The 1,153,433-nt window shown below is 42.9% G+C and overlaps 2 protein-coding genes across 3 annotated transcripts; both read right to left on the bottom strand.

Annotated features, from left to right (window-relative positions):
* Positions 1–382,216: 382,216 nt before the first annotated feature.
* EPB41L4A (erythrocyte membrane protein band 4.1 like 4A) lies at positions 382,217–946,596 on the bottom strand. 2 transcript variants are annotated; one of them, XM_030193468.1, is made up of 24 exons: positions 946,284–946,596; positions 802,327–802,431; positions 756,278–756,329; positions 746,628–746,706; positions 726,190–726,287; positions 713,674–713,794; positions 687,703–687,790; positions 682,480–682,568; positions 679,887–679,950; positions 647,237–647,308; positions 630,916–631,007; positions 624,865–624,942; positions 593,850–593,971; positions 521,338–521,428; positions 497,512–497,595; positions 490,941–491,054; positions 490,067–490,114; positions 480,011–480,088; positions 449,200–449,319; positions 420,962–421,009; positions 419,907–419,975; positions 409,717–409,827; positions 391,817–391,898; positions 382,217–382,973 (listed from the first exon to the last, which is right to left on the bottom strand). In XM_030193468.1, the coding sequence occupies exons 1-24, from the start codon at positions 946,380–946,382 to the stop codon at positions 382,845–382,847; spliced, it is 2,133 nt and encodes a 710-aa protein (XP_030049328.1). In that variant the 5' UTR covers positions 946,383–946,596; the 3' UTR covers positions 382,217–382,844. The 2 variants fall into 2 exon arrangements, with proteins under 2 accessions (XP_030049328.1, XP_030049329.1); XM_030193469.1 differs by lacking the exon at positions 647,237–647,308.
* Positions 946,597–989,857: 43,261 nt separating this feature from the next.
* On the bottom strand, positions 989,858–1,136,695 carry WDR36 (WD repeat domain 36). Its single transcript, XM_030193467.1, has 23 exons — positions 1,136,449–1,136,695; positions 1,127,587–1,127,614; positions 1,115,239–1,115,339; positions 1,113,758–1,113,875; positions 1,103,123–1,103,255; positions 1,092,503–1,092,557; positions 1,084,267–1,084,399; positions 1,075,089–1,075,264; positions 1,070,870–1,070,990; positions 1,070,694–1,070,759; positions 1,065,346–1,065,429; positions 1,054,269–1,054,423; positions 1,045,828–1,045,942; positions 1,044,501–1,044,666; positions 1,039,655–1,039,763; positions 1,038,489–1,038,568; positions 1,026,348–1,026,455; positions 1,017,288–1,017,385; positions 1,004,336–1,004,481; positions 999,708–999,824; positions 999,409–999,490; positions 994,348–994,535; positions 989,858–990,158 (listed from the first exon to the last, which is right to left on the bottom strand). Exons 1-23 carry the CDS (start codon positions 1,136,605–1,136,607, stop codon positions 990,009–990,011), a joined length of 2,688 nt encoding a protein of 895 aa, XP_030049327.1. The 5' UTR covers positions 1,136,608–1,136,695; the 3' UTR covers positions 989,858–990,008.
* Between the last annotated feature and the right edge of the window lie 16,738 nt (positions 1,136,696–1,153,433).

Here is a 1,153,433-nt window from a genome sequence, read left to right as displayed (position 1 = left end):
GGTGTAATATGATCAAATTTTGAGATTCCAAACACTAACCTCGCTGCAGTATTCTGTTCAATCTGTAGCGCTCTAAATCTATATTCCAGAATACCCAAATAAAGGACATTGCAATAGAACAGGACCATAGTCTTAACACGCTCCTGAACTCAGCCAAGCATAACATGGGCTTCCAACGAAACAGTCTCAACTGATGGAAAGATGACTAAATCAATGAACAATCTGTTCCTTCATCGTAAATTGTACATTCAGGATCACACCCAACAACCATATTTCCTTTTTTTTTTTTTTTACAGACACATCAAGCTGACCTACCCAAATAGTCTCAGGCCAACACTCATCTACTGTCCTCCCAACTATCAAAATTTCTATCTTCTCAGCATTCAGGGCAAGTCTATTAGATAATATCTAACCCAGTACGGCAGAGAGGAGGAAATATACTAGTTCCAGAGGAGCTAGAGAATACCTTCTTTGGGAACACTGGGAGATCTGAGGTTTAATTTATTTATTTTTTTGCTATTGCAATTCAGAAGCTTGAGAAGTGGATTTCTGTGAATGTTCTGCTCTACAATTGTATAATCTGGTAACAGTTGAGACTGTGATATGCTATTATTGCTGATTTTTGTCAGTAGTACTACTTCTAGTTATCATTTCCATAGCATTACTAAATATATGCAGCATTGTACACAAACACATAAGAGACAGTCCCTACAGAGCTTACAATTTATTCAAGACAGACAAATAGGACAAGTAAGGGATTAGGGAGGTTTATTAGCAGGCTTATTTTTGAAAGGGATTGCCTGCGATCTTCCGATATAAAATGGGAGATCGCTGGCGATCTCCTGATCCCGGCCAAATCGATATTATCGAAAGCCGATTTTGGCCGGCTTCAACTACTGTTTCATTGCGACGCCGGCCAACCTTCAAGGGGGGCGTGTTGGTAGGGTAGCGAAGGCGGGACGGGGGGCGGGACAGGGGCATGGGTACAAGATGGCCGGCTTCGCCTTATAATGGAAAAAAAGAGGCCGGCTCGAACAAGCATTTCGCCGGCCGGACTTGGTCCATTTAATTTTAGGACCAAGTTTGGAAAAAGTGCCCCAACTGACCAGGTGACCACCGGAGGGAAGCTGGGATCACCTCCCCATACTCCCCCAGTGGTCACCAACCCCCTCCCACCCCCCAAAAAACATTTTTTGTCAACCTGTATGCCAGCCTGAAATGTCATAGCCAGCACCTTGACAGGTCCCTGGAGCAGTTTTTAATGGGTGCAGTGCACTTCAGGCAGGTGGACCCAGGCCCATCTCCCCCTACCTGTTCCACTTGTGGTGGTTAATGTAGAGCCCTCCAAAACCCCCCAAAACCCACTGTACCCACATGTAGGTGCCCCCCTTCACCACTTAGGGCTATGGTAATGGTGTAAGTTGTGGCAAGTGGGTTTTGGGGGGATTTGGGGGGCTCAGAACACAAGGTAAGGGTGCTATGCACCTGGAAGCTATTTTTGTATTTTTTTTTTATTTTTTTAAGGGCCCCCTAGGGTGCCCGGTTGGTGTCCTGGCATGTGAGGGGGGCCAGTGCACTACAAATGCTGGCTCCTCCCACAGCCAAATGCCTTGCATTTCACCGGGTTTGAGATGGCCGGGCCCAGTTTCTATTAGGGCTGAAAAACAAAGCTAGCCATCTCATATAAACCCAGCGATCCTTCTCTAAACCCGGCGAGCGATTTGGCCGGCGCCAAGCGTATTTCGAAAATATGCTTGGCTCCTCCCGCTGGGCGTTCAATTATGCCCCTCTATGGGAATGATTAAAACAACATAGGCAATAAACAGGTGAATAAGGGGCTAAGATTTAAAAGTAGCCAGAAAATGAGGTAAAAGCAGTTAGCTTAGCAGGGTTTAAAAAAGGTTTGGATACTTTCCACTGCTTATTTCTATGATAAACAGCATAAAATCTGTTTTACTCTTTTGGGATCTTGCCAGGTACTTGTGACCTGGATTGGTTGTTGTTGGAAACAGGAAACTGGGCTTGATGGCCCTTCGGTGTGTTCCAATATGACAATGCATATGTTCTTATGCTTATGTTTTTATGTAATAATGGCTTATGGACCAACCAATTATTTTATGTTAATTGGCACCAGTTAGGATTCATGTGGATATCTGACTATTCAACAATGCTTGATGCCTAAATCTCATAGTGAACAATTCCAAAGGGGGTGTGGGCATGTCAGGAGCATTCTGAAAAGTTTCATAGGTTATTAAAGAGTAATGGGTCAGTGCACTCACCTTGGGCACCAGCATTTATACAAGGTTTCATCAGGCATACATCTGGTGCCCACAGTTAGGGCACAGGACTCAGCGCTAAGCGCCAATATTTTTCCCGCACGCATTTTTGAAAGCCATTTATAGAATCTGGCCCTTAGTGCACACTAATTCCTTCAATGGGAAAGGGAAGGCGCCTGAGACATAATTGCGGTATGGTATTGCAGCAGATAACATGGAGCAGTTAATGCCACCTCAGTAGCTGAAGTGCACCTGCATGATCTGAGTTTGAATATTGACTCTGTGTTAACTGAATGGGAAGATGCTGGATAGGCACTGACAGTTAATGCAGAGGCTTTGCGGTTACTGCACGTTAAATTTGGACATTAACACATGATAACTACAAAATTTTAAAGCATCTTAATAAAAAGGGACCTAAACATATTTCAGAACTTTTTTGCTTTTACATTTGCTATATATACTGCACAGCATAAAAGTTGAAATGGCAGTGTATAAAAATAAACTAAACCAAAAACTGAGTGGATGTGAAGTCAATCTGAGCAAAACTCTCAAAAAAAAAAAAAAGACCCACTACAACTACAAAAAAAAAAGTGTGTAAACAGAAATAATATATATGTATTAAAACGGAAGGAAAAAGCCTCAAAGAGCTCCAGATCTAAAGATATATTGAGGGGCACAGTCGAACGTCACCGGCCAAATAGATCGCCGGCGATCTATGTTGGCGGCAGCGCTACAGCTGGCCGGAACCATCTTTTTTTTCAATAATACGGTTTAGCTCGGCCAAATGCCGTGGAGTTCGCTGGGTTTGAGATGGCCGGGTTTGTTTTTCAGCGATAATGGAAAGTTATGTCGGCCATCTCAAACCCCGGCCAAATTCAAAGCATTTGGCCGTGGGAGGAGCCAGCATTTTTAGTGCACTGGCCCCCCTGACATGCCAGGACACCAACCAACCACCCTAGGGGTCACTGCGGTGGATAGCTCCCTTACTTTGGGAGCTGAGCCCCCCAAACCCACTACCCACAAATGTACTGCACCCACTAAAATTGCTCCAGGGACCTGCATACAGCCTCTAGGACTTATTGCTGCTCTATAACTTTGGCACACCAGTTCACACTTGAAGACTAATCTCTCTAAAAAAGTCCTTTCTTGAAATAACCACGTTTACTCACAGTTAACTGCAGATCAGAGGTTGTGCCCCACTGGCAGAGTCCCCTGGTACTAAGATTAGCAGTAGGTCAGAGCTGGCACAATGGTGTACAATGCCCTCTTTCAGCACCATTCAAGGTAAGAACTACGTTCTCTAATGTGGGTAACACAGGAAAGGGAACTAAAACTGGCTTACAAAAATGGCCACTACCGCATGGACTACAACAGGAAACAAAACAGGGCACACTCTGGCCCAGTTAGCAGGGGGGGAAAGCACCATGGGAGTAGAGCCCAGTACCCTACACCCACCACAATGCATTGCTAATGTGACTCTCTGCAGGGCACCTAACAGAAAAGGTGTCACACTCACCGCAGAGCCACATGGCAACCAGGGAAAGGCTGTCGGAGGATACAACACATTCTGCTGTCATGGAGGTGGGTACGGCATTTGAGGCTGGCATACAGGCTGGAAAAAAGGTTTTTAGTTTTATTTTTTTATTTTGGAAGGGGATTGGTGACCACTGGGGGAGTATGGGGAGGTCATCCCCCATTCCCTCCAGTGGTCATCTGGTCAGTTGGGGCACCTTTTTGAGGCTTGATCGTGAAAATAAAAGGACCAAGTAAAGCCGGCGAAATACTGCTTAACACCGCTTTTTTTTTCCATTATCGGCGAAAGCCGGCCATCTGGTAGCCACGCCCGTGCCCGCCCATGTCCCGCCTTCGCTAATCTACTGACACGCACCCTTGAACTTTCGCCGGCGAAGCGACGGGAAAGCAGCGATGCTGTCAAAAATGCCGCTTTCGATTATATCGATTTCGTCACTTTTAAGAAATCGCCGGCCATCTCCCGATTTATGTCGGAAGATGGCCGGCGATCACTTTCGATTATAAGCTGGATAGAGAACTAAAGGCGATCTTGTTGATCTGTACTTCATCATTGACTTAAAAAAACTTTCTGAATATATCAAAACTTACTGTATGGAAAACATCAAAACATCACCTGTCCTTGTGCATCAAAATATCAATGATGAAGTACAGATCAACACGATCGTCTTTAGCTCTATAGATCTGGAGCTCTTTGAGGCTTTTTCCTTCCGTTTTAATAAATATATATTTTTTCTGTTTACACACGTTTTTTTGCAAATGCAGTGGGTCATTTTTTTTTTATTATTTTGAGAGTGTATAAAAATAAACAGATAACAGATTTATAAACAGAGGGATAGGATAGAGCCCTTTCAAGTTTCTTATAATCTTATTTCTTTTCTGTGATTCTCTCTAAGGGAAGCTATTGCTAGTATTACTGTTTTTGTCTTTAATGTCTTTTCTGTGCATTGACATAGATTTTTAAAGCATCGGGCCTGGCTGACTCACAAATTGATTATAGGTTGAAATCTCCAGTTCCTTTGGGATAAACAGTTGCAATTCACTAGGGTGTTTTTCAGTCATCAAAGAGATTGCAGTTGGTAGGGAATGAAGCTGAAGGCATATTCATTCACATCTAATGAAACCATTGCATCATTTCTGCTTTCAGACCTCTTTAGAGACTCCCTGCTCAGTTTGGTATTGATTTTAGGATGCCCTTTGCAACCTATCCAGTGTTCTGTATCTCACTTGTGCTGCATTAGTAAGCACATTGCTGTGTTTGCCCTTGACAGTCTCTTATTTTATATGCTGCTTTAAATAACATGTTGCTACCTTGACAAGGATTTTTAGTTCCTGCTACTGAAATCTAGATGAGGTCAGGAAGTTTGAAGAAATTAGTGGTTTACAAAAAATACTTATTCATTTCCGAAGGTACATGTTGGCTGTGTTCTAAATAAGCCCACTAGGGCTTCAGTGCCATGTGTGAAAGATGCAGAAAAAGGCCAGAATGTATTCCACTGTATGAGTGATCTGTACCAAAATCTTTTTATGGGGTTTTTTCTTCTCCAAATGTTCTGAACACAGTGACTGAACCTGAAATGGATGCTAGAATGTGTACTGTATATATCTTGAGATTATTATTGGACAGAGCACCTTGAAAACAAACAGTATGTCTTTTCAAATGCAATGCAGCTACTGTAGTGCTATTTTGAAATTCGAAAGACACCAAATAAATTAGTCAAAACAAGACATGAACTTTGTGATCAGGAGGGTTGCTTTTCAAATTCAGTGGCTTTTAAAGCTAGTGATACTTGCTGGAAAATCCAAAGACATTTCCACAGGAAAAAGGAAAGCTTGAGATCCACAATCAAAGTGAATGAAAGTTTAGGGGTCTCTAAGTATTAATATTGTTGGGCCTTCTTTCTATTTTAAGAATACTGGTTTCAGGACCATAGCAATTTAGTATAGACAGAAGGTGTACATTATTATTATATTGATCTTATATTCCACAATATCCTTTTCAGTTCCATGCGGATCACAATACAGTAAAAAAGCAGCGTATTCAACTGGGAATATACAATAAATCACATGGCGGGGCATAATCGAAAGGGACACCCAAGTTTTCCTGAGGACGTCCTCGCAAAACGTCCAGGTGGAGGGGCGGGGAAACCTGTATTATCGAAAGATGGACGTCCATCTTTCATTTTGATAATACAGTCGGGGATGCCCAAATCTTGACATTTAGGTCGTCCTTACAGATGGTCATCCCTAGACTTGGTTGTTTCTGATTTTCGGCAATAATGGAAACCAAGGACGCCCATCTGAGAAACGACCAAATGCAAGCCCTTTGGTCGTGGGAGGAGCCAGCATTCGTAGTGCACTGGTCCCCCTGACATGCCAGGACACCAACCAGGCACCCTAGGGAGCACTGCAGTGGACTTCACAAATTGCTCCCAGGTACATAGCTCCCTTACCTTGTGTGCTGAACCCCCAACCCCTGCCCCCCCAAAACCCACTACCCACAACTATACAACACTACCATAGCCCTTACAAGTGAAGGGGGGCACCTAGATGTGGGTACAGTGGGTTTCTGGTGGGTTTTGGAGGGCTCACATATACCACCACAAGTGTAACAGGTAGGGGGGATGGGCATGGGTCCGCCTGCCTGAAGTGCAATGCACCCACTAAAACTGCTCCAGGGACCTGCATACTGCTGTGATGGACCTGAGTATGACATTTGAGGCTGGCATAGAGGTTGGTACAAAATATTTTTAAAGATGTTTTTTGAGGGTAGGAGGGGGTTAGTGACCACTGGGGAAGAAAGGGGAAGTGATCCTCGATTCTCTCCGGTGGTCATCTGGTCAGTTCGGGCACATTTTTGTGCCTTTGTCGTAAGAAAAACAGGACCAGGTAAAGTCGTCCAAGTGCTCGTCAGGGACGCCATTTTTTTTCCATTATGGGTCGAGGACGCCCATGTGTTAGGCACGTCCATGTCCTGCCTTCGCTATGCCTCCGACACGCCCCCGTGAGCTTTGGTCATCCCCGCTACGGAAAGCAGTTGGGGACACCAAAATCGGCTTTCAATTATGCCGATTTGGGCGACCCTGTGAGAAGGATGCCCATCTTCCGATTTGTGTCGAAAAATGGGGGTCCTTCTCTTTTGAAAATGAGCCTGACAATAATCTAAACTTTACATCAACCCACAGACTGCTCAAATAGCACTGCTTTATGTTGCTTACGAAATAACAGATAATTAGTTAATAAGCGAACTGCTACCGGAAGCGAATTCCACAAGGAAGCAGCCTGATATGGAATGGAATCCGAAAGCTGTCTAAAATACCACACAGACTTCAGCATCCCCTTCTGAGATGGCTGCAATGGTTCTGCCTGCCCTTACATAAGTCAAATACACATAGGCCCACCGCTATTCAAAACCATTTAACCGGCCAGCAATAGCACCTGGCCGGTTAAATGGCACTTAACCGGCTATCCCCAAATATGTAATTCATATCTAGCTATTGTAAGTGGCCATATTGGGCCGCTTAAATAGCTGGTACATCGTTAGCCAGTTTAATGATACCCAGTTATCGTTGGATATCAACTTAGCTGGGTAACTTTAAAATCAGGAAAAAATAAACCGGATATTCAATGCCGGTCACCGGAAATGGCCTGGCTTTGAATATCCGGGCTTACCACCAATCATGGGAGTTAGCCAGGCTTCCTCCCGCAACACTGAATATCCCCTGAATATCGGACACAGGGTGTGTGTGGTGGATTAGCAGACCTGCCAAGTCTTCCATGTTCCACGGGAGATTCCTGCTTTCGTGGGTCATCTCCTGTACTCTGTTGGGTAGCGAAGAATCCCCACTCAACAGCCTCCCTCTCCATCAGTAGCAGGAGATGCATTAATGAAACATCATCTCAGTGGCGTAGCCAGACCTGACATTTTGGGTGGGCCCAGAGCTAATATGGGTGGGCACTATGTATATATAGGTGTGAGTAGTTTTTTTGGGGGATCCTAAATAATTTTTAATAAACAGTCTGCCCAACAGCTGTCCTACAGCAACATAAACCACATACATATTCGGAACCTATGTTGCAAACCTTAAAACCACCAGTACTAGGCATACCGAGAATACAAAACACTCAGGACCTATAGAGCAATTCTACCATACCATAAGTAGTCATTTCTATGAGTCACACAAGGAAAGGGAAAGCATCTTAAACATTACAGTGAGCACTAGAACTTCTATTCACCTATTGTAAAATGAAACCAGACAGAATAGTACAGATTGTCGATCCTGCACAGTCAATGCCAACTGAAAGCCATGTCTTTTTCACAAACACAGATACACTCTAATCCACTATAGAATAAGTAATCATAAACTTTCTATTTAGACACAAATTAAACTGAACCCCCAAGATGCCAGACTCTGCATACAATGCAACACCACAGAAACAGAAAATGTCCCCTAGTACTGTGCAGTAGATGTAAATTTGAAAAAACTAACAAATACCAATCACCACTTTACAAATTAATTTGATTCTGGATGTAGATTGCTACTTCTTACATGTGAGCTCCGGTATTGCCTTACTTTGTAAAATATTACTTGTTGTTATGTTGTGAGCTCTTGATTGTATTTGTATCAAAAATCAATAAAAGAAATTAAACTTAAAATAAAATAAAATACCATTTTATTGGACTAATACATGTAGCTCTCAGAGGCCAAAACCTTCTTCCTCAGCTCAATACAGTATAGTGCTGTTACAGTATCCAATCCTGACCTGAGGAAGGGGGTTTTGTTCTCCGAAAGTTAGTCAAAATGTATTAAAATTAGTCCAATAAAAAGATTACTTTATTTACATGTTCTATTATAAACATTTATTAACACAGCTACAATACTACTTTATCCTAAAGCAAAAAAATAAAAATATATATTTTATTTACAGTTTGTTGTCTCTGGTTTCTGCTGTCCTCATCTTCTTTTCACTGTCTTCCTTCCATCCAGCATCTGTCTTCGTTCTTTCTCTGCCATCCAGTGTCTGCCCTCTCTGCTGTCCCCTCCATCCAATGTCTGCCCTCTCTCCCTGCCCCTTCCATCCAGCATCTGCCCCTGTCTGCCCTCTCTCTCTCCCCCTTCCATCCACTGTCTGCCCTCCCTCTCCCATCCATCCAGGCCCAGGGTCTGCCCTCCCTGTCGCTCCCCCTTCCATCCAGGATCTGTCCCTTCTCTCTCTCTCTGCCCCTTTTTTTCAGCCCCCTTATCCCACCTGCTCCCCCTTTTCAGCCCCCAGTTAACTTCACTATCCCACCAGTCCCCAGTTTCAGCCCCAGCCCTTTTCTCCCACCAGTCCCGAGCTTCAGCCCCCAGCCACTTCTCCCTGTCCCCTTTTCAGCCCCCAGTTTCAACCCCAGCCCTTTTCTCTCACCAGTCCCGAGGTTCAGCCCCAGCCATTTCTCCCTGTCCCCTTTTCAGCCCCCAGTCCCCACAGTTTCAGCCCCTGCCCCTTTTCAGCCCCCAGTTCCAGTACTAGCCCCCTTATCCCACCTACCCTCCTTTTCAGCCTCCAATTCCAGCCCCCTTCATCCACATGCCTTGCGTTAGGGCCCCCCTTTTCAGCCCCAGACCCATTTTCCCACCAGCCCCAGGCATGGCCCCCATTTTCCATCCTGGCCCCTTCTCAGACCCCAGTTCCAGCCCCCTTCTCCCATATGAGCACCCCACTCCAGTCCCCCTCTCCCATCTGAGCCCCCCTCCGACCCGACCCGTCCTGCCTACCAGCTCCGTGGACAGACGACAGCAGCCCTGGCTCTTCTCCTGCCACCACTCTGCCTTAAAAAAAATCTGTGAAGCAGCGTCGCAGGCAGCGCCTCGCGTCTGCCCTTCGTGTAAAAGAAGCAAATCGCCTCATTGTCGTCTGGCCTTCCCTCACTGTGTCTTGCCCTCGCGGAAATAGGAAGTTACCTCAGAGGAGGGCGGGACACAGTGAGGGAAGGCCGGAGAACGACGAGGCGATTTGCTTCTTTTACACAAAGGGCAGACACGAGGTGCTGCCTGCGACGCTGCTTCACAGATCTTTTTTTAAAGGCAGGGTGGTGGCAGCAGAAGAGCCAGGGCTGTCTGTCCATGGAGCTAGTAGGCAGGTGGGGACTGCAGCGCCAGCAGCCCTTTGGGTGAGAGCAGCACGATTTTCCGAGTACTGACTGGGTGGGCCTGAGTTGTGATTGGATGGCCCACCCATAGCTAAGCCCCTGCATCATCTCCTGCTGCCACAGAACCAATCTCATGATAAGAGCTACAAAATTTCACAGCTTTTATCACGAGACTAATCCCACAGCAGCAGGAGATAACGTTTTATTAAGATGTCTCTTGCTGCCATAGAAGGAGGTGGCTTGATGGCACCTCAGACACAGAATTTTGGTGAGCCAAGAGACAGAATGGGTAGGGGCAGGGGGTGGGTGGAGTGGAGCGGGAATGAGGATGTTCCTTAATATCTTCCTCTCAAAAATTGGGCCCCCTTGGCATTTCTGGATTAGAGGTTGTTGCTGTAAGAAGCAATGATTTGCTTTAAGGCTCAGTTTGTGGGCTTAGTTAATATGTGTCCACTGTGATGCCTCTTGAATTTTAAGTCAGTGTTCTGTAGTGTATGTGAAAGTCAGAAGTTTTACCCACCTCCCTCCCTGACTGCTGAAGCAAGGAGTGAAACAGGGAGTTTGTGCTACAAGCCAAAGGTAAAAGACAGAAAAGCACTACTACTACTACTATTTAGCATTTCTATAGCGCTACAAGGCGTACGCAGCGCTGCACAAACATAGAAGAAAGACAGTCCCTGCTCAAAGAGCTTACAATCTAATAGACAAGAAATAAAGTAAGCAAATCAAATCAATTAATGTGTACAGGAAGGAGGAGAGGAGGGTAGGTGGAGGTGAGTGGTTACAAGTGGTTACGAGTCAAAAGCAATGTTAAAGAGGTGGGCTTTCAGTCTAGATTTAAAGGTGGCCAAGGATGGGGCAAGACGTAGGGGCTCAGGAAGTTTATTCCAGGCGTAGGGTGCAGCGAGACAGAAGGCGCGAAGTCTAGAGCACCAACCAGTTTAACTACAGGAGGAGAATACTTCACAAAGCAGTGATACAGTTTTCAGTTCAGATGCAGGGCAAATTGGATGATTGCTTTTATTCAGTAGAGAGATGATAAGCTTCAAAAATATTCAGGCATAGACAACATAGGTAACTGCCTTCAGCACCAAATTTTGATTTGGTGCTGGAGCGTTGCTGCTATGTATTCATCTGGGCCTGCCTTGCCATTCCCATGGCTGTCCCAACAGCTGTAAGAAAATTCAAAGCTGAAATAGAGTCTGAGAACTGCTTGCCTTCGAGTTCTGACAGGCTCCATGGCTCTCACATGAGTTTCCATGGTAATGGGAAACATGCAGTGGGAGGAGGGGGCCGTCACCAGGCTAGCTGGGCCATCTGTAGGAAAATCAGGCCTAAAGGTGGGGGGAGGATATGGGTAGGCGGGGGGGGGGGGGGGGGGGATGGAAAAGGGGGGCTGGGGTTCAGAGATTCTCCCCTTCCCTGTCTTCATGCCTATGGGTGCTTAGAAGTGAAAGTATTCATTCCTAAATCAAATATCTAATGGAAAAAGCATAAAAATTATGAAGGGTGTTGTTTCTCCTGCTTGTCAGGGGTTACTGATTTTCCTCTTTTCTCTCTAGTGAAAATTTCCTTCTAGTTTGTCATAAACCCTGAGAAAATGGAACACTTCCACTTTAAGCAGGTCAGCTCAGGTGAAGGAGTTTAAATCAGGACAGTGTAGCTATGAAGAACAAAGAAACCAGTAGCAGCTGCAGCAGTCTGTCTGCAGCATCAAGAGGCTGAGAAGGCTTTCAGGAATTCAGGCAGTGTGAAGGGAGTCTGTTAAAAATGTTAGAGAGGCTGAGAAAGGTACTGAGGATTCTCGGAGGACAAGCAAGACAACAGATTACCACAGATGGGTGATGTCATCAATGGAGCCCCGACATAGACACTGCCCAGCATTTGATTTCTTCTAGAAGCTTTTGGCAGCCCTGACCGTGCTTGTACGTGTGCTTTCTTGACTCATACGGCACCCGCAGTTTCTCTTCATCTGCGGAGCAGAGAAGACATGTCTTCTGACTCACTGTAGCATGATTTTTTTCCTCACAGTAATTTTTGCTTGGCCTTCCTGCTTTTTCATCTAAGCAACGTGAGACCATTTTTTAACTTTTATTTTTCTTCTGTTTCCTTTAGTATTGTAGCATTTTTCACACTGAATAGCCAGGTCTAACTTAGCTGGGCAGCATTTTCAAAAATGCTGTCTGCTGTCGGATGAATATTGATTGGATAGTTTCCAATACTATAAAAGGCCACAAAGCCATAATTAATCCCAAGGAAGGTAGGACATCTAATGCCTCTGTAGAAGAGAAAAAAAAGAGTAACGTCTGGAGAGCCTTGTATACAAATGCCCGTAGTATGGGAAACAAACTTCTAGATCGTGAGGCTACAATGATGGAAGCAGATTTGGATTTAGTGGCAGTCACGGAGACATGGTTCACGGAGAACCATGACTGGGATGTTGCTATACCTGACTATAATCTATTCAGTGAAGACAGAGTAGGAAAAATGGGTGGAGGTGTGGCATCATATGCTAAGAATGATATCCAAGTGATGGAACTGCAAGACATGTGGGGTAAGGAAGAAGTGCTGTGGGTTAAACTGGAAAGAGTGAAAGGAAAATGTGTCTATATCGGAGTGAAATACAGACCACCCTCACAGTTGGAGGATATGGACAGGGACTTAATTGAAGACATCCGCAAGATAGCTAGGAAAGGGAAGTACTACTGATAGGTGACTTCAATATGCTGGATGTTGATTGGGGTGTCCTGGCCGCAGGGTCGTCTAGAAGCAAAGAGATCTTAGATTCCCTACAGGAAGAATTGTTCCAGCAGTGGGTAACGGAACCGATGCGGGATGGAGCTATTCTGGACCTGGTGCTTACGAATGGAGAGAACGTTTCTGACATCAAGGTGGCAGACCATTTGGCATCTAGTGATCATCATATGGTGTGGTTTAGTATTAAAACAGAAGAGAGGGCTCATTCAAGATTGAAGGTCCTGGATTTCAAAGGCACTAACTTTGCCGAGATGGGGGAATTTCTCAAGGAACAGTTAGTGGGATAGGAACCGCTGAAGGATGTAGAAAACAGCGATAGACAAGACTGAAAGGAGCTATATTAAAGGCAACTAGTCTTTATGTTAGAAAATTACATAAAAGTAAGAGGAAAAGAAAGCCGCTCTGGTACTCAAATGTAGTAACTGAAAAGATAAGGGTAAGGAAGTTATAAGATGACTCAGAAAGAAAAAAACAGGAAAGAATACCTGAATAAGCAAAGAGAAGTTGGAAAAGCTATCAGGAAAACGAAGAGGCAAATGGAGGAAAAGATAGCTAATACAGTAAAATTGGGGGATAAAACCTTTTTCAGATATGTAAGTGACAAGAGGAAGTGCCATAATAGCATTGTGAGGCTCAAAGCTGTGGGAGAGAAATATGTGGAAGATTGGCTGCTGTCATGGACAGGATGCTGGGCTCGATGGACCCTTGGTCTTTTCCCAGTGTGGCATTACTTATGTACTTATGATAAGCATAAAGCTGAACTGCTTAATAATGATTTTAGTTCTGTGTTCATGGATGAAAGACTGGGGGTAGGGCTGCAGAAAACAAAGGCTAAAGGGGATGGATGTATGGTAGACCAAGACCCGTTTATGGAGGACTGCATTTGTGAGGACTTAGCCAAACTAAGTGTAGACAGAGTGATGGGGCTAGATGGGATACACCCGAGGGTGCTCAAGGAACTTGGAGAAGTTCTGTCGACTCTGCTGACAGACCTCTTCAATGCTTCCTTAGAAACTGGAGTGGTCCTGGTGGACTGAAGAAGGGCAGATGTGGTTCCTTTGCACAAGATGGAAGTAAGGAGGAGGTTGGGAATTACAGACCTGTCAGTCTGACCTCGGTGGTGAGTAAGCTAATGGAAATGCTTCTAAAGAGGAGGATTGTGAGATTTCTTGAACTAAATGGAATACAGGACCCGAGGCAGCATGGCTTCACTAGTGGCAGGTCATGCCAGACAAATCTATCTTCTTTGACTGGGTGACCAGTTAGATGTGGGAGGGGCACTTGATGTGGTATACTTGGATTTCAGCAAAGCCTTTGACACAGTTCCACACAGGCAACTAATAAATAAATTGAGTACCCTTGGTATGGGACCTAGAGTAACTGATTGGGTTAAAAATTGGTTGAATGGAAGGAGACAGAGGATAGTGGTACATGGAGCATGCTCTGAAGAAAAGGATGTTGTCAGTGGAGTACCGCAAGGATCAGTCCTAGGGCCAGCTCTTTGTAACGTCTTTGTGAGCGATATTGTGGAAGGGCTGTCTGGCAAGGTTTGTCTCTTTGCGGGTGATACCAAACTCTGCAACAGGATGGACACCCTAGAGGGCATGAATGACATTAGGAAGGACCTAGCGAAGCTGGAGGAATGAACCGACATTTGGCAACTAAGGTTTAATCCCAAAAAATGCAGGGTCATGCATTTGGGTCGCAAGAATCTGAGGGAACGGTACAGTATAGGGGGTGAAGTGCTTCAGTGTATAAAGGAAGAGTGGGACTTGGGGGTGATTGTGTCTGATGATCTTAAAGTTTCCAAACAGGTAGAAAAAATGACGGTCAAAGCCAGAAGGATGCTTGGGTGCATAAAGAGAGGCATGACCAGTAGGAAAAAGGAGGTGATAGTGCCGTTGTATAAGTCTCTGGTGAGGCTCCATTTGGAGCACTATGTGCAGTTCTTGAGACCGCATCTATGGAAAGATATAAACAGGATGGAGTCGGTCCAGAGGGCGGCTACAAAATTAGTAAGCGGTCTTGAATGCAAAAATTATAGGGACATGCTTATGAACCTCAACATGTAAGTGGAGGAGTGGCCTAGTGGTTAGGGTGGTGGACTCTGGTCCTGGGGAACTGAGGAACTGAGTTTGATTCCCACTTCAGGCACAGGCAGCTCCTTGTGACTCTGGGCAAGTCACTTAACCCTCCATTGCCCCAGGTACAAATAAGTACCTGTATATATAAGCCACATTGAGCCTGCCATGAGTGGGAAAGTGCGGGGTACATATGTAACAAAAAAAAATGCATATGCTGGAAGAGATGAGGGAGAGAGGAGACATGATAGAGACATTTAAATATCTCAAGGACATTTATGTACAGGAAGAGAACCTTTTTCAACTGAAGGAGAGCTCTGGAATGAGGGGGCATATGATGAAGTTAAGAGGGAATAGGCTTAGGAGTAATCTAAGGAAGTACTATTTCACAGAAAGGGTGGTGGAGGCGTGGAATGACCTCCCAGTTGAGGTTGTGGAGTTGAGGACTGTTCCAGAATTTAAAAAGGCATGGGATAAGCATGTGGGATCGCTTAGGAAAAGCAAGAGTTAGGGGTTACAGAGGATGGGCAGACTGGATGGGTCATGTGGCCTTTATCTGCCATCATGTTTCTATGTTTCTCTACTTACAATCTCTAGTAGGTTTCTTTAGGGGACTCTTTTAAATGGTATGAGTCTTTTTTCAGATTTACTCTCTCTGGAGGCCCTTACGCTAGAGAGAAGTTTCTCTGTAAGTCTCATCAGTTTCTGCAGGGATCTCTGAGCTTTCAGGTACACAGTGCCGTAGCGAGGGCTAATGGCACCCGGGGTGGGTCGCTGCTGCGCACCCCCCCCCCCCCGGGTGCAGCACGGCATGACCCCCCCTCTGCGGCGCACCCCCCTTTGCGGCACACCCCCCCGGAGCGCAACTCCCTGGACCGCATTCTTACCTGCGGGAGGGCCGATCCGCCCCGAGTGCACGTCACTCGGAGCTGCGTCGGCCCCGCTGGTTCCCTGCTCTCTCTGCCCCGGAACAGGAAGTAACCTGTTCCGGGGCAGAGGGAGCAGGGAACCAGAGGGGCCGGCACCCCCCGAGCGCGTGCACCCGGGGCAGACCGCCCTTCCCGCCCCCCCTTCCTACACCACTGCAGGTACAAAATCCTTAGCAGGTAGTTCCTTCTCTGATGAGAATTCAGATACCGGATTACTTTATCCTTGTTGATCTTCAGCGACTCTCTTCTAGTCCCCTCCTATTCTTTCAGGTTTGCTCTTTCACCATATTTCCTCTTGCAATTTAATTAATTAATTAATTTGCAATAACTTTCTATACTACTCTAACTGATGGGCACAAAAGAGCGAAGTACAAGCTAAAAAGTAGGAAGCAAGAAAAGAAATCCATTAATGTATAGGAAAGCATGGCGTTAAAAGACATAAGCATTGCAAAAAGAGGGTAGAGCAAACATACAAAAGAAGGAAGGGGTCAAAGGGTAACACTGGTAATTTCAGCAAACTGTTTCACCAAAAGCTAAGCAGAAAAGCCAGGTTTTCAGTTCAGTTTTAAAATCTTTAAAAGAGGAATTGCTACAGAGAGAAAGGGGGAGATTGTTCCAGGTATGAGGAGCCAGGAAGAAGAATGCGCTGTGATGGGCTGATTCCAAGTGGACACGTTTTGGAGAAGGCAGAACTAAGCAGTGATCGTTTAATGAATGGAGGGTTCTGGAGGGGCAATAAGGAATAGTTAAACAAGAGAGAGAGTTGGGGATACCAAGTCTAAAGGCTTTGAAAGTGAGGGTGGCAATTTTATAAGTAATCCTCTGCTCACGGGGAGCCAATGATATTGTTTCAGCAGAGGTGAAGTATGACCATAAAGTATGGGCATAACATAATAATCTGACGGCTGTATTCTGGAGCAATTGAAGTTTCTTTAGTGTGTGACAAGGTAGACCAGCATAAACAACATTACAATAATCAAGATGGGTGGTAAAAAAAGAGAGGATTAGTGCATGGAATTGTGAAGTATCAAAGAGGTGACGAATTGCACGTAGATGGGGGAAAACTAGAAAACTACTTTTAGTCAAGTGGGAGATCTGTGGTAAAAAAGAAAGTGAGGAATTGAGAATAATACCTAAATAACGAAAGGTGTAATAGATGTGCCAAATAGAGTGATGGGGGATGGAGGAGGGAGAGTTGAACCAGAGAACCAACAGACAACTGTTTTGTCTGGATTTAGCACTAATTGATGATCGCTTAGCCAGTTAGCAACTGCGTCAAGACAGATCTGTAAAGGCGTAAGGGAAAGGGAGGAAGAGGTGATAGGAAAGAGCAGCAAAATGTTATTAGCATAAAGATAAGCAGTGATTCAGAAGGATTGTATGAAAGCCGCGAGGGGACTCAACAAGAGATTAAAAAGGAGAGAGTATAGACTCTTGGGGTACACCCGGATGTAGTTCTCTCCACTCAGATGTTGTGTTAGAGAGAATGACCTGAAATGTGCGGTGAGATAGAAAGGAAGTGAACCATGAAAAACCTGTACCAGTGATGCCTAAGGAAAATAAATGTGAGAGTAAGAGGGAAATTTAATTACCTCACTAGTTACTTCCATCTCTAGATCATTTATAAATATGTTAAAAAATGGCAGTCCCAGCACAGACCCCTGTGGAATCCCACTATCTACTGTTCTCCATTGAGAATACTGACCATTTAATCCTACTCTCCTGCTTCCTTTAGGTACAGTGACTGGGAAGCAGAAGCCAAAAACAAAGAAGCTTCCTTTGGCTAGGTATTTATACAACTTCAATTTCCTTCCAAGAGATCTGTCCTTCTATCATTGTCACTGACAGAAGAGCTAGCCCGTTGTTCCAGAACTGTTAGGGTAAGAAAAAGGTCAAAACCTCATTATCTTGGTATAGCCACTAGAGGTCTCTGCAGATCCTTAAGGGAGCAGAACCCTACAGTCCCTACACAGTTTTAGGATGTCAGTAACATAGTAACATAGTAAATGACGGCAGATAAAGACCTGTATGATCCATCTAGTCTGCCCAACAAGATAAACTCTCATTTTACATGGTATGTGATACTTTATACCCGACTTTGATTTGTCCTTGCCATTCTCATGGCACAGACCGTAGAAGTCTGCCCAGCACTGTTCTTGTACTAAGTTCTAAAGCTAACGTTGAAAGCCCTTAAAATTTACACTCCAACCCATCCATATCTATTCAGTCATGATCAGGGCATAGACCGTAGAAGTCTGCCCAGCACCAGTTTCGCTTCCCAATTACCGGCGTTGTCACCTAATCTCCGCTAAGATTCCGTTCCTTCTAAACAGGATTCCTTTGTGTTTATCCCATGCACGTTTGAATTCCATTACCATTTTCATCTCCACCACCTTCCACGGGAGGGCATTCCACATATCCACCACCCTCTCTGTGAAATAATACTTCCTGACATTCCTCCTGAGTCTGCCCCCCTTCAACCTTAATTCATGTCCTCTAGTTCTACCGCCTTCCCGTCTCTGAAAAAGGTTTGTTTGCAGATTAACAGCTTTCAAATATTTGAACGTCTGTATCATGACTGTATCATGTCACCCCTGTTTATTACTACTACTACTACTACTACTATTTAACTATTTAGCATTTCTATAGCGCTACAAGGCGTAAGCAGCGCTGCACAAACATAGAAGAAAGACAGTCCCTGCTCAAAGAGCTTACAATCTAATAGACAAAAAATAAAGTAAGCAAATCAAATCAATTAATGTGTACAGGAAGGAGGAGAGGAGGGTAGGTGGAGGCGAGTGGTTACGAGTCAAAAGCAATGTTAAAGAGGTGGGCTTTCAGTCTAGATTTAAAGGTGGCCAAGGATGGGGCAAGACGTAGGGGCTCAGGAAGTTTATTCCAGGCGTAGGGTGCAGCGAGACAGAAGGCGCGAAGTCTGGAGTTGGCAGTAGTGGAGAAGGGAACAGATAAGAAGGATTTATCCATGGAGCGGAGTGCACGGGAAGGGGTGTAGGGAAGGACGAGTGTGGAGAGATACTGGGGAGCAGCAGAGTGAGTACATTTATAGGTTAGTAGAAGAAGTTTGAACAGGATACGAAAACGGATAGGGAGCCAGTGAAGCGACTTGAGGAAAGGGGTAGTATGAGTAAAGCGACCCTGGCGGAAGACGAGACGGGCAGCAGAGTTTTGAACCGATTGGAGAGGGGAGAGGTGACTAAGTGGGAGGCCAGCAAGAAGCAGATTGCAGTAGTCCAAACGAGACGTGACAAGGGTGTGGATGAGGGTTTTGGTAGAGTGCTCGGAAAGAAAGGGGCGGATTTTACGGATGTTGTAAAGAAAAAAACGACAGGTCTTGGCGATCTGCTAGATATGATCAGTAATTATGCAACTTTAGAATATAACCAACCAACAGAACCTTTTGCTCACCTACAAAATCTTGGAGCCTCCATGAGCCATCTCTTCTCAGGATCTCCTCATTGGTAAGTATAAATAAAATTGTAAATTAAAATAACAAGATCTCACATCTGTAAAGTTATTCAGAATTACTCAGAATATTGTGAGAATTTTCTGTAGTAGGTGTAAGCAGGTAAGCTCATGATTTCCTCTGGCTGTTAAAAAGTCCATGTTGGCTGTAGATAATGCTGGGCCACAAGTTACTGCTCCCATACTACAACCCTTCAGATATCTCTTGACTCTCAAAGGTTATTTAACCATTACCAGAGATGCCAAGTTACCCAGTTCCAGGTTGGAAACTTTTTGGCCAGTCTTGGTTTTGAATTTACATCCCAAAGCACTGAGGGATTTGTAATGCCTGATCCTACCCATTGAAATCAGAGCTACAAGTTCCATAATGCATCAGGATGGGATGGTCAGAAATCCAGGATGGTCCCAAAATCTCCAGCCTGGAACTGGATAACTCGGCATCTCTGCACTACTTTAACAAAATAAAAACAGAAACAAACTCTATCCAGTGGCGTTCCTAGGGGGGCTGACACCCAGAGCGGATCTCCGATGCGCCCCGCCCCCCCGGGGCAAAGGGAGCATGAAAACGAAGAGCCGACAGGCGCGCGGCACCCCCCCCAGCGGCGTGCACCCGGGGCGGACCGCCCCCACCGCTCCCCCCTTGGTACGCCACTGACTCTATCACAACGATCTTTCAGTTCTAAAGGAGTATTTTTGTGTTCTGTTTATATAGAGCTCTGGTGACAATTGGGGGGGGGGGGGGGAGGGGGCTAGCTATTAAAGAAAATTATTTCTGTCTAAGGCTCAAGGGAAAGGAGTAACTGGCAATAACAAGTCACACACATGAGTATGCAGGGGCTTTCATATTCTGCAAAGTTGTTGTAACCCCCCTGGTGGCAGCATCTGGTATGACATCAGATAGTAACTGATGTCAAAGAGTTGAAACTAAAGAGTAAGGTTTTCTGGACAATTTTGATACCAACCACAGAACTTAACATTAAAATAGGTAACATTTATTTTTTTGTGCAAAATAAAAGGTTCAATTGCTATAAATGTTCCAAATTGACAAAAAGGAACAATGTATCTATTTTTCTAATTACAAGAGTCAAGCATAAAACATAAGACCTCATCACAATTTTCAGATAAGTACACATGGTTTAATGATTAATTTTTTTGATATTCTTCTTATCATTTAGGACTTCTTTTATCAAACCGTGCTAATAGTCTGCAGTGCGGCAATGCCAACAAAGCCCGTTCACTTTGAATGGGCATCATCGGCATTGTCACACAGGAACTGCTAGTATGGCTTGATAAAAGGGGTCCTTATTTAGCTAATTCAATTTTCATTAAAGATTTGACTCTTTGTTACCACTTCTTATCTTTGTCATAAAAGATTTTACCTTTGGCACAGAATTTCAAACAGGTAAGTATGTTTTTTTTTTTTCTTTTCCTTTCCTCTCTTTACTGATCCAAATACCTCAGTTATTTTGTTCTAGTTCAATTCTCTGATGCACGATGCGTTGGCCAGCTTTGAAAATCTTTAGCACCATAGCTCCTCATCCTCCTCGATCTTTCCGCCGCGTTTGACACTGTCAATCATGACTTACTTCTTGCCACGCTGTCCTCTTTTGGGTTCCAAGGCCCTGTCCTCTCATGGTTCTCCTCTTATCTCTCCCACCGCACCTTCAGGGTACACTCCCATGGATCTTCCTCCACTCCCATCCCACTAGCTGTTGGAGTTCCCCAGGGTTCTGTCCTTGGACCCCCTTCTCTTCTCAATCTACACCTCTTCCCTGGGCTCACTGATCTCGTCTCATGGTTTTCAGTATCATCTTTATGCTGATGACACCCAGCTATACCTCTCCACACCTGACATCACTGCGGAGACTCAGGCCAAGGTATCGGCCTGTTTATCCGACATTGCGGCATGGATGTCCAACCGCCACCTGAAGCTGAACATGTCCAAGACCGAGCTCCTTGTCTTTCCTCCTAAACCCACTTCTCCTCTTCCTCCACTCTCTTTCTCTGTTGATAACACCCTCATCCTCCCCGTCCCATCTGCCCGCAACCTCGGAGTCACCTTCGACTCCTCCCTCTCCTTCTCTGCGCATATCCAACAGACTGCCAAGACCTGTCGCTTCTTCCTCCTCAATATCAGCAAAATTCGCCCTTTCCTCTCTGAGCATACCACCAGAACTCTCGTCCACGCTCTCATTACCTCTCGCCTCGATTACTGCAACTTACTCCTCACCGGCCTCCCACTCTGCCATCTATCCCCCCTTCAATCCATTCAGAACGCTGCTGCACGTCTTATATTCCGCCAAAACCATTATACTCACACCACCCCTCTCCTCAAATCACTTCATTGGCTTCCGATCAGATATCGCATACAATTCAAGCTCCTCCTCCTTACCTACAAATGCACTCAGGCCGCGGCTCCTCACTACCTCTCCACCCTCATCTCCCCCTATGTTCCCGCCCGCAACCTCCGCTCACAGGACAAAGCCCTTCTCTCAGTACCCTTCTCCACTACTGCCAACTCCAGGCTCCGCTCATTCTGCCTTGCCTCACCCTATGCCTGGAATAATCTTCCTTTACCCATACGCCAGGCCCCCTCCCTACCCATCTTCAAATCTCTGCTTAAAACTCACCTCTTCAATGCTGCCTTCGGCGCCTAACCGCTCGAGAAATATAAAATACCCCATTCTATCCACCCTATCAGATTAACTGTTCACTCGTCCTCTAGATTGTTCACTTGTCCTTAGTTTGTTCTCTTGTCTTTTAGATTGTAAGCTCTTTGCGCAGGGACTGTCCTTCTATGTTTGAATTGTACAGCGCTGCGTAACCCTAGTAGCGCTTTAGAAATGATTGTTGTTGTTGTTGTTTGTTGTTGTTGATTCTTCTTTGGGTACTTACTCCCTACCTTTACAAACTCAAAAAAAAATGCTAATCCCTGACTAGGCCTGTGCTAATGACAGTTCTTTTGATGCAGTTACTTTCTCCAGTCTAACGTTTCCCAAAAATCAACAGAATAATTAGTAACACTGCCTACACCAACCAACCCCATATATTCATTCAGTTCACAGTCACTAAACTAATACTGTCTGATATAATTCACAGCAATTTCTCAGTTCTTCACACACATACTCTCCTTCACTACTAACATGACACTGCTGCACATCAAATAAACTCCAAATGTTACCTTGTCACACCTGTCACTTTTCTGTATCAAAACAAAACAATTTTATCGCTTTCATGGACAACAACCTCTCACACATCCTCTCATCAGCTCAGCTCTCTCCCAACTGCCTCTTTAGAAGAAACATTCTCTGAGGACAAGCAGGCCATATTCTCTTATGTGAGGTGACGTCACCCATGTCACCCGGTGCGGAACACTACCACAGTGTATTGTAATCCACAGGACAGTGCCAGGTTTGTAATCCACAGGCTACCTCAATTTCCAGGATCTCCCAGCTTGCCAATCCTCTCACAGGGAGAAACCAGGTCAGTCACTTTTGCTTTCTCCCCCCTCTGGCCCCCAGTGTCCGGTTTCAACCCCGAATGGATACACCCAGCTGTGACCTAGGCAGCCACCTAGGTTGCCGCTAAGATGCTGGATTTGCTGGGTTCCTCTATCCGCCCCTTTCTAGCTTCTGACCACTGCTCACAACTGCAGATCCTCCAGCTGCTTGGGTCTCTGAGCACTCTTCCAAGTCCACCCTTAATTCCAGGGCAATATTCTCAATCTGAAGAGCACCCCCCCCCCCTTCAGCCTTCCTTCCTTCCCCTCCCCTTATGGGGAGGGAAGGCACTTGTATCCCTTCCTCACTCCTCGGGTCCTGTTACCATTTTAGATTATCAAAGTTCCCTCTTGTCACAAACTCAGGTTAACAGTTATTTTCCTTTCTTTCCTATTCCAAAAACACAGTCATTAGTATACACCATGCAGCTGGTTCAGTTTCACCCGTTTTCACTTCCACCTCTTACCACTTGGGAAATGAAAGGGTCCCACCCTCCTTGTCAGCTCCAACACCTGACAACCACCCACACGACCCCAGTTGAAACTTTCACCTACTGTTAGAGTGCTGCTGTAGCCACTTTTTCCCTCCTTTCATTAAGTCAAAGATCCATGTTGCCATGAGCCCTTTCAACTGCCCACCTTTGACTCGAGCTAGAGCAGAAATGTCCATGGGCTCTCCCTCTGGGATCTCCTCTCTCGCCAACCACCCTCCGCCTTCCCCAGCCTGCCAGTCCATGGGCTCCTCTACAGCCCCTCCTCCCAGCTGTCTCCCCTCCTCCTGATCACCTCCACCCAGCTGTCACCTATCATCCTGATCAAGCCCCTTCAGATGCTCCTCCTTTCCCGTAGGATTCTGGGACTCGTAGTGTGGGTAGCACTAGCAAGGTTATCCTTCGAATTCCAGCTTGGCCCCCTCCCTCCCCCTCTCATCCGAGTTCCAGGCCACCCTCCCTCTCCTCTGAGTTCCAGGCTCCCCTGTCCTCCGAGTTCCAGGCCTCCCTTCCTCCCTCTCTCTCCTCCAAGTTCCAGGCCCCCCCTGTCTCCTCTGAGTTCCAGGACCCCCTCCCTCCCTCCCTCTCTTCCAAGTTCCAGGCCCCCACCCTCCCTCCCTCTCTCTCCTCCGGGTTCCAGGTCCCCTCTCCTCCTCCCCCCTCCTCCCCCCTCTCCTCCGAGTTCCAGGCCCCCATCCCTCCCTCCTAGTTCCTGGCCCCCTCTTCTCCCTCTCATCTGAATTCAAGGCCCCCTCCCTCTCCTCTGAGTTCCAGGCCCCCTCTCCTCCGAGTTCCAGGCCCCCCCTCTCTCTTCTCTGAGTTCCATGCCCCCTCCCTCCCTCTCCTCCCCTATCCTCTGAGTTCCAGACCCCTGCGTCTCCCTCCCTCTCTCTCTCTCCCCTCCGAGTGGCAGCCCGACCTGCGTTGCCCGCCCTCTTCTCCCAGTCCTCTGCCTGCCCCTTGCCTTCCTGCATGCCGCCCAGAATTTAAAAGTTCTTACCTCGGGGTCCGGTGGCAGCATTGAAAGGCGAGCAGGCACGGCGCTTCAGCCTGCCTTAATTTCCTGTTTCCGGAAGGGCAGGACCAGAGGCAGAGCTGAGAGAGAAGGGAAGGCAGGCTGAAGCGCCGTACCTGCTCGCCTTTCACTGCTGCCGCCGGACCCCGAGGTAAGAACTTTTAAATTCTGGGCGGCATGCAGGAAGGCGAGGGGCAGGCGGACGACTGGGAGAAGAGGTCGGGCAACACAGGTTGGGCTAGCACTCAGAGGAGAGGGAGGGAGGGGGGCCTGGAACTCGGAGGAGGGGGGAGGGAGGGGGCGATTCTCCCGCGATTCTATCCTCACCTCCAACGTTCTGTGGCTGGCTGGTGCTGGCTTCCCTTCCCTCTCACTGATTCGCCCTCTGCCATCATCACATTTAGACGCGAGGGCGGACCAATGGGAATTGTGTTACGAACCCAGGCATCCAGACGTAGAACGTTGGAGGTGCAAATTATTATATAGGATGATAATGAAAAATGTGGAGGAAAAGATTTCACTTTACTTTTAGTGCCTCCCCTGTCAAAAGAAAGTACTTTAAACTGCTGAGTTATTGCTATCACAAGTCTGAAAACCTCCACTTTCCTTTATTGCAGTCAACTTTACTATTGATTTTTTAACTTTTTCAATTCTTTTTCTTTCTTTTTATAAAATGATGGTATTAACCAATATAGCTTCAAACATTGGCTTAATAGCTTAAACTGCAGTGGTAAAGAAGCTGTGTCGCCAGGCTCTACAGAGTTTCTCCGTTTCACTGGAATGCTTCTTCAGAAGCTGCCAAATTCTGTAACAGCACTAAGTTCTCACCATCTTGCACATTAATGCCACTGCTCCACTGCTGTATGATCATATTTTAGTGAAATGGAGAGGCTCTGTAGTGCCCTGTCGACAAAGCAAGTTACCACTGCAGTTTGAGCTATTAAGCCAGTGTTTGAATCTATACTGGATAATACCATAATTTTATAAAAAGAATTGAAAAAGTTAAAAATCAGTAAAGTATATTGCAATAAAGGAAGTTAGAGGGTATTTAGACTTGTAATGGCAATAACTCAGCAGCCTAAAGTATTGTGTTTTGACAGGGGAGGTGCTGAAGATAAACCGAAGTCTTTTCCTCCACATTTTTCATTATTATGTTTAAATAATTGTTCAAGTGTAAAATTCAGCGGAAAAGTTCAAAATACAGCTCTCAACTTAGGTTGAATATGATTCAGTCAAACAGACAATCAGGTTGCAATTACAGCAACAAGCGGGGGGGGGGGGGGGGGGGGGGGGTACCGGATCGCAACCCCTGAGTCACGAGGCCATCTGGATGTGGCACTAGGCTGTCCAGAATGGGATGGTTCTCAGGGCCACTTACCTGGTGGGCAAATCCAACAGACTGAGCAGAGTCATGCAACCACACGAGTGGTCTCTCAGCATGGCATTACCCATGAGATTTTCAGAGTTTGGGGTACCCCCTCAGTGGATCTCTTTGCCATCACAAAGACTCTCAGTACTGTTCCAGACTCCAGGCCCACTACAGACTAGCGTTGCATGCCTTCATTGGGGGATTGGCCTTCTGTATGTGTATCCTCCCATCCCTCTTGTGGGGAAGACTTGGCTGAAACTCAAGCAAGACTGGGGAACCATTATCCTCATTGCCCTATACAGCCCAGGACGATCTGGTTCCCTATTCTTCTGGAGTTATCCTCTGAAGAACCTTGGAGATTGCAGTGTTTTCCGACCCTCATCACTCAGAATGAGGGATCTCTTCTACATTTCAACCTCCAGTCTCTGGGTTTCACAGCCTGGATGCTGAGAGTTTCCTTGCATCATCCTGAGCATGTCTACAGAGTCTTCTTGGCTTCCAGGAAAGATTCAACCAATTCAAACCTCAGTTGGAGGAGGTGTGAGGGCAAGGCCTTAGATCCTCTTCCCTGCCCTACACAGGCCCTACTTGAATACCTTCTACACCTCTCTGAGTCTGGTCTCAAGACCAATTCTGTAGGAGTTCACCTTAGTGCAATTAGTGCTTACCATCACCATTTAGAGGGTAAGTCCATCTTTGGACAGCCTCTAGTTGTTTGCTTCATGAGAGGTTTGCTTTTGAAAAAGCCCCATATCACAAGTCCACCTTTGTCATGGGACTTCAACATCATCCTCACCAAGCTGATGCAGCTCATTTTGAGCTACTTGATTCCTGACCTTGAAGGTCCTGTTTTTGGTGGCTGTTACTTCAGCTTGTAGGATCAGTGAGCTTCAGGACCTAGTAGCAGATCCACCTTATACTAAGTTTCATCACAACAGAGTAGTTCTCCACACGTACACTAAGTTTCTGCCTAAAGTTGTGTCGGAGTTCCATCTGAACCAGTCTATTGTTCTTCCAACTTTCTTTCCTTAACCTCATGCCCATCCTGGCAAAAGCACATTGCACACCTTGGACTGCAAGTGAGCTTTTACTTGGAGTGGACTAGGCCCTAAGATGATCCACCCAGCTTTTTGTTTCTTTTGATCCCAACAGGATGGAGATTGCCATTGGGAAATGCACAATCTATAATTGGCTGGCAGATTGAATTTCTTTTGCTTATGCCCAGGTTGGGCTGATTCTTGAGGGTCATGTCAAGGCTCATAATGTCAAAGCCATGGTGGCATCACCAGCCCACTTGCTGTCAGCCTCTATTGAAGAAATTTTCAAGGCTGCAACGTGGTCTTTAGTCAACACATTCACACCTCATCACTGCCTTGAGCAGGATACCCAACGCGATAGTCAGTTTGGAGAGGCAGTTCTGCAGAATTTGTTTGGAGTCTAGAATCCCATTTTTTTCTGTTCCAGGCTGCACTCTGACACAGTTTGTGTATAGTTTCAGGTTAATTAGCATTTTGAACTCACCTTTGCGAGTTCCATTTGACCTATGATTGTTGTTTTCAGTAAGCCCGGTAGCTAGGGATTCCCACATGTGAGAATATGGCCTGCTTGTCCTTGGAGAAAGCGAAGATACTTAACCTGTAGTAGGTATTCTCTGAGGACAGCAGGCCATTCATTCTCATATAGCCTCCCACCTACCTTTGGAGTTGTTTATCTTGCTTTTGTGCTCTACTGCTGGTCCCATGCTCTCTCGGCAGGCAGAAAGGCACTCATTCAAAATGAATGGGAAAGCTAGAGTGTGTCTCTTAAAGTTATATATGCTATGGTAAGGGAAAGGGACTTGATATACCACCTTTCTGTGGTTTTTGCAACTACATTCAAAGCAGTTTACATAGTATATACAGGTACTTATTTCTACCTGGGACAATGGAGGGTTAAGTGACTTGCCCAGAGTCTCAAGGAGCTGCAGTGGGAATAGAACCAAGCTCCCCAGAATCAAAGTCCGCTGCACTAACCGCTAGGTTATTAGCGTTCCACAATGGGCAACATGGATGATTTCACCCCACATGTGAGAATGAATGGCCTCCTCTCCTCAGAGAATACTTGCTACAGGTAAATATCAGGATTAGAATGTGTTTCCTGTATCTAACCAACCACAAAGCATGTGAGCCATAGCATTCTCTCTGCTGAACATTTCTTTTCTTATAAAGCCTTCTTCTCTAATTGGCAGCCCAGTGCTGAACCCATTCACTACTACTGCTACTACTATTTAACATTTCTAAAGCGCTACTAGGGTTGCGCAGCGCTGTACAATTAACAAAGAAGGACAGTCCCTGCTCAAAGGAGCTTACAATCTAAACGACAAAAAGTGCAGTCAATCAAGATTGAGGCAGTCTAGATTTCCTGGATAGAGGTACAATGGTTAGGTGCCGAAAGCGACATTGAAGAGGTGCGCTTTGAGCAAGGATTTGAAGATGGTAGGGAGGGGGCTTGGCGTATGGGCTCAGGGAGTTTATTTCAAGCATAGGGTGAGGCGAGGCAGAAAGGGCGGAGTCTGGAATTGGCAGTGGTGGAGAAGGGTACTGAGAGGAGGGATTTGTCCTGTGAGCGGAGGTTACGGATAGGAGCGTAAGGGGAGATGAGGGTAGAGAGGTAGTGAGGGGCTGCAGCCTGGCAGTCCCAAAGGTAAAAAGTAATATCTAACCCATTGAGTTTACAAAAACACTTTTTAAAAAAACTCCTTCCCAACCTACCTGACACTTGCACACAGACATTCCACCACGCAATCCTCTTACGTTCATAACACCAGTTAAAATACAGATGCACCTTTTCCTGTCTCTTCAATTTCTATTTTCATTCACTTGTTTCATTATACACAACACAAACTTACTTCAAGCTCTCCAAATAGTAACATTTACAATTCAAATAACTATATGCTTTCCATAGTACATCTTCTCATAACTCCTATAAATAACTCATTTATATAATTAACTCCTCATAATGTTATATTTTTTCTCCACAAACTTCAGAGTTTTCTTGTAAGGCTATTGCCTGGGTAACTCCCAAATCTCTTCTCAAAATCAGAGCGCTCATCCAGGTCCCAGAATATTTGTTTCCTCTTCTTATAGTCATCATTTATCTTATTATTTTGTTGTCTTATAGTCTTCTTTATCTTACATTCCCATGGTCTACACTGAAATAAATTCCAGTTTTACATGTCTGCATCCTCTCAACTCTTCCCATCTCTCATGATGAGAAAAGAAATTTGATTGTTGTGACTTGACAGTCTCTGACTGCATCTCTATACAATTATCTTTGTAATTTTTCCCTTTTGTCTTCTTTCCTGTTTTCTTTATGAGTCAGTACTTTTATCTTGGTTTTCCTTAAGTTGTCCTTATGTCCATTCCCATTACCAAGTGCTCTTTTCTGTCTAAGCAGTCTTTCCATTTATTTTCTTCCTCTTTGCTAATTTAAAATTTCTAACTTTTCAGGCTTATCACTCTTGAAGTTTATCTCCTCTACATAGTCTATATTTTCTTCAACCCCTCCTTCTAATACATCAAATGGAACATCCTTGTTGGTTCTTCCTGTAACTTCCCCAGTTCCTTCTCTCGTGAATTCTCCTCCCAGGGACTTTCTGTCAAAGGAGACATTTCATGGAGTCATTCTTCAGGAGAATAGTTTCCATTTTCTATTGCCATTTCTATCAGTTTCACTTCAGTACATTTTCCTGATGACAACTCTAAGTCCCTTTTTGCATGAAAACTTGTAACATTTCTTCATTCAATTGTGTTATTTGTTCTACTTGCAAATCATCAGCTGTTGTTGACACAGTACCCTCAATTGACTGCATTACCTCTATTTTTTCTTCTTCTTCTTCATCAAATTCTGTCAAATCACTCTGACCCTATACCTTTTCTTCATTCTTCCCAGCACAGACCCCACTATCTACCCTTCTCAATTGAGAATACTGACCATTTAACCCTACTCTCTGTTTTCTATCTTTTAACCAGTTTATAATCCACAATAGGACACTGCCTCCTATCCCATGACTCTCTAATTTCCTCTGGAGTCTTTCATGAGGTGCTTTGTCAAATGCCTTTTGAAAATCCAGATACACAATATCGACCGGCTCACCTTTATCCACATATTTGTTCAATCCTTCAAAGAAATGTAATAGATTGGTGAGTCAAGGTTTCCCTTCACTAAATCCATGTTGGCTTTGTCTCATTAATCCATGCTTTTGAATATGCTCTGTAATTTTGTTCTTTAACTAGTCTCTACCATTTTGCCTGGCACTGACGTCAGGCTTACCGGTTTATAATTTCCCGGATCTCCTCTGGAACCTTTTTAAAAAATCGATGTTAAATTGGCCACCCTCCAATCTTCTGGAACCATGCTAAATCTTAAAGATAAATTACATATTACTAACAATAGTTCCCACATTCATTTTTCAATTTTATCAGTGCTCTGGGATGAATATCATCTGGTCCAGGAGATTTGCTACTCTTCAATTTGTCAAATTGCACCACTACATCCTACAGGTTTATAGCGATTTCATTCAGTTTCTCTGACTTGTCAGCTTTGAATCCCATTTCTGGCACCGGTATCTCTTCCAAATCTTCCTTGGTGAAGACTGAAGCAAAGAATTCATTTAATCTCTCTGCTATGGCTTTGTCTTCCCTGAGTACCCCCTTTACCCCTCAGCCATCTAGCAGTCCAACCGATTCTTTTGCTGGCTTCTTGCTTTTAATATACCTAAAAATGTTTTTACTATATGTATTTGCCTCCAACACAATCTTTTTTTTCAAAGTCTCTCTTTGCCTTCCTTTTCAGCGCTTTGGATTTGACTTACCATCCCAATGAGTTAAATGTTACTTTTTACCTTTGGGGTTGCCAGGATGGATGGGTTCAGCACTGGACTGCTAATTAGAGAGGAAGGCTTTATAAGAAAAGAACTGTACAGCAGAGAAAGTGCTGTGGCTACATTGCTTTGTGGTTGCTTGGATACAGGGAAAACATTCCAATGCTGGTGATACTGTTGGACGTTCTTCTGCCATAATGGAACAAAACAAAAACATCCAGGGTTTTAAGTCGGACCTGTGTTATTAATGAATAAGCCTCCAAAAGGTGCCCTAAATGACCAGATGACCACTGCAGGAATAAAGGAATGACACCCCCTTTACTCCTTCAGTGGTCACTGATGCCGTCCCACCCTGCAAAGATATAAATGAAACAGTATATACCAGCCTCTATGACAGCTTTAGATGTTATGAACGGCCAGTCCTATTAGAGCAACATGCAGATTCCTAGAATAACCTAGTGGTCGGTGCAGAGAAGGTGACCCAAGCCCATAATCCATTCTAACTATTATATTTGTGGTGGCCCCCCAATCCCCTAAAAACCTACTGTATCCATATATAGGTAACACCTGCAGCCAGAAGACTATTGTAGTGGTGTATAGTTGGCTACAGTAGGTTTTTCGTGAGTTTTGAAGGGCTCATCATACTATATAAGGGGGTATGGTAAGATGTGTACCTAGGACCTTTTTATGTGAAGTCCACTGCAGTGCCCCCTAGGGTGCCCTACCGCTCTGCTGGGATGCCTATGTGGGCCAGTCTACAAGGAAAGCAGGCTCCTCCTACATCCCAATGGCTTGATTTTGTGCATTTTTCACTTGGACATTTTGTTGGGAGGGGGAAATGGTCCAATAAGCTAGATGTCCCAAGCACAACAACATATAGGGAATGGTCATTTTCAAAGAAAGAAGATAGATGTTTTTCTGGTTTGAAAATGGTCATTTTCACTATTTGTTTTTTTGACGATTTCAGCAAAACTTCCAAAGTCAAATTTAGATATCATATCAAAAATGCCCCCCTATATGTCTGAACACCAGGGTTATTGGCACACAGTAAATTTAGGAGAAATACGTGACTCATATAGAATAGCATAATTCAGCTCTCCTGTAAACCTTGAGATAAGAATTTGTATAGAATCAGCACCCATGGAATTATGATATGGGACGCTCACGTCTATCTCTCAGAAGACAGAATTTCTCCAACCCAGGTCTAGGATAGCAGGCGAGGATGTTGTAGCCTTTCTGACATCTTAACACATTCATGATAAAAGTACGCTATGCAGAGCTCAGAACTCCTGTCTTGCTTCCTCTTTTCCTCAAGGTGCACATCTAGCCTCTAGGTTCCATACTTTTGGACAACCAGTTCTAGGAATAAGAAGTTCTGGCAAAAGGCCATAACTTTAGGACTTACCTACATCCTACCTATGCATTTTTATCTAATGGGTCTTCTTTCTTTCTATACTTACAAGCTGGAAGTTGATACATAGTAACATGGTAACATAATAGATGACGGCAGAAAAAGACCTGCACGGTCCATCCAGTCTGCCCAACAAGATAACTCATATTTGCTGCTTTTTGTGTATACCCTACTTTGATTTGTACCTGTGCTCTTCAGGGCACAGGCCATATAAGTCTGCCCAGCACTATCCCCGCCTCCCAACCACCAGCCCCTCCTCCCAACCACCGGCTCTGGCACAGACCGTATAAGTCTGCCCAGCACTATCCTCACCTCCCAACCACCAGCCCTGCCTCTAGTTTCCTTATAGTACTCTCTCCTTATGTGTTTCAGTTCTACAACCGTTGGTAGTACCTTCTCCATATAAAAGAGAAAAACTCTATCAGTTGTCTGCTTGCCAAGGTCTTCCTCTAAGTGAGAATAAAATTTTCACTGCTGGACAAGGAGGTGTTGGGTGACATGTTTTGTCATTCAGACTGTACTGTGTAATGCATGGTAGGTTTTTCACTTCAGATGCTTCGTGTATTATAGGAAAAAGAAAACTTGAATTCCTTTCTGTACACGTTTGATTGAGTACTTGGTATGTGAAAGTTGACCTTTGCATTTTGTAGATGACTGTTCTTGCTGCAATGAGGATGGATAATACAGCTCCTATATGCTATACTGTTTCCATTTGAAGGAAGAAGCGCTATGGTCTGCTGGAGTCCTGCCCAGCATGGATCAACGATGACCTAAAGGGTCACAAACACTTTTTTCTCTCCAGCAAATGTGCAAAACTGGAGAGGCTTTTGCTTTGCATTCACACAAAACTTAAATAAAGGATTCATGGCAGAATTTGTACCATTTTCAACCAAAAATGTGAAACTGTGAGAGTATCCTGTGTTTCTTATTGAACTGAGGCATAAATTGCAAGTGAAAGGTACTGAATGCTCCACAGGGGCTCTTTCTCTAGAAAGCCATTTGCAGCAAAACAGTTGGAGGAATAAGTTTGGTTTGTTGTGGAAGCGGCATGTAAGTGAAAATAATATTGTATATAAAACATTTTTGTGGAAAATAATCAACAAACAGTTAAAGCTGCTCAACCAGTCAACAAAAAAGATTTTTTTTCACTACTGCATAAGGAGTAGAGTAGTAGCCTAATGGTTACTGCAGTAGCCTGAAAACCTAGCAAACTGGGTTCAATTCCCACTGAAGCTCCTTGGTGACCTTGGGCAAGTCACATAACCCTCCATTGCTCCAGGTCCAAAGTAAATACCCATATATCAAATCTCTTTCATAAATTGATTTTAACAAATGAGAAAAAAATATAAGTTTGGGGTAATATTATAACTGAGCACATATGTAAATAGCAAGTGCCTACTTTTCCTTGTTGGGTATCTGCAAATTTTCAAGCAAAAGTATTCACATGCTTCCATGTGTATAATATATGTATGTCGCTTTGGTTGTATCACAGAAAGGCGGTATATGAAATGCATTACCATTACTCTTACTATAAAATTAACCCAGGGAATTTATGAGTTTATATTTACACCTGCTGTTGACCATTAGGAGTGTGCATTCCAAAAGTTATCATTTGTTTAATTTCTCATGCCATATATGGGATTTATCAAATTATTCAGGTTTTTTAAAAATTCTTTTAGTGGATGATGCCATCAATAGTGTGCCCTATTCTTGAAGGAAGAAGGCCTGGGCAATGCCCTGTTATTGGGCTTTTGTCCCAAAATAGACCACCCCTTCATTATTTGGGCTGTCACTACTTTGGAGCAGTGACCTAGAATGTTCCTTCAGTTACTAAATAGGAAAGAACATTGTGGTGGCCTGCTACATATTGATGAGGGTCGATTTTGAAATTCAAAGGCTTGTAAAGCTGGTGATACATGCTGGAGATAAAGGAAAGTTAGAGATCCACAACCAAACAGGCTGAAAATTTAGGAATATCTTAAGTGTTAATACTGTTGGATGTTGATTCTATGAAATTCAGGCGCCCTTTTACTAAGCTGTGGTAAAACGTAGTCTGTGCTATGACTAGTGCGTGGGTTCCCACACACTGAGGCCACTTCTAGCACTTCTAGTGTGTGGCCATTAGCATGGGAGCCCTTATCTATTTTCTAGGTGGTAAGGGTTTCTGTGCTAACCATACACTAATCGGTTAGCACACAGCAGGGACATAGCCAGACTTCGGAGGGAGGGAGTCCAGAGCCCGAGGTGATGGGGGCACATTTTAGCCCCTGCCCGGCGCCGCTGACCCCCACCATTGCCGACTCCTCCGCCGCCACCACCACCACCAACAACAACTTTGACCCCCCCGCCAACGACCCTCTCAACTCCCCCTCCTGCCACCAACCCTCCCCTGCCGCCGCCATCGCCTACCTTTGCTGGCGGAGGACCCCAACCCCTGCCAGCCGAGGTCCTCTTCGCAAGGCTTTGTTCTGTTTCTGTGAGTCTGACAACGTGCAGGACGTCAGACTCACAGAAACAGAACGAAGCCTTGCGCTGGAAGAAGAGGACCTTGGCTGGCGGGAGTTGGGGTCCCCCGCCAGCAAAGGTAGGTGACGGTGGTGGCGGGGGAGGGTTGGCAGCGGGAGGGGGGTCAAGAGGGTCGTTGGCAGTGGGGGTCCAGGCCCCCATGGCCCCACGTAGCTATGCCACTGGCACACAGTGATGCAGCTGCACTAAACATTTAGTGCTGGGCACACCTACTTTCGCCGTCAAACACACCCCCAATGCTAAAAAAATAAAAAGCATTTTTTAGAGTATGGGAAGCGCATGCAGATGCCAAAACTATAGTGGAACGCCAGAGCGTGGCCTGCAGTAGTGATTTGTAAAAGCTTAGTAAAAGGGCCCCTCAATGTTATGGAAAACAAAACCGCACACAAGGATATTTGAGTATCTCAGAGGTCTATTTTCAAAGGGAACTGTGCGCCTGATGTAGGCCCCTCAGTTTTAGGAGCCTAAAGTCTGGTGGAATTTCAGCTGTTCTTACTTTCATCAAATATAGGGGCCCTTTTACTAAAGTTTAGCATGCACTAGACACAAAGAAGCCCATTTTATACCTATGGGCTTTTTAGCATTCAGCACATGCTAATTCCATTAGTGTGCACTAAGCTCTAGTAAAAGGCCCCTTAGGAACCTAAAAGTAAGATTTTTAAATGTAGGTGCTTAATTTAATTTTTCCTGCCCTGGGCTTGACTATTTTTTAAGAAACTAAATTTCGATAAGGGGAAATATTTATTATGCAGCGCTACATGTCTGCCTCATTAAGGGCTTTGTTTACAAAGTCATGCTAGTGATTTCCGCTGGGCAAATGAAGAGGAAACCCATTCAATTCCTATGGGCTTCCTCTTATTTGCCATGCCAGAATTGCTAGCACGGCTTTGTAAAAAAGGCCCTAAGGGCTCCTCTTACCAAGCTGTGGCAAAAGGGGGACTGTGTTAGCATCGGAGCTTGTTTTTGACGCACATCGAGGCCCCCTTTTACTACAGCAGGTAAAAGGTACGTAAGTGTTGCCATAGTACTAGGATAGACTGAATGTCCATCAAGCCCAGTATCCTGTTTCCAATAGTGGCCAAACCAGGTCAGAAGTACCTGGCAAGATAGGCCTTTCTTTTTTTAAGGAAATGGCTTTGCAGCAAGTGAAGCACTTGCTGCACGGCCATTTCAGGTAGGAGTCCTTACCGCCACCCATTAAGGTGGCAGTAAGGGCTTCTATACTAACCCGGTGGTAATCGGGCAGTGCCAGATATGATGGCACACTGGAGGTGGAAACTATGAGTGGGCTGCTGTGGTAGCCCAGTGGTACTTCCTTCTTAGCAAGTGGTAAGCCTGCATTGGGCTTAATGACGCTTTGTAAAAGGGGTCCTAAGTTAGGTAACTAGATATTTTGATCATTCGCCGCTTAGTGAATAAAAGAAATCTTTACATTCTGTGAGTGTGTGCTGTAGTACAGGGTATCCAGATTCATATCTCCCTTCCAGTGAGGTTGGTCAGGTCTTGCAGTACACGTAGGCCTAGGGAGTAAAGAAAGATGACTGAAACAGTGGTGGCCCCTGCTGGCCAGTACCAGAGTTGCCCAGATGGGACCATCAAGAGAGGAACAAAGGTGGCAGAAATCTCTGGGGGATTAAGAGGGGAAAGATGTAAATTAATTTGCATTTTTTAGTTAAACACTAGGTAGAGTAGTGCTACATATCTTTGTGTAGCATCATGCCACAATGTACCCTCCTTGCAGTAAAAGTAGGAATATTTTAGGTCCCTTCTCCAGTGTAGTGCCACTCAAAAATAATGATAGGGTGAGCTAGTATGACCTATCTACAATAGAAGGAGTGCTCCAAAAACTGGAAGGAAGTATAAAGATGAGAATAGGAGGGTTTGCACTGCTTTCCTTCCATCTGGGGAGTCCAAGGAAGAAGGAGGAATGTAAAGAGTAGTTGTCCCATGTAGGTCCCTCACAGGACCTCAGGTCAAGGAGAAAGAGGAGAAGAAAAAGGGAAAGGCCAAGGGTCCAGCCTGTTCCTATAAAGGAGATGTTTGAGGAGTATGGGGTGTACATTTGTTTGAAATGACATGTTCCACTCATTTTGGATTTTTTCCTGTGTCAAATAGAGTGCATGCTTTCTGAAGAGTGCATATTATTTATGAAATTGTCCCCCCCTCCATGAGTAAAATGCTTTGAAAATCCTATAAAAGACAGGAGATTACCCAGCCACCCTCATTAGCCACAGGCCAGGAATGAGGGTACATATATATATTCATATAAGCCTTGACCACTTATAAGAACATAAGAAGATAAGAATAGCCATACTGGGTCAGACCGTGGTCCATCTAGCCCAGTATCCACTTTTCAACAGTGGCCAATCCAGGTCACAAGTACCTGGCAGAAACCCAATTAGTAGCAACATTCCATGCTAACAATCCCAGGGCAAGCAGTGGCTTCCCCATGTCTTTGGAAATCATTTTGTAGACTGTAAAAAATAAGACCTCCTTAGTCAGCTGGAACAAACCACACCTTTATTTTAAACCGAAAGTTGATATAGTTGGGCTCTGCCATGATGTATGTTATTATAGCCCCTGCATCAGTGGGTAAGGTTTCTTTAATAAGGTGGTTCAGTAGATCAGTGTATCTTAAGCCAGTCTTGGGTAGTTTTTGATAGCCACAGTGCATATGTATGAGATATATTTGCATGCATTGACTTCATTGCATGTAAATCTATCATTCCCCCAAATTCTATATATGGCGCCTTAAGTTATGCGTGCTAATTTGGCCATATGGCCAAATTGCGTGCACAACTTAATTTACTAACAAGCTAATCAGTACTGATAATTGATATTTAACAACCAATTAGCACGAATTGACTTTAATTAGAATTAATGCACATAACTTTCTAGGCATATTCTATAATGCGGGGTACATAAATTCGAATGCGTGTAGCCAAAAAGGGGGCTTGGCCATGGGTGTGGAGTAGGCAGGTTCTGGGCATTTCAAAAAACTATGCACACTATTATAGAATACACCCGATCCGCGCCTAATTTAGGTGCAGGTATTTAGGCCTGGTTTTAGGTGGCCTAAATGGGTGCACCTAAATTTTAGTTGCAAGAACGGCATATGAGCGTATTCTATAAACTAACTGTTGCTTTAGACGTAGTTTTCAAAATCACACTAACTGCATGGTTTTGCATTGATGATTTTTAAGGTGCCATATATAGAATTCTCCCCGTTGTGGATATCCAGAAAAACAGACTGATTATGGGATACTCCAGGACCAATTTGAGAAACACTCACTACATTAGATGGTGTATTTGACCTTTGGGTTAACATCAGCACAAAGTAAATCTCTGTGAAATAATTTTTCTCTGTACTAGGAACCAGGAATAAATTAACACAAGTTTAAAAGCAGTGGTTCTAAAAACAGGTCTGTTTTATTTACACAGAAAAATATTTTGCAATAGTAGAGACACACTTCTCAGTTCAGAGGCAGAGCAAATAGAATGCTCAGCATTACACATTCAGTAGAGAGAAGATAAGCTTCAAAGTATTCACTTCCAAATCAAACATCCCTTTCTAGGAGTTACAATACCTAAGGGATATTTTGAAAAATGATGAACCCAGTAGAAATTTGGGATTCAGCCAGGCAGTTGTGACCTGGATTGGCCACTGTTGGAAGCAGGTTACTGTGCTAGATGGACGATCGTCTGAGTATGGCTATTCTTATGCTTTCATTAGAAGTGCCAGGTTAGAACGAGATTTCAAGCAATATCACTTAGATTCTTCCGAGTTATTGGTCCGACATTATGGAACTTTATTCCTCACAATGGAAGGAAAGCAGATTCTATCAAAAAATGTTTTGCCTGACCTATCTGTGGGTGGGATGTGTGGAGGATGATTTAGAGTAGGAAGGCGATATGACTGAAGTGCAGTTTTAGATAAATGTTATCAGTGAGGTACTCGTCTCGAGCTGTCTGTTGAGGTGAGAGATCAAATTTTGTGAAGGAAAAGATTCCTTCTTTCTCTCTAGTGAAAATTTCTTCCTAGATTAACATAAGTGGCTGCTGGAGGCAAGTTTAAATAAGCTTTACTTATTCTCTTTTAAGCAGTTCAGCCCAGGTGAAGCAATTCATATTAGGACATTGTAGTAACTGCAGCAGTCTATCTTCAGCATCAGAAGGCTGAAAAGGCTTTCAGTTAGTGTGAAGGGAGTCTGTTAAAAATGCTAGAGAGGCTAAGGGGCCCTTTTACCGAAGGGTGGTATGGCTAATGTGCAGTAGTGTGTGGCAAAAGATCAGTACTGTCGGGTGTGCCCAGGCAACCTGTAGTAGCTCTGTTTTTGCCATTTCCTGTGCTAGAAAATAAAAATGATTTTCTAGCATGGGGGTGGGGAGTAGGCGTGCCTGGCAGTAATCAGGCAGCAAATGGCCATTACCACATGCTGCCCGATTTCCGCCGGATTAGTGCTTAAGCCCTTTCTGTGTACAATACTTGTTGGTAAGGGGTCAGGCCACGTGACAGTTGTAAAATTAGCACACGGCCATTACTGACTTAATGGAAAATGCTGCCTTTCCCCCCAGCAGTAAAAAGTAGCCTTGGCGCATGGCAATCCCATGAGCCAACACTACCGCAGGCCACTTTTTTACCTCAGCTTAGTAAAAGGACCCCTTAGAAAGGTACCGAGGATTTGGGGTATGTTGAGAATGGTGGGGAGGTTCTCCAAGGAGGAAATGCACGAGAAGGCTTGAGGGGGATGTCAGAGGCATAAGGCATCAGTAGTGGTACAATGTCTGACCTTAAACATAGGCATTGATATGGGGTAGCAAGCAGCAGCAATTAAAAATAGAAAACTAAACCAATTTTCAGTTTTTAAGGATTGGAAATTGTAAGCTTTGGGAAATATGCATCACTCCAGTTTTGTATTTTGCAAAGTAAAGGAGGAAATGCATTTCTGTCTCTTTTTCCACTATTGTGCTTCTCGGTCTGGGGTTTTGGGATTTCTATTTCAGTTTTCATTTGCATATTTACGTTTCTATTTTTAAATTGAGATATCACACCTGTTAAAAGTTAGTCAAAATGACTCAGAGCTCTGTGAGAAATCATTTCAGCATGTGTGTATGTGATGTTAGTAGTTGAGCTCATGATTTCCTCTGGCTGTTAAGAAGTCCACATAGGCTGTGGGCAACATTGGCCTGGTTATATGGTACTGTGTATACACGACTCCCTTGATTCTCACAGGGTTTCGGTTTCTAATTTGTGTTTCCTTATTTTGTATTAGGTGACTGAGGTGACTGTTTAGTTCACAAGACTCTGTGCTTGTTCTGCTTGTTCGAAGGATTTTGCTAGTGTGTAGTATCTGTGTAGGGACCTGCAGAAGTCTACGGGGCCTTTTTACTAAGGTCATAGGTGCCTCAACACATCCAATGCACATCAGTTTGGAACTATCGTCCAGCTACTGCGAGCCCCAGGCAGTAATTCCATTTATTACACGCATCCGAAAATATTTTTTATTTTGTAACACTTGGCACTAACCGGGTGGTAATCAGCAGTGTACGTGCGCTGACGATTACCGCCACGTGAGACCTTACTGCTAAGTCAATGGGTGGCGGTAAGGTCTCTGGCCCAAAATGGACGCGTGCCAATTTTCATGTTGCTGCATGTCCATTTTTGGATAAAGAAATAGGTCTTTTTTGCAGGTGCGCTGAAAAATGAACCTGCGCGCGTCCAATACATGCGTCTACAGCAGCACAGGCCACGTTTTGGTGCACCTTAGTAAAAGGACCCCTATGTCCTTTTTCCCCAGTAGGAGAAACACAAGTAGCAGTAACATAGTAACTGATGGCAGACAAAGACCTGCATGGTCCAGTCTGCCCAACAATCACATTCCTTATCAATTCATGATTGAACCAACAATTTAATAGTATTATTATTAATATTTTACTCACTAAGTTCAATTTTAAGATGTATTCCCCTCCTCCACTGAGATTTACAGCACCTGCACTCATAGCATACAATATGAATGTGGTATAAAATATGCATACTTGATCCTGATCTGTCCTTGCCCTTTTCAGGACTGAAGTTGCCATCGAAGCCCACTCCAGCCCATCCTGATCTGTCTTGCTATATACAGGACATGGCCAATAGAAGTCTGTCCAGCACTCTCCTCAACTCCCCCACTGCTGGAGATGCCATCTAACACCACTCCTGCCCATCATAAATGAACTCATAGTTGTTGATGTGTTGAAAAGTTTTATTTCAGCTCTTAAGAGTGTATTAGCACCATTGGGTGCATCTGCTTTAGAAGACAACTGCTAATGGACTGTATTATTTCTCAACATTCTCTCTAGTGTGCAACGATTGGATTAGTGGGTGTTACCCTGTTCAGGTTTCACTAGATTCTGAGCATTAACCCTGTGCCTCATCTTCAAAGTCAGATATATCATATTTTAGCCCAGGCTAACCTTGACTGGGTGGTTTCCTATAAGTTTTTATAACGTGAATTTCTGATAACCTCATATATTTATTTTATTCCCAAGATTCACAAATCCACAGTGTGTCCACCAGGGCGGCCTATAGTTTCCGGCAAAGGTTCTTTGTTAGAACCTTTATCTTAATATTTGAATTCTTTTTTGCAACCATTAGTAAGCAAAGCACCTTCATATATCTGGGATTCCATGCATTTGATAAAATTACTTCAATCTGTTAATGTTCCTGATGCAGAGAATATTATTTTACTTACTTTTGATGTGTCAACACTTTACACCAATGTTCCTCAAGATCAAGCATTATCATAGATTAATCGGCATCTGCTAGATTTGGATTTGTCTGGGGCCAAGTTAACTTTATTGAATTTGTTGGCTCAATTTGTTATTTTTCACACTTTTTTCATGTTTGATGAGAAATATTTTTTACAGGTCAAAGGGGTTGTGATGGGTGCCACTGTCGCGTCTTCTATAGCCTGTTTATATATGCAACAGTTTGAAGCTGAATTCATAGATGTTTCGACATATCAGTCTAACATAGTCCTTTGGAAATGATTTATTGATGATGTTTTGCTAATTTGGCATGGCGATTGGACGTTATTACAGCAATTACTTCAATTCTCGGCGGCCATTTTGAATCTCGCCGAGGATGGAATTTGTTTGCAGACAATATGGTAAAAGCAGTTAGCTTAGCAGGGTTTTAAATAGGTCTGGCTATCTTCCTAAAAGAAAAGTCCATAAGTCATTATTAAAATGGACTTGGGAAAATCCACTGCTTATTTCTGGGATAAGCAGCATAAAATGTATTGTACTGTTTTGGGATCTTGCCAGGTACTTGTGACCTAGATTGGCCACTGTTGGAAACAGGATACTGGGCTTGATGGACCTTCGGTCTGTCCCAGTATGGCAACACTTATGTACTTATATACGTACTTATGGGAATTCATAACCCCCTGAAGAAGCATGGATGTGCAACACTGCTTGTGTTGGGGATCTATGTGTGAACACTGTAGACACTGAGGATTTGGAACACTTACCATGAACCTCCCATCTATTGATATACAGTCCATTCATTGAAGATCATCAATTTTGCAGATAAGTTGATTTTTGAGACATATATGGGTTTCATACTAATTTGTAAAAATCAATTGAGAGACTTGCTATTTTTTGTTTCAGCTCTTAAGAGTGTATTAGCACCTTAGGTTGCATCTGCTTTAGAAGATGACTGCTATGGATTGTATTTTCTTTCAAACTTCTTCCTAGTGTGCAACAATGGGATTGGTGGGTGTTACCCTGTTTGGGTTTCACTAGGTTCTGAGCACACTTCACATATTTTTTAAAAAATTGTGTTTTTTAAATTATTTATTTGTTAATTAGACACATTACTACTACTACTACTACTTAACATTTCTAGAGCGCTACTAGGGTTACGCAGCGCTGTACAATTTACAGCCCCCACCACCCTGCCCTTGCTACGCCACTGGCCCTACCACAGTTTTGTAACAGGGCCCCTAAGGGGCTCTGGAGAGTTCTTGCATGTTCTCCTTTACCCATGTAATGGGGTATTACACTTATTTAGGGTCACAACCCATAACTTAAGAAGCCCTGCTCTATAGCTTAGTGCCAGGGCTTTCTGTATTAAGTAGCACTGGACAAAACTGGATCCATTGAGAGGAGAAGGAGAGGGGTTGGCTTGTCAATCTTGCATTCACAACCTTAATAACCACAGTGAAGTTAGGTTTAGACATTGCTGAGTATCCAGGGTAGTGATGCCTTTAGTCCACCAGGTCAGTCTCCCAGCTAGTAATTTTTAACTAAAAGAAAAAGGGGAAAAAATCAATAATGTAGCAACAGTAGTTGAATTCCTTATCTTTTGGCTTGGTCACTTCTTATTTCTTAACAAATGATAGAGAATACGCTTGTTATTATAGATTATAAATCCTGATTCCAAGTACAATAAGGAACTAGCCAGCACTGGAGTTTCATGTGCTTGTTTTAGTTTACAAATTGTGTCAACAATGAATAGAATTCACTCATGCCCCGATGTTCATAAGCAAATGCGGGTGCTAGAGGCCATTAGTGCTGGACTAGCGCTGGCATTTACAACTGCAAAATGTTCAGGGCTGGTGAGCCCGTGAAATGACAAGCTTGCCAGCTCTGAATGCAATGAGCATACAAATGCATGCTAAACAGGGTTATCAGTTACCCTCCCCAATGCTCAGCAGGCAACATGCCAAACAAGGGCGCTGCTCCTGTGGCAAACCCAACACCAGCTCAGAGCTAGCGTAGGGCTTGCTAGGGTATTGGGGAGGAATAGGGAGACCCTGTTCAGCATACATTTGATTGCTTCCAGGACCCCCACCCCCAAACACATAAGCCCCCCCCCCCCCCACACACAGACAATACCAAAACATTTGGTGGTCCAGTGGGACCCTTACTAAACCCCCCCATCTGGGGGCTAACCTGATGGTCTAGTGGTGGGCCTGCCCCCCCAAATCCCCCATACCTCAAAACAGGAGGAGGGACTAGCACTCTCTCCCTTCTCCTGCAGGTGCCACCTCAATATGGCAGTGCCTTGCCCTGCACAGCGCATCCCAGTGCTAGTCCCTCCTCCTGATTTGAGGTATGGGGTGGGGGGGTTGGGGGACTTGGGGGCAGGCCCACCGCTAGACCACCAGACTAGGCCTGGGGGAGGATGTAGTATGGATCTCACTGGACCATCAGGTTTTTTTGTGGTTCCTATGAATGTCTCAGCATTTACTGCCAGCTGATTTCTACCGTGAGCTAAAAATGATACTGCAGCATAGGAAAATACACCCTTAGTTAGTTCCTGGTACCTCTCACTTATTCTTACATACTTTTAAAATATATATATATAGTAGACATGCCAAGTCACACACATTAGGTGAGTAAGGAACACACACATCTGTCCTCTTTCTCTAGTTTACACGCTAAAGCATCACTCCCTCCAGCATTGGCTGCTCATCCTCACGGTATCTAAAGTCAATAATCCCAAAGCTTGTAGAATGTTTATCTCTTTTATTGCAAATCCAAATATCTGAGGTTAACAGACCAACAGAAATGGGCCATGTTCATGACTGTGTCAAGGGCAGTCCTAAACATAACAAACTTACATTAAAATTCACTCCTATTCACTAAATAGTAGTAGTTATTCTGTTTTATTTTAATTTTAACTATGTTTTAAAGTTTGTGGACTGTTTAATGTGTGTGTGTAAATTGTAAACCGAGAACTTTTTGATTGTATAGAAGAGATTAAAATAAATGAATAAATAAATATTATATGAAATCTTTTAAACTAGAGTAAAACATACCTATGATAGTATATAAATGAGGTAAAACCATTGGTGAGATGCTAACTTACAAGACGTTGGATTATGTGCAGAATGACAGCAAATTGAGTGGTCACATCAAATGTAATCAGTGTCAATGGTGTGACTTTACTATAGAGGGAATAGAATGGGTACTTCCAAAGACTTTAGGTACAGCATAATGCCACTTGTGATTCCAATAATATAGTGTATATTACACAATGTCCTTGTGGCTTACTATATGTTGGGTGCTCTAACCGTTCTGCTAAATCTCAGCTTAATGAGCATAAGTCAAGAATAAAGAATAGAATGCTGACAGCTCCTTTGGTAGCCCATTGGTTAGATGAAACAACATGAGGAGGCTGATTTAAAATGCAAGTATTGGATAGAATTATTTTGGAGTGTGGGGAGGGAATATTAATGCTCTGTTGAGATATAACGAACAATGGTAGAATGCAGTTTCCCCAAGGGGTTTGAATTTAGAGTTGGACTGGGGTTCGCTGTTGTAAGTCTGTGATAGTCCTATGTGTCAGCTAATCTATTTAAAAACAGCATCTCATGCCAGCATCATTTTGAGAGAATGTGATGTCAACTAAGCTGTGAAGTTTATGGTTTGGCATAAGTACTCATAAGCGTACATATGTTTTATTATAGTCTAAAAGATTTCATGTAACATTGTTTAGGAGCAAATTTTAATGTAAGTTTGTTTTGTATAGGACCGCCCCTGACGCAGTCACAAAACACAGCCCATGTCGGTCAGTCTGTTAACCTCAGATAATTGGATTTGCAATAAAAGAAAGAATGAAACATTCTACAAGCATTGGTATTATTGACTTTGGATGTTGATTATTGCCCTCACATTGAGATTGCTTCCACAAGTGTGAATGTGGGCACCCTCATGGTATGGCATCTCATAAGAACATAAGAATAGCCCTACTGGGTCAATCTAACCCAGTATCCTGCTTCTCACAGTGGCCAATTCAGGTCACAAGTACCTGACAGAATCCCAAATAGTAGCAACACTCATGCTATTGATCCCAGGGACAAGCAGAGGCTTTCCCCATGTCTATCTCAATAGCAGACCCCTAGGGAACCCAACTATTTACCCTTCTCCATTGAGAATATTTACCATTTAACCCTACTCTGTTTTCTATCTTTTAACCAGTTCTTAAACCAATAGGACACTGCCTCCTATCACATGATTTTCTAATTTCCTCAGCAGTCTTTCATGAGATACTTTGTCAAATGCCTTCTAAAAATCCAGATATACAATATCAACCCACTCACCTTTATCTACATGTTTATTCACCATTCACAGAAATGTAGCAGATTGGTGAGGCAAGAGAAGGGAGAGAGAAGCCATACCTGCAAGGGGAGAGACAGAGGGCTAAATTACATGGAACCTGTGGGGGAAGAGGGAGAGATACTGGACCCACAGGGGAAGTGGGTGAGGATGGAGGAAAAGGAAATGATGCCAGGACTTGCAGAGAAAGGATGAAGACAGAGAGATACTGGATCTGCAGATTTGTGGTGGTGGGGGGGGGGGGGGGGGGAGAGGACAGGAAAGAGAGGAAGAATTGCTGAATTCCTGGTGAGAAGGGCAGGAAACAGGGAAGAAAGAGTGAGCGATGCTGGACATGGGAAGGGATAGGGACACAGAGGGGTAATGCTAGATCGGGGGTGGATACCAACACAAAGGGACAATGCTAGACACATAGTAATATGGATCTGCAGATTGGTGGTGGGTGGGGGAGAGGACAGGAAAGAGAGGAAGAATTGCTGAATTCCTGGGGAGAAGGGCAGGAAACAGGGAAGAAAGAGTGAGCGATGCTGGACATGGGAAGGGATAGGGACACAGAGGGGTAATGCTAGATCGGGGGTGGATACCAACACAAAGGGACAATGCTAGACACATGGGAAGGGATAGGGACACAGAAGGGTGATGCTGGACAGGGCACGAATATAGACACAGAGAAGAGGGATCCTCAACATAGTGGGCGGATAGGAGCAGAGACACAGGGAAAATAGTGGACAGGATGGATAGTGCCACAGAGGGAAGATGGATGGTGGGCGAATAGAAGCAGGGACAGAGGGGGGATACTGGACAGGATGGATAGTGACACAGAGGGAAGATGGATGGTGAACTTGAATAGAAGAGAAATGCCAAATGAACAAAGAGAACCTGGTAAAAGAGTTAAGAGAAGACAGGAATCTATGGAGGACACTATGGAGGAGGGGGGAAGGAGAGAAATGCTGAACACCATGGGGGGGGGGGGTGAGAGATAGGGAAGGAGAGAAATGCTGGACACCATGGGGAGGAGGGGTTGAGTGTAAGGGAAAGAGAGAAATGCTGGACAACACGGGAGGTTGAGAGGAAGGGTAGGAGAAAAAAGCTGGATACCGGGGGGGGGGGGGGGGGGTGAGTTAGGGAAGGAAGGAGATGCTGGATGCCTTGGATGGACTATGGAATAGTAGATAAGAAAAGGGGAGATGCTGGAATTTGGGGTGGAGTGTGGCCCCCACTCCTAAACAAAATGGTGTTCTGCCCCTCCCACCTTACAGGGAAAGCATTTCAAGTCTGGGAGCAGTGGAGCTGGTGAGTGCTCATACCTTAAAAATACAGGAGTTAGGGCCCAAGTCATGTGATCAGCCTGCCTGTTTTAAGAGAGAAAGAGTTCTGTGGAAAACAGAGCTACAAGGGAGTGAGAGAATGGATAGAAGTGTGGTTTGAGCACAGGAGATCTGTTTGCTACCCAAAAGAAAATGAGAGGAGTAAAGAACAGGGCTTTTCCTATACACAAAAACTAAAGTATAAATGTGCAGGACTGCTAAAGAAGACAGTGAGGCTACTGAACAGCTTAAAGGAGAACAAAGGCTCCATACAGAATAGTGTGAGGGGGCCTCACTATAAAGAGGTTCTAATAGTAAGCTTACCGGATATCTGGAGTTTTCCTTCCATGGTTGGAATACATCCAGAAACAGAGACAGTGCTGCTTGCTTTAGGAGTCAAGTGCAGCCAGGTCAATGAAACCCACGGGTTGTTGCAGGAGTAAGAGAGTTCACTTCCATTGACTGTAACTCTGGAAATTTCTGAAGCAATCTAGAAAAGTTTCAAGGCCCCTTTTACCAAGCAGTGGCAAAAGGGTGCCGGCGCACGCATCGGTGCGTGTTTTATACATGCGCCGAGGCCCCCTTTTACTGCAGCTGGTAAAAGGGAAGTTTTGCTTTCCTACAGGAAATGGCTGGGCAGCAAGTAAAAGACTTTGAGACAGTGGCGTAGCCAGACGACATTTTTGGTGGGCCCAGAGCTAATATGGGTGGGCACTATGTATGTATAGGTGTGAGTATTGTTTCTTGGGATACTCCTAAATAATGCCTTATAATGCACTTGATGATGGATTTTTAATATACAGTCTGGCCAACAGCTGTCCTACATCAACATAAACCTCATACATATTCAGAACCTATGTTGCAAATCTTAACACCACCAATTCTGAACACTCAAATACCAAAAACTGCACCTTTAAAAAGGAAACAGTGAATATATAAAATAGTAATACATGTCTCATTGAAAAGCCAGACAAGTCAGACTAATAACAGATCCCCATGCACACCACATGCTTGCAGAATCTCAGTCACAGGCAGAACGCAGATCAATCATCATTAATTGTAGAATAAAGGACCAAGAATTTGAAATTGTCCTGTAGCCCTGCATCAGCCCTTCCCTTCCCTTTCTATCTCCCCATTCAGGAATCTGCCCTACACTTCCCTACCCCCCACTCCTCCCAGTGGCCTACCATCAGCCCTGCCCCCTACCCTGGCATCTGCATTAAATATAAACCCTTTTTATTTTATAAACACATCCGGTGTACTACAGAACCCATCCCCATTTATATTTAATGTTGGTGGATTTCTGGGTGGAGGTGAGCTCTGCACTGCCCAGGTAAAACAAAAAAAAGTTTTATATTTAATATTTTTTTAAACCTGGGTAGTGCAGAGCCCACCCCCACCCAGCAACCCAACAGCAATACAAATAGTAAAAAAAAATGTATGTTACCTGGTCTTGAGCTTCATATAGAAGTCTACTGCCCCGATGATTGTGCACGTGGGAGTCCGGGTTCTAGGAGCACACTCCTCCTCGGTGCGCTGTGTGTCTGCCTGGTGTGGGGGAGACTCAAGCCATGGCAGACCAGTGTGTATGGGCTGCGGGGGGGGGGGGGGGGGCAGACAGTGTGCATGCGGACCGAGATAGGCAGTGTGTGTGGTTGGGCTGCGGGGGGACACAGGCGCTGTGTGCATGGGCCTAGAGGACCAGGCGCTATGTGCGCAGGCTACAGAGGTGAGATCAGGCGCTGTGTGCACTGCCGGGGAGATCAGGCGCTGTGTGCGCAGGCTGGGGAGATCAGGCGCTGTGTGCACGGGCCGGAGGAGGGGGGCCATCGGGCCATGCGTTTTGTGCACGGGCCGCGGGTCTGGGAGCAGGCTCCAGCTAGCAGCATGCAGCAGCAGATACAGCTGCATACGAGCAGGTCCTGGTTAGGTTACCGATTTCCCGAACACTGCAGCAACAATATAAAAGGCAGGCAGGAAGGCTTCTCTTTGCTTCCTGTCACAGCGCTGGAGGCTTCCACGTGGCTGCATGCTGCAGCCTAACCGGTGCTTAAGAAGATAGGTACCGATTCGCGGATCAGAGAGACAGGTACCGATTGGTGAGTCAAAGAGACTGGGTGGGCCTGACCTGAGATTGGGTGGGCCTGGGCCCACCCGTAGCTACGCCCCTGCTTTGAGATGGTGGTAAGGGCTCCCTCGTTAACCCGGTGAGGAACTCGAATTATAGTTACATAATGCAAGGTTCCACAGTAGGAGTCACCGACCAGGAAAGGGATCCAGGCGTCATCGTTGATGATACGTTGAAACCCTCTGCTCAGTGTGTGGTGGCGGCGGCTAAGAAAGCAAATAGAATGTAAGGTATTTTTAGGAAAGGAATAGAAAACAAAAATGAGGACGTTATAATGTCCTTGTATTGCTCCATGGTGCGACCACACCTTGAATATTGTGTGCAATTATGGCACCGCATCTCAAAAAGGATATAGTGGAATTAGAAAAGGTACAGAGAAGGGCAATGAAAATGATACAGGGGATGGGATGACTTCCCTATGAGTAAAGGCTAAAGCGACTGGGGTTCTTCTGCTTGGGAAAAAAGATGGCTGAGGGGAGATATGATAGAGGTCTATAAAATAATGAGTGGAGTTGAACAGGTAAACGCAGGGGTGTGCTGGTAAATTTTTAACAACAGGCTCTTTCTCCAGACGTAGCCAGCTCTGCAGTTGGAAGGGCCAGGGGTGGCCGGGGGGGGGGAGCAACACTTGCTTCTCTCTCCTCCCTCCCTTCCTTTGCTGGCAGCCAATAAATGGACTGCCACCACTCCCAACGTCTTGCTCTGAGCAGCATGCTGGAACTTCTCTCACATGCTCGAGAAGTCCCAGCCTGTTGCCCAGAGCTGGAAACAAGGAGCGGGGAGCAGCAGTAGTCTATTTACTTGGCTGGCAGTGCTCAGCATCCCCACCAGCAAGTAAAAGAGAATTCAGCAGGGGGCCCAAGCCCACATTTTGGGAGCCAGTTGTTAAAGTAGCCATGGAGGGCCCTACTTTAACAACCGGCTCCCAAAATTCTTAAAAACTTAACAACCGGTTCTTGCGGAGCCTGCTCCAGCACACCACTGGGTAAACGTGAATTGCTTGTTTGCTCTTTCCAAAAATACTAGGACTAGGGGGCACGCAATGAAGCTACAAAGCAGTAAATTTAAAGTGAATCGGAGAAAATATTTCTTCTCTCAACGTGTAATTAAACTGTGGAATACGTTGCCAGAGAATGTAGTAAAAGCAGTTAGCTTAGTGGGATTTTTAAAATTTTGGATAGCTTCTTAAAGGGAAAATCCAAAGACCGTTATTAAAATGGACTTGGGGAAAATCCACTGCTTATTTCTAGAATAAGCAGCATAAAATGTATTGTACTGTTTTGGGATCTTGTCAAGTACTTGTAATCTGGATTAGCCACTGTTGGAAACAGGATGCTGGGCTTGATGGACCTTCAGTCTGTCCCAGTATGGCAATACTTATATACTTATGGCATCTGTTTTCTGGGTCTAAATACAAGCATACAAGCTAGACATAATTAAAAGTGCTTATGTTTTGGAAGCAGAAAACAGATGCCAATGTGTGCTTCATGTTCGGGTTTTACCAGGTGCTTGCACACAGGAGTCAAGCTTACTGCAGAACTCTTCTGCACATGCACCAAGCACAATCCTCCCGCCAAACTGGCATGCCTATATTTGCATCTCATTAGTGTTGAGCATTAGGGCGTTGCTCTTCTGCGCTGTTCCAGAGGTATTTTTATGGCGCTTGGAACAGCACTGGAATTTTGAGCATCGGGGCATAAGTATATATGCAAATAAAATTGTTTTCTGATACTTTCTGGGGTGCAAAGGGATTGTTTACAGAGCTCAGGGAGCTGCTGTCTCTCCTGTTATCAGCCATCAACCCTTTAACAAGCACAAGTCTTGGAACCCTGACTCTATATACAGGAGAGCGTGGCCCCAGAAAACCAAACTCTAAAAATCTTCAACTTGTGCTGGGACCTGCCTCCTGTAGTCAAAAGAAGCTACAGGTAGAATGGGGGCCCCAGGGTTACAGAAGTAAGGTTTGTTTGTTTTCTTTGTTTTTTTTAATTGTCCAGCCTGTGAAGAGGTGTGAAAGATATATGAGCTGGAAGTAGACAGCAATACTCCGATGAGACCAAGATTTGCCAATCTATTGAAACCTTTTCATTCGTTTTGCAACTTGTTTCATATTATTATTAAGAGCATATCCTGGCTGATACTCAAAACTATTTAACTGACCAGGAAAGGCTCCTGACCAGTTAAATAGTGTTTTATAACCTAATTGCAGATATTCAGTGGGAGATAACCGGTTATCTCAGCTAAATATTTGTTGTTAGCAGCTAGCCACTAACTGGCTATATTGCGCAACATAGCCGGTTAGGCGTGGATGTTCAGCGCCAAACCGGCTATATTTAGTGGTTAAAATAGGCCACAAACAGAGAAAAGAGTGGGATGTTTGACCACGGAAAAACAAATCCTGGAGACAAAAATGTATAAAAACGTCTTTATTATTAAAAAAGACTCGACACAACTGTTGTGTTTAGGCTGTCAGGCCTGCCTCAGGAGTCTGCCACAATGACGTGACGTGTATGATCTTGAATGCCAGAAGTGCAATCTGATCCCCGGCACGAATCACAAGGACTGTTAATGGCTGTAAACAAAAAGGGTCTTTAAAAAGACCTTTGATATAGATTTGCTCGTAGTGGGTCGCTGAAAGCGTAGCACTAAATGCTTAACAGTCCTTGTGATTCTTGTCGGGGATCAGATTGCACCTCTGGCATTCAAGACCATGCACGTCACGTCATTGTGGCAGACTCCTGAGGCAGGCCTGACGGCCGAAACACAACAGTTGTGTCGAGTCTTTTTTTAATAATAAAGAAGTTTTTATACATTTTTGTTTCCAGGATTTGTTTTTCCGTGGTCAAACATCCCACTCTTTTCTCTGTTTGTGTTTTCTCGTGGGGCGTTCATGTTCTCCGCTTATCAGCGGCACTTTTTTTTAAAATAGGCCACATACATAGCAGGCCTATCTTTAACTGCTAAGCACTTAACCAGTTAGTGCTAACTATCCACTTAACCCATTAAGCTGCCGTGGTCAAAAATGAAATTGGCTATTCAATGTCGTTCGCTAGAAATGGCGTGGCATTGAATATCCGGTCTGACCACTAACGTCAGGCAGTCACCTTGCAGTCCAACACCGGCTGAATATCGGGGGGGGGGGGGGGGGGGAGATTGTTTTCTTATCCTTTCTTTTGTGTATACTTGCATACTATTGGCGAGCCCAATAAATAGGAATTTTAATATAATTCAGAGCAGCTACCCTGATATATTTTTCTGTGAATTTATTGTGCCTATTTAATATGAACATTTAAATCTGCCTTTAGTGAACTGTTAATAGTTTGTGTGCTTGAAAGAGAAGGTTTTGAGAGAGTTGAGGTGTTTCAGCCACAGACCTTAATTTAATTGTTTGTTCATCAGCCTCAGGGGTATTCCTCAGCCACACTAATCTGAGAAGTCTGAAACATGTGTAAAGGGGCTCCTAGAAATTGGGAGTGGTTTTTGATAAATATCTTTCATTTGAAGAGCAAATACAGGTTGTAGCTAATAAGGTATTTAGGTGCCCTTTTACAAAGGCACATTAGGCAGTGCGTGCGTACAGTGCCCGCCAAAACAAGACTAGCACCAGGCTACCATGCCCCCTGGAAGAAATTTCAGATTCGGCATTCACCCATACCGCCTGGATGATTTATTTATTTCTTCCCACGTGTGCCATTTCCAGTGGTAATCGGCACTTGGCGCGCGCTGATTGGTCACTACACATGTTTCGCATGAGTCCTTACTGCTAGATCAATGGGTGATGTTAATGGCTCAGGCCAGTTTTGGGTGCATTCTGGTTTCACTTTTACCACAGGCCCTTTTCTCGTCCCATTTTAAAAAGCCCTTTTTTTTGCAGACATGGTAAAAACTGGTCTGGCGCGTGCCCAATACAAGTGCCTACACTACTGCAGGCAACTTTGTACTGTGGCCACCTTTTTAACGTGGCTTAGTAAAAGGACCCCTTAAAGTACTCTGGATACTACGTCATGTAAGGTCTAGTTTTAATCCTGAAGTGTTTAGATCGATTGTGCAAGCCATGGAACTGTCGCATATTGACTACTGTAACATCATTTACAGTGGATGTAAGGACATAGGGATTTAAAAACTTCAAACTCTGTTAAACACTAATGCTCGATTGATTTTTAGATCTTCTAAATTTGATAGAGTTACCCCATTGCTGGTGCAAATGCAGTAGTTGCCTTTGCAAGCGTGAGTTATTTTTAAACTTTGTTATATGGCATTTCTGTTAGTGCATGGTGAAGCACCCACTTGTATGTCTGGTTTAATCAGATTGTCCTTTAGGAATATTTCTCTTGGATCTAGATTTTTTTTTTTTAATTTTACAATTTCCAGATCCTAGAAAGGTAGTCTATAAAACGTTTTTTTCTAGTACATTTGCATATTTGGCAGCTACACACTGGAACAATTTACCAATGATATTAGGAGCCAATCTAATTAAATGACTTTTCGAAGACTGTTGAAAACATTTTTCTTTAGAAACTTTTTAAGAGGTTAGCTCGCATTAAAATGTATATGCTTTTTTATGTAGTAAATAGGTTGCTTAAATATATGTTTTTTAAAGAAGTCATGTAATTCCTGGTGACATTTCAAAGGTATGTGTGGGATATAAATGTCATGTAATGTAATGTATAGTTTGGACAGAGCATGGGTGGGGGGGGGTGTCAACATTTATGCAACACCCCTGGATTATATATATGGCACCTAGATTTCAGAGCCTCCTGAGATACGTGTGTAAATTAATTGTCTAACACGCCAATTAATGTCAATTGGGTGCTAACAACCAATTATTGATGTCAATTGGCACCCATTAAAATTTGCGCACGATTCTATAAAGCATAGTGCCTAACTCTAATAGCGTATAACTCAAAGGGGGGGGGGGGGGGCCATGGACATTTTGGGACATTCTAAAAAGTTACTTGTGCCTAACTTGGATGCCAGGCGTAAGTCTGGCTCCCAGCGTTAGGCACAGGAATTGGCACTAATTTTTTCCGGTGCCATTTAAAGAATTTTGCCTATTTTGTATGTGTCTGCACTACAGCTCCTTGTATCCTTGGGCAAGTCACTTAACCCTCCTTTGCCCCAGGTACAAAAAGTTAGATTATGAGCCCTCTAGGGACAGAGAAAGTACCTGCATATAATGTGTACAGTGCTGCGTACACCATATAAATTATTATTATTATTATTACTAGTAGTACATTTACACCTACTCTTGAGCAATTGTAATGTCTGTACCCTCAATCTATGTAGGATTTGTGTTAGTATTTTAAAATGATATATATATGCTACAAATAGGCACTTTCCTACCCTATTATCCTTGTTGCCTTGTTATAAAAATTAGCCCCTAAATGCTGTCATATTGTACATTACTTATATGAAATACAGATGTTACAACAGTTTCAAATAGGGAAATGCAACAGATAATTCTAGAACCATGACTATGCCAAAATCCATTAAGGCAGATGTACTAATCATTTTTTCCATGGCCACAACATCGAGATTCTATATATCGTACTGAGATTTCAGCGTGAAAATTGAAGCGTATTCCATAACAATGCATGTAAGCTAATTGGCTAACAAGCTATTGATAATTAGATGTTAACAACCAATTATCAGTGCTAATTGGCACTAGTTAGAATTTACACGCAGAACGGTACGCATATTCTGTAACGTGGTACATGGTACACGTAAATTCTAAGTCGCATAGTTGAAAAGTGGGCATGGCCATGGGCATGGAATGGGTGGGTCATGGGCATTTCTAAAATCTCTGTGCATTGTTATACCCGGTCCACATATAATTTAGGCATCGAGATTTTACATCACGTTTTACCTGGTGTAATTTTCCACAACTAAATTTAGTTGAATGGAGCAGCACTCTGCCTATTCTATATACTACATGAAAATTTTGGCTTATTCTATAAAGTACACTTTGGTGCTGGTTTTTTAGGCGTGATATAGAGAATCTAGTCCAAAATGGAAAAAAAACAGAGTACTATATAAATACAAATATATATTTACAATTGTCAGTGAAAATTTCTTGTCACTTCAGTTCCTACAGTCAGGGCCATCATGTCTTCCAAATGTTTTGGCCTTCAAGCATGAATAGGTTTTTAGTGATGTTAATAATCTTTGCCCATGGCAATACTGTATTGCTACAAACACTGCCACTCAATGTGTCTGTCTCCATAGCAACAGTATGAACATCTACAAGGATGTGGATGTCTGGGAAAGTCTTGGATGTTCTATAAGAAAATATTCTACAGATCTGTTATTTTTAGTGTTAAATCTTACTAGATATTGACAAACTGGATGTTTGTTTTATTTTCAAATGTACTTTTGTTGAAGTTCTTTGTGTTATACAATGTTTAGTTTAAAATAAAAAAGAAAAGAGAGGAGAAGAATAAGGAAGACACTTGGAGGAAGAGGAAAGATACAGGGGCAGATATTAAGGAGATGGTGAGGAGAGAGAGAGAGACAGAAGGAGAAGATGGATGCTGGGGCCCAGGCCAATGAGGCTGGCATATCTGACAGTCTGTGCTAGCTGAATAAACAAAAGTGGAACTGGGGACTGCAACAGCAGTAGACCAGAAATTAATGAGTGAAGCCAGAAACGGCAGCAAAGTCCAAATTTCAGCAGCATCTGAAAAGGTCAATTCCAGTTTATGTTGCTCCTATTATTTGCAAAGCAAGACAATATTCAGGTGTCTTTCCAGATTGGTACTCCCAATAAACCAAATCTCAATCCTTGGCCTTCAATCTCACTCACTAAAAGAGTAAATCTTCACTCTTTGGGATGACATTTTTATGTCTAATAACTCCCTTTGGAGATTATGAAATTGTCAACTTAACAGGTCTTTACCCTGTTTTCATCCTGCTCTCCTTTCATCAAGGAGCCAAAATATCCTGAAAATAGTATCTTGCATATGGAGTCAGCTGTCATCATCATCTTCAGATATTCTCTTTAACATGATTGATAACAATGATGCACCACTTTTCTCTGTGCACTTTTACAATCACATTTCCAGATCTTGACTATTTTTTTCCACAGAGATTTCATAGGGTGTTACAATGGCATACCTATGAACTTGACTGTACATTAGTACCTATAATAGAAATTGTAAACCGCGTGGAGGGGAATTGAACAGCGCCGGTGAAATACATGGCCGGCGATGTATTTTGGCGGCGCCGCAAACAGCTGGCCAGACCCGTATATTCGAAAAAGATGGCTGGCCATCTTTTGTTTCGATAATACGGTTCCGGCCAGCCAAATGCCTTGGATTTGGCTGGGGTTTGAGATGGCCGGCTTCGTTTTTTAGCGATAATAGAAAGTTATGTCGGCCATATCAAACCCTGGCCAAATTCAAGACATTTGACCGTGGGAGGAGCCAGCATTTTTAGTGCACTGGCCCCCCTGACATGCCAGGACACCAACCGGGCTCCCTAAGGGTCACTGCGGTGGACTTCAGAAAAGCTCCCACGTGCATAGCTCCCTTTTTTGGGAGCTGAGCCCCCCAACCCCCCTCAAAACCCACTACCCACAAATGTACTGCACCCACTAAAACTGCTCCAGGGACCTGCATACAGCCTCTAGGACTTATTGCTGCTGTATAACTTTGGCACACCAGTTCACACCTGAAGACTAATCTCTCTGAAAAAGTGCTTTCTTGAAATAACCACGTTTACTCACAGTTAACTGCAGATCAGAGGTTGTGCCCCACTGGCAAAGAGTCCCCTGTTACTAAGATGAGCAGTAGGTCAGAGCTGGCACAATGGTGTACAATGCCCTCTTTCAGCACCATTCAAGGTAAGAACTACGTTCTCTAACGTGGGTAACACAGGAAAGGGAACTAAAACTGGCTTACAAAAATGGCCACTACCGCATGGACTACAACAGGAAACAAAACAGGGCACACTCTGACCCAGTAAGCAGGGGGAAAGCACCAGGGGAGTACAGCCTACCAACTACCAATACCTACACCCACCACAATGCATTGCTGATGTGACTCTGCAGTGCAAATAACAGAAAAGGTGTCACACTCACCCCAGAGCCACATCACAAGCAGGAAAAGGCTGTCGGAGGACAGAACACATTCTGCTGTCATGGAGGTGGTGTCATTTGAGGCTAGCATACAGGCTGGAAAAAAAGTGTTTAAACTGGGGGTTTTTTGGGTGGGAGGGGGTTAGTGACCACTGGGGGAGTACGGGGAGGTCATTTCCGCTTCCTTCCGGTGGTCAAGTAGTCAGTCCGGGCACCTTTTTGAAGCTTGGACCTGAAAAAAAAGGGACCAAGTAAAAGCGGCCAAATGCTCTTCATTGCCGTCTTTTTTTTTCCATTATGGGCTAAAGCCGGTCATTTCGTAACTCCGCCCATGTCCCGCCTTCGCGTTGCTGCCAACACGCCCTCTTGAACTTTCGCCGGCTCTGCGATGGAAAAGCGGCGATGGTGTCAAAATAGCAGCTTTCAATTATACTGATTTGGCCGCTGTTGCAAGATCGCCGTCCATCTCCCGATTTGTGTCAGAAGATGGCCGGCAATCACTTTTGAAAATGAGCTGGACAGTCACCTTAGGGATCACTTATGGTATATCAATCACTGAAAATAAATAAGTAAATAAGTATAAATTGTCAGATCTTCAAAAAACCAGAGGTCTACTGTTACTGACACTGGCTCAATAATCTCTCATACATGACTAGAAGTAGGAAGAACCATTTCATTGGTGTGTGTGGGCAGGAGAAAGAGGTAACATCATCAACCTGCTGAAGCCAGAAGGAGGAGAGAGACAACTGCAGATGTATTATCTTGCAGCAGCTACAGCTGAACAGGTGGGAGGGGCAAAGGCTGGTTGGTGATGGGTGGGATCTTGAGCCTAGAAGTAGTAAAAGGCAGAAGTTGAGTGCAAATCACCTATGGGTCTAGAAGAGGAACCCTAACATCCACCACTGTAAGGCTTGTCAGGAATTCATTTTTTTTTTTAATACTGTACAGGTCACAATGACGAAGTTACCTTGGGTTGTTTTCTTAGAGAATCACAAAGACCCACATAAAACATTACTAAATTATTAATTCATTAAGGGATCCTTTTACAAAGGCACACTGAAAAATGGCTTGCGGTAGTGTAGGCATGGGTTTTGGATGTGCGCTGATCCATTTTTAGCACACCTGTAAAAAAAAGGCCTTTTTTGCCGAAAATGGAAATCTCGTTGGTTGTCACGCGCCAATCGGCTTCCATACTCAGTGTGCGCGCTTATACGGAGTCTTTCCTGCAGTGGAGCGGTCTTAAACCATGCATATAAGCGAATCTTGCACTTATCAGTGGTGCGCTAAACCGAAGTTTGTCCCCATAGAAATTGATGGCGCCAAAAATGGGACCAAAGTATGGCATGCAGTTAAACAGAGCATGCGCTTATCTGACGTGCACTCCAACTAAGATTTAATGCTAAAAAAAAGCAGGGTCATGCACTTGAGTTGCAAAAATCAAAGGGAATGGTATAGTATAGGGGGTGCAGTACTTCTCTTTATGAAAGAACAGCAGGGCTTGGGGATAATCGTATCTGATAAGCTTAAGGTGGCCAAACAAGTAGAAAAGTTGATGGTCAAAGCCAGAAGGATGCTTGGCTGCACAGAGAGAGGAATGCCAGCAGGAAAAAAGAAGAGATAATGCCCTTGTATAAGTCTCTGGTGAGGCCCCATTTAGGATACTGTGTGCAATTCTGGAGACCGCACTTTCAAAAGAAGATATAAACAGGATGGACTTGGTCCAGGGCCAGTCCTAGGGTCTCTGGCGCCCCCCTGCAGACTATGAGTTGGCGTGCGCCCCTCCCCCCAGCATCTCCTTTCTCTCTTCTCCCACCCTGCCCCTGTCCAGCAATTCTCCTTCACCCCCATCCCCCTCCCATTTATGGCCACCTGCCCACCCTCTTCTCCCTCCAACATCCCCCTTTTTCTTCTTGCCACCCTGCGTGGTTTAAGTCTTTTTTAATTTATCTCCGTCCCAGCGGCGGCGTCATTTCAAAGCTATGCCCATCTCTAGCCTTCCCTCCCTTCATGAGTTCGTTCCCTCAGAGTCCCGCCCTCGAGGAAATGACGTCAGAAGGCGGGACTCTGCGGAACGAACTCACGAAGGGAGGTAAGCTAGAGACGGGGTAGGGCTTTCAAATGACGCGGCTGCTGGGACGGAGGTAAATTAAAGATTTAAAGCCCCAAGGGCGGCGTGATAAGGCGGCGCAGTGCCGCAACGGTGCCCTTGAAGGCAGGCGCCCCCCTGCGGTGCTTACCCCACTTACCGGGTTTGACCAGCCCTGACTTGATCCATAGGGTGGCTACAAAATTGGCCAGTGGTCTCTGTCATAAAGCATATAGGGACAGACTTACAGACCTCACTATGCACTCTCTAGAAGAAAGGAGGGAGAGAAGGAATACAACAGACATTTACATATCCTCATGGCATTAATGTACAGGAGGTGAATCTCTTTCAAATGAAGGAAAACTCTGGACTCAGAAGGCAAAGGATGAAGTTAAGAGGTTATAGGCTCAGGAGTAATCTAAGGAAATACTTTTTCATGGAAAGGGTGGTGGATGTGTGGAATAGCCTCCCGGTGGAGATGGTAAAAACGAGAAGTGTGTCTGAATTTAAGAAAGCATGGGATAGGCAAGTGGGATCTCTTAGGGAGATGAGGCGATAGTGGTTGCTGTGGATGGGCAGACTGGATGGACCCTTTGGCCCTTACCTGCTGTCATGTATCTATGTTCTATGTTAATTTTTGTAATTGATAGTTTATTTTTTCATTTGTGAACATGTAAATGTCTGGGTGCAACTGTAATTCCCACCATTTGTCCTTATGTTACTGCTGTTTCTTAAAAACGTTTTGCAATGAATTACAATCACTTATCTCTTCCCCCCCTCTTCTTTCTTGTGTAGCTTTTCTTGCTTGTTTTGAGTGCCTGATGTCCAGTCTTACAGTCTCTAATGCAGCTCCACTGAAGCAGCTTCCTTCAGGACCTCAGCAGTACCTATAATGCTGTCTTTAATGAAATTAATTTAAAAAACCTCTCTTCCTACTTTTGTGTACAAACTAAACTAAAGAGTGCCTTATTTACAGGATACTTTCAGTTTCTTTTATTTATTTATTTGTAGCATTTGTATTCCACATTTTCCCACCAATTTGCAGGCTCAATGTGGCTTACATTTGCCGTAGTGGCGATTGCCATTTCCGGTTAACAAAATTACAAATGGTATTGCATTGTGCGTGCATACATGGTAAAGAAGAATACATTATGATATTGCATATAGGTTCGTGTGTGATAGCTTGGACTATTTGACATAATTATTAAAGGGTATTGCATTAAGGTGCGTTCATACATTTTAAATAAGAATACGTTATGGTAGTAGGTTGGTTTGTAACATATGTTAGGTCATCAATTACAAAGAAATCATTTTCGACATGAGATTAAAGTGATGGTGCTTGTTCATTAATAGCAATGTGGTTAATCGGTCAAGTGATAAGAGTTCAGAACTGTCTAGTTCATGATCAGTCTTATTATTACTTATTTATTTGTTTGTACTATCTATTCTCTGAAAATAAAATTAAAATGGAAAGAATCCCTAACTAATCCTCCTATCTGTGTTCTTCCTCAGTACTTTCAACACACATATTAACCCTAGAACGCATATTGGGGGCCTTTTAGGCCCCCATGCTTACATTTTTGCTATTATCTGCAAAATTACTTTAGTTAGAATTTTGAAACTCAAGGTATTACTCAAGTATGTCATTGTTGATAATATCCAGTTGTTCATATAATTTTTTTTCATAGGCATTATGGTGTAACAATGCTTGTTTGGTGAAAACTACATCTGTACGAATTGGGGGCCTTTTAGGCCCCTGCTGTTTTTATCATGTTCTCAGAAGTGTTTGTGTCTCAAGTTACTTTATTTGTACTCAGTAATGCTGGTGGAGGGGCCAGGGTGTGGATAATAACATGTGAGGATGTCATGTGATTTTTGGAGGGAGTGATAAGGCCATGACATCACCTCAGGTCCTCTGAACACTGAGGACAGTATACACTGTGAGCTAATTGCTGAAGGACCTGTGATAAGATAAGCTGTTGAGAGGAAATCTGTTTCATTTTCTAACATCTAGTCAGCAATGGCACAGTCTTCCTCCAAGTGTCTGTCTGACCAAGAGATTGAAGCGATTATGTTTCAAAGCGATGATGAAAGTGAACTATCTTTGTCTGATGAAGAATATCTGCCACCAGCTAATCAAACATCCTCATCCAGTGATTCTTCTGATGATGAAGAAGTGAATCTAGTGGATCCTCAAGAAGTGATAAGTAGAACATCCAAAACGAATGTTTTTTGGGACAGTAATCCTACATTAGTCGGACGTACTCCAATACACAATATTGTGAGACAGGCTCAAGGAGCTGTGGGAAGTCCCAGTTACTTTACCCCTAAAGATGTATTCTGTACTTATTTTTCTGACAATATTGCAGAAGAGGTCCTATTATGTTCAAACCTAGAAGGAAGACGTATCGCTTCAGCAAAAAATAAGTCCTGGAAAAATATCTCAAAAGAGGAACTTTATGCATATATTGGACTTTTCCTGCTGGCAGGGAGTCAAAAATCGTATGATGTCCCAATACGAGAATTATTTCTGGACCCACTTTCTGATCCACACTATAAGGCGACAATGTCAGTGGGCAGATATGAGGAAATTAGAAGGATCATTCGCTTTGATGATAAGCAAACTCGTGCAGCGAGGTTTGAAACAGACAAATTAGCCCCTATCAGTTATATCTGGAACATATTTATCAAAAATTGCACAAAACTTTACAATCCTAGTACTAATGTTACTGTAGATGAGCAACTTGTACCGTTCAGAGGACGCTGCAAATTCATACAATACATGCCCAGCAAGCCAGCCAAGTACGGTATAAAAATCTTCTGGATGTGTGATTCTGCAAATTATTATGGCATAAATGGCGCAATCTACTGTGGCAAAGAGGTTGGTGCACCAGTACAGAAGGATCTGGGGTCTGAAATAGTCAAAACTCTTGCTGTTCCAATATTCAATTCAGGTAGAAACATCACCATGGACAATTATTTCACCAATGTTGAACTAGGCAATTTTCTGCTTGCAAAAGCTATTACACTTGTTACTATAAAGCAAAACAGACGAGAAATTCCAGCAGCACTCAAACACAATCGTCAGCGAGCACTTTATGAGAGTGTCTTTGGATTCAATAACAAAGCGACTTTGGTATCTTACAAGGCAAAGAAGGAGAAATCTGTAATTTTACTCAGTACCATGCATCACGATTGCAGTGTTGACAACAATAACCAAAAATTGAAACCAGAAATCATCCTGCATTACAATGCAACAAAAGGAGGTGTAGATAAAATGGATGAGATGGTGGGAGAATATTCGTGTAAGAGGCAAACAAAACGATGGCCTGTAGTACTATTTTCAAATATGCTTGATTTAGCAGCCCTAAATTCATTCATTATTTATACAGAAACTCATCCTGAATTTCATGCACAGAGGAAGGACAGGAGACGCTTATTCTTGAAGGACCTTTGTCATGAACTTGTAATACCTCACATGATAGAGCGAAGCGACTTGAAATGCTTGCCAAAGAAAACTAAAGAAGCAATGAAACGGTGTGGCGTACAGTTTCAGATTACTCCAGAGCCAGGAGAAAGAAAACGAAAGCGTTGTTTCATGTGTCCAAGAAACATAGAGAGGAAAACTGAGCGATATTGTTCCACTTGTAAGGAAACTGTTTGCAAAGAACACTCTTCTGAAAAAATAACATGTCAGAATTCTTTGGAAGACTAATATAATAGAAAAGAAAGTTAGAATAAAAATGTAGCTGCAGCTAGTTTGCTATAGATTTCTATGCATTTTTGTGTGTTTTCATGTCTTTGCGTGAAATTTGGGAAAAAAAAAAAGATTTTTTGGTGTTTTCTGTGAAAAATTATAATTAAAATGTTGTCCACTATTCATATTTTATTGAGCAATTTTGAAATAAACTTGTGAAAGTTATTTAAGTGTGTTTTTCTACATTATGTGCATGGGGGCCTAAAAGGCCCCCATGACGTTAATATGTATATTTTTAACGTCATGCGTTCTAGGGTTAACAAATACTGGGGTCCTTTTACTAAGGTGCGCTGAAAAATGGCTTGTGGTAGTGTAGGCACGGGTTTTGGGCATGTGCTGACCCATTTTTCAGCGCACCTGTATCAAAGGCCCTTTTAAAATTTTTGCCGAAAATGGATGTGCGGCAAAATCAAAATTGCCACGTTTCCATTTTGGGTCTGTGACCTTACTGCCAGCCATTGACCTAGCAGTAAAGTCTCACATGTTAACTAGGTGGTAATGACCTACGCTCGTCAAATGTCACTTGGCGCACGTCTGATACCCATGTCCAAACATAAAAATTATTTTTCAGCCGCGCGTATCGGATGCATGCCAAAAATGAAATTACTGCAAGAGCCATGCGGTAATTCCATTTTAGCAGAGAAGGGTGACGAAAATGATAAAGGGGATGGGACGACTTCCCTATGAGGAAAGGCTAAAGCGGCTAGGGCTCTTCAGCTTGGAGAAAAGGCGGCTGAGGGGAGATATGATAGAGGTCTATAAAATAATGAGTGGAGTTGAACGGGTAGATGTGAAGCGTCTGTTTACGCTTTCCAAAAATACTGGGACTAGGGGGCATGCGATGAAGCTATAATGTAGTAAATTTAAAACAAATTGGAGAAAATTTTTCTTCACTCAACGTGTAATTAAACTCTGGAATTCGTTGCCAGAGAATGTGGTAAAGGCGGTTAGCTTAGCGGAGTTTAAAAAAGATTTGGACGGCTTCCTAAAGGAAAAGTCCATAGACCATTATTAAATGGACTTGGGGAAAATCCACTATTTCTGGGGTAAGCAGTATAAAATGTTTTGCACTTTTTTGGGATCTTGCCAGGTATTTGTGACCTGGATTGGCCACTGTTGGAAGCAGGATGCTGGTCTTAATAGACCTTTGGTCTTCCCCAGTATGGCAATACTTATGTACTTATGTAGTATGTGTTGGGCAGGGGTAGATGCTTACGCGACTTAGTAAAAGAGCCCCACTATCTGCATTGTATCCACAACTTATACAATCATACTTTAGGCCTCTCATAATTCTTGTTGAGTGGGTTTAATTTTAATTACATAAGTGAAGACTTTAAGTAATGGTTTTCTCTCCTAATCCCACTTATGTTCTTGCTAGTGCTAGTACACAGTTCTCTATCTTGTACAGACTTTCTGAATAAAACTCATTCTCTTCTTTCTCTCTCAATTCTTCTCACCTCTATAGAGCCAATTCTTCAATCAAAGATATTCTTCCCCTTGGCAACACTTCTCCGCTTACGATAAGAATATGTCAGGCTAATGGACTCTACAGTGCTTCTTAGCACTTCTTCTGTGGTACAAATGAAATTCTGCTAAATTCACTTAAAACTGTAGTCACTCTCTTTAAAATAAGTCTCTTTGATGCATCTCTTCACTCTCTTTAAAGGGCGAGATGCACTAAAGTCACTGGAAAGAATTGTTCACTATTTCCATCACAGTAAAATTTACCGTGATGGAAATAGTGAATGATTCTCAAAAAAAAAAAATTGCAAGCAAATGATCTGTGCAGACTCTTACCGTGTAGCTTGGGTAGGGAAAGCACCAGGGCTTGCACATAGCAGTCAAGTGTGGCTGCTATGCGCATGCCTAGAACAGCCTCACTACAAACAGCTTTCATACACGCAACAAGCTGGCATGTTTGAAATCCATATGTAAAACGGTTGACACAGCTGCCTGAACGGCAGATCAGACAGTCCTTTCTCCATAAGGTCTGACCCACAGTAGCTTCAAAATACCCAGCAGAAGTGATATAACAGAAGACAGCGCAATGACTCTGATGCCAAAATCAAGAGATGCTGCGGTGCAAAGCTCCATCTGGACTGTATGGAACACAAGACTGATGAAACAGCAGGGGGCAAACATGTGAAAAGCAACAAAAGCCAGAGTACAAACTGTGCATGTTCATGATGTGATTGTGATATTCCTTTAAGAGGAGGTGGGCTAGCTGTGGCAATCGTCCAATGCATTCGCTTCTCTAGACTTGGGGGGAGTGGCAGGAGAGAAGTGCTGGAAATTGGGTCATTGGGCATCAGAAACAGTTGTTTACAGTTCAGTTAACTTCCAAAAGTACAAATAACACATACCAGAGAGATCCGACTGTCAGAAATAGTTCAAAGTGAAGAAGGTGGTATCTGCTACAGCTGCTCCAGACCTCCCGTAAAATTTCTGTCCCTAAAGGTGGATGGTCCTTTCTGTGCATCACTTGGGAATGGCTGTGCATCCCCAGAATGCACATTTGAATACTTAACAGCTCATTTGAATACATTAGCATGCAATTCCCATTGTCTTCCATTGCAAATGGTATAAAGTCCACAGAACCCTTTTGTGCATCTCCCGCTGAATAACATTCTCGCTAAACCACCTGGAACCAGTCAAGAATGCACATTGCTGGCTCAGTAAGTTTTGTGCATTGGACCCTAAGGCCTTTTCCCCTTATCTGTGACAGACACACAAAAACACATCCTCTTAGTTCTGCTATCACCTTTGATCTCCCCTAAGCTCCAATAATGATTCAGTATTGCATTTACCTTTCTGTGGTACAACCAAAGCAGATTTTATATGATATACAAGTACTTTCTCTGTCCCTACTGGGCTCACAATCTAAGTTTTAAGTACCTGGGGCAATGGAAGATTAAGTGACTTGCCCAGGGTCACAAGCAGCTGCAGTGGGAATTGAACCCAGTTCACCTGGTTCTCAGCTGTTAGGCTATACTTCCACTCCTAAAGCTTAAGTAGTACCCGCTGGGCACCTCAGCTACCATGCAGCTACTCTGCATACCAAAGGGCTTATCTGGGATTTGAACCCAGGACTTCTAACACCCAAAGTGATAAGTATATCCCTAGACCAACAAGCCAATGATTTGGGATTTTTAGGCAGCTTTTCTAAAAGATGGTGAAGAGAGCTTCCAGCATTATTACAATTCTGGTTCAATAAATCATTGCCCTACAATCTAAATGGCTACCTGAGATAAAAAGAGAAAAACTGACTTGCCAGGGTCATAAAGGAGCATCAGTGGGAGAAGTGGGATTTGAACCCACGTTTATTGGTGTGTAGTCTAGTATTCCAACCAATAAGCCAGACATGGCTATCCTTTTATCTAATAAAAGCCGCATAATAGCAGATAGCTTCACCTTTCAGGAACCAGGGATACCCCTTTTCCCCCTAAGAGGGGTTAAATTCTTTGAACTTCCCCCTTGTCCCCTCCAGTCTCCATTTCTGCCTCACCTCCTCTCCATCTCAGTCTTTCTCTGTCAATTCATCCAGCCTGTATGCACCAGTCTCTCCCTCTGTCTTCCCATCCTCCCTCAAACCATCACTCCAAGCTCCTTAGCCTGACATCAGCACTGTGCCCCCCCCATCTTCTCAGTCCAATCCCAACACTCCTCTCTCTCCCTCTCCACCACAACAAAAACATGAAAAAAAAATAGCCATTGTAAAGTCCATGGCATTGAACATGTAGCTGACACTCATCTCTTTTTCTTGCTCCCTCTGTCTGGGGAACTCTGTATATTCCATCTCCCTCTCTTTTCCTCTTGCATAAAGAATACATATTTAGGTCCCTAAGCACGATGTTCTAATCTACAGCTTCTGGCTTAAACTCTGAACCCTATTTATTTTCCCTCTCTGGTATGTATCCACTTTATTGCCCTGTCCAATATATTTTACTCTACAGTTGTAGGGTGGAATGTTAAATGTATTTGGATGCAGATGGTATAGGACCATTGGTTGTATTACACACTTCTCAACCAGGGAGATAATCCAAATCACATGCAAAGCATACATTTAATATTGTCTGATAGATCCACAATGTGGGGCATTACCCTGCCACAATTATCATTTACCAAAATAGAGGAGAATAAAACCTCAGAATCACCTAACAGCCTTCAGTAATACAACCAGTGGAATTATTTTTATTTATTTACCTGGCTTTGGGGAGGGTACCTTGGATCCGGGCTTTCTGTGGCCCGGATTGGGTGTTGGTGGCCCATCTGCTTCATTAGTGGACAGCAGGAAGGAGCCTTTGGGAGTCCAGAGGCTTCAGGAGACTTCTGGGGGGAAGATGCCTTTTTCTCGCGGATGCTGGGGGACTGTTGGGACCAGTTCTGTTGGTGGAGGTCAAGTGAGGAGCATGTGAGGAACAAGGTAAGGGGTTCGGTGACCAAAAATTTCATTTAGTTTATTTTAAAATTCCATTTTTGGACCAATTGGGTTGGCGATTAAGGGGTTAATTTTTGGTAAAATGTGATGGTAGGTATGAGTTCCTGAGAACCTCCTGAGATGGATTAGTACTTTAAAACTTTTGGCAAAAATCATTTTGGTTGTATAACGAGAACATTTTACTTTGGGTTATTTCTGGGTTTTAAATATGTTTTTTGTTGTTGTTTTTTTTAGCAGGTGTCACTCTGGGGTGTGGGTGGGGAGGTCCTGAATATTTTTAGAGTGGACATCTCCAGTTCTTTGAGATTTTTGAAGGTAATTTTTGGAAAAAATGTGTTAATGTCTGTAAATGTGGAGCAAAATGTTAGAGAGAAAAATATGGACTGTGGGATTTGATGGGACCAAGGGTAATAGGACCTTTTGGGTTAATTTTGTGGAGATTTGTATGTTAATTTTAATAAAGATGTATTTTCCCATTATTTTCTATAGAATCAAAATGGAGACTGTGAACATTTTAGTTAGGTTATATACTTTTAAAAGTTTTGTGTACTGGGATTTGATTGGCCACTGGAGGTCAACTGGAGATGCAGAGCCACTGTCTTCCCTAGCAACAGTTGCACTGACTGTTCTCAGAGGGCCTGAAGTTCTAAGAGAGGTTGGATGCATGTAAGAGAGCTCTGTGAGTGAGAGAAAGATTTTGGGCTGAAAAGCTATCAGCTGATTCTAAAACAAATTTGAGAAAATATTTCTTCACTCTGGAATTAATTGCCAGAGAATGTGGTAAAAACAGTTAGCTTAGCAGGGTTTAAAAAAGGTTTGGATAATTTCCTAAAAGAAAAGTCCATAAGCCATTATAAAGATAGACTTTGTGTCATGATTTGGAAGGTGAGCCCTTAGGCTGCAGTCGAGTTTACACTACCCACCTAGCCCTTAGGCTAGGGAGGCCCCAACTAGAGGCACATGAGTTATATCCTGGCAGGGATGTGACCAGAGCATGGCTCTTAGAAGAGCCCTTGAGGGCTGACCCAATGGGGTCAAGGCCAGAGATTGGCCCTTAAGAAGGCCTTTGGGGGCCTAGCCTTATGGTGTCAGGACCAGGAGATGACCCTTAAGAGAGCCTGGCCTGACAAAGTCAGGACAAGGGAGAAGCAGGAACCAGAAAGCCCAAAGACCATGAACAGGGGACACAGACAGCAGCAGGAATAAGATGAAGGGCACAGATTAGGTCAGGGCAGGAACAGGGCCAAAACAGGGTAGAAGTTAAGCTGGAGCAGGCAGGAACAGGACAGGAGATACAGACAGGAAGAAGGCTGGGACAGGGCAGGCTAGAAACAGAGCAGGAGGCAGACAACAGGAACAGGGCTAGAGACAACTAGACAACTAGACGAAAGATGAAGACAGCTGGAACAAGACAGGAGACAAGTTTCGGGACAGGACAGAAGACTGGAACAAGGCTAGTAATAACCACACTAGAAAGCACTAGGAGACATGTTGCAAAGGCACTGGCTGGAAGTCAGGTACTTCCTTATATACTACCAGACAGGAAGTGATGACATCAGCCTGCGCCGTCCTGCAGGGCTATAAAGGAAGTACAGGGCTTCCAGGAAGTAAAGTCTTCTTGGCATGGAATGGCTCCTGGAGACCACTTAAAACAGATGAGGGGTGTGACACTTGGTAAAATTTACTGCTTATCCTTGGGATAAGCAGCATAAAATCTATTTTTACTCTTTTGGGATCTTGCCAGGTACTTTTGACCTGAATTGACCACTGTTGGAAACAAGATACTAGGCTTGATGAACCTTCAGTCTGACCCAGTATGGCAATGCTTATGTTCTTATGCTCTGGTTATTCTTCCAAAGTTGAGAACTTGCAGGGTCTGGAGAGAGAACAAAACCTCAGCTTGCCTTCAGAGGACACGGATAACATATCTAGTAGTTTCCCAGTAAGAGAAATCTTGGGAGGGTCGGGAGCCTTGTTGTCATTCCATGCTAAGTTGTATGAGATTTTTCTCAGGAAGACTAAAGACTGCGATGTGGCTGGCTATATTTATTAACACTGTAAATAGTTGTTATCTTGGAGTAATGCCTGATCCTATTTAAAGTGCAAGTAAAGTGATTTTCTGTAGGAACCACACTGCAGTCTATGACTTTAAGACAAAAACAGATACAATAGGAGACCCAACAAAGAATTATGTCCCCTCAGGGAAGAACCCCTGTGTGAAAATTGAGTGCTTGTATACTACCCTACCCTTTGAATTTGCAGTTCTTCACCAGCCCTAAGGGTTAGATTAATTTTCCACCAAGACTATCCTTGTGTACTGCTCTGTGGTCAGGGGTCTCCGTAGAAGTGGCAGACATCTTCCTCATCAAGCATGAACATATCTCTTCTGTGGTGCATCCAAGCCCTTTGCTGGTCTCATCACACAGCAGATTCAAACCCAAATCCGATATGCTCTAGCATGTAGTGCTACAGTCTGCGCCATGGAACTAGCCATAACTCATTGATTTGAGGACATACATCTCCATACTCACTTCAGAAAATCTCAGAAAACTTAAGTTTATATGGCAGCAAGCCAAATAAGGAGTGCCAACACAAGAATTGTAAAACTACATTAGCATTCATTATCAACTCTGGTATTTCTGGAATGAAAGTGTGCTTAAGATTCCTTTTTCAGGAACATTCTCCTCAGTCTTTACTTGTAGGATAAGATCTAGTTAAGTGCACTAAGGAAAGCATCTGAGCCTGAAAGTAAGGTTTCTATCAGTATGATCCAAGGTCAGAAAAATAATTAGGCTACTGATTCACCCAAATGTATCCATTTCTCCCTCTCCCCCCCCCCCCCCCCCCCCCCCCCCACCAATTGTTCTCATTGCAAAGAGAGGCTCATAAACCCCTTTACTAGGGAATTATCCATGTCCATTTCAGTCTGGCTTCTCTAGGGTGTAAATCTTCTTTTCTGTGCTCTGCTGCAGTGATAAAGGCTCAGGCCATGTCCTGCATCTCTCATAACTAGCCCATGACATATAATCATTCTCCTGCAATCTCTTCCTTCTATGCATAAACCTAGAAGAAGGGAAGGAACAGGAAGATCTCAATGTAGACTGTTTTCTCCAAAATGTCTCCAGCCTACCAGAGTTACCACTTTTCATCTTTACACACTGGCAGATATAGAAGTCCCTAGGTATACTTACCAGAACTGGAGCGAAGGGTAGGGTGCAGGAAGTTTGGGTACTGGTTGGACCCATGTGCTGGATTTTTCTTCTTAGAGCCTGGGCTGGGGCTGCTATGACTCCGGTTCCTTTACGGTGCTCTCCAGAGGTCCCGCCTGAGTCTGATGCCTGACTGGTTTGTGTGACACACTGAAGTTATGTAGCGAAGCTGATATACGTGGCTCCATAAATGATGTCACATGATTTTCATTCAATATAGATTTTCGTTCAAAATTGCCCCCTCCCCCATTCCTATTTAGTCACAAGGCTCTGACCGCCTCTCCAAAATAAAATAACATCAGAAGCTTAAGAGCCCCCCCTCCAAGCCTCAAACAAATGAAATGCCTATCAAAGATAAAGTCCAAAATTTTAAACCACAATCTAGGATACTCACTGTGTAGGATTGGAATAGCCTTACTGTCTGTCTCCAACTGTGATCCACCCAGCTCTGTCCTCCTTCAGTTATGCTCCTCTCTGCTCACACAAAGCTGCTTCACATTACTAGTCACTGTTATTCACTAACACCGATTGGCTGCCACTTGCCAATACACACTAAACCCCATAAAATGGCCGCCCTTGCCACACACTAACTACATAAGTACATAAGTAATGCCACACTGGGAAAAGACCAAGGGTCCATCGAGCCCAGCATCCTGTCCCCGACAGTGGCCAATCCAGGCCAAGGGCACCTGGCAAGCTTCCCAAACGTACAAACATTCTATACATGTTATTCCTGGAATTGTGGATTTTTCCCAAGTTCATTTAGTAGTGGTTTATGGACTTGTCATTTAGAAAACCGTCTAACCCCTTTTTAAACTCTGCCAAGCTAACCGCCTTCACCACATTCTCCAGCAACAAATTCCAGAGTTTAATTATGCGTTGGGTGAAGAAACATTTTCTCCAATTTGCTTTAAATTTGCAGAGAGGTGTGGTAGCCGTGTTAGTCCACTCTTAAAGGTTATCAATAGAAATCAAACAAAATAAAACATGGAAAAGAAAATAAGATGATACCTTTTTTATTGGACATAACTTAATACATTTCTTGATTAGCTTTCGAAGGTTGCCCTTCTTCGTCAGATCGGAAATAAGCAAATGTGGTAGCAGATAGTATATATAAGAGAAACATCAAAGCATTACTTTGACAGTCTGACAGAGTGGGAGGGTGTGTAATTTTGTTTTTAATAATAGCCTCTACCATTTTGGCCGACACCGACATCAGACTCACAGGTCTATAATTTCCCGGATCTCCTCTGGACCCTTTTAAAAAAATCGGCATTACATTGGCCACCCTCCAATCTTCCGGTACCATGCTTGATTTTAAGGATAAATTGCATATCACTAACAGTAACTCTGCAAGCTCATTTTTCAGTTCTATCAGTACTCTAGGATGAATACCATCCGGTCAAGGAGATTTGCTACTCTTCAGTTTGCTGAACTGCCCCATTACATCCTCCAGGTTTACAGTGAAGTCAGTAAGTTTCTCCGACTCGTCCGCTTGAAATACCATTTCCGCCACCGGTATCCCATCCAAATCTTCCTCTGTGAAGACCGAAGCAAAGAATTCATTCAATCTCTCCGCTACGTCTTTGTCTTCCTTGATCGCCCCTTTTACCCCTCGGTCATCCAGCAGCCCAACCGATTCTTTTGCCGGCTTCCTGCTTTTAATATACCGAAAGAAATTTTTACTATGTTTTTTGCCTCTAATGCTATCTTTTTTTCGTAATCCCTCTTGGCCTTCTTTATCTGCACCTTGCATTTGCTTTGACACTCTTTATGCTGCTTCTTGTTATTTTCAGACGGTTCCTTCTTCCATTTTCTGAAGGCATTTCTTTTAGCCCTAATAGCTTCCTTCACTGTTTGGGGCAGTGGCGGGTTATGTAGTCAACACAATGGACCAATCAGGGCCCTTTTCTTATGATGTCTGTGAGCATCACTGCAGCGGAGAACTGGAAGCAGTGTGGGGGAGCCAGTGGCTGGAAGTGAAATTCCATGCTCGCTGTAAATGCAGGTTGTTGTGTTTTTTTTACTGTGGGAACAGTAAAATGTTTTGTTCCTGTGAAAAAATAAAACCCTGCATTAACTGTGAGCATCAAGTTTCATTTCCTGAATCCAGCAGATGAACAGAAGAAAGTGCAGGTGAATATACAGTGGTGGAAATAAGTATTTGATCCCGTGCTGATTTTGTAAGTTTGCCCACTGACAAAGACATGAGCAGCCCATAATTGAAGGGTAGGTTATTGGTAACAGTGAGAGATAGCACATCACAAATTAAATCCGGAAAATCACATTGTGGAAAGTATATGAATTTATTTGCATTCTGCAGAGGGAAATAAGTATTTGATCCCCCACCAACCAGTAAGAGATCTGGCCCCTACAGACCAGGTAGATGCTCCAAATCAACTCGTTACCTGCATGACAGACAGCTGTCGGCAATGGTCACCTGTATGAAAGACACCTGTCCACAGACTCAGTGAATCAGTCAGACTCTAACCTCTACAAAATGGCCAAGAGCAAGGAGCTGTCTAAGGATGTCAGGGACAAGATCATACACCTGCACAAGGCTGGAATGGGCTACAAAACCATCAGTAAGACGCTGGGCGAGAAGGAGACAACTGTTGGTGCCATAGTAAGAAAATGGAAGAAGTACAAAATGACTGTCAATCGACAAAGATCTGGGGCTCCACGCAAAATCTCACCTCGTGGGGTATCCTTGATCATGAGGAAGGTTAGAAATCAGCCTACAACTACAAGGGGGGAACTTGTCAATGATCTCAAGGCAGCTGGGACCACTGTCACCACGAAAACCATTGGTAACACATTACGACATAACGGATTGCAATCCTGCAGTGCCCGCAAGGTCCCCCTGCTCCGGAAGGCACATGTGACGGCCCGTCTGAAGTTTGCCAGTGAACACCTGGATGATGCCGAGAGTGATTGGGAGAAGGTGCTGTGGTCAGATGAGACAAAAATTGAGCTCTTTGGCATGAACTCAACTCGCCGTGTTTGGAGGAAGAGAAATGCTGCCTATGACCCAAAGAACACCGTCCCCACTGTCAAGCATGGAGGTGGAAATGTTATGTTTTGGGGGTGTTTCTCTGCTAAGGGCACAGGACTACTTCACCGCATCAATGGGAGAATGGATGGGGCCATGTACCGTACAATTCTGAGTGACAACCTCCTTCCCTCCGCCAGGGCCTTAAAAATGGGTCGTGGCTGGGTCTTCCAGCACGACAATGACCCAAAACATACAGCCAAGGCAACAAAGGAGTGGCTCAGGAAGAAGCACATTAGGGTCATGGAGTGGCCTAGCCAGTCACCAGACCTTAATCCCATTGAAAACTTATGGAGGGAGCTGAAGCTGCGAGTTGCCAAGCGACAGCCCAGAACTCTTAATGATTTAGAGATGATCTGCAAAGAGGAGTGGACCAAAATTCCTCCTGACATGTGTGCAAACCTCATCATCAACTACAGAAGACGTCTGACCGCTGTGCTTGCCAACAAGGGTTTTGCCACCAAGTATTAGGTCTTGTTTGCCAGAGGGATTAAATACTTATTTCCCTCTGCAGAATGCAAATAAATTCATATACTTTCCACAATGTGATTTTCCGGATTTAATTTGTGATGTGCTATCTCTCACTGTTACCAATAACCTACCCTTCAATTATGGGCTGCTCATGTCTTCCCTGTAATTTATCCAGTTGCAAACTATGCCAAAATATTTCACAGGACCCCAAAGTCATTCACAAAGGAAAGATATTCAACATAAAGGGATCTTTCACTTGCTCATCTTCCAATGTGGTATATATCATTCAGTGTAAAAAATGTAATGAAGGATGCTATATTGGAGAAACAGGCCAGATGCTTAAGACAAGATTCAATTTACATAGACATCACATGAACAATACAGCCAGTAGGGCCCCCACCCCGGTGGGACAGCACTTCACAGAACCAGGACACTGTACCAGTGATTTCACAGTGAGAATACTGAAAGGTAACTTTAAAACCATACAAGAACGTAAGACCTTTGAAGTCAGAATGATTGAATATTTTAACACCCAACAGAAAGGACTTAACAAGGACCTGGGGTTCCTAGCCCATTATAAACCATAAAACTGTATGTCTCTGTTGATCACCCTCCCCTCACCTACCCACACCCATCCTGTTAGAATATCAATGATATGCTTTGATGTCCCCATGCATACCTCCGACCCACCCCCATCCTCCCACCCTGTCAGACTATCATAGCAATGCTTGAATGTTTTCACTTATATACACTGTCAGCTAGCACATTTGCTTATTTCCGATCTGACGAAGAAGGGCAACCTTCGAAAGCTAATCAAGAAATGTATTAAGTTATGTCCAATAAAAAAGGTATCATCTTATTTTCTTTTCCATGTTTTATTTTGTTTGATTTCTATTGATATATATGATCAGAAACTTGTTCTTGTTCTTTAATGGCGTAGCCAGGAATTTTCAACAGGGGGTGCATCTCTAGCCGGGTCATTATTGCACAGTTCCTAATCATTAGGCTCTCATACAACACTATTATTGATCTTGTGTGCTTTATAGGCCGCTGATGTAAGGAATAAAAAACAACTGCCAGTGCTAAACTTATGCTTATGTTATATGTGTAAATACACATTTGCTTAGCATAGCTGCAACCAATGATTTTTCAGCACAAAGTGATTACTTTGTCAATGTCAATCCGAATGTCTTTGTGGATGTATGCCATCACTAATCCTTGTATATTTTCATCAGTCAGCCTGAAATGCAGATAGCTCTTGAGAATTTTCATTACTGAAAATGTTCGCTCTGGTGTAGCAGTCAAAACTGGGAGACATGCATAAATTTGAAGCAAAGCATGAACATGGGGGCATAAGAGCTTTGATGCATGCGGCAAGTACTAGCAGACAGTCACGGGGTCATTCTGAAGCAGGCACATCCTGCCATCAAGATTGTCATCGGATGAAATCTGCTCGTACATCATCGATATCTGGTCTGTCATCTGCAATAATTGGGAGGTACATTCTCAATACCTCTGTCAGGCTGTTGAATGAGGTGTTTGATATATATGAGCTGGCAATAATGTGTTAAGTTGTATTGCGGTATTCTTATGGGATAGAAAACATTCATTGAGCTCTGCGATTATACTGTCGAAGAAGGGAGTGTCAAGTATTGTGCAGTAGTATTCCTCCGCTGATTCATTTGTCCTTACACAACTGTCACAATGGCGTTGTTGACCACAGATCCATGGAAACTGAAGAGGTCTGTCGAACAAAGTTTCAGCGTCCCCTGTCACCACTGCAAAGCCAGGAGTAGAATGTTCACGCATTTTACGCAGCTTCTGTCAAATACTTCATTAAGTCTTACTTCTTGCAGACTGATAGACAACTACTTAGTTGACTGCTAGAACACGGTTTAGAACAACCATCACAATGACAAATTCTGTTCATGTAGTGCTGCCAGATGAGTAGACACTATTGCTGATCCAGCATCGCGAGACTGACTAATATCAGTTGATGTGTCAACAACTGGCAAATACAACAGTGTGAATGTCTTGACAGCTTCATGCCATTCTACCCACCTTGTGTTGCAAAGCTTTTTTAGATGTTTCATTCCAGACTTAACATGTGGATCTTCATTCGACTGGCTATGGCTAATTCTGTGTACTAACAGCATAGAACGCTTTGTGGATTCCTTGTACTTCAGAGGCTTTACTGATGGTTAAATTTAGAGCATGAGCAGCACAATGCACATAGCAAGCAGCTGGGTTTGACTGGCAAATAATTGCTTGAACCTCATGCAAACTCAGCCATAGAACTAGCTCCATTATATCCCTGTCCAATCATCTTGCTGCTATTAATTCCAGATTGCCACAGGATAATCAGTATCTACTTTGCAGCACCTTTGCCTGTAAGATCATCTGCTCATGCAAAGTATATGAATTGTTCCCGGATATTGTTTTCAAACACATAGCATATGAAAATGGTTAACTGTTCATGTCCTGCAATATCTGTTGTCTCATCTTTGGCCACTATAAACATAACTGGCCAGTGCTGAATATTCACTTAGCCGGTTAAGTTTGTCAGCCAAAAATGCCCCCGGATATTCCGTGCCGGTCATCGGAAATAGCCCAGCATTGAATATCCAGGCTCAGCACCAATTGCACGACACTTGTGAGGGTTGCCTCCCGCGGTCTGAATACTGAGCGCAGTATGGAACGGAACACCCCGTCAAGTTTTGGCGAATATGCAAAACATGGATATTTCAACAATACCGAATGGTGTAGTCTGCATGTAATTCTTCCACAGTTGCTGCTTGTTGCAGTAGGCCATGCACAGGATTCTGGTGGGGTATAGAAGTTAGACTAGAATCATAATTTGTCAGTATCCATCAATATTTTGCCCATTGCTAAACCCAAATCATTAGAGTTGTTTTTATTTTTCTTCATAACAGAATCGTTAATGTAGTACATATTTGCATCTGTAACATCAGCTGCTTCTGCTATATTAACAAGTGTCCCTGCACCCTCCTCCTCACTTGTAGAAGATGCATTGTCATTGTTCATGTTGCATGTATTCAATTTCAGGAATGCTTTGGTTAGTAAAAAAAACTTAGATAATTGGGTATCTTTATAATGTTTCACCGCATCAAGACTAGTACTATTTGGCGGTCGTAATTGTACAAAAATGTTCAATATAACTACGCAGTGACAGTGTTGGTAGCAATTAAACATTCCAATAGTAATATTCTCTGGTAGTGAGTGATGTCAGATGTCAGTTGTATGTTACTGGCGCTGTGCTGTGGTGTGGCACAAGATGTAGCAGTAGTAGTAACACACGGAGGGGCATAATTGAAAGGGGTGCCTAAGTTTTCCTGAGGACATCCTCGCAGGATGTCCCAGTGGAGGGGCGGGGAAAACCATATTATTGAAACAAGATGGGCGTCCATTTTTCGTTTCGATAATACGGTCGGGGACGCCCAAATCTGGAAATTTAGGTCAACCTTAGAGATGGTCGTCCTTAGAGATGGTTGTCTCCAATTTTCGGCCATAATGGAAACCAAGGACGCCCATCTCAGAAATTACCAAATCCAAGCCATTTGGTCGTGGGAGGAGCCAGCATTCATAGTGCACTGGTCCCCCTGACATGCCAGGACACCAACCGGGCACCCTAGGGGGCACGGCAGTGGACTTCACAAATTGCTTCCAGGTGCATAGCTCCCTTACCTTGTGTGCTGAGCCCCCCCAACCTCCCCCCCCCACAACTGTACACCACTACCATAGCCCTAAGGGGTGAAAGGGGGCACCTAGATGTGGGTACAGTAGGTTTCTGGTGGATTTTGAAGGGCTCACATTTACCACCACAAATGTAACAGGTAGGGAGGGGGATGGGCCTGGGTCCGCCTGCCTGAAGTGCACTGCACCCACTAAAACTGCTCCAGGGACCTGCATGCTGCTATCATGGAGCAGGGTATGACATTTGAGGCTGACATAGAGGCTGGCAAAAAATATTTTAAACGTTTTTTTTAGGGTGGGAGGGGGTTGGTGACCATTGGGGGAGTAAGGGGAAGTCATCTGGTTAGTTTGGGCACCTTTTTGAGACTTGGTCGTAAAAAAAAATGGACCAAGTAAAGTCACCCAAGTGCTCACCAGGGACGCCCTTCTTTTTCCCATTATCGGTCGAGGACGGCCATGTGTTAGGCACGCCCTAGTCCCGCCTTCACTACGTTTCCAACACGCCCCCGTGAACATTGGTCATCCCCGTGATGGAAATCAGTTGAGGATGCCCAAAATCGGCTTTCGATTATGTCGATTTGGGTAACCCTGGGAGAAGGACGCCCATCTCCCGATTTGTGTCGAAAGATGGGCTCCCTTCTCTTTCAAAAATAAGCCTGATAGTCATATTGATGTGCGCACATATGCTAATCAAGCACTTGACTGAACTTTGAAGGTAGGTCTTCTTGACATAAGAGGAAGAAATCACAATAATGAAAGACAAATGGCCCTCCAATCAAATCCAAAGAGAAACACCAGAGGTGAAACCAAATATCGAACGTTTATTGAAGCACCGAACTACAAACAGACTTGACACAGAGCCATGTTTTGGTGTGAACTGCCTGCTTCTTAAGGAGTCATAAAAGCTGCATATAAACACATAAAAATATATATCTATCAGTACATATGCATAAATAGTTTAACATTTAAAACAAAACAATGAAAATATCAAAATAAGTAACAAAATCATGGTAACCATAGGTGGAATAAAATAAACATATTTTAAAAACAGATGAAAAGTTTAAAATTCACATTGAAATACACCTATCCAATAAACTGAAAAATATGTACAGCACAAAATTACTGACAAAACAAGAAATATAAATTGATAAATGTGATACAATTTATCAAAATTGTAATACTTGAAAACTGCAGTCTCTTTTAGAAAGATCAAGAGGGCGTCTCAGTCAGCATTTTTATGGCTTGAATAAAAGGCATGTGCATTATTATGTTCAGCCTTGAGAAAGACCTTAGGCATGATTCTGCTTTTCTTACATCCCTGCACCTTTTAATGATTTGAGCAGCTAAAGAAAATTTGTGTTAAGACATTGGGCTTTGCTGAGAATCTATACCTTCTGTACAGCACTACCCACCCTATCAATTGCTATCCAGTTCTGTTTAAAACCTATGAGGGAGGTGTTATGAAATTTCCTGGTTATTCAAAACTGACAGCTGAACTCTGTGATACAAAAAAGTTGTTGTCAACTTTACTCAGAAAAAGCTGCCATGCTGCAGCTTGCTACCACTCACTTTGTTAATGCCCCAAAACTACAACAGATAGGAATCTGCACATTGCAATTGAACTAAACACACACTACTTTTCTGGCATATCACCCTCACATCTTAAGATTCATGAGCTAAGAAGAGCAGAAGCAATGCTAGGCTGCGCAGGATGAGATGCACCCTAGAAGTAAAAAAGCACCAGTCGTTACAAGCTATTGCCGAGACCTCATCTGACACAGGTACTGTGTCAATTTTTGAGAATGTACCTCTGCAAGCATATCATGACAAGTTATGTCTGAGGTATTTCACTGTCCTTTTCTCTCTGACTGTTGAGCTTTAAGGGGTCTTTTTACTAAGACGTTCTAGCCTTTTTAGTGCATGCATTAAATATGAGTGCACCAGTGGCGTAGCCAGACCTCAATGAGGGGGGGGGGGGTCCAGAGCCTAAAGTGGGAGGGGGCACATTTTGGCCCACCTCCCCACCGCTCCCTCTGCCTCCACATAACTTGGCTGGTGTAGGTCCCCAACCCCCGCCAGCTGAAGCATTTGTCCAGCGCTGGTCTCTGCCGCATTGCCTGCCCTGCTGTTCTCCTCACATCATGTACACACTTGTTTTAATGACATTCATCATGCATGAAGTGTTGTGCATGCTCAGTTTCACTAAAACGAGCACGCATGCGACGTGAGGGGAAGAGCAGGACAGGCAATGCGTCGGAGAACCAGAGACCAGAGCTGGACAAATGATTCAGGTGGCAGAAGTTGAGGATGGGGACCCTCCGTCAGCCAAACCAGAGGCCCCAGAGCCAATTTGTGGGGCCCAGACCCCATGGCCCCCCGTAGCTACGCCACTGGTGTGCACTAAACACTAAAGATGCCCATATGTTCCTATGGGAATCTCTAGCATTTAGTGCGTGCTAATCATTAGCAGTCACTAAAAATGCTAGCGGCCTTTGTAAAAGACCATATAAGTGACTCTACCTACTGAAATCCTTACAGAGGTACATCCACAAAACTTGAGTTACCTCAGATTAGGTCTCAGCAATGTAGGAAGAACATTATGTAACTTCTACCATTCTTTAGATTCCAAAAGCAAATTTCAAAAGGTATCCTCTAAACAAATGCAATTCTAAGCAGTAAATTGAACACTTTGACATACCAATAAAGCTGTTGTGCTAGCAAAGGAACTATCTTACAGCAGAAATGTAGTTTAGCTTACTATAGAAAAAAAAGGGCAATTAAAAAAAAAAAAGGGAATGCAACAACCATTACAGCTAAACAGAGTCTGACATTCTGCAACAGTTAGCAAGGTAGCAAGTTCTGGAATGCACTTTGCTATACAGTAACATAATTCTCTGCTACTCTGCCAGTGCCTTAACATTCTTTGAAGCATGAGAAACTGCTTGTAGGCAAGAGCTGCCTGAGACAGAATTTTTACAAAATAAACTTTTCCTATCTACTCGATTATTGTGCAACATCCCACATAACTGTCCTCTCCATGAAGGAAAAACAATCACTGGGCAATGACATTTTTCCCTTGATGAAAATCATCAACCCTACTTGCTATCATATCCTTGCTATCTTATAATCCTCTTTACATAAAACCACCAAAGCTTGGGATACTGGAAAGTGGAAACCAGAGTCATCAGCCACAACACTGTACAGTGGGGGAAATAAGTATTTGATCCCTTGCTGATTTTGTAAGTTTGCCCACTGACAAAGACATGAGCAGCCCATAATTGAAGGGTAGGTTATTGGTAACAGTGAGAGATAGCACATCACAAATTAAATCCGGAAAATCACATTGTGGAAAGTATATGAATTTATTTGCATTCTGCAGAGGGAAATAAGTATTTGATCCCCCACCAACCAGTAAGAGATCTGGCCCCTACAGACCAGGTAGATGCTCCAAATCAACTCGTTACCTGCATGACAGACAGCTGTCGGCAATGGTCACCTGTATGAAAGACACCTGTCCACAGACTCAGTGAATCAGTCAGACTCTAACCTCTACAAAATGGCCAAGAGCAAGGAGCTGTCTAAGGATGTCAGGGACAAGATCATACACCTGCACAAGGCTGGAATGGGCTACAAAACCATCAGTAAGATGCTGGGCGAGAAGGAGACAACTGTTGGTGCCATAGTAAGAAAATGGAAGAAGTACAAAATGACTGTCAATCGACAAAGATCTGGGGCTCCACGCAAAATCTCACCTCGTGGGGTATCCTTGATCATGAGGAAGGTTAGAAATCAGCCTACAACTACAAGGGGGGAACTTGTCAATGATCTCAAGGCAGCTGGGACCACTGTCACTACGAAAACCATTGGTAACACATTACGACATAACGGATTGCAATCCTGCAGTGCCCGCAAGGTCCCCCTGCTCCGGAAGGCACATGTGACGGCCCGTCTGAAGTTTGCCAGTGAACACCTGGATGATGCCGAGAGTGATTGGGAGAAGGTGCTGTGGTCAGATGAGACAAAAATTGAGCTCTTTGGCATGAACTCAACTCGCCGTGTTTGGAGGAAGAGAAATGCTGCCTATGACCCAAAGAACACCGTCCCCACTGTCAAGCATGGAGGTGGAAATGTTATGTTTTGGGGGTGTTTCTCTGCTAAGGGCACAGGACTACTTCACCGCATCAATGGGAGAATGGATGGGGCCATGTACCGTACAATTCTGAGTGACAACCTCCTTCCCTCCGCCAGGGCCTTAAAAATGGGTCGTGGCTGGGTCTTCCAGCACGACAATGACCCAAAACATACAGCCAAGGCAACAAAGGAGTGGCTCAGGAAGAAGCACATTAGGGTCATGGAGTGGCCTAGCCAGTCACCAGACCTTAATCCCATTGAAAACTTATGGAGGGAGCTGAAGCTGCGAGTTGCCAAGCGACAGCCCAGAACTCTTAATGATTTAGAGATGATCTGCAAAGAGGAGTGGACCAAAATTCCTCCTGACATGTGTGCAAACCTCATCATCAACTACAGAAGACGTCTGACCGCTGTGCTTGCCAACAAGGGTTTTGCCACCAAGTATTAGGTCTTGTTTGCCAGAGGGATCAAATACTTATTTCCCTCTGCAGAATGCAAATAAATTCATATACTTTCCAAAATGTGATTTTCCGGATTTAATTTGTGATGTGCTATCTCTCACTGTTACCAATAACCTACCCTTCAATTATGGGCTGCTCATGTCTTTGTCAGTGGGCAAACTTACAAAATCAGCAAGGGATCAAATACTTATTTCCCCCACTGTATCTGCCTCACTTTCCCTATATCCCTAGTAGCAAAGTTATCATTTAGGATTGGCCGCCTGTTCCCCACACCCTCTCCCTGCCTGCACCCACAGAGCTGACACCTATGATTACATGCTAACTGATGGGGAGATGATCAAAAGCCCTTTGCTGTTCCAAACAGCGCTCTAAAAATAGAGCTGGAACAGCATGGGGCTTTACCTCCTCTTTGATCTGAGATAATAATAGCATGCAAATTTAAGCACGCTATTCTCTCTGATCATAAGGTAGAAGTGTGGAAGGATTGTGCCTGAGCGCATCCTCCTGCATTTGTTTGATGGGTCTGGGCTGTCAAAAGCCCAGACCTGTCAAACACAGGGACTGGAGGTCCATGGGACCACCAGACCCCAACTACCCCCACCCCGAGCCAAACGAAATGGGGGATGGAGGTCCGGTGGACCTCCAGTCCCCCCACCCCAAGTTTGGGGGCCAGCCTCCCCTAACCCCCTAGCATCTCCTCAGATGTCCCTGGTAGCCCATTGGGCCATGGGTCAATCCCCGCCCACCTGGAGGTCTAGCAGCCCTTCCCCACTCCTTAGGATGCACTGGGCAGGGCTCGGTGCCACCATTTTTGAGGCAGTGCTGATGGAAGAAGAGGGAGGCTACCTCCCTGCTCCAACTGAAGGTAGGGGGTGGGAAGGGCCACTTACCACCAGGTGGGGAGAATGACCCACGGCCCACTGAGCCACCAGGGACATCTGAGGGGATACTGGGGGGAGGGTAGGGGGTGGAGACCCACTGGATATCCAGCCCCCGGAACCTGTATCAGGGGGTCGGTGGACAGCCCCCTGTTGCTGGTGAGAGGGTCGGGTTGGGGTTCCTGTTGGGGGGGGGGGGGGGTTGCTAGAATGCAAATGCATGCTGGACAGGGCTTACCATTCCTCACCAATGGTCTGCAAACCCTAACGCCAACTCCGGGCTGGCTTAGGGTTTGCTGTGGCCAGCGAGCCAATCTTTGGCATGCTGGTCGTTGATCACTGGGGATGAATAGGTTTAGCATGCATTTGCATGCTACTTGTGCTAAAATCCCTGTTTTGCATGCATTTGCATGCTAGTTGCATTCAGAGCCCACGAGTGTGTTGTTTCACGCGCTCAGGGGCTCTGATCATGGGGCAGTAGCAAACACAGGTGCTTGTATGGAGTTAACAGCCTCCGACTTCGCGAACTTCGCTCGTTCGCTGCAGCTCCCTCTGCCCCGGAACAGGTTACTTCCGGGGCAGAGGGAGCTGCAGCAAACGAGCGAAGTTCGCGAAGTCGGAGCCCACAAGCGCACGCCGCAGCACCCCCCCCCAGCGGCGTGCACCCAGGGGGGGTGTCATTTCGCTGGGGGGGGAGGAAGGTGTCATTTTGCAGGCGGGGGGGGGGGGGGGGCGCATCGGCGATCCGCCCCGGGTGCCATCCACGCTAGGAACACCACTGTTGCTTCTGATCATCAGCTCGTGAATTCCTGAACTTAAATGTATCTGCCAGATGGGAAGCCTGCGTACACAGCCTGGATACAATTTCCTCCTGATTCTGCATGTATCAACCTCTCTCATTCACTGCTTCTGTGTTGACTGAATAAAGACAGTGATCAAAATTTTATACCGCTGACTAGCATATTTACACCAACAATCACAAGATTTCACAGACCTCAACCCAACTAAATAAAGAGAACTACTCAGCTGCACAGGCATTGTGGAATACACAGAGAGGTCCTCCTTAGAGAAATACAAAAAGGAGCATAGTAACAGTAACATAGTAGATGGCGACAAATAAAGACATGTACAGTCCATCCAATCTGCACAATATAAACTCATTGCATATGTTATGTACACCTGATCTTGATTTACCCTTGCCATTTTTAGGGCACAGACTGTAGAAGTCTGCCCGTCACTGGCCTTGTTCTAAAATTTCTGAAGTTGTTGTCAAAGCACCTGAAAGCTCCACTCCAGCCCATCCAAATCTACTCAGCCTCCATCAGGGCACAGACTGTAGAAGTCAGCCCAACACCGGTTTTCCTACCTAATCTCCCCTAAGCTTCTTTAGATCCGATCATTTTAAACAGGATTCCTTTGTGTTTGTCCCAGACATTTTTGAATTCCATTACTGTTTTCATCTCCACCACCTCCCACAGGAGGACATTCCAGGTATCCAGGTATTTCACTGAAAGGTACCCTTTTAGTGGAAAAAATTCTTCCCAACATTATTCCTGAGTCAGCCACCTTTCAATTTCAAATCATGCCCTCTAGTTCTACCACCTTCCCGTCTCTGGAAAAGGTTTGTTTGCAAATTAATGCCTTTAAATATCTGAATGTCTGTATCATATCACCCCTGTTTCTTCTTTCCTCCAGTGTATACATGTTTAGGTCAGCATGTCTCGCCATGTATGTCTTGCCACCGAAACCCCCTACCATTTTAGTCGCTTTTCTCTGAACCACTTCGTCTTTTTACATCCTTAGCAAGATAAGGCCTCCAAAACTGAACACAATAATCCAAGCAAGGCCTCACCAACAACTTGTACAAGGGCATCACCTCCTTTCTTCTGCTGGTTATACCCCTTTCTATGCAGCCTAGCATCCTTCTGGCCATGACCACTGCCTTGTCGCACTCTTTCATCAACTTGAGATCTTCAGACACCATTACCCCAAGGTCACTTTCCTGAGCTGAGCTGAGCTTATCAATCTCTCACCTCCTATCTGATACATCTTTTTTGTATTTCTGAACCCCTTCTTAGCATTAAATTTTAACTTTTGTAGCCTTGCTTTTACTAAGCTACAGTAGGGCTACCGTGCAGGTAGTGTGCACCAAATCGACCCTACTGCTGGGGTAACGCAAGTATCCAGTGGTAATTCTGAATTTGGCATGTGCATTTTCCCGTGTTAGAAAATAAATTTCTATTTTCTACTGTGGGGGCATTCCCAGTAGTAATTGGCAGTGTGGCTGCCTGATTGCCTCACGAGTTGCGTGTGAGCTCTTATTGCCAAGTAAATAAGTGGTGGTAAGGGCTCAGACAGTAAATAGCCGTGCACTATTTTTAATATTAGTGCATGGCCATTTACTGCCCCATTTTGGAAAAGATAAAACAACAAAACAGACCTTGTAAGGTCTTTATTAATAGATTAAAAGCTCCCAGAATTTCAACATAAAATGCCTGACATGGCCATGTTTCGCTAGTACAAATGGCTACGTCAGGGGTAGTAGGTCACTGCAAATGAAAATAAAATCATTCAGTATGGCTGTGAAGCGTCTGTTCACGCTTTCCAAAAATAGTAGGACTAGGGGGCATGTGATGAAACTACAGTGTAGTACATTTAAAACAAATAGGAGAAAAATTTTCTTCACCCAATGCGTAATTAAACTCTGGAATTCGTTGCCAGAGAATGTGGTGAAGGCGGTTAGCTTGGCAGAGTTTTAAAAGGGTTTGGACGGTTTCCTAAAGGACAAGTCCATAGATCGCTACTAAATGGACTTGGGAAAAATCCACAATTTCGGGAATAACATGTATAGAATGTTTGTACGTTTGGGAAGCTGCCAGGTGCCCTTGACCTGGACTGGCCGCTGTCGGGGAGAGGATGCTGGGCTTGATGGGCTTGAAGAACTGTCAATAGAACCTTTAACAATAGCACCATACTAAAACCTAATATGTGGGTGCTAAAACAATGTTCAAGGGTAAAACAGTAAAAACAATCAAAGAGGCGTACCCAACTGATGTAAAATTGCGAAATCAGCATGGCTGGTACAGCTGTTAAAACATAGCAAGCACTAAAAAAGGAAACAGAAACTACACAGATGATAAAAACAGACTCACTAGACTAAAAAGAAGGTAAATCCATTAAAAAATGATCAGTATACATACAGATTCTGGGATCAGTCTCTCATGAAAATGATGTGAATACAGTTAAAACAAACTTATTGTGTCATCCTAACTTATATGTATGCTGAGGTCATGCATAGATAATTTATGTAAAAAATGACCTTAAAAACAAATAATATTTGGTTAAAAGCCAGTTAAAACATGTGTCTGAAATGCAGAACAACAAAAAACAGCTAGAGTGTCCTTAAACCAATTAAAAAAAGGCAGTAATGTGGAAAATTGTTAAAATGATTAAAAATCAAAATATAAAATGAACATTTTCTAGGACCCATAACAGCTAAAATCTCTGAAAAAAACACCTTAGAAAGTCCATAAAACAGAAATAAATGATTTAAAAATGTGGTGAAATGCATGGAGAGCTTAATTATGCATTCTAATGGTATCAATGCATTTCAGTGACGTCATCTAACAAGTTGTAAAACTGCTTGTAAAACTGTATTCAACAAATTTTCCACGTACAACACTATATCCAACCTTTGTCCTACTTACGATGTAAACCGAACTGAACTCCGAATGGGGGATATTAACGATATATAAGACCTGAACTGAATTGAATCAATGCGTTCCATCCACATAAGAAATCTGAGTATCAGAGAGTCCTTAAAACACAAGAAGAGCATCTTTAAAGCTTCTAAAAAGGTTCAGCAACTACTAAAAATAAAATAAAACAGCTAAATATGGATCCTACCAGCCCATAAGATAAAACATAAAACATTAAAAAATACAATTAAAAATCAGGGTAAGCCATCTCCTACAAACCTATTAAAAGCAGCAGTAAATCTAAAATGCATAGTATGTGATAAAAAAAATGATAAAACCAACAGAGTCAGTCCAAACAGCCATAAACAGGTAAAACTGTGATACAGTATGAGTAGTGCCAGATAGAGACTACATAAAGAAACCATCAGATGTCACAGAAACACAGCAAAATCAAACTCTTGGTTCAAACAATGTGGTGTTACTGTATTAAAGTTACATATAAATCTTTGTTCCATCTGTAATAAAAGCTTGTCCAAATCACCCCCTCTACACGAAGGAAGTGGCATGCAGAGCACAAAAAAGCAGAAATCTTCAAATGCATGACTCTTTTCTAAACAATGCTGCACTAGTGGTTTCTCTAGCACTTTCCTTTTAATTGCACTTTTATGTCCAGCAATCTGCTTATTCAAGGGTCTTATAGTTTTCCCTATAAAAGTAGTCCACATGGGTATTGTGCAATGTAGATGACACCTAAGTTTTTACAGTTGGTGAAACTTCTTAACTCAAATCTCTCACCAGTCTCTGGCAGGGGCGTAGCCAGACAGCCAAATTTGGGTGGGCCTGAGCCCAAAATGGATGGGCACAGAATTCAGTTCCTCCTGGCCCCCCTCCACTCTGCTGTCTGAATTCTGCCTCTTCCCCTACCCTCAAACACAAAATATTAAATACCTGAGCTGGTGGGGATCCCCAAACTGCACCAGCTGAAGATTTCCTCCTTCTCGAGCATCCAGTGCTCTTCCACACTGCAGATGGCAGCACTTGAGCTGACGTCGCTGACAGTAGTCCGTACATGTTCAGTGCCTCTGCCTGGTGAAAACTGAGCATGTGCAGAGGGGCCGGTGTGTGGTGCCAGCTGCCGTTTGGAAGAGCATTGGCTGCCTGAGAAGGAGGAAATCTTTACGTTTTGGGGATTCCCACCAGCCACAGCAAGAGTGGCACAATTTTGGGTGGGCCCGAGTCCAAATTGGGTGGGCTGTGGCCCACCCAGGCCCACCTGTAGCTACGCCACTGGTCTCTGGATGAACAAAGTTCTTAATGTTAACATTTACATTGCACACAGAACATGAGTCACACTTGTAGTGTCCCACAGGTCTCTGGCTTCCTGAAAAAAGAACAAAGACCAGTGGGCACTCAATGAAATTACATGGAAATACTTTTAAAAATAGGAGGAAATATTTTTTCACTCAAAGAATAGTTAAGCTCTGGAACTCGTTGCTGGAGGATGTGGTAACAGTGGTTAGTGTATCAGGATTTTAAAAAAAGGTTTGGACAAGTTTCTGGAGAAAAAGTCTGTAGTCTGCTATTGACATGGACATGGGAAGCCCTGTTAAAACACATGCGGACTGTGAAATATTGCAGGAAGACCTAAGGAAATTGGAAGACTGGGCATCCAAATGGCAGATAAAATTTAATGTGGACAAATGCAAGGTGATGCACATTGGAAAGAATAATCCGAATCATAGTTACCCAATGCTATGGTCCACCTTGGGAGTCAGCACTCAAGAAAAAGATCTGGGTGTTGTAGATAATACACTGAAATCTTCTGCTCAGTAAGTGGCAGCAGCCAAAAAAGCAAACAGGATGCTAGGAATTATTAAGAAAGGGATGGTGAATAAGACCAAAAATACTATACTGGCATTGTATCACTCTATGGTGCATCTGCACCTTGAGTACTGCGTTCAGTTCTGGTCGCCGTACCTCAAAAAAGATATAGCAGAATTAGAAAAGGTTCAACGAAGAGTGACCAGAATAATAAAAGGGATGGGACTTCTCTCATATGAAGAAAGGCTAAAGAGGTTAGGGCTCTTCAGCTTGGAAAAGAGACAGATAAGGGGAGATATGATTGAGGTCTACAAAATCCTGAGTGGTGTAGAACGAATAGAAGTAAATCGATTTTTTATTCAAAGGAAGTTACATGGAAATACTTTTAAAACAAATAGGAGGAAATATTTTTTTCACTCCACGAATAGTTAAGGTCAGGAACTCTTTGCTGGAGGATGAGGTAACAGTGGTTAGTGTATCTGGCTCTGGAATTTGTAGTATGGAGTGTTGCCACGATTTGGGTTTCTGCTAGGTACTTGTGACCTGGCTTGGCCACTGTTTGGAAAACAGGATACTGGGCTAGTTGGACCATTGGTCTGACCCAGTATGGCTACTCTTATGTATATTCTTATGGTAGCATGGAATGTTGCTAATTGGTTTCAGCCAGGTACTTGTGACTTGGATTCTCCACTGCTGGAAGCAGGATACTGGGCTAGATGGACCATTGGTCTGACCCAGTATGGCTATTCTTATTTTCTTAACACCCATGCAGGTCTTTCACCCCCTCCCCCCAACCTCACCACCAAAATCCGGTGGTCATTGTGGAGGTGTTGGTCTATATTGACTCCTTACATGTTTGTTTATGATTTTTCTTTCTTTTTTGAAATCACTTTGTATTACTTTCCACTTCCCTTAAGCTGGCTCATGCTCCTTTGTTTTCCTTGGGCTGGATTACAGCTTTCTATTTTCTGATCCATTGGCCTTTCAAGTATCCTTATGGGAGATGTCATCATTCCACATAAGTGCTTCTACTTGCTTTGTCTCTTCTCTTTTTGTTAATCTTGGCATAAAGTGCTTTGTTAAGCAACAAATATGTAAAATTATATGTCTACATTCAATATATCCTTGGCTACTGTTCATTCTGTCCATGCTCTTTTGACTGTGACCAAAAAGAGGTTCCATGAACTAATACGCATGTTTTGAAACCTATGCATAGCACTAAAAAATGTATTCTTGGCTGGAGGTGGCAGGATGGCCAGGTTACAAGGAAGTGAATACTTAGAGATTAAAAGGTAAGAAGCAAGAGGGGAGGTGGTAGAAGAATACTAGAGAGTGATGAGGGCCAAATATCATCCAGTGAATTAGTAGCCTGATGGTTAGAACAGTGAGCTGAGACCCAGAAGGGCTTGAGTTCAAATCACAATTGGGGGGGGGGGGGGGGGGGGGGAGAGTGTCTAATCATGTAATCACTAGGAATCAAATCTGACTTGTGGGGGGATCCTGCTTCCAACCATGGCCATTCCAGGTCCAAGCATCTGGCAAGATTCCAAAAGAGTAAAATAAATTTAATGCAGCTTATCCTGGATCTGGACTTTACAACTGGTTGTGTCCTCCATGAATTCAGTCCTACCTAAGAAGTTTAGATGTATCAGTGTAAAATATATCCTGAATAAAGCTAATTTTTGTAGCTGGTAAGGTGGTAGTATTTCTGGGTCAAGCAATTCTAAGTACTTTGTGGGGGGGGGGGGGGGGGGAGAGTGTCTAATCATGTAATCACTAGGAATCAAATCCGACTTGTGGGGGGATCCTGCTTCCAACCATGGCCATTCCAGGTCCAAGCATCTGGCAAGATTCCAAAAGAGTAAAATAAATTTAATGCAGCTTATCCTGGATCTGGACTTTACAACTGGTTGTGTCCTCCATGAATTCAGTCCTACCTAAGAAGTTTAGATGTATCAGTGTAAAATATATCCTGAATAAAGCTAATTTTTGTAGCTGGTAAGGTGGTAGTATTTCTGGGTCAAGCAATTCTAAGTACTTTGTAAGACTCCATGGCATGGCTTCCAAAGCCCCATTGGAACCACCCATCAATATCTTTTTCCAGATTATTCCAATTTCAGTCTGTAAATCCCAGCACTTTGTGATATTTTTCGATTCTTGTTCTTCAACCTATCACCTGGTATTGACACTTAGGCCCCTGTTTACAAAGCCGTGCTAGCAGCTGGCAGTGCGATACTGCTGACGCAGCCCATTCACTTTGGATCGGCTGTGTTGGCAATGCCACACAGCTCTGTAAATGGGGGGGTGGGGTGGGGTGGGGTGGGGTGGGGGGTTAAACTGCATGTACTTCAGTCCTATCACTGTTATATTTGGTGTATTGTACTCAGTCTGGATTCTAAAATCCCACAATATTTTTGCATTTTCATTTTCTATGACGTTATCATTAATTTCCATGTTCCCAATAATTTTTAGATACACTGAATGCATATATTTTTTTTATATAAGTGCCAGTGAATTAATTTGGCAACTGTCATGTTTCCTGTATTTGGTCTGAGTAATTTTGCTGCAGTCACTGATAATAAGGTCCACAGTTTCCTCTTTTTCTGTATACAGTCTATCTTTACTGTCATTGCTATTTATCCTCATCTCCCCTTACGTTCCCGCCCAAAACCTCCGCTCACAGGACAAATCCCTCCTCTCAGTACCCTTCTCCACCACCGCCAACTCCAGGCTCCGCTCATTCTGCCGCGCCTCACCCTATGCTTGGAATAAACTTCCTGAGCCCTTACGCCAAGCCCCCTCCCTACCCATCTTCAAATCCTTGCTCAAAGCCCACCTCTTCAATGTTGCTTTCGGCACCTAACCTTTATACCTTTCAGGAAATCTAGACTGCCCCTACTTGACTGACTGTACATTTGTCCTTTAGATTGTAAGCTCCTTGAACAGGGACTGTCCTTCTATGTTAAATTGTACAGCGCTGCGTAACCCTAGTAGCGCTTTAGAAATGTTAAGTAGTAGTAGTAGTAGTAGTCATCATGACATTGGTTTGAATCACTTGCTCTTGAACAGAAAAAATTAATATCTATTTCTTTTTTCAGACTGCCATTCTGTATCTATTTCCATGTTAAGTTGTTGCCTACAATTCCTTCTATATTTTTCAAATATTGTCAATGCAACTTTTTTTTTTCAATTTTCTACTCTCTTCCATGTTATTTTTGTTTTTATATTCCTCTTTGAAAAATTTTTCATTTCATACTTCAGTAGTTGCTCTTTGCTGTTTAGGATGTAATCATTTAGGCTCTTTTGTTCTTCCAGTTTGTTTCACTTGCAGTAAACCCCATCCACCATTTTTCCATGAAATATAAAGCCTACTTTGTTGGTTAAGAGTGTGGTGTATAATTATTAGGTTTCTAGTCTAGACTGTCTAAATCAAATTGTGTCCATTCAACTGTTTTTTGGTCTCTGAAGGTGCTCAGTCAGCCCACAGCACAAAGTATTGTCACTTGTTGAATCGGCAGCTCTTAAGTCCTGAGTTCTGCAATTGTTATCAGTATAGATTCTTGATTGATCTACTTTGACTTGTTTTGAAGCACTGCTCCCTATAAGCTGAGCATTAGTCCTCCACCTACAGTCCTGCTAGTGGGTGGTGTTCTTTCACTCTCACATTTTCAATAGTGAAGGACATTTAAGCTCTGCAGGACTCCAGGGAACCTGCCTGTCTCTAGCCACTGAAAACACGTTAGAGTAGAAGTCCAAAAATCCAGATGCAAGAAATCCAGACCACACCAGAATGTGGACTCTTTAAATTTGTTTTTTTCCCAGTTTGCCAGAGAATCTGGACTCCCCCCTTAAACGACCCCCCCCCCAACGGTCCAGCGTCGTTCTCTCCCCTCCCAACCCTGCCTGTTGCTCTTTCTGTGTACAGGCATTTTCAGAAGTTTTCGGTGCTGCAGCACAAGTGGCAGCCTTATTCACAGGCTGCCTCTGGCCTGCACCGTGCCTTTCCCTCTGATCACCCTCCGAAAACAGGAAGTTGTATTAAAAGGGGTGGGATGGGTCAGAGGGAAAGGCACAGTGCAGGACAGGCTGCCACTGGTGCTGCAGCACCAAAAGCTTCTGAAAAAGTCTGTACACCGGGGGACCCGTGGGCAGGGCTGGGAGGGAAGTGAGAGATGCTGGACTGTGTGGGGAAGGTATAGCCACAGGGGGGCTATATTCATTACGCTTCTGGTCAGTGGTTGTGCACCGCCACCTCCCCCCGGGTGCAGCGTCCCCTCCGGCATATCACCGTCCCCCCAGCGCATCACCAAAGGGCATTCTTCTTACCTGCTGGGGTGCTCAGAGCAGCCACGTGGCTATTGGCTCCACTGGTTCCCTGCTCCCTCTGCCCCGGAACAGGAAGTAACAGCAGAGGGAGCAGGGAACCAGTGGTGCTCCCTGCACCCCTCCTGCAGCATGCACCCAGGGGAGGACTGCCCCCACTGCCCCGCCCTCGGTACACCACTGCTACTGTTTCCCCCTTGCTTCTCCTTTCTTGATTCTTTGTCCATTTAACTATCAGCAGTGTATAGCACTTTTTATGATCCTAAATTTAAGAGTTTAGTAAAATTCTGAGTAAAAATTTATACACTCAGCCATAGTAAATTTTTAAATAAGCCAATTTATAAGCATAACTCTCAAAGTTTAAGAGCATAAATGCTTTTGGGCACAATGAATATACTTGAGATAGATTTGCATACAGTGGAGTGCATGCATATTCCTTGTGGATATCTTGAAAACATGACTGGCTTGGTGTGTCCCAAGGGCTGGTTGAAAAACTCTGGTTCAGTCCATAAAATATTCAACTCAAAACAGTTCGATTTAAATGCTGCCTCCACTGCATGCAAATCTCATTAATATTTATTTTGGATATCTTGAAAACCTGACTGGCTGGGAAGCCACCAGGAAAGGCTTGAGAACCACTGTTTTAAACACTTCTCCCGCTTGGCATCTGTATTCTTGCAGGAAGGAGCGCAGGCACCTCAAATGGAGAAAGTAACCCACTGGAATATTGTCTTGTAAGCTTCTCAGATGCTAAAAGCATGCACACAGAAGTTAGCCAGTCCCAGGAGGGAGACTTTGATGGCCAGCCCAGGTTTTGAACTTATCTTAAAATTGTGTAGTAGTTGTAGTCCTTGATTCTACCCATTGAAATTAGAACCTGAGGTCTCATAATGCATTAGGGTAGGCTTGTCAGAAATCCAGGACTGGTCTCAAACCTGACTCCCAGAGCTGGGCATCTTGGCAGCTCTAGCACAGCTATATTTGGGGGAAGATGTTCCCAGGTGTGGGGTGAGGGTAGGCACAGAAATAATACACTTTCTGAATAAATGGGTATCCACACAAAATGTGTGTGTAGTTACTGTTTCTTGGCAATTTTCAAAGTACAAGTACAGAAGGATTTTGCAGCTACATGGATAGACTGAAAATTGCCCTCTTCTATAACACCAGGTAATCTGATTACTTTATAATCATTGAAGATGTACTAGCACCAGTGTATGTTATGACAAATGAATATTAGCACTTGTGTATTTGCTCTACCAGAAGGATTCATCTCATTGTGACTGATCAAGGTATCAATTGCAATATATCTTAATTTAGAATCGAACCGTTCCCTAAATAATGTACAATTTTAAGGATCTGCAGTACTGCTCAAGCTTTGGTTTGTTACAAGAATTGTTGCAGATTTATCATTACAAACATCCTGTTGTTTTAACTAAGAAAATTGTCAAGGCAAAACTTTGAGCTATCCTATCTTCCAGGGAGATCAAAGACAGGAAGAATGAGCAACTCTTAAGTAGGAACTCTAAGGGGCCCTTCAATTAAGCTGTGATAACTGCCAAATCAATGCATGCTAACCACGTGGTAAAACATTTTTTAAATTTTTTTGAGGGAGCAGAGAGCGGACATTCCTGTGTTAATCAGTTAATGTAGCTATATTACTGTCCACTCACTAGTTAGTGTGGGATTACGTGAGCCTTTACTGCCTACAAAAGAGCAGGAGAAATGGCAGACCACAAGGAGAGGACTGGTACCCAAATGCTTGTGAAGAAGGGTGCTTGGTGTGTGGGCATGTGAGTGCAGCCTAATGCATGAAACTTGGTATCTCTGGGAAGGGAGAGATGCGGTGGGAGGGAGAAGGGAGGGACTGATGGGGTGCATATGTAATGCAGGCATTTTGAATGGCTATGCTACTGCCTAACGAGTCTTACAATTCTTTATGTTCTTCCCTTTTTACTGTGCTCATTAAAAGATCATCGTTTGGTATTGCCCAATCCCTCTTTTTCATGTTTGGCCTCCTCTCATCACAGTGCCTTTTATTTTTTAGCTCCTTCAAACTGTATTGTGATTGGATAAAATGAGAAATTGCACTGGGATTGGATGGAAGAGAAGGAAGTACTGTGATTGGATAAAATGAGAAAAAGCACTATTTCCATTTTCTATGTTTTTACTCTGTTTGCTACCTTGACCTGTCTGTCAGATAAAGTGGGCTGGCAAATTTTAAATAAAGGATAAATAATAAAAATTTCAAAAGGCCCCTGTTATGGGTTCTGGAGGTGAATAAGATAGTTGCTTGCTGATGGGAATAAGAATCCTCTTCTCCCTCTCTCTCAAAAGTTACTTTCTTTAGAAGAAAACTAACTTAACCACGTACTTCCCACTCTGAGGAAGATGAGTGTTTTAATGACTAAGCTTGTGGGGATATGTTCGGTCTTGTTATAAATAGATGAAGCATTTGCCATGATATCTTAGGTCACAAAAGTACTGGAAAACTCATGCTATAGTAATTGGTATTCTGCAAAACTACTAATTGCATGAAGATATACAGTGGTATGTGAGCAGTCAGTGAGTCACATGTTGCTGAATAATCCTGATAGGACTGAATTAAACCTTTTAATCTCTGTTGTGGCTGAGTGTTTCACTGTATGAATGTAAACTTTGAGAATACTTATTAATCTGATGCTTCATAATTTCTAAAAACAAAAGAAGGATGTCTAAACATACTCTCTCTCTCTCCCCCTCTCCCCGCCAGCAGCTGTTGCTGTCACTCGTTTTTCTTGTGGGTACTAAAGCTACCTACTATATTGCTTCGGAACATGAATTCCACAAGTTAACAAGCATCTTCCCATTACCAGATTGCAGAGATGCCAAGTGGTACCTGTCCCAGGGTGGAGATTCTGGGACAGTCCTGGATTTCTGACTACCCCATCTTGGTGCATTATGCAACACTGATTTCAATGAGCAGGATCAGGCACTACAAATCCCACACTGCTTTCAGATGTAAGTTCAAAACCAGGACTGATCAAAATGTCTCCAGCCTGGAACTGGGTAACTTGGTATATTTAAGCTTGTACCAGGGTGGCATTTTGGGGGGGGGGGGGGGGGGGGGGCAAAAAGGGCAATTGCCCTGGGCTCCCATACTAAAGGGAATCCCAAATCTGGCCAAGATCAAACAAAGTGCAGCCTACCTGCTGATTTTAAGCCCCCTCCCAAATTTCTGCCCTGGGCCCAGCATTTCTAGCACTGACCCTGTATTACACAGTGTAAAAACCACCTTCCTGTGCACTATGAATAAGGACCCTGTTTAAGCTGCAATTCCCTCTCACCTCTGATTCTGTAGCCATGGCAACCATAGTAGAATCTTGACTTCTGCCACAGAATGTGCCATTCTGCACAGAATCCCAGGGAATCAAGACCCTGCTGCCACTGGTGTCAGCTGATCAACTGCCTACCAACTCTTTCATCCCCTGTTCCCTGAGTAACCATTGTACTATGTTTCACTTGGAGGGGCATAATCGAACGGGGGCACCCATCTATAAGGGCGCCCATCTCTCAGGACGGCCCAGTAAAGAGGCGTCCCCGACCGTATTATTGAAACAAGATGGAAGTCCATCTTTCGTTTTGATAATACGGTCGGGGATGGCCAAATCTCAACATTTGGGTCGACCTTAGAGATGGCCGCCCTTAGAGATGGCCGGCATTGGTTTTCTCCGATAATGGAAACCGAGACCGGCCATCTCAAAACCGGCCAAATCCAAGCCATTTGGTCATGGGAGGAGCCAGCATTTGTAGTGCACTGGTCTCCCTCACATGCCAGGACACCAACGGGGTACCCTAGGGGGTATTGCAGTGGACTTCAGAAATTGCTCCCAGGTACATAGCTCCCTTCCATTGGGTGCTGAGCCCCCCAAATCCCCCCCCCAAACCCACTACCCACAACTGTACACCACTACCATAGCCCTTATGGGTGAAGGGGGGCACCTACATGTGGGTACAGTGGGTTTCAGGTGGGTTTTGGAGGGCTCACATTTACCCCTTGATGTTTTGCCGGCTCCGCGACGGAAAGCAGTTGAACCCGGCCAAAATCGGCTTTCGATTATACCGATTAGGCCGGGTTCAGGAGATCGCCGGCCATCTCCCGATTTGTGTCGGAAGATAGCCAGCGATCACTTTCGAAAATGAGCTGGATAGTGGATTAGGTTACAGGAAAGAAAGTTTGTATATACTATGTTAACCACTTTGAATGTAGTTGCTAAAATCACAGAAAGGCAGTATATCAAATCCCCTTTCCCTTCCCCTTATTAATATAGTGGCACATTTTCCCTTCCCTGTCTTCTCCCCTGTATTGGTTTTAGAATTTCTACCAGACACACCAGAGGGAATGGACAACATGAAAAGTAATCTGCAAAGTTAGAAAATGGTCTAATGTTTAGCAGTTAAAATGTAATGCAAAGAAGTGCAGAGTGATGCACTTGGGGACTAGAAAATCAAGGAAACTGTATGTGCCAAGAGGTGAGTGGCTGATCTGCACTGACAGAAAGAGAGACCTTGAGGTGATAGTGTCTGAGGATCTGAAGGAGACAAAAGTATGACAAGGTGGTGGCCATCACCAGAAGGAAGCTAGGCTACACAAGGAAAGGCATAACCAGCAGAAGAAAGGAGTTGTTGGTGAGGCCCTCTTGGAGTATTGTGTTCAGTTTTGGAGGCCGTATCTGGCTAAGGATGAAAAAGATTTGAAGTGGTTCAGAGGAAGGTGATCAAAATAGTATGAGGCTTGCGCCATAAGAGATATGAAAAGAGATTGGAAGACTTAAATTTGTATACCTTAGAGGAAAGGAGAGATAGGGGAAATATGATGCAGATGTTTAAATACTTGAAAGGTATTAATATAGAAACAAATCTTTTCCAGCAATGAGGAAACAGTAATACTTGAGGACATGAATTGAGGTTGTGATGTGGTAGGAGTTATGAATATTCCTTGTGGATATTGTGAAAACCTTACTGGCTGGGGTACCTCCAGGATCAGGTTTGGGAACCACTGATCTAAGCCATGTACCTGGGCCAATGAAGGGATAGGTAACTTGCCCAGGGTCACAAGGAACCACAGTAGGAATTAAACCCAGTTCCCCAGGTTCTCAGCCCACTGCACTAATTATTAGGCTACTATTCTGCTCCTCCAATTGTCTTTTATCTATTGCACTGTAAGCCATCTCAATTGACTGTTCAGACTGGTGGTATAATAATATTTTATAAATTAATAGCTTGAATTGATCCTGCATCTGATGAAGTAGACTCTGGTCCTTGAAAGTTCCTGCTTCAAAAAATTGGTTAATCTACAAGGTGCCACAAGCTTCTGTCATTTGAACAAATCTGAACAACAAAAGATATGAACTGATAAAAATAAGATTGTTATTGGTCTTGATTTAATTTGTGGCTATCCCGATAGCATTCTCACTCTCAAAAAACTGTAGTATATGAGACTAATTAGAGAAAAACCTACGTTTTCAATTTGTGGCTGGCATTATTATAATAACACTGCTCAGATCCCACCACAAGATTAGTTTACATGAACTACAGAAAATTAAAGTCACCAGTCAAGTTCAGGAGGCGCTATGAGCGGAGAGCTCCACAGGGTTTCCAGATCTTGCGAGGAAGATTATAAGTGTTTGGCACTTGCTGGCGAGGAGCTCTATGCAATGAAAGAAAGCTAAATCCTGCTTTTATATGTCAAAAAGGGCAATGACATTTTGCATTATGCCCTTTTGATTAATAAATGCACTCCCAGTACTCCAAACATTAAAGAATAATGTCTTGGCAGGGTTATTACACAAAAGTGTATAGTAGCATTGATATTAGATAATGAGAGCATTGTCTTCTTTCACAAAAGAATTTCTGTATCAGTTAAAAAGTTTAGCTCAATTAAACATGCAGATTTCAGACTTCAATCATACCTACTGTAAGCCTGAGAAGATTTTTTTTTTAACTGGAAGTTTTTTCCTGCCTCTTTGTACTACTAGTTCAGTTGGAACAAGAGGTGATACCTAATGCCTACATGTTCATTTGCAGCTCTCTGAGGATTTCTTCTGCTGTTTTATATCTGCCTCTAGTATGCACTATTTGATCATTTCACTGACAGTCTTCATAGCCGGGGGCCACACTCTACCAAGGTTCCTTCCAGTATCCTGCAAATGTGGGTGTTGAATTTGGCCACTAGGTGTCAGACTTAAGTAATAAAGATGACTCTCCCTAGTAGCCCTAGTCAACCCAGAAGAGAAGTCCTAATGAAGTTACTGAAGGGCCCTTTTAGAAAGGTGCAGAAGGCTCTACACATGTGCAGCGCGTGCCAAAACGAGACTACCGCCAGGCTACTGCACCCACCTGATGTTAATTTCAGATTTCGTGTGCACCCATACCACGTGTGGGGTTTCCAGCATTAATCAGCAGTTGGCGTGTGCTGACCGGTCACCGTGCATGTAGTGCGTGAGCCCTTACTGCTGGATCAATGGGTGGCATTAAGGGTTCAGGCCGTAAATAGGCACATGCTGGTTTCAATTTTACTGCAAGCCCTTTTCCTGGCCCATTGAAAGAAAGCCCTTTTTCAGGGTCTTGAACTATACAGGCAACCAGTTTTGCACTTGCTGTGTATGAACAGCGCCCAGCCAAGATGCAAGTTTGTCTTCGCCACATACACAGCAGCTGCAAATTTGGTTGCCTGTGTAGTTCAAGACCCTGATGAAGCCATGTGTTTTCAGGTGAAAGGGGGCCCCTTGGTTTTTTGCACAGCAGATATTTTCTGTTGATGCTGATACATTTTTCTACATTACAAGCGCTTTAAAAACTGATGTTGGATTGAATATGGAAGAAATGCTGTTTACGACTCCATTTTTTTGCTTACAATTTTGTGGATGAGCATTAAATAAATTTGGATACTTTCTTTGTATTTGACCAGGAGATTTTTTTGTCTACTAGTGAGTACATAGTGACCAGACTTTAGATAGTAATAGAACTCTCAACATGTTTCAGCATTGTGAATTCCTGCATCAGGGACAGAGTAAATATAATCCTTGGGACATACAAACACCTAGTATAAGTACTAAAAAGCCAAGAGCATTCCTACAATGAGCTCCCAGAGCTCAAAGCGCTTAAAAAAACACACACACTGGAAGAAGACTGGATCTTGAAAGACCAGGTGTATTCGTATGTCCCAATTGTTAGAGGTCGTTGATTGAATAAAGGACTCTTCCTTGTACAGCCACTTTCTGGGGTTGTGGAGTGCTGCAGTTGTCTTTCACCTCCTTTCTTGCTATATAGATCTGCTATATGGATCCGCTGCCTTGATTTTCTCTCCTCTCATGCCATCCTCGATCCGCTTTAATCCGGTTTTCGCCCTCTACACTCGACAGAAACGGCACTCTCTAAAGTCTGTAATGACCTGTTCCTTGCCAAATCCAGAGGCCACTACTCCATCCTCATCCTCCTTGATCTATCCAATGCTTTTGATACTGTCAATCATGATTTACTTCTTCCCACACTGTCCTCATTTGGGTTCCAGGGTTCTGTCCTCTCCTGGTTCTCCTCCTATCTCTCCCACCGCACCTTCAGAGTACACTCTCATGGATCTTCCTCCACCCCCATCCCGCTCTCTGTTGGAGTTCCCCAGGGATCTGTCCTTGGACCCCTTCTTTTTTCAATCTACATCTCTTCCCTGGGCTCACTGATCTCATCTCATGGTTTCCAGTATCATCTTTATGCTGATGACACCCAGCTATATCTCTCCACACCAGACATCACTGCGGAGACCCAGGCCAAGGTATCGGCCTGCTTATCTGACATTGCTGCATGGATGTCCAACCGCCACATGAAACTGAACATGTCCAAGACCGAGCTTATCGTCTTTCCACCAAAACCCACTTCTCCTCTTCCTCCACTCTCTATCTCAGTTGATGGCACCCTCATCCTTCCCGTTTCATCTGCCCGCAACCTCGGAGTCATCTTCGACTCCTCCCTCTCCTTCTCTGCGCATATCCAGCAGATAGCCAAGACCTGTCGCTTCTCTCTCTTTAACATCAGCAAAATTCACCCTTTTCTCTCTGAGCACACCACTCGTACTCTCGTCCACGCTCTCATTACCTCTCGCCTTCACTACTGCAACCTACTCCTTACTGGCCTGCCACTTAGCCATCTATCCCCCCTTCAATCTGTTCAGAACTCTGCTGCACGTCTTATATTCCGCCTGAACCGATATACTCATATCACCCCTCTTCTCAGGTCACTTCACTGGCTTCCAATCAGATACCGCATACAGTTCAAGCTTCTCCTTCTTACCTACAAATGCACTCAGTCTGCAGCCCCTCATTACCTCTCTACCCTCATTTCCCCTTACGGTCCCGCCCGTAACCTCCGCTCACAGGACAAATCCCTCCTCTCAGTACACTTCTCCACCACCGCCAACTCCAGGCTCCGCTCATTCTGCCTCGCCTCACCCTATGCTTGGAATAAACTTCCTGAGCCCTTACGCCAAGCCCCTTCCCTACCCATCTTCAAATCCTTGCTCAAAGCCCACCTCTTCAATGTTGTTTTCGGCACCTAACCTTTATACCTTTCAGGAAATCTAGACTGCCCCTATTTGACTGACTGTACATTTGTCCTTTAGATTGTAAGCTCCTTTGAGCAGGGTCTGTCCTTCTATGTTAAATTGTACAGCGCTGCATAACCTTAGTAGTGCTTTAGAAATGTCAAGTAGTAGTAGTAGTAGTAGTAGTACTCTAGCCAAGCAAAAGGCATAATCTATTATAGTGTTTAAACAAGTCTTGCTATATACCATAAAAATCAACACATGTGAACTTCCCCACATGTACCCAGAATGTTTTCTTGTTATATTACTATCATGTTCTAACATTATCATGTAACCCAAAAACCTTCTATAATATCAAATGTCTATTCTCTTCTTTTTTCCACTATTAATGATGTATTGCAAGCCGCATTGAGCCTGCAAAGAGGTGGGAAAATGTGGGATACAAATGCAATAAATAAATAAAATAAATAAAAATATTGCCCTTCTTAAAAGAAAACCAAAGTGGTGTACAATGCTAATAACAGAAAGAAAGGAACTGCAATGTTCTGATAGGACAGGAAAGAAGAAAAAAAAAGTCTGGTCAATATCTACTTACAACTTTGAATTGTTAGACTCTCTCTTCTTAACAGAATGCTATTTCTGTCCACAGCACTGACAACTAGGCACAGGGATATCGACTAAGTATATTCAATATACTGTGTCTAAATCTAGGCACCCTTATAGAATATACTTAGGTGGAAATGCGTTTTTAAGGCACCATATATATAATCATTCCCCCCCCCCCCCCATTATGGAGGCTGCTTTTAAGTGGATGTGGAAATAATTTCAGTACATTCTAGACAGACATTTTAGCATGCACATTAAAATTGCTAGTGAGTAGATCCCAAAAAGATGTTTGCATTGGACTGACAACCATGTGCGTGGCTTACTTTTTTATACAGGTTTGCAGCACCTGAGTTAGTAGTAGTAATAATAATATGTGTTTGTAACCCGCTTAATCCTTAAATTCAAATTTCAGACATTTCTGGAACTGAAGATAAGGAAAACATATATGGATTTACTTCAGTAACGAGTTTTAGACTTTGACCGATTGATATACAAGGGTATTTTCATGGACAGTCTTATATTTTAAACCTGTCACAGATGGAAATAATAATTAGTAAAACCCAATAATAAGAACAGAGTTGAGCCATGAGTAAAGCAGAACTGAGCATACTCAGAGGCAGATGCACTAAACTTTAACAACCCTTTAACGACCCTCCAACGAGGAAAGTTTGATCCGTTGCATGCATCAAAGGGCTTTTACCGACGAAGCTAGCAGCTAACGAAAACGGAATTCAGATGAGCAATTCGTGTACAAACCCCATTGAACCGAGATGCACTAACCTTTTCCGAATGCCTTAACGAAGGAAAAATGCTGGAAAAACAACGAGAGGTCTGTACCTCTCGTTGTGGCTGTTTGGACTCGTAAATTTACTTTGTAACCTCTGTAAAGTGAATAAAACACTGCACCCACAAAACCAGGGTTATACATAGAAATAAAAAAAATTGTTAGGTATACAGTCAGCAGAGGAAATACTGGCCGGCAACAAAACCCCCTCCCACCCACTGAGCGAAGGAAGTCTCCAGCCCCCCCCCCCCCAAACCCCTGAAATTGGTCCCTGGTGGTCTAATGGCTGCCAACAAAACACCCACCCACCCAGCAAGCGGAGGGGGACTGGAGGTCCGGCGGACCTCTAGATCACCCCAACTCCCCCCCTCAATGTTGTTCCAGCAAGTACAGCCCCCCAACAAAACACCCACCCACCGAGCGAGCGGAGGGGGGCTGGAGATCCGCCGGACCTCTAGACCACCCCAACTCCCCCCCAATGTTGTTCCAGCAAGTGCAGCCCCCCTACCTTAGTTGGAGGAGGGACGCAGCCTGCCTCCCTCCTCTTCTTTGGCTTGACAACATCAAAATGGCGGCGCCCAGCCCCACCCAGCGCATCCTGGGATGCACTGGGCGGGGCTACAGACCATAAAAGGGAGCGATTCCCTTACATGGTCTGTTAGGTTCGTTAGTGTGTCACAAAAAATGTAGGTGCTCTTTTACTAAGCTGCATTATGCAGCTAATGCTGAGTTTTCATCACAATAGACAGTAGTGCAGGCCCACTGTACAGTCTCCTGCGCTAAAAACGAAGCCTTTGTGTTAAAAATCTCACATTAGCTGCCTAAGGTGTGGGAGTGGGCGGGATCTGAATGTAATAGGAGTGGGCTAGCGCAGAAGCGGAACCAGGTTGACGGCGCGGGGGGAGCGAAAGTGGCACGAGAGCGGACTTCTGACAACTTCAATGCAACATGACGAGAAAAAAATAGGCACCGGCCCTGGCAGAACTCCATTTGGGGGAGCGGCCGCTACCTGGCGCCCCACCTAGCTATGCCACTGGGCTAGCACATGGGCTGGTACTGTACACTAGCTATCAGGATTCCCAACACACTGAACTTACCGTTGACTCAAGAGGAGTTGATACCTGCAGCTGAGCTATCAGGAGATCTTTAGTGCAGCTGCTGACAGGTGAAGTGTCATGGCAGCACCGGCCCTGTCATTTCCAGTCTCTTCCCCAACATCACATTACCTCCCTTCATCACATCCCCAACATTAATAAACCCTCTGATTGTATTGCCCACATCAAGCAACCCCTGACGACATGCTCAACATCAAGTAACCCCTGACCATATCCCTGACTACAAGCCCTCACCCCCGACCATATAACCCCCTCCTTGATCCCATCCCTGACCACGAGATTATTGCTAGGGGTCATTGGTCCCCTGAACACCAATGATGACCCATGGACAGGGAGATGGAGGCATGGTAATGGCCTGGAGGGAAGGAGTCTTGTGATGTCAGGGGTGGGGCTTGTAGTTGGGGAAGGTAACAGGGGATGTCAATGTAGGAATGGGACGGGTGGGTTCTTATGGTCAAGGATGGGATGGGAGTTTCATGTGAATGGGGGCGTGGTTTGTTGTCAGGGAAGTGATGGGGGGTTACTTCATGTAGGGGGTGTGATTGGGGGTATGGTGATGTTGAGGAAGGGACTGGGAAGGGGGTTGTGCCATCACATCTGTTCTGTGTTATGCATTTTTTTATTTAGCAGCAGGCACCAGGTTATCAGCAGTGCCTGATAACACAGATGCTCCTGTGCTGTCAGGCACTGCCTGTAATGGGATGGCTCCATGATAACTGTCTGCCCTGTGAGGTCACTGCAGAACACATACAGGGCACATCCCCTGCATTTACTACTTAGACTTTGCACTTACTGTACATTACAATTTGTGTTAAAAGTGCAGCAAGTGCAAAAGCTACCACACTTTAGTAAAGGGGCCCCTTAGTGAATGCTAAATCAGTTTAATGTGGGTTCATTTTTTAAAAGATGAATGTGCGAAATAAACCAAAAATAGGGGGAGGGGGGAGGCCATATTTATTTATTTAAAAATTTCTAGTCTACCTACAACTAGGCAGATCACAAGTCAACATACATAATTAAAAAAAAAACAGACAACATTAACAAGCATTGGATTGTACAAGGAAATGGACAAAACCAGTCCCATACATATTCAAACAAATATGAACATATGACATTTTGCCCTGTGAACATCTTTATTGGGTTATTATTTTTTTTTTAATTTAATATGTATTCAACTTTTAAGGAAACAATAATTACAATCAAATCAGACTTACCAAAGTCTTACATACAGGAAAAAGGAACGAGAAAACTCCAGTTCTAATAAACATCATACTGAAACTTGAGCTCCACCGAAATTCGGTTTCAGTTTCGGTTCTGGTGCAGCAGCCAAAGAAGCAGTTTACCGTCTCTAGCAGCAAAAGAAGCAGCAGTAGCTCAGCTCTAGTAGGAAAAGAAGTTTATCTCCAGCAGCAAAAAAGTGTGTTCTGATTTGAACTGCTGCTGCTATGAGCAAAACACTAGCATTCAATAAACGGCCCCGAGAGTGTAATCAGTGTATTGGAATAATACCAAACAGAACCCAGATACAAAGAGATTTAGATTCAATACATTTACTAGCAAAACAGTTTGAAAATGGGAACAATTTAAGGCTCTGAGACTGCATTGAAATAACATGCATAGCATAACTTCCCTTCACGCAGCCTATTTATCTTAGCACAGTCTCTCCTACGCATTCCAACTTCAAGCAGTCATTTGTGCCCAGCTGCTGCTGCTATGGGCAATACAGTAGTATTAATAAATTTGTTCACATACGCACAGCCAGACTTGGGCTTTTTCCTATCATTTCAGTTTTGGTTCTGGCTGAAATCAAGTACATGGTTTCAGCCACATTTTCTGTTTCGGCCGAAAATGGACAAACAGTTTCGGTGGCAGTTTTGGTTTCAGTCAGGCTCTAACTGAAATAATAATAATAATTATAAACCATAGTCAAACATCATTCCCAGATGACAAAATAAAGAAATGGGGAGAAGGGGGGAATAAAAGCAGAAGACGAAGAAAGAGGAAACATTTTTTTTAAACCTTGGGGCTGATATTCAAAGTGATTTAAGAGGGCAGGAGCCTCTACTGCCTGCTAAAATCACTTTCTGTCACCTAAATGGAGATATTCAGCAGCACTTAACCAGAGAGTGCCACTGAATATCCTCTCAGACTGCCCAACTAAAAAGTGGGCAGGTCAGGGGCATCGCTGGGGGCAGCACTAGGGAGGAGCTCTACATTCTGCGGGTTCCGGCAATATTGAAGAGCTGTCTTAAATAAGACCGCTAAGCTATGCGAGTGCCAGCTCTGAATATCAGGCCAGCACCCACATACATTTTTTTCCTTTAAAAAAAACAAAACAAAGCCCTGAACCGCCTCCTGTCCCCCCCCCCCCCAGACAATGTCCCCTCTTTTTCTCACCCCTCCTCCCAGCTGCATAAAGACACTCCCCCAGAAGACTCCCTGCCCCCTCCAGCCATGTAGGTAGACCCCGGGCCTACCTGTATCCCTGGTGGTCCAGTGGGGTCATTGAGGGACAGGAGCTCAGCCCCCTAACTCCTGTCCCTTGTGGCATTGGTCTAAAATGGCTGCTGCAACCTCTCACATTTTTAAAAGGCATAATTAATTCATACCTGAGGCTGAAATTTTGCAGGGTTATGCAGTTGATATCCCTCTATCTTATGGTATAAATAAGTCACATATCCCCACATTTGGTACCTTTTTGCTCAGTGAGTCACAATTGCTTGCTAATCACTGCCTTCCTAATCTTTCTTACTGTTACTGGTGACTGAATATACCTGGGACTAAATCAATGCTTTTAATTGAGCAAATCAAAAAAAGACATGCTCTTTCTTTTCCAGAGAGCTTTACTACGAACTTCCTTGAGAAACATATGAAAAAAGTTGCCTTTCTGCTGCTACTTGGTGACTATGATTGTTTACTGTAACCAATGGTGAGGGTTGTACCTGTTGGTATTGTTTTGTGTATCTTTTTTTGGTTCAATAAAGGACTTCTTGAAATTAAAAAAAATAAAACCAAAACAGGTAAAACGCAAATCACAATCCAAGAGACAATTAAAAGTCACCAATATAACACCTCTGTTGGTGGTTTCCTGCACAGACATCTTGAGAATCTCAGTCAGATTACTTCCAACAGTCAAGTCTGCAGAATCAGTTCCCACCTGATTAATCAAACTCAAGACAAAAAAACAAAACTTTAATTATCTGAGATAAAGAACCACTTTCAAACTGCAACACCTGCAGGCAATTCTCTTTTAACATCTCAGTTGGTGATCTTAATGAACAAAAAGTAAATTCAAAAATCTTAGTACTTAGAGCATTTTCAGCCTTCTCCAGTTAAGTTTCCAGATGAATATTGCCCTTAATTAAAGAAGAATTAAATACACCAGGTGCTGTAATGACCAAGGGAAGCACTTGTTCCAACTCCAGATGCTTCCATCAGGTAGGTGGCTCCATAAGCGGTCGGTGGCCCAACTGTTTGGGGAGGCTAAAGGGGGTGGGGTCAGGGGCGGTGCCAGGGGTGAGGCTTACATCCATAATTATCCGACAACAGTGCTTGTTTTGTGCCGGTACGGTGTACCGGCACTTTTTTTTTGTCCGGCAGCTCCCCGACATTCTGTTCTGCTCCCTGCATTTACCAAAGTCCCCTCTCCCATGTCCAGCGATTCAACTCGTCTCTCTCCCCTGCCCTTCCCTCTCTGCATCCAGCCTTCCTCTGATGTCATTTCCTTTCCGCGAGGGCGGGCGGGATGCTGAGAGGGCAGGGCAGCGAAGGACGGAGTCAAGCCTGCTTGCTGCTTTTACTACCGCCGCCCACCAGTTTGCCGCTGCGACTGTAGAGAGTGGAGTGGAAGTGGGACATGGGAGAGGGGAGGGCAGGAGGAGAGAGTTGAATCACTGGACATGGGAGAGGAGAGTGCAGGGAAGAGAGAATTGCTGGACATGGAGGGGAGGGCAGGGAAGAGAGGAGAATCACTGGACATGGAGGGGAGGGCAGGGAAGAGAGGAGAATCACTGGACATGGAGGGGAGGGCAGGGAAGAGAGAATTGCTGGGCATGGATGGGAGGGGAGGGTAGGGAAGAGAGAATTGCTGGATATGGATGGGAGAGGAGGGGAGAGAGGAGAATTGCTGGTTATGGATGGCAGGGGAGGACAGGGGGCAGAGAAGAATCGCTGGACATGGATGGCAGAGGAGGACAGGGGGCAGAGAAGAATCGCTGGACAAGGATGGCAGGGGAGGACAGGGAAGAGAGGAGAATCATTGGACGTGGATGAGAGGGGAGGGCAGGGGAGAGAAGAGACATGCTGGACATGGATGGAGGGGAGGGAAGAGAGGAAGGAGATGCACATGGATGGGAGGGCAGGGAAGAGGAGAAATGCTGGAAATGGATGGAGAGGAGAGCAGGAGATAGAGGAGAATTGCTGGACTTGGATGGATGGAGGAGTTGGCGGGGAGAGAGGAGAAATGCTGGACTTGGATGGAGGAGAGGGGAGAGAGAATTATTGCTTTATATGGATACAGGGGAGAGAAGAGAGGAGAAATGCTGGACATGGATGGAGGGAAGGAGAGAGGAGAAGTGTTGGACATGGATGGAGGGGAGGAAAGAAAAAAGAAGATGCACATGGATGGAGATAAGGGAAAGGGAAGAGAGGAGAAAAACTGCACATGGATGGAGAAAATAGACAAAAGCTGGATCCATGTTATTCCTCCTCCAGTCAATTCCAAGGAGGAGGATCCAGCTTTTACTTATGGATATATGGCAAGAAATGAAGAAGAAAGAAGGAAAGCAAAGAAATAAATGGAAACGAAGCCCTGGAAACAGAGTTAAGAGAACAGAGAGCAGCAGAATCAGAGACTGGCACCAATATGGATAGAAAAACAAAGTCTCCAGACAACAAAGGTAGAAAAAACCTAGTGGTTAGTGTGGTGGACTTTGGTCCTGGGGAACTGAGGAACTGAGTTCGATTCCCACTTCAGGCACAGGCAGCTCCTTGTGACTCTGGGCAAGTCACTTAACCCTCCATTGCCCCATGTAAGCCGCATTGAGCCTGCCATGAGTGGGAAAGCGCAGGGTACAAATGTAACAAAAATTAAAAAAAATAATAAATTTTAGTGTTTGGAATATGTCCAATTTGAGAATTTACATCTGCTGTCTTATTTTGCACTGGGTATACTGGAGCTGTAACAGCTTAAAGAAATTATTTCTGATGAAAAAAAATCACGTTATTTTTTCTCCTATACTAGTATAATATTTTCAATGATGTCTGTTTATATGCGCCATAGCTGGTATAAGGGGTGTGGCTAATATGGGTGTGGCTATCATAGGGGTGGAGCCATATGTGGTGACCCTGCCCATAATGAGTACCGGCACCTTTTTTTTCTACAAAAAAAGCACTGTACATAGGCATTTATAATACTCTTGGTCTTATTTTGCATCCCTTTCCTAATAATTCCTAGCATTTTGTTTGCTTGTTTGGCTGCCACCGCACACTGGGCATAAGATTTTAGCATATTGTCTTCAATGATAACTAGATCTTTTTCTTGAGAAGATGTCTAAAAACAAGAGCTATTTTTCAAAGTGACATTTCCAACTTATAAACACTAATAAACTAGACACAAGAACATCTGTCTGACATTATTTTGACAGAAATGGCTGCACAGACCTCCCTGTAGATCAGAGGGGCAGAGTAGTGGTCAGTTCAGTGGACTTTAGACAATGGCACCCAGGTACAATTCCCACTATAACTCCTTTATTTTGTATTGTGAGCCCTCCAGGGACAGAATAAACTCTACTGTTCCTAACTATCTACCACTAAAATAGCCTCCCACCCTGTAGGTATCTGCTATATTTAGTTGCACTATGTAATGTTGTGGTTTTGGAGGGCTCACAATTTCCACCACAGATGTACTAGGTAGAGTGGGATTTTGACCTGGATCCCCTTGTTCACAGTCCACTGCACTGACCAATAGGCTACTCCTGTGAGCTGTTTGCTGCTCTGTTGGGTATGCCCATCATACCTGATGCTGTCATAGTGCCTGGTATCCCCTTTCAGTTTAAGTTCTTAGAGGAGGTGAGAGGGGGACAACACCAACTGGGAAATTAAAGAGTCGAGACTTAATCTGTTCAGTGGTCAGCTGGTCATTCAGAGCATCCTTTTTTTAAATCTGGACATGATTGAAACAGTTCTAGATAAAAACATACTTGTTTTTACACTTGGATGTATCTTCCTGTTCTATTATCATTGTTGCATAGAATCCTCTAAATGCAATATGTAGTGGTGGTGGGAGTAGCTATTAAATCACATGTACTATAACTCACAACTCTCACTTCTCTGTAAAAAGGGAATAATGTGTGCTCACATGTAGTGTTAACAAATTATGTATCACTTGTGACTAGTGGGGGGAAAAAGCCTCAAGGTGCCTGGGCCAAAAACGATACCACAAACAACATTTGATCCCGTTGATCAATCACGTGGTCTTAAGAGGATCCACTCCTCATCATGGGCAAAAAACCACCCCAGGGTCACAAATGAAAAACAAAGGAGAAATGGTATTGGGAAACATCCTCATGGATCCTATTGCTCCTAATGTGGGTTGGTGCTCTGTTTCAACCAACTCTTCACCTGCATAAATCAAGCAAAAGATGAATGGCAAATTACTTAGCTTATTTTTGATGGTCTATTAATATCCACGGTTGCCACAGCTTCCTTTTCCCCGACTAACGGTGGCCAGCGTTTCGCTGTGCTCATTACAAGCTCTAGCTGCTTCAGGATCAGCGTGGGGAACAGCTGTGAAAAAATGAACAGACTTAACAATGCTTATCAGATCCACTTCAGTTGTATACGTAATCTATCTCACTTCTTACATTCACAATAGCGTCTCCAGCTTAGTTGATCGGCAACACTGAATGTTCCGAAACCAGCTGTTTTTAAACCTTCACTGCTTTTGACGTCAGACGCCTTTAGATGACTGAGCCAATCACAAAAAGTGGCTCTATTCTATCTGTGCATTTAAACCATTAGGCTCCATGGTGTTAAGGTGGAAAATCCATCTTTGTTCCTTCTTCAAAAGTAGTTTCCTGTAGTCACCTCCCCTTAGCTTTCAAGCTGTCAACCGCGGAGCCTCTGCCAACATGGCCAGAATTCAATAACTTTTTCAGGGTAGAGGTCTGCTAGAAGACTAAACAATGTATATTAAAAAAAAAATCAAAAATTAATATGTACTTCTTTCTTTAAAGGTGATAAAACGTACAACCACATTGCTATAATACTTCTTGCCACTGTAATTATAGCAATCAGCTGATACACAAAAACCCATCCATGTTGTCGCTCTTTAATGTGGGGATTATCGGTGGGTCTGGTCTGGATGATCCCGACATCTTAGAAGGAAGAACAGAAAAATACGTCGATACTCCCTACTGCAAGCCCCTGATGCAGCCCTGCTGGGCAAAACACGGCCTGTGTCGGGCAGTATATTTTAGATATGTTTCTAATAAACCCTGTTTTTACTACTACTGATCTGCTTCGTTGGTTTTCATCAGAAAGGTTGGTGCCTACTTTTCTTTATAGAATAGGTTTAAAATAGGCATCATAACCAGCACTTATAGAGGGTGCCCTGTTACAGAATTATCATCCATGTCTAGCAGAAAGTTTATTAAAAATAGATCTTCATTTATGGGGTACACAGAATGTGGAGAGAGAGAGAGAGAGAGTGAGGGTACATCTCCAAGAAATGTAATCAGAACTGTTCCCTTGCACATAAAAAAGGAGAGCATGTATTAAAAACATGTCTTTCTTTGCACTGTTTTTACATCTGACAGTACCTGCTGTATTGTTTCTCATTGTGCTCCGTCTCTGAATTCTACAGCAGCAATAGAGAACACGCACTTGAAACTAGCAGAACAGCACAATATCCCATCAGACATTAGGTAATTTGTTTAGTTATCTCAATTTCGTGGGAATCTATTAATAGTATCCTAAAAAGATTCCCAAACAATATCTATTTATATATTAGTAGAAAGATTGATATGCATTTATTTATCTGCCATCACTTACTCTGTTATGTTATATACTGTCATGGTGCCTGAAGGAATCAGACTTCCCTTAGAATCAGTGATGCTAAATTTATTTCAGTCTAGTGTCTAGACTGGTATCTGCTGAACAGAGCTGGGATAGCAGCTGCCATGGTGATTAATGAATAAAATCTTGCAGTTCTAAACCATGCACAGCCCCATCAGATGACTAGAAGTAATCCACTACAAATGGAAAGCAGCCCTTGGGGAAAATATTTAGACCTGTAAATATTTCAAACTGTGAAATGCATAGGTAGGCTTCAGTGTGCTGAAGATTTCAAGTGCTTCTTATGACCTCAAGTCACTGTGGGGTTCTTTTACTAAAGCTTAGCTGAAGTTATCTACAGCAGGGTCTATTTTATTCCTATGGACCCTGCTGCAGATAACTTGAGCTAAGCTTAGTGAAAGACCACCTGTAAGACAGGCACAGCATGTATGGGGGGTGGGTGGGGGGAGGTTTGTAAAAAAACAAACAAACCCAAAACACAGGGTGTTTGTGAAATCCAGCACAGTTCTAGAAAACCAGCTCCCTATAGCACTATAGCAATGGTTCTCAAGGAGAATGTCATAATACACCTGACATACCACTAAGAGCTGGGAGGTACTGTATGTCACCAAAAGTGTAATGTAGATAGCAAGTCCTCACCAGTCATAATAGTCAGACGAGCCTGCTAGCTGGGGAAAGTGCAAAACAGTGAACCAGTTTTTGAAATTCCCATCAGAACCCTCCATCACTGCTTACCTTCCCTCCCTGAGGACAGTGCAGAGATGGGAGCCAGGTATTTTAAATTCCCATTATTGCTTCACCCCACCTACACCAAACACTGCTACCTGTAGCCCGTTCCAGGAATGTAAGGGGCCTGTTCACTTGCCTAATTCTATCATCACTGTCATCACATCTTGCACCTGTCTTCCATTGCCACCCAGGCCAGAAATAATTTGTTTAGAGCATTCAGCCAGCTGACCACAGATGTCTTCAAAATATTTTCAATCCTGGACACCACGGCCCATATATCAGTAAGAGAAACCTCTCGCTTTAACTCCAGAGAAAGATTAAAAAATTCATCATTAAAGCTGAGTTATCAATTTTCACTGGCAATGGAACTTTAACGGGAGGCAAGGGGTTCATGCTGGAAATACCAGACACATCAACACTGGGAATCAAGGCACCTAACATAGGAGATCCCTCTCTAGAGCTCACCAAGGAGGACAGAAGAAGAGGTGGGGTAAGTCGACCCCAAGAACTTAGGGAGTCTCCTGAAAATGACAATGTCTCATTCAATGCTAAAGGACCTGCTACCGATCCCTTAGAAACCACCACATTTGTCCATAGGACCAGTGGTAGCCATGTTAGTCCACTCTTAAGGTTATCAATAGAAATCAAACAAAATAAAACATGGAAAAGAAAATAAGATGATACCTTTTTAATTGGACATAACTTAATACATTTCTTGATTAGCTTTCAAAGGTTGCCCTTCTTCGTCAGATCGGAAATAAGCAAATGTGCTAGCTGACAGTGTATATAAGTGAAAACATTCAAGCATTACTATGACAGTCTGACATCACATGAACAATACTGGTGCCAGTAGGGCTCCCACGCCTATTGCTCAGCATTTTACAGGACCAGGACACTGTACCAGTGACTTCACAGTGAGAATCCTGAAAGGTAACTTTAAAACCATACAAGAACGTAAGACCTTTGAAGTCAGAATGATTGAATATTTTAACACCCAACAGAAAGGACTTAACAGGGATCTGGGGTTCCTAGCCCATTATAAACCATAAAGCTGTATGTCTCTGTTGATCACCCCACCCCTCACCTATCCACACCCATCCTGTTAGAATATCAATGATATGCTTTGATGTCCCCATGCATACCTCCTACCTACCCCCATCCTCCCACCCTGTCAGACTGTCATAGTAATGCTTGAATGTTTTCACTTATATACACTGTCAGCTAGCACATTTGCTTATTTCCGATCTGACGAAGAAGGGCAACCTTCGAAAGCTAATCAAGAAATGTATTAAGTTATGTCCAATTAAAAAGGTATCATCTTATTTTCTTTTCCATGTTTTATTTTGTTTGATTTCTATTGATAATCCATAGGACCAGAAACAGCTAAAGGAGCTAAAGGCTCCTTATTTTTGCTTTTGTGCTTAGCCATAAAGGAATTAGAAAAGTACCTCAAAAGATGGACTCCATGCCTTGAAGCTTAAATCTCCAGCAAACTCCATGATAGAACCCACATGGCATTGCATCACTGATGTAAGAGGAGCTTGTGACTGGCTAACACAATGCACAGGGGAGAGATGGAGTGAGGAGCCAGTAACAGCACCTACTGATCAGCTGCACTGATTCCAAGGGAGATTTGGAAGGCAATCAGACCACCAACACTGCCTTCCAAGGAGCAATTAAGGAAAGGAGAAGCAGAGAACAGATCCAGTATCAGGACTGTGTACCTGCAGGCTAAAAGAGCTCAGAGAGGAAGAAAAATATCTTACATGAAAAAGGCTTACTACCAAGTAGCTCCTCTCTGAAGCTGGGGTCCAGGGAATGTATAGCTGCAATGGATTTTTTTTTAAGCGGAGTGTTCTGCAGACCTTTTACTAAAGGCTGTAAGTGTTGGATATTACCTTTATTTTACTACTGGCTATAAATAGTTTACGCTAAGAAATTATGTGTTTCCAATTTTACCATCCAAGTATAACTAAACCCTCTTGGTTAAAACTACACCTCTTGCCTGCACTGGTTTGTTGATGGAAAGAGTATACTGGATGAAAGGATTAGTGGTGCCTTTCAGCCTCCTAGATTGCTGGTCCCGGCCCTGACCCCACAAACACTCCTCCAAAATACTCATAGCAATTCACCCTGATGCTCACCATGCAAAAATGAGTTACAATAATCCGATTTAGTGTAATTCAGTCCTTAATGGGATTAAAAGCAAAACCATAAAGTGGTTGCAGATTATCCAGAATACAGCTGTTTCTTATAGAATCAAATTCAAACTCTTGATTTTAACCCATAGGCTTACTATGAAAGCACTCTGGAGTATCTGACCAATTATTAAATACCATATGCCCCTCTGTGCTCCTTAAGAGTGGGACTGCCTGCTGATTATTTCTCCAGCTGGTTTGAATCAATAAGGCATTCAGAATTTATTTTTTAAAGTCCTATTCTTTGGAACAGTCTTTCATGGGATTTATGATTAGAAACCAATTATAAGAAATGTAAGTCTAGGCTTCAGACTTACGAGACAAATTCTATTAACTGGTGCCTAGAGGTACATGCCACTTATGTGCATCAAATGCACCATTAATTGACAGAGAGGCATTTATGTGCACTAGACACTATTCTATAAGTTAGCGCCTAAGAGCCACAGTGCCTAACTGCAAAGGGGTGTACATGTGAGTGGAGCATGAGCAAGACGTGGGCATGACCAAAGAGGTTTAATAAGACAGGAGGTGGCATGAGCCTATCTGGCCCATTATGTGGGCTGAAGCTTGCCGATATATTGACGAACCCAAAATATTTGCAGGCGCTATTGATAAACAATAGCAAACGAGGTTTGTATTTTATTAAACCTCCTTGGTTTTGCATTCTTTCTGTTAGGAGAGGAGTTGGGGGGAGGGGGTTGGGGAGTTTGAGGGGTTTGTTTTGGGTATACCAATATGGCTGCTGCTGGGGGAAACCAGCTTCAACCTTTTGATCTCATGCCATCTCCTGTCTTATTAAACCTCTTTGTGCGTGACTCCTTGTTACACAGATAGTTTATAGAATACTATAAAGTACATGTGTCATTTGGTGCACCAACTTACACCTGCCATTGACATGGCATAAGAAGGAATACCAAAACTTGGGCATGCTATTACCAAACTTATGCTAGTATTCTATAAATAGAATCTTGGCGTCAAGATGCCAATAGAGAATTGGTGCTAGCCGCACAGTATTGGGGTGCCCAAACTGAGGCACCAATTTATAGAATTGGTCTATTATTTTGGAAAGGCTTTACTTTTGATACAAGGGGGCCTCGTGTTCAGATGGCAACAATCAGCATTTTACTGACTGCCACTGGCATTAAACCCAGAAATTCAATGCTGGGCCATGTCTGGGCTCCGGCATTGAATTTCTGGGTATAGGGAGCAGACTAAAACATAGCTGGTTACATGCGATATTTGGCACTGAACTGGCTATGAAGAACTGCATAAAGATAGGACTGCATTTTATGGGGTCCTATTTATGCAGTTATCATAACTGGCTAAGTGCCGACTTTGCCCCCGGAATGCCCCCCAAATAGCCGGTTTCGGCTTGAATGCTAACCAGGCATTTTCAGTGGCACTATCCAGTTAAGTGCCTCTGAAAATACCCAGTTAGCCCTGGTCAGGTGATTTAAGAGAAATATGTAGAACCAATAAATGAAAAAATTCAAAACATATCAAGTATAAAAAAAAAGAAAGAAAGAGAAATAAAGAAGTGGTTAAGCAGATTATTGCAATAATTAACATGAACATAAATAGCAGTATGTATAGTCCAGTTAGTGTATTATAGATATCATTTCTTAGAGTGGTGATCTTGATAAGATATGGTATGGATAAAGCAGAGAGCAAAGCCATCCTTATGAATATCTGGTGTCATTGTCATCATTATATAGATAGTCCTTGATTTGAGACCAAGTACGTATTTTTTTTTACAGAAGGATTTATTATCAGATATAATATTTGTTTCAAATCTGTATGTAAGAAGTACAGAGTTCCACCAAAAACGAAGATCCAATTTATCCAGAGATTTAATATTTGTCATAGTATGTTGAAGTGCAATTGCATTCAAAATAACATTTGTCATCCTCCTTTAAATGCTATAGGAATAGATTCAAAATTGAAAATAATACCTTCATAGGATAAAGGAATAGATGGGTGGAATATGTTCTGAATATAGCCAATATCTGATCAGCAAGACCACCATTTGTTAGAATATGATATGAAATTTGATCAGAGTCCATATACATCTATATCCCCAAAAGAACATAGATTGAGTAATTAATGCAGATTAAGTGCACCATATCCTCTTGGACCACCAATAATTCCATTGTGCAACAGAAAAATGTGTATTTGTATCTGTATGCCAACAAAACTGTAATAAACGTTTTGATTTTGATGTAATAAACATTTTGATTTTGATTATTAGCTGGAGTTATTATCTTGTACCACTTAGATGCCTCATGTGTAGATGAGTTGAGTACTCCAGACATAGATAGAGGGATCATCAGAATTTAGTTTATCCACTGACATTATCTCACCCCACACTCGGAGCCTTCCGCTCCCAACTCCTGCAGCCTACATGACTTGCTACTGAAACGAGCCTTTGGTCGGTGTCTGACAGCATTATCTCCCACATTCGAAGCCTTCGGCTCTTGACTCCTGCAGCCCACATGACTTGCTACTGCAACGAGCCTTTGGTTGGTGTCTGACAGTATTATCTCACCCCACACTCAAAGCCTTTGGCTCCCAACTCCTACAGCCCATATGACTTCTCTTTCCCACCAGAGTATGATGCTCTTAGTCTTGATTACATGGCAGTTAGTCTACACTCCTCCCTCTCTCTTCTGCCTTAGATAAGATTGCACCTTTAAAGAATATAAATATCCTATGTTCAAGCAATAGACAGCCTTGGTATCATGGGGGCCTCCGTCTCCTGAAAAGAGAGCTCCATAAAGCAGAATGTAAGTGGCTAAAAACAAAATCCAGTACTGATCTTTCTTATTTTTATTCAAGACTCAAATTAATTAGAGCTGTGTCTTATCTTTCACACAAACAGAATTACTTCTAATCAAAAATATAGACCCCGAGTGCACTTGTCGGTAAAGGCAGAGTAGAAAAACAATCTATAAAATCTTCCACTACACACGTTTCCCTCATAAACCATCACATTTACCTAAAATAACTACTTTAAAACATTTTAAAGTCTCAGAACTACTTTTACACTAACCACCATTCACAACCACACTTTAGACAAACTACCTTCAAAATTTCCTTGAATCCACCCGACATCATCTCACACTAACATAAAAGTATTAAACTGTCCCCACACTGCTTGTCCGCTGTGCAAGTATTCTTATGTTTAAAATCCTTTACAAGCAAACTTGCCACTTTAAACACAAAATAAAATGTTTCTAAATCTAAAATCCATATTTATCAGTCCCTAGGATCCCCAGGTCCCAACTACCCCAAAAATTAATTTTAGAAATGCTAATTACCCCAGAGCAAAAACGATACATTTACATCAAAAAGAAATGTAAACTTTCTAGTCCTAAATCCCTTCTTACCTACCCCTCCAGATGTGAACCAGATGCCTTCTAAATTCTTGTGGGATCTGGGTCCACCTTTACCTCAGCTGGGGACCGCTGAGCAGCCTCAAAATCAAGGCCTCAGTTTCTATTCAGGCCTGCTGTGGAGCTACTACTACTTCTACTACTTATCATTTCCATAGTGCTACTTTATGTATGCAACACTGTACACTGAACATGTAAGAGACAGTCCCTGCTCAACAGAGTCTACAATCTAATCAAGACAGACAAACTTAAAAAATAAGGGATAAGAGAATTATTTAAGGTGGGAATTATAAAACAGACATGGGTACTGCACAAGTGAATAGGAGTTAGGAGTTAAAAATGGAGGGATCTAATGAGGCTTTAAGAATAGTTTAGAATTTGGCAGCTAAGATTGAATGCTAAAAAATACAGGGTCTTGTATTTAGGCTGTAAAAACCCAAAGAAGCACTACAGTATAGAGGGTGAAGTATTTCTGTATACAAAAGAAAAGTGAGACTTTGGGGTGATTGTAGCTGATTATTTTAGGGTGGCCAAACAGGTAGAACACGCAACAGCAAAAGCCAGATTACTTGGGTACATAGTGAGCGGAATGGCTACCGATAAAAGGAGGTGATAGGGCCTCTGGATAAGTCTGTGTACAATTCTGGAGACCACATCTTCAAAAGCATAAACAAGATGGAGTCAGTTGGACAGACTCAAAGTTCTCATTCCTAGTTGTCTGGGGCTATACCGTCTGAACCAGTGGGTGTTATCCCCTCCTACCAGTAGGTAGAAGTAGACAAAACTGATCATTTCCAGTGAACTCACTGGTATAAGGGGCTGATGCTGAAAGGAAAACTCCCAGTATTTTCCCTACCTCTAGCAAATGGTAGGTTGTTCAGGCTTATACTCCTGGTCCCTGGCCTAGCCCCCTGCTCTCCAGGTCAAAGCCGCACAGTGTAGAGTCTAACGGCTGCTCCCAGGTTCCCGTTCTGAGATCCGTTCCAGGTGGAGAGCAGAGCGGAGCTCCACTGCCCCCAGTCACACTTCTTAGCGGCTATTGGGCGAGATGTTGGTTTAACCATGTGGGGCCTTGATTGAGGGATGAAGTCCCCATCTTCTGCTGGTAGATAGACATATTCCATTAGTCTAGACTGGTCTGGTGGATAAGAAGGACATGTCTGCCAGGCCCTGTGACTCCAGGGTTGAATTTTTGGGGCCTGCCATATTTGACATCCAGTTTGGATTTCGTGGATGTTTGACGCATTTTGCATCCAAGTGAGAAGGCATTTACACACTTGACGAGAGCACATGTGTTGGACTCTAGACTGGACTACAATTTTGTCTACTTCCTATTTTGATAAAGTTACTGATTCTGAGATTGCAGATTTCACAATGTTGGACCAAACTACAAATAAGAGTGAGCTTGAACTTCTTTACTAAATGATTATTTTGGTGTGGCAATGTATTCTGGCCAATTGGAGATAGCTGGACCCTCCTAACCATACCAAATGGCATAATTTATTATATGAAACAATAATTCTGGAAAAACTGCAAGTTGACAAACAGTTTCTGGAAAGATGGAGATGATACCAGAAAGTATAGGAACCTATCTGGAATGCAATGCCACACAGAACCAGAAGTTGGATTTGGAATTAAGACTCTAGAAACAGCCCAATTGAAGGTGATATTCGAGACCAGAGATGAACGCAGATTGAGCTATGCCCAAGTTTGGTATAATACATACCATGCGTGGGTGGGAGAATGATTCTTGGAGGGGGGAAGGGAAAGGAGGGGAGGGGTTTGGTTTCAATGTGTACTACTTACTGACTCACGTTGTTTATTTTTGGTTATGATTGTTGTTTTACTTATTATTTAAGTTAATGGTTATTTGATAAAATAAATAAATAATTTAAAGTTCAGGCGGCTGCTTTCTTCAGCTTCTGAGACAAGGTTATGGGCCTGTTTTTGGCTGTGCATGGTAGAGGTGTGCACAGGCACATAAACGGAAGAAGGAGAAACTGCAATCCTCACAAACACGTGCATAACCAGCAGCAAGGAGTGAGGAACCAAAAGACGAAGAAGCTAAATATTGATGAATAAAATGAGTTGTTATTGCTTCCAATGTACTGCAAACGCACTGTCAAAAGACTCAACATGGCTGTGTTTCAGCAGGCATGCCTTTGTCAGGAGCCTAGATAAACACAGTACAACAAATGTAGCAATCAGGAAAGGTACAATATGATACACATCGATCTAAGCTGTGTCAAGCAGTTCCATTGATTAGCAAACAGGCAGTGTTTCTGAAATGCATCCCCTTCCATCCCTGTGGTATTAATGTATGTTTTATTACTAAATCCTGAGGATTTCTGTGAGTTTCCCAGTGTGTCTATCCCTGTGCACACCTCAAGTGTATGGGGATATGGTGTGGCATGGTCTTTGAAAGGGGTTGTACAAGTGCGTCCCAGTCAACCCTCCTTTCTCTCGTGGGATTTAAATTTGGTCCTCACCATGCTCTCCAGAACCTCTTTTGAACTGTTGAAGTTAGCTTGGATTAAGGACCTCATGCTAAAGATGGCTTTCCTTGTTGCAGTGAGTTTCAGAGTTGTAGTCTCTGTCTTGTCAGGATCCGTATTATTCCTTTTTAGAAGATTTGGTGTCCAGTCACATGGTTCCTTCATTTCTTCCTAAAGTGGTTTCTCCATTCCACATCAACCAGGAGGTGTGTTTGCCTTCCTTTGTGGAAGAGGGTTCCAGTGCCTTGGCTCAAAGTCTATACAAGCTCGAGGATGGCAGGGCATTTCTGGGCTACTTGAAGGAGATGAATGAGTTTCGTTTCACTGATCTTCTCAGAGGGGTCCTCGGAGGGGCCAGGTAGTGTTCAAGACCTCCATTGTGAGGTGGATCAAGGTGGTCATCGAGTCCACCTATATTTGTAGGAATCAGAAAGTGCCTCCTGGGTTGAGGGCTCACTTGATTCAGGCACAGGCAACCTCCTGGGTGGTCTCTCTGGATGATAATTGCAGGGCAGCAATGTGGTCATTACTCCATTCCTTTTTGAAGCTTTACAGTTTGGACATACTGGCTAGAGCCCACTCGGATGTTGGCAGCACCATTATTTGGGGGGGGGGGGGGTTGTCTTCCCCCTGCCTAGTGAATCTGCTTGGGTACATCTCTCATTCAGTATGATATGGCCCAGACAACAAGGAAGGAGAAACTGTCTTACCATAGAATTTCCTTTCCTTTTAGTCAGTCCATACCATCCTGAGACTCTGCTTTGGAAGACTAAGGCTCAGGGCTCATGGGGTGCTCTTCTCTTTTCCTTATAGTTCAACCCCCCCCCCCCCCCCCAAAAAAAAAAGAGAAATTTGCATACACAGGGCAGCTAGTGCTACTGATGTAGTGTTTTTGCTTGTTTGATGATAATTTCAGTTGCAGTGATTGATGGACCATGGGTGTGCATTACAAAGGGACCTTCTGCTGTTTTGGCAGATGTATACTTTCGTGTAGAAGCCCAATGTGCATGATGTGGGTTAGGGAGAGTCAATCTGTGGTCATTCCAGTGAGTGAAGTATGTGGGTTGGGGAGTAGGAAATAGTTAATCTGGCTATATATTCTGGAAGGCCCCCCCCCTTCTCTCTCCTACAGTGCTGCATATGTCTAGTAGTGTTATAGAAATGATTAGTAGTAGAAGGGCCTTGTGAGTCAAAGATAAGATCTTAAATTGTATTTGATTTATTGGCAACAGTAAAGCTGTTTAAAAAGGGGGGAGGGGTAATGTGATCTCCTCTCTTACCCTTACATACAACACGAGTCGCTGTGTTCTGAAGTGTTTGAAGTCTCTTAAGCTCACGTTTAGAAAGACCTGCATATATTACATTGCAGTAATTAAGACAAGAGCTGATAAAAGAATGGAGCATGAAAATCAGTTTTTTCTACCTCCATGTGCTGGTAGGACGGGATAACATTCACTTGTTCAGAACTGTACAGCTTGACTAAAGGAAAGGAAATTATCAGGTAGTACATAATTTCTCCATATATATACTTTGGAAGAAAGGTGGGAGAAGGGACAGATGAGATATGGTACAGGCTTTAAATAGCTCCATCATGATATAAATTCACAGTAAGTGGGCCGCTTTCATAGGATGAAGGTGAAAGTGAATAGACTCAGGAGTAATCCATGAAATAAGTTTTTATGGAAAGAGTGGTGGATGCGTGGAATGGCCTCCCAGTGGAGGTGGTAGAGATGAGGACTGTATCTGAATTAAAAAAAAAAACATGGGAGAGGCACAGAGGATCTCTAAAACAGAGGAAGAGATAGTAGAGATTAGTAGATTGTATGGATGGGCACACTAGATAGTCCATATCATCTTCATCTGCTGTCATTTTTTATGTTTCTGTAGCAGGAAACTGCTCTTTATTGTTGAGGTGTATCATGTCCGTTGCTTGCATGTGCACAGGAGCTGAACAGACTCCCTCTCCAGGCTCCCCAAGCAGAGTGCTTGCTTGCTTGCTACACTATGAAAACCTTATCCAAACACTCCATAACAGCTGCAGCCAACCCCAAGACAGGAGACATCTCTCTTGCATCAGGACTAAGGGAAACCTCATAGACCAAATGGGGCTCTCTTTCGCAGCTTCATCAATGGAAAATGTCAGTATTGCCAATGGAAAATGCTAGATTGTGAAGCCGTTAATCATCTGCTGCACACCTGTGACAGATAGAGGAAGCTTGGTGGGAAGGTAGGGAGAAGTTAGCTTCTTATCTTTCCCTTCCTCTTCCTCATAATCAGAAACAGTAATGAAAAAGGATACTTCGAAGAAAATCATCTGGGTTTGCTCTATGCACCACCATATTGGATGGTGGATATTTCCTGGCTATTTGTTTTCAGTGTGAAGCGAGCTGAATTACAGCACAGCTGAGGAATTTGGAACCAAGGTGTAGCCGCATTAAAATAGCATCAGCATTCTACAGCACCAAATAATATTTTACAGACTGCAGAACAGCATTTCTTTTTGTCCCCTGTTTTCTTTTGCATTTGGATTGAATTGCTCAGTCTGGCAGAGAGGGTTTCATTTTTTTTTCCTGCATTAAATTAAATGGTGAGGGAAAAGAATCATAAGTTTAGGGGATTTAAAAAGCAAATGAAAGCCACCTGCATCCTACCACATAAACAAAATACATCATACTGGTTAGATATTAAACATAGTTACCACATAAGGAAGTAATCTCTGCACTTGATTATTACATATATGTGTTCCTGTTGCCTAACTATTCATGTACTGCATATTGCTTTCACACATTGATGAAAAGAGATTAAATATGGGAAACCGGTAACATGAGTTCACTGGAGCCAAATTGAGCTGTCTACTGCCAATTTAAAGGAAAGATTAACAGAAGAGAAATGGCACAGACAAGGAAGACAGAGACAGCCACAAATCAGAAACAGGACAATATTCAGCCAATGGTGGTCAGAAGTTTTTTAAACATTGACTGTCAGTGCCGGGCCATGTGTGGGTCTGGGCACTGAATACCCTGAGCTGATTTGCCCAATGCTAGGCACAGAGCATATTTATTTATTGGAATTTATTATTATGTTGGAAGCCCCCCCCCCCCCCCCAGGCCTACTTGATACCCTTGGTGGTCCAGTGGGAGGTGCAGTACCACAAGGCAGCCATGAGAGATTGCGGCAGCCATTTTCTGAAGGCAGCCACAAGGGACAGGAGTGAGTGTACTTTGGTCTTGCCCCTATCACCTCCCCCCCCCCCCCCCCCCCCGACTGCCAGGGATATCAGGTAGACCCAGGAGGCTTACTGAGAAGGGAGGTCGGGGTTTTGGTGTCTTTCTAGGGGGTAGGAGGGAGTTTCTCTCGTAAGCTGGGAGAGGGGGATAGAAGGAAAGAGCTATTTCAAGGGGGCTGGAAGGGGCTTGGAGGGGTTCAAACAACTTTTAAAGTTATACGGGTCCCAGCAGATATTCTGTGCCAGAACCTGTATAAGTAGCCGCAAAGTTAGGACAGCTTTTGAACTGTTCTAGCTTAGCCGGATTACCTATGCGGGTCCTGAATATTACCAGCACTCACATAACCGCTGGCTCCTCCCCAGTGCTGCCCTTGTACCGCCCATGATCTGCCAACTTTCAACATGGGCAGTTAGAGATGATATTCAGTGGCACTGCCCAGTATAGTGCTGCTGAACATCAGCAGTTGGTTGGCTCAAAGTGATTTAAGCTGGCTGAAGCCTCTCCTACCTGTTTAAATTACTCTGAATATCAGCTAGAAAGAGACAGGATAAAGCTGTAAGAGAACCAAGGCAGGAGAAAAGAAAAATAATGAAGAGAGGAAAATAAATGTACCAAACAAGGGTTTGAAAGGGACAGGGAGAGTTCAGCCTTGAGGATGGAGGGGAGTGAAATGATCTAAGGATGGAGGGGAGAAACAAAATCCGAAATCCTAAGAAACAGTTCAAGCTACAAAGAAGCCAATATTCAACAGGACTGGTAGTGCTTAATTTGAAATTGTCTAATTTAGAGGCCCATTTTGCTAAAGCAGTTAACATGTGAGTTACCATGTGCTGTTAAGTGCACAAGGGCAGTTACTGTTACCACACTAGCAAGATAGCACCTGTCCCTAATACATTTCTAGAGGCCAATTTAGGAGAATAACTCTCAAAGTTAGGAACATAAATTCTTTAAATATTGGGTCCAGATTTTCTAACTGGATGCTTGATATCTGTTTCTTTTTAAAAGAGGAGGGGGTAGTGCAACCAACTTGCTTAAAATAAATTCAAGCAGGGCTGACATTAGAGTGGGTACAAACATGCTTGTCTCAGGATAAAGGGAAGGGAAATGAGACTTGATATACTGCTTTTCTGAGGTTTTTGCAACTACATTCAAAGTGGTTTATATATACTCAGGTACTTATTTTGTACCAGGGGCAATGAAGGGTTAAGTGACTTGGAGCTGCAGTGGGAATTGAACCCAGTTCCCCAGGATCAAAGTCCACTGCACTAACCACTAGGCTACTCCTCCACTCCATGAGGTACAACTTGCTGTTGGCCCTTGGAGACCTTTCTAAATTTCTACCCCAGCCACCTATATGTTTAACATGAGCCCTAGTTTTAGGCCAAGATCAAATACGCAGTCTACGGAATTTTTTTTGCTATATATTTACTGCATCAGATCTAGTGCTCATGGGATCGATTAGAAAGCTGCTTAGAGGGTTCATGCCCTTTCTGCATTGACAAGATCTGAATTTTATTATTCCATTGAAGAATTCAATATTTATTTATTTATTCATTCATTCATTCAATTTACTGTATAGACCAGCTATCCCTACCAAGGCGACAAGGCGGTTTACAGCAAACCTGACTAGTTTAACTTGTTTCAAGGACTTACTAAGTTAACCAGTTTAAAAAGACTTCAATTAGTCCAAAATATAGCAGTGTGATTGATATGGAAAAAAAATCAGATCATATTACTCCAATTTTGAAAGATTTGCACTGGCTGCCTGTTTCAGCCAGGATTGCATTCAAATTATTTGTGTAGTTTTTAAGGCCTTTTGTATGGGTGTACCAAAATATATTTTTTGACAAGTTGATTAAAAAGAACACCAACGCTTTTTGTGTTCTTCTCAACCCACTTGCTGCAGCTTCTGTCTTCAAACTCAGTGCAATTAATGTCTACAAGAAACAGAGCCTTTTGTTATATGGGACCATCTTTAAGGAATTCTTTGCCTATTACTGACAGTGGGATAACTAGTTATTTTGGCTTCTGCAAGGTTTTGAAAACTTGGGTTTTTGAAAATACTTTTGGTGATTGTTTTAATTTCTAGTTCATATTTAAAGTTTATGACTTGTTAGATGAAATTGATGTTTTATATACATAATGTTATATTGTAATATACCTGTTGTATGTTATTTTCATTTTTTTCATTGTAAACCACTTTAAAACTTATTTATTATGTGGTATATCAAATCAGTCTTAAAATATATATAACAATAAAAAACATCATATAGATAAAAACAATATATCATATACAAGGTGATCCAAATTCAGTTATTTATAATGTAATCCCCCATTATAATGAGAATTACTATGAATCATTTGAGAGAATGCTCCAGAGTCTCTGAGGGGAGGGGATCTGGAGTTGTGGGAACTCAGAGTTTGTAGGTAGTAAAGGATGCAGCCCAAGGGGTGGGTTCCTAGAATAAGTTGCAGAGGGACATGTTTTAGGTAAATGATTGACAGTAGAGGTGGAGTCTGAAGGTAATAAAGGTTCTTGTTAGTTTGAGTACATGGTCTTTGGTTGCCTTCACCCCCCCCCCCCCCCCCGCCAGGACTCTAGGAGGATAGGGAGTATCCTGGAAAGGCCAGATACCCTAAGGCTGATCTGAAGGGGGAGTTATTGTCAGCCAAAGGCAGTAACTGTTGGAGAGGAGTGCTCTGGGTGGGCAAGGGGAGCCCAGCTCAAGAGCAGGAACAGGGAAGAGTCTTTTTGAAGCCAGAGGGTGCAGCCCATTGAGGTGCAGCTCTGGAAGAGAGGACAGACAAGGAGGTCTGATCCTGGAGGAGTTTGCTAGTGACAACCAACTCTACCAGTATAGCCTTGGATTATACAGCCCAAAGGGATGAGTGTTGGACTGGAGGAGTTGTATATTTGTACATATTTTCGGATTGCTATAAGAAACTGTTTATTTAGTAGATAAGACTGTACCAAATGGTCTTGGATGGACAGAAAACCTCTTAAACCAGGGCCACTGAGAGGGGGGGAGTAGGGGGCAAGATTCCCCAGGGCCTGGCCTCCAAGGGGGGCCCACCCAGTGTTGGCATGTCTGAGATTGGTCTCCTGAGTCCTGCTCCTCTGTGTTCCACACTGCTGGGTTATTGCGTTAATTCTGCTCTGCCAACCACAGGTCCTTCTTCCTGTCTCATCCCGCTTCCTGTGTGAAGTACTTCCTGTTTCCACAAATACGGAAGGGGACATGGATATGACGGATATGATGCACGCTGGGGGTGGGAACAACTGCCAGGCTGCTGCAGTAGCCCAGCAGTAATGTTGTGAGCCCTTGGACCTAGGCCGAGGCCTAAGAGACTGAGCCCAAGCTAGCAAAGAGACTAAAAGGCTATGAGGCCCAGCATGCCCAGGGAGACCAGAGAATACAACCAGGAAGGAAAGGTAGAACACTCATATGGGGCGCAAGGCCGAACTGGAACCCACACGTAACAGAGTCCAAGTGCATGGACAGCACGGCCGAACTGGAAACCAAACAAACAGAAAGGAGAAAGGAACAGGACAAGGTCCCCTAAGAAAATACTGACCGGGCAGTTAATGCAGCGCAGAGCACTGCCACAAATTAAAGGTCAAAAGATCAGTACATGCAGACATAAACAGTAACTGAAGGGTTAAAGGCAAACCCACACAAACAGACAGATCACACTGTGCTTGAAATCACAGACAAACAGAAGAGCAGCTCACACAGTCTCAAACAGCAGATTCATTAAGTAAAGGGTTAAAGACAAACCCACACAGAGAGACTGCTCACTCTGTGCCTCAAAGCACAAACAAACAGAAGATTAGAAGGTAAGCCCACAGCTGAGGGAAACAGTCCTATACAAGCAGGGGCAAGCTTAAATAGGGTCCGGCATCTGACATCATCTGCCTCGGAGGCCAGCTCAATCCCTGACGTAGCCAATCAGTGCTGAGTCACTGTCGCTACCATGCTTGTCCCAGTAAGATCATGACAGGTACTTCCCTTTTAGTGAGCGGTAAGCCTGTGTAGGGCTTAACACCGCTTTGTAAAAGGACTCCTAAGTTACACATCAAAGTAGGAGCCCTACCCACATGCTGCCATTGCTTCTTCCCTGTGTATGCTCCTTGCAAATGCATGATGTATAAGTTGCAAAAACCAAATAATGGCTAGATTTCAAAGTCTCAACGCCAGTCCAAAGTATATCCAATAGACTTTTCAATCAAATAGGATCTGGCAGCAATCCTTTCAACTCAAATTCTTCGCAAAACTATTTTTAGGTTTTCAGCACTCAAATCACAATTAATAGTTTTCCACTTACATATTATTATTTTACAAGGTGACCTCAGTGGTACTCATTGCCAAGAGTGTAAACATGGCAATGCAACTAGCACCCACTTCTTCATATACTAGAGGAAAAACATTAGGAGAGTGGCTGTTGTGAAGATGAGGCTATTGTGATGATGAAGCTCCCACCTCAGGATCCCAGCTCCCTCTTTCACTCAGGGTGAGCTGGTTCTCAATATGCAGATTTTATGCAAATTAATCTACTACCCTTTTCTGCTCAGGGTGACCTGCTTCTCAAAAGGCAAACATAGTCAGGTCTCACCAATCAGGCTATTTTCATACACATCTTTATTCCAGCCTCTGGGGCACACTTCTTTTAGCTTAAAACACTTTCACAAGCTTAAACAGTTCTTCCAGCTTAACCATTTCATTTCTTCCTACTCAGTGCAATCTTCCATTTTAAACATTTCTTCTTGCACAGTTCAATATCCATAGATTTCTTCCCCCTGAGCCCTCTCACACAGGCATTTGGGCTCAGTACTAACTCAGTCCCTGGACACACAGTCCCTCCTTGTAGCACACAGCTCTAGACACAGTCTCTTCATCTTGGACACACAGTACCTCTTCACTGTTCTAGACACACAGTCTTTTCAGCTGGGACACACAGTACCTCTTCACTGTTCTAGACACACAGTCTTTTACTCAGTCCCTGGACACACAGTCCCTCCTTGTAGCACACAGCTCTAGACACACAGTCTTTTCATCTTGGACACACAGTCCCTCTTCACTGTTCTAGACACACAGTCTTTTCCTCTGGGACACACAGTACCTCTACCCCCAGTCCAAAGGGCACAGCCAGTACTTCTCATGGGGATCCCTCTGCTTCAGTTACCAGCACTCTTCTTCAGCTGCTAGCTCTCCTCTCCTCACAACTCAGGTGGGGTCTTAAGTGGTTAATGGCCAAACAGGACCCAGCCCACAACCTGCCGCACCTGCCTCCACCTCCAGGACTCTCCCCGGTCCTAGCGACCTCCAGCTATACCTCCCCCCACTGGCTCCCTTTAGTGACTCACCCAGCCCTTCTCCATGGACATTTCAGGGGGAACAGCGCCCTCTAGGGGCCTAACCAGGGTAGGACAGCCTCTTCCTTCTCACACTGTCTAAGAAAGAAGAGGGGAACAGGTAGAATGTGGGCATTGCCAGTGGTGTAGAACGAGAATTATGGGTCCAATTTGGCGGGTCCCAGGTAGAGCTAGGATGATTATATTGAGAGACAGGGTTACTTGTGATTCGAGCAATGTGGTTTACAGCATTGTATGCCCTTGTGGGTTGATTTATATAGGGAGAAGTGCTAGATCAATTAAGATCCAATTAATGGAACATAAATCCAGGATCACTACACAGAATATACAGGCTCCTTTGGTAGCCCATTGGTTAGAATGTAGTCATACGGTAGATGAGATGCGTTGGATATGTGGGTCCAGGGGAGGAGGGTGGTTCAGAAAAGAAGTTATTAAACTATCGAGAACAGTTTTATATTTTTTCATTAAATACAGTAATGCCGGCCGGCTTAAATGCTGAGCTGGAATGGGCATCATTGATTGGATAAGCTAGAGTTCTGAGTGTCCTATGAGAGCCTAGGGGAGGATCTATGACGTCAGAAAGAAGTCAGGTATTTAATCAGGGGATTAGAATGCCGGCGCCATCTTGGAAAAGGGGTAAACCCGTAAAAATATAGTAGAGCTGGCGCTGAAAGAGACTATAGGTAAGAAATATATTTAATTGATGTATTTATAAATTACCCTGGTTTGAGAACCTATGAAGGAAGGTTTTTGTAACTGTTGGGAGAGTAAAACTAATATATTGGGTTTTCTATTTTAGGGGAGGGCCCTTGATACAGCTCATGGCAGAGCAAAACATGGATGTCGGGCAGCTGAATCCCCTAGTCTGAAAAAGAAAAGATAAGTAATTTAATTGATAAGAGAAAAAATAGAGATATTAGAAAATCATAGAAATCGGGTGGACCGATGAAGAAGTGGGTGCTAGTTGCATTGCCATGTTTACACTCTTGGCAATGAGTACCGCTGAGGTCACCTTTCCACTTACATATTATTATTATTGTAAAATAATAATATGTAAGTGGAAAACTATTAATTGTGATTTGAGTGCTGAAAACCTAAAAATAGTTCTTTTGTGAAGAATTTGCGTTGAAAGGATTGCTGCCAGATCCTACTTGATTGAAAAGTCTATTCGATGTATAAGTTGAGCAGGTACCTGCAGATGTTAGGCAGGATGCTGGTATATACTTATGAAAGTGCACACATATGCTGGTATTCTATGCATGTACATGTACAATGGGCACATAAATGTTAGCCCAGTATAGAATTGCCTGTCACGTGTAATAATGCCTGTTTTGTGTTATGTCCAGATTGGCAAGCTGCCAGAACTTAACATTCTTCCAAATAATTTCATAGCTGACATGCTACACTTTCTCAACCACTTTACCTAACAATGATAATTTGAAATCATTGTTATCCAGACCTGAGTATTTTTTTTTAAAGGGCTCCTGGCCAGTTAAAAGCGCTTAACTGGCTATCCATGAATATTCAGCAGGAGATAGCTAGCTATTTCCTGCTGAATATTTCTGGTCAGCGCAAGCGGCTAACTGGTTTTATCACACGATATAACCAGCTATCTGCTAATATTCTGCGCATCGCCTGCTAAGTGTGGTGGCCAAATCAGGCCACTGAAATAGCAGGCCTTTCTTTGGCCGGTTTAAACTTAACTGGCCAGCGTTGAACATTGGTTTGACTAGTTAAGTTTAAACCATCCAAAATTAAACCGGATATTCAAAGTCACTGGAAACAGCCTAGCATTGAATATATGGTCTTACTGCCGACCGCAGAGTTAGCCGGGCTGCCTCCCATGGTTTGAATATCGGCCCCAGTGAAACTAGCCCATTGTTTAAGCAATTAATAACTATAGCAGTCATTGATTCACCATAAAACTATAATCTATCCTTAATAAACTTGTCTGGTGGTACATCCTGTCCAGAACTACTAGAATTCATACTCTGAAGGAATTCAGCAAGATCATCAGGGGATACAGGATAGCGGGACTGACCCTTTTGGCTCTTCCACTGGACTGGCAAACACGCTACCATCCTCAGTTGTAGCAGCTCCCATCCAAAATAAGTATAATCACTGCAGAATCCAACAAATTCCTAATACAGACTATCTAGGCATGAAAAGATATCTGCTAGTTCATCAGCACTTTGTAAATCAGTAGTTACAATGGTTTCTGAATTAGGATTTCTTAAGGTTCCTCATGAAATTAAACAGATCCTGGCTTTTATTCTATAATCTATCCAGTTAGACTTCAACATACAGCTGTTTGCAGTCTCTCAGTTTTTAATTATACAGTTTTGCATGATTTTTAATTCATTGTATCAGCCTTGAAATAAAATTTCCTCCCTAATCTTCTAATTTTCTATTCTAAAGCTTGAGACCAACAGTTTTCCAGAAACTATAGATCTTGTTTATTCAAACTAATATGTTGTTTTTTTAAAAGGAACAATCTGGCCGACCTTCTATTTTAAAGTATTGTCCCAACTCTTGATCTGCTTTCCTATGAACCATCAAGTATGGGAAATGAGTATACCGCAGAAATGCTTTCAATAGCTCTAAAGTTATTGCCATCTGTGGTTGGTAAATCATCGTTACTTCCTTCCCTGCTGGATAAGTACTTATTATTATTGAAAACTCACCCAAAAAATAATTTGATCACTCTTCTGGGGTGATCTGTAAGTCTTCCAGCATTACCTCACACTTGTCACTATGACACATAAAAACTAAATCCAAGATGTTCTCCCTAAAGGGCATTGGATGATCCACAAATTGACAAAATATCAGAGCTGATAAATTAAGGAAAAAATCACTAAGCACCTGGCCATTCCCATCTTTATCATTAAAATGGGCATTAAAAACCCCTAATATAAACAGATATTTTACAACAAAACAAATATATTAAATTCTTTAGAATAATAGGGGACATGAATATGTGCACCCTCTACCATAACAATACACACAAATTTAAAACACCTAATCTAAGTAAGAGATGGTCCAACTCTGATAATAGCAAAGTTCATAACATAATAGAGAATCAACAGCACTCTCCTCCCTCAGATTTTATCCAGTGGCATGAGAATATCATGTAATCTGATTGGTATAGTTCAGCCAAGGTCACAGAATCACTGACATTTATGAAGAACTCTGTCTTCCCCACATTATGCTCAGTAATTAACTCATTAACTAAAGCCAATATAGAATGTACTATGTGCCCATTAGGAAGACAAAAGATTAATTTAGGAACTGCTATGTCAAATATGAGAGTCCGAGTCACCTGTACCTGAAAAGAACACTCTATCCCTAGTTTGAAAGAGGGAAGATCCCCTTTGAAAATTACTCACATATCTGCCCCTCCCTGCAAGTGTTTGTATTTAATATTGTACCAACAAAGGAGTAGCATGATCAACAGGAATCTTCAAAAAAGCCAAGGAGACAGAGTGTAAAAAATCATTCTTTTATTGTAGATAGGATGAGACTGGACATGGCACTGTTTTCTCAGGAGCCTAACCAGCTTATTTTCAAAGGAGAGGGGCGCCCATCTTCCGACACAAATCGGGAGATGGGCGTCCTTCTCCTAAGGGCGGCCAAATCGGCATAATCGAAAGCCAATTTTGGCCATCCTCAACTGCTTTCCGTCGCAGGGATGACCAAAGTTCAAGGGGGCATGTCGGCAGTGTACCTAAGGCGGGATGGGGGCGTGGTTAAGAGATGGGCGTCTTCGGCCGATAATGGAAAAAAGAAGGCCGTCCCTGACGAGCATTTGGCCGACTTTACTTGGTCCCTTTTTGTTCACGACCCAGCCTCGAAAAGGTGCCCGAACAGATGACCACCGGAGGGAATCGGGGATCACCTCCCCTTACTCCTCCAGTGGTCACCAACCCCCTCCCACCCCAAAAAACACATTAAAAAAACATTTTTTCCAGCCTCTATGCCAGCCTCAAATGTCATACCCAGCTCCATCAAAGCAGTATGCAGGTCCCTGGAGCAGTTTTTAGTGGGAACTGCAGTGCAATTCAGGCAGGCGGACCCAGGCCCATCCCCCTCTACCTGTTACACTTGTGGTGGTAAATGGGAGCCCTCCAAATCCCACCTGAAACCCACTGTACCCACATGTAGGTGCCCCCCATTACCCTTTAAGGGCTATGGTAGTGCTATACAGTTGTGGGTAGTGGGTTTGCAGGGCTCAGCAGCCAAGGTAAGGGAGCTATGCACCTGGGATAAATTTGTGAAGTCCACTGCAGTGCCCCCTAGGGTGCCCGGTTGGTGTCCTGGAATGTGAGAGGGGACCAGTGCACTATGAATGCTGTCTCCTCCCACGACCAAATGGCTTGGATTTGTTTGTTTTTCAGATGGCCTTCCTCGGTTTTCATTATCGGCGAAAACTGAGGTCGGCCATCTCTTAGGTCGACCTAAATGTTGAGATTTGGGCGGCCCCGACCGTATTATCGAAACGAAAGGTGGACGCCCATCTTGTTTCGATTATATGGGATGCCCCGCCCCTTCGCAGGGCGCCCTTAATGATGGGAGCCCTTAAAGATGGGCGCCTAGTTTGATTATGCCCCTCTAAAGGTCACAATAAAGACACATGAATACAAAAACATAAAAAGATGCACAAACATATATATAAACATATATAAAAGGGCTGATAATATAAAAAGTTGCAAAAGAGCCATCTAAGAAAATGTATGCTATAAAATATTGAATTGTCTAACAAAGTACAAACATATCATTAAAATTATATCCCATAATGCTAACCTGTATACAATGGTAACTTGATGGTGAAATCAAATGATTATATGAGGCAGAACATGCCAAATCAAGTTTACAAATCAAGTGCAGTATCTATCTATCTATCTATCTATATACAGTGAAACCTCGGTTTTCGTTGACTTCGGATTTCGTCATTTTCGGTTTTTGTCGAATTTGTTAGCGAAAAATGTGTCTCGGTTTTCATCGGTTGCTTCAGTTTTCGTCAGCATGCCCACGCTGGTAATTTTGCGTTCTCCTGCAGCGTTCTTCTGGGGCATTGTTTTTCATTGTGTGATAAAATTTTGTCATTTTGCCCACCCTGCTGCTTTTGGTTCACTGCCTCTGCATAAATGACTGTGGCTTGATGATACAAATTTCGTCGTTTTGCCCACACTGCTGCTTTTGGTTCACTGCTTCTGCATAAATGACTGTGGCTTGATGATAAGAATTTCGTCATCATGGGACCAAAAAATGTTTCTAGAGCCAGTAGCCCTTCAAAGAAGAAGGACAGGAACACGATCGAGTCGAAGAAGGAAATCATTGAAAAATATGAGAGCGGCATTAAGATTGCTGAAATCGGCCGCATGTACAAGAAGTCATCATCCACGATAAGTTCAATTGTGGCGAAAAAGGAAGCAATAAAAGAGGCAAAAGTTTCAAAAGGCGTGAATGTGCTAACGAAACAGAGATCGCAAACAATTGAAGATGTGGAACAGTTATTATTAATTTGGATCAATCAAAAACAGTTAGATGGCGATTCTGTTTCTGAGGCCATCATATGCGAAAAGGCCAGACTGTTGTATGCTGATCTCATTAAGAACATGCCTGGGACAAGTGCTAGTTTACTAAGTGATTTTAAGGCCAGCAGAGGGTGGTTCGAAAAATTCAAGAGGCGCACTGGCATACACAGTGTTACTAGGCACGGTGAAGGTGCGAGTTCGGACAAGTCTGGTGCCGACAAATTTGTGTCCAAATTCAAAGATTACATAGAGGCTGGAGGATTCATCCCCCAACAAGTCTTCAACTGTGATGAAACTAGCCTGTTTTGGAAGAAAATGCCAAAGAGAACGTTCATTACACAGGAGGAAAAGACACTGCCAGGACATAAGCCTATGAAAGATAGGCTAACTCTTGTTGTGTGGTAATGCTAGTGGTGATTGTAAAGTGAAGCCCTTACTGGTGTACCATTCAGAAACTCCTAGAGTATTTAGCAGAAACAATGTGATCAAAAGTAAATTGTGTGTGATGTGGAGGGCAAACAAGAAAGCATGGGTCACGAGGGCAATTTTCATTGAGTGGATGAATGAAGTGTTTGGCCCGAGTGTGAAAAAATACCTCCAGGATAATCATTTGCCCCTTAAGTGCCTCCTGTTAATGGACAATGCTCCTGCACATCCTCCAGGTTTGGAAGATGCATTGTTGGAGCAGTTCAGTTTTATCACTGTGAAGTTCTTGCCCCCTAATACCACACCACTCATCCAGCCCATGGACCAGAATGTCATTTCCAATTTCAAGAAACTGTACACAAAAGCATTGTTTCAAAGGTGCTTTGAGGTGACATCAGATACAGAATTGTCCTTAAGAGAGTTCTGGAAAAAACATTTCAACATTCTCAACTGCATTAGCCTCATAGATAAGGCTTGGCAGGGAGTGACATCCAGGACGATGAACTGTGGCTGGAAGAAATTATGGCCAGGATGTGTGCATGAGAGAGATTTAGAGGGGTTAGAGCCTTCACCTGATGACCCTACACATGTTGTGCAGTCAATTGTTTATTTGGGGAAGTCCATGGGTTTAGAGGTGAGTGGTGAGGATGTGGAAGAGTTGGTGGATGACCACAGTGAAGAACTCATCACTGAAGAGCTGCAAGAGCTTCAACTAGAAGTGCAACAGACGGCAGATGAAGAAGTTGCTTCAGATAAGGAGGAAGAGACAGGGGAGAATGTGCCTTCTTCAGAGATTAAGGACATCTTCTCCATGTGAAGTAAAGTACAGGTGTTTGTGGAGAAAAATCACCCAGCAAAGCTGTTGCAGGCTGTCTGCAACTTGTTTAATGATAATGTCTTGTCTCATTTTAGGCAAATCTTAAAGAGGCAGCAGAAAAAAACTTCTTTGGACAGCTTTCTTGTGCGACATGGGTCCACTGACTCTGAAGCTGGTCCTAGTGCCAAAAGATCAAGAAGGGAAGTGACCCCCCCCCCCCCCCCAGATAGTGCCTTGATACCTACTGTCCTTATGGAGGGGGATCCCCCTTCTAAACAATAATATCTGCACCTCTCTCTCCATCTTCCAAACGCCAAGAAGAGTCTTCAGAAAGGTAAATGCCATGTTAAATGTTCATTTATTCTATACATTAGTCTTTTTTATTCATGTAAAAGAAACATTTCTTATTGCCTCGGTTTTCACCGATTATTTTCGGGCGGATTATCAATGAAAACCGAGGTTTCACTGTATATGTACAGTGCAATCCGCTTAAGTGCAAGGGTCTGGGACCAAAGAAATGCATGCAGTTAACCGGAGTGTGCACTTAACCGTTGTGACCCAAAGAAGCTTGACATCTGATAAACATATGTACAGTACTGTTAATTTTTATTATACGTAGAGTATACAGTCTCCGTTAACTGACGTTAGGCTTACTTGAAGTAATCAGTTATAGTCCTCTGTACACTATTGGGTCTGTGAGTTCCATAGACTACGTCTGCCAGACGGTAAAAACTGTCATAGCACTGACATCCAGTAGCCTCCAGATAGGCCCACACGGTGTTGAGACTCTCCAGCGCTCTTGCAAAAGTGACAGAAGCAGGTTGTTGAATTTCGTAAGCATGTGCCTCGCTGCTCATTTCATCATCTGTTTCATCATCAGCCATTGTTGCCTGCGTGTAGGCGCATATCTCGACATCAGTGCTGTCGTCAGCTGTTTGTAGATCGTAATCAACAGCTACGTAGCGATGAAACTCCTCTTCAGTAACACCGGCTGGGATGTCAATAACCTGCTCATCTGATGCGTTTGCAACAGCTGCATCTGTTGCGTTCCTCTCCACATCCTTAACAAATCTTGCCTGCTTGTAGCAGTTCACAATGGTTGCTTGTGTAACATGATTCCAGGCTTCTTTCTGCATATGTAGGGACATATTGTTTCAAGACATATATTTGGCATATTTTTGAATCTTAGGAAACGTTTATATATATTGTTTTGATTATGGCCCTCTGACTTTCAACTTTTTGTGATAAACGTCTCTGACATTATTTACAAGTCGTATCAAAAATGCCCCTCTACATATCTTTGTTAGTTTCTGTTCCTCATGTAGAGTGTTTTTATATATATTATTTTGCAATTAAGTAGGTAAAACATTTTATGAATAGCCAAGGTGGGGTTGCATTACGGAGTTTATACCATCAATCAAACTAACCATTTCTTTCACTTTATTAATGTGTGCTTCAAGTGTCATAGCCAGTTAAAACTACTAACATTTCTTAATAAATTAAAACAATTATTGCTGCCTGCATGATATTCATGGTGCTATACTCAGGACAGCATGAACACAGAGGTAATATGCCATAATAGAAACTAGTACAGCACATCTTGTACTGCAGAATTAAAACCTCAGCAACAGTACTCTTTGCCTGTAGCATAGCAACAATGGTGCAGTTGTAGCGATCCACAGAGACAGGTGAACAAAAACCATCAGAAAAACTGTGGCACAACTGATCACAGAGAGAAAAAAAATAAAGTTACTAGAGTTAGGTTGGAAAACAGATGACCACTTGGGGTAGGTAAGTCAATTCTAATTTTTTAACATTAAAAAAAGAAAAAAAACCCTTTTAAACAGGCAATGCAAAACCAGCATTGAACTAGTTATGACACAAGTAACATTCATATTTGCAAAATACAAGGCCAGGGAAGTCTGTTGTATATCCTTCTATTCCTAATTCCTCCTATATATCCCTATCCCTGGAGTGATATCTATAATACAGTGGTTCTCAACCCAGTCCTTGGGACACATCAAGCCAGTCAGGTTTTCAGGATACTAGAGAATGACATAGGGGCGGGGACCCACAGTAACTGCATGGATGGGGACAGATCCTACGGGGATGGGGTGGAGATGAGGACAGAGCCCGTGAGGATGGGGACAAACTTTGTCCTCATGTCACTTTCTATTTTGAAGCCTGTTAATGAACTGGACTGTTATTTATGTTTGATTGATGCAGACAATATTTTTATTTTTTGGATAAACAAGCAAACATGCTGGCCACAGCTAGCAAAATTTGCAAGACGGATCCTTTACATCCTGCTACCAGCACATCTTCTAAGAAGACATCTTCTATTGCAGGAGGGACTGTGGAAGACAGGAGAGCTAGACTCAATCCTGAGATTGTTGATGACTTCTTATTCATCCACAGATTAAAACTTTTACGTACCTAAAAATAATATTAATGTGAATGGGAGGACTTCAGTGACTTACTAGAGCATATATATCAATGAACCTGCTGCCATTAAGCAGTCACTCATTACTAGTTCTGCACCATCATTGATCTGTCCCAAATAAATGAATAAGTGAAACAAATTCAAAATCAAAAAGTGTCACCAAAAGTTCAAAATATCATTATTCAAATATCGTTCAAAATCTCTGAAAATATAGAAGTTCTTCAATGCAAAACTTCCTTAAACACCACTGGAACCCCCATAAGCAATAATAAATATGTTCATAAGTGAAAAGAAATATCATTGATCTCGAACAGCCTTCTGGTATTCTGTAAGTTGATTCTATAAATCTAGATACCTCTGGTTTGACAAAGAGCCTTGTTTTGATTGTTGCTTCAGGAACCAGCATCTAGTGTTTCAGCAATGGCATCTGCCAAAATCTCTGCGCAATACAGTGCAGAACTCTTCCTGGAGGATGCAAGCCCAGATACAGTGTCAGAAAACTCTCACTCTTTGTGAAGGTCCACCTTTTCCTTACAAAAAGGCTTGTTGTCCTTAAAATAAAACCTTTCATTTTTCCCACAGTGCCTCTTCCTTACCCCATAAGACCTGCTTTTCTGCTTCTCCAAATGGTCCCATCCGGCTAACAACTCTTTGAGGTATTCTCTTTCTCAACAAAGTTAGTTTTTTGATGTCTAGAACCTTCACTTTTGAATGAACCCTTTCCACACCTTTCTTAATATTGAACCACACCATCCAGTGATTACTGAATGCCAAATGATCAACCACTATAACACCTGAAATGCTTTCTCCATTTGTAAGCACTAAATCCAGTATGGCCCCGTCCTGCATAGGTTCTATTATCAAGTTTTGGAACAGCACTCCCTGTAGAGAATCCAAGATCTCCTTACATCAGGAAGATACTGCAGCAGGGATACCCCAATCAACATCTGGCATACTAAAACCATCTATTAGTAGAAATTCCCCTTTCATAGCTATATTTTGAATGTCTTCAATTAAATCTCTGTCTATTTCTTCTGTATGTGAAGGAGACCTGTATATCACATCAATGTAAATAGAATTTCCATTTCCTCTTTCCAGATTGACACACAGTGCCTCCTTGTGAGCCCACTAGGGACAGAGAAAGTACCAGGATATAATATGTAAACCACTTTGGTTGTACCACAGAAAGGTGATATATCAAATGCTTTAACCTTACCCTTACACTACCTGCACACCTATTTGTTTCACCTTCTCTCCCAGAGCCATAGTTAAGATACTTGTGGAAGAATGCATAGCAGTTATCATTCATGTCAAAATGGATGAGCAGCATCAGAAAATAGTCAGCAGGTTTGATGAGTCTCACTAAACTCTCCGTAGCATCTTGAATCTTGGCCCCTGGCAGACAGCATACCTCTTTGGACTAGGGTTGCCAACTACCTCCAGATTCTCCTGACTGGGTTGATCAAATCCAGGGCTTACCTCAATGCATGCAGGGACTTGTAGCCTAGCATTTCATAGGGAATCCAATGGGTAAATCAGAACCACAAGTCCCTGTATGCAGTGGGGTAAGGCCAGGACTGGATCAACCCTGACAGGTGAATCTGAGTCTAGTTTGCAACCCTACATGGGACATCATGTCTGGGAGATGAACACCTCTGTACCTCTTAGAAGGGAAGTGCCAACTACACTACCTAATGGTCACTGATCTGGCAACTCTGTGAAATTTGAGCTTCAGTTACAGTTGTTCTTGAGATGCTCTCACCTCCTCCTCTTCCAGAGCTGCATATCAGTTCTTCAATTCGAGGGTGGGTAGAATCATAGTATCGATTATGCAAGATCTCTTGATCTGTGTCCAGTTCTCCTCTTTCGTCACAGCTTCTTCTTCCCCTGAGCTGGAGATCATTGATGACTCATGAAGCATTTTATCCATGTATTTCTCATTGATTTATCAGTGTTTATTGGTTAAAACCTAAAACTGGAAGCCTTATATATATAGAATGGTGGGTATAGATATGGTTGCCAAATATCCCAAGTATGCCATATGATACATGGCAAGATAGGTAAGACTTGTGTCAGAACAAATAAAAGCTCTTTTCTGTAGCTGCTTAGACATCTTTTACTTAGGATGAGTTTGCTTTCTTCCTTCGCTCTTGCTAGGAAGTAAATGTTTACCAATACCTTCCTTTATGGCACGTTTCCTGCAACTATTTTCACATGTGAAAGAAGTATAATGTACCCCTTAGAGCTACACAGTTAGAAATGTAGATCTCTTTTAACCTTCTAAAAATATGTCTTCATTTCTAGGATCATACTACCAAGATTTTCATGAGCTTTGCTATGTTATCCAATATGACTGACAGACATTGGTTGCCTATTTCAGAACATGGACCTCTGTATATAAAAAAGGAACTATCAAGACAGAGGTGCAACCTAGAGAAACATCCATTGTAAAAGATCATGAATGTCAAGCAGTTCTTTAGCTCAGTAAGAGGCCCTTTTACTAAGCTGCGGTAAAAAATGGCCTGCACTAGTTTGGACATGTGAAATTAGCATGTGCTGGGCCATTTTTTTTTACCATGATGGGTAAAAAGGTCTTTTTTAATGGGGCGGTAAATGGCTATGTACTAATGGTAAGGGCTCTACGCTACTCCTGTAGTAATCAGACAGCATGCATTAATGTGGATGCGCTGCCAGTTACTACAGGGAATGCGTCTCCCCCCCCCCCCCCCAAGCAGTAGAAAAAAAGAAAATATTTTCTAGTGTGGGAAATAGAGCATGCTAACTACTGCAGGATGCCTGCGCTACCCTGGCGGAAGTGTCAATTTAGTGCAGGCTACCCACACATTAGCCCTACCGTGGCTTAGTAAAAGGGCCCTTAAGTGAGGTATGTTAAAGAATGAATGTGAAGGCTAGTGACAAGATAGTTTGGCTCTCCTCCTCCCAGGAATATTCTGAGCATCTACCAGAATTTCCAATTCCATATTATTGTTGGCTCAAGAGCACAAAGAAGCTAAGAACAAATTCTTCATATGACTGGATATTCGTCAGACATGTCCTTCAGTAAAGTGTGAATTAAAAGGCTGATTCCCTGTGACAAACTGATTAGTTGCACTGTGGTTTACTTTCAGTCTTGCTTGTGTTCTTCTCAGTGAGCTGTAATTTTATAACTGTGTAAAATATATGTGCATACTTTTCGCTGTGCAGGCTTCCACTAATATTCAAAGCAAAAGTATGTATGTACTTCTTCTTCTTTGAAAATTACCCCAGGGTATTTATGCACTTTCATTTACCATTGCTCTTGAGTATGCATGCATTTTCTGGGCTAATTTAAATGCATATGATTAAATTCTTAAACAATTGCCCCAGCCCTTGGAATCCTTCCACTTTCTCTGGGCTAAATTACTTATGAACAGCCTGAATGCACATGTGCACATTGGGCATGTCATTTTATAAAAGCTTAATCCTGTGCATAATATAACTTCAGAAATGTGTTTGAAAAACGCACCAGAGGAATATATATATATATATAAGAATAGCCATACTGGGTCAGACCAATGGTCCACCCATCCCAGTATCCTGCTTTTCAGCAGTCGCCAATTCAGGTCACAAGTATATGATAGAATCCCAATAGTAGCAAGATTTATGCTACCAATCCTAGGGCAAGCAGTGGTTTCCTCATGTCTATCTCAATAGCAGACTATGGACCTTTCCTCCAGGAACTTGTCCAAACCTTTTCTAAACCTAGACACACTACTACTACTACTACTTATCATTTCTATAGCGCTACAAGGCATACGCAGCGCTGTACATCATACACAAAAAAGACAGTCTCTGCTCAAAGAGCTTACAATCTAGATAAGACAGGCAGACAGACAGAACAATTAAGGGTAAGGGAATAAAGTGGTGAGGATAAAAGGACAGGACAGGTGAGCACTAACCTCTGATACCACTTCCTCCGGCAAAGAGTTCTAGAGTTTAACTATTCAATGAGTGAAAAAACATTTCCTCTTGTTCGGTTTAAAAATAGTACCATGTAACTTCCTTGAGTGTCCCCTAGTCTTTGTAAAATGAGGTTAGTGCTTGAGCCCTTACCACCTTCTAAACAGTCAGCAGTAAGGGCTCAGGAAGTAAATAGCCACACGCTAATTTTAATAATAACGCATGGCCATTTACTGCCCTATTTACCATGGCTTTCCCACCATGGTAAAAAGTGGCTCAGTGCAAGCTAATTTCATGCACCAAAACTAACACAGGCCATTTTTCCGTGGCTTAGTAAAAAGGGCCCCTAAGTATTTTGTAGACCTCTATCATATCCCCCCTCAGCCATCTCTTTTCCAAGCTGAAGAGGCCTCACCCTCTTTAGCCTTTCATCATATGGGAGGAGTTCCATCCCGTTAATTATTTTGGTTGCCCTTCTTTGAACCTTTTCTAATTTTGCTTTATCTTTTTAAAGATACGGTAACCAGAATTGCATACACTACTCAAGCGATACAGAGGTATTATAATAGAATTTTATCTTATTTTCTATCCCTTTCCTAATAATTTCTAGCATCCTGTTTGCTTTTTAGTCTTCGCCACACGTTGGGCAGAAGATTTCAGCTTATTGTCTACGATAACACCTAGATCTTTTTCTTGGGTGCTGACTCCTAGGGTGGATCATCAAGTAACAATGATTTGGATTATTCTTCCCAATGTGCATCACTTTGCATTTGTCAACATTAAATTTCATCTGTCATTTGGATGCCCAGTCTTCCACATACACAACCACATTTTCAGATGGGTGAAGCTCTTCTGATGTTTGAATGCAAATGTGGATGTTTTTTTTCTCTAGTTTACCTATTTAATCTCATTTGGTGTTGACTCTGATTTTCTCAGGTTTAATTAGGTTTCTTTGAGATTGGTGTGGATTTCTCCAAATATTTGCAGTATTTCACAATTGTGCAAACATACAAATGCTTGCATATAAGCAGGAGTGAAGAAAACATCTGAACTGGAAAAACATGGACATCTGAGCCAAGTTGTGAATGCTCCATATATTTATCATCCAAGATGTACCTATTGCATCCTTGCATTCATTTTGCTGTAAACCACTCGAGGTTGAACTTTGTTCAAGAAAAAACATCTATAAAGTGCCATAACAAGAAGAAAACTACATGACTCACCTATCTTAGAGTGCATTTAAATTTTCAACTCATATTCTGCTCAAATATCACACAAACTCATGATATCCCTGCATTGTATATAGCTCTATGCTATATTGAGAATATTGGTTTTGAACCATGGTACTCAAAGTTTTGAATTATTCAGTTTTTTGTTCCTGAAGCAAGCAAGGGGATGCTCACCTGCTCCTCTGCAGGCATGGTAATTTTGGAATACAGACGCTGATAAGGATTTGCATTTATTAGTGTGCATTCGGTTCATTAGTGCTCCTTAAATAATTTAGTGCATGTAAAATTGATGTGGCGATAGATTTTAGAAAGAATGTACAAATCAGAATTGAGGCATCCAGATCAGGATATCTTAAGTTCCTCTAGTTGAATAGGATCTGCTGACATAAAGCCTGTTCTAAGATACATTGAAGAATGGATGTTTTGTGTGCTGGTCGAGATAAATAAACATAAATATTACCAGGGCAATTCTTTAAACTGGTGAATGTTAAAGGGGACATTAATTGACAGTTAAGTGCTTATATGCACTATGTGCTACTCTATAAGGAGGTGTTTAAGTGCTGTAAGGGGAATGTACAAGTGGATGGAGCATGGGCAGGCCGTAGGCATGACTCCCAATTACGCACATATCTCCTAATTCTATAAAGCCACTAAAAATTGTGTGTGCAATTTAATTGAATAACAAGCTAATTAGTGCCAATAATTGCATTTTTAAGAAGCATTTATTTATTTGTTACATCTGTATCCCACATTTTCCCACCTGTTTGCAGGCTCAATGTGGCTTACATAGTACCGGAAAGGCGTTCGCCAACTCCGGTATGAACAAATACAAGTGATGTTATTAGCACTAATTAGATTTAATTGAAATGTACATGCATAAATTTAGGCACAGGATCCACTCTTAAATTGAATGCGCGAGTCAAAAAAAGGGGCATGGAAATGGAAGGGTCATGTGCAGGTCACGGGTGGATCAGAGGCATTCCTTTAAGTTATGCACGTAGTTAGAGAATAAGTGCATCCGTGCCTACATTTACACATGAGTATTTGCATCACATTTTAGTTGGTGCTAATGACCAGTTAGGCATGATTCCCAGGCTTATAAAATATTGGCACCATATAGAGAATTTACCCCATAGTTTATAGAATACTATAAGTTATGCTTATCACTGGCATACTTAGGTGTGCCAACTTATTACTGCCATTGACCAGTGCCGAAATACACTAATATTCTATAACAGAATCTTGGCGCCAAGATGCCGTGATAGAATTGGTGCTCATCTAAACTGAAGCACTAATTTATAGAATTGCCTTGTATAAACTTAAAGCTTGTTTTACATGCAGAAAAGGGCTTTTATAGAACTGTGTAACTGCATGTGTGCCTACTTTTATGTAATCTGTGCATAGATATTCCCATGGGCCTAAGCTGGGAGCAGCAGAGGCAGGGTTGAGATTTTTATATGGATTCTGTACATGCACACATTTACACCTTTCTTTACAGTAAGCGTAAGTTTGTGCACTAGTTGTGCACTATTGTAGCTGAATCTGAGAACCTGTTTTATAAACGCACATGGCTCTCCACATGAAATGGGAAATGTTTTAGACTTAATTTGTCTCCCTCCTGGGATGGATTGAGAAAACATCAAATCTACTCTTGAGTCGATGCATGTTCCATGATCCAATAATTAGTTATTGTCTTTTTATGTGCCAGGTGGGCTACCAAGATTTAAGGACGATGCTTATGATAGACGTGGGGGTGAGTCGCTTTGATAAATTTTATAGGGATGTTTTGGCAAATGGGTTACAGTTCTGTGTTGCATCATGCTGTCATAGAGGGGAATAATCGAACGGCACTGGCGAAATAGATTGCCGGCGATCTATTTTGGCGGTGCTGCAAACAGCTGGCTGAACCGTATTATCGAAAAAGATGGCTGGCCATCTTTTCTTTCAATAATACGGTTTGGCCCGGCCAAATGCCAGAGTTCGCCGGGTTTGAGATGGCCGCTTTTATTTTTCAGCGATAATGGAAACAAAAAGCGGCCATCTCAACCCCGGCTAAATCCAAGGCATTTGCTCGTGGGAGGAGCCAGTATTTGTAGTGCACTGGTCCCCCTGACATGCCAGGACAGCAACCGGGCACCCTAGGGGGCACTTCTAAAAATTAAAAAAATATATACAAATACCTCCCAGGTGCATAGCTCCCTTACCTTGGGTGCTGAGCCCCCCAAATCCCCCCAAAACCCACTCCCCACAACTCTACACCACTACCATAGCCCTTATGGGTGAAGGGGGGCACCTACATGTGGGTACAGTGGGTATTGGGGGGATTTGGAGGGCTCAACACTTACCACCACAAGTGTAACAGGTGAGGGGGGGATGGGCCTGGGTCCGCCTGCCTGAAGTCCACTGCAACCAACAAAAACTGTTCCAGGGACCTGCATACTGCTGTCAGGGAGCTGGGTATGACATTTGAGGCTGGCATACAGGTTGGCAAAAAGGTTTTTATTTTTATTTTTTAGTGTGGGAGGGGGTTGGTGACCACTGGGGGAGTACGGGGAGGTGATCCCCATTCCCTCCAGTGGTCATCTGGTCAGTTGGGGCACCTTTTTGAGGCTTGGTCGTGAAAATAAAAGGACCAAGTAAAACCGACGAAATACTGATTAACGACGCTTTTGTTTTTTCCATTATGTGCTGAAGCCAGCCATCTGGTAGCCACGGCCGTGCCCGCCCATGTCCCGCCTTCGCTACGCCACTGACACACCCTCTTGAACTTTTGCCGGCTTGGCGACGGGAAAGCGGCGATGGTGTCAAAAAAGGGGGGTTCGATTATACCAATTTGGACGCTTTTGAGAGCTCGCAGGCGATCTCGATTTGTGTCGGAAGATCGCCGGCAATCTCTTTCGAAAATAATTCTGATAATGATCTAGATACACTGGTCCAGAACTGGCAAATGGCTGTGGAAAAAGTTCTGTTAGAGGTGGGATGAAGTAGAGAATACGTGGAGAGTTTTGGATGTTTTGCTAGGATCTTCGAAAAACTGAGCGGTGAACATAGATGTTTTTCAGGTTCCAAAATGGCTATTTTTTTGGTTCAAAAATCACCTTTTTCCTAGACATTTTGTGTTCAGTGCATTTTTATTTTGGGACCATTTTGGAACTAAAACATCCAAGAGAAAATCCCCCAGAAACCAGCCATTAGGATGTCTGAGGGCCATCATTCATAGTAGACTGGCCACACAGACATCCCAGCAGAGTAGTGAGGCAGCCTGGGGGGGGGGGGGGGGGGGAACTGCAGTGAACTTCATATAAAAGGTCCCAGGTACACATCTCACCATAACCCCTCATATTGTATGGTGAGCCCTCCAGGTACAGAAAAATACCTACTGTACCTCACTGTACACCACTACAGTGACATCTGAAGCTTGCAGATGTCACCTAGAATAGGTACAGTAGGTATTTAGTGTATTTTGGAGGGCTCACATGTTCTATTACAAATGAACCAGTTAGAGTAGGATATAGCCTGGGTCCCTTTCTCTACAGTCCACTCCACTGACCACTAAGCTATTCCTGGGACCTGCTTGCTGCTCTAATAGGAATGGCAATCATATGTGAAACTGTCATAGAGCCTGGTATGTACTGCCACTGTCACATCTTAGAGGACTAGGAGGAGGTCAGTGACCACTGCGGGAGTAGTCTCTCTAGTGGTCATTTAGGGTACCTTTTGCTCACTTAATCATGATTGAAACAGGTCTAGCCAAAAAGTATTTGGGCCCTAGATGTTTTCATTTTGTTCCATTTTTGCAGAAAAACATCTATCTTTTGGGGCCATCCATGTCCTACACAAAACACGCCCCCATAACGTTACCTTGAAATTTGGATAAACTGGAGCAAAACATCTAAAATCAGGGTGTCAAAAATCACAACTTCGATGTTTTTGGGAAAAAAACCTTCTCCCATCTTATGACATTTTTTGGATGTCTTTTTGTTTTGAAAATGAGCCCCATACAGTTCCATGATAAAGCTTGGACATTCATACTCAGAAAGGGTCCTGTGCAGAGCAAAAGAAAGTGATACTGTATGAGAGACAGTTCAAATAAGAACAATTTCCATTGTTTGTTAGCTGCATACAGACTGATGATTATTGAGAGGAAAAAGCAATACTATACTCAATTAATCCAGTTCTCACTGAATCATCCATATGAATGGTTTGAGATGATAAAAACATTATCTGAGAACCTTCTGCTCCTAACCAAAATGCGGAATTACACTCAGATATATGTTCTGAATATTGCTAAGAGAAAATTGCAGGTATTTTGTGATGGCTCAAGTGTGGATGTACTTAGCTTTTGTTACATGTCAAAGAGAGAAATTTCAACTAGTGGGAGAAGATGACTAAGGGGATGGAACAACACTCATTTAAGGAAAGATTACAGAAGTTAGTGCTCTTTAGGAGATGGCTGACGGGAGATATAATAGTGCCATAGTAAATGATGGCAAATAAAGACCAGCATGGTCCATCCAATATGCCCAGAAAAATATCCAGAGTTGCACCTGCCATTCTGTGCAAGGTACCCATTCAATGTTCCCTCTCTATTTTTTATTTTAACTTGTGGGAGTCATTTATGTTTTACTTTGAATGTAAATATTTTATTCTTTTTTTCCATTCTCTTCCCATAAAGAGACCTCATGTCTGTATGTCCTCAATCCAGTTCTTTTGTCACCCAGTCAAATAAATCAATTAGATTCATTTGACATGATCTACCTTTGGTAAAAACATTGTTGTTTCAGATATTTGATCCTATTGGAATGTGGAAAGTTCACTCTTTTTGTTCAGCAACTTCCCTATTATCTTTTCTACCACCAATGTTAGACTGCTTGTCCTGTAGTTTTCCATGTCTTCTCTGTTCCAACTTTCGTGAATAAGGACATCAGCATTTTTCTTATCCTTTAGAATGTTCCTACTTTCCAAAGATCTATTAAACACATCCTTTTGAAGACCCACCAAAATCTCCCTGAGGTCTCTCAGTATCCTAAGATCTATATCCCATGCTTTTTTGAATTACTTCACTGTTTTCCGTCCACTACCTCCCACAGATGAGCATTCCAGGCACACAGCACCCTCTCTGTGAAGAAGTATTTCTTGATGTTGCTTTTTTGTTTCCCTCTTTCAGCTTCATTTTATGTCCTCAGGTTCTATACTCTCTCCATTTTTGGAAAAGATTTATGTGTTCATTTATATCATTCAAGTATTTAAATGTCTGTATCATATCTCTCCTATCCCTCCTTTCTGCCAGGGTATACATAGTCAAGTCTTTAAGTCTAATTATATGTCTTTTGGACTCAGACCCCACACTATTTTGGTTGTCTTCCACTAAATTACTTTGAGTCATTTTATGTCCTTGGCAAGATATGGCTTCCAAAATTGAACACAGTACTCCAAGTGCAGTTTTACTAATGACTTGTACATTGGCATTATTACCTCCTTTTTGCTGGTTATGCCCTGCTCTATGCAGCCAAGCATCCTTCTGGCCTTAGCCATCACCTTATGACATTGTTATGCTGTCTTGAGATCCTCAGATGCTATCATCCCAAGGTCCATTTTCTGGTTGATGCACATCATCTTCTCATCTCCTATCGCTTAAAACTCCTTTGGATTTTTGTGCACCCCAAATGCATCACTCTATATTTCTTTTTTCAAATTAAAGCTTAACTGCCAAGCATTTGCTCATACTTTTAATTTTCTTGTGTTTTCCACTCCCATGGGGCTAATACAGATGACACCTTGTATAGTGTAGATAGGAACATAAACTTACTGTAAATTATTATTTTATTTATTTTATTGCATTTGTATTCCACATTCCCCCACCTATTTGCAGGCTCAATGTGGCTTACACAGATTTGTTAACATTGTCACTTCAGGATATCAGATACAGTTAGTAATGTGTAGCGATCAAGGAAGGGAAGAGAAAAGAAGGAAGAGAGTGATTAGGGTAGTTATAGAGTTGGGCATTCATGATTGAGTGGGTTGGTGAGGTGACTTAGTGAGGCTATAGGTTCTCATTGTAGGCCTTGTTGAAGAAGAATGTTTTCAGAGATTTTCAAAAGATAGCTGTTTCGTTGATTGCTTTCAAGTCTGTAGGTAATGCATTCCATAACTGCGTGCTCATGTAAGAGAAGGTAGTGGCATGCATCAGCTGGTATTTAAGTCCTTTGCAGCTGGGGGTAGTGCCGGTTGAGAAATTTGAGGGATGATCTTGTGGCGTTTCTGAGAGGTAGGTCCACGAGGTTTAGCATGTAGATTGGGGCGTCTGCGTGAATGATTTTGTGTACAATCGTGCAGATCTTGAATGCAATGTGTTCCTTAAGTGGGAGCCACTGAAGTTTTTCTCTTAGGGGTTAATAGTAGTCTGGTATTTAAAATATAACTTTTGGAAAACAATTACATTCTCGTTTTTAGGATCTGAATTCAAAGCCCCAAAATATACTGACAGAACTGACATAGACCCAAAATATATTATAAAAATAGATAGCCTGTTTATTTACATAGCAGCAGAAACAATTATTTAAATTCAAGAATAAATTACAAAGACGTTCTTATCTAAAGAATTAGTTCATAGCAAACGCACACTGAACCCTAAGGTAGGCCAGTGTTTTCTGGCCACTTATCTTAACCCATTAGCAATAACATGGCAGTTATACAACCTGAATGTAGATGGCACTAGATAACCAGTAGTAGGCAGAAGTTCCTCAGACAAATCAGCCGAGCAGGCAGAGTGGGTGGCTACTGTTCTGGACCAATAGAAAGTCAGCAGCCCTAGCCTTGGTTTCCAACATCTCTTTATACAGGGGTTGCAGGCTCTAGCTGGTTTAGTGACATGAATTCCAACCTCCCACTGGCAGACTGTTTATCATAACAATCTCATTTGTTTCAGACATTTTGATTTGAAGAACCACAATATTGTCCCATTTGCATCATGCTTGACTATGAGTCCTTGCTCCTATATGCAGATGTTATCACAGTTGACCAGCTTCTACGTCAGTTAAGCTGACAGGGGGAATTCCTTCAGACCTTGGCAACAGTTTGTCAAGCCATGCTGATTTGGCTCAATGTCTGTATTCTTTAGTGCAACCTTGCACATAAGTTTTAAGGAACCAGGTTCTGACTTATGGTGTCCTATATTATAATTCTATATGTTGTATTGCTATGCAATGCAATGTAGGGCCTTTTGATCCTACACTTTCTCCAAGGTGTCTACCCTGTTGCCAATCTTTATGTCATCAGCAAAAGGCATACTTTTCCTTCTAACCTTTCAGCAACATCACTCAGAAAAATGTTGAACAGAATTGGGCCCAGGATGAATCCTTGAAGCAGTCCATTACTCACCTTTCTTCTGAGCAAATTCCATTGATCACCACCCTCTGTTGCCTGTCAGTTAACTAATGTCTAATCCAGTTAACAACTTTGAATAGCATCCTCAAGCTGTTCAATTTATTCATGATCCTCTTATGAGAAACAGTATCAAAAGCTTTGCTAAAATCTAAATAGACATCATCCAGCACACATCCTTAATCCAGTTCTTTTGTCACCAGTCAAAAAAATCAGATTCATTTAACATTACCTCTCTTTGGTAAAGTTATGTTGCTTTGGATCTTTTTTTTAAATTCTTTATTTATTAATTTTTTACATCTATATCTATAAAACATAAATGTAGCGGAAATTTTAAAATTAAACACTATTAGGTAATACATATTACCCAAAATTCTTAAAGGAAACATTTTTATAACATTTGTCCACAATATTTGAATCAAGATCTAAGAAATTATAACATAAGTAAAATTTTTATAATCATAAACTGATCAGCTGAAGGGTGAAACATATAACCACAGCCGAATATTAATAGCATTCTTTTAATTACGGGTTCACCTCCAGAGGTGAGACACTTTTATCTTTTGATTCAATAAAATCTAACAACTTCTTAGGGTTAAAGAAAAGGTAGTTAACCAAGTTAAAGGTAATACAACACCTAAAAGGAAATTTCAAAATAAAGGTTCCCCCTAACTTTAAGACTCTAGCTTTGTACATCAAAAATTCTTTTCTTTTCCTCTGAGTGGCACGTGCCATATCAGGGAAAACTTGTGTTGCAGGAATTACCACTATTGTTAGCAGAATCTGTGGTACTTCAGGAGTCAAACTCCACACACCAGAATGAGAGAGAAGTCTTCTTTATTTGCCAGCAAACAAAGTAGGACATCAGCGCTAGCTCTCTCCTTCTCTTCAGCTCTCTGTGTCTTGTGTCTCCTGTCTTGGTTCCTTCTCGTCTCAGCTCCTTCTGTAACGTAAGCTGCTTCTGCTCTCATTTATATATTGTCCTAAACCTCTCTAGCCCCCCTTTCTCACCAGATGGTAAAGAATAGATTGATTACCCTGTCTTGAACTAATTATCTCTACACATTTACTCAAAAATATCAGTTACATAGGTTTGATATTTCCTAAACTGACCTATGACCTGGGGCCTCTCAACCTAGACAATGTGGCACCTATCTCCTGCATTTTATTATTATTAAATTCTCAGATTCCCAGTCATAGCTTAAACTGGGTTCATTAAGGGGTTAGTCTTGCTTAATGGCACACAGACATGGTTTGTTATTACTTTCAGGAGGCCAGTCCTACACTTAGCTATAATCAATCAAGGAGAAGACTTGACTTTTCCTGACCTCTTTCACCTTCTAGCTTCATACACAGAACTAGCTAGGACTGTGGATAATTCAAACCAGATGATGACCTCTTAAACTGCAGACAAATCTCACCTGAAAGTCAGACACTGAATTGAAAAGATATTTTACATAGAGAAATAGAACTTATTAATTAAACAGAATAAATCATATTTTAAAATAAGCAGAAATCAGAATTCCTTATAAGACAAAATCTAAATCATCAAGAATTATTTAAATCTAAACTATCTCCTTCTAAACAGCATTCAGTCTAATCTTTTAAAACAGCTTGCTTGCGAAACTGTCCAGTATGCCTTGCTCAGAATGGCATCCAGATGTGGTAAATAATACCTATGAACCAGCCTTAACAATCCATCACTCAAAAAGGGACAAAGAAAGTTTCATTTCTCGCTGACCTTTCTAACCTCTAGTCTAGCAAAAGCTAGACATTTGAGTAATTAAAACCAGATGGCATTCTACCACTTTACAGGACTGAACCAAACTTAAACAGAATTAACAAATTAATATGATTTCTCTGTCCAAACTGCCTCACTTGTATCTTATATCCCATGAATAAATCATTTATATGTCTGAAATATGATCGTAGAATGTTATTACGATCAAGCTCAAGCGCGAATGTTACCAATAATGTTGTTCTTTCAGAAATAAGTTCAAGAGAAGTTTCCAGGAACTCTGTCAGATTCAATTCAGCGGGAGGGTCTGCTTGAGATTTATCTTTAGGTAGTCCAGGTCTTCCTGTAATGTATTGGGTTCTCGTTATAGGTGGATAGGCCTCCTCCGGAATCCCCAATACATCCTTAAAATATCTTTTAAGCATATCCACCGCATTTATCAAGGGAGATTTCGTGAAATTTAAAAATCTCAAATTATTTCTTCGTCCATTATTTTCAAGATATTCAAGCTTTCTGCCCTGGACGTCTCTTTCCTTAATTAAAGCTTCTGTAAGATTATGCAATTTCTCAATTTCTCCTTGGTTTTTTAAAATCTTAACATTCTGTGCTTGGATTTGTTCAGAGAATATCTGGTTAGATTTTTTTAAATCAGTTATTTCACTATTTACTGAAGTATTCATTGCAATCAAAGTGCTATTCACTCCCTGGATAGCGTCCCATAACATACTCATAGTAACTACTGCTGGTTTCTTCATTCCTCCGGTACTCACAGTCCCGATCTCCTGGGCAGTTGAGGCAGATTCTCGAACGGAATCCTGCATCGCTGTTTCTCTGCCTGGGGTAGAAGTCCTCATGGGTCCTCCTTCAACAGATGCTGAGGGTCCAGGAAACTCCATGGCCTCCATGCGTTGTGACCCCATGAGTGACGAATCGCCTCCTGGTCGCGGAGGTGCAGTATGGGAGGGAGGACTCAACGTTACTCCCTCAATGCTGCACTCAGTCCTCTGAAGGGCCGGGTCATTCGAAGTGGGTATACGTTCTCCAGGAACCCCGACCCTAAAACTATCCAAAGTCGTCTGACGTGAGGCGGGAGTTAACTGCGGGACCACGGAGGTAGGAACCGTTGTTTTCCCCTTTCTCTTCCCCATCGCTAGGTCAGAGAAATTAACCCTTCGGCAAGGCGTTTGAGATAGGAGCTGCGAGTCCCGACTTCCGCTCTTGTCACCATCTTGATCCCTTGCTTTGGATCTTGTGTATAGAATGTATCCTTTTGATCTGAAACATCTTCATTATCTTTCCCACTACCAATGTTAGACTTGTTTATCTTGTAATTTCCCACGTCTTCTCTTTTCCCACCTTTGTGAAGAGGGACATCAACTTTTTTTTTTCAATCTTTCAAAATGCCCCCCATTTCCAAGGATCTATTAAACACATCCTTTAGAGGATTCACTATTACGTCTCTGAGTTCCCTCAGTATCCTAGGATGTATCTCATTGGATCCTATGGCTTTATCCACTTTTTTCTGTGTGGAGTGGAACAGGTAAATGCAAATTTACATTTTGAAACAGTAAACAATCAAAGACTATGAGGCACACCATGAAGTTACATGGTAGTACATTTAAAATGAAACGGAGAAAATATTTCTTTTATTCAGTGCATAATTAAGCTCTAGAACTCATCATTACCCGAGGAAGTGGTAAATAGTAGCTGTATTTAAAAAAGGTTTGGACATATTCCTGAAGGTTAAGTCCATGAATGGATATTAAGGTACATCTAGGGAAGCCACTGCTTATCCCTGAAGGGATGAAGTATGAGTCTTGCTACTTTTTGGGATCCAGCCAAGTATTTGTGATTTGGATTGGCCACTGTTACAATCAGGATACTGATCCAGTATGGAAATTCTTATTTTATTTTGCAATACAGGAGTGTATCTGGAGAAGAGAGAGGGGTCTCAGAGGAAGGAAATGAAGAAGTGATGTCAGCTACAACATGGAGGTGGCTAATATAAGGAGGGATGTGGATTTTGTTTTGAGGAGGGGAAGAAGAGGGAGATTCATGAAGCAGAGGAAGGAGAGGTAAAGCAGAAGGAGGGGAAATATGGGGATCGTGGAACACTACAGGAGAAAGAAAATATCCTAGATTGTGAAAAGAGGTAGATAAAGGGAAGAACAAGCCCCTCAATCCACATAGTCCCCTTCCTCCCTCATTCAAATCCCAGAGCCCCTTTGTCTCCATGCCTGCCACTTCCAATACCCACTCACAACCCATAGCACCACCTCTGACCAACTCTTCTCATTGACTTTACTCAACTTCCTGCATCCCCTTCTGATCCTCCCACCTACCACATCTCCTTGAATTCCGTCATTCTCTCAAAACATCCCCCACCTATAATCCCTCTACTCATTTTACTTCCCCTTTCAATACAACCCACAGCACCTTCAAACAGGAATGAAGCTAGTATCTATGCACTGGTGCCTTGGTCCCCCCCCTATGTCGCCATTGATACTGCTGCTGCCACATTCTTCTCCACCCCCCAACCCCAGTGCTGCTGTCATTGCTGTTGCCACTGCCATCTCCTCCCTTGGTCTTTTGCTATTGCTGCTGTTTCAGTTGCCATCACCAACTTCTCCCACCAGGTCTGTGCCACTGCCATACTAACTGTCAGAAGGAGTGTGATGTGCAGCACTAGAGCATGATCTAGCACTGAAGTAACCCAGGTAAGCATGGTACCCCCACAATAAGAACACCTTTTTGCCACACTTACCTGGCTTACCATATTCCACTGGCCCTGCTTTCAGTCCCCTTACTCACTTGTTCTTTCCCAATCCACTCAATCAATATTTTATCCTGCTCTCTGTCTCTTTCCCCTCATTCATCCAAAGTGTGTGGAGAAGGAGGAGGAGGAGGAGGAGGAGGAGGAGAAAGGTTGAGGATAGTGATCTTTTCCCCCCTGCTGTCTGGAGCTGATGTGTAGTGCTTTCAGCTGCAGGGGACACCATAGCCCTGCATGGTTTTGAACTCAATGTAGTTTTGTAATGTATTTCTTGGTGTTTGAAAATCAATAAAAGTAAAGTTCAAAAAAAAAAAAGCACTCCACACCAGCCCCAGGTAGATGAGGCAGAGAAGTGGATTGAAGCACTGTTCTTACTGATGATGTACTCTTCCTCAGAAGGTTGTCATGGGGGAACAGGGAGAAATCATAGCCTTGTCACTGCTGCCTAGACCCTGACGTTCCTACCACACTCTGGCCTTCAGTTTCCAGTGGAAACGCCACAGGGATTGAGGGATTCCATGAGAAAGGCTGGATTATGCAGCCCCTCCCTCTGCTGTGGAATCTTGGGAAGCTATGAACCCTGATCAAGAGTACTGAGAGCCACTGGCATACAATGTAATGTTGATTTGATTACTCCTATCATCCATCTGAAGCATCAGTATAAAACGATTCATAACATACATCCCCGAAGCAAACTTTGAGACATTAATTCATGTCAGAGGTAAAGATTAATGGAATTTGGAGGAGAAAACCAGGACAATATATAAATAAGAGGAGACAGAAGATAAGTGAATATTGTTTTATGGAGAAATGTAGGGTCAGCATATTAACACTGGATATATGAACACTGTTTTTGATTGTGAAAAACTGATTAATAATGAGTTGCAAAATCAATAATTACAAATGAAAAATTGATAGAGCTTATGTTAGACTGATGATTTTATCTGTTTAGAGGAGTGAAACAAATGAATTTTTATTCCTTAATCCAGTCCTTGGGATACACCTAGCCAGTCGGGTTTTCACGAAAAGCACAATGACTATGTATGAGATAGAATTGTGTAATATATGGTAACATATATTAAATGTTTTTTTCCTGGGGCTCTGGGGGGGCTTTGTTCCAGGGTTTTGGTGGAGGCTGCTGGCTGGAAAAGGTTTAAAGTTAGTTTTGGAATTGTTAATGGAGTTAGCTGAAGAAAGTGTGAGATGTTTCTTAAATGTGGTTTTATTTTTCAAGAAATAAACCATGATTAAGTGGGGATTGTATTTTAAAATGTTCCTTTCTGTTTTGGGTACAAGTCAGGTTAAAATTGACTTTGAAATTCTCTGTATAGGAAGTTTTGCATTTACTTCTATGGGGGAGGGAGATTCTAAACAGATCAGAAAAAAAACCCTGTCTTTTTCTGACAAGCTGATTGGTTGAGTGATGTCAGATCCTCTAGGGGGGGTGAGTTGTCAGGGAGACTGGAGTGAGCAGAGAGACCAGGGCTGTGAACATGGATTGAGAAAGAAAAAATGTATAGTGTGTGTCTGTGTAAAAGTAAGAATAAAAGTATGGATTTGGTGAGTTTAAAGTGAAATGTGATATTGAAAAAAGGGTACTTTAATATTGAAAGTGAGTGAAGGTGAGCTTTGGTGCTGAGAATGAGATGATTTGAGCTTAAAAGTGAGTACTTCAATAAACAGACTGCCTTTTTCATGATTGTGTTGCTGAATACATGTGGGGAAAAACTGATGTATTTTGGGTGGGAGAGAGCTGTACTAATAGAAAGCTGTGAGAAGTTTTAAACCAAATTTAGTTTGGTTTGGAGTGAAACAGAGGTATGTATGTCCCAGCATGCAGTGAATGGAATGGTTAAGTTCTAAGGGAATTTAAGGTCATGGAAGGTGGAATGAGAGTCTGTAGGCTCAGGTGTTAAGTGGACACATGGCTGCCTACTCTTTTTAGAATAGGGGAAAACAGTTGAGACTCAGGTTCTGAGAGACTGTGATTTCTGCTGGTAGTTATACTAAGTGAAAGAAACTATAAGGGTGTCAGGAAAAAGTGTGTAAGGATTTTAACTCTGACACAGGGGAAGGACTGAGAGGTGAATCTGTGATTTGAAGAAAGAAGCCATTAAGCTGTGTCTGGGGGGAAGGTGTGCTGTTTGTGAGAGTGCTGAGCAGTGTTGCCAGGTGGAAATTTTTTTTCCCACCCAATCCAGCGTAAAAACAGCCCAAAACCCGCCCAAACTCAAACCTCGCCCCTGACACCCCCACCCCCGCGTCATCACCCCCGCCCCCGCCGTCATCAACCCCGCCCCTGCCGTCACCGGCCCCGCCTCCCCCGTCACCGGCCCCGCCTCCCTCGTCATCGGCCCCGCCCAAAACGTCATCAAACCCCGCCCAAAACGTCACTAACCCCGCCCCCCGCGGCCAAAAAACCGCCCGAAAAACCGCGGAAAAGAAAAAAAAGCCCAAAAAACCGCGACCCGCCACGGGCAAAAAACCGCCCACCTGGCAACACTGGTGCTGAGTTCAGTGCAAACAAGGTTTGGAATCTGACTTCAGAATAAAGAAAATCCAGCACTGCTGTTGTCCGAGTGTGCTGTATTTTCCAGATTGATCTGATAGCTGTGCAGGGAAATGTTATGTTTTTATGTGAAGTCTGTGAGATGGAATTTTGTATTACTATCTGAATATGAAATGTGTTACTGTGTTATGGTTCTGAATGCAGTGTGAACCCTGCTGGATTTTAGACTAGGGAAACAACAGTGAGAAATAGGTTTCCATATCATCATGCTGATCAATCCATAGACTGGTGGGTTGTGTCCATCTACCAGCAGGTGGAGATAGAGAGCAATCCTTTTGCCTCCCTATATGTGGTCATGTGCTGCCGGAAACTCCTCAGTATGTCGATATCCAAGCTCCATCCGCAGGACTCAGCACTTAGAGAATTACACCCACAAAGGGACACTCTGCCCAGCTCACCACTGCCGAAACGGGGGAGGGGAATTAACCCAGCTCATCCCCACACAAGTGGGGGAGGGGAATCCGTCCAGCTCATCCCCGCGGAGCGGGGGAGGGACACCACACCCGCCGATGTGGGGGGATCTGGCTTATCCTGCAACCGCGGGAGGAGCTGACTGACCCTAACACCGCCGAAGCGGGAGGGGTACAAAGCTGCCCTACAGCCGCACGAAGCGGGAGGGAGCGCCGGCAGAATTTATGTCTCAATCTAGCCCCGTAAAACGGAGGGGAGAGGAATGCAGCAGCTCACTGTAACACAAACTCGTCTCAACTCTTGAAAAATCCAATTGAAAAAACTTGAACACGAAGTCCTCCTGAACAGGAACTGAAGACTAAACTTGAACCTGAAATGCAACCAGAATATAAACAGTACAGATATTTGGGAGGGGCTATGGATTGATCAGCTATGATTAATGGAAAGAAAATTATCAGGTATGATACATAATTTTACCTTTGTAGTGAGAAAACCTTTAACTTATTTTATTTCAATTAGAGAGTTGGGCCACAGTATTGAGAATTGGTTAATAGTCACCAGAGCCTGAACAAGAATAGAGGGAGTTCAAGGGTCTTGCCGCCATTTATTTTCTTTATAAGTGAGGTTTAGGGAGAAGAAATCAGGGTGAGTCATCCTCTGAAGGGTTCCAGATGAGCTCCAACGCAAGAAAGACATCACCTAAATAAATTCAACCACAGCTAAGTGACATTGCCAAGGGTGTTGAAAGAAATATATTATTTTTTTCAAAACATTTTAAGGGAAAACAAAGGAACAGACCATCAGATATTAAAAATCCATGAGATCCCTGCAAAAACACCAATAGTGCACACAGAGAGACCAATTTCTACATTAGGAAAGAGAATAACCACAGATATCTGATTTTGATAAAAGACAATTTAAATACTTATCTGAAAAGGTTCTTTTCCGCCTTTTTAGGTGAAACAGACAAAGTTAAGGGTATACATGTAGTTCTACATTTGAATGTTGAATATGTTATTGCAGTTCTATTAAGCTTCACACTAATTGTGAATTTGAGTTTATTTGAATGAAAATTTGCTTGCATTTGTATTCAATAAAGAAAGAGAATTTGCAAATCTGAAAGTTTGGTCCATCCATTTCAGAAACAAATCCTAAATTTAGATTCTTTTCCTCCTTTATTCTTTGAGAGTAAAGGACGAGGTTAGTTTATTTGTTCCACTCCCTCGGCTGTGAGTGTGTGTTCCCTGGGTATTCGCCACGACTACAACCATCAGGTATCTGGGAGCACATCACTACAGTCCAGCCGAGAGGGGTGGTAACAATTGCATACAATGGAGGCAGTGCATTCAAATTTATTTTATGTATATTCATTGTGGATATCCTGAAAACCTGACTAGCTGGGAGTGTGCCGAGGACTGGGTTGAAAACCCCTGAGCTATTCTAAAGTTAATATTTAGGCTGGCTGTTGTGAAGATTTTATATTTAAACCAACCTTCTGAGACTTACTCAAGAAGTCTGCCATGAATAAAAGTTTTCTCACCAGCATAAATGGGATGAAATTCTCTATAAATCAGTCCTAAGGAATTGAAACCAGCCTTGCACTCTGAAAAAGAAATAGAAAAAATAGTCTGCAAAATGTGTTGTCAATTTGTATCCTTATCTGCACAAGTAACGTGACACTGCCTGCTCCACTATTTAGTGGAAAAGAGTTTAACCAGAAAGGTATTTGTGTTGCCAGAGAACTTAATGCAAGGCCACAGGACCTTGAAAATTTATTATTGCTGTCATGAGAGATTTTGTTGAAGTCTGCCTGTTCAAGGACTCTTATTTGCTAAACTAAGTTAAATTAGCCATTAAAGTTTTGTTAATAACAGATTTTAATGTGTGCATGAGTCATGGCTTTAATATCTGATTTATTAAAGGGTGTAAAGCCTTTATTAAAACCAGCTAATGCATTACCACTCTTTGTACCCATAGGGGGCTGCAATTGTACCCTAAACCCCTTGAAGAAAAAATTCAAGGGTTACTGTGGCCTGAAGTAAGTTCCCCCTATAACCCACAACTGAAGCAGAAACCCACCCATGTGACAGCAGCTCCCCTGACTCAAAATCAACAAGGAGTGGTAGAGCTGCTTTATTCTGCTGTGATTAAACTTTAACTAGCATGGGAAGTTGACTACAACCCTAACAACATTGGTATGGCTGCATCAGGAGTCAAAGAAAGCCAGAGTAACCTGCATAAAGCCACAGTTATATCTCTAACAGAGTAGTTTAATGGCATCAAACTTCTAAGACTAGCTTCATCTGCATGGAGAGACCACAGTCGGAATTTTGCTATATATGAAGCTGTTATTTGTTTTAATCATAAAAATACTACTGTGGATCTGGTGAAACTCAACAGAAGGGCTTGTTTAGTGGGCTTCCCAATGATAAAACACCACATCTGATTCTGAGGTTAAAGGGTCTATGAAAGGGTATGTGTAGTGTTGTGAGTGAGGGAGTGTACAGTAAGCAGTCAATAGTACTCCTGAACAGAAGGCAAAATATTCATAAACACACACACAAAAAAGTAAAACTTTTCATTAACAGATACAAAATATTATTATCAATGAAAAAATATAACGGAGGGCGTAAACTCAGATAATAGCAACGAATTGAGTCAATAAGGCCCATTGTACATAGAATATTGAGGTGAGAATTTGGACTTTCGGGTCAGGATGTTCCACAATTCCCCTTGAATTTTACAAAAGGCTGTTTTGTAAATACTATAATGACGTGCCTGAGTGCACATATATTTGCTGGCACACCCAGTGGGAGCAGCGAGTTTTAAAAAGCTGCACACAGGCAAAAAGGGCATCCTGTCGTATCTACATTTCCATGTCTGCAACTTTTTACTACAGCAGCTTTCAACAGTATTAATTCCCCCAACCCCTACACCCCCCCCCCAACAATGGCAGATCCTCTCCAAACTCCCTCTAATTACCACTCCTCCTCAAACACTCCAATATGATTATTACCTCCAAAGCCATCCATGATTATCACCCTTCTCCAAACATTCTGACAGGATTATCACCCTCCCACAAAGCTCCACCATGCTTAGCACCCCTGAACTCCCAGATATCAGTTTCATAGCCCTCCCACAAATACCCATATTAGTCTCACCCCCCTCCCCAACAAAAGCAGCAACCCCCAAACCCCTTACGACAAAGGCAGAACCTCCCCAATAAGCACCCCCACCCCCTAACCTTTTGCTAGGTCTTATTGGCACTTTCTCTTCTGTCTGGTGGGGGGGGGGGGGGGGGGGGGGAGCAGGAGCGATCCTGTTGCTCTTGCCCTGTTCAGTACTGGACTCAAAACGGCATCTGCTCTCCTCTAGTAATAATCTCAAGGTGGGAGGGGATGTGTGTGTGTGTGTGTGGGGGGGGGGGGGTGTTCTGCTATTGTTGGGGGGTTTGATGGTGATGCCAATATCTGAAGGGTTTGGAGGAGGGAATGATATCTGAGGGGTTCAGGGGGTGATAATGATGTCAAAGGGTTTAGGTGGTAAACATGTTGGAGGGTTTGAGGAGGGGTGATAATTATGTCAAAGGGGATTTAGGGGAAGGGAGGTTCAGGAAGTGGAGGGATCATGGATCTTCTTAGAGGGTCCTGGGGGTGGAAGGATCATTGTTCGTTCTGGAAAGGTCCAGGCTGAGGGTGGGGAAGGAAGAGGATTCTGCAGATGTCAGGACTGGTCTAGTGAATGAGAGAATGTGTTGTCAGCTTCTACATCTACACTTTGATACAAGTCACGGGTTTAAACTGGGAGCCTACACTTTTGCATATGTCAGGACAGGGGCAAAAGGCAACATGGATATTTTATATACATGTGATTTCCCATTGTCTATTGTGGAAGCATGCCCAAGCTACATACACACCATACCCCCATTAAATCTCTGCAGCCAGTAGAATTGAAGAGCACATTCTGATAGGCGGGAGACACTGGTTCCCCCTGGGCCCCTGAGTCAGGGCCGGATTTAGGCAGACTAGGACCCAGGGTAGAAATTAAGGAGGGGGCCCCCTCCCCCAATCTCCCCACCTACCACTGCTGCCATATATGAAACAACTTTAAATGACTTCTTCACACACAAAACACATACAGGCCTTCACCAAATACAGAACAAGGGATCAGAAATTAGAAAAATGGAAATATGAACACCAAAATTGAAACATGGCAAGTACTACAACACTGAAGAAAAAAACAATAGAAATACACTTTGTATTGAACACAATTGGTAGCATTGCTACGGGGGGCTTGTGTCCCCTCCACGTTGGGCTCAGAACCACCAAAATTAGCTATCACCCTTGCTGTGGCTGGCAGGGATCCCCAAGCTGTGCCAGCTGAAGACCACCTCCTCTGGTCTGGCAGCTAGAGATCTCCAAGCTCTGCAGCTGGTGGTTGTGTCCTCAAGCTGCTGCCGCCACCATTGCTGGCTCCCCATGCATGCAGAAAAAAACAATCATTCACGGGCATGGGTCAGCAGTGGTGGCAGCAGCTCAGGGACATTGCCACTGGCTGCAGAGTTCGGAAGAGTTCTGGCTGTCGAAAGATGAAGTCTTCAGCTGGAGAGACCTGGAGATCCCTGCCAGCTCAGGTATTTGTATTTTGCATTCAGGCGGGGAGGGGGAGCAGGAGGCAGGTGGCAGGGAGAGAATTTGGTGCTCACCCACATAAGCTCAGCCCTGTACCCCCCCCCCCCCCCCCCCCCCCCCGCCGCAATCAACCATCTGGTTATTCCAATAAACACAATACAAAGTCAATTGTGATACACAAATCCCAAAGTTAAATTCCAGTTAACAAATTGAAAATAAAGCACTTTTTTCTACCTTTGGACATTTTATTTTTCCATCAGGTTGGTCCTAGTTTCTCCGTATTCTACTTATTCTCTTTCCAACGACTTTTGTTCATTTGTCTTTTCTTCTCTCTCTTGTCCTGCTCTGATCCTTCACTACACCTGTCTCTGATATATTGATCCTTCCCTTATCTGTCATCTCTTTTTTGTCTTTTCAGCCTCTCTATCCACTCAAACTTCATTTTCTCTTACCCTTCTCCTTCTTTTAACTTTTCAGCTATCTATTAACTTTACATATTCTTCTCTCATTCTTTAGCTGTCCCATTTCCCATCACTCCTTCATCAGCCTGCTAATCCCTTCCATCTTTTATCTACCCTCTATTACTACATTTCTACCTCTGTATTCACTATCTTCCTCTCATTAATTATCTTGAAATCCCTTCTTGGCCTGTCCCACAAGATTCCACCATTTCCACTATTTCCCCTCCCTCTCCTTCCCTCCCTCCACTATTGGAGCCCAATAGTTACATAAGTACATAAGTGTTGCCATACTGGGACAGACTGTTTCCAATAATGGCCAATCCAGGTCACAAGTACCTGACAAGATCCCCAAACAGTACAATTCATTTTATGCCGCTTATCCCAAAAATAAGCAGTGGATTTTCCCAAATCCATTTAAATAATGGTTTATGGACTTTTCTTTTAGTAAGCCATCCAAACCTTTTTTAAACCCTGCTAAGCTAACTGCTTTTACCACATTCTCCATCAACAAATTCCAGAGTTTAATTGCACGTTGAGTGAAGAAATAATTTCTGTGATTCGTTTTAAATTTACTACTTTGTAGCTTCATTGTGTGCCCCCTAGTCCTAGTATTTTTGGAAAGAGTAAACAAGCGATTCACGTCTACCCGTTCCTCTCCATGCAGTAATTTATATACCTCTATCATATCTCCCCTCAGCCATCTTTTCTCCAAGCTGAAGAGCCCAAGCCATTTCAGCCTTTAATCATAGGAAAGTCATCCCATCCCCTTTATCATTTTCGTCGCCCTTCTCTGTACCTTTTCTAATTCCACCACATCTTTCTTGAGGTAAGGTGACCAGAGTTGCACACAGTATTCAAGGTACAGTCATACCATGGAGCAATACAAAGCAATACAAATATAACATCCTCATTTTTCTTTTCCATTCCTTTCCTCTCCCTATCCCCCCACCATTGCCTAACACCTCCCTGTCTGTACTGCTATGGATTTACAGCCTATCTCACTGACACAGACTACTCAATAATTACCGTGGATTCTTTTGGATTTGTATTAGATAAATGAAACCTTTATTAGAGGTGCTAAATTCTACATTGATTAAGATATATATACAATGGTTAAGACATATACAATGATTAGCTACATACACACAATGATTAGCTAAACAATCATTACATCACTGGTCTCTATATCTAAGCAATGCTAAGAGTTCTTAGACCAGGAAAAGAAGCAATAATACATACATACAACATCACTGGTCCTTACATCATCCATGCTCTTTATCATCAGCTGGGGGGGGGGCATTACAGCGAACGCCAGGAGCTTTTTAGAACAGGAGCAGATCCTCTGCACAGTACGTACGTTACTCACAGATGAGCTCCCGATTTCACTGAAAGAAACTCCCCTTTTTATTAGGCTCAGAACTCATGTTCAGAGCTAAGGAAAATTACAGAATGCTTCTCTGTCTAAGTAAACAAGCCATACTGTGGGAACGTGGTCACATGTTTCCTAGTCCAGGTGGCCAGTCTGAACCTGAAAACAAGCTCCATCTTTCCCTTCACATAACAAATTAATTAGAACTGTGTCTTATCTTCTGCATTCCAACTTGTTTTTGTATTTACAAGAAAAGTTACTTTCGGTCAAAGACAGAAGATTTCAGAGTTCATTATTGATCAAAGCAGGGTTGAAAAGCAATCCTTTAAATCTTCCATTACACTGTCCCTTTTTTCCACACCTCTATCATCTTCCTGTCCCATCTCTGTGTCCTCCTGCCTTCACCTCCCCATGGCCAATCATCTTTTGTCCTCTCTCGTTCTCTCTCCTCCATAGTCCAACATTGCTCCCTCTCTTTTTCCTGCTACTGTTGTTCCCCTCCCACCCTATCCCACATAAACCAACATCTCTTCCTCCCATTGTTCAACCTCTCCTTCCTCTCCTTCTCTGGGTCCAACATTTTTCTCTTTCTTCAGAAATGCTCTCCCATCTAGCATCTCTTCCTCCCTCCCCACCACTCCTAAGTTCAATATCTTTCCCTCTCTCTTCCTTCCCTCTACCCCATTGCCATCTCTTTCTCCTCCTCTCCTGTTCTCAGGCCCATCATTTCTTCCTCCACCACCCCCTCCTCCTGCTCTACTTTAAAATAGCTCCAGGGGGTCCCCATGGTCCCCCATCTCTTCTCCCTTCTTGCCACTGCAATCTGAGGTCTCCCTTCCTTTCCTGTCTTACATTGTGTTTTATTGACAGGAGATCATTGGTGGTTTTGGTGCAGCAGTGACTCTAATATGTTGCCAGTGACTGTCCCGGTGCTGTTCCTCTGCCGCCACTGCATTACAAACAGGAAGTTGCATCAGAAGGGGGTGGACTGCAGCAGAGGAACAGTGCTGGGACAGTCACAGGCAGCACATCAGAATTGCTGCCGCACTGATGATCTCCTAACAACAAGAACATGATGTAAGGTAGACAGGGAAGGGAGGGAAACCTTAGATTGGGGTGACAGAGCTGCCAAGGGTTCCCTATTTTTGAGAGGGAGATTTTAGTACATGCCCCTAGCCCTTCACCATTCTGCCTTGACTCCACCCACTCTACCTCATGGCTCTGCCCCCTGGCACACCTCAGTCCCATGGCCATTCCAGAAAATATTTTATTTACACCAGTGACAGCAGGGATGGTTAAGAAAGAGTATTTCAGTTCACTGTATTACACCCCCTATCCAGCATCTATTCCCCCCAGGAACATAATGTGAGGGGGCCTTGGCCCCCTCACTTTGAGCTTAAGCGCACTCCAAAATTGTGACACTGGTTTATTATTGACCAGATAGAGATAAGTGTTTTCAGTTTTGGCACAGTATATGGCATCACAAGAACAAAATATAAGAAAACCAATGGACTGCATTAGGGGCTTATAGCCCATTATATTTAAACATAAGAGATCCCCAAAACAAACCCAAAGTTAAAGGTAAAAAAAACTTTACACATGATTCAAGCAGAAATCCAAGAAGTAGGGGTAGACCAAAAAATCTTCACAGCTAGAGGTAAAAAAAAGCAACTTTATTCGGCACCACACGAGTGTATTACCCGACAAAGGTTCGTGAATCAAAAATGGCCTCATTTGTATTGCTTTATTTATATATTTATTTGGATTTATTAACTTAGGGCTCTGTTTACTAAGATGCGCTAGCGTTTTTAGCATGTGCTAATGCTAGAGACACCCATAGGAATAAATGGGTGTCTCTAGCATTAGCACACGCTAAAAACGCTAGCATGCCTACAGCATAGTTTAGAAAACAGGGTCCTTAGTTCTAACATTAGTTTTAAAATCCATGTTCATCCCCAGGGTCTTCCCTTCACTCCTGATTGAAGATCAAGTCCCCCACCTAGACTAATAAACTTCTACCTCCCTTACCCCTTGGTTGGAGATCTGACCACTTCCCACACTTCTGAAAGAAACGGTCCCTCGAAGGAATACTGGAAAACCTTCTTTCCCTTCCTGTAATTTATTTATTTATTTGTTACATTTGTACCCCGCACTTTCCCACTTATAGCAGGTTCAATGCGACTTACATAGTAGTAATAAAATTACAAGGTATAGTGCAGAGAAAACAGGCTAAGCTAGTAGAGTAGTGGAGATGTGTAAATAGGTAATATTAAAAGGGAGAAGGGGGAGAAGGGTAGAGGAGGTAGGGGGAGGTGCTAGTTTTAGTCAAGATTGAGAAAAACAAAGGATAAGGTCGGGGTAAGCATAGGGAAAAATAGGAGGAGGTATGGTCTGAGTCAATGCCGTTGTCGCAGGGCCAGGTGATGAAAAGGTGGGTACGTATGGTTAGGTCATGGCATTTGGATAAGCTTCCTTGAATAGATGGGTTTTCAGCGATTTTCTGAAGGGTAGGTAGTCTTTAATAGAACGAATAGGTCTAGGTAGGGCGTTCCAGAGTTGACCTTTATTTCCAACCCACTATATCTGAAACATTCTATGCAAGGCACATAATTATATACAAAATAAAATAAACATATACAACAAAAAAAATGCATGACACAACACGGATACAGAACCATCTATTGCTACAACTACTTACCATTCTAGATGCCCCAACCCTGATGCCTTGAAAGCTACTATACTCTGAGTGATATCACTGATCATTGCTTCATAACGTATTAAACTTGATGCACTGCAACTTGTTCCTAGATATCTTCATCTGATTAAAAAGAAAATTCTCAATACAAAACTGAGGACCTTTATTTCTCTGCTTTGCCTTTTTTAAGCAATTTTCAGAAAACTAATAATTCTGTTCTTTGTCTAAGAAGAAGTTGCTTAATTTTCACAGCTAGCCAAATGATTTAATCTTGATTCCTTCTACCCTCTGATTTGCTGAAAAAGTATGGTTTTAATATTTTATCATTTTGGAAACAGAATAGAAGAGAAGCAAATATTTATTTTACAAATCTGCCTTCCCATGGTTTTGGAATAATTTTCATAGTAGCATTTTTTTAATAGACTGTGCCTTGAATACTGTCAAGCTGAGGGAATTACCTCAGTTGTTAATTACTACTTACTACTACTTAACATTTCCAAAGCGCTACTAGGGTTACGCAGCGCTGTACAGTTTAACAAAGAAGGATAGTCCCTGCTCAAAGGAGCTTACAATCTGAAGGACGAAATGTAAAGTAGGGCAGTCTAGATATCCTGAATGGAGGTATAATGGTTACAGTGGGGGAAATAAGTATTTGATCCCTTGCTGATTTTGTAAGTTTGCCCACTGACAAAGACATGAACAGCCCATACATAATTGAAGGGTAGATTATTGGTAACAGTGAGAGATAGCACATCACAAATTAAATCCGGAAAATCACATTGTGGAAAGTATATGAATTTATTTGCATTCTGCAGAGGGAAATAAGTATTTAATCCCTCTGGCAAACAAGACCTAATACTTGGTGGCAAAACCCTTGTTGGCAAGCACAGCGGTCAGACGTCTTCTGTAGTTGATGATGAGGTTTGCACACATGTCAGGAGGAATTTTGGTCCACTCCTCTTTGCAGATCATCTCTAAATCATTAAGAGTTCTGGGCTGTCGCTTGGCAACTCGCAGCTTCAGCTCCCTCCATAAGTTTTCAATGGGATTAAGGTCTGGTGACTGGCTAGGCCACTCCATGACCCTAATGTGCTTCTTCCTGAGCCACTCCTTTGTTGCCTTGGCTGTATGTTTTGGGTCATTGTCGTGCTGGAAGACCCAGCCACGACCCATTTTTAAGGCCCTGGCGGAGGGAAGGAGGTTGTCACTCAGAATTGTACGGTACATGGCCCCATCCATTCTCCCATTGATGCGGTGAAGTAGTCCTGTGCCCTTAGCAGAGAAACACCCCCAAAACATAACATTTCCACCTCCATGCTTGACAGTGGGGACGGTGTTCTTTGGGTCATAGGCAGCATTTCTCTTCCTCCAAACACGGCGAGTTGAGTTCATGCCAAAGAGCTCAATTTTTGTCTCATCTGACCACAGCACCTTCTCCCAATCACTCTCGGCATCATCCAGGTGTTCACTGGCAAACTTCAGACGGGCCGTCACATGTGCCTTCCGGAGCAGGGGGACCTTGCGGGCACTGCAGGATTGCAATCCGTTATGTCGTAATGTGTTACCAATGGTTTTCGTGGTGACAGTGGTCCCAGCTGCCTTGAGATCATTGACAAGTTCCCCCCTTGTAGTTGTAGGCTGATTTCTAACCTTCCTCATGATCAAGGATACCCCACGAGGTGAGATTTTGCGTGGAGCCCCAGATCTTTGTCGATTGACAGTCATTTTGTACTTCTTCCATTTTCTTACTATGGCACCAACAGTTGTCTCCTTCTCGCCCAGCGTCTTACTGATGGTTTTGTAGCCCATTCCAGCCTTGTGCAGGTGTATGATCTTGTCCCTGACATCCTTAGACAGCTCCTTGCTCTTGGCCATTTTGTAGAGGTTAGAGTCTGACTGATTCACTGAGTCTGTGGACAGGTGTCTTTCATACAGGTGACCATTGCCGACAGCTGTCTGTCATGCAGGTAACGAGTTGATTTGGAGCATCTACCTGGTCTGTAGGGGCCAGATCTCTTACTGGTTGGTGGGGGATCAAATACTTATTTCCCTCTGCAGAATGCAAATAAATTCATATACTTTCCACAATGTGATTTTCCGGATTTAATTTGTGATGTGCTATCTCTCACTGTTACCAATAACCTACCCTTCAATTATGGGCTGCTCATGTCTTTGTCAGTGGGCAAACTTACAAAATCAGCAAGGGATCAAATACTTATTTCCCCCACTGTATGTGCCGAAGGCGACATTGAAGAGGTGGGCTTTGAGTAAGGATTTGAAGATGGGCAGCGAGGGGGCTTGGCGGATTATTTGGGGATTCTTCTTGGTGCATTGCTGCTCTTCAGCCCATCAAGATGACTAATGCCAGCATTTTCTGTTGAAGGCACACTTTGTCCTCGATGCCACCTGTTAAAAGTAGCAACAAAGTGACTGCCCACCCTCTTTGTCGGAAAGTAGAATAGAAAGGCTAATTAAGCTAAATTAAAAACTGAAACCAAAACGATGTAAAGCCAGATCTGAAGACAAAACATATCACTTTATTAGACTATGCAGATTATGCACTTTATTAGACTAACTGCAGAGATATATTTTCAATATGATGCTCAGTGGGTGCCTGGAAAATTAAAAATACAGCACCCACTGAGCACCATATTGAAAATATATCTCTGCTAGGCTTGTAGGACAGTGTTCTTTAAACATGGGATAAGATGGCTAATGTTAACTTGTAGGGTTCAGTAAACAGTATTGTATTAAACAGCAATTAACCACTCTGAGATAATAGAAACCCCCTAGCAGTATTTTTTGCCATTTTCTCAGCAACTACTTTGAATTTCAAAGAGAAATTTTACATACTTATTTAGCCATCATACTTAAGTATTATTACTACAGAACATTTAATTAACTTAAGCTGTGTTTCAAGTTTGTTTCAAGTTTCGCCCTGCCTATCAAATAATATCTGAGCAGCTTACAATAAAATAGTAAAAAAGAAGGTAGTACAACAACAAAACCTTGAGGATAGGGGGAGGAAGTACAATATTGAAAGAAAAGCTGGGAAGAGAAAACATGAAAGGGAGGGCAATTGGTGGTTTCCAGGTTGCAGCCAGTCTGCAGCACGCAAAGAGGGTCTAGTCTATTCTAGTCATAGGCACTGTGAAATAAGAAAGTTTTAAAATCAGTTTTGAAATTAGATAAGGAGGATGAAAGACGTACATGAACCAGTAATTTATTACAAAGTTCGGGGCCTTGAACTGAAAAGATAGACTGGTGTGTAGTATCATAACGAATTTCTCGAAAGGATGGGACTATGAGCTGGTTCTGTTGGGCTGATTGAACAGCACGAGAGAGACAATAGGGAGTAAGAAAATGAGACAAATAAGCTGGTTCACCTGAAGAGAGAGTCTTGTAGACAAGGAGCAATAGTTTATAAGTTACATGATGAGTTAGTGGAAGCTAGTGTGCTGTTTTAAAAAGCGGAATGACATGGTTGAATTTCCTATGGCCAGTAATGACTTTAATAGCTGTGTTTTGCACTAGTTGTAAATAACGAAGATCCCTAACTCAAAGTCCTTTGTATAGAGAGTTACAATAATCAAGTTGACTATCAATGAATAATCAAGAATGTTAATAGCTGGAAGGTGTAAAAGAGGTTTGATAGAGCAGATAATGCGTAATTTGAAAAGAGAATGTTTGACTACTGCAGAAATTTGAGAAATAAATGAAAGGTCTGAATCAATGATGATCCCAAGTATTTTGATATTCTGAACAGGAGGAACTGAGATGGAGTGTAAATGCTAACTACTACTACTACTACTATTTAGCATTTCTATAGCGCTACAAGGCATACACAGCGCTGCACAAACAGTGGGCTGATTTGTAAAGAGAAGAAGCTTAGATTTATCTGGATTTAGCACAAGTTTATTGTTAGTAAGTCAATTGGTTACTTGAATAAATTTTGTATTGATATGATAAATAAGTGTAGGATTTGTTGGATCGTGTACAAAGAATTTGTATATCATCAGCCTAGATGTACAGAGTAAAATCCAAAGACTGGAGGAGTGTCAAAAAGGGAGAAAGGAAAAGATTAAAAAGCATGGGAGCTAGCATGATCCTTGTGGAACACTAGATGGAAATGAAAAAGAATTGGAGTTTGAGTTATTCATTTGAACTGTATAGGAACAATCAGAAAGATAGGAGGTGAACCATTAAAGTGCAGAGTCCTTTAGACCTAAATGTTATAACCTCGAGAGAAGGATAGTATGGTCAATCTTGACGTTGAGAATAGGCAGTGTTCTCTGCAATTTTGACTATAAAGGGGAGATTGGCAATAGGGTGATAGTTACTGCATTCTATTTTATCTTTGAGTTTAGGTCTAAGTGTGGCCTGTTTCTAAGAAGAAGGGAAGTAGCCCTGTTCAAGACTGTTAAATATCATAGAATGAAGAAAAGGGAGCAATGGGTCCAGGAATATTTTAATGATGGACGATGGAATAGAGTCTGAGGGAGCAATAATAGTTCTCATACTGGTAATAACTGCAGAAAGAGCAGAGACAGAAGGGAGAATACATTTTTCTAAAGTACTACAAGGAAGCTGATGGATGGAAGCCTGCATAGTGGCAGGCTCAGTGGAGCTAAGAGAAAATACAGCAGTAAGAGTACGCAAGGAAAGCAGTGTGTTTTCAAAATAGGACACAAGACTCTGAGTAGTAGGTACAGTGATGGTAGATGAAGACTTATTAGATTGAGCAGTGAGTGTAACATTTGTGAGCCCTTAGCCCAGCGGTGGCTGCATGAGAATCACTCTACCACCTCTGGGTAGATGGAGTCCCATAGAGTCAAGAGTATCCCAAAGAACTGGACTGGATTGCAGGTGGAGGAGAACTAAGGTAGCTTTATTGGCAGCAAAAGGAACACAAGCCAAAAGGGCAAACAAACGGCACAGAAAAAAAAGAGAGAGGGAAAATAACAATAAGCAGCCTAGCTGCACATCCTAACACTAGCTAAAGCAAAGCAAAAACATACAGCACACAATAATGGCAAATAAGAGGACAGTCCAGTCGAACTGGGAAAGCAAACATAATAAAACAAGAAACTAAGTAAAGGCCCACCCTTGCGAGCCAACAGAAAGCAAAGGGCACTTAACTGGAAGCAGTAAGACCGCTGGCAGTCAGATAAAGGTTCATTCTGTCAGGACTCTCATGTAAGCCGCAGGACCCCTGCGTCAAGTTCTCTTGGAAACAGGAGAGGAACAAGCAATGCCTGATCCGAGGCTCCCAGGGCAGAAGGTCAATAGCAATCTCTGAAGCGCCCGAACCGAATGCTACCAGGGCAGACAAAGTTTAAGCAAGCAATGTCTGAGCCAATGCTCCCAGGGCAAAAGGACACACACAGGCACAGTGCAGCAAATTGGAACCAGAAACAGCCCACATGGATCCCTCCGCGCTCCGAGCACAGCCACCTCATCCAGAGATACTTTGAGACACGGCCACAGCCCCAGTACCTCCAGCACTCCACGTCGTCCCAGCACACACAGTTCAAAACTCAGCACAGAGCTAACTCACTACAATCAGCGACCAAGGACTCACTGCAGATGTCTGGAAACTCAGCTGAAGTACAAGGCGCTCTCTGGACTTCAAGGCTTGGAAGCAGGCTTCACTAGAACAGAGCAAGGTGAAAGCTGCAGCAATGCTTCAGGCCATGGCCTGACAAAGAAACAGCAAATGGAACAAGCAAAGCCTCAGGCAGGCCTGAGCTCAATCAGGAATTATTGCCAGAACACTGAGTGCACGCAGAGGCCAGTTTAAGAAGGGCTCAGCACTGATGACATCACCGGCTTGGCCTCCACCACTCTACAGTGACCCCACAGGTCACTGACTAGAACTGCAGGTAAATTTAATGGGATTAGATGGAGCAGGGCACTGATGAGCAAAGCACGGACGACGACAACCGTGACAGTGAGAAATATAAGCAGTATATATGTTGATGTTATTGACGTTTCAACATTACTATCTAGCAATTTTTGCTTGGTAAAAACATTCAAGCTAAAACATAATAAAATAACAATTAACAATGTGTCAGAATTTCGCAGTCACTGTGAATGCTCAAAGTGTCTACCCACAGCTTTAGCACAGGCTTTCAGTCACTTTGGGAAGTTCTTAACAGCCTTGTTGATCGGTCCCTGTGGCAGGCTGCCCCAGATCATCTGCAATGCTTCCTTGAGTTCGGAAATTGCGGCTTTGGGTGGAGTTTGTGATGGGCCTCCACATTGCTCCTTGGACAAAAGTCAGTGTCACTGTGACATCATTAACATTAAGCTGGCACCCTGTGTTTTTGTTTCAAATAATGGTAGTTTTGCAGTGCAAACATTTTTGAATGTGCAAAAATCACTGGGTGGTCATGCTAAAAAGTCTGTAACTTTGCCATGTTTAAAGATAATCTCATTTTACTCAGCACATAAATATAGATAGTAACAACAAATAAAGCTCTAAAATTTCACCTTAAAGTTCCAAGTGGTTGCTGAGGAAACAGCAAAAACTGTCAAGGGTTTGTGATACTCCGAGCAAGGGTGGGCTTGTGAAATAACACAGCTGGACAAAAAGATATAAATGAAAACAAGTGTTTATTTAATTGAATCCTGAGGCCTGTTATATCACAGGGCCAGGAACAAAAGGAAAAACACCTCTGTAGTTCAAGAAGCACAGTCTTAAGCAGGCCTCTGGCCGGCAGGCCCAGATCACAGTCTGTGACTGGCAGGGCAGCCATGCCACAAACACAGCCTATAAGTTTTTCTTGGTTCTTCTCTGAGTTCTAGGATCTGGCTCCTGCCGGACCTCAGATCAAGGCTTGCATGTCTCAAACAGGAAACAAAAGTGGCATATCTCAACCAGGTCACAATCATTAAATGCAAGTAGTAGTGGTGTATGCTGGGGCTTTGATTCTTCCCTAGGCCTCAATAACATCAGTCTGGCCCCTTTTATACTTCCTGTTCTGACTCCACCCTTCCTGGTCACTTCATCCCAGGGTGGGATTAGTGTTAAGATGGCTCAGGCTACCTGAGGGACTATTCTTAAGGGTGAGGGGCAGTATTCTATAAAACCCTCATATACCATCCCCCTCAGCTCAACCATTCCCAGTTGAGTGCCTACCATATCAGGGTCCATGTCCTGGGACAAAAAGTCTGCAGTATCATGCTCTCCGCCCGCCTGCTGTTTCACCTGATAGCTAAATGGCTGGAGGCTAAGGAACCAGCGCATTACATGTGCATTTGAATCTTTATGACGATTCATTCACAGAAGGGGTTGATGGTCTGTGACTAACACGAAGTGTTGCCCCAACAAATAGTATTGGAAAGTTTCCAGGGTCCACCTGACAGCTAGAGCATCCTTTCAATTACTGCATAATTTTTCTCTCTCAGGAACAACTTCTGGCTATTGTATGCAACCAGGTGGTCTTCTCTGTCTATATACTCAGGGCCGTGCCAACACAGTAAGTGGGGTAAGCACCGCAGGGGGGCGCCGACCTCTGGAGGGTGCCGGTCTGCTCACTTGCAAAATCTTTTACCTGAAGTTGTGATTCTCCTCTCTCCCCTGCCCTTCCCTCTCCGCATCAGGAAGTGAAGGCAGCCCATCAGTGCTGAGGCAGACATGCTCTGCTAAAGTTGCTTCAAAGAGTACAACCAGTGCTATATATGTCTTTGGTGTGGGAAGAACTCCTCATTCAGGGTGAGCTTGAACAACATTCAAATTAAAGAGAACAGGTTTGGAGGGAGGTGTGCAAATGAGACTGGGGAGAAATAAAAAATAAATAGTGTAATTGTTTGTTAAAATCTGTAAGTGGTTCAAAGTTGTTGTTTTTTTTTTTTTGCTGAGCATGTACACTGAGAGGAGGGCATGACTGCAATGATGTGTGCATAATTATCAGGTAACCTGAGGTATCTACAGCTAAAAGCCATTTTATTGGCTGATGGTTCAAACAGTAGGTTCAAAGAGGAAGTTTAGCTTAGAGCTGGTAAGTGAAAATCTGATTGCTTTTTTTGTGTGTAATTTCTAAATGTTTATTTCTTATATATCTCTACCATTCATGATGTATTGTAAGCCACCAGAATCTTCAAAACTTTTAGTATATGAACATTGCTGGGCAGACTTCTACGGTCTCTGCCCTGATTGTGACTGAATAGATATGGATGGGCTTGAGTGTATATTTTAAGGGACTTCATCGTTAGTATCAGAACTTAGCATAAGAAGAGTGCTGGGCAGACTTCTACAGTCTGTGCCCTGAGAATGGCAAGGACAAATCAAACTCAGGTATACATATAAAGTATCACATACCATGTAAAATGAATTTATCTTGTTGGGCAGACTGGATGGACCGTACAGGTCTTTATCTGCTGTAATTTACTATGTTACATTGAGCCTGCAAAGAGGTGGAAAAATGTGGGATACAAATGCAATAAATAAATAAATATAAAACATTCTGCTTGGATAGGAAGAGTTTGTGATATGTGAAAATACATTTTGCTTCAATGAAATTGCTAAACTTTAGAGACAGAGACTTATCAATGAGGGATACATACAGTGCTTTTTTTGTACCGGCACCTTTTTCCTAAGGTCCGGCTCACTTGCCCGCTCCCTTCTGTTCCTGCTCTCGCACTCCAAAATCTTTTACCCGAAGTCGCGATTCTCCTCTCTCCCCTGCCCTCCCCTCCATGTCCAGCATGTCGCCTCCCTCCCCTGCCCTCCCCTCTCCATGCTGGACATGGAGGGGAGGGGAGAGGAGGGCAGGGAAGAGAGAATTGCTGGACATGGATGAGAGGGGAGGGCAGGGGGCAGAGGAGACATACTGGACATGGAGGGGAGGGGAGGTCAGCGAAGAGAGATTCGCTGGACATGAAGGGCAGGGGAGAGAGGAGAATCATTGGACATGGATGGGAGGTGAGGGCAGGGGAGAGAGGAGAATCGCTGGACATGGATGAGAGGGGAGGGCAGGGGAGAGAGGAGAATCACTGGATAGGGAAGAGAGATTCTCTGGACATGGATGGATGGAGGAGTTGGTGAGGAGAGAGGAGAAATGCTGGTCTTTGATGGAGGAGAGGGGAGAGAGAATTATTGCTTTATATGGATACAGGAGAGGGATGAGAGAAGAGAAATGCTGAACATGGATGGAGGGGATGAGAGAGGAGAAGTGCTGGACATGGATGGAGGTGAGGAAAGAAAAAAGAAGAAGATGCACATGGATGGAGATGAGGGAAAGGGAAGAGAGGAGAAAAACTGCACATGGATGGAGATGAGGGAAAGGAAAGAGAGGAGAAAAACTGCACATGGATGGAGAAAATAGGCAAAAGCTGGATCCATGTTATACCTCCTCCAGTCAATTCCACAGAGGAGGACACAGCTTTTACTTATGGATGTAGGGCAAGAAATGAAGAAGAAAGGAGGAAAGTAAAGAAATAAATGGAAAGGAAGCCCTGGAAACAGAGTTAAGACCGAGGATAGAGAGCAGCAGAATCAGAGACTGGGACCAATATGGATAGAAAAACAAAGTCATCAGACAACAAAGGTAGAAAAAAAATCATTTTATTTTCATTTTAGTGTTTGGAATATGTCCACTTTGAGAATTTACATCTGCTATCTTATTTTGCAATGTATAGCAATTTGTTTTCTAAGAATATTGCTGACAATTCCTGTCAGTGTGGCAAGTGGTGAGCGATCATTTTCACGGTTAAAAATCATAAAAAATTATTTGCGATCAAGTAGTTCGCAAGAAAGGCTTGTAAGCCTTGCCATCTTGTGCCACACGGGGGGGGGGGGGGGGGGGGGGGGCGCCAACTGATAGTCTGCAGGGGGGCACCAGAGACCCTAGGCACGGCCCTGTATATACTGAGCCAGAAGAGCCCCAAATCCAACCTCTGAGGCATTGGTCTATACAATGAAGGGTCAGTTGCAATCCAGGCTGACCAGCACCGGCTCTGAAAAAATATTTCTCTTCAGGGCTTGAAAAGCACCATCTAGCTCTTCAGTCCAGTGTATCTTTTCTGGCGTCTTCTTCTGTAGGAGGTGGGTTAGTGGTTCTGATTGCTCAGCAAACCCTGGAATAAATCAGCAGTACTAACCAACAAGCCTGAGGAGGGCTCATACTTGCTTATTTGTCTGGGTTACTGGCACCTGGGTGATTGCCTCTACCTACTGGATCTGGGGTCTTACTTGTCCTTTTCTGACCAAGTAACCCAGGTACTGGACTTCTTTTTCTCCCATGGATCTGGGTGTCGTCGTTGATAATACACTGAAACCTTCTGCTCAGTGTGCTGCTGCGGCTCGGAAAGCGAATAGAATGTTGGGTATTATTAGGAAAGGTATGGAAAACAGGTGTAAGGATGTTATAATGCCGTTATATTGCTCCATGGTGCGACCACACCTTGAGTATTGTGTTCAATTCTGGTCGCCGCATCTCAAGAAAGATATAGTGGAATTGGAAAAGGTGCAGCGAAGGGTGACTAAAATGATAGCGGGGATGGGACAGCTTCCCTATGAAGAAAGACTAAGGAGGCTAGGGTTTTTCAGCTTGGAGAAGAGACGGCTGAGGGGAGACATGATAGAGGTATATAAAATAATGAGTGGAGTGGAACAGGTGGATGTGAAGCGTCTGTTTACGCTTTCCAAAAATACTAGGACTAGGGGGCATGCGATGAAACTACAGTGTAATAAATTTAAAACAAATCGGAGAAAATGTTTCTTCACCCAACGCATAATTAAACTCTGGAATTCGTTGCCGGAGAACGTGGTGAAGGCGGTTAGCTTGGCAGAGTTTAAAAGGGAGTTAGACGGTTTCCTAAAGGACAAGTCCATAAACCGCTACTAAATGGACTTGGGAAAAATCCACAATTCCGGGAATAACATGTATAGAATGTTTGTACATTTGGGAAGCTTGCCAGGTGCCCTTGGCCTGGATTGGCCGCTGTCATGGACAGGATGCTGGGCTCGATGGACCCTTGGTCTTTTCCCAGTGTGGCATTACTTATGTACTTATCTTCTAGAGACATCTAAGGAATACAAAAATAAAACAAGCTAGTAGTTGATTTGGGGACAGAGGTATGGGTCCAATGCTCAGATTACAGCAGTGTAATGTATAAGACACATCCAGTTGGATCTGAGTACACTGCTGAGGTGTTTTCAGACCAGCAGAAGCTAAAATGGTGGTCTTTAGTGGCTAATGAGTAAAGCTGCACCAGAGGCTCTCTCAGAGCAGTGAAGCTTACTGCAGCTACCTCTAATTAAATTTGCTGATGACACAAAGTTATTTAAAGTCAAATTGCGGGAGGATTGTGAAAAATTACAAGAGGACCTTACGAGATTGGGAGACTGGGCATCTAAATGGCAGATGACGTTAATGTGAGCAAGTGCAAAGTGATGCATGTGGGAAAGAGGAACCCAAATTATAGCTACGTCATGCAAGGTTCCACGTTAGGAGTCACGGACCAAGAAAGGGATCTAGGTGTCGTCGTTGATGATACGTTGAAACCTTCTGCTCAGTTGCTGCGGCTAAGAAAGCAAATAGAATGTTAGGTATTATTAGGAAAGGAATGGAAAACAAAAATGAGGATGTTATAATGCCTTTGTATCGCTCCATGGTGCAACCTCATTTCGAATATTGTGTTCAATTTTGGTCGCCACATCTCAAAAAAGATATAGTGGAATTAGAAAAGGTGCAGAGAAGGGCGACGAAAATGATAAAGGGGATGGGACGACTTCCCTATGAGGAAAGGCTAAAGCGGCTAGGGCTCTTCAGCTTGGAGAAAAAGCGGCTGAGGGGAGATATGATAGAGGTCTATAAAATAATGAGTGGAGTTGAACGGGTAGATGTGAAGTGTCTGTTCACGCTTTCCAAAAATACTAGGACTAGGGGGCATGCGATGAAGCTACAATGTAGTAATTTTTTTAAAATTATTTATCATTTATTCATTTATACAAGAAACAATCTTGTTTTGGAAAGCATGTAATAAATCAACAATTACATATAATAGTAATAAAAAAAAGGAAATTAACAAACACTATAACGCTCAAGTCCATAAACTGAGATCCAAAATTTCAGGAATATGGGAGAAAATACAATATAATAGAGGAAAATTAAATATAGAGGATAAAGCATTCTCTGTTAAGTGTGTTAATATCTCTTCTTCAACGCTTCTCCAATTTCGCTGAGGTCACAAGTGCTGAGACGTGGGCAGGATCTGTAAACACATATTTTTCTCCCCAAGCCTTACTATGCACTTGCAGGGGTATCTTAAAAAGAAGGTACCCCCCACGTGCAAAATTTCAGGCTTAAGGAGCAAAAATTGTTTCCTCCGTCGTCTTGTCACCTTAGAGACTTCGGGAAAGAGCAATATATTAAAACCTAAAAAAAGGTTTTTCTTTATTTCGGAAAAACAAATGGAACATCCAATCTTTGTCAGGCAATAGTGCAACAGTCGCCAACAAAGTGGCGGCTGTTGCCATTTCAGTGTCAGAAGATTCAAGCAAAAGAGAAACATCTACAGGCTGTTCAGTTACCGGATTCAAGTCCTTGCCTGGGATATAATAAACATGAGAGAATGGTGATATATTCTGATCTGGTACATTCAAAACATTATGCAAGTAACGTTTTAACATATCTAAAGGGGCTACATTAGGAACTCTAGGAAAATTCACAAATCTCAAATTATGACTTTTTGTATAGTTATCAAATATTTCCATTCTTTGCCTTAGGTTCGTTAAGTCTTTTGCCTTCATTGGCTGTAATGTTTCTAACTTCACAATTCTTTGGTCCATTTTATCAATTTTTACATCCAAAGCTTTAGCCTCTTCTTCTTTTTTTTGAAAATCGACTTCTAAAGATTTTACTCTCACTGCAATTTCATTATTCTGTTTGATAAAAGTTTGACCCAAGGTGGACACTAAGTCCTACAATGCATCCAACGTTACTTCCTTTGGTTTGACTACCAACTCTTTAGGAAGATCATACCTTACAGAAAAGTGTCCACTAATCTCGCCTTGTTCCTCAGCTCCTCTCCTCTCAATCCGTGGTGACTCTTCGGGAAAATTGCCCTCCGTTCCTTCCATTGTTACAAACGAGAACTCCAACCGACGTTCTTCTGAGTCCTTGTTTCCCTCTTGGGGCGACCCTGTTGGTTCCAACAGGAAGGAGCTCGCGTCAATCGGCTGAGGAGGTGGAGAGCGCCCGGCGGGGCTCAAGGTGGTATCCAGACCGGGGGAAGGTGATATCTCCGAATCGCCAGCGTTCCCTACCGGAGGCGTTCCGCCCATTCGATTAACAACCAGTGGTCGCACAAATTGGTCTATTAGACCAGGTAATGAGGGAGTTAACGGGGAGGCTCTGGCCGTAATCTTCCCTCGACGCTTAGGCATTTTCAAGAGGAGCGTGATTCACTGCATCCTAACAGAGCGCCGCCATTTTGGATCTCCCCTCAGGTCCATCCTCACAATGTAGTAAATTTAAAACGAATCAGAGAAAATGTTTCTTCACTCAACGTGTAATTAAACTCTGGAATTCGTTGCCAGAGAATGTGGTAAAGGCAGTTAGCTTAGCAGAGTTTAAAAAAAGGTTTGGACGGCTTCCTAAAGGAAAAGTCCATAGATCGTTATTAAATGGACTTGGGGAAAATCCACTGTTTCTGGGATAAGCAGTATAAAATGTTTTGTACATTTTTGGGATCTTGCCAGGTATTTGTGACCTAGATTGGCCACTGTTGGAAACAGGATGCTGGGCTTGATGGACCTTTGGTCTTTCCCAGTATGGCAATACTTATGTACTTATGTACATGATATTTGGGAAAGGGAGATTGAAGATGGAGGGCTATAAAAGGAAAGATAGAAAACAGCAAAATGATTTTGAATTATGGCATTTCATATTGACTGTATAAGTGTTTCAGGCCATGGAAACCTAGATTATAAGTTGTGCTTTTCCTAAAGATGACTTTACTAAGGTTAACTTAATTGCTAAACTATATCCTGCTAAATTCATATTTATTCAGGACAATCATGTTTATGTTCTTTTATATTATGATCAAGGAAAAGAATGCTGGAGAGGAAATTGGCAGGGTTGAAATATATCTGAAAATACTCTCTGGTGGAATGTTAAAGTTTAGTTTACAATGCCTGTATCAAATTAATGACACTGCAGATTTAGTAACAAGGTCAAAATGTATTACACTCCAATAAGATGCGTTAAGTACTTTGAGGCAAAATTCAGCTGGTAGTGGTCAGCATTTGAGGCACAAGGCAACCACCGGGAGCTACCCGGGTACTGCTGACATTCAACAGTGGTATCAAGATAGCTACCCGGTTAACTTAGGACAGCCTTTTTCAATCCTGAATTAACCAGATAGTTATCCAGGCACTGCTACTGAATGTAGTGTCTGGGTAACTCCTATCTCTGCCCCAGCTCTGCTCCCAGACCACCCAGGCACTAACCAGGTAGTTCAATGGTGGTCAGAATAGATATTCAGCAGCACTATTCAGTTAAATGTCACTGAATATCTGATTTAGGGCCAGCCAGTGCAATTTAATACCAGGCCGGAACCTCTCTTTCTTGTTTTAAATATCGACCCGCTATATATTTAAGCATATTAATGAGTCTATGCTAATAAAATGCTAATAATATCAAAGTTGGCTAGTATGCATATTTCATTCTATTATTTTGTATGTTACTCTTTGCTTTTAGCACATTGTCTTGACTGGTCTTTAACCAGGGAGAGTTTTATAAATAAATAAATAAAATTTGAAATTGGAGGAGCCTAATGGTTAGTGCAGTGGGCTGAGAATCAGGGAAACTGGGTTCCATTCCCACTGCAGCTCCTTGTGACCATGGGCAAGTCACTTAACCCTCCATTGCCTCAGATACAAAATCTTAGATTGTAAGCCCACTAAGGGCAGAGAAAGTACCTGGAAAGTACCTGGAAAGAGGTAAACCCGTTAAAATAAAGTAGAGCTGGCGCTGGGAGAGACTATAGGGGACAGCCCTTGATACAGCTCGGTGCAGAGCGAAACATGCATGTCGGGCAGTTGAACCCCTTGGTCTGATTGCAAAATAAAAGATAAGTAATTTAATTGATAAGAAAATAATAAAAAAGAGTTAAAAAATTAAAAAATTAAGGAAATCGGGTGAACCGATGAAGAAGTGGGCGCTAGTTACATTGCCAGATTTACATTTTTGGCAGTGAGCACCGCTGAGGTTGCCTTGGAAAAATATGAAAACTGTCAATATATGCTTTTAAAAATTTTTTATATGTTTGATACATGTTTGAGAGTACTAAAACTTAAAAACAGTTTAAAATGAAGATTTTGCTCTAAATGAATTACTGCTGGATCCAATTTAACTGGGATAGTTATAATAAATGTAAACCATTTTGGTTGTACCACAGAAAAGTAACATAACAAATGTATGACCCGTTATATACTGCTATATTTTATTTGAAAATCAGCTTCAGCATAAGCAAATTGTTGTTTTTGATCTGTTAAACTTCAAAAGATGTCTTTGAGCCCATTTGTAAAAAATATCACTACACACCTTCAATTTATGTAATGATTCAAAAGAGGTCTTTGAACCCATTTGTAAAAAATATCACTACACACCTTCAATTTATGTAATGATTGTTTTACATTACATTACATTGTGACAACTTGTCCAGTATTGGCAGTAATAAAAAAAAATTAGAATCAACTATTTCAATAAATGGGTTGAGGAAGATGATTACAAATATCTAAATATATACAAACTACTATCCTCAAACAATATATATGATTTTGACAGAAAAGTCTTAATAGTAGGCGCTCTTCAATACACAGTAAATGGTGGGAGGAAAAGCCTCAAAGAGCTCTAGGCAAAAACACCCTCAGAGCTAAGAAGCTCTTCATCATCGACACAAAAACCTCTCCACCTCTAGATCAATTTTATAAAGCAATTAATGTGCAACAGATCTTGAAATGAACTATAGTGCACTTATCTACCTTATCTAGCCTCTCTTGCCATCAGGATCATCCCTACACCGACAACAGCCAGCGTTTCGCATGTGCTGTTTCAAGGTCGGGGTGTCAAAAAGCAAAAGAGAGAGGGATTTCACAATCAAACTCGATCTTTCATATCAGAAACACCAAAAACTTGTTAAACTTACTCCATTGACAGCGCTGAGCATTATTAATAGGCTGGTAGCCATTTTTGAGAATATGGAAAGTCGACTCTGCTGCTAGACAGTTCATTTATAGAGCTGTTGCACATTAATTGCTTTATAAAATTGATGAAATCTCATCTGCAAAGGAAGGCAAATATATACTGCTAATCTCCAATTGGCTGCTATCACAGTTTCCTACAATCACCCAGGCAAAAAAGAAGCAATTAAAAAAAACCATAAAGGGAGAAAAATTATTGCTCCCCCCACAAAAAAATGGGTCTTGTAGGTTATAAAGATAAATAAATATTAAATCCCTTCTCAAATAAGAATTTCTTAGTAGGCGGCAAGTCAAAAAAAAGTCTATATTCTCAATAGAAGTGTCTATCGACTGTGCACAGCACAAAAGTTAACCCCCTGTTTACTAAGCCACACGTCAATGCCGACACTGCCCAAAGTGAATGGGCTGTGTCGGAATTAGCACATGGCAGGTGCTAGCACAACTTAGTAAACAGTGGCTAAGACACTTATCTGACAATAAGTCCTCTTCCCAAAATATTGTCCATCAGTGAGAAAATCTTTTCCAACAAAACTGCTATAGCGCAGTCAATGATCCTCAACAAGGGCCCCCTTGTTTCGCTCTGCTACATCAGGAGGATAATCATTTACCAGGTACAAAACTCAGTTTTGGGGGGAACATGAGGTCTTTGGTTGCCTGTACCCCCGCCAGGACCCTTGGAGGAGAGGGGGAGTCCTGGATGGGTTCAAGAAATTGAGACTGAGCAAAGAGGTGGTTTCTGCAAAATCCAGCATTAACCGTGAGAAAGGAGGTGTGCTCCAGATGGGAAATAGGGGATCCCAGCCTGGGAGCAGGATCAGTGAAGAGTTGTTTGAAGCCAAAGTGGTAGCCTGGAGAGGTGCTCCTTTGAGAGAGGAGTGTGAACAGACAGGGAGGTCTGATCCAAAGGAAGATCTGCTTGTTGCACAAGTGCTATAGGCACAACCTTAGATTGTTTCACCCAGAAGGGATGGGTATAGACAGGAGGAGCTGTAAATATGTTTATAATGTAGGATTACAAATTGCATTTAAGAAGATACACCATATCCCTAAATTTGCTCTGGATTTATAGTTTACATCTACTATCAAATCGGATTAAAAATTGACTGTTTCAAGGAGGACCTTAACTGCCTGTTGTAGAGTTCAGTAAAGTTTGGTTTTGCATTAAACTACAAATCCTTGGTGTGGAGAGTATTTCTTGGAAGTGAGAGTGAAACCATTGCTCCCAGACTGATCAAGAGTACTCAAGTGAACCCAGCTTACCCCTACAGGAGTACGTCCTGCACTGGCCTGCGCCCAAGCTCGTGAAAGACAGTTTGAACTGTGTGTGTGTGATTCAGGTTGAGAAAAGAAGAATTTTATTTTGTGGCCCAGGTCAAGGGTGCCCGACCCTATGAGCAAGTCAGTGCCCTAGGACGCTGAGCTGTGGCAGTGAGACACGAGTTACACAAACTGGTGCCCAGAACATGGGGTGATTGAATTTAAGCTGGAGAGACTTTGACCAAGGATTACAAATTAAATTGCCCAGAGAGACTGCTTGAATCAGACCTGAGACTTTTGCAAATATTTTAGTACTGGGGCAGGACATTTTAACTGAGGACTGCAAGTTTGAATTTTTCCAGCCCAGGAGGACCACAAAACTAGTGATGCCAACCGCCAGAGCAGACCTGAAACATAACATCTGAACAGTGAGTACTTGGGGAGAGTGGCGGTAAAGATCTGAGGGAATATCATGGCTGCCGTTCCTGCACTTGACACTTAAGGGGAATGGAAGAAAGTTGCTAAATGCTCAACTGCTGCGTTGAATACTGGGAGCAAGTTCAGACAGGGCAGCTGACTCACGTGATGTCACCCGCAGTGCACAAGGGTGGAGGTTGTGCACAGGGACCAAGGGTGGTTCTCACAGAGATAAAACCCGAATAGGAATACATGGCATGTAGAGGACTTGGAGTTCACGATTGTTGAAGGAGAAAGCATAATGGATGAGATGGTCCATCCACTGCAGGCAATGATCGAACTGTCAGTGGAGGATGGCGCTAACATGGGCTGAGTCATCTTGCCGGGGTGCATGTACAGGAGAGATCCGTCCCTGGTGCGCCTGTGCTGCCAGGTATGTGGTGCAAGCTTTTACAAGTGGGATGAGAATGCGGTGCCCCTGCCAGAGAGACCTTGTGCCTGAGAGGGGCCAGAGAGAAACAGAAGGCTGCAACCGACTAAAGGTTTGGACACGGATATAAGAGAGGAGGAGGGACAAGTTAATAGCCATTAGTTCCTTGGGAGAAAGCCCTGCGGGGATGGTAGTGGCTGTCCCAGAACCACCTTAGCCAGTGAATCTCCAGACCTGTTCAGAACCGGAAGGCCCAAACTCTCTGGAGTCGCGAAAAAAGAGATGGTGCAGAGAGATCAGGCACCAGTACTCCACAGATGCCTTCACTGAGGATGGCAAGCAGCCCAGAGGACATCCTGGACTGGATGCAAGGATGAGGCCAGAGGAGGAGGTTGGTGGAAAAGGAGCTGGTGGAGCCATTGGAAGGAGTGACCCTGTAGGTGAAACCAGCAGGCCCTGTGCTTTTCACCCTCCAGAGGAATCTTGAAAGGAGAATGAACAGCGAGGTGCCCTCGAAAGACAGAAAGAACTGCCTCATCTGGAAAGTGCCCAAGGACTTGGAGACAGCCTTCCAAAGCCCACCACCATGCTTGAATATTTGTGTTCAGCTACGAGGTAACTGGATCTAAATATCCCTGTGCCCTTGGTGACTAAGTAGGAGGTAAGCTGTTCAGATGTGTTTCACCTACTCAGAAGCTTCCAACTTTGCACATGTTCAGTTGGTGAGGGAGAAATGCCTGTGCTGAAAATGGAGGAGGTAGAAGACTGCTGGCTAAAGGATTTAGTGCCAGCAGAGATGTTGGAGGAGACATGGATTGAGAAAGGGAGAGCAAGAGGAGAGAAGCTCCCTAAAATAAGTCAAGTAGACAGACACTTGCAAAATGTGGTGTGGGACATGTGGGGGCTGGGATACCCCTATGTACCTCTTCAAGTTATGTGTATAGTAGATGCGCAAGAAACATGGGTAAAGGAGGCCATCTTCCAAAGCATGAGGCCTGACCCTAGCTACTCAATCGACCTAGAGGATCCCAGAGTGTGTCACCACATTGATGAGCAGTATTGGGAGTGGACTGTTGGACGATCTATTCGACTACTTCATGTGGAAGTTGTGGACCCATATTACAGAGCCAAATTTCACAGTGTCACCTGAACCCTACATAGGGGCCAATTGGTGTGAAAGCCGGACCCAAAGAGGTACGGATTAGAAGACCAAACTGGAGAGATCCAGGGTCTAGTTGAGTTTCTGTTCATGCAAATGTCATCTGCCATTTTCATATCTGTAGAATTTTGTTAGGAAAAATAATGTTGATGGAAAAATTATGGGTGGTTTTGAAAGGAGAAAAGGGACAATTCATCACAGTGAAAAGAAGATTAATGTTGCATTATTGGATGGTGCTCAAATAAAAGTTATTGTTGCTCTGAAAAATGATGTTTAAATCTTTTTTTATTATTCCATCATATAAGAATGACAGACAAGGTGACAAAACAGAGAACAAATCATAGGCAAGGACACGGTAACAGCAAACAATCCCAACAATCGATATAATAGAACAACAGAAAACTGTGTCCCCCCGTTCCCTCACCTCTTCACCTCCCCAAGTAAATTCCTACATCCAGGAAATAGTCAGCTATCTGATGAGTAATATGATGAAAACAAATTAGCGAGTCAGTAGCTGGGTAGTAAGGGTCTGATAGTTGGATCTGTGCTTTTCTATATCATGATGCCAATGCCAAAGGAAAGGTAGCATTGAGATATAGTTTCCAAGTTTGTAATGGAGATATGTGATATTTGTGTTGAAAATGGTTGTTAGTTATATTGTCCTTATGAGGAATGACTATAAGCTAGGAAAAGTATCCTATGAAGGTAAAGTTAAGTAAGCAGCTTTATATTTCATTTTTGATAAAGGTTAACCTTGTAACATGAACCTATGCCATACTCAGTAATACAAGGTATAATTAGTGGAATGCTGATTATCAGATTTCTATTTTATTTGTGAAGTTCTTTATTTTCACATTTATTCATAAAGACTGCAAGCCACAGTGTATTTAAAATGCCAGAAAAAGGGCACTTAGGAATATGAGCAATCATATTTACCCCATGCCCTTTCCCTGCATTAACAGCATGTAAGCATTCTTAGTGTCTTTCCTCCACCCCATTCCAACTATACTGGACATAACTGGCACGACATACATCAAAGAAGGATAATAAGCTCATGCATACTAAAAGGTGACTATTGCACTCTTCAGAGTGCAGCCAGATTAAACCAACCCATAAGGGGGTTTTCTGACACATGCAAGTTCTCTCAAATGTTTGTTTTTTTTAAACATAGGAGGCAATTTTTCTTTTTTGTTAAACTCAGCAAATCTCTTTCTACTACAAAGTTTTTCAGTCCAGAACTGGGCAGACTTCTACGGTCTGTGCGAGAAAATGACCTGAAAATATTGCAGTATATGCTAGCGTGAAAAATATGTAACCTAATACTTGGATATATAAAACTCTAGCCAACAGTATAAGTATAGCTTGTGCTTATGTTGTGCTGTGGAGAAAAGCCCTCAGAAACCGAAGGCAACCTGCCTAAGGTTTTGAAGTGGTTATGAACTTGAGTTATAAACTATAACACACGCTCGGATTCTATCATTGGGCATAAAAACTCCACACAGCACTGGCATGTAAATTTAGCTGTGTTTAAATCACTTATCACAGGTCTGTGCTCTGAGAATGGCAAGGACAAATCAAACTCTGGCATACATATAAACTGAGTACCAAATAAAAGGACCCTTTTACTAAGCTGCACTAAAAAGTGGTTTGCATTATCACTAGTGTGGGGCTTTCCCATGCACTGAGGCCACTTTTAGCCTGGCTTTAAAATGGCTGCATTTTCCATTTCCTCTATGAATGGCCACATGCTAATTTCCCCATTAGCGCATGGCCATTAGTGCATGAGCCCTTATCAACACCTATTTTCTACGCAGTAAAGGTTCACGTCCTAATCCTGCACTAATTAATTAGCATGCACCGATGTAACTGCGCTAACTAATTAGAGCAGAACATGCCTGGTCTCCACCCCCAAACACACCCCCAGCGCTACAAAATAAAAAGTATTAATGTGTGGGAAGCGCATGATGATCCAAAAAGTACTGCGTTAGTGCTTTCCCCAGCTTAGTAAAAGAGTCCTAGAGACTGCATCTATAAACATATTGGTACTAATTTAGTTATTGCTGCTTCATATCATGATGAATGAAAACAGGGTTGGGTTAACCATTGGACAAGGTGAGAACCAGGGCACCAAAGATTAAGGGTGCTAAAATACCTAGTCACTGACCTCACCTGGTTTACAGGTTGTCTTTCCTCCCCCTCCTCACTGGACCACTGGGAAGTGAGAGAGGTGAGAGAGCAGTGTCAGACATGCGGGAAGGGGGACAGAGGAAGGGGGCAGATACTGGCTGAGGGAGGGAGAGATGCCAAACCCACAGGGGGAAGGGAGGAGGGAAAGGGTACCGGAAGTGTTGGGATGAGGAGGGTGCACTGCCAAAGCAAGTTGACTCGGGGTATCACTATCCTTTGAGGCTGGGACCAAGAAACTGAAGAGACTGCTGACTCACTTTTTCCTTATCGGTACCGGTCCGGTGGGTTTGGGACCCTCCATTTTCTCAAGCTAAGTACTAGTTTGGTGTTTGATGTCCCTCACTAGGTGATTAATAAGGCGATAAGGGTTTTTTTTTTAAATCAATTGATTTTCTCACTCACTGTGACTAGGTATTTTGGCACCCTTAATATAAAATGAGATATGAAACATGAAAATATACAAATAACAAACAATTTGATAAATGTACATATAAACAAATACATATTGCTCTTCCAAATGAACATATTGTTGCACAAAATGATGATCCAAGAGGAATATTGTTGAACATATGTATGGATAATATATACATAACATTGGTTCCATAAAGGGGAAAGGGAGAAAAACCAATCAATCGCAAAAACTCACAGTGAGTGAGAAAATTGATTGATTTTTTAAAAAACCTTTATCGCCTTATTAATCACCTAGTGAGGGACACCAAACACCAAACTACCTAAGACTGAATCAAACTCAAGTATGTATTAAAGACTGTATCAACAACCCCCTAAAGAGACCCCCTAGCCACAACAGTCCATGCTAGCAACTCCAAAGATTTATATATATATAATCTAAGCAAGTAGCACTTAGTTTGAAAAAAAATGGAGGGTCCCAAACTCACCGGACCGGTACCGATACCGATAAGGAAAAAGTGAGTCTGCAGTCTTTTAAGTTTCTTGGTCCCAGTCTCTTATACAACCCTAGTGATTAACATCTCCGGTGTCCCTGATCTTCCTCAAGCATTCTCCAGCTTCCCACTTTTGTCTGCTGACTATGATAACACTGTTACAGCCTTCTCCACATTTCAGATAGTCCAGTGGAGGTGTCTTTTATGCACACTGATTTTTGTTTTTTCATGAATTATGAACATCTGCTCCCCAGACATCTCACCATTAGACTTATCTCCTCATTTCAGATAAGGTTTAGATCTGCAATGGCATCATTTAAATCAGCTTTCCATACCTTGTAGTTCTCAGGACAGTCATTGAACTTAATAAGCCCTGTACTTATGAACTCTTAGTGAATCATGTAGTTGGCCAGATCTGATTTGTCCAATGCCTCAGTATGAACTTCAGGAGGTATTTGTGGCTTGTCACTTCAATCTTACCTGCCTGAACAGTGGTGTGATGTGAGAGTGCTTGGTTGCATTTGGTTTGAGCAAAGAGAGTGTGTTGCTGATGCCCTGGCAACTTCTCTGATCTTTCTTACACCCAATCCCTTTAGAGCACTGTAATGTGAAGCTGAGGTGAAGTGCCTTCCATACAAGGGTCTGGATTACTTTAATGATGATTAATGCCCATGGTACAGTGCACATTATGCTGACTTTTCTCAGCTCTGGTATCTACTGGAGAAGAGGGCTGTATTTTCTTGGTGACTGTGGTCTCTTCTAGGTCTGATTAAGTGTGAATACTAGCATACTGAAAGACACAAGTTAGAATGTAGTCTTTAGTGTGCTGAGCAAGATCATCTGAGGCAATATGGCTAAAATGTCTCTCCCTGACTTCTTCGCCTGTAGCTGCTTCAAGGACCTTGTCTTGAGCCTCAGCGGCAGCTTCCTCCCTTTCTTGTTGCAGCATTTCTAGATAAACATCCAGTTCAGCCTTCTTACATGCAGCTACAGCAGCCATATCATCCATTCTTGTTTTTTTTTTTTTTAATAGCTTTAAGGCAGTTTCTTATTTATGGGCTTTGAAGCTTCTGCTTCAGCATGCACTCTGTCAGTATTTGTGTTATTATGGACTAGTTTGAGTGCACCGACTTTTCACAACCTTGAAGATCTTAACTTATGCCTGAAAGAGATGGAATGCTGGGGTACAGTTTCAATAGTGCTTTTCGCCTTTCTTATAGTATTGACCACACTATGCTCTTGTGCTTCTAATCTATTTTAGAGGTTCTTTTCTTCCTGCATTACTTCTGTGTTATGTTATATTAGAAATGTAAAATATTTATCTGACATGAGCTTATAATACTTATAACTAGACTGCACCTGCCATATTTGACAAATAATATTCACATGGGCTGTTGCCACTGTGTACATATCTTGTTCTATCTGCATGTTTTATGCATTCTGGCATGTCTCTCCCTGTGTACTTTGTAGTTATCCCATGTTTTTTGGGTCAACTTGATAGTTCTTCTGGGCTTAGGGGGGGAATTCTATATATGGTGACTAAAGTTGCATGTGCAAATTTGGCAGTGCGGCCAAATTGTGTGCATAACAATTTATTAAAAGCCAATCAGCACTGATAATTGACTAATAACAAGCAATTATCAGCACTAGACTAATAACAAGCAATTATCAGCACTAATTGGCACTAATCAGAATTGGCACACAACTTTCTAAGCGTGATCTGTAAAGTGGTGCATGTAAATTCTAATGCATGGATCTCAAAGGGGGTGTGGCCATGGGAGGGGCATGGGTAGATTATGGGTGTTCCTAAAAATTGCACGCACTTTTATAGAATATGCTCAATCTGCACCTAAATTAGGCATGGGCATTTACACCAGGTTTTAGTTGGCATAAATGGACACACCTAAATTTTAGTCATGGGGATGGGCGCTATGCATATTCTATAAGCTGTGCCTAACTTTAGGCGAGGTTTTTGGAATAGCTCTAGGCACAGTTTTTTCCACACCAATTTTTTTCAGTGCTAGAGCTCACCCCTTAGTGTGCTCTTCCCCTTGGTGAGCTGGATCTGTGTTCGTGCATTGTAGTCAGAGTATTTTTGGATCAATTTGCATATTTGCCCTAGCATGCATATTTGGATTAATCAAATTGATTTTAATTAAGTCTGTATTTTGCATAGTTTTACTGTAGCTGTATGCTGAGGTGCCTTACTGAATCAAACCTGAGAGCTTTCCTAAGAGGCAAACAGAAGAGTCTGAGGTTATACTAGCAGGGAGGAGGGGAGGGGGGGCAGCTCTGGTCCTTTCATAGCAGCTTCGGGCAGTTAAACTTTGCAAATGGAAAGCTGGCTCTGAGCAAGAAATTGCCTTGAAAACTGCTTTTCTTCACAGTTTTGATAAAAGTTAACTTTGAATGTTTTCCTGAATTTTGTCTTAAGCCTTCTGGCCTTCCAGAATGCCCTACTCTCTCTTGGTGTTTTGAACAAGCTTGTTCTGACAGGCTTTACTAGAGGAAGGTCTCTCACAGCTTTAAATTTGTCTGAAAGGTCAGTGCCTCCTTTTGAGAAAGCATTCATCACCGCCTTTGTAAACAGTTCATTTCTATTTGCTTTATACACTGCTCCATCATTATAGGTTCCTCTTTTTATTATACTGGTCTCACAATGTGTGCTTCCATGCATTACTTGACAGTGAGCTAAACCGATTCAGCATCTAAGGAAGACACTTTTTCAATTTCCAACTGTTGGAATAAGTTAAAATAGGTAACATACTGTAGATAGTTGAAACAAGAGTGATGCACTGATGCTGTTCAGTGCAAGCAGGGTGAGTCTGTTGTGGCTGGATGTTGATTAACTGACTGACTGTCTTGTCAGACTGAAAAAATAAAAAAAACATGAAGAGGTAGATGTTGAATCAGCTACAAAAGAAGTAGGTGCATCCCAGAGGTGGAGAAGGAGAGAGATTGGCTCTGAAATGCTTGCTCTTTAAACCCAAGATGGAGATTTTTGCACTCGAGGGATGGGTGCAAAGGAATAGTCATAAGGAGGAATAGGGTCTTCAACTGACCAATATAGTCAAAGGTTGTACTTTGGGCTGAAGCAGGTCTCAAAAGACTGGAGGGAGTGGGTCGCATGCAACATTTAACCTTTAAAAACAGAGATTACATGCCCTAGCAGGAAGTAGCTGCTTACTTTAGTTTACAAGTTATCACTATAATTCACAACAAAATATAAACACACACAAACATTGGGGCAGAACACAGCACTATTTTAATAAGCTGCTAAAGTCATGTGAACTTCTTTTTTCACAATATCAACAACCCTTATTTAGTAAGAGGTCCTTTTACAATGCCTCGGTAGAGCTACCATGGTGTTGGTACACGCCAATCCTGTATTACCTCCAGCTCACCACAGAGGCCAGCAGTACTGCTGCCCCCAGTGTGTGCCATTTCTGGTGTGACCAGAAATATTTTTTATTTTTCTTACCGGGTTAGTGTGGGAGCCCTTACCCCCTTCTAAATAGGAGGCTGTAAGGGCACCCCTAGGAAATGGCCATGCAGCAAGTTTGCACAGCCATTTCCTTAAAAAAAATTCCTGCTGCAGTAAAAGGGGCCTTGGCGCTTTAGGGTTACCATATGGCTCCAGAAAAAGGAGGACAGATTGAGCCAGTCTGGGCTTTACTTCCATTGCTTTCAATGGAAGCAAAACTCGGATTGGATCAATGTGTCCTCCTTTTTCTGGAGCTATATGGTAACCATACTTGGCAAATCCATGCACCAATACCTCCACAGGGCACCTTTTACTGCAGCTTGGTAAAAGGACCCATGAGTCTGTTAGGTTAAGGTGAAAATTCCACCAAAACTCCGTTGATTAGGTTTAGCTAAATATTTATGTAAAAATAACTGCTTAAAATTGGATGTTTATCTCATTCACTCACTAAGTCTTGCAATATCCATCTCATAGTGAAAAATTAACCCAAAGTTGAAGAAGAGACAGAGCCATGATTATAATTGTGAAGTTTTGTGAATGTTGGTAAGCAATGTTACATATGAATGAATATCTGTTTATTCCTTCATGCAACAGGAAAAATGTTTTAATGACTGGCTCTGCTTGCAGAAATGTATTTTATGTATTCAGAGGGTAATTGTCATTGACCACCTTGAATGTGCATAAAAGTATATTCATACTGGTACTCTCTGTAGAGTGAGATATTCTTGGTGGTGAGGTTAGGCAGGATCTGGAACTACTCATTCATTTGAAATTTCAAAAGTATGTCTTTATTTTTACTCAAAGTATTTGCCAGTTATCAGGTGTAAATGTGTGTGGGTACTTTCCCTGGGGCAATATCATAAAGTGAAAGTATCATTTGCACTTTCACCATGAAAATTCTGCTAAATCCTTTGTGTGGCAAGTATATGTATGCTTTTCACTGGTACAGGCAGTTGTTAGATGACCCCTCAGTTATTTTACTAATTGTGGCACCCCACAGGAAAAGAGATGCTTTCTGGTGGTGGTGGGTCAGCACAGAGCTGTACTTGGACAGTGGCATGCTAAGGATCATGGCTGCAGCCATGATAAAATGGGGTCTCCTGATCCAACTCACACAGCCCTGAGGTTCAGAGAGGGCATGAGAAAGGTGCTACTTTCTGTTGGTGGTGGGTCAGCATGGAGCAGACCTCCAGTAGTGGCAGGCCGAGGAGCAAGGCTGCAGCTGCGATAATAGAGTGTCCTGACCCAAGCTGCATGATCCTGGGATTCAGAGGAGGCATGAGAAAAGTGTGACTTCTCAGAAGTGGAGGGCCAGAATCAGATCACTGCATAGAAGCTACAGAGGTTTCACCAATAGTGCTCCTCTGCATTTGCCTCGTGTAGCTTCTGCGCTCGATGCAAATTGAACTGCCACTGCTGAAGGATCCACAAAAGGGGAGGGAGCAAGAAGTTGTATTTTCTTGATGGTTGCCGCGTGCCCCCTGCAAGTGACTCGTGTGCTACTTGTTGGAAATGCTGCTTTATAGTATTTTGGGGCCCTTTTACTAAGCCGCGGTAAAAAGTGGCCTGCACTAGTTTGGACACGTGAAATTAGCGCACGCTGGACCATTTTCTAAAGCGGCGGGTAAAAAGGGGGTGGCAAATGGCCGTGCGCTAATATTAAAAGTAGCGCACTGCCGTTTACTGCCTGAGCCCTTAACACCACCTATTTACTTGGTAGTAAGGGCTCATGCGCTACTCCTACTGTAATCGGACAGCATGCATTAATATGGCCACACTGCCGATTACCACCAGGAACACCCCCTGCAGTAGAAAATAGAAAATTATTTTCTAGCACAGGAAATAGCATGTTCTAACTTCAAAACTACTGCAGGGCACCCACACTACTCTGGTGGTAGTCTTTTTGGATTTCTTCCGCTTATTTTGTTGTTTTCCACAGACTAACAGTGCAGTCCCCGTACCTACTATGCACCCAGACCCAGATCCTATCCCTGCTCCTGCGCCAAAATGTCTGCGAAGACCACCTGAATGGTATATCAACCCAGTTGATTTACCTCTCCCACCATTAGTACTCCAGCCTGTGCCACCTATTCCTCAAGAGGCACCAGTAGCTCACGTACATCAACCCACAAACACTCATGCTTCGCCCAGCTTATCTGCAATGGAAGCCAACACTAGCACGGAGACTGGCCACAGATCCCTCTCCTTGACTGCCACACGTGAGTCCAGTTTGCATATCTTGGCTGAGCAATCTAATATATCCTGACACTCCAGTGGCACCTCTCCTAGACCGAGGAGATGTTGCCATCTCTCATGTGCGATGTGCTGCCTCTCCCATATTTCCACTACCATGTTGATGAGTACCACTGAAGGGCCAGGAGTTCATATTATGGCTTGCTTGGTCATAAAGCTTACTACTGGTACTCTCCAAGATACCAGGAGTTGCCTTGAGGCTACTACAGAACCAGCCCTCAGTGATACGAACATTCATACACTACCACCGGTCACCACATGCTCGCTGGAATCGCCAATTTGACCATGAACTCACATACCACTCCTCACCTCATCTACCTCGCACCCAGCGCACTTCCAGAGGATGCTCCCCAACTCCACCTCCACTGAGTGAATGCCAGCAAAACCTTGAGCCACCAAGAGTTAGCTGCATGCCTCCAGCCACTACAACCATATCAACATCTGTTCTGTCCATGGCGGCTCCTACACCGATGATGCCACTTCAACAATCTGACCTTCCAAGTCTACTAGCTCTCGCCTCAGTTTCCAGTGAGGCAGCAACAACCTCTTCAAATACTTCCACTGAGCCCAACACCAGCACTATACATAGAGCAAAGAAAGGTAAGAAGCGCAAGCACTCCAGGAAGTCGTCTTCCTCTTCATCCAGCTTTAGCACTTCTCATCTTCTCCTTCCCCATCCAGAGAGTCAATGCTGCAAACTGCACATAGTTCTTCACATGAATCCAAAGTGGCAGAACTTTGGCAAAGCGTACCTAGATCTCTCAGAAAAAGAGTTCTGCGTAGGGAGCACTTTGATGTATTCAGGCTGCTCTAGGGATGCAAACAACACAACTGCAAGAAGACAGCTAAGCAAGGTGACATGCTTCTAGGCCATGACAAACCAATAGTGCATAACCTTCTCAACTGGGTGCTCTCATAAGCAAGAATGATTAGAATTATCACCAGGAAGCAACTGCAGCAGATTGGGCCCATGCTTTGTTATCTGGAACACATTCTTGGCATATACAAGCATCATGAAGGCTTAGCTTGGCTGGCATATGACGAGCACTTTTTTTTTTGTTACATTTGTACCCCGCACTTTCCCACTCATGGCAGGCTCAATGCGGCTTACATGGGGCAATGGAGGGTTAAGTGACTTGCCCAGAGTCACAAGGAGCTGCCTGTGCCTGAAGTGGGTTCGCCACATTTGACCTGGGATGAAGAAGATGGCGGACTTTGGGTTAAGAAAGTTTTAGCGGGTACTGTTCCAGCAGGATCCAGACATCCCTTTCTTAAATTTACCCCCTATGCTGGGGCAAAGAGACCCTCTTTCTTATCTCGGGATGTGTGCTGGCGCTACAACAAAAGCATTTGTTCCACATATTACTGCACGTTTCGACACTACTGTGCTACGTGCTTCACAGCACATCCAGCTACCCACTGTAACAAGAAATCAGGAACCAGACATGCGGATGACAAAAAGTGATAGCCATCTACAGCGAGCGCCAACTCCCATACAGGTAGAGGCGATTGAGCTATGGTTGAAGAAATACCCTTGCAAATGTGACGCACTGATTATTTTTGAGGGCTTTACATCTGTTTTCTCCATCCATTACGAAGGGCTTCTGCCACCCTTGGCCTCTGTGTGAGTTTGCCTTCTACCCCCACATCTATTGAGCTTCTTGAAAGACAAGATCGGCATCAAAGAATGACCGCTCCTTTCCCAGACCCTCCTTTTGTCCATATATATATCTCCCCGATGACGGTTATCCCTGAGAAAGATCCAAGCAAACACGGGCTTATTCATAACTTATCTCACCCCACTGGGATGTCAGTAAACAATTTCATCCCCTCTGAAGCCACCATCATGCATTATACGTCCTTCGACAAAGCACTGAACCTCATCTGCTCCACTGGACACAATGCCCTCATGGCAAAAACAGACATTGAGTTGGCATTCCGGCTTCTGCCAATCCACATCCAAAGCTTTCCGTTGCTGGGATTCTCCATTGCCAGGAAGTATTGCCTGGATAAATGCATGTGTGATTGTACTTTTCTTTTATCCCTCCTATTATTATTGTAGTTCTTTTTCTGTTATTTTTTATATTTATGTTTCTAGATTGTAAACCATATTGACATTTTATTATGTTCTGTGGTATAACAAATTCTCCATTGCCAGGAAGTACTACCTGGATAAATGCATGCCTATGGGCTGCACTGTATCATGCAACCTGTTTGAGACATTCAGCAAATTTCTACATTGGGTAGATGAGCAAAGAGCTCCATGAAACAATCTCGTACACTACCTCGACGACTTTCACTTTGTGGGACTCGAACATTCCAACATGTCCACATCCAAGGAGTTCAGAGTTCCCTTTGCAGAGGAGAAAACTGTGAAACCCACCAGCTGCCTGTCCTTCCTCAGCATTGAAATCGATTCCTCTTCTGTGACGACCAGGTTGCCTCAAGACAAGCCATGCAGGTCAAAAAATTAACACCACAACAGATGCAATCCCTTCTGGGCTCACTCAATTTTGCATGCAGAGTTATCCCTATGGGAAGAATCTCCTCACTACCTCTCTACCCTCATCTCCCCCTACATTCCCGCTCGTAACCTCTGCTCGCAGGACAAATCCCTCCTCTCAATACCCTTCTCCACCACCGCCAACTCCAGGCTCCGCTCATTCTGCCTCGCCTCACCCTATGCCTGGAACAAACTTCCTGAACCCCTACGCAAAGTCCCCTCCCTACCCATCTTCAAATCTTTGCTCAAAGCTCACCTCTTCAATGCTGCCTTCGGCACCTAACCTTTTGGAAATCTAGACTGCCCCACTTTGTCTGTACACTTGTCTTTTAGATTGTAAGCTCGTTCAGCAGAGACTGTCCTTCTATGTTAAATTGTACAGCGCTGCGTAACCCTAGTAGCGCTTTAGAAAAGTTAAGTAGTAGTAGTAGTAGTAGTAGTAGTAGTAGTAGTAGTAGTAAGGAGGCTTGCTGCAGTTGCAATTGGTGTCATGCAAAAATACCCCCATCATATCCCCTCAGACAAGACCTCAGCATCTGCCACCAATTTCTCAAGGATTTCAATAGCAAGGTGCTCCTGCCAGCATAGTTCGTTACCAGTAGCAAGATTCACCTCTTTACTGATGCTACAAATTCCACTGGTTTCGGTTCATACTTTCATGGTGTCTGGTGTGCTGCTCTATGGCTGATGCAATGGAAGGAATCACCTCTCATAAGGAACTTCGCCTTCATGGAGCTTTTCCCTGTGGTTGTATCTCTGTATTTCTGAGGTTCCCAACTGTGCAATAGAAGAATTATATTTTGATCAGATAACAAAGCAGTTGTCTCAGTTATTAACAAGCAAACTGCTAAGTGTCCCAGAGTTGCAGAACTGCTCAAAGTGTTCATCTTGCGTTGCCTTCAACTTAATACAACAGCACAAGCAAAGCATGTCCCTGGATTGGACAATATGTATTTGATGCTCTTTCATGTTTTCAATTCTTTCTCTTCGAACAGCTTGACCCAAGCACAGACAAGCAGCCTACAGCAGTCCCTCCCGAAGTTTAGAAGCTGACCGGCCCACAATGCTGGACCTGATTTGCCCATCAGTTGCCTCTTCGACCTGGAATGCATATCTGCGTGCCTACCATGATGTTTCCAAATTCCTACAGTTGCAGGGGTGGCAGCCCAGTCCCATCTCAGACAAGCTGCTGACCAACTGCATCACCGCTGCATTCCACCAAGGCATCTCAAGATCCATAGTATCAGCCAAGCTGGCAGGCTTCTCTTTCTTTGCCAAGCTGCATGGCTGGGGAAATCCGCTGTCCAGATTCCTGGCTAAGACACTTCTCAGAGGATGGTTCCACTTCTGCCGACCCCTTCCAGATCAGAAGAGGTCTATACATGGGGAGATCCTACCTCAAGTATGCAATATCTCTTACTAGATTTCCCTATTCAGAGTCACATTTTGTTTGGCCTTTTTCGCAGTCCTGCACATCAGCAAACTCACAGCAAGGTCCAAATACTGCAAAAGAAGAGGCCTTGCCCTCACTGATGCAGCCATGCATGAAGACAGCATCTGGATATAAAATGTGAGATCAAAAACTGACCAATTAGCTCAGGGTCACTGGCTGGCTCTGCATAAAGTCCCTTCTTTAAACACCTGCCCGCTCAAAAACCTGCACTATATTAGGCTACACTCAGATGTTGGCTATCATCTGCTAGTGCACAAGGACCTAATAACACTTACATATTTCCAGTTCACTACAATCCTAAAGAGAGCTCTCACCATGGCAGGCCAATATCTATCTGATTTTGGAACTCATTCCTTCAGGATTGGCACAGCCACATCAGCGGCCCAGCTGGACCTGCCCAGCATAGCCATACAAAACATCGGTAGATGGAAATCCAAGGTGTACCTTGGTTATATAAGCCCACCAACCATCAGCGGCCATCCTCACCCACATTAATATGCCTTTTGTCTTGCAGGATCGTCAATGGAACCTCATCATATGTTCATCATGCTACCACCAAGAGAGCTAAAGTACACACCTAGGAACCCCATTGGGGGCTTGAGGCCAAGCATGTGTATATTTGCTGGCAAGCTATCAAGGGCATGACATGGAATCAACTTGTGCCTTACATCCGAGAACTGCTGGCCATTGCTATGCTGCCAGCAGCTGTGATCTTACACCTTGGAGGCAACAATTTGAATTCCATCTCCTGCAAGCAGCTGATAACTGTGGCAAAAGCGAATCTTTTCAAGCTGTCACTCCTCTTGCCAGATACATGCATATTCTGGTCTGATATTATAACCAGGTAGAGATGGTCCATGTCTACCCTCTGGGGTCACAGCCTCAAGAAAGTGAACAGGCAGATTGGTCTATGGAACTGCTTTCTAGGTGGCCAGAAGATCTGGCACAACTGGGCCACACCTTGCATCCCTGGGAATTTCCACAAGAGGCCCTTCAAAACTATTTTGCAGACACAAGTCCTTAGCCACGGTTTACCTTACTCCCATTTACCTTACCCCTTTTAGCTGAGGGGGTGGGGGAGTGACAGGCCTTGCTGCATGAGGCTGTGGCGGGAAGGGGAGTATCTGAGCCAAAGAAGTACCATTTAGAAACGTGTGGTTCCGCCCAGCTCCAGTGTAAGGCAGACATAGACTGAAACATGTGCGACCTAGCTGGACATTTTGATGGCGGATCGTTGCGCATCCATGGCAGATTAAATGCCCTAGCTGGCTGATGGTGGGGCAAGGCATAGGACTTAAAAGGAAGAGCTTGCATGCTCCCTATAAGTATCGATGTTTATGTTAATAAGCTGCGGACTTGTTTGTCCATAATTGAACAAAAATTATTGCCTGTAACCATTAAAGTTGTTATCTTGGTGCTCTGATCTATGTGAAACTCCTGTGTTGTGCTGTCTGAGAAGAGTGAGTGTGGTGCGAGCCCTGACATGTGTAATATTTGCCTACGTTAACGTCTTTCTCCCTGTTTGCTGTGTCAGCAAGAGCGATCTGGTTTTTATTCAGTTTATCATCCACGCCCAAGTACAGTGGTTTAGAAACATCGCGTTTCACTGCAAATTTAGTTTTTCTCACAGTTGCTGGTGCTGGTGGGTTGATTTAACCCTTGTCTGTAGTGTCAATATTCGGAACCTGATTTCCCTTCCTCATATTATGTATATAGAGGCATAGTGATGCCACTTTTTAAAGGATATTCCAATTCACTCCCTACATCTGCCTTTATTCTTCTGGCTTAATTGCTCACCTCAGTGGTGTTATTTATTTAGAATGCTGCCACAATACTCAACTTTTTCCCTTTTGTATGGCACACTCATCACGTATCAGTGAGTATTTATGTTCTTTTGGTAGTAATCATATAGTTTTCTTTTGGTAGGATTCTTGTACTTTCTTTTTACAGATACTGTGATACTGAGAGCAATTTTAGAAGAGTTTTATTACCTCTTCACTAACAGCAGGTTAGCTCATTCGCTTCTCTTATGGTTTACATCAATTGAGCGCATTCATATAAGACTGGTGTCTTGTTTGGACTCAATGGTTTACCTGCCGATTCTGTTCCTGACAGAAAACTGCAGACAATCATGACCAGCACTTTATGTTTTGTTCCCAAACAGATTGAATGTCCTTTTGTTTCCAAATGCCTATTGTCTTCATTCATAGTTTTTTTTTATATTAGTTGATATCATGTAGTTTTTTTTTATTTTATTTCACATTTTAAATTTTATGTTTTTTTGTATTTCTTTAATATTATGGGTATGAATATTCATTGTTTTCTATGGTGTATAACATGTTGTTTATTGTCCGTCCGATATTCAGACCATGGGAGATAGCTGAGTTGCCTCCCGCAGTCCGTGCTAAACCCAGATATTCAATGCCGGGTTGTTTCTGGTGACCGTTACCTGTCTGCCTTTAAAAATCGTCATATAGCTGGTTATATCGTGTGATATAACAGGCTATCTTCAAGCTGCTATCTAGTGTTATTCAGCACTGGATATCTGCCTAAGTGCTGTTTTAGCAGACATTTTCTTTTAAACATCGGGTGGTGTGTGTATATTTTACGACATTATTTTTAGACCCCTGAGACAGGCTCTTGTGCTGAAACATGGTGCCATGTCAGGTCCCAGCTATTCATTCAATAAACACTATTTGTGAGAACCAACCAGTGTACCAGTGCACAGTGTCCTATGTTGGAAAATCCATCCTCCAACCCTACTCAAAGAAGAGCAACTAAAGTGGTAAAGGGAATGGACCTCGTATGAGGAAAGGCTAAAGACGTTAGGGATCTTCAACTTGAAAAAGAGACGGATGAGGGGAGATATGATTGAGGTGTACAAAATCCTGTATGGTGTAGAACGGGTAGAAGTAAATCAATTTTTTACTTGTTCCTAAAGTACAAAGACTAGGGGACACTCGAGGAAGTTACATGGAAATATTTTTAAAACAAATAGGAGGAAATATTTTTTCATTCAACGAATAGTTAAGCTCTGGAACTCTTTGCCGGAGAAGGTGGTAACAGTGATTAGCGTATCCACAGGAGGTTCTTAAATAAACTGGAGGGGCTGAAGATAGGACCTGAAGTGGTGAACTGGATTAGGAACTGGTTGACGGACAGACGCCAGAGGGTGGTGGTGAATGGAATTTGCTCGGAGGAAGGAAAGGTGAGTAGTGGAGTGCCTCAGGGATCGGTGCTGGGGCCGATTTTGTTCAATATATTTGTGAGTGACATTGCCGAAGGGTTAGAAGGTAAAGTTTGCCTATTTGCGGATGATACTAAGATCTGTAACAGAATGGACACCCGGGAGGGAGTGGAAAACATGAAAAAGGATCTGAGGAAGCTAGAAGAATGGTCTAAGGTTTGGCAATTAAAATTCAATGCCAATAAATGCAAAGTGATGCACTTAGGGATTAGAAATCCATGGGAGACGTATGTGTTAGGCGGGGAGAGTCTGATAGGTACGGGCGGAGAGAGGGATCTTGGGGTGATAGTATCTGAGGATTTGAAGGCGACGAAACAGTGTGACAAGGCAGTGGCCTTAGCTAGAAGGTTGTTAGGCTGTATAGAGAGAGGTGTGACCAGCAGAAGAAAGGGGGTGCTGATGCCCCTGTATAAGTTGTTGGAGTATTGTGTTCAGTTTTGGAGGCCGTATCTTGTTAAGGATGTAAAAAGAATTGAAGCGGTGCAAAGAAAAGCTACGAGAATGGTATGGGATTTGCATTACAAGACGTATGAGGAGAGACTTGCTGAACTAAACATGTATACTCTGGAGGAAAGGAGAAACAGGGGTGATATGATACAGACGTTCAAATATTTGAAAGGTATTAATCTGCAAACGAACCTTTTCCGGAGATGGGAAGGTGGTAGAACGAGAGGACATGAAATGAGATAGAAGGGGGGCAGACTCAAGAAAAATGTCAGGAAGTATTTTTTCACGGAGAGAGTAGTGGATGCTTGGAATGCCCTCCCGCGGGAGGTGGTGGAAATGAAAACGGTAACGGAATTCAAACATGCGTGGGATAAAATCCTGTGCCGAAGGAATGGATCCTCAGGAGCTTAGTCAAGATCGGGAGGCGGGGCTGGTGGTTGGGAGGCGGGGATAGTGCTGGGCAGACTTATACGGTCTGTGCCAGAGCCGGTGGTGGGCAGCAGGACTGGTGGTTGGGAGGCAGGGATAGTGCTGGACAGACTTGTACGGTCTGTGCCAGAGCCGGTGGTTGGGAGGCAGGGCTGGTGGTTGAGAGGTGAGGATAGTGCTGGGCAGACTTATACGGTCTGTGCCAGAGCCGGTGTTTGGGAGGAGGGGCTGGTGGTTGGGAGGCGGGGATAGTGCGGGGCAGACTTATATGGTCTGTGCCAGAGCCGGTGTTTGGGAGGAGGGGCTGGTGGTTGGGAGGCGGGGATAGTGCGGGGCAGACTTATACGGTCTGTGCCCTGAAGAGCACAGGTATAAATCAAAGTAGGGTATACACAAAAAGCAGCAAATATGAGTTATCTTGTTGGGCAGACTGGATGGACTGTGCAGGTCTTTTTCTGCCATCATCTACTATGTTACTATGTATCTGGGTTTAAAAAAGGTTTGGACAAGTTCCTGGAGGAAAAGTCTATAGTCTGCTATTGAGACAGACATGGGAAGCAACTGCTTGCCCTGGGATTTGTAGTATGGAGTGTTACCACGATTTGGGTTTCTGCCAGGTACTTGTGACCTGGCTTGGCCACTGCTTGGAAAACAAGATACTGGGCTAGATGGACCATTGGTCTGACCCAGTATGGCTACTCTTATGTTCTTATACTTTTTCCCCTAACTGCCCATTTGAAAGCGCACACAACCTACTGTATGCTGATTGCAAAATGCAGTCCCCATCCTATGATATGCAGTTAGTGCTGGACTTTTATTGCACAGGCTGTTTCCACACACCTAGGAGTTAGAGCAGGCTAGTGCTAATGGTTCACATGCACTAAAATCCACACTAACTGCCTACCACACCTTAGTAAACATGCCCCTATACTGTTAAAATGTTTTTCATGAGTTTAGAATGTAAACCTTCCATTTCTCCAAATGTTTCATAGTACTCAGGGTAAATGAGTCTTTTTAGCTCTACAGCCTCATGATCCTCGAGGGAGGAATGCTGGCTGTGGCCTAACCCCTGGTAAGCGTTTTCTTGGCTGAGAGGTGTGTGGTGGAGATGCCCAGTACTCCCACCAGCTGCCTTCCAGGTGATATGGAGAACTTGCACCCATCTGTATATCCTCCCAGCCTTCTTCAGGGTGACTTCCAGGTCCACCTCGATCCTCCTAGGGCCTTCGCTCAAGGTGCCCAGGGCTTCCAGATGCCTTTTGGCTAAGATCAGGTGACCCTCAGGAGGAGGAATGCTGGCTTCAGCCTAACCCCTGGTAAGCCATTTATTGGCTGGGAGGTATGTGGTGGAGGTGCTCAGCGCTCCCACCAGCTGCCTTCCAGGTGCTGTGGGGGACTTGCAGCCGATCTGTATATCCTCACTGCCTTCTCCGGGGTGACTCCCAGATCCACCCCAATCCTCCCACGGCCTTCGCTCCAGGTACCCATGGCTTCCAGGTGCTTTTTGGCTAAGATCAGGTGACCCTCAGGGGAGGAATTCTGGATTTGGCCTAACCCCTGGTAAGCCTTTTCTTGGATGGGAGGTGTGTGTTGAAGGTGCCCAGCGCTCCCACCAGCTGCCTTCCAGGTGCTGTGGAGGACTTGCAGCCCATCTCCATATCCTCACAGCCTTCTCTGGGGTGACTCTCAGGTCCACCCCAATCCTCCCAGGGCCTTCCCTTCTCTATACACTTTGTATTTTTTCCCAGTTACTTCTTATGGCTCCAGTACATTTTCTCTTCTTGGTACTGTCCCTTCCCAATCTCTTTCTCCATCTGAAACCACTGTATACTGCAGGAACGCATTGCCCACCTGCTTTCATCATCTCACCATCTCTATTGTCTTCTCTCTTCTTCTCAGCTGTCAACCTTCAACCTTTTCTTCCTTCCATTCAACCATCTCCATTCTGTCTGAGTACATTTCACATTTGTCGCTGTTATCATGCCACTCCTACTCTTCTCTGTACTCTCTTGCTCCTTCTCCTGCTCTCCGCTGGGAAAATCAATCCCAATCCTGTTCCTCCACATCAGCTGTCATCCTGTTTGTGCAGGTCACACTGTGATGTTTCCAATCTAATTTCTGTTCCTCTCCTCCCCACTTCGTCCCTGCCTTTCTCTTGTCATCTGTCTGCAACAAACTTTCCTACATCCACGACCTCTTTATCTCTCATACTCTCCATCTGTTTGCCCTAACTGAGACTTGGCTTTGCCCTGAAGACTCTGCTTCAGCCGCAGACCTGTGTCATGGAGATTACATTTTCTCCTATATTCCTCATCCAGTTGGCCATGGAGGTAGTGTCAGGCTACTACTTTCATCCTCCTGTAGATTTCAACCTCTTCTTCCACCTCAGTCTCACTGCTTTTCTTCCTTCAAAGTCCACTCCATGCATCCATCTATTCACTCCTCTGCCTCGCTGAGTAGCAGTTTATTATCGACCCCCCTGATAAGTCCCTTTCTTCCTTTCTCACTGACTTTGATGCCTGGCTTTCCTTCTTTCTTGAACCCTCATCTCCTTCCCTCATTCTTGGGGATTTTAACATTCATGCTATTGATCCCAGTACTGTCCAATTTCTACCAATACATTTAGGAATCTTTAGGATATTGACTATTCTACTCTGTCCTCCAGTGTTTCAAATCTCTTCTCAAACACTGTGTTATCCAAGTCTGCCAATGAGGCTGTCTTTTCCTATTAATACCACTTTCTGCTCTGCTCTGAATACTCTTGCCCCTCCCATTTCCTGTTCTGTAAGGCGTACCAAACCCCAGCCTTGGCTGACCTCTAGAATCCGCTACCTACATTCCTGTGCCCGCTCTGCCGAATGCCTTTGGCTGAAATCGCATGCCCATGCTGACTTCATACATTTCAAATTCTTGCTGACCTCCTTCCAGTCTGCTCTTCCACTTGTCAAACAGGACTGCTACATACAGTTAGCAAATTCTCTTCCTCGACATCTCTTTGCCACACTGAACTCTCTCCTCAAAGTGCCTTCACCTCCATCTTCACTTTCACCCCATACTCTGGCTGAGTACTTTCATGATAAGGTTCACAAGATTAAACTTGAATTCGCAACCAAGTCATAAGTACATAAGTATTGCCATACTGGGAAAGACCAAAGATCCATCAAGCCCAGCATCCTGTTTCCAACAGTGGCCAATCCAGGTCACAAATACCCGGCAAGTCACCTCCACCTCTCCTTCCCTTAGTCCACTCTCTCAGCCCTTCCTCAAACCCTGCCTCCTTTTCTTCCTTTTCTGAAATCACTAAAGAGGAAACTGCATATTTACTTTCCTCCTCAAAACTAGCTTCCTGTTCCTCTGATCCTATTCCCACCCACCTGCAAGCCGCGCAGTAGAGAGAGAATGTTGGGCTGGCAGTAGGGCAGCGCCTGTGAATTGCTGCCATTGCCCGGCAAGTTTTGAAACAAATTAAATGTAGACTCGGGTAAAGAGGATTGAGGGAGGAAAAGGGGAGATGCTGGCCTGGTGGGTGGGTAGGAGAGAGAGTATGAGAGATGTTGGGCTCAGGGCAAGGAGGTTTGATAAAACAGGAAACAGGATAAGCCTATCTAGGGCTGAAGCCAGTATGCGGAGCCTGCCATCACACTGGTTCACCCAAAACAATAGCAAACACGAATGAAAACAATAGTAAAAAGATTATTAGAAATAAGGGACTGCCTCTGCGTGGTCCATCTTTAAAAGGTCTACAGGTGTTCCTGTTGGATAGGCAGTGCCTTAAAAGGTGGAGGATACAATATTTTGTTATTTTTTTACTTATTTGACAGTTTTTTAATTTATTTGAAAGCTTCCCATATGTAAATATAGTTATCATGAAATAACAATTGAATATCACTAAAACAGCTTAAAAACTTATTATAGCTGGAGAAACAGCAATGTTCTATACAATTCAGATGGCCACATTTCAGTGAGGATATCCTGTTTTTTGGTGGGTTCATCTTAACTGTTGTTGTAATCTGCCTTGGGAAGCCTGGTGTTATAAAGATGGAATATTCTGAAATTAAATGGACGTGCCTTTCATTGGGGCACATGGAATCACATCTGCATCTGTTTTGTAGAAGTTTACATTTTCGATGCACAAATGGATTATTCTGTTTTGAACATGTTTCAGGGACAAGTGGTTTTGTAAGTCAAAATAAAAATAAATATTTTCTTTCATGCAGATCTCCCTGATTGTAGTTTTGATGAGGAGCTGGGAGTGGTGGGGAAGGGGGGGGGGGGGGGGCGCCATGTCATTCTTCACTTCAGGCAGCAGATTGCCTTGTGCCACCCCTGGGTAAATCTCTCTTATCTGCACCCTTCTCCTCCACTGCTAATTCCAGGCTCCGTTCCTTTTTTCTTGCTGCTCCATATGCCTGGAATAGACTTCCTGAGCCGGTACGACAAGCTCCATCTCTGGCCGTCTTCAAATCTAGGCTAAAAGCCCACCTTTTTGATGCTTCTTTTTAACTCCTAACCCTTACTCACTTGTTCAATACCCATGTTTTATAATTCCCACCTTGGTAATTCCCTTATCCCTTATTTGTCCTGTTTGTCTGTCCTGATTAGATTGTAAGCTCTGTTGAGCAGGGACTGTCTCTTCCTATCCAGTGTACAATGCTGCATATGTCTAGTAGCACTATAGAAATGATAAGCAGTAGTAATAGTAGGGCCTCTTTTACCAAACCGCGCTAGCGATTTCCGAAGTGGCAAAGCCCATTCATGTTGAATGGGTTTTGTTGGCATTGCCGCGTGGGAATCGCTAGTGCGGTTTGGTAAAAGAGGCCCTTAGTTTTTAGTTTGTTTCTCCTCTAAATGCTTACCTAAATATCAGGGGAATAGATATATATTTTGGAAGCCAAATTAATTAAAAGTACTCCTTACTGAAAAATTGCCTGGTTGATCTCCTTATCTCTTATGTCCGAATATAATTTCAGGCTTGCACTGTCTTTAAGGTTGAGTGTTCTTTTGTTTTTCTAATGAGCTTTCTTTGTCATTTTTCTGTTTTTCTTGCTTCCTTCCTCCATTTTATGATCTAAGACAACTTTCCACTGTGTTTTTTTTTTTTTTCCCAAGCCTTCCCTTATCCCCTATTGCCTCTGTCTCTGTGGTAATGTTTTAAATTTGCAACATCAAACATATAAACGGCGAGTGACCGACTCACTCGCAAATGCGCAGTAGAGACTTCCCTCTCTGTCCCGCCCCCGCGTCAATAAGTGATGACGGGGGCGGGACAGAGAGGGAAACTGCGCAAAGCCGCCGAGGTCGCTACCACACCCCCCCCCCCCGCCCGAGGTCATCGCTAACACTCCCCCCACCTGGAGTCGCCGCCGCCAGCCCTCCACCCGGCCCAGGCCCTCTCTCCTCTACTGAACTTACATCCATTCGCCGGAACACAGCAGGGCAGATCAGCTGAGCTGCCGTCCGCCTTCCTTCCCTGCCTGTGCCCCGCCCTCGCTGACGTTACGTCACACGAGGGCGGGACACAGGCAGAGAAGGAAGGTCGACAGCAGCTCAGCTGATCTGCCCTGCTGCGTTCTGGTGAATGGATGTAAGTTCAGTAGCAGAGAGAGGGCCTGGGCCGGGTGGAGGGCTGGCGGCGGCGACTCCGGGGGTGGGTGGGGGGGAGCGGCAGCGGTGACCTCGCAGGGGGGGGGGGGCAGCATCGATCTCTGAAAACCCCAATACCAGCCCGTTTTAACGGGCTCAACGGCTAGTTAATACATAAAGGATTAATAAAAAAAAGAATTACAATGACTCTATAGCACAGGGAAAATAAAAAAAAAAGAAAACAATTATCACTGCAATTTTAAATTAAAGTCCACTAATAAGGGGAGAATTCTTGAAACATCTGAAAGCAGATGACAACAATTAGTAAATAAGCTGTAAGAAAAATAATAATGAGGGAAAATATACTCAACGTCCAACACTATCTTGCGGTCAGTGACTCCCTAGTTTATATAAGAGGCTCATTATCTCCTGAATGACTAGATTCTTCCACAGCTGCTACTTCTCTCTGTTTATTATCTAAGGCATATCATAATCGAGAGGACTCAGATAAAGATAAAATATATTTCACAGATTCCAAAAGAAAAATACATTTACAAGGAAAATGCTCAAAACAGAATGCCCCTAAAACAAAGGATTCCTGTCCCATACAAAGAAATTTCTGTTAATGATCTTGTAAAACTTTATAGAAGTCAGAGAAAATCTATATTTTATGGTCCATAAATTATACAGACTGTTTCCTAAAGTACAGTCATAGTACAGTGTCCTGATCTTGTAGGAAGACAAATTCCCCTGATATTCAAAAGCATTTAACCGAACAGGAATGGCACCTGGCCTAAATGGCACTTAACTGACTGTCTTCATGAAAGCATGTGGAGGAGTGGCCTCGTGGTTAGAGCACCAGTCTTGACATCCCAAGGTGGCTGGTTTAAATCCCACTGTTGCTACTTGTGATCTTAGGCAAGTTACTTAACCCTCCATTGCCTCAGATACAAACTTAGAGTGTGAGCCCTCCAGGGACAGGGAAATACCCACTATATCTATAGTCTAGCCTTACAGTCCTCTGCTCTACCAGCTGAGTGTAACTCACCTTGAGCTACTACTGAAAAAGGTGTGAATAAAGTCCAAATAAATAAATACTCAGCAATATTCAACAGGAGATAGCTGGTTATTCTCTTGCTGAATGTAGCACCTGGGAGATAGCTGGCTATCCATGAATATTCAATCTATATCTGGCTATTGTAAGCAGCCACATTGGGTCACTTCAATAGCTGGTTTAAAGTTAACAGGCTATCTTTGAATATTGATTTAAACTGACTAAAAATAAACCAGATATTCAATGTCGGTCACTGGAAATGGCCCAGCATTGAATATCTGGACTGACCACCAACTGCAGGAGTTATCCAGGCTCCCTCCTGTCATTTTAATATCAGTCCTAAATGAAACCAAAAGGTTGCTCTTGTCAGTCCTCCATATGATGACTCCAACATAGAAGAGAGGTCCACATGATTACCTGATTGGCCATTAGGTAAATTAGAAACAGGAAACATAATACACTTTAAAAATAAGCATAATATCAGAATTAACCAGGTAAAACATTTCTCTCAAATAAGGCCTCACCAAAATCAGTTGATAGAAGGTAAGTCTTAAGATAATTCAAAACCCTCAAATTTTCTCTCTCCCAACCTCCAAGCAGTCTTTCCCCTTATGTCTTCATTCCTTCAGACATGTTTTCCCTTTTCTCCTCCTTACTGCTAGTTATTTTCTTCCCCTTCATTTTCCTCCATATCTCAGTCTCAACTAGTGTCTCCTCCTTCCTTCCCTCACTACAGACACAATTTCACTCTTCCCCTACTTTTCCTCTGGGCATCCTATCTCCCTTCTTAAGCACAGTGAAAATGGCTTTAGCACATGCGAATGACCCATGTAAGGATGCACTAAGGCTACGTTTTACTGCAGTTTGGTAAAAGGATCCCTAATGCACCTCCTACCATGAAAATGTAACCAGTGGTTAAAAAAAATGAATTACCTGATCCAGGGGTTTTAGGGCTGTTTCTGGGGTTCTGTGTGGGTCCTCTGTTTCATTGGTGGCTAGTGCTGACAGTTCTGGTGGACTCAAGAGGCATTTCATGGCCTTCAGGTGGAGGTTGTCTCAGGCGCGACCATCTGCAGCACTACCCAGTCGAGAAATGAGCTTCTCGGGACTGGAAGCACTAGGAAATTGGCACGGTCTCAGCCTAGTCAAGTCACCGGAGCATGTGTGCTTTTTTGCACCTAAACAGTAGTTCTCCAGAAACACAACTAAGTCCAAATTGAATTTTGGGCCTACCGGGCTTAGTTCCTCGGTTTTCATGATCTTTTTCTCACGGTCGCTGTAAGTTCATCAAGACCAAAGCTGGCAGTGGGGGTCATCTAAGGAGCCTTCAGGGGTCAAGGTAAGGGGTCTGGTGGTCCAAGATTTTATTTGGTTTTCTATTAAATTAGTGTTTTTGATCCCAGTAGCCTGGGAAGTAAAGGCTTAAATTGTTTTGACAACTTAAGGTGGTTATGAGTTCCTGAGAACCTCTTGGGTTGGGTGAGTATAAAGAAATTTTGAGGAATTTTTTTTTAGGTTAAAAGTCAAGGTTTAGTTTTGGCAGTTCTGAGGATTAGAAATAATTTCTTTGAGTTGAGGTCACTCGAGGGCATATCTGGGGTGATGTTAATATTTTTTAGAGGGGTTGTCCGTGGTTCCTTGGGGATTTGGGAGTATTTTTGGACAAAATTTTAGAAAAGTCTTCATTTGAGGGATAAAATTGGTTTGAATATTATAGCATGTGTAGTTTGATAGCTTTTATAGATTGTCATCCATTCAGATGAATTTTGTGATAATTTTGGTATAATTTTATTAAAATCTTTAAGTTTTCCCATTATATCCTATGAAAAAAAATGTTCTCAAAATGGAGACTGTGTTAAAACAAAAAGGGGTTCCACGAAGCCTGAAAAAAACCCTTGACTTCCATGTAAGAGGAGTGATTGGTTATTTCTAGTCAGGTGACCAAACTAGGGCTGGATTGCCAAGGAAACAACTCCTGTGTGTGTTTGGAACTTAGGCAGAAGAGCTGAAGACTTCAGGAGAGACAAAAGTGTGTCTGAGATTGTCCTGTAGGTGGATTGAATTTTAATAAACAGCTGAGTTTAGTTAAGCAGAAGGGTGCTAAGTGTCTGAGAAGCCTCTATTTGAGTGAGGAATGGCAGAATAGTGTGTGTGTCACATAAACGGTATACGGTGAAAATATTTTTCTGTCAAGTTTGAACAGGATAATTACAGCTTAAAGTGGTGACTGAAGTTACTGGTGATCAACAGTGAGTGAAGGCTGAGATCTTGGTAAGGGAGTGAGCTGGAGTGAGTTTTTCAAAAAATTTTAAAGTTAATTCCCCTTATAGCAGTTTTGGTTAGTGAGGTCTACGTTTAATGAGACTGGTACAAAAGGGTGAATGCAGGTATGAATGAGAGCATTACAAATTTATTTGCAAACCTTGTGCTCTTTCTTAGTATAAGGTTCAGTAACAGTAAGAGGCCTGGAAGATAAGGATTTTTTAAATGTTTTATTTGGTTAATTAGAATTCCCACATATAAGTATATTACAACCCAGTAATAGGGCTTGTTGTCAAATAAGAATAAGAAGTTTTTGAGTTTTTAAAGTATAAGCTAGCAGCTTCTGGCAGTGTTGTGGACAGCACTAGAAGTTGATGAATTACCCCAACGACCAAGAAAGATCAAAGCCTAAATCAAGACAGATCACAACTAAGTGAAAACGTCTACATGTGTACATAGTGGGACTATTCGGGGTAGGGTGAGAGGACAGAGTGATATATTAAAGTTATACTTAACTGAAAAAGTGGAGTCCAGGTTCCAAAGTGGGTCTGGAGAACCTGCAAAACAGAAAATCGACACAATCATTTTCTTGCAAGAGAAAAAAATAAAGTCAAAGAATTAATGGGATTAACAAAGAAATAAAGAGTTTGTTACTTGTATTTATCTGATAGGTCCTGGATATAGGTTGGGGTTACCCCTTTTCTTAGCAAAGATCTAAAAGTTACCTGAAAGACAAATTTATTAATTGCTAAAACTTTGTTTTATGTGGAAAATCCTGCTAACCTTTGCAATTCAAACTTTTGACTAAAAATTCACACTTTAAAGCAAAACTATTGTCTTGCTCATTCTGGTTAAACCCTGCAATTTAGCTTCTATTTCCTGCACCTGATTTAAATCAGGTGTATATGGTTAGGAACTGAATCCCCTCACTGAGCAGGAACAAGCTCAAGGTAATTGGTCATGACTACAGGGTAAAGTAGAGTTTGTGTACTCTTCAGGGGGACAAAACAAGCCAGCCTTCTAAATAGTCATTCTTTATGCCCTCCACCACCCCCATATGCAGTCTCTCCAAGCCTGCCCCTATACCTCATATAGGTTTCCCAATATCTGCCCCCTTCTAGAGTTCCCTTTTCCTATTCCCCCACCAGGGTATAGTGGTCTCCTTCTCCCTGTTCTCCCCACCACCACCTCATGTAGATCTCCCTCTCCCTGTGTGGTCCCCCTCCATTCCATGCAGATCTCATTTCCATTGTCCTTCATGTAGGACTTCACCTCCCTGCCCCTTCTTTCCCCATATAGGTCTTATACTTGTCCACCACCATTCTCTATAAAGCTTCCTTTTGTGCTCCCTGGGTAGGTCTTTTTTTACCTGCCAGGTCCTAACCCCAGCTTTTAGTATTTTAATTTTTTCCTACTCCCTTCCAATCCCCCAAACTGTATCCATGGTTCTTCTTTGAACCCCTCATGGCCTATAGGAGGAAAAATGTTTATAAGTGTGTTAGCTTCCTCTGCCATGCAGGTCAGTCTCATGGTACAAGCTGTGAGTTTAGAGGTTCTTGCAGCTTATTGTGAGACTAGCTTTGCACAGCAGACATTCCTCTTGTTGGCCACATACATGATGGGGATGGTATGAAGGCAGACTTGGCCCAGTTCAAGAAGTGATGCTGGTGGTTAAAAGGTTCCCCTTGTCTTGTGACACCCTGGGTAACCACCTACCTCACCCTACCGAAAGGCCAGACTGCTTCCCAGGGTCCTCCCAGTCAAGTATCTCATCTTGTTCCAATCATGGTCACTCTAGTTCAACACATCAGTCATGCGGCTCTCATTTTTCAAGTGAGGTTTGAAACAACAAACATTCTGGGTCTCTTATTTCTTACTGTTCTTCCATGTATTTTGTGGTATAGCCTTTTTCGATGATGCCAAAGATTGAGTATTATAAAAATAAGGAACTATAGCAAGGAGGGAAAACTAAAAGTAACATCAGGAAATACTGGTGGATGCCTGGAATGCTCTTCGAGGGAGGGGGGGGGGAGTTTAAAACATTCATGGAATTCAAAAAGGTATAGAATGAACACAGATGGCCGCCATAAGGGAAATCAAACATGCACTTGACCTGATGGAAAACTGGGCCACGACTTTCAAATTGAAACTTAACAGAGAGAAAACAAAGTTCATGGTGATAACCAACCCATCCAAACCAATCACAAATAACAAAATTCAAATAGGCCCAACGGAATATAAGCTAGAAACAAATGTCAAAATAATAGGTATACTGATTTATCAAAACCTGACACTAGAACCACAAGCGTCCACTCTGTCACTTCAAAAGTATTCAAATCCCTCTGAACACTACGCAGATAAAGAGAATATTTCTCAAAAACTGCCTTCCAAATTCTAGTCTAATGCCTTGTCCTGGCCCAGATACTGTACTGCAACACAGTCTACGCAGGATGCAGAAAACACATACTCAAAAAAAAAATGCAAACAACACAAAACACCCCATCACGCCTGATCTGCAGAACATGCAAATATGCCCACGTTGCATCACTGCTACAATACCTACACTGGCTATCAATTAGAGCAAGAATGATCTTCGTATATCAGATCATATATAGAACTGTACCAAATTACGACATCACTAGTTAAACTACCATAACCTACCCTCAAGGAAAAACTAAGGGACTAACTCATCATACACCAACTAAGTTGTAAAGGAGTGACCTACAAACAGCCCACACTACAAACTTCCCATATAATGCTGCCAGATAGTGGAACACATTGCCAAAGGACACACAACATGACAACTCTTACAAAAGTTTTAGCACAAAACTGAAAATATTTTTGTATAGAAAATTCCTGATCGACACAACCTAACTTAAATGACAGACAACACAACAAATCTTCCTCTCATCTACCTCACTACTCCCTTTCATGCACCCCTGACCTGTTCTTGGAACATCTGAACTGTTAATCTGAGTCTGCTTGTACATCTGAGTTAAATTTGCAAATCCGATTGACTTCTATTGGACCACCTGACGTTAATTTGTAAGTATGACTGAATTTAATGTAAACCATATAGAACTGAGTCCCAAACTCAGACATTTGTGGGGTATAAATCCAATAAATGTTCCCTATATCACATTAAAATACAATAAAACTATTGAACATGTCCACTCACAGTAAAACTTAAATAATTTTCATACTTTAAAGAATAATAAACAAGAGGCAAGGTAGGGTGGGAGTAGACTGTACAAGATGTCAGTTACAACCCTAAAGACAAAGGATGGAGGGTAACCCACAAAGAGTCACAGGTACAACCCTGGCTGCCTTTCTTACATAAGAGTTGACATACTGGGTCAGACCAATGGTCCATCTAGCCCAGTATCCTGTTTTCCAAAGAGTAGCCAAGCCAGGTCACAAGCACCTGGCAGAAACCGAAATCATGGTGACACTCCATACTACAAATCCCAGGGCAAGCAGTTGCTTCCCATGTCTGTCTCAATAGCAGACTGTGGACTTTTCCTCCAGGAATTTGTCCAAACCTTTTTTAAACCCAGATACACTAACCGCTATTACCACATCCTCCGGCAAATGTTCTAGAGCTTAACTATTCATTGAGTGAAAAAATATTTCCTCCTATTTGTTTTAAAAGTCTGTTCTGGCTACTCGTTTGGCCCAGATTATTTTTGGGCTGACTATGATCTCATTGTTTGACCTGTTCTCTGATAGTGGGTTTATGTATATTGTTTCATATTTTGTAATGACTTCCTTTTTAGCTTGTTAGCCACATTGAACTCAAAATTGTTGTGGAAATGTGGGGCTTAAATGTCATAAATAAATAAATAAATAGTAGAAGACCCTCTCCTCACAGTATCAAGCTTAAATTGCCAATTGGGACTTCAAATCATCTATCTGAGTTCTGTATTCTTTTTCATTTACAGAGGTGAATCCACTGTGCCCTCTCCCTTTTTTGTTCTTCTAGAGCACTGCTATTTGTTTTGGGCAGTGGAAGCTGTTTCGGGGGACTCAAAGTCCTGAGGATGTCATCCTTCAGGCTTATTCAGTAACTCCTCCCAACCATGGTGACTGGGTGCGCCTCTAATAATCTCCTAGTCATTATCCTCCCTGGTCCTCTGTATTAGACTGGGCAATGAGGAGGGATTGTTTCTCTGACCTGCCAAACCAACCTTAAGTACAACAATGTCAGAGTTGGGAACCCCCCTAAGAATCTGCTCAAGCCAGTTTTTGTCCATCTCTTGGGCTTGAGCAAAACCCTTTCTTATAGCATTGAGCAATACCTGTTCCAAACATGTGACATTGAAACAGTTTCTCCACAGGCCTCTGCGTTGTAGTCTTGAAGCACATGTAACAGTGGAGGAGTAGCCTAGTGGTTAGTGCAGTAGACCTTGATCCTGGGGAACTGAGTTTGATTCCCACTGCAGCTCCTTGTGACCCTGGGCAAGTCACTTAACCCTCCATTGCCCCTGGTACAAAAATAAGTACCTGAATATATGTAAACCGCTTTGAATGTAGTTGCAAAAACCTCAGAAAGCAGTATATCAAGTCCCATTTCCCTTCCCTTCCCTCCCTATCTGCCACACTACCATAAATGGCTTCCGGTAATTCCAAGCAACTTTTAGCAGTAGCATCTGGCTTACATAGGGTCAATGACAATACTACATCGAGAGCTGGTACCCGCAGACTTTCTACCACCCTTTTCTTTTTCTCTTCCCTTTGTACGCTGCCATTCCTGTACCATTTGCAGAACTAACATCATCCAATGGTCAAACGTCTCCTCTTCTAGGGGAGTAGGCTTAATCCCTGAAAATATGGTGTCATAGTGAGGCTGCAGACATTTTTCCTAACACCTTTCCCAAAGTGCCCATCCGTGCTGCTTCAGGGGAATAAGTTATTACTCTATACTGGGGCTGAATACCTGGTACATCTGGTAGTGTTATCTCTTCATGTTTCAAAAAGTCTTTTAACTCTTCTTTCCAATCAATGGGAGTCTGAGGGGGTATAACCCACTCTCCTGCTATCACTATAGGGACATATGAATCCTCCCCTAAAGGTATCACAGGGAACAATCCTGCAAGGTCTATTTGTCTAGATCAGGTACAAAAAAATCCAACAAATGTCCATGTATATCATCAAACAGTCAAATAATCAACTGCTCACAAAGACTAAGATACTCAACCAGACGCAGCCTCCTGCATTTACTACACCAGCTTTGCACTTTCCGTGCTATAATTCAGATAGCTACTGTACAGAAAGTGCAAAACCTTACCGCAGTTTAGTAAAAGGGCCCATTAGTGTCAAAAGGGACACTGATGTAAATAGTACAGGATACTGTGACACCCCTGTACTCGCACTGTGTCTTAATGAATACCTTAGGATATAGAATTTTGCAGCATATCATGGTCCTCTTACAAGTAGACCTGCATTTCAATAATCATTCCTATTATAACTTTAGGTAGCTTGTTTTGGCAAACGTTCTGTGCCATCCAAAATACAAGAAGTCTCATCAAGTTGCAAATATTTTCTTGCTAGCCTGAAACCCATTTGCACCGTTGGAACACTTTTCTTTATTTTCTGTGTTCAGATCGGTTCCACCTGCTAGAATTAAAACCTAGACTACTTTTGCTCTGCCTATCAGCATATTTCCCAGAAAATTGTGTTTTCTGGTCTCAGTAGCTCCAAAGCAAATAGCAAAGACACTTATGTTTGTTTCTGCCTAAATGTTAGTCTCTTCCTATCTTATGACAAACATTTTTATCAGCATCAGCATTTTATTTCTCTCTGTCTCTGCTGGCTGTAACAGGTACTGAAAGCAAACTTTAAACTTTTGTGCTCCGATGTTTGTTTTGTTTTTTTTAATGTTGGCATCGTTTGTACAGTCATATCTAAGCTAACAGAGTGCAGTGTTTCATTTCATTTCTTATTCTGATTAAAGTTAATGGTGCTGAAAGAAACTTAGCTAAAACTATGGCAAAGGTAATATAAACAGAGCTTATCTTGTAAGTTCATTTATATTATGAAAATTAATGCCAGCACAGTAAAGGGGGCCAATTACTTATGTTTATCAAAGATGAGCAAAGCCAGAAAAGGCAACTGACAAATCTAGCCTGAGCTGAACTGAAAAGTCTGGCCGCAGAGGGAAAATGCTATACTGTTCCTTGTTTAAAACGTTTTTCATTTTCAAAGAAGACAGCCATATACAGACACAGAGCACTGTTGGCTCTTCAGTGCTCAGTAGTAACAGACACCAAAATACAGATAACATGCAAAATAACACCCATGATAAGACTGTCCTGCATTTACTGCACATTCTGCTCAGGCAGTGCATTACATGAAGATCCAGATAGCATGGGTGCCTGTGCTTGGGTGAGGGCCCAGAACCAAAGTTATTAATAAATAATGCAGACACAGATGTGGTGGCAGACCTTCCCTGACATCTATTTATTTATTTAAAAAATTTATAGACCGTACTATCTTACAATTCTAGGCAATTTCCAAAATACATACACAATAAAAGCTTAACACACTATTCTTCAAACACATTAGAGAAGACATTGCATAAAATACTACAAGTAGAATAAAAAACAAAAACTAACATCAGTTCTTAATTGTTAACAAAAGCTTGTGCAAACATCTGAGCCTTCAGGCACTTTCTAAACCACACAATAGATTAAGTTTTGTGCAAAACTTCAGGTAGGGCATTCCAGGTCCTTCAATATAAAAAAATAGAACGAAACACATCTAACCTAACCTGCCGAAAAGAAGGAACTTCTAAAAATGATTTACCACTAGATCTCAAAAATCTAGTTGGAATGCGGATTTTCAGAGAACTGGTCAGAATTAAAGGACGATTGTCAATCAAGGCTTTATGGACCAAAGTCAAAACCTTAAACTTGATCCTCCAAGCAGTAGTCAACCAGTGTAATTCTTGGAGAGCAGGAGTAATATGAATCCCCCACATAGTGGTGATTGTTGTTCTGATCTCTCCTCCACTCAATGTCCGATCACCCACCGACATATCACAAGCACCTCTTCCCTGTATCCAATCCCCCAGACACATGCCCCTCCACTCTTTTGTCTAATCCTCCCTGACATCACATGCACTCCTCCCAATTGCCTGCACATTCAAAACCCAGTCCCCCTCAGATGGTCAAGCCTTGCCCCCCACATGAAAATCCCCCTTTCCTGGTCTCTATCCTCCATCTACCCCAACTCATTCCCCCAGGACTCAACCTGTTGAATGTGTGGCTCCCCCTCAACCAGGAAGTAGCTTCCCAGGAGGAATGCAAACGGTAACGGTGACCCAGTTGAGGGAGAATTTTGTCATTTCAGAGGGAACTCCTACTGTGATTACAGCTTCCACTTTGAGTGTGAATCTTCAGTATGCAAACAGGATTCTTAGTGAAGGTATTGTTAACACTTTGACTCAAGTTGTTAGCCGAATGACTTCTGATTCAAGTTGGGCTTTGGTAAGACAAGCCGTAGTGACGCTGGAGTCACTTTGGGATGCCATTGCTAATATGTAAACTTCCTTGCTGGATATCACTATACAAAATACTAAACATTTAATCTCTGTTTCTGATACAGTTCTGGTTCAGGCTTGAGCGACAAGCCAACTGGCCCTTGAAGTGGAACTATTGTTATTAATATGTAATTTATCTTTTAAATCAAGCATGGCACCAGAAGATTAGAGAGTGGCCAATGTAACACCGATTTTTAAAATAGGTTTCACAGGTGATCCAGGAAATTATAGACTGGTGAGCCTGACGTTGGTACCGGGCAAAATGGTAGAGACTATTATAAAGAACAAACTTACAGAGCTTATTCAAAAACATGGATTAATGAGACAAATCTTGCCTCACCAACCTACTACATTTCTTTGAAGGGGTGAATAAACATGTGGATAAAGATAGGTTGGTCGATACTGTATATCTGTATTTTTAAAAGGCATTTGACAAAATACCTCAAGAAAAAGTCCTGAGGAAATTAGAGTCATGGGATAGGAGGTAACGTCCTATTGTGGATTAAAAACTGGTTAAAAGATAGAAAACAGAGAGTAGGGTTAAATGGTCAATATTCTCAATGGAGAAGGGTAGATAGTGGGGTTCCCCAGGGGTCTGTGCTGGGTCCACTGCTTTTTAATATATTTATAAATGATCTAGAGAGGGGAGTAACTAGTGAGGTAGTTAAATTTGCTGACGACACAAAGTTATTCAAAGTTGTTAAATCGTAAGAAGATTGTGAAAAATTACAGGAGGATCTTATAGATTGGGAGACTGGGCATCCAAATGACAGATGACTTTTAATGTGAGCATGTGCAAAGTGATGAATGTGGGAAAGAGGAACCTGAATTATCTAATATAATAAAACGCACCATGAACGTTCTAATGAGGACAACGTTCTATGAAGCCATCTGACGTCACTCCCAGGCTGAGGCTGAAGGGTTCGTGGATTCGTGGTGTGAAGCCTCCCTTCAAGCCAGCCAGCCAGCCGTCTCTGCCCCGCCCTCGCGACAAAACAAACAAATCCGGAAGCGAAACGTCAGGGAAGGAGGCGGCGCTCCCGACGTCTAGCCTTCCCTTCGCTGTGTTCCGCCTTCAAAATAAGGCGGAACACAGCGAAGGGAAAGCTAGACGTCGGGAGCGCCGCCTCCTTCCCTGACGCTTCGCTGCCGGAAACGCCACGGAGGTAAATTGAAAAAGAAGAAAAACAAAAAACAAAACGATGCATGGATGCGAAGGGGGGGGGGGGGAGAAGAGGGCGGGCCAGGCTGGGACATGGGATAGAGAGGAGCATGGATGCGAGGGGGGGGGGGTCATGGAAGGGAGAGAGGGGACTTGCTGGAAAAGGATGAATGGAGGGGGCAGGGGACAGAGGAGCATGGGTGGCCATGGATTGGGAGGGCAGGACTCAGGGAGAGAGGGAAATTGCTGGCTAGGGATGAATAGAGGGGACAGATGGGCATGGATGGATATGGATTGCAGGGCAGGCCTCAGGGAGAGAGGGCAATTGCTGGATAGGGATGAATGGAGGGGCCAGGTGACAAAGGAGCATGGATGGGCATGGATTGGAAGGGCAGGACTCAGGGAGAGGGGAAATGCTGGATAGGGATGAATGGAGGGAACAGATGGGCATGGATGGATATGGATTGCAGGGCAGGCCTCAGGCAGAGAGGGAAAATGCTGGATAGGGATGAATGGAGGGGGCAGGTGACAGAGAAATATGGATGGCCATGGATTGGGAGGGCAGGGCTCAGGGAGAGAGGGGAATTGCTGGAAAAGGATGAATGGAGGGGCCAGGGGACAGATGGCCATGGATTGGGAGGGCACGGCTCACACTCTCTCTCTGATATACAATGTCTTTCTGACTCTCACTCTCACACACTCTGTCTCACACTGTATCACATTCACTCTCTATGTGCCACACAGTCACTCACACACTCGCTTGGTCTCATACACTCACTCAAACAGAGAATCTGTGTCTCACACACACTCTCTCTCTCGCCCACACACACACACTCTCTCTCACACTGTGTCTCACATACACACTTGCACACACTCATTCTCACACACACACTCTCTCACAAACACACTCACACCCAGACTCACTCTCTCTCTCACACACTCACACTTTCACTCTGACTCTCAAACAGTCACTCTCACATACACTCTCCCAAACATACACACTCCGAGGAAAACCTTGCTAGCGCCCGTTTCATTTGTGTCAGAAACGGGCCTTTTTTACTAGTAGCTACATAATGCAAGGTTCCATATTAGGAGTCATCAACCAGGAAAGGGATCTAGGTGTCATCGTTGATACGTTGAAACCTTCTGCTCAGTGTGCAGCAGCAGCTAAGAAAGCAAATAGAATGTTAGGTATTATTAGGAAAGGAATGGAAAACAAAAATGAGGGAGCTATAGTGCTTTTGTATCACTCCATAGTTCGACTGCACCTTGAATACTGTGTGCAATTCTGGTCACCGCATCTCAAAAAAAGATATGGGGTATGTCCGAAAACGGGTATGTGAAGAGGTGGGACAGACCGTATTATCGAAAAAGATGGGTGTCTATCTTTCGTTTCGAAAATACGGTTTGGACCGACCAAATGCCATGGATTTGGTCCCTTCTGAGATGGGCGTTTTTTTTTTTTTTTTTGCGATAATGGAAACTAAAAATGTCCAGCTCAGAAACGTCCCAATCCAAGCCATTTGGTCGTGGGAGGGACAAATGTACAACACTACCATAGCTCATAGGGGTGAAGGGGGCAACTACATGTGGGTACAGTGGGTTTTAGAGCCCTCCCATTTACCACCACAAGTGTTAGGGTGGGGGGGATGGGCCTGGGTCTGCCTCCCTGAAGTGCACTGCAGTACCCACTAAAAGTGCTCCAGAGACAGGACTTGTTGCTGGTGTATAACCTTGGCACAGCAGTTGACACCTGAAGACTAATCTCGCTGAAAACGTCCGTTATTTGAATAAGACCTTTACTCACAGTTAACTGCAGATCAGAGGTTATGCCCCACTGGCAATGAGTCTCGCTGGTACTGAGATTAGCACTAGGTCCGAGCTGGCAGAATGGTGTACAATGCCCTCATTCAGCAACATTCAAGGTAAGAACTAAGTGCTGTAAAGTGGCTAACACATGAAAGGGATCTAAAAGTGTCTTACACAAATGGCCACATGGACTACCGGAAACAAAACAGGGCACACTCTGACCCAGTAAGCAGAGGGAAAAGCACCATGGGAGTAGAGCCTACCAACTACCAACATCGTGAGCATTTAACACAAGCTAGTGGAATCACGGAGCCCAATACCCTACACCCACCACAATGCATTGCTGATGTGTCTCTGCAGTGCCTTTAACAGAAAAGGTGTCACACTCACCCGAGACCTACATCAGAACCAGGGAAAGGCTGTCAGAGGATAGAACACATTCTGCTGTCATGGAGGTGGGTACAGCATTTGAGGCTGGCATACAGGCTGAGAAAAAAAGTTTGTAAAGTGGGTTTTTGTTGGTGGGAGGGGGTTAGTGACCACTGGGGGAGTCAGGGGAGGTGATCCCCGATTCCCTCCGGTGGTTATCTGGTCAGTTGGGGCACTTTTTGGGACTTGGACCTGAAAAAAAGGGTCCAAATAAAGCAGACCAAATTCTCGTCAAAAACACCTTTCTTGTTTTGATTATCAGCCAAAGACGCCCATCTCTCCTCGGCCGATAACCACGCCCCAGTCCCGCCTTTGCCATGCCTCCGACCAGGGGCGTATCTGGAATCCGGCGGTAGGGGGGGCCACAGCCAGAGAGGGGGGGCACATTTTTGCCTCCCTCCCCCACCCCCGCCGCCGCCGCCGCCGCCTCTCTCCACCCCCTCCCCGCCGTCAACCCTCCCCCGCTGCTTACTTTTGCTGGCGCCGAGGTCCGACCCGCAATCTCCGTTTTTTGTCTTCCTCCGTGGCCATGCTTCCAGGAAGTAACGCTGCAGTGCTGATTCGTTGAATCCAGTTCGACGTCTGACGTCAGACGCCGAACTGGATTCAACGAATCAGCACTGCAGCATTACTTCCTGGAAGCATGGCCACGGAGGAAGACGAAAAACGGAGATTGCGGGTCGGACCTCGGCGCCAGCAAAAGTAAGCAGCGGGGGAGGGTTGACGGCGGGGAGGGGGGCCAGGGCGAAATCTGCGGGGGCCCAGGCCCCTGTGGCCCCACGCAGATACGCCCCTGCCTCCGACACACCCCAGTGATCTTTGTTTGTCTCCGTGACGGACTGCAGTTGAGGACGCCAAAAATCGGGTTTCGATTATACCGATTTGTGCGCTCATGGGAAACTGACGCCCATCTCCCGATTTGGGTCGAAATATGGGTGTCTTTCTCTTTCGAAAATAAGCTGGATAGTGGAATTAGAAAAGGTACAGAGAAGAGTGCCGAAAATGATAAAGGGGATGGGATGACTTCCCTATGAGGAAAAGCTAAGGCAGCTAGGGCTCTTCAGCTTGGAGAAAAGATGGCTGAGGGGAGATATGATAGAGCAGTGATGGCGAATCTTTTAGAGACCGAGTGCCCAAACAGCAACCCAAAATCGAATTATTTATCGCAAAGTGCCGGTACTCATTATGGGCGGGGTCACCACATATGACTCCACCCCTATGATAGCCACGCCCCTTACACCAGCCATGGCGCATATAAACAGACATCATTGAAAATATTATACTAGTATTGGAGAAAAAAATAACATGATTTTCTTCCATTATAAATCATTTCTGTAAGCTGTTGCAGCTCCAGTATACCCAGTGCAAAATAAGACAGCAGATGTAAATTCTCCAATTCGACATATTCCAAACACTAAAATGAAAATAAAATGATTTTTCCTACCTTTGTTGTCTGGTGATTTTGTTTTCTATCCATATTGGTTCTAGTCGCTGATTCTGCTGCTCTCTATCTGTTCTCTTAACTCCGTTTCCAGGGCTTCCTTTCCATTGATTTCTTTACTTTTCTCCTTTCTTCTTCATTTCTTGCCCTCCATCCATGTCCAGCAACCATCCTCTCCCCTCCAGCCACAAATGTCCAGCCACCCTCCTCTCCCCTCCAGCCACAAATGTCCAGCCACCCTCCTCTCCCCCCTGCCCTCCTTCCCAGCACCTGGCAGCACCCAGCACCAGGCCTCCCTCCCACCCAGCACCCACCATCAGGCAGGCCTCCCTCCCACCCAGCACCCACCATCAGGCTTCCCTCTCACCCAGCACCCACCATCAGGTCTCCCTCCTACCCAGCACCCAACACCAAGCCTCCATCCCACCCAGCACCCAACACCAGGCCTCCCTCCCATCCAGCACTCACCATCAGGCCTCCCTTCTACCCAGCACCCACCATCAGGCAGGCCTCCCTCCCTCCCTCGCACCCAGCACCCACCATCAGGCCTCCCTCCCACCCAGCACCCAACACCAGGCCTCCCTCCCACCCTCCCTCCCAGCACCAGGAACCCCCCTCCTCCTAAACTTTAAAAAGCGTACCTCCTCGGCTCGGAGTCGGGGTTAAGGCGGCGTGTGTCCGTAGCAGCAGCGAAGCGCGTGTGCTTCGCTCGACGCACCTTCGGCCTTCCCTGTCTCTCAAGCTCTGGTCCCGCCTACCAGAGCTTGAGAGACAGGGAAGGCCGAAGGTGCGTCGAGTGAAGCACACGCGCTTCGCTGCTGCTACGGACACACGCCACCTAAACCCCGACTCCGAGCCAAGGAGGTACGCTTTTTAAATTTTAGGAGGAGGGGGGTTCCTGGTGCTGGGAGGGAGGGAGGACGGGCGGGCGGCCTATTGCTCGTTGGGTTGGAGGGAGGGCGGGAGGAAGGCCGAACTGGGAGGGAGGGTGGGCGGACCAGTGATGGCGATGGCATGCGTGCCAAGGGAGAGGGCTCTGCGTGCCCTTTCTGGCACGCATGCCATAGGTTCGCCATCACTGTGATAGAGGTATATAAAATAATGAGTGGGGTGGAACAGGTAGACGTGAATCGCTTGTTTACTCTTTCTAAAAATACAAGGACTAGGGAGCATGCACTGAAGCTACAAAGTAGTACATTTTAAAAAAATCAGAGAAAATATTTCTTCAATCAGCATGTAATTAAACTCTGGAATTCATTGCCAGAGAATACGTTAAAAGCAGTTAACTTAGCGGGGTTTTATAAAGGTTTGGATGGCTTCCTAAAGGAAAAGTCCATAGACCATTATTAAAATGGACTTGGGGAAAATCCTCTGCTTATTTCTAGGATAAGCAGCATATACTTTTTTGGTATCTTGCCAGGTACTTGTGACCTGGATTGGCCACTGTTGGAAACAGGATGCTGGGCTTGATGGACCTTCTGTCTGTCCCAGTATAAAAAATTTATTTATTATTTATTTATATTTATTAGGGTTGATATGTGTGTGTGGTAGTTAAATTGTGCCCTGAGCTGCTCCTGCATGCGCCAGATCATGCCCATGTCCTCTTGGCGGATGCACTGTACTGGCGCTGGAATGACTCAAGGTCGCAGTGGAGTCCAAAGCACCTGCAAAACACAAGTTCATGGAGAGAAAGTTGAAGGGCTGGGCCTCCTTGGCATCACATACATTATTATTTTGACTGCCATGTTGTGCACTGCTCCTCAAATAGGCTAGGACACATAGCACTAGACAGATTAGGGGGGAGACGGAGGGGATGGATATGCATTACACAGGCACAGGTGCTGAGGTGTGTGGCATGGTGGCCTTTCTGTGCAGAATGTGTTCTAGTGATGTGAGGTGCTGTTAGACAGTGGGGTAAGACTGGTATGCCTTTAGGCTTCTCTATGTAGCTGTTCTCAGCACTATATGCACATGGCCCAGGATTGGGGGGGAGGGGAGCAGATGTGTTCAGCCCCTTATTGTTGCATAGCATGGATAGTGGAAGGGGGTCCCCACACTAACTTCTCAGGAAATTTTCTGTACATTGTGATTTCAGCACTGTTATTTTATTCCCCTTTCTTATCTCAAGCATATACATGTCTAGCAACAACAAAGGGACCTTGCACATGAGTGATACTGTGATCCTGGGAAACACTGTTGCAGACCTACGTTCCCAGGATGCATCTAATTGTTCTCCATACCCTCATGGAGACAGCATGTGGGGGCAGGTGGTGCTTTCTTTTAAATATGTGTCTCCTGTCCTGTGCCCAGTGAAGCCACATTGAGCCTGCAAATAGGTGGGAAAATGTGGGATACAAGTGCAATAAATAACTAAAATAAATAAAGTGCTTTTTTTGTAGAAAAAAAGGTGCCGGTACTCATTATGGGCGGGGTCATCACATATGGCTCCACCCCTATGATGTTTTTAAACATCAAGCATGACACCGCAGACAGCCATCAGGCATTGGCTGTCGACTGCAGCTGCTCCTCCTCTCACCTCTCACGTCGCTGTGCTCCTCCGGGGTCTTACTCCAGGGGCAGTGACGTGGAGGCGAGAGGAGGAGCGGCTGCAGAGCCGACAGCCAATGCCTGATGGCTGTCTGCGGTGCCGTGCTTGATGTTTAAAAACATTTTTGATCTTGTTCTTTTTGTAGCGGCCGCTGCTGCACAACAGGAGAAGCAGCAGCGGCCGGAAATGGGAGTTGGTGCTGCCTGCTTCGCGACTTCACGGGAGACTTGGGACTAAGTGCAGGACTCGCCGGGGGGGGGGGGGGCAAAAAAAGGTGCCGGTACGCCATACCGTTGCGTACCGGCACAAAAAAAGCACTGCCTGTGCCACTGGCACAGAAGCACCAGGAGCTCAATCTCCTCCCTGGAATAATTGGGCTCCCTACTCAGGGACCTGTTGCCCTATGATGAATGTTCCTCCACATGCACTGCTATAGATAGATGTGTTGCATGTTGTGGGAACATCTAGACGCTGCCGCAGATATTTTCAGTAAATCATTTTGTGTAGTGTATTTTTGCTGTTTGGGGACATATTGTTTCCAGACTTATCTTTGGCATATTTTCGAATCTCAGGAAAAGTTTATATATATTTTTTTATTATGGTCCTCTGACTTTGGGCATTTTACACTAAACGTCTCTGATGCCATTTGGACGTTATATTGAAGATGCCCCTCCACAAGTGTTATATCTGTAATATATGAATAATCTTCCATGCTGCCCAATATGGTATTTTCCATATTCTGCTGACACCATATTTTTGTTATATGATTGTTCTGCAATGCTGTTAAACATGTGTATCTCTGTTACTCTGTCATGCTAGTCCTTAGGACTCAATTTCCTATTTCCAAATTTACCTCACTGATTGTATTTATGCTTATATTTAGTCATTTTATTATTGTTATGCTGTTAACATAGTAACATAGTAAATGATGGCAGATAAAGACCTGTACAGTCTATCCACTCTGCCCAACAAGATAAACTCATTTTACATAGTATGTGATACTTTATATGTATACCCAAGGTTGGATTTCTCCTTGCCATTCTCAGGGCACAGACCGTAGAAGTCTGCCCAGCAATGTTCTTGTAGTAAAAGTTCTGAAGCTAATGTCGACACTCCAGCCCATCCATATCTATTCAGTTACGATCAGGGCATAGACCGTAGAAGTCTGCCCAGCACTGGTTTTGCTTCCCAATTACCAGTGTTGCCACCCAATTTCTGCTAAGATTCCATGGATCCATTCCTTCTAAACAGGATTCTTTTGTGTTTATCCCATGTATGTTTGAATTCCATTACTGTTTTCATCTACACCACCTCCCACGAGAGGGCATTCCATGTATCTACCATCCTTTCCATGAAAAAATACTTCCTGACATTACTCTTGAGTCTGCCTCCCTTCAACCTCAATGCACGTCTTCTAGTTCTACCACCTTTCCGTCTCCGGAAAAGGTTTGTTTGCGGATTAATACCTTTCAAAGGTATTAAAACTTACAGGTTTCGCAAGGTACAGCTTGACATAAAACTTACAACAAAATTGTAATTTTATTTCAAGCTGTACCTGCTGTATACTGCCGTGGATGAATCTCTTTATAAAGGCAGTTAATAAATCCCAATAAATAAATAAAATAAAAAATGTAAATCTGTTTCTAAATAAACCAAACCAAATCTGTGTTTGCCTGTTTGTTTCAGAAACAGCAAACATTATATGTGCTTCCCTAATACACATTTCTAACTAGACAAATAGTGCCTGAGTTGTAATTTCAGTTGAAACTCAAGTCCAACAAGATAGGGAAAATTCATTTGAGTCATTGCAAGAACCAATGGTAATCTAGCTGTAAGGGAAATATTCTTTTTTTTATAAACACCTATCTTAAGAATGAAAAAAGAAAATAGTTTCCAGTCTAGAGTAATTGGTTTCTAAATAGAAGCCAGTTCTTTTAAGATTCAGTTCCAGCAGGCAATCAAGCACAAGTTAAATTGAAGAAAAATTTGTTAACTCTGATCTTTCCACATGCCAGTTCACTAAAAGAAACATGAACAATCTTTGGCTTGTATACTTTCTTATTAGTCAGTTTCTTGACCTCACCTTGAGTACTGCATTCAATTCTGGTCACCATATCTCAAAAAAGATATAGCAGAATTAGAAAAAGTTCAAAGAAGAGCAACCAAAAGATAAAGGGGATAGAACTTCTGCCATATGAGCAAAGGCTGAAGAGGTTAGGACTCTTCAGCTTGGAAAAGAGACGCCTGAGGGGAGATATGATTGAGGTCTACAAAATCCTGAGTGGTGTAGAATGGGCAGAAGTGAATCGATTTTTCACTATTTCGAAAAGTACAAAGACCGGGAACACACAATAAAATTACATGGAAATACTTTTAAAACAAATAGGAGGAAATATTTTTTCACTCACAGAATAGTTAAGCCCTGGAACTTGTTGCCAGAGGATGTGGTAACAGCAGTTAGTGTATCTGGGTTTAAAAAAGGTTTGGACATGTTCCTAGAGGAAATGTCCATAGTCTATTATTGAGGTGGACATGGGGGAAACCACTGCTTGCTCCGGGATTGGTATCATGGAATGTTGTTATTAATTGGGTTTCTGCCATGTACTTGTGACCTGAATTAGCCACTGTTGGAAGCAGGATACTTAATATTAGGTTACAAATTACTATCATTAAAATTGTCTGGTACCCTTGTAGGAAAAAAGGTACAGGTACTCGTTGTGGGTGGGGTCACCAACCCATGTATGGGAACAATAGGTTTTTGGTGGGTTTGGGAGGGCTCACACTTTGCACCACAAGTGTAACAGTGAGAGTAGGTTATGAACCTGGGTCACCTTCTGTACTGTGCACTGTACCAACCACTAGGTGACTCCAGCGACCTGCTTGCTTCTCTAAGACTGGCCATAACATCTGAAGCTGTCATAGAGCCTGGTATATACTGTTTCTTTTACATCTTTGGGGGATTGGAGGGGGTCAGTGACCACTGGGTAAGGAAGAGGGCATCATGCCTTAATCCCTCGAGTGGTCATCTGGTCATTTGGGGTATTTTTTTGTGACAGTCATTATTAAAACAGGTCTAGCCCGAAACATCTAGGTTTTAGCCCTAGGCGTTTATGTTTTGTTCTATTATGGCAGGAAATCAGCAAGTTTCAGTAAGTTTTGGAAGAAACAAAAGAGTAGAAATTGGTTGGTAGTTAGATGGATCCCACAAGTCAGCTTTCTGGTCTTTTAAGTGAGCAAGTACAGATGCACATTTTCATTCTGAAGGGACCAACTCATCCCTCAAGCTGAAATCACCATAGAATAGAGGTATGGAAAGAGTGATGGGAGTAAAAACCTGATGGCCAATCAAGTGCCTAGGTTTTGGGCACTAATGGCTGCCCTCCTGCTCCCTGCTTCATCATACCGTCATACCGTCTCCTGTTCTCAATCTAACTACCTTGGTCTGCTCTCTCCTACTCCCTTTCAACTCACTGCAGTGCTGTCTTCTTCAATTTTCCAGGCCGCCAGCAGTGTCAGTGAGGCCCAGAAGCTTTCCCTCTGCTGCAATTTCCTGTCCCGCAAAGGCGAGATGCTGCAACAGAGGGAGAGCTTCCTGGGCCACTGAAGGCAGTGTGCTTATTTCACTTATAGTGCCGGTGGCCTCGGCCCAGAAAATTGAAGAACGCAGTGGTGCTGGGAGCCGGAACTAAGGGAGCGAGTAGGAGACAACTGACCAAGGCAATTAGATTGAGATGGTTGAAGCCCATGAGGTTAGTGTCCCTTTCCTTCTCCTCCAAGCACCCGTCATCCCCATTACCCAAACAAAGCAAGCAAACCTATGAGCTTCTCTATCCACGTTGTTGATCATTACTGATGGTGACATTTTTGTTTGATTTCGCTTATATTTTTCAACATGCCGGCTTGTGCAGCATACGGATATACACAGAGGAAGTATTGGTTTCTATAGCAATTAGTTCTAAATCATAATCATTGTGTCGTTTGGAGGGGCTGGTTATAGGGACTCACTGTATTCTGATGTTTTCACCTTGTAAACGGCCACCAAAATAGCCATTATGAGAATCAGGTGCTTAACAATCAGATTTACTATTTATAAGTAAAGTTTTAAAGAAATCATTAATTAGGCTGAGATGATTCTAGGTCCTAACTGGACAGTTCCCACCCACCAATTCCCACCTAGGACAATTCTCAGTGAACCAATTCCCACCACACCAGAGAGGCCAATTCCCACTCATAACCAAAAAAATACAAAACACATAAGGCAAGTAATCTCCCTCCCTTTTCTCTTTCAGATCGTTTTGGGTGGGCAGTACCCCCTCCCCACAACATCCCCCTTCCAGACTTGCAGTTCATGTGTGGGGGGCAATGCCCCCCACACCCCCAAACTAGGTTTCAAACTAATTCATGTTTAATCCGGGATCTAAATATCATAAATAAGTAAATAGATAAATACAAACTGCAGTTCATGTCCAAACTAGGTTTCAACCTATTTTAGCCCCTCAAAATGATACAATGATTATGATTTATTACAAATTACTACTCTACCTATGAAAAGTTATTTTGTTATTATATGTCCTCTGTGTAGATTCATATGCTGCTCTAACCTCCTTGTTCCATATGCCATTAGAAAAAAAACACCGGGGGGGGGGGGGGGGGGGGGGGAGTCCTCAGTGGGAATTGCCCCCCTTAAGTGGGAATTGTCTTGGTGAGAATTGTCCTAGATGGGAATTGTCTTGAGGGGAATTGGTGGGTGGGAACTGTCCGGGTGGGAAGTGGAACTTGCCTGATACCGGTTGAGCCCTGGGAGCATTTAACATCTTTTTTTTCCTGTGCCTACATCAAAAGAAAAACATGGCATGTGGGAACTTGCTCATTTTGTTTTGTGGATTGCAGTGGTATTTTATAAAAAATGCACTTGCCTTTTTTTTATTATTACTATTTCATAGAGAAGGTATTGAATAATGAGGGAAGGGTTTCCTTTATGCAGAACTGTCCAGAGTCAGTCAAAATGTGCCAACATTGTCCAGTTCAGCACACTATTACCCACCAAGTTCATGCAAAGTTAATTATGTTCAATGGAAAATAAATCTGTTGGCTCAGGCTGCTTCTTATGTGAAATTTCCATCACTGCTTCATTATTGCTACCAAGTATTACATATTAAACCAGTGTTTATCAATCTCTTTATGGCCATGACCTCATTATAGTGGCCAAATAAAATTGTATGATCCCCTCCCCACTGCCCCCCCCAAGGTACAGAATAATGATGCATTTATGGAAAGACCACCCAGGTTGTGACCCTAACTGTGGGTTCAATTTGGGGTCCCGACCCACAGTTTGGGAAGCTTGGATATGAGCCCACTGCAGAGTCTGGGAGTAGAGCACACTCTGGCTCTGGCTCCAGCCTGGGCACCTTCAGCATGATCATTTACTGCCTCCCCCATGATTGTGCTTTGGACCAACCCTTCTGAGAAATAGGGGGTTTGTGGGGCAGGGGAGGGCATCAAGGCCAGTCTGCAGGCCTGTGCTCTACAGAAGACATCATTTAGACTTGTTGATTTGTTTTTCTTTTTGTCCAGCCAAAATAGCAACCTGCCTGGCTTAGCAAATGCCTACTGGTTATCAACTCTACTAGCATCTAGCTCTGGGCCATGTGTGCTCTCACTGTCACATGAAAGAGGCATGCTTATTTATCAGGTGCTCAAAGAGATCTCTGGTAAAGCATAGGAACCAGTGGTGTGCTGGAGCCGGCTCTGTCCGGCTCGCAAGAGCCGCTTGTTAAATTTTGACAGCTCTTGCGAGCCGGTTGTTGTTGGGGGCGAGCCGGCTCCATTAGGGGAGGTAAGCATGGCAGGAGGGCGCCATCACAGGCCATGCTTACCTCCCCTGCCGCTCCGAAGCATGTCCAAAGATGTCCTTCGCACCCAACCTCTCGCTCCCGCTCCCATCTGACTTTTTAAATTACCTCCGTCGAAACCGCTATTTAAAGCCCTGCTGCGTGCAGGCCGTCTCTCCAGGCTTCCCCTTAGTCCCGCCTTCTGATGTCATTCTGGCGTCATTTCCTTTTTCCGCGAAGGCAGGACTAAGGGCACGAACATCACCGAAGCAAGCAGGGGAAGTCTGGAGAGACGGCCTGCCTGCAGCAGGGCTTTAAATAGCGGTTTCGACGGAGGTAATTTAAAAAGTCAGATGGGAGCAGGAGGGGAGGGTGGAGGCGAAGGACATGTTCGCTGGACATGTTTGGGAGCGGGAGGGAAGGGCAGGGGAGGGAGGAGAATCACTGGGCATGGATGGGGAGAGGGCAGGGGAGAGACTTGCTGGGCATGGATGGGGAGAGGGGGGCAGGGGAGAGATTTGCTGGGCATGGATGGGAGAGGGGGACAGGGGAGAGACTTGCTGGGCATGGATGGGGAGAGGGGGGCAGGGGAGAGATTTGCTGGGCATGGATGGGGAGGGGGGACAGGGGAGAGACTTGCTGGGCATGGATGGGGAGAGGGGGGCAGGGGAGAGACTTGCTGGGCATGGATGGGTAGAGGGGGCAGGGGAGAGAGGAGAGTTTCAGGACATGGATGGAGGGGTGAGCAAGAGAAATTCTGGACATGGATGGAGGGGAGGGAAGGGAGAGAGAAGAAATGCTGGACATGGAGGGAAGATAGAGGAAGGAGATTAGATGAGGGAAAAGGAATTGAGGAGAGAAACTGCACATGGATGGAGAAAATAGGAAGAAGCTAGATCCACTGGACAGTCAAGTCTGCGGAGGATCAGAAATGAAGAAGAAAGGAGGAAAGAAAAGAAATAAATGGAAAGGAAGCCCTGGAAATGGAGTCAAGGGAACAGATAGAGAGCAGCAGAATCAGATACTGGACCTGCATGATCAGAGAAACAAAGTCACCAGACAACAAAGGTAGAAAAAAATAATTTTATTTTCATTATCGTGTTTGGAATATGTCCACTTTGAGAATCAGGTGCTGAATGTTAAAAGTTTATATTTATTTACTTATTTATGGCATTTTATCCCATATTAAACATGAATTAGATTGGAACCTGGGATCATTTAATTTCTTTTCCTGGAGAGAGTAATGCATTGCCCCCTCCCCCCCGGCTATGGCCAGCTCTGCAATTTTGGGGGGGGGGGCGCAGAGGTGGGTGGGTGGGCGCAGCGGTGGATGGGGGGGCGCCGAGGTGGACGGGGGGGCACCGAGGTGGACCATGGAGAGAGCCTGTTGTTAAAAATTTACCAGCACACCACTGATAGGAACCCATTTAGATTGAGCTAACCCCTTTCTAGTAGTAGTCCAAATAAGTTACATTCAGGTATAGTGGATATTTCCTTGTACTTGGATAGCTTACAATCTAAAGTACCTCATGAAAGAATCTAAACGAAATTGGAGAGTCATGGGATAGGAGGTAGTATTCTATTGTGGATTAAAAACTGGTTAAAAGATAGAAAACAGAGAGTAGGGTTAAATGGTCAGTATTCTCAATGGAGAAGGGTAGTTAGTGGGGTTCCCCAGGGGTCTGTGCTGGGACAGCTGCTTTTTAAGATATTTATAAATGATCTAGAGAGGGGAGTAACTAGTGAGGTAATTAAATTTGCTGATGACACAAAGTTATTCAAAGTCGTTAAATTGCGGGAGGATTGTGAAAAATTACAAGAGGACCTTACGAGACGGGGCATCTAAATGGTAGATGACGTTTAATGTGAGGAAGTGCAAAGTGATGCATGTGGGAAAGAGAAACCCGAATTATAGCTATGTCATGCAAGGTTCCACGTTAGGAATCACAGACCAAGAAAGGGATCTAGGTGTCGTTGATGAAGCTACAATGTAGTAAATTTAAAACAAATCGGAGAAACGTTTTCTTCACTCAATGTATAATTAAACTCTGGAATTCATTGCCAGAGAATGTGGTAAAGGTGGTTAGCTTAGCAGAGTTTAAAAAAGGTTTGGACGGCTTCCTAAAGGAAAAGTCCATAGACCATTATTAAGTGGACTTGGGGAAAAACCACTATTTCTGGGATATGCAGTATAACATGTTTTGTACTTTTTTGGGATCTTGCCAGCTATTTGTGATCTGGATTGACCACTGTTGGAAACAGGATGCTGGGCTTGATGGACCCTTGGTCTTTCCCAGTATGGCAATATTTATGTACTTATGTACTAACGTTTGTACCTGAGGCAATGGAGATGTAAGTGACTTGACCAAGATCACAAGGAGCAGCAGTAGGATTTGATTCCTGTCTTTCTTGGTTCTCATCTTATTGCTCTAACCACTAGGCTACTCCTTTGTTTGATTTCTGTATTTCATCAGTACATGGCAACATATCTGTACTGTATTGTTTGTACATTAGACTGTCCAGATAGCATAAATCTGCTTCTGTTTGGGGGCAGTAATTTACAAAGAAATTACTAATCTTGCCAATGGACGATTGCAGTCATGTACTAAGAGGACTGATCTGCAAAGCCTTCCCCTTCAAAAGTGAAGCTGTCTGTTTTAGAGGAGATAATGCTGGAATTTTCTGGGCTATATAGGATATTGGAGTCTGTCATTGTCTGCAGGTGGAAGTGGTAGAGATTAAAACAGTATCTGAATTCAAGAGAGCTTGGGACAAGTACATAGGATCTCTAAGGGAGTAATAAGGAGAGTAGATGGCATGGATTGGCAAACTGGATAGGCCATATGGTCTTTATCCGCTTACATTGTTCTATGTTTCTTTATTAAGGGTGTTTGCTTTAAACTTTGTTTTAATTCTTTTATCCAGTCCTTACATGCACATGGTTTTGCTTTTTAAACCCTAAGGTGAATCTTAACGGTGGTGGTTGAACAATTAGGTATAATCTGTGTTGTTTCTGACTTTACTTGTTTTGGACTGCTTTGGGTCCTACTGATCTTTACATCTGCTGTCTAGGATTTTGGAAGATGGAAATGAGAAATGAAAATTAAGTTTTGGATATACTCTGCAGAAATTGTTGTTTACTTTTGCAATGTGTGTATGGATGCCTGTTCTGGTGTGTGCATGTCTATACACATGGCTATGATTTCTGAACATGCGGCATCATTAAAGAACAGGCTTTTAAATGCCCAATTGGGTATATATGCTAATTTCAACTTTGTTGAATGTTTCAGAATCCCATAATATAACTGAATTCTATTATTCTGTTTCACTGTATTTTCAAATGTAAGCCACATGAAGAATAGCTCAAAATAGCCTGTTACATACCATGCCTCTGTGGTTATATTCCACTAATAAGTTAAACAATTAACTGAGTTTCTTGAAAAGATTATATAACTTTTGGGTGCATGACTAGGAACACAAACATATACTTATTTATTCAATATCACAGTTCCTCATTTAAGGGAGAAGGGAGTGGAAGGAACACTGTCAGGAACTCCAGGGAGAGAAGGCAGTAGAACCAGAGGAAGGGACACAGACTTATTTTATTAATACAGCTTAATAAGGCATTTTATATTTGTTATAAGGCAAAGTTGAGGGATATGTGTCACTGCAGTAATTATTTTCCAGGATACTGTGATGTATGTTGAGAGGTTGATCACAAAAGGAATGTTTATTCAAGTAAAATGAGGTATACATATGGGAGAGGGGAGATTTGATGCACATGTTATATTAGGCTGGGGCAAAGGCTGGAGTTGGGGTATAGAGCAAAAGTCCCAAAAAGGAGAAGTTTGCTCAAGTTGGATTTAGCAGAAGGAAAGATGAAAGTACTGGGATCATGTACAGTCTGTTTTGCTAACATCTAACGTTTGGCCACAAAAGTTATCTGCCTAAGGGGTATTCCAGGAACGGGTCAAAAATGTATCTGGATAGCGGCGATATTCATTCACTATCTGAATAAATGTATTCATTAAGGGTGACCGCACAAATAGCAATCTTAACTTAGGGGTCCTTTTACTAAGGTGCCCTAACGGATTTAGTGTGTGCTAACAATTAGCATGCGCTAAATGATGATGCCCATAGGAATATAATGAGCATTTAGCATGCACTAATTGTTAGTGCACGCTAAATCGGTTAGCATGTCTTAGTAAAAGGACCCCTAAGTTAAGACTGCAATTTGTGCGGTCACCTTTAATAAATACATTTATCCAGATAGTGAATGAATATCACCACTTTAATGGATAAGGTAAATTTTAGAAATACATACTCAACAATACAATATAAAACAATATTTATTTTCCACTATTACCTAAATGAATGGTTTTATGCAGATTACAGCAGCAAGAATCTAGAATATTTCTAGGAATTTACAATTTTAGAAAAGTAAGCTTAACATTGTAAAACAGTCTAGCCCTTCAGAAATTTCTGAAAAAGGAAAGTTCTCAGCTTCTTTCAAATGCATAAATAATTTGTTTCCAATCTAACATCTAAAGTAGGGTTTCCCAGGTCGGTCCTGGAGTACTCCCTTGCCAGTCAGGTTTTCAGGATATCCATAATGAATATGCATGAAGTGATTTGCATATAATGGAGGCAGTGTATGCAAATCAATTTCTTTCATATTCATTGTGGATATCCTGAAAACCTGACTGGCAAGGGGGTACTCTAGGACCAACTTGTGAAACACTGATCTAAAGACTAAGTGCTCCAACAGGTAGGAAACAAAGTCTGTGAGAACGTTCTCCTTAGCTTGCGATCCTTTTACCAAGGGAAACTGCAAGGCTAGATGCTCAGGAGAGAAAGGTCAAAAGTTGACTCATATAAGCTAGGGCCAGGCTATGTATAATCCTGAAGACTCCTGTATATAACTTGAACATTATAGAAGCTTTTATTGGGAGCCAGTATAACTAAAGCAAGAGATGGGGAGCTCAATCAAATATCTTGGCATTACAAAGTAGTCGAGTCATTGTGTTTTCTAGAGTCTGGTGCTTTTGCAATCTATCTGAGCAACCTATATCGATGGCATTACAGAAGTCTACCTGAGTCAGTATATAAGCTAGAACAACTGTTTTAAAGTGTTCTACTGGTAGATAATTTTGGATCCAGTGCATTTATCTAATTTATAAAAGACATTATGTAATAATAAGTTTACTTGTATTTCCAGGGTAAAAATGGGATCTAGAGTAATACCTAACTCTTTTAAAAATGATTCTAACAAGTGATGTCTAGGATTAATTAATAGTTATTCATCAGCCAACAGCTGAGCGGAAGAACCAAGTTTCAAGAGATTTGTCTTATTTTTATTCAGCTTCAGATATGAGAGTTGGCCCATTGTTCTACTTAAGTAAGACACTCTTGAATAACCAAAATAGAATTGCCCATTCTTGGGATGAGTAAAGTAAAATCAGCGAAAGTGAAAAAAAAACCTTGACGCCTAACTGTTCCAGTTTTCTCCCAAAGGAGCTCTTGAGTATATTGAAAAGAAGAGGGAACAGAGTCAAGACATGTGAAACTCTGAAACTTGCCTGCCAAGAGTCTGAAGTTGAATCAGACATTTTTATTCTATATGCTTTCTTCGTCAAAAATCCCAGAAACCAATTAAAGCATTCTACGGATGATACCTCTCTTATTGAAATACTAAGGACAGGTCAAATTGTAAAATTATTGCTTGGTGCCACTTAGCTAACAGTAATCTTATTTCTGAAACTAAAATTCCCATCAAAGGTTTCAGTCCTATATCCTTTACGGAGGGTCAATATCATGCATAAAGACAAGTATAAATATAAATTATGTATTTGTCTTCATGCAGTAGCTTAGTTCTAAATATCAGATTCTTCGACAGTCATTCAAGGTTGGGGTTTTTTTTTCACACTATTTGGCCTCCAGATGCCAAAACAGATTTTGGGTGACCATGACAATGTGGTGGAGTCTGCGATTATACAAACACTGCTTCACAAGCCCCTAGCCAAATGTCATTTTACTGTACACTAATTAAAACCCATTAAACGCTTTTATGCTGAAATATCTAGTCTTCCGCATACAAGATAAAAAGCTTTTATTTTTCGGTCACTGAGCCAAACACATGCACTGAACTGATATTTATTTTGGCATAGCTTGTGCTTGGCACCATGCAGAAAACAGGGAGGTGGTTCTATAATCAGATCTCAAGGAGGTGGCTGAGTTCCTTTGGCACCCAGTCTTTTGGCAAGGTGCCAGATCATGCAGTTCAGCCGAAATCTCTTCACGCTCATTAAACAGATGAGTGGGAATAGGATGACAGAACTCTGAGATAAGAAAACAAACTGGGAGGATCGAAAAAGATTTCACACTATGGTGTAGGCACATACTCCTATTTTAACGTCAACTTACGAATAAAGAATAATTATTAACTGAAATAAATCTGTGTTGCTCATACCCTGAGCATCTCATAAGTGCAGATGGGAGTTTCTTATGGCAAACTTGACATTTTTCTACACCTTTTGGTTAGATGCATGACACCAGTTTGTATATGGTATATTTCACTGTACAGTACAGGGGAATTTTATAGCAAGTTTCCTATGTGTGAGGGACACTTAGGGGCCGGTACTCAGACTGTGGAAGTTAGCCAGACTGATTCCCGTAGTCAGCTCTGAGCAGAGATGTTCAATGCCGGGCCAAGTCAATATTCAGTGCTAGCTGGTTAAGTTGAAACTGGCCAAAGATAGGCCTGCTATTTTGGTGGCCCAATTTGGCTGCCAAACCTAGCCAGCCAATGTGCTGAATATTAGCGGATAGCCAGCTATATCATGTGGTATAGCTGGTTATCCACTAAGTGCTGACTGTGAATATTCAGCGGGAGATAACCAGCTATCTTCTGCTGAATATTCGCAGATAACCAGTTAAGCGCTATTTAACAGCCAGAAACATTCCTGGCCAGTTAAATAGTGCTGGATATCAGCAGATTGGACACCTATTGTTAGCCCACGTGTCTTTATAAAATACCAGGTGTAAATTGGCAGAAATCATGCTATGTCAGCAACTGAGTGGAGCTGACCATAAGAAAGAAGATGACACATCCAATTAATAATCAGTTTATCGATAAACCTGACACAGACTTTCTTTTGGCAATCAGCCTAAGTCAGGGTAAAAAAAGAAATACCACTACTCCTACTTATCACTTCTATAACGCTACAAGGCATACGTAGCGCTGTACACCATACACGAAAAGACAGTCCCTGCTCAAAGAGTTTACAATCTAAGTAGGACAGGCAAACAGACAGAACAACTAAGAGGTAAGGGAATTAATGAGAATAAAAGGGCACAGGGCAAGTGACCAGTGGTAATACCTAAAAGTTACATCCATCATGATATACTATAAACATGTGCAGCAGAATTTTAGAAAATTCATGGATGTCGGCACATATATGTTTTAGTCACCTTTCCCCAGAGACGGTCACATATACTAAATGAAATTGTCCAGAGTTCTAGTGAACCAATATCATATTTAACCTAAAAGCAGAAAATCACAACATAAGGAAGAGTTCAATAATACCATAAGCAAAGTGGCATCTACTATGGTGCCCTCTTTATATGTTAACAATACACATTGGGTACTAGTTTCTTTAATTTAAACATTAGGAAGACAATTCTATAAATGAGTCCTGATGCTGCCTAGTGAGAGCCTATTCTGTAATGAAATTTGGGCACCTGGTTCTGTTATAGAATACTAATATAACTTGGCATTGGTGTGCCTAACATTTACACGCCTCTAGTTACACCAGCCTTAGCCCTGGTGTAACTGCGGTTGTGGAAATGTGGCAAGGCAATGCAGAGCAGGGCTGCCGAGAGACCGAGCCACGCCCCGGGCAAGGCTGCTGCCGCCCCCCCCCCACTCAGGATGCAGCCACCAGGCCCCCACCTACTTGGGATGCAGCCACCAGGCCCCCCCCCCCACTTAGGACACAGTCACCGCCAGCCCTCCCCACCCACACTCGGGACGCAGCTGCCAGGTCCAACCCACACAGCCGCCGCTTCTGCCCCTCACTCTTGAGCTGCCACGAGATCCCGGCATCGCCCCCCCCCCCTTTGAGGCTGAGGAGGAGCTGACACACTGACATGGGGGGCCCCCACCCCCTACATCAGTGCATCTGTTCCTCCCTGGCCTCCAAGGAGGTCCCGGTGCTGTGGACTGTCTCTTACCTGCTCCAATGTGCCGGGACCATTTTCCTATAGGAGCAGGAAACAGACCCCGGGGCCCAGTGCTGGGTCCCCCTTGGAGGCTGGGCCCGGAGAATTTTGCCCCCTTGCTCCCCTCGGTGACCCTGATGCAGAGCCACACCCACTGCCCGCCCATGCTCCATCCATATGTACCACCCCCTTGCATTTATGCACTATGCCACTTATGTACACCAGAGCCGATGGTGGGAGGTGGGACTGGTGGTTTGGAGGCGGGGATAGTGCTGGGCAGACTTATACGGTCTGTGCCAGAACCGGTGGTGGGAGGCGGGGCTGGTGGTTGGGAGGCGGGGATAGTGCTGGGCAGACTTATACGGTCTGTGCCCGGAAAAGGACAGGTACAAATCAAGGTAAGGTATACACAAAAAGTAGCATATGTGAGTTTATCTTGTTGGGCAGACTGGATGGACCGCGCAGGTCTTTTTCTGCCGTCATCTACTATGTTACTATGTTACTATGTTACTTTACAGAATAGCACTTAGGCATCCTGCTAGCACTTACACACATAAAGGGGGAGATTCTATATATGGTGCCTAAAAAAATTCGGCACAAAAATCAGTGCCGATTAAGCTTATTCTCTCTCCCTTTTACGTTCAGCATCCCCCTTTCTCCTCCTTCTTCTGTATCGCCCTCCCGATATCCCTACCACTGCTACTGCTGCTTCTCTGGACCAGCTGCAGTAGCTGCAAAACAAGTTAAAAATATTGTGGGGCTGTGCGCTACATACTGACAACTGCTGGTTCTGCCCCAGAACTGTATGATGAGGTCAGAAGGGCAGGACCAGCAGCTGTGGGTACATAGAGTGTGGCCCCATGATGTCTTTAACTTGTTTTGCTGTTGTTGCTAGTCTGGAGGAGAAGCAGCAGAGGCAGGGAAGGCATGGGGGTGCATGGTCTCTGCATCGTCATTACTGTGTGGAAGTGGGCTCATGGTGTGGAGTTCCAGTGTCATCTAACCTGGACAGATGTCACCATCACCAAGCTGTATTACAGTCAATGTCCTCATACTAACATCCAAGGTGGCACCTATTCCTCCCTTGGCATCTCAAGGGTAGTGCAAAGTCCCACAGGTTCCTATTAAATAACTCCTTGCATGCACTTATGTTGTCCCCTGGCCATTGTTAGAGATCATACCACTGCCAGGCCCAACCCTTCCATGGCCCCAGTGCAAGCATCAATCAGGGATGACATGGGGAAGCTTGTGCCTAGCTAGGAGTGAAGCCTTGCAAAATATACAAATATACAGGTTTAGGGGAAGAGCTAAGCCCAACATATTTCAGCAACAAACAAGTGTTTTTAAGGAATTTTTAGAATAACTCATACTGGTCTTGAGGAGTCCAGTGTCAGCAACCTTTATGCCCTAGCCCCCTAATTCTATAAAAGTCACCAAAAATTGTGCGGGTAAATGTATGTGCACCCCCAATTTGTGCACACAATTTAATTGAATAATGAGTTAATTAGCACCAATAATTGGCTTTTTAACAGGCAATTATTGGCATTAATTAGATTTAATTGGCATTTATTTGTGTAAATTTAGACACACGATTCTCACCTAAAATTTACATATGGTCTGAAAAAGGGGGCACAGAAATGGGAAGGTCATGGGTGTAAAGGGGTGTACCTAAAATTAACACTCATTGCTATAGAATAATGGGGATACTCACCTAATTTAATACAGTTGGTACAAATGGCTGCGCCTAAAGTTAGGCACTATTCCAGGGTGTAAGCGCTAGTCTATAAACCGTGCCTAACTTTAAGTGTAACTTATAGAATAGCACTTTTTTGGGCACCGATTTTTTGGGCACCATATGTAGAATCTAGCCCTAGTTAATAGGTGGGCTATAAATGTTTAAATAAATAAATTTCTTGTTTTAAGGTGTGTTATATGTCCTTATGATAATATATCAAACATGCCCCTGATGCAGGCATCATGTTTCAAGTATTAAGTTTATTAAAAATTTGATATACTGCCCATAGGAATGACCTTCTGAGCAGTGTACAATATATTCATCCATCTCTGAAAGCAGTGACAGCTCTTCCTAGAGTCCGGAACACCATAGTAACCAGAGTGTGTCTAAAGGGCCAGAAGATGGACTTCAGAAGAGAAGGGGGAGGGGAGGGAGGAAAAGTAGATGGGCTGAAGAAAAGTGGGGGAGGGAGAGACTGGTTGTGTGAGGTAGAGAGGTGGAAGTGGGGGAATCAGGAGTGGGAGAAGCAGTGGGCTTTTGGAGTGAGGGGGATGATGTTTTAAAGGAACAGGACAGACAGGCTTTTGGGGTAGGGCGGGAGGGGCAGGCAATAGTGGAGTGGTTATAGGTGGCACACATGGGTGATAGTGGGGGAAGTCACTGATGGGATCAAGAATGGTAAAAGTCTATAGCAGTTTATAACCAGACACTCAATAATCTGTTGGTGGTAGAAGCTTGTTTCATTTGACTATGAAAGCAGTTGTTCTCTGTGACATGCAAGCTGCTTTATCTTCAACTAGCGTATGTGGTGTGTTTGTAGTGCATGCAATGGAACCGGCAGATTCTAGCTATGGTGCCCTTTTACGAAGCGGCGGTAAACCCAATGCGGGCTTACTGCATGCTATTCCAGGACTACCACCAGCCCAATGCAGCTGCCAGTGGTAGTTCTGGGTCGAACACGCGTCATTTCCGGGGAAAAAAATTAAAACCCAGGAAATAGCGTGGCGGTAACCTGGCAGTAATCGAGCATCACCGTACGCTGCCCAGTTACCACCAGGTTATCTCAGGTGCCCATACCACCATCTCAGTGGGTGGTGATAAGTACTCCCCACTGCATGGCCACGCAGTAAGTTATCTTACTGAATGGCCATTTGGGGGGGGGGGGGGGGCTTTTAACCGCTGCAGTAAAAAGGGCCCTGGCACATGGGAAAAACGGCCCCCGCTGCTATCGTAGGGCCCTTTCTCCCACAGCTTGGTAAAAAGACCCCTGTGTATCTTATCCTCAGAAGGGGCCTCACAATTATGTATGAAATAAAGAGGACAGATGCCTCCGTGTTTAGGGTCTGGTTTCTGAATATGCTGGTCTTTTAAGGAATAGCATGAATTTGTATTGGTTTCCTTTTCCGTCTTTCTGTTTTCAGAAACCCTCTTTAGTTTTTCTGTCATGCAGCGGCCTTTCAAAATCTTTCAGCTTGGTATTTGCTACAGTTTGACTGCACAAACTGTTGGCATGTTGCCATTTCACAGAAATGGCTGTGCCTCTGAGACCTCATAAAAGCCACTGGAAGTTTATTGCCATGGTTTGAACTCTGTAAGATCACTCAGAAAATACTGATTTTTCTAAATGCCAGTTAGTGGTAATAGCAGCGGAGCCAAGTCTAAGTGCACTCCTGCGATATTTTTTGCAAAGTACATTATAATATTCAGTACCTGGAAATTTGCCCCAGCAGGTACAGGCAGCTTTTCCTTAATCCATTTCTGGAACAGGGTAACAGCATGCCAGTTGTGTGTTGCATTTTGTAATCAATATTCACATGCCTGCCTGCCCACCCACCCATCATACCTCTGAGTACTGTAATCATGTTTCAGGTGTGAATTAGGACAGAAACTAATTTTACAGCCACAGTAATTTGTTACTTCAGCCAGTGTTAAATGTTAATATGTCAAAAGTATCATTCGAAGTGCCCCGTACTATTCTGCATGATTTTCACTTGATTGCCTCAGAATGCCATGTAATTCTCTGTACAGTTCTGGTCACTGCATCTCAAAAAAGATATAGTGGAATTTGAGAAGGTGCAGAGAAGGGCAACGAAAATAATAAAGGGGATGGAACGACTTCCCTATGAAGGAAGGCTAAAACAGCTAGGGAACTTCAGCTTGGAGAAGAGTCAGCTGAGGGGAGATATGATAGAGGTTTATAAAATACTGAGTGAAGTTCAATGTGTAGATGTGATTCGGTTGTTTACTCTTTCCAAAAATACTAGGACTAGGGGGAGTGCAAAGACGCTACTAAGTAGTAAATTCAAAACAAATTGGAGAAAATATTTCTTCACTCAACGAATAATTAAACTCTGGAATTTGTTGCCCGAGAATGTGGTAAAAGCAGTTAGCTTAGCAAGGTTTAAACATTTTTGGATAATTTCCTAAAAGTCCATAAGCCATTATTAAGATGGACTTGGGAAAATCCACTGCATATTCTAGGATAAGCTGCATAAAATCTGTTTTACTGTTCTGTGATCTTGCCAGGTACTTGTGACCTGGATTGGCCACTGTTGGAAATAGAATACTTGATTTGACGGACCTAAGGTCTGTCTCAATATTTTATTTATTTATGCATTCTTGTATGTCACTATTAACCAACACAAGTTTAGGTTCAAAGTGGCTTACAATTTACATTTTGGTGGAGTTACAATAGTGTTGTGCATTGTGGAGAAGACATCCATAGTTCTGAACAGATAGATTTGAAGAGGAAAAGGTGGTGGTGGTTCTTGTGTTCATTGTTGAGTTTTGCTGGTGTTTGTTCATTTAGTTTTGAGGAGGTAGTGTTGAAAGGAGGCTGTGATATTTTTGTGTTTAACTGTAGAATTTTGATTTCTTTTCTGAATTGGAGGAGATTTTTGATGCTTCTTATGATTTTTGGTATCGAGTTCCACCATTCGGAACCCAGGAAGCTAAATTCTGCTGTGTAGATGATTTTGTAAATTGTATTTTTGCAGTTAGGTAGGTGTAGGAGTAGGTAGTTTCTGTTTTCTGGGTTTGAATTTCTTGTGGATAGTTCGATCATGTCAAGCATATATTCGGGTGCCATTCCGAATAGTATCTTGAAGATTAGGGTGCTCTTTGAAAAATATTCTTGCCTTCACTGGTAGCCAATGTAGTTTTTCAAGCAATGGGGTTGCTCTTAAGTATTTCGTTTTCTTGAAAATCAGTCTTGCTGCCGTGTTTGGCAATGCTTATGTTCTTATGTTCTTAGAAAATTATATTAAAATAACAGATTCCATAGTGTATATTCAATATCATGATAACGCTCAATATCTTCAGCATGTACCTTCATTCTTATATGGTGAATTTCCATTAGCCTACATACCAATTAAAGGAGATCAAATAGATGTGAGTATTGATAGGATCAATTTTCCCCTGGAATCTGCTTTAAAAATCCTGGGTATGATATTTGATAGAAATCTTATATTTGAGCCACAAATAAAGGTAGTAGCAACCAAATTGTTTAAATTATTGTGGACGCTAAGAAGAATCAGACATAATTATTCCCCTGACTTTTTTAGAATGGTTGCCCAAACTATGGTTTTGGCTCATTTTGAATTATTGCAACATCATTTTCCTGGGTTGTAAGGAGGTTGTTATACAGAAGGTTCAAACATTATTAAACACCATAGCTTGTTTGATCTTTAAGCATTCATGATTTGAAAGGGCTACACCCCTTTTGATGCAACCACACATTGTTTTCAAAATATGCTCATTGGTGTTTTTGATAGTACAAGGCCTAGCTCCAAGCTATAAGTCATCATTGACTTGTCTATCAGCTAAAAACCCCGCTTGAAGACAGTTCTTGATTCTTCATTTTTCCAATCCTAAGAGGATAGGCTATAAGAAGCTTTTCTCCGCAACATTTGCTTATCATGTACCTGATATACCCATTATATTCCAATGGGCGTATCAGCATTTAGCACCAGCTGATTTTTAGCACGAGCTAAGAACACTAGCGCACTTTAGTGAAAGACCCCCTTAGTATGCACTAAAACATTAGCACATGCTAAATGCTAGAAACATGTCTCTAGCATTTAGCGTGCGCTAAAAATGCTAGCGCACCTTTATAAAAGACCTGCTCACTGATTAGTGTAGAAATACCCATTCTCTGCCCCCCTCTAAACATACCCCCTCTGCAAAAAAATATATTTTTTTAGTGTGTAAATCCCTTTACGCTGCAGTAAGCATGCGCTGGTATTTACTGCAGCTTAGTACAAGGAGCCCAAGGTTTGTACTTTCTCCAACAAGCTCAGTTATCAGTGTAAAGCGTTTGGTAAATTATGCTCCCCAGTTTACTGTGACAGGGTTATTTTATTTATTTATTTATTTATTTTATTTATTTATTATTTATTTTAAAGCATTTATATCCCACATTTTCCCACTGGTTGTAGGCTCAATGTGGCTTACATCAGCTATAACAGGACTACAGTACAATAGTATATTAAAACAGTACAGACAGTAACTTAAAGTTTGGCATTATATTAAACAGCAGAATAGTAGAGAAAATAAATTTAAATGTTTCTGGATAATCTGAAACCAAAGAAATTGATCTGATTATGATAGAAATTGTAAATAAATCAGTAGAACAAGGTTCAATTACAATGTCAACTTAATTCTGCTGGTACCATACTAGGAGTGTGCATGTTAAAAAACGTTTTGATTCATTTTTTTATTTTTTGGCCTATTTTCTGGCAAAATTATAGTTTCCTTTCAAAGATTAATGCGTGTAAAATATTTTTAATGTATGGAAATAACATTCAAAAAACGGCACAAAGTGGCATATGGACTTTTTTTGTCAAAAAGCCCAAATTGCTATTTTCAAAACCCATTTTAAAGACATTTTTCTATGCAGTTCGTATGCAGTGCAGCCAAATTACAAGGAGGCATGTCAAGGGCATGATGTGGTGTTCTCAGAACTTGGACATTTTTCTGCCATAATGGAGCAAAGCAAAAGCGTCCAGGAATAAAAGTTAGACATTTTGGTCTAGACCTATTTCAATCACAAGTCACAAAAAAGGTGCCCTAAATGACCACTCGTTTTTCTCCTGGACTTTTTTTTTTCTTTTTAAAAAATGGTCCAAAAAGATAGATGCACTGAGCAAATGGCCTTTTTCCAAAGAAAAAGACTGGCATTTTTCTGGTTCAAAAATCACTATGTTCACCATTTTATTTTGGGATGTTTTCTGCAAAATGGCCAAAATCTAAATGCATCATTGAAAATGCACCTCTACATGTGTGTAAAGTTGATCTAGTGTTTATTCTTTATTCACATAAAATTCTCCACACAGAAAGCTGAAACCGAATGCATATCCCTAAATGGTAGTAACCTTAATTTGCTACCAGAAGGCTGAGGGTTAAAGTATTTCAGACATAAGCCTGTTGAACATTTGAAAAGAATCATATTACTGTGTGTCCTTTTAATGACACAGCACACTTCGGATTCAATTTGCATGTTGTGCAGGTGGGCATATGATATTGATCTGGTTCATGCTTTTATTATTAGGCCACATCGGTTCTATGAATATCCAGCAGTGCATGAAAAAAATCCTAAACCTGCCCAGTATATGAAAGAGGAACTGTTCACTAATGTATGGATGATTTTTATCAACATTTCTGCTGCTATTATCCAAAAGTGAGAGTTTTAGACCCGATATTATCCTGTTCCATAACTCATTCACATCAGCTGAGCTCAGTATATTTTCTATACATTAAGGGCCAGATTCTGTATATGGCTAATAAAAAATCTGAACAGTAAACATTTCTGCCTAAGCATATTATATAGCCGATGCCTAGATTTAAGAGAGGTATATAGAATTTGCTTAGTTGATATCCCGGTGCTTAAAACGACGCATGCCCATTTATACTAACAAAAATGTAGCATAAATTCCTGCACATTGATGTACGTGCACTGGGCCATAATCTGTAACAACGACCGTAAATTTTGGAACGTCCACAAAATGCCCATATCTCCACCCATAGCCACGCCCCTTTTTAACTGCACAGAATCCGCTTTGCATCTTAGCAAAAGTGACAGGGTGTCTGGCAAGAGACTCCAAAATGTACATTAATATAATGAAATATTAAAATGACTCTTTTTGATGTTGCAAAGGTAAATAAATCAAAGTTCATACCAACCTAAGGGGGTCTTTTACAAAGGCACACTAGCATTTTTAGTGTGCACTAAACGCTAGACACGCCAATAGGAATATATGGACATCTGTAGCATTTAGAGTACCCTTATTTTTAGTGTACGCTAAAAACGCTAGCACGCCTTTGTAAAAAGACCCCTAAATAAAAGCCTTCTTGATGTCGACCTCTGCCTAAAGCAGGTTCTATTGAACCTGTACATACAATAATTGTGTGTGAGAAACTAGCTTCTGTTCCCCAGAAAAATAAAGTAACAGTAAATTATGACAGACAAAGAACAAAATGACCCATTTAGTCTGTCCAATAAGGTCAGGGCCACCAAGGGGGGGGGGGGGGGGGGGCAAAATTCCCCAGGCCTGGGCCTCCAAGGGGGGCCCAGCACCGGGGTCTCTCTCTCTCTCTCCTGCTCCTGACAGGACCCAGGTGATCGCATCCCAACAGGAGCAGGAAAGAGAAAACTCCAGCACCAGGCCCCCCCTTGGAGGCTGGGGAGGACCCGGAGGAGCAGACACAGCAGGCTGGTGGGGTTCCCCCCAGGCCCCGCCAGCAGAAGAGTTCTTCCTCCAGCACTGCTCTTCTTCATTCTGCCGCATTGCTTTTCCCCTCAGGCTGCGCATGCTCGGTTTTGAAACTGACCATGCGCGACGTGAAAGAAAAAGCAGCTGCAGGGGCAGGCCATGCGGCAGAGTGAAGAAGAGCAACACTGGAATAAGACTTTTCTGCTGGCGGGGACTTGGAATCCCCGCCAGCCAAAGTATTTACAATTGTGGCAGGTGGCAGCGATCCTGGGGTGGCAGTGATCCTGGGGGGGCAGTGGCCCTGTCCTGGGCCTGGCGGCAGCCCTGCCTCAGCTCAGTCTTTCAGCAGCACTGAATAAGGTGGCTCAAGCAGCATCTGCTGCTCCATGTAGGATACTCATTCCATGTGCACTGAGGGTAGTGATTTGGGCTGCCAATTCCATGGGGTACTGAAAAGAATTTATATAACCTCTTCAATTTGAATCCTGATGAATAGAGGGAGACAGAGAGGGGGATAATCGAATGGCGCTGGCCATCTCCATGGCCGGCTCCACAAGTGGGCGGAGTCAAAAGTATTTTCGAAAAAGATGGCCGGCCATCTTTCGTTTCGATAAAACGGTAGAGGCCGCCCAAATGTCAGAGATGGCCGGGTTTGAGATGGCCCATAATGGAAACCGATGGCGCCCATCTCAAAAACAAACAAATCTAAGGCATTTGGTCATGGGAGGGGCCAGGATTCGTAGTGCACTGGTCCCGTCACATGCCAGGACACCAACCGGACACCCTAGGGGGCACTTCTAAAAAGTTTAAAAAATTTTAAAATAGCTCCCAGGTGCATAGCTCCCTTACCTTGGGTGCTGAGCCCCCAAAAACCCACTACCCACAAATATACACCACTACCATAGCCCTAAGGGGTGAAGGGGGGCACCTACATGTGGGTACAGTGGGTTTTAGGTGAGTTTTGAAGGACTCCCATTTTCCACCACAAGTGTAACAGGTAGGGGGAATGGGCCTGGGTCCGCCTGCCTGAAGTCCACAGCATCCACTAAAACTGCTCCAGGGACCTGTATACTGCTGCGATGGACCTGAGTATGACACTTGATGCTGGCATAGAGGCTGGGAGTGGAAGGGGGTTAGTGACCACTGGGGGAGTCAGGGGAGGTGATCCCCGATTCCCTCCAGTGGTCATCTGGTCAGTTCGGGCACTTTTTTGGGACTTGGACCTGAACTTTTGCCGGCCCCGCAACGGAATGCAGTTGAAGCCGGCCAAAATCGGCTTTTGATTATACCGATTTGGCCAGATTCAGGAGATCGCCGGCCATCTCCCGATTTGTGTCAGAAGATGGCCGGCGATCTCTTTCGAAAATAAGCTGGAGAGTGACACAAGGCCTTCACTGGATGACCAATAACTGACTTAAAACTTCCACATCACAAAAATTAAAAGTACACCAATCTTGGTGTACTTTTAAATTAAGATAAAAAATACCTGTAGTATGTTGAATCCTAAAAAGTGCACACAAATGAAAGACTAAAAGACACTAGAATGAGAATCAGTTTGCAATAACTGTAAATCCTTTTGCAAAATCAGAAAACATAATTCTCCTTTCTGTGCTTGGGTAAAGCATTTCCTCATGGACTAGTCCTCCTTCTTTTCCCCATCTCTATGGGTCACAGGTGGATACCCCAGATTCCTCAGTCCTTCTCTGAAGGATACTCGCAAAATAGTCACACAAAACATAGAATCACTCTGGTATTTGGTTTAAGTACTGGTGTCTGCCATGAACCCTCCACCAGAAAGTCCTCAGAATCCATTGGGAAAATGTACTAGGGGAAAATAAGTTACACCCTCAAAGATTGAAAAACAAAACAAAATCTGCAAAATCCTCAAACACTATGTGCTTGGGATGAACCAAGGTTTGGTCTCTCACATCTAGGGATGTGCACTGTAGGTTTCACAGCTTCTCAAGAAATATTCAGATTCTTGTAACTGGAATATTTTTGGAGCTTCTGGCTAAGACTCTTTTGGTCTCTGCTGCTTTCACTGCTGCAAGCTCTACCACCAGAGCCCTTCTAAATCTGTACTCTTCTTAACTCCTTTTCACTGGTTAGGCTAAGTCATCTGGGGAAATCACTCTTCACACAAGACCTAGCTGACCATAATAAAAAGCAACTCTCTGCTGGTCCCAGTTGCATCCCAAGGAGGGAAAGTCCCAAGAAACACACAAGCAGTTGATCCACAAGAGCCAGAGAAGCGCAAAATCAAGAGCAGATTGAATAAAAAAAGAGGCAGTCCAGTAGACAAGATCCAATCAAATCCAATAAGATGTTTCCAGCAACAGCCAGGGGTATTTGAAGGAGTGTAACATTTTTTGCCAGCTTTAGTGCAAGTTTGCTTTTTTTTTTTTTTTTTTACATCTTATTAGAATTGAGAGCCCCTGAGGCAGCCTTTTGTTCGGGCGAAACTTAACCAAGTCGGGCACAGTTTTATACCCCTCTACGTCTCTTGCTAATAAAAGTACCATTGAGATTTGACTGGTTATTGTCTACTGGACTCTATGTTTTTTTATTTGACTTGTTCTTGATTTTGTGCCTCCCAAGGAAGGAAAAGCATGGTCACTGCTGGGCAGGTGGGAGATACCAGCTGCTGTCACAGTTCTTTCAGCACTGCAGCTCAGTAGCTAGATTATACCCTCATCCTCCAAGCCACACTGCCAATTCTGACCCTTTCAGCGCTTAAAAAAAAAAAAACTTTGGAAAAGAATAATAAGTGCATATAATTTCTAAAGCAAATCCTTTTCAGTTCTGTTTTTGTTTGAATATTGTTTTTGTGACCCTTTTTCTGCATATGGTGTAGGTCTGTGTAAGACTGAACTCTGGCACTTAGATGTTTTGTATAGCCATCTATAGCAATCTGGCTTGTTTTGCTTTTAAATGGGTGTATTGGGGTTCTAGGGCCCGCTGTGATGATTATAGTGCTGCCTTTTCAAAGGTACTGTGTAGGTCCTAGCAGAGCAGAAAACTGGTTTGATGAATTCTAGAATCATGAACAGCCTCAGCATACCCAGAATTATTTAAATTTAGAGAAACGGCTAATAATACCGAGGAGGAGACAAAATGGAAGCTGTTTGGGATTAATGCAAGTTAAATAACCCTAATAAATTAGGGGGGTCTTCAGAGATTCAACAGTTGGCATCTGGATAGGAGAACCAGCAGGCATGTGAGTTATTTATAACTAAGAATCAAAGAAATATGGGCATTAGTACATTATTCACAAACTTTTTTTTAATTAATATTCAAAAAATCTGTATACAATAGTTATTTTACTTTATTAACACACAACACAGAACACATCTAAAATTGGATACTAAACACCATACATACTTCACTCATACTCATACTCCAACATCACTAAAAAAAAATTTTGAAACCAGGGAAAAACTAACAGTTAAAGAAAACAATTAGTCTGTTAGATTGTCATGTGGAGATCCATCCTCTGGTTGAGCATAGAAAGTTTTAGCAGCGTTACACATACACCAGCTGCCGTAATTCCTCTTCTTACTTTTTCCACGGGGCTCAGATTAAAATTCCAACAGTCTAAACCATAGCTAATCCATCATGGTTTTCAATTCATAGTCCATATCAAAGTCAGACATCTCTATCTTCAATTTTGTAACAAGGCTTTCAATTTCTTTGCCTCTCACTTTCAGCTCGACACAAACAATTGTCTCGCACAATTGGCATACCAATCATGTGTTTCGCCACTGACTTGGTGTTCTCAGGAGCTATTATTCACAAACAAAGATATCTCTATAGCAAGCCATTACTGGGAATCAATCAGACAGACCAACGTGAATCACCTCCAATATAGGTGAGTTCAATTTCTATTTAAATTGTAATTTTTTTTATATATCTGATGATGAATTTAGCCTTGATTCTTGTGAAAACTGTACCCCTGAGGAAGTACAGTCAGTGAGTAAAACAATGACTGCCATTAAGTGTGGGTGTCAGCTTGCAGCTTGTACATAAGTACATAAGTAATGCCATACTGGGAAAAGACCAAGGGTCCATCGAGCCCAGCATCCTGTCCACGACAGCAGCCAATCCAGGCCAATGGCACCTGGCGAGCTTCCCAAACATACAACATTCTATACATGTTATTCCTGGAATTGTGGATTTTTCCCAAGTCCATTTAGTAGCGGTTTATGGACTTGTTCTTTAAGAAACCGTCTAACCCCTTTTTAAACTCTGCTAAGCTAACCATCTTCACCACGTTCTCCGGCAACGAATTCCAGAGTTTAATTATGCGTTGGGTGAAGAAAAATTTTCTCCGATTTGTTTTAAATTTACTACACTCTAAAGATTTAAGTGGAAAAAGAAAACAGGAAAATGAAACATAAGCAAGTTTTTACCATACTTTAAATATTCCTATGTAAGTCAGCACTAATTTGTGTGTAATTTGTAGCATAATAGAGTTTTTTTTTTAGACTCTTGATGATGGGTTTCAAGCCAAGTGGCATAGTAGTACACCACTAACTGTATTTAGGCTTGAGAAGTTCTGAGGTCTTTTATCCTTCTTTATTGAAAAATAAAAAGAGCTAGATAGGTACTAGTTGTGTGCACAGATAGTGTTTATACTGGAGCAGATTTCTGGTTTTTAACTTCAGGAGAATTAGAGAGTTTATACCTAACATTCTATTTGCTTTCTTAGCCACCGCTGCACACTGAGCAGAGGGTTTCAATGTATCATCAACGATGATGCCTAGATCCCTTTCCTACATAGCTATAGTTCAGGTTCCTCTTTCCCACATGCCTCACTTTGCACTTGCTCACATTAAACGTCATCTGCCATTTACATGCCCAGTCTCCCAGTCTCGTAAGGTCCTCTTGTAATTTTTCACAGTCCTCTTACGATTTAACAACTTTGAATAACTTTGTATCATCAGCAAATTTAATTACTTCAGTAGTTACATTTAGAGCACAAAAAGGTGCCCTAAATGACCAGATGACTACTGGAGGGAATCAGGGATGACTTCCCCTTACTCCCCCAGTGGTCATTGACCCCCCTCCCACCCCCCAAAAATGTGATTAAAAACAATACTTAGCCTCTATGCCAGCCTCAAATGTTATACTCAGGTCCATTAGAGCACCATGCAGGGCCCTGGAGTAGTCTAGTCATGGGTGCAGTGTGGATTTTATTGGTTTTTGTGAGGAAAATGCAGGGTGTCCAAGGAAGAGCATATTTTTAAAATGCAAAATTTTCAGGATGTCAGGATAGTAGCGCTTAAGCTATGCAGTGAATGGGAAATGTGACATATTTGTTGTTAAAGGTCACAGGTTGCATGTTACAATTTATATACCACTAGTATCTGATCAGTTCAAAGCAGTTTACAATAAGATTAAGAAAAATTTAGAAAATTCTCCTTTTCCCATTATAGTCCATTGGGGTTTGAGGTTTCAATATGGAGCCAGCACTGTAAAGTTCTAGGTTCCATGCTCCTGGAAAAAAACTGTGGCTTTGGACTGGCAACTGCTGATTGGCCAGTGTGCGTCAGGTGATGTCAGCCAAGACCTTATTGCCACTACAATGACTTTGGGGACAGTTAGATTCAGTTGGGGACTGACTCTGTTAAGGGAAGGTTGCTGAAAAGAGACTGACAGGTCAGAGGAAGTTTTATTAGCCTAAATGGTGTTTAAATGTTTAAAGTGACTGGGCTGTAAGGGAAATTGTTTGACCATAGTATGACAGTACCTGCAGTAGTTTGCCGGAGGTTTAGATAAATTTTAAAGGCATTTTGTAAAATCAGGCTGATCTTGAGGAAGGGCGTGGTGGCTTTGTGGATTAAGGGAAGCCTGATTTCAAGCTAAACTTAGGGGCTAAGTGTTGGAAAAGGTCCTTGTAATGTTGTGTTAAAGGAAAATGGCTATCTGGTTCAGGCCTGTATGCTAAATGGTGTCCTGTTAGTTCAGGAGCTTAGTTTTTCTGACTGCCTTAAGGGGCAAGGGATTTTTTTTTTTTTTACCCCAGCAGAGCTGATCCTGGAGAAGGTGGGTCCTCCACAGACTTGACTGTCCAGTGGATCCAGCTTCTGCCTATTTTCTACATCCATGTGCAGTTTTTCTCCTCACTTCCTTTTCCCTCATCTCATCTCCTTCCTCACTCTTCCCTCGCCTCCATCCATGTCCAGCATTTCTTCTCTCTCCCTTCCCTCTCCTCCATCCACCCATGTCTAGCAGCCCTCCTCTTCCCTGCCCTCCCCTCCATCCATCCATGTCCAGCGACCCTCCTGTCCCCCCCCTGCCATCCACCCATGTCCAGCAACCCCCCATTCCCCTGCCATCCACCCATGTCCAGCCATTCTCCTCACTCCCCTGCCCTCCCCTCTTCTATGTCCAGTGATTCTCCTCCCTCCCCTCTCCCATGGCCAGCGATTCTCCTCCCTCCCCCTCCCATGGCCAGCGATTCTCCTCCCTCTCCTGCCCTCCCCTCTCCCATGTCCAGCGACCCCCCTGTCCCCCCCGCCATCCACCCATGTCCAACGATTCTCCTCCCTCCCCTCTCTCATGTCCAGCGTTTCTCCTCCCTCCCCTCTCCCATGTCCAGCGATTCTCCTCCCTCCCCTGCCATCCCCTCTCCCATGTCCAGCAACCCCCCCCGTCCCCCCTGCCATCCACCCATGTCCAGCGATTCTCCTCCCTCCCCTGCCCTCCCCTCTCCAGCGATTCTCCTCCCTCCCCTGCTCTCCCCTCACCAGCGATTCTCCTCCCTCCCCTCTTCCCCCCTCTCCAGCGATTCTCCTCCCTCCCCTCTCCCATGTCAAACTCCCTTCCACTCACTGTCTCTAACCAAGTCGCAGCGGCGAACTGGTGGGCGGCGCTAGTCAAGGCATCAAGCTCCTTTGCTTCCCTGACATCATTTCCTTTCAGCGAGGGTGGGCAGGACGCACGCTGAGAAGGCAGGGAAGCGAAGGACGATGGAGGAGCTTGATGCCTTGACTAGCGCTGCCCACCAGTTCGCCGCTGCGACTTGGTTAGAGACAGTGAGTGGAAGGGTGTTTGACATGGGAGAGGGGAGGGAGGAGAATCGCTGGAGAGGGGGGGAGAGGGGAGGGAGGAGAATTGCTGGCGAGGGGAGGGAGGAGAATCGCTGGAGAGGGGAGGGCAGGAGAGGGAGGAGAATCGCTGGATGGACCTGTGAAAAAAGGTGCCGGTACGCCGTACCGTTGCATACCGGCACAAAAAAAGCACTGGTTATAACACAAAACCCTCCAAATGGCCACTCAAGATCATACCCTGCCAGCATTAAATCCAAGATCCCCAAATGCAGCAGCCTTACCCATGATAAGTCAGCAGTACATCTCCAGTTGGGAAAAGAGGGTAAGCCAGACTGTTAAAGATTCCTATACACAATATACATGTTAACAGAATACCTCATCTCAGTTACACATGGAAAGCCCATACCATCACAAAGTAAAAATAATAGATTGCAAATTAGAAACAATTTAAAGCCGTGGTGAAAAACTGGCTTTTTGAACATGCATCCCCCCATCCCCCCATAAGTTGATTTGCGATCCCATACTATTGGATTCTTGTCCCCACCCTTTTTCATCTCCTCTGTCCTTAGTCCCCTGCCCCCGACCCCTTCTTGTAACCTACCCTCTGACTGTTTTTTTAAAACTTATTTACTATTATATGAATAGTATTGAAACAGACCTTTTTACATTTTGTAGTTCTTTTCTCTGCTGATTTTTGTTTGGAATTGTAAACCACTTTGATCTGCTAGTTAGCAAAGGCGGTATAGCAAATGTGAATAAACTATAAACAAATATGCAGTCATAAAACTAAATGGACACCCCAGACTCTGTTAACAGTGGAACACTGAAGAAAGAAAATGCATTTCCTCCTGTACAGAACAAAATTTAAGTAATGCACATTTTCAGACATTTTTCATTTGCTAAAAACTGAAAAATAAATGTTTTGTACCTTTGTCTAATCATTTTGTTTTTCCTTTTGGGTTGTTGCTGGTCTATTTTTAGAACTTCTTGCATTTACTTAAGTCCTTTTCCAGGATCTCACATCCATTTTCTGTTTTTCCATTCCTATCATCTCTTTCCCTTCATCTCTCTCTGACACTGATCCTTCTGTTTCAACTTTTTTCTCCATTCTCTTATCTACCTTTTTATCTTTTAGGTAGATTTTATTCCTGCTTTCCCCTCCTCTAAATTTATGCTTATTTCACTAGTCCTTGCATTTCCCCCTGTGTCTCTCAGTCCCATTTTTCAGCTACCTTCTGGTTCCCCGTTTCTACCCTCTGTAGACATACCCTAATCATTCTCATCTACCTTTGCCTCTCTTCCCCTCACAAACTCTGTTCCTTCTCTGCCACTCATCCCCATACCAGCTTCTAGGACAGCTTCAGATGTTATAGACCCAGGCCTATAGACCCAGGCCTATATCACACTCTGTTACATTTATGGTAGAACGTTTGAACTCTCGAAAACCGAGCAAAAACCTACTATACACACATATAGGTGACACTTGCCACCATAAGGGCTATTGTAGCTTTTCTTTGCACCAATTCCAGTCTTTTTACATCTTTAGCCAGATACGGCCTCCAAAACTGAACACAATACTCCAAGTGGGGCCTCACCAACAACTTGTAGAGGGGCATCAACACCTCCTTTCTTCTGCTGGTTATACCCCTCTCTATGCAGTCTAGCATCCTTCTAGCCACGGCTGTCGCCTTGTCACATTGTTTCTTCACCTTCATATCCTCCAACACCAACACCCCAAGGTATCTCTCCTGAGTCGAGCTTGCTAATCTCTCCCCTCCTATTCGGTATCTCTCTTTTGGGTTTCTACACCCCCAAATGCATCACTCTGCACTTCTTGGCATTAAATTTTAACTAAGAAAATATATGGGGTAAATACAAACGTCTTGGTTTCAAAAATATGTTTCCATATACAAAAAAGAAACCGTTGTATACCAATACAATCTCTTATTTTTTTTTGTTTTCTTATTTGCTTGTGAAACATGCAATTCTAGTGAAACATCTAAAGGTAATAGCAACAGCTAATGTTGTTAAGAGTGCTCAGTAAAAAACATGCTGCTACCGCTGGGCTACTAAAAAGCAAACATGAGAGAAGCAAAACATCATTGCACTCTTGCCCTACCAACCACCAGTATATGAAGTACTCGATGAGTCTAAAATACTCAAACATATAACAAGTCCGTTCTTTAAGGTATATAGATAGTTTTCACTTAACTTTGGTTTGGATAAAGTAGAACTCGAGTGAGTACTGTGCTCCTCAGTCGTGTCACAGCTTACACTAGCATGTTCCGTGCTCGTGTTCGTGCTCGTGTTTAAATAAAATTCTTCCCATTTCAGCTCATACCTTGATCAATTCATTTCCTGGAACAAACAATGATATATCCAGGAAATGAATTGATCAAGATATGAGCTGAAATGGGAAGAATTTTATTTAAACACGAGCACGAACACGAGCACGGAACATGCTAGTGTAAGCTGTGGCACGACTGAGGAGCACAGTACTCACTCGAGTTCTACTTTATCCAAACCAAAGTTAAGTGAAAACTATCTATATACCTTAAAGAACGGACTTGTTATATGTTTGAGTATTTTAGACTCATCGAGTACTTCATATACTGGTGGTTGGTAGGGCAAGAGTGCAATGATGTTTTGCTTCTCTCATGTTTGCTTTTTAGTAGCCCAGCCGTAGCAGCATGTTTTTTACTGAGCACTCTTAACAACATTAGCTGTTGCTATTACCTTTAGATGTTTCACTAGAATTGCATGTTTCACAAGCAAATAAGAAAACAAAAAAAATAAGAGATTGTATTGGTATACAACGGTTTCTTTTTTGTATATGGAATTAAATTTTAACTGCTAGACCCCTGACCATTCTACTAACTTTCGGAGATCCCTTCTCATCGTTTCTACTCCCTCCAGGGTATCCACTCTATTGGCTATCTTTGTATCATCTGAAAAAAGGCAAACCTTTCCTTCCAACACTTCAGCAATATCTTTCACAAATATATTAAACAAAATGGGCCCCAGCACCGACCCCCGAGGAACTCCACTGCTCACCATCCTTTCCTCCGAGCGGATTCCATTTACTACCATCCACTGCCACCTGTCGGTCAACCAGTTTTCTATCCAGTTCACCACTTTCAGTCCTAAGTTCAGCCCTTTCAGCTTATTCACGAGTCTTCTGTGGGGGACCGTATCAAAGGCTTTGCTGAAATCCAAGTAGATTATATCTAGCGCACGGCCTTCATCCATTTCTTTTGGCACCCAGTCAAAGAAGTCAATGAGATTCGTTTGACAGGATTGTCCTTTGGTAAAGCCATGTTGCCTCAGGTCCTGTAACCCGTTGTCTTCTAGAAAGTTAACTATCCTTTCTTTCAGCAGAGACTCCATTACTTTTCCTACCACCGACGTGAGACTTACCGGCCTGTAGTTTCCCACGTCTTCCCTGTTTCCACTTTTGTGACGAGGGACCACATCCGCTCATCTCCAATCTCGCGGAACCTCTCCAGTCTCTAAAGATCTATTAAATAAATCTTTAAGAGGTCCCGCCAGGACCTCCCTGAGCTCCCTCAGTATCCTGGGATGTATCCCATCCAGCCCCATAGCTTTGTCCACCTTCAGATTCTCCAGCTGTTTATAAACTCTTTCTTCCGTAAACGGCGCAGTATCCACTCCATTCCCCAAAAAAGTCCTTCAGCAGCCAACCGCTGTCCTTCTCCAGGATTTTCCTCCATGAACATTGAAGAGAAGTAATTGTTTAGCACATTCACTTTATCCTCCTCACTTTCCACATAACCATTCTCATTATCTTTCAGTCTTGCAATTCCATTCCTATCTTTTCTCCTTTCTCCAAAATGTCTGAAAAGGTCTTGTCACCTCTCTTTACATCTTTAGCCATTTTTTCTTCCGCTCGTGCTTTCGCTAACCGTATTTCCCTCTTCGCTTCTTTGAGTTTAATCCGATAATCTTTTCCGTGATCCTCTCGTTGCGTTCTTTTGTATTTCTTGAACAAAGCCTCTTTTGCTCTTATTTTTTCAGCTACTTGGTTGGAAAACCATAAAGGCTTCCTGTTTCTCTTGGTTTTGTTTACTTTTCTCGTGTAAAGATCAGTCGCCGTATTTAAAGCAGCCTTCAGCTTTGACCACTGATGTTCCACTTCTCCTACGCCTTCCCACTTCAACAGCTCCTTTTTCAGGTATTCCCCCATTTTATCAAAATCAGTATGTCTGAAATCCAGTACTTTGAGTTTTGTGCGTCCACACTGCACCTTCGCCCTTATATCAAACCATATGGTGTGATGATCACTATTACATAGGTGGGCACCCACCCGGATATTAGAAGCATTTCCTCCATTCGTGAGCACTAGATCCAGCATCAACCCTTCCTTGTGGGTTCTGTCACCATTTGTCTGAGCAAGGCACTTTGACAGGCATCCACAATCTCCCGACTTCTTTCCGATTCTGCAGACGGGACATTCCAATCAACATCAGACAAGTTGAAATCTCCCAACAGTAGCACCTCCCCTTTCATACCAATCTTTTGAATATCCTCTATCAAATCCTTGTCTAGCTTCTCTATTTGTGCCTGAGGTCTGTAGATAACCCCCGTGTGGATACAGGTTCCATCTTCTCTTTCCAGGACGATCCATAAAGCTTCTTCCTTTCCCCAGGTGCCCCGCATTTCAGCCGCTCTGATATTGTCTCTCACATACAGCGCCACTCCTCCACCCCTTCGGCCCTCTCTATCCTTTCTATAAAGATTATAGCCCGGTGTAGTCACATCCCATTCATGGGAATCATTGAACCACGTCTCTGTAATAGCAACAATACCCAAGTTATCTTCAAACATCAGGGCTTGCAAGTCTTGAACCTTTTTTACCTAGACTACGAGCATTTGTGCTCATTGCTTTCCATCTGCATAGAGAGTTTAGATGGTTTTCTGTATTTAGATGACCTTTCTCTCTGCCATCAAGTTTATTCTGGGGGTGACTTTCCAAATTCCCTTGCTTCCTTTTGTCACCCGACCCATGCCTTCTAGTTTAAATGTCTAGAAACATACTGTCTGAATTTCTTCCCAAGGATCCTTTTTCCTGTCAACTAGCTGTTAAAAGTCACAAATACTTTGCGGCCCCAGGGCCGGATGGCTATACACCTGAGTTTTATAAACTGGTAGCCCCAAAATTCTATGGTTCCTTGGCTGCTTATTTCTCAGTGGCCATGGAGCAGGTCGCCTTTCCACTTCACTCCAATAAAGCTTTGATTATGCTTATATCAAAGCCTGGAAAAGACCCCACTAATCCTGATTCATATCGTCCAATCTCACTACTTAAAGTAGATTTGAAAATATTGGCCTGCATATTAGCCACTAGGCTGGTGGCCCACTTGCCCTTTTTAATTATTGATTTTCAAGCGGGTTTTGTTACTGCTACTACTACTTAACATTTCTAAAGCGCTACTAGGGTTACGCAGCGCTGTACAATTTAACATAGAGGGACAGTCCCTGTTCAAAGAGCTTACAATCTAAAAGACAAGTGAACAGTCAGTCCGATAGGGGCAGTCAAATTGGGGCAGTCTGGAGTACCTGAACGGTAAGAGTTAGGTGCCGAACGCAGCATTGAAGAGGTGGGCTTTAAGCAAAGACTTGAAGATGGGCAGGGAGGGGGCTTGGCGTAAGGGCTCAAGAAGGTTGTTAAGGGTCGACACTCTGTTTTGAATGTGAGATGGGTTCTTTTGGCCTTGTTTCATGCTCAGACTAGTCAGCAATTGGGAATGCTCGTGGCCTTGGACGTGTTGAAGGCCTTTGACAAGGTGACGTGGTCTTTTTTGTTCTAAACTTTACATTATATTGGCCTGGAAGGTTAGTTTTATTAGTCAATCAGTCTTCTTTATTCTGATCCTATGGCTTCTGTTTTAGTAAATGGTAGTAGGGCTGCTTCATTCCCAATTCAGCTTGGTACCCATCAGGTCTGCCAGCTTTCTTCCCTTTTATTTTTAATATACCTGGAGCTCTTCCTACACGATATAGCATGAGACAGATCTGCATGGAGTCATGATAGGTCACAGTGAAATCCATGTTTTGGCCTTTTCAGATGATCTTTTATTAACATTAACCCAATCTCAAGCATCTTTGGCGCGTTTGTTAGATTTTGTGGATGAATTTCACGTTTACTTAGGTTTTACTCTAAATTTATCTAAGTCTGTAGCGTTGCCTTCCCAAGCTACAATTCAAAATTCTTGGGTGGGACCCTTTCCTTTAATGTGGGCTGATGGGCCTATTAAGTATCTTGGTGTCCTTATCCCACAGGTTCTTATTATATAGGTGTATAGGATCCCTTATTAGCTACTACTAAGACCACCCTTATCTCTTTTGGGCCACATTGCCTTGTATAATATGGTGTTGCTTCCTAAATGGGTTTATGTTTTTCAAATATTGCCCCTGGTCTTTATGCTGACGCATGACCACCAGTTGACCCGTCTGCTTAATCAATATTTATGGACTGGTCATAGGGCTTGTATGGCCCTTGCTCAAGAATATACCTCAAAATAAAGGTGGATTGTGATTATTAAGAGTTAGATTATTTTCTTTGTACGATGCGACATAGTAATGATTGGCTTCATAATGTTACTCATTTTTCCTTTACATAGTTAAAGTTGTATCTATTGAAGCCATATCATCCGAGCTCTGTGTTACATATACACTCAAGACTATTGGGCAAATTTATTCAAGCATATCTGGTTTACAAGTCAATGCGGCTGGCATGGTGCTGGATATGTAGAGCACTTCATTTGTTCTGTGTGATTTCCCCTTTTTCGCCAATTCAGGGCAATGGTGCCTTTCTGCCAGGATTGACATCTGCTGCATTTCAGACTTGGACGGCTAAGGGTTTGTGTTTTTTGATTCAATGTCTTATTGAGACTGGGCAGATCTGTATGTTTACTTCTCTAAGCACTGAATATGATTTGTCAGATATTGATGTTTTTCCTTACTTACAGCTATGCCATTATATTCTTACCCTTCTTGCTGAGTTGTGACCCTCTACGGTTCATGAAACATTTTAAGAAACATTTATTTATTGCATTTGTATCCCACATTTTCCCACCTATTTGCAGGTTCAATGTGGCTTACAGAGTTTTGTTATGACATAGTCATTCCAGGATATCAGATACAATTAATAATGTACAATGGTTGAGTAAGGGAAGTGAAAAGAAAGGTGTTAGGCATGATAGTATAGAAGGTGGGTCTTAATAACTGGATGGGTTGGTTAGTTTAGAAGCTCAGTTGCAGGTACCGCTGTAATGCCATCACAGATCTTTACATGATATCCAGCCAGCTTTTGATTTTGCGCCGCTGGCTCACAAATGGACTATAGACTTGGCTACCCTGATTTTAGTGGATCAGCTTCAATGTAGCCTTTGTCTTCATCACTCACTCACATCTAATTTGTTATCCTGGGAATTACAATATAAATTGGTGATGCGTCTTTACATTTCTCCCCATTGAGCATATCAGACTCATTTTGGACAGTCAGATCAGAGTCAGAAGTGTGGTCAATCTACTGACACTTTGGGACATTTATTTTGGACTTTTCTTTGATAACTATGTTTTGGAGGATGATTGGAGTTCATGCATCCCACCTTGGAATTCCCGTTGGACACCGAAGCCTCCTGCTTTATTTACGGTTTTAGATCTGGAACATCCCATTCCTAAAGGATATACTGGTTTTGTTTACTGTTCTGTTTTAATGGGAACAAAGTGCATACTTCAACACTGGCTGCTTCCAGACCCCCTTATATTATCTCACTGGTGGGTTTTAATGATGACATAAGCCGCATTTGAACACTGTGAGGTCACTGATATGGTTTCTCCAGTGTCGTCTCACCAGTATTACTACTACTACTACTACTACTTAACACTTCTAAAGCACTACTAGGGTTACGCAGCGCTGTACAGTTTAACAAAGAAGGACAGTCCCTGCTCAAAGGAGCTTACAATCTAATGGACAAAATGTGCCATCAAATAAATTGGGGCAGTCTAGATTTCCTGAATAGAGGTATAATGGTTAGGTGCCGAAGGCGACATTGAAGAGGTGGGCTTTGAGCAAGGACTTGAAGATGGGCAGGGAGGGGGCTTGGCGTATGTTTATTCCAAGCATAGGAAGAGGTGAGGCAGAAAGGGCGGAGCCTGAATTGGCGGTGGTGGAGAAGGGTACAGAGTATTCAGGTGCTATTTTGCACTTTGCCAACACCAGTAGCACACAGTCAAAACCTTAATGCCTGTAACCTTTGCTCTTCTTTTTGTGGTGCCCGGTTGACTGTATGTGTACCTTCAGTCTTTCATACTCACCCACAACGACTAGTCAATTTTATATATATATATATTTTAGAAGGGGGGAAGGGGGATAGTAGATGTGTGATGTTATTACTTGTGCAACTTGCTTGTTTACCCATGTATTTTGTCACCCATTTAGAAAAGAGAATAGTTGGATTCTGTAAGGAAAGATGTTGCTTTCTTGCTATAGTTTAAATACAATAAAAATTATTTTCAACAAATATTTTCTTGACCCTACAGATCTCCCTTCCAGCCTCAATTCAAGTGATTTCATCCTCTTGGCTTTTCAGGCCTGCCATGAAGTGATTGATTTTACATAGCCTGCTTGGAAATTTTGCTTATATCTTATGTTCTGAGAACAAACACAAGAAAGAAAATTACAGGGTTTTTTTTAGATAACACAGGATTAGAAGAGAAAGTGGCAGGGCACAGCATGGTATGAAGCAGAGATACAGACAAAGCACAATGTGCCCCATCACTACCGGGGGGGGGGGGGGGGGGGGGGTCACAGCATAGAAATGTGAAGAGAGAGAGAATTTCATTTTCCTTTACAAAAGAGAAAGAGGTAAGCCTATTAAATCAATTATTTCAGGGTACAGCACTGACAAATGTTACAGCTGAGGATTTTATTTTCTGGATTGTTTTCCTGTAGATTTCCAAAGATTGATGTAAACCGTGTTTAGTGAGTCTGTGTTTGAAATGTTATTGTTATGCCTGAATTACAATCCTCATATTTTTAGATGAATTTGAACAAATACAGTAGTTGTGTTTTTAAAACTGCAAGAAAATAATCTCAAATTAAAGCCCAACAAATGTAAACTCTTATCTAGAAAAGTCAAGATTCTTAGGCATGTGGTCTCTGAGGAAAGGGTAGCTGTAGATGAAGACAAAAGAAAAGCACTTACAGAATGGCCAATACCTCAAACTGTACAGAAAGTCAGAAGATTTTTTTAGGATTCACAAGTTGTCGCTATAGATTTCTACCTGGGTTTGCATAGGTTGCAGAACCTTTACACAGCCTCACTGGAAAATTCAAGAAGAATATGCCTTCCATACCATTTAAGTGGAATGATGAGTTCCAAGTTGCATTTGGCACATTGAAAGAAAAGTTAACTACAGCTCTTGTATTAGCGTTTCCTGTATTTGATTTGCCATCCATCCTAGCAACAGATTCAAGCTGGGAGATATAATAAGCCTCGAATAAGATGAGCAAGAACATGACCTCCTTTATGCGAGTTGTCTTTTGAGAGTCTTGGAATGAAACAATGAAAATCCCTCCTTTCAGTACCCTTCTCCACCACCGCCAACTCCAGGCTCCGCCCTTTCTGCCTCACCTCACCCCATGCTTGGAACAAACTCCCTGAGGCCATACGCCAGGCCCCCTCCCTGCTCATCTTCAAATCATTGCTCAAAGCCCACCAATGTTGCCTTCGGCACCTAACCACTACACCTCTACTCAGGTAATCTAGACTGCCCCAACTTGACATTTTGTCCATTTTATTGTAAACTCCTTTGAGCAGGGACCGTCCTTCTTTGTTAATTTGTAAAGCGCTGCGTAACCCTAGTAGCGCTCTAGAAATGTTAAGTACTACTACTACTACTTAGCATTTCTATAGTGCTGCCAGGGTTACGCAGCGCTGTACAAGTTTAAACATGGGGAAGGACAGTCCCTGCTCAAGAGAGCTTACAATCTAAAGGTAAAAACTATGTAGTCAGTGTAGGTATCAGGAATGGGAAGGTGGTTAGGCATCAAAAGCAAGGGAGAAGAGATGGGCCTTGAGTAAGGACTTGAAAATGGGCAGGGAGGGCGCATGGCGTATGGGCTCAGGAAGTCTGTTCCAGGCATAAGGTGATGCGAGGCAGAAGGGGCGGAGTCTGGAGTTAGCGGTGGTGGAGAAGGGTACAGAAAGGAGTGATTTGTCCTGAGAGCGGAGGTTACGGGTGGGAACATATGGGGAGAGGAGGGTAGAGAGGTAATGGGGGGCTGCAGATTGAGTGCACTTGAAGGTCAATAAGAAAAGCTTGAACTGTATACGGTAGCGGATCGGGAGCCAGTGAAGCAACTTGAGGAGAGGGGTGATATGAGAGTATCGGTTCACGCGGTAGATAAGACGTGCGGCGGAATTTTGGACAGAAGTAGTAGTAGTAGTAGTTGTTGTTGTCTTTTGAGAGTCTTGGAATGAAACAATGAAAATTACAACACTTTCAAGTTAGAATGGTTAGCACTAAAGTGGAAAACGCAAAAAGAAAAAAATGTATTCTAGAATCAAATATTGTAAAGGCACCATATTTGTAGAGACCTGACACAGGACTGTGTGTCGATGGTACGAACCTGCCTGCCTCAGGGTTCACATAATCTGTATGGTGTTATCAAAAGGTTCAGATTGAAGTAGTGATGCACAAAAGAGAGCTAATCTCAGCTCACACAATATTGCTGCGCTCAGACACATCCAGCAGTATTCTTGAACGGGGGAACACTAAAGTGGGCCACTACTGAGAATTTTAAAGAGTATCTAATGTATTGAAAGTTTACTGTAAAGATGGAACACAATCCAGTGTGTTACTAGAGACAGCCAATGTAGGGGGCAGTCAAATAAAAAATGCATTGCCTAGTTGCCCAAACTAAATTTTGAGGTGTGCTACAATCTGCTCTGGGCTTTATTGGGAGGACGTAGAGCCAATGGTAATGCAGATGTGTTGTCAAAAATACAAGAAGATAATGTGACAGATGAAGAAGCTGATTTTCTTACATTAGAACTGAATTTTCACTAATATTTGTGGAATCAAGAAAAAGAAAATTTAAAAATTACTTAAGCAAAAGTGAAGGCCATGAAGAGTAAAACAAAATGTCCTATAACAGATTATCCTCTTGAAAACTGCGAGAGGTTACAGTAGGAAAAAAACATGTGTCATCATGGATAATGCACTGAAATCTGCTCAGTGTGCAGCGGCAACCAAAAAAGCAAACAATGTTAGGAATTATTAGGAAAGGAACAGAAAATATAGTAAAGAATGTGATAATACCTCTGTATCATTCCATGGTGCAACTGCACCTTGAGTACTGTGTGCATTTCAAAAATGATATAGCAGAATTAAAAAGGTAAAGAAGGGTGACCAATGCGGGTTTACTGCTTGTTAAACAGGAAGTACCGCCAGTCTCCTGTAGCAGGCCAGCAGTACTTCACAACCCTAGCGTGCCATCATTTCTGGCACTACAAAAATGTTTTTATTTTTGTAGTGCTGGAGTGTACCCAGCGGTAATTGGGCAGTGCCGCACGCTGCCTGGTTACTGCTGGGTTAACACGGGAGCCCTTATCGTCACCTCAATGGATAGTGGCAAGGACTCCCCCCCCCCCCCCCCCGAAACGGCCGCACAGCAAGTGCTTTACTTGCCGCCCGGCCATTTCCTGTAGGAAGATGAGACTTCCCTTTACCAGTTGCAGTAAAAGGGGGCGTCGGTGTGTGTGTGTAAAACACGCGCCCATGCCAGCGCCGGCCCCCTTTTGCCGCAGCTTGGTAAAAGGGACCTTAAGTGACTGGAACAACAAAGAGGTATTCTTCAGCTTGGAGAATTGACAGCTTAGGGAAGATATAGTAGAGATCTTTAAAATCCTAAGTGGAGTGGAATGGGTAAATGCAAATCAGTCGTTTACTTAAAAAAAATACAAAGACTAGGGGACATACCATGAAGTTATACATTTAAAATAAGTAGAAAAAAAGAGTTTGTTTTTATTTTTTTATTTAGTATTTAGTTATTCATTTATTGATGGAGGATGTGGGAAAAGCAGCTAATATAGCTGGCTTTTTAAAAAGGCTTGGACATATTTATTTTAGTTTTGTTACATTTGTACCCCGCACTTTTTCCCACTCATGGCAGGCTCAATGCGGCAGGCAATGGAGGGTTAAGGGACTTGCCCAGAGTCACAAGGAGCTGCCTGTGCCAGGAATCAAACTCAGTTCCTCAGGACCAAAGTCCACCACACTAACCACTAGGCCACTCCTCCACTTCCTGGTGATAGTCTATAAACTGTTGTTAAAGTAGACCTGGGGAAAGCCACTGCTTATTTCTGGGGTAGGTAGCAAGGTTTCTTGACACTTTTTGGGTTTCTGCAAGGCACTTGTGACCTAGATTAGCCACTGTTATAAACAGGATATTGGGCCAGACCTTTTCTTGTTTCTGCATCTCTTTAACTGATCAATGAAACCCTCGCATCTCCTTCCTAAACCACATGTCCACTAGTGACTACTGTTGAATAAAATAACCATTTACAAATGATATGTACTAGGTGTAATTAGCAAACAGATTTAGATGAATTAGCTCCCAATGTTAAGAAAACAAGATTGAGGAGCAAAAGTGATCGATGGCTTAATATGGCACTACTTAACTTGAAAGAAACTTGTAGAAAATTAGAAACAGCGTGGATAAAAATATAAAAATCAACAAAACAAAGTGGCTTGGAGAAAAGCTATAACCACTTATAAGGTGAAGTTAAAAATCTCAAAGAAAGAACATTATTCTAAGTTGATAGGTCATGATCTATCTAATCAGAAAAATACATTATTACCTGGTGAATCAGACAAGCACAAGAGATTTGCTCCATATATCTGGAAATGTTACACCCAATGCTACTCAATTAGCTAATTATTTTTAAACAAAGTCAGAACAAATGTGGGACCAAATTGTGGTGGGAAATGTGCAAAATGAGAATCTGTTATTAAATTTAGGAAAAAAAATATTGTTCCTGTAGATAGGCTCTGGATCGAATTTGGTCCTTTTCAGCTGTTGGAAATGAACACCTTAATTTGCATAATCATATTGCTCGTTAGATGTCTGCCCCACTTATCTTATGATTGAAGCTCCAGTAGGGTTCAAAGTTGTACTTCTGGACCAGTTAAAAAGTTCTCTGTCACTAGGTAGATTTCCAAGCAGTTCAGAAGAAATAATTCTGACCCCAATACTTAAGAATAAAAATGAATCATGTCAGAAAGTAACAAATTATAGACCTGTAGCTTCCATCCCCTTCTTTACCAAGCTCATGGAAGGTTTAGTCACAAAGCAATTGACAGACTATTTAGACAAATTTGGCATCTTATATATCTCTCAATCACATTTTGCATGGGCTGTAGTACAAACACGGTAGTAGGAAAACGTTGCTAGCTGAGATTAAATCATTAATAAGTGCAGGTAAACAAGCTATAATTATGCAATTTTGTTTGTCCAGTGCTTTTGAGCTGGTGAATCATGGACTGTTATTACAATAATTAAATGATATTGGGATTGGTGGAAATGTTTGGAATTGGTTTCATGGCTTTCTTACAAATAGGTCTTACAAGGTCAAAATAGATGGAGAACGCCATGTGGGAATCTTAGGGCTCCCCCCTCTCACTTTTTTATTTACTATTTTAATGTTTTCATTGGGAACAGGACTAGAAAAATAAGGATTTCAACTTTTTATATATGCAGACGATATCATTGTTCTGATCCCTATTTTTCTGTGAAGATGCTATACCCACGATACAAAAATGTAATAATTCAATAGAGGTCTGGATGGCTACACATTTTTTTTTAAATTAAATAAGACCAAAGTTTTACTGGCAGGGGCAAAAGGGGCAAAATTCATTTATGATTTACAATGAAGCCAACACTGAAGATACTGGCAGCGCTCAGCGTTTTGCTGACTGCCACTGGTGTTATGTCCAGAAATTCAATATCAGGCCTTGTCCAGGCTCTGGCATTGAATTTACAGGTTTACGTGGAGGGGCATAATCGAACGGTAACGCCTATCTCCAAGGGCGTTTATCTCTGAGAACGGGTCCTTGAACGGGCAGGCCGAACCGTATTTTCAAAAAAAATGGACGTTTTTGAGCTGGGCGGGGTTTTTTTTAGCGATAATGGAAACTAAAAACGCCCAGCTCAAAAACGTCCTAATCCAAGCGATTTGGTCATAGGAAGGGCCAGGATTGGTAGTACACTGGCCCCCCTGATATGCCAGGACACCAACTGGGCACCCTAGGTCAGTGCGGTGGACTTCAGAAAAAGCTCCCACATGCATAGCTCCCTTACCACGGGTGCTGAGCTCCCAACCCCTCCCCCAAAACCCACTACCCACAAATGTACAACACTACCATAGCTCTTAGGGGTGAAGGGGGCACCTACATGTGGGTACAGTGGGTTTTGGAGGCCTCCCATTTACCAGCACAAGTGTTACAGGTGGGGGGGGGATGGGCCTGGGGCCACCTGGCTGAAGTGCACTGCGGTACCCACTAAAAGTGCTCCAGGGACCTGCATACACGCAGGCCTCTAGGACTGGTTGCTGCTATATAACATTGGTACACCAGTTGACACCTGAAGACTAATCTCTCCGAAAACGTCCTTTATTGGAATAACCGCGTTTACTCACTGTTAACTGCAGATCAGAGGTTGTGCCCCACTGGCAACGAGTCTCCCTGGTACTGAGATGAGCAGTAGGTCAGAGCTGGCAGAATGCTGTACAATGCCCTCTTTCAGCCACATTCAAGGGAAGAACTAAGTTCTCTAACGTGGCTAACACAGGAAAGGGAACTAAAACTGGCTTACAAAAATGGCCACTACCTCATGGACTACAACAGGAAACACAACAGGGCACACTCTGACCCAGTAGGCAGGGGGAAAAGCACCATGGGAGAAGAGCCTACCAACTACCAACATCATGAGACTGTAACACAAGCTAATGAAATCACGGAGCCCAATACCCTACACCCACCACAATGCAATGCTGATGTGACCCTGTACTGCACCCGAGAGCCACAACTGACCCAGGGAAAGGCTGTGAGAGGATCGAACACATTCTGCTGTCATGGAGGTGGGTAAGGCATTTGAGGCTGGCATACAGTGGGGTTTTTTTGGTGGGAGGGGGTTAGTGACCACTGGGGGGTCATCCCCAATTCCCTCCAGTGGTCATCTGGGCAGTTGGAGCACTTTTTTGGGACTTGTTCGTGAAAAAAAAGGGTCCAAAAAAGTGACCCAAAATCGCAGTAAAAACGCCTTTTTTTTTCGATTATCAGCTAAAGACGCCCATCTCTCCTCGGCTGATAACCACGCCCCAGTTCCGCCTCCACCACGCCCCCGACACGCCCCCGTCAACTTTATTCATTTCCGCGATGGAGTGCAGTTGGAAATGCCCAAAATCGGCTTTCGATTATACCGATTTGGGCGCCTTTGCGAGACAAACGTCTTATCTCCCAATTTAGGTCGCACTATAGGCGTTTTTCTCTTTCGAAAATAAGCTGGAGAGTCAACTAAACCATAGCCAGTTAAGTGTTATATTCAGCACTTAACTAGCTATGGGGCATCACATAGAAGAATCTTTTACTAAGATGCACTAGCGTTTTTAGCATGCACTAAGTTTTAGCACGCGTTAAATGCTAGAGGCACACATATATTCCTATGGGTGTCTCTAGCATTTAGCGCATGCTAATTTTTAGCATGCACTAAAAACGCTAGTGCGGCTTAGTAAAAGGATCCCAGAGATAGGACTGAGTTTTATGCAGTTATATTTATGCAGTGACCTTGTCCGGTTAGATGCTGAATATCAGCAAGTGACAACGCCACCCCTGGAATGGCCCCAAAATAGCTAGCTTGCATCACTGAAAATGACCAGTTAGCCCTGAATAAACAATTTAATTGGCCAGGAGCCATTTCTGGTCAGTTAATCTGTTATGATTCTGCCGGTTTGGCTGAGGGGGAGGGGGGACGTCTCTTCTGATTGGCTGCCAGGGGTTGTGCTGACGTCAGGGGATAGTACTTTAGCCTGCAGCTGAAGAGTTTCTCTGCTTTTGCGTTACTTATCTGGTGGTAACAGGAAAGCCTGATAGGTTTCTCTCAGAACCTGCTCTAGGTTCTGACAGGGATCTGTGTTGATTTAGAGTATTCTTTTCCTTCCCTCTGGGTTAGCTGCTGCTGTGTGTGTGTGTGTGTGGGTAGCTCTGTAATCAGGGTCAGCTGCTCGTTTGTTTAGTGGGGGCTGGGCATTGCTCAGCCTCCGGGGCTCTGGGCTGAGTGAGAGCGTTCTCCTTTGTTTGTTTGTTTTAAGGATTTCTCTTCCCAGTGTCCTGGCCTGCTGGCTCAGTGAGTTTAACCCTTTGTGTACTGTGTGTATTGTATTCCTGCCTCTGCCAGTGTGTTTGTTTGGATGGGCCCCACTCCCTCTCGGGAGGGGAAGCATTCTCTCTGATTGTTTGTTGATTTATGGCACTCTCTCTCTGCTGGCTCTACAAGCTTAACCCTTTATGTTCTGTGTGCCTCTGTCTACAGTGGGTTTGAGGCAAAGGCTTTCTGCCTTCCTTTGTGTTTGGTTCCTCTGGCTTCTGCCTGGGGCTCCTACCCTGGTGGGGAGGGGGTTGCTGTGTTAGTTCCCCTGTCCTGCGCTAGTCCCCTGCGTGGGCGTGGCCCGCTCTGGTCCTTTGTTTCCCCCTCTGCCCTATTGCTGGTGTTCAGCGCGTGTCTGGCATCTTGGGGCCCTCTGGGTTCTTTCACCCCTCCCTGTGTGTGATTGGGTTCCAGTTCAGCCGTGAGGCTCGCATGTGTGGCTCTGTCTGCGTGGGTTCCGGTTCGGCCGCGAGGCCCGCCTGTATGCCTATTTCCCTTCTTCCTGAGGGACTGGGGGGAGGGGTAGCTTAGGGGGTATTGTGTAGCTGGGGTGTGCGGTGGTGGGTCGGTCTCCCCTTGGCCTGGGTCGGCGCCCTGCTGGCCTCGGCCAGGGCCCAAGGGCTCACGACCAACCCAACGGATTACATAATCGCTTTGAATATTGACTCCCCACTGAGGATAACGAGTGGTTTATCAATAGAATCTCAAGTAAACTTATTGATTAAAAAATCCTTCTTGATGCTATAAAAATACATTCAGCTAGACCAATTTAGGGGGCAGTAGTGTTTTTAGCTAATGGTAGAAATCAGCTGGTGGTAAATGCCGAGATACCCATAGGAATATAATGGGCGTCTCAGCATTTACCACCAGCTGATTTCCACTGTGAGCTAAAAATGCTACTGCAGCTTAATAAAAGTCTTCCTTAGATTGGTTTTCAGGCTTTATTAATATCACAACTAGACTACTGTAATATTGTGTATTTGGGCTGTTCAAAACACTTACAAAAGAAATTACAGACAGTGCAAAATACCACTATCCATTTGATGTACTCATTATGAAGATAAGATAAAGTGTCCTCATTGAATGTTCAGTTATATTGGTTGCCAATGGAGGCTCAGGTTCTATTTAAGTTATACAGTAGGATATCTAAGATTGTGCATGGAAGTGCTCCTCATTACATGTATAAGTTAATACATACACCTCCTGTTTGCGAGAGAAGCTCTACTTGTCATCATCTTATTTTACATATCCTGAACCCCAAAGGTATTAAGGTGGGGGGAAGCTAAATAAAAATATTTCATACCTATTCATTGTGGATATCTTGAATACCTGAACGACTATAACATTAGATAGACAGATTTGGGAATCTCTGATCTATCCTTTTTCACCTTACGTTATTTTGTATGTTTGCTTTTATATTGTGACTCTTTAGCTGTTAGAGTCTGTCTTGCATTTTAAGTAGTTAGATTTTCTTTTAAATCTTCTTTTTTCCTATTCTAAGCATTGATAAGTATAAGAATGCATTTCTTATTATGGGTTATAACATATAAGGAATTATTTTTGTCTAAGCCAGTGGTTTCCAAATCTAGTCCTGGAGGCAGCCCAGCCAGTGAGGTTTTCAGGGTATTCACAATGAATTTTCATGAGAGATGTGCATACAATGGGGCCAGTGCATGCAAATCTCTGTTACGAATATTGATTGTGGATATCCTGAAAACCTGACTGGCTGGAGTGCCTCCAGGACAACACTGGTCTAAGCCCTTGTGATTCTACAAATGGAGCACAGATCTGATACAGATATTTTCTGAGAATTTAGAGAAGCTTAAATACCAGAGTTCAGATTCATGGCAAATAATTCATTATAGCTCTATTAATTTTCAGTTATCATTACTACACTAGTACCTTGGAGGAAGATGCATAGCAGTAAACAAGATTTATCACACTGATGCCAATTACACCCATAAGTAATTAAGTTCTTTCCAAGATTGTTGCTTCTGCAAATGTTAGATAATTCCATTTAAGCAGTCAAGAGTCATAATTGGAGTTTGCTTAATTGGGGGGAAGTAAGAAATAGAGGAATTCGATATATATGCCAAATATACCATATCCTCTGTCTGGTATCATAAGTACATAAGTACATAAGTAGTGCCATACTGGGAAAGACCAAAGGTCCATCTAGCCCAGCATCCTGTCACCGACAGTGGCCAATCCAGGTCAAGGGCACCTGGCACGCTCCCCAAACGTAAAAACATTCCAGACAAGTTATACCTAAAAATGCGGAATTTTTCCAAGTCCATTTAATAGCGGTCTATGGACTTGTCCTTTAGGAATCTATCTAACCCCTTTTTAAACTCCGTCAAGCTAACCGCCCGTACCACGTTCTCCGGCAACGAATTCCAGAGTCTAATTACACGTTGGGTGAAGAAAAATTTTCTCCGATTCGTTTTAAATTTACCACACTGTAGCTTCAACTCATGCCCTCTAGTCCTAGTATTTTTGGATAGTGTGAACAGTCGCTTCACATCCACCCGATCCATTCCACTCATTATTTTATACACTTCTATCATATCTCCCCTCAGCCGTCTCTTCTCCAAGCTGAAAAGCCCTAGCCTTCTCAGCCTCTCTTCATAGGAAAGTCGTCCCATCCCCACTATCATTTTCGTCGCCCTTCGCTGTACCTTTTCCAATTCTACTATATCTTTTTTGAGATACGGAGACCAGTACTGAACACAATACTCCAGGTGCGGTCGCACCATGGAGCGATACAACGGCATTATAACATCCGCATACCTGGACTCCATACCCTTCCTAATAACACCCAACATTCTATTCGCTTTCCTAGCCGCAGCAGCACTTAGGAGAGAGGGAATGGTGACACGCTTACAAAAAACAAGTGGGTCAGCATTGTTTGTGTGTGTGTAAAGAATCATAAAATTAAATATAGTGTGCATATTTTTTTTTTGTTACATTTGTACCCTGCACTTTCCCACTCATGGCAGGCTCAATGCAGCTTACATGGGGCAATGGAGGGTTAAGTGACTTGCCCAGAGTCACAAGGAGCTGCCTGTGCCGGGAATCAAACTCAGTTCCTCAGGACCAAAGTCCACCACCCTAACCACTAGGCCACTCCTCCACTTCTCATTGTTATGCAAATACACCACAAGTTGCATTACAGCCAAAAAACACGACCGAGAGGTTGACAGTGGAATATAAGTCATGCTGTAGCCTGAAGATTACAAACCACAATTGAATAAGTTAGATACTTAAAGGGGCATAATCGAACGTGGACGCCCATCTCCATGGGCAACTATCTCCGAGGACGGGTCCGCGAAGGGGCAGGACAGACCATATTTTTGAAAAAGATGGGCGTTCATCTTTTGTTTTGATAATACGGTTAGTGCCGGGCAAATGCATCGGATTTGGGCAGATTTGAGCTGGGTGGTATCGGTTTTCAGCGATAATGGAAACGGAAGCCGCCCAGCTCAAAAATAAACAACTCCAAGGCATTTGGTCGTGGGAGGGGCCAATATTCGTAGTGCACTGGTCCCCTCACATACCAGGACACCAACCGGGCACCCTAGGGGGCACTTGTAAAAAGTTTTTAAAAAATTAAAATACCTCCCAAGTCCATAGCTCCCTTATCTTGGGTGCTGAGCCCCCCAAAACCCACTGCCCACAACTCTACACCATTACCATAGCACTTATGGGTGAAGGGGGGCACCTAGATGTGGGTACAGTGGGTTTTGGAGGCGGTTTGGAGGGCTCCCATTTACCAGCACAAGTGTAACAGGTAGGGGGGGATGGGCCTGGGTCCACCTGCCTGACGTCCACTGCACCCACTAACAACTGCTCCAGGGACCTGCATACTGCTGTGATGGAGCTGGGTATGACATTTGAGGCTGGCATACAGGCTGGCAAAAAAAAGTTTTTTAAGTTCTTTTTTTGGTGGGAGGGGGTTAGTGACCACTGGGGGAGTTAGGGGAGGTCATCCCCAATTCCCTCCGGTGGTCATCTGGGCAGTTGGGGCACTTTTTGGGGACTTGTTCATGAAAAAAAAGGGTTAAAAAAAAGCAACCCAAATTCTCGCTACTGCCGCCCTTCTTTTTTCAATTATCGGCCGATGATGCCCATCTCTCCTCGGCCAATAAACACGCCCTAGTCCCACCTTCACCATGCCTCCGACATGTCCCCATCAACTTTGTTCATTCCTGCGACAGACTGCAGTTGGAGGTGCCCAAAATCGGCTTTCGATTATACCGATTTGGGCGCCCATGAGAGAAAGGCGCCCATCTCCCGTTTTGGGTCAAAATATGGGCGTCTTTCTCGTTCGAAAATAAGCTGGTTATTCATCCAATCAATAACTTCAAGATGTTCCCTATCATCCAGGTGAAGATTAATAGCACCCAATAACAATAGAAAATCAAAGTTTAAAAGTTGTTGAGATAAAACTTAAAAAGTCAGCCTCACATTTTTACAAAACCAGGAGGAAGATAAACCAACAGGAAACCCACTGATCATGGGAAAAAAAGTCACACAATTAAAGAACCTCCAGGTTGGATACAAAATTATAAAAACCTTTATATACCACAGCCAGACCTCCTCTCTTTTTGTCTAATCTAGGAACACTTAAGATTTTATAACTGGTGGTCAAAAGTCATTCAGAAGAGAAAAATCAAAATCATGTAGCCAGGTTTTGGTAATAAAACCAAAGCCAATCTGCCTTTCCTCAATAAGATCTCTAATAGTCACATTTAGAACTAGTTGAGTCTAGGCCTAGCAAATTTCATATAACTACGATAAGGTTGATGACCAATAAGAAACTCAATAGGCTTATAAACTGTGGAATAAGGAGCAGATAGCTCATAATGTTGAAAATCACTTAATTCATGCACATCATTTTAAAAAGCATTCTCAAAAGCTGCCACCCACTTCAAATAAAATAGACCAAAAATAAACCAATGCATGATGTTAAAAGATTTTGTGCAAAACCTTATTGGTCCCTTTACTTCACCCTCTAGCCTTGTGGGTGTTCTTCTTGGTCCCTCTGTCCCTGTGAGCTCAGACATTTCCATATTGCCTCAGAAGCATGTGCTTCTTTAATCCCCTGGAGTGAACTTGCTTTTTTACCAATACTGCACAACTCAACACCTTACCTCTGAAACTACCGTCTGCTACCTGTCAATTCTCCCCCACCTACCATAAAGTTTTTCTTTTCAAAATTCCACCTCCACCCACTGCTACAGCATTCAAAACTATGAAGTCTCTTGCCTTACAACAACAAACTTCTGAGAATCTACAAACTGTGAGTAAATTAGCTACATTTATTCAATAAAATACATTTCAGAAAAGAACAGAGACTTCTTGTGTGTGCTGATGTGCTAAGGTTATACTGCCTGGATATTATAGCACATGTATGCTTTAAGAGGACCATGATCACTATATTTACATTTATTTATTTATAACACGCTTTATAGACCTCTCTAATATTCTAGGTTGTATCACCAAATAACATCCGTAATAAATTCATACAAAAATAATTTCTTCAATACAAAATAAACTAAAAACTTACAGCTCCCCCATCAAATAATATCACACATCATCCATTAGTTGAGAAAAAAATAGGCCTTGAGCAATTTTCTAAATTGCAAATAGTTCTCAACCTTTCTTAATTCAATGGGAAACTCATTCTATAGACAGGAACCTTCAATATAAAAGGTTTTAGATTTAGGGCCCTGTTTACTAAGCCATGCTGTAGGCGTGCTAGCATTTTTAGCATGCGCTAAAATCGCTAGCGCACCTTAGTAAACAGGACACTTAATGTCTTCCAACCTTACCTGTTTATTAGAAAGAACAGTCAATAGCAGTTTATCAGCAAATTTGACAGGTCATGAAAGACAATAAATTCTTAAAGCCAAGTCTAATGAAGTAGGGACCTCACCCTTTATAACTCTATAAATCAAACTAAAGCTTTAAACTGAACTCCCCACTTTACTGGATTTTGATTAATTGCCAATTCATGGCAAAAGCCAAATCTTAGTGATTTACATGATTTAAAACCACATAAAAATAAAAAAGTACATGGGAAAAGAACACCATTTCAAATAGTAAAGAGAAGAATCAATGTCAAGGGCATAACTACAATACATACAAAAATAATGCTTTACAACTGGAACTGAGTCTGAGACCAACTGCTATCACTACCAAAAAGAACACACTAACTCAAATCAAAAACCAGAGTAAAGAGGTGTATTTTTAAATTAATTTTAAATTGCTGTAAAAAGGACTCCAAGCACAGGCTCAAAGGTAAGTTATTCCAGAAATATGGAGCAAAAAAATAGAAAGCAGAGGTTCACTTAATTTCAAAGTGCACTTGAATGGGTGATGGAAATTCTAATCTATGATCATTGAAGGATCGTAAAAATTAGCAGGAACATACGGTATGATGTGTTGAGATAAATAATCATCAGAGGTACCGTCATGTAGAACTCTATATGGGTGTCTCTAGTTTTTAGCGCATGCATATCTAATTCATGTGCTAAAACCGCTAGTGCACCTTTGTAAAAGGATAATGTTAAAACCAAAATCTTGAATTGTATGTGAAATCACATTGGCAACCAGTGTAAACTTTTTTAAAAGTGGAGTAACTGAGTCTTTGTATTTTTCTCTACAGGGAAAGCAGGCAGCGGCATTCTATAAAAATTGTAATCTCTTACAGTTGGATGATGGAAGACCAGCATATATAAAATAGACTAAGGGTGGAAGAAGACGAAGTCCAAGTGACCAGCCCAAACAATGAAGTAAGAGCTCCAAAGTTTATTGGGACCCTACACGGTCCGTGTTTCGGCAGCACGCCTTCTTCAGGGGTCGATAAACGAGAGTCCTCTGCTAAACGCCAAAACAACTGTGTTTTTTGGCTGTGTTTCTGAGCATACACATTTTGTGGACTCAGCGTCCTCCCGCCCGTGCTTTGCTAGCACTCACTGGGGTTTGTGGCTCCAGTCACTATTCAAGGAAGATCCCTATTGAGGGAGCTTTCCCAAAGTAATGATGAATGGGTTGTTCCATTACTACCAGAAATGCGACAAGAATGGGAAAAATGGAAAGATTCTCTAAAGACTCTTGAACAACTGCACATCCTATGCACTTACACCCCTGCCGCACTCAATACTGCCACTCACAAAGAGATTGCATCTTAATTTCATCAACCAGCTGATGAAAGATAGAACACTCATCAAAGAATCATCAGAGATACAGAACTACAGACCATCAATGACAGCACCACCTGGGAACTTCAACACAAGACTTCACTCGAAGACAAGGAACTTCTTGAGCAGAGCCATCACTGAGCCAGTGATCCACGCCATAAAGAGATGAGGACACCGTGGACCATTGTAAACTCCAGAGACTCAAAGACTTTTCTCTGTCTCTCTTTGGTGTTGTTTTCTCTATATTCAGCTCTTGCGAGACTGCAAGAGAGAAGTCACCATAGAAATAGTGAACCAAAGACAAGAAACACATTGCCAAGTTTAAGATCCAGAAATAAATTGACTTTTTCATTCGTATAATGTTTATAGTTTTGAGGAGTTAAATAGTGGTATCTACCGATACCAAGCACAGAGTGTTCTAACCCCATATTCACAGAGACAGGGTATATTGTGATTGATATATACAATATGTGGGTATATATATATATATATATATATATATATATATATATATATATATATTAGTATAAAAGGCCCGTTTCGGTAGGCAATGAAACGGGCGCTAGCAAGGTAATCCCCCCCCCCCCCCCGCAGCGTCCTTCCTGTCTCCCCTGCCCCCCCTGCAGCCACCCATCTGGTCTCAGGACCCCCTCCCCACCAACCCTCCTCTGCCCCTGCAGTCACGTATATGCAGCGGCCCTCCTCTCTCCCCTTCTCCCCCTGCAGCCACCCATGTCCAGCAACCCTCCTCTCACCCTGCAGCTACCCATGTCCAGCGACCCTCCTCTCCCCTGCCCCCCTGCAGCCACCCATGTCCAACGACCCTCCTCTCCTTTTACCTTGCTCCCCCTGTAGCCACCCATGTCCAGCAACCACCTCTCTCCCCTGCCCCCCCTGCAGCCACCCATGTCCAGTGACCCTCCTCTCCCCCTGCCCTCCCCTGCAGCCACCCATCTGGTCTCAGGATCCCCTCCCCACCTCCCTCTTCCCTGCCCCCCCTGCAGCCATCCATGTCCAGCGACCCTCCTCACCCCCTGCAGCCACCCATGTCCAGCGACCCTCCCCTCCCCCTGCCACCCTCCAGCCACCCATGTCCAGTGACCCTCCCCCCCCCCTCAGCGCATCACCCAAACCTCTACCCCCCCCCCCCCAGTGCATCACCCAAGCCCCTATCCCCCCCCCTGGAGTGTATACCATCTTGTCCAGGTGATTTATCACTTTCTAACTTGTCAATTTGACTCAGTCCATCTTCCAAGTTCACCAAAATTTCTTTCAGTTCCTCCGCATTGTTACCCCTGAAAACCATTTCCGATATAGGTAAATCTCTTACATCTTCTTCCGTAAAGACAGAAGCAAAGAATTCATTCTAGCTCTCTGCTATGGCTTTGTCCTCTTTGAGTGCTTCTTTTTCTTCTTCCTGATCGAATGGTCCCATAGATTCCCTTGCAGGTTTCCTGCTTCTGATATACCTGTAAAAAGTGTTACTATGAGTTTTCATCTCTACAGCAAGTTTTTCTTCATATTCTCTTTTAGGCTTCTTTATCAATTCTTTGCTTCTGGCTTGACAGTGCTCATGTTGCTTTCTTCATTTGGAACCATTTTCCATTTTTTGAAAGAAGTTCTTGAACCCACCCCCTCCCTTCCTGAAGAGTATATAAGCTCTACTTTAATCCAGTAGTCATGACCAGTTAACTCAAGCTTGCTCCATTTCGGTGAGGGGGTTCAGATTCACTAACCTCGCACACTTGGCGAAATAAATAATTCACTTAGCTGGATTCTGTCTTGTCTTAGGCTCAGTGGCGTACCAAAGGGGGGGGGCGGTGGGGGCGGTCCGCCCTGGGTGCACACCACTGGGGGGTGCCGCGGCACGCGCCTGCTCCTCCGAGTTCGCTAAACTTCGCTCGTTCGCTGCAGCTCCCTCTGCCCCGGAACAGGTTACTTCCTGTTCCGGGGCAGAGGGAGCTGCAGCGAACGAATGAAGTTTAGCGAACTCGGAGGAGCAGGCACGTGCCGCAGCACCCCCCCCCCAGCGGCGCGGGGGGGGGGGGGCGCATCGGTGCTCCGCCCCAGGTGCCATCCAGGCCAGAAATGCCACTGCTTAGGCTTTGGTCTTTCTTGAAATCGTTGGGCCCTTACGACATCCAGCATCGTCCACAGCTCCTCAGATAGCTACTAACTTACACTATCAAAAAAAACTCAAAAGGACCAGCTTGGTAAAAGGACCCCTAAGTGCTATATACTCCAATTCTTCTATCTTATTTTTAAGGCTTCTAACATTTGTATATAGACACTTTAATTTGTCTTTTTTCCTTGCATCTATAGGCTGCTTAGAAGTTAATGGGGATAATTTGCATCCTTTACTCTGTTCTCCTATTGAACACTCCAGGCTTTCTTTCACCATTATTGAAACCCAGAGGCGTAGCTAGGTGGAGAGCCAGGGGAGAAACCACTCCCCCAAATGGACCTCCGATGGCACCGATGCCTAATTTTTCAGCAGTCTGTCACGCCTATAGAATATGAGTGCGTGCTTACACAGTCCACTCTCCACTCCCCTTGGCTTCACAACCTGGCTATGCCTCTATTGAAGCCTCTCTATTGGGATTCCCTAAAGATCATGTTTCAATAGTATCCTTCAAGGATACTCTACACCAAACCATGCGCTCCTGGGTGACTGTCAGCTTTCCCCCCATTTTAGTTTAAAAGCTGTTCTATCTCCTTTTTAAATGTTAGCACCAGCAGCCTGGTTCCATCCCGGTTAAGGGGGAGCCCATCCTTTTGGAACAGACTCGCCCTTCCACAGATTGTTGCCCAGTTTCTAATAAATTTCAGTCCCTCATCCCTGAGGGGTCTTTTTACAAAGGCATGCTAGCATTTGTAATGCGTGCTAAAAATAAGCATGGACTAAATGCTAGAGACACCCATATATTCCTATGGGCATCTCTAGCTTTTAGCCTGCACTAAAACCGCTATCGCGCCTCTATTAAAAGACCCCCTGAAATTCCAGGCCAGAAGGATATATGTGGGATCTGCCCTTCATCATCATAATTTTGTTGGCAAATTTAAGCAATAGAAAACAACACCGTCAAATACAAGTACTAGGCATCCACCTTTTTGCTCTGCACCCTACCCCCCCCGCCAAAGTTCTCATTATTTCATTCCTGTTTTGCTTCTAGTTATACATCTGTTACGTTGTCCCCTTCTCCTCACACTGTTCTTCATATATTAAGGCAGATGATCATAAAGAGAGCGTCAAAAACGTTAACATATATTTGTCTGTCTTAGTAGGAGTTCTGTGCAAGAAGCTTGCAGGGTCAATTCAGGTCAAATGCTGGTGCACATACAACTCTGTGAACTATCTATAAACACTGTGCACTTCAGGGGAAAATGAATGGTTTTAAATACATCACCAAAATTACTATAATTAAAACTCATTGGAGCTGTTGATTTCTTTGCTTCAGTTATATTGGAGCACTGCCTCCCTTTATATCAGCTGTAGCTAAGGGATGCCTAATTGTATGCTGGTTTCTATACACTTCCAAGCTGCACCCAGACTAGTAGGATTAAAAAACTGTGACACAGCTCTGTTGCTAATTTAACACTTTTTTTGGGGGGGGGGGGGGGATCAGTGGTACTGTCCAAATCTTATAATTGCCATTCCTCCCAGCACTAAATATCTATGGATTATGAGTGGATATTGGTCTGGTTTATAAGCTATCCACAATGAATATGCACGAAATATGTTTGTGTAGTATATTCATTGTAGATAGTTTGTACACTGGACCAGTGAGATCTTGGATACCCCCATGGTGAGAGTATACTCAGTGGTACTGATGCCTCCTGCATTGTCTGCCTCTAAAGAACTCATTATATGAAAGGATCTGGTTTGGCACCTGGCAAAGTCTGGGAAACAAATGCCAGCCTATGTGTTTTTGGCAATAAAGCACAGTCTAGAGTCAGACACAGAGGAGGCACTTTACCAATCAAATTTAAACTTGATTGGTAAAGCAGCTGTCTATGTTATCTGAAAGCCCATGGGTGCTGATGTCAGAGCCTGAGCAGGAAAAAGAAGACCCCCCATACCAGAATAGTACCATTTTCTCTCAGGCAATCAGAAAGGAAGAGGATTTATAGTTGTTCAGAAAAATTGCTTTGCTGAAGCATGAAAGGTGTAAAAACAAAACAAAAATCATCCAAAGAGCATACAGCTCTGTGATTCTGATAAATCTGCAAAACAAGGAAAAGTGAGCTTTCTGCCTGAGGCAAGCTGACTACAAGACTACATTGACTGTCTGCTTAACAATTACTAGTAGCCAGTCAGATGCTCAAGATAATAGAAAAGGCTCTATGACTGGGATCTATCTGTGAAGCAGAGAAAAGTGAATGGGATCCCTCATTCAAACTTTTACTTAAGGGTTGGCTGGCTGCAGGTCTACATGGAAACTGGCTAATCACTAATAGTCAGTGACTGCCAGTAATAGGAGAGAGAAGGCTCTGTGTATCAGTCAGCCATCATTGTATCTGTCTTAGAAGTAGAAAGAAGCCAGTTCTAAAAATCTCTCACCCTCTGGTTCTACAGAATAGGAGCCCAGAGTACAGAGACAGGACACACACAGAGACAGACAGCTATTTATCTACAACCATTACTAATTATGAGTTCTAAAGTATATGCAGTGTTGTAAAGACATATATAAGAGAGGCAGTTAAGGCTCTGCAGAGCTTACAATCTACTTTGATCAAATCATAATACTTAGGAAGGGGCAGGAATGGAAATGGTGGTAGAGAAGGGAGGTAGTAAAAAGATCTAGGGCCAGCAGCACTGGTGGAGAGAAACAGAGGGGGTCAGTCCATGAGTACAACCTCCTATAGTCCACCAACCACACTAAGGGCCCTTTTACTAAGCTGCAGTAAGCACGGTTAAAAAGCACTTGTGTTCAGGTGTCTCACAGTCGTTTTTGTATGTATGCATGCTACCCATGTGCTAGATTCTAGAAAATAGTTTTTATTTTTTAGCATTGGGGCGGGTCTGGGGAGAGAGAAAGTAGGCATGTTCAGTGCAGGCATGTGGGCAGGAGTAGCCTAGTGGTTAGTGCAGCAGACTTTGATCTTGGGAAACTGGGTTCAAATCTCACTGCAGCTCCTTGTGACTGTGGGCAAGTCACTTAACCCTCCATTGCCCCTGGTACAAAATAAGTACCTGAATATATGTAAACTGCTTTGAATGTAGTTGCAAAATACCACAGAAAGGCAGTATATCAAGTCCCATTTCCCTTTCCCTATTTGAGATTCTACATGGAATGTTGCTACTATTGGAGATTCTAGATGGAATGTTGCTACTATTTGAGATTCTACATGGAATGCTGCTATTCCATGTAGAAGCCTACTCTTGCAGATCAGCAACGCGGCCATGCAGGCTTCTGTTTCTGTGAGTCTGACGTCCTGCACGTACATGCAGGACGTCAGACTCACAGAAACAGAAGCCTGTGCGGCTGCATTGCTGATCTGCAATGGCAGGCTTCTACATGGCATGCTGCTAGTGGAGGAGTAGCCTAGTGGTTAGTGCAATGGACTTTGATCCTGGGGAATAGTTCGATTCCCACTGCAGCTCCTTGTGACTGTGGGAAAGTCATTTAACCCTCCATTGCCCCTGGTACAAAAAAATAAGTACCTGAATATATATAAACCGCTTTGAATGTAGTTGCAAAATACCACAGAAAGACAGTATATCAAGTCCCATTCCCCTTTCCCTAATTGGTTAGTGCAGCTACATTGCCACATGCTAACTGATGCATATGTGGCTACCACATGAGTCCTTACTGCCTAGAAAATAAGTGTTGGTAAGTGCTCATATGCTAATTGCCTTGTGCCTATTTTCTTATTAGTGCGTGGCCATTATTGGCAAAATAGAAAAATCTGCAATTTTGGCACTAAAATTGGCCTTAGGGCACAGTAAAGACCTACGCTAGGGATAGCGCAGCCCACTTTTTAGTGCTGCTTAGTAAAAGGGCCCCTAAATGTTTATGTTTATTGTTTATTTAAAATTTGCTAAACCCCCTGTTTCCAACACACAGATCAAAGCAGAGTACCAATAAAATCATTTAAAATATTAGAAAAGAACACCATTAAATGATAGAAAAGTTTCCATTCACACAAAGACAGAGAAAGACAGAGAGGTTGCGGGAAATAGAAACGACATCTCATAAATGATCAAATATGTACAGGCATTTTAAGATGTTTCAAGATTTTTATTATTCAGAATGCATGTACTGTCAGTAGGCCATTAATAGAGGAAGGATAATTAGACATTTTATGAATAGTGGCATGCTGCATCATTCGCAGAAACAAACCATTTCAAGCTAAGGATTAAGGAGGAGGGTGCTGGTCCTAGGCTGGGGATTCCATCCTCCACTGCAAGAAGTAGCAATAGAAAAGCAACCACAAAAAAATAAAAGGAAATCCATTTCTCAAGCTGAACCCCCAGTCTCTTCATCCAGTGAGGTGCCAGGTGAGAAGCCCCAACACATGTCTAAACAGTCACCATGGAGGATGAAATATGAGGGGGCAAATGGGGCCAGTGACACTCCCTTACACTCACCCTTGTGGGGGATAACCTCATTTTTTGGAGGATAACTTACTGGTGGATTACCAACTTACACCAGACAACGTTATTAGCAAGCTGTTCATTTATTGTTCTCATACAAAAGCAGAAATACATACGATGCAGCCTATCATACAAAACAGAAGCACAGATTAAGGAGTGAACCTCACCTGGCTAATTCCTTACCCAGGGAAGGTAGACTCCCCCGCAGTTCCATTGTTCTTTACGTTTTATACTGATGTATAAACAACTAGCCATGAGACACAAGGCATCACACAAGAAACTATCAAAACACAAACACATCTTTATACTTGGCATTAGGCTTCTAACGGACCACTACTGTACAGTTTTTGTCTGATGCAATGACTGGGTGTGCTCCTCCTTTCATTTCCCTTTTTCTTGTAGCTGTTTGTACTGGTCAGAACTGGTTCTACTCTCTGGTCACTTACTCAGCCATGCCAGCTGATACATGTTGTTTCAGATGTATCACTATGTCTATATATGGTATAAGATAAGCCCTTTCTGCACTCTTGTCTCACAGCTCAGTTCTTTTCAAGGCCTAATTTCTTTCAAGACTAGTTTGTTAGTTCAGGCCTGTCTCTGATGGTACATGGAGATTCAGTGGTGTTTGGCCTCAGTGTCCCAGGGCAAGCAGCTGCGGCACTGAAAGGGCTGCACTGAGGAAATTATTCCCTGGATAACCATACCTTTCAGGTGGCTCTGAGAAGGTTGGTGTTTAAGAGGTTGCTGCTTGTCTTAGCCCCCAGTTACTAACTGCCTACCAGGACAACTCTTAGTAAGTGGGGGGATCTCCAATCTGTATAATTAGTTGCATGCCCAGCTGAAATCAGATTCTGCCCAGGCAAAGACTAGCATGCATTTCACTAGTAACATCTGAACTGCTCAGAAATGTATATATGCCTTACTCTCCATGCTTGCCAGGACTGATGGCAGCTGGCTAAGGAAGGAGCAGGCTGAAGGAATAGTGGAGGAACGCCAGCAACAGGTTGCAGGTGGATTATGCTACACACCCAGGTGACGGATGTTAGCAGAAATATGGTCAATGATGGAAGACTGACACTTAGGTCAGAGACCATCATGCTTCTTGGTTATTTTGTAACACATGGTGGGATGTACATGGTTAAGGCAGGGGGAGGGGGTCCTTTACAGTATCATATGCTTTGCAAACTTGCCACATCTAGAAGTAAGAGATCCCCAAGGTCTGGGGAGCAAGTGAAGCAACAGCTCTGTCCTAAAGTTCCTGATCGAGAAGTGCTGAAAAACAGCAGTGTGTTTCCACTAGAGTTTGAAGGAAGGGCATGAGTTGCAGGAAGTGGTAAGAGCATTAGTGCACCAGCTCATTCAGTGTATTGGCACCAGGTAGAGAAGTTAGTGGAATAATGAACACCCCTCCATCAGATGTCATTGGAGACCAAGATTGGTATTGAAAGCCCCCTGGGGTTTCAGGATTGGATAAATATGACTCAAATTAATGAAGTCTTGAAGCAATTCAAGAATGACATGGAGGAACTGAGTTTAAGAAGGGTTATCCTGAGCCTTGCCATCCTAATAATTTATTTATTTTATCTATTTAAAACATTTATAAGACTGCACCACCCTACAATTCTGAGCGGTTTCCAAAAAAAAAAAAAAAAAATTACATACATAATAAAAATGCTACAAAAACAATAACTTAAACATTTACCTACCAACATTTATCATAGAAACACAATTTAAAATTCTTCAGGATTCATAAACAACATAAATGAATAACGAATTTGCACCTTCAGCAGCTATCTTTACATATTGGCAAAGGCTTGAGTGAACAGATGTGCTTTCAGTTGTTTTCTAAATTGCACAGCAGAGCAAATTTTGTGCAGGCCTTCAGGCAATGCATTCCAGAAAACTGCCCCTTCAATATAGAAGATCAAAAAGCATCCAACCTAACATGGCAAAATGAAGGAACATCAAGTAATGATTTATCACTTGATCTCAAAGATCGCACAGCCTTGTAGATTTTCAAAGCACTTGCCAAAAGCTAGGGACCATCATCATTCAAAATTTTGTGAATCATGGCCAAGATTTTAAACCTGATTCTCCATACTATGGGTAACCAATGCAACTCTCTTAAGGTAGGAGTAAAATGATCAAAATGAGATAAATTTGTCAAAAGGCGAGCTGCAGCATTTTGACAAATTTGCAAAGCTCGTAACTTATAGGCAGGTAGACCTAGGTATAGAGCATTACAATAGTCCCATAAAGGAGTGATACTAGTCTGAACCACAGTTCTAAAATTAGAAGGTGATAGAAAATCCTTCATTCTACGGATTAACCAAAATTTGAAGAAAACCTTTTGAATTGTTTAAACTGCTCAGTCATTGATACTCCTAGATATTTCAAACAGTTAACAACAGGAATCTTTAAATCATCTAGTACAAGGGTCTCAGGAAGAGCTTTATTTTGGAGATGAAGTTAAAGGGTATTTAGCAGCAACAGAGACTAACTTCAGAGGTTTTGGTGCTGGTGGCTTCTCTGCGTGTTGAAGTAGAAGAAAAGTTTGAAATCTCTCATCAGTGGGAAGGTTTATGTGCTAGCTATCCTCTATGATTCACAAGTTAAAGGAACTATCATTTCCTAGTGCAATACACTGATTTACTGGAGAGAAAAGCTGATGAGCAAGGTGGAAGGAAACCCAAAGGCAGAGAGGCAGTAGGGATCCAGTAGGAGCAAGAGTAGGCATGCTGGCAAGCAATACTAGCAGCATGAGCAATACCATGCCAGCTACTTCTCTTGTTTGCATACTGGCACGAAGTCTGCAGTCGGGCTAGAACTAGCCAAGGTTGCTCAGCATTTCCTGTCCTGCCCTCCAACCAGCATACCCAGTGAATACGCAACACATTCTTACAGTTGAGGGTGGGGGGAAAGAGACCTGGAAGTTAACTGAAGGAGCTACAAAGTTCATTGACTTTTGTAGTGTGTCAAAGCTCCTGAGTGGTGCCAGGTTTTCATTGATGATCCACAATCCAAATAAAGAAAAGAGGAAACAGTATAAGCATTGGCAAGTTACATGCTAAGCATTGATAAACCAGGCAAAAAGAGAATTTGAAAAGAAGCTTGTCATTAAATCAAAAATATTATAATACATAGGTGCTCATTTTCAAGCACATAGACTTACACAATTACAGAGTAACCTATGTACCTTTGTAAGTCTATATTCTTTGAAAATGAGCTTCATAGTAACATAGTAAATGTCTGCAGATAAAGACCCATACGGTCCATCTAGTCTGCCCATCAAGGTGTCCAGAGTTGTGTCTGGTACTCTGCATAGGTTCCACTTCTTCATGATTAAACATTGGCATCATAAACAGGCAGCCGGCAACTTGCCAACCTCATATAGGCAGTTATACAATGCAATCTAGGAACATATTATTACATTCAACCCTAAGAATGTCTTCCCATCCCCTACCGCTGACTAGCATCACTTATTCACTAATATCAACTTTATGTTTCTATCCTCCCCCCCCCCCCCCATAGAGTTACACAGTACCTGCAATTATAGCATATACTTTGAAGAGATTAAGAATGCACATATACAGTCTCTCCCTGCCAATTGTGGGACACAGACTGTAGAAGTCTGCCCATTACTGGCTGTACCTCCCAACTACAGGAGTTGTCATCAAAGCACACTTTAGCCTTGAACCTCATCTGATTGTGTCATTTACGGGATCCAGACCATAAAAGTCTTCCCAGCATTGCTCTTTCTTGCATACCTCTGGAGTTGCCATCAAAGCTCACTCCAGTTATGAGGTCATTTAAGTTTTATTTTTAATTTGATTCCATCTTTTTTCTTAAAAGATATCCTCTGTGTTTATCCCATGCATTCTTGAATTCTGTCACCATTTTTGTCTTTACCACCTTCTCTGATAAGACATTCCTGGTATCCACCACCCTTTCTGTGAAGCAATATTTTCTGATGTTGCTCCTAAGTCTACCACCCTGCAGGGACAGATTTTTGGAACAGGGGATTTTGCATATATGCTTGCAAATACTGTGGTAGGGCAGTTGCAGGGGGGTAGTTTGGGGGGATGGGGTAGTTTGCAGTGTGGAGTAGAAGAGGGTAGTTTTGAGGATGTGGGGGCAGTTTGAGGGTGGGGCAGTTGTGAGGAGGGTACGTTTTCAGGGGTGGGGCGGTTTATGTTTGAAAGAATATGGAATTCTACCTTCTAAACTGCCTTGCCTTAATCTATAATTGCTAAATTTCAGTCTATCTGTTTCTATTCTACAGAAGCTGGAACTCCTCTTTTTTCATTAGAAATGCATTAGACCATATTTTCAGGGGCCCATTTCTTTGGAGCTCCTGATCCAATTGCTGTATTTTCAAGCTCTGTGTGTGTTTGTGTTTTTTTTTTTTTACTATTTCTTTTCCCACATGCCAGTTTTCATGCATTCTATTGATTTATGTGTGCTATAGAAGCGGAAACTCCTCCAATAGAAATGTATTGGGGTTTTTTTTTGGGGGGGGGGGGTTAGGGGAGGTGGCTTATTTCTCTAGAACTTTCAGTCCAATTTGGCCCATTTTAAAAATCCTTGTATCTTTTTTGCCAATTTCTATCCTATTCCATTAATTTTGTTTTAGTTATTTTGCCCCCAGACAATGACAGACAAAGGGGATTCAGAATGTCAACTTAATTCTTTCCAACTTCTGTTGGGTTGGAATGAATAAAAAGTCATGGGAAGTGAGGCAAAAGAAAACAGAATAGGACTAACTGGTCAGTTTTCTCAGTGAAGAAAGGTGAATAGTAGCATGCCCCAGGGATCTGTACTAGGACTGCAACTTTTTAACAATTGTATAAATGGAACCTTTTATAGTCTTTTCAACCCAATGAAGTTGGAAAGAATTACGTAAACGAGCTTCAGAATGTCGGTTTGTCCACTTGATTGCCTGTCTGGAGGCAAAATAAATTTAACAGAATAGGATGAAACTTGGCAAGTGGAAATAAAATGGCAAAAAGACATGAGTTTAAAGGGGTTCCAAAGAAATACGACTCCCCATCCCCCCACCCCCGAAAATGGCACAATGCGTTCCTATGGGAGGAGTTGGAAATGGGAACAAGTGATGTAATTGAATTTGCAGAAGACACAAAATTAACCAAAGTTGTTAAATCGCAAGAGGAGTGTGAGAAATTGCAAGAGGGCCTTGTGAGAATGGAATTGGACATCCAAATGGCAGATGATATTTAATATGGACAAGTGAAAATTGACGCGTGTAAGGAAGAGCAAACTGAATTATAGCTACATGATGCAAAGTTCCACATTAGGAGTCACCAACTATAAAAAGGATCCCATCGTGGATAATATGTTGAAATCCTCTCTTTGGGGTCCTTTTATACAGCTTAGCACGCGCTAAATGCTAAGAAGCCCATAGGTATAAAATGGGCCTCTTTGCATCTAGCACATTCTAAGCTTTAGTAAAAGGGCTCCTTTGTTTACAGCGGCAGCCATGAAAGCAAATACAAAGATATGAAGTATTACAAAAGGAGTGGAGAGCAAAACAGAAGATTACATACGCTGCTATCAGCTGCTGAGCACACCTCTGAAAGCACTGATGGTAACAGTGGCATACCAAGGGGGGGCGGTGGGGGCGGTCCGCCTCTGGTGTCAACGGGTGGGGGGGTGCTCTGCTGACGAGTCCAGCTCCAGCCACCCGGCAGCTGCGTGGTGCGGCGCCTCGCGTCTGCGCTGCTGTAAAAGAAGAAAATCGCCTCATCAGCCCTTCCCTTACTCTTTCTGTCCCGCCCTCGAGGAAATAGGAAGTTACATCAGAGGGCAGGACAGAGAGTAAGGGAAGGGCCGTCAAAGCAATTTTCTTCTTTTACAGCAGCGCAGAGTCGAAGGAGCTGGTAAGACAGGTGGGGGACTGGGACAGGGGGGGGGGGTGCCCTGTCGCCTGGGTCGGGGGGGCCACGCCAGGAGGGGGGTGCCGTGTTGCCGCCGGGGGAAGTGAACCATGGAACGGCACTGGATGGTAAAGGTCTTTTACTGGGCTTTCCTATGGTTGGCATGGTGGACCCAGTCTTCTAGCAATAGGCCAACAAATCCCTGAGGGGCCCTTTTACTAAAGTACGGCAAGCCCACCGCAGACTTGCCGCATGGCAACCCGGAACTACCGCCAGCCCAACGCGGCTGCCGGCAGTAGTTCCGCCCCCAGCGCACAGCATTTCCAGCGCTGACTGAGTTTTTGTAAAATTAATAGTGCAGGGAGTTACTACTGGGCTAACACGGGAGCCTCTACCACCATCTCAATGGGTGGCGGTCAGTGCTCCTTCTGAAATGGCCACAGGGCAAGTGCAAGCTTACTGCACGGTCATTCCTTTTTTTTTTTGGCCTTTTTACCCACTGTGGTAAAAGGTGCCCTAGCACGTGGCAAAAACACAGGGCCTCTTTTACCGCTGCCTAGTAAAAGGGCCCCTGATTCTGTGAAAGATTTCTCAGCAAAATTCCATATTATAATTGTATCCAGTTTAGCTTACAAGCTGTAAAGTTCCAAGTGAAGTTAATGTCAGTTTAAAATGTTTTCAGCCTGGCACAATACAAACACTTAAACTTGCAGCTGTGCTGCTATATACCTCTTGGTTGCTCCCTGTATTGTAATTCACAAACCCTTCCAGACTAGTTTTTATCTGTCTCCTGGGGCTAACTGTATTTCTGTTAAAGCAGTTTACTTTCGTTATTCTTTCTTTATATCTTAGTCATTTAATTCAAATCTTCATCAGCACAAAACTGCTCTTCCAGCCACTGCTAGGTAAGGAAAAACAATCTCTTTTCTACATCATAGCTTTTTAACTTTAGTCCCCAACTGATGAAAAACTGTTCCTTCAGCCATTACTGGTATTAAAAAAAAAAAAAAAAGATTCCCTCTCCATTCCAAGTTCTTTTAAATTTTCTCTTCCCCCATTCTTTCTCCCCCCCCCCCCCCACTCCATTTCCATCCTTGCACAGGCGTAACCAGACCTTGACTTTGGGGGAAGGGGGCTGAACCCAAAGTGGAGGGGACATTTTGCCCCGCCTTCCCACTGCTGTCCGTTCCTACTGCAATCCCGTATACCTGGGCTGGCAGCAGGGGCGTAGCCAGACTTCGGCGGGAGGGGGTCCAGAGCCCGAGGTGAGGGGGCACATTTTTGACCCCCTGCCACTTTTGACACCCCCCCCCAGCACCGGCACCACTGCCCCTCCCCCTCCCCGCTGCCGCCAACTCTCCCCGCAGCCGCCATCAGGTACCTTTGCTGGCGGGGGTCCCCAACCCCCGCCAGCCAAAGTCCTCTTCAGTGCTGGTCTCCAGCTTGTTGCTGATCTGGAAAGATTCTGTTTCTGTGAGTCCTGACGTCCCAAGGCCCCCCATGGCTATGCCACAACATCCTTGCACCCTTTGCTGCCTTTCATCCCTTCTCCTTACCCATTTTAGCCCTCCTCTGTCTTTCCCCCTTTTCCCTGCTATCCCATTTATCCCACCCTTCCTACCCTTCTTTCACCATCCCTGCAAATAGTTTCTTAGTAGGTCTCACACCCACTCATTGTCACCCACTACTCACTGATATCGACACTCTTTCAGCAGCTAAGTTTTATCTGAAACTCAAACTGTATAAGTATTGATGTAAGATGAAACAGACAGATAGATGGACCCTCATAAAGAGGTGCTATGCCTAGAGAGAAACATGCCTTAAAAAAAAGAGAATCACTATTACATGCTGTAGATACTTATATGTTCATTCACTGAAACACTGATTTTTAAATCTAAAACCTGAAAAAAGTCAGAGAGCCAGGCTGGGAGATATTATTTTAATGCCAGAAAGGATCAGCCTGCAAAAAAATGTGTCCTGGAATGCCCTTATTACGTGCTCTCAACATCTTCCCTAAGGAACGGCAATCTCTCTCTCACACTGTCGTCTTTATCTAGCTTTCTCTTCCTCAGCTGTCACTAGTACAATTTCAAGAGAATCCTCAAATGACCTTACTAGTCTTTGCCAAAAGCTCATTTTCTGAGAAATTCTAATGCTATCTTGATATGAATTGAGGAGAAATTGTTGTAGATTTTATTTTCTCACAGTAATTATATTTTCACTGGGATGGGGGTGGGGGTGGGGGATAAAGAACTGGAGATAGAAAAAAATTCCAGACGTATTACCTATCATTCTACCTTCTAGACATTAATGTAAAATTCTGCTGACTTCTGGAAAAAGCCAGACAGTTGGCATTCCTAACCTCCTGATTCCTGAGCACATCTCACAGCCCCCCCCCCCCCACCCTCCTTAAACATGTGCACACAAAATATGTGTGAAGTTTGCCAATGGTTTAATCTGGCCCTGCCCATGGCAGCATATATTATTTGGCAATAAACATAGCAACCAATAAGAAAACTGTCTGATTCTTTGAGTTTAATTTCTTTTATTGATTTTCGAGACAAATACAATCAAGAGCTCACAACATAACAACAAGTAACATTTTACAAAGTAAGGCAATACCGGAGCTCACATGTAAGAAGTAACTATCCATATCTAGGGTTAAAATTGTTAAGAAAAGAGATAGGCAGAAAGAGAAAAAGGAGGGAAGGAGAGGGGGGGGGGGGCTGGAGGGTACAGATCAAAGTATAAAGCATGCATAGGCCATACAATACATCTAATTGAGTGCTTTTCGCTGTACAATGCCGAAATATGATACAAGTCTGATTCTTGATGTAGTTTTCAGAGTAGAATTAATGACAAAGAAAATGAAATAAAGGGATGGGGAATTATTTACATTCCCTGTGTGTGTATCTCTGGGGTATTCATATGCTTATGTGTGTGACTATTACACTGTTCTGTGCAGTGTGTGTGCTGAGTATGTGTTGTATCTGTAGGATTGGATGCGGGTGATGGGGGGACACTTGAACTGCATGGGACAGTGAGCATATAGAGGTAGTTGGGGACTATTTGGGGGGTGGGCAATTTCGGAGAGGTGGGACAGCTACAGGGGAGTAGTTTGGGGTGGAGCGGTTTTGGGGGGTGTTGTGTCAGTTGCGATTAAGGCAGTTTTTGGGTGTGAGATAGTTTGCATGATAGCGCAGTTGTAGAGATTAGTTTTGGTGGTGGGGCAGTATGTGGGGGGTAGTATTTGTGTATGGGACAGTTTGTAGGGTTGTTGGGGGTAGTTTTTTTGGAGTGGGACAATTTCCAGAATGTAGTTTTTTGGGGGTCAGGGCAGTTTGAAGGTGGTGTAGCAATTGCAGGGGATATTTTTGGGCATGAGGACAGTATACAGAGTGGTCTGGCAGTTGCAAGGGGTAGCTTTTGGGCAAGGGGCCATTGTAGGGTGTAGTTTTAGAGAATATGGCAGTTTGCAGGGTGGTGGGACAGTTATGGGGAGTAGTTTATGAGGATGGGGTAGCTTTGCAGAGTGGCAAGTCACTTTGTGAATTTTTTTGGAATGGGCAGTATGTAAGGTGGGGTGGCAGTTGTGGGAGTAGCATGTAGGTGTGAGAGCAGTTGAGAGAAGTGGGGCAGTTGCAAGCGGGACTTTCACGAGGGCGGGACACAGAGAGGGAAGGCCCAAAGGGAGGCGAATCTGATCTGCTGCTGCTGTGCTTTCAGTCACGGAGCGAGGTGACAGGTGAGACGCTGCGATGATTTCAATGCAGGGAGCCCGGCCCAGTGGTGGACGGAGGGAGGCGGGTGGGGACTGCGACGGCCTAGGGGGGAACGGCAGCAACGACCTCGGGGGCAGAGCCCCGGGGGCGGCCTGGTCCAGTCTCTCGGCGGCCCTGAAACATACACAGCAAATCTGTATGTCAAATAACTGGGACTGCGATATCACAAAACTAAACACCCACAGACTGCACAATACACATGGAAAAAAACTTTAAAGCCCGAGATCTCAAGTGTTGCTAAAACAGTTGAACAATTTAAGAGATCTATATATATTCCACAGAGGTTATTTTTGGAGATAGTTTTTGGATGTGTTTCTGTGGAGAAGGTTTGGGTGCTGGAGATAGAAATACACATAGGGAGCAAGACACAGATATCAAGCAAGGAAGAATGGTAAATGAAAGATAAATGTAATTGCCTGATATGTTAGCAAAATAATTTGAGATTCTGTTTTATATATGACCGTGACTGTGTACAAATTTTTCAGGATAGTTTTTGACATGGAAATTTTTCTTCTTTGTTTAGTTGTGGAGTTTCTTTTTTACTTGTTTGTCTTTTTTTCTATTGACATACCAACTACAGAGTACACTGTTGATGGACATTTTAAAATGATCGGGTTGACATTCAAAGTGACTTACTTGGCCAGAAATGGCTCCTGGACAGATAAATTACATGTTCAAGGCAAATCAGTCATTTTCAGCATCACTTAACTGCTTAGTACCACAGAAAAAAGTCTAGTTAGCGCCTTTTTTTAAAACTGGCTATTGTGTGGGGAATTCCAGAGGCGGAGTCAGTACTTGGTCGGTTTAGTGTCGATATTTAGCATTTAACTGGCCAAGGTAATCGCATAAATAGGACCACATAAAAGTCAGACCTATCTTTATACAGTTCACCATAGCCCAGTGGTTCCCAATCCTTGTCCTGGAGGCACTCCAGCCAGTCAGGTTTTCATAACATCCATAATGAATATTCATGAGTGGGATTTGCATGAAATGGAGGCAATGCATGCAAATCCCTCTCCTGAATATTCATTGTGGATATCCTAAAAACCTGACTGGCTGGGGTGCCTCCAGGACCAGATTTGGGAACCACTGTCATAGTCGGTTAAGTGCTGAATATCACACTTAACCAGCTATGCTTTAGCTAGCTCCACAAACCTAGAAATTCAATGCTGAAGTCCAAACATGGCCCAGCATTGAATTTCTGGGCATATTGTCAGCTGAGCGTCTCTGGCTGAATATCGACCCCAATGATATTAAGTGGATGTAATTTATAGATCTTTTATGTGCTGAAATATCTTTATTGAGTCTACACACCTTCAAGGTCTCTAAAGTCTCCCAAGGAGTTTCCTTAACCACACCCTCTCCAAAGGCCATCACACAATGTGATATCTGCAAGTGAGCTTTCTCCAAAGTAGTCCCTATACTCTGGAATGCACTCCCTGAAAGGCTTCACTTAACTCAAGACTATCTCTACTTCAGGAAGCAAGTGAAAGCTTGGCTATTCAACCAGGCCTTTAACGGAAGAAGTAAATGACACCGGCTTCACATACTATAGCATGATATGTTTAGCCACGCTGATCCTAGCTAAGATAATGTTCAAGCAACTTTCTTTAAACTAGTTCCTTATTTTCTTATTTCTGTTTATCTATATGTTCCATCTTTGTTTACACCCTATGCTGTCTATTAAAATGTTTAATTGTATATTGTGTTGACATTGTAAGTTGTATACTATGCCATACTGTGTATTGCTGTTTGAATATTTTACTGCTGTAATTGTATATTGCTAATGTTTGACTTATTCTTGCAGTACACCACCTTGTGTGAATTCTTTCACAAAGGCGGTAAATAAATCTTAATAAATAAATAAATAAATAATCAACATAGCACAGAATAAAATGCAAACCAGTACAAGGCTATGTATGCCTAGCAAAGCAAACAATGCAACAAACAAGGTGAGAATAATACTGACAAACTCCCATCCTGGAACTCAAAGTCCCCCTCTCCCTCCCCCTCCTATATAAAACTGCATATAAACAAGCCAAAAAAATACACAGCTAAGCAACCCTATCCTCTTCCCACCTGCCCAAGAATGGGGAGGTATCTGGAGCAATGAGTGTGCAGTTGAAATCGTTTGTAGACAATGGTCCATGCCCACCTTAGGGGCTTCAATAGTGGGTGCACTTCTAGGACAATTTATTTTTGTCAGTGAGTTTCCAGAATGGTCATTTGTTTTCTTAATTAAAATGTGTAAGTATGATATTGCAAAATCATCACATGTCATCTGAAATTTAAGATTTGGATCACACTGATTTAACCAAAGATAAACATTTTCACAATAAGCATTCTTCTTCAGAAAAGTCTCCTCAAGTCTCTCAACATACAGAATAGTAATATCAGGAGCCATGGTGCCCCCATCGCAGTGCCCTTTTATCTGTTAGTAAAACTGTCCAAAAATCTTTTTTTTATAAATTCTTTGTCAATGTCAAACTGGCTAGATCAATGATAAATTCTGTGGGGATCCTAGGAGAACTTCTGTTACTAAGGGCTGACCTAATGAGAGCTGGTACCTAACTCTGTGGAATCTTAGTATACTAGCCGTTGAGCCCGTAAAAACGGGCTGGTATAGAGGTTTTCCTCCCCCCGCGGTCACCACCGCTCCCCTCCCCCCCCCGCGAAGTCGCCACCGCTCCCCCCCCCTCTAAGTCGTCGCCGCCGCCGCCACCCCTCCACCTGGTCCGGGCCCTCTCTTCACTTCTGAACTTACAGATCCATTCGCCGAACGCAGCAACGCACATCAGCTAAGCTGCCCCTTCCTTCTCTGCCTGTGTGTGTCCCGCCCTCACTGACGTTATGTCACAGGAGGGCAAGGCCACAGGCAAAGAAGGAAGGGCTCACTGCAGCTCAGCTGATGTGCGTTGCTGCGTTCGGCGAATGGATCTGTAAGTTCAGAAGGGAAGAGAGGGCCCGGGCCGGGTGGAGGGGTGGCGGCGGCGACTCCGAGTGGGGGGGGGGAGCAGTAGCAACCTCGGCGGCGCAGTTTCCCTCTCTGTCCCGCCCCCCCCCCCCGTCATCACATATTGACGCGGGGGGCGGGACAGAGAGGGAAGTCTCTACTGCGCATTTGCGAGTGAGTACGGTCACTCGCCGTTTATATGTTTGATAGAGACTGAATATCAAGCGCAACAAAAAGAATCCCAGATAAGTCTACATTGATTTCTTCTAGTGTATTAATTATATGTGTGGAGTTCTAAATATGTGATTTCATTTTAGGAATAAAGGGCCTGTGAAACCCCAGGTGAGGGTTATGGGGTAGCCCTGGGAATCAGGCAGACAATACATATAAATGTGAAAATAAAGGTTTTATTCTTCTGAGCCCTGGGACCTGTTACCTTACAGGCCAGGAACATCAAATGAATCAGTTCACTTATTTAGTAACAGTCTGTGGCTGGTGTGGCTGCCCCAACCCAAACACAGCCTGTACATTCTAGGTCTGGCTCCAGCCAGACCTCAGCAAGGCTGCAAATCTTAACAAAAATGCAATGTTGGCTTACCTCAGCCAGGTCACAGCAGTTAAATGTATTCAGTAAAGGCATAAACTTGGGCTTCAGTTCTTCCTTTCCCTCAGCCTCCTTAACCTCAGCCTGCCCTATGTTTTAAACTCCCATGTATTAACTCCGCCCCTCCTGACTCACTTCTTCCCGAGACAGGACCAATGCTAGTTAAAGAGACTTTTCTTAAGAGTGAGGAGCAGTGCTCTAAAACCCCAGGGCCTTAAAAAATCAGTGGGCTTCAATAAGGGTTCTAGTACTGATCTAATAGCTGACACTATTGGTTGGCCAGGAGGGTTTAAAAGAGATTTATATATTTTTGGTAAAACATATATGGTGGGAATAACAGGATATTCAACAATTTAAGCAAATCTTTCTTTGGATGTCAAAAATCCTGCTTCCACACCTATAGTCGCCAAAGAATCTTATCTTCTGTAGGAATTTTGTTAGATCTGTAGATAGAGGTAAATAAAAATCTGCATCTTTCAATTGTCATTTAATTTCTGCGATATAATCATATCTTATGCAAACTACAGCTGCATCACCTTTATCAATGGGTTTGATGACTATCTTCAATTGAAAGAAAGCTCTGGAATGAGGGACATAGGATGAGGGTTACAGGAGTAACCTATGGAATACTTCTTCACTGAAAGAGTAGTGAATATGTGGAATGTTCCCCCCCCCCCCCCCCCCCCAGTGGAGACGGTGGAGATGAAGATTGTATCTTAATTCAAGAATGTTTGGGTCAAGTATATATATGATCTCTAAGAGAGGAAGGGATGTAGATGGTATGGATGGGCAGACTGCTCTTCTAGCTATAGATATATCACATGGGTCTGCTGACACTTTTAAAAAGTAGTGTTGAATCTTGATTTTTCTAGTGAATTTACATAAATCCACATGAGTGTGAAAAGCATTGTATTTATATGTAGGGATGAAGGAAATGCCTTTTTCCAAAGCCTTATTCTGACTAGGGGTCATAAGAACATAAATACTGCCATACTAGGTCAGACCGAAGGTCCATCAAGTCCAGTACCTTGTTTCCAACAATGGCTAATCCAGGGCATGAGTACCTGGCAATATCCCTAAAGAGTAAAAACAGATTTTATTAGTTCATCTTAATAATGGACTATGGATTTTTCTTGTAGGAACTTATCTAAGCCTTTTTAAAACCTGCAAAGCTAACTGCTTTTACCACATTCTCTGTTCAGTGAAGAAATATTTTCTCTGATTTGTTTAAATTTACTATTGCCCCCTAGTCCTTGAGTTTTTGGAAAAGAGTAAACAAGCAATTCACATCTATGTGTTCCATGCCACTCAGTATTTTATAGACCTTTATCATATCTCCACTCAGCCATTAACTTTTCCTCATAAGGAAGTCATCCTTGGAGCATTCTACTATTTATCCTCCTCAACTGAGAGACTTTTGATTTTGGTGGTTCTGAGGGCATCTTAACGCAGATTGCAGTTTTTAAGTAGTTCCAGTATTCTACAGTTTTGACCTAGCACCAACTCACATAAAATATCCTCCATCAGTGAGTGACCCCTGAGACAGATGAGTGTGTCCCATCAAAGTACAGCCCCATGTCGGGTCTCATGCATAAGCGGTGACTAATAAAGATTTGTACTTTACCCATTCAGCTGCAAGTGTCTTCTTGGTTCACCCCTACTGCTGGATTTGATGTCTCGGATAGTTGCATTTCAGTTTTTATTTCTATTACTATGACAGTTTTTCTATATAGGGCTCAAATGTGTTTGCTTTTTTCAGGGTTTTTATACTGGAGCTCTGAAAGCATTTCTCCTGCCCTCGCCTCCGGTCCCCTCACCCTTGGAGAGATGGTATTATAAGGGGCTCAAACAAACAAAAAACAGAACTGCCCTCCACAGGTCCCACACAGAACAAGAAAAACAGTGTAGGAGACCAAAATCAGGAGTCTCATGCCAAAGGTGTCACAAACAACCTTTATTGGATCTTCACCAAAACTCAACATGAATCTTGTTTCAACCTAGATGGCCTGTATCAGCAGTCTAAAATAATATTTTAAAATACTACATAAGAAAATAGAAAAATATATACAGTTGCAATACAAAACAAATATTAAATAGTCATTAAATAAAACCAATAAAATGAGACATCCAAGCTTAAAAGATTGAGACACTGCAAATAAAAGCATAAAGAATACTTACAATACACTAAAAATGTTACAAATATATATGAATAGAAAAAATAAGCATGTCAAACTTACAAATAAATAAATAAGTACTAAAAACATAAGCATTTAAAACATATCAATAATATAAGTAAATAAACACTAGTGTCATAAAGAAATATGAACCCTACCTAGAAGATCAGTAGTCAATACTAAATATATTGTTAAATGTTCCACTGAAAAACCTGCACAAAGAAATAATCAGAAAATATAGTGATATCCTGAAAAAGGAACCAAAACATAAAAGAAAGAGAAATAACCCAACATTAAAGCTACCTAGTAACCATGAACGAAATTAAAATCACACTAGGTGTACAGACAAAAAAGGAAACGTAAAACGGTAAAAAAAAGTGTGCGACCATTCAAGGTTACTGCTATTTACTAAAACCAATAATAAAGCTTCAAAGTGACCATAAACAGAATTAAAATTGTGTTAGACAGAAAAAAATGGGAAAAAACAAAAACTCCATCTTGGACTCAGAAAGCAAGTCACTTCCCTTGGCCTCCCTCTCCACCCCTGGAATTCACATCATCCTTCTACTACACACAATCAGCATCCATCTCTTCGGTCACCCTCAAACATCCATCTCTATGTTCATTAATTCAGTTAACCATTCTACAGAAAGACTTTTTGTGTTTGTATTGAACCAGAATCAGTATGTTTCTTTTTCACTTATTTATTTATTTTGCTCATTTGTAATAAACAGTTGGAAGTTAAGAAAATGAATCTTCCTTTAGGATATTGAACTGGTTTAGCTTACTGTTAAGTAGTGCACCAGAGTATACAATACATTGAGAACAACACAGAAAAAGGATGGCCTATAGGGCAGAGCAAAGTATGTAAGGGCATATATTCCACAAGGACAGTGAAGGATGCTTTCTCCAAAGGAGGCACTCACCTTTAAGAGAAATATAGAATCTATGAGAGGCATGCTAAGCAATCAGGAAACTCAAGGCAAGGCAGAAAGCAAAGCTGTACTTTTGTTCTGCTCCTGCCAGTATAATCTGATACACGATCACATTTTGCTAGAGTTGGTAACAAGCTCACAGAAGCAGCATAAAGAATGGAAAATCCTAACCCAGTAAAAGATCATTTGTTTGCAGAACATTTGACTGCTGGAACAAACATGCAGCCTGATTCAAAGCATACTGTAAATATTGTGCGTGAAAACTTAGATTGGACTCAGCAATGGAAAGAGTACACTAAATCCAGAAGAACTATTTAACTGAACCACAAGGCATGGCAAAAATATGAAGCAGAGACATGCTGCTGGTCTGGACAGAGCATGGAACAAGGTATACCAGGACAAGTCAGATGATTCAAATGCAAATACAAACATTAGTCTCCAAATAAGGCAACTGCAGTCCAGCTATAAGTGGTATCAATCCTGTCAAAAAAAAAATCTCGGTTTCCTAACAAAATAGAGAAAATTCCTGAGGAAAAAGATGTTCAGAAAAGTGTAGATCAAGAACATAAAAGCCAAGCAGGAAGTAGAGAACAGAATGAAAGGAAACTATACACAGCACTCCATTCCTTCCAGACGTACATTGAGATTTTCAAGGTTAGTAGAGTCAGCACATGCAAACTGGTCTACAAGTCCAGCCACTGCTAGAGTATGTGCTGAAGCAAAAGGTGCAAAAGCATGCACCTATTTTAGCAAACAAGAGGCCACTTTGAAGCTAAAAACAAAAATTAGATGGAGGATGCGGAACATAGAATGACTGCTGCAGCTGAAGGTAAGAAGGTCAAAGTGGATGTTAATCTGGACATGCTGCAAAGCCAAATTGCCTCTGAAGATCCAGCACAGACCCCTGTGGAACCCCACTATCTACCCTTCTCCATTGAGAATACTGACCATTTAACCCTACTCTCTGTTTTCTATCTTTTAGTTTTTAATCCACAATAAGACACTACATCCTATCCCATGACTCTCCAATTTCCTCTGGACTCTTTCATGAAGTACTTTGTCAAACAAACACCTTTTGAAAATCCAGATACACTACTACTACTACTATTTAACATTTCTAAAGCACTACTGGGGTTACGCAGCGCTGTACAAGTTAACATAGAAGGACAGTCCCTGCTCAAAGAGCTTACAATCTAATGGACAAATGTACAGTCAGTCAAGTAGGGGCAGTCAAATTGTGGCAATCTAGATTTCCTGAAAGGTATAAAGGTTAGATGCCAAAGGCAATATTGAAGAGGTGGGCTTTGAGCAAGGATTTGAAGATACACAATATCGATCGGCTCACCTTTATCCACATGTTTGTTCACCCCTTCAAAGAAATGTAATAGATTGGTGAGGCAAGATTTCCCTTCACTAAATCCAAGTTGGCTTTGTCTCATTAATCCATGCTTTTGAATATGCTCTGTAATTTTGTTCTTTATAATAGTCTCTACCTTTTTGCCTGGCACCAATGTCAGGCTCACCGGTCCATAATTTCCCAGATCTCCTCTAGAACCTTTTTAAAAAATTGACATTACATTGGTAATGGTAAATCTTCTGGTACCGTGCATGATTTTAAAGATAAATTATATATTACTAACAATAGTTCCGCAAGTTCATTTTTCAACAATAAAGAACGACAATGTGGATGCAGCAGCTCATCATGTTTGTTTGCTTTGTTTTGAGCGTACGCAGAACGACGGCTGAGCAGGGAAGGAGAAACACAGACTATCCAAATTGGCTTCAACTTTTTGTTATCATCCGGTCCCGTGTCCTGCTTTCAATATTGAAAATAGGAGACGGGACCAGATGAGGTCAATCTCTTTGCTCTCTAACCCTGGGTGGTTGCCCTCCCCGAACATCCTGGTGGTCTAGTGGGGCAGGAAAAATCCCACTCTTTACTGCCCGCTGCTCTGCCACTGATCTGTTGCTCACTCCCATCTCCCGCTTTGTCTTTAAAATGGCAGCCGAGAGAACTTGGAGTCTCAGTTAGTATCCATTTTAAAGACAAAGTGAGAGGTGGGCGTGAGCGGCAGCCGGCAGCACAGCGGGCAGGAAAGAGTGGGGATCTTTCTTGCCTGCTCCACTAGACCACCAGTACTGAGGTATGTTTGGGGAGGGGAGGGGAGGATGCTAACCAACGGCGACACCAAGGCCGATGCTAGTACCACATGGGATCCCTCCCCAATCCCCACAATGATGCGTCATCCTCGTTGGGCTCCTGTCCCTCCACTCTGGCTCCCTTACCCGTCCCGGACCCTGACTCACAATTAGACTGTCTGGCACTGCTGCACTGCCTGTGTGCGCTACTGCACATTTTCTGCTTTTCCCTGGTGCCAGGTCCCCGTCCTAATGATCTGCTCTCTGATAGTCAGAAAGCTCAGCAGATCATCAGGCGGGGAGTGGGGACCCGCGGTGCCACCAGCCAACAACATGATCATTTCGTGTAGAGAGAGAGTCTCTGGGACTGTCTGGACAGATGTCGGAGTCGGACTTGGGATGAGGATGCGCAGGACGGCACCAAGTATTTAAAGCGGGCTAGATCCCGCCTCCGTCACCAATCCTATTGGTCAAATTGGATTGGCGAGGGGAAAAATCCACCAACCCGCGAGCCCCTGCAGCAAAACAGCCTAAAAAACCGCTACCCACGGCTTTTGCATTTTTCCTGCGGAGGCTCTGCGGTTTTACCATGTAATTGTCAACTTTGCTGTCAAAATATGTCACTATCTTCTCCTCCTTCTCTTTCCCACTCACCATTCTATCCACCAATCCCTGACATTCTCAGACATCTCAGACAGTGTCCCAGGCTCTAACTCTTTGTCCCTTATTATTCTACAGCTCCACTAATAACATCATCCCTCTATTTTCCTTACCTCCAGCTCCCCCCCCCCCCCCACACCAATACCTTCCTTATCTCCTCATTCTTTGTCCTCATAATCAAATATCCTTTCTTTGTCACCTTGAAGTTTTGTCCTCCTCCCCCCACCCCTATTAAGCAAGGAACTAACTCTCAGGCATCGAGGCCAATGTTATCTGGCCCTCCACTAATTCCTCAAGCCTTCCATAGTGCATTAGCTTATAGAATACTAGTACAGCCTGGTGAGAGATTTTGTGAAGGGCCAGCTCATGGGGTCAGGGCCAAGAAGAAATAAAAGGCATTGCAGGGAGAAAATGCTGGTCTTTGGTAGCCCACCCATGCCAAGACCCTGAGTAGCAAGGGGGAAGTCCTGGGAACCGAAACAGGAGGATTTTACAGTGGGTAATGACTAAAGCCCCTGCACAGGGCAGAGGGTGCCTGCAGAGCAGGGGCGTATCTGCGTGGGGCCTGAGGGGCCTGGGCCCCCGCAGATTTTGCCCTGGACCCCCCTACCGCCATCAACTCTCCCCCGCTGCCGTTCTTACTTTTGCTGGCGGGGGACCCCAACCCCCGCCAGCCGAGGTGTGCTTCCACCTGCCGCTGCCGTAAAAACATCTTCTTCAGCCAGCGGGGGACCCCAAACCCCCGCCAGCCGCCCCGCGGTGTTTGAAATTCATCTTCGGCCTCCGTGGCCGTGCTGCTGTGATAGGCGCTGTTGAAATCCACTTCGGAGTCTGACGTCGTTGTACGTTGTACGTGCTGCGACGTCAGACTCCGAAGTGGATTTCAACAGCGCCTATCACAGCAGCACGGCCACGGAGGCCGAAGATGAATTTCAAACACCGCGGGGCGGCTGGCGGGGGTTTGGGGTCCCCCGCCGGCTGAAGAAGATGTTTTTACGGCAGCGGCAGGTGGAAGCAGACCTCGGCTGGCGGGGGTTGGGGTCCCCCGCCAGCAAAAGTAAGAACGGCAGCGGGGGAGGGTTGGCGGCGGGAGGGGGGTGGAGAGAGTCACATTGGTGGCGGTGGGGGCTCGGCGGTGGGGGGGGTGGCGGCGGGGGGGGGGGGCTAAAATGTGCCCCCTCCCTCTGGCTCTGGCCCCCCCTACCGCCGGAGTCCAGATACGCCCCTGCTGCAGAGTGTTCTCAGTCGGGGAACAAGAAGGAGTGCTTGGGGAAAAAGACACCCCATGTAGGAGAAGTGGCAGTGGGAATGCTCACATCTGGCAGGACTTTCATTACACATGTGAATGATCTCTGTTCTGGGAAGGGAGAGACATAGAACTGAGTTATTGATGTGGAGATGACCGTGAAACTGTAAGGAGCCTACAGAGAGATTACCAAGTATTTTGTTCTGGTTTGCAAATAGAGGAGATTTGAGATAGAACTGAACTATGTTCTGATATAATTTGGAGATTATGGGGCCGATATTCGAAGCAAATTAAGCAAGCAGGAACCTCTCCTGCCAGTTTAAGTCACTTCCCAATGCCTAAGTGAGGACATTCAGTGGCACGTAACTGGAGAATGCCGCTGAATATCCCCACAGAGAGCCCACACAAAAAGTGGGCAGGTCAAAGGTGGCGCTGGGGGGGGAGCACGAGGTTATGTGGCTGCCAGCAATATTCAGTTCCAGCATCCGCATAGATAAGCAGCATAATTTAGGACAGCTCAAGAGCTGTCCTAAATAAGGCTACTTACCTATGCAGGTGCCAACACTGAATATTGCAGGCGCTCACATACCTAAAAAAGAAAAACCCAGAGCCCCTTCACACCCTGAAAATGCCCCCACATTCCCTCTCCCTAGCCCTCAGCAATAAGAAGCCCCCTCCAGAACCCCCGCCCCTCCCTGCTGTCAAGCTAGCCACCCTGGGCCTACCTGCAGCCCTGGTGATCTAGTGGTGGTCAGTGGGGGAAGGAGCACAGTTCCCTCACTCCTGCCCCTTGTAGCACTATCCAAAATTGCTGAAGCACCATGAACTGCCATGACAGGCATTTTGGGTAGCCGCCGCAAGGAAAAGGAGTGAGGGGTCTGCGCTTCTGTCCCCAACAACCACTGCTGGACCACCAGGGATATAGGTAGACCTGGGTGGTGGCTACCATGACAGCAGGGAGCATTCTGGGGGGAGCTTCTTATTGCCGAGGACTAGAGGAGGAGGGGAAAAAGAGGAGGCATTGCTGGGGGGGGGGGGGGGGGGGGAGGCTCTTTTTTTTTAAGTTAGACGAGCCTCATCCAGATATTCAGCTGGGGCCTCATAACTCTTATATGAGCCCCGGCTCAATATTGGCTGGGCCTGCATAAAATTATCCCCCGATATTCAGACATGGCCCAGCACTGAATATAAGGGGATAATTTAGCCGGCGACAATCAGCATGTAAAAAAACACTGACTGTCGCCAGCTGAATATCGGAGGGTATGTTTGATGCTGTGCTGGTCATCTGAAAAGTCCTGAAATGTACATACCAAGTTGACAAATTTATGAACTCTTTTTTCAAGTTACTGTTAGTAAAGCAAATGGAAGTTGAAATACGGATACTGCTGCCTATTTTGTGTGGGAGTGAAATGAACAGTGCCCAGAAAAGAATAGCTTTCGGCCTCCTGGAATTTAGCCCAGCACCGGCCTGTGCCCAGCTCAACACCTTGAACTCTGTTTTTGCATGTCCTGGTTTTACTAATTTCACCCCCTCTAGCACACTTTAGGAGGTTTTCAGAATACAATAACTACAAAAATTATTCGAACAAAATTAACCTCTTGTTTTCCAGCACCTATGACCCAAAAACCTCATTAAAAAAAAAAAAACTAAAAACTCCATCGGGCCACCAGACCCATTATCTTGATCCCCAGGGCCTCCTCACCTGGTGACCACCTTTCAATCGGGTTTCAACAGACCCCCAGTGACCATAGTGTAAAACCACAAAACCTACAGAGCTCTGGCAGGGCAGCCTTCAAAATTTAGGCCCCGACTTTGATTTGGACCTAGCCATGGCTCTGGAGCACCACCTCACGTGCGGGAAAAAGCACGCATGCTCCAGAACCCTGAATCAGGCTGCATCCAGGCATTTTCTTTGACATGCTTAGCCAGGAAGCATCACTCCAGCTGGGCAGTGTTGCAGTGGACCACAAGGAGCGCAGCTCTGCTCTGAAGACTCCAGGACCTCCCAGAGAAGAAGCAGACCCCAAATGGGTCCCTCCATTGTCTATCGATGCTTCACATGGGCCAGAAATAGCCCGAAGACCCCGGAACCGCCTCAAGTATATTTTTAATTTGTTATGAACCCTTTGTAGTTACAGTGAGACCAGGGTTACACTCACAATATCCAAGCTGTGAGGGCCAAGGATTGGAAGTTAGGATGTAGAAAAGACCCCTCATTCTGCGTGAAGAAGGATGGAAAACAGTCCAATCTCCACAGATCTTTGGAGGATAACTCCAGAAGAAGGGGAACCAGATCTTCCTGGGCCAGTAAGGTGCAATTAGGATCATAGTTCCCCGGTCTTGCTTGAGTTTCAGCAAAGTATTCTCTATGATAGGTATTGGATGATACGCATACAGAAGACCCTCCCCCTAATACAGGAGAATGGCATCTAACGTTAGTCTGCCATGCAATCTGAGCCTGGAGCAGAACTGGGGGACCTTGTTGTTGAGGTGAGTGGCAAAAAGATCCACCAAGGGGATGCCCCACTCTCGGAATATCTTACTGGCTGTGCTTATATTGAGAGACCACTTGTGCGATTGCAAAACCCTGCTCAGCCTGTCCGCCAAGCAATTATCCTTTCCTGGAAGGTATGGGGCTTGGAGGTCCATCCTGTGAAGAAGGGCCCACTGCCAAACTCTCACTGCTTCCTGACACAAAGGATAGGATTCTGTACCCCCCTGGTTGTCCATTTGGATGAGTATAATTTGGTTTTGCAGCCAATCTCTGAAAGCCTTTAGAGTATTCCAAATAGCCCTGAGCTCAAGGAGATTGATATGGAGTCGACCAAGTCACGGGTGTGAAACCCTTCTACATGAGCTCCTCATCCTAGGTTGGATGCATCTGTTATTAACACCTTCTGAGGAGGTGGAATTTGGAATGGCAGTCGCACTGTCAAATTCATCTGAATTGTCCACCAGAGAAGGACATAAGTCAACTTTGGAGGAATCTGGATGGCATCTGCTAGGTTCCCAACTGCCTGAGACCACTGGGAAACTAGGGTCCACTGGGCTTCTCTCACGTGGAGATGTATCGTGCCAAGTTGTGACCTGCTTGCTGCTTTGGACTTGCAAGGCGAGCACTGATAAGGTCTCTGCTCTCACTTGTGGAAGAAAAGTCTGAGCCTGCAATGTATCTAGCAGGGCTCCTATGTATTCCAATCACTGAACTGGGAGAAGGTGGGACTTGGGGTAATTTACGATGAACTCTAACACCTGAATAGAGGTGTTAGGCACCTTGATTCTGATGCCCTCTCCTGTGATGTGCTCTTAGCCAGCCAATCATCCAGATAGGGAAACATATACACTCCCAACCTGTGTAGATATGCCACAACTACCTCTAGACATTTGGTGAAGACCCTGGGAGTTGACACAAAAACAAATGGCAGTACACGGTACTGATAGTGGTGTTTTCCTATTCCAAACCTGAGAAGTATCAAACTGTGGGTATAACTATTGTTTAAGTCCAGAGAGCATAGCCAATTGTGTTCCTGAATCATGGGTGAAAGGGTGTGCAAGGAAATAAGCCTGCACTTTTCTTTCACCAGGAATTTGTTCAGGGCCCTTAGGTCTTGGATGGAATGAAATCCCCCTGTTTTCTTGGGCACAAGGAAATAACTGGATTAGAATTCCTTCCCTTCTTCCCCTGGTGGCACAGGTCCAACCGCATAGGCCTGGAGAATGGCAGAGATTTCTTCTATAAGTACCTGCTTTTGCTGAGAGCTGGGTGTGCTCAAGTGTCCAGCAGTAATTTTTGCATGTGCACACACTAAAAATTTGTTTCTTTATTGCTGTGGATGGGTCTGAGGTGGAGCGTGGGCATATTCTGTGCTAATCAGTGCAGCTACATTGCCGCACATTAACCAATTAGAGTGTGGTTAGTGTATGAGCTCTTACTGCCTACATCACTATCAATTAAAATGTTCTATTACATACTGCTCTAATTGCCTGTTCCTCATGTTTGATCTATTCTTATTGTACACCACCTTGAGTGAATTCCTTCAAGAAGGCAGTAAATAAATCCTAATAAATAAATAACGTTTAGTGGTAGGGGTTCACACCTTAGCTTAGCAGGGTTTATAAAAAGGTTTGGATAATTTCTAAAAGAAAAGTCCATAAGTCATTATTAAGATGGATTTGGGAAAATCCACTGTTTGTTCTAGGATAAGCAGCATAAATTCTCTTTCACTGTTCTGCGATCTTTGTCAGTGGATTAGCCACTGTTGGATACTGGGCTTGATAGACCTTCAGTCTGTCCGAATATGGCAACACTTATGTTCTTAGGTAATGGCCACACGTTAGTGGGAAAATCAGCATGTGGCCATTAATGGGGAAAACAGAAAAATCAGCCATTTACCTCGGCAGTAAAAATGGCGTGGGAATGACCATGTAAGGATGTGCTAAGTCATTTTTTACTGCAGTTTGGTAAAAGGGACCCTAAATATCTTGGGGAACCTTAAAAAAATATTTATGTTTATTTCTTTTTAAAAATTCATATAGTCTATCTATCTCCGATCTTAGGCGATAAAATTAAAATACATAAATCAAATAAAACATGATAGATCACATCATACACAGCATAACTAGCATGTCACATCTGGGCATATTCCTTTGATACCACTTCAAATTAATTAAATGATTTCTGAAAAAATGAGCCTTTAGCCATTTCTTAAAAGTCAGTAACTGTGAAGTGGATCAAACTTTGTGCAGTAAGATATTCCAAAAGGCCAGTCACCATAAAAAAAGAGAATCTCTATACACATTCAACCTGACAATCCAAAAAGGGAATGGCCAGGAGACCTCTAGTGGCTCTACCAGGTATAAGAGGTGAACTTTTTCTAAATTCAGGGGTCCTTTTACAAAGGCGCACTAGCGTTTTTAGCGTGCTCTAAAAATAAGCACACACTAAATGCTAGAGACACCCATATGGTTGTCTCTAGCGTTTAGCATGCACTAAAAATGCTAGCATGCCTTTGTAAAAGACCCCCTTAGACGTTTCCAGAATTGGGATGTTTTCTCCAGTAATGTGCTAATATAGAAAGAGTTCCTACTGAGAGAGAGGGAAATCTGAACAGAATATATATTACACCCAAAGGCAGATTTTTCTCTGACTAGCTAAGCCATTGTACCACTACACTATTTTGGTGCTTTGGCTGGTTAAGCCATTACACCACTTGAATTAAAGTATTGTTTATCTTTCTGCCCTCTCCCAGGTATAAAGGTACTAGTTACCTGTAACCTGGAATGTCCAGCACTCCAGGGATTATGGTCCTAACGCCACCAGGTGGAGAGACAGAAAGACACAGAAGGCTATAGTAATATGAGAATAATCAGTAATTGTTTATTACATTTACCAATCAGGAATACAATTAGAATACGTAATATAATTAATTAATTCTCATATGAGACAGCAACCGGGACACAAACGTAACCTCTGACATTAGCTCTCTGATTGCCACTGTCCATGATTCTCCTTTTATACCCTTTTCTCTCATAGGCTAGTATTGGAAGTACAAAGTCAGCATATTCTAACATTCCAGCATATTCTAGTAAATTCTATCTTACAGAAGCAAAGTACTTCATAACATATTTGTTTATCATAAGTAAGGTCAGTAAGGTTATCCTACTTTGCAAAAACCATCTTCCCAGCAACCAAAGTTGTGTCTCTTCATTATCTGCTTTCATGGTTAGCAGCAAATTCCTCCTTACATTACTACATTCATGCACAGTATTCTCCTGCCACACATATCTCTGTTATGACTCCATATCTGCCTGTCTCTCCAACAGAAGGGCAAGCTGACATGAGTTTCACATTCTGTGTAATTCTTATTATTTAGCTTCTCAGTGACTTTTAACCTGTTCGTAGCCTATTCACAGAGGCCTAGCTTTGCTCATAATTCTCAGTTACTGTTGTAAAGTTATTTTATGGTTCATGACCTGCATGTCCCATATAAACAGTATCAATGTAACGAGTCAGTAGCGTAAGGAGACTTCTGGCGAAAAGATATACAGGGGTTCTGCAGAAGTCAGAGGACACTCCAGTGTAGTTGCTCTTGGGTCCCAGAAGCAGAGAGGCTTGAGCAGAATTCTGAAGACAGCCTCAAAATTCTTAAATGTATTTGAGCAGCATGTAAGCAAAAGGGATTTCCTTCACTTAACAGAATCTAGGAGACCCTGGAACTTTGAGGCAGAAGGGCCTATGAGCAGAGGAGGTCTCTACCTAGAATATATATATATATTTTTTAACAGAGCTGGAAGCAGTGGCGGTGAACTGAGCTGAGACTTTTAATATTACACTCTAAAAACATTCATTTCTGTTTGTTCCTACATTTTAAAAGGACAAGTAATCATATTGGCTCAGAATAAAAACCACAATGTCCATTCCTTGGAAAGTGGAATGATGGACCACATGATTCCAGGAGCCAATGGCCTCTCAGCCCTTGCTGGTTCCAATCCCAAGAATCCAGAATTCCAAGGGTAGTTGCTCCTTTCAAATATGTACCCATCAGTCTCCCCCATAGGGAATATAGACCTAGTGAGGACCACAAACTGCAGGGGTTACAGATATAAGGTATCTTAGAAAGTATTCTGGTCCCCACAGGAATGCAATGATATTCTTTTATCCTAGAATTGGACTTAATTACCACTTTTTAGTCCCTTAATAAGACTGGCTGCTGTATTTTGGATCACTTGTAATTTCTTCAAACTAACTTCAGATAGTCCCTATATAAATAGAATTTAAAAAGTCTATTTTGGTTAACAACAAGAATTAGTCTTATCCAAGTAAAATGCAAATTGCACATCTTCTGTGAGCTAAAATAAAACAAAACAAAAAAGAATGGATTACTGAAGAGATCTGTCATGATCCTGAAAGTTGAACATCTATTTTACCTCTAAACATGTGATATAATCAAGTGTACTACAGTCAAGTCCCAGGTAGTAAAGAGAAATCTAATGATACTCTATTTTCTCCTCGACAGCCACAGTGCAACTCATTTGTCTGGCTTCAGTTTTAAACTATGTTGGCTCAGTTCAATTACCACTGCTTTCAGGCATTTATTCAGATTACTTGGGACTTAAGCCCATAGGCTATGATTTCTATATCTGTGCCCAAAATAGAACTCTAATCCAAATTTCTCCGTCTTCTTAAGCTAAGGAGCCAAAAAAAAATATTAAAAAGAAGAGACATAAAATTAAGTCCTGGTAAACTCTACTACTACTACTACTTATCATTTCTATAGCGCTACTAGACATACCAGTGCTGTACACTTGAACGTGAAGAGACAGTCCGTGCTCAACAGAGCTTACAATCTAATTAGGACAGACAAACAGGACAAACAAGAGATAAGGGAATTACTAAGGTGGGGATGATAAAAATAAGGGTACTAGTTAGAATAAAAATTTTCATTAAAAGTTACTGCAATCTATCAGTGAAGAAGAGTGAACCTATGTACCTGTGCAGGGCAGGGATGGTCACACAAGGTCACCTCCTCTGATCTATGTGGAAGTGCTCACTTCCACTTCCAAGGAATGGGCACCACCTTTCCATGGGGCAGGGCACAAAGAGACACCATCCTTCAGTGCCATGAGCAAAAATAACTATGGGGGCCCTTTTAATAAAGGGTTGCCGCGTGACAACCCGAACTACAGCCAGTCCAACGCGGCCACCCACCTCCAGCGCGCACCATTTCTGGCGCTGCTAGATTTTTAAAATATATATGCCGCAGGGGGTTACCACTGGGGTAGTGCAAGAGCCTTTATCGCCACCTTAATGGGTGGTGGTAAGTGCTCCCCCCTCATGGTCATGTAATAAGTGCAAGCTTACTGCACGGCCATGTGTTTTTTGGGGGGTTTTACCCGCTGTGGTAAAAAGGGCGCCCTGGCACATAGTAAATTGGCTGCCGCCGTACCACAGGACCCTTTTTACTGCAGCTGGTAAGGTTTCCCCAGTGCTAGAGGAAAGGGGGCTGACACTAAAAAAAAAGAAAAAATAGCGGTAAAAACCTCAATATTTTTTGGGGAGAAGGATAGAAGTTGGCAAGAACCAGAATAAAGTTTGGCTTACATTTTATTGGTTTTTTTGTGTTATGGTAAAATAAAGAAAAATCAGGGTAAAATAAGTCAAATTCTAGTAATGAAACAACAGATACCAGTGGTATAAAACTTAACAATCGTCACCACATGACACATCTATCTATAGATTTAGATGTACTAGTAGATATAGAAAAATAGCAAGGCTTCCCTCTAACAGCTCTCGGGGGGGGGGGGGGGGGGGGGGTTCTTCCTCATTAATAAGAACTTTTTCAATCACACTGAAATTTAACTGCAGCACTGGATAGTTATTGTAAATGGCATTAAGAAAAAAAAAAAAAGATGCACATTGTTGTCCAGGTCCTGTTGGCATGTGAGGAGGATAACTTCCTTCCTCAGGAACCCCCGCAATAACTTCATTAAGGGAATATCCACAGTGCTCATGGAGGATATTCCCTCATTCTTATTATTTTTTAAGGTTTTTATTGAAAAGTCACTTCATATACAACGTGGAGGGGGCATAATTGAACGAAAACGTCTATCTCCACGGGCGTTTATCTCCGAGAACGGGTCCGTGAAGGGGCGGACCGAACCGTATTTTCGAAAAAAATAGACGTCCATGTTTTATTCGACAATTTGTGAGCTGAGCGTTTTTGTTTTCAGTGATATGGAAAATTGAAAGCGCCCAGCTCAAAACAAATAAATCCAAGGCATTTGTTCGTGGGAGGGGCCAGGATTCGTAGTGCACTGGTCCCCCTCACATGCCAGGACACCAACCAGGCACCCTAGGGGGCACTTTTACAAAAACAAAAAAAAAAGGTCAAAGAGCTCCCAGTTGCATAGCACCCTTCCCTTGTGTGTTGAGCCCCCCAAATCCCCCTCAAAACCCACTGCCCACAAGTCTACACCATTACTATAGCCCTAAGGGGTGAAGGGGGGCACCTACATGTGGGTACAGTGGGTTTGGGGGGGGGGGTTGGACGACTAAGCATTAAGCAGCACAATTGTAACAGGTAGGGGGGATGGGCCTGGGTCCACCTGCCTGAAGTCCACTGCAACCCCCTAACAACTGCTCCAGGGACCTGCATACTGCTGCCAGGGAGGTGGGTATGACATTTGAGGGTGAAAATAAAAAGTTGTGAAACATCATGTTTTGTGGTGGGAGGGGGTTAGTGACCACTGGGGGAGTCAGGGGAGGTCATCCCCGATTCCCTCTGGGGGTAATCTGGTCATTTAGGGCACTTTTTGGGGCCTTATTCGTGAAAAAACAGGGTCCAGGAAAAGTGCCCTAAATTCTAGCTACAAACGCATACTTTTTTCCATTATCGGCGAAAGGCGCCCATCTCTCCTCGGCCGATAACCACGCCCCAGTTCCACCTTCGCCATGCCTCTGACACGCTCCCGTCAACTTTGTACGCTTCCGTGATGGAGTGCAGTTGAAAACGTCCAAAATCGGCTTTCCATTATACCGATTTATTCGTTTTTGTGAGATAAACGTCTATCTCCCGATTTGGGTCGAAATCTAGGCGTTTTTCTCTTTCAATTATAAGGTGGATAGTATATCAACATGTCAAAACCAACCAATCCCCCCTCCCCACTCTATCCTGTAATATCCCTTCAATAGTATGTGGGTTATGCTGTCCTTTATTTATTATCTGTGTAGCTATGGGAGCTTGAGCATATACATGCTCTCCTCATTTCTCCTCAGGAGCCGCACCTGATCGCCATGATATATATTTATCCCAAACTTTACGAAAAGAGTCCAACTGTCCATTTTTAAGTGCCGTAAGTTCTGCCATAAGACGCAAATAGTCTAATTTTCGAAGGCATGTAGCCATGGAGGGAATCACTGCAGTTTCCATAGGGCTGCCAAAGCTAGCCGGGCTGCTGTAAACAGTTGGATAGTCCCATTTGTGATTTTCAGACTTTACACCAAAAGGCTATGATTTAGCAAGCAATATTCTGCACTCACAGGGTATAACACCCCTGATATTCACTGTGCCAAGGTGGTAACATCCCGCCAATATTTTGCACTGCAGGACAAGACCACCACACATGATACATATCTCCTGGCATTCCACATTGTCGCCAATACAGTCCCGTACCCACATGATATACATGAAACAATCTTTGTGGAGTATAATACCATCTATACATCATTTTATGACCATTTTCCATATAAGCACTGGTAAGTGAAGATTTAAATAGATCTATAACCAAGTTCCCATTTCTTATCCTCAACCTCCTCCCACGTCTTTTTCCCATTTTTGAATGTATAAAGCCATGGGCGTGTAAAACATTAAGAGAGCGTGGTATAGTCGTGACACATATCCCTTGCCCCTACCACCTCCTATTGCCCTTTCTAGGAGGGTTTCCGGTAAGTTAAGTTCCTCCTTAGCTTTACATATTATATAATCCCGGATTCTCGATAGTAAAAGCTGTGTTGTTGCTAAGAGATCAAATTCTCCTTGGAAATCCATGTAGGAATGCAAGATACCCTCCTCCCATATTGCCCTATAGTGACAAGACCTTTGGCCTCTCAATCTTTATATACCTTATCCTCCCGCCCTGCATGAAAACCTGGGGAAAATCTAATTACCGTGTGAAGAAAGTGAGACCTGGCGGGAAAGAACTTCCCTCCGAATCGCATGCCAAACTTTTAATATAACCTCCACCCCCAAAGGCGCCCGTCTCATACAACTCACAAATTTAGCCCGTGGAAGCCAAGGTACCACTCTCAAGGACACCGGGTCTAGCCATAGTTGCTCCATCTTGACCCATTATCTTGTTGGAGTTAGAGACCCAGTCTGCCAATATCCTAAGCTGGAGGCCTGATAATACACCAGGAAATAAGGAGCTGCCATACCCCCCAGCTTCCCCCGGATGACACATCGCACAAGCTCGCATCCGTAGTGGACGCTTATTCCAAATGTAATGAAAACCTTTCTCTATATCCTTTTAAAGAAACTGTTTGGTATCTGAAGGGGCAAAGCCATAAACAAGTAGAGTAATTTGGGCAATATCATCATCTTAACTCCATTAAGATTTTAAACTTTAAACTAGAAATGGGGGGAAGGCCGACAGTCGCTCAAAAGCGCATGGTTCGGGAAAAGGTATCTTGCAAAGATACCTCACAAACAGGGAAGATAGGGTTTCTGGATAGTGAGGTTACACAACAGACCGTGGTAGGCCAGGTACCCTTAAATACAACTAAGATCAGACAAAAGATGTCAAATCAATAGTGTCAGGTACTAAGCATCATGCAAATAAGAACAACAACATACTCTGAAATGTCTATATGTAAATGCTAGGAGTCTAAGAAATAAGATGGGAGAGTTGGAAATATATTGCACTAAGTGAAAAATTGGATATCATAGGGCATTACTGAGACATGGTGGAAGGAGGATAACCAGTGGGACACTGTCATACCGGGTACAAAGTATATCGTAATGATAGGGGTGGACCGGATGTGGAGGGGTAGCATGGTATATTAACGAGAGCCTTGACTCAGATAGATTACAATTCAGCAGACACAAATCACACCTTTGATCACTGTGGGTTGAAATTCCTGTATAAAGGGAAAAAAATGGTGATAGGAGTGTCTACCGTCCGCCTCGCCAGGATGAGCAGGTAGACACAGAAAGTGATAAAAGAATCAGAGACGCGAACAAAATGGGCAATCTGATAATAAGGGTGACTTCAATTATCCAAATATAGACTGGGTAAATGTAACATCGGGACACGCTACAGAGATACAATTCCTTGATGAATCAAGGACAGCATTATGGAGCAACTGGTGCAGGAGCCGACGAGAGATGGAAAAATTCTAGACTTGGTCCTTAGTGGAGCGCATGATCTGGTGAGGGACGTTATGGGTACTGTGGCCGCTTGATAACAGTGACCATAATATGATCAGTTTTGACATCGACCTTGAAGTAACTGTACACAGAAAGTCAAATACGTTAGCGTTAACTTTAAAAAAGGAGACTATGATAAAATGAGAAGAACAGTAAAAAAAAAACTTAGGGGGGCAACTGAGAGAGTAAAAACTGTACAACAGGCGTGGACGCTGTTCAAAAATACCATCCTGGAGGCCCAGGCCATACATATTCCGCAAATTAGAAAAGAAGACGGAAGTCCAAAAGACACCCGCCTGGTTGAAAAGTGAGGTGAAGGAAGCTATTAGGGCTAAAAGAAACGCCTTCAGAAAATGGAAGAAGGAACCGTCTGAAAATAACAAGAACAGCATAAGGAGTGTCAAAGCAAATGCAAGGCGCAGATTAAGAAGGCCAAGAGGGAGTATGAAAAAAAGATAGCATTAGAGGCAAAAAAACATAGTAAAAATTTTTTTCGGTATATTAAAAGCAGGAAGCCGGCAAAAAATCGGTTGGGCCGCTGGATGACCGAGGGTAAAAGGGGCGAGATCAAGGAAGACAAAGACGTAGCGGAGAGACTGAATGAATTCTTTGCTTCGGTCTTCCCGAGGAAGATTGGGTGGGAACCGGTGTCGAAATGGTATTTCAAGCGGACGAGTCGGAGAAACTTACTGACTTCCACGGTAAACCTGGAGGACGTAATGGGGCAGTTCAGCAAACTGAAGAGTAGCAATCTCCTGGACCGGATGTATTCATCCTAGAGTACTGATAGAACTGAAAAACGGCTTGCGGAGCTACTGCTAGTGATATGCAACTTATCCTTAAAATCGAGCGTGGTACCGGAAGATTGGAGGGTGGCCAATGTAACGCCCATTTTTAAAAAAGGCTCCAGGGGAGATCCGGGAATTATAGACCGGTGAGTCTGATGTCGGTGCTGGGAAAATGGTAGAGGCTATTATAAAAACAAATTACAGAGCACATCCGAGGACATGGATTACTGAGACCAAGTCAACATGGCTTTTGTGTGGGGAAATCTTGCCTGACCAATTTACTTCAATTCTTTGAAGGAGTGAACAAACATGTGGACAAAGGGGAGTCGGTTGATATTGTGTATCTGGATTTTCAAAAGGGCTTTGACAAGGTACCTCATGAAAGGCTACAGAGGAAATTGGAGGTTCATGGGATAGGAGGAAATGTCCTATTGTGGATTAAAAACTGGTTGAAAGGATAGGAAACAGAGAGTGGGGTTAAATGGGCAGTATTCACAATGGAGAAGGGTAGTTAGTGGGGTTCCTCAGGGGTCCGTGCTAGGACCGCTGCTTTTTTAATATATTTATAAATGATTTAGAGATGGGAGTAACTAGCGAGGTATTAAATTTGCTGATGACACAAAGTTATTCAAAGTCGTTAAAATCGCGACAGGATTGTGAAAAATACAAGAGGACCTTACGAGACTGGGCGGCTAAATGGCAGATGATGTTTAATGTGAGCAAGTGCAAGGTGATGCATGTGGGAAAAAAGAACCCGAATTATAGCTACGTCCTGCAAGGTTCCACGTTAGGAGTTACGGACCAAGAAAGGGATCTGGGTGTCGTCGTCGATAACACACTGAAACCTTCTGCTCAGTGTTGCTGCTGCGGCTAAGAAAGCGAATAGAATGTTGGGTATTATTAGGAAAGGTATGGAAAACAGGTGTGAGGATGTTATAATGCCATTGTATCGCTCCATGGTGCGACCGCACCTGAGTATTGTGTTCAATTCTGGTCGCCGCATCTCAAGAAAGATATAGTAGAATTGGAAAAGGTGCAGCGAAGGGCGACTAAAATGATAGAGGGGATGGGACGACTTCCTTATGAAGAAAGACTAAGGAGGCTAGGGCTATACAGCTTGGAGAAGAGACGGCTGAGGGGAGACATGATAGAGGTATATAAAATAATGAGTGGAGTGGAACAGGTGGATGTGAAGCTTTCTGTTCACGCTTTCCAAAATACAAGTCTAGGGGGCATGCGATGAAACTACAGTGTAGTAATTTAAAACAAATCGGAGAAAAGATTTCTTCACCCACGTGTAATTAAACTCTGGATTCGTTGCCGGAGAAAGTGGTGAAGGCGGTTAGCTTAGCAGAGTTTAAAAAGGGGTTGGACTTGTTCCTAAAGGACAAGTCCATAAACCGCTACTAAACGGACTTGGAAAAATCCAAACTTCCAGAATAACATGGATAGAATGTTTGTACGTTTGGGAAGCTTGCCAGGTGCCCTTGGCCTGGATTGGCCGCTGTCGTGGACAGGATGCTGGGCTCGATGGACCCTTGGTCTTTTCCAGTACTGGCATTACTTATGTACTTATGTACATTAATGCGCCCTAGCCTTGATATGTTAAGACCCTCCTACCTATCTAGGTCTCGAAATAGGCGCTCTATTTTCCCAGGCAAATTGGATCATAGAGGTCCTTGACCTCAGGGGTGATCTCAATTCCGAAATATTTAATACTCCAAGAGGCCCATCTATAGGGATATTTCTTTTTAGGTTAGATATCACTCCCTCCTCCAGAGTTATTATCTTGAACCCCGATAGGGCCCCATACTTCTGCAGCTCCCGCGCCAGTTGTTCCAGAGACTGCTCCGGGTCTGTCAGTGTAAGTAAATTATCATCTGCAAACAGCTGTATCTTATACTCATCCCCCCCCCCCCCCCCCCCCATTTAAGGCCCTTAATATGAGGGTGGTGTCGAATAGCGCTTGCTAATGGCTCCACCACTAATGCAAAGAGCAATGGAGACAAGGTGCACCCCTGCCTAGTTCCCCTGCCTAGGCTAAATGTGGATGTATATGATCTGTTGACCCTAAGAGCAGCCTCCGGATGTCGATATATTTGGGTTAGCCATGTCACAAACCTACCGGAAAAGCCCAAGCACCTAAGCATTGCAAATAAAAAGGGGTCAGTGCACCCTGTCAAAGGCCTTTTCAGCATCCAATGATAGAAGCATCAAGGGCGTTTTGGTCTTATGTGCCTGTTGGACACGGTGCAACCGCCCATCTGACATTGTCATATATCTGTCTTCCCATCATAAAGCCAGACTGATCCATATGTATCAGCATGGGTAGCACCTTCTGCATCTGCGAGCTATAATTTTAGTGAATATTTATAATCTGTGTTTAATAAGAATATAGGCATATAAGACTCACAGTGCGTTGGATCTTTACCCGAACATAAGGAAAACTACTATGGTTGTTAGTCTCCAGGAGATCGGCAGGGCCTCTCCCACCTCCAAGAAATTTATAGCCTTATGCAATAGTGGAGACAAATGTTTCCCAAAGCATTTATAGTATTTATTTGTGAACCCATCTGGGCCCAGGGCATTCCCACTTTTTAACAATTAAATGCCCATTCAATATCTTCTAAATCTCTGTGCTCGTGAGCCTAGGCAACTGCCTGGATAGCAGATAGGATTCTATCTCTCTCACTTCTGGATCTACATCTGATGTGTACAATGTTGTATAGTATTGTTGAAATGCCTCCTGAATATCTGAGTTCGTAGAGGACAACTCCCCACTTCGGGTGTGAATCGCCTGAATTTGAGTTAAGGCCGCCTTTTGCCTCAGTTTATGAGCTAATAAACTGCTCACTTTATTCACAAATTCAAAATGAATTTGTTGAACTTGTTGTAGTTGAGTGTTCACCTCCGCTAATTGTAAGTTGTGTAGCTCCAATCACAAAGCGTGGTATATTCTCCTCCCTCCAGGTCCTCCCCTCCCCCTTGTTTCCTATTCCATTCTATTTTAGACATATTTTACGGATCTCATATTCTGCTTTTGTGTTCTGAGATTTCAAATGGGCCTGGAGCACTATAATCTTTCCCCTCATTACTGTTTTCTGTCCCTCCCAGAGAGTCAAAGGATCCACCTCCCCATTATCAATAGAGCAATATACTCTTTCAAATCTCTCTCCAAGTGAGAAACATTATTAGGATCTAGCAATATAGCATCGTTTAATGCGCCATCTTCTGCAGTGACGTCACTTCCCCGGATATTCCCTCATTAGAGTTATTTTCTATTGTGGGGGTTTCTGAGGAAGGAAATTATCTCTGAAACAGGGCTCTGCAGAACTTACCCACTACACCCACAGACGTTTGGATATGGCATGTTGAGGGGACATTGTTAGCTTGGAAGGAGGCTGTTTTGCAGTAGTAGTACTGATTCTTTGGCAGCTGCTAGGCTTTGAAGAGGTGAGAGGAAATTTTAATGAAAATGTCTTACAAATGTGATTTCGGCTGGGAATGGAACCGTGAACCTGAAACTAACCTACGCAGCGGCAAGGAGGGCTAGGGAGTAAAGATGTATAGTGTGGTTAACAGCCAGCTAAATTATTCCAAAGTAGAAGCTTTACCAGTAGATTCTCAATTCTTAAACAAATCTTCTTTATAGTAGTACTCATAATAAACAAAGAAAACCCAACTTACAGTTCATTTGCTTAGAAGAGAATTGTTGCATTCTGCACATAGAGTCTGTATCTAGAATCCCCAGAGGCAAGGAGATGGCCAGAACCTCATCCCAGCCGAGAAGAACGGCTGTAACACTCAAAGGATAATAAGGGGGAGAAACTTAGGGAAAATAAATGGAAAATGACTTGGAGAGAGGATGAAAAAACCTTGATGGAATTACAGTAGATTAAGGAGAAATCAGCCCCCCTAGAACAGCTGCTGATCACCAAGGCATACAAGGAAGACTGGGCTTTTTCACACAGCCCGCAGGGGCAGAGAGGGAGGGCTGACCCTAGCTCAGACCTATGAGCCAACAGGGAATGCTCACAAGGAGTCAATCACAGGATACTGCAAACTATAGGAAAGCAGATCTAATACACAGTGCTATCTATTACATAGACAGTGCAATTGAATACAAATAATACTCTTACTAAATATATATAACAATGCACCCTGCCTCCATGAACAGGGGGGCAAAACAAAAGAAATGAAAGGAGGATAACCAGTGGGACACTGTCATACCGGGGTACAAATTATATTGTGGAGGGGCATAATCGAACAGGGCGCCCAAGTTTTCATGAGGGCGTCCTCGCAGGACAGCCCTGTAAAGAGCGGGGCAACCCGTATTATCGAAACAAGATGGACATCCATCTTTCGTTTTGATAATACAGTCGGGGACGCCCAAATCATGAAATTTAGGTCGACCTTAGAGATGGTCATCCCCGGTTTTTTGGCGATAATGGAAACCAGGACACCCATCTCAAAAATGACCAAATCCAAGCCATTTGGTCATAGGAGGAGCCAGCATTCGTAGTGCACTGGTCCCCCTGACATGCCAGGACACCAACCGGGCACCCTAGGGGGCACTGCAGTGGACTTCAGAAAAAGGTCCAGGTGCATAGCTCCCTTACCTTGGGTGCTGAGCCCCCCCAAGCCCCAAAACTCACAACTGTACACCACTACCATAGCCCTTAGGGATGAAGGGGGGCACCTACATGTGGGTACAGTGGGTTTGTGGTGGATTTTGGAGGGCTCACATTTACCACCACAAGTGTAACAGGTAGGGGGATGGGCCTGGGTCCACCTGCCTGAAGTACATTGCACCCACTACAACTGTTCCAGGTACCTGTATACTGCTGCGATGGACCTGAATATGGCATTTGAGGCTGCATAGAGGCTGGCAAAAAGTATTTTTAAAGATTTTTTTTAGGGGTGGGAGGGGTTTAATGACCACTGAGGGAGTAAGGGAAGGGTGATCCCCATTCCCTCCGGTGGTGATCTGGGTCAGTTTGGGCACCTTTTTGATGCTTGTCATGAAAAAAAATGGACCAAGTAAAGCGCCCAAGTGTTCGTCAGGGACGCCCTTCTTTTTTCCATTATTGCCGAGGACGCGCATTTACAGCATGCCCCAGTCCCCCTTTGCTACACTGCCAACACGCCCCCGTGAACTTTGGTCGTCCCCACAACGGAAAGCAGTTGAGGACGCCCAAAATCAGCTTTCAATTATGCCGATTTGGGCAACCTTGCGAGAAGGACGCCCATCTCCCAATTTGTGTCGGAAGATGGGCATCCTTCTCTTTCGAAAATTCACACTGATAGTGATAGGGTGGATCGAATTGGGTGGAGGGGTAGCCTTGTATGTTAAGGAGGGCCTTGAATCAAATAGATTGAAAATTCTGCAGGAAACAAAACACATCTTGGAATCCCTATGGTTTGAAATTCCATGTGTAAGGGGAAAAGGATAGTGATAGGAGTGTACTACCGTCCGCCTGGCCAGGATGAACAGACGGATGTAGAAATGTTAAAGGAAATTATGGAGGCTAACAAACTGAGTAACACGATAATAATGGGTGATTCAATTACCCGATACTGACTGGGTACTACTACTACTTATCATTTCTATAGCAAATGTAACATCAGGGAATGATAGATAGGGAGGTAAATTCATTGACAAATCAAGGACTGCTTTATGGAGCAGCTGGTACAGGAGTCGACAAGAGAAGAAAAATTCTAGACCTAGTCCTTAGTGGAGCGCATGATCTGGTGCAGGATGTAATGGTGATGGGGCCACTTGATAACAGTGGTCATAATATGATCATATTTGATATTAGTTTGAAGTATAACAGGAAATCCAATACGTTAGCGTTTAATTTTCAAAAAGGAGAATATGATAAATGAGAAGAACGGTGAAAAAAAACCTCAGAGGAGTGACTGCAAGGGTCAAAAATTTACATCAGGCGTGGATGCTGTTCAAAAACACAATCCTGGAAGCCCAGGCCAAATATATTCCATGTATTAAAAAAGGAGGAAGGATGACCAATCGACAGCCGGCATGGTTAAAAAGTGAGGTGAAGGAAGCTATTAGAGCTAAAGAAAATCCTTCAGAAAATAGAAGGACGACCTGACTGAAAAAAATAATAAGAAGCAGCATAAGGAATGTCAAGTCAAATGCAAAGCGGGGCTTTGAAAAAAAGATTGGAGGCAACAGGACCCAAAAGTATTTTTTAGCTTATGGAAGTGCGTGCTAATCTGAAAACTACTGTGGGACGCCTGTGTGCCCCTGCGGTATTGCTTTTAGACTGTGGTAGGCACGTGGTAGTGTTTTCCACAGCTTACTAAAAGGGCCCCTACAACTGAATAGACATGGAATAATTATGCTCATTTCAGAGAGAATGATACAGGAAAGTTATTTTAAAATTTGTTGTGAGGAGAACCTGCTTGAGACTGTGATACAATATGATATAGTCCACAGCTTTTAATATCTGGCACAAAACTAGTTAAAAGATGTGAGCTATTCTAATAATGTTGCCAACTTGGAAAAGGCCTAAAAAGTTGGAGAATATTATGAGTCTCTAGAAATAACAAATTCTACATTGGAAACAGGAAAAACTAAATTTATTTAACTTAGCTGCTTGCACTTGGATGAAAATCCTATGGTTAGTACTAGGGCTTTAATATTTAAAACCTGGAACATTAATCTCTATTTAAAACAAAAACCCTAGAAAACAGTGTGTTTTCAAGTACATTTGAAGCAAGAATGCGAGGGAGTCTGTTGGATCATTAGATGATCATGGGGTAAAATGGACACTCAAAGAGAACAAGGCCATAGTGAAGAGACTAAAGGGCCCTTTTCTGAAGCCGCGGTAAGCTCAACATGGGCTTACCGCTCGCTAAAAGGGAAGCACCACCGGGCTATCGCAGCAGCCCAGTGGAAGTTCCCTCCCCCAGTGCACGCCATTTCTGGTACTGCAATAATATTTCAATTTTTATAGCGCCGGTGTGCACCCGGCCCTAATCGTGCAGTAAGTAATTGGTGTGCACCCGGCAGTAAGTGCTACCCCCTCGAAATGGCTGTGTGGCAAGTGGTTCACTTGTTGCTCGGCCATTTTTTTAGGAAAAGAGAAACCTGCCTTTTACCCGCTGCAGTAAAAGGGGACCTCGGCGCACACCACAAACACACGCCGATGCCAGTGCAGTCCCCCTTTTGCCGCAGCTTCGTAAAAGGGCCCCTAAATGAATTTTTTGTTTCACTCTTTACTGAGGAGAGACATAAGGGAGATACCTCTGCCAGAAATTGTATTCAATGAAGATGATTTCGAGGAATTAAAACAAATCTTAGTGAATCTAGAAGATGTAATAGGGCAAATTGACAAACTGAAGACTCTCAAATCACCTAGATTAGATAGTAAAGTCTGTAGTTTCATTTTTGAGTTCTCTCAATAGTGTGGGGTATATACCATTAGAAATTTGTAACCTCTGTGGGACCTGAAGATTAGAGGGTGGCCTACATCATTTCAATTTTTAAAAGGGGTTCCAGGAGTGATCCAGGAAACTACAGACCAGTAAGCCTGACATCAGTGTCTGCAAACTAGAAGAAACTTTTATAAGGTATAAAATAACATGAAGGGGCATTTTTGATATGTCTAAATCTGCAGAGCTAGTATTGGGGGAGGCCAAGGAAGACGGAACTACAATACTCAAGATGCAACATAATAAGAGAATGAACCAGTAATTGAAAGGATGCAGTATCTAGCAGCAAATGGGCAAGTCATACAAAGCAGCTTATTAATGACGGGTTTTATGAAAAGAAGCCTGGAAAAAATGTTTTGTGGGCCTATTTAAAAAAAAAAAAAAACCCCATATATCTAAATCTATATTACAACTCTACAATTCAAGAGCTGTAGTTATTTTGCAGGATGCCCCACAAAACTACTTCCTGCAAAATGACAGTCACTAACCTCAACTATTAGGTGTTAGGCTGCCAAATAAGGATGTGGTTAATATTCTATGTACATTTTTTACAGGTTTGTACTGTTTGTCTCTAACATGAGAATGGTTTGTTTGAGTGGCAAATATTTATGGCTGAACTGTACAAGATGTATAAGTGCAGTGTGCCAAACTTCCATCACTTTTCTACTGACAAGCCCTTGATTTGTATAGATTATCAAATCAAGCAGTCAACTCTGCAAATAGGTGGGAAATGTGGGGTACAAATGCAACAAATAAATAAATAGATAACTAAATAAACTCAGTTAATGACATTGCTCCTGAAATAGAACAAAACTCACAAAGAGAGATAGAACCCAACTGCAAAATGAATGTAGAGAAAAAAAGAGCAGCAAGGTATCCAAAGGCTCAACATTAGTTTTATTCAAATCCAAACAGGATTGGTCACAGGTGTCTATGTCCTGACCTCAAAATCAGATTTTCACAAAGCACCCAAAATTTTTCACTGGCCCTTCCGTCGGGGGCAAAAGTGAAGAGTCTTTGTGAGTCCAGTAATTAAATATCCACCTTAAAATGTACCACTTCATATGGAATGCAAAGAGCCTTTAAACAGTGCAAAATAACCATAAATAACACAGTAAACAACACAACATGGAAATTTTCAGGTTGTACACCTCTAAAAGGAACATGAGAGAGAAGATAGTGTGAGTGGAGCACAGAGTGTGTGTTTGCTGCACAGAGATTGAGAGGATTATAATTCGGGGCTTAACACTGTCCAGTAGAACAACATCAAGGAGCATAAAGGCACTATCCAATCTGTGAAAGATGCTCGAATTTGTGCTAGAGAGTTCTCTTCAGAGGACTGCTTGCCCTGGAATTGGTAGCATAGAAATTTGCTACTATTTGGGTTTCCGCCAGGTACTTGTGACCTGGATTGGCCACTGTTGGAAACGGGATACTGGGCTGGATGGACTATTGGTCTGACCTAGTATGGCTATTCTTATGTTCTTATGAAACTATATGATTCTTTTTGCAGCTACTTCATTTTATTTGTAAGGACTATCCTCCGGATTCTATATAGCATGTCTTAAGTTGTATGCACAAATCTGGTCGTATTCTGGATTTGTGCATGCAACTTAAATAGTTAACAAGCCAATCAGTGCTGATAATTGCCAATTAACAAGCAATTGTTGACAATAATTGGCAATAATTTGGCAAACCAAAATACGAAAGCGCAACACCCCTTCGCGAAAAAACTACACTGGCTCCCACTCAAAGAACGCATCACGTTCAAACTCTGTACCTTGGTCCATAAAATCATCCATGGTGATGCCCCAGCCTACATGTCAGACCTAATAGAACTACCACCCAGAAATGCAAAAAAATCCTCCCGCACATTCCTCAATCTTCATCCTCCCAAATGTAAAGGCTTGAAATACAAATCAATGCATGCATCAACCTTTTCCTATACAAGCACACAGGTCTGGAACTCACTGCCACATAACCTGAAATCAGTCTACGAAATGACCAATTTCCGCAAACTCCTGAAAACTTATCTCTTCGACAAAATATATCATAAAGAACAACACGCGTAACTCTACTTTCTTTAAGATATCCAGGAATGTTCTTTAATGTCTTTTGCTTTCACACTATCATGCATTTCACCATCATGTACCCAAAACTTCTGCTAAAACAAATGTATACTCTTTTCTATTTCCAGTATTATGTATTTCACCATCATGTACCCAAAACTTGCTGTAAAACCAAATGTACATTCTTTTCTATTTCCAGTATCCACGATGAATTGTAAGCCACATTGAGCCTGCAAAAAGGTGGGATAATGTGGGATACAAATGTAATAATAATAATAATAATTAATTCGAATTTACACACACAACTGTAAGCATATTCTATCATTTCAAAGACCACAAGTTTGAAGGAAATTCAGTTAAAGTATTCCAAAATATTCATTCACCATAATGGATATGTATGAGATGTTGCATTTCTTATAACAGCTGTCCCCACGCCGTGGGAAATTTTCAAACATTTGGGAATCGACTCCATATTGTACACCGCCTTGAGTGAATTCCTTCAAAAAGGCCATAAATAAATCCCAATAAATAAATAACATACTGTATGCTGTGCATTGGGAGAGTCTGGAGTATCTTAGGACAAAAATCTTTTCTATCAATAATAGCGGTGAGTGCCCTTAATCCATTAGTGCCCAATGTTCCCATAATAAAATCCCATATGAGAATGTTGGGCACTAATGGGTTAATATATAATTATTGGTAGCAATAATGAAACAGTGATAGAATATTCACATAGCAAGCAGCCTCAGCCAACAGATTTATTTTCCATTGAACATAATTAACTTGTATGAACTTAGCGGCTAATAGTGTGCTGAACTGGACAATGTTGGCGCATTTAGACTGACTGGGCAGAACTTCTTCATGAAGGACGTCTTTCCCTCATTATTCAATACCTCTCTGTGAAATAGTAATAAAAGGGTACTTTTACTAAGGTTTGCGGTAGTGTAGGCGCGGGTTTTGGGCATGCGCCGATCTATTTTTCAGCATGCCTGTAAAAAAGGCATTTTTTAAAATTTTTGCTGAAAATGGACGTGCGGCAAAATGAAAATTGCGGTGCATCCATTTTGGGTCTGTGACCTTACCACCAGCCACTGACCTAGCAGTAAAGTCTCACGCAGTAAGCAGGCGATAATGACCTGTGCGCGTCCAATATGCACATCTGAAAATAAAAATTATTTTTCAGCCGCACTTATTGGACATGCGCCAAAAATGAAATTACTGCAAGAGCCACACGATTGTCGAGTGATATCTCCATTTTGGCGCACATTGGGCTTACGTGGCTTAGTAAAAAGGCCCCCAAAATAGGCACCTGCATTTTTATAATATACCCCTGTAATCCACAAAACAAAAGGAGCAAGTTCCCACACAAAGACCACTGAAGTGGGCAAGAAACAAATGTCCCACGAATAATCACAGGAGCAAAAAGAAAGTGGGAACAGAACCAGGCTCTTCAAAGACCAACAGGAAACAAGCACATTTTGAAATTCAGTTTATTGAAGACTCTACAAGGTACCCTGTTTCGGCACTGCAAGTGCCTTCCTCAGGAGTCTATCTTATTTCCTTGTATTAGAGAGCTACTTGACAAAGTTTACCAGATGGAGTCACTTGTTAATAAACATACTGGTCTTGAAAAAGACCTTTTAGATTGTGGTGAAAAGTTTAGAACTTGACGCCTCTGTGTAGGCACAGGAAAAAAAATGTTAAATGCTCCCAGGTTTCAACCTAATTAATTTTTTTTAATTGTACTTATAAATAGCAAGTCTGATTGTTAAGCACCTGATTCTCATCACATGTTGACTGTTTTGGTGGCCCTTTATTAGGTGAAAACATCTCTGCATGAATACAGGGAGTCCCTATAACCAGCCCCTCCAAATGACACAATGATTTGAAAATTAGAATTACTGCTCTAACCAATGAAACTAATACTTCCTCTGTGTACATCTGTATGCTGCACAAGCCGGAATATTTAAAAATATAAGTGAAATCAAATAAAAATGCTACTAACAATAAAGAACAAAAACATGAACAGCTGATAGGTCTCCTATTCCCACCTCTTGTAGCCCAGCCCTGGCCCCACCCTTCCCTCTTCAAACCCATAGCCTGCTCAGACCACAACCCGGCCCCATAGCTCAGCCCAGCCTGCCCTCCTTCAAACCCACAGCTCCTTCCTGCAGTGGTTCTGAGCACTAAAAAGAAAAGAGCTGCCATGTCCAACATATGAATGGCAGAAAAGCAGGGACAGGACATCGGTCTGGCAGCATTCTTAGAAGAATGGCTACAAAGATATCCATGCAGCGAGGGAGCTAGTAGTTAGTTCAGTGGCCGTTAAGCCAAGGGACCCAGGTTCAAATCCTACATTAACTCTTTTATTTTGTAATTGTGTGCCCTCCAGGAACAGAAAAATACCTACTGTACCTGAATGTATACCACTTCGATAGCCTTCAGGCTTGCAGGTGGCTTATACATTTAGGTACAGTATAAGTACATAAGTAATGCCACACTGGGAAAAGACCAAGGGTCCATCGAGCCCAGCATCCTATCCACGACAGCGGCTAATCCAGGCCAAGGGCACCTGGCAAGCTTCCCAAATGTACAAACATTCTATACATGTTATTCCTAGAATTATAGATTTTTTCCCAAGTCCATTTAGTAGCAGTTTATGGACTTTGTCCTTTAGGAAACCGTCTAACCCCTTTTTGAACTCTGCCAAGCTAACCGCCTCCACCACGTTCTCCGGCAATGAATTCCAGAGTTTAATTACGCGTTGGGTGAAGAAAAAGTTTTGTATTTTTGTATGTATTTTTCTGTTTCTGGGATTTGAACCAGGGTCCCTTGGTTAAAAGTCTACTGCACGCCTCAGTAGCTACTCCTCAGATTTGCTCCCTCCTTTATAATGCCTAATGCTTCATAGACAAGGTTGCCAGGTTGAAAAATATTTCCCCGCCCAAAACCCGCACAAAGGTAAACCCCGCCCCTGACGTGATCAACCCGCCTCCAAATTCTTTAACCCCGCCCCTGATGCACCCTCCGATGGCATTAACCCCGCCCCTGACGTAGCCGCCAACGTCACTAACTCCACCTCTGACGTAGCCGCCGACGTCACTAACCCTGCCACCCAAAGTCATTAACCCAGCCTCTGCGGGGCTTCTATTGGACCAAATTGGACAAATAGAAGCCCCAGAAAAACGCCTAATCTGCAACGCGGCTTTTTAAAAGCCACCCAATTTCCCGCAGCCCACAGCCAGCAAAAATTGCCTGCAACGGGTCCCGGAAAGCCGCCCAATTGGGCGGGAACCCACAGACCTGGCAACGCTGTTCATAGAGCCTGGTATCCTCTTTCAGTTTCACTTTCAGGGGAGAAGGAAGGGTGAGCAACCACTGAGGCTTAAGGAAACTAATCTTTCCAGTGGTCAGCTGATCAATGAGAGAACCTTTTTGTACCATAGACTGAAACATAGGCGTAGTTTGACTGTTTCATTTGGGGGGGCAAAGGATGGGGGCGGAGCATATTAGCATATTCATTTGCATATATATATATATATATATATATATATATATATATAATATATATATATGCAAATGATATGCTAATATGGAGGAAGGAAGGGTAAAAGAGCTGGCTTTTTTTGGGAATAACCATAATGAATATGTATGAGATATTAAGCCAGCTCTTTCTCCCTTCCTTCCTTCCTTCCTTCCTTCCTTCATAGAAAAGGTTCTGTGAAAGGTCTTGAAAGAGGGCTAGCGGCCTAGCCCAAACATAAGGAAAGAAGCTGCTCACGAGCAAAAAGATGCAAAACAGTTCAGCCACAATTTGCAACCGAGTGCGTGGGGGTGTCAGCATCTCACAGCGCCTGGCTCCAGGCACATCCTTCCGTTACGGAGATGTTATAGAAACAGACGGCTCAGCTTTCTGCTACTCTTAACTAGCACCCTATCTTTTCCCATAACTTTTTTTTTGGGGGGGGGGGGGGAATCCTTTCCGTACTTAGCTTACTTTAGTAATACAAAGAAGGTCCGTATGTTTTTTTTAGGAGGAGGAAAGAAGAGAAGGTGGTTGTTACCTCGGGTACCTGATGCTCTTGGTGCTCTTTTATTCAGCATAGCAAACCACTTACTGACACCTCCCCCAGCAGCACTAACTCCAGTCCAAAATAGCCGCCATTCTAGCCTACTGCAAGGGAGCATACGCAGCATCACCCCGATCCTGGCAGCTGTAATAGGTTGCTGGGCGTTGCTCAGCCTCTAGGGCTATCAGCCCTTCTCAGCAGCCTTTAGCATACAAGTCTTGTTCAATAAAGAAACAAACAAAAAAAAACACATCAGGATCAAATACAAACTTTTCCCTTTTATTGTTCTCTCATTCAGCTTGGGAGAACTCAGCCCAGGCTTCAACCGCTGGTTCCCCTTTTCGGTTTCCTGGGGCGGAGTGGCTCCAAAAGAAAGAAACTCAAATTCAGTCCCACCCGGGCTTGTTATACCCCCAGGCACCATACAGCCTGGGTTCAAAAAAAAACACCCAAAAACAAAAACAGCTCAGGACACCTTGGTTTTTATAAATCCACAGTTCAGGTAACCAAGCTCTCAAAAACAGCACTATACTTGGCTCTTTAAATCCACAGTTCAGGTAGCCAAGCTCTCTCAGAATGGCAATATAACTTGGCTTTATTTAATCCACAGTTCAGGTAACCAAGCTCTCAAAAACAGCAATATAACTTGGCTCTTTAAATCCACAGTTCAGGTAGCCAAGCGCTCAAAACAGCCCTATACCTTGGCTTTTCAAGTCCACAGTTCCTCTGGCTTTGCGCGGGCTCAAAGCCTGGGGTCCCACCCACTTGGTCAGACTTTTACTTACTCCTCTGACCTCCTCCCGCTTGACCCCTTTCTTCTCTGGCCTGCTTAGCTAGGGACTGGCTTACTTCTGTGGCTTTCTCTGGGCCAGAGCTGATACATCCATGGGCTCCTCCAGGGTTTTCTCGGGTACTGTCAGCTCCATGGGCCAAGGCCCAAACTCCTCTTTCTCCTTCTCAGGAGCCCACTCCATACTCTCCTCGCCCCACCCTCTTCCCAGCTGCTCCTCATTTTCCTCATTAACCCTTTCGGGCTTTTTCTCTTCTTTTTCCCACCTGTTCCACCCCTCTTTCCCCCAGGTTGGAGAATTAGTATTACTCCTTCTCCTGCAGCCCCTTCTGGTGACTCTTGTGAATGCACCCTGGTTTGTCTCTCTTGGGGAAAAGCGGCCGGTAAGGAGATCTCCTCTGTGGCTTTTTGGGGGTTGTAGGATCTGGTTCCCTGTGTTTCTCCCAGGTCCCTATGGGTTTCCACATTCCCTTTACATACCCCCCCCCTTAAGCTCGCCTCTCTCCCTTTTCTTTCATTTGCTCCCTTTTCTTCGTCTACCCGGGATAGGGCGTCCACATGAGCCAAACACTTCCCAGGACGATGCTCCACCTCATATTGAAATGGCTGTAAAGCTAGGTACCATCGCATTAATCGTCCATTATTGTTTTTCATCATGTTCAGCCATTTCAATGGAGCATGGTCCGTTACCAGTTTGAATTTTTTTCCTTCCAAATAAACATTACATTCCTGTACGGCCCACCGTATGGCCAAGCATTCTTTCTCTATTGTGGAGTAATGCTCTTCATGGGGCAATAATTTTCGGCTCAAATATAACACGGGATGTTCTTCCCTGTTATGCTCCTGGGATAGTACCGCCCCCAACCCCCTCCCTGAGGCATCTGTTTGCAGGATAAAGGGCCTCTCGAAATCTACTGCCTTCAAGACCGGCTCTTGACATAGGGCCTTCTGCATCTGTTCAAAAGCCGTCAGTTCCCCCCCCCCCCCATCTCAAATGATCAGGGTTCTTCCCTCTTAGCATGTCCGTTAAGGGGGTGGCCATAGCTGAAAACAGAGGGATGAAACGGCGGTAGTATCCTACCATTCCCAGGAAGCGCCTCAATTGCTTTTGGTGTTTGGGCGGGGAAACTCCTGTATGCTTTTAACCTTATTTATCAAAGGCCTCACTTCCCCTCGGCCCACATTGTACCCCAAATACTTCACCCGAAATTGCGCAAAATGACATTTCTTTGGGTTCAGGGTGAGTCCTGCCTCTCGGAAAGCCTGCAGCACCGCCCCTACCTGTACCACATGGGTATCCCATTCCCCACTGTGTATGACCACATCATCCATATACGCCGCTGCGTAGGCCTGATGTGGTCTAAGAACCCGATCTAGCAATCTTTGACAGCTCGCAGCTGCTGAATTCAGGCCAAAAGGCAACCTTTTAAACTGGTACAGGCCCATGGGTGTGCTAAAAGCTGTCTTTGCCTGAGCTCCGGGAGTAAGTGGGATTTGCCAATACCCTTTTGTTAAGTCCAGGGTGGTGAGATATTGGGCGGTTCCTAACCGGTCCACCAGCTCCTCAATATAGGGCATAGGATAGGCGTCTGCCCGAGAAATGGTGTTCAGCTGGCGGAAGTCGATACAGAACCGCCACTCCCCCCTCGGGCTTGGGTACTAGCACCACGGGCTGGACCAGGGGCTATTGGATTCCTCAATCACCCCAAAGTTTAACATTTCCTGCACTTGTTTATTACCTCTTGCCTTTTCATGGAGAAAGCCTATAGGGTTTTTGTCGTACTATCTTTCCCCTCTCCGTTACTATGTCATGCTGCACTAGCTGGGTACTTCCAGGGCAAGCTGTTAATACGTCCTTAAACCTTCTTAGTAAGCTCCCTAACTCCTTTTTTTGTACCGGGGTCAAATGGGGATTAACCCCCGGCTCCCAGGCTGGAAGATATCCCTTATTTGGGGCCCAACTCCTCTCCCTCTTTTCTTCCACCCTAGCCTGTAAGCCTACCCTGGCTACCCAGGGCTTTATCAGGTTTACATGGAAAGTTTGGACTCTTCCCTTCTCGTTTTCTACCTCATACGTGAGGGGGCCTAGTCGCTTCTTCACCACCCAGGGGCCCTTCCACCTAGAAGCGAACCTATGCGGGTCCTCCGAGATTAATATGAGCACTCTATCCCCTGGTTGAAACTCCCTTTCTTTAGTACCCCTATCATAATATTTCTTTTGGAGAATTTGGTTCCCTTCGAACCTCTCCTGGGAATATTCTTGTATCTTACCCAATCTTGCCCTCAGATCCTGTAAGTACTCGACTACTGACTGATCAGTGGCCTCTGGGGTTACCCACTGTTCTTGCAGTATGTCCAAAATGCCCCGGGGCCTCCTGCCAAACAGGAGTTCAAAAGGGGACACTCCTAAGGAGTCGTGCACCTTTTCTCGGTAAGCGTATAACGCAAAAGGCAGCAGTTGGTCCCAGCTGGTCCTATCTTCCCCTAGAGCTCTTTTTATCATGCTCTTTAAGGTTTTATTAAACCGCTCTACCATCCCATTGGTTTGGGGATGGTAGGCCGCTGTACGGAGATGTTGTATCCCAAACGCCTCCCACACTTGCTTTAGGGTCCTGGACATAAAGTGTGGATCCCCTATCCGTCAGAACCTCCCGGGGAAAAACCCACCTCACAGAATATTTTTATTAGCTCCCGGCCAATGACTTTAGCGGATATGCTCCGTAAAGGCACAGCCCATGGATATCTCGTGGCCATATCCATTACATATAAGAAACCCCTTTTTGATTTCGTGACTGGGCCAATAATATCCATTGCTATCCTTTTCCCCGGTTGTTCCACCCTCGGAATAGGATTTAAAGGGGCTTTGGGCGGGAACCTGTCTGACACCTTCTGACAGTTGGGCAGGATTTACAATAATTTTCCACCTCCCTATAGACTCCCGGCCAATAAAATCTAGCCAAAATCTGAGTCAAGGTGGCTTGGGTGCCCTTATGCCCACCTAACGGGTGATCATGCGCGAGCCTTATGACCAGGGGACGGAAAGCCTGGGGAACTACCAGCTGTCGCCCCCCCTCAGGGCTCTCCAGTTTGGCACTTGCCGATATAAGATGTCCCCTTCTATCCGGAACCCCGGAGCCTCTTGATCTTCCCCCTGTCGGGCCCTCCCCCAGGCATATTCTAATGTAGGATCATTTGCCTGTTTCCCTGTGAAATTGAGGAAAACTGTTCCCTCAGTTCTTTTGGGGCTACCGGTAGATAGCTTTCGGCCCTCACTGCTCCAATGCTCCTGTCTACCCCTCTTCTCCTTTTTTTTCACGGCATTCCCTTTTCTCTCTTTTCCCGGCTCCCCTAAGACCCTCGCCCTGGAAAGGAAAGATATCTTCTATTCCCCTCTTCTTGCCCCTCTAGGTCCCGAAGAGCCTGAGCCCGAGTAGTTACCCATACTCTTCTCTCTCTAATACAATCGGAAAAAGGGGGCCAATCCCTTCCCAAAAATCATCTCCTGGGGTAACCTTGGAAGAACCGCCATAGCCATTTCTATGTCGCCTGTGGGCCCTTTTAGGTTCACTCTATGGAGGGTGTATCGTGTACTGGCCCCATGGATTACACTGTATTGCTAACCGCCCCCTCATAGGTATCCCGTCCCCTATTCCTCCTCCCTCTTATTCGGTCCCATAACCGCCGGGAGATCATGGACTGGTCTGCCCCGGAGTCCAACATGGCCACTACCGGTAAACCTTCCACTCTAAAGGGGCCGTATACTGGGTTTAAATCCCTCGTTAACCTGGGAGATCCATCCCTCCCGACCCGGGCAATCCTTCCTGAAATGCCCCGTTCTCCCACACTTATAACACTGCTGTACCCCATAAGAGGCCACCTTCTTTTCCTCCCATGGGAGCCCTCCTTTCTTTTTCCCCAGCCAAGTGGAGTCCGGCATCCCTTCCTTTTGCCCCATCTTGGAGGAGCAACTTTTGGTACCCCCACCCCCCTGGGGTCGGGGCTTTCCCCCCTCCCTCTCGGGTCCTCCCCAATGTTGGGCTTCCAGATACCACTCCAACCCGGCAGTCACTCCCTCAACTGTCTTACAGCCTCTTTTTACCAACTCTGCTCTTATTTCTCCAGGTAGGCCTTGGAGGAATTGCTCCACCACCAATTCTTGGAGAATTTCCTGGATAGTGTGGTGGTCGGGTTCTAACCATCTTTTTAATAAGTCCATCAACCTATTGGCCACAGCTTTCGGGGTTTCTCCCTTTTCCCACTTAGTGGCGCGAAACTTCCGCCTATAGGCCTGGGTACTAAGGCCATAACGGTCCTTAATGGCCTCTTTCAGCCTCCCATAGTGGGCAGCATCGCCTGGAGACAGGTCTCTAAAGGCGGCCAGGGCCTCCCCTGCCAGGGAAGGGACTAAACGCATGGCCCACTGTTCTTGTGGCCAACTAGCAGCCACGGCCACCCTTTCAAAGGCTGTTAGGAAATCATCCACATTGTCCTGCTCTGTTAACTTTCCCCAGGTCAGTGTGTTCATGGATAGTGTTCCTACCGCACCGCTGTCTCCAGTCCATGGTCCTAAGGCTGCTGGGTCCATGTCCCTTGGAGCGGGGATCCCCCTCTGAAAGAACTCCTGGAGCATCTTTAGCACCGGCTGCTGTTGGTCTCTCGCCGCCGTCAAGGAGTCCTCCACCATCTTAGCTGTTAGTTCCTGCTGTTTTTGGAACTGCATGGTCATCCACGCGAAGATTTCCTTCGGATCCATCCCCTGGCTCCAGAACCGCCTCCTGGAAGAAAAAAAAACAGAGGACCACTCCAAGTGCGATTTCCCCCACTTCCTTGGGTCTTTCTAAGATCCCTCCGGCCCCCACCTGTCTAGGCCCCGCTTACCGGAACCCAAGATGGGTCTGCGCCTTTATCAGCGTTGGCCCCTCCGTCGGGCTTTTCTGCTGGGCTGGTCTCGACCTCCTCGAGCGACAGGTTCCAAAAAAAAAAATTTAGATCCCACTCCTGACACCAATTGTAATAGGTTGCTGGGCGTTGCTCAGCCTCTAGGGCTATCAGCCCTTCTCAGCAGCCTTTAGCATACAAGTCTTGTTCAATAAAGAAACAAACAAAAAAAAACACATCAGGATCAAATACAAACTTTTCCCTTTTATTGTTCTCTCATTCAGCTTGGGAGAACTCAGCCCAGGCTTCAACCGCTGGTTCCCCTTTTCGGTTTCCTGGGGCGGAGCGGCTCCAAAAGAAAGAAACTCAAATTCAGTCCCACCCAGGCTTGTTATACCCCCAGGCACCATACAGCCTGGGTTCAAAAAAAAACACCCAAAAACAAAAACAGCTCAGGACACCTTGGTTTTTATAAATCCACAGTTCAGGTAACCAAGCTCTCAAAAACAGCACTATACTTGGCTCTTTAAATCCACAGTTCAGGTAGCCAAGCTCTCTCAGAATGGCAATATAACTTGGCTTTATTTAATCCACAGTTCAGGTAACCAAGCTCTCAAAAACAGCAATATAACTTGGCTCTTTAAATCCACAGTTCAGGTAGCCAAGCGCTCAAAACAGCCCTATACCTTGGCTTTTCAAGTCCACAGTTCCTCTGGCTTTGCGCGGCTCAAAGCTGGGTCCCACCCACTTGGTCAGACTTTTACTTACTCCTCTGACCTCCTCCCGCTTGACCCCTTTCTTCTCTGGCCTGCTTAGCTAGGGACTGGCTTACTTCTGTGGCTTTCTCTGGGCCAGAGCTGATACATCCATGGGCTCCTCCAGGGTTTTCTCGGGTACTGTCCAGCTCCATGGGCCAAGGCCCCAACTCCTCTTTCTCCTTCTCAGGAGCCCACTCCATACTCTCCTCGCCCCACCCTCTTCCCAGCTGCTCCTCATTTTCCTCATTAACCCTTTCGGGCTTTTTCTCTTCTTTTCCCACCTGTTCCACCCCTCTTTCCCCCAGGTTGGAGAATTAGTATTACTCCTTCTCCTGCAGCCCCCTTCTGGTGACTCTTGTGAATGCACCCTGGTTTGTCTCTCTTGGGGAAAAGCGGCCGGTAAGGGAGAATCTCCTCTGTGGCTTTTTGGGGGTTGTAGGATCTGGTTCCCTGTGTTTCTCCCAGGTCCCTATGGGTTTCCACATTCCCTTTACACAGCAAAGGCTGTCTACTCAAAGGGGGCGGGACCTGTCCAACCTCTGAGTTGGCTGGCTCCCAGGCTGCGCTGGACTGTGAGTTGCTGGTCGGGAACTAATAACAAACAACCGCTTAGCTCAGTTGTAAAAAAAAAAACAAAAAAACAACACCCGCTTAATTGGAGGAACGTATGCGACAACAGTAGTCACATCCGAAGGGATGGGTCATGATGGATCTCAGACCTTAATCTTGGGTTTTTTTAATAATGTTATTGTTAAGTCATCATCGTCGTCGTTTGGGCGGGCACTGCCCCCCCTCGCCCCCCCCCCCCAATCTACGCCCATGGACTGAAACATGTCTAACTTAGAATATCCATCTTTTTAGACTTCAACGTATCTTCCCATTTGGTTATCACTGTTGGACATCCTGATTTTGGGCCCTTCCTAGTCCTGCCCAAAGCACATCCACAATATGCCTCCTTGCTATTTGGATGCACTGCAGTGTTGGATGTTCCTTTTCTGCCTTTTACATGGACAACCTTTAGGCATTTTGAGATGTCCATGTGCTTTGAAAATAAGCTCCTTATTCAACATAGCACAGTGCAATTGTACAGTAATAATGTACAACACACTTTATATACACACAACATACATCAGAAATATAAATCAAAAGTCACACAACTCGTAATTATATACAATGCTGGCACAATTTTGGCTAAAAGGAAGAGATTACTGAAAGTGGGTACAAGAAGATAGTGTTATATTTTTTTCACTCCTTTTGAATAACAACATATCTGACGGAGTATTCTGACTCATGAGCTGTATAACTTAACATTCACAAAAGAAAATCATGCAGTTGCTTGAAGAGAAACCTTCCATGTTTATTTTGAAACAAGCAGAGTCCGTCCAAGGCAGAAAGTCATGAAAGAGTGAAGCCAGAGCCAGAATTCATTATGGTGCTGATAACAGACAGAAACTTGACCAGGAAGCATTCAAACAACTGGTAAAGCTGCAGGATGATCTGTAGATTTTAATTGCAATCGACCTGATGTATAGTAGTCAGTGAAATGCTTTTTGCTTAGTTTGTTCTCAGAAACAAGCCAGACTCTTTAGATGAACAGTAGATCTCTTAGGGGCCCTTTTACAAAGCTGCTGAAAAAAGTGGCCTTAGCATGCATTTATGCAGGTCTTTCCTGCGCACTAATGCCATTTTTCTGTCGCGGCTGGAAAATGGCCAATTTTCCATTTTCCAATTTAATGGCCATATGCTAATGTTGTGCAGATATGGCCACTTCTCTGCCAGACATCCCCCCCCCCACCCCCCAGCTTGGTAAAAGGCTCCTTAATGCTATGTCTTGTATTTGTCTACAATAGGGGGACAGTTTTCTCTGGCTGTGTTTCCTTATCCTGAAACAGAGAACACATGCAGAATTTCATATGAAGAACTTCTGTGGCCGAGAAATCCCAAAATCTCCTTTCGGGTTTTCTATCTTGGATTCTCACCTAGCTGACAATTTAAGAGGACTATCCACCGCAACCATTTGCTCTTTTCTGTGTATGAGAAATTTGCTTAGGATATCGATCATTCGGGGGAAGGGGTTAGGGCACTAACACACATTATTTGCCTCTTAAAGTGATAAAGGGCACTAACGCTGGGTGTGGTGTCCTAACACATCACTAATTAAGTTACCTAGCAGACATAATAATGAGATGCAAAACATGCAAATGCATTTAAAACAGCTCATTACTATATAATTAGCATGCCTAAGGCCTGAGATGTACACTGGGTGCATAACACAAGCCATGGTATGGCTGGTAAAAGAACCCCATCTAAAAGCTGGGGTTATGTTACTGCCTGGGAGCATCAGGCCGCCAAGCTGTGGGCTGCATTGCACAATGGTCAACACAGGCCAAAACCATCAGTAGCATGCCCCCCCCCCCCCCAAAATCAAATGCCTCTAAAGGGCTAACCCTACAAGACCTCCCCCCAAAGTGACCCCTAATCTGACTAGCCTCTCTAGTGGAAGTGCCCCCCCAGGCAGATGCCCCTTTAAACAACCCCCCCAACTCTTCCAAAGGCCCCCTGGGCATACCTTAATGGAAGCAGTGGTTGGTGTGGTGTGGGCAGGAATATGTCCACTCTCTCTCTTGCCCTCACCAGTGCCTAAATCCAAAAGGTGAAAGCAACCCCTAGCAATAATCTTGTGGTACTACAGCTAAGGGGGTCATGATTCCACAGCAAACCCTTATATGGAAACATGACCCCCTTGTGGTAGTACTTTGAGGCTACTGCTAGGGGTTGCCAATGCTAGTTTGGATTTGGGTGCCTATACTGTTCAAGGCTAGATGAGGGCACAAAGCTTCAACAGCCAGCTAAACCATTCCCAAGCAAAATCTTTACGGCAGCTCTCAATTCTTAATTCAGCTCTTCTTTAATGTAGCAATCATAGCAAACAAAGAATTATTGCCTTCTGCCTTCTGCAAATAGAATCAGTATCTAGCCACCTCAGAGGCAAGGAGATAGCGAGAACCTCAGCCCAGCTGAGAGAAAAAGCTGCGTACTCAAAGGGTAATGTATGAGCACTTGGGATCAACTGGTGAAGAATTTTGATGGAATCACAGTAGATTAAGGAGGGATCAGCCCCTACACAGCTGCTGATCACAAAGGTATTCCAGGAAGTTTGGAACTCTCTCACACAGCCCCTGAAGGGGAGAGAGGGAGGCTGTGCCCTGGCTCAGCCCTAAGAGCCAATAGGAAAAGCTCACAAGGGACCAATCACAAGAAAATTGCAAACTGTAGGGAAAGCAGCCTAGTAATACGAGTACAATGCAATTGAATACAAATAATACGCATAGTTAAATATAACATAACAATGCACCCTGCCTTCTATGACATATGGGGGAAGAAAGTGCTTAGTGTGAACAGGAGTGGAACATCACTCCTGCACACAACCTACCACCACCAATTCCATTATAGTTAGGTTACTATATTTTGTCCCCCAAAAAGGAAGACACATGCTCCGCCCCACCACACACCCCACCGCCCCCTTTCACACCCTGCCCCGCGCCCTTTCACACCCTTGCTCTGCCCCCTGTCACATTTTCCCCTCCCCCCTGTCACACACCCCGTCACCCCCCTCCCCTTACCTTACTACTGCCCTGGTGGTCTAGTGACCTCTTCGGGGCAGGAAAGAGCCCCCTCTTTCCTGCCCGGAGCGCTGCCCTGCATGCATCCTTCCTGTTGCTGATCTCGGCACCAATTCAAAGTGGCCGCCGAGAGTTGAAGTCTCGCAAGGTCACTTCAATTCTCGGTGGCCATTTTGAATCGGCGCCGAGATCAGCAACAGGAAGGATGCATGCAGGGCAGCGCTCCGGGCAGGAAAGAGGGGGCTCTTTCCTGCCCCAAAGGCGGAAGAGGTCCCTAGACCACCAGGGCAGTAGTAAGTAAGAGGAGAGGAGGCTAGCAATCTGCCCGTTTGTCCAGAAATCCGGACAAATGGGCAGATTGGCAAAACCCGCCTGGTTGCCCGGACATGTCCTCAAAAAGAGGACATGTCCGGGTAAATCCGGACATATGGTAACCCTAATTATAGTAGGCCAAAGGGCCTTTGGGAGGGTGGGGGAGGGTTGAGGGTTGTTGCCTTGGTGGGGGGCTTGTCTGGGGTGTCACTTCCACTTGAGCCCCACCACTGGGGGGCTAGTCAGATTGGAGGTTTACTTTGGGTTGGAGGGAATTTTTGCATACATGGGTGTAGGACAGCCAAGAGGAGCATTTTCCTCTGCCCTCCCCCCCAAAATTTTGCAACCACTCGCTGCTACCTGCTATTCCCCTCCACTCAAGCATTCTGTTGGGTAATGAAAAAAATTACTTTGTTCTCCCTTGGAGAAGTTCCTCCCTATACTATAGCTTGGGGTGGGAGGATGGCCCACAGGAGGAGCATTGGATTGAGGGGCCCCTATGCCACTGACATTTTTGGCTAGTGCCGACCGCTGTGCAGCATGGCCCAGGAACATTAGGCTGGAGCTTGGCATCCCAATGTTCCTGGGCCACTGGACTAATGTTGCTTGCGAGGTGGCTCACAGGCAATGCGATCTGCAGTACAGAGAAACCGCAGGTTGGTGGCTCCCATGGTAATTTGAAATGTGGTAAAGGCTTGCCCTTTCCAGCACCTTGATAACTCCCCACCTCAGACCACATATTTTGTGTGCTACCATTTCTATCAGAACAGAACTTTGATAACATCGGCGGTACATTTCAAAGCAATGTGTGCATGTGGCACAGCTGTAAAGTTAAACTTACCATTTGTGACTAAGTCAATCAGTAAGAGCTCCTAAAACAGATCTGGAAATTTTGCTGCTTGTCTCTAATACTCTGATAATACCACTGAGGATAAAAATATTTCAAAAAAAGATGACATCAAAAGAATCGCAAACGCCAGGAAATGGAACAAGTGAAATTCAGGTATGATGCAAATGCCTTTGAGGTAAAGTTAATAGGAAACTGACAGCAAGGATTACAGTTTGTATATTCATCTCCTCTGCATGGAGAGCTGGCATGCTGGAAAATATTTATAGCCTGAACTGAAACAGTTAATAAGCTTGGCCTTTATGCTCATCAGTTGGTTTGTTATTCCACATGGCTTTCTGTGCTCTCTTGAGCATTGCTTTACCAGTCTGTCCATTAATCTGTCTGGCTCTCTGTGTACCTTCATGATAACACATGACAGAGCGAATAAAGTATGTCTGTAATTATGAATGTGTATCTGCTTGAATTATATACTGCTACCTGCAAATGCCGCCTGCTCTTTTATATGCTGTGAGCAAGTTTTCTGTGCTTTGCTATTTTAACAACTGACTCACTAGTTTTTATCTGAGAAGCGAGCTAATAGGAGATTCTCATCTGTTATGCTATGAGGCCAGACATACAAATTATTCTTGCCCTTTGGACTGCAAATTTTGCAAACCACCAGAACAGTGACAATTCAAAAAGGATATCCAAGAGATATTCAATAGAGAAAGAAAACATTTGCTATGGCATGCAAGAGGAGGAATGACATTCATTAACATCCTCCACCATTCAAAATTATTGGGGGTGCTAAGCCCAGTGGAAATAACCCCTCCCTGGACACATACAAGGAATTTTCTCAATATTGGGGGTACTCAAGTACCCACAGCACCCACAGAGTCAGCTCCTATGTCCTCCACCCTATACACACAACTGCCCACAAACACTCATTCCAGTAAACACAGGACACATATGTTGCCCAAAAACACTCATTCCATTAAACACATATGTGTCGCAAACAAAGACCAATGCACAAAGGGGATTGCATGCAAATAAGATGCACGGATCCCCTTTCGTGCATCGATTGCTGTTTGTGACTCAAAACTGTCAAATGATTTGACAGCTTACAGAAACTCCCTGGTGGTCCAGTGAAACACCTCCCAACCCCCCCCCCCCGAATAAAAAATCCCTGGTGATCCAGTGGACCCCCTTCTGAAGCTCTCCCATCCCCATGCCATACCTTAAAAAGTTGGAGGCAGGAAGGCAGGAGCAACACTTCCTTCCTTGGACCCGGCACTCTCAAGATGGTGGCATCCAGCTCTTGCCCAGTGCATCCTGGAATGCACTGGGAGGGGCTAAGCACTATATAAGGGGAAAAGCTCCAATGGAAGACTAGGAATCCAAATAGCAGATGAAATTTAATGAGGACAAATGCAAAGTAATTCACATTGGGAAGAACAATCCAAATCATAGTTACCTGATACTAGGGTCCACCTTTGATGTCAGCACCCAAGAAAAAGATCTAGGTGTCATTGTAGATAATAAGCTAAAATCTTCTGCCCAGTGTAGGGCTGTGGCCAAAAAAGCAAACAGGATGCTAGGAATTACTAGGAAAGGAATGATAAATAAGACCGAGAATTCTATAATGCTTCTGTATTGCTACATGGTGCAATTTCACCTTGAGTACTGTGTTCAGTTCTGGTCGCTGTATCTCAAAAAAGATATAGCGGAATTAAAAAAGGTTCTCAAAGGGTGACCAAAATGATAAAGGGGCTGGAACTCCTCTCGTATGAGGAAAAGTTAAAGTTGTTGGGGCACTTCAGCTTGGAAAAAAGATGCCTGAGGGGGGATATGATTGAGGTCTACAAAATCCTGAGTGGTGTAGAATGAGTAGAAGTGAATCAGTTTTTTACTCTTTCAAAAAGTACAACGAGTAGGAGACACTCAATAAAGTTACACAGAAATACTTTTAAAACAAATAGGAGGAAATATTTTTTCACTCAACGAATAGTTAAGCTCTGGAACTCATTGCCAGAGATGAAGTAAGAGTGGTTAGCATTTTGGTTTAAAAATGTGTGGACAATTTCCTGAGGAAAAGTCTAAAGTCTGCTATTGAGAGAGACATAGGGAAACCACTACTTGCCCTGGGATTGGTAGCATGGAATGCTGATGCTGCTTGGGTTTCTGCCAGGTTCTTGTGACCTGGATTGGCCACTATTGGAAACAGGATACTGGGCTAGATGGACCATTGGTCTGACCCAATATGGCTGTTCTTATGTTACAAAAGTTTTGCTTTATAGGTCCTGAGAGACTAACATTTTGTATTACTTTTCAATATGCCTAATATTAGAATTTTGTATTTAGATTTAGCTCATAGCATTCTCAATAGTAGCTCAAGGTGAGTTACATTCAGGAACACTAAATATTTTCCTGTCACTGGAGGACTTACAGTCAAAGTTTGTACCTGAAGCAATGGAGGGTTACGTGTCTTTTCTAAGATCTGTAGAAGCAGCAGTTGGATTTGAATCCTGACTTCCCTTACTCTAACCATAACGTGCAGCTAATACAGATAATACATAATCCAAACATGTTTGGTGCAGTGGCGTAGCCACAGGTGGGCCTGGATGGGCCAGGGCCCACCCATTTAGGGTTCAGGCCCATCCAACAGTAGCACATGTTTAGTGGTAGCTAGTAGGGATCCCAAGCTCTGCCAGCTGAAGACTTCTCCCTAATGGTAATGAAAACGCTGCTCTCCAAGATACCGGCGGCACCTGCACATGCTCAGATTTCAGCGCATGTCTGCTGCAGACTGCCAAGGTAGCGAGAAGCAGTTTCCCACCAGCTGAGATATTTTTTTGGCGTGGAGAGAACATTTGGTGCCCACCCACTTCTTGCCTATGCCCACCCAAAATCTGCTGTCTGGCTACGCCCTTGGTTTGGTAACTCAGCAATAAAGGGCAGCAGATCTGAAACCTGGTGGCCATTTGGGAACCTACTAAGACATTGGTGGGCAAATGATTTTATCACTGCCAGTAACCATTGGATTTATGTCCAGTGCTGTCGAAAATCACTGTACACATGGCCAAAATGAAGATGCTGGATTGAGAAGCTAGAGCTGACTGGGAGTGTTAATGTATGGGTGTATATTTCCCAATCACTGTAAATATTATTCTGTGTTCTGTTTTGGTTGGCACATAATTCACTGGAGTGTGTTCAGTGTACATATTTTTAGTTCTTAAAGAGACACTATCCAACTGCTCTGTGCACATGCAGCGCTACTTGCATAGACATCACTTATATTAGCTTAGCTGGTTACAAAAGTAGGAGGACTTCTGATGCAGGCACATATGCCGAAACTTGGTTGTGTTGAGTCACCTGTACACAGGTCTTCTTTGATTTGAATTGAATGCTTGAATTGAAAGCTCCTTGTGCATTCATCAAATCCTGCCTTTTCATTGCCTCACTACTTCTTTCGTTGCTGTTGCATATCCGTGAGGCTTGGACCTCCTTCTGTTGTTTTGTCTGATCAGTGTATATATTATCATCAGTAACAGAGGTACTGGGGGTGGGGAGAGGCAGCTGGTTCATCTGTTCCATGACGACACAGTGAAGGGGCCCTTCTCTGCTGTGTCTAAAAGTGTCCCCACAAGTACAGGTACTGCGACCCCAAAGATTTAAATTTGTCCCACCATACCTCATCCCATCCTATATTAGCCCTATCTCCAGCCCCACCCCACTTTAGCCTCCCCAGACATCTGCGCCACCTACCGCCTATGCACATGGCATATGATATGAATGTAATAGAAGATACGCATAGTTGATCTTGATATGTATTTTGTCATTTTGGGGACACAGACCATAAAAGTCTGCCTGGCACTGGCCTTACTTCCCAACTATTAGATTTGCTGTTGAAGCCCATCCAGCCCATCCCGATCAGTCTATGCCATTTTAAGAACACAGACCATAGAAGTCTACCCAGCAATGGTCTTATTTCCCACCTACTGGAGTTGCCATCTTAGCACCACTCCATTCCTGTCCATGACAAGCCATGAGGTCATTTAAGTTTTGCTTTGATTTCATCCTCTTTCTATGAGGACATCCTATGTGGTATATAATTGTATTAGTATTGTTGTACCGGGATAGACCAAAGGTCTATCAAACCTAGTATCCTATTTCCAATCCAGGTCACATGTACCTGGCAATCCAAAAGCGTAAAACAGATTCTTATGCTAATTATCCCAGGAATAAGTAGTGGAATTCCCCAGGTCCACCTTAATAATGACTTTTGGACTGTTCTGTTAGGAACGTGTCCAAATCTTTTTAAACCCTGTTATACTAACCACTTTTATCAAATTCTCTGTAAACAAATTCCAGACCTTAGTGAGGCAAGATTTCCCTTGTCTAAATCCAGGTCTTTTTTTAAATTATTTTTTATTTATAACCATTTAAAGTTTTACAAGCGATAAAACAACTTGCCAGAAATACAGAGAAAAAGTAATATACAGGAATTATTTCAGTCAGGTAATTCTATTCTCTTCCTTAGACCACTAAATAGGGATAGTGGAACAAGACAAGGAGATCAATTAAACAGTAAACAGAAAACAAAACGTGGTATTAACCTGATTATCCCCAGATATTACTCGCCTAATTCATTATTCCACATTGATCATCTGGTTGGCTTCTTCAAGGCCAATACAGTGTATAGTCAAATCATTTCATTGAAAACATACTTATTGTCCAATATTAGTTAGAAATAAAACATCTGATTACATTCTTTCTCTTTTAAAAACCAGAAGTTATTTAACAATACAGGTCTTTTTGTAAATCTTATCTCAGTGATTACTTAACAAAGCATTAGCTATAAAATGCACAGTTGCAGTGTAACACAAAGGCATATTTCCCTTCCTGTTTCTGCAGACAAACAGATAGACACATGTAGAGTGTGTCTCAGTATGCTACCAGGTAAAGCCAGTTCCTCCACATCTAGTAGTAACAGATTCTAGCCTCCTTGCCAATGTTCCATCTCTTGCAACCTTACAGGGTTAAAAAATGTAAAAAGTTGAAAGTACCTGGTGAGTGCTCTGGGGCTGCAGATAGCAGCTGCTGTACCATGGCGTTGGAGAGTTGCCACAGGTGACAGTAGAGGGTTGCGAGAGCTGTCGAGGTAGTTGGTGCCAACAGTGGTGGGGAGAAGTGTGAGACAGGAGGCAGCATCAGGGCTGTGCTGCAGGGTTCCGGGGTGCTTCCTGTTCACGAGAGGTCCGGCGCCAGGTAGGAAGAGGAGCAAGAGTGAGCTTTGTGGGTGTGGAGTGACGATGGTGCTGGTGAGTCTACTGGGTCTCTCTCTTTGTGGGATTGAGTGGGAGAATCAGGCACCGGGCAGTGCTGGAGAGGGTCAGTGCAGCAGCAGAACCTGTTAGGGAAAGTTCCAGTGAGCTTCCTCAAAGATTGGGTGCAATTTGGGTCTGACAGCTGTGCGTGCAGTGAGCAAACATTGACCCAAAATAAGCAATGCTCCCAGTTTGTATGAGCAATCGCTCACATGCTCACCTTAGAGGGAACACTGGTTAGGACTGCTTTTGACGAAGAAGGGCAACCTTCGAAAGCTAATCAAGAAATGTATTAAGTTATGTCCAATAAAAAAGGTATCATCTTATTTTCTTTTCCATGTTTTATTTTGTTTGATTTCTATTGATTGCTTTTGATAAAGTCCTACATGCCTAATTAACTTTGCAGGTGGCAGTGCTGAACATTGCCAGTATCTGAATATTTCCCAGTTCATCCCTGGTTCTGCCCCTGACTTGTAAACTTGAGACATGGCCAGTGAGTGCTGATAGCGGTACTGTCCATTTAGGCAGTCAGGCTCTCAGGCTCATTTAAATTGCTTTGAATATCAAATGGCAGGTGTTTAATGACATGCTTAATATTGTTAAATTAAGCAGTGTAAAACTGATGACTCACATGAAGGAATATAAGAGAAGAGACAAAGAGTTTGATGCTGGTAAATGAATATGATTTACATACTGCTGGACTTTAAATATTGATAAGAAAACAGTTTTAGGAATGTGACTCCTGTGCTGAAGATTTTCCTCAGTGTGCGCAGTGAGTGAATGAAAGATGATGAAATCGAATAAAATTTGAGTCAAAAGGTTGGCAGAGGTTGAAATTTTAATATGATTTATGGCTTATTGTATTTGATTAACCACCCTTCCTGTAAATTTAATCAATAACAGAGAGGTGTACAATAACTAAAACCAATATAAAACAAGCAAGAAAAGAATGCCATGGTTTGATAGGAAAGCATAGTTAAAAATTGTATTTACCAGTTTTCCCCTTCTTATTCCCACATGGTCTCCCCTACGGAAATTTTGAGAATAGAAGTAGCAGTCAACAGACTAAGGGGCCCTTTTATAATTCAGCACTACCTCCAGGGTAGAGCGTGCGCCTGGTGGTAATTCCAAGTTTGGCGCGTGCCGAATTCCGCAGTAGAAAATATTTTTCTAATTTCTACCACAGGGGGCTTCTCCAGCTGTAATCGTCGGTGCAGCCACATTGGTGTGCACTGCATGGTTACCGCATGGGTAGTGCATGAGACCTTACTGCTAAGTCAATGGCTGGCGGGAAGGGCTCAGGCCGTAAATAGGAGCACGCTAGTTTTAATTTTTGCACACGCCTATTTCTAGGCCCATTAAAAAATGGTCTTTTCCCCAGTCATGGTAAAAAGTGGCCCAGCGCACACCAAAAAGATGTACCCACACTACCGCAGGCCACTTTTTGCCATGGCTTTGTAAAAGAACCCCTAAATTGGAAGAAGGGAGACAAGGGGATTCAGGGAAAGGACTGTCATGATAGTTTTGAAACTTTCTGTTTGCCTTTGATAAAAGCTTGATAAAAGAATGTTATTGAGAAAGTTGGAAATAAGAGCATTTGAGAAACTTTAATTCTTAGATAGAATGAGAAAATTGACCAAAACGTCTGAATAAATTAATAGCTGCCAGTTAATAGCAATCAACTCTCTAAATTAAATTATTAGTATTTTATTTTAAAAAATGAGAGCCTAACTGACAATGTATGTGACAGATAATTCTGAAAGAAGCATTAATAATAGGGCTGCATTTCAATAAAATTTTTAATTGTGATTAATTACATGGTTAAAGGTATGCCATTTGTTTCCCACCGCAGCTACTTTTGACTCTGGGCATGTCACTTAGGGGGTCTTTTACTACGCAACAGTAGCATTTTTAGCTTCCAGTAGAAATCAGCTAGTGGTAAACACCGAGATGTCCATAGGAATTTAATGGGTCTCGGCATTTACCGCCAGCTGATTTCTACCTCAGCTTAGTAAAAGACCCCCTTAAAACCCTTTAGTGTCCAATGTTCCCATCAATCTGTTCCCATATGGCTTATTACGGGAACATTGGACACTAAAGGGGTTAATCCTCCATTGCCCACAGTCACAAGGAGGTGCAGTGAGAAAAAATAAATAACATATCTTTAATCACATGATTAATCGTGATTACAAATTTTCATCAAAATATAGCCCTAAATGGAGGGGGCGTTACCAAGATGGCGGAAGTGTGAGCGTGATCGATGAAACTGCTCCTTACCGCTCGAGGGTGAAACGATTCCTCTCTTCCACGATGCTGCACACAAAGCGAAAAGGAGCTGTGAGGCTTCCACCGCCGCCCACAGCTTCTTCTTCTCCACTTCAGGGTAGCATGGAGCGTTTCCTGACGCACCCGTCACAGAGTGGAGAGACGAGGTCGCCTGCTGCAGGGGCATCCGGTGGAGCGGAGCCCCTGATGGGCTTAGAAACATCTTTATCCCCGCCTCCCGATTCTAAAGAATCTAAAACAGCGTGCAGAATATCTATAAACAGCCTTACATTTTTCACAGCCTACTTCAGAAATACAGCCCTAACTAAGACTAACCAAAGGGTGAATTAGTTAGTGAATAATAATTATTCATTAATTTCATGGTGATAGATAGCACACTTGGGGCCCTGTTTACTAAGCCACGCTGTATGCATGCTAAGACTTGAGACATCCATAGGAATATATGGTGTCTTTAGCATTAGCAAATGCTAATTTTTAGGGTGCGCTTCAAATTCTAGCATGCCTTAGTAAACAGGTCCCCAATAGTTTGCAGAAGAAAAAGGTAATAATGCAGAGCACAAACCAGGGAGATAAGCTATCTTATTTTTTTTTAGTAAAAACAGGGAATAGATTCCAAGAAGAAGAAAAGAACAAAGAAGTCGCTTACCTGTGAGACATCCCTCATTCATGTTGTTGTTAGCCAAATCAAGAGAGCACCTGAGAAGAGAAGTAATAAAAGAGATATGCGAGTGCTTCTGATCAGAGAAAAAAAGTGTGAACATTGAGATACAACAAATACAGACATATACACAGAGAAATAGAGACATGAAGATTAAAGGAAATAAATAGTTATTTATCTGAGAGTCCAATAGATGGGACCATATTATAGACTGAAAGGTGAGCTTAAATTTAAAGCATCTTGTTCCTAACCAAAAGTAATTCTAGTAAACAATTTTGAGTAAACTGTTTAAACAGTTTACTCAAAATTGTTTAAATACTTATCTGAAACTTTAAATACTTATCTGAAAGTGGTCTTAAGGTGTTGAATGTACTATTCTGATAGTCTGATGAAACTGAAAACGTGGTATTGGCAACTTACTAATTTGTACAATTGATAACATCTTAATATTCTTAGCTTTTTAAAAATTATTTTGCATTTCATGTACACAATCAAAGAAAACTTTGAACATGAAAATACATTTCTTTTTCTTTCTTTCTTTCTTTCTTTCTTTCCTTTCGACAAAGAAATACCTCCTGTGACTTCTTTTCTCTCCATTCAGTGGAGAACTGTTCAATCAGAGCACCTTTCTATAACCTGGCCATAACAATTACCAGGTCTAAATATGGATCTCCATCTTTTTAGTCTTGGACACGCTTTTCTTTTCTGTGATCAGAGTTGGATGTCCATATTTTGGACCCTCACTAGTCCCATTTAAAACATGCCCGGACCACTGCCCCTAGCCATATGGATGCATTGTAGTGTTAAATGTCTATACCCAGCCTTTGTAAAATTGGGATTGGGATGTCCAAAATAACTACTACTACTACTTATCATTTCTATAGTGCTACTAGCCGTACGCAGCGCTGTACACTTGAACATGAAGAGACAGTTCCTGCTCGACAGAGCTTACAATCTAATTAGAACTTCTAAAATAACTACCATGGGCACCTATGGGGCTCATTTTCCAAGCACTTAGGGCCCTTTTTACTAAGCCGCGCTGTAGGCATGCTAACTTTTTAGCGTGCACACACTAACGCTAGAGATACCCATAGGAATAGGCATAGGCAGCATAGTTAAGCATTTAGAATATAAAATCTTATCATCTATGCACAGTCTTTTGCATTCTAGGTACAAGGATTTACAACAGTTGTATGGCTGGTATAATATTTATGCTTATAAAAAACAGCGCCCCTTTTACAAAGCAGCTATATGCCCAGTGCAAGCTTACCACTCACTAAACAGGAAATACCACCAGGCTACTGCAGCAGACCGGCGGTACTTCTCACCCCCAGTGTGCTGTCACATCCAGCACTACAAAAATATATTTATTTTTGTAGTGCCAGGGTGAACCCAGCAGTACTCGGGCAGTGCTGCATGCTGCCCAGTTACTGCCAGGTTAGTGTGGGAGCCCTTACCTTAATGAGTGGTGGTAAGGGCTCCCCCACGAAATGGTCATGTGGCAAGTGCTTCACTTCACTTGCCGCATGGCCATTTCCTGCAGAAACAAAGACTACCGTTTTACCAGCTGCGGTAAAAGGAGGCCTCGGCGCTTGTCAAAAACACATGCCAACGCCAGTGCAGGCCTCATTTTGCTGCAGCTTGGTAAAAAGGGCTCTCAATATACTATTTATTTTATTTGTTACATTTGTATCCCACATTTTCCCACCTATTTGCAGGCTCAATGTGGCTTACATAGTACTGTGAAGGCAATCGCCTAGACTGGTAGAAACAAATACAGGTGATTTAGTGATTGAATAATGATACAAGTGTTTTAGGTACAATGGGGATCGAGGAGAGGAAGGTAATATATTGTCCATTACGAGCTTTGGTTTTGCTGTGTTGCAGGATGTAGGTCTTTATGTTGAATCGGTGGGGTATGCCTTTTTTAGCAGGTTGGTTTTTAGTGATTTCCTGAAGTTTAGGTGGTCATAGGTTGTTTTCACAGCTTTTGGCAATGTGTTCCATAGTTGTATGCTTATATAGGAGAAGCTGGATGCGTAGGTTGCTTTGTATTTAAGTCCTTTGCAATTTGGGTGGTGGAGATTTAGGTATGTTCAGGATAATCTGGATATGTTTCTGATAGGTAGGTCTATAAGGTCCGTCATATATCCTGGGGCTTGGCCGTGGATAATTTTGTGGACCAGGGTGCAGATTTTGAAGGTAATATGTTCTTTGATTGGAAGCCAATGTAGTTTCTCTCGAAGGGGTTTGGCACTTTCGAATCGCGGTTTGCCAAATATCAGCCTGGCTGCTGTGTTTTGAGTGGTCTGGAGTTTCTTTGTGAGTTGTTCTTTGTATCACGCATAGATTCCGTTGTAATAGTCTGCATGGCTTAGTACCATTGATTGTATTAAGTTGCAAAATGTTTCCCTTGGGAAGAAAGGTTTTATGCGTTTAAGTTTCCACATTGAGTGGAATATTTTCTTTGTTATGGAGTTCACTTGGCTCTCAAGTGTGAGGTTGCGGTCGATTGTAACACCAAGTATTTTCAGACTGTTTGAGATGGGGAGGGAGTGTTCTGGGGTGATTAAGGTTGTGGGTTTGTACGTATTGTGTTGAGATGAGAGGATGAGGCAGTGTGTTTTTTCAGTGTTCAATTTCAGTTGAAAAAGTTTGACCATGAATTCATGGTATTCAGGCTGAGTTTGATTTCGCTGGTGATTTCTGTTAGGTCATGTCTGAAGGGAATGTATATTGTGACATCGTCTGCGTAGATGAATGGGTTGAGGCCTTGCTTTGATAAGGACTTGGCCAGTGGGATCATCATTATGTTGAAAAGTATTGGTGATAGTGGTGATCCTTGGGGTACTCCGCAGTCTGCTTTCCATGGTTGTGATATGTTTGTTTGATTTCACTTGGTATGTTCTGGTGGTTAGGAAGCCCTTGATCCAGTTGAGTATATTTCCACCAATCCCAAAGTAATCTAAGAGTCTTAGTAGTATTTTGTGGTTTACCATATCGAATGCGCTCGACATATCGAATTGGAGGAGGAGTATGCTTTTACCTATGGCTATTTCCTGCTTGAATTTAGCAAGGAGAGTGACTAGCACGGTTTCGGTGCTATGGAGGGGGCGGAATCCCGATTGTGATTCATGTAGAATAAAGAACTTGTCTATGTATTGTGATAAGGAAGAGGCTGGCCTACCCTGGTTAGGCCCCTAGAGGGCGCTGTTGCCCTAAAATGTCCATGGAGAAGGGCTGGGTGAGTTGCTGAATGGAGCCAGTAAGGGGAGGTATAGCTGGAGGTCGCTAGGACCGGGGAGAGTCCTGAAGGTGGAAACAGGTGCAGCCAGTTAGGGGCTGGGTCCTGTTTAGCCATTAACTACTTAATAGCCCCATCTGAGTGGGGAGGAAAAAGAAAGGGCTAGAGCTAGCAGCGGAAGAGGAGAGCTGGTAGCTGGAGCAGGAGGTCCCCATGAGAAGTACTGGCTGTGCCCTTTGGCCTGGTGGTAGAACAGTGAAGAGGTACTGTGTGTCCCAGAGGAAAAGCCTGTGTGGCTAGAACAGTGAAGAGGGACTGTGTGTCCAAGATGAAGAGACTGGGTGTCTAGAGCTGGGGGCTACAAGGAGAGACTGTGGGTCCGGGGACTGTGTGTCCGGGGACTGAGATAGTCTGTGTGTCCGGGGACTGTGTGTCCGGGGACTGAGTTAAGCTGTGTGTCCGGGGACTGCGTGTCCGGGGACGGAGTTAGTACTGAGCCCAAATGCCTGTGTGAGAGGGCTCAGGGGGAAGAAATCTATGGATATTGAACTGTGCAAGAAGAAATGTTTAAAATGGAAGATTGCACTGAGAAATGAAGTGGTTAAGCTGGAAGAACTGTTTAAGTTTGTGAAAGTGTTTTAAGCTAAAAGAAGTGTGCCCCAGAGGCTGGAATAAAGATGTGTAAGAAAATAGCCTGAGTGGGGAGACCTGACTATGTTTGCCTTTTGAGAAGCAGGTCACCCTGAGCAGAAAAGGGTAGTAGAATAATTTGCATAAAATCTGCATACTGAGAACCAGCTCACCCTGAGTGAAAGAGGGACCTGGGAGCCTGAGGTGGGCGCTTCATCATCACGGTAGCTTCATCTACTTTTTACAGTATTCATTAATTTGTTTGGTTACCATGCTCTCCGTCAATTTGACTGCTAGTGGGATAGATGCAACTGGGCGGTAGTTGGCAAGTTTGGTTATTATTATTTTTTTGTATCTTTTGGGATTGGGGTGAGTAGGATGTTGCCGTGATCCTCAGGGAAAAGGCCTTGTTGGAGTATGTAGTTTAGGTGAGATGTGAGGTGTTATGAAGTGGTCAGGGGCAGATTTTAGTAGGTAACTGGGGCAGATGTCCAGTTTGCAGTGGGTGCTGGAGAACCCTTTGATCGCCTGGGTGACTGATTCGACGGTGAGGAGCGTGAAGTTTGACCATGTTCGGTGAGCTGGGTGTTCTCCAGGGTTTGGATCCAGACTATTGATGAAGTTCTCGGTATCAGTATTGTCCTGGGGTAGCGTTTTGCCTAAGTTTGTAGTTTTTTCATTGAAGTATTTAGCGAGATTGTATGCAGATGGAATGTCTGTATTGGTAGCAGTGACCGCTGTAGTGTCTAGAAGTTTGTTCACAAGTTGGTATGGTTTCTTCGTGTCCTTATAGTCAGGCCCTATTTTGGTTTTATAGTATACCCTTTTGGTTTGTCTTATTGCGTATTTATATTTTGTTTGTATCTGTTTCCATGCATTGAGAGTGTGTTCATCTTTTATTTTTTTCCATGCTTGTTTGAGTTTCCTGGATTGTGTTTTTAGTTCATTGTTGAACCATGGTATAGAGTTGTGCCTGCGTGAGGTTCTTGTTTGTAAGGGCACTATATCGTCTAGTATGCTTCTACATCTGTTATCCTATTCGGTGAGGTAGTATGTGGAGGCTGTTTGAGCTGCCCAGTCGTTATCGTATATCTGTAGCCAGAATGTTTCCAGGTCTATTTGACCTCTGGTGCTATAGTAACATAGTAGATGATAGCAGTAAAAGACCTGCACGGTCCATCCAGTCTTCCTAACAAGATAAACTCATATGTGCTACTGTTTGTGTATACCTGACCTTGATTTGTTTCTGCTATTTTCAGGGCACAGACCGTAGAAGTCTGCCAGCACTAGCCCACCTCCCACCACCGGCTCTGCCACCCAATCTCGGCTAAGCTTCTGAGGATCCTTCCTTCTGAACAGGATTCCTTTATGTTTATCCCACGCATTTTTGATTCCGTTTACCATTTTCATCTCACCACCTCCTGCGGGAGGGCATTCCAAGTATCCACCACTCTCTCCCATGAAAAAAATACTTCCTGACATTTTTCTTAAGTCTACCCGCCTTCAATCTCATTTCATGTCCTCTAATTCTACTGCCTTCCCATCTAAGGAAAAGGTTCGTTTGCGGATTAATACCTTTCAAATATTTGAACTTCTGTATCATATCACCCCTGTTTCTCCTTTCCTCCATGGTATACCTGTTCAGGTCAGCAAATCTCTCCTCATACGTCTTGTAACGCAAATCCCATACCATTCTCGTAGCTTTTCTTTGCACCACCTCAATTCTTTTTACATCCTTAGCAAGATACGGCCTCCAAAACTGAACACAATACTCCAGGTGGGGCCTCACCAATGACTTATACAGGGGCATTAAAACCTCTTTTCTTCTGCTGGTCACACCTCTCTCTACACAGCCTAGCAACCTTCTCGCTACGGCCACCACCTTGTCACACTGTTTCATCGCCTTCAGATCCTCAGATACTATCACCCCAAGATCCCTCTCCCCATCCGTACATATCAGACTCTCACCGCCTAACACATACGTCTCCCGTGGATTTCTACACCCTAAGTGCATCACTTTGCATTTCTTCACATTGAATTTTAATTGCCAAACCTTAGACCATTCTTCTAGCTTCTGCAGATCTTTTTTCATGTTTTCCACTCCCTCCGGGGTGTCCACTCTGTTACAAATCTTGGTGTCATCCGCAAAAAGGCAAACTTTACTTTCTAACCCTTCGGCAATGTCACTCACAAATGAACAGAATAGGCCCCAGCACCGATCCCTAAGGCACTCCACTACTCACCTTTCCCTCATCCGAGTGAATTCCATTTACCACCACCCTCTGGCATCTGTCCGTCAACCAGTTCCTAATCCAGTTCACCACGTTGGGTCCTATCTTCAGCTGTGAAGTTTATTCAAAGTGGTGAACTGGATTAGGAACTGGTTGACGGACAGGCGCCAGAGGGTGGTGGTGAATGGAGTTCACTCGGAGGAGGGAAAGGTGAGTAGTGGAGTGCCTCAGGGATCGGTGCTGGGGCCGATTCTGTTCAATATATTGTGAGTGTACATTGCCGAAGGGTTAGAAGGTAAAGTTTGGCCTTTTTGCGGATGATACTAAGATTTGTAACCAAAGTGGACACCCCGGAGGGAGTGGAAAACATGAAAAAGGATCTGAAAAAGCTCGACGCTAAATGGTCTAAGGTTTGGCAATATAAAATTCATGCGAAGAAATGCAAAAGTGATGCACTTAGGGAGCAGGGGCGTAGCCACGGGTGGGCCTGGACGGGCCCAGGCCCACCCATTTTCCCTCCAGGCCCGCCCATCCTTCGCACGCTGTCGCTGCCCTTTTGTCCCGCGGAGGCAGCGTTCAGCGTTTCCTTCCTGCCCTGTCTTTTCCCCAAGCTCCGCTGCATCACCCCAAGTGGAATCCTTCTTCTTTTCGGCCGTCACCGCTGCGCTGCCGTTCACACAGCAGCGTTCGCTCCTCCCCCGCGCCATTCTGGGCCCTCTCTGATGGCATTCCTGTTAGGGCGGATGAACGCGGTGGGGGAGGAGCGAAGCTGCCTGTGTGTATGGCAGCGCAGCGTGACAGCCGAAAAGAAGAAGGATTCCACTTGGGGCGATGCAGCAGAGCTTGGGAAAAGAAGGGCAGGAAGGACGCTGCCTCCGCGGGACAAAAGGGCAGCGGGAAGGTTGTGGATGGGCGGGCTGGAGGGAAAATGGCTGAGCTGCTGGGACATGGGAGGGAGAGGAAGAAGGGACTGGAGGGAAGGGAGAGAGCGTCTGAGACATGGGAGGGAGAGGAAGAAGGGACTTGAGGGAAGGGAGAGAGCTGCTGGACATGGGATGGAGAGGAGGAGGGGATTGGATGGGAGAGAGCTACTGGACATGGGAGGGAGAGGAAGAAGGGACTGGAGGGAAGGGAGAGAGCGTCTGGGACATGGGAGGGAGAGGAAGAAGGGACTGACAGGAAGGGAGAGTTGCTGGGACATGGGAGGGACTGGCGGGAAGGGAGAGAGCTACTGGACATGGGAGGGAGAGGAGGAAGGGGCTGGAGAGCTACTGGACAAGGAAGGAAGAGGAAGAAGGGACTAGAGGGAAGAGAGCTGCTGGACATGGGAGGATAGGGAGAGAAAGAGGGGAGATGGATGATAGGATGCAGAGAGAAAGGGGAGAAACTAGAAGGATGTGGAGAGAGGGAGGAGACTGAACAGAAAAGGGTAGAGCGATAGACACTGGATAGAAGGAGAGGGGAGATAGAGACACTAGATGGAAGGATCAGGAGAGAGGGTAGATGAGTGGAAGGATAAGGAGAGAAAGAGGGAAGACACTGGATGGAAGGGTAGGGAGAAAAAGGAGACGCTGGATGCAAAAGAAAGAGGGGAGACACTGGAAGGATGGGGAGAGAAAGAGGGGAGCTGCTGGATGGAAAGAGGGAGAGGACAGAGTAGGGAAAGACTGGAGAATAAGAGGAAGGGGCATGTGGAGAACAAGGGTGAGGAAAAGATGAAAAACCATAGGTGATGAACGGACAGGAAAACCCTGGCAAGAGAAAGACGAAGGAAAGCAGAATCTAGAGACTGGGAGCAACACAATGAGAAAAAGTAAATGGCCATACAACAAAGGTAAGAAAATAATTTTATTTTTAATTTAGGATAAAGTAATATGGTACCTGTGTTAATAAAGTTTCAGAGACCAATACTTCCTTCCTTAGGTCAGGAGAGGATATCGTAACAGCATTATACTGACCTGAGGCAGGAGGTTTTGGCCTCTGAAAGATCACTGAAAAGTGTGACTAAAAGAGAGAAAATTTTGTGTCCACCCACTTTGGGTTCAGGCCCACCCAAAATTGGCAGTCTGGCTACGCCACTGTTAGGGAGTAGAAATCCAAGCGAGGCGTATGTGTTAGGCGGTGAGAGTCTGCTAGGTACGGATGGAGAGAGGGATCTTGGGGTCATAGTATTTGAGGATCTGAAGGCGATGAAACAGTGTGACAAGGCGGTGGCCGTAGCTAGAAGGTTACTAGGCTGTATAGAGAGAGGTGTGACCAGCAGAAGAAAAGAGGTGTTGATGCCCCTGTACAAGTCGTTGGTGAGGCCCCACCTGGAGTATTGTGTTCAGTTTTGGAGGCCGTATCTTGCTAAGGATGTAAAAAGAATTGAAGCGGTGCAAAGAAAAGCTACGAGGATGGTATGGGATTTGCGTTACAAGACATATGAGGAGAGACTTGCGGACCTGAACATGTATACCCTGGAGGAAAGAAGAAACAGGGGTGATATGATACAGACGTTCAAATATTTGAAAGGTATTAATCCGCAAACAAACCTTTTCCGGAGATGGGAAGGCGGTAGAACGAGAGGGCATGAAATGAGATTGAAGGGGGGCAGACTCAAGAAGAATGTCAGGAAGTATTTTTTCACATAGGTTGGTGGATGCTTGGAATGCCCTCCCGCAGGAGGTGGTGGAGATGAAAACAGTAACGGAATTCAAACATGCATGGGATAAACATAAAGGAATCCTGTGCAGAAGGAAGTGATCCTCAGGAGCTTAGCCTAGAATGGGTTGCAGAGCTGGTGGTTGGGAGGCGGGGCTAGTGCTGGGCAGACTTCTACGGTCTGTGCCGGGGCTGGTGGTTGGGCGGTGGGGATAGTGCTGGGCAGACTTATACAGTCTGTGCCAGAGCCGGTGGTGGGAGGCAGGGATAGTGCTGGGCAGACTTATACGGTCTGTGCCAGAGCTGGTGGTTGGAGGCGGGACTGGTAGTTGGTAGGCAGGGATAGTGCTGGGCAGACTTATAGGGTCTGTGCCAGAGCTGGTGGTTGGGAGGCGGGGATAGGGCTGGCCAGACTTATACAGTCTGTGCACTGAAGAGGACAGTACAAATAAAAAAGTAGCACATATGAATTTATCTTGGGCAGACTGGATGGACCGTGCAGGTCTTTTTCTGCCGTCATCTACTATGTTTACTATGTTTACTATGTTCAAGAGCCTCCTGTGGGGAACCGTGTCAAAAGCTTTGCTGAAATCTAAGTAGATTACATCTATAGCACTTTCCTGATTCAATTCTCCGGTCACCCAGTCAAAGAATTCAATGAGATTTGTTTGGCATGATTTACCTTTGGTAAAACCATATTGTCTCGGATCTTGCAACTTATTGGCTTCCAGGAAATTCACTATCCTTTCCTTCAGCATCGCTTCCATTACTTTTCCAATAACCGAAGTGAGGCTTACCGACCAGTAGTTTCGAGCTTCTTCCCTATCACCACTTTTGTGAAGAGGGACCACATCTGCTCTTCTCCAATCCATGGAACCTCTCCCGTCTCCAAGGATTTAGTAAACAAATCTTTAAGACGACCCACCAGAAACTCTCTGATCTCACTCAATATCCTGGGGTGGATCCCGTCCAGTCCCATGGCTTTGTCCACCTTTAGATTTTCAAGTTCTTCATACACACTTGCTTCCGTGAACGGTGCTATATCCGCACCATTCTCATATGTACTTTTGCCGATCAATCTTGGTCCTTCTCCAGGATTTTTTTCAGTGAAAACAGAACAAAAGTATTTGTTTAGCACATTTGATTTTCCTTCATCATTATCCACATAGCGGTTCGCAGCATCTTTCAATCTCACAATTCCATTTTTAGTCTTCCTCCTTTCACTAATATACCTGAAAAAATTTTTGTTGCCCCTCTTTACATTTCTAGCCATTTGTTCTTCCACTTGCGCTTTTGCCAGACGTCTCTCTCTCTCTTGGCTTATTTTAGTTTCATCCGGTATTCCTCTCCATGTTCCTCTTCTTGAGTTTTTCTGTATTTCATGAACGCCAACTCTTTAGCCTTTATTTTCTCAGCCACTTGCTTGAAGAACCATATCAGTTTCCTATTTCTCTTGCTTTTATTTACTCTCCTTACATAAAGGTTTGTGTCCATATTTATAGCTTCTTTCAGCCTGGACCACTGCCCTTCCACTTCTCGTATGTTCCCCCAGCCCATCAGCTCCTTTCTCAGGTATTCCTAAATTTTACTAAAGTCAGCATGCTTGAAATCCAGGACTTTGAGTTTTGAGTGGCTGCCCTCCACTTCAGCTGTTATATCAAAACAAACTGTTTGATGGTCACTGCTGCCCAGGTGGGCACCTACTCGGACATTTGACACACTATCCCCATTTGTGAGCACCAGATCCAGCGTCGCTTCCTCTCTTGTGAGTTCCATCACCAAATGTCTGAGTAGAGCACTTTGAAAAGCATCCACGATCTCTCTACTTCTTTCCAATTCCACAGATGGAACTTTCCAATCCACATCTGGCAGATTAAAATCTCCCAGCAACAGCATCTCTCTTTTCTTTCCCAGTTTATGGATATCTGTGACCAGATCTTTATCTAGTTCCTCCAATTGTGTTGGAGGTCTGTAGACAACACCCATGTGGACAGAGATTCCATCATCTCTTTTTAAGGTGATCCATATTGCTTCTTCCTTTCTCCAGGCCCCTGTCATTTCAGTCACTGCAATATCATTTCTCACATACAGAGCTACTCCTCCACCTTTACGACCATCTCTATCCTTCCTAAATAGATTATAGCCTGGTACGTTTGCATCCTATTCATGGGAATCATTGAGCCATGTCTCCGTGATTGCAACAACGTCTAAGTCAGCCTCTAACATCAGGGCTTGCAGGACATGAACTTTGTTGCTTAGACTGCGAGCATTTGTGGCCATCACAGGGGAAGGGGGAAAGGCCTTGGGAGCATCCCTCCCCCCTCGCACTTTGTGCTCTGGCTCCTTTCAAAATTCTGGTACCGAATGCTTGGCTGGTGAGTATGCTGTCTGTGCAACAGGAAGTAAGTGAGGGTGCTCCATCATGGCACTTCTGCACATGCTCAGTAATTGCAATTGAACTGGGCATGTGCAGAAGTGCTGGCATTGGAGGCTGGAGTAGCGTGCTTGCTTCCTTGCTCCTCAGGCAACACAGCCCTGGGCTCCGGCAGAGCATGTCTTCGGCTGATGGGGCTTGACCATCCCCACCAGCAAAGGTATGATTTGGGGTGGGGGGGGGGGGGGACTGAAGAAAAAAGTTTGCCCCCCCCCTAATCCACCCCTAGGCCCCTCTAAAAATCAAGTTCTGACTATGCCACTTATTACTGAAGTAATAAATTCATATATGAGGAGCTGAATAGTAAAAGAAGGAAAAAAGGAATAAAGGCATAAAGAAGACCACCCAGGAGTAAATTCCTAGCTTTGAACTGTGTCTTTTCTTTTTCTTGTTTTTCTCCTCTATTTTTGTCTTTCCTGTATTGTCTGTGAAGTAACAAATGAGATGTTAACTTGTTAACACCCAATAAATTATGGGGGCAATATTTAGTCAGCGCTATTTAAAATGCTTACCGTCGAACACTGAATTAGACAGAGATATTCAGTGCCGGGCCTAATGCAGCCATCAGCACAGAATATCTAAAGTCTATGTGGGCTTCTGGAACAGGCGCGTAGCAAGACCTCAAATTTTTTGTGGGGAGGCCTGAGCTTAAAGTGGGGGGAGGGCACATTTTGCTTTGACTCCCCACCGCAACCCCACATACCTGTGCTGGTGGAAGTCCCCAAGCCCCACCAGCAGAATTCTGCCTTCCTCCAGCGCTGTTCAGCACCACGCCGCCTGCCTTACTTCTCCCCCACCCCCACATTCATAAATGAAAATGGAACAAAAGAACTCGTAATGCTGAGAAAGAAGAAATGAAAAAAAAAAGGAGGAAAAAAGGAACCAGGGACATCAGATTTATATCAGTTGCCAGGCTATTAGGGGGCTCATTTTCAAAGCACTTAGACTTACAAAGTTCCATAGTAACCTATGGGACTTTGTAAGTCTAAGTGCTTTGAAAATACACCTGCATGTCACCTATAGCGTTCAGCTATTTCAAACCCTTGAGCCTACTGCATAACAGTCACTTGCCATCCTGGACCAAAAACCTCCAAAGAACTACTATCCATACTTTATTAAAGAAACTGAAAATTAATATAAAAAGGGAAACTTCTCATGACAAATTTATAACATATCAAAGAATATATAAATGGTGACTACTTATCCTGCATTGGCAGACTCAGCGCTGAGTCTGCTAATGCAGGATGAGTAGTCCCCATTGGGCAGTGGAATCATTTAATTAGCGCTGAGTCTGCTAATGCAGGATAAGTAGTCACTATTTATATATTCTTTGATATGTTATAAGCTTGTCATGAGAATTTTTCCTTTTTATATGAGTTTTCAGTTTCTTTAATAAAGTATGGATAGTAGTTCTTTGGAGGGTTTTGGTTCAGGGTGGCAAGTGATTGATGTTATGTAGTAGGCTGAAGGGTAGCTGAGCACTATAGGAGACCTAATAGCCTGATCACGGATATAAATCTGATGCTCCAGTTCCTTTTTACCTCCTTTTTTTTTCTCAGCATTACAAGTTCTTTTGTTCCCTTTTCATTTATGATTGTTGATGAGGAACATTAGCTGGCTTTCCTTATTGAGGACAGTTTCCCTCTTTCTTTTGACTGGTGGTACTTCCCCCCACAGCATGCATGCTCAGTTTTAACGAAATTCCATATGCACAAGGCTAAAACCGAGCATGTGTGGTGTGGGGGGGGGGGGGGGAGCAGAACAGGAAGTACGGTGGCAAACATTGCTAGAGGAAGGCTTCTGCTGGTGGGTCCTGGGGACACCCGCCAACCAAAACAGCAGACCTTGGGGTGCCTAAATCCAATTTGGAGGTGTCCATTCTCCCTCCCCTCCCTCCATGGCTCCACCACTGTGCCGAAAGCTATCTGGGTCCGACCAATATTCAGTGCCACATAGTGCATGTTAGGCAGTGCTCTTTGCCTAGTTTGTAATCCCGACAGCAGCACTGAATATTAGCAGTGCCTGGATAACTTCCGGGTCTACCCAACACTAACCGGAAAGTTCCGCAACAGTCAGAGCTGATATTCAGGAGCAGTTTTCAGTTAAGTGCCGCTGAATATCAGCACCTCAGCTTCCTAGCACTATTTAACTGGGTGGGAATTTCTCCTGCCCAATTAAGCAGTGCTGAATATCGATCACTATTCCCCTAATTCTGTAAAAGTTGCCAAAAATTGTGTACATGCACAATTTGCATGCGCAATTTAATTAAATAATGAGCTAATTAGCACCAATAATAGGCTTTTCAGCAAGCAATTATTGGCACTAATTAGATTTAATTGGAATAGCCACGCCTAAATTTGATAAAGGGGGCGTGGAAATGGGAGGTTCGTGGGCAGAATTGGGGGGTTCCTTACATTTATGCATGTTGTAATAGAATGAGGGGGATATGCACCTAATTGAGGCACAAACATTTGCACCACATTTAAGTTGATGCAAATGGCCACACCTAAAGTTAAGCGTGATTCCCGGGCATAAGTGCTATTCTATAAACTGCACCTAACTTTAAACATGGTTTATAGAATAGCACTTTTTTTGGCACCATATATAGAATTCATTTCAGAGGTAAAGTTTTCTCATACACATGGGGCCTTAAGAGTAATTGCTCCTCCTCCCCTTTAGGACCAATAAAATTATAACCGTCTGCAGCCTTCAAAGCTGTCCCAAACCCCAGGCTCCCCCCTGATGGACCAGCTATATGTAATGATGATTTATGCTGAGGAAAGAAAGCTGTAATACTCGTTTTATACACTATTAAAAAAAAAAAAGGTTAAAGACTGTCCTGAAAAAAGAGTTGCTCCAGCTACCTGTACATAGGGAATTTGCTCTGCCCAGTTAGGAGGCGTACTTGAATATAAGCCGAGATTTTATTCTCCCCAAAATTGGGATCTTGGTTTTTATTTGAGTCCCAGGTGACCAGCAATTTCACTCCTCCTCCTCCCCTCCACCACCACCGCAGTGACTGGCATTTCACTCCACCTGTCCTTTCCCATAATGATCAACATTGCTCCTACCGCTTTCTCTGGCTGATGCCGACATCAATGCTATGTGCTGGACTAGTGTGGGGTCTTATGCATCTGCACAAGGCCTGCCGATTCCTGCTACGTCTATGAGGGTGGAGGACAGAAATGCTGGTCACCGAGGTTGAAGGCTGCAGCCAGGTTGGATTTTTAGGTTATCCCTAATGGATATGTATGAGAAAGATTTTTTTTTTTTGTTACATTTGTACCCCGCACTTTCCCACTCATGGCACGCTCAATGCGGCTTACATGGGGCAATGGAGGGTTAAGTGACTTGCCCAGAGTCACAAGGAGCTGCCTGTGCCTGAAGTGGGAATCGAACTCAGTTCCTCAGGACCAAAGTCCACCACCCTAACCACTAGGCCACTCCTCCACTCCATGGAGATAGTATGCATGCATATTCATTAGAGGTAGTCTGAAAATCCAAGCTGTTTTGGGGGTCACGAGGACAGTCTGTGAATACCACTGCTTTGGGGTATGCAAATAATGTCTTTATTTTCAGTGTACATTTGACTCCTTTCTAAAACAATGCTTAGGGCTGGGCAGCCAGAAAATGTTCATGTCATTTTTTCGGGGGGGGGGGGGGGGGGTCCCCATTCCGAAACAAATGCCATGAATGTGCACTTTTCAAGAATTCGCACTGTGTGCAAAGTGGGCACACTGTTTCTCAACAGTGCACTATTAACAGCAAAACACATTTCATGGCAAATGACAGCCTATCCCTAACAATGATATGTATCACAAATATGCCAAGAGTGGGCTATATGAGGCAGCAGTGGCAGATCAAAGTACTTTTGTCAGTGATGGAGGGAAGCAAGAGCAGGAAATGATCTGATCAGGGATGAGAAAGAGGAAGGAAGGTGATGATGGTGGCCAACTTGAGCCTGAAAAAGAAATAGCTATGGTGGTTACAAGACCAGGAAAGAGGATAGTTGTGAACCTTAAAGCAAGAAGAGAGGATAAATGTGGGGGAGGAGGGGAAGGTTTGGAGGAGGGAGAGAGGGGGAAAGGTGAATTGATGAGGGGAGTAGAAAGCAAAAGAAATAAACATATTGTTCAAGCATTTATTGCTAGCAGCCCAAATACCAAGCTGCAACATTTGCTAGAAAATCAATAAAGAAGAAAAGGAAGAAAAGGACTTACAGATTGTTTTGTGTAGGGTATCTTGAATAATAGTTAGCTGACCCATATCCATCCCTTTAAATATGGAATTACAGGTCAATTTGCAAGGTTTGACTGTTTAACACACACTGAATGGAGGGGTCCTTCTTTCCTTCCTTCCTTCCTCTCATTTAAGTCTCTTTAAATTGCTACTAGAAAAAAAGAAAACTTGAACAAAAGAAGCCAGCAGTAAATAAAGACCAAGTACCATATTTAGCAATCCATGCAGAACTCTTCTTTTGTTGTTCTAAATACCAGCTATGATAGACAGCTTGCCTTATACTGACATCTAGTGGATCTCTACAAAAGCTGAATACAATTATTTAATTTTTCGATATCTACACCTCCTTTCTGCTAAGTATGTGTATTGTGTGTCACCAGTGCCATACGAAGTGCTGTACAAGAGGTGCAGTGGCAGATGATGCAGATATGGAAGGGTGCAAAACTTGCTGCCAGACCACCTCGGCAGTGGCGAAGCAGGTGGAGCAGGGAGCAGCAGGAGGCACGTCGCACAGGGTGCACCTTTAACTCGATTCAGTCCTGTGTGTCACAGCATCTCCTATTACCATTCTGAATCTGTTCTCCTGATGTTGATCTTGGCAAAGGATCATCAGTGAGGAACTCCTTCAAAATTCTTCAGCATCGGCCAGATTTGTATTATTTTCATATACAGGCTATGTCTACTCCTGAATCAGCACTTCTGGATTAGTTAGTCTGGTTTTGCTCCCTTTTCCATCCACACTGATACAGGAAGAGGTGAATTTTAGAATGAATGTACAAATCAGAACTGATATGTCTAGGTCAGGATATCTCAAGTTCTGCTACTATTTTAGAACAGGATCTGACAACATACAGTAGAGCCTGTTCTAAAATGCATTGAGGAATGGACACTTAAGCAATATGTAGGAGCATCCATTTTAGAAACAAACATCTAAAATATCAACTGAGTCTGCACAGGCACACTGGGCTTGCTCCTTGGTGTGAGCTCAGGGCGAAATTATTTTGGACAATGGGGATGGGGTTTGGTAAGTGGTGAAAGGCTGCTTTACTTTTGCACTTAGGCCTGTTGTTGCTAGTGTTGAATGGATATTTAGTGTTGTCTTGTATCATGGGTTTTCCTATTCCAGTAATATGGGGTTGGAAGTATGGGCCCCCTGTATCCACAACAGATAGATTTCCTTGGTCCCTAGAGGTGCCCATATTGACCTGGGTTCTCCGGCCTTGTTAGTGTTATGCTTTCAAAATGTAGGTGTGTATGCTTGAAGACCTCATTACTGTCTAATTTGGTAACTCATATGAAAGCACAGGTGGTATGTTTGACAGAAACATGGTTGCACTTGGGGGAGGAAGCTTACATTTATCAGGATATGCAGTGGTGTCGTTAGCCCAGATATCATAGAATGGGAGACTGAATATTTTGTGCCTGGCACATATACTGTTTGTGAGGGTACTAGCTTCAAGTTTTATTCAGTTTTGATATACTGCCCTTCAGTGCATTGTCCGAGCAGTTCACAATAAAATATAATCAGAAGAAATAAAAAGAACGATAAATAATAATAGGAATGCAACTGTAAGAAAAGAGAGAGTACAGCAGAGAAGCACACTTAATAAAACAGACAGCTGGTAGTGAATGCCCCACCATCAGGAGGGTGAGAAGAGGGAACCCAAACCTGGGAGATACTTTGAGAAAATCAAATCAATCTGTGGGAAAGGCCTTTCGGAACAGGAAAGTTTTTAATTTTGATTTAAAGGTAGAATGTGACTGTTCCAACTTTAAATGGGTGGTAATGAATTCCACAAGGTGGGGGCCGTCACACTAAAAATTCAGGCCTGAATAGTATCCAGTCTAATGAGGCTAAGTGAAGGGATCAGAAGATGATATTGCTGTGAGGATGGAAGAGTTCAAGTTGGAAGGTGGGAAAGGTTCATTGGCTGCTCAGAGTGGTGGAATTTATAAGTAAGGGTTAGAATCTTATATGTTAACCGATGAGCAACTGGTAGCCAGTGTCCTTGGCGTAAGAGCGGGGGTTACATGATTGTATTTATGGGAGTTGGTAATAAGTTTAACTGCTGTGTTTTGTACTATCTGCTACTCTTGGGGTTCCCTTATACAGAAGTGCTGACAGTGAAGCTGTTCTTGAAAGATGCTGCTTATTTGAGATCTGACTTTATTTAGTTTTATTTTCTTGTCTGCTAGGTTTATGTGCTGAGGCATGGAAATGTGTTCATCAGTGATGGGCCTTTCCTGTGCATTTTTTGAGAGTTATCATCTTTGGTGACTTTAATGTCCATGTGGATGATTTGGTGGCTGCTGTCGGCGGTTGCTCTGCCTCAAGCACGCGCCAGAAAAATTTTTTTTATAGTGCGGTGCTAACCCAGTGGTAATCAGGTATCACAGCACACTGCCTGGTTACTGCCGGGTTACTGCAGGAGCCATTACCACCACCTCAATGGGTGGTGGTAAGTACTCCCCCTGCATGGTCATGTGGTGGGATAAATGGGCCCTGCCACTACCATAGGGTCCTTTTTTATGCAGCTTAGTACCTCTCTCGTTCTGGTCCTCATCCCCTTGACTGTCACCCTCCTAGGACAGGAAACCAGCATTGGTAGGTGCCTTCTCTGCTCTATGTTGGACCTCAAAATCATATATCTGTAGGGCCAGATACCAACTTGTAAACCTGACGTTATTATTCTTCATTTGGCCTAGCCACCTTAAAGGGGTGTGATCTGTAATTAGCAAAAAATGTCTCCCCAAAAGAACAGTGGAGAAACTCCACTACCCATTTCACTGCCAAACGTTCCTTTTTCAATGGTGACATGTCTTTGTTCAGCCTCTGTCAACTTCCTGCTCAGGTACAATACAGGATGCTCATCTTCCCCTAAACCTACTCTCAAGGCATCTGTTTGTAGAATGAACTCTCAACCAAAATCTATATTCTGGAGTACTGGGTCCTTACAAACTGGTCTGCCACCCTATCCCACTGTAACTTATTGGGGCGAGCATTTTTCAACATTTCAGTTAGATCGGTCATTAAATCTGCAAACCTGGGTATGAACTTCCTATAATACTCAACTAGACCTAAGAATGCCCTCTTTGTCACTTAGTTCTGGGTACCTGTACTTTATGGATCACTTCCACCTTGGAGGGCATGGGTTTCACCTGACCTCCCCCACCCCCCCCCCCCCCCCCCGACACAGTGGTCAAAGTACTGCACTTCCATCTACCCCAGGGCACACTTTTTCGGGTTGGCCGTGAGTCCCGCCCTCCTAGCACCTCAAAGACTGCCCCCAACTGTGCTAGATGGTCTATCCCAGGTGGTGGAGAATACCACCACATCGTCCAAATAGGCTCGGGCATAGGCTTGGTGTGGTCTAAGTACTTGGTTCATTACTCTTTGAAAGGTGGCTGGTGCCCCTTGGAGTCTCTAGGGCAATACCGTAAACTGATATTTAACCCTGATGTGTAACAAAAGCTGTCTTATCTTGTGACTCCTCCTCCAACATAATCTGCCATTAAAAAAATTAACTGCCATTGATTTAACAAAATTTTTTTTTTTTGTTACATTTGTACCCCGCGCTTTCCCACTCATGGCAGGCTCAATGCGGCTTACATGGGGCAATGGAGGTTTAAGTGACTTGCCCAGAGTCACAAGGAGCTGCCTGTGCCTGAAGTGGGAATTGAACTCAGGCACAGGCAGCTCCTTGTGACTCTGGCCCCTCCCAACTGCTCTATTAAATCATCCACCCAAGGCATCAGGTAGGCGTCAAAACAAGAGACACTGTTGACCGTCCTATATCAGTCTGTTCATCCTGGCCAGGTGGACGGTGGTACACTCCTATCACTATCCTTTTCCCCTTTACACATGGAATTTCTATCCATAGGGATTCTAAGATGTGTTTCATGTCCTGCAGAATTTTTAGTCTATTTGATTCTACTAGGCCCTCCTTAACATATAACGCTACCCCTCCACCAATTCAATCCACCCTATCACAGCGATATAATTTATACCCTGGTATGACATGTCCCACTGGTTATCTTCATTCCAGCAGGTCTCAGAGATGCCTATTATGTCTATCTTATCATTTAGTGCAATATATTCTAACTTTTCCCATCGTATTTCTTAGGCTTCTGGCAACTGTATATAAACATTTCAAACAATGTTGTTCCTATTCACAGCTTGCTCAGCAGTTGACAGTGTTAAAGGACACCTGATGTACTATGGTTTCAATTGCAACCTCGTTATTGAGATGTCCTATCTTCCCTGTTTTGGTGATATCTTTTAAAGATACCATGTTTCAAACCATTCACTTGTGAATGACTGTCAGTCTCTTTTGAATCTTATATTGTATCCATCTGGTGTTAACCCTGTCTCTGGGCTTTCTGTAGGTGCTGTCGATGAGGAGTCTAATACATGTTAATATCACAATCTAAAATTATGTCTTCAATGAATATGACATCATGTTCTCTAGATCTGATTCCGCCAAGCTAGATTAAATAGCCAAGTCATGGGTTATTACCCTCTGTTGTTAATGGTGAACCACAATCTTACTAAGGTTTGGCTAATCGTTAAGAATTCTTCTCTAGATCCTCAGGATCCCCTCAGTTAGACATGTTTCTAATCTGTGTTTTGCTTGTAAAGAAGTAGAGAAAAGCAGCTCATCAACTGGCAGACTTTATATAGAGTCCTTGAATGTATTGTATCCTAGACAATTCTGTTGATGTTTCTGCATGAAGTGTATCTTGCCTCGGAAGAGGGGTGGGGAGATTGATTGCGTTGATTGTATCTTTAGACTTGGCATGTGCGTTCGATTTAGTGGACCATCCTAGTTGTTTGTCCTGACTGAGATCTATTTACTTTGGAGGTATGGTACTACAAGTGGCTCTCCTCTTTTTAATCTGAATGCTCTTTTGCACTTTCAACATTTGATTGTATATCTCAACTCTGTAGCTTAAGATACAGATTTCCTCAGAGCTCTGACAAGTCCCCCATCTTGTTTAATGTTTTTCCATCTTCCTTTTTCACAGTGATTCATGGATTCAGAATTGGGGTATATGCCAATGTGGATGATATTTTATTGGGTTTCAAAACTCCACTTGCATGCATTGATCTGAGCCCTCCACAGGAGTGTTTAGTAGCAATTGCTGCTTGTCAGAAAGAACACTGACTTGTATTAAGTACTGCTAAAATGACATGTTGGATTACAGAAAACTTGAATTATCCCTCATTGATCCCAGTTTTACTCAGGTTTCCAATGACTGTATTAGATATTTTTACATTTTTGGGAGTGCTTACTGATTTTCCACTTTCTTTCAGGGATCAGGTATCATGTGTTGTGCTAAGGGATTTTCTTTTTTTTAAATATTGTGACAACTGTGGTCTGTTCAGTCTTATTTTAATGAGAATACTTTACATACATTGCTTCTTGTCCTATAGATCTCTTGATTAGACTATGGCAATATTTTGTATGTTGGCATGGGGGCCTGCAATCTTAAGTGGTTGCAAACATTACAGATTATGGCCTGCTGCTAACATCTAAAGCGTGGCAAAACCTGCCCCAGATGCTTAACACAGCTTCGTAAGAGGGCCCTTTAAGTAAGTTCAAAATTAGAAGTTGCTGCAATGCAAGATCATGCATAATAGTTTGACAATTATGCATGATCTTGCATAATTTTTTCATTCAACGAAAACCATTATATCTCTGGGGATCAGTTTTTCAAAATATTATAATCATCCCTCTTTTCGAACTACCTGAAGGAAGAGACATGCAAAGTAGTCAGTTGTGGACTATTTTCCTTGTAGAATCCTGTCGTAAAACTAACTCCAGGATGATTATTTCATGCATCTTCCAAACCATGGATGAAATCAGGAAACTGGTAAATTTTTAACAAAACATACAAAACCTGTGTTAGCTGTTCTTCCTTTTCTTGTTCCTAGAAAGACAAAGGTGGTCAAAATGAAACAGGGGAATGCTGTATTGATAATTAGACACAGGCGATGAGAGTTTTGTGCTCAGTAGACTAAACTTGAGATGTTCAACCTTTGCTAATTAATTGATGAGAAAAAATTGTTTGCTAATTGAAGAGCACTTTTTCAAAACTCAGTCTATCAGCAGTAGTTTTAAGAAACATAGGTAGTGGCTTTTGGACTGAGTGATTTATGCACAGAGTATTTAACACAAAGTAATTAAAATACCATGGACTTAGGGGTCCTTTTACTAATGTGCGCTGAAAAATGGCCTGCAGTAGTTTAGACGCATGTTTTGGGCACACGCAGAATTATTTTACAGCACACCTACAAAAAAAGGCACATTAGGGGTTGAAGATAGGAAGGGTTAGATAATGTTCAATATGATCATATGTGTTGATGTGTTGCATAGTTGAAGCAATTATGTTGGGTTGGTAGGGTATGTCTTACTGAACAGGTAGATCTTTAGTGATTTTCTGAATTTTAGATGGTTGTAGATTGTTTTCACAGCTTTTGGCAGTGCATTCCATAGTCGTGTGCTTATGTAGGAGAAGTTGGACGCATAGGTTATTTTGCATTTGAGTCCTTTGCAATTTGGGTAGTGGAGATTCAGGTAAGTCTGTGATGAACTGTTTCTATTTCTGGTTGGGAGATCAATCAAGTCAATCATGTAACCTGGGACTTCACCGTAGATGATCTTGTGGAGCAGGGTGCAGGTTTTGAAGGTGATACGTTCTTTGATCGGAAGCCAGTGCAGTTTTTCACGGAGGGGTGTGGCACTTTGGAATCGTTTTTTTACCAAATATCAACCTGGCTGCTGTGTTTTGGGCTGTCTGGAGTTTCTTTGTGAGTTGTTCTTTACATCCCGCATAAATTCCATTACAGTAATCAGCGTGGCTTAGTACCATTGATTGAATTAGGTTACGGACTATACCCCTCAGGGAAAAAAGGTTTTACACGTTTAAGTTTCCACATTGAATGAAACATTTTCTTTACAGTGGAGTTTACTTGGTCTCAAGTTTAAGACTGGGGTCAATTGTAACACCTTTCTCTAAGCGATCCCATGTGCTTTCTTAAATTCAGACACAGTTCTTGTCTTCATCACCACCACCTCCACCTCTACACATCTACCATCCTTTCAGTGAAAAAGTATTTCCTTAGATTATTCCTGAGCCTATAACCTCTTAACTTCATCCTATGCCCTCTCACTCCAGAGTTTTCCTTCATTTGAAAGAGGCTCACCTGTACATTAATGCCAGAGAGGTGCTTAAACGTGTCTATCATATCCTCTTTCTCTCCTGCCTTTCTTCCAAAGCACACATATTGAGAGCCTTAAGTCTGTTCCCATACGCTTCATGAAAGAGACCACTGACCAGTTTTGTAGTCACTCTCTGGACCAACTCCATCCTGTTTATATCTTTTCATAGGTGCAGTCTCCAGAATATACTATAATTACGTGTGTGGTATTGCATTAAAAGTAACATGTTACAGTAGTTAATTACTTTTTCCCAGTAACTAAGTTAGTGATTAACTACTAATTAAATATAGTAATAGCATTACTATAGTTAATTACTTTTCCATTGGTAGCTGTAAAGGCGTGAGGAGTACTATTAGCATTACACTTTCTCACTCTGCAATATTCCTCTCTCTTGCTTCCAGCATCATTTCCTGCTCTCTGCCCTCCTCTCCCAAGTGGCTCTGTTTCTGTGCGGTCCTCTCCCTCACTGAGAGCTCCTGCCCTCCAAACTTGCCTTAGATCAAAGTAAAAACAAAAAGCTGTCTTAAATTGCCAGTGGTGGCAACTCTGCACTCCGGTAGTCTCCAGTCTACCTGTGCTGTGGGTCCTTTCCTCTGCCAGATCCTGCCCTTCTGATACAACTTCCTGTTTTCAGTAGGCGGGATCTGGCAAAGGAAAGGCTCCGTGGCACAGGTCAGCTGGAGACTGCCTGAGTACAGCGTTGCTCCTCCTCAAAATGACTTTCATCTTTAAAATCCTTCCAGTAAGCAGATGTTAAACTTTTGCCTCATTATTGGCTAGGCATGCATGTTCCTACTACTACTATTTAGCATTTCTATAGCGCTACAAGGCGTACGCAGCGCTGCACAAACATAGAAGAAAGACAGTCCCTGCTCAAAGAGCTTACAATCTAATAGACAAAAAATAAATAAAGTAAGCAAATCAAATCAATTAATGTGAACAGGAAGGAAGAGAGGAGGGTAGGTGGAGGCGAGTGGTTACAAGTGGTTACGAGTCAAAAGCAATGTTAAAGAGGTGGGCTTTCAGTCTAGATTTAAAGGTGGCCAAGGATGGGGCAAGACGTAGGGGCTCAGGAAGTTTATTCCAGGCATAGGGTGCAGTGAGACAGAAGGCGCGAAGTCTGGAGTTGGCAGTAGTGGAGAAGGGAACAGATAAGAAGGATTTATCCATGGAGCGGAGTGCACGGGAAGGGGTGTAGGGAAGGACGAGTGTGGAGAGATACTGGGGAGCAGCAGAGTGAGTACATTTATAGGTTAGTAGAAGAAGTTTGAACAGGATGCGAAAACGGATAGGGAGCCAGTGAAGGGTCTTGAGGAGAGGGGTAGTATGAGTAAAGCGACCCTGGCGGAAGATGAGACGGGCAGCAGAGTTTTGAACCGACTGGAGAGGGGAGAGGTGACTAAGTGGGAGGCCAGCAAGAAGCAGATTGCAGTAGTCTAAACGAGAAGTGACAAGGGTGTGGATGAGGGTTTTGGTAGAGTGCTCGGAAAGAAAGGGGCAGATTTTACGGATGTTGTAAAGAAAGAAATGACAGGTCTTGGCAATCTGCTGGATATGAGCAGAGAAGGAGAGAGAAGAGTCAAAGATGACCCCAAGGTTTCGAGCTGAGGAGACAGGGAGAATGAGAGAGCCATCAACAGAAATAGAAAACAGGGGGAGTGGGGAGGTGGGTTTGGGGGGGAAAATGAGAAGCTCGGTTTTGGTCATATTTAATTTCAGGTGGCATTGAGACATCCAGACAGCAATGTCAGACAAGGTTTTGTTCTCTGGAGTTCTTGAAGTGAGTTGCACACATGGACACACACATGCAGATATGATTAACCCCACTGTCTTGTATCTGTCAGTGCACTTTCACAACCTAAAAAGTCAACTGTCACAACTTCAGCTGTTAGTTTTCAAAACTCTGCTCCCCAGTCAGACAGTACAGCTCAGCCTCTTTTTTACTGGAAAGGGATAGGATTAGGAAGAAAAAAAGGGAGTTAGTAAAAGGGGACTGGCAGAGTGAGCAGAGCTTCATTCATATAAGAGATTTCTTTCAGAATAAAAGCCATGTCTGGGGGCAAAGGAGTCAGAGATCCAGATTTGGTGCAAACAGGTGAACTCAACAGAGCAAAGAAATAAATCTTTTTCTGTCTCTTCCTGGAAACATGCTGTAGTAATTTATTGACTTTGAAACTAATCAATAACATGGGAGTAAAAGAAAGTAGCATAGCCCATGTGCTCAGTGCTGGATCGAAATTTTACTGTCATTTGTTGTTGGGTCACATCTCAGATGCGTGACTTCCAATCTGGTCCCTTCATTGTGAACACCCATTTTTCGCCGTTAGAACTGCCACTGCTAAGAAGACTAAAGTTTATAAGCAATTTAACAGTGGTAATATGCATAGCATGCAAACCTATCTTATGTTAATACTTAATTTTCTTCAAATGGGTCAACGGTTAGCCAATTTCTTCATATTTATAAATACTTTTTAAACTTTAGTCTTCTTAATTTGGTAGACCTCCCCCCCACCCCCCCTATGTTGTGGTCTAAAGAAGAGTAAGATATTTCTTTCTTTGATAATTTTGCCTTATGGGAGGAAATAATGTCTCTCATAAAAATATTGTTTTTGTCTGCATTGCCTGTTCAAATGTAACAATTTGTTTAATTTGATTTAAAATATAAATAAACAATTAAAAAAAAAAAGAACTGCCAGTTCTAATCCTACCGCCTCATTGCTTTTCCTGACCTAGCAGTTAATGCTGCCTAGACCCACGGGAAAATTTATAATTGGACTAAATATGCAACACAAATTGTGTCTGCCTAATTTTTAGTGCTGGTGGGCAAATGTTGGCACCTTGTGACTGTCTATTATTATGTAGCTGTAGCTGTTTTAATTAAACTATGTTCATTTGATTGAATAAAACTGTTGCATTCATGTTCTGTTCAAAAGTAACTGAAAAATAATTAGTTACTCAAACTATAATCACTTATACCATTTAGAGTTCAATGTGGATAACAATATCAAAATGAACCTAGCCATATCTAGAGAAGATAGAATGAATCACTTACTTTCCACAGGCCAAGTCATTGCAAGTATTTTTGAAATAGCCAAGACTTAAATCACTTATGAAACTTTAAATAATTTGTTGTTAATATCTAAAGGAAGTTCATTGCACATCTTGGCAGCTACAAAGGGAAAATTAAGCTAAAAATATGTTTACATTTAACCCCTTTGATTGACAGAAAACCTAATTTAGGGGCTCCTTTTACAAAGCGGGCTTACTGCGCAGCAATCTGAAGCTACCGCCAGACCAATGCGGGCGCTGGTGGTATTTCCAGCCCCAGCACGCACCGTTTCTCATGCTAGGGAAAATAGGGCCCTATTTTTTTGTGCAGCAGTTACCCCGCAGTAATCAGCAGCCCTTACCATCACCTCAGTGGGTGGCAGTAAGTGCTCCCTCCCGACATGGCCACATCCTTTCAATCTTACCTCACGGCCGTGTCTTTTTTGAGCCTTTTTACCCACTGCGGTAAAGAGGGCCTCAGCGGGTGGCAAAATCAGCCCCCAACGCTAGCGCAGGGCTCAGCTTAGTAAAAAGGCCCCTTAGTAAGGGCTCTAGATGTTGTTACCCTATTGAATGACAATAAAGATATCAAAAGAATCATATATTGCGAGGCTTGACCATATAAAATATTAAAGACTAATATACACTTTAAAAGTAATGTGGGTTTGCACTGGTAATAAGCCTTAATCATCAATAGTATTATCCTTTCAAAATTATTAACAGAATATATTAAACACAATGGTACATTCTGCAATGTCGGCAATTTCTTCCTAATACACTTAAAGCATCCTGCATATAACAAGTTGCAATAGTCCAACTGACTCACTATTACTGATTGGACTATTATCTTAAATTGATCTTGTTCAAAATAATGTCTTATGCGTCGAAGACCTCCCACAATCCAGAAGCCCTTTTTTTGTTTAAACTAAAGATGTCACAAGGGGCTCAATGATAGTGTAGCATCTAATGTAACTTCTAAGATTTTCATAGATGATACTAATGGATAGCTGACTCCTTTAATTTCTAAGTCCTGGCCTACAGGTAACTGTTTAGCTGGATGAGCTAGAAAGAATTTGGTTTTATCTAAATTCAATTTCAGCCATGGAGTGCAATCTAAGTCTCCACAGCTATCACATCTTCCTCCACTCTAAGACTTAACTCTTTCATAGTCTTTTCAACAGGAGAAAACAGAGTTATGTCATCCGCATATATGCACTTCTGTACTTCCAAATTATCCAAGTTATGGCTCGAACTAGAATGCAATACATTAACTAGTAATGTTGACAAAAGGGAGCCCTGAGGAATCCCGCAACTTGGTTTCCATAACGCAGAAAAAACACCCTTCATCTTCACTCCATATGATCTAGAAACTAAAAAACCCTTTAAAAAATTTAAGACAGCACCAGCAATGGGTCTCTCTTCGAAATAATATAATAAAATCTCATGATCCATTACATCAAAGGCTGATGCCAAGTCAAGTTGAACTAAAACTATCTGTATTCCTCTTGACAAACAAGACCTAACTTGCAGAAACTAAAGCTCCCAACACTGTTTCTGTGCTAAAATTTGTTCTAAAACCAGACTGAGATCCATGTAAAAATCTGAAAGTTGCCAAGATACCATACCCTCCATCAATTTCACCAAGAATGGAATTGAGGCTCCCGGTCTATAATTTGAAATAACTGAGAGCTGTCCTAACACATTCTTTGGAATCAATGTGAGAATAATACAACCTAGAAAATGAGGGAAAGTTCCCTCCGAAATGCCTAAGTTTAATCAATTTTTCAACCATCCAATAAATTCTATTGAAGGTCTTTGTAACAAATATGTTGGACAATTATCCAAAATACAATTACCATAACTAATTAAGCAGCTTGTGAACCTTCTAGGGACAAAGAAAGTAAAAGTAAAGTAGATTGTGAGCTCTCTAGGGCCAGAGAAAGTAATATGTACAGTGCTGCGTATGTTTAGTAGCACTATGGAAATGAGTAGTAATAATAATAATAATAGCTGTAATTAATGACTTTTGATGAGTAATCAGCACAACACCCATATACACCCAGTTTACCTAAGTGTGTGTACTGAAAACTGTGTGTACTCAATTGACATTCATATTGCTGCTTCTGTCATTTCAGGCTCCAAATGGCACTGTGTTACTGGAACTTTCTCATGAAGCAGTTCAATTACAACCTTCTAACTCACAGTTTTCCAACCACCAAGCATTATAATTACATTGTAAAAAAAAACAAAAAAACAGGCCTGTACTGAAATACAAACAAATCAATCTCTTAAAAATAATTTAATCCACTTTGCTGGATTTTATTTTATTTTTTTAAATACTTTCTGGACTGTGAACTTTTAATACTGCAAAAAAGAAGAGAAAAAAAAGGAAACAATTGAAATGAAAGGAAATCATTCCAATAAAAATTAAAAAATAATATAATTCATTCCAGTTTTACAGACGGCATGTCACTTGGGATGCATAAAGTGAAAGCAGCATTGTTGAAACTTTAGACAAAGAATATTAATAGTTCCCCTACTACTAGATCTGAATAATGGGTTCCGTGGTAGAAACTAGTTAAAAATCAGTGTTGCTCAAACAATGGTCTTCCCAAAGCCAATGAGAAATCTAAGGTTGCCTAAAGCCATAGGAATGTAATGAGTATTCTTCAACTAGAGATCAGTATGGGGGCGAATCAGCTGGGGCTGATGGTGGTGAGCCACGCAGTTCTTTGCTGTGGGAGAGAGGCTGATATACCCATAACACAGCTAAATGTTCTTCTCCACCAGCGATCATTCAATTGCCAGTCCCATAACATCTGTCCAACATTGCAGGCAAGTAGTTTCTTCTCCCCAGGCGTGCAAATTAGAATACTTCAAATTTCAGTTCCATGTTTTCCCCAAGCTGTTTAGAAGGAAATCAGAGGTTTCTGATTTTGCAGGAGTGGTGGTACATCAGTCTCTCCCTTGCAGGAAATCACGTCTCCATCTTCAGTCGTGATGCATGGACTGTTTTAATCGTCTTGGCATTGTATCTGCCATCCAGATTGGTGGGGGAGGAAGAAGATTTTCCTTCTACAAGACTATCTCTGGATCCATTTCTTTTCTGAAAAGAACACAGACAGTTGAGCATGGAAAGCAAAAGACTTCTCTTTATGTCTTACATACATTCATCTATCTATCTATCAGCAATTGTCTTTTGTCTTGTCCAAGTACTGCTCTTTAGAAAGTCAGTAAACAACAAAAAGGAGGAGAAAAATGTAAATTTCTTAAAATAAATAAATACACACACGACCAGATTCTATATTTGTCACCCAAAAAATCAGCACCAATGGGTGGGGTGTGGGCGTTTCTAAAATCTATGCACATTGTTATAGCATACACCCGCTCTGTACCTAATTTATGTGTCAGGATTTACACCAAGTAAAACGTGGCATAAATGACCGTGACTAAATTTGGTTGCTTGGAGAGCACTTGGTGTATTCTATATACTGTGCAGAAATTAAGCCTATTCTATAAAATTTAGGCATACTTTAGAGACTACATCTAGGCATATTTTTTTCTGTGCAGAATTTTCAGCCACCATATATATAGAATCTAGCCAATAAGGTCTAATTTTACTCCAGAAGTTTTTGATTGCTCAGACCTTGGTACTGTCCCATATCAGCTATTGTAACAATTGGGCTAATTTTCGAAACAGAAGGACGTCCATCTTTCGACATAAATTGGAAGATGGACGTCCTTCTCCCAGGGGCATCCAGATCAGTATAATCGAAACCCGATTCAGGCCGTCTCCAACTACACTCCATCGCAAGGACGGCCAAAGTTCAAGGGAGTGTGTCGGAGGCATAGCGAAGGTGGGACTTGGGTGTGCCTAACACTTGGACGTCCTTGACCCATAATCGAAAAAACAAGGACGTCCCTGATGAACACGTGGGACGTTTTCACCCGGACATGTTTTACGAGAAAAGTCGGCTGAGGGGAGATATGATAGAGGTCTATAAAATAATTAGTGGAGTGGAACGGGTAGATGTGAAGCGTCTGTTTATGCTTTCCAAAAATACTAGGACTAGGGGACATACGATGAAGCTACAATGTAGTAAATTTAAAACGAATCGGAGAAAATTTTTCTTCACTCAACGTGTAATTAAATTCTGGAATTTGTTGCCAGAGAATGTGGTAAAGGCGGTTAGCTTAGCGGAATTTAAAAAAGGTTTGGCCGGCTTCTTAAAGAAAAAGTCCATAGACCATTATTAAATGGACTTGGGGAAAATCCACTATTTCTGGGATAAGCAGTACAGAATGTTTTGTACTTTTTGGGGATCTTGCCAGGTATTTGTGACCTGGATTGGCCACTGTTGGAAACAGGATGCTGGGCTTGATGGACCTTTGGTCTTTCCCAGCATGGGAAAAGACCAAGGGTCCATCGAGCCCAGCATCCTGTCCACGACAGCGGCCAATCCAGGCCAAGGGCACCTGGCAAGCTTCCCAAACGTGCAAACATTCTATACATGTTATTCCCGGAATTGTGGATTTTTCCCAAGTCCATTTAGTAGCGGTTTATGGACTTGTCCTTTAGGAAACCATCTAATCCCCTTTTAAACTCTGCCAAGCTAACTGCCTTCACCATGTTCTCCGGCAACGAATTCCAGAGTTTAATTACGCGTTGGGTGAAGAAAATTTTTCTCCGATTTGTTTTATGTACTTATCTACTTATAAGGCACAAAAAGGTGTTGAAATGACCAGATGACACCGGAGAGAATCGGGGATGACCTCCCGTTACTCCCCCAGTGGTCACTAACTCCCTCCCAACCTCAAAAAACATCTTTAAAAATATGTCGTGCCAGCCTCTATGCCAGCCTCAGATGTCATACTCAGGTCCATGACAGCGCACGCAAGTCCCTGGAACAGTTTTAGTGGGTACTGCAGTGCACTTCAGACAGGCGGACCCAGGCCCATACCCTCTCTACCTGTTACATTTGTGGAGGAAACAGTGAGCCCTCCAAAACCCACCAGAAACCCACTGTACCCACATCTAGGTGCCCCCTTCACCCGTAAGGGCTATGGTAGTGGTGTACAGTTGTGGGTAGAGGGTTTTGGGGGGCTCAGCACACAAGGTAAGGGAGCTATGTACCTGGGAGCAATTTATGAAGTCCACTGCAGTGCCCCCTAGAGTGCCCGGTTGGGGTCCTGGCATGTCAGGGGGACCAGTGCACTACAAATGCTGGCTCCTCCCACACCCAAATGGCTTGCATTAGGACGTTTTTGACATGGACGTCTTTGGTTTCAAAAATCGCCGAAAGTCAGAAACATCCATGTCTAGGGACATCCAAATCTAGGGACCTCCAAATTTAAGGATTTGGAAGTCCCTGATGGTATTTTCGAAACGAATGATGGACATCCATCTTGTTTTGAAAATACGGGTTTCCCCGCCCCTGGATTTCACCATTTTGCAAGGACATCCAAATTACAACTTGGACGTCCGTTTCAAAAATGCCCCTCATAGTCTATATGGGTTGTAGAGAGACCATAATCAAGAAAATTCAGACCCTGTTAAATATCACAGCTCGCTTGATTTTTAAATCCACTTGAGTGGAGGAGTGGCCTAGTGGTTAGGGTGGTGGACTCTGGTCCTGGGGAACTGAGTTCAATTCCCACTTCAGGCACAGGCAGCTCCTTGTGACTCTGGGCAAGTCACTTAACCCTCCATTGCCCCAGGTACAAATAAGTACCTGTATACAATATGTAAGCCGCATTGAGCCTGCCATGAGTGGGAAAGCGCGGGGAACAAATGTAACAAAAAAAAATTACCTAAGTTTGAGACCTACACCCCTTTTGCAACAATTACATCGGTTGCCAGTGCAGGTGCGCATTGTGTTTAAGTTGTGCTCTTTTGTATTTTTAATTTTAGATGGGTAAGCTCCCCATTATATGAGCTCTCTTATTCATTTGTCATCTATAGAATTCCTAGATTAGAAATCTTGATTCAAGAGAATTTTATTGCTCCGTTTTCCTAACCCTAAAAAGGTTAAATACAAGAATTTTTTTCTTAATACCTCAATCTCAATATCAGGCAGTTACTCATTGGAATAGCCTACCAATTAATATCAGAAGTCAGGTTTACTATCCTACTTTTCTGAAATTGCTGAAAACTTTTTTATTTAGAAAATTCTCATCTGAATAACTGTTACAGCTCAACAATTGAAGATTATTTAGTTTTAGGGGTTTGTAATATGTATTTTAATTGAGATATGGACTTTTATGTAGCTTGATTTTTATTGTAATATTCCTGGGAATTGCACAGCTCTTTTGATTTGTAAGCCACACTGAACTCCATAGGTATTTGTGGGGTATAAATGTCCTTTAATGTATTGGGCTTACAGGGACCATACACTGTAGAAATTAGGAGTTTGTATAAGGTACACCGAATGCTTTCAAAGTACCTGCTCTTAATTTCTCCTTAATTATTTTAAGCACAATGCATGTTTACAATATTAAAGTGGCTGAAATGCAGGGAACCTGGAGAAAAGAGAAAGTGATATGGATTGTTCTAGAAAGAGAAGATGGAACCTGAATTCACACAGGAGTCATTTACAGATCTGCAGCACAAAGAGAAGCTGGACAATGATCTAATTGAAGATATCCATAAACTGGGATTGAAAGGTGAGGTATTGTTGTTGGGAGATTTCAACTTGCCTGATGTGGATTGGAACATCCCATCTTCAGAAGCAGAGAGGTCATGGATGCGTGCCAAAGTGCTCTGCTCAGACAACTGGAAGCAGAACCCACAAGGGAAGAGCTGATGCTGGGTCTGGTGCTCACAAATGGAGAAGATGTTTCTAATGTCCAGGTGGGTACCCCCAACTGGCAAAAGTGATCATCAGACAATATGGTTTGACATCAGAGCTAAAATGGACTGCAGTGCAGACACACTGGATTTGTAAAAACGCTGACTTCAGTAAAATGGGGGAGCACCTGAAGAAAGAGCTGACAGGATGGGTAGACACAGGAGAAGTGGAAGGACAGTGGTCCAAGCTGAAAACAGCTATTAATAAGACAACAGATCTTTGTATCAGGAAAGTAAACAAAAGCAAGAGAAAATGGAAACCTATATAATGCAACAAACAAGTGGCTGGTAAAGAAAAAAGAGACAGCTTTCAAGAAATACAGAAGAACACAAGAAGAGAAGCACAGATAAGATTACCTGGTAAAACTGAATGAAAGGAAAAGGGAAATATGGTTACCAAAAGCACAGGAAGAAGAAAAACTGGCTAAAGAAATTACGAGAGGTGACAAGACTTTTTTCAGATATACTAGGGAAAGGAGGAAGAATAGAAATGGAATTGTAAGACTGAAAGCTGCTGACTCTCACTATGTGGAGAGTGATGAAGAGAAAGCAGGTGTGCTAAACAAATACTTCTGTTCTATATTTAAGCATGAAAATCCTGGAGAAGGACTGCGGCTGGCTGCCAGGGGTATATATGGGAATGGAGTAGATGTCACACCATTCACAGAAGAAAATGTTTATGTACAACTTGAAAACCTGGAAGTAGACAAAGCTATGGGGCTGGATGAGATATATCCAAGAATACTGAGGGAACTCAGAGAAATCCTGGCGGGACCTCTTTAATATTTAATAAATCCTTGGAGACAGGAGAGGTATCACAGGATTGGAGATGAGTGGATGTGATCCCACTTTTTTGGGGTCTTGCCAGGTATTTGTGACTTGGATCGGCTACTGTTGGAAACAGTATGCTGGGCTTGATGGACTTTTGGTCTGTCCCAGTATGGCAATACTTATGTACTTGTGCACTTGGGGACAGGGATGAGGTAGGAAACTCTGCTGAAGGAAAAGATAGTGAATCTCCTAGAATTTAATGGACTGCAAGATCCGAGGCAGCATGGTTTTATCAAATATAAATCCTGCCAACGAATCTGATTGATTTCTTAGACTGGGTGACCAGACAACTGGATAAAGGACATGCGCTAGATGTAATCTACTTAGATTTCAGCAAAGCCTTTGATTCAGTTACTCACAGGAGGCTCATGAATAAGCTGAGCAGTATGCAATTACGACCCAAGATGGTAAACTAGATTGGAAATGGGGTAAATGGTGGGGGCAATTCTATTTGTGAGTGATATGCCCAGGGCTTTTTTTGAGGGGGTACTGAGTACCGGCACCTTTTCCAGTGTCTGCTAAAATTGACCCATGAACCACAAGTTTTAATGAAAGAGCTCAGGCTCAAGACACCAATTCTGCCTTGTCACAGATTCTGTGACTGGTTGCAGGGGGCCTGGTTATTGTGGAGTGAGTCCCTCAGTGATCACCCCACCCCTGAAGGGTGGTCTGGCATTTGAGTACCGGCATCTTTTTTGCTAGAAAAATTGCACTGGATATGCCTAAGGATTAAGAGGAAAGGTTTGCCTTTTTGCAGATGGCACGAAGATTATAAACGAGTGGATATCCTAAAGGAAGTAGAAAACATGAGGAGAGATCTACAAAAATTAGAGTGGTCTAAGGACTGGCAGTTGAATTTTAATGCGAAGAAGTGCAAGTGATGCACTTGGAATGCAAAAATATAAAGGAGACATACCAGATTGGAGGTGAGAGACTGATAAGCACAATTTAGGAGAGGGATTTGGGGGCGATTCACTTATTGTTTATCAATTTTCCTATACTGACATTATTGCACAGCAAGTCAAATCTTTGGAATATCCAGATTAGCAAATGGTAAATCCATGTTGGGCTTACTGCTGCTTCGTAAAAGACCCCTTTAGTAATTAACAGCAATTTTACACAATAACAGCTAATGTGGAAAAGGAGAATCAGAGGGGACTGCGTTTACAGTTTACAACTAATGTGGAGGTAGTTTAGTTTAGTTTTTAATATGAATGATATGCTGCCTTTCATCGATGTGACCAAGCAATCCACAAAAATAGCAGAAAAAGGGTACAAACAGGTTTGTTGAATTTATAATACAAAAATTATGGAAGAAGTCGCAGAGCATTAGAAAGAGATCATGACAACCTTACGCTAAAAAGAAAACACAACAAATATGTCAGATCTGAGGAAGACAGGGACAGGTGGGCTGGAATTTGAGATAAAAGCAAAGGAAGAGTTCAGTAGTTAAATACTTAAGAGACAGCCAAGGTCTTAAGGAGGTTACAGCTGGGTCTCAGGGAAGGGGAACAGTATTTCAAAGCGTACCTACCATTCTGTGTTCGGTTAATGCCATCTATAGGTGTAGCTAATTGCATCACATTATCAGCAATGCAGTTAAAGCGCAATAAAGAATGTTTCTCTTTGTTAACTTTATGGCAAGTTGCTGTGAACACCCTCAACGGTCCATGCACAGGTTTGATAATTATTGGACATTAACCCTTTGATTCTATGAAGTTGTGTGCTCAAATTTACGACTAGCATGCAAATTTCAACACGTAAGTTATGGAACAGTGCCAGTTGTAACCTGAAGTGTTAATTGGTGCTAATTAGCACTAATTTCTGGTTATGCGCATAACTGCACTTAGGCTCTATAGCAGTGTTTCCCAAGTCCCGTTCTGGATACCCCTTGCCAGTCAGGTTTTTAGGAAATCCACAATGAATATGCATGAACTTGATTTGAATACACTGTCTACACTATATGCAAATCTCTTTCATGCATATTCATTGTGGATATCCTGAAAACCTGAATAGCAAGAGGTACTCCACGACCGGACTTGGGAAACACTGATCTATAGCACTCAAATGTTGTACTGCGCAACTAGAAAAGGGAGCGTTGCCCATGGGCGGATCTTGCAGTCACACATGCAAGTTACTTACATGCACAACTGCCAAATTTAGGTGCCAGCATTTACAGCAGCCTTTGACCTGGCATAAGTGCTCGCACCTAAAGATAGACGCTCACATGCTGACTTACGCCCTATTCTATAAAGGCAATATTGCTGTTACAGAATTGGCACTTAGCACCCATATTTTGGGCACACTTTGTAAAATGTACCCCTAACTATAAAAGTTTACAGCAGGTTAATAAATGGTGCCTTAGGTGTTCACAGCACAGAGTTTTGGGCCACGGTCAGCGGAAGGACTGCTGGTTTGGAAAGCTGCTCTTGAATTGCTGATATCTACAAAATTTGTCCAGTTTCCAGAGCCATCTGCTGGATTAGAGCGATCTGCACCTACAGAAAAGGTACCATAAGGGGGAAGTCCAAGGGTGTTTTATTCCCAAAATATGTCTTCAATACAGGGTGGATGGGGAAGAAACCTTGTGCGTGTGCAGAAAGTTCCAGTGATCATGTTTTGAGGAATTTTTAGACTGTTTATATTTTCATTTCTTATATGGATTATACCCAGCTCAAATGCACTGCACTGTTTTGCTTTTTTGGATAAGAGGGTGTTAAAGTAAGATTAAGGGCTTTGAAAACGTATCCCTACCAGGAAAGGACTCCAGGAGCATGGGATGTCTCTCCAAGTACCCCTGTGTCCCTACTACTACTACTACTTATCATTTCTATAGCGCTACAAGGCATATGCAGTGCTGTACACCATACACAAAAGACAGTCCCTACTCAAAGAGCTTACAATCTAGAAAGACAGGTAAACAGACAGAACTATTAAGGGTAAGGGAATAAAGAGGTGAGGATAAACGACAGGGCAAGTGAGTTAGGAGTCAAAAGCAGCGGTAAAGAGGTTGGTTTTGAGTCTGGACTTGAAAACAGCCACAGATGGGGCAGCAATATCAGATAGGCAGGCTGAGACATTGGTCTGGATGGTGGTTGAGATTTCGGGGGTAGAGAGGGAGATTTGGGAGTCATCAGCATAGAGATGATATTAAAAAACATGGGATGATATTAGAGAGCCAAGGGAAGAAGTGTAGATGGAGAACAGGAGAGGACCAAGAACAGAACCCTGAGGTACACCGATTGGTAGAGGGGTAGAAGTGGAAGAGGATCCACCAGAGTGTACACTAAAGGTGTGAAATGAGAGGTAGGAGGAGAACAGGGAAAGAACAGAGCCCTGGAATCCAAATGAAGATAGCGTATCAAGGAGTAGTTTGTGATCAACAGTGTCAAAAGCGGCGGATAGGTCGAGAAGGATTAGGATAGAGTAGAGGCCTTTGGATTTGGCTAGAAACAGGTCATTAGAAACTTTTGTAAGTGCAGTTTCAGTAGAATGAAGAGGGCAAAAGCCAGATTGGAGTGGGTCAAGAATAGCATGAGATGAGAGAAAGTCAAGGCAGCGGCGGTGCGTTCAAGTAACTTGGAAAGACGTACGCAGCGCTGTACACTTGAACATGAAGAGACAATCCCTGCTCGACAGAGCTTACAATCTAATTAGGACAGACAAACAGGACAAACAAGAGATAAGGGAATATTAAAGTGAGGATGATAAAATAAGGATTCTGAACAAGTGAATAAGGGTTAGGAGTTAAAAGCAGCATCAAAAAGGTGGGCTTTTAGCTTAGATTTGAAGACGGCCAGAGATGGAGCTTGACGTACAGGCCCAGGAAGTCTATTCCAGGCATATGGTGCAGCAAGATAAAAGGAACGGAGTCTGGAGTTAGCGGTGGAGGAGAAGGGTGCAGATAAGAGAGATTTACCCAGTGAATGGAGTTCCCGGGGAGAAGTGTAGGGAGAGATGAGAGTGGAGAGGTATTAGGGAGCTGCAGAGTGAATGCACTGGAGACATCCTGAAGAAGGCTGAAAATTGTGGTTTGGTTCTCAGTAAATTAAGTCTTTTTGTAATTGATAGTATAGTACAAGATCCTGGACACCATACTGGTCCAGAAGACAACTGATTTCTTCATATCTTGTGACACCTATTATTGACCTGACACAACATTCACCCAAATGATGCTCATCTGCTGATAATTCTCGCGCTGGGTCAATACCACACACTAAGATTTTTGCAAAACCTACAGCATTCTCAATGGTAATGACAACAATACTGACCTGTTGGGAAGCAAGGCCACTGGAACACGGAGCATCCGAGGCACGTGTCACGGATAACGGGGCCACAAGATCATTTTTAGCACTGAAAGAATGAATGTCATAAAAATATAAAATGGGCATTGCAAGGGCGATTTTCAAAGGCATTTACTAGGTAAATAGCATTTAATATTGGTAAATTCACCTATTTGAACAGTTTCCTTCTAAGAAAATGGCACCAACTTCCTAGAATTCTCAAAAGCACATCTGCCATTTTAACACCCCACCTCTATTCCACCCCTTTCCTCCAGGCTACACACATGAACAGCAGGTGCATTCAGTTTGAGTGCTTTATGCTATCTAGCTTTCAAAAAAGAAACATTGAGGGTAATTCTATAAGCAACAGTTATGATGTGTATTTTAAGCCTAATTAGGCGCCAACTTTCTAGAACAGTAGTGGAAATGGCAGAGAACACGTATACATCTAAATGACCACTTAAACCAGCCTTATAGCTGAAATATAGCTCACACCTAGATGTATGCATCGGTGCACATAAATTATAGTATTCTATATAAGCTCTGCCCATATGCATACTCACTGGCACAATAAACACCATCAAATTAAGGTGCAGACATTTCCACTAATTTATAATCTATAAGAGGTCATTTACTTGTGTAAGTTCCCTCTTACATGTGCCAATGCCTAGAATACTTCTATTTATGTGGCTCCTTATAGAATTACCCACTTTCTCCTTCTTCTATAACAGGTCACCCAAAGTTTGGCACCAATTGTGTAAAGAATTTGATCAAGAGCATGACTCAGCAGTATTCTGTAACATACATGCACAACTGTCTTAGAATGTAAATGCAAGAGGGCATTCACACTGGGAGGAGCGTGGGTAGAGCACAGGTAGGACTGATATTTACTTGCTTAACTCGCAGAACACTAAGTTATGTGAGTAAATGTCATTTAGGCACACACATTTAAACCTGCAATTGTGCACCTAAATTTAGGTGCACTGATGCCAACTTACATGAGTGTTCTATAAGGTTCAAAGTTTCTTTAAAATTTGATATACCACACAATTCTGGGTGATTTACACTACTAAAATTAAAGGAAACATGAAAAGAACTCAAAAGAAGCTAAGGAACAGTGTACAGAGTGAAAGCAAGACAAGCATTTATGTGCACAAGTACTCCTATAGAACAGACTCACAGCCCACATAATTTGAGAGCTTCACTGATAGCGCCCAGTTATAGAATTGTCTGCTATCCCCCTAATTCTATAAGTCACCAAAAATTACATGCACAATTTTATTGAATAATGAGCTAATGAGCACCAATAATGTTTCAGTTAGCACAAATGGATGTGCCTAAAGTAAGGTGTGATTGTTGGGTGAATATGCTATTTGATAAATCGTGCCTAACTTTAAGCGCGGCTTATAGAATAGCACTTTTTCAGTGCTATATATAGAATTCACCCCTATATGGGTAGTTTCTTGCTGATAATTATCTGAATGTGTGCAGGGTAAAAGCAAGTGCATGCTTTGTAACTATGTGGGCTTCCTGAAATTGCGCCAAATGTGAATGAGATTTTTACTTTTTTTTTTTTTTGCAGAAGAGAAGATCCAGTGCACTAAAGACATATTACTAAAATATTTTACTGTGTTCTTATTGCTGGACCAAAAGAAAGATACAATAGAGGTCATTTTAAAAACTTTGTGCAGCGTTTACACATTAAAATCACCAACAAATGAAAGGAGCTATTTTAGGGGCCCTTTTACTAAGCTACATTAGGCACTAATGCACACCTAACACAGCTTAAAATGGCATCCTGTGGTAAGCAGAAACAGAAAAAAGCAACACTGGGCCTTCAGGATAGAGATAATTGTCCTTTAATTTGAAAATGACCTGATACGGGCCGTGTTTCGGCACACAAACGCATGCCTCAGGGGTCTAACATAAAAACATATAAAAATAATCATAAGTAATAGTCAGTAAAAAACAAACACTACATATATTTCGAATGAATACTACCCCACCCCAAAAAATGTAAAAATATTTTAGCACATGGATTTTTTATTTAACAAGGCACAAAAATTGATTTTTTAAAATGAAGTACACAAATATATTGGTTAGTTCAGTAAACTATGGCATATATTTATATATATAGTAATACCTCGGTTTTGTCGATAATCCGAAACCGACGAAAACTGAGACAATTATTCTCATATGAATCAATGTAAACCCAATGAACATTTAACATGGAATTGTTTGGCTAGACGAGCGGGGTGATGCTCACACAACGAGAAACAACGCCACACTGAGCAGGAGAACGCGTGGGTTGCCCTTTGTTTTCGCAAAATTAGCAGCGAGATCACGTGTGGGCAAGCTGATGAAATCTGAGACAAAATTTTCGCAGGAAAAAATCAACGCAAACTGAAACCAACAATAACCGAAGTCAACGAAAACCGAGGTATTACTGTATATATTTATTAAGGGGCTAAGATCATTTTTTATTGACTGGAGAGGCGTTTTGCACATTACAATTACTAACATTTGGGGATAAGATGTTTTTAAGGTTTTTACATTTTCAAATAATAACAAAACTAACTTCCCTTGTTTTAAATTAGGTAATATACCCTGATTGTTTGATTATCTCCAATTATCCATATTTATACCTATAAGAACAATTCTGGAAAGACCTTTTTATTTTTATTTTATTTTACTTTATTGATTACTCTTTTTGATATGATAGTGGTTCATTGTTTTGTAAAATAATGTTTCACTATAATCTCTCTGATATGGTAGTGGTTCCTTTTTGCACAGTAATAATTACTCATCTAATTTGTTTTTGGTCCTCTTTTGTCTAATATTGTCCAACTTTTTGAAATCTGCAATTTATTTGCTTTTAACAAGTATGGTATGTACATGTTTTTTGTATGTATTTATATTATTTAATTGTTATTGCTAAATTTTGTTAAATTGGTTAAATTAGTTGCTTTTATTAAGTATTTAAAATTGCGTATGTTTTCTCTGTATATATTCATTTGATATATATGTAATGTTTGTTTTTTTTTACTATTACTTATGATTATTTTTATATGTTTTTATGTTAGACCCCTGAGGCAGGCATTTGTGCACCGAAACACGGCCCGTGTCGGGTCATTTTCAGATTAAAGGACAACTATTATCTCTATCCTGAAGGCCCAGTGTTGCTTTTTCCTGTTTTTGCTTGTATGCTGTTTTACCCTCTCTTTTGATCCTGTGGTAAGTACCATTTTAGCACGCACTAATCCATGTGCTAAAATATTTTTAAATGTTTTGGGGGTGGTGTAGTATCAGGGGGTGTTGCTGCGCTAATCAATAAGGGGTCCTTTTACAAAGGCACGCTAGCGTTTTTAGCATGTACTAAATGCTAGAGACACCCATATATTCCTATAGGCGTCTCAAGCGTTTAGTGTACGCTAATCATTAGCGTGTACCAAAAATGCTACGGCACCTTTGTAAAAGACCCCTTTAGTGCAGCTACATTACCGTGCCCTAACTGGTTAGAGCAGAATTAGCGTGTGAGTCGTTACAGCCTACACAATAGGTGGCAGTAAATGCTCATGCAGTAATTTTTATTAAAGGCAGTGCACTGATAGCCATGAATACAAAAATGGCCATTTTTACAGATGTGCCAAAAAAATGTCCTTAGTGTGCAGGAAAAACCCATGCATGGGTGCGCTAAAGCCACTTTTTGCTGCACATTAGTAAAAGAGCCCCTTAGAAAGCTACTGTTTACACTTGTACATCTGCAGTGGTTTCCAGGGGAGTGCCAGAAAAGTATGCATCTTTTTCCAATATTACAATGGCAACACGTGTATACGTTAAAAAAAACCTGGACGTCTGTACGTACACCTCTTCTGATGCAGGTGTAAGTGTCAGCTAGCTGCTTATCACTGAGGGAGCAATTTGTGTTTACTTCTCTAGTGTTTAAAATCGCCGGCTCTTTCTCAATGACTGGTTTTGTAAATCCTGAAACTTACAGTGGAGGCTGTGCAATCAGCACCTACATATTCCAAACTCTGCATTTGCTTCTCGTTTTTTTTAATTTTGAAGGTCTTTCTTTACAAAATGGCTGTCCTGCTGGATGTCAGTGCTGGGCAAAATAGTGGAAACTATTATCAAGAATAAAATCATGTAGCACAGTATCCCTTGGTGCGCTCGTTGTCAGCCATGCTATAGGCCACTGAGCATTCTGTGCAGGTAAATGTGGGCACCAATGGTCTCGAGGACCCGCATTTACCATTGATCATCTGCACTGTCTCCATTATATGCAAATCTCTTTCATGCATATTCATTGTGGATATCCTGAAAACCTGACTGGCAAGAAGTACTCCACGACCGGACTTGGGGAAACACTGATCTATAGCACTCAAATGCTGTAGTGTGCAACTAGAAAAGGGTGCGTTGCCCATAGGCGGATCTTGCAGTCGTACATTGGCTTTTATTTTTTCTTTTTTTCTTTCCGCTTCTAATGATTGCTTTTCCGTTTTATCATATGTTTTTTTAGTTAGCTTAGATCGCTCAATTGGTCTTTTAAATCTTTGTTAATTTTATCAGTTGAGGCACGTAGATATATTCCTTCCATTGATTGATTTGAAAACCATCCTAGATAGTTCATCATATTTGCTAATTACAATTTATTGGGGAAGGCAGTTCTCTAATCCGATTTGTTTAGTCCATTAAATTCCCATCGGCAGGGGGGTCCAGGGCCAAATCTATGGGGGCCCAGGCCCCCATGGCCCCATGTAGCTACGCCACTGGCAAGATTACAGAATTAGGGGGCAAATGCATAACTGCTTTTTGAATATGGGCTTGCAGTGTCCCAGTGTGAATATATGCAGTATGGCACAGAACTGAGAGGAACATGTTCAGAAGGTAGGGATCAGAATATATCACAGAACCCAGGAACTAAGTCTCTATGTACAACAGCTATAGTTGAACTGCCATGTGTTTGAAGAGACAGAAAGCTTTGTAAGTTGGTTATGACAAGCTATATCTCTTGTATACCACCTTGAGGTGGTTAATAAATCTTAATAAACTTGGTTTTGGGTCCTGCTTGACTCTAGGTAAAAATTTAGCAGGGGTCTATGGAAGTTGTAAGAAATCTTGGTGCAATTTTCAGTAGCAAGTGAGGCTGGGCTCTTAAGTGGACTTCTCACAACCAGATCCTAGAAGTAGTGCATCTCACCACTCTACTCGACTGATATATCAGAGAAGCAGTGCCTCCAAGCAGTCTGCAGAGGACCAACCTCAATCCCCAAGGATATGCACTCTACCAGTCAAAGTCAGCTAGATGCATCACCCCAGGAGAATTTGCTTGGTGGACACTAAGAAGGATCTTCCCTTTACAGAGCACCACAGAATTGCGAATATGGACGGGACAATCTCCAGCATTAATGGAAGATGGAATGCAGATGCAGTTGATCAAGTGGTGTCTCCCTGGCCTTTGAAAATGTGGCTCTTTCAATGCTACCAGCAACCACAGCTAAAGCTGCAGTAGGGTTATCAGCTTGTGGAAGCTGCTGCTTGTTCCTTACTGTGAGCCACCTAGAAAAGGAACAGCCTATACTGTGGCATTAGCAGTCCACAGAACCAAGAAGGAGGCTAGGTGGCAGCGGACACATGGCCAAAAGGAAGCTAGTATGCAGCATAAGAGAGAGAAAGAGAGGGAGGATGACTTGGGGGGGGGGGGGGGGGTTGAGAAATTGAGAAAGTTGGCTCTTTCTCTGGGGCAATTCTGTTAATTTGGTGCTAACATTTATGTGCATGTTACACGCATGTATGTATTCCTTATGTGTGTAAATTTCAGCATACCAACCCTGTTATAAAATTACCTCCTGTGTGCTCTGCACCCTCCCTCCCTCCACTTCTATGGTATGGTGAGGTATGGATGAGAACAGTGAATGACACAGGACAGCTTAAAAACTTTCAAGAGCACACTTGTTTATTGAGGCTTATGAAAGGGTGATCCAGGTGAGGAATTACAGGCCTGCACTTGTATTTGTTTTTGTAATTCTTTATGTGACATATTTCTAGGTTTTGTTTTTATTGTTAACTGTACTTTGTATGATTATGGCTTCTGTTTTTGTGATCCGCTTCGGAATAAGCAGAATACAAATTAATAAACTAAATTACACTTAGTATTTGTGACTCTGGGCAAGTCACTTAACCCTCCATTGTCCCCAGGTAAATAAGTACCTGTATATATACTATGTAAACCGCTTTAGATGTAGTTGTAAAAACCACATATATCAAGTTCCATTTCCCTTTCCTGTCCCCTGAAAGGCTCACAATCTGACAGGCTGATGCTCAAAACACCCACAGTAAAGCCAACAGAGTAGAACCCATACCTCTGGAACAGCGCAGAAAACTAGTCTGCCAATGCTCAAAGGAAATGATATTCAAATTATATGCACGCTGTAAAAGCGAAAGCAGGGGGAGGGGAATGTACTTGTTGCATGCGCAGAACAGTTTCACGGTATGTTCTGTTCTTGTGCACATGCGCCAGCCCAGGCAAGTGAAGCACACATTAGCGCCTGTTTTCTGCACCTTAAAATATAAGCCTTTCAATTATTTTTTTATTTGGAAGGCTTTTATTTAAGCACAGGAAACAGGCACCAATGTGTGCTTTCACTTTGGGTTTGCTCGTACTCACGCACATTTATTTCTTAGCACTGTAACTTACAGGCTTGCACAGGCTTTCTTCCACTTCCAAAAGAAATCAAAACCAGCAGGTTTTAAAGAAAAAGTTGTGAGAAATCCCATCTTCAACACCCTAACACCTACTCAGTTTTCAGCGGTAAGGGCATCTTTCTTTTGTGCACTATTCTCTGAGCATTGGGAGGGAACAGGACATGACTTCATTAACATCCGTTTGAATATATTTCCATGATATTTGCACTAATTTTTGGGGCATGCATTGTCTCCCACCCTAGAGCCATCAGCATTCCGTGCTAATGCCAGTCATGGTCCAGCGCTAATCGCCTCTAGTGCCGGCATTACATTTTGAATTTCAATTAGAGGACCGTATATTTTATATGTGGGGACTTGAATACGAATAAACTATATGTAGTGTCCCAAACAATAGCGCTTCAACTATAAATCTTGTATCCTCATAGGTATTTTACAGAAATTGCAAACGGGAGTAACATGAAATCAATATTATGTCACCTTTATCAGACTTAGTAAAATATTCATCTATTTTTATGGGGATCATCAGATATTACTGCAGCTCACACCATAGGAACTCAGCGTTCCTTCTTCAATTGAACAATGGTTGTGGCGCAAATCGTCATAAGATCACCCTTAGGAATTTTCAATATAAAACATTTATCCGAAAAGGTGCGTAGTAAAGCAACATCTTTTATCTTTGTCCAAAAATATGCATAATGGAACATCAGCACGCATCTTTTTTTTAAACGGCAGCGACTTTTAACCACAGGAGAACCTCCGCCGACTTGGCCAGGTTTCGAAAAAACTTCCTCAGGGAAGAGGCTCTAGCTTCATGGTACATTTTTTTCTATGCAGGAGCGTGTGCCCATTACGAACTACGTAATGGACATAACACAACTCTTCCATTGTACGATTCCATAATGTGGCTGTGCCACATGAACTTTATCTAACCATAATATCACTTTGTATTTGTTTACACCGGAGTCTGCAAACGCCTCTCCGGTACTATGTAAGCTACATTGAGCCTACAAATAGGTGGGAAAATGTGGGATACAAATGTAACAAATAAATAAACAAACAAACAGCGGGGATTTGAACCAGGTTTCCCTTGTTCTTAGCCTATTGGCCTCAGTTTTATAGGGTTTTTTTTTTCTTGGTGATTTTGTATTACAGGAGATTCTGCTTATTTAGATATGTTGTAGAGAAGCATTTATCTTATGACTGAGGTCTTAGGCATGTGTGAAATCCACAGCCCCAGAAGCCCAGGGGTCTGAGCAAAGCCCCTGAGGTGCTGCACAGTTCAATAAGCTGTTTTTACACTTTGCATCTAGTGACTGGGCCACAGATGGTAGTGTGCCTGAGGGGCTGTTCTCTTAATGACCTGCTGATCCACTGTTGCTTTCTATCTGAACAATACAAAGAGATGCAAATAGGGCTCATCTGAGGTGTTTGTCCTCATTAGCATGTCTTTGAGTCTTCCGGGTCAGACACCCATATAGACAGGTTAAAATGAGACTGAAATGTTTTCTCTTTACCTATAAAACAAAGAGGAAAAGGCACACAGGGAGGGCTCCAGATCACACACATGCTAATGCTTAATTTGGGAATGGCTTACTGCCAGAGGCACACCCTCCTGTTGGGAAAAAATAAATATTCAGTTGCTGGCATTTTAATCATTGGAATAATATGCTGGGCAGCCTTCATCTTTAAGTGCTCTGCCTCCACCCCCTATTCCAAGGTTTACCTCATTTGAGACTACTCTGTTTTTTCTTTCATGTCAAATATATTAATTGGCGCCCATACAATCAGCGTGAAGCATTCATCAAAAATGGAGTGCAATGTTTCCACTTCTTTATTATCAAACTGCAGTTCAGGCTAAAGAAATGTTACATAGCAGCTAACAGGAAACAATTTAATGAATCGGTAATGACTTAACCTGTTGGTTTAGTTGCTGGTACTTTTCATACTCAGACTTGTTTTAAGTTGAATATCTGAAGTTTGCATGTTTCTATTTTATTAAAGCTAGATTTTCTTTCTCTCTCAGCAACAGAAGCTACAAAGAGGGATTTAGAGACCTCCATTTCTTTCCTCTCTTTGTCTCCCCACCTTTTTTTCTCCATAAACCTCTGTTTTTCTCTCTCTCCTTCCATTTCTTTCTCTCAGTATCCCCACAGCCTGTCCCCTTTCTCTTCAGTTGAGATATGAAGCTTCCTGAGTGAAATTCATCTCCTTTAGATGCATTAATGTTAGAAGGATGCTGATTGAAATGGTAATTGTAGGAGCTGGGTCCTGCTTAATGGATGTTATGATTAAGTTGCATTACTGAGGAAGAGGCTAGAATGACTGGGAGATTGTTGGTGATAGCAAAGGACTGACACTTTCTAGCAAGAATCAAGTTAAAGGGGAGCTGAGCAAAGGATAAAATATCAAGTATGAAAAAGAGTCCCCAGCAAACAATTTAAGCAAGGACTCACAGTGTTAAGACATAAAGAAGACAAGATGTTTTGCACATCTAACACATGTATACATGTGATCACAGTGGTGGCTGTTGCTTATGGAGGTCTTCTGTCTGATTCCCTTCAAACCAGGCTCATAATAGATTCAAAATATGTACATGTCACTAGAAGTGAGGGAAGAGATGGCTTTCGCCTAGAAAAATTAATGGATCAACTACAGTTTTTCTAGCATTGGTTCACTATATGGAAGGCAGGATGGGTCCACGATTCTAACCAGAGGCACACAGCTGTAGCAGAGGCAGTTCTACCATTAGGCTAAGTGAGGCAGCCAGCTCAGATGGCAAATACTGGAAGTGGCCATCTCGTTTTCAGATGGCATTGGCAGCATCTCCCCTACAGTCTCCTTTCCTTTTCCCCCTGCTGCGTTTCTTGAGGTCTGTGGCAGCAATGGAACAAACAATAAGCATGGAAACTGAGATTCCTGCAGATTTCAAAGACCCTGCTGACCAGGGTCAACTCAAGAGCTGTGTGGCCGTACAGGGTATAAGAGAAATGAGGGTATAAAAATTGCTTTTGTCCATTGTCTGCAGCACAGTGGGCTGGGCTGGGGCTCCAGGGGATGTGTTGCAATAGGGTGTAATTCCAGCTCAGGACACTCCTAGGAATCATGTGGGAGCCTCAAAAGCTTGTTTTGTTGCCACCACAGACTTCAAGAGAGGTAAGGGAAAAGGGAATGGGACTTGATATACTGCCTTTCTGTGGTTTTGCAACTACATTCAAAACGGTTTACATAGTATATACAGGTACTTATTTGTACCTGTGGCAATGGAGGGTTAAGTGACTTGCCCAGAGTCACAAGGAGCTGCACTGGGAATCGAACCCAGTTCTCCAGGATCAAGGTCTGCCGCACTAACTACTAGGCTACTCCTCCACTCCAGTGGCAGAGGTGGTGGCCAGGCAGAGGAAGGGAGATGCTGGCCATTTATTTATTTATTATCAAGCTTATATCCCACACTATCCACTAGATCTAAGCAAGTAAAGGAAAACGTATATAAATCATAAAACACTCAAAATAAAAATCACATATAAATTACAAACTTAAAGCCTCTTACCAAACCGTGCTAGCAATTCCCGGCACGGCAATGCCAACAAAGCCTATTCACTTTGAATGGGCTTCGTCAGCATTGCAGCACAGGAATCGCTAGCACGGTTTGGTAAAATAGGCCCTTACTGCACTAAATAATATAAGCTCACTCATTTATCTGCATTAAATCATATGAGGATACTCATTTACCTGCCACGTGAATTAATTAGCTCTTTAAAAAAGCTTTCTGAAACAAACATGTTTTTAACTGTTTCTTAAATATGGACAAAGAGCACAACTGGCATAACTCCAGAGGAAGATCATTCCACAAAGTGGGTCAAGCTATAAAAAACATTTGTACACGATCCTTCTCTAGATGGACTTGAAGAAACGAAGGAACATCCAAAAGACATTTTATTTATTATTTATTTTACAGCTTTTATATCCCACAATTTCCCACCACTGGCAGGCTCAATGTGGCTTACAACATTTATTACAAATAGTGGAGTACAACAGACGGAAATGGAAAGTCAGGGTGTGACCTCAACATTCTAGGCAGGTGGTAAATCTTCAAACTTTGGGAGATAGCAATAAGTGCTTTGCCATACAATATCTTAAAGACCAGCAATAGAACTTTGTACCTAATATGATAGGCAACGGGGAACCACATAAGTGGAGTCCACAGCTCCTCCCTCCCACCCCCCCAAACATAGTCCGATTTCCCCCTCTACCAAAGCCTGATCCCCCATCCTAGCCCTTCCTCCCTAATCATAGTAGGCCCCCCAGGCCCCACCTAAAGAGGCCTGATGGTCTAGTGGTGGTGGATAAGGCGTGAACCCCACTTGTTCCTGTCCCTTGCAGTTCCTGTTGGAAATGGCTGCCATGACCTTTAGTGGTAGTCTTGTGGTACTACTGCTAGGGGGTCAATCTTTAGCAATAGTAATGTGAGACTACCTCTAAAGGTTGTGGCAGCTATTTTCAAAAGGAACAAGGAGTGACAGGAGTGAGTAGAGGTTCACTTCTGCATTGACCACCACTAGACCTCTTGAGGTAGGCCAAGGGGGCCTCCTATGATAGGGGGGGAGTGGGAGGGGATTCAGACTTTGCTTGAGGGGGGGGGAACTAGGGAGGGGTATCAGACTTTGCTTGGAAAGGTGGGAGGGAGTGCAGAGCAGCTTCAGGCTGGGACCCAGAAGTTATGTGGGTACTGGCATAGTTATCTGGGCAAAGTTAAGACTGCTTTTGGTTAGCTATGCAGGCAATAGAACTGACTATTCTTAGCACCTGCATAACTCCCATCTCGTTTCTGGCTCATCCGCTTTACTCCTCTTCACTTGCCTATTCCAACATGGCTGGTGAGTACCAATATTCAACCGCTGAATACCAGCATCTAGGCAGCCACAAGCAATTTAAAAGGAGGCTATCCTGCCTATTTAAATCGCTTTGATAATCAAACCTATGGATTTTAAGTGTCCAGGGCCTGCAGACCTTGTCTGCACTGAAACCAAATCTCCTATGAACGTCACTGGACAAGTATAGCAAAGATTTTGAAGCGCCAAGAAATCTAGCAGTTCACCAACAGACTGCAATGCAGAGAGCAAAAGTCAGTTAGGAAGCTTTTTCTCTCAAAAGGAAAGCAGGGAAGAGAGATTAGAAATATCTCTTTACAAGTTTATTCAATGCTTGATATATCGCCCATTGTATTGTACATCTTTTTTCTTAGATTAGATATCTAGAGACCTCAAAAGAAATAAACAGTACAGGAAACTACAGAGAGAAGAAATCTGAAACAAAAACACAACCATCCAGTAGTTGAAATATAGAAAAAGAACCTGGAAATCACTCAGTAGTATGGAGATCAGCTGTCTGCAGAAGTAGCATGTGTGTGAAGTTATAAGCAATCAGAAGACAAAAATTTAATTGACCCATTTCATTCAATACTGTTCATTCCCTTTGTTTTATTTACGGGTATTAATAAATACAGAATAAAATAAAGGAGAAAACAGAGATACATTTTCATTGAAAGCTCGTTTAAAATGTATTAAGCTAGTCCAGAGGTCAAAATCTCTTTCCTGAGGTTAGGACAATAATTTACAAAGAAGGCAGTCAAAAATGTATTAATTGAAAGACCTCTTACTATGCATAGAATGGAATAATAAATACCCAACTGAACTGTCACTTTGGCATCTTTAAAAAGCCAAACTCATCCTCTCTTAACCAGGGGCGTAGCCACGGGCGGGCCCGGGCCCACCCAATTTCGGGTCAGGCCCGCCCAGCAGCAAAGTTCCTGACGGCGATTCCAGTCACAGCGATTCCCACACGCTGCTTGCCGGCTGCCGCTCAATCTCCTTGCGCTACTAAGCGCTAACCCGGAAGTCTCTCCTCTGCAGGAGAGACTTCCGGGTTAGCACGTAGTAGCGTGAGGAGATTGTTGAGCGGCAGCCGGCAGGCAGCGTGTGGGAATTGCTGCGACTGGAATCGCCGTCAGGAACTTTGCTGCTGGGCGGGCCTGCAAGGAGGGTGAGATGCTGCACCTGCACGGGGGGGGGGGGGGGGGGGAAGATGTCGCATGGGGGAGGGAAGACAGGGGGGGGGGACACAGCAGCTGCACAGGGGGAAGGGAAGATGGAAAGAAAGATGCTGCACAGGGGGGAGGGAAGATGGAAAGATGAGGCTTGGTTGGTGGGTGAGGGAGATGCAGCAAAGGGGTGGAGGGGTGAGGAAGGGAGAAGTCTTGGCTGTGTATGAGGTGGAGAGGAGGGACACATGCTGCATACAGAGGGGATAGGTGGGGAGGGGGAGAAATGGTAGGCATAGGGGTGGAGAGGAGGGAGAAATGGTGGGTATAGTGGTGGAGGGAGGGCGGAGCAGAGAAAATTTTGTGCCCACCCACTTTGGGCTCAGGCCCACCCAAAACTGGCTGTCTGGCTACGCCACTGCTCTTAACTGGCGCAAATGGAAGCAGGTAGGGTTGTGGTCACTTTCTCAGCTTATCTCTAAGGTAATAAACAGAAATAAATCAAAAACATAGAAAAGAAAATAAGATGATACCTTTTTTATTGGACTAACAATACATTTTTTGATTAGTTTTCAAAGGTAATCCTTCGTCAAATCAGAAATAAGCAAATGTTGATAAATAACACTATATATAAGTGAAACATCAAAGCATTTCAATGACAGTCTTCACAGGAAGAGTGTGGGGTGGGTAAGGTGAGAAACATAGGAGCTGAGTGGATGAGAGACAGGAAGAGATGCATGTAGATAAGAGAGTGACAAAGCAGTAGAATTTTATGGTTTACTAGTAAAAAAAGACCCGTTTCCGACACAAATGAAACGGGCCCTATCAAGGTTTTCCTCGGAGTGTGTATGTTTGAGAGAGTGTGTGTGAGAGTGACTGTGAGAGAGAGAGAGTGAATGTGCGAGTGTGCGTGTGTGACAGAGAAAGAGTGAGACTGGGTGCGAGTGTGTCTGTGAGAGAGAGAGTGCGTGTGTGAGAATGAGAGTGTGTGCAAGGGGCCCCCCTCTGAGTTCCAGCGTCGTCACCCCCCTCCCTCCCTCCGAGTTCCAGGGTCGTCCCCTCCCTCCCTCCGTGTTTCAGGGTTGTCCCCTCCCTCCCTCCCTCCGAGTTTCAGGGTCCCCCCTCCCTTCCTCCGAGGTTCAGGGTCTCCCTCCCTCCGAGTTTCAGGGTCCTTCTGAGTTTCAGGGTCCCTCCCTCCCTCCCAGTTTCAGGGTCCCCCCTCCCTCTCTCTTCCCCATCCCAATTCAGCATCTCCCTTCTGTCACCCTACTCCCACCATGTCTACTATCTACCCTTCTCTCCCTGAACAAGCATATTTCCTTTCTTTCCATCCTTCCTTGATCCAGTATCTCCTGTTTTCCCTATCCTCTCTACTCCTCTATCCAGCATCTTCCCCTTGGCGTAGCAAGGGTGGGGCGGTGGAGGCGGTCCGCCCCAGGTGCATGCCGCTGGGGGGAGGGTGTCGGCTCCACTGGTTCCCTGCTCCCTCTGCCCCGGAACAGGTTACTTCCTGTTCTGGGGCAGAGGGAGATGGGAACCAGCGGAACTGACATCCCCCCAGCGGCATGCACACGGCAGGCAAGAATGTACTCAGGGGGGGGGGGGGAATGGGTGATGCGCCGAGGGGTGGTGTCATGCTGCACCCCCCAGGTGTTTCGGGAGGGCGGCTGTTGAGCGCGTCAGTGGTGTCAGGCAGGCTTGAGCCTTTTTTTTTTGTTTGTGTTGCTGTCAAGCTGTATGGCAGTTTGGGGGGGGGGGGGGGTTGGATCAGCTGTGAGGCATGTTTCTTTTTTTATCCCGGGTTCTGATGTTGACATCACAATGTGTTTGCTGACGTCAGCCTGTGCTACGGAGCCTAGCAGACCAACTCCGAAGACGTCACAAACACAGCCAGCAAGACCAATAGAACGTTGGAGGTGAGAATTATTATATAGGATAATGGACTAGAAAACCCAGATCTTTGTTGTTCTGTCTGGTGGGTGTCTCATCATCCACCCAGCTCCCATGTTTCACACTTTACTCACCCCACCCTCTTCCTGTGAAGACTGTCATTGAAATTCTTTGATGTTTCACTTCTATATACTGTTATTTATCAACATTTGCTTATTTCTGATCTGAAGTAGAAGGGTTACCTTCAAAAGCTAATCAAAAAATGTATTATGTTAGTCCAATAAAAAAAGTATCATCTTATTTTCTTTTCTCTGTTTTGTTTTATTTCTATTTATTACCTTTAAAGTGGACTAACACAGCTACCACATCACTCTACTCAGCTTATCTCTAAAGGCTCTATAATCCCCTTTGAAATGTTGCAAGAAACTTATTGTAATCCGTTGGGTTGGTTGTGAGCCCTTGAGCCCTGGCCGAGGCCAGCAGAGCACCGACCCAGGCCAAGAGAAGACCGACCCACCACTGCACACCCCAGCTACGCAATACCCCTAACCTACCCTCCCCCGCAGCACCTCAGGAAGAAAGGGAAATAGGCATACAGGCGGGCCTCGCAGCTGAACTGGAACCCAGGTGCTCAGAGCCACTCATCTGGACCTCACGGCCGAACTGGAACCCAGACACACAGGGACGGGTGAAAGAGACCCAGGAGTCCCCCCGGAACCCCAAGGTGCCAGCCATGCGCTGAACACCAGCCACAAGGCAAAGGGAGTAACAAAGGAATCAGAGTGGGGCCACACCCTCCCAGGGGACCAGTGCAGGACAGGGGAACGAAATACAGGAAGCCCCTACAAGCCAGAGACAGGAGCAGCAAACAAAAGAAAAACCCTGGCCCCAGCCAAAAGCCAGGGAAAAGACACAACAGAAGAGAAAGGAAATCTCTGACAGAACATCCAGAAGACAGAGGCAGAGCCACAGCACACAAAGGGTTAAATTTACTGAGCTAACAGGCAGGCACATGAGGGAGATCCCGAAATAAACAAACAAACAGAAAGAAAACTCCCACCAACTGGGAGCACAGCCCCCGCTGAACAATCACACAGCCAGCTTCCCACTGAGAACTGGAGGCAGTGAGCTTATTACAGCTCCAAACACACAGGCTGCAACCAGCTAACACAAACAGGGGCAGGGAATAGGAATCCCTAAACAGAAACACAAATCAAAGCCAGAGCACAGAGCAGTTCTGACTAAGACCTGCACGGCTTCCTAGTCACAAGGAAATGTAACGTCAAAGCAGGAAGGGCAGGAGGAAGCAGGCTAAAGTACACCCCCTGACGTCAGTCAGAACCTGCCAGCCAATCAGGAGTGAAGTCCACCCCCCTTCCCCTGCCAAACCGGCAGAATCATAACACTTATAAACTGACTCAAAATGAATACTCTAATTGGTGTTGTATTACTAACCTTCTTAAAAGTGCTATAGATGTAACTACTTATGACCCCTCCTTATCAAAGTTTTCCACTTGGTATAAATTCCTTTTATCCTCCCCAAAGACTGCTTCAAAGATCTACAAAACTGTTCAACAATCTCAACCTAATCAATGCAACTCTCTACAATCTGACCAGGAAAAAGATTTGGGCCATCCAGGAGCTCTTACTGATTGGTAATTTTGTTTTTGTCAAAAGCTAATTGGCCTACCATGCTGGCCTTATCACACAATCTTTATATTACATTGCTCATAGGGCCTATTGGCCTCCCACCAAAATAATGAAACTTATCTCCTCCTTGCTTGTCCTGTGCCCAGCAATCCGAAGACCTACACCACCTTCTATTCCAAATATTAAAACGTCCATTTATTTTGGAATGCAGTACGGGACAGAATAATATCAGTTATTCCAGTAGAGAATCCCATCCATATATCCTACAGCGTTGTTATTCTACATTCATCTTGTCCTGACCTTATCCTCCAAGAATGCTTCTACTAACTATTTAACATCATGATGCCAACAGCTTCTCATGTGATCATTCTACATTGGAAGGACAATTCTAAGCTTAACTTCTCAGAGCGGTGGTCTCATTTATGGACTATTAAAAAATAGGAAACAGTTAACTCCACACATTTTCATAATTTTTCCCATGCCCAGAAAGTGTGGATTCCCTTGGACAAATTCTGTGAAACCAACGCATGACTATTGAATATGCTCTTGAAATCCTTTTCCTTTATTAAACACCCCTCTAATTCAGTACAACATCAGATAATACATTGGAAACACAGCAATAATGGTTAAACGTTTTATTACTATTACTTAACTTACATAGTTCTATTATATGTTATATCTATACATTAAATTGTTATGAATATCACTCATGTAAGTTCACATGTACAAGAAATTCTTTGAATAAAAATAAGGAGCCTAATTTTTTTTGTTTTATTTATTAACACACAACTGCAGAACTTTAAGAGTGTGTGTGTATATGTGTGTGCATATTAAAAAACGGACGTCAACCGTAGCCCAGTAGCTTTGTTATGGGTGAGAAAAAGTAAACTATCCTCACACACATTTCATAGCTGTAAGATATCTACTAAATTTTATAAAATCACAAAGAGAAAAAAGCCTCAGCAAGCCAGGACTTAATCTTCAAATTTTAAATATAGTCATATCTAGGCTTCATTGCAATCATCGGCATAAAAATCTCATGTCAATTTATTCTTTTATTTTTTTTTAGGAATTTTCAATTCATGCCTATAGCAGCATTTTTCTCTCTGCTTCTGACGGAGGCCAGCATTTTGAAAATCTGCATCAGAGTGTTTTGTTGAGGACTGAAGTGCCTGCAGTTGATGTGATCCTGCAATTCTCTGACAGTTTTTCAAAACGTTGGCAACCATCAGAGGCAGAGAGAAAATGCTGCTATAGGTATATGGACATAAGTTAACTTTGAATTGAAAATTCTTTAAAAAAAAATATAAGAATAATAAATTGACACAAGAGAAGTTATTTTTATGCCGATGATTGCAGTGAAGTCTAGATGTGACTATATTTAAAATTTGAAGATTAAGTCCTGGCTTGCTGAGGCTTTTTCTCCGTATGATTTTATAAAATTTAGTAGATATCTTCCAGCCATGAAGTGTGTGTGAGGATGCTTTTATGTCATATGATTTACAAGGACCTCACTTCCATTTTTGATAGTGAGCAATAGTAAAGCCAGTTTGTAGTGCTGGAGATAAAATTATAGGAAACATGAACAAGATGTGGAGCTTACTTTACTTCAGAAAGAACCGACCTCTCCCCATCAGAACACTGAGATCGTCTGTACTGCCGGAAACTCCGAGGGGACTGAGAATGCCGAATGCGGATGGGGTCACCCTGAGTTCTGAATGCAATTGAAACAAATACAACAACAACAACAAAAATAATACATTCACTAACACATCTGAGGAGAGGAAAGAGAAAAAGAAGAAATTATGCCCTACCTGATAATTTTCTTTCCTTTAGTCATACCAGACCAATCCAGAAGAATGGGTTATGTCCATCTACTAGCGGATTCAGACAGAGAAAAAATAGTTCTTATGAACTGCCCCTTAAGGGTATTGTGCAGTCTGGAATGTTCAGTATTTCAATTAGCCAAACAACGGTGCCCCTGACTTTAGTAGCGGCCAGCATGACATTTGAGAGCATCAGTCTCATTCAGCCAAAAAATCCATGAATGAAGGAGACCCATCCTCATACATGAAATGTCAGAGAATCAGAAGATGTGAATCCAAAGATGTGTGATATTGACCATAGTACAAGACCTCTTCCAAAGAAAGGAATGATTGCCTGAAAAGCAAACACGAAACACAAACAGGGAGGGTGTCTGGACTGATTTGGTATGACTAAAGGAAAGAAAATTATCAGGAAGACATATTTTTCCTTACTTGTCATCATACCAGATCAGTCTAGACAAATGGGATGAAGCAAAGCAGTATCCATAAGGGTGGGCCTACTGAGAGAGAGAAAGCCAGAGCACAACTGGCTATGCCCAGAATTTCACAATATGAGAGAATCCCTGAGAAAGGGAGCCCACCGGTAAACATCCAGCAATACAAGAAATGAATGTGGGAGACTAACCCCTAAGAGCATGGAACTAGAAGCAAGAAAGGAGACTGTCGCAAAGAAGACTGTCAGAGCCAGAGCAGACCCCCATCTTCCTGGAAAACCAAAAAGGCCGCATAAAGTGAATCCTAAGAAGAAAAAAGCTTAAGGTTGAATAAAAATATACGGGGTAAACAATGACCCTTCCATTAGGAGGCCATCAGGCCCGTGCCAAGGGTCTGTGCCGCCCTCCCCCCCCCCCCCGCAGATGAACAGTTGGCGTGCCCCCCCCCCCGTGAAGATGATCGCGGCGCGCCCTGGGGGCCTTTAAATCTTTTACTTGTAGTTGCAGCAGCGTCTGTGAAAGCGGAGCGCTGCCGACGTCTCCCTTCCCTTCGCGCTGTTGGTTCCCTCAGTGTCCCGCCTTCTTCTGACGTCAGAAGAAGGCAGGGACACTGAGGGAACCAACCAACAGCGCGAAGGGAAGGGAGACGTCGGCAGCGCTCCGCTTTCACAGACGCTGCTGCGACTGCAAGTAAAAGATTTAAAGGCCTCGGCGGCGCGGGGCGAGGGTAAGCACCGCGGCGGCGCCCTCCAGAGGTGGGCGCCCTCCTGCGGTGCTTACCCCGCTTACCACATCGGCACGGCCCTGGAGGCCATAAAGACAAAGGGAAAACAGAAGTGGCCCCTTAAGGAAATGGCCAGAGAGAAAGGGCCTTCCCGTGCAAGAGGGAGAGATCTCAAGATGAAACAGAGTATCAGACAATGCCTTCCTCCGAAGACCCAAGAGTACAGAGGCCCCAGAGCTAGGCCATGCACCCGAAGCGAGGAACTCCCATTAGCGAATGCCAAAAATTGGAGGAAAAACTAGAAATCACAAGATAAAGCATGCCTGAGGAACCAGGTAATTACGGAGTTCTCAAGGTACCACAGGGACAGAAACTATCAAAAGCCAAACCCCAAGAGAGTGCAATAGTGACCCAAGGCAACTGCGCAGAATAAGCACCATACCTCCCTTAGAATCAAGGTGGTGCATCCTGCACAAAGAGAACACAAGGACACAGCAGTACAGAAGGGAATGACATGGGCCTGAAGAACCATCCTAGCGTCCAAGCTACAGCAAGGCTGTAGCTGTAGGAAGCAGCAGAATGTGCTGTACCTGGAGTGGCATGCTCCATACAGAAGTGGAGAGCAGTCTATAACCAAAAACTGAGCTGCCCACCACAGCTAATGACTGAAGTAGGGAGCTAGGTATAAGAGGTGAAAGAGCAATGGCCCATATACTGGCATGCCCCCAAATTCCACAAGGTGGATGCAGAGCGAAGTCCACCGAAAAACTGAAGGGGACTGAACCATAAAGACAGATAGAACCGCTCCAAAGAAAGAGCCAGCGGCGGGTACAGTACTATCTATGCAAACTGTTGCGTTGCAGCATCTCATCTACAGGGATGGAGTGGCGGACTACAGGCCTAGACGGGACAATTCCATCATCGGCACTGGAGCAGAGAACTGTACCCAAGAGGACACAGATGGCCAGCGAAGACTGCAAATATGAACCACCCAAAAGTGGACTACTCGCAGTGGAGAAGTGCACCACCCAGCAATGGTGCTGTGCTCTACCTGTGCCGAAGGCGAAAAAAACGCCTGCTAGCATATCTGTCTGTGATAACTAGTAAGAGTTATGCTCAAAAGGGAGAGAGCTGAAGGTGAACCAAGCTGGAGCTACGTACCAGAGAAAAGGTAGACCTTCATAGGGAGTCTGCACTCCATCCCTTAAGTTAAAACTGCACCTGACTTGCTAAGTCCAAATGTTGCTACATACCCCAGGAAGGAACCATGATCAAAATGTCCATTATGGGGTCATGCACACACTGTAAAGAAGCTCCTAGCTCCACAAGCAACAAGGGAGCTGAGCTCCACATGCAAAGTCAGAGCTTTGACCTGCAGACCAAGATCGAGCTGTGCTCCACCTTCCAAGACCAAGCCTCGCTCTATCGGCCAAGATGAAGCTGCGGCTGACAGCCAAAGATGGAGGAATGCCCTACCTGCCCACTCTCCATGTGCTGATGGAACTGCACTCAACACACACAAATGAAGACCTGGCCCCAATTTCCTAGGAACAAGAAGGAGCTGGATTCAACATGCAATGATGTAGGTGAGCTTGGCATGCAATGATGGAGGTAGGCTCAACATGCAATGAAGGAGGTAAACTCAACCAACAAAGATGGGGCTGAGCTGAACACATCCAAATGGAGCCGGGCCATACCTGCTCCGATGGAGATGGGCTGTACCTGCTCAGATGGAGGTGGGCCGTACTTGCCCAGACTGAGCTGAGCCATAGATGCCAATACAAAACCAGGCCCCACAGGCCCAGATGGTGCCAGGCTCCACACACTCAGATGGGGTAGTGTGCCATACGCCCAGATGGAACCAGGGCCTACATGCTCAGATGGACCCAGGCCCCACAAGCCCAGATGGAGCCGAGCCCCAGAAGCCTAGATGGAGCCAGGCCCCATAAGCCCAAACTGAGCAGGGCTCAACCTGCCTAAACTGAGCAGGGCTCTACATGCCTAGATATGCCCAGCTATACAGGTGCAGACAGCACTGGGTTCCACATGCAGAGCGGAGTTGGGCTTCACACACACACACAGATGGAGCTCATCTTCTCATGCACAAAAGGATTTAAGGGTCCAATAACAGGATGGACCTAGGCTCTACAAGCTGGTCTCCATAGTTAAAGGAGCTATAGGCCACAACCAAAACTGTCTCTGGTCCACAGAGAAAAATACCTGCTCTCCTCAGACAAGGATGCAGCAGGGCTGGATCATCTAAGACAGAACTGAATGCACCCCGCAAATGGGAAGCAAAGCACCATAGACAAGAGATCACAGGACTCAAACTTAAGGTGAAGGAAGCTCACCTGACCGGAAGGCATCCGGAAATACAGAGGAACAGACAACTGAAGATGCGTATCACCTACGGCAAGAAAACTGGACCGCTGCTCTATGAAGAACAGAGATGAGCCTTGGCTCCCATACAGCATAAACCCTGCTGAAAACAAATGGCTGCCAAAGAGAGAACAAGCCACCCCCAATGGTAGCTCATAGAGGTGCCGCCCCAGAACTGAGTTTTGAATGTACCCCACAGAGAAAAAGCACACAGCCCAGGCCCACAAGACCCCTAACAGAACGGCAAGCCAAAAACATTCCGAAGGGCAATGCAGCCCCACTCAACACCTGCCAGGAAGCCCTGAAGGAACCTAATGTACAAAGGCAGTGTACACTCTGCGCTACCTGCCATGGACAAGTCCTGCAGCCATGCATTCCCAGAAGCAAAATGAGAAGGCCCACCTGAAGATCTTCCACAATGGCTGAGGCAAAGGAACAACACTACATCTGCCACCCTAGCCTGATGGTGAAGAGGGACCCACTATGTCTGTGCTGTAGGCTAAGTCCGGACAAGTAGACCACAGCTGCACAGGAAACTCAAACAGAGGATGAAAGCAGAAGCACTGTCGAGTAACTAGCGAGGTAATTAAATTTGCTGATGACACAAAGTTATTCAAAGTCGTTAACTCGCGACAGGATTGTGAAAAATTACAGAAGGACCTTACGAGACTGGGAGACTGGGCGGCTAGATAGCAGATGATGTTTAATGTGAAGAAGTGCAAGGTGATGCATGTGGGAAAAAAGAACCCGAATTATAGCTATGTCATGCAAGGTTCCACGTTAGGAGTTACGGACCAAGAAAGGGATCTGGGTGTCGTCATCGATAATACACTGAAACCTTCTGCTCAGTGTGCTGCTGCAGCTCGGAAAGCGAATAGAATGTTGGGTATTATTAGGAAAGGTATGGAAAACAGGTGTGAGGATGTTATCATGCCGTTATATCGCTCCATGGTGCGACCGCACCTTGAGTATTGTGTTCAATTCTGGTCGTCGCATCTCAAGAAAGATATAGTGGAACTGGAAAAGCTGCAGCGAAGGGTGACTAAAATGATAGCGGGGATGGGACGACTTCCCTATGAAGAAAGATTAAGGAGGCTAGGGCTTTTCAACTTGGAGAAGAGACGGCTGAGGGGAGACGTGATAGAGGTATATGAAATAATGAGTGGAGTGGAACAGGTGGATGTGAAGCATCTGTTCACGCTTTCCAAAAATACTAGGACTAGGGGGCAGGCGATGAAACTACAGTGTAGTAAATTTTAAAACAAATCGGAGAAAACTTTTCTTCACCCAACGCATAATTAAACTCTGGAATTCGTTGCTGGAGAACGTGGTGAAGGCGGTTAGCTTGGCAGAGTTTAAAAAGGGGTTAGACGGTTTCCTAAAGGACAAGTCCATAAACCACTACTAAATAGACTTGGAAAAAATCCACAATTCCAGGAATAACATGTATAGAATGTTTGTACGTTTGGGAAGCTTGCCAGGTGCCCTTGGGCTGGATTGTCCGCTGTCATGGATAATATGCTGGGCTCGATGGACTCTTGGTCTTTTCCCAGTGTGGCATTACTTATGTACAACCAGGCCATCGTGGGAACACCGCCCGAAACAGAGGAGAACGGAGGCAGAAAGAGTAGCAAACATGAAGTGGAAGGCACCAAAAACCCTGTCTGCCTCTGCAGCCTATATGAAATGCACTTTCTTTGGGTGTGGTGGGGTTTTTAAATTTTTTTTTACATGAACGAGGGGGAAACTGAGACAAGAAACGCGGGAAAAGCACTCTTCCCATCATCCGCGGAATGGAGACAATAAGGGCAAAACTTACCAACTGAGGAAACTGTGGGAAGTCAGCTCACACCAGTAGCAGAGAATAAACGAATAAAAAGAATAACAATGAATACAGCCTCAAAGCACTCCTGGGAAACTGCTAATGATTGGGGGAATGGGGGGGGGGACTATTTTTTTCTCTGTCTCCATCTGCTGGTAGATGGAAATAACCCGTTCATCTGGACTGGTCTGGTATGATGACAAGGAAATGAACTTTCCATTGAACCTGAAGACAGCTATAAGAAAGCTGGTGCATCATCACACTACGTCTTGCCTTCTTCCCATGAAAGAGAAAACAGATCATTCTGCTTAGATGCTTAGTATATTTAAGCCCTTATTTACAAAACTGCATTAATGCTTTGCAGTTAAGCTACAGTAACTGCAAAAAATTAAATTAAAAAAAACAACAACTTTGTGGTGACTTGGGGTGGTCCTGGAACTTTGAAGGAGGCTGACTGGTACTGTTAAGCTGGAACAATGGTATTTTTACTGTGTATTAATGCCACAGTTACTAACATAGAATGAAGTTAGCTATATCTCTGGAGGTGTAGCCAACCATTCCACATTATCTGCCACACTGGCATTTAATGTACAATAATGACACCTGTGTTAACTGCAAGGGGCAGTCCCCACCCTCTTCTCACTCATCCAACACCCTTTAATTAGAGTTTCTGCATTACGGGGGCAATTGTGTAAAATGTGTGCTAATATTTACACTCATATGTACACATGTTTAGAATACCAGAAATTATATGCGTTATCTGTGCATATACATGGCCAAGTCCCTCCTATGTGCTATTCTGTGAGAATGTGCGCGTCCTGCATAGTGCAGGTAGGTGGCATACACACATGCCTGTACTCTATAGATATACTGTGTGTACCTTTGACATTTAGGTACCCATGGCTCTATGGCTGGTAAGTGGTTGCGCTTGAATATCATTTACATATATTACCTGTTATACTTGCATTCTATAAAGGAAAGTAGGCATCTACTTTCCTTGATAGAATAAGATCCTACCGATTACCCTCTGAGTGCTTAGAATGTAACATTGGCGCTAGAGCTGATTAGCGCTGGACTAGTGTTTGCGTTAATCCGTTCAGTGGGCTCTAGTGCAGGAAACAACGTGTGTGCCAAAGATTAGCTCAAATAGTATTAAAATGTAGTCAAATGGATGTTAATGAGGTCATTTCCTATTCTCTCCCATTACTCAGAGAACAGCGCTCAAAACAAAGCCGCCCTTATCGCTGAAAACCCAACGCCAGTTCAGAGCTGATGTTGGGGTGTTTGAAGAAAGGATTTTCCACAATTGTTTCTTTAAAATCTGACTGTTTTTATTTAATTTGGAAGCAGAAGAAAGCTCATGCAAGCCTCTAAGCACTGGTAGTGAGAGACGAATGTGTGCAAGTCAGTGCATACTTGAAAGTGAAAGCACACATTGGTGCTTGTTTTGTGTACTTAAATATAAGCTTTTCAGGCAAAAAAAATTGTAAAGCTTATATTAAAAGGCACAGAAGAACAGCACCGATGTGTGCTTTGCTTACAGGTTTGCCTGGCGCATACGTACAAGAACTCTGCTTTCCGCAAAAGTGCCCATGCACCAGGCATGTGGCGCTGACGACTAGATTTGGCTGTTAATGAACCCCCTGATGAAGGCTTTGGGTGGCGAAACACAGCCCGTGTAGGTTACAATCTGTCAGAATTGGGAAATATTCAGTCTTCAGACTTTGGATGAAAATAAATGACTTGATGATCCACTTGAGAACTGTGGTTTGGCTTCTTCCACTCTTGTGGTTTACTTTTAACTTAGAAACATCTACTACATAACTGCTCGTATGTGATGTTCTGCAATGATCCATTTAGTCTCCTCTAATTTGTTCGAGTCCTTTAGCACTATTAATTGCAACTTTAGGTATCAGTGTCTATTTATGTGATCTGAAAAATCCTGATCTATTACTTAAGGGCCTTTTTACTAAGCTGCAGAAAAGGGGCCTTAGCACTTGCTTACGCTTTTCATTCCCATGCTCTATGGCCATTTTTGCCATGGGTAAAATGGCCGATATTACTTTTTCCAGCATTAATGGCTACACACTAATTTTCCCATTAGCGCGTCAGCCCTTAACTACACCTATTTTGTAGGCAGTAAGGGCTCACACGCTAATCGCTTAGCGTGCGGTAATGTAGTTACGCTGATTAGCACAGAACACACCTACTCTCCATCACTGACCCGCCCCAGTGCTAAAAAATAAAGTTTATATTTTAGCATGTGGGTGAAGCATGCACACATGTAAAAATTACTGCAGGATGCCTGACCGCACCCCACAGTAAGCACTTTATTTTGCGGCGGTAAGTACACATTAGTGCTTACTACTACTACTACTATTTAGCATTTCTGTAGCGCTACAAGGCATACGCAGCGCTGCACAAACATAGAAGAAAGACAGTCCCTGCTCAAAGAGCTTACAATCTAATAGACAAAAAATAAATAAAGTAAGCAAATCAAATCAATTAATGTGAACGGGAAGGAAGAGAGGAGGGTAGGTGGAGGCGAGTGGTTACAAGTGGTTACGAGTCAAAAGCAATGTTAAAGAGATGGGCTTTCAGTCTACATTTAAAGGTGGCCAAGGATGGGGCAAGACGTAGGGGCTTAGGAAGTTTATTCCAGGCGTAGGGTGCAGCGAGACAGAAGGCGCGAAGTCTGGAGTCTGCAGCTTAGTAAGAGGGCCCCTTAATTCTGGGCTTTGAGACCATTGCTAAACAGCTTGTAGGTCATCAACTCAAATTACATCCATCAAAGTCTCGGATGATGTGGATATCTGATGTGCCAGCATTGCCTTGTGTGTTGCCTAGCCTACCAGGTCAACCTCTTCAGTTAAGGATCTTCTTTAAAAATTCCTTGGATCATTTTTGACTCTGTCCTTTACCACTCATATTTTTCCTGATTTTTGTTTTCTATTATCTGTGTCTTATTAGATCAGTTTGTTCTATTTTAAAAATTATCCTTCACTTCAGACCTTGGTGTATGCCTTGGTCACTAGTATTAAACAGCGCTGGAGAAATACCACCAGAACAGCGCCCCAGAATAACGCCATAATGCTCAATGCTAATGAGATGCAAATTTAGGCATGCTCAGAGTGTTAAGCATAAGAGAGTTGTTCGGGAGTTAGGGACAGGATGGTGCCTGGTGCATGTGCTCAAAAGTTATATGTTAAGCACAACTTTTCAGCGCATGCCCAGGATGCCAGCTGTCACTAGCCCTGGTGGTCAGGTGAACCCCAGACCCCCACCCCCTGAAAATAAAACCCTGGTGTTCCAGTGGGACCCCTATCCAGGACTCCTCCCCTCCCCCCCGAAGACTACCCTAGCCCCGGTGGCCTAGCGGTTGCCCCTCAACCCCCTCCTATCTTCAAGGAAGAGAAATGAAGGAATCCTAGTCACTCCTCCTGCCAGACACATCATCAAAATGGCGGCACCCTGAGCAGGGCCTACGGTTGCTGTCGTTTTGATGATGCGCCCGGCAGGAGGGACTAGGACTCCACCCCTCCTCCTCCTTCAAGGTAGGAGGAGGTTGGGGGGGGGGGGGGCGACCACTAGACCACCGGGGCTAAGCTAGTCTTTGGGGGAGGGGTCCTGGCCAGGGGCCCCACTGGACACCCAGGGTTTTATTTATTTTCACGGGGGCTGTCTGGGGTCCACCAGACCATCAGTCCCTTATGTGTTTGGATTGGTGGGGGTTTGGGGTACAGGGTCCACCGGACCACCAGGGCTTTAATTCTGACAGGATGTCATCCACTTCCCACGGCTTGGCACAACCCTAATGCCAGCTCCAAGCTGGTGTAGGGTTTGCCGCAGGAGGAGCGTCCTTGTTTGGCGTGCTGCCTGCTGACCATTGGGGAGGAATCGGGGATGACCTCTTCTGCATGCATTTGCATGCTCACTGCGCTCAAGAGCTGGCAAGCTCATTGTTTCATGTGCTCGTCGGCTCTGAGCATTTGACACAAGCAAACGAGGGCGCTAGTCCAGTGCTAATAGACTTTAGTGCCAGCATTTGCCTTTGAGCATTGGGGCACAAGTAACTATCCAGACACACTTAGGACACAAGAAAAGCTGTTCTAACTTTATCTGGACAGTTATCTGGGTACTGCTCTCAAAAGTGCTGGTATCTGGATAATAGCCAGTGGCCAACCAATATCCAAATATTCAGCACTGGTATCCAGATACAACTCTGCACTACATATCCAGACATTAATAAAACCCACAGTGGCTGGTGTTTTAAAAAAAATGCTAAGCGACGTGAATTTTGAATATGTACAGTTCACAACAAATGCTACTAGGATTGGATAATATCCAGAGGTGCTGATATTGAAGATCCTCAGAGATGATTAGACTCTGCATTTGAGTTTGTGTAAGTTTGGGCATTACAATATTTTTACAATGAACACTGGGCTTTGTTTATGTTCATGCAGATAGCTTGAAATCTGGGACCAAGAAATGCACGTAAAAGTGCGTGATCTAAAATGCCAGCAGAAGCAGCTTCCGTCTTCTAGCACACAAGGTAGGGGGACCAAAGAGCAGCTAGAGTCTGTCTTTTTCTACGCTGCGCAAACTCACTCTATTTTCATATAAGGAATCTCTTTCAGTTGTTCTTCAGATAATCCTGATGGGTCTACAAGTTCCTTCCTAGAAAAGGATTAACAAGCAAATAAAACTAATCAGGAAATTTGTAACCAAAAATATATCAACCACTTGATTTCATTGCCGTACTATGCACCACTTCATGGTACGCCTTGGTGCTTTCTGACAGTCTCTTGCCTCACTATTACTGTTTCAATCATCAAGATACATGTGGAAGAGCCCATTCTAAACCATGAACATCTTTCCATGCCGGTCTTGTATCACTATTCCAGAGGTTCCCAAACTGTGTGCCGCAGAAAACTCTCTGGCAAATCCTGACCTCCCTCCTGCCAAGCAAAAAAAGTAAGCGCAGGGCTGCTGCAGCCTTCAAGCATGTGCTGTCAGTTCTGCCGGTCCTCTGCCCCAGGAACTAGAAGTTGACGTCAGCGGGAGCAGAGGACCAGCAGAGCCGACAGCGCATGCCTGAAGGCTGCTGTGGACCCGCACTTGCTTTTTCTTTTTTTTTGTTGCGGACACAGAGAAGATGGCCTTCAGGACTTGCTTTTGCTGCCAAGGAGGTTGGAAGAAAACAGAGGATGAAGTTAAAAAGTTGACACCAGGTCAGTCTGTTTCCCCATCCCATTCAAAACAAAGCAAGCAAACCTATGAGCTGCTGCATCCATGTTGTGATTATTTATTGTTGGTAGCGTTTTTTATTTAATCTCACTTATAGTTTCAAACATGTTTGTGCAACATACAGATGTACACAGAGGAAATATAATAATGGAATAACTTTTCATAGGTACAGTGGTAATTTGTTATAAATCATAATCATTATGTCATTTGGAGAGGCTGGTTATAGGGACACTCTAGCACTATTATATTTGTGCAGAACAAAAGATGGAGGCCGGAGGTGGGGGGTGGGGGTGCCGCGAAAAGTTACTCGGACATGAAGGGTGCCGTGAACCAAAAACGTTTGAGAACCACTGCACTGTTCTATTAGAATAAAATGTTAAAGTAAAATAATCTAGAAAAGTAGTAATAGTACTTACTGAATGTGCTTCCATAGCTGTTCCTTTGCTTGAACATCTGGACTTCTCCTATAAGATGAGAATAAAGTTATAGAATGACTTTTTACTGGTTATACCGTCATGACTCAGATGCTGGCTAGGGATGTACTCTCATTTTTTTTAAACTTTATGTTTGTTCTCAGAGCAGTGCAAAGTGATTGTTAAGAAACAGCACTTATGCTCCACTCAGATGAAGAGCACAAAAGGACATGAAAGCATCAACATTTGTTACATTGTTTTGTGTCATTTCTCATCTGAAATGAGACAAAAAAAAAAAAAAAGCTAACAAAGAGGGTAGTTTCTAAGGTGCATTAAGGGAATAATGCAATTTTTTCAGCAAATAACATGCATTAAATAGCAAAACCCACTGTTTCCATAAGTATCATAATGGGAGTTAAAGAATACTGAAATGAAAATAAAGATACTCCCATATTTGAGCTGGTGTTATCTTCTCCACCCCCCCCCCCCCCAAGGAGTACTGGAATGCTAATGTGTGGCCTGATGCTCCTGAGGAACTTCTTAAAAGGTCTGGTGCTTGGAAACTTGCACATATTACCTTCCTATCTCCCTGATTCAAGTCCTTCCCCAATCAAAATACCACCCTAACTCCCTCCAGCATGCACTGAGGGTTTCACTGTTGGCTAATGGCGGAGTCAGGAGTGATCCCCAGTGGCTCCTTGCCCCATCATCACCCAGCTTCAAAGCCTAACAGAAATCATCCTAGTAGAAGTGTTCCTTTATTTGATAACTCTTAAATTAACATGTTCAGAGCCATATACTTTATTTACAGAAAATACATCACAATGTGCATGGGAAAATGAAGAGAAAAATGGTAGATAAAGGCAAAGAGCAAACACCATAGAGCTACCCAGCCAGCCAACAGGAGGCAGTAGGGGGCCTAAGCTGTTCCTGAAGTTAATTCCCTCTCCAACCACCACCGTGACCATCCACAATTAGCAGGATAACCCCTTACAACTTTAATTAACACTCCTACTGTCTTCCACCTGCCGCTCCCCAGTAGTAGTACCATGTGCCATTTCACTCCTGCAATAATCTTCTCAAGGACTGCCAGCTCCAACGCTTTGCAGCTTGACCCCTAAGGGTAGCATTGCAAGACTACCACTAGGGGGATTTTAATACTACATTATGAAGCCAGGTAACAACAGAGCAGGACTGAGCTGGAATCACTCCCGCTTCCTGCATTAGCCACCAGAGAAACTTCCAGTAGGTGCTGAGGTGGAGGAGGTGCTGGGGGACTTGGATTGGTGGTGGGTGGGATTTTCTATGCCCTGGCCGCTTTAATAAGATATTAGGCCCAATATTTACAATGCTATCTGTATTGCTGGGACAAGGACTGGGTGATGTTTCTGGCTGCAGCAATGTAAAATGAAAAGTACCACATTAGTTACTAACCTATGATACTTAAGTACCACAAATGAGCAACCCGAGCGGTAAATTCCACTGCAGCTTAATAACTCTTGTCCATTTCTGTTACGTTGAAATTTGCTAAAGTGTTTCAGTGTATGCTATTAGTACTTGTTGTGTATATATATATATGCTTTGTTTTAAAATTTTTTTATACATTCTGTAAATATTTAACATGTGCTAGACCAGGGATGGGCATCCTCGGTCCTCAAGGGCCACAACCCAGTTGGGTTTTCAGGATTTCCCCAATGAATTTTCATGAGATCTATTTGCATACAATGGAGATTGTGCATGCAAACAGATCTCATGAAATCCTGAAAACCCAACTGGGTTGTGGCCCTTGAGGACCGAGGATGCCCATCCCTGTGTTAGACAGAAACAAAATAACACAATATATGAAAGTTTTTTTGTAATTTGAACAGTTAGGCTATTTGTGCAAGAACTGCTTCTGTCGACGTAAAATTATTGCAGTCTTATACATTTGGATGTACCCAAACTATTCAAAAATTACAAACAATTCAAAATACTGCTGTAACACTGATTTTTTATTTGAAGGAGAAGGACATCTCTCTGTTTTGATGAACTTCATTGGCTGCCTAAAGAGGCAAGGATTTTGTTAAAATTTTCTTGTCTGTCGTATAAGATCCTTAATTATGCGCGTCCGGCTTATCTACTAGACCACTTTTGCTCAATAACAGGGTTAGAAGGTCTTGTCATAATTCATTTTTTGTCTCTCCCTCATTTAGGGGTATAAAGAGATTCAGACTATATGATAGACTTCTTGCTGCACAAGCAACAAAGATATGAAAATGTTTGCATCTCTGTTTTAATTCTCAGTTCTATTTTTTCCTTATTTAAGAGAAACTTAAAGACCTCACATTTTAAGAGATTTGTATAATGACATTTCCCCAAGAGATTGTCATGGTTTTCTTTTTTTATTGATGTAAACCGCTTAGAACCCTGGTTGTAGTAGCAGTATAGAAATATGCTGTATTGTAATGCGATGTACATGGGAAAATGAAGTGATATAAATATGACACAAAATGGAAATTCTTTCCATACCCATCACTTGGAGGAGTGGCCTAGTGGTTAGGGTGGTGGACTCTGGTCCTGGGGAACTGGGAAACTGAGTTTGATTCCCACTTCAGGCACGGGCAGCTCCTTGTGACTCTGGGCAAGTCACTTAACCCTCCATTGCCCCAGGTACAAATAAGTACCTGTATATGTAAGCCGCATTGAGCCTGCCATGAGTGGGAAAGCGCGGGGTACAAATGTAACAAAAAAAAAAGATCAGATTTCATGTTCCTTACTTGGCATCATATAAAAAAATTGTTCATTCAGCACAAGGCTGATCAGTGAAGGTTCCACCATGTGCCCAAGTACTGCTGCATATCCAAAATATGCCTTAGAACATTCTGTATTATTTGACCAAACAGTAGGCAGAATTGCTCTGCCTTCTTTCTTCTGAACATTCTCCAGCTTTAATATACTTCAACAGGACAGTAAAATATCTCTCTCTGCCTCTGCCCCTCCCCCCATCTTCCTCTTAGGAGCTGTCAAATGTACACATACACAGATCAAGCTCTCCTGACATTAATCCCAAGTGTGTTTCTTTACACGCATCCTCAGACTTATTATCTTACAGTTCAATGTCAATGTATCATTTCTCTAGGGAACAGTTTCAAACGTTATGGGTCTATTTGAACTGAAAAATGATTGAAAGAATGGGTACAACTGATGCTTTTATTGGGCTCCTGTACACTTAAACAAATTGGGAATTAACAGAAAAGCAAGCGAGGAGTAATATCTAAAAATTAGACAGTGTCTAAACTCTATTAATCACCGCTCTGAGTAGTAGCGTGACTGCCAGGTTAGTCCAATTTAAAGGTAATAAAAAGAGGTAGAACAAAACCAAAAAATTAAAAGGAAAATATAATCATACCTTCTTAACTGGACTAAATACATTTCTGATTAGCTTTCAAAGGGCAGAACCTTTTCCCTCAGGTCAGGACTGTTATTTTTTTGCTTATACTGTGAAAGAATATTTAAGTTAAATATGTAAACATTCCAATGATACTCTCAAGGAAAAGGTAGGGGGTGGGGGTAGGACAGCGAAAGATGGACGGGTGATCAGAAGGTGACAAAGCAGTAGGGTAGGAATTTTATTGTTTATAAGGTGATAGGAACTCAAGTCCTTTCTTATTGGTGTCAAAGGATTTTATCAAGGTTCCTCTTAGTATTCTGACCATAAGTTCATTCCTGCAGTGCTCTGAAGTGTCACCTTAGTTTGCTTTGTGTTGACTCCTATGATGCCTGAGTGGATTCTTGTTTTGGCCTTTCTCCCTTTTTCTGCACTGATAGCCTGATGATCAAAGGTAAATGCAGGTGCTAGAGGCCACATTTATCTGTACCCCATGATCATCAGGCTGAAAGCTCTCAAGCAAAGCCATAATGCAGATTCCATTTTAATTAGATTTAAATGAGCTCTGCTTGTATACTGCCTCTATGATCAGAGAACAGTGACCTGATCATAGGGGTGGAATAGTGCCTTAACCCTACACCAGCTCAGAGCTTACATTAGGGTTAAGACTTCCGCTTCCCCCCCCCCCCCCATCAGAGTCAAGCAGCCTGGGCTGTTACTGTCAGCCTGGGTTGACATCGTGTCTTGGGGGTCCATAGGACCCCAAGACCCACCTCCCAAAACAAGGCCCTGGTGGCCTAGTGCCGCCCCAAGCAGCCCCCCCCCCACCATGAGGACACGCGGGGCTGGAGCTCCTGCGGACCTCCAGCCCCCCACATACCCCCCAAAAATATACCTGGTGGCCCAAGTGGGCTGCCGATGCACCTCCCACTCTCCGTGATCTAGTGTTAAATCCTCCCCCCATCGTACTTCTTGTTGGAGGAGAGAGCAACACTCCCTCCTCTTCCAGCCAGCGCCACCTACAAAATGGCGGCACCCTGCCCTGCTCGGTGCATCCTGGGATGCGCTGGGCAGGGCTTCCCAGCATCCCAGGATGCACAGGGCAGGGCAGCACCATTTTTGTAGGCAGCACTGGCTGGAAGAGTGTTGCTCCCTTCTCCAATAAGAGGTATGGGGGGGCGCGATTTACCACTAGGCCACCAGGGAGTGTGGGGGGCAGTTGCGTGAGCAGCCCACTTCGGCCACCAGGTATATTTTTTGGGGTGTGGGGGGAGGTTAGGGTGGCTGGAGATGCACTGGACCTCCAGCCCCATGTGTCCTCATGGCAGGGGTGCTTGGGGGGCGCTAGGCAACCAGGGTCTTGTTTTGGGAGGTAGGATACGATGGCAGCCCAGGCTGACAGTGACTTCCCGGGCAGCATGACTAATGGTGGGGGGGGGGGGGGGGGGGCAGGAGTCTTAACCTTATTTCGCCCTTATGATCAGAGTGCTGTTCTCTGATCATAGGGGCAGAATACAAGCAAACTCATTTAAATCTAATTGTGTAATTGAGCTCTGCATTATGGCTGAAGAGTGCAGGTAACTGATCACTGGGTAATAATAATAATTGATTAGCCTAGTACTTTGACCACCAGGGAAGCCCGGTTCAAATCCTGCTGCTGTTCTTTGTGGTGTTAGGAAATTCACTTAACCCTCCACTGCCTTAGGAACAAACTTAGGGGCTGATGCTCTAAACTATCGCCAGTGTTAACAGACCACATTAAAATGCATGTTAATATGGTCATTATCCACCCCGCAGACTAGGGGACACTCAAGGAAGTTACGTGAAAATACTTTTAAGAACAAATAGGAGGAAATATTTTTTCACTCAATGAATAGTTAAGTTCTGGAACTCTGCCGGAGGATATGGAAACAGTGGATAGCATATCTGGGTTTAAAAAAGTTTGGACAATTTTCTGGAGGAAATGTCCATAGTCTGCTATTGAGACAGACATGGGGAAACTACTGCTTGCCCTCGGATTGGTAGCATGGAATGTTGCCACTATTTGGGTTTCTGCCAGGTACTTGTGACCTGGCTTGGCCACTGTTGGAAACAGGATACTGGACTAGATGGACCATTGATCTGACACAATATGGATATTCTTATGTTCTTATGTATCCCTGAGCTGCTGCAAGAAACTGGAGGCTGTGATAAGAGTATAGGGTGAGATTCTATAATTTGCACCTAATAAAACTGGCGCTGAAATCAGTGCTGACTAAGTGTATTCTATAATCGGTGCCTATATTTAGGTGCAGTATATAGAATAAATTTAGTTGATATATCAGCGCCTAAATCTACGCATATCCATTTACACCAAGGAAAACTTGGCATACATCCCTGCGCGTAGATTTAGGCACACTGGGCCATATTCTATACACTCGTAAATTTCAGAATGCCCATGAAATGCCTATTTCCCTACACATGACCACACCTCTTTTTGCCTGATGCATTAGAAGTTCGGTACACAGCATAAGGAGTGTCAAAGCAAATGCAAGGCGCAGATTAAGAAGGCCAAGAGGGAGTATGAAAAAAAGATAGCATTAGAGGCAAAAAAACATAGTAAAAAATTTTTTCGGTATATTAAAAGCAGGAAGCCGGCAAAAGAATCGGTTGGGCCGCTGGATGACCGAGGGGTAAAAGGGGCGATCAAGGAAGACAAAGATGTAGCGGAGAGACTGAATGAATTCTTTGCTTCGGTCTTCACCGAGGAAGATTTGGGTGGGATACCGGTGTCGGAAATGATATTTCAAGCGGACGAGTCGGAGAAACTTACTGACTTCACGGTAAACCTGGAGGACGTAATGGGGCAGTTCGGCAAACTGAAGAGTAGCAAATCTCCTGGACTGGATGGTATTCATCCTAGGGTACTGATAGAACTGAAAAACGAGCTTGCGGAGCTACTGCTAGTGATATGCAACTTATCCTTAAAATCGAGCGTGGTACCGGAAGATTGGAGGGTGGCCAATGTAACGCCCATTTTTAAAAAAGGCTCCAGGGGAGATCCGGGAAATTATAGACCGGTGAGTCTGACGTCAGTGCCTGGGAAAATGGTAGAGGCTATTATTAAAAACAAAATTACAGAGCACATCCAAGGACATGGATTACTGAGACCAAGTCAGCATGGCTTTTGTGTGGGGAAATCTTGCCTGACCAATTTACTTCAATTCTTTGAAGGAGTGAACAAACATGTGGACAAAGGGGAGTCGGTTGATATTGTGTATCTGGATTTTCAAAAGGCGTTTGACAAGGTACCTCATGAAAGGCTACAGAGGAAATTGGAGGGTCATGGGATAGGAGGAAATGTCCTATTGTGGATTAAAAACTGGTTGAAGGATAGGAAACAGAGAGTGGGGTTAAATGGGCAGTATTCACAATGGAGAAGGGTAGTTAGTGGGGTTCCTCAGGGGTCCGTGCTAGGACCGCTGCTTTTTAATATATTTATAAATGATTTAGAGATGGGAGTAACTAGCGAGGTAATTAAATTTGCTGATGACACAAAGTTATTCAAAGTCATTAAATCACGACAGGATTGTGAAAATTTACAAGAGGACCTTACGAGACTGGGAGACTGGGCGGCTAAATGGCAGATGATGTTTAATGTGAGCAAGTGCAAGGTGATGCATGTGGGAAAAAAGAACCCGAATTATAGCTACGTCATGCAAGGTTCCACGTTAGGAGTTACGGACCAAGAAAGGGATCTGGGTGTCGTCGTCGATAACACACTGAAACCTTCTGCTCAGTGTGCTGCTGCGGCTAAGAAAGCGAATAGAATGTTGGGTATTATTAGGAAAGGTATGGAAAACAGGTGTGAGGATGTTATAATGCCGTTGTATCGCTCCATGGTGCGACCGCACCTTGAGTATTGTGTTCAATTCTGGTCGCAGCATCTCAAGAAAGATATAATAGAATTGGAAAAGGTGCAGCGAAGGGCGACTAAAATGATAGCGGGGATGGGACGACTTCCCTATGAAGAAAGACTAAGGAGGCTAGGGCTATACAGCTTGGAGAAGAGATGGCTGAGGGGAGACATGATAGAGGTATATAAAATAATGAGTGGAGTGGAACAGGTGGATGTGAAGCTTCTGTTCAAGCTTTCCAAAAATACTAGGACTAGGGGGCATGCGATGAAACTACAGTGTAGTAAATTTAAAACAAATCGGAGAAAAATTTCTTCACCCAACGTGTAATTAAACTCTGGAATTCGTTGCCGGAGAAAGTGGTGAAGGCGGTTAGCTTAGCAGAGTTTAAAAAGGGGTTGGACGGTTTCCTAAAGGACAAGTCCATAAACCGCTACTAAACGGACTTGGAAAAATCCAAAATTCCAGGAATAACATGTATAGAATGTTTGTACGTTTGGGAAGCTTGCCAGGTGCCCTTGGCCTGGATTGGCCGCTGTCGTGGACAGGATGCTGGGCTCGATGGACCCTTGGTCTTTTCCCAGTATGGCATTACTTATGTACTTATGTACTTATGTACACTTCATTACAGAATATGCTTAGTGAGTTGTGCACCTAAATGAGTGCTTATTATTGCTTGTTAAGTGCTGTTATCAGCGCTCATTAGCTGGTTAAGTTATGTGCATTGTTATAGAATCCACACCAATTTCAATGCAGATTTCTAGGCGTACTATATAGAATCCAGGGTATAATGTGTAGGGACATCTGAGGTATATCATAAGTAGAAAATTCCTCAATTTGTCTCATAAACATTGACTGGAGAAGTAGAAGTACACACAGATGGTCCAATATTCAAAAGACATTATACAATCACCAGCCGTTGGTGAATGTAAAACTTCTCTCTCTATATATTTAGAACTGATATGGATATTGTACCAAAAATTTGACCGAACAACCTGACAGTATCCGTATAATATAGGCCCCGGTTTGGGGCTGAGCAAGGATAATGTGCTAGCTGTATATTCAGTGCAGCTACCTATACAGATTGTGGTACTGAATATATGTATTAATAGCTTAAATTATTGCAATCAAAGCACCAGCTCAATGCTGTCCCCAGAGATTTTAAGTTGAAATCGTCATGCATACTTATATGCTCTCACTCATTTGCAAAGTACATGGATACAAACGTAACTACATTGTGAGTGGCAGCCATTTTGGACTGATCTAGACCAAATGTTTCAAAGGAAATTAGTGGAGTTGAACAGGTAGTTGTGAAGCATCTGTTTACGCTTTCCAAAAATACTAGGACTAGGGGGCATGCGATGAAGCTACAATGTAGTAAATTTAAAACGAATTGGAGAAAATCTTTCTTCACTCAACGTGCAATTAAACTCTTGGACAGCACTGTGTGTATGTGTAACCTGGTCCTGCTATCCTGGGTTACAGGGGGCTCGAGAGGCTGGCAGTTACTTATTTGGGTCTAGGTCCCATCAGTTCATCCACTCAGGAACCACACGACACTCAGAGGAGTGAAAGTAACTGGAACATTTATTTAACTGTTTAACTGATGGTTTTCACTGCACTGACCTTCATACAGTTCAGAGTTTAAAAAGGGTTTGGATGGTTTCCTAAAGGACAAGTCCATAGACCGCTACTAAATGGACTTGGAAAAAATCCACAATTTCGGGAATAACATGTATAGAATGTTTGTAAGTTTGGGAAAATTTGGGAAGCTGCCAGGTGCCCTTGACCTGGATTGGCCGCTGTCGGGGACAGGATGCTGGGCTTCAGGGGCCTTTGGTCTTTTCCCAGTATGGCATTACTTATGTACTTATATAAATGCTTTGAAGATGGTCACTAGCAATAGTACATCACTGGGTTAACACATGTGCACAACCCTCATGCCCCTCCTGTGGCCTAATTGTAACCCAGAACGGATTTCACTCGCCCAATGTACTTCAATACCATCTGGGCCAGACTCAATGTAACTGTCTTCTCCCTTTGGGCTACCACCCCGAAGGTCTCGCCACAGCCAGGGGTAGACCACACACCACCTGAGCCCTGGTTACAGCTGGACTCCCCAATCCACTGAGTTTCTGGCTCCTCAAATGGTTGTTGCAATGTAATAGCTCACTGTCTATGGCTTCAATCCGCTGGTTACAGCACTATAGGACCCCCCCCCCCCCTTAATTGCTATGGGTCACCTGGCAGAACATAGAACTCAGGCAACCAAGGACATAGTTATTCTGTCAAGAGGCAGAATCAGGGACAGATCTTTTCCTCTGAGCTTCCCTTTTATAACCTCTGAGCTCCTCCGGGGTCCTCCAGTCACTCCCCTAGTGACCTGCTACCCAGGGCTCACTCTATCATGTTCTTAAGCAAACAATGGGTAACATATGGAAGGGGCTATATAAGTAACTAATGATGGTTATTGAAAGACAGCTTTTCTTTTTCTTTCTTCTCCTCCAGTGTAATTATCTGCTGACCCTCAGCGTGATCTAATTTCAGAAACTTCCTCTCAAGACCTGCTCTCCAGTGAGATCCTGCTGTTAGGAGTAGAAAAAAAAAAAAAAGAGCCATAGGCCAGCAGGAAAGGATGAAGTCAACCAAACAGACAAAAATGTCAGCTGATGATTAGAAAGAAAATCTCAATCTTACAGCTCAAGCTTTGAGGAAAAAGGAGTTAAAATGAGATAAATATCTAAAAGCAGTCAGCATCTATAGCAGCAGAATAAGCAGGCCAGAAACCTATGACAGGGAAAATACTTCCCAACACCAAAATCCTGGCATTGTCTTCATTACTTTTCTTCTGTACTCTATAAAATATTTTCCTTTTACCACTATGGGGGCAGTTTTGAATTGCTCATCCAGTTAAAAGGGTACAGGTGCTCTTTTTTTTTTTATTATATTTATTTATTCACTTATTCAAATTATTACAAGAAACATCTTGTTTAGGAAGTGTCATACATAAGTATAAATTTATCTCTGGAAAAACTTTAACACCAGAAGTAAAATAAATTCACTCTTCAGGAAATTGGCACTCAAGTCCATAAATGAGGGATCCAAAATGTAGGAAAAAATACTGGAAATTAACAACAGGAAAAAAAAAAAATTTTAAAGAATTATCGCACTCCAATAAGAGGTGATGCCTAAAATTATTTTTAGCGTTTATCTAATTTAGCTGAGGCTATAAGTGCGGAAACATGAGTTGGTTCCATAAATACATATTTTTTCCCCCCAAGCCTTATTATACACTTGCAGGGGTATCTTAAAAAAAAGGTACCCCCCAAGTGCAACACTTCGGGCTTTAGGAGCAAGAATTGTTTCCTCCGCCGTCTAGTCTCCTTAGAGACATCTGGAAACAGAAGGATTTTAAACCCTAAAAAGGGTTTATCTTTATTACGGAAAAACATGCGTAATATCCAATTCTTATCTGGCGATAATGCCACGGTTGCCACCAACGTGGCAGCCGAGGCAAGTTCAGAGTCAGTAGTTTCAAGCAAAAGAGAAATGTCAATTGGTTGATCGGGTATCTGGTTCGAATCTTTCCCAGGAATATAATATACCAAGGTAAAAGGTGGTAGGTTTTGTTCAGGAATCTCCAAAATCTCACGCAGATAACGTTTTAACATTTCTTGAGGAGTTACATTATGTAGTCTGGGAAAGTTTACAAATCTTAAATTATGACTTTTAGTATAGTTATCAAATATTTCAATCTTCATCCTCAGACTAGTCAAATCTTTTATCATCGTAGTTTGAATTACTTCCAAATTCGATATTTTTTTATCCATATTCTCTTCTAATTTCACAATTTTTTCCTTCAAATCTTTAAACTCCTCTTCTTTTTTTTTACATTCAATCTCCAAAGATTTTAGTCTTGGTAATGTCTCATTATTTTGCTTAAGAAAAATTTGACCCAGGTTAGAAACCAAATCCCATAACGTATCTAGTGTCACATCTTTTGGTTTTTCCACTAACTCTTTAGGAATTTCAAACCTTTTAGGAGTCAACTCTGGAGTCCGACCTTGTTCCTCAGCTTCTCTCTCCTCACTCCGTGGCGTTTCACTGGGCAAAATGCCCTCCGCTCTCTTCTCTGATGTTTGCTGTGCTTCCAATCGACGCTCTGCAGGGCCCTCTAAACCTTCCGGGGTAGACCCTGTCGATTCAATGAGAAAGGAGCTCGCGCCAATCGGCTGAGGAGGTGGTGAACGCATTGCGGGGCTTAGCGTGACATCCGGGCCAAAGGAAGCTGAAGTTTCCAGTTCGACGGCGTTTCCAGCTGGCAGCATCCCGCTAGAAGAGGCAAAACTCGCAGGTCTAAAGAATCGATCAATAGTTCCAGGCAATGGGGTGGGGAGCGGGGAAGCTCTTGCCGCTACTCTCCCACGACGTTTAGGCATTGTTAAGGTAAGATCCCGACCTGCAGCGTCTTAGTGAGGTGCGGCCATCTTGGTTCCAGGTGCTCTTTTTTGCGTTCATATACCTTATAGCTAATTTCAAAGGGAAACTGTCCAGCCAATTTTACTTTGAAAATTTGCTGCAAGTACAGTAAATACCTAAAATGATGCGCATACTGAGCCAAATTCTATATATGACACCTTAAAAATTGGAACTGAAAAAACACACAGTGTGATTCAACAAAGTACATAAGTACATAAGTAATGCCATACTGGGAAAAGACCAAGGGTCCATCGAGCCCAGCATCCTGTCCACGACAGCGGCCAATCCAGGCCAAGGGCACCTGGCAAGCTTCCCAAACGTACAAACATTCTATACATGTTATTCCTGGAATTTTGGATTTTTCCAAGTCCGTTTAGTAGCGGTTTATGGACTTGTCCTTTAGGAAACCGTCCAACCCCTTTTTAAACTCTGCTAAGCTAACCGCCTTCACCACTTTCTCCGGCAACGAATTCCAGAGTTTAATTACACGTTGGGTGAAGAAACATTTTCTCCGATTTGTTTTAAATTTACTACACTGTAGTTTCATCGCATGCCCCCTAGTCCTAGTATTTTTGGAAAGCGTGAACAGAAGCTTCACATCCACCTGTTCCACTCCACTCATTATTTTATATACCTCTATCATGTCTCCCCTCAGCCGACTCTTCTCCAAGCTGTATAGCCCTAGCCTCCTTAGTCTTTCTTCATAGGGAAGTCGTCCCATCCCCGCTATCATTTTAGTCGCCCTTCGCTGCACCTTTTCCAATTCTACTATATCCTTCTTGAGATGCGGCGACCAGAATTGAACACAATACTCAAGGTGCGGTCGCACCATGGAGCGATACAACGGCATTATAACATCCTCACACCTGTTTTCCATACCTTTCCTAATAATACCCAACATTCTATTCGCTTTCTTAGCCGCAGCAGCACACTGAGCAGAAGGTTTCAGTGTGTTATCGACGACAACACCCAGATCCCTTTCTTGGTCCGTAACTCCTAACGTGGAACCTTGCATGACGTAGCTATAATTCGGGTTCTTTTTTCCCACATGCATCACCTTGCACTTGCTCACATTAAACATCATCTGCCATTTAGCCGCCCAGTCTCCCAGTCTTGTAAGGTCCTCTTGTAATTTTTCACAATCCTGTCGTGATTTAACGACTTTGAATAACTTTGTGTCATCAGCAAATTTAATTACCTCGCTAGTTACTCCCATCTCTAAATCATTTATAAATATATTAAAAAGCAGCGGTCCTAGCACGGACCCTTGAGGAACCCCACTAACTACCCTTCTCCATTGTGAATACTGCCCATTTAACCCCACTCTCTGTTTCCTATCCTTCAACCAGTTTTTAATCCACAATAGGACAAACTATGCTTAAAGTTAGGCTTAGTTTATAGAATATGCCTTCGCACCGTTCTTGTGACTAAAATTTAGGCACACCCATTTAGGTCAACTAAACCCAGGCCTAAATTAGGCGTAGATCGGGTATATTCCATAATAGTGCGCATAGTTTCTTGAAACACCCACAACCCACTCATTCCACACCCATGGCCATGCCCACATTTTGACTGCGCGCATTAGAATTTACGTGCATTGTGTTGTATAATATGTCTAGAAAGCTGTATGTGTAAATTCTAATTAAACCCAATTAGTGCTGCTAATTGGTTAAGTACCAATTATTGGTGCTAGCAGGAAGCCAACTGGGGGATAAAACAAAACCGTCCCTCAAATTCTGGGAATATCCCACCAGTTAATGCAGAGGTTTTGCAGTTATCCATGTGCTAATTTTGGCAATTGCCATTTTGTAACCCTAAACCTTATCATGCCTTAGTACTAAGGAGCCTTAAAAAAACCCTCACTGTCTCCATTGTAAAATCAGATGAAAAATCCAACTTAAAGGCTTTTGCTCAGATAGGAGAGGAGGAGGAGTCTAATATAGTGCTGCTCAATCCTTTCTTGGAGCCAGCTGGATTTTCAGAATTATTACAATGAACATGCAACTACACTATATAGAAAAAGGATGGAATCTAATTAAAGACAAACTTAAATGACCTCATAACTGGAGTGAGCTTTGACAGCAGCTTCAGAGATTGGGAAATAAGACCAATGCCAGGCAGGCTTTTACTGTCTGGGTCCTGTAAATGGCATAAACAGATCAGGATCAAGGATGGAGTGGGCTTTGATGGCAAATCCAGTAGTTGTAACACTGATGCCGGGCAGACTTCTATGGTCTGTGCCCCAAAACTGGCAGGAAGAGACAATGATTAAGTATACCAGTGTTTAATCATGAAGTGAAACCTGTGCAAAGTGTTAAAGTCAACTCTGGTGCCCTTGGGCAGACTGGATGGACCTTGCAGGTCTTTATATGCCACTTTACTATGTTACTATGAGATAAGTTTACATATACTGGAGACTCACTGTATGCAAATCTATCTCATGCAAATTAATTAAGATAGTCATAGTCTGCCTCCAGGAGAGAGTTGAGAAGCACTAGCTTAATGCTTGGAGTAGTGGGCTGAGAACCTAAGAAGAAAACATGGACTGGAAACTCACGGCTCTACTGAATCCTTGGTATCTCTCCTCAGGGGCAGGTAAACTGAGGAAGATGAATAGCCTTATGTCTCCTCTTAGCGGTATGGTCAATGTAGAAGGTGGTCATGCATTAAAGAAAAGTAGTAAAAGCAGTACGTGTATGAAAAGAATGCGACGGGGGAGTAAGAAGAAGAATGACAGCTAGTGGGCGGGAGAAGGGGTTCACCACTGGGAGTTCAGGAGGAGGAGGAGAAATCAGTGGCAGCTTAAATTTAGAGGTGTAAGTGAGAAGAGGGTTTGACAGCAATGTGAGTTTGAGAGCTGCTGGGAATTATGGCGGTTGATGGCAGCAACACAGGATCCGCAGAAGCATCAGATGGGAAAGCCATGAGACACCATCAGATAGGAGAGCAGCATGAATGTGGAAACCAGGAATTATTGGGAAATGGTAACAGGGATTGGTGGGAAGGAGAACAGGTATGTGGCATGAGTAGGGGTGTAGGGAAAAGGTGAGTTTGTGGCATTTCTCTTGCAGCAGTGGTGGGCAGCAGGAATAGATTCCAGTTTCCAGAACTAGCTGTCTCAGGGCTCCTCCTCCTTACCTCCCACCAGGTTGAAAATCATTAGATTATAGTACCTTATGATAAATAATGTGGGATACTTAATGGCAATGATATACTGGGCCTCATATATGTCTCTTGTTTTCAATTTTCCAGACCAATTTCGAATTGATGCATTTATGTGTATTCAGAGCAAGAATGGCTGAAGGGTAGGACAATGTCTCAAGTTCCAGAAGAAAAAGGCACCATAATAAATCATTGTTTTAAAAGAAAATTAACATCTTAAACTCTGATACTGCCACTAGCACAATCTAAAAACTGTTTGATTTTGTTCTTCCTCTAATAAAACCTGGAAAATTTATTTCTGGGTGGAGAACTGCGAACACACATACCATTACCTAGCAACAACTCAACCAACAGCAGGGTATAATGAACTGCTGATTACTGCTTAGAAATGGTAATTTATGAGAAGATAAAAATGATGTCTGACCTAATCAAAGACAATATTCCATGCCCTGTTGATTAAAAAGTCCTGCAATTTTTCTCTGATGTCTCAGTGAATTCTGTCCTCATCAGATGCTCTTTAACAAAACCTAAAAGAGGTCAAACATTTGACCTCCTACCTTAAGATGGCCTTATGGAGGCCATTAGATTGCAACATTCGGGAAAACTGAACTTCTGTTTTACAAAGATGATCCTGCCTGTAGGTGAGAATGAACAGCTGGTATGCATTCTTGTCCATAGCTGGACAATCAAAACAAAAGAAACTTAATATGGACTTGGATTGCTTCAATCCAAGTGATACCCTAAGACAGGGGCGCTCAGTGTCAGTCCCTGAGGACCACAACCCAGTCGGGTTTTCAGGATTTCCACAATGAGATCTATTTGCATACAATGGAGGCAGAGCATACAAATAGATCTCATGCATATTCATTGTGGAAATCCTGAAAACTGAACTGGGTTGTGGCTCTCAAGGTCAGACATTGAGCGCCTCTGTCCTAACAGCACATATTTACAGAATAGTGATGATTCAGATGTGAGCATTGCATGCTAATGCAAGTAGTATCTGGGGGCCCTTTTACTAAGGTGCAATGAAAAATGGCCTGCGCTGGTGTAGACGCGTGTATTGGACTCACGCAGGTCCATTTTTCAGCTCGCCTGCAAAAAAGGCCTTTTTTTCTGCCGAAAATGGACGTGTGGCAAAATAAAAATCAGCGCGCGTCCATTTTGGGCCTGAGACATTACCGCCACCCACTGACTTAGTTAACTGGGCAGTAATCATCAGCGCATGTACACTGCTGATTACCACCCGGTTAGCGCCATGCGGTAGAAAATACAAATGATTTTCTACTGCGCGTTTTGGACGCACGTAGAAATTAGAATTACTGCCCGGGGCACGTGGTAGCCGGGCAGTTCTAATTTGACATGTGTTGTACGCGCGTAGGTGCCTACGCATCTTAGTAAAATGGCCCCTAAGTTCTGTGTTGTACTAATAGTGGACAATCATTCAAAGAACTATCAGAAGAGAGTAACAGCCATAACGGCAGCCACATTAGTGCTGTCTGAATAAGGACCAAATGGGCCTTTTACTAAGGCGCACTAGCATTTTTAGCACACACTAAAAATAAGCGTGCACTAAATGCTAGAGATGCCCATATATTCCTATGGGCGCCTCTAGTGTTTAGCATGCACTAATGATTATTGTGCATTAAAAAAGCTACCGGGTCGGAGGAAGTGACATCACCTTCCATGTCGGCAGCCTAGCTCTAGAGCTCCCGCTCGTAGCACCCATAAACGGCAAATAAAAGCGGCAAACGGCCTTATTGGCGATCTAAAGTGGGCAGAATCAGCTTCCCACAGCGGACTAATATGAGTAAGGCGAGTCAATCGCGGAATAAAGAGGCCGAGCGACAGGCGAACGGCGGGCCTAGTAAAACGCCGAAGCGCCACGAGTCGCGGGCGCGAGCCTCGCCGTCGGACTCCGATTCCGCGCTCTCCTTAGCAGAGTCCAGACAGCCCCCGGCAAAAAAAGGCATTTCAAACGAACTCCGCCAGCTTCTAACAAGCATACAGGATGACATCAAAACGTCTAAGGAAGAAATCCTGGAACGCATGGAGGTGATGAGCGTGGACCTTCGGGAATTGGGGGGCAGAGTTGAAGAAGCAGAGCAGAAGCTTGATGATCACTCTGAATCCCTGCAGCAGCACGAAACCCAACTCCGGGTCTTGGAAGTAAAGAATGCTGAACTAGCATACAAGCTGGACGATATTGAAAACAGAGGTAGGAGAAATAACCTCCGTTTTCGCGGAGTACCGGAGGGGGGAGACATAGAAAATGTCCCACAGATAGTAAAATCACTGTGCACTACCCTGCTGGGACCCGAAGCAGAGGCGACACCGATTGAATTGGACAGAGCGCATAGAGCCCTTGGCCAAAGACAAGAACGCAGATCGCGGGATATTATCGCCCGATTCCACAAGTATGAAGTCAAAGAGCAGATTATCAACCGTGCACGGAAGGTGCAGGAACTAGAATACAATGGAGCCAAGATATCGGTGTACCAGGACCTGTCTCAGTATACTTTACAACAGAGACGCCAGATGAAGCCTGCACTGGAAGTGCTAACTAAACATCACTTGTCATACAGATGGGGATTCCCTTTTTCACTAAATTTTGACCTGAAGGGAACTAAACACAGAGTCCACCTGCTTCCGGAGGCTTGGGAAATCATGCATGAGGCGGGGCTAGTTGCAACGAGAGCGCCTCCAGGGGAGCTGGCGCCAGCGACGAAAGAAAAATTACAAAAATGGCAGCGGATTCCAGAGACCACCAAACGGAGCAACTCAAAAAGAAAAGGAGAGGCATCCGAGACCTGAATGAACGCTGGGAGGATCAGAGAGATCGGCTGGTGCCAGACGTGTTACCCTGAGGTGACCCTGAGGTGATCTATGGGACATGCTGGACAATTGTGGTATAACCGTAGTTTGCCAAGATGGACTCTATAGTTAATATTTGAGTTAAGGTTAATACATATCATGCTAACTTTATAGCCTAAAAGAGAGGGAAGGGGGAATATGTAGCGGAATTGTGGGGGGATAAAGGCCATAAGGCAGGTAGAACAAAGGGGAAGGTATGTGTGGAGACATAAAGGGAAGAGCTGAATAGGATGATTTAATAAATGCTCATTGTTAAGCATGGGGCTGTAAGGGAGACAAGACGTAAGGGGGAGGGAAGGAATTGCAGATAAAGGAGGGGTGCGGGAAGAGCGGGGGGATTAATTGGGCTGGGTTGCTGGGGACTTGGTGGGTCACTTTCTCATATCCCATCCAGGGGACATAGATCTTCTGGCTGGTGTTCAAGTTGGGGGTAAGGGTGGGTTAGGGGGGGATGAGGGGAGGGTGGTGGAAGGGGGGAGGGGGGGAGATGTGCTGTGTACAGGAGGGAGCTCTTACCACTGAAGAGGCCAGATCTACTGAACCTCCTTTAGGCACAACCTAGATGCATACCTAAATATGAGTGTTGATTTAAAAATTATATCTTATAATGTCAAAGGCTTGAACATGCCTCAGAAAAGGCAAAAGTTTTTTAAGGAATTATCACAGCTCAAACCACAGATAGTACTAGTGCAGGAGACACATCTCCCCAGGGTACATGAAAAACTCCTCTCTCACTCTAGCTACCCGACAACATTCTTTGCCTCGTCCTCTGACGGTTCCAAAAAACGTGGAGTGGCAGTGTTGATTCACTCGTCGCTTGCAGTCCAAGTAAAGCGGATTAAGCGAGACCCGGGTGGGCGTTTTTTGTTTTTACACATAGTTGTGGATCAGGTGGACTTGACTCTGGCATCCGTATATGCGCCAAATGATCATCAGGGACCCTTTTTCACTAAGATCAAAAATGCTCTCGCCACATTTACTCAAGGTTCACTAATTCTGGGAGGTGATTTTAACGCTGTTATGAACCCAACCCTAGATAGATCAGGAAATGGTCAACAGAGGGAAAACAAGGAGTCATTAGCATTGGGCTCATTAGCATACTCCCTGGGTGCGTTGGACGTGTGGCGGTTGAACCACGTAATGGAAAGGGATTATACATATTATTCGCCGGTTCACGCCACTTACTCTCGAATTGACTGTATCTTCCTAGATCTCGCTTTGGTTGAGAAAGGCCCAAAGGCGGGTATAGGCAACATAACTATATCGGACCATGCACCAGTATGGGTGGTGGTGCCGGGCATTCAGGCTGAGGTTAAGGATAAGAGGTGGACATTAAATGCAAATGTATTGCTAGACGCGGAAGTGGTAGAGGGCTGTAGGCATGTGTTGAAGGAATATTTGGACCTTAACGTTGAATCGGGACCACCACTGAACATAGTCTGGGATGCTATGAAGGCGGTCTCGAGGGGCTTTTTCTTGCAAACAGCTAGTAAACGGGCGAAGGTCCGAAAGAGGCAGTTGGCGAGTTGCCTGGAGAAAATTAAGCATTTGGAACAGCGGCATAAGGCTAGAGGCTCCCCAATAGTCTTGGAGGAACTACGTGGAGCGAGAATGCAACTGGATGCATTATATTCAGAACATCTTAGTTTTCTACAATCGCGGAGGCAAGTTAGCTCATATGAGTTCACTAACAAAGCAGGCCGTCTCCTTGCTATGCAGCTACGGAGGCATAAAATGGACCGTGCTATCACACATGTGCGTGATGGGAAGGGTGATATGCTATCCACTTCAGAAAGCATACGTAGGCGTTTTGGGGAGTTCTACCAAGCTTTGTACGCGCAAGACATTAACCCGTCTGAAGAGGCTATTAATGAGTACTTGGAGGGAAGTGAGCTACCCTCACTGACAAGTCAGCAATGCGCCATGCTGGAAGAACCAGTGACCCCAATTGAGATTCAAAAGTCTATTCAAGGCCTGCCTTCCTGTAAATCTCCAGGGCTGGATGGTCTCCCCAATGAATTTTACAAGAAATTTGCTCTAGAATTGGCTCCTCTTTTGGCAGACCTGTTTAATCAGATTGGCAGGGGTGAGCCATTGCCACCGTCTATGATGGAGGCATGGATAGCTGTATTGCCAAAGCCAGATAAGGATCCCACAGAGTGTGGTTCCTACCGCCCAATTTCAGTATTAAATGCCGATGTAAAAATTTTAGCCAAGGTGTTAGCCAATCGATTAGCGCCCTTACTACCGGCAATAATACACCCAGACCAGGTGGGGTTTGTCGCGTACAGGAAGGCAATGGACAACATACGGCGTGTGATAGACATAATGTACTTGGCCAAACGAAACCAGAGGCCTTTGAGCCTTCTTAGCCTAGATGCTGAGAAGGCCTTTGACAGAGTACATTGGCCGTTCATGTATAAGGTAATGGAAACATTTGGGATCGGGCCGAGGTTCAGAGGCTGGATTCAAGCTTTCTATGAATCCCCTAAAGCATGCGTGAGGGTGAACGGGGGCAACTCGGAAATGATCACGCTCCACAGAGGCACGCGACAAGGGTGCCCCTTATCACCAATGTTGTTCGCCATGGTCATGGAGCCTTTTGCTTCAAGAGTCAGACTAAATCGGGGTATTCCTGGGGTCAATGTGGCAGGGAGAGAACATAAAATGGCCTTGTTCGCAGACGACGTGCTGCTTTTTGTTCCAAGGCCTCAGGTTGGCTTCCCGAATCTTATGAGAGCTATCAGTGAATATTCGGAGGTCTCTGGCTTTAAGGTAAATATGACGAAATCAGAGGCATTGAATGTGACATTAACTGAAGGATTGGTGGCATCCCTACAATCGTCTTACGCCTTTAGATGGGCCCCGAAAGGAATCCGTTACTTGGGAGTGAATTTAACAGCTAATCTATCTGACCTTTTCACAGCAAATTACAAGGGGCTGGCTAGAGTTCTTTCGGCCGACTTGGACAGATGGGGGGACTTGGAGTTATCATGGTTTGGTAGAATAGCTACTGTTAAGATGAATGTGCTGCCACGTTTGCTATACCTATTCCAAGTCCTCCCGATAGTGCTACCTAGAAAGTTCCTTGCAACCTTGCAAGATCGTATTGTACGTTTTATTTGGGCAGGGAAGAGGCCACGTTTATCGCGATCTCTTTTGTATCAGGATAAAAGATGGGGAGGATTGGGGGTACCTAATCTGACCTGGTACTACCGAGCAGCCCAAGCAAGCGCAGCCATTGAATGGTTCCAGGAGTATCCCAACAAACAATGGGTACACATAGAACAGCAGTCTGTAGGCCCGAGACCACTTGGGACGTTGATGTGGCTTCCCAGCCCGTTTAGATCAATTGGGGAGGGGGCATGTCCGGCCATCCAGGTAACGCTCTCATATTGGGACAGTATCTTTCCCCGGAAAAAATGTATGCTATCGCGTTTGTCCCCGATAGCATTTAACCCAATGTTTTACCCTGGGACCGAAACAGGAGTGTTCACCAGATGGTATGGAGAGGGTCTGAGAACCTGGGGACAGCTGTTTGAGGGCAACTCATTGTTGTCCTTTGATGAAGCTGTGGCCCGATTCCCGGTAGTGGGAAGGGATGAATTTGCATATCGACAAGTAACCCATTTCCTCACTACACGGGCAATCAAGGAGGTGGTGGCCAGGGAAAAGTTGCCTATGGAAGCAATATGTGAAGGGCATGCAACGACGAGTGGCTTAATATCTCGCTTATACAGTTGCATTAGACTGCAGGCGCCACGATACACACTTCACAGAGGAGGCTGGCGGAGGGAGCTGGGCATAGAGATTTCGGAGGCTGAGTGGGAGAGGATAGAAAGGGCAGCGGTGGGAGTGTCCACTCATGTACCCTTCAAGGAAAATGCTATCAAGGTGCTGTTTCGGTGGTATTTGACGCCGGAGCGCCTTCGGCGCATATACCCTACCTTGTCTGGTGAGTGCTGGAGGGGTTGCGGGGTTAAGGGCACTATGGGGCATATGTGGTGGATGTGTGCAAAGATACGGGCATTCTGGAAATCCATTCAGAATCGTTTACAGAAATGGATGGGATGCCCTATTCCTTGGAGCCCTGCTTTTTTCCTGTTCTCGGTTAAGGAGGCAAGCCTTTCACATGATCAGCAGATATTGACGAGGTATGCAACAAGTGCAGCTAGGATTGTAATAGCTTCCTGTTGGAAAGTATCTCAGACTCCTCCAATAGCGAGATGGCTTTCTAAATTAAGGTATGTTTGTGAGATGGAAAGGCTTCTAGCGGAGCGGCGTAACCAAACCTGTAGGTGGCATGCGATCTGGGAGCCTTTCCTCAAACATGTTTAGTATAACTGAGGACAGAGACTGGTAACTAGGTGGTTGGGTGGTCTTAATAGGCTGGGGGGACGGTGGGAGGAGGGATTTGGGGGATTCTGGGGGGGGGGGAAATTTGAAAGTTTATAAAATAATGAAGTTCTATTGTGCTGTTCGTTACAGTTTGGAGCACTATTCCTGAGTGTTTTTTGCCGTGTTTTGAATTATGTACTTGTGTATAATGTTTTTCTGTTGCATTCTGTATTGATTCTTTAATTTGACAATAAAGACTTCATGCAAATTAAAAAAAAAAAAAGCTACCGGGTCCTTGTAGAAGATCCCCAGGTTAGGGACTGAGGAATGAAAAGCAAGCCTTATTCTTACTGTATGAAGGTTTATTATTTATTTATTTTCAGCACTTGATAAACCGCAAGTGATCCCTAAGGCGACTATGCGGTTTACAATCTCTATTACAGACACTTTGCACTGTTCCTAATGGGCTCACAATCTAAGCTATACAGTGGGGCTCAAAGCACTTTGTAAGTCTAAGTGCTTTGAAAATACACCTCTATTCTATTGTTTCTGGAACAATGGAAGTGGCTGTTATTATGGCTATTACTGTTTTCTAACAGTCCTTTAGAAAATTGCAAACTATCCACTAATTCTTTAATCTTAAGTGTTGATATTCAAAGCGAATTAACAGGTCAGAAATGGCTCCTGGCCAGTTAAATCATCTGCTCAACCAGTTAGTGCTCCTGAAAATAACCAGTTAGAGCTGAACTAAAAACCAGCTATTTTGGGGGCATTCTAGGGGCGGAGTCAGCTCTTAACTGACCAGTTAAACCGCATAAATAGGACTGCATAAAAGTCAGTCCTATCTTTATGAGGTAGCTCATAGCTGGTTAAGTGTTGACTATCACAATTAACCGGCTATGCATTAGCTGGCTCCACAGACCCAGAAATTCAATGCCACCTCCCGGAGTAGGATTCTGAGATGCGAGTGCAAATTAATTGGCTAATGAGATGTTAATTGGGTGTTAACCAATTAGTGATGTTAATCGGCACTCAGTTTGCACGTGCATCTGGCTGAGGTCTATTCTATAAGGCATGGCACCTAATTCCAATAGCACATAACTCGAAAAGGGGCGCAGTCATGGGTGTGTCAGGGGCATTCTGAAAAGTTTTGGTGCATTGTTACAGAATACTGCCTCAGCGCAGAATTCTGCCTCTGTGCCCTTTATAGAATCGCACTCAATGCCGATATTTTCTGGTGCCCATTCTTGAGTGCCATTTATAGACTCCAGCTCTTTATATGCAGGCACTACCTGCTGCTTTAACAATTTTCACCATTAATGTTTAAAATTGTAACAACCCAAATTTCAGGAGCAGACTATAGAGAATCTGCCTGTTGCAAAGCCAGCTCAGGCATGTCAAGAAGTCCTGTTAAGTGAGAAACAAAAGCCAGCAATTTTCTCAACCCTCCCCAGGATCACATGACCTGAGCAGGGCCAGTGCTAGGGTTTCTGGCATTCTCTTGCCATCTAGAAATCAGTGTCCTCCTTGCTTATTCTTCCCCCCTCCCTGATGTGATGTTATGTTACACAATTCTTATATTCCGCTACTTTCCAAATGGTTTCAATGCGATCACACAATATAAAATCTACATAATAGGAAAATTACAGCAATCCAACATTTGGTTTACATGAAAACAAAAAATTACATACCTATTTTACAAACAATTATACTTAAATTTTTCTTTAAAAAACAGGTCTTTTCAAAAAATAAGATGTATTTTAATTTGTCGAATGCTCAGTGGAAGTGAACTCCAGAACTTGGCTCCTTGATATGAATATAATGGACTCCATGCCTTCTTACTTTTCAGGAGAAATAATTTATTTTGGGATTCATTCCAACTGGAGCAATTTCTTAAGGGACATGAGAAATACATTTTAGTTTCTAGGCAAATGTAGAGTACTTATTGGAATAATAGGACCTAGTTTTAGGGGTAGATTCTTTTTTTTGAAACAATGTACTTTCCAAGGCCCTGCTGGCATCAGGGATAGGATGAACCAGTGCTGGCTTTACTTCCATTGCATTCAATTGGGATAAAACCAGGATTAGCTCAATTTGTCCCTTAAGACCTGGAGCCATCTGGTAACCTTCTCATGCCCACATAATCAAAAGCCCCGCACTTTCCAAACAGTACTCTAAAAATAGCGCTGGAACAACACGGGGCTTTACCGCCCCATAATCAGAGATAATAGCATGCAAATTTATGCACGAAATTATCTCTAATCATAGGGTACAAGTGCAGGAGGATTGTGTCTGACCTGTCAAACACATAGGCTGGAGGTCCTTGGGACCACTAGACCCCTTGAAACAGCAAGGCCCTGGTAGCTTAGGGCCCCACCGAATCCCTGCCCCAAGTCAGAGATACAGGGGATGGAGGTCCGGCGGACCTCTAGTCTCCTTGATGCCCCCCTGACACAAGTTTATGGGATGCTGGAGATTCGCTGGATCTCCAGCCCATCTAAGCCCCCTCGACCCCCCCCCCCAAAAAAAAGCCCTGGTGGCCCAGTGGGCCACAAACCAAGCCTCCTCAATCTGATGGTCTAGCGGCCCTCTTCCCCACCCTCCTGTACCTTAGTGTTGGAGGAGGGAGCAGGGGCGTAGCCAGACAGCAGATTTTGGGTGGGCCTAGGCAAGAAGTGGGTGGGCACCAAGTGTTCTCCCCCTCCCCCCAAAAAAATATCTAAACTGGTGGGAAAATGCTTCTCTCCACCTTGGCAGTCTTCAGCAGACATGCGCTGAAAACAGAGCATTCACAGGTGCCAGTATCGTGGAGCACACCATTTTCATTACCATCAGGGGGAAGTCTTCAGCTGGTACAGCTTGGAATCCCCATCAGCTACTGCTAAACATGTGCTACTGTTGGGTGGGCCCCGGAGTAGTACACTCTCTCCTTTTCCAGCACCGCCTTGAAAATGGCAGCAGCCAGCCCTGCCCAGTGCATCCTGGGATGCGCTGGGTGGACTTATATATGAACGTGTCGGGGGGGGGGGGGGATCAGAGGGACGCTGGACTTCCAGCCCGTGTCGCTGGCTTGGGGTGGGGCTCCTGTGGGGAGGTTTATATTGGGGGGAATGAGGGGACTGCTAGCATGCAAATGCATGCTGGACAGGGCTCACTATTCCTCCCTAGTGGTCTGCAAACTGTAACGCTAGCTCCGAGCTGGCATAGGGTTTGGTGCTCTGCCCACTGATCATTGGGGAGGAATACATTTAGTATGCATTTGCATGCTACTTGTGATAAGAGCCTTGTTTAGCATGCATTTGCATGCTACTTGCAGTTAGAGTCCACGAGTGCGTTGTTTCACGTGCTCAGGGGCTCTGTTCATGGGGTGGTAGCAAATGCAGGCACTAGTATGGCGCTAATAGCCTCTAGCACCTGCGTTTGCTTCTGATTATTGGCCTATCAGTGTCTGGCTACCAGTTTTGGCTCCTGCTCTCAAGTCACTTCCCAGTCCCAGGCTGCATAATCAATTCCTTCTCCTACTCCCATTCCCAGCATCTGACCAGCATTTCGCTTTCCCCTCCTCTCCCTCTCCTGGTCAAGCACCTCCCTCTCTCTTCCCTCTCCTCTTTTCTCTTCCTTCCTCCTCCCACCCTCCCATCTAGCATCACCCACTCTCATTTTCCTATCCCTCCCAAGTCCAGCATTTCCCTTCAAACCTTCCTCTCTTCTGGTGTTGCTGTTGTCATCACTGCCACTGTCATATCTCTGAACCTGTGGCAACAATCAAGCCACCAATAATGAGTGCTGGTAAGTCTATGAAACAGTGTACTCTCCAAGGCCCTGCTGGTCTTGCCCCCTTACAACAGGAAATACATGCCAGATGAGGCAGGACTAGCAAGGCCTTGGAGAGCACATGGTCTTGAAAGCTTCCCAGCACTCATTACTAGTGCTATTTCTGCTTCAGCCCCAGAGATACAGCAGTGGCAGCATCAGAAGAGCTAGGGGATCAGCCCGGGCCCTGTGGTGTTCAGATGCCCTTTTCACACTTCTCCTTGAAGGGCAGGGCTGGCACATCAGGTTGCAGCAGCTTTTTTTGTTGTTGCTTCCCTGGTTTATATAGTTACCATGTTTATCTGGTTGCAACGGCCCTGGACCTGAGATGCAGCTTACACCTCAGCACATAGGCAGTGTCCTCATGCCCTTCAAAATGAATCTGAACTCACTACCACAGGGATGGCCCTGGGAATCTGTGGGAAGCCTTGACTTTTGCAATATTCATTCTAGATGACTGGAAACTGTTGGAAGTTTTAAAGGGTTGGTAAAATATCTCTGGGTGACTGGTTCTCAAGACTAACTCCTCCCTGTCCCCTCACAAAATCTTGGAGGTCAATATTCAGTGGTCTGGCAATTACATAAATGATATATGGATAAATGATCTATGTGTTCTAGCCAGGATGCTGAAAATTCTAGCATAACTTTTTGGAGGCTTATTTTATTACAATGTACCAATCAAAAGACCAAAAAGGTACCTATTTCATAAAGGAAACATAGACGCCAATGTACCTAAAGATAGGCTCATACAACGAGACCCAGAAGTGCTATCCTTTCACATTATAAAGGTGTAAATCTGTGCGTATACTCCTTTGTGCACTCCATCCCCCTAATTCTATAAAATTGGTTGCACAAAGGTGAACACGCAATTTATAGAATAAGGTCAGCTACGCACCTAACTTGTTCAACACTGGTGGCTGTAACAACCAATAAACTGCCCATTATTGGTGTTAATTGGTTCTATTGGCTGGTGTGTAATTACCTTTACTTGGTATTCTATAAACTGGGTGTGCAATTTCCATAGTGCACAACTGCAAGGGGGCGTGGACCTGGGAGAAGCATGGGTGGGTCAGGGGCAGGCCTAGGAATTCCACAGCAGTTATAGAATACAAGAAGTTACACTGCAAGTCCACCCAAACTATGCCCCCAGGAATGTCTACGTGTAAATCGTACTAAAGTGCTATCCTGTTGTGTGCCTACTTTTTCTTTTTTAAAACACGTGTATACCCATGTGCAATTTTATAAGAGCTCAGTTTCTGCATATAAAACAGGCCTTCCATGCAGAAAAAGTAATCATTTTATCTGTATAGTGGCTGAATATTGTTGTTATTAATATAGCTTTTGGCCCCACCCAAATTCCTCCCCACTTTGGATGAAAAGATTTTGGCTGTACAGTAACTTATATAGATACATGTAGGCCTCATAAGTGTTTGAGAAATAATTTAAAAAAAGAGCAGTTGTGTTATCACAAACGGATGTTTACTGCATAAGTGGCTTTCAATATATCCCCTCTCCTTCCCTGAGTTTTATAAAAAAAAAAAAAAAAATCTGACTTCCAAAACCAGGCCAACATTTGAATTCCTCGAACTATGTAAAATTTGCACTTTTATTAGATTGTATTTAATAACTTATTTGCCTCTTTCTCCTTCACAAGCTCTCAAGTGCCAGAAATGTGCTACTGAAGTACCCACCCATGAAGTGGCTGTACTCATGTTTCTGAAATGAGCATATCGTGAATGAGGAACCCATTTGAATGAAAATCACATGTACATGCTACTAATTATTACTATCATCCTCCTGCTTGGTTTACTGCAAGAAGGGACTAACCCCTGGTTTCTATGAACTTCAGCGTGCATGCACCTGCCTAATGTAATTATTAAATTGGGTACTTATACCAATAATGGGCCTTAATTGGCATTAGTTAGCAATAATTTACAGTAACTCGCATAACTGCACTTAGGCATTATTCTAGAAAATTCAATAGTGTGTAACTGCAAAGGGGCGGATACGTGAGTGGGTCAGGGGCGTATCTGGCAGTGGTGCACATAGGTCATAGAATATTAGCATTTAGTAACATTTAGGTGCGCTGATTTACAGCAGCTGTTTGGCTGGTGCAAGTGCTCGCGCCTAAATTTGGGCGTGAGCATGCCAATATATGTCAGTATTTTATACTGGCAATTATGCATGTCATTGCTGGTATAGAACTGGCGCTTGGCACCCAAATTTTGATGTCTAACTTTTGGCACAGTTTCTTGAATTTACCCCTAGATGTGTGCATTGAATTTGAAGTCAGAGCGTGAGGAGGGCTTACGTACGATCGGGATCTGTGTCTGGACCTCCTGTGGTTGGGGTCGGCCTGATTTTTCTCCTTTTGTCGTCTCAACACTGCCTCCCACTGGGGAGCTGAGTCCACCATGCCATTCTCCTGCCGCAACCTGTGAGAAAAGGAAATCTAGCATTTAGCAAATGACGCTGCACTGCACATCCATGTGAAAGAAATTTAGAGCATTTACATGCAGAAACTGTTGGCATCTGCAACACAATGAGCAATGCAAAGCCTAAAGAAACTTGCAGGAACCTTACAGAAAAAAAAAATACCTTGTATGCCAAATATCTGTTCAGTCCCCAAAGCTTTTGTATGCATGTTTATATTTTGTTTTGAATTGTACTGATGGCCTGGCCTGCAATTTAGGGCAAACAGCTTTCTTCTCAGTGCATATAAAGCAAAGTTGCTTACCTGTAACAGGGGTTCTCCGTAGACAACAGGAAAATGCAGCCACGCTTGCTGGTGACATCACCTGAAATAGCCAATGTATTTGGAACCCTTCTCTAGTATAAAGGCCTTTTAGGCTGCTTCTGAGGCTGCTTGGGGATTCCTATTTCTCCTTCATCAGCGTATCAGCATTCAGGCCCCAATGCTCACAACTTCGGCGTTGTTCCGAATAGTGCCATACAAATACCACTGAACAGTGCAGAAGAACAATGCCCTAATGCTCAGTGCTAATGAGATGCAAATGTAGGCACACACATAGCATTGGCCACTAGGGAGTTTAGTGGGAGGACTGTACTTTGGTGTGGGATGATTGTGCTTGGTGCACGTGAAGAGTTCCACAGTAAGCTTAGCTCCTGTTTACATGCGCCTGGTAAAACTCGAACATGAAGCACACATTGGCATCTGTTTTCTGTGGCCTAAATATAAGTGTTTTCAATTTGTTTTTAGCTTGGATGCTTATATTTAGACGGAGGAAACAAACGCCAATGTGTGCTTTCACTTGAGTCTGTTGTTTCTCAAGACCAGTGCTTAAGGGCTTGCAAGGGCTTCCTTCTTCCAAAAGTAATCAAAATTGACAGATTTTGCAGAAAAGAATCATGAAGCAAACATGAGAATCATGGAAAATCCACTCTTCCTACACCCTAACGTCTGCTCCGACCTGGCATTATTTTTGCAGTGGTAAGGCAGTTTTGTTTTGGGTGCTCTTTTCTGAGCCTTGGGGAGGAATATAAAATGACCTCATTTACATGAGCCTGACGATATTTGCATGCTGAGCAAGTGCCTGGCATGCTCACTGTTTATTGCGCTAGACTCCTCTGAACATTCTGCGCAGGTAAATGCGGGCGCTAGTACGGCACTAATGGCCTCTAGCGCCCACGTTTACTTTTGAGCATCAGTGCTTTAGTCTGTTCTTTAAATGCTTTCTTTTGATCCAGTTTCCTTGTTATTGTTTATTCTCTCGTTTTTTTCTTTTCAGGAGATTGCAGGTGGGAAAGTGTAGCTGCATTTCCCTGTTGTCGATGGAGAACCCCTCTTAGAGGCGAGCAACTTATTATTTTTATTATTTATTATTTATTGCATTTGTATCCCACATTATCCCACCTATTTGCAGGCTCAATGTGGCTTACATATTTTGTTAGCAAAGTCATTGCTGGGTGACAGATACATTTAATATTGTGTCGAGGTTAGGTCAACAAACAGGGTAATGCAGGCACACTTGCTGGTGAATCCATAGCTGAAGGCTATTGGTGGCGGTGATCGTCTTGGTTGTGACTATTTTTTTTTAGGTTGTGAACAAGTTGCACAATATGGCTTGACCAAATGTTATGTCTTTGGCTGCTGAGTGATCCAAGAAATGATGTTTTGAAAACAATAAGTGGGGGCTCATATTGCTGCTCTATAAATGTCTTGGTTCTTAGTTGATGAGCACATACAGGATCTATGGACTGCATACCTGAATGAAGGTAGCAGAAAGTTATGCAATTCACCACCAGCTGCATAGAGGCATTTGGTGGCTGGTTTCCTAGACCATTGGGATTATAAATGACACAAAACTGAGGCATTTTCTTTAGTCTTTTGTCGCCTGTAGATAGAATGTATAGTGTATGGACACTTCATCACTCAACAGGTCATCACTGAAACCATAGGCGCCCCATATAAGAGGTTTGGGGAGGCTAAGCCTCCCCAGCCCAATCTTGACCTTCCTCTGGCTGCTGCCCTCACAAACGCAGGGCTTGCACAGCAGCCAGCGAGCTCTTCCACCGTCCCTCCTTCCTTCCTGCTCTCCCCCCCCCCCGCGTATAACCGTTTTACTCTCTCTGGCAGCAATGTCTGTGAAGAAAAAGGCACTGCAGGCTTGCCTCCGGCTTCAGCTTTTCCCTTCGCTCTTCACACAGTGTCCCGCCTTCGCGATCATGCATTTCCTGTTTCCGCGAAGGCGGGACACTGTGTGAAGAGCGAAGGGAAAAGCTGAAGCCGGAGGCAAGCCTGCAGTGCCTTTTTCTTCACAGACGTTGCTGCCAGGGAGAGTAAAACGGTTAAAGGCGAGGAAGGGAGAATCGCTGGACATGGAGGGGAGGGTAGATATTGATCTTTGATTTGGTCTTAGTTTTTTTGCAACAGAATATGAACAGAGAAGTTTTTACTGTACATAGATTTTTTTAAACTGTATGTTTACACCATTAAATTTACGAGGACAAGGAAAATTGAAAGAATTACTGGCTTTCCCCTCCTTCATCACTACAGAATTTGTTTCGATGAAAATGTTATAATTTTGTTGTTGAAGACGTAGACGTTGTTTCCAAATTTAGAGGTATGAAATGAATGCAATGTCTGTTTAGGAGAGGGGGAAGAAACAGGTCTGATGAATGAACTGTCCCCCAGCTGAGCATGGAGCAGATGAATAATGAGGATGATTGAGCTTTGGAAGATGTCTGTAATTGTTTTTATTGTTTTGTAATCAGTAATAGATTTCAGATCCGGCTAAGAAATTCTTTGATTAAAATCCAATTATAGCTGAGGTTTCTTCTATGGTAGTTGGCTAAGGGAGATGGGTTTAGGATTTAACATGTGGTCCCCTCATGGGCTTGCTTGGAAAGCAGATTCTGTGAGTCAAACGGTCCCCAACAAAACCTTGTTAATTTCTGGATGGTGTTATTAGGAAAATGCAGACAGGGGAAGGAGGGAGACAACTCTAGTCTGATCCAATCGCGCTGCCCAAATAATGGAGGGAAAACCTCCAGTGGTGTGCAGACAGGCACAGAAATTCTTTGTGGATTGTATCTGAATTCTAATTATACTTGAACATTTTTTGAAAGGTGAGCTAAAAATCTGTCGTTATTAAATTATAGCACTGTACACAGTTCAGTAGCAGTACTACTAGTCCTGGAAGAAACTGAATTTACTGCATGCTGTGATAAATAACTTTTAATGAATTACGTAAGAACTGTCCCAAAGAGTTTGCACAATACAAACTTTTGAGAGATTGCTTTCTTGGTACTGCACATTATGCAGCAGGCTGTTTGGTGACTGCCACTGGAAAACCCACCGGAGAGTTACTATATGAGCAGGAGGATATTGAAGACTGGATTGAAATGGACACAATCTTCCCAGTGGTGAAGCCAAAGAAAGTGATGGCCACCTTCAAAAAGAAAGTGGAAGGTGCCATTAGCTCCCAGCAAGGTAAGGATTGTGGCTGCAATTCATCCAAAATGTATGCATGTATGCATATGTCCACTTTGAGAATCAGGTGCTCAACATTAAAAGTTTATATTTATTTACTTATTTATGGCATTTTATCCCACATTAAACATGAATTAGGGTGTTTTGTGGCTGTACATGAGAATTGTGATATTATGATCCCTTGTTTCATATTGTTGACGGTCTGCATTTTCTGTATGGGTGGTATATTGGTGTATTAGGTTCTGCCCAGTGTAATATTTATGGTACAGTAAGGTTGTGAGTGTGTTTTTGCACAAAGTTGTGCACAGTGTTTTGCAGTTGAGCGATTGTGGTTAGTATATGCTTTGAGCAACCACTTTATTCTTTAACATATGATACATATCTAATATCTAAATTTAATAAAAGGTATTGTGACTTTTTTTTTTTTTTCTGTGTTATCAGACAATTATGGATTTAAGCTCCACCCCTGGCCCCACCCCTAACCCCACCCCCTTTAGCCTCCCCAAACAGTTGGGCCACCGACCGCCTATGACTGAAACACTTCATCCCCATGGACATTTCATCAGGCAACACTTCATCATGTATTCAAGGTAAGCATATTCAAATTATATCCATGGGAAATTAGTGGCAAATTGAGGTGGTGGTGGTGGGAGGGGGAGGGGACATGCCAGAACACATTTATGCCTGTACTTTTGCACCTAAATACGAGTCTCACCAAAACTTCAAACACAAAATTTTCACAAGGCTCATATAGGCACAGAACAGCAGCATTTTCATCACCTTAATCTGCCACGTCATCACTGCAGACATTTCATCACTTAACACTTCATCACATATTCAAGCTACATGAATTCATAAGTACATAAGTAATGCCACACTGGGAAAAGGCCAAGGGTCCATCGAGCCCAGCATCCTGTCCATGACAGCAGCCAATCCAGGGCAAGGGCACCTGGCAAGCTTCCCAAATGTACAAACATTCTATACATGTTATTCTTGGAATTGTGGACTTTTCCCAAGTCCATTTAGTAGTGGTTTATGGACTTGTCCTTTAGGAAACCGTCAAACCCCTTTTTAAACTCTGCCAAGCTAACCGCCTTCATCACGTTCTCCGGCAATGAATTCCAGAGTTTAAATATGCGTTGGGTGAAGAAAAAATTTCTCCGATTTGTTTTAAATTTACTACACTTTAGTTTCATCGCATGCCCCCTAGTCCTAGTATTTTTGGAAAGCGTGAACAGACGCTTCACATCCACCTGTTCCACTCCACTCATTATTTTATATGCCTCTATCATGTCTCCCCTCAGCCATCTCTTCTCCAAACTGAAAAGCCCTAGCCTCCTTAGTCTTTCTTCATAGGGAAGTCTTCCCAACCCCGCTATCATTTTAGTCGCCCTTCGCTGCACCTTTTCCAATTCTACTATATCTTTCTTGAGATGTGGCAACCAGAATTGAACACAATACTCAAGGTGCGGAAAACTTGCAGCAAATGGAGGGCACATGTGGCATCTTTGTGCGCATGTCCAAAGGAAACCAGAAGTGCCAGCACACACAGACACCTGTTCTTTTGCACCTAAATATTAGCCTTGGGACACACTTACATACACCACTCATTCTCTTTCCTATTTTATCTTCACAGGTCTCCAAGATGGTACCTTGCTTCCTCCCTTCACCCTGTTCCCATCCTACCCAACCCAACTTTGGGTAGCCTTTCAGAGATGAATTTTCATGGTTTTGAATTTTCATCATCTTTGTATGCAAGTTTTCCCACACATATTCATTGTTCATTATGTGATACGTGCTACTTTAAATGTACATTTCTTTGCTCAATTTACTGCACGATTTCCCACACATATAATTTGAGTACATTTAGCTTTCTGCATGTGATGAAGTGTCTGGTGTTGAAAACCACTGTTCTTTTGAGCCTAAGTATGAGTCTTGTGATTATATTTATGTATAAGACATTTTAGCAAAGTTCATATTTAGCCGCAAAAGAACAGGCGTGGATGTGTGTGCTGGCGCGTCCCCCATTTTGCCACAAAGTTTTCTGCGCATATAATTTGAATACATAATCTGTAACGAAATGTCCATGGTGATGAAATGACACCAAACCCACAATTCTATTATAACAAAGTTGTAATCTAAACTCATCTTAAATTCCACCCAAATATGGTCTTGGATTTTCATCTAAATAAATCTATAGTTCTATGAACTTTCTTTTCAGGGCCACATTCTAATCAACTGGAGCAAGCACTCCATTCGCTGCATTGCTAACAAGTACTTTCATTCTGGTTTGGTAAAAGTCCAAGACTATGTGTGGGGAGAATTTAAGATAAGTTTTGAGTATAACTCTATTGTGATAGAATTGCATGTATGGTAGATAATGAACCAATTCCTTCTACCCACGGTAATAGTGGCCAGGAAAATTGTTTTCCATGTGAGATGTTTCAGAGAAGCAAGACCCAGTTGTTCAAATGGAGTTTCTATGAATCAACCTAAGAACTATGTTAAGGTCCCAGACCAGAAAAGTTAGTTTCATGGACGGCTGTATGCTCATGAGGTCCCTCATCAATCTCAATACCAAATGATATGTGGTGATGGATCTCCCATCGATGAATAACACCAAAAAAGGGGATCCAATGTAGACAACAGGATGTGTAACAGATTATCCTATAAACGCATGACCATGTTGGCTATTCTGTATTTGTTTTGTCTACCGTAGATAACTGTAATTCTCTGTACTTTGGTAATTCTAAACCCTTTTATACAGTGGCGTAGCCACTGGTGGGCCAGGGTCCACCCACTTAGAGCTCAGACCCAGCCAACAGCAGCACACATTTAGTGGTAGCTGGTGGTGATCACAAGCTCTGACAACTGAAGACCTCCCCCTGATGGTGCTGAAAACATTGCTCTCCACTTCAGCAGTCTGAGCTTTCTAAGCTGCCGATACTGACACCTGTGCATGCTCGTTTTCAGTGTATGCCTGCTGCAGACTGCCAAGGTGTAGAGCAGCGTTTTCCCGCCAGCTGAGATTTATTTTTAAGTTGGTGGAAGAGGGGTAAAGAACACATGGTGCCCACCCACTTCTTGCCAAGGCTCACCCAAAATCTTCTGTCTGGCTATGCCCCTGCTTTTATATCTAGATTACAACTCTTGTAAAACACTGCTGCTCAATTAATTTTGAAGAAATAAACATTTGACTTAGTTGCACTTTTGATAACTCTGCATTGGCTCCCAATAGAAATCTGTGTTGAATTTAAGATTTTATACATCCTGTAGCTGGGTTGCCCATCCAGGACCCAGCCAGGCTTGACCCTGCTTAGCTGCCTCTTCCTCCACACGACTGTTGCCTTCACTCCACAGCAATCTGGCTCCTCTGAGCCTTGGCTCCAGGCCCTGCAAACTCCCAGGACTTCCTCCTCCCTCCGTTCCTTTCACAGAGGCACATTCAAAGCCCAATGTTTATAAGTAAGAGCTTTTATTTTCTTGCTTCAAATCAACAAAACACCCTTCACTCCAGGTTGTTTAGGCCAGCAGCCCAGAGCACAATTCAGGTTCAACACAGTCAAATTCAGGTTCAAAAACAGTCCATATAACTTCAAACTCAGGTTCAAAAACAGTCCATATAACTTCACTTCACTTTAGCTCAGATTACTTCACTCAGGGAACAGTACATTATCAGAGGGAAAAACCCAATAGCTTGGTAGGTTGCAGCCCAGACCTTTTTAGTATGAAACAGTTTACACAGTCTTTCTTGCACCTTCTTACAGCACGGTTACACAGCTTTATTCCCACCTGGTTCAGGCTGGGGTTTCAATTGTGCCCAGCTCTCTTTCTCACCCACAGGCTGCACCTGTTTCCTCTTTAGTAGAGATTTCCCCCAGTGCCTCAGCCTCTCTCCTCCGGTCTTCCACCAGTCTCTCCAAGGTACAGCTAGCCACCCTCTTACAGCAGCTTTTTGGGTTTGAGCCAGCGCTCCAATCTCCATCTGTTCCTCCCCTAGTCCTTCAGTAACCTCCATTTTATCCTCCTCTCCAACTTCCCCCGCCCCCAAACTCTCCAGCTGGCCCTCATCACCTTCCTCCGAGACCATTTCCCAATCTTCTATCTCCTCCCCTAACTCTTGCACAGCCGGGTGGGGAAGAGAAGGATTCTGGGACTGGTAGTTCCTCCTCTTCTTCCTTAACCCAGCCAACCTCTCTGCCTCCGGTAGACCAGCTTTCTGAATGTGGGTGTTGTGCACATGAAATCTGCCCCGTTGGGGTTCCCTGGCTGCCTGCACCCCCTTTCTTTGTGCCTTCCCAGATCCCCTTTCACCTGTACTCTCACAATCCTCTTCAAGCTATTATATGATCACTGTCTGTATTTCTATGAGAGGTGAGATTTGGTTTCTTATCTAAACAGTTAAATCATAAAAACAAGTTAGAACTTTCTCCTGCTACATTTACTCATCTTGTGTCCATATTCTGTAGTTCTGCAGTTCTGTACCTTTAGATTTAAGATGTGAGCAAAACTATGTTAAATTTCATAAATTGCTTAAAACTTGGTTATTTGCAAAAATGGTTTTACTAATGATTTTAACTGATGTTTTAAGTTAATTATTGTTCATTCATTATACCATCAACGTTCTGAATGTGGTTCTGAGTAGCGTAGTTACTAACTTTATTGTAAACAGTACAGAGCTCATGGTTGTAACAGCTGTTAGATTGCTGTTTATCATTATCACTGTTTAGTAGTACATTGGTGATGTAATTGTCAGATAAGCAATTTACCTGCATAAACATTTTTTTAAAAATTACCATGTGAAAAGCCTGTGTAGGACAAAGGAGGCTCGATTTCCTTGAACAGATCACCCAAAAATGTGTATGTGTCATGAAATATTGCATTGGCTTTTATGGTAAAGATTAAACAGAGTCAACTCTTGCAAGTCAGTATCAAAGTCATGTCATGAGGGAAAGAAGCTAAAGACCTGCTTATTTGCTTGTGATGAGAAAACACTACAGGCCATTTGCTGCCACATCCACATATTTTACCTTTTCATTCAAAGTAGGAAAATTACTGAATTGAGGGAACAGGCATACTATAGAAAGAATAGCCTTCATTTTATTCAATTCTTTTCATTGAGACATCTTTTTTTTTTTTGGGGGGGGGGGGGGGGGAGATTCCATTTCATAAATATTCAGAAAACACCCATGCAACACTTTCAAAGCAGAATAGTACACAACAGAGAAAATCTTTAGTCCCCAGCAGAGGCAAGCAGTAGAACTGCCCGATTCATTATTAAGGACACTATTATAGTAAATGTGTGCAAGGGAGTTTTAAATTACACCTGGACTACCAAGGGCCTCAGGTTGGCCTGCTATTCTACTAATGTTCCCTCAATGGAGCAGTTAAGATCAGTTCTTTGTAGCCTGTCTGCTGAAGGGAACCCCGGGGATGGATGAAGAAAATCAAGTTTTACTCTTTGTTTTGAGGGAGAATGTGTTTTACAGCTCAAAGCTGAGACAGACTGAATTAACAATAAATGGTTGAAGGACGGAAGGAAGGTCAATATAACCTGGAAACTGCTTACACAGAAAACACTGATCAATGCTTTTTCAGTTTCGGATATTGGTTTTCTCTTATTATCTACTATTTATAAAATAGCAAATAATAATCCTTCAGGTCCTTATTAAATACTAAGAAGGATCATGCACACAACTGGCCTCTGGAAAACTTGATGAACGTGCTTTGAAATTAGAATGCTCCTGTTTTCACAGGAACCCTCTGCTGGTTCCATACAAATGTTGGTAGAAGCCAATCACGCTCTATATTCCTATTCAGTACTGCCAGGAGGGCTGCATATCACAGGAGAGAGCTTGAGATGCTCCTGAACAAAACACATGTGGCCAACCACTATTTCAAAAATAGGATGCGTGATAGACGGGCTAGTCGCCATGTGCAAATAATCAAAATAAATATTTTTTCACATGCTTTTTTGCCTCCTGTGTGACAAAGCAAATTGTAATTGATTGCTCAATTTTCCCATTTCTGCAGCACTTTATTTCTCTCTCAACACAATATAAGGGGTAGTTACTAGGGTGCAGCAAATCACTGCAGTGAAATTTAATGCAGAAGTTACTAACTTGCAGTAACCAGGGTTGGCCCAAGGGTAGCTGAGGTTCTAGGTAAACTTTCAGCCATGTTGCACACCCTCCCCCCCCCCCCACCCCCAGACACCAAAGAGTAGCTCTAAGCATTCTACTTCCTGAGGCAAGGGATAAGATGGAACCTCTGAGCTCTTGTTAGGGAGTAAGGAAAGAGGGAGGGTCCCCTAACTCAGAACACTGTCAAAGCAGTTGTCCCAAGGGGAAAACACACACACACACACACTTTATATTCCCAGGCCACATAATACAGAAATGATAAGTTTGCAATCACAGACTCAGCAAAAATGGTAAGAATTAAATTATGTAGCCTAGGACTTTAATATAAAACATAGTGACCCCTGACCCTGCACATTGGTCTTTTATGGTGTTAATTTTGAACACTTATTCTATTTCCGCAAAAGTCCCCCTTGTTCTACAATGGGTGCAGAGTAGAACTAGAACATTTCCCCATAGAATTCACCATGCAAAAAAAAAAAAAAAAGCACCCCCCCCCCAATAACCTGATACTTATTTCAACTCAGTAATAGCAACATAAACACTATTCCATACCAAGCATATTATGAAGCATGTGATGGACATCATGAAAATACCTTTGTTGAGAGAAGACAGCTCAACCAGCTAAGGCAACAGAAGCGTGTAGTGAAAGAGCTACGCTGGGAGGAGGGGCTGCTCAAGAGCTATCTGAGGAGAACAGCAGTTGGGAAATCAAAAAGGAGAAGGTAACCTGCCAGTTGCAGGAAATTCAAGGAGAATTGGAAGAGTTTTCCAGCTGACTATTTTGAGAATATGAAGTGTTTGATAATCAAAGAAGTAAATGAGAAACTTAAGCAGCTGGTAGCCATAGAAGAGGAGCTAGTGCAGAAGCATAAAGGAGGAGAAAGGGCTCAAAGGCCATGTTTACCTGCTGATAGGACAGGCCCAGGGATGTTGTGCTCAAGGAGAAACTGCAAGAGGCTGAAATAGAGCAGCTGCAACAAGAATTGGCAGCAACAGTGAATACAGTGGCAGTATACTGTGCTGGAGGGGAGCATCACTGTGATATGGAATTATCAGAAGGTGAAAGTAAAGGCCTAAGAGTTGGGGATCATGAATACCATGCTCCAGGTTCAAGTGTAAGAAATAAGACTCAGACAGGATGGAGCATGTGAGATAAAAAGGGCAGTCCGGTAAGAATATAACCAACATGAAAAAGTGAATGGGGTAATAACCCACCAGCTTATAAAAATCTTGGAATATAGAAAAGCAAGCCAAATATTTCAGGATCAGCTGGTTCAAGTGGATGTGTCTAAAAGCAAGTTAATGAAGAGACAAAGGTGGTGAAGAGGAAACTCATAAATGATGAGCTCACAAAACAAGGGCTCAGCAACATAAATCCTTTCCTGTCCTGACACAGAAGCAATATGATATAGAACTAGAGAGAGATGGTCAAGACTATCCTGAAAGCTGTTTTGTGGAGAATGGAGCTATCAGGGAAGGATAAGACGTAGCCCCATATAATAAGCGAGAGCAATATTACAGAAATAGATAGCAGCGTGGAATCATTATGGATAGAAATTCCATATGTGAAGGGAAGGATTATTCTTGTAGGGCTGTACTACCGTCCACCAGGACAGAATGAACAGACAGATGAAGAAATGTTTACAGAACTTAAGAAAGCTGGCAAATTGGGCAACAGTATAATAATGGGTGATTTCAATTACCATATATCAAAATTCAATTTCTGCCACAAAAGATATTCTGTATCTTCAGGGTTGTCATCTGATTTCTTAAAAATATATAAAGTGGAGAAAAAAGACTTCAGTAAATATCAGAGTCACTCCTATTTGCAAGGCAAAACCTTCAGAAATATAGGAGGCTCTTTTTAATCATAAGTCATAAAAAAACTCCACTTTATCCTTATTATCATATATCTCAAAATGACAAATAATCTTCCATAGATACAGAATAAGCTGAAAAAGACGGTAACAGTGTTGCCCACAATTATATACAGTACTTATCTTGGATCTTTCAGTCTTTTTGCTCTCTCAATGTGCTACAATCCAACGCACCATCTGAATTCCAAATCCTGACAGGGGTTCTCTGTTTCACCTCTTTAGGCTGCTTCAGGGGAAAAAATATATTATAATCCTCACCATCCAAGAAAATAACAAAACATTTAGAGCAACTTTCAAAAAAAGGGAGCTTCTCAGCTGGTGGCACTAAAACAAAATTGCAGATGGCTTCCTGCTGATGCCAAGAATATAAACTCCTAAACGTCATACGTTGGATCCTAATGTCATGACATAAATATTGCCGGCAATCACAAAAACGCTTTCCACTCTATCGCCACATTTAAACCTAGAGGAATCATAGTTTTTAATGTGAATATCCATCTCTTTGTTGCCGAAGAACTCAGCACACATCTCCTCTACGTTCAGTTATCTTCAATTGTTCCAACATCATGCATTTAAGATCAGAAAAAACATGTTGTTTTCCACAAAATGAGATACCAAAGGTTCATTTACTTTTCGTGCTTGAATGCAGTGTCTGTGTTCGATCAGTCTTGGTTTTAAAGACTGGGAAGTTTGACCGATGTAATACAAACTGCAGGGACATACAGTACCAGTACATACACTACATTACTCAAAGGACATGTAGTATTGGCATGTAATGGATATATTTTTCCTGTGTGCACATCAATAAACTGAGTAGAGTCACACATAATAGAACATACCAAACAAGCACTGTGATGACCCCTTATTCTTGCTGCCATTATGTCCCGATTCCAGATTTCAATAGGGCATAACTTGTCATTCAAGTTGCTTTTTCTCTGAAATGCATCAATAACTCACCTATCTAAAACAAGGATGAACGTTAAGCATTGGTATAAGTTTTCTGCTTTAGTTATTTTATTGGTATGTGAATTATATCTTCTTACAAATGTCAAAATATCTTCTTCCCCAATCCGATCCTCTTGTGGAACTTGTTCGCTATGTTATATTATGTGTGACTCTACTCAATTTATTGATGTGCAAACGGGAAAAATATATCCATTACATGCCAATAATACATGTTCTTCAAGTAATGTAGTATATGTACTGGTATGTCCCTACAGTTTGTATTACATCGGTCAAACTTCCTGCAAAGGTTAGAACATTAAATCAGGCATGGACATTGATTAAAAATACCATCTTGCAAGCCCAGACCAGATGCATTCTACATATTTACAAAGGTGGAAAGAAGAGAAAACAACAGCCAGCATAGTTAAAAGGTGAAGTAAAAGAGGTTATTAGAGCTAAAAAGAATGTCCTTCAAAGAATGGAAAAAGGACACAAAAGAAGAAAATAAGAAGCAACATAAGCACTGGCAAGTTAGATGCAAAACACTGATAAAGAAGGCTAAAAGAGAACATGAAAAGAAACTTGCCGCAGAGGCAAAAACTCAAAGTAACAACTTTTTCAGGCACATCAGAAGCAGAAAGCCTGCGAGGGAATCCTTGGGACCGTTAGATCATGAAAGAGCAAAAGGGGCGCTCAGGGAGGACAAGGCCATAGCAGAGAAACTGAATGAATTCTTTGTTTCTGTCTTTACAAAAGATGTAAGAGATCTGCCTATACCAGAAATGGTTTTCAAGGGTGATGAAACGGAGGAATTGAAAGAAATATCGGTGAACCTGGAAGATGTACTGAGCCAAATTGACAAATTAAAGAGTAGTAAATCACCTGGACAAGATGACAAGCATTCAAGGGTACTGAAAGAACTCAAACATGAAATTGCTGATCTGCTGTTAGTAATCTGTAACCTGTTGTTAAAGTCGTCCGTAGTACCTGAAGACTGGAGGGTTGCCAATGTGACGCCAATTTTAAAAAGGGTTCCAGGGGTGATCTGGGAAATTACAGACTGGTAAGTCTGATGTCAGTGCCAGCTAAAATAGCGGAAACTATTATAAAGAATAAAATTACGGAACACATAAATAAACATTATTTAATGGGACAGAGTCAGCATGGTTTCAGCCAAGGGAAGTCTTGCCGCACCAATTTGCTTCATTTCTTTGAACGCATGAATAAACATGTGGATAAAGGTAAGCCGGTTGTTGTAGTGTATCTAGATTTTCAGAAAGCTTTTGACAAAGTTCCTCATGAGAGAATCCTGAGAAAATTAAAGAGTCATGGGATAGGAGGCAATTTTCTGTTGTGGATTAGGGGTTGGTTAATGGACAGAAAAGAGAGGGGTAGCATTAACCTGCCATTTCTCTCAATGGAGGAAAGTGAATATTGGAGTGCCACAGGGATCTGTACTGGGACCAGTGCTATTTAAATATTTATAAATGATCTGGAAATCAGAACTATGATTGAGGTGATTAAATTTACAGATGACACAAAACTATTCAAGGTTGTTAAAACATATGTGGACTATGAAAAATTGCAGGAAGACCTTAGGAAATTGGAAGATTAGGCATCCAAATGGCAGATGAAATTTAATGTGGACAAATGCAAACTAATGCACATTGGGAAGAATAATCCGAATCATAGTTACATAATGCTAGGGTCCATCCTATGAGTCAGAACTCAAGAAAGATCTAGGTGTCATTGCAGACAATATGTTGAAATCTTCTGCCCAGTGTGTGGTGGCAGTGGCCTAAAAAAGCAAACAGGATGCTAGGAATTATTAGGAAAGGGAGGTAAAATAAGACCTAGAATATGTTAATGCCTCTGTATTGCTCCATTGTGCAACCTCACCTTGTGTATTGTGTTCAATTCTGATATTAGGGTCCATCTTGGGGTCAATACCCAAGAAAAAGATCTAGGTGTTGTTGTAGACAATATGTTGAAATCTTCTGTCCAGTGTGTGGTGCTGGCCAAAAAAGCAAACAGGATGCTAGGAGTTATTAGGAAAGGGATGGTAAATAAGACTGAGAATGTAATAGTGCCTCGGTATCATTCCATGGTGCAACCTCATGTTGAGTACTGCGTTCAGTTCTGGTCATCGTATCTCAAAAAAGATATATCAGAATTAGAAAAGGTTCAAAGAAGAGTGACCAAAATAAAAAGGGCATGGAACTCCTTTCATATGAGGAAATACTAAAGAGGTTAGGTCTCTTCAGCTTAGAAAAGAGATGGCCAAGAGGAGATATGAGTGGTGTAGCACGAGTAGAAGTGAATTGATTTTTTACTCCTTCGGAAAGCACAAAAACTAGGGGACACTCAATGAAGTTACATGGAAATATTTTTAAAACAAATTGGAGGAAATATTTTTTTTATTCAAAGAATAGTTAAGCTCAAGAACTCTTTGCCAGAAGATGTGGTAAGCATATCTGGGTTTTAAAAAGGTTTGGACAAGTTCCTGGAGGAAAAATTCATAGTCTGCTACTGAGACAGATATGGGAAGCTACTGCTTGCCCTGGGATAGGCAGCATGGAATGGGTTTCTTGCAGGTATTCGTTACCTGGATTGGCCACTGCTGGAAACAGGATACTGGGCTAGATGAACCATTGGTCTGACCCATTATGGCTATTCCTATGTTATTATGTTCTTAGGTTTTCTTTCTGATCTGGAAGACTGACAGATTATCTATTCAGGACCAGGGAGAGAGTACTGGGATATAGGATTGAGACCTGGACTTGTGCAAAGACAGTAAAATTGGTTCAATCAAGGACAGAACTTCAGGCACGCATGGAAGACAGATCTGACTAAGAATCTGTATGCGGGTTATTTCCAGCAACGGAACAAGACCCAATTACAGTTGCAAAGTTCTAGCCCATTAGCATGAATTTTATAACCAGTAAAGTTAAATTGAGGAAGTGGGGTCAAACTGGGCAGAAGACTCTAAAAGGGAGAAAGTTCATGAGGACTGTTCATCGCTCAAGAATGCCTCATGGATATGTACTTCTTTTTATGGCTTTAGTACTGAATCTTTGTGAGAGATGAAGAGTCCCAGACACAGATCCAGAAATTCAGCATGTTGACTCAACCAGTGTCCCAATTTGCGGAGATCTGCACCTTGCTGCACAGTGTTCTACTGGATGGGGAGAAAGATGTGGAAGTGGGTGAGCTGTCTCTAAACTAATTGTTCACGCAGGATGCCTGGTCTGGATGAATAAGATCACATGCACTTGGCTGACTTTGGAGATTAAGCTCCTGATGAACTGTGAGGCTAACAGAATTGTGCTGGTTATGGTATCCATATCAAAAAATGTCACAGCCCTGTCCCAGCTGAGTGAAAAGAAGATGTGTTTTTCACTATTGGTGCAGACATACACATCATAGGAGAGTTTTAAGTGTCTGTTGCAACTTTCCAGCTGGAAGAGAATGATGAACCAAGGTGTGTGGTTGGGACAGTTAGTAAACTTGCTGTAGAAATCATGCAAGTTAACTTTGATGTGGTAAATACCGGTGGGCTTTACGTGTACCTAAGAGAGGCTGGTGATGGCAAAAAGGTGCACTTCAGTTCAACACTTTTGGGCTTCAAGGAACACAGAAAAGTGGTGATGACAGCCTCTAGTGATGTTCTTTACTCAAATACAGATGAAGAAAGAGGTTGTTATGCCTGGCGGTTGAAATCTCTTGATATAAGATGTGGCTATACAAAGGAACTGAGGACAGAGCTATTAATACAGAAGGAAGTTTTCACCCTCAATTTAGAAGCCTTTAATCCTCTGCTATTTCTAATGGGTAGAATAAACCCGGTTTCCCTTATGTGCAGTCTAAAACAGGGTCACATTAAAAGAGACATAGCTAGCCTGGTTAAACAGGAGGGCAGGGCCTAGTCATAAACAGTGAATATCCTAGAGAATGAAAAGGAGAGAGAAACCCAGAGCAGGAAGAAAAGGTCCTTCAAGACAGTTTCCTAGTATGTGGCTGCAGTGTCTGAAGACAGGCCAACGAAGAAAGATTAAGTTGTGCTAATTAGAAGTTGAGCCTGCTAGAACCTGGTCACCATTGGTGTGTACAAGTGAATTTAACTGAAGTTGTGTTTTGGAGAACCTGTGAATGAGCTGCGTTAACCATGTGTAACAAATCTGGAAGTTTTCTAGCAGTCTGTCATACCTTTAAACCTTTTACAGCTTTTCTGGATTGAGATGTATTGAACTGTGAAGCGCCATAGAATCACCTCTCCAAATATCTAGTGTAACAAGCCCGAGTTTGACATTCCATCAGAAATGCAAATCATTATGTCCTCTGTTAGCTTGGAGGCCCTCTTTCTAATTTCCTGATGTTATAGTGAAAAGATATCAAATGCTTCAGCCTCACTCCTCTCCTCATCTTCATCTCCATGTGAACTGTTGGAAATCATTGCTAATATCCACATGAGACTAACAGCTAAAAGAGTTCTCTGTGACAATTTGTGCATGTTTATTTATTTAAAGCTTTTTTTTCTTGCCTTACTACAGAAATGCATTTGAGACGATAATATTATTTAAAAAACAGAATACCGTTCTTTAACACAGAATTACAAATCCACACATAAAATCTCATGGAATTCCATGGTAGTACCCCAAACTGTTAAATAGAAATAAAATAAAAATAAACAATAACCCCCCCCCCCCAGTAGCTCAAAATAATCCTAGAAATTCAGGCCTTTACATAAGGCATTTAAACTGCAAGATAAGAATATAAGAACATAAGAATGGTCATACTGGGTGAGACCAATGGTACAGCTAGCTCAGTATTCTGCTTCCAACAGTGGTCAATTCATTTCACAAGTACCTGGCAGAAACCCAAATAGTAGCGACATTCCATGCTACCAATCCCAGGGCAAGCAGTGGCTTCCGTCATGTCGATCTCAATAACAGACTATGGATCTTTCCTCCAGGAACTTGTCCAAACCTTTTTTAAACCGAGATACGTTAGTTGCTGTTACCACATCTTACGACAACGAGTTCCAGAGCTGAACTATTCTTTGAGTGAAAAAATATTTCCTCCTATTTGTTTTAAAAGTATTTCCATTCATTGAGTATCTCTTGGTCTGTGTACTTTTTGAAAGTGTGAAAAATTGATTCACTTTTACCCATTCAGAAATACAAAAGTATATAAATATTGCCATACTAGGACAGCATCCTGTTTCCAACAGCGGCCAATCCAGGTTACAAGTACCTGGCAAGATCCCAAAACAGTACAATACATTTTATACTGCTGATCCTAGAAATAAGCAATGGATTCTCCCTAAGTCCATTTTAAGAAAGCTATCCAAACCTTTTTTAAACCTCGTTATGCTAACTGGTTTTACTACGTTCTCTGGCAATAATTTCCAGAGTTTAATTACACGTTGAGTGAAGAAATATTTTCTCTGATTCGTTTAAAATTTACTACTTTGTAGCTTCATTGAATGCTCCCTAGTCCTAGTATTTTTTTGGAAAGAGTAAAGAAGTGATTCACGTCTACCAGTTCCACTCCATTCATTATTTTATAGACCTCTATCATATCTCCCCTCAGCCATCGTTTCGTCAAGCTGAAGAGCTCTAGCTGCTTTAGCCTTTCCTCATAGAGGAGTCATCCCATCCTCTTTATCATTTTCGTCGCCTTTCTCTGTACGTTTTCTAATTCCACTATACCTTTTTTTGAGCTGCAGTGACTAGAATTGCACACAATATTCGAGGTGAGGTTGCACCATAGAGCAATACAAAGGCATTATAATGCCCTCAATTTTGTTTTCTGGTCGGTGACTCCTAATGTGAAACCTTGCATTACGAAGCTATAATTCAGGTTCCTCTTTCCCACATGAATCACTTGCGCCTGTTCACATTAAACGTCATCTGCCATTTGGAAGCCCCATCTCCTAGTCTCGTAAGGTCCTCTTGTAATTATTCACAATTCTCTTGTGATTTAACAACTTTGAATAATTTTGTGTCATCAGCAAATGTAATTGCCTCACTAGTTACTCCCATCTCTAGATCATTTATAAATATGTTAAAAATCAGCGGTCCCAGCACAGAGCCCTGGAGAACCCCACTATCTACTATTCTCCATTGAGAATACTGACCATTTAACTCTACTCTCTATTTTCTATCTTTTAACCAGTATTTAATCCACAATAGAACACTACCTCCTATCCCACGACTCTCCAACTTACTCTGGAGTCTTTCATTAGATACTTTGTCAAATGTCTTTTGAAAATCCAGATACACAATATCGACCAGCTCACCTTTATCCACGTTTGTTCACCCCTTCAAAGAAATGTTAAAAGATTGGTGAGGCAAGATTTCCCTTCACTAAATCCATGTTAGCTTTGTCTCATTAATCCATGCTTTTGAATATGCTCTGTAATTTTGTTCTTTATAATACTTTCTACCATTTTGCCCGGCACCGACGTCAGGCTCACCACTCAGGATTTTGTAGATCTCAATCATTCCCCCCCCCCCCACCAGTCGTCTCTTTTCCAAGCTGAAGAGACCTAACCTCTTTATCCTTTCCTCATATGAGAAGTGTTCCATCCCCTTTATCATTTTGGATGCTCTTCTTTGAACCTTTTCTAGTTCTGCTATATCCTTTTTGAGATACAGCGACAAGAACTGAATACAAAACTCAAGGTGGAGCGACAGAGATGCATGATAATATTCTTGGTCTTATTTTTCATCCCTTTCCTAATAATTCCTAGCATCCTGTTTGCTTTTTTGGCTGCCGCCGCTGCACACTGGACAAAAGATTTTAGCATATTGTCTACAATGACACCTAGATCTTTTTCTTGGGTGCTGACTCCTAAGGTTGACCCTAGCATCAGTTAAGCATGATTCCGATTATTTTAACAACCAATCCAAATAAAATCTGGATCCAGCAGGACCAGTCTATAAACAGATCCACTAAATTTCTTCTAGGGTACATATGGATTAAATTAATAAATCTAAGGACAATACACAAGACGGAATAGATGAGCCAGCATCTTAAAATTAGTTCCAAAGAGGAAAAACACAGAATGAAAAGGATCTTTTCCTAGTGGAACTCAATCTGGCGTCCTTCACAGAGATTACTGCCAATAGAACGAACAAAATGTTGGTGAACAACAAACAAGATAATAAAAATAATATACTGATTAAAACGCTACTCTATACAAAAATCATATATATGCAGAAAAGAAAGTGGAGAAGTAGCCTAATGGTTAGAGAGTGGCCTGAGAACCAGGTTGGATTCCCACTGCAGCTCCTTGTGACTCTGAGCAAGTCACTTAACCCTCCATGGGCCAGGAACAAAATACTTACTTGTATATAATATGTAAACTACTTTGATTGTAAACATAGAAAAGTGGTATAACAAAAAAAAGCCTATTCACAATTTCCTTTTGATCTCACTAATGTACAGAAAATTGTAAGCATATTGTACAACATAGATTTGAAGTTTTTCACTCATGGTTGAATAAGTACAGCAGTTTGAGACTAGAGAGACCTTTAGACCGGGCATGGCTCAAGGGTATCAGATACTCTAGTCAATCTTTCAGTCATAGGCCCCCCTCCCCCCATAATTCAGCATCTCCCATTCCCTTTTCTACCCCCAAGGTGGCCAGCATCTACCCCTCTCCTTCCATACTCCCCAAGTGGTCAGCTGTCACTGGTGTGGCAGCTTAAAGAAGAGCGGGTGGGTGCTGTGCAGGTACTCTAAGTACACGCCTGTGATGAAGCACTGCTGTCTCCTGCCCCCTTCTAACAAGTTTATCTCAGGAGAAAAGAACAAAGCAGTATCTGAGCACAAACCTGTACTTACAAGGTTCATGCAGCATTCGCTTCTTTCAGATTTGGGACTGGTATGGGAGGATGTAGGTGGTTAACAGGGGGAAGGATCTCATGCACACCAGAGCAACATTGCTGCCTCCTAATTCTGACACCTTAGACATTGTGATTAAAAACAATCAATGGCTTTGAGAGGATGATGTATAGAAAACTTCCTGGTAGCAACAAGTTCCTGCATTTTCAGAATTAGTGTTCTACAAATTTAAAAACAGAATCTTCCTATTATCCAATTCCTTAGGTTAACAAGATTTTACGCCATGGATACAGCAAGCTATTATCATGAAAAATAGATTTCTGAAGCAAGGATATCAAAGTAGCTATGTTAATTAGAGAAGGGCTAGGGATTTGAATAGAAAACGGTGTCTGTTGGATCAATTTAATTTGGCATTTGAATTCTGCTTCTACCTGGAGCATTCTGGTTCAAGGCACATTGTAACCACACCACTTACAAATAAATTACAACCATTATGAAAATCATTTGGCTAAGATAATATAAAATTGCAAACAATTACATATGACTATTATATATAACTAACATTAAAGATAATTATGACAGTAACAAGAAAAATAAAATACTAGAGCCCTAATGTATAACAATAAGACAAGACTCTGCTATTAGAAGTGTCAAATCTTCACAATGTGAATTTAAGATTGCCATATATTCAGACTTACTTTGACCTAAACATTTTTCCGACAATCTCAGCATACAAAATAAACTGGAAAAAAAGTTCAAGATAGTGCTGTTAAAAGGGTAATTTATAAAGCAATTATTGCTGATTCTTGATGCTCTGAGAATGAATTATCGGGCCTTAACAGTAAGAATCTCTGTAAGCCACTCTCCTTGTGGTCTTTGGACAAGAAAGGATAATGGTGGTGGATGAGTTGGGAAATATACTTTTTGCTGCCTTCTGAAGATTATGATATCATAATAACATAATAAATGATGGGACAAAAAAACATGTATGGTCCATCCAATCTGCCCAACAAGGCGGCCAGAGCAGTACCTAGCACTCCGTGCAGGCTACATTTCATGATTAAACACTGGCATCACAAAAAGGGAAGTTATAAATTCTCCATCATGCCAACGCTATGTAGGCGGGTATATATGATGACGTCTTAGAACATAATACAACAATACCATGCTAATAATCTGAAAAATGGTTTTATTATTGTGACTGTAGCATAGTAATATACATTATGAATACATGATTAATCCAACAGTATTGCTAACTAACATCATTTTGGGCCCTGTTTACTAAGGTGTGCTAGTGTTTTTAGTGTGTGCTAAAAATTAGCACATGCTAATGATAGAGACACCCATTTATTCCTATGGGCATCTCTAGCATTAGCACACACTAAAAACACTAGCGCGTTTATAACACAGCTTAGTAAACAGGGCCCTTTATCTGCTAATTTCAACCTTAACATGTCTTCCACTCCCCCATTGAGATAGTGATGAATTAAATACTGGAAGAGACTTTGGCATTCATTTTCATAAGAGAAAACCATTTTAAAGCGGCACAAAGTGCCAGATGGAACTTTTTTTTATGGGAAAACATCCAAGTTGTGATTTTTTAAACTCAGATTTAAGAAAGTTTTCTCTGCAGTTAATCTAAAAACACAAGGGGACGTGTGTTGGGTGGACCCAGAATTTGGACGTTTTCCCAGGATAATGGAACAAGACAAAAACATCTAGGGTAAAAGGGATTTTTTATCTGGATCTGTTTCAATCACAACTAAATCACAAAAAGATGCTCTGACAGCCGATCACTGGAGGGTTTAAGACATGACCCCCTCCTTAATTCCTCAGTGGTCACTGACCCCCATCCCACACACCCAAAGATGTGACAGTGGCAGTACATACCAGGCTCCGTGACAGCTTCAGATATTGCTATGCTCAGGACGAAAATTTTAGACATTTTCACCAAAAGTCTACAATTGGACTTGAACATCATGTCGAAAATGTCTCTCCATGATATAAGGAAAGGAGGATTTTTAGGCAAAAACTGAAGAGGTATGAAATCTCATGGACAGATCCACAGGAAATGGATCTAGGTGTCATCATGGAGAACACAATGAAATCTTTTCCTCAGTATGTGGCAGTAGCCAAAAAAGTAACAAAGGAATGAAGAATAAAACAAAGAATATCAAAATGCCTTTCTATTGCTCCATAAAGGACTGAACTCTCTATGGAAATGTCACCTCTTGTTTAGGGAGCTGCCTTATACATCTTCTTTCTCAATAGGATTATCCTAAAATGGTGGAAGCCTCAGATGTTTCAAGGAATAAAGGAGAGGGGTGATATTATTACACAAAAACATGCATTTGGAGATAATGAATACAGATAGAGATCGTTTGGGTAGAAGAGTGTTTGTGAATATATTGTTGGGAGGGAGTGATGTACACAATTGCTAATATATATATCTATATATATCTATATATCTATCTATCTATCTATCTATCTATATATATATATATATATATATACAGTGGGGGAAATAAGTATTTGATCCCTTGCTGATTTTGTAAGTTTGCCCACTGACAAAGACATGAGCAGCCCATAATTGAAGGGTAGGTTATTGGTAACAGTGAGAGATAGCACATCACAAATTAAATCCGGAAAATCACATTGTGGAAAGTATATGAATTTATTTGCATTCTGCAGAGGGAAATAAGTATTTAATCCCTCTGGCAAACAAGACCTAATACTTGGTGGCAAAACCCTTGTTGGCAAGCACAGCGGTCAGACGTCTTCTGTAGTTGATGATGAGGTTTGCACACATGTCAGGAGGAATTTTGGTCCACTCCTCTTTGCAGATCATCTCTAAATCATTAAGAGTTCTGGGCTGTCGCTTGGCAACTCGCAGCTTCAGCTCCCTCCATAAGTTTTCAATGGGATTAAGGTCTGGTGACTGGCTAGGCCACTCCATGACCCTAATGTGCTTCTTCCTGAGCCACTCCTTTGTTGCCTTGGCTGTATGTTTTGGGTCATTGTCGTGCTGGAAGACCCAGCCACGACCCATTTTTAAGGCCCTGGCGGAGGGAAGGAGGTTGTCACTCAGAATTGTACGGTACATGGCCCCATCCATTCTCCCATTGATGCGGTGAAGTAGTCCTGTGCCCTTAGCAGAGAAACACCCCCAAAACATAACATTTCCACCTCCATGCTTGACAGTGGGGACGGTGTTCTTTGGGTCATAGGCAGCATTTCTCTTCCTCCAAACACGGCGAGTTGAGTTCATGCCAAAGAGCTCAATTTTTGTCTCATCTGACCACAGCACCTTCTCCCAATCACTCTCGGCATCATCCAGGTGTTCACTGGCAAACTTCAGACGGGCCGTCACATGTGCCTTCCGGAGCAGGGGGACCTTGCGGGCACTGCAGGATTGCAATCCGTTATGTCGTAATGTGTTACCAATGGTTTTCGTGGTGACAGTGGTCCCAGCTGCCTTGAGATCATTGACAAGTTCCCCCCTTGTAGTTGTAGGCTGATTTCTAACCTTCCTCATGATCAAGGATACCCCACGAGGTGAGATTTTGCGTGGAGCCCCAGATCTTTGTCGATTGACAGTCATTTTGTACTTCTTCCATTTTCTTACTATGGCACCAACAGTTGTCTCCTTCTCACCCAGCGTCTTACTGATGGTTTTGTAGCCCATTCCAGCCTTGTGCAGGTGTATGATCTTGTCCCTGACATCCTTAGACAGCTCCTTGCTCTTGGCCATTTTGTAGAGGTTAGAGTCTGACTGATTCACTGAGTCTGTGGACAGGTGTCTTTCATACAGGTGACCATTGCCGACAGCTGTCTGTCATGCAGGTAACGAGTTGATTTGGAGCATCTACCTGGTCTGTAGGGGCCAGATCTCTTACTGGTTGGTGGGGGATCAAATACTTATTTCCCTCTGCAGAATGCAAATAAATTCATATACTTTCCACAATGTGATTTTCCGGATTTAATTTGTGATGTGCTATCTCTCACTGTTACCAATAACCTACCCTTCAATTATGGGCTGCTCATGTCTTTGTCAGTGGGCAAACTTACAAAATCAGCAAGGGATCAAATACTTATTTCCCCCACTGTATGTGGTCAGATCATGTGTCACGATAGGTCAAAGTGAGATGGATTTGGTGGTGGTGAGGGAAGACAGACGATGGTCACTTTAAAATAGTGTGTTTAAAAATGAAGAAGTAACTGAGTGTATATGGGTCCTTTTACTAAGGTGCACTGAAAAATGGCCTGTGGTAGTGTAGACACGTGTTTTGGGCACGCACAGAATTATTTTTTAGTGCACCTACAAAAAATGCTTTTTTTTTCCTGAAAATGGACATGCGGCAAAATGAAAATTGCCATACGTCCATTTTGGGTCTGAGACCTTACCGCAAGCCATTGACCTAGCAGTAAGGTCTCACACAGTAACTGGGCAGTAATGGTCTACATGCGTCAAGTGCCACTTGACACGCGTAGGTGGCACGCTCCAGAAAAAAAATATTTTTCAGCTGTGTGTAGTGGACACATGCCAACATTGAAATTGCCGCAAGGGCCACGTGGTAACCGGGCGGTAACTCCAATTTGGCGTGCGTTGGCGCCTACGTGGCTTAGTAAAAGGACCCCATAGACAGGAAATTAAAGAATATTTTGATAGACAAGAGAATTCTTCCTAGAGTTGTAGGCCAGTGCAGAATATAAATGTTTTAAATAAATAAATCAATAAATAAAAAACTGAAAAATTTTAATACATTGTGCAGTGCAGTATAAGAGGCTGGCTATGCGACTGCAAGAATAGCCTTGCTAAAAGATCACCATTAAGACTGGATCCAAATTAGTCTTACAAGAGCTGATAGAAGTCAAGGCTAAGTTAGAAAAATTAGCGAAACTCTTGAGGAGAGATGAACTAGAATCAAAGAGATATTTGAAAAAGGGAACAAAGCCAATAAGTTACTTGTATATGGACTGAACAGACAGACAGTAAGGCACTCAATTATTATGGTAAAATGAACAGCGAGAGGGGAAGCTGCTGTATGACCCCAGAAAGTTAAGCAAACAATTTGCTAGGTTCCTAAATGGACTACTGTATTCATGAGAGATGAAGGGATTACACAGCAAGTCATAAATGAGTACTAAGCATATGGTCAGAGGCGCAGCTGGCGTGCTGCTCCCCTAAATGGGTTTTGAATGAAATGGTGCCTATGTAGATTTTACAAATGTTACAGTTAAAAAAAAATGATATTTATTTTACAAAAGTCTGTTCCCCCTGAAGTGAAAACCTGGCTATACTTCTGCTTATGGTGGCACAGACAAGAGATGTTTGAGCCGGTGATCCAAGATGGCCGCATCCTATTGAGACGCTGCGAGTCTCGTCTTTCAGCTGATACAATGCCTAAACGTCGAGGGAGATTGGCAGCCAGAGCCTCGCTACCAACTCCCTCCTTACCTGGCCCTATTGACCGTTTTCTGAGACCACAGGGAGCTTCTTTGGATATCGGAATGCTGCCAGTAGGGAGTTCCGGCAATTTAGGAGAATCGGTCTCCCCTGGCTTCGATACCACCTTGAGCCCCGATACGCACACTCTGCCTCCCCAGCCAGTAGGCGCAAGCTCCTTTCACGTTGACTCGATGGGGTCCCCCAGTGAAGATGGTATGGACCCAGAAGAGCGTCGAGTGGAGGACTCGCTTCCATCAGAGAAGGGAGAGACGCTGTCGCCGTGGAATGCGGGGAGAGGTGCCGAGGGACAGAGCGGGATCCCTGTGAAGACTTCTGAGAGGTTTGAAATTCCAAAGGAACTTGTGGTTAAACCAAAGGAGGTTACTTTGGACACATTATGGGATTTAGTTTCCACTTTGGGTCAAACATTTTTGAAACAGACCAATGAAATTGTTCCTAGAGTAAATTTACTAGAGAATGACTTTAAAAGAATAGAGGAAAAGATTAAAGTAACGGATGATAAAACTGAAAAGATGGACCAAGGAATTATCAAATTGGAAACATTTCAACCCTTCATGACAAATGATTTGACAAATCTTAGGAAAAAAATGGAGATATTCGATAACTATACAAAAAACTATAACCTAAGATTTGTTAATTTTCCTAGGATAAAGACTGTCCCTCCTCTTGAAATGCTAAAGCGTTATTTGCGGGATATTTTGAACATACCAGATCAGAATTTACCACCATTTACCTCTGCTTATGTCGTCCCAGGAAAGGAACTGAATCAAATATCAGAAACTCCATTAGATGTATCTCTTGCTTGAAACCTCTGATTCTGAACTTGCAACGGCTGCGACTTTGGTTGCGACCGTTGCATTATTACCTGACAAGAGTTGGATTTTTCTGCCTATTTTTCCGAAATAAGGAAAACCCCTTCTTGGGTTATAAAATATTATTATTTCCTGATGTCTCCAAGGAGACAAGGAGGCGGAGGAAACAATTCTTACTTCTTAAGTCTGAAGTGTTGCACTTGGGGGGGCACCTTTTTTTTAAGATACCCCTGCAAGTGCATAATTAGACTTGATGAGAAGAAATATGTATTCACAGAACCTTCACATGTGTCAGCTCTTATAACCTTGGCAAAAAAGGATAAGTGCTAATGAAATAAGTAACTCATCTCAATAGTCTTTGTTGAAAACCTTAATAATTTTCTGTATTATTATTTGTCTCCTAATATTCCTAATTCTTGGATTTCCAATTTATGGACTTGAGCGTTAAAAGTTTGCCTTATGGATTATTCATTTTTCATGTTATGACAATTTTAATTTTATGAAGCTTTTCCAATCAAAAAAGTTCTTGTAAATTTGATTAAACTGAATAAATAAAATTTAAAAAAAAGAGATGTTTGAGGCTGAAATTAAATGATTATTATTATTATTAACATTTGTATAGCGCTACCAGACGCACGCAGCGCTGAACACCTGACATAGAGAGACAGTCCCTGCTCAATAGAGCTTACAATCTAAAAATATATAGGAAATAGTCGAACCTTTCTGATTTGGCAGCAGGAAACGCTCCAAGAGTGGTCTAACCCCTGAGATTAGGGGTTCCCGTTTAAAAAATAGGAAAGATCTCTTCTGTAATCTTTAAGACAGACTTGGGGGAAAAGTCAATATTTATCCCTGGAGGTAAGTAGCATGGAATCTCGCTACTTTTTGAGATTCTGCCAAGTACTTATCACCTGGATTGGCCACTGTTAGCACAGGATACTGGGCTAGATGTACCTTGAGCTGTCTCAGTATGGCAATTCTTACGATTTTATGTAGAGTGACTTACAGAGATTCTCACCTGCAAGGCCCAAACTTGTTCTCAGATCTTTATTTTATTCTTTATTTGAAAATCAAGAGAAAAATATTGAATTTGGGCCTCAGTTTCAGCCCTATGGTTAAACATGAACCATTCAAAACTCATATTTGTTGTTTTATCTTTGTCACTGTCAATATAGTCACATTTCACAACTCCAGCCTGAACTGCAGCCAAGACACTGAAAACAAGGTAAATATGGGGCCTTCGACAGGACCTTCAGTACACAACTCCTAACCCCACTCACTTGTTCAATACCCATGTTTTCATTCCCACCTTAGTAATTCCCTTATCTGTCCTGTTTGTCTGTCTTAATTAGATTGCAAGCTCTGTCGAGCTGAGACTGTCACTTCACAGTGCTGCGTAGGTCTAGTAGTGCTATAGAAATGATAGGTCCTTTCCACTACTACCACCACCTATCTTGTTTTTTTTTTTAACTTTCCAGCTATTCCTCCAGTGCCCTCCTTCAGGCTGGCATCTGGAGGTCCATAGACTCCTGCATACATCACTGACTGATAATTCCAAACTTATTGATCCATTAAGGATCTTCCACTTGGCAAATGATATTAAAAGAATACTGAAAACACACTGGTGCATAATAGAATCACATGTTTTTGTCAACTCCCCCACCCCCACCCCCACACAGTATTTGTTTTTTGTATATGTATTCATTGCTTTTTCCAACCCACGGGAAGCTGAAAAGAATTATACAAAAAGGATCAAGGAAGTCTGTCTGGGGCAAAATAACTCTCCTAAACTTTAACTGAATGAGATGAAACTTAGCATGTAAGAAAAACTGGTTAAAAGACAGAGTGGGCCAAATTGGACAAAAACATGGCCCAAAGCATGGCAGTAGGAAAAGAAGTTCCATCTTCTGTAGCATAGAAAGTTAAAGCAAAATATAGCAGTTAGATAACAGGGCAATGCAGTTTAGAAGATGGAAATTCTAACTTTTATAACCACCAAAACTGCTTCCCTTTAGACTTGATTTGATTACTTAATATACCGTTTAATATAGTTAAGTTTTAAAGCAGTTTACAATAAAACAGGAGCAAGTAGAAGGAATGCCTCCCATAGCCCCCCCCCCCTCTACACAAATGCCCTACCACCCCACAAGTAGCCCTAGCTCCAAAAACTACCTTTGCAACTGCTGCACCACTCTGTATACTGCCCTCACACCCAAACAATATGTACCCTGCAACTGCAATACCATCACCAAACTAACCCACTACTCTTCCATCTGCCCCAGCACCCTGTACCCACAAACTAACCACCCACAACTGCTCCATCATCTCACAAACTACTCAAGTTCTCAAACATACTCTACCCACAACTGACAACACCCATAAACTACCCCAAACTGCCCCAAGGCAACTGCCCTATCACCTCACAAATTGTCCCACCCCCAAAACTAGTGCCTTCACAACCACCCCTATATGCCATGGAGTAGACTGTAGGGTTTTGTTGCACAAGTTCCGGATACAGCATATATTTCTAACTACTTAATTCTCTCATAGAGTTGTACAATCTTATTTTAATTGTAAATCATCCATCCAAGTCCCAGCACCAGAAATAAGACCACAGTTTTGTAAAACAAATGCTGAAAATGAGTGTACGAAAACCAATGCAGGAAAACTCTATTGTCATCAACTCTATGTTTTGTTCCATATAGGTCACTATTAAGAGAAGAAACATTCGTACCACAAAGGACAATGAGGCTGGCAAAATCACTTTGTCCCAGTATCCCGTCAGCAATCACATGTAGACAGATCAAAGCAATACACTGGGGGAAAGATAGACATCTTAGAGAAAGAGGTAAGCAGAGAAAATCTCTTAAAGCTGAGACATAATCCACAGTAGAAAAAAAACGACCAATTAGAGCAACTGGATCTATAGCCAACACTGTCTCTGCCTGTTTAAAGAAAGCCACTGTGGGGTAAATACCTGAAACAGACTAACAGAAATGCCAAAATCTCACAGAGTTTGGACTTGCTTGGAGCTCTTCTATAAGGACATACGATGGAATGAAGGGGTTGGGGGAAGGCTTCTCCAGTCCTTCTATTATAATTGCAGAGGAATCCAACAATGGGACTGCCCTCTGCCAGGAGACACTCCCTGCTAGAGACTGTGACATTTCTTTAAGTTTCAACAAAAGCTTTGCAGGTTGCTTATGAAAGCTTGTTAACACCTTTTCTTTCCTCTCCCATTTTGAGGTGCTAATTGTTAAGACCCACACAGAACACATCTTTTTTGTATCATAGGCAGAAAGTGTTAGTTTCTTGCCAATTAGTTCTCCTATGGTGCATTATGGCAGAGTGGCATTCTGCACACATAAATCGCAGTGAGAATGCAACCCCTGCTCCAAAGAAAAAGAACGCAACACAATTAAACACCCTCAACCAAGTGAGTTCAAGAAAAATGTATTTTAGAAAACCAGTAACACTTGATGGATGAGAGGGCCCAAGCTTTCTCTCTGCCTTTTAACCTTCCCTGGTGACCAATTACCCAGGAAATGCCTAGTCTACTGTAAACGATTGCTTAGGTGTACAGTTCACACAGAAAATGTGCCTAACGATCAATAACAGTATTAAGGTTCAATTTATGGAACACCATTCTCCCCTAACAAAAGGAACAAGGCAGGTGGATGTATTGCACATATAATCTATGTGATTGTGGGTCAGCACCCGTATTTCTCATGTGCTAGCTGGAGTATTAACTTTTCTCATTTCTTCAGTAGAAATATGAAATCTATCAAACAAGAATAACTGAAAGGAACGACTGCAGACCCAATGTGCTTTTTTTTTTTTGTTACATTTGTACCCTGCGCTTTTCCACTCATGGCAGGCTCAATGCGGCTTACGTGGGGCAATGGAGGGTTAAGTGACTTGCCCAGAGTCACAAGGAGCTGCCTGTGCCTGAACTGGGAATCAAATCAGTTCCTCAGTTCCCCAGGACCAAAGTCCACCACCCTAACCACTAGGCCACTCCTCCTTTTCTCATGCCCAAAGTGTGAACACCAGTACACCAGTGTTTGTTCTTCACCTGTTTCTCTTCTTCCGATGCTCCCTGTTTGAGTTTTCAGATTCGCTGCCGCTGCTTGTATTACAACGAGATCGAGATCTAGGCAAAGAAATAAGCAAACAAGTTTTATTGTCATGTGGGCTTCGAAACTGCATTTGAAATGCAAGCAATACAATCTGTCAACGGAATGACTATGTTTCCCCAAAGTCAATACATATAATGCAGTAAAACCTGGAGAGAATGTAGCTCATTCATCAGCTCAAGATTCCTTGGATATCTCAATGAGTCTTTATCAATTTTTTTTTGTTACATTTGTACCCCGCGCTTTCCCACTCATGGCAGGCTCAAAGCGGCTTACATGGGGCAGTGGCGTAGCCAGACTGCCAATTTTGGATGGGCCTGAACCCAAAGTGGGTGGGCACAAACTTTTCTCTCTACCCCCCTCCCCCAGCAAAATTTAGTCACGCTAATCAGATGCATTTGTCACACAGGGTAAAGTGCTGCTTTTCAGTGCATCAGATTTCAGAAAATTTATTTAATAGCCTAACACCCTTTTCAATGAGCTTTCAGAGGCCAAAACCTCCTGCCTCAGGTCAGTATAATGCTGTTACGGTATCCTCGCCTGACCTAAGGAAGGAAGTATTGGTCTCTGAAACTTCATTAACACACGTACCATATTACTTTATCCTAAATTAAAAATAAAATTATTTTCTTTACCTTTCTTGTATGGCCATTTACTTTTTCTCATTGTGTCGCTCCCAGTCTCTAGATTCTGCTTTCCTTCGTTTTCGCTTAACTCTTCTGCCACGGTTTCCTGGCCATTTCTCATTTTTCTCTCCTTTTTCTTTGCTTTCTTCAATATTTTTCTGCCTCTCTCTCTCTCTGTCCTGATTTAATTCATTCTTACTATCCATTCTTTAATTTCCTTCATCTACTTATGGCTTTTCATCTTTTTCTCACCCTTGTTCTCCCCATGCCCCTTCCTCTTATTCTCCAGTCTTTCACTACTCTCCTTTTCCATCCAACAGCTCTCTTCTTTCTCTCCCCATCCTTCCAGTCTCCCCTCTCTCTCCCCATCCTTCCAGTAGTCTCCCCTCTTTCTTTCTGCATCCTTCCGTCCAGTGTCACCTCTTTCTCCCTACCCTTCCATCCAGCGTCTTCCCTCTTTCTCTCCCCATCCTTCCATCCATCTATCCTCTCTCCTGATCCTTCCATCTAATGTCTCTCTCCCTCTTTCTAACCAGTGTCTCTGTATCACTCTTCTGTTCAGTGTCCCTTCTCTCTCCACATCCTTCCAGTCTCTCACCTTTCTCTGCATCCTTCCAGTTTCTCCCCATCCTTCCATCCAGAGTCTCTCTCCCCATCCATCCGTTTTCCCTCTTTCTCTCCCCATCCTTCCATCTGTTTTCTATCTTTTCTCCCCATCCTTCCATGTTTTCCCTCTTTCTCCCCATCCTTCCATGTTTTCCCTCATTCTCTGCCATCCTTCCAACTGTTTTCCCTCTTTTCTCCCCATCCTTCCAAGTTTTCCCTCTTTCTCCCCATCCTTCCATGTTTTCCCTCATTCTCTGCCATCCTTCCATCTGTTTTCCCTCTTTTCTCCCCATCCTTCCAAGATTTCCCTCTTTCTCCCCATCCTTCCATGTTTTCCCTCATTCTCCCCATCCTTCCATGTTTTCCCTCATTCTCTGCCATCCTTCCATCTGTTTTCCCTCTTTTCTCCCCATCCTTCCATGTTTTCCCTCTTTCTCCCCATCCTTCCATCTGTTTTCCCTCTTTTTTTCCCCATCCTTCCATTTTTTCCCTCTTTTCTTCGACGAGGCCCGCCCTGCATGCCAGCGCCAGCCCCCATTGCCGGCCACTGCTGCTTTTCCTGTTGAGCAGCAGGGCCGGCACTACAAAAAAGAAGAAGCGCTAACGGCGCTAAGGACAAGAAATGTTTAAAAAAAAAAAAAAACGCGGCACCGGCAGGCACTGTCTCGGCAGCCTTGAGGCATTGGCTGCTGAGGGATTGGCTGCTGGCTCGCAGGCTCCTCCCGCAGACGGGAGGAGCCTGCGAGCCAGCAGCCAATGCCTCAGCAGCCAATGCCTCAAGGCTGCCGAGACAGTGCCTGCCGGTGCTGCGCTTTTTTTTTTTTTTAAACATTTCTCGTCCTTAGCGCCGTTAGCGCTTCTTCTTTTTTGTAGCGCCGGCCCTGCTGCTCAATAGGAAAAGCAGCAGTGGCCGGCAATGGGTGCTGGCGCTGGCGCTGGGCGGGCCTGGGCTGAAATTGGTGGGCCTGGGCCCACCCAGGCCCACCCGTAGCTACGCCCCTGACATGGGGCAATGGAGGGTTAAGTGACTTGCCCAGAGTCACAAGGAGCTGCCTGTGCCTAAAGTGGGAATCGAACTCAGTTCCTCAGTTCCCAGGACCACAGTCCACCACCCTAACCACTAGGCCACTCCTCCACTCCACAATTAAACTGATAGCTTAGTATGACTTCATAAACTATCAGTTTAATTGATAAAGGGCAGGGAAACACATTGTACCTAAATTCAAAACAATGCTACAAATCACCTTGAATTATACTTGGATCTGGTGGGCTAAAAAAAAACAAATTTCTCGTCCTCCCTTCTAGTCACTGCTGGAAAAGAGTAACAGCCTGATGATCAGAAGCCCCGTGCTGTTCCAAACGCTGCTCGAAAAACAGCGCTGGAACAGTGCTGGGCTATAACGCCTCTATGATCAGAGCTAGTAGCATTCAGATTTAGGCACGCTAATAATTCTGATCATAGGGTAAAATTGCAAGAGGATTTTCAGCTGGAACAATGACTGTTAATTTAACTGTCAGTGCTTAAATGATTACATATATTCAGTATAAGCAGTGGGCACTGAAAATACAGATTAAGTGCAGTCACCATACTGGCCTTAACTACATGTATAAGTTATCCAGATAGAAGAATAGAGTTATGGCTGGTCAATCAGGTGCCTGCGCTTTTAGGTGGCAGGGCCAGATGCACAATCAAGGATTAGCTGAGCGAGTTGTGAGCAGTTGGTGCACTTTTGCAGGCACTGCACACACTTGTTTTAATCCCTGCACACTGCTCCTGCTGCCTGTCATTAGTGCAAAAGTGTGGCTTTGTGAGGGCCTACCCCTGCACATGCACACCAACTCCTGCTCCTCAATAGTGCAGCTGCATGAGGGCCTGCCTGGTACCCTGAGCTGTTTCTAGTTATAACTGCTGACGGGGAGGGCATAATTGCTAGAGTTACCATTTGTCCGGTTTTACCTGGACATGTCCTCTTTTTGAGGACACCGTGGGGCGTCTGGGTGGATTTTGCCAGTCTGCCTATTTGTCTGGGCTTGTGGGCAGGCAGACTGGCTTGCAGGCGTGTCTCAGGGTGTCCCGTCCTCCCCTCCTGTACCTTATTGTCATACCCTGGTGGTCTAGTGGCCTCTTCGGGGCAGGAAAGAGCCCCCTTTTTCCTGCCTGGCGCTGCTGCAGACCTCTCATACTCCCGGCACCAAAATGGCTGCTGTGAGTTCAGGTGGGGAGGGGAGGGGATGTGAATGGAATCATGTAGGTGGAGAGAGGGAGCTGTAAAAAAAAAGGTGGGTGGAGGGAGGCTGGAAAAAAGACTGAGGAGGGTACATACATGGGGGAGAGGGAGGGAATCTGGCTTTCTTGGGGAGGGGTCAAGGTAACAGGGGGCAAGGCAGGGCAGGGTGTGATGGAAGGGGTGGTGTGTGACAGAGGGTATGGCTGAATTATATTTTGTGTCCTCTTTTTTTGTCATGGAAAATATGGTAACCCTAGTGATTGAAGTACTAGCCAGAGCCACTAGCTCCCCCCAAAACTCAGGTCCAGTGGCATTCCTAAGCTGGCTGACACCCGGGGCGGATCACCGATGCACCCCCCCCCCCCGGATGCAGCGCGAACCCCCCCCCCCCCCCCCGGGTGCATTTTTACCTGCTGGGGGGATGCTGCACGCCTGTCTGCTCCGAGTCCGCTCATTCCCTGCTGCTCCCTCTGCCCCGGAACAGGAAGTAACCTGTTCTGCATAGAGGGAGCAGCAGGGAGGGAATGAGCGGACTCAGCCAACAGGCGCGCGGCACCCCCCCCCCCCCCCAGTGGCGTGCACCCAGGGCGGACCGCCCCCACCCCCCTTGGTACGCCACTGCTCAGGTCCTTACAACTGATGACTAAGCCGGTACTATCTGCTGTATTGAGATTGAGAGCCTCCTGAAGACAGATGACCAGAGGCTTTTGACTTATCCTCTGGCAATTGCAGTGGCTTAGTTTCTCCCAGTTCTTCATCAAGTTACTGAGATCATCTCCAAATAGCCACTTGCCCCGAAAGGGCAGTTTAACTAGATGTGACTTTGACACTGCATCTGCAGTCCAATGCTGCAACAGGCATAAGTAGCATCCGCCAAGTAGGACAGCCTCGCTTTCAGCTGGGAGTTATGGCACCCATCTTGTGTTGCTGACTGCTGATGCCACTTCAGGCATGCTCGTGCCATGAACGAGCTGCACACTGTTGCTTAAAGGCCCAGAGGCTACATCAAAGTCTTGTTTCAGCAAGTCTAGCTTCCTATTCTGCAGGTCTTTTAGGGCAATGCCCCCTTCCATCAGCAATGTGGTCTCCTTAGTCACTGCTGTACCCAGAGAGCCCACTACTACTATTACTACTATTTAGCATTTCTATAGCGCTACAAGGCATACGCATCGCTGCACAAACATAGAAGAAAGACAGTTCCTGCTCAAAGAGCTTACAATCTAATAGACCAAAAAAAAATAAAGTAAGCAAATCAAATCAATTAATGTGTACAGGAAGGAGGAGAGGAGGGTAGGTGGAGGCGAGTGATTACGAGTCAAAAGCAATGTTAAAGAGGTGGGCTTTCAGTCTAGATTTAAAGGTGGCCAAGGATGGGGCAAGACGTAGGGGCTCAGGAAGTTTATTCCAGGCGTAGGGTGCAGCAAGACAGAAGGCGTGAAGTCTGGAGTTGGCAGTAGTGGAGAAGGGAACAGATAAGAAGGATTTATCCATGGAGCGGAGTGCATGGGAAGGGGTGTAGGGAAGGACGAGTGTGGAGAGATACTGGGGAGCAGCAGAGTGAGTACATTTATAGGTTAGTAGAAGAAGCTGGAACAGGATGCGAAAACGGATAGGGAGCCAGTGAAGCGACTTGAGGAGAGGGGTAGTGTGAGTAAAGCGACCCTGGCGGAAGACGAGACGGGCAGCAGAGTTTTGAACCGATTGGAGAGGGGAGAGGTGACTAAGTGGGAGGCCAGCAAGAAGCAGAATGTAGTAGTCTAAACGAGAGGTGATAAGGGTGTGGATGAGGGTTTTGGTAGAGTGCTCGGAAAGAAAGGGGCCCCTTCACATAACATTATAAGCCTAAGTGCTTTCAAAAAATTCCTCCATATCTACTGGCTCACCTTTATTCATGTTTAATACCTTGAAAAGAGCTAATAGATTGGTACGACAAGACTGGCATTTGCTACACTGAGCCACCCTAGGATGCTGCAATTTATTTTTCTCCTCCAGAACTAGTGAGCCATGGCTCTTCCCACTCTCAGCCCTGCATCCGGTGAGACCCATTCTGCTGTAATCAGGTCCTGAATATCTGGATGCATTGGGAAGGCCTTAGAAGGACCTCTAAGCCCACTCATGATAGATAAAGATGGAAATCCTGATGCTGAGGCAGAAGGCTCCTCAATGGAGAGCACTGCCAGTGCCTCAGAAATAAGAGTACTGATCTCCTCTTTATGAAACAACCTCATAACTTTTGGATCATCTCCCTCCTCTAACACCTCGTTTAATGATGGCTCCTCTCCCCTCCGAAGGGACACCACCTTGTAGAGGTGGAGGGGCTTGTGTGTTTCAATGACTTAAAGGGCTATGCTGAATGGTTACCCATATCAGACAGGCCTCTGAGGAGAAACCAGACAAAGAGTGTCCCAAACTGGGAGAGTGGTAAGATGGTGACCTGAAGTTTGTATGCCCAACGGCCCAGCTGCCCTCTGAAGTTTCGTCTTCTTTACGTAAATTTCCTCTCTGCAATTGCAGTTACCTTAACTGAGAGGAAGGGGACAACCGGCGGTCAGCCACCGATGGCCAGCATTTTATCCCCTGAGCAGCAAGTGCGGGACTGCTGCGCGACAAACTGCCCACAGATGAAAGGGTGGCGAGTCCTTTGATTAGCGCCAGCGAAGGAGCGTCGACGCTGTTGGACCTGGATAAAACAACTCCATCGCTCCCGAATTATTCTACTACTACTACTACTACTATTTAGCATTTCTATAGCGCTACAAGGCATACGCAGCGCTGTACAAACATAGAAGAAAGACAGTCCCTGCTCAAAGAGCTTACAATCTAATAGACAAAAAATAAATAAAGTAAGCAAATCAAATCAATTAATGTGAACGGGAAGGAAGAGAGGAGGGTAGGTGGAGGCGAGTGGTTACACAAGTGGTTACGAGTCAAAAGCAATGTTAAAGAGGTGGGTTTTCAGTCTAGATTTAAAGGTGGCCAAGGATGGGGCAAGACGTAGGGGCTCAGGAAGTTTATTCCAGGCGTAGGGTGCAGCGAGATAGAAGGCGCAAAGTCTGGAGTTGGCAGTAGTGGAGAAGGGAACAGATAAGAAGGATTTATCCATGGAGCGGAGTGCACGGGAAGGGGTGTAGGGAAGGACGAGTGTGGAGAGATACTGGGGAGCAGCAGAGTGAATACATTTATAGGTTAGTAGAAGAAGTTTGAACAGGATGCGAAAACGGATAGGGAGCCAGTGAAGGGTCTTGAGGAGAGGGGTAGTATGAGTAAAGCGACCCTGGCGGAAGATGAGACGGGCAGCAGAGTTTTGAACCGACTGGAGAGGGGAGAGGTGACTAAGTGGGAGGCCAGCAAGAAGCAGATTGCAGTAGTCTAAACGAGAGGTGACAAGGGTGTGGATGAGGGTTTTGGTAGAGTGCTCGGAAAGAAAGGGGCGGATTTTACGGATGTTGTAAAGAAAGAAACGACAGGTCTTGGCGGTCTGCTGGATATGAGCAGAGAAGGAGAGAGAAGAGTCAAAGATGACCCCAAGGTTTCGAGCTGAGGAGACAGGGAGAATGAGAGAGCCATCAACAGAAATAGAAAACGGGGGGAGCGGGGAGGTGGGTTTGGGGGGGAAAATGAGAAGCTCGGTTTTGGTCATATTTAATTTCAGGTGGCGTTGAGACATCCAGGCAGCAATGTCAGACAAGCACGCTGAAACTTTGGTTTGGATGCAAGGTGAGATATCAGGGGTAGAAAGGTAGATTTGGGAGTCATCAGCATAGAGGTGGTAGGAAAAGCCATGGGATGAGATTAATGAACCAAGGGAAGAAGTGTAGATAGAAAAGAGGAGGGGACCAAGAACAGAACCCTGAGGTACGCCGACAGGTAGAGGGATAGAAGTAGAAGAGGATCCACCAGAGTGAACACTAAAGGTGCGGAGGGAGAGGTAGGAAGAGAACCAGGAAAGGACAGAGCCCTGGAATCCAAGTGAGGACAGGGTATCGAGAAGTATGCTGTGATCGACAGTGTCAAAAGCAGCAGAAAGATCAAGAAGAATGAGGATGGAGTGGAGGAGTTAGAGGTATATGCTGAAATGGAGGACATTTACAGCAGAACCCAAATCGGCGGAACCACTCCTAAACACCTATGAGAAATCAACTTGGAGTTTTTGGCTCCTGTGGAGGTTACATTGAATACCATCTGGAAGGCGCTTCGGGACCTAACAGTGGCAGTAAATAATTTTGCTTCAGATATAATTTTATTAGAGAGTTACATGGACAATTCAACTGAACCCTTTGAGAGTAAAAAAATGATATAACAAATGATTCTACATGAGCAAGAAGTGGTTATGATAATAGACCAGAAATTTTGAATAATAAAATGAATATTATTATAGATGTTTAATATCGAGATTATTGTTTTTCCCAGAGTTCCGGGTATGACTCCTAAAGTTTTCCTCAGAAATATTTCCTCAAATTATTACTTTAAAAGGAGTGAAGCCTGTGAAAACTGGGATTACTTTAATCAGTGGGATTTGAATTAGAGACTTAAGTATATGTATTGTTAAATAACTTCTGTTTTTTAAAAGAGAAAGACTGTAATCAGATGTATTATTTCTAACTAATATTGGACAATAAGTATGTTTTTCAATGAAATGATTTGACTATACACCGTATTGGCCTTGAAGAAGCCAACCAGATGATCAATGTGGAATAACGAATTAGACGAGTAATATCTGGGGATAATCAGGTTAATACCACGGGTTTTTTTTCTGTTTACTGTTTAATTGATCTCCTTATCTTGTTTCACTCTCCCTATTTAGTGGTCAAAGGAAGAGAATAGAATTACCTGACTGAAATAATTCCTACATATTACTTTCTCTGTATTTCCAGCAAGTTGTTTTATCGCTTGTAAACATTTAAATGGTTATAAATAAAAAAATAAAAATAATGATGGCTCCTCTGAATAGACTAAGGAGATTGTATGCTCTTTGAGCAGGGACTGTCTTTCTTCTATGTTTGTGCAGCGCTGCGTACGCCTTGTAGCGCTATAGAAATGCTAAATAGTAGTAGTAGGAAGAAGCAGAGATAGCTTTATATGCCCACTCCTGAAGGTCTAAATGAAATCTCTTAGTAGCCAGAGGAGTAGCAGGGCAAGAAACTGAAGCACCCTGCAGCAACTCCAACTGTCCCTGCTTCAGTAAATAGGCCTGATGTAAGAGCAATATAAACTCCGGAGAAAACAAAGATTCCCAATGCAGCTGAATGTTCTGTCATGTCCTGAGGGTGTAAAATGGAGGTTGTACCCTGCAAGTGATCAGACAGAGGCTGCTCCTCACTACCAGTTGATTCTGACAAAATGGTGTCCGTTCCTGTGCTCTTCTGTATCAAACTGTGGACCAGCACAGCAGGAGAGCCCAAAGACCCGGCTTATTTGGTTGCTTTGCAGAATCCAAAGATGTGCTGTCACTGACCATTTCCTCTGTATCCCAGGGGATTTCCGACTTACATGCACTACAATACCCTGACACCGGCCTGCGGGTCTCACGGTGGGAACACCGCTTAACTGTCTCCATGGGAGTTCCTATTCACCCCGACTGTCACATTTACAACACAACGTGTCCGAAGCGGTGAGTCAGAATCTCTCCCCTGCACCAAGTCGAACTTGCAGCTTTCCAAGCGGTTCTGAGTCAAACTTTAGTTGGACTTACCCTGCCAGCTGCTCCCCCAAATGCACAGTCTCCACAAGTCTTACTACAGATGAGAAAGGCTCAAGACTGATACTCTGTCCCATGCTCTCCGACAAACCTTTTTTTTTTAAGTTTGTGCTAGAAAGAGAGCTCCACAAGAAAGAGAGAAGCGGTGAAGGGAGGGAAGAAGTAAATTCACGGGGCACCAGAGACAGGGATCTCTAGTTAAGACCTCTAGATATGACTCTGTAGACTCAAGCCACCCACAGAGCCCAACTGGGGACCAGTTGACTCAGGAGCCAAGCACTCAGAACCAGAGAATAAGAAGTGTGTCCATCCACCTGCTGGAGTTAGAAAATACTGAGGAACTGGGCTAGATGCCAAAAGAGATTTATAATATATATATATATATAACAGATCAGACAGAAGAGAGATGTCTCAGCTCAGTTTTCAGTTCTCTATCTCCACCTGCTGTCTGATGGACACAACTATCCCACAGGTTCTGGAATAGTGGGAAGCTATGTAATGGAAAAGCAATTCATCAAACTCTTTACTGTGCACATACTATTTAGTGTATAAGCTGTGTGCATGCTCTTTCTCACAAAATTGTAGTGAATATGTCACAATGCATTATCAATTTATGAACCTCTACCACAGGTGCTCTATTACTGGCCTGAAGGAGACAGGGAGAGATCCCCTTGGCTGAGTTATTTGATTAACCTTGAGATAAGAGGGAAACAAAACACAACTGTACATATCAAATGGATGCCTTAAAATTTGCCACTCTACTACCTTGTTAGCAACTTGTTTAATTTCATTTTATTCTATCTAATATCATCAAGAATTCTTCCCTGATACACGTACCTCCTCCTCGGCTTTAAATCAGAATCTTCACCACTGTTTTGTCCCTTCCTGTAGAAAGAAGCATAAGGAATACATATTTTTTAAACACAACATGGTTCAATTCAGCAGACACAAGGGCAGGCCCAGTCAGCTTGGTAAACAAGTTAACCCCCCCCCCCCCCCCCCCCCACTAAATATCGGATTTAATATTTATAGCACACATATTAACAATGTACTAGATTTTTAAAACTTTCTATATAGAATCACAAGTGTCTTTTCCTTACAATGAAAGATGACCTCACTGACTTTGTTCAAAGCTTCTACGCTGATATGTTACATATAGAAAAGCAATTTTTGAAATTTCTAGGCATTAAAAAAAAATCAAAAAGGAAAGGTGGAGGTGGGTCTGTGGTCTCAGTGCTTTGCTCTCCTTTGGCGCAAAGACCCATTCTCAAGTATCCTGTCTCTCAGGTTTGATAGAGGATTAGCACATTCAAGAGGGGGGCGCTTTGTTACCTTTTAGCTTGTGTCAGTAAGGGGGACTTGTACTGCCAAGGGAGGTGGAAAAAAAAGTAATAGAAATGAAGTTAAAAAAAATGGGAACCTAAATTATAATCCAATAATCCACATGCTAACAAAAAAAATGTATGATACCATGCAAGTGTGATTTTCAATACAGAAACAAAAAAGAAAGGGTCAGTCCTGCTTGATATATACTCCCTTTACCACCCGCCAAATCTGTGTGTATTAGAGAAGCAATACAGCTTTCTAGAATTAAAATATAACAATTTTCAGTAAATAACAGAGAAAAATATGAACAAGATATGTAAAAATGTTCGAATGAATGAAGTACTCAAGAACCTGCATACCCTGCAGCACTGATCCATGCTCTTACCTGCGCCTCACAGGCTGCCCATAATCGTGGTCACTACCGCCTGATGGGTTCCAACGCCGGGGGTTTGGAAACTTTGGTGATTTATTACGGTCACTGGGAGAATTATACAGCCCACTAAAGTTAAAGAGCAAGAGTCAGCAAATTATGAAAAGCTACATAAAGCCCAATTTCATTAGATAGACATAAAGCAGGAGGTACATTTTTTCATTCCAAGGAAATACTGCAAGCGCAAGTGGCAAAAGACCCGTGGCGACACAGATGCTGCTGAAAAATACTGCAGATAACCAGGCTCAATCAAACTGGGATCTGAGATGCTATTGCTTTTTCAAAGGCAGATTTGTAATCTTGACCCTTGAAAAATAGAGGCCAACGTGCAAATCTCTACAGAGAACTGTAACAGGATACAGCACAATGCCACCACTGAACTCCTGCCAGCTGTAAGAAGGATTTTTCACACCACATGAACAGCTCCACTCCACATAAAATCCATACTTAACCAGTTGTGATACAGAAGGGGATAAACTGGAATTGCCCAAGCTTTCATACACGCATTACTCCAATCACTTGTATAACATAATAAGCATTTTGCATGCATTATGTATTTTTCACAGAACTACTGTAAATCCTATTTAACAAGTGGAATGAATGTGTGTTCACCACAATGAAAGCAGCTCAGCTGTTTTGGTCTTCAAATTTGAAAGTCTAAATATGCTTTCTTAGCAAACCATAGACTCAGCAGTTCCTCTACAATTATTAAACTGAATGAAAAATACAACATATCACAAATGTTTTAACCCTTTGGGAGTCATGGGCATCAATATGTGTTCTCCAGCAAGGTTTACTAGCCTGGCATGGTGAAACAGTCACCTTGATAATTTTGGGCTAGAATAGTGCTTCATTATTTCGAACTAGTAATTGTGTATTTAAGTGTCAGACATCATTGTCTCTTATCAAAATATAAAAGTGCTCAGAATAAATTCATTTGAAAACCCACTTGAGCAGAATTGCTACTTCAGTGTTTGCTAAAATACATAATATACTGCCAATTTTGATAAACTGAGCAAAACAAACACTGGGATTGAAAGATTCTATCCCCCTGAAAGTACAGAAGAAACAGATGTGTGCTTGATTTTGAACCAGATTTACTAAAAAGCACTACTGCATTACTGTGTGTTAACATGCATTAATGTGTATTCAGTGATGAGGTAGTGCCTTTCAATAAGGCTAGCCCTTTGGTCTTATAAGAAGTTACTCCCTTTCTGAAGTAGCAGGACTACCACCATGTGTCCTCTGTGTTCAAACAGAGGAACATTCTGGAATCGCTATGCCTAATCAGAAGCCTACCAAAGAGGTTTAATAACACAGGAGATGGCATGATGTCACAAGACTGAAGCCAGTTTGCCCCAGCAGCTGCCATCTCGGTACTTCCAAATTAAACTATCAGCTGCTGCATCCACGTTGTCACTGTTCGTTGTTATTTTATCTCAGTTATAGTTAGAAATATGCCGACCTGTACAGCATACGAATATATACAGAGGAACTGCATACGGGAAGCTTTCAAATAAATAAAAAAAGGCTGTCAGAGAGCACATGGAGCAGTGAAAGACTTCCAGGAGGAAGGGGGTTCTGTGTGCAAGACAATGAGCAGAGTTGCAGAGAAAAAGTGGAAGACGGAAACTTGCCAATCAATATTCAGCCTGCCCTTAGGTTGCCACAACTGATTTAACCGGACATGAGCCTTTCCTGCCCAGTTAAATCGCTTTGCATTGGGCGGTTGGAGTGTAATCCTGGGATAGACAGAGGCACCCAGGACATGGATTGCTGCTGTCACTGTCACATTATGGCAGTGCTGAATGCATAAAGCAGGTGCACAGTGAAACCCACCTTTAGGTTTGTTGTTGGGTTGCTTTGGTTTGTGATACGACACATGTTCTTCCTCGCTAAAATAATATGCCGTGAGCAAGGTGTGTAGTGTCCTGTATCTATGGGTACATACTTTGACAGTTTCACGTTTTTTTTTGTAGTGTTAATTGAATGTGGCTGAGCCTTAAACAACATTGCTAAAACAATGTTGCAGCAGTTTCCTTGTGGTGCCTGTAAGAGAAGAGTCTGAGGAGGAACGGGACGGGACATTGCTTCAACAAGTTCTTTCTTGTGTCTTAGCTACCTCTTCTTAATCCTGTTCACTGTAAATAGGTTGCAAACATTGCAGAGACATACTAGGCATACAGATAGCAAAGACTCACAATCCAATTATCCAACTGGAAAAGCTTTAGACATTTTTTTTTTTACAGATGGACCACACAGTATTTGCTATTGTGTCTATGTAGAAATATCTTTATTGTCATCATAAGCAAAAATAAAGGTGCAGCACTGAAATCTGCAATACAGCATTGCAAATAATAAAGCAAGCTCTTGAGCAATGACAAAAACATTTTGAATATAACCCTCCCCTCTTCACAGACCCATCGAAAACTCTCCAAACCCCCCTAACTCCTCTTATACCCCCCTCCCCAATCCTCTCCTAACAGAAAGAATGCAAAACAATATAAACCTCACAAGTTTCTATTGTTTGGACTAATCAATATGATGGCAAGCTCTGCCCACTGGCTTCAGCCCAGATAATGGGCCAGATAGGTTCATGCCATCTCCTGTCATTAAAACTCCTTGCTGCCTACAAAGTGAGCAAAATGGAGGATGGACCCACCTGTCAGTCACCAATTGAGGGAGGGGGGTCCCTTTTCCTCCACTATTTTTGGAGAAATTTTAAAAAGCCAGGCATCTCTTTGTGTTCTTCATCAAAATTCAAGGATGGAGGAGAGACTGCTAGAACTCAAGGAGGCTCAGGCACCACCCAGGGAGAAGCCTTCCTCATGTCAGGCTGGCTCATAAGACAGGGAACCAAACAAGGAGAGGAACTCAATGATGCAACTAAGTCCAAGCACAGTAGTACCAAAAGAAAAAAGCACGTGGGGCTCAGGAATAGATAAGAAAAGCAATCTTTACTGAAAGACCAGCAACACAGTGAAGTCAAGACTACTGCTAAAACCAAGGGATTGAAGAAGATTGAAAGAGTTAAGAAGAAAGGACACAGGAACCTAAAATGGTTTACCTCAGGAGCTATGTGAAACTCTCAAGGTGAATCCCAGCTCTACCCTGAGAGGCCAGGGACTGGACACCCTGATGCATTTCACATATCCAGTTGAGAGGGGTAGTAGTATGTCTTTTTTCTCCCTTTTTTTCAAGTATTTTGAGTTTTTTTGGAGCTTTGATATTTTTTTCATCTTACTCTACTGAGGAGAAGAGTGAACTGCCCAACATTTTTCTCTCCACTAGGAAACCTTTTGAGTTCTTCTGCAATGGTCTATTAGCAGGAAACATATTACAGCTCAAGGTGCAAAAAGCTGCGCGTGTTGTGTTTTTCAATTATTTTGCAGAAACCTAAAGAAGCTGTCATCTGAGCAGTTCAAGTATGTGTTCGTGAGGGGGGGGGGGGGGGGGGGGAGGGAAGAAAACCAGAGAACCTATTTCCTATCCGAGGACTTAATTTGGGATTGCAGCTGATCTAACATTTTATTATTTTTTTTTATTGAATCTTACACTTTTCATATGCAAATATTTGATTTGTATGGCTGACCAATAAAGATGTTTTATTATAGAACGACTTTACTGTCTACCAGTTTTGTAGGAAGTTTTGGTTTCTTCTCCTTTCAGCTTAGGCCTTAAGGATTTTACTCCTCTGTTCCACTAGATTGCTTTTATTCATTTGCACTGATCATGGTTTGTTTGCTCCCCCATTGTTTCACCGTCACAATGTCCTCCTTTGTGGCTACAATCACCGCCCCCCCCCCCCCCAAGAGAGGTCAGCTACATTTATAAAATTTTAAACCACCAAGAGAATTGTAGCTGACTGAAGACAGAAATCTAAAGGCTTATTCCATTTCCTTGGATTGAAAGCAGGACAAAGGCAATATTCAATTGCTCAGAATCACTGTGAAGAGAAAAATCTGGCTGCCACAGATTAAGGGGGCCAGTTTATGTCAGCTTTGGGCCATGAGAACAGCAGAAGCAGGAAAAGTCCTGTTACCTCATTACCTTTATACCTATGCTCAGAAAATTCTTATGATAAATTCTGAATAGCTCTGCTTGTCAAGAAGGATGAGAGTTCTAGACATTTCTACCCTAGTAACCAAACTGAAAACTGGAGATTATAAAAAGAAAGAGGAGAGACACTGCGATTGGATCTGTAAGGATGAATGACAGGATTTTATAGCTAAATATGCTGTTCAATATCAGGCTACTTTGTTAGTGGGTGATGTTAATTTGCATCTCAATGATATTCTGGATATCCATGCTATAGAAGTTTTAGATTTCTTAGGTACTTTTGGTTTTTAACGCACCTGCTATACAATGCACATGAGAAGGGTCACACATTAGACATACTTCCCATGGCCAGTGCTGATCCACATGATTTTACTACCATGGACTGATCATTTTTTACTTAATTTTACGGTTAATTGGTGATATTCTAACATTAAGAGTAGGATTCTGAAAACTGGACACTGCTTTATTTTGGAATAAGGTTTATCCTCTGATGGACTTTTTCCAAGATTGGTATGATCACATTACTAAAGTTTTAGATGAGACAGCACCATAAAAGACTAAATTAAAAAAAAGATATATCAAATCTTGAGAAATGATTTGATTCTGAACTGCTTACTTTGAAGCAAGAATGCAGGAAAAGTGAGAGAGTTTGGAGGAAATCTGGGCTACCAGAACATGTTATCTGGCGTTTGAAAATTTCATTATACAAGCAGATCATAATTAAAAAGAAGAAAAATTTCTATACTAATTTGATTGGTGAGAAGGTTCCAGATACACACAAACTTTTCCACTTGGTTAACAATTTGATAAAGTCAGATCATCTGAGGTCTACGGCAGGTTCTACTTCCCCTTCAGCTGATGTTTTGGCCTCCTTTTCTGAGGAGAAGGTGGTGAATGTCTGTAGATCTAAAATAGAACCTGATGAGTAGATTTGTTGTAATAGGGATATTTATGTAGATGAGTTGTGGAGTTGCTTTCCACTTCTGTCCACCACTGAAGTGAGCGCTTCTGAACAGGTATGCTAAAGCCAAACGCAGTTTAGATCCTTGTACAGCACATCTTATGAGTGATATGCCAGAGAATTTTGGTCGGTATTAACCGAGTGGTTTAATAATTGTCTATCAGATGGCCAGTTTTTGTCCAGATTTGATAATAGTGTTTGACTCTCATTCCTAAAAAAGCTAATAGTGATTTGTCATCGCCTAGCAACTATTGCCCTGTGGCTTTAATCCCTATATTTACAAACGTTATTGAAGAATATGTTTTACAACTTTTGGACAACTACTTAACTGATAATATTTTACACCCATCACAACCTGGGTTTTGGCAAAACTATAGTACTGAGACAGTAATAGCTTCTATTGTTGTCCACGATAAAGAACTTATGAGTCAGAGTCAGAGAGCTGTAGTGGTGCAGTTTGATTTGTCTTGTGTGTTTGTTCTGGATGATCATGGCATTCTTTTACTCAGACTGAGTGAAATCAGAGTTTGTAATAGAATGTTACATTGGTTTACAGGTTTCTTAACTTTACAGAGGGAATTGTTATTTAACCTCCTTCGTTGTCTCCTGGGATTATTATTACAGAAGTCCATTTTTACATCTATGTGGATAATATTACGATGCTATTCCTTTTACAGGATGATTGGGCATCTACGTTGGCTTTAATATCTTCTTGTGTAAGTTATATTGCTATGGGTGTCTCTATCGTTAGCATGCGCTACAAAGTTTGAGCACCTACAGCGCAGCTTAGTAAACAGGGCCCTATATATGGGGAGCCCTCTCTTTATCTTATGGACTGGATTACTCTATTACACATGAAAGCTGGAGCCAAAACTCAGAACTTAATGTTACTGGCTCTTCCCTCTATCAGATGGATTACAAAATGAAAGGTGTTTGATTCTTCTCTTTATTATCAAGTTGCCTATTATCAGCTTCAGACCTTAACTAATTACTATGTTCTTAGAAAGGCTCTTAAGACATTTTTGTTCACAGAATCAAGATGAGATAATTGTCAAATATGTTAGTGTCTGATGATTTGTAACGAGATATGTACTGAATTTCTGCTATTTTTTCTTACATTGTGATCCGCAGTGAACCATGCGTGGTATCTGTGGAATATAAGCAGTGCGTAACATAACATAACACTGAATGATTGATATCTATCCTATTTTTAATTATGGAGTTCCTTTCCTATTAATTTTTAACAATTGTAAACCACCTTGACCTGTGCTACAAATAAGGCAGAATAGCAAATTCAGATAAATGATAAACATGTAAGGGATTATTTTGTCTGGCTCACTTGCAGTTCCAGAAACATCGAAACTGATGGCAGACAAAGACCATATTGTCTCTGCAGGCTGTGCCTCCATATCAACTACAGTCATTGACTTCTCATTAATACCACAAGCTTTTCATAATATTCCGAGTAACGCACCCCATGCTACATGATTGCTTGAGTCACAGTACCTTTGAGGACCATTTTCTTTCCATGGAACACTTGCTTTGCTTCTTTGGGTTTCTGGACTATTGTCACATTTTACTTTCTTGATGCTTTAAAAAAATAAAAAGACCATTATAAAATAATAGTTTGCAACAGTTTGTTAAACCTTGAACTAGCAGTCTCCAATTCCTGAAAAATCCAAAGATGCATTTCGTGGGAAGAGTCAAAAATATTGTAATTTGAGATTTGTATCAAATTCCACCCATTCTCTGAGTAGTACAAAATAGGTACAGTTTAATAGTAGCAACTTCAAATTAAAAAAAAAAATACAATTAAGGAAAAACTTTCTGAAGAGGAAGAAAGGGTACAGAAGTTTCTGCTTTTCTAAATTTCTATTTGGATGAAATTCAGTCAGCTCCCCAAAGCCTAAGGAAACCAGATAAAATACAAATGGTTAAGTTCAATTTTAGCTGAATAGCAGCTCCAATTTTGAACCTGTCTAACCAAAGAGAAGTTACCTGGCTAAATTTAAGCCCATCTTTTCTCTGTCCCCAAGGATCACTGGCTAAATTTATATAGCTAGTGCTGAAAATAAAAGTTAACTTCTGATCTTCCTCTGACCCTCAAAATACTAAGGATCCCCTCATCTTTTGTGCAGTTAATCCAGCCCTCAATTAAACCTGTAGAACAGTGGTTTCAACCCAGCCCTTAGGACACGCCCAACCAGTCAGGGTTTCAGGATACCCACAATGAATATGCATGAGATAGATTTGCATATAATGATGGGAGTGCATGCAAATCTAGCTCATGCATATTAATTTAGGGATATATCCTGAAATCCAAACTGGCTAGGTGTGTCCTGAGGACTTGGTTGTAAACCCCTGCTCTAGAGAGATGAATGTAGCGTTGCATGTGTGAAATTTTCATCCTGCAGCACATAGCTACCTAACTCCTTAGTAAGGTGACGTGGAGGGGCATAATCGAACAGGGTGCCCAAGTTTTCATGAGGGCGTCCTCGCAGGACGGCCCCGCGAAGGGGCGGGGAAATCCGTATTATCGAAACAAGATGGGCGTCCATCTTTCATTTCAATAATACGGTCAGGGACGCCCAAATCTCCACATTTAGGTCAACCTTAGAGATGGTCGACCTAAATGCTGAGATGGTTGACCTTAGAGATGGTCGTCCCTGGTTTTCAGCCATAATGGAAACCGAGGACGCCCATCTCAAAAATGACCAAATCCAAGCTCTTTGGTTGTGGGAGGAGCCAGAATTAGTAGTGCACTGGTCCCCCTCACATGCCAGGACACCAACCAGGCACCCTAGGGGGCACTGCTGTGGACTTCACAAATTGCTCCAAGGTGCATAGCTCCCTTACCTTGGGTGCTGAGCTCCTCAAAACCCACTCCCCACAACTGTACACCACTACCATTGCCCTAAGGGGTGAATGGGGCACCTACATGTGGGTACAGTGGGTATCGGGTGGGTTTTGGAGGGCTCACATTTACCACCACAAGTGTAACAGGTGGGGGGGGGGGGGAATGGACCTGGGTCCGCCTGCCTGAAGTGCACTGCACCCACTAAAACTGCTCCAGGTACCTGCATACTGCTGTCATGGAGCTGGGTATGACATTTGAGGCTGGCAAAAAATATTTTTGAAGTTTTTTTTAGGGTGGGAGGGGATTGGTGACCACTGGGGGAGTAAGGGGAGGTCATCCCTGATTCCCTCCGGTGGTCATCTCGTCAGTTCGGGCACCTTTTCACAGCTTGGTCGCAAGAAAAAATGGACCAAGTAAAGTCGGCCAAGTGCTCGTCAGGGACGCCCTTCTTTTTTCCATTTTAAATATTCCGCATACCATTTAAAACAGTGGGCCCATTGATCTGGTGCAGTCTTTTTATGTTCTAAAATTTCCCTTAAATGCACCAATATTTCAAGTCTGAAATTGAAATTTATTATTATTTTTTTAATTTTTAAATTGTGAATTTTATTAAGGTGTCCTTTTACTAAAGGCCAGTAGGGCTACTGCTGTGTTGGTGTGCGGCAAATTGGGCCTACTGCCAGGCTACCAACTCTCAGCCTCTGCCATGCGCCACCTCCGGCGCTAGAAAATGTATTTTTATTTTCTAGCGCCGGGGGCTTATCTGGTGGTAATCACTACCCGGTTATCACTGGGGTAGTGCGGGAGCCTTTTTTTTTTTTTTTTTTTTTAGTCTTAGTATTTTTTATTGGTTTTCGATACAAAGGTAAATCAAGAAACAACAACTATGTAACAATGAACAATTGTACAAAATTGGTAAGAAATCAAAGGGAGAATACATAGCAAAAGTACATTTCATGCAAAAGGCATAGAAACCCAAAGAGCAGCAGTCAGTGGTAGTTAGCACAACATGTCACACTAGGGATCTTTAAAGTAAGATAGAAGTGGAAACCATTTCTCCTCATGCAGAGCAAATTGAAATGATATTTTTGCAAGATATGTTTCATATTTATAAGTCTGAAACAACAAGTTCCACCATTCTTGGTAGGTGACTTGGTCCAAGGATTTCCAATGCAAAAAAATTACCTTCAAAGCCAGTGAGAGCATAGTGTTAACAATTGTACATTCACTAGATTTTAGGTTATTCTGAAAGCATTGGTCTTTAAGTATCACATATTTATAAGTTATTGAACCCGGGAGGTGGAAAACATCTATCATTAATGACCAGATATCTTTCCAATATTTTTGAACACATACAGAATCTAGTGTTGGGTTTACCAGAGTACACAACTCTGTTCACCCTGTTTTGCCATGAGCAGAATTTCATTGTCTACGGAGTTCTTATTCAACCGCGTGGAGGGAAGTCTAGGCCAATTGCTTACTACAGTGTTGCACTTGATTCTGTTACCAAAGGATACCCACCCTGCTTAAGAGCTATGGTTGCAGCTGCTTATTTATTGTCATTGTCAGAGAATATAGTGCTGCAGTCACCTCTCATTTTGAAGGTTCCAAATGCTGTAAAAGCACTCCTTAAACAGGCTTAGACCCAACATTTTTCTATAGCCAGACAGATTTAGCATGAGCAATGACTTCTCTCTCAACAACGTTATAGTTCAGAGGTGTACTGCTCTTAACCCTGCAACCTTGCTTCCACTCACTGATGAACCTGATGAAGGGGAGTGTCACAGTTGTGGCCATGCCCTTATGTCCAGACCTACTGTTTGTATCTGGCTCTGTGACTTGTCCAGTCTGCCCTTTTTCTTGTTGTTGTTCTTCCTGTTAGCCAAGCCTCGCTTTGGTCTCCCTGCTTCTGCTTCATTTCCTACTTGTGACGTCACCAGCCTACTCCTTTATAAGGACCCAGGGAGCTTTCCTGTGTGGCCTTTGCAACAGGTCTATTGTTCCCTTTTCTTGTTGTACTGTTGTTTGATTCTGAGGGAACTGGTGGTCTTGTTGTGCCTCTGGGCACAGCCTTGAGCCCTGTGTGTGTGGTTTTGGTTTGAACCTGTATGGATTATTTGCCTGTTTTTTTTGCTTCCAAGCAAAGCCCTGTTCTGTTTTTGTGTGTGTGTGGTTCTAGTTTGAACCTGAATGGATTACTTCCTTGTTAACTAGGCTCTCCAGCATAGCCTGTTCTGTTTCCCTGTGTGGTTTCCCTAGTTACTTTTCACTGCTCAAAGAGATAGTTGTTGCCAGCTGCTTTCCTTGATTACTTTGCTTCCTTGCAGCTGTGTGTGCTCTGTCTCTGCCTGCCTTCCCTTTCCCTACCTGGCATTGTTTGCTTTTCCCTTTGTTTGCTTTAAACCTTTGACTGCAGTGTAAGCCCTGCTTCTTTCTGACTTGTGTATTAGAAGCAGCCCTTCCCTTTAGCCTGCTTTAACTCTTTGTCTGCTGTGTTTGTTTCCTGATTCTTGTGAGCATTGCGCCTTATCTGATTTGTGCATGTAAAGGCAGCTTTCCCTGTTTGCTTGCTTTTCACTTTGTCTCTAGTGTCTGTTATTTGACTCTGTGGCACAGCCTTGTGTATTCCTACAAGTGGCTTCTTTTTATCCTTGAGTGTTGTGTGGCAAGCCTTGTGTATTCTTATGAATGGCTTCCCTTTACCCTTGAATGCTGTGTGGCCAGCCTTGTGTATTCTTATGAGTGGATTCCCTTTACCCTTGAGTGTTGTGTGGCCAGCCTCGTGTATTCTTATGAGTGGATTCCCTTTACCCTTGAGTGCTGTGTGGCCAGCCTCGTGTATTCTTATGAGTGGATTCCCTTTTACCCTTGAGTGCTGTGTGGCCAGCCTCGTGTATTCTTATGAGTGGATTCCCTTTACCCTTGAGTGCTGTGTGGCCAGCCTTGTGTATTCTTATGAGTGGATTCCCTTTTACCCTTGAGTGCTATATGATACAGCCTAGAGAGTTCCTATGAGTGGCTTCCCTTTATCCTTGAGTACTGTGTGGCACAGCCATGAGTGTTCCTTTACTATGGCCGTGTGGCCTTGTCTTGAGTTTTCCTTATGTGCTTTCTGTTTGAGTCCTCTCTGTGAGGTTTCTGTTTGAGTTTGAGTGGGTTGTTCTTTTGTTTAGCTGTGACTACTAGCACCGTCCTGAGTGGCCTCTCTGTGTGGCATGAGTGGGCTGTTCTTCTGTTTAGCTGTGTCTACTAGCTCAGCCCTGAACATCCTCTGTTTGGTTCTGTTTGTGTTTGAGTGAGTGGTTCTTCTGTTAGCTGTAACTACTAGGCTCAGCCTTGAGCTGCCTCTGTGTGTGGCACAAGTGGACAGCTCTTCCATTTAGATAGGACTACTAGCTCAGCCCTGAGCTACCTCTCTGTGTGATTTCTGTTTGACTAGGTTAGGACTATTCGTTTATAGCTTTGGTTCTAAGCACAGCCCTGTGCTGCCTCCCTGTGTGGTTTTCTTATCTTTTCCTTGTGGTTTCTACCATGTGAGTCTAAGTGGGGTTGTCCTTTACCCTTCAGTTTCTTTGTGCCTGTGTGTATGGTCTTTTGACCCCTTGTTTGTGGCTCTGTTTAGTGCAGTGTGTTTGCACTGCTTGAGTAGTACTTGCTCAAGAGATTCTGTTCTGTTTCTTTTCCCTTCCCTCTGGTATGTGTGGGTTCCAGTTCGGCCTTGCGGCCCATATGCTTGGACTCTGTTATAGGTGGGTTCCAGTTCGGCTTTGTGGCCCATATGAGTGTCCTTCCTTTGTTCCTGGTTCCTGCTTTTGTTAAGTTCTGTTCCTGGTTTTCGCTTTAGCCAGGTTCTGGTTTCACCTTGTCTTGAGTGTGCTCTGTCTATTTGCCATGTCTGGTATCTTGTTTGTATTCTGTGCCTGGTTTGCCTCTGCTCTGCACCTTCCCAGAGGACTTGTCTGCTGCAGCCCAAGGGCTCACAATCCCAGGTTCCGTGACAGGGAGCCCCCATGGCTGTGTCCAACTTTGGAAATACCAAACCTTGTCCTATCTTGCAAGACTCCTTTCAACAATCCAGACTGTGTTCTTTGTGGATAGCTCCTGCATCTGAGACAACCAAGGGCAACTAAGGGTTAGATATGCTGTTTGTACCCTTTCAGATATAGTAGAAAATGCTCCTTTCCCCGATGTTCATAGTGCCCAAATTGCTTAGGACTTTGGAAAATTTTGGGAGAACAGGGGTTTCTTAATATCTTCAGGTAAACAAATTCATAATGCCTCCTATGTTTCTGCCATGTTGAAATCTATTGTGTATGTAAAGGAAATTGCTTTTGTTAAATGTGAGGGTCATTCTAAAGCTCATACTGAAGTATCTTGGGGGAATTCTGTTGCTAACCATGCTGCTAGGATGGCTGCTTTAGGTGAACATTGTACTCTGCCTTCTCTGTACCTTGTATTGCCATCTCCTTTGCCTCCCTTACAGACTGTCATCCAAGCCCAAGTGGAGGCCTCAAAATTGGAAATTGATTCCTGAAGACATGCTGGATGCACTTTGCATTCTGATGGGCTTTGGGAGATCCACACTGGCCATGTGGTTCTTCCTGATGTCCTGCTCCTGCATGTTGCCTCCTTGTACCATGGCCAGGTACACAACAGCAGAGGAGGGATGCCTCATAAATTTTCCCAAGATTGGTACAACCCCAAATTTGCCAAAATTGAAGAGGAAGTATGTGCTACTTGCCTCATCTGTAAACAGCATAATGTAGGTAAACATGTTAAGATCAGCCAAGGCCACAAGCATACATCAATAGAACCTTTTCTGAATTAGCAGATGGATTATATCCAGCTGCCCAATGTCGTGGCTTTGAGTATTGTTTAGTAATAGAGTGTTTATTCTTAGGGTGGGTTGGAGCATTTCCTTGCCACAAGACTGATGCAATTACAGTGGCCAAGAAGCTAATCCAGCATTTTATTACTTCCTGCAGAGTTCCTATTTGGCTCACCAGTGATAATGCTTCTCCCTTAATTTTGCAGGTAGTATAACAGGTAGTGAAAGCCTTAGGTGTAAATCATCAGTTCCACACTCCTTATCACCCCCAGAGTTCAGGAAAAGTAGAAAGAACAAATGAAATATTGAAGACAAAGATTGCTAAAATACAGCAGGAAACAGGATTAAATTGGGTTCAAAGTTTGCCATTAGCGCTCATGACTCTACAAAATACACCTAATAGGAAGACAGGATTGACAACTCATGAGATAGTTACTGGAAGACCAATGAAAGCATTTCCCTCTGTATTTGTGCCACCAGATTTGAATTTAATGAAAAGTGAACTCATGTCTTACTCCAAACTTCTAATCAATACAATACAATCTTATCATTCGCAGGCTGTTTCTGACCTTCCAGATAAGACTAAGAAATTATGCCATCAGTTGCAACCCAGAGATCAGGTTTATGTGAAGGTGTTCCATAGAAAGAATTGTCTTGAGCCATGGTAGAGAGGGCTGTATCAAGTGCTTCTGACTACACATACAGCAGTGAAGTGTGAAGGACTTCCTACATGGATCCACACTTCTCATTGTCATAAAGCTAGAATTCTGGAAAAGGATCAATAGAAAGTGACGCCAATAGATGACAGCAAGTTAAAGGTTCAGAGAAAGGTGAAGCAAGATGACAAAAACCTGAAGAATAGTACCAACAATCTGAAGATGGAAAGATCGCTGAGCCTACTCAGGGAGATTCTAAAGACTGGGAATCAAAATTAGATAATGTGAAAGAATTGTATGAAGTAGAAAGTATCCTTGATATTAAGGTTGAAGAAAGTAGAACCTTCTATACAGTGCACTGGAAAGGCTCCCCCCCCCCCCCCCCACCCCAGGAAGACACATGGGAACTGGAAGAACATTTAAAGGACTGTAAGGAATTCCTCCCTAGTGCTAGGAAGAAGGATGATTTGAATTTTTTAGATATTCTATAGTTGCTGAATTCTTTCTACTTTTTGCTCCTATGTCAGTTACAGCTGCTCATGAACATAATGCCATTATTAAGCTTTTGAAAGAAGTTATTGATGTTGCTATTGCTCCTGATTGTTTGATGTGTCTTCATAAACTCCTGGTCTCAAGTACCAGTCTCCCTTTGTTGGCTTTTCCTTTAGGTGTTAAAGCCTTAACAGCACAGGGAACCCCACAATGGGAAGAATCGGAAAGAAACAAGCCTGGTCAATTTGACAGATTTAATGAGATTGGACATAGAAAGGATTATTCTCCCCAAACCAATTGACAGTTCGCCAAGTATGCCAAGCCTATGTATTCTTTAGTGGAATACATAGGCTTAGTGGAATACATATTCTTTCAGGAAAAGAATATCTAGGCACCACTAAAGGGTGTCAGTGGCTCTTGTTAGCCAATGGCTCCTGGACTGATGGAAAGATGAGGGTTTTTTAAATTGTACCACTGACTTCCCAATAATGATGATTGTAGTGATGCCCAGGAAGATGGGAGGGGATGCCCTATCCAAACTTCTACGGTAGATTATTCAAACAATAAGACAATTTGAGATCCTTATGGTGCCAAGGCCAAATTTTTCCCAGCCCCTTTTACAGGTTACTATAATCCCTGGTGCACTGGATACCCTGGTTTTTGTGCACATGTCTCACAGTCAATTGATTACCTTCAGGGAAGAATACCTTTTCCATTAAATAAAGAAGCCTTAATGGGACACTATTTCTTATGTGGTCACTTAACTTATCAGCATTTGCTTCCTAAATAGGGAGGAACCTGTACAATAGTGGAGGTATATCCACATTTGACCACTTATAACTATTCAGAAATTATACTTCAACCACATGTTTCCCAGATCACAAATAAAGCTAGGATGCTACGGAAATGAGATTTAGAAGAATCTAAAATCATAGTGAATGATCAGAGTGTTAAATACCTTTGGAAGTGGTAGCATAGAATGAGGACTCTTACTCATGCAGTAAGAAGACTTCAGGCTGTAGCTGAAATAATGGCCCATGATCTAGTCCAACACATATGACTTATTAATAAGGAGGTGACCCAAAATGCGTGAATTTACTATTCAGAATAGGTTAGCCTCATATTATTTACTTTCTGCCCAAGGAGCTGTCTGTGCCTTTATAAATACTAGTTGCTGTGTTTATGTTCATGACCAATCTCAGATATTGTTGCATTCATCAGCCTATCTTAAAAATCTCCATTCCAAAAAGCTCAGATATGGGTTACAGTACTGGGACTGGTCCTGGTTGTGATCCTGGTTACCCTACTTTGGTTCTTGGGGAAGAAAAATTGTACAGATTATAGTTGTAGTGATTATAGAAATACTAATAACTTGTATTGGATTGCAGTATTGTATGGAATGTCTTCAATGTTGTGTTAAACAGATGGGGGACAACCAGAGAAGTAGAGAAGGGACATAGGCCAATCAAACAAAGGAAACTCCAAAGGTCAATTGCAGTAAAAGGAGTTTATTTAAAAAACAGATACCACAGACTCGACATGGTCTGTGTTTCGGCAAAAAATATGCCTGCTTCAGGAGTCGAGTATCTGCCTGAGCGATATCCATTGTGTGTTAAAATTGGTAAGACAAACCAAACCAATGAACACTCAAAACTGTCAAAGAAATTGTGCTGGTTTACTGTTCTCATGTAACCAGTGCAGGAAAAACGAGGGAAATTGTGTCATGTCATTTTAAAGGTACCTTTAAAACCTGAATCACTTGTGAGACCCTGACTGTTAGCTGACCCTCTGAAATAAGTTGTTGTTTTTTTTTGCCTATATAGACTGTATGCTCCCTTTGTCAGGCAAGAAGTTCATGAAATAATAACTGACATTTGATTGCCACTGGTCTGTCTCATGAACTTCCTTCTTGCTAGCAATCTATTTTTCCGAACAAAGGAAACTAAAAACACCCATTCTGTTAAATCTAGCAGCCAGAATCCACATGTTACAAAGCCAGCCATTGTAAAAGCACTGTAGCTTTTAGTTTCAGTTTTCATTAGCTGAGGTACATGTGTGCGGATGCTAATCTGCTTGGAGGGCTTTCATTATTTAGGTTATTATATATTTCTGGCTTGGATACTATTTGGGTAACTAGAATTTCCAAGCTCTGTTGGATATGATGAAGATGCAACGTTTTTCCGGTGTGCAGAAGCTAGATTCTATGAGAAAGGAAACTGCAGTGATCGTTTTCAAGCACAAGTACTGCCAGCTTATAGTGTTAGTAGGGAAATGATATTACAATTAAATGAAGTTTATATATTAGAAAATATTTTGAGAAATGCATTGCTCTTGATTGCAATTTTTCAGAGCACATAGTCCTCACATACACTAACAGCACTGTGTTTATTTGTTTTTTTTTAAATTCTGGATTGTACATCAGTCTGATATAATGTCCACAGTGTAGATCGGTCTCTGGTCTCCTTTATCCTACTTTAGTAAGAATCTATATCATGCTTGTCCTTAATTATTTTTATAATTAAATACAAAATGGGAAACATTTCAATGCTACTTTCTCTTGTTACTTGTGCACAGTTGGGCAAGCATAAAAAGCTGATAATCATGATTTTTTTAAAAACGTTTTCTCACAAAGTTCCTGTATCAGAGGATATTTAACTACATCAGTACTGACTTGGGAACCTAAACGTTCCAGACTTGAGAAGCCCTTGTTAAAATGACTCTCCTAGTTCTCAGCCTGTGCTTGCAGTTCTTGGATCTGGAGGGCAATCTCCTGTGGGTTTAGCAGAGGGCTGCAAACTCTGACAATCCCCAGTGGGCATCACTGGCTCAATTCATACAACCAGTTTTCGGATTCGGATGAAACTGGATGACAAGTTTTGGCCAAACGTTTTTAGACAGTTTCAGTAGCAGTTTCAGTTTTGGCCTCTATGTGGAATTTAAGATTACAATTGCAAATGGTGATTTTTTTTTTTTGGTCCATCACTAGTATTAAGATGGTATGTTTATCTTCATATGTTGAATTCAGTGGACAGGGATTTCCTACTAAGCTGATCTAGAGACAATAGAATATCTGCAAAATTTACAAGAAAGAATTTATCGACAAACGTCTGCAAGTTTTAAAGAAGCATTCAACAAAGACAAAGGCACTTATCTTCTGGGATTTGTCATTCCGGCGTTCTACTTCCGGTATGACGCTGTGTTGATGCAGCATTTACGTATGCCAATGGTTATGAGCAGGGTGTGATGGGGTAGGAGGGATATTACCACATATGACAAATGTTCTTGCCTGCTTTTTTTTTTTTTTAAGTATTAATTTACTTTATTACACTTTACAGAAAGATGGGCAGAACTCGCATTGTATGGTGGCATATATCCTGGCAAAGCGCACATGCGTGCTGGTGGAAGTCTTATGCCAACCCAGAACTGGCATTATTTTCCAGCGTTAAGTTTAGTCTACTGCCATGTGATACCTCTGCGCATTCCGGCGCTATTTTCAGAGCATTAGGGAAGAATACCAAATGGTCTCATTTATATGTGCTTGACTACATTTTTATGCTATCTGCTCTAAAGACTGGCATGCTCATTGTTTCCCATGCTAGACCCCTCTGAGCATTCTGTGCTAGTTAATGCGGGTGCTAGAATGGTGCTAATGGCCCCTAACTTGCCATTTCCAATTAACTTATTTAGAAGGTGCTAAAATAAAGACTATTGTTGGCCTGTATTAACATGGACCTTTAAAGCAGGAACCCTAAGAAGGACTCACTTGAGGCATTAGATGATCACAAGATAAGAGAAATACTTAGGGTCTTACTGGAGGGACTAAATGAATTCTTTGCTTCGGTTTTTATTGAGGAAGATATAAGAGAGCTACCTAAGGTGATGATTCAGAGAAACAGAAACAAATTGTGGTGAACCTGGAAGATGTAATAGGCCAAATATATACAGTAAATAGGCCAAATAGAGTAGCATCTCACCCAAACCAGATGGTATACACTCCAGAGTACTGAAAGAACTCAAAAATGAAACTGCAGATCTACTACTGGTAATCTGCTACCTATCATTATAATCGTGTATATACCATACATGATGAAGATTGGAGGGTTTCAAATATAATGGCAATTTTCAAAAAGGTTTCCAGGGAGATCTGGTAAACTACCGGCAGGCGAGCCTGATGTCAGTGTCAGGCAAAATAGTAGAAACTATTACAAAGAACAAAACTACTGAACATATAAACATGGTTTAAAGGGATATTATTAACATGGATTTAGCTAAAGGAATTCTTTTTTGAAGGCACGAATAAACATGGAAAAAGGAGAATCAGTTGAAGTAATATATCTGAATTTCCAGAAAGCATCTGAAAAACTCTTTCACAAAAGATTTCTGTGGAAATTAAAAAGTCTTGAGATATGAGGCAATATCCAGTTGTGGATAACCAATTGTTTCAGTGGAAGCTGGTAAGCAATGGGAATACCACAGAGATCTATACTGGGAGTGGTGCTTTTTAACACATTTATAAATGATCTGGAAATGAAAATGAGCGAAAAGATCAAATCTGGAGTTGGCATCAGATTATTCAAAGTTATTCGATCACGTGCAGGTTGTGAGAACTTGAAGGAGGAAATTGCAAGACTGGAATACTAAGAACCCAAACAACAGAATTTAATGTGGCAAGCACAAAGTGATACAGGTTGGAAAGAACAACCTTAATCACAGCTAAACAATGCAAGGTTCCACATGAGGAGTCACCACTCAAGAAAAGGATCTAAGCATCTGGACTGGAGTGTGGTGATGGCCATCTAAAAAGCACGAGAAAGTTAAGGATCATTAGGCAAGCAATAGAGTATTTAAAAAAGAATATCATAATGCTTCTGTATCTCTCCATGTTGTGACCACACCTCAAGTATTGTATGGAATTCTGGCTGCTGTATCTCAAAAAAGATACTGTGGAATTGCAAAAGGCACAGAAAAGGGTACCCGTAATTATAAAGGGGATGGAATAATTCTTATATGAAGAAAGGATAAAGAGGTTAGGGCTCTTCAGCTTAGAGAAGAAACTGCTGAGGAAAGATATCATAGAGGTGTATAAAATCCTGAGTGGAGTGGAATGGGTAAAAGCAAATCGACTGTTTACTTTTTCAAAATGTGCAAAGACTAAGGGACAGGCCATGAAGTTACAGAGCAGTACATTTAAAACAAATAGGAGAAACTACTTTTTCAATGAATGCATATCTAGGTTCTGCAAGTCAATGCCAGATGATGATGTAAAATCAGTTCCTGACACTGCATACTGGACCAGCATGGTGTTAAATGTAAATATATATTTTGCAGAAAACAAAGGAGATGCAAGGTGCTCATGCCAATAAGAAGCAAACAAACAAAAAAAAAGGGATCAAAGTGCGGTTTGTAAGCCCAAAATAAACTATTATAACTAAGGTTATTTTGGTATTTTATTTATTTTATTTTTATTTATTGCATTTGTATCCCACATTTTCCCACCTCTTTGCAGGCTCAATGTGGCTTACAATACATCATGAATAGTGGAAATACATTAGGAAATAGTGTTACAGAATGATCTTGTGCAACATGATAATAATAGACATGATAGTGGTATACCATCAGGTATTGTTGGGCAGTTCTGAATATATGTGGAGGAATATATGTGGTATTATAAACTGCACTGTGGTTCTTGTTTATTCTTTTTGAACATTTTAGGATAGATTCAATACATGGCAGCAAAAGTTAGGGGCAAAATTCTAGAATGGCAAAGTTGGATACTGAAGTTGTTATAGAATACTAGCTTAAGTCAATGTTTGAACACCAAATTTTAGTGCAAGCTTTTATACCATATTAAAGGCTGGTGTAATTGCTCACACCTAAATACTGTAGGTTGCACGTGTAGCTGACAGTATTCTATAAAGTTAGTGTATAAGTGCCTTACTTGACCCTGACCCGTCCATGCTCTTCCCATGTTAACGCTCACAATGGAGTTAAGCACTATAGAAGAGGTCAATATTCAGCCGACAGTGTTATTCCTGGATATTCAAAGCCAGGACCTATGTGGGATTTGGCTTTGAATATCTGGTTGTTTTTAAACCGGATAACAAATAGCTGCTTAAGTTGATATTCATCATTTAAGTGGCCATGGATTACTGCATAAAAATAGGTCAGGCATTTATGTGGGCCCACTTATGCGCTATCCCAGGCAGCTTAAGTGCTGAATATCAGCACTTAAGTGGCCAAGTGCTGACTCCACCCCTGGAGCACCCCTAAGATAGCCGGCTTTGTACTTGGCGCTAACCATATTCAGTGACAATTAGCTGGTTAAGTGCCACTCAATATTAGTGGCTAGACCTAACCAAGCAATTTAACCAGTTAGCGGCCAGCTAAATCATTTTGAATATCAGGCCCTAAATTTATAGAATAGCCCCTTATTGCAGTTATGTGTGTAATTGCAAATTGATGCCAATTAACGCCACTTAAGGATTGTTGGCAGTTAAAGCCAATTTGCACCCACTTAATTGTTAGGTGCTATTTTAAATTTGTGCGTTTATTCACTAGTTGCAAAACCGTACACCCAAGTTTATAGAATTACGGGGATATTCTACATGCTCAGAAACCCCTTCTCCGACAATGGGTGTAGAAAAGAACTCGGACATTTCCCCACAGAATTCAACATAAAACAAACAATTCTTACTTTGGTGTCATCTCATTAACAGCAACATAAACGTTTTCCAATGCTGGGCATATTGTGAAGTAGTGCAAAACCCTACAAAAGTCATTCAGGGCTTATAGAAATAATCTAGCATGCAATAACAGCATCAACTTACAAAGCCTATATATCAAGGAGCCCACCCAGAAAAGAACTGCACTGTAAATATTGTAGAAGGACCTACAACATCCATATGCCAATTGGGGAAACTGAAGAATCTGGACAACTATAGATCCCGATGTAGAAACTGAATGCTTACAGAGCACATGGCCTTGGGCATGTAGGCAGACCCTCATCATATAGAAAATAAGTGACCACAAACTAAAAAGACAAAAATTAAATAAACCCCAAAGTCAGACTCTGCATGTTGTACAATATCAGAGGAAACAGAACGAGATGCAGATGCTCTCAGAAAGGTCAATCAACTCAATAAATCACATTAATTGTGGTCTTATAAATCTTCTCAGCACAGTTAGCAAAATATCTTCAATAAACAATCCCAAGTATGATAAAGGGTAGTTTGAATAATAGAGCCTGAACACTATAGATGAATATCCAAAAAATCTAATTGTTCTTTGCTAAAGTCAATGCAAATTGGAGATTGAATTTAACGTGTTCAGCCATCTCAAAAAGTGATGTAATTGTTCCACACTATCCTCCCAAAGAAAAAAAAACATAATCCAAAAATCTCTTTTATCTCAACGGATCCCCAATGACTTTTTGATGAAATTAGCCTCCTTAGGTATCACAAAAAACTTTTCCATCTTTTAGGGGAATTATTTTGAACAAACACAAGGGGTAGCTATGGGATCTTCATTACCCCCCTTCTGAGCTCACCATGTATGTAGCTGCATTTGAAAAAAGTCATCTATATACTTCTCATTTGTATAACTCATAAGGAAGTAGCCAGAAACACCTTGCAACATTTGCAGTTTTCACACTTATAAACTGAGATCAAATTTACCTATTAGCCAAGTTTTAAGGGTTTGGCGACTCTGTTCATCCATAAACAAAATCTGAAAAACAAGCATTCTCACTATCTCAGCATTTTATAGACATATCCGGCATCTCTCCTTCTCTTTCCCTATCTTGTGTTCAGCAATTCTCTCCTTCTCTCTTTCCTTTCCCCCTCACTTTCTCTCTCTCTCCCTATCCCCGTGTGTCCAGCATCTCATCCCTCTCTCTCCCTATCCCTGTGTGTCCAGCATCTCACCCCTTTCTCTCCTTGTCCCTGTGTGTCCAGCATCTCACCCCTTTCTCTCCTTGTCCCTGTGTGTCCAGCATCTCACCTCTCTCTCTCTCTCTCTATCCCCGTGTGTCCAGCATCTCACCCCTTTCTTTTCCTATGCCCCACCTCCCATGTTTAGCATTTCCCCTCAATCTCTCCATGTCAACTGAGGCCACCCCGAGGACAGCATCTTCCTTATGACCCCCTCCCCCAATGACCACTGCCACCTCCTGAAGTCTGTGGTGGCAATAAAATAAAAATGCACAGTGTCTTTGAGAATCCTGATCACTTGGAAGATATGCTGTATATGAAGGCATAAGGAGATGGAGGGGAAATACTGGACATGAGTGGGGTATTGGGAAGATACTGGACATGAAAAGGGTGCATATGGAGTTCGAGAGGAGATGCTGGATGTGATGGTGGAATATCAAAAAATAGAACCAGAGAATAGTAAAGTGGAAACAAAATATAGATAGAAGATTGACCCCACACTTGAAAAAACAAATAGCTAACACATTTTTTGAATTGATTTGGAGAGTTCTCAGAGTATTGACTCACCCAAACGAGACTACACGCAAGTGATTTAAATCTCTAAGGGTGATTGAGCATCTCAATCATAGAACTTCTCCGTGGTTTTTATTTTTTTACAAATCGTTCACAAAACCACACAATAGTGCTCTAATCACATAATAGTGAATAACTGAATAAAAAATTTTCCAAAATAACAAAAAAGGTGTGAAAGTCAATCACTTCTATCTATTGTTCCACTCAACCTCAATCTCAAATGTTTCAAAAATATATATGACCTGAAAGAGGTCTAATAATCTTCTAATTCACAAATGAGGCACTTATCGCATTATGTCGAATGACTCTCCTGCAAGATGTTCAATGGGTTACTCCTATATTTTCACCCATCTTGCTTTGCACAAGAACACCGGGTCTTCCTCCTTTTACTAATATACCTGAAAAAATTCTTGTCGCCCCTCCTTACATGTCTAGCCATTTGTTTGTCTGCTTGCACTTTTGCTAGACGTATATCTCTCTTGGCTTCTTTCAGTTTCATCCAGTATTCTTCTCTGTATTCCTATTTTTTCTGTGGTGCAACATGTATTTTATAAACAGCTCTGCATTCAGCAAACATTTTCTAAAATAGTATCACCATACTATCACATATGGAACTGAGGGTTATTTTACCACAACTCAGGCTATTTTAGCAGAGGATCCCATTTTATTCAATGAGACCCTATGGTAAAATAACCCAGCTTTACAGTGACACACGTTGATAACTTCCCCCTCCCCCCAAAAAAATGTCTATACAAAAGTGGGCTTTATGCTGGTGTCGGAGCATGCAGAGACTATCATAGGCAAAATCTAGTTCATCTGGAGATATGCCATGTTCAGAGGTACCTGCATCCTTCAGGAGGCCTGCAGCTTCTATTTCCTATGCCATTTTTCTCTCACAATATTCCATCAAAAATTCACTTTATTTTTCTCTCATATTTGGAAAGTGAAAGAGAAGAAAAGGGAGAAACTGGAAAAGTACCTTTGGCTGGAGAATGTAGTACACCCATTATATCCTTTGCTCTCAAAGAACATGCACTCCGTTGTAACCTTGGAATGCTCTTAGCTAGGTCACTGGGCTGGTCACACAATACTTTTCTGCTCCTAAATTGAAATTGCCAGCCATTGAGGCACAGAGTGAAATGGAAAACTCAGAAATATGATTTCTCAAAATGAGTGTTATTATCATGATTAGACATACTTCGAGGAGAGAGGGGTTGGAAATAGTGAATAAGTACCATAAAAAAAATCTCAGGCAACCTATATGAATTAGAAGTACTTGCCATCTATTGTGACTGACTAACTCTGCATTTCAGAAATTACAAATAATCCTGGCTAATGAATTACAAAGTAGATAAACTCCAAAGCTGAACAGCTACCTTCAAGAACATGGATAGAAAAACACTGAGCTCATTCTCCATCTCCGAGAGGGCCACTGAACTTGCATTTCATAAAAGATTACTGCTTTCTTGTTGACTTACAATGAATATACATGACAAGTTATTGCCAAGCCAGCTGCATGATAAATACAGAGCAGACAGATTTTAAAGATTGCAAATTATCGCTGTCAACCACTGAGCAAGACGTAAATGGGAATAACAAACACTGTTTGAAATGTCTGTATGCAAATGCCAGAAGTCTAAGAAATAAGATGGAAAAGAATATATTATACTATATAAAAAGATAGATATAATAGGCATCTCTGAGACATGGTAGAAGGAAGATAAGCAATGGGACACTCTCATACCAGGGTACAAATTATATTGCAGTGATAGGATAGGCTGAATTGGTAGAGGGGTAGCATTATACGTTAAAGAGAGCATTGAACTGAATAGACTAAAAATTGTGTAGGACACAAAACACATCTTGGAATCCCCATTGATAGGAATTCCATGTGTAAAGAGGAAAAAGATAATGATAGAAGTGTAGTACCGTCCACCTGGCCAGGATGAACAGAAAAGATGCAGAAATGTTATCAGAAATTAGAGCGGCTAACAAAACACAGGTTCTAGCTGGTTTAGCAAACAAGGAGTAAAGCGAGACATGCACAAAAGGTTTCTCTGAGCTCTTTTCCTGTCATGGTTGCAGCTAAAGAAAATTGTATGCAAAGCTATTATAATGAGCTAATTACTATACAAATGTGTATGCAAAGCGATGCACAGAAGCAGCTCCTACCTTTACCATGCAAAATTTAACAGGTGATCAGGAGCTGAAGATATACTGCTTAGAATGATAGCTGAAACAGTAAAGGGAAGAATCAGCCCATCAGAGCTTGCTCTTGGTGGCAGGCATAATTGCGGGTGACAGTTTCACTAGGCTGGCCCCGGTTGCTCCTCCTCACAAGGGAGACTGGACCTCAGCAGCAGTGTATAATTTGCAGTTCCAAGAGCAGGCTCGCTTTGCACTTTAGTTTTTGACCTGAAAATATCTTTCTTGGGTCAAATAGGCTCATTTCCAAAGCTCATAAAAGTGCCTTCCTTGCTAGCTAGCGCTTTAAAGGTAAACCGACAAATCTGTGGCCACTGCTCTTCGGACTTTTCTGTTAAATTGCTCTTGATGCCATCCAGTGGTCATTACATGGGGCTATGCAGCACTGATGAGTTGGGTTGAATGTCATTTTCTACCACTTTGGTGTAGAATCCATCTTGCAGGCTCAGCAGGACTCCATCGGCAGGGACTGGGAGCCAGCACCTCTGCTTGTGCTTGCAAAAAATTTTATAAATAAAACAAAAACAAAAAAAGGCTACCTCTACTACTTTCATACACACAGATTGTCTGCATATATGAAAGCCGTCTGCACATGCTCAGCTGACCGACTGGCTTCTCCCCTATCACATGCAAATGTGTCTGTTCACAAAAGCAGTGACCAGCTCATTTGCATATGATTCGCTTTGGGAATCCCTCTGTATTTCCAAATCGATAAATTTTACCAAAGTGGAAATACAGAGCGATTCTTTACAGGGACCTTAGTACATCTGGCTCTAGGAAAAATCAATAATAATGGGTGATTTCAATTACCACAGTATTGACTGTGAAAATGTAACATCAGGGTATGCTAGGGAGGTAAAATTCCTTGATGAAATCAAGGACTGCTTTATAGAGCAGCTGATTCAGGAACCAGCAAGAGGGGTAACGATTCTAGACTTAGTCCTTAGTGGAGCATATGATCTGGTGCAGGAGATAATGGCGCTGGGACCACGTGATAATAGTGATCAGATTTGATATAATCTCTGGAGTAAGTACACACACAGGAAATCCAATATGTTAGCATTTAATTTTCAAAAAGGAGACTATGATAAAATGAGGAAAATGGTTAAAAAAACAGAAAATAAACAATAGCTTAGAGGAGCAGTTGCAAAGGTCAAAAATTTACAACAGGCATGAATGTTATTCAAAAATACCATGCTGGAAGCTCAGATCAGATATATTCCATGTATTAAAAAAGGAGGAAAGAAGGCTAAACGACGGCTAGAACTGGTTAACAAGCGAGGTGAAGAAAGCTATTAAAGCTAAAAGAAAATCCTTCAGAAAATGGAAGAAGGATCCAACTGAAAATAATAGGAAACACCATAAGGAATGGCAGTCAAACGCAAAGCACTGATAAGGAAGGCAAAAAGAGTCTTTGAAAAGAAGATAGCGTTGGAGGCAAAAACACATAATAAAATCTTTTTTAGGTATATTAGAAGCAAGAAGCCAGTAGAAGAATCAATTGGACCGCTAGTTGACTCAGGGGGTAAAAGAGGTACACAGGGAAGATGTGGGAGAGAAGCCAGTACCAGAAATGGTATTCAATGCTGATAATTCAGAGAAACAAACAAATCTCTACGAATCTAGAAGATATAATGGGGCAATTTAACAAACTGAAGAGTAGCAAATCACCTGGCTGCATGGTATACATCCCAGAGTACTGATATAACTGAAAAATGAACTTGCAGCCTTATTGTTAGTAATATGTAATTTATCTTTAAAATCATGCATGGTACTGGAAGACTGGCGGGTGGCCAATGTAATGCCAAATTTTTAAAAGGTTTCCAGAGGTGATGTGGGAAATTATAGACCGGTGAACCCGATGTCAGTGCCATGCAAAATGGTAGAGACTATTATAAAGAACAAAATTATAGCACATATACAAAAGCATGTATTATGGAGACAAAATATTTTCAAAGCACTTAGCCTTCCAAAGTTCCATAGGTTTCTATGGAACTTTGGAAGGCTAAGTGCTTTGAAAATATCATATAAAGTCAACAAGGATTTTGTCAAGAGAAATCTTGCCTCATCAATCTATATTTCTTTGAAGGAGTAAATAAGCATGTGGATAAAGGTGAGCCAGTCGATATGGTATATCTGGATTTTCAAAAGGCATTTAACAAAAGTACCTTGTGAATGACTCCTGAGGAAATTAGAAAACCATGGGATAGCAGGTAAATGTCCTATTGTGGATTAAGAACTTGTTAAAAGACAGAAAATGGGGAGTAGGGTTAAATGGTCAGTATTCTCAATGAAGAATGCTAGCCAACTGGAAATGGTGCGTTTCCCGATGGTGACCTCCATCCTATTGGGATCAAAAGAAACAAAAAGCTGGACTGTCTGTAAGACCTATTCACTCCAAGTAAAAGGCCAATGCTCGCTTGCAGTCAAAGGTGTGCAGTGCGTTTTTGCCAGGATGGGCATGAGGTCTGGGAAAAAATGTTGGTAGGATAGTCGACTGGTTCAAATGGAACTCTGACACCATCACAGGAGGCACTTAGGGTGTGTTTAGACAGCTACTCTATTGTGATGAAACTTAGTGTAAGGTGGATCCGCTACTAGGGCCTGAAGCTCAATGACCCTGCGAACTGAAGTAACAGACACCAAAAACAAGACATTCCAGGTCAAGTACTTCAGATGACAGGAATTGAGTGGCTCAAAAGGAGCTTTCATCAGCTGGGTGAGGACAATGTTGAGGTTCCCTGACACAGGTGGAGGCCTAACGAGGCTTTGTTAAAAGCAAACCTCTCACGAAGTGAACTAGAGGCTGTCCAGAGATGGGCTTACCCTCTACATGATGATGATAAGCACTAATCACACTATGGTGAAGCCTTACAGAGTTGGTCTTGAGACCAGACTCAGAGAGGTGTAGAAGGTATTCAAAGAGGGTATGTGTAGGGCAAGAAGGGGGATCTAGGGTCTTGCCCTCATACCAGACGGCAAACCTCCTCCATTTGAAAAAGTAGCATCTCTTAGTGGAATCTTTCCTGGAAAACAGAAAAACCTTGGATACACCCTCAGGAAGATGTAAAGAAGCAAATTCTAAGCTCTCAACATCCAGGCTGTGAGCACCAGAGACTGGAGATTCGGATATAGAAGAAATCCCTCGTTCTGCATGATGAGAGTTGGAAAACACTCCAATCAATTCCAGAAAAAGAAGAAACCAGATCTGCCTGGACCAGTATGGAGCAATCAGGATAATGGTTCCTCGGTCTTGCTCGAGTTTCAGCAAAGTTTTCCCCATAAGAGAGATGGGAGGACACATATAAAAAAGACCGGTCCCCCAGTGAAGGAGAAAGGCATCCAACGCTAGTCTGTTGTGGGCCTGGAGACTGGAACAGTACTGAAGGACTTTGTGGTTGAACCCAGTGGCAAAGAGATCAACCGAGAGGGTGCCCCACTCTCGGAAGATCTCGCTGGCAACACCCATGCTGAGTGACCACTCGTGCGGTTGCATGACACTGCTCAGTCTGTCAGTCAGGCAGTTGGATTTGCCCACCAGGTAAGTAGCCTTCAGATGTATCCCATGTTGGACTTGCCCAGTGCCAAATCTGGATGGTCCAATTGTCTGTTTGAATGAGTACAATTTGGTTGAACAGCCGATCTCTGAAAGTCTTTAGAGCATTCCAGATTGCCCGGCGCTCCAGAAGATTGATTTGAAGATCTATCTCCTGAGCTGACCAGACACCTTAAGTATGAAGTCTGTCTAAGTGGTCTCCCCAGCCCAAGTGGATGCATTTGTTGTCAGAACCTTCTGGGGCTGAGGACTTCCAGTCAAACTGGATCGAATTGTCCACCAAAGCAGAGACTGAACCAACTCTGGTATCACTTGGATGACATCTGCTAGGTTCCCCGAGGCTTGACACCACTGGGAGGGTGCACTAGGCAGTTCTCACGTAAAGATGCTCCATGGGCATGACATGGACAGTGGAGGCCATGTGGCCTAACATCTTCCAAGCTGTGATCAGCTGGCTGGATCAGACCTGAATGGCATGAGTGACAAGTCTCCGCCTTCGGCACAGGGAGAGAAGTCCATGCTTGCTGCATGTCTAGCAGGGCTTCATTGAACTCCAATTTCTGGACGGGAACTTGGCTTCGTTCAACTCCAATTGCTGGAGATGGGACTTGTGGTAGTTTAAAATGATCTGTAGTAGCTTTAACACCCAAATAGTTCTCCACATGTACTCCTAAGCACCATCCTTCGAAATGCTCTTCTCCAGCCAATCGTCCAGATAGGGGAACACATGGACTACCAGTCTGCATAGCAATACTGTGACTACTGCAAGACACTTGGTGAAAACCCTGGAAGCCGATGTGAGTCCAAAAGGCAACACGCAGTACTGGAAGTGATGTTTCCCCAGCTGAAAATAAAGATACCTCCTGTGACCCGGAAGTACTGGAATGTGAGTATAAGCATCCTTTAAGTCCAGAGAGTGTAGCCAATAATTTTCCTGAATCATGGAAAGAAGGGTGCCCAGGGAAGCCATCCTGAAGTTTTCTTTGACGAGGAATTTGTTCAGGGCCCTTAGGTCTAGGATGGGACGCATCCACCCTGTTTTCATTGGCGCAAAGAAGTACCTGGCATAGAATCCATTCCCTTCTTCCCTGGTGGAACAAGCTTGGCTACATGGGCCTTTAGAAGTATGGAGATTTCTCTGCAAGTACCTGCTTGTGCTGAAAGCAGAAGTAAGATGCTCTCAGTGGGCAATTTGGTGGTCTTTGACGCCAATGAAGGGCATAACCGAGATGGAATAGTTAAAGAACCCACCAGTCGTAGGGTACAAGAGGCCACCTTTCCTGGAAAAAATTCAGCCTTCCCCCACCAGCAGGTCATTTGGAACAGTCACTTTTACTATGGCTCAGTCTCAATGTGCTTGTTCTTGTCAACATTGTGCACCCAAGGCCCAGCCAGCTCCCTAGTTGAAACCAGGGATGAGCTTTTGACTGGCTCCAGCAGAGCATAGCCATAAGTACATAAGTAATGCCACACTGGGAAAAGACCAAGGGTCCATCGAGCCCAGCATCCTGTCCACGACAGCGGCCAATCCAGGCCAAGGGCACCTGGCAAGCTTCCTAAATGTACAAACATTCTATACATGTTATTCCTGGGAAAAATCCACAATTAATTTCAGTCCTGGATGGTTTCATTTTGCTCCATTATGGCTGAAAAACGTCTAAGTCAGGGGAGTCTTAGAAACACCCACGTCCCGGCCTGAACACACCCCTGACATGCCCCCTTGAGATCTGGACATGCTTCTGACGACTTCATAGAAAAACGTCTAAAAATGGGTTTCGAAAATACTGATTTGGACGTTTTTGTGAGAAAAATGTCCAAAATGTTTGCTTTATGCCTCTTTTTAGACATTTTTCTGTTTTGAAAATGAGCCCACTAGGGGCCTATTTACTAAGATTTTCTTCCATTTTGTGTCTTGAGAAAAATGCTTCCAAAATAGGGTCCACAGTTGCATATAGGGAAAAAGAAAAAAAAAAGAAGGGGAAAAAAGTTGCTGCTTCACTAAGGGGTATGTTTACTAAGCTGCGTTAGCGTTTTTAATGTGCCTATAAATTTAAGGCACATTAAACGCTAACACATCTATACATTTCTATAGGCGCATTAGTGTTTAACGCGTGCACACCATTTACACGCATTAAAAATGAGCCTTGCCCTAAAACCACAAACATGTCTCCCTCTTACGCTTCAGTAGCAGACAACTGAAAAACAACTACTGAAAATAATTTGGGAGCTCGTCTTACCTTTTTATGGGTGAAGATGCAATAATTTTGGTGGTGCCTTCATTTTCTCTGTTTTCTGTGTTTGTGTTGAGTCGGTTTATGTTGTTTGAGCCTGGAGAAAAGATAGCCAACCTTTAAATTGCCTTCTTATGGATCTGGCTTTAGGCACAGTGCTTTACAAAACCTAAAACCTTCTACTGTCATGAGTATAATGCAGAACCATTACATTTCAGGTAAAATGTGTTTCTCACTACTTAAGTAGCATAATATATAGGTCTGCCTAGAGATACCTAACAATACAATATGTTAAAATACAATTCTGAAAGATATAGTACATATATGCAATTAGAAAACAAACAAGCAAGCACTTTAAAAGCAATATAGATTTTTAAAATACATTATATACAACCTTTAGGCTCCAGGAAGGAATAATACAAAACCTTGAAAGAGGCCTCTACAGTCAAGGAAGTTGGGAAGCCATCACTCTGAAGGCTGTAACCTTTTTGCAGAAACTACATTAATACCGCCTATCTATAAAATGTCTGCACTCTGCAAGAGAAATGCGCAGCACTGCTCCTGCTCTAAACTTATATAGGTCTGTGACTCACTTGAATGATGGTATACCCTTTGAAAATGCCTTTAAAAGAAAAAAAAAAAACAGAGAAACATTTGGTCAATATTCACCATGACTAATATTTTCCTTAAAATGTTGGCTGCAACGATCATAAAGTATACACAATAGTCAGCGCTGAAACTTATCTGGATCGTGGCAGTATTCAATCTGCTATCCAGGTAGCTTAGGATGCATTTCCTGTTGGGCAAATGGCAGGTAATGGGCCTGTACAGGAAGGCCCTGCACCGGCCCAGACATGACAGGGAAGTGCCCAGAAGAGGTATGGAGAAAAGCGGCAGCATAGGGAAGGAAGGGGAAGATGTTGCTGACTACAGGAGATTAGACACTGGACCCTAGGGGGAGGGGGCAGGCGGAAAACAGTAGGAAAGCGAGATGTTGGTCATTTGAGTTATATGTAAATCATCAGATGGGATAAAAGTTAGGATGTGACTTATATGTGAAACCGACCTATACGTGAGCATCTAATAAAGACAAAAAAGGCCAGACAAAGAAATGAGTCACCTAACTCCACATGTAGGCAGCTAGACTGCTTTGAAAAACAGCTTATGGCTCAGATGGTTCTTTCCTTTGGCCTTTCAACTCAGTTAGAACCAGACCAGGGTATGATGATATGAATTTTTCATTTCCAGCTACCCAAAGATGTTTCCCTTATTGTATAAGCCCTTCTCAACTTTCTACAGTGACTGCACTGAAGTAAAAGTTCTTACCAGGGCTTCTTCTGCAATCTTGCAATTATAGGTGTTAAATCCAGCTACAATCTCACCACCACCACCACCACCACCACCAAACACACCTGTGCTGTGAATCCCTAGCACCAGTTCTAGCTCATGTGGTCTGAGACAAGAAATCAAACCCCAATGCACCGCATTGCAACAGGGCTACCTCTCACTTTCCCCCCTCTCTCCAGACTCCTCTCAGTTTACCCAAGAAAGTTCTGGATCCTTAGGAAGCAGCAACAATCCCCAAGTCACTCTTCTCCCACTAGCACCATATAATAAAATGGTACTGACTGACCTGAGGCAACTTTTTGCCCTGCAGTTCAGGATACAGCAGAACTTAGGATCAAGCTGGTGCAATTTTGAATTTCAGTGCCAGCAGGGCAGGAGTGACTAGGGATTGTCACTGCATCCTCTTGCCCCTGAACATTCCAAGTTAAGCTAAGGGAGACTGGGGAACACTTGGAGGAGGAGAGCAAATTTGAAGAGTGGGAAGTACGATATGGAGACAAAAAGCTTCATTTAGAGGGGCTCTGGGAGTGAAAATTTATATTCAGGCCAACAGGGGAAGGAGGGAACAGGAGGTATGAATGGCACAATAAACTAACAGGGTGCTTTGTGGACCTAAATTGAGGGGTTGCTATAACTGGCAACGGCAAAGTAAATAAAATCCTTACAGGATTTATTGAATTGTGGTATTCAGATGTTATAAATGTAATAAGTCCTCTGAGTTGTTCATGAGAAAATTTCTCAGGCTCTAAAAACTTTATCCTAAGATGACAGCTAGGAGCAGGCTGTTCGTTAGCAGCCTGATGCGCCTGGGCAGGAAGAACAACATCAGCTTTCATCTGATTTTTTTTCAAGAAAAGCACAGCTTGCATAATAGCGAGGTGTTTTGCATCTCAATTTGCATAATGATGAGGTGCTTTGCAAGTATTTTCAAGCTTTTCATATCATTAATATGCTGCCTAGGGTAACATGTTACCTAAACACACAATAGTTTAATACATGATATTTCCATTTAGTGAGTCTTAGATAGCAAATATAATCTGTTATTCCATTAATGAATGTTAGTAACTGCCTCTCTAAAATCTTCATGTGGGATTGATTCATAATATTAAAGAGCAGTCTGATATTAGAAATATAAAACCCTCTTTAAAACAGTATGATCACAGTTTTTTTCAATCTAAGATCTAAGGGGTCAATATTAATTAGGACTTGCCATTATGGCAGAAAAACATCCAAGTGTTGAATCCAAGTGTTACGAAGGCTCAAATCCCACCCCCATGCCCCCCGCCCCCATGATCTGGACGTACAGTAGACAAAATGCATAGATAAACATCTGCACAATAGGTTTTAAAAATAGTGATTCGAACGTTTTAGCAAGCAAAACCTCCAAATGCTGCATTATCCCACTTTTTAAACGTTTTTCTCTTTCAAAAATGAGCCCCCAAGAGGGGCATAATCGAACGCCGCTTTTGAGAGATCGCCGGCCATCTCCCGATTTATGTCGGAAAATGGCCGGCGATCACTTTCTAAAATAAGCCTGCAAGTTTACTAAAACCTGAACATAACTAAACTGGATCCAGTATTTTTTCTATAACCTATTGTCTAATCTCTTAAACAGAACTGAATTTTAGAATTACAACTAGAACAGAATCTCAATAACAGTATATTTGAGCTTCTTTTCCTTAAAACTATTATAGTTTCTTTTATATAAAGAATTTAAGTCTTTGTATAATGCACATCTTCCTTTCTCAGGATCTCAAGATTTGGGAGGAGAACCTTAAAGGTAAGAATTTTGTGTTTTGTGTCCCTCTTTAAAATATTTCTCAGTCCAAAAATTTTAAATACTTCTTTTCTTCTTTCTTTACTTATCTGTCCTGCAAGTTCTCATGGGGGCCCTTTCACTAATCTGTGGTAAAAGTGGCCTTGCACAAGCAGAGACGACCATTTTTGCCGCATGCCAGGGCCCCTTTTACCACAGCAGGTAAAAAGGTTTTTAAAAATGGCCGCACGGTGGTGGTAAGGGCTGCCGTGCTAACCTGGTGGTAACCAGGCAGCATGCAGTACTGCCTGATTACCGCCAAGTAACCCCCCCTCCCCCGCAGAAATATTTTTGAAATATTTCTGCTAGTGCTGGAAATGCCACGCACTGAGGGTGGAACTACCGCCGGCACCAGTGTTGGGTTGGCAGTAGCTCCGGGTTGTCGCACGGCAACCCTTTAGTAAAAGGGCCCCTTGTTTTTGCTTCATCTATCTTCTCTTATCTTCATCCTGATAAATCTGACTTTAAATACAAATAAAGGGAAAGATTCTGCCTCCCTGTGTTTCACTATTATGTTCCTGTCTGACAGGATACCCCAAATACTGTGTTTGACTAAAAAATCAAAATACAATATTTCATCCCTAATTAGAGATCCTCTCTGAACTAAATTATTTTTATTTCCATATACTAGTTAATAAGAGAGTTTTTCTCTCGTCTGGCAGCTCTTCAGCTGCAGTACTGTACCTACACAAACATTCTGCTTTCACTCACTCACTCATCGTTCTGAGGAAAAATTATTTAAATAAACTATTCTGTTTTTCTCACTAAATACAATGTGTTTGAACTATACATAACAAGAGCTTGTTTATTCAGTTCTGGCTCTTTTTCTTGTGTACTTCTTGTTTTCAGCTTAAATTCATTTTCTCTCTTATAGCTTCCTTACTCTCAATAATATTCTTAAAATCTTCTGGTTTATTTAAATCTCCTTGAGTAGATAGCCAAACTGGTTTACCAGTACTGGAATTATTAGCATAGAACCAATGAAATGGTTCCTTTAAATGTTTTTATTACCTCAGATAGTTCTGCCAAATTAGGAAAAAGTATATTTTTTAACACTGACAGAAACTTTGTTTAAACAGCTTAACCCATAAACTGACTTCTTTACATCAAATCCTAATTAAAGTCTCCCTTAACTACATCTTTTTCTTGACAGAACTTACTTTTTCTTGAATTCAACTAAATTTCTACCAAATTTTCCTTCTTATCACTTTCACTGCATTGACAGTCATTCAGACTTTTTTTTTGTTCAGTCAAACTTCACAACTTTCACCCCAAAATAATTTCTCCACAAACATCTTTTCACAAACAACTCTGTAGCACTTCTCCCTTCAAAGTCTGCCCTTGATCTTCCCTCAGGGCTACTTCAGTCAGATTCCTTTCTTTAGCAGTGTGGCCAATCAGTATTCAGCTCTCATTTGCTCTGACACCACTTCACATTCTGTTAAACTAAATCAGCGCTTTTCAACTGGTGTGCCAGGGGCAGACTGATGGCCCAAGCACTACCTCAGGACCCAGAGCACTACCCTGTTTCCTCGACACCCCGGTTCGTTAAATGACATCTTGAAGGACGTTCTCTTGAAGCGGCATTAATTCACAGCTGCTACTTGCAGCATCTCCCTGCCCTGGCCCACCTTTGCTTAAACAGGAAGTTGTATCATAAGGAGGCGGGGTCATGGCAGAAGAGAGGCTCCATGCAGGCTGCAAGCAGCAGCTGTGAATTACTGTTGCTGGGGAACCTAGTTCAAGATGTCATTTAAGGTAGACCCATAGAAGGGGGTTGGGAGAGGAAGAGAGGATGCACCTGGGGGTGGAGGGGGAAGGGAAGAAAAAGAAAAATGCTGGAACCATGAGGAGGTGGAGGGAAGGGAAGGGAGGGAAGAAAAAGAAAAATGCTGGACCCGTGGAGTGAGTTAGGAAAGAAACAGAGAAAAGCCATGAACTGGAGGAGCAGAGGAGGGAGAAGTGATGGACCGGAGGGGAAGGAGGGAAGAAAGAGAGAGAGAGAGAGAGAGAGAGAGAGAGAGAGAGAGAGAGAGAAGTGATGGACCAAGGGAGAGAGGGAAGAGATATTGGACCACAGGGGCAGAGAGGGAGGGAAGAGATATTGGACCACAGAGATAGGGTGGGAGGGAGGGACTAAACATGCAGATGTTGGGATACAAAGGAGGAAGGGGGGATAGGAAGGAATGTTGGCCAACAAATGGGGTCCAGAGGATTCATGTAACTTTTTAAGGAGAATAAACCTATTGGAAGACATCTGACTTTTGTTCCTTCTTTGGGACATTCCTCCACCCCGTTTGCTGTTTGGCCAACAAATGGAGGCTGGAGGGAGGAAAGAAACCATGAGGGAGAGATCATGGGGAGTTGTCGAGGAGATGGATCAGAGAAGGATAATATGTACAGAGGGTAAAAATACAGTAATACGGAGTAGAGGAAAGATAGACGGGATTAGGAGGCAGGAGAAGGAATGAGACAGGAACTGGGAGAGCTAGGGGGTAAGAGAAGGAGATGGAAAGTTGATAGGTAGTTTAAAAAGTAAAGAGAAGTAGATGAGGACTGTGGGGGTGAGGAAGTGGTTGAAATCTGAGTTGACAGAGGCAGAAAAATAAAGGGAGGAATGAGCTAAAAGAGAAAGATCAATATGTCAGAAACAGATATAATAAGGGAATGGAACAAAACAGGAAGAGAGAAAAGAAATGAGAAATGGACAGCAGCCCCTGGAAAGAGAGCAAAATACAGACAGGGAAGCAGAAAAATTAGGATCAATCTGATAGGAAAACTGTCCAGACAACAAAGGTTGAAAATTAAGTGTTTTAGGGGCCCTTTTACTAAGCTGCATAAGCATCTACACGCACCCAATGCGTGCCAAAATGGAGTTACTGCCCAGCTAACACGTGGCTCTTGTAGTAATTTCATTGGGTGCGCGCCAAGTGGCATTTGACACGCATAGGTCATTACTGCCCGGTTACCAAGTGAGATATTACTGTTAGGTCAATGGCTGGCTGTAAGGTCTCAGACCCAAAATGGATGCGTGGCAATTTTCATTTTGCCGGACGTCCATTTTTGGCAAAATAAGAAAACGGCATTTTTTACAGGTGAGCTGAAAAATGATTCTGCGTGTGCCCAAAACATGCGTCTACACTACCACAGGCCATTTTTCAGTGCGCCTTTGTAAAAGGGCCTGTTATTTTGAATTTACTAACTAGATTGTTAGTTTAGGAAATATACTGAACATAATACAAAGACATCCACGATGTATAAGACAAAATGCATTTCTGTTTTTATTTTTCCCATGTTATGGTACATGCCTAGTTTGACTTCTTGGGGTTCCCAGTTCAATGTTTGTCTTTATATCTCTATTTCTAATTTGTGATCCCATTCTGTATTTGGTGAGGGTCTGTGTTTTGCGTGTGACTGAGGTACGGCATTTTGTGGGCATGTAGCTTTTGTGTAGAGATCTATAGCTATCCCACTTGTTCTGTTTTACCAGTAGGAGGAGGTGTATTGGTGTGTTACACTACAGTGTAACATCTGTAGTACTGTCTGTTCATATGTAGGATTCTTGCCATTTGAATCATAGGAATTAGTGCTACTGTTGTATGACATATTTTTAAATGTGTGTTAGGATTTTTTTTTTTTTTTAGGTTTTGTATTTTTTCACAATGTGCTTAGAAGCAGAGAGTTTTATTTTGCTAAGGCTCAGATGACATGAGAATCAGAATATTTTTTGAATGGTGCCTTCCACGTTTTTCAATGCATGTTATTTGTGACTAATTATTATCTTTGTGTTTTGTGGCCCCTTTGCCAACTTGTGTCCTCAATAAAAATATTCTACTATAAAGTTAACACAATAATTAAAAATGTAATTACTGAACTTTAAACACAATCTTAATACTCATTTGTTAAATAACATACATATCCTTAAAAAACTGATGTGTGCCTTGATAATTTTTGCATCTTGTCAGAGTGCTGCGAGATGAAAAAGGTTGAAAATCACTACATTAATAGCTATAAATAAGCTTCATTTTTAAATTAAACTTGAAGGATTCAGGTGTGCCCATCCTTAAATTTGACTGTCTAAAAAGTTCCACTTTTTAAGCTATTAGGAATTTTATTTTAGACACAGACCAACTTCACTTAAACGCAAACTTAAACAGCATTTTTGCAGAGCTGCATATACATAGCACACAATCAACCTCCCACCACCTTCACTGGCCCTTTAAAACCTTTGAGGAACTTTAAAAATGATTTTTATATTATGTATTAAAAGGGCAGGTATCCATGGCGGTATTCTTTACCTCAAAATGTACGCATGAAAAATCACGCTGAAATTGGGCTGAATATGAGCTTTCTGAAGCCCCCCTTTATCTCCTGTAAGCCTTTACAGCAGTCCTGCTGCAAGTCATTATTTAATTTGGCCTCTTATGCTAAGGGATCCTCCCTGGGTCCAAGCCAGCATTGCCCGCTTTAAAATGTAAATTAAATTGGTGGTTCATTTTCAGCTCCAATGCCATTTGTCGGCATTGCCTTGGTTTTACGCATATGCATGACATTATTCATGATATCAGCATACACCTGTGATGTCACGCATTAGCATAAACATCATTCCTGGCTCAATCTTAGGCCCAAATGGAAGCTAGAGCCTTACAACAATCCTTCAGCCGACTTTCTCCCTCTCCCGGGTAGCCTAGAATGCCACAGAATGCATGACTCCCGCACCTGGACTGTCCACCTTACTGACAATGCAACCCCCCCCCCCCCCCCACACACACACACACACACGAGCATTCCCAATCCGGAAGTCAATGTTAAAAAAAAAATTTAATAACCACTGGTTACAACATGTTAGCTGGTCTGGAAAACTGGAAATTGAATGCTAGATGGCGGTGGGCAACAAAACACAGATCGCTGCCAGTCAAATATTGGACCCACAATATTCAAGTCCCTTCCCTGTTAGTATATAAAATAACCATAGCATACAAAAATCATCATAATAAAATTCAAGATGTCATAACAGACAATTACTGATAAAAGATGAATATAAAAGAAAATAAAATACACTTAGAAAGTTGTTCGCATCTCAGTATGGCTGATTCAGTGTCAAGAGCTATGCAGAAGATCCTCAATTTACAGATTTGGCTTCCGATCCCTGAACTTCCTGGGAATGCTGTGCAAATGGTGTTTACTGTTCCTGATGAGGGGTAGTTGTCTCAGCCACCACTCAGCAGTGACGCCTACCGGCCAGTCTCAAAGTAAATATGCACTGTATTCTGGCAGTCCCTGGCCAAGTCTCATCACTGCCATGGCAGGGCCCTCTGAGTGGATTATAAAATAGGAGGAAAACTTCTGGGCACGAATGAAGGATCCTGGTGCTTGAGCTCAGTAGAAGCTAGTGTCAAATTAACTAGAAACTCACAGAAGCAAGAGAAAATGGCTAAGGCCAAAATCATGAAAGGAAATTCTTACAGTCTCTGACTTGAACCCAATGCACCTCTATCAATGCTCCCGTTACACATTTTTTTGTTCCCTACACTGCATCAGTCTCCCTCCCCTCCCAATTTAAGTACTCCAATGAAAATGGCAGCATCCCTTGGACAACAGAAAACTCCAACAATGGGTTCTTCAGTGGTTTCAGTGCAAAAAACTAGAAACCTGAAATGTTTTACTATTAGGGTCTCAAAGATTGCAATTATTCACTCATAACTCTAAACCCTTGACAGAAAATCGAATCTAGGTGTGTTTCTGTCCAGCAGCTATGAGACAACTGGGCCTGTCAGGTTCTTAGTATGCAATCATTGATTTTAAGCTGCTCCTGTGACACGCTGACAGAGTGCGTTCCTGCATTAAGGAACAATCAGCATGAGACTTTCTTTCTGACCCTTCTGCCTAAGCTTTGTCAAAATAACATTCAGGCCACCTCTTCCTCTGACTAGTTCAGCCACATTCCACAAAGCTTAGCAGCAAAAATTACATCCTTCTGGCATCTTCCAAAAGGTAGAGCGAGAGAGAGAATCAGAAAACACAAACCCTAGTCTGTGACATCAAGGGCAAAGCTGTCACTGTGCATCTGTGGTATGGCCTGGCACATACAATTATAAGACAGAAAACAACATGGAAGGGAATCTGCCAAATCCAATGTGGAAGATATAAAACAAGGAGGCAGATCATATTAAAAGGCAGTCTTTAACAAAGTAAAATGCTCCCAGGTTAACAATCATCTGTGCCCGACATGGCCATGTCAGGGGCAGCAGGGGCAGCCCAACTACTAGGCCACCTGAGTTGGGGGCCTCAGGCGGAACTCTTCAGGAGCAGCATCTCAGGGAGTGGAATATCCCTCTTCGCGGCGTTTTACCTTGTCACAGTGTTGTTCCAAACCCAGCAGCAATTCCCATATGCTACCCTGCCGCCGCTGGCACCTGCCTCTTCCGTTTACTGTGGCCACCTCTCTGAAGTGATACGATATAGGCAATGTTCTTGTACCTGGAGGCTAGTAGATCAGTGTTATATTGAATCACTTTGCTGGACCAGACTAGGTGAAGTGTGCAGTAAACACCAGCTGGTTTATTCTGCCCCTGACACAGCCATTATTACTGGCGAAACATGGCCAAGTCGGGCACAGATGATTGTTAACCTGGGAGCATTTTACTTTATTAAAGACTGCCTTTTTATATAATCTGATATGATATGAGCAGGGACTGTCTTTCTTTTATGTTTGTGCAGCGCTGCGTACGCCTTGTAGCACTATAAAATGCTAAATAGTAGTAGTAGTATCTGCCTTCTTGTTTTATATCTTCCACATACAAATATGAGGCAGGATTTCCATCCTCACACAGCTGGCACCAGAAACCTATAAAACCCACAGCAAAGGCATCTCGATTTTACAAACACTGTGACCAAAACTGTGGCACAAACTGACAGATAGCACACTATTGTATCTTTATTTCTTTGTAAAAGAAACTGAAAGAACAGAGAAACAATAGTAAAGGCGTAAATTGGGGGCGCTGCTACTGCCATGGCACAGAAAGCGTCGAATGCACTAGCAGAGCTAAAGGCAGCAGCCAAAGCAGCACAATATGTAGAACAGAAACATGACACCCAATATTTAGCACTTTTAACTGGCCAGGAATGGCTCCTGCCAGTTAAATAACCTAAAGCCGGCTAAGTGCTGATATTCAGCGTGAGATAGCCACCTATCTCTGCTGAATATTAACGCAAAATAAGACCAAGATTATTATAATGCCTCCTCTTGATCCATGGTGCAAACTTTCCTTGAGTATTGTGTTCAATTCTGGTCACCGTATCTCAAAAAGATATATCGGAATTAGAAAAGGTTTAAAGAAGAGCGACCAGAATGATAAAGGGGGTGGAACTTCTCCCATATGAGGAAAGGCTAAAGAGGTTAGGGCTCTTCAGTTTGGGAGAGAGGTAGCTGAGGGGGGATATGATTGAGGTGTATAAAATCATGAGTAGTGTAGAATGGGTAGAAGTGTATCGATTTTTCACTCTTTCAAAAAGTACAAAGACCAGGGAACACTCAATTTTACATGGAAAATTACATGGAAATACTTTTAAAACAAAATAGGAGAAAATATTTTTGCATTCAAAGAATAGTTAAGCACGAACTCACTGATAGAGGATGTAGTAACAGTGATTAGTGTATCTGGGTTTAAAAGAGAGGTTGGAGAAGTTCCTGGAGGAAAAATCCAGTTTGTAATTGAGATGGACATGGGGGAAGTCACTAATTGCCCCAGGATTGGTAGCATTTAATGTTGCTACTAATTGGGTTTCTGCCAGGTACTTGTGACCTGGATTGGGCACTGTTGGAAGCAGGATACTGGGCTAGATGGACCACTGGTTTGACCCAGTATGGCTATTCTTATGTTCTTATGAGCATGCATATATATATGAGTGCATAACTAGAGATGTTTAAGTAATTTAAGATCAAATTTGTAAGAGTTGAATTTCAGTCTGATTCACACTGACAGAATTTTCAAATATTCCCCAGATCTGCTGTGAACTTCAGTTAGGATTTTCCTCACTGTATATTCAGGAATACCCAAAGCAGAACTCTTCCCCCCAATAACATGCCGTCTTGCTCTGCCATGCACTGCCACTTCATTTATCCCCATAGATGCTGTTTAGCCTCTTTATAAATCTCCTTCTAACTCATACTCCCCAGTGGATGATATCAAGCTCTGTTCCATCATGTCCAGCTCTTCAGTGATACCATCAAACATCTTCCTTTCTACTCTGTTGATACGGAGACCCTATTGATTCTTTACATTACCCTCTCCAGATGTAGTGTTATGGGGTTTGATTATCAGCAGGGGCAGGAGGAAAGGAGAACAGATTTAGTATCATGGAAAGTAGTTGAGTGAGTTGTGGCTCAGGAAGCTCACCACCAGTAGTGGTATGGGTCACTGATGTCACAGTGTAGTCTTTGGAACGTGAAGCAGCTCAATGCTAAGGGCAGCCACAGTAAATCTAAGGGTTATGGCTGATCAAGTGGACATCTTCTGCCTTTTCAGGCCACCTTCTCCTTGGGTTAGATCTGCAACTGCGACTTAAGCAGCAGAGACCAAGTGGAACTAGGCAGGGAGATCTGGTGCCCAAATGAAGTTAAGCTGAAGAACAAGGATGTAAAAAACACTAGATCTGAACAGCATAGCAGTTCTGGAAGGCAGAGTTCTCACGTAGGCAAAAGAAAGGATCAAGTTCTCGCAACCTGTAACCAAGACATCTGAAAGTATATATAAGGCTATATTCTATATATATGGCGCCAAAAAAGCACTATTATATAAGCTGGTCATTGGCAAAGGCTGGGAATGCTAGCGCGCTTTTGTGGAAGACCCTGATAATACAAGTTATTCAAAGTTGTTAAATCGCAAGAGTTGTGAAAAATTGCAAGAGAACCTTATGAGACTGGGAGACTGGGCATCCAAATGGCAGATAACATTTAATGTGAGCAAGTGCAAAGTGATGAATGAGGGAAAGAGGAACCCACACTATAGCTACATGATGCAAGGTTCCACATTAGGAATCACCGACCAGGAAGAGGATCTAGGAGCAATTTAGGGGTTTGGAATAATAGATAATTCCATCTTTAAACTGTCTTGCCCTGTTCTCTAACCATATGTTTCACTCTAAGTTTCTAGGCTCCAGAAGCTGCAACTCCTTTTACCAGAGAAATACATTTGGTCATTTTTTTTTTTTTTGGGGGGGGGGGGGGGGGGGGGGGGGGGGAAGAATCATTTCTCTGGAACTCCTGGTTTGATTTGACCTATTTTTGAACCCAGAGGGAGGAATTCTATACAGGTCTCCTAAAGTTAGAGCAGGGATGATACAGCTAAGCACAAATTCTGTATCGGGAATTACGCATGTAAGTGCCATGATAAATAACTACTGCAAATCCACAGTTAACCGCTTAATGTTAAGCGCAAGCAATTAAGATAGCTCAATGGCTGGTGTTAATGCTCGCAACTAACTGTTGTCAATTGGGCTCATAACTGATAGTTTTCTATGACTTGTGTGCATAAGTGCTAGGCACGCTCCCTGACCCACCCATGGCCCACGCCCCTCTTGCAGTTGCATGGTATGGCCTTTACGTGCTCAATTTGTAAAATACTAAGGGCAGTTATGTGTGTAATTGCAAATTAATGCTAATTAGCACCATCATCAAATACAGCCTATTACTGGTTAATGCTAAATAGCAGTTAATTTACCAGTTAAGTTGCACGTGACACTAGTCTATAATTTGTGCATGCAACATCATAGAATTAAGGAGATTGTGTCTTTTTACTGTTTTTTCCTCGTACCAAGTTTCATCCCATTCATTCTTTTTTTTTTTGGGGGGGGGGGGGGGGTGTAGATATATCTCAAATTCCCAGGCCAATTTGTTCTATTTTTAAACTCATGTCTTTTTACTGTATTTTTTCCTCCTCATGCCATTCTGTTAAATTTTCAGAGATATTTTGCCTCTAGACAAATTGATGGACAGTCAGACATTTTGTATAATTCTCTCCAACTTCCATTGGGTTGGAAAGAATAAAAATACATGTGTGGCCTAGTGGTTAGAGCACCAGTCTCAATATCCAGAGGTGCCCCAGTTCAAATCCCAGTGCTGCACCTTGTGATCTTGGGCAAGTCACTTAACTCTCCATTGCCTCAGGTACAAAATTAGATTGTGAGCCCTCCAGGGACACAGAAATGCCCAGTATACTTGAATGTAACTCACCTTGAGCTACTACTGAAAAATGTGTAAGCAAAATCCAAATAAAATAAAAATGATATGCACATTGTGGCTGTAATTATTTGGAAAGGATGAGCCTTCAGTAAAATGGGTGCACAGTACTCTACCGTAAATAGATGCGGTCCTGCAAAACAAGATTTTTTTCCCCTGAGAAATAGCAAAAGTGATCATAATATAGCAAAATCCTGGACTGGCATGAAGCTTTTGCTTTTTTCTTTTTTTTTTTTTTTTTAACGCAAAAGAGCTACCGATGAAAAGCATGAGATAAATCCAAATAAATACATTTCAGGGACTATGAATGTGCTCTGATTATAAAACTGAATCCATCAAAGTCCACAGCTCTCTGGTTTACTGATAAGGCCGATTCTCCAAACATGTCGCCTACTATATTGAATATCCCCTTAAGCTACAGGATACTATTCTTATCCTCCGTGTCCTTCTGGATAATAAGTTGGCTTTTGAGCATCAGTTTTCTTATGTTAAATCCTGTTCTATCCCTCCTCGATGTATTCGTGCACTTCAGCCATATTCACTTCAAAAAGACATGCAGGTGCTTGCTCATGCACTGGTGCTCTCCAATTAGACTAGTAACACTATTGAATGGAATCAATTAAGCTGTTTTTTTTTAAAAGAATTTGCAAGTTATGCAGAATACAACTGTCAAATTACAACAGCAAGCATATAATTATAATCATGCAACGCTACTACTAATTGATCAATATTGGCTCCCTGGGTCCTAATGAATTAAATTTAAAATGTTGTTTAATTTTCCTGTGGGGTAAGGGCTTGGGGCTTGAAGATTCTGGCTTATTCTGATTTAACTTCCCTTGATCAGCATTTCTTCTCTCTAAATAAAATCAAATTTTTATTTACCTGATTTTATGATTTACTTTGTTCTAAGTCTCCTGTAATTTATTATTGTAAACTGCTCCACTGGCCTAAACAAGGGGTGGTATCTAAAGACTTCCATTAAGATTGCTCTGGACTGCAGAAGTAGAGTTGATCAGGCTAAAATGAAGGTGAGAGAGATCAGTCCTGTGACTCATTGATCAGGCTGAACAGGGCTGGGGGGAGGAGGGGAGCTGCTTTTCTGATGACAAGCTATGAGCAGTCACAGAGCAACACTGGAAATAATGCTGGAACTGCCTCTTGGTTTCTCAGTCACACAGAGGGCAGCTGTGGGAGACACTGCAGGACACAGACAGGACAAAAATGATATGAACAGGTATCAGGGAGGCTCTTGAAAAAAAATATGATTGAACAGACATGCACTACCAGTGTTCAAAGTACTTAAATAAAAGTAAAAATAAATGTACATTTTAATACATAAATAAAAGTAAAAAGCATAGTGAATATCACAATAAAACATGCACTTAAGTGAAAATTAAATAATTATTACAGTTTGATACTTCAGTTGCATTTGATACTGTGACATGTTTTATTTAAATTTACTTTCTTTCTTTGGATTAACAAATGCTGTTCTTAATTGGTTTGAATTGTTTCTTACTGAAAGGAAGGGAAATGGGACTTGATAAACCACCTTTTTGCAACCACATTAAAAGCAGTTTACATAGTATTACTTATTTGTACCTGGGGCAATGGTTAAGTGACTTGCCAGAGTCACAAGGAGCTGCAGTGGGAATCAAACCCAGTTCTGCTGGATCAAGGTCCACTGCACTTACCACTAGGCTACTCCTCCACTCCAATTTTACTCAATACTAAAAGATAATTCTATCAACTTTTTAGCATTCTCCTTGTGGAGCCCTCCTGTTTTGAACAATTTATATATGAGTACATTGGCTCATATTTCTTTAGGTTCTGACGCAAAACTTAGTCATATGCAGATATTTTTTTATTGATTTCTACTGATAAAGTGAGTTGCCTTAAAATAAATACTTTTGACTATATTCACCGTCTGCCTGCTACTCTAACAGACATAGAATTTTATTACTGTTTCTGGATTTCTCCCTTCTAACCTTTTAAACATACTGTATGTGTGCAAGGAAAGATGCTTCCTTCTTCAAAAACAGTCTCAGAGGCTGCCTGCAGCTGATTTAGTGCAAGCTCTAGAAGTGGGCAAGTGGAAGCCACAGATGCCAAAGGTAGACTGCCTAAGTGAGTGAAATTTATGGGCAATGTATCTGAAGTACAAATTTATAAAGCTTCTTCATAAATAGAAGAAGAAAAATAATATATTTAGCTTTGTTTGGTGCTTCTGAAAGAATATAGATAACTTGCTAACTGGATAAATTCCCTGGGCTGAAAACTTCCCTTCACTTAGTATGTGCATAGCTACATTTGTACTAGAGACCTGCATGGGAACGGGGTTTGTGGGAATCCCCTCTGGTGCTGCAGGGTTCCCACAGGGAAGGAAGCAGCTCTGTAGGGTTCCTGTGGGGATGGAATCAGTTCCTGTGGGGTTCCCGTGGGGATGGAAGCAGGTCCTGTGGGATTTCCCATGGAAGTGTTAAGATGTACCTGTGCCAGTTTCTCACCTACCAAGTACCAAGTTCTTTGAGTGCTACCTCCTCCTCCTTCTCTTTGCTTTAACACCACATATGTAGAAAGTCTTCCATTAACCCTCTCTGCTCCTGAGCTGATGCACAGGGCTCAGCTCTGACACAGGCAGGAGCATCAGAGGTCACCTGACCTATTGATGTGTCCATGTGGCGACCTCAGCACACAGTGTCAGCGAATCAGAGATGAGCCTTACATGTGTGCACCAGAGTGTTCAAATGCCCAACTTCCATTTCTTCCTTGCCTGCAGTACTGCAGCTTGAACCCAGAGACTGAGAGAGCCGACCAGAATTTTTTTTATAGGTACAATTAAATTCTTGCAGGGACAGGTGGAGACTGATAAGATTCCAGTAGGGACAGGTAAGATTCCAGCGGGGACCGGTGGGGATGGGTAAGATTCCAGCAGGGATGGGCGGGGATGGGTTAGATATCTGTCCCTGTGCAGCTTTCTAATTTGTACCAGTGGACTTCATTCCAGGTCCAATTTTCAAAAAGAAGCTCTATTTATATGAAACTATTCCCACCAAACACACAAAAACATACATTCAGACATGCACTCTGTCACACTTCAATCACATGCACATTCACCCTCCCCCCCCCCCCCCCCCCCCCTCCCCCCCCCCAAATCAAGGAAACATACCACCACCAACCAATAAGATTGTGCCCTTGAACTAAAAAAATCCCTGTAATCCTGTAACAGGCTCTTTCAGAGTACATGTTTGGTTCTCAGTTTCTTTTGGGACTCTTTTTATTGGCTAGCCTTGTTCTCTGTGCATGCTGGGCTAGTTGCCCCCCTCCTTCTCTTCCCATTAGATCTGTAAGAGTTAGTCTGCAGCATTCTCCTCTGTGAACAGAAACTGCCTATGATGTGTTTTGCTGTATGACCCTCTTGAAGCCACTGTGACGCTATCTTCACCAGTATAAAAGTGTAAACAGCACTACTCTCAGCATGTTGTTGAACTACTCCCATCTTCTCTTGCATATGAGAGAGAGATAGAGAGAGCTGGTGAACAGACTCCCAATTTGCAAGACAAAAAGTCTTGTCCAGCACATCTGAACTGTAAGTTATTTTTTCTTGTTTGATTACTGCACTAAAGAGGATTGCAATTCAAGAGTTCCAAGTCCTCTCATAGTGATGTTCTATACTCTGGTTTAAACTGCATGTCAATTACCTCTGGGAAAGGGCAGAACAATAAAATCTTTTGAGTTGCAATGAAATCTGTAGGTCTCAGTTAAAATCTTGGAATTCTTCAGTGGCGGTGGGCCCAGATGCATCAACCAAACGTTAAAAAATAAGAATCGTAAAAGTGCTTAACGATTTTAAAAAAACGAGGCATGCACTACAAAAACACTCCAGAAATGTTCGGATTGGTATTGCAAAGTAGGATGTATCACAGAATCGTTAAACCCGTCGTTAATCAGCGCCTAAAGCATGTGCAGAGCAGCCCAAGCGTTATGCTGGCTGCTCTGCGCATGCCACAAAGGCCCAGCTGTCAAAACAAAAAAAAAACCCACAAACACGTGTGTTTCGGGAGGGGGCAAAGGCACTCGTCATGAGCGTCCTGTATGGACGCCTTGCCCCCCTCCCCCGCTTCCTCCCCCCCCCCCCCCCCCCCCCCCCCCCGAAAAATCTCCAATTTTAGCAGCCCCAGACCGGCCGTCCTCCCTTCCTGTATTCTCAGGGCCGTGCTGACACGGTAAGCGAGGTAAGCAACGCAGGGGAGCGCCGACCTCTAGAGGGCGCCACTCACTTGCAAAATCTTTTACCTGAAGTTGTGATTCTCCTCTCTCCCCTGCCCTTCCCACATCAGGAAGTGAAGGTAGCCCACCAGTGCTGAGACAGACACGCTGCTCTGCTAAAGCTGTTTCAAAGAGTACAACCAGCAGCTATTTATGGCTTTGGTGTGTGAACAACTTTCATTCAGGGTGAGCTGGAACAACATTCAAATTAAAGAGAACAGGTTTGGAGGCAGGTGTGCAAGTGAGACTGGGGAGAAATAAAAAATAAATAGTGTAATTGTTATCTGTAAGTGGTTCAAAGTTTTTGTTTTTTGAGCATGTACACTGAGAGGAGGGCAAGGCATGACTGCAATGATGTGTACATAATTATCATAGCTACAGCTAAAATCCATTTAATTGGCTGAGCTTCAAAGAGGAAGTTTAGCTGACGTATAGTGTAGAATAGCTGGTAAGTAAAAATCTGATTGCTTTTTGTGTGTGTTTGTTTTTATATAAAACATTCTGCTTGGATAGGGAGAGTTTGTGATATTTGAAAATACATTTTGCTTTAATGAAATTGCTAAACTTTAGAGTCAGAGACTTATCAATGAGGGATACATACAGTGGAAAGGAAGCCCTGGAAACAGAGTTAAGAGGACAGATACCAGCAACAGAATCAGATACGGGACCAGCATGATCAGAAAAAGAAAGTCACCAGCCAACAAAGGTAGAAAAAAAAAACGTTTTATTTTCATTTTAGTGTTTGGAATATGTCTACTTTGAGAATTTACATCTGCTATCTTATTTTGCAATGTATAGCAGTCTCCAAGAGACTGGGCTCCCAGTGAGCCAGGGAGGTCAGACTGTGTAAATGAGATGAAGAGCCCCCCCCCCCCCCCCTCCTACTGTAAGAAAGACAGGAACATGCATAATCAAAGCTTAGGTCTCTGCAGTTACAAGGGCTGGCCATTCCTAATTATGCTAATAGTTTTTAATAGGCTAAGTCCCACTGAAAAGCCTCTTTATAAAGGCAGTGCTTTCTCTGGAGAGCAGTGTTAAGAAACAGCAGGAATTGTGTTTATTTTTTTAAACTGCTTTCCTGTGTAAGCTAATTTACAGTCTTCTAGTATATGCTTGACATTGAAGGGTGTGGTAGGTCTGGCTGGGCCTGTAGTTTTCAGTCTAAAGGAAAGACAGGTAGCAATGGAGAAACATCTAATGAAGAAGTGAGACGGGGGAGGGGGGCACCAACTGATAGTCTGCAGGGGGGCACCAGAGACCCTTGGCACGGCCCTGTGTATTCTCCCACACTAGCTCCGCCTCCTGCCATGCTCCGGTCCCGTGCCCCACCCCCGCCGCCCCCCCTTTGGTCGTGGCTGCCGCTCCCCCCGTCCAACGACCCCCCCCCCTTTGCCTTATCGGCCCGTGCAGCGCCTCTCACCTCTGCTGCACGGGCAAGAACAGCTGATCGGCGAGTCAGAAGGCCTCCTCAGACGTCCCTTCTTTCTTCCTGGGCCCGCCCTCCTCTGATGTCAGAGGAGGGCGGGCCCAGGAAGAAAGAAGGGACGTCTGAGGAGGCCTTCTGACTCGCCGATCAGCTGTTCTTGCCCGTGCAGCAGAGGTGAGAGGCGCTGCACGGGCCGGTAAGGCAAAGGGGGGGTCGTTGGATGGGGGGAGCGGCAGCCACGACCAAAGGGGGGGCGGGGGGCGGGGCACGGGACCGGAGCATGGCAGGAGGCGGAGCTAGTGTGGGAGAATACAGGAAGGGAGGAGGGCCGGCCCGGGGCTGCTAAAATTGGAGATTTTTCGTGCGGGGGGGGGGGGGAAGCGGGGAGCAGCGGGGGGGGGGCAGGCGTCTATACGGGATGCTCATGACGAGTGCCTTTTCCCCCTCCCGATCCTTTTTTTTTTTTAGTGCTGAGGGAGAGGGGAGCAGCGGCGACCTGGGGCGTCAATAAAGGACGCCCCTGACGCGTTTTCACCCCCCCCCCAGTTATTTTTTGTTATTGGATTTTGTTAACTTCTAGCAGACAGACAGCCCTAACGAGAGGTACAGACTCATTAGATTTCATGGTGTTCTCCTGCGTTAAACGAATCGGAAAAGGTTAGTGCATGTCATTTCAATGGGATTTGTAGAAGAATTGCTCATCTGCTTTCAGTTTTCGTTAGCTGCTACTGTCGTCGGAAAATAGGCTTTAGTGCATGGAAAGGATAGGAAATTCTTCCTTGAGGGCTCATTTAACGATGAAAAACATTTAGTGCATCTGGGCCAGTGCATTTACTCAAAACATCAAATGTGTAGTGACAGAGGAATGCTGACATCAGTTTATTGCAAGACTTCAAGCAGAATAAAAACCCTTCTGTTGACTCAGGAAAATAATTTGTGGAAGAAATCATAGTGACCTGCAGGGAATTGTTTGGAGCAATTGCATTGCCTTAACAACATTCCTGGTGAAAGGCTGAACTGTGTGAACTCAGAAGCATGCAATAGCAAACACTGTACAGGGCTGTCCCCAGGTCCTACAAGGCAAGACATCTCCAGAGCTGTACCTGGCTATTCCAGGAGCAAAAGTCAGCTCTTGTACAGAGAGTATTTAGCTCAAGCTGCATACATAATTAAGTAGGCAATACAGCTTATTTTCGAAAGAGAAAGACGCCCATATTTTGACCCAAATCGGGAGATGGGCATCCGTTTCCCGTGGGCGCCCAAATCGGTATAATCGAAACCTGATTTTGGGCATCCTCAACTGCAGTCCATCAAGGAGATGAACAAAGATCACGGGGACATGGCGAAGGCAGGACTGGGGCGTGGTTATCGGCCGAGGAGAGATGGGCGTCTTTAGCTGATAATCGAAACAGGAAGGGCGTTTTTGATGAGATTTTGGTCAGCTTTATTTGGACCCTTTTTTTCAGGTCCAAGTCCCAAAAAAGTGCCCCAACTGACCAGATGACCACCGGAGGGAATCTGGGATGACCTCCCCTGACTCCCCCAGTGATCACTAACCACCTCCCACCAAAAAAAAACCTACTTTACAAACTTTTTTTGCCAGCCTGTATGCCAGCCTCAAATGCCGTACCCACCTCCATGACAGCAGAATGTGTTCTATCCTCTGACAGCCTTTCCCTGGTTCTGATGTGGGTCTTGGGTGAGCGTGACACCATTTTGTTAAGGGCACTGCAGAGTCACATCAGCAATGCATTGTGGTGGGTGTAGGGTATTGGGCTCCATGATTCCACTAGCTTGTGTTAAATGCTCACGATGTTGGTAGTTGGTAGGCTCTACTCCCATGGTGCTTTTCCCTCTGCTTACTGGATCAGAGTGTGCCCTGTTTTGTTTCCGGTAGTCCATGAGGTAGTGGCCATTTGTGTAAGACACTTTTAGATCCCTTTCATGTGTTAGCCAAGTTACAGAACTTAGTTTTTACCTTGAATGTTGCTGAAAGAGGGCATTGTACACCATTCTGCCAGCTCGGACCTACTGCTAATCTCAGTACCAGCGAGACTCATTGCCTGTGGGGCACAACCTCTGATCTGCAGTTAACTGTGAGTAAAGGTGCTTATTCAAATAAAGGACGTTTTCAGCCAGATTAGTCTGCAGGTGTGAACTGCTGTGCCAAGGTTATACACCAGCAACAAGTCCTGTCCCTAAAGTACTCTTAATGGGTACTGCAGTGCACTTCAGGCAGGCAGACCCAGGCCCATCCCCCCCCACCCGTAACACTTGTGGTGGTAAATGGGAGGCCTCTAAAACCCACTGTACCCACATGTAGTTGCCCCCTTCACCCCTAAGAGCTATGGTAGTGTTGTACATTTGTTCCTCCCACGACCAAATGGCTTAGATTGGGACGTTTCTGAGCTGGACGTTTTTAGTTTCTATTATCGCAAAAAAAAAAAAAAATGCCCATCTCAGAAGGGACCAAATCTATGGCATTTGGTCCGTCCAAACCGTATTTTCGAAACGAAAGATGGACGCCCATCTTTTTCGATAATACGGTCTGTCCCGCCTCTTCACATACCCATTTTCCGACATAGACGCCCATGGAGATGGGCGTTCGCGTTCGATTATGCCCCTCAATGTGTACTAGAAGAGGATGGAGCATACTGCACATCTCCCCATCTCAAAATAGGGCAGAAAATAAATGAGGTGAATAAAAGGCAAAGCTGATAGCCTTCATATAGAGCAATTACAGTCAATCTATAAGCAATACTAGCAAAAGTCAGAATAATATTGCCAGTTTCTAGGAAGAGAAAGTACTTTAACCCAGAGAAAGAAAGAAAGAAAGAAAGAAAGAAAGAAAGAAAGAAAGAAAGAAAGAAAGAAAGAAAGAAAGAAAGAAAGAAAGAAAGAAAGAAAGAAAGAAAGAAAGAAAGAAAGAAAGAAAGAAAGAAAGAAAGAAAGAAAGAGAGAGAGATAGCAAGCTAAGATGTAACATGCCAGGCCATGGTGACAGAGGCAATTAAAGACAAAGAACCTCCCAAAGATCCTGCAGGGATGAATGAATACCAAAATTCTGGTACCTCTAAGCATTGCTCTAGAACATCTCAAAGTTCTAGGAATTCAAAATCACACAGGACCAGGCATTCCAGTCAGTCTGCAATTAGTTTAGCAGCCATTTGGATCTGAGCTAAGGCCGAGGCTGCTAAGTCACGAGTTCTTTATAGTCAGCAAGAAGCAGTAAAACAAATTGAGAAACTCAGACTAGAAGAGAGGAAAAGAAAGTAGCAGCTGCTGTTGCTGATATTGCTTCCACCTCTGAATGCAGGAAGGCAGAGTTTGACATTGCCTTGGAGGTGCTCCAGCAACAGAAAGAAGCTGCTACTGAGGCCGAAGGCACGACCCTTGGATCCTAAAACATTGGGGTGGAGCATACCTGCACTTAAGCACTAACTTTTTAGAATAATGTAATTTTGGCAAATATGTATCAACATTTAGGCATACACATTTACACCAGCTATAGATATGGTGTAAGTGAATGTGCCAAAATATTAGATGGGATGACGGTAGCAACATCCTGATTCATCCCAAGGAAAACAGAAAGGGGTAGAACTGGTTAAATGACATTCAGGTCAATATTCAACCATATGGAGAACATATTTTAAACATTTAACTCTGATGCTTTACTTTTAAAGTTCACAACTTTATTATTTTAATCCATTTACAACCAACAATCATACATTGTTCAAGAATGAACCCCCCCAACCTTCCCCCCACAAAAATAATGAACAAACACAGCTCCACATTAATCTATAAATCCCAAATGAGGAAGAACACTACAAAACTTGTAATTGCGCCCTCATGTCCTGAAGCTATTGCTTAAAATTTGTACAGGAGACAAAAAGAATTCCACTAGAAAGTAACATTCAACATAGATGCATTTTTCCATCCCCTCAGAATTTCTTGAAAGGCAACAGCAACCATACTGAGCAGATTTCAGCATACTGTCTAAAATGACACCTAGATCTTTTTCTTGAGTGCTGACTCATAAGGTGGACCCTTGAATCAGATATTGATTTGGATTATTCTCCGCAATGTGCATCCCTTTGCATTTGTCCACATTAAATTTCCTCTGCCATTTGGATGCCCAGTCTTCTAGTTTTCTAAGGTCTTCCTGCAATTTTTACAATCCTCATGTGTTTTGGCAACTTTGAATAGTTTTGTGTTATCTGCAACAGAAATTAGATGCTCATGAATCCATACAATTTAGTTGGGACAGGCGTCCAAAGGACACTGTGTGCCATGAAAAACAGATTGTGTAATTGAGGCAGATGCTGTAGTACGAATGTTTTGAGTTCATAACTTTCTTGACATGCAAAACTTGCACACCAGCCTCCATCCTCCAGATCTGATGCAAGGGAATGGATCTGGAACTCTGCTCTGAATGTACCAGTTTATACAATGCAGACACCGATATCTGCTCTGATGCTCCACACAGTCAAGATCCCCAAGGCAGCAGGCAGCAATGCCAGATTCCTCTTCCAGACCTTAAGAGCATGCAAGAGCTGGACCCATTTGTAACACTGTGAGAAAGGCAACCCATAAGCACATCTGAGCCCTTGGAATGACATCAAACACTGCCCATGCATAAGATAGTTTATTATCCAAATATTATTCTGACCCCACCTAGCCCAAAACTGCTGCTTCTCAACCAGGGGGAGATAAGAACTCCCCCAAAGAGATGCCTTCCTAGACTCCACTGTCCTTAGCAGTAACTTTGCATCCAGAGATTGTAATGCTAAGAACATTAATGTGAGGATCAAATTATCCTTCAACTGCTCCAAACAGATACATCAGCTGAAATGGCTTGACCAGTGACTCCTCTAATTGAAACCAGGAAGGCAACTGTTGCAAATTGGTGCCAGCCACTCAAAGAAGTCCCCCTCTGGAGTGAGGCAAAAACATTCAGAAGTAAAACCATCCAAACCAGGTATTTTATTAGCTTCAAAGGACCTAGTGGCAGCCAGAACCTCAGCAGCCATAATCTAAACATCCAAACTATCCTTCACCTGCTGCATTAGACAAGGACCTTTAACCAGTAGTAAGAAATTCGTCAATGCTCATCAATACACCAGCAGTTTCAGACTGATACAACTGTGAATGATAGTCATAAAATCTATTCAAAATATCACATTGCTCCAGCCGCAACTTACCATGCTTATCCTTAATAGCATTAATCAATGCTCATTTTTTCTTACCTCTAAAATATGAAGCTAGATCCTTCCCAGCCTTATCACTAGCAAAATATCTGGAGGCACCCTGTAAGTACATCTCAACCTGGGTCCATTTGCTAAGTGATTATATTGAAATTTGGCATTTCCACATCCCACCTGTCCTTCAAAGCCTGCTCCTTTATATCTATTACCTGCAACAAATCAGTCAACTGACTGCAGCTGTGTGACCTTCTGAGCAGCAAAACTAAATCATCCTACGAAGAGATGCTTTAAAGGCATCTCAGGTCATTGCTACTGATGTCTTACTAGGATGATTATGCTGACAGACATTCCCAATGTGTGCCTTTACATAATGATGAAACTCCATAAAGGAATATGCTTCTTAGCTGAAGTTCAAGTCCTATGCCTGGATGATCAGAAATTGTAATACTGTCAATAATAGAGGATTCCACTCACGACATCAATGGCTTAGAGACTAAAAAAATAATCAATACGCAAAAATGAATGATGCACCTGTGACAATGGAATAGTCTTCCCCTGAAGGATCAGCACACTTAGCAGATGTGTGTGCACAACTTAATTGCTTAACAAGCCAATTAGTGCTAATTGGCTTTTAAAAAAATTATTGGCACTAATTGAAATCAATTAGGGTGTATGTGCATAAATTTAAGCATGTGATCCATACTTAAATTTTACATGCATCCTGGAAAAGAGGACGCAGCAATGTGAGGGTCATGGGAGGATTGAGACGGAGCGTGGGAACAGATTGGAATTACATGTGCAATTAGGGCAACACACCTAAATTTAGGTGCTGGCATTTGCACATTTTCATTGGTACAAATGATGTGCCTAGATTTAGGCACAACCCTTGTGGAGAGGAGCAGGAGAGAAGAGAAATGGGACAGAGAGATGGAGGCACAGAGGGAGGGGAGGATAGTGGGTATGAGGAAGCAGAGGAAAATGAGGAATACACGGAAAAAAAAGGTGATAACAGAGAGAGGAAGTGATAATCCCTTTATAGCCTACACACCTCTCTGACCCCTTCAGTCACTTCCCCCCAATCACTCCGATCCCATCACTCTCTCCACAGATCCCATTTCTGATCCACACTCATATTATTGTCTCCCCAGCCTCACACGTCTCCAATCCCCTCACATTCTTTCCACATGCTCCTACATCCCCCTCCTTATACCTCACTCTCTCTCTCTTTTTGCATCCTTCTCTACTCCTCACACTCCACAGCACTTCCAATCCCCTGAAACACTGTCACTCAATCCTGCCGCAAACCTTCCAATCCCTTCATTTCCTCCCCTTATTCCACTTCTAGCACTTTCACCCAGGAGCATGCCAGACCTCCTCAACCATCCCACATCCTCTTTCTTATTTCTTGTTCCCCACCATATCTCTGCTTGCTTCTGATACTGGTCCTTTAATCACAAGATTAATTGTGATTAAAATTTTTCATCATATTATGATGAAAATTTTTAATTGAAATGCAGTCCTACTTTAAATGTAAACAAATTCCCCAGGAGAACTATATCAAACCTTTTCAATATTCAAAACATAAGAAAATGTCATTTCAATTTTTTTCTAAATTGCTATTATATTTATAAACCCCCCAAATGAGAAGCTCTAGAACCCTTGTATAATAAGATTAATATTGTAGTATAATAAAAATAATGCAATGCTGTCAACATAAATATTTAAAAGAAAAACCTCTTTAATGGATGTCAAAACATTATTTGCATAAGTGCTACCTTCTGAAGTATTTCACATTATGCAAATTTATGTTAAGAGTGTGCAGTATCAAAATAACTCATTTTGGCCTAATGTGCATCACTGCTAGAAACTATGAGTACTGAGCAAAGGGCACGAAGACTTGATGGTAAGTGCATAATGTGTTTGATGGATGCAGCTGGCTACTTTCCTTCACTCTATTGGAAACAGTAATTTCAGTGCACCTTTCAAAGTGTGTGCTTTTATTTTTATCCCATCAATTTTCTCCTGCTTAGAGTTTTCAGCTAAATAGGAACCAGCCTCTGCCAGACTACGGCATTATGAGCTCAGCCATCACAGAAACATTTTTTTTGGTCACAGAACCATAAACTATGATTCCTTTTGCAACCCAGTAGGCATAGGCGGTCGGTGGCCCAACTGTTTGGGGAGGCTAAAGGGGGCGGGGTTAGGGGTGGAGCTTAAATCCATAATTGTCTGATAATACACAGAAAAAATAAATAAAAATAAAAGTCACAATTAATACCTTTTATTAAATTTAGATATTAGATATGTATCATATGTCAAAGAATAAAGTGGTTGCTCAAAGCATATACTAACCACAATCGCTCAACTGTAAAACACTATGCACAAATTTGTGCAAAAACACACTCAGAACCTTACTGTACCATAACACTAGGCAGACCCTAATACACCAATATACCACCCATATGGAAAATGCAGACCGTCAACAATATGAAACAAGGGATCATAATATCACAATTCTCATGTAGAGCCACAAAACACCCTTTTAGGGTGGATAGTGTTCACAATGAGCTCCTTTTATTAACGACTATATGTAGATCCTTCAAGAGGTAGTGTGTCGTGATTTAGGCTCTAAAACACTTTCTGATGTTTTGGTGCCACCTCAGTAAGGCCAATACACAATCTCTCCACTGCAAAACACTATACACAAACTTCTGCAAAAACACACTCAAAACCTTAGCAAACCATAACAGCACTAATTCCAAGGACAGGACGAGCTACAACCTTATGTGTGGAAAGGCAGCACTGTAATTACACCGGGCTCTAAAACCTAGTGAAACAAAAAAAAAATCAAAAAGGGCTGTAAATACTACACACTAGTAGAATACTGCACCTTGATTACACATGAAAAACACACGACACAACAGATATGAAGGCAAAACTGGAAAGTTACCTCAAGAAGTCAGACTCAGCATGCAGCAATACTAGAAAAATTGAAACTTACATGCAAAATATCACAGATGCACATTTCCAAAAGCTGACATATTCCAGATAATAAATTCTGAATAAAATACTTTTTTTTACCTTTGTTGTCTGATCATTTAGTTTTTCTATTCACTTTGGTCCCAGTGTCTTTTTTCCATTTGATATTTTTTCTCTCACCATGACCACCATCCTCCTGTGTCCTTATGCGTCCTTGTGTGTCTTTATGCGTCCTGTCTACCATCTGTAGCCCTGTCACTATCCTTTCTCCAGTTTCAGCATGTGCCTTCAAAGTGTTCCGATCCAGCCCTTAAATTCAGCAATTTTGCCTCCATCCATATCCAGCATTTCTCCCCTCCCCTCCATCCATGTACTTCCTTTGTCTTTCCTACCCTCCATCCTTGTCCAACATTTCTCCTCTGTTCCCTGCCCTCCACTCCATCCATGTTCAGTTTTCTCCTCTCTTCCCTCCCCTCCATCCATGTCCAGCACCTTCCCTCTTTCTCTCCTACCCTTCCATCCAGTGTCATCCCTCTTTCTCTCTCCATCCTTCTACCCATTACCCTCTCCCAATCCTTCCATCCATTGTCTCGCTCTCCTTCCATCCATTGTCTCCCTCTATATCTCCTTCCTTCTAAACAGTTCTCTCTCTTTACCCTTTTCCATTCAGCATGTCCTCTCTATCCCCATCCTTCCAGTGTCTTTCCTCTTTCCCTCCCTACCCTTACGTCTATTGTCTTCCCTCTTTCTGCCCCCTCCTTCCAGCTTTTCCCTCTTTCTCCCTCCTTTCATTCAGCATTTCTCCGTCTGACAGCTAGGGTCTCCCCCAGTTTCTCCCCAGCAGCTTCTCTCTCCTGCCCATGTCCCCTCTTTCTCTCCCCATCTTTCCACTAATCTCTCTCTCTCTCTGTACCCCTCTTCCATCCAGCATCTTCTCTCTGGCTCTCCCCTGCTCTTTTCCATGGCCCCTCTTTCTCTCCCCATCTCTTTCTGGCTTTCCCCTGCTCTTTTCCATGTCCCTGGCTTTCCCCTGCTCTCTTCCATGTCTCCTTTTTCTCTCCCCATCTCTCTCTGGCTCTCCCCTGCTCTCTTCCATGTCCCCTCTTTCTCTCCCCATCTCTCTCTGGCTCTCCCCTGCACTTTTCCACTTTCTCTCTCTCTCCTCCAGTGTTCTCATGCATCCCACCTTTCTCTTCCCTTCCCTTCTTGCTTCCATCACTCTTACTCCTTTCTCCACCCCCTTTTCCCATTCCCATGCCCTGCCATTGCTTTCCTTCCTCCCTCTTCTCCTTAGATGTGGCATCTCACATCCTCCTCTCTCCACCCCCCTTTCCCTTGTCTGGCATCGCTTCCCCCCCCCCCCCCGGACTAGTGCGGTACCGTATTGCTCTCCCGCTCCGCTCCTGTCACGTCGTCTTTCAACGAGGCTTCCTGTTCCCGTAGCAGCAGCAGCAGCAATGATGTAAGCGCCGTTGCTTTCAGCCTGCCCCGGAAGCACTCTGAACAGCTTCCCGCGTAGGAGGGGCGCTGTCCCGAGAAGGCTTCCGGGGCAGGCTGAAAGCAGCGCTTACATCATTGCTGCTGCTGCCACGGGAACAGGAAGCCTCGTTGAAAGACGATGTGACAGGAACGGAGGGGGAGAGCGGCACCGTACTAGTCGGGGGGACGGGGGGGGGGGTAAAGATCGGGACCGTCGCGCACCAGTCGGGGGGGGGGGGGGGGGGGAGGGAGCCGGGAGGGAGATGTTCACGAGCTGCACCCACCCCGCCCTTGCTGCACTTCTGGCTGGGGAGGCTTATACCGGGCGCCTATGCCAGTAGGTACATGTTGAGTCTGACCATCAGGTGTTGTCACTCTATAGTGGCTCATAGTCCTCTTAAGGGGGAGGGGGGGGGTTGCAAATGCTGCCCCAGCACTTCCCTCAGCCCTGGCCATCTCAAACAGCAGAACATTTTTTTTGTCACAGAACCATAAACTATGATTCCTTTTGCAACCCAGTAGGTGCATGTTGAGTCTGACCCAGTGGCGTAGCCACAGGTGGGCCTGGGTGGCTAGGGCCCACCCAACAGTAGCACATGTTTAGTGGTAGCTGGTGGGGATCCCAAGCTTCACCAGCTGAAGTTTCTCCTTGATGGTAACGAAAATGCTACTCCCCATGATACTGACAACCGCGCATGCTCAGTTTTCAGCACATGCCTGCTGCAGACTGCAAAGGTGGAGAGAAGCATTTTCCCACCAGCTGAGATCTTTTTTTGGAGGGGGGGGGCACACTTGGTGCCTACCCACTTCTTGCCTAGGCCCACCCAAAATGTGCTGTCTGGCTACGCCCATAAGGTGTTGTCACTCTATAGTGGCTCATAGTCCTCTTAAGGGGGAGGGGGGTTGCAAATGCTGCCCCAGCACTTCCCCCAGCCCTGGCCATCTAAAACAGCAGAAGCCACGTTCAGGAATGAAACCCAGTTTCCGGCACAACAGTAGGCAGCTCTACTAAAGCTAATGCATAAATTAGAAGACTTTCATATTTTCAAATCATACTGGAACTGTGATTCCTCCTAGTAGCTTTTAGGCCTTCCTTTTGAATTAATAAAAGGAACAGTTTGTTTTCAGGTACTTCTCTCAATCTGCCACTGATTATCGCAGATAGTGGCTTGTTTATTTATTTATTTATTTATTGCACTTGTATCCCACATTTTCCCATCTATTTGCAGGCTCAATGTGGCTTACAGAGACCTGTTATTTTTTTATTTATTTGTTGCATTTGTATCCCACATTTTCCCATCTATTTGCAGGCTCAATGTGGCTTACAGAGACCTGTTATTTTTTTATTTATTTGTTGCATTTGTATCCCACATTTTCCCACCTATTTGCAGGCTCAATGTGGCTTACAGAGACCTGTTATTTTTTTATTTATTTGTTGCATTTGTATCCCACATTTTCCCACCTATTTGCAGGCTCAATGTGGCTTACAATGCTCCGTTATGGCAGTCGCCATTCAAGAGTAGAAGTTACAATTGTCGTTACATAGAGAATGGGTTGACATGATAAAGTTAAGAATACAGGCATAAAAAGAAGTCAATCGAGATGGAGGTCGAGTGGTAAGGTGTTGTGGTTACAGTTATTGGATGTTGTGGTATGCCGTGTTGAAGAGAGAGGTTTTCAGAGATGGCGTCGCCATACAAGGTACATGATACAACTGGAGTTACAATGAGATCAAGAGATGACAAGAAGAATTATTCAAGTGATAAAAGAAAGAAGACATTCAGAGTAAGGGCAGAGTGGAGGAGTGTTAAAGTTAGGTTATGAGTTCTCATGGTAGGCCTTGTTGAAGAGAGAGGTTTTTAGTGATTTGCGAAAGTTAGCTATTTCGTGGGGTAATTCCTGAAGAAGTTTCTGTAAGAGTCTCCCCTAAGCTTCTAACAATGCTGTTCCTGAGTTTCTCTTTCACCACTGTGCCAGTTTTCTTACTTCAAACTTCTTCAGCTGGAATGGGACTGTCCCAGGTGATCACAACTTCTATTTATCTGGATTTGGCTCATACCTTTTTCAGTTGTAGCTCAAGGCAAGTGACTTTCAGGTACAGTTGGTATATCCCTGTCTCTGAAGGCCTCACAATCCAAGGAAACCTTTTACTAGGCTGCAGTAAGCGCTAGCGCACACTTACCACAGCTTAAAAGGGCTTACTGTGGAATATGCTCAGGCATCCCATGTCCAGCAATTCTCTCTCCCCTGCCCTTCCCTCCCATGTCCAGCAATTCTCGCTCTCTTGCCCTTCCCTCCCATCCCATGTACAGCAATTCTCTCTCCCCTGCCCTTCCCTCCCATTATTTCCAGCGATTCTCCGCCTCTCCCCTGCCCTCCCATCGACGTGCAGCGATTTTTCCGTCCCTCCCCTGCCCTCACCTCTCCCATATCCAGTGATTCTTCGTCCCCCAGCGTCCTCCTTCACTGCCTGCCAGCCAGCGTCGGACGCAGAAGCGAACGGTGCAGGCAGCAATTGGCTGGCAGCGTCGTAGCTTCCCTCTGCAAGTCCCGCCTACAACTTCCTGTTTACGCATAGGCGGGACTTGCAGAGGGAAGCTACGACGCTGCCAGCCAATCGCTGCCTGCACCGTTCGCTTCTGCGTCCGACGCTGGCTGGCAGGCAGTGAAGGAGGACGCTGGGGGACGAAGAATCGCTGGAAATGGGAGAGGTGAGGGCAGGGGAGGGACGGAAAAATCGCTGCACGTCGATGGGAGGGCAGGAGAGAGGCGGAGAATCGCTGGAAATAATGGGAGGGGAGGAGGAGAAAAAGGTGCCGGTACGCCGTACCGTTGCGTACCGGCACAAAAAAAGCACTGCCCATACCATTCTCGTAGCTTTTCTTTGCACCGCTTCAATTCTTTTTACATCCTTAACAAGATACGGCCTCCAGAACTGAACACAATACTCCAGGTGGGGCCTCACCAACGACTTATACAGGGACATCAACACCCCCTTTCTTCTGCTGGTCACACCTCTCTCTATACAGCCTAACAACCTTCTAGTTCGGGCCACCGCCTTGTCACACTGTTTCGTCGCCTTCAAATCCTCAGATACTATCACCCCAAGATCCCTCTCCCCATCCGTACCTATCAGACTCTCCCCACCTAACACATACGTCTCCCGTGGATTTCTACTCCCTAAGTGCATCACTTTGCATTTCTTCGCATTGAATTTTAATTGCCAAACCTTAGACCATTCTTCTAGCTTCCGTAGGTCCTTTTTCATGTTTTCCACTCCCTCCGGGGTGTCCACTCTGTTACAGTGGACCCCTAAGTTCATAGCAGACAATGGAGAATTAAATTACCTGCCCAAGGCCACAAGAAGCCACAATGGGATTTGAAGTAGGTTTCCCTGGCTCTCAGCCCACTGCTGTAACCATTAGTGACTCCTCCACTCCCATCTCCACCATTCCCAGTTTTCTTATAGAGCGATGTTACAGTGTTTACAAAGTTTCCAATGGGTGATATCAACATACACAAGATAGAAATCTATTCCTGAGGAAAACAAATCTTGAAGAATTAAAATCAAAATCTGAACTTGAATCTCCAGAACTGTCTTATTTCTAGATTGGCTACAGTAAGACTTATTTCAATATTATTTGGACTCTATCGAAATTTCTGGAAGCAAACTTTCCACTTGTTCAAAAGATTTATTTTGTTCCAACTTCTGAGGAAAATGCAGGACAGAAGTTTGATCAGAACTTGATGTTTTAGCTATTTTAGATTCATCTGAAACAGAAGTCTCGTGAGGGAATACATTACTGGTTTCTTTTGTCTTTTTACAAGACAAAGATGCTATTTTGAGATTATATTATAAGTCTATGTATACTACTTTCCTAGGGGGGAAAATATCTGTTTTCCCAGATGTATCTAGGTGGATACAGCTTAGAAGGAGGAAATTTTTGCGGATGCAGCAAGGTACTAACTCAACAGGAACTTCCTTCCAACTGCGATTTCCCTGCAAATGTTTTGCTACCTTTCAAAATAATCAGCTTTTTTTTCTTGAGGGGAAGGGGGTATCCAGAGAAAGCATAACCACAGTAACAAATATTTTGACCCTATTTAGAATTTGAAGAAGGTTCAATTATGTCAATCTTCAGCTGTGGAGACATCAGCTTCCTGATATCCTTCTGGTAGCCTCAATACAGGTGATATTTCCTCAAGGGCATAAGGCATCCATTATATACAAGTTCTTCCAAGCTCAGGAGGCATTGAAATGGAAGCTTGGTGTCAAAGCTATCTGGGAGACAGAAACGGGCTTGCAGCTGGCAGATGAAGCATGGACTTAGTTATGGATAAGTGTTGTACGATATTCTGAAGTGGCCCCCTTATCTCAAGCCCTATTTTTTTGACCCACCCTTCTGTATGGACTAAGTTCAAGTCATTTTTATTGAGATTTTTCAAAAAATATAACAGCAAAATGTGTAGAACAAAATTAAGTATAAGAACATGGTAACTAGGAGGAGATCCATAGCGTGTTAATACACAGCACTTTTCATTACACAAAATCATTGGTCTTTATTCTGTACAAAACTAATAGGCCTTTAGCTTCAGCTCCAGTACTGCAGTTATTATACTTCACCATGCACAAAGTTTCTTGGATTCTGGTTAAGCAAACCAGAATTAATAGCCAATTGTCTAGCCTATGTTGGTCTTGTCAGTCTGCCATAGGTACTACAGAACACATATTTTTCTCTTGTCCCAATCATTCTGGAATTCGGTATGACATAGAATTTCTGCAATACTCAACCTTATGTTTCCTTTAACCTATAAAACTGTAATTTTTCACTTTGTTTCAGAGCATTTATCATCTGAACACTGTAAACTGTCTGATGCTTTGATTCCAATTGCTCTGAAAACTATAGAGTGAATAGAAAGACAATATCAAAGTATCATATGCATTTTGGTGGAATTCATTGTGCCTTATATACAGATATGAATCTCGGCTAGCTGAAAAAGCCAATCGTACTGATATTTTTCTTAAATCCTGGGAATCTATTTAGGCTTTTTGTCTTACATCAAACGATTCAGTGGCATCATGCAACTAGCCAAGATACACTGTTCTTTTATGTTATATACTACAAAAACATGATACAAAAATGACAACTCTTTGTCCTAATCTTTGTTGGCTATGCTCGACAGAAATTTAAATCCCTTGACCGTCAACTCATCAACTGTTCCATCTTTAAGCCTTCCTGGGATCAAGTATGGCAAACTGTCCAAAATGTAATAGCTATTCAGTCCTCACTGACATACTCTCTGCTTATATTTACCACTCTTGCTGATGGTCAACTGTAATTGATACGCAGCTCTAGTCCGGAGTGGAGGAGTAGCCTAATGGTTAGTGCAGTGGACTTTGATCCTGGAGACCTGGGTTCAATTCCTACTGCAGCACCTTGAGACCTTAGGCAAGTCACTTAACCCTCCATTGCCCCAGGTACAAAAACTTAAGATTGTGAGCCATCTAGGGACAGAGAAGGTACCTGTACATAATACATACAGCGCTGCATTCGTCAAGTAGCACTATAGAAATGATTAGTAGTAGTAGTGGTTCTCTTGAGAGCGATGCTTGGTACTGCACTTCAAGCTGTTATGTGGGCATGGAAAGGCCAATGTTATCTTAATGTTCACTTTTAGTAGAACTCACTAGGACTTGTTTATAAATATAAAGCATATCTGGCTAAAACGTTTTGTGAGCTGTTAGATGGACCATCCTTTTGTTTGGCTCTGAGACTCTGCTGTATTGCTGTCTGATACTGGGTTTTGCTTCTTTTAGTGTTGCTCCTGGGGAGGGCTTGAATGAGGGGTGGAGGCAGCTCCCCTCTTACATAGTCCTATATGTTTGCGAGTTATCTTCTTGCATTCTATATTATATGACATTTTCAATTAAAAAAAAACCTTTTGAAGTAGAAAATGTTTGACCCATTAACAATTATTGACATTAACTGGCACTAATTGGGCTTACACATTCATCTGCCTACATGCTATTCTATAATGCTGTGTGCCCAAATTCTCATGTGCAACCCATGGGGGGGGGGGGGGGGGGCATGGCCATGGGAGGGGCATGGGCAGGTAACGAGTGTTACAAAAGTTTAGGCGCAGTGTTATAGAAATGCTATGTTATAATGGCAATTGTCACGGACTGCCCTTTATAAGATACGAGTTTAGTGCAGATCTTTCTGGCACCTAATGTTAGGTCTAACTCTCTAAAAGGAGTTTGTTGTATATAATTAGTTTGTGAGTGTCCCTTTAATTGTGGGAAAAACCCCACTTATATTATATTACAAACAATTGAAACCTCAAATCTCCAAACAGGAAAAAATACAAAAGTATTTATACTATCCTTGTTATATCAGGAGTAAATTAATATCACTGGTTTCTTGAGAAGGACAAAGAGAAAAAATCCCAGAAGCAAAAAACTCACAATTAGTGAGAAAAAGCAAATGGGGTGAAAAACTCTCTTACCTTCAAATATTAACCAATAAAGGGGCACTCACCCAAACTAAACCACAACAGACCAATCCCAGCCCTAAACTTGCAAAAAGGCTAACTACGGAAAACCACCCCTATCGGAGGACACGGCAATCTAAACAGTTCATTAGGCAGGCATTGACTTAAAGTTCCTCATGCTGGCTTTTACTGTCAATCAACAAACTATCTCTAAAGTTTGGTACTTAGCTTTAATTAGGCAGATAGTCTCCCTTCCTGAAGCAGCCATAAAACTGGCGAAACAAGGCGCTCTTGTTGAAGGGCTGATGTCCTTTTTGCTTGGTGGAAGAATTGAAGGACTAACGCTTTTCTTTTTTCTTTGAAAAAATACTTGCAGGGCTCCGGAGCCCCTTAGAAGGAGTGTCGGCTTTCAGCATTTACAGCAGCTGACAGGAACTCATAGCTTGCTGTAGCCCACAGTCCTTAGCAATTTACAGCAGCATCAGATACCATCAGGATTTCGGGACTTGAGACTATCTGCCTAATTAAAGCTAAGTACCAAACTTTAGAGGAGATAGTTTGTTGATTGACAGTAAAAGCCAGCATGAGGAACTTTAAGTCAATGCCTGCCTAATGAACTGTTTAGATTGCCGTGTCCTCCGATAGGGGTGGTTTTCCGTAGTTAGCCTTTTTGCAAGTTTAGAGCTGGGATTGGTCTGTTGTGGTTTAGTTTGGGTGAGTGCCCCTTTATTGGTTAATATTTGAAGGTAAGAGAGTTTTTCACCCCATTTGCTTTTTCTCATTAATTGTGAGTTTTTTGCTTCTGGGATTTTTTCTCTTTGTCCTTCTCAAGAAACCAGTGATATTAATTTACTCCTGATATAACAAGGATAGTATAAATACTTTTGTATTTTTTCCTGTTTGGAGATTTGAGGTTTCAATTGTTTGTAATATAATATAAGTGGGGTTTTTCCCACAATTAAAGGGACACTCACAAACTAATTATATACAACAAACTCCTTTTAGAGAGTTAGAGTATTTCAATAGAGTTTGTTTTTCTCCTATTTAGTACCTAATGTTAGGTGCCATTTACTGAATCCAACCTACAGTGCTCCTTCCTCCCAGAATCCATTGTTCCCCAGTTGCTGCAGCCAATTGTTTTGCATATTGCTGCCTCTGAGGGTTTCCCTTTCTGTTTGTTTCTGTAAAAAAGAGGCTATAGGATGGATGTTCTGTGGTTCATGTCTCTTGACTAAACTGTTGAAAGACTGTCAAAATTCCCCCAAAGAAACAGCAACCTGTTTAATGAAACCATAGCGCTGAAATTTGCATTTCAATCCTGATTGCTAGTTTTTAATTTTAGGTTTCCTAACAATGACTAACTGAAGTGGAAAGAAGTGGCGCTGTCTGTGTAAATTATGGTTTCACACAGAACTACGTGTACAATCTACCATCAAGAAGCTAATTAAAAGCTCCTTCACCATCAGAAAAATGTAGCTGTTAAACACCAACCACATGAAAATGCAAAACTGACATTCTGCTCGTAAGCCCTAACTGCATGCATCAGATTCTTATTCAAATTAAGCACAAACCTTCTGCATGTAATCTATACCCTGTCTTCCAACTTCAATGGAAATAATTAAATCTGTCTCTATGGAGAAATTATCATTGGAAACACTTTCATAAAATTCTTTTGCGAATTAAAGAACTTCCTATGATAGCCTAGCAGGGTTATTCACAGACCTAGCGCCTTCTGAAAGTATCTATTTCATTTCCTTTACAACTACTAAGCACCTCATAGCACAACTCATAATATAAATACAATATACAATATTTATTAAAAGCATAAATGTATAACATTATGAGGTTCATTTTGAAAACAAACAAATGTCCAAAAAATGTCTTAAGGTGGTAGATGGCAATGTTTCTCTCAAAAACATCCAAGTTGTGATTTTCAACACTCTGATTTTAGATGTTTTTCTCCACAGGTTGTACAAATTTCAGGAGGGCATGTTGGGAGAAGGATGTAGGCGGTACCAAAAGATATATTTTTTCTGCAATAATGAAACAAAACAAAAACGTCCAAGGAAAAAATTAAGACCTTTTGGCTAGACCTGTTTCAATCACGAATAAGTGACAAAAGGTGCTCTAAATTACCAAATGACCACTGAAGGGATTAAGGCATAACCCTCCCCCCCCATTCCCCCAGAGGTCACAAACCCCCTCCCACCACTTCAGATCTGATAGACATTCTTACTACAGCAGCAGGCAGGTCCCAGGAGTAGCCTAGTAGTCGGTGCAGTGGACAGTAGAGAAGGGGACCTAAGCCCATATCCCACACTAACTTGTACACTTGAGGTGGAATATGTGAGCCTCCAAAACCCACTAAATATCTATTGTACTCACCTATAGGTGACACCAGCAAACTTGAGGGCTATTGTAGTGATGTACAGTGAGGCACAGTAGGTTTTTCTCTGTTCCTGGAGGGCTCACCATACAATACAAGGGGGTTCTGGTGAGATGTATACCTGGGAAATTTTATGTCAAATCCATTAAGGTGCCTCCTAGACTGCCCCACTGCTGTGCAGGGATGTCTGTGTGACCAATCTACTAAGAATGACGGCCCCCCCAGACATCCCAATGGCTGGTTTTGGGCTTTTCTCTTGGATGTTTTTTTTTTCCTCCAAAATGGTCCCAAAAGAAAAACACACTAAACACAAAATGGTCTAGGAAAAGGCGATTTTCAAATGAAGAAGACAGACATTTTCAGGTTCAAAAATGGCTATGGGACCCTTTTACTAAGCCATGTAGATGCCTACGCGTGCCCAACGTGTGCCAAAATGGAGTTACCACCCAGTTACCATGTGGCCCTTGCGGTAATTTCATTTTTGGCGTGCGTTCAATATGCACATCTGAAAAATATTTTTTATTTTTTGAGCGCACGTAACGGACGCACGCCAAGTGGCATTTGGAGCGCGTAGGTCATTACTGCCCGGTTACCGTGCGAGTCTTTACCGCTAGGTCAATGGCTGGCGGTAAGGTCTCACACCCAAAATGGGCATGCGGCAATTTTCATTTTGTCGGACGTCCATTTTTGCAAAATAAGAAAAAGGCATTTTTTATAGGTATGCTGAAAAATGGATCACCAAGCGCCCAAAACCTGCGCCTAAACTACCGCAAGCCATTTTTCAGCGCACCTTTGTAAAAGGACCCCTATGTTTACCACTCGAGTTTTGGACAAAATCGACTTGGACATTTTATCAAAAATGCTCTTCCACATCACATAAATATTAAGTCAATTACAATTATGTTCTACAGTGCAGACCTAAATAACTGTCGTTTTAAACCCTTATGAAGTGTTAAAAAGAATTGAATACAGAAATAAGTAGACTGTTCCACATTGAAGGCCTCCTCACAAAAAAACAAACAAAACTATGAGCACATGCATTCTTTACAGGCCACAGAAATTATAAGAACTAGAATATAAGAATCATCCAGGATTATAATTATACAATGATAAAGCAAATTTATTCATTATTACAGAATTAATTGCCTTAGAAACCAAGCACAGGTACTTAGTGCTCTCAATTTGACTGGCAGCCAATGTGGCTCCAATTGAGCTGGAGAAATGGGTTTATTATATCTCAGAAGCTGAGATGTTCATAGTGCTGTGAAGTTTTCACACAGTGAAAAGTAAAACTGCAGTGCGCCTAAAGTGTGTTTTTCAGTTTTTTGATACATTGTGTTAGTTTGGTGGATATGATTGAAGAGATTTGAGATTTTGACATATTGATAAGATTTTTTGACATTATTAAAGCGATCAAGAAATATTTGGAGGTTTTTCAGAGCTTTGATATTGACCGATTACAGTTTTAAGTGGCTACACTTGAAATCTATGCCTTAGAATCAGGGCTGCCGAGGGGGGGGGGGGCAGGGGGGACAAAATTCCCTGGGCCCAGGCCTCCAAGAGGGGCCCGGCGCCGGGGTCTCTCTCCTCCTGCTCCCAGGTTGCCGGTGCTGCAGTCCCCGGTCTCACCTGCCTGCCCTCGGCTCCGTCGACAGCCCCCCTCCATCCACCACCGGGCCCCCTGCATTCAAATTGGCAGCAACTCACCTCCGTCTGAAAGTGGTAGATTGCCTCCCTTTGGGCCTTCCCTCATTGTGTCCCGCCCTCGTCTGATGTAACTTCCTGTTTCTGCGAGGGCAGGACACAGGAAGGGCCCAAAGGGAGGCGATCTGCCGCTTTCACACAGAGGTAAGGCACTGCCGATTTGAATGCAGGGTGCCTGGTGGCGAACGGAGGGGGGCTGTCGATGGGGCTGGGGGTGGGCGGGTGGAGACTGGGGATTGCGGCGCCGGCGGCCTGAGAGCAAGAGAGGGAGGCGACAGTGGTAGCGATTGGGAGGGGACTGGCTCAGTCTCTCGGCGGCCCTGCTTAGAATTACCTGTATCGGTGTTTATGAGGTCTTTTCCTCCATGTTTTTGAACATTGTTACGTTATGAGAGTTTCCTGTATTTTCCTGAAATTCACCATTATTCTTTTTAGATTTTGACTGTTTTTTATTGGTGAAATTGATCTAATTCTCTTTTGTTTTATCTCAGACCAGCTTACCCATGTGATAGCATTTTGAAGTAATTGTAATGGTTTTTTTGGAAGCCCAAGAAAAATATTATTAAAGTAATCAAGTGTGAGAAAGATCTGTATAACTTGTCAGAAGTGAAGAGGGTCTAAAACAGGGGCGTAGCTACTGGCGGGCCTGGGTGGGCCCAGGCCTATCCAATCTCAGCTCAGGCCCGCCTACCCAGTTTTAAGTGTGGTTGACTTAAAGAACACAGAGCAAAGCCAAAGCAGCAGCCTTTCACTAAATCATTTCTACCGTTGTCGCGCCGCGACTCGATCAACTGATCTCCCAGTCCCACCTACCTTTTTGGCAGACTCGGCATGGCAGTGAGTCGACTCAGCACTGAATAAACATGGTCGCAGCTCTTGACTTCGTGGTGACCTGCAGCGTGCATGTCATCCTCTTTCTTCTCAGCCCCCTGCATGCTGATGACTCATGTTCCATCCTGCGCAGCGCGCTCAGCCTCGTTCTTGCGGCTCGTCATCTTCTCAACAGGCTAATAAAATTTGAAATACTTTTTTTTTTTTACATCATCATGTAGGTTTTTTTTTTTAATACTCAAAATGCTGGCTGGTGGTGGGATTCTGGGTGGGGTAAGCACTTCACTGCCTAGGGCAAAAAATGTATATTTAATGATTAAAATATACATTTTTTTGCCCTAGGCAGGCAGTGAAGAGCCTACCCCCAACCCAGAAGCCCACCACCGTGACCAGCCAGTGTTTTGATTACTCTTGTAATCAAAATGATGGCTTGAGTCTGGTCTGGTGGTGGGCTTCTGGGGGTAGGGGTAGACTCTTCACTGCCTAAGCCCCCCCCCCCAAAAAAAAGATGTATTTAGTCATTAAATATATCTCTTTTGCCTTAAGCAATGAGGAGCACATCCCCACCCTGAAATTCCTCAACAATAAATTTTAATAGTGCCCAGCTTAATTTTTACAAAGTTGTCTTTCTTGGGTTTTAGGGTGGGGATGGTCTCTGCAGTGTAGGCGGTTTTCTCTGGATGGACTGGTACATGCAGAGGTGGGCTCTGCATTGTTGCCTTGGGCATGAAAAAAAAGTATTTTATACTTAATTCCATAGGGGCTGGATAGGAAGTAGAACAGGGCTGATGCTAGGCTAGAGGGAGGAGTGGGGTACTAGTAGGGTTCCCATATGGCTCCAGAAAAAGGAGGACAGATTGAGCCAGCCGGGTTTTACTTCCATTGCTTTCCATTGAAAGCAATGAAAGTAAAACCCGGCTGGCTCAATTACTTCCATTGAAAGCAATGGAAGTAAAACCCGGCTGGCTCAATCCGTCCTCCTTTTTCTGGAGCCATATGGTAACCCTAGGTACTAGGATAGGGCTGATGCTTAGAAATGGGATGGTTGGTGGGGGGTAAGGTAGAGAAGGGAAAGGCTGATGCTGAGCTACGGGGATGGGTAGGGAGTATGCAACAGAAAAGCTGATGCCAGGCTGCTGGGATGTAGGGGTAGGGTAAGGAAGGTCTTTATGTTTTTGTAATATGTTTTACAATTAATATGTGTTGAATTGTGATCTGTTTAGAATTGCAGAGGTAGTGTGGCATAAAAATTTAGAAAATAAATCAATACATTTCTAATTTTTTGTCCTTTATTCTGTAATTGATGAGTATTGGTCTGTGGTCTGCATGTGACTGAGCAGGTGAAGAGTTTCTGCTCGGCAGAATGTGGTTTGTATGGGGATCTATGAGCCTGACGTCTGGGTTTTCCAATGGGATGCATATTGCTGTTGTGTATATTCACTGCTGCCTTTTTAAAGGTACTGTTATTGGAACTGATGTTATGGTTTGCAATATAGGCTCTAAGAAGCCTCTTTGCAGGATCACAAAGTACTTGGCAATGAAGGGATTTTGTGTTGCTATTACTGAGGTGCTACCACAATTTGAAATACATGAAACCAATAATACATACTATGCAATTCTGGGTGATGAATGCAAAGATCTCTCTAAACGTGAGCTTGTTGCAGTATGTGTCAGGTACCTACACAAAAGGGTAATAAAGGAAAGGACAGCTGGATCTGTTGATACTGCAGACATGACAGCAAATGTTTTGAAATTCTGAACTCCTTACATAGTTTTATGACAGGTACATATAGGCATACTCGTTTTTTGGAAGTACAGAAACAATTCCATCCTGATAGACAGTGCCTTGAACTTGAATGATCAACAGACACAAGGTGGAGCTCAAAATCTGGCTCTGTGAAAAAAATTATTGATGCTTTTTGATGTTATTCTTGAAGTACTTGCTGAATTTTCAAATGCTGCTGGACAGACAAAACTAGATTCCCTATCTCTTCTACATCAGATAGAGACAAAGAAATTCTTATTTCTGGCAGTTATATTTGGGAAATTATTTGAAAGCAGTGATTTTGCCACTTAAGGACTACAGAGTGCCATGTTGTCTGTTACAGATTAAATTAATCTTATAGAGTGTCTAAAAGAAGCTTTTGTTCAGTTTAGGGAGAACAGAAGATCTTATGGAGAAATATGATATTGAAAAGTGGGATGTTTCTTCCTCTCGAAAGACAAAACTACCTATAAAGTTTGGTGATTCATTGTTTTTTTTTTCCACTTTGGGTAAATCTTCTTCTCTTCAAAACAATGAAGATTTGAGACATCTGTGGAATGAGATAATTGACTGCCTGCTAAGTAAACTGAATAATCGTTTTCAAGATGATGCTTCTGGAATGATGACTGCTTCTGCTGCCTGTATGCCAACATCTGAGGCCTTTGGCCAAAGAGAGAGTCTACTGCCCCCATGCACTTTATATGGCATTACCATAGAGGAAGCTGAATTAACAGTGTTTGTTCAGCATCTAAAATGCAAAATAGCAGAAGGTATAAATTTTCCATCTTTAATCGAAGTACTAGACAACTGCAATGTGGACATTTTCCCAAATGTCAATGCCCTTTTAAGATCACTTATCACTCTGCCGATGTTAACTTGCACTGTGGAATGACTGTTTTCAACTGTAAACAGGATCAAAACAGCATCAAGAGACTCAATCGCCTCCATAATCTGTCACTGTTATCATTTGAAAGAGAACTGTGTGATTCATTGGACTATGACAGAATTATTGATATATTCAACACCAAAAGACAGCACCTCATTCTTTAGTGAGCATAGTTTCTTAACTTAATTTGCTAGATACTATTATACAGCTTTGGAATTGTATATTAGCATCAAATTCCAACTTACTTTATCTAAAACAATCACTAGTGCTGCCCAAGAGGTACTTATAAGCCTATTTACAAAGAGGCTCGTAGCTTTTGAGAAGGCCGAGCTGACTATAATGTCACGATTGTGACTGTTTTCCTGGTTTGTGCTCCCCTCGCCCTCTGGTGGCCGGTACCGGTGACTGCTGTGGACTTTCTTTTGCTGTTTTCCAGGCATGTTCCAGAGGCCGGTCCGGTCCAGATTTTTCAGTCTGCCAGACTTGCTTGGCTTGTTTGTACCTAAGCAGCACCCTTACGTACCTTGAGATTCCTGCAGCTGAGCCTCAGCTGGTGATGGTCTTTATTAAGCACCTGTGGGCTTTGCTGCTTGGCCTTTGCAACACCAAAGGTCGCGGTGAGTTGGCGTACTGTTAGGAGCACTTCTGCCTGCTTTGCTTGAGCTTCCCTGCTTTTCCCTTTTGGTGCTGTTAGGAGCACTTTTGTCTTGTTGGTGTGCTGTGAGGAGCACTTCTGTCTTGTGGTGTGCTGTTAGGAGCACTTCTGCCTCGCTTTGTCTGAGCTTTCCTTTCTTTCCCTTTTAGCTTCCATGCTTTTTCCTTTTGGTACTGTTAGGAGCACTTCTGCCTTGCTTTGGTTCATGCCTGTATGTCTTGTCTTGTTCCCTCTAGTGTTTGTCTGCCTTGTCTGTCTTGTGTTGTTTCTCTGGTCCTCTCTGCCTTTACCTTCAGTCCCTGTTTAATTAAGCTTGTTGCTGTATCCTGTCACCTGAGGGAGTACCCTCAGTTCTGAGTCCTGATTCCTGGTTCCTGTTTAGTCAAGCTTGCTTTAGAGTCTTATACCCTGTGTGAGTTCCTCGGCTACCATTTGATATCAATAGTTCCTCAGAGGGAGACAAGATAGTGGTCTGACAGGAGCATCATGCAGCTTCTCCTTGCCTACCTTCACTCTATTGCCTTAAAACATTTTTCTTACTACCGTTTTTCCTAACAGGAGCAGATTGTCTACATGAAGTTAAGTGCTTTACCTCTTTCTGCATTTAAATATATACATCTGCTTTGTCATAACTTGAGGAATCTTCATAATTATTGCACACAAGAAAAATATAAAAAAGAAGATTGTTGATCAAAGTATATTGAATGGAGGTTTTTTTTTTTAAGGCCAATGATAGAAAAGCACTGGAAGTAGCAGGGTCATTGAATTAACTCCCTGATGTCCAGCTGGGACCGAGGCCTTTTTCCTCTAAAAGAATGTGAAATGAAGATATAAGTAAAGTACACTGATTCCTCATATAGAAAGAAGTCAGTTATTCCATTAGTGTGTTGGTTAAGAGGAGGGGCAAGCAACACACCTACCCCTGCAGCACCTGCCATACCTGTGGTGGGACCTATGGATTGTGTCGCAGTTCCAGGAATGTTTGCGGGACCAGATTCTTAATTTTTATCTAAAATCTGCTATAACAGTTCCCACTAATTATGTTCAAATTGTAGGAAAACTGAGGAGGAAAAGGATTGAGCCAGACCCCTAACACTGAGATACATACATACATAGAACATTACAGTTAATGCGATGTTAGATGAGATTGCTCCAAAGTTAGCTTAAAAAGACTTTTGGTTTAATGAAATCTTAGCTCTTAAGAACAGAAGTTGTAGGAAGTTTGAACATACATGAAGGAGGAGCAAGGAACAGCAGGCATTATTGGATTGGAAAAGAGAAAGTAGAGAATACAAATTAGATTAATTTGGATAAAAAAAGAATTTTACAATCATGAAACAGAACATTCTGATAATTATGGTAAAGTGTTATTTAAACTCTTTGACAGTACAATTAATACAGATAAGCTACTCATGATCTCAGAACAATTGCAACTCTGTGCTGAACGATTAGCACAGTTTTTTCAGGCTAAAGTCAATAAGATTAGACAATCATTTCCTGAAATAAATTTTGATGACGTGGAGGGGCATAATCGAACAGGGATGCCCATCTCTAAGGGCGCCCATATCTAAGGATGTCCCGGCGAAGGGGCGGGGAAACTCGTATTAGCGAAACAAGATGGGCGTCCATCTTTCGTTTTGATAATATGGTCGGGAATGCCCAAATCTCAACATTTAGGTCAACCTTAGAGATGGTCGTCCCCGGTTTTCAGCCATAATGGAAACCAAGGACACCCATCTCAGAAACGACTAAATCCAAGCCCTTTGGTCGTGGGAGGAGCCAGCATTCGTAGTGCACTGGTCCCCCTCATATGCCAGGACACCAACCGGGCACCCTAGGGGACACAGCTCCCAGGTACATAGCTCCCTTACCTTGGGTGCTGAGCCCCCCAAAACCTACTCCCTACAACTGTACACCACTACCATAGCCCTAAGGGGTGAAGGGGGCACCTACATGTGGGTACAGTGGGTTTTGGGTGGGGTTTGAAGGGCTCACATTTACCATCACAAGTGTAACAGGTGGGGGGGGGGGATGGGCCTGGGTCCGCCTGCCTGAAGTGCACTGCACCAACTAAAAACTGCTCCAGAGACCTGCATACTGCTGTGATGGAGCTGGGTATGACATTTGAGGCTGGCAAAAAATGTTTTTAATTTTTTTTTTTGGGTGAGAGGGGGTTGGTGACCACTGGGGGAGAAAGGGGAGGTCATCCCCGATTTCCTCCGGTGGTCATCTGGTCAGTTTGGGCACCTTTTTGAGGCTTGGTCGTGAAAAAAATGGACCAAGTAAAGTCGGCCAAATGTTCATCAGGGACGCCCTTCTTTTTTCCATTATCGGCCGAGGACGCCCATCTCTTAATCATGTCCCAGTCCCGCCTTCGTTACGGTGCCAACACGCCCCCATGAACTTTGGTCGTCCCCGCAATGGAAAGCAGTTGAGGGCGCCCAAAATCGGCTTTCGATTATGCCGATTTGGGCGACCCTGAGAGAAGGACGCACATCTCCCAATTTGTGTCGGAAGATGGGCATCCTTCTCTTTCGAATATTCCCCTGATAGTAAGTCTACTGGATAGTAATAGCATAAATGATATTCCAGGAGATAGGTTCAAGTTGATTTCCTCTGCTACAATTCAGAAATTGTTGTTCAGACTTACCTCCCCTGTTTTCTAAGCTGCGCTAGCAGCTGCTGTGCGCTAATGCCGACACAGCCCATTCACTTTGAATGAGATGTATTGGCACTGCCTCACGGCTTAGTAAAATGGGGGGGGGCAGTAGGAAGACCCGTTCATTGGATGTTTGTCCTTCGCATTTGTTAGCAAAGGCTCCTATGAGTATCATTGGATTACTGAATTTGTGGATTTTACTTTGCAATCTGGTTGTTATTTAGAAGATCTGTCATGGATTATATTTACTCCACTTCCAAAATCCTTGGGTGCCAATCTTACTGTGGTGGATAATTATCACTCAGTTACCAGCATCCCTTGGATGGCTATGCTATTTGAGTTCTTGGTACATGAGCAAATCCAAATATTTGTAGAAATTTATAATATAATCCATCGAAATCAACATGGTTTTAGAGTCAGAAATAGTACTGAATCTTTACTTTTGGCTCTTACAACTACAGTCATACAATTTTTAAGTAAAGGTCAGCACCTTGTGTTGCTACAGTTTGATATTTCTGTGACATTTGATGCAATAAACCATTCTTCACTTTTGTTTAAATTAAACAACTTAGGGATAGCTGGATCTGTTTTAAATTGATTTGAGCAGATTTTGAAGTCTACCAGCTACATCTACTCCATAATGGTAGGGTTATAGCTTGTATTTAGCTCTCTTCCTTTTCTTTATATTGTTGATTTGAGGGTATTTCTGCTAGAATTGTTCATTGACTCACCTTGAATTATGGACTGAACATAGAGTGATACGTTTTTCCTAATTCTTTTTTTTTTTTTTTTTAATTTTATTTACTACCACCTTTTTCTGTATCAAGATCAGGATCGGCTCAACCTATAGGCCAGATGAAGCACTGGCCCAGGGTGCCGGTGATAAAAGGTGCCGAAATCTCAGTCTGGTCTACATTAAAACTCCTAGAGGGATAGATGCTGGACAGGGATTTTGGCACCCTTTTATCATCAGTACCCTGAGTCACTGCCTCACAGGCAGGGGGCCCAGGGGGTGAGGATGGAGGGAGAGGTACCAGATTGTGGGTTGGGGGGGAGGGGATGCCAATGCAAAAGTTGGCTCGGAGTGCCACAATCCCTTGAGCCAGCCAGGGGCGTATCTGGAATCCGGCGGTAGGGGGGGCCAGAGCCAGAGAGGGGGGGCACATTTTTGCCTCCCCCCCCCCGCCGCCGCCGCCGCCGCCGCCTCTCTCCACCCCCTCCCCGCCGTCAACCCTCCCCCGCTGCTTACTTTTGCTGGCGGGGTCCGACCCGCAATCTTCATATTTCGGCTTCCTCCGTGGCCATGTGCTTCCAGGAAGTAACGCTGCAGCGCTGATTCGTTGAATCTAGTTCGGCGTCTGACGTGCTGGGACGTCAGACGCCGAACTAGATTCAACGAATCAGCGCTGCAGCGTTACTTCCTGGAAGCACATGGCCACGGAGGAAGCCGAAATATGAAGATTGCGGGTCGGACCCCGCCAGCAAAAGTAAGCAGCGGGGGAGGGTTGACGGCGGGGAGGGGGGCCAGGGCGAAATCTGCGGGGGCCCAGGCCCCTGTGGCCCCACGCAGATACGCCCCTGGAGCCAGCAATGATCAAGATCATTCTTGGAAAATATTGGTAAATTACAAAAAAATAAAATGTAAAAAACAGTGCCTCAGAGATGAATAAAATGAAAATTCTGTCATGATTATGGTAAGAGCTGATTACCATATACCATGCCCTTTAAAATGCCATATTTGATTAACATCTTAACCTTGTGGGCAAATTTCATTAACATATCAAATCAGCAACCAAGTTTTAGTAATGCCTAGTGCCTTGAAAGCATTAATAATTACAATATCTCTATTTAATAAAATTTTGTTTCTTATGGAATGCACATTTACAAAAATAATGTTAATGTTTTCCAGCACCAACTTAACATTTTGTACATTTCTGATCCAGTCATTATTTACCAAGGGTCCTTGTTTGCCCTCTATTTCATTACTGCGATATATTGCTTTTAAGACTCCCAAAGTGTTTTTTATGGGCACTTCAAGTAGCCTAGAATGCTGCTACTTGACTGATAACAGGTTTTTCACATTTTCATTATACCTTTTTTAAAACAATTTCATTGGTTACCTACTATTTAGTGAATACATTTTAAAATCCTGATATAAATTTTCAAAATTCTTGCTCATAAAATTTCATCTTGTCTTGCTGGCATTCTGAAGATTTATGAACCCACTCGCTCTCTGAAATCCAGTAGCCAGTTTCTTTTGGAGGTTCCAAGTTTAAAACACATTGGACTTCACTTATATAGAAGTTCTCTGTTTATGGTTTAGGGTCCATCTTTTTGGAATAATGCTCTAATAAATCTTTGCTTATTTTTTGAAAACAGTTGAAAGCTCATTTGTTTTAGCAAGGTTTTTAATGATTTTATTGTTACAAAATTTGATCATGTTTTGTTATGTCTAATTCTAATGTTTTTATTTTTTTATTATGTATGTTCTCTTTGTAAGCCACCTAGATTGGTAGATAGGCGAGATAAAGAAATTTTTAATTAAGCTTAGCAAGGGTTAATGGAATTAGAACGTGCTACATGCTGCTCATCCTATTTTATACCTATGGGTCATGTGGCTTAGAACATGCTAATATCCATTAAGCGAGTACTAAGTTTTAGTAAAAAGGACCCTAAGTTTGGCATTAAAAATACTGCCTTGAGTAGTTTTATTTCTTACCAGATCACTAACTCTGCCAATAATGATTTGGATGTTACTCCTATTTCTAGGATTCAATTTGCCATCTCCAAGTTTTATGCTTATGTTTGATCATTTTGTTGTTAACAAAATTCTAAGTTTTATGCTAAGCTGTACCTGCTCTACATTGCCTTAGGTGAATCTCTTCATAAGGGCTGGTCTTAAATCCTAATAATATATATGTGCAGCAGTCAGTTCTGCCATAGGAGATGCAATCTTATAAGCACGAGAATAAGTTGTTAAAAAGCATATATCAATATGTATACTAGATAATACATAAAACTAAAAACAAAAGTACTAAACCACAGTTATAGATAAGACACATCCAAGACATGACAAGGGGCATGCTAAGGGGCATGTCCCTTTGGCCACCTCCCTTCAATGTGCTGCCTAAGGTGTGACGTCTCAAGAGTGTTTTTTAGTTTTAAATCCACCTCCATGAGGTTAGCAGGTGGGCAACGCTATCAACCTATGCATCCAGCTTCTCCTATACAAGGACACAATTATGGAACGCACTGCCAAAAGTTGTGAAGACAACCTACGACCACCTAAACTTCAGGAAATCATTAAAGACCTACCCATTCAAAAAGGCATACCTCGCTGACCCAACATAAATGCCTGCACTCCACAACACAACATAACCAAAGCTTGTACTAGACACTAAATAATCTTTCCTCTCCTTGATTCCCATTGTAACTGAAACATATGTTCCTTACTCAACCATAATACCACCTGTATTTGTTTCTTTACCAGACTGGTGAATGCCTCTATGGATCTTTGTAAGTCACATTGAGCCTGCAAATAGGTGGGAAAATGTGGGATATAAATGTATCAAATAAATAAATAAATAAAACTCCAAAGCTTGCACAAGTAGAGCAGGAGAAAAACATTGACCCATGAACTGCTAGCAGGTGGATCTTTCAAAAGTGCTGAATGCTGTTCTCTGCTAAATGATCAGTTAAAACTCCTCAAAGTGCTGCTCCAGTTTTAAATCCCCCTCCGGGAGGTCAGCCAATGGGCGAGGCTCTCAGCTCTCAAGACTACATGGTGCTATCAGATAGCATAACATCTTCTGAAAACAAGGAAAATATCTCTAATTTCTTAATAAACTGTCCATTCAAACATGCGTGCTCTAGAATCTATGAATCACTGCAATCTAATCACATAGTAGTTCATGAAGCACATCACCTGCTGAGGTCTTAAAACCATTTTGAAGTAGAGAATCATGACTACGGTTCATTGTTCAAATTATACAAGCATGTCTAACGGCTTATCAGTAGCTGACAGGGGAAGTTTCATATGACAAACAATGGATAGAATAGGTGGTTACTCAATCAAAATAGATGAAAGGAGGTGTAACCTCATTCAGGAGAAAAACATTTTGAGATTTGGTAAATTATAGAACATATAATCTTAGAAAAATCACTTAAAATTTGGTTTGATGAATTTCTAGAAATAGATGATTGAATTGTCAAGTTTGAAACTTATGACCAGTGATGCTATGGCTTGACAGCAGCTCAGAATATTAGAGTAAATGAAATCCAAGTATGGACCACTTATTCAATAAGGCTGGAAGGGTAATTGTGCTAAAGTGTTGCACTGATGCTATGCTCAGGTGGAGTTTTTTTTTAAGATAATGATTTGAAAATGCGAACAATGAATGAGGTCATCAAATTTGTAGATGACAAATTATTCAAAATTGTTAAATCACTTGAGGATTATGAGAAATTACAGGAATTTTAAAGCTGAGAGACTTGGCTTACAAATGACTGATGAAATTAAATATGATTGTTGATTCAAAAAAATACAAATACTAGAGGACATGCCATAAAGTCTAAAAGTAGTATATTTCAAAATAAATAAGAGCAAATATTTTTTCACTCGACGTACATTGAAGCTTTGGAATTTTTTGACAGAGCATATGATGGTAAAAGTAGTTAGCACAGCCAACACGTTTTAAAAAAGGTTTGTATAAATTTCAGGGAAAAAAGTCAACAGATTGCTATGGCAAACCTGGAGAAAGCCAGTGTTTATCCATGGGTTAAGTAGCATAGCATCTAGCATAGTGGTTCCCAAACCAGGTCCTTGAGGCACCCTAGCCAGTCAGGTTTTCAGTATATTCACAATGAATATTCATGAGACAGATTTGAATGCAGTGGATACAGTGCAAGCAAATCTCTCTCAGGAATATTCATTGTGAGTATCCTGAAAACCTGACTGGCTGGGGTGCCTCCAGGGCCAAGTAAGGGAACCACTGATCTAGCTAGATAGTTGTGACTTGGATTTGGCCACTGTTGAGTCAGAATACAGCACTTGGACCTTCAGTCTGACCCAGTAAGGTAATTCTTATATTCCTATGTACTGTAAAGGTAAATGACCAGCCCAAGGGTATCCAATACCCTAAGCGAACCCTCAGGCTTGTGTCCCATGAGCAACTCAAGGCCTTACCCTACCTCCTTTGAGCAGGGACTGTCCTTCTTTGTTAATTGTACAGCGCTGCGCAACCCTGGTAGTGCTTTAGAAATGTTAAATAGTAGTAGTAGTAGTACCTCTCATAGTTCAGAATCTCTCCTTCCTTATTTTCATAGGGCAGCACCTACCCTTGCCCTTCAAACCCACCCCACCATAGTACAGCGTCTCCATTTCCTCTCCCAACCTCTCCCATCTGGCCAGCATCTCCTCTACCCTACTCTCTATCCACTATGTACTTCTGCTCGTTCCTTCTACCTGATGGGCCTGACCTGCTACTATTGCTCTCCCTTCTCCAAGGGCTGAAGGCACAAATGTGAGGATCTTTAACCACAGGCTGATGCTCGAGGGCTGCCATGTCCCACTCCCCCTCAGAAGCAGAACTTACTGTAAGTGGGACAAGGCAGAACGACAACAGGAGAAAGGAAAGGAGGAACAAGACATTCTGCACACCAAAATGCTGCTGCCCTAGGCAGTTGCCTAGTCTGAACAGTAGCAGGGCTGGCCCTGAAGGCAAACGCTTACAAATTAGCCACCCTTACATGGAAACCATACAATTCAGAGCTGGTTCTATGGCTCAATTCATAGTACTGTGTGCTGCAGGACTAGGGATCCAAGTTGAGATCACCTGGCCAGGTGGTGCTGTCTTTAGGCCTTGAAAAGAAGGAAGAGGGCTGCTGTTGCACTCCCTATTAGCTAAAAAGCAGCACCATGAGCGCACCTCAGAGGAGATATCCCTCCATTATTTGAGGCTGACAGAGTTACTAGAGAAAGCAGCAACAAAGGTTGTTGATGATATTAAAGTGAAAAAATTTGTTTAAAAATCATATTGGTGCATCCGTATCTAGCAATGAGTTTTGGTGCCCCCCAATGAGTTCTCCCACAGGAAGCTGTCGCTTCCCTCAAACTGTACTCTTATGGTGGCCCTATTATACAGCACAATAGATTTGCAGAAAAGGAAGAAAACACGCGTGTTACTGCTCTAAAACCAACTAATTTAATTCAAAACATGCTCATTACTCAACACTAAACAATTAAAATACTAATTCATCCAAAGTGCTTTAATAATATAATTGATGTTGACTCAAATTAATTACTCTGTACTCAGTTCCTCTTCACATTGCTGGGGAGGACGAATAACATTAAGCCATTCCAGAAAGTTGAAAGCTCTGATGGGGATTAACAAAGAGGAACAAGAGTTGCTAGGAGACTGCAAATCAGTGCCATCACCACAGCATGAATGACAGCTCCTGGATACAGCAACCATTTCTGGAAGGCACACTTCCAAACCCACTCTCTCAAATAAGGGCTAAATCATAGTTAAGAGAAACGAAACACAGCATTCATGAGTTGGAGGATGGGTTATAAGGAAATCAAATATCGGACTGACTATTCATTTGTCCTTTAGATTGTAAGCTCTTTGAGCAGGGATTGTCTTTCTATGTTGAATTGTACAGCACTGCGTAACCCTAGCAGCGCTTTAGAAATGTCAAGTAGTAGTAGTAGTAACTGAATGTAGGTATAGTGAAACGTGTATCTTTACTTATATATAGTATGACAGTTCTAGGTAGGATATAGAGAGGTAACTTTGCTGTTAGGGTGATACCTATAGGTTTACCAGACACCTAGTGTGGTTGACTGTTGGTGTGCAGAGGAAGCTTTATACTAGGGGTGGGCAATTAATGTGATATTAATGCGATTAACACATTCAAATTTTAACGCAAGACAATTTTTTTAATGCTGCTTCACCTCTCACCCCTCGCATTTACCTCATCTCCATTTTCAAGCAGCGGCATTGAACACTGCACTGCCGACCCGGATGATGTGCTTCTGCCTCATCCTGCCCCCTCCCCATGATGCAACTTCCTCTGTATGCTAGCAGGCTTCTGGGTCATCAGCAGTACTTGTGGGAAGAGAGGACGCATGCAGACGCTGTGCCCATTCTCTGGACTGTAAAGCATGCAGACGATGTGCCTATTTCTCCAGAATGTAGCTGTTCTCTGAGGTAAGGCCTTGCATAATTTTTCCTGCCTTTTACCTGTATTGCAAGAGAGGGAGAGGACTGGGACTGTGATGGGAGGGGGAATGGGGGCTGTGGGTAGTGTGAGGGAAAGAGAAGGAGAAAGGTAAAACTGGGGCTGTGCTGGGGGAAGGAGGGATTGAGAAGTGCCAGGTGGCCCATCAGGGAAAGACTTTTTGGTTACAGTAAACCTCTTATGAACAGGCATAAGTGGTGTACTATAACCAAAAAATCTTTCAATGAAGGTACTGGTACTTCCCCATCCCCACCCCTCTCTCCTACCACTTAAAGCAGCTTCTATCACTGCAGAGAATCATACCAATTTCTCACCACTAACTCAAAGAATAAAACCACCTAAGAATAGATGGATCACAGTAGGCTCAGGTAGACTACAAAATGTGGTACAGAGGAATTCTCCCTCACGATTGTTGCCCCTACAGAATTCTTTTAATCGATTACAGCACTGTGATGCTCCACAAAATAGAACTGAGGTGGAAGAAAAAGCAATGAAGGTGCCCCAAGAGAAATGACACCCCCAAAGCACTAATAAAGAAACTCATACCAGAAAACTGTTGATGCTAGGGGATTCCATTATCAGAGGCATTAACTTTGAAACACAGTTCAAGGGGCCAAGCAAAGTGAAATGCCTTCCAGGCTCCTCAGCTACCAGGAGTATCAGGCAAATACTTACTATAATCAGAGAAGAAACTAAGGAGTCTTACACTGAGGTTTTCATCTACCTGGGTACAAATGACCTGGCCAATAATACCCCACTTGCAGTGCAGAGAGCTTTTCAAGAGCTGGGGGAGGATTAAAACCTTTGGTACCAACCAGGGGAATAGCTAGGTGGGGCCACAGGGGCATGGGCCCCCACAGATTTAGTCCTTGCTCCCTCCACTTTTGACCCCCCCCCCCCCCCCCACCAACCCTCCCCTGCCACTTTCGGCCCCTGCCGCTGCAAGGTACCTTTGCTGGTGGGAACCCCCGCCAGCCTTAGTCTTCTTCAGCACCAGTCTCCGGCACGTTCGATAATCTGTGCTGTGAGTCCTAACATCCAGTACATTCCTTTAAGTGAAACTTCTCAGTTTCACTTAAAGAAAAGTGCAGGACGTGCAGGATGTGAGGACTCACAGCACAGATCAGCGAACGCGCCAGAGACCGGCGCTGAAGAAGACTTTGGCTGACAGGGGTTGGGGACCCTGCCAGCAAAGGTACCTTGCAGCATGCTGGGGGGGGGGGGGGGTGAAAGTGGTGGTGGTGGAGGGGGTCCAAAATTGGCAGAGGGGTCGAAAGTGGTGGTGGGGGGGGGGTCGGCGGCTGGGGGAGGCAGGCTAAAATGTGCCCCCCACCTTGACCTCTGGATCCCCTTCCTGCCCAGGTCTGGCTATGCCCCTGGTACAAACAGTAGTTTTTTTTTTCTGAAGTACTACCTACTTTTAGAAATGGAGAGAAACGTTAGCAAAATACTGAAAATTTCAATAGCTGGCTCAAAGCCTGGTGTCATCAAGAAGGTTTTAGGTAAATAGGAGGATGGGGAAATACATGGAAAAACAAGACTATATTGTAACGATGGGCTGCATCTCATTGTGGCAGGAAAAAAATCCTTTGGGAGAAATTTAGGCAATATGTTTCTAGGCGTTTAAACTAGAAGGCGGGGGTGGCATATGGAGGCAGGTCACTTTCAGTGGTCACCCCCAGCTAAAGTTAAAGACAAGATGTGACAGTAGAAAAGAAAGCAATGAAAACAACAACCTTAGCAAATAACTTCTTACCAACACAGCAGGAACTGAGGCTAAACAAAAAACTAAACAGAAGATGAGAATGCCACTGAAATGTAGTTGGAAAGCGATGACCACAAATGCAGTCTAAGCAACATAAGTACAAAGTTCATGATCTCCATGCCTTGATGATAGAGGCAGACTTAGACAGTGTCGCAATCACGGAGACATGGTTCAATGATTCCCGTGAATGGGATGCAAACATATCAGGCTATAATCTATTTAGGAAGGATAGAGATGGTAGTAAAGGTGGAGGAGTAGCTCTGTATGTGGGCCTGTGGAAAGAAAGAAAAAATATGGTTCGCCTTAAAAAGAGATGATGGAACCTCTGTCCACATGGAGGTTGTCTACAGACCACTGACACAATCGGAGAAACTAGAAAAGATCTGGTTACAGATATCCAAAAGTTGGGAAAGAAAACAGAAGTGCTGTTGCTGGGAGATTTCAACCTGCCAGATGCAGATTGGAAAGCTCCATCTGCAGAATTGGAAAGAAGTAGAGAGATTGTGGATGCCTTCAAAGAGCTCTGACCAGACAAATGGCAATGGAACCCATGAGGGCACAGTGACGCTGGATCTGGTGCTCACAAATGGGGAAAGAGTGTCTCATGTCTGAGTGGGTACCCACCTGGGCAGCAGTTTGATATAACAGCTAAATGGAGGGCAGCCACTGAAAGCTCAAAGTCCTAGATTTCAAACACGCTGACTTGAGTAAAATGGAGGAATACCTGAAGAAAAAGCTGATGGGCTGGTAGGACATAAGAGAAGTGGAAAGGCAGTGGTCCAAGCTGAAAGGAGCTATAAACATGGCTATGAACCTTTATGTAAGGTGAGTAAATAAAAGCAAGAGGAAAAGGAAACTGATTAAAAAGAGTTAGCATTCATGAAATACAGAAAAAAATCAAGAAGAGGAAAACAGACAGGAATACCTGATGAAACTGAAAGAAACCAAGAAAGATACACGTCTGGCAAAAGTGAAAGCAGAAGAAAAAATGGCTAGAAATGTAAGGAGGGTCGACAAGACTTTTTTTTAGGTATATTAGTGAAAGGAGGAAGACTAAAAATGGAATTGTGAGACTGAAAGATGCTGTGAACCACTATGTGGAGAATGATATGGAAAAAGCAAATGTGCTAAACAAATACTTCTGTTTTCACAGAAGAAAATCCTGGAGAAGAACCTCAATTGACTGGCAAAAGTGTGTATGAGAATGGAGTGGATATAGCACGATATAGCACTGTTCATGGAAGAAACTGTTTATGAACAACTTGAAAATTTGAAGGTGGATGGGATCCCAGGATATTAAAAGAGATCAGAGAGATTCTGGTTGGTCCTCTTAAAGATTTGTTTAATAAATCCTTGAAGACCGGGGAGGTTCAGTGGGATTGGAGAAGAGCAGATGTGGTCCCTCTTCACAAAAGTGGTGACAGAGAAGAAGCTGGAAACTACAGGCGGGTTAGTCTCACTTCGGTTAGTGGAAAAGTAATGGAAGTGATGCTGAAGGAAAGGATAGTGAATTTTCTGGACTCAAATAAGTTGCAAGATCTGAGACAATATGGTTTTACCAAAGGTAAATCATGCCAAATAAATCTCATTGAATTGACTGGGTGACCAGAGAATTGGATCGAGGACATACGCTAGATGTAATATACTTAGATTTCAGCAAAGCCTTCGACACGGTTCCTCATAGGAGGCTCTTGAATAAACTCGACAGGCTGAAGTTAGGACCCAAAGTGGTGAACTGGATTAGGAACTGGTTGATGGACAGACACCACAGGGTGGTGGTTAATGGAATTCACTCTGAGGAAGAAAAGGTGAGTAGTGTAGTGCCTCAAGGATCGGTGCTGGGGCTGATTATGTTCAATATATTTGTGAGTGACATTGGCGAAGCGTTAGAAAGTAATGTTTTCCTTTTTGTGGATGATACCAAGATTTGTAACAGAGTGGACACCCCAGAGGGAGTGGAAAACATGAAAGAGGATCTGCATAAGCTATAAGAATGGTCTAGTGATCAGCAATTAAAATTCAATGCAAAGAAGTGCAAAGTGATGCACTTAGGAAATAGTAATCCATGGGAGATGTATGTGTTAAGTGGTAAGAGTATGACATACACAGATAGAGGGAAATTGGGGTGATAGTATCTGAGGTCCGAAGGCGGTGACCGTAGCCAGAAGGATGCTAGGCTATATAGAGAGAGGTGTAACCAACAGAAGAAAGGAGGTGTTGATGCCCCTGTACAAGTCATTGGTGAGGCCCCACCTGGAGTATTGTGTTCAGTTTTGGAGGCCATATCGAGCTAAAGATGTAAGAAGAATTGAAGCAGTCCAGAGGAAGGCAACAAGAATGATATGGGGCTTGCACCAAAAGACATATGAGAAGAGACTGGAAGACTTAAATATGTATACCCTAGAGAAGAGGAGAGACAGGGGAGATATGATACAGACGTTTAAATACTTGAAAGGTATTAATATGGAAACAAATATTTTCAAGAGAAGGGAAAAATGGTAAAACTAGAGGACAGGAATTGAGGTTGTGGGGTGGTAGACTTAGGAGTCTTCATCAATAAACTATCTACCATTGATTGAAATCTCCTCATTTTTTTCTGGGTTGCCTGGTCTATTTCCCACTCCTTGTGTACTTCTAGACTTAGGAGTAATGTCAGAAAATTATTTTTCACGGAGAGGGTGGTTGATGCCTGGAATGCCCTTCCGAGGGAGGTGTGGAGAAAAAAACCTGTGGAGGAGTTCAAAAAAAGCATGGGATGAACACAGAGGATCTGTAATTTAGGAAATTAATGATATGCAACCCTTTAATTTTTTTTTCTGTATGTGTTTGCATGTCAAGTGGTGATTAGATGGAAACTCTGGCTGGCCGGTGCTGGCTGGCTTGTACAGTCTGAGTCCCACATATAGCGATCTGGTTTAGGATGGGCTGGAGCAGGGCCGGTCTTAGGCCGGGGCGACAGGAGTGGTCGCACAGGGCCTCGCGCCTCCAGGGGCCCCATGGCACTTCCTGTTGCTCCCTGCCATATTGTTGCTCAGCTGCTTTCCTTCCAGCCGCCCTGCATTTAAAAAAGTCACAGCAGCGGCAGCAGCGGCAGTGAAAAAGCAGGCTCGCCTCTAGCCTTTAAGCCTTCCCCTTCTCTCTCAGCGTGTACTGATGCAATTTCCTGTTTCCGGTTTCTGCGAAGGTGGCACAGTGCACGCTGAGAAAGAAGGGAAGGCTTAAAGGTTAGAAGCGAGCCTGCTTTTTTCGCTGCCTCCACTACAACTTTTTAAATGCAGGGTGGCTGGAAGGAAGGCAGCTGAAGAAAACTGAGGGCACAGATGAGGCTGGGGCTGGGGTTCCGACCTCAGAAACTCGGAGGCTGAAAAGGGGGGGGGGGTAAGTTAAGTTGGGGGCTGGGGCGGGCGAGTCACTGGACATGGAGGGGAGGGCAGAGGAGAATCGCTGGACATGGATGGGATGGGAGAGCAGGGGGCAGAGGAGAATCACTGGATGTGGATGAGAGGGGAGGATAGGGGGCAAAGGAGAATCTCTGGGCATGGATGAGAGGGGAGGATAGGGGGCAAAGGAGAATCTCTGGGCATGGATGGGTGGGGATGGCAGGGGAGCAAGGAGAGTTGCTGGACATGGATGGAGGTGAGGGAAGACATCAAGGAGATGCACATGGATGGAGGGGAGAGGAGAAATTCTGGACATGGATGGAGGAGAAGGGAGAGTTGAAATGCTGGATATGGATGGAGGGAAGGGGAGAGAGGAGAAATGCTGGACATGGATAGGAGGAAGGGCAGAGGAAAATCACTGGATGTGGATGAGAGGGGAGGACAGGGGGCAAAGGAGAATCACTGGACATAGATGGGAGTTGCTGGGAGGAGAGGGTAGAGGAGAATTGCTGGATATGGATGGGTGGGGAGGGCAGGGGAGAGAGGAGAGTTGCTGGACATGGATGGAAGTGAGGGAAGACAGGAAGGAGATGCACATGGATGGAGGAGAAATTCTGGACAAAGATGGAGGAGAGGGGAGAGTTGAAATGCTGGATATGGATGGAGGGAAGGGAAAAGAAAGGACACGAGATGAAGTGAGATGAACATGGATGGAGGGGAGGATAGAGAGGAAAAATGCTGGACATTGATGGAGGAGAGGGAAGAGAGAGGAAGGAGATGCATATTGACAGTGATGAGGGAAAGAGAAAAGAAGAGAAAAACTGCACATGGCTGAAGAAAATAGGCAAAAGCTGGATCCACTATATACCTCCTCCAGTCAAGTCCGCGGAGGACCCAGCTTTTACCTATGGATGTAGGACAAGAAATGAAGAAGAAAGGAGGAAAGTAAAGAAGTAAATGGAAAGGAAGCCCTGGAAGTGGAGTTAAGGGAGCAGATAGAGAGCAGCAGAATCAGAGACTGGGACCAACATGATCAGATAAACAAAATCACAAGACAACAAAGGTAGAAAAAAATCATTTTATTATCATTTTAGTGTTTGGAATATGTCCAATTTGAGAATTTACATCTGCTGTCTTATTTTGCAATGTACAGCAATGTTCTGTTTTTCTGGTATTGTGCTGCATGCAGAATCTGTATGCTAATTTGGTTTGTGTCATTTTGGGTGCTGGTGTAATATTTTCAATGATTACTGTTTATATGCGCCATGGCTGGTAAACGGGTGTGGCTAAATGTGCCAACATTGTCCAGTTCAGCACACTATTAGCAGCCAAGTTCATACAAAGTTAATTATGTTCAGTGGAAAATAAATCTGTTGACTCAGGCTGCTTGCTATGTGAATATTCAATCATGTTTCATTATTGCTACCAAGTATTACATATTAAGGGGATTCGTTTTAATTCATTTACCTGGTCCTTACGTGCACATGGTTTTGCTTTTTAAACCCAAAGGTTTCCTAGAATAGCATTTTTCAAGTTTGAATTAGTTTTTGTATACAAGTTTTGCTTGATTTGTCTTTATTTGAAATAAAAGAAAATGTTTAAAACATATCTTGACAACAAGGGGGCGGGGCCCCGCAGTTGCTAAGATCGGACCTGGACTGGAGAGAGCTTCGACAGAAACTCCAATTATTTGGAATGTGAGGACAGTGCTGGGCTAATTTTTACAGCCTGTATCCGGTAAATGACAAGACGGATTTGGTTAGGCTGGAGTGAGATTTGACAGCAATTCCAGTAGTTGGAAAAAGAAGCCAGCAGATCAATATAACATCAGAAAGATTTTATTGAAGATACAGTATGTAAACAAATTGCCCGACACAGGCCGTGTTTCGCCCACCAAGGGCTGCGTCAGGGGCTAATTTGAAACCTTCTGAAAGGAGCAACTCTAAAAACGGAAAACTCGTGGTGTATAATAGATTGGAAAAAACCAGCTCATACAGCAGATGCCTAAAATGACGTGACTCTTAATACAACGCAAGCAGTGCATCTGCTTGTGTTGTGTTAAGAGTCACATCATTTTAGGCATCTGCTGTATGAGCTGGTTTTTTCCAATCTATTATACAGTGGGGGAAATAAGTATTTGATCCCTTGCTGATTTTGTAAGTTTGCCCAATGACAAAGACATGAGCAGCCCATAATTGAAGGGTAGGTTATTGGTAACAGTGAGAGATAGCACATCACAAATTAAATCCGGAAAATCACATTGTGGAAAGTATATGAATTTATTTGCATTCTGCAGAGGGAAATAAGTATTTGATCCCCCACCAACCAGTAAGAGATCTGGCCCCTACAGACCAGGTAGATGCTCCAAATCAACTCGTTACCTGCATGACAGACAGCTGTCGGCAATGGTCACCTGTATGAAAGACACCTGTCCACAGACTCAGTGAATCAGTCAGACTCTAACCTCTACAAAATGGCCAAGAGCAAGGAGCTGTCTAAGGATGTCAGGGACAAGATCATACACCTGCACAAGGCTGGAATGGGCTACAGAACCATCAGTAAGACGCTGGGCGAGAAGGAGACAACTGTTGGTGCCATAGTAAGAAAATGGAAGAAGTACAAAATGACTGTCAATCGACAAAGATCTGGGGCTCCACGCAAAATCTCACCTCGTGGGGTATCCTTGATCATGAGGAAGGTTAGAAATCAGCCTACAACTACAAGGGGGGAACTTGTCAATGATCTCAAGGCAGCTGGGACCACTGTCACCACGAAAACCATTGGTAACACATTACGACATAACGAATTGCAATCCTGCAGTGCCCGCAAGGTCCCCCTGCTCCGGAAGGCACATGTGACGGCCCGTCTGAAGTTTGCCAGTGAACACCTGGATGATGCCGAGAGTGATTGGGAGAAGGTGCTGTGGTCAGATGAGACAAAAATTGAGCTCTTTGGCATGAACTCAACTCGCCATGTTTGGAGGAAGAGAAATGCTGCCTATGACCCAAAGAACACCGTCCCCACTGTCAAGCATGGAGGTGGAAATGTTATGTTTTGGGGGTGTTTCTCTGCTAAGGGCACAGGACTACTTCACCGCATCAATGGGAGAATGGATGGGGCCATGTACCGTACAATTCTGAGTGACAACCTCCTTCCCTCCGCCAGGGCCTTAAAAATGGGTCGTGGCTGGGTCTTCCAGCACGACAATGACCCAAAACATACAGCCAAGGCAACAAAGGAGTGGCTCAGGAAGAAGTACATTAGGGTCATGGAGTGGCCTAGCCAGTCACCAGACCTTAATCCCATTGAAAACTTATGGAGGGAGCTGAAGCTGCGAGTTGCCAAGCGACAGCCCAGAACTCTTAATGATTTAGAGATGATCTGCAAAGAGGAGTGGACCAAAATTCCTCCTGACATGTGTGCAAACCTCATCATCAACTACAGAAGACGTCTGACCGCTGTGCTTGCCAACAAGGGTTTTGCCACCAAGTATTAGGTCTTGTTTGCCAGAGGGATTAAATACTTATTTCCCTCTGCAGAATGCAAATAAATTCATATACTTTCCACAATGTGATTTTCCGGATTTAATTTGTGATGTGCTATCTCTCACTGTTACCAATAACCTACCCTTCAATTATGGGCTGCTCATGTCTTTGTCAGTGGGCAAACTTACAAAATCAGCAAGGGATCAAATACTTATTTCCCCCACTGTACACCACAAGTTTTCCGTTTTTAGAGTTGCTCCTTTCAGAAGGTTTCAAATTAGCCCCTGATGCAGCCCTTGGTGGGCGAAACACGGCCTGTGTCGGGCAATTTGTTTACATACTGTATCTTCAATAAAATCTTTCTGATGTTATATTGATCTGCTGGCTTCTTTTTCCATATTGGATTTTGCAGATCGTTTGCCTTGTTGTTTTTTGGATTCCAGTAGTTGGAACATGAGGGCAGAGCTGGGCAGACTTCTACAGTCCATTTCTCAGAAACATCAAAGAAAGACCATGATTACGTATATAATATCATGCTCATTGTTGATTTAATCTTAGATTGATAATGAATGTGACTGTGGGTAGACTGCATGGACTGTTCAGGTCTTTTATCTGCTGTCACTTACTATGTTAGTGTTTGAATTGTCTATATGCAAATGCCAGAAGCCTAAGAAATAAGATGGGAGAGTTAGAATATATTGCACTAAATGAAAAATTAGATATAATAGGTATCTCTGAGACCTGATAGAAGGAGGACAACCAGTGGGACTCTGACATACCAGGGTACAAATTATATTGTAGTGATAGGGTGGAACGAGTTGGTGGAGGGGTAGCATTGTATGTTAATGAGGGCCTTAAATCAAATAGATTGAAAATTCTGCAGGACATAAAACACATCTTGAAATCCCTATGGATTGAATTTCCATGTGTAAAGAGGAAAAGGATAGTGATAGGAGTGCACTATCGTCCACTTGGCCAGGATGAACAGACAGATGTAGAAATGTTATCAGAAATTAGGGAGGCTAACAAATTGGGGAACACAATAATAATGGGTGATTTCAATTACTCAGATATTGACTGGGTAAATGTAACATCAGGGCATGCTAGAGAGGTAAAATTGCTTGATAAAATCAAGAACTGCTTTATGGAGCAGCTGGTACAGGAGCCAACAAGAGGAGGAAAGATTCTAGACCTAGTCCTTAGTGAAGTGCATGATCTTGTGCAGGAGATAATGGTGCTGGGGCCGCTTGATAACAGTGATCATAATATGATCAGATTTGATATTGGCTCTGCAGTAAGAACACACAGGAAATCCAATACTTTAGCATTTAACTTTCAAAAAGGAGACTATGATAAAATGAGAAGAACGGTGAAAAAAAAAACTTAGAGAAGCAGCTGTGAAGGTCAAAAATTTGCATCAGGTGTGGATGCTGTTCAAAAATACCATCCTGGAATCCCAGGTCAGTTATATTCCATGTATTAAAAAGGGAGGAAGGAAGGCCAAACAACAGCCGGCATGGTTAAAAATTGAGGTGAAGGAAGCTATTGGAAGAAGGATCTGACTGAAAATAATAAGAAACAGCATAAGGAATGGCAAGTCAAATGCAATATAAGGAAGGCAAAGAGGGACTTTTAAAAAAAAGATTGCATTGAAGGCAAAAACGCATAGTAAAAACTTTTTTAGGTGTATAAGAAGCAAGAAGCCAGAAAAAGAATTACTTGGTCCACTAGATGACAAGAGGGGGTAAAAAGGGCACACAGAGAAGACAAAGCCATTGCAGAGAGATTAAATGAATTCTTTGCTTCAGTCTTCAAAGAGGAAGATTTGGGAGAGATACCAATGCCAGAAATGTCAGAGAAACTGAATGAAATCTCTATAAACCTGAAAGATGTAATGGCGCAATTTGACAAATTGAAGAGTAGCAAATTGCTTGGCCTGATGGTATTCATCCTAGAGTACTGATAGAATTGAAAAAGGAACTTGCGGAACTATTGTTAGTAATATGTAATTTATCTTTGAAATCAAGTATGGTACCAGAAGATTGGAGGGTGGCCAATTTAACGACGATTTTTTAAAAAGGATCCAGAGGTGATCTGAGAAATTATAGACCGGTGAGCCTGACGTCGGCGCTGGGCAAAATAGTAGAGACTATTATAAAGAACAAAATTACAGAGTATATTCAAAAGCATGGATTAATGAGACAAAGCCAACACGGATTTAGTGAAGGGAAATCTTGCCTCACCAATCACCTACATTTCTTTGAAGGGGTGAACAAATAAGTGGATAAAGGTGAGCCGGTTGATATCGTATATCTGGATTTTCAAAAGGCATTGGACAAAGTACCTCATGAAAGACTCCAGAGTAAATTGGAGAGTCATGGGATAGGAGGTAATGTCCTACTGTAGATTAAAAACTAGTTAAAATATAGAAAACAGAAAGTAGGGTTAAATGGTCAGTATTCTCAACGGAGAAGGGTAGATAGTAGGGTTCCCCAGGGGTCTGTGTCAGGACCATTGCTTTTTAACATATTTATAAATGATCTAGAGATAGGAGTAACTAGGGGTCCTTTTACTAAGGCGTGCTGAAAAATGGCTTGCGGCAGTATAGGTGCAGGTTTTGGGTGTGCGCTGATCCATTTTATAGAGCACCTGTAAAAAAGGCCTTTTTTTTGCCGAAAACAGACGTGTGGCAAAATGAAAATAGCCACACGTCTATTTTGGGTCTGAGACCTTAACGCCAGCCATTCACTTAGCGGTAAAGACTCATGCAGTAACCTGGCGGTAATGAGCTTTGTGCTCCAAATGCACCGCTAAACATACGGACAAAGGGGGCAATTCTATAACAGGGAACCTAAAATTATGTATCCAGAAAGCATGCGATATGAACCTATTCTAAAAAGGAAAGTAGGTGTCTTCTTTACTTTATAGAATACAAGTGTAACTGGATATATACATGCTTAACATTTAGGTGTGAGTAACAGCAACCAAAGAGCGAGTATAATTGTTAGCACTTCAGTGTGGCAGATACCTGCTGTTGCTTACAAAATTCTTTAAGTTATGCATGCAAGTAGGAGCTTCACTCCTGTGTATGAACCTCTGCAGTATATACAGTGGGGGAAATAAGTATTTGATCCCTTGCTGATTTTGTAAGTTTGCCCACTGACAAAGACATGAGCAGCCCATAATTGAAGGGTAGGTTATTGGTAACAGTGAGAGATAGCACATCACAAATTAAATCCGGAAAATCACATTGTGGAAAGTATATGAATTTATTTGCATTCTGCAGAGGGAAATAAGTATTTGATCCCCCACCAACCAGTAAGAGATCTGGCCCCTACAGACCAGGTAGATGCTCCAAATCAACTCGTTACCTGCATGACAGACAGCTGTCGGCAATGGTCACCTGTATGAAAGACACCTGTCCACAGACTCAGTGAATCAGTCAGACTCTAACCTCTACAAAATGGCCAAGAGCAAGGAGCTGTCTAAGGATGTCAGGGACAAGATCATACACCTGCACAAGGCTGGAATGGGCTACAAAACCATCAGTAAGACGCTGGGCGAGAAGGAGACAACTGTTGGTGCCATAGTAAGAAAATGGAAGAAGTACAAAATGACTGTCAATCGACAAAGATCTGGGGCTCCACGCAAAATCTCACCTCGTGGGGTATCCTTGATCATGAGGAAGGTTAGAAATCAGCCTACAACTACAAGGGGGGAACTTGTCAATGATCTCAAGGCAGCTGGGACCACTGTCACCACGAAAACCATTGGTAACACATTACGACATAACGGATTGCAATCCTGCAGTGCCCGCAAGGTCCCCCTGCTCCGGAAGGCACATGTGACGGCCCGTCTGAAGTTTGCCAGTGAACACCTGGATGATGCCGAGAGTGATTGGGAGAAGGTGCTGTGGTCAGATGAGACAAAAATTGAGCTCTTTGGCATGAACTCAACTCGCCGTGTTTGGAGGAAGAGAAATGCTGCCTATGACCCAAAGAACACCGTCCCCACTGTCAAGCATGGAGGTGGAAATGTTATGTTTTGGGGGTGTTTCTCTGCTAAGGGCACAGGACTACTTCACCGCATCAATGGGAGAATGGATGGGGCCATGTACCGTACAATTCTGAGTGACAACCTCCTTCCCTCCGCCAGGGCCTTAAAAATGGGTCGTGGCTGGGTCTTCCAGCACGACAATGACCCAAAACATACAGCCAAGGCAACAAAGGAGTGGCTCAGGAAGAAGCACATTAGGGTCATGGAGTGGCCTAGCCAGTCACCAGACCTTAATCCCATTGAAAACTTATGGAGGGAGCTGAAGCTGCGAGTTGCCAAGCGACAGCCCAGAACTCTTAATGATTTAGAGATGATCTGCAAAGAGGAGTGGACCAAAATTCCTCCTGACATGTGTGCAAACCTCATCATCAACTACAGAAGACGTCTGACCGCTGTGCTTGCCAACAAGGGTTTTGCCACCAAGTATTAGGTCTTGTTTGCCAGAGGGATTAAATACTTATTTCCCTCTGCAGAATGCAAATAAATTCATATACTTTCCACAATGTGATTTTCCGGATTTAATTTTTGATGTGCTATCTTTCACTGTTACCAATAACCTACCCTTCAATTATGGGCTGCTCATGTCTTTGTCAGTGGGCAAACTTACAAAATCAGCAAGGGATCAAATACTTATTTCCCCTACTGTATGCACACTCCCTTTTGTGATACGCGCATTAGAATTTACGTGCACCACTTTACAGAATACGCTTAGAAAGTTGTGCGTGTAAATTCTAATTAGTGCCAGTTAGTACCAATAATTGCTTGTTAATGGCAAATTATCAGCACCGATTAGCTTGTTAAGCAATTAAATTGTGTGCACAAGTCAGCTGTGCGCTCTGGTTTGTGCATGCAACTTTAGTCACCATTTATAGAATCTAGGGATAATGCACACAAATGTTAACACCTAGTTCATGGAGCTGTTCCCCAAAGTGCTGCCTTTGGTGTTTTACTTAACCAGCATCTGCTGAAAATCAGGTCTGAAAATACTAAATATTTTTCTTTTTATTAACCTTTTTTCAAATTTCAATCTTCAAGTGTCCAACCACCTATATATATAAATGCAAAACTTTTTTCAGTAGTGTTTTAACGTTTTTACTTGACCTCAGCGATGTTCATTGCTAACCATAATTGTTTTGTATGGCAATGTTAACAACATCCTTCATCTTCACAGGTCAGCTATAGCGTATTTAGCTTTCAAAATCACTCAATAGCTTAACTTTTTAACTTATCTTATTTCCATTTATCATCGGACCCAGGGGTAATATTGTCCGACATATGTTTCGCTTAAACCTGAGCTGCCTCAAGGACAGTCCCCCTGAGCGTTTATTCTAGCGCCAGCTCTGTTCTAACCTTTATAGACAAAGCTGCACTGTGTGTATATATATACAGGTGGTTGGACACTTGAAGATTGAAATTTGATATTGTAGGTGTCTCGAAAAGTTTTTTTGCCATTGGTTTGAAGTCGTTTTATTAACCAGCATCCAATGCATAACTGGCTTACTTCAGCACAAAGATATTACATTAAAACATCAGCTGTAGCTACTACAGCTTCTAGTTTATTTTTGTAGACTGTTATTAATGAAACATAGCAGACAATTATTATTCTTGTGTCTTTTAAATCAATGTCTGCGGAATAAAAATGCTATTACATTTCATCACTGTGACACCTCAGAGCCATGTTTAGGCAGCAGTTTAGCCTGCAAACAATTATCCGGACATGCTTCTTACATGAAGCTATCAATGCTCTCCGATTTGAAAGATGCATAGATCTAGTGCAAATTGTTTCCCCGAGTACAGAGTGAGGCATATTTATTTGCTACATGAACTCATGGTTTCAAGTGTTCCGAACCTCTAATCTGATTGCTGAAATGTAGTTACTACATCTCCATTCCACTATAAAAATTTAAACAAGCTTTTACCAACATTAAAAAATTAACATGTCCTAGTACCTTAGAAGTGTCACAAAGCATCACAGTAACATAGCAAGCTAACTGCCCCCCCCCCCAAAAAAAAAAATTTTTCCCCTCTCATTCTTTAACCTTTTGTGCGTTTAAATTTATAGAATACCACCATCCACATGGGTACGTGTATACTTATATGTGTACCTAGCACTAGCGCATCTAATTGCAATTCTATAATTACATGTCTTCATGGCATAGCGCATAATTGTTAAAGGGTGCTCACAAGGGAGGGGCATGGATGGGAACGACATTTACATAGGTTACTTACAGAGAAGACAAGTGTGTCTATAAATGTTACATTTATTTTAAAAAGTTATGGGGTCCTTTTACTAAGCCGCGCTAACAAGTGGCCTGTGGTAGTGTAGGCACGTGTATTGGGCACACGCTGGGCCAGTTTTTACTGCATCTACAAAAAATGGGGTTTTTTCTTATTTTTTTTTTAATGGGACGGGAAAAGGGCTTGCAGTAAAAATGAAACCAGTGCACGCCCAAAACTGGCCTGAGTCCTTAACGCCACCCATTGATCTAGCAGAAAAGGCTCACGCACTACACGTGCGGTGACCAGTTGGCGCACAACAAATGCCAATTACCTCCGGAACCGGCGCGCGTAGGAGGAAATAAATAAATAATTCATCCAGGTGTTATGGGTGCTCACCAAATCTGAAATTACTACCAGGAGGGCATGCTGGCCTGATGGTAGTCTCATTTTGGCACGCGCGTAGAGCCTACCACGGCTTAGTAAAAGGGCCCCTATTACCCTCTTATTGGGAAAATCCCAGTCAAAATGGGATATAAGCAAGATACTAACAACAAACAGAACATCTTAAAAACACATCCAAACATTAAGGGGAGAAGTTATCAACATGGGCTACTATTAAGGTGGGTTATTTTATCACAAGTCGTGTTATTTTGGCATGTGGTCTCATTTTATGCAATGAGAACCTGGGCTAAAATAGCACAACTTGTGAGAAAACAACCCATCTTAACATCAACTCACATTGATAACTCCCCCCCCAAAACAAAGTCTAAACATAACGGAAAATTTACTGTTTTAGACCTTTTCTAAAAGTCAATAAGGAAAGTTTTTTTCAATATATCCAGTAACTTATTCCAAGGATCAACTGCTACCATTTTAAATGCTTTCCTCTGCCACACCTCCCTTTTCATTACATCCATCCCGGGGTACACTAAATGCCTGGTCTGCACAGAACGCAAACTACAATTTAGAATATAATGGTGTAGTCACTCAAATAATAATTTACATGTCTGAAATTTCAATACGTTTTAAACATACAGTGCTGACTACATTATTAGCCATTTTTATCCCACATTAGCCATAGTGTTCAATTGGGCTTACAATTTGTAAAAATCTAAATAAGCACAATAGAATTAAAGAAGGACAAAAAGAAACAGTGTCATTATTATGAATCCAAAAATTTCCGGAATAAAAAAAGATTTCAGCACTTTTCAAAACAGTCCCGTAAGCCTAATTTTTTTATGGCAGAATATTCCACCAATGTGCTTCCAAATAATAAAAACTGGCAACTAATGTATGTTGATCGTGAGCCCTTGGGCCTAGGCCAAGTCCTGGGACAGACCAAGGCCGAGGCCTAGGGCAGACCAAGCTCATGCCATACAGTAACAATGGAGCTTGTATTTGCACCATGTTTTCATTGGTGCAATGGATGCACCTAAATTTAAGTGAACTCCCCAGGACTTATGTACCATTCTATAAACAGTGCCTAACTTTAGGTGCAGCTTATAAAATAGCACTTAAGCGGGGTTTTTTGGCATCATTTATAGAATTCACCCCATATGTGTTACCTAATAAACATGTTTTTTTCCTTCGACGTTATATAAATTTTATAAAAGGCTGCACATTCAATGAGACAAACAACTTGCAGATGATATCATTTCATTGTACAAACAATATATTCATGACCCTTTAAGAGTTATATCCATAGTGTGAAGAATAAGGGGCTGGCCTATTCTGTGTTGGCCACTAGATGGCGCTGTTCCCATAGGAATGGGAGAAAATGTCCAGGATGAGCCACTAGAGGGAGCCAGTAGGGGAATGTCCAGATGGAGGTTGCTAGGACCAAGAAGAGTCCTGGGCTGGAAACAGGTGTAAGTGGTTGTGGGCTGGGTCCTGCCTGGAATTAGGAGGAAGAGCCTATAGGGGTGGAGAAGCTAATTAACCACCTTATACCTGCCTGAGTGGTGAAAGAGAAGAGAGGAGGAGGAGACCTGACAGCGGGAGGAAGAAGATCGCCTTGAAGGTTCGGGCTGAACTCTGTGGACTTTTGAATCTCTGCTGAAAAGGTGACAGCTGCATTACCATCTGAGAAAGTCTTTAAATGAAAAGTAAATGCTGTTGTTTTGCTGTTTGAACTGTGGAAGTTTGAGGAACTGCTTTAAGTCTGGAAAGGGGTTAATTAGAAGACTCTGAGTAATGCCTTTTTGTTATGTTTGAGTTGAAGAAGGAATGTTTGAGTTAAAGAAGAAATAAGCCCTGAAGATTATGTTAAATGGCAACTAATAAAACCTTTGGTTATAAGAAGCCTGGTGTTGGTGAACATTTGTGATGGAAGCTAAGCAGGGTCAGCCCTGGCCAGGTCTTGGAAGGGTGACCAGTTCACAATAGGCATATGTGTGAGTTGGTGACTCAGATGCTTAGAGAGGCTAAAGCAGGCTAGGACAGGGAAGGGTGAGGCATAGCATGGCAAGTTAAAATCCTGGGGGTAGAAGTGGAGTGACATCTATGTCAGCAGGAAAGGGATGTGAGGGCACTTTTGAACACAGCAAGAACCCATTCACTGTGTCATTTTGGTGCAGCAACACCAGCTGCATCCCCCTCCCAAGTATCTCTGTTACTAATGGTAATAGGTATATTGAATAAACTTCAGAAATTATGTTCCCAAAAAATCAATACAGATCATCATAACAATACAACATATTGCACAGTATTCTGGAAATATAAACAAGTATTTAAACACAGCTCCCAGTCCAGCATCTTCCTGTTGCCTATGTGAACAGTAATGTTCACTGTTACACAAATCCTGTTACTGATGACCATAAAATGATTTTTCTATTAATTTTCTTTATCGTAGTTTGCCAAATGGAAACAAAGCTTTAGATCTGCTGGCCTTTAGTTTATTCATAAGTTACCAAACATGTTTGGAATATTGTATGTATAGGTGAATTTCTTCAAAAAGGCAGTAAATAAATCCTAATAAACACATTATCTGTATTAGCTATGCTTAATATTTAAAGCAGCAGGGTGAAAACCAGGGAAGCCAGAGTTCAAATCCCATTTCCGCTCCTTAAAATCTTGGATAAGTCACTAAACCCTACACTGTCTCAGGAACAAACAGATGGTAAGACCTTCATTGACAGGAAAATGCATTTTGTACCTGAATGTAACTCACATCGAGCTACCACTGAAAAAAGTATTAACTAAATCCAGATCCATAATCCAGCACCACACATATTGTGAAACCCTACAAAAGACGCTCAGAAACTAGAAAGCAATTATACCACACCACAAGAGCACTAACTTCCAGTAGTCATGCAACAAGGGCCTACCTAGGAAAAGGCAGCACTGTAAACACTACAATGGGTCATAGAAAATGAATACACCTATTGAAAAAATCTGGATTAGTACAGATCAATCCTATATAGACATTCAATGCCAATACCTGGCCTTTTTCACACATGAACACAGATAGGTCCTCACCAAGTATAATTAAGTAACCACAAATAAATATGTGGACAAAAATTAAACTCAAATCCCAAGAAGCCAGACCCTGTATACAGTGCAACACCAGAGAAATAGAAACAGTGATGTATGTTCCCCAGCACTGTGTAAAATATAGAGATGACAGAAATAAATTTCAAAAGCTTCTATGCTCCACTCACTAAATTAAAAACTAATAAATAAAAATAAAACAAAAATTGAAAATAAAGGATGCTTCTTTCTTTAACTAAATTTAATACATTTTTTGACTAGCTTTCAGAGGACAAAACCTTCCTCAGGTCAGGAAATCTGCATCAGATGGGGCAAGACTGGCAAAGCACTGTACACAGGGCAATGGCCATAAGTCTCTTTTCTATTGTTTTTGCCACCATCACTGAACTGGGAATGCATCAGGACAGCAGAAGTGGCAACAAGTGAGTGAGCTGGGTAGGTAGGTAGGAGGAAGAGGAAAGTCATGAATGGAGCTGTGGAAGATTAGTCTCCTCTCCCTTCATTAGACCATTTCAAAATGTCGATACCTGAATACATACCATGTAAATTGTAAATTGGACTACAACTCTTTAGAGCTTTGAAAAAAACGATGTTGAGACTGATAGTATAACCCCAAATTATGCATGATGTTCACAGCAGTCTTCCTTTTAACTTTTGGTAAGCAGAATGCACCTTCATTATCCAAGAAGAAAACTAAAGAATTTGAGCTTTATGCAACACATGAAGGTTTATCGGATACAACTTACCAGACTGTTGAGTTTGTGCTATTCTTTTAGGATAAGTCTTGCTCCGACTTCTTTCTACATTCAGGTCAGGCCGTGGTAGTTGAACAGAAAGGTCCCTACTCATCTGCAATGCTGTCTTGCCACTAAAAAAAAAAAAACAAATTCACCCTTTTATACAATAATATTAAAGCAAAAAAAAATACAAGTGCAAATTCAAAACATTAAGAAAAGCCGGAAGTAATGACTTGAATTGTAAAATACCACAAAACTGTTAGGAGAAAACCTTTCAGAAACAATGAACAGGAACTTAACACATATTCTGCTCAACCATCAGTTCAAGGCGGATTACAGCAATAGCGCAAAAAACAGAAGAAACCAGTCTTCGCAAAAAATAGCAACAAACAAAACAGCGAAGAGGACTAACAAAAGAAAAAAGACAAAATAAGAAAAAAAATAAAAAATAAGAAAATAATAATGAAAGAACTCAAAAAAATCCAAGTATATGTAAAAAAATGTAAATATATATAAAAAAATGTAAGGCGTCCACACTTGGTTGTTGAAATTAAAAAATAAACTTTATTTATCAATGGATAGCAGGGAGAAAGGGACTCGACACAGCTGTGTTTCGGCCATATAGGCCTGCGTCAGGAGTCTATGCAAATAAAAACACATAATGAAAAATGAATAAATCATATAAATGTTAAAACATATAATAATATCATCGAGGGACATTACAAATGGCTAAACTTTCTGTTACAAGTGTTATCAAACAAAAAATTTTTATCTCGTATCAAAAGCAATAAACATAAGAAACATGATAATATTCCTCCAGATTACAAATCATATCAAATATAAAATATACCCACCATAAGTTAGTAAATTACGATGATTTTAAATACCATAATCAATGACACCAGTCCCCAGCTTTCTTACTCCTTGTACAGTAAACTGAATACGTATTCAAATATTTTGTAAAAAGCTATGTTTTTAAATGCCAGTGAAATGAAGGTTTCTCGAATGAGGTCTACTTTTTAGAAAGCCAGAGCATACAACTTGGTCTATTCTTAAACCACAAGTGTACGAACATATTCATTGTGGATATCTACCCTAAAATCCCTAACTTGACTGAGGGTCCCATGAATGTAGTTCTGAAAATTTAGTCTATAATATATAATAGAATGGAATGGAGTGGCTCATTTTGGATCCAAGTTCAGTTTTCATTTTTTAGTTTGCATGAAAGATTGCCAAAATTAGTTTTGGATAACTAAAAACCACAAGGATCTAATCTATTTTGAATTATGATATGAAAGGCATCAAAACAGCAGAACACCCATACAAACCCCCTAATTCTGTAAAAGTTGCCAACATTTGCACATGCAATTTAATTAAACAAGCTAATTAATGTCAATAATTGACTCTATTATTAGCACTAATTAAATGTAATTCAAGTTTACATATATAAACTTAGGCACGGGATCCACCCATAAATTTTATGAGCAATCTGAAAAAGGGAACATGGAAAAGGAAGGGTCATCGACAGACCTGGGAGGGGGGGTGTGGTTCCTAAAATTAACAGCCTGGAGCAGAAACAAATTCAATGGACTGGACTTCTCGATGCCAAAAATCCATTTGTGCATCTTCTCTCAACCCTTAATACCTACTGTTCACATACATGAACAGAGTTTACAATAAGAGGGATTATGATGATTGGGTTCCGGGCACCACAGACACCAGTTTATGGATGTTCATGAAACCTGGAATGCTTCTTAAAACCATTGAGAGTTTTCTAGGATATGTTAGGAAAATAGCCAAGGTAAATCAAATGACTCAATTGTGAAAAAAAAAATCCCCAATGGGTGCCTAAAGCATAAGGGGTTCTAGTGGGCGATGGAAAAATAAAGAAAACATGCAAATGCCGAAAATCCTGCCTAAGAGAAATAAAAAGGGGAAGGAGGAATACTGGCACTGAGCCACCTACATACTCTGACAAACTGAAGTGAAAACATATTTTGATGCGAGTAATGGGAATGAAAGACAAAACACATCCACATTACTCTGCAGAAAGAGCATGACTGAGCTGGTGCCACACTACGATGGCATGTGCATGCACAGTAGGCAGCTTTCAAAAGCTTCTGGAAGAATGCTGGGGAGCCCTTGCCACACCAGGATCTGTCAGATTATGTCACCCATCAGTAAGAATATTTCCATTCTGCTTGTCCATGGAGAATACTTATCTGCAGCTCTGTGGCTAAAGGTTAAGTGTGTATGTAAGTGGTTAGGACTAGTAGGTGTCTACATTTCTTTATAGAATAAGCTTCTACCAGGTGCCCTGTTATAGAATTGCCCTCTGAGTAGTCTTTTTTTTTTACTGTGAGGTATACATGATGCAAGTTACCTTTTTTTATTTTTACATGCTCAGAATACTTTCTAAGTGCATGCCAGTTTCGTGGCTTACTATTGATTGTAGGTGGTTCTGTGCCAATTGGCAACACTTTTGTAAGAATACAGAGCTTGTTAATTAAAATTTGCAGTCAGAACCTAATCTGTCAACTTATGCAAAAAAAAAAAAAGAGAGAGAGAGAATTAGTGCAAAAGCTAAGCAACTTCTACATCAGGAAGGCAACATTATGGAAAGCAATTCTATTCCAGAATAAAGAATTTAAATAGAATCACAGCCTTCTGGATGTCTGAGCTTAATTGTCTAATTCTATACAAATGATAATGTAACTTTTCCTTTCTGTTCTTTTTATGATATTAAACTTTGTAAATCACCCAGATGGCACACTGATGGACGGTATATCAAATTATAAACTTGGAAACTTGAAATTTCTATGCAAGGAGGAATCTCTCTCTCTCCCCCCCCCCCCCCCCACCCCCACCCCCATCCCAAGATACTGCTTTTCTCTGGCTCAGAAATGTTTCTGCACTTAGAAATCATTATTTTTGTAATCTCGAGCCAATACTCTGTAGGGGCCATGTTAAAATATCACTTATTTGGTCAACATGAGACCTCTCCAAACCGATAAACTTTTGCCATACAAGTAACTATAATCATAAACTTTATCTGGCCATAAATGCCTATAGGTGTGTCACAAAATGCCTAGCCACCCACCTGGGGTTACCCCGCGGCCACTTAGAGGGTCTATCCCCAGCTCAGCTCAGGTTCACCTGCACCTGCTGCTTGTGCTCTATACTAGCACCCTCCTCCCACCGACTGGGTCACAACCACTTCTGGGTGAATCTCCCACTCTTAAGTTATCCCCCATGATTTCTAGGTTACTAGGTCCACACTCCCAGTGGTCCCACAGTTCCCAGAAAGCACTCACAGACCCAATACACAAACCACTAGGATTCTTTCCAGACAAACAGGGCATACAAACAATTGTGTTTATTCTCATAAATATACTGAACAATGGAACAGAAAAGTGCAATCAGCAAACAATAACAGGTAACTGAAATATGGATCAATTATAACACTAACTAAACATCTGTTTACTTTCTGAAAAGTACCTGGGAAGATCAGGACATATATCTGTTCACTGAGCCTCAGCAAAGAGATCTATATCTCTTTTCTCCCTGGCTAAGACTGAACTTAAAACCAGTAACTGCTAGTTAGCGTCAAACTCCAGGCCAATCAGAGCCCAGAACATAACATTTCAAAAATATACTGCATCTTGCTTCCTGTTTATGCTAAACTAAAGAAATGAGCACTGATTTCTCGGTAACAGCTTTACAGCAAAGAAATACCACCTGCTGACCAAATAGGAGAAATACACTTCCAGACATAATTAAAGCAGGAAAATAGCCAATACAATTCACAGGCTTAAAACACACTGAGGGGCATAATCGAAAGGGACGTCCTCACAGAATGTCCCAATCCAGGGGCGGGGCAACCCCTATTTTTGAAACAAGATGAACGTCCATCTTTTGTTTCGATAATACGGTCAGGTATTGTTTTAATGAAGCAGATAAGGAAGGCCAGGACCTTTTAACTGAGACCAGAGCTGATCTGGGAGTGTGTCCTTCACATCATATTCCCACACCTTCTGAGTTCTAATGCAGCTGTTTCATTCTAATGATTGGAATCCATAATATATAAAGGTCTAGCTGCTTCTAAATATGCATCCTCATTTTACAAACTTTTTCAAAGACCAATCATTGGATAGGTTATGGAAGTTTATATTGCTATGTTATAACTCACGATACAATTGATAACAGTTAGTAGTACAATTTTCAAAGGAATGTGACCAAAACAGAAACAGACTAAATTCATGTTACAATATGCATGTTGCACTGTCTTAAACTGAACTATAGTTTTAAATGGTGGTCAAGGGTAAAGAACAGCAATTTGCATTCTTTATCTCCAGTTTTCACAATCAGGTCCTTTGTGTCTGGAATGTTTTTACGTTTGGGGAGCGTGCCAGGTGCCCTTGACCTGGATTGGCCACTGTCGGTGACAGGATGCTGGGCTAGATGGACCTTTGGTCTTTCCCAGTATGGCACTACTTATGTACTTATGTACTTATGACTGAAATTACTGAATTGCTACATATGATTTCCAATGGTCATTTTATTCAACAATATTAAGTACAATTTATGTAGCATTGTAGCTTTTAGTGTGACTTCTTTGGTAGTGTAACTGTGTACTACTGTAATTTTAGTGACATGTTAGCAGTTAACATTGTTAGCAGCAAAAAGTCAGCGACATAGGGAGCTGTCAGTAGTCGCTAGTAGACAAGTGATTTAGAAAAGGGATGTGAAGATTTCCTTAATCAGTTAAAGGGGTGTGGCAACAAAGCAAGGTTAAGAATCCCTGCCCTAGATGGCTAGTTTATAGATTTAGTTTAGGCTTGCAGAAAAAAAGGCCTAAAGGCTTCAACTAAACATATGGTGGTAGCTGTCAGTGCTATACTCATATAGCGAGACTGAATATACATATTCAATGTACGGTCAGAATTTGAATATGTTGACCACGGCTGCTGGAAACTGGCAACTATATTTTTAAGGCATGCATTGGTCTGGTACAATCTGAAGAAAAGTTGCTTTAATTTAGCAGTATACCTTTCCTAGATGACATGTTTTGGGGCTTTTTGTTTGTTTGTTTGTTTGTAGGGGAGAAGATGCAAGAAAGAGAGAGATTGCTGGGGGATAATAGTGCCTGTTTGACTACTAATTAATTTCTTACAAATTGGAATTTAATCAGTTTGTGCTTGGAAGTGTTACCATCAAAGGGGAGGATGTAACTACTACTTTCATTAACAGGTGATACTAGGTAACATTACCAATTTTTTCTCTCTGTTTCTACTAATTTCAGTCCCTCCCCACCTCCCTATATGATCTAGCAGAATGTTTAACAAAGCCAGACCACATTTTTCCCTTTTTCAGGGCATGTCAAATATTTTGGGAATGTTATAGTCTACAGTGCTTTGCCAATCCCACACACATTCACAAGATAACCTTTTCCTTCCTCCATAATAAATCCTGCAACTAAGACAAAAAGGAGAAAAAAAAATGTAAACCCTCACAGCCAGATGCACTAACTCCACAGAAAGAGCCCTTCCCTTACCGATCCCTTAGTGAATCTGTAAAAAATGGGCATGCATGAAAGAAATCGCATGCAAATGAGCTGCTCGCTGTTAGCTCATTTGCACGTGATCTCCTTCCTAAGGAGGAGAAGCCAGTCGGCCAGCTGAGCATGCGCAGAGCAGCCAATCATTATACTGGCTGCTCTGCGCATGCCAAAGACGGCTTCATACACGTCCTTCACTCAAAAAAAAAAAAGGACGTCCCTGACAAGCACTTGGGCTTTTTTCCCTTCAGATTTTGTGATGGGCGTCCTTCTCTTGGACGTCCCTTTCGATTATGCCCCTCCAGGTCTCTCTCAGCCAATCTCCGGTGGTTTTTGGGCACGTAAGAAAAACACGTCCAAGAGGACACCCATCACAAAATCTGAAGAAAAAAAAACATCCAAGTGTTCGTCAGGGATGTCCTTTTTTTTTGAGTGAAGGACATCCAAGTGTTAGGCACTTGAAAGGACGTCCCTGGCGAGCACTTGGACGTTTTTTTTCTTCCTATTTTTGCGATGGGTGTCCTCCTCTGCATGGGTCTCACTCACAGCAGCCCCAACAAGAGGTGCAGACCTCCAGTTACGTTTTCCATGGTGCATGGGGTCGGAAATGGTAGTGCATCGCATCGCATTCTCATTATAATAGTAATTAGCTCATTTGCATTCCGTTTTCGTTAGCTCCTACCGTGACAGGAAAATGGCTCAGAGAACCCTTTTGTTCATGACCTGGTTTACTACTTGCGCGCTAAACTGGCTGGAACCAGTTTAAAAACCACATTACTGGCTCGTTAAGTTTAGTGCATCTGGCCCTCAGTCAATATTCTAGTAATAGGAAGCTGTCTTACAAGTTATTAGTCACCCACAGTACAAAGAGGATAACAAGTAGAGGTTGTGACCTCATGCTGCTGACTTATAGTTTCTGTCATAACCAAGCGATACACACAGTACTTTCATTATTTCCCACTATACTGCAGAAATCACAACTACAAAGGAAAGAAAAAGGATTCCCCATTGTATGTATGTTGGCTTCAGGCACTTGAACTTGAAATGGGCAGTGAGTTGTAAGTTACAGCTTGAAAACCAATAAATGCTGCACTTGCATAGGGCAAGACTTAGGAAATGTGCATTTACAAAGATACATACCAGGATGCAAAATTAAGATGCACAGTTAATATATTCATTTAGATGGATTGGTTTGGCTTTTTGCAACCTCAACAAGAAAGAAGATATGTACGGAATGAATGAAATAAAAGTCAGCATATCTTAATATCAATAATAATCAGCCAATAAAACTACTACTACTAATAACATTTGTATAGCGCTACCAGGTGTACGCAGCACTGAACACGAGACACACAGAGACAGTCCCTGCTCAAAGAGCTTACAATCTAGGTAAAAACAGACAGACAAGACATTTATGGGCAAGGGAATTATTGGTAAAGAGGAACAGGAGAGAAGGAGGGCAAATGAGTAGGGTTAGGAGCCAAAGGCAGTAGTGAAAAGGTGGGTTTTCAGCATAGATTTAAAAACAGGTAGAGATGGAGCTAGACGTATGGGCTCAGGAAGTCGGTTCCAGGCATAAGGTGCCGCAAGACAAAAGGAACGAAGTCTGGAGCTAGCGGTGGAGGAGAAGGAGGACGATAAGAGAGATTTGTTCAGAAAGCGGAGTTCATGGGGAGGAATGTAGGGAGAAATGAGAGATGAGAGGTAGTAAGGGGTCATAGAGTGGATGCATTTAAAGGTCAGCAAGAGGACTCCCCCAGTTATGGAGAAATTCACTGCCTTATCGCATTGAAAAATCAGTCTCACTGAAACATTCATAACCGCCTGCACGGCTCTTAATGAGATCACTGGTAACCTGCATAGCACTCTTGACAACACCAAAGATGTAACACAGCCCAAAACTCAACTTTAGGTAACTGTCATAGTTTTAGTAATCTTAACTCAGTAATCCACTAACTCCCTAATATGCTTTTGCCCCTCAACTCCTTACTTCTATACTTAGAAAGATAGCTACGTATGTTAGCTTCACAATAAGAAGGAATGGCTGACCTACTTACCCAAGATCTGTTTTAGCAGCATCCAGAACAAAACTATTCCAGTCAATCTATGCTTTCACCAATCCCAAACAACTAAACACATTCCTGAATAGCAATTTATGCTTTTCTACTGGAACAATAATTTTGTGCATTTTCCGCATTGATGCAGAAATCGTATCCATTAGGCCAAAGAGCAGTTGCAATTAGAAACAGTTCTTTTAAAAAAGAGCAAACATGCGTGGGATAAACATAAAGGAATCCTGTTCAGAAGGAAAGGATCCTCAGGAGCTTAACCGAGATTGGATAGCAGAGCCAGTAGTGGGAGGCGGGGCTAGAGGTTGGGAGGCGGGGATAGTACGGGTCAGACTTATACGGTCTGTACCAGAGCCAGTGGTGGGAGGCGGGACTGGAGGTTGGGAGGCAGGGATAGCGCTGGGCAGACATACGGTCTGTGCCAGAGCCGGTGGTTGGGAGGCGGGGCTGGTGGTTAGGAGGCGGGGCTAGTGCTGGGCAGACTTATACGGTCTGTGCCCTGAAGAGCACAGGTACAAATCAAAGTAGGGTATACACAAAAGTAGCACACATGAGTTGTCTTGTTGGGCAGACTGGATTGAACGTGCAGGTCTGTTTCTGCCGTCATCTACTATGTTACTATGTTACTATGTTACTATGTAAAAAAGAGCAGATAGTGCTGAACATTTTTAGCATCTCTACTGAGATTCATCTAATCTGACAAATCCTGTTCCACCCTATTTTTTATCTACACTCCTGCAGGGAAGAGTTAAACCACCTTACGGGTGAGCACTGCATCCAATTAGATTGTGAGATTTCAAGTTTAACTGTGTCACAAACTGAAGCAATACCTTGGCAAACCATAACTGTCATTATCTGCTTATCCAGGCCCCTCTTCAAAATATCCATCAGCAAACGAAGCAGTGCCTGAGAACTATTACCATGACGAAAACATTGAGAAACTCATTTTCCTCTAAACAGTCATTTGGTTGGTATAACACTCACATTTTATTAATGTTACCTACAGAAGATAAGTTTGCCACAGGATGATAATTTGCAGAGTTAGATAGATCCAGATCATTTTGTTTTAATAAAGGGAGAATAAAAACAAGACTTCTTTGAACTTTGTGGCATATCACCTTCTTGCAATGAACGATTAGCCATCCCAACTAAGGTCGACAACATAGACTCTAAACATTGACCGAAAGCCAAAATGGGCATGGCTCAAGTATATTATATTTATAATTTAAGCTGGCAACTACCTTAGAGAACTCTTTCTCCACTGTAATCCTAAAATCATTCTAGTTGTGCCCCACACTAGGAGATACTGGAGTGGCAGGTGCCACATTCAAAGCAACAGGACCAGAGAGGTCTTTTTTTTTTTTACTTTCTCAGAAAAATATGGGGTGAAAGAAAATACTGAAGCTTTTTAGGGTTATCTCTGATAACCCTAAAAAGCTCCCTCAGAGCCAAAACTGCATTATTTAATCTATTATCAATAAACCTATGACCTTCTTCCCTACACAAATATATGTATGCTCATAACATCTGCACATATTTATCTTCACTCTTAGGCAGCACTTCAATAACCATGAACCTCCAGTTAGGCACGCTGATGCCGCACTCTGGGTGCCAAGATATTATTACAGAATAGTAATATAAGTTGGCAATGGCACGCCTAAATTTATATATATATATATGTCATTCAATGCCCCTGTGGATTACTATACATCGGGCAAACCACGAAAAGCTTGAAGGTGAGATTGATGGAACATCGATCATGCATGAAATTGATGAAACATGAGGCACTGATCGTGATACATAATGAGAGGCAACAGCATAAATTTGATGAATTATCATGCATGGTATTGGAACAAATTAAACCATCATAGAGGCGAGGTGATCTGGGCAGAATTATTCGCCAGAAAGCACAAAAATGGATTTTCTTTTTCAACACTGTGGAACCAGAAGGGTTAAACATTAGAGTTGAATGGTCGGCATTTTTTTGAGGAGATGTAGCCGTACCAATTGAGATCTATGAATGATACAACTAAGGAACCTCAGAACGAAGAGTTGACACACAGCTGGAGGAAGTGACGTAATCCGTGTTTGAGAACGAGATGGGAGGAGCATATGCCCCTTTAAAATGGCGTCTTAGACGAACGGAGGCTTACCGACCTGCAGTAAGTCTCAGCAGGAAACGAAGTGGAATACCTGTGGATGTAATTTTGTGTGGAAAAATTTTGGAAACAACCCCTGATGCAGCACCAGCGAAATGGGGTCTCCCTGTCGGGTTATGAAGTGGAGAGTGCCACCTGGAGAGGAACAATAGAGTGAGAGTATCGAGCTAAGTGGTTTCGGGTGACACCTTCTTGATAGACTTGATAGATTTGCATTCTACAGAACATTGGAAGATTTAATAATACCACTAGTAGTATACAGTACATTGATCTAAGTTATAGTGGACACACAAAGTAGACAGCAGTGCACATAGTGTTATCTGGTGATTTGGAATTCAACGTATATGTGGGAGTGGAGTTTTGTTTGAAGCTATATGATGGCACGCCGAGCTCAAGCCTTATAGTCTGCTTAGTTGGACTGGCTAGGCAGTGACTCTGAAGCTTTTTTTCTCCACTTTCAAAACATTGGATTAAGCTGACAACGGAGTGGGGGTTCCACATTACAGTTACACAGGGAGTGTGAGCCTGTGTTAGGAATTTCATTAAATTTTAACTGCCAGACCCTCGACCATTCTTCTAACTTTCGGAGATCCCTTCTCATTGTTTCTACTCCCTCCAGGGTATCCACTCTATTGGCTATCTTCATGTCATCCGCAAAAAGGCAAACCTTTCCTTCCAACCCTTCAGCAATATCTCTCAAAAATATATTAAACAAAATGGGCCCCAGCACCGACCCCTGAGGAACCCCACTGCTCACCATCCTTTCCTCCGAGCGGATTCCATTTACCACCACCCTCTGCCACCTGTCGGTCAACCAGTTTTTTTATCCTGTTCACCACTTTCGGACCTAAGTACAGCCCTTTCAGCTTATTCACGAGTCTTCTGTGGGGGGCCGTATCAAAGGCTTTACTGAAATCCAAGTAGATTACATCTAGCACACGGTCTTCATCCATTTCTTTTGTCAGCCAGTCAAAGAAGTCAATGAGATTCGTTTGGCAGGATTTTCCTTTGGTAAACCCATGTTGCCTCTGGTCCTGTAACCCATTGTCTTCTAGAAAGCTAACTATCCTTTCTTTCAGCAGCGACTCCATTACTTTTCCTACCACCAACGTGGGACTTACCGGTCTGTAGTTTCTCACTTCTTCCCTGTCTCCACTTTTGTGAAGAGGGACCACATCCGCTTATCTCCAATCTCGTGGAACCTCTCCTGTCTCTAAAGATCTATTAAATAAATCTTTAAGAGGTCCCGCCATCACCTCCCTGAGCTCCTGGGATGTATCCCATCTGGCCTCATAGCTTTGTTCACCTTCAGATTCTCCAGCTGTTTATAAACTCTTTCTTCCGTAAACGGCGCAGTATCCACTCCATTCCCAAATATTCCTTCAGCAGCCAACCGTGGTCCTTCATCAGGATTTTCCTCCATGAACATCGAAGAGAATTAATTGTTTAGCACATTCGCTTTATCCTCCTCACTTTCCACATAACCATTCTCATTATCTTTCAGTCTTGCAATTTCATTCCTATCTTTTCTCCTTTCTCCAAAATACCTGATGTCACCTCTCTTTACATCTTTAGCCATTTTTTATTCCGCTCGCCGTATTTCCCTCTTCGCTTCTTTGAGTTTAATCCAATAATCGTTTCCGTGATCTTCTCGTTGCTTCTTTTGCATTTCTTGAACAAAGCCTCTTTTGCTCTTATTTTTTCAGCTACTTGGTTGGAAAACCATATAGGCTTCCTGTTTCTCTTGGTTTTGTTTACTTTCCTCACGTAAAGATCAGTCACCATATTTATAGCAGCCTTCAGCTTTAACCACTGATGTTCCACTTCTCCTACGCCTTCCCACTTCAACAGCTCCTTTTTCAGGTATGCCCCCATTTTATCAAAATCAGAAAACCAGTACTTTTTGTCCCGTTCCCCGGTCCTACCTGTGCTCCAGGTGGAGGGGGCGCGGTTCAGCGACCCCTGCGACGCCCGGGGTGGCGAAGGGGGACCTCCGGGAAGACCGACGCGGTCGCGGGGACCGGCGACCCGCTCGGGCGAGCGCCGACCCCAGGGAACGGGGCGTTGCGCCAACGAAGATGGCGGCGCCTGCATCAACGCCTCCAAGGGCGGACCAGCGCACAGGCTCCGCCCATCGCTCCCGGGATTGGTGCGCCAGTCCCGAGGCCCCGCCTGGAGAGCGGGCCGACCAATCCCGAGGCCCATTGCCTCCTGGGGTCGGGTTGGTTGGTTCCTTTCCCGAGGAGGGGGCGGGACGGCGCGATATTTAAACCTGGAAACAGGGAAACTCACTGCTTCTGGTTCGTTGGTTACTGAAGCCGTCACAGTGGGTTTCCCTGTGTTTACTTGCTAACCTCCTACAGAGACTGTACTTTCTGCTAGCCGTCCTGCTAGCCTCTCCGTCAGAGTTTGTACTTTCTGCTAGCCGTCCTGCTAGCCTCTCCGTCAGAGTTGTGCCTTCTGCTAGCCGTCCTGCTAGCCCCCTCGGAGACTGTGCCTTCTGCTATCCGTCCTGCTAGTCCTCCTGCGGAGACAGTGACTTCTGCTAGCCGTCCTGCTAGCCCTCCTTCAGAGACTGTGACTTCGGCTAGCCGCCCTGCTAGTCCTCCTGCGGAGACAGTGCCTTCTGCTAGCCGTCCTGCTAGCCCTCCTTCAGAGACTGTGACTTCTGCTAGCCGTCCTGCTAGCCCTCTTCAGAGACGGTGACTTTCGCTAGCCGTCCTGCTAGCCCTCCTACAGAGATTGTACTTTTGGCTAGCCGTCCTGCTAGCCTCTCCTTCAGAGTTTGTGCTTTTTGCTAGCCGTCCTGCTGGCCCTCTTCCATAGACTGTGCTACGTGCTGGCCGCCCTTGCCAGCTATCCTCCAGAGACTGTGCTACTTGCTGGCCGCCCTGGCCAGCTATCCTCCAGAGACTGTGCTGGGGCTAGCCGTCCACTCGCCCTCATTCCGAGACAGTGCTGTTCCCTCTCGGAGTGCTAGCCGCCCCTGCTAGTCCTCCCTTAAAGACTGCGTTCTGACTACCAGCCAGGTCAGCCGTCACCCCGCGGTTCCAGCAGTCCTGCTGGCCGCCTGCAGCTGAGGGCTCAACCCTCGGTGAACGGCGGTCGCCGCGGGTGAAGATTCGGGGTGCTCGGCTGTCCTCTGGGGCCTTGCGGGGCCTTAGGGAACCTAAGGGCTCACCAACAGAAACACAACAGAAACAGAACAGGAACCGGAAGCCATGAGCTCGCCGACGCAACCTGATCTACGGGACCTGGCCAAAGTACTTCAGCAGCAGCAGGAGCAGCTGAACGCCCTGTCCGGGGCGCTCCAGAACGTATGCTCTCAACTTTCAACGCTTCAGGTACAGAACCAGGCCGCTGCGGTCCAGGGGGCCGCAGCAGCTCCCCGTTTGGGAGGGTTCCGCACGGGACCTCGGTTCCCTGAACCGACACGATATGATGGGGCCCCCGGAGGTTGTCGGGGGTTCCTCAACCAGTGCAACCTGGCCTTCCGGATGCAACCGGAGGCATTTGCTTCGGACCAAAGTAAAGTGGGCTACATTATGGGCCTCTGTGAAGGGAAAGCCCAGGCCTGGGTGGCCCCACTAAACGAACAACAGGACCCCATCTTGGACGACTACAGTGAATTTCAGCGCCGGTTCCGGATGGTGTTCGACCTTCCTGGCAGACCATCTTCCGTGGCGTCGGAACTGCTGCGGATCCATCAGGGTGAAGGGACGGTGGCTGATTATGCCATTCGTTTTCGGACCTTAGCCACGGAGCTGCGTTGGAATCCGGAGTCCTTGATGGCCATCTTTATGGAAGGCTTACAAGAACGGATCAAGGACGAATTGGCTGGACGGGAGGTCCCAGGACAATTGGATGCCCTGATTTCGCTCTGTATACGAGTAGACACCCGGTTCCAGGAGCGAGCTAGAGCCCGGGCGGAGCGGCAGAAGTGGGCGCGGGGGACGTCCCGGATGGGCAAAGGGCCGTCCCCTCGCCGTGGGAACCGGGACTCCAAGGAGGATGGGGAGGAGCCGATGGTAATGGGCCGTCAACGGCTGGCTCCCTCCGACAGGAAGAAACGCTTGTCGAACGGATTGTGCCTCTATTGTGGTGAGGCTGGACATTTCATCCGGACCTGTCCCGCCCGGGCGGGAAACGCCTCCCCCAAGGCACCTTGAGGGGAGGGGTCTTGGGGCACTCCGCTCCCCTACCGGACTCCCTGATAACACTGCCGGTAATGTTACGTTGGCAAGAGACCACGATCCAGACCCGGGCCCTGGTGGACTCTGGGTCAGGGGGTAACTTCATCGGGCACGAACTGCTGCAACAAATGGGCTGGCCTACGCTCCCGCGGAGGCCGGCGCTGCAAATAACCTCCATCCAGGGAACTACTCTACCACAGCCGGTCACTGAGATCACCCCCTTGTTGGGATTGCAGGTGGGGGAGGATCACCGGGAGGAAGTCCAATTCCTGGTACTATCCCGGACCATTCACCCAGTGGTCCTAGGATTGCCATGGCTACGGTGTCACAGTCCTGTTATCGACTGGATCGGGGGACGTATCCAGGCTTGGGGTGGTTCCTGTCAGGAGAACTGTTGTAAGGGCCGGACCGGCAGCTGCCCTGCATTAAATATTGTGCCCGGTGGGGGACGGGTAGAGCTGGGCTCCCTGCCTATGGATTATAGAGACTTTGCAGATGTGTTTAGTCCAAAGGAAGCGGAGGTGCTACCGCCTCATCGGTCTTTCGACTGTGCCATTAATCTGAGGACGGATACCATGCCACCTCGGGGCCGACTGTATACCCTGTCCCGGGGAGAGTCCAAGGTAATGCAGGAATACATCCGGGAGAACCTGCGGAGAGGGTTCATCCGGCCCTCTACGTCCCCTGCCGGGGCGGGATTCTTTTTTGTCACCAAGAAGGATGGATCCTTGAGGCCCTGTATTGACTATCGAGGGTTAAATGCCATCACAGTGAAGGATCGCTTTCCTCTACCGCTCATTCCCGAGCTCTTTGACAGGCTGCAAGGAGCCCAGATGTTTACTAAGTTGGACTTGCGGGGGGCCTACAATTTAGTTCGAATCCGGCCAGGGGACGAATGGAAGACGGCTTTCAACACCCACGAGGGACATTTCGAGTACCGGGTGATGCCGTTCGGCCTATGTAATGCCCCTGCGGTGTTTCAGCGACTTATCAACTATGTGCTTGAGGATTTGCTGAACTCCACGGTGATTGTATACCTGGACGACATCCTGGTTTTTTCCAAAGACCCCGCTGAGCATACGGGCCACGTCCGCGCAGTGCTGCAACGGTTACGACAAGCCCGTCTATTCGCTAAACTCAGCAAGTGCGCCTTTCACCAGCGGTCACTACCCTTTTTAGGACATATTCTGTTACCCGGGGGGCTACAGATGGAGCCGGACAAACTCCGGGCGATTCGGGAGTGGCCACAACCGCTGGGATTGAAAGCACTGCAACGTTTCCTGGGGTTCGCGAATTATTATCGCCAGTTTATCCCTCAGTACTCCCAACTGACAGCTCCGCTGACGGCGCTCACCCAAAAGAACGCGAAAGTCCGGGATTGGCCGCCAGAGGCGCAAGCGGCCTTTCGCCAGGTAAAGGAGGCGTTCAATTCAGCGTCCATCCTGTTGGCTCCAGATCCCGAGAAACCTTTTATTGTAGAAGTGGACGCGTCCGCCTTGGGGGCCGGGGCAGTCATCTCTCAAGTCAACCCCGAAGGCCGGCGTCAACCTTGCTCATTCTTCTCGCGTAAATTCTCCCCGGCAGAACGGAATTATACGGTAGGGGATAGAGAACTCTTGGCATTGAAACTAGCCCTGCAGGAATGGAGGCATCTGCTGGAGGGAGCGGAGCACCGATTTACGGTGATCACTGATCACAAGAATCTCCTGTATCTTCGAGGCTCAGCGGTTAAATCCCCGACAGGCCCGATGGTCGTTATTCTTTGCCAGATTTCACTTTCAGTTAGTGTTTCGGGCGGCTTCTCAGAATACCCCGGCGGACTCGCTCTCCCGAGCATTTGAAGTTCCTGAGGAGACCAAGGAGATCCACCCTATGTTAAATCCGGCATGTCTCAGTGCGGCTACGGGGGAGGCCGCGCCGACTAAGGAGTTAGTGCCGGCCGCCGACCGAGAAAGAATAATGCAATGGGGGCATTCATCTAGATGGGCCGGGCATTTCGGGTATCAGAAGACCCTCCGGTTCATTGCTAGACAGTATCAATGGCCTCATATGAGGCGGGATATTCTCCAATTTGTTACTACGTGCCCTGTGTGTGCACGGACTAAGCCACTAGTTGGGCCTCCCGTGGGGGACCTGCAACCACTGCCCGTACCGACCGCTCCCTGGACGGAGTTATCCATGGATTTCATCACCGACCTCCCCAGCTCCCGGGGTCACACCGTGATTTGGGTGGTGGTAGACCGTTTCTCCAAAATGGCTCATTTTGTTCCATTACCGAGCCTTCCATCGGCGGCCTCTTTAGCACAGTACTTCATTCAGCACATTTTTCGGTTACATGGGCTGCCCAGTCGGATCGTCAGTGACCGAGGACCCCAATTCACCTCACGCTTCTGGAGAGCCTTGTGCACGGCTTTGGGGGTAGAGACTCACTTTTCATCCGCCTACCACCCCCAAACCAACGGCATGGTCGAGAGGATTAATCAAACATTGAAAGGATTCTTGCGGGCATTTGTCAACAAACGTCAAGATAACTGGGCCTCTCTGCTTCCATGGGCCGAGTTTGCATATAACCAGAGTGACCATTCATCCTCAGGACACTCTCCGTTCTTCGTGGTATACGGACGACATCCTCGGCTTCCAGGGCCGTTCCCTTCTCCAGCCCTAACCCCCGTGGGGAACCAAACTCTAGCAGATCTGCAGAAGGTCTGGAAGATGGCCCGGGAACAACTACAAAAAACAGCTGCCAAAAATAAAGTCTTTGCAGATCGCCACCGGCGACCCGCCCCAGTGCTCCAGCCGGGGCAGAAGGTATGGTTAAGCACAAAGTACCTGAGACTCCGGGTGCCCTCCCGGAGGCTGGGACCTCGGTACATTGGACCTTTTGCTATCCAAGAACGAATTGGAACAGTAACGTACCGGTTGCGGTTACCGAGGACCCTACGAGTGCACAATGCCTTCCACATCTCCTTATTGAAGAAATTTCGTGGGTCCAGATGGCACCCTCACCAATCCGAGGATGAAGCTCTCGAGGTTACTCCTGATCCGGAGTATGAAGTAGAGGAGGTGCTAGATTCAAAGAAGCGGCGGGGAAGGCTGTATTATTTGTTATCCTGGAAGTATTTTGGTCCCGAAGACAACTCCTGGGAGGCCGCGGCGAACGTCCATGCGCCAGACCTGATCAGAGCTTTCCACGCCCGGTTTCCGTCTAAACCCGGCCCCGGGGGAAGGGGGGCATCCGGGGGAGGATACTGTCCCGTTCCCCGGTCCTACCTGTGCTCCAGGTGGAGGGGGCGCGGTTCAGCGACGCCCGGGGTGGCGAAGGGGGACCTCCGGGAAGACCGACACGGTCGCGGGGACCGGCGACCCGCTCGGGCGAGCGCTGACCCCAGGGAACGGGGCGTTGCGCCAACGAAGATGGCGGCGCCTGCATCGACGCCTCCAAGGGCGGACCAGCGCACAGGCTCCGCCCATCGCTCCCGGGATTGGTGCGCCGGTCCCGAGGCCCCGCCTGGAGAGCGGGCCGACCAATCCCGAGGCCCATTGCCGCCTGGGGTCGGGTTGGTTGGTTCCTCTCCCGAGGAGGGGGCGGGACGGCGCGATATTTAAACCTGGAAACAGGGAAACTCACCGCTTCCGGTTCGTTGGTTACTGAAGCCGTCACAGTGGGTTTCCCTGTGTTTCCTTGCTAACCTCCTACAGAGACTGTACTTTCTGCTAGCCGTCCTGCTAGCCTCTCCGTCAGAGTTTGTACTTTCTGCTAGCCGTCCTGCTAGCCTCTCCGTCAGAGTTGTGCCTTCTGCAAGCCGTCCTGCTAGCCCCCTCGGAGACTGTGCCTTCTGCTAGCCGTCCTGCTAGCCCTCCTGCGGAGACAGTGACTTCTGCTAGCCGTCCTGCTAGCCCTCCTTCAGAGACTGTGACTTCTGCTAGCCGCCCTGCTAGTCCTCCTGCGGAGACAGTGCCTTCTGCTAGCCGTCCTGCTAGCCCTCCTTCAGAGACTGTGACTTCTGCTAGCCGTCCTGCTAGCCCTCTTCAGAGACGGTGACTTTCGCTAGCCGTCCTGCTAGCCCTCCTACAGAGATTGTACTTTTGGCTAGCCGTCTTGCTAGCCTCTCCTTCAGAGTTTGTGCTTTTTGCTAGCCGTCCTGCTGGCCCTCTTCCATAGACTGTGCTACGTGCTGGCCGCCCTTGCCAGCTATCCTCCAGAGACTGTGCTACTTGCTGGCCGCCCTGGCCAGCTATCCTCCAGAGACTGTGCTGGGGCTAGCCGTCCGCTCGCCCTCATTCCGAGACAGTGCTGTTCCCTCTCGGAGTGCTAGCCGCCCCTGCTAGTCCTCCCTTAAAGACTTCGTTCTGACTACCAGCCAGGTCAGCCGTCACCCCGCGGTTCCAGCAGTCCTGCTGGCCGCCTGCAGCTGAGGGCTCAACCCTCGGTGAACGGCGGTCGCCGCGGGTGAAGATTCGGGGTGCTCGGCTGTCCTCTGGGGCCTTGCGGGGCCTTAGGGAACCTAAGGGCTCACCAACAGAAACACAACAGAAACAGAACACTTTTAGTTTTGTGCATCCACACTGTGCCTTCGCCCTTATATCAAACCATATGGTGTGATGATCACTGTTACATAGGTGGGCACCCACCCGGATATTAGAAACACTTTCTCCATTTGTGAACACTAGATCCAGCATCAACCCTTCCCTCGTGGGTTCCGTCACCATTTGTCTTAGCAAGGCACTTTGACAGGCGTCCACAATCTCCCTACTTCTTTCTGATTCTGCAGACGGGACATTCCAATCCACATCAGACAAGTTCAAATCTCCCAACAGTAGCACCTCCCCTTTCATACCAATCTTTTGAATATCCTCTATCAGATCCTTGTTTAGCTTCTCTATTTGTGCCGGAGGTCTGTGTGGATACAGGTCCCATCTTCCCTTTTCAGGACGATGCATAAAGCTTCTTCCTTTCCCCAGGTGCCCAGAATTTCAGCTGCTCTGATATTCTCTCTCACATACAGCGCCACTCCTCCACCCCTTTGGCCCTCTCTATCCTTTCTACATAGTAACATAGTAGATCACGGCAGAAAAAGACCTGCACGGTCCATCCAGTCTGCCCAACAAGATAAACTCATATGTGCTACTTTTTGTTTATACTTTACCTTGATTTGTATTTGCCATTTTCAGGGCACAGACCGTAGAAGTCTGCCCAGCACTAGCCCCGCCTCCCAACCACCAGCCCCGCCTCCCACCACCGGCTCTGCCACCCAATCTCGGCTAAGCTTCTGAGGATCCATTCCTTCTGAACAGGATTCCTTTATGTTTATCCCACACATTTTTGAATTCCGTTACCATTTTCATCTCTACAACCTCCCGCTGGAGGGCATTCCAAGTATCCACCACTCTCTCCATGAAAAAATACTTCGTGACATTTTTCTTGAGTCTGCCCCCCTTCAATCTCATTTCATGTCCTCTAGTTCTAAAAATATTACAGCCAGGTATAGTCACATCCCATTCATGGGAATCATTGAACCACGTCTCTGCAATAGCAACAATATCCAAGTTTTCTTCAAACATCAGGGCTTGCAAGTCTTGAACCTTTTTACCTAGACTATGAGCATTTGTGCTCATTGCTTTCCATCTGCGTAGAGAGTTTAGGTGGTTTTCTGTATTTAGATGACCTTTCCCTATGCCATCAAGTTTATTCTGGGGGTGACTTTCTGAATTCCCTTGTTTCCTTTTGTCACCCCCGCCTTCTAGTTTAAATGTAGCCCATCATTACAGTACAGCCTGTTATTTTTCCATGTATTAGCCTATGACTAAAACCTTCTTCTTTACACCAAGACTCAAGCCACTTATTGAACTTCACTGTTTTGCGTAGTCTTTGTAAGAAAGCGGTCACTCATCTTGTGGCTGGCTATGAAGTTCTGATCACAGAAAATCTCTATATAGAAAGCCACCTTGTGCCTTTCTATATCTCATCCATAGGAAACTTTGCAAACATACAACATTGCTGTGCCAGAAAAACATTGGCATCATAACCCTAAGATAATCATGGAAAATGAAGCGGTTATTACTACAGACAAAAAGTTGAGTTCACAGAAACCAGATATAGTGGTGAAAGAGAAAACCACCAGAACAGCATTGATTATAGAGGACTCAGTCATAAGTGAGTAAAGTGAGTACTTGGTTAATCATATATAGATTGAAAATATCTTCAAGTATCAAGAAATGCAGACCGAGACCAAGAAAATGTGGCAGAAGAATACAGAAATATTTCCTATTGATTTGGGTGCCACAGACCTCATTAAAAAGAATTTCCAAATGCACCTACATAACTGCCTATACACGTAACATCTTATGAACTCCAGAAGGAAGCTCTCTTTGGCACAATGCAATTTCTATGGTGAACATTAGCAGTAAGTTTGAGAGACTGAGATCATATTCCACATGCCACGGCTTAGGGCTGAGGTTCTTTCCTATTATAGTATGCCCGAAACTAATCCATCTGGAGAAACTGTCCCTTGTACGTATGGGATACAGATGCTGGGCAATGATGAGTTGAGTGTACAAGGCATAACAGACAAGCAGAAGTTCATACTGGTATCCTTTCTATTGGTCAAAATCTTATTCTGAAGCACTGGGTTAAACAGAAGGCTCTCCCATTCAAGGAATGGCATATGAGTTTAATTGAAATGGAAGAATGGGAGATAAAAAGCTGAACAATCCAGCAGAAGGCGCACAGGGATACTTTCTCCAATGTATAAGGAAAGAAGCTTTGTGGATGGTGGTGGTGGAGGGGGGGGGGAGATAGAAAGTCAGATTGGGGAGAGAAAGATGAAAATTGAACAGGGAGTCTCAGGATTGCAATCTCTGTGTAATAAGAATTGGTAAAATGTCAGTTATTTCCACAGAGTGAGAATGGACAGATTTAAATTGACTGACTTGGTTAGAAACAAAAGGAGCCCGATATTCAGACCACAGGAGGCGGCCCGGCTAACTCCTGTGGGATGTGGTGAGACTGGATATTCAATGCCAGGCCATTTCTGGTGACCGGCATTGAGTAATCAATTTATTTTTGGCCACTTTAAACTTAACCGGCCAAGCCAAGATTCAGCACTGGCCGGTTAAATTTAAACCGGCCAAAGATAGACTAGCTATTTCGGCGAATATTCGCAGATAGCCAGTTAAGTGCTATTTAACCAGTCAGGAGCCGTTCCTGGCCAGTTAAATAGTGCTCAATATTGGGAGAAATTGTACTGTTTGTCACAGTCTATAACATATACTGTATATTGTAGAAGCTGCTGCTGTTATTTGACTGTTTAATGTTTAAAAAAATTATTTACATATACAATGAGACAACCATCCTAAGCAATGTAAGTATGCAAGTTTATTTGTGAATATTCCCTTAAATTTTAGTCCATGTCCTGTCTTTCAAGGATTTTCAGATATTCTAGAGATTTTTTTAGAATTTAGCTGGAGATCAGTTGATTTTTCTAGAGATTCAAATATGTTCAACAGATCCTCAGATACTAAGGGGGTTGTTTGCTAAAACTTAGCTCGAGTTATCTGCAGCAGGGCCCATTTTATTCCTAAAGGCCCTGCTGTAGATAACTTGAACTAAGATTTAGTAAACAACCCCCTAAAATTGTTGGCAACATCAACAAAATGCATAAAACAAAAATATTGGATAAAGAAATGGCATGGAGTCTTTATGCAGAAAGAAAAATTACCTGAAATCAGTGTTTAATCATAATGATTAAACCTGAAGTGTATTCAGTTACTGTATGGTGTTCCTATTTTTGTCAAGTAAGATTTTTGGCAGTAGAAAAAAAAACAGCCAATGATAATTTGCACTTAGGATAACATTTAAAAGAAAAGATCATCTTTCTTCCTTTTCCTCATTTACGCCCACTTCAGAGACAAAAAAAGTGTTACAATGTCAGATGTTAGTATGCTCTGAAATTAAGAAAATTGGATACTGGATAGTTTTCCTTCTGGCATTTGCAAAAAAGATTGAAATATGAATCAAGACAAAGAAGTGATCTCAATGTAAAATTGGAAAACAATTTTCTGAGAGAATCAGCCTTAATTTTATGAAAACAGAGGAACTCAGATAAAAATCTCTGAATGCTAGAAGGCTACAAACTCATCAAGTTTCCCCTGACTCTGGACACCTGAAAACACACTAATTCACTGGGTCTTTGACTTTTTCCACACTTCTCTCCTTCAACTGTCAGGACATAGGACCACAGAACATGTCTGCTCTCTCTGGCCAGCATCATTTTTTCTAGTCTTAGTTTTCAATAATAGATTAATCTGCAAACGACCCTTTTCCGGAGAGGGGAAGGCGGTAGAACTAGAGGACACGAAATGAGATTGAAGGGGGGCAGACTCAAAAAAAATGTCAGGAAGTATTTTTTCACGGAGAGAGTGGTGGATGCTTGGAATGCCCTCCCGCGGGAGGTGGTGGAGAGGAAAACGGTAACGGAATTCAAACATGCGTGGGATAAACATAAAGGAATCCTCCTCAGAAGGAAGGGATCCCCAGAAGCTTAGCCGGCGGTGGGAGGCAGGGCTGGTGGTTGGGAGGTGGGGATAGTGCTGGGCAGACTTATACGGTCTGTGCCAGAGCCGGTGGTGGGTGGCGGGGCGGGTGGTTGGGAGGTGGGGGTAGTGCTGGGCAGACTTATATGGTCTGTGCCCTGAAAAAGACAGGTACAAATCAAGGTAAGGTATACACAAAAAATGGCACATGTGAATTTATCTTGTTGGGCAGACTGGGTGGACCGTGCAGGTCTTTTTCTGCCATCGTCTACTATGTTACTATGTAGATAGGATGGTTGGGGGGGGGAGACAAGAGGGAATGCCACAAGCATCTTCGAGATTTTCCCAGGAAACCACTAGGAATGCATTAATGGTATGCTTCATTGAAAATGTGGGTCTTTGGGTCTGTTTGAAATTTCTCAAGTGATGTCTGTAGATGAAGAGGGACGGGGAAACTGATCCAAAGTTGGGGCCCTTGCACGCTAAAAATAGCATGTCTAGTGTATTCATGGATTATTTCTCAGTGACTAGGTACTACTAATTGATTGTGTTGTGCAAATCTTAGTGTTTGTACTGTGTAGTAAGGAATGAGGTGGCAGAAGAGATAAAGGGGTTGTCCAGCTTGCAAAGTTTTAAAATCTAGCAGTAGGATTTTATAGGAATTACAGTAATCTAGTTGGGAGATGACTAATGAATGAACCAGTATATTCAGCGCTGTTGGGAAAATCAGAGAGGGGATAGAACAAATAAGTCACATTTAGTAAAACGAATGTCTAACAACTTAAGAGATTTGAGGGAGAAATGATAGGTTGGATTCTACAAGTATTCTGAGAATACGGACATTGTCAATGTGGGGTACAAGAGTGTTTGCAAGGACAATTGGTGTGGATAGAGTAGGACCCTGTTTATCTTCAGAATATGGTTTTAGATTGTTTGGATTGAGAGCTAATCTGTGTTCTAGTTTCATCACTCAACACTTTGAGTCAGTCTGAGATCTGAACGAGTTTGTGATCAACAGTAGAAATTTTGATGGGAGAACAAGTGTCTAAAGGGATAAGCACTTGGATATGATCAGCATACACATATGCAGACATGACAAGGGATTGTACTAGGGTCAATAGAGGAGCCAAGAAAATGCTAAACAATGTTGGAGACAAAATATTTAGACCCTTGCAGTATGCCTGAACTAGGGCTGAAAGTGGCGGAAATAGAGTTTTCATAGAGTATTAAGTAGAGACGATTTTCCAATTATGAGTGACGTAGCTAGGTGGGGCGCAGGGGGAGCGGTCACTCCCCTAAACAGCTGTTTAGAAAAAATGGCGCCTATGCACCTCAAACCAATAAATATTTTTTTTTCTGCTCCCTCCCTCGTCTTTAATCTTTTCCTCTCTCTTCTGCCTGCGCTCTTCCGTCCCTGTGGTCACTTTTACTTCCCTAAAGCGTTCTCCCTCTGGCACCGGCGATTCACAATCAGCCTTCTGCCAGCATCAGGGGCTCTCCTCAGGTGCGTCCTACCTCTGTGGAAAACAGGAAGTTGCTTTGAGTAGGCGGGATGCACCTGAGGAGAGGCCCTGATGCTGGCAGAAGGCTGATTGTGAATCAATTCACCAATGCAGGAGGGAGAAGGCTTCAGAGAAGTAAAAAGTGACCACGCAGATAGGAGAGACGGGCAGAAGAGAGGATGAAGCCAATTTGGGTAATCTGTTTCCCCCCCCCCCCCCGTTCAGCCGTTGTTGCTGTTCGGTTCAAAACAAGCAAACTTGTGATCTACTGCACACATGTTGTCGTTCTTTATTGTTGGTCCATCTGTAACAATGCTAAAGCTGTTTTATTTGGATAGACAGTGCCTTAAAAGCTGGAGGAGTAAAGAAATAAAAGTTGAATATCACTAAAACAGAGTCAAAAATTATTGTTGCTGGTAGAAACTGCAATTATAAACTCTAGTTTGTGCTCATTTTTCTTCACTGTTCTTCTATACAGATGCCCAGATTTCAGTGAGGCTATCCTGTTTCCTGATGGGTTCATCTTAACTGTTGTTGTAATCTGCCTTGGGAAGCCTGATGTTAGTTATAAAGATGATAGAATATACTGAAATTAAATGGAAGTAGAATTAAACTCTCCTTTCATTGGGGCATATGGAATCACATCTTCATCTGTGTTGTAGAAGTTTACCTTTTAGATACACAAATGGATTATTCTGTTTTGAACATGTTTCAGGGGCAAACGGTTTTATAAGTCAAAATAAAATTAAATATTTTGTTTCCTGCAGATCTCTTTTGTTTAAACATAAATGGGCTATAAGCCCCTAATGCAGTCCATTTGTTTTCTTATATTTTGTTCTTATGATGACTTATACTGTGACAAAACTAAAATCTCTTATCTCTATCTGGTTGATAATAAAAGGAACACTATCCACCCTAAAAAAAAAAGTTGTTTTGTGGCTGTACATGAGGAATTGTGATATTGAATAAATAAGTGTATGTTTGTGTCCCTAGTCATGCATCCTACATTTATATAATCCTTTCAAGAAATCCAGTTAATTGTTTAACATTAGTGGAACATAGCCACAGAGGCATAGTATGGTTGCATTTTTAATATGGTAATACTAGGGCCCAGCTAAGGAACAAGATATTTTGCATTAGTCTTCACTGGACCAAACTTGCTTTCCTTGTGCCATCACTATCTAGCAGGGTAGGCAGTGTCTTGAAACGTGGAGGATAAAGGGTTTTGTTTTTTACATTTATATCACACAATATCCCAAGCAAAGTTGGATTCAGTGTGGCTTACATATAACACATGCTGGAGTGTCTCTATAACCAGCCCCTCCAAATGACAAACTGATTACGATTTATAACAAATTACTACTCTTCCTATGAAAAGTTATTCTATTATACTTCTTCTGTGTACATACGTATACTGCACAAATTGACATGTTTGAAAATATGAGATTAAATACAAATCCAAATAAATAATAAATGCTACCAATAATAAAGAGTGACAATGTGGATGCAGCAACTTGCTTTCTTTTGACAGTATGGCGATGACAGCTGTGCGGGGAAGGGGAAACTGAGACTGGCCTAATTGGCTTTAACATTTTGATGTCACTTGGTCTCCTGTCTATTAAAACCTCCTTGGAGCTGCCAGAGGATGGACCGTGGGAGCAGGCCAGGGAGATATGTGGCCCTAAGGAGAATGGGGAGCGCTGAAAGAGATGGGGAAGAAGGTTAACATGGGGAGAGAGAAGGATATAGTAAATGCTGGATTGGCCACTGTTGGAAACAGGATGCTGGGCTTGATGGACCTTACCGGCACCCATTGAGGTGGTGTTAGGGCTCCCATGTTAACCCGGTGGTAAACTGCCCGATTACCCCCCGGGTACACTCCGGCACTACAAAAATAAATAAATGTTTGTAGCACTGGAAATGACAGCGCACTAGGGGTGGGAAGTCATGCTGGGCTGCTGCAGTATCCCGGTTCTACTTCTTGTACAGCAAGCAGTAAGCCCACATTGGGCTTACTGCCACTTAGTAAAAGGAGCCCTATATGAGCATTTCATGACTCCACCTGTGCTCCACCCAATCAAGCTTATACCCAAGGTTGCATACTAATATGTGCCTACTTGTCTCAAAAGACACTTCTATGTGTGGGATTTATTATTTAAGAGGCATTTCCCCTGGATTCTATATATGATGCCTAAAAATCCATGTGGACACAGAAGCATATTCTACAACAATGTGCATCACTTAATTGGTTAACTAGCTAATCAGCACTGTTAACTGGATGGTAACAAGCAATTATCAGCACTAATTGGCATTGAGATTTACGCACACAACTCACTAAGTGGTGTGTCTCAATTCTAAGTCGCATAGTTGAAAGGGGGGCATGGCCATGGGCGGGGCTTGGATGTTTCTAAATTATTAGATCTGTACCTAATTTAGGTGTTGAGATTTACACAAAGCAGAATGTGCCCTAAATGGATACAACCAAATTTAGTCACATGGCGAGCCACTCGGTATATTCTGTATACCATGCAGAAATTTAAGCCTATTCTATAAACTTTATGTGTACTTTAGAGAATACACTTAGGCATAATTGTTTCCATGCAGATTTTTTAGGTGCCATATACAGAATCTAGCCCTTTATGCACAAATATATAGGCAGACACACTTTTATCCTCCAAAACAAAGAGTGATGGAAGTTGCGCATAGTTAGCATGGTTTTAGCAAACAATGTTTTGGGCATGTGATGCAGAAAGAGGTCTTATGTACAAGCTAACCCTGTGCAAAATCTTAAATGCACAGCCTATTCAAAATTATTGTAATAAGACTAATTCTCTATTCGGTGCAGATGCAGAGCAGTGTGCCGAAGGGTGAAAGCTTGATTACAATGACAATGTCCTTTTGTGGATTAGGAATTGGTTATTTGACAGAACACAGAGGGTATGGTAAAATGACAACTTTTCTCAACATAGAAGGGTGAATAGTGGAGTGTTACAGGGATCTGAACTGGGACTGGTGCTATTTAACATATTTATAAATGACCTGGAAATCAGAATGATGAGTGAGGTAATAAGCTGTTAAAACACATGCAGACTGTGAAACTTTGCAGGAAAACCTTAGGAAATTGAAAGACTGGGCATCCAAATGGCAGATGAAATTTAATGTGGACAAAAACAAAGTGATGCAAATTGGGAAGACTAATCTGAATCATAGTTACCTAATGCTGGGGTCCAACTTAGAATTCAAGAAAGATCTAGGCATCATTGTAGACAATACGCTCAAACCTTCTGCCCTGTGTGTGGCAGCAGTGGCCAAAAAAGCAAACAGGATTCTAGGAATTATTAAGAAAGGGAGGCAAAATAAGACCAAGAACATTTTAATGCCTCTGTATCACTCCACGGTGCAACCTCACCTTGTGTATTGTGTTCAATTCTGGTTGCCGTATCTCAAAAAAGATATAGAAAAGGTTCAAAGAACAGCCACCAAAATGATAAAGGGTATGGAACTCCTTCCACATGAGGAAAGGCTAAAGAGGTTAGGGCTCTTCAGCTTGGAAAAGAGTCGGCTTAGGGGGGGATATGATTGAGGCCTATAAAATCCTGAAGATGCAGAACGGGTAAAAGTGAATTGATTTTTCACTCTTTCAAAAAGTACAAAGACCAGGGGACACAATGAAATTATATGGAAATATTTTTAAAACAAATAGAAGAAAATATTTTTTCACTCAATGAATAGATAAGCTCTGGAACTCTCTGCCAGAAGCTGTGGTAACAGCGGTCAGTGTATCTAGCTTTAAAAAAAGGTTTGGACAAGCTACTAGAGGAAAAGTCTGTTATTGAGATGAACATGGGGGATTCCACTGCTTGCCCTGGGATTGGTAGCATGGGATATTGCTACTAATTTGGTTTCTACCAGGTACTTGTGACCTGGATTGGCTACTGTTGGAAGCAGGATACTGGGCTAGATGGATTCTCGGTCTGACCCAGTATGGCTATTCTTATATTCTTTTAGTTCAAAGCATACCGCAAAAGGGAAACTCCAGCGGTATGCAACCTTCTCCTTCTGCAGAATCTCCAGGACTGGCTTCATTGCCCTTCTCTGGGCCAAAGTATATAACGATAAGTCCTGGAAGACAGTTACTCGCGAATCTTTGTATTCCAATGTGTTGTTTTGGCGAGTCCGTTGCCAGATTCGGTCCTTGAAGGTGTATGACGCGAAGCGCACCACTATGTCTCGCGGCCGATTTCCCACTGCTTTACCCAGAGAGCGGTGCGCTCGCTCGATCATCATTTCGGCAGAAGCACAGGTCTCACCCAGAATTTGTTCGCACAAGGTGCGTATGACAACCGGGACGTCCTCTCCGCCACCCCACGAAATCTCAGGTTTTGTCGACGACCCCGATTTTCGAGGTCGTCCATTTTATATTGTAAATCCTCGGCTTGCTCCGTTAACTGAGAAATGCGCGATTCCATCGCCGCACTTGTTTCAGCCTGCTCCTCCGTTCATTCCTCCAGGGCCTCCACGCGGCCACCCAGCTCCCGTAAGTCAATGCTGATGGCGTCCACATGTTCCAAGATCTCCTGACGGGAAGCCTTAATTTCTTCCCGTATCGCTTCTAGGCATCTCGTTAAATCTTTAGAGTTAGATTTCTTTTTTTGTGTTAAGCTTCGTTGGTCCACTTGAGAGGACGCTGTATCTGAATCGGACGATCTTCATGGCTCCGGGGACGCATGGCGGGACAGGCCCTTCGCCAACTGCCGAGTAGAATGCCTCTCCCCCTCTCGGTGTTGCTGCCCCGATAATTTACTCATCGTGGTCAGCAAAGCTCACTCTCTTCTGCCAATCGATGAAACGGCAATATTAGAGTGGATGGGCACGGATGGTGGCTCAATGGTGCGGGAAAGTGCAGGAGCTAGATGTTCAGGCAGCCATCTAGCCTCGTGACGTCACTTCCTCTGGAATGATTGAAGTTTTAAAGAAAGTGATTATCAAAGATGTTATTTACTGGATCACTCAGTCATTGGATGAAATCGAACCTCCAACCCTGGCAGAGCTGGAGGCTTAGTATTCAATAAGCAGAAAACAACATGGCAGGCGGTTCACCAAATCCAGTGTGGAAGCTGCACTTAAGCCTCCTTTCACTTTCCTTCCAGTTCGCCTTTCACTTTCCTTCCAGTTCGCCGCTATTCTTATATTCTAACACCAAGTGAGAGCAATTCTAAAAGACTTGCAGCTTGGCTTCAATAATCTAAGATGAAATGCAAATGGGCATCATTCCTACCTTCTGACATAAAGGTATGCAGGGGCGTGTGGTATGGAGGGAGTGGGGCCTCCTTGAGGGTGGGGGGTTGGGTCCACTAGACAACTAGGGCATCTGGGGGAATCAGGGTTTATCTTTGTGGATGGGGAATGGAGGATTGGGAAGGTACACTAGAACTATTTTTTGGGGGGTACTCAGTGGAGTTTGGGGATCCACTGACCCCCAGGAACTTTGTGTGTGTGGGTAGGGGGAATCCACAGGAAGGAAACAGAATTGTTTTAGTCTCCCTTGTGGATGAGACAATCATCACTCACCCTGTGACAGGAAGGAAGCCATTTTACTCTTCGATGCAGCAAACATTTGCTTATTACTGGGGTACTGTGTGCTGTTTTTTTTTTGACAGCCCATACTTTTTAAAGTGGCAGTAATTTCTTCACTGTTTCCTTATTGCATTGAGAAGTTAACATTTTACATTAGGCTTGCATTAGGAAGTCATGCACTATGTGTCAGTTCACTGGCTCTAATGCAAGCTTATACCAATAGTCCCTCTCTAAGAAGTCAGAGAGATGAAGTTTATAGCAGGAAGGGGGAGGGGGCCTGTATCGTCACTATTATCTCTGCCAACAATCTACAGTGCAATACTAGTGATTAAGATTCAGGGAGACAAAACCTGTCAGTCTTGTTTGAAAAAACCCCCTGCTATCGTGACAAATAATGAGCAATGTGAAAGTCATGTCAAATGATAGCACAATGAAGACATAAGCAACAGTGCATGCTCTGATTCTTAATATAGAAGTGAGAGTTCATACATCTATCATCTTTGTCTGGAGAGCACAATGGAACTATATAGCCTTATACTGATTGAGATGTTATCAGACAAGGACACCTATTTACAGATAGTCCTATCAAAAGTACTAGTGCACGTGTGGCACTCACAAGAGAAAAACATCCTGCTGCCTTAAAATAAGGATGGTACAGGACACCTAAAGATATGATCATGCTAAGAGCCTTAAAAGGCCCTTTGTACAACAACATATTGCAAATCAATGTTGTTGAATTCTTTTTTATAAAATGAAGGGCCAAGAAAGCTCTTTTATAAAATATTTTCAATATTTGGTCAAGGGGCCTAGAACAAAAGTGGTGTGTAACCTCTGACATAGTTTTGAAAAGTTTTCTTGTCTATGAACTTGGGAGTACTACAAAACCACAACATCAACAACCCATTTTGTCATATAAAGACTGGTGAAATGCATAGAATAGCATTACCCTAGAGGTGGGAGGTAAAAAATGGTAGTTATATTGAGAAAAACACTGAAGAAGCACAGAAGATCTTTAGTGATGAGATGCAAGGACAAAGCTGGTGATATGCAGTGTAGCATGGCATTAAGAAGGGGGGGGGGGGAGGGGCGGGAATGGCGTTTCACCTGACAGTATAATGAGTGTTTCTAAGCAAAGTGAATGCAAGCAAAGTACAGATATTTTAGCAAAGTGGATTTATACTTTGTGTTTCTACAACTTACTTCTCTAATCCTTCAGCATTCATACAAGGATTTATTTATTGCTACGAGCTAAAATCTAACAATAATACAGGGGTAACACCTGGTAACATTAGTCAGACAAAACAATAAGGCCTTTGTTAAATTCTCTCTGCTTTATACAGTTCTCTAAATTTTGTAAAAGGAATCAGAAACATCATAATCTTCAAATTACATGATAATGTTTCAGTGTTTTAGGATATAGAAAACATATATTTACCTGTATCGGTGTCTGCAAGTCATGGATCCAAATTTACTAAATTTTCTTGACAGGGAATTAGAATCATTCTCTGGAATTCTGCATTAAGAAATTATGCATGGATATCACTGAAATGTTTTTTTTTCATGCAACAGTTTATTTGACTCTATACAAAATAGACTTATAAAATTTAAGAACATCACAGGATACTTGACTGGTTCAGAGAAAAAAATCATTTTGGCATCTACTCACCAAGGCGTGTTAAGATTTTGCACCTAACATGCATTAAGAGTCAACGTTAAGACACACAGGAGTAAATTCAATAAATGGCTTTGGGATGATGTGTGCCGAGTGTGACTTCTATAATGGCAGTTCTGTGTGCCTAACCTTAGGCATGAGCACTTATGTCATGTCAAAGGATGATGTAAATGCTTGCAGCTAACTAATGGCTGTTAGGTGCATAATCCTTACTATTCTATAACCTGCATGCTTAACTCAAGGCATGCCCCAAACTGCCCATGCTTCTCCCATGGCCATGACCCCTAGAAGTTGCATGTGACAGAAACTGCATGCACAGCTTCTAGGGAGCCAACACCAATTTAAGCCAATAATTAGCTGTTAACTCCAATGAACAGCCAATTATTTAATTGTATCATTCCATGGTGTGATCTCACCTTGAGTACTGCATTCAGTTCTGGTTGCCATATCTCATAAAAGATATGGCGGAATTAGAAAAGGTTCAAAGAAAAGCAACCAAAACGATAAAGGGGATGAAACTCCTCTTGTATGAGGAAAGGCTAAAGAGGTTAGGGCTCTTCAGCTTGGAAAAGAGATGGCTAAGGGGAGATGATTGAAGTCTACAAAATCCTGAGTGGTGTAGAAAACGTAAATTGATTTTTCACTCTTTCAAAAAGTACAAAGACCAGGGGACACTCAATGAAGTTACAAGGAAATACTTTTAAAACAAATAGAAGGAAATATATTTTTTCACTTAATGAATAGCTAAGCTATGGAACTCGTTGCCGGAGGAAACGTCCATAGTCTGCTACTGAGACAGACATAGGGAAGCCACTGTTTGCCCGGGATTGGTAGCATGGAATATTGCTACTATTTGGGTTTCTGCCAGGTACTTGTGACCTGGATTGACCATTGTTGGAAACAGGATACTGGTCTAGATGGATCATTGGTCTGACCCAGTATTGCTATTCTTATGTTCTTAACTTTTGAATGCAACTGAACTTATTCTATAAATTGAGCGCCCAACTTTTCACACTAACCCCTGTATTCTATAAAAGTCAATAAAAATTGTGTGCACAATTTAAGTGAACAAACCAATTAGTGCTGATAATTGAGATCTTAACAAGCAATTAATGGTGCTAGTTGGTTTAAATAAAATCTACGTATGTACATTTTACACATGAGTCCAAAAAGAGGGTGTGGCCAGGGGAGAGGCATGGGTGAATCAGGGGCATTCCTTGAATTTACGCATGTTGTTATAGAATAAAGGGGATCCGGCCTAATTTAGGTGTGGGGATTTACATTGAGATTTCTTTAGTGTAAACGGTTGTGCCTAAATGTAGTTGCAGTTCCTGGCGCTAAGTGCTGTTTATAGAATTGCTATTCTATAAACAGCGCCTAACTTTAAGCGCAGTTTATAGAATAGGGATAGGTACTATTTTTATTCCAGTGCTGAATTTTTAGGCACCACTTATAGAATTTAGTCCTAAGTGTAAAGTTGGGTGCTCAATCTTATAGAATTAGGGGGATAAGATGCAAAGTCTGTGTGTTAACTGTTGGAGGTATTCCCAGCATTTCTGGGAGGGAAGCCATCTAGTTAATGCAGAGAATAATTTTCACTATTTGTTAACAGCATGAAAGATAACACTGAACCTCTGGAGGTGTAGCTAACTGCACCTCATTATCTGTCATGTTAGCAGTTAATACACAGTAAAACCTCTACATTAACTGCAAGGAACAGTAACTACCCATACTATACTCAATAATTTGAATTTCTATATTAGATACTTAATGCAGCAATTAGCAAGCAGTAGAAACTGTTTAGTTTTAACTGTTAACATTGTGCACAGTTTGCACACATTAAAATTTGTGTTAAACACCTGAAACAGTTTTGTAATGGGGCCATTTTGGGCTAGATTAAATAAATATGGCACCTGAAAATTCCATGTAGAAAAAAAAATATGCCCAGGTGTATTCTGTAAACTGCACCTAGAGTTTATAGAATAGGATTAAATTTCCACATGGTATATAGAATAATGCTGACCACCTCTCCACACAACAAAATATAGTCGAGGCCATTTACACCATTTTACTTGGCGTAAATCCCTGACGCCTAAATTAGGTGCAGAGCAGGTGTATTCTATAACAACGTGCATAGATTTTAGATATGACCATGGCCACGCCCCTTTTTAACTATGCGACTTAGAATTTAGGTGCACCACATTACAGAATATGCTTAGCGAGTTGTATGTGTACATCTTAATTAATGTCAATTAGTGTTGATAATTGCTTGTAACATCCCATTAACAGTGCTGATTAGCTAGTTAACCAATTAAGTTGCACACATTGTTATAGAATATTCTTTGATTTCCACACAGAATTTAAGGTGCCATATGTAGAATCCCAGGGTTTATGGCTAAAAATAACAATAAAACAGGGGTGTGGAGTCACCAATAGACAATATCCAACAATAATATTAATATTCCACAATGGAACAGATGATCAAACTTTTCCTTATCTTATTGGATTCTTCAAGTGGAAGGAAAAGCCTCAAAAGAGTTCCAGATCCAGTGATGAAAATGTGATCTCAAAGATCGATGTATAGCTCCTAAAATCATGGGATTTGGAGCTCTTTGAGGCTTTTCTTTCCATCTGAAGAATCCAATAAGATAAGGAAAAGTTTGACCTTCTGTTTCATTGTGAAATATTAATATTACTGTTAAAATAAAAATATTGATCTTCGGCTAGATTCATCCAAAATTAATTGCAGAAGGTGAGTGTTTCAAACTGTAACAGTCATACAAGCAAATATTCAGGAGACATCTGTTAAAAAATAAAACTATTAGGCATGATCTTACAAAAAGATATTTGATACTCACAAAAAGTAGGAACCAGCACAGATGCCTTCCACTCTGCCCACAGACCTACCTACAAACACAGATTTTATTTACTTCTAGCTGCCCTCAGACCCAAATGTGCTTGGACAGGTATAATTCTAGCTGGATTACAGTCAAAACTGTATAGGGTCCATATGTTTGACACAGAAAAAAGGTTTTCTTGACAGAGGAGACAAAAAATGAAGCTTTATTCTATCAAGTCTTTATTTATTTAACTGAAACCGAAAATTCACACCCACAAAATTCTGAATACACTTATCCTAGCTTTCCTTATTTTTGCTTTTAGCACATTTTAGTTCTCTTTTTATATAGTTCCCCTATCCCAGATCAAACGTGTGAATGACTTGGGAATGCTCACTAGCGCTGAAAGCTTGAGGAAAGTCTTCTCAATCCAGAAATACAAATGGAACATTAAAAGAGAGTGTAAAATATATTAAAGGCACAAGAATGACCCCTATAGCTAGAGGTTTGTGAAAATGTGTATCATTGGTATTCAGCACCACGGTTTGGACAGCTCCTCGGACAGTCAGATAAACATGCGTCTAATTTAAAAAAAATGCTAATAAAATAATTTAAGTTGCTACATTTTTTTACCCTATTTTGTTTTTTTTTTTTCTTTCCAGTTACTAGCCCCTTGATTAGCTGATAGAAAGCAAAAGTATGCCAAACCTTGTTGTTGAATTAGGGGGCAGCAATGAAAGAGAAAAGCAGTATTTAAAAAGAAAAAAAATCTGGAGACCACTAATACAAGAGTAAGAGAAAAGACGCCAAATATTAACCTCAGTTGACATTCTAGAAGAGCATTTCTCACCATTAAATTTCTGACCAGATGAAGGGAGAATGAATCTCAAATGAACTACAGGGTAATTTTATAAAGGATTTTTCACACATATGTGGGCCACTAAAAAGTGACTGCAGCTGTTTTTAGTTCATGGGTTTTCTATACATTGTAGCCACTTTTAGTGCAGCTGTAAAATGGCCAAAGTTTCATTTGTACCATTAATGGCCACGCGCTAATTTCTGAATTAGCACATGGCCCTTACATCATGAGCCCTTACCGCCACCTATTTCTGGCAGTGTGCGGCAATGTACCCATGCTATCCGATTAGCACAGGGCACACCTTTTCTCTGCCCTTAAACAAGCCTTCCATGCCAAAAAAAACCTCTATGTTTTAGCATGAGATTAGAGTACGCTGATCGGCACACTACTGTGAGATGCCTCAACGCGTCCAGCAGCAGTGCTTTTATGCGACCTGGATGTTTGGGAGAGGAGTTTGGGCGAGCCACAAAATATGCATGTAGGTTATACAATGCACACCTACGTGAATACTCCAACACCAGTTCTAGGGCAGGTGCATATGTATTTGCCTAGATTTTAGCTGAGATTTTGCTGCTTTTGTACTGATATTTTATAAGGACACATAGGTGACTGTGTCTTTAAAAAACAGGCTTAAAATAGACACCCACTTGGCTTTCCCACCTAGGCAACATTTTGTAAAATGAAGATACAAATTTTTTTAAGAGATTGCCTAGGTACGAAAGCCAAGTGGGCATCTATTTTAGGTTTACTTTATAAAGAAAGTTACTTATGTGTCTTTGTAGAATACCTGCACAAATCAAACATATAAATGGCAAATGACCGACTCACCTGCAAATGCGCAGTAGAGATTTCCCTCTCTGTCCCGCCCCCATGTCAAGACGTGATGCCGGAACAGAGAGGGAAACTCTGCGCTGAGGAGTGCAGTCACTGCCACACGGACGTCGACGCTGCCGCTAACGCTACCGCTCCCCCCCCTGGAGGTCGCCGCTGCCGCTCCCCCCCTGCAGGTCGCCGTCGCCACCCCCTCTTCTACATTTAACTTACAGCGCCGAAACTGCAGGCAGATCAGCTCCCGTCGGCCTTCCTTCCCAGCTTGTGTGTCCCGCCCTCGCCGACGTTACGTCACATGAGGGCGGGACAAAGGCAGAGAAGGAAGGCCGATGGGAGCTGATCTGCCTGCGGTTTTGGCGCTGTAAGTTAAATGTAGAACAGAGGGCCCGGGTGGAGGGGGGCCGGCGGCGACCTCGGGGGGGGGGGGGGAGCGGTAGCGGCGACCTTGGGAGGGAGGGGAAGGCAGGAGAAATGCTCAGAAGAGGGGGCCTTGGAGCTGCGAGGGAGGGGAGGGACAGAGGGGGCCTTGGAGCTGGCTTGGACAGGGGCCCTTGGAGCTGGGAGGGGAGGCCATGGAGCTGGGAGGGGAGGGAATGGGGCCTTGGAGCTGGGAGGGAGGGAGGGAGAGACGGGGGCCTTGGAGCTGGCAGGGAAGGAGGGAGGATGCTGGACATGGGAGGTCAGAAGTAGGGGGGCCTTGGAGCTGGGAGGGATGCACAGAGGGGGGCCTTGCAGCTGGGAGGGAATCGGGCCTTGGAGCTGGGAGGGAGGGAAGGAGGGAGGGCGGGGAGCCGAGGGGAGGGAGGGAGTTATACATCAAAATAGAGCATACCAATACTTGCCCGTTTTAATGGGCTTAATGGCTAGTCTTAGATATAATGAACCAATATACTTTATCAAATATGTGCATAAATTGGGGGGGGGGGGGGGACTTTTGTACTCTTCCAAATCTACCCAAACATGACTACATCCAAATCACGAAATAGTACATGTTTGCTCATTGCATGTATTTGTACGTGCTGAATAATTTTATAAGAAGTATTTTACCTGTATATACATGCATACATGTGGAAAAAAATCCTTTAAAAATTACCCTGGATAATGCCACTGAATATCTGCTCTGACTGGTGTAGCCATATCCCTATAACTTTGGGGCATTACAAAAAATCTTGATATTAAGTGCTGGTGCCCAAGATTGGAGCCCACAATGACTATCTGGTTTTAATTTAGCCAGCTGAATATTTGGGCAAAATAGCCTGGAGGATCACTTAAGTCCTATCTACTCACCTGAAGAAAGTATGGTGCTCCACACAACATTTCCATAGATGTTTACAGGCAGTTTTGCTAGGTGTTTCAAAAAAGAAAGACGTTTCATTGCACTGAAAGAGAAACAAAGCCCTCTACATTAAGTTTAACGTTACTATAAAGGAAATTCCACCAAGCCATTAACAAACAATCCATATAGCATTTTATCAAATTTTTTTTTAAAAACCAAGACATCTGACATCAGTCAATGGGCTCATCTTGCCAGGTGGTGAACTTCTTTGGACCTAGGTCATTTTAAAAAGCTTTTCTGGAGGTATACCATTTAGAGACCCAATGTTCATTGTGTATTAATGGTCACATTGAAGTACATATTTGGACATGGTGCTGGAGACTCATCTAACTTTTAAAGCTCTGTCCTAATTTTATCTGGTTGGTGGTCTGAATACTGCCGCTAACCAGTCAAGACTTCTGGCTCTCCACTGAAACCAGATATTCAATTTTAGCTGGTACCCAGGTACCAGTGCTCAATACTTGGTTTCACCTTAACTCTGTGGCTACTGGCATTTTTGACTAAAACCAGTTCTGTATCAACCCTGCAGCTATTTTCACCACTGGTTATTAGAATTTCTTTCTTTCATGCAAGCAATTCATTTTCAGAAATCGCCAAGCCATTCCAGAATATGAAATGTGGAATGTCTGGCCCAGCCTTCTTGTAACTTTCCAGCTGACACATCTAGGAGAGGGTGAGAAACGAAATCACGGGGGAGGAAATGAACAGAAAAAGATGGGATCTTACTTGGAAGAGGACTGAGGAAGTAAAGTTTGAAGATGGAGTCTTCCAGAACAGAAAGGGAAATCAGTGATAGCACCACTAAGGGGAAGGATAGGAGTTGCCAAAGTTGGAAGAGTAGTGAGGGATAAAGGGAGAGAGGCACAGGAAGGCATCACAGGAAAACGCTGGAGGGAGAGCTTGGCTGAGAGGTGTCAGGGTGAAGAGAGTGGGAATCAACTGCATCTACAGGAAGGGATAATGAGTTCTTACTGGTAACAAGGACATGAAAGGGGTGGGAGGGACTGGATAAGGTTCTGGGGCATCAATATGGCATGGGGGGTGTAGGGCACATACGTTTAGGCATCATGAGAGGCTGGTCTTGCTGTGTCACCAGGGCCTTGGTATAAAAAAAATATAATTAAAAAAGACAATGCTGTTTCATTTTCATTTAGACTGTAGTTTTCAAAGCTTTTTAACATCGATAAATACTCATTGATCTGTGCAATCAGACTGTGAAAACTAGCAAACCTCTATGTGGAAGAAAGTGCATCTTCTTCTTTTACCCAAATTGCAAAAGGGCATTCCTGGGGTGCAAGAGGAAGTTGGGAAATGAATATACAAGAACAGATTTGATTTTAAAATCTCTGCACATACTTTAATTGGTAGAGTCAATTTGCATAAGTGGGAACAGATCTAAAGTACCTTTGTACCCAAGGCCTTTAAAAGTCAAATTTTCAAAAGGGAATGCTGCAGAAAGTTTCCCTTTCACAATGAACTTGTAGGCCAAAGTGTCAACAGACCTGCAAGATCTGCAGCGAAATTGAAAACTACCCCTTTAGGGGGAGAATCTATATATGATGCCTAAAAAATTGGCGCTGAAATCAGTGCCAACTAAACATATTCCTATAATTATAAAATACTCTTAGTTGATATTTCAACGCCTAAATCTACACGCATCCATTTACACCAATGAAAATGCGGCGAAAATCCCAGAACATAGATTTAAGCACACTGGGCCATATTCTATAACTAGGTGTGAAAATTTCAGAACGCCCAGGAAACACCCATTTCCACGCCTATAACCATGCCACGATTTGCCTGACCGCGATAGAAGTTCAGCGCACACTGTTACAAAACACACTTAGTGAGTTGTGTGCCTAAATTCTAATCAGTGCCAATCAGTGCTCATTATTGCTTGTTAAGTGCTGTTATCAGTGCTCAATAGCTTGTTAAGCTTGTTAAGTTATGCAAATTGTTATAGAATTTGCACCAATTTTGGCGCTTATCTCTAGGTGCTCTAAATAGAATCCGAGGTTTAATGTGACGAGTGGGCCTCTATTTCTCATCTCATTCCCATCAAGTTGAAAGGATACCATATATTGTATTGTATGCATTGTATTATATTGCCTTTATTCAGCCTTTAACCAAGAGGATGCAAGGTGGATAACATACAAGAGATCACTTCACATTAGAAGGAATTTACAATAATATAGCCATATCTAACAAATTGTCTAAAACACAAGACTGGGAGTTATACAGAACCAATAGCTTACAATCTTTGATTTGAGTGCATTCCAGAAAAGAAGGTAAAATGTAATTTGTCTTTGCTGCTTATTCACTCCCCCCCCCCCAACACACATTATTGCTCACTCTTTTATACAGCTCTGTCCAAATTCTTCCTTTCTCCAATGTTTGTGCAGACTCCATCCTCACCCAGCTTTCAGTCAAATCTCAGCCATGCAATGCCTTTATTCCTTTGTTATCATCATAGAGCTGCACAGGTGTATACAAAGCAAAAACGGCTAAGAAAGAATTTGAAAAAAAGCTTACTATAGAGGGAAAAAAATCATAGCACAAACATTTTCATGTACATTAGAAGTAGAAAGCCTCCATGAAGTCAGCTGGAGTTAAAAGGAGCACTCAGGGAGGACAAGGCCATAGCAGAGAAACTAAATGTATCCTTTGCTTTGGTCTTCAAGCAGAGGATGTAAAAAACTACCTGTGCTAGTAATTGTAATTAAGGGTGATAATACAGAGGAACTGAGATCTTGGTGAACCTTGAATGTGTAATGAGTGAAGGAGTAGCCTAGTGGTTAGTGCAGCAGACTTTGATCCTGGGAAACTGGGTTCGATTCCTACTACAGCTCGTTGTGACTCTGGGCAAGTCAGTTAACCCTCCATTGCCCCAGGTACAAATAAGTACCTGTATATACTACATAAACTGCTTTAAATGTAGTTGCAAAAAACAAAGGAAGGCAGTATATCAAGTCCCATTCCCCTCCCCACCCCCGTAATGAGCAAAATTGACAAATTAGAATGGCAAATCACCTGAACCAGATCGCATACACCCAAGGGTACTGAAAACTCAAAAATGAAACTGCAGATCTACTATTGGTAATCTGTAACCTGTCATTAAAATCAGCCATGATATCTGAAGATTAGATGCCATGGGATAGGAGGCAATGTTCTGCTGTGTATTGGAAACTGGTTAAAAGAAAGAAAACAGACAGAACGCAGAGTAAGGTTAAATGGCCAATTCTCTCAATGGAGGAGGGTGAATAGTGGAGTGCTGCAAGGATCTGTATTGGGACTGGTGCTTTTAAACATATTTATAAATGATCTGGTAATAGGGACGAGTGAGCTGATCAAATTTGCAGATGACACAAAACTATTCAAAGTTGTTGAATTGAATACAGACTGTGTGAAATTGCAGGAGGACCTTGGATAGCTGTAAAACTGGGCATCGAAAAGGCAAATAAAGTTTAATGTGGACAAGTGAAAAGTGATGCACATTGGGAATAACCTAAATTACAGCTACACAAGCAAAAAAGCCAATTTCACAAAAAAATGAAATGGGCCCAGCAAGGCTATTGTCTAATGGCCATGACAGTCTCTTATTGTAATTCCTGCGGTAGCATTTCGCTGCTGTGCTGTTACATTTCTGTGCCTGGCCTTTTGTAACTGCGCGTGCCTATTTCTTTCATTGGCTTTTTGCACATCTGTCATATTTTCCACTGTTGCCGTTTTTCTTGCTATATTTCATTGCCTCTCATGGGCCCTTTCTTCTTCTGGCAGATTGGCAACTCTTTGCAGTTCCAAATCTGCTCTCCTTTCTCTATTCAGTGTTCTTTGCTCGTCCCTCATTTCTGCAACTCTTTGCCATTGCAAATCTACTCTCCTTTCTCTGTTTGTTGTTCACTGCTCCTCCGTCATTTCTGCAATCCTTTGTCATTCTAAATCTGCTCGCCTTTCTCTAGCCATTGTTCTTTGCTTGTCAGTCGTTTCTACAACTCTTTTCTTTGTGTAGCGCCTTTTTCTTTGCATAGCTCATTTGCATACAGTTATGAACCCAGCCAGCCATCCAGGGACGCAGATTGACAAATTATTATATAGACTGACTGCCTTTTTAAAAGTACGAACAGTTAAACTTATAAACTATTTTGTAAAGTATTAAATATGAAACAGGACACCTTAAAATGAACTCTAACCTGGACTAGCAATCAGTGTAATTTAATCAAAAGAGAAGTCGCTCCATTATAATTCTGAGTGCCAAAGGCCAGACAATTGTCTATTAGACTTGAGGAAATTTCCAGGTACGAAGCATTGTAGTAATCTTGTGGCAAAATCAGCAGCTGTACTAGTGGGTCTAAATGATCCTCAAACAGTAAGATCTTGTAATCTGAAAAAGTCTTTTCACTTGGGGCTCTGTGAAAAAAGTTGTGCTTAATAAGCAGTGGCGTAGCTAAGTGGGGCCACGGGGGCCTGGGCCCCCATAGATTTGGCCCTGGACCCCCCTGCCGATGACCCTCTCGACCCCCCTCCCACCGCCAACCCTCCCCTGCCTCCGCCGTTGCCGTCACCTACCTTTGCTGGCGGGGGACCCCAACACCTGCCAGCCGAAGTCCTCGTCTTCCGGCGCAAGGTTTTGTTCTGTTTCTGTGAGTCTGATGTCTGCAGGACATCAGACTCACAGAAACAGAACAAAGCCTTGCGCTGGAAGAAGAGGACCTCGGCTGGCGCGGGTTGGGGTCCCCTGCTAGCAAAGGTAGGCGACGGCGGCGGGGGAGGGGGGTCGAGAGGGTCATCGGCAGGGAGGGGCAAAGTTATTGTTGGTGGTGGTGGTGGTGGCGTCGGCATCGGCAATGGCGGGGGGGGGGGGGGGGGTCGGTGGCACCGAGGGGGGCTAAACTGTGCCCCCTCACCTCGGGCTCTGGACCCCCCTCCCGCCGAAATCTGGCTACGCCCCTGTTAATAAGATCCTTAAAACCTTAGATGTGTTTTTCTACAAGAAGTATCATACCATGTTAAGGGGCCCTTTTACCAAGCTGTGGTAGGGCTATTGCGTGGGTAGCATGTGCCAAATTGACTCTCCCACCAGGATAGAGCATGCACCCAGCGGAACTTCAGAAGTTGACATGCGCAGTTTCCCCACAGCAAAAAACAATTTTCTACCACGGGGTGCATTCCCGGCGGTAATTGGCAGTGCACCACATTGCCGCATGCTGCCTGATTACCGCTCGATTGGCATGTGAACCCTTACCGCCAAGTACATAGATGGCAGAAAGGGCTCAGGCAGTAAATAGCCACACGCTACTTTTAATATTAGTGCACAGCCATTTACTGCCCCCATTTTAAAAAAGGCCTTTTTACCTGCCATGGTAAAAAATGGCCCAGCACACACCAATTTCACATGTTCAAACTAGAACAGGCCACTTTTTACCACAGCTTAGTAAAGGGGCCCCTTAAGCAGTAACTCAGAGAACTGACTGATATTATTAAACCATAGAATCTTAACCACCAATATTCAGCTGGCAGCGGTCAGCATTTTTTTAAAACACTGATCGTCGCTGGCTAAATTATCCCCAAATATTCAGTGCCGAGCTATGTACAGGCACCAGCACTGAATATCAGGGGACAAGTTGGGGTGGGCAGGCTGCTGGCCAATATTCAGCTGGAGCTGCATAAGAGTTAAGTGGTCCCAGCTGAATATCGGGCCGCTCTGGCCCACAAAATGATTTTTTTCTCAAAAAATAAAAGCTCCTAGCCCCCTCCTGTCCCAATGCCCCCTCTTTCCTTCCTTCCCTCCCTCCCCCAGTGCATTAAGATCCTACCCCCCGCCTCCCTCCAACACCCCAATGGTAAAGGTAAGCCCCCTCGGACTTACTTACATCCCTGGTGGTCCAGCGGGGTCATTGGAGGCAGGAGTGCAGCTTCCTTGCTCCTGCCCCTTGCGGCACCTCGGGAAAATGGCTGCCATGACCTCTCGTTTGGGCAGTCTCAGGTGATATTCGGCGGCACTGAATATCAGACCCATAGTTTTAGTATTTAGTGTTAAATAATTTGGTACAGCACATTGCTAAACAATCACCATATACTTAGTGAACACCCTGATGTTTGAAAGTGCCTGGATAAAGGAGGCACACTTGTCAAGGACCAGAAAAGGCATTTTTTTGTGGTGGGGCCAGATCTATGGAACAAGTTGCCAGGGTATTCGTGGGAGGAAAATGTTTGGTTCAGTTTAACACCTTTTAAAGGCATACATTTTTTTTTACCTCAGCTTTTAGTAGGTATTGAGGGTAAATTCTTGAAGGGATTGTTTGTTTGGTGTGCTTAATCTGTTACAAATGTGCTTTCCTATTTTACTGTAGTTCCTACTCTGTCTTGCTAATATAATTATTGTTTATTGAGCATTGTAAACCGCTTTGATATTTGTTTTATGTAAGGCAGTATAGTAAATATAATATAACTATTAACTTTGTTTTTCTCATAACTTTTCTTAGCTAAAACTAGAATGAAAATATCGCTAGTATATGAAAATAGTTGACAACCTGGTATATTAAAAATTCTACCTGAAGTGCTGGCATGGGAGACTGTGGGGAACCTTTAGGGAGGCCACTGGAGGACTTCCAGCTGGATGATTGTACTTCATTTTATATGTCCTTTATCTGGTTCTTTGGTCACTCAGTCAAAGAAATCAACAGATTCATTTGGCAGGATTTTCCTGCAACCTGTTGGAGTCTTGAAAATTAACTCTCTTTTCCTTCAGAAGTGACTCCATTATTTTTCCTACCACTGACATGAGGCTTCCCAGCCTGTAGTTTCCCACTTCTTCCCTGTTCCCGCTTTTGTGGAGAGAGACCACATCCGTTCATCTCCAATCCCATGAAACCTCTCCCATCTCTAAAGATCTATTAAATAAATCTTTAAGAGGTCCCGCCAGGACTTCTCTGAGCTCCCTTAGTATCCTGAAATATATCCCTTCCGGCTCCACAGCTTGTCCACTTTCAGATTTTCAAGCTATTTATAAATGCTTTCTTCCATGAATGGTGCAATATCCACTCCACTCCCAGATATACCCTTGGCAGCCGATCGTAGTCCTTCTCCAGGATTTTCTTCTGTGAACACCAAAGAGAAGTATTGTTTAGCACATTTGCTTTATCTTCAACACTTTCCACATGGAGTGGAGGAGTGGCCTAGTGGTTAGGGTGGTGGACTTTGGTCCTGGGGAACTGAGGAACTGAGTTTGATTCCCACTTCAGGCACAGGCAGCTCCTTGTGACTCTGGGCAAGTCACTTAACCCTCCATTGCCCCACGTGAGCCTGCCATGAGTGGGAAAGTGCGGGGTACAAATGTAACAAAAATGAAAATAGTAGTTATCATCTTTCAGTCTTACAATTCCATTCCTAGCTTTTCTCCTTTCCCCAATATATCTGAAAAGGTCTTGTCACCTCTCCTTATATTTTTAGCCATTTTTTCTTCTGCCTGCACTTTCTCTAGCCGTATTTCCCTCTTCACTTCTTTGAGATTAATCTGATAATCTTTTCTGTGATCCTCTCATTGTGTTCTTCTGTATTTCTGGAACGCAGCCTCTTTTGCCCTTATTTTTTCAACCACTTATTTGGAGAACCATATAGGCTTCCTGTTTCTCTCATTTTTGTTTCTTTTCCTTGTATTAAGACCTGTTGCTGTATTTATGGCAGCTTCCATTTCTCCTATGCCTACCCATGAAGTCAGCTCCTTCTTCAGGTATTTTCCCATTTTACCAAAATGAGCATGTCTGAAATCCAGTACAGGGAGCGCCGCCCTGGTGGTAGTGCTGTTCGCTATTGTGCCTTCATAAAAGGGCCCCTATAGGAGCAAGTAGTTTTGCAAGTGGAAGAAAAATAAAAAGCTTCCTTTCCTCTCTTTTTTGGATGGCGGTAAAAGCTGATTTTGCAGGAAGAAATTGAGAGAGGGACACACGAATAAGAAAGCAATTTAGAATCTATGAATCAATCCAAACACAAAAATCTGAAAAGTTCAGAAAAGCTTAGCTTTCAGGTCTGCAATGCTCCAAAACACGAAGTGTGTGTTTCTCAGGAATTCTCAACTCCCCAGGAAGCTTAATTTTTTATACCCTATTTTCTTTCCCTGACAGCGATAGTTCAGAGACAATGAGTATTTATGTATACTGAGTATATCTGAGCACCTTTTCCTTACTATTAGTAATCTTTTTTTGTGTGTAGCTCCTTACAGCACTTTCTAAAAGCTTTACGTATCTTTTTGCTATTTTATTTCATCATGTTTCTTTATCTGAAATTATTTCCTGCACCCATCTGTTATTTAATTGTATTTTTTCATTGCCAAGTTAACAGGTTGCTTGTTTTGCCCCCATATTCAAGACAGAATATCTAATGAGTCTGACAAAAAGAAACAACATTATTGTTTTCTATATTATCAATCTTATCTGGGTTTTAAACACCTGTGCCTATGCTTTCTTTCTAGCTATTTGTATGTGTGCGTGTTTTTTTTGTTTTCCTCTGTACTTTGTATAGCAAACAAAATGGTAGACTGAGAGAAGCGCCTGTGAGGTGCTCTCCAGCAGCCAAGCGACTGAACCGGCAAATGAGCCCCCACTGAGGAAAGGGGAAACCAATGCAAAAACACGGCAGAGATGGCATCTGACCAAGCCGGGACTGAGAGCGAAACTGAGGTGCCAAATCAGTGTGGCGTGACGCCAAGCGAGCTCCATGTACGGGCCTGAGGCAAAGGAGCTAAAGACCCCACACGGCCAACTGCTGAACAGGAGCCAGAGATCAGCCTGACGACAGACTAGAGAGCTGCACGGCTTCCGTCCCCGCGGGAATCCCGCGGAACCCGCAGGATTCCCGCGGGGACGGAGGCAGTTCCTGCAGGGTTCCCGCGGGGATGGAAGCAGTTCTGCGGGGTTCCCGCGGGGACGGAGGCAGTTCCTGCGGGGTTCCCGCGGGGATGGAACCAGTTCTGTGGGCTTCCCGTGGAAGTGTAAGCTGCACCTGCACCAGCCTCTCATCTACCGAATACCAATTTATTTGAGTGCTGTCTCCTCCTCCTCTTCTTCCTTGATTTAACAGCATAAATGTGGAAAGTCTTCCATTAAGGAGGTGGTAGAGTCACAAATGATGACGGAATTCAAAAAGGCGTGGGATGAACACAGAGGATCTCTAATTAGAAAATGGAAGTTATATAAAAGCTAACCTTAAATGGCTGCATGTGTGTGGATGTGTCAAGTGACGCTTAGATGGCGACTCTGGCTGTGATGAACTAGAGCTGATACCTGGCAGACTTGTATGTTCTGTGTCTCATACATGGCAATCTGGTGTAGGATGGGCTGGAAAGGGCTTAGACAGCAACTTCAGTGGCTGGAACATGAGGACAGTGCTGGACAGAATTTTACGGTCTGTGTCCCACAAATGAGAACATGAATAGGCTGGAGTGGGCTTCGATGGCAACTCCAGCAGTTGGAACATAAGGATGGGGCCAGATAGAATCCTGTGGTCTTTGTTCTAGAAACACGAAAGAAAGACCATAATCAAGTATATAATATCACACTCGTTGATTTAATGATGAATTGATCATGAGTGTGACTATTGGGCAGAGTGGATGGACCGTTCAGGTCTATTTGCTGTCACTTACTATGTTACTATTAATCCTCTTTGCTCCCAGGCTGGTGCACAGACCTCAGCTCTGACACAGGCACGAGAATCAGATGTCACCTGACCTACTGGCGCGTGCATGTGGCGGCCTCTCAGCACACAATCCCAATGAATCAGAGACAAATCTTACATGTGCGCACCAGAGTGTTCCAAGTTTCAACTTCCGGTCCGTCCTTGCCTACAGTGTTGTGGCTCAAATCCAGAAAGGGAGCTGACTGGAACTTTCTTTTATGTACTATTAAATTCTTACGGGGATGGGTGGGGATGGGTTAAATTCTTGCGGGGACGGGTGGGGACGGGTTGGGATGGTTTAAATTTTTGCGGGGATGGGTGGGGACGGGTAAGATTCCAGCGGGGATGGGTGGGGACGGGTAAGATTCCAGCAGGGACGGGCAGGGATGGGTAGGATTTCTGTCCCCGTGCAACTCTCTACGACAGACGAACACCACAGTCGGACCTATCCACACAGTCAATTGCTGAACTAGAGTCAGAGATCTACACAGCCAGCTGCTGTACTGGAGCTGGAGATCGGTGTGGCGCAAGAACAAGCGCCATGGCCGGACCTTGCGGTGGAAGGTCCGAGATCCCATAGAGCCAACTGCGAGACTGGAGCCAAAGAATAAATAGAGCTAGGCCATCAGGATGGCTCAGCACAAGATGAGGCCCCGTTGCTGGCCCCGAGATCACAGAGCAGCTGACTGATTAGAGCGGAAACGAAGACTGGACAAAACTGAGGCATGGAGACAGCATTAAGCAAACGGATAAAAGGAGCTATGCCCCGGGATCCCATGTGGACAGGGTTTAGGAACGGACAAGGTCTGAGGCACTGGGGTGGACAACACTGGTCTGCATGCCAGCTGGAGGGCCCGAGTCCATCGGAAGTGACTCTCGACAGAAGGACCAATGAGTGGAAACGCAAAGGAACACAGAAACCTAGAGTGACTGACTAGACAAGTGGAGTGATGTCGACAGCAAAGCATGAGCCGCAGTGAGACCCATGGAGTCACCAGAGGGGGAAGAGGCCTGCAGAGTACCAGACTGGACCTGCAACAGGTTTCTCCCTACCAAGTGGACACAGACTGACTTTACTGACCTGAAGCAATAAGTCAGGGACCCCTAAACAGGTTCAAATGATCTGTCCTAAAACCAAGTATAAGGTAACGTCACCAGAATACACAATTCTAGTCCTTAAGTTCGAGCCAGGTTCAACGGAAACCTAGATTGTCTGAAATTTTCTATGCATACATTTCTATGGGGACATCTTTATGTGCACAATTCTATGTGTATCTTTTTCAACAGAAACCTAGGCTGTTAGAAATTTCCTATATTAGAAATTTCCTATCTGTATATGATGTACATCTCTATGTAAGTTACCCACGACAGAGGAGGGCGGGCCCAGGAAGAACAGAGGGACGTCGGAGAAGGCAGCACTGATCGTCGATCAGCTGCTCTTGCCCGTGCAGCGCCTTCACACAGAGGTGAGAGGCGCTGCGCAGGCCAGTAAAGCGGAGGGGAGGGGTCCGGTAGAGGGGGGAGCGGTGGCGATGAGCTCCTGGGGGCGGGGCATGGGGGCTGAGGATGGCGGGAGGCGGAGCTTTGGGAGAAGGAGAAAAACAGAGAGAGGAAGGGAAGGGGACCGGGGCTGCTAAACTTTGTTTTTTTATTTAATACATGTGGAAGCGGGGAGCAGCGGTGACCTCGGGGGGGGGGGGGGGGGGGGGGGGCAAGGGCGTCCATACAGGACATTCCTGACGAGCGCCTTTGCCCCTTTTATTTTCAACATGTTTTTTTCTGTTTGGGGTTTTGACGTTTGTGGCATGCGCAGAGCAGCCAGCATAACGCTTGGCTACTCTGCGCATGCTTTACGGGCAGATTAACGACGGGGATTACACTTCTGTAATGCATTCGACTTTCAAATACTGAACCGAACATGTGAGACTTCTGTTTTTAGTGCATTCTTCGTTTTTTCAACTTCGTTAAGGACTTTTACAGTTTAGATTTTTTAACGTATGGTTGATGCATCTGGGCCTGAGTCTCAAATGTTTGAAACGGGTAACAGGAAGGTGCTATCATTTGAAATGCATCCCAACAGAAACTTCTCTGTAGAATCACGTTTGTAAGTTATAATTAAGAAATGTCACTTCTGTGCCACTATTGCCATGGCCACCAAGACGCTTGACATCCACTCCAGCCTTCAAACAGCACCCTTGCAAAGTCCTACTGCAAGCACCTGAGCATTATCTATTGTATTCCGCTACAGGTAATCCTCATGATTCAATACTTTCTTTTGAAACATATTTATAGAGTGCATACCAAGCATAACTTGTACACAGAAGAACATATTAACAAAGGCCACAGCACTTGAATTAGGAGGGGGAAAAACAAGAACCGTTTGTCTCAAAAGAAATTATTCAGGTTAAGTACAGGGAACCCTTACAGAAATTAAAACCTCTGCGTTCATAAGGTTACTTTCTCCCCAGTCTATATCTAAAATAACTGAAAAATATAGGGAAACAAAACCAAACCAAATTGAAAGCACTCCAGGTACTTGCACCTCACATTGATATAATGCAATCCTACATTCTTTTCTGTTTGCAAAGAGTACACAGGAGGCATCCATTAAAGAGACTGTGTTAGCTGGTCATTATTCACCATTAGAGCAAATATCCTCCCTGTAATGTGGGCTTTGCGTAATAAAATGTACTAGAAGGAAACTGAATTTCAGAAAATATTCACTACGAAAGGAAACGGAGTGTGGCAGAGTAAGGTGTATGTGTGAAACTGTTCTATTCTTTTAAACACTATGAAAATGATAAACAGAAGGAGAGTCTTAACAAGCCAGGCTCATAGAAAAGAGCTGGGATTTGAACTTTACGTTTGGAGTGGAGGGGTAGCCTAGTGGTTAGTGCAGCACCCTGGGGAACTGGGTTCAATTCCCACTGTAGTTCCTTGTGACCCTGGGCAAATCACTTAACCCTCCACTGCCCCAGGTTCAAAATAAGTATCTGTATATAATATGTAAACCACTTTGATTGTAACCACAGAAAGGCAGTATATCAAGTCTCATCCGTTTCCCCTTCCTAGGTTTTGCCTGTTAGAATAATGGGCTGAGAACCAGGGAAGCCTGGTTCAAATCCCACTGAAGCTCCTTGTGATCTTGGGCAAGTCATTTAACCCTCCATCACTTCAGTTACAAACAGATCATGAGCCCTGCAGGGACAGGAAATACCAACAGTAATGCACCTGAATGTAACCCACCTTGAGCTACAACTAATAAAAGGTGTGAGCCAAAAATAAAAATATTCCAATGGGGTAATTATAAAACAGGGGCCTGATATTCTTACAACTTGTAAGATTCTCATCTAGACTTTGTAACTGTATTTACTATGTAAGTTGCATTGAGCCTGCAATATGTGGGAAAGCGCGGGGTACAAATGTAATAAATAATAATAATAAATGATTTAAATAGCCAGGATAAGCTCCTGGCAGTTTAAATCTCCTGTACATTGCTAACTGGCCATTTTCAGTGGCACTTAACAAGCCAGTGCTGCTGAAAATGCCTGGTTAGTGCTCAAGCTGAAACCAGCTATTTTGGGGGCAGAGTCATCATTAGCCGGTTAAGGGCTAATATTGGGAACTTAACCTTGCATAAACAGGACCACATAAAATGGAATCCTACCTTTATGTGGTGCCCCGTAGCCAGTTAAGTGCCGGATATCACACTTAACCAGCTATATTTTAGCCGGGTCCTATACCTGGAAATTCAATCCTGGGGCCTGAACATGGCCTGAAACTGAACTCCTGGTTTAACGTGGTCGTCAGCAAAATGGTGATTGCCGCCGGCTGAACATCGGGCCTGACATTTCCTTGAGCAAAGTTGTTTTATGTCCAGACAGTATGCACACATATCTTGTATCTGACCTTAGTGGAAGCATTTCCAGAGTGTGGTTGGGAAGGGGGAAGTGTTTATGTGTATATGAAACATATGTATATGTGTTTAAAATAAGTCAAGATAATACTTCATAATAATGGTCCAAATATTCAATGGCACTTATCCAGGTCGGAATGGCTCCTACCCAGATAAGTGATGTTCACCGAAAAATCTTTACTGACCTCCCCAGCACTATCTGGATAATGTGGGACGGTTTGGGGACGGAGCCAGAAGTTATCCGGGTGCCTCCGATATTCAGTGTCAGAACCCAGATAACTATCCGGACAAAACCCTGTCCAAATAATTAACTGAGTGTAGGCACTGGATATCAGGGTTACCCAGAAAACTTCCAGGTCTGCTCTATACCAGGATTTTCAGCACTGGTACCTGATACCATCCAAGAGCACAATATCTGGGTATAACTTTAAATGCTGTGGTCAGTGTTTCAAAGCAATGCCAACTGTATATTAGCTGTAGAATGGTAATAAATATTCAGGTACAATTATGTCCCTGTCCTGAAGAGCTTACACTCTAAGGAGGTACCTGAGATAACGCGACTTGCCCAAGGTCTCAAGGAATGTCAGTAGCAGAAGCAAGATTTAAACTAGCTTTCCTAGAGAGATCTTCCTTATGCACGTATTTGCTGCACTATTTAAGCACCTGTTTAAAAAAAAAAACTATCCTTCCTAGCCACAGTTCACAAAATACCTCTTTCCCAGAAATAGTGTCTTTTTACAGCACTTTCTACCATATTATTGGGCATCCTGGTACTACATAGTAATAACTTAAAATATGAATTAAAGGATAAGATCAATAAAGAAAACCAATAATAAACAAGAGTCTAAAACTAAAGGCTTTAAAGGAAGAAAGCCTTATACTCATCCTGGAATTCTAGTCTCTCTGTGTTAGATAAAGGTTGCCTGCAGGTCACTGATGAGTCAGCTATCATCAGGCAAGCACTGGCAGTGAGCTGGGAAGGGGAACTGGCAGGTAGAAAAATCTGAAAGCAATGCCCACTCTGCTGTATTCTAACATGAACAAAATACAGCTTTAATCTGAGCTTTTGTTTTTCTTTTGGAAGACAGGTCCAATAATAAATACAAATTATGGGGCCTTTAGGCCTGGTGTTAGACATACAAGGGCTCAGGGCAGAAACTAGAGGGGTGACTCTAAAGCCCACTTACAGGTTATTCTTTCTTCAGCTTCAGTCATGCCTAGGGACCCCTGTGGCATGAGGGCCCAGGGCAACCGCCCCGTTTGCAACCCACTAATGCTGGCCCTGTCTTTTACTAAAGCTTAGTGTACACTAATGGAATTAGTGCGCTCTAAATGTTAAGAAGTGCATGAGTATAAAATGGGCTTCTTAGCATTTAGCATGTGCTAAGCTTTAGTAAAAGGAGTCCTATATTATTAGCTAAATGTTATTTCTTGTTTACGTATGCATTACTTACTGGCTAGTTTTGTTACAGCTAGCTAAACCAGTGTTTCACAACCTTGTTCTGGAAACACACCTAGGCAGTGGCATTTTCAGGATTTCCAGCCTGAATATGCACGAGATATATTTGCATACAGTGGGTCTCCAATATATAAACATCTTTCTCTTGGGATATTCAGGTTGGAAATCCTGAAAACCCCACTGGCTAAGTCTGTCTCCTGAGCAAACTTTGGGAACACTAAGCTACACAATTCTTAGCACAAGCCTGGAAATTTCACAGCATAATTCACTTAAAAAGCAGTAACAAATGGTTGATGGATACTTATAGACTACCTTCTAGGCTCTTAAAAGGGCCATGCAAAGAAGTGAACAATGGACAATCAACATACAATACATACAAGAAATTAAATAAAAGCATGCGATCAACCTACCAAAGAACAATAAATAACATCATTTTGTGAACCATCACAAATCCAAAATGCAGGTCCCCTATCCGAGCCCACTTGCCCCTCTTTCACAGGAAGCTCACCCAATCTCTGAGATAACTAAGAAAACTGCACTCTAACAGCCTTTACAATGGTAGAACTGTGTAGAACACCAACAAAGGAGGCTACCCAACCTAGAACAGAATTATGGTGTAAGAAAGAGCCATGAATTCTTCATTTTATTTCTGAAAGAAAGAATTCAAAGCAAAGAAGCACCTTTAAAAATGGAACAGATCCATTTATTAACAGCGTAAATCAATGTTGTACATCAATGACCCAACATGGGCTGTGTTTCGGCGCGCAACGCCTGCATCAGGAGTCTACATATAAAATAATCAAATAAAGCATAGATCAACAGAGATAAAAATGAAAAATAAAAACAATTTTAATAAAAAGTAATACAAAATCCCAGAAAAAAAGACAAAGAAAGGAACCACCTAAAGACAGAAAATGTGAAAAACAAAATATAAAACTGTATGATAACTAGTGAACTTTGAATGACATGCATATCCCAATAAATTGGGAAGTGTCCCAATATCAAAGCCAACAAATCACATTTGTTGATCATAAGAGTGGCAGATGTTAGTAAAATCAAAAATACATCATGACTAGTGAGGGGAAAACATTGTGATTATTTTCATCAATGGAAAAAATAAATGCTAAAATAATTTTGGAGTGAATATGCAAAAATGTCAGAAGTGGTGTTATTGGTGAGATAGAACATGAGATAAATATAAGATATGTTGTGCTCAACTAAAGCTTACCGTACAACACAATAGTTCCAAAAGGACCCAACCCACCACCGGGCTCTCAATAATGATTATTGACCATGGGAGCTGAGAAACACAAAATCAGCAAAATAAATACTACATACATGTTATTATGGGCGCATAGTCCATATATCAAAGTAAGGCTACTAAAACTTAGCAAGCGTATTGGCAAAGGTGCCTAATACCAGGTTACTATCAAAAAAATACAAAAATGAAAGCATCAAACAAGAAATTGTGAGATGATTATAATAAAAGCTCCAAGAATAACTAACCTTACTCAGGAGCTTAGCCTAGAATGGGTGGCAGAGCTGGTGGTTGGGAGGCGGGGCTAGTGCTGAGCAGACTTATACGGTCTGTGCCGGGGCTGGTGGTTGGGAGGCGGGACTAGTGCTGGGCAGACTTATACAGTCTGTGCTGGGGCTGGTGGTTGGGTGGCGGGGATAGTGCTGGGCAGACTTATACGGTCTGTGCCAGAGCCGGTGGTGGGAGGCAGGGATAGTGCTGGGCAGACTTATACAGTCTGTGCCAGAGCTGGTGGTGGAAGGCGGGGTTGGTGGTTGGGAGGCGGAGATAGGGCTGGCCAGACTTATACAATCTGTGCCCTGAAGAGGACAGTACAAATAAAAAAGTAGCACATATGAATTTATCTTCTTGGGCAGACTGGATGGACCGTGCAGGTCTTTTTCTGCCGTCATCTACTATGTTTACTTAACAGCTCTCTAGGCAACTAAGACTTCCCTGCACCGACCAACTCTATAGATCACTCACCTGAATTTGTCGTTAACCAATGAAATAGTAAGATTGCCCACACTAACTAACTTGGAGCCTCTTTTACAAAGCCACGCTACTGATTCTCCATGTGGCAAATAAGAGGAATCCCATTCAATTCCCATGGGCTCCCTCTCACTTGCCACTTAGGAATCACTAGTGCAGTTTTGTAAAAGAAGCCCTTAATGAGTCGCATAACTGAGTCCATCCTAAATGCCGTTGAAGCATAGGATAAGAAAAAGAACTTAACTATTTAAAAGTCAAATATCAAACATTCCATTACCAATCAAGTGTAAAAAGCATATGACCCAGTTTTTCTGTGTTCTATTTACAAGATGCGGACACCCAAAACAGTGATGTCACAAATTGCGGGGAAAAAGTGTGTCTTATAACAGGCTACTATGAAATGAATTAAAAAATAAAGAACTTTAAAAATGCTAAATTTAACTATAAAAGTATCAAACCAGAAATTGTTAACAAATGAAAATGCCCACGTCAACTGACTTAGAACACCAACAAAGGAGGCTACCCAACCTAGAACGGACTTATGAAACAGCCATGAATTCTTCATTTTCTTTCTGAAAGAAAGAATTGCAATCTATCCTAATGTCAGGTAGAAGACTCTTCTATAAAAGTGGAATTGCCATGGAAAATACCCTGGCTTTTACGCAAATCCTCTGCAATTCCTAGCAAGACCCGGAGGTACAACATCTCATTCTGATTTTCCGAGTAAAAGGGGGCCATTCCCATTCACACCCCAAATGGTTTTTTTTTTAAAATTTTTAATAACATTCAAAATATTTCACTATCCAGCTCATTTTCGAAAGAGAAGGGCGCCCATCTTTTGACACAAATCGGGAGATGGGCATCCTTCTCTCAGGGCCGGCCAAATCGGCATAATCGAAAGCCGATTTTGGCCGGCCTCAACTGCTTTCCATCGCGGGGATGGCCAAAGTTCAAGTGGGCGTGTCGGCAGTGTACCGAAGGCGCAACTGGGGCGTGGTTAAGAGATGGCCATTCTCGGCTGATAATGGAAAAAAGAAAGGCGTCCCTGACGAGCATTTGGCCGTCTTCACTTGGTCCCTTTTTGTTCACGAAGAAGCCTCGAAAAGGTGCCCAGACTGACCAGATGACCACAGGAAGGAATCAGGGATCACCTTCGCTTACTCCCCCAGTGGTCACTAACTCCCTCCCACACAAAAAAAAAATTTTAAACATTTTTTCCAGCCTCTATGCCAGCATCAAATTTCATACCCAGCTCCATCACAGCAGTATGCAGGTCCCTGGAGCAGTTTTTAGTGGGTACTGGAGTGCATTTCAGGCAGGCGGACCCAGGCCCATCCCCCCTACCTGTTACATTTGTGGTGGTAGATGGGAGCCCTCCAAAACCCACCAGAAACCCACTGTACCGACATCTAGGTGCCCTCCTTCACCCATAAGGGCTATGGTAGTGGTGTACAGTTGTGTGGAGTGGATTTGGGGGGGGGGGTGGGGGGCTCAGCACACACGGTAAGGGAGCTATGTACCTGGGAGCAATTTGTGAAGTCCACCGCAGTGCCCCCTAGGGTGCCCGGTTGGTGTCCTGGCATGTGAGAGGGGACCAGTGCACTAGAAATGCTGGCTCCTCCCATGACCAAATGGCTTGGATTTGGCCGTTTTTGAGATGGCTGTCCTCGGTTTCCATTATAGGCGAAAACCGCAGTCGGCCATCTCTAAAGTCGACCTAAATGTTGAGATTTGGCTGTCCCCAACCGTATTATCGAAACGATAATACGGGATGCCCCGCCCCTTCGTCAGGCCGTCCTTAGAGATGGGCGCCTTTAAAGTTGGACGCCCAGTTCAATTATGCCCCTCTATGTCATGAATAAATACAGAAGTTATAAAATCAAATAAGAACAGGCAACAACTAATATTATCCATAGGAAATGAATAAAAATAAAGTTTATAATAATTGAGTGAGGCCACATCAAAGAAGAATAAGGAGACTATAATACAATATAATAAGCATGACTACAGCAATGTTACTGAACATCCATGCCTTAGCAGTGATTAATCCAGTTTGTTAATCCCTGGGGCACAATAACTTCTCCAGGGCCCTTAGGGAGCAATTCTACAATATATGGGCTAGCATTTTACCAGCATGTTATACACGTTTAGAATACTAGCACATATAACATAGTAGCATAGTAAATGATGGCAGATAAAGACCTGTACAGTCCATCCAGTCTGCCCGAGAAGATTACATAAGATATGAGGTGATCCAACATATGTATACCTGATCTTGATTTGTCCATGCCATGTTCAGGGCATAGACCGCAGAATTCTGTCTGGTCCATATACCTATGTCAAATTTTTACCTAAGCACTATTCTGTAAATACGTGCATATCTTGCATAGTGCATATTTGCAAAAAGGTAGACACCTGGGCATGGCAAGGGCAAGATGCACATTTACACATATACCTTACAGCGGAGCTTCTCAGCCCAACACTGGGAGCACACCCAGCCAGTCCGGTTTTCAAGTATTCACAATGAATATGCATGAGACAGATTTGCATGCATTGCCTCCTTTGTATGCAGATCTCTCTCATGCAGTGGCGTAGCCAAGGGTGGGCTCGGGTGGGCCCATGCCCACCCATTTTGGGCTCAGGCCCACCCAGTAGCAGCACATCTATGATGTGGCTGGCAGGGATTCCCCAAGCCCCACCAGCCGAAAACTCCCAACAACTGTCCCTCCTGCATAACTTGTAAATACCAGATGCCTGCAGTGAGCAGCGACTGATACATACTACTTGCACCAGCCCCACAGCGTTCCCGCTGATGTATTCCCGCCTAAGCAGGAAGTTACATCAGACGGAAGGCTGTGAGGCCAACATGAGCAGTGTGTATTAGTTGCTGCTCGCTGTCAGTGAAAATCTGCTATTTAAAAGGTATGCAGGGGAGGTGCTGATGTTTGAGGGACCATATGGCATGCAGGTGAGAGAGGGAGAGACCAAATCACTTGCGGAGTACTTCTGCCCACCCATCTTGGGCCCAGGCCCACCCAAAATTGGGTGTCTGGCTACGCCCCTGCTCTCATGCATATTCATCGTCAGTATCCTGAAAACTCGACTGGCTGGGTGTGTCCCGAGGACTGGGTTGAGAAGCACTGCCTTATAGAACACTATAAAGTATATGTGTATCTTCAGCATCAACGTGCCTGCAGTTACACCAGCTCTATTGCATACATGGCCATTAATAGAAAAACAAAACGGCCATTTTCTGGCCTTAATGATTGGGAAAAATCCATGTAAGGTGCTGTAAGGCCAACTTTTACTGCAGCTTAGTAAAAGGGCTCTATAATGTTTTGTCCAATCTGCTCATTAAATTGGTTTTCAATACATTATCACTTTCAATATCAATGCCCTCAACTTATTTATTTTTAACAAGAAGCAAATACAGACTAACAACAGGTGGGCATTTTCATACCTTCTTGCACCTAACACTAATCTGGCTGTCACATTTTGAATCACCTGCAGTTCCAAATAAATTTTATTGGCAATCAAGTATAAACATATTGCAATAGTCAAAGATGCTCAAAACTAATGCTTTAACCACCACACATAGAGCTTTCCCTTCTAAATATGGCTGCAATTGTCTAATTTCAATTTAAAGAACACACTCAATAAATTACGACAATTCAGTAATCACTACTCTTCCTATAAATTCAGTTAAAAATGGAATATTGGCAATGTCTCTGTAATTAACAGACATTACTACTACTACTACTATTTAGCATTTCTATAGCGCTACAAGGCATACGCAGCGCTGTACAAACATAGAAGAAAGACAGTCCCTGCTCAAAGAGCTTACAATCTAATAGACAAAAAATAAATAAAGTAAGCAAATCAAATCAATTAATGTGAACGGGAAGGAAGAGAGGAGGGTAGGTGGAGGCGAGTGGTTACAAGTGGTTACGAGTCAAAAGCAATGTTAAAGAGGTGGGTTTTCAGTCTAGATTTAAAGGTGGCCAAGGATGGGGCAAGACGTAGGGGCTCAGGAAGTTTATTCCAGGCGTAGGGTGCAGCGAGATAGAAGGCGCGAAGTCTGGAGTTGGCAGTAGTGGAGAAGGGAACAGATAAGAAGGATTTATCCATGGAGCGGAGTGCACGGGAAGGGGTGTAGGGAAGGACGAGTGTGGAGAGATACTGGGGAGCAGCATAGTGAATACATTTATAGGTTATTTGCTGATAACACAAAGTTATTCAAAGTTGTTAAATTGTGGGAGGATTGTGAAAAATTACAAAAGGACCTTACGAGACTGGGAGGCTGGGCGTCTAAATGACGTTTAATGTGAGCAAGTGCAAATTTTATTACCTCACTAGTTACTCCCATTTATAGACATCAATGCCTCCAAGACAAGATAAACATCTTTTTATGGTGTCTGCAGAATGAACACAGAGCATAGCATACAAGTGTTCTGATAAATACTACATTTTCTTAAGAGAACTCTCAACAGTTTTTCTTTTTCTCCTCAACATTAATATCTAAATCCCTCCTCCAACCCCATATCCTAACTCATAAGTACATAAGTACAAGTGTACATAAGTACTGCCATACTGGGACAGACCAAAGGTCCATCAAGCCCTGCATCCTGTTTCCAACAGTGGCCAAGCCAGGTCACAAATACCTGGCAAGATCCCCCAAAAGTACAAAACATTTTATACTGCTTATACCCCAAATAGTGAATTTTCCACAAGTCCAATTTAATAATGGTCTATGGACTTTACCTTTAGGAAGCCATCCAAACCTTTTTTAAACTCTGCTAAACTAACCGCTTTTAAAACATTCTCTGGCAACGAATTCCAGAGTTTAATTACACGTTGAGTGAAGAAAACGTTTCTCCAATTCGTTTTAAATTTACTACTTTGTAGCTTCATCGCATGCCCCCTAGTCCTAGTTTTTTTGGAAAGCGTAAACAGACGCTTCACATCTACCCATTCAACTCCACTCATTATTTTATAGACCTCTATCATATCTTCCCTCAGCCATCTTTTCTGCAAGCTGAAGAGCCCCAGTCGCTTTAGCCTTTCCTCATAGGGAAGTCATCCCATCCCCTTTATCATTTTTGTCGCCCTTCTCTGCACCTTTTCTAATTCCTCTATATCTTTTTTCAGATGCAGCGACCAGAACTGAACACAATATTCGAGGTGCAGTCACACCATGGAGCGATACAAAGGCATTATAATGTCCTCATTTTTGTTTTCCATTCCTATCCAATTAGTACCTAACATTCTATTTGCTTTCTTAGCCACAGCAGCACACTGAGCAGTAAGTTTCAACGTACCATCAATGATGACACCTAGATCCGTTTCTTGGTCAGTGACTCCTAACGTGGAACCTTGCATGACGTAGCTATAATTCGGGTTCCCCTATCCCACATGCATCACTTTGCACTTGCTCACATTAAACGTCATTTAGACGCCCAGCCTCCCAGTCTCGTAAGGTCCTTTTGTAATTTTTCACAATCCTCCCACAATTTAACAACTTTGAATAACTTTGTGTTATCAGCAAATTTTATTACCTCACTAGTTACTCCCATCTCTAGGTCATTTATAAATATGTTAAAAAGCAGCGGTCCCAGCACAGACCCCGGGGAACCCCACTAACTACCTTTCTCCATTGAGAACACTGACCATTTAACCCTACTCTCTGTTTTCTATCTTTTAACCAGTTTTTAATTCACAATAGGACAGTACCTCCTATCCCATGACTCTCCAATTTCTTCTGGAGTCTTTCATGAGGTACTTTGTCAATTGCTTTCTGAAAATCCAGATACACAATATCAACCGGCTCATCTTTATCCAAAATATTTGTTCACCCCTTCAAAGAAATGTAATAGATTGATGAGGCAAGATTTCCCTTCACTAAATCCTTGTTGGCTTTGTCTCATTAATCCATGCTTTTGAATATGCTCTGTAATTTTGTTCTTTATAATAGTCTCTACTATTTTGCCCGACACCAACTTCAGACTCACTGGCCTACAATTTCCCAGATCTCCTCTGGAACCTTTTTTAAAAATCGGCGTTACATTGGCAACTCTCCAATCTTCCAGTACCACCCTCGATTTTAAGGATAAATTACATATTACTAACAATAGTTCCGCAAGTTCATTTTTAAGTTGTATCAGTACTCTGGGATGAATACCATCTGGTCCAGGAGCTTTGCAACTTTTCAATTTGTAGAACTGCCCCCTTATATCCTCCAGGTTTATAGAGATTTCATTCAGTTTCTCCGACTCGTCAACTTTGAATACCATTTCTGGCACCGGAATCTCACCCAAATCTTCCTCGGTGAAGACCGAAGCAAAGAATTCATTTAATCTCTCCACTATGGCTTTGTCTTTCCTGATTGCCCCTTTTACCCCTCGGTCATCTAGCAGTCCAACCGATTTTTTTGCCGGCTTCCTGCTTTTAATATACCTTAAAAAAATGTTACTATGTGTTTTCGCCTCCAATGCAATCTTTTTTTCAAAGTCCCTCTTTGCCTTCCTTATCAGCGCTTTGCATTTGACTTGACGTTCCTTATGCTGTTTCTTATTATTTTCAGTCGGTTCCTTCTTCCATTTTCTGAAGGATTTTCTTGTAGCTCTAATAGCTTCCTTCACCTCACTTTTTAACCATGCCGGCTGTCATTTGGTCTTCCATCCTCCTTTTTTAATACGCAGAATATATTTGACCTGGGCTTCAAGGATGGTGTTTTTGAACAGCATCCATGCCTAATGTAAATTTTTGACCCTCGAAGCCACTCCTCTACGTTTTTTTTCACCGCTCTTCTCATTTTGTCATGGTATCTTTTTTTTTAAGTTAAATGCTAACGTATTGAATTTCCTGTGTACATTTACTTCAAAGCTAATATCAAATCTGATCATATTATGATCACTGTTATCAAGCAGCCCCAGCACCACTACCTCCCGCACCAGATCATGCGCTCCACTAAGGACTAGGTCTAGAATTTTTTCTTCTCTCGTTGCAGTGGCATACCAAAGGGATTCCAAGATGTGCTCTGTTTCCTGCAGAATTTTCAATCCATTTGATACAAGGCTCTCCTTAACATACAATGCTACCCCTCCACCAACTTGATCCACCCTATCATTACGATATAATTTGTACCCCAGTATGACAGTGTCTGGTTATCTTCCTTCCACCAGGTCTCAGACATGCCTATTATATCTAATGTTTCATTAAGTGCAATATATTCTAACTCTCCCATCTTATTTCTTAGGCTTCTGGCATTGGCATATAGATATTTCAAACTATGTTTGTTGCAATCTTTTGTCTGATTTTTATTTTTATTTAAGGACATGTGGAGGGGCATAATCGAACGCGAACGCCTATCTCCATGGGCGTTTATGTCCGAAAACAGGTACGTGAAGAGGCGGGACAGACCGTATTTTCGAAAAAATGGACGTTTTTCAGCTGGGCGTTTGTTTTTTTTAGCGATAATGGAAACTAAAAATGCCCAGTTCAAAAACGTCCTAATCTGAGCCATTTGGTCATGGGAGGAGCCACGATTTGTAGTACACTCGCCCCCTGACATGCCAGGACACCAACTGGGCACCCTAGAGGTCAGTGCTGTGGACTTCAGACAACGCTCCCACATGCATAGCTCCCTTACCACGGATGCTGAGCACCCAACCCCCCTCCCCACAAATGTACAACACTACCATAGCTCTTAGGGGTGAAGGGGGCACCTACATGTGGGTACAGTGGGTTTTGGAGACCTCCCATTTAAAAGCACAAGTGTTACAGGTAGGGGGGATGGGCTGAAGTGCACTGCGGTACCCACTAAAAGTGCTCCAGGGACCTGCATACATGCAGGCCTCTAGGACTTGTTGCTGCTATATAACATTGGCACACCAGTTGACACCTGAAGACTAATCTCTCCGAAAACGTCCTTTATTGGAATAAGCACGCTTACTCACAGTTAACTGCAGATCAAAGGTTGTGCCCCACTGGCAACGAGTCTCCCTGGTACTGAGATGAGCAGTAGGTCAGAGCTGGCAGAATGGTGTACAATGCCCTCTTTCAGCCACATTCAAGGTAAGAACTAAATTCTGTAACGTGGTTAACACGTGAAAGGGATCTAAAACTGGCTTACAAAAATGGCCACTACCTCATGGACTACTGGAAACAAAACAGGGCACACTCTGACCCAGTAAGCAGGGGGAAAAGCACCATGGGAGTAGAGCCTACCAACTACCAACATTGTGAGCATTTGCCACAAGCTAGTGGAATCACGGAGCCCAATACTAGGGTGTGACACCCACCACAATACATTGCTGATGTGACTCTACAGTGTGCATAACAGAAAAAGTGTCACACTCACCCGAGACCCACATCAGAACCAGGGAAAGGCTGTCACAGGATAGAACACATTCTGCTGTCATGGAGGTGGGTATGGCATTTGAGGCTGGCATAGAGGCTGGAAAAAAAGTTTTTAAAGTGGGTTTTTTTGGTGGGAGGGAGTTAGTGGCCACTGGGGGAGTCTGGGGAGGTCATCCTCGATTCCCTCCGGTGGTCATCTGGGCAGTTGGGGCACTTTTTTGGGACTTGTTCGTGAAAAAAAGGGTCCAAAAAAAGTGACCCAAAATCGCGGTAAAAACGCCTTTTTTTCGATTATCAGCTAAAGACGCCCTTCTCTCCTCGGCCGATAACCATGCCCCAGTTCTGCCTTCACCACGCCTCCGACACACCCCCATCGACTTTACCCATTTCCGCGACGGATTGCAGTTGGAAACGCCCAAAATCGGCTTTCGATTATACCGATTTGGGTGCCCACGGGAGAAAGACGCCCATCTCCCGATTTGGGTCGCAATATAGGCGTTTTTCTCTTTTGATTATAAGCAGGCTGATCTACTATGGTCTCTTTTGCAACCTCACCATCGGGGTATCCTATCTTTCCAGTTTTGGTGATACCTTTGAAAGATACCTTATCCCGAACCATGTGCTTTTGAGCGACTGTCGGACTTCCCCCAGTTCCTAGTTTAAAAGCTGCTCTACCTTCTTTTTAAATGCTGATGCTAGCAGCCTTGTCCCACCCTGGTTAAGGTGGAGCCCATCCTTTTGGAATAGGCTCCCCCTTCCCCAGAATGTTGCCCAGTTCCTAACAAATCTAAAACCTACAGAATCTACAGAAAATTTCCGTTTCGCTACAAGCTTCAAATCGCTCCTTAAGAAGCTTGTAGCGAAATGGAAATTTTCTGTAGAGCGTGCCCAGCCGTAGTGGTCTTCAAAAGCCCAGATAAGTACCATTGATGCTATAGTTGAAAACTTATATAGTCCATTGGGAAAAGTATAGTAAAAACTATCATTATATACTTGGAGGTTTTTTTAAGACTTATGAGGAGCTCAAGCGCTGTCCACAAGGGAGTATTGCCCTGTAAATAATGGATATAAACATTCAATGGTTCATTGTTCAAAGGAGCAAAGACCGTTGAGCATCTGAAGTCTTTTTGCTCCGTAACTGAGAGAGAAACTTGCTTATTTAGATATAGAACTTGAGTTTACTAGCAAGTGCCATACTAAGTTTGAATTGTTATTTCTAAAAACAGTTCTTTTCTTGCAAGGTAAAAACATTCTGAGAGGAAAAAGTGGGAATTTACTACATCCTCCCTCCTATTAGAAATAAATACTGTTGTAATAGTTTCTACAAGTCTTCCAAAATAAGGCCTTCATTAACTGTTTCACTTTTAGGAAATTCTTAGCCAATACTTATCTAGAACTTCCTCCCTCTAGCCTTGAAGTGTGGCATGTGAATATTCAGGCCAGAATTTATAACTGGGCAAGCATGCTTTAAAACAAATTGCAAAAATAATACATGCAAATCAATTTGCTTGCAAACTGCTTTAGGAATGAATTTGCTGTAATTTCTACCAGGGAAAATCTATAGATAAGAAAAAAAAACAAGAAAAACCTTACCGGAAAAATGGAGAATTATGCCAAATCCTTAATGCTTGTCCCGTCCCGGGCCCTTACCTGTGCTCCCGCGGCGGGAAGCGATGGTCGACAGGGCTCGCGGGGTCCAGTGCGGCGGGGACGAGCCGCCGACGGGCCCGGCGCTGCCGCGGGTCGGCCCGAGGCCGGCAACCCGCTGGAGCGAACGCCGGCCTCGGAGAAGGGAAGACGCCGGCCAAGATGGCGGCGCCGGCGTCGTCGTCTCCCCGGCCAGAGCAGACCAGCGGGCAAGCCCCGCCCACTCGCGCCGGATTGGCGCATTGAAGGAGAGACTCCGCCTGCTAGGCAGGTCTGCCAATCCAGGCGCTCCTTGCCTGTCAGGGCCGGAGGGATTGGCTCCTCTTCCAGGGATGGGATGGACTGGCGGGGAATTTAAACATCGGAACGGGAAGGGTCCAGGGCTTCCGTTTCAAATGTCAGAAGCCGACACAGTGGATCGCGGAGTGTTGCCCTTCCGAGACTGTGTTCCTTTTCATTGCTAGCCGTCCTTGCTAGCCACCCTCAGAGACTGGGCCCATCTTCACTGCTAGCCGTCCTTGCTAGCCACCCTCAGAGACTGGGTCCATCTTCATTACTAGCCGTCCTTGCTAGCCACCCTCAGAGACCGGGTCCATCTTCACTGCTAGCCGTCCTTGCTAGCCACCTTCAGAGACTGTGTTCCATCTTCATTGCTAGCCGTCCTTGCTAGCCACCCTCAGAGACTGGGCCCATCTTCACTGCTAGCCGTCCTTGCTAGCCACCTTCAGAGACTGTGTTCCATCTTCATTGCTAGCCGTCCTTGCTAGCTACCTTCCGAGACTGGGTCCATCTTCATTGCTAGCCGTCCTTGCTAGCCACCTTCAGAGACTGTGTTCATCTTCATTGCTAGCCGTCCTTGCTAGCCACCTTCAGAGACCGTATTCCTTTTCAGTGCTAGCCGCCCTTGCTAGCCACCTGCAGAGACTGTGTTCCTTTCAGCGCTAGCCGTCCTTGCTAGCTGTCTTCAGAGACTGTGTTCCTCTTCAGTGCTAGCCGTCCTTGCTAGCTGTCCTTCAGAGACTGAGTTGCTGACTACCAGCCAGACCGGCCGTCACCCCGCGGTTCCAGCAGTCCTGCTGGCCGCCTGCAGCTGGGGGCTCAACCCTTGGTGAACGGCGGTCGCCGCGGGTGAAGATTCGGGGTGCGCGGCTGTCCTCTGAGGTCTTGCGGGGCCTCAGGGAACCTAAGGGCTCACCTATAACCGACACAGGACAGGAAAGGACAGGAAACGGAAGCCATGAGCTCGCCTACGCAGCCTGATCTACGGGACCTGGCCAAGGTACTTCAGCAGCAGCAGGAGCAGCTGAACGCCCTGTCAGGGGCACTCCAGAACGTATGCTCTCAACTTTCAACACTTCAGGTACAGAACCAGGCCGCTGCGGTCCAGGGGGCTGCAGCAGCTCCCCGTTCGGGAGGGTTCCGCACGGGACCTCGGTTCCCTGAACCGGCACGATATGATGGGGCCCCCGGAGGTTGCCGGGGGTTCCTCAATCAGTGCAACCTGGCCTTCCGGATGCAACCGGAGGCATTTGCTTCGGACCAAAGTAAAGTGGGATATATCATGGGCCTATGTGAAGGGAAGGCCCTGGCCTGGGTGGCCCCACTAAACGAACAACAGGACCCCATCTTGGATGACTATAGTGAATTTCAGCGCCGTTTCCGTATGGTGTTCGACCTTCCTGGTAGACCATCTTCCGTGGCGTCGGAACTGCTGCGGATTCATCAGGGTGAGGGGACGGTGGCCGATTATGCCATTCGTTTTCGGACCTTAGCCACGGAGCTGCGTTGGAACCCGGAGTCCTTGATGGCAATTTTTATGGAAGGGTTACAAGAACGGATCAAGGACGAATTGGCAGGACGAGAGGTCCCAGGCCAATTGGATGCCCTGATTTCGCTCTGTATACGAGTAGATACCCGGTTCCAGGAGCGAGCTAGAGCCCGGGCGGAACGGCAAAAGTGGGCGCGAGGAACGTCCCGGACTGGGAAGGGGCCGTCCTGCTGGCCGCCTGCAGCTGGGGGCTCAACCCTTGGTGAATGGCGGTCGCCGCGGGTGAAGATTCGGGGTGCGCGGCTGGCCTCTGAGGTCTTGCGGGGCCTCAGGGAACCTAAGGGCTCACCTATAACCGACACAGGACAATGCTAATCTCTTCCAACAGAGCTTTTAAGATTAATGTTTTACTTGCTCAATGTTTTGCAGTGAAATATTTTTCCTTTACAGAGTTATAGGAAGTTTGTGCAACCAAAGCCCTCAGACTTTCTACACATTTTTTTGCCTAGACCTTTAAATCAATCTTAGTGTGCCAAGTATAATTAAAGCAATCAGTATATGCTTTCACAACTGCTTTTACTTGAAAACATCACAAGCCACTTAAACTGACATATTATGCTGTACAACCCCTGACTGAAAGAAACCTATTACAGAATGGCAACCAGGTCAGTCTAGACTACTTACTGCAATGTCACAGATACATCTCTACCCTTTCACATTACTACAGCTAAGGATTCTTTTTGCTTGCCCCATGCCACTTTCATAACAATGCTACTTTATTCTCTACTATCTTCATTGGGAGACATAATAGTGCATTCCCCACCCTTTCTGTGAATAAACAAATGTCATTTTGATATATCTGACTCTACCCTCCCCTGTAGTTTCACACAATGACGATCTGTTATAGAAATTCCTCTCCACCAAAACTACTCAACTCTTGAGTCACTGGGCAAATAGAAAAACCTGCCCTTCTAGCTCCTCTGCTATATTTTGAGCAGAATGGATGGGAGAAACTTCTATTACAGCTGACATAAGCAATATGATAAAGAACTATAGGTTAGGTCATGCTTGCCTACGGATATTAACATTGTAAGGAAAGCAGCTATTTCATTCCAAAGGGGAAAAAAAAAAAAGATCTGGGCTGTCTGACACGTTAGCCATAAAATCCCACTGCTTGTCATCATCTTATGATTACCCATCATCGCCCCACCCCTCCCTCCGCATTAATCAGTGGAATGCTTTTTTTATGGTTCACTTAATGTCTTGTAAAGAGTCTTTGCACCCTTTCACATTAGTCATATTCTACATTAATGTGAGAGTTTGCTTCACTGATCTACAAAACATACTCTACACTTTCAAACTTAAAGAACAATTATGTAAATGTAACCAGTCCTCCAATTAGTGGGGCTGAAGGTGATCCCAAAGTCAGGTACACACACATTAATTCTTGGTGTATGTGGTTAACTCTTACAGTATTTTATTTATTTTTTATTTAATGCATTTGTATCCCACATTTTCCCACCTCTTTGCAGGCTCAATGTGGCTTACAATACATCATGAATAGTGGAAATACATTATAAAATAGGTATTTAGTGTTACAGAAGAATCTTGGGTAACATGACAATGAAAAGAAGAAGGGAAAAACCTGATAGTAATATAGGAAGCAGGTGTCGTTCACATTTGTTGATCTTTGTGGTACGCCTTATCAAAGAGATGAGTCTTCAGTAGTTTGTGAAAGTTGGTTAAATCGTGAATCATCCTTAAGTTGCGTGGTAGTGCATTCCAGTACTCTGCACTCCAGTACTGTGTATCCTTCATCATTCTTTTCCAATGCTGAGAGAGCATGAATAAAGGACCCCTGGCAGTTTGGTGATGAGTCTCTGAATAGTTTCTGGACAGTTTCAAGTGACTCATGCTTAACAAGGAAGGCAGGTAGGAATTTATATACAAATACCCATTTATTAGGCATTCTCCAGGTGAACAAAAATGTATAAAATGGGCAGTGAAAATGGGACAAACAGTCCACAAGAATAAAGTAAAATGGTGACAGAAGATTTAAGACTTACTCACAGATGTCACTTGGTTTCCTTCGCTGTATGCAGTCATTCAAGAACTCCTGCATGTTTCCTCTTTTTGGATAGGTCCTGTACTCTCCTTCGTCTTTCTGCTCATTACAAGTGCCTCTGTATTGGCTGGGACCTGCAGCAGCCCCAGTCTTCACGTCTCAATATCTCACTGCTCCTTCTCACTCCCGTCTGGGCAATCACTCTACACATGAGCACGTCTCCCCTCCATAATGGAGCTTGCATCTTTTCTTTGTCATAAGAACATACATAAGAACAGCCATACTGGGTCAGACCGATGGTCCATCTAGCTCAGCATCCTGCTTCCAACAGTGGCCAATCTAGGTCCCAAATACTTGGCAGAATCCCAAATAGTAGCAAGATTCCATACTACCAATACCGGGACAAGCAGTGGCTTCCCACATCTCTATCTCAATAGCAGACTATGAACTTTTTCCTCAAGGAACTTGTCTAAACCTTTTTGAAACCCAAAATGTGCTAACTGCTGTAATCACATCCTCTGGCAATGAGTTCCAGAGCTAACTATTCTTTGAGTGAAAAAATATTTTCTGTTCATTTTAAAAGTATTACCATTTAACTTCATTGAGTTACCCTAACTTGGTACTTTTTGAAACAGTAAAAAAAAAATCAATTCACTTTACCCATTCTACAATACTCAAGATTTTGCAGACCTATCATATCCCCCCTCACAAGTCTCTTTTCCAAGCTGAAGAGCCATAACCTCTTCAGCCTTTTCCCTCATATGAGAGGAGTTCCAGCATCTTTATCATTTTGGTTGCCCTTCTTTGAACCTTTTCTAATTCTGTTATATCTTTTTTGAGATATGGTGATCAGAATTACATGCAATACTCAAGATGAGGTCACACCATGGAGCGATACAGAAGCATTGTATAAGAACATAAGCTTTGCCATAATGGGACAGATGGCCCATCAAGCCCAGTATCCTGTTTCCAATAGTGGCTAATCCAGGTCACAAATACTTTGCAAGATTCCAGAACAGTAAAACAGATTTTATGCTGCTTATCCTAGAAATAAGTAGGATTTTCCTAATTCCATCTTAATAATGGTTTCTGGACTTTTCTTTCAGGAAAATATACAAACTGTTTTAACCGCATTCTCTGGCAACAAAGTCCAGAGTTTAATTATATGTTGAGTGAAGACATATTTTCTCTAGCTTCTTTTAAATTTACTACTTAGTAGCTTCATTGCGTACCTCCTAGTCCTAGTATTTTTACAAAGAGTAAACACGTGATTTACCTCTACCCATTCCTCTCCACTCAGCATTTTATAAACCTCTATTATATCTCTCCCCTCAGCTGTCTCTTCTCAAAGATGAAGAGCCCTCGCCACTTTAGCCTTTCCTCACAGGGAAGTTGTCCTATCCCCTTTATATGTACTTTTTCTAATTCTGTTATATCTTTTTTGAGATGCGGTGACCAGAATTGCACACAGTATTTGAGGTGCGGTCGTACAATGGAGCGATACAAAGGCATTACAACATTCTCATTTTTGTTTTCTTTCCTAATAATTCCTAACATTCGATTTGCTTTCTTAGCTGGCGCTGCACACTGGGCAGAGGGTTTATCAGCGATGACACCTAGATCCTTTTTCTGAACTCCTAATGTGAAACCTTGCATCACCTAGTTATAGTTTGGGCTCCTCTTTCCCACGTGCATCACTTTGCACTTGCTCACATTAAATGTCATCTGCCATTCGGATGCCCAGTCTCAGAGTCTTATAAGGTCCTCTTGCAATTTTTCACAATCCTCTTGCGATTTAATAACTTTGTCTCATCAGCAAATTTAATTACCTCACTAGTTATGCCCATCTCTAGATCATTTATAAATATGTTAAAATCTACTATAACAATATATAGAGTGAGAGGAAAGGATGAAACCAATATAACAACAAATTGAATACTCTTCCCTTCAGATCATACCAAAAGTATTCACCATTAGATGAACACCTCTTGAAAGAGCAGCAAAAATGGAAGGAAAAAGCCTCAATAAAACTTCAGGTATTACAAATCCTTTGGAGTTGAAGTTATCATCACTAGCATAAAAACCCTTCCTTACTTTGCCATCTTCACATTTTATTTAGTATTCCACTAATGCTTCAAAATGCTATACTTGTGAAAATCCTTAAAAAGGAGTACTTATCTTAACAGTTTCTCTATGTGCTTCAAGAGGTCCAATAGAGAGTCATCTCAATCAAAAGAATTATTTCTTCAAGTCCTTCAGCAGTCCCAGCACAGACCCCTGGGGAAACCACATTATCTACTCTTCTCCATTGAGAATACTGACCATTTGACCCTATTGTTTTTTATATTTTAACCAGTTTTTAATCCACAATAGGACATTACCTCCTATCCCATGACTTTATTATTATAATATTAATATTACAATATTCTTTGTCTTATTTTCCATCCCTTTCCTAATAATTCCTAGCATCCAGTTTGCTTTTTTGATCACAGCCGCACACTGGGCAGAAGATTTCAGCATATTGCCTACAAAGACACCTAGATATTTTTCTTGAGTGCTGACTCCTAAGGTGGACCCTAACATCAAGTAACTATAATTGGATTATTTTTCCCAATGTGGATCACTTTGCATTTGTCCACATTAAATTTCATCTGTCGACAACATTTCTGAGCTTTCTGGATTCCGGCAAACCAGATGTGCTCAGGGCTTAGGTCGTACCTCCTCTCACACCTTGGTCATCGATGTGGACTCTCACTCCTCGACTCCATTTCTCTCCACCCTTTAGGACATGGAACTCCTGAGCATCATACTTGGCCCCTCCCTCATGATATGGTCATCTATCCAAGAAAGCTGAGGCTTTGGCTTAAACCCTTTTTTCCTTTCTTTTCTCTGACAAAACAAGTCCCACTCCTGGCTTCTCCTTCTCTTCTCCTTGGTCTCCTAAGACAGAAGGCCAAGGTCATTCATGGGTCCCTGAGGAGGAAGCCCACTACACTTCTTCCTATTTATTTTACTAGATTTCCTTTGAGAAAAACCAAGCCTGGTTTCCCCCCCCCCCCCCCTACACTCATTTTTATACTACCTTTCAATTTTAGACAACACCTACATTTGGAGAAGGGGTCAGACTAACCCTCTCCCTCCAACACCCCCCCCCCCCCCCCCCAGGACCAGAATGTTTTTCCTGAAGGAAGGTACAATTTGTTATCCTGCTACAAAAAGTATGTCAGAGTGCCGACTGTATATGTCTTTACACTTTTTCATTCAATACTTGGTGGAAGCTCCTTTTACAACTATAAAAGCCACGCGTTATTTAGGATAAGCACCTACCAAATCTGCACAGCAGGCTGGTACAGTTTTGCTGATTCTTCTTGGCAGGATAGCTCAAGCTCTTTCAAGTTGACTGGGGCTCATCTGTCAATTGCCATCTTTGTATCTTGCTACTGATTTTCTATTGAATTAAAGTCTGGACTTTAACTAAACTTCCAACTAAAGGGTCTGTTTACTACATTGTGGTAAATTTTTGCACTTACTGTTTGTAACCCTGGTCTCACCATACAGAGTTCTGAATATCAGTTATTTCTTCGGGTCAGCACCAGAAACCAGGGTCACAGCAAAAACTTTAGTTACTCACTGAGCTGAGAGCAAGCTGGGGCTAGACTTACTCCAGTAGTCCGTAGGGCTTTAAACCACACTTGTACTACTTACTCTTCTTTAGTAGTCAGGGAGTATATAAACTTCACTCTCACTGAAAGAACAACTCCAGTCCAGGTTTTATAAACCAAACACAAACTTTACTTAAACTCTGCAACAGGCAGTTTATCTAGAATTCAGGTATTCTGGAGGCAAACAATCCTTTCAATATCAACAAATCAATTTGTATTCCAAACAGATAACTTGTTCAAACTGAGGTTAAGTGCCAGTTTAAAACTTTGGTGAAATTTAGTAGTCCATTTGTACAGTGGCGTTCTTCGGTCGCTGTGGACCCCCCCTCCCCCCCACCCATTGCAGCATGGTTCGCTCCCCCCCTGGGTGCAGCACGACACCCCCCCACCGCATCACCTCCAAGCCGCCCCCTCCCCCAGATGCATTCTTCTTGCCTGCTGGGAGCAGCCGCTTGGCTGTCGGCTCCGCCAGTTCCCTGTGCCCTCTGCCCCAGAACAGGAAGTAACAGCAGAGGGCGCAGGGAACCGGTGGAGCAGCCAGCCATGCAGCTTCTCCCTGCAACCCTACTGCAGCATGCACCCAGGGTCGACCGCCCCGCCCTTGGTATGCCACTGCATTTGTAAATCCTATGGTATGTATATATATACAACTCCACCAGTCCATCACCCATCCTTTTGGGCAGAATAATCCAAGACCGTGCCTGCAGCAAGCTGTCTCCTCTTAGGATCAGACCTCCCTGTCTGTCCTCTCTCATCCAAAAGTGTACCTCTCAGGGCTACCACCTTTGGCAATGAACAGGCTCCTTCCTGTTCCTGCTCCCAGTCTGGGTTACCTCTGTTTCCCACCCGTAGCACTCCTCCACTCTATGGTTAATGCTTTTACTGGCAGAAACCTCCACTTAGTTCAGCCTTAGATAACTGGGTCTAAAACACTCCCTCTCCTCGTAGGTCCTGGCAGGGGTAGAGGCAACCAAAGACCATGTGCTCTGTACAACAACAATTTTTACTAATTCCAAACTCCACCCCTATTCAATAACCAGAAACATTTCCCTCAGCACTTTCCCATAAACACTCCCCTTGGGACTGGGCTTCTCACACTACATAGCTCACTCCCTCCCTCCGTTGACTCTGAAGGAGGGGCTGCTCACCAGTTTAGTAAGACACATTATAACACACGAGGTAAGTGCATACAACAGAAATATGATAAATATCAACAAAATACGAATGAAACACATGAGGTGCTTTCAACAGTGGCAAATTCAGGTCACTTGAAATTACCTGGCAGAACTCACTGCTGAGATGCATCACATCTTAGTCATTCTCAGAAGAAGTGGTGAATCATAAATCTACTTGGCTAATAACTATGGATCTGTCCTCCAGGAACTTGTCCAAACCTTCTTTTAAACCCAGCTATACTACCAGTCTTGCCATACACTTTTGGCATTACTTTTCTCCAACTTAATTGTGCACAGACTAAGAAATTACTTTAAGTAAGTTTTAAATCTGAAAACAGTAAAAAACCATACCCTACTAACTTGTTCCACAACAGTCATGTGATTCCCTTAGTCATCTCTTTTCCAAGCTAAACAGTCCTAATTTACTCAGCCTTTCTTCCCTAAGGGATCCTTTTACCAAGCTGCGGTAAAAGGAGCCCTGCACTAGAGGCAGGGGCTGTTTTCATTGCCCATTGAGGCCCTTTTTACTGCGGAAGGTAAAAAGGCCGAAAAAATAAATGGCCATGCAGTAAGATTTTACTTAGAGCACAGCCATGCAGGGAGAGTACTTACTGTCACCCATTGAGGTGGCAGTAAGGGCTCCCGAGCTAACCCAGCTGTAACCGGGTAGCGCACGGTGCTGCATGATTACCACCGGGTTACTGCCTGTGGAACTGCTTTCTGACTATTTCAACCAGAAATGCTGAGTTGGGCCAGAGGTAGCACCAGATTGGCGCATGGTAAAGCCCCTGGTGGGCTTACTGCCGCTTTGTAAAAGGACCCCTAAGAAAGCCATTCATTCTCCTTTATCATTTTTGTTGCCCTCCGCTCTACCTTTACCAGGTCAGGGAAGTAAAGAACGCCATGTGCATTTGGATTTTCAAACACATGCGTTTCGCATCTATTCCACTTGTCAGAGATAACGTGCAAAGCATATGAGCTCCTTGTACTTTTTTTTTTTGGCCAGCTCAAGCTTAACTGGCTATATCAATATTCAATGCTGGCCGGTTAAGTTTATAGCGGCCAAAGATAGGACTGCTATTTAGGTGATGTGATTTGGCCACTAAACTTAATACAGTATGGTATGGTATGGATGGGAAGACTTAATAGGTAATTTGGCCTTTATCTGCCCATATTTTCTCTGTTTCCTCTGTCTCAGAAAAAAAAAAGACGCTGCACTATCAATATAGCCACTAGATGTCAGTATTGTCTATTATACTAACAGTATACTGCCAACATGTGGCCACTGCTGGAATAAGAATGTAAGAAGAACATAAAAATAGCCATACTGGGTCAGACCAATGGTCCATCTAGACCAGTGTCCTGCTTCCAACAATGGTCAATCTACGCCACAAGTCCCTGGCAGAAACTCGAATAGTAGCAACATTCCATGCTACCCAATCCCGAGGCAAGCAGTGGCTTCCCCCATGTCCATCTCAATAACAAACTATGGACTTTTCCTCCAGGAACTTGCCCAAACCTTTTTTAAACCCAGATGTGCTAACCACTGTTACCACATCTGGAAGCTCGTTTTATGTTATGAGAAAATTGAAAGGTATTAGAAAATCTGACAGAAGACATTTTTAGACTTTTGGGTTCAATCCATGGTGTTGAGTAAATTGAATTATTGTAATGTTGTATATCTAGGGATATACAAGAAATTGTTGAAAATAATTCAGACCATTCAGAATGTGGTAGTACAACTGATTTACTCCATAAAGAAATCTGATAGGATAATTCCTTTTCTTGTTAAACTGCATTGGCTTAGGATGTTTGGTATTCAAGATTATGTCTGGTCTGTTTCCCCGATATCTAGAAAATGCTAGCTTATTTTCACTCTCTCTTCTCAGTTTTCGAGGGATTATTTTAAAAAAAATGTGTCTTTATTCTCTTATCTGGCAGCCAGTTTTTGGAATGCTCTCCCATCTACATTAAAATATAGTTTTAACTATATTAGTTTTTTTTTTTAAGGATTAAAAACTTGCTTATTTTGCAAATTTATAATGAGAGTTACAGTATGGATAATTTTATCAATTTCTGATAATTTTGGATGATTTGAGAGTCTAGGTTTATTAAATAATATCTAAGTTGTTTATTGTTTTCTAGATCTGTATGTAATCTAGTTCTTTTCTTGGTTCAAACTCACTTTGAACTCATTTTACGGTATTAATAATTCCGCTATATCTTTTTTGAGATACGGTGACCAAGACTGAACGCAATACTCAAGGTGAGGTCACACCATGGAGCGATACAGAGGCATGATAATAGTCTTGGTTTTATTTTGCATCCCTTTCCTAATAATTCCTAGCATCTTGTTTGCCTTTTTGGCCACTGCCACACACTGTGCAGAAGATTTCAGTGTATTGTCCACGACACTTAGATCTTTTTCTTGAGTGCTAACTCATAAGGTGGACCCTAGCATCAGGTAACTATGATTCGGATTATTCTTCCCAATGTACATCACTTTGTATTTGTCTACATTAAAATTTCATCTGCCCTTTGGATGTCCAGTCTTCCAGTCTCCTAAGGTCTTCCTGAAATTTTTCACAACCCGTATGTGTTTTGACAACTTTTAATAGTTTTGTGTCATCTGCAGATTTAATCACCTCACTTGTCGTTCCATTTTCCAGATCATTTATAAATGTGTTAAATAGCACAAGTCCCAGTACAGATCCCTGCGGCACTCCACTATTCACCCTCCTCCATTGAGAAAAAACGGCCATTTAATCCTACCCTCTGTTTTCTGTCCAGTAACCAATTCCTAATCCACAGAAGGACATTGCCTCCTATCCATGACTTTTTAATTTTCTCAGACGTCCCTCATGAGGAACTTTACCATCAACCAGCTCACCTTTATCCACATGTTTGTTTATGCCGTCAATTAAAGTCTTGCTTGCATTCCTGTCTCTGCAGGGTCCCTTCTTAAGGATTGGGCACTTAGGTGCCTTATCTGTTCTGCCTGCTGTTCAATGGTTTACTTTCTGTGCCACTTATAGAACTGCTTCCAATATGTATTGTTAGATGAGGCCTTATAATTGTGTCTTATTTGATCCATTCTATTTGTGAAAGACCCAGTTTGTATAAACAGAAAAGAAAACTAAGTCAACGTTAATGCTATACTTCTTGACCTCCCAAAATTAGGGTTCAGCACGGTGTACGGTAAAGGCGACATCTAATGTTACACAAATATAGTAATACACTTCTAACAACATCATAAACAGAGAAGAAAATATATTAATTATGCCTGACCAAAAAGATAAGTTTTCAGCATTTTACAAAATGTCAAATAGATCTGTTCCATAGAACTAACTTTATGAAAGGGAATGGGATTCCATATACCAACCTTTCTGTGGTTATGCAACTACACTCAAATTGGTTTACATGGTATACACAGGTACTTATTTGTACCTGGGGTGATGGAGTGGGAATCAAACCCAGTTTCCCACGATCAAAGTCTGCTGCACTAACCACTAGGCTACTCCTCTACTCCAAGTAACGTCCACACTGACTGCACATGTACCTGATCTAACAATTAAACATCTGAAGCAGTAAAATAAGACTTTACTACCATTTTCTCTATAATTCCTTCTTTACTATAACAAAAAAAAATGTAGTTCCATGCAAAACTAATGACACTTACTTTCTGGGAACTGCACACATAATTCTGTGTGTAGGTGAACCTAAACAGATTAAAAAAAAAAAAAGAAACCCATCAGGATCTCTATGAGCTCCTGACAAAAACTTTAGTGTGGATAGGACACTAGTTGGTACGACAATCTTATAAGCCATTTTCCCTTCAGAAAGGAGGCCAAAAAACAAAGGGAAAAAAAGCATGTAAATGAGCATTGATAAAGGAATGGTGCAAAGTGTATTTGCAACATATTTCCAGTTGGGTATCGATTAAGTTTCTGTATGTTTTGTGTTAGTACATCAAACAGAATTTAGTCTCTCTAGCAGATTTTAAAGATGTGCCACATCTTTTTAAATGCTTGCTGGGGCTTGAAGCTGAGGTGGTGCCGTCACATCTCTTGCCTATGACTCATAAATATGATCCAGGGACTTGCAGGAGGCTTATAAATTCAAAGTGGAAAAGGAAGAGTAGGGGGATCACTCTTAATCTAGCACAGGATTAATATTGTGGATCAAAGCCCAGAATGATCCAGTGAAAGATCAGTATGCAATTAAAAAAAAAAAACCCTCAAAAGAAAGAATAAAACTCTTCCTACCCACCTTCACCCCTATCAATTTATAAATTTAACACTGAAAACAAATTTCCCTCTTTAAAGCTTTCTAATTATCTAGATCTAACATACAGCACAAACTTTTGGTTAACCTCAAGATGGAAGTTTTCAAAGAAGGTGAAAAAGCTTCTAAAAGTTAAAATGCTAGAAGCACCTGATTTTCTGATAATTGGTCTTTACATTAAAAATGAGGATATAACGATGGCCATCATCATCCAGCTTAATCCAATCGTATACAACCCAATAATCAGAGAGCAGACAAAACACAGAAAAGTCCCTTTGCAATGAAAATTGTCCAAGGAGATATGTTAGAAAATCTGTTTTATATGTGTATTAAAACATGCCAATAAAAAAGGGGGGAGGGGAGATGGTATTTGCTGTACAGCTTTTCTTGGTTATAATGAATGCAGTTTACATATTATTTACAGATACTTATTTTGTACCTGGGGCAATGGAAGGTTAAGTGACTTATCCAGAGTCACAAGGAGCTGTAGTGGGAATTGAACCTGGTTTCCCTGGTTCTCAAGCCACTGCACTAATCATTAGGCTACTCCTCCACTCCTTGTCATATTGTAAAAGGAACAAAATCTCTTTTTGTGGCTAGTTTGGATGCTGAATGGGCATTTAATCAAGTGCGATGCCTGTTTTTATTTGAAACTCTATCTTATGTGGGCATCTCTGGGTGATTTTATAGGGTGGTAGAGGTATTATATATGGAACCCCAAGCAGCTTTGCTTGTAAATGGTATTAGCACAGCTTCTTTTCCCATTTTTTTGTGGTACCCGACAAGGTTGCCCATTATCACCCCTACTTTTTCTTCTCACATTGGAGCCTTGCTGTGTACAATCAGGGGTACTCCAAACTTAAAAGTAGTAACAATTTCAACAGCTAGTGATTCAGGTACTGGCTTTTGCAGACAATTTGTTATTAACTATGACAGATCCTCAGTGCTCGGTCGCCCAGCTTCTCTTGCTCCTCTGTTCTTATGGTAGGTTGCCTAGTTTCCGGCTTAATATACCCAGCCTCTGGCCTCACCTGATGTACAGGTTGTCTTTCCCCTCCCTCCCCTTCTCACTGGACCAGGGGAGAGTGAGAGAGGGGAGTTAGCAGAGCCAGACCCATGGGGAGGGGGAAAGTGAGATTGGACGGGGTGGGGTAGGGAGAACAGATACTGGCCATGAGAGGGAGAGATGCCAAATCTGCTGGGGGAGGGAGGAGGGCACTGCCAATGCAAGTTGGCTCAGGGCACCACTATCCCTTGAGCCAGCCCTGCTGAGTATGGTCAATAGTCAGACTAGCACCTAGATAAAGTTAGGGCAGCATTTTTGCTCTCCTAACTTTATCCGACATTTACCCTGTTAGTGGATTGAAAGTAAAACCCAGCTCTGCCCCGACTTTGTCTCCAGACTGTCCTGGAACTAATTGGAGAGTGCAGTGGCAGTATCCCTAGATTTTCAGCAGCTCTATCCTGTTATGTACTGTTGAAAATCCGGGGATCACCTAGTCACTGCAATTTAACTGAGCAGGAGCCTCTGTTGCCCATTTAAATTGCTAGACTTGGTGCTTTTGAAAAGCCACTATTTGCACGTGAAGAACCCCAGGATGTAGGGATTTTAAGGGAGCATAGTGGGGAGTGTATAGGGAATGGTGTCAGCAGGCTGCATATGTAGGTGTGTATTCCTCAAACATTTTGGATAGGGCTACACATTAATCACAATTAACATGGTAATTATTATTCATGATAAAAACATTTAATTGCGATTGATAATTGCTGCCCACCTTCCACCTCCCTCCTGCATCTCCCTCCTGCTGTGGATGGTCCAACACGTTTCCCCTCCCTGAAGTTCCCTCAAGTCCCATGCACCATGTACCTTTTCATGGGCAGTGGAGGGAATAGAGAGAGAGAGAAAGATGTTGGGCTCAGAGAGAGGGAGGGAGGGAGGGAGAGGGAGAGAGAGAGAGATAATGGATCAGGGTGATAGGGTAGCTGAAGCCCCTCCAGCCAAAGATATTCACTACCTGAGTCACCCCCTTCCTCCTTGTACTGCCTAAGGAACGAGGAAGTAAGTGGCATGCCTCGAGCCACCAACGCTTGCACTCCCCAAGTTCGTGCATGAACTGATAATGCTCGAGGAGTGGCAGATGGAGGCAGTAGATTTCTTCAACTGGTGGGGTTTCGGCATTCCCACCAGCAAAGGTATGATACCTAATGTAGAGGGAGGGGGAAAATCTGTGCAGTGGGAAAGGCTGCATAGTTATAGAACTTTCTGCCGCTTTGTCTCAGGGGCCCCTGAAAAGGAAATCCTCTTGGAGAGGGCATATTGAGCTTCTATTAGAGGACCCATGAAGCCAAACCAACTGTGCACTGTCAGTTTGCTTTCACCACTTTGAACATCAACAAGCTCTAATGACTGCAACTCGTTGCATGGATAGGATTGACAGAGTTTACTCAGCCTCAAATAAATCAATAGAGAAGCCATCCTGATAGCTGAAATGTGTTTCTTTGTGATTCAAGAGGTGGTATCAGATAAGGAAGGAAAATACATAATTCTAATTGAGGCTTTGGATGGGGTCACCATTACCTTAGCAACAAAGGCGCAACTAGGTGGGGTGCAAGGGGAGCAGTCGCTTCCCCAAATGGATTTTGAATGAAATGGTGCCTATGCAGATTAGCCCTTCAGCCTTACACCGGCAACTACTGTACAAAAGGTCTGCTCCCCTGACATCAAAACCTGGCTATGCTTCTGCTTAGCAAATGTTTATGCCCCAAACATCAGATAACACCTTTCCTTCATGTCATCTTATCACATTAAAGATCTCTGCCATAAGAGGCTATTTATTTACTTAAGCAGTGGATCTCAATACTGTGTTGATACCAAAGGATAGATCACATACTAGAGCGCAACCATCTACAGAATCAACAGTGTTAAAGGCCCACCTCAAAAAATTGCAACTATATAATGTATGAAAAGAGAAAGGAGATGGAACTGTAAGCTATTCTTCAGTTTATCACTTACTAGAGATTTGATATTTGGTTTATTTCAGCTAATGGCATTTATTTATATTTTGCTCACACCTTTTTCAGTAGTAGCTCAAGGTGAGTTACATCCAGGTACTCTGGATGTTTCTCTGTCCCAGGAGGACTCACAATCTAAGCTTGTACCTGAGGAAATGGAGGGTTAAGTTACTTGCCCAAGATCACTAGGAGCAGCAGCGGGATTTGAACCGGCCACCTCTAGATTGCAAGACTGGTGCTCTAACCACTAGGACACATACTTTTAGTGATCATGCATGTGTAACTTTGGTCTTACAACAATTGGTGAGTGATTCTCCTTCAAGAACCTATGCTATGAAACCCCATTTGTTGGTAGACCCACAAATTGTTAATGATGTCTGACAGGAATAGGTACATTTTTAACTCAATTCTGTGTCTTACTATATGGGACACAGCTAAGGCAGTTCTGAGAGGTCAAATTACTTCTACTTTGGGAGCCTTCAGGAAGAACAGAGAGAAGAAGCTTGTGCCATTAAAAGCCCGACTTAAGTGGAGGAGGAACATAAATGTACAAAGGACATGAAAGTATTACAGTTCCAGATAGCTGTTAAAGTGGAAATTAATAAGTACATAATCATTGTCATACCAGGACAGATCAAAGGTCCATCAAGCCCAGTATCCTGTTTCAAATAGGTCACAAGTACTTGGCAGGATCTCAAAAGAGAAACAGATTCCATGCTGCTTATCCTAGGAGGTATTAGCCACATGTGATTTTGTTTGTAGATTTAGGATGGTGGAGGCTGAGTCAATGATTAAGAAACAAACACGAATAAGCAATTCACTTGATAAGTGAGACAAACATTATCATGTACAATATATGAGACTCTACCTCGCCTTAGTTTATTGTCATAGCCCTTGCAGTTATTTCATTTGCATTTATACACTCTCTGTATATTTTTTGTTATCCTAGGAGGTAAGAAGTGGATGTTCCCCGGATCTACAGGGCAAGGCAAAAACAAAGTAAGCCCCTAGAGGGTTTTTTTGCAGTTTTCTCAGCAACCGCTTTGAATTTCAGTGAGAAATATTAAGTACTTAGTCATCGTACTTACGTATTACTATTAAACAACATTTAATTATCTTAAGCTATGATGATGGTACTGACATTTCAGTGTTACCACCTAGCAATTTTTGTGCGTTACAAATGTTTGAGCTAAAACACAGTAAGCTATCATCATTCAAATGATACAATTAGCAATGTGTCTGAATTTAGCAGACACTGTGAATGCTCGAAGTACCAACCCCCAGCTTTAACGAGGGCCTTCAGTCGCTTTGACAGGTTGTCCCGGATCAACTGCAGTGCTTTCTTGAGTTCAGCGATTGTTTGCGGCTTTGGGTGAAGCTTGTGAAAAGCCTCCAACATTGCTCCCCAGACATGGTAGTCCAAAGGGTTTAGGTCCAGCAAATTTGGAGCTTCTAGTTCTTGGGATGATATGCAGCCACTATCGTCTTTGCTCCGAAACTTTGCTCACGCAGTGTCTGGATTCTCATTTTGCTCTCTATTGACATCTTGCCCATGATTACTGCTCCGATATGAAACACTTTTAAAGAAATTATCTGTAAATTATCATACTTGTGTAATTCTGCTCACCGCATCTCAAAAAAGATATAGTGGAATTAGAAATTGTACTGAGAATGACAACAAAAATGATAAAGGGGATGGGACAACTTCCCAATAAGGAAAGACTAAAGCAGCTAGGGCTCTTCAGCTTGGAGAAAAGGCGGCTGAAGGGAGATATGATAAGAGGTCTATAAAATAACGAGTGGAGTGGAATGGGTAGATGTGAATCGCTTGTTTACTCTTTCCAAAAATAGTAGGACTAGGGGGCACGCAATGAAGCTACAAAGTAGTAAATTTAAAACAAATCGGAGAAAATATTTCTTCACTCAACGTGTAATTAAACTCTGGAATGTTGCCAGAGAATGTAGTAAAAGCAACTAGCTTAGTGGGGTTTAAAAAAGGTTTGGATATCTTTGTAAAAGAAAAGTCCATAAGCCATTATTAAGATGGACTTTGGAAAATCCACTGCTTATTTCTAGGATAAGCAACATAAAATGTATTGTACTATTTTGGGATCTTGCCAGGTACTTGTGACCTGGATTGGCCACTGTTGGAAACAGGATACTGGGCTTGATGGACCTTCAGTCTGTCCCAGTATGGCAACGCTTATGTTTTTATGTTCTCTATTAATCTCACCAAGACCATGCTCATCCCCTGCACTCTTTTTGGCAGGGATTGTTTGAGAGGGATAGGTGAGCTTGTTTTTAAATTGGCTGTTTAATTCAAATAGTTGGGAGTATAGAGTTCTACTAATCTGCAAATGTTGTATAAAAACTGAATTATGGACCCTCACTGAAGGCGTCTCGAAACTGAGTTGGAGACTTACAAGCATATTGATACCTCCTGATTAAGCAGAATAAGCACTATCAAAATGCTACTGCTTACTAATGCTGTCCAATTCACGATTCAAATCGATTTATCAATTCGTTTTGGTTGAATCGATTCTTTTTGTAAAAAAATCGGGAGTCTCGATTCGGGATTTCCCCACCTCCCTCATGCCCGCCCGCTCACCCACTGTCACCCAAGCCACTGCTTCCCTCCCTCCCTCCTGCAGTCACCCAAGCTGCTCTCACTTCCACTCCAGTCTATTAAACCTCCTTGGGCAGCTCTTTCTCCTTTCTCCATCCCCCCACCCCCAAGTGTTACATCTTTTGCCCACTCTCTCCCGTCCGCATGGTCATTTTCACTGCCCTGAAACGTTGTCCCTCCGGCACCGGCGATTCACACAGTCAGCCTTCTTCCAGCGTCCGGGCCTCTCCTCAGGCGCGTCCCACCTCTACAGAAAACAGGAAGTTGTATTAGAGTAGGTGGGACGCGCCTGAGAAGAGCCTCCGATGCCAGAAGGCTGACTATCACTAAAATAGCTTCAAAAATTATTGTAGTTGGTAGAAACCGGAATTATAAACTCTGTTGGTTGTGCACTTTTTTCTTCACTGTTCTATACAATACAGATGTACAGATTTCAGTGAGGATATCCTGTTTCCTGATGGGCTCATCTTAACTGTTGTTGTAATCTGCCTTGGGAAGCCTGGAGTTATAAAGGTGATAGAATATATTGAAATTAAATGGAAGTAGAATTAAACTCTCCTTTCATTGGGGCACATGGAATCACATCTTCATCTGTTTTGTAGAAGTTTACATGTTTTGAACATTTTTCTGCTGCTGGACAAATTATAGCTGTAAGACGCAGTTGTCTGAAGCCAGCCAAAGTGGACAAAATGATTTTTCTTAATAAATCTGGAAGATGTAGGACTTGACCAGACTTCATTTTCACATGATGTAACACAGCATGGCGTGCTCACATTAAAGTTTGCCTTTGTTCAATTGCTGCTGCCTGGGTTTTTTTTTTTACCCTTTGTGTTATAATATTAGCATGTAGGCCTCACTATTTCAATCTAGTTAAATCAAATCAAATTGAATCAAAAAACCAATTTTTTTGAAAAAAATCAAATCGAAAAAATTTTGACTGAATCGGATTGCACTACTGCTTACCCTAATACGCTTCCTCTTTATGCATTTGTCGATCCATGTTCCCTGCTCCTTTTTTCAGAAGCTGGAGCACCAAATATTACAATTGTTTGGAATATGAAAACAGACAATTTTAGTATTTGAAACACGCTGTCTCTAACAGGATGATGGACTAGCCCTTCCCAACTTTCAAGTTTATCTATTAATGCATGTGTTTGCATATGCTCTCACTATAAGATAGGCCTGGCACACCTACACAATAGATAGGCTTAGAAGAGCAGTTGGTATACCTCATCCCTCTTTCTGCTTTTACCCTTTGTACAGGAGTAAAGTGACCTTACAGAACTTAAAGGACAATATTTCACACCGCAGGTCCTAAAAATCTAGAAGAAAGTATATAACCTAGTGAAAGTATCTCCATATTACACACCACATATTCCAATACCTGCCCTAAGATTTGCTGGAGAGATGGGGGAAGTAATTGTGGGGCCTTCATACAAACTAGGGATGTTCCCTTACTTTTGTTCTTTAATAAAGTATTTCAAACTTACAGGGAGTTGAGAAATTAGGATGGTCAGTTTAGTTTTCTCAATATTTCAAAGTGAGACAGTTTGCCACAAGCTCCAAGAGAAAGGTTGGGTTTGTAAGATAAGAACTCCTATATAAAAAAACACTGTTTAAAAAAAGGATGCTTAAGGGGTGGCTGACCTGCCTGTACTGGGCACTCTCAATGTCTCTGGAACCTGTTAAGAATACATACCCCCCACAGTAGGATGAAGACCTTGGTCCAATAGATCGTGACTCATTCTGGGTCCCACTATGGTCCAAAGATCCATAACTACAGCCCTTTTAAATTCAGAGATTCAAATTCTAATGTGGGTCTATGTTTTACCACAGCTGCTTGCAAATATGGGATCCAGAGGCCTCGGATCCTTGCTGGTGCTACTGTATCCAAGTGGGCACATTCCTTCATAGGTGGTTGATCTGCCCTTTTATCCAGAGTTTCAGGATGTGGGTTCAAGAAACTGTCTCACATCATTGCCAGACCCCTCCCCAACTCTGCTTTGGGATGCTTTTAGGGAAAGACGCAACATGGTGAAGCTCACAAAAACATGCAAGATTGGTAACTGGCATGTTACTTGCAGAAAGAAGTGTAATTGTCTGCTATTGGAAAAGGCCAACTCCCCCATTGATATCAATGTGACTCCAAAAGGTGTGGGGAAGTAGTCAGTATGAAATGGTTAGCATATGAGCTCTGGGATTATAAGCATATTTTTATAAGGATCAAGCCCCCTTTCTATCGACATATGAAATTGCTGGGTATCACCAGAAGCCTAACTGATGACACTGCTCGCCATTCAAAAGCAGCAACTTTTACAGAGTTAAGAAAATTCATTAATGGAGTTAGCCATCAGGAGGGAGTTGGAATAAGCTTTGACAATGCAGACTAGTTAAGGCTGAGTTGTGAAATGTGGAGCTGGAGCTTCTCTTTCTGAGGTGTCCCTCTTGGTTGCTTTCCACTTGTATTGTCCCTTTATTTTGTTTCACCTTTTTAGCTCTCTGAGTGTGTAGCAGTGAACAAACTGCAAGAAATGACTTTTATTGTTATCTCTACAGGTAATGTCATGCTACTGACACTAGGGGTCAAGATGACAAATAAGAGGGTAGGATCAGGGAGAGACTTGTCTTCTGGACAGGTGTCCTCGGGTTGGGGGTCTTCTTGATGTTCCAGGGGGTTCAGGGGAAGGAGGGACAATGTACCTGGTACAGGAGGGGATGGGGGTGACAGGTTAATAAGGTGCATAGATTTCGGGAGCATCAATTTTAAATAGCTACTCCAATGCATATTTAGAGGAGATCAGGATACTTTATCCTCACATATAGCTTTTTAAAATCACCATTCCCACTGGACGTGCAAACAAATACACATTCAGTCCTGCACATCCTTATAGTATAGTATTTTACAAAAGGCTCTGTATTTGGCAGACATCTTTGTAAAATATCAGGGGAATTGTGCACATCCCAACCTGGACATCCAAGATCCCATATTGATGTGTTATGTAAAATGGGTCTTTCAGTTATTTAAACTCCATCTCATATGGAGTTTCCTGCTAACCCTGCATCATCCGGGTAATAGACTTCCCTCTCCTTTCACATTCAACAGGATTTTGAAGCACTTAATGGCTGAAATGCTCAGCTGAACCTCAGATATTGTGTTTTACCTCTATGCTTCACAGACTGAATTAAAGTGATGTTATGCCACTCTGCATATTGACGTACAAACCAACACATTCATCCTTCTCTATATTCAAAGTGCAAACAATCAAAACTTACGTCTTTTCCCAATACTCGGAGTTCAAACTGTGTCTCCTTAAAGTGCACTTTCGTAATCCTAGGCCTAGGGGGGGAAAAAAAGGCAAAACAGCCTGTTTATTAAATCCAGCAGAAAAGAAACTGTGAAAGTAATGCCTGCTGCTGGGACATTGTTAAGTAATTATGTTGGTCCAAGAGAAGTCATCACAACGTGCAAATAATCCTATCACAGATAAAGATGACAAGCCAGACTACACAGGAGGATATATAATAAATGTTTTTCCACTGCATATACCTTAGTAAAGCTCCAAGAACAGGGTTTCAGTTACAAGCTAAGGATGGTCCTTGGGCTAAAAATGAAAACAATAAGGAGGACTAATGCCCTGCCACCTCACCCCACTGGGTACAAGGAAGAGGATTAAACCTTGTTTTAAAAAAAGTTAAAGGGACAATGTGATGGCTCAGTGGTAGTACAAGGGATGCTGTGAAAGCAGCATTTACAACCACTTGGAGGAGGGAGTCCCAGTAATGGCTCAACAGTAACACCAAGTGGCCAGACTTGGGGTCAAGATTACAGATTCTAGAGGGAGCTGCAGCCCCTATGGCCCCTGGTCAAGTACTGTTGCTATGGTGGCTAGACTATAATTTGAGAAGGGATTCTTTTATAAAGGTAGTCACAATCAATGAATCACAACACCATAGCCTAGTAGAGGTTGATTCTGATTAAACTGGAAGCCCAAAAGTCATGGAAAGAAAATTTCCAGTCTCAAAATATAAAAGATTATGATTCCTGACAAGATTAAATCAGCATCTGATGTCTCATACTTATTTGATTTGTTTCCTCCCGTCTTAGAATATTTTAGAAGCATCCACACATCTATATGGCAGCCTTTAAATGTTATTTGAATACATGGTCCATTCAGATGTGTGGAAGCTCACGATATCCAAATGGCAAAGGGACTTGGGGGTAGAGGGAAATGACAAAACAGGTGTGCAATTCCCTATTTCACATAGGGAATCCATGTCTGCAGTGGACTTTCTCCAAGGCACAACTAAGTGCCTGTTGTAGAGGCAGTGCTAAATTCCACCATTACTGGTCCCACAAAGACAGACCACCCCTCTCCCATCACAACCCCACCTCAACATCAGCTTCACCACACCCTCCCCGACACTATTCAACAATCCCCCATCACCTGACCCTGACAGCAGTGACAACCCCTCCTGTCATCACCTGATCCCCAACAGCAATGACACCCTCCCCCCATTCATCCAATCCCTGAAAGCCTTCAAAAAGTGGCAGCCTTCACCAGAAGCCTCCCTCGGGGCCTGACCTCTAGTTATAATACTGCAATATACTGCTAGAGATCTTGGTGGCCATGAGAGTGGGCATTGTTCCTACCCCACTAGACACCAGGGAGCTTCAGTAAGCTTGGGGACTGGTCCGGGGGCCTAATGGCCCAACATCTGTTTTTCAGGGCCTGGAGGAGTAACCTAGTGGTTAGTGCTGTGGACTTTGATCCTGGGGAACTGAGTTCGATTCCCACTGCAGTTCCTTGTGACTCTGGGCAAGTCACTTAACCCTCCATTGCCCCTGGTACAAAATAAGTACCTGAATATAAGTAAACCGCTTTGAATGTAGTTGCAAAAACCTCAGAAAGGCAGTATATCAAGTCCCATTTCCCTTTAGCCCCTGGGGGGGGGGGTCTCTGAGGGAGGCTACCACATGTTGGGCTTCTGCTCGCACATGGGGGCTTCAGGGAGAAGGCAGACTTTACTAAAAGCTTCAGGGGTTGGGTGATAGGCAGGGGGGAGAGCTTGGCAGGGTTCAGGTGATGGCCGGGTGATGGCAGGGGAGGAGATGATGAATGACGTTGGGAAGAAGGGGCAGGGCGACTGGCAGGCTGGCATCAAGGTACGGCTGTGATGAGGTGGGTACACAAATGCAGGACTTGGGGAGCAGTGATGTTTTAGAAAGCTGCTCTCACTTCTATGTGAAGAAGGGAAGTATGTTTTTTCAACCCATATCCAGCTTTCTAAAATTGCTGTTCCCTCTGGACATAGTGGGAAATGCAGCCCTGCTGCTACTTTACAAGAGGCTTTATGTTTGCAGAGCTTCTTGTAAAATAGTATGAAAATTCCACACATCCTGACTTGCACACTGGAATTTCCCCACTTGCATGTCCTTTCTAAAATGCCGCTCAAAGTGGAATATATATGAACATTAAATTACAATACATATTTAACACATAATAGAAATAAACCAATAGAATCAAAACAAACAGTGGCAAAATAAGTACAATGAAATACATAAAAGTCATACCCATAAATTAAACCAACAACATGGAAACTTCACTGTGGTTTCACAGTTTGTGTAACAAAGCCACAGCCTCAGAATAAATGCCCTAAATAAAAGCCAGATATAACAGCCAAGCCTTACAGTGCTTTCTACATCTTATGAATGCTTACTTTCAAAATCTGTCAAGGTTTTTTGTACCTCTGCTTATTACTTTGAATTCAAAGTGCCTGCTGTGTACCAGAGCATCATTTAGCAACATTTATTTTTCACACAGACCCAAGATTTTTAACTTTGGCTTCACTACTGAATTATACATACCAGAAATACTTTCCAACTTGTTTTTTATTCTTGTAGACGACAACTCCTATAGGAGTTAAACCTAAAAAATATTCAGACTTGTTTTCTCCCTGGAAAAGCCAAAGACAGAATTCACTTTATTTCCCTATAAAGCATCCTTATCCTACACATCAAGCAACAAAGCAAACAGCGGTAGATGCAGAATTCTTTCAACTTAAGTGACTCTAAGCATTAATGTCCATCTATGAATGCGTGACTGGTTTACTGCATACTTGCTGACAAATTAAATATTTTGTAGATGTGTTCATTTTTTAAGGTATTCCTTGAATTCATGCTTATTTTCTATTGTTCTTTGATTAGTTTTTGAAATGAAAAACCAAATCATCCAGTTTTGACACATAAATAATGTAGGAGTCCTTTTACTAAGTTGTGGTAGAAAGTGGTCTTAGCACACCCTTAAATGGGTTTTTCGAAAAGGCTAAAACTATTTTTACGGTGGCTGTAGACATGGCCTTTTGCCATTTTTTGCATTCTTGGCTATGTGCTATTGTTAACTAAACAGTATTAAGAGGAAGAGACACCCCTAATATCAAAATAACACAAAGGTTAATGGGATTCTCATATGGCTAGCAAGGTTTCTAGAAGGATGCTGGTGTAGGAGGAGGAAAAAGCCTTGAGCAGCTTCCAGCTGTAGATTATACACTGCAGGAGCAGGACTTCCTCATCATTGGCAAAAAAACTTCCTTTCTTCTCAAAGCAGCGAAAAACAACTTCACTTGGTCTTTTTATAATGAGAAACAGTAAAAAAAAAAAAATAACTTAGCTTTAGCTGCACATCTCCTTTCTTATTGCTGAAAGGGTCTTCAGCCCGAACTTGACCAACGTTGGCCAGCATTTCGCGAGACTGCACCGGTACAGGAAATTTAAATGCTGTTCAAAAAAAGCTGACCGTCAGATTTTAAAAAATGGAATTTAAATTTCCTGCACCGGTGATCCTGACGCAGCCTCACAAAACGCTGGCCATCATTGGTCATGGTCGGGCTGAAGACCATGTTAGCAATAAGAAAGGAGATGTGCAGCTAAAGCTAAGCTATTTGTTTTACTGTTTCTCATTATAAAAAGACCAAGCAAAGTTGTTTTTTGCTGCTTTGAGAAGAAAGGAAGTTTTTTGCCATTGATGAGGAAGTCCTGCTCCTGCAGTGTTATAATCTACAGCTGGAAGCTTCTCAAGGGTTTTTCCTCCTTCTACACCAGCATCCTTCTAGAAAGCTTACTATCCATATGGGAATCCCATTAACTTTTGTGTGATTATGCGCTAATGTTGCCATTAAAAAATAAGCGCGAGCACTTTCCAGCACCCATTTTGTAGGCAGTAAGGGCTCACATACTGTTCCTGCACTAATCAGTTAGCATGCAGGAATGCCCATTCTCCACTCCCAGAAACAAATAAATACATTTTTAGTGCGCGGCTAGCGTGTGTTAATTTGGCAAGGAGGGATACCTGAGTGCATCCCAATGCCATTTTAAGCTGTGTTAAGCATGCAGTAGTGCTTAATGCAGCTTAGGAAACAGGCCTCTTAATGCATACATGTTCTACAGCAGATTTCTTGAACTCTGGTCTTTGAGCTCATGTTTGGTCTTCATGGCATCCACAGTGCTTATTTATGAAAGATTTACAATTTGTCTAAGGTGGTTGATTTCCCTAAGTAGGCTAACTCCAAAAGACCACACCTGTGTTGGACTCTCGCAGATGGGAATTGATGAGACTTGCACCCCAATGTTGTAGAATTTCAGATTCAGCATTACAGTCAATGTTATATGCAGTAAGAGGGTAATTCTATAACAGGGTACCTACCAGAAGCAATGGCTATGGTTCATATTTTAAGCCTATTCTGTAATGAAGTAGGCACCTACTTTTATTTATGGAATACTAGTACAAGTGGCCAAAAATGCACTCACTCCAGCTCCCGTACCATACTTATCTATGCTGCCACCTGGGGTGGAGCATCCCCCTCCTCACAGCAAGGGGGGTTTGGGCTCTGCCAGCCCCCTGCTCCAGAACAGGAAGTTGATGTCAGACGGGGCAGGAGATGGGCAGAGCCAACAGCAGCTCAGCGCACCCCCTTGCTGCCTGCACCCGGGGAGGACCGCCCTCACTGCCCCACCCTTGGTATGCTAGAGTCCAGCTCTACAGCTGTTGCTAATGCTCATGCCTACCTGTGGGCTAGAACATACAAATTATAGTACTGCATAATTTACATGTGTACATGTGCTCTATGCCCACGTTTCATCCATGCGCATGTCCACCATCAAAGCACATACCATCAAATCACGGCACCTACTTTTCCACTATTCGATATTCTCTAAGTGGCTACCTATGTGCGTAAATGATTATAATACCACCATTTGTGTGTCTTTTTGCCACCTACCCCTAGACAGCTCCTCATAGAATTACCCCCTAAATGCATCGGTGGTCAAAATTAGAGGAATCACTGTGACTCCTTCCCGACAGTTGCGCACATGAGTAAGGGTTCGCACATATGTGCAATATTGGGAAAAACTGCACACTCGTAACAATCATTCCACTGTGAAAACACCCCCAGAAAAAATGACCTGAAAGTGTTCTGGCTGCCTATCCTTAGACAACAAGGAACCCAAAACCAAAATTCTAAGATTCATAATTTAAAAGCAAGGCAATAGGCTCATGCCTGCAATGGGAGAACCCGATTTCTCTAAGTTTGGAACCACTTAGAAGGCAAAATGAAGGATGCTCTGGGTTGACCTCAATATAACAGAAGAGAATTTAAGCAGCAATAACCATTTTTGTATATTGTTCAGGGTCTTTACTGTTATTCCTGCTGCTTTAATAATATTGCTCCTTAAGTCCACGCTTCAGTTCTTTGGATCTAATATGCTGAGATACCTATATGGAGTTATGATAAAACATAATACCCTACTGCTCAGCAAATCTATTTCTGAACCAGTATGAACAGTTGAGTAAATCTGTTCTATCAAACATAAATTACAATAAATGCAAATATCATGGAAGCTAGTTCATTCAGGCACCTGTGGATTTCATTTATTTCTAGCTTTTCTAAAGGGATTCTTCACAAGACAAACTGATAAATATCTGCGTAATGATCTCATCCATTTACTTCATTTATTTTCACAATTTCTATTCTGCACTATCTTGGGGATTCTAGGAAGATTACAACTCAACAGTCACAATCTAGTACTTATGGACAGTTGTCCAAAAAATTGGAACTGGTGATTTATTTGCATGTAGCAAAGGCTGAGATTTTTCAGATGTCTGATCTGTTAGAAAAATGAAATTCACTATGGGGGCCCTTTTATCAAACTGTAGTGAATTTAGCATGTGCCTACGCTAGTCATTCCCATGTGCAAAGACCATTTTTAGACACGTGAATAAAATGGCCAGTTTTTCTATTTCCAGCATTAATGGGCACGTGAGCCTTTAACTACACCTGTTTTGAAGGCGGTAAAGGTTCATGAGTTATCCACGCCCTAATCAGTTAGCATGCAGCAATGTATCTGCGCTAACTGTTTAGCGCAGAACACGCCTAGGGCCCTGTTTACTAAGGCACGCTAGAGTTTTTAGCACACTAAAAACCCAGATCCGTTTGAGGTCCTCCATGACCTTACCTATGCTACAACTAAACTCTAATCTTCTGTTCTTATCTGAGCCCTTTCTAATTCTTTGCTCTCCTTTTCTTGTTTTCATCTGTTTTTCCAAATTAGGCAGTTCTACCAATTTCCTTTATGCAGTCCCACCAGATCACTGGAGTTCCCTTCTTTTAGTTTTACTTTTTATGATTGTAAAACACTTTGATTTGCCTTGCACAAAGGCAGTATATTAAGCCTGATTAAACATTTATTCAGGGAGAAGAAAGACAGTCGTAAATAACAAAAGACCTGCAGGTTAGGGCCTAGACTCTAATGTGCAGGGTTAATCAGAATGCTGTTTTATAAAAAGGCAGACAGTATCTCAGTATCACATTATCGTTAGCAGTGTTTCCCCAAGTCTGATCCTGGAGTACTCTTTGCCAGTCAGGTTTTCAGGATATCCACAATGAATATGCAAGAAAGATATTTGCATATAGTGGAGGCAAGCATATGCAAATCAAGTTCATGCATATTCATTGTGGATATCCTGAAAACCTGACTGGCAAGGGGGTACTCCAGAACTGGACTTGGAAAACAATGATCTATAGGAAGATGATGAACCAGAATGTGATTTTATGTCTGGACAGTAACACGATGTTCCTTTCAATTGCAATGGCATTGGGTGCTCATCACCTCTTAACTACAGTGGGGTAATATTCAGCCTACAGCAGTAAACAGCTTGCAAGCCACTTCCAGCCATAAGTTGACCTAACCCTGGATAGTCAAGGCATGCATGGTCTCATCATTAACTATCTGGGTATGCCCACTGACCCGAAGGTTAACCAAGCACCAGCCACTTTATGCAACTTGGTGCATAAAGTTAAGATAGCTGTTTTGCTGTCCTAACCATGTGCTTACTTAGGGCCCTGTTTACTAAGCCACGCTGTAGGCATCCAAACTTTTTAGCTTGTGCTAAAAATTAGCACACATTAACGATAGAGACACCCATTGGGTGTCTAGCGCACGTTAATTTTTAGTGCAAGCTAAAAAGTTTGCACGCCTACATCGCGGCTTAGTAAACAGGGCCCTTAGTAAGTTAGTGGACTGAATATCACCACCTACAGGCTAAGCTGCTGCTCCGCCCTAACTTTGCCCCACCTCAACCAAGATGGTTAGATGATGGTCTGTTAACGGTGATATTAACCTATTAACCAGGCAGTGCTGTTGAAATTGAGTAGCCACCTAATAGTTAATGCAGTGGGTTGAGAATCCACTGCAGTGCCTTGTGACCCTGGGCAAATCACTTAACCCTCCATTGCCCCAGGTACAAAAACAGATTGTGAGCCCAGTAGGGACAGAGAAAATAGCTGCACAGAATATGTAAACTGCTTTGGTTGTATGTGTGAATATCAAGTCCATGACCCTACCCTACACCTTACCCAAATACTGCTGAATATCAGCAGCCAGTAGCTCAAAGGGGTTGAACTGGGCAGGACTCATTCCTACCCAGTTAAACCCTTCTGATTATCAACTCCAGTATATTTTAGTAGAAAATGCAATCATGCACCCTCAAAAGTGTTATCAGTCCTTGCTATCTAATTTCAAATGAACATTACTTACATAAACGGGATGGAGATCGACTCCATACATTTCCAGTGATTTGGCAACTGCGAGGTAATTTGCTTCTGCTTCAGCAGGAACTTGACCCCTGTAAAAGTGCAGTAAATAAGACTTGTTTCTACTTTTGAAATTTTTACAGTAAAATCTTACTCGCCAAAATCCAGCTACAATACTTTGCTGTACTGATATATGCTATTTGCCCACTATGTTTTTTGCCTTGTCTTTCACTTTCTTTTTTATTTCATTGTTCTCATAGCACCTCCAGATACAACTGTATTCTTTTGGTTCCATCTATCACTTCTGTCTCTTACAGGTTGTCATATTACATTTCTTTAAATGTCTACCACAAATAGGTGGTACAAGATCCCAGCATTCCCCTGTCATTCATCCTAAAACTCATTTTCTCACGTCAGTAATCATAAAAAAAAAATTTCCTCAAGCAGCCACAGCAGTACCACCACATCAGCAAGACATAACTCTTCCAAAGAGATCATTTTTTGTCTTTTTAGCAGAGCACTTCCAGTTGTGTTAACTTTTTCAGGGCAAGTTGCAAGCATTCTCGAGAGCAGCACATCTGTGTGTAGGGATGGATACTCTTTTTGGATTCACATTCCATGGTTGAATGCTATCCATTATACCTTGTCCCATCTCTTGCCTGGGGCCTTGGATGTGGGAGAAGATGCCATAAGTGGAAGCTGCCCAGGTATCATCCCTCTCAATGACTGCTGCAGCCTTACCTCTGTCTCTGGCAGCTCGACTGGTCATGGAAAATGGAAGCTCCTTGGGTTGCCACAACCATGATCTCTAGCTTCAACTTTTAGTGAGGGATACTGTGATATAACTCAAGTACCTTTGTCATATGAGTTCAGACCCCAAGAAGCTGCCTCAGTGGTCAAAGAAAGAAAGGTTTGTGCACCATCATATGTTTCAGATGTGGGAGTATCAGTATCCATGTATCTTCCATCTGTCATATATACTATGATGGATGGATGCATGTGTAGGAAAGTTCACAGATGTTTGTGCATGACCCTCTGTATAAGGAGTATTCGAAAGACAATCCTATGTGCATACCATCATAAGGAAAAAGCTCACTCCCTGGTACCGGACTCACAGTATCAGGCAACATAGCACATCCAGAGACCTGCCAGGAGGAGCTACAGTAGAGAAACTACATTCTGAATGGTACATCTGTCCTGTATGAACTCCATCTATATTAGCTGGTCAGTTATTCCTGCCTGCTATAGTTTAATCTGGTGAGCAAAGAAAGGGAGATCTACAAGCAGACTATGCTTTATATCGTGTTCTTTATGGTGGGGGAAGAGGGTTTCAAGTGTTAAAGGTGACTGGAAGCGCCTCTACAGGAATAAAAGTAAAACACTGATTGAATTCTAGTTTTGAACTTTATACTGGTGGAAAGGACATTATAAGGATAGATTATTAGAATAAAAACAATTCAAAGAGAAATCTTTGTTATATAATGAAGTGTGTCTTATTTGGAAAAAGACTGTAAAACAAAAATAAATAAAGCTGGAAAATTTAGAAGGGGGAAGTATCACATTCTCAAAAACAAAAATAAAAGTATAAAATGAAAAAAAAAAGATTCAATACTTTTTCAATCTACTTCTGTGACTGTTTAATTTCTTTTCAAGTAGCTGATGCTTCTATTGAAACTTGCTCGTTACACTGATTGTAATCTCTCTGTATACTATGGAGATGCAGTAACTATGGGCCCTGTTTACTAAGGCGTGTTAGCGTTTTTAACACACCTAGAAGTAGAAGTCAGGTATAGGCACTGTTGGGCTCTCCTGTGCCTATACCTGGCTTCTACTTCCCTCCCTATGCCTGATCTCTTCTTATGACTTTCCTCCTCTCCAAAATCCTTTAGCATGGATAGGGTTGGACATTCCTGGACATAATGATTACTTTCTTAATCTTTAGGATCTCTTGTTTCCTTTACAAAGGTAGTACCACTGCTGGAGAACCTCCTTTCAGAACTTCCATTTGTAGCAGAGCCATCATAGCTGCAGACCTAGCAGAACCTGTCCTATTCCTTTATCTCCTTCACAGACACTGAAAAGGCTAATTCCTAGCAGAACAAGGTGTCCACCATGGAGAGCCCAAGTTAGTTTAGAACATAAGAGTAGCCATACTGGGTCAGACCAATGGTCCATCTAGTCCAGTATCCTGCTTGCAGCAGTGGCCAATTCAGTTCACAAGTACCTGGCAGAAACCCAATTAGTAGCAACACTCCATGCTACCAATCCCAGGGCAAGCAGTGGCTTCCTCAAGTCTATCTCAATAACAGACTATGGACGTCTCTTTCAGGAACTTGTTCAAACCTTTTTTTTTTTTTTTTTTAAGTAGGCCAATGGAACATCGAAAGTGAGACACCTATACCTGCTTGAATTGACTGTTTAAATTTAGGGCTATCACCAGAAAATAAATGTGCTTTTTCTCAACTATTCATTTTAGAAATCCCAGAGCTGGTGTGCACCTGTTTTTATCCCAGAGCCACAAGAATGTATCCTCAGTCTTAAAGGTCCTGAAACAAACCCCTGCTGAAGGAACCCCCAGAAGCTCCATGGGTTAAGTAAGGATTCAGCAGCTCCCAGCCGTACCTTCTGTCCATTATAGGTACAAAAGGTAACTACATCATTAAAGAGAGAGGAGGCCTTTAGCCTGTTTAGCCTTTAGAAAATGCCTTACCATCTCTGTGCCTGTCAGGAAGGTTTGTATGATGTTCCTATCAAAATATTTGTAGCTGTCCTAAATTCAGGGAACACTTTTTCAAGCATAGTACGATTACAGACTGACATGCTAAAGTGTAGAAAGAGTATGAAGATATTTTATTCTTGTTTAGTTTTTAAACATTTTTATTATTTTTATGGAGTTTGTTAAGAATGTTGGTAATATGTTGATATATATTGTTTCACTATTTTAGATGTTTTAATTGTAGAACACCTGACACTGAATGATAGGTGATCATATAAATAAATACATTTAGCCAGAGCCAACATAATTATGTAATCATTCAGTGACTCTCTACAGCCTAGTTCTGTAAAAATGGTTTAAAACTTACCACAGCAAATAAGCCAAGGCATTTTTGTTATTTATTAGTATCTATTTACCACTTTTTTTTTAAATTGAATCAGAAAAAGAACCAGAACATACGCAACAAATAATTATAACAGTAAGAATATTCAAATAACAGCATACAATATGCCATGGTATGCTACTTTCAATACCAACACAATACGCATTAATAGCATAGGGTGTAAGAGGAGGTGAAACGCATAGGGCACTGATTACTAAGCCGCGTTATAGGCGCGTTAACTATGTATGTGTGTTAACAGTGTATATGCCTACAATATCCCTATAAGCGCCTACATGGTTAGCGCACATGCTAATTGTAGGCGCCTTAAAAATGCTAATGCGCCTTAATAAACAGGGCCCATAGACATGTAAGATAGAACAACAGGAGTTAGAAAATAAGGGTGACTAACTTTAGAGGATATGGAGAGTACATCCTCACAAAATATCTTGAAAGTTCAGCCAGATCTGTGAGGGATTGAACCGCAGTCTACCCCAAACAGAAAGGAAAAAATGTTGACATTTTTGCATATTTTATAACGTCCTTTTGATTTAGACCCAAGGTGCAGGACTGGATTTTAAAATATTTAAATTTGGGGATTCTTTGTGATACTTTCCCTAAATACTGCAAAGGTATTTGAGTGTTATGAGATGTGTCCAACTATCTTCCAGCGTAGGATTAAAGAGACAGGGGGCCCACTCAGAGACCTAAGAGAATCAAAGAGGAAGATTTAGGAGAGAGAACCAATCTGTGCTGGAGCTCAGAAGGAGAAATGGAAAATAGTCCTGCTAGAGCAGAAAGAGAACTACCTTCTAGTAGCGCTTTAGAAATGTCAAGTAGTAGTAGTAGTACTAGGGAGAAGACTGAATTTACTAAACACTGTTATACACAAACTGATCCAGTTTCTCTTTTTTTCAGTTTTACCCTTCGGAGATATATCTTTTCCTATGCTCATTCTTCCTAAAATCTCCTTTTATTTGGGGCCACATCAATAAAGATGATTTATAGACTAAACACAGCTAACTGCATTTGGGGTTTTTTTGAGTGGAAGAAAGTCAGGCAATAAAGGCTTCAGAGCAGCTGCCTTCCCCCTGCTCACCAGGACCCCCATCTTTCAAAACATAACCCCACTGATAGGTCCAAAATCCCACTAGTAGGGCCCTGCAGTTAAACATTCAATCTTGATGGAGAAAATTTAGAAGCAAAATACTTTTAAAAAGCTTATTATATAGGAGCTGCAAGTCACATGTTTGATCCTGAAGGTGTTGCAAAACAAACATTCCACTGAATTTAATCCCACCTCTATTCACAGAGTGAAGCTTCAGCTGAGAAGTTTAAGTGTGTCAGGGCTTGCTTCCCAAAGATAAAACATTAACCTGACATTTGCAATATCATGTTTCACATTAACCCTTGGGCTTCAATGAATTAGCATGAATTGGAGGAGTGGCCTAGTGGTTAGAGCACCGGTGTTGACATCCAGAGGTGGCCGGTTCAAATCACGCTTCTGCTGCTGCTCCTCCTTGTGATCTTGGGCAAGTCACTTAACCCTCCATCACCTCAGGTACAAAATTACATTGTGAGCCCTCCAGCGAAAGGGAAATACCCAGAGTACCTGAATGTAACTCACCTTGAGCTACTTCTGAAAAAGATGTGAGCAAAATCCAAATAAATACCTTCATTCAGCCACTTGTCAATAACACGAAATCACATGATCACAGTCAAGACAACTCACTTCAGCTGGTTTGTGCTCAAAACAAGCAGAAGAAGGAGCAAAATTAGAACCAATCAAACCCTATATTGTTCCCACACAATTTAGGCACACATCTGTAAGTCTTAAACCATAATCCAAAATGTAGGCTTTTTGAATAAAGTAAGCACAGCTAAAATATTCTCACTAGAATTCAACAAAGCAGAAGCATCAGTTTCAGTAGGTAAAAATATTCCAGATGTAATTTGATTTTATATTAAAGGATTTCAGTCTATACGATACAAACTTTAGTACAAAAAAATAACCATACCTGGAGGCAATGCCAAGACAACTATATAAGTGTGATGGACACTTAATACAAGTAACTAGAAGGTATATCTGGGTAGAATACATCACATCCTTTTGTGGCTGTGCTGGAAAATAAAGCAAGTTTAACAAACCTGGGAGTGTCTCAATGCACTGCATGGTGTCAGAAGTAAATTAGCAATAGAAGGTTATACACATTCCCATTCTGCTGCCACCGGGTTTGGCAGGGGATGGTGATACAAATTTTAAGCATTTCATGAGCCAGTGGCAAAATTATGATATTGCAATTGATCTAGAGGAACAGCCGATGAGGAAATGAGCTGCCATTATCTATTGGCACATAAGCGTATGAGCTGTATGACACTTCTAGAGCAATACAGACAAAACTGATATGAATGAAATCCTCGATGCTTCCAAAAAGAAATGTGACTTACGAAAGGTACATCTTAAATAAGAGACTGCAGGAAACAAATTCATTTTTGACGCATATCTAACAGAAGTATAATAAAGTCATGCAAATACGAAGATCTAGAAGACTCGATCATACAGGATAGAATTGACATTGACATCAGGGATGACACTATGTGACAGAAGCTTCTCCAGACAGAAAGGCTAATCCTGAATGACATCATTAAGCACACGAAGGACATGACCTTAAGGAAAAAGTCCATCAGCTGTCCCAGCATAAGTCAGAGCACAGGCGACCACCAGCATGCCAGCTTTTCAGATGGTTAGAAGCCAGCCAACCAGAAGGGTATATGCTGCTACTGTAATGGAAGTCATTAGGCAAAGAAGGAAGCATGCCCACTGCATGTAAAACTCTGTATGAAATAAAACATTTGCCAGTGCATGCAGAAGCCAGCTGGCTGATGATAATGATGCCATAGAAGAGATAAAAACAAAAACCTCAAGAAGTAATATGCATGCTTACAAGCTGAAGCCAAGCTGGTGAGATTCCAGTTGTATAGAGGGGCCACAACAAACCTCGTGCCAGAAGAGGCTCTCATATTGGGATATTCTCCATAGTCCCCTGAAGCTAATCAACATGTTTGACAACACGGAGCTACAAATAATGGAGATGATTTTACAGCAACCTTAATGAATCCTAAAGACAAGCACAGCTACAAAGTAGATTTCTATATCATGATATGACATGTCTGGTGCTGAAGCCTATCACTCACTGCAGTTACTCTCCCAACATCAATTGTGCATTTGCCCTTGGCACTGCTGAAACAAACATTAAGTGGACAAGCACCCATGTATATGACCAGTTTCTGGATCTCTTCATTGGTTATGGTAGATTGGATAGCAACTGCACTTTAAAAAAAGGAGACTATGATAAAATGAGAAGAACGGTAAAAAAAAAACTTGGGGGGGCAACTGAGAGAGTAAAAACTGTACAACAGGCGTGGACGCTGTTCAAAAATACCATCCTGGAGGCCCAGGCCATACATATTCCGCGAATTAGAAAAGAAAGACGGAACTCCAAAAGACAGCCAGCCTGGTTGAAAAGTGAGGTGAAGGAAGCTATTAGGGCTAAAAGAAACGCCTTCAGAAAATGGAAGAAGGAACCGTCTGAAAATAACAAGAAGCAGCATAAGGAGTGTCAAAGCAAATGCAAGGTGCAGATAAAGAAGGCCAAGAGGGATTACGAAAAAAAGATAGCATTAGAGGCAAAAAAACATAGTAAAATTTTTTTTCAGTATATTAAAAGCAGGAAGCCAGCAAAAGAATCGGTTGGGCCGCTGGATGACCGAGGGGTAAAAGGGGTGATCAAGGAATACAAAGACGTAGCGGAGAGACTGAATGAATTCTTTGCTTCGGTCTTCACCGAGGAAGATTTGGGTGGGATACCGGTGTCGGAAATGGTATTTCAAGCGGACGAGTCGGAGAAACTTACTGACTTCACGGTAAACCTGGAGGACGTAAGGGGGCAGTTCGGCAAACTGAAGAGTAGCAAATCTCCTGGACCGGATGGTATTCATCCTAGAGTACTGATAGAACTGAAAAATGAGCTTGCAGAGCTACTGCTAGTGATATGCAACTTATGCACTGAATTCTGGTTAAGATGCAAGAGCCATCGGAGTGAGTATCAGCACTTCAGGTGGTTAGAAAACCTAATGGGAAGATCCGAATATGAATAGACTCAAAACCACTCAACCAGGCTCTCCATCAAAATCATTATTCCATGCCAACCCTGCAGGATATTCTCATAGATTTACACAATGCTAAGGTTTTTCTTGCCCTTACGCTGAGTGGGTTCTAGCATGTGGTCCTAGATGAGCAGATCAGCAAGTTGACTACATTCAAGTAAAGGAGAGGCACTAATATTTTATTTTGTCTGAAATAGGATCAACTCCAAAGATATTTTGCTTAAAAATACTATTTATTTACAACATTTATATTCCACCTATCAAAAACTAAGCAGAGTATAATCAAATTGTATCAAATGACAACAAATAAAACATAAAATACAAACAAAAAATGTTTCTTTGCCGTTTTGTCTTTTGTCTGTTTATTTATGCCTTTGTCTCTCCTTATTCACCAGGGCCCTTTACATTTTACATGCATTTTGATGTTCTGCTATTCTTCCTCCTCTTTATTTATTTATTTATTTATAAACTTTACCATTTACAGCAAGAAAAACTTGAAGTAGATCAAGCATTTTAACTATAGAAAAAAAAACCCCAAAAAGATCATAAAAAGTCCTCCAAACAGGAAACAAAATTACAAATAATTAAGCATCTCTAATGTGATTAGATCACATTAGAGAAGAGATCCAATTGAAATACCAAGGTTAAACCAAAACAAAAAAAATCTGTTTCTTCCTTTTAAAGTGACAGTGATTATATTTATTTTGTCCAATGCCTCTTGGATTTATTTACAAGTGACACCTTAGAAAATGATGGTGAAAAATTAGAAAGCTCAGGAAAACATACAGAAAAAATATTGAAGAGTATTACATTTTTTATTATTACTTTTTTTACTTTTCTTTTTTAAAGGAGGAAAAGACCTCATCAAACTGGTACTGATAATGCTACAATAATGTAGTTCTTAAGTGTAATTATCTTTAACCAGTAAAAAAATAATCATAGACCAGAAAAATCTCCATAATCAGTCTATTACCTTAATCATATCAAGAAAATTTAAACATCTATGGATTAATCAATCAAAGCAATACTTAGGGCTCTGTTAACTAAGCCATGCTGTAGATGCGCAAACTTTTTAGCATGCGCTAACAATAGAGACACCCAGAGGAATATAATGGGTGTCTCTGTCATTAGTCCATGCTAATTTTTAGCGCACACTAAAAGGTTTGCGCACCTACAACACAGCTTGGTAAACAGGGCCCTAAGCTTTGTAGTAGTTCTTTCCACCGCAAAATGGTAGATACTTACACTTAAGAACTACATTATTGTAGCACTATCAGTACCAGTTTGATGAGGTCTTTTCCTCCTTAAAAAAAATATAATAAAAAAAAAAATAGTACTCCAACAACATTTTTTCTATGTTTTCCTAAGCTTTCTAGTTTTTCACCACTGTTTTCTAAGGTTGTCACTTGTCCATTTTATGGTGAATAAGATCTGAATTTTGTTATTTTATTTTTTTTTACAAAACTTGATATACTGAAATTTACTGACAAACAGGAGGGACTTCGTAGATTTTAAGAGGATAATTTTTTAACAGGCACCTATGTTAAGCCTACTGTATATAGGTAGCAAATTTATATCTGCTCAAAGGTGGTGAAAATATATTTACTTACACATATTATTTCATTTCACTTGATATACCGCCTTTTAAATTAAAGCGGTGTACATATTATTAAAGTACTAAAACAAGTAAACCATACAATGTGACAAAGGGTATCTATTATTACAGAGGGGAGTTTAGTAGAACAAAATTTCCAATGGACAATTAGAGTGGAACACATCAGTAGGACAATTCACAGACAGCACCTTTCGAGAACAGACAGCATCCTTATTTACATTCTTATGCTTCCCAAATCAGGAGCTTAGATAGTGCTAATCTCACAGGTTAAAGGTCTGTTGAAATAAACAAGCTGTTAGGCCTATCTTAAACTTCTGATAGAAACTCTCCTGTCAAAGTTCCAACAGGAGGGAATTCCACAGTGTCAGAACTATGCAGCTAATGTTGTATGACGTTAGGTATCTAGCTATATGTTTTTTTAAATTTTTTTATTTATAACCATTTAAATTTTTACAAGCGATAAAACAACTTGCTGGAAATACTGAGAAAGTAATATGTAGGAATTATTTCAGTCAAGTAATTCTATTCTCTTCCTTAGACCACTAAATAGGGAGAGTGAAACAAGATAAGATCAATTAAACAGTAAACAGAAAAAAAACGTGGTATTAACCTGATTATCCCCAGATATTACTCGTCTAATTCATTATTCCACATTGATCATCTAGTTGGCTTCTTCAAGGCCAATACGGTGTATAGTCAAATCATTTCATTGAAAAACATACTTATTGTCCAATATTAGACATAATACATCTGATTACATTCTCTCTCTTTTAAAAACCAGAAGTTATTTAACAACTAGCTATATTTTTTTATGTGATGGTATTATCAAATAATTTACCTCCAATGATCTCAAGTTTGTATGTGCAGTCTACGGGGGTAATTTTATAAAGCTTTTTCTGCACGTAAAGCCTGTTTTAAACACAGAAAATGGATTTTATTTTTATGAAACTGTGGAGTCCATTTACTAAGCTGCAGAAAAAAAGGGCCCTGCAATAGCAGTAGGGGCCGTATTTCCCACGTGTCAAGGCTCTTTTTACCACAGCAGGTAAAAAGCCCCTTTAAAAAATGGCCATGCAGTAAGCGTACTCTTACTGTGTGGCCATGTGGGGGGTGGGGGTGGGTTGGGGAACACTTACTGTCACCCCAGGTGGCAGTAAGGACTCCTGAAGAATCTGGTGGTAACCGGCCCTGATTACCACCGGGTCAGCATCACACTATTAAATTTTAAAATATTTTCTGGCATGCTAGAAATGGCGCACACTCGAGCCAGAACCACCGCCAGCGGCCATGTTGGGCTGGCGGTTAATTCCGGGATAATGTGCAGAAAGCCTGCGTTGGGCTTACCGACGCTTAAGGGACCCTGTGTGACCACATGCGTGAACATCAGAGTGAGAAGGGAAGGGTGTGTCTGCTTTTATGCAAACTGCATGTGGGTATTTCCTGGGGCATAGTTTGGGTTCAGTAGAGGCAGAGTTTAAAATGTAGAAGCGTATTTTATAACCCACATGTGTAGAGTGTACACCCAAACTTGCACCTTCTTGAAATACGATGCAAAATGTGTGCACTAGCATTTATGCTCTGTTTAACCTGGATCTGGGACCCTATTTTATAAAGGCACATAGGAGCCCTTTTACTAAGCAGCACTAAAAAGTGACCAGCATTATCCCCATTTTCCATATTAATGGCCAAGTGCTAATTTCCCGATTAGCGCATGAGCACTTACCGACATCTGTTTTCTATTTGTTAAGGGACCACGCGCTAATCCTGCAACAATCGGTTAGAGAACGGCAATGTAGATGTGCTAACCGATACTCTCTGCCCCTTGACACATCCTCCAGCACTAATGTGCTTACCACATGGGAAGCACGCACGAATCCCAAAACTACTGTGGGATGCCTGAGTGCACCCCGCCTTCGGGGTCCTTTTACTAAGCTGCGGTAAAAAAAGGTCCCTGCGCTAGCAGCAGGGGCCATTTTTGCTGCGTGCTGAGGCCCTTTTTCCCACAGTAGGTAAAAAGACTGAAACAAAAGACTTGGCCATGCAGTAAGACTGCTTTTACCGCGCAAGGGGGGGGGGGGGGTAACCCCCTGCAGAAATTGATTTTCAAATCTTTCCATTAGCGCTAGAAATGCTGTGCACTGGGGGGGGGGGGGGGGGGGGGTTGGAACTATCACCGGTGCCGGTGGTAGTTCCGGAATGGCAAACGGTAAGCCCACATTGAACTTACCGCCGCGTAGTACCTATTGATGCTTAATTTGCTTTTAGAAAACAAGTACCTTTTTGTACTTCTCACATTAGCGTCCTGCTATAAAATCAAGCCCTGTGTATGCATTCATAAATTATGTGCATTACATCCAGGGGCGTATCTGCGTGGGGCCACAGCGGCCTGGGCCCCCGCAGATTTTGCCCCGGACCCCCGTACCGCCATTAACCCTGCAACGTCAGACTCCATCCAACTGGAACTAAAGATGCATGCAGCTTTCACGGCGCGCTGCACGACGAGGATGAAAAAGTTAAAGATCGCGGCTGGGCTGGCGGGGGGGGGGGTTGGGGTCCCCCGCCAGCTGAAGCAATATTTTAAAAAGCCGGAGGAAGCGGACCTCGGGGTAGGTGACGGCGGTAGGCGGGGGAGGGAGGGAGTGTTAACGGCGGTAGGGGAGGGGTTGACGGCGGTAGGGGGCGGCTGACGGCGGTAGGAGGGGGCTATAATGTGCCCCCTCACTCTAGCCCCTGCCCCCCCTACCGCCGAACCTCAGATACGCCCCTGATTACATCACAATGCTGTCTCAACCATGCTCCCAGGGAATGCCTACTACACACAGTGCACATAAAAGTAGACACTATTTCAGCATATCTAGTTTTTACACACACACACAGAACCCTGTGCAGTTTTTAAGAGCCATTTTCTGCACAGAAAATGCTCTATAAAGTTAGTTGCTGTCACTAATTACTAAGGGAAGTTATGTAGTTTAGTATCCTAACGCTGACTTCAAACTACATGTCAACAGAAAGCCTAGGCCTCTACTGAACTCCATGTAGAGAGTCAATGGCAATCAGTTGAACCCTCTGCCAGCTCAGTTTGCCCTACTTTAATTGACCGATTACAATGGCAACATGGTCCATTGCCTCATTTAATATACTTTACACAGGTGAAGAATACAAATGATCTGCCCAAAGCATAGCTGCTTGCATGCCTTACTCTCAACTTGTAATGCATGGCACAATCTTGTTTTTGTGACAGGTACTATATAAATACAAATTATTGTTAACTAAAAATGAGCATTCTCGGGAGAAGAGACACTAATTGAGTGATATTGCACTGCCTGTCTACAAGGAGCTTTAGATAAGATTAAATTTGCTACCCAAGTACAATAAATGCAGAACAAATTCAAGGGCTGCATTTAATTTTATTACCCAACAAGCCACATCAATATCTGCCCTGCCCAATATTAACACGCAAATTAAAATGAAAGTAAATAACTTTCACAATTAGATCAGAAAATGCTAACATGGCACATGCTAGTTAAATATCTATCGGACATATATAATTTCAGATTGGTTGAACTGATTTCAAGTCAGCAAGGGTGTGTAAACAAGAAAAATGAACTGTATTCCAGACCCATGAAAAAGGAGCTTTTGTATTTTTAGCTTACGCAGAGGAAAAATGTGATCTTAACCCATTAGTGCCCGATGTTCCCATAATGAAATCCCCTATGGGAACGTTGAGCACTAATGGTTTAAAACAACTTTAACACAAAGAAGAGCCATGTACTAACAGACAGCATGCACTAACACGGTTGTTATACTTATCTAATGCAGGAACCACAGGAATAAAATAGGCCCTGCAGCACATAAACACGCTGTTAGTAGCTGACCATTAGTTAATGCCCCCCCCCCCCCCCCCCCCACCAGAGACTACACAATAACTTAGGGCTTCTTTTACTAAACCACACTAGCTATTCCTATGCAGCAAATGAGAGGAAGTCCATAGGAATTGAATGGGCTTCCTCTCGTTTTAACACGTCTACAAATAACGTACACGCTATAAGAATTATAGGTGTGTACACGGTTAACGCGCGTTAAAAACACTAACGCGCCTATAACGCAGCTTAGTAAACAGGGCCCAAAGTATATCACCATTGGTGAGTGGTATATTATGAAGTCTCCAGTCCCGGGACTTGTCAATTCATATCCTGCTTCCTACTGACTCGGAAGTCAGGTAGGTGTTCTCCCTCTGCATCTCTTTATAACACCATAACAGTTACAAAATCCCATGGCATAATTCTTGAAATTCTGATGCAATTCTGTATTGTATCTACCTATATTGGCATATATGAGTGCGCATAATTGTCAGTTGCCTGCCTTATCAATGTCCACAGGCAGTTTTAGACCCACAGATTTTGGTAGGCAATGTTCAAAGAAAATCATGAGTATAGGAGTCAGTTTGAAAATTCTATTACATGTACCTTATCCGCCCCCCCAAATTCTTCAGTTTAAACATGCTCCCTAGGAACAAACTGAATGTGTTGTGAACCCTGTACATTCTTCCTAGCCATTCTGAATAGAGCAGTTTTCGGCAGGCCAGTTTTAACTGGATAATTGGGTTTGAAATTTCTGTATAGGCATATATCAATTTTATTGCCAAAATTTGTTTACTTTATTTAAATGATTTATAAAAAGCTTATACACTGCAAAGCAAAATTCAACATGATATACAATTGAAAATGCAGACAAACCACAAAAACGGAAAGAACACCAGAATCCCATGGGGAAGCACGCAGCAAAGAACAGAAGTTCTGTTTACTGGCATCTATTGGTAGCGCATGTCTTTGAGACTCTTTACTACTACTACTACTTAACATTTCTAGAGCGTTACTAGGGTTACGCAGCTCTTTACTCTTCTAATGAATGGTCTTTCTCTCAACAATTGAGCCTTTGAAGACAGACTCATTTGTGACTTTTATTTTCACAACAGAAGATATTTGTGATGGTTATTTTCACAACACGATACTTTTATGAGACTCCTGAGGCAGGCACGTTTCTGCCGAAACATGAGACCATGTTGAGTCTTAGAGTGATCAATAAAAGTTTTAATTACGCATTTGGTGCTCCTTGGTCTGTGTTTTAAGTGCCTGGATCCATTTCCCACTTCTGTTCTTTGCTGCCTACAATTGAAAGAGTACATAAAAGGGGGATGGGACTTGATTAAGCACCGTTCTGCGGTTACAATCAAAACAGTTTACATTTTATATAGAGGTACTTATTTTGTACCTGGGACAATAGAGGGTTAAGTGATTATGTTCAGAGTCACAAGGAGCTGCAGTGGGAATTGAACCCAGTTTACCAGGATCAAAGCCTCCTGTACTAACCACTAGGCTACTCCTCCACAAACCAAGCAACAATATACAATAAGACACTTCCACGTGACATACTAAAAAAAAAAAAATTAAAAAATAGCAGGTACCAAAAACACCTGCAAAAATTATCAGGCTTTTAATTTCTTCTGGAAAAACCACAGACCCCATATGCAAGGTAAGCATAAGAGTTCCAAACCACTAAAACAGCAACAGCATGAGTCAAGCCAACGTTGCCATCCTTACGAATAGAACTACCAACTTAATGGTTCTCCTTGACCAAAGAAGGTGTGGATTCAAAATGTCAAAGCAACATTTGCAAAAAAAAAAAAAAAAAAAAGTCAGGCTTTCTCCCAATAAGGTTCAGAAAATGAAGAAACAAGTTATATGCTGTTTTCTAGGATTGCATGTTAATCGCGATTTACACGTTAATCACTAGTCGTGATTTTAAAATTTTATTGTGATTACTGATTGACCGCCCACTCAGTCTGGCATCTCTTGATTCCCTCTGGGACCGCTGGCAGCTCTCCCCTCCCCTCCCAGTTTACATTAGTTGTCTTGCAGTAAATCTTCACCCTGCAGCGGTCATCAGAGTACTGAAATGCTGCCTCAGCCTGCACCTGGTCTTTCCTTCTGACCTATCCTGCCCCCTTCTCACACAACTTCCTATTTTCAGAAAGGTGGGCCAGGTCAGAAGGAAAGGCCCAGTGCAGGCTGAGGCAGAATTTCAATTTGCTGCCGGCCACTGCAGGGTGTAGATTTACTACATGCAAGGCAACTGATGAGGTAAACTGGGAGAGGAGGGGAGATCCGCCGCCGTGTCTTGGAGAGATGGCAGGCACGGGGGGCACAGGGAGAGAGAGAATGGGTGAAGGCACGGGAGCAAAGAGGGAGAGAGAATGGGTGAAGGCACAAGGGGGCACATGAGAGAGAGAGAGAGAGAACAGGTGAAGGCACAGGGGGGCATACGAGACAGAGAATGGGTGAAGCCCCCCCCAAGTTACAGTACCTGTTCAATGGCTGGTGGGGTAGCTGAAGCCCTGCCAGCTGAAGAAATCCACTTCCTGAGTCACCCCCTTCCTCCTCGTAGTGCCTCAGGAGCAAGGAAGTCAGCGGGGTACCTCCAGCCACCAATGCTTGCACCCCCCAAGCATGCTCAGTTTGTGTATGAACTGAGCATGCTTGGGGAGTGCTGGTATCGGTGGCTGGAGGCACCTCCCTGCTGAGGCAGCACAAAGAGGAAGGGGGACACTTCAACTGGATTTCTTCAACTGGCTTTGGCATCCCACCAGCAATGGTAAGATATCTAGTGCGGAGAGAGGAAATGTGCCTCCACCCATCCCTGTGCCCTCCCCCATGAACAGCTGGCTATGGCCCAACTCTAATCCCATGATTAACAGTGAGATAAAAAAATTTAATCGTGTGATCAATCGCGACTAAAACTTTTCAGCAAAATGCAGCCCTACTGTTTTCTAATCTTTGTTGTCAGAATCTCTCCTCTTTTTTTTTTTATTTAATTTGGTATTTGCAAACTGCCTAACCATAAAGTTCAAGGTGGTGAACAGACTAAGAAGACTAAGAAAAAAGGTTTTGTACAGTGTAACACAGAACTTAACACTACATAGAAAAGGCTTTGTACATTGTAGCATACGATCTAACAATACATGGAGCCAGTGTTATTCATGATCATAATGTAAACAAATGTGATTATTATCTCTATCATAGCTTGGACCCTAGAACTAAGCCATGATCGATTTTTCAGAGATTAAGTTCTCAGGGGTTGCAATTTGATTATTGGTGTCCAGCTTGTAGCTTATAAACAACCATGTTTTCACTCATTGGCAGAATAACATGCAATCCAAAGTTAGCCTGTTTTCCAGAGGTAAGGCGTTCAGTTCTATTTTGCTTTCATTTCTTACTCCTTTACCTGCCCCACTTCTTAGCACATCTCATTCCCCCTCTCCTGCCACCTGTTTCTCTACATCCTAAGGTTCCTCATTTTGTTCTAGCTGCCTCTTCTTCAATCTACCCATCTCTCTTCCAGCTTTCCCTTAGTCACTCCCCTATTTTATCATGCCCCTTTCATTGTCAGTCTCCATACCCTCCCATTTTTTCTATTCACCTACATGAACTACTGCTGCCTTCACTTCCTTTCCTTTTTCACATAACCATCACCTCCTCCATTTCGTTCTCCCCCAGCTCCAGCTTCCTCCTCTCTCTTCACCCCCAGCCCATTCGTCAACCAATCACCAACCGCCTCCTTGCCTCCTCCTCCCATTTCATTCTCCCCCAGCTCCAGCTTCCTTCTCTCTCTTCACCCCCAGCCCATTCGTCAACCAATCACCAACCGCCTCCTTGCCTCCTCCTCCCATTTCATTCTCCCCCAGCTCCAGCTTCCTCCTCTCTCTTCACCCCAGCCCATTCGTCAACCAATCACCAACCGCCTCCTTGCCTCCTCTGCCCATTTCATTCTCCCCCAGCTTCCTTCTCTCTCTTCACCCCCAGCCCATTCGTCAACCAATCACCAACCGCCTCCTTGCCTCCTCCTCCCAGTTCTAGCCACTGATTACCTCCTCTTCTATTTCATCTCCCAAGCCAGCCACCTCCTGTCCCCTACCTCATCAGCCATCCATCATGTTCATCTTTTCTCACTTTATCCCCTTCCCACCCAATCAGTTCTTGGTTTCCTCTCTGGTGATCACAATGGCACCCACTAGCCCTAAGCCAAAGCGCCTGTTGCCCAGTTGTCTGACTGAGTTTACTCTGAGCAGTGATGGCTTAAGGGGTGAGCCAGTGAGGCACCGGCTTGGATGCTCAAACTTAAGGACAATGAAATCTGCTTCTCTGACCCACCCCTTAACAGTGGAAGAAAAATTTTCCGTCATTCCCATTACCACATTATTTATCTGCTTCCTGTGTCACGGGTTGCACAGCAGGTCTGAAATGGAAGAACCTCATGAGTAATAGAAGTACTTCTTCTACCATTTCTGACCTGCCACATGGCCTACAGCACAGGAAATGGGGAGTGAAGCAACATGCTCCAGCACAGTGTTCAGATTAATGAAAATGCTGGGGACTGGAGGAGAAGTGGGCTGCAGGTTGATGCTGGGGCTGGGTACTAGGAGAAGGGGGGCTGGAGACTTAGACAAGCAATGGCATATGTATGAGAAGACACAAGGAACAGAGAGAGAGAGAGAGAGACAGAAATAGGGGGAAAGCAGGGGCAATGGATGCTAAGGAAAGAGGAGAAAGAGGCAGGAGGGCAGATACTGATGACAAGAGTATTTGGGAGAAGACGACTCAGATTTAGATAGACACTCTAAGGGGCCCTTTTACAAACTGATGGTAAGTCCAACGCGGGCTTACCGCACACTAAAAGGGAAGTACCACCGGGCTACCACACCAGCCCAGCGGTAGGTCCCACCCCAAGCACGCGCAATTTCAGACGTTACAAAAATAATTTTATTTTTGTAGTGCCAGTGTGTACCTGGGGGTAATCGTGCAGTGACATGTGCTGCCTGGTTACTGCCAGGGTAGCACGAGATCCCTTACTGCCACCTCAGTGGGCGGAAGTACTCCCACCCAAAATGGGTGAGCAGCAACTGCTTCACATGCCACATGTCCATTTAACCTTCCTTTTTCCTGCTGCAGTAAAAGGGGGCCATGGTGTGCATCAAAAACATGCACCAACACTAGCGAAGGCCCCCTTTTGCCATAGATTCATAAAAGGACCCTTAAGATTGGATTGGTCTTGGGAGAAAAAGTGGGGACTCGGGACTCAGGACTTGAGCAGGATTGTGAGTGAGCACTCAGGGACTGGGTAGAATAGGATGAGTGGGGATTGGGGATTTGGTTCGGGAGGGAATGGGGACCAAGAAGCTAAGGAGGGATAAGCTATATATACTGTAGTTCTGGAGACCACACCTTTAAAAAGATATAAACAGAAAGGACTCAGTCCAGAGGACGGCTATTAAAATGGTTAATGTAAATTTTGGAAAAAAGGTGGGAGAGGGAAGATATAATAGAGACATTCAAATACCTCAGTGGCATAAATGGATAAGAGGTGACTCTCTTTCAACTGAAAGGAAGCTCTGGATTGAGGGGGCTTAGGATGAAGGTGAAAAAGGACAGACTCGGAAGTAACCTGAAGAAACACTTCTTCAGGGAAAGGGTGATGAATTAATGGAACAGCCTCCCAGTGGAGGTCGTAGAGATAAAGACTATCTGAATTTAAGAAAGCTTGGGATTAGAAAGAGAGAGAGGAAGGGATAGTAAATGGTATGGATGGGCAAACTGGACAGGCCATCCTTCATTTTTCTCTGTTTCTATGTAAGGGCTATGGAAAGTTCCGACTAGATATTTACAGACTGAGCAATATGAAATAAATTGCTTCATAGCATCCAAAAGGGAAACAAATATTCCTGCCGAAAAGTTATACAATTTGTTCAACATTTAATATTGCAATAATGGTGCTGACATCAATTCAAAAAATGTATCATGCAGTCTTAAAAAAAGAAACACAAGCAACTTTACTGTCTGTAAGTACCCAAGTATCAAGGGTGATTTCCCATTCTCATTAAAAGGGGCTTTTCTAGATGTGTTGCTGCTTAATTAGTGATGATTCACATCAGAAAATGAGCTTAATATGATTTGTTAAATAAGTGACAACTCTCTAGATCTGCTGGAATGAAAAGACACAGTAAAGTGAGCAATGATAAGAAAGTAAGTGGGAGGCAGCTAAAATAGCAGATGGTAACCTTTCAGTAAGAACTATTACCACATGTTTACAAAGGAATGCTTCAGTGTGCTCCGATTTTATTTCATTTCCGAGCCAGAAACATCCTGGCGAGGACCAAAGAACGGCAAAGAGCTCATCGGGTTCAAACTTTCATCAGCAACACCTGAACTCTGAAAATGCACAATTCAAGCAAAGGAAAGGGCTAAAAAGCAAATCTTCTGTATGTAGGGAATCCCAGGAAAAGCAAGATTTTGTTATCTGTGGCCTTGAAATGTGCCTTATCTACGTATTTGTATAATTTACTAATTTAGTTAGCACAGCTACACCCTTTTGGACTGCAAAATAATTAAGTTCAACAACAATATATTTTTGTTTAATTGGAAGAAAAAGGAACTTATCAGAAGAACACGTATCCAATATTTTACAAGAATGTATGACTCCTGGAAGAATTATTAGGTTAGTGTACTTGAATTGTGGTAAAACATCTCTAAAATTGTGACATCTTTTTAGCGTGTGTTAGCCAAGGTTGGCTTTGTGATCGGTGTTTTCACCTGATTTTGTCAGTGGCACTGTGTTTTTTTAGAATTTCATGACTCCTGACACAAGCATTGTTGGCTGAAACATGGCTGTATCGAGTATGTTTTCTGTGCCACGGATGCTGGTTATGTAATTTGAGTATTAAAGTTTTCTTGGTTCTTCATTCGGCTCATCTCTACTGATTTGCCTCATTGTTTTATTCTTCTGGAGGAATTCTGTACATATTTACACAAAATTCCCTTTCTACACCAAATTCTGCCATTACAGCTTAGATCTTGGGAAGGTTGGCCCAAATGGCCAGAGAGGAGTTACATGTTCAGCCCATGGCAAAGGAGAGGGAAGCAGCATATTTGGCCTGCCTGGCTGGAGAAGCCTTGGTTAGCCTATAAAACTGGAGCAGGAAGATGACTTCGGACAGAGACAAAGAGCAGCTCTACAGTAATTTGATGAGACTTGAATTTAAGGCTGAGAGGAATATTATCTGCTTGTTCATAGCAGAACTTTGTACAAGCGGCTAGCCTGTTCAGTAGAATGATTTTCTTAACAGGTACACCAGTAGTATTTGGATTAAAGAAACGAACAGTTGGATCAACTTTCTCAAGGATGCAGTTCTTTGTAAGTAGTACATAACAGCATCTTTGCAAATTGTTGGTGAGGCCCCATTTGAAGTATTGTGTTCAATTTTGGAGGCAGTATCTCGCTAAGGACATCAAAAGACTTGAGGCGGTTCAGAGAAAGGCGACAAAAAATAATGTGGGGCCTGTGCCAAAAGACACATGAGAAGAAATTTGAAGACCTCAATATGTATAACCTGGAGGAAAAGAGGGATGGGGGAAATGATACAGAAGTTTAAATACTTAAAAAGTGTTAATATGTAAACTAACCTTTTTAGGGACAGGAAAGCGGTAGAACTAGAGGTCATGAGTTGAGGTTGCAGGGTGAGAGAGACTTAGGAGCAATGTCAGGAAATAACTGTTTCACAGAAAGGGTGGTAGCTGACTAGAATGTCCTCCCCATGGGAGGTTGTGAAGACAGAAACAGTGACGGAATTCAAGAATGAATGGGATAAATACAGAAGAACACTATATAGAAAAAGGATAAAATCCAATTAAAGCAAAATTTAAATGACCTCATAACTGGTGTGAGCTTTGATGGCAGCTTCAGAGTTTGGGAAGTAAGACCTATGCTAGGTAGACTTCTATGGTCTGGGTCCCATAAATGGCAAAAACAAATCAGGATGAATGCTAGAGTGGGCTCTTGCAACTCCAGTAGTTAGAAGTAAGACCGGAGCCAGGCAGACTTCTACAGTGTGTGCCCCAAAACTGGCAAGGAGAGACAGAGATAAAGTATATCAGTATTTAATAATGGAGAAGTGGAAACAGTGCAGAGTGCCAGATTCAACTCAGGCCACCTTGATGGGCAGACTGGATGGACTGTGAAAGTCTTTATCATTTACTATGTTAAGAGTACGAAGAGCTTTCTCACATGAGTTTAATGGGGCTTTGGACAGAAGGTATGAAGCACTATTTCCTCATTAAAATGGGAATACATGACAACTTTAGGTAAAACTTGTGGGGCACCCTTAGTATGAGTGGAATTAGAAGGCAAGCATATAGAAACCACTAAGTTCATGGAATTGCCAGCACATCTGGTGCGAGACATAAAGGGAAAGAAGACTGAACAGCAGAAAGGAAGCTTTCCATTCTCTTCACTGGCAAAGAGGTTTATTTCCAGCATTCCCCACTCTGGAAAAAAGTAAATTGGAACACTCAAATTGAGAGTACATTTGAGGGGCTAAAGAATCCTGCTAAGCTTTTGCAATTTTGTAGTCCGTGTATGAGGCGGTTTCTATTTGCATACAGTTTCAATGGCATAGTCCCAGATTCTGGTTACCTCACAACAGTGGTGAAGGGAGTCTGAGCACCCTTGCTTTTTTTTTTTTTACTTATTGATTTACAATACCAAAAACAAGCACATTAATACTCCTTGGAAATTAAACACTGGCAAACATTATACCCCTTAAGGGATAAAAGAAACATTTAAGTATTTAAGTAACATTAATGCCAGTTTACTAAAGTCCACAATATTTGGGATTCAAGATCTACAAATATGGATATTTTTAAGAAAATTTATCAAAGAAACTTAGCTGTGTCAGTTGCTTCAGCCAATACTCCAATTACTTCAGTGAGAGCTATGTTCCAATATCCCCTATAGAACCTTTAGCTGCCAAAAAGGCGGTTAATTGCAAGGGTTCAAAGAATACAAACTTATTTGATTGATATTTTATAACACATTTACAGGGGTTAGGAAAAAAGTTCCCCCCAATTGGAGTACACCTGGTCTCAATAGAAGAAATCTCTGCCTGCGTTTCTGTGTTTCTTTAGTAACATCAAGAAAGAGTCGAACCTTAAGTCCGAGAAAGCTCTTGTCTTTATTTTGGAAAAATAATTTCATTAACCAGTTCTTGTCTGGTGACAGGGCCACCGTGGCTATCAATGTTGATGGCATTATTGATTCACTATCTGGGGCTTCCAACCTCATCGAGACATCTAGAGCTGGTTTTTCCTGAGATACAAAATTTTTCAAAGGTAGATAATATATTTGAGTGAATGGGGGAATTAGTTCCTCCTTAACTCCTAGTATCTCCATTATATATTTTCGTAGCATTTCTCTAGGTGATGTCCCAAATTGTTTAGGGAAATTCAAAAATCTAATATTATTGTTTCTTGTCACATTTTTCAAAAATTCTGTTCTCCTTCTAAGTGTTATTAAGTCCTTTATCATTATGTCTTGGTGTAAATGTAACTCTTTAACTTCTTTTTCCAGTTCCTTATGTTGGTTCATCAAAGGCTCAATCCTGGTTTCAGTCTCTTGTACCCGTTGATCTAGACTAGCTAAATCGTGGGTAATTTGTTTAATTTGTGGATTTAGGGATTTCCCCAAGTCACTATCAGAGTCCATAAAGTGTCAAGTGTTACTTCCTTGGGTTTCTCTAATAAAGGAAAATTTAAAGTTTTTACCTCTGTGGAAGCCGTTAAGGAAAAAAGTTGTTTCCGTGTTTCCTCGCAAGTATCCGTCAATTCTGGCTTCTTGGTTGTTAGTTGTTCCTCTCTCTGGTTGCCTTGAACTTCTCTAGGCTCAGTTCCCTGCGCAGGTCTTACTTCCTCCCTTTCCCCACCGCTCGCGCCAGTCAGTAGCGCGACAGGGGTTTCCTGCGTAGGAGTTCTGAACGCAGAGGGCTGTGGAGGAGGGGCTCTGCCATCGGGGCTGAGCGAAAGCTCCAGCCCTAGGGTCGCCATGGAGTCTCCATTCACCCCCGGTCGACCAAGCGGGCTGCCTTCCGATGCTGTGAGTATCTGGGCTCTTTGAACATAGTTCTGAATAGAGGATTAGATTAATGAAGTATTCTGCCATGTAGAGGCTGCGGAGACCGGACGGCCCCTTTTCTTCGGCATCGTAAAAGGTTAAGAGAGTCCTCAGAAGTGTCCGACATCAGCGGCAGCCATCTTGAATCGTTCAACACGCTTGCTTTTTCACATTAAAAATAAAATTACTACTTGATTGTCATTTGAACTACAACAGAGGGTCTTGAAGAACCCTCATGGGGCACAGAAGACTGGCCTGAGTTCCAAGCGATATACATGTTGTTTCATTTTCAACCACATTCCCTGGGAATGGTGATTGTCAATATGAGTTCCCCACCCTCAGTTGGAGACATCTATAGTGAGTACTACATAATGTTGCCATGACAAAAAGGAAATGCCTGCTAGTAATGTTAGATGCATAAATCCAAGCTAACAGTGATCTGGGCCCCCAGGCACTAAGGGTCATGAGTCCCTAAACACCTATCAACAATGATTAAACTAGATAGAATCTAGGAGTCAGTGGGCCCACCTACTACTGTGGGCCCTTAGGCACTGCCTTATTGTCCCAATGGTCAGTTTGCCCCTGCCAACATAGAAAAGGTGGATAAAGAATAGTGGAGAGGAGTTGGGAACATTGATTCCAATGAAAATGTGAGATTCCACAGAGGACACTATTTTTAAGCTAGGGCAATGACATGAACAGCAAACACCATGTCCCCCAGCATCCGTAGGTAAGCTCTGGCTTTGACAGTACTGTGTGAACCAGTGGCCTAGCCATGGGAGGGGCCAGGGCCCACCCACTTTGTGCTCAGGCCCATCTAAAATTTGTACTCTGTTAGTGTGGCTGGAAGGATCCCCAAGCCCTATCAGCTAAAGATCTCCTCCCTGCCAAATGAACTTATACCTTGTGCTGTGAGTGGCAGTATCCCCAAGCCGCTGCTGCTGGCCATCTGCTCCCCGTGCATGTTCAGTTTTCACACATGTACAGAAGCATGCGTGGAAGCTAGTGGTGGCACAAGGACACTGTTGCTGCTCACCACACAAAGTGTAAGTTCATTCAACAGGAAGGAGCTTCTGCTGGTAGATCTTGGGGATCCCTACCAGCTCAGGTATTTTTGTTTGTTTTTGGTGAGGGGCAGAGATGAAATTTAGGTATTTCTTACACTTTAAAGGGGTGCCGGAGGGGAGGCAGAAATGAAATTTTGGGCCCACCTTAAGCCAGCTGTTTGGCTATGCCCCTAGTGGGAACATGGGATATAAGAGTCTGGACTCTGATATATGAGAGAAGTGTTCTGGATTGGATGATGTCCTATACAACTCCTGTAAAGTAAGTGATGGTTGGATGAAGCATGGACAAAGTGGATAATGAATCTCAGAGAATGTAGGACAGCGATCATCTTCTCCAGGAGAATCAAAGCTTGTGACTCCTAGTGAGTTAATAGAAGCCAGTCGTCCAGTAAGGAAATACTAAATGGCCTTTGTGATGGAGTGTAAAGGAAGTTGCCAGTTACCCTTAACACTCACAGAAAAACCTTCTGAAGGCAGATCCTATAGCACAGAGCAGAGAGGGCTAGCAGTCAGCAGATAAAACTCCAGAGTACAGTAAAGCCAGAGAGAAACAGCCCTACAGCCTTTGCCTCTGGTACTTACATGTAAGCTATCAGAAATCGAACTAAAGTAAGCAAAGATTTTTTTTTGGAACCTTATATCAATCCTGATTTTTGATGCCTGGCTTGGGCCAGGCCAGAATTTATTTAACACTGCAGCTAACCTGCGATTTTGGAACCTGTTAGCAGTAGGCCTGCCGCCTGACCCTTGTCTGACTGTAACTGTGAAGGCCCAACCTCAACCCTCACTCTTGCTATCACAGCCTTCCTTGTGAAGAAGTGCTGTAGCCATTACAAGGCACTTCAGCACACCCTTGGGGCCAATGAAAGGCCAAAAGGAAGAACTTTGTACTAGAAATGATTTAAGGGTAAACATGAGGTACTTGTAAAACGTTCAAATTCAAGTTATTTATTTCTTGATATACCACTCATCAAAAAATAATATCTAAGCAGTTTACAATCCAGTACTATACTAAAATCAAAATTAAAATAAAATCAGAACTAAAAGTTATATAATCTAATAGAAGAAATAAGAAAGATAGAATTTGCTTCTAAACTGTAGACAGATCTAAAATCTGCACTTATCTATATTTCCCACTATAGGTAAATATCTAGTGTCCAAAAACCTTTACAACCAGATGTGTTTTAAGGCATATCTTATATTTTTGATATGAAGCTTCTAGAAATAAATGTAGTAGCAAAGAATTCCATAACATAAGACCCATTACACTAAAGATGATGGTACAAGGTTGTATCAAATTCTTTGTGATGGAAAAAAGGAATCATCAAGCATTTGTTGACTGGAGCAAAGGATTCTAGTAGGTGTATATAGTGTTAATAACTAAACAAAGATATCAGTAAAAAAGTAGTATGTATTTTATGCATTACCACCAGATCTTACATGAGATCTGTACAGAGATTGGCAACCAAGTTCCTCTCCGAGTAGGGGAGTAACAAGATCTCTTCTCTTTGCTCTCAAAATGAACTAATAGTGTGCTATTACATGTCTATTAGGTAGTTTTTTTAAATTTATTTTTTACTTAAAAGGCAGGGGAGTAGCCACAGGTGGGCCTGGGCCCAACCACTTAGGGCTCAGACCCACCCAGCAGCTCTGAACTCTTGCAAGTGCTGGCATAATGGGAGCAAGCTCCGGAGGCTCCTGTGGTCCTGCATATTGCTTCCTCCCTTTACTCACAAATGTTTGTGCCAGTGGGTTGCCGGCAGTGATTGTTCCCTTTTTAAAATCAAAATCCTTAAGTACGTTGCTTCATGCTCTTTCTTTTGGACATCTGGATTATTGTAGCTCTGTTTCAAGGCCATCAGTAGCTTGACATTTACTCTCTAATTTGTGTGAATATTTACTCTCCAATTTGTTAAGTTTCACTTTCATGCAGTCAAGATCTCCAGCACAGCAGTGTCTCCTTATTTTCTCAAACGCTATCACTCACACTGTTCAAGCATCCTAACTGCAGTGAGACCCACTGCCCGAATTCTTACATTAAAGTCTTGTGTATCCATTCTATGGCATCTTCTAGTTCTTCCTTTTGATCTGGAACAAACCGGTATTCCGACACGTAACCAGCAACGTGCTTATACGGATCATAGTCTCCCAGTTCAGCTATTAAAGAAAGAAAACAGAGAAAAAGATGGTATCATATCGCCTGAAGAAATCAATAAGCAACCTGTCTGTTTTTCAACATTTCAGCTGCACATCCAGTCATATCTGTTGCTGTACAAGCTGTGTAAAGTCACATGAACAACAGAAAGCTTACTACAGTTCAATTTGAGGGTAAATGTTTAATAAGCCAACTGATACACTAGTACGTAACTGTGGGTAGCTATACAGATAATTTACAGTAAAGTATGTTTGTATTTTTTATTTCCATTTGGAACGTAAAGTATGTATATAGTTTTCTCATTTCACTAAGCCATGTCTTTTTTTTTTAATTTTTTATTTATAACTATTTCAATTTTTACAAGTGATAAAACAACTTGCTGGAAATACAGAGAAAGTAATATGTAGGAATTATTTCAGTCAGGTAATTCTATTCTCTTCCTTAGACCACTAAATAGGGAGAGTGAAACAAGATAAGGAGATCAATTAAACAGTAAACAGAAAAAAACCCGTGGTATTAACCTGATTATCCCCAGATATTACTCTTCTAATTCATTATTCCACATTGATCATCTAGTTGGCTTCTTCAAGGCCAATACAGTGTATAGTCAAATCATTTCATTGAAAAACATACTTATTGTCCAATATTAGTTAGAAATAATACATCTGATTAAATTTTTTCTCTTTTAAAAACCAGAAGTTATTTAACAATACATATGGGTGGCGTAGCCAGTGGGGGGAGGAAGGGTTGGTGGTTGGGAGGCGGGGCTAGTGCTGGGCAGACTTCTACGGTCTGTGCCCTGAAAATGACAGATACAAATCAAGGTAAGGTATACACAAAAAGTGGCACATGTGATTTTGTCTTGTTGGGCAGACTGGATGGACCATGCAGGTCTTTTTCTGCCGTCATCTACTATGTTACTATGTTAAGTCTCTAATTCAAATCCCACTGATTAAAGCAATCCCAGTTTTCACAGGCTTCACTCCTTTTTAAAGTAATAATTTGAGGAAATATTTCTGAGGAAAACTTTAGGAGTCATACCCGGAACTCTGGGAAAAACAATAATCTCAATATTAATCATCATCTATAATAATATTCATTTTATTATTCAAAATTTCTGGTCTATTATCATAACCATTTCTTGCTCATGTAGAATCATTTGTTATATCAATTTTTTACTCTCAAAGGGTTCAGTTGAATTGTCAATGTAATTCTCTAATAAAATTATATCTGAAACAAAATTATTTACTGACACCATTAGGTCCCGAAGCGTCTTTCAGATGGTATTCAATGTAACCTCCACGGGAGCCAAAAACTCCAAGTTGATTTCTCATAGGTGTTTAGGAGTGGTTCCGCCGATTCGGGTTCTGCTGTAAACGTCCTCCGTTTCAGCATATACCTCCAACTCACTCCTCCACTCCTTTGGACATGATGGTTGAATAATTCGGGAGCGATGGAGTTGTTTTTTCCAGGTCCAAGAACGTCGACGCTCCTTCGCCGGCGCTAATCAAAGGACTCGCCAACCCTTTCATCTGTGGGCAGTTCGTCGCGCAGCGGTCCCGCACTTGCTGCTCAGGGGATAAAACTCTGGCCATCGGCGGCTGACCGCTGGTTGTCCCCTTCCTCTCAGTTAAGGTAACTGCAATTGCAGAGAGGAAATTTACGTAAAGAAGACAAAACTTCAGAGGGCAGCTGGGCCGTTGGGCATACAAACTTTAGGTCACCATCTTACCACTCTCCCAGTTTGGGACACTCTTTGTCTGGTTTCTCCTCAGAGGCCTGTCTGATATGGGTAACCCTTCAGCATAGCCCTCTAAGTCATTGAAACACACAAGCCCCTCCACCTCTACAAGGTGGTGTCCCTTCGGAGGGGACTAAGCCATGTCTTAAGTAATGCCTCTTATTTTTACTACAGCTAATCTGAGGACATATCCTGGAAAAGGAAGACATCTGCTACTGCTATTGTGTTCAAATGTCATCATCAAGAAGACTGTGCAATAAGGAAATGCTGGGATTTCTCTTAGTTCAAGGGTATTCTGTTTTCTGAGAAAAGTGTGTTTAAACTATAGGCTGGATTATCTGCTGGGAACATCAGCATTGCTATACTGGGACAGACCAAAGGTCCATCAAACCCAGTATTCTTTTCTTAGCACAGACCAATCCAGGTCACAAATACCTGGCAAGATCCCAAAAGAGAAAGAGATTTTGCACTGCTTAACCCAGGAATAAGCAGCGGATTTTCGAAGTTCATCTTAATAATGACTTATGGACTTTCCTTTTAGGAACATGTCTAAACCTTTTTTAAATCTTGCTAAGCTACTACTTTTACCACATTCTCTAACAATAAATTTCAGAGTTCAATTACACATTGAATGAAGAAATATTCTCTCCGATTTGTTTAAATTCACTACTTAGTGACTTCATTGTGGGCCCCTGAGACTTTGTATTTTTGGAAGAAACAAACAAGTGATTCATGTCTACTCATCCCAGTGTACTCAGTATTTTAAAGACCTTTATCATATCCCTCCCCCCAAACACACACCTCAGCTGTCTGTTCTCTCAGCTGAAAAGCCCTAGCCACTCTAGCCTTTCCTCATAGTGAAGTCATTCCATCCCCTTTATCATTTTCATTGCCCTTCTCTGTACCTTTTCTAATTCCACTATATCTTTTTTGAGATATGGTGACCAAAATTGCACACAATATTCGAGGTGTGTCGCACCATGGAAGGATACAAAGGCATTATAATATTCTCAGTTTTGTTCTTAAATCCTTTCCTAATAATTCCTAATTTGCTGTCTTAGCTGCCGCTGCACATTGAGCATGATGACACCTAGATCCTTTTCCTGAGTGGTGACCCCTAATGCAGAACTTTGCATTGTGTAGCTATAGTTTGGATTCCTCTTTCTTATATGTATCACTTTGCACTTGCTCACATTGAATGTCATCTGTCATTTGGATGCCCAGTCTCCTAGTCTCATAAGGTCCTCTTGCAATTTAACTAGTAAAACAAATGTTGCAATCAATTGTAAATCTTTATTTATATCACATTACTCAAATATTTCACATTATTGTTCAGTGCATAAACATTAAAAATCCACTTACATAAACCACCTCATTCCAACATTCATCCACAAACATACTGTTGTGCAAAATTACAAAATATCTGAATACAAAATTAGTACTAAATAACATTCCACAGAAGACGTCATCAAGAACCACTATAACAATCACTTATTCCACTGTTATACTCCTTTATACTCCTATCGAGTATAGTCCTTTTGATGGATCTCTCTTCTCATTAGTTGATAATATAAGTTCCAATAGGGTTATCAGTTCTATAACCACATGTCCATGATCTAACTCCGTATACTTTACTGGAGTATGATTGCAGTACTCGATATACGTATACTTCCTTTGTTCTTATAAACCAGAAGTCATTCAGTCTAATCTTCAATATCCTTGATACTACTCTCAACCGGCAGGCTAGAGGAATGTAAATCAGTGTTCATCTCTGCCGTACTTGCACCTGGTTTTATTTTAGTGGCAATACAATTCCATTTACTCCAAGACCCTACACGCAAGTGTTTCGCTCCATTGAGCGTCTTCAGGGGTCATGTTCGGCTATCACAGGCATTTGGGCATTTGAACGCAGCAGTCCCAGCACAGAACCCTAGTGAACCCCACTATTTATCTTTCTCCATTAAGAATACTGACCACTAAATATAATTGCATGTTTGGTATATTTGTATATGCCATAACTATATTGCCTGACAAAGCAGTACATGTAGAGAGTAATAATATAATCACGTTTCCACATGTGAAGCCTGTTTTGCATATAGAAAAGTCCCTTGATAAATTTAAATAGCTAAAGTATATGGATGTATACGTACAGTGACAATTTAGTTAACAGTTCTATGTGCGCCTTGTGGAGCAGTTCCTGGTGGTGTAGTGTGGGTGGAGCAGGAGCAGCACTGTGATGCACATACATATTTTCTAAAATATGTCAGTGCATCCTTAGAGTATGTGCATACATTTAACCAGCTTCAGAGAAGGTGCAAGTATGTGCATCAGCATTTGCGCACTATTGGTCATGGCTCTACTGCAGGTGCCTGTCTGACAAAGGAACATAGGTCATCCTGCTAGAAGGCCACAGGGGAAGGTTGGTAGCACAGCTTAAAATCTTAGCAGTTCTATGCCATAGGTGCCCCGTATAAGAGGCTAACAGGCTTATTTTCAAAAGAGGTTTCCCGCTGATTTTTGGCCTTCATCTCTCTATTACTGAACTTTGGAGCCTTGCTTCACATTTGTTGAGTGTCTGCATTTTGAGTGTGTGACCAAGGTGCAGTATTCTGCTAGCATATAGAGCCCATGTATAGATCTTGTTACAGTCATGTGTTGTTCACTAGGTGGTGATTGGTGTTTTAGGGTTATATTTACAGTGCTGCCTTTTCATAGAGTTCTGGGAATTAGTGCTGTTTAGGTAGAGTAAGTTTCTGAGAGTGTTTTTGTACAAGTTTGTGGAGGCATTGTGTGTAGGTCTTACTGAGGTAACATCAAAACTTTAATTTTAGTTTGTCAAAACATCAAACATGGGTTTACAAAATTTAGCAAGATATGATGTATGTTGAGGTGTTTATCTTCATAGCAGACTTGTGTGTGATCAGGTTTAAAATATGGGACACTACCTCTTGAGGGATCTTTAAATACAATTGAATTGTTTCCATAGATGTATATGTGATATAGTGTTGGTAAGTGCTTGAAATAACCAAGTTTAAAGTATGTAACATGTCACCCGTGAAGCAGAAATCCATTTTTAAGTGTAAATGAAGGCATTATTTGTCAATAAGAGTAGCCAGCAGCCCTTCCTTGGGTCTCAGTCCCTTCACGACCATGCTAATTTTTAAGCCGAGTGCACTGCAAGAAAAACCTCACTCATTGGCCTTCAGTCTCACTCATTAGGGTAGTACGTCTCACTCTTTGGGATGGACCACCATTAGCATCTCTGCACTCTGGTCTAGCATCATCCTTCCCTTCCCCCATGTCCAGCAGTTTCCTTACCCTTCCCCCCCCCCCACCTCATGCCACAGCAAAGATATCTATTCATTGTATTATGTGTTCAAGTAAGTGCATATATTTCCAGAATACCGCAAATAATGTTTTGCTTGTTCTGTTGTATTATTTTGGTGCCTGATTCCCTAGAGTATATGCACTGCGCTTTTCAGTGACAGGGTAACTATTGGTTAACGTATGCTTATATGTCCTTTACTGAAACTATAGATCTGTTTTGATTTGTATGCTCGTAATATGAAACATTAGATATATACAGAGTGAGGCAAAAAAGTAACCTCCTAGAGTTTTTTGCCTTTTTCTCAGCAACTGCTTTGAATTTCAATGAGAAATTGTATGTACTTATTTAGACATCATACTTACGTATTACTATTAAACATTTAATTATCTTAAGCTATGTTGACGTTACTAACATTTTAGCATTTCTACCTAGCAAATTTTGCACGTTAAAAATGTTCAAGCTAAAACACAGTAAAATAACGTCGTTGAAATGATGCAATTAATAATGTGTCAGAATTTTACAGTCACTATGAATGTTCAAATTATCCACCCCCAGCTTCAATACAAGCCTTCAGTTGCTTTGGGAAGTTTTTGTCGATCAGTCCCTGTGGCAGGCTGTCCAGGATTATCTGCAGTGCTTCCAGTTCAGCGATTGTTTGCTGCTTTGGGTGGATTTTCTGATAGGCCTCCAACAATACTCCCCAGACAAAAGCCTACACCACTGTCATGTCATTAATAGTAAGCTGGTACTTTGGTTTTGTTTTTGTTTTTTTTTCAAAACAATGGTAGTTTTACAGTGCAAACATTTTTGAATGCACAAAAATCGCTGAATGGTCACACTAAAAAAGTGTGTAACTTCACAGTGTTTAAAGATAACCTCATTCCACTCAGCACAAGTAAAGCTATAACATAGTAACATAGTAACAAAGTAGATGACAGCAGAAAAAGACCTGCACGGTCCATCTAGTCTGCCCAACAATTTAAACTCATATGTGCTACTTTATGTGTATAACATTTCATGTTGAAATTCAAAACAGCATAAAAAAATTAGAGGTTACTTTTTTTTTTCCTTCACCCTGTATGGGTCCTTCAAGTCAAGGCTCAGCAAATCCCGAGCGCCATGGTGCCTGGGTTTGGACCTTGGCATTGGCAATTCTGTGTCATTCAAAAGTTCTGGCTGTCTATACTGCAGGAATGTACTTTCCTTCCAACTGCACTGTGCAGCCGCTGAGCTCATTTTCAGCAACAAGACCTTGAAGAATCTGTTGATCTTGCATCTCCCAATCTCATGGGACGGCAAAATCAACAACCTCTCTGAAGGTGGAAGAAGAGGGAGAGAAGATACGGGGGTTTGGGGAGGTGGGATATAAGAGAGAGGGGTAGGGAGGTAGGATGAGCGAGAGAGTGAGGCAGGCCTCTAAGGAAGTGCAGGAATCATTTACAAACAAATTTTTCCAATCCACTGTAATTCTACTGCCTAAAAGAGCTATATATATCTACTGAAGTTTGCACTGTTTAATTTTTCTTGCCACTTTCATTTTTTGACATATGTTCTCAGATAATTATGGTCTCAGACTCCACCCTGACCCTGCCCGTCCCACTTCAGCCTCCCCAAACAGCTGAGCCACTGACCGTCTATGTCTGAGGCATTTGCTTGTTCCCTCTCTCTCACCCCATTTTCCAATCCCACTAAAGAGACCGACTCCCTAATCAGCTACCAATGGTCCAAAAAAAAAAAAAAATCCCAAAAAACAAAGCATACATTATTCAGATTAATTGATGCTCGATTGGGATAATTAGCACTCAAGTAAATTTCAGAGGGACCTTTCTTTTAGCCAGTCTTATGTGTTTTCTGTACCTTAAGCAATAAGATTTTACAAAAGAAACCACATTAAACTACACATCTCATAGATACCTATGTAAATATATATTGCAGTGTGATCATTAAAATAAAACCATACCACACTTGAAAGCAACAAGTGAACAAGCAAATATAATTGCAAACAGGTAGTCTGAATGTGAAGTGGGAAGACAGATTTCACAGAAGAGAGGCTAGGTGATTTTACTTTCAGGACAGCAAAGAAAAACTTAGGGACTTTGGTAGTTTTTCTGCAATTCTTTCAACTGGTAACAAAGTTAACATTAAAAGGATAGCTGAGAAACACTGGATAACTAAAACTGTTGCTACATCTGCCTCTGTCCAGAACGATATCTTAACCTGTGAGGAACTAGTTCAGCCTGAAAAAGGCCGATAATAAATGGTGGCAGATAAAAGACCAGTATGGGACATCTAGTCTGTCCACTAAAGTAGTTAGGGTTGTAACTACCTCTTTATGCAGGTTTCCTCCTCATTGCCTTTGTTTAGATTGTAACTGCAACTCTGTGCAAGTTGACCCCTCTTTTGTACATGGTTCTAGCTGCTGCTCCGTAAAGGTTCCTCTTTTATGCTTTTTTGGATGTGAAATCCATTAAAAGTTTTGCTTTGAGTGGAAATGTTTTACAATGTGATTCCATTCTCTTGCTGTATAGAGAGATTCTCTGCATTTATCCCATGCCTTTTGGAATTGCTTCACTGTTTGTCTCTTGTTTTGTAGTTTCTCCATCTTTAAAAGGTCTGTTTGTTTATTAATGCCTTTGTAGGTCAACTCCTTCAGGAAAATGGTAGTACCACAGACAGAAGATGGCAAGGCTGAGAAGAATCTGCAATGAGGGCTATATTAATGAAATGCTTACTGAAGCACTCAAGACAGAAGGGATGATAAAAATGGATCACATGACAGTTGGACCTTGATTACCTCAGCTATTAGACTCTGCATCCCGACTCCACTTTCCCTGAAGCTGAAAAGCCAGGACAAAGGTCTGAAATGGAAGAGAAGATATCATCCAGGGAGAGAAAGAACCAAAACTCAAACCCCAACACTGCAGGATCAGCAACCAGAGTGCCTAGGAAGAAAAGGGTATTGGTGGATGGTTACTTCCTTTTGAGAGGCACAGAAGCAGTCTCTTCTGACCAGACATCATGTCCCAGGAGACATTCCATCTGCTGGATACCAAGATCCAAGACATTATGGAGCTACAGTGGAAACTCGAACCTACTGATTATTATTCAATGTTGCCCATCCATATTGACGTGAATTATACTGTTGGGAATACTCCAGAATGTATCACGACTGATTTCATAACCCCAGAAAAGTCAGTTAGATGCATAGATGGTGTTATCTTCAATTCTCCTTCGCAAAGATACAGGGTAAAGCATATAAACTGAGATTCAACAGTAGCATTCTGGCTTCTGAGATCATGGTATGTTGTTACAAGGTCTACTGAGCAAAACTGGGGTCCACTTGTTCAAAACCAAGTGAAGTACCTTCCAGAACAGACTGGCAAGCCAACAAAAGAGGATTCTGAACAAGGACTATTGAGGGTTTGTAGACAAAAATCTCAGATAAGTAAGAACCCTCAGGTTAGTAAAATAAAATACAGTGCAGGGAAATAAAAAAGAGCAATATCTGGAAAGCTATATATACTAATGTCCATAAAAAGGAAAATCAAGTCCTGGGTCTTTAAGCAATTATAGAAGGAGGCTGATTTGGATTTAGTACTGGACACTAGGAGGCCGATGCAGAAAGCTTCCCATTTGGTCACCATGGGTTTAACTTAGTTTTACAATGGGTTAGCAACACAGAAAGGTTTTCAGCTCAGGTATTAACTCACGTGGAAACCCTTACCACAACTGCATTTAAATAAATGCAAATAATATAGTACATTTGCTATCATGCAGCATGCAAAAAAAATTAAAAAAAAAAAGCTTTGCCCGCATGACTACAACAAAAACTTTATGCCAGGATCCAGGGCAGCATAGAAGGGTTGACTGAAAAGTGAGGGTGTCTACCAGCACCTTCTTTCTCCCTAGATACCTTAATTGTCCCCTAGGTCTAGCGGCCTCGCCTCTCCAATGACACAAACTGAACCAACTCCTCTCCCCCCACCCCCTTCAGTTCAAAACATTTCCTTGGTGTCTACTGACACCCTCTCATTTGACATACCTAACAGAAAAGGCAGCAGTGATGCCCACTTGCTCCTGCCTCCAGCACCGCCATCTTGAAAAATGGTAGTACTTAGCCCTGTACGGTGCACCCTGGGAATGCACCATGCGGGGCCTGCTGCTATTTCCTTATATTGCAGACAGACCCCACCTGATGCACACCCAGGATGCACCCCGCAGGGCTAGGTGCCCCCAATTTTTGAGATGGTGGCACTGGAGGCAGAAGTGGGCATCGCTCCTACCTCTCCTGTTAGGTACATTGAGTGGGCTCGGATGGGACTGGGCGGGATCAGGGTGGGAGGGTGCCACTAGACACCAGGGATTAATTTTTGAGGAAAGAGGTTTGAATCCGAGGGAGGGGTGGGTCACTAGATTACCATGGAAATCTCAATTGCGGATAAGTGGGGGGGGGGGGCGGGTCATGTCAGAGGTAGAGGGGGGTCCTCCACAAAGCACTGTAAGAACAGGAGGGAGATGCTGGTATGTTTTTGGGGTTTTTTTTATGTTACCTTTTCTAGCAGTGCCTGAACTAATCACCGCTCAGGAAAAGTGACATTTATCAATGAATTGTGCATTGATGACACAATTTTAATGTGGCAGTAATTTGCATGTTCATTGATTATAGCATACAGTGGTATTTTTTGTGGTAGAGCTCCGGCTCATATGCAAGGCTTGCGGATGTAAATTCACTTGAAATGACCTAGGAAATATCAACTCACAACTAAACCATTCTGCAATTTCAATTTTATAATACATTTCTCTGTAGGTAAAGGACCTTCAGAGGTGAGCTTCCATTGTGCAGATTTTCTCAAGTATATGGAAGTAGGTTTACACCTTATGTCGTCATCAGTCCATTTAGGATTTCTAAATTTCCACTCAATTTTTTATATATTTAATTTTATGACATTTTTAACATTCATTTGCAAAATTATAAGTACTTATCTCATAATAGTTTCTTCCATATACAGCATAGGCAGTTTCAGTTCACAGAGGAGATATGCTTCAGACTCTTTGGAGAGAGAGGGAGGGGGGCAACTAGCCCAGCATGTGCAGAGAAAAAGGCAAGCCAATAGAAAGAGTTCCATAAGGCACAGGGATCTGGGACACGTGCTCAAAAAGAGCTTATTACAGAGAACTATAGGATTACAGGGATTTTTACTTCAAGGGCACAACCTTATTTAAAAATATAGGTAATGTAATCTGTTACAGACAACACTTAACATATAAATAAACAACAAACAGCCAGCAGAACACAAAGGTAAAAAAAAACATTTATTAGGAAAACAAAGAAATGTAAGAGGAAAGAGAGGCTTCTATAGTTTAAAAGGTCAGAGAAAAAGGTTAGCCTTCATGAACTACAAAAGAGTGCAGAAAGAGAGGAGCAACAATATCTGAAAAAGTTAAGAGAAATGGAAGAAAAAGTAGTGAGATACCCCTGAAATGATTTTCAGAAGAGACTGTCCTTTTGGAGATAGCAAAACTAAAAGTAGACAAAGTGATGAGGTCCAAATGTTAAGGGAAGTAAACAAATTCTAGCAGCTTTACTGTGTGACCTTTTGAAGAAGTGTTGAAAAGGTTACACAGTGAATCTGCCAGAACTTCTCTTAGTTACCTTAGTATCCTCAGATGTTTCAATAGATATGGGAGGGATGTTCTCTAAAATTACTTTATCTGCCTTTACTCAGTGGCGTACCAAGGGGGGGGCAGTGGGGGCGGTCCGCCCCTGGTGCACACCGCTGGGGGGGTGCCGCGCGCCTGTCTGCTCCGCTCGTTCCGTGCTCCCTCTGCCCCGGAACAGGTTACTTCCTGTCCCAGGGCAGAGGGTGGAATGAGCAAAGCAGACAAGCGCGCGGCACCCCCCCCAGCAGGTAAAAATGCACCCCGGGGGGGTGTCCTTTCGCCAGGGGGAGGTGTGTCCTTTCGCCGGGGGGAGGTGTCCTTTCGCCGGGGGTGGGTGGTTGCACTGCACCTGGGGGGGGTCGCACTGCACCCGCGGGGGGGGGGGTGTCCTTTCACTGGGGGTGAGGGGGCGCTGCACCCGAGAGGGGGGGGGGTGCATCGGCGATTCGCCCCGGGTGTCAGCCACCCTAGGAATGCCACTGCCTTTACTTTAGCTAACTCCTCAAGAACACAGGAATATTAGTGAGAGAGACCTGAAAAGATTTGCAGAAGACTATTTGTAAAGCTTACTGTGCTCCTTCACACCCTTCCTGAGTTAACACCAAACAGAAATGTGTTAAGCAGTTCTGCATTTTCCTTATAAGTCTCTACAAATTCCTTTCTCTTCATATCTCTCAATCCCAGATTCTGCTAACATATCTGCATATTAAATAAAGGGGGGAGGTTAATATTCTGTGGGAATTAAGCAGGATGGAGCAGCTCCTTCATGGTTAGATTCCACTGGCTCCTGGCAAGATATTCAACGGCCCTTACCCAGATAGTACTGCTAAGTACTTTTATGTAGATTTGAAAGTGCTCCTGCGAAGAGAGACCGGGTGGAGTGGACCTGGGGTCTGCTCTGTCCCTTTACATGTATTTTATGAAATACACATACACACTGACTTTTACAAGCACAAACACGCACAAGGTCATTCCTGCTTTGGAGAAGTCTAACTTTATATAGGAGTTTTTAGGTGGCCAACTACTTCTATCCCTCTTTCCCGATGAATCTGTCTATAAAAATAAAAACCTCTGCATGACTGCAAACTCTTCCCTCCCCTCTACCGATGGCTCTTCTTAGAGCAGGGGCTCTCAAATATTCATTGTAAATATCCTGAAAACTTCACTGGCTGGGGTTTCCCCTGAACAGGTTTGGGAACCACTGTCATAGAGAAATAAAAACACACTAAAGGCACCATCCCCCCACCAACTCCAGATGATTCGTTAAAAATAAGTAATCCCAGCCCAAAGTCACAGCATCCCAGCCTCCCTCCTCCCGTCAGATAAAAGACACAAATGCAACAGGATTCCTGTCACCCTTCTTTGGAAGTCTATGGCTGAGCAGCATGAATGACTGATTGCTTAAAGAACCATTGGGAGAGAGAGTGGGATGGAGGGAGGGAGGAAAGGAAGGGGACATGCCAAGGAGAGGTTTTTGTTTGTTTGTTTTTAAATATAGCCCCCCAGGGTAATGTATCAAAGTGAAAAAACACCTCTAGCCACCCCGCACCACCACCACCAGGGGGACTATGTTGAAAAACATCAATTTTCCTATTCCCTGGGCCCATGTTCAAGGCTCGCATTAGGAGGTGAGGAGAATTTTCTGCAGGTACATTAGAAGTACTTACACTGGATTGCATATGCTCCCAGCTGAGCAGCAATACTCATAGAACAGGGTAAGCGACCTTGCAAAACATCTTGCTTCACCTGTAGAAAAAACTGATACCTACAAGAAAATAAAAATGGGATTTTAAATTAATAAGAAGAAAAATTAAATTTACATTTTTGTACCATAAACTGGGTTAACTGGTATTTCAGTAATGCCCCCTAGTGCTTTTTTTTTTTTTTTTTAAGAATAAACGAGTGATTCACATCTACTCATTCATGATTTTATAGACCTCTATCATATCTCTGCTCAGCCTCTCTCTCTCCCCACCTTCCCACTCAATGTTCAGCAATTTTGTTCTTTACAATATCTCTGCCATTTTCCCAGCATCAACATCTGGCTCACCAATCTATAATTTCTAGGGTCACCTCTGGAATCCTTTTTAAAAACTGGCATTACATTGGTCACCCTCCAATCTTCAGGCACCATGCTTGATTTTAAGTATAAGTTACAAATTCTACATTTTATTTTTTAGTTCTATTAGTACTCTTGGATATATACCATTCCAGTCCAGGTAATTTGCTACCCTTTATTTTATCAATTTACCCTATTACATCTTCCAAGTTAACAGAGATTTGTTTCAGCTAGTCTGACTCATCACCATTAACTAGCATTTCTACCATACCTATCTAAAATCCTAAATGTCACTCATTTATTCACTCAATAGTTGGACGTAGGACTTTGACCTAAACTAAATTTTTATATATAAATATAAAATAGCCTCAACAGCCCAGGGAACCTCTCATTAGGACTCCACTGAAATGGCCAACATCATAGGCTCCTACCGCCTTCCGAAAAAACTCACAGAAGTCAAAAAACTCCCAAACAATGCATAGTTACGGGAGAAAAAGATTCTGTGAACAAAAAACGGAAGGCGGAGTAACTTACAATATCAAACAATGATCAAAGTCTCCACACCCTAATTTAAGCTAAGTCATTGATTTTTTGAGCTTTTCAGTCATTGCTATGTGATAAGTGATTGGTATAGTATTTGTGCTGCGGTTGATGCCCCTTATACTCTTCAGTTCACTATTTTTCAAGAAAGTTCAGTAATGGATACTGTAATTTTTCAGATCCATCAATATTCACGGTAGAAGGGTGTGGAGACTTTGATCATTGTTTGATATTGTAAGATACTCCACCTTCCGTTTTTTTGTTCACAGAATCTTTTTCTCCCGTAAGTGTGCATTGTTTGGGAGTTTTTTTACTTCTGTGAGTTTTTTCGGAAGGCGGTAGGAGCCTATGATGTTGGCCATTTCAGTGGAGTCCTAATGAGAGGTTCCCTGGGCTGTTGAGGCTATTTTATATTTATATATAAAAATTTAGCTTAGGTCAAAGTCCTACGTCCAACTATTGAGTGAATAAAAGAGTGACATTTAGGATTTTTGATATATTTACACTCTTTTGCAGTTATAATAGTACCATACATATCTAGCATACCTCCCCCACATCTTTCTCAGTGAAGACAAAGGCAACTAATTCATTTAGAAGGGCATGTTCGAAAGAAAAATCTAAATCAGAATTTGGATGTTTTACAAAGACGTCCAAATTCCAAACAACAAAGAAGGTCATATTTGAAAAAGATGGACATCTATCTTTTGTGTTTGAAAATGCTATGGACTTCATGTGATTTGGACGTCCTTTTTTTGGTACATTTTCGAACAAAAGACGTCCAAATGCAAGATGTCCAAAGCAGAGGAGGAGTGGCTTAATGGTTAGTGCAGCAGGCTTTGATCCTGGCAACACAGGTTCAATTCCCACTGCTGCTCCTTGTGACTTTGGGCAAGTGAAATGCACAAGGGGCATTTTTGGATATGACATCTAAGTCTGAATTTGGACGTTTTTTGTAAAACGTCCAAAATCAAAACAGTAAAGATAATTTTCTACAAAAAAATGCTTTTTGGAAAAATGCTTTGTGATTTGGGGGAGTAAGGGAAGGTGATCCCCGAGTCCCTCCAGTGGTCATCGGGTCATTTGGGGCACCTCTTGTGTGGAGTAGAGGAGTAGCCTAGTGGTTAGTGCAACAGACTTTGATCCTGGGGAATTCCCACTGCAGCTATTCGTTATAAAAACAGGTCTAGCCCGAAACGTCTTTGGTTTTAGTCTTGGACGTTTCTGTTTTGTTCCATTATTTGTGAAAGACGTCCAAGTCTTAGGAACACCCAAGTCCCGCCTTGAACACACCCCTGGCACACACCCTTGAGATTTAGACGTCCTTCTGACGGACTTCAGAGAAAGATTTGGGATTTGCATTACAAGACGTATGAGGAGAGACTTGCTGACCTGAACATGTATACCCTGGAGGAAAGGAGAAACAGGGGTGATATGATACAGACGTTCAAATATTTGAAAGGTATTAATCCGCAAACGAACCTTTTCCGGAGATACGAAGGCGGTAGAACGAGAGGACATGAAATGAGATTGAAGGGGGGCAGACTCAAGAAAAATGTCAGGAAGTATTTTTTCATGGAGAGAGTGGTGGATGCTTGGAATGCCCTCCCGTGGGAGATGGTGGAGATGAAAACGGTAACGGAATTCAAACATGCGTGGGATAAACATAAAGGAATCCTGTTCAGAAGAAATGGATCCTCAGGAGCTTAGCCGAGATTGGATAACAGAGCCGGTAGTGGGAGGCGGGGCTGGTGGTTGGGAGGCGGGGATAGTGCTGGGCAGACTTATACGGTCTGTGCCAGAGCCGATGGTGGGAGGCAGGGATAGTGCTGGGCAGACTTTTATGGTCTGTACCCTGAAAAAGACAGGTACAAATCAAGGTAAGGTATACACAAAAAAGTGGCACATTTCTTGGGCAGACTGGATGGACCGTGCAGGTCTTTTCTGCCGTCATCTACTATGTTACATCTAAAAAGAGGTTTTGAGAATAATGATTTGGACATCTTTGTAAGATAAATGTCCAAATGCAGACTTATGTCACTTTTTGGATGTTTTTCTCTTTTGAAAATGAGCCTGTTAGTCTCTCTGCTATGGTTTTGTCCTTTCTGAATGCTACCAAGCATAATTCATATCAACGTCTTTCCATCAATGTCATTCATATCTGATCTTCCTGAATTATGCTTATCCTGCTTCCTCAAAATAGGGGAAAACACACAAAAAAAGAAGAAAATAAAAAGAACCAGCACTGATATATGATGTAGGCTGGATGAATCTTTAATTGACAGCTAACTGGATCCCAAAGAGCTTTACACAGTTTCTACCTGAACAACTTTAAAGGGCAAAGGAAAACACATTTCTTAAATAGTCCTTCAATCAGAAATCATTCTGATGCATTCTGATCCCGTATTACACCAGCCAAATCAGAACAGCTCTGATTGCTATTTACCCTTTCAAAGCAAAAGCCAAGCATTCAGTTCGGAATCTGAATGAACTGTATTTAAAATCAAAGGTCATTTGCTGACTTTGCTGTGCATCTGTCCTCTTTCCTACATCAAAAATGCACAGTGTTAAGACTCACAGAGTCTTCTTCGAAAAGGGCATCTTCCCTTCCTGTGCCCATGAAGAAATGTCTATTGAAAAAGGCCCACAGACTTACAGAAATAGAACCATCTTTGTTAGATAAGTTATCTATCTTTCGCAACATCGAAGTACTGTACTAATGGGTTTCAACTAAATATTTAAAATGCAAACACTTTAATATATACTTCATCAGAAAGTAGTACTGGTGAAACAAGACGCTTGGTCATAAAGGCTCCTTGCAACATTTACCAGGAATGAAGCTGCAGACGGCACTTCTTATAGCACAGTGACAAACTGGACAGCTGGATTTACCATAAGTCAGCCACTTCCCAGGCAAAACATTTTTCATTTCAAATACTAGTGAGATACAGAAATGTCTGCCACTGAGCTTCCTGGATTGGAAGACCTTTTGCTGGTTTCCTCCTGGAACACTGTGGTCTTTGTATGCCAATTATTCACATAGGTGGCCAATAAATGACCAAATACAACCCATCAGGTATTTTGCTACTTAACAGTGTGCTGTTATGAATGAATATACTTTTCATTTGTGGTTCTCAATTCTTGAACTCTTTTAAGACATGCATGTCACTGTATGCAAAACAGAATATATTTTTTCAGGAAATTTATTATTATTTGTTACATTTGTATCCCACATTTTCCCACCTATTTGCAGGCTCAATGTGGCTTACATAGTACTGAAAGGGCATTCACCAAGTCTGGTAGAGAAACAAATACAAGGTGATATTTAGGTTGGATAAAGGTACATGTATTTCAAGTATGATAGGGGTTGAGGAGGGGTCTATTACAAGCTTTGGTTTTGCTGTGTTGCAGGGTGTAGGTGTTTATGTTGGGTCATTGGGGTATGCTTTTTTGAACAATTATTGTTGGTGCAGGCTTTGTTTTTATTGTATATTGTATTACTATACTAGTAAAAAAGGCCCGTTTCTGACACAAATGAAACGGGCGCTAGCAAGGTTTTCCTTGGAGTGTGTATGTTTGGGAGAGTATGTGAGAGTGACTGTTTGAGAGTCAGAGTGAAAGTGTGAGTGTGTGAGAGAGAGAGTGAGTCTGGGTGTGAGTGTGTTTGTGAGAGAGTGTGTGTGAGAATGAGAGTGTGTGTATGTGAGACACAGTGTGAGAGAGAGTGTGTGTGTGTGGGCAACAGAGAGAGTGTGTGTGAGACACAGATTCTCTGTGAGAGTGAGTGTATGACACCAAGCGAGTGTGTGAGTGACTGTGTGGCACATAGAGAGTGAATGTGATACTGTGTGAGACAGAGTGTGTGAGAGTGAGAGTCAGAAAGACATTGTATATGAGAGAGAGAGTGTGAGCCGTGCCCTCCCAATCCATGGCCATCTGTCCCCTGCCCCCTCCATTCATCCTTTTCCAGCAATTCCCCTCTGTCCCTGAGCCCTGCCCTCCCAATCCATGGCCATCCATGTTTGTCTGTCACCTGCCCCCTCCATTCATCCCTATCCAGCATTTCCCCTCTCTGCCTGAGGCCTGCCCTGCAATCCATATCCATCCATGGCCATCTGTCCCCTCCATTCATCTCTATGTAGCAATTCCCCTCTCCCTGAGTCCTGCCCTTCCAATCCATGCCCATCCATGCTCCTCTGTCACCTGGCCCCTCCATTTTTCCCTATCCAGCATTTCCCCTCTCTGCCTGAGGCCTGCTCTGCAATCCATATCCATCCATGCCCATCTGTCCCCTCCATTCATCCCTATCCAGCAATTCCCCTCTCCCTGAGTCCTGCCCTTCCAATCCATGCCCATCCATGCTCATCTGTCACCTGGCCCCTCCATTTGTCCCTATCCAGCATTTCCCCTCTCTGCCTGAGGCCTGCTCTGCAATCCATATCCATCCATGCCCATCTGTCCCCTCCATTCATCCCTATCCAGCAATTCCCCTCTCCCTGAGTCCTGCCCTTCCAATCCATGCCCATCCATGCTCCTCTGTCACCTGGCCCCTCCATTTTTCCCTATCCAGCATTTCCCCTCTCTGCCTGAGGCCTGCTCTGCAATCCATATCCATCCATGCCCATCTGTCCCCTCCATTCATCCCTATCCAGCAATTCCCCTCTCCCTGAGTCCTGCCCTTCCAATCCATGCCCAGCCATGCTCCTCTGTCACCTGGCCCCTCCATTTTTCCCTATCCAGCATTTGCCCTCTCTGCCTGAGGCCTGCTCTGCAATCCATATCCATCCATGCCCTTCTGTCCCCTCCATTCATCCCTATCCAGCAATTCCCCTCTCCCTGAGTCCTGCCCTTCCAATCCATGCCCATCCATGCTCATCTGTCACCTGGCCCCTCCATTTTTCCCTATCCAGCAATTTCCCTCTCTCCCTGAGTCCTGCCCTCCCAATCCATGCCCATCCATGCTCCTCTGTCCCCTGCCCCCTCCATTCATCCATTTCCAGTAATTCCCCTCTCTCCCTGTGCCCTGCCCTCCTAATCCATACCCATCCATGCTCCTCTGTCCCCTGCCGCCTCCATTCATCCTTTTCCAGCAAGTCCCCTCTCGCCCTTCCATGACCCCCCCCCTCGCATCCATGCTACTCTCTCTGCCATGTCCCAGCCTGGCCCGCCCTCTTCTCCCCCCCCTTCGCATCCATGCCCCCCCCCCTTCGCATCCATGCCTCGCATCCATGCCCCCCCCCTTCGCATCCATGCATCCCTTTTTTTTTTTTTTTTTATTCTTTTTAACTTTACCTCCGTGGCGGTTCGTGCAGCGAAGCGTCAGGGAAGGAGGCGGCGCTCCCGACGTATAGCTTTCCCTTCGCTGTGTTCCGCCTTGTTTTGAAGGCGGAACACAGCGAAGGGAAGGGTAGACGTCGGGAGCGCCGCCTCCTTCCCTGACGCTTCGCTTCCGGATTTGTTTGTTTAGACGCGAGGGCGGGGCAGAGACGGCTGGATGGCTTCACACCACGAACACCACGAACCCTACAGCCAGGGACTCAGGGAGTGACGTCAGATGGCTTCAGAACGTTGTCCTCATTAGAACGTTCACGGTGCGTTTTATTATATTAGATTTATATTTATTTTATGTATTATGTATTTCTTTGTGTCTAAAATGGAGGAAAGCAATATATAAAGGTAATAAAAATGCAAGTAGCATTAAGTGGTTGACCATGTGAATGTTGCAAACAGCAAATCTGAGCATCCTCCCTAATTCAGGGCATCCAAGGGTATATAAATTAATTCAGGAGTCATTTTACCAAGCTGCGAAATTCTAGCAAGTGCTTACTACAGCATAAAAGGGCTTACCTGAGGGACATGCTGAGGCGTCCTAGAGTAATGCTCACACACTAAAAATTATTTTTTTTACTTTTTGGTTGAGGGGTCCGTCTGGGAACAGAAAAGGGAAAGGGAAATGGGACTTGATATACCGCCTTTCTGAGGTTTTTGCAACTACATTCAAAGCGGTTTATATATATTCAGGTACTTATTTTGTACCAGGGGCAATGGAGGGTTAAGTGACTTGCCCAAGGTCACAAGGAGCTGCAGTGGGAATCGAACTCAGTTCCCTAGGATCAAAGCCCACTGCACTAACCACTAGGCTACTCTTCACACATTTCTGTACTAATCAGCATATCTATATTAGCACATGCTAACTAATTAGTGCTGCATAATCACGTAAGCCCTTACCATATACAAAATGTTTGGCAGTAAGTGCTCACACAGTAATATTTTTCTCCGCGCTAATAGCGACATTAGTGCATGTATTAGTGCATGGCCATTAATACAAAAGATAGAAAATCAGTCATTTTACTACTGCAGTAAAAATGGGAAAGATGCACTAAGGCCACTTTTTACAACAGCTTAGTAAAAGGACCCCTCAGTGTTTCTCACATTGGTTTATCTAGAATATCACAGGTTTCAACTCATCTTGATCAAACAATAGATAGGATTTAAAAAAAAAAAAAAGAGGACAAGTTGACATAAAAAAGGCAATTGAGCACCAAGCTGATTCCCCATTTTCTTATTTTCTTTCAAGCTGTGCACAAATACATGATCATCATGCAAAAGACATTTAAGGAAAGGTATTTCCTATTCAGTGGTGAGGTGTTAACAGTCAGCACTTTAAATGCCCTTTTTGGTACTGCTTCCCACTGCATGATCTTGTACTTCCAAGGCACAGGAAACAAGAAAAGGAAAAAAAAAAAAAAAAAGATTCAAACAATTCAAGAATTGGAAAATAAGGCCATTGCAAATTAGGTTAAAAAAATTTTCACTGCTTGCCAGGCACTTCAATATAATCCTATATAATAAAACTCACCCTCAACCTTCTGAGGACAGTGACGTCACTGTCACTTCCATCCAGAACGGTTCGTAAGGCCATGGTGGTGAAGCCACCGAAATCGCCCAGGCTAGGGGCCCCACCCTCGCGTCAAACGTCATGACGTCGAGGGCGGAGCAATGCCGATGCAGTCAGAACGACGAAGGGGTCCGTAGGTAGGTAGGTAGGGAGGGAGAAGGGGGCGCGAAGGGATCGGTAGGTAGGGAGGGAGGGAGAAGGGGGGTTTGGGGAGGAAAACCTTGCTAGCGCCCGTTTCATTTGCTCCTGAAACGGGCCTGTTTTCCTAGTATAACATATTTTCAGGTTTTATGCATTCTTCTATGTTTACAAAAATATTACCAAAATGTGCGAGTCAGTTTCAGAGCACAACACTATGCCAGATATTTTGCATGGATAAAATGAGACCGAAAAGGACCACGGATTTCAAATGCACATTTCTTCTCATACAAGTGAAAACAGCAGCAGGGATCATGAAAAATGCATTAACTGCAACCTTGTACTTTCAGCTCACTATGATTCAATTTAATAAGGTATGCTGTTTGCAAATGATATTACGGAGTTAATAAGTACAAGATAATAATGCCACAGACAGGGGAATGCTCTTCAAGTAAATCATTTTGTTTGTAAGATAAGCCCGGTAGGTACAGAACGCCTTGTGAGTGAAGTCTGCTCTTCCCCTTCTGAAGCAGGGGGTGAATATGGCTACATCAAATCTATATGAGGCAGGGATTAGACCGCTGTGTCAATATGTGTTTTATTTAAACCCCATTGGATTTCATCTAAATACCATGCTTTTTTTAAAACAAATCACACACGTAACTTTTATACTTTAACTTGCTATATGTTGTGGAACAGGAATTGTATTAAAGGTATACTAATAAATAATGAAACTGAAATGTGAGTAAACATTGGATGCCAATCATACTAGTGCTTAAGGGGTCAAGATGGCTGTGTTGAAACAGTGGGAATCTAAGCCTGAAAACGGTATTATTTCATGAAGTGTATTTCTCCTAATTGGCCAGCAGAAGGCAGTTGTTTTGAGCATTAAAGCTGTTGCATAAAAAGACTTCCTCATCTCCAGTTTCAGCTTATGGAAAGGCAATCTGCAGTACCCCAAGAGGTGGGAAAATGTGGGATACAAATGCAACAAATAATAATAATTGGGCAATTACTTTCAAAATTGATGCCCTGGGCTCTTAATGGCCCTGGATTTCAAATCTAGCCTGAAGGTACTAGATTTTCCCGAGAAAGATCTCTTTACTGAGACCCTGTGAGTAGTTATATTTTATAACCTATGAGCAACTACAGTTTCTAAACTCCCCAGGTACTATGCAGGTAGTTGACAAATAGTTTTATAATTGATCCATTTTCAGTTACCTGTTAATGCTTGCTGATTTCACCTTCTTCTGTTCACTGTTCAAGTTCTGTGACAATAAACCTTATTTAGTTTATTGACTCTGCTGTCCTGGAGTGACTAAGAATCCTGGTTCATGTTTTTGGGTCTGTGGGTGCTTTCTGGGAACTGTGGAAACCCCTGGAGTGTAGCCCCAGTGCCCTAGAAATCACTGGGGAATAACCTGAGAGTGGGAGACTATCCCAGAGATAAGCAGGACCCAGTCAGTGGGTGGAGGGTGCTAGTACAGAGCACGAGCCCGAGTGCAGGAGAGGCTTGGAAGTGCTGAGCAGACCCTTCAGGTGGCCACAGGGTAACCTCATTCGGGTGCTAAGTGTTTCATGACAATGGCAAATTGTCACAGTCACTGAAGAACAGCTGACCATTTTTCAGGGGATCTATGTATTAATAGGCTTCAGTTTTAACATCTGCATTTTAAAAAATAGCATCACTAAAAACTAAAACAAAAACCAAAAAACAACCACGTCCATGGTTTAACAACAGCCTACTAAACATGAAAAATCTATGCAGAAAACTTGAAAGGACATGGGCCAAAAACAAAACAGTCACAAAGCCATATGGAGAAAAGCAATAAGAATATATACAAACAGTATAAAGAAAGTAAAAGCAGAACACTACAGCTCATATATGAACCCCAAACAGACCAACATGAAAAAAATATTCAAACTCGTGAACAAACTACTGAAAACCCAGAATGTACTGCTGTCAACTGAAATGCCACCAATTGCAGATGAGCTCGCACATCATTTCAAAACCAAAATAGCCATTACAAGATCAAACCTCATGAAACTGCAAATAACCATCACAGACCATCTACAAAAATGCGAAACAAACAACAACTACACCATGGCAGACAGAATATGGACCATGTTCATACCACCCCAGCTAAACACAATAGAATCACTACTGTCAAAATATGAACCGGCGTACTGCCTACTTGACAATTGCCTCAACAATATGATGAAATACCCACCGAACTGGTTCACTGAGTACCTCATCAAACATATCACTTACATGTCGGAGATAGGCCAATTCCCAACAGACAAAAGCAACATAGTGCTCACACCCATCCCCAAAAATGCAACTAGCAAAATCAGCAACATCACCAATTACAGACCAGTAGCCTCAATACCACTGCTGACCAAAACGATGTAACACAACAACTAACGGAATACCTGACAAAATTCTCAATTCTCCATAACCCCAATCAGCTTCAAGCCACAACATAGCACTGAGACAGTCATAACCACCCTGCTAACAAAATTTAGAAACATAATAAGCCAAGGACAAAACGTATTACTACTACAATTCGATATGTCAAGTGTGTTCGACCTAGTAGATCACACCACACTAATGGCACTGCTCGACAACATGGGAATCAGCGGGGCACTGGCAACATGGTTCAATGGCTTCCTAAGGACCAGATCATATATTGTAAAAATGGTTAACCAACTATCTACCCCACGGATCTCTGAATGTGGGGTACCACAGGGATCGCCAATACTGGTCAACATAATGATGGCACCACTCGCAAAAAAACGAAACTAATGGGGTTCAACCCATTCATATATGCAGATGATGTCACCACCTACATACCTTTTTCACAAAAATATCGTAAACATAATGGACAAAATCAAAAAAGGTCTGGACCTCATGGAAGAATGGGCAACAACTTTCAAACTCAAACTGAACAGAGACAAAGCCAAATTCCTGGTCCTATCCAGCCCACACAACCCTACATCTTACCAAAACTTCAAAATCAACTGACATACCAAATCGAAACAAAACTAATAATACTAGGAATCATCCTCGACAAACACCCAACACTGGACGACCAGGTATCAGCAGTCACATCATAATGCTTCAGAACATTATGGAAACTAAGAAAGATAAGAGACTACTTTCCAAAACAATCATTCAGGAAATTAGTTCAATCAACGATACTATCATAACTAGACTATTGCAATGCAGCATACATAGGATGCAAGGAAAACACACTAAAATCTCTACAAACAGTCCAAAACACAGCAGCATGACTGATCTTCAAGAAGTCAAAATATGAGAGAGCAACCCCACTACTTGAGAAACTACACTGGCTACCAATTAAGGCAAAACTATTTTTCAAAGCATGCACCCTAATCATCAAAATACTATTTGGTATGGCACCAGAATACACGCAAGCCCAGAAACAAGAAACTACCTACATTTATACCTACCTAACTGCAGCAACACTACCTACAAAACCATCTATACAGTAAGATTTAGTTACCTGGGTTCCAAATGTTGGAACTCAATACCACATGCCATAAAAAGCATCCCAAACCTCTTCCATTTCAGGACAGTCTCTTCAAAAAATTCTACAACTAACCACGGAGACCACCTCACCTTTCCTCCTCAAACTGACCCTGCAAAACAAATTAAAATAACTCCAAAACAAAACGGAAATAACAAACCCCACAGATACCATCTCCCTTCTAATCTTCCTCCTCATAAATCCTCAAATAACCACATGAACTAAACATGAGGTCTTGCACTGCAAAGAATGACTATAACTCCACCAAATGTAAATTGTAAGCCAATTGTAAATTGCAACTACACCATGTAAACAGAACAAATAAATAAATTGTATAACAGGATGCCTACATGATAAGTCCATAAAAGCACATATTTTAAGCCTATTTTATAAACGCAACAGGTATGGGTCATTACTGTTAATGTGCTTAATTGTTGTGCCCTTTAATATGGGATAATCGAGTTGGTGGTTTCTTTCTGTGGCTTTTTGCATATTGAATGAATGATTGGTATTTGATTGGAATGATGTGGAATCTCAGCCAAGATATCAGTCTAATCTTGCTAGTTCAAAATTTTAGATTCTGCCCAACTGCTTTGGCATGGCATTAAACTATGACGTACACTTTCAGATCAATAGTCAGCAGGACATTTTGTTTTGAAAAAAATCACAAAAGTTGTCTAGAAACCCAAAAATTCAAAGGAGAAGTTATATCAACAGATGGAAGAAACTGTAGACGGACAATTTCACTGTGTGGGGATGCTAAACACCAAGAGAAAATATAGGTTTGAATATTACAGACTAAAAAGGTCTATGTATGTGCATTTAAAACAGTCTCCTAGAATCAGCCCCAACAGCACGCAAACACCTATGCAGAACTTTCCACTTGCTAGAAAATAGTTGTAAGTGTGTGTACTCTACATACACCATACCATACAGCGGAAATGAACATCTAATGCAACACTTTGTTAAGAATATTCACTTTTGATATTCCAGTGCATTTAATTTATGGAGGAAAAAGACCTCAAAAACCAAGTGGCTCTTTTTTAGAATTTCTCTGATATACGGTCATAAAGCGCATCGACAGTGGAGCATGTCTGAATAAGTTGGAATGATGCATGAACTATGTCTAAAAATGTAGCACAGACAGTGAGGGTACACTTCTATCCCTTGAGAAAGCCAAGGGCAAAATAGGACCCTGTTGGGAACAGTAAAAAGTGTGCCATGATCTGGTATTTTTTCAAGCTCCAAAGTTAAAGATTGACTGAAGCTAATAATTATATGACACATTGTTAATGAAAAATTGCTAAAAATTGCTGAAAAAATCAGAAATGTTTTTGACATGTATTACCTGTGGTGATCATGTAAGTTCTGAAAAAGCGCCACTTGGTTTTTGAGGTCTTTTTCCTTCATAAGTTAAATGCACTGGGAATATCAAAAGTGAATATTCTTAAGAAGGTGTTGCACTAGATGATCATTCCCACTGGTAATGATGTTCATAATTTTGAGTGGATATTTTAAAGTGTTGTGTACTCTACATACACACATTTTATTTTAAAAAATGTGCATATGTTGCAGCTCTGCCTCCATCCACAAGACCCCAAGAACACCTATGCACAGATACAAAGGAATTCAACAAATGGTGTATAAGTATCATCTGAATGATTGGTCCGTGTTCTTTTTTTTTTTTTTAATGTATTGTTACCCACATTGAACTATACATGGTATTTGTGGTTTATACGTTTTGTATAATAATAATAATAATGGTGCCCAAAATTGCGCACTGAAAAAAACTGAACACTAAGCTCTTTTCTATAAAGAGGTGCGCTCTTTATAGAATACCACTGGCGCAGATCCAGTGCCTAACTTTTGGACACTGTACTTACGCTGCTAAAAGCAGGTGTAAATAGAAGTGCCAAACATAGGCGCACTTTGGGCAAATTCTGTAATTCAACACGCAACTTTTTGAAATGCCCCCCCAGCCACACACCCTTTTTCAGATATGCGCTGTGAGAGTTAGGCGCCGAGACAGACAGAACAGCACACAGCCAGTTGCAAGTGCAAATTTTACTTGATGACAATTAATTGTAATAATTGGTTGCTAATGTCCAGTTATTGCTAGTTAAGGGTTCACTGATCAATTAAGTTGCATGTACAATTTAGGCACGTATCCAAAATTTGGCACACAACTTTGGTCACTGTATATAAAATCCAGGGGATAACATACAAACAAGCACACTCTTTTCAAGTGCATATATTTCATGCACATACAGAGTTCATACAAATTTATAAAAGCCCTTTACTGCATGTAAAACAGGCTTTACACATAGAAAAGGCTTTACAAAATTAACTCCCACTGTGCATTAATATGGCTGCTAGCTAATGTCCCTGCATTAAGCCCAATCCTGGATGCTATTTGCAGGTGCACTAGAGTTACTGCCAGATTGACCACCAATAGCCCTATTTTCACATGAATTTTTCCATGTTAAAATCCTTCCTGCATGAAAGCATACAAGAAATGTGTACTACTACAAGAGTAACAAGGATGACAACGCAGAGGAACTGAAATAAAACTTGGTGAACCTGGAAGACATACCGAGCCAAACTGACAAATTAAAGAGTAGTAAATCACCTGGACTGGATGAAATACATCCAAGGATACTCAAAGAACTCAAACATGAAATTGCTGAACTGCTGTTAGTGATATGTAACCTGTCGTTAAAATCGTCCATAGTACCTGAAGATTGGAGGGTGGCCAATATAACGCCGATTTTTTTAAAAGGGTCTCAGGGGTGATCCGAGAAATTACAGACTGGTAAGCCTGACTTCAGTGCTGGTCCGAGAAATTACAGACCAGTAAGCCTGACTTCAGTACTGGGCAAAAGAGTGGAAACTATTATAAAGAATAAAATTATGGAACACAAAAATGATTTAATGGGACAGAGTCAGCATGGGTTCAGCCAAGGGAAGTCTTGCCTCAATTTGCTTCATTTATTTGAAGGCATGAATAAAACAAATGGATAAAGGTTGATGTAGTGTATATAGATTTTTAGAACACTTTTGATTAAGTCCCTCATGAGAAACTCCTGAGAAAATTAAACAGCTATGAAACAGAAGGCAATGTTCTGTAGTGGATTAAGAACTAGTTAATGGATAGAAAACAGAGGGTAGAGTTAAATCGCCATTTTTCTCAGTGGAGGAAGATGAATAGTGGAGTGCCACAGGGATCTGTACTGAGACCAGTGTTATTTAACGTATTATAAATGAGCTAGAAATCGAAACGACAAGTGTACTGATTAAATTTGCAAATGAACAAAATTATTCAGTTGTCAGAACAAAAAACTCCAGACCGCCCAAAACACAGCTGCTAGGCTGATATTTGGTAAATCATGCTTCAAAAGTGCTAAACCCCTCTGAGAAAAGCTGCACTGGCTCCCAATCAAAGAACGTATCAACTTCAAAATCTGCACCTTTGTCCACAAAATTATCCACTGTGTAGTCCCAGGATACATGACAGACCTCATAGATCTACCAACCAGAAACAGAATCGGATCATCACGATCATACCTAAACTTACATTACCCAAATTGCAAAGGACTTAAATACAAAACAACTTACACATCCAGCTTCTCCTACGTAAGTGCACAACTATGGAACGGACTCCCAAAAGCTGTAAAAATAATCCATGACCATCTAAATTTCAGAAAATCACTAAAAACCAACCTCTTCAAAAAGGCTTACCCCACCGATCCAACGTAAATCCCCACACTCAGCAACACAGCTCAACCAATGATCGTACTGGACAATATACAATCTTTATTCCCTTCGACCTTTATGGTGCCTGACACACACCTACCTCATTCGACCACAATACAACCTTGTATTTGTTATCAACCGACTGGCGAACGCCTTTACGGTATTATGTAAACCACAATGAGTCTGCAAATAGTTGGGAAAATGTGGGGTACAAATGTAACAAATTAATAAATAACACCAAGAATATTATAATGCCTCTCTATCACTCCACGGTGCAACCTCACCTTCAATTTTGCTTTCAGTTCTAGTCATCGTATCTCAAAAAAAGTATAGTAGAATTAGATATGGTTCAAAGAAGAACGATCAAAATGATGAAGGGGATGGAACGCCTCTCACATAAGGAAAGACTAAGAGGTTAGGGCTCTTCAGCTTGGAAAAGAGACTACCGGATATGATTGAGGTCTACAAGATCCTGTGGTGTAGAATGGGTAAAAGTGAATCAATTTGTCACGCTCTGGAAAAAGTACAGAGACGCTTTGGAACTTGCTGCTGGAGGATGTGGTAACAGGGGTTAGCAAATCTGGGTTAAAAAAAGTTTGGACAAGTTTCTGGAGGAAAAGTCCACAGTCTGTTATTGAGATAGATATGGAGGGTGCCACTGCTTCCCCTGGGATTAGTAGCATTGCATGTTTCTACTATGTGGGTTTCTGCCACCTGGCTTGGCCACTATTGGAAGCAGGACACTGGGCTAGATGGTCAATTGGTATGACCCAGTATAGCTATTCTTATGTTCTTAAACTTAGTACATATTGTTAAAGCGAGCCCTCTGTAATAAGACATTGCTTCTTCTCTAAAGATCAATCATTTGCAAGAGATGCAGTTTAAAATTATTCAGGGGGCATATATAGCTAGTCAACATAGCATTGCGAAGTCTGCTGACTAAGCTTGGGAAGCACTTATGTAAGGTGGTTGTATGACTACTTTTAGGGGTTAACTTTGCTTTTTACCCTATTAGTTTTTTGTACCCCTGACGCAGCCTGAGGGCGAAACGTGGCCACGTCGGGTAACCTTGTAATAAACCACTTCTTCTGTTACCCTCCTGTTCCATTTTTTTGTCTTTTTTGATCTGCTTTTTTTCTTTTGGTTTGCTATTTCTGTGGCAGATCTTTGCCTTTTTGTGTTTCTGTCTACACTGAAGTAAAGAAAGCCTTAAAATCCATCTGAGACACTTCTTATATACATTAGAATATTGGCAAGAGGGAGTAAGACTATTAAGTATGTGAAAATGTTTATCAACAAGTCATTCCATGTAACCTAAAAGAAATAGAAGCTCCAGATTTAAATCTCAAAATGTTAACTTTTGGTGTGATGGAAAAATTAACAGTATTAACATCATCTGAGGATGAGATGCCCGGCTTGGGATTATGAGATGATTGTGCTACCAAATAAAGGTGACCTATCAGGCCTCCCTTAGTCTGTTTTGGCATGCATAGCCAACGCCAGGGACTGCTGATTAAGGGCAGCAGTGAAGGGTGATTAAACTAAGTTGTCAGTTGATAGGGTCCCTGTACATATTACAAAACTGATCATGAAAATAAGGGAGTTGCAATATTGCAGCATTTACCATACTTGGGGGCTCATTTTCAAAGCACTTAGACTTACAAAGTTCCATAGGATACTAAGAGGCTCATTTTCAAAAGAGAAAAACGTCCAAAATGTGGCATAAATCTGCATTTGGACATTTTTCTAAAAAAAAAAAAAAGTCCAAATTGGTATTTTCAAAACCAATTTTTAGACATTTTTCAATGTAGTCTGTCAAAAGTGCATTCAAATCACAAGGGGGAGTGTCAGGGGCGTGTTAAGGGTTAGATCTGGGTGTTCCTAACACTTGGACATAGCCATAATGGAACAAAACAAAACCGTCCAGGACTAAAACTAAGACATTTTGAGCTAGACCTGTCTTTATATAACAAATAAGGCACGAAAAGAGGCCCTAAATGACCAGATGACCACTAGAGGGAATCACGGATGACATTCCCCCCCCCCCCCCCACTCTTACTAATGGGTCACTTCTGAATACATAAAAATTGTCTAAACGATGACATGGTCCCCCCGCCAATGCTGCCTACCATTCAGAAGTACCAAAAATGTGTTTAAAAACATTACTTACCAGCCTCAGATGTTATACTCAGGTCCACTAGAGCAGCATGTTGGTCTCTGGAGTAGTCTAGTGGTGGGTGCAGTGTACTGCAGACAGGTGGACCCAGGCCCATATCTCCCCTTACCTGTTACACTTGTGGAGGAAACTGTGAGTCCTCCAAAACTCACCAGAAACCCACTGTACCCACATAGAGGTGCCCCCTTCACCTATAAGGGCTATTGTAGTGGTGTACAATAGTGGGCATAGTGGGTCTTGGGGGGCTCACCAGACGAGATAAAGGAGCAGCGATGAGATGTAAACCTGGCAGCATTTATTTGAAGTCCACTGCAGTGCCCCCCTAGGGTGCCCCATTGCTCTCCTGGGATGTTCGTGTGATCAGTTTACTAAGAACGCTGGCTCCTCCTACATCCCAATGGCTTGTGCATTTTTCACTTGAACTTATTTTTTTTCGAAAATTGACCAATAGATAAATGCACAGAGCATAAAAACATCTAGCAAATAGCCATTTAAAAAAAAGACTTTTTTTGTTTTGAAAATAGCTATATTCCCCACTTGAATTATGGACGTTTTTAGCCAAAAGTCCAAAGTTGGACTTAGACGTCATATCGAAAATGCCCCTCTAAGTAACTTTGTAAGTCTAAGTGCTTTGGAAATATGCCTCTTGGTGTATCATGGTGTGAAAATAAACAGATTTTAGCAGTAAGATGTTTAACACATACTGGTTAGGATTTTTTCACAGCTAAAGCAGTTCTTTTTTTTTTTTTTAACCATGTGGTCAGACCTCACATACTAAACAAGCAACTTAATACTTAGCTACCTCACATTGTCCTGTCTTCTTAGACCATATTCACCTTCTCTTTCTTGTATACACACACACACACTACACATATGTTCATATAAACTCTCCCCTCTATACCCATTATTCATCAAATTGAATGCACTGTAGTGGATTCAAGGAAGTTTGCTATAAGCAGATACAGCACATTGTTATCTAGTGCTCCAGCATGACTCAGCAGTGACTGGTTAGAGCAATGGCTTTCAACCAAAGGAAGCTAGCGTTCAAATCCCATTTCTCCCATCCACAGTCCTTTAGACCTTGGGGCAAGTCACCTCACCTCCCAAATCCTCAGGTACTACTTAGATTGTAAGCTCTTTTGAGAAGGGACTGTGGAAATATTGTAAACATATTCTAAGACTGCTGTGAGGCACCTTAAACAAAATTTGAAAAGGCAGTCTGAAAAAAAGGTTCATAGAGGACTGCATCTTGGACTAGATTTAGTAAATGGTGTCCAAATTTGGGTGCCAAAAATATCCACGTCTTGTGCTCCAAGTTGCACACCTTCTATAGAATAGCGCTTTGACCCAATTTCCGTGCCAAACTTTGAGCACAAGGGTTTACACCAGCAAACATGGTGTAAATCCTGGCAAGTAAGTTAGGCATAAGTCCTCGGAATTCGGTAATACTGTGTGCATCTTTAGTGAATGCCCCTAACCCGCCCATGCCCCTCCCATGGCCATGCAGCCATTTGAGTTGTGCGCTATAAAATTTGGATCTTTATAGAAAAGAGCCTAGCAAAGATGTACGTACAAATCCTAATTGGAGTCGATTATCTGAAATGGTTGTTAGCTAGTTAGCAGCTTGTTACTCAATTACGCACAACGTGGGTACACAATTTTGGGCACCATATATAGAATCTGGTGGGCTCACGTACACAAATTGACAAAACGCATATTCGCTACATCCACAGATTTTTTTTTTATTTGTACCCCGCGCTTTCCCACTCATGGCAGGCTCAATGCGGCTTAGGTACTTATTTGTACCTGGGGCAATGGAGGGGTTAAGTGACTTGCCCAATTATACTCAAATTCATTATATTCATGCACTGTAGCACTACATAGCACTGCTACACATGCTCTGCTTTTGATCACTATGTCTGCTTGTAAATATTAACTCTCAGACATCCACTTCAAGGAATAGATTTCTCTTGCAGAATGCGGAACCCCTCCAGAAATTGTGTGACCATGCTGAGGGCTGCAGGGTAAAGAGGAGCAGCTTATGTTATATTACATTGGTCACCCTCCAATCATCAGGCACCATGCTTGATTTAAGTATAAGTTACAAATTACAAATTTTAATTTTTAATTCTGTCAGTACTATGGGATGTATATCATTCCAGTCCAGGTAATTTGCTACCCTTGCTATGATATTATGGTATGCAGTTTGCCAACAGATGTGTATGGGGTGGAGTTTGCAAGTACACACCCAGGTTACTCATATATGTACGTAGATTCGCATATTTTATAATGTAGACATGGACACTGACAACTGCTCTGGGCAGCTGTAACTTTTCGTGGCTTCAAGGTAGGCATGATTTATTTTTTTCAGTTGTTTAACGCTAGTAGTTCATAAAGGCACATAAACCATAATGTCATACATCATGTATTTTTATATGAGTCGATATTTTATAAAAGCCATATATGCACAAAAATGATTATAAAGTTATACTCCAAAATGTCAGCAAACTCACTATCTATGCAGAATTTGTGCTAGTATTTTATAAGGACAGAATTTGTGCTAGTATTTTATAAACAATGCCCCACATGAAAAAAAGGAAGGTTTTTCCTCATGTGGGACATTGCTCATATAGTTTTAGATTGTACCTGCACTTTTTCAGCATTTTATCAGCATTTTGAGACTATTTCTCCAGAAACTTTGTTTTCTTCTGACTGATTTCTCAAAATTCATCATCATCCACATTGGTAAACCCCTCACCCAGGCGGTTTCGCTGAAACACAGTCCGTGTCGGGTCTGATCAATAAATATTTTGAGTTGACACTCCTACCCTTGAAGGCTCCTTGTGCTTTTATTTCTCTCTCTCTCTCAAAAAATGAAGCACATAACGAACATCCACAAAATAGTCTTGGCAGTATAGATAAGACTGAACTTTATACACACGGGGTTATTCACAGCTCTCCAAATTTCCACCTATGGTGCATTTATACTATACCTTGTTATTTCTTCTTTAAGTTTACAAGGATCTTCTGTATAGAATTTAACACCAAAATACAGGGTATATGGTGGTCCCGCTAGAAAAATAAGACAAAATTATTATTTACAAATTTTACAAAATGATTTTCAAACAACCAAGTTTACAATAGTACTTGGTAATGATTGTTTATCTACATTTACTCCTGCCGGAATTCTACGTGACTGCGGAGCACAGAAATTGTGCAGAATTCTACATGTATGCACAGAATCTATTGTCCAACCGGCCTCCTGCTGCTCACCACTCCCCCAAGTCTTGGTTGTCCTGCCGCACCCCCCCCCCCCCCCCCCCCCGAGCCTACCTGAATATACCTTGGTGGTCTTAGAGGCCTCGTCAGGGGCAGAAAAGAACCCCACTCTTTCCTGGACCCTGCCGCTGCTTTGGGCCGCTGCCACTGCTTTCTCATAATGGCCGCCGAGACTTCAAGCGGTAATCTCATGAGACTGCCGCTGGAAGTCTTGGCGGCCATTTGGAAAAAGCGGTGACACTGCCCAGAGCAGCGAAAGCGGGCAGGAAACAGTGGGGTTCTTTCCTGCCCTAACGAGTCACTCCTGTGCAGCTCCCCCCTGCCACAGGGGTGAGTGCAGGAGCGGCTGAAAAAATGTATGTGGGTGGGAGGGAGGAATCTGTAAAAATAAAGTAGATGCTATATGTGTGTGGGGGTTGTGGACTGTAAAAAAGGGGGGCTGCTATGGAGGGAGGGGTCTGTAAAAAATGTGGCTGCTGTGAGGGGAGGGGACTGTAAAAAAGTGGGGGCTCTAAAAACAAAAAAAAAGAGGAAAAGGCTGTAAAATAAAAGAGGTGGATGCTGTGGGGTGGAAGGGCTGGAAAATATGGATGTATCTGTGTACAGGGGGGGGGCTGTAATATTGGTTAAATTATGAGTAATAAACTTGCAGAATTTGCAAATTTTGTGTGCAGAATTTAGGTGTTTTTTGGCACAGAATTCTGGCAGAAGTAATAATAGTATTACCACTACAATAGTAGTATAATAAAAGTCACTCAGCACTGTTACTCTAAACCCCATATTTTAAGAGGTTTAATGTTTTGTTTTTTAACAGTTTCTAGCAACCTGAAGCCTCTGCTATAGCCACAGAAACATGCACAGCTCAAGAAGTAACAAAACTAGACCCCTCACTGAATCAACATGCCTCAGCTCTGCTCTGGTCCCACCATTTCTAGATAAGAGGTCAATAACCTATTAGTGTACCAATTACTTCTGATGCTACAATGATAGAATGGCCACCCGAATCAAAGTGAAACCATTATGTCACTGTACATATTGTAGGTACACAATGAAAACAGTAAAAAACAGAAAAAGATCTACTGACCCACCCAGCTGCCTGGCTCTACCCATTTATACTGCTCTAGTCAGAGATACATCCTAACTGATGACAGCACAAGCCAAAAGGATGCTTGGGTAAATAAGGAGAGGAATAGCCACTCAGACTTCATTTGACTACCTTCAAAGAAACAGGATGGAGTTGGTCCAGAGGGTGCCTACTAAAACAGTCAGTGATCTTTGTGATAAAGCACAGGGAGAGACTTTAAGCTGGCAATATGTACACCTTGGAAGAAAGGCAGGAGAAGGGAGATATGAGAGAGACATGTAAATACCTTTGTGGCATATAGGATGAAGGTGAAAAGGGACAGACTCAGAAATAAACTAAGAAAATACTTCTTTATGTTGGCGATGAGGACTGTATCTGAATTCAAGACAATTTGGGGCAAGAGGAAGGGATTGTAGAGTTTAGTAGTTCATATCAATAGACAGAGACTGGATAGGCTGTATGATTTATATCTGCCATCACTTTCTATGTTTCTGTGTAACTTAATTGTACATGCTTACCACCTACAGAATACCATTTTCTGTCCAAGTCAGTTAGGTTCATCTCCCCTCACTACAAGTCTATGCCATTCTGGGTAGATATAGACATACATTAAATGAGACTTTAAAGACCCACCCACCTTCCAATCTGCCACCTATGTTTTCTACTCAACACTGTCCCTGCCCCTCTACTCTCTAAGAAGCCAATGTAATAAAGTATGGTAGTCTTAACACACAACTTAATACAGGTTCCATATACAATTTTCTGTGCTGTTATTACTACTTTATGCATGAGGAGATTTGCGCAAAAAAAAAGACTTATGTAGACATCCGTGCTCTGCTCTTTAAATTTAATGAAGATTTTGGCTATTAAACCAACATGCAAAGAAGTGCATAGAAAACTTGGAGACCGAGTGCATAGTTTTCTAATGTTGGGGCTTTAATAGGTGGTCTGACAAGGAAGGAAGGAAATGTTACCTCATTCCTCTGCAGCTAGAGTTAATGAAGGTTTTATGCCAGCTTCTTTTCTTTTGTGCCAACATGAACTACTCACAATGTTTTTCTTGTTTTATGGTGAAAAAAAGAAAAAAGGGGCTCCACAACTTCCACAAGAGAAGCAAGCAAAAAACAACAGGGGTGAAAGCAAAACAAAATCCAAATGACCAATACGAACAAGGAGTAAGAGCATCCAAAAAGTTTATTCGCAAGGGGTAAACTGACCCAAAAGAACCACACGGGCCGTGTTTCGGCAACAAGCCTTCCTCAGGGGTCAATATGGTTCAGATAAATCAGCATCACAGAGTGTGAAACCCATTAAAATATTGGAACACAAGACGCTGAATGCCGTAGAAAGCAGTCTCCAGTATTTTAATGGGTTTCTAAAGTCCATACAACACTCTTCCAGATTCTAGTACAAATTTTTGCTGCTAATGTACAACTGAATCACTAGAATGTATATGTTTCCATGGTGATTGGTCTGCATACTTTCAGAAACTGTGCTGAAATTCAATACACTGCTCTATCATAAAGCTTGTTACATTTACTATATTTGCCTCAATCATGCCCAAATTCAATGTTTTTAATAAACACATTTATAAAGTAAATATCATTACATAATCAGCAATCAATTTGTATACAAAGTGACGGTGTAAAAAAACACAAAGAAAATTATCATAAGCAAAATTTACACTGGTCCAACATATATAATAAGAGGAATCCAAACAGAATATCAGCAAGAAAAAAAATCAACTGCTCTCTCATTGCAAGGTTGACAACTGGTTACTTCTATTGCTGGCAGCTTGGTTTTTGAACTATACTACGTAGGAAACCCGAGAATTTAGCAGTGAAGGATGCTTGCTCAGGCAGACAGATACATCTGACCAGCTGGACATTCTGGCCTCTTCTAGAAAGAGATAGAAGTTGGGAGTAATTTACAGAGCTGCCAAGGGAGCCCAATTTTTGATAGGGATATTTTAGTACATGCCCCAGCCCTGCCCCACTCTTCCACATGACTCTACCCCTGGCACACCTCAACCCCATGGCCATTTCAGAAAATACTTTATTTACACCAGTGACAGTCGGAAGGAGTATGAGGAGTGTTATTATACTCCCTATCTAGCATCTTACCTGATCCAGACCAGGCATTTCCTATTCTCAATGTTATCAATAGAAAGCAAACAAAATAAAACATGGAAAAGAAAATAAGATGATACCTTTTTTTATTGGACATAACTTAATGCATTTCTTGATTAGCTTTCGAAGGTTGCCCTTCTTCGTCAGATCGAAAATAAGCAAATGTGGTAGCAGATAGTATATATAAGTGAAACATCCAAGCATTACTTTGACAGTCTGACAGGGTGGGAGGGTGGGGGTGGGTAGGAGGTATGCATGGGGACATCAAAGCATTTCATTGATATTCTAACAGGATGGATGTGGGTAGGTGAGAGGAGGGTGATCAACAGAGAAATACAATTTTATGGTTTATAATGGGCTAGAAAACCCAGATCCTTGTTAAGTCCTGTCGGTTGGGTGTCAAAATATTCAATCATTCTGTCTTCAAAGGTCTTACGTTCCTGTACTGTTTTAAAGTTACCTTTCAGGATTCTTACTATGAAATCACTGGTGCAGTGTTCTGGTCTTGTAAAGTGTTGGCCCACAGTAATGCGAGTGTGTTTTGTTTGTAGATGTACAATAAGTTGTAGTGAGTAGGGACGCATAGAAGAAAGAGCCATGCTCACACAAACTCATACCCATCAAAACCTGTTCTAACCTTGATTCTGGCTGTTAATAAGGGGCCCACAGCTAAGGCATCATGAATTAAGGATACGCAATTCCTTTAAAGATGAAGTATAAGTTTCACATCTTCTTTTGTTTTGTTTTACAAATGAAATGAAAGAAAATGAACAAAATTGTTTTATTTTCTTGTAAGGTGCAACCCCCAACTGACTAAACCCTCTATAACTTCCCTCCTCAGCTTCTCCTGTATTTTCCCCTCACCCCACTCCTAGTTCATACCCCATCACCCATAGGGTCTGTAGTGAGCAGAATCAATTCCTGGTCACTCCTTCCTTGCTGCAGCTGTACTTGAAAATGGTAACAGGTGATGGGACGAGATCCAGGGAAAGTCAGGGTGCAAAGTAAACGTTTAAAAGGAGAGGGTTAGGGGAACCTTGAGTGTGTGCTACTGTCACATAGCATATGCTAAAGTAAAATGAAGCAAACACACAATGAAAGGGGGGGTGAGGAAGCCTGAACACCCCTGCTAGGAACCTTTGCCTGCAGCTTGTAGTGGATTTCTTTGTTGGATTGACTCTTGGACATCTAAGTCTAGCTATTTACAACAGTCTGCAGTGAGCCTCAAATCACAGCTCTCTCCCTGGTACTGATCTATCCCGTATCTGATTTGCAGATTGTCATTATTCTATAATGAGTCAGATTGTCTCCTTCCCAGGGCTGATAGTTCCGAGGTCTCTTTCCTCAAAATATTAACCAAAAAGTGACCAAGTGGAGAGAATTACGTGCATGTACACAGCAGATACAAATCAATAGCAGCAGCAAACAGTCATTAACATATTACAAGAAAGATCTGTAAGCCAATACACATGGCAGCAAATATGGCTGACTGGTGCAGAGAAACAAATTTGAATCAATCAGCCTTAAAAATGTTTTGCATCAGCATGGAAGAAACTTCTTTCTGAATGAAGTCAACAAAGCAAATCTGAGTCCTCATGGCTTTTTGTTTGATCCTGCTTTTATCTTATGTATTTAAAAAAATTTCTATACCACCAATAACTAGGTGGTTTACAAAAAAAACACTTCACATTATTCATATCACAGAACATAAAACAAAACAGACCATAATAACAATTCAATCTTCAAAATAAAAAAAAACAAAACACCACGATAAACAATTTTGTCTTCAACAATTTCCTAAACTGTGTTACACTACTACATTGCTGAAGCTGACCTGGAAGTGCATTCCACAGCGTTACAAGGCAGTAGCACGTGTTTCTTGTGTAATGCCCTGGTAAACTGAGCTTGGAACTTTCTTCGGGGGTTACCAGACTGCTGTAGAACTCTCCAGAGTCACTAGGGGGAGGGACAGCAGAATGGATGGGAGGGGGGAGAGCCCAGGCCAGGAGGAGGATTTGTGACAATGAGTGTCAAAGTTGGAGTGGAGCTGAGAAGCTATAAAAGTGTAGTGAGTACATGGTCTTTCATTGTTTTCACTCCTGCCAGGACCTGTGAGGAGAAGGGGTGTCCTGGACAGGCCCAATAACCTAAGGCTTGATTAAGAAGAGTTTTTTGCCAACAAAAGCATTAACTGGAGTGAGAGGAATGCTCCAGGTGGGTAGAAAGGGTTAACCCAGTTCAGTAGCAGAATAGGAAAGAAGATGTTCAGTGCCAGAGGCAGCAGCTCACGAAGTGCCCCTGTGGAGGGAGGATAGATAGGGAGGTCTGATCCTGAGTAAGTCCGGCAGCTGGATAAAGCCCAGCAGGTCAGAAAGCGATGCAAACACAGCCTTGGACGGTTGTGCCATAAAGGATGGGTATTGAACTGGTGTTGTTGTAAATATTTAAATACCCTAGGATTTATAAAGAGACTATTAAGTAGATAAGATTTACACCAAGAGTCTTGGACTGGCACTAAAACCTCTTTCAACAAAGTGACCTGTTGGATATAATATGAACTGTTTGTTAAACAGAAGTATGAAGTTTGGATATCTGCCTGTTGCAGCGTTCCAGTAAAATTCTGTTTTGCATAAAATACAAATCTTAGAGTGGAGAGTTTCTTTGGAGTGAAAGTTAATTTGCTCCCAGACTGATAAAGAATAAAGTAAAAGTGTGGCTTACAACCCTACGGCCAACCGGGATCAAGCCCAGCACTGGCCTGCTCAGAATGACCCAAAGAGCTAGCTGGTGCCCGGAACTTTATGGTGAGACCAGGGTTACACTTGGATTTGGATTTTAGATTTGTTATTTAACTTTTCCAAATCAAGGCAAATTACATTCAGGTATTTCTCTGAGTTATTTCCCTGCCCAAATGGGCTGATCTTGTAAGTTGTATCTGAAACAAATTAAAATAGGTTTTAATTTAATATATGTATCCTTTTTATCCAAATACTCTATTAGTAGAATTTTAACATGTGTTTTAGGAGGGCTAAAAAAGTACTCTCTTTTTTCTTTTCTCTGACAGTTTTGCCCCTTCTTAGAGAAAAATCTATGATTTGATTGTATAACATTCCAATAACTTTAAAGAACTCAGATCACCACATATTTGCAAGAATCATAAATCTGGTTACACTCACAGAGGTCAAGATATGGTTGAGATATCAAAAAAGCAATTCATTTGCAGAGATAATGTGAAATATTACACTTTTCCAAACACTGAGGGTATAGACTCCCCTGCAGTGACATCAGTACTCCAAAGACCTGATGGGAAGCCAACCATGAAATTGACACAGCTCATAATAATATATAAAAGTTCTTGAAAACTCAGAAAAAAAATTATAAGCCCTAGATAATTCAGCAATTATGTGTTTCAGTGCCAGCTTCCAAAAAAGAAATATTTCTTCAACTGTTAAACAATTATATAATTGGAAAATCTTAGGTTATACTTCACTTGTTATCTGAAGCACTATTAGCATTTCAGATGAAGCTGATGGCCTAATGCCAGTCCTATACAAAGAGGCCTGAGTTCAGTTCAAGATCCACCTTCTGTTCAATGGCTAAACAGGGGCTGAGGATGTTGTGAGAACATTCAAAATTCTCCGGAAGGGGAATCCATGCCATCATGTCTACAATGGCATAAAATACCAGGAAGTCAACTAAAAAAAGTCATCCTCTTCCCATGAATATTACTGAGATCAGACTCCACTTTTATAAAAGGTATTATCAATTTTCTAATTTATCAATTTTATACTATAAAAATAGAGAGGAAAAGCCTCAACGGACTCCTTCACAGTTGAACTCCTTCTGGGCACAAGAGCCACTAACTCTTAACTTTTAGGAGTGCTTGCTGACTTCATAGGCAGAAAAACCTCCCCAATTATTTTAATCTCAAAGTATCAAAAACTTATCTCATGAAGATGCACAGGCTCTTCCTGCTGTCCACAGCCACAGCAAATGATGACAGCAAGCACTCCTAAGAGTTAAGAGTTAAAAGTGGTTTAATGGATCCTCAGAAGCATAGCCGAGATTGGGAGGCGGGGCTGGTGTTTGGCTGGTGGGGCTAGTTCTGGGCAAGACTTCTACAGTCTGTGTCCTGAAAATGGCAGATACAAATCAAGGTAAGGTATACACAAGAAGTAGCACATACGAGTTTATCTTGTTGGGCAGACTAGATGGACCGTGCAGGTCTTTTTCTGCCATCATCTACTATGTTACTATGTTACTATGCAAGTTTATTGGGAGTCTCATCTTCATAAGTATTCGTGGGAAGAGGATGATATTTTTTAGTTGATTTTGACAATAAGTATCCTCAAAAACTTGATTTGCTTTGTAGAAGATTCTATAAAGTTCTATAAGGTTCCAGGGCTCATGGCCTCTACTAAGATTATCATAGTGCCGAGTGATTTAGAGAGGAAGGAAAGAATGGGAATAATAATGGAGGAAAAAATACTGGAAGTTAGGACTGCCCTGACAATTTAGGCTGAGGAGATGGACTCAATTTTCACGTCAAGTCTTCTGTTCACTGAGTGTCCACAGCTCCTGAATGGAGGAGTCCCAGTTAGGACACAATGGCAGATCCTAGGCCAGATTTAAGGCCCAGGACTGCAAGATTCCAAAAGCCAAGTGCATAACCTCCAGCTCTGATCTATTAGTTCAGTGACTAGGCAAAATGAGTTGGGAAGAAATATAAAACAGAGTGATAAAGCCCCAAGAGCAGTTGTAAATGAAGCCTTTGGTACCAGATCCCAGCCCTAATCCTGACTGAACTGAAAGCCCAAAGGGGCAGGGGGAAACTGCCAAGCCACCCAAAATACATTCACAACTTTGGAGTATTATATTTGGGGCACTGTAGTTCTAGTGGAGCAGGTTCTAATTAAGCTGCAAAGCCAAAGGAACAGCAAAAGTCTACTGTAGTGGTTCCCAATCCTGCCCTGGGGGCTTCCCAGCCAGTCTGTTTTTTAGGATATCCACAACAAATATTTATTAGAGATTTGCACGCAGTGGAGGCAAATCTCTCTCATGAATACTCATTGTGGATATTCTGAAAACCTGACTGGCTGAGAAGCCCCAAGGACAAGTTTGGAAACCACTGATATACTGAGTCAGAAAACAAAACTGAGCCAAAAAAAACATTTTCATTCTGCCTTAACATAAGTATTGCCATACTGGCACAGACCAAAGGTCCATCAAGCCCAGCATCATGTTTCCAATAGTGGCCAATCCAGGTCACAAATACCTGCCAAGATCCCAAAAAAGTGCAAACCATTTTATGCTGCTTATCTCAGAAATAAGCAGTGAATTTTCCCCCAAGTCCATTTTAATAATGGTCTATGGACTTTTCCTTTACGAAGCCGTCCAAACCTTTTTTAAACCCTGCCAAGCTAACCGCCTCTACCACAGCTTATTCTATGTCAAAATGTGGGAAAAAGTAATCAGAGCTCAAGGCTGGCTCAGCCATTAGGCAAGAGTAGGTAGTTGCCTAGTGCAGCAGCTTCTTGGGGGCAGAAAACAGAAGCTGCAGTCCAAGCAAACAACAGGTCCTGATAGTCACACAAATTCTAAGAACCATCAGCACACACTTTAACCTGCATTTCTATAGGATGTTTGTGTGAGGAGTTTAATTACCAAAATCTTAGGGGGGGGGGGAGGGCTGCAAGCTAAGGGATCTGGAAGCTTACTGTAGGGAGTTGTAAGGCTGAAGTTTTGCCTAGGGAGCCCATCGCCATTGAACTGACTCCATCAGAGTCATGTAGCACATTTCTCAAAACATTTCCACTATGATGTGATTAAAAATATGTGAATATATAGTATTATGGTAAGCAGTTTAACATGTATTCCTGGAAACCATGCACACAATAAGCTTTAACCAGTGTACTAATTATCATCTATTATACAGATTAGGCTCTGATTTCTAAAAAGTAACAAAATATATTAAGGGCAAGATTAAATCTGCACAATATTTGTCAAATTACAAATTGCTGAATTCAGTGGCTTATCCATACTGAGACATATGTAACTTTAACCCCTTCAAAATCAGTTTGCTTCACACCCGATGTGTACCTCCTGCCTCTCCCTATCACATTGCCATGGAAAGTAAGGTTGAAGTACATACTGTTTGTCAAGTCTTTATGCTCCGAAATAGTTTTTGCGGGATCCAACCAATACTGCAAAGACAAACAAAAAAAAAGTTAGTGGATGAAATTAAGTGCTTTATTAGGTGGATAAAAATTAACGTTTAGGAAGCTAAGATGATTATGGGGCAGAAGAGACTTGATCATGTTACACCTACACTGATTAAATTTCATTGGCTGCCCATTAGAACCCCAAATTATTTTTAAGCTTGCATGATGGATATATAAGATTTGCTGCTGTAAATGACCACAATATTTATTTTCTTTAATTTCATTTCCCTTATCTCCTACTTTATTACATGCCATAGATTCATACTTTCTTTATTTTCCCTCATTTGTAAAAGTAAGATTTAAGAAATCTTTATCGGAGTCATTCTTATCAGGCAATTTCTACGTGGTGTTCACTCGCAGTTTATATTAGAAAGATTAATTTTTTTCTTATTGTTTCGAAAACAATTGAAAGCTTATCTGTTTAAAAAAAATGTTTGCTTTAGTGATCATTTTTTCTGGAATCCGTTTCTCTTCATCATTGTGTAATAGTTAATACTTGTGTTATCCGCTTTAAATCTATGATTGGGAGTTGGCGGACTACAAGTACTGTGCATTTATTTATTAGGATTTATTTACTGCCTTTTTGGAGGAATTCACTCAAGGTGGTGTACAGTAAGAATAAATCAAATATGAGCAACAGACAATTACAGCTGTAAAAAATATTCAAATAACAATACAAAATATAGCATAGTATACTACTTACAATGTCAACACAATATGTAATAGAACATTTTAATGGATAGTGAAGCGTAAAGCAAAGATGGAACATAGATAGGTAAGAGAGTAAGAGGAGTTAGAAAATAAGGAGACTAATTTAAAGAAAGTTCCACATGAGGTCAGAGAGATGATTTAGGAGCCTTTTTACAAAGGCGTGTAAGGGACTACGCACATCCAGTGCATGCGAAATCAGCATTACCACCCAGCTACCGCGTGCCCCAGGCAATAATTCTACATTTGGCGTGCATCAAAAACACGTGGTAGAAAATATTTTCTGTTTTCTACCGCGTGGCACTTAACTGGCAGTAAACGGCAGTGGATGCATGCTGCATGCCTACCGCCTGAGTAGCGTGTGAGACCTTACCACTAAGTCAAGGAGTGGCAGTAAGGTCTAAGGCAGAAAATGGATGTGCGCTGGTTTTTATTTTCCAGCACGTCCATTTTCCAGCCCCTTAAAAAAGGCCCTTTTTCCAGGACGTGGTAAAAACTGGCCCAGTGTGTCCAAAAGACACGCTCGCACTACCACAGGCCATTTTTTGTCGCGGCTTAGAAAAAGGTCCCCTAAATGTTATCTCAGCTAAAGTAAGAGTGGATAAACATGTCCTGCTGCAGTATGTGCATAACCATTCCTTGTAGCATAGGTGAATTTAGATTCAAAAAGTGTGAATTACAAAACAGCAATATTAGCAAGAAAGGTCAGATACTGTTTCTGCCATTTTTGTCTTTACAAATACAAGTGGACTTGAACTTGCTACCTGATTATGGTTTTCCATTTATTACACACATTATTAATTTCTCCTGGAAGTTTACAATTTTGTTTTAGGTATTTTAAGGGAATTTTCACAAATTTCATTAAAAGTCAAATTATGTTGCAGAAGGTTAAAAAAAACTGATAGAAAGATAACTTTACCATTACTATGACTTCTGTAACAACTGAGCTGTGAGAAATCATACACCTAACAAAAACAGATTTCCTTCCAATTAGAACATAGATATCAACAAGCCTACATGTTTTGGCCACTACTTCATACATGGGCCCTTTTACTAAGGCGCATTGGCCAGACTTCGGCGGGAGGGGGTCCAGAGCCCGAGGTGAGGGGACACATTTTAGCCTCCCCCTGGCGCCACCGACCCCCGCCCGCCATAACCGACTTTGCCCCTCCCGCCATTGCCGACTTTGCCTCCCCTGCCGCTGACCCTCTCGAGCCCCCCTCCCGCCGCCGCCTACCTTTGCTGGCGGGGGTTGGGGTCCCCCACCAGCAAAGGCAGGCGACGGCGGGTTGACAGCGGGAGGGGGGGGTCGGGCAGGTCATTGGCAGGGGGGTCCAGGGCGAAATCTACGGGGGCCCTGGCCCCCCTGGCCTCACGTAGCTACACCACTGGTGTAGGCACCTATGCACGTCCAACGTGCGCCAAATTGGAACTACCGCCCGGCTACCACATGCCTCCACTGCATGCAAATCTATCTCATGAATATTCATTGTGGATATCCTGAAAACCTGACTGGCTGGGGTGCCTCCAGAACCAGGTTTGGGAACCAGTGGTCTATATGGTTGTAACATGCTAAAAATGCTAGCGCTCCTTAGTTAATAGGGCCCCAAGTGTTTTATTATTTAATTCTTCACAAACTAAAGTAATCTCAAGTATGGTGCTTTAAGCAAAGACTTTGGGCAGCCGCCAATCATTTATTTATATAAAAAGTAATTTTACCACAATAAAAACCCAAAGTTTTGTAGTTCAAAAATTTACAGGCCTGATATTCAACACTATTTAATGAGGTAGAAGAGATTCCTGCTGGTTAAATCATACAGGCCATTGTGACCCCTGAAGCAGGTGGTTTGTACCGCTGAAACATGGACCGTGTCAGGTCCCCCCTTTCAAGCAGTGACTAAAGCAGTGTTAATCACCATTTCCTGTGTTGAATCGTCCTTTGGCCCCTTCTGCTTGTGCTGTTTCATTGTAGAAGTTCTTCCTGTTTGCTGTGCCTGTTACTCTGTAGTCTGCCATCCTGCAACCTCAATTCAAGTCTTCTAGTTCTAATGCTTCTCCATTTATTTTATTTTTTATTTATTTTCAACATTTGATATACAGCAAGTAATCCCTGAGGTGATTACACAGTTTACAATTTCTAGTACAGACTCGGGAAAAAATGTGTTTGTATAGTAATACTGCTCAAATATTTGTCTGTATCAATCTTCCTTATCCCTCCTTTCCTCTAGGGTATACATATTAAAGTCTACAAGTCTCTTCTCATCTTTGGTACAAACGCCATACCATTTCTCTTGCTTACCTCTGAACTGCTTCAAGACGTTTTATGTCCTTAGCAAGATATGGCCTCCAAAATTGAACATAATACTCCAAGTGGGGCCTCATAAATGACTTGTACAGGGGTATTAACACCTCCTTTTTTCTGCTGGTTACACATCTCACTATGTACTTAACATCCTCTGGTCATGGCCACTGTCTTGTCACATTGTTTCAGGTTGAGATCCTCAGACACCGTCACCCCAAAGTCCTTCTCCCAGTCCATGAGAATATTTGCTTCTCACCCCCTAGTACATAGAGCTCCTTTAGATTTTTACACCCCAAGAATATCACTCTGCATTTCTTCACATTCAACTTTGACTGGCAAACCAGATCACATCACAGGTTGTCCACTCTCTCCAGAGTGTCCACTCTGTTGCAAATTTTGGTGTCATCTGCAAAAATCTACATAATTACTATAGACCGAAGCTTGGACCTCCACCCCTGGATTCTATAAAGCGTGCATAGGGATCCGCGCCGATTCTATAACAATGCGTGTAACTTAACAGCTTAACAAGCTAATGAGCACTAATTGGCACTGACTAGAATTTAGGCACACAAGTTGTTAAGTGTATTCTGTATAGAAATGCGCCAAACTTCTAACATGCAAAGGCAGAAAGTGCATAGTTATGGGCGGGGAAATGATCGTTTCATGTGCATTCCAAAATGTATAGTATATGCTGTTCTACTTTATTTTTACCAACCCACTGTCACATTTTTTATTATTATTTTTTTTATTATTTCAATAATATATGCAGATGTATGTTTCTACAAATATTGTATTGTTTAAAATTAATAAAGTTCAAAACGTATGTGCCTAGTTATAGAATATGGCCCAGTGCGCCTAAATCTACATGCTGGGATTTACACCATGTTTTCGCTGGTGTAAATGGATACACGTAGGTGCTGAAATATCAACTAAGAATATTCTATAATCGGTGCCTAAATTTAAGTACCGATTATAGAACATGCTTAGTTGGCACTGATTTTTTAAGGCACCATATATAGAATCTCCCCCCAAGCACCAAATGTTTTTGATTTTGCTCACAGCTTTTCAGTAGTAGCTCAGTGTGTGTTACATTCAGGTACACTGGGTATTTCCCTGTTCCTGGAGGGCTTACAATCTAAGTTTGTACCTAAGGCAATGGAGGGTTAAGTGACTTGCCCAAAACCACAAGGAGCAGTAGTGGGATTTGAACTAGGTACCTCTGGATATCAAGACCAGTGCTTTAACCACTAGGCCACTCCTCCACTTGATGCTCTGAACACCTTCTTGAGGAGCAACTCTAATTTCCTGAATCAATGACCACCAAGATAAAGTCTCCTTTGTTACAGCCATCACAAAGGCATCTACCTTAGGGAGACAAACTTATACAGATCTTCAAGAGAGGGGGTAAACCCTATCCATGAGTTTGGCACCCCACAGAATCTCTTCAGTGCCTCCTATTCAACATGAACCATCTCTGAGTGAGACAGAGAGAACAGAAAGGCCTTGGAGGGCCCACTCAGCCCTTTGAAGATGGGGTCCCCATCTTTGGCCTCCTACATCACCACTGAGATACAGAAAGCTAATATCACTTAGAGGCACATTTTCAAAGCACTTAACCTTCCAAAGTTCCATTTGGAAGGCTAAGTGCTTTGAAAATATGCCTCTTAGTTAATCAGGAGAGGTGGTTCTTCTATGTGAAACAATCTAATTACTGGAGAATCACTGTCGTCCTCAGAGCTCTCTCCAGCTCCCAGGAGAGAGCCTTCCTCCTCCAAGTCCATCGTCCCCTCACATTTCCTAAACTGAGAACGAAGGCAGGATTAAGGCCTGTACTTGGAAGCCTGGCTTGTTTGCTTCCACAGTTTGATGCCCTGGAGTGTCCTTGAGCCCCCAGTGCATGCAGTACCTCCAAAGTTGCCCCTGACTAATAAGGAGCCCAACACCTAAACTCCACAAGCACCCTCCTCAAACAGTTTGTGAGGGCCTGTTACACATGTGGTCCTGGGTTCCTCTGAGGAGCTTGTCACAGCCACTCTTGGGCCCCCTCCAAAGGGAGGAAGAGTATCTCACCAGCCGTCAAATCCAAATGTCCTTGCACCCCCAAAGGTCACACAGAATTTTGGTGGTCCAGTGGCAAAATGGCCACCATTCCTGCCAAAAAATCAGCTCTATCACAGTCAGTGCAGTGGAAACAGAAGCCGGCTCAAATCCTGAGAAAGCCGAATGGCACTGGCTCAGGAGACTCAGGCTCTCCTCCCAGTTCTGAAATGGTCACTGCTTCAACACATACAAGGTAGTAGGAGTTGGCAGCACTAGTGGCACACCGGCTCCAGCCGCACTGAGGTAAACACAGCTATCCCCATTGCTCTCACACAAAAACAATACTCCATTTAAGGTCTGCCCCCCCACCCCGCCCCTACTGATTGCCCCTCACAATTGCTTCTAATTAGTACTTAAAAAAATTTTAACTATCAGGCAGACAAGCAAAAATCCCTGCTCTAAGATTCTTTTTTCCTTTTGTAGTCTGTGGGGAGGGTGGGAGAGGAGAGAGACAAAACAGAAATATCTGTAACCTGGGGTTAATATGTATCACCTAGGTGGTTACCTAGCTTATACCTGAGTAATGAGAAAACAAAATTTGTTATTTGTTATGATGAGGGCCAGGACTATTGTATACCAGGAGGCCAATAAGCAGCTTCAATCAGATTCAATGACCCATGCTGCTTTTTACTTTTCAGCCTGTCTGCCACCTGCTGCGTCACCAAGCCTAGGCTTCACCAATTTATTGTGCCAACCATGCTACCCTCCCAAGACTGCTACCCTGTGCAGCCAGGTGCATGGTTTGCATAGTGGATCATGCTGGCCCTCACTACTAAACTTAAATCTTACTAGATTTATACCCTGGGATGCACCATCTCTAAAAACCTCACTCTTTGGGATGGTTCAGTATTTACTGTACATGCCCCTCCCCCCTTCCGATAGACTCCTATCATCTACTACTAATATGTTGACTATATTCAGCTACAGTGCCCTCTTAGTACAGACTCTGATAAAATGATTACTAATCTGAATGAATGCCAGGGAAACATTTCCAACTGGCTGTGCCAAAATAAATTGAGGTAACACCCACAAAAGACAGAACTATTCACTTCATTTAATGCACTTATCGTCTACCTATCTCTGCAATCCTAGGCGGATCACAACTCAAAACAATGAACAAGGTTTACAAAAAAAAAATATTTGAACTCTGTGATTCTCAAAAGGCAGCTCTTCCCTCCAGCTGTCAGGTTCATAATCTGGGATACACGGAGGGGCATAATCGAACGGGGCTCCCAAGTTTTCCTGGAGCCGTCCTCGCAGGACGGCTCCGTGAAGGGGCGGGGAAACCCGTATTATCAAAACAAGATGGGCGTCCCTCTTTTGTTTCGATAATATGGTCGGGGACGCCCAATCCTCAACATTTAGGTCGACCGTAGAGATAGTCGTCCGTAGAGATGGTCATCCCCAGTTTTCGGTGATAATGGAAACCGAGGACACCCATCTCAGAAACAACCAAATCCAAGCCATTTGGTTGTGGGAGGAGCCAGCATTCGTAGTGCACTGGTCCCCCTCACATGCCAAGACACCAACCAGGCACCCTACGGGGCACTTCAGTGGACTTCAGAAATTGCTCCCAGGTGCATAGCTCCCTTATCTTGTGTGCTGAGCCCCCAACCCCCCCCCCCCCCCCCACAACTGTACACCACTACCATAGCCCTAAGGGGTGAAGGGGGGCACCTACATGTGGGTACAGTGGGCTGCTGGTGGGTTTTGAAGGGCTCACATTTACCACCACAAGTCTAACAGGTAGGGGGGATGGGCCTGGGTCTGCCTGCCTGAAGTGCACTGCAGTACCCACTAAAACTGCTCCAGGAACCTGCATACTGCTGACATTTGAGGCTGGCATAGAGGCTAGCAAAAACTTTTTTAAAGTTTTTTTTTTAGGGTGGGAGGGGGTTGGTGACCACTAGGGGAGTAAGGGGAGGTCATCTCCAATTCCCTCCGGTGGTCATCTGGTCAGTTTGGGCACCTTTTTGAGGCTTGGTCGAAAGAAAAAAATGGACCAGACAAAGTCAGCACGGATTTAGTGAAGGGAAGTCTTGCCTCACCAATCTAATGCATTTTTTTGAGGGGGTAAGCAAACATGTGGACAATGGGGAGCCGGTTGATATTGTATATCTGGATTTTCAGAAGGCGTTTGACAAAGTGCCGCACGAAAGACTCCTGAAGAAATTGCAGAGTCATGGAATCGGAGGTAGGGTATTATTATGGATTAAGAACTGGTTGAAAGATAGGAAGCAGAGAGTAGGATTGCGTGGCCAGTATTCTCAGTGGAGGAGGGTAGTTAGTGGGGTCCCGCAGGGGTCTGTGCTGGGTCCGTTGCTTTTTAATGTATTTATAAATGACCTAGAGATGGGAATAACTAGTGAGGTAATTAAATTCGCCGATGACACAAAATTATTCAGGGTCGTCAAGTCGCAGGAGGAATGTGAACGATTACAGGAGGACCTTGCGAGACTGGGAGAATGGGCGTGCAAGTGGCAGATGAAGTTCAATGTTGACAAGTGCAAAGTGATGCATGTGGGTAAGAGGAACCCGAATTATAGCTACGTCTTGCAAGGTTCCGCGTTAGGAGTTACGGATCAAGAAAGGGATCTGGGTGTCGTCGTCGATGATACGCTGAAACCTTCTGCTCAGTGTGCTGCTGCGGCTAGAAAAGCGAATAGAATGTTGGGTGTTATTAGGAAGGGTATGGAGTCCAGGTGTGCGGATGTTATAATGCCGTTGTATCGCTCCATGGTGCGACCGCACCTGGAGTATTGTGTTCAGTACTGGTCTCCGTATCTCAAAAAAGATATAGTAGAATTGGAAAAGGTACAGCGAAGGGCGACGAAAATGATAGTGGGGATGGGACGACTTTCCTATGAAGAGAGGCTGAGAAGGCTAGGGCTTTTCAGCTTGGAGAAGAGACGGCTGAGGGGAGATATGATAGAAGTGTATAAAATAATGAGTGGAATGGATCGGGTGGATGTGAAGCGACTGTTCACGCTATCCAAAAATACTAGGACTAGAGGGCATGAGTTGAAGCTACAGTGTGGTAAATTTAAAACGAATCGGAGAAAATTTTTCTTCACCCAACGTGTAATTAGACTCTGGAATTCATTGCCGGAGAACGTGGTACGGGCGGTTAGCTTGACGGAGTTTAAAAAGGGGTTAGATAGATTCCTAAAGGACAAGTCCATAGACCGCTATTAAATGGACTGGAAAAATTCCTCATTTTTAGGTATAACTTGTCTGGAATGTTTTTACGTTTGGGGAGCGTGCCAGGTGCCCTTGACCTGGATTGGCCACTGTCGGTGACAGGATGCTGGGCTAGATGGACCTTTGGTCTTTCCCAGTATGGCACTACTTATGTACTTATGTACAAGTAAAGTCGCCCAAGTACTCGTCAGGGACGCCTTTCTTTTTTCCATTATCGGCCGAGGATGCCCATCTCTTAAGCAGGGCCGGTCTTAAGGCGAGGCGACCGAGGCGGTTGCATGGGGCCCCGCGCGCCTCAGGTCGCCCCGCCCGCCTGAGCTCCAGTCCGTCCTTCCGTCCTCCCTCCCTCCCAACGAATCCGATGCGCGGCGGTGGCGGCGACAGCGGCGTGGTGGGGCGGTCCGCCCCCCCCAATGTCAGCGGGGGGGGGGGGTGCTCCTGTCACTCCTGCCTTTAAAAACGCAATTTGGCAGCGCCGAAGACAGTGACAGGCAGTGCCTCTCGTCTGCCCGCCCTCCTACTAAAATCTGTTGGACGTCATTGGGCCTCCCACATTGAGTCCCGCCCTCCTCTGAGGTAACTTCCAATTACCGCGAGGGCGGGCGGGACTCAATGTGGGGAAGGCCCGAACAACATCGGAGAGATTTTTAGTAGCAGGGCAGACCGAAGTGCTGCCTGTCACTGTCTCTCCGACGCTTCCAAATTGTTTTTTTAAAGGCGGGGAGGGACTCAGATGTGAGAAGGGTGGGGGTTCTCAAATGGGGAGGTGGAGAGGGGGATCATGGATGGGAGAAGGGGGTGGGGTTGGGGAGGGGATTCTCGGATGGGAGAAGAGGACAGGTGGGGAGGGGATTGGGGTTCTTGAATGGGATAAGGGGACTGAGGTGGGAGGGGTATTCACGGATGGGAGAAGGGGGTGGGGAGGGGGTTATTGGATGGTTGAAGGGGACTGGGGTTGGGGAGGGGATTCTCGGATGGGAGAAGAGGACAGGTGGGGAGGGGACTGGGGTTCTTGAATGTGATAAGGGGACTGAGGTGGGAGGGGTATTCACGGATGGGAGAAGGGGGTGGGGAGGGGGTTATTGGATGGTTGAAGGGGACTGGGGTTGGGGAGGGGATTCTCGGATGGGAGAAGAGGACAGGTGGGGAGGGGACTGGGGTTCTTGAATGGGATATGGGGACTGAGGTGGGAGGGGTATTCATGGATGGGAGAAGGGGGCGGGGAGGGGGTTCTTGGATGGTTGAAGGGGACGGGTGGGGAGGGGTGTGGAGGGGAGGGGACTGGGGTTCTTGGATGGGAGAAGGGGACTGTCACTGGGGTCTGAGAAGGGGCCATATGGGGCCTGGGGCTGGTTGGAAAATGGGGCATGCGTGGGTCAGGTGGGAGAATGGTTCTGAAAAGGGGGCCCTAATACAAGGCATGTGGATGAAGGGGGCTGGAACTGGGGGCTGAAAAGGAGGGTAGGTGGGATAAGGGGGCTAGCACTGGGACTGGAGGCTGAAACTGGGGACTGGGGGCTGAAAAGGGGACAGGGAGAAGTGGCTGGGGGGCTGAAGCTCGGGACTGGTGGGATAGTGGGGCTGGAACTGGGGGCTGAAAAAAAGGGGCGGAGAGAGGGGCAGATCCTGGATGGGGGAGCGAGAGGGAGGGCAAACCCTGGATGGATGGCAAAGGGAGGGCAAATGGTGGATTGAAGGGGCAGAGAGAGAGAGGGCAGACAGTGGATGGAAGGGATAGAAAGGGGAGAGAGAGGGCAGACAGGGGCAGATGGTGGATGGATCATGGAAGGGGCAGAGATAGAGGGCAGATGTGGATGAAAGGCACAGGGAGAGAGGGCAGACATTGGATGGAGGGGACAGCAGAGAGGGCAGACACTGGATGGCAGAGAGAGACCGAAGACAGGTGCTGGATGGAAGGAAGACAGTGAAAAGAAGATGAGGAAAGGAGAAACCTGAGACAACAAACTGTAAATAAAATATATTTTTTTTATTTTTTTGCTTTAGGATAAAGTAGTATTGTAGATGTGTTAATAAATGTTTATAATATAGAACATGTAAACAAGGTAATCTTTTGATTGGACTAATTTTAATACATTTTGTCTAACTTTTGGAGAACAAAACCCCCTTCCTCAGGTCAGGATAGGATACTGTAACAGTACTATACTATATTGACCTGAGGAAGGATGTTTTGGCCTCTGAAAGCTAAGTCTATTAGTCCAATAAAATGGTATTATTTTATTTTCTATATTTGTTTTATTTCTATTTGTTAATTTGTAAAGTGGTGATTGGTATTTGTTAGGTTTTTTTTCAAATTTACATCTGCTGTCTTTATATTTTGCACAGTACTAGGGGACATTTTCTGTTTCTGTGGTGTTGCATTGTATGCAGAGTCTGGCATCTTGGGGGTTCAGTTTAATTTTTGTCTAAATAGAAAGTTTTAATATTACTACTTATTCTATAGTGGATTAGGGTGTATCTGTGTTTGTGAAAAAGACATGGCTTTCACTTGGCATTGACTGTGCAGGATCGACGACGATCTGTACTATTCTGTCTGGTTTCATTTTACAATAGGTGAATTGATGCTCTAGTGCTCACTGTAGTGTTTTAAGATGTTTTCCTTTTCTTTGTGTGATTTAGTAGAAATGACTGCTTATGGTATGGTAGAATTGCTCTATAGGTCCTGAGTGTTTTGTATTCTCGGCATACCTAGTACTGGATTTTGGAGGGGGATGTTAAAAAATGACTGGGAGGGAGGGAGGGGGGCCCTGGAGCTGGGAGGGAGGGAGGCCCTGGAGCTGGGGGCCTTGGAGCTTGGAGGGAGCGGTCTGGGAGCTTGGAGGGAGGGGTGGCCGGCCCTGGAGCTAGGGAGGGGGCGGAGCTAGGGGGCGGGGCTAGGGTGGGGCCCCACCAAATTGGTCTGCATAGGGCCCCGCACTTGCTAAGACCGGCCCTGCTCTTAAGCATGCCCCAGTCCCACCTTCGCTACGCTGCTGACACGCCCCTGTGAACTTTGGTCATCCCCGCAACGGACAGCAGTTGAGGATGCCCAAAATCGGCTTTCGATTATGCCGATTTGGGCGACCCTCAGAGAAGGACGCCCATCTCCCGATTTGTGTCGGAAGATGGGCACCTTTCTCTTTCGAAAATAAGCCTGATACTGGACAGACCACTAGTGAAGCTCAGGTCCCAACAGTATTTTGGATAGCTTTTTCAGCTATGTCACCTCCATCCCTTCCTTGATGAACCTGATTTTCTACTGTCATCCAAGTCTACGTGATTTCTCTTCTGGTTTGTTGCAACTTGCCTTACGCTAAGATTCTAAAGAACCAGTACCTGCAACTCACAAGAAATGCTGAGTGCAGAAATTTTTGAGCAAACCGAGCCTCTCTTCAAATGTCTGCAGCAGCTCCCAATGATGTGTAAAGCAGGGGCGTAGCCAGCCTTCCGTGGGGGAGGGGTCCAGAGCCCGGGGGGAGGGGGCACATTTTAGCCCTCCCCCCGGCGGCGCCCCCCTCCCCCGCCGACATTGCCGCCCCCCTCCCGCCGCGAACCCGCCGCCGCTGCAGCCTAACTTTACTTTTGCTGGCGGGGGATCCCACTCCCCGCCAGCCGACGTCTTCTTCTCAGTCGCTTCCTGCTCTTCAATTTGTTTGCTGACGTCCTGCACATTGTACGTCAGGACGTCAGCAAACAAATTGAAGAGCAGGGAGGACTGAGAAGACGTCGGCTGGCGGGGAGTGGGATCCCCCGCCAGCAAAAGTAAAGGTAGGCGGCGGCGGGGGCGGGTTCGCCGGGAGGGGGGTCCGGTGGTGAATCTGCGGGGGCCCCGGCCCCCTCAGGCCCCACGTAGCTACGCCACTGGTGTAAAGCAAAGTTTAAAATCGTGGTTCATACCGTCAAGGCTGTGAGATGGAGGGTTGAATTTCTGCAATACACAGCTATACTTACTATTTTTCACTGGTATAAGACTAACTTTGTCTTTCCTCCTATCTTACTCTATCTTAGTTTTATTGTAAGCTACTCAGAATGGGTAGGATAGCGAGACATTAATAAACTTGGAAACCTGAGAGGCAATGAGGGGCATAATCGAACAGCGCCGGCCATCTATGTGGCCGGCCATCTTCAGGGCCCGCTCCGCAAAGGGGCGGTGCCAACCGTATTATCGAAAAAGATGGTCGGCCATCTTTTCTTTCGATAATACGGTTGGGGCCGGCTAAATCTCAACATTTAGGTCAAATGTTGAGATCGCCGGGTTTACAGATGGCTGGCTTCAAAAAAGTGGAAAAAAAATCCAAGTGCTTGTCAGGGATGTTCTTTTTTTTTTTTGTTTGAGTGAAAGGACATCCCTGACGTGCACTTTTTTTTGGACAGCCACCTCTCTGGATTACAAGATCGGTGCTCTAACCACTTGACCACAGCTCCACTTACTTGGATGTCCCTCCCTTTTGATTATGCCCTTTAAGGTGTCTCTCAGCCAATCACAGACAGGGGTCTCGCTCAGCCAATCACAGCGCATTTAGCTGTCTGTGAGTGGCTGAGATTGACCCCTGTTTGTGATTGGCTGAGAGACACCTGAAGGGGCATAATCAAAAGGGAGGGACATCCAAGTAAGTGGAGCTGTGGCCAAGTGGTTTGAGCATCAATCTTGTAATCCAGAGGTGGCAGGTTCAAATCCCACTGGTACTACTGAAAAAGCTGAGCAAAAATATTTTTGATTTAGGACGTCCCTGACGAGCACTTGGATTTTTTTTTGGGTGGGAGGGGATTGGTGACCACTGGGGGAGTAAGGGGAGGTCATCCCCGATTCCCTCCGATGGTCTTTTGGGGCTCTTTTTTGAAGTTTGGTCATGAAAAAAAAGGGACCAGGTAAAGCCAGCGAAATGCTAGTCAAGCCTGGCTTTTTTTTCCATTATCAGGCGAAGCCGGCCATCTCGTGAGCATACCCCTGTCCCGCCTTCACTACCCTACCGACACGCCCCTTGAAATTTCGCCGGCTTCACGACGGAAAGCAGTTGAAGCCGGCTAAAATTGGCTTTCGATTATACCGATTTGGCCGGTTTCAGGAGATTGCCGGCCATCTTACGATTTGTGTCGGAAGATGGCCGGCGATCACTTTCGAAAATGAACCGGAGAGCTATACTTCAGCTTTCATCTCACTCTGCCATGATCCTGCTGCCACGTAGGGAGCTAAGCCTCACTGTCACCAAAAAGAGAATCAGTTCCTCTCTGCTGCCTAACATCAGGCTAGCAGCTAATCTATTAATTTTCATAACTACTTGCGCATGGCTATTTGAAGCAGATTTTGGACCACAACGTGTAATTAAGTTCAAGTTCAAATTTATTTCAATTTGATATACTGCTAATTGGCACTGCTGTCTAAGCAGTTTACAAAGTTACAAATGTAATGGTGGAATGAGAGTTAGAATTTTCGTAGACAGCAAAGATAAGGTTCACTGTGCCCTCACAGAGCTCCCTCCATAACCCATAACCAGACACAGAACCACATGGCACTAAACCAATTATTATAAGTTTTTTCATTAAAAAAAAGTCTTCAATCAAGACTTGCACCTTGTATATGAAAGTTCAAGGTGTAGGGGTAAGGGAAGATTGTTCAGTAGTTTCCAGTATCATCTCTATGCTGATGACACCCAACTGTATCTCTCCACACCAGACATCACCACGGAGACCTAGGCAAAGGTATCGGCCTGCTTATCCGACATTGCTGCCTGGATGTCCAACCACCACCTGAAACTGAATATGTCCAAGACCGAGCTTATCGTCTTTCCACCAAAACCCACTTCTCCTCTTCCTCCACTTTCTATCTCAGTTGATAACACCCTCATCCTCCCCGTCTCATCTGCCCGCAACCTCGGAGTTATCTTTGACTCCTCTCGCTCCTTCTCTGCGCATATCCAGCAGATAGCCAAGACCTGTCACTTCTTCCTCTTTAACATCAGCAAAATTCGCCCTTTCCTCTCTGAACACACCACCCGAACTCTCGTCCATGCTCTCATTACCTCTCGCCTGGACTACTGCAACTTACTCCTCACCGGCCTCCCACTTAGCCATCTATCCCCCCTTCAATCTGTTCAGAACTCTGCTGCACATCTCACATTCCGCCAGAACCGATATACTCATATCACCCCTCTCCTCAGGTCACTTCACTGGCTTCCGATCAGATACCGCATTCAATTCAAGCTTCTCCTTCTTACCTATAAATGCACTCAGTCTGCTGCCCCTCACTATCTTTCTACCCTCATCTCCCCTTACATTCCTGCCCGTAACCTCCGTTCACAGGATAAATCCCTCCTCTCGGTACCCTTCTCCACCACCGCCAACTCCAGGCTCCGCTCATTCTGCCTCGCCTCACCCTATGCTTGGAACAACCTTCCTGAGCCCTTACGCCAAGCCCCCTCCCTGCCTGTCTTCAAGTCTTTGCTTAAAGCCCACCTCTTCAATGCTGCATTCAGCACCTAACCCTTACCGTTCAGTGAATCCAGACTGCCCCAATTTGACTGCCCCTATCGGACCGACTGTTCACTTGTCTATTAGATTGTAAGCTCTTTGAGCAGGGACTGTCTCTCTTTGTTAAATTGTACAGCGCTGCGTAACCCTAGTAGCACTCTAGAAATGTTAAGTAGTAGTAGTAGTAGGGTCAGTTCAAGAACAGAAAAAAATGGAGGAATGCTATGTTTCATAACAAATTTGTCAGAAAGATGGAAGCACCAAAACGTTGTGTTGTGATGGAGCATAAAGTATAAGAAGCCCATATAAAAATGAAGAGACTAGAATGAAATACTCTATGGGCAATAGTGAGTAGTTTATAATGAATTTTTGGCATTACAGGTAGGTTTGAGCAATGGTGTAATATGTCCACAATGCTTTGCTCCTGTAATCATTTTAGCTGCAGTGTTTTGTACTAGTTACATTCTCTTTAAGTCTGTCAAATGAAAACGTACAAAAACCATGTTACAGTAGTCTAATTGTTCTAGAACTAAATTATGAAGTAATGTCTATAGTGCCTTTTGATCAAAGAATTATTTAATGGATCAGATCAATTTTAATTTAAAGAAATATTTCCAAATAACAGAGGAAATATAAGGTAAAAGCTTAACAGATCATGAATTAAGACTCTTAGAATTTTCAAAGAGGATGTAATATCAGTCTGTAATATGATATGCCTAATTAACTGCATTACTTCTAAGTTCCTGAATTCCCTATAATTTCAGCTGAAAACTGAGGCTTCTAAACTTGACTGTAACAGGGGGCAATTACAGGAACTAAGCTCATGGTAAAGAAGTGTATAGTTCTATCTTCCATCAAAGTTAAGAGAGCATCCTGAGCTTATTGAAGCTGATCTGTGTGTTTCAGAGAATATTCAAAGAATATTTGAAGCGGGGGAGTCGGAGAAACTAAACAAATTCTCTGTAACCTTGGAGGATGTAATGGGTCAGTTCAGCAAGCTGAAGAGTAGTAAATCACCGGGACCTGATGGTATTCATCCCAGAGTATTAATAGAACTAAAAAATGAACTTGCGGAGCTACTGTTAGAAATATGCAATCTGTCCCTAAAATCGAGTGTAGTACCGGAAGACTGGAGGGTAGCCAATGTTACTCCGATTTTTAAGAAGGGTTCCAGAGGAGATCCGGGAAATTATAGACCGGTGAGTCTGACGTCGGTGCCGGGCAAGATGGTGGAGGCTATTATTAAGAATAAAATTGCAGAGCATATACAAAAACATGGACTGATGAGACAAAGTCAGCACGGATTTAGTGAAGGGAAGTCTTGCCTCACCAATCTAATGCATTTTTTTGAGGGGGTAAGCAAACATGTGGACAATGGGGAGCCGGTTGATATTGTATATCTGGATTTTCAGAAGGCGTTTGACAAAGTGCCGCACGAAAGACTCCTGAAGAAATTGCAGAGTCATGGAATCGGAGGTAGGGTATTATTATGGATTAAGAACTGGTTGAAAGATAGGAAGCAGAGAGTAGGATTGCGTGGCCAGTATTCTCAGTGGAGGAGGGTAGTTAGTGGGGTCCCGCAGGGGTCTGTGCTGGGTCCGTTGCTTTTTAATGTATTTATAAATGACCTAGAGATGGGAATAACTAGTGAGGTAATTAAATTCGCCGATGACACAAAATTATTCAGGGTCGTCAAGTCGCAGGAGGAATGTGAACGATTACAGGAGGACCTTGCGAGACTGGGAGAATGGGCGTGCAAGTGGCAGATGAAGTTCAATGTTGACAAGTGCAAAGTGATGCATGTGGGTAAGAGGAACCCGAATTATAGCTACGTCTTGCAAGGTTCCGCGTTAGGAGTTACGGATCAAGAAAGGGATCTGGGTGTCGTCGTCGATGATACGCTGAAACCTTCTGCTCAGTGTGCTGCTGCGGCTAGGAAAGCGAATAGAATGTTGGGTGTTATTAGGAAGGGTATGGAGTCCAGGTGTGCGGATGTTATAATGCCGTTGTATCGCTCCATGGTGCGACCGCACCTGGAGTATTGTGTTCAGTACTGGTCTCCGTATCTCAAAAAAGATATAGTAGAATTGGAAAAGGTACAGCGAAGGGCGACGAAAATGATAGTGGGGATGGGACGACTTTCCTATGAAGAGAGGCTGAGAAGGCTAGGGCTTTTCAGCTTGGAGAAGAGACGGCTGAGGGGAGATATGATAGAAGTGTATAAAATAATGAGTGGAATGGATCGGGTGGATGTGAAGCGACTGTTCACGCTATCCAAAAATACTAGGACTAGAGGGCATGAGTTGAAGCTACAGTGTGGTAAATTTAAAACGAATCGGAGAAAATGTTTCTTCACCCAACGTGTAATTAGACTCTGGAATTCGTTGCCGGAGAACGTGGTACGGGCGGTTAGCTTGACGGAGTTTAAAAAGGGGTTAGATAGATTCCTAAAGGACAAGTCCATAGACCGCTATTAAATGGACTTGGAAAAATTCCGCATTTTTAGGTATAACTTGTCTGGAATGTTTTTACGTTTGGAGAGCGTGCCAGGTGCCCTTGACCTGGATTGGCCACTGTCGGTGACAGGATGCTGGGCTAGATGGACCTTTGGTCTTTCCCAGTATGGCACTACTTATGTACTTATGTACTTATAAGGAACAAATGTCTGTTTCACACTTGGTGCCAAAACCAATAATCAATTGAAAAGTATCTCAATATGTTGATCTTGGAAATACAGTCTGGATAATATCCTCTGTTCTTTCAATCTCAGTAAGCAATGCCAACACATCTAAACACAAAAGCAACATCGCCAATTCTTTCAGATAAGAAAATGCTAGAACACTGAGTGATTATTCTGTTTTTCAAAGCTCAATGTTCTACTGTCTTGCCAGCATGTGCTTTTATCTGAAAGAATTGGCTATGTTGCTTTTGTGTTTAGATGTGTTGGCATTGCTTACTGAGAATGAAAGAACTGAGGATATTATCTATACTGTATTCCCAGGATTGATGCATTGAGATGCTTTTGAAGTGATTATTGGTTTTAGCCGTTGTCTTGAGTTCCTTTCATCTCAAGAAATTCTTGATCCACTTCAATCTGGCTTTCGCTCTCTTCATTCAACTGAAACAGCACTTGCTAAGGCATCCAGTGACCTGTTCCTGGCCAGATCCAAACGTCTCTATTCTATCCTCATCCTTCTCGATCTATCTGCTGCTTTTGACCATGTTGATCACAGCCTACTCCTTGATATGCTGTCCTCACTTGGACTTCAGGGCTCTGTGTTTTCCTGGTTTTCTTCTTATCTCCCCCATCGTACTTTTAGTGTATACTCTGGTGGAACCTCCTCCACTTCTATCCCACTATCAGTTGGTGTACCTCAGGAATCTGTCCTGGGACCTCGTCTTTTCTCCATCTATACTTCTTCCCTTGGAACTCTAATCTCATCCCATGGTTTTCACTATCACCTTTACACTGATGACTCCCAGGTCTACTTCTCCACACCAGAAATCTCATCAGGAATCCAGCCCAAAGTATCAGCCTGCCTGTCTGACATTGCTGCCTGGATGTCTCACTGCCATCTGAAACTAAACATGACCAAGACTGAGCTTCTTATCTTTTCCCCTAAACCAACCTCTCCTCTTCTCCCATTCTCTATTTCTTTGGATAACACTCTCATCCTCCCTGTCTCATCAGCTCATAACCTTGGAATCATCTTCGACTCCTCTCTCTCTCCTTCTCTGCACATATTCAGCAGACTTCTAAAACCTGTTGTTTCTTTCTCTATATCACCAAAATTTGCCCTTTCCTTTCTGAGTACACTACCAGACCCCATATCCACAATCTTATCACCTCTCGCTTAGACTATTGCAACTTGCTTCTCATAGGTCTCCCACTTAGCCATCTCTCTCCTCTTCAATCTGTTCAAAATTCTGCTGCACAACTTATATTCCACCAGTGTCGCTATGCTCATATTAGCCCTCTCCTCAAGTCACTTCATTGGCTCCCTATCCGTTTCCGCATACAGTTCAAACTCCTCTTATTACTGACCTATAAGTGCATTCACTCTGCAGCTCCTCAGTACCTCTCCACTCTTATCTCTCCCTACACTCCTCCCCGAGAACTCCATTCACTGGGTAAATCTCTCTTATCTGCACCCTTCTCCTCCACCGCTAACTCCAGACTCCATTCCTTTTGCTAAGCCATATGCCTGGAGTAGACTCCCTGAGCCGGTACATCAAGCTCCATCTCTGGCCATCATCAAATCTAGGCTAAAGGCCCACCTTTCTGATGCTGCTTTTAACTCCTAACCTTTACTCACTTGTTAAGTACCCGTATTTTATCATTCCCACTTTTGTTATTCCCTTATCTCTTATTTATCCTGTTTGTTTGCTCTAATTAGATTGTAAGCTCTGTCGAACAGGGACTGTCTCATCATGTTCAAGTGTACAGTGCTGTGTACATCTTGTAGCGCTATAGAAATGATAAGTAGTAGTAGTAGTGAAACAGACATTTAACCTTTACATAGGCAACGACCCAGATGTGGGCATTGTGCCGAATCACAGATGAGCGTGTGCGGATCCTGATCCCGGCGCTACACATTATTCTATCAAGGGCACCAATCATGGAATGCCCATTATAAAATACTGTTCTGCGCTGATTTTTTCGGCACCAAATTTTCAGCACCATTTACTGAATCCAGTCCTGAGGCACGCATATGTCTGCCATTCAGCTGGCATAAATGGTCCATAAATGCCAATTTGGATTTACACTGATTTTCTCTAACTGCATCTTGGCACACGCTGTAATTGAACTGGTGCCCAGTGCATGGTATCGACATGCCTACCTAGAAGTGCCAAGTTACAGAATTGCCCCTTAAGGGCTTCCTCATTACAGAAATAAGCAGTTTGAAAAAATTCATACAGAATTTATCATTAATGTCAACGCATGTTATTTTATTTTAATCTCAACGTATCCTACCTATTAGTATGCATTGCATTGTTCAAGTTATGTCTAATTAAAAATACTCATCATTTCCAAGCAGTTAAATAACTTACCGCTTATTCTCAAAAAACACAAACTTTGTCCCCTAGTACATATCTGTTCCATAAAGAGGATTTACTCACTAAAAAAAGCCATAATTACTCAATCTGACTGCCCCAATTGGTCATTTAAGATACACAGTTCCTCTTTATGTTTATTTATTGTCATCCTTGATATACCACTTATCACAAAAATCTCTAAGACATATACAACAATAGAATATAATAAAATAATAAAGGTAATGTTACACAAAACATATACAAATGTATTACAGAAAATCATAGAACACAGCTAATGCGTCACACAAAATTATAAATTACTAATGGACCTAATTAATCAGTAGCACACTGGAAAGGCCTAAACAAGTATCCACGTCAAGTTGATTCTGTAAGGCCAACAGATTCTGTTCCGGCATAGTGAAAAAGGAAGCTTATTCCAGAGTACATAGCTCTGTAAAGCTAGTCAGAAATACCTTTTCTATTAATTTAGGGACATGTTGACTAAAGGGCATTAAGCCCTCAATGCACGCTAACAGAGGTACCACATGACGGCATTCTGAAGACAAGAACACAGAAGACCAAGCCCTCCCAGCTCCACTCAGGTTATCAACAACACAGCAAAGGTGACAAAACCACAAACCGGTGACACTCTATATCAACAAGACCTTTATTGTCAACATCCAAATCTATATAATTAAGGTCTTGTTGATTACATAGAGTGTCACCACTTTGTGGCATTCTGTGGTAATACACCTGTTAGGGAATTTTGGAGGGAGAAGGCGTGGCATGGGCATGGAAATATTATCCTACTGGCGTATTCTAGGTAACGAGCACTAACTGGATAACAGCCGAGTTAACACTGGATCACTTAGCGCTTCTGACATGGGAGGCGCTAAGTGTTCCTGGTTTAAATCCTAGCAGTTACTACACTCTGACTACATCAGTGCACGACCTGCATAAAAAATACCCTCAAAGAGAAAATGTCAGATGGGGGAAGAGAAGGGAATGGGACTTGATATGCTGCCTTTCTGTGATTACAATCAAAGTGGTTTACATACTATATACAGGTACTTATTTTGTATCTGGGGCAGTGGAGGGTTAAGTGACTTGTCCAGAGTCACAAGGAGCTGCAATGGGATTTGAACCCAGTTCCCTAGGACTGAAGTCTGCTCTACTAACCACTAGGCTACTCCTCCACTCTTCAGATAATATGTGCTAAAATCCGTGTTAACTCCAAATCCTAATGCTTTCAGCAAACATGCCCCTGAGTCAGGGGCGTAGCCAGCCTTCCGCGGGTGAGGGGTCCAGAGCCCGGGGGAGGGGGCACATTTTAGCCCTCCCCCCGGCGCCGCCCCCCCCACCGCCGACATTGCCGACCCCCCCCTCCCGCCGCGAACCCGCCACCACTGCAGCCTACCTTTACTTTTGCTGGCGGGGGATCCCACTCCCCGCCAGCCGACGTCTTCTTCTCAGTCGCTTCCTGCTCTTCAATTTGTTTGCTGACGTCCTGCACGTTGTACATGCAGGACGTCAGAACTGTTCTCTGAGTCTGACGTCCTGCACGTACAATTACGTGTGCAGGACGTCAGCAAACAAATTGAAGAGCAGGAAGGACTGAGAAGACGTCGGCTGGCGGGGAGTGGGATCCCCCGCCAGCAAAAGTTAAGGTAGGCGGCGGCGGGGGCAGATTCGCCGGGAGGGGGGTCCTGGGGTGAATCTGCGGGGGCCCCGGCCCCCTCAGGCCCCACATAGCTACGCCACTGCCCTGAGTACCTACAGTTTGTTTATATTTATTTCTGTGTATCTAAGTGGACTAACATGGCAGCCATACTACTTCATGGAAGATACATGCCAAGAAACAAAGCTAATTTAGCTAAAACAAATGAACAATTCACCCCGTTAGACTGTCTTCTCTGCTCTGAGACATCACCATCATACACTAATCTAACTGCTGCACTAGAACACTTTTCAGTAATGAATGGCATATAATTTCAGACAGGAAACAGAATTAGGTCTAATATTTGAATGCCAATTTTATACAATCTGTATCACACGACTCATGAAGAAAAAAGCCAAATTCCCGTATCAGTTTAATGGTTACTTACTTTAGCTATGAAGCTTTTAATGGCCAAATGAATAATTTACCAAGACTATAAATAAATTATGAGAAACACACGTCAACAGTAAAAAAGAGTCTAAGCATCTAAAGTGATACACAGATTTTGAAAGCCTAGACAGCACTATACACATCACTCGTTTAAAAATAAAATCCTACGGTCTTTCAGGAAGTATCCTGAGGCTGAAATGCTCATTCAAATTCCCCTATTCCCCCATGGGAGTACATCATCTTAAAAGAAATGTCAGCACAAGCAATTGCACGTCAGCAGAAGGTACATGGTAGCTTTGGAAATATGAAATAAATTGATAATCATTTTCCTAAGGTTACATTCAAGAAACATAACCACAGAGTGACCTTGCTCATATTAAACAGCATTAAAACACATGGTATAACACAAAGTTGTTTAAATATTTATGATGAGTGAAGATTGAAGACTCTCTAATAAATCTGTATCTGGCGCTCTTTACCACATATTCAGTAAAAGGGATATTACATACAGAACCCCTCGATCTTCCACGATTCATCAGCTGTAGGAGCAGCCACAAAACCTAGCCTTTCAACAGTACTGTCCAGCTCCCACTGAAACGCCATGGAGGGAAGGTGGGGGGAGGAGGAAGCCCAGGGACCAAGCCAAGAAAGGCAGATAGCAACTGGCTGGCAACGTTTTAATTCTCTCAGCAGCAAGAGGAAGAGTTTTAGGCCAGGTCTGTCCTTCCTCCTTTGCAGTCTAGGGTTAACTTCTTTGACCTGCAAACAGCTGTCAGGCTGAGGATAACAGTGGATGAGGAAGTGGTCTAGTGACTGGAGCTGTAAACTGAAAACCAAGAAAGCTAGGGTTCAAATCCCGTTTCTGTCACTGCCACTCCTACTCCTTATGACCTTCAGCAAGTCACTTTATCAGTTGAAATAGGATGAGTACAGAACATGTGCTGGGCAGACTTATACGGTCTGTGCCAGAGCCGATGGTGGGAGGCGGGGCTGGTGGTTGGGAGGCGGGGATAGTGCTGGGCAGACTTATACGGTCTGTGCCAGAACCAGTGGTTGGGAGGCGGGGATAGTGCTGGGCAGACTATACAGTCTGTGCCCTAAATAGCACAGGTACAAATCAAAGTAGGATATACACAAAAAGTAGCACATGTGAGTTTGTCTTGTTGGGCAGACTGGATGGACCGTGCAGGTCTTTTTCTGCCGTCATCTACTATGTTACTATGTTATGTGAATGAAGGGGTTAGAGGGGCTGTAGAGTGTGAGTGGATCGTTCCTCCCTTCCTTGATCCATGGACCCCTCCCTTCCATTATTTTCACTCTGCTTCCTTTGCTTCTTGATTCCTTCATCCTCGGATTCCCCTTATTCTACACTCTGCACTCCCTTTCTGCACTCCCTTACCCTCTTCCATCTGCGGGGCCATATAGATTTCTCTCTGCTACATGTCTATGCCTTTTCCTGTAGATTCTGAGCATAAATGCTTATGACCAAGTAGAAAATAATATTTTACCATACCCCCTTCTCTCCCACCTTCTCCCTATGCCTATACCATCCCAACCCCTTCTGCAAATTATATTTGTGTATATAGTACCATCTCCTAGTTATGGAATTTTGGGTAGGTTAGGCAAATTCTTTGGAGAGTGTAGGTTGGGGCTTCAGGATCTGGTTGTGAAGAGAGGTTTTACTGCAGACCAGGAATGAGTGAGTTTGTGAAGACTTTTTTGATTCAATGTCATTTTGAATGGTGTAGCAGTATTTTGTTGGATCAACCGATTATATGAGAGGCTAAAGTTTGTGAATGCGTTAACTCACATTGAAAAATGAGAACTCCTGACACAGGCACGTGCTGAAACACGGCTGTGTCAGGTCAACAATAAAATTTACAATCAAAGTAAGAGTGACATCATTATCCCCTTTACCATCTCCACTTTTTGCTGTTTCAATTTTTTATGTAACAATTTTCTCTCACTTGTTTCTCTTCTGGGAGAGTTTAATATCCATTTGGAGGGACAGAAATCAGCTGATGAGGAAGGGTTATTTTGCAAGCACTAGAGGATACTGAATTGTGGCACATGGTGTTGATTCTCATGCATAAAGACAGTCCCACCATTGATTTCATTTTTGGCACAGACAGGGTGAGGAATAGGATGACAGAGGTTAGGGGCGAGTTGGTTCCCTAGTCAGTCCATTTTCTGATTTTATCAATGATTGTAGACATAGTACCCAATGCGTGGTTCTAGAAAGAACATAATTAAGAGAAATTGGAGGGGGAAGATTTGGCAGGGATGGAGGAGTCAAAGGATGAAGATTTGAGAAGTGGGTGGAGTTCCAGGTAAAAATTTGAAACAAAAAGTTTATTGCTGCAGATGATGAGGAAGCTTATTAATGCTTGAAGAGACAGAGGTGGCAGTCGGAAAAGAGGTGGAAGATGGAGCATACTCAGGTGGCTTTGGGTAGTTTAAAGAACACGAGCTCTAACAGAGAGCAGATTCTGAAAGCTAAGAAGCTTTATATAGTTGAATGTTGAGAGTAGCAAACCCAAAATATGTATTTGGCTCATTGAGGAAATTTAATTGTGATGTTGGGCCTGACAGAGGAACAATTCAGTCATGGGCTGATGATCAGAAGCAAACGCAGGTGCTAGAGGCTGTTAGCGCCATACTAGTGCCTGCATTTGCTACTGCTCCATGATCAGAACCCCTGAATGCGTGAAACAATGCGCTCACGGGCTCTGAACGCAAATAGCATGCAAAACAGGACTCTTAGCGCAAGTAGCATGCTTTTACACATTGGCCCTCATTTTATGCATGCATAACCCAGCACTTAAACATTAATCTTTTGTAAATGTCTAAGTATCCATTTTACAATGCTGGGATACTATTATGTCTGCCAGAATTCTGCGCCCCAAAAAATCTAAATTATTTGCAAAACTTTTCAAAAATTCTGTGCACAAAATTTGCAAATTCTGCAAGTTTGTCATAATTTAACCAATATTACAGCCCCCCCCCATACACAGATACATCTATATTTCCCAGCCCCTATAGCATCCGTATTTTTCCAGCCCCCTCTCTACACCCACACATAGCATCCACCTTTACAGCGCCCTCCCTCCCAAACACCCCCACCCACATATATAGCATCCACCTTTTTCTTACAGCCCCCTCCCTCCACCCATAGCATCCACCTTTTTTTTTACAATCCCCTCCACCCACCCACCCACCCACATACATACAGCATCCACTTTTTTACAGCTCCCTCCCTTCCTGCACCCACAGGCCATCAACATTTTTTTCAGCCTGCCCTGCACTCACCCGTGAGGTAGGGGATTACATGGGAGTACCTCCTCGGGGTAGGAAAGAATCCCGCTCTTCCCTGCCCGGCCCGCTGCTGCCGCTCTCACAAAATTACCGTCTGAAGTCTGGGTGGCCATTTTGAAAATGCGGCGGCATGAGCCAGAGAGCTGCTGAAGTGGGCAGGAAATAGTAGGGCTCTTTCCTGCCCCTGAAGAGGACACCAGACCAGACCAGATAGGCCTGGGAAGGCAGTTGGGGAGTCGGTCAACCTGCTTACCTTTGCTGCAGGCTAAGGAGGGCCCACCATGGATCAGAGGTGGTGGGGAGGTCTGTCATCCAGCCTCGAAGCACAGATTCTACACAGGCTTGCGGAATTCTACACAAATGCTGTGCTCCGCAATTGCACAGAATTCCAGCAGGAGTAGTATGCACATATCACACCCAAGTGCATGCAAATGGCAAGGGAACATGGTCTTGACATGTTTTGGGCAGGTCAAGGGCATGGCAAGTTCACAGACATTTGTTATCCAATGAGCAAAAAGGTACCAAAAGTAGGGTATGTGACTTATTTATACCACGGGATAGAGGGATATCAATTGCACAATCCTGCCAAATTTCAGTCTCAGGTATGGACTAAATAGTGAGAAATGTTTATCAATAAAAAAATAATAATAATTAACCCCCTGCAGTGTTTAGGCAGTAGAACATGAAAAACATCAAAGTTGTGAAAAAAATAGCACAGCCACATTCTACTGACCCTGTAGTACACAGAATTTTCAAAAATGAAAGTTGCCCCTCCAAAGCTTTTATAGCCTCTCTCTCTTATTTGTAACCCCAGTTTTGGTACTTTTTTATTCATTAGGTCACATTTATTTCCCATTTCAGAAGGGGACCAAATATCTGGAAACTAGGTTGTGAGCCCTTGGGTCACTGCCGAGGAGCGGCAGTGGCAGGCAAAACCACCCCACGCTAGAAACAGGGCAAATCTCAGGCAAGCAGTTAGGCTTCACCTGCACTTGGCCACTTATCACCACAAGTTGAGCTTCTGGCTTCAGGTTGCCGGCAGGACTTGCTGGACAGGGCAGGACTGGATAACAGCAAGGCAGCACAGGGACTGAGGGTCAGAGGGGAAAGAGAGGAACATGGGCAGCAAGGCAGGAGACTGGGCAAGGAAGGGAAAGCTAAAGGGCAGAACAGAAAGCTGCAGAACAGCCAATAAACAGGGAACAAACACTGACTAACAAGACACAGAACTAAGAGCTGCAAGCAGCCCCAAAGCCAGAACACAGACAAACAGAAACTAAACACAGAATTACAAACAAGAAACCAGGCAAGGAAAGCAAGAAAACCTAAACTAAACTAAACACAGACTAACTAGAAACAGCAAAGAATCTCAGGCAAACAACCGGACTAGCAGAAGTGCAACAAGCACCAACATACCAGGGCCTTAGATGCAATGCAAAGGCAAGCAGAGAGATTTCAGAATGGCTAATAAGCCCTGCAGCAGCTGAGGCTTCAGCTGCAGCAATTACCAGGCAGCTACGGGTGCTGTGCAGGGCCAAACAAGACAGACAAATCTGGTAGCCTGGAAGATCCGGACTGGACTGGGCTAAAGTCTGGACCGGGTAGGAACAGCAAGACAGTCTATGGCAGTTCATAGCAGCCACCGGTTCTGGCCACCAGAGGGTGAGGTGAGCACAGACGTGACGCATTGGGAGGATTAAGAAAAGTCGCCCCTTCATTTCCCAGTGTTGAGATAATACCCAGTTATGTTCCTAAGGTCATGAAGATAACCACTTATATACCAGCATATATCTTGCTTTGTTGCCATTGTACAACATAACCGGTTATGTGCTGGCTTTGAATCGATACATACATTTATTTTTCTAAAATGTATTGATTTAAAAATATTTATATTCTGCATAGTCCACAGTTCCTAGCAGATTACAAGATCACGAGTATGTATGCTTATGCTGTACACACCTGGGGGTCTGTTTACTAAGCCGTGCGAGTGGCTTACACACAGCATTGCCGACACAGCCCATTCAAAGTAAACGGGCTGTGTCGGCACTAGCGCACAGCCAGACGTGCTACTGGCTTAGTAAACCCTAGCACTGCTGTATAAATGGCCATTTTCTCCTGTAGTTTAGAACAAGTTCCATATCAGCAGATTCTGTTCAAAAACACTGGTGAAACTTGAGATGCACTGACCTGCACATCTCAATTCTTACTTCTACAACCTGTCTACACTGGGACTGATTGTGAATACATCATTGCCTCAGGGGTTTGCTCCAGTCTCCTTGATGCAGGTTTTCAGAGGAGGCCAGAGACTGTGCTGGTTTCCTTCTCCAATGACATTCAGCTCATTTTGGATCATGGAAAGCATGTACTGTGGCTTTCAATATGGTTAGTCATTTTTGTTATTGCAAAGACTACATTGGGGATGGCATTTTTCTAACTGCCGTCTTTGACAGCAGAAAAACAGAGTGGTCTAGGAGGGACTGGAATTGAGGTGACAGTGAACTGTGGACTGTTTCTTTTCACCACTGTTCCATCTTTTTAATCAAAGTCCAGGAAGGAATGACTAGCTTGGATACTGTTCTGTTCCTTCCTCCCTCCCCAAGTCACCTTTAGTTTTTTGTCTGTTTGTTTTGTAGAGCTTTATTTGTAAGCTCTTGTTTCTCTTCTGTGCAGCTGTATTTCCTGTTTTGGCTACCTGGTTTTGTCCAGCTGACTGGCTTGCTATCACACTAAGAACTTCCATAACGCATATCATCGTATGTCCCACACCCCACACTCCGATTTTATTTTCCAGTGTGATAGTGAGATGATGCCTTTGCTTCACAAACATGTCCATTTCCTCAACAGTACTTAACACACAAAAAAAAGTCACTCCATGCCACTCTAAAACTAACTGACATACTAATCACTGTATGTGTTGAAGACTTTCCAATGAGGGCAAGAAAGTTTGAAAAATCCACATTTATATGTATAGTGGAAAAAATATGCTGAGACCCAGAAGTAAAACATTTTTACTATGTTATGACTACAGTTTTTATTAACACAAAAAGACAAAAGATTACATGGTATGTAGTCCAGCCTTTGCTGAAAGTTTGCATTCTAGGTTCAACAGACCTCAAGATAAGATGTCTGCTGTTCAAGGATGACACATACTGTAGTCTGAGAAACCCACAGAGTTATGTTATCATATGTTGCAGAGCAGCTTTAAGCAAGGTCAATCAAGGCTCTGTAAAACTAGCTATTGTAGTTCTGTTTGCCAAGTTATTGTGGGATGACAATTTCATTTATTGACATGTCAGTTGGTGGGATCTGTAGAACACCTAGATTTGGCCAGTGTATTCTTTATAGCTTCTGATTCTGAAACTATGCTGGTAAACTATCTGGATTTCTTGTGCAGCTGCAACAGCATAGAGCTGGCAAGATAATACCTCTGAGTTAGGTGACAATGTTTTAGGGAAACAGTTATTACAACAAAAGAACACACCACCAGCAGTTCATGCCTCATCAGATAAAAAAGAAAAAGTGTATTTCCTTCCATGCAAAGGGACTTTGCAATAAAACATGCAGAACCTCCTTAAATTCTTACATATGACTTTCCTCTAAAGAACATACATCTACTCAGTGGTGTTTCAGGTGAACTGAAAGTGGAGGGGGGGGGGGGGGGGGACAACAGAAGCCATGAGACAAACTTGCTATCTCTCCTTATTTCAACAGAAAACTAGAGATATTCAAGTGTAGCTTTCAGTTCACACTCCAACTCCTTTGCTTCTCAAATTCTGGCATGAAAAATGAGCTATGGTTCCCCTGCCTTCTTTTTCCTGATTCTGCTGCACTTGAGTCATCATGAGTAGCACTCAAACAAGTTCTAAAGAAAGAGGGATCCTCACACTTTGAACCAGGGAAAGAAAAGGGACTATGTTTTTCCTACTGGCCCAGCTTTTTGAAAAAAAAAATGTGAATGCAAGCAGAGCTCAGAGGCAGTGGTTCCAGGTGACCACCAAACAGAATAGTATTAGATTAACATTCTAAGCTGGCCTCAGTACATAATCTTATTACAAACATCTAGATCTACCTTGCCTTACTGAAACATGGTTAAAACAAGGACCCATACTTGACTCAATGTCTCTCTCCTGGTTATTCCTTCTTAACTATGCTCTGGCCTACCAGACAAGTGGTGGTGGGGGGGGGGGGCACACTTTTTATTATTAATATCTAGGCTGACTAGCAATGATCTTTGTTATCATGAAGCCTTCATGTTATGCCTGGAACCCATTTATCATTACTTTATTACCCACCCACCTTAGTTGCCACTGACTTGGATGCTCTCTCTTTCATGATTATAGTATCAATTCGGTTTGGTTTTAGGCAATTTTAATATTCACATGATCCCATTAGATTCCACAACAAATCTCTGCATAAGAGAAGCCTACATTTCATTCAATTTGTTTAAGGCCTACCCATGCTGCAGGACACACCCTAGACTTGAGGAGGAGATAGTGGATTGTGCAGATGGGCAGACTAGACGGCCTTTATCTGCCATCATGTTTCTATACTTCACTTATACTACCAAAAGCCATGGCCTTCTCCCCCTTCTCATGGGCACCACTATTTAATGTCTTGTTCCTTCATTTTCCCCTATTCTTTTACCCTTTCTGAAACAGTTTTCTTCTTTTCTAGAGGGTTAAAAAGGGGCAACTTGGAAGTCTTGGCAACACATTGTACCACTGTGCCTTCATACTACCTGTAGATGATCAAGTCAATTCCTGGAATATGATACTTAAAAATGTTTTTAATACATCGCCTGGTCTGAGGCTCAATTAAAAATCGACATCCATGGTACCACAATGGACTTCACCTTCTAAAATGGTAGGCCAGAAGGGAAAAAAACATGGCACTTGAGTAAATCCTCTGCTTCTCTGTCCTTACATTCACTATGAATGGGCTGTGTCAGCATTGCTGCACAGCTTTGTAAACAGGGGGGTTTATGTGCTATGGACATAATCAGAAAGTTCCTCTTCAATATAGTAAAAATTCTCACTATAATAGGGAAATAGAAAATGATCAGCCTATGAAATTACATCATTAATGGCCTACTAGAAATGATGCTAAGAAATGATATCTAAGATGAAAATCAGCAGCTTCAATATGCAGATTGAAAAAATAAATCAAACTAGCATCAAAACTATGGATTAAATCACAGAAGTCAATGAGAAGCGCCAGTATGTTCACTGAAACAAATGACCCCATGAAGAAACAGCTACAAATGTATTTGTTTCACACATACCATAACAGGGATTAAACTCATTCATAAACCCAGGACATGTTGGGCATGATCTCAGTCTTCCAAACCTAGCAACAGTTCTCATCCCAATACTTACACTGTGCCAAAAAGAGCCTCCTTCTGGACTTCACATAAGGTAAAATAGGTACAAGTAACATTTTATTTATTTATTGGGATTATCTGCCTTTATGAAGAGATTCACCCTAGGTGGTGTACAGCAGGTACAGTTTAACATAAAACTTACAATTTTGTTAACAGCACAACAATTATAAAATAACCAAGAATACACATAAATACAAGAAGGGAGTCTTTTACTAAGCCGGGATGGTGTTTTTAGTTTATAGTAGAAATCAGCTGGCAGTAAACATCGAAGTGCCCATTATATTCCTATGGGTGACTCGGCACTTACCGCCAGCCGATATGTCCTGCAAGCTAAAAACTCTACTGCGGTTTAGTAAAAGACTCCCCACCCCCCAAAAAAATGAGGTAAACTTGAAAACAGTACATTGAAACCTAAATAGAACTATCGTGAAACAGTATCAAAAATATACACATTTAACAGCACTGGAATTCAAATACCAGAGATATAATACAATGTTCGCATAATCCTAATGATACATTTAATAAGCATGCAAACACGTCAAGGTGTGCTAGGAAGTTCTTTTTAATCAGGCTGATGATATCAATACAACTGGGATTATTTCTGTATCTTTTTGCCACATTTTCACGGTCTCAGCAGTTTTTGGTCTTGAGAATGTTCTGTCTGTACAGCTCTTGGGTGGCACTTCCATAATAGGGTGCTTTGAATTAGGGATCAGGAGGGCATGCAGTAGGAGCCTATTCAATGAAGGGAAGTAGGCATCTACTTCCCTTTTTTAGAATATTAGGGAAACTGGCAATATATACGTGTAGCATTTAAGGCACGACCACTTATGCCATCCATAGTACTGGTGAGTGTGTAAGTGCAACCCAAAAAGAAAGAAAGGCCAAATCGCCACAAGACAGTGGAGAGCATTCACAACACCTAAACAGTAAAATGTGCAATAAAAGCGTTTAAAATGGTTCTTTACTAAAATAACAAAGGACCCAACATGGGTCGTGTTTCAGCTAATGGCCTGAATCAGGAGTCCAAAATATATCTGTGAAAGCCAATAGAAGTTTAATATTCTTATGCCAAAACAGGAAGAGAGACCTCTATGAAACTTCTGAAGGACAGAAAAATACTCAGTCATCAGAGCAACCTGCCACGAGACGAGAGGATACAGAGTGGAGCAACGGGTCAGGCCTCACATGAAATTTTTCAATACTGCAAAAGTTTCACAGAGGTCTCTTCTTCTGTTTGGCATAAGAATATTAAAAATTACATTGGCTTTCACAAATACATTTTGAACTCTTGACGCAGACCATTAGGACGAAACACGACCTGTGTCGTGCCCTTTGTTATTTTAATAAAGAACCACTTTACTGTGTGGGTGTTGTGACTGCTCTCCACTGTTTGGTTTTCTTGGAATATTTAAGTGCTGCAGATACCTGCATAACTTATAGTATATTTATAAGTTATGTGCATGTAACCCAGGTCTCACTATCACACCCATGTCCTCGGGCATTGTCTAGCTCTCAGGGTCGGGCAACCTTGACCCAGGCCACAAACAGTTTTATTCTTCTTTCGAGCTAGGCGCAGGCCAGGGCCGGAAAAAATCTGGTAGACCGTAGGGTGTTAATCCAGATTCTGTCTTACAAACCAAACAAGAACTTTACTGGAAAACTTTGCAACAAGCAGTTCATCCAGACTTCGGGCATTCTGGAGGCACACAAATCCTTTTCTGTATCAATAAATCAATTTGTATTCCAAACAGAGAACTCGATCAACTTGAGGTAAAGTTTCAGGTTCAATACTTTGGTATCTGTTCAATTGTTTATGTATAAATTCTATGGTATGTACTAATTTACTCTGAGAGGGAATATGCCTAATTCAAGACTAGCTCTACTTCAAGAAGGACGTGAAAGTCTAGTTCTTCTCCGAAGCCTATAATGGCCATGACAACCAGTCACTCAGACCACAGGACTAGCTTACTACACATCCTACGAGACCAGCTACACATACGTTTTTCAACATACATGAAATTTACCCTCATTCTAGCTACCCACTTTGATTTACCCATCTTGTCTGTCTATATGAATGTCCTACTGTGCTGTTTTAATTTGAATTTTACCAATACTGTATCAAATTACTGCTACTGTCTATTTCCAAGTTTACCTCACACTTCTAATTCTGTATTTTACTGTTATGCTATTATTACAAAATAAGTTGTCTATCCTGCTTATTTTCGAAGGAGGAGGGCGGCCATCTTCTGACACAAATCCGGAGATGGCCGGCCTTCTCCTAAGGCCGGCCAAATCGGTACAATCAAAAGCCAATTTTGGCCAGCTTCAACTGCTTTCCGTCGCAGGGACGGCCAAAGTTCAAGGGGGCGTGTCGGCAATGTACCGAGGGCGGAACAGGGGCATGGTTAAGAGATGGCCGTCCTCGGCCAATAAAGGAAAAAAGAAGGCCGGCCGTGACGAGCATTTGGCCGACTTTACTTGGTCCCTTTTTGTTCACGATCAAGCCTTGAAAAGGTGCCCGAACTGACCAGATGACCACTGGAGGGAATTGGGAATCACCTCCCCTTACTCCCCCAGTGGTCACCAACACCCTCCCACCCCCCAAAAGAAATAAAATACATTTTTTGCCAGCCTCTATACCAGCCTCAAATGTCATACCCAGCTCCATCACAGCAGTATGCAGGTCCCTGGAGCAGGTTTTAGTGGGTACTGCAGTGCACTTCAGGCAGACGGACCCAGGCCCATCCCCCCCTACCTGTTACACTTGTGGTGGTAAATGGGAGCCCTCAAAAACTCACCCGAAACCCACTGTACCCACATCTATGTGCCCCCCGTTACCCTTTAAGGGCTATGGTAGTGGTGTACAGTTGTGGGGAGTGGGTTTGGGGGTGGTTTGGGGGGCTCAGCACACAAGGTAAGGGAGCTATGCACCTGGGAGCAATTTATGAAGTCCACTGCAGTGCCCCCTAGGGTGCCCAGTTGGTGTCCTGGCATGTGAGGGGGGACCAGTGCACTACAAATGCTGGCTCCTCCCACGACCAAATGGCTTGGATTTGGCCAGTTTTGAGATGGCCGCCATTAGTTTCCATTATCGGCGAAAACCAATGTCGGCCATTTCTAAGGGTGGCCCAAATGTTGAGATTTGGCCATCCCCGACCGTATTATCGAAACAAAAGATGGCGCCCATCTTGTTTCGATAATACGGTTGGGTACGCCGCTTTACGTCATTAGAGATGGGTGCCCCCGTTCAATTATGCCCCTCCACATCAAGCTACACCTGTTGTGCACTGCCTTGGGTGAATCTTTTCATAAAGCAAATTGTTAAATCTTAATAAATATTTACACCTCCTCCTGTCCATTATCCATCCTTTTTGGGTGAACAGTCTAAAGCTGTGCCTGCAGCACAGTTGCAGCAAGCGATCTCCACTATGGACTAGCTTACCCCAAATGTGTACCTCTCAGGGTTACTGCCTTTAGCTCCAATCAGACTCTTTCCTGTCTTTGCTGCCAGGCTGGGTTCCCCGGCTTCTCACCTGGAGCACTCCTCCACTTCACGGTTAATGCTGTTACTGGCAAAAACTTCTACTTAGTTCAACCTTAGTTTACTGATCCCATCTAAGACACCCTCCTCTCCACACCGGTACTGGCAGGGGTAGAGGCAACAAAAGACCTCGGGCTACCCACAACTAACTTTTATTAACTTCAAACTCCACCCCTACTATTATTCAACAACCAAGAACATTTCCCTCAGCACTTTCCCATGAACACTCCCCTCGGATTTGTACTTCTCACCCTCCCCTTTCCAACCAATTTCCCTCCCCTCCCCCATGACTCTAGGGAGGGGTCTCTCATCAGTCCAGTAAATTCCCATTATAAAGGGGGATTACATGCGTAAGTGGGAGCCCCACCTGTCTCTCACTCATGCTCCACCCTTGTGTATGCCCCCTCCCTTGCAAATAACACTGTTAAACAAGTACCTGCAAGAAGAAACAATAGGCTAAAGCACAAATAGAGCAGGAAAAACACAATCTAGATGTGCACAAAATATTTGTTTGGCTCATTTTCTATTCATTCAGCTTTTTACCCAATTTTTAGATATTCTTTTGGTTCATTTAACTCATTCATTTAATTAGCTTTTTTATGCATGTTAGAATTTTATGTGCACATATTGATTGTACATTTGTTAATTCATAGGTTAATGCACACTAAAATTCCTTAATTTAATTTGGGCATGTATAGTTCGCTTAACCGTGAAATTCTAGGCACAGTACAATCAACTGAGAATCAACAATAAACAGTCATTTTACAGAAAACTGAAAGACACAACTGGCTCCATGAATGGATCGTTACAGTTAATTCAAATAAGTGGTTACCTAAAGCAACGAAGTGGTGTAAGAAATATTAAAATTAGCTTACAGTACCCTGATTAATAGTGACCTGGATAAAGCTGTGTTCTTATCAAGACTGAAGCATTCTTATTGCTTATTTTCAGTTAGGTGGATACTGTTCATTGATAGTTCCCTATCTCACGTGGGTCATATGAAGGGGCTCACTAAGGGGCATGACCTGCCACTTAGGCATGCCTTTTCAGCGCAATGCCTCAGAGGTGTATTCCTTTAAATAGACGTTCCAGCATCTGACATCATGGAGCTGCATTCAGTCTACTCATCTTCAGCCCTCCTCCATTCAGCCCCGCTAGAGAGATTGGGGTGATGTTGGGTAAGTGTCTAGCCCAACTTGATGGGGTTAACTGGCGCTGAGCCTTTGGTGTGTCTTCAAATGGTGGCTGGGCTTGAGGAAGCCTCAGGGGTGTATTCTGCACAGCAAGAGAAGGAGCCCAAAGAATTTTCAGACAGTTTCTGCCCCAAACCCCATCACTCGCAAACTCTCTTCCACTGCTGAAATGAACTACATGCTAACAAAATGTTCTCACTATTGTTTTGGAGTATTTGAGTCTGTTAATGCTGTTAAGTATGCCTGGAGGCCTATAATAGCAGCTCTATATATTTTCTATAAAAAATGTAATGGAAAGGATATTGTGTAAGATGTGCCTGTTCCTCAAAGTCCTCAATAAAGTAGCATTACCAGAAGAAAGCAAGAGATGATAACACCTTGCACAAGTTATACGCTCCATAAGTCACTGGACTCATCTGGCCAGTTCTGGAAGCCATATCTCCAAAAGGATATAGCCAGAGTAGACGCAGTCCAGAGAAGAGCTACCAAAATTGTCCAGAAACTGTAACATCAGCCTTACGAAATGAGAATTAAGGACTATATTCAAATACTTTAAGGGGGGTTCTTTTAGAAACATCATGTGTAAATTGTATCTACATATATGCAGATTGCATACACATTTAAATGGCAATTTCAGGATGACACTGTTTAGAAGTAGAAATCCACACCATGCACAGATTTCAAGGGGGTGAGGTAGGGGTGTGGTCTGAACAGGTCATTTTCCCATTTTACAAAGGGAAAAGGAAAGGAGAAATGGGACTTAATATGCTGCCTTTCTGTGGTTTTTGCAACTACATTCAAAGCAGTTTACATAGTATATAGAGGTACTTATTTGTATCTGGAGCAATAGAGGGTTAAGTGACTTGCCCAGGGTCACAAGGAGCTGCAGTGGGAATTGAACTCAGTTCCCCAGGATCAAAGTCCGCTACATTAACCACTAGGCTACTCCTCCACTCCAAAAGGACTGCATACTCATTTACGAGATTAAGGAGGCTTTTTACTAAACCTTTACTGCAGTTTATGGCAGAACATTAGCCCCCAGTAGCTGCAAATTTTAAAGCATCAACATTTCAGCCTCAGGTATAGACTAGGTCTTTAAAAAATGAGAAACAAAATAAAAGTAAGTTTTTCAGAAAAACGCATTTGAAAACTAGCAAACTTACAACACCTCTATCTCTAATCCATAGGACGTTACAGATAAAATTTTGATCATGTTTTGTATAGACTGTGATCAAAGTTCAAAAACAAAAGTTGCCCAGATTTATCCCTCCAAACTTTTATAGCTTTTACCTCTGTTTTTTGCAATCCCCCACCTTTGGTAACTTTTTGTTCAGTGAGTCACATATTCTATAGGTTACCCGTGTACGTGGGAGCCTTTCCTATGTTACACCCATGTGTATGCCCCTTTGTCAGCACACCAGAGAGGCAGGATCTTAAGACATCACTACCAATAAAGCAGAGCTCACTACTCCTGGCAGCAAGCATGCACTATACAAAGAAAATTCATCAAAATTAACAGAAGGTATACAATCAAAGCAACCAAGTCATCTCAAGATCTGCAGCAGTCTCCAGAGACAGCAAGATTCAAAGCTATTTACACAGGTCAAAAGATATGTTGCCCAAAGGAAATTGTGTTAAAATGTGCATGACTAAATAGCTCAAATACCTCTACCACAGTTCAATACAGGCCCAGAAGCAAAGATAGGTTGAGGGACAAATTAGAGAATTTAGTATAATTTATTCAGAATCACATACAGAAAAAGCAGGCACACATCTCTGCACTTACATTTTCCTTAGGCAAAAATCATAGCAAAGCTACCAGCAGTGTTTGTACCACCATGCTCACGGCTGATTATTTATATCTGCATATTCCAGTTAACAGAGGAAACCTTCAACCCACCTATATTTTTAACAGGTGTGCCTCCTTCAGCGCATCAAACATGTTTGTTCTTTTATTTAAATCCATATATTATTTAAAATGCAAAAAAATATTAAATATTATTAATGCTAAAAACTAAAAATATCGTCCCCTAAGTCTGGTTTCTGGTAAAGTGCTTATGTCAGAAATAGTACCATATAAGTAAAACTGATTTTGCATGCAGAGATATTTTTCTCCATAACTTTTTTTTCTAAAAAGCTCAATTCTGCTTCCTTTCCTCAAATCTGTGTTAGCTTTGCCCAAACCAAATCACAAACTGAGTCAAGTATGTGTGTGTGTTTTATTTAATTATTTTCTACTGACATCTTGACCTGTCCCATCACTCTCTGGAAGAGTGTGGTTTAGCTTCATAACTGGTTACAGTAGAGACATGTGAAATTTTCAACATAACAGATGAAGTACAGGGCACACAAATGCAGCCCTCAAAGCTGTGTCATGCCAGGCAGTACACAAGGGCAGACAAAAGTTCCTTATCATAACATTTTTTTTTCAATGCCTTTTTGAAAAGGCAGAACTCAGACACAGATCAGTCCTATTTCTGGGTCCCTACTCGAGATCATAAGTCCACCTGACCTCCTCAACTTGGTCAATACTACTGCACATCGCCAGCCTGCCATCACACTAGGCTACGAGGCACTTAGAAAAGGCAGAAATGTAAAAGAGAAAAAACTACTAGCTGTAAAAGCTTACAAATCAGAACTTTTCATTCAAAGAACTTGAGAGAGCTGAGAATGACCTTCTGTTCAAAGGAGAAAAGAATTACAGTGGAAATGGATTGTGTAGAAGATTTCAAGTGCAAAGTATTTGCATGTTTTTGAAAGAACTTTTGCAGCAGATTTTAGCATTGTTTTAAAATAGTGCTTCAGTTAGACCCAGTTAATCATCTTTCTACTATACAGGTCACTCGTGCCAACTCAGGAATTCAGCTCATCTGCAGCAATAGCCCTCACTGCTCTTGTTGCTTTCCTTGTATCAAACCCACTTCCCCAGGATCAAAGTCCGCTGCACTAACCACTAGGCTACTCCTCCACAAATAAACTATCTACATAAAATTATGCCAGCATTTCAGCATTCAGACTTGAACACACAGCTTCACCGAAAATCCAAATAAAGTTATATAGATAAATTATCATTTGATTTTATACTCTTGCCACAGTGAATAGTAACCTTGTTATCTTTTCATTTGATTCAGTCAAGTATTCAAAGGCAGTTTTAATCCAGCTGTTACGCAGTTCTGAGATTTTATCCCAGTTATTCTTGTCTATATTTTATCTTGCAATAAGATCCGTGTTTTTCAGTTTGTTTTCCTCAATAAACTGTTTTTCACCCTTGGCTTCGTGCATAAAGATGAATGAAAAAATTTAAATTGAAATCATAATGATCTGTATAACTGTGCAGTTTTCAGCGAGGATAGACTATCAAAGTAACCGTTTACAGTAAACAGTGATAGGAACAGGATTGAGAGGTTAGATAAATACATGGGGTTAGTGGAGTGGTGTTGTCTGTAAGTGTGGGACTTTTTTATTGTTTTTTTTTTTTAAGTGGATCAGCATATAAACAGAAGACATCAACTGGGTGGTTGGGGTGGGGCAACTGGACCTTATCTGCCAGCATCTATGCTTTAATTTCTACCCTAAATGCTATTGAATTTTTTGTGTACATCCTTCTGCATCTTTGTATATCTTTTTGGGATCCTCCTGGCACTCACTGAACCACATTGATGTCTTCTGGCCTTTTAAAAAACATTCAGGGCCCTCTGAAGACACAGCTTCAGCTAACCGTTGGCCAAGAAAGTACAACTACAGAAGTACCGATTTCCAAAATGTGTGCTTTTTAAATAAAACTAAAATTTGCCTTAACTCCAATGAAATGATCTTAAATTCTATTTCTATAATAGTCATCCTTATAACTCCCAATAAGATGCTCATGCATAATTCAAAGTGTTATAAGTTGATTTCATTACAACAGATCATATTCTTATCCAGTACTTAGACTGAAGGGGAACGCAACCCTCTTCATCCAGAAAATACATATGCCAGTCATTCAAAGAATCAAACTAAATTCCAAGTACAGAATTGTAGGTAATTTAGGATGACAGTATCCAAAGATATCCTTTAAGATCATTAAAAACCCAATTGGAACATTGCTTAAATTTTTGGTTAAGGATTTAATGTTAACAAGTCTGTGTAATCATACCATACAGAGCACAGCTCTAATTATGAAGAACTCTAAAATTAAAGCAGAGTTTTATTACATGGTGGGTCTTAAAAAAAACTCAAGACTTACCCTTCTAACTTATGGATAAAGATGTGATCTTTATCCATAAGTCAGAAGGGTAAATCTTGAGTTACCCTTCATGTAATGTAAATGAAGAAAAGGGTTTGCTAAACACTGCTCCTGGATACATGGATTATTATTTTATATATATATGTAAATGATTAGGTAGGTTTTACTTTGTTTAGTCCATATTTAATTCTGTGTATAATTCACTAACAGTTACCAAAAGTATCAACATAGTGCATTTAAAATAGAATAACTTCTGGCAAAGTTTGTTTCTACCATTTTTAATCTTTTTCAGACTCCGGGCCTAGAAGTTTATAAACCTTTATGAAAAGCACGGTGGAGGCATGGAGCAGCCCCCTAGTGCAAGTGATAGAGGCAAAATGGTAAAAAAAAAACACATTCAGAAAGCTTGACATAACCATAAGGGATCCCTAGCTGAAAAGTGAGGGGGAAATTAGGGCAGCCAGGTTCTATAGCATTGCACTAGGAATGGCATAGAGCACACTAGATGGTGTAAGGACATTATCTGCTGTCATGTTCTGGGTTTCATCAAATAAGCCCAACAGCAAGCAAAGATGCAGCACTGTTCCCACCTCGAACATGGCAACTTAGATTCTCTGGGATGCTTTGTTATTTAATTACTATGATCTTGTCCCAATTGACAAATGATTGAGCTAGTGTCTACCATCTGTGTTTTCTGGGAACTGCTTTCACACCATCCATAGATGCCTGTGGTTCAGCAACATTTTTAAAACCCTGCTAAGCTAACTGATTTTACCACATTCTCTAGCAAAGAATACCAGTTTAATTTTACGATGAGTGAAAAAATATTTTCTCTGGTCTGTTTTAAATTTACTACTTAGTAACTTCATTGCATGCCCCATAGTCCTAGTGTTTTTGGGAAAGGGTAAACAAGCAATTCACATCTATCCGTTCCACTCCACTAAGTATTTTACAGACCTCTGTCATCTCTTCACCAAGCAGAAGAGCCCTAGCCGCTTTAGCCTTTCTTCATAGGGAAATCATCCTATCCTCTATCATTTTTGTTGACTTTCTCTGTACCTTTTCTAATTCCACTATATCTCTTTTGTGATATACGGTGACCAGAATTGCACACAGTATTCGAGCTGTATGCAATTCTGGACAAATGCAAAGTGATGCACATTGAGAAGAATAATCCATATCATAGTTACTTGAGTCCTAAGATCCATCTTAGGAGTCAGCACCCAAGAAAAAGATCTAGGTGTCATCGTAGACAATACGCTGAAATCTTCTATCCAGTGTGTAGTAGCAGCCAGAAAAGCAAACAGGATGCTAGAAATTATTAGGGAAGGAATAGAAAATAAGACAAAGAATATTATAATGCCTCTGTATCTCTCCATGATGCGACCACACCTTGAATATTGTGTACAATTCTGGCTGCCATATCTTAAAAAAGATATAGCAGAATTAGAAAGGGTTCAAAGAAGGGTGACCAAAATGATTAAGGGGATGGAACTCCTCTCCTATGAGGACAGGTTTAAGTGGTTAGGACTCTTCAGCTTGGAAAAGAGATGGCTGAAGGGTGATATAATAGAGATCCACAAAATATTGAGTGGTGTAGAATGGGTAAAAGTGAATCAATTTTTTACTCTTTCAAAAAGTAGAAAGACTAGGGGACACTCAATGAAGTTACATGGTACTACTTTTAAAATGAACAGAAGGAAACATGTTTTCATTCAATGAATAGTTAAGCTCTGGAACATGTTGCCAGAGGATGTGGTAACAGTGGTTAATGTATCTGTGTTTAAAAAAGGTTTGGACAAGTTTCCTGAGGAAAAGTCTATAATCTGCTATTCAGATAGACATGGGGAAAGCCACTACTTGTCCCTGGGATCAATAGCATAAATCTTGCTACTATCTAAGATTATGCCAGATACTTGTGACATGAATTGGCCACTGCTGGAAGCAGGATACTGGACTAGATGGACCACTGGTCTGACCCAGTATGGCTATTCGTACATTCTTATGAGCTGCGATCGCACTATGGAGTTATACAAAGGCATTAAAACATTCTCATTTTTGTTTTCCATTCCTTTCCTAATAATTCCTAGGATTCTATTTGCTTTCTTAGCCGCCAAAGAATTGTTGGCAGAAACGTGTGATGAATAAAACAGAGAAACAGAGAAAAATGAAAGCAGATAAAGATGATATGGCCTACCCGGACTGCTCATCCATGCCATCTACTAATCTCTTCCTCTCCCTGAGAAATCCTATGTACCTGTCCCAGACTTTCTTGAAATCCGGTTGTTTTTTGTCTCCACCGAGAGGTCATTCCATAAATTCACCAGTCTTTCTGTGAAAAGTTTTTTTTCAAGTTACTCCTGAGTCCAACTCCTTTCACCTTTACCCTATGCCCCCTCATTGCAAGCTTCCTTTCAATTGAAAGACTCGCTTTATATGTATTTATGCCATTGAGGTATTTAAAAATCTATCATATCTCCCCTCTCCCAGTGGTGACTATGTAGAAAAGTAAATACATATAATAAAAGAGCAAGTTTCAAACATTACTTTTGTTTTTTATTCATGACAATACCTTTATATAAAGAAAAGTTATGGAGACAGAGGCATTACGTTTCATTTAACCTCTTACTGTGGTTTCCTGTCCCTCGCTCCCCTCTTGTGCTCCTCTCAGTCAGTATTGCCTCTCTATTTCCTTCTCTCCTCTCTATGACTCCCCCAGTCCTTCAACCTAGGACTAACCACAAGAATTATATCCCAGATATAAGAACAAACAGAAGAATACAGAAAAATACAACAGTCTAGTAAATGCCAAAAATATGTACTACAAAGCTATTAATAAGTTGTAGAGGGCAGTGGTGTAGCCAAGGGTGGGCTTGGGTGGGCCCAGGCCCACCCACTTTGGGCTCAGGCCCACCCAGTATCAGCACACCTATGATGTGGCTGGAATGGATTCCCAAGTCCCACCAGCCGAAAACTCTCAACAACTGTCCCTCCTTGCATACCTTTTAAATAGCAAATCTTTGCCTGCAGTGAGCAGCGACTGTTACATACTGCCTGCACTAGCCCCATAACCTTCTCTCTGATGTATTCCTGCCTATGCGGAAAAAGGAAGTTGCATCAGAAGGAAGGCTGTCGGGCCAACATGAGCAGTGTGTATTAGTTGCTGCTTGCTGTCGGTGAAAATCTGCTATTTAAGAGGTTAGCAGGGGAGGGGGAATGTTTGAGATACCATATGGCAGCAGGCAAGAGAGGGAGAGACCAAATCACTTGTGGGACAAGGCGGAGTTCTTCTGCCCACCCATCTTGGGCTCAGGCCCATCCAAAATTGGGTGTCTGGCTACGCCCCTGGTAGAGGGACCATGGGAAAACTTGCAACTCCATAAGCAACTGTGCATCACTCACTGTTGCTGTTCATGGTCACAACCTCTCCAATTACAGGTACCTTCAAAATGCAGTGCAAGTATGAAAAACATGCATGGTGGGGAAGATGTTAGGGTTGTTATTGTGTGGGGGGTGGGGGTGTGGACTGGGACAAGCATTGTGAAAGGTGGAAATGCTTCACCCATTGAAATGCATTGGGTCACTTTTCAGGGAATTCGTTTCTCAGGACCCCCCCAATCTGATCAGATTTTTTTTTTACTTTTTTGTTGTCTTTTCAACAGTTTTCCCCCATGCCACATTTTGTTCTGTTTTGCTAAATTTTCAGAGGACTCTTTCACTCCTTTATATATAATTGTTTACAACTTTCTTTAGGTTGGAAAGAATAAAAAGACAAAGGCAATACATTTGGAAATCCAAGTGCAGAAGAGAAAAGAAAGGGATAGGAAAAGAAGGAAGGCAGGCAGACAGAAATAAAACATGGAGTTTCAAAAGAAGTTCAGGGGAAAAAAACAGAAGGTAAGATTACTGCTGCTTAGTGCCAGAAGCATTTCAGCTTTTCCTGAGCCTCAGTACTGACAAGATAAAAGCAAATGGAAAATAATCCTATCCCTATCTATTATTGAATGTAACCTACAATTGCCCACCACTACCATGAAATATAAATGGAAATCTAAAAGAAAGAATCTGGGCCTTTGGCTATACAGGAACCACTCAAGAGAACTGCAAAAAAAATCAAAGGAACCCAGCCACCCTGAACTTGTAACATAGCACCCTATTCCACAGCAAGTGCTGTAAAATGTACATTTTTAAGTTAATACAGCTATAGTGATGAGATGACTAATTTACTTTGGTTTCAAAATCACATGGTTTTCAGGGGGTCTTGCTTTCCAGCCCTCATTTTTCATAACACTATCTTGCATTCAGATTCCCCCTCTGCCCCACAAGTCTTTCAAGAGGCATTTATGGATCTTCACCCAAACACTGAAAACCTCTGAACCAGAACAAGACACCCTATTACATGCCTATTTTGGCTAATGAACTGTTGGCAGGCAACCAGAAAACAAAACAGAATGGGCTGCCGGCGCAAATAACATGCAAATGAAAAGAAAGGACAAAAATGAATGTCACTATGAAAAACTATTTAATCCCAAAGCGCATGGCTAATTAGAATAAGGATCAGTAGGTGTCTGGTGTTACATTACATTAAGGAGCAGACCTAACAATCTATATTCTAATTAGCCATATGTTCTCTAATGAACAATTTGTCTTTTTGGCATTCTTATTTGTTCTCCTTTCAGTGCATATATTTGCACAGTGTGGAGATCAAAGCCTGCGTCTTGCACGGTGAAAATCCAGGGTGTGTTATCAGCCAGTACTTTCAGCCGCCAACCCAAAACTTGGTTAGGGACTGTTAAAAATATTTTTTGCGTTATCATACTTATGTACTTATACTTCACCTCAGATTTATTTTATTTATTACATTTGTACCCCACATTATCCCACCTATTTGCAGGCTCAATGTGGCTTACAGAGTGTTATTATGACATATTCATGAGAGGATAATAGAAATAGTCGGTGGTAGGACGAAGATATTTGAAGAAAGAGAAGGGGGTGTTAAATAGGATGATGTAGGAGGTGTAATTGGTTGTGTGGGTGGGTTGTGTGGTGATTTGTGTCTTTAGAGGTTCTTTTTGTAGGCTCTGTTGAAGAGATGTGTCTTCAAGGATTTGCGAAAGTTGCTTAGATTGTCCATGGTTTTTAAGGTTGGGGGTAACGCATTCCATAGCTGTGTGCTTCTATACGAGAAGATGGTGGCGTATGCTTGCTTGTATTTAAGTCCTTTACAGCTGGGGAAGTTCAAGTTGAGGAATTTGCGGGCTGATCTCTTGGCGTTTCTGGGCGGTAGGTCCACTAGGTTATACATGTAAAGTGGGGCATCTGCGTGAATGATCTTGTGTACGATTGTGTATATCTTGAATTCGATGCATTCCTTGAGTGGTAGCCAGTGAAGGTTCTCTCTTAAGGGTGTCGCACTTTCGTATTTGGTTTTACCAAATATGAGTCTGGCTGCGGTATTTTGGGCTGTTTGGAGTTTCTTAATAGATTTGTTTGATGAGGTGTATAAAAGGAATAAGAAGGCTTCGTGGTGCATTGGATAGGTCGCTTTCCTACTGCATTTATGACCTGAGTTCAAATCTTGCACTGGGATTTCTATCAGGTAGCCCTGCCATCTATCCACTTCCAGTCAGTAAATGAGTGCCTGGCCTTAGCTACAGGGTAAAGATAACTGGGCAGGGCAACGGCAAACCACCTCTCTAATAAGTCTACTAAGAAACTTTTACTTAAGTAGCGGCCCCCATAAGTTGTTCATGCACACAGAGGACCGACTTTACCTTTTTATAATAGAATAAATGAAAAATAAATATTAAATCATACTTGCACACAGTGGACTGCCTTTAGCTTTTCGTAATAGAATAAATGAAAAATAAATATTAAATCTAAAGACTTGGCCTCACCTGTATATTCAGCATTTGCACTTTTGAATCTTTGTGTCGACAGTTTCATTCTTAATCAGGAATTTTTTTGGTTAAGGATTTAATGTCAGAAATTGAAAAATCGGCCAACAAAAATTTAAATGCTGGATATGCAGCACTGTGATCAGATATACTAATAAGCATTTGTTTTATTTAATCTTCAGAATCCTTTTACTGTAAAACCACAAATTTTCTAAAATTAACTTCCATTTCCATGTATGAAACAGATCATAGAAAAATGCATCTTTAGAGTTTATTTCCACTGACATTTTAAACATTGTCATTTATACTAAATCTTGTTAGCATATTGATTGGCACTGTTATTTTAAAATAAAACAACTCAGCATGAATGCAACTTTCTAACTCTGCATAAGATAGGTATTTGTGGTCACTGAATACATGACACAGTCTAAGAACACATCTTGAAAGGTCAGGAAAGGGGCAAACTTTACGGCTGGAAAAATCACATGGGCTGTCTCTCACTCACCGTCTGATGGCTTCTGTCACAGTAACGCAACCCAAAGTAATCTATCTCCACTAGATTTAGGTGCCGGAATACGTAGTCAAGGACAACCGAACCTTTCGTCGATTTCTGTGGGAAAGAATTTACAGAGGCCTTTCAGAAGCATTCTCCGGCTTTGTCAACTCTGCTCAGCAGCATTCATGCATTCAGTTCAGCATTGTCTGATAAAGGGGCCACTTTTATTGCATAGAAAGAACGGTTATATCTAGCCTCCTGAAAGCAAAGGCCTTCATAATTAGATCAACGCCTTTACTTAACTTTACTACACACGAGCCTCCAGCCACTTGGGTGTCTGGTTACTGATTTCCAGCTATTATGTTAACATTTGCTAGCAGCATGATGATTACATGATTTATTTGGTAAAACTTATTACTGAGAACCAACAACGTTATCATGACAATATCTTTTCCAGTGCTTGCCTTAAGTAGACAAGACATTTTAGGTGCTCGTTTTCAAAGCACATAGACTTTCAAAGTTACACTGTAACCTATGTAACTTTGTAGGTCTATGTGCTTTGAAAAAGGGCCTCTTAGTCTATTGATCCCTCCGTAGATTCATGAGTTATTTACATTTTATGGCCCTTAAGGCACTTTTGATAAATCTGCGCAGAAAGGCTGAAAGCAATATCCATAAAACATTCAGTTTGTTGCAAACAAATAATTAAACATTTTGCAGGCCATTTGAAGGAAAACGTCTAAAGTTGCAGATATGCTTAGTCCTGGAGGGACAATGGCTATCAGTAACTTAAGAGGTCCTGATGGCCAATGAATATTAGCAGTATCTCAAAAGACGGCCCTCAAGTAAATCCAACTAAGGAGCGTAGTTATCAATGTGGGCTACTTGATGTGTTATTTTGCCAATAGTTAATGCTATTTTAACACAGGTCCCAGTTTATGCAATGAGACCAAGTTTCTAACAACTGGGGTTAAACAGTAAGATAACACGTGTTAACAGCAGCCCATACTGATAGCTTCCCCCTTAAGGGTCTTACTCACTGAACAAACAAAATGGGACCATGACCCTATGTTTTTTATGAGGTGTTCAAGTCAAACAAAAAGTGAACACAACAGAAAAGCCAGAACCAGTACACAAATCAAGTCCAGTTTTGTCAATCACAAAGTTTGCAGGTTCATTAAAAAAAAAAAAAACCCACCCGTGAAATCCTACACTAAACAATGAAAGTCCTGGACAGTAGGACTAGAATAGAATCAATATTCACAAACCGACTGAAACTTCACACCATCATCGGACGCAACTACGGTTGTGAATACTGATTCTATTCTGATGTGAATTAGGGAAGAGCATTGTCTCTATTTCCTACGTTTGAAATCCCACACTGAGGACCCAACTAATTATACAAATTACTAGTAAAAAAGGCCCGTTTCTGACACAAATGAAACGGGCGCTAGCAAGGTTTTCCTCGGAGTGTGAGAGTGACTGTGTGTGAGAGAGAGAGTGAATGTGTGAGTGTGTGTGTGTGTGTGTGTGTGTGTGTGTGAGAGAGACAGTGAGTCTGGGTGCGAGTGTGTCTGTGAGACAGTCCACCTTATAATTGAAAGAGAAAAACGCCTAGATTTTGACCCAAATCGGGAGATAAACGTTTATCTCACAAAAACGAATAAATCGGTATAATGGAAAGCCGATTTTGGACGTTTTCAACTGCACTCCATCGCGGAAGTGTACAAAGTTGATGGGGGCGTGGCGAAGGTGGAACTGGGGCGTGGTTATCGGCCGAGGAGAGATGGGCGCCTTTCGCCGATAATGGAAAAAAGTATGCGTTTGTAGCTAGAATTTAGGGCACTTTTTCTGGACCCTGTTTTTTTCACGAATAAGGCCCCAAAAAGTGCCCTAAATGACCAGATTACCACCAGAGGGAATCGGGGATGACCTCCCCTGACTCCCCCAGTGGTCACTAACCCCCTCCCACCACAAAACATGATGTTTCACAACTTTTTATTTTCACCCTCAAATATCATACCCACCTCCCTGGCAGCAGTATGCAGGTCCCTGGAGCAGTTGTTAGGGGGTGCAGTGGACTTCAGGCAGGTGGACCCAGACCCATCCCCCCCTACCTGTTACAATTGTGCTGCTTAATGCTTAGTCGTCCAACCCCCCCAAACCCACTGTACCCACATGTACGTGCCCCCCTTCACCCCTTAGGGCTATAGTAATGGTGTAGACTTGTGGGCAGTGGGTTTTGAGGGGGATTTGGGGGGCTCAACACACAAGGGAAGGGTGCTATGCACCTGGGAGCTCTTTTACCTTTTTTTTTGTTTTTGTAAAAGTGCCCCCTAGGGTGCCCGGTTGGTGTCCTGGCATGTGAGGGGGACCAGTGCACTACGAATCCTGGCCCCTCCCACGAACAAATGCCTTGGATTTATTCGTTTTTGAGCTGGGCGCTTTCATTTTCCATTATCACTGAAAAACAAAAACGCCCAGCTCACAAATTGTCGAATAAAACATGGACGTCTATTTTTTTTGAAAATACGGTTCGGTCCGCCCCTTCACGGACCCATTCTCGGAGATAAACGCCCATGGAGATAGACGTTTTCGTTCAATTATGCCCCTCAGTGTGTGTGTGTGTGTGTGTGTGTATGCAAGTGCGTATGTGAGACACAGTGTGAGAGTGTGTTTCACACAGATACAGTGTGTGCGAGAGAGAGTGTGTGTGAGACACAGACTCTCTGTGAGACTGAGTGTATGAGACCAAGAGAGTGTGTGAGTGACTGTGTGACACAGAGAGTGAATGTGATACAGTGTGAGACATAGAGTGTGTGAGAGACAGTGTGTGAGAGTGAGAGAGAGAAAGACATTGACTGTGAGAGAGAGAGAGAGAGAGAGTGTGTGTGTGTGATAGAGATACCTCCTCCCCCTCTCTCTGGTGTCAGGCCCCCCCTCCCTCCCTCTCTCTGGTGTCAGCCCCCTCCCTCTCTCTGGTGTCTGAGCGTTACTGTGCAGGACGCTGAGCTCTGGCTGTGCTTCAATCCTATTTAATAGAATGCACCTCCAACATTCTGAAGCCAAGAAACCTCGTGTGGTTGGTCACTTCTGCTTGTGACAAACCCGGAAGTACATGATGTCAATTCAGGAGATGGATACAGAGAGCAGGAATGCCTCAGCCATGCAGTCAGCTTCAGAATGTTGGAGGTGCGTTTTATTATATAGGATTGGTTTTTTTTCATATGTATGAATTTCTCTGTTATCCACACTTACTTTATGATTCTTTGAGAATATTTTTTGGATCTTGTATTGCCTTTCTTATGGCAGCCAACACCTAAACTAAGTGGGATCAACTGTTAACTGTACTGCAGTGCTACCTACAGTAGTAGGCAGTTGATTAAATGAACTGTGTTTACCTCTAGTAGCCTCAGTAGTGCGAATAAGGCAAGTTGGGCTTTCTCCGAGATTGGAGCTAGGAGTGAATGGCCTCAAAGCCATTATATATACTTTGATTGCTACTTGTTGCCTTTGTCGTGACTGCCAAATAAGGGACTTAAGTAAATAGTTGGTTCAGAACACAGCATGGACTTTGCCTGAGTCATTGAGACACTGAACCTACTCTCTCAGAGGATTCCGGTTCTGGCACTGGTCCCAAGCTACAAATATTGTTTATGTATTTTTTTTGGGAGGGGAGGGGAGATTACATCCAAGTACACACTAGATGTTGGTGTAAATTTGTGCATTGGCAGTTGTGCATTATTGTGGCTGGACCTGGAAGACTTTTTTTTTTAAATAAAATGTACATATACAAATGCACCTATATAGCCTTTATTAAACATGCTTAAAATCGGTGCTATTTAAGATTTCTCAGGTAGGCTTTGTTATCAAATTAACCCCACCGAATATCATGCATACCCAATCACCTTCTTAGAGCAGGAATAAATTTGTGCAAGACGATTTGTGCATTGTCATGGGGTCACTGTGCGAACCTATTTTATAAAGGCACATGGGTACAGGACATGTGTTGGCTTTGACTCTGAATATTTCAACAGTCACTTGTGATGTAGTAATCACAAAGCACAGACACCTTGGCAGGTCTAGTGGTCAGCAATTGATGTATATGCAAATTTAAAACATTTAAAATAAGGGCCCTGTTTACTAAGCAGCGTTATAAATAATGCGTTAACCATGTACGCGCCTACAATATCCCTATAGGCACCTACATGGTTAGTGAGCACGCTAAGTTCAGGCGAGCTAAAAACACTAATACACCTTAGTAAACAGGGCCCTAAGTGACTTTTTGATATGTTAGAGTAAATATATTAGAGTAGATTCTGGTATATAGCTAGACTAGACAGGAAAAAGCTTTTATCCTTTTTTCAGCAGATAGGTTTGCTGAATTTACAGGGCAAAGAAAGGAAACTGTATTAGAGCTGAATACCAGGTAGTGCAACAGAGCTGGACAGTGAAGACTTGATGACAAAATAGATTAAGGCTTTAATCCAGGCTTAAAAATCACATTTTTGAGGTTACTTTTACATGCCAACTACTTTTCTATAATACAGTTCCTTAAAAATCTCTCATTTGTTATGTGCAGTGTCTTGAGTAGATAGTCCATGTTCCAGAGTTTACAGTCTCTTACAAATATCTGTATAGTGCTACATAGACCTGGCAGCACTTTAGAACTAAGCAGTAGTGGTAATCGTGAACTAAAGGCAGCTCGTTATCAACACACATGCACACACTGTTACCTACCCATTTTCTAAGAGAACAATTCAATTGCAGGGAACATTTCTCAACAGCCAGTTTCTAGGCTAGTTATGCTGAAATTCTACTTTACATGGATCTGCGTGCCTATCTTGGGATTCTTGGAATTACCAACTTAATGATAATGTGAACTCTATTCTTATTATCACTGACATCACTAGAATATTTTGTTGCAGTTATTTTCCTACTAAAGGAGGCTTCCTATGAGTTATTCTTTGTTATTGTGTTTCTTTTTAGCTTAGTAGTTTTCTCTTGCCTCTTTGAGCTTCCAGCAAAATTAGAAATTGAGCTCCGAGTAACAGCACCATAAGCCTTCGTTCATAATTACCGTGAGTTCCATTTTCTTATAACCTTCACTCAGTGTGTTTTATCTAGCGGAAAAGGTGCCTGTACTCAAATGCCAGGCCACCCTTCAGGGGTGGGCTGAACACTGAGGGACCCACCTCACAATAGCCACGCCCCCTGCAACCAGTCACAGAATCTATGACAAGGCAGAATTGATGTGTACAGCCTGAGCTCTTTCATTAAAACTTGGGGATCATGGGTCAATGTTAGCAGACAATGGAAAAGGTGCCGGTACTCAGTACCCCCTCAAAAAAAGCCCTGCCTTCACTAGTCCAACCACTGCAGGGACGGTCCTTGGCTGGGAAATCATAGACCATGATTTTTTTCAGAGCACAGTGTGCATATCCCAGTTCAGGCCAGTAGGTGTCAGCAAGTAGAATACAATAGGACTCTCATTTCTTCCTGCTAACCTCAGAACTTGTGAACATCTCCCTCCAGCGAAGGATTGAAAAATGGACTAAGATTTGAACCTCTCTCACAGAGTTGACAGTCTATAACTACTGGAAAAATGTTAAGCAATATTGGACACAGCCATTTTATGGAAGAGTATATATAGTTTTCTCCGTATGTTTGTCAGCAAGTCAAATGTCTCGGAAAACCACCTACGTATTTTCCTGTTTTCAGATATGCATACTGTGCTGCACGCTCTCCCCCCCCATGCCCTCACCAGAGACCATGAAATTACTAACAATGAAGTAATGACAGCTGGTCCCCATTATATTACATACTATCCTGCAAGGCTATTATTGTGGACTCGCTACTCCATGACAACTTCACAATGCGTGCACTTCAGAATTTAAAAGAAAAGAAAAAAAGCACAGTGCACACCAATCACGTGACCCAAAATTTGAAGACTTCTACATATAAGCATCACTAAGTATTTGGTGTCATACTCTTAACCCTTCGAGGGCAGCTCCTATAGCACACTCAGTGTGCTCACCAATCCAGTAAAGTCACAAAGTCCTCAAAACTAAATGGTAACAATTACCATCCTACTCGCTCAAAAGAGCTCCAGAATAATAGCTTATAAGAATCTTGCGAGTCATCAAAATATTTAAATAATTCTAAATAGAATAACTGGACCCTGAAATTGAAAGAAAAATATGAACTGCTCTGTTAACACAAAATGTGTGATGCACCATGATGTTAAGACAGAAGTTAGACAATAGTTCCATCTGTACACATACACACACACACAGCCTAGCTAGTACTGTATCAGTTGTATTTGCAGAACTGTAGTCTGTATTTTAAACCAGTGGTTCCTAAATCTGGTCCTGGAGGCACCCCAGCCAGTCAGGTTTTCAGAATATCCACAATAACTATTCATGAGATAGATTTGCATGCACTGCCTCCACTGCATGCAAATTTCTCTCATGAATATTCATATTGGGTATCCTGAAAACCTGAATGACTGGGGTGCCTCCAGGATCAGGTTTGGGAATCAATGTTTTAAACAATGAAACCCAAGTATTTTTTTCTATTTTTTCCCATCTATTCAAAGTTTAGCATTATATACCAAACATCTTATACAGAAAAAAAACCTACATCATTATTATCCAAGAATTATATAAATAGAAGAAAACAATGTGGGTAATATTTAGTGGCTGTAGCATTTTTTTCACAAAAAGGAGTGTGCTGGACTTGAGGGGAAGAGAGAGTAGAGCAGGCAATGCGTTGGCGCTGGAGACCAGACCTGGATGAAGTCTTCAGCTGGTGGGAGTTGGGGACCCCACCAGCCAAGGTATTTGTGGCGGCGGTGCTTCATCTGGCGGGGGTTGGAACCCCCACCAACCAAGATGTACAGCAGCGGCAGTGGATGGTGAGGCGGCTGGGGGGGGGGGGCGGGGCAGCAACCAAAATGTGCTCCCTCTCCTTGGGCTCTGGCTCCCTCCCACCTCGAGGGCTGGCTACACCCCTGCTTCTCTGTACCTTTTCTAATCCCACTATTCCCTGTTCTCTGGTTGCACCTCCCAAAATAATGAATAGTTGCTGCATTTCTCTTGCAGCCTGCAATCTCAGACAGAGATCCCCACCAACATCATCTTCCAGTGATATGGGGCAGAAACTCCACTCACACTCTAATGTATGGTCATGGAAGTATTCATGGGGCCATCCCACGGGCTGTACAAGTGCTGCAACTGCACAGGGCACGAGGGAGTAGGGGGTGCAAAAACTGTTCCCCGCCATTGTCTTCTCTGATTGGCAGTGACATAGTGGGTGGGACAGGAGTGCTAAGGGGCATGTCACACAGGGCACAATTCCAGCTTAGGATGCTCCTGGGTGTTCACATTGTTTGGGGTCATCATCCCATGCAGTCATCTTTGTTTCCCACAAATCCACAAATTTCTAATTTCTTTCGAAGATAATCAGTGTTCATCCTGTCTGGCTGAAGCCAACTGTCTAATCCCTATGGCCATTAATGCAAAAATTGTGATAAAAATGGCCTTCACTTGAAGGAAAGACCTGCATACAGGTCCTCATATTTTTCCTCAGCTTAGTAAAAGGACCCTCATATTTCCTATTCCAGTGGGAAAATATCACTAAAAATATGCAAGTGGTCAAAATTGTGGACACACAATATGAAATGTAGGTTCTGTGCTGGTTGCTTACTTACCTAAGATAGCTGTCAAGTTATTATCAATTATGTTTATGTTTTATTACTTATAGCCCAGAAACAAAATAACACACAATTAAAATATAATCAACAGACAACTTAGAAATACAAATGCCGCAAGGCGGTAGGAGTCAGTGAGGCAAAGACAAATCATGGTAGGTCAAACGTTTGGCTTAACAGGTGACATTTTAGCATCGATTCGCTACAATCTATTGTGCTTTCAGTGCTAAGGGCAGCTTGTTCCACTCTGAGGAGCCGGCTACAGAAAACATGCCAGTTCCTGTAATATTCAGACCCAAGTGTAAGTCGGCACAAGTGCACAAATACTTGAACGCAGTGATCTTGGCAAGTAACTTTGCAATACATTACGCAGATAGTAAGAAGAGTCCTGATGTAATCCCAAATGAACTAGTAGTAGCAATTTAAATCTGATTCTTTACGCCACAGGAAGACAGCACAACTGCCGCAGTAAAGGCGATACATGGTCATGTTTCGAAAGTCCATACAACAAACGTGGGGCTGTTGTCAAAACATTTTGGTTGACAAGTGAAAATAGCCACATTTTGTGAGAAGTGGTAGAAATGTACCATTTGATCAGATAATATAGTCTGACAGTGGACCCTGTTTACTAAGGTGCGCTAGCAATTTTAGTGCGTGCTAAATGCTAAAGATACCCATATATTCCTATGTACTAGTATTTAGCATGCGCTAATCATTAGTGCACTCTGAAAACGCTAGTGCGGCTTAGTAAACAGGGCCCAGTACGTAAGGTTTACAATGGCCATTTGTTATCAATCATTCTTAAGGCTTGGAAATTGTGTGGCCCCTGATGCAGGCATATTTGCCAAAACCTGGCCATATTGGGTCCACTCAATGATAAAGATCCTTGGTGATACCTCCAGTTGTTCTCTTTGCCTCTCAGCTCCTCTGTTCTGTACATATGTGGAGGTTCCTTCCTGTCGTTTTATCAATCATTCTTAAATCAGTTTAAATAACATCAATTTATCTGGAGACAACAAAGAAATTATAGTACCCTGATTGTTACACCACAGACCATTTCCAAGCCTTATTTCATTGCTCATAGTATTTAAAAATATAAGGACATTTTTAATAATTTGTAATTAAGGGACATTTTTACAAAGCTGCAGTAAAATGTTGCCATAGTGCACCCTTAGGTGTTTCTTGCACGCTAAGGTCATTTTTACCGCAGCCAATAAAAATGCTTTCTTTATTTTTTTGCATTAATCACCATGCGCTAATGTTGCAATAAAAAAGTTACCATGTAAACCCTTAAGCACCACTACCCATTCACTCACCCGTTAGTATGGAGTAATATGGCTGCAATTGCTGATAAGTGCGAAAACACCTACTTTCCACCCCCAGACAAGTCCCCTCAAAAAAAAAAAAAATTATATTTTTAGCGCGCAGTTAGCACAGGCAGATTTGGTAATTACAACAGGATGCCTGAGTGCGTCCCGCAGAACACCATTTTAAGCACCTACATAAGTACATAAGTATTGCCATACTGGGAAAGACCAAAAGCCCATCAAGCCCAGCATCCTGTTTCCAACAGTGGCCAATCCAGGTCACAAATACCTGGCAAGGTCCAAAAAAAAGTACAAAACATTTTATACTGCTTATCCCAGAAATAGTGGATTTTCCCCAAGTCCATTTAATAATGGTCTATGGACTTTTCCTTTAGAAAGCCTTCCAAACCGTTTTTTTAAACTCTGCTAAGCTAACTGCCTTTACCACATTCTCTGGCAACGACTTCCAGAGTTTAATTACATGCTGAGTGAAGAAAGGTTTTCTCATATTCGTTTTAATATTACTACATTGTAGCTTCATCGCATGCCTAGTCCTAGTATTTTTGGAAAGCGTAAACAAACGCTTCACATCTACCCGTTCAACTCCACTCATTATTTTATAGACCTCTATCATATCTTCCCTCAGCTGCCTTTTCTCCAAGCTGAAGAGCCCTAGCCGCTTTAGCCTTTCCCCATAGGGAAGTCGCTGCAATCCCTTTATCATTTTCGTCGCCCTTCTCTGCACCTTTTCTAATTCCACTATATCTTTCTTGAGATGCGGCGACCAGAATTGAACACAATATTCGAGGTGCAGTCGCACCATGGAGCGATACAAAGGCATTATAAAAGCCTCATTTTTGTTTTCCATTCCTTTCCTAATAATACCTAACATTCTATTTCCTTTCTTAGCTGCAGCAGCACACTGAGCAGGGTTTCAACGTATCATCAACGACAACACCTAGATCCCTTTCTTGGTCCGTGACTCCTAACGTGGAACCTTGCATGATATAGCTATAATTCGGGTTCCTCTTTCCCACATGCATCACTTTGCACTTGCTCACATTAAACGTCATCTGCCATTTAGACGCCCAGTCTCATAAAGTCCTCTTGTAATTTTTCACAATCCTCCCGCGATTTAATGACTTTGAATAACTTTGTGTCATCAGTAAATTTAATTACCTCACTAGTTACTCCCATCTCTAGGTCATTTATAAATATGTTAAAAAGCAGCAGTCCCAGCACAGACCTCTGGGGAACCCCACTAACTACCCTTCTCCATTGAGAATACTGACCATTAACCCTACTCTCTCTGTTTTCTATCTTTTAACCAGTTTTTAATCCACAATAGAACACTACCTCCTATCCCATGACTCTCCAATTTCCTCTGGAGTCTTTCATGGGGTACTTCTGAAAATCCAGATACACAATATCAACTGGCTCACCTTTATCCACATGTTTGTTCACCCCTTCAAGAAATGTAATAGATTGGTGAGGCAAGATTTCCCTTCACTAAATCCATGTTGACCTTCAAGCTTATTTTCGAAAGTGATCGCTGGCCATTTCCCAACATAAATCGGGAGATGGCCGGCGATTTCTTAAAAGCGGCGAAATCGGTATAATTGAAAGCGGCATTTTTGACAGCATCGCCGCTTTCCCGTCGCTTTGCTGGCAAAAGTTCAAGGGGGCGTGTCGGCAGCTTAGCGAAGGCGGGACATTGGCAGGCATGGGCGTGGCTACCAGATGGCCGGCTTTCACCGATAATGGAAAAAAAAGCGGCGTTAAGCAGAATTTCGCCGGCTTTACTTAGTCTTTTTATTTTCACGACCAAGCCTCAAAAAGGTGCCCCAACTCACCAGATGACCACGGGAAGGAATCGGGGATGACCTCCCCGTACTCCCCCAGTGGTCACAACCCCCTCCCACCCTACAAAACACAATTATAAACATATTTTGGCAGCCTCTATGCCAGCCTCAAATGCCATACCCAACTCCATGACAGCATAATGTGTTCTATCCTCTGACAGCCTTTCCCTGGTTATGATGTGGCTCTGGGGTGAGTGTGACACCTTTTCTGTTAGGTGCACTGCAAAGTCACATCAGCAATGCATCATGGTGGGTGTAGGGTAGTGGGCTCTACTCCCATGGTGCTTTCCCCCTGCTAACTGGGTCAGAGTGTGCCCTGTTTTGTTTCCGGTAGTCCATGAGGTAGTGGCCATTTTTGTAAGCCAATTTTAGATCCTTTTCATGTGTTACCCACGTTAGAGAACTTAGTTATTACCTTGAATGTTGCTGAAAGAGGGCATTGTACACCATTCTGCCAGCTCTGACCTACTGCTAATCTCAGTACCAGGGAGACTCTTTGCCAATGGGGCACAGCCTCTGATCTGCAGTTAACTGTGAGTAAACGTGCTTATTCAAATAAAGGATGTTTTCAAAGAGATTAGTCTTCAGGTGTCAACTGGTGTGCCAAGGTTATACAGCAGCAACAAGTCCTAGAGGCCTGCATGTATGCAGATCCCTGGAGCACTTTTTGGAGCACTTTTAGTGGGTACCGCAGTGCACTTAAGGCACTACTTGTGCTGGTAATAGGAGCCCTCCAAAACCCACTGTACCCACATGTAGTTGCCCCCTTCACCCCTAAGAGCTAGGGTACTGTTGTACATTTGTGGGTAGTGGGTTGTTGTGGGGCTCAGCATCCAAAGTAAGGGAGCTATGCATGTGGGAGCTTTTTGTGAAGTCCACCGCACTGACACCCCCAGTTGGTGTCTTGGCATGTGAGGGGGACCAGTGCACTACAAATGCTGGCTCATCCCACGACCAAATGCCTTGGATTTCGCCGGGTTTGAGATGGCCAGCATTTGTTTTCCATTATAGCTGAAAAACAAAACCGGCCATCTCAACCCCGGTGATCTCTGGCATTTGGCCGGGCTAAACCGTATTATCGAAAGAAAAGATGGCCGGCCATCTTTTTCGATAATACGGTTCCAGCCAGCTGTAACGCCACCGCCACAATAGATCGCCGGCGAACTATTTGGCCGGCGATGTTCGATTATGCCCCTCTTTGTCTCATTAATCCATGCTTTTGAATATGCTCTGTAATTTTGTTCTTAATAATAGTCTCTGCCATTTTGCCCGGCACAGAGATCAGACTCACCGGTCTATAATTTCCCGGATCTCCTCTAGAATCTTTTTAAAAATCGGCGTTACATTGGCCACCCTCCAATCTTCCAGTACCACGCTCGATTTTAAGGATAAATTACATATTACTAACAATAGCTCCGCAAGCTCATTTTTCAGTTATATCAGTACTCTGGGATGAATACCATCCGGTCAAGGAGATCTGCTACTCTTCAGTTTGCAGAACTGCCCCACTACATCCTCCAGGTTTACAGAGAATTCATTAAGTGTTTCCGACTTGTCAGCTTCGAATACCATTTCCGGCACCGGTATCCCACCTAATGCATCTTAGTAAAAGGGTCCCTAAATATTATAAATAATGTTAAAATATTATAGTTTAAAAATAATTTTGTACTTTACAGGTTGCAAACTACAAAAAGGGCCGACTAGCCACCTAAGAGCTACAGCAATTGCTTTGAGATATGAGGGCTATAGTTTCCATGACATTGCTCAGAAAATGGGCCATGGAGTCACAACTAGGAGTTCAGAAGTTGTACACACATTTTCAGGTGACATGAAGCACTGCAATTTAGGAAGGAGAGGAAGAAAAAAGGCTTCAACTCCCAAGCAGACAGGAGAATTGTGAGACAATTACAATTATATTCCGCAATTACCAAATGGCTGGTGGTTCTTTAGAACAGGTTTGAGAATGACTGAAGTGCTTGGTTACAAGTATCCAAGCAACAAGCAAAACCTTATTGAGCCAATAATCAGCTGCTAGTATCATATATCATCACCAGAAAACCTGAAAAACCTGGTAGAGTCAATTCACAGAAGATGTCAGGCTGCAGTTGATTCAAAGGATAGCCAACCTGTTACAAACACTAACAGTTTGCTTCCAAAATTGTTCACGTGGGCTACTTCAAGTAATCGCCATCAAATATATGAAATGAAACATTTCATCACTTCTTTTTGTTATTTAGAGTTATTGCATATTATAAATATATATTCCAATTTTTCTGTGAAATTATTTTTTATGTACTCAAATTCATATTTTTTTACAAAACATTAAGTATATCCACATTTTGACCATGAGAATTTTAGAATTAACAAATTTAATTATTAATATAAATAGTCGCTTAGGAGCCCTTTTATTAAAGTGTGTTATACTGTTACCCCTGGATTCTACATATGTCGCTTTGAGCTGCATGCGCACATTTGGCAGAATGGCCAAATTGCATGCACAACTTAATTGAACAATGAGCCAATCAGTGCCAATAACTGAGCCATAAGCAATTATCAGTACTAATTAGACCTAATTAGAATTTGCACACATCTATTTTGGCCTATTCTATTAAGAGGTACACCTAAATTCTAGCGCACGCATCATAAAAAAGGGCACTCCCATGACAGCAAAATGGGTGAGTTGTGGGCATGGACAAAAGATATGCTCTCATTTGAGGAAAGGCTAAAGAGGTTACAGCTTTTCAGTGTGGAAAAAGATGGCTTAGGGGAGATATGATTGAGGTCTACAAAATCCTGAGTAGTGTGGAACAAGTAGAAGTGAATCGATTTTTTACTCTTTCAAAAAGTACAAAGATTAGGGGACACTTAATGAAGTTGGAAATACTTTTAAAACAAATAAAAAGAAATATTTTTTCACTCAACGAATAGTTAAGCTCTAGAACTCTTTACCAGAGGATGTAGTAACAGCAGTTAATGTATCTGGGTTTAAAAAAGGTTTGGACAAATTCCTGGAGGAAAAGTCCATAATCTGTTATTGAGACAGACATGGGGGAAGTCACTGCTTGCCCTGGGATTGGTAGCATGGAATGTTGCTACTAATTGGGTTTTTGCCAGGTACTTGTGAATGAATAAATTGATTTTCCTTCAGTACAAAATTTGGTACTTATACATAATGCATGCACAAACAAGATGCTTTGGCGTGAGAGAAGCGGACCTACCAGGATCTCAGGGGCCGAGGAAAGCGGTGCCATCGTGTCCTTCCTGAGGGCAGGGGGAACGACAGCATCTGACATCGAGGGACACCTCTCCCTTCTTTCAACTAGGAAAGGGTGCTGCACTTGAGATCTGAGCAGAGGGGTGGACCTAACCAGAGTTCGGGGCCGAGGAGAGCAGTGCCATCATTTCCTTCCCAAGGGCAGGGGCAACAATGTCATCTGATGTCATCGAGAGAAGTCTCTCCCTTCTTCCAGCTACAAAAGGGTGCCACCTTTGTGGCACACGGCCACAGGCACATGCCCAAAGGGGCACATCCTGCCCCTTGGAGCCTCCAAGCATCCAAGCAGCCAAGGAGAACATAACATAAGCGTGGGTGTGATAACTTGTTTGAAGTAACCGGAAGTGGTGAGTCCCCCTCTCTCTTTTCTATTATAATGATGAAGGAAAGGGAAGGAAAAGGAAGAACAAGACTAACGTTGTGGGTACTTCTACTCCTAAGGTGATTGGTCCGATGAATAGACATTTGATGGTGGCAGCTAAGAGTGAGTATGGTATGACATCTCTTTCCTATGAGGGCGTATCTTTGAGTCCTTTGTCTCAAAAAGTGTTTCCCCAAGTCCGATCACAGAGTCCCCCTTGCCAGTCAGGTTTTTAGGATATCCACAATGAATATGCATGAAAGAGATTTGCATATAATGGAGGCAGTGTATGAAAATCAAGTTCATGGATATTCAATGTGGATGTCCTGACAACCTGACTTGCAAGGGGTACTCCAAGACTGGACTTGGGAAACACTGGTCTAGAACTCAGCCAGCCCAGCCTAGTAAACTGATTCAATCTGGGTCCCAAGAAGGGGAACCTGAGAAGCAAGGTGATAATCCTCTGGGATAAAATACATTTTTGCCTGTGTTAGTGTTATTTCCAGTGCATTTTTTCTAGCAAAAAAGGTGCGGTATTCAAATGCTAGGCCACCCTTCAGGGGTGGGGTGATCGCTGAGGGACCCACCACACAACAGCCAGGTCCCCTACAATCAGTCACAGAATCGATGACAAGGCAGAATTGGTGTTTAGAGTCTGAGCTCTTTCATTAAAACTTGGGTTCCATGACTCAATTGTAGCAGACAATGGAAAAGATGCTGGTACTCAGTACCCCCAATCACTGGAGCCAACTCTGTGGGTGCTGTGGATGCTTGAGCACCCCCAATATTGAGAAAATTCCTTGTATGTGTCCTGTGTCCAGGGAGGGGTTATTTTCATTGGGCTTAGCACCTCCAATAATTTTGAAAAGTTGGCTCCTATGCCCCCCAGTACCCCCTCAAATAAAGCAATGGTTATTTCCAACAGGGTTAGCTGAAGTGACTCCTTTACCTCAACCAGAAATTACGCTTAAAGATATATGGATGGTAGTATCTCTCACTGAGATATTATTGAAGGATGCAAGTGCCTAGATTCTGCTCTTTCATGCCTAGGCAGTTTGTAATTTTAAAGAACTTTATAGTAAAATGTCTCAATTTACTTCTTTAGTTCAAAATGTTGATAACAAAATTGTTTCCTTACAAAGTAATAGTACCTCTGACCTTAAGGATTGCCTCTATTTGCACAACAAGTTAGAGGCTATGGAGAATTCCTCAAAACAGTAGGAACCTTTCCTTGTTTACTAAACAACGCTAGCGGCTGCAGAGCAGCAATGACGACGCAGTCCACTGAAAGTGAATGGCCTGTGTCGGCATTAGCCAACACGGTGGTTTGATTTCTTAATTTTCTTATTAACCATTTCCTATCAGCACAGATTCTAGTTAGCATGTATTTTAAGGAAGTCCTTAGTTATCTAACTCTGATCAGAGTGCTTGGGTTAAATGTTTCTATATTTCTAATAAAAAGTGGTAGAGGGTGACCAAATGGATGAACTGGCTTAAAACAGAAAGATGGTTTATGAGAACTTGCTTCTTTTGTTTTGTGGAATGCAGTGGGATGTTACTGAATTCTATTATTCTGTCTCAGTGTATTTCCAGTTTTGGCACAGTACAAGTCATCACAAGGACAAAATATAAGAAAACCAATGGAATGCATTAAGGGCTTATAGCCCATTTAGTTGTGTTTAAACAAATGAGAGTTCTGCATGAAAGAAAATATGTATTTTTATTATTTTGACTTATAAAAACCGCTGTCCCTGAAACATGCTCCAAACAGAATAAACCATTTGTCCAAAAGAAATGAGGTGAAGATATGATTCCATGTGCACCAATGAAAGGAGAGTTTAATTTTACTTCCAATCTTTATAACACCAGGCTTCCCAAGGCAGATCACAATAACAGTTAAGATGAACCCATCAGGAAACAGGATATCTTCACTGAAATGTGGCCATGTATTACTGTATTGTATAGAACAGTGTAGAAAAATGAGGACAAAATACAGCGTTGCTGATGGGTTTTTCAATGATCATGCTTTGCTTTGAGTTTAAATTACTCCATGTACAAACAGAATACATTAGGCCATGAACACTTAATTTAAGTCAGCAAAACAGATACCACAATATTGCTAATCTAAACAAAATGTGTCATGGCACCAGATTCTCTCCCACTCAAAATCGATGTCAAACAGTTTACAATAAAAGTTCATGATGTCACAAATATGATATAACTGCTAGAGGCTTTCAGTTGTTTTACAACTGAAAACAAAGCATAATCATTGAAAAACCCATCAGCAATGCTTTCAAGTGAGAACAAAAGCTTTGTCATAAGAGTAATAACATCTCTATATTAGCTACAATGAATTCTAAAGACTTCGCGCCTTCTGTCTCGCTGCACCCTACGCCTGGAATAAACTTCCTGAGCCCCTACGTCTTGCCCCATCCTTGGCCACCTTTAAATCTAGACTGAAAGCCCACCTCTTTAACATTGCTTTTAACTCGTAACCACTTGTAACCACTCGCCTCCACCTACCCTCCTCTCTTCCTTCCCGTTCACATTAATTGATTTGATTTGCTTACTTTATTTTTTGTCTTTTAGATTGTAAGCTCTTTGAGCAGGGACTGTCTTTCTTCTGTGTTTGTGCAGCGCTGCATGCGCCTTGTAGCGCTATAGAAATGCTAAATAGTAGTAGTAGTAGTAAAGACAGGTGGGGAGGGGGGGTTCTGGCATTGGAGCCGACTCTGTGGACGCTGTGGGTACTTGAGCACCCCCAATATTGGAAAAATTCCTTGTATGTGTCCAGGGAGGGATTATTTCCATTGGGCTTAGCACCCCCCAATAATTTTGAAAAGTTGGCTCCTATGGGTTCTGGTTCATCCTATGAACCACTACAGACTGCTTTCAGAAAATAGCTAATCCAATTGCATTACCATAATTTAAAAATAATATAGTCCCTTCTGTAATATAAACAAGAGGTTGCTCGTGTTTGGTCACCAGTATATAGTGATAGGTTTATAAAGAAAAAAAAGTTTGGCAAATAGCAGATGGCATATTAGTCAACACTGCAATACTAGAAGCCCCTGTGGTCTCTTACCAAATCTAGATTTAAATGCATGCTCTAATTCAGAAATGGTGTTACCCTATTTCCATGCATCCCTGTTTGTGGGCACATTTTTGCTATGTGCCAGGCAATTTGTCTCAGGAGAGGAAATAGATCATCTAATCTCTCGTACATAGAGACTAGACCATCAGAGTCTCTCAGATTGACCCCACCCAACAGGATAGTGGATCAAAAGTTTTAAAAAAAGAAGCATATAAACGCTCAAATATAAAACCTGAGAAAGAAACAGAAACACATTTCCTCCAACACTTTGCCAAATACAAAAGCATTTCCCATAGCTGGCATACTCTAGTGTATAATAACTGAAAATAAAAAGGCTTTCTTTTCTACCTTCTATTAGCATAGTACTGGTTTCTCTTTCACTTCCCTCTTGCTGGTCTTCTAAGTTCTTCTTTTCCAGGAATCTCTCTCCTCCTGCCTTCCTTTCCTAATTTTCATCCAATATAAGTCTATTTTTCATTTCTTTATTCCTCCATTTCTCCTTAGCTACCTCTATCTACTCATAGTTAGATTTTGTCCCTTTTTTTCTCTACCGTGGTCCCCTCCCCATATCACACTCTCTCTCTCTCTCATTTTCTGTTTTCTTCCTTTTCCCACTGCCACCGCCACCATCCCCTCCCCCGCATTTCTCTCTCTCTCTCACACATATTCTCTTTTCCTCTTTTTACTACCATGGTCCTCCTCTCTCTCCCCCCACCCCCATTATAACTTTCTCAAATTTTCTATTCCTCTTCCTCTTTTTCCCCACTGCTGTCCACCTCCTCCTCCCCCCCCCTCCCGGTCCACATCTTTTTCTCTCACCCGGCAGCTCCTCACAGCATGGCACAAGGATGAGTAGCGCCTCACACAGCAGCACCTTCTCCCTGTGAGACTCACTCATCTGCACCCTGAAGACACTGTAACAAGAAGTTCTGTCCCCTCTGATTGAACTTCCTGTTATGGAGAGAGGCTTGGAGCACACAGAGGAGCGGGGGCTGCTGGAGCATCGGAGAAGTAAGGTCCCGGCACAAAAAAATAAAGGGAGAGAGACTTAACCAAATGCTAATTTAACTTGTGATAAAAATTTTAATACAAGTTAAACATTTAACGCTTTAATTGCATTATTAACTTGTTAAATATACAGCCCTATTAGGAAAGGGATGGTGAATAAGACCGAAAATACTATAATGCCTCTGTATTACATCATCATGCGATCTCACCTTGAGTATTGCGTTCAGGTCTGGTCGCTGTATCTCAAAAAAGATATAGCGGAATTAGAAAATGTTCAAAGAAGAGCGACAAAAATGATAAAGGGGATGGAACTCCTCTCATGAGGAAAGGCTGAAGAAGTTAGGGCTCTTCAGCATGGAAAAGAGATGGATGAGGGGAGATATGACTGAGGTCTACAAAATCCTGAGTGGTGTTGAACAAGTAGAAGTGAATCGATTTTTGACTAGTTCCAAAAGTACAAAGACTAGGAGACACTCAAGGAAGTTACATGGAAATACTTTTAAAATAAATAGGAGGGAATATTTTTTCACTCAACGAATTGTTAAGCTGTGGAACTCTTTGCCGGAGGATGTGTTAACTGCCGTTAGCATATCTGGGTTTAAAAATAAGTTTGGACAGGTTCCTGGAGGAAAAGTCCATAGTCTGCTATTGAGACAGACATGGGGAAGCCACTGCTTGCCCCAGGATTGGTAGCATAGAATGTTGCCACTATTTGGATTTCTGCCAGGTACTTGCGACCTGGACTGGCCACTGTTGGAAACAGGATACTGGGCTAGATGGACCATTGGTCTGACCCAGTATAGCTATTCTTATGTTCTTATGTAACTGATCTTTGAAGCACTCCACTACTCATCTTTCCTTCCTCCAAGTGAATTCCATTAGCGACCACCCTCTGACAACTGTCTATCAACCAGTTTGTAATCCAGTTCACCATACTGGGTCCTAATTTCAGCTTGTCCAGTTTATTCAAGAGCCTCCTATGAGGATGCTAACTGAAGATCAAGCTATTTTTAAGCAGAAAGAGAGAGACAGAGAGACATACAGTAAGCATCAAAGCAACATCTAGGAAACCACAGAAATAGTTTTCCCAAAATTATCCATCTAAGACGAATTATCAGAGCTGAGTCTTCAGCTTACATTGTCAAACTAGGGACTATGCAACTTGAAGACTTCAAAAATCCTCTGCATTCAAATGAACATGTTTGACTGATAGGTATCAAATTCACGTGTTTGGGAGATAAAAGGAAGATTTTTTTCCTAATTACTTTTGAAAGCTCAGACAACTTCCATTCCAGAATGTGAAATGAAGCATCAGAAAATGCATTCTCTTCTCTTTGTATACAATGGAGGTCAAGAGAAAGATCAGATGCTAGGGCACGAAACCTGAAATGGAGAAGGTAGACTGATGAAGCACAAAAAGAGTTATTTGCAAAATGTATTTTCTATTTTTTACAATCTCTGTGCCAATCCTAAACTTTTCACCAATGGAGTAGGACGTTGACATTTGCAGTCACCACGGCATAATGAGACTTCTATGGGGAAAACAAGCCCCAATGACTAAATAGCCAGTTGAGTTCGCTCCTCTTCCATCAGATTATAAAAAGAATGGAGAACAATGAAACTATCCAATACCACCAAGAAAACAAAACACACATTTTAAACAATCTATACTCAGCCATTTGGAACCTCTTTGCCTATATTTTTTTAACTCAGTCAATTAGTTTAATAATTAAATGTTATTTATAAAGGCTGAGTTCTGGTCAGCCTGATCTCCATTGTAACACTGTGCTCCATTTTAATTTTATTTATTAATGAATTTTGATGTATATTACATGAAAGCAGTTTACAAATCTAAATTAACAGGCTTACTGAAACCTCTAGTCTTTTCTTTCCACACCAGTACTTCTCACATGTTTTTATGTATAGTCTAATAATTACAGACTTAATAGAACCTTTTTTTTTTCCTTCAAACATCTGCCTCACAACCTTTTACATTCAGCATGAGTATTTAATTGACATACTGGATACTTGCCAGGCAGAACACCTGCCCCACTATGTAAAAGAAATGAGGTAGCCATACTTTATAGCTCTGGTGTGCCAAATGAACAGAATGCTTCTGCCCTCCCCTTAAATCAGAGTGTTTAAAACATCAACATAGAAAACAGTGTCAGCTGAAACATTCCTCACCTTATGACAGTGGCACAGCCAGAAAATTTCCACATGGGGTGCATCTCCTGCTGCATTTCCATCTCTTCTCCCTCTGCTGCATCTCGCCATTCCCTTCCCCACAGAGCTTTCACAATTCCCTCCCTCCCTGGTCCCTTAAAACCACCTCCAGTCTTCACCTGGGCACTGCCAGTGGCGGCACTCATAGGCTACTTGCGGGGGGGGGGGGGGGGGGGGGGGAAGGAGAGAATTGCAAGAGCATTGCAGGGCCAGGAAGGGAAGGGAGAGATGTGGCAGGGAGTGAGTATGCAACACATCCACCTTGAATGAATATACCACTGCCTTATGCAAGTCATCTCATTTTGATATAAACACTAAAAAACATATGTTGCAGGACTCAAACCCACATTATTAGGTTCACAGGCAGTGGGTTCAAGTCCCTCAACATATGCTGCTGCTCCCCCAAGAACATTTGCTGCTGTTCTTTAGATCAAAGAATGGGCCATTTAAAAACAAGTTAGGTGTTTTTGTTATTATATAGTGAAAATAACTATAGACATATTTAAAGATAATGTTTATAATGCTTTTTAGTCTGCAGGAAGCAAGGTTGTGCGTCCATGGAGAATGCCTATATGCTGGAAGTAGGTTAAGTTTTGATTGCTATTGCAATGATTTGAGTATTTGAGAAGGAAAGGACTACATAAGGTTTTTTGTTCTTCTTTTTTTGAGTTTTCAGGCATGGAAAGTTCTGGCCTTATGATTAGACTAGCTGTCTGTGAAGCTGACATTGTGGGTTCAAGTCTTTCTATTGATTAGCTTGGTCTTCAGGTCTGGGTTTTTTTTTTTCAAAACAGGACATTTTTATTTAAAAATAAATAAATAACTGGGTCTCTTTTGTTACTGCATAGTGAAAATAAATGTGTATGTATATATAGTTTTTAAATATTTCTATTTTTTGGTGGTGGGGGGGGGTACCATAATTTCCTATAAACTAAAAGATTATGTTTAAAATATTTTAAGTTTTTTAGGGCCCTGTTTACTAAGGTGCGCTAGCATTTTTAGCACATGCTAAACATTAGTGTGTGCTAACGCTAGAGACACCCATATATTTCTATGGGTGTCTCTAGAATTAGCACTTGCTAAAAACAGTAGCACGCCTGCAGTGCAGCTTAGTAAACAGGGCCCTTAGACCATAGGAAGGAAAGGTCATGTGACCATGGTGAATGCTTAAAGGCTGGCAGAAGTGCAGGGTTTGGTTTCTAAAGCAATGATATGAGTGTTTGAGATGGAAAGACTATATGAGTACTTTGTTCATTTTGTATTTCATTCTTGTTCTCTTTTGCATTTTTGAAACATTTTTTAAGCAAACTAAGATTTATATTGCTTCACCTAACAGAACTGCCTGTTTTCACACTGATCTAGGTATGTATTTTTCCTTGTTGCCCAAGCACATTTTTGTAAATTATTATATGCATTATATAAGTTTTTTTTTAAGTAAACCCTGGCTTTACTTAAGAAGAACTGTAGGAGATTAGAAAGAATTTGGAGTAAAACCAAAAATCAAGACAGCTATATAGAGTGGACACAAAAGATTAAGGGCTTTCTTTACAAAGCCACGCTAGCGATTCCTGCGCAGCAAATGTGAGGAACCCCATTCAATTCCTATGGGCTTCCTCTCATTCGCCGCGTGGGAATCACTAGCGCAGCTTTATAAAAGCCCTAAGTTACATAAGAAAGTTATTTTAGAGGCAAGAAAGAATCATTATGAAAAAGTTACAACCAAAGCAAATAATTCTTCAAAATGTCTTTTTCAGGTATTTAATTTGTTAACATATACTGATAGAGTTCAAATGATTTCACCAGAAATGCTGCCTAATGCAGATGAATTGGCTAAATATTTTCAGACTAAGGCACCATTTTACAAAGGTGCGGTTAGGGAGCTCACCAAATCAGCCCTACTGCTAGGGTAGTGCAGGAGCCCAGCAGTAGTTCCAAAGTTAGCATGCTCAGTTTCCCGCAGTATAACAACATTTTCTATTTTCTACCAAGCGGTGCATTCCTGGTGGTAATCAGCAGTGTGGCCACATTGCCACGTGCTGCCCATTTATCACGGGATTAGCACGTGAGCCCTTACCATAAAGTAAATAGGAGGCAGTAGGGGCTTACACTGTAAATGGCTAGGCACTTAAATTGGACTTAGTGCCTGGCCATTTATGCTGTAAATAGAATTTCGTAGACAATTAATGAGAGGAAGAAATCAAGGACTCCAACACTTAGGGTTACCAAACAACTGTTGAGAGGAATCCAGTAATTTATATATGAGACTGAGAAAAAATATATATCATATACTTCATTTTTAGGGCAACAAACTAGCAAGTTTTCAAATAAAACCTTATATATTTTTCACAAAACATAACAATAACACATTTGGCTAATTGAAGACACTGCACTTTCAACTTACATTCTATCTCGTTTTACCATCGGCTTGATACTACAAACCGTGAACCACTGAGTACTCGCGATATTTAACTACTTGGAATGGTATGAATGGACCAATCAAAAAGCACCTTGTGGCACTTACAATCTGATTGTCCATTAACTTAATGATTGCCTGTCTTAAAAGCTATAATGTTCATTCTCTTGATTTCCATATCTGATAGATCATTATGATATTGGATAACTACTGTTTGAACCTTTTTTTTATTTAAGATCTCAATGTTGAGTTCCATGTTGGGAGTATTTGTAATATTCGTTAATTTCATTTTCTATTGTTTGAGGTGTAACTCTGTAGGATTGAGCTACCGTGATATCTCAAACACTATTGCTTGATAGAATTTGTGCCGCTTACAATTAAATGATCATCATTATGGCATTGTCCCTACGTTTATTGGTCTTTATTGAACGTGATATTTGACTTAAAAAACGTAATTAATAGAAATTTGCAATACTCATCAATGATGAACCTGTTTAATTGAAAAATACCCTCCATTCAATGATGTTATTTAAACCAAACGGATCCAGTGTGTTCAAACGGTGTATCCATCTTTGTTCAGATTTCAATAAAAATTTTGCATGGTCACCTCCTCTGATATTTGGTTTAATTAAATCACTAATGAAACATTTAAGCTGTTCAAATCTGTGGTTAAATTTGACACAGTGATCAAATAATGGGGCCTCTATTTTGACCCTTTTGATGTTGCTCCGATGTTCATTGAGTCTGGTCTTAAAACGCCTTGTAGTTTTCCCTACATACAATCTTTCGCAGGGACAAAAAATTCCATAAACTGCATAACTGCTATTGCAATTACTGCAATATCTTAAATTGTACGTTTTTTTTTAATCAGATGGGTTTTTAAAAGATTTACATTGTGACTTCACAATTTTTACACTGTCCACACTTGAAATGTCCCAAAATCATATTCTTTGATTCTGTCTTTTTTGTAGGAAGATATGATGGACTCAGAATCTAGAATCTCTTTCAGATTTCTTCCTCTTGAATGTGACATTCTCAAGGAGGTGTTTTTGAACATAACATGCGATTGCATCAGTGCCTGTTGTGTTGTTTGATTTCTTTAATAGCCAATTTCTACCATTGAATTTTGCACATTTGTACGCTTTTTGGAGAAGATTTTCCTTATAACCACATCCTTTCAATTCATGAATTAATTTTTTTGACTGATGTTTAAAGTCGTCATTATTGCTACAAATTCTTCTAAAACATGGCAATGCCTCTTTACAGTGTTTAGGATGACAACTTGTAGAGTGTAAAAGAGTATTTTTATTTATTGTTTTTTGATAAACCTTAGTAATTAATTTTTCATGTTGTTGTGTAATGTCCACATCTAAGAAATTAATGTTTTCAAACGAATAATTGTAAGTGAATTGAATTGCAGGATTACAAGAGTTTACCCAAAGAACAAAGGATTTTAATACAGAGAAGTTACCCTTCCACAGTAGAAACACATCGTCAATGTACCTGTGCCATGAATAAATGCATTCCAAAAATGGTGACTTAAAAATCCACTGTTCTTCAAAGTTGTTCATAAACAAGCAAGCTATGGAAGGTGGAAAAGTTGTGCCCATTGCAACCCCGGATATTTGATGGTAAAGTTGATCATTGAAGAGAAAGAACTTCTCTTTCATCGCTAACCTGGCTAAAGCAATGATGAACTCTGTTGGGACTTTATATGGTCTTTCGCATTCATCTAATACCTGTCTGAGAACTGTGAGTGCATCGTCTTGTGGTATCGACGTATATAATGAGACGTCTAATGTTACCATCAAAAATGTTTGATCTTCATATTTGATTTCATTGAGGATGTTCAAAAAGTGCGTTGTATCTTTGATATATGCTGGATGTTTTTCAACTTGAAGGAATCCACGAACATAGACAGCGGTCACGAACATAGACAGCAGTTCTAAGAGAGATCCACGGGAAGAAAGAATCGGGCGTCCTGGTGGTTTTTCACTGTTTTTGTGAACCTTAGGGAGTAGGTAAAAAACTGGTATTGTGGGATTCAAATTATTCAAAAACTTTGCCTCTCCTTTTGTGAGAATGCCCATCCGTGTTCCTTCAGATACAATACTATTGATTCTTTTTTGCAATTTGGTGGTAGGATCTAATTTCAAGATCTTATATGTATTAACATCATTTAATTGTCGTTCTGCTTCTTTTATGTAATCTGCGGTGTTTTGTACCACTATTGAACCACCTTTGTTGGCTTTTTTGATAACAATTGATTTATCTTTTTTAAGGATTTAAACGTTAATCTCTGTCCCTCTGTTAAGTTGTTCTTTCTACGATTGAAGGTAGCTTTTGATACCTCATTCAGAACAACCTGGCGGAAAGTTGAGATTGTTGCATCTAAAGGGCTGGGAGGTGTCCAATTTGATTTGATCTTGAAGCCACTGTGTTCTGCTCCGGATGTCTCTCTGAAAAATACTTTCAATTGTAAAGTTCTTATAAATTTCTCAAAGTCCATTTTGAATTGAAAATCATCAAAATGAATGCTGGGAACAAAAGAAAAAACTTTGGCTATCACAGTTTCTTCCGTTTTGCTTAATGATCTTGTGAATAAATTAATCACCAAGGATCTCTCCTCTGTTTGTTCTTTGATTGTGGACGAGAGCGTCTTCCTCTTTTGTGGTTGTTTCCTCGGAATCTTCTGTAGTTTCCCTTTCGTGTTTCTAAAAAAACATCTGGCGAATCACTGCTACTAGAGGAACTTGATGATCTGGAGAAAGAATATTGAAAACTGACTTTTTGGTTGTGACCCACTTCTTTATTCTCATCTTTATTGAATGTCCATGAATATATCTTAAAACGTCCAAATCCGGAGGCAGAGAAAAGCGTATTTTCAAAAAAAGATGGATGTCCATCTTTCGTTTCAAAAATACCATCAAAGATGTCCAAATCCAAGGACGTTCTTGGATTTGGACGTCTTTGACTTCTGGCGATTTTCAAAACCAAAGACGTCCAAGTCAAAACCGTCCAAATGCAAGTCATTTGGACATAGGAAGAGCATTTGTAGTGCACTGGTCCCCCTGACATGCCAATATTGGGGGCATACAGTGGTGGAAATAAGTATTTGATCCCTTGCTGATTTTGTAAGTTTGCCCACTGACAAAGACATGAGCAGCCCATAATTGAAGGGTAGGTTATTGGTAACAGTGAGAGATAGCACATCACAAATTAAATCCGGAAAATCACATTGTGGAAAGTATATGAATTTATTTGCATTCTGCAGAGGGAAATAAGTATTTGATCCCCCACCAACCAGTAAGAGATCTGGCCCCTACAGACCAGGTAGATGCTCCATATCAACTCGTTACCTGCATGACAGACAGCTGTCGGCAATGGTCACCTGTATGAAAGACACCTGTCCACAGACTCAGTGAATCAGTCAGACTCTAACCTCTACAAAATGGCCAAGAGCAAGGAGCTGTCTAAGGATGTCAGGGACAAGATCATACACCTGCACAAGGCTGGAATGGGCTACAAAACCATCAGTAAGACGCTGGGCGAGAAGGAGACAACTGTTGGTGCCATAGTAAGAAAATGGAAGAAGTACAAAATGACTGTCAATCGACAAAGATCTGGGGCTCCACGCAAAATCTCACCTCGTGGGGTATCCTTGATCATGAGGAAGGTTAGAAATCAGCCTACAACTACAAGGGGGGAACTTGTCAATGATCTCAAGGCAGCTGGGACCACTGTCACCACGAAAACCATTGGTAACACATTACGACATAACGGATTGCAATCCTGCAGTGCCCGCAAGGTCCCCCTGCTCCGGAAGGCACATGTGACGGCCCGTCTGAAGTTTGCCAGTGAACACCTGGATGATGCCGAGAGTGATTGGGAGAAGGTGCTGTGGTCAGATGAGACAAAAATTGAGCTCTTTCGCATGAACTCAACTCGCCGTGTTTGGAGGAAGAGAAATGCTGCCTATGACCCAAAGAACACCGTCCCCACTGTCAAGCATGGAGGTGGAAATGTTATGTTTGGGAGGTGTTTCTCTGCTAAGGGCACAGGACTACTTCACCGCATCAATGGGAGAATGGATGGGGCCACGTACCGTACAATTCTGAGTGACAACCTCCTTCCCTCCGCCAGGGCCTTAAAAATGGGTCGTGGCTGGGTCTTCCAGCAAGACAATGACCCAAAACATACAGCCAAGGCAACAAAGGAGTGGCTCAGGAAGAAGCACATTAGGGTCATGGAGTGGCCTAGCCAGTCACCAGACCTTAATCCCATTGAAAACTTATGGAGGGAGCTGAAGCTGCGAGTTGCCAAGCGACAGCCCAGAACTCTTAATGATTTAGAGATGATCTGCAAAGAGGAGTGGACCAAAATTCCTCCTGACATGTGTGCAAACCTCATCATCAACTACAGAAGACGTCTGACCGCTGTGCTTGCCAACAAGGGTTTTGCCACCAAGTATTAGGTCTTGTTTGCCTGAGGGATTAAATACTTATTTCCCTCTGCAGAATGCAAATAAATTCATATACTTTCCACAATGTGATTTTCCGGATTTAATTTGTGATGTGCTATCTCTCACTGTTACCAATAACCTACCCTTCAATTATGGGCTGCTCATGTCTTTGTCAGTAGGCAAACTTACAAAATCAGCAAGGGATCAAATACTTATTTCCACCACTGTAGATATTAAGTAAGTAAATTGTTTTATTGAATATTTTAATAGTTATTTTAACCCATCTGCCCATACTGTCAGTTTTATAGGAACACCTTATAAGTACATCCAACACCTTATGTTTTTTAATTAACACAATAACACCATTTTTTTTCTTTACTGCTGGGGAAAAGATAGGAGGCAGGAAATTTTACTAGACTCGATTACAGATAAGTGAGTTTCTTGTAACATAATTAGATCGGGAGTTAATTTTGAAATATAAGCTAAGATTTTTTTTCTCTTCATGGGATTCTTTAAACCCTTTACATTAAAAGATATTTTTGTACTGAACATTCTAAGAATTTTAGGGATATTCTGTTCAAATTTGTTCTAGAATAAACACTATGACATAACAGAGAGAATGAGAGACATCTTAACAATCGTATGAAGATGATACTTAGACATGCATACAGTAACTGCTAATCTTGTGCATAAAAAAATGGAAATGCACAAGTATCACGGTACAGGATGAAGAACACATGGGAGAGAGAGAAAAAGAATGCGCATTAGGAGAGACTCCCACCATTTTTTTCTTTGTTACATATCTCACATTCAGAGTAATGTACCATATCAACAACTACTACAATAATATAATAGTAATTACAGACTTATATGCGTATATCTTTTAAAGTGAATGCGATTACACAACTCAAGTATGAATTTAACAAGAAAGCATTAAGACAGCATTCATACTTTGTATAGAAAAGAGAGTATACTTGCGTATGCAATTTATATCCATCTTAAACTGCATATTGAATGCTTTGTTTCTGGATCCCGGAGAGCAGTACTAGGTAATAATGCTGAAAGTTAAATTGTCATGATACGTCTATGTTACTCGGAGATATTTCCTCCAAGTAATTAGACAAGGCATCTGGCTCCGTGAAATCTTTGGTTTTATTATTAAAAGTGACTCGCATGCGCGGTGGGTAAAAGATTCCAAATCTGGCGTTTATCTCTTTCAGCTTTGGCCGAAAGGCAAGTAGTAATTTTCTCTGTTTAATAGTATTCTTGTTGAGATCTGGTAAGAATTGCAACACAGAGCCTTCATACTTAGTAGGAGCTCTGGTTTTGGCCTGTTGCATAATATCTGAGACTTGATTAAAACGTAAGTACCTTGAAGACTATTTGTCTCAGGTATTTGTTCTATTTCAAAGTCTTTGCCAAATTGTAAATTAAGAACTTCGGGTATGAATTTTTCCAAAAAGGAGATCATATTTGGCCCTTCTACTGTTTCCGGAAGGCCTAACAGACGAAGGTTGTTACGGCGTGCTCGATTGTTACCGTGTTCTAGTTCACGTTCCAGTATTGAAATTTTCTTACATTGACGCTGGAGGAGTTTAATATTTTCATCGGTAGCCATTGCTTTGTTTTCTAGGACTTCAATTCTGTTATTAAATCTTGACAATTCAGATTTGATAGTGGAGATATCTTCTTTGATTTCAGTGGCATCGCCTTTTGTCTCACACATTAGTTCTTTGAGACAGCGGATTTCCTCCAATATAGCTGCTGAGTTGACTTCAGAGCCAGGGCCTGTGTTCTTTTGTGGGGACGCGAGCTCGATCCTATTTTGTTTTTCTGATTTATTTGAAGCCATTTTTATCAATTGCATCTTCAGTGGTAGCTTGTAAAGATAAAGGTTAAGAAAAAAATTATTTTGTCGTCTTTATTTTCCTGAGTTATATTGACAACGGTGGGAGCTCTTCCAACACGCAGCCTTCTCACATCGTGCTCAACAGCAACTCCCATAACAGATTGTTTAATGCATGTTCTAATTTGATATTATGTTGAGATTTGTGTTTTTAGCTGGTTGGTGAAGTTTTGCTACTTACTAATATTTTACATGTTTTTATTATTATGTTGCTGCACTTTTTTATCTATTTATGTAGTTAGTAACAATGTGTTTTTTAAATTATATTTCTAGTAGTTATTTTAGCCCCTGAAGCATCCATTTGGTGAAACTCAGCCAAGTTGGGCTCTGTGTTCAAAACCCTCCATTCTTGTTGTATTTTCTGCAGTCTTTTTGTGGTTTGTCCACCATTTCCTTTGGTCTGGCTTTTGCAGACTGCCTGCCTACTTGTTTTTTAGGATCATTCCTTTTACAAAAAGAATCCACATTTGGTAGAGCCTTTTGTAAAATACTTTGGGGTAAATGTGAACTTACTGACTCGGACGTCCCATTTTCCACACCAAGCCACTATATAAAATGGGGCTTTTAAGGTCCGTCTCAAACCATCAACACTCAAGAAATACTGGCTTATAAAGGAACTACTGCCAATTTCCTCCGAGACCTGTTCATTTCTAGCCTGCCTACCCATTCTCTCACGCTCACAGGAACAACTGATCACAAACTGGTCAATTCTTAAAGGTGTATTATTCAATAAAAGGCTTGCCACTCCACAGCCATATTCAAACCCAAGGTTCAACAGAAAAGATCCAGTGTTGCTCTCACTGTCTTGAGTATTCTTTTTTAAAATCCCCACCTCTCCCACCCTTAGTTATCTGTTAAATTGCCCAACAGCACAAATCAACAAATTCATGTTTAGTCAAAATTTAGACAGGGATCCAAGATGCGCCTGCAACTAAATTAGTTAACGAGCTATCAAGTATGAATTAATGGGTACTTAATTGGCACTAATTTGGACGTGTGTGCACATCTGCTTGTGTGCTATTCTATAACCCCTATTTTCTCAGCGAACCTCTTCCCTGATGAAGAATTTCGAAACCTGGCCATGTTGGCGGGGGTTTGACTCGGGAGAAAAATTGCTGCTGAATGCTATTTAAAGCTAAGTGTCATGATCATTACATCTTTGATTTATAAAAAATTTAAAATAAGAAAGAAAAAAGTTATTTAAAGGGCAAGATGTAGTTTTTTGAAAATATAGATCGTTATGATTAGAAGAAAAATCTAAAATGTTGGATCAATGAAGATGTGATTAACAAACACCAAAATTGTTGGGACAAGTTTCCTAGAGGGTGTATGCTGTCAATTAAATTCTGAAGATCCACATTTATCACATAGTGTTGTGTTATGAATACATACTGGAGAGAGAAGAGAGATGCCACTGAGGAATTGTGAAAAACTTTAAGATTTAGTGTTTGAGATATTTTTAAATAGGATTCTATAACCCTGAGCACCTAAATCCCATAGCATACAACTCAAAAGCGGGCATGGCCAGGTCAGGGGCATTCTGAAAATCTGCATGCAATTTTATTGCATAGCATCATTTACGCATCGAAATGTCATGAGTTCAGCGCTCCAATTAATAGGACAAACTTTAATATGCAGGGACTCTCAATCAATAGTACAAATTCTCCCAGCAACTGTAACTCACTTAAATATCATCAGTCACCAATCACTAATAACAAACATTTTTTTTCTGTAGCATTTTTTTTCTCCAGTTTTTTTCAAAACAATTTATAATTTATCTTTTAAAGATCCAGATTTCAACTGGTGTAAATTCTGGTGTGCAACTTTTGCTGCAAGAATCAGCTGTAAGCGTTATTCTATAAAAAGCACGCACCTTGGAGTGTCCTTTAAAGAATATTGCTTAATGTTGATTTTTGAGCACTTTATAGAATTTGCCCCCTCTGACTCCACCTTGCCTGATTTTCTTTGTGTTATTTTGCTATGGCAAACAGTGCCACCATGCATGCTTTAAAGCCACCTCATTTCTAAAGCTGCCATATTGATATTTATTTATTTTATTTATTGTGAGCATTTATATCCCACATATTCCCACCAAGGCAGGCTCTATGTGGCGTACAATGTTAGGAGAAAAGTACAACATAATAGCAGTAGTGCAAAACAGAGGGATAAAGTAGATAAGGGGAAGGGAGGGAAAACTGCAAGGGAAAGGAAAGTGGAGATGCAGAAGATCAAGCAGCTGAGGAGAATGATCGATCACATAGGTACCGTATTTTTTGGACTATAAGACGCACTTTTTCCCCCCCAAATTTGGGAGGAAAATGGGGGGTGCGTCATCTGAATGTAGTTTTAAAAGCACCGTAATTCCATTTTGCAAGGTCCCTCCCTCGCTCCCTCGCTTCGTTTTGCAAAGTCCCTCCCTCCCTCGCTTCGTTTTGCAAGGTCCCCCCTCCCTCCCTCGCTCCATTTTGCAAGGTCCCCCCTTGCTCCCTCCAAATTTTAAAAGTTTTACCTGGTTGTGGTTGCGGCAGCAGCAGCAAAAAGATGCGCGCCCAGCATGCATGCTTTTTGCTGCCCCAACCACGACCAGGTAAAACTTTTTAAATTTGGAGGGAGCGAGGGGGGACCTTGCAAAACCGAGGGAGGGGGGACCTTGCAAAACGGAGCGAGGGAGGGAGCAACCTTGCAAAATGGAATTATGGAGCGAAGGAGGGAGGGGGGAACCTTGGAAAACGGAGGGAGGGAGGGACGGGGGGGCCTGGAAAATGGAGAGATCGGGGGCCCTGCATTTGGACAACACGCACCGGACCATAAAACGCACCTATGCTTTAGACGAGGGAAAAAGTGCGTCTTATAGTCCGGAAAAATTTTTTTTTCTATTTCCCTCCTCTAAAACCTAGGTGCGTCTTATAGTCCGAAAAATACGGTAGGTCTTCAGGGATTTCTTGAATAGACTGTGATCAGTAGTCTCTTTTAATGCTGATGGCAGAACATTCCAATAACGGGGACACTGGAAGCAAAATGAAGAGGCAAAGAGCAGCTTGTATCTTAAGTTCCTGCAGTTAGGATAGTGGAGGTTGAGATAGGTGCGGGACGACTGCACGGAATTTCTGGGTGGGAGGTTCAACCAGGCTGAACATGTAGGCTGGAGCGTCCCCGTATATAATCTTCTGGGAAAGAGCACAGACTTTGAATTCAATCTGCTCTTTGATCGGAAGCCAGTGAAGCGTCTCACGAAGGGACGTTGCTGCCTCAAATCGAGATTTGCCATATACTAAAGCGGGCATGGCCAGGTCAGGGGCATTCTGAAAATCTGCATGCAATTTTGTTGCATAGCATCATTTACGCATCGAAATGTCATGAGTTCAGCGCTCCAATTAATAGGACAAAATTTAATATGCAGGGATATGGTACAACGGTCTCATAATTCCTACTATGATACGTAATCTTATCCAGTTAGTGGTACCGGCGTGTTATGCCGGTTCACCTGGCACTACTGTGTTGAAACATATCCGATAAAACAGTTTTAACAGTTAGGCTTTAAGTTTCCAAAATGAAAGCATATCACTCAAACAGAAAACAATTACAGCAACATCAGTGTAGCAAGAACGACCATGAAATTCACAAAATAACTACTCTCGGTGGAAAACACAGGATACAAAACAATTCCTGGTTCCACCTGAAATACAGCAAGTCATTTCATCATATTAGAAGCAATATTGCTGCTCAAGAAAATGATTACAGTAAGAACTTGGAACACTTTTGAAACTCTATTCCTAAGAGATAGCCTACTTACACAGCACAGTTCAAATGCTTTCTTATCTTGTGCCTCAACAGTACACTTTGGGATATGTAATCAGGCTTCATGCAAAAGCCCTTGTTATGAGGTGCAATAAATGGTAATTACATGCAACACTAGTGAGTTCTCCATGAAATGTGCTTAAAAACAACGCATTATGGAGTCATTTGGCACTGCCCAGCTGTAGCTAATTGGAAGAGGGAGTGCACGCGCAGCTGTCGCACCTTCAAGTGCCTCTTCAGCGATAAAGCCTTTTATAAAAATTAAGCTGTTCTACTGTACTAATTAAATTTAAGTACATTTGTTTGAAAACTCAAGCTCTAAAATAGATGAAACTGGCAGCCACAGCAATAACTTCCAAAAGACAACTGCCTTCCTTCCTCTCGTGCCAAATCACACAAATAGGGCTTCAAAGGGGTTTTCAGTTTCCAGTTAGGGGATCTTTGAAAGTATAAAATAAAATTAGGAGCCCTTTTACAAAGCTGCATTAGGTGCTATCACGTGACTAATGCAGCTAAAAATGGAGTACTGCGGGACGCACTCAGCTGTCTTGCGCTAACTCCAAAACGTGCTGCAACTTATTTAATTATTTATAGCATTTATATCCCACATTTTCCCACCCATGGGCAGGCTCAATGTGGCTTACATCAGTCTGCAAAAACACACACATCAATGCAGCTAACAATCAAAATCAATGAAGTAAAGAGAAGCAAGTAACAGCAAAGGAGTGGAAAAGGAGAAAGTGTAATAGAATTCAATATGTCGTAACGTCTGCAGCAGTTCAGAAGTTAGAGATGCTAGGCAGATCTGCAGCGTAAGCTTTCCCAAATAATAGGGTCTTTAGAGACTTTCGGAAGACCAAATGATCTTGAATAGGTTTTACAGATTTTGGTAATCCATTCCACAAGTGAGCGCTAACGTAAGGAAAGGTGGATGCGTAGGCGGTTTTATACTTGATGCCACAACAGGCTGGGTAGTGAAGATTCAAGTACGTGTGCGAAGATCTGGAAGCGTTCCTAGGTGGTAAGCTGATAAGGGCATCCATATATGCTGGAGCTTCACCGTAGAGAATTTTATGCACTAGGATGCAAACTTTAAAAGTTATCCGGTCCTTGATAGGAAGCCAATGCAGTTTCTCACGCAGTGGTCTTGAACTTTCAAACCTCGATTTACCGTAAATCAGTCTAGCAGCTGTGTTCTGGGCGGTTTGAAGTTTGGTATGAAGCAGAGCTTTGCACCCTGCGTATATACCACTGCAGTAATCAAGGTGACTTAAGACTAATGAGCGAACTAAATTGCAGAATACATCTCTTGGGAAATATGGTTTAATGCGTTTCAGTTTCCAAAGTGAGAAGAATACTTTCTTAGTGGTTGAGTTTGTTTGCTGCTCCAGCGTTAAATTTCTATCGACAATTACACCTAAAAGTCATAGAGTCTCTGAGATTGGCAGAGAAAGAACTTAGTAAAAAGACCCCATAGTGTTTAGCTAGTGCCATTGTTGAGTATATTTTCCATTGGAATCAAATACATATACTTGCACAGAATATCATCAGTATAGGAAGGGCACAAAAATAGAGTGGACAATCCAAGACAAGCAAGGGGAAGAATGAAAGAATTCTAGAGGTTTTTCTGGTGTTTAGCCAATAATTTTTTGTTTTTAAATCAGCATTTATTGGTTAAAATCTAACATCAGAAGCCCTGCATTTCAACTACCATAACTTCTGAGTTTTGGGGAGCAGTTTGCCAGCCTGGTCCTTAAGGTTCCTGAAACCCAAGTTTTGGTTTCTGTTTTTTAGGATGTCTACAAAGAATGAGCATAAATTGTGGCCCTGGAACTAACTTTTGGTTTGGGTGTTGAAATTTAGCTCATCATTCCCCGACCTGCTCTTTGCTAAGTGTAGGTAATATGAAATATAGAGGTAGAATTATTTCTAATTTTGCTTATTATTTTCAGCTACATTTTTATTGCTTACTATAGGAAGGTCGCATTGTTTTTGTTGTCTTTTGATTATGATTTTAAGCTATTCGCCTTGAGCACACAACAAGGCAATGAAAAATAATGTTACATTTCCATATATGGAGATGAATTTTATAAATCATGCCTAAAATAAATCGGCGTGAAAAAAGAAATGCTTAAGTACTATTCTATAAGTTGCTCCTAAAGTTAGGCAGACTTTACAGAATAGCGCTTAAGCGCAGGGGTTGCGTGTAAATTTAGGTGTGTCCATTCGAATCAACAAAAATGCAGTGCAAATGCCCCCACCTAAATTTTCAAGCCGAACCCTCTTCTTCTATAATTGCATGCATAACTGGAATCCACGCCCTGCCCCATAACCTTCACATTTCCACACTCCCTTTTCCTGGATGTATGTAAAATTTAAGCATGGATCATACAGTGCAATCCGCTTTAGTGAAAGGGTCTGGGACCAAAGAAATGCATGCAGTTAACCGGAGCGTGCACTTAACCACTGTGACCCAAAGAAGCTTGACATCTGATAAACATATGTACACAGAGCCGTGCCTAGGGTCTCCGGCGCCCCCCTGCAGTTGGCCCAGCCCCGCCCCCAAAAACGATCGCTACACTACCCGCCCTCTTCTCCCCAGATCCTTTTCCTTTTTTTTTTGTTTAAATTTACCTCTGTCCGGCGGCAGCATAGCGTTAGTGAGAAGTAGGCGGCGCTCCCCCACCCCGACGTGTCAGTCTTCCCTTCGCTCAGTGTCCCGCCTTCTTCTGACGTCATTTCTGATGTCAGAAGAAGGCGGAACTGAGCGAAGGGAAGACTGACACGTCGGGGCGGGGGAGCGCCGCCTCCTTCTCACTAACGTTACGCTGCCGCCGGACAGAGGTAAATTTAAACAAAAAAAAGGAAAAGGATCTGGGGAGAAGAGGGCGAGGTAAGCATGGTGCGGCGGGGCGCCCCCCAGAGGATGGCGCCCTCCTGCCATGCTTACCTCGCTTACCGTGTTGGCACGGCCCTGTATGTACAGTACTATTTATTATACATACAGTATACAGTCTCCGTTAACTGACATTAGGCTTACTTGAAGTAATCAGTTATAGTCCTCTGTACACTAATGGGTCTGTGAGTTCCATAGACTATGTCTGCCAGACAGTAAAAACTGTCATAGCACTGACATCCAGTGGCCTCCAGATAGGCCCACACGGTGTTGAGACTCTCCAGCGCTCTTGCAAAATAGTGACAGGTGGAGGTTGTTGAATTTTGTCAGCATGTGCCTCGCTGCTCATTTCATCCTCTGTTTCATCATTAGCCGTTGTTGCCTGCATGTAGGCGCATATCTCCATATCAGTGCTGTCGTCAGCTGTTTGTAGATCATAATCAACAGCTACGTAGCGATGAAACTCCTCTTCAGTAACACTGGCTGGGATGTCAATAACCTGTTCATCTGACACATTTGCAACAGCTGCATTTGTTTCATCCCTCTCCACATCCCTAACAAAGCTTGCCCGCTTGTAGCAGTTCACAATGGTTGCCTGTGTAACATGATTCCAGGCTTCTTTCTGCATATGTAGGGAATTCAACAGTGATAGATTACGAGCCAGTTCAACAGCACGTTTATCCTTGCCAGTCTGGTCATCCATAATGCTCATCAGACGACGTAGCACAAGAGCCCGATAATGTTGTTTGAAATTGGCTATTATGCCATGATCCAGAGGTTGGATCAGAGAGGTAGTGTTTGGTGGCAGGAAGACCACCTTGACATTAGACAGCCTGACATCATCCCTGTGTGCAGCACAATTATCACAAAGCAACAAAATCTGACAACTTTGTGCCCGCATTCTAGTGTCTAACTTCTTTAGCCACTGCTTCCAAATTTCCCTAGTCATCCAGGAATTTGCATTAGCCTCGTATGACACAGGAAGTCGCTTAACTTTCTTGAAGCAACGGGGCTGTTTGCTCTATCCAATGACAAGGGGTTCCAACTTCTCACTCCATATTGCAGCAAAGGAGGATCGTCAGTCGGTCCTTCGACGTTTTACCTCCTGTAGTTTCAGCATGTTTGAATGCAAGTGTACCATTAGGAATCGCTCGCCAGTAGAGACCGTTTTGTCAGCATTGAAAATGTCACGAGGTACAAACTCAAATGCAGGTGTAAATCTATTCAGATGTTTTAATTGTGTTGATATTTTAAGTCTCAGTAGCTTACTATTTGAATATTTTTACTGCTATAATTTCTATTACCTATATCCTGCTTATTCTTACTGTAAACCGCCTTGGGTGAATTTTTTTCAAAAAGGCAGTAAATAAATCCTAATAAATAAAACAAATAGAATATTCGATCAGCAACTGACAGAAGTATCGGAGGCTATATCATGATTGCTGTTGAACCAAAGATGAAACTTGATCCAGAAAACACAATAGAATTTATTAGCAGAAGCTTTCCTGATCCTCTTAACTGTCCTAAACTTACTCAAATTCAAACAGCAGACTTTAGAGATGTCTAACTTTTCATTCCTACCACTTGAAGGAAAACCCCACAGGGAAACACTCATTTTTTTAGGCAAAAATCATCCATGACTACTGCCCGGTCATCCTGGAAATGACTGATGAACTTTCAAAGTTCTGGGTTGTGGCATGCAGTCTGTCAGATCCTTGATGGGAGTGACAGTAGATCAGAGCTTGGAGTGAATTCTCCTGGTACGTATCAATCCACTTTGAGCGCTGCTGTCCTCCCCTCCCCCTTCCTGCCAAACTTCCTCTCCTTCATACCAGGTTCCTTGGAGTGGGATGCTACAGCACTTTTCCACTCAACAACACAGAAATAATCCACAGCACTGAGAGTAGCAATATATGCATATACCAAGACTCTCCCCTTCCCACAGCTTGGAGGCAACCGCTCCTTTGCTGATCTATGCAAGACACGTATGGTGCCATGAGAACAGCAATGTCAACCTCAGAGCACACATTTAGCACTGCTCCCCAGTATGCAGAGATGAGTACTAAAAGGAAGAGAACATAGGTCATGACCCCTAGATTGTCCCACACCCCATCTTATCTCCAAATCCCAGTTCCTTGGCCAAGTCTTTCACAGACACAATGAAAAATTTGAGTCAGCCAGTGTGGTAGGAGAATCAGGTCTCCAGAAGAAGCCGTTGGTGAAATGGGTCCCCGTCGGGACCGACACTGCTCTGCCCTTGTGTTCAAACGAAACAGTGCTGCATGGAAAAGCCACAGTACTGACTGATTGTTTGGAAGTCTGTCACGGATGGAGATGATTTTCGCTGAAGATATTCCAGTAAGATAAGTGTGCTTTTGATATTTTGATATAAGTATTTATTTTCATGATTTTGGTATAAGCTGGACACACTTTGATGTTTTTGGAAAGTTTGATATAGGAGGTTTTTCTAATCGATGATTACTTTTTTAAGCCAGTTACAGTCACAAGTGATTTACATGAAGGTTCATGTAACCAAAGAGTTATTGCACTGGTTTGATGAGGTCTTTTTAAATGGTAAATTAGAATTATCATCATAACATTGAGTTTTCCAAGTTTTCTAAGATTCACAATATTCACTATCCAGTTTCAAGGTTGTACCTCCATGCTTTTTAGTGAATAGGATCCCGAGTTTAGTATTTTGTCAAGGACACAATAAAACCAACAATAAAACCAACTCCAGCTGCTTCACTATCCTAGCCTCAGGTACCAGAAAAACAAGACTAGCATATGCCAGGCAGGGACAATGAAATGACTGCTCACTCTGCACACAGATAAAACAGCACTTCTTCAGTGCATTCTGTGCACCTTCACTTTAAAGTAAGCTTTTGTGGTGGAAACCATGAGCAAGTTATTTCACTGTCCCTCCCAGCTCTAGAGTGAGGTGGACAGGTGAACCACCAGTAGAGAGAGAAAGGGATATGAAGAAGAGGTACAGAGGGGAGCGGGGAGGGGGCAACAGAGATGGTGGAGGAGACAGAGAAAGAGAAAGTACATTAGGAAACAGGAAGATGGATCTATTTTTTTGTTTTTGTTGTTGTTGTTGTTGCTGCTTTGCTTGGGGGGGGCCTCAATGATCCAGTTCAAGCACCTCTGACTTGACTGTATATTGCCTCAAAGGGTAAATTCCACAAGGTTGTAAAACTGAACCATGTGCCACCTTGCAAATAATAAAGGAGATTTTAGCACCATCTGATATGTATGGCAGGTGCACTATAATAAACCACATGATATGTAGATGCACTTTAATGTATGGAACCTAAAATAGCTGTCCATTTATAAGACCTACCATACTTCCATCTTATAAGATGTGATTTAGGTAAAATGATTTCTCCCCTCTCCCCCACCCTACACTGTATTTTTGCACATCACAAGTTTATCTGTAACTTGAAAGGATATTTAATCTAACATTTGTATGAACATTAACCTTACAAATATTTCTTTTGTTACTAACACGAAACTTTTCTGAAACCAAATGCTCATAGTGCTTTACCAAGAGACTCTATTGAGGACAGCTACCATTCTACTAGAAGGGCGATCAGAGCCAGGAAATAATTTCTAAGAGTGAATTGAGCTCCCTCTGCATCTGTAGCATTTTTCCTTTCATCTTTCTCTTCATTAGAAGAAAAAGGATCATATTATCTGACTGGAAAGCCCCATCTGGAATTTTCTGAATGCTCTCAGTGCATTAGGAATAAAATAATCAATTTTTCACTTATGAACTCTAAGCAAGGATCAAGAGTCACTTGTCTAAAAAGTGACTGTAACAATCGATATAGCAAATGCTATATAACAACATAATGTGTTACTCATTTATGTTACAGATTTAGCTACACATAATACAGACCTTATTCTTTAATACAGAAGCCCCAACCACTGTGCTGCAGAGGGATCTCAAGGGTGCCATAAAATGTGTGCCACCATTGGCAAAGTCTTAAGCTCTCTCTTTTTTCTCCTCCACCCTTTCCTCAATAGTCTCCAGCTGACTTTGTATTATATTTGTGTAATATGAATATTCTACCATACTGTCCATTATGATACATTAATTGTATTCTGAAAACATTTACATGAATGTTCTTTAAAAATAACAAAACTTTATTTAAACTGCCACAAAGGTCAATAAGGCCATTAAAAATCTTCAGGCTAAAGATATCCTATATAATAATTCTCACCTCCAACGTTCTATCTTGCTGCCTGTGTCCATGGCTTTCTTCGCAGTTGGTCTGCTAGGCTCCGTAGATCAGGCTGGCCAGAGCCGGAGGAGGAGGAGCGAAAGGGGCAGGGCACAGGGACAGAGGCGGTGCTTGAAAGAAACAGAAGCATTGAGGGGCGGAGTAACCGACAGCGTCACAACCAATGGCAAGGAAAAAAAGGTCGGAGTCCTTCTTGGGCGTCAGCGAAGAGGGCAGAGCCACGGACAGCGTGCTGCTGTGCAGAGTCGGCGTGCGGGAGGGGGGACCTCAGGAGTCGGAGTGGCGCATCTCAGGAGTCGGAGCGGTGCGAAAGAGGAGGAAAGCAGGCGATGGCCATGGCTGCCCCTCCGGGCCCCATGGAAGGGTGTGTGGGCAGCCACAATGACTCCTCGGAAGAGAGGGAGCTTGAAACTCGGAGGGAGGGAGGGAGGTTGAAACTCGGAGGGAGGGACCCTGAAAGTCTGAGGGAGGGGGAGGGGACCCTGAAAGTCAGGGGGAGGGGGGGCGACCCTGAAAGTTGGAGAGAGGGAGGGGGAAGGAAACGATCCTGAAAGTCAGAGGAAGGGAGGGAGGGAACGACCCTGGAACTGGGAGGAAGGGGGGAGGGGAGGGAGGGGGGCCCCTGGCACACACACTCATTCTCACACACACACACACACACACACTTCTCTCTCTCTCTCTCTCACAGGCACACTTAATAAACTAGATGGGCTGAAGATAGGTCCCGAAGTGGTGAACTGGATTAGGAACTGGTTGACGGACAGACGACAGAGGGTGGTGGTAAATGGAGTTCGCTCGGAGGAGGGAAAGGTGAGTAGCGGAGTGCCTCAGGGATCGGTTCTGGGGCCGATTCTGTTCAATATATTTGTGAGTGACATTGCCGAAGGGTTAGAAGGTGAAGTTTGCCTATTTGCGGATGATACTAAGATTTGCAATAGAGTGGACACCCGGGAGGGAGTGGAAAGCATGAAAAGGGATCTGAGGAAGCTAGAAGAATGGTCTAAGGTTTGGCAATTAAAATTCAATGCGAAGAAATGCAAAGTGATGCATTTAGGGAGTAGAAACCCACGAGAGACGTATGTGTTAGGCGGTGAGAGTCTGATAGGTACTGAGGGGGAGAGGGATCTTGGGGTGATAGTATCCGAGGATCTGAAGGCGACGAAACAGTGTGACAAGGCGGATGTCCTTAGCGAGAAGGTTGCTAGGCTGTATAGAGAGAGGTGTGATCAGCAGAAGAAAGGAATGTTGATGCCCCTGTACAAGTCGTTGGTGAGGCCCCACCTGGAGTATTGTGTTCAGTTTTGGAGGCCGTACCTTGCGAAGGATGTTAAAAAAATGGAAGCGGTGCAAAGAAAAGCTACGAGAATGGTATGGGATTTGCGTTCCAAGACGTATGAGCAGAGACTTGCTGACCTGAACATGTATACCCTGGAGGAAAGGAGGAACAGGGGTGATATGATACAGACTTTCAAATACTTGAAAGGTATTAATCCGCAAAAAAATCTTTTCCGGAGATGGGAAGGCGGTAGAACGAGAGGACATGAAATGAGATTGAAGGGGGGCAGACTCAAAAAAGATGTCAGGAAGTATTTTTTCACGGAGAGGGTGGTGGATGCTTGGAATGCCCTCCCGCGGGAGGTGGTGGAGATGAAAACGGTAACAGAATTCAAACATGCGTGGGATGTGCATAAAGGAATCCTGTGCAGCAGGAATGGATCCTCAGAAGCTTAGCCGAAATTGGGTGGCGGAGCAGGTGGGGGAAGAGAGGTTGGTGGTTGGGAGGCGAGGATAGTGGAGGGCAGACTTATACGGTCCGTGCCAGAGCCGGTGATGGGAGGCGGGACTGGTGGTTGGGAGGCGGGAAATACTGCTGGGCAGACTTGTACGGTCTGTGCCCTGAAAAAGGCGAGTACAAATCAAGGTAAGGTATACACATGAGTTTATCTTGTTGGGCAGACTGGATGGACCGTGCAGGTCTTTTTCTGCCGTCATCTACTATGTTACTATGTTACTTGCACCCAGTCTCACTCTCTCTCTCACAGATACACTCGCATCCAGTCTCACTCTCTCTCTGTCACACACACACACACACTCGCACATTCACTCACTCACTCTCTCTCTCTCTCTCTCACACAGTCACTCTCACACACACTCTCTCAAACATACACACTCCGAGGAAAATCTTGCTAGCGCCCGTTTCATTTCAGAAACGGGCCTTTTTTTACTAGTAATCAATAAAAGAACACAAATAACAAGACATCACAAGAACTCAGCAGGTCATATTTCTTGAATCCACAGAGATAAATGCCCCCCCCCCCTCCCCGATGTGCTCTGATACAGGGAGGTAAGCCTTGATGACTATCACATTTTAATTTTAGTAAGCATATAACACCCCCCCAAGCCATACTACAGACAACTACACACTTATACTCGCACATACCACATATACATATCCCGACTCCTACCCCTTCCCCAGTACTCTGGTCTCGGGGTCTGTGCTGGGAATTCCATCAACTCTTCTTTCCCACACTCCCCCCCTACTCTGGCATATATGAATATTCTGAGCTTTTTTAATATGCACATTTCTGAAACTGTATCATATTATTGCTATTACAGGTACTAAGATTTACATTTGTCTATCTCCAAGTTTACCTCATTGTTTTAACTGTATTTTACTCTGACATTTGGTCATTTTGCTGTTAATACAATAAGTTATGTCACACTCTATCTGCTGTTCACCACCTTGGTAAATCTCTTCTTGAACACTGTTAAGAAATCCAAATAAATAAATAAAACAAGGAGTTCATATGCAGCATGCCTTGCCTGCTGCTACTACTTCCTTTGCCACTTCCATCTGAAGTAAGAGCTGTACAGGGTCCAGTGTGTCTTTGCCACTGTAGTTTATACTTTAAAGAGAAGGCAGCAGAAGGGATGGTGGCAGTAAGTATGAAGTGCTGCATGCCCGATTTCTGTGCCACCTGAAATTAATCAAAAAAGGAAGAGGAAAGGGGAAGGGAAGTGATACAATATGAAATACAATGCAAATACCGGGGAGGGGGAGGGGACTCCTTTTGGATGAAAACTTTGGCTGGAATAATACAGAAGGCCCTGCTTGAAATTTGAATATGGTTCCTGCTTCTCTGACTATTGTACTACAGAGTGAGTGGACTGGGCTCTTTGGTTGTGATACCCCAGCCACTGTACCAAGTTTTGGAGGGTATCAGAGACTTTGGCTAGCCCAGTCATAGTACCATACATGACTAGAGATGTGGTGAACAGTGAGGGCTGCTGAGACTTCTGCACTTGCTTGAAGATGTAATGTGGAACAGGGAACCAGCCCACCACTACTTCTAAAGAAAAGGAGGAAGGAATGGAGCAGATAGTAAAAGAGGACCCTAGCCGTGAGAAGCAGGAATGTGTGCAAAGAATATACCTATGATCTGACAATGGTGTACCCATCTAGGGGTAATCCAACTGTGAAGTGTACAGAAGTAAAAAAAGAAAGTCTCACAGGAGTTGAGAAACCTAAAACAAACCAATAAGTGACTAAGGGGGCAATTCTATAAGTGGTCACCTCCTTCTAGGTACCCCGATAATGTGCAATAAGAGCATCTAGGTGTCATTACAGAATACCAGCGTAACGTGTTATCAGCTGCCTAACATCTGAGTGCTGGAACGCACACTTGGCATAGACCCGATAACTGTGGGCACCTGTATGCACCAAAGTACACATAACTTTGAGAATTCTGTAAGTTGCACATGTTAAGTGAGAGCCCTGCCCATATAATACCTACAATCCATGCATATAGACACTCCCCATGCATTTCAGTGCAATAGCCCTTAAGTGGCCTATTACAGAACTTTGTGCACTTACACTAAGTGCTACTTTTCTGTGCATTTACGCATGCAAAGGGGTGCTTAACTACAAGTGCCTCATTACAGACTTGCCCTCTATTTTTGCTCTCTGTCTATAATATTGCTATTGTCATTTTTGTCCTCTTTGCTTAGACTGTTTCTTTAAGTAAACATTTTGGTTCAGGCCTGGACTGAGTTATTGAGTACCAGTGGAGAGTGTGGAGTATCTGAAGGCCCCCCCCCCCCCCCCCCCCCGGTGATTACTGGTCCCAACCTGGACCTACCAATAAACTATATATATTTTATGTAAAGTACGCCAGCTAGGATTGATCTAAGCAGGAAGGGTTACACTTATTTTCACATCAGCTGAAGCTCTGTGCTTTTGCCTCCTCTTCTCCACCAGGACCCTTTATTTTATCCTCTTGTGCAACCTTCACTACTTCTCCCCTTTGTTTTAAAGCACTAGTATCATCTTATTTCCTTTTTTATGAAAGGCCACTGGGACTATCATCACTCTCTCATGAGAGGAAGCTACAAAAGAATCCATCCCTGGGAGCTGTAGGCAAAATATGGACTGCTCAAAAATGTGACTGAGGATTACCCATTAGAAGATATATAATAAATATGCGGTGTCTTAAAGCCAAAAATACTGTCCAAACTCTCCCAGCTTTCTCTCTTACAACACACAGCCTAGCAAAGGGTCCCCTGCTAGTGAGCTTAACATATGGCACAGTAACTTAGAAAAAGACAAGAATGGAGACAGTTAAAGCTTTAAATAAAAACTTCTCTTGCAATGGGCATTCCAGTAATGTATATATAGAAAAGAAGAATTATGAAAGCCAAAAGGCAAGCAGTCCATAAAAACAGCGACGTCACTTCCGTTCTTACTATAGGGTATCTAAAGTAATAACGGAAGTGACGTCGTGGATTACAAAGATAAGTACGGAAGTAGGAAGTGGTAGGACCTCTCCGTTAGAAGGGACTAGAGAGGAGCAGGGTATGTTGAGCAAAAAGGATATGTGAGTAACCTGAAAGGCAGACGAGTGATTGTTTGTATGTATTTACAGTTACGCTAACACGCCAGCACCACGGACCTTGAAGCAGGAAGTGGAAAAGAAACCGAAACCTGGACCAGAGTCGGCCATGGCAAGGAAAGACTGAGCGCAATAAAGTGCAGCAATAAGTCAAAGCGAAGATAAGTGCAAGCTATGACTTTTAATTAATGAATAAATAACAGGGAAGAGGAGGTATTTTTTAAGTCTGTGATGACAGATAGAACTCCGGTGAAAACAGATAAGCCATAGAGCTAAGTTTCAGGAGTCTGTTGAGGCTTTTTTCCTCCTTTAAAACAGCATATTGAAGTATATAGCTTAGGAGATATTTAGAGATATACTGAGTAACTGATCCTAGGCACGCTATATTGTTGAATAAGTAGCTGAATCATGATTGCCCCGCCCTTATCAGCACGGCAGATTACAATCTGATCAAGCTGTTTCAAATCTTGAAGGGCCTCTCTTTCAGCCTTAGAGAGAGTCCGTGAATAATGAAAATACTCCTTCTCCATATGCTGACCATCACTCAACACTGAGGGCCCTGTTAACTAAACCACATTGTAGGCGCGCAAACGATAGAAATACCCATAGGAATATAATGGGTGTCTCTATTATTAGAACATGCTAATTTTTATCGCACGCTAAAAAGACTGTGCACCTACAACACGACTTAGTAAACAGGGCCCTAAACGTTAGTAAGTCATTATAATTGGATTTAATAGTCCAATAAGAAACCCAGATTACTACAGAGCAGCCATCTTTGAAATTCATGAGCCAGGCAGCATTTGGTTGAAGCAATGTCAAATTTCTCATTAATATTTTATTGCCTTTTTTTTTTATTCCTTTTATTTTTACTGTTTTTCTGTGGTTTTGCATTTAATTTAGTGATTCTCCTAAAGTAGCGTAAGTAAAACAGGGCTACTGTCGAGAATCCTAAGAGTGTCCCTTTGAAGCTGCAGAGACAAGCCAGAGGGTCTGGCTCTTTCTTGGTTGTACTGGCATTTTTTCTTATTCAGGATAACGTGGAGGATAATGGAATTTTCACCAACATACTCTGGCTTGTGCACCGCTCTGAACAAGCTAAGTATTAAGAAGTTTTCTACTGTTATTTACACTGAAAAAATTATGAATACGGTTTTCACGAAAAAAATGAAACTATTTAGCACAATGTTTGATACGTGATACTTGAACTGTGGAGTTTTTCTGACCGCTGATGTTTTCCTTGGGTAGCCTTTGTTGTGCTGCTGGTTGACAGTGGTGAATGCTTTTTCTTCAAGGTAGACTAAGGTCTTTTCTCCAAGTTTTCCTGCCTCCTATTTGTGTATCCTTTACCTAAATGTATTCTAAAATCAGACAGTTTTGTTAAACATTCAGCTCCTATTTTTTACTTCACATCTCTGAACAGTGTCATTCACCACAAACTCCAATGTTGTTCATAGTTCTATATAAATTGGACAGCTGAAAATCCTGTTTATGTCTTTTTTTCAAGAATTTTAGCACTTGTACAATCCATCTATAAACAGATCAATATTTGTTTTTCAATGAGGAATGTAGACCAAGAATATGTTAAAAATAAGTAGCTCACAACAATACATAAATAGCAATATAAATATATAATTCTATTAACAAATATTACACACACACACACACACACACACATATATATATATATATAAAACCTCTGAATAATTAGTTGCTTATGTATTTTGGTCTGTCAATTGCCCACACTGCCATACAAAGGAACGAGGGTTTGATTCCCAGCTCGTCTTTTGCTCCCTAGCAAGCTGGTGTTTGGAGACGCTACAGAGGTCATGTTCAAAGGTTCTAGGGAAGGGAATCAGTCACTGTGAAATGGCAACACCTAGTGGTTATATTTAAGACTCAGGATTGCATGGGTCTAGAAGGAGTCATGATGCATGACCCACTCCAGGAATGAAGTTGCAATGACTGGACTAAAGTATGGTGGGGGGGGGGGTAGTTGTTGTTTTTTTAGACAGTGGAAAAGAGGGGAGGGGGAGAATATAAAAAAGAAAAATCTCCAGAAAGTTGCAAATGAAGGTTCATAGCACCAGATTCCAGCCCTAGTCAAAAAAATCAGGAAGAAATTGCAGGTTCAGGAAAAAAAAAAATAGATAATGAACAGGAAAACATTAATAGTTTAATTTGGATTTATGTATTTTGCTAGTTCCTTACTAGATAGTATGCTTTTCTGTATTTTTAATGTGCTGTTGCTCTATATTTTCTCTCTAGCTGTATGTATATATTTAGATGAAGACATCTCTTTAGCTGCTGTTTTCATGTGTCTCCCTAAATACTTGATAAAATTAGTGGCAGCCCATTGAAAAAGCATTTATTAATGCAAAAGGCACTTGATAAAGAGTAGGTTTTTGCTCTAATGACCTGTTATACTCTGATACTGTATGAGGTGGAGGACTGTTCTGTAAACAGACTCAGTATGTGGTCTGCACAGGACTGTAATAAATCCCATTACTCTGATTTTCCGGCACTGTGTTCAGACCTACCTCTAATTCAGTGGTGAAAACATATTCACTAATGCATTTGTTCGCAGTACAATGCCGGGCAGAATACCATATTAACACTCAACTATTATAACTAAATCCACTCTGGAAGGCAGTTTTATTCTTGGACCACTTAATCCAGATATAAAATTATTCCAAATAAAGAGCCTGATGGCCAAAAGGGTGTTTCTCGTTGGATCTACAAAGAAAGTGTTTATAAAGACTCCTAAGCTTAAATGAATGGGTTTGGTTGTAATATGAACAATTCTCAAACTCATTTTGCTAGGATCTATGCATATGCTTTGCTTCTCTGTTTCTGTGCCATGAAATCAGAGGAAAGTTAAAGATGGTCAGCTCTTGGTCTTCAAGGCAAAAGTGAGAATGTACAATATAGCAGGTTACAATCCTGCCAACTGACCCCATGAGATACAAGAAACCATCCGGACCCCGGCTAAAGCAATAAAATTAAACCTCCCATAAACAGTGTGAACACAGGAGCAGACTAATCCATATTTAATTCCAAAGTATTTTCCCAATGTGCACAATGTGGAACCATATTAATTAAATTGTAACTGGATATTGGCAAAACTGATTTAGGGTTACAAGAGATTCTGTATATGATCAGTTTACATTAGATTCCTGCAGATCATGGGAGGAGCTCTAAAAGACTTCAACCATAGCCTTAACTAAGGCAGAACCAGCAGGGTAACTTCCCCAGGCAGAAATTCTTGGGGGTGTCCTTGTTGATGCTAGGCCTAGTGCGGGCCTCCTCTATGAACTTCAAGAGAGGCGAGTCCCATGTCACAACAAGAAATGCAATGCAACCCTCCCCCCCACCCCCCCATACACACACAAACTTGCCTCTCCAAGGAGAAGAGCAAGCGAATTAACATCCACTCTGTTCTGCCCTACAAGTTCAAAAAGGCACCCAAGTTCAGTGCCCCCACTCCCATTGCCAATGAGAAGATCAGATAGGCAGGATGCAGCAGATGCATAGATATAGTCTGCAGTCTCCCTCTCACCAAGGATAGCTGCAAACAAGGCAGAGCATTGGGCAGAGAAAGTGTAAAAGCATCAGTGAGATTTGAACCTTGGCTTCCCTGGGTCTGAGCTCACTGTTCTAACCACTAGGATACTCCTCCTCCTCTCCTAAGTCTCATCAGCTCTTGACACAAAAGAAGAAGATAAGGAAGAAAAAGAAACACTAGCTGCAGGAGGTGTCAAGGAAGGGTGCCTGAAGGAGAAAGGAGGAATGCCTGATGTGAGACAGCAAGGAAAGAACAAGGAGAAGAGGTAAGAAATGAAAAACTGAAAGGAAACCCTGGAAAAGAAATTAGGAAGAGATCTAAGAGAGACCAAGATTAGATAAATTGTCCACACAAAAGGTAGAAAATGTTTTACTTTATTTTTAGTCAGTGCAATAAGTCAGCTTTGGGAAATGTGTATTTCTCATATCTTTATGTAATCTCCTGTTATAATGGGGATTACTAGAGTGTTGGTAGAACTCTCCAGAAGTACTGGAGGTGGGGGGGGGGAGCGAGAGAGAGAGGATTCAAATTAAGTGAGGTGTGAGGATCCTGCCCAAAGCAGTGGATTTGTGGAATAAAGTGCAGGGAGAAAATGGTTCTGTATATGTGAGTGACAGAAAGGGGAGGAGTAAAAAAGGTAATAAAAGGTTAGAGTTGGGGGAGACACGGGGTCTTTGGTTGCCTGTACCCCCGCCAGGATCCATGGAGGACAGGGGGATCCCAAAGTGGATAAATAAACTCAAGCTGGATGAGGCGTAGTTGCTGCCCCAATCAGTGGCAACTGTGAAGGTGTGAGAGCTTAGTGTGGGTAAGGGGAACCCTTCCATTCCCTACCCGATCCCTCCCTGGAGCTTGGTATCAGCCCTTTACTTGCCTACCTCCCACCTCTCCATGTAGCTCAGGGTCAGCCCTGCCCTACCCCTCCACCATAGACTGCCTTCAGCCTTGCCCTACCCAATCCCTCCTACCCAGAAGCACACCAGCATTAAATGCAAGCATTTTTTTTAACACGGGCAATGTAGAGCTTACCTCGCCCAGAAGCCCACCAGCAATTCAACATTACACTTTTTTTTTAACCTGGGCAGCGCTTCCCTGCAGAAGTCTACTGCAGTGCCCCAAGGAGGCCCAGATCAGTGTGCTGGAGAGGAGACTTCAGAGGTAGTAGGCTTGACTCAGGAGGGACACCACTGCAGTGCAGTACCTGCTGACTCCTGCTGTCTGGGTCTGATGAATGTCCAGATTTCTCCAGCACCATGGGATGGGGGCCAGCTGACCAAGTTAAAAAAGCAGCACTGGGGTTCATGAGTACCAACTCCCTGGCCCAACTTTGCCCCAGAGTCGAACCATGCCAGACCCGGTGCGCATGGGCCATGGAAGCAGGCATCAGTGAGGAGCACAGGCTAAACGAGCTGCCTGCAATAGTGCAACAACAGCTGTGGGGAAGTTGAGGCAGAGCAGACTTAGCAGAGGTAAACCTGTGGCAGAGGTCCCCTGATGCCCAACTCCAGGCCCGAACAGCAGCACACAAGGCAGGCAAGAGGGCTGCTACATGCTTGCTTGCTGGAGGCTGGAGCACTAGGTTAAACTGGAGCTACAACAGACTCGCAAGAGGTGCTTCCTGCACATGGCTGAATGCGACTCAAGTATTACTGTGGCTGTGCAGGATTACCGGCGCCTAAAAAGACAAGGCACCTGATTGGAGCTCACACTGAGAAGGACAAAACCCACCCAGGCCCACCTGTAGCTACGCCCTGCTTACACTTTCCTCTGGTGAGCCAATGCTCTAAATTAACGCCAGCGGTTAGCACTAGATGTGCGCGCACGTTAATGTGTGACAAATACACAGAGGGTTCAAGCACGGGTGTTAACATCAGCACTAAATATGGCCACACATTGCATTGAAATTTATTGAAATGGATGTAAATGAGGTAAGTATTCCTTTGCAATGCACAGAATGATATGACAGCCTCTTAACACTTTAAAATTAATGCTAGGTAATGGGCAGCATTAAGGGTTTTGAGGAGAGGATTTCTCATCGATGTTTTCAGACTGAGCTGCCGGTGTTGACCTTTTATATAAGCCGAAAGGAAGCCTGTACAAGTTTTAAGCGATGAAGTGAGAAATAAACATATGTGCGAGTTCAAGCACACCAAAAGCAAAGGCACATATCCGCACCTGTTTATCTGTGCTTAAATATGAGCCTTTCAGAAATTTATAGTGCAGTTTTTGAAAGGCTCATATTAAAAACACAGAACAGTGCTGATGTGTGTTTGCACTTCTGGTATTGTTTGGATGTGGGCATGCGCTCAAGAGCTGTGCTTACAGGAAAACCCTTGTGCGTATGTGACCAGGCATGTTTTTCTCCTTGCTTTTGGTTTCATAGCGTGATTTAACCATGCATAAAATTTAAATATAATTAAATTTGAACATCCCTTAGCTATTCTTTTGCATTGCCATTGATTTCTGCACTGTTGCATTCTGGGCTTTAGTGCCCAGCTTGGAGCATCAGCCTCCCCACAGCAGTAACATATTGCAGCATGCTGTAAATCAGGAGGTTAGCAGTGGAAAGTTTACAGCATGCTTTGGCCTGCAGACAGTTTGTAACAACAACAGAATAACAACAACCAAGACAATGGAAGAACTACCATATGTGGACAAAAACACTACAAAGGAAAGAAAGGTCACAATAAACCCACACTACAGGAGAATAGACAACTAATGAAAATCAACACAACCTCAAACCCAGCCGACCCCTACCAATTAAAGTGGGATACATAAATGCCAGATCAGCAGTCAACAAAACAACAACAGACTGGATCATGGCAGACAACCTCGATCTATTACTCATCAGTGAAATCTGGATCCATGACCATAAGGACCCCATAATTCTAGAACTTTGTCCCCCAGGCTACAAAATCACCCATTGGACAAGAAAAGAAAAAAGGATGAGGTATAGCACTAATCTATAGATCTCACTTCACCGTAACAACAACAGCCGAGTCCGTAACACCAAATCTTGAAATCTCCTTAGTTAGAATCCACCATACCACCCTGCTTGACCACCTTAACGTTGTCTTGTTTTATAGACCACCAGGTAACTGGCAAGAATGCCAACCACACTTCATGGATTTCATATCGAATACCTGTGTATCCAACTCCAATCTACTTATAATAGGAGACATAAACCTACACCTTGAAGACCCTAACACAACCAATGAACGTGAATGCAAGGAATTCCTCCAACTATGGGACCTCAACTGGCCTCCTATGCAAGCTACCCATGTTAAAGGACACACACTCGACCTTATCACATACAAAGTGTCCTCAAAATCAAACCTAATACTAACAGATACAAAATGGACAGACATACCATGGTCAGACTGCCTCAAACTAAACCTAGCCCTACAATGGCAAAAAAAAGGCTCATACCATGAGCAAGAACGCACAACCTACACCACAAGAGGCCAGATCAACCCTGTAATATTTTGGCAACAGATCTACAAGAATGAATGGATAACACAAACAGACTCCAAACACTACCTCCTAATCTGGAACAATAGATGCAGGAGCATATTAGACAAAATTGCACCACTACAAACCAGAACCTCATGAAGACACAGCTCGATACCATGATTCAACAAAAAACTGAAAAAATTAAAAACACAAGTTAGGAGACTCGAACGAGCATGGAAAAAAATGAAAGATGGAAAACACACTTAACGCATGGAAACAAACGCAAAGAAAATACAAATATACAATAAGACAAACCAAAAGGTCATACTACAAAACCAAAATAGGACCAGACTACAAAGACACACATAAATTTTTCCAACTTGTGAACAAATTACTAGACACCACACCGGTTACCACAACCAACACAGACACCCCATCAGCAGACAACCTTGCTAAATACTTCAATGAGAAAATTATAAAATTATGACTCACATTACCACTTAACACCACAGACCATGAAAAATTCATTGACGGTCTGGACACAATCCCCGATGAATACCCAGCAGACCGAATCTGGACAAACTTTGATCCACTGACCGACGAAACCATCACCCTAGCACTCAACAGATTCACCAAATCCCATTGCAAACTGGACATACCCAATAACCTAATAAAATCCGCCCCTCAGTGCTTCATAACAGACCTAACATTACATATCAACTACATGTTACAACATGGATTCTTCCCTAAGGACCAAGGAAATATACTACTTACCGCCATACCTAAGGAGTCAAAGAAAAAAGCAAATGACATAACCAACCACCGTTCGGTAGCATCCATCCTTCTGGCAGTCAAACTAATGGAAAGTATGGTAACCAAGCAACTTACCGATTACTTAAACAAATTCTCAATACTACATGAATCACAATCAGGATTTCGATCCAACCATAGCACCGAAACAGTACTAATTACTCTCCTAACCAAATTCAAACAAACAATTGCAACTGGCAACAGTGTACTTCTCCTACAATTTGACATGTCCAGCGCGTTCAACATGGTCAGCCACAAAATACTACTGAACATCCTGGAATACTTTCGGATTGGAGGAAGCGTACTTAGCTGGATCAATGGCTTCCTAACCGCAAGAACATACCAAGTGATATCAAATTCGAATACATCATCACCATGGAAACCTGAATGCGGAGTACCACAATAATCACCACTTTCACCAACCCTTTTTAACCTAATGATGACTCCTCTGGCCAAATCGCTAGCCAACCAAGGCCTCAATCCTTACATTTATGCAGACAATGTCACGATCCACATCCCGTTCAAACATGATCTAAAAGAAATCACAAATGAAATCAAACACACGCCTCCAAATAATGAATTCATGGGCGGATGCATTCCAACTAAAGGTCAATGCAGAAAAAAACACAATGTCTCATCCTCTCCTCACAATATTTTAACACGAACAAACCCACCACCATAAACACCCCAGACTACACCCTTCCAGTCTCAGACAGCCTGAAAATTCTCAGAGTTACAATAGACCGAAATCTCACTCTAGAAAGCCATGCAAAAAACACAACAAAGAAAATGTTCCACTCAATGTGGAAACTCAAAAGAGTAAAACCTTTCTTCCCAAGGGAAATATTCCACAGCCTGGTACAATCAATGGTGTTAAGCCACCTAGATTACTGCAATGCCATCTATGGCAGATGCAAAGAACAAATCATTAAGAAACTCCAAACTGCCCAAAACACAGCAACCAGACTCATATTTAGAAAAACGAAATACGAAAGCGCCAAACCCTTAAGAGAAAAACTACACTGGCTCCCACTAAAAGAACGAATTGCGTTCAAAATTTGCACCTTCTATATATAGCCCTGATCTATATGTCAGACCTCATAGACCTGCCAACCTGGAACAGAAAAAGGTCAGCATGCACATTCTTGAATCTACACTACCCCAGTTGCAAAGGACTTAAATACAAATCAACATATGCATCCAGCTTCTCCCTACATAAGAACGCAACTATAGAACGCACTACCAAATGTTATAAAAACAATGCATGACCAAACAATCTTCTGAAAACTACTGAAAACCAACCTGTTCAAAAAAGCATACCACAATGATCCACCCTAAATACTAGAAAACGAAACTTCACCAAAACTAGACAAAACGGAAATCTCTACACTTGACTGCTTCATTTACGCTGCCACTAATGAACGTTACACATATAACATAGTAACATAGTAGATGACGGCAGAAAAAGACCTGCATGGTCCATCCAGTCTGCCCAACAAGATAAACTCATATGTGTATACCTTACCTTGATTTGTACCTGCCTTTTTCAGGGCACAGACCGTACAAGTCTGCCCAGCAGTATTTCCCGCCTCCCAACCACCAGTCCCGCCTCCCATCACCGGCTCTGGTACAGACCGTATAAGTCTGCCCTCCACTATCCTTGCCTCCCAACCACCAACCTCTCTTCCCCCACCTGCTCTTGCCACCCAATTTCGGCTAAGCTTCTGAGGATCCATTCCTACTGCACAGGATTCCTTTATGCATATTCCACGCATGTTTGAATTCCGTTACCGTTTTCATCTCCACCACCTCCCGCAGGAGGGCATTCCAAGCATCCACCACCCTCTCCGTGAAAAAATACTTCCTGACATCTTTTTTGAGTCTACCCCCCTTCAATCTCATTTCATGTCCTCTCGTTCTACCGCCTTCCCATCTCCGGAAAAGATTTTTTTGCGGATTAATACCTTTCAAGTATTTGAACGTCTGTATCATATCACCCCTGTTCCTCCTTTCCTCCAGGGTATACATGTTCAGGTCAGCAAGTCTCTGCTCATACATCTTGGAACGCAAATCCCATACCATTCTCGTAGCTTTTCTCTGCACCGCTTCCAATTTTTTAACATTCTTCACAAGGTACGGCCTCCAAAACTGAACACAATACTCCAGGTGGGGCCTCACCAACGACTTGTACAGGGGCATCAACACTTCCTTTCTTCTGCTGATCACACCTCTCTCTATACAGCCTAGCAACCTTCTCGCTATGGCCACCGCCTTGTCACACTGTTTCGTCGCCTTCAGATCCTCGGATACTATCACCCCAAGATCCCTCTCCCCCTCAGTAGCTATCAGACTCTCCCCGCCTAACACATTACTCACTACCACTCTACTTCTCATGCAGGATATGACCTTTCTATATTTGATTGTCTAACTTACTCTATAATCTACTCTATCATTTATGATCTTTAATGCAAAACTATTTTGTAATTTACCTTATCATTTATGAACTCTAATGCAATATCACTTTGTATTTCTCAACCCGGAAACGGCGATCGCCACTCCGGCACAATGTAAGCCACATTGAGCCTTTAAATAGGTGGAAAAATGTGGGATACAAATGCAACAAAAAAATAAATAAATGTTTTTTATGTAGGTGTGCATGTGTGGAACACTGCTGCCCCCATATTCTTGTGTCTTACAATCCACCGTGCTGCAGTGGGCCTGATGCCTCCTCCCCCCCCCCACCCCCCACACCCCCAACCTAATTCTTAGGGTCTGCTCACCCCTACTATTCCCTATGGGAAAAAAATTGCTGCTTCGTAGGGTGATAAAAGCAAGTAAAAATTGAAGGGCCCACTGCCCCGAATTAAGGCATCCCCACCCCCTACCCCAGACTTCCAATCCTTGGTGACCCAGTTGGACCGACCCCTCTTGAGCCCCAATGCGGGGCTACAATATTGTGAAGACCCTCTTCAAAAAACTCCACCCACTACATACCTAAATCTGAGGGTTAGCTCCCATGTCCTAACCCACCCCCAGGACCCAACTCACCCCTCAAAGGGTCTGGGGCAATGAAGGCAGAAGTGATCCCCACCTATTTCAGCCTCATGGGCTGCCTCTACTCAAAATGACACTGCCTAATATAGAGTCTGATCCCTAGTAGTAATGCTATGAGACTAAGGCAATCTAGTGATAGTACCTTGAAGAGTACCACCGAGGGCAGACCATTTTGCAGAGGCAGCTGCTGGAGTAGGAGTGAGTGAAGATCACTCCTGCGCCCATCGCCCCCGGAACTCATTGTGTTAGGGCCCTGGCAGAGGAGACAGGAGAGTGGAAGGAAGCTGACCCTCAAAACTGGGAGAGGATCTATCATATTTTGGCTACAGGTCAGAGCAGGAAAGGGGGTCAGGCTCACTGGGTTACCAGGGTTCAAATGTCTGGAGGGGCCTCCCATTCAGGCCAGTGGGCTCTTCAGTTTTTCACCTCACACCACCAATTCTGGGTTCCAGCCCAGACCTAGACCTAGACCACTCACTGCTCTCTCTCTCTCCTGCTTGTAGCCACATAAAATTTCTGATTGGGTCATGGTGAACAGACTGTTCCCGCCCAACCCTTAACAAATTAAAATAGCAACCCAGGAAACCAGGGCTATCTAACTGTAGCTTGGCTGGTTGGGAGTTCAGGCCTCACCACCAGCCACACAAAAAATTGACCTCACCATAAAGCAGTGCAGGTGGCAGGAAGCTGCATCCTTGCCAACTGAACTGGAGTCAATACCAGGACTGTGATACAGATAGGATTTAGAGGAGGAGGATCAAGGGTAGGTAACTGTTGGAGAAGGGAGCAAGGGAAAGACAAAAATGTGGGGCATCAAACACAGGGAAAAGTCCATCAGAAAATGAAGTGTGTAAAGGGAAAGAGTAGTCTATTCATTCCCAACCCCCCCCCCCCCAATCCACACACTCAGCCATATACAGTCTTGGCACAGACCTCACCCACCCACATACACATAATGCATCTCCTCTGCAAACAGACCCCACTCCACTGCTTCCCAACCCTAACTCCTCCATTCCCCCTAATCTAACATACTCAACCCCACCACCACACTCCTACCTCTTAAGATTACATAAGGCATATGTAAATATCAGGAATTGAGGGTCCTTTAGGATTCCTATTGTGTGAAGAGATAGGGAGGATCTTCATAGGATCTTCAGGAAATCACTAAAAACCAACCTCTTCAAAAAGACCTACCCCAACGATCCAATGTAAACCCCTACACCAAGCAACACAGCATGACCAATGATCGTTCTGGACAACATACAATCTTCATTTCTTTCGACCCTTCACAACTACCTCACTCGATAACTATATAACCTTGTATTTGTATTGTATTTGTTATCAACCGACTTGGCGAATGCCTTTGACGGTACTATGTAAGCCACATTGAGCCTGCAAATAGGTGGGAAAATGTGGGGTACAAATGAAACAAATAAATAAATAAATAAATAGGTGGAGGCAGATTACTGTGGGTACATTTGGGAAGTGAAGAAATCCTACACGGTAGGATGAGGGTGTGAAGTGTTTAAAGGCAGCCACCACAGACAGAGAAAGAGAAGCGAGAGGAAAACATTAAAGAGAAATCAAACATGTTTATTGCATACAACTTAAAATGAACTCGCTTCACTACAACAGAAAAGTCTGATGCTGTTGTGCTACTGTGATATATTTTATTTAGCACCATGCTGATGTGGAATTTTCATAGCAGCACACTTGTGTATGTGCATGGTTGATAGCTGAACAGACCATCTGGCCCCAGAAGTTCTCTTTGTTCACTGGAATGATATTTAGCATAATTACAATCGTTATAAACACGCTTAAAGGAGGAGCAGCCTAACATTAGAGCAGCAGGCAAAGAAACCAGGGAAGCCAGGATTCACATTCTGTCTTGGGCAAGTCACTTAACCCTCCATTACCTCAGGTACAAACTTATGGGCCAATGCTCAGAACCTAACACTGATACTAGAGACTATTAGCGCCGGTGTTAGGGTGCACAGAATGCTCTAATGGAAACTATAAGCGCAGACTGTGTTTTAATGCTTGTAAATGCGTTTAAATGCAGTCATTCAGTACCCCATAGCAATGTTTAAAAAAAGCTCTCAGGCATGTTTAGTGCCGGAAAAAATAATGCCAGGTATGAGCAGCATTGAGAGAAGAGGTATCTAGCAGCACCCCTTCTCTCCCACCAATCCAACCACTATATAAGGTCCTTATATGGTATTTTTATTTTATTTTTGTTACATTTGTACCCCGCGCTTTCCCACTCATGGCAGGCTCAATGCGGCTTACATGGGGCAATGGAGGGTTAAGTGACTTGCCCAGAGTCACAAGGAGCTGCCTGTGCCGGGAATCAAACTCAGTTCCTCAGTTCCCCAGGACCAATGTCCACCACCCTAACCACTAGGCCACTCCTCCACAGGCCCTACCCTATGCACCTGGAAGGGGCAGGTGCTGCTATTTTGAGAGGATGGGCCCAGCGGCAGGAGGGAGTAGGCATCCTTCCTGCCTCATATGGCAAGGTTTGGGAGGAGGGGTGGGATTCCACTAGACAACTAGGGCCAGTGACGATTAGGGGATCGGGCTCAGCACAGCCCGGCATGGCATGGTATGGCCTGGACGGTGGTTCGACGGATCAGATCGGGGGGTGGGGGGTGAGGGATCACCGAGGATTCTTTTAGATTTGGGGGGGGGGGCAGGAGAGGACCACCAGGGATTCTTTTAGGTTTCAGGGGCAGGGAGGAGGTTCGGGCTCAATTTTGGGGAAGGAGTTGGGAGGAAGGGGGCGCACAGAATGCTTCATTTTGTTATTTGATTTTCCTGTTGGTGCCTGAGCCAATCAGCATTCATGCACTGACAGGAAACTTATCCCAGAGTAATGAGTAGCAAATTACTGCCACAATTTTAACACGGCATGAATTTGCACACTCATCACTTTGGAGCATTCAGTGCTGTTTTTCCTGCGCTGGATTGGCATAGAGTTCCCTCTATCACAAATCTTTTGTGCATCCCTCCCATTAGATTGTGAGCCCTCCGGGGACAGGAAAATACCTAGCGTAGCTGAATGTAATGCACCTTGAGCTACTACTGAAAAAGGTGAGCACAAAATTTAAAACCCGTTCCCTTGTGCACTAGCATGTATTTCTAACAATATTTAAGTATTATTCTGTTGTGTAAAAATACAAACAAATGCTTATGCATAATTGAGATATTTTTTTAGCACACAATTTGGAATTCTTTGGCGCATAATTCTCTGAGGTGTAAAGTTAACCATTACCAATACACCACTAACACAACAGCCAATACTCTAACCCAGAGGTTGTATCACACAGATCCATAGCAAGCCGAGCAAACATATTATTCAGCGATTTGCACAGGATTTTTAGTCAACTTGATTCTATGTATGGAACCTTACAGTAGCTTTAAAAAGAGAGTTAGGACTCTAGTGACCAAGGACCTTGAACAACTCTCACAGAGACAACCTTGCTCAGCAGTGGGCTCACCTGAATAAGGCAAGGCAGCAAAATAGCTATGCAGGTACTGGTACTAATCTGGAAAATTTCCAGTGGCCATCTTATACCCAGATATTCAGTGCTGTCATCCAGAGAAAAACTCCCTTTACTAGCACTGGGCTTAAAAGTTAACAGACACTGCTAGTAGTTATTAGTAGTGGGAGGGGAAATATCTGCTGTATGAAGAAACTTAGTTCTCCACTACTTTGGAAACACAACTAGGCCGATAGCCTTGCTGCATTGGAGTAGCAGCATAGCCACGGGGGGGGGGGGGGGGGGGGGGGGGATGCCCAATCCCGCCCATGGGTGAGATCTGCTGCCCAAGCAGGAAGAAATCAGCAGTGTCCTTTCCAGGCGCCAATACCTGCACTCTTTGTGCGCGCTCCATTCATGCATGAACTGAGCATGAGCAAAGAGTGCAGACATCAGTGCCCGGAAAGGAGGTCACCAACTTCTTCCTGATTGGGCAGTTCAGGCAGCAGATCTCATCCACTGGCGGGGACTGGACATTCCCACCAGCAAAGGTAAGATTAATATCGAGGTGGCAGGGGGAGAGGAGGAAATGTGTTGCATCCTCCCCAACCACAATGCTGACTGAACCCCTGCATTGGAGATACATATATGAAGATACCGTATTTTTCGGACTATAAGACGCACCGGACCATAAGACGCACCTAGGTTTTAGAGGAGGGAAATAGGAAAAAAAAAATTTTCCTTTTTCCCTCCTCTAAAACCTAGGTGCTCCGGTGTGTCTTGTCCGAGTTTTGGATCGCCCTCCCCTACTTACGTGACGCGATGTTCCCTGGTGGTCTAGTGACGTTGGGGCAGGAAAGAGCCCCCTCTTTCCTGCCCAGCGCGCTGCTCTCCGTGCTCCTGACTGCTTCCTGACGGTCTCGGCGAGATTCAAAATGGCCGCCGAGATCGGCGGCCATTTTGAATCTCGCCGAGACCGTCAGGAAGCAGTCAGGAGCACGGAGAGCAGCACGCTGGGCAGGAAAGAGGGGGCTCTTTCCTGCCCCGACGTCACTAGACCACCAGGGAACATCGCGTCACGTAAGTAGGGGAGGGCGATCCAAAACTCGCTACCTTCGGACTATAAGATGCACCGCCCATTTTCCTCCCAAATTTTGGGGGAAAAAAGTGCGTCTTATAGTCCGAAAAATACGGTAAGTATAACAATCACATAAAAACATTGCTTTGGGAGTCAGCCACATGTAAGGCAGAGCTCCAAAATGTAATTCAAGCTCCTGCACCTCAGAATGCAAGTGGGTGCCCTATCTAGGTCCCACCTGTGTGCGTAACTTACAAAATACTCCAATTTATGTGCATCCCTGCCACACTTACAGGCATGCAATTACACTAGCTCTATGGCTGGCCTGAATGCAAGCAGCTAAATGTAAGTGCTTTGACAGCTCCTATTGTGTGCCTAATTGGAGACGCTCAGTTACAGAATTGCTTCCAAAAGATCTCAGTCTGGCTCGTCCATCAAAAGATATGGTCAAAAAATCTCTTCTGGAAGTTTTGAAAATACCAATGGAATCACTAAAACCAATAGTAAAAGCTCAATACTTCTCTCTTGGGAGAAGGTCAAAAGGAAGGGCTGAACAGGGCCAAAGAGGTGCAATGAATCTAAGACTTTCTAGAATCCTCACTGGATGTCATCACACAAGGAACTTTGGTTGTCACGTTTGCTCTTGAATTTGGACCACAATAATGTTTTTCATCTTTACATTCGTTACATAAAAGTTAGTTGCTTTTGAGCTTGAAAATTCACATTTTTTTTTCCTGATTTGGCTAAGAATTCCCAGAAGCAATGCCAGAAGATTTTATGTTTTCCTTGTAATTGTTTCATAGATTATAAGGGTAATTTTTTTTTTAAAAAATCCTGAACAGCTGAATGATTTTGATCCTGCTAAGGAATAGTTGAATGTCTGGGTTGTTGTTTGCAGAGATTAATACATTATAAGAGTGGGTTTTGGAATTAGGTATCAGGTCTATGTTCTATATTATTTCCCTTTTTCTTTTTAGATAATTCCTGATGTCTTAGATCCAATTTTTCTTTGATGTACATAATTATATTTTTAGATGATGGAAAAGTGGATTTCCTCTGTATCAGTTTTCTGTTTTCCTATTATCACAACATCTATGCCTATGTTTACTAAGCAGCGCTATGGGCGCATTAGCATTTTTAACACGTGTAAATGGTTTACACGCGTTAAACACTAATGCACTCATAGAAATGTATACGCGTGTTAGCGTTTAACACGCCTTAAAAACGCAAACGCACCTTAGTAAACATACTGTTCTCTTTAATGTGATTACAATCTAAAATCCGATAAAAAAAATTTTTAAATCTAGAGGAGGACTTATTCCCAAAGATAAGTTACACACCAAATAGTTTGGCTTGTTTCAAGTAGCCAGCAACACAATCTTGATTGCCAACTGTAATTTGTTTTTTTAAATCAGTCTCTGCCTGGTAGACTCCAATGGCTGCAACCATAAACACAAGGTATTAAACTGTTGCTTGGGTAATTCTTGCCTAGAAACTATTCTTCCCTTTTACAAAGCTGCACAGTAATGCCGACACAAACTATTCAAAGTGAATGGGCTGTGTCGGCATTGCCACGTGGCTTTGTTAAAGGGGGGGGGGGGGGGGGGTTTGTTTTACCACTTTGGAAGCAAGGGGTGTGGATTAATGTTATTATCTGTATAGGATTTCATTCTAAAAATGTAGTTTAATTAGAGCTGGAAGGTATCTCAGATGCCGCCACACAGTTACGATACGTGAAAGGAATGTCATCATTCATTATGACCTATTTGACAATGATTTCCGCAGTACAACTGAAACCTGTCCATGCATAACCCTCTGTGCACAGAAGGATTAACCTCACACTCTTATTCATTGTGGTCTTCAGCCTTTGAAAAACTGAAGTGTGAAAAAAACAAAAATCGCACAGAACAGGAAACTGCTCCTCGGGTTAAAGCTAAAGATATGTTTCTGCAGCTTGAAGAAAACCAAGTGCCATGAGCTAATTTCTCCAGATATTAAGTCACGTCACTCAAGAATTCTCTAAAATGGAAGCTTGTATTTTAATTTTCCTCATATTAGATTTGGCTCCATAAGACCATTGTGGCCAATCTAAATGGTAAAAAACAAAACAAAACTGTAGTTTGGCTCATTACTAGATACTTGCGATTGTAATTACACTAGTGCTTAGATCAGTGGTTCTCAACCCAGTCCTTGGGACACACCTAGCCAATCAGATTTTCAAGATATCTATAATAAATATTCATAAGATAGATTTGCATACAATGGAAGTAATGCATGCAACTTTCTCTCATGTATTTTCATTGTAGGTATCCTGAAAACCTGACTTGGCTAGGTGAGTCCTGAAGACTGAGTTGAGAACCACTGGCCTAGAGCAAACAAGGACAGTACTGCATGACTGCCATCCCAGGCTCACTGGAGGGGTGGGAATTAGAAAAGCAACATCTGTAAGGTTTAAATTTACTAGAGAGGAGGACAATTAGTAAATGGAGCCGGAGAAGCAGTAAATTAGGAGCACTCCACCAAATAAAGCGAGTTGCAATAATCTATCTTTCACAAAACCATAGCCTGAATCACACTCCTAAAATCAGCCAAACATAACATAGATTTCAATTGAAAGAATAAACGCAATTTGTGAAAGGTTGACTCAACCACATGCACAATATGTTCTGTAGTTGTAAGTTGAGCACCTAAAAATCACACCCAATAACTTTCTCTCCTTCTGCACAGGCACATCAATTTCACCCACACAAATTGACTTGGAACAACAATCATCCATCACCCTCCCCAAAATAAGAATTTCTGTTTTATCTACATTCAAAGCAAGCTTATTAGATGTCATCCATTTACAGATTTCACTCACATAAGACGTCAATTACACACACAGATCCTTTCCCCACATTGTTATTGGGAAAAAGAACTGGATGTCAAATGCATACAGCCGATACTCCACACGAAGTATCCCAACACCTCATACAAAGGGGCCATATAGATGTTGAATAGGAGCGCCAACAAGGCAGAACCTTGTGGCACCCCTCTTAGAAAAGAGATAGTTTTAAAAAAACCCACCCCCCTCCACTTTAAACAAACAATACACATCCTGATAGTTAAGAGGCAAACCATTCATACACCTTACCCATAATACCCAACTGTTGTAATCTAGCCAATAATATAGCCCCATCAACAGTATCAAAGGAAGATGAAATATCTAAGAAAATCAAACACATTGATTTCTATCCATTCCATAAAGTATCTACTGTAGAAATTAACAATGTCTCCACACTATGAGCCTTTTTGAACCCATATTGAAACTCATTCAAACAATTACTATCCTCCACAAAAGCTTCAAGTTGTTGTACAACAGATTTTTCCATCACTTTCCTGACAAAATGGACCACAGAAATAGGTCTTTAACTTCCCATGCTCCCTGGGTCTAAATTTTCATTTTTTAACAATGGTTTCACTGTAGCTTGCTCGCAAACAGCCGGAAGCTCATCCTCTGTGATGGACTTATTTACAATACTGTACATGTCAGCAGTAATGCAATCTTATCAGTCAACTGACGGATGACTCCAGAGAAGAATGGATCAGACAAAGACCAAGTAAAAGTAATCACAGAGGCAATCTTCACCATCTCTTGGACCCTAACCTCCTCAAACTCAACCCATCTCAACTGCAAATCTTACAACTCCTGCTCTTTTTTCCCTTGATATTCACAAGCTCCTATCTTCTCCTCCCCCGATAGTCAGAAGCTCTTATCTTCTCCTCTAAGCTAGCTATTTTATTCATCAAAAAATCTGCATAAGCCCTAGCATCAGGTCCACTCTTCTCACACTTATACATATATCCATTAATCAAATACTTTACCAAGTGATACAATTCCTTTGGTCTATTCAAAGCCTCTTGAACTTGCTTTCTATAATAGTTCATTTCTCATCCACTCACAGAGATTGAGATATTCAAGCAGACCTAATTTATAACTATCATAATTCTCCAAATAACAAGATTTTCTCCATTTTCTCTCAGCTTAACTCTCTCCTAACTTGCATCACTGGTTCACTACTTCAACGACACGGTCTATGACCATTCCTCTGCATCACCTTCCTCATAGGAACTACCATATCCAATGCATCACTCAAAGTCCTAGTCCACCTCTCAACAGCATCACTAACAGTAATCTCATCAATAATATATAAGGTAGGTAACCATTGGTTCGCCAAAGCCTTAATTTCAAACTGCGGTTGAACATTTAAAACCCCAGCACCTTACTCATAACACTCACCTGTTTTAACAAATTGAAAAACAAAAGATATTAGAAATGGTCTTACCATGCAACAGCCCTAACAACTAGTGACCAACACAAAGCCTCCAACAATCTTGGGCATATAAAAGAAGGTCTAAAACATGACCTGCCTTATGAGAAGCTTCATCAACAACCTGTCTCAGCTGCAAAGCTGATAAGGCACCAAAGAGAACATGTTCCCTTCTCAAAAACAATTCCTCCAATGGATCAAAAAGAATATTAAAATCTCCCACTACACAAACATTCCCAAAATCACTACGTCATTGAAACAAAAAAAATCTAATAAAGGAGAACAAGCCACACTCAATACTCCCCATGGACAATAAAACACAAACCATCACTCTTGCATTCTTCAACACCAAACATTCACCCAAACCATCCACTCCTACACAAACCACCTTAAAAGAGTGACATCACTCTTGGGCGTATGGTGAAGGCTGATAGGTCAGCACCGGAGTTTTATGCTGTGCTGCTTGGGCTGTTACCATCTGTTCCCATCTGCGCTGTGCCTGTTAGCGGTGCTGGTTCCCTGGAACATCTTGTGTAGGTTGGGTGGTGATGTCCCTTTTCCGAATAAAGGACCCTACTTTTACCGCAAAACAGCATCATTATGAGCCAGGACCCTCCTTTTATTGCCTTTGTTTCTGCATTGTTTGAGGGGTTACCGTTGTTTTCTGTATTATCCGACTTTTCATTTATCTGACAACAGGTTGGTCCTGTTTAGTTTGGATAATTGAGACGTTACTGTATTTGTAGACGGCAGATAGATTTTGCCTGTCAGAAACAGTTTGGCAGTGATCTTTATCAATCATTATTCCAATAGGTGACTCTGCCATATGTATTGTGGCCACATTTCCTCAACTTAGAACTGAGTAAATACAATGAATAGCTGGCAAAGGAACTACCAGGCACTTACTGCAAATAATGTACAGACGGAATTGGCAATTTTAAGTTCAATGGTCACAGGTGGAAGTCTACTTTAACTCACATCTGTAAACGCTGGATGAGAGGAGGTTAGATAGTTGGACATGGGTTAACAAATAGGAAGCAGGTAGGCAAGATGATAGGTGGGGAGTAGCTGAGTGGGGGATGGGATGATTTAATGGGCAGTGAAATAAATGATCGGGGCATGGACTGGTGGACTAGGGAAACCTACTGCATGGAAATGGAGAGCGGGCATAGTAGAGAATGGGTTAGAACATGGGGTTCTGGATAACGACGTCTTGGGCACAGATCTCACTGAGATGGGAGAGTTCCTGGACTCTGCTCTTACAGTGTGATAAGTATGAGGCTGTCCTATCCAGGCTAGGCCACTAGAGGGCACTAGTAGGAGAATAGGTGGAGGTCGCTAGGACCTGGGATGTCCACAGGTGTAGGAGGTTATGGGCTGGGTCCTGTGTAGCTAATTAACCACTTTATACCCCACCTGAGTGGTGAAAGGAAGAGAAGTGAGCTGGCAGCAGAAGAAGAGAGATCCCCCTGGAAGATAATGGTTAACCCTATGGACTTGTGGAGGCCTGTGTGTCCAAAGGAGATCAGCAGGCTGAAAATCCGGTGGTAAGAAGTCCCTAAAGCATTAGTGTTTGACTGTGTGTCCTCAGTACTTATAAGAACTGTGGGTTCAGTGAAAGGACTGTGTGTCCAAAGAAGAAAGGACTGTGTGTCCAGAACAGGGGACTGGGTGTCCAGGACTGTGTGTCCAAAGTACTGAGAGAAGCAGACTGCAAAGCCTGGGGTTAAAAGTCCCCAAAGTATTGGAACAAGTACTGAGCCCATGTATCTGTGCGGGGAGGCTCAGTGTGAAGACCTATAAATGTATAAAGTATTAAGCTAGAAGAAGTGTGCCCAGGGGCTGGAATAAAGAGTTGCCTGAGAAATATGCAGTTGATGAGGCCTGTTTAATTTGCTTATTGGGAACCAGGTCACCCTGAGCGAGAAGGGGTAGCACACTAATTTGCATATAATCTGCATATTGAGCACCAGGTCACCCTGAATGAGAAGGGGGATATCACAACAGATTCAGAGGTCATTAAACTGGGAATTCTGCATCCAGAGCACCAAAGGTAGGATTAAGGCATAGGCAAACTAGGCGAGTGCCTAAGGCCCAGATGTTTAGGAAGGGTTCTCTCTGATGTGCTAATTCAATGGCTCTCAAGGTAGAGTTTTGCTCTGGTAAGTTAGCTACTCGTAGAAGGAAGAGTTGGAGTGGAAAACAGGTGCCACCACTGCCTCAGGAGGTCTGTCTATTCCCCCAATCCCTGTACATCGTCTTCTAGTTGACTACAGGAGTCACTGGGCAGCACTTCTTACCTTCTGCTTCCTCCTCTGCTGGTTTTCCGTCACAGTCAGATTCACTGGGGGGGGGGGGGGGGAGAGGACCATTCTTTTCAGCTGAAAACATTTAGATTTCTAGGGGTGGGGGCAAAGTGCTTACTTGCCTGGGAATCATCAAGGGTTAACCATGCCCAGAGAGGACCCAAGCTGGGAATCCAAGGTCTACTGCCAGCTAACATTTTAACCTCCATTCATTTCTCACAGAAGTAAACTGAAGTTAAATTTTACTTCACTTCAAAGAGATAAAGTTAATTGTCAGCACTAAAATTCCATATACAGCTCATTTGTATTAGCATGGAAAGCACACCAACATGCTCTGACCCTTGTACTTCCTGTTAAGTGTGCTGAAAGCCCCCCTGCAAAAGGGGTCATTTGAGCACCCATGAAATCTGCACAGAAATTGAAGTTAAACACAAACACACACACACTAAATCTACTGTAGTTTATTAGACTGCCTTATTGATACTCAAAAAATAAAATAAAATGAGGCATTTTAAAAGCAATGAACGCATTGTACTCCAGTCAAGCAGATTGCTTGGAATCTAACTAAACATTCCATTTTGCATACAGTATCACTTAAAGAAACATTTCAGATTAAATCAGTTCCCCCGAGGCTGTGTAACACTGAAAATTAGCAATACTGCAGAAGAGAAACTACCCCTTTCAGCAGTTCCTTCCTCCTTTATTTTGTTTTTTGCTATTAAGACTCTATACCCCCCCCCCACCCCCACTCTTTCTGAGCTATGACATACTGTAGCTGATCCTACTCTGGTTGATACTGCCAAGGATACCAAACAAATCAGGCTTATGACCATCTGAAACTTCAGATGTGCTCCCCTTGGTTTTATGTAGATCTGCTCCCCCTCCATTGGTCCCTTTGTCCGCCAGTCTATGTACACTTTTTTTTCCTGCAAAGAAAAATAAGGGAAATTTTGCATTTATCCATAAAGAATTCCTAATTATCTTGGATTTCAAGTACTGACGATTAACATGTAGATTAGGTTGCTTGCTTCCATATGCAAAAATCACATTCTTTAGAGATCTGGTAACCCAAATATGGAGTAACCTGAGGAAATACTTCTGTGGCTCAACGGTTCCCATGAATGGGATGCAAGCATACCAGGCTATAATTTATTTAGAAAGGATAGAGAGGGTCATAAAGGTGGAGGAGTAGCTCTGTATGTGAGGAATGATATCATGGCGACTGAAATGACAGGGACCTGGGGAAAAGAAGAAGCAATATGGATCACCTTAAAAAGAGATGATAGAACCTCTGTTCACGTGGGTGTTGTCTACAGACCCCCGACACAATTAGAGGAACTAGATAAAGATCTGATCGCAGATATTCAAAAATTAGGAAAGAAAAAAGAGGTTCTGTTGATGGGAGATTTCAATCTGCCGGATGTAGATTGGAAGGTTCCGTCTGCCAAATCAGAAAGAAGTAGAGAGATCATGGATGCTTTCCAAATTGCTCTGCTCAGACAAATGGTGACGGAACCCACAAGGGAGGAAGCGACACTGGATCTGGTGCTCACAAATGGGGATAGTGTGTCAAATGTCCAAGTGGGTGCACACCTGGGAAGCAGTGACCATCAAACGGTTTGGTTTGATATGACAGCTGAAGTGGAGGGCGGTCACTCTAAACTCAAAGTCCTGGATTTCAAGCATTCTGACTTTAGTAAAATGGGGGAATACCTGAGGAAGGAGCTGATGGGCTGGGAGGACGTACAAGAAGTGGAAGGGCAGTGGTCCAGGCTGAAAGAAGTAATAAATAGGGCCACAGACCTTTATGTAAGGAGAGTAAATAAAAGCAAGAGAAAAAGGAAACCGATATGGTTCTCCAAGCAAGTGGCTGAGAAAATAAAGGCTAAAGAGTTAGCGTTCCAGAAATATAGAAAATCTCAAGAAGGGGAACACGGGGAGGAATACCAGGTGAAACTGAAAGAAGCCAAGAGAGAGGTACGTCTGGCGAAGGCGAAGGCGCAAGCGGAAGAACAAATGGCTAGAAATGTAAGGAGGGGCGACAAATATTTCTTCAGGTATATTAGTGAAAGGAGAATGACTAAAAAGGGAATTGTGAGACTAAAAGATACAGCGAACCGCTATGTAGATAATGATGAAGAAAAAGCCAATTTGCTAAATAGATACTTTTGTTCTGTTTTCACTGAAGAAAATCCTGGAGAAGGACTGCGAGGGACTGGCAAAAGTACACCTGAGAATGGAATGGATATAACACCGTTCACGGAAGAGAGTGTGTATCAACAACTTGGAAAGCTAAAGGTGGACAAAGCCATGGGACCGGATGGGATCCACCCCAGAATATTGAGGGAGCTCAGAGAGGTTCTGGTGGGTCCTCTTAAAGATTTGTTTAATAAATCCTTGGAGACAGGAGAGGTTCCGAGAAACTGGAGAACGGCAGAGGTGGTCCCTCTTCACAAAAGTGGAGATAGGGAAGTAGCTGGAAACTACAGGCCGGTAAGCCTCACTTCGGTTATTGAAAAAGTAATGGAAGCGATGCTGAAGGAAAGGATAGTGAATTTCCTGGAAGCCAATAAGTTACAAGATCCGAGACAACATGGTTTTACCAAAGGGAAATCGTGCCAAACGAATCTCAATGAGGTCTTTGATTGGGTGACAGGAGAATTGAATCAGGGACGAGCTATGGACGTAATCTACTTAGATTTCAGCAAAGCTTTTGACACAGTTCCCCACAGAAGGCTTTTAAATACACTGGATGGGCTGAAGATAGGACCCGAAGTAGTGAGCTGGATTAGGAACTGGTTGACAGACAGATGCCAGAGGGTGGTGGTGAATGGAGTTCGCTCAGAGGAGGGAAAGGTGAGTAGTGGAGTGCCTCAAGGATCGGTGCTGGGGCCAATTCTGTTCAATATATTTGTGAGTGACCTTGCCGAAGGGTTAGAAGGTAAAGTTTGCCTATTTGCGGATGATACTAAGATCTGTAACAGAGTGGACACCCCAGAGGGAGTGGAAAACATGAAAAAGGATCTGAAGAAGCTAGAAGAATGGTGTAAGGTTTGGCAATTAAAATTCAATGCCAAGAAATGCAAAGTGATGCACTTAGGGAATAGAAATCCACGGGAGACGTATGTGTTAGGCGGAGAGAGTCTGATAGGTACTGAGGGGGAGAGGGATCTTGGGGTGATAGTATCCGAGGATCTGAAGGCGACAAAACAGTGTGACAAGGCGGTGGCCTTAGCGAGAAGGTTGCTAGGCTGTATAGAGAGAGGTGTGATCAGTAGAAGAAAGGAAGTGTTGATGCCCCTGTACAAGTCATTGGCGAGGCCCCACCTGGAGTATTGTGTTCAGTTTTGGAGGCTGTACCTTGCGAAGGATGTTAAAAAAAATGGAAGCGGTGCAAAGAAAGCTACGAGAATGGTATGGGATTTGCATTCCAAGACGTATGAGCAGAGACTTGCTGACCTGAACATGTATACCCTGGAGGAAAGGAGGAACAGGGGTGATATGATACAGACGTTCAAATACTTGAAAGGTATTAATCCACAAACAAATCTTTTCCGGAGATGGGAAGGCGGAAGAACGAGAGGACATGAAATGAAATTGAAGGGGGGCAGACTCAGGAAAGATGTTGGAAGGAGGGGGCAGAATGAGGGAAGACGCTGGTAGGGAGGGAAAGAGGAAAGACACTGGAAGGATGGGGTGAGAGAGGACATGCTGAATGGAAAAGGGTCAAGAGAGAGAACTGTCTAGAAGGAAGGGGAGATAGAGGGAGACAATGGACGGAAGGATTGGGAGAGGGTAATGGGTGGAAGGATGTAGAGAGAAAGAGGGATGACACTGGATGGAAGGGTAGGAGAGAAAGAAGGAAAGTGCTGGACATGGATGGAGGGGAGTGAGGCGAAATGCTGGATATGGATGGAGGGAAAACTGTTGAATTTAAGAGCTGGATCGGGATACTGAAGGATAGGGACAGGGCTACAGAAGGCAGACAGGACGCATAAGGACACAGGAGGATGGTGGACATGGTGAGAGAAAAAATATCAAATGGAAAGAAGACACTGCATAAAACAGAAGAGACTGGGACCAAAGCGAATAGAAAAACTAAATGATCAGACAACAAAGGTAGAAAAAAGTATTTTATTCAGAATTTATTAACTGGAATATGTCAGCTTTTGGAAATGTGCATCTGTGAAGTTTTGCATGTAAGTTTCAATTTTTCTAGTATTGCTGCATGCTGAGTCTGACTTCTTGAGGTAACTTTCCAGTTCAGTATTTTGCCTTCATATCTGTTGTGTCATGTGTTTTTCATGTGATCAAGGTGCAGTATTCTGTTAGCGTGTAGTATTTTCAGCCCTTTTGGGGGTTTTTTTGTTTCACTAGGTTGTGCAGTGGTGTTAAAGAGCCCGGTGTAATTACAGTGCTGCCTTTCCATGCATAAGGTTGTAGCTTGTCCTGTCCTTGGAATTAGTATTGTTATGGTTTGGTAAGGTTATGAGTGTGCTTTTGCACAAGTTTGTGTCTAGTGTTTTGCAGTGGAGATATTGTGTATTGGCCTTACTGAGGTAGCACCAAATCATCAGAAAGGGTTTTAGAGCCTAAATCATGACACACTACCTCTTGAAGGATCTACATATAGTCATTCATAAAAGGAGCTCATTGTGAACACTTTCCACCCTAAAAGGGTGTTTTGTGGCTCTACATGAGAATTGTGATATTATGATCCTTTGTTTCATATTGTTGACGGTCTGCATTTTCCGTATGGGTGGTATATTGGTTTATTAGGGTCTGCCCAGTGTTATGGTACAGTAAGGTTTATGAGTGTGTTTTTGCACAAATTTGTGCATAGTGTTTTGCAGTTGAGCAATTGTGGTTAGTATATGCTTTGAGCAACCACTTTATTCTTTGACATATGATACATATTTAATATCTAAATTTAATAAAAGGTATTAATTGTGACTTATTTTTACTTATTTTTTTCTATGTTGTCAGACAATTATGGATGTAAGCCCCGCCCCTGGCCCCACCCCTAACCCCGCCCCCTTTAGCCTCCCCAAACAGTAGGGCCACCGACCGCCTATGATTGAAGGTTCTCATTTGTGGAATGAGTTACCCCATTGAATTAAGAAAGGTTGAGAACTATCTGCAATTTAGAAAACTGTTTAAGGCTTATTTCTTTTTCTCTCAGGCTAATTGCTGGTGAGTGGTGTTAGTTGATATGAGAGCTGTTTGTTTTAGTTTCTTGTTTTAGTAATTGATTTTGTATGGAAGATATTGTTTTTGTTTAATTTTATTATGGCTGTCATTTTGGTAAACTGCCTAGAATAGGAAAGAGCAGTCTATAAATTGTATTATAAATAAATAAATGGAATGGTCGGGCAGACTGGATAAGCCATATGGTTTTTATCTGTCTTCATTCTTCTCTGTTTCTATGGTCCCCTAACTCCCAGAGATCTTCTGGGGGTTTTGTGGTGATCTCAGCACCCTCCTGCTGCAATGCAGCTGTTTGATGGCCCATGAAAAACTGACAGAAGTTCCAGAAATTTGATCATATGCCAAAGAGTTCCTTGGCAGAAGGCTTGGGGATTATAATCTTAAAATGGATTGTTGCTTTCTAGCAACATGGTCATCTACTAACAGTGTTTCTTGTATTCTGGAGAGTTTATTTAATACTGTATTTGACAACCATTTTATGGAACACACTACTTTTTGTAGTGAAAAACTACTAAAAAAAGGGAGATACTGGATTTTCTAAACCTCACATCCTAACATTCAAGTGTTTCTTCTGATTTTAAGAGCTATTCCAAGTGGCGAACTGAGCAGAAAGGCAACATTCAGCCTATATTCTGATTCTGATCTCCTAAAGCATGTACATGAAATATTTATCAGACAGTATAAACCTCGCACTCCAGCATCCACAAGAAGACGCTTGTTGTATATTTCCAAGGTAAACCAAAGCCATTTATTTGTAGTGCGTAGCTGAAGTTAGAAGTCTCATGCCTCAGGGCCAGAGCCTTCAAATTGGTAATCACAGTTGCTGGGAGGTGAAAGTGAAGTTCTGAAGGAGAAGCTGTTTATTGTAGAGGTGAAGATATTTGATAGAAGAATTGAAGCAGTGAGAGGTAGGATGCAAAGTTTGTGGATATATGGTTAAAAAAAAAACAGAATTGACCTTCAAGAGGACAGGAAGAGAGAGAGAGAAGCAAGCTCTTGAGACAAGATGGAATGTCTGCCTTGCAGATTTTTTTTTTTTTGGGGGGGGAGGGGGGCAACAAGCACCACACACAAGGCCAGAAGGCAAGTACAAAGGACTAATAGGGTTAGAGCCTGAAACTAGGTCACAATGAAGGCCACTTAAAGTCAAAGAGGGCAGCTCTTAACTGGAGGGAATAGGTCACATGCATTTGTCAGGGACTGACCTATCAGAGCACAGATAATCAGGAAGTGACAGTAAGAGGAACAAAAAACACTCTTGCTCAGCTGAGAGGGAGGAAGCAATTCCAAGCAAAGTATTGACCACTAGGAGTAAAAATTACACATTAAGCAGGAGCATGGTTCGGGATAAGGTATCTTTCAAAGATATCACCATAACAGGGAAGATAGAGTATCCTGATAGTGAGGTTGCAAAAGAGATTGTAGTAGATCGGGTATCTTTAAATAACAATAAAAATCAGACAAAAGATTGCCAATTAATACTGTCAAGTACTAAGCATGATGTACTTAGGAACAACAAACATAGTTTGAAATGTCTATATGCGAATGCCAGGAGCCTAAGAAATAAGATGGGGGAGTTGGAATATATTGCACTAAATGAAAAATTAGATATAATAGGCATCTCTGAGACCTGGTGGAAGGAGGATAACCAGTGGGACACTGTCATACCGGGGTACAAATTATATCGTAGTGATAGGGTGAATCGGATTGGTGGAGGGGTAGCATTGTATATTAACGAGAGCCTTGAATCAAATAGATTGAAAATTCTGCAGGAAACAAAACACTCCTTGGAATCACTGTGGATTGAAATTCCATGTGCAAAGGGGAAAAGGATAGTGATAGGAGTGTACTACCGTCCGCCTGGCCAGGACGAACAGACGGATGCGGAAATGTTAAAGGAAATCAGGGACGCAAACAAACTGGGCAACACAATAATAATGGGGGATTTCAATTACCCGCATATAGACTGGGTTAATGTAACATCTGTACACGCAAGGGACATAAGATTTCTTGATGAAATCAAGGACAGCTTCATGGAACAGCTAGTTCAGGAGCCGACAAGAGAAGGAAAAATACTAGACTTAGTCCTTAGTGGTGCTCATGATCTAGTGCAGGGGGTAACGATACGAGGGCCGCTTGATAACAGTGATCATAATATGATCGGTTTTGATATTGGCATTGAAGGAAGTGAAACTAGGAAATCAAGTACGCTAGCGTTTAACTATAGAAAAGGTGATTACGACAAAATGAGAAAAATGGTGAAAAAAAGACTGAAAGGAGCAGCTCGCAGAGTAAAAAACTTGCATCAGGCATGGATGCTGTTTAAAAACACCATCCTGGAGGTTCAGGACAAATATATTCCACGTATTAGAAAAAAGGGAAAAAAGACTAAACGTCAGCCGGCGTGGCTAAACAGTAAGATAAAGGAAATCATTAGAGCCAAAAAACAATCCTTCAGAAAGTGGAGAAGAGAACCAACTGAAAGTAACAGGATAGATCATAAGGAATGCCAAGCCAAATGCAAAGCGGAGATAAGGAGGGCAAAAAAGGACTTTGAGAAGAAATTAGTGTTGGAAGCAAAAATACATAGTAAAAATTTTTTTAGATACATTAAAAGCAGGAAACCGGCCAAAGAGTCGGTTGGGCCGCTGGACGAAAATGGTGTTAAAGGGGCGATCAAGGAGGACAAAGCCATAGCGGAGAAATTAAATGAATTCTTTGCTTCGGTCTTCACCGAGGAGGATTTGGGGGGGACACCGGTGCCGGAAAGAATATTTGAAGCGGGGGAGTCGGAGAAACTAAACAAATTCTCTGTAACCTTGGAGGATGTAATGGGTCAGTTCAGCAAGCTGAAGAGTAGTAAATCACCGGGACCTGATGGTATTCATCCCAGAGTATTAATAGAACTAAAAAATGAACTTGCGGAGCTACTGTTAGAAATATGCAATCTGTCCCTAAAATCGAGTGTAGTACCGGAAGACTGGAGGGTAGCCAATGTTACTCCGATTTTTAAGAAGGGTTCCAGAGGAGATCCGGGAAATTATAGACCGGTGAGTCTGACGTCGGTGCCGGGCAAGATGGTGGAGGCTATTATTAAGAATAAAATTGCAGAGCATATACAAAAACATGGACTGATGAGACAAAGTCAGCACGGATTTAGTGAAGGGAAGTCTTGCCTCACCAATCTAATGCATTTTTTTGAGGGGGTAAGCAAACATGTGGACAATGGGGAGCCGGTTGATATTGTATATCTGGATTTTCAGAAGGCGTTTGACAAAGTGCCGCACGAAAGACTCCTGAAGAAATTGCAGAGTCATGGAATCGGAGGTAGGGTATTATTATGGATTAAGAACTGGTTGAAAGATAGGAAGCAGAGAGTAGGATTGCGTGGCCAGTATTCTCAGTGGAGGAGGGTAGTTAGTGGGGTCCCGCAGGGGTCTGTGCTGGGTCCATTGCTTTTTAATGTATTTATAAATGACCTAGAGATGGGAATAACTAGTGAGGTAATTAAATTCGCCGATGACACAAAATTATTCAGGGTCGTCAAGTCGCAGGAGGAATGTGAACGATTACAGGAGGACCTTGCGAGACTGGGAGAATGGGCGTGCAAGTGGCAGATGAAGTTCAATGTTGACAAGTGCAAAGTGATGCATGTGGGTAAGAGGAACCCGAATTATAGCTACGTCTTGCAAGGTTCCGCGTTAGGAGTTACGGATCAAGAAAGGGATCTGGGTGTCGTCGTCGATGATACGCTGAAACCTTCTGCTCAGTGTGCTGCTGCGGCTAGGAAAGCGAATAGAATGTTGGGTGTTATTAGGAAGGGTATGGAGTCCAGGTGTGCGGATGTTATAATGCCGTTGTATCGCTCCATGGTGCGACCGCACCTGGAGTATTGTGTTCAGTACTGGTCTCCGTATCTCAAAAAAGATATAGTAGAATTGGAAAAGGTACAGCGAAGGGCGACGAAAATGATAGTGGGGATGGGACGACTTTCCTATGAAGAGAGGCTGAGAAGGCTAGGGCTTTTCAGCTTGGAGAAGAGACGGCTGAGGGGAGATATGATAGAAGTGTATAAAATAATGAGTGGAATGGATCGGGTGGATGTGAAGCGACTGTTCATGCTATCCAAAAATACTAGGACTAGAGGACATGAGTTGAAGCTACAGTGTGGTAAATTTAAAACGAATCGGAGAAAATTTTTCTTCACCCAACGTGTAATTAGACTCTGGAATTCGTTGCCGGAGAACGTGGTACGGGCGGTTAGCTTGACGGAGTTTAAAAAGGGGTTAGATAGATTCCTAAAGGACAAGTCCATAGACCGCTATTAAATGGACTTGGAAAAATTCTGCATTTTTAGGTATAACTTGTCTGGAATGTTTTTACGTTTGGGGAGCGTGCCAGGTGCCCTTGACCTGGATTGGCCACTGTCGGTGACAGGATGCTGGGCTAGATGGACCTTTGGTCTTTCCCAGTATGGCACTACTTATGTACTAAGCTACACTAACATGCTGAACTATATAACTGTACTGCCAAACACCACACCAGGATGTACTGCCAAACACCACACCAGGAAGTACAGTAGAACTGGAGATCCTAAGGATTGAGAGAGCTATAAAGGATAACTACAAAGCACACACACTCTACCCTGGGGGCAGAACATACCCACTTCATGGCTAGTCGACTCAGTTTCCTCCTCCCTCCCATACAAAACAACTCTAGTTCAATAAAGACATCAGCAATAGTACAAAAGAAAGATTGTGGGGGTCTTTTACTAAAGCTTAGCTTGAGTTATCTGCAGCAGGGCCTGTAGGAATAAAATGGGCCCTGCTCCAGGTAACTGGAGCTAAGCTTTAGTAAAAGACCCCCTATATGATTATACCATGCTGTGGCCAATTTAATGAACCACTACGTTATGCAGGTTCACATACAAAAATGTAACATCACGAAAGACCCCAAAACTCTGCCTAATTTACAGGAGGGGATAGCCTTGGCATCACAGTTACAATACCTATCAGCTGTTAACATTTGGGTTCTGTCCATCATTAAGCACACAATGAGAGGCATTTTTGATATGACTTTTAAATCCGACTTTGGACATTTTGATCAAAAAGTTCAAAATTCAAGTGGCGAATGTAACTATTTTCAAACCAGCAAAATGTTTATCCTTTTGTTTCAAAAATGGCCATTTGTTAGATGTTTTTGTGCTCAGTGAGTCTATCTTTTTGAAACATTTTCAAAAAAAGAAAATATTCAAGGGGAAAACACAAAAACAAGCCATTGGAATGTAGGAGGAGCCAGCTTTCTAACAGACTTGCACCACAGACATCCCAGCAGAGCAGTGGCGCACTCTAGGGGGGCGCTGCAATGAGCTTTACATAAAAGTTCCAAGGTCTACATCTCACTGTTACCCCCCTCCAAAACCCACCAAAAACCTACTGTACCCAACTGTACACCACTAAAATAACCCTTATGGCTGCAGGGGTCACCTACATGTGGGTACTGTAGGTTTTTGGTGAGTTTTGGAGGGCTCACACTTTTCACCACATGTGTAACAGTTGGGATATGGGCCTGGGTTCCCTAATAAGACTGGCTATAACATCTGAGGCAGTCATAAAGACTGGTATGTACGGTTTCTTTCATATCTTTTGGGGGTGGGAGGGGGTCATGCCTTAATCCCTCCAGTGGTCATCTGGCCATTTAAGGCACTTCTTTGCATCTTAGTCGTGACAAATACCAGGTCTAGGCCAAACATCTCAATTGTAGCCCTGGATGTTTTTGTTTTGTTCCATTATGGCTGAAAAATTCCAAGTCTTAGGAACGGCCAAAATCTGCCCCCAACACGCTCCCTTGTGATTTGAATGCACTGTGGACGAACTGCATAGCAAAACGTTTAGAAACTAAGTTTCAAAAGATTGATTTGAATGTTTTGCCAAACAAAATGTTCAAATGCTGATTTATGCCACTTTTTAAATGTTTTTCTCTTTCAAAAATGAGCCCCAATGTGTATGGCCTGTAAAAGTCTCTTTATGACATCTTTTGCAGAACTGAAACTTCTACTAAAGCACTAGTCTCACCTCTATCCAACTGTTTCACACCCTACAACTGTCCATACCCCATTTCCTCCAAGTCTAGGGGTAATCAAGCCTCATCCATACATGATGTGGTCTGACTACACCAGAGTCACCTGAGTTTGGGTTAACCCTTAGATAAATTACAATTCTTATTATTTGTATGTATTCAACACCACTGTGTACTCTAAATAATTGGCTAGCTCCCCCATTCTTTGCCCCAGCTAACGTGCAATAGTCTAAGTCAAGACGGGTGGGCTGGGTGGGGAAGGTAACCAAAGTTAAGCAGCCAAAGAAAATGGTGAGGATCGCTGCTTTACTCCTCATTTTAAATCATGTTGTCTCTCCTTCAGGGCCGATCTTAGGCAGGGGCGACAGGAGCAGTTGTACAGGGCCCCACGGTGCTCCATTCCGCTCCCCGTTATTGCTGCAATCTGACTCCTTGCCTCCCCTCCCTGAGCCGCAGAGTGCCCTCATGGAACATACCCGAAGCCACCCTGGTGGTCCAGTGGGGTCTTTGGGGCAAGAAAGATCCCCAATCTTTCCTGCCCGCTGCCAGCGCTGACCCCCTTGTTGCCGCATTGCTCTTCAAAAATGGCTGTCAAGACTTCCGCTCAAGTCTTGCAAGGCCGCTGTTGGAAATCTCGGCAGCCATTTTAAAGAAGATGCGGCAGCAAGAGGGTCAGAGCCGGCAGCGGCAGGAAAGACTGGGGATCTGTCCTGCCCTGAATAGTAATGGGGAAAAGCCTCAAAGAGCTCCCAGATTAAATATCCATCTGTCGGAGCTGAAACAGACCAACTAGTCTTCTCTTCATCATAGGCAAAAACCCTGTATATGCAGCCACAGGGATTCTTAGTGGACCGCAATTATATAATAGATACTGTTAATATACATTTTTTGAAATAAAGAATATTTTTGAAAATAGCGTGTTAATATCTAGAACATGCTCAATATCTAATACAATACACTTAGCTTATAGCTTGGCGTTCTATATTACTGCTGCTCCATGCTGCGCTGTTCCCTGCTTTGTTACCCTGAGCCGACGTTGGCCAGCGTTTCGCTGCTTCTTCAGGGTATCAGGTAATTATTGTAACACATTGCACAGCATTTCAACTGCAGCACTTAGGACAGGTAAAAGTTTAAAGGTCATGCCAACTGCAGAGTAATAAATATGGACCCAATTATTTCTTAAAATCACAGGAAGTTCCTGCACAAACTTTCTCTAGTATTTCATCGCTCCAGCACCTTGATAAATCTAAACACAGCATGGGTTATGCTGATCCTCACTGGAACCTGCAGCACCCCAAGAGTAAGCGGTGAAGTCGTCTCATTAAAATAATGAAGTACACAGAATGGCCATGTCTTTAGATTCCAAAGACAAGGTGAAAGTCAAAGATTGAAAACTGTTTTTTGTTGTTTTGTTTTTTATAAACTTGGGCCATCCCAAAGGCTGTGCGGGAGGTGCAGCTGCACATCACACATGGGAGGAAGATGGGGGCACAAAATTCGCTCCCCATCCACTCTCTCCCCTGTGGTGGCCACAGTATAGCAAGTGAAGCAGGGGTGCTAGGGGGCACATTGCACAGGTGGCAATTCCGTCAACAAAACAAACCAAATCACAGTCCAGGGAAAAGAAAAGGGGAGAGCAAAGAAATTATTTGGAGAAAAACAAGTAGCTGGCCCTATGCTACCAACATCTTGAGAAAAATTCAGCTTAGAATTAAAACCAACCTACTCATCACCACCACTTTTTAAAAATTGTAATTCTTTGCCAACATAGGAAAATAATAGCTCAGACAGGTCTCCTTACTAAGGAGCTCCAGCCAATATGAACTGTAGTGCTGAATGGAAAAGCGAGGAAAACCAGATTTACTAATCCAGAAGCAGAAGGCATGTGAAGAAGTATTATTCATGTAACAAACTACTTGGCATTTCAGAATATTGAGGGAAGTTCTGTACATGAAATAAAAAGTTGGCCAGGTACCAGATTTTTTTTTATTATTTTTTTATTTTTTATCTAAAATGCAGTACCTGGTACTTTGTCAGATATAATAAACTGGTGCACGCTTTCAACAGGCACCGTGTGTTTATACACAAAATGGGAATATGCGAGTTATGTCAACAAACCTGCAAATTCACTCCAGGTCACTGGCAGATTGGCTCAGGCCTGTTGTGGCACTGTGAGGTCTCCTGTATTTTCCCCTTAAAACTAAGGAGGATTTAAATAGGGGGGGAATGTGCTTGGTTCACAGTAGCTGGTGACCAAAAATTAGCATCTCAGTACAAAGGAGAGAGTGTCTTGGCAGGATTGTAACTAACCTGAGATTAACTCAGCTTCCCAAGCGTGATTAGTCATTCGCTTCTAGCGAAAACACCCAACCCCCTCCCTCCCCCCACCAACACAAGAATTTTTCAGCAATGAGCAAACAAATCACTGAACGTGTCAGATCAAAGCAAGCAATTTAAAACAAATAGAGGGAAGGGCACAATTTTCACTAGCTCTGCTGCATGCACTAGAGGAAACCAAGTTTCTAGGACTGCCTTCAAGATTGGAAGACATGCCAGTCATGAAAATTTGTACTTCAGGCACAATGCCCATGGCTCAGCGCCAGCTACAGCTTCAGCTCAATAGCTTTTACTTGCCCACGAGCTTGTAAACAATCAGCCAACTTCTGCATTCTGTAAAAGTTAGCTTGCCAAAGATGCCTTTTCTATGCCTGTTCTGTTGGGGGCAGTACATGTCTTTTTCCGATCCTCTTCGATGTAAATGGTAGCTGCCGTGTGAGAAAAGGCATAGTTACTGAAGCTCATTCGCATCCTTACCACTGTACTTGCGGAAGTACAAACATAACCACAAAATCCAATGCTGCCCCTACCACCCATCGACTTATCTCCCCCAGAGGCCCCCATATTGCTCCATTAGTGGCAGAAAAAAATATTGTGAACTCAATTTGAAAAGGGAGAGGGGAAAACATGTGCAAACAAAAGATCTGCAAAAGAGAGAAAAGGAAACACTGGGATAAGCACAATAAAATGTGCTTTTACTCTTTTGGGATTTCACCAGGTACTTGAACCTGGATTGGCCACCGTTGGAAACAGGATATTGGGCTTGATAGCCCTTTGGTCTATTCCAGAATGGCAATGTCTATGTTCTTATGAGAGCTGAGTGAAAATAATAAAGGAATTGACGTAAAAAAAAATGACAACAGAGAAAGGATAGAAGATGAAGAAACAAAATGATATATCACACAGAAATATAGAAAATGAAGGGAGATACAGACCGTATAGCCTATCCAGTCTATACATCCACACCATCTACCCGTCCTCTCCCTTACAAATCCTAGGTATTTTTCCCAAGTTTTCTTGAATTCAAATACAATCTGTCTCCACCACCACCTCCACTAGGAGGCCATTCCACAGATTCACCACCCTTATTGTACTTTTTTGGGATCTTGCCAGGTACTTGTGATCTGGATTGGCTACTGTTGTTAACAAGATGCTGGGCTTGATGGACCTTCGGTCTGTCCCAGTATAATACTTATGTACTTATATGTCTGTCCCCTTTCAACTTCATCCTATGCCTCCTCAATCCACAACTTCCATATGAACATAAGAGTAGCCATGCTGAGGCAGAGCAATAGTCCATCTAGCCCAGTATCCTGCTTCCAACTGTAATCAAGCCAGATCACAAGTATCTGGCAGAATCCCAAATGGCAGCAAGATTCCATGCTACCAATCCCAACAGCAGCAGTGGCTTTACCCATTTCTACAGACTATGGATCCTTCCTCCAGGAACTTGTCCAAATCTTTTTTAAACCCAGATAAGAATATAAGAATAGCCATACTGAGCCAAACCAATGATCCATCTAGCCCAGTATCCTGTTTCCAACAGTGGCTAACCCAGGTCACAAGCAATTGGCAGAGCTTTACCTACTTGAGCATACGGTTATGGAACGCATTGCCGCGCAAATTAAAAACGATTTACAAATTAACGAACTTCTGCAAACTACTGAAGACCCATCTGTTTAACAAGACATACCAAAAACAGCAACCAAAGTGAACATACACAACTCCTCCACATATATTCAGAACTGTCTTACAATATCTGCTTGTTATTCTACTATTATGTTTCATCATTATCATGCTGCCCAAGATCCTTCTGTAACACTAAATGTCTATTTTCTAATATATTTCCACCATTCATAATGTACTGTAAGCCACATTGAGCCTGCAAAGAGGTGGGAAAATGTGGGATACAAATGCAATAAATAAATAAACAAACAAACCTATGTTACCGCATCCTATGGTAACGAGTCCTAGAGCTTAACTATTCACTGAGTGAAAAAAAATATTTCTTCCAAAAGTATTACCAGGTAACATCATTGAGTTTCCCCTAGTCTTTTTGCTTTTCGAAAGAATAAAACAATTGATTCACTTTTACCCATTCGTTCTACATCACTCAAGATGTTACAGACCTCAATCTTATCCGCCCTCAGCCTTCTCTTTTCCAAGCTGGAGCCCTAACCTCTTAAGTCTTTACTCATATGAGAGCAGTTCTACCCTTTAATCATTTTGGTCACCCTTCTTTGAAACGTTTCTAATTCTGCAACTTTTTTTGAGATATGGAGATCAGAACTGCACACAATACTCAAAGTGAGGTCATACCATAGAGCGATACAGAGGCATTATAGTATTTTTTTGTCTTATTTTCTATTCCTTTCCTAATAATTCCTAGCATTCTTTTTCCTTTTTTGACTGCTGCCGCACCCTAGGCAGAAGATTTCAGCATAATGTCCAAAATCCTGCTTATAATCGAAAGAGAAAAACGCCTGTATTGTGACCCAAATCGAGAGATGGGCGTCTTTCTCCCGTGGGCGCCCAAATTGGTATAATCAAAAGCCGATTTTGGGTGTTTCCAACTGCAATCCGTCACGGAAACGGGTAAAGTTGACGGGGGCGTGTCAGAGGTGGAACTGGGGCGTGGTTATTGGCCAAGGAGAGATGGGCGTCTTTAGCTGATAATCGGAAAAAAAAGGCGTTTTTAGCATAAATTTGGGTCACTTTTTTTGGACCCTTTTTTTTCATGAACAAGTCCCAAAAAAGTGCCCCAACTGCCTAGATGACCACTGGAGGGAATCGGGGATCACCTCCCCGGACTCCCCCAGTGGTCACTAACCCCCTCCCACCAAAAAAAAAACAATTTAAAAACTTTTTTTCCAGCCTGTATGCCAGCCTCAAATGCCATACCCACCTCCATGACAGCAGAATGTGTTCTATCCTCTGACAGCCTTTCCCTGGTTCTGATGTGTCTCTGAGTGTGACACCTTTTCTGTTATGCACACTGCAGAGTCACATCAGCAATTCATTGTGGTGGGTGTAGGGTATTGGGCTCCTCTTGATTCCACTAGCTTGTGGCAAATGCTCACGATGTTGGTAGTTGGTAGGCTCTACTCCCATGGTGCTTTTCCCCCTGCTTACTGGGTCCATGAGGTAGTGGCCATTTTTGTAAGCCAGTTTTAGATCCCTTTCACGTGTTAGCCACGTTACAGAACTTAGTTCTTACCTTGAATGTGGCTGAAAGAGGGCATTGTACAGCATTCTGCCAGCTCTGACCTACTGCTCATCTCAGTACCAGGAAGACTCTTTGCCAGTGGGGCACAACCTCTGATCTGCAGTTAACTGTGAGTAAGCATGCTTATTCCAATAAAGGACGTTTTCGGAGAGATTAGTCTTCAGGTGTCAACTGGTGTGCCAATGTTATATAGCAGCAACAAGTCCTAGAGGCCTGCATGTATGCAGGTCCCTGGAGCACTTTTAGTGGGTACCACAGTGCATTTAAGGCAGGTGGACCCAGGCCCATTCCCCCCCTACCTGTAACACTTGTGCTGGTAAATGGGAGGTCTCCAAAACCCACTGTACCCACATGTAGGTGCCCCTTCACCCCTAAGAGCTATGGTAGTGTTGTACATTTGTGGGTAGCATAGGCGTAGACTGGGGGGGGGCAATGCCCCCCCAAACGACGACGAGGCGCCGCCGCGCCATTAGTTAAAAAAAAAAACACATGCAGGCACGCGCTCCTCTCCATCCGCTTGGCTTCCCTGCCCTCTCTGTCTGCGTCCCGCCTTCTCTGACGTCAGAAGAAGGCGGGACGCATACAGAGAGGGCAGGGAAGCCAAGCGGACGGAGAGGAGCGTGTCCATCTACCCCTCTCTCTTCCTCCCTGCCTCCGGCACAGGCAGCAGTCTTTTTCAGCGTTCCTGGCAGCGGTAGCGATGTACACGCTGCCTTCGGCTCTGCCCCAAAGCCTTCTCTTCAAGTTCCTGTTCCCGCATAGGTGGGAACAGGAACTTGAAGAGAAGGCTTCCGGGGCAGACCGAAGGCAGCATGTACATCGCTACCGCTGCCAGGAACACTGAAAAAGCTGAAGACCGTTACCTGCGCCGGAGGGAGGAAGAGAGGGGGTAAACGGAGTCACGATCTTGGACCTCGCGGGGGGGGGGGCAGTAGAAGGAAGATGGATGGAACTGGGAGGGGTGGGGAGCAGAGGGAAGATGGATGGTACTGGGAGGGGTGGGGAGCAGAGGGATGGACCAGGAGATGGATGGGATTGGGAGAGGTCAGGCACAGCAGAGGGAAGGAGCAGAAGATGGATGGGACGGAGGGATGGTGAGCAGAGGGAAGGAGCAGGAGATGGATGGGACTGGGAGGGGTGGGGAGCAGAGGGAAGGAGCAGGAGATGGATGGGACTGGGAGGGGTGGGGAGCAGAGGGAAGGAGCAAGAGATGGATGGGACTGGGAGGGGTGGGGAGCAGAGGGAAGGAGCAAGAGATGGATGGGACTGGGAGGGTGGGGAGCAGAGGGAAGGAGCAAGAGATGGATGGGATTGGGAGAGGTCAGGCACAGCAGAGGGAAGGAGCAGAAGATGGATGGGACGGAGGGATGGTGAGCAGAGGGAAGGAGCAGGAGATGGATGGGACTGGGAGGGGTGGGGAGCAGAGGGAAGGAGCAGGAGATGGATGGGACTGGGAGGGGTGGGGAGCAGAGGGAAGGAGCAAGGGATGGATGGGACTGGGAGGGGTGGGGAGCAGAGGGAAAGAGCAAGAGATGGATGGGACTGGGAGGGTGGGGAGCAGAGGGAAGGAGCAAGAGATGGATGGGATTGGGAGAGGTCAGGCACAGCAGAGGGAAGGAGCAGAAGATGGATGGGACGGAGGGATGGTGAGCAGAGGGAAGGAACAGAAGATGGATGGGACTGGGAGGGGTGGGGAGCAGAGGGAAGGAGCAAGAGATGGATGGGACTGGGAGGGTGGGGAGCAGAGGGAAGCCTACTGGAAAGAAGACACTGCATAAAACAGAAGACACTGGGACCAAAGCGAATAGAAAAACTAAATGATCTGACAACAAAGGTAGATAAAAGTATTTTATTCATAATTTATTAATTGAAATGTGTCAGCTTTTTGAAATGTGCATCTGTGATATTTTGCCTGTAAATTTCAATTCCTTCCTCCATATTAGCATATTCATTTGCATATGGTGGGTAGTGGGTTTTGGGGGAGGAGGGTTGGGTGCTCAGCACCCGTGGTAAGGGAGCTATGCATGTGGGAGCTTTTTCTGAAGTCCACCGCACTGACCTCTAGGGTGCCCAGTTGGTGTCCTGGCATATCAGGGGGGCCAGTGTACTATAAATCCTGGCTCCTCCCATGACCAAATGGCTCGGATGAGGACGTTTTTGAGCAGGGCGTTTTTAGTTTCCATTATTGCTAAAAAAACCAAACGTCCAGCTGAAAAACGTACATTTTTTTGAAAATACGGTCTGTCCCGCCTCTTCACGTACCCGTTTTCGGACGTAGACGCCCATGGAGATAGGTGTTTGCGTTCGATTATGCCCCTCAATGACACCTAGATCTTTTTCTTGGCTGCTAACATCAGGTAACTATGATTTGGATTATTTTTCTCAATGTTCATCACTTTGCATTTGTCCACATTAATTTTCATCTGCCATTTGGATGTCCAGTCTTCCAATTTCCTAAGATCATTTAGCAATTTCTCACAGTTCACATGAATTTTAACAAGTTTCAATAGTTTTGTGTAATTTGAAAAATTTAAATCACCTCACTCATCATTCCCATTTCTAGATCATTTATAAATATGTTAAATAGCACAGATCCCAGTACAGATCCCTGCAGCACTCCACAATTCACCCTCCTCTACTGAAAGAAATGGCAATTTAACCATATCCTATGTTTCTATCCATTAGCCTCCTATCCCATGGCTTTTTAATTTCCTCAAGAGTCTCTGAGAGACTGTCAAAAGGTTTTTGAAAATCTAGATACACTACATCAACTATATCATCAAGTGACTCAACCTTGTGTACTAAAGACATTTAAATAATTCTATGACATATCTCTCCTCTCCCACCTTTCTTCCGAAGTATATGTATATTGAGATCTTTGAGTCTTTCCCCATATGTGTTATAACTAAGGCCACTGACCATTTTAATAGCCACCCTTTTGACCAACTCCATCCTGTTTATCTTTTTGAAGGTGTGGTGTCCAGAACTGTACACAGTCCCCTGGATTCTATATACGGTGCCTAGAAGTGTGTGCCAAAATTTGGGCACACCTCCAGGATGCATACATAAATTGAATAACGAGCCCTTAACCATCAATAATTGGGTGCTAACAACCAATTATTGTAGTTAATTAGCACTCATTAAAATTTATGAACACATCTGGCTGAGATATCCACAATGAATATGCATGAACTTGATTTGCATACACTGCCTCCATTATATGCAAATCTCTTTCATGCACATTAATGGTGGATATCCTGAAAACCTGACTGGCAAGGGGTACTCCAGGACCAGACTTGGGAAACACTGCTATAATGCATGGTACCTAACTCTACTAGCATGTAGCTCAAAAGGGGGCATAGCCACGGGCCTTCCGAAATGTTGCATGTGTCCTTATAGAATATGGCCTCAGCATGCCTAACTCGTGTGCTAGCATTTACACCAGGTTTCAGCGGGGTAAATGCTAGTGTCTAAAGTTAAGTGTGGGAATTGGTGCTAAGAGCGATTCCATAAAGGGGATGTGCCTTTTATAGAATTGCATTTAGCGTTGATCTTTTCCAGCACTAAATTTTGAGCGCCAATTTATAGAATTCCCTCCAGTCTGTATACGTCTCACTAGAGACGTATACAGAGACATTATCACCTCCTTTTTCTTGCTGGCCATTCCTCTCCCTATGAACCCAAGTACCTTTCTGGCTTTTTCTACCTGCTTGGCCACTTTGGAACCGAGATGTCCAGGTTAGGATGTGTTCAACTCCAGTAGTACTTTAGAAAAGGATCTGTTGACAGAGGCTTTTCTAAAATACCTGCAGGAGTGCATTTGTGTTTGTTAGAATGTGCAGAGGGAGCAGCCATTTTACAAATATGCATGCTGAAAAAAATGAATGTCATGAACCTGGCAGCTTCTATGTGCAGGTCTGGACAATTACACATACAATGGCAATTTTGTAACTTCTAAGTACTGACACTTCCATGTAAAGCTGCCCCATTTTACAAACCTCAACATTTAAATGCTACCAATTAAGTATTGATGCCGCAATTTTAATATGGTTTCATTTTGAAGGGAGGCAAACTACATGGGATTAAGGAGAATGACTCTCTTAATCCTTCATGTAAACACCTGGCCAAAATAATTATTTGTTTAACCTATACTTCTCGCTGAGCACATGTAAAAGGAGATGCGGACATTGTCCCCTCCCCCATACACGTGCAGATTTCAGTCCTAACCAAGTCCTGCCCAGACCATGCCCAAACCCCACCACTTGAAATCTCTATATAGTGTTAATCTCTACATATAAACATCTTTCTGAAACTGGATTTTACATGTGCATGTAAGTAGTAAATTTAATGCAAGCCAGAGAAAATATTTCTTCACTCAATGTACAGTTTAAACTCTGGAATTCATTGCCAGAGAATGTGGTAAAAGCAGTTAGATTAGCAGGGTTTAAAAGATGTTTGAATAATTTCCTAAAACAAAGGTCCATCAGCCATTATTAAGATGGACTTGGGAAAATCCACTGCTTATTTCTAGGAGCAGCATAAAATCTGTTTTACTCTTGCCTGAATTGGCCACTGTGGGATACAGCATACTGGGCTTAATGGACCTTCAGTCTGTCCCTGTATAAGTACATAAGTATTGCCATACTGGGAAAGACCAAAGGTCCATCAAGCCCAGCATCCTGTTTCCAACAGTGATCAATCCAGATCTTATGCAGATCTTATGGAAATTACGAATAAGGCTTCTCAAATAACTCCCACCCACTCACATCATGTATCACACTTCTCCCATGCTCTTCTGCATATAATCACTATTGTAATCAGGTATTAAGACCAAGAATTAGTAAGGGGCTTCTCTTAGTCCCCCTTAACATGTTGATGCCAATACAGCTATCCATGAGGTAGCAAACCACCTATGAATTGACCAGAGAAACATTTTGGGTCCCCGCTCCAGAGTGGTGCTATTCAAATCATATGAGTAGGTGGTCTACTCTGGGGAAACAGCCCAAAAGCAGTATGTCCTCCAGAATTGGAGGCGAGGATAAAAATCCAAAGAGTGGAGGGAGTAGCCAAATGCATAGAGCAGCACGCTGGGAACTGGAGGGCTGAGGTTCAAATCCTGTGGCAGCTTCTTCTGGCCTTGAGCAAGTCGCTTACCCAACTATGCCTTGGGTTTGATGCCGGGCAAGTTCTAGTAGCATTGCCAGTCCCGGTCTTGTCTCCCTATGCTGGGCAACTGCAACATAGTGGTGCTTAACACTGCACAGGAGAAGGCAATGGCAAAACCACTCCTGTATCATGCCAAGAAAATCACAAGAGGGGGGGTTCCTCATTGTGTGGTCAACAGGAGTCTGTTTTATTGGCTCTTGAGTGATGTATAAAAGATTGGAATAGAATAAAACTTGAGGGCATATCTGGATATGGATAAAGTCCCAAAGCTTAAGAAGGATCCAGCCTTTTCCTCCTCCAGCGGAGTCCAGCAGGGAAGAGCTATACAACTGGACAAGACTGGTTCCCTTCTCTAGGGTTCATTTCAGTTTTGGCTCTCTGCTCCAGGGGCTAAGGAGGAGAAAGCACAAGGACTGGCAGTCTGATCCACAGCTATCCCTGAGACAGAACATTTCATAAGGAGGAAAGGAACCAGCTCTGTGGGTGCTGGAGAGCCCCCAATATTGAGAATGTTTTGTATGTGTCCAGGGAGGGATAATTTCCATTGGGCTTAGCACCCCCAATAATTTTGAAACGTTGGCTCCTATGATTAGGGAGATCTTTGTTCCTGACTGTCCTTGAGAAACAGAAACAGAGAAGCTGCTGCTAACCTAGAATCATGACAGGGAAAGATTTGAAGCTGGAGAGTTCTGGAGACCTGCATGAGACAGAAAGTGGGGTCCGAGTCCTGGTAATATCCAGACCTGCCTAGTCTAAGGTGAAACACTAGGAGCAAAGAACCATAAGTCAGTGAGGAAAGACACATCTGGAGCAATGACAACTGCACTGCATAGGAGGAGTGTGAAGGGAAAATGCAGGAGTAAAGCCCAAGGTATACCTCATGCCCTAAAGACTATTACTAGAGCATATAAGAAATGATGCAGGGGAATAGAGGGAGACCAAGGGCTATAAACATTCTGAACAGTTTTTTCAAATATTATACACCAGTCTGTCTCTATTTCCATATTCTTGTTACTGCATCTGATTTGGCACTTGGGAAGGCTCAGATAAATTGAACTTTATTATTTAAACTCGAAACCAGCCTCCCTCCTTGTTTTCAAAGTGAGTTGTGTGCCTGCCATAGACTTTGCTCTAATTTTATAGCCAGCTGTCAGGAGACCGCTATACCACCTTGTGTGCATGGCAAATGGATTTTAGATAGAGATTTGTACATTTTTGCCACAGCCACCACTAAAACTGTAGTATATCTGTATGCCTCCGGGGTCACTCTCAGCACCAACCCGAGAGGCTTCTCTAGATCAATTTACTTTAAAAACACAAATGGCCAGGGTTAGCTTTTGGGCTCCAAATCCTGGAAATCTACATTATGGAAGCACTTTTAGACAGATTCTTGCCCCCATTGGTTTGTAAACTCTAAATTCAGGATCCATCATCTCACAGTGCAGTTTGCTGGATTCTGACCATTTTTCATCCTGACAAATTAATATTCAATCACCTGAAACCTCAGCAGGCATTGATACCAGCTGCTGCTAAATTGTTAATGACAACAGTTCTACAAGATTAGCAGCGAAGAAACGCAATTGCTCAGAATTGTGATAAAATAAGAGATGAATTACAAAAGGGTTAGAAGGACTGGCATAAACTGGTCCCTGATGACCAGGAGTCATCTGGTAATCCTAAATATATAGAGGCTACATTTTATCACACAAGGGGAGAGGGCAGTAGGTACACACACACAAGCCTTCATCAGCCTCTTACATATAAGGCCTAAATAATATCCTATCAGCCTACTGGTCTTGGAAAAAGTTAGTATTTTCTGTGGATCATTCTAGCTTTTGTACAATCAGTGTAACAATAATGCAAGAGGGTGATGTTCTTGAGTTTTCAAAAGCACATGAAGCCCTTCTTCAGATATGGCCATGACAAAGAAAACTGTTTGCAAAAGAAAAAATGTTATAAAGTGTTAAAGTGCCCTTTTCTCTGTCTCAATGCAGTCTTTTTCTTAAATCAAATTATACAGCAAGGACTATCGATCTGCACTGTGCCAAAGAAAGAACAGACGCCAACAGTAGTCATGAAGCAAGGCACATCATTATATTCTTGTACCTTCTAACATCACAAATGAAAGGATGAATTTTACTAAGAAAAAAACAAGTGTCCTAGTGTATCAGACCAGTAGAAAGTGGAGGAAATGTATAAACAAGCCAGACATGTGTAGAGTTGTCCATCTCCTATCATACTCTGTCACTTTCCAGCAGCCAAGAGTTAAGAATCCAGTGAGACCAGGTGGGATCCTTGACGGTTATCTACCTTACTTGTTATCTTTCTGCCAATGAGGCCCGACTGTGTCAGTCACAACTATGTGGAAGAGCAGTCCGATGATTAAGAGTCACATGAAAATAGAACCCTGTTGATCACAAGGGTGGCGCTGCAGAACTGGTTAATAATAAAAAAAAATCTCTTTCCTTTTAAATAGCTAATACATATGAATAGAATAAAGGGATGTGATATCAGATGAGTAATCCCTCTTTGAACCCACATAAGCTTGTTGGTGATACAACTGTGGTAAATGTGCTTGTGAGGCAAATCAGCAAAAAACTCTCTTGCTTTAAAAACCTTTTTGCCGACACATGGCCTTAGGCTAGAGCCAAATTTAATATATGGTCATTCCTAATGACTCCTATTTTAGAATTATATGAGACAAATGCCAGTAGCATGCACTGTGTACAATATGTCCACTCCTTTATATATATACTAGCCGTTAAGCCCGTTAAAACGGGCGAGATTTCCAGCTACCCTCCTCGCCGCCACTCCCTCCCCCCTCCGTGCCGGGCCCCCTGCACTGACCTGACAGCGCATCTCACCTCCGTGTGAAAGCGCTGTAGGCAGCAGCAGATCGCTCTGCTGCTGCCTGCAGCACTTCCACACGGAGGTGAGAGGCGCTGTCAGGTCAGTGCAGGGGGCCTGATACGGAGGGGGGCGGGAGCGGCGGCGGAGATGGGGGGGAGGGGGGAGGTTGGTGCGCGCGATGTTCGTTTCCAGGCTCCATCAGCAGCATCCGACAGTCCGACTCCGTTTCCCTCTCTGTTCCGCCCTCTGACATCATCACGTCTTGGCGCGAGGGCGGGACAGAGAGGGAAGTCTCTACTGCGCATTTGCAGGTGAGTCAGTCACTCGCCATTTATACATTTGATATCTTTTTTTTTCTACAGCTCTTATAAAGTTATATCAATGCACTTCTGTGCCACAAGCCAGTCCCTCAATGAGACACGGTCAGAGAGAATCGATTATATTATACCTATAGCTTACTCTTCACACATTACCTTAGCTCCCTTGACAATTGCTCTGCATTGTGCAACATACAAAGGTACAGTTTAGAATGAAATCTCAGAGCTGTTAAAAGCTATAATGTGGTGTTTGCGAGGAAACAGGTCTCAATGTCCACTATTATAAGCCTGCATTGTGCAGGATCCTTTCTGGAGTTGGTCGTTTTATCCATACATGAGTTTCTCTTCCTCCTTTCTTCCCTCTGTAAGTTCTGTACCATTACCAAAGTAAGATTTCCAGTGGCATAGCCACAAGGTGGGGGGGCCTACTTACTTTAGGTTCAGGCCCACTCAGCAGCAGCAGCAGCACACCCTTCCTGTAGCTGGCAGGGATCCTGAAGGCTCATTAGCAGAAGAGCTCCTTAAAGACACAATGAACTTTCTCCCCTGTGGGTGAGCCGAATGACATCGACATTTAGCATATCCTCAGTTTTCACACATGTGCAAAAACCGCATGCACCAGGCGCTGGTGTCAGATGGCTCACTAAAGCTGCTGCTGCTGCCACCTGCCAGGTAGCGGAGAAAATTCAGGATGTTTTCAAGGAGCTTTTCAGCTGGCAAGGCTGTGGGCTCTTCATCAGCTCAGGTATTTAGTATGTTGAGTAAGTTGAGTTGGGGTGGAGGGCAGGCTGCCAAGAGGACATTGTGCCCACCCAGAATTGGAGGTCTGGTTACACCATTGATGGTTTCCACTGACGTGTAGCTAGGTGGGAGACAGGGGGAGCAGCTGCTGTCCCAGATTCGGAAAGAAAATGGTGCGCATGCACCACTGTTCACCCTAAGCTGCGCAGCAAAGTCAGCGATCCCTTCCCTACCTCCTTACCAAAGCCATTCCCACCGCCGCTGCTGCTGCTACTTTTCCTGACCAACAGCAGCAGCATAACAGCAGACATTATTCATGGGGCTGCAGTTTCTCTACCTGTTGCTGCCGGTCCCACCCCCCTCTGTTGTCTTCCTGTTCTAGACTGGGGCAGAGCCAGTAGCCATGGGTAGAGAAACTATTGCCCAGTGAGTCATGTCTGGGCAGCAGCTTGGGTATCGGAGGGTGGGGGTGCAGTTTAGTGACACAAAGAGGAGGAAAAGGCTGGATGGAAGGGAAGAAAGGGCAGAAGCTGGATGGAAGAGGAAGAGAAAGAGAAAGAGAAAGACTGTGAAATAAGAAAATAGGAGAACTGAGCTTAGGGAAAGAGATGGAAAGCTGTAGGTAGACACAGTAAAAAGAGGGAAAAATGAAAACTGGCTAGTAAGACTGAATTAAAATTTGGACAGAGATAGAAACCAACATAAAAAAGCTGAATAAAAGAGAAGAGAGAAAAATGACAAACGGACAGAAAATTCTAGAAAGAGAGTTAAGAGAAAATGGAGTAAAGCAGAAAGCAGAGACTGGGACCAACACAGATAAAAGATAAGTGGTCAGATAAAAGGTACAAAACAATTTTATTTTTAGTTTAGGATAAAGCTGTGTGGTTTCCATGCTAATAAACGTAAATAGAAAATGGAAATATGGTGACATGTTTTTAATGGACTAATTTTAATACATTTTTGACTGTCAGAGAACAAAACCTTCTTCCTCAGGTCAGGACAGGATACCATAACAGTAGCTTACTATGCTGACCTCATGAAAGAGGTTTTGGCCTCTGAAAGCTAATTAGAAAACGTATTTAGTTCAATAAAATAATAATGTATTAAGTTAGTCCAATAAAATGCTATCAATCTTATTTTCCATTTTGGTTTTATTTGTTAATCTGTAATGTAGTGATTAGAATATGTCAGTTTTTATGAAATTAACATTTGCTATCTTTATATTTTGCACAGAACAAGGGGATATGCATCACTGTTTCTCTGGTGTTCACCATATGCAGAGTCTGGCTTCTTGGGGTTTCAGTTAACATTTGTCTACATATTTCTATTTTTAGTTTGTGGTAACTTGTTCCTTACTGGGTTTGAGGGTCTATCTGTGTTCTGAAGGTGTGAAAGAGACATGGTTTTCTGTTAGCACTGCCTGTCTATGCAAGGCTGAATTGTACTAACCTGGCTTGTTTAGTTTTCCAATAGGTATATTGATGTTCTACTGCCCACTGCAATGTTTATGGTTTTGCATTTTCCTAGGTAGGGTCTTATTTTGTGGCCTTTGGAAGTTACTGCTATTATGGTATAGTAGAATTAATCTATATGTCATAAGAACATAAGTATTGCCATACTGGGACAGACCGAATCTCCATCAAGACCAGCATCCTGTTTCAAACAGTGGCCAATCGAGGTTACAAGTACCCGACAAAATCCCAAAACAGTACAATACATTTTCTGCTGCTTATCCTAGAAATAAGCAGTGGATTTTCCCCCAAGTCCATTTTAATAATGGTTTATGGACTTTTCTTTTAGGAAGCTATTCAAATGTTTTTTAAACCCTGCTAATCTAACTGCTTTTACTACATTTTCTGGCAATGAATTCCAGAGTTTAATAACACATTGAAAGAAGAAGTATTTTCTCCAACTTGTTTTAAATTTACTACTTTGTAGCTTCATTGTGTGCCCCTTAGTCCTAGTATTTTTGGAAAGAGTAAGCAAGCGATTCACATCTACCCGTTTCGCTCCACTCATTATTTTATAGATCTCTATCATATCTTCCCTCAGCTGTCTTTTCTCCAAGCTGAAAAGCCCTAGCCTTTCCTCATAGGGAAGTCATCCCATCCTCTTTATAATTTTTGTTGCCTTTCTCTGTACCTTTTCTAATTCTACTACATCTTTTTTGAGATGCGGTGACCAGAATTGCACACAATATTCGAGGTGCGGTCACACCATGGAGCGATACAAAGGCATTATAATGTCCACATTTTTGTTTTCCATTCCTTTCCTAGTAATATCTAACATTCTATTTGCTTTCTTAGATGCCACCGCACACTGAGCAGTGAGTTTCAACGTATCAACGATGACACCTAGATCCTTTTCTTGGGTGGTGACTCCTAATGTGGAACCTTGCATCACGTAGCTAAAGTTCAGGTTCCTCTTTCCTACATGCATCACTTTGCACTTGCTTACATTAAATGTCATCTGCCATTTGGATGCCCAGTCGCCCAGTCTCGTAAGGTCCTCTTGTAATTTTTCAAAATCTTCTTGCGACTTAACAACTTTGAATAACTTTGTGTCATCAGCAAATTTAATTACCTCTCTAGTTACTCCCATCAGGGGCGTAGCTACATGGGGCCATGGGGGACATCGGCCCCCATAGATTAAGCCCTGGCCCCCTCTACATTTGACCCCTCAGCTGCCGCCGATGCACCAGGTACCTTGTTTGCTGGTGGAGGTCCCCAACCCCCACCAGCTGAAGAGTGTTCTTCAGCGCCGGTGGACTCCGGCGCCTTCACTGTGTGATGATCTGTTTCCGACACCTTATGTTCTGCATGCACATCCTGCATGGGGCTACATACAGGACGTGCACGGCGCAGGATGTCAGAAGTTCGAAACAGATCATCACACAGCCAAGGTGCCAGATTCAACCGGTGCTGAAGACTCTTCGGCTGGCAGGGGTTGAGGACCCTCACCAGCAAAGGTACCTGGCAGCGATTGGGGAGGGTTTTGGCGGTGGCGGGGGGTCCAAAGTGGCAGGGGGGTCGGTGGTGGGGGGAGGCAGCTAAACAGTGCCCCCCACCTTGGGCTCTGGACCCCCCTCCCGCCGAGGTCTGGCTACGCCCCTGCTGTAGATCATTTATAAATGTGTTGTAGCAGCAGTCCCAATACAGACCCCTGGGGAACCCCACTATCAACCCTTCTACATTGAGAATACTGACCATTGAACCCTACTCTCTTTTCTACCTTTTAACTAGTTTTTAATCCACAATAGAACACTACCTCCTATCCCTTGACTCTCCAATTTCCTCTGGAGTCTTTCATGAGGTACTTTGTCAAATGCCTTTTAAAATTCCAGATACACAATACCGAACGGCTCACCTTTTTCCACGTTTGTTCACCCCTTCTAAGAAATGTAATAGATTGGCGAGGCAAGATTTCCCTTCACTAAATCCATGTTGGCTTTGTCTCATTAATCCATGCCTTTGAATATGCTCTGTAATTTTTTTTATAACCATTTAAATTTTTACAAGCGATAAAACAACTTGCCAGAAATACAGAGAAAATAATATATAGGAATTATTTCAGTCAGGTAATTCTATTCTCTTCCTTAGACCACTAAATAGGAAGAGTGAAACAAGACAAGGAGGTCAAATAAACAGTAAACAGAAAACAAAACGTGGTATTAACCTGATTATCCCCAGATATTACTCGTCTAATTCATTATTCCACATTGATCATCTGGTTGGCTTCTTCAAGGCCAATACGGTGTATAGTCAAATCATTTCATTGAAAACATACTTATTGTCCAATATCTGTTAGAAATAATAGATCTGATTACATTCTCTCTCTTTTAAAAACCAGAAGTTATTTAACAATACATATACCTAAGTCTCTAATTCAGATCCCACTGATTAAAGTAATCCCAGTTTTCACAGGCTTCACTCCTTTTAAAGTAATAATTGAGGAAATATTTCTGAGGAAAACTTTAGGAGTCCTACTCGGAACTCTGGGAAAAACAATAATCTCGATATTAATCATCTATAATAATAATGTTCATTTTATTATTCAAAGTTTCTGGTCTATTATCATTTTCAAGATCATAACCACTTCTTGCTCGTGTAGAATCATTTGTTATATCAATTTTTCACTCTCAAAAGGTTCAGTTAAATTGTCCATGTAACTCTCTAATAAAATTATATCTGAAACAAAATTATTTACTGCCACCGTTAGGTCCCGAAGCGCCTTCCAGATGGTATTCAATGTAACCTCCACGGGAGTCAAAAACTCCAAGATACTCTGTAATTTTATTCTTTATAATAGTCTCTATCATTTTGCCCGGCACCAACGTCAGTCTCATGGTCTATTATTTCCAGGATCACCTCTGGAACCTTTTTTTAAAAAATTGGCATTACATATGTAGTGTTTTGTATTACTTTACAGTATATCTGGTATTTATTTTTGTTACATTTGTACCCCACACTTTCCCACTCATGGCAGGCTCAATGTGGCTTACATATTGTATACAGGTACTTATTTGTGCCTGGGGCAATGGAGGGTTAAGTGACTTGCCCAGAGTCACAAGGAGCTGCCTATGCCTGAAGTGGGAATTGAACTCAGTTCCTCAGGACCAGAGTCCACCACCCTAAGCACTAGGCCACTCCTCCACACCTTTCTCAGTAGCTCAAGGCAGGTTACATTAAGGTACAGTAGGTACTTTCCTGTTCCTGGAGAGCTTACAATCTAAGTTTTTTAAAATGAGGCAGTGGAGGGTTAAGTGACTTGTCCAAGATGTCAAGGAGCAGCAATGGGATTGAACCTTGGTTTCCTTGGTTCTCAGCCTGCTGCTGTAACCATTAGGTACAACTAATACAGATAATACCGACTCTGTATTAGCTGTACCTAATATTGAGTAACTCAACAGTAAAACTAAAGGCTAGCAGAGCTGAAGCTTGTTGACATTTGGAAACGTACCAAAAACATTGATAGATAAATCATTTTATGGTTGCCAGTAACCTCAGGATTTCTATTACAGTGCTGCTGAACATCATTGTTCATATGGCCAACAGGAAGATGTGGCCTAAGGAGGTAGAGCTGACTAAGAGCCAAGTGTTAAAGTACCTGCATATGTTTCCAGAATACTGCAAATATTATTCTGTTTAATATGTTGTATTAATTTGCTTGCCATGTTTTATTCGGCTATAGATTAGGCTAGATCATTAGTTCAGAATGCTTTTGAATTACATTTTATGATTACATTCATGCACCGGTTTTACCTCTTAATCACCTTTTGGCACTTCTCCAATATTTTGTGTTTTATGCCTTATATTCACGTTGTACTTTTATGGGTTTATAAAGGCGTATTCCCTAGATCTCTTTGGGACTCATCTTATTCTTGTACCTTCTTTTATTCTCCCTTATATATGGTTTCTATTAAATGATAGTAGATGAACAAGTACTCTCGCCTTTATTGTTTAATATTACCACTTTGTATTTCTTTACAGACTGTTTTCCAGTGATTACAATTACCTATACTCTTCTGTGATCTTTTGAACAGGTTTGTTTTACTGCAACTTCATGCTTGTCTTGATGCTTTCCTGGTTTTTTTTTTATACATATATTTTTTAAATATTTTAGTTTTCACTTAATATGTTCTTATGTTTTATTCTTTTTCTCTGGTATTTTTGACATAATTAGACAGTTGTATATTATCACATGAAGTCTATGTTTTGATTTTACCTTATATTTTATGATTTTATCACATAGTCATGCTTTTCAAACAAATTTTTTGTATCTTTTTATATATTTATATGTACTTGGATACAATTTCTTATAAACTTTTGTACATGTCATATGTATAGAGATAGATATATATAGATATGTAATTTTTGATGTACGTCCATTGTTTGTAGACCCCTGATGTAGGCTTTTTTTGCCAAAACACAGTGCTGTGTCAGGTCCTGAAGAATAAAGTGGAGGAGTGGCCTAGTGCTTAGGGTGGTGGACTTTGGTCCTGGGGAACTGAGGAACTGAGTTTGATTCCCACTTCAGGCACAGGCAGCTCCTTGTGACTCTGGGCAAGTCACTTAACCCTCCATTGCCCCATGTAAGCCGCATTGAGCCTGCCATGAGTGGTAAAGCGCAGGGTACAAATGTAACAAAAAAAAATCCATCATCCTGCTGTTTTTCCATGGGAGAGCCCCCTGTTGCTCACACTACTCCTTTTCCTTGTATTTGTTGATGTAGAAGAATACAGTACTCCGTTTCTGCAGTGTTCCTCCATATTAATTTGGCATGCATTATTTTGATTTTTTTTTGTACATAATTCCCTGGAGTTATACAGTGTGCATTATACCATCAGTAACAGACAGGGCTGTGGAGTCATTACACCAAACCTTTGACTCAGACTCCTCTGTTTTTCTACTGTCCGACTCAGACTCCTACTGATATTAGGCCTTAATTTTTTTGTTTATATGGTTGATATGGTGGAGACAACCAGTGTTTAAGCATGGGTGACAGGGGCCTGAACAGAGTGGCGGGTACAACTCTGGTCACCTTGTTGGGCAGAATGGATGGACTGTGCAGGTCTTTATCTGCCATCATTTACTGTGTTACTATGTACCACACACACACTTTATACTCATAAGTAGAAAAGGATACATTTACCATAGTGTTGTAAGGTTTTATCGTGAAGCTAGAGTTCAGTCAGTACATTTTTACTGACTCCAACTCTGACTCCACAGCCCTGTTAACAGAGGTACTGGAGGAAGCAACTGATAGACACTGGAGTCCTTCCATACAGTGTTCAAAAGTGCTTCCCCCCCCCCCCCCTTTTTTTTTATATAAAAGGTTAGTGCTCATATGGGGGACAGCAATGTTCCCTCTAAGAAGCATTAAACATCCAGTAGCTAAGTAAAATACAGAGTAGTTATAAGCATACAGCTAAACTACAGCTGAGCAAGTAAGGAAAGCATCCAGAGCATGACTCACTGAATTCTTTCCAGCCTCCTTGCAAACGTTTATGTATATGTGTGTGTCTGTGTCTGTAAGAAATGCTCATGTCAACTTAGTCCTTAGAGAAAGCATTGCATACCAGTGTTAGGACAGGCAACGTGGGCAGCTGCCCTGGTCCCCCCTCCCCCTGTGGTCCATCACCTCTTCCCTTTCTCCCCATCCCAGTCCAGCATCCTCCCCTCCTCCTCCCAGTCTACCTTCCAATGCATTTTTCTTTATAGTGGTCATTGGCATGGCAGCGATTCTGATATGCTGTCTGTGCCAGCCTTAGAGCTTTCCCCTCTGCCATGCTCTGCCCCAACTCTGACACAACTTCCTGTTTTGGCCTGGGTGAAGCCTGGCAGAGGGAAAGCTCCAAGGCTGGCACAGAGCAGAATAAGCAGAGGTAGAGTGGCATGGGAAAGTTAGAGAACACATCTTGACTTATCAAGTCAGTTTGTACTTGTGAAGCCAGTTTGTTAGTTGCGACAGATTATGGTTGATATAATAAATCTTGTGGGTATCATTCAGGTCTAAGGGCATATAGCAACTGAATGTAGACAAATGCCATGAATTCTAAGGATTGAGAGAGGGTAAGGAGGGGTTAAAGAGCGTGAGGGATAAGATAGATCCTTATGGGACTCTACAAATCTCTACCATCATCAAGAAATGGTTTATTTTTTTTATTCATTTATTTGGATTTTGCTCACACCTTTTTCAGTAGTAGCTCAAGGTGAGTTGTACCTGAGGCAAAGGAGGTTAAGTGACTTGCCCAAGATCACAAGGCACAGCTGTGCGATTTGAACTGGCCACCTCTGGACGCCAAGACCGGTGCTCTAACCAGTAGGCCACTCCTCTGACAGATCCAATCAATCAGATCTCTAATATATTCACCAGCATTAAATATATTAGTCCACTCTCTAATCAGTCAACTAGATTACTGTAACACACTTTATAACAGCTACAATTAATATAGAACATCACCATTAAAATCTGTGACAAAAAAATGTAATCAAGTTAACACCTCTCCTGAAAGCAGCACACTGGTTACCATTACCCCATCACATTATCTATAAAACCATACTCCTGGTATATAAAACCCAACTTTATTGTGAGCCCCATACCTTTCCTACGGACATATACCCAACTTCAAAATGCCTTTTGAAAAGTATGAACGCACCTTAAAATCACAGGTCAAGAATCTTGGGACACTCACTCTAATCCCACAAATTCAACAACCTTCAAAAACTGTCTCTATCGCCTATAGAAGCTACGAAATCTCTCTCCATATATTGAAAAGATAAGTCTAACAACAGTGGTCCATGCCATAGCATCATGACTAGACTACTGTAATGCCCTGTACACTGGCCAAACCAAGAAGAGTTTGTATCAGCTCCAACTAATTCAGAATGCTGCAGCACAACTGATAGAAGGCTGCAAGTGGCGTGACCATATCACACCTTTCCTGCAAAAGTTACCCTGGCTACCAGTACCTTACAGGGCTAAATTTAAAACTCTAGATTTGATTTTCAAGGTCCTCAAAATGGGCCAGAGTTCTTAAATAAAGAATAAGGTAGCCCTTTACACACCTTTAAGACCTCTAAGGGCCTCTCAAGGATCATCACTATGTGTACCTTTGTCAAAAGAAACTGTACAATGTGACCTATTTGCCTCCACAGCAAACCTTCTCAGGAGTAGCCCCCACACTCTGGCATTTACTCCCGGAGGGGCTATGTATAACTCGAGACTACGTCTACTTCAGGAAGCAGATGAAAGCCTGGCTCTTCTCCCAAGCCTTTAGGGTGACTATATACTCATTCTGCTCCTAGACTAGCTTGCTACACACACTGTAACTTAAATCAGTTCCTTATCTCTTGCTTAACTATATAACAAACTTGCCTACAGTTCAGCTAACCATCAAATTATCCCAACTGACTCTGTACCACGCATCTTGTTCCCATCATATATCTGCTCCTGGTCCCTCAGCTATACGGTAAGCCATGTTGTAGAACATCTTTAGCATCATGTCTATGTTAGTTGAATGTTCTAATGCATGCTTATTAGGTGTATCATTAGTATTATGCTAACACTGTATTATATCTCTGGTATTTGTATTGTATTTATATTTATTCTTGGTTATTTTACTGTTGTCATGTTGTTAACAAAACTGTAATTCTTATGTTAAACTGTAACTGTTGTTCACCACCTTGGATGAATCTCTTCATAAAGGCAGTTAATAAATCCCAATAAATAAATAAGTAAATATATTACAATCATTAGAAAAGCACTGAAATTCATGTTGGATAATGGGTGTGGTAGACAGCAGTGAAAGAGTTAAGGCCATGATAGCTAGAGGGGGGAAAAAAACTCTGTGCTGCATCCCTACCCTTGGATCCCTATAGCACCTGTTTATTTTGCTTAATAGTTAATCCAGGGTTGCACCTCCTAGTGAGCCAAGTAATCTCTACCGTGAGAGTTTGTTTTCCAGGGACTCTTCTTCATTAGGACTTTCATCTGAACCTTTGTGGTAACCACTTGATCATAGACTGCCTGCAGCAGTATCTGCAGGAACTGTTAGAACTTCTCCGAGAGCAATGCCAAGAGTGTGTGCACAGCCTCGGGACTATAGAGTTGGTGCCTAATCTTCTGCTTGCCCTTGCATCCCTAGGACAGACAGCAACTCCTGCTAATTGTTAGGATGATTTACCTACTGTGATTACTTTCTAATTGTGCCCTCATCTGCAGCAATTGCCTGCAAAGCAGCTGTATTCACCTTTATACTATGCTTCCCGATTTATTTATTTATTTATGACATTTATATCCTACATTATCCCAGCAACCCGAGTCCAATGTGGCTAACAATGTAGTGAAATCACATCATACAGAACACAAAATGAACATACTACTAGACCACAATACATAGTACATTGCAATAGAAAGAAAGTTAAAAAAAAATACACAACAATGAAAACAAGATTCAGTAACCAAAAATTGACTAGGCAGGGAGAGAAGTATCACATCTAAATTATTTCCAAAGAGGAAAGTTTTTAACATTTTATGGAATATCACATAACCACACTGACCTCTAACTGACTTTGGTAAGGAGTTCCAACATTTTATTTATTTAGATTTTGCTCACACCTTTTTCAGTAGTAGCTCAAGGTGAGTTACATTCAGTTGCTCTGTCCCAAGAGGGCTCACAATCTAAGTTTGTACCTGAGGCAATGGAGGTTTAAGTGGCTTGCCCAAGATCACAAGGAGCAGCGGTGGGATTTGAACCAGCCACCTCTGGATTGCAAGACTGGTGCTCTAACCACTAGGCCACTCCTCCAGTGGCAACATTCCATGTAGAATCTCAAATAGTAGCAACGGAATCTCAAATAGTAGCAACGTTCAGTGTTCCACTGCACTAAATGCTAGGCTACTCCTCCACTAGCAACATTCAATGTAGAAGCCTGCCCTTGCAGATCAGCCGCGCAGGCTTCTGTTTCTGTGAGTCTGACGTCCTGCACGTATGTGCAGGACGTCAGACTCACAGAAACTGAAGCCTGCGCAGCCACCTTGCTGATCTGCAAGGGCAGGCTTCTACATGGAATGGCTCATAATCTAAGTTTGTACCTGAGGCAATGGAGGGTTAAGTGACTTGCCCAAGATCACAAGGAGCAGCGGTGGGATTTGAACCGGCCACCTCTGGATTGCAAGACCGGTGCTCTAACCACTAGGTCACTCCTCCACTAGCAACATTCTATGTAGAATCACCAATAATAGCAACGTTCAGTGTTCCAACGTCAGACTCACAGAAACAGAAGCCTGCACAGCCACATTGCTGATCCATGTAGAATCTCAAATAGTAGCAACAGAATCTCAAACAGTTTATTTGGATTTTGCTCACACCTTTTTCAGTTGTAGCTCAAGGTGAGTTACATTCAGTTTCTCTGTCCCAGGAGGGCTCACAATCTAAGTTTGTACCTGAGGCAATGGAGGGTAAAGTGACTTGCCCAAGATCACAAGGAGCAGCAGTGGGATTTGAACCGGCCACCTCTGGATTGCAAGACCGGCGCTCTAACCACTAGGCCACTCCTCCACTCCCATTCTGTGCCCTAATAAGCAAATCCCACTGCAAGTACTGATTTGTAACCAATTTTCTTACAACTTGGATGGTGAAGCACTAGATAATCTGTAGACTCAAGAACAGCCTGAATATCTATTCATTTGCTGGAATTCTCATCTGCTGCTAATAAAGATAAGTATCATTATAATTTACATTCCCAGGGTGTCCAAGTAGAAAAGCGACAAACTCTTGGCTGTGGCCCTTTCTGGCTTGTTTGTGGTTCCAGCAGTTGTTCACAGATCAGATCAGCCAGTGCTCTGGGGCGGGGACGGAAGAGTTAATGGCATCTCTTCAGCTGTTGGTAACTTTCAATGAATAATGGATCTTATGAGGTCTGACATAAGCTGTATTATACATTTCCATAATAATAGCTTCTTTTCATGCTTCACAGCTCATTAACACATACGACAGAAAAAAAAAAAAAGAACACATTAAGCTGCATTATTTCCAATAATACGTGTTAGTAAATAGGGCCCTTCTAAGGCAAGGAAGTGCTTTCTGCATCTGAATTATGACTTGCCTTGAGCTTGTATTTGAAACTGCAAGTTCTTGAACCATTAAGAAAAATGGCAGGGGACTAGTCCAAAAAGTTGTAGAAGATACTTTTGTTGTTGACGACAGAGTGTGTATATAACTTAAAGCTGTAAATTAGTTTAGGTCCTGAATCTAAGTGAACAGAGCCCCCTAGGTTTAGTAGAGTAACATTTTAGTGTTTCCCTGTAGTATATATTTTTCCTTTTGAATGAAAGAGCACCTTAGTGAAGATTTGTTATTCTCATAATTCCCAGCAAGTGCCTTTCCAGAAGAGCTAACAACTCTACCTGAAAAATCTTCTGCTTATTCTTTCTTATTCTTGCCCCAGTTTTAATTGATCATATCGAGGCAATTGCAAGAGAGGTTAAGTTCACACCTTTCTGTCGTCCTGCATTAAAGCTAAGGCAAAATATCCCCAAGTCCTTTATTTATTATAATTTATTTACCACCTTTTTGAAGGAATTCACTTAAGTCGGTGTGTGAAAAGTGCTTGTGAAATGCCTCTAGACTGAGCCGGTATCTAATACGACTAGCCCAAGCTTATTCCTGCCCACCCCCTTATCCCAGCGTAGTCTGCACTAAAACAAACAGATATCTCTGAAAACCTGACTCAACCCCCCTAAATGATTTTCTCCTGCTGAATTGCTTTAGAAGTCAGATCACACAGAGGCAGGCAGTCTGGAAATCACAAAAGGATCAAGGGACTTTAGAGCAAGTCACCCTAAACTAATATGAAAGACTTTTAAATGCTTTCAATCTTAAAAAGGGCAAAAGGAAAAACCAAGCCTTACCACTCCAGAAATACACAGCTTCCAATTGATTTATTCTTAAAATTGCTATTTGTTTAAAGCTGGGTGTAAGGTGGGAAACACAGGAGGACAGAAGCAAATTCCTAGATTGTGTAAAAAATAAAAAAATAAAAATTTAAGAGGTTTTGTTTCACCCTCAAAGAAGCTCAGAGTTACTTAACTTTTGGTATAAGGATATATTTACTGTCCCCAGAAATGAAACTATAAACCTAGGGGTCAAACTTCAGTAGCACTTATCCGGTATGAGCCACTCCTATCTAAAAATGTGCCACCCACTGATTATCAAAAACATGATCTGGATAATAATGCAACTGAAATTATGATCCACTACCCTAGCATTAACCAGACAGTATCAGGAGGTCTGGTGGCAGACCCAAGACAGAACCAGAAAATATCCAGATATCACCGATTGTCAGCACCAACATCTGCATAATCAAAAGCAGTAGTAATCGGATAACTGGATTGGCCACTATTGGAAGCAGGATACTGGGCTAGATGGATCATTGGTCTGACCCAGTATGGCTATTCTTATGTTCTTAACTTCTGGCAGCTGCCTTATCCCCAGATATTGGATACCAATATCTGGGTATGGCTCGGTAATGCATACCCGGGTGTAACTTTAAACAACTATGGGCTAGAATCTAAGGCTGATTTCAAATATTTGTTCTCTTGTGGAAAGTAATGCAATCTCAGTTTTATTATTCCATTGAAAAATCCAATGCTCAACGCATGTTAAACTATAAGAAAGAAACTTAAAACATTAAATAATATACAGGGGGAGGGGAGTCACATGAAGTGGTCTTGAAAAGGATACGCACTAGCGGGCAGCTCCCACAGTACTTAACATATAAGATGGTAAAAAAGGTAATCTAAAATTTATAATATGACAAGAGCAAGCACTAAAGGCAGTGGCAGCACCTCCATTCTGGCGCCCAAGTCTGAAAAATTTACCAAAGGTACAAAAAACTGCCTTCCAGAATCAAAGCTAACGATACTGGCCTAGATAACAAAATGAGGCCTGGTGACTGACTGGCAATCCTACAACTGAAATCTCACCCTTCATTACTGGTTGAGAGATTACAGCAATGAAAAAAGGTCCTACACCACCTATCAACACAAAGTTAAAACTCTCAATGATCACCACAAAACAGTGATGGGTAACAGTGTCCTATTCCTGTTTGATGTGATAGAGCAAAGACCAACAGAAATATGCAGCAACTCAAGAAGATGGAACATTCTCTTACATTCCTCTCAGATAGACAAGACAGGACAATCTTGAGAAAAGTAGACTGGGTTACTGGCCTCCTTGAGAAGACAAAAGGCCATAACTGGATTACATTCTTTGAGAAAAGACTTCAACAGCTGCTACAGTTCACTCGTTACTGGCACCTTCATTACTGATCAAGCACATCAAGCTCTTGGGCCTGCCACTGTGGAAGGGGCAAAGAAAGAATGAGGGCAATGATTATCTAGCTACACTACTTAAGGAGCTCATTTTCAAAGCACTTAGACTTACAAAGTTAACCTGTGGAACTTTGTAAGTCTAAGTGCTTTGAAAATATGCCTGATAATATGTATATATTATGGCTCCTGCTTATAAAGTGAACCAGAAGTCTTACATTTTCATAGTTCAGGCCTTCTCCCCAGATTTCCAACAATAAAAACAGAAGTACATGCCTGTTAAAGCAGAACTTCAGCAGAGGAGAAACAGAAGTCAGGGTTCAAATCCCACTGCTGCTCCTTGAGACCTGAGCAATTCACTTAACCTTCCATTTCTTCAGGTTTAAAAGACTAAGGGGTCCTTTTACAATGGCATGCTAGTGTTTTTAGCATGCATTAAATGCTAGAAATGTCCATAAGAATATATAGGTGTCTCAAGTGTATAGCACATGCATATTTAATACATGCACTAAAAATGCGAGCACACCTTTGTAAAAGGACCCCTAAGCCCTCTGCGGATAGAGCAACACCCATTCTACCTGAATGTAATTTGCAATGAACTATTACTGAAAAGGCACGTGATACATCCAAAACAAAAAAGGGATGCTCCCCATGCATTACTTTAACTGACTAAGCTAAAAAGCACCTTTTAGCAAGCCATGCTAGCAATCCAGCATTGCCGCACAGAAATCGCTAGTGCTGTTCAAGAGAAGACCGATTATCAAAGTTCATCATGGAACAACACTATTACAATCATCCAAATCTTTTGAAAAATGTTTTATCTATATATACAAACCCAGTTTTTTACCCAAAGTGATAGGTCAAAATACTTAAGTATTAAAACATACATTTATTTGTACGTTAAGTAAAAGTAAAAATACAGTGAACACATTAAAACGTTTACTTAAGTGAAAGTAAAAAAGGTTGACGTCTGTATAGCACAGAATACTTTATCATCATCATTATCATTTGCATCTGAAGTAATTCATCATTTCCACCTTCATCATCATCGTCATGCTGCCCAATTACAGAGGAGGCTTTCACAAAGTTGGAATCATTGTCTGTTGTTGGTCTAATAATTTTTCATCCGATGGCAAACTCTGTTTGAATATCTTCAAGAGCTAATGCAAGAATGTCAAATATGTGCAGTCAAGAAAAGAAAAGCAGACTTCCTCTCTAAAGACTACCAATCCAGTGGACAGTCAGCCCAATGTAAAATGTTCCACTGGATAACCAGCAGTCTGTTGTGACAGAGACATTTGTCTGTTCCAGGTTTTGCTGCCGAGAGTTGAAGCGGCCTCACGAGAAATCTTGCGAGGCCAAGTCAACTCTTGGTGGCCATTTTGAATCGGCGCCGGGAGTCCGGGACCATCAGCATTGCAAGGGAAAGAGAGAGAATGCAGGGCAGAGCTCCGGGCAGGAAAGAGGGGGCTCTTTCCTGACCCGAAGAGGTCACTAGAGTAAGGTAAGGGGAGGGGATAGGACACCCTTAGGGGGTTGTGGGTGGGGGGCAGAGCATGTGTCCTCTTTTTAGGTGGACCAAATATGGTAACCCTAATTGTATGTGTGCCTACTCTAAAGACCTTAAAAGTGAAAGATGCTACTTTGAAAATAATCCGCTGCTCCACGAGCAACCAGCGTTGTTCTTTCAATAAATAAGTTATGTGGTCCGAGTGTTTTACATGACATAGAAGTCTGGTAGCCATATTTTGGAGAGTCAGTAGTTTCTTCAAGGTGGCCCAGGGTAAACCAGCATGACATTGCTTCGAGCAGTAAAACAAACAAAAAAAATGACAGAATAAGGGTATGAAAGTTATCATAGTTTACAAAATGCAAAATAGTTCGTAGCTGACAGAATATAAAGAAACTAGTTTTTGGCAGATGTGAGATCTGGGGTAAGAAAGATGAGGAGTCCAAAATAACTCCAAGATATCAAAAACTGGTTATTGGGGTAACTGAATTTCCAAACAGGTCAATAGGGAGATTTGGTCGAGGTAAAGTTGCAGTAAACCAGCAAGCTACAGTCTTATTTTTATTTAATACTAACCTGTGTTCTAATAACCAGTCAGCTACTGCATCCAAGAAAGTCTGAAGAACAGCTAGAGAGGGAGAGAAAGGACAAGTAGGATATATTAACAAGATACCATCTGCATAGAGGTATGCAGAGATTCCAGTAGATTAATCTATTTTCGAGTCCTCTTACTTCTCTGATTCAAAGAGAAAAGGGGAAAGAATTGAACCTTGTGGAACTCCACAGTGAACTTCTGGTTTCTGAGAAATAGAATCAGAAGCCACAACCTGAAAAAAGTGGTGGGACAGAAATGATGTAAACCAAGAAAGTACTGAACTAGAAATCCGAAGATTGGAAAGGTGAGAAAGAAGCAGAGAGTGACTGACCAGATGAAAAGCTGCTGAGAGGTCCAGAGAAATTGTCAAAACTATTTTATGTTTATCGAGGCGAGAATGAATTTCACTTAATAAGGCAGCCATGATAGCTTCCGTACTAAAGTGAGATCTGAACTCTGACTGTCTAGGGTGTAAAACCAGAAATGTTTCAGAGGAGGTGGTTAGTTGAGAAAGTACAAGTTTTTCAAGAATTTTAGACATATAACAGAGGTTGGATATAGGGCAGTAGTTACTTAGGACAGTAGGATAGTTGGCTTTTCAGAATAGGTCTGCCTCAAACATCTTAGTTTTAGTCCTGGACGTTTTCATTTTGTCCTATTATGGCTGAAAAATGTCCAGGTCTTAGGAACACCCAAATCCCACCCTTAACACGCCCCCTTGAAATCTGGAAAGACTGCAGACAAACTGAATAGAAAAACGTCTGGAAAATGGGTTTCAAAAATACTAATTTGTACATTTGATGAGAAAAATGTCCAAATGCTGCTTTATGCTGCTATTTAGAAGTTTAACCCTTTCGAAAATAAGCCCCTATTGTAAGTCTAAATGCTTTGATAATACGACTCAAAGTGTCCCCTATGCAATTCTGCATTTTATCCAGTCACAGTACTTCCTTCCTATCCATCCAATCACTTGCACCAGAACCGCAGATATTATATCATAAGAAAACTGCACTAGCTGGGGTGTTAGTAAATCAGTAAACAAGCGATGCAGAACTTAAAAAATAGAACTGAGATTTTTTGTTGTTGTTACCTACTTAAAATATAGATCAACTACTGGGCAACTACAAACTATTTTGGGGTAATAGAACTTTTTGGATTAACTACTGAAAAGCAGTTTAACTACGTACTTTACTACTGCAACTCTTGTTCCCAGTATGCCGCTTTATTCCTTAAAGCACCTGCAACTTATCCAGTCTGCTACAGTAAAATTACTTTATAAGGCTTATAGTGTTTCAGGCAAGCCTTATCGCTGTTCTGGTACCTCACTCCCAGAATAATTAGTATGAAGTGAAATTCAGTACTGTAAGCATACAACATCACCAGGACAGAATCTCAATTCTTAATCTTTAATGTCATAACTCAAACAAGAAGAAAATAAACTTACAGTTTTGTTGCTTGAAAAGTATTGTAGTCTCTCCTACCAGAGCCCACTCTCAACCAGTGCACCCTAGACTCAGGGAACTGGGAGAGGAATGCTGCACAGTAAAATAGTAGGTTGTAGATTGATAAAAAGACTTGATGGAATTATAGTGATTTTGGAGGCAGGCACTGCTACTAGGTCAGAGAGATGCTTCTACCATGTTCTCACGGAGGAAAGAAAAAGGGAAGGGGCACTACTAGCCCAGCATGCTTAGAAGGCAAGCAACCAATAAGAAGCCTCCCACTTTACCTCCTCCTTCTTGGACTTTTAATTTTGCAAATCGCTTAGCTGCATTTTTACGCGTTCCATGGTATATCGAGTGTTTGTAAATCAATAAAATAATTAAGCTTCGCTGCTTGGTAAGGGAAAGGGGGAAATGGGACGATATACCGCCTTTCTGTGGGTTTTGCAACTACATTCAAAGCGATTTACATAGTATATTCAGGTACTTATTTGTACCAGGGGCAATGGTAGATCACTGAAGCCTTCTTAGGCTGGCCTAAAAGAGCAGTACAAAAATCCTTCAAATCAGAATTCATACTAATAGTAGTAGAATGTTCTACACAATGCCTCACTTCCATCCTCTGAAAACAATACTTAGGCAAAGAATATACTCAGACTAAATACATCAAAAGGTTTACAATTTACCAGTTGATATACAAAACAAATTCCTCTCAATGCAGAATTATACTAAAGGAAATAAACTCTGGATTTGGCCACAATTTCAAACACCCTGACATATATTGTACTGTCTTTGCCACAGCAAATCAATGGAGAGCGAGGCAAGATTCTTTGAGCTTGTGATGTAAAGGGACTTGCTAATGCCTGCTCCAACTGCTACCATCTCGGCACTGCAACCACCAAATATGCATAATGGTACAATTTAAAATCCATAAAGTTGTTTTCCTTGCTTTGCAAATTCTGTTGCTTCCTTTCCTACGTGTACTGATGGATTCTCATGCTTTCTTCTGCTCATCAGAATGCTTATCCACATTTAATAAAAGAGCTGGATTCTTGACATTTACTTGCACACTATAATCTCTTCCTGCCCAAATCAGTTTTAGGCAGGACACTCGCATATATTTATTTTGTTGTTGGGACCAGTAATTACTTGGGGGCTTTAGGTCTAGCAATCCAAACTCTCTACTGGCTCACAACAAATCAGTCCGGACCAGAATTGGGGTTCTGAACAAAACTAAGCAAAAAGTCACAACAATAGCAAGACTACAGGCAGAAGCAAAAAATCAAAATAGCATCAAACAATTGCAGTCACTTATTTGTTCCTTTACAACTCTGTGGTCTTTAGAGGCTCCCCTTTATTTATTTTACCCTGAACAGGAACACTACTATCCGCGCCTTCTTTTTGTAAATCCCAGGGATATCCTCTGTATCCTTCTCAGGAGCAGAATCACCAGTTGTTTCTCCAACTGCTCCAATTCTTTCTCCTGCTCAGTAATGGTGAGCTTGTTCCCCATTCCAAGCAAGTGCAGAAGCTTCAGCTTACCATTCCTTTACTCCTTATGGTACTATGGCTGGGCTAGCCAAAAAGTTCTTGATGCAATGATGTAGGGGGGCCTACACTACTAAATGGACTTGGGAAAAATCCACAATTCCAGGAATAACATGTATAGAATGTTTGTACGTTTGGGAAGCTTGCCAGGTGCCCTTGGCCTGGATTGGCCGCTGTCGTGGACAGGATGCTGGGCTCGATGGATCTTTGGTCTTTTCCCAGTGTGGCATTACTTATGTACTTATGTGTGCATCACTATCTGCACATTATCCCCCAGATTCTATATATCGCGCCTAGTGTTCTGCACCAAAATCTCAGCATATTCCATAGCAGTGCGCATAACTTAATTGGTTTAACAAGCCAATTGGTGTTTTTAACAGCACTTAACAAGCAATAATGAGCACTAATTGGCAATAATTAAAACTTAGATGCATAACTCGCTAAACATATTCTGTAATGAACTGCGCCTAAATTCCAAAGCAACGCAGTTCAAAAGGGGCATGGCTATAGCAGAGAAATTGGCATTCCCAAATTTATGTGCATTGTTATAGAACAGGGGGGGGGTGTCCAACCTCAGCCCTCGCCAGGTCAGGTTTTCAGGAATTCCCCAATTAACATGCATGAGATCAGTTTGCATACAATGGAGGCAGTGTATACAAATAGATCTTATACATAGTCATTGGGGAAATCCTGAAAACCCGACTGGATTACGGCCCTCGAGGACCAAGGTTGGACAACCCTGTTCTAGAATATGGCCCAGTCTGTGTAAATCTACGTGCAGGAATTTACGTCACATTTTCACTGGTGTAAATAGAGGCGTGCAATTTTAGGCGCTGGGATATCAACTAAGCGTATTCTATATACCATGTCTAAATCTTATAGAATACACTTAGGTGAAAATGATTTCTGCGTGGATTTTCCAGGTGCCATATATAGGATCTTCCCCTATAGTGGCTGGATCTGGGTGTCTATTTTATAAAAGGCACACAGGCTTCAAAGAGAGGCCAACCAAAACCAGTTTTCATCAGAAACCAAATCTGTAGGTGAAATCTGCCACTCTGTTTTAATCAAAACCAAAACTGTCTGGGCCCCATCCCGGTCCCTAAACAGCACTTACTCACCCCTCCCCATGACCAGATAGAGTTCCCCCCTCCCCAGGCCTACCTTAAATCCTAGTGGCCTAAGGCAGGAATGATCTCCAGTCACACCTGCCCCTGCCAACTCCACCGTCAAAAAGGCTGCCGAGACCTTCAGCGGAGTCTCATGAGATGGCTACTGATGGTCTCGGCAGCCATTTTGAAAGCAGAGATAGCAGGAATAGTATCAGCTAGGGATCACTCCTGCCCCAAGTAGATCACCAGGGCTTCTAAGGTAGGCCCGGGGAGGGCCTACAGGTGGTAGGAGAGTGGCACTTTTGGATGGGAGAGGGGCAGAGTGGGCAGCGCTTTTTGTCAGGGGAAGGGGGAAGTTTTCATTTCAGCTGAATATGTACTGGCATTTTTGGCTGAAACATGACCAAATTCAAACCTGAAATTTGGTCAGCCTGTAGATTTAAATGCGCACCTTTGAAACCTCTCACATAGAGCCTGATTTTATACCAGGGGATACCTACAGGGTTTCTCAACCCAGACCTCGGGGAACCCCCAAGCCAGTCTAGTTTTCAACATATACACTATGAATATGCATGAAATATATTTGCATACAATAGAGGTGTACATGCCAATATCTATCATGCATATTCCTTTTGCATATCTTGAAAACCAGACTGGCTTGAGGTTCCCCCAAGGACTGGGTTGAGAAACCCTGCAGGCTTAGAGGCTACCTCAGATGAGTCAGATCAGCATCCTGCCTTCAACAGGGGCAAGCCTCAGTTTTATTACTACTTAAACACCAAACAGGCAAAACAATAAAAGACCATCTTAATAGAGTTTCTACACTAAAACAACAAAGAACGAGTGTGTGTTTAAACTCCTGATCAAAAGGAGATGAAAGGGAAAAGAGGATTTATTATTAAGCTTTCTGTATTCCACTGAAGTATCCAACCTTTAACATTAGATAAGAACAAATCGTCTCAACCTGTCCATGTTTGTGTGGGTTTACATGAACAGAATGTTAAGTGGTCTTCCCCTAATCCCACCATAAGAAGACAACATTAAAGACTCAATGAGACGTAACATTACAAACAGTTAAACTACCTGAAACATGGTTTTCAAATACCTGATTAGGAGCTTTCCTTACATAATCTAAAAGGAAAATATTTTTTTTCTTTGCAGACATGCACATATGCAACAGAAGTGCTGCAAAATATTCGTATTTTAAATGATGAACGACATAAGGCAGAGGGTTCCAAAACTCATCCGCTAGCCACATTTTCAGACTACCCATAATGCATAGGCTGGAGTCTCCAATGCATCCAACTTGCTGTGAGGATCCTCAGGACAAATTTGGGGAGCCCTAACATAGGCCTTGCAAGCAAAAAACCCAGTGAAGACTGCTGTACAGGAGCAGAGGTACTTGCAAATAAACTGTCACTCTGATGGACCCACATCCTATGCAAGGACATTACCTGCTTTAAGCCATCAAGGAAGACCCCCCCTCAGTCTAACAGAGCAAACCCTACCACATCATAAAATTTCTCCCCCACTCCATGCTGCAGTGACTTGTCAGGGGAAGATTAGTCAGCTCTTAGGCACATCTTTGGTTAATGAGTAGAGACAGCTGAAAAATCAGAAAACAAACTCAGGCCTATTCCTCCATACTAGATTGTTACCTGGGTTAAGTCATTAGTCACTTCCCCCTGAAGAAGGGACACACACTCATAGACAACATCACCAACCAGAAAAAATGTGTTTTAGTGTCATATTCTGGTCCCTTCAGCTATTAAGTATCATAAGCAGAGTTTGGCACACCTCAGGACAATTAATAGCCACTACTCAGGAGAAACAGGCAGTTTCCACTGGCAGACCTTGTACACTGTCTACCTATATTATATACCTACCCAGTGTTATTACAGTCCCACTGTCATAAGCAATCAGCAATTCACCAATGTTTTCTGCAGCAGCAAATTGAGAAACCAAGAAAAAAAAAACTACTATTGATTTTTTTTATGATATTCTGTTACCTTTCTGCAGATTTATTTGTATTTCAATATAAAACAATTTACAGTAGCTATGGTAATTTGCCTTGGGCTCTCAACTAAAGAGACACGCAAAAGTAAATTGTTGGACTGTCTTATGAATCACAATATTCAGCTACTGTTTATCTAAGGTAGCTGGCAGGATCCTGACGTGCAAATATTTAATACAGTGTAAAAGACCCTTCTTAAAGAACAAGCAGTCTGCAGGAAAATTAAGAGTCATGTAATTTATATGGAAAATGGCAGTAAGAGAATTGCCTAATCTTTCTTCTCCCATGCTGTATGAATATTTATACATGAACACAGCTTGTCTTTTAACTGAGCCTTCTCCCACTATAGAGCTAGTGGGACTAATAGAAGACAGCTCGGAGGAGCAGAAAGAGAACATGAACAAAATCTCTCTTTTTCTGGCCACAGAACACATCTGAAAAAAAAAAAAAAAAGGTCAGAAGAGTTTTCAATAGGAAACTGCAAAGAATTTATGTAACCACTGCAAGGGTAGTAAGTATAAAACAGTGTTAGCCAGTAAAAAAGTCAAAGATATTACCAAACACCTGTCCATAGATGCTGACCAAGAACCTTTTTCCTTGCTGGACAATTAAAACCAATTTGGGCAAAGGAGTGTCAGATCTGGCCTTAGCTCCTCCTGATATTATTTCTGGACCCATTCTAACAGGTAAAAAACGCAGGCAGGATATTTTTTTTGAGACTAGTTGGGCCCCTCCCAACCTCCCAAGCTTTCTAGTTGCTGATGCTGTGTTATGCAAAATATTGCCTATGGGCAAACACATAACATAGTAGATGATGGCAAGGTAATGACCTGTACAGTCCATCCAGTCTGCCCAACAAGATAACTCATCGCATAAAGTATGATGTTATACTACATATGTATACTAGATCATGGATTTGTCCTTGTCATTTTCAGGGCACAGACTGTAGAAGTCTGCCCAGCACTGACCTTGTTTTCCAGCTACTGAAGCTGAATCTGTCTAGCCATGATTGGGGCACAGATCATAGAAGTCTGCCCAGCACTGGCTTTGCTTCCCAAATACTGTTGTTGCTATCTAATCACTGCTAAGCTTGTTTGGTTCTACACCTTCTACAGGACTCCTTTGTGTTTGTCCCACGCATTTTTTAATTCTGTTACTCTTTTCATCGCCACTGGTTTTGAATATGGCCTTCCCCCACCCCCAAGCCCGACTGGTATTTTAAATGCTTTGTCTATTGAGTGCTTGTAGGCAATGTAGTATATGGACTGATCAAGCTGCTGCCACCCACTGCTGAGATTTCCTGAGTATATTCTTATGCACTCAACGATTACATCATGTATTGCTCAACTGTTCTGTTACTAGGGGTACTAGCTAGTAGATATGGTTTTGCTAACATTGACCTATAGAAAATTGCAACCCTTTTCAAATTCTTTCACCTCTGAATGTTTCCAAAATTCAGCCCAATTCTCTCTTTCTTCTGCTTTAAAACAGGTACCCTACAATCTTAAAAGCCTACAGTTATCAGTTACCCAGAAGTGGCACCAAGAAAGAGCACAAACACTGCCTACACATTACATTTTTCCAGTCCGTACACCAGGAAATTATGGGCCATTAAAATCCTGAAAACATAACAGACCACAAATACCCTTCTTCAAAATCTCAGGCTGGCTAAAAGGTAACTTAATTAAAATGTTAATGGCTTTCTGTCTTGCTGTCATATTGGTTTCATTAATTTAGTTAAGTGTTCACAGGGAGGCAAGAGAGGAGGGCCCTCGATGTTCATTTATTAGACCGGTATTCCCCCGAGGCCTGAAAACTGCTGGTCTCATCTGTAAGAATACTCAACAAATTACTAATCTATTTCAAATAGGTGACAGTAATTTTGAAAATGGATTAATTTATGGCTCGTTCTGTAAAACTCCTTTGTTCCTTTCGATTCTGCTAGTTTGCCCAGTTAGGAAAAAAACACAGGCACAAAGGCGGTTGTGAAAGAACATTTTCTGTGCCCTCCAGTTTCTATGCTTCATACTGTTATTATACTGGCTCCCTGTCTTTTCCCAATTGGAGCCCTGTCAAGAGCTACAGCACCTTTGCAAGGCCCACCATAAAATCAGACCACTATTTCGAGTTATTGATAGCTGCGACCCCACAGCGCAAATGCTGTCAAACTAAAACCTGACATGAGATAAAGCACTTTTTATTTTACCATTTGCAATACTGTCCCTAATGTGTTCAACAGAGCAATTTACAATACATATCAATAACTAAAGGTTTGGAAACTAAAAGAGGTAAAAAGTCATGTGTCAGCATCCCCTCCATGATCAATAGAAGGACTAAAAGCCAAATAGCATAAGTAAATTATATATATGTGTCATTTGTAACCCACATTATCCCAAGAAAACTCAGGTTCAGTATGGCTTACAGGAAAGAATAATTGAGCAGAGATACAATCACATTCAAGTAGGTACAGTGCAACTGTTAGTTGAAAATAATCATCTAAGGAGTGAATAAAGTTACAATGAACAAAGATGTAGTATAAGAGGTAATTCCAGTTAAGCAAATGGCTGAATTACTTGGCCCTAGAGTGCACAGCCATTAGAGGAGAGTTCGTAAATAATACAGGCTTTTCATATAGGATTTGCATTTCCGGTGCGAGGCAAGCATACAGAGAACAGTGAGTAGTTTCTCTTCCTGGGAGTGCAAAGCAAGAGTAGGTATATATGGGAGAAGGGTGTTATGACTGGCAGGACTCCTTGACCTATAAATTTTGAATGTTAAATTGAGAATCTAACAGAAATCATCAATGAAATCAAACTCAGCTTGAACACCATGAATTCATGGGCGAATGCATTTCAACTAAAACTCAACACAGAAAAAAAACACACTGTCTCATCCTCTCATCCCAATACAGCACAACAAACCCACCGACTTAAACACCCCAGATTATACCCTCCCTATCTCAGACAGCCTGAAAATTCTCGGAGTTATAATAGACCGAAACCTCATGCTAGAGAGCCAAGTGAAACCTACAACAAAGAAAATGTTCCACTCAATGTAGAAACTCAAACGCGTGAAACCTTTCTTCCCGAGGGACACATTTCGCAACTTGATACAATCAATGGTACTTAGCCATGCAGACTACTGCAATGGAATCTATGCGGGATGCAAAGAACAAATCATAAAGAAACTTCAAACTACTCAAAACACGGCAGCTAGGCTTACATTTGGAAAAACACGATTCAAAAGCGCCGAACCCCTCTGAGAAAAACTGCACTGGCTCCCAATCAAAGAACGAATAGTGTTCAAAATCTGCACCATGGTTCACAAAATTATCTACGGCGAAGCCCTGGACTACATGACAGACCTCATAGACCTACCAACCAGAAACACAACCATACCCAAATCTCCACTACCCAAGCTGCAAAGGACTCAAATACAAATCAACTTATGCATCCAGCTTCTCCTACATAAGCACACAACTATTGGAACGCGCTACCAAACGCTGTGAAGACAACATATGACCACCTAAACTTCCAGAAATCACTAAAAACCAACATGTTCAAAAAGGCATACCCTACTGATCCAACATAAATGCCAGAACACTGCAACACAACGAAACCAAAGCTCATACTGGACATAACCTAATCTATTCCCCCCAACGATTCCCTAATGTGTCTGTTACAATGATCTTTATTCTACCACTAAACTTTGTATTTGTTCATACCGGAATTGGCGAGCGCCTTTACGGTACTATGTAAGCCACATTGAGCCTGCAATTAGGAGGGAAAATGTGAGATACAAACGTAACAAATAAATAAAAATAAATAAATAAATCTTAAGATTTAATTCTACAGGAGATTAATTCTCCAAGAATAAGAAGGTAGTATGATCAAACCTACTGATGGAGTAGATAACTAATAGTGGCATTTTGAAGCCTTCTTAGGGATGACAGTGCAATAAATAGAATATACAGTGGACTGCTATCTGCTAATAATTAGAGCATGGATGAGTATGATAAGAACCTCTATCAAGTTAAGAAGGTTATCAATAGAAATCAAACAAAATAAAACATGGAAAAGAAAATAAGATGATACCTTTTTTATTGGACATAACTTAATACATTTCTTGATTAGCTTTCGAAGGTTGCCCTTCTTCGTCAGATCTGAAAAATCAAGTTCAAGTTAAGAACAAACCGAAACATATGCAACACAAATGAAACAAAAAGGCCGGAACAGAAAATATCCAAACCTCAAATTTTGATTTTGTATCCTAAATTGAAACCCAACATCCCCAAAGAACTAAAAAGAATAAGTTGGTGACTGGCCAAGATGGGCAAACTGGTTGGTGAAGATCACCAGCCTGAAATCCACATTACAGAGGGGTAAAGTTTCAGGATGTTGTCAATAAGCCACTGATAACAGCCTTCAGGTGGTCATTAAGGAGGCCTAGGTCAGGATAAGAAGGATGTACGTAGTGAGCCAACTGAATATCATCTGCAAATAACAATGAACACTCAGACTGGATAAGCACAGCAAGAGGGCTTAGGAAAAGCCTGAACAGAGTAGGAGAAAGAATGGACCCCTAAGGAACACCACTAGTTTCAGGACACTGGAGAAGTACCAAATTTCCTCCTAAGATTCAACCAGAAGAAACAGTCATCACGTTAAAAGCACAAGAACAGTAATACACTACAACCTACCTTGTCCTTTACACTTGAATTTCCTGGTGAGACTCAACTTTATGACCTGTGGGAGACCCAGGTTTACACTAAGACCTGGAAATACAATCACTGCCTGCAGTACACAATGAACCAGGAGTTCAGAGGAAGAATTCAGTCTATTTCCTTAAAGCTTTCATTAGGAGACTTGTGTCCTAAGCTCTCTTTCAGGATAGAAGAAAAACAGAACAGGACAGCAGGAAAAAAAAGAACATTATGGCCTGCCTAGTCACTGGTCTGCACTATAATCCCTTTTTCTCTGAGATCTTTGATAAATCACATACTTTCTTTGACTCCTCCAGCCTTCTACCACTGGAGGCTGTTTTACCACCCTTTCAGTAAAATAAATATTTCATTAGATTACTCCTGAGTCTAAACTCCTTCACGCTCATCCTGGGAGATTTAAGGCCCGCCCCATCCACAGCGGCACTAGCAGTGCTATACTATACTATCGGAGTTTTGTATACTGCTAGTTTTCAAAAAGTATGCACAGCGGTTTACAGTTAATAACAAAGGCTCCAATAATAATGAGGAATTCACAATCTAAAACCAATATAACAATACTTATAAAAACATAATACAACAAAAACAAAATTAAATCTAAAAACAAAAATTCTTAAAAGTCAGAGTTATGCTCAAACAAAAGTTTTTAGCATTTTCATAAAAGAAAAATAAGAAGGTGTGAACTTCAAATTAAGAGGCAATTTAGTCCATACTCCGGCCCCATAAAAATGAAAGGAAAACTCACAAATAGATTTAAACTGGATAGTTTTTAAGAGAAAAGCCTAGTTTCAAAGCTCTTAAGAAACCTAATTTTCTGTCCATAGATGGAAACACCAGGAGATCACTCAAACCCTCATAATTTAAACGAAATATCGATTTGAATATTAAGAAAAGGATTTTAAAATCAATACGTTTACGTATCAAACAATGAAAATCTTGAAAAATAGGAGATACACTACCAAAATGTCCAATACCACTTATTAGCTTAATAGCAGTGTTCTGCATCAGCAATAAATGATTTAACAACTTAATTGAAATCAGAGAACAAAGCGAATTGCAGCAATCTAATTGTAGTAACAAAACCACTTGTGCTAGAGTTCTAAAATCTTTTCACTTATGAAGATCTTATTGCCCGTAACTGTCGGAGCCTGAAAAATAATCTTTTACTAAAGGCAGTAATCTGTCATATGATAATGTGGAGTAATTACTCCTAACGCTCTGGAATGATCTTCAAATTTTTAAGTCTTCCCCGGAAGACAGTGTGACTGTTGTACTCGGGATTTGAGCTATATCGTCAAACCAGAGCATTTTTGTTTTCTGTTTGTTCAATTTTTTTAAATGATTTGTAGCCCAATTACCTATTGAATTATCTTCTGCTGCCTCTCTTTCCAGCTACAGGAGAAGAGGTCTTCCTAAAACAAGTTCCTGCTGTCACGGGATCAGCAGCAGCAGGAGATGATATTTTAGGAAGACCTCTCCTGCTGCCACTGGAAGGGGAGGATGCTCAGCAGGAGATCCCAGCTCCTCTGTGGGAGTGCAGGAGATGACCCACTGAAAGCGGGAGACTTGGCAGGTCTGCACCCCTTGTTCCAAAGCCTCCTTTCTGTTGCAAGAGGTTTATATCCATTATCCTGCTTCTCGTGGCCTCAAATATAAGGCCATCTATGGCTCCTCTTTTCCTTATCTCAGCACTCAACTGTGGAACGGGCTGCCTCGGGAGATCAAAATCACTTCAGATCACCCAACCTTTAAGAAACGTCTCAAGACCTTCCTTTTTGGCAGAGCATTTACCACGAGTCCGGCAGGAGCTGCAGCCTTTTAGCCCACAGCTCACTTTGTGATACCTAATCACCCACCCTCTCTTCCATTCCCTCATCAGACCTCTCTTTCCCCCTCCTGTGACCCTGTCCACTGTACTTTGTGCTATTGTGTTATGGTTTGTTTATTAACTATTGTACGCCACATTGAGCCTGCCCATGGGCGGGAATATTGTGGGATATAAATGTTGTAAATAAATAAATATCATTGCGATATTTAAATGCCTCTCTCTCTCTTATCCTGCCTTTTCTCCAGGCTATACATATATAGATCTTCAAGACTGCCCCTATATTCCTTATAATGAAGACAGCTGACCATTTTAGTACCTGTCCCATGGCAGGCTCCATCTGATTTCTCCAGTGTAGTCTCCAGAATTATACACAGCACTCCAAATGAGGTCGCATCAGAGATTTATACAGAGGAACTATCACCACCTCCTTTTCCCAGCTGACAAGTCTTCATTCTACACCTAGGTATCCTTCTGACTTTTGTCATTGCCTTACTTATCTGATCCCATCTGATCCTGTACTCATTTTGCACACAGAACATCACTGCCTACTTGGGATTTTGCATCCTGAATTTTTTTAAATCATTAAATTTGAGCTTGAAGAATGGTCCAGTTTTTAGCAGCTTTGCTAGATTCTTCATGTTACAGTTTCCCCACACAATTTAGGGTGTCCACTCTGTTACAGATTTTGGTATTGGGTGTAATAAAAAAAAGGGGGGGGAGGACAAATGTTTCCTCGATAGCTTTTCTGCTATGTTGCTTACAAAAATATTGAAAAGAACTGAGCCTTACAACACAGTACTAGTAACACCCCTATTCTCAGAGTGAACACCATTTATCACTAACTTTTCCTGCCTTCCACAACTTCCTCTCCTAATCAGTCAATTTTGAGCCCAGACCAAGGTGTTCAGTTTATTTATAAGCCACCTATGTGAAGCTGTGTCAAAAGGCCTTGTTGAAATCTATGTAAATCACAGTTAGCCGTCTTCCCAGATCCAATTCTCTGGTCAAACAAAGAAATTGACCATATTAGTCCAACAAGACCTCGCCCTTTGGTAAAACCATGCTCCCTCAGATGGAGGGATTACAGACACTGCACAAACCTCTGTTCTAGGCAGTGGAAGAGTAGCCTCATGGTTAGTGTAGTGGGCTTTGATCCTGGTGAACTGGGTTCAATTCCTACTGCAGCTTCTTGTGACTCTAGGCAAGTCACTTAACCCTCCATTGCCGCAAAATAAGTACCCATATATAATATGTAAACTGCTTTGATTGAAACCAAAGAAAGGCAGTATATCAAGTCCCATCCCCATCCCCCCCCCCCCCCCCCCATTTACTCATCAAAGAGGTCAGACATACTGGACCATATTTCCCAGCCTCCCGCTTATTTCCATTTAATGTGAACCAAGCCTGCCCAGCTCCAATCCACCAGAACCACTCCCAACTCAAAGTACCACTGAAAATGTCAAACAGTAGAGCTGCCAGAACTTACCTAAGTTCATTTAATACTCTTGGATTCATTCAGCCCCATTGGATTAGTTAGCTCTTCACAAACACACAGTCTTCTGAAAATTGTTTGAAGCCTACCTCAATTCTATCCTTATTGAGTCTGTTTCCTGCATTCTTAACCCTAGCACTCCCTCAATGATCACCTCAGGTCAACTCAACTAAACTATGGATCAGGTAAGACACTGTCTCAGGGTGCTACAATCATCTTCTAAGTCCCTCCCCCCAATGGTCTGGCATCTCTTCCCCTTCCATTTGTATCTTTGTTCTGACTACCTTCCCAGCTTCTCTTAGCTTCTCCATATATTGTTACCTGCCTTTCTTTCTCTTTCTGCAATCTCTTATAGTTTATGAATGCTAGTCTTTTCATCCCTTACCTTTCAGCTTACATTACCATGGTGGCCATTTTCCTCAATTTTCTTAACATGAAGATTTTTTGTCCTTTTAGCTTTTCAATTTTGCTCAATTTTTTAAGCTAGAGAAGGTTGCCAGCTGGCTCCAAATTTTCATACCAGGCTGAACCAGTTCTGGTTCAACTCCCTACTTGTATGGATTAATAGTTTAGGGTTTGTTTGCTTGTTTTAAGGAAATCAGTGGTGACAATACAACTACAGGTCACTGTATGTGGCAAGGTAAAAATGAAAGACTGAAAAAAAAAATTAAAGGCAACTAGAAACCATACAGAACAGGCATGCAGGACAGTGCCATGGCACTTTGTACTCTTACAGACTTCAGTAATCTCTGTGCCAGTTTGTGTCGGATCAGAGCAAGAGAAGTTGTAGACAGGCCACAGTCCTGAAGCACCTGCCAGTCTCTGCCCAAAAAGGGAACCCAATACCAGAGAGGAGGAGCAGGTCCGACCAAGGAATGATGTGAGCTCAGTCACCCCCTTCTGTCCAGCCCTTACAGAAGTGCGAGTGACACTGCCAAAGTAGAGAGGTGGGGTGGGACACAATAGATTACCAGAGGATCACTACCTCATCATATTCAGCATGTACAGAGGTCAATGTTGAAATTAAGTCTTTTTTTTTTAATTCTTAATGAAGATAACCATGCCTCAAAACATTCTCATTATAAGAGCAATCAATCACTTTCCTATGACATCTGAAAAGCACTGCACCAGATGGCTGCGATGTGCAGGGCCAGCTCAAGAGGCACTCAAAGCCTTCAGCCTACCACTGACCCCCTTTCCTATCTCTAAACCTCTCCCTATCTGCAAGTGATGAGTATATCCCTTTCCCCTCTAATCCCCCTCCTGGTTGCCCTTTCCCCTCTAATCCCTCCCTCCTGGTTGTCCAGTTTCTCATCTCCCACCTTTCCCTTCTTGCTGCAGTGCTGGCCCTGCTACCCCCTACCTCTTCCCAGGCTAAAGCATCAGTGCTGTAAGGGCCCTGTAAACACAGACCTACACTGAAGTGCTGCTTTCTCCAATCCCCATCCCTCCCAACAGAAAATCTACCTTGGAAGGGTTGGGACAAAGCAGCACTTCAGTGCAGGTCTGTGCTTACAGGGTCCCCACAGCACCAATGCTTCTTTAATATTCCGGCCAGCCAGGGAAAAATAGAGGGGAGCACTAATGGCTAGCCTGGCAGCAAAAAGGAAAGCAGGGGAAGGCTTTCATGCACATCAGAGCTGCTCCTGCAGTCCCTAAATGCTGCTTCCTCAGGCGGACACCTAGTCCACCTTGTGGCTAGGCCAGCCCTAGTCACATGACACTGTGAGACTATCAGAATGCAGTGCTTCAGTCTTTGGATCTCTTCATCTCTACACCAACATATTACAAGGGGCTGTAGCTGACTGACTGAATTGTAATCTGTCCCAGAGGCACGGGCAGCGTAAGAAAGAATTGCTCTTCATCCCAATTTCTTTGTTCACGTCCCCCTTCCAGCTGCATAAAAGGGTGCACTTCAGACTCCGGCCCAACTGGGTAATGGGGCTGCCAGCTCCTTTCAGAAATAGGAATGGGTGGATGGGAGTTAGGCATTCAGAGGAAAAAGAAAAAAAAAGAGGGGGGGGGGAGCAGGCCATAAGAACCACTGACTACAACTTTTCTTCACTTTCCAGTTTCACGTAAGGTTGTCCTGTAAGCCCCCAAAATGATTCAGAAAGAAAGGAAAATGAATAACAAGGGAAGAGAACGCAAGAAGAAAAGGCATGGGAAGAGAGGGAAAGAAATAAAGATTAACTGAAGCTAAGAAAAAGAAAAAAAATGAAATTGAAAAGAAAGTAAGGGGAAAATACGAGCGACAAAGGCCAGGAAGCTTATTTTTGAAAGAGATTGTTAATAAACTAATCAGCACAAGGAACCCTGGGACCCAACTATAGTCTAATAATGTAATACAGAAATAAGCAAGCATTTCAAATTACATACAAACCAATTACAAAATAGGAATGGCGTGCTTGCTCTAACATAGCTAGTTTACTGCACACCATAATCACTATAGACAAGAACAGATACATACTTTCTCTTCCTCACATGCAAAAGGACAGGACAGTGTTGCTAAGCAGTTACATAAATACTTTACACTGTGCCCTCTTCAGGACAACAGCAGAAACACTACACAGAAACACAAACCCTGTATTATGTTACTGAACTCAAACCGTCCTCCTCCTCTCTCATAGAGACCTTATCAACGTTAATCATCAATTTCCTGTTTGACCAGCTTCTCCCGCTCAGTCTCATGAACCTGCCGCTTCAGTGGACTGGCAAGAATGTCCGCTATTTCATTCACTAGGCACAATCTTAGCTTTGCAGTTCTAACCTTCTCCTTCAGGAAGTGCCATTCAAAGGTGGTCTGCTTTTTTTTCTGCACTTGTTCACATGGTACTTGGTATGTGCAACAGCGACTTAGCTGTCACAGCTTACTCATGTCGGTCCAGTGACAAATTGCACCTCATCCAAATGGCACAGGTGCTCTCTGACATGCTGACAAGGCCATGTACTCAGTTTAGAGCATGAGTTTAATCACTGTCTGCTTTGTGTTCCTCCAGAAAACTAAAGTAACCCTTGCTTGCCCGGTGAGCATCAGGACGGGTTACTTTTAGTATTTTTAAGAACCTGTTTGTGTGGTTGGGGCCGGGACAAGCAAGAGCTGGTATGCTGAAGGCACAACAATCAATTCACTGAGAGCATTTTCCTTTCATCCAGTAAGTCAGTCCAGGACAGAAGTTACAGTTTTGGACCAAAAAGAAGCAGGAAAAAACATAGGACAGCTATATACAAGCTGTAGTAGAACAAAGGTGAAATAGTCATACCTGTTAATTTTTTTTTCCTTGGGTCCTGCCAGACCAGTCCAGACCAGCAGTTTATGTCCCCCTACCAGCAGACTAATTCACAAGTTCAGTCCCTACGCAGTTTACTTTTGCCGAGAAAGAATCCATAACAGTTTGCTCAATACAGCCTTTCATCCAGGGATGTGCTGGGTGGGGCTTCACACCATATAAGGCATGCAATGGGCAGGGCTGGGTGCCGCCATTTTGAAGGCAGCACTGCTGGAAGAGGAGCGAGTGTACTTCCCTCCTCCAATAAAGATACAGTAGGGGGGCCAGGGAAGAGAGCCACTAGACCACCAGGTTGGGGATGGTTTGATTTGCAGCCCACTGGGCCACCAGGGCTTTTGAGGGGGATGCTAGGGGGGGGATCAGGGGGGCTGGAGACCCACCAGATCTCCAGCCCCCCCCCCCCCCCGAACTTATGTTGGGGTGGTCGGGGGAACTGGAAGTCCGTTGGACCTCCAGCCCCCGTGGCGGCTTGGGGTGGGGGTTCGGTGGGGGCATGCTGTTTGGGGTTTGGTGGTCCCACAGGACCTCCAGCCCCTGTGTTTGACAGTTGTGGGCTTTTGACAGCCCAGACCTGTCAAACAAGTGCGAGAAGATTGTGCCTGAGCGCATGCTCAGACACAATCCTCCTGCACTTTACCCTATGATCAGAGATAATAAGATGCATAAATTTGCATGTTATCTCTGATAATAGGGGCGGTAAAGCCCCACACTGTTCCAGTGCTATTTTTACAGCGCTGTTTGGAATAGCGCGGGGCTTTCGATCATCTGGGCATCAGTATCTCTGTTATTGATGGTATTATGTACCGTGATTACACTCCAGGGAATTATGTACAAAAAAAAATCAAAAATAATAACACAGCAAAATAATATATTAATATTTAACTCAGTCAGCTCTAGCTCCCCAGTCCAGCATCTTCAGCAGCACTGTAACAGACATCAACAATATTAATAGGTATGAGTAGATGCAGCTTCCATTTATGACTATTTTTGTGATGTATTTATAACATGCTGTTCCAAAGTTAACATATACACACACGCGCTCGCTTTTTATCCAGACCCTCAATGCAAGCGATTTCGCTGAAATACCAGGCTTCAGCTCTGCAAGTGTTTAGCTTGCTGTTAAGTTACTACTACTATTATTTAGCATTTCTATAGCGCTACAAGGCGTACGCACCAAACATTAGGTATAGCTAATACAGATAATATGTATTATCTGTACCTATTATTTAAAGCAGCAGGCTGGGAACCAGGGAAGAAAGGTTTCTTGAGATCCTGGACAAGTCACTTAACCCTCCATTGCCTCGGGTAGAAAACTAATGGCCCTGTTCACTAAGCCGCACTATAGGCATGCTATCATTTTTAGCACACACACTAAAAATTAGCATGCTCTAATGCTAGAGACACCCATAGGAATATATAACATTAGCACTCGCTAAAATGCTAGCACACCTTAGTAAACAGGGCCCTTAAATTGTAAGCCCTCCAGGGACAGGAAAATCCCTACTGTACTTTTACTTTACATTTCTAAAGCGCTACTAGGGTTACGCAGTGCTGTACAATTTACATAGAGGGACAGTCCCTGCTCAAAGAGCTTACAATCTAGTAGACAAGTGAACAGTCAAATTGGGGCAGTCTGGATTTACTGAACGGTAAGAGTTAGGTGCCGAACGCAGCAATGAAGAGGTGGGTTTTAAGCAGAGACTTGAAGATGGGCAGGGAGGGGGCTTGGCGTATGGGCTCAGGAAGGTTGTTCCAAGCATAGGGTGAGGCGAGGCAGAATGAGCGGAGCCTGGAGTTGGCGGTGGTGGAGAAGGGTACAGAGAGGAGGGATTTGTCCTGTGAATGGAGGTTTCGGGCGGGAACGTAAGGGGAGATGAGGGTAGAAAGGTAGTGAGGGGCAGCAGACTGAGTGCATTTGTAGGTAAGAAGGAGAAGCTTGAATTGAATGCGATATCTGATTGGAAGCCAGTGAAGTGACCTGAGGAGAGGGGTGATACGAGTATATCGGTTCTGGCGGAATATAAGACGTACGGCAGAGTTCTGAACAGATTGAAGGGGGGATAGATGGCTAAGTGGGAGGCCGGTGAGGAATAAGTTGCAGTAGTCAAGGCGAGAGGTAAGGAGAGCGTGGACGAGAGTTCGGGTGGTGTGTTCAGAGAGGAAAGGGCGAATTTTGCTGATGTTAAAGAGGAAGAAGCGACAGGTCTTGGCTATCTGCTGGATATGCGCAGAGAAAGAGAGGGAGGAGTCAAAGATGACTCCGAGGTTGCGGGCAGATGAGACGGGGAGGATGAGGGTGTTATCAACTGAGATAGAAAGTGGAGGAAGAGGAGGAGAAGTGGGTTTTGGTGGAAAGACGATGAGCTCGGTCTTGGACATGTTACGCTCTGTTACACTTCTCCAGGATGGGTCGGTTTCTGTTTCCTACCCGGCAGCCGTCATCCGGCTTGGAGCAAGAGCAGCAGCCATCTTGGCTAGCTCAGGAGGGGGCAGCCATCTTGTCTAAACGAGAACAGGAAGGAACTCCATATCTGATCGTGGGAGGATCTCCTATGGGGGCTGCCATGTTGGATGCACCTGAGTTTGGTTTGCTATGATTGCTTCACTATTTAAAGCACTGCCTCCAGGCCTTCTTTGCTTCGGCCTTGATTGTTCTGAGGAGTTGCTGTCGGAGTGCTGTTCGCCGGCTATCTCCTGTTCCTGATTTCCTGTGTACCAAACCTCGGCTAGTTCTTGGATTTCACTTGTTTGCTGCCTGCCTTGACCCTGGACTAATTTTTGACTGTTCTTGCCTATTCGGAGTTCTGGTGCTGGACTGTGTCCATATTCCTGCCATCCTGGTCAGCGGCTGTGCAACCCCGCCGGTTCCAGAAGTCCTGGTGGCCACCTGCAGCTGAGGGCTCAACTCTCAGTGAACGGTGGTCGCTTCCCAGGTGAAGCTAGGGGTTGTCTGGCTGCCTGACCGAGTACGGCATCTCTCCATCTTCGCCGTGCTCAGTTGGGGCACAAGGGCTCACACATCTCCAGTCATAACACATGTTCAGTTTCAGGTGGCGGTTGGACATCAAAGATGACTCCGAGGTTGCGGGCAGATGAGACGGGGAGGATGAGGGTGTTATCAACTGAGATAGAAAGTGGAGGAAGAGGAGAAGTGGGTTTTGGTGGAAAGACGATGAGCTCGGTCTTGGACATGTTCAGTTTCAGATGGTGGTTGGACATCCAGGCTGATACCTTTGCCTAGGTCTCCGCGGTGATGTCTGGTGTGGAGAGATACAGCTGGGTGTCATCAGCATAGAGATGATACTGGAAACCATGAGATGAGATCAGGGAGCCCAGGGAGGTGGTGTAGATTGAGAAGAGAAGGGGTCCAAGGACAGATCCCAGGGGAACACCAACAGATAGGGGGATGGGGGTGGAGGAAGATCCATGAGACTGAACTCTGAAGGTGCGGTGGGAGAGATAGGAGGAGAACCAGGAGAGGACAGAGCCCTGGAACACAAATGAGGACAGTGTGGCAAGAAGTAAGTCATGATTGACAGTGTCAAAAGCGGCGGATAGATCGAGGAGGATGAGGATGGAGTAGTGGCCTCTGGATTTGGCAAGGAACAGGTCATTACAGACTTTAGAGAGTGCTGTTTCTGTCTAGTGTAGAGGGCGAAAACCGGATTGAAGTGGATCGAGGATGGCATGAGAGGAGAGAAAATCAAGGCAGCGGCTGTGAACGGCACACTCAAGTATTTTGGAGAGGAAGGGAAGGAGGGAGATAGGGCGGTAGTTGGAGGGACAGGTAGGGTCAAGTGATGGTTTTTTGTACCTAAATGTAACTTGCCTTGAGCTATTACTGAGAAACGTGTGATCTAAATCCAAATCCAAAAATCTAATGCCAGGTATATTGTGAATTAATATGAAAGACTATAAACGTCTCTCAGGACCTAGAGAGCAATTCTATCATACCATAATAGCAGTAACTTAAACGGCAAGGATCTACCTAGGTAAAGACGGCACCATAAACACTTAATTGGGTTCTAGATCATCAATAAACCTATTGGAAAACTAAGCAAGCCACATTGGTATAGATCGATCCTGCACAGTCAATGCTAATAGAAAACCATATCTCTTCACACAGAGAGACCCCCACCCAGTATAGAATAAGTAATCACAAACTAAAAACAGAAATATGTAAACAAACATTAACTCCCAATAAGCCAGATTCTGCACACACTGAACACCAGAGAAAAAGAAATAGTGATGCACCTTCACCTGTACTGTGCAAAATATAAAAACAGCAGATGCAAATTTTTTAAAAAACTGATAAACTGCCAACACTACATCATGAATTAACAAATACAAATAAAACAAAAATATAAATACTACTTGTAAAAAAGGCCCGTTTCTGACACAAATGAATGGGCGCTAGCAAGGTTTTCCTCGGAGTGTGTATGTTTGAGAGTGTATGTGAGAGTGACTGTGTGTGAGAGAGAGAGTGAATGTGTGAGTTTGTGTGTGTGTGTGTGAGAGAGAGAGAGAGAGAGAGAGAGAGAGAGTCTGGGTGTGAGTGTGTCTGTGAGAGTGTGTGTGTGTGAGAATGAGAGTGTGTGCAAGTGCGTATGTGAGACACAGTGTGAGAGAGTGTGTTTCACACAGATACAGTGTGTGCGAGAGAGAGAGTGTGTGAGACACAGACTCTCTGTGAGACTGACTGTATGAGACCAAGAGAGTGTGTGAGTGACAGTGTGACACATAGAGAGTGAATGTGATACAGTGTGAGACATAGAGTGAGAGAGAGAAAGACATTGACTGTGAAAGAGAGAGAGTGTGTGTGTGTGACAGAGATACCTCCCCCCCTCTCTGGTGTCCGGCCCCCCTCCCTCCCTCCCTCTGGTGTCAGCCCCCCCCCCCCCCCCCTCTCTCTCTGGTGTCTGAGCGTTACTGTGCAGGACGCTGAGCTCTGGCTGTGCTTCAAGGAACTGACCAATCCTATTTAATAGAATGCACCTCCAACATTCTGAAGCCGAGAAACCTCGTGTGGTTGGTCACTTCTGCTTGTGACGAACCCGGAAGTACTGGAGGAAGACAGGATCGAAAAGGAGTTCTTCAGGTCCAAACATATTGAATCCTACACCCAAAATTACTTCTGCCTCAATTGTACAGTGCAAAATCACATCACGATACTTTATGGGTGGTGAATCACCACTAAAAGTGTTTTTATTTAAAACACACTCCTGGTGCCTACTTGCCATGCTGGACTTATCTTTTCATTTTCCTCCAGCTTAGATCTTGAACTTTGACACTCCTATCTGCCAATATCCTTTACATTGTGTTGGTACACTGGTTTGCTTTTTTTTTTTTCTATTTTCTCCTTATTTAAAAGCACCAATTACCCTAAAATCTCTTTTGTATAAGACCTCCAGAACTATTCTCACATCTCACCTCGCTCAGTTGGAGAGCTGTTCATAAGTCACATTCCATCTGCTAGCTTCAGACAGCATAAATTATGCAAGTCTAGTCCTTGATGGATGTAGATTTCCATTTAGTTCAGAAGGGCAGAGAAGAGTGCTACTGAACTGAGCCCCAGTCCCTTCCTACCCCCAAAAATGCCCCTCTTTCCCTCTCCCCTCCCCCAGCCCATGGCAAGAACCCACTAGGGAAATACCTAGTGTAACAATGTAACTCACCTTGAGCTACAACTGAAAGTGGTGACAGCTAAAGCCAAATAAATAAATAATATATACCTCTGTTAATAACTAAAACATGCAAGAGCACATCGGGCAAGATGCAAATAATATATCTCAACGAATGTCACAGAATAAATATGCCTATAACTCCTTTCTGAAGAGTAAGTGCCCAAACTATGATCATTCGAATATCTCTGCAAAATGAAAAAGTGTTTCAGAGAGAAAATAAGAGCCCTCGGAACGCAAGGACCTTGGGGGCAAACTGTTGCTTAGGGAATATTATTTGATGTTGGACAATGGGCTGAAGAACATTTTATGCTGACAAAAAATTGTTCTTGTAGGGTCTTTTACTAGGGCATGCTAACGGATCAGTGTGCGTTAACAGCCATGCATCCCATAGCATGCACTAAATCCATTAGTGTGCCTTAGTAAAAGAGCCCCTGTATTAATTACACTTAAGTATAACATTCTCAGAACTGGCTGAACAAGACATGAAATCTCAATATTGACCCCTGCCTAGGACCATTTCACTGCTACTTTCGATTAAAAAATTACAATGCAAAATAAAAAAAATGTTAACAAAAGAATACATACCTTCTAAATTACCTAAAATATAGTTGAAAATTGTTACTGAAATTCTCTCAAGAACATTGTTCTTTTTTTCTCAACTCCTGAGTGCTCTGGCATAGGCTATGTAATTATCATTGCTGAACTGCAGGGGTTTTGTTTTAAACATTTTTAAAAAGACATCAGAGAACACTTAACTTTAGTACTTTCCTCTATTTAAAAAGGGAAAAACTGATGAAGATGGACCGTAATAGAAAAACTTGACAAATCCTTGCAAGCTAAAGATTGTTAAAGTGAGCATCTGCACAAAATGCCATTCAATTAACCAGCTAACCTGCAACAAATGAGCCTGACAGATTAAACTTCTCTTTTACGTGTGTTTCCCACTTGGTTCACGGTATTGGCTACACTCTACCATGCAGCTTAGTCAAACTGTAATTCTTGCTTTGGCTGCTTGCCTAAAAACTATGTACAACGTAAATCAAAAATGAACACCTAATAGGTAGGTCATATCAGTCCATCTGTGACCCTCTTTTGGTGGCTAAGTGGGAGGGAGTATTGTCAGCCTTTGGGCAGGAACCTAATTTACATTCCAAACATGTCTGGATTATGCTGACCAAGTGGCATCACAACACCCTCGTGCAAAGGGAGACAGGCTTAGTACTGCCACGCTGAAACGCTGTTCCTCATCTTTCTATTAGAGCAGCTAGCCATCTTAAATTTTAGTCTTAAAGTGACTTTTTATCACTGCTTTGGTTGTCGAGCTCATTTGAAAGCTAGTCTGGGGTATGATGCCAGAGTCTTACATAAGTACATAAGTAATGCCATACTGGGAAAAGACCAAAGGTCCATCAAGCCCAGCATCCTGTCTCCGACAGCGGCCAATCCAGGTCAAGGGCACCTGGCAGCTTCCCAAACGTACAAACATTCTGTACATGTTATTCCCGAAATTGTGGATTTTTTCCAAGTCCATTTAGTAGCGGTCTATGGACTTGTCCTTTAGGAAACCGTCCAAACCCTTTTTAAACTCTGTCAAGCTAACCGCCTTCACCACGTTTTCCGGCAACGAATTCCAGAGTTTAATTACGCGTTGGCTCCTATTTGTTTAAATGTACTACAGTGTAGTTTCATCGCATGCCCCCCCTAGTCCTACTATTAGCGTGAACAGACGCTTCACATCCACCTGTTCCACTCCACTCACTATTTTATATACCTCTATCATGTCTCCCCTCAGCTGTCTCTTCTCCAAGCTGAAAAGCCCTAGCCTCCTTAGTCTTTCTTCATAGGGAAGTCATCCCATCCCAGCTATCATTTTCGTCACCCTTCGCTGCACCTTTTCCAAATCCACTATATCTTTCTTGAGATGCGGCGACCAGAATTGGACACAATACTCAAGGTGCGGTCGCACCATGGAACAATACAACGGCATTATAACATCTTCACACCTCATTCCCAAGTACTCAAGACTCCTCCCCCCCCCCCCTCTTTTACACCCCCCCCCCCCCATACCTTACTTATCCCAATCCTCAGCATGCCTTGTGGAGCCCTGCAATCATAGACCTTAAATTTAACCAACTAGGGTTTGCTATTGTAACAATTGGGAATTCTCCCCTACCACCACCATGGGCAGTGAATCCTACTTTCATAGTGTCCCCCAATGACCCAAGAACTGAAGACCTGACCCAAGAATTTTAAAAAGTGCTCCAAACAGCAGCAAACAGCACTGACACTGAGCCAGCAGCCTGCCCAATGTGTGTTTGAGTTGTCAGAAATTTGGCTGCGAGTGACTCTATCCCTGTATCTACCACCTTCTCAGTAAACAAGTAGATCTGTAAGTCTTCCTCCTTTCCACATCATTTTGTGAACCCTTGTCCCTGAACATTTTTTTTTCAAGTGGGAACTCCCTCCACTTTGTCGAACTCTGTAAAACATTTGACTGTTTCAATTCTGTTCTCTCATCCCTTCCATTTTCCAGCAAGAATCACCGAGTTCTAGGATTGGTACCATTTTGCTTGTCCTAACTAGGCAGCCCCCTAGGGCAGCGCCTTCAGAGGAGCAGCAAAGAGAATATGCAGCAAAACAATAGATCCTGACAGCCACACAAACTCAAAGCCATCAGCACCTACAGAGAGGAGTGAGCACACACACACAAAGTTTAAATATTAAACAAATATTGGAGTGGAGGAGTGGCCTAGTGGTTAGAGCACTGGTCTTGCAATCCAGAGGTAGCCAGTTCAAATCCCGCTGCTGCTCCTTGTGATCTTGGGCAAGTCACTTAACCCTCCATTGCCTCAGGTACAAACTTAGATTGTGAGCCCTCCTGGGACAGAGAAATATCCAGAGTACCTGAATGTAACTCACCTTGAGCTACTACTGAAAAAGGTGTGAGCAAAATCTAGAGAGCTGCACAGGAATGGGGTTTGCGGGAACCCCGCAGGGACGGAAGCAGTTCTGCGGGGTTCCCGCGGGGACGGAAGCAGTTCCTGTGGGGTTCCCGCGGGGACGGAAGCAGTTCCTGTGGGGTTCCCGCGGGGATGGAAGCAGTTCTGCGGGGTTCCTGTGGAAGTGGAAGCTACACCTGCACCAGCCTCTCATCTACCGAGTACCAAGTTCTTTGAGTGCTGTCTCCTCCTCCTCCTCCTTGCTTTAACAGCACAAATGTGGAAAATTTTCCATTAAGGAGGTGGTAGAGACACAAATGATGATGGAATTCAAAAAGGCGTGGGATGAACACAGAGGATCTCTAATTACAAAATGGAAGTTATAAAAAACCTAACCTTAAATGGCTGCATGTGTGTGGATGTGTGAAGTAATGCTTAGATGGCGACTCTGGCTGTGATTACCAAGGGCCAATATCGGGCAGACTTGTATGGTCTGTATCTATTATATGGAAGTCTGTTTTAGGATGGGCTGTTAAGGGCTTAGACAGCAACTTCAGTGGCTGTAACATAAGGACAGTTCTGGACAGATTTTTACGATCTGTGTCCCACAAATGAGAAGACGCATAGACTGGAGTGGGCTTCAATGACAACTCCAGCGGTTGGAACATAAGGATAGGGCCAGATAGACTTCTATGGTCTATGTTCCAGTAACACAAAAGAAAGACCATAATCAAGTATATAATCCTGCTTATAATCGAACGAGAAAAACGCCCAAGTTCCGACCTAAATCGGGAGATGGACGTTTATCTCACAAAAACGAATAACGCGGTATAATCAAAAGCTGAACTTGGACGTTTTCAACTGCACTCCATCGCGGAAGCGTACAAAGTTGACGGGGGCGTGTCGGAGGCATGGTAAAGGCGGGACTGGGGCATGGTTATCACCCGAACAGAGATGGGCGCCTTTCGCCGATAATGGAAAAAAATTATGCGTTTGTAGCTAGAATTTAGGGCACTTTTCCTGGACCCTGTTTTTTCATGAATAAGGCCCCAAAAAGTGCTCTAAATGACCAGATTACCCCCAGAGGGAATCGGGGATGACCTCCCCTGACTCCCCCAGTGGTCACTAACCCCCTCCCACCACAAAAAATTATGTTTCACAACTTTTTATTTTCACCCTCAAATGTCATACCCACCTCCCTGGCAGCAGTATGCAGGTCCCTGGAGCAGTTGTTAGGGGGTGCAGTGGACTTCAGGCAGGTGGACCCAGGCCCATCCCCCCCTACCTGTTACAATTGTGCTGCTTAATGCTTAGTCGTCCAACCCCCCCAAACCCACTGTACCCACATGTAGGTGCCCCCTTTCACCCCTTAGGGCTATAGTAATGGTGTAGACTTGTGGGCAGTGGGTTTTGAGGGGGATTTGGGGGGCTCAACACACAAGGGAAGGGTGCTATGCACCTCGGAGCTCTTTTACCTTTTTTTTTTGTTTTTGTAAAAGTGCCCCCTAGGGTGTCCGGTTGGTGTCCTGGCATGTGAGGGGGATTTATTCGTTTTTGAGCTGGGCGCTTTCATTTTCCATTATCGCTGAAAAACAAAATTGCCCAGCTCACAAATTGTCGAATAAAACATGGACGTCTATTTTTTTCGAAAATACGGTTCGGTCCGCCCCTTCACGGACCCGTTCTCGGAGATAAACGCCCATGGAGATAGACGTTTTCGTTCGATTATGCCCCTCCACATCACACTCGATTTAATCATGAATTGATAATGAGTGTGACTATTGGGCAGACTGGATGGACCATTCAGGTCTTTATTTGCTGTCACTTACTATGTTACAATTAATCCTCTTTGCTCCCGGGCTGATGCGCAGACCTCAGCTCTGACACAGGCATGAGCATCAGATGTCACCTGACCTACTGGCGCGTGCATGTGGTGACCTCTCAAAACACAGTGCCAGTAAATCAGAGACAAATCTTACATGTGTACACCAGAGTGTTCCAAGTTTCAGCTTCCATTCCTTCCTTGCCTACAGTGCTGTGGCTCAAATCCAGAGAGAGACTGAGGGAGCTGACTGGAATTTTCTTTTATGTACCATTAAATTCTTACAGTGATGGGTGGGGATGGGCTAATTGTTGAGGGGACAGGTGGGGACGGTTTAGGATGGGTTACATTTTTGCAGGGATGGATGGGGATGGGTAAGATTCCAGTGGGGACGGGTAAGATTCCAGCAGGGACGGGTAAGATTCCAGCAGGGACGGGCGGGGATGGGTAAGATTTCTGTCCCCGTACAACTCTCTAGCAAAATCTAAATAAAAAAACAAATATTTAAACCCTTTGCCATGCAATGCCAGAAAAACCAACCATAAGAGATTAAGTTGTACTCAGGCCACAATAGGTAACCAGTGAAGTTAATTAAGCAATGATTGAGTTCAAATCCCAACATGGTACCTTAAAAAATAAGACCAAGAATATTATAATGCCTCTGTATCACTCCATGGTGTGACCTTACCTTAAAGTACTGCGTTCAATTCTGGTTGTCGTACCTCAAAAAAGATACAGCGGAATTAGAAAAGGTTCAAAGAAGAGGGACCAAAATGATAAAGGGGATGGAACTTCTCCCAAATGAAGAAAGGCTAAAGAGCTTAGGGCTCTTCAGCTTGGAAAAGAGATGGCTGAGGGGAGATATGATTGAGGTCTATAAAATCCTGAGTGGAGTAGAATGGGTAGAAGTGAATCAATGTTTCACTCTTTCAAAAAGTACAAAGACCAGGGGACACTCAATAATTACATGGAAATACTTTAAAAACAAATAGGAGGAAATATTTTTTCACTCAAAGAATAGTTAAGCTGTGGAACTCGCTGTTGGAGGATGTGGTAACAGTGGTTAGCATATCTGAGTTTAAAAAAAGGTTTGGACAAGTTCCTGGAGTTAGTCCACAGTCAGTTGAGATGGACATGGGGAAAGCCACTGCTTGTCCTGGGATTGGTAGCATGGAATGTTGCTACTAATTCTGCCAGATACTTCTGACCTGGATTGGCCACTGTTGGAAGCGGGATACTGAGCTAGATGGACCATTAGCTAGATGACCCAGTATGGCTGTTCTTATGTTCTTATGAGATGCAGCACTCTGTGCTACAAGTAAATGACACGCCCAGTAATCCTAACTATAAAAACATTCCAATAGTCGAGTACTGGAAGAATCAGGAACTGAACCACCTCCCCAAATAAGTCATCTGGTTAAAAAAATAAAAGTCTAAATCTCCTTTATGTGGATGGCAAGGTATTGGGAGAATGGCATAGCTATTTTTATTTCTAGACAGGGGAGGATGGTAAGGTATTGTTACGACAAAAAGGCAAGCCAACAAATCCATTCGTATCCATGGGGTCGTTTTACTAAAGGACATTAAACCCTTAACATAAGGTTAGCACACACTAACAGGCTACTGCAAAATGTGTTTAAATCACTTGGTGGTAATTTCCCTGTGATAACTCGCTGACTACTTATTTTATACAAACGTTTTTCGGTGGAGGCTGAGAGTGGGTGTTCCCACATTATCCAACTATTGTGTTGTGAACAGTGGCATAGCTACGGGTGGCCATGGTGGCCTGCGCCCCCCCCCCCCCCCCCACCAAGGTGGCTCTGAGGCCCCTGGTTTGGCTGGCAGGGGGCCCCAACCCCCACCAGCTGAAGCGTTTGTCCAGCGCTGGTCTCCGCCAAGCTGCCTGCTCTTCTCCTGTCACGTGCATGCTCGATTTAATAAAAGTGAGCACGCGTGACACTTAAAATGAGTGTGCACGCATGGCGCTGTGACGGGAAGAGCAGGGCAGGCAATGCGGTGGACACCAGCGCTGGACAAACACTTCAGCTGGTGGGGATTGGGGACCCTCGACAGGCAAGGTATGTGAGGAGGAGGTGCCAGCAGGGGGGGAGGCAGGCCAAAATGTGCTCCCCCCCCCCCCCACACACACACACATCGAGGTCTGGCTTTGCCACTGGCTGTAATTAGTGCACACTAATTGAATAATGCAGAGTTAATGTGGGACCACTTAGCATCTCCTAAATAGGAAACAGTAAAGTGCTCCTGCATTCATTTTGTGTGGGTAGTACTACTACTACTTATTTCTATAGCGCTACTAGACGTACACAGAGCTGTACACTTGAACATGAAGAGACAGTCCCTGCTCGACAGAGCTTACAATCTAATTAAGTCAGACAAACAGGACAAACAAGAGATAAGAGAATATTAAGGTGAGGATGATAAAAAAAGGGTTTTGAAAAAGTGAATAAGGGTTAGGAGTTAAAAGCAGCATCAAAAAGGTGGGCTTTTAGCTTAGATTTGAAGACGGCCAGAGATGGAGCTTGACCTACCGGCTCAGGAAGTCTATTCCAGGCATATGGTGCAGCTAATGGCAACATTAGCACATGAGCTGCAATTAAAACAAAAAAAAAAAAAATCCTGAAAAAATGCTACGTTCAATCTGGGCTTAGAGAGTGGTAGAGTCCCAATCTAAGCCCAGAGTTTACTGCAGTTTAGTAAACCATTATGTATTGGTTTTATATTTTGCAAAAGCCCTAGAGTTCCTTACAGGTCACAAAAACAAACAATCCAGAATTACAAATTATACATCACAATCAAAATGTAAATCAGCCCCACATCATTCTTAAATAGAAAAGTTTTTAGTTGTTTCTAAATCTTAGATAATCCCTTAAAGAACGGACTGAAACAGGAAGGGACCTCCAAACTGAAGCACCTTTGTAAGACAATGATACCGATACTAACAGACTTAACTGAACCAACTGTACTACTTGTCTATTTAGAAGATCAAATATGATGGAGTGTCCCCCTTAAAGAGGCCGAAAAACCATGGAACACAATTTAAAATGGGACCTCACTACCACAGGTAACCAATGAAGTTCATGAAAATATGATGATATTGGTTCATCGCTAAGTTTTGAACTGTCTGGAGATTTTTCAAAACCACACATGCAGTCTGCATCTATAACGTTGCAATAATGCAACTTAGAAAGCAATAACGATTGTACTAAAAGTCTAAAACAGGGTAACTCAAAAACTTCTTTGAATAGGTCTTATTTTACTCAGTAGAAAAAAAAAAGGAACTTTTAAACACTTTATTTACTTGATCTAACATGATAAGCTAACTATCCACCTGGACCCCTAAAATACATGTGGAAAATTCAAACTTGAATTTATTGGTCCCAATAAAAATTTCTTTACCCATTATGTTCCTAATCGGACCTAACCAAAACACTTTTGTTTTATCCCAATTAAGTTTTAGAGGATAACGAATGGCCCACTGTTCTATAATCTCCACACATTTCTGTATTCCTCTCAACATTTCATCATAAACTTTAGGAGACAGCATTAAAATTATATCACCTGTGTAAACAAATGAATATAATTCAATCTATCAAGCGCTTTCCCCAATGGCTGTAACAAGATGAAACAAAAAGGGAGAGAGGAGTGAACCCCGTGGTACTCCACACAGAGAGGCTCCAAACATCTGACAACCCCCCCCCCCCCCTGCATCTTTACCCTGTAACAACGACCAGTCAAGAAACCCTTAAACCAATTTATCACAGCACTATGTAGCAGGGGCGTATCTGGACTTCAGCAGTAGGGGGGGCCAGAGCCGAAGTGAGGGGGCACATGGATCAAATAAAGAGTCAATCCCTAATATAATATAGTAACAGACGCCTAAAGGATACACTTATACTCTGCAAAATTATACCATAAAAGGTTTATAATTTGAAGGGGGCAAAGAGAGTTCAGTATAGGCTGACCTTTCAGCAGAGCTCAATTTTAATGAGACTAGCCACAAGGGTGGCTCATGTGCAAAGCTCTATACATCATCAATGCTCTCTATCACAGCCCTCCTTTATTATATATATATATATATATATATATATATATATATATATATATATATATATATATAAAATGCTAAATTGCTTTATTAATTGAAACTTCTTTGCATCCAGCTTTTCATACAAAAGCACACAACTATGGAACGTCAAAAGCCGTGAAAACAACTTATGATCACCTAAACTTCCGGAAATCATTAAAAACTAACCTGTTCAAAAAGGCAAACCCTACCGACCCAACTTAAATGCCTGTACCCTGCAACACAACGAAACCAAAGCTCGTAATGGACATATAATAACTATTCCTCTCTACGATTCCCTAATGTGTCTGTACACACGAACCTTATTCTACCACAACATTACTGTATTTGTTCACACCAGAATTGGCAAACGCCTTTACGGTACTATGTAAGCCATATTAAGCCTGTAAATAGGTGGGAAAATGTGGGATACAAATGTAACAAATAAATAAACAAACAATCTATTAAATGCAAAGTCTAGAAAATTATTCAGTAGGCATCTGTACTAGAGGAGGATTCACTAAACCAAAAACAAACAAACAGCACCTGTAATTTAAAGGGCTGATGCCATGAATGTCCACTTATAGGTTCATATGTAGATTCAAAACACAGGGAAATAGAGCATACAATGGCAAACTTATTTTGTTTGAAGCTGATGACTTGCTATACCGTTGAATTCTCTCAACGTCCAACAAGGAACCCTGTCTCAAACGTTTCCTCAGGGACGCCCGTGCCAACTTGTGAGCCAGTATCCTTATTTCCAAAAGACTTTTTAGGAACGCCAAGTTCAACTTATCATGGATCCATGAGGGCTGCCAGTCCAAGGACCCCTATGCACAAATCTTACTTCAACAGTCCACTTTTACAAACTGTATATTATAGCTGGATCACTGTTACAGTAAAATGTTTTTTTTCCAAACAGGCAAAAAAGTGGATTCTAGTTTGCTGTTCAGAAGCCTAGTTTCCAATCCCTGTTTTCTATCTGTGAATAATGCAAAAACAAGAAGGCACCCACCTCCAGATTCTGTTTCCAAGCAAAATAATCTGTCATTGTAAAGCTCGCACAGAATTTGTCACACAAAGAAACATCCGGTTTTGATTGGTTCAATCCAGTTTAGCGTTCATTTTATTCAGCGAGTAATGCATGAAGAAGTTCTGTATGGTTTTTACTGTTCACAGTAGCAGCCAATGAGAATTCTATGCAAATGTATTACCACAAGCTGGTTAGTATTAATATGAGCATTCCGAGCAATGCACAGAAAGGAGTACCTACCTTTAGCTAGCAAACGTACACGGAAGGTCTGGAGCTGTGGTAGCGTGATGGTGGTTTCTCAGCAGAGCAGTCTGCTGTCATATTTAAATAGCATTTGCACATGTGTGCAGGTGTGCCCACAGTACATGCAGTTTTGAAAAAAGCTACACATGGCTTTCACACATGCACATATAAAAAATTACCCTGCACATATAAAAAATGACACCCCCCCCCCCCCCCCGGAAATGAAACTTGGCGCGGAACCCCACAATAAGAAACTTTCACACCTTGGGTAGTCTATTGCTTATATGTGCATGCATGAAAACCGTGTGTAGCAGTGAAATGCTGTGGAGGTACGTCCATAGCATACGCTGTTCTGGGCATGCGCACAGCATTGTTGCTTAGCGAGCGACTGTCCTATACATGTGCTGCTTAGCAGGTGGCTGTTCTATGCATGCGCTGGCGCTTTCCCTATCGAGCTGCTTGCTGTAATTGTGAGCATGAGATTTCCTTTGAGCATTGCTCGCTGTTTGAAACTCGCCAAGTTCTACCAGGGATCTAAAAGAAATGTTTTTTATGGGGGACTTTTGCGCATTGGGGCCCCAGAGTTAGACCAGAGGTAGCCAAGCATCCCGATTCTGACAACAGCAAACATTGGTGAATGGAGGAAATATATCTGAAGGAGCACAGAGTAGCAGTTACTGGCTCATTCCATCATCCCCTTCCAATTTCTAAGAGTCATGCCTTTGGGACTGTGCCTGTAGAGCTCTATTTCTGAGCTCCCAGCTCTCTTTCTCCCTGTCAGATTCACGTGCTGAGACTATTGGAAAGGAAGAGGTAGCAGCTGACTCCTTTTTACACACGGACACCTCCCGTTGCAGGCCTGCAGCAGCTCATATTGTCATGCAAGTAGCCGGAAGACTGATATTGTCCTAAGGAAGAACTACTACCTTCCACTTTTACAAAGGCGGGGCACTCACAGAATGTTCCAACTCTCTAAACTTACTTCAGAGAGAAACGATCCTGATCTCTAGCTGGAAAAAAAGTGCACACACTGGGAAAGTGCACGTAAGACTTCTTGCAGTTTGCCGGAACAGAAGCCAAAAGTTAGTGCTCGCCCGTCAGCAGAGAGACTGTGACACTCGGTGACCCACGGGCTTCAGGCGAGGAGATGCAGGGGGGTTTGTCCTGGATCTCGGATCTCCACTTTTGCAACCTATTTGCGGCTCCTCCCACGCCGCACAGCGTTTGCCACCTGCATCTCCCGGTGATCGGTCACTCAACAGCTCTAACCCCCTTCGGCTCTGACTCTCACCCAAACAAAAGCTTCGCAAGCGCTGCCACTAAACCCGCCGCTGCTTACCTTGACACCTTGCTGCTGGCTGGTCAGGGTCAGCTTCGACTCATCCAGAAGCAAAACTTCGCAATAAAATTCCTCCGGGACGGCGCAGAAACAACCCATCACTGCGCCCAGAGCTCCGGCAACTAGCAGGAGAACAGGTCGGTCCCCACCCCTTGTCCAAGAAAGGTGTGACAGCAGGAGGATCCAGGAGATCAGAGCCACAAGCGACCGGAGACGATACGAAATACCGGCAGGAGTTCCCTGACACCCTGATGGGCAAAACACATCCTCCTCTCCGGCAGCAGAGGCACCGCATAAAAGCTACCAGCAGGGCTATAGCAGCCGCCTATAGAATAAAGAGCGGGGAGGGGAAGGGAGGGGGAGAGACTCCCGTGACGTCATCCGCCGCCGGGCGCACTCCATCCCTCCCACCTGAAGCGGCTGACAGCGAGCGGCCGGCGGGCGCCCCCTGGTGTTACTGTTTGTGAAACGCTCCGGCGGCCACCCCAGGGAAAGGTTAGCCTCGCCCAGCCCTGTCTCTCTCAGGCGTCCGTGAAAACAAAGGCGAGTTCGACAGGTGCATCCACCTGCTCTCAATGTCAGCTACTTTCCCCAGGACCTGTCACGGTTCCATGACTTTCTGAACGGGCAAGTGGCTTTATATAGGACTGGACGAGATTTCTTTTTCTTTCCTGTTTTGATAGAATTCTCTCAAGGCGCCTGCTTGTGAGGGAACAGGACGCACAAATATCCTGCTTTCTGGCCATACGTACATAATAATAGCAGTTGAAGAGAGACTGCACACATGGACAGTTCTAGGAGAGAAAATGGTTGCACCTTACTTCTCTGGCTACCTTAAACAGTCCACTTTTATAAACTGTATATTATAGCTGGATCATTGTTACAGTAAAATGTTTTTCCAAACAGACAAAAACGTGGATTCTAGTTTGCTATTTGGAAGCCTGATTTCCAATCCCTGTTTTCTATCTGTGAATAATGCAAAAACAATAAGGCATCCACCTCCAGGTTCTGTTTCCAAGCAAAATAATCTGTCATTGTAAAGCTCGCACAGAATTTGTCACATAAAACTTTACCCATGTAATCCCCTGGTAAATTGAGTTTGGAAATTTCCTCAGGGGATTACTAGGAGGAGTGAGAACAACATGGATGGAAGAGGGAGCGCCCAGCCCAGAAGGAGGATTAGCAGAGAGTAACTAACACTAGTGCCCTGATAATTAATTTCCCTGCGCTGTTCCAAACAGTGTTGTAAAATTAGCACCGGAACAGCGTGGGGAAATAACGCCACTATGATCAAAGCTAACAGCATGCAAATTTATGCACGCTATTAGCTTTGATCATGGGGGTACTTCTGTGGGAGGATTGTGTCTGGGCATTCGCCCAAGGCACAATCCTCCCACAGAAGTTGTTTACAGGTCCGGGCTGTCAAAAAAAAAATCCAGATCTGTCAAACGTATGACTGCAAAGAGCTGTAGGTCCAGTGGACCTCCAGACCCCCCCACCAACCCCCCTCTGGACAGAGAAGGCTAGAGGACTGGAGGTTCACTGGACCTCCAGACCCTCCTGAACCTCCCCCATACCTTGAAGACAGAGGAGGGAGTAGCACTCCCTCCTCCTTCCAGCACCACCTCCAAAATGGCAGCATCTTAACCTGCCCAGTGCATCCTGGGATGCAATGAGTGGGTTTTCTTCCTTATATGGCAGGGAAGCCCCACCTAGAGCACTGGGTAGGGCAGGGCGCTGCCATTTTAGAGGTGGTATTTTCAAGGATCAGGGGGTGCCAGACCTCTAGCCCTTTCTGTCGGGGGGGGGGGGGCGGTTGGGGGGCTTCTGTCCAGGGTTGGAAAGAGGCACCTGCAAGTATACAGATGCATGCTGTACAGGGCTCCCCATGCCTCACCAATGCTCTGCAAAACCTAACGCCAGCTCCAAGCTGGCGTAGGTTTTGCCACGGCAACAGCACCCTTGTTTGGCAAGCTGCCAGCTGAGCATTGGGGAGGAATATTTAATGTCTTGTTTTACATGTATTTGCATGTTACTTGCAGTCAGAGCCAGCGAGCTCATTGTTTCACATGCTTGCCGGCTCTGATCATGGTGGGGGGAGCAAACACAGGCACTAGTACATCACTAATAGCCTCTAATATGCTTCTGATCATCGAGGCATAGGTGTCATAGTTGGAAAGGGTTGGTAGGTTATAAAAGTGATAGATTAGTGAGCACATGGTTTTTGGTTGCATTCACCCTTGCCAGGACCCATGAGCAGAGGGGGTATCCGGGTCAGGACCATATGAACATAAGCATTACCATACTACTACAGACCGAAGGTCCATCAAGCCCAGCATCCTGTTTCCAACAGTGGCCAATCCAGGTTACAATTACTTGGCAAAGATCCCAAAACAATACAATACATTTTATGCTGCTTATCCTAGAAATACAAAAAGAAAAATGAATGGCTATGCTCTGCCTTAAAGTAATTGTAGCATACACAAATTGAAAAAGGAGAGCTAATTGGCTCAACAGCAATATCTTGAAAAAAGGGCGTCTCATCCAGTCACAGCGACACTTGTATGTGTCTGGCTTTTAATGAGCCTGTGTGCTCGTGACGAAATGTAATCATCGACTGCCCCCAACCTCCAGTGGTGCACTAGAATTATTTGCTGTGAAGTTCCTTATATTAAATTCTAAATATATATGCTTTGATATCGCATTCTAATCATCACTCTTTTTTTATTGTGATTTTTTCACTAGTGCATTCACGGGGTTTAAAGTCTTTCCTTACAATATTAGTTATACTGTTGAAGTCAAAATAAAGCGGTATGAAAAAGGACAAGTATAAACTTATCTCAATTATCCTTGGAAGCTGTGGGTTCTTGTGTTACTTTCAATCCAACGATTGTTGTACCCCTCAGGCTTCACTTATAGAACTTAATCCGGTCTCCGAGATTAATGCCCATTAATCTCGGAGACCGGATTAAGTTCTATAAGTGAAGCCTGAGGGGTACAACAATCGTTGGATTGAAAGTAACACAAGAACCCACAGCTTCCAAGGATAATTGAGATAAGTTTATACTTGTCCTTTTTCATACCGCTTTATTTTGACTTCAACAGTATAACTAATATTGTAAGGAAAGACTTTAAACCCCGTGAATGCACTAGTGAAAAAATCACAATAAAAAAAGAGTGATGATTAGAATGCGATATCAAAGCATATATATTTAGAATTTAATATAAGGAACTTCACAGCAAATAATTCTAGTGCACCACTGGAGGTTGGGGGCAGTCGATGATTACATTTCGTCACGAGCACACAGGCTCATTAAAAGCCAGACACATACAAGTGTCGCTGTGACTGGATGAGACGCCCTTTTTTCAAGATATTGCTGTTGAGCCAATTAGCTCTCCTTTTTCAATTTGTGTATCCTAGAAATAAGCAGTGGATTTTCCCCAAGTCCATCTTAATATTGACTTATCCAAACCTTTTTAAAATCCCACTAAGCTAACTGGTTTTACCACATTCTCTGTCAACAAATTCCAGAAATTAGTTATACATTAAGTGAAGAAATATTTCCTTTGATTTGTTTTAAATTTACTACTTTGTAGCTTCATTGCATGCCTCCTATTATATTTGGAAAGAGTAAACAAGCAATTCACATCTACCCATTCCACTCCACTCATTATTTTATAAGCCTCTATCATATCTCCCCTCAGCCTTCTCTTCTCCAAGCTGAAGAGCCCTAGTCACTGTAGCCTTTCCTCATAGGGAAGTCATCCAATTCCCTTTATCATTTTCGTCACCTTTCTCTGTACCTTTTCTAATTCCACTATATATTTTTTTTGAGATGAGGTGACCAGAATTGAACACCGTATTCGAGGTGCAGTTGCACCATGGAGCATTACAAAGGCATTATAACATCCTCATTTTTATTTTCTATTCCTTTCCTAATAATAGCTAACATTCTATTTGCTTTCTTAGCCACCACTGAACACTCAACAGAGGGTTTCAATGTATCGTCAATGATGACACCTAGATCCTTTTCCTGGTTGGTGACTCCTAATGTGGAACCTTGCATCACATATCTATAGTTCAGGTTCCTCTTTCCCAAATGCATCACTTTGTACTTGCTCTCATATTAAACGTCATCTGCCATTTGGATGCCCAGTCTCCCAGTCTCATAATGTCCTCTTGTACTTTTTCACAATCCTCTTGTGATTTAACAACTTTGAATAACGTTTGTGTCATAATTACCTCACTTGTTACTTCTATCTCTAGATCATTTATAAATATTTTAAAAAGCAGTGGTCCCAGCACAGAATCCTGGGGAACCCCATTATCTACCCTTCTCCATTGAGAATACTGACCATTTAATCCTACTTTCTGTTTTCTAACTTTTAACCAGTTATTAATCCACAATAGAACACTACCTCCTCCTATCCCATGACTCTCCAATTTCCTCTGGAGTCTTTCATGAGGTAATTTGTCAAATGCCTTTTGAAAATCCAGATACACAGTTATCAACCTGCTCACCTTTATCCATGTTTGTTCACCCCTTCAAAGAAATGTAGTAGATTGGTGAAGCAAGATTTTCCTTCACTAAATTCATGTTGGTTTTGTCTCATTAATCCATGCTTTTGAATATGCTCTGTAATTTTGTTCTTTATAATAGTCTCTACCATTTTATTGGCACCAACATAAGGCTCACTGGTCTAAAATTTACCGGCTCACCTCTGGAACCTTTATTAAAAATCAGCCACCCTGCAATCTTCCTGTACCATGCTTGATTTAAAAGATAACTTACATATTACTAACAATAGTTCTGCAAGTTTATTTTTCAATTTTATCAGTACTCTGGGACGAATACCATATGGTCCAGACGATTTGCTACTCTTCAGTTTTTCAAATTGCTCCATTACATCTTCCAGGGTTACAGAGATTTGATTCCATTTCTCTGATTCATCAGCTTTGAACACTATTTCTGGCATTGGTAACTCTCCCAAATCTTCCTTGGTGAAGACTGAAGCAAAGAATTAATTTAATAAGCAAAGGCTGAATAAAGAGGAGGTTTTTGCCAACAAAAGCATTAACTGCAATGAGAGGAGTGCCCCGGGTGGGTAGAAAGGGTTAACCCAGCTTGGGAGCAGAAAAAGAAAGAGCCTGTTCAGTGTCAGAGGCAGCAGCTACTGGAAGTGCAACTCTGGAGGAAGGACATACAGGGAGGACTGGTCCTGAGGAGGTCCGGCAGCTGGATAAAAGCCCAGCTTGCTGCAGAAAGTACAGGAAGCACATCCTTGGATTGTTCTGCCAGAAAGGATGGGTATTGGAGGACAGGATAGAAATGTAAATATGTAAATACCCTAGGATTTATAAAGAGACTTTTAATTCATTGGTTGGAGTTGTTATCAAAAGTCTTGGCACAAAACCTTTATTCAGCAAAGGGACCTATTGGATACAACATGAACTGTTTGGTATTAGGACAAGTATGAAGTTTGGATAGCTGCCTGTTGCAGCGTTCCAGTAAAGTTCTTTTTGCATAAAATACAAATCCTGGAGTGGAGAGTTTCTTTGGAGTGAAAGTGAAGTTAATTTGCTCCCACACTGATAAACGTCTGGCTTAAAACCCTACAGCCTACTGGGATCAAGCCTGGCCCCAGCCTGCACCCACCTCAGTAGAAATAAAACTTTTGTTGTGGCCCTGGTTCAGGTGCTGACTTGAAAAGCTAGCTGGTATCCGAAAGTGTTCAGTGAGACCAGGGTGAAGTGGAGCAAAAATATAGTTCCAGTTTTGAGGTGACTGGTCTAAAAACTCTCTCATTGAATTGGGAAACTTGGCAGCTCTGCCATCTATCAAATCTTCCAAGTTGCACAGTTTAAGGAATAAGATTTTAGACCAGTCCTGGATTTCAGGCAACCGTATCCTGGTGTATTGTGGGTGAGGCCTGCAGCACTGATTTCAATCAGGGACTACAAATCCTAGGCTGCTTTGGGATATAAGTTCAAAACCAGAACTGGCAGTTGTGCATCTATCTGTTTGCACAGCTTTGTCCACACAGGTGCAAACAAACCTATGCATAAAGCAAAGCAAAAGAAGAGAAGAGGAAGCAGTGGGGTACCAGAGAGATCAGGCTCCACCACCTGAAGATAAGGGGGTGAGAAAGAAAATAGGTGTCACAGGGAATCCCAAACCCCAATATGAAAAAGGGGAGTCCACCTGAAAGAAGTGAAGACGTGGACTGGATCAGCCTTATCAATTTCGGGGCCCTATGCAGACCAGTTTGGTGCCCCTACTGCCTGAACCTTAATATTTCAAATGAGGTGTCAAGGATTTCTTTACATATTTAAACAGAATTCCTTCATCACTAGCTACTATTGTAGTGTGTATACCCTGGACCCCAGAATAGAGAGCTGCATGGGAATGGGGATCACAGGAATCCTGCAGCATTCCCACAGGGATGGAAGAAGTCGCCACGGGGATTGAAAAGTTGTTGCAGGATTCCCGTGCGGATGGAAGCGGTGGCCATGGGAGTGTAGTCAAAATCTCTGGTGATGCCAGAAGGATGCTTGGAATGCTCTGAGTGAAGCAGTTGGAGCACCAGAATAAGGCCTGGAATGCAGCCGGAACACCAGACTGAGGCTTGGAATACTCATTGGTTGAATAGTACATACCACCCAAAAAAAAAAAACACAGGAAGCTGTTGGAGTAGGGAGAAAATGGAGGGCTCTGAGTGAGTAAGTAATAGCATTGACTCTTGCAGGTATGGGTGAATATGAAGGAGGTTAATTGCAGGGATGGAGTGGATCTTAACATGGGTGAAGTTTCTGTCCCTGTGCAACTCTCAACTTAAAGGTAGTACAATATCAAAAATAGACATTTGTTATCTAGTTTACATTGAGGCATATTTTCAAAGCACTTTGGGAGGCTAAGTTCCATAGGTTTCTATGGAACTTTGGGAGGCTAAGTGCTTTGAAAATGAGCCTGACTGTTACATTGATCACCTATTTATTACACTGTATTACAAATAAAGAGAGAACTAGATTGAGAGGGTGTTATGACCTGGTGAATGTGAGCCCTTGTGCCCCGACTGAGCACGGCGAAGATGAAGTGGCACCGCACTCGATCAGGCAGCCAGACAACCCCTAGCTTCACCTGGGGAGCGACCACCATTCCCTGGGAGTTGAGCCCCCAGGTGCAGGCGGCCACCAGGACTTCTGGAACCAGCGGGGTTGCACAACCGCTGACCAGGCTTGCAGGCAGGCAGACACAGTCCAGGAGCAAAGAGTCAGTGAAGCAGCAAAACAGAGAGCAATCCGAAAGTCTGGGCAGGCAGCAACACAATGCGTGGTCAGTAAACAATCCAAGGTCAGGAACACAGGAAAACACTGGAACAGATGAAGACCACAACCTCTAAGCGAATAGAAGCCGAAGCATGGAAGGACTGGAAGTTAGCATAGTAACAAAGTAGATTTCAGCAGATAAAAACCTGAATGGTTCATCCAGTATGCCCAACAGCAATATTCATTATTGATTCAAGATTAAACCAACCCTATCACTGAGACTGTAGTTTTTCATGTTACTTGTGCAATTCTGGTCGCCACATCTCAAAAAAGACATGGTGGAATTAGGTACAGAGAAGGGCGACGAAAATTATAAAGGGAATGAGACAACTTCCCTAAGAGGAAAGGCTAAAGCGGCTAGGGCTCTTCAGCTTGAAGAAGAGATGACTGAGGGGAGATAGAGGTCTATAAAATAATGGGTGGACATGAATCATTTGTTTACTCTTTCCAAAAATACTAGGACTAGGGGGCACACAATGAAGCGATTAAGTAGTAAATTTAAAACAAATTGGAGAAAATATTCTTCACACAGCATGTAATTAAACTCTTTAATTCGTTGCCAGAGAATGTGGTAAAGCAGTTAGCTTAGCAGGGTTTTAAAAAGGTTTAGCTCCATAAGCTATTATTAAGATGGACTTGGGGAAAAGCCACTGCTTATTTCTAGGATAAGCAGCATAAAATCTACTATACTGTTTTGGGATCTTGCAGATACTTGTGACCTGGACAGGATACTGGGCTTGATGGACCGCGGTGGCGCTAGCAGCACTTCCCATAGCGCAACCCTTGGGGTTCTTTGGAGGAGAGTTGGGCGGCTAGCCTTGCGTAGGGCCTCAGGCTTGTCCAAGGTGTTCCCCATGTAATGGTCATTCGGGGCCTGTTTACCACAATGTACAGTGCACTTGACTCAGGCCTGCAGGGATATTTTTAGAAGTGGAGAAGAGGGGAAGGGGAAAGGACCACTAGACTACTGGAGCAAGTTTTTTTCTAACATTAGGGGAGGGGGAGTTGGGTGCGACTCTTCCTGTCAGTGTCTGATCCATTGGCTGCCCAAACACTGATAGGGTGACATTTTGCAATGAGCAGCAGATTACTGTTCCTATCAGCACCAGAAGGGTAAAGCAGGGAAGCTCAAACAAGCAGACAGAAGTGCTCCTATCAGCACCAAACACTAACCTGGACCTTTGGCGTTTGCAAAGGCCAACTAGAAAGTTTCCAGGTGGCTAGTAAGCCGATCAGCAGCTGAGCTCAGCTGCAGCATTCTCAAGGCAGCTAAGGGTGAGGCTAGCTGCCAAACTTCCAAGCTGGAGGGCTAAAATATCTGGACCGGACTGAAGAGAGAGTCTGGAAACTCTATGGCAGCCACCGGTTCTGGCCACCAGAGGGTGAGAGGAGCACAAACCAAGAAAAAGTCACAATTGTGACAATGAGAAACTGCAAGTATGTCATTGGTAAACAGCTACTCATCAACCACTTGGTGTAACTCTTTGGGCTGATGTAAATGGTCAATGCTCTTACAGCGTAGTACTTCCCTATTTGTGTGAAGCCAGAGGTGCAACAAGCACATGAAACTATAATACATATTTACCCCTATAACAGAGTGGTGCAGAATGAAAGGTTTGAACCAAGCTGACTAATTTCTACTGGATGAATGGAATCAGATTGTTTATTCTTCTGCAAATAATTGTAAGCTATCTACATGTGCAAAAAAGGGGTGGTGGGAACCTTTGTAAGCATCAGCTGCATGTGTGATAGTTTAATTGTGGGAAATGAGAACTTGAAGCAAATTCTTCCAACACCTGAGGATCCTGAAGATTAAGCGCACCCCCACCCTCTCCCTTTCTACTAACAAGAGCCTCTGTGCCTGCCTTATGCTTTAGTGTAAGTCAGGGCTGCACCTCTGTTCTGACTATTGAGTTTTTGCTTTGTTGTTTTCCACTTTCTAATTCTGTTCTTTGCCCCCATCTGGCAAGGTGTCTGAGTTTCAGCAGAGAGGATAAGCTGTTGCTTTTCTATCCAGATGCTGCCTGATGGCAAGCAGAAAGTGATCTATTCTAGTTCACCCTTTTAATATTCCCTCAGACAAAAGCTGAGAACTGAGACTTTAAACTTTCAAGATCCTGAGGGCCAAACAGCAATGAACTCCTTGCCAAAGACTGTAGAAGATGTAATCCTAGTCCTATAATTATATTCTCTCTTTTGAAAGTGATGCATTCACGAATAATTGGTTTTCAGAAAGACATTCACATTGATAAGAAATATGGATAGCAATAAATAATGCCAATCTTTTCTTGGAAATGTCATATACAGTGTTGTCATAATGTTCCTGAACTCATATAATAATGAGAATTACAAGGTCCTACCATGATACTCTTGTTTAATTAAAACCAGTGTGTGTGTGTGTGTGTGTGTGGGGGGGGGGGTTATCCTTGTCTCAGGGTGGTCCATCATTTGATTAGCACCCCTGGACCTCCACAGAATATTTATTTCTTCCTGGGGTTTTTCCCCTTCATCTTTCAGTATGCACACTCTTCTCCAAGGGTTCTCCATGGGGAGAAGGGATTTCCTTTCAAGATCCTGGAACAGAACATCTTCCAAAACATAACTGAAGTGGAGTGCTCCAGCTCTCTTTACTAACCTCAGGTGCAAAATGATTACAATTCTGAGGCAGTCGTTCAGTCTCAAAGCTGCACAACATTGGTTGGCACTGTCAGTTCCATAATTTCTCTATATATGTGTCTGTGATCCCTTGGTTATATTAATAAATAGGATAACTGGCTTTCTGGGTTCACGTTGCTTAGCCATCATATAGATTTTTGAGATAACAGGTGTCCCTGGGTCTGAGGTTAACCTACTCCCTTCCACACACAGTCTCTCCTTCTTGTGATCCATTTCCACATACAGATGCTTCCAGTTAGGAAATAATCCCTTACACAGTACCTCCTCCTTTATAGTCCAGCTCCAGAGTGCGGCTTCTCAGTCCTGGCTGCATCAGATTGAAGGCCAATGCTGCTCCACTCTATTCAAACAGCAGGCAGAGGGGTGGTACAAACCTCAGAATGATCACATTCACCTCACACTGGACACAAACTACAAGAGTTTTCACGCAAGACAAAAGGAGCGACAATCTAGCCAAAATTACTGAGAAAAAAGTTCAGCAAAGAATATTACAGGAGACTAAAATTGATACCGAAGAGTGCATTAATATCATGGAATGCAATAAAAACCATTAATCAGCTGAAAATATCCATGCTTTTGTACAGCTTTGGAATTGTAGACTGACCTCGTAAAGATCTTGAACAACTGAATGTACATATGAGAAAAGTCCTCCATTCCCACAAAGTAATTTATAAGAATCAGTGTATGCCAAGACTACATTCCCCAACCCAAAGGAGAAATTAGTCTTATAGAAATAGATTATACATATCAAGTTAATAACTGTAGGAAAGGTGTTGAAATATGAAAGTAGAGACACAGAAGAAAGGGTAAAACAGCATACAAATATAAGCAGAATCAGAAAAAAAGCAACACTGGGCCTTCAGGATTGAGATAATTGACGTCCTTTTTATTCTGAAAATGACCTGACATGGGCCATGTTTCGGCGTACAAGCGCCTGCCTCAGGGGTCTAACACACAAAACACAAATATATTAATCATAAATAGTTATAAATTAGGACAAACATAACACATATAGTAAACATTACATATGTAAAAACTTGTAATATAAAAAGTACATAAATAAATGAAGTTCAGAAACAAAATTTCCGTAACACCCTCCTTCATTATGAGAGTTACCACTCGCGTACATTAAAAAACAGCATACCAGTAGGACAATTTTTGAAAATTCGTAGATTGTGTTCTGAAAAGAATGATTTTATGAATCAAGCAGCAGATATGAGGAATCAATTCCTACAGAGGGGTTATCCCAGGTAAGCTTTCAAGAGGGCTTATAATGCACAGCGGATGTGGCTGTTAAATCCAAGGGATCATAAAAAAGAAGAAGAGAATCGAATCACTTGTGTTTTACCTAATGGTCCGGGTATTTTTAGGATCAGGGACATTATTAATAAACACTGGTCAATGTTGGGCATCCTGGAAGGATTTGAGAGAAAACCTAGGTATGCGTATTCTCGGGGGCAGAACTTAGTAAACAGAAATAACAAGCAAAGGTTGGAAGGAGGACACACTAAGTGTAAGGGCTGTGTGTATTGCCAATATGCATGGGAAACGAAATGGGTTTCCTAATCAACCAAATAAGAAGTTTTATTTAAAGAGCAGGACTGATTGAGTCAGATTTGGTCATATATGCGATCACATGCCCATGTGGTTTGTGGTACATTGGACAGACAGTTAAAAAAATAAAGCATCGCCTGGCACAACATCTTAGTAATATAAGGTTGTTTAAAATGGAAACTCCGTTAGTGGAGCACTGGATGTCTCGGAACCACGCTGTAACAGAACTTCGGTTCATGGTCCTAATAAAATTTGAAGCAGCTGAAGGGGGAAATATTTTGCAAAAAATGATGAATAAAGAACAAAGATTGATTTACGAATGGGAAATGGTGATTCCGATTGGGCTCAATAAGGAAGTAGAATGGGTGGGGATGTGAGTTCCTGATACTGGTTGGCTACAAAATATTTCCTCCGTATATAAAGAGAGCGCATGCGCTGGCGTTTTTTAGCAGCAGTGCCATTAATCCGGAACTCCTGTGGGAGATCAATCCTGTGCAAGCAGCTGGTCTGAAGATAAAAGATACAGCTACATAATAGTTTGATTTGAATGTTTAGTGATTGTGATATAGGATACTAGTATGGTTATGTGTCTATTTCGTTATAGTTAAACCCCTGAATATGCCATCAGGTGAAACGCATTGAGTGCGTAGGGTTTGGCTGGGTTTGACATTGGAAGGTGCTGTTCATCTAGATTTACCGAAGAAAGTAAAGGTGTCATCAGTTAAGAGATATGAGAACATATAAGTGAGATACCGCATCAGTTAAGAGATATGAGAACATATAAGTGAGATACCGAGGAAGAAGCGTAATACAAAGACGGAAGAATAATCATTGACAACTTATTAACACGTTGTGAGAATTTGGCCAGTGATATATCAGTTTGGAGAAATTACTCAGCTGTGGAAAAGTACCCTTTGGAATGGACTATCGTTGAGGAATAGAGGACTTTCATAATAGCAGAAAGAGATTGAGAGGAAGGTCATGCACTTGATAAGTTGTAACAATAGCTTGCACACCTATGGGTTTGTGAAATCTATGTATTATGTGATCTCCTTGGACCCAATGAAAACAAAAAATAAGTGGATTGAGAGATGAGGTAATAGCAGAATGAATGTGTGTGAATGGATGGTTGCGAGGAAACCATAAGGAAGTAATAAGTATTAGATTTTTACAATACTGTAAGCGTAAAATAATAAAGTGCGTAAAAATTGAAAAAGTGTAGTCACCAGATTGTTATTTAGACAAAACTAACGAGATAATGATACTTATTTCATTTAGAGATAGCCTTCTTCAGTATCAATTATATAGTTGGATCATGATTAATATAATATTTGTGTTCATAGATATCATATTCATTATTTACGTGTGTAATGCTCTTTGGGTGATGGTATTATAGAGAAACTGATAAATCAATTTCCGCATTGAGTCCAGCAGGGAAGACTGTGTTCAATTCGAAGATGAATCTTTGTTCTTGTTGTAGCAAAGTCTTCTCTGTGTCACTTCCCCACCATGATGCTTTGATCAATTTGAAAACTAAAAACTGAAGATCAGAAAAACTATGGGAGCAGTTGATACAATGTTGTACTAAAGGTGCTGTTAAATGTTGTCTCCTGATGTTACTTCTGTGTTCGATCATTCTCGTCTTAATTTTTCTGATGGTTTTACCCACGTAAATGAGTTCACAGGGGCAGAGAATAAGATAAACAACACCCTCTGTATTGCAATTGGAAGAATGTTTGAGAGGGTATTCCTTTCCCATCCGTGGATGGATGAACACTGAGATAGTCACTGAGGATGAGCATACAGAACATGAACCTCAAGGTTTATGTCCAGTAAATAATGGTGTTGTAGGTAATGTGGCAGGGAGAGCTGAGGGGGCTAGAATCTCCTTTATATTTTTGCTTTGTGTGTGAGCCACAGTGAGCCATTTGTTTTGGAAACAATGATGACCCTCCAAAATAGCCAATGTTTGCGTAAGATCCTTTTGATATCTTTGGAGAGGTTGGAGAATTTCATACTGCATACAATATCCGGCCTCCTTCGTTCTTCTTTCCTTGTGAGTAATTCATCCCTGTCTGCAGCCATGGCTTTCCTGATGCCTTTTGAGATGCAATCTTCTGGGTAACCCCTGTCTTGAAATTTCTTTGCCATAGATACCACTTGGTGTTCAAAATCAGTGTAGTTGCTACACACTCCTCTTAGTCGCAAGAATTGGGAGAGAGGGAGATTCTCCTTGAAATTTCTGATGTGGTAACTTTGAAAATGGAGGTAATGATTCTTGTCAGTGGGTTTTTTATATATTGTGGTATTAAAACTGTATGTATCTTTCTTTATAAGAATGTCTAGAAAGGAAATTTAATTGGAGTCATAATGCATTGTAAATTTTAAATTCACATCTAGGCTATTCAGCCACTCGTGGAACTCTTTCAATTTTTCAATGGTGTCCTTCCACAGCACCAGGACATTATCAATATATCTCTTCCAGAAACGCAGTTCATCCTGGTATGGATGTGTCTCCAAATGTTGATGCTCAAAAAAGGCCAAATATAAGATGGCAATATTGGGAGCCATGCTGGTCCCCATAGTAGTCCCTTTGATTTTCTTGGAGAGCTATAGACGCTAATTGAACAATAAAAGCAGTGGGTACTCTAATGTTCTTATCTCTGTCATTTAGAACGTCGGTGATAATCTGGAGGGCATGTTGTTGGGGGATGTTAGTGTACAGTGACTCCAAGTCGAATGTGAATAAAATGATGTCCGTTAGGTCCAAATTCTTGTAATAAATTAATGGCATGCAAGGAATCCCAGATATATGATTTAACCAAGGGGATCAAAGGTCTCAAGAAGGAATCCACAAAGACGGATAAGGGTTCTAGAATAAAGCCAATCCTTGATACTATTGGCCTACCTGGGGGATTCACAAGAGTCTTATGAATCTTTGGCAGTACATATATAACTAGTATTACAGGATGGTAATACTAGTAAAACTCTTTCTCTTTTGGTGTCAGAAATCCTGAGTCGAAAACAAAGGAGATCCAAAAATTAATCTCCTTTTTAAGTTCTTCCATCAGATCACTGTCTAGTGGATGATAACGTTCTTCATTAGATAACTGTTTATTAATTTCTGCAATGTAGTCAGCAGTAGTCATAATGACAATGCCCCACCCCCAAAGTGCAAAAGGGCCAACTGAGCTCCTTGTTACCCACTCTACTCCCCTTGCCCCCAAAATGCGAAAGGGACAACTGAACTCCCATTACCCACTCTCCTCACTCCCATAGGCCCTCCTAGGTCTATCTCTTAGACACCTGGTGATTCAGTGGGGTCCAAAGGGCAGGAGCCCACTCACTCCTGCCAGTCGGGGCTGCTGTAACAAAACGGCTGTTGTGATCTCTAGTTAGCTAGTACTGCTAGGCTGACGCTTATGTGGGTCCTAGCTGAATATTGGCTGAGATATGCATAAGATCAGATGACCAGCAAAACTTCAGTTAGCCCTGAATATTCAATGCCAGTGCCCAAACATGACATGACCTTGCATTGAATATATGGGACTGATTCTGCCTGCAGCAGTCAGCATTTAAAAATCTAACATCTGGGCTGAATATCAGCCAGACTAATTCCAACAGACCTAATCCATTACTACACATCCCTCCACTTGTGCTTTTATTTCTCTGTTTTCCTGTTGACCACTCCAGTGCTGCTCACAGCAGTATGAATTTCACTCCAGAGCTAAACAATGATGATGATAACACATGAAATGTGCAATCATATCCTCCACCTGCACTGTTTGAGAGTGTAAGTTTTATTTGCTGCACTTACAGTAGAATTTGTGTTTGGAACATCAGATGGTCATCGAGTGTGTGCCTTCTGAAAATGACCACAATAGGTTTAACCATGGATGTACTGCAAAAAGATCATATGCTTTCCCAGTGCAGGGGTTTAATAAGCTCTTCAGTTCTTAGCATGCCCAGTAAACACTAAAACTAGCTTATCAATGCCAGCATTCATGGGAAGTGTTTAAAGAGAATTTAAAAAATGAGTATTTCCATTCCTGTATTGTGGGTTTTTATTATTATTAAAGAAACATATTTGTGGAGGATAATTTTTAGGGATATGCGCACACACATTTTAAAAATTAATTTATAGCTTTTTCTCCCATTTTTGGTTTTTTTTTAAAAGTTAATTTCACAATTTACCCCCTTGTTTACTAAGCCGTGCTAGCGGCTACCACGAGGCAGTGCGGACACAGCCCATTCAGAGTGAATAGGCTGCGTCGGCATTACTGCACAGCAACCAATAGCATGGCTTAGTAAACAGGGGGGGTTAATTAGTAAATTTTAACACCATTACAACTTATTTTGTTTAAATGAAATGTCAAGATTTACAACAGGACAAATAAGAAAGAAATTTTTACCATACAATTGGCCAGCCCATTTAATGGAGAAGAACATACCCTAAGGGCAGCCTGCCCATTACTCGTATATAAACTTATTTGGACTAAATCGGCCACCTTATTGCACATAGTCAAACTTTTTAATATGTCCCAACTGATTGTAAAATGCAGTATTATAGCAAATATATAGGATTTGAAAGCACTGATACTAAAAGACCATTTGGACTCATGAATAATGTATTTAACATCCAAAGCATAATTGTATCCTCGAACATTTCAACTTTAGCTGACGAATTGGCTCACTGCTTTGAGCATAAGATTTAAAAAATTAGGAAAGATCTTATAAACCCAAAAATACCTATAGATGACTTTCTAGAGGAGTTAGAGAGTTATAATGATCAGTGTAAAGTAAATAGAAATTGGGACTCTTTCAAATTTCCATCAACCTCTATTGTTAAATTATTTTTGTTAAACAGTCTACTAGATGGATGTCCTAATTATATTATGAAATTATCACCTGACTGGTTTATTGATTACCTTACTGAACACCTGATTTACATGTTCTCCAATGGTTATTTTCAAATAAACAAAGGAAATATCATATTAATGCTCATCCCTAAAAATCCTATGGCAAAAAGAAATGAGGTTACAAACTATAGACCAGTTGCTTCAACTCCACTATTAACAAAAACAACGGAAGGATTGGTGGTAAAAAAAAATTAATGTATTACCTAAATCATCATTCCATTTTACATGAATCACAATCTGGATTTAAACCATTATATAGTACTGAAACTGTTTTAACTACATTGACAATAAGATTTAAGAACATAATCAGAAAAGGACAGAAAATTCTGCTACTACAATTTGACATGTCCAGTGCTTTTGATATGGTAGCTCATACTATATTACTAAGGTTACTGGATAATATGGGAATTTGTGGGGAGGTTTACAAGTGGTTTGAGGGATTCCTAAACAATAGATCTTACCAGGTAAAAAATGAATAATGTTATATCAACTCCATGGATTTCAGAGTCCGGTGTACCACAGGGATCCCCGATCTCAATATTGTTCAATGTCATACTAGCAGCATTAGGAAAGAAATTAAATAGCATGGGATTTAACCCTTTCATTTATGCAGATGGCATTACCATTTATGTCCCTTTCATAAATGGCATTTCAGAGATATCAAACACATTACAGATAGGCCTAGATATAATGGAACAATGAATTATGACTTTTAAACTCAAATTAAGTAGAGAAAAAACTAAATTCCTGGTACTATCAAGCTCATACTCAATCATTTTTTATCCCAATTTCACAACTGACCAAAATGTCTATCCTATTGATGCAAAACTAAAAATTCTAGTTGTCTTTGACCAACATCTTTCTTTCGAAGAACAAGCTCTTGCGGTAATTGCCAAAATGTTCAAGACAATGTGGAAACTAAAAAGAGTTAGAAATTACTTTAACAAGAATTCATTTAGATTACTAATTCAAACACTTGGACTACTGTAATACAATATATGTAGGAAGTAAAGAATCTATACTTAAATTGCTTCAGACAGCAGAAAATACAGCAGCACAATTAATTTATGGGGTACCAAAATTGAATAAAGCCACTCCTTTATTTACTGTACTACATTGGCTTCCAATCAAAGGTCAATTTTGTTTAAAAACATGCACATTAATATTCAAAATTTTGTTCAGGATGGCTCCAGATTATATGACCAGCCTAACCGTCTTATCAGCTAGAAATGCAAAGCCAAAATCAAGAGAATATTTGTTACTGCACCTACCTAGATGTAAAATGTTACATACAAATCTGTTCATACAACCGGATTTAGTTGGGATCCAAATGGTGGAATCTCATTCCAAAAGAAATTAGAAGCACAAGCTCATATCTTCCATTCTGTAAAGCTTTAAGAACTTACCTGTTTAAAAATATCTCTCTATGTAATCATTAAGGGCCCTGTTCACTAAGCCGCGCTATAGGCATGCTAACTTTTTATCTCATGCTAAAAATTAGCACGCACTAATGATACAGATGCCCTATTCCTATGGGTGTCTCTAGCATTAGCTCACACTAAAAAATGTGGGTGCCTACAACGTAGCTTAGTAAACAGGGCCCTAATTGTAGAATTATTATTCCAGTATATGTATACTGTTATATTCACTGTTTTATTGTAAGCCACATTGAACCAAAATTCACGTTTTGGATAAGGTGGGATATAAGAATGAATAAATAAATTAAATAAATTGTATGCATGTTTATTTAGAGGTTAATATGAATCAAGTCCATTTTGCATTCTATAAGGTGCCATCTAAAGTTAGACAGCAATTACACGCGTAAATGCCAGTATTCTAATCATATCTGTGAACCCACATGTGTAAATGACAATAATCTGGCTATGTGCTGCTCTGTAAGGGGTCCTTTTACCAAGGTGCTCTAATGACTAGTGTGCACTAAATGATAAGATGCCCATTATATTCCTATGGGCATCTTATCATTAGCGCATGCTAATCATTAGTGAGCACTAAATCTGCTAGCACACCTTAGTAACAGGACTCCTAGGTTTGCAGTATCTTCGATAGTGCATACTTTGCAGATGGGCATTCACATAGGTGGAGTCTGGGCGAAGCGTGGATGGGGTGCACAGATACACACCTAATATATAGAATGGTACAAGTTATGTGCATATCTCCTGAATGTAGCTCTATGGCTAGTGTGAGTGCTCACACCTAAACACACACAGATAGATAGATAGATAGATAGATAGATAGATAGATAGATAGATAGATAGATAGATAGATAGATAGATAGATAGATAGATAGATAGATAGATAGATGCGCCCACACTCAGTTATGCTAGTATTGTATAAAGGAAAGAAGACGTTTACTTTCCTTTACAGAATATTCCTTTACAGAATATGCAATTTATCCCTAAAAACAGGTGTAGTACCGGAAGATTGGAGGGTGGCCAATGTAACGCCGATTTTTAAAAAGGGTTCCAGAGGCGATCCGGGAAATTATAGACCAGTGAGTCTGACGTTGGTGCCGGGAAAAATGGTGGAGGCTATTATTAAGAATAAAATTACGGGGGTCACGTGATGCCTGCTACCTAAGCGGCAGCAAAACGAGGAGGCTCCGCACCCTACCTGCTAATATCAGCAATTTAAGCAAAACTGGATAGCTCTGAACGGGGGAAAAGTGCTGGGGACTAAGGCTAGAGCCACTAGGAATCCATAACAAGGTGGCTATCTAAGGCATGCCCTCAAAAGCACAAAAAAAAAACCGCCGAACATCCCGAAGAGCAGCGTGTCTAAAATGGCGGAACCGCAACATCAAATACCAACGACTTCAGCGCTCCTGCCGGAATGGACTCAGGAGATCTCTCGTTCGGTGTCTGCTGCCTTGGCGGACAAACTGAACAAGCTACAGTCGGCGGTCGATGAAATAAATGAAAAGTTCGACACGCATGCGGCCCGTATCAGCGAGGTGGAGCAACGAATCTCTACACGGGAAGATGAAGCACGGAATACCGCTGTGCAGATGGCTGCTCTCCAGAAGGAAATGGATGCTATGCGGGAGCGGGTGGAAGAGCAGGAAAACCGCTCTCGCAGAAACAACCTGCGGGTCATAGGGCTACCAGAAACGGTAAAAGATCAGAGCCTCTATGATTTTTTTGCTAGATGGCTCCCAGAGCGACTGGGACTGGATATTCAGGAAGGCCCCTACTGCTGTGATAGAGCGCATCGAATTGGACCAAGGGGAGAGAACATTGCTAGGCCCCGCACAGCGATCGCTCACTATACGAGCTGGCAGGCAAAAGAGCGTATTTTGAAAGCGTCCAGAACAAGGGAGGCACTGGAATATGAAGGGCATCGGCTGCTGCTGTTTAACGACTACTCTGCCAGAGTGGCACTTATGCGGAAGGCAATGGCGCCCACGTGTTCCGCGCTTTATAAACAAGGAGTAAAATTCGCCTTGCAATACCCAGCTAAGCTACGAATATGGTATGAGGGCAAGGTCCTGGTACTATCGGAAGCGGCAGAGGCGAAGGCCTTCCTGGAGACCTGCAAGCAAACCAAAAACCGGGCCCAACACGAGCCGGAACAGAGAGCGGAAGGGGAAGGAGAAAACGGGAGAGGAGACCATCGAATCTAAATGAGAGGCCTTAACGGGGCATCGTGGACTTGGAGTTGAATGGCGGAACATTACTTAGACCTAAAAATGAACAGCTAAAATCGAAGTCCCACTGCTTAATTAAGAGCCAAGGGAAGCAGACGGAGTGGTAGAAATGGATGCCCACAGGGAGTTCTTATATCACAGTAATGTAGGAGAAACTACTGGGCCCTACTGCTCTGCTCAGCCAGCACATCGTGGACTCGAAGCTGCAGGGTAAAGCATTACTTTACTGCCTTAAATTTGGGAGTTTGGAGCGGAGAGAGCCAGTGGGCAGATAAATATGGAACAAAAACGACAAAAAAACACCAAAAAAAAAAAAAAAAAAAAAAAAAAAAAAAACATGTGTTGGTTAATAATATGTATATGCTACTTAGATACTGTTGACAGTAGTTGGAGAAACAAACAAATAGTTGTATAGAGAAAGTTCCTAGGTATTAATGTTTATAACATCCAGTTTTGCATGAATACTTGGATAATAAGGAAAGACGGGGGGGTGGGGGTTGAGTCCTCTTTGGGCTGTACTGGGTAGGTGAAGGATGAGGACCAATAATAAGGGGGAAGGGGAAGAGGAAGGGGGGGAGGGACAAGGGAGGAAGGGGCGGGATGGGAAATTGTATGGTACTAAGGGTTTGAATGTATTGGATGTCAGAGGGGAAAGGAGGATAGAGGGTTGGAGAAGGATTTTGATGATTGAAACTGTGAGACATGTGGGGCACAGGGTGACTGCATTGTGGAAGCAGCAAAGATATGGGAACACCATCTGGGAGGCTGGCACACACAGTTTCCGACCTTGCGGGCCCGGCTGGGAGGCTGACAAGGTATGTCAAAATGACACTCAGGTCAATAGGCATCTGTGTCTGGGATATGGGTAGTCTTAAAATTATAACACTTAACGTGGATGGCATACACTCCCCTATTAAACGCACCAAAATCCTTTCTTGGTTAAAAAGAGAAAAAGCTGATATTGCATATCTCCAAGAAACCCACCTTACAGCCTCAGAACATCAAAAGCTAAAGAGGGGATGGGTTGGAGAAATTAGTTACTCAGCATATAATTCCAGGCAGCGGGGGGTGGCAATTCTAATACATAAACAAATCCCATTTCACTGTCATAAGGTGATCCAAGATAAAGAAGGCAGATATGTGTTAGCCATGGGTGAATTATGGGGACAACAAATTCTCTTTTGTAACATATATGGACCCAATGTATACTCCCATAGATTCTTCTCAGACCTTGTGGCAAGAATAATACCTTACTCTAATTACCAGATTGTAATGGGAGGGGATTTTAACATAGTAGCAGACCCCACCAATGACTGCAAACCTATGAAAATGAGGGTGCGGAGCTGGGAAGATAGAGGGATCCCCTTTGTGACATCCCAGCTAGGGTTGGTAGACATCTGGCGGCTGTTGCACCCCCAAGATGGGGAGTATACGTTTTACTCACACCCACATAAGGTATATTCGAGACTGGACTACTTATTGGTGGCACCTTCCCTGGTACCAAAAATTGTGAAAGCAGAAATAGCAGATAGCGCACTTAGCGATCACTCGGCAGTTTCGATGGCGGTATCTTTTGCAGCGGAGCCAGGCGAAAAGGTGTGGCGGCTCCCACCCTACCTTTACCAGGATAAGGAGTTTAGAGAATTTCTGCGCCTTAAATGGTTAGACTATCAAACACATAACAACACGCCAGAGGTCAATGCTAGCACCTATTGGGAGGCATCCAAAGCTGTTATGAGGGGGTACATCATTGCATATGTGGCAGGCAAGAAGAAAAAAAGAGAGGCGGATTTGTTGCGGCTCTCACAAGAATACCATCATATCAGGAGGGCACATATGCAGAATATAAATGACACGCACAAGGTGCAGCTGACCCATCTTAAAAAACAGATTGATGTCATATTACAGGCAAGAGCAGAGAGGGATATCTACTACCAGCGGTTTAAACTGTTTAAATGGGGCAGTAAAGCGGGAAGGCTACTGGCAAATCTGGTGAGACCCCCACGTAAAAGGCAATTAATCTTTTCTATAAAGAATGCTCGGGGAGAGGTATTCACTAATGAACATCAAATTAGGCAGCAGTTCATTCAATATTATAGCTCTCTGTACCAGGAGCGGGAATATGATGCTGTTCAGACAACAGCCTTTTTTCAGGGGTTACAGATACCAAAACTGACAGGGCCGCAATTGGATTCTTTAAATGGGCCTATGACGAAGAAAGAAATACGGACAGGTATAAAAACGCTAAAACTTACTAAGGCACCAGGGCCCGATGGGTTTGGCCCTGAATATTATCGAATATTGAGTGACCTGGTGGCTCCTCCACTGAAGGCATGGTTTAATGGAATTGTGGGAGAGGGTTTGACTATACAGCATAATGAGGCGCATGTGGTGTTATTACCGAAACCTGGCAAGGATGTGGAACAGGTGGGTTCATACCGACCAATATCCTTGTTAAACCAAGATATAAAGATTTTAGCGGCCATACTGGCTAGGCGGTTGAATCAGGTACTACCCGAGTTAATTCATGAGGACCAGGTGGGCTTTGTGCCAGGTCGTCATGGCTCTATGAACATAGTGCGAGCTATGATGGCCATTCACAAATTCCGGGGAGAGGGGGGGCTGGAAGTTATAGCTGGGCTTGACATGGAGAAGGCCTTTGATAGTATATCTTGGCAATACCTATTCGAGACCTTGGGTCAATTCGGAATGTCGGGCCCGGTAGTATCTTGGATTGAAGCCCTCTATAGAAGCCCTATGGCCCGACTGATGGTAAACGGGAAGCTTACTGAGCGGTTTTCTCTGGGCAGGGGTACCAGACAGGGATGTCCCCTCTCCCCACTTCTCTTTCTATTGGCAATCGAGCCATTGGCCATAAAAATCCGTAGCACAACGCAGATACGGGGCATCCAAGTGAGAAATAAGGAGTATCGGCTGAACTTATTTGCTGATGATATCTTATTATATTTGGCAAATGGCCCCAGAGATCTGCCTAGGGCCCTTGAGTTAATTAGGGACTTTGGAGATGTATCAGGACTGAGAGTGAACTGTGCCAAATCCGAGTTACTTCCGCTATCAGGAATAGAGGGTGATCCCGGGATGGAGGGACTACCCATAACACCAGTCAAGGGGGCGATGAGATATCTGGGGGTTTTTCTTAGCACCAATACAAAACTTTTCTACAAGAAAAACGTGATTAATCAGATAGAAAACATCAGACAATTGTGCGATAAATGGAAAGACCTACCACTCTCCCTGATGGGCAGAATAGCTTTGGTAAAAATGATTCTTCTCCCAAAAATTCTTTACCCTATACAGGCAGCACCTATATGGGTACTAAGAAAAGAAGAACGACTGTTTCGGTCAATTATTAGGAGCTTCATTTGGAGAGGGAAAGGGGCAAGAATAAGTCAGACTAAACTCTCACTAAGGAAGGAGAAGGGTGGGCTAGGCCTCCCAGACCTCCGTATGTATAATGTCGCAGCGCTAATGCGCTTCATCTACGAGGGCATTATAGGGCAGCAGAGGTACCTACCAGAGCGGGGGATGGAGATCTGGAGTAGACCCTGGTCATTTACTAACTTAATTCATGGGGGCGCCAGTGGCGACATCAATATCACTGATAGGAGAGAGCTTCTGGGACCTATGCGAAGAGCTTGGGGGTGGTGGAGGAAGCGTCAGCAGAGAACGCCTGATGTCTCACCCTTTATGAGCCTAGTGGGCAATGAGGCATTCCCACCTGGGATGGGTAGAACAGCATTCACAAAGTGGAGAGATAATGGATGTAGGATCTTGGGACAACTACTGGAAAGTGACACAGATACTTTTGACACATTTGACAGGGTAAAGGAGAAATGGGACCTGACGAACAAAAATCTGTTACAATATTTTCAAATCAGACATTACTGGGCTACCATCAAATCAAAGTATGGGGAAGCATGGACATGGGGCCAGCTAGACAGAATCCTCCTTAAGATTCCATACCAACTAAATAGTTTGTCGACCTGGTATAGAGTGCTAAATGAACACCGGCGGGAGGAGGAAATAAGGATATTGATAGTTAAATGGAATGCAGAATTGGGTACCAAATATACCGAGCAAACATTCCAGAAACTATTTACAACATTGTATGACATGGTTAAGGCTGCTGACTTGCAGGAGACGCAATACAAGATCTTACACAGGGCGCACATATCCAGGGCAAAAGGGGCAAAGATGGGATTATGGACTGATAATCGCTGTATTAAATGCCAGGGGGCGGAGGGGACGCTGCTACACTCTTTTTTGGAGTGCCCGGAGCTGGTGTTGTGGAATGAGGCTATACAGCTGCTTAATAATGTGGTGCAGAAAACACTGACCTGGGATTATGCAACCCTGCTGCTCGGAGAACAATCACTCTTAATTGGGCAGGGTCTAACTCAACCATATAGGAGGCTGGTATATGTTTCCCTCTTGTTGGTAAAAAAAACAATACTACAGTTCTGGGGCACTGTAGAGGGTGCATTAGGAGCGGCATGGAAAATGAAAATGAGGGAGGTAGGCACACACGAGAAGCGAATTTATTCTAAGGCTAGCAAACCAGAGATCCGCAGGTATGTCGCGCTGTGGGAGACATGCTTACAATTACTCACATGAAGGGATACTAGGAGAAGGAGAATGTAGGGATGAATGAGGGGGGGGGGGAGGGAGGGTATGAAAGTTGAGAAGTGGACTGGAATATTTGATGGAGTGTAAGGCACTATGAATGGGGGGATTAAGTATCAAAATGCAATGCGGGTTGTACCAAAGATTTTCAGATGGATATAACTGTTGAATATAAATATGGACTGGTGACGTTGGAATGTACATGGGACAGTGATGTTTGTACTTGGCATTTACAACTTGTTATTGCGTGAATAAAATATATATAAAAAAAAAGAATAAAATTACAGAGCACATACAAAAGCATGGGCTACTGAGACAAAGTCAGCACGGTTTAGTGAAGGGAAGTCTTGCCTCACAAATCTACTGCATTTTTTCGAGGGGGTGAACAAAGGGGAGCCGGTGGATATTGTATATCTAGATTTTCAGAAGGCGTTTGACAAAGTGCTGCATGAAAGACTCCAAAGGAAACTGGAGAGTCATGGGATTGGAGGCAGTGTATTATTATGGATTAAGAGCTGGTTAAAGGATAGGAAGCAGAGAGTAGGGTTAAATGGCCATTATTCTCGATGGAGAAGGGTGGTTAGTGGGGTCCCTCAGGGGTCTGTGCTGGGACCGCTGCTTTTTAACATATTTATAAATGACCTCGAGATGGGAGTAACTAGTGAGGTAATTAAATTTGCAGATGACACAAAATTATCCAGGGTCGTCTCGTCGCAGGAGGAGTGTGAAAAATTACAAGACCACCTCGTGAGACTGGGAGATTGGGCGTCCAAATGGCAGATGAAGTTCAATGTTGACAAGTGCAAAGTGATGCATGTGGGAAGGAGGAACCCGAATTACAGCTATGTTATGCAAGGTTCCACGTTAGGAGTTATGGACCGAGAAAGGGATCTGGGAGTCATAGTGGATAGGACGTTGAAATCTTCAGCTCAATGTGCTGCGGCAGCTAAGAAGGTGAACAGAATGTTGAGTATTATTAGAAAAGGGATGGAAACCAAGCATGAGGATGTTATAATGCCATTATATCGCTCCATGGTGCGACCACACCTGGAGTATTGTGTTCAGTTCTGGTCGCCTCATCTCAAAAAAGATATAAAGGAATTGGAGAAGGTGCAGAGAAGGGTGACAAAAATGATAAAAGAGATGGGATGACTACCCTATGAGGAGAGGTTAAGACGGCTAGGACTCTTTAGCCTGGAGAGAAGGCGGCTGAGAGGTGATATGATAGAGGTTTACAAAATAATGAGCGGGATAGAGCAGACAGATGTGAAGCATTTGTTTACGCTTTCTAACAATAATAGAACCAGGGGACACAAGATGAAATTAGAATGTGGTAGGTTTAAAACAAATCGGAGAAAGCTTTTCTTTACTCAGCACTTAGTTAGATTCTGGAACTCATTGCCGGAGAAGGTAGTGACGGCAGCTGGCCTTGCTGAGTTTAAAGGGGGTCCGGACAGATTTCTGAAGGAAAAGTCTATTGATCGTTATTAAATTTTGGGGTTTTTGCCAGGTTCTTGGGGCCTGGATTGGCCGCTGTCGGAGACGGAGTGCTGGGCTTGATGGACTTTTGGTCTTTTCCCAGCGTGGCAGTGCTTATGTGCTTCAAATCAGTAACCCTTTAAAAATTTGAAGGTGTGTTAACAAATCAAATGCATGTTAACAAATGCACATTCCATTGTGAGTTATTTCCACAGGCAAAACAGTACTTTATGAATAGGTATGGGGTTTTTTCTAAATTGCCTATCCTATATTTGAGTGAAAGAATACATATAGTACTATTTCATGTGCACTTTTACCTGCTGTACATACTTTTGGAAACGAGTGTAGCACTTGATTTAATTGATCATTTGTTAGTTATCGCACAGCTGGCTGCTAGTGGGGTAAAGGTAGTGCCCTTAACTAGTTATCTCCTTCCTAAGGGGCTGCTCTTTCTCCATCAAATGCAGTTCTACCCAGTTTTCCACACAACTCTTGAATTGTGGGGTTCTGCAGGGTTTGGTCTTGGTCTTAGTCCTGTTTAACGTTTCTTTCACCCCTTCTGATCACTCTGATTCAAAGCCTTGGTCTGAGTTGTTTTTGTTTTGCAGACAATGTTCAGATCATCTCTTATGTCGACTGCACTGCCCCAGACTCGTATCCCCTTAGCCAATGTCTTGATTCAGTTGCTCAATGGCTTTAATAGCACAGATGAAAATTAAATCCTTCCAAACCTGAAGCCATCTGTTACTGTCAAAATCCACTCACTCCTACATTAGCCCCCACCGTTCTGAATATTCCACTGTTTCTCCATGAATCAGTTGTCCCTCTTGGTGGTCATCTTGATTCCTTCCTTTCGATTGGGTCCCAGACCTCTGCTGCTCTCTGCTCCTGTCTGCCTGCCTGCCTGCCAGCCAGCAAGTTTTATGAAAACTGGATGAAAAACCCCACTATGTCTAGAAAAAAAGTGAACCCCTTAAACATTTTGCAAGATCAACCACAAACCTGAAATAAATTAATTAAAATTGTATGTGCACAAAGTGGCATCTATTTCAAACAATGTTGTGTGGTTTTGTACCTACTAGCTCACTTCTGCTTCGCAACCTCTGCAAGAACCAGGAGACAAGAAACTGCCAACTTTTTCAACTTCCCCTCATCCATGGGTAAGAAGAGACTAACACTCTTCGACAAATCTCTAGCTGTCCAAGCAGCCAGACCCTGGAAAGACACTGCCGGAATGTTCTCCCATTCACAATCATATCTCATGTTTCAGAAAAAGATTAAAATTCTTTTATTTAAAAAGTATGTATTATATTAGAATCCCACTGAACTCCAAAGCAATCCATAGTAATTATCAAAGGAATGTTCTGACCTCTACAACCCTTTAAGTCGTTTGTAAACCGCTTAGAACTGAACAAGTGTTAGCGGGATATAAGCCCTAATGTAATGTTACTGAGATGTCAAATTTTAAATAGCACAACCCAAAAGTTAGAGTTTCTAACACAGTCAATGTCAACCTGAACAGTCCAAATGTTTAAATCTGATCTTTTAGCATCATATCCTTTTTCAAGTCTAAGGGGTCCTTTTACTAAGCTGCGGTAAAAAAGGGCCCTGTGCTAGTGGCAAGGGCTGTTTTTGTCATGCGCTGTGGCCCTTTTTACCACAGCAAGGCTTTCAGCACTTCATTCAGACTGCTAGGATGGTTGTTAGAAGTATCCTTTTCGAGTTTGGACTACAACATTTGTTTTGAGCTCTGTTTTTGTGCTAGAACTAGAAAACAAACAGCATTTGCATACTGTTTGTATTAGACCTTGAAAGTACTATTTTAATACACCACAGGTGCTTAGGTGCCGAAACACAGCAGCTGTATGTATCAAGTCGTTTACTGTTTTTCAATAAAGACCTATTACTGTGCATATGTCTCCCTTGTTGTTTGGAAAGAGCCAGCCTTCCCTACTCCTTCCTCTGCTTGCTTGATTGACCTACGTAGGGATTGAGTTGTTCCTCTCTTTCTGAAAATAACCATGGCCATGCGGTAAGATTGCTTTTACTGCGTGGTCATTCGGGGGGGGGGGGGCATTGAGGTGGCAGTAAGGGCTCCAGTGCTAACCCGGTGGTAACCAAGGAGCGTGTGGAGCTGCCTGATTATTGCCAGATTAGCACCACACTAAAAAAAAAAATGATCCAGTTTTCTCTACTGCGAGAAATGGCGTGTGCTGTGGCTGGAACTACCGCTGGTGCCCGCATTGGGCCGACGGTAGCTCCAGATTAGCATTCGGTAAGCTTGCGTTTGGCTTACCGCCGCTTTCTAAAAGGATCCCTATGTATTTTAATTAAAACTTAATCTTCTTTTGACATTTTTTTTGTTTAGCAATGCGCAATGACATCACGGATGATGTCAGCAAGTAAGTAATTAAGTCATGTCGAAAACTAAGATTTGCGATAGTAGTTTTATAAAAATCAAAAATCTCTTAAGTGGCACAAGGGATTCCTATGTAATTTGGCATCGGTGACGCAAATAGATGTCACTTTGTGTACGTAAAATTTTAATTAATTTGGTACAGGTTCAAACTTATTAAAAATGCTTAGGGGACTTGAAAAACTGACGTGAAAAATCTTCTTGTGCACATATCTAGCACTCTCTTATTTGATTAGACTTCTGTTTCTAACTACTGGTAATTGGGAATGTGTTAAGGCAGTTCCTCCAACACTGCTCATTTTCTGCCTTCTGAATGCCAGGTCAGTAAAAAAAAAAATAAGACTTCTATTACTTTGTATTTGCTTAATGATCTATTTCTTGATGTATTATGTGTCGCTGAAACATTGTTAGCTGAGACTGACATTGCTATTTTAAATAATTTTTGTCCCCAGGGTTTGCATTTCAGCATAAAGGAGCATGAAAAGAAAAAAGGTTGGCATATTAACCATTTTCAAGAGCTGTTTGTCATTTTTCTGTGCTGATTTCATTAAAGACCAGATTTGGGAAATTATTAGGATTACTTTGTATAGGTTATCCAGTCAGCTAAATGGACATTGAATGCTGCCTTTTAAAACTACACTAGTAATTTATAAAAGACTTGGCAAGCATCAATAAGTAGAGGACCATTGTACTGTTCTAGGCAAATTATAGTGTAGCTTAAACAGCCGGCATAAACCATCCCCAAGCCGAAGCTTCAGCAGTAGACTCAATTCTTAAGAAAGTGTTCTTTATTGTAGTACTCAGAATAAACGAAGAAAATCCAATTTATAGTTTTGTTGCTTGTAAAAGAATTGTGGCCTTCTGTCCATAAAGTCTGTACCTGCCCACCTCAGAGGCAAGGAAATGGCCAGAACCTCAGCCCAGTTGAGACGGAAAGCTGTAACACTCAAGGAAAATAAGGGGGAGAATTCAGATAAAATACATGGGGAATTACTTGGGTAAGTCTTGGGAAAAGAAGATGAACGGGAGTCCAACCATAATAAAATATCTATTTTGGATGTTTTGGTGATTAAAGAAGGCAGCCAATTGGCTGCCACTGTTTTTAGGAAATGTGTGGCATGTAATAATTTTCTTAGATTTGATAGTGCCATCCTCATAGGTTGAAGACTGCTCATCCTATAGGTCAAGTTTTGAGAATTAATCATGTTTGTTCATCTAGAGAACAATTCAAACTTGAGTCCAAGATTCTTCAACAAATATTTTAAGAGAAAGGATACCCTAGGTTGGTTAGGCTTGTATATTTGAGAGCTTTGTTTGATAAATGGAAGTTAATATTGGAAGGTTCTAAGATGGATAAACATATGTCATATTCATTAAAAAAAGACCACTTAAACCATTGACGTACCACAGCCTACACACCAATGATACATAATTCAACAAGATCTGATGGTCTAGTGTGTCAAAAGCTCTGAAGTATGATCTAAAAGAACCAACAAACAATTTTTGTCCTACTTTCATTGAACTTTAAAATAATCAACCACTTCAAATTAAAATATCTCCATGGCATGATTCTGACAAGAGCTAGATTGACTAGTAGAAGAATAAAGTTTCCATCCAGATGCAAATTCAGTTGATACAATACTACCTTTTCTTGTACTTTTCCCACAAATGGGAGATTAGCTACTGGGCAATAATTTACCACAAAGGTTGGATCAAAACATGTCTTCGTTAATACTGGTCTAAGAATCACTTGTTTCAAGAGGGATGGAAAGGTACAGTACCTGTTGTCGAAGGCAATCTCTCCCAACTACAAAGTCAAAACAGTTTTGACAGTTTTATCCAATAAGAGTGGAGATCAGTCAAAATGACTAAGACCACATCCAACTGATCGCAGTTTACAGGAGAAAATTCTCCCCAAATCTGGGTGCACTCTCACATTAGCAGATGCACCATAAATATTCAAACTACTATCCTGACGCTTTCTCCAAAAAATAGTTAGCAAGCTCTTCTGGAGTAGGGTCTGCACATCATAACCAACTTTGCAGATATCATGGATCAAACTTTGATCCAGATTAAAGAGCTCCTTTGGAAGACTTCTCGCTGCTTCCAGTTTAGGAGCATTGGGTCAGATTCTATAGAAGGCACCTACAAAATCTGCATGGTCAACATTTCTGCCTAAGCATATTCTATAAGCGGTGCCTAGATTTAGGCACAGTATATAGCATATGCTTAGTTGCTATCCCAGAGCCTAAAACTACGCACCTCCATTTACACCAGTGAAAATGTGGCATAAATCCCTGCGCATAACTTTATGCAAACTGGGCCACATTCTACAACTACATGTGTAAATTTGGGAGTGCCCATGGAACATCCAGAAACCAAATTAATCCCTCCAGTGGTCAATCTGCTCAGTCAGGGCACCTTTTTGTACCCTGGATGTGATTGAATCAGGTCTAGATAAAAACATCCTTTTTTGACTTAGATGTTTTTTCCTTTCTATTATCACTGAAAGACATCCCAATTTTGGGCTTGCTCTAGTCACGCCCAAAACATACCTCCAACACATACCCTTGCTATTTGGATGAACTGTAGTCTATAACGTCCACATTCTGCCTTTTGAAAATCATGATTTGGACATTTTCAGGAGGAGGCCTTTTTTGGCCATTATGAGATGTCCATCTGCTTTGGAATGAGTGCTTTAGTATCATCAGACTATATATGATCATTCCCAACACATGTTCACAAGTCTCCACTAGGACAGAATGCTTAGAATGCCATCCTACCAAATTCATCTGTAGACCTCCCTTCGTTCAGAATTCTGCTGCAAGACTGATAGAAGGTTGTAAGCGACATGACCACAACACACCATTTTTACAAAAACTTCACTGGCTACCAGTACAATACAGAACTAAATTTAAAACTCTATGTCTGATCTTCAAGTCCTTTAAAGGAAATAGCCCAGAATACTTGAAGAACAAGATCTTCCTCTACACACCTCCAAGGTCACTAAAGTTTCACCTAGGAGTATCACTAACCACACCCTCTCCAAAGGACATCATGAGATGTGATACAGGCCAGCGAGCCTGCTCTGGAATAGCCTTCACACTCTGTAATGCACTCCTTGAAATGCTTTGCTTAATACAAGACTGTCTCTTCTTCAGGAAACAGAGATTTGCTCTTCATCCAGGCCTTTAATAGAAGGAATAACTAACAGAGTAACTAACACTGGCTGCACATACTGTAGCAGGATATGTTTATCTACTCCTACCCTAGCTGATATTTATTTTTTTATTTTTTTATCATTTTACTTAATTACATTCACATTTATTACATAAATGTAAAGAAAAACAGAAATTAATATAAAGGAAAAAGAAAACATTTTCTTTCATCAATATATATTATATAAATGTCCACAATTGGGAGATCCAAGCATGCTGTAGTCACACCACTCCTCAAAAAACCTTCACTAGACCCTACCTGTCCCTCCAACTATCGCCCCACCTCCCTCCTGCCCTTCCTCTCCAAGATACTTGAACGCTCCGTTCACAGCCGTTGCCTTGATTTTCTCTCCTCTCATGCCATCCTCGATCGTTTCAATCCGGCTTTCGCCCCCTACACTCGACAGAAACGGCACTATCTAAAGTCTGTAATGAACTATTCCTTGCCAAATCCAAAGGTCATTACTCCATCCTCATCCTCCTTGACCTATCCGCCGCTTTTGACACTGTCAATCACAACTTACTTCTTGCCACATTATCCTAATTTGGATTCCAGGGCTCTGTCCTCTCCTGGTTCTCCTCTTATCTCTCCCACCGTACCTTCAGAGTACATTCTCATGGATCTTGCTCCACCCCCATCCCGCTCTCTGTTGGAGTTCCTCAAGGATCTGTCCTTGGACCCCTTATTTTTTTCAATCTACACCTCTTCCCTGGGCTCCCTGATCTCATCTCATGGTTTCCAATATCATCTTTATGCCGATGACACCCAGCTTTATCTCTCCACACCAGACATCACTGCGGAAACCCAGGCCAAAGTATCGGCCTGCTTATCCAATATTGCTGCCTGGATGTCCAACCGCCACCTGAAACTGAACATGGCCAAGACCGAGCTCATTGTCTTTCCACCCAAACCCACTTCTCCTTTCCCTCCATTATCTATCTCTGTTGACAACACCCTCATCCTCCCCGTCTCATCTGACCGCAACCTCAGAGTCATCTTCGACTCCTCCCTCTCCTTCTCTGCGCATATCCAGCAGATAGCCAAGACCTGTTGCTTCTTTCTCTATAACATCAGCAAAATTCGCCCTTTCCTTTCTGAGCACACCACCCGAACACTCGTCCACTCTCTCATTACCTCTCACCTTGACTACTGCAACCTACTGCTTGCTGGCCTCCCACTTAACCATCTATCCCCCCTGCAATCCGTTCAGAACTCTGCTGCACGTCTTATCTTCCACCAGGACCGATATGCCCATATCACCCCTCTCCTCAAGTCACTTCACTGGCTTCCAATCAGGTACCGCATACAGTTCAAGCTTCTCCTACTTACCTACAAATGCACTCGATCTGCAGCCCCTCATTACCTCTCTACCCTCATCTCCCCTTACGTTCCTACCCGGAACCTCCGCTCACAGGCCAAATCCCTTCTCTCAGTACCCTTCTCCACCACTGCCAACTCCAGGCTCCGCCCTTTCTGCCTCGCCTCACCCTATGCGTGGAATAAACTCCTGGAGCCCATACGCCAAGCCCCCTCCTTGCCCATCTTCAAATCCTTACTCAAAGCCCACCTCTTCAATGTCGCCTTCAGCACATAACCATTATACCTCCATTCAGGATATCTAGACTGCCCCTACTTGACATTTTGTCCTTTAGATTGTTAGCTCCTTTGAGCAGGGACTGTCCTTCTTTGTTAAACTGTACAGCGCTGCGTAACCCTAGTAGCGCTTTAGAAATGTTAAGTAGTAGTAGGAAAACAATCTCAAAGAAAATAAGAAAAACTCAAAATGGTTAATCTTACAATTCACATTTTCTAAGGGAGGAAGGTTAATCGGTAATTGCAGCTGATTAACAATGGTAATGGTACAATGGTAATTAAAGGAAGTTGCTGCAGAGGGTTCTTCATCTGTTCTTTCAACTCCACAAACTCTTGTAATTTCTTAGGTTCAACAAATAATAAGGAAATAAAACACTTACAAGGGAATCACTGATATTAATATTCAAGCACCTTTCTGACTTCATGTGCAACTATCTTTAAATTAGTCCCTTTATTTTCTAACTTCTATTACTATATCTTATCTATCTATATGTTCCATCTTTACTTACATTCTATGCTGTTCGTTAAAATGTTTTATTGTGCATTATGTTGACATTACAATGTAGCATATCATGCCATACCTTGTTTTGTTACCTGAATATCTTTACTGCTGTAATTGTCTGTTGCATATGTTTGACTTATTCTTACTGTACACTGCCTTGAATGAATTTCTTCAAAAAGGCAGTAAATAAATACTACTGGCATCCTGGTACCCTAAAGTTTGCTATCTGAATATCTCTAGGTATTTACATAGTAACATAGTAGATGACGGCAGAAAAAGACCTGCATGGTCCATCTAGTCTGCCCAACAAGATAAACTCATATGTGCTACTTTTTGTGTATACCTTACCTTGATTTGTATCTGTCATTTTCAGGGCAAAGACCGTATAAGTCTGCCCAGCACTATCCCTGCCTCCCAACCACCGGCTCTGGGACAGACCGTATAAGTCTACCCAGCACTATCCTCGCCTCCCAAACACCAGCCCCGCCTCCCACCACTGGCTCTGCCACCTAATCTCAGCTAAGCTTCTGAGGATCCATTCCCTTGGAACAGGATTCCTTTATGTTTATCCCACGCATGTTTGAATTCCGTTACCGTTTCCCTCTCCAACACTTCCCGCGGGAGAGCATTCCAAGCATCCACCACTCTCTCTGTGAAAAAATACTTCCTGACATTTTTCTTGAGTCTGCCCCCCTTCAATCTCGTATCGTGCCCTCTAGTTCTACCGCCTTCCCATTTACGGAAAAGGTTCATTTGCGGATTAATACCTTTCAGATATTTGAATGTCTGTATCATATCACCCGTTTCTCCTTTCCTCCAGGGTATACATGTTCAGGTCAGCAAGTCTTTCCTCATACGTCTTGTAACGCAAATCCCGTACCATTCTCGTAGCTTTTCTTTGCACCGCTTCAATTCTTTTTACATCCTTAGCAAGATAAGGCCTCCAGAACTGAACACAATACTCCAGGTGGGGCCTCACCAACGACTTATACAGGGGCATTAAAACCTCTTTTCTTCTGCTGGTCACTCCCCTTTCTATACAGCCTATCAACCTTCTACTTATGGCCACCGCCTTGTCACACTGTTTCGTCACCTTCAGGTCCTCAGATACTATCACCCCAAGATCCCTCTCCCCGTCGGTACCTATCAGACTCTCCCCGCCTAACACATACGTCTCCCGTGGATTTCTACTCCCTAAGTGCATCACTTTGCATTTCTTTGCATTGAATTTTAATTGCCAAACCTTAGACCATTCTTCTATTTTCCGCAGATCCTTTTTCACGTTTTCCACTCCCTCCCGGGTGTCCACTGTATTACAAATCTTAGTATCATCTGCAAAAAGGCAAACTTTACCTTCTAACCCTTCAGCAATGTCACTCACAAATATATTGAACAGAATCGCTCCTAGCACCGATCCCTGAGGCACTCCACTACCGTGTGTAAGCACTAGACATTAAGGGTTGGATTCAGTACATGGCACTGAATGGTATTCTACAAAGGGTGCTCTGGGATAGGTGCCCTTTACAGAATAGTGCATAGCACCAAAATCCACACCCAGCTTTGGGTGCAAGCATTTAAACCAACTGAAACCAGGTGTAAATCTTGGCACAACAGATGGGTGTGGATCCTCTGAATTCTATAACACTGTATGCATTTTAAGGGAATGCCCCTGACCCTCCCAACATTAGGGAAATGGGACTTGATATACTGCCTTTCTTTGGTATTTTGCAACTACATTCAAAGTGGTTTACATATATACAGGTACTTATTTTGTACCTGGGGCAATGGAGGGTTAAGTGACTTGCCCACAGTCACAAGGAGCTGCAGTGGGAATCAAACCCAGTTCCCCAGGATCAAAGTCCGCTGCACTAACCACTAGGCTACTCCTCCATTCCATTTAAATTCCTTTTCCAGGCAAGGAGAAACACAGGTGCTATTCTATAACTGCTGCCCAGTAAGTGTAGTTCTGTGCTGATCTGCCATTTCTGGGCAGTTTTGGTGCCTTGCCTCTGGTATAATGCTTTTCTGCATGGAAATGGCAAATAACGTTAGGCATCGTATATAGAATTCCCTAGTAAGCAGCTATAGAGTTAGATTTGTGCTTGCTGCTTGTCAAACACACAAGTTTCATATTTTGGCTGAGTGACCAAACACGGCATTTACTGAGCGACCTAGCTTTAGTGCTAGAAGCAGAGTGTTTTACTCACAATTCTGTGTCATACCCAACCACCCGTGAACATGGAAGCCACCAGAGATTGTTCAGCAGCAGGCACTCAATTACAACACAATTCAGGCTTGCGAGGAAAAAAAAAATCTCACAGCTGCAGTCAGATTTACATTATGAATATTAAAATGATTTAGTATTATTTTATTCAGTGCAAAATAGAAGCTGGGTCATTTTATATTGTTTCTGCAAGGTTTGTTCTTAGCATTTCCCTAGGGCTGTAGAAGTACACTTTTTCAATTATATTTGTTCTCTTTATGGTTGATTTAAGCATGTTGTCTGTAGAAAGTAAATTATTTGCAAATCTGGAATTTTGAAGAAGGCAGCACTACTAATATTGGAAAATAATATTAAGCAGTTTTTATTTTTAAAAACAAACTGAACACATTTGTCCTTTACATTTCTCAGTTTTCTGTGATGTCAATAGTTACACTTAAATGCCTCCTATATATTAGGTCCACCAATTATAATATATTGAAACATTTCTCATTTCTGAAAAAGTAAACAACATTCCTACTTTACACATTAAATGGTTTTGGAGTGAGGGAAGTGAAAGGTCATTTCTTTGCTCGTGGAGCTAAATGTAAAAAATCACAATAGTGGAACGATACAAGTAGCAAACAATATGGGAGCCTGGGACCAGAAAAAAAAAAAAAAGGCACAGCCCAATGTTGAAAAAGCACTAAGGTGCTGGTCAGCAAATGAAAAAGCTTTCCTTTTCTCCTATAAAGAGCTCTAACAGAACTCACGTACATAGGCAATCTCACAGACACATGTGAATGCAGACTCATGACTTAACTCACCTCCCACATAAAACACTGCAGTACAAGTAAGAGAACAGTTCATATTATTTAACTGTCCATTATGGAAAGGATCGTGATTGCACTGGCTCTATCCATTTAGGCAACAGTGCTGAGTATATGGATAGGATCATGACTACACTGGCTCTATCCATTTAGTTTAGCCCTACTCCTCAGCTGTCCTAACTCTGTAACTTATCTGAATGGTGGGTGAATATAGCGCAGGTACTTACCTGTAGCAGGTGTTCTTCAAGGACAGCAGGCTTTATAGTCTCACAAGTGGGCGACGGAGGCCCGTGTCGCCCTGTCCAGAATTTACCAGAGTCTAACCAGAGCTTTGTGGAGCACAAAACATGCTCCACTGTGCATGCGAAAGTGCCATCCCACCCGTCGCGAAAACGCAGTCTCCTCAGTTTAATACTATAACAAAAAAATAAAGTAAAAAGCTACAAAGGAGACATCTCCCAAAGGGAGGTGGGAGGGATTGTGAGAATATAAAGCCTGCAGTCCTTGGAGAACACCTGCGCTTTCTTCAAGGACAAGCAGGCTTATAGATTCTCTTAAGTGGGGAATCCCTAGCATCCAGGCTCACAAAAAACACTGGTCAATTGGGCCTTGCAACGGCAAGAACATAACGCAGATTAACCTGAAACTATATACAATCTGAATGAGAGTGCAGCCTGGAACAGAATAAAATAGGCCTAGGAGGGAGGAGTTTGATTCTAGACCCTAAACAGATTCAGCAACACTGTCTGCCTGAACTGACTGTCACATCAGGTATCCTGCTCAAGGAAGTTGTGAGATGTGAATGTCTGCACTGAAGATCACATTGCAGCTTTGAAAATTTCTTCAGTGGAGGCTGACCTCAAGTGAGCTACCAACGCAGCCATGGCTCTGACTATAGGAGCCGACTCTGTGGGTGCTATGGGTGCTCAAGCACCCCCAATATTTGGCCTGCCGGAACCGAAAGTTCACAGCCAGGAGCCAGTCCGACCTGCGCTGCCCGCCCTCTTCTCCCTCAAAACAGTCCTCCACCTGCCCCTCGCCTTCTCCCAGAATTTAAGTCATCTTACCTGTGGGGTCTAGCGGCAGCAGTGAAAGGCGAGCAGGCCCTTCAGCCTGCCTTCCCTACTCTCTCAGCTCTGCCTCTGTAAATTTGTGATGTTTGATATAAAGTTGTATATTTTTAGCTTCTTATGTAACTCACCTGGAACTGCTGATTAATCCATGCTTTTGAATATGCTCTGTAATTCTTTATAATAGTCTCTACCATTTTACCCAGCACCAACATCAGACTCACCGGTCTATAATTTCCCGGATCTCCTTTGGAACCTTTTTTAAAAATCGGCGTTACATTGGCCACCCTCCAATCTTCTGGTACCATGCTCGATTTTAAGAATAAATTACATATTACTAGCAATAACTCCGCCAGTTCAATTTTCAGTTCTATCAGTACTCTGGGATGAATACCATCCAGTCCAGGAGATTTGCTGCTCTTCAATTTGTAGAACTGCCCCATTACATCCTCCAGGTTTACAGAGAATTCATTAAGTTTCTCTGACTCATCAGCTTCGAATACTATTTCTGGCACCAGTATCCCACCTAAATCTTCCTTGGTGAAGACCGAAGCAAACAATTCATTTAATCTCTCTGCTACGGCTTTGTCTTCCCTGATCACCCCTTTTACTCCTCAGTCATCTAGCGGTCCAACCGATTCTTTTGCCGGCTTCCTGCTTTTAATATACCTAAATTTTTTTTTACTGTGTTTTGGCCTCCAACGCAATCATTTTTTTCGAAGTCCCTCTTAGCCTTATCAGTTCTTTGCATTGAACTTGACATTCCTTATGCTGTTTATTATTTTCAGTCGGTTCCTAATAGTTTAAATTCTGTTCTTGCCCTACAAGGGAGCCATCAGATATGGTGTCACATGATCCAAACCCTTCCCACCATGTATGAATTTAGCCACAACATTCTGTATATTATGCATCCTTTTTACTTGTTTATCTGGAAAACTCAAGTAGATCAAGTTGCAATAATCTATAGTAGAAATGATCATCGCTTGAACAACAATCTGGAACAGGTGCTTATCTGGGAACTGTTTCATGTTAGTCTAATAAAAAGCTATATTTGACAATCTTTCAAGAGTTATCTTTTCTGCATCAGATCAGTGGCATTATATGGGTTCAATTAGTGCAAACGTTATTAGGTTTAGGATGAATGCATATTAGTACAGCACAGTGAAAGGGGTACGGATGGGGGGTACAAAGAAGTGGTCATGTAATACCTTCTGTTGAATCCTTTTTTTTTTTTTTTTGCTTGATCATTTTAATTTCAATAGTCTGTGCTTCTTCCATTTGGAAATCTAGTTGGAGTTTACTTCTTATAAGTTTTTGTTTCATTTTAGATGGCAGGTGGTCAGAATGGGACAAGGGGAATAAAATGAATTCTTTGCTTCAGTCTTCACCGAGGAAGATTTGGGTGGCATACCGATGCCAGAAATGGCATTCGAAGCCGAGTCGGAGAAACTTAATGAATTCTCTGTAAACCTGGAGGATGTAATGGGGCAGTTCTACAAACTGAAGAATAGCAAATCTCCTGGACCAGATGGTATTCATCCCAGAGTATTGATAGAACTGGCAAATGAGCTTGCAGAGCTACTGTTAGTAATATGTAATTTATCCTTAAAATCGAGCATGGTACCGGAAGATTGGAGGGTGGCCAATGTAATGCCAATTTTTAAAAAAGGTTCCAGAGAATCGGGAAATTATAGACCGGTGAGTCTGACGTCGGTGCCGGGCAAAATGGTAGAGACTATTATAAAGAACAAAATTACAGAGCATATTCAAAAGCATGGATTAATGAGACAAAGTCAACATGGATTTAGTGAAGGGAAATCTTGCCTCACCAATCTACTGCATTTCTTTGAAGGGGTGAACAAACATGTGGATAAAGGTGAGCTGGTTGATATTATGTATCTGGATTTTCAGAAGGCGTTTGACAAAGTACCTCATGAAAGACTCAGAGGAAATTGGAGAGTCATGGGATAGGAGGTAATGTTCTATTGTGGATTAAAAACTGGATAAAAGATAGAAAACAGAGAGTAGGGTTAAATGGTCAGTATTCTCAATGGAGAAGGGTAGTTAGTGAGGTTCTCCAGGGGTCTGGTGCTGAGACCGCTGCTTTTTAACATATTTATAAAAGACCTAGAGATAGGAGTAACTAGTGATGTAATTAAATTTGCCGATGACACAAAGTTATTCAAAGTTGTTAAATCGCAGGAGGATTGTGAAAAATTACAAAAGGACCTTACGAGACTGGGAGACTGGGCATCTAAATGGCAGATGACGTTTAATGTGAGCAAGTGCAAAGTGATGCATGTGGGAAAGAGGAGCCCGAATTATAGCTACGTCATGCACGTTAGGAGTCATGAACCAAGAAAGGGATCTAGGTGACGTCATTGATACATTGAAACCTTCTGCTCAGTGTGCTGCTGCGACTAGGAAAGCAAATAAAATGTTAGGTATTATTAGGAAAGGAATGGAAAACAAAAATGAGAATGTTACAATGCCTTTGTATCGCTCCATAGTGTGACCGCACCTCGAGTATAGTGTTCAATTCTGATCGCCTCATCTAAAAAATATATATATAGTGGAATTAGAAAAGATGCAGAGAAGGGCAACGAAAATGATAAAGGGGATGGGACGACTTCCCTATGAGGAAAGGCTAAAGTGGCTAGGTCTCTTCAGCTTGGAGAAAAGGCGGCTGAGAGGAGATATGATAGAAGTCTATAAAATAATGAGTGGAGTTGAATGGGTAGATATGAAGCGTGTTTTTACGCTTTCCAAAAATACTAGGACTAGGAGGCATGCGATGAAGCTACAATGTAGCAAATTTAAAACAAATCTGAGAAAATGTTTCTTCACTCAACGTGTAATTAAACTCTGGAATGCGTTGCCAGAGAATGTGATAAAGGCAGTTAGCTTTGCGGAGTTTAAAAAAGGTTTGGACAGCTTCCTAAAGGAAAAGTCCATGGACTTGGGGAAAAACCACTATTTCTGAGATAAGCAGTATAAAATGTTTTGTACTTTTTGGGATCTTGACAGGTATTTGTGACCTGGATTGGCCACTGTTGGAGACAGGATGCTGGGTTTGATGGACCTTTGGTCTGTCCCAATATGGCAATACTTATGTAATATTTCTTTTAGTAATTCATTCTTCAGAAATAGGAGTTGAAGATCTTCTATAACTTTCCTTAAGTTTTCTAGTTCTGGATTATGTTACTACAAGCTGTTCACGTCACAATTTTCTTTTCCATGTACGGTAATACAGTAGGCTCTCTCTAAGTGTTTTGAGTGAGGATGCAATTTTCTTGATGTTTTTGGGGCAATGGCCATTTTGTTTAAAGGATTCTGTTACAGTTGTGTTGATCTCTATCACATCCACAAGGGTCTGAGCAAATGTGGTGGTATCCTACAGCTTGGCTGTATGTAAGTTTTGTGTGTGTGTGGAGGATGTAAATTGGACTTATGAAGGTAGTTGTATCTGTCAGCTGAACTCCTTTATATTGATGTTTGTTAAGTGAACATTGTAGATTGAACTGTAGTGTTTAAAAATTAGGGCTGCATTTCAATTAAAATTTTAAGTGCAATTAATTACACAATTAAAAGTAATTTATTTCCCACAGCAGCCCTTTGCAACTCTGGGCAAGTCACGTAACCCTCTACTGCCCAAGGTACAAAATAAGTACCTGTATATAATATGTAAACCACTTTGACTGTAAGGCCAGAAAGGCGGTATATCAAATCCCATCCCCTGTCTCTACCCTAAAGGGCTGAATCTCCCTTCCTCCCCCAACCAGATCCAACATATTTCCCTTTCTCTTCCTTCCATCCCTCTCCTCTCCACCCCCCCCCCCCCCCAGGGTCCATTATCTCTCTCTTCCCTTCCTCCCTCCCACTGTCCAGCACCTCTTCCTCCCTCCCCTCTGTCCCTATCAGCAGTGACATAAACTTGCTGGTGAACACTACACCAAGCTATTCTCATGGCTGCTGGAGTTCACTGCCTCGGCCATAGTTTTAATTGGTGGCCCCTCCAGTTATGCAGCTCAATCCCCTTCCCCCAACCAGGATTCAGTATCTGCCCCTCTCTCAATCCCCCCCTGCCATTCTACCTTAAAAAGTGGTCTTCTACATTGCACACATACTGCCTGTGGCCTGCTCCAAAGCTTCTCCTCTGGCTCATCCCACCGCCTCTGACATTATTTCCTGTTTCAGAATGGGCAAGACAGGTCAGAGGGAAAGCTTTGGACCAGGCTGTAGGTAGAATATGTGCAATGCTGCCATTGGAGAAAACTCAACAGACCACTTTTGAGGTACACAGGTGTGCTGGGGGGGGGGGGGGGGGGGAGATGTCAGATTGCGCTGAGGATGTGGGTTGGGGCATGGAAGAAGCAGAAGAGACATTTGGAGGAGACAGGAGATGCTGCAATGTGAATAATCTTGTTTAATCGCAGGCAATGATGAATGCATTAAAAATTACTTTCCATGGAGTAGTCTATTATGAGTTTAATTGTGGGCTAGGATGCATTGAAGGAGTTGTGGAAATGTTTAAGGTTCTCTTCTCCTTCAGACCAAATTATGAAGACATTATTTATGTACCATTAATACCTGAAAGGTTGATGTAATAACTGTTTAGACACATCTCCTCAAACTTCTAACATAAAAGTATGTCATTCTAATGCCCATAGAAAGAAAACTCATGATGTAGCATATTAGAGACCAGCACCTTGCATAAACACAATCATCTTCCCTCCACCTTTTAGTTTGCACAAAACTGTATTCAGCATAAACAGGACTGCTGCATAAACAGGATTGCTACATGAATCTATCAGTCTTTTTTCTGATGGTCAAAGAAGCAGAAAATATTAGAAAGGTCTTCATTTCGAGAACACAAATATGAACAAGTTTTCTGTAATGACATCTGTATTTCCTTCATAATACATATTGCTTTTTTTTCTTTTCAATACAACTGTTGTGCAATATGACAAAATAGCTCCTTTCAATGTATTACTTCCTTATGTACCTAAATGAAACAAATGTCTCAAAAGTTCTTTTGGTCTACTTCTCAGTCATAATATTCATGGATTATCCAGCAATTTTGTGTGTAAATATAAAAAAAGAATATGCTACAGACAATTCTGCTGTATTAAAATGTTATAAAGCAACATGTTTTCGCACTTAATATGCTTGCAGCTTACTCTGAGCTATTCAGAAAAGGCAGCAACATTTGTTTTATTGATAATTTTTCCACTGTGCATATGGTAATAGAATTTAGAAAAATCATATAGCTCTCTACACCGATGGAAGGAATCTTTGCTTTGTATGATGCAAAACTGGAATATGTATGCAGAAAATTGGCTTTTATCCATATTCATCAATCAATAGTATGATTGCAGGACTAGATACAGACATCTGGTTTTTTCCAGTGTAAGGCTCACTGGATGATGAGGTTAAAAAAATGCATGGATTGTCTTTGAAACTATACGAAAGACATGGAAATCAGTTTTAAAAACTTTTATTAAAAAAAAAGAAAAAAAAACCTGACAATCTGGCCAAACAAAATGGTTGATAGCATTCAAAACTGTGAAAACGTTTGACATATGATACTAGTTGTAGGCAGTGCACAGCACTTAGGAATGCAAATGGCTTCTCACAATAAAGCACTTTTCATGTAGCTTAACACAGTCAGACTTTGATTGAAAAGGGTCTGCAAGTGGAGCCAAGTTTCCTCAAGCTGTTCTGACAATGTTGACATCTCTTCTAACAGTGTTGGTTCAGATGGAAGGAATTTAAGATGCAACTACAACAAGAAGAAAAAGAAACAGGCTTGAAAATATTAAATTTAAAAGAAGTTGTTTTGGACTCTTAGAAGAATTATAAGAAATTGCTGTACATGTACTTTGGAGTAATTCTGCAACCATCATTAAAAGCATACATATAATTATATAGGTGGATATATATTTGCCAAATCTAATACTATACCAAGCTCTTCCTGGATTTGGAAATACAAGTCCTTTTTGTAAGGGTCATAAATAAATAGATTTTGCTGTCTACAGAGAAAACCAAAGTCAACAAAAATACCCAAGCACATCTACTGGGGTTTAGGTTTATTGATCTACCACAAATTCACAACGGTTATCAAATATATTAAAAAGAGCTCCACTGATGATAGGATAGACCTACTCACACACATACAACCCAAAAAACATTATTATACTTCAACAGTATATCCATCTCCCTGACCCCCCCCCCCTCCCCCAACATATATTTGCTTTCTTTATTTCTAATTCTGAAACAAAACTGAGGCATGCAATCCTACAGCAGCTGGCCCAAATGCCTGTTAGAAATACGTTTTTAACAAAGTTTCAAATCACGGTAAGGAGGCCTCATTCCTAATAAAAGGTGGAAGATGGTTCCACAAATACGGCACCATGTAATAAAAAGCACTCTTCCTAGCAACAGCCACTGTTGGTAGCAACATATGGTTTTCATTTGCAGATCTCAAGTTTCTTGCGGAGGTAAACGGTATAACTAATGTGGCCAGGTACGAGGGGGATTGTGCATAAAATGCCCTATACACCAACACTATTAACGTATACTGTACCCCAGTGGCTCCCAAACCTGGTCCTGCAGTCATCCTAGTCAGTCAGATTTTCAGGATATCCACAATGAATATTCATGAAAGGTATCTGCATACAGTGGAGTCAGTGCATGCAAATATCTCTCATGGATATTAACTGTGGATATCCTGAAAACCTAACTGGCTGGGGTGCCTCCAGGACCAGTTTTGGGAATCACTGCTGTACCTTATAATTTACTGGTAACCAATGGTACTTTAAATATAATGGTGTAATGTGTTCACATTTACAGGCACCTCCCAAAAATCTAACAGCCGCATTTTACTGCATTTGTAATTTCTTCATATTGGTAGATGACAAACTGGCATAGATTACATTTCCTAATCAAGCCGTGAAATCAATAATGCATGTATGAAGGAGTGCAAAGAAGGCTCATCCGAAATATATTTAAGGGAACGTAGTTGACACAACATCCCAAACACTTTCCATAATAACATAGTAACCTGCTCAGTAAACATTAGCTGGAAATCAATCGATACTCCCAAGTATTTAACCATAATTTTGAACTGACTATTTCCCCGCAAGAAACTGATTTAGTGATATTTCCACTTATGAAGTTTTTGGTCTTCATCATGATATCAAAATGAAATGAAAATTTATCTGTTGAATTTCTACAAATTCAGAAAAGGTTTTGATAGAGATTGGTTCATATATGAAAAAATGTCTAAATATGCACTGTCATTGTTTTAAATTGTTTCAAAATTTATTTTTTTCAAGAAAATATAAGCAGATGCACTTTGATTAGAACTTGTGACATCAGTGTAGCGCTCACTACACTAAAATTGTCACTAATATGATTCCATCATAATTTACAAATTTGTGTTGAACGGGTCATACAAAATATTTAACTCTTCAGCCCCTGAGACCCTACGCTTTTTATTCAAAAATGCAAGCTGCACTTTTAATACAAAAAACCCACATTATTTAGTGTAAAGTCAGTTTTACTTAATGGGGGTTTTGCACGAACATAGGTTTTGTGTGTTAAAAGCTTTACATGTGTTTATGAATAGGAGCTATATATTTCTAATTGTTGGAGGCAATCATTAAAGGATAATCTCTAACAGATTTACACATGAATTTTCAGAAGGTCCATGAGTGACCACCAATGTATGCTATAATCATTTCCTGAAGGTCTGCCTGCCTGCTGACCAGGGTGCAAACTCCTCAGCATTTTCTTTTCATTTTATAATAAGGTTTTACTGATTGGTAATGCCCACAGCAGGAAAAATATCAGCTATCTGGGTGTCCCGGCAACTAAAAACTGGTGCATGGTATCTAGCACTGCCTCAGGTTCATAGGCAGATGGCACTGGCACCTCCTCCCAGATTATGACTACTGCTGGATGCCATAGAAAAGCTGGAGTCATGACCTGAGGATGGGGTACTCCTTGCCCTGAGTCACAATGACACACTGCCATGGCCCAAGACAGCCCCATACTATGGTACTGCACGCAGAGTTGTCCAGCACACTGGGCTGCAAGGAGAAACAGGAGATGCAGGGGAGTGGAGGGAGAGGACAGAAAATGGCTGGAGGGAGGGTAGAGAAAATCGAAACAGAGCAACAAAGTTTGAAATAAATGAAAAAGTACCAAAGGTACAAAAAAAAAAAAAAAAAAAAAAAGAATGTGACAGATAATAGGGTGAATAATTTTTCCTGGCTCTTAAAAATCTGGGCCACTGCATAAGTTTTCAAAATTTCTTTCCAACCCTGCACACGCTTACCTCTTCCATGTGAAAAATAAAATGTAGATTTGATTCTTTAATATCAGGATGCTTCTATTGAGCCAGACTTTGCTGCTGTTACATTGTGTGATTTAAGGACAAAAGCTGGCAGATTATTCTTTTATATCTGATACCAAAATCTCTGTGGATCCAAAAGCTAATCCTGCTTCTTCTTTCAGTACCAGTAATATTTCTTTCTTTCTTTGATTTTACAATATCATTCTGATAACCAGCAGGTCTATCCTAAGTTTTACCCAAACGTAAATCTAAAGGACATTACATCTTCTGAAGTTATGGGTTTAATAGAATGCAACTAATTCCATCTTTTGTCCTGGAGGAGCAACACTTCCAAACTTTTGTCAAAATTGATTTTAATGTGGGCTGCCTAGCAAATGAACACAATCGGAGTTCTCTAATCTCCTCTGATAGGTACTCATGTACATCACAACTCTGCTCACAGGGACCATCAATGCTTATATGCAATGCACATACAAGTATACACCATCTTGGTTGCACAATTTTATAACAGCCATTTCCTGTGTATAAAGCGTGCTTTACACATGCAAATGTTTTATACAATTACCCCGAGGAGGGTGCTTACTAACATGAATTAAGGGAATAATGTGTGATGTTTGTCCCTTAATATGTGTTAAACAGTAATATCATGTGTTATATTACTGTAACACATGTTAGTTTAAGATATCACTGGCTACTTAATAAGATGCTAATGCAGGCTAAACAGCACACTATTATGTAAATCCAATAAAGCAGCTTAAAGTGAACTTCGTAAGCTTCATTATTCCTGGGAAATTAATGGCAGCTCAAAGTAATTCAAAGGGCAAAATGCAGGTGCTTTGGTTGTTGACCCATTTAGATTATCTTTTGTGATGTTAGGAATATTTTCCTCAGGAATATATTTTGTGAACCTTTGGGCTCTTGAGTGGTGAACTCTAATTTTTAATTTATTTTTTTTAAGTTTCAATTTTGGGGGAAGCCTTTCCTGATGTTGATGGTTCCTCAATTCATAAGAGCATAAGAATAGCTATACTGATCACAAATTCAATGTGGTTTTCTTGTGTAACTTGCAAAATTGTCTCAGTTCGTTATTCTTGCCATACAAATGGAATGTTTGGGTACAGTTTCCACTGAAACCGCTCCACCCTCTTCCCTTCAGGTCAGACACACAGAGACAACAGAAACACACGTACACACAGAATGATTGGAAAGAATTCCATGAGCCACGCTCTGCATGCTTACCCCACTTATTTAAATTTAAACTTTACTTTGAAAGATTATAATAGCAGTAGTCTGATGTTTCCCTAGTGGGATGGGGCTCTTCTCTCCCTAGGTCCTGTGCTGTCAGCAGACATGCAGCCCAACCTTTTCTAGTTCATAATCCATATAATAGAATTGCTTGAGCACCCAACACTTAAATAGGATAAGTCAAGTCAAAAGCATAAATGGACAGAACTTAACAAAAGCAGAATATCTGCTGTTATCTGTGGAGATATTTAGTGGTTTGTCTCCCTTAGGGTCACTTTAGGTTGCCAAGTGGTTCATGACACAGGCAAAGACTTGCATACTGAAATGTGTTTTTGAATCAAAATGTTAAATAAGAATACATGATTACCTTAAGGAACAATGCAAGATAAGCCTGAGCCAGCTCAAAATCACGTTTTGTCTTCAGCATGCTTCCGATTAGTTTTAAGAAGCTGAGCATTGCCTCTATGGAGCCGCCACCTTCTGGAGCCAAGCTGCGCAGCTCTGTTTCAATACTAGATGGTCCCATTTCCTTCAACATTTTAACTGCAGAATCATCTGTTTTAAAGGAGAAAAAAACCCCTGCACATTAATACTTGTACTGATTGTGTTATGCTTAATTCATACAGCTTGCACCAAGGTTCCATGGAGTGGTGAGGCTGGATGCTACGGGAGTAATTCTAGGATTTACGCACTGATCACAAATTAATATTTGGTATAATGGCATATATGCACTGTGTGCACACACATATTGATGTAAATGGCCAAACTGTATCTAAGATCTAGACTGTAAATATTGACAGAAGGGTGCACATATAGGCTGAGCCTGGCTGAAGCATGGGTAGGACTTTCACATGTGTAACTTACAGAATGCTACAAGCTACACCTGTTTTCAGTGATATTCATGTACAAGCATTTAAAGCAGCTCTATGGCTATGCTCACACCAAAATTATAGGCATGTATTTCAATTCTTATGCTAATATCCTACAAAAGGAAAGCAGACACCTACTTTCCTTTGCTGAATGGGCAATACATAGAGATATATAGATAGATATAGAACGCTACAGAAGTCCCCCTCCCAAGTGCTCACAAAGAACCACTAAATTATGCATGATACTCAAAAAAGCCACAATTTTCTGTATTACTGTTGCAAAATGACAATACCTGCCAACTTTCCAAAGCTGTCTAGCTCCAACAACATGCTAAACTGGTGGTTTTCAAACCAGTTCTCAGTGACCACATGGCCAGTCAGTTTTTCAGAATATCCACAAGAGATATTTGCATGCAATGGAGGAAGTGAATACTAATACATATCATGCATGTTCATTGTGTATATCCTGAAAACCCAACTGGCCAGGTGGTCCTTGAGGACCGGGTTGAAAGCCACTGTGCTAAACCATCTAGAAACATGTTTTATTTCGTTTGATGTCTGTACAATGCAAGACTAAAGATCAATCTACTAGACAATAGCTGATATTGGGAAAATGCAGAGTTTAATTTTGCAGCACCAAAGTCTATCACATGACTCTTCAATTCATTGTCCCAAATTTTTTTTTTTGGGGGGGGGGTATACCGTAGGCTTACCTTCAGATCACAGAATCCCTTCATTGTTTTCCCTTTTTCTAATTTCTTGGCAATAAGATTAATGCACTCAATACATAAAGAACACACTGCAAAAATCTCCCTTGATATTGTTGCTTATTCTGTATTTCTTCACTACTTTGGTATGACTTCAGACTGTTAGATTTAGTGCTGGTACTCAATACCTGTATTGTGCTGAAGACCACCTCCTTCTGGAGCTCATATGGTGTAATATGTTCAAGTAACATATCAAGGTATGCTTCATTAAAAGAAATTGCAAGTCAGTGGTGCCCAATGTAATTGGGACTAGTTTCATATTTTGCCTCCAATTTCTCATGAGATACTGCCCCCAAGAGGAGTTAGCTTTGTACCTACTATAATAGGAATGAACTTCACTTGTAAGCCACAGTATGCTATGAGTCAGTCTCTCAAATTTACTGCCAGTGCATAACTTTATATTTGCACTGTACCAAAGAGAACTTCCTTCTGGAGTATATAAGGTTAATATGCACAAGCCAGGCATTTCAAGTACCTACTCCATAAATTCAAAATTACACTGCATTTTATGTAAACCACAACATACTTATGAATAATGCAATATATGTATAAATGTTTAATAAATGTTTTTTTTTCTTTTTAGATATTAGAATGACAGTAGTGTTTGCAAAAGTGGCATTTTGAGATGCAAAGGTTAAAAGAAGAACTATGCAGAGACTGAGCAGGAAAAAGTGGAATGGCTTAACAAATATTTTAAGACCACAGAAAATAGGCAAAAATAGAAGAGAGGTAGACTGCAAATGACCGTCAGAATACTGCATTCATGAGGAACTAGTTTAAACACAGACAAAATAATGGGACTGGATGGGATACATCTGAAAGTACTGTGTGAACTTAGGGAAGTTCTGGCTGCTCCACTGTCGGACATTTGCAATGCTTCATTAGAGCCAGGAGTTGTTCCAGAAGACTGGAGATGGGCAGATGTGGTTTCTGTTCATACAAAACAAGATAAGGAAGAAGTTGGGAACTACAGCTAAAACAGAGGATAGAACAGTTTCTGTATCTGATTGCAGGATCCGTGGCATGGTTTTACCAGCCTCTACGACGGCTTCAGATGTTGTGGCCAGTCCTATTAGAGCAGTAAGCAGGCTCCTGGAGTAGCCTAGTGAACGGTGCAGTGGTCTGTAGAGAAAGAAACCCATGCTCATACCCCCTCTAACTGGTTCCCTTTGTGGTGGAAAGTGTGAGCCCTCCAAAACCCACCAAAAACCTACTGTACCTACATATAGGTCAGTATTTCCCAAGTCCAGTCCTGGAGTACCCTTTGCTAATCAAGTTTTCAGGATACCCACAATGAATATGTATGAACTTGATTTGCATATAATGCCTCCATGATATGCAAATCTCTTTCATGCATATACATTGTGGATATCCTGAAAGCCTGATTGGCAAGGAGTACTCCAGGACCAGACTTGGAAAACACTGACATAGGTGACACCTGCAGGCATAAAGGCTATTGTAGTGGTGTAGTTGGGTACAGGAGGCTTTTTGTGGGGTTTGGAGGGCTCATCATGCAATGTAAGGTGGTAATGGTGACGTGTACCTCGGACGTTTTATATGAAGTCCACTGCAGTACCCCCTAGGGTGCCCCCACTACTCTGTTGGGATGTCTGTGTGGCCAGTCTACTAAGAATGCTGGTCCCTCATACATCCCAATGGCCTGTTTCTGCATGTTTTTCCCTTGGATTTTTTTTTCCTGAAAATGGTCCTGCTTCTATCGCAGGCTTTGCATCTACATGACTGTGCATTTCGTGCAAGTGATTGTATATTTGTGTTTTATTTTTGCCTCAGGGTCCAAACACAGCCTGTATTGAGTTTATATTTGTTTGGGACTGTGCATCTGTCTAGCAAATGGCCATTTCTGAAACAAAAAGTTGGACGTTTTTCTGGTTTGAAAATGGCCATGTTCGCTACTGGATTTTTGGACGTTGAAACATATAAAAAATGCCCCTCCAGAAGGTCCCTCTCCACTACAGAACTTTTCAACCACTGCATCACCTACTGCCAAAACTCCCTCTTCTCCCTCATGTCTCTTTGGTAAGGTAATTTATTTATCCTGGTGAACCGTAGGGCTGAAGGAGAATGGCAAAATACCAGCTATTCCCTAATCTTGTTCAACTCCATTACCACCAAGGTACTTGGAAAGAATTATAGTTGTATGACTCAGGTTTGGAAAAAAAAAAAAAAAGTCAGCTGAGGAAAAATATAAACAAAAAGTTGTGAAACCGCACCAGCAGCTAAAGGGATCAAAAAATAATCTCTCTTCAGCATTTAGGAAAATTAAGTCCTCAGCTGAAAGAGCTTATGAAAATGAAAGCATCATGAAAGACTTGCAGAGCAGGAAATTCCCACCCTCAGTTGAAAATGAAGTAAAAAAACAAACCTCAAGGTGGAGTGGCTGAGAAATACCAAAAATTAAAGGTAAAATACTTACCCAGTTAAGAATACATAAATATTGCCTTACCAGAGTATAAAGAAATCCTTTCAACCTGTAGCCTTGCCACTGCTACTTCTTAGCGTAAAGAAGGATGGTGGGAGGAGGGACCCGATGCCACCGAGTGTCACCCAACCTCCAGCCAAATCTTTAAAAAGGAGCTAAAATTATCCTTAAGGACACTCCCTGCTCAAATGACATCCAGATAACTGCTGACCTCAATTGACATCTAGATAACACTGGGTCAGGAGTTGGCTGAGAAGCACCAAAGATTTGCACAGTCCATCAACCATCCGCTTGGAGAGAGAGAATACTGAAGAACCTATGGCTCCATGATACCCTTTAGGGTGAATCACTTGGAACTACTTTTCTGTCTGTCTACATCTGCTGGTCAATGGACATAACCCATTGGTCTGGACTAGTCTGGTATGGACGAAAAGGAAGAATTTAACTCTTTATGCCACATACGGCACTTTAAATTATGCAAAAGATAAAGCACAATCAGAATTTAAAAAATGCAAGATGATTATATCAAGCAACTGAACACCGTCTACAGCGTGATTCCCAAACCTGGTCCTGGAGGCACTCCAGTCAGTCAGGTTTTCAGGATATCCACAATTAATATGCATGAGAGATCTGAAGGTAGTGCATGCAAATCTCTCTCATGAATATTTATTGTGGATATCCTGAAAACCTGACTGGCTGGGGTGCCTCCAGGACCAGGTTTGGGAACTACTGATCTACAGTAAAGTGGTTTTGGATATGCATTCCTCAGACCCATGGTCTCTAACTGGAGGCATCCCACTGCCTCCATTCTATCAGCATTTTTTTTCCAACCTTTACATGCATCTATGAAGCTGTTAGGCTTCGTCTTTTTTTTTTTTTTTTACTTGAATTTTTAGGGCCCTGTTTACTAAGGTGCGCTAGCGCTTTTAGCATGCGCTACCACTAGAGACCTATAGGAATATATGGGTGTCTCTAGTATTAGTGAGCGCTAAAAACACCAGCGCGCCTACAGCACGGCTTAGTAAACAGGGCCCTTAATGTTTAAAATGGATTGCCATTCAGCAATTTGAATGGCTAAAGTTATCTGTGTACCTGGCCCGAAGACACTTTTGCAGTTGGTGCTATTGCTACTTGCATACGTGCTTTTACAAAATCAGGTCTAAAATGTCTAATCAATACTAGGCAGGTATTACCATTCCTTGCCAAAAGAAATTTTTAAATATAGCATAGCACAAAAAAGGTATATAGTTCTTATAAAGTTTCCTTTTCTCATTCTCTAAGAGTTTCACAGCAAGATTTTAGAATACACCCAAAAGTACATTTGCTAGAGAAAGTGAATAGCTAAAACTTACAATTATGATTAGTTAGGGCTTCTTCAAGTTGATTATAGAAGTTGGATTTCTGTGCCAGTACTCCAAGGTTTACCACTTTAGACTAAAAGAAATACAAACAATTTAAATTCATACTGAAAAATATTTGCTTTTAACTTAATGACTATTTCACAAATTACCATATACTTTTGAAAAACGATACATTTCTAGCAGAAGGTTCCCAAACCAAGCAGGGGAATACATAAAAAAAGGTGAGGGAAAAACATTGACTAGTTTTTACTATGACAGTTAATATACGATAAACTAATGTTTTCTCTTACCTGATGTACATCTGCCTGCTCTGAAGATGCAAAATGTGGCACCAGGCCAGGAACTGTTGGTATGAAGAACGGAGCAGCTTTGGGCACTTTTGGTGGTTCTTTTGGTTTATTCCTTTTCTGTTGATTAGAAAATATCAATTAAAACTTTTCACTCACCACTCCAAGTCTGTAGAAGCTGATATTTAAAAGGAAATCCCGAGAAAAGCCCAGCAAAGATTAGAGAACATTAAGCTTTGTATGACATTTTATTGTTCTGAAAAAGGACAAAATATATATAGAAATGCATCATTCTGAAGAGGTTTCTTATAGACAAAAACTGTTTTACAAATTATTTTATACGTACTACACAAAAACCTAACAGAACCAAACAAAACATCCTCTATCTACCCCTGCACAGAATGTTTTTGCCACACAAATTAATTTATATCCTTCTGTAAGGGAGTGTACTTTTTCCCCCTGAGATTTGCTTCTTTGTCAGATTTGAAATATTTCCTTACATTAATATTCCAAACTGGGTACAAAACAGATAATGCAATAAAAAAACAAATATGAATGATAAATCAGACACTCACTCAATAAAACAAAGCTCTCCAAATAATAGCAACTAAGAGAATGCCTGCACAAATAAAAAGGAGAAATTAGGTCTTGGCTGATAATTTTCTTTCCATTAGTCCTTCCCGCTATTCCAGAACCTGTGGGATAGTTGCATTTATCAACCAACAAGTGGAGATAGAGAACTGAAAACTGATCAGAGACATCTTTCTTGGATTCCAGTCCAGCTCCTCAGTATGGGTGTCTTTGCCAGAGCCTACTGCATTGGCTACAGTGCTTGAAGCCACTGGGAACCTTCGATGACATGGAAGGAAAAACAGCCGTGGCCAAATCAAAGGACTCAGCACCAAACAAAAAGGGGCAAAGTATCAGAAAAAAAGCAGGACAGCCTGACCGGAGCTCAGACCTAAGTATGGCCTACTGAGCACGGTAAAAACAATGGAAAATTAAAAGAAGGCAAAAATAACCTAAACCATACAAGAAAGGGGAAAAAAGGAACCCCAAAAAAAGAACAGGGCAAAGGAACCAGGAAGGCACACAAAAAAATATGCACTCAAAGAAATCCCGAACCGAGTTGTGAGGAGCAGTAAAACGTCGTCCTCTCCTCACCGTGGAAAAAAGAGAACTGCAAGTCCCACACTCTTGCGGCGGGTGGGACGGCACTCGTATGCACGGCGTGCACTCTTAAAGTTCTATTTAAAGTTTTTTCAAGCACTGGACCAGGCAACACGGACCGCGTTACCTACATATGAGAATTATTGGCCTGCTTGTCCTTGGAGAAAATAATCTGTCTTAATGGTAGCTCACATTGACAATCTCCCCCCTAAGACTATCTTTAGTTGCAGAGGCACAAGCTGCCTACATGGAAACAATCTGGAATTCTATAGAAGAAATATGTTTGTCACAGTAACCAAATCAGAGTTTATGTCCTTAACCTGTCAACCATCTCCTGAAAGGAATTCTTAGCTGTTTGCCATTCCCTGTTAACATCTCTTCAGTCTGGGTTACTACCTTCCAAATATCTATCAAAGACACTTCTTTGACTAAACTAACAGTCCACTGCTTCCTTTCCTCTGAAGATGGCAACAGGAACTCTCAAAGAAGACATACCAACAATGAGCATTTGAATACTACTCTAGTAGAGTTTGGAGACAAAACAAGAGAGGTAAATCCAGAAATGTTCAAGTAGTAGTAGGTGGAGGTGGAAGAGTCTGTTGACCAGAGGCTGAAAGATGTACTTTTCAAGGAAGTTTCCCCTTTACTCCATGTGTACCCACTATCACATTCTTATCTATAGGACAAACAGTTATAGGAGGAGAAGCAAGAGAAGGTCTGGAATTAATTATCCTCTTCCCCATGTTGTACATGTGGGGAGAAACAATCACCTGCTTACTATAAGCTCTCAAACTACCCAACAATCCTCAACAACACTCAAAACGAACCTTCAGCCTCAGCATCCTCTGGTGTCCCTCTGAGCCCAAAGGGTGTTTCCATTTGGGCACATCTCTGCGGACACATACCACAATGGTGCTGCTCTTTAATAGTCGGAGGCTGTCACACATTTTATAAAATACACAGGTACAGATGTAGAGTACACATACACATTCATGCCAACTTTGGGGCAAGAGTAAATATCTCCAACAAGCCTACCTATATTCACAACCTCTGTCTTATATTCTCCATATTCTTGCTCTAAGGAAGACTTGATTTTTTGCATCAGTTGCTGCCCTGTGTTAGAGATGACCTTTTCTCCCATACACTGTGCCCGGTTAGCTGTAGTGGTGGTGCCACACTGCTACTCTCACCTTCTTGTAGATTTCAACTTCTTCCACCTCAGTCTCACTACTTTCTTCCTATGCAATCCACTCCATCCACCTATTCATGCCACTACCTCTCTGGATAGCAGTCATTTATCGACCCCCTGATAAGTCCTTCTCCCTTTCTCACTGACTTCGACTCCTAGCTTTCCTTCTCTCTTGAGCCTTCCTCTCCTTTTCTTATTCTCAGGGACTTTAACATTCATACTATTGACCCATCTGACTGTTATGCCTCTACGTTTCTTGCTTGAATATCTTCATTTCATCTTCAGCTATGCTCCACTACCCCCTAGTCCAGCATCTCTCCCCTCTCTTCCCCTCCCCTTTGGACCAGGGTCTCTCTTCCCTCTATTTATCCATGCCCCCCCAGTCCACTGTCTTATCTCTCTCCACCCTTTCATGGTCTGGTATCTTTCTCTCCCTCTCTCCTTGGTCCAGGGTCTCTCCCCCCCTTGCCAGTATCTCTTCCCTCTTCACCCCCCTACCCAGTCCAGCATCTGCCCCCTCTCTTCCCCCTTCCCTTTGGTCTAGGTCTCTCTCCTTTTTCTCTTCCCTCTGCTTCCCCTCTTGACCCCTCTTCCCTTTTGCTCCAGGTCTTTGTCTCTTTTTCCCCTCCTCTTCTCCCCTTCGCCTGGGTTTGGCATCTCTACTGCTCCCCCTCTCTCCCGCTGGTCCTCCATATGCCGAGGCAGCTCACAGAAGACACAGCACTGCTGAAGGGGGCCTCTCTCTTTGGGGCTGGCAGAGACTTTCCTCTGCTGCAACCTGTTCAAGAGAAATTGCATCACAGAGGCAAGACACAGCAAAGGGAAGGATCTGCTGGCCCAAGTAAGACAGGCTGCCTTCAGCGCTGTGTCTTCCATGAATCACCTTGCCATATAGAGGATTGGCAGTGGGGGAGGGGGGTTTGGGGGCTATAGAGATGCCAGACCCTGCTGCGGTACAGAAGAGAAGAGGGAGGGTTCAGCTGTAGGCAGCCCCTACCATTGAGCGGCTATGGAAGTTTTGCTGGGCCTTGCTCAAAGGTAGCCCCTGCTGACATTGCTCCCAAGTCTCCCACCCTGCAACCTCAACTCATGACCTCTAGCTCTACTGCTTCCCCGTCTCTGAAAAAGAATAGCTTGCATATTAATACCTTTTAAAGTACCTGACAAGATCTCAAAATCCACTGCTTATCCTAGAAATAAGCAGTGGATTTTCCCCAAGTCATTTTAATAATGGCTTATGAACTTTTCTTTTAGGAAGCTATCCAAACCTTTTTAAAACCCCGCTAACTGCTTTTACTACATCCTCTGGCAACGAATTCCAGAGTTTAATTACACATTGAATGAAGAAATATTTTATTACTTTGTAGCTTCACTGCGTGCCCCCTAGTCCTAGTATTTTTGGAAAGAGTAAACAAGTGATTCACGAATACCCGTTCCATTCCATTCATTATTTTGTAGACCTCTATCACATCTCCCCTTAGCTGTCTCCAAGCTCAAGAGCCCTAGCTGCTTTAGCCTTTCCTCACAGGAAAGTCTTCCCATTCCCATTATCATCTTTGTCGCCCTTCTCTGTACCTTTTCTAATTCCACTATGTCTTTTCTGAGATGCGGTGACCAGAATTGCACACAATACTGGAGGTCTGGTCGCACCATGAAGCAATATAAAGGCATCATAATGTCTTCATTTTTGTTTTCCATTCCTCACCTAACAATACCTAACATTCTATTTGCTTTTTAGCCGCCGCTGCACACTGAGCAGAGGGTTTCAACGTATCATCAATGACAACAACCTAGATCCCTTTCCTGGTCAGTGACTCCTAATGTGAAACCTTGCATTACGCAGCTATAGTTCGGGTTCTTCTTTCTCACATGCATCACTTTGCACTTGCTCACATTAAATGTCATCTGCCATTTGGACGCCCCAGTCCTGCCAGTCTCATAAGGTCCTCTTGTAATTTTTCACAATCCTCTTGTAACTTAACAACTCTGAATAACTTGTATCGTCAGCAATTTAATTACCTCACTAGTTACTCCCATCTCTAGATCATTTATAAACATGTTAAAAAGCAGCAGTCTCAGCACAGACCCCTGGGGAACCCCACTATCTACCCTACTCGATTGAGAATTCTGACCATTTAACCCTACTCTCTGTTTTCTATCTTTTAACCAGTTTTTAATCCACAATAGTACACTACTTCCTATCCCAAATCCAATATTAAAACATCAGTGAAACATCAGTGTGCATTAGATGGATATGTGGCAATGTGGGTACCTTGATTACATCCAGACTCAAGAGATTTTTCCATCTTGACTGCGGCAACGTAGATAGTGTCACTAGGTGCGCCTCCAGCTGCTCTGGTGATTCATATTCTATGATTTCATCCCTCATCTCATCTTCATCTTCCGTATCCTCCACATCTTTCAAAGAAACATGACATTTTTAAATTGTGCATATGTAACAAGCAACTCTGATCACTACTGATAAAAATACAGTTTGAGCACTATAAGTGTTGATATGTGGTAAAAATGAAACATATAAATCCTTTATCTGCCAATTCAATTCAAATAGCAGTCTGGAAAAGGTTACAAAGTAATTTCTAAAGCTCTGAGATCCCACTGAACCACAGTGAGAGCCATTATCTCCACACGGAGAATACTGGAAGAGTGGTGAATCTTACTAGGAGTAATTATTACTCCAAGGATGCAGCAGCAACCCATCTGGGAGGTCAAAGACTTCCCAGATCATCATTCACAGAATTGCAGGCCTCTTTAGCCTCAGCTATAGTGCTCTTGACTTCACAATAAGAAAGACTGGGAAAAATGGGATTCATGGGAGAGTAGCAAGGTGGAAACCACTGCTATCCATAAGTAACATCAATGCTCGCCTCACATTTTCAAAAACAGATCAGGATGATCCCCAAGCAGTTGGGATAATATTCTATAGAAAAAGTCAAAAGTGAACTCTTTGGACAACACAAGTCCCATAATATCTGGCATTAAGCAAATACAGCATTCCACAGTAAGAAGATCATACCACCAAGTCAAACATGGTGGTGGTAGTGGGATGGTGTAGTGATGGCTTTGCTGCCTCAGGACCTGGAAAACTTGCCAGTATTGAAGGACACTTCAAAAAGTGAAGAAATACTTAGATCTAGAGTCACCCACAATAATGCTTTTTTTTTTTTTTTACTATGTGAACCTGCTATATGTGGGAATGCACGGGGTACAAATGTAATAAATAAATAATCAAATCTATGAAGCCACACAAATAATCTATATAGTCTACTGTACTCAATAGGACAAACAAAATAATATATTGTGTATTATGGGAAAAGGGCCTCAGTAACCACAGAATGCAGACCTTCTCAAATCCATCTGTTTTTCTATTTGGCTCCCATATCATTTGTCAGTCTTATGGTTACTGAGAGTTATTGTTCGTTCTGTGGTTTGAGGTCCCTTCAACTGAATTCTGCACTATACTAAAAAATTATTATGGCGAATGTGTATAGGTCTGTCTGTGAGCTGAAGCTGACGTAACTGGGTTATACAGGAAGACCATAATCCAAAACACAAAAGCAAGTCTACATCTGAATGGCTGAGGAGAAACAAAATTAAAGTTTTGGACTGGCCTAGTCAAAATCCTGATTTGAACCCAACAGAGATGCTGTGGCAAAACCTGAAATGAACAGTTCATCCATGGAAACCTACAAATGTGTCTGAATGAAAGCAGTTCTGTAAAGAAGGGTGTTGAAGATTCCGCAACAGCAGTGAGAAAGACTGATAAATTACAGAAAGTGTCTGGTTGCTGCCATGGGTGGTGCAACCGGTTATTACCGTATTTTTCGGACTATAAGACGCACCGGACCATAAGACGCACCTAGGTTTTAGAGGAGGGAAATAGGAAAAAAAAAAAATTCAGACTATAAGACGCACTTTTTCCCTCCTCTAAAACCTAGGTGCTCCGGTGCGTCTTGTCCAAATCCCTCCCTCCGAGTTTGGGATCGCCCTCCCTAGGGTTACCTCCCCTCCCCCTGGCCCTGTCACGACCTCTCCCCTTACTCACGCGATCTTCCCTGGTGGTCTAGTGACATCGGGGCAGGAAAGAGCCCCCTCTTTCCTGTCCAGCGCGCTGCTCTGCATCCTCCTGTATGCTGCCTGTGACGGTCTCGGCGAGATTCAAAATGGCCGCCGAGAATTGAAGTCTCGCGAGGCCACTTCAATTCTCAGCGGCCATTTTGAATCTCGCCGAGACCGTCACAGGCAGCATACAGGAGGATGCAGAGCAGCGCGCTGGGCAGGAAAGAGGGGGCTCTTTCCTGCCCTGATGTCACTAGACCACCAGGGAAGATCGCGTGAGTAAGGGGAGAGGTCATGACAGGGCCGGGGGGAGGGGAGGTAACCCTAGGGAGGGCGATCCTGAACTCGGATGGAGGGCGGGCTGGCCTGCTAAATCTCTACCTTCGGACTATAAGACGCACCCCCCATTTTCCTCCCAAATTTGGGGGGAAAAAAGTGCGTCTTATAGTCCGAAAAATACGGTAACTAATAAGGCAGTTACTAGTTACTTTTTCACAGGGGTGATAAGGGTGTTAGATTACTTTATTCTTTAAATAAATGAAGTAATTTAATAACTGTCATGTGTTTATTCAGGTTCTCTTTGTCTAATATTACATTTTGTTTAAAGATCAGAAAGCACTCAGTGTGACATACATGCAATAGGGAAAATCAGAAGGGGGCAAAAACTGTCATATCACTGTAGGACAGTGTTTAAACTGTGCGCCACGGCACACATGGGTGCCGCGCAAGGAGATGGGAGATAAGGGTATGCGTCATGTGCACACTGCCATCATACAGCTGGCCTGTAGCTTGGGAGAAGGCACAAGACTGCAAGAACAGCGAATCCCTGCTTCCCACCACCGCCGTCTGACACACAGTTCACCCAAAGCTGCAGCTGAGAAACAATGCAGCAGTGATTCTTAATCATTGCCTGCGCCGGCCCTGCAGGTTTCCCTCTGTCGCGTCCCGCCCTGACATCACTTCCTGTTTCCTCAATGGTGCGATGCGGCAGAGGGAAGCCTGCGGGCCGAAGCAGGCAGTGAATATGAATTGCTGCTGTGGTCGGTGACAGGAGTGGGACAGGGTTCAGAGACAGAGGCAGATGCCATGAAAACGACTGTCCAGCAAACCCAGGCATTTTTCTCACATTGCAAAGCTGCCAAAGCCACTCACAGACCTTCTGTCACAACTTCCCCCACTCATCCTCTCCTTCAATTCCCCACAAAATCTCCTCCTGTTTTCTCCATGCTCACTACCCCTCACCTTCCTCCTCCTTCCCCACTCTCTTGAAAGCCCCTATCCCTCAAATGAGCAGGCTTGGGGCTCAGCCTTGTTACTGGCCCCTTGCCTACTACTCATTTAACCACATAGGGGCCCTAATATATATGATTTTAAGACTAAATAATATTTATAAACATTATCACATTGCACTCATCTTTAATAATATCAAAATTTTGAAGGTAGAATGCATATTGCTTGCCTCCGATGTAGTAGCAATAAGCCATTGCCAGAGGGGGCGACTGTTAGATATTTCTTTTGACTTGCTGTAGGAGGTTATTCTATAAAAGGCACTCGGATGATGTGTGCTAAGCACAAAATTAGCATTATAAAATACTAGAATGTCAGCATTTATACGGCTAACTTTAGGCATAATCATTTATGATATGTAAAAGGCTGATGTAAATGTTTGTGCCTAAATGTTGTCAATTATTTGCGTAACTAACAGTATTCTAAAAAGTTAGCAGGTAAGTGCTTGGAGTACCCTTGCCCATATCCATGCCCCTCTCACTGTTATGCACTATAGAACTTAGGACACTAACATATCCCCTTAGGCGCAAGCACTTAAGCCAGTTATAGAGCTGGTGTGAGTGCCTGCACCTAAAATTCAGAATACTTATAGTATTCTATAAGTTATAAGCTTAAGTGTGATTCCTACCCATGCTCCACTTGTGTACACCCATCTGTCAAATATGCATTATTTAACATATACATGTATTTACAGACTAGAACTTAGGCAGAATTTGGGGCATTTATGTGCACATAATCATTATTTGCCAATATTCTAATCATTTATGCATGTAATCGTTATGTACTCATTTTATAGAATTATCCCCATATTGTTCACAGCACCTCCTCCTTTTGTGCTCTTCTAGTCTATGATTTTTCACCCAGGCTGAGACAAGAGGAACACTTTTTTTTTTTTTAATTCGGAAGAAGCTGGCAGCGCTTTCAGTGCTTCCCTCTTTTTTGACATATGAATCTTCTTCCACGCCCATACTGCTCTGCAGTGGCTGTATGGCACACACAGGCTTAGAAAGGTAGGAAAACATTGTTCTGAGCCCAAGGGTTTTCAATTTTTTTTGACTTGTAAGGCCTCCCCTCCCATTGTCAAAATATTTTTGCCCCCTCCTATGACAAGACTAATATTTTTGTTTTGTATATAAATTAGTTTTGGGTTATGGCCGTATTGAGAGGGGAAATATTAGCTTATACTATTCACAGAAAGAGTTCAAGATCAGGAATTTCTTAGGCTGGAAAAACAAGTCAGGCAATATTTATGGTCTACATCCTTCCCCACATGCCAAAGCTCAAATATTGAGATCCCAATTAGCTTTAAATGACTTGCTTCACCAAAGAGCACAAAAGTACTACTTTTACTATAAACACAGTAATAAAGTGGGAGATTGCTAGCAAGGCTGGCAAAAGCATGGGAAGGGCCACAGCACGTCAAAATGCTTAGAAACCAGCAGGGAGCTTTATGTCTACTATGGATCTGCCCAGCCTGGCTGAGGAAGATAGGGGCACTTTGAGCATGGCTCTCACTGAGGATAAAACTGGCTGGGAAGGTCAGCAGAGTTACATAAGGGTCCAGCACCAGATGGTTTGAGAGAGAAATTTTATAAAATTTGAAAAATAATGTAGTAGGTTCACTTAAGTCTATGCTTGCTAAGGCTACAAGGTCTCAAATTTTGCTGGACATATTAAAACTGGCCCAGTTGTGGTACTGCCAAACCGGGAAATAGCATAACCTTACCTGAGTCTTACGCCCCATCTCACTACTCAAATTTTGAGACTGAACTTCTAGCTAAAGTTTTGCAAACAGATTTGCCCAATTTTTGCCATCTCTTATAGCAAAGCCTCAGGTTGGGTTTGTTCGATAAGACATACGGTTAAAAATGTTCGTAAAATTCTGGCCTCTCTAGAACTGGCAAAACATTATCAAATTCCCTCTATTGATACGTTTTGATGTTGAGAATGCGTTTGATCAAGTGGTGTGGAGCTTTATGTATGTTATACTAGAAAAATATGGAGTGGGAGAGTACTTCATTACTATAATCCATACTCTATCAAGGTCTGAAAGCTAGGATGTAGGTAAAATGGGTTGCTTTCTGATCAGTTTACCATTCATAGGAGTACTTGGCTAGGATGTCCTTTATCTCCATTATTGTTCGTTTTAACCCGAGTTGGTTTGCCCACCAGAACAGACTGAAAGGCTTGAAGAGCATTATGTACCACTCTAAGCCCCAGCCAATTGGGCTGCCACAGTGCTGCCATGCAGCTCCACAGACCGAGCAGAGTGTTGAAGACAGTGGGCTCCCCAACCTGTCAGGCTATCTGGCTACAGCTATCCCCAATGGGGAGACGCCAGAGACACACCTCAGAGGAGCTTGTCTGGTTAAAGCCACCCCAACATACCATTCTTTGCCAAAGTTCTCCACATGAGACACTAATTGTAGCCCTGAAACCACCGGGACAAGAAAGACTGCTGGAGCGGATGCATGGGAGCTCTGGCTCAAGACCCCACTTCCAAGGACACCACTGTAGAGCCCAGCACCTGAACATAATCCCAAGCTCGGGGATTCAGAATTCGCAACAAGCTGTGAATTTGTTCTTGAAGCTTGTGTCTTCGTTCTGGGAAAGACATCTGGCCCTGGGTCACATCGAACCATACGTCCAGATATTCCAAAGTCCATGTTGGGACCAGATGACTCTTGTGCAGATTGATAACCTACCTTTGAGACAGCAAGTGCCATAACCCAGGTAGTCACTCGACAACCCATCTGCTCCGACGAGGCCCTGATCAGCCAGTCATATCTGGGTTTAAAAAAAGGTTTGGACAAATTCCTGGAGGAAAATCCATAGTCTGCTATTGAGACAGACATAGGAAGCAACTGCTTGACCTGGGATTTGTAGAATGGAGTGCTGCCACGATTTGGGTTTCTGGCAGGTACTTGAGACCTGGCTTGGCCACTATTTGGAAAACAGGATACTGGGCTAGATGGACCATTGGCCTGACCCAGTATAGAGCGAATGCTACATACCTGTAGAAGGTATTCTCCGAGGACAGCAGGCTGATTGTTCTCACAAATGGGTGATGTCCACGGCAACCCCTCCGATCGGAGATCTTCCTAGCAACAGAGTTTGCTAGTTCTTGCGCGCGCCTGCGATGTGCACATGCGCGGCCGTCTTCCCGCCCGAAATCGCTCGTGTTCTCTAGTCTCGTACCAAGCAAAAACAAGAGAAGGGAAGACACAACTCCAAAGGGGAGGTGGGCGGTAGGTGAGATCAGCCTGCTGTCCTCGGAGAATACCTTCTACAGGTATGTAGCATTCGCTTTCTCCGAGGACAAGCAGGCTGCTTGTTCTCACAAATGGGGTATCCCTAGCCCCCAGGCTCACTCAAAACAACAAACATTGGTCAATTGGGCCTCGCAACGGCGAGGACATATCTGAGATTGACCTAAACTTTTCCAACTAACTGAGAGTGCAGCCTGGAACAGAATAAAAATGGGCCTGGGGGGGTGGAGTTGGATTCTAAACCCCAAACAGATTCTGCAGCACCAACTGCCCGAACCGACTGTCACGTCGGGAATCCTGCTGAAAGCAGTAGTGAGATGTGAATATGTGGACAGATGACCACGTCGCAGCCTTGCAAATCTCTTCAATAGTGGCTGACTTCAAGTGGGCCACTGACGCCGCCATGGCTCGAACACTATGAGCCGTGACATGACCCTCAAGAGTCAGCCCAGCCTGGGCGTAAGTGAAGGAAATGCAATCTGCTAGCCAATTGGATATGGTGCGTTTCCCGACAGCCACTCCCCTCCTGTTGGGATCAAGAGAGACAAAAAGTTGGGCGGACTGTCTGTGTCGGCTTGTCCGCTCCAGATAGAAGGCCAATGCTCGCTTGCAGTCCAATGTGTGCAGTTGACGTTCAGCAGGGCGGGTATGAGGACGGGGAAAGAATGTTGGCAAGACAATTGACTGGTTCAGATGGAACTCCGACACCACCTTCGGCAAGAACTTAGGGTGAGTGCGGAGGGCTACCCTGTTATGATGAAATTTGGTACAAGGAGCATGAGCCACCAAGGCTTGAAGCTCACTGACTCTGCGAGCTGAAGTAACTGCCACCAAGAAAATGACCTTCCAGGTCAAGTACTTCAGATGACAGGAGTCCAGCGGCTCAAAAGGAGGTTTCATCAGCTGGGTGAGAACGACATTGAGATCCCATGACACTGTAGGAGGTTTGAGTGGGGGCTTTGACAAAAGCAAACCTCTCATGAAGCGAACTACTAAAGGCTGTCCAGAGATCGGCTTACCTTCCACATGGTAATGGTATGCACTAATCGCACTAAGATGAACCCTTACAGAGTTGGTTTTAAGACCAGACTCCGATAAATGTAGAAGGTATTCAAGCAGGGTCTGTGTAGGACAAGAACGAGGATCTAAGGCCTTGCCATCACAGCACACAGCAAACCGTCGTCAGAGGAAAAAAATAACTCCTCTTGGTAGAATCTTTCCTGGAAGCAAGACTCGGGAGACACCCTCTGACAGACCCAAGGAGGCGAAGTCTACGCTCTCAACATCCAGGCCGTGAGGGCCAGAGACCGGAGGTTGGGATGGAGAAGCGCCCCCTCGTTCTGCGTGATGAGGGTTGGAAAGCAGTCCAATCTCCACGGTTCTTTGGAAGACAACTCCAGAAGAAGAGGGAACCAGATCTGACAAGGCCAAAAAGGAGCAATCAAAATCATGGTTCCCCTGTCTTGCTTGAGTTTCAGCAAAGTCCTCCCTATCAGAGGAATGGGAGGATACGCGCACAGCAGGCCTTCCCCCCAAAACAGAAGGAAAGCATCCGACGCCAGTCTGCCGTGGGCCTGCAGCCTGGAACAGAACTGAGGGACCTTGTGATTGGTCTGAGTGGCAAAGAGGTCCACCAAGGGGGTGCCCCACACTTGGAAGATCTCGCGAATCACTCTGGAACTGAGCGACCACTCGTGCGGTTGCATGATCCTGCTCAATCTGTCGGCCAGACTGTTGTTTACGCCTACCAGATACGTGGCCTGAAGCCACATGCCGAACCGGAATGCCCAATGCCACATGCTGACGGCTTCCTGACACAGGGGGCGAGATCCGGTGCCCCCCTGCTTGTTGATGTAATACATAGCAACCTGGTTGTCTGTCTGAATTTGGATAATTTGATGGGACAGCCGATCCCTGAAAGCCTTGAGAGCATTCCAGACCACTCGCAACTCCAGGAGGTTGATCTGTAGACCTTGTTCCTGGACGGACCAAGTCCCCTGGGTGTGGAGCCCATCGACATGCGCTCCCCACCCCAGGAGTGACGCGTCCGTGGTCAGCACCTTTTGCGGCTGAGGAATCTGGAAGGGACGTCCCAGGGTCAAATTGGATCGAACTGTCCACCAATGAAGGGAGAGGAGAAACCGCGTGGACAAGCGGACCACGTCCTCTAGGCTCCCAGCAGCCTGGCACCACTGGGAGGCTAGGGTCCATTGAGCTGATCTCATAAAAAGGCGGGCCATGGGAGTCACGTGAACCGTGGAGGCCATGTGGCCGAGCAATCTCAAAATCTGCCAAGCTGTGATCTGCTGAGACGCCCGCACCGAGGAGACAAGGGTCAGCAGATTGTCGGCCCTGGTCTCTGGAAGGTAGGCACGGGCCGTCTGAGAATCCAGCAGAGCTCCTATGAATTTGAGTTTCTGAACTGGAAGAAGGTGGGACTTTGGATAATTTATCACAAACCCTAGCAGCTCCAGGAGTCGAATAGTCACCTGCATGGACTGCTGAGCTCCTGCCTCAGAGGTGTTCTTTACCAGCCAATCGTCGAGGTAAGGGAACACATGCACTCCCAGCCTGCATAGAGAAGCCGCTACTACGGCTAGGCATTTGGTGAACACTTTGGGCGCGGAGGCGAGCCCAAAGGGTAGCACACAGTACTGAAAATGCCATGTTCCCAGACGAAATCGAAGATTCTGCCTGTGAGCTGGCAGAATCGGGATGTGCGTATAGGCATCCTTTAAGTCCAGAGAGCATAGCCAGTCATTTTCCTGAATCATGGGAAGAAGGGTGCCCAGGGAAAGCATCCTGAACTTTTCTCGGACCAGATATTTGTTCAGGGCCCTTAGGTCTAGGATGGGACGCACCCCCCCCTGTTTTCTTTTCCACAAGGAAGTACCTGGAATAGAATCCCAGCCCTTCCTGCCCCAGTGGCACGGGCTCGACCGCATTGGTGCTGAGAAGGGCGGAGAGTTCCTCTGCAAGTACCTGCCTGTGCTGGAAGCTGAAGGACTGAGTTCCCGGTGGGCAATTTGGAGGCTTTGAGGTCAAATTGAGAGAGTACCCTAGCAGGACTATTTGGAGAACCCACTGATCGGAGGTTACAAGAGGCCACCTTTGCTGAAAAAATTTTAACCTCCCCCCGACCGGTAGGCCGTCCGGCACAGATACTGGAACGTCGGCTATGCTCTGCAGGAGCCAGTCAAAAGCCCGCCCCTGACTTTTGCTGGGGAGCCGCAGGGGCCTGAGGCGCGCGCTGCTGACGAGAGCGAGCAAGCTGGGGTCTAGCCTGAGCAGCAGGCCGGCGGGAAGGAGGATTGTACCTACGCTTACCGGAAGAATAGGGAACCGTCCTCCTTCCCCCATAAAAACGTCTACCCGAAGAGGTAGAGGCCGAAGGCGGCCGGCGGGAGAACTTGTCGAAAGCGGTATCCCGCTGGTGGAGCTGTTCAACCACCTGTTCGATCTTGTCCCCAAAAACATTGTCCCCCCGGCAAGGGGCATCCGCAATCCGCTGCTGGATTCGATTTTCCAGGTCGGAGGCGCGCAGCCATGAGAGCCTGCGCATCACCACACCCTGCGCAGCGGCCCTGGATGCAACATCAAAAGAGTCAAAGACCCCCCTGGTAAGGAATTTCCTACACGCCTTCAGCTGCCTGACCACCTGCTGAAAGGGCTTGGCCTGTTCAGAAGGGAGCTTGTCCACCAAGTCCGCCAACTAGGTTGTGATCAATCATGTTGAAAGCAGCAGAAAGATCCATGACTCCACTAGTGCAATCTTATCACATTCTAAGTGACAGTGAAGTTCACTCAAGACTGCTGTAACCCGCCCTGAATCCAGATTGAGGTAGATGCAGATTGGAGTTGCTGAAGTACTACAGATTCCAGGATTTGACAGGAATGGAAGGTTTGAGTTGCTTGATGAGGGCACTTTTAAGAGATGTAGGGACCTTGCCTGTGGAAAGACTATTCATAGTTATAGAGCAGATGAAAAGTAGTAGTCCTAGAGGGGGGTAATTTCAGCCAGTTTGATGGGAAGGGAAAGGGAAATGGGACTTGATATACCGCCTGAGGTTTTTGCAACTACATTCAAAGTGGTTTACATATATTCAGGTACTTATTTTGTACCAGGGGCAATGGAGGGTTAAGTGACTTGCTCAGAGTCAGAAGGCTGCAGTGGGAATTGAACTCAGTTCCCCAGGATCAAAGTCCACTGCACTAACCACCAGGCTAAAGGGTCCAAGGGGCAAAAAATGGGCGTTTAGTTTTGAAAGAATCTTTGTGAAGGCCTGAAAAGAAGGAATATTAAGGAAAGTCTAAGATGCTGATTAAATCTGTGTGGTACAGGGAGGAGAGAAGAATCAGTGGAAACTGGAGCGCTGGTAGATGTGAAAGAGGCTCGAAATTTCTCAATCTTTGAGAGGAAGCAGGTTACTAAAGTATACGAAGAGAGGTTAATAGTAGGGGTACTCTGTGCATACAGAGATACCTGTGTATTGAAGACTTTAAAAGGTGTTTGGTGGAATTAGAAACCTTTTGGATCTGATTAGAAAAATAGTTCTTTTTGCTGTTCGTTTTTGAGCTATGTAATGTTGCTGGGTCTGCCTACTACATGTAAGCGAATTTGGTGTTTTATGTTTCCGCCAAAGGTGTTCCACCCTCCCCGCCTGTTGCCACCACAGGTGCAGGCTGGGGAGAAACCAGGGATGGTACCTTGTTGTGCGTTTTTGCATGAAGGTCATTGGTGAGATCAGGTGTAGAATTTTATGTAGGGAAGAATTCCCGTTCTTCCGGTGAAAGGTCTTGGAAATCATTAGGAAAGGACTCTTGCAGTGACGGTAAAGTAAGCAAATCTAAATGATGGATATGTCTTGACCAATAACCCAACAGGAGGATGGGGGTACTGAGGGAGAAGTTAATGAGATTTTAAAGAAAAAGCAATAATAGTCCAACCAGGATACTGCTAAAATATGCAAAAAGCAAAGGTGCAAAACAGTGGTAGCACTTGTCATGACCAGATAAAGGGTGTGTCCTGCAGTGTGTAGGAACTGAAATATGTTGTGTTACGCCAAGACTAGCTAACAAAAAAAAAAACAAAAAAAAACCCCAAAAAACCCAGAGGTGAAGTACCCAGAATGAGCATGGGTCACACTGTCCATGTGAATATTAAAGTCTCCAAGAATAAGGAGATTCGAGAACTTCATAGTAGCATCAGATGTCAGTATTAAGGGAAGTGGAGCAAAAGACGAGTAGAATGTATAAATGTGGATTAGCACTAATGTCCAGAAGAAGTGGTGGCCATGGGAAAATGAAAAATCATGTTGGAGAACATCAGCTGAGGAGAGAAAGGTTATGAATGCACAGCAAAAAGGCTGCTCCACCAAATGCCCTCGGACACCCTACTGACATTTACCCTCTGATGTTCTCTGCTTAGGTGGAGATATTGGGTAGAGTGGGTGGGGGATAACTGTGTAATCTTCTGGGGGACTTTTTCCAATCATTTTTATCAGATCTGGTGGATCTCCTAAAACCTGCTTGCAAACCCCTAGAGGGCACACTAACTGGAAAACATCTGAACATAAAGGGAAAGTGAGAAACTTAAAAGATGTGTGTGCATTTTACCTTTCCAGGACAGGTACTATTCATCAGAGTGCAAAAATGACACATGATGGGTACTACACCATGTTATTTAGTAGGTACTATGACATTTGACCAGTACTACATATTGGTATAAAATGCATGCTTTTCCTGTAGGGTATGGAAGGCTGCAAACTTCAAGGACAAGGATGCATCACATGTATACTGGAAATGGTTCAAGGTTATTGCAATCAAAATAAAAGATTTTAGAAACCTTCAGTTCAGAGCAATGAAAATAACAACACATACTCCTTTACGTATGCATCTTGTGTTTTATTAATCTGTCTTGTATCTCCTTACCTTTGAAAATATAATGCTAAAAATGTAATCTCAAAGACAAACCATTAACCCATTAGAAATGGAGTCAAATGATAATTACAAATTGTATCAAAACAGGCTACCGAACACAAACATTTTTCTCTCTCTCTCTTCTTTTTCTGCACACCTGCAAGGTTTCTTTCTTCCTCTGAACAAATATCCTATCCTTTCTTTCTCCCTCTAAACACACACCCAGAGACAGCTTGTACCCTTTTACCTGTACCAAGGGCTGTGAGCCTATACCTATATGCAAACATAACATACTATATATATATATATATATATATATATATATATTTCTCTCTCTCTAGATAGAAATATACACAGATAATTTAAAAGCCTAATAAATTATGACCTGTTTTCTTTATCACTTCTTCCAGTTGCAATATCAACTTTGACATTTTCACATTTTTCCCTTGAGACAATTTCTCAAGTGAAATATGTCTGGCACCTGGCTTTAATGATCTCTGCACATTATCACCTTATTTCATTTGTAAGGATAGATGAGTAATGTCTTTGAGATTACACTTGCAGTATTCTAAAGGCATGTGTAATGTTGATTGAGACTAAGAAGATTTGAACAGGTTTCCAAAACCCTTTGCATTCTGAACTACTGATTGATTTTGTATGCTTCATAATTACCTTGGGCAGGACAAGTTCCAGGAAGCATTACTGTAGAAGGTTCATAATCCATAGGAAGAGGCCGCAATGAAACTAGTGAATACAGTGACTTGTTGGACCTAAATCAAACAAAAAAAGCAAACATATACTACAACATACTTAATATAGAAATGGATCAGAAGCTACTTACTGGCTTAAAAAAATATATATGCATGTTCCCATGAGTTAGTTTAATTACCAAAGTTGGAGATTGGTTAAAAGCATTGTGTAAATTGGGCCCCATGTATGCAGGAAAAATTGCAGTTTTGTAAACTACGTCAAAAGGTAATTTTTAAGGCTGGAAATACACGTTTACAAACCTTGGATTGTCACTTTTCCCTATTTTATTCTATTATATAAACCACTTAGATCTCCATTGATAGGCAGTATATCAAATAAACTTGGACAATCACTGCCCCCTTATAACATAGAACGCCAATGAAAGTAAAAAATGGAGAGACTGAATTGGCAGGCTGCTAAATGGTATTTTCAACATGATCAACGGCAGATGTCACTGTATTAGTATCGTCTCTTGCAGGGTCAGCTGGTAATTATGTAGTTCATATTCTTTTGCGCTACAAATGGTTAGACCCATTTGCTAATAGCAACGACATTGGTGGTAAGGCAGATTTTGCCAGGATAATTTCTGTATCACCAATTAATACCACTTGGCTACTTCTTTCCTGTAAATGTAAATCTCAGCATTTTATACTCATTGTGTTACTGTAAGATACCCTTAGTACAACAAGATTAAAGGCAGAAGACTTCAAAAAGCCCCTTGCACTATTTTTAAGACTTACTAATAAGCCAAGAGATACATGGCATTTATGCATAGAAAACTTTACACTATAAAGAATCCCTAATTATTACACTCACTTAACAAATCTTGGAATGTAGAAATAAAATTCTGCCTCCACCCTTCCATTCCCATTAAGCCAGCTGTAAACAATTATCAAGCTGTAAAACCACATTCAAACTCCTACAATTATCACTGATCTAGACAATGGAATACACTGCTGCTTCACCAATAATGAAATACAGAGGAATAAACAGTATTGGTATATGATACTTCTTTTAAATGACCTTGTGAGCTTGATGGACTTTTCTTGTTTGTATATCCAGTTTTCCAAGATCTTTAAGAGGCCAGTCTACAATTCCAAAGCTGTACAAGAATGCAGGAATTGCCAGTTGATTAATGGCTTGTATCTTATTCCATGATATTGATGTACTCTTCAATATCAATCTTAGTCTCCTACAATATTCTTTACTAATGAAAATGACAGATACAAATCAAGGTCAGATATACACATAAAGTAGCACATATGAGTTTATCTTGTTGGGCAGACTGGATGGACCATGCAAGGTCTTTCTCTGCTGTCATCTGTGTTACTATGTTATGTATGTAATCTTAGCTCTCAGTGATTTATGCTTGGCTGTCGCTCCTTCCTCTATCCTAGATACACCTTCCCATCAAGTTCCTTTATCTCACAGTCATTAGTCAGAGGATGTTTTCAGTTCTATTTTTCCTCTAAGGAAAGTTACCTTAGAACATTGGGCTAGACCAAAACTTATCTTGCTATCACCCAAGAAGCTACACACTGATGTTTCACTAATTGTTGGTCACTGGTAAAAACAAAACACTAAGTATGATGTAACCTCAGGATTGTTACCATCTTTAGCAATAAGGCTAAAAGCATAACCCAAAAAGTTGCAGCCTTGCAAATCTCTTCAATAGAGGCTGATCTTAAGTGGGCTACTGATGCCGCCATGGCTCTGACATTATGATCCTTGACAAGACCCTCAAGAGAAAGCCCAGCTTGGGCATAAGTAAAAGAAATGCAGCAACCTCCATCCTGTTGGGATCAAAAGAAACAAAAAGATGGGTGGACTGTCTATAGAGCCTTGTCTGCTCCAAGTAAAAGGCCAATGCTTGCTTGCGGGGTCTGTGCAGTGCACTTTTGCCAGGATGAGCATTACGATTGGGAAAGAATTTTGGAAGGATGATAGACTGATTCAGATGGAACTCAGGAACTACTTTAGGCAGGAACTTAGGGTGTATGCAGAGAACTACTCTGTTATGATGAAATTTTGTGTAAGGTGGATCTGCTACTAAAGCCTGAAGCTCATTGACCTGCGAGCTGAAGTAACTGCCACCAAAAACAAAACCTTCCAGGTCAAATACTTCAGTGGACAAAAATCAAGTGGCTGAAAAAGGAGCTTTCATCAGCTGGGTGAGGACAACGTTTAGGTCCCATGATATAGGCGGAGGTTTGACATGGGCTTTGTCAAAAGCAAACTTCTCATTATGCGAATAACTTGAGGCTGTCCAGAGATGGGCTTACCTTCCACATGATGATGGTAAGCACTAATTGCACCGAGATGAACCCTTACAGAGTTGGTTTTAAGACCAGACTTGGAGAGGTGCAGAAGGTATTCAAGCAGGGTCTGTGCAGGGCAAGAAAAAGGATCTAGGGTCTTGCTCTCACACTAGATAGCAAACCTCCTCCATTTGAAAGAATAACACCTCTTAGTGGAATCTTTCCTGGAGATCAGCAAAACCCTTGGAGACACCCTCAGGAAGACACAAGGAAGCAAATTCAAAGCTCTCAGCATCCAGGCTGTGGGGGCAAGAGACTAGAGGTTGGGATATAGAAGAGATCCCTCGTTCTTTGTTTTCAGGGTCGTAAAACACTTCAATCGCCACAGTTCTTCAGAGGATAACTCCAGAAGAAGCGGGAACCAGATTTGCCTGGGCCAATATGGGGCTATCAGGATCATGGTTCCCCGGTCTTGCTTCAGTTTCAGCAAAAGTCTTCCCCATGAGAGGAATGGGAGGATACATATACAGAAAGCTGTTCTCCCAGTGGAGGAAGAAGGCATCTGACGCTAGTCTGTCGTATGCTCTGAGCCTGGAATAGAACTGAGTGACACTGTCACTGTAAGGAGTGGCCAAGAGATCCACAAAGGGTGTGCCCCACTCTTGAAAAATCTTGCACTGTAAGAAATCTAAGCATCTCTTCTACGACCTCTGATGTGTTGTTTTACAGTATGTACCGCCTCTTCAAAGAGGTGGAGATAGTCATATAATTTTACTGCAATTGGAACAGAAGTGGATTTTCAAGCTGCATTCTTTAGAACCCAATGGACTCAATTCAAGAGTAGAATGGTGTCATTTCTTTTAATTAAAAAAAAAACTTTTCCTATAAAGTGTTCCACACTTTTAGTTTAAGAATTCTCATTGGTGGGCTTAACTGAAAGTTTCTGACATCATAGCTTGTTTAAATAGAAGTCATTTTGTTTGCTCCACTGTGTTGGAGATTGCTAGAGAGGACACATGATAAGCGCTGTGTCTGTACGAGAATGCTTTTATTTTATTCAGTGTCTTCTACTATTTCTAGAGCCTGCCCCAATACATTTTTTGTTTTTCACAGAAGACATCCTGCCGTCATGGACCCTGAAGCAGCTTAGCAAAACGCTGGCCATCGCTGGCCCGGGGGTGTGTAATAGAGCTAGTTTTTGAAAAAAAATTTCTAGGGAAGGTTTTTGCTAATGATGAAAGAGTAAGAGATCTTTTGGATCCTTACAGCTCTTTAAATCCTGTGTGATTTTGAGCTCTTTAAGGCTTTTCCTTCCATTTTTTCAACCATATTAAACAGGTTATTTTTCATTTAATGGATTTGTTTCTGTGATTTCATAAGTATATTTATATATCTATACACATTTCTTATATTTTTTAAAATATTTTTGTATGTCAATTTTTAATTATTTGTTTTAAAATATGTTTACATACCCCTGACGAAGGCATGAGTGCTGAAACTTGGCTGAGTACAGTTAATTCTCAATAAATCTACTTGTGGTTTAACTTGAATCTTCTCCTTCTCTGGAATATCTCTGCTTTGCTGCTTATAGTTTAAAACAAACCCTAGTAGCTCTAGCACCTGAACAGTTCTCAGCATAGACTCTCGAGCACAATCTTTCATTGTGCTCTTCACCAGCCAATCGTCCAGGTAGGAAAACACATGGACTCCCAATCTGCACAGCGACACTGCGACTACTGTTGGAAGCTGATGGAAGGCCAAATGGCAGGTTGTGATACTGAAAGTGATGTATTCTCACCTGAAATCTGAGATGCCTCCTGTGGCTTGGAAGTATTGGTATATGTGTGTAGGCCTCCTTTAAGTTCAGAGAGCATAGCCAATCTTGCTCCTGAATCATTGGGAGAAGGGACCCCACCGAAACCATCTTGAACTTTTTTTTCTCAGGAAATTGTTTGGGGTCCTGAGGTCTAGGATGGGACGCATCCCCTGTTTTCTTTGGCACAAAGAAGTACTTGGAATAGAATCTCTTTCTTTCTTCATCTGGTGGAATGGACTTGACCGAATGGGCAGAAAGTTCCTCTGCGAGTACTTCCTTGTGAAGAGAGCTCAAGAAGGATGCTCTCAGGGGGCAATCTGGTGGTCTCCTTCGCCACTGGAGGGCATAACCGATATGGACTATTTGAAGAACTCATCGGTCAAAGGTTAAAATGGGGCTATCTTTCTTGGAAAAAAAAACCAAACAAACAAACTTACCCTCCTTCCTACTGGTAGGTCATCTGGTACAGTTACTTTGACTGTGGCTATGCCAGTCAAAAACTCTCCCCCCCCCCCCCCCCCGTTTTGACTGATGAACCGGCTTGGGCTTAGGCACACTCTGTTGACAAGAATCAGTGTGCTGGGGATCAGCTTGCTAAGTGGGGTGAGGAGAGTACCTACGCCTTTCACAGTAGTAGGGACCTCTGTTCGACTAACCCAAAAACCTCCTAGAGGAGGAGGAAGAGGGTGCAGAAGGTGCACGCCGTGAGAGAGTGTCAATGGTATCAGTGTGTTTCATGATGAGTTCTGCAACCTCTTCCATCTTCTCTCCAAAAAAATGTATCAACCCGTCAAGTGGCATCCGGCAACCTTCGCTAGAATCCTCCCACCTCCTCGGTGTTTGATCAGACACTGATCGGTCCTGGTTGCCCTGCACAGTGGTCGATGCACATCCACTTCTACTGTCAGACATAGGTCTTGTTGCCATGGGGACCTAGCACCACTAGGTTTACACCTGAGGCACAGCACTATCTCAACCCCACCTCAACTAAACCTGGTAACAGGACAGACCACTGAGAAAGTCACAGAGCTGCACAGGGAACATCTAGCTGCCTGCTGAAGATAGAGAATACTGACTGGGCTCTAATTCACAGGTGTTTGTATGGCACAGTTCATTAGTATTCTCTGTCTCCACCTGTTGGCAGATGGACACAACCCATTATTCTGGACTAATCTTTGATAACATAATGAAATAAAATTTACAGCTTTTTAAAACTGTGCACAATGCCATCAACATGACAAAATCCCAGGTTACCAAAAAATGGTTCTGTTTTATAATAGTTTAGAAAGTGGTCCTTTCCTTCTGGCTCTATTCTGAATACCATAGGATATGCTCATTTATACTACATACGCATTTGTGGGACAGCACTTGACTGGTTTCATTCGTATCCTGCAGACAGTATCTAGTGAATTGGCAAATTGTCCTCTCAAACCCTTTTTCATTTACATGTGGGGTCCTGCAGGGCTCTATAATGGCCCCAACTACATTTTTCTTGCACCTCTTCTACATTATTACAGTCACTTGACATGACTCCATATGTTTGTGTGGACAATAAGTTCTCTTAGTCATCAAATATCTCCACCGTAAAAACTCTGCTTCTACAAACAAACTCATCTGGTCATTAGACATCTTTCTGAAAGATTGCACTTCACATACTCGTTCATGCTCTAATTATCAGCAATCTTGACTATGGTAGTGGGAGGACCCAGTACTACAGGAAAGGTCAAGCCACATCAAGACCTGGGGGACAAGACTAGTGTCCTGTCTATACTGTCCTTCCCCCCCACCCCCATTTCCCCCCGTTTGGCCAGAAGGAAGCTCAATTAAAATTCACCCGCACTAAGCCCCTCTTACCCAGTCTAGCAGACCAGTCACTGACTGCACCACACCTACCATCTGCTGGAGAATAAGAAATACTGACTAGGGAGGGGCTGCACAGATACTTAAATGTTGCCACTAGTGTTAATAGTTCTCAGTCTCCATCTGCTGGTAGGAGAAGGCAAACCTACTCACCTGGACTGGTCTGGAGGGATGCTAAGGAATTATTATTCTTTAAAACTAGCAACAATCTGCCGGACGTAGATTGGACGGTTCTGTCTGCGAAATCGGAAAGAAGTATAGAGATCGTGGATGCTTTTCAAAGTGCTTTGCTCAGACAAATGGTGTCAGAACCCACGAGGGAGGGAGCGACGCTAGATCTGGTACTCACAAATGGGGATAATGTGTCAAATGTCCGAGAGGGTGCCCACCTGGGCAGCAGTGACCATCAAACGGTTTGGTTTGATATGACGGCTGAAGAGGAGGGTGGCCACTCAAAACTCAAAGTCCTGGATTTCAAACATGCTGACTTTAGTAAAATGGGGGAATACCTGAGGAAGGAGCTGATGGGATGGGAGGAAATACAAGAAGTGGAAGGACAGTGGTCCAGACTTAAAGAAGCTATAAATAGGGCCACGAACCTTTATGTAAGGAAAGTAAATAAAAGCAAGAGAAAAAGGAAACCGATATGGTTCTCCAAGCAAGTGGCTGAGAAAATAAAGGCTAAAGAGTTGGCATTCCAGAAATACAAAAAAACTCATGAAAAGGGACACGAGGAGGAATACCGGATGAAACTGAAAGAAGCCAAGAGAGAGATATGTCTGGCGAAAGCGCAAACGGAAGAACAAATGGCTAGAAATGTAAGGAGGGGTGGCAAAATTTTCTTCAGGTATATTAGTGAAAGGAGAATGACTAAAAAGGGAATTGTGAGACTAAAAGATACTGCAAACCGCTATGTGGATAATGATGAAGAAAAAGCAAATTTGCTAAATAGATACTTCTGTTCTGTTTCCACAGAAGAAAATCCTGGAGAAGGACCGCGATGGACTGCAAAAAGTACAAATGAGATTGAAGTGGATAGAGCACCGTTCACGGAAGAGAGTGTGTATGAACAACTTGAAAAGCTAAAGGTGGACAAAGCCATGGGACCGGATGGGATCCACCCTAGGATATTGAGGGAGCTCAGAGAGGTTCTGGCAGGTCCTCTTAAAGATTTGTTTAATAAATCCTTGGAGACGGGAGAGGTTCCGAGGGATTGGAGATCGGCGGATGTGGTCCCTCTTTACAAAAGTGGTGATAGGGAAGAAGCTGGAAACTACAGGCTGGTAAGCCTCACTTCGGTTATTGGAAAAGTAATGGAAGCGATGCTGAAGAAAAGGATAGTGAATTTCCTGGAAGCCAATAAGTTGCAAGATCCGAGACAACATGGATTTACCAAAGGGAAATCGTGCCAAACGAACCTCATTGAGTTCTTTGATTGGGTGACAGGAGAATTGAATCAGGGACGAGCTATGGACGTAATCTACTTAGATTTCAGCAAAGCTTTTGACACGGTTCCCCACAGGAGGCTCTTAAATAAACTGGATGGGCTGAAGATAGGACCCGAAGTGGTGAACTGGATTAGGAACTGGTTGACGGACAGACGCCAGAGGGTGGTGGTGAATGGAATTCGCTCGGAGGAGCGAAAGGTAAGTAGTGGAGTGCCTCAAGGATCGGTGCTGGGGCCGATTCTGTTCAATATATTTGTGAGTGACATTGCCGAAGGGTTAGAAGGTAAAGTTTGCCTATTTGCAGATGATACTAAGATCTGTAACAGAGTGGACACCCCGGAGGGAGTGGAAAACATGAAAAAGGACCTACGGAAGCTAGAAGAATGGTCTAAGGTTTGGCAATTAAAATTCAATGCGAAGAAATGCAAAGTGATGCACTTAGGAAGTAGAAATCCACGGGAGACGTATGTGTTAGGCGGGGAGAGTCTGATAGGTACAGACGGAGAGAGGGATCTTGGGGTGATAGTATCTGAGGATTTGAAGGCGATGAAACAGTGTGACAAGGCGGTGGCCGTAGCTAGAAGGTTGTTAGGCTGTATAAAGAGAGGTGTGACCAGCAGAAGAAAGGGGGTGTTGATGCCTCTGTATAAGTCGTTGGTGAGGCCCCACCTGGAGTATTGTGTTCAGTTTTGGAGGCCGTATCTTGTTAAGGATGTAAAAAGAATTGAAGCAGTGCAAAGAAAAGCTACGAGAATTGTAACGCAAATCCCATACCAGACGTATGAGGAGAGACTTGCTGAACTAAACATGTATACTCTGGAGGAAAGGAGAAACAGGGGTGATATGATACAGACGTTCAAATATTTGAAAGGTATTAATCCGCAAACGAACCTTTTCCGGAGATGGAAAGGTGGTAGAACGAGAGGACATGAAATGAGATTGAAGGGGGGCAGACTCAAGAAAAATGTCAGGAAGTATTTTTTCACGGAGAGAGTAGTGGATGCTTGGAATGCCCTCCCGCGGGAGGTGGTGGAAATGAAAACGGTAACGGAATTCAAACATGCGTGGGATAAGCATAAAGGAATCCTGTGCCGAAGGAATGGATCCTCAGGAGCTTAGTCAAGATCGGGAGGCGGGGCTGGTGGTTGGGAGGCGGGGATAGGGCTGGGCAGACTTATACGGTCTGTACCAGAGCCGGTGGTGGGAAGCGGGACTGGTGGTTGGGAGGCAGGGATAGTGCTGGACAGACTTGTACGGTCTGTGCCAGAGCCGATGGTTGGGAGGTGGGGCTGGTGGTGGGGAGGTGAGGATAGTGCTGGGCAGACTTATACGGTCTGTGCCTGTGCCAGAGCCGGTGATTGGGAGGTGGGGCTGGTGGTTGGGAGGCGGGGATAGTGCGGGGCAGACTTATACGGTCTGTGCCCTGAAGAGCACAGGTACAAATCAAAGTAGGGTATACACAAAAAGCAGCAAATATGAGTTATCTTGTTGGGCAGACTGGATGGACCGTGCAGGTCTTTTTCTGCCGTCATCTACTATGTTACTATGTAAAAGAAACAAAAAGTTGTTAATTGAAACATTAAAATGTCTGACATTTTACCAGAGACAAATTCCAAGATCATCAACATGAGAGGAAGCCAGAAAATCTCCTGTAGGTGACATGGTGATGCTGAGGGCAGCTGAATCCATCATGAAGCAGTCAATGAGGCTGCAAGGGAAGGACACAAGAAGAAAAGCTTAAATAACTGTATTTGCTAAAATGTGCCTCGATTAAAAATGCATGTCTGTATTAAAATAAAAATAAGATTCAGATTTGCTTAGAACTGCAAGAGCAAGGACTTCTATGAAATCAATATAAGGCCATATTTATACAACATATTTCTGAACCACAATGCCCTTCACTCACTCATATGAATCACCACTAACAACAATGAAAGCAATTTTTTTCCACACAATGTTAAAATTACAGAATATGCCATTCCATTGTAGTTGAATGCTAGAGAGATTCTACCTCATTTTGGCAATTGCCTCCAAGGTGCAAAAGGAGGGGGTGGGTTTATAAAGATAAGAAAACTGTTGTGGAACAGAGATAGTATGGTTTACTTAACTTCACAATTTTTGTCCGTAGCCTTCCTTTGTTTTGCTTGTCTTTTTTTCACAATAAAAATTTAAGGGCTTATTTTCAAAGTACTTAGACATACAAAGTACCATAGTAACCTATGGTACTTTGTGTGTCTAAGTGTTTTGAAAATGACCCCAATATTGCAACAGAAGAATGTATTGCAGTAGATCAACAGTTAGACATCATAAGCAACTGTGAGACCTGGTGAAAAGAGGACAACCAATGGAATACCATGAAACTGGAATATAAATTCTATCAAAATGACAGGGTGGATCAAACTGGTAGTGAGGTGGTACTATATGATGAGAATGGCAGAGTCAAACAGGATAAGTTCTTCAGGAAAACAAAATGCAACGTGGAATCTTTATTGATACCTTCCATGTGTGAAGAGGAGGATGATTTACATTACGGACTCAGTTCTATGTGGCTTACATTAAATTTACTCAGATATACAAATCTTATATACAAATTTCATACAGGTCTGGGATGTATGAAGAGGGAGAATAGAGATAGGCAAGTAAACATAACTTGGGAGGTAGTGCAGTATAACTTGGGAGGTAGTGCACTATCAAAATTTGGGTATATTCGTTGTGCTGTCTGTTATTTGATGCTAGGTTGCATCAATCAGGAATTTTTTGTATAATGTTTTAAATTTTTTGCGAAAACTTTCATAGTTGATGTTGTGTCTTGTGTCCTTTGGCAATGTATTCCACCATCTAGCAGCATTAAATGGGAAATCTGCAGTGTGTGCTGCTTTGTAGGTCACCCCTATTACAACTGGTACAGTGTACGATGAGGTAGTGTCTCAGTTTTTCCTTGAGTAGTTCAACTAGTGATATCATGTAATTTGGTGCAGTGCTGTATACAATCTGGTAAATGAAGGTGCAAATTATGAAGATTGCTCTTGCTTTTATTGGTAGCCAGTGTAGGTATTGCAGCAGTGGTGTAGTGTGGGCGTATTTGGCTGCGCCACAGATCATGCGTGAAGTATTTTGTGCCGTTTGTAATTTTTTTTGAATATGTATTCACTGCATCCCACATAGACTGAATTACAGTAGTCCATCAGGGACAAGACAGACTTTGGACTAGAATTCAGAAGGCAGGATTCGAAAAATACACTCTTAATCGTCTACCTACTGGTAGATCATCTGGTACAGTTACTTTGACTGCGGCTATGCCAGTCAAAAACTGCCCCCCCCCCCCCCCCACCTGTTTTGACTGATGAATCGGCTTGGGCTTAGGCACACACTGTTGACAAGAATGAGTGCGCTAGGGATCAGCTTGCTAAGTGGGGCGAGGAGAGTACCTATGCCTTTCAGAGTAGTAGGGACCTCTGTTCCACTTACCCAAAAACATCCTAGAGGAGGAGGAAGAGGGTGCAGAAGGTGCACACCGTGAGAGAGTGTCAATGATATCAGTGTGGTTCATGATGAGTTCTGCAACCTCTTCCATCTTCCCTCCAAAAAATGTTATCAATCCGTCAAGTGGCATCTGGCAACCTTCGCTAGACTGCTGGGTCCAAGTCAGAGACACGCAGCCATGAGAGTCTGTGCCCATCGCTATTCTCTGAGTAGAGATCCTAGATTCCACATCAAAGTATCGAATGCACTGCTGGCCAAGAATTTATGATGTCTTCTGCTACTTGGCTTGCTGGCAAAGAGAATCTGCCAAATCAGATACACTGTGCACCATGTTTCACAATAGATGCTCATGTAGAGCTGGTATAACTGTATACGGGATATGAGCATTGAGGTCTGAAGCATCTTATGCCCAAATGAGTCCAGAGTTTGAGCTTCTCTGCCTGGGAGTGCTGAAGCAAAATCTGTGGAACTTCTGGCTCATTTGAGCGTGAATTCCACCACCAGAGAATGAGGCAATTGCAGCTTATCAAATCCAAGTGAACTCTGAATCCGATACATGGTGTAAATTTTCTTTGGGAGGACTGGGACAAACAGAAGGTACTCCCAGTTCTTCACCTAACACCATGTAGGATCTTGTGAAGCGGGACACTCACAGCCTCTCTAGGTGGAGATTCGTAGTCCAGGACTTCGAACATCTCAGCCCTGGGTTTGTCCTTTGACTCCAACTGAATTGGGATGGCAGCCACCATCTGCTTCATAAAAGCAGAGAAGAAGAGACTCTCTAGTGGAGACTTGGGCATTTCCTTGTTGGGGAGGGGTCTGATAGAATACCATAGGACTCCTCCTCCGAGAGGTACCTTGGATCATCATCAGACACCCATGAGCGGTCCGATTCGGTGTCAGCAAAAAACTTAGCAGGATTCAAAAAATACGCTCTTAATCGTCATAATTTCCAAAGGGATCTAAATACTTTTGATGTTAAAGCGGACGCTTGTGGTTCTAGTGTCAGGTGTTGATCAATCAGTATTCCTAGTACTTTCACATTTGTCTCTAGGGTGTATTCCGTTTGAGCTATTTGAATTTTGTTGCTTGTTATTGGTTTGGAAGGGTTGGTTATCCCATGAACTTTGTTTTCTCTCTATTGAGTTAAAGTTTTGGCCCAGGTTTTCATAAGGTCAAGTGCACATCTGATTTCTCTTTTTGCAGCCATGGTGTCATCTGCAAAGGGGATGTATATGGTTACATCATCCACATAAATGTAAGTTTTAAAGCAGTTTGTTTTTAGTTTGTGTCCTGGGGGGGCCACCATGATGTTAGAGAGGAGCTGGGGCGCCCTCAGGCACTCCATGGTCTGGGATCCATTCTGCGAATATGGGATCCTGGCATCTTCACTTTGTAGGATCTGCTGCTCAGGAATCCCTCAAATCAGGATAGGGCCTTGCCATCTATTCCAATGTTGTCTAGTATGTTTACTAGCAGCCCGTGGTCGACCAGGTCAAAAGCTGATGACGTCAAGTTAAAGGATCATGGCTCTGAAACCGGTGCTGATCACTTGTCTCAAGTCCGACATCAGTGATGTTAGTACGGTTTCTGTGCTGTGGGTTTAAGCAGAAGCCTGACTGAGAGCTGTGCAGTATGGTAAGTGTGTCATATAATCTATGAGTTGTTTAGCGAGGATAGAACAGGTCTAACGTTGGATATAACATTCCACATTATCTTATTTTTTTGGGATGTGGGTTAGGATGATTCCTCCTTTTTCCTTTGGGAATTGGCCCTGGTTAAGAATGGAAGTGATGTATTTTGTTAGGCAGTGTATGAATGAATCAGAGGCGTTCTTTTAGCAGGAAATTTTGACATGTGTCTAGAGGGCATTGTGATTTGGCGTATGTTTTCACGAGACTTTTGACCACGTTGGTGAAGAGAGTGTGAAGCTTGTCCATGTTTTATCTGCTGGTGTGGGATCATCTGTTTCATTAGTCATGTCTAAGTATTCACCTATGTAGTTCGTGGGGGTGGGGAGACATCTTTTGATGTTGGAGATTTTCTGTTCGAAAGAGTTTGCCAGCTCTTGAGCCAAAGGATGTTGTCTATTGCTCGTTATCAGGTCCTGTGTCCCCAAATCAGGCCATTTACCAGCCCGAAAAGATTTTTAAATTTAGCTGATTATCCCCTACTTTATCTTCATAATATTTAACTTTGGTTTTCTTGATTTCCGATTTGAATTTTTGGATCGATTTGCGCCATTGTGCTCTGTTTTCATCAGATTTGTTGCAGGACCATTTCCTTTCAGGTCTCCTGCATGCTTTTGTCATCTGTGATAAGTTCTTGGACGAACCATGGGTGGATTGTTCTCCTGTGGTGATTTTTCGACTTCTCCGGGGCTAGTTTGTCTCAGGAGAGAGAAGGGGCATGACAGCAGGGCTTTTAGCCTAAGCATTTTGGGCCACACCCCCCCTCAACCAGGGTTAAAGCAAGTGTAAAAAGCCAGGTCTTCAAAGCAGTTTTAAACTGTTTAATAGATAATTCAGCATGGCGAACTAAAGAAAGCGAGTTCCAGAGAAATGGAGTAGCAAAGAAAAAAGCTTGATACCTTAGTCACCTCCAAGATTGCCCATTTGTACCTGGCAGGACCAGGTGATGGTCATTCGGAAAATGAATGGTAAATCCAGACTGCCCCAATTTGACCGCCCCTATCGGACGTTCACTTGTCTCTTAGATTGTAAGCTCTTTCAGCAGGGACTGTCCCTCTATGTTAATTTGTACAGCGCTGCGTAACTCTAGTAGCGCTTTAGAAATGTTAAGTAGTACTAGTAGTAGTATAGGTAGGAAAGTATGGAATTGTAAGAAAAGATAAGCAGGGAGACCAATTTGCAGTGCTCATTCCAGAACAGAAAGGTGACCTGGCTCCATCAGCAAGTGCAGATATTTTGGCCTTCCTGGAGGACTCAACGGATAATATATTCCATCTAGGGCCACCCTCTTGGTTGTTTTTTCAAATGAGGTAGATAAGACTACAGTTATAAAGGCTTATTTTAAGAATAATTGTTTTCCAGATGAAAGTCGTGCTACTCAATTAACTAGGAAGGCTTTCTTGGCTTTGAAATTACAGGTTTGGCCAAGGGGACGTCATTTTTCTTAAAATTCCCCTGTAAGTGTATGGTTACATATCAGGAGAATCAATGTATCTTTTTTGATTCTTTGCAACTAGCAAAATGTTTAGCAGAACCTTGATTATATTGATTCTATTTACTGATCTGGTGAGGCATGTTTGTTTAGAGTTTAAACTAGTAATAGGGTCTCATATATGGAAATTATAGTCCTAATCTTCCTTAGTTATTTTTTCCTTTGCGATTTCTCTCTCTTTCCTTTCCCGTGATGTGGGCTTAATTTATTATTTATTACCATTACATGATTTGATCTATTTTGTTTAATGTCTTATGTTGCTTGTAAAGTTTCTTGGAAATACTCATAAAAGCGATTTTGTAAAATGTGGATACCACTACAATCAACGATGGCGGGACCATGCTGACAGTCACCTTGGACTCCAAGACACGAAAAAGAAATCTGCAAAGAAAACTATTGGGATTTCAAATTAGTGATGGAACCAAGCAAAAAAATGCCAAGCTGGAGTCATGCTGACTATGCAGAGATGGAGCCAGTTCGAGAAATCCAACGTAAAACACAGAGGTTCCTGTTGCACGAAAGGGCTGAGGCTCTGAATAGTGTGAGACTGCTCCCCAAGCTCGGAGCCAGGTAGAACCCTATAGACATAGAATGAGTTGAAATACAATGCCAGCTAGCGACATTCCATACAGAAAGGGCTGAGCTGTGCACTAGAGAATACCAGAAGCATGCTCCCCAGCTAGAACAGATTCCCGAACAAAGTGGGAAAGTCACAGATGATGAGGCCAGTCAGAGTCAGATATGGAACAGTGTCAAAGCTGTTGTGCACATTCAGAGACAGGTGCACTATCACTTCCACAAATGGCACAGTACTCCTCATCCTGAGATGCAGTTGCACTCAGATCCAGTGAAAGAGCTGCAAATCCCAGAGCCAAACAAAGAGCAGTGCTCCGTAATCACAGATGGAACTGAGCTACGCATCCAGAGACTGAGCAATGAGGAACAGCCTGCCATGAAACCTCACCTCGCATTCGGAGGTGGACTTGGGCATATACGTAGAGAAGGAGCCATACCCCAAAACCCAGGAGGAAGCTGTACTCCATAGACAGAGATGAAGCCAACTGTACTGGAGCAATATGGAAGGGGGGGAAGCGAGAGAGAGAGAACTTTGCTAGACAAACAGAGATGATACAGAGACATTCATCAATGAAGCCTTGCTTATCAGGCAGCGACGGCGTTGCACTCAGTCATTAGAAATGGAACAGTGCCCCACAAAAGAGCCACGGCTACTAGGCATAGACTGTCATGTTCAGAGCCAGGACTAGGGCTGCGTTCCACACAGAAAAAAAAGGGGTTGCTCCTTATTCAGATATGGAGCCGTTCCAATCGACAGAAGAAACTGAGAACTGAATTCCAGCAAAGAATGAGTGGAACACGCTAGATATGGTAATTTGGCCACCAGATGTAGCCAGAACTGTGCTCCACAGACAAATACTGAGCAGCACAACATGTGGAAAGGGGAAACCATGCTGTACAGACACTGATGGAGCTGCGCTCCATATGTACCAATGGAAGAAGCTCAACAGCCATGAAAAAGAGCCAAATTCTTCCGATACCATAGAACCACAAACTAGCCAAGCGGCCAAACCCATGCACTGAGCTGAAGCTGTTACTGTAAGGCAAAGGCTGGAGGCTGACACTGCTGGAGCTGCTAACAGCAAAGGAAGAACCTGACAATATGCAGTGGACAGTGAGGCCAGGAAGCCTGTGTAGCCCCCAATTGGAGGGTCCTGGAAAAGTAGTCATAGAGAGGTCGATGAAGGTGCCACAAACTGTCTTCCGCTGATCAGCAGCAAAAAAAACAGAAGACTGCAACCTGCCCAGCGCCCAGAGGGCATCCCACCTGGCACCTACTCCAAGCTGCAAGGCTACAGTGGCCTAAAGACCAATTGTGCAAGTGCTAAATAACCTGAAGAGCAATCGCCCATGCTAGAAGGGCCCCAAGGTGGCTAAAGATGCAAACAGTTGTAAGGTGGAAATGCTGCCATATGTTGAATTCAAAGTCCACGAAAGCCGTTGGGAGCGGAAGGCTGACAATGCCACAAGGGACTGAAAAACAGGTCAGACAACCAGAAGTCAGACTCCTAACACTGCATGGACTCTCTGCCATAGGGAGGCCATGCCAGGATGACTGACCTGCCCCGCACCACTGGATGCTCATGTGGACATGGGCTGCCAGTTCCTCCCACATCAGAAAGGAGAAAAATGGCCATGCCCAGGAAGGTGAAAAACCAGTCCAAGTGGCACAGAACCTGTGGAGAAACAGAGGGTTTTCAAGCTTGTGAACTGTATTAATGTTCTCATGTAGTGTATTTCTCTTCTTTGACCAGCAGGTGGTGTTTGTTTTCTGTTTTAAAGCTGTTGTAGAGAAAGCAGTTTTCTTTTCAGTTTAACCCTGTGGAAAGGCAACCTGAAGTGCCATTGGACAAATACTTTTAAAGTTGGTGCTCTGGGCTCTGATTGGCACCGGAGTTAAAATCCAGCCAGAAAGTACTGTATTTTCCCCCGTCTCAGATAGGGAGTGCAGAGGGTAAACATCTCTACTCTGAGGCCCTGTTCAAGAACTGTGAGCAACTATTTTCCTGAAACTCCTCAAGTGCCACCCAGGTAGTGACAAAGTGTTTAGAAAGTTTTAAAATTGATCCTTATTCAGTTACCTATTATTGCTTGTTGCTTTTCCACCTGTTTTATATTGTCCACTGTTCTATTTCTGACAATAAACCCATTAGTTTCTTAGCTCTGATGTCTTGGACTGGATAATAAACCCATTAGTTTATTAGCTCTGATGTCTTGGACTAAATAAGAATCCTGGTGGTTTGTGTTTTGGGTCTGTGAGTGCTTTCTCGGAACTGTGGGACCCCTGGGAGTGTGGTCCCAGTGTCCTATAATTCGCCGGGGTAGCCCAGAGGCAAGCAGGACCCAGTCGGTGGGTGCAGTGCAGAGCACGTGCCCAGGTGCAGGTGGGCCTGAGTAGTAATGGGGACAGACTCTCCAGGTGGCCACAGTGTTAACCACAGGTGGGTGCTAGGTGTTTTGCGACAGCCGCACCAACCAAAATAAGGAACCCCACAATCCAGTACCAGGAGTACAGACAACAGAGGGCAACAAACGCCCCTGCAAGCTTGGGCACAAGCCAAAGGCTGCCTGTGCAGCCAGGAAAGAGCAGGCCAGGCAACCATTAGGAGATTTTTCCCCTTAGCTCAAGATAAGAAGGAAATATACTCACACCACGAAAAGAGGACAACCCACGCCAGCATAGCCAAGACCCCAGAAAGAGAAGTAAGCAACAGACTAAAAATGAAATTGGGAGGAGTAGCTTGGAGAAGGCTGCAAAGGCAGCTGAGAGTGATATAGGAGCAGCAAGGTCCAGGTTTCTTCTGTGCGGGAATTTGCCATATGAAAGGAGCCGAGACCCAAAATCACTGGTTAAGAGATAAAAAACAGAGTAGGGTTAAATGGTCAGTATTCTCAAAAGGAGACTTTTTAACTTATTTATAAATGATCTAGAGATGGGAATAACTAGTGATGTAATTAAATTTGCCGATGACACACAGTTATTACAAGTTGTTAAATCACAAGAGGATTGTGAAAAATTGCAAGCGGACCTTACGAGACCGGGCATCCAAATGGCGATGACTTTTAATGTGAGCAAGTGCAAAGTGATGCATGTGGAACCCAAACTATAGCTACGTGATGCAAGGTTCCACATTAGCAGTCAGCGACCAGGAAAAGGATCTAGGTGTCATCGTTGAAACTCTCTGCTCAGTGTGAAGTGGCGGCTAAGAAAGCAAACAGAATATTAGGACCGCACCTGGAGTATTGTGTTCAGTACTGGTCTCCGTATCTCAAAAAAGATATAGTAGAATTGGAAAAGGTACAGCGAAGGGCGACGAAAATGATAGTGGGGATGGGACGACTTTCCTATGAAGAGAGGCTGAGAAGGCTAGGGCTTTTCAGCTTGGAGAAGAGACGGCTGAGGGGAGATATGATAGAAGTGTATAAAATAATGAGTGGAATGGATCGGGTGGATGTGAAGCGACTGTTCACGCTATCCAAAAATACTAGGACTAGAGGGCATGAGTTGAAGCTACAGTGTGGTAAATTTAAAACGAATCGGAGAAAATTTTTCTTCACCCAACGTGTAATTAGACTCTGGAATTCATTGCCGGAGAACGTGGTACGGGCGGTTAGCTTGACGGAGTTTAAAAAGGGGTTAGATAGATTCCTAAAGGACAAGTCCATAGACCGCTATTAAATGGACTGGAAAAATTCCTCATTTTTAGGTATAACTTGTCTGGAATGTTTTTACGTTTGGGGAGCGTGCCAGGTGCCCTTGACCTGGATTGGCCACTGTCGGTGACAGGATGCTGGGCTAGATGGACCTTTGGTCTTTCTCAGTATGGCACTACTTATGTACTTATGTACTTATGTACTTATTAGAAAAGGAATGGGAAACAAAAATGAGAATGCTATAATGCCTTTGTATTGCTCCATGGTGCAACCACACCTTTAATACTGCATGTAATTCTGGTCACCACATCTCAAAAAAGATATAGAGAAATTAGAAAAGGTACAGAGAAGGGCGACGAAAATGAAAAAGGGGATGGGACGACTTCCCTATGAGGAAAGGCTAAAGTGGCTAAGGGGTCTTCTGCTTAGAGAAGAGATGACTTAGGGGAGATATGACAGAGGTATATAAAATAATGAGTGGGGTGGAACAGGTAGACTTGAATCGATTGTTTACTCTTTCCAAAAATACTAGAACTAGGAGGCACACAATGAAGCTACTAAGTAGTAAATTTAAAACAAATCAGAGAAAATTTTTCTTCACTCAATGAGTAATTAAACTCTGGAATTTGTTGCCATAAAATGTGGTAAACGCAATTAGCTTAGCAGGGTTAAAAAAAAAAGGTTTGGATAATTTCCTAGAAGAAAAGTCCATAAGCCATTATTAGGATAGACTTGGGAAAATCCACTGCTTATTCCTAGGATACTGTCAAATGTGTAAGGCACTCCTCTACTAATGCTATCTATACATACAAAATCAAAGGAAGTAGAGCACTCACTCGGAGTAATAATCAACCAACTCTGTGATATTATGTTATTGCCTAATACGGTACTTTTACTTTTTACTCAAAAAGTATTATAACTACAGTGAATGCAACTACTGTTAGCATCTTTATCCCAACAATCTTACTGCTCTACAATTCAATGTACTTTGCTTTTAGTAAAACTAAGGGCCCTGTTTACTAAGATGCGTTAGCGTTTTTAGCGCGTGCTACAGGCAAACGCTAGAGACACCCACCCATAGGAATTTATAGGTGTCTCTAGCATTAGTGTGTGCTAAAATCGTTAGTGGATGCTTACAGCGCAGCTTAGTAAACAGGGCTCTAAAATTTGAAAATGACTGTCATTCATGTGAGTGCGCTTGTGAATCTTTAATCCACTACAGCTAAAAAGGTGTTCAACAACTGCACTATCAGGAAGTGGATTGTTCAGTCTGATAAAAAGTTCCTTCAAATCATGCCAGGCCGCAATATTACCGATACCTTTTAACTGGGTCTGCAGGTATTGATCAAAGGAATCTCTGTCTGAAACACTTGACTTACTTATAGCAAAGAATGCTTTATTATCTTCATTGTCATTATCATCTGTATTACTAGTAGTGCTAATTCATCACTTGCATCTTCATCTTTGCTATCACTGTCATGCTGTCCAGTTACAGAAAAGGCTTTCACAAAGTTGAAATCGTTGTTGTCCTATTTTTCATCTGATGCAAGAATGACATATGTATGGAAACTCTTCAGTCTAAAGGCCAGACAAGCAGAATATCAATCCAGTGGACTGTCATGCCAATGTAAAATTTTTCATGTGATGTCCAGCAGTATGTTGTGATAGAGATATGTGTCTGTTCACCAAGATGTGCAACCAGTTAATCTTCATCACCGCTTTAAAGTGACCGAACTCATCTCTGTTCTGTTTGGCTAGAGACTAGCAATCAGTTCAACAAGCACAGGCAACTCTATTGTTCTCATAGGCTGTATTCCCTGAACACCAAATTTTAAAATGAGATAATCCACTGTTTGTATAACTAGGTTTGCAACTGCAAAATCCTGTTCCAGGTTTTGCTGTTAAATTTGGTTTACTGAGGAATCATCATTTAGGAGTCTCTGCCACTTTTACTTTTAACTAGTTGCAAGCATCAGAAATAACTACGTAAAAGTAGTAAAAATTGGTAAAATTATTACTTTGGTAAAAGTAAAAAATGTTTCTTGTACTTATTTTATTTAAGTAAAAATTTTGTTACTTTTACTTGTAAATACAGTAACTAATTACATTTACTTAGTTCTTATACAACAATGGAAGAATGAAAGTTTATACTCACAATTTTGCCCATAGGCCTTCTGACTCCGATCAGATGGCTGAATCCAGACAGTTGCAGGAGCGCACAGACACCACCCTCTCCTCCAGAATGCCACATAAGCAGAAAACTGCTCTCTTCCAGCATTATTTTTTCCGCAAAGTTTTGCGAGGAGAAGGAGGAGGAAGAAGGGTGGGGGGAGGGTCCTGGTACCACCAGGTGTACCCCCACGTCAGGCACCTCTACTGGCTTAAACACCCCCAAGCTCAACTGAACCAGGGAACCCAGAACAGGAGTCATGGAAGCAGGAGAAACCAGAAGCTTGTGAGAGACCGCCTACCACCTGTTGGAGATAGAGAGTACCAAACTGAACTCTGCCACATAGGACAGTATTCTCCTTGGTCAATCAGTATTCTCCATCTCCACCTGCTGGGTAGATGGTCATATCCCACAAGTCCCTGGATTTGTCTGCAGCTGATGACAAGGGAAGTCCTATTTATTTAGAAGAGCTTATTTTTTCTTTGTCTTTTGTTATTTTCCATCTGTTTCTTCTGAGTTTGTGCATTATGTTTAGTGCAAATGTTTGACTATACCCCACCATGACAGGTTATAAGCTTTGTAAACAAAGTAAGTATCAAAGACTCCTCTGTATTTATTCATTTCTGGACAGATAGAGAAGGAAAAAGCTGTACTGTCAGTTTCTAGAAAACTTACCATCCAGACGGAAGATCCCACACCTTAATGCAGCAATCCATGGATGCAGTTATCAACCAGCGCCCATCAGGACTGAAAGTCTACACAGAAAAATACAATTCTTTCTCATGAGTTTTTAACAGCAGTATTTCCAGTGTCTCCCACCTGTACAGACATCTTGACTAAAAGTAAGATCTTAAAATATTTTCTACAAATTGTTTGAGCTCTTCATTATAATCATAGTAATAATAATTAAAATGATAAAGCGGTGCTCCATCCAGGAAAGCAGTGACACCTTACCAATAAATTATGCCAAAATAGTCATTCTGATGACGGAATGTGATCTTTAAAAAAAAAAGGGGGGGGGGAGGGGAAATAATCCCATCACCAAATATACAAAATCCCTTTTCTCGCTTTTTTTCTTGAAAGCTTCATCTATCGGAGCACTGCTTCCTTTCAAGCACGGAGATACTTGTGTACCTGCTAGTGCTGTACCTACATCAGTTATTACACAGGCAACGACGCCTGACACGGGCACTGTGCTGAAATAGTCTTGTCGGGTCAGTTTCTAATAAACACTTCAGATTTGGACCTGTGGTTACATTTCCTTGGGTTGGTCACCTCTGCTTTCTGATTTCCCTATCCGCTCTGCAGAGATAATTCACCAACACCTGCAGCACTGACCCAACAGTAACTACTTCCCTGTTAATGCTCATCTCAATAAACAATCTTTTAAATAAAAGGCCTGGATTCTTTGTGCCTTCTTCCTGCTCTTAAATCACATATCAGGTGGGCAGTTTCAGGCTAGCTACAGAATGGGTGTGCCTTTTTGTGCACTTGTTTTGAAGCAGATGCAAGCATATAAGAGAAAGCATGGATCTTTAAAAATGATAGTCCCTGGCATATCTTTCCTTCCCTCTACACTATTTTGCAGGTAGATACGTAAGCATGAATGTGTATGTTTACCTGCAGAGACGGGAGGGAAGTTTTTTTAATTGGGATTTTTATATAGAAGAACAGTCATTTACCCACATAATATAAAGCTTTGACAACTACCCTCTAGGTACTTAACCATTAGGTTTTAACTAAGAACTCAACTAAAAAAAAAAAGATAACCCCCTACTGTCTCCCACCACACCATAAAACCAGTTTTGCTCAGTTTTTAAGACATACACTCATACAATTACCATGTCATTAATCTGTCCTTTGTGTCCAGAAAACTTCCTGACAATTTTTCTTATTTCTATATCGACAACACTGATGCTGAAGTCATCAGATGCAATCCCAAGCATAGCACTGGCAAAAAAGAAAAAACATATATGGAAGGACAGAACATTCTTCAAACAATGAGAAAAAAAATAGCTTAGCTTCAAATACCTGATTACAACATAGTCAGAATTTTATAAACTACTTTTGCGTATACATGTGCACTTATAAAATTAGGACAAGTACACATGTGCTAGTATTTTATAAAGACACATAGGTGTCTATGAGGCTCATTTTCAAAGCACTTAGCCTCCCAAAGTTCCATAGAAACCTATGGAACTTAGCCTCCCAAAGTGTTTTGAAAATATGCCTCTATGTCTCTTTATAAAAGGAAAAATTATGTTCATACCTGATAATTTTCTTTCCTTTAATCATATCAGACCAGTCCAGACTAATGGGTTGTGTCCATGTATCAGTGGAAGGAGACAGAGAAAATAGTTCCAAGTAAACTGACCCTTAAGGGTATCGTGCAGCCTGGAATGTTCAGTATTTCGAATAGCCAAGCAATGGTGCTCTGAAGTCTAGAAGAAAACACAGTTAATACCAAACAGGCAAACGTTTGGAGGCAATATGCCGAACCTCGCTGTTCCTACTTGGCCAAAGGCAACTGCAACCTCCCCTCACATTAAAGTAAGTGGGAGGGAATGGTCCATACTGAGCTTGCCCAAGCACATAGAGATCTACCCCTGAATCCGGGGAAAGAACTCCGTGATGCCAAGTAACAGGAGTCATAAAGAGCTGGCACAACAACAAGTGGCAGAAGATTGAATAGAGAAGATGTAGTAGGCAGTGCTGTAGGACATCCCATCGTATTGAAGCGTTGTGGAACAGCCAGGGATACCTAAAAGAAACAACACTCTGACAGACTTTAGCCAGGGAGGGCATCTGGACTGGTCTGGTATGATTAATGGAAAGAAAATTATCAGGTAAGAACATAATTTTTCCTTCCTTGTCATCTATACCAGACCAGTCCAGACTAATGGGATGTAGCAAAGCAATTTCCCAAAGGGGGGGGGGGGGGGGGGGGGGGGGGAGGAGAAAAGAATGCAGAAGGTTGAAAAATCAACAAAGCTATACACACAGCAAACAACTGATCAGCAAAAAAGGATTCGAATATCCGAACCACTAGACTACCAAAATGGAACAGAGTTAGACACTAGAAAAGGAACTGAAGCCATAGGACGTAAAACAAACATGCTGAGCAAAAGAAAAATTACGTACCCCTGTCCCAAGAGTAGCAAAAGAATCAGCCAAAGGACCCCCCTTGGAAGGAAGGCAACAGTCATATCCGAGCAACAAGGAGAAGAACTGTCTCTCCTAGACCAGGATTCACTTCTCTGAACCCTGGCAAGACTAACTCCCAAACCTGCCGGTCTGCCTAGAGTCCAAGATGGTCGGATGAAGCGACCCTAACAAGTACTAGGAGTAAGCAACCCTAAACAGTGCACCACACTTCATAGAAGGAAGCAAGGCCCAGGAACCACCCAGACCCACGCCTAGTGAGAGAATCACTCCACAGAACAAAAAGAGACTCCAGAGTCAAGAGAACCAACTAACTGGAGAGCTAGTCTCTTCAGGAGAACCATGAAGAAAAGGGCAACAGCATACCAGGGTACAACCGTAGAAAGAGAGTACTCCTCAACCAGCTCCCTCTGGACTTATGGATGAAAGAACAGAGCCAAGAGAATAAAAGGAGACAAAAAGAAAGAGTCGAAAGCCACACTGTGGAGAAAAGACCCCCAAGGTGCCAAGTAGCCACAAAAGGAGCAGAGACTAATTCAAACTCCAGCAATGGAGAAGCTTCTCACCAGCCACCAAGAGGCTACGGCAAGAAAAGGTGCCACAGGAATGGTAGCTAACTGGAGACAAGACAGCCTTGTCTAGCAATCTAAACTGCGGTATGCCACAGCTGCTGAGAAGTTACTGTATCCAACCCGCAGAAAAGAGCCGGGGTTGACCGACAAGGTGAAACAGTGCCCAACAGGCAAAGGTGAAAATACGCTCCACAGAGACTGAACTGTGCTCAAGGGACAGAACTGAAGCTGCACTCATCAGGCAGAGTAGGATCCGTGCTCAACGAGAACAAACGGATTTGCACTCAAAGCACATAAACTGAGCCACGCACCACAGGCACAGAAAGGAGTTGCACACCTCTGGCAAAGATAGAAATGCACTGAACAAGCAGAGAAAAGGCTGAGAGTAACAGGCAGAAGATGAGCAGTGCCCCACTGAAAGAGCTGGATGTTAGAGGTGCCTGCAGAACTGAAGCTGTGGTAGCAATGGAACTGTGTATAAAGTGCAGACAAGGAGCTGCTTTCCACAAGCAAACAAGGAGCAGCGCTCCAGACGCCGGCAAGGAGCAGCGCTTCCTACTAAGACATGAAGCTGTGTAGCACCTACAGTCACAGAGCTGTGCTCCACATACCACCCTGGAACTTCGCCCAATTTGCAGAGAAGAATTGTGCTAAACACATAAAGATGGAGCTACACTCAACAGGCGGTCGGAGCTGCACTCTGCATGCAGACAGGGAGCTGCATTCCATACGCAAAGAGAGAGCTGCATGCCACACACAGACAAGGAGCTACGTTCCACAGGCAGACACAGAGCCGTGCTCTACACACAGACGTAGGACTGTGCCCACACTGAGACCTGCAGAGAAAGAACTACATCAACATGCTACAATGGAGCTGCGTTCAACATGCAGAGATGAAAGGTTGCAGAACAAGCAGCGAAGGAACTTCACTCAACATGCCATGATAGAGCTGTCAACATACAGTGATGGAGCCAACCTGGAACTGTGGAGCCGTGCCCAACATGCAGCGATGGAGCTGTGCTCAACAAGCAAAATGCATAAATGGAGCCCCGGGGAACAGCCAGAGAAGGTGCTGCCAGGAGGCCAACAGGAAAGGAGCACAATTTGTGGAAATGCAGACCTGGCGCTGCACTCCCCTGGCCCAGAGGGACTAAAACTACAAGAAGAGAAAGCCCCATGCCCCAAGAGACACTCTTGGCCCTCAAGTGGTCTCTGAGCCACAATGACCGCCCTCCTAGACAACTGATACGGAGCAGCAGTCAACGTAGAGAAAGAACTCCCATCAAGCGGGAAGTAAGCATCACAGATCTGGAATCCTCAGACCATAGGGAGCAAAATGCAGCCGTAAGGAAGTGAGGAAGAAACAACTCTCGCCAGGCCAGGAACAAAGAGGAAACTGGTCACTAACACCAAATTGAGGAAAAACCAGCTAAGGGAGAGTCAAACTCCAGACCTAGAATAGAACCACTTCCCTGCAGAAAAATAGAGAAAAGTGCAGAGCTAAGAGGCGGTAATCCAGATGCACAGGAATAGATCTGCTCAGCAGGAAAGAACTGCACCCCTTACAGAAAAAGGAAGGAGTGCCAAATGTGCCAGGAGGCGCCTGAAACTAGAAAAGGCAAAATCCACCTGTGCCAGGCTAAAACTCCCGCCTGAAAGCAAGGAAGAGCTATGGCAAACTAGTCCTAAAAACACACATTCCCATAGACACTGAACTGAGTCCAAGTAAAAGACTGGCAAGAATGGCGCTCCCGAGGGTACTCAGAAGAGGGATTTGAGCTAGCAGTTGCACACCAAGGGCAACTCGGACCCCCACCAGAAGGAAAGTATCCTGCACACAAACTAGAGCAGACAGGAGGGATCCATGGGGACGAGAGAACCAGAACCTCCCTAAGGAAGGGAAAAAAAACTACTGCCAAAACAAGAATCAAATAGCAGGGGCATCTCAAGCAAGATGCCTGAAGCAGCAGAGACCGGAATGTCTGTAGTTTCGTGATCTAGATACGAGCCATGCCCCACAAAAAAAAAAAAAAAATCAAAGCAACTGGTACCAGCTCGGAAGTGTCCAAGATCAGAATCAGACGTCGGCCAGCGAAATTCAAAGAAACTTCGCAAACGGCCCCCTAGAATGCACTGCCAAAGGCGGGAAAATGAATCGGGTAACAGGCAACAGAAAGAAGGAAAAACAGTTTCTTTTTTTTTTTAAACAACCTTCTTCACTAGTGACAGGAATAAAGGTTTACCCTCAGAGGCAGAAAAGGAGGGAAAAACAAAGTTTCCTTTTTTTTTTTTTTTAAATAACCTTCTTCATCCTGCTAGAAAGACAGCCAGTGGAGGTAGGGGAGGGGAGGGAACCAGGGTCACTGGATATCACCCTAGCTGGCAGATGAACTCAGAACCACTGAGTATCATTGTACAGCGCTGCACAACCCTGGTAGCGCTTTAGAAATGTTAAATAGTAGTAGTAGTATCATCTACAACTAGCCCCAACACGGCTACCAGCACACCCCTGGCTCCACTGTCACCAGAAGAATCTGGAACAGGAGCTACCAGCCAGCAATCTAGAGCAGCTGCACGATCCGTCCACCATCCGCTAGGAGACAGAAAATACTGAACATTCCAGGATGCACGATACCCTTACGGGGCGGTTTACTTGGAACTATTTTCTCTGTCTCCTTCCACTGGTAGTTGGACACAACCCATTAGTCTGGACTGGTCTGGTATAGATGACCAGGAATAGGCACCTTCCTGCTGTACTTAGCTACAAAAATTAACAGAACTTTATAAGATACATATGATGCTTACAAGTGCAAAAAGAGCAACACTGGATTCCTACACCTTCTCTGGTACATCACATTCTAATTGTGCATTTGCTGGAATCTTTTTAACAGGCGTTCTGCCCAGCATTCACACCTTGTGAACTGCTTCAGTACACCAAATATGCTCATCTCACCTGTCCCTCTGAAGGAACACCACATTTGGAGGTGAGCTTAGATCAAGGGAGTGAACTAGAACAAACGTTTTGAACTTCCAGAATTTCATCTGTCCGTCACTACCAGCTGTGACCGTCAGTTGGTTTAATCCATCCACAGCTACTCCTCTCACAGCACCTTCATGGGCTTTAGAGAAGGACAAGAACATTAAGGAGAGAATTTATCAGTACATTCCAAGACACTCAGTGGCAACATTAAAGAAGTTATATAAACAAACAAAAGTATACATTTCAAAATAATCTCAATTGGTAATAATAAAAACATCAGGAATGGACAAATTTCTCCCTGAATAAACTATCCTGACAACAATAATCGAACTGGAACGAACAGGTAGCAGATGGTAACTTCCACCAACACTTCTTGTGATCTTGGGCACTAATTACCACCCATTTTCTCAGGTACCTACAGACTCTAAGCTCTTGGGAGCAAGGAGTTACCTGACAAAATGCTGTCAACTGCCTTGAACTAATATTGCAAAGGTGGTCTAGAAAAACAAAGTATTACTACACAATATTTAATATGAGCATAGAGCTAATAATAATAATCATCCTCAATCAATTAAACGGCTGTCATCAGTTGCTAAAAAATTATTGCTTTCTCCAATAGATCAGTTCCACAGATAATCAGGGATGCACATTCATGAACATTAGTGCATAAGTTCCAATTTTAATTTGAGGACTTCATATTGCCCATCAATGGGCATGTCTGAGCAGCTTACACGTTACAGGGAATGGGTTGGAGAACTGTGTAGATATAAATTGTCTATCTTTCTCAGGGTTATTTATAAGCATCATTATTTTTGTTCTCTCAAGTACAGGGGACAAATTCCAAAGATATTCCCACCATAAAATAAAGATTTATATGCAGAAACCTTTTCTTCAGCTACTTTTTTTTAACCCTTTCTGCACGTAATTTTCTGCACTGAACAACAATACACAATTTTATCCACACAGGTGTTCCTATGGGTAGGAATGATACATATTCATATATTTTATATTTCCAAAAGTATGCATATAATTTTATCTGGAAATAATATCCAAATAAAATGCATAAAATTTGTATGTGTACTTTTTCTTAAGCAATTTTCAATGGACAATTCTTTCTGAAAATAGGTGGAAAGTCTGCAGGTTGTGTACATGGTTTGAAAATTGCCCCTAGAAAGGGGAGATTCACTGTTGATTTTTTCCAGATATCAGCCAGGATTAAGAATTATGGCCTACTGGCAGAGTTCTACTATTCTACATGGCTTTTCCTTAATGAACAAAAAGAGCACTTAGCAGTGTTCACCTTTTCCGTCGCCATAATGTCCTCTGTGAATGCCTGACTGAATATTGTACTTATCCACGTCTCCTGTTGAAAGGCCAATTACAGCAAAATTTCCACAACTGGTAATATCGACAGCCTTCAGGCAAAAATAAAGGGAATGAAAGAGAAAAAGAACATTAAAGGGGGGGGGAAAGGGAAATGGGACTTGATATACTGCCTTTCTGAGGTTTTTGCAACTATATTCAAAGCGGTTTACATATATTCAAGTACTTATTTTGTACCAGGGGCAAATGGGGGGTTAAGTGACTTGCCCAGAGTCACAAGGAGCTGCAGTGGGAATCGAACTCAGTTCCTCAGGATCAAAGTGCACTGCATTAACCACTAGGCTACTCCTCCACTCCGCATATGTTGACCTAATTGTTTCATGTGCTTGAGCAAGGGGAAACTATGACCCAAAAACAAACTGAACAAAGCCTTGCTATAGTAGATGTCGTAGGTATTTGGGGGTTACCGAGTCAAGCATACGAGCTTTTACTCATTCTTGTGTGCAGTATGACTTGCCTGTGGATTATGAGCTGCTGCTGCTATTCCAACCCAGTGCTCTTTCAAAGACTGAACTGGGGCCCGTAAGACTGCACAACCTGCATTTTGATGTTTTAACCAACATTCTTATTTAGCATTTAATATTTGATTTTTCTATTTCTATTTGCACCACTTTTCTTCAAACGACCCAACGCAGCTTACAACATAATAAAATAAAGAACACAATCAATTTAAAAATACAAACCAAACATCAATACATTTCACCACAACATCAATTACAAAATAACCCAAATACTACCTCAAAATCCCCCTTTCCGCAAGGGACAAAAGTTTTAATACTTTATTTTAAATATTTATTATTTAAGGCTCCTGATATTCTCCCCGATACATCAATAGATATCCAAGGGGCAAGATGTCTGGCCTCTTACTTTTAGTAGAAAGTAGAGCCCTTGCACAATTCGTTTAGTAATCATTGAAATGCGGATGTGATTTATGTTTCGACTTATACCCCTTGAGGTTACAAGTTAGCAAAAAACAAAAACAACATAAAAGAAAACCTTTGATGGGTGTCCAAGGAGACTGTGCACTGTTCTGCCTATCTCAGTACATGGATGGTTCTAACGTTCAGCAAGGGGAACTATATTTTAGATCTATGTCCTGCTGACACACTGCATAAATGGTCGTGAAGGATATTCTCTGGCTTTTTTTTTAATGCAGTTTTGAAGAAAGGTTGTTTTCCCTCTAGTATTTGCAAGATTGTTCTTACTCCAGTCTTGAACAATCCTGGTGTGGCTATAAAGAGTAATAGTCATTATTGCCTAAAAGATTATTGCACAATTAACAATTCTATCACTACTGGGTTATGGTAATTCGTTATATTTCAGCTGCTTCTCGTTGAAGAGGTCGGAGAGTGTGTGGGTCGCTGCGCCAGTTGCCATAGAAGCAGGAGTGGCGGTTAATGGACTCCATTTCTCATAACCAAATTTAAACAATTAATTGCAACTGGAAACAATGTGCTTCTACTACAATTTGACATGTCTAGTGCGTTCGACATGGTCAGCCACCAAATACTCTCGAACATCCTAGACTACGTCGGGATTGGAGGAAACGTACTTAGATGGTTCGAAGGATTCCTAACAGCAAGAACCTATCAAGTGATATCAAACTCAAAAACATCAACACCATGGAAACCTGAATATGGAGTACCACAAGGATCACCGCTTTCACCAATGCTTTTTAACTTAATGATGACACCATTAGCCAAATCGCTATCCAACCAAGGACTTAACCCGTACATCTATACAGACGATGTCATGATATATATCCTGTTCAAACACGATCTAACAGAAATCACAAATGAAATTAAACACAGCCTCCAAATAATGAACTCATGGGCGGATGCATTCCAACTAAAGCTAAATGCAGAAAAAACACAATGTCTAATTCTGTCCTCACAATATAACACAAACAAACCAAGCACCATAAACACCCCAGACTACACCCTCCTGGTCTCAGATAGTCTGAAAATTCTGGGAGTCACAATCGACCAAATCCTAACACTCGAAGACCATGCAAAAAATACTGCAAAGAAAATGTTCTACTCAATGTGGAAACTTAAAAGGATCAAACCTTTCTTCCCAAGGGAAATATTCCATAGCCTGGTACAATCGATGGTGCTAAGTCATCTAGATTATTGCAATGCCATCTATGCCGGATACAAAGAACAAGTCATTAAGAAGCTCCAAACAGCTCAAAACACAGCAGCCAGACTCATATTTGGGAAAACGAAATACGAAAGCGCCAAACCCCTAAGAGAAAGATTACACTGGCTCCCTTTAAAAGAATGAATTGCGTTCAAAGTTTGCACCCTAGTCCACAAAATCGTTCACAGGGAAGCTCCGACCTATATGGCAGACCTCACAGACTTGCCTACTAGGAACGCAAAAAGATCATCACGAACATTCCTCAATCTCCACTACCCCAGCTGCAAAGGACTAAAATATAAATCTACATACGCATCCAGCTTCTCCTACGTATGCACACAACTATGGAACGCACTACCGAAAGCCATAAAATCAATACATGACCTAACAGTCTTCTGTAGACTACTGAAAACGAATCTGTTCAAGAAGGCTTACCATAATGATCCATCCTATATACAAAATAAATAGACTCTACACGAACTAGACAAAACCAAACTTGTGCCGCTTGACTGTTTAACCCCACCGCTATAAAGCAATCTATTTCCTAAATTGAAAATGACATCGTTACAATGTATTGTAAGCCACACTGAGCCCGCAAATAGGTGGGAAAATGTGGGATACAAAAGCAATAAAATAAATAAATAAATCTCTATAGTTGAGGACCTAACTTACGTTACAATTCATTATATCACTTAGAAAACTTTATGCAATGCCATAATGTACTCTTCTTTACCATGTATGTATGCACAAAAAAGTACTACAATTCGAAAATCTGTACCCGGAAATGGTGATCGCCATTACGGCATAATGTAAGCCACATTGAGCCTGCAAATAGGTGGGAAAATGTGGGATACAAATGCTACAAATAAATAAATCTTGGTGCGTCCAGTTGATGTACCTCTCTTCCAGCCAGGTTCAGCCTACTCCTCGGATTCAACTTATAACCTGCAGCTCTTCCTACCAACATATCTACGGACCATTTTAGACTCATTTACCCTTTCCCTGTTTCCTCTATTCTATCTAATTTGATTGTAACCATCTCATCTCTGATCTGGCAATAGCCATTCAGTGAATTGCAAGCCACTTTGAGCCTGCAAAACTGTGGGGAAAATGTGGGGTACATATAAATGTGCAAAATAAAATAAAATAAAATATTTGAGTCTTTCTTCTAAGCAACTTTCTAGAATTCAAATGAATCAGAACTCAGCCACTAGGTTAATATTTTAGAAAACTTGGATGGACCATACAAGTCCTTTATTAGGAGTACTGCATTGGTTGCATGTGAAGTCTTCGGTCATTTTTAAGGCACTTTGCGTTGTGTTTGGACTGTTTGCACTCTGAAAGTGGATCTCAGTTGGTGAAAGTATTGAAATCTAGAAATCATCAGCTTCTAGAAGATGTAATTACTTACCGTTAGCTTTTCCTTCAACTAAAAATATACAGTTTAAGGCCGGTTTTGCTCTATCAAATTGTTTTTCTGGCTATATGTTATTAGAATAATCTCCTATGTGAATTGTGTATAATGAGGATTTATTTTTTGTTTCATAAAGCTTTGAAAACCTATTTACTAGATCCAAGGGTGGGGCCCAAATTTTTTTTTTTACTTCACGTAATGATTTTTTTTTTTTTCTATTTGTGTAATTCCTGATATTCTGCTGTCAGCCTCTTATTTATATTGGTTGTAACTTGACTTGAATCTAAATTTAAAGATAAATCCCTGATAACATAAGTCATGGCAAAAAGGTTGGAGACCACCGAGGCCATGTTACTTCAGGACGTAACTTTTTTTTTTTTTTTTGGGGGGGGTGAGATAAAAGGCTTTTATTTAAAAACAAGAACATTACAAAACAACTTTGACCTAGTGTTTTGGAAAGGCATTATATCAAGCTTTTAATAAACAAACAAAATGTCAAATCTAAGTATCAACATACTTAGATTTGACATTTTGTTTAACATATATAGGTACCCCTCATCATCTCCTCCCCCTTCCAGGAACAGCCAGGATTAACAAAAGCCACCATTAACATTCAAAGCCTAATCAACACCAGGCAAAAAGATCACATGGTTAATCTGCACAGGCGGGCTTAGCTGTAACATGTGTCCTTCAGCTGAGATAGATGTCAGTTGTGATAGATGTCCCAGATTTTATGGAGAACAATCACTTGGCCACTTTGAATTACCATCAACTTAGTACAGGGTTTCTTAACTTCTTTGGATCTGTGGACCAGACACATTAGGAATTCTGATAGTACAGAGATTGCACTAGCAGAGTGGTTAACTAAGCTACAAAGAATGGGCAACACATGAGGGGAAGCTGTTTCACCTCTCTGCAGCCTTTGATCTAGTTGATCTAACTGATAAATGAAGACAAAGAAAGACTTTGAAAAGAAGATTGCGTAGGATGCAAAAAAACAAGCAAACAAACAAAAAAAAGAGTAAAAACTTTTTTTTATAGTTATATTAGAAGCAAGAAGCCAATAAAAGAATCAGTTGGTCCACCAGATGAGCAAGAAGTAAAAAAAAAAAAGGGAAACTCAGGGAAGACAAGGCCATAGTGGAGAGATTAAATCAGGCTTGTCCTACTCTTTTCTATCAGGGGCCACATTTTATACTTTGTAACATTTCAAGGGCCAAAACATGCACCGTTGTATTTTGCTGCACGTTTTGTCAAATAGTGGCAAAATATGACAGTTCATCATCCCCTCCCTAGCTTTCACCCAATCTTGCTCATATTATCCCCTCCCCCCCTACACCAGCCTTCATCTAGTGTCTCTCTCACTTATGTAACCCCCCCCCCCCCCCCCCCCCCCCCCCCCCCCACACACACACACTCAATTCTTTTCCCTCTCCAAGCAGGATTCCTGCTTCTTCACCATGACTTGGCTCTCTGCAAGCTTGAGCCACAGAGAGCAGAGTCATGGTGGGGAGGCAGCAATCCTGCTGTAATCATCACAAGAATTACCAAGCTTCTAAGGGCCAGAAAAAAAAAAGCACTTGGTGGGCCAGGTTCTGGCCCCTAAGCCGTAGGCTGTGCAAGCCTGGATTAAATAATTCTTTGCTTCAGTTTTCTTCAAGGAAGATGACGGAAAGATACCAGTGCCAGAAATGGTATTCAGTGTTGATGAGTCAGAGAAACAAACAAATCTCTGCAAACCTGGAAGATGTAATGGCGCTATTTGACAAACTGAAGAGTAGCAAATCACCTGGACTGGATAGTATACATCCCAGAATACCGACAGAATTGAAAAACAAACTTGCCTTGCACTATGTGGAGTTCAGATACCATTGCATAATTCTATCTGACCTTATGTATTCAGATGCAGTCCCTGTCTTACAGTGAAACAATAAGTTGGTCTTGTGGTGCATAAAGGTTTAGTTCAGCTTAGATAACTTGGGCTTTCTTGTTTGAAGAACATTTGTTTTAAGTGGTTCAGGCAGTTGTCCTCTCTCTCATTTGATTACAGTTGCACAGAATATTGTTCCTTTTTACACTTTAATAAAAAGATTTAATTATAAAATCAAAATATTTGAGCCTTCTATAGATGAGAACAGAGCCTGCAGGAATGGGGCAGGGAAAGAGCCTGTGAGGACGGGATGGGGACAGAAACAAACGTTGTCCCTGTGTCATTCTCTAGTCCTGCTCTAAGGGTACCCGCAGTAACACCCATTAGCTATCCTAAGGAAACAATATTTCCTTAACTTTATCAAGGCATCACCGATTGCTAAAGAAAAGGAGCTTCCACAGTGACCAGTATTATAATGAGGAGATTAGTTTTGGAGGGAACTTTCATGGGGTATAAAACCCCATGCTCTATTCAAATTCTTGTCTTTGGCTCCTTGCCTCCTCAGCCAAATAACCTGCATATGGGGGAGAGCTTTCCAGCCCAAAGACCCTAATCTAGCCAGGACAATATATAAGGAGAAATCTAGGAGTAGTAGGGAACTTGGGGTGGGCTCAGACCCTTAATGTTTTTATTTTCAGAACACCACTTTAAATAATGAAACAAGGGTTACCTGTAAGACTTATTTCATCCCCCCCCTCCTAATTATTATGTATGCTGTTTTCAATCCTTGCTAACTAGATCAGGCTGCAGGGTGGCCTTGTGAAATTGTGCATGGACAGGCATGTGACCCACACTACTCCTGACTGGACTGGACCCAAAAACATGTTTACTCATTTAGTGTGATCTGTTGGGCGATGGGAGAAGGGGAAGTGGTCCCTTCACCGAGACAGATGTGTGTGGGTGTGGAGATGGTTATAGAAGATCTTAGGGAGGGAGGTGCGTCTTAAGAATGTTTAAAAAAAAACCTGTTTTTTTTTCTGTATTTTTGCTGACCAATGTTAAGGTCATGTCTATGGCAAGATACTATACAAGACAGCCTAAGAATTTATCGATTGTGAACTTTGTTACAAGCTTTTAGTAGATAAGTACATACATGTAGAGTGGTCCAATGTAATTAAGATAACTAATGGATATTTAGTTATATTTATATTAATCTTTGGATCATATTTCCTTTTTATACAGTTTGAAACCATATTATATTTAGATAGTGAAAAGGGGAAGTTGGAACAGTCTGCTAGCTGAACCAGACGGTCAGTTGGTATGGTAAAAATAACTTAATTATAGTTTGGATGGATATGTGATACAAAAAACTGCTGAAGTAGAATGAGGAGGGAGGCATGGAATTTGTGACAAAGGTATGGTGGGAGAGAGGTCTCTAGTAGTTGGGTGACATAGTTGGGTGTCATAAGCACGTGCGATTAGATGATTGGTTAGTGGGATGTGCTAAGATGGTAATTAGTTTCCGGATTATTGTATAATATGTATTGTATAAATATGAGTGACAGACTAGGGTTCGGGGGGGGGGGGGGGGGGGGGGGGCTTCTTTGCTCCCAAGGCAGTGAACTGGCTTGGAGAAAAAGGGCCTCTCTAACCATTTCTTTTGTATATTTCAGACTTGCTTGGCACTTGTATTACTGAACTAAACGTATTATTTTTTTGGAATCTTTTGAATTTTGTTTCTAAGTAACTTGTGTGTTATTGTGTGTATTTTGTACAAGGTATAAGGCTAAGGACTAGGTTCGTAAGTGCTTCAGCTATCAGCTGGGGTAAGTTGCGTGGGGTGATTGATGTGTGATAATCGTAATCAGATACACACAGAGTATTTACAGTAACAGCAGCCACTTAAAACCCTGTGCTGTTACTTGAACAGTAGAAACAAGAAACTTGCTGCACCCACTCTTAAGACTAAGGAATAAAGGAGAAGTTGGGCATAGTTGTACATTTCCAGCACAGTAGTAAGGACCACCTTTCATCTACACCAGATCCTGGAACAGCTCCTGAGGAAATCAGAACCACATCATAACCTATTACTTTCCCATCCCATAAAAGGTAACACATTTACATCCTAATTCTATTTATGGCGCTCAAAACTGCATGTACAAATTTGGGCATGCACCCAATTTGAACGTGCAAATTGACAAATAAGCCAATTAGTGCCAATAATTGGGTTCTAATCAATTATTGACACTAATTTAAATTTAAGCAGGCATTTAAGCGGGCAATTTTAAATTCAGTGCTGCAGGTCTCATAACTTGAACAGTGTTACAGAATAAGGGAGATCCATGATAATTTACACCAGGTTTCAGTTGGTGTAAATCCTGGGGCCCAAAACTAGGCACTGATCGTGGTCCCACACCCTAAGCACCATTTACAGAATAGTGTTTAGCACTAATTTTTTTTTTAATTGACACCAAAATTTGGGCACTATTTATAGAATTTAGTCCCAAAGTATGAACTGTTGTGCCAGTGCAGTAACCGTGAACTAATTTACATGCTCACCGCTTAGCACATTTTAGTAAAAGGGAACTAGTCCAGTTGTCACCTAACCCAGTATCAGATCTATGAACTCATTTCCTACATAACAATGGCCTTCTTTTGATTTCTATACTGTTATAAACCATTCCATCCATAAGTACAGGAAACATTTAGCTGATCTGCATCAAACAAGTAGTAAAGAAATATGTATTTTTAAACTGGGCAAGAATATGTTTATTTTCTGTATCTTGAAATACAGTAAGGAAAGCTGGTGTAGCAGGCAGACACTACAATCTCACATACAACTGGACCCGGAAAAATATTATTTTAGAAATGTCCAAACTCTCCCTAGCACACACAAAACCTTCTGAAAAATAATGAAACTAATGAAACTTACTGTTGCATATATGTGAAGTGGTTTGTTCTTCTTCAACCTTTCTGGTTTCAGTTTGTGTGCTCCCATAGATGTTTTCTGGTAGTTCCAGGTTGTACAGCTCACATACCCTTGATGACATGCAACAATTCCATCCCAATCACTCTGACGTGCTGTCTCTGTAATACAATGCAAGCAATTACTCAGTTAAAGTATCATCTTTGAAAATCAAAGCATACATGGGATATATGGTACAGAAAGCACTCAGGTTTTCTGCTACTGTGACTTTAGCCTCTGTGGGAAGTTTCTCTTCATATTCTCTTTTAGCCTTCTTTATTAATGCTTTGCACCCGACTTGGCAGTACTTATGTTGCTTTTTATTTTCTTTGTGTGGATCCTTTTTAGGACAATCTTTTGGCTGTAATGACCTCTTTTACTTCAACTTTTAACCATGCTGGCTGACGTCTTCTCTTCTTTCCAACTTTGCAAATACGTGGAATTCATCTGGACTGGGTTTCCAAGATGGTATTTTTAAATAATGTCCACACCTGATTGAGTGTCCTAACCTTTGCAGCCGATCCTTTTAGTTTCTTTTTAATCATTTTCCTCATTTCATTATAATCACCTTTTCGAAAATTAGATGCAGCTACAGTAGATTTCTTTTGTGGTTTCATCCCAGATAGTAGCTGAAACAATCACGTTATGATCACTGTTTCCCAGGGGACCCAACACTGCCACCTCTCGCACTATGCCCTGCATGCCACCAAGGACCAGATCCAAAATGGCTACCCCTCTCGTTGGTTCCTGGACCAGCTGCTTAAAGAAGCAGTCATTTATTACATCTAGAAATTTTATCTCCCTGGCACTCCCTGATATAACATTTATCCAGTTAATATCGGGGTAATTGAAATCACCCATTATTACAGCATTGCCCAATTTGCTAGCTTTCCTAGTCTCTGTAAACATTTCTTCATCCGTCTGTTCGTTCTGTTCCGGCAGACAGTAGTACAGCCCTACAAGAATATTCCTTCCCTTCACACATGGAATTTCTATCCATAATGATTCCACCCTGCTATCTGTGTCATGTGGAATGTTAATTCCCTCTTTAACATATAGTGCAACCTCTCCTCCAATTTGATCCTCTCACTGCAATACAATTTGTACCCTGTTAACACAGTGTTATATTTATTATTATTTGTTATTTGTTGCATTTGTACCCCACATTTTCCCACCTATTTGCAGGCTCAATGTGGCTTATATAATACCGTAAAGGCGTTCGCCAGTCGGTTGATAACAAATACAGGTTGTATTGTGGTCGAATGACGTAGGTGCATGTCATGCACCGTGAAGGTCGAAGGGAATGAAGATTGTATATTGTTCAGTATGATCATTGATTGTGCTGTGTTGCTGGGTGTGGGGATTTACGTTGGCTTGGTGGGGTAAGCCTTTATGAAGAGGTTGGTTTTTAATGATTTTCTAAAGTGTAGATAGTCATGGATTATTTTTACAGCTTTTGGGAGTCCATTCCATAGTTGTGCGCTTACGTAGGAGAAGCTAGATGCGCAAGGTTTTTTTTGTATTTAAGTCCTTTGCAATTTGGGTAATGTAAGTTTAAGTATGATCGTGAAGATCGGGTTCTGTTTCTGGTTGGTAGATCTGTAAGGTCTATCATGTATCCTGGGACTATGCCGTAGATAATTTTGTGAACGAAGGTGCAAATTTTGAAGATAATCCGTTCTTTGATTGGGAGCCAGTGCAACTTTGCTCAGAGGGGTTTAGCACTTTCGAAGCATGATTTACCAAATATCAGCCTGGCAGCTGTATTTTGTGTGGTCTGGAGTTTTTTTGCGAGTTGTTCTTTACATCCCACAGATTGCATTGCAGTAATCTGCATGGCTGAGGACCATTGATTGTATTAGGTTGCAAAAGATTTCCCTCGGGAAGAAAGGTTTTATTCGTTTAAGTTTCCACATTGAGTAGAACATTTTCTTTATTACGGAGTTTACTTGGCTCTCAAGGGTAAGGTTGCGGTCAATTGTGATGCCGAGTATTTTTAGGCTGTCTGAGGTAGGGAGGGTGTGTTCTACGGTGTTTATGGCTGTGGGTTTGTACTTGTTGTGTTGAGATGAGATGATGAGGCAATGTGTTTTTTCAGTGTTCAGTTTCAGTTGGAATGAATTTGCCCAGGAGTTCATGATGTTCAGGCCGTCATTGATTTCCTTAGTTATTTCTGTCAAGTCATGACTGAAGGAAATATAGATTGTAACGCTGTCTGCATAGATGAACGGGTTGAGGCCTCGGTTGGATAGGGACTTTGCCAGTGGGATCATCATCATGTTGAAGAGTACTGGTGATAATGGTGATCCTTGAGGTACTCCACAGGTAGCTTTCCACGGTGGTGATATGTTTGAGTTTGATTTTACTCGTTAAGTTCTGGTGGTTAGAAAACCCTTTATCCAGTTGAGTACATTTCCAACAATCCCAAGTGGCCAAGGAGTCTTAGTAGTATGTTCTGGTTTACCATGTCGAATACGCTCAAAATGTCGAATTGGAGGAGAAGTATACTTTTACCTGTGGCTATTTCTTGCTTGAATTTGGCAAGGAGCGTGACTAGGACAGTTTCGGTACTGTGGTGGGGGCGGAATCCTGGAATCGTGTAGTATTGAGAACTTGTCCATGTGCCCCATTGATTGTCCTCTTTCCACCAAGTCTCTGAGATGCCTATTATATCTACCTCATCATTTAGTGCTATATATTCTAACTCTCCCATCTTATTTTTTAGGCTTCTAGCATTTGTATACAGGCACTTCAAATTGTGTGTTTTTGTTTGATCTACAAGCTGCTTAGAAGTTGAAGGGGATATTGCGCATCCTTTATCCTGCTCTCTGATTAAGCACACCTGGCTTACTTTAAAGCATTGTTGAAACCTCTCTACTGGGATTCCCTAAATGTCCTGTTTCAATAGTATCCTTCAAGGATACTTCACACCGAATCATGCACTCCTGGGCGACTGTCGGCTCCTTCCCACCCCCCCCCCCCCCTCCAATTCTAGTTTAAAAGCTGCTCTATCTCCTTTTTAAAAGTTAGTGCCAGCAGCCTGATTCCATCCCGGTTAAGGTGGAGTCTATCCATTCGGAACAGTCTCCTCCTTTCCCAGAATGTCGCCCAGTTCCTAACAAATCTAAATACCTCATTCCTGCACCATTGTCTCAACCACACATTGAGACTTTAGAGCTCTGCCTGCTTTTTAGGCACTAGTTCTGCTACAGAAGAAAGTACTATGCATGCGCTGCTTGGGTGCAATGCAGCGCACATCATCTTTTGCCATGTCAGTAGCCTGCACAGTGTGTAAGGCAGCATGAACATGGCTCCACTCTGTGTAATGATAGCGCAGGGTGTGTATGTAATACAGAGCATAGGCCACCCCACGCAGTATCACATCAAGATACCAGGAGCGCAACAGGTAAGCATCAGTTTCTGGCGCCCCCCTGCCATGCATACCCTGCTTACCACGTTCCACCCACCCTGATTTTCAATTTGAGATGGATGGAAACAAGCGAAAGCGCTGCTAACTCAGTCAAGGCTATACAGAAGAGCAAGTGTATAATTGTGATGAAATGGCCTTGTTCACAAAAGCGAAAGCTACATACCTGTAGAAGGTATTCTCCGAGGATAGCAGGCTGATTGTTCTCACGAATGGGTGACGTCCACGGCAGCCCCTCCGATCGCAGATCTTCACTAGCAACAGCGTTTGCTAGCCTTCGCGTGTGCATGCACAGTGCGCATGCGCGACCATCTTCCCGCCTGAACGCAAGCGTGTTTGCCAGTCCAGTAAATAGCAAAGACAAGGGAAGACACAACTCCAAAGGGGAGGCGGGCGGGTAGGTGAGAACAATCAGCCTGCTGTCCTCGGAGAATACCTTCTACAGGTATGTAGCTTTCGCTTTCTCCGAGGACAAGCAGGCTGCTTGTTCTCATGAATGGGGTATCCCTAGCCCCCAGGCTCACTCAAAACAGCAAACATGGTTAATTGGGCCTCGCAACGGCGAGGACATAACTGAGATTGATCTAACTTATTCAACTAACAGAGTGCAGCCTGCAACAGAATAAAAATGGGCCTAGGGGGTGGAGTTGGATTCTAAACCCCGAACAGATTCTGCAGCACCGACTGCCCGAACCGACTGTTGCTTCGGGTATCCTGCTGTAGGCAGTAATGAGATGTGAATGTGTGGACAGATGACCACGTCGCAGCTTTGCAAATCTCCAATAGTGGCTGACTTCAAGTAAGCCACTGACGCTGCCATGGCTCGAGCACTATGAGCCGTGACATGACCCTCAAGAGTCAGCCCAGCCTGGGCGTAAGTGAAGGAAATGCAATCTGCTAACCAACTGGATAATGTGCATTTCCCCACAGCCACTCCCCTTCCGTTGGGATCAAAAGAAACAAACATTTGGGCGGACTGTCTGTGGGGCTGTGTCCGCTCCAGATAGAAGGCCAATGCTCGCTTGCAGTCCAATGTGTGCAGCTGACGTTCAGCAGGGCAGGTATGAGGACGGGGAAAGAATGCTGGCAAGACAAGTGAGTGGTTCAGATGGAACTCCGACACCACCTTCGGCAAGAACTTAGACTGAGTGCGGAGGACTACTCTGTTATGATGAAATTTAGTATAAGGAGCATGAGCTACCAAGGCTTGAAGCTCACTGACTCTGCGAGCTGAAGTGACTGCCACCAGAAAATGATCTTCCAAGTCAAGTACTTCAGATGGCAGGAATTCAGTGGCTCGAAAGGAGGTTTCATCAGCTGGGTGAGAACGACATTGAGATCCCACGACTCTGTAGGAGATTTGATGGGGGGCTTTGACAAAAGCAAACCTCTCATGAAGCGAACAACTAAAGGCTGTCCCGAGATCGGCTTACCTTCCACACGGTAATGGTATGCACTAATCGCAAGATGAACTCTTACAGAGTTGGTTTTAAGATCAGACTCGGACAAGTGCAGAAGGTATTCAAGCAGGGTCTGTGTAGGACAGGAGCGAGGATCTACGGCCTTACTGTCACACCAGACGGCAAACCTCCGCCATAGAAAAGAGTAACTCTTTTTAGTGGAATCTTTCCTGGAAGCAAGACACGGGAGACACCCTCAGAGTCCCAAGGAGGCAAAAGCTACGCCCTCAACATCCAAGCCGTGAGAGCCAGGGACTGGAGGTTGAGATGCAGAAGCGCCCGCTCGTTCTGAGTAATGAGGGTCGGAAAACACTCCAATCTCCACGGTTCTTCGGAGGACAATTCCAGAAGAGGAGGGAACCAGATCTGGCACAGCCAAAAGGGAGCAATCAGGATCATGGTGCCTCGATCTTGCTTGAGTTTCAGCAAAGTCTTCCCCACCAAAGGTATGAGAGGATAAGCATACAGGAGGCCTTCCCCCCAATCCAGGAGAAAGGCATCTGACGCTAGCCTGCCGTGGGCCTGAAGTCTGGAACAGAACTGAGGGACCTTGTGATTGAGTTGAGTGGCAAAGAGATCCACCAAGGGGGTGCCCCACACTTGGAAGATCTCACGCACCACTCTAGAATTGAGCGACCACTCGTGAGGTTGCATTATCCTGCTCAATCTGTCGGCCAGACTATTGTTTATGCCTGCCAGATACGTGGTTTGAAGAAACATGCCGTTCCGGCGAGCCCAAAGCCACATTCTGACGGCCTCCTGACACAGGGGGCAAGATCCGGTGCCCCCCTGCTTGTTGATGTAATACATGGCAACCTGATTGTCTGTCTGAATTTGAATAATTTGATGTGACAGCTGATCCCTGAAGGCCTTTAGAGCGTTCCAGACCGCTCATAACTCCAGGAGGTTGATCTGCAAACCTTTCTCCTGAAGGGACCAACTTCCTTGGGTGTGAAGCCCATCGACATGAGCTCCCCACCCCAGGAGGGACGCATCCGTCGTCAGCACCTTTTGTGGCCGAGGAATTTGGAAAGGACGTCCCAGAGTCAAATTGGACCGAAATGTCCACCAATGCAGGGACTGGAGAAAACTCGTGGACAGCAGGACTACGTCCTCTAGGTCCCCAGCAGCTTGGTACCACTGAGAAGCTAGGGTCCACTGAGCTGATCTCATGTGAAGGCGGGCCATGGGAGTCACATGCACTGTGGAGGCCATGTGGCCGAGCAATCTCAACATCTGCCGAGCTGTGATCTGCTGAGACGCCTGTACCCTGGAAACAAGAGACAGAAGAGTGTCAGCCCTCGCTTCCGGAAGGTAGGCACGAGCCGTCTGAGAGTCCAGCAGAGCTCCTATGAATTCTAGCTTCTGGGCTGGAAGAAGATGGGACTTTGGATAATTTATCACAAACCCAAGTAGCTCCAGGAGTCGAATAGTCATCTGCATGGACTGTACAGCTCCTGCCTCGGCGGTGTTTTTCACCAGCCAATTGTCGAGATAAGTGAACACGTGCACCCCCAGTCTGCGTAGAGATGCCGCTACGACAGTCAGGCATTTTGTAAACACTCTCGGCGCAGAGGCGAGACCAAAGGGAAGCACACAATACTGAAAATGCCGTGTTCCCAGACGGAATCGAAGATACTGTCTGTGAGCTGGCAGAATCGGGATGCGAGTGTAAGCATCCTTTAAGTCCAGAGAGCATAGCGCGTCGTTTTCCTGAATCATGGGAAGAAGGGTGCCCAGGGAAAGCATCCTGAACTTTTCTCGGACCAGATATTTGTTCAGGGCCTTTAGGTCTAGGATGGGACGCATCCCCCCTGTTTTCTTTTCCACAAGGAAGAACCTGGAATAGAATCCCAGCCCTTCCTGCCCCGGTGGCACGGGCTCGACCACATTGGCGCTGAGAAGGGCGGAGAGTTCCTCGGCAAGTACCTGCTTGTGCTGGAAGCTGAAGGACTGAGCTCCCGGTGGACAATTTGGAGGTTTTCAAATCAAATTGAGGGCGTACCCCAGCTGGACTATTTGAAGAACCCACTGGTCGGAGGTTATAAGAGGCCACCTTTGGTGAAAAAATTTTAACCTCCCCCCCAACCGGCAGATCGTCCGGCATGGATACTTGGACTTCGGCTATGCTCTGCTGGAGCCAGTCAAAAGCTCGTCCCTTGCTTTTGCTGGGGAGCTGCTGGGGCCTGTTGAGGCGCACGCTGTTGACGTGAACGAGCGCACTGGGGTTTAGCCTGAGCAGCAGGCTGGCGGGAGGGAGGATTGTACCTACGCTTACTAGAAGAATAGGGAACAGTCCTCCTTCCCCCATAAAAACGTCTAGCAGTTGAGGTAGATGCTGAAGGCGCCCGGTGGGAGAATTTGTCGAAGGCAGTGTCCCGCTGGTGGAGTTGTTCTACCACCTGTTCGACCTTTTCTCCAAAAATGTTATCCCCCCCCGGCAAAGAGCATCCGCAATCCGCTGCTGGAGCCTATTCTCCAGCTCGGAGGCATGCAGCCATGAGAGTCTGCGCATCACCACACCTTGAGCAGCAGCCCTGGACACGACATCAAAAGAATCGTAAACATCCCTTGCCAGGAATTTACGACACGTCTTCAGCTGCCTGACCACCTGCTGAAAAGGCTTGGCCTACTCAGAAGGGAGCTTGTCCACCAAGTCCACCAACTGCCACACATTATTCCGCATATGAATGCTCGTATAGAGCTGGTATGACTGGATTTTGGAAATGAGCATTGCAGAATGGTAGGCCTTCCGCCCAAAAGAATCCAAGGTGCTAGAGTCACCGCCTGGGGGTGCCGAAGCGTACTCCCTAGAACCCTTGACCTTCTTAAGGGCCAGATCCACCACACCAGAGTCATGGGGCAACTGGGTCCTCATTAACTCTGGATCCCCATGGATCCGATACTGGGATTCAATTTTCTTGGGAATGTGGGGATTAGATAAGGGCTTCGCCCAGTTCGCCAGCAATGTCTTTTTGAGGACATGATGCATGGGTACAGTAGACGATTCCTTAGGTGGAGAAGGATAGTCCAAAAGTTCAAACATTTCGGCTCTTGGCTCATCCTCCGTAACCACAGGGAATGGCCGCAGACATTTCCAGGACAAAGGCCGCGAAAGACAGACTCTCCAGAGGAGAAAGCTGCCTTTCAGGAGAGGGAGTAGGATCAGAGGGAAGACCACCAGACTCCGTTTGGGCGGGAAGACGGTCGCGCATGCGCACGCGAGGGCTAGCAAACGCTGTTGCTAGTGAAGATCTCCGATCGGAGGGGCTGCCGGGGACGTCACCCATTCGTGAGAACAAGCAGCCTGCTTGTCCTCGGAGAAAAACTGTTACCACATAAAACGCTGGTGTTTAAACATGAGCCCAATAAAACAGCAAGCTATAATAAAATTAAAGATTGAATCATTCTGCTGTTATGCACAAATAAAACTGGTAGTCACAAGCCACCTCTGCTGCTGGTTTGCCAATTTAAAAATCTACAATGCTTCAATCACATAAATAAATCAAAATTGCCTGTAATTTATAAAAAGCAGCAAAAATGCATGGATGACCAGAATGGTTTCACCAATCATTTGTTCCACCTGTTTGGAAGCATTTGCGTTTAAAATGCTTAAGGAAAAGGTACTCCTGTTGCTCAATAACTGCTCCTTCCCTTGAACACCACATCCAAAATCCAACCACTAGACCAGGACATAATCAAGAACTTCAAACACAATTACAGACGAGAGGTCATTTTTGCCCTTGTTTCATCAGAAAATCCTAACATTCCTGAATTTCTGAAAAAGTTGAATCTGAAAGAAATTACTTATATTGTTAAAGCATGGGATGATGTAAAACAGCTATCCAATGAAAACTACTGGATGAGAAGGCTGGGTGATGCCTTTGCTGAAAGCAGTTCTTCCAGTGAATCTGGCAGCGAGTCTGACTTTGAAGGCTTCAATGAAACAGATATCAACATGTTTAACCAGACAAACAAACAATAAGCTGCCTATATCTACAATGTGTTAAAGGACTTTGATATAGAAACTTTTGCAGAAATTATTAGTAACTGGTTACAGTGGGACGAAAATAATGATGCACGTGTTCCTAATACAGAATTTATGTCAGAGGAGGACATTATACAGGCTGTTCAACCAAAACATATCCCAGAAAAAGCACCAATCACAATGAGGATGACTACAACGATGATGTACCAACTATGAAAATTTCACCTGTTGATAAAGTTATCAGATTTGTGAAGGAACAAGGGGCAGAACCTTTCGAAATCATGCACCTAACGCAAATAACAGATTTTGCAAGAAAAACGCATATCGCTAACCTAAAACAGCTAAAGATTACTGACTTTAAAAAATAAGCAATGGTCTACATTTAGTTTTGAACTCAGACTTCAGGCTTTGTAATACTGTATGGTTTTTACTTTTTGCTTTGTAAACGATTGTTGCAGAAATACTGTACAACGTATGTCAATACATACGTTACTGTAAATAAAAGTTCTCACACTTGGTTTTTGACACTATTTATTGTTATTCTGGTTATAAGCACTCCATTAATACACAGTTACATAACATTGCCTTCAAACCACCCCCAGTGTTCCACTGTACTTGCACACTCCACCCAAACTCCATCGCTGACATGCCCACCAGCAAAGTAATTGCCATCATTTCAAACTGCACACTTTTGTGTTAGTTGGAATTAAGGGGCCATTTATGTGTGCATGTGACTATATACTCAAAAAAACTCCAAACAGTCCAGAACACGGCAGCCAGACTCGTATTCGGAAAATCGAAATACGAAAGTGCAAAACCCCTACGAGAGAAACTACACTGGCTCCCACTCAAAGAACGCATCACGTTCAAAGTATGTACCCTAGTTCACAAAATCATCCATGGCGATGCCCCAGCCTACATGTCAAACCTGATAGACCTACCACCTAGGAATGCTAAAACATCTTCTCGCACATTCCTCAATCTTCATTTCCCCAACTGTAAAGGTCTAAAATACAAATTAATGCACGCATCAACCTTTTCCTATGAGTACGCAACTCTGGAACGCGTTGCCACGCAACCTAAAAGAGATCTATGAACTGACCAACTTCCGCAAACTACTGAAGATCCACCTCTTTGACAAGATATACCACAAAGATCAACACATGTGAAACTCCCCACATATATCCAGAAATGTTTAATAATGCCTTCTGTTATATTACTATCACGTATTCCATTACCATGCAACCCCAAATCCTTCTGTAACACCAAATGTCTATTCTCTTCTTATTTCCACTATCCATGATGTATTGTAAGCCACATTGAGCCTGCAAAGAGGTGGGAAAATGTGGGGTACAAATGCAATAAATAAATAAATAAATAAATAAATAAATAAATAAATCTAAGTAAATGACAAAAAAATCCCAAGGCGGGGGCTTGCTTTACTACTTAAAAGTACATGCCCTTTTGTAAAGCTACCAATGTGAGGGAACCCCTCATTTTATAAAAAGCTGCTTAGGTGGCGAGGTCAAATAGGGGCCTATTCTGAAATCACATTTTTAATCACTGTTGCTTAGTCCTGCTGGATATCCCCTCTGACTGCCGTGGTTCTATCTGGGCAGTTAACCAGACAGTGGCAAAACTCAGCCCACAACCCAGTTGGATAATCAGGTAATGTTAGGATGACTTTTGCTGTCCTAACGTTACCCAGTTAGCTTACTGAAGAGTAGTCTGAATATCAGGAGGATTAGTTTTATTGATATCCTCCTCCTCAAGAGTATCCATCTCCATCCCCCCCCCCCCACACCCCCAGTAGGGTTCCCCTGCACCTAACTCAAGAATAATCTGGTTATCTAGGGTAAGACAGGCCACTGCTCCTGTCTATGCCGACTCAGAGTTCAAAATGAAGGCCTTTGTTTTGCACAATAAGGTAACTAACTATAAACTGCAATCAAATTTTTAATCATACAATTAATGTCAATCACAATTTTTGCTCAAACAACGGCCATACTATATATGGATGTGAAATCTTAACTTGTGTCCATTTCCAGCCTACAAATGATTTCAGACGATTATGGAAACCAAAAAATTTTAAAGGAGCTACCATCAGATTTCAGTGAGACAAGCAAGACTCATCTTCCTTATTAACAAAAAGCATGAAGTACTACTCACCTGATGCAAACGTAGTGATATGTGGGAGTTTCAGTGTGTCATACTTAAGGCCTTTCCTTTTGGATTTCTTTTTATTTATTGAACCTTCAAGATAAATGCAAGGAAAAACAAAACAAGTTACCAAATACAATGAACATTATGACATGACAGAACTAATGCCTTTGTGCATGCTTGCTATTAATTTTTAGCTATCCATCCATCAACTCCTAAAATACCAATTCTGGTTCAGTCCCACCTAGTAACATTTTTTTTTTTTAGAAGTCTTTATTGAACATTGTTAATTCTGATACAAATACAAATTTGCACATAGCAATGTGCCAATTACATAACAAAGAATACACAGTAGAGTTTGCCGTGCATAATCAAAACCCACCTAGTAACATTTTAAAAGGAAGAAGCAACAGAGGCTTCAACTTGCATGGTTATTCTTTGCTGATGTGCTAGGCTGGACTAGCATCATGACATCATACCTTGATGCAGTACTCTACCCCAGTGGTTCCCAAATTTGGTCCTGTAGGCACCCCAGGCCAGTCAGATTTTCAGGATAGCCACAATGAATATTCATGAGAGAGATTTGCATGCACTACCTCCACTGCATGGAAACCTCTCATGAATATTCATTGTGGGTATCCTGAAAACCTGACTGGCTAGTGGACGGTAGTACACTCCTATCACTGTCCTTTCCCCTTTACACATGGAATTTCAATCCATAGGGATTACAAGATGCGTTTTGTGTCCTGCAGAATTTTTAGCCTATTTGATTCAAGGCCCTCCTTAACATACAATGCTACCCCCTCCATCAATTTTATCCACCCTATCACTACGATATAATTTGTACCCTGGTATGAGTGTCCCACTGATTACACTCCTTCCAACAGGTCTCAGAGATGCCTATTATATCTAATCTTTCATTTAGTGCAATATATTCTAACTCTCCCATCTTATTTCTTAGGCTTCTGGCATTTGCATATAGACATTTCAAGCTATGTTTGTTGTTCCTATTTACATCTTGCTCAGCATTTGACAGTGATAATTTGCAATCTTGAAAATATGACTGCTTTTTATTTAAAGACACCTGGTCTATTATGGTCTCTATTGCAACCTCCCTATCGGGATGCCCTATCTTCCCTGTTGTGGTGATATCTTTAAAAGATACCTTGTTCCGAACCATGCGCTTTTGAACGACTGTCGGCTTTCCCCCAGTTTCTAGTTTAAAAGCTACTCCATCTCCTTTTTAAATGCCGATGCCAGCCACTCTGGTTAAGGTGGAGCCCACCATTCCGGAATAGGCTCCCCCTTCCCCAGAATGTTGCCCAGTTCCTAGCAAATGTAAAACCCTCCTCCCTGCACCATCGTCTCATCCACACATTGAGACTCCGGAGCTCTGCCTGTCTCTTAGGCCCTGTGCATGTGGAATGGGTAGCACTTATGAAAATATTGCCCTAGAGGTTCTTGATTTGAGCTTTCTACATAAAAGCCTAAATATGGTTTCCAGAACCTCCCTCCCTCATTTTCCTATGTCATTGATAACCACATGTACCATGACAGCCAACTCCTCCCCAGCACGATCTAAAATCCTATCTAGGTGACACATGAGGTCTGCCATCTTTGCACAGGGCAGGTAAGTGACCAGGCAATCTTCACATCCACCAACCACCCAGCTATCTACATGCCTAATAATTGAATCACCAAGCCACCTTAACCCTTCCCTCCTGGGCAGAAGCTCCTGGAGACACTTCCTCATGCGAGAAGATATTGCATCCCCTGGTGGGCTGATATTAGCTACAGGATTACTTCCAACTTCACCGGGATGATGCTCTCCTTTTAAAAGACCTCCCTCCTCCAAGACAGCAGAGGGGCTGCCAGACTGGAGGTGGGACTTCTCTACAACGTCACTGTAGGCCTCTTGGTCTGGCCACTTTTGGAAAACAGGATACCAGGCTAGATTTTTTTTTTTAAATTACATTTGTACCCCGCGCTTTCCCACTCATGGCAGGCTCAATGCGGCTTACATGGGGCAATGGAGGGTTAAGTGACTTGCCCAGAGTCACAAGGAGCTGCCTGTGCCTGAAGTGGGAATCAAACTCAGCTCCTCAGTTCCCCAGGACCAAAGTCCACCACCCTAACCACTAGGCCACTCCTCTGCTCCTCTGTGTCTGACCCAAAACGGCAGCTCTTACATTCTTAAAATTGTACAAATACCACGAGCATGGTGGTAACTTTGTAATTATGCAGGTAACATGTAAAGCTTAGATTGATAGTGCCAGAATGAATATTTGCCTCATATGTTTCAGTGTCTATTTCTTTTTGTTCCTTTGCCTCTGCTCTTGTTTTTTACCCTTCAATTTGTTTTGTTTCTGACATGGCTAAGTTTCAGCTCTACAGAACCTGTTGCTCAGGATACAGGCTGTAAAATATTCAGCAAAAAATTGTTAAAAAGCAGATGAACTTCAGCCCGATGGAAGAAAGCACTGAGGTGTATTATATTTTCCTGTGAAAGTTTTGCAGAATCTAGATCCCATAAGCAGACGTAACAATAATAGGAACAAAAACAGATTGGACGCTAATTTTCACTGAAATGTACTTGCCATTCTTCATGCAGTATGGTATATGGCTTATTAAATTTCCAATACTGCTCGACTAAGATAGACCAGGCAGTGCTTAATATTCTTCATGCAGTATGGTATATAGTTTATTAAATTTGTGATACTCGTTGACTAAAACAAACCAGGCAGTTTGTTTTAGTCAACAAAAAAAAGAAACACAGAGAAAAGGAACTCCATTCTAAGATAGGACATAATCTGGTAAATGAACCCACACTAAACACATATGCAGCTTGTTCTATAATTTAAAAAAATCTAATATAATAAAACGCACCGTGAACGTTCTGAAGACAACGTTCTGTGAAGCCGGAAGTTTGAAGCCGGAAGCTTCAAGCTGAAGCCCTGAAGCCTTGAAGCCTTGAAGCCATCTGACGTCACTCCCAGTGAAGCCTTCAAGCCAGCCAGCCGTCTCTGCCCCGCCCTCGCCTCAAACCAAACAAATCGGGAAGCGAAGCGTCAGGGAAGGAGGCGGCGCTCCCGACGTAAAGCTAGACGTCGGGAGCGCCGCCTCCTTCCCTGACGCTTCGCTGCACGAACCGCCACGGAGGTAAAGTTAAAACGAAGAAGAAAAAAAAAAAAAGGAAGCATGGATGCGAACGGGGGGGGGGGGGGGGGATGCATGGATGCGAAGGGGGGGCATGGATGCGAGGCATGGATGCGAAGTGGGGGGGGGGAGAAGAGGGCGGGCCAGGCTGGGACATGGGAGAGAGAGTAGCATGGATGCGAGGGGGGGGTCATGGAAGGGCAAGAGGGGACTTGCTGGAAAAGGATGAATGGAGGCGGCAGGGGACAGAGGAGCATGGATGGGCATGGATTGGGAGGGCACGACTCAGGGACAGAGGGGAATTGCTGGAAAAGGATGAATGGAGGCGGCAGGGGACAGAGGAGCATGGATGGGTATGGATTAGGAGGGCAGGGCACAGGGAGAGAGGGGAATTACTAGAAATGGATGAATGGAGGGGGCAGGGGAAAGAGGGGCATGGATTGGGAGGGCAGGACTCAGGGAGAGAGGGAAATTGCTGGATAGGGAAAAATGGAGGGGCCAGGTGACAGATGAGCATGGATGGGCATGGATTGGAAGGGGCAGGACACAGGGAGAGGGGAATTGCTGGATAGGGATGAATGGATGGGACAGATGGGCATGGATGGATATGGATTGCACAGCAGGCCTCAGGCATAGAGGGGAAATGCAGGATAGGGAAAAATGGAGGGGCCAGGTGACAGAGGAGCATGGATGGGCATGGATTGGAAGGGCAGGACTCAGGGAGAGGGGAATTGCTGGATAGGGATGAATGGAGGGGACAGATGGGCATGGATGGATATGGATTGCACAGCAGGCCTCAGGCAGAGAGGGGAAATGCTGGATAGGAAAAAATGGAGGGGCCAGGTGACAGATGAGCATGGATGGGCATGGATTGGAAGGGCAGGACTCAGGGAGAGGGGAATTGCTGGATAGGGATGAATGGAGGGGACAGATGGGCATGGATGGATATGGATTGCAGAGCAGGCCTCAGGCAGAGAGGGGAAATGCTGGATAGGGAAAAATGGAGGGGCCAAGTGACAGAGGAGCATGGATGGGCATGGATTGGAAGGGCAGGACTCAGGGAGAGGGGAATTGCTGCATAGGGATGAATGGAGGGCACAGATGGGCATGGATGGATATGGATTGCAGGGCAGGCCTCAGGCAGAGAGGGGAAATGCTGGATAGGGATGAATGGAGGGGGCAGGTGACAGACAAACATGGATGGCCATGGATTGGGAGGGCACGACTCAGGGACAGAGGGGAATTGCTGGAAAAGGATGAATGGAGGGGGCAGGGGACAGATGGCCATGGATTGGGAGGGCACGGCTCACACACACACTCGCTTGGTGTCATACACTCACTCTCACAGAGAATCTGTGTCTCACACACACACTCTCTCTCTTGCCCACACACACACACTCTCTCACACTGTGTCTCACATACAGACTTGCACACACTCTCATTCTCACACACACTCTCTCACAAACACACTCACACCCAGACTCACTCTCTCTCACACACTCACACTTTCACTCTGACTCTCAAACAGTCACTCTCACATACACTCTCCCAAACATACACACTCCAAGGAAAACCTTGCTAGCGCCCGTTTCATTTGTGTCAGAAACGGGCCTTTTTTACTAGTAAATAAATAAAAGAGCAAAACATGTAGCCTACGCATACACAGTATGTAAATCCACAGGTACCTCAGAGGAAAACCTATATCTCAACTCCCATAGTTAATTCCATCAAATACGTCTGAAAAAGAAAATGTCAAAACTGACAATTCTTCAGCAAGATCAAAGCAGGCAGGCCATTCCACAAGATGGGTTACCAACCCCTCCCGCCCAAGAAGAAAATCTGCATTTTGACAAGTGGACCTCCAGTGAGCCCCAGCCATAAGTAGCAGGGACAATTTGTTTTCCGCCAATGACTTTAATGTCCTAACAAGGAACAAGCACTGACACCAAATAAAAAGGATCACCTGCCTAAAAGGTTGTGTGTCCCAACACTAACAATTTAAATTTAAATCTATACCATACTGGAAATCAGTGAAACAGAATAAAATAGGGTGACATAACCATACTTACGGATGTTACCTAACACACACAGAGGGGCAACTAATGGCTGTGTTCTGCAATGTCTGTAGCTGCCTAATGTGTGATTTTACGTGGAATCTTGCCTACACAGGTGTGGACAACAATATATACATTCTTACTTACCACGTCCTAAATTTTTATTGTACTTTTCATGCACAGTGGAGAAAGACTGTAAAGTTCCATCCTGGCCTGTAATAAAATGGAGAAAGCACACAAAGTCAAGGAAGGAGAACTGATTTAATATATGGCATCACTTTGTTCCTGTTCTTGAGCCTCAATGGGCGAATAACAAAAATTACCAGCACTGAGAATCTGCTGCCCGTTTTGTCCATGGTATCTGATTTTTGTTGGTGGTGCACTGTGTCCCATTCGGAACATCAGCAAACGACCGATACCTCCAGGGCCATCAAAGATCCACACCTGTTTGAGAAGAACCCAAATGAGGAACTTGTACACTCAAACCATTGTTTTGGACAAAATGTCATGAACTTGATGAAAGCTAAGGAAAAGATTAGTACAGAGTGTAAGTACAATCAACTCTGTGCATTGCTACGGAAGGTATGTATCACCGAAATAATGCTGCATGACAAAAATATTTATTACTGCCTGCATGGGATTTCATTATTAACTCAAGTCATTACACAAACTAGAAGCTTCAGAAACTAAAAAAAAAAATTAGGTTGATATTCAAAACATGTGAATGCAGTTAGCAACAGATGCTGACAGCACAAGTGTTTTTTTTTTTAATTTGTTTGCTTTTTTTTTAAATCAAATTTCATGCCAAACAAATAAAACATATGAATATAATAGAGGCCAGGGACAGGTCCAAAAACTGTGTGTAAAATGGCAATAGATGGATGTGCAAATAGGAGACAATAGTTTAAACTAATAACTTATCCATTTAAGTTCAGAACCACTGGTCAACTTAAATGGACTGGCTGAAAATCCACTTAGGGGCCCTTTTACTAAGCTGCATTAAAATGGCAAACCATGGGCCGCGCTTACGTGTCCTGCAGTAAGTACCAAACGTATGCACACTAAACATGTGCTAAAAATGTTTAAAACAATTTTTTTGAAGGGATGTGTCTGGGGACAAAGAGTGGACATTCCTGCACTAATCAGTTAGCGCATCTACATTCCCACTCGCTAACTGGTAAGTGCAGGAATAGTGTTTGAGCAATTTTTTTTTCTTTTTAAATGGTAATATGCTAACGGCAACATTTACGGCTGTAGTAAAAATGGCATTCGCGCATGACAAAAACCAATGTAAGGGTGTGCTAAGGCCACTTTTCACTGTAGCTTAGAAAAAGAACCCCTATGAGATATTTTCAAGCAGTGGACATACTACTGAATACTGACCTCTGTTTTCTCTCTTTTTTTTTTTTTTTTTTTTGCAGCTTGAATATTTGATTTGATAAGGGTCAAAAAGCAGAGTAACAGCAGAACATTTTTATGTATTAACTATCTGTAATAAATTATAGTTTTCAGATACAAAAATAGGTTCAGGCTTTATTGGCTACTCATCGTGAGGACCTTTTCTGTAAATAAATGCACTATCCCACATACCTTTCAATTTTTCAAGACTGCATATTTTGGCCATAGTAATGCACTACTTGGCCAAGAAATATGTTCCTGAAAAAAGTATAAACATCTTAAAATATAGAAGCAGGCCACACAGATATCGGAACTAAAATGTAATGAACATTTTTAGCAGGAGGGAAAATGGAAGGTAACCATAAACGTTATTAGTTCTGTCTGAAAACGGAAGTTTCCCACCAGGGGATTTATCCACTTCACTGGTTAAGCAGCTAGATACTGCTCAACATTGGCCCCTTATTCTCTACTGGTACACGTCAGTAAATATTGAGCAATACATGTTTGCACAATGTCCTATATAAGATCATCCCTTGAAGTGATATAAGGAAGGGCTCAAAAGTGTTTATTCTCTACCACCATCTGCTGATGGACAGGTATAACCCATCCTTTCTGGATTGGCAGATAAGGAAGCACCCATTTTAGCAGAGAAAATCCATGATGTTTGTGACAAATATCAAAAATATCTAGAAGTATCAATGAGAAAAATATGCCCACAGATAAGGGAAAGACAATCACCACAATAAATTAAATCTCATTTTTACATAAACAATATTGAGGTACTCTCAAAACACCACTAAGTCAGGGGAAAACCAAGATGGCTGCCTGATGAGAAGTCTTGGAAGGAGCTGCTCATGACTGATTCACTATCACTGAATACAAGAGAACGTAAGGGAAAAATTAGTGAATTTCCCTCTGAATCTCAACTTTCTACTCCTTATCAAACTACTATCCTGTAGCTTCAACAGCTCCAGATGAGTTTGAGAAAGTCCATGGGGGGCTACACAGGAAGCAGCATCCTCCATGAATAGCGAATGTGATACTGCATTTGGTCACACTGAATGAACGGCCCTGCCTGCTCTCAATTTGATGTGTCTAGTCTCAAAAGGAATAGCGGCAGTTGGTAATGTTGGAAGATGCACTGATTTCAGAGGAGAGTTCCTTTTGTGCTCTGACGTTGATGGAAGCAAGTCTTCCTGTGCACAGAGAAGCCAGTGCTGTGGTTGCTGTGACTGAGTTTGTAATTCCCACCACTGAAGCCACAGTGTGTTACTCTCGATAGGTAAGGGATGCCTTCACTTCATAAACTATTTGCAAAACTGACTAACATGGTGCTTTGATTCATCAGGATGCATTAGTATCCTCTGGGAAACCTAAAACAGTATCAGGAGTATCTGTGATGGCTAAATTGCATGAAGTACAGGCTGTGATGGTAAAAAGATAAGAACTTCAGTCATATAATGGAATATCTTGATTTGATTTAATAACTTGATATACTAATACAACAAGGTTTTAAAGCACTTTACAAAACATAATCCACAAAGAATACACAGTAATACAGCAAAAAACACAACAAAACAGTATAACAAAATAGCAATACAACAGTATAGTTAAATGTAATAATGGATTACTTCCCTCACATTCTTTTAAGAACTGCCAAAAGTACTCTTAAAAAAACCAGGTCTTTAAGGCTTTACGAAAACCAATATAACTAGTAATACTGCTAAAATTCAACTTGAAGAGTTCCACAAAAATGGTCAACACAGCGAAAGGCTCTACTCCTTGCTGAAGTCACTTTCAATAAAATAATTTAAGAGCTTTTAATTTGCTGAAATATTTTGTGTTCCAACCTGGTGATCTCTAAGAAGCATATGGAGAGGGCATTAAAGAAAACTGCTTCAACACTTTCTCTTTCAGCTAAAGCTTATACACAGCCAACTGGAACAGAACGTCGGTTTGAAAAGTTCAGAATGTGATTACTCAGGATCAACTGCATCCAATTTTTCCTTTTCAGGTAGCCAGCTTTGGAACGCTCTACTAAGACCTATCCGTACCATTAACGGCCTTTTGCCCTTCAGAAAAGCACTGAAGACCCATCTCTTCAAGATAGCCTACCCTAACGATTCAACCTAACCAAAGCTTACCCACATGATTCTTATTGACGATTGTTTATACATTGACCATGTTTCCCATTATCCTTATTGCTACCCCATATCCATTCCTCTCCATCACCCTACGCCTACCTCCCAACGCTCATTTCCTTCTGCACCCAATTCCTCCTATGTTCAATTTACTTATCCGTTAACCCCATTAATATTGCATTTACTACAAACTGTATATTCTTCTTACGACTTTGTAATTCTTTATATTGTTACTATGTAAGCCGCATTGAGTTTGCCATGTGTGGGAAAGCGTGGGGTACAAATGTAATAAACAAAAATAAAATAAATAAATAAAAACTGGCTGGAGAACTTTCTGCAGAGTTTAGATCTCACCGGATTTCTAGAGCAATCAGGTTCTTGAAAAGAAAAGCCATGTCACTTTAATTGTGGTTTCTGTTTTCCCACAGGTTCCTTTTTCATCACAGCGTTTACTGTTCATGGGTGAGAAGATATGAATATTTCTTGATATTTGTCAGTCTACACAAGAACATAGGAAGAAACTTTTTTAAATCTATGAGACAGGAAGTTTTGGCCCTTGGTGGTCAATTCCAGCTACAATTACCTTCTAAATGTGTAGTAGTGGTTTCTCTTTAAGACAGGTTCTTCCTTGACCCTGAACAACTGAAATTTTGCCTTGATTCTAACAAGTTGGGATTCCCAGTATTATTTTGGAATGCAGAGAGATCCGAGTCACTAGATGTTGATTGAACAGGAGTTCCATTGAATGAGAGTTGGGCCTTTCCCTTTCTTTTGATTGCACTATTTTAAGTGCCCTGCTATGGGTTGTTTCTTGGTTTTTCTCTCAATTGTATTATTTCATTATCATAAATTTTTATTTTTCAGTGTACTTTCTACAGTGCTTTTCTTTATCAAGTGTATATTTGTGTATTTGTTTGAAAATGGAATATTCAAATTTATTTTAAAATACCACTAATTCAGGGCAATAATTTGTGTGAAGAAAGTAGAAAGTAATATAACATACCCTTATGGCATTATCTGCACCATTTGTGATAAGAAGTGGTTCTCCATGGACAAATGTCAGGCCAGCAATTGCTGCAGAATGGGAATCCCGCATTTGACCTATCAGTTTTTTCTCTTCTAGATCCCACAGTCCAATGTGTCCGACAGGACTACCAGCGGCCATGACAGGATGTCCATCTGTAATAACACAACCAGGAAGAAATACTCAGTTTGTTATGTCTACTGGTTAGAAATAATAAAAAGACAATAATTGACAGATTTTTCAACTCCACATTTTTTAAAGAACATGCCATAAACTGACATGCCACTAACTTGTAATAAAGGCTGAATTTCCTAAATAATAGTGATAATAAAAACAATTCTAAATTAGAAACAATATTTCAAGAAATGCATGTGGAAATTAAATGGGCAGTAATTACTTCAGCAAGTCTGTGTTGTTTACACGGTGTGCAAATAAATCTGTCAGAACAAACAAAGCTGGGGGTCAAGTGATGCATCCAGTCTGAGTGAATGCAGGAAAGAGGAGTTCCAGCACGGTTACCCTTATATCTGCTTTTACTGGCACTTTTCATCACGTCTTTCTTACACTCCTGACTGGAGCTGAACACCCCCAGAACAATTTGGACTGAAAAGGGCAATTCAGCTGGCAGCACAGGGGATGCCACCAAAGATTTCAAAGGCACCTCGTGATAAGCTTAGCAGCAGCCCCACCAAAATAGCGGACTGACCCCCAGCCATGTTCATGATCCCAGCAGAGGGTGCAGGAAACTGTCCACTCCATGGCGGCTGCCCTAGAGGACCAACTCAAATTAGTCTGCAGGGGATGAGCTGTAGGAACGCTATAACTCACAAGGCTAAACACTTACCAAAGTGGACAGCAGAGTGTTGGTGCAAGAGGATAGAGAGATCCAGTTTACTCACCAGGTGAAAAAGCTTTAGGCAAACACTAAGACCCTTCAGGAACAGATTGAGGAACAAGAAAACCATTTAAGGCTTGTGGGACTCCCGGAGAGGGTTAAAAGATGCAGACCTTTATAGAATCTTCATCCAATGGTTGCCAGAAAAATTGGGCGTCGCCCCAGCGGATGGGCAATTCTGCAGCCAGCATGCACACTGAATTGGCAACAGGGCACAGGGAGAGAGCTTGTTTCCTCAACTGGTGGGAGAAGGAGCAAATTCTAAGGGCCTACAGGAAGGGAGAGATGGTGGAATACAAGGGTGTGCGACTCCTGCTCTTCAGTGATTTCTTAATCAAGGTGGCAGCACAAAGAAAGCTTATGGCGCCTTACTGCACTCCATCAGAAGGGCCTGCAATTTGCATTAATTTACCCTGCAAAATCACACATTTGGTGCAATGGCAAATCGTTTCTTCTACAATCGGTGGAGGAGGCCAAGAGCTTTGTGAAGGGTTTGAATAGACCTGCATAATGGCGGGCTACCGAACTCACTTGGCTCCATTTATCTTTTATTGTAGAGGGTTCCTCGATCCTGCTCCTGCCTGGGTCAGTCAGGAGAGCTTTTGCTGGACTTAACTCTCTTGAACATGTTGGCCTTAGGCTGTTGTGGTAGTGGACAACATTGACACCTTGTGTTACACTGTGACTGGACTTGAAAGCAAAGATGCTGAGAGTGAGACCTGGCCGCTGGCTGTCCATGGGTGCTGCACTAGCATCTCCTGGGGAGAACCTCTAAGTATTATCTAATGCGCTTTTCCCCAATTGAACAAATGGGGGGGTTGTGGCCACGTTATGATCTGGCTAACCCCTGTTGTATTCCTCCATGAGCTGCCTTGGGCGATGCCCGGAGAGCTAAACTGAGACTGCTGAGGTGTTGGGGGTTCAGCCACACTGGATTACTCTGCCATAATGCTCCTTTTTGTTTGGACATGTAGTGCCATTGTGGACTGGAACTTTTACATTGCTGCCGAGGGCAGCTCCCTGAGTTTTAAGGGGCGATGGGGGCCTCGAACCACATGAATGGAGACACGTGATGGACTCCCCTGAGATGGGCACTCTATGGGAGGGAGGGAGTGCATTTGCTGTGGGGAAAGGAAAGGGGGTTGGGGGAACGGGTGCGGGTTATGGATGAATGTGACAATGTATGTGTGGCTGATATGGATGAGAACCGCAGAGGAAGGAAGGGGACCAGGGGGGTTGCCTATTTTAGTGAGTGTGTACTGTGGACAAAGCCTAGCTACAGGGCATGCTAATGATGGAGTGGTATGCTTAGACAGGGGATACAGAGCCCTGTGTATTTGGGGAAGTGCATTACTCTGGGGAGGAGGGGGCCAGCTGGGAGACCTTCCCCATGAGTATGTGTCTTGGGGTACTTCTGGGCTATTCTCAGTTTAGCATTGCAGGATGGCCAACTTGAAGCTTGTTACTTTGAATGTGGACAGTTTCAACTTTATTTATTTACTGCATTTGTATCCCGCATTTTCCCACCTATTTGCAGGCTCAAAGTGACTTACATTATGCCGTGATGGCGATTGCCATTTCCGGATTCAGAAACAAAGTAGTATTGCATTAAGGTTCATAAATGAGAAAATAGATTACAGAGTGGTATTATGTTAGAGTTCATAAATGGTAAATTATAGAGTAGGTTAGACATTTAGATATAGAAAGTTAATTCATTCCGGCGTAAGAGTTCATAAGTGGTGCTTAGGATGGATCTTTGCCATCAAACATAGCAAAGTACTTAACTATTTGAAAACGTTGCATACTGAGATTGCTTTCTTACAGGAGACCCACCTTACCAGCTTGGAGAATGAAAAACTGAGAAGGGGATGAGTGGGAGAAGTGTATTACTCAGCCTTCAAGGGACATCAGCAAGAAGTGGCTCTACTCATCCACAAACAGATACCCTTCCAAGTACACAAGTGTTTACAAGACAAGGAGGATCACTACATCATCCTGTTGGGCAAGCTATGGCGGTATGCTTACTGTTTTGTAATATTTATGCACCCAAAGTGTATAGTCATAAGTTTTTCCCCAGCTCCTGTCTTGCTTAGTGGATTACCCAGATTATAAAGTTATTGTAGGGGGAGATTTTAACATTACAGCGAATCCCTCTATAGACTGTAAACACACAAGGTGACAGGGGACGAATCATGATGCAAAGATAGTCAATTTTTAGATCCAGCATTTAGACATTGGATGTGTGGCAAGTCTACCATCCCTTTGACACTGATTTCACTCCCATGTGCATGACATCTATGCCAGGTTGGATTACTTCCTGATGGTTAGTAGTCAGTAGTCTTTTTTTCTGAGGTCCAGGTCGCCCTCCTCAGTCCGGAAGCATATGACCACGCTGTAGTTACTCTTACAATAGCATTTACTTCCACTGCGAGGGGGGTACTCTTGGAAGATGGCGCCTCATTTGCATTGTGATCTGGATTTTAGGATTTTTCTGAGCGCTCATTAGTTAGAATACCAACAATACAATACTACTGTTGATGTGTTGCAGAAAACTACCTGTTCTACATCTAAAGCAGTTCTGAGGGGACATATTCTCTTGTGTATTTCTCACAAAAAGCAGGAGAGGGATAAGGTATTACTTAATTTGACCCAGGAGTACTGCATTTTGAGGAGAGAACACACTCAGAGTATGGATCCCTCTACAAGGGCTAAATTGGGGGATATCAGAAGACAGATAGATGCCCTACACCATTAGAAAGGTGAACAACCCCTATACGTTCAACATTACAAACTTCACAGGTGTGGTGGACGAACCGGTAAGCTTCTGGCTAATTTGCTGCGCTCTCCAAAAAACAAAAAGGTGATTACAACCATAAGGGATACCTAGGGGAAGACAAACTGCTCAACTATCTGGGTTTCCCAAAAGTATATGTTGTTCTATGAGGGTACTTGACAAAGAGGCCCTGGCCCAGTTTTTCCAGGATCTGGCCTTACCTCAGTTGGGGGAAGAACAGCTTCAAGCCTTTAATACCCTGCTGACCAAGGAGGAGAACATAATGACCATTAGGAAATTGCAACACACAAAAGCCCCAGGCCCTGACGGGTTTGGTCCAGAGTACTACCATATTTGCAAGACTGGTGGCTGACCAGCTGAGGGCTACGTGTAATGCCCTGGTGCTGGATAGGGACCAGGTTTGGGACAATGTGGCACATGTGGTGTTGATCCTCAAACCAGGAAAAGATCAGATGCAAGTGGGCTCTTACAGGCCGATCTCGCCCCTGAATCAGGATGTTAAGATCTTAGCAGCTACATTAGTTAGATGCCTCAATGCATATTTACCTTCTCATGAAAGTTGTAGCAACACTCCATGACCATAGATGGAACGGGGGCACATTGGCCATTGTGGGGCTCGATACGGAAAAGGCCTTCGATAACATATATAGGGAATATCTGTTTTGGGCTCTAGGCCAATATGGCTTCCGTGGCAGGTATGTACGCTGGGTGCAGGCTCCGTACACTAGGCATCTGCCCGCTTACTGATACACAGCAGTCTATCTTCACCCTTTGCATTACAGAGAGGCACATGCCAGGGTTGTCCACTTTCCCCTCTTCTGTTTCACTTAGCTACAGAGCCTTTAGCCACCAAGATCCAATCAGCTGTCTCTATCCAGAGGATCGTTATAGGGGACGGGAATGTAAAATTAGCTTATTTGCTGATGACATACTATTATATCTGGATCAAGCGAATATACATCTTGACCCAGCTTTACCATTTGGGAGAATATCGGGGTTGCAAGTTAACTGTGTTAAGTCAGAATAACTGGTACTGGCAGGGGATCAGAGTGCTCCTTGGCAGCAGGCCCTGGCTACTCCCCCAACATCTACACCTAAGCGGTACCTAGCCATTTGAGTGCCACTCCTGCAGTTATTTACAGCGCCAATGCAACATATATTTTGGACACTACTGTAATTAAACTCTGGAATTCGTTGCCAGAGAATGTGGTAAAGGCGGTTCGCTTAGCAGGGTTTAAAAAAGGCTTGGACAGCTTCCTAAAGGAAAAGTCCATAAACAATTATTAAAATGGACTTGGAGAAAATCCACTGCTATTTCTGGGCTAAGCAGCATAAAATGTTTTGCACTTTTTTGAAATCTTGCCAGGTATTTGTGACCTGGATTAGCCACTGTTGGAAACCGGATGCTGGGCTTGATGGACCTTTGGTCTGTCCAAATACTTATGTTCTTAAATGGCAGGATCTTCTGTTATCACAGATGGGTAAGATAGGCTTCGTGAAAATGGTTCTGGTGCTGAAGCTGCTGTATCCCCTTCAGACCATGTCCATTTAGTTGACACGAAAGGATTATATCCCAGGATTAGGATGGCCAAATTGGTCCTGGATAAATCTCAGGGTGGGCTACAAGTTCCAGATATCTGCTTATACAACATGGCTGCCCTGCTTCAGTGGGTGCACGAGACACTTAGTGGAATGGAAAAAAAATTTCCCCCCCAGGTTGGGGTTAAGGGGTGGAGTGCTCCCTTCCAGCTTATTAATTTGATCCATGGCCAGGAAAGCCAGATCTCACATTTCTAGCAGATCTGGTTTTAAGATCTGCTGCATAGGATGTGGAGGTAGTGGCAGAAAAAACAAGGAAAGTGTTCAGAGGCTTTCCTAGTTCTAACATTAGAGGGCAATGCCAATTTTTCGGCAGGTTGAGGGTAATCAGTTTTTTGGGACTGGGCATCTAAGGGGTGCAGAACTCTGGCCAGTACTGCAGAGCTAGGAGTAGGGTCGTTTCCCTCTTTTTCTCAGATTCAGGATGGGTAACATCTGTCCCACAAGCATTTTTTGTCCTACCTTCAGGTTAGACATTATTGGGACACACTGTCCCAACAGTACACCAAGGAGTGGGACTGGACCTTGGACCACTTAATACTCAAAATGCCAGCCTCCTTTAATAAGTTGTCATTTTAGCACAAAGCTCTGAAAACTACCATGCTCCTAGACAGGCTTCATAAGCTGAGAGCACTCTGGGGCATGAGTTAGGGCAGGACTATACTGAATGACAATTTTTGGAATTTTTTGTTACCTTGAACGGAGTTCATCAAATCTGTTCCCCTGCAGGAATTCCAATATAAAATTCTACACAGAGCTTATATAACTAAGGAGAAGGGGGCCATTTTGGGGCTGTGGGAGGACAGGACTGTAAGCATATGACTGGGACCCTGTTACATACCTTCTTAGAATACGATGCCCTAATCATTTAGCGTCAATCTCTGCTGGTTCTGCAGTGCACTCCTGAATAGGATTATGGTTCTTTGCTTTTGGGAAATCAGGAACCCTTGGAAACACAGAGACTTGTCTGTACCACAAAGGCGCTTTTTATTTAATTCAACGTCACTAATCAAAAAAACTGATTCTGTCTTATTGGGCATCTGAGAAGCCACTGCCAATGCACCAATGGCTCGCCACTGTGAGAGAACTAGCCCTTTTTGAAATTCAGGCTTACTACCATATGCCCCACAGAGATACGCATTCCTATGTAGCCTTGAGGCATAGATTTTTGAAAGGATATCCTGCCTCTGATCCAACTATACAGGCACCTCAGGGAGGGGAGATGCTAGGTTTATAGGAGTGGTATGACTGTGGGGAGTACAAATGGGTGAAGAGAGGGTATGCATGTGTGAGGGGGGCAGGAAGAGAGTTGGCTTGTGGAGTCTTGCAGGTATGCTTGATAGGCCTAAAAAAACAAAAATCTCAATAGTGGGATCTTATTGCGTTCTTTTTTTGCTGTTATTCATATCGACTGGGGTGGGCATAGGTGGCTTGGTTTTAAATAATTTTTTGCCACTGTGCTACCTAGTTTATTGTTCCTGTTTCCTTTGTTTACTACATCTATTGCAATAAAATAAATATTAAAAAATTTAAAAGAAGAACAAACAAAACCATAATGGAATAAGGAACTTGATGAGAACCTTTACTGAATAATATTCAGAATAGGAAAACAATTGGAAGGACTAGGCTCCTCTATAGATCTAATATTTTGAGGATATTGCTTTGTGAAATGTTACAAAGAATTTTCTGATCATTTTTAATAAAATAAAGCAAATCATCGAAAGAAAACAAAAAAGCACAAAGGGCCTTCAGAAATGGCTTGGTGTAAAGATGTTTCTTGTTTAGTTGATTTGTCTTGTCATGCTTTGGGGACTCCCTCTCTTCTGGTTGTTGTTGCAATAAAAAAAAAAAAGGCAAAACATTTTCAATTTTATCTTACGTGGATTCCCCTTTGCCCCTTTAATATTTAGTAACTATAAAACTGTAATGCTGTGGGGGTAGCTGTTTCCTCTTGAAAATTTGTCACAATATAATCCTTTGCTAGTTTTTGCACTGTTTTATAACATGTAAACCAGGGGCGTAGCCACGGGTGGGCCTGGATGGGCCCAGGCCCAGCCACTTTTGCTCCAGGCCCGCCCACCCTAACTAGCCCCAACCTAACATCGTCGCAGCTTTTGGGTCTGGTCCGGGAGTGTTGCCTGCCTGAAATTGTTCTCCCCACTGCTGCCTCGGTCCCTGCCGCATTCTTTATTTTCGCCCGTTAGCATTGCTGGCAGCGCTACGATTCACAGAGGCCGCTCCGCTCCCCCCTGCCGCGTGCATCTGGCCCTACGAAAACAGGAAGTGCATCAGAGAGGGCTGGATGGACACGGCAAGGGGGAGCGGAGCAGCCTGTGTGAATCGCAGCGCTGCCGGCGACGGGCGGAAAAAAAGAACGCTGCAGGGACCGAGGCAGCAGCGGGGAGAAGAATTTCAGGCAGCAGGCACTGAGCAGCGGAAGACGCTGAAGTTCCTTGAGGTAGGAGCAGGACAGGAGGACAAGCTGATGTGATAAATGTTTGGGGAGGGGAGATTCAAATAAAGGATCACAACAAAGGTAAAGAACTGCAGGGAGGGGAGGGGCTGAAAGAGGTGCTGCACATGGGGAGGGAAGAGAGGATTAATTTTTTGAGGTGAGGGAGGAAGAGATGCTGCATGGGGTGTAGGTAAGAAAAAATAATTATTTGGGATAAAAGGGAAAGAGAGGTGGGGTGGGAGGGAGAGTTGCTGCACAGGGGGGTAAGGAGTGAGGGAGAAAGTTGGACATGGGATGGGAGGGAGAGATGCTACATGGGTTGGGGGAGACAACTGTTGGAGGTGGGGTGGGAGGAAGAGCTGCTGCATGGGATGGAGAGAGGAAGAGATGCTGCACAGGGGGGGTAGAGGTGAGAGAGGGAGAAATTGACATGAGGATGGAGGGGGAGAGAGAGGAAGAAATGCTGGATGTGGAGTGGGAGGGAGAGAGAGAGAGAAATGTTGGACATAGAATGAAGTAGGAGAGAGGGAGAGATGCTGTATGGGGAAGAAGAAGGAAGAATGAGAGAGATGTTGGACCAAGGGCACAAGGAAGGGAGACAATGAGAGTGATGTGGACAGAAGGAGAGAGGGAGGAGGAAGAGAGGTTGAACATGGGGGTGGATGAGAGGGTGAAATGTGGGGGTAACATGTGGAAGTAGGACAGGGGCAGAAAAAGTGTTGGCTGTCTGGCTACGCCACTGATGTAAACTAATGACAGACACGGTTAATAAGGCCCATCTAAGTCTAAAATAAGTTTCTTTTTTGTTTTTTTACAATGCTATAAATGAGCAATTCCCAAACCTGTTTCAGGTTTCAGGATATCCACAATTAATACATATGAGATAGATCTGCATACACCACCATGTTGGTTCAGAAGGTGTCTAATGGTGATGCTCCTCAATATGTGACCACCTTTCTTAACATTTATAGACCCCCTTCGTGCACTGTGATCAGATGGTGCTCAAGTGCTCGAATGCTTCAGATTTCTTCAGCCTGGCAAAGTCATCTAGTACAGACCCATGCTCAGATCTTTTCTTTGGCTGCTCTGGCAGAATTGAAATCAGCTACTGCTGAAATTAAGATTGATAACTAATACAACTGACTTCAGTTTTTCCTGCAAGCATTTGGCTGTCTAATGGCAGAAGTACACAGATGACTTCAATCTGTTCTTTGTTTACACTGTTGGTGACATTTTATAACAACACTGTAGCTCTCTTTCAATCATTATAAACTTTCTCTTTTAAAGCAGAACCACTTTACAAAAAATCCAAGCATTTTTTTTTTTTACTTTCTTCTTTCTTGTGGCATAATTTCACTTTTGCTATGATTAGGAAGCTCAACTGCTTTACATGAATCCGATTGATGAAATTTACCTGTTCGGAAAGAAATTGAAGTGATGGGACCCCAGTCTTGTTGAAATTTCATCAGCGTTTCATCAAACTTAATGTTGTGTATAATGATTTGACCAGATACAAGACCTATTGCAACTACATCCAGTGCTGGAGCCTGCAAAACAGTGATAACATTAAAAACATTAAATATTGCCATTTAGTTTTTCAATTCTTATGGTGACTAAATTTCCATTATTATGGGAAACAAGAACAACTAATTTTCACAACTGGTAATTTCCTTTCCTTGAATCCTACTAGACCAGTCCATATCAGTGGGATGTGTCCCTTCCTGACCAGCAAATAGAAGTAGAGAGTCTCAACTATTCCAGTGACATCACTGATATAAGGGCTGAGGCTTGCTGGAATCCTTCAGTATTGCTGTCGTCCATGCAGCATGGGACCTAGATAAATAATTTCCCTTATGGAAACCTCTGCAGAGCAAATTAATTAGCCTTTTATGATTCAAATATGAATGGCAGAGAGCAAATCAAATTCCCCCAGAATCCCAAGTACCACAGAAGGTTCTGGACTGGTCTAGAGGGATTCAAGGAAAGAAAATTCAGGTATGATTAAATTTGTCCTCTCTTTTCATTCAGATAGCCCAGTCCATACTAGTGGGATGCACCACAGAAGTCTCTCATTGAGAAGGGGAAGAAGGCAAGACTCCCTGATAGATGACTGTAACAAATGTTGACTCAACCCTTAGCCATGACATTCAGCTTGTCAAGCTTCACAAAAGAATGGCGTAATGACCACATTGCAGCCCTGCAGATATCTTCCAGAGAAACTGCTTGGGCCTCCGCTCATGATGCCATCTGCGCCTGTGTTGAATGAGCTTGAATTCACTTCAAGAACAGCCTTGTGCCTAACTATGCAGGCCACTTCAATGGTCACAATTATCCAGCATGCTAAGGATGCCTTAGAAGCCACTACACGTTTGTGTGGCCCTTGATAAACAGCCTGTCGGACTTAAGAAAGAGGCAAGTCACCTACACGTTACGGACCAAGACCCCCTTACATCCGGTCTATGCTTGCAAGAGAGATCTGAACTACCTCCATGCTCAAAGGCTTGAAGAACCACCATCTGAGATGGGAAGAAGAAACCACCTTTAGCAGAATGGACAAAACCATCCTAATGGATGTCCAGTTTGACAAATATGAATCCTTACCATAGGGACCAACCTTTGAAAATGACTGAGGGGTGCAGAACCCAAAATCAACACAAATTTCTCCTTGCCAACAAATAAACAAAAAACTGCTGTTATGAGTGACAAGCCTATATCCTGGCAAAAGCAGGTAATGTGAGCATGGCAAAGACTCATGTGCCCAAATCAAAAGCTAGGGTCCTGTCAGTCTCTTCTCTCCTCCAGCCCAGTGTTTCCCCCAAGTCAGTCCCGGAGCACTCCCCTGCCAATCATGTTTCCAGGATATCCACAATGAATATACATGAAATTGAATTGCATGCATTACCTCCACTATATGTTAATCTCTTTCATGCATATTCATTGTGGATATCCTGAAAACCTGACTGGCAAGGAGGTATTCCAGGACCAAATTGGGAAATACTGCTCTAGCCTGTTCATATCACACTCTCTCTCTCTCTTTAGTCCATCCACACACCACACTTCTCCCCACTAACTAGTCCTCACCAGTTTTCTCTCTCCTCTCAACACCAAACCCTCTTTCACCCATTCCTTCGTAAGAATAGCCACACTGGGACAGACCAATGGTCCATCTAACCCAGTACCCCGTTTCTAACAGTGGCCAATCCAGGTCACAAGTACCTGGCAGAAACTCAAATAGTAGCAGCATTCTATACTACCAATCCCAGAGCAAGCAGTGCCTACCCCATGTCTCTCAATAGCAGACGATGGACTTTCAGGAACTTGTTCGCTAACTGCTGTTACCACATCCTTTAGCAACGAGTTCCAGAGCTTAATTGAAAGGTTTTCAACCCAGTCCTTGCGGCACACCAAGTCAGTCAGGGTTTTCAGGAATTCAATAGGGATATCCTGAAAACCCCAACTGGCTAGGTGAGCCCCATTGGGTTGAAAACCTCTGGCTTAATTATTCATTAGAAAGAAATATTTTTTCTCTTATTTGTTTTAAAAGTATCTCCATATAACTTCACTGAATGTCCCCTTAGTCTTTGTACTTTTTGAAGAGTAAAACAAATTGATTCATTTCTACTCGTTCTACACCACTCAGGATTTTGTAGACCTTAATCATATCTCCCCTCAGCTGTTTTCCAAGCCATCCCTCCCTTTATCAATTTAGTTGCTCTTCTCTGAACTTTTTCTAATTCCGCTATATCTTTTTTGAGATACAGCGACCAGAACTGAACGCAATACTCAAGGCGAGGTCACACCATGGTGATACAGAGGCATTATAGAGGGGCGTAATTGAAAGTGGCGCCCAAGTTTTCCTCAGGACGTCCCGGTAAAGGGGTGGGAAAACCAGTATTATCGAAACAAGATGGGCGTCCATCTTTCATTTCGATAATACGGTCGAGGACGCCCAAATCTTGACATTTAGGTCGTCCCTAGAGATGGATGTTTCTGATTTTCGGTGATAATGGAAACTGCTACTACTACTACTTATTTCTATAGCGCTACAAGGCTTACGCAGCGCTGTACATCATACACAAAAGACAGTCCCTAAACTAAGGACGCCCATCTAAGAAATGACCAAATGCAAGCCCTTTGGTCGTGGAAGGAGCCAGTATTCGTAGTGCACTGGTCCCCCTGACATGCCAGGACACCAACCGGGCACCCTAGGGGGCACTGCAGTGGACTTCACAAATTGCTCCCAGGTACATAGCTCCCTTACCTTGTGTGCTGAGCCCCCCAAAACCCACTCCCCAGCACTGTACACCACTACCACAGCCCTTACGGATGAAGGGGGGCACCTAGATATGGTTAAGTGGGTTTCCGGTGGGTTTTGAAGAGCTCACATTTACCACCACAAGTGTAATAGGTGGGGGGGGGGGGGGGGGGGATGGGCCTGGGTCCGCCTGCCTGAAGTGCATTGCACCCACTGTTCCAGGGACCTGCATACTGCTGTCATGGAGCTGGGTATGATATTTGAGGCTGGCATAGAGGCTGGCAAAAAATATTTAAAAAAATTTTTTTGAGGGTGGGAGGGGGTTAGTGACCACTAGGGGAGTAAGAGGAGGTCATCCCCCATTCCCTCCGGTGGTCATCTGGTCAGTTCGAGCACCTTTTTGTGGCTTGGTCGTAAGAAAAAAAAAAAGGACCAGGTAAAGTCGTCCAAGTGTTCGTCAATGACGCCCTTTTTTTTTCCATTATGGGTCGCGGATGCCCTTGTGTTAGGCACGCCTAAGTCCCGCCTTCGCTATGCCTCCGGCACGCCCCCGGGGACTTTGGTAGTCCCCGCAACGGAAAGCAGTTGGGGACGCCCAAAATCGGCTTTCCATTATACCGATTTGGCCGACCCTGTGAAAAGGTCGCCCATCTTGCGATTTGTGTCGAAAGATGGGCGTCCTTCTCTTTTGAAAATAAGCTTGATAGTATTGTTGGTCTTATTTGTTATCAATTTCCTAATAATTCCTAGCATCCTGTTTGCTTTTTTGGCCATCATCACACACTGGGCAGATGATTTCAGTGTATTGTCTACAATGACACCTAGATCTTTTTCTTGGGTGCCGACTCCCAAGGTGGACTCTCGCATCAGGTAACTATGAATTGGATTATTCTTCCCAATGTGCATCACTCATTTGTCCACACTAAATGTCAGCTGCCATTTGGATGCACAGTCTTCCAGTTTCATAAGTTCTTCCTGTAATTCTGCACTCAACTCAATGACTGGCTAACAGAAAGAAATTGGCTAGACCCATGTCAATCTGGTCTCAGACCTGGGTATGGAACAGAGACAGTTCTTGTGTCCATTCCTGATGATCTGTACAGAAACCATGACAGGGGATCTGCCTCAATATTACTGTTGCTCGATTTCTCGGCAGCCTTCGACACCATGGATCATATCATCATGCTTACAAGACTGGCAGAAACAGGTATCAGTGGCACATTATTTACTTGGTTTAAATCCTGTCAGATAGACAACAATCAGTTCTGTTCAGCAACAGCAAATCATTACCTTGGGCGCCACAGGGATCTATACTATCTCCCATTTTATTTAATATCTACGTCAAGCCTCTGGCTGAGCTGCTTCGGTCAATGGACACAAAAGTTTTCTACAACTATGCTGATGATATGCAACTACTCATACCCATTGATCCAGATCTACCCACAGCTCTGAGTAATTTGCCTGACTGCCTAATCGCAGCTCAGAAATAGGCAAACAACAACAAACTTTGCATGAACCCAAACAAAACTGAGATTCTTTGGATACCAAACACAAGTGGACAAATACTCAACTTCAAAATATCTTTTGGGAAGTATGAACTCCCCCTAAAATCAGAGGTCAGGACTCTTGGGATACTGCTAGACTCACTCACTCTGATACCACAAATTCAAACAACCATCAAAAATCGTCTCTATCATCTATGGCAGCTACGAAATCTTTCTCCATAAATTGAAAAGACGAGTCTGACCACAGTGGTCCATGCCATGATAACATCATGACTAGACTACTGTAATGCCCTGTACACTGGTCAAACCAAAAAGAGTTTGTACCAGCTCCAACTAATTCAGAATGCTGCAGCACAACTGATAGAAGGCTGCAAGTGGCATGACCACATCACATTTCTGAAAAAGCTACACTTGCTACCAGTATCTTACAGGGCTAAATTTAAAACTCTATATTTGATTTTCAAGGTCCTCAGACAAAAATAGCCCTTTATACACCTTTGAGACCTCTACGGTCCTCTCAAGAATTATCACTATCTCCATCTTCGTGAAAAGAAATTGTACGATGTGATACCCGCCAGTGAGTCTTCTCAGGAGTAGCCCCCATGCTCTGAAATTTACTCCCAGAGGGGCTACGTTTAGCTCGAGACTACCTCTACTTCAAAAAGCAGGTGAAAGCCTGGCTCTTCTCCCAAGCCTTTAATACACACAGGGTGACTGACTATACACTTATTCTGAACCTGGACTAGCTTGCTAAAACTTAGATCAGTTCTTTATCTCTTGCTTAACTATACAAAGAACTTACCATGTGTTTAGCTAACCATCAAATTATTGCAACTGACACTGTACCACGCATCTTGTTCCCATCATATATCTGCTCTTGTTCCCTCAGCTATATGGTAAATCGTACTGTAGAACATCTTTAGCATCATATCAATGTTAGCTGAATGTTCTCATGCATGCTTATTAGGTGTATCACGCTAACATTGTATTTAAATTCCAGTGCTGTTAAATGTGTATAAGATTACCTCATTTACTGCATTTAGTGTATTCTTAGTTATTTTACTATTGATATGTTAACACAATTGTAAGTTTTATGTTAAACTGTACCTGCTGTACACCGACTTGGGTGAATCACTTCATAAAGGTGGTTAATAAATCCCCCCAAAATAAATAAATACATAAAATTTTCACAGTCTGCATATATTTTGACAGTTTTGAATAGTTTTGTGTAATGTGCTAATTTAATCACCTCACTTGTTCCGATTTCCAGATCTTTTATAAACATGTTAAATAGCACCAGTTCCACCACAGATCCCTGTGGCAGTCCACTATTCACACTCCTCCACTGAGAAAATGGCCATTTAACACTACCCTCTGTTTTCTGTCTAATAACCAATTCATTATCTGTAGAACACTGCCTCCTATCATATGACTCCAATTTTCTCAGGAGTCTCTCATGAAGAACTTTGTCAAAGGCTTCCTGAAAATCTAGACACACGACATCAATCTGGGACCCGCCTGACCCACCTCCACCAAGAACCAGGGTAATCCTCTCCTCCCAACCGCCCTCCAAGCCAGAAACGGCTCTGCAAATAGCTGCTCTTACTTTCACTTTTGGGCTTTTTTTCTCTCACAAAAGGATTTACTCCTCCAAACTAGAATAAAGCTTTTTTTTCTGAGCCCTGCAGTAGCCTAGGTCAGGAGGGAGAGGGGACTCAAAAAAAGGCAGCCCCCCCCCCCCATGCTAGCAAGCCCAGTGAACTGCAGCCTGTGGGCTAAAGCTTGGGGCATGAGGCTCTGAGCATTCCTAGATCCACTGGAGTAAGGACTGTGGTCCAAACCCCAGGAGCAAATGACCCAGACTGGCCCCAGAAATGCAGGCTGTAGTCTGCCACCCGGGGGATCAGACCTACTCACCTACCTACTGCACCAGCCCAAGCTCACCGTCTGCTGGAGGTAGAGAAATACTGAAGGATTCCGGCATTTCCCAGCCCTTATACCAGTGGCATCACTGAATAGTTCAGAATCTCAACCTCCTTCTCCACATCAGGAGGGGACACAACCCACTGATATGGACAGGTCTAGCTGAATGAAAAATTATATTACAAATATCATCTATTAAATATCCGCTAACCATCTACTTTAATGCTTTGATTGAGTGGACAAGTATCTTTAATCTGTTAATATTTAATTGTCCATTACTGAAGAAGAAAGCTGAATGGTCAAAGCAGCTGTCCGCCAAAATAATCAATACTCTGTCACAGTGGGAGTCATTTTATAAATGATTTTTTCACACAAAGTGGCTTTTATAAAATTACCCTACGGGGTATGTGCATAAAAGTACATGCCTTAAGTGTAGGTGTGTTCTGGGATGGACCTTGGGCACAGTCACAATTTGCACGTATATTTTACCCGCTAACATTACACCGGCTCTTGAGCAGGTGTAAGTGTCCACAGATTCAATCTAAATATATTTTGTGTTGGTTTACCCACAGGATTTTAGCCTCCAAACCTAGGCAAATTGTTATAAAATTACTTTCAAAGTTCAGTAGGCACCTTAGAAAGCCAAACCTGTTCTTTTTAATTTACCCATATTTTTATTCAGCATTTGTTTAGGTTTCAGTTTTCTAGATGCTGTCATAGACCATTGATGTTGCTGGAAAATCTCCAATCTAAACATTAGTTTTAGGGTACACCTGCAGGTACATAAGCCATTCGTCACACACAAAATTCTTCTCTCTCTCAAATGCCGTGACCCATTTACATTCAATCTAAAAATCACAATCCCTAATTAGGAATTAAAAAAAAAAAGCCAAACCATAAGTAGAAAACAAACTTGATTCAAGTTCAATGATCATGGATTCCTGTTCACAAATCATACTGTTCATGCTTGGTCTCTACCACTCTAGAAACTGTTCAGTAGCTGTTGAGGGACAGTAGAAATAAAAAGTCATGGCTAGTGCCTGGACCAAATGATTGCCACCTGGCATCTATTTTTGTTCTCCAAGCACTTCTGATCTGGCTGTGCAGAACAACTAGTGAAAAGGGGTGGGGGGAACACACAAAATTATTTTTAAATGAATAAAATATTTCCATGAAATGAACACATGAGAAATAAAAGGCCTAAAGATTTTTCAAAACTTTGGTCTAGTTGAACCAGGAACTACATAATTAAGAAAAAAAAAATCTGCACAACTCAAATTATGTTCAAAAATGTCTGCTTGATATGTTTAAAGAAGTATATAATCCTCTGAGAACTCTCTGGGATCTTGTCAGATACCTGTGACCTGGATTGACCACTGTTCAAAACAGGATACTAGGCTTGACAGATTTGTTTCCACTATTTTAACTGTATGGAAAAGAATTTTACTGTATAATCTTATTTTATATTATAATGTGAGTTTTCAACTTTGATTATTCTCAACATAGAAATTGATGGTTAAGTGGAATATAAATGCCAAGATTAAATCAAATCTTTGGTCTGACTCAATACGGCAGTTATTTTATATTAAGAACATATTTCAAATTTTTAAAATTATCTAACCAAGCCATTAACAAACTGCACTTCTTTTTAAATGGTTAAAACAGTAACAATGAAAAAGATGCAGTGAAGAATGAAACTGCTATCAATAGCCCACTTGTCTACTGTATGTAAGTTGTCTTGTTAGCACAATACAACCAAGTTAAGCTAGGATGCAACAAACTAACCCCTACTTTTACAAAGCCGCACTAGCGGCTGCCAGTTCGGTAATGCAGACACAATCCATTCAAAGTGAATGGGAAGTGTCAGCATTGCTGCGTGGCAGCTGCTGTGGGGGTAAATCTCAGTCTAGAGTAACATTTATAAAGTACTTGTACTAGATGTCTTCTCACGGCAGTACAGAACTTACCTGCTGAAGTGCTGTCACACCAGAGCCCCATCCTTGGCATGTGTATAAAAGTTTACTATCAAAAAGAAGAAAAGATTTTAGAAATTTATAGCAAAGCATCCTGTTTTCAAAAACACCAGTGGTTAAATTACAAAAATAAACAAAACCTATCTAGCACAAAAAGTATCAGGAGAATAAAAACATAACAGCAGCCATACTGGGTCAGACCAATGGTCCATCTAGCCCAATATCCTGCTTCCAACAGTAGCCAATTCAAGTCACAAGTACCTAACAGAATCCCAAATAGTAGTAACAATCATGCTATTGATCCCAGGGACAGCAGTGGCTTTCTCCATTTCTGTCGCAATAGCAGACAATGGACTTTTCCTCTAGGAATTTGTCCAAACCTTTTTTAACCCCAGATACATCAACTACTGACACCACATCCTCTGGCAACAAGTTCCAGAGCTTAACTATTCATTGAGTGAAAAAATATTTCTTCCTGTTCGGTTTAAAAGTAGTGCTATGTAACTTCCTTGAGTGGCCCCAAAGTCTTTGTACTTTCTGAAAGAATAAAAATTTGAATTACATTTACTCGTTCTACATCACTTAGTATTTTGTAGACCTCAATCATATCCCCCCCACCCCAGTCATCTCTTTTCCAAGCAGAAGAGTCCTAACCTCTTAAGCCTTTCCTCATATGAGAGGAGTTCCATCCCCTTTATCATTTTGGTTGCCCTTCTTTGAACCTTTTCTAATTCTGCTGTATCTTTAAGATACGGTGACCAGAACTGCACATAACACCATGGAGCAATACAGAGATATTATAATATTCTGTGTCTTATTTTTTCTCTTTCTTTCCTAATAATTCCTAGCATTCTGTTTGCTTTTTTGGCCGCCGCCACCACCACCACACACCGAGTAGAAGACTTCAGTGTATTGTCCACGATAACATCTAGATCTTTTTCTTGGGTGCATACTCTTAGGATGGAACCTAGAACATGGCTTCTATCTGCTGGGATTTAATTTTAATCTATGAACATTTACCCATGAGACAAAAGTTTCAAGGTGTGCCTTCATGTTTTTGAGCAAAAGAGGATAGTAAAATCACCAGGATCAAAGATTAAAATATATTTTAATAAAACTGCCTGATGTGGCCACATTTCGCCTACTTCTAGGCTGCGTCAGGGGATATATTTGCAACATAGTACAACTTACAATTAAAATGCTGATAGATTCATAAATTAAATGATTATATATTAAAATAATTCAAAAATTACACACATCACAAGAATCAATTATGAATGTAATAACAACCAGATGTATAAAATACAAACAAATGGACACATTCAGTGTGAGGGAACCACCTTCAAAGTATGCACAAATATGCTTACAAAATGGTGCAAGTGTGTGTTGCTTAATCTGAAGCAAATTTACAGATATTACATCAACAAAAATTATATTTGTGCACCTAATTTAAATTAAAATATTTATGGAACAATTATGAACACAAGACTAACATAGGTTCAGTACATACTAATCTCTTATTTGTCTTGTTTGTCTTGATTAGATTGTAAGCTCTGTCAAGTAGAGACCGTCTCTTACATGTTCGGTGTACAGAACTGCATACGTCTAGTACTGCTATAGAAATGATAACTAGTAGTACCAATATAGAGACAACTAAGCACAAGTCCCTTCTTGAAATGGTCAGGCAACGATACTCTATAAAAAGTAGTAGCATATGTTAAAAAGCCAGTTAAAAACTAATGCAATTCCAAAGACTTCAGGACGATAAAAAGTAAAAAGGCTTAAATGATAAAAACAAAGGAATAATGGCGACTTACTGGCCAGGTGTTGTGCAGCAGACTAAGCAACACAGAGCAGTAGAGTTGTAAGCAAGATCCAGGAAGTAAGGGTCTTATTTTATGAACTACCAGAATCAAAGAAAGGCTTTACTGCACAAAATCGTAACAGCATTTAAAACTAGTGTTATCAGGACAGGCACTTTACAATAAAAATGCTGAACATTTTTCTTTTAAGTGAATTAAGGAGAAAAGCCCAGATTTAACCTGCATAGAAATGGAGGGCTGCAGGTGGAAGGGACGGAGCTCGAAGAGATGCAGCTCGGCTTCCGATGTCATCTTTGTGCGCTATAAAATCTGCCCACTGCCTCAGTACCACAGAAACTGAAGAAAACACATTCTTCTCGCCCCCCTCCCAAAAAAAGAGAGCCAGAAGTTCAGTCTTTAAGGCCAAAAAGGCCTGTCTCCTGAGCCGAGTGGCTCTACAAAGGTTAGGAAATATTTGAACTTTATGAGCCAGAAATTCAACCTCCTTATAACGAAAATAGCAGCCAATTACAATCTGGCTCCAAAGCACACACACAAAAAAAAGCAATCAACGTGGCAGAAAATACCACTCGCCAAGAACATCTAGATACCCAGAAAGGTTGAAAGTATCTGATGAATGTTATTTCCTTGCTTCCTTGGAAGGGGCTCCCTACCAATCCACATAATAAACCCTAGTTATTGGTGGAATAGTCTCTTTAGGGACTTGAAGAATTTCCATAATATATTTCTTTAACATATCCATTGCTGAAAAACACGAGACTTAGGAAAATTAATGAACCTCAGATTTAACCACCTTTCATAATTTTCCAAAGTCTCTAGCTTCTTATGTGTTAGAAAAAATTAATTCTTACCTGATAGTTTTCTTTCCATTAGTCCCAACAGATCAATCCAGAGACTTGTGGGTTGTGTCCCTCTACCAGCAGGTGGAGATAGAACCTCTGAGGTTTGCTATACGTGAACCTGTGCAGCCAAGTAAACCTCAGCATGAACGATATCAAAGCAGTGGAATGGAAACAATAGAAAACTCTCCTGACATTGTCAGACCAAATGCCCAACATACTTCCACCACTTCCAAATGTATTTGTTTTTATTATTTAATCAAACGAAGGAACATTCAGAACAATGAAACCCAAAAAACTAACCAACCGAAACAAAACCGCAGACAGTAAATCCAGTGGGGGGCCTCTGGATTGATCTGTTGGGACTAATGGAAAGAAAATTATCAGGTAAGAATTAATTTTTCCTTCCACAGCATCCCACAGATCAATCCAGAGACTTATGGGATGTACCCAAGCAGTCCTCAAGTAGGGCGGGACACCCCCAACCCGGCAGAAATCACCAACGAACCAAACATCGCATCCTGCCGAGCTGCCACATCCACCCGATAATGACGAGTGAACGTATGGACCGAAGCCCATGTAGTGGCTCTGTAGATATCTTCCAGAGAAACCAAACGGGACTTCGCTCCTTCTGTCTTGCTGCGCCCTATGCCTGGAATAGACGTCCTGAGCCCCTACGTCTTGCCCCATCCTTGACCATCTTTAAATCTACTACTACTACTATTTAGCATTTCTATAGCGGTACAAGGCGTACGCAGCGCTGCACAAACATAGAAGACAGTCCCTGCTTTAAATATAGATTGAAAGCCCACCTCTTTAACATTATTTTTGACTCGTAACCACTTGTATCCACTCGCCTCCACCTACCCTCCTCTCCTCTTTCCTCTACACATTAATTGATTTGTTTGCTTTATTTTTTGTCTACTAGATTGTAAGCTCTTTGAGCAGGGACTGTCTTTCTTCTATGTTTGTGCAGCACTGCGTATGCTTTGTAGCGCTATAGAAATGCTAAATAGTAGTAGTAGTAGTAGTAGTAGTAGTAGGAAGCCTGAGCTCGTGTAGAATGAGCAAAATTTGTGCAGGGGCTTGCTTGCCCAATGCCTCGTAGGCCGAAGTGATGGCCTCCCGCACCCAACGGGCTATGGTGGCCTTGGAAGCCATATGACCCAAAAAGGATGAAGAGATGGTCAGAAAGACGAAATTCATTTGTCACCTCCAAATACCTGAGAAGAGTCTGACAGTCGAGGCAGTGAAGAGCCCGGAATTGCTCGGGGTAAGCTTCCCAGCGAAAAGTCGGCAAATGCAGAGACTGCCCCAAAAACGAAGGAACTGTCCTAATCTATACCCCCGCCTCCGTAAAATGCAGGAAGGGGTCTCTGCACGAAAGAGCCTGTAACTCTGAAATTCTCCGAGCCGAAGTAATGGCTATTAGGAAAATCGCCTTCAAGGTAAGATCCTTAACTGTAATCTCCGATAAGGGTTCGAAAGGAGGACGCTGAAGTGCTTTGAGAACTAGATTAAGGTTCCAGGATGGCAGAACTGGCACATGCGGAGGACGCAACCAATTTACGCCGCTCAAAAAACGAACCACATCCGGATGGGAGGCGAACGACGCCCCCTGAAGCTGGCCTGTAAAAACATGCCAGAGCTGCCACCTGCACCTTAAGAGAACTCAACGAGAATGATTTCTGTACACCCTCTGGAAGAAATGCGAGGATAACCGATACCGAAGCCGAAGTCACTGACAATCCCGAACTCGCACACCACAAATCGAAGGTATGCCACACCCTAGCATAAGCTATTGAGGTGGATCTTTTCCGAGCCTGAAGTATCGTAGCGATAAGCGCGTCCGGATACCCTTTCCTTCTCAACTTCGCCCTTTCAAGAGTCCAGGCCATAAGACCAAAGGGGGAGGGATTCTCCATCATGACTGGTCCCTGCAGCAAGAGACAGTAGTGCGCCTGGAGCCGGAGAGGACAATTGAACAGGAGCTTGACCATATCCGCGTACCAGGGATGTCTGGGCCAATATGGGGCCACAAGGATCACTCGACCGGGATGACTGGCAATGCGAGTCAGTAACCTGCTCACCATAGGCCATGGGGGAAAGGCATACAGCAGGCCCCTGGGCCAAGGTTGTAGAAGAGCATCGATGCCTTCTGAGCCCAGCTCTCTTCTCCTGCTGAAGAAACGAGGAACCTTCGCATTGAATGCGGTGGCCATTAAGTCCATCACCGGAATCCCCCAACGGGCAGCTATGTGATCGAAGGCCAGAGGGGAAGTGTCCACTCCCCAGGCTCCAACTGGTGGCGACTGAGAAAGTCCGCTCGCACATTCGGTGACCCCGCTATGAGCCGCCGTCAAAAGAGTGAGATGAGTCTCTGCCCAATGGCAGATCAGGGCCGCCTCGCACGCTAGTGGTGCACTCCTGGTGCCCCCCCCCCCCCCCCCGACGGTTCACGTAGGTGACCGCCATCGCATTGTCCAAGAGAACTGGAACTAGACAACCATGGAGAAGAGACAAACGCACGGAGGGCCAGATGAATCGCCTGCAACTCCAAGCGGTTGATGGACCAAGATACCTCCATCGAGGTCCAAATGCCCTGGGCCGTCTGTTGGAGGCAATGAGCCCCCCAACCAGACAGCGATGCATCCGTGGTCACAATCTTCCATTCCGGGGTTTGCAGAGGAATACCTGACACCAGATTCTTTTGAATGAACCACCAATGCATGATTGTGTGCAGACGGGTCAAACAAGGTACCCGTACCTCTTAATCCTCAGAGAGAGGAGACATGTGAGCTCTGGCCCACTTTATGACATCCAAGGTGGAGGCCATGAAACCCAGAACTTGTACACAGTCCCAAACCCGCAGGTTCGGAGTTTGGAACAGAGCTCGTAACTGACCCTACAACTGCTGTGCTCGAGCTGAAGGAAGAGAAACCAAACCTGTTCAGGTATCGAAGCACACTCCCAGGTATTCCAGCGTCTGGGAGGACATAAGGCTGCACTTCGGCAAGTTGATCACCCAACCAAGCAATTGAAGCAACCCGACCACTCTGTCAGTTGCCCGTCGACTCTCCTCGAAAGAAGACGCCCGCACAAGCCAGTCGTCTAGACAAGGATAGACTTGAATCCCTTCCTTTCTGAGATTGGCCGAGGTGCTGTGGCTAGGCCGAAGGGCATCGCTTTGAATTGAAAATGACAACCAAGCACTGCAAAGCAAAGAAAACGCCCGTGGGGAGGCCAAATTGGAATGTGTAAATAGGCCTCTGAGATTGAGAGACGTCAAAAACGCCCCTGGCTGTACCACTGCGATTACCAAGCGGAGGGTTTCCATGCAGAAATACCGAACTCGTAAGGACCTGTTGACGCACTTGAGATCTATGATGGGTCACCAAGAACCGCCCTTTTTTGGCACCACAAAATAAATGGAGTATCGACCGCACCCTCTTTCTGCTGGGGGTACAGACTGGATGGCTCCCAGTCATCGTAAGTTGAGGAGGGTGTGACAAACTGCCCGCACCTTGGCGGGAGATTTGCAAGGAGATCCCAGAAACTAGTCTACTATCGGACGAGCCAATTCCAACGTGTAGCCGTCTCTGATAACCTCCAAGACCCATCCGTTGGATGTTACCCTGGTCCACTCCACCAGGAATAGGGACAGCCTGCCCCCAATAACCGGCTAGAGATGGACCAGGGCCCCATCATTGGGCGGACCTGGCTGCGGGCTGGTTTCTGTTCCCGGAAAGGAAGGCCTGCCTCTCACCTCGAAAGAGCTGAAGTCTCTGAAAAGGCCTTGCTCTCTGAAAAGAGGCCCCGCAACCTGGACAGTAACTGCGTGTATCCCTAAACTTAGGTCTAGGTCCCGTTAGTCGCGCAAATTTGGACCTGTCCTCCGGGAGGCGCTGGCCCTTAGAGTCACCGAGGTCCTTCACAATCTGTTCTAGGTCTGTCCCAAACAAAAGCTTTCCCCTAAAAGGAAGCCTTGCCAGCCGTGATTTACAGGTCACATCTGCAGCCAGCGACGTGCGGTAACCGCTAGGGAAACCTCCTTCGCCGAAGCCCTCAAAAGATCATAAAGAAGATCCGCAAGGAAGGCTAAACCGGACTCTAAAGCTGGCAAAACAGCCACAAAGTCCTCCAGAGAGGAGGCTTTCTGTACCCACGATAAAGCATGCCCACGCCACATAGGAGCCACAAACTGAAGCTTGCAAGGAAAGGGCCGCTACTTCAAAGGCCAGCTTCAAGTCTCCAACTTACGATCTTGAGGGTCCTTGAGTGCCATGTCACCCTCCACAGGGAGAGTGGTTTTCTTAGTGACCGCTGTGATTAATGAATCCACCGTAGGAACGTTCAGCAAGTCTAAGTCAGCAGCAGGCAGCGCGTAGCTCTAGCAACCTTAAGCCCACTGTCCCGCTGTATCCCACTGCGCCGAAATAAGGATTTTTATGGCCTCATCCACGTGAAAGGAACGAGGTGGGCATTTGGTGCCAGACATAATAGAGGGTACTGGACCTGTTCCCCCTGACGATTCAGGGGGGAAATGGCCAAAACCTCGAAAGCCCTAATTAATCAAGGATGGAAGTTCTTCCCTGCGAAAAAGGCGGGCAGCCGTCGGGTCATCCGCCTCCTCAGAAAGCAGGGTGACCTCATCTGCCAAATCCAATGATTCTGAGGGACAGCCCGGAGACAAAACCAGGCCATCTGTGTCAGATAGCTCCTCAGGATCCAAAAGATCTCCACCCGGGGATGTTTTGGCAGGAAACACTGAGAGGCTGCAGCAACCGAAGTTTACTGAGGAAGAGACGGGGCTGCCTGAAGAGAAGCTCCTGATTTCTTCAGAAGAAAGGCATTGTGCATTAATAAAACAAAATCCCTCTAAATTGTTTTCCTCCATCGGAGCCTGTGCCACAGAAGCGTGCTGTGCCTCCTCCTGTCTGTCAACCGCCACGTGCGAGCTGGTCGCACCTGAGAGGAAAAAATGGCGCCCGCCAATGCGCACTGAACTAACTGCCCCGATGAAACCGCCAAAACTATCCCCTGCGCTTCAAACTCACCAGACGCCCGAGGGGAACTCCCATCGCGCTGAACACCCGCTGTGGGCTGACGGCGGCACGACTCACACTCCCCCAACGCTGCTCTCCGGCCCCCACACCGGAAGCAGCGCTTAGCCATTTCAGAAGGCACTGACATGCTCCACAAACACCTGCCCCTCAAACAGACTCAGCAGCCCATCTAGCTTCTCCATACGATTAAACAAAAACAAAGTCTCTTAAAGAGACGCTTACCTTTTCACTCAGGAGAGAAAGGCAACACCCGATCAGCTCACAGCCCCGGGCGATGGAGGAAAGGTAGGGGAAGACCTGGAAGGACCTGGCACCACCAGGTGTACACCAGAAGCTACAAACAGCCACTCAACCCCTGACTGTACAAAACTAGGCCCAAAGGACACCAGTAGCCAGATCAAACCAGAGCTGCACAGATATGTCCCTACACCTGCTAGATAGACAGAATACTGAAGTTTACTTGGCTGCACAGGTCCACATATATCAAACCTCGGAGGTTCTCTCTATCTCCACCTGCTGGTAGAGGGACACAACCCACAAGTCTCTGGATTCATCTGTGGGTCGCTATGGAACACAATATTTAACTAATGTTCCTTGTAACTTCTTTCATAGCTGACAAATCTAGCTCAAATTTCTTAATATCTTTCTCAGGAACTGGTTGCCTGAGTTTGAAAAAAACAGCTCCTTCCCTGTTGCTAAACAATTGCATACATGATTGCACTTCTCACTTTCAAAGCCCCAAGACTTGGTCTCCTAGACTCTCTCTCATGTTTAGCTATCCTCTAAGCTTCTTCCAGGCTTTGCCGTTCTATCAACGATCACCGACTTGTTCACCCAGCCCAAAAAAATGCACACTACGAATCAACCAGAAACACTTTTTTTTTTCTTTTTCCTTCCATCTGGAACTCACTTCCTATTTACCTCCACAGTAAATTTTCCTTAACCTCTCTTAAGGCTAATTTGAAAACTTATCTTTTTAAACAGGACTGGGGACATGGGGTGAAAGCATTGCACAATTCTTACAAAGTGACTTTCTCCGGTCTCATTCTCATCTCCACATAACTGGAGGCTCTTTCTAGCTGCCAATGGCCAAATTTAAGCAGATAGAAGCCATCCCACACCTTCACCAACCTCATGGGAAGCTTCCCCTCTGCAGCAAAGGAGGTATGCATCTATGCCCCAACTTCAGGTTTAGTCGCACCAGCAACTTCAGCAATTGCCGGCCTCTCCTGCAAGAACTGAACACTATCACTTCCGGGTCGAAGAGGCGCCTCAGGACATTATTGGTCACGTCAAAGACACCATGCTCTGGGGCCTCCTTCCAGAGAAACCCCCACCCAAAGCTAGAGCAGAAAACACAAAGCTCAAAATTTTCTGCTGCACCAGGGCCAAAGTACCACAGGATTCAGAGGGGTAAGTCCGGGGTCTTCCTTTGCACTTAACAATTGTTGCTCCTGCAAACCTCTGAGCTCAGAGACAGAGCAGATATACTGCTTAATCAGCACCATCTTGACTCCTCCCCCCCCCCCCCCCCCCCCCCCCCTGTTATTGGGTCTCTTTTCACATCTTGCATCCTTTTTATCCTTTTATTTTGCTCCCTCTTTATTGCAGGTACATCACCATATATAACATTGTCACTGCGTAAAGTATTTTTGACTCTAAGGTCAGCAATAATAGTTTCCATGAGTGGAAGAGTGCCCAATTGTTAGTCCAGTGGCCCGAGACCAAGGTTTGATTCCCACTGCTGCTTCTTGTGACTCTGGGTAACTCACTAAACCCTCTATTGTCCCAGGGTCAAAAATAAATATCTGTATATAATATATAAACCACTGACTGTAACCACAGAAAGGCGGGATATCAAATCCCATCCCTTTTACATATGGGGTTTGTTTTACATATCACGTTTACTGTATTTATTCATTTTCTATTAAGGTGCTCATTTTCAAAGCACACAGATTTACAAAGTTACACAGTAACCTATGTTACTTTGTAAGTCTATCTGCATTAAAATGAGCCTCTAAATGGGTCACATTTCTTTATACTTTATTATCAATGTTCTTACACTATAGTACCCCTGAGACAGGCATCACGCCGAAACACAGTCAGGTTGGGTCATTTTGTTAGTAAAGATCTATACTTTGGACCTGGGCTTCAGTCTTCGTCCTTTGGCAGCCTCCAATTTTTGGGTTCTTTTGGGATTGCTTGCGGAGGTTTTTCTCTTTTTTTTATGCACAATATTTACCCATTTGTAGACACTGCCCCTATGCGTTTTAATTAGTTCATGTGGTGTACATAATGTCATTATATCCTTAACAGGATCTAGTACTTATACCATAATTTAGGAGCATCTTGCCAAAATGGTAATATCAGGAAAGATGCTTAAAACAATTTGGTATGGCACTTGTATTCTGTAGTATGGCAGGCATGGATATAACAATGGCATAATTTTATTTCTGTGTATGGCAGAATCTACAGGCTTTGTCACTCAGCAGAACAGAGTTGCATTTCTATGCTAGTTTAGTTGGTATTTGATATATTGCCTTTCACTTTAAATTCAAAGCAGTGTACAATTCGAAACAAAAAGGAGCATGAAATGAATTACATAACATACAGGAAAGAGAAACAGGAGATGAGAAGAAAGGGAGAGAAGGAGAACAAACAAAAAGAAAGCAGTCGACTACTGCACCCTGGACCTAGCAATAGTCAGGAAATACCAAAACAAATAAATGAGTTTTCAGAATTGCTTTGAACTGATATTATCCTCTTATCTCCAGAAACCATTATACATTCCCCAGCTTTATCAATAGCCTCACATGATCACAAATTTCTGTAAATGATCTCTGCTGGGCTAGGTTCAACTCATTAAGAATTAAAAAGATTTCTTACTTGGACTTTACATTCCACAATTGCAGGCTTCCTTGCTGACCACCAAGCAGAATTTTATTCAGGTACGTACTAGGATGCATAATTGCAGAGACGGTAAACACTTTCTTATCAAAATTCAATTGTAGATATTCTTCTGCAAATATAAAATTGATTTGGTTATGACAGTTTACCGGACAGAAATTTCTTACACATTATCTTGGCAATTCTATAAGCTAGATGCCAACATTTAGGTGCATGTTACGAATGTAAATGTTTAAAATAGTAGCATATACTACTACTATAAATCATTTCTATAGCGCTACCAGTCGTACGCAGCACTTCACAATTGAACATGAAGAAAAGACAGTCCCTGCTCAAAAGAGCTTATAATCTAAATCAGGACAGACAGACAGGACCAATAAGGGATAAGGGTAGGACAGACAGAAGAACACATAGGGAAAGGGACTATTGAAGAGAGGAAGACAAGATAAAGGTTACGAGAAAGTGACAAGTTAGGAGTCAAAAGCAGCATCAAACAGGTAGGTCTTTAGCCCGGATTTGAAGGTGGCCTGTGCCCACTCTTACACATGTATATACCAGCACGCTGCCTAACAGATATTCGGAAAATACTCATTTAACTTACATAGAGGCATATTTTCAAAGCACTTAACCTTCCAAAGTTCCATAGGTTTCTATGGAAATTTGGAAGGCTAAGGGCTTTGAAAATGAGCCCCATAGTGTGCATCTGCAAGGGGCAGAACTTGGGCAGATATTTGCAGCACTTAGGTGCTAACATATATATCAGCTCCATGGCTGGTATAAGTGATCATCCTTACCCAATTAAGCTAGTCTACTATAATAAAACTCACCCTCAACGTTCTGAAGACAACGTTCTGAAGTCACTCAATCACTCCCTGAAGGGTTCATGGATTCATGGTGGTGAGGCCACAACACTGACCATGTCTCTCTGCCCCGCCCTCGCATGACAGACCAATCAGAAAAAACACCCTCAACATTCTGAAACACAAAGGACCATCACAATACCGTTCCCAGGCAACACAAGACGGACCAATCAGAGGAAACTACGTGACAATAAGGGAGGAGCATTCCCCAGCAGAATGGCTCATTACCTGTGCAGCACGGAGAGCACAGAACCACCGCTGGAACGAGAGAAGAATATTCCTGCTGTGGGTATGTGCAAAAATAGACCGGGGGGGGGGGGGGGGGGGGGGAGGGGGAAGAGAAATTTTTAAATGCTTAATGCCAGTACTGAAGAGTGCCAGAGGGCCTATAGCAAAGACTATATTTGGGATAGCTTGACATGGAGTCGGAGGAGCCGGAAAACAACGTGCCCGGGACGTGGGCGAACAGGACAAGCTGCGGCCCAGCTGAAAGGATTACCCGCGACCCAGCCAGCAGCAAACAGCGACCAAGGAAGGGGGAGGAGTACTCCTTCCCTGCCTAGGAATCACTGGAGACTGGCTGCCAAACTAACGAAACAACCACACACCGACGCACCACCTCCATCATTCGAAAGGCATCCACTCTTTCTTCAACAGAAATGCAAACTAATAATACAAAACAAACAAAGAATACATGGTTTCTCAGGCGGCTGCAGGTAACTCCCCACCCCCTTCCTCTTCCCCTTTTGCCGAAGCAGCCAAGGACGTGCCCAACCATCCCCAGCCTCAGGCAAGCTGTCTCCCACCTCGGGGATTCCCCGAGCACCCGGAAAAAGACGGCATTCCCCTGCAGCCGGCCTGAAATGGACCAAACATACCGGATCACCCCCCAATGGCCCGAGACCGTGCTCTTCTCCCTTCCGCCAACTTAAAACAACCATCCCCATCCTCAGGCAAGCCGTCACCCACCTCCAGGATGCCCAGAACCCCAGCCCAATGGAAAAAGATGGCGCCGCTTCCAACAGCACATTTCTCTTCCAGCATTCCCCTCCCTACAGCAGCCCTGAAACGGCCAAAAAATACCGACAGACAAAGAACGTGCTCCTCTACCTTCCGCCCATCTAAAACAACACTGCTGCCTCAGCACAACACAAAAAAAAAAAAACCACCACTCAGCAAAGGCTGACCCCCCTACAACCACATTTACATTTCACCAACAGAAAGACCCCCCTCCACAAACCTCCATGACAGACAAAACCACACACACACAATACAACAGAAACACACCCTCAAAGCCACACACCAATCCAACCCACTTTGCCAGCACAGCACATCCCACAACCCCCAAGCAAAAAACAAAACAAAAAAAAGGCACACATCAACAACCTGCACACACACCGCACCCTCACACACTCACACACACACAAAATAACTCTGTGACACATACACACACACACACACAAAAAAGCCACATGCTAGCGCCCGTTTCATTGGTTTCGGAAACGGGCCTTTTTTACTAGTATTCTATAAAGCAGAGCAGGAGCCTATTTTCCTTTATACAATAGTCTTCTACCACATGCCCTGAGGTTGCCTGGTTGTTATAGAACTGTCCCCTTTGGGGTAATTTTAGAACAGGGTGTCTATATGAAAAGTCCAGAAAGATGCCTATTTTATAATGGCCTTCACTATAGATTCATGTCTACAGCTAAGTCAGATCATCCCCTCTGAAGATGAAACCAAGTCTCCCCCCCCCCCCCCCCCCCCCCCTCAATAGGAAACTTCACCCTTGTGGGACCTCTCCCAGTGGAGCAGTATTAAGCAAGTGAGTGAAATCTGCATCCTTGTTAACTCACAGGCATTCTCAGGGGATACTTCCCATCCCAAGCATTGATGGAGCCAGGGAATACTAGTCTCTGGACTAGGAGAAACTCTGCAGGAATAGAGAGGCACTGTCGCTTGGATAGTCTCTTGGAAGATTGGATGAAAATATATGTGGGTGGCCACATTTTGGTTCAAATTTTTCACCCTGGTTCAATGAGCAGGAAATTGAAGGTCACTGGCTGCATAGTTTGATCTTTTGTGTGGTACAGGAGGTGCCTTTAAAAGCTGGATAGAAACTAAAATGATACCTCTTTAGAAATGTAAGGGAAGAGAGGGTAAGGAGTGCTTGCCAGAGCTGAGAGTGGGAACTACAAGGAATGGGTCTGGTAGACATTGTGGCAAGGCAAGAAGGGATTGTTGTGAACATGGTCACTGAAACCACCCTGTGAGAGGTCATTTTTCAGTGCTCATCTGCATTTAAAAGAACTGTAACTGTGACGTGTGCCCCTTTGATGCCTGTGAGCAGTCCAGAAAAAGAAGCAAAGTTATAGGGCAACTGAAGATCAAATCTTCACCCAGTGCTATGTTGAAACATTTATAAAGTTATAAGTGAATGGAAATCCAATAGGGAACCAGATTAGGGCATCATCCCAATGAATATCAAAATCCCAAAGAAACCCTGTGATCATCCAAGCAGTAAGCGCCCTCCTTAAGTGATGACCATAACTTCTCCGCAGCATCCTTAACTGACCGGGTAAGCAGAAAAGCCAGGCTCAAAGTGGGGACTTTCTGCCAGTACTATAGGGTTCACAAACCTGCCACTCCCCATACAGTTCTGTGTTCCACTCACTCATGTTCTGCCTCTTATTTTATCCTGCAATGTTCTATTCTTTCACTTCTCTCCCCAACCCCATGTTCTTCTTCAAGCCACCTTTCCTTACATTCCTTCCCTTTTCTTCATCTAGCCTGCATGCCAAACGGCTGCTACAAAGTCAGCATCTGTATTGGGCTGTACAGAAAAGAGCGAGCAGCACTCTGGGCCCCATGTAGCTCCTCTCTTCATTGCGCTTCCTTCCTAAACAAGAGCATAGTGGGATGGGCAAAAAACAAGAGCCTGAAGTATCGCTCCAAGTATCTCCATACTACCCCATATAGATTGTGGTATTGTAGCACTCCTGCAGAGTGAGAGGGAAAGTAGAGATCCTACACCAGACACGGGGACCTGACAGCAGAAGTCCACCAGTATGGCACACGGATGCCTACTGCCCTGCTCTAAGCTCTGACGTCATACAGATCATTTGTCATTTATTTAGGCTTAATATACTGCCTTATATGTCGAACATGTCAAGGCAGTTTACAAGGCATAAAATAAAATTAAAAGAGCGAAAGGAACTTAATATGTTCGAGCCTCAGGTTTCCTCAGTAGTGAAAAAATCATTCAGGACTCTTTGGAAGATGAGGAGAATCAGATTTTATTTCTCACCAGACATCTTTAGACTGCTAGTTTAATCCCCGGTTTTAACTCAGTTCAACTACTGCAATTCCATCTATGCTGGATATAAGGAGGGCATCCTAAAAAGGCTACAAATGGCCCAAATACTGCAGCTAGGCTTGTCTTCAAGGTATTGCGTTTTGATAGAACCACTCCATTATTATGCAAGCCACACTGGTTGCCCATTAAAAGCCAGAATTATTTTTAAATTATGTGTTTTTGTATTTCAAATATTATATGGAATGACACCGGATTATATGCAGCCCTTAATAACTATTCCACTATACAATATAACCTCTGGTTATAGTGACCACCTTAGACTTCATCTTCCAGAATGCAAGAGGGTGTGTTATCAGTCAGTTTACTCTGCTGACTTTAGATGCCAGGGTGCTAAGTGCTGGAATTCACTGCCAATGGTAAACAAGGGTCAGCCTGATTACTTGGTGTGACGAAGCAGTGGGTTTCTGAGCCTATGAACTGTATTGTTTTGCCGATGACATGTATTTATCCTGGTTGTTTTGCTGATATGTGTTTCTCCTGGTTGGCCAGCAGATGGCAATTATTTTGTTTTTCTTTTTAAAGCTATACCAGAAGTGACCGTTTTCTTTTTCCCACCTAACTGTGAGGTCATTTGTCAGTCTCAGTTTGGAAGAAAAGGGAGAAAGACCTCTCTACTGAGACTCTGTGATCATTTATATTCTGTAACTTGTGAGCAGCTATATTTCCTGTACTTTCCAGGCACTATTCAGGTAGTGATAAAATGTTTATATAGTTTATAATTGATCCATATTCAGTTACCTGCTATTATGTGCTGCTTTTGTTCCATCTGTTTTTATAGTTCAATGTTCAATATTTTTCATGACAATAAACCTTCTTTAGTTTACTGCCTCTGCTCATCTGGACTGACTAAGAATCCTGGTGGTTTGTGTTTTTGATTCTCTGGGTGCTTTCTAGGAACTGTGAGACCTCTGGGAGTGTAGCTCCATTGTCCTAGAAATCACTGGCGAATAACCCGACAGTGGGAGACTCGCCCAGAAGCAGTTGGGACCCAGTTGGTGCGAGGAGGGTGCTAGTTCAGAGCACAAGCAGCAGGTAAAGGAGGGCCTGAGCTGTGCTGGGAATAGACCTTCCAAGTGGTCGTGAGGTAGCCCCAGGCAACTAGGCATTTCGTGACACTTGGTATTTCATAAGAGACTGAAAACTCTCCTCTTTGAGAGGTTTTTATCCATTGATGGAGTATCTTACATTGCAAAAGGCCATCAATGTTCTATATCTGATATTTTGTTTATGGCTTTGTAAACCTTGTCTGCTGTTTACTTATTGTTAGCCACACTGAATTTTTTCAGGATAATGTGGGGTATAAATGTCAAAATAAATAAATAGGAGAGAAGGCAAACATACAGAACATACATTCAACCCATCGTTCTTGATTCTACGTCAGGAACTCTGCACTCATCCAACTGACAGTGAGGTTATGCAGCAAAAAAAATAAATAGACATAGCAGAGGACTACTTAACTCCCTCCATCACTTAATTAGAAAAAAGCAATCTGAAAAAAAGTTTTAAAGACTGATATGAACTGTACATAAGAAGGTTCAGCACATACAGCGATAAACACACCAGAGTTACAGAGTAACAACACCAGAAGTAAAGAACATACTGTGCTTTGTACTACTACTACTTAACACTAGATTCTCAACAAGCTCTGGAAGGGCCAGGAAGTACCAATCTATAGTCATTTAAAGACTGAAGAAAACGAGTGGGAGTCTAAGGAATGGTGAGGGAAGATAGAAAGGTGGTAATGCCAGCATGTAGGGCTCTATATGGGTGTCAATATTTTAAATTTGATTCTGAATTCAATGGGTAACTAATGTAATCGAAGAAGCAATGGTGTAGCATGATGTCACCATTTAGCATAGCATAGGATAAGGGCTGCCATGTTCCGTAAGGTTTTCAGTTTCTAACACGTGTTTTGGGATTCCGGCATAAACAGTATTACAGTAGTCAAGGCAAGATGTAATAAAAGCATGAAGTATATGTAGTGACTCGCTGTCCAAGTAGCTGTGGACTGACCACAGTTGCAGCAGCAGAATTAAGAAACCTGTACATAAAACTGATGAGACTGAGTGCCTAGAATCGAGAATTACTCCCAAATAATGGAAAGAATCGACTAGTGATACAGGCAAATCAAAGAAAGTGGGACTAAGATCCTCTAAAGCAGAATGACCGGTGAGCCAGCAGGTGATCATTCTGCCTAGGCTTTAAAGCAAGATGGTGATTGTGAAGCCAAACTGCAACACCCTTCACAGGTACTGATGCCATGTGTCTCTGTATAAGTGTAGCCAAAGAGCTAAGGAAAAGACTGAATAATGTTATGGAAAGGATGGAGCACTGAAGTACTCCACAGGTGAGGGTATATACTGGACAGAGATGATGACATGAGAACTTGGAAGGAAGGGTTTTGCAGGAAAGAGGTAAACCAGTCAAGAACAGAACCTGCAACACCTATACAGAGACAATGAAGTAACAGTGTGTGACTGACCAGGTCAAATGCTGCAGAGAGATCTAATGATACCGCAAAAGCTATGAAAACACCATCTTATTTACTGTGGAAAGGGAAATTGAATGATATACTGCCTTTCTGTGGTTTTTGCAACTACATTCAAGGTGGTTTACATAGTATATACAGGTACTTATTTGTACCTGGGGCAATGGAGGGTTAAGTGACTTGCCCAGAGTCACAAGGAGCTGTAGTGAGAATCGAACTCAGTTCCCCCAGGATCAAAGTCCTCTGCACTAACCACTAGGCTACTCCTCCACTCCACTCACTGAAAAAGGATGTAAGCATTGTCTCAGTGCTGAAACCAGAAAGGAAGCTCATCTGACAGGGGTGTAGAGCATTTACTGAATCAATATGATATTGTAGCTGTGAGAAGACAAACTCAGTTAATTTTGAGAGAAACTGTAAATTAAAAACTGGATGATAAGTTTGCTGGAACAATGGGATCTAGTGAAGCCTGCTTCAGTACAGGACTGACAATAGCAGATGGTACAGTACCTACAGACCATTAGTCAAAATATGGTGCGCAAACAGCAGAAGACCAAGGGAGAGTAGTTTCATCCAATCAGAAGGAAAATGGTCAATGGAGTAGATAGAAAGGTTCATTTTAGCAAGTGATGTAGCTACAGAATATAAGGATGGTAAATTAAATGATGTCCAGAGAAAGCTATGTGCTTGAGCTGAAATCAGAGGGGATGGTGTAGACTGTTGAGTCTGTCATAACAGGGGAGAAAGTAGTTTGTAATGATTGAAACACCTGCATCCTTTCACTTATTTTATGCAATGCAAAATGTTGACTAGAATTATAAAACAGTGTTGTGTGAGAGGTGCCATGAACCCATTATACTCCTGGGGGAATTCTGTGCAAAATTCTTATTATGCAGTTGCGCAGAATTCCTCAGAGGCAAAAGGTCAGCAGCACAGAGAGCAGCAGCTGGAATCTGTCCTCCCCACCTTGCGCCTGCAAAGCCCTCTGTGGTTCTCTCTCTCCTCCCCCCACGCCAGAACCAGAAAGAACACTCACCAGACTCTCTCTACCTCTGCAACACAATTGCAGTCATCCCTGCTCCATACACCTACCAATGCACAGCAGGAGGAGGAGGAGAGTGGTTACTTGCCTGACCCCCATCCTCCTTCTCCGATACCCTGGGCCTTGAATTGTCAGGAGACTGTACAGCCGCACGGTTCAAATTAGCTCTCTGACACCAGAGGAGGAAAATGCAGCGCAATGAGCAGCTGCTCTTCTTCTCCTCTTTGCTATGCATTGGTAACTGAATAAAGCAGGAACAGCAGCAACTGCTGAAGGGGTAAAGTACGTTAAGTTTTTCTTCTGGCAGGTGGGGGTGTTCTCATAGGAGAAAGCATGCTGAGGGTTTTCTCTGGAATGCGGTTGTGGTGAAGGGAAGGGGGGAGAGAGCATGTTGAGGGTTTTTTTCAGTGGAGGAAGAGAGGAAACAAGAGCATCCTGAGAGGGGTTTGCTGCGTCAGGGGCAAGGGGACCCTGTGGAGGTAAAGGGCAGGCTGTTTTTTTTCTGGTGGACAGAGGGAGAGAATGCTGAGAAGGGTTTGCTCGGGGGGAGGGGGGGGGGGACATAGCAAGCTGGGAGGGTGTTCCTGGGAAGTGAGAATAATGGGGAGGGAGGGGAGGATAGCAAAAAGAAGAGAGTTTAGGGAAAGAATACTGGGGATTTTGCTAGGAGTTAGAGAGCTGAGGGAGGGGCAGAGGGTTAGGGGTCTTGCTGGAGAGTAGGGAGGGAAAGAAAGCCGGGGAGGGGGGGCAATAACTAGGGAACAGAGAGAGAAAGCTGAGGGCTGTATCTGCTGAGAGGAAGGGGAACAGATTCAAGCCAAAGGGTTCAGGTCTTTTTATGGGGGAATTCAGCATAAAAGAATTATAAATAAAGCATGCAGAATTTTGTATAAACACTGTGTAGAATTTTAGATTTTTTTTGTATAGAATTTTCCCCCAAGTGACACTGCTGTTTAATTGCTGGTTATATGACCTACTAGCCGTTAAGCCCGTTAAAACGGGCGAGTTTTTTTTTCTATGGGCTCCCCCCCATCCATTAACCGTGTTCTCTCCCCTGCCCTCCCCCCATGTCCTGCAGCCCTCTCTTCCCTGGCCTCCCCCCTCCTGTCCACCAACCCTCCTCTCTCCCCTGCCCTCCCCCCATGTCCAGCAGCCCTCTCTCCCCTGGCCTCCCCCCCCACCAACCCGCTCTCTCCCATGCCCTCCCGAAACCGCAGCACTCGATGTCCGCGTCCAGGGCCACGCCTCTCGGGGTGAAACGTCATCACCGCCGCCATGGCTCCTCCCCCGAAACCGCAGCACTCGATGTCCGCGTCCGGGGCCACGCCTCTTGGGGTGAAACGTCACCGTCACCATGGCTCCTCTCCTCGGGGCTCCGCCAATCAGGAGAGGAAGGCGGGGCGCTGGCCGGCTGTGGAAGTATGAATGGAAGAGTCGCGTGGGTTGGCGAACCTCTCGCATGTGTCACGCGCAGCGTATTTGTTATCCCGTTGCACTTGACTTGATTGTGGTCCCGGCCGTGTTGTATAGGTGTTACTGTGACAGGAGGCGGGAGCAGCGGCATCGGCAACGTCGGGGAGGGGGGGCTTCATTCGTTCCTCCTTCCCCCTCCGATTCCCATGCCCCGTCCTTCTCTCCACATACGTTCGGGCTGTTTAGTGTACTCTCCGCCCCTCGCCCCACCTCTGACTCCTCCTTTCTGGTTCTGGAGCTGTTGGAGGCGGGGCTTGGACTTTTGACGTCTCAACGTTCGGGCTGTACTGCGTATTTGCAGGTGAGTCGGTCACTTGCCATTTATATGTTTGATAAATGAGAGCCCCTGGAGAAATAGCCTGCATTGCTGTTAACTTTTTTTTTTTTTACATTTGTACCCCGCGCTTTCTGTAATAAGCTCAGTTGCTATAAATTTGTTACAACACAGTGTAAAAACTGTCCATTCTGCAAAAGATAATGAGCTCCAGCATTTCTATTTTTGTACAATATATTTTCACCTATGGTTTATTTTAAGAATGCAATTCACAACTGCCAACAGGAAACTACACCCAAGAGGAGTGTGTCCTGCATTCACTCTCTATTTAATCCCATTAGGGGCATTTTCAGTTTACAATTTCAGAACTCCTTTCTCCAGTAAAGGCAAAGATTTTATTATGGAAATGAACTGTAAACCTTCACTACCATGGGTATCTGTATTACATTTATTTTGATTCCAAACCCATGGCTTGTAAGATATACTTGTTATCTTTGCATCCAGGAATTAAAGGGCTGGCACTGAAACGGAGTTAGGCAGAATGACAGGAGGTCAACGTGCAAGGTTTTCTCTTTTGCCCTTGATTTTGTACAGTAGTGTAGATGCTCACATACTGGCTCTGCCTGGCAGGCTACAGAGAAGACCCAGACGGTTAGCTGTGATGATAGAATCAAACTAGCAGCTAGGTTTGCCTGGCAAGTCACAGGTACTGTAGTAATTAGAAGACGGAGAGCAAATAAGTAGCCTGGTCTATCTGGAAGGGCTTCTCAGTGGACCTAGGAGGCTGTACTTGGGCAGCAGTCACACTAGTACTGCTGGCTATTCAGTGTTTCAGAGCTTTGAGGTCTGATATGAGAAAAACGGGGTGAAGGAAAGACTAGCAAGGGAGCTTCTGTGTTGACTTACCCAGGATAAGGACTTGACTTATCCTGGATAAGGACAGTCAAACCTTGTGGCTGGAAGTTGGGTTGTACCCTTGAATGTGTAGGCAGAGCGGATGAGCCTGGTGACCTTCTGCCATCATCCACTATGTTACTGTAAGATGGAGGTAAAATTTCAAACTTTTCTTGTACCTGAAAAATGCAGTTATTTTTACTACCTTACCTTCTGATTGTACATCCCAAATAATAAGGATGTTATCATGATCCACAGAGATCACATGATCACCAAAGGGCTGAATAAGATGAATCTCTGCATTGTGACCCTCATAGGTATGAACTACCTGCAAGCAAAACACATTTTTTTTCACATATTGGACTAAGAAATATAAATTAGTATTTGCACACGCATCTTACTAGTCACTATTCTATAAAGATCCGCATGCAACTCAAACAGGGGCATGGCCATGGGAGGAGCACAGACGGGTCAGGGACATTCACTAAAGGTGCACACAGTATTATAGAATAATGGGGATCCGCGCTTAACCAGGATTTATACCTGGTTTCGGTTGGTGTAAATCCTCTCGCAATGCGCTATTCTATAAAAAGCACCCATCCCAGAGTGCCCTTTTTAGAATGCCGTTCAACACTGATTTTTTCAGTGCTAAATTTTGAGCACTATTTACTGAATCTAGTCCATAGTGTGCAAAGTTGTGTGCACAAGTTATAGAATAGTGGTAGTTATGCAATAAACTTAATCTAATAATGAGCTAATTGGTAATAAGCAATAGGCTCTAATTGGTGCAAATTGGCACCAATTTGCAGTTACACACAACTCCCTGAGTCAGGATTCTAAAAAAGTTGTGAGCGCAAAAATTTATTGTGCACAACCGAAAGGGAGGCATGAACTTGGGAAGCGCATGGGTGGGTCTGATAAAAATAAGGTAAATGGCAACAAGGCAATACCCAATGTGGAAACTGAAGAGAAGGCGTACACATAGTGAACAAACTGTACGATTACATATAATTGGTCTGCTTCTCTTCAATTTCCAAGGGGCATGCCTAGCACTTATACACATGGGTTCTAGGAAAGTGATTGAAACCCCGCGGAGTCGGGCGGTTTCAGGGGAAGGCAATTGATGAAATGTTTCAGCGTGGCAAGATAGTTCTGTCAGCGAGGCAAGAATTTGTCAAGATAAGTGCACAGTTTTCATCTAGTATATATATTTTTAAAAGTGATAAGCGATTTTATAGCACTGAAGTGATTTGGAAGCATGAAAAAATGAGCATATGTTGCTCATCCCAAAAAATTTGTTAGAGTTACCCGATGAAAGAAGTGCTATGCCACTTTGTAGCAGCATTATTGACTGCAGTAATAGTGGTAAATATCTGAGGGTACTCTACATACACAAAAATTTCTATTATATTATACTGGTGTGAACTGTTTCAAGCACTCTCTCTGAGTTGGTGGCTACAAGTCCTGGTTTGTGTGTATATGTCAAAGCAATTAGGCATGAACATTTGCACCAGCCATTTAGCTAGTGTGGACTTAAACTAGTATACTGTATCAGTAATTACAAGTGTAATTGCTGCTATAGAACCTGCGCTTAGCGTGCAACATTTGGCACCTAACCTTACATAACCTTTTGAGAATTACTCTCAATATCTTTTGCATGAACAATAATCAGTAATGAACTAGATAAAAACCTCCTTGTTGCGGGCAAAAGCTTTGAGATGTTTCCCATGTGAAACAAAGACCAGCATTCTATCTGCTGCCAAACACATGATGTCTTCTGGGACCGCATTGCCTGTAAGTAAAAATAGAAGATAATTCACTGTTAAGGTAACAGCATTATGGGGCATAATTCTGCAGCTAACACAAATGCAAAATTATGTCTTGCTTGATAATTTTCTTTCCCTTAGTCTTACCAGACCAATCCAGACTAATGGGTTATGTCCACCTACCAATAGACAAGAGAAAGAGAAAGTCTGTTCCAAGTAATTTGCCCCTTAAGGGTATCGTGCAGCCTGGAATGTTCAGTATTTTCATTAGCCAAGCAGGGGTGCTCCTGACCATCTTGTCGGTCACTGTTTAAAACTCAGGACAATGTCATCTGCATTACTCTAACATAAATAACTGTCCAGTTCATTAACAATAGCCATCAGAGGAAGTATTATTTCAGAAAAGTCACTCGCTGCTAACATTCATTTTCATACTTTTGAAGGGGCCTCTTCAACAGATATGACGACACTTTCTGGGAATGTGGATTGTGGAGGATCCCGAGTTGCTCATGTTGATGGACTCAAGTTTTCCATTTCAATCTAGTTTTGGTACAACCTTCTCAAAGATTCATTTGCCTATCAAACATATAAACGGCGAGTGACCGTACTCACTCGCAAATGCGCAGTAGAGACTTCCCTCTCTGCCCCGCCCCCGCTTCAATACGGGGGCGGGACAGAGAGGGAAGTCTCTACTGGCATGCTGCAGACATCGGAACCACTCCCCCCCCCTCCCCCGGAGTTGCTGCCGCCCCTCCACCCGGCCCGAGCAGCACTGTAAACTTACATCAGCACGCAACAGCAGGCACATCAGCAAAGCTGCCGTCGGACTTCCTTCTCTGCCTTTGACCCGCCCTCGCCGACGTTACGTCACACGAGGGCGGGACACAGGCAGAGAAGGAAGCCCGCCCCGACGGCAGCTTTGCTGATGTGCCTGCTGCTGCGTGCTGAAGTAAGTTTACAGTGCTGCTCGGGCCGGGTGGAGGGGGGGGGGGGCGATTCCAGGGGGGGGGGCTCGGAACCCCCCCCCCCATTCCAAAAGTAGCCCGTTTTCACGGGCTCAACGGCTAGTGTTTTTACATAGATAACTAGATTGCCTTTCAGAAATGGGTGTAGAAGAGAACCAGCACTGTGTAGTGGATGAACAGGAAAATAAGTGTCAATTAAATGTTTGAAATGTACCTTGATGCCAGCAAAGCGAATGCTACATACCTGTAGAAGGTATTCTCCGAGGACAGCAGGCTGATTGTTCTCACTGATGGGTGACGTCCACGGCAGCCCCTCCAATCGGAAACTTCACTAGCAAAGTCCTTTGCTAGCCCTCGCGCGCCCGCGCGCACCGCGCATGCGCGGCCGTCTTCCCGCCCGAAACCGGCTCGAGCCGGCCAGTCCAGTATGCAGCAAGACAATACACTTCAAGGGAAGACACAACTCCAAAGGGGAGGCGGGCGGGTTGGTGAGAACAATCAGCCTGCTGTCCTCGGAGAATACCTTCTACAGGTATGTAGCATTCGCTTTCTCCGAGGACAAGCAGGCTGCTTGTTCTCACTGATGGGGTATCCCTAGCCCCCAGGCTCACTCAAAACAACAACATTGGTCAATTGGGCCTCGCAACGGTGAGGCCATAACTGAGATTGACCTAAAAAATTTACCAACTAACTGAGAGTGTAGCCTGGAACAGAACAAACAGGGCCCTCGGGGGGTGGAGTTGGATCCTAAAGCCCAAACAGGTTCTGAAGAACTGACTGCCCGAACCGACTGTCGCGTCGGGTATCCTGCTGCAGGCAGTAATGGGATGTGAATGTGTGGACAGAAGCCCACGTCGCAGCTTTGCAAATTTCTTCAATGGAGGCTGACTTCAAGTGGGCTACCGACGCAGCCATGGCTCTAACATTATGAGCCGTGACATGACCCTCAAGAGCCAGCCCCGCCTGGGCGTAAGTGAAGGAAATGCAATCTGCTAGCCAATTGGATATGGTGCGTTTCCCTACAGCCACTCCCCTCCTATTGGGATCAAAAGAAACAAACAATTGGGCGGACTGTCTGTGGGGCTGTGTCCGCTCCAGGTAGAAGGCCAATGCTCTCTTGCAGTCCAATGTGTGCAGCTGACGTTCAGCAGGGCAGGAATGAGGACGGGGAAAGAATGTTGGCAAGACAATTGACTGGTTCAGATGGAACTCCGACACGACCTTTGGCAGGAACTTAGGGTGAGTGCGGAGGACTACTCTGTTGTGATGAAATTTAGTGTAAGGGGCCTGGGCTACCAGGGCCTGAAGCTCACTGACTCTACGAGCCGAAGTAACTGCCACCAAGAAAATGACCTTCCAGGTCAAGTACTTCGGATGGCATGAATCCAGTGGCTCAAAAGGAGGTTTCATCAGCTGGGTGAGAACGACATTGAGATCCCATGACACTGTAGGAGGCTTGACAGGGGGCTTTGACAAAAGCAAACCTCTCATGAAGCGAACAACTAAAGGCTGTCCTGAGATCGGCTTACCTTCCACTTGGTAATGGTATGCACTGATTGCACTAAGGTGAACTCTTACGGAGTTGGTCTTCAGACCAGACTCAGACAAGTGCAGAAGGTATTCAAGCAGGGTCTGTGTAGGACAAGAGCGAGGATCTAGGGCCTTGCTGTCACACCAGACGGCAAACCTCCTCCAATGAAAGAAGTAACTTCTCTTAGTGGAGTCTTTCCTGGAAGCAAGCAAGATACGGGAGACACCCTCTGGCAGACCCAAAGAGGCAAAGTCTACGCCCTCAACATCCAGGCCGTGAGAGCCAGGGACTGGAGGTTGGGATGCAGAAGAGCCCCTTCGTCCTGCGTGATGAGGGTCGGAAAACACTCCAATCTTCACGGTTCTTCGGAGGATAACTCCAGAAGAAGGGGGAACCAGATCTGACGCGGCCAAAAAGGAGCAATCAGAATCATGGTGCCTCGGTCTTGCTTGAGTTTCAACAAAGTCTTCCCCACCAGAGGGATGGGAGGATAAGCATACAGGAGGCCCTCCCCCCAATCCAGGAGGAAGGCATCCGACGCCAGTCTGCCGTGGGCCTGAAGCCTGGAACAGAACTGAGGGACCTTGTGGTTCACTTGAGATGCGAAGAGATCCACCAGGGGGGTGCCCCACGCCTGGAAGATCTGTCTCATCACCCGGGAATTGAGCGACCACTCGTGAGGTTGCATAATCCTGCTCAACCTGTCGGCCAGACTGTTGTTTACGCCTGCCAGATATGTGGCTTGGAGCACCATGCCCTGACGGCGAGCCCAGAGCCACATGCTGACGGCTTCCTGACACAGGGGGCGAGAACCGGTGCCCCCCTGCTTGTTGACATAGTACATGGCAACCTGATTGTCTGTCTGAATTTGGATAATTTGGTGGGACAGCCGATCTCTGAAAGCCTTCAGAGCGTTCCAGATCGCTCGCAACTCCAGAAGATTGATCTGTAGATCGCTTTCTTGGAGGGACCACCTTCCTTGGGTGTGAAGCCCATCGACATGAGCTCCCCATCCCAGGAGAGACGCATCCGTGGTCAGCACTTTTTGTGGCTGAGGAATTTGGAAGGGACGTCCCAGAGTCAAATTGGAGCAAATCGTCCACCAATACAGGGATTCGAGAAAACTCGTGGACAGGTGGATCACGTCCTCTAGACCCCCAGCGGCCTGATACCACTGGGAGGCTAGGGTCCATTGAGCAGATCTCATGTGAAGGCGGGCCATGGGAGTCACATGAACTGTGGAGGCCATGTGGCCCAGCAATCTCAACATCTGCCGAGCTGTGATCTGCTGGGACGCTCGCACCCGCGAGACGAGGGACAACAAGTTGTTGGCCCTCGCCTCTGGGAGATAGGCGCGAGCCGTCCGAGAATCCAGCAGGGCTCCGATGAATTCGAGTTTCTGCACTGGGAGAAGATGGGACTTTGGGTAATTTATCACAAACCCCAGTAGCTCCAGGAGGCGAATAGTCATCTGCATGGACTGCAGGGCTCCTGCCTCGGATGTGTTCTTCACCAGCCAATCGTCGAGATATGGGAACACGTGCACCCCCAGCCTGCGAAGCGCCGCTGCTACCACAGCTAGGCACTTTGTGAACACCCTGGGCGCAGAGGCGAGCCCAAAGGGTAGCACACAGTACTGGAAGTGGCGTGTGCCCAGCTGAAATCGCAGATACTGTCTGTGAGCTGGCAGTATCGGGATGTGTGTGTAGGCATCCTTCAAGTCCAGAGAGCATAGCCAATCGTTTTGCTGAATCATGGGGAGAAGGGTGCCCAGGGAAAGCATCCTGAACTTTTCTTTTACGAGATATTTGTTCAGGGCCCTTAGGTCTAGGATGGGACGCATCCCCCCTGTTTCTTTTCCACAAGGAAGTACCTGGAATAGAATCCCAGCCCTTCTTGCCCGGATGGCACGGGCTCGACCGCATTGGCGCTGAGAAGGGCGGAGAGTTCCTCTGCAAGTACCTGCTTGTGCTGGAAGCTGTAGGACTGAGCTCCCGGTGGACAATTTGGAGGTTTTGAGGCCAAATTGAGGGTGTATCCTTGCCGGACTATTTGGAGAACCCACTGATCGGAGGTTATGAGAGGCCACCTTTGGTGAAAAGCTTTCAACCTCCCTCCGACAGGCAGGTCGCCCGGCACTGACACTTGGATGTCGGCTATGCTCTGCTGGAGCCAGTCAAAAGCTCGCCCCTTGCTTTTGCTGGGGAGCCGCGGGGCCTTGCTGAGTCGCACGCTGCTGACGAGAGCGAGCGCGCTGGGGCTTAGCCTGGGCCGCAGGCTGTCGGGAAGGAGGATTGTACCTACGCTTGCCAGAAGTATAGGGAACAGTCTTCCTTCCCCCGAAAAATCGTCTACCTGTAGAGGTAGAAGCTGAAGGCTGCCGGCGGGCGAACTTGTCGAATGCGGTGTCCCGCTGGTGGAGAGACTCTACCACCTGTTCGACTTTTTCGCCAAAAATGTTATCCGCACGGCAAGGCGAGTCCGCAATCCGCTGCTGGATTCTATTCTCCAGGTCGGCGGCACGCAGCCATGAGAGCCTGCGCATCACCACACCTTGAGCAGCGGCCCTGGACGCAACATCAAAAGTGTCATAAACTCCTCTGGCCAGGAATTTTCTGCACGCCTTCAGCTGCCTGACCACCTCCTGAAAAGGCTTGGCTTGCTCAGGGGGAAGAGCATCAACCAAGCCCGCCAACTGTCGCACATTGTTCCGCATGTGTATGCTCGTGTAGAGCTGGTAAGACTGGATCTTGGACACGAGCATAGAGGAATGGTAGGCCTTCCTCCCAAAGGAGTCTAAGGTTCTAGCGTCCTTGCCCGGGGGCGCCGAAGCATGTTCCCTAGAACTCTTAGCCTTCTTTAGGGCCAAATCCACAACTCCAGAGTCATGAGGCAACTGAGTGCGCATCAGCTCTGGGTCCCCATGGATCCGGTACTGGGACTCGATCTTCTTGGGAATGTGGGGATTAGTTAATGGCTTGGTCCAGTTCGCAAGCAATGTCTTCTTCAGGACATGGTGCAAGGGAACAGTGGACGCTTCCTTAGGTGGAGAAGGATAGTCCAGGAGCTCAAACATTTCAGCCCTGGGCTCGTCCTCCACAACCACCGGGAAGGGGATGGCCGTAGACATCTCCCGGACAAAGGAGGCAAAAGACAGACTCTCGGGAGGAGAAAGCTGTCTCTCAGGAGAGGGAGTGGGATCAGACGGAAGACCCTCAGACTCCTCGTCAGAGAAATATCTGGGATCTTCCTCTTCCTCCCACGAGGCCTCACCCTCGGTGTCAGACACAAGCTCACGGACCTGTGTCTGCAACCTCGCCCTGCTCGACTCCGTGGAACCCCGTCCACGATGGGGGCGTCGAGAGGTAGACTCCCTCGCCCGCATCGGCGAAGCTCCCTCCGCCGACGTAGTCGGGGAGCCTTCCTGGGAGGTGGCCGCGGTCGGCACCGCACGCGTACCGACGTCGGGGACCTCAACCTGGGCGATGGGCCAGCCGGCGCCACGCTCGACGGTACCGGAGGCGCAAGCACCGCCGGTACCGGAGGGGTAGGGCGCAACAGCTCTCCCAGAATCTCTGGGAGAACGGCCCGGAGGCTCTCGTTTAGAGTGGCTGCAGAGAAAGGCTGAGAGGTCGATGCAGGCGTCGACGTCAGTACCTGTTCCGAGCGTGGAGGCTGTTCCGGGCTGTCCAGAGCGGAGCGCATCGACACCTCCTGAACAGAGGGTGAGCGGTCCTCTCGGTGCCGATGCCTGCTGGGTGCCGACTCCCTCGGCGACCCAGAGCTCTCGGTGCCGACACGGGGAGGAGATCGGTGTCGATGCTTCTTCGATTTCTTCCGAAGCATGTCACCGGAGCTCCCCGGCACCGACGAGGAGGACGTCGAATCCATCCGTCGCTTCCTCGGGGCCGAGACTGAAGAAGGTCGATCTCGGGGGGGCTGTACCGCAGGAGCCCTCAGGGTAGGAGGAGACCCACCCGAGGGCTCACCGCCACCAGCAGGGGAATGGACAGCCCTCACCTGCACTCCACCCGATGCACCACCGTCCGACGACATCAGTAGACGAGGTCCTGGTACCACCGACGTCGATGCAGCTATCCGATGTCTCGGCGCCGATGCAGAGGCCCGATGCCTCGATGCACTCGATGCAGGGGCGGCCGAGGAAGATGGTCTGGACGCTGACGACGTCGATGCACTCGAGGATCCCGGTGCCGATGCCGACGAAGAGCCCGAGAACAACACGTTCCACTGGGCTAGTCTCGCTACCTGAGTCCGCCTTTGAAGCAGGGAACACAGACTGCAGTTCTGAGGGCGGTGCTCGGCCCCCAGACACTGAAGACACGACGAGTGTCGATCAGTGAGCGAGATAACCCGGGCGCACTGGGTGCACTTCTTGAAGCCGCTGGAAGGCTTCGATGTCATGGGCGGAAAAATCACGCCGGCGAAATCAAAAGCCGAAATGGCGGAATTTGAAGCACCAAAATTTAGAGGGAGAAAAATCTCGACCGAGGCCGAAAAGAGGCCTTCCCCGACGACGAAAGAAAACTTACCGGGGCAAAAAAGCTGGAAGTACGGGGAGGATTTACACGAAACCCGGCGGGGGGTTTCCGGAGCACTTCCCGACTAAGGTAAAGCTTTCCCGAAGGAAAAAAACACGCTCAAAACAAATTGGACGCGCGAGGTCGACTTTCCGGGGCTCGACACGGCGAAAACACGACCGTACCGAGTGCGGACAAAAGAAGACTGGCCGGCTCGAGCCGGTTTCGGGCGGGGAAGACGGCCGCGCATGCGCGGTGCGCGCGGGCGCGCGAGGGCTAGCAAAGGACTTTGCTAGTGAAGTTTCCGATTGGAGGGGCTGCCGTGGACGTCACCCATCAGTGAGAACAAGCAGCCTGCTTGTCCTCGGAGAACAATGGATACATCTGCTTGAGCAACTGGGCATGTGATGGAAGGATGTTGCAGATGGTAGGAGTCTGATCAACAGACAAGACTTGTTGACACATCAAAAGCAGACAAGACACAAATGAGGTCATTTAACAGTGCTTCACTTAAATAAAAAAAAAACTGCAGAGGCTGCTTTTGATCACTGAATTCAGTTACCAGTTGTCTAAGATGTGTTAAGATTTTACATATTGATACTAGCATTTTATGGATGCGTTTTAAGCTAGTGTCAAGCTTTTAGAGAATGACACAGGGACAAAGTCTGTCCCCATCAACTCAGGCTCTGTCCCCATGGTTAGCCACAGGTCCACATCCCAGTGTCATTCTCTAGGAGAGCTTCCCATATAAAATCGAGTCCTGAAGGTAGAGAAGTGGTTATGCTCCAGATGGCGAGAATAAGCAGCGCTCCATACGTAAGCTGCGTCCCATACACCTAGAAGGAGAGGTGCGCCTCACCGGGAGAAGGAGCTGGGAACCATACAAGAAAAAAAGTGCTCTGTACTAGAGAAGAAGCCGTGGTCATAGGTAGCAAAGGAGGCATGATGCACATCCAGCCACGGAGTTGCACCCAACATAAAGCGACTGAGATGGTCTTATACCCAGTAATGGATCAGCACCCTAAACACTGTACTGGAGGAGAACACAACATTAAGTGGCAAAGCTGCGCTCCTCATGTCACAACAGAGTAGTGCTGCACATTCCACAATGGAGCAGTACCCCACAGTCCATGATGTAGACCTGCCACCCAGAAATGCCAAACGATCTTCCCGCACCTTTCTTAACTTACACTTCCCCGGCTGCAAAGGATTAAAATACAAACTAACACATGCAGCCAGCTTTTCTTATATGGGCGCGCAGCTGTGGAATGTACTTCCAACTCACTTGAAAACGATCAGCGAACTAAGCAACTTCCGCAAATCACTGAAAACCTCTCTCTTTGACAAGGCCTACCACAAGAACCCATAACTAAACTATAACACAACACCTATCCACCTTTATTCAGAATGTACCTATCTATAACTGCTTGACCAAATCCTCTTGTTTCCTTTGACTTCTTTGTAACACCAATTGTATTCTTTACCCTGATATGGTGATACCATAACAGGTCTCTGCAAGCCACATTGAGCCTGCAAATAGGTTGGAAAATGTGGGATACAAATGCAATAAATAAATAAATAAATAAATAGTTCTATAATGGAGCTGCGCTCCCCAGATTGAGTCGGAACTGCATGTCTACCTTCAGTGACAAGACTGCGTTGAACAGACAGCTCAGAAACCACGCTCCCAATTGAACACTGGTGCTGATTCAAAACCAACAAAAGTGCTGTACTGAACAGACGTCGAGAGAGTTGTAAAGCAGAGGTAGCAATGAAACCATGCTGCCTAGATCAGGAAAGGGCATAGGCCCCAACCATAGATGGAGAAGTCAACAGACTGGAAGGAAGCAGTGGCCACAGAAAGGGGAACAGCAGACACAGCCCCATTCTATCTGGCAAGCAGGAGAGGGCCACAGTCGGAAATGGGAGCCAAAGACATGCAGTAATGGCGCTATGCCTACTCGCAAGGACGGCATGCAGACGACAGCCAAGAAGGTGCAAAATGCTATTGTAAGGAGAGAGAGACATGCCTATGTCCAGAATGTAAGCCCTACAGGCTAACATGGAGCTAATTAAACATCAAAACAATGCAGACCTTTTTAGTGGCGCATCCCCATGCTGAATGGCAAAGAGAACCCCTGCAGTCAGAAAGAGAGAATGCTGCCGAGACAGAAATACCTGTATAGTCTGCAGTACATGCAGCATATCCGCTGCATCCACCCAGAGAAGGCAGCAAAACCAATAGGATCAAAGAAAACATACAACAGCTGAAGGCAGGCACATCTGAAACAAAAACCAGTGCAAGCTGCAAACCGAAACCGCCAAAAGTCTGCCACCAGTGAAGAAACTGGAAAAAAAAATCCCAGCTGTAAGGAAGTCTATCAAGCTTGAGACTAATCATGGAACAGTCCAATGTAAGCAAGAGACCCTACAAAAGGCACAAAGGACAGAAAGACGTACCGAGCTAAACCTTGGGAAAATTGTTGCACAAGAAAATACTGCTTAAAAAGGCAACAGTCACACTCAGGAGCAGAAGAGGCTTGGCAGCAGTGCTGAAGAGGCAGCAAGCTTGGTCGCAGGTCCAGCTACACTAAAGGAGCAAGAATAAACATTAGCCTGGCCCAGGAGTCCCAAAGCACCGAATGCCAGAACGAGCTGACTGAGAAGAGTCTGGCAACACAGGCCCGAAGCAATAATGAGCTGATCCGAGCCCAGCAGCAAGGCAGCTGTGGCCTATAAAGTGGAATACCTGACCAAATGCACAGAAAGAAGGGGGGCCAGATGCCGCATACCCTCTAGGGAGAATCAGACCCAAGCTTGCACCTGCACATCTGGGATAAACAATGCCCTAGGCCCAGAAGACTGTGTCAAGAGACAAAGTGCTATAGCAGTCAGTCACAGCCTGACCCAGTGAAGGCTGACAAGCACTGACAAAGGAATAACGTAAGCTACCCAAAAGGGCAGGAATTTCCATGGGTTGAAGCCTCCTGACCAAAAAACAAACGAGGGAAGGAACCGAGAACCACAGAGAACACGCCTAAGGAACGAGTTGGCGCCCTACGCCGTGACTATTGGGAGCCCTAACGGTAAGAGAGATCAGGAAAGTACTTACTGATAGAGAAAGTTCCCAGACATAAGATACAAGCTGACACAATTAATCTCACACACAAAACAGTAGAATGTGTTTATAGGCTGCTGAAACAGGGAGTTGGGGGGGGGGGGAACCGGCACCGCCAGATGTCACCCAGCTCCATTTATAGCTGCAGTAAAAGTACAGGAGCTAAAAATCCTCCAAGAGGAAACCCCATGCTCAACTGACACTCAAAGGGAATGGAGGCAGGAGCTGGCTGAAAAGCACCACAGAAGAGCTGCACATTCCAACCACCAGCTGTTTGGAGACAAAGAAAAATACTGAACATTCCAGGCTGTATGATACTCTTACGGGTCAAACTACTTTTAAATGTTTTTCTCCATCTCCTTCCGCTGGTAAATAGACATAATCCATTAATCTGGATTGGTCTGGTACGATGAGGAAAATATAATTATGAGTGGTCTCTTTCAAGAGGTATACAGAAAAAGCTATACATTTAATAAAGAATAAAGTAGTCTGCATGGGAAAAAACATTTGTCTCTCAAAAGGATAAGAGGAAGAGAAGGTTCAGAAGGGAAGGATCGAAAGAACAACAAAAATGAGAGAGGATGGACCTTCTTCTTTATGAAGAGAGGTTAAACAGATTAGGGCTCCTCAGCTTGAAGAAAAGCATTGAGAGAGGTTATGAAATACATTTACAAAATGAATGAGATAGAATAGTTAAATATGGAGCAACTATTTAACCATTCAAACAACACAAAAAAAGAACAAGATGTAAAGACAGAAAAAAATTGCTGGAAAGCACAAAATACAGCTCTCTAACCGAACAAATGAGAAGACAAGAAAAAAAACACCTTCTCCTAACGCAGAAAAAGAACTGAGGAGACTGCGTTTGCACAATGGGCAGGAAGGCAATGGAGCACAGCTTGCGCTCCACAAAACTCTCTTTTTTAGCTTTGGCAAATGTTGGACTGGGCAAAGCGGATTGGCGTCACCGACTTGTGAGAATATGGAAGCATGCTTGTCCTTGGAGAACGAACAATTTTACAGGGTGCAATACAAAAACTCCTCTCTTCTGGACCGTAACAATCCTAACTGCGTATGCAAGCAGCCTTTATGGCTCTGTGAGGACTTAATGAGGAAGATTCCAAACACACAGGGGCAAGGAAGGCAAAAACCTTGGGCTCTTATAATTTGGAGCCTGGGTGAGTAGAAAAGCTGCCAGTGTAGTGGTGGGAGTCAGGCCAAAGGGGATCATTACTAGTGCAGGTGTCCCATTGTAACAAGGCAGAACGTGCCTGATACTACTGGTCTCCCACGCCTTGAGACAGCACACAGCGAAACTCTGGCCAAAGTCGGTGCGACGGAACGACCATCTGCACGTTGCTTTTTGCATTTGAGATTTAAGTAACTTTTTTTCACTTTTTTTGAGGATCCACCTTAAGTCAGTTGTATGAGGTTAGAATTTCTATATTTAAACAATACAAATAAGGGGGGTTTTGATGCCAGTGAAGATATAATAGCCCTTTGATTTTCCTCAACCCTCATCTTCATTAACAACTCTTTGGGTTGGTGGTTGGGCTTTTCAGAGGCTTTTTCCCCTTTTCTTCAAAAAATTTAAATTATGCACCTCACAGAACTTTAGTCTTATGAAAGTACTTATTGCCATTATATGAGAGAAATTGTGGTGTTACATAGTATTAATACTCTCGCCCCCCCTTTTTTGTCATATATACAATAGCAGAACTATGCCATATTGTGCCCAGGCCAAAGACAGCCACACTGCTGCTGACAGAAAGGCTGATGGGCTAGGGGAAAAGAGAGCGAGAGCAGAGAGCAGAGGAGCTGTAGGGATGGAAAAGAAAACCAGCTGGGGCAAGGGGAGTGAAAAGAATCTGAAGTAGGAATTAGAAAAAAAAAAAAAAAAGCAAGCAACAAAATAAAGAGTAACAAGCACAAAAAAAAAAAAGAGGCCAAAAATACAAAAGCCTTTCTTTCTGAATAAAGTTAAACACTGCAAAATCTCTGAAAACAGGGAACCACATGGTATTAAGCAGCATCACAGTACTCAGGTGTCCCTCGATAAAGATGGAAAGAGATTCAAGCAGAACTGCAATAGTCTATGTGTGTTGAGCACCGCATACTTACTCACTGCAACTATGCCAAGTTTCTTCACCTGGAAGAGAGAAAATGAGAAATGTTTAGTATGCAAAATGCTCAGAAATTCACAGCAAGACCTTATTCACCATCTAATAAACTTAATCATATGCTATACTTGAGGGAATTAAAAAAAATCCTGCAGCAAACCAAGCACCCTTGAAACCCTGAATAAACTCCTTTTCCACAGCTTTATTGGCTTCTTCCTACACTGTTATTCAATATGTATCAGGCTCATTACAATATATGCAAGGCTTAATGACTTTCCCACAAGTTGCTGTTTGTACACATTTCTGGGTCTGTTTCCTCCTTTATTTTTTTCCATTAATTCTAATATAAATGAGTGGATACATGTGGAAAAATATTTGGGGGCAGCTCTATTTCCCTTATTGTGTCATACTTCATTGCTTCTTATCAAACTACGCTGCATATATTTCAATGGATGAGACTAGGCAGGGAGTGAAGTATGAGCAAGTGCTTCCGTCTTCTTCACCTTAGACTGCACGGATGTCACACTTTGAGGCTCATTGTCAAAGCACATAGATTTACAAAAGTTTCAAAGGCTATTATGTAAATCTATATGCTTTGAAAATGAGAACCTAAGTTTCCTTTGCCCTCCCCGACTCCTGCTGACATCAGAATTGTGACTTGGATTGTACAATAAAAGGATAATCTGACGTGATGGTGGAAGAGATGAGGACAGATATATACTGGAGTTAAGCTCCAACTCAACATGCAGGATTTGTTAACTGCACTTAAAAGATTCAACAGCTTGCATACTTAATTGCAAAGCATGAAATTTCAGGTCCAGCTACATTTGCTATAAACATTTATGTTCTTACAGACTTGATCACCCCGAGGATAAGGAGAAAGTAAGGAGATTAAATTTCAAATCAGAATGTTCTGGTACATGGGATAGTGCTACCAAATGCCATGCAGGTAGATGCTAGCAGCAAGATACAGCAGAAATGGAAAAGTCTGCCTGGCCCACTGCTTAGGCAAAAGGTGCCAAGGGTAGCCCAGGCGGGGCCCACTTGGATGATGTGATTGTGCAGCAGCTCCAGAGAGCTCCTCCGGCTACAGCAAAGGAAATGGAAGAGTCTGCCTAACCCACTGCTTGGGCAAGAGGTCTCAATGTTTTGTTTTTACCTCAATGTAAGGTACATTAATGGTAATTTCCAGGACTTTCCCGAGTCCCATAAAACACTTTGGGGGGATGTTATCAATGTGGGCTACCATTAAGATGGGTTATTTTAACACAAATTGTGATATTTTAATGCAAGGTCTCATTAAAAAGATGAGACCCTATGCTAAAATAGCACGACTTCTGGTAAAACTAGCCATTGAGCCCGTAAAAACGGGCTAGTAAAGGAAGGGGGGGGTTTGAAAGCCCCCCCCCCCCGGATAGGTCGCCGCCGCCCCTCCCCCCCCCCCGGGTTGCCGCCGCCCCCTCCGCCACCCGGGCCGGGTACCTGGCTTCACTATTCAAACCGCCGGAACGCAGCACACAGCTCATCTGAGCTGCCGTCGGCCTTCCTTCTTCTCTGCGTGTGTTCGGCCCTCGTGTGACGTAACGTCGGCGAGGGCGGGACACAGGCAGTTAAGGAAGGCCAATGGCAGCTCAGATGAGCTGTGTGCTGCGTTCCAGCGTTTGAATAGTGAAGCCAGGTACCCGGGCCGGGTGGAGGGTGGGTGGCGGCGGTGACTCCGGGTGGGTGGGGGGAGCGGTAGCGGCAACCCTGGTGGGGGGGAGCGGTGGCGACGGCAGTTCCCTCACTCGCAGGTGCGCAGGTTCCCTCTCTGTCATGCCCCCGTCATCACGTATTGACGCGGGGGCGGGACAGAGAGGGTCTTTACTGCGCATTTGCGAGTGAGTACGCCTCTTGCCATTTATATGTTTGATAGCCCATCTTAACCCCCCCCCCCCCCCGCTTTGAAATATCCTGTTTCCTCTCTCATTCAGCCACATTTGTTCTTCTCCATCCCTAACACCATAGTTCCTCTCACCTACCTGCGCTCCTTCTTCAGCCTCTCTTGCATTTTCTTCCCATTTATCTCTTTTCTCTCTGGCTTTCTTCTTCCCTTCCTCTCTCATGCCGAGCCACAGTACTATGCCAACATTCCAGTGTGAGCAGCTCCAGAACAAAGCAATAGACAGGAAGCATTCTCCAACAGCTTACTGGTTAGTGCCTTGCCACTGAGAATCAAAGAAGACACATTGCATGGCAATCAACTGAAGATGTGCTTCCTGTCTACTTCTTTGTGTCATGGTTGCCAGCATTACAACATTGGCAAGTCACTTGCTAGTTTCACTGATCAATAAAATTCAAACATAAACTACCTCATAAAAGGCTGACAGTCTGACCAGGTAGGTAAACAGATGGGCATAAGGTCACACACACACAAAACATTGCAGTGGAATCACAGCAGAGCTCCCAATTTCTGTATTTTCCTGTCAAATCACAGAACTTATACATCAAATTTAATTTCAAAGACTACAAAAAAAAGGAATATGCAAAAAACTTTAAAGTATATTGTGAATCATAATTAGCACTAGTGGAACATTTCTCCACCTGCGCTGCACAGTGTCATTCCTCCCTCAGTGAATGGCTCATGCCCTGCAGCCTCCTCTCCTGCCAGCTCTGTGATACCGACACAGATAAAAGGCAGGGGGTTTTTTTGCCCCTCTACCACAGCTGCCTGCCAGGGTATAGCATACGAGAAAGTGTACAAGTATCCCCTGAACAGATATTATTATTATTCCAGTTTTTGTATTCCACCTATACCTTTACAGTTCAAAGATGGATCACAAATGTTGAAAGAGATGGACAGCACCATCCAGGAATTAGGGAGAAAGGGAGCGGTTAGTGGTATGATTCAGATATCGGAGTTCTCTTGGTGGCCATGAGAGAGGCATAAGAAGGAAGAAAATGAAAATCATATTCCTACCCCACAACAAGCCTCATAATTATCACAACTAAAAGATTGTTAGAATTGGGTCACTCCAGGATAATTACATTTGATCTGTTGCTTTTAAGTGTCTATGCTGTGCAGGACAGGTGTGCAGCCTCCTTTTTTTCTCTCCCTCTTTTCGTCTTGTTTACCCTTTCCCATTAACTTCATTATGGGGGTAATTTTGTAAAGGTTGTTTTGCACATAAAGGCTTTTTAATGCACACATTTTATAAAATGACATCAAAATACATGCAGTGCTAAAAAGACTAGTACTTTTATACACCCCCATATAGCTGTGTTTAGGGGCAGAGTTTGGACAAAGAACAGATAGAGCCATGCTTTACATATATTCCCCCTCATTCTATAATCTCGCATGGAACTTTATGCACCTTCTGTGAAATTTTATGCATGTAAGTTATAGACCACTAGTAATGAAGTGATGCCATTAAGCCATAATTGGTGCTATCAATAATTGGCATTACTTGCTGTTGATTGACCCTAATTTACACTTACATAGTAACACAGTAAGTGACGGATGATAAAAGACCTGAACAGTCCATTCAGTCTGCCCAACAATCACATTCATTATCAATTCAAGATTAAATCAACAATGAACCTGATATTATATACTTGATCATTGTCCTTCTTTGGCATTTCTGGGAAATAGACGGTAGAAGTCCGCCCAGCTCTGTCCTTCTGTTCCAACTACTGGAGTTGCCATCAAAGTCCACTCCAGCCTATCCAAATCCATCTTGTCATCTGCGGGACACAGACCCTAAAAGTCTGCCTGGCACAGTCCTCCCGTTACAAATTACTGCAGTTTCTGTTGAAGCTCTGTACAGACCATCCTAAGCCGGACTGCTATATCGAGACTCAGACCGTACAAGCCAGCCCAGCACCAACCCTAGTTGAAACAGTCAGAGGTGCCATCTCAGCACCACTCGAAATGCAAACACATATGAAACTCTTGTTATTTTAGAGATCTCTGTTCATCCCATGCCTTTTTGATTTCCACCACAGTTTCTTTTTCCATCACCTCCCTCGGGAGGGCATTCCAGACATCAACCACCCTATCTGTGAAAAAGAATTTTCTGACATTACTCTTAAGTCTACCACCCTGCAAACTCAATTCATGTCCTCTAGTTTTACCATTTTCCCTTCTCTGGAAAATACTTGTTTCTATATTAATACCTTTCAAGTATTTAAACATCTGTATCATATCTCCCTGACCCTCCTCTCCTCTTGGGTATGCATATTCAGGTGTTCCAGTCTCTTCTGATACATATTTTGATGCAATCCCCATATCATTTGTCACCTTCCTCTAGACTGCTTCAACATAGTAACATAGTAGATGACGGCAGAGAAAGACCTGAACGGTCCATCCAGTCTGCCCAACAAGTCTTACATCTTTAGCAAAATAGGCCTCCAAAACCGAACACAATACTCTAGGTAGGGCCTCACCAATGACTTGTACAAGGGCATCAACACTTCCTTTTTTTTTTTTTTTTGCTGGTTACACTTCTCGCTATACAGCCTAGCACTTAGTCCCCATTCTGTAGTGTTAGTGTGAATTCTATCTTGTGCAATTGTAAGGGGCATACATGTGTAAAGGGTATGGATGTGCCTAGCACTTACACACTAACTTTATAAAATAATGTCATTTACACATAACTGCCACATTTAGGTCTACTATTGACATTACTAGAGTAAGTCTGCATTTATGCATTCTAGAAAGTCAATTAAACACAATTGCAGTTACAGAATTCATGCTTAGTATCAGATAGGTCACCTGAATTTAGGCACCAAACTTTCTTGAACTGATACCATTGTTTATAAAATATCTGATTACCTAACATCAAGCATGGGCTAAACACAACAAATTTTGCCTGAACCCAAGTAAAACCGAACTTCTCTGGGTCCCTAAAACAAAATCCCTTTTGGGAAGTATGAACTCCCCCTTAAATCACAAGTTAGGAACCTTGGAATACAGTTAGATTCAACACTTACTCTGATTCCCCAAATCCAAGCAACCTTCAAGAGCTACTTCTACTATTTGCGACAGCTATGCTGCCTCTCTTCTTACACTGAGAAGGTAAATCTTATCCCAGTTGTACATGCCATGATAACATCAAGACTGAGTTACTGCAATGCATTATACAATGGTCTGACTACAATGGGCCTGCACCAGCTCCAGTTGAGTCAGAATGCAGCAGCAAGACTGATCGAAGGTTGCAAGCAACGTGACCACATCACACCATTTTTGAAAAATTTCACTGGCTACCAGTACAATACAGGGCTAAATTTAAAACTATGATCTTCAAGACCCTGAAAGGGAATGGCCTTGAGTACCTGAAGAACAGGATGATCCTCCACACACCGCCAAGGACACCAAGGTCCTCCCAAGGACTATCACTTACCACACCCTCTCCAAAAGACATTACACGATGTGATACCCGCAAGCGAGCCTTCTCTGCAGTAGCCCCCACACTCTGGAATGCATTGCCTGAAAGGCTCCACTTAACACAAGATTATCTCTATTTCAAAAAGCAGGTGAAAGCTTGGCTCTTCAACCAGGCCTTTAATGGAATAAGTAACTAACGTTAGTCTCACTCACACACACACAAGGAGTGACATGGGCTGCATAAACTGCAGCAGGACATGTTTGGACATGTTTATCCACTCCTACTCTAGCTGACATAATATTTAACCATCTCTCTGACCTCATGTGCAACTTTCTTTAATTTTTTTATTTATTTTTTTTATTTATAAACCACATTTTCCCACCTATTTGCAGGCTTACTTTCTAACTCTTCCTACTTTCCTACCTATCTATATGTTACATCTTTGCTTTACCCTTCACTATCAATTATAATGTTCTATTAAGTATTGTATTTGAATATTTTAACTGCTGTAATTACCTATTCCTCATGTCTGATCTATTCTTACTGTACACCGCCTTGAATGAATTCCTTCAAAAAGGCGGTAAATAAATCCTAATAAATAAATTTACACCTCCTGTCTGTGGCTTCAATCTACTGCATGATTTCTGCTGCTTAAACCCTACTATTTGAAGGTACCTAGGTGCCTATGCAGCATATTTTCAAAGCACTTAGCCTTCCAAAGTTCCATAGGCTAAGTGCTTTGAAAATATGCCTCTATGTGTCTTTATAAAAGTATAGGTGCCTACCTTGCCTTCACACATAACCAGCCTGCTTTAACATTACCCTGAGCATGAATTAATTCAAATTTACATGTGTAAAAGAAACTAAATGCACAACCCTACTATATGCCAATGTATTATCTGAGGTACTTCTTGCTACCGTGAGCTGTGCACAGGATGCAGGTGACAGCTAAAGCGGCTTTCTGTGCCTACAGCATGTACTTTACACCCAAGGAAGGATAGAAAAATCACAGCCATCCAAACATTCATTACCCTGTCCACAGATCATACTCCACATACCCTGGGGCTAAAGAGTGAGGTTTATTCTGTCCATGGTATGCGCAGAACTAACCCATTAGGACAAACTACTACTACTACTACTTGACATTTCTAAAGATTTCTAAAGCACTGCTAGGGTTACACAGCGCTGTACAATTTAACATAGAAAGATAATCCCTGCTCAAAGAGCTTACAATCTAAAGGACAAATGAACAGTCAGTCCGATAGGGGCCATCAAATTGGGCAGTCTGGATTTCCTGAAAGGTAAAAGTTAGGTGCCGAAAGCAGCACTGAAGAGGTGGGCTTTCAGCAAAGACTTGAATATGGGTAGGGAGGGGGCTTGGCATAAGGGCTCAGGAAGGTTGTTCCAAGCATAGGGTGAGGCGAGGCAGAATGAGCGGAGCCTGGAGTTGGCGGTGGTGGAGAAGGGCACTGAGAGGAGGGATTTGTCTTGTGAGCGGAGGTTTCGGGCGGGAACGTAAGGGGAGATGAGGGTAGAGACGTAGCGAGGGGCAGCAGACTAAGTGCATTTGTAGGTAAGGAGGAGCTTGAACTGAATGCGGTATCTGATCGGGAGCCAGTGAAATGACCTGAGAAGGGTGGTGATATGAGTATAACGGTTCAGGCGGAATATAAGACGTGCGGCAGAGTTCTGAACAGATTGAAGGGGGGATAGATGGCTAAGTGGGAGGCCGGTGAGGAGTAAGTTGCAGTAGTCAAGGCGAGGGGTAATGAGAGCGTGGACGAGAGTTCGGGTGGTGTGTTCAGAGAGGAGAGGGCGAATTTTGCTGATGTTAAAGAGGAAGAAGAGACAGGTCTTGGCTATCTGCTGGATATGCTCAGAGAAGGAGAGGGAGGAGTCGAAGATGACTCTGAGGTTGCGGGCAGATGAGACGGGGAGGATGAGGGTGTTATCAATGGAGATAGAAAGTGGGGGAAGAGAAGAAGTGGGTTTTGGTGGAAAGACGATGAGCTCGGTCTTGGACATGTTCAGTTTCAGGTGGCGGTTGGACATCCAGGCAGCAATGTCGGATAAGCAGGCCGATACCTTTGCCTGGGTCTCTGCAGTGATATCAGGTGTGGAGAGATACAGCTGGGTGTCATCAGCATAGAGATGATACTGGAAGCCATGAGATGAGATCAGGGAGCCCAGGGAAGAGGTGTAGATTGAGAAGAGAAGGGGTCCAAGGACAGATCCCTGGGGAACGCCAAGAGATAGGGGGATGGGTGTGGAGGAAGATCCAAGAGAGTGAACTCTGAAGGTGCGGTGGGAGAGATAGGAGGAGAACCAGGAGAGGACAGAGCCCTGGAACACAAATGAGGACAGTGTGGCAAGAAGTAAATCATGATTGACAGTGTCAAAAGCGGCGGATAGATCGAGGAGGATGAGGATGGAGTAGTGGCCTCTGGATTTGTCAAGGAACAGGTCATTACAGACTTTAGAGAGTGCTGTTTCTGTCGAGTGTAGAGGGCGAAAACCGGATTGAAGTGGATCGAGGATGGCATGAGAGGAGAGAAAATCAAGGCAGCGGCTGTGGACGGCACGCTCAAGTATTTTGGAGAGGAAGGGTAGTAGGGAGATGGGTCGGTAGTTGGAGGGACAGGTAGGGTCAAGTGATGTTTTTTGAGGAGAGGTGTGACTACGGCGTGCTTGAAGGTGTCAGGAACAGTTGCAATGGAGAAAGGTTGAGGATATGACAGATGGAGGGGGTGACAGTATGAGAGATGGTGTTAAGTAAGTTGGTGGGGATGGGGTCAGAGGAACAGGTGGTGCATTTCGAGGAGGAAAGAAGGTGACCGATTTCCTCTTCGGTGATGTCAGGACAGGAGGAGAAGGAGGCCTGGGTTGGTTGGTTCGAGAGGGTTGAAGGGTGAAGAGGAGGAGATGGCTTGGTAGTGAACTCAAGGTTGATCTTTTGCACCTTGACGCGGAAGTAATCAGCCAGTGATTGAGGAGAGAGCGAGGGGGGGGGGAGCGTTGGGCACTTTGAGGAGGGAGTTAAGGGTGGCGAAGAGACGACGGGGGTTGGAGCTGAGAGAATTGGTCAAATAGGTGTAATAGTCCTGTTTTGCAAGGAATAGGGAGGAGTGGAAGGAGGATAGCATGAATTTGTAGTGAAGGAAATCTGAGTGGGTGCGAGATTTCCTCAAGAGGCGTACGTACCCTGTCCACAAATCATACTCCACATACCCTGGGGCTAAAGAGTGAGGTTTATTCCATCCATGGTATGCGCAGAACTAACCCATTAGGACAAACTGTCCCCTGAAAGACTCGAGGGAGAAGAAGGGATAATAAAACTAAGCATAAAGTGATTAAAAAGTTATAAAAACAATTCCCTTTCCCTCCACCCTGGCTTGGACTGGTACTATGCTTCCGTTTCCTCTCATCTCCTGCCCGTGTCTGAACACACACAGGTGGAGGCTGCACGCTGTAGGGCGCGTGGCCGGCGATGTACTCACATTGAACGTGTGGAAACTGCGGCCCACGGCAGTCGTTACATAGAACTGGCGGTGCTTACGGTGATAGCGTACGACGTGCGGCAAATGGTTGGAGTACAGCCCCAGCGCCCGGAACCCGGCAAACAGCGAGCTGCCGCTGCCAGCAGAAAACGCCGACATCGCTACAGCTTCTGCGTTCACTCCTGCTTCTGATGTCGGCTGTGTGCATCTGTTACAATTCCGGCTCTCCGCAGATCCGGTCAAAGAGGAAGAGACGAAGGGTGGGGGATGGTGGTGTGTGTACGGGGGACTATATCCAAGGAGGTTGAATGAAAACAGGAGACGGGATGACGTCAAAAGTTGAACCCATTTAGGTTAGCCTCTGTTTCTCTTCCCCGCGCAGCCGTCATTCCAGTACGCTCAAAACAGAGCCAACAAACCTATTGCATCCACATTGTTCTTTATTGTTGGTGGCATTTTTATTTATTCTCACTCACTTATATTTTCAAACATACCAGCTAGAGCAGCATACAGATGTACACAGAGGAATACCTTTTCATAAGCAGAGTAGTAATTTGTTATAAATCATAGTGTGTCGTTTGGAAAGGCTGATTTATAGGGACACCCTAACACGTGTTATATTCGTGCAAGATTTTTTTTTCTCCTGGTAAAGGGCCATTAAAACAGACATCATGTTGTCTGTTATGAGAATCAGATGCTCAACATTCAGAGTTTCTATCTATTTATTTATTTATTTATTTATTTACTTACTTATTTATTACATTTATATCCTACCATTAAACATGAATTAGGTTGAAACCTGGGTGCATTTACATAGTAACATAGTAGATGACGGCAGAAAAAGACCTGCACGGTCCATCCAGTCTGCCCAACAAGACAACTCATGTGTGCTACTTTTGTGTATACCCTACTTTGATTTGTACCTGTGCTCTTCAGGGCACAGACCGTATAAGTCTGCCCAGCACTAGCCCCGCCTCCTAACCACCAGCTCTGGCACAGACCGTATAAGTCTGCCCAGCACTATTCCCGCCTCCCACCACCGCCTCTGGCACAGACCGTATAAGTCTGCCCAGCGCTATCCCTGCCTCCTAACCTCCAGTCCCGCCTCCCACCACTGGCTCTGGCACAGACCGTATAAGTCTGCCCCGCACTATCCCCGCCTCCCAACCTCCAGCCCCGCCTCCCACTACCGGCTCTGCTATCCAATCTCGGTTAAGCTCCTGAGGATCCTTTCCTTCTGAACAGGATTCCTTTATGTTTATCCCACGTATGTTTGAATTCCGTTACCGTTTTCCTCTCCACCACCTCCCGTGGGAGGGCATTCCAAGCATCCACCACTCTCTCCGTGAAGAAATACTTCCTGACATTTAAAATCTTTTTTTTTCCTGTGCCTAGATGAAAAGAGAAAAATGGTTTGTGGGAACGTGCTCCTTTTGTTTTGTGGAATGCAGTGGTATACTATAAAAATGCACTTAATATTGTTTATTGCTACTATTTAGAAAAGAAATATTTGATAATGAGGGCAGAAGTCCAGAGTCAGTTTAAATGTGCCAACTTTTTCCAGTTCTGTGATATATATTTATTTCTTCTTCAAGTCTGTTTGCTTGTAAAAGGCATGGGTTTGGGGGTGGGGAGGGGTGGGGAGGGGTTCATCTTTCCTTTCCAGCTGTGTGTTTGTATATAGATGAGTCCCGGGAATAATGATTTTTAATAATAATGATAGTTAAGAGAAAGCAGCAGTAGAACAGCTGGAGCTGAATGGCATTTATGTTTTCCAAATGGTGATGCATAGCTTGATGGGATGACCTGTGACTACTCTTCATAACCGAAACATGGCTAAGATACCTCAATGACCAGGTGATTAGGGACATATGCCCACCAGGATACAAAATCTCACACCAAACCTGGACCACTAAAAGAGGAGGTGGTATCGCCATCCTCTACAAATCCTTCCTTAACCTTGAACTCACATCTGATCTTACAACCCCATATCTGGAAATTATCACTTGCAAACTAAATGACCACACACCCCAGGAAAACATTTGCTTTACCTTATTTTATCGGCCACCTGGAAAGTGGACAGATGCACAAGATGTTTTCATGGAATTTCTCTCAAACAATTGCACTCACAACAACAATGTAGTTCTACTGGGTGACACTAACTTTCACTTGGACTGTCAGAGTGATAGTGATAGCATCTAATGAATTTCCTGGAACTGTGGAACTTCCAACCCCAACTACTGACATCACCCACAACAAAGGGCACCAGCTAGACACGCTAGCTTACAGACTCAAGAACCATCACGAGATGAAAATCAGAGATGCCCTATGGTCACCAACACCATGCTCAGTGACCAAAATGGGACAAAAAGAGTTTCTACAATGCCTGATCCAACTCAAAGAAATCAAGAGGAAAAATCGACGCAGACCAATTCAGGCTCATCACATACCAAAGCAGTGTATTAGACCAGCATGACACAACTACCTTCCTGAATATATGGGACGAGGAGAGCTGTACAATACTGGCCTAGTGGTTAGGGTGGTGGACTCTGGTCCTGGGGAACTGGGGAACTGAGTTCGATTCCCACTTCAGGCACAGGCAGCTCCTTGTGACTCTGGGCAAGTCATTTAACCCTCCATTGCCCCAGGTACAAATAAGTACCTGTATATGTAAGCTGCATTGAGCCTGCCATGAGTGGGACAGCGCGGGGTACAAATGTAACAAAAAAAATACTGGACAAAATAGCACTGAAGAAGTTGAAAAACCACCAAAGGAGAACAATACATCCCTGGTTCAACCAGGAACTAGCGCAAGTGAAAAAAGCCTGCAGAAAAGTTGAGAGGAAGTGGATTCGCCACAAATCCGAGGAAAGCAAAGCACAATGGCACAAAATCAGGACAGCCAAAGCTAAGTATTATGAAGACAAGGTGGGGGGGGGGGGGGGGCTCATCAGCTAAACTTTAAAAAATTCTTTGGACTGGTAAATGGCCTGCTGGATACACAGGATCGGAAGCAGACAACAGACAACATCCCTCGGCCCAAGACTTGGCAACTACTTCGAACAAAAAATCCCCACCCTAAAAAGAGGCCTACCTACCCCCACGATCAACATAGGAGAGTACCTAGACACAAGAAGAAGCACGGAGGACACCCTGCCGGAATACAACTTTCACACCTCCCTCCACTGACATGGTTAAAAATCTAGTGAATAGATACACCAAATCACAATGCTTGCTAGATACCTGCCTGAATTTCCTGCTAAAAAACGCCCCGGATGCATTCATACATTGCCTAATGAAATACATTACATCCATGTTTCACCAGGGCCAATTCCAAAAGGAGAAAGGAGGCATCACCCTAACCCCCATCCCAAAAAATATCAAGATCACGCAAGATGTAGTTTACAACTACAGACCTGTGGCTTCCATCCCCCTACTTACCAAGGTAATGGAAGACATAGCCACAAATCAACTCATGGAATATTTGACACACTTTTCCATACTGCACAGCTCTCAATCGGGCTTCTGCCAAAGCCACAGCACAGAAACCATTCTAACATCTATGGGGTCAGAACTGAGAAAAGAGATCAGCATGGGTCAGAGAGTCATGATCCTCCAATTTGACATGTCATCGGCATTTGACTTAGTAGACCATGTGTTGTTATTAAACATGCTAGACAACATAGGAATAGGGGGCAAGGTTCTATCCTGGTTTGAGGAATTCCTGAGCAGAAGAACCTACAAAGTGAAGATGCCAGGATCCCTATCAATGGAATGGATTCCAGACTGTGAAGTGCCTCAAGGTTCCCACATCTCTCCATCATTATTTAATATTCTGATGGCCTCCTTGTGCCATAAACTAGAAGAGAATGGCTTTAAAACATACATCTATGGAGATGATGTAACCATTTGCATCCTGTTTGCTGATGACATCATTGCGGTACTAAGAGAAATTACCACTTGACCTGATGGAAACCTGGGCCATTACTTTCAAGCTGAAACTCAACAGAGAAAAAACAAAGTTCATAGTGATAACCAGTCCTTCAAAACCATCACTAAGCAACAAAATTCATATCAACCAAACAGAAAACACCCTAGAGACTAACGTCAAAGTGCTAGGAATACTGATCAACTAACACCTAACATTAGAACAGCAAGTTTGAGCCTTAACATCAAAGTATTCAGATCCCTATGGAAACTACGTTGACTAAGAGCATATTTTTCAAAATCCACCTTTTGCATTCTAGTCCAAAGCTTTGTTCTGCCCCAGGTAGACCACTGCAATGTGGTCTATGCGAGATGCAGAGAATACATACTCAAAAAATTACAAACAGCACAAAACACCTCTGCACGCCTAATCTGCGGCGTATCCAAATACGACTATGCAGCACCAATGCTACGATATCTACACTGGCTACCAGTAAGAACAAGAGTAATCTTCAAAATGTGCACTTTCATCTACCAGATTGTAAACGTCACCACACCAAGCTGTATGATGTCGCTTGTAGAACTACCACAACCAATCCTTAAGGAGAAGCTGAGAGATTATCTCATTGTACATCTTCCCAGCTGTAAAGGAGTGGTCCACAAAACAGCCCACACCACAAATGTCCCATTCAATGCAGCCAGATGGTGGAATGCACTGCCCAAGGACACAAACAATACAACATCACCGATGAAAGCTTTCACAAAAAATTAAAACATTTTTGTACAAGAAATTCTTGCTGGTCGATGTGACCTAGCATCAAATGACAGACATTGCAACAAGCTATAATGAGATTATGTTACTGCACACCCCACCCTAAATATGTTAAATCGTCCATTTATCTCTTTTCTCCCTCCTCTCTCACCTCTAACCTGAACATGTATATCTGCTTTACATTGGCGTAGACTGGGGGGGGCGAGGGGGGACAATGCCCCCCCAAACGACGACGAGGCGCTGCCGTGCCATTAGTTTAAAAAAAAAACCACATGCAGGCATGCGCTCCTCTCCATCCGCTTGGCTTCCCTGCCCTCTCTGTCTGCGTCCCGCCTTCCTCAGAGGAAGGCGGGACGCAGACAGAGAGGGCAGGGAAGCCAAGCGGACGGAGAGGAGCGTGTCCGTCTACCCCTCTCTCTTCCTCCCTCCCTCCGGCGCAGGCAGCAGTCTTTTTCTGCGTTCCTGGCAGCGGTAGCGATATACACGCTGCCTTCGGCTCTGCCCCAAACTGTTCAACAGGAACTTGAAGAGAAGGCTTCTGGGGCAGACCGAAGGCAGCGTGTACATCGCTACCGCTGCCAGGAACGCTGAAAAAGCTGAAGACTGTTGCCTGCGCCGGAGGGAGGGAGGAAGAGAGGGGGTAAACGGAGTCACCATCTTGGACCTCGCGGGGGGGGGACAGTAGAAGGAAGATGGATAGAACTGGGAGGGTGGGGAGCAGAGGGAAGATGGATGGTACTGGGAGGGGTGGGGAGCAGAGGGAAGGAGCAAGAGATGGATGGGACTGGGAGGGGTGGGGAGCAGAGGGAAGGAACAGAAGATGGATGGGACTGGGAGGGGTGGGGAGCAGAGGGAAGGAGCAAGAGATGGATGGGACTGGGAGCAGAGGGAGGGAACAGAAGATGGATGGGACTGGGAGGGGTGGGGAGCAGAGGGAAGGAGCAAGAGATGGATGGGACTGGGAGCAGAGGGAGGGATCAGAAGATGGATGGGACTGGGAGGGGTGGGGAGCAGAGGGAAGGAGCAAGAGATGGATGGGACTGGGGAGGGTGGGGAGCAGAGGGAAGCCTACTGGAAAGAAGACACTGCATAAAACAGAAGACACTGGGACCAAAGCGAATAGAAAAAATAAATGATCAGACAACAAAGGTAGATAAAAGTATTTTATTCATAATTTATTAATTGAAATGTGCATCTGTGATATTTTGCCTGTAAATTACAATTCCTTCCTCCACATTAGCATATTCATTTGCATATGTATATATGCAAATGATATGCTAATATGCTCCGCCCATTCTTTGCCCCCCCAAATGAAACAGTCAAACTACACCTATGTCTGCTTAATTTATGTAAGCAAAACCAACCTGTATTTATATATCTGATTAATTTAATGTAAGCCACACAGAACTGAGTCCTCGACTCGGACGTGTGTGGAATATAAATCCAATACAGTAAAGTAAAGTCCTTGTTGTAAGACCAGAGTAAATCATTTTTTAGCTTCTTGTTTAAAATTAACCAAGGAGGAACAAATCTGGTAGAGGTAAAATGAGTCAGCATGAGTTCAGCAAACAAAACCTAGCCTTAAAACTATTAGCTGATCGATAGCAGAAGTTAACCAAGTCAATGTCAGGCTTCCTAATATGATTTGATAACAGCATTTTCTCAGTTATTACCCAAATGCAAACACAATTATAATATTAATAAGTTTTGGATGTTATTGAATTCTGTCTCACTGTATTTCCAGTTTTGGCACAGTATAAGTCATCACAAGGACAAAATATAAGAAAAACAATGGACTGCATTAGGGCTTATAGCCCATTTAGTTATGTTTAAACAAATAAGAGATCTGCATGAAAGAAAATATTTATTTCTATTATTTTGACTTATGAAAACCGCTTGTGCCTGAAACATGCTCAAAACAGAATAATCCATTTGTACAAAAGAGATGAGGTGAAAATGTGATTCCATGTGATCCAATGAAAGGAGAGTTTAATTTTACTTCAAATCTTTGCAACACCAGGCTTCCCAAAGCAGATCACAATGAGAGGCACTGGGACTTAATGATACGCCTGAATTTAAAGAGGATCCCAAATTGTTGAAAACCATTACCTGCCTCGGGTGACAGCTACATTCTGATCCATCAGTTTGCTTACTCATACTACCTGAAATATGTTGGATAAGGTCTTGTTCCTCCTTCTTTCTTTTAGTATCTCAAGGAATTCAGCCATCAGTCTGTAGCAGTCCAGCCTCTTTCTCAGCAATCTTTCCCTCTCTATCCCTCCCTGCAGAACTTTCTGATCCTCCTTCTTCTTCCCTCTGCTGGAATGTTGCAACAGTCCCAGGAATAGGGTAAGAGAGTGACAGGATCAGGAACAGCCATTGCTTCTGGATCCTGGAATTGCTAAGCTTGCCAGAAGGAAGTCCACCCAACTGCCTTCAATCCCTATGCTTGCAGCTTAGGCCCAGCGTATGCCTCTCATTTTCTGGAAACAATCACTATTGGGGGAGGAGGTGCATGGTTGAAGCTGTGTTTGTCCTTGCTCTAGCACTGGAGCATTTGGAGTGTGTGAGTGTTTTTGGCTCCTGATGCCTTAAGAAGTTTTAATTAAACAAATCAATAAGACTAAGATGCAGACAGCAGTCCAGCAGTGTGAGGGGTGCTATCCAGTCTTTTGCATTGAATGCCACATGTATGATTATCTCCCAGTTGGTGAGAGGTTATATGTAAGCACTCAATGCAAAGAGCTCCTAGCTCTCAGAAAATGAGTCCGTTCTCTTGAGGCTAGAGTAGCACAGGGCTGCTGAGAGGGGGGCAGAGGGGGCAAAATTCCCAAGGGCCTGGCCTCCAAGGGGGGCCCACCTGGCACTGGTATGGCTCAGATGGCTGATTGGTCTCTCCTGCTCCTGTGTGTCACAGAGCAGAGTTATAATGTTATCGCATTAACTGTGCTCTGCCAGCCACAGGTCCTTCTTCCTGCCCCCTGTGTGAAGTACTTCCTGTTTGGACATGGCAGGAAGAAAGACCTGTGCAGCAGAGTGCAGCAGGAGATAAGCAAGTAAGCAGGCTCGGGGGGGGGGGGGGGCAGGAGACAAGCAAGTAAGCAGGGGCCCCGGGGGTGGATGCAGGGGGGTGTTTGCTGGCTTTGTCTCTCGGCAGCCCTGGAGTAGGGAGCTGAGGGAGACAGGGAGGTACATAGAGGAGGTCTACAGTGTGACAAGGCTGACATTCTGTATGCCCCAAAGAAGGAGTTGAGTCCTGAACTACAGGTCCCAGGAGTCCTTGCAAGAGGCAGAGAAGAGGAGAATCTGGAAAAAGGGGAAGGGATCTCCCTGCCCAGCAGGGGGAGCACGGGCTCAAGGCCAGGTGAGCTAGGTACTCCTTTCCCCACTAGAGGGAGATGGAAGGAGGAAGCTCAGTTTCCATGGCTTCACCGTCAATATATAATTCCCCCCAGCTGTGAGAAGGGGGGGGGAGAGTTCCTGGAGGCTTTGGGTCATCAGAGAAAAGAGGAGATATGTGAGGAGAGAGATGCCATGGAGTATGTGGAGGAAGGGAGGAGTCCAGCCCTAGAGCAGCCTAAGGAAGAAGAGCCAGCTTCCATGGAATGGGAGACCGAAAAAGTGGCCATACGCAGTCCCTAAAGGTATGGGAGAAGGCCCTAGGGAGGAGGCCTTGTGAAGTGGGGAGGGACTGCCATCCCTACTTTCCCAAGGGTTATCCAAGACGGAGGAAAGGGCGGGCGGCTGGCTATTTCTGAACAGGGGCAGAGTCTATTAATGAGGATGTATTGTTTTCTGATCCAAGGAGCGGCCAGGGAGACTGGCTGGACTGTGGGATGGTGAACTGTCCTGCTGAAAGAGGAGAAGTTAAAAAACCCTTATGGGGCCTGAACTCTAGGGGAACTGCATGTTTGCTGAGGGTTTGGGCCTGGTTAACACTGAATGTTTGGGGAAGACTGCATTCCATCAGGAGAAACTATATCCTGAGGACGGCTTGTCCTATTCTATTCTTTTCTTTTGTTTGTTCATATTTTTCTGAACAGGGGGCTAAGGCCTGGGGGGGGGGGGGGGGGGCTTACCCTAATGGACATTATAGCAGAGTTTAGGGGTTTGAACTCCCCTGCTAATAAATCCTTCTTGTTCCTGAGTTCCTGTGTCAGTAATGTTTGTTCCAGAAGTCTGGGCGCAGCAAACCTGGTGGCTCCCTCATCCTAGCGGTAGAAGTGTACCCCCTTTTACAACAGGGACGTTGTAGAGAAGTACCACCTCCAGTCTGGCAGCCCCTGTGCTGGCTTGGAGGAAGAAGGTCTCCTAAAAGGAAAGCATCACCCTAGTGATCTTGGAAGTACAGCCTAACTTCTTGTTAATCAAACATTTATAGTTTTAAACAAATGTTCCTGTTAAATCTTCAGGAACTGATTCTTTGTGAAACCATTTTCTCTTTGCAGGTATAAGCTACAGAAGTACTTCTTGGAACCCAAACTATCAGGTAAGTGTGTATGTGTGTATTCTATCTCAGTCTTTCTCATTTGTTCTTTTACTTCAGGATATCTCTCTGAAGTTTTCACCTTTTGTGATCTTGAACTCTTCATCTTACTTGCGTTGGAGTTGGAGCTCTCTTCAAGATTGAATCTTGACTATCTTTGTACCTACCATCCTTTCTTAAACAAACTCAATAAAGAAAACTGCCTCCCTATTCTGTTAACAGCTTTGGCTCTTGTTAAGTGACTTGCACAGGAATGTAAAATACTTGGACAACTAGTTATGTAAAGAAAATATATGGAATTTCCCTATCTATTCAAGTCTAAACTCACTTTTAAACACCCTTTGCTACAGGAAGGACACTCTTCAGCTGCTGCTGCTTTTAGCCACTCTTATCAGGCACTCTGTAACATCACAGTCAGACTTGTCACACCAGATCCCAAACCTCTTTCTTTTCTTTTTTATTTGCTTTTAAGCTATAATCATACAAACAAAAATAACTTTGTCTTTCAACAAGAGATATTTTGTTCAGCAATAAGAGATACTGCAGATTAATAATAACAAAACTTTAAAGGTCGCCCATCAAGCCCCCAAATAGAAACTGGGGATCCCAGAGAAAGGGGTGAAAATGTCAAATAATATACAAATAAAACAGGATATAAAGGTAATTCAAACACCAACTGATTCACTAAACGTTACTGAACTTTACAACTTAAAGACGCTATTAGACAGCAGCTCTAACAGGTAAATCTTTTTTTTAATAAAAAAAATACTAACTACTTTCAGGCTTATTTTCGAAAGGGATCGCCGACGATCTTCCGACACAAATCGGGAGATCGCCGGCGATCTCTTGATCCCGGCCAAATCGGTATTATCGAAAGCCGATTTTGGCCGGCCCCAACTGCTTTTTCGTCACGGCGCTGGCCAACCTTCAAGGAGGCATGTTCGTAGGGTAATGAAGGCAGGATGGGGGCGGGACGGGGGCGTGGGTACGGGATGGCCGGCTTCACCTTATAATGAAAAAAAAAATGGCCAGCTCGAATGAGCATTTCGCCAGCAGGACTTGGTCCATTTATTTTTAGGACCAAGTCTGAAAAAAGTGCCCCAACTGACCAGATGACCACCGGAGGGAAGCGGGGATCACCTCCCCTTACTCCCCCAGTGGTCACCAAGCCCCTCCCACCCAAAAAAAAAGACTAAAACTTTTTTGGCCAGCCTGCAATGTCATACCCAGCATGGGGCCTTTAGCATCTATGTATGTTCAAGGTCTTCCACCCCTTCCAAACTTCCTGTTTCAGAAGGGACAGAATCTGGCAGACCCTGACTATGCAAAGATGCTCAACATTGTGGCCTTGGTGCTAGCATAGAGGGGATAGGGAAGAGAAGCCACTGATTACTTTAGGGAAGGGGAGATGCTGGACACCTTGGGGAGGGGAGGTAGGGAGGGGCAGATGTTGGACACCTTGTTGGGGGGCAATTAAGGAACGGGAGATACTGAACACCTCGAGAGAGGAAGGAGGAAAGGAAAGGGAGATACTGAACACCTCAGGAAGGGTTGGGGTGAGAAGCAGAGAGATGCTGGACACCTTGTTGAAGGGCTGAGGTGGGAACGGGGAAATGCTTAATACCTGAGGGGGGAGGATACTGTACACTGTATACTGTAATGATATTGACCCTTCATCTCTATCCTACCATGTTTCAAACCTCCTCTCTACTGTGGCACCATCCACGTCTGTCAACGAGGCTGTTTCTTCTTACAACAATACTCTATCCTCTGCCTTAGACACTCTTGCACCTTTGATGACCCGCCCTGTAAGGCGTACAAAACCCCAACCTTGGCTGACTTCTAATATCCGCTACCTACATTCCTGTACCCGCTCCGCCAAATGCCTCTGGCGGAAATCTCGGGCCCTTGCTGATTTCTTACACTTTAAGTTCATGCTGACCTCCTTCCAATCTGCTCTTTTACGTGCCAAACAGGATTATTATATCCAACTGACCAACTCTCTTGGCTCTAATCCTCAACTTCTCTTCACCACATTGAACTCTCTCCTCAAGGTGCCCCCTCCCCCAACTCCCCCTTCATTATCTCCTCAGACCCTTGCTGAATTCTTTCACAACAAGGTTCAAAAGATAAACCTTGCTTTCTCTACCTCACCACCTCTCCCTCCACTAGTCCGTTCCCCTCTCTCTCCTTCCCCTCATTCCCTTTCCTCCTTTCCTGAAGTTACTATTGAGGAAACTACACTTCTCCTTTCTTCCTCAAAATGTACCACCTGTTCCTCTGATCCCATTCCCACCCACCTTCTTAATGCCATCTCTCCTGCTCTTATTCCTTTTATCTGTCACATTCTCAACCTCTCACTTTCCACTGCGACTGTCCCTGCTGCCTTTAAACATGCTGTGGTCACACCTCTCCTTAAGAAGCCTTCACTTGACCCTACTTGTCCCTCTAATTACCGACTCATCTCCCTCCTTCCTTTTCTCTCCAAATTACTTGAGCGTGCTGTTCACCGCCGCTGCCTTGATTTTCTCTCCTCACATGCTATTCTTGATCCACTACAATCTGGTTTTCGCCCTCTCCACTCAACCGAAACTGCGCTTACTAAAGTCTCCAATGACCTATTACTGGCTAAATCCAGAGGTCAATATTCCATCCTCATTCTTCTTGATCTTTCCGCTGCTTTTGACACTGTCGATCACAGCATACTTCTCGATACCCTGTCCTCACTTGGTTCCAGGGCTCTGTCCTTTCCTGGTTCTCTTCCTACCTCTCCGTCCGCACCTTTAGTGTTCACTCTGGTGGATCCTCTTCTTCTTCTATCCCTCTGCCTGTCGGCGTACCACAGGGTTCTGTTCTTGGTCCCCTCCTCTTTTCTATCTACACTTCTTCCCTTGGTTCATTAATCTCATCCCATGGCTTTTCCTACCATCTCTATGCTGATGACTCCCAAATCTACCTTTCTACCCCTGATATCTCACCATGCATCCAAACCAAAGTTTCAGCGTGCTTGTCTGACATTACTGTCTGGATGTCTCAACGCCACCTAAAATTAAATATGACCAAAACCAAGCTTCTCATTTTCCCCCCCCAAACCCACCTCCCCGCTCCCCCCATTTTCTATTTCTGTTGATGGCTCTCTCATTCTCCCTGTCTCCTCAGCTCGAAACCTTGGGGTCATCTTTGACTCTTCGCTCTCCTTCTCTGCTCATATCCAGCAGATTGCCAAGACCTGTCGTTTCTTTCTTTACAACATCCGTAAAATCTGCCCCTTTCTTTCCGAGCACTCTACCAAAACCCTCATCCACACCCTTGTCACCTCTTGTTTAGACTACTGCAATCTGCTTCTTGCTGGCCTCCCACTTAGTCACTTCTCCCCTCTCCAGTCGGTTCAAAACTCTGCTGCCCGTCTCATCTTCTGCCAGGGTCGCTTTACTCATACTACCCCTCTCCTGAAGACCCTTCACTGGCTCCCTATCCGTTTTCGCATCCTGTTCAAACTTCTTCTACTAACCTATAAATGTACTCACTCTGCTGCTCCCCAGTATCTCTCCACATTCGTCCTTCCCTACACCCCTTCCCGTGCACTCCGTTCCATGGATAAATCCTTCTTATCTGTTCCCTTCTCCACTACTGCCAACTCCAGACTTCGTGCCTTCTGTCTCGCTGCACCCTACACCTGGAATAAACTTCCTGAGCCCCTACGTCTTGCCCCATCCTTGGCCACCTTTAAATCTAGACTGAAAGCCCACCTCTTTAACATTGCTTTTGACTTGTAACCACTTGTAACCACTTGCCTCCACCTACCCTCCTCTCTTCCTTCCCATTCACATTAATTGATTTGATTTGCTTACTTTATTTATTTTTTGTCTATTAGATTGTAAGCTCTTTGAGCAGGGACTGTCTTTCTTCTATGTTTGTGCAGCGCTGCGTATGCCTTGTAGCGCTATAGAAATGCTAAATAGTAGTAGTAGTAGTTAGTCGCTAATAAAAAATAGACATGCAAGAGAGGCTATGGATACATCATGTTTTGAGCATCTACCAAACCCCAAACCCCGTCAGCAAGCTGTAGACTTTTTTTAGTACCCAAAAATCTCTTAGAACTTTGAGGTAAAAAAGATATATTTAACATTCAGATATTTCACTAAACATTTTGAAGGAAATCAGAAAAAGACTACCAAGACCAATTTACATCTATTTTGTGTCTGCTTACAGATATTAGGAAATGCCCAAACTTGCAGATCTCAACATATAACCTTGCTTAAAAGAAAAAAAAGTCTCAATACAAAGGAAACCAGTAGTATAGAATGGACCCTTTCTTCTTCAGATGATCTCACCAAAATAGTTGTCAAATATAGAGTGTTCATTGAAATTTATAAAGTTTTCCCTAGTGCAGCCCTCGCTTCCACATGCTTCTTGAAGAACAGGTAATCTATATTTTATAGACAGGGGGGAGGGAAGGGAGGTAAGGAATCACACCATTCAGATATCTTAAAGAATTTACGTTAAAAACTTAAATAATTCCATCTGTGAGACTGCAGACATTTGCCTTACTCTGATGTCTAGCACCTTCAGCTTAAAATGTAATGATCTACTGTCTTGCATCAAGGCTGATCTAGATGCCTGTGTGGAGGTACAATGATATTCCAGTAGTCCAAGTTTCCTTCCCTGCTCTGTTCTGTAGAAGCTTCCTCTAAGCTTCTCTCATATTCTTCCATACTTTTAAATCTGGCTTCCATCCCAATGACTTTATTACTTAACAGCTTTTTCCAGTGCCACCAATGCTGCCCAGATAGTCTCCAGTGAAATAACAGCTGGTCTCTTAGCCATCAAAGTCTGCACAGATAGAGAAGGGGCATCTCTCCAGCCCATCAGACAAAGCGCAGTCTTTCTGCAACACCAGATCTCCCCTCCCATATGCTGGTCATTCCAGCATAGCTTCCTGTCCTCTGGTTTTCCTTTGAGGTAAAGTCAGAGGCTACAGCAGGGAACTCACAATGGTGACATCTCCCAACCCTTCATTGCTGTTGACAGTGCCCACGTCAAAATCTGCCTAGGCTCTTCTAGTTTCTTGGTTGGATGGGAGTGCATAGCTGACTGCACTTGCTTTCTTTTCTTAGCTCTGTTCTTTTATCTGCTCTTTCCTGTTCTGTTGGTTGTTGTAATTCTTTTCTAGCCTAGTTTTTAAAATATTTTTGAATATAGTAAACTGCTTTGATTGCTTTTGTTGAAAGTCTCAACATCGCAAGCATCTTTGACACAAACTTCCTTCCACCACCTGGAGGCAATGAAGGACAGCAGCATTCAGAGCTCAGAGACACCTCAAGCTGAGCGGAAGCTCCTAACCTGACAGTGAGGGCAGCACTTAAATTTCCAGCCTGACTTGGAACCACTGCAAAGTGTGATATTGTAGTCTGAACCAAGGAAGAGGCCCTTCTAGTCCTGGCCTTTGAATAAACCATCACAAAGGAGGTAAGAAATTGATTTCCGAGGAAAGAAATACTGCATAAGCTGAGCCTGAGCTAAGCATACTCAGCCAATGATGCCATCTTGGATCTTGTATACTTTAATCGTCAAAGGTAAAAATTTCCATTAGAAAATGGGGTAGGGGAAAGTATCTGGCCCTGCTTTTGGTGCAAATACTTTTATAGTGTACAATTCTGCGCATAGTTGACAGAGGCAGGTGGCACTTTATAGACTAACCAATTTATTGAGGCATGAGCTTTCAAGGAGCAAAGTCCACTTTGTCAGATGCATGTGGACTCTGGCCCTTAAAAAGTTCCTGCCTCAAGAGATTGGTAAGTCAATATTCAGCCAGTTGCGGTCATTGTGTATTTTTTTGTAATGCTGACCATTGCCGGTTAAGTTAGACCTGGATATTCAATGCTGGGCCATGTCTGGGCACCAGCATTGAATATCTGAGTCTGACCAGACTGCTGCTGGCCACTCAAACTTATGTGGATCCCAGATGATATTCAAGCATGAGCACTTATTCTATCTATCTATCTATCTATCTATCTATCTATCTATCTATCTATCTATCTATCTATCTATCTATCTATCTATCTATTTATGCTCGTATCCCACAATTATCCAAAAACGAGTTTTGGTTCAATGTGGCTTACATTTAACAGTTGATAGAGATTAACGTAACATACTTTGCGTGTCCTGGCTGAATATCGGCTGAGACCTCCATAAATTGATGTTATTTTCTTTGGCTAGTATTTGGAAACTATACGGGTGCCAGCCGATATTAAGTGTCAGCACCCACATAGCTAAGGGGCCCTTTTACTAAACCGCGGTAACAAATGGCCTGTGGTAGTGTAGACGTGTATATCGGGCATGTGCCAGGCAGTTTTTACCATATCTACAAACAATGGCTTTTTTTAATGGGACAGGAAAAGGGCTTGTTGTAAAAACGAAAGCAGCGCGCGCCCAAAACTGGCCTGAGATCTTAACGCCACCCATTGATCTAGTGGTAAAGGCTCACACGCTACACGTGCAGTGACCGGTCGGCACATGCCAAGTGCTGATGGCACACATAGAAAATAAATAATTCATCCACGCGTTATGGGCGCACGCCAAATCTGAAATTACTGCCAGGAGGGCACACTGGCCTGGCAGTAGTCTCATTTGGTCATGTGCTGCATGCGTGTAGAGCCTACCACAGCTTAGTAAAAGGACTTCTAAGTGACAACAGTTAGGACTGCTATTTATGCGGTCCTATTGGTTGCTTAGCTATGCGGGCACTGGCACTGAATATTGCTGGCAACCACATAGCTGCTGGCTGCTCTCCGCCTCCAGAACACCTCCCTCCTGTCCAGTTTATAAATAGCTGGTTAATGCCAAAATTCAGCGGTACTGCTCTGTTAAAGTGCCACTGAATATTGGCAGCCAGCCTGCAGAGCGCGATTTAAGCAGGCAGGAGCCTCTCCTGCCTGCTTAAGTCTCTTTGAAGATCAGGCCCATTGTATATTTCTGTGCATCGAACCTTGTTTCGTGTACGGAAATGGCTTTGAAAATGGCCTTCAAAGAGCTGTAATTATTTTGATGGAAATATAACATCGGAGCTAACATAAATCCTTGTCACATTGCAGAATTTAGGGCAATAATCCTATTAAATGTTGGTTTGCTGTTGATTACAAATTCACGTAATGTCTCCATAACGGAAGCACAGTAGCATTTATTTCACACGGAGTTGTTGTGGATGATGTTGATGTCATCTTGGATACAGCTGTGCGTTTTTCATTCTAAAAACAAAATTGACAGTATGCTTTACATTTCTTTTCAGAATTAGAGCCGCCTGAGCCTTTTCCTTCATTAACATTTTGCTTTATTTCTTTGCTTCTATTTCAATTGCTATTTTAATAGGACCAATTTACTAAGGGGCCCTTTTACTAAAGTGCAGTAGTCATAGGCGTAGTTTGACTGTTTCATTTGGGGGGGGCAAAGAATGGGCGGAGCATATTAGCATATCATTTGCATATATACATATGCAAATGAATATGCTAATATGGAGGAAGGAAATGAAATTTACAGGCAAAATATCACAGATGCACATTTCAAAAATCTGACACATTTCAATTAATAAATTATGAATAAAATACTTTTATTTACCTTTGTTGTCTGATCATTTAGTTTTTCTATTCGCTTTGATCCCAGTGTCTTCTGTTTTATGCAGTGTCTTCTTTCCAGTAGGCTTCCCTCTGCTCCCCACCCTCCCAGTCCCATCCATCTCTTGCTCCTTCCCTCTGCTCCCCACCCCTCCCAGTCCCATCCATCTTCTGTTCCTTCCCTCTGCTC

The sequence above is a fragment of the Microcaecilia unicolor genome, chromosome 2, assembly GCF_901765095.1.
Source record: "Microcaecilia unicolor chromosome 2, aMicUni1.1, whole genome shotgun sequence".
Taxonomy (NCBI): Eukaryota; Metazoa; Chordata; class Amphibia; order Gymnophiona; family Siphonopidae; genus Microcaecilia; species Microcaecilia unicolor.
The sequence above is the reverse complement of the archived record's forward strand: the minus strand, read 5'-3'. Positions and strand labels throughout refer to the sequence as shown.

Bases quoted from the DNA above. Each gene is read 5' to 3' on its own strand.
- WDR36 (XM_030193467.1), bottom strand. From the start codon at position 1,136,607: ATGTCGGCGTTTTCTGCTGGCAGCGGCAGCTCGCTGTTTGCCGGGTTC. The intron at 1,127,615-1,136,448 runs GTGAGTACATCG...TCTCTCTTCCAG, and splicing joins GCAGTTTCCACACGTTCAAT to GTGAAGAAACTTGGCATAGT. The intron at 999,491-999,707 runs GTAAGAGAAAAC...TATTTCTTTTAG, and splicing joins AGCAGGCAGATGTACATCAG to TCTAAAGTGGTAAACCTTGG.
- EPB41L4A (XM_030193468.1), bottom strand. From the start codon at position 946,382: ATGGGTTGTTTCTGCGCCGTCCCGGAGGAATTTTATTGCGAAGTTTTG. The intron at 521,429-593,849 runs GTAAGTTGTATC...TCTTTTCTCCAG, and splicing joins AGCACAAACTCAACAGTCTG to GCTCAAACAACATAAACCGA. The intron at 421,010-449,199 runs GTACGTAAGCCC...CTCATCTTATAG, and splicing joins TCCAGACACAGATCCCGATC to GAGAAGTCCAGATGTTCAAG.